At 38.9% G+C, this 1,153,433-nt stretch overlaps 3 protein-coding genes, 2 long non-coding RNA genes and 6 pseudogenes across 26 annotated transcripts; 5 read left to right on the top strand and 6 right to left on the bottom strand.

Moving 5' to 3' along the window:
• Positions 1 to 32,467: 32,467 nt before the first annotated feature.
• LOC143678873 (uncharacterized) lies at positions 32,468 to 38,619 on the bottom strand. The gene is made up of 3 exons (XR_013173457.1): positions 38,449 to 38,619; positions 35,752 to 35,878; positions 32,468 to 32,891 (listed from the first exon to the last, which is right to left on the bottom strand). It is a non-coding gene; the product is annotated as an uncharacterized LOC143678873 (long non-coding RNA).
• A 111,394-nt stretch (positions 38,620 to 150,013) lies between these two features.
• Positions 150,014 to 167,149, bottom strand: TEX35 (testis expressed 35). 4 transcript variants are annotated; one of them, XM_077157108.1, is made up of 9 exons: positions 166,983 to 167,149; positions 166,204 to 166,254; positions 165,534 to 165,599; positions 164,557 to 164,613; positions 162,675 to 162,734; positions 151,344 to 151,408; positions 150,925 to 151,114; positions 150,607 to 150,735; positions 150,014 to 150,271 (listed from the first exon to the last, which is right to left on the bottom strand). In XM_077157108.1, exons 1-8 carry the CDS (start codon positions 167,019 to 167,021, stop codon positions 150,682 to 150,684), a joined length of 582 nt encoding a protein of 193 aa, XP_077013223.1. In that variant the 5' UTR covers positions 167,022 to 167,149; the 3' UTR covers positions 150,014 to 150,271; positions 150,607 to 150,681. The 4 variants fall into 4 exon arrangements, with proteins under 4 accessions (XP_077013223.1, XP_077013225.1, XP_077013224.1 ...); XM_077157110.1 differs by lacking the exon at positions 162,675 to 162,734; XM_077157109.1 differs by lacking the exon at positions 166,204 to 166,254.
• A 39,521-nt stretch (positions 167,150 to 206,670) lies between these two features.
• RASAL2 (RAS protein activator like 2) lies at positions 206,671 to 769,038 on the bottom strand. Of its 8 annotated transcripts, none has more exons than XM_077157105.1 (19): positions 768,145 to 769,038; positions 483,671 to 483,795; positions 464,590 to 464,716; positions 344,242 to 344,348; positions 291,254 to 291,363; positions 273,712 to 273,865; positions 270,435 to 270,533; positions 268,929 to 269,483; positions 266,150 to 266,294; positions 258,706 to 258,850; positions 257,830 to 258,066; positions 250,125 to 250,326; positions 247,882 to 248,081; positions 246,404 to 247,265; positions 229,585 to 229,719; positions 227,935 to 228,137; positions 226,704 to 226,791; positions 214,717 to 214,747; positions 206,671 to 212,401 (listed from the first exon to the last, which is right to left on the bottom strand). In XM_077157105.1, exons 1-19 carry the CDS (start codon positions 768,344 to 768,346, stop codon positions 212,259 to 212,261), a joined length of 3,870 nt encoding a protein of 1,289 aa, XP_077013220.1. In that variant the 5' UTR covers positions 768,347 to 769,038; the 3' UTR covers positions 206,671 to 212,258. The 8 variants fall into 8 exon arrangements, with proteins under 8 accessions (XP_077013220.1, XP_077013222.1, XP_077013216.1 ...); XM_077157107.1 differs by having other exon boundaries at positions 247,882 to 248,060; XM_077157101.1 differs by lacking the exon at positions 214,717 to 214,747.
• Positions 328,216 to 329,219, bottom strand: LOC143679018 (glycoprotein-N-acetylgalactosamine 3-beta-galactosyltransferase 1 pseudogene; annotated as a pseudogene).
• LOC143679006 (importin subunit alpha-1 pseudogene) lies at positions 363,297 to 390,162 on the top strand (annotated as a pseudogene).
• Positions 604,719 to 608,947, top strand: LOC143679002 (TOX high mobility group box family member 4 pseudogene; annotated as a pseudogene).
• LOC143680677 (amidophosphoribosyltransferase pseudogene) lies at positions 629,921 to 631,454 on the top strand (annotated as a pseudogene).
• A 68,256-nt stretch (positions 769,039 to 837,294) lies between the features above and the next one.
• SEC16B (SEC16 homolog B, endoplasmic reticulum export factor) lies at positions 837,295 to 936,585 on the top strand. 12 transcript variants are annotated; one of them, XR_013174117.1, is made up of 27 exons: positions 837,295 to 837,630; positions 894,216 to 894,563; positions 895,882 to 895,994; positions 896,799 to 896,919; positions 897,666 to 897,774; positions 899,009 to 899,153; positions 900,425 to 900,576; positions 900,937 to 900,998; positions 901,829 to 901,964; positions 902,433 to 902,663; positions 906,805 to 906,902; positions 909,890 to 909,971; positions 916,129 to 916,246; positions 917,422 to 917,533; positions 919,206 to 919,311; positions 921,677 to 921,817; positions 922,962 to 923,084; positions 923,905 to 923,980; positions 925,282 to 925,581; positions 926,367 to 926,434; positions 927,985 to 928,128; positions 928,366 to 928,464; positions 929,334 to 929,439; positions 929,558 to 929,637; positions 930,256 to 930,354; positions 931,001 to 934,582; positions 936,195 to 936,584. XR_013174117.1 is itself a non-coding variant. In XM_077157094.1 (26 exons), the coding sequence occupies exons 2-26, from the start codon at positions 894,274 to 894,276 to the stop codon at positions 931,067 to 931,069; spliced, it is 3,180 nt and encodes a 1,059-aa protein (XP_077013209.1). In that variant the 5' UTR covers positions 885,900 to 886,039; positions 894,216 to 894,273; the 3' UTR covers positions 931,070 to 934,856. The 12 variants fall into 12 exon arrangements, 4 of the variants coding, with proteins under 4 accessions (XP_077013209.1, XP_077013211.1, XP_077013212.1 ...); XR_013174119.1 differs by lacking the exon at positions 837,295 to 837,630 and adding an exon at positions 868,975 to 869,083; XR_013174118.1 differs by lacking the exon at positions 837,295 to 837,630 and adding an exon at positions 885,584 to 885,893.
• On the bottom strand, positions 865,373 to 867,150 carry LOC143678872 (small ribosomal subunit protein eS1-like; annotated as a pseudogene).
• Positions 936,586 to 975,943: 39,358 nt separating the features above from the next.
• Positions 975,944 to 978,921, top strand: LOC143678871 (uncharacterized). The gene is made up of 3 exons (XR_013173456.1): positions 975,944 to 976,065; positions 977,659 to 977,742; positions 978,359 to 978,921. It is a non-coding gene; the product is annotated as an uncharacterized LOC143678871 (long non-coding RNA).
• A 79,509-nt stretch (positions 978,922 to 1,058,430) lies between these two features.
• Positions 1,058,431 to 1,059,387, bottom strand: LOC143680199 (proteasome subunit beta type-5 pseudogene; annotated as a pseudogene).
• Positions 1,059,388 to 1,153,433: the final 94,046 nt, after the last annotated feature.

The following is a 1,153,433-nucleotide window of genomic DNA, read 5'->3' as shown; positions in this document are numbered from 1 at the left end:
AATGGGAGCTCCAAGAGTTAATATGTTCCTTACCTGAAATAAACAGACTGTGGTGGGAAAATGTTCTCTGAGGTTTACTTTCCTTATATGAATGACACGGGCATGATGGTACCTTCCTCTAATGTGAGGATTCACTGAACTAAAGTACAGAGAGCACACAGCAGAGAGGCAGGTACACAGTGAGTATCCACTAGATATAATTCTCCTTCCTCAAGTGTAAGAGAACAGTCTCAGTTTGGGGACACTGAGGCCACTACAGGAAGAGAGTAGCCCAAGTTCAGTAAGCCCACATTCCATGTGATACTGTGGTGTTTGCTGCAGTGGGAGGCCAATGAAGGGACTTTTTCCCCAAGTGCAATAAATGGTCCAGCTCAGGAATAAAATAAATGTCATACCATTCTTTAAACTGATCGTTGGTGCTGTATAATATCATTTTTCTCATCTTTGAGGGGAGGTGGAACTCAGGGAACTGTATCAGATTTATAACGTCTAATTAGTTACCTGATCTGAATAGACAGATTATAGGGCTTTGGATTTTGCTGTACTTTATCTGGGTCATTTCTACTTTTTTTTCCCTCACAGTGAATCATTCTATATCACTGACATAAGTAGCAACATCTGGAATAAATATGATTTCTCAAAAGGTCAGTACGTGCACCTTTAGACCAAGGCTGCAAAACATTACTTCGAATCATAACAAACATTCCTCTTCCAAAAGCAGCAATGTTTTTATTTCCTAGTGAGGCAGCTGCAATAGAATCAGGGAGAGGATTCACTTGAGATTTTATTGTGATCCTTTTTTTTTAATGATTAAAAATCTTACGTTTTCCCAAAAATATCTCCAGTGTGTTTTCAGAAAGTCCCTCATTCCCTTACCTTCCCATATTAGCCAATACTTCCTAGCTTCTGATCACTGAGTACTGAAAGGTCATCCTGGCTGGTCACATTTCTCAGAAATTTGCAGAGACCTCTATGTTTCTGAGACATATCCCAGGAACAAAGGTGTTTCTTCTTGGGACTTCTACTCAGGCTATGGAAAACTCTAATTGTAGCGCCCTTTATCTTTTCCCAAGGCTTTGTGTGGGTGTTGTGCTGGTAGCAGAACTCTTCTTTATTCCCAACGTGCTACTCTACTCATCATTGAAACCCTGCTCCCCCATTGGAAGAAGTCCCCGTCCCCATCAAATGACTCCTCTATGTGACACAGCCAACATTTGCTCTGATCTGACCCTGTTCAATCTGTTCCTTTTTGCATCTTTTGTTTGCTCCTCTTCCTCCATCAGGTCAGCTTTTTATTGTTCCATGAATGTTGTGGCTATGTCTGGCTGTGCTTGCACTATTTCCCCAGCTGATAAGCGGTTTCTTCTTTCTCTCGCCTATCCAAATCCTCCCAGCCTTTCCAAGCAAATAGATCCTTCTTTTCCCCTGTTCTGGTTATAATTCTTCTGGTTCTCAAAACCCTTTTGTTATTAATAAGTGATATTAACTCATCATTTGTTTGTTCCTTTATTCATTCACTTATTCTTGCAACAAATATTTACTAAGAATCAGCTATGAGTTAGGCCTCTTTCTAGAACACTATTCTAGCATGGTGAATAAGACAAAATCTTTGCCCTCTTGGAGATTTTATTCTAGTGTGGAATACAGCCAGTAAATAAACAAGTAACTACTTTAACTTCACATTGAGACCGTGCTTTGAGAAAAAAATTAAAATATAATGTAAGGGTTAGAGCCTGGCTGTGAGAGTGCAGGCTATTTCCCATATGCTGACCAAGGAAGGCCCCTTGAGGAGGAGGCAGTTGCCATTGGTGCAGAAACTTGGATTATGAGACAACTCAGCTATAAGCCAACCCAAGAAAGGAGTGCTCCAGGTAAAGGGAACAAGAAGTGAAGTCCCTGGGTGGGACTGGGCTGAGGGTGTTCCAGAACAGGAAGAAGACTGATGTGGGGATGTGTTTACTGGGAGATGAGGTCCAGAGGAAGGTAGAGGTGAGACCCTGCAGGGGTTTGAGGAGAGAAGAATCAAAGGTGGCTCCTTAATTTTAAATCTGAGAACCTGGATATGTAACTGCACTATTTGTTGATAGGGAAAACTTGAGGAAGTCAAGTCTAACCCCTGGTAGAGGGGTTGTTGGACTGGGAAACAAAAGTTTGTTTTACAGCATATTATGTTTGAGAGCTTTTCAGGCGTGTAAGGGTAGATGCCAAGTGGACAGTTGGATATATAGCAGTCTGAAGTCCAAGGAAAGGTAAGTCTGGAGATAAAAACTGGGGGTTCAGTTAAAGGGTCTGGATGAGATGACCTAGAAAGGGAGAATAGACTAAGAAGGGCCACAGCCCTGGGGCCCTTGTATTTAAAGGTCAAGAAGGAAGAGCCAACAAAGGTGTCGCCATTGAAGTATCACACTTATTCCAGCACATCCATTGCATTGTGGGGCGTGCTGATTGTTTCATATGTGCCAGACTTATCATAACAACCAAGATTGCAAGCTTCTTATGAGCACTCGTGTCTCCCACAGAGCAGGGGTAAATGTCCACAGTGTTTTGTTGGCGTCTATGGTGTTAACATGGCCCTCATTTACCACGTATTTCTTACTGTTCCTAACTTACTCATAGAACAAAGAATGGGCTACTGGGGGAAAAGTGACTCCTTCTTTTCTCAAGGACTGGAACTGTGGGTTAATTAAGAAGTCTTAGACTTATTTTACCAAAGTACACTGATGCACAGAGAGATGAACTGATTTGCACAGGGCCCGAATTGAGCCAACAACTAGCCTGAAGTCACAGTGCAGTGTTACTAATGTGTGGGCTGAGGACTGCCAGCATTTCAATCAGCACCAGGATGCTGGTTTAAAAAAATATAGCTAACACATATAGGTTCTCTTTTGAACACTTTAGAAATAGTACCTCCTAAACCTCACAGCAACCCCATGCAGTAGGGATTATTATCCTCATTTTACAAATGTGGGAACTGAGATGCGAAGTTCCATAGGTTGTAAAGTGGCAGTCTTGTCTGTCTCCTGAATCCAGGTTCTTAACCACAATATTATGCAGTCTATGGAGCAGAATCCCTGGGAAAGGGAATCCAAGAGTCTGTATTTAGACAAATCTCTGGTACATTCTTAGGCATATGGACATTTGAGAATCAAAGGCTCAGTGAATCTCATTTGTTCTCTGAAACCCAGGGACAATTTAATATCTGTCCTACTAAATTATTTCTTTTTTAACATCTCTAAATATCCATATTTAAGTGAATATCTTACTCTCACAGACTATTCTTAGTAGTATTCTGTTAAACATAAGTAACAGCTTACTGCATTATTATTTCGGACAGATAAGGCACATAATTGTACATCACACCACCTTGCATTGTCCATATGTTGATAATGATCACCTAACAATTTTTTATTTTGGGGGGGTGCACGGTCTGGGGTTTGAACCCAGGTCTCCTGCATAATAATTACCTAACAATTTTAAAGCATCACATAATGGACTTTGACACAGCCTACTCTCAACAAGAATAATGTGCCTTTCCCCCCGTCTTTATGATTGCCTGTTTGACCATTCAGAGCCATAAACAAAAATGAAACAAAGCAGTCATATGGCCAGCACAACGCCAACGGGTCCATGGCTGTTTGCCTCGCTGGCTGGGAAGAGGTGGCACAAGAAGTCAATCCACAGACTATTCTCTGACAGATGTCATAGATGTCTCAAGAGCTTATGGAGTGAAGGGGAAAAAGAGTCATATACATATATATACAAGGAAATGAATCCAGTTCTCAGGTGCAAAAAAGAAGCACACGGAATCTATAAGAACGCCTGATCACAGGAGATAACATTCAGTAAACTATTTCTGTTGACAAGGACTTGTGTTTTACTGTCACAGATCTCCACCCAGATTGACCCTGGAGTTTGCCTCATTTGCACAATGAGACTGGTTTCACCTGTTTGCAACTGTTAAACTATTAGTCATCGGTGCAGAGGTTGCTTAAGCTGAGTTTCCCAGCAGTTTGTCTTATACACATTTTTTTTTTATTCCACGATAGAAATAGCAAGGCAACACACCTGCTGTATGTTGTCAAAGGAGAAAAAAAAATTGAAAACAATTTGGAATAGAGATAAGGCTGTTACACGAGGGAGAACTGAAATCTGAGTCTTTGATCTTTTAAAAAAGAAAAATGCATAAATGGAGTGGAGGTTAGAGGGGAGGTTAGTGTGGAAGGGATGGGATTGGGATGGGTTTCTAATGCTTAAGGCTTGAGTATTTTAGAAAAAACAAAAAATAAAATAAAAACAATGAATAATTGTCCCATTGGGACATACTTATACTAAAATTAATTCATCGTTTATGTGAAATTCAAATTTAACTGGGCATCCTGTATTTTATCTGGCAATCCTACTTGAGTAGTGCCTTTTAATCTCAGTTTGAATAAAAAGTCCTTTTAGAAAACAGATGTCTTCTGGAAACTGGGTCAGGGATTCAACAGCATAAATACTTGCTAATTATGCTGCACCGTGTGATGGGATTATATATTTATTTAATATAAATAAACTAGCCATAGTAATGACAGAAACTTAGCTATTCGGATTTCAAAACCCCATCTATTTTAGTTAACTACGTGATATGAGCACGGATAAACTAAATATGAACAACATTGATTCTTAAGGACAAAAAACACTTATGGGCAAGAAAACATCCATTTATTCATTCATTTACTCATTTGCCATTCATCTGTGGAAAAGCTTCCCGGTAGATACATTTTATTGCTTTATTTTCGTGAACAAAGTAATTAACATGTATGGGCTCCCTGACCCAGTTTCTTAAATAATTCTTCGTGGTGATCATTTACATTTAAAGAGCTAATGGACTCAGTCAAAAACAAAACAAACCCCAAAAGAGAAAGCAGACTTTCTACCACCTTGCTATTAGCACCTACCACAATCTGTGCAATACCAATTTGTTGAATATGGCAATAAACTAGCGCAATAAATAAACACAGAGATTGAAACAATATAGGCTGAGAGTTGGGTTCCAGGATTGCAGTGGGAGGAGAGAAGGGAGAAATTGCATGAAGAGGAAGCATAGTAAGCAAGAGAAGTTCACATGTGTCTGACTCTGAGCTGAGATTTTAAGGCAAAGGTTCGGAAAAGATGAGAGAAGGTCAGGGAAGGAGGTCTGATCTGTCCTTCCTTGGGAAAGGGGAGGATGGCAGAGAGATGAGAAGTAGACAAGCGTGAGGATAACGAGTTTGTGGATGGTCCGATATTTGAAGGACTGTCTCATGAAAGGAAATTTAACTTATTTTGTCTAGTTCAGAGGACAAAACCAAGGCCAAGGAATGGACTTGATAGGAAAGTTGACTTTGACACCATTTAGGAAAGAGCTTTCTAAGCATTGGAACTGACTCATGAGGGAATAGGCCATTCCTGGGAATGGGAAAGCAGAGGCAGGCTGCGTGGTGGCCAGGCCTTGGGTGGACTGGAGAACCCTGCCTTGGGTGAGGGGTGGACTAGATGATCTCCACTTGTCGTATATGTTTCAATTCAAATGTGAGAGCAGGGATCTTGTCTCTTTTATTAATTGCTACATGCTCAGTGCCTACAACAGAGCTTGGCACACAGTATGGAAAATCTGCAGGGTCATAGGAGAGTGCTTTGTAGAGGAGGTGGTATTTATTTGGGGTGCTGAAATCAAACCAACACGTAATGAGCATCTGCATTTGGAGACGATAAGTGTATGCTATTATATTTTGTGAGAGCAATGTTTCTCTAGTTCTTCCATCTCCCCCCACCCCAACCCTAGTATTTTCAGTCCCTTCAAATTCCTCCCCAGCTAGTTCTTGGAACCCCCAGGCCATGTCCTACATGTGTTCTGAACTCTTGGCTATGAGAGGGTATTTGCCTTCACTACTTTTTTTGTCCTCTGCCTTGCTCTTTCGTCTCCTGCTTTGTCATGCTGTGCCAGTGTCCTTATGTTTCTATCAGCCACAGCTTCCTTACACCCTGCCAAAGGCACACATGCTGCCGCTGGCGACTGCCAAATATGTCCTGCCCATTGTCAGTGACACTGCCCTCAGAACACATCTGCTGAAAACAAACCCCACATAAACACAGTGCTGAGGAAGGAAATGAAAACCTTCAGAGAGAACACGCAGGGTCGGTTGACAGCAGCAAGAGCAGGAGAAACAACTAGAGGGAGGTACTAAGTCACCACCACAGCACAGCCCAGGTGGTCCGGCTCCGGGGAAGAGTGAGTAGAGCTGCTTCATTGCATGAAGGGAAGAGCCTGGTCTCTGGAGCATGAATAACTGGGATTCATTCCTGTACCTCTCTATGCCTTTGTTTCTCCATTTGCAAAGCAGGGATAATGATGATAGTACATCTCTTCCAGGGCGGCTGCGAAGGCCAAGTGAGCGAACCCAGGCAGTGCTCAGAACTATAACCATTATTACTAGAGCAATTGCTGTGCTCTGAAGACACTTCATTTACTAGAGGGTCACTGTCTCTGATACCTTGCTCCCCACTATAGCCTTACAATGAACCCCAACACCTGAGATAAGAGGCAACAAAAGCAGCCTGATTACAACTACAGATTTGAATCATCAGGTGACTATAACTCAGATTCTTGAATTGGACTTTTCATCACCCTGATTTGAGAAGCAATAGGAGAGACTCAAATGAACAAATATTAGTACAAACAGTTGTCAAGTACTGCCTGCACGGAGCCAGCAGCTGTCTTGGGGAAACAAGGCAAAATTCACTAACTGCTTATGTTTCCGTTAAGTTTTCAGCAAAAGAAATGACACTTATCCTAAATTTATAGATTGGGAGCAAATTGCTTTCTGGTCTTGGTGTTTATGGATTATTCATTTATTAGCAAAAAGAAAATTTTTTTAACTTTACAAGAGATTTAAACAATTAAAAAATTATTAACCCTGAGTAGAGTCCACATTTGGGCTGACACTGACTTTTCAATATCTACGTGGGTCTCAAAGAGGGACATTTCATTCCAAATGTTTGGGAAGAAATCGCTTTTCACAATTACACTTTGAAAGTGTTTTGAAAGTATCTACAGTAGATCATAGGAAGAAATATTTGTTGGCTGATTGAAATTTGAGCCCAGGATTTGAGAGGTTAGGGCTAGAGAGAAACAAATCTGGAAGTCATTAACCTATAAGTGATAATGAAAGCAGACGGGAAGCAGAATTGTATGAAATGAGAAGAGAAGAGGACAAAGGTTAGTTTCTAGGTCCTTTTCCCAAAAATCCACTAGCATCAGATTTACCTGGGGAATTTGTTGTCCCCTGGCCCCAGCTTGGACCTTTTGAACCTAAACAGTTGCAGCAAGGAAGATTGCAGGGGGTTGCATTTTTTAAAGAAGCATCCTAGGTGGTCTTTATGCAAACAAAAGTTTGAGCCCCACAGGGCTGTGTATATACACAGGCTATATATATTATATGTGTATATATATATATGTATACACACACACACACACACACATATATATATATGCTGAGAAGAATGCCAAAAAAGGAGGCATACAGTTTGAAGCAGCGGCTTTTTCCTTGGCTTGGTGACCGCAGTTCCTTGGAAGGTGAGGCTCGGTGGTGGTAGCAGATTCAGAAGCGGTGCAAAGTGAAAGGAAAAAGAGTGTGGCTCACTTAAAGTCGAATGTTGGTGAACCCATCACAAAGTTGTCCTCTGTCCAGTCTGGCCTTTGAACTGTCAGGCCCGGGACCCCTCTGCGTCATCTGCTGCTGGGGCGAGAAAGCTGTAAGAATACATGTCAGAACCCAAGCACTGTGAGAAACTGGGGGATACCAGGAAGCCACAGGCTCTGGCCCCAAAGTCACTTTCCAGAGACCCACGAAGGGGATTGTCCTGGACTTGACTTTCCAGAGTAGGCCCACAGGTGCGTTCCGAGAGACCGGTGAGGCATACTTAGGGAGTTTATTAGAAGAAGATGACCTGTGTGAACCGTCCAAAAGAATCACTCTCATGCCCTGAGGCCTCCAGATGCACCTTAGGGGCAGTGAGGAGTCAGTCAAAACAGCTCCAGCGGTTGTCAACTTAAACCTCTTCTAGCGGCGCTGTGCAGCCAATCTCATAAAATGCTTGATTTGTAACTTGTGCCTATTTCGTAAAGGAACTCTTTTGATAATATATAGCATTTTAGCTTAAGTCATTCCAACTTTCACTCTGGAGGAATTTAAAGGAGTGACTCTTGCAAAACTTGTTGCTTGGGAGTGACAGGTTGCTAACATGCAAGGCTAGGGATGTTTCTTTCCACGGTGCATGCTGCTGTCGGGACGGGACTTGTGCATGGCTGCGAAGAATTGCTATAAACGTATGTAGAGTCATTTTGCAATAAGACTGTTTATAGTTTGAGTCCAGCGTTTAACAATTGGCGCTAAGTCCAACCATGCATCACTAGGATAGAATGTGTGTGTTCTCTTTGCCTCCCTAAGGGAGGCAAAAATAAATCTTAAGTGAAGTGTAACTTATACTTTCCTGTGGGGGAGTAGGGGAGAAAGCCCCAGCAGCTTTAATATCAGCATTTATACTAGCTAGTTTCTGGAATGTGGCATCAGATCTTACAAATTTTTCCCTTCACAGAGGAATACTCAAGAGGCGTGATCAATCATGAGTGGAGCAGGGAGGGAGGTAAGGGATGCGTATGAATGCAAACATAAATGTTTACAGTTTAACTTTACTTTTTCCTTAGTATACTTACTCATTTCAGACACTCCCAAAGATCACAGAAATATAATGTCATCTTCTGTAGACAAGCAGTGTTAACAGCTTAAATAACCTTGAAAAATTTAGATACACAATCACACAGATGAACAAGAAACTACTTTCCATAAAAGGAGAGGGACCATACAAATCCTTGGGAAATGCATTCCCCATGGGAGGGATGAGATAAATGCTTGTAATGGGATGTGTTAACTGTCCTCAGAGGCAAGACCCAAATAGTCAGAGCAGCAGATTTAGAGCTCACCCTTGTATGCAAACTGGGAGCCAAGAGATTTGCCAAGCTCGTGATGCAGGCACATCTGTCCCTTCTTTAAATCCGATTTTCTTGCCATCTGTTGCTTTACTCCAGCCTTGGCTGTAAACACAGTTTACGTGGAGCAATTCATTGTGTTACCGAGACAACTTTCCTTGATCCTCTAAAGCAAAGGCAGTTCTGGAGTGAAACATGGGGAGGGGGTGCTCATTATTATCCGTTTCCGTGGAAAATATAAATTGGGAGAGTTGAAAGTAATTTTAAAAATTGGATTTTACCTTCGTTAGGCAAACATGGCACAACATAAATCTCTTATTTTGAAAATTTTGTAAGGAAACATATCAATGTATTAGGATTACTTAGCTCATGGGAAAGAATTGGCCCTACCCTCCAGGACAGCAGGGACACTGTGAGTGGGGCATTTCCCTATCGCTGCCATAAACTGGTCCAGGAGAAACAGACACACAGCAGCTGCCAAAGTTTTGGTTCGCTGGGAGAGAACTCACTGCTTCCAAGGGGACAGTTTGACATTGGAGTGGGAATGAAGGGGAGGAGTCAGGGATGACCTAAAGTTGTGCACCTAGGAAGTGAGACTGATGCTCTGAGAACATGTTAGAATAATCGGCCATCTGCCAGCGGTGGGTGGGACTGGCCAACCTCCGGCCCCCAGCTTGATGTTTACAGCTGTATCATACTTCGAATGCACTCTTCCTGGGAGAAGCTTGGAGCACTACATATCTTTGAGCGGATTCAGTTAATCCTTTTACTGTCCCAAGAGTAATCAGAGCAGCAGAGAGGAGCAATGGAAAAAAAATTCCACATTTAAAGGGGTCACTGCCATAGCAAAGAAGAAAAGAACTTTGCTAGGCAGCAACAAAAAATGTAAACCTTGTGATTCTTTTCCACCGATTCTCAGAGTCCAGGCAGTTGCAGAAGTGGGGCAGAATTTGCTCAAAGACTATTAATTCTGATCACTGCTAAGTCTTTAGCAGTGATTAAAAGCATTAAAAGTCTTGTGGGGAGGGGAGATTGAGCAAATAAGAAACTACTCTGAGGAGGATGGGAATCAGTTTTCTAGCTGTCAGGAGGGAATTACAAACATGGAAAGAGGAGAGGCTAGAATAACCCTGTGGTGGTAGATTGGAAGTGGATGCAACAATGAGAACTCATAACTTTATACAGACATAGATACAGACAAAAAGAGAGACGTCTGTAGATATTTATGCATACGTGTGTGTGGTGCATGTTTACACACACATATGTACGCATATGCACATGTATTTCCCTGTTCTAATCTGTTGAGAGGGTCTAGAAGCAAAGACAAGTAGCTTGCAGGGCTTGGCTTCTAAATATTATTCTCGTCTTAAAACAACCAGGGTTCTTTAGAGAAATGGCTGACTCTGGAGCTGGGGTTGAGAAAATAAAAGATGAGCCTGGACCATCCTATATCTAGACAGTAAGGAAGTGTTCAAAGACTGATGGGGATATTCTAAAGGACACAGGAGCTTCTTTGAAGGGACTCCCATCAGCCAAGTCTAGGATAATTTGAACATCACAAGAAATGACAGTTACTGATCGTAACCCTTTTAGTGAAATGGGAGTTCATGAGTCTATACTGATACAACTTAAATGAGTAAATGGAGGAGAAAGGAACGCTCAATCTTACAGCAGAAGTCTTAAGGTATCTGCCCACAAAATATTTAGGAACCTGCAAGACTCCGTGTTTACCCAGCATAACTAGCAAAACCAGTAATGGGGCAAGTTGACACCATGTGCCTCCTGATAGGATGCGATGGGAAGAGCGCAGCATTACTCCTGAGGTATTCTTGCTACAGATATATAAACAATGAAGAAGTAGTAATCAAACCCAAATTGCAGAACATTCTACAAAGTCACTACGCTCTTCAAAAAATGTCAATGCCAACACCTGAGGAATTCTTCCAGAATGAAGGAGTTTAAAGAGAAGCAATAAATAGAAAGGACCTATACCCATAGAAGATATTATTAGGACAATAGGGTCTGTGAGTTAAATGGTAATCTTGGATGATTGTTAATTTCCTGATCTTGAAGTTTACATTGTCTTGGGTGAAAGAACGTGCCTGTTCACAGCAAGTACACACTAAAGGATTAAGAAGGAAGGGGACATCATCTCTGCAACTTCTTATCAAGTGGTTCAGGGAAAATGTCAACCTTAATATGCATATGTATATACAGAGAGAATATAGGATGTGATAAAATGGTAACAATCAAGAAATCTGACTGAAAGTTATAGGGGAGCTCCAAGTACCATTTTTTACAGGTTTTCTATAATTTAAAAATTTCAAAGTAAAAAATATGTCAAACAGAAGGAAGTGACCATCGTGATCTCTTATGAATATTTACCGTGGTGAATCAAATTGAACCCGTGGAATCGAAAAAGCTCAGTGTTTAGGGAACAACAATTAAGCTTAAGGCACCGTGGTCCCCTGCAGAGACCCCATCTCTGCCCTCAAGCTGCTCATGAGGGAAGGGAGTGGGGGTTTGGTGACATGGGGTGGGGTTGGACAGAGGGTGGAAGTGCAAGATGAATGACACACACAGTCCAACAGCTAAAACAATTAAGGAGGGAGAAGGCTTCAAGCATGGAGGGAACCATGCTTGAAGAGGCCCTTGATGGAATATGTGATTCTGCTTAGCAAACAATCACAGGATCTAGGAATCTCTGAGAATCTTGGCTCTCTGGTTTTTTGTTTTTTTTTTTTTATTTTTTATTTTTTATTTTTATCTCTCTATTATCGTTTTATTTCTCTGTTTCTTTTTGATCCCCGCTTTTGCTCCCAGCTCTGCTTCTGCCTGGAATGTGAGCAGCTCATGAGCTTGGAGGATCCACTGACTTAGCTTATTCCTTTCTCTGCCTTTTTCCAGCTAGCTCACTCCCTCCTTTGTGACTCTACTGTTCTCAGTCCATGTATCGTGGAACATGTGGCCCTTTATGGGGCTTGTCAGTGTGTCTGTCTATCCTTCCCAGCATACACTCTCCTTGGTGACTTTCTATCTTTTCTTATCTCCAGTGCCTGACTATGGTGGGAGCTCAATAATTGTTAATATAATCAAATTAACCTGAGACACCCCTACTGTTCCTTTCCCCTCTTTCCCTCCTATTCTAACTAAAGGCTATCTTTATTCAATGAAGTAATTTCACTGACTTTTCAATTTCAAGCAGTATGAATCTAAATTTGGGGAAAAATATTTTTCTCTACCCTGAGACCATCGGTGAAGGTGGCATGGGCTAGTATATCTAGCATTTTAGCAATAACAACAAGATCTGCCAGTCCAGTGGCTTAAATTCTTGGTTGATTAATGATCCAGTGACTAATGACATAGAAATATGTAGATGACTCTTCGGGGTTATATTAAGGAGGCACCATAATGACCATAGCTGCTTGCAAGAGCCAACCAAAATTATGTTGATTACTGATGCTTTAGGAGCTTCTTACATCAAAGGAGTGTATTTGTATATATAAGCTGCTCTGCCAAAGGCTGATAGGTCTTCTAGCCACAGAATTATATTAATAATTAGCGATCACCAGCATTCCAATTAAACACCCTTCATCCAGGCACCACTAAACACCCAACAAATGTCACAAACATAGTGTACACAGGCATCACCTAACCCATCTGTGGAATGAGGCAGCATTTGTGGGGAGAGGCAGCTGCTACCTCTGAGCCAAGTATATTTGAGCCCTGGACTGTTACTGAGGCTCCAGTTACAAAGCCAAATACCTCCTCTCCTTCTCCATGGTAATTGCAGTATAAAGTTTGAAAGACATTTTTTGTAAGTTCATTTATTTTCCACCTCTTATTATATACCATGCCTGAGATTCTGTCTTCTTAGGAGCAATAAATCATCAATCTGCCCAAGAAGGTTGAGGGCTTTCAAAAAGTTTCTCCTTGCCGACGTTAACAGATAAATTATAAAGCTTTCCTTTACTTTGTCTTTTGTCTTCAATAGTTTTTGAATACTTGTTCATGCTGATTGTTGCTTTTCCCTTGAGAAGCAGCCTCCTCACCTCACAGGCAAGGTGGCAGCAGTCGCAGAACTGTTTCAGCATCAGATTATTTTAAGGTACCTGTAAAGTGGCTGAGAACTAACTCCAGTGAGAAATTATTTTAAAAACTTTTAGAAATAAATCAGAATACCATTCAAGCCCTGCAGAGAGCTGGCTCCTAAAACCTAGAAACTGGTGCCCAGAAGCGCTTGCAATGTTCTATCTTGAAAGCCACGTCATGGACCATTCTCAATAAAGAACAAGAAGAATCTCGCATCTTCATATACTATTCACCAAAATGACATCTGACTGGTAGAAGGACATCAAAAAAGATTGCTGTACTTACAGTTTCTGATTTCAGCAATTTCACACTGAAATGGTAAGGAAATAAAGAAATTCATTGACATATGATATACAATTTCTGAATGTGTACTCAGTGGTAAATATCAGCTTGATTCCATTGGTCAATGACATGGTCTTAAAGCAAATTAAAACAAAACAAAACAACACACAACGATGTTCATTCCTACACATCAGAGCATAGCCCATTTATTTCTCTGTCTTGTACTGCCTTGTACCAGTGCTGCTGAATATGGTTGAGCCAAAGTGAATGCAGACATTTGCAAGTACCACTACTATATCTGTAGGTAGTTGACAATCTGCACGGTAGCCCAGCTTCACAATGCTTGCAGGAGAAGGACAGTGCTGCTACCCTGTGTTTACAGATGAGGAAATGAAGACCCAGAAGATGCCTGGTGGCCAGTCCTAGACAGTGGTTCTCATGATCCTAAATACAGCCTGAGTCATGACATCTCTCCTGGTTGGGGGTTAGGGTTTTTAAAATGATTGCTCATGCAGCAATTCATTATGATAAACAATCTAATAATTCATGTTGAAGGAACTAGAAAACCAGGGCTAGCAACAAATCCGTGCCAGCTTGAATTTTCACCAGCTGTGTTCTTTGGCCCCCTGCCAGGATGCCATCTAACCTTTAAGCTGGCCAAGCACGTGGGTAATTCTTATCAGCGCTTAGAACCAAAAACTTGCCGTGATATTTTAGAGATATGGAATTCCGTTAGGGAGGAGAAAGAGAAGAAAATAAACATGCTGTATGTTTTGAAATGGGCTTGTTTGTTCTTGGATACGGTTCTGAGGGTGAGATGCATCAATAATCAAATATTTGTTGGGCAATTACTTATGAGCCCAGTCTTATATGTAGATTCTGTGGACAATAAGAAAAGTTTAAGATACAGCTGCTGTGCCCAATGGTTTGCTGCCTATTTCTTTATGTGGATGAAAGGAACACACAAGATGCAGTCCAAGCAGGATTGACAATCTTTAGCCCATAGGCCAAATCTGGCCTACCGCCTATTTTTATAGAAACCTCCAACTAAGAATGGCAGCTACATTTTTAAGTAATTGGAAAAAAATTCAGATGAACAGTATTTTATGACATGTGAGAAATTTGATATGCAATTCAAATTTCAATGTTCAAGTATTGGCAAAGTTCCTTGGGGAAGGGAGGAAAAATACAGAACTATTAGACCTTACCAACAGGGAAGTCCCTGATACTATGCCAATCATTAGGGACACCCAAATCAATAAGCAAGCCCTTGATCTTAAGGCTTGCTCTTGTGAAGTTTATGGATATAGCAGAGAAGGTTAGTCTATCTAGAGGTATATCTAAGAGTCACCTCCAGAGGACCTCTTTTGTTGCTCTACGCGGGCTCTCTCTCTCTCTAAGCCCTATTCTGCAAGTGAAATCACTGCCCTCCCCTAGTATGTGGGACATGACATCCAGGGGTGCAAATCTCCCTGGCGGTGTGGGAGATGACTCCCAAAGATGAGCCTGGCCCTGGCACCATGTGATCAAACAATGCATCCTGACCAAAAGGGGGAAAAGAGATATCAGTGGTTGAGAGAGTTCAAATAGTGTTGAGAGGCTACTCTGGAGGTCACTCTTATGTAAGCTTCAGTTAAACATTGCTACCTATCATAACTTGCCAAACCCCAAACAAAACCTTTCCTGCCAATCTTAAAGAATACCTAGGGCACCATATAAGATTCTATAAATGTTCCATGTACTAGGGTAACTTTCAAGAAACCTACAACCTCCAGATGGGTCACTGGACAAGATAAGTCCTTAAATGCAGAGGGGCCAGCCTTTCCAGAACATCAACTAGTTCCATCCCCCTATCCCATATTATCCACAGCCCTTTCCAACATGAAAAAGTTAGAATGGGCATAGCCCAAACACCTCTAAAGAGTGGGAGAAAGATCAAAGGTCATGGTGGAGTTATACAGAGAAGGTCAGATTTAACAATTGAGTATGATTGTTGAATCATTATAATGATATTTCTTTTACAATACCTTAGAGCAGCTAGAAGTAAAACCTAAAACTGAGTAATTGCAACCCATACCAAACTCTGAAATCTGTTCTACAACTAATTGCTGCCATGTACTTTGAAATTTATTGCTTTTTTCTATATAGGTTATTTTTCACAAAAAAAAGAAAAGAAAAAAGAGAGAAGGAGGAGTATAGCAGAGAAGACAGGATTTAACAAATGAATGTGACTGCTGAATCATGATGTTAATATTCCTTCTAGCCTCCAATGTCCTGGAGTAAGTAGAATTAAAAACAAAAACTTGTGGAACTGTAAGCCATACCAAACTTAAAATCTTCTCTGTGACTACTTGTTAAAATGTACTTGGAAATTTATTGCTTTTTTGTATATATGTTATACTTCACAATAAAAAAAAGTTAAAAAAATTCAGTGTTCATGAATAAAGCTTTATTGGAATATAGCCATATTTACTCATTAATGCATTGTCTGTGGCTGTTTTCACACTACACTGGGCAGCAGAGTTAAGAAGTTGTGACAGGAACTATATGGCCACAAAACCTAAAATATTTACAATCTAGTCCTTACAGAAAAAGTTTGCTGAATTAGATCCTCCCCTTATGGTGCTAACAGAGGCAGTTGAAGAGCCGAGAACTTCTAAGGGACAAATTACTTTGGTTGGGAATAAATCTTCAAGGAGGAAAACCTCCAAGTGGAGCTGGAAGGATAAAGACATTAAACATCATGGCTGGGAGAAAAACCAAGCAGAGGTGGACTGTCAGCTTAGCTCCACCACTGGGAGTGGTGTGACCTTGGTAAGTTATTTAATTTTTCTGTTCCTCAGTTTTCTTAGCTGTGAAATGGAAATAATAACACGTATTTCACAGGGCTGTTGTAAAGCTCATGGTAAAATAGTGCATGCAAAGCCATCAGCACATTTTCTGGCACAGAGCTTATGTCTCATAAATGTTAGGTATTAATAATAATGATCACCATTAGTTCTCACATGGGGGTATCTATTAATAAAGGTAAGAAAACATTTCACCTAAAAAAGGAAGCCAATCAGAGGTTATTAATGAATATTTCAAAGCTTCCAAGATGATTTCTAGCAGCTGAATTCTATGAAATAGTTAAAAGTGATGTCATACACCTCTTTTCTTTATGAGAAAGTCAGAATGAGCGTTGCCTGAAGATCCCTATAGATTGGGAGAGGGATCAGAGGAGAAGGAGGAGGTATGACAGAGAAAATGGGATTTAATAAATGAATAGGACTGCTGAATCACTATATTAATATTCCTTCTAGCCGCCAGTGTTTTGGAGCACCAAGATAGAAAAATCTGAGATAGTAGAATGGTAGCATGTGACAAACTCTGAGATCTGCTCTATACTACTCGTCAAAATATGCTTTGAAAATCATTGCTTCTCTTTCTCTGCTTTGTATCTATGTCATATTTTACAATGAAAAATGTTTAAAAATGATGTCATAGAAAAATACATGGTAACACTAGAAAATATCCCCCAATGTATGGCATGAAAATAAAACAAGACAAATGAAATAATCTCCTCAGTATTAGAGTATAAGATATTGTACTTAGAGCATGATCTCCCCTCTACTACCCCCCAAAAGATTTTGTCTATTAGGCACAGCACCTATGGTAGGTGGAATTATGTAACCCCCCAAACATATCTTTAATCCATTCCTGTGGGTGCGAACTGTGAATAGGACTGTTGCAAATGTTATTTTAGTTAAGGTGTAGCCGAGTGAATCAGGATGGGCCTTTGTCCTCATACTGGAAGCTTTGTAGGGAAGGCCACAGGGAAGCAGGAAGTCAGAAGTAAACAGACCCTGGTTGAGAAAGGAGAGGACACAGCCATGTTCATTTCCATGTGTCGGAAAAGCCAAGGACCCAAGGATAGCCTGCAGCCAGTCCCAGAATGCTACCGTCTTCTAAAAGAAAACATCATCTTGCTGATGCATTGATTTCAGACTTCTCCTAGCCTCAAAGCTGTGAGTCAATAAATACCTTTTATTTACACCAACCCACCACATGGTATTTGTTTTAGCAGGAGGGAAACTAACACAGTAACTTGCTGTGGTCCCTTCAGATTTATAAGCCCAGAAGGTCTATTTTGCCAGTACATCCAGATTTGAAAGGCTCTGCGTGTATCTGGTAAAAGTTATTGATCCCTCCACCCTGAAAAACTGCTCTCTGTACACATACACACACTTTTTTTCATACAAGCTCAGGGCTTTATGGGTCCCTTGAAGCCCATCCTTAGTTTCTAGGTTAAGAACCCTTGCTTGAGTTGCTCACGCATACTTATAAAACCCACAGGATATTGATACGTGAAATAGAATGTCAAATTATTAATTTATGAAGAAGAGATGGCAAGTGGACTAAAATCCTTGCATTGGCTGAGCAGCGCATTATCTTGCTATATAAAAGCTACATGGATAGCCAAAGACAATTAAAAGTGAGCATGAAATCATAGCAAAGGGAATTGGAGAATGGTCTTAATGGCTCTTGTCGCCAAGCTGGATGCATCCGTTTCTTACTGTAGAGGTTCCCCAGCCAAGGACAATAGAACAGCTTGTCCAGACCCTCTCCCACAGACTGTTCTTGATGTTTGGACTTTTCTTGAAGAAGGCTAAATGCTTACTATTTCTCTTGTCAAAGAAAAGTATTGTACCAGCAGCCAGTCTCCACCTTTAGACGTACTAATTTCCTCATACTATATCTGGTCTCTTCTATTGGGAATGTCCCTATATAGAGATTCCAGTATAGGGTAATGTTTATCATGTTGATTTTTCATGATTTCCCTTTCTAAGGGGAAATGTATCTTCAAATTTAGAGATACTTTACTGTCCCCTACCTTTTCCCTAAACCAGTCCATGATGATTACAGAAGGGAGAAAGGGATTCAGTGGCTTCTTCCTTCCTTCCTTCCTTCCTTCCTTCCTTCCTTCCTTCCTTCCTTCCTTCCTTCCTTCCTTCCTTCCTTCCTTCCTTCCTTCCTTCCTTCCTTCCTTCCTTCCTTCCTTCCTTCCTTCCTTCCTTCCTTCCTTCCTTCCTTCCTTCCTTCCTTCCTTCCTTCCTTCCTTCCTTCCTTCCTTCCTTCCTTTTTCTTCCTTCCTTCCTTCCTTCCCTCCTTTCCAGTAATTTGCTGCCTTCTTTTTTGTGTGTGTGTACGCAGGCACCAGGAATCAAACCCAGATCTCCAGCATAGCAGGCGAGAATTCCGCCACTGAGCCACTGTCGCACCGCCCAGTGATTTACTTTTAAATACTCTGTTCTTGGTATTAGAAATCTTAGTCCAGGAGACTTTCAGTTTCTCACACCTGAAGTTCTTATGCACGGACAACAGTGCTACCTTGCCAACCCCCTTCTCTGAGGTGGAACATATTCAGTATTACCAAGGCCTCAATCGCAATTTTTAGACCCTAAATACTCCAGGCTTCATTTCTGAATTTCTGGATATTTGGTTAATTGCTTTCTATTTCATTTCATGTATATTCTTGCTATCATATAGACACAGTCTAGAAAGCTCTTTGAAAAAGTTAGGATTTCTGACCTAACTTTTTTAATCAGTTGCATAATAAGAAAAATCTTTATAAATAAATAACATCTGCCAGATGTGCTGCTGTGTATCTTTGCACAACCCTAAATATGTTTTGCTTCTCCCTAAGGTTGCTTTCTCTGTGCTCTGAGGTTTCCTAACTGTATGCCCTTCAGGTTGGCTTTTCCTCTTAATGAGTTTCATGTGGACAAATTTAGGACCCAATATCTCTTATGGAAAATACCACCTGAGGTTATATTCTTCTAAAATCTGCTTTTGGAGAGCTTAGCTTTCCAGTGAATCTCCTGGGCTGTGTTCTGTGCGTTTGCCTCAGAGTTTGCATAAGTACCTTTGCATGACCATGCTCTGAAATGTTATAAAGCTAAATGGTTATTGGAGCCAGCCCAATGAGCTAAGTGATTTAAATAAATAAATAATGACATGTGTGCACAGTGAACGTAATCATCATAAGTGACTATTTAAGGTTAGTACAGAGAACAAAGCATAATTCAACCCAGGAGAGCAGAGCAGAGGTATTCTCAAGGACCTAATTAATTCTTAGAGTAAAAAACTGGGAGTCAATCGAACATTAGAGGATGCTTGTCCCATGGCCTGGGGAGGAGAAAGTAGCTCACAGTTGCTAGTGGAAATGGAAAATGGTACCGCTGGTTTACAGAACAGTCCCTCAAAAAGTTAAATAAAAATTCTCCAAAAATCCCACCCCTAGGTACCTACCTAGAAGAAATGAGGATGCATGTCTGTTAAAGACTTGGGTGTGAATGTCGTAATGATACCGTGCGTAATGACCAAATTGGAAACAACTTAAATGTCCATCAACTGGTGAATGGATATGCAAAATGTGGCATACAGGATACTACTCAGCAATAAAAAGGAACGAGCTGCTGGCACATGCTATGAAATAGCAAGTATATTATGTTCAAAATGTTAAAATAAACTTAGATTGAAATGTTAGTGATCAATGAAGGGGGGGTAAGAGGTATGATATGTATGAATTTTTTTCTGTGGTCTTTTTATTTCTTTTTCTGAATTGCTGCAAATGTTTTGAGAAATGATCATGGTGATGAATATACAACTACGTGATGATATTGTGAATTACTGATTATATATGCAGAACGGAATGAGCATGTTAAGAATGTTTATGTTTCTTTCTTGTCATATTTTTTTAATTAAAAAAAAAAAGACTATTATGTTCAGTGAACGAAGTCAGATCCCAAAGACCATCTATTGTATGATTCCATTTGTATGCAAAATCCAGAAAAGGCAAATTTATAGAGACATAAAAGTAAATGAGTGATTGTTTGGTGTTGAGGGTGGACTGAGGGATGAGGGCATGAGGGATCTCATTAGCATGGTGAAAATGCTGCTCTCAATGACCCTGTCCCTCCCCAGGCCTGCTCAAGACAGCAAGGGTGTAGGAAGCCAAGTTGATGGGGATTGTGGGAGTGGGAGGTTGGGGCCAAGTGTAGTGGTGGGGGGCAAGGAAGAAACGGTCGTTAATACCTACCCAGTGCCCAGAAGAGAGTTGCTTGGGCTAGGAAGGTATATAGAACTTGGTTGGAATTCAATTGTATATTTCCTACCACTGCATAATAATTATCCAAAAACAGTGTTTAAAGCAACGGTGACTCTATGGGTTGAATGTGTGGCTATACTGGTCTTGCCTGGGGTCTCTCGTGTGGTCAGATTCCGCTGAGAGCTGGGTCAGCAGGGCTTCTCCACCCGGGTGGTTCTTCTCTTTCAGTAGTCTCCTCTGAGATTCTTAAGTGGCATCTGGGTTCCAAGAGGACAAGATCCAGTGCCAAAGCAGTTACCAAGCCTCTGCTGAAGTCATGTTTGCTGATGTGCCAAATCACATGCCCAAGCCAGGAGTCAATGTTGGGGGATCTTCATGAGGATGTAAATACCAGGAGGCCTGATTCATCTGAGGACTATCGGTATACCAGTTCTCCACGCTTTTCAAGCCTTAGAGTTTTCATGTATAAAAAGAAAATGAGCATAACACCATATTGGGCTTCATAGGCAGAATAAGTGAGGTGATGTATGTGAAGCACCTGCGATAATACCTTGGTAATGCGATAAAGCCTTATTAAGTAAGGCATTTAGGCATAAGGCACTTAGTAAGAATTCAATGACTGTGAGTTTTATCAGTATCACTAACATTGGTATTAGTATTATTATTGTATTTTCCCCTCAGCATTTATGATAAGATACAGAGAGATGCAAGAGAGAAAACCCAGGAGGACCTGACCTAGTCCAGGATGGCAGGAAACACTTTCTTAAGAAAATGATATTTGAGCTGAGATCTAATTGGTTAGGTTGAGCAGGTGGTATCAATGGAAAAGAGCATTCCAGGAAGGGAACAGCATGTGCAAGGGCCCTGAGGATGGGGGTGAGGGGCATATATGGCCGCTGCCACAGCTATGGAAACAGATGATTGATTATGCAATGTTTGCATAAGTAAACCCAGACGTATTCCCGGGAATTATTGGCAGGCCCACCTTTAACATCGGAGGACCCAGTACCAAATGTCTAAATATTTTGAAGTTATCAGCCAAACTAACAAACTGTCAATAAAATATGTTTTATCCTCCCCTCTTATCAGATATAGCCCTGACTCAGCCCCTTTGACTTTCCAAGCCCAGCTGTTGTACAGTGAGGGGCAGAGGCACATATGTACATAGGCACGCAGCCCGTAGTCATTGCCCGGCCACCCCTCAGCCCTAGGAGTGCATTCACCAGCTGCGAGGTTCACCATCAGGGGGATGGACCTAGGGAAGATGAGGCCTTGGAAGGTTGGAGAAGAGGGCTCTGGGTGTTTGAGGAGGGCATTCTCGGGTCTTGGGTTCCCAGAGTATGGTCGAGAACTTGGGTGGGTATGCAGCTCTGGGTGGGCACATCCCCTTAGTCCATGGATTCTTCATCATATCATAGGAACCAGTCAAAAGAATGGCCAGAAGGGAGCCCCCTAAAACACAGGGCACAAGGCAGACACCCCTTTGCCTGAAGCAATACTTGTTATGGGAACCCAAGGAAAATAACTGAGAACCAGGGAAGGGAAAGCAGGGTCAGGGAAGGTTTCCTGGGAGAGGAAATGCCTGAGCCCAATATTTTCTGGAAGAGGAAGCATCTGCTGCAAAACTGAAGTACATGACATAATAAATCTAATGTTCCTTAAAACCAAATATGAAATACTAGAACCAGGTGGCAGATGTTTTAGCTTTGGTTAAGAAACCATTCTCTCTGCCATTCTTTATAAATATTATAAAGATAATAAATATTCTGATAAATTGCAACATAGCTGAAAAGTCTTAGTCCAAATATGGCTTACTTAGTCCAAATATGGCTCAGTAGGGGAAAGAGTGGTTAGAGGTTCATGTATCCATTTTCAAGTTGTTATTATGAGGGTGAGAAAGATTTTCTTAATTTAAGAGCTTAACTAGAAAACTTTTTAAATGGTTCATCCTGTTAGATTTAGATGCAGTCTTTGGCATAGAATACCCATTCGCTCAGGGTAGGGTGGGGGGAAATATGATTGCGAGAGCACAGGCCTAGGGGTGGGATACAGAAATGGGGTCATTTGCACCATCGTGTCCCTGCTAACCAGGTATTGACGGCAGGCAGCGAGATGATCATTCACCATCCCCTTCCTTTATGTTTAAGGACTAGAATACTTGATGGATGGAAGGATGTTATTCTTAATACATTCATGTATTTATTTACTGTGCATGTATAAGGGTGCATTTGTTTGTAAAAATCCAAGGAAAAAGAACGTATGTCGTGATGGAAAGTTTAAACGCACCAATGACGGTCAGGAAACTTTGTATTTCTTAATTTATCTATCTCAGTTACTTGACCCAGGGGAAAAGAACAATGTCAGAAATGAACTACTAATTACCACTCAGCCCCAGGAGAGAGCCTGGAAGGGTCCATGTTGGGAGGCTGTGGGGGCAAAGGCATGCGACCCATTAGCTGAGAAACTCCTCATCGGATTCATCCAGGGGTCCTTGCAAGCAAAGGGCAGCCTCTCAGGGAATTTCCTCCCAGTCCTCTGGCCCAATCCAAAGACCATCAAGAAAGGAACAAAATACAGATGGATGAGGCCGGGAGGGCGAGAGGGAAAAAATAAACTCCAGAGTTGCCAGTTTAGAAGACTTGGGGGCGGGGGAGGCAAAGCCATACACAGATACTCAATTTAGGACAAGATGCTTCTTATTTACAGCATGTTATCAATACCAACTTTTTACTGAGTGCTTACTGTGTGCCCCATAGTGCTAAAGCTCACCGCAACTCTATGAGTTAAGGGCTATTATTATCCCATTTTACAGATGAAGACAAAGAGAAAGACATTGGGTTCAGGGTGGGTAGGGAAGAGGATGAGTTCATTTTTGACCTGGTGAAATTTAGGTGACATCAGTTGTGAAAAAGGGCTCCCTGGGGGGAATCTCAAAAATCAGCAATTGAGGGAGGTGCCAGGGTGGCTCGGTGGTAGAATTCTCGCTTGTCATGTGGGAGACCTGGGTTTGATTCCCTGCCCATGCGGCTCCGCGCCGCTCCCGCGCCCCCCCCCCGCCCAAAAAAAAAAATCAGCAGCTGAAACCAAGGGTAGGTCTGGACTGAGAAAGCAAATCTGGGAGTCAGGTGATGTTGAAGACAAGGATGTGGCTGTGAGCAGAGAAAACTCCAAAAATAGGGGCAGAGTAGTAATCTGGTAAACCAAGATAAGAGATATTTTCTGCTTGTGTGCTTGTTTTTAATTTTGCTACTAATCAACCAAATGCAAACAAGCTTAAAACTCTTTTGGGCCACAACTTAAACTCTTAACAGACGAGAGTTAAACTGGGAACTTGCAGAAATATTTAGAAGGTACTAGGAGAGATTTTACTACATGAGTAATTGAGGAAACCTTTATCTGAAGAGAAGGCTAAGGTAAATATTTCTATAGCTAGTAATAGAAACTCACAGGAATGATTCACAGCTCCAGTCTTCCTAGAAGAAACAGGCTCAAGCATTTTTGGAGGAAGCTGAAATAGATAGGCCACTATATGGAACTCAATTATGCATTAGTTGGTTTCTTTAATATTTCCTCAGCTTAAGAGGGTTATTAAATGTTTTACCTTTAATCTGCACCTGTTGCTAGCAGAGGTTGAGTCTTAATGCCTACCAGGAGAACCATTCCTGCAAAGTTCCAGCCCTTCTAGCTCCCTGGCTGGTTGTTTGTGGGCTCTAGATAAATGACGAATGAAGCAGAGTTGGTGAAAGGGCTGTCCTCAGTAGGAGAAACACATTAAAGCCACAGAACAAAAAGCTAAAAGGGACCTTAGAGAGTAACTTCGAGCAGTGGTTCTCAAATAGAAGTTTGCATCAGCATCAACTAGGGCTTGTTAATCCTTAGGATCCATCCTCAGAATTTCTGATTTGGATCTGGGATGGGGCTGGAGAATTTGCATTTCTAACAGTTACCCAGATATTGCTTGTTTGGGGGACCGTATTTTCAGGACCCTGAACTAGTCCAACCTTTTCATCATAGAAATGAAGAAATCGAGGTCCAGAGGGTTTAAGTAACTTGGCCAAGATTTTTAGCTAATGGCAAATTGGAGTCTAGAATCTCAATCTCTTTCTTTCTCTCATCTTTAAATACTTCAGCATGTATTTCCCCAAAACAAAAAAGCTCTCTTTCATAACCAATATATCAGGATTTTAACATTGATACAATAGTATTGAGCAATCTACAGATCTCATTCAAATTTTGTCAGTTATCCCACGTCTGCTTTTTATCTGGTCTAGAACCCAATCAGGACTCACACACATTTAGTTATCAAGTCTCTTTACTTCCTTTAACCTGAAATCGTTCCTCAGTCTTGTTTTGTCTTTCATGACCTTTATAATTTTGAAGAGTATAGCTCAGTTATTTTGTAGACAGTCACCAGGTTTGGTTTTGTCTGATGTCTCCTCATCATTTTGCACTTTGTTTTGTTTTTGTTTTGCAAAAGTCTAAACGTGCCCAAACCGTGATCCTGAAACAGAGAGAGGAGCCCATCCTCAAGCTCAGATAATGGGAGAAGGGACAGACAGAGCTGTTTTTTTTTTTTTTGGCACAAATACCATAGCAGTGATACTGTGTCCTCTCAGGGCATCACATCAGGAGGCATACAAAGTTGATTTGGCCCATTTCTAGTGAGGCTAACTTTGGTCACTTTGTTCAGGTGGTGCCTCAGTTTTCTCCACTGTAAAGTTAACATTTTCCCTCTTGTATTAATAAGTATCTTGTAGGGTGGTATCTTGAGACTGTGTTGATATATTTTTCATGCTTCCACCCACTAATTTTATCATCCATCCATGATTCTTGCCTGAAACAACTGTTAACTGTGGTAGTTGCCAATGGTGATTTACCAATTCTGTCACTCCTTCTACATTTACTAGTTGGAATACAACTGCAAGGAAAAACTTTTCTTCCCACTCCCCAGCCCCCTTTATGCATGTATTGTATATCAATATGGACTCATGAATTCTTTTTTTTATTCTAGAATCTACATCTCTTGCTTCCCAAGTTAATTCTCTTCCCATTATAACGCCTTGCTGCTTATAATACCAATCTTCCCGAGACGATTTATTAGCTTATACATTGGTTAACAAACTGAATTGAAATTTTTTTTCAGTTCATAACCATGAGGAGGTCTGTCCTTTTTCTTGCCGGCTCACGTTCCAAGCTCGAGCCAGGAAATATTAGCAATCTCAAGTCACTATAGGGCTATTACTCCGGGTCACATTTTCCAGGGTCAAAATAACAATTATGTTTATTTCTTTGCCTTGAAGCCAGTATCTTCATCATTTCCCACTCACTTGAATTCTTTGTAGGTCTATGTGTGTGACAAATCTAACTGTGCCCAAACCGTGGTCTTGGAGCTGAGAGAGGAGCCCATCCTCAAGCTCAGATAATGGGAGAAGGGACAGACAGGAGCTGGCCATGGCCAAATCTAGGTATCTATAAAGAAAAAAAAAGAGAGAGAGAGAGAGAGACTGCCTTGGTGGGCAAGCCCTAAACAGACAGAGTAGAAAAGAAACACTTGGGACCACTTGTTAGATGCTGAGTGGGGAATATAGAGCTCTTTCATTGCAGTAAACTCCTCTGTCTTTTGTTAAGAATTGGGAGTAGCAGAGGAAAATAATTTTTGCTCTTCACTTGCTAATATTAGCAAAAAATTGAGCCACGGCCACTCGGGACATTCATCGCTTAACTGGTTAAAAGAGACTTAGAGAGGGTGGGCCATAGTAGCTCAGCAGGCAACAGTTCTCACCTGCCATGCTGGAGACCTGGGTTTGATTCCTGGTGCCTGCCCATTTGAATAAAAAAAAAAAGAGAGACTTAGAGAGGCCCCAATCTCTAAATTGAGACACCAATCACTCTCTGTTTGTCCTCCCATTTCATTGTCCCCGGGGTACGTGAAGGAGGAACATTTGGCTTGCACTGGCATTTGGTTGCATGCATCCAATGGAGAATGCCAACTCAGAAGTCAATATTTGCTATTTTGACTACTAATTATGTTATATTGTTAAAAAGAAACAAGCATTCACCACATTCTTGTTTTCACCATCACGTCATTGTGCAAGGGAAATAAATGAACTGAAGCAAGATATGACCAAAAAAATCTAAACATGTTTTGTTTTTAGGAACAAATGTAGTTGACTCTCAATCACAGAGAAATGAAAATGCCATTTGGATTTTACAAACCTCTGTCCTCTAAGATGAATTCCAAAGGAAATTCCTTTCTGGACTTAACCATATATGACCAACGTATTAATTAAGCTTCCATGGGACTTTAGCTATGTTGAGTTGGGATAGTTAAGGCAGCAGTTACCAAACCTGGTGTTGCTGTCCCCTGAGATGCATTTGTCAGGGGATGGGGGTGTTTAAATGGTTGCAACAATGAATAGTGTAGGGGTGCTACTGGCATTTAATGGGCAGGGGCTATATTTTAGTTTGCAAACAGCTGGAATGCAACATACCAGAAATGGAATGGCTTTTAAAAGGTGAATTTATTAAGTTGCAAGTTTACAGTTCTAAGGCTATGAAAATGTCCAAATTAAGGAACCAACAAGAGGTTACCTTCACTGAAGAAAGGCTGATGCTGTCTGGAACAGCTCTGTCGGGTGGGAAGACATGTGGCTGGCTTCTGCTGGGGTCTTTCGGGTTCTGGACACCTCCCTCACTGGGAAGACACACACTGATGTCTTCTAGCTTTCTCTCCTCATTTCATAAGGCTTCCCCGGAGGCATTTGCCTTCTGCATCTCCGAGGGTCTCTGGCTGTGTGAGCTCTATCAGCACTGTGGGCTCTGTTGGTTCTGAGCTTTTTCTGGAGTGGTTCCTTCTTAAAGGGCTCCAGTAAGCAACCCCACCTTGAATGGGCAGAGATGCATCTTCCTGGAAACCATCTAATCAAAAGCTAATACCCACAATTGGGTGGGTCACATTTCCATGAAAACAATAAAAAGGATCCTACCCAGCAATACTGAATGAGGATTAAAGGATATGGCTTTTCTGGGGGTACCTAATAGCTTCAAAACAGCACAGGACAATGTGCTAACTGTCTTGCCATAGATGGGGCAATCCCATACACCATGAATTGTCCAGCCCAAAAAGTCTGTAGCATCCATGGAGAAACACCAATGGTGTAACCTGAGGGCAGGGAAGCAACGGAGCCTCGGAAAGTGACCAGGCCCTTAAGGCCCTTCAGGCCTTAGGGGGCACCCAGAGATCCATCTCTGCTTCACCCGGCATGCTAGCTTTCTCAATTACCCCATCCATGAGGCAGGAGATGGCAGTGCTAGAGCGCTCAAGTCTCACAGAAGTTAGGACTCTTGGTTGTAAGCAACAGAGTCTCACAGAAACCAACAGCAGGATTGTAGATGAGTCTCAGGGGCAATAGGAACCAGGGGCTAGAATAAGAGTGTGGGAAAATACCTCACTCTGCTTCTATTCCCCATTCATTTTACATATCTCTTGTCCTCTCTTGCTGCAGACTAGCTTTCTCTTTTCCCTAATCCATGAAGTAAACAATGGCCATGACCTCCTAGAGACCCAAGTTCGATTCCCAGTACCTGCCCGTGTAAAAAAAAAGGCCATGACCATTTTCAAGAGAGTAATCATACTGAGTTGGATTCTTAGTCCAATTCAAATTCCCAGGGAAACCTTTCGATTGGCCCAGTCTGAGTGAGGGGCCAACCCCTGTGTCAATCAACTGTAGCTATAGAGGTGGGTTCTAGGATCACAGTCTCCCAGAAGCTGCGTTGTGATGAAAGTGTTAGGGCATTTCCTAAACGAGGAGGAAATACTGAGAAGGCAATTGGAGGATTCCACTGCCATTGGAGAGGAGGTCAGCCCAAACTGAGACTGGAACTTCTGAAATCCTTTCCAAGAAAGGGACAGGCTCAAGTTTGAATTAGTTGCCCAACCTAGATTAGTCGCTGATGTCAGAGGGTGAAGCCATATAGCATAGACTGGGCTGCCAGGAGGTTGCATCTGTGGATTAGAGGGCAGTTAAGGGAATATCTGTGAGCTGAAAACAAGAAGGTCATATTCTTTAAAAGAACAAGTAATGACAACAACAAAACCTCACATTCAAGGAAAACATCACTTGCAATGTCAGCCTTTCTTTTATTGTGGTAACATAAATATAACAAACAAAATTTAACCATTTTAAGTGTGTATTCAGTGGCATTAATTACTTTCACAGTATTGCACTGCCATCACCACCTTCCATTACGAAAACTTTTTCATCATCCCAAGCAGAAAAACTTTTAAGTACTAAATCCCATTCCATTCTCCATAACCCCAGGCTACCTCTAATCTTTCTGTCTCTGTGAATTTGCTTGTTCTAGATATTTCAAATAAGTGGAAACATGCACTATTTATCCTTTTGTGTCTGCTAGCCATGCTTTCACAATAAGTGTTTTTTTTTCTGCATTAAGTAGAATATTCAAGTTTGGTTGAAGGTGGTAGGTTTCATTTATGTTACTAGTATAACTTGATGAGATTGAAAGGGAAGTAGTTGTTAAGAGGTGTATTTCTGTGGGCTGGAGCCTGTGTGGCTTTAGATTTTTTGCCTGAAAGGAATATTAGAGAGGGGAAAAGGTGATTTCAATAACCTTTGTCTTTGCTGGCCTCCAAATCATTTAACAATGATAAAGTTATGACTTCAGAATAGGTACTTTCTACTTTTACCCTGCAATTTTCAGACAGTAACTACAGATTGATGAAAGAAATAGGGTGGGTCACATAACGTTCTAGCCAGTCATATAGCGACTGGCATGGCTTGGAGTGTGATATCTGGGTTTTTCCTGGCAAGGCTTCCATCCCAAACTTCCTTTTCTTGGACTTTGAAGATGCTGCTAGGTTTCCCACGACTGATTACTAGGACTTCTCACCTGCCGTGGCATGGTTGGTGCTTCCCTACCCTCATCCCCTCAGCAGAGTCCACTCATCTCTGCATTTCTAAACCTAGGACTGCCTTAGGATTTCTTGCTTTAAAAACAGTAATTCTAAACATGCATCTCTTTCAATGCCCAGGAAGGGAGATGTTTCTTAAAATGAGGCAAAAATCAAATTTTGTGAAATACTCATCTGATTAAACTCTCTTAGCTGTATAAATGCAGCTGTTTCTTATGTTAAGATGTCTCCAGCAATAGAATTTCACCAATTCAGTCGTTCTTGTTATTCAGCCATACCAAATCTAAAAAGCTATGAACTGACACATAGGAAGTAGGACCTGACATATGGCAGGTAATCGGTAAATATTAGTTGAAGCCTAAGTTCTAATCCTATCTGTACCGTTAGTTACTGAGTGTGGTGAGCCTCATTTTTGTATTGGTGACAGGAGAAGGGTCAAAGTCTAGTTTATCTCTAAGGTTTCTTGCATCTCTAAAATCTAAGAGAGATAAAATGGTTTGGAGTGAAGTTAATATTTGGAGCCATTTCCCAAGGTTTATGCCTAATTTTATGAGAATTAGTTGCATTATGACCTCTATACTGCTCTATAGCTTGTTCCTTACATCCCACCGAGGCCTCCTCTCTGATCCTTGAATAGGCCAAGTTCTCCCACCTCTGAGAAATTGTTCTTGCTGTTCCATCTGGGATGCTTTCCTCCCACACTTTGCCAGATTGGTTGCTCCTCATTATTTGGGCCTCAGCCCAATGTCATCTCGTTGGTAGCCTTCCTGACCACATATCAAGAGTATCTCCTCCAGCCTTGCATTCTCCATTCCACCATCTTACTTATTTCTGCATGGTGCTTATTAGAATGTATAATTGTCTTATGTTTCCTGGCTTATTAAAACTCTTTCCCCTAGACTACAAGCTTCATGAGAGCAGGGAATTGTCTATATGCTTTTTCACTCTATCTTCAGACCAGGCTTCCAAAACCTATACACTGTCTTTTCCAGAGTAGAAATGGCTGCCTCTAAGAAGACCCAGCTCTTTGCTGGGCACACAACTTGGTGAGCCAGACATGAGCTGAATTTCAGCCACTCCTTGTCCATCAGGCAGGCGCCTTTGTTCAATGAGCAACATAAACAACTGTGTGTGTTCTCCCTGCCTGGTACTACGCGAAGTGCCTGGCAGATGCTAGTCACATACTATTAGTTGGATAAATGCATGAATCTTTTAATTTTTAAATCAACTTTATAGAGGGATAATTTACTTATAATAAAACACATCCATTTTAACTGCTCAAAGAACTTTAACAAATGCATATGCACATGGTTTCGGTTTGAATCTGTCATGTTCCCCAGAAAAGCTAAGTTCTTTAATCCTCACTCAGTATTGCTGGGTGGGAGCTTCTTAATTGTTTCCGTAGAGATGTGACCCACCCTATTGTGGGCGGTAATCTTTGATTAGATGGTTTCCAGGGAGGTATGTCTCCACCCATTCAAGGTGGGCTTGCTTACTGAAGCCCTTTAAGAGGAAATCATTTTGGAAAAAGCTTTAGAGCCCAGGCAGCCAGAGACCTTTGGAGATGAAGAAGGAAAATGCCCCTGGGGGAGTTTCATGAAACAAGAAGCAGGGAGAGAAAATTAGCATACTTTACCTTCCAGCTGAGAGAGAAACCCCAAACTTCATCGGCCTTTCTTGAGTGAAGGTAACCTCTTGTTGGTGCTTTATGTTGGACATTTTCATAGCTTTGCTTTAACTTGGACATTGTCATGGCCTTAGAACTGTAAACATGCAACTTGATAAATTCCCCTTTTAAAGGCCGTTCCATTTCTGTCTGGTATATTGCATTCCAACACCTTGCAAACTAGAACACCCAGGAAACCACCATTTCAACTAGGATATTGAAAAGTTCCCAAAAGTTCCCTCCTGTCCTATTGTAGTCATCCCTCCTCTCACACATACCCACCTTCCTGACCTCCTGCAATCTTCCCATCTTTTAAGTTTCTTTAGTGATATTTCAGCTTTATCCAATTGAATTTTAAAATGGCTTTACAGGAGAATAAATATAGCAAAACCAATAAAAGAGGAGAAAGCAAGATCAAGAGGAGAGACGTAGATAACCCAAACATAAGGGTCAACGTTATCAAGACACAACATTGTGTCTGTGATTGAGCTTGAAGGCTCAAGCTTGGTTGCAAGCATCTTATGGCCAAGTCAAGAGGGAAAAGTGGCACTTACATAACCATCTGAGAGGAAGAAGCATTTTATTTCCTCTGGGGAGACTAAGTTTCCCTGGCACAAAGATCTGAGATGTTCCTCATGCCTGTTATCAGGAATCTTGGGAGGATACTCTGAGCAGTGTCGTAAGCCACAGTTTCATAGCTAAGAAACATCCTTCTGCCTCATTCCTCTGGGCAACCTTCCATAAAGGTTCCTACAACAAATATTAAAGTACCCTTCCTAAGAAAGAAGACTCCCAAGTGGGCTTTTCAAAGTAGTGAGATATTAAAAAATTCAATCTGGTCTTCTCTAGGGAGGGCCTGGAGCTCAAGAATCCTTTAGTGTTAAATAAGGGCATAAGCATTTGCGAAAACTGGGTGAGCAGGTATGTATGCTAAGGTTCACCTGTGTATATCTAAAAAGCCTGGCCAGGCTCCCTGTCTAGTTCAAAGTCCTCCCTGCCCCTGCCCGGAGCTGGGCTGCAGGGGGAGGGGGAGGTGTCAGAGGAAAAGCCAGGATTTTCTTGAGGAATCAGTTTTTGGAGCTGGGCCAACATGAGCCAAGGTGCTGTTGAGATGCCAAACTTCCACATAGTACAACATTGAGACACTTTCATTTTAGTATGAAAAGTATTCTGGGCAAGTGTTGACAGTCTCCCGTATCAACCACGGAAATTTCATAATAATGTCCTTGTTGGAAGATTGAATTCTAAGCCGCATACCCCTTGTCCGTTGAGGGGTTAAAGGAACCCGGCATCTAACTTCCCTTTCCCTGCCGGATTCTCAATCAATTGAGAAATAAGACAAAGGGATAAGGCAGATGGGAGCAAAAACATCATCCATTCATGGAAAATATGGTTTGTGGCTGTTAGTAAACGAATTTTGGGTTATGAGCCCCAGATTCAGACAGCTTTCTCACTCCACCATAGGTAAGGCAAGGCCAGTGCGAGCTTCTGTAAGAACTAGGTCACGGAGGAGTTGAGAACAGGGGGCCCCTAAGGGGAACTTTCTCCCAAGGGGAAGAGAGAGAGAGAGAAGGGAAGGGGCTGGGGATCCCCGCACAGTCTCACCTTCCAAACTTACAGTTCAGTGAGTCCCACCCTTCCCTTGGGTTTACCAGAACAATTTATCCCTTCTCTGTCTCCCAGGAAGAATTATTCACAAAAGTCCCGCCAAAGGGCAGGCCATGGTGGCTCAGTGGCAGAGCTTTCGCCTGGCGTGCTGGAGGCCCGGGTTCAGTTCCTGGTGTCTGTCCCTGTAATTAAAAAAAAAGTCCCACTGAAGGGACTGTTGTCATGTTAAGAATTTGTTTGCTATTGGCCATTAAAATGCTTCTGACTGCCCACTCCAGTCAGTGATTTTTGTACACCTATGGTGGTTGAGGTTAAACCCTTCTTTTTTACAAATGGGTAAGTACCAGCACTATTTTCTTCTTTCTGCTTTGCAATAAGAAGGCTATTGCTGTTCACCTGCTGTCAGCTGTGGCAGGGGTGTGTCTTAGTTGTCTGAAAGTGGTACCAGCTATTACGGTTTATATGGAAAGAAAGTGAGGAGGACCCAAATGCACCCTTGTTTTACCCTACTTAATACTCATCTAGTCCTTCAAGCCTAGTCCTGCCACTGTTTGATTCGGGGGCTGCTGCTAGAAACAAGGTTTTACAAAAGCATCATGAACAGTGATCTCGATATGCCCTGGTAGCTTGGGCTGCAGTTGGTTCTGGTCAGTGATGTGGCGTAAATGCTTAACAACTGGCTGTATGGGGGAAAAAAGAAGTCCTGATTTATAGCAATTGCTTTTTCCCTTTTTTTTTTTTTTTTTTTTTGTGGGCAAATGCTCCTTCCATGACTGATTTCAAGCTACTGATGTGCTGTCACTAAAAACAGAGTTGGAAGGGACGCACGATAGCACACTATTACACAGTATTCCCAAAATGCAGATAAAATAGGCCTAAATACCTTAACAGAATAGAAATTAAACACAGTAAAATAATTAGGAAATGATGGTTTGCATATTTTTTACCTTCGCTTTATAATGTAACTTCTTTAATTTTAAGTTTATATAATTTAATTGTTACTAATAGCTGTTTTTAACAACTGGCTCCCCAAATTCCTGAAAATTTAAGAAACCAACTCCCACAAGCCAGTAGAAGCTGGGCCCAGCACATCACTGGTTCTGCTCCACATAATTCAAGGCCAAGGAAAGGTGAATTTCTCCGCGAGAAGAAGCATCCATCAGCAGTCAATACTGCCAAGTCAACACTGTTCTGAGAGCCTCAGCCCTGCCATCTGTCATGATGAGAGCTTAAGGTTTTGATGGACTATGGATGTTTGATAGCCAAGGAAATTTAACAGATCTACAGTTTTGAGGGAGTAGAAAGGACTTGGGCTTTGAAAACATGGGGTGAATTCTACTTTGAGTCCATCTAGAGGGAGGAACAATTTAACCTCGTCAACACACTGATGATCTGGGTGGCAACCTGAGTCTTGAGCTCTAATCAGCTTGCAGGGTTTGGTGAGGGGGACTGTTGTGGCTGAGGGGCCATCGAGGATGAACCACAGTCCAGGTGTGCAGTGATAAGGGCCTATGCAAGGAAGGTGAGAGGGAGACCAGAGAGGAGAGACCAAGGGAAAATCGGGACAGACAGTCTCCTACTCTCGTTAGGACCAAGGCCGAAGGCACAGCAAATGTAACCTCCCACAGACAAGAACCTGGAAACGTTTTCATGTCATTTTAAAGGGGATGTACACCACCATCGCTATCCCCAGAATTATGCAGCAAATGGAGATGATGGTATCAACAATAAACTAGCATTTCCTTTTTATTTTTAAAGAGAAATAAAATTATTTTGCCTCCGACACATCCACGTATGGCGTGGAAGGGGAAGTACCTCTGGAGTGAGCACGACGCAGAGCAGTTTCGTGATCTGGGGCAGATCCCTTCACCTCTCCTCTCGCAGCCGGTTTCCTGTGCAGGACAGGCGTGATGCCCGCCCATGTCACAGCGACGGTCACACGAGAGAGCATGCGGGGAGAGCACCTCACACCACCTAAGGCACCAGCAACCCTTTAAAACGAATGCATTTGCCTTTGCCAATAGGTCTTGCCTCTTTCTGTAGCCTTCTTGCCAGGAGGAAACAAGAGCTTGCACTGTTGTCCCTACCGCGGTAGCTGGCTGCGGCACCCGGGGGAGGACAAGCCATTTCCGAGGCAGTTTCCTCATCTCCAAAATAGAAAACCCCAACCCATTGATCCCCAAGGCGCCTTCAAGCACGAACATTCTAAAACCTCCTCCCTCATTTTTCTTTTTTTCTTTTAGCTCCCTTGACTAAACGCTTTATCTATGCTTTGATATAAAAGCTAACTCTAACTTCTTTACGAATCCGAAAGGCCCCATTTCTTCACAGCATTTTTATAGCAGGGAAGCCTGCATCTTTTTGTTCAGACCCTGATGACTGGACAAAAGGGGACGACTCTGCTTTCTCTCACAGGTTTCTGAGTAGAAACTAAAGAGAACAAACAAACAAAAATGTTCCCGAGTCACAGCAAGTTGTGTAATGTGGTAAAGACTCTGAAAAGTGACACAGGTTCTTGATCTGTTTGGTCTATTTGCTGAGTTCAAAGTAATTTTGGGTTCAGCAAAACATCATGCTGTTTTCCTAGCCCTTGGACATCAGGAGAACGCAAAGCAGGTTTCCTAGTTACATTTTATACCCATAGGGTTCCAAGATAAATTAAATACATATGTTTTTGATTCATTCACACTAAATAACTATTTGCTATCTATGAAGCCTCCAGAGTTTTAGTGAAAAATCTTTTCAAAATACTCATTCCTTTGAACCCAGCAGTCATATTTTTCCTAAGAATAAAAATTAATAATGACCCACAGAGTTGTGTGGATTTGAAATATTACTGAAACTCATGTTTTCTCAGCCTTAGGTTTCCTTCGAAACATCCAAAGTAATAATCTTAACTTTTTTTTAACATTACGATATACATGGTATGTGTCAACCATGAGACTTTGTGTCAGGAGTTGTGTTAAGTATTTTAAAGACATGGTCACTAACATTTATAAGACTGTTTAAAGGAAGGTATAATTTCTCCCATACCTTATACCAGGAAGCAAAGGCTCAGAGGTTTTATGACTTACCGAGGCCAGAGCTGGCAAGTCTCAAGTCAAAATTCTCTCTGTTTGAATCCTCAATCCTCATAGTTAATTGTGTTCAATTCGGTAAATATTTATCAAGTGCCTCTATGTGCCAGGTGCTATCCCAAGCCTGAGGAAAGGAAAAAAGAAAAACTTTGAGATCCTCCCAGTGAAGGGTTTCTTATTTTATCCTTCAGCACATCTGATTAGAGATGCAGGTAGACAGGGAGTTGATGAGATTGTATCAATTAGAATATTCTTGATTGCACCTTCAACATTAAGAATGACACACTATGACTGAGACTGCAGGTTATCTCCTACTATCCATTTCCCCTTCTACCAGAAATGAAGACCCCAAATTTTAGCAGGGCATATGGCCTTCAAGAATAAAGACAACATTTTTCAGCTTTACCTGTAGCCAGCCCATATAATTAAGCTCTGGATGTAAACAGAAGTGCTATGTGCATTTTCTGAGAAATGTTTTTCTCATTTCTCATTCTTGCTGACTGGATTTGTGTGTGATGGCTGGATTTGGAGCAATCATTTTGGGTCATGGGAGAATAAATTATGTGTTAAGATTATTCTGTCACTTGCAACTAACCTAATCTGACTTCATATACTACATAGCTGAAAGTTTCAATATAATTTTGATTCAGCAGCTCAATGATGTTATCAAGGAATCAGTTTCATTCCAGACCTTTGTCTGCTTTGGGTGTCAGTTTTACCCTAAGGCTGGTTCTCCTTCATGGAGTAAGATAGCTAAAAAAAAAAAAAAGGATGGGTGCATGCTTCCGTATCAATTTTCAGGGAGAAACAGTCATAGCTCTCGTAAAAACGATGAACCTGTTTTCCCAGAAGCCCTCAGACATCTCCTTCATTTTCACTTCTTTGAATTAGGTCAGATGTGGCCAGGGGAATACCACGAACTGATCAGCATGGTTCTGACAGAACCAATCAGTATTGCAAGGGAGGGGGCTTACATTAATTAAATTGGACTAATCAGAGTCCACCCATGGAGGTTGGATATTCTTTCTTTTATTCACCTAATTCTGGGATAACATTCTAATTTAAGGCTGGTACAGTCAATTCTTGGCATTAATAAATTTAACCTTCACAGTTTTCTCTCTCCTTGGAGGGCCTCAACGGTTTACCTGTATAAGGGAAAACACAAACCTTTCCTCAAGAGAGTAAATGAAATATGTAGCCCCTCTCATTCAGGAACTAGAATGGCATGCTCTAAACGGCGAGGGGCTAGAGAGACTCATTTTCCTGGTGAGTCCAGCCAATGGCCCAGTGCCGTCCAGGGCTAGTCCCTTGGAAATATGCTGATTCTGAGTCATCAGTGCTACCTCCTCCTAGGATGGGTGACGCAGAGAGGGCTGTTCCTTAAGAATACCTCCTCCAGCCCCGAACCCCCCCCAACCCCCGCCTTTCCCTATCCCCCAAGGCTACCTGAGGTGTCCATAATTCCTAAAATCCCTCTTCCTTGGGATTAGAACATCTTTCCAGAAAAAATTCCCAGTAACCTGGGAAAGGCAGCACATTAAACCCCAGCACACGCGTATTGATTAGATTGATTAGAAGCACCCCACCACCAACCAGGGACAATGGGCCAGGGGGCAATGGGTGTCATCACACAAAAGAAAAAGTACCCAGGTTTAGGCTAACCAGAGAGAGCAGAGTGGGATAATAATAATAGAGAGTGAGGGTGTTTCTATGTCCCTGGCCAAGGTAGGAGGCAGGAAATGACAATGGTAGAGACACGAAAGTCAACTTCAGTGACCTAATAATTTAGCCCATAGCCGTGTGCAATCAATTGTGAGTGACAAAATTGCTCTCTTTTGATTCTGTATCTCTTTATAGACAACAGCTCAATTACTTCCCTCCTCGGATATGCCAGTGGTTTCCAGAATCTTTGAAGCTCTGTTTCTTACATCCCCATCTGGCCTCTGACATGCCCATATGGCTCAGCAGACAGCCTTGGTAAAATGGCAGGACTCCACTAGCCTCCCCCAAATGGAAAGGAACACCCAGACAGAGGACATGCATTCCTTACAGAAATCAAGTCAGAGAAGGAGCGTAGCCAGAAACACTGCCTTTAAATAGGATTAGAGGGGGCTAAATTAATCTGGAAAGCAAAAGACCTTTTCCATTTTTTTCCCAACCAATTCTGAAAGTGATTCAACAATAAACGTATGTTTCTGGAGCAAATTCACTTGAGTACTACCTTCATCGATGTATTTAAGCTTATCCTTTATACCAGTTAGGTATGTGGTAGCTAATCCCAAACTGTGAGGACTCTAGTCTTCTGAAGGGCCACTTCTGAAGCCCTTTCTGCAGAGTTTTATTTAACTTTCTATGACCGTTTCTCCAAGTGTGATCCCTGGACCATTCAGAAACAAATCACATGGCAGGGGAAAGGGTGGAGGTTGAGCGTTGAAAATGCAGGTCACCGAATTCCATCCAGAATCTACTAAACTAAATTCTGAGGTGGTACGACCTAGAAATGAGCACTTTAAGCCAGTAAGTCATGTGATTCTTAATGAACTGTAGAATTTAAGCATGTGGAACTACTAGAAAGTGTCAGTTACACTCCCTTACAGTTTATGGGGCTCTATGTTTTATGAAGACTTTTCTCTCACTTAATCCTGACCACAAGCCTCAGAAGAGACTCAGAGCCGACATTATCATTTCCATTACCTGATGGAGCAACCAAAGCTTTGCCCCGCAGAGTCTATGCATTAGGTTGCGCACTCATAAATGGGAATGCATGGTCTGCAACTTGGGTTGTAGCACCACAGTCAGCGTCTTGCCATTATCCCGGGCAGCAACGACATTCCAATGCACACATGTGCAAACCAGTCTTGCATCGTGTCTAAAGGGAAAGAAAATGGACACAGAGAAGCAACAAGAAGGAGCATCCTTTGGGGAAACAGAAAATAAAACTGCAGAAACTTGGAAGATTTAAGTAACCAGCATACTTAAAGTAATTTATGGTCTAATAATTTTGAATTAGTTCAAAATTTAATTATTTAAATTACATATTTAGATTTGGACTGGTTGACTAAATTAAGCAGTTTGAGCAGGAATGATCAAATGTTTATTATAGAGATTTGTGTGGTCAAAAATCCAGTGAGATGAGTTCTACATTTGTTACTTTAAAAAAAAATTATTGCAAAATAGAGCATAAAATTTCACATTTTATGTTTTGAGAAATGATCATGGTAATGAATATACAACTATGTGATGATATTGTGAGCCATTGATTGTGCACCAAGTATGGAATGTTCATGTGTTAAGAATGTTCGTGTCTGTATGTTGTTTTGTCAATAAAAACAAAAAAAAATTCACATTTTAAACTCTTTCAAGTAAACAATTCAGTGGTGTCAGTTACTTTCACAATGTTGTGCTACCGTCAGCACCATCCATTAAGAGACTTTTCATCACTCCAACTAGAGATGCTGTACCTATTAAGCATTAACTCCCCTTTCCTCCCAACCCCATCCCTGTAACCCATTCATTTAGTTTTTGCTTTTTTTTTTTTTACATGGGCAGGCACCAGGAATTGAACCCGGGTCCTCGGGCATGGCAGGCAAGCACTCTTACCTGCTGAGCCACCGTGGCCCGCCCCCATCTGTTTAGTTTTGATCATAATGGTGTTGAATGAGAATCATGTGACTCAAATCTGAGCCAAGTACCTCTGAGAATTAGTCATATCTGCTTTCCTTTTACCAGCAACCCAACATGTCCCAATTTCATTCTGAGCTTTTAGTGGAATTGAATCCGAGAAACAAAAAATTATATTATGAATTACATTTGGCTCAGTTAACAATTATTAGTCAACCCAGACCTGCTAACAAGACACACTTTGGCAGTTAGTTTTGTAACCATGGTATCAGACAGTGGAACCATCCTTATTGGACCCCTAGTTAACATATAAAGTCTTGTCCCTCCTCAGAATCTCAGCAGCCACACTCTGAGGTCTGATGGCTCACATCTTATCTTGGGTCCCTTGACAGCCCATTAGATTTATAACATAATGCTAAGGAGACCCAGGCTATATGTTGAGCCTCTGGATAAAAACTACTGGCTTGGCTTTGTTTCATGGCTACAGACTCATGGGCAACCAACCTGGGGCATGAGAGAGCTGGTTCATAAGGGTCAGAAGGGTCAGACTGTTCCCAGTATTGCTTCAGGAAGCAATCTCTGATAAGACACTGTACATGCTGAATAGGAGACACTGTATGTGCTGAGTAAGTCCTTTGTTAACTTGGACTCTACATGAATTTTTATGTCACATTGTGAAAAATGCATACCACACTTCTGGGCTTACACTACTGTAATGAAAACATTTTGCTAATTGCCACTTATGGATTTATTATAGTTGATCCCAAGTTAGAACGAATCTAGTCCATTTTTGGGCACTTTGGATACAGTACACTGTGTATTTCTTCATGGCCCCTTCTTCTAATTGTTTCGGTCTTATCTTTCTTCCTTTCTCCCTTCTTTCCTTCCTCCCTTGCCTTCTTTCTTTCTTTTTCCTTTCTTCCATTCGTTCTTTTTTCCTTTCAGAAATGTATCTCTCCTCCAGCAATAGGATAAATATACCAGCTTGTTTTCTAGTTTTCAAAATAGTTTGTGATTGTTGTTTGAGCCATGCAGATTTATTGAAATGCATGGTACATGTAATAGGCATGAATTGTTTCATTGCACTTGAGGTGCAAGAAGTATCACTTCTTTTTTCCCACCCTTCTCTCGGACCCACTCCCTGAACAATCATATGGGGAAGTGGATGGGGAGAGAGGCCTCTGTCATTAATCCATTCCATCATGGCAGACGAAGCTCCTTGCCCGAGTCTACAAGGTCCCCCAGATGTGCGGAGGCCATGCAGCTGATTTCCCTCCTCACCTGGCAAACCACCTGGCAGCTGCTACAAACTGAGGAGCTTGACGTCTGGCCTCAGCAAGGGCCCAGGAGTCACCCCCTATTCAAGACCTTGCCACTCTGTGTGAGCTGAATGCAGGTCCCCTCTCTTGGAGAATCTTCACTCGGTAGTGAACCACCCAATCCCTTGTGGGATCCAGTTTATGTCCCACTCTAGATACCTCGTGGCCCCCAAATCACCCATATAGCTCTTCTCTGCCTGGGAGCCAGCCCTCCTGAACAAAAGCTTAGTCTCAAAACACAAAATGTGTCACACTCAGAAGCCATGGACAAAGGAACACAAAGGCTAGCTGCCTTCTCTGAAAGGGGGAAAAGAGGAAAATTCCCTTCAATCTTTGCTGATGCATCCACAGCACCAAAATGTGCCTCCACAAAAGCAACAACCACACAAACAAGCAAGACACCAGGTAATTTCTTAATAATTCACTCTAAATGTGATAAATATGTAAGTATAATTCTTCCCCAGTTTTCCCTGCAATTTTGTTTAAGCAATGGTTCTTTCCTCCATTGCTATACTGCTTCTGTTTCCATTTTCCCACCAACATATTTGGTCCCTAAAACAGTTTAATCTATTTCTAGAATACCTATTTTATTCAATAAGTGATTTTTTTCCTCTCCCTGTTTTGAAGTCAAAACCACACAATTTTCATAAAGGTTTATTTGTTATGTGTTTCAAGATCTGGTAGGGTGCACTTACCATAAATAAATGGGGGAAAAAAAAAGGTGATGGTTTGTTATCCTTGACTGCCCTTTCGTTTGGACTAATTTCATATCATTTTTCAAGTTTTAGAAATGATCTCAGGGAACCATTAATTGCATTAAATTCATATATTAGCTTAAGATCTGTTATCTTCACTGCAGTCTCTTCTTAATCAGAAAGAGGGTAGAGTTGCCATTTTTTATGCCTCCCTTTCTTTCTCTTATTATGGTATCTTACAGTTATTCAAGTAAGATAATTTTTTGTTGTTGTTCCAAGTAGAGTCAATACTGAGAATTTATGGTTTTTTGTTACTCTTATAGAATGGAATCTCTTTTTTCCATTGAGTGCCACTAGTATAAATGACACCAAATTTTGTGAATTTATCTTCTTCACTGTAATGTTTTAGCACCTCTCATCTCTTGGGTTTTATAAGTGTACTGTAATATCATCTCCTAAAGATATTACTTTAATTATTCCTTTCCTGTATATATACCTCTATTTCTTCCCCTTCTCGGCATCTTCATTACCACACTAAATGTAATGATGGCAGAGGACACACTGGCTTTTCTAGTACAAAAAGATTCTTCATTTTATATACTATTGGCTCTTAGCTTTGCGTGTAAGAAAAAATCTCTAATATAGCAACTTTGTTAACAGAGTTTCTAAAAGGAATAGATGTTGAATTGATTTGAATTATCCTTACATCTATCGAAATAAAGAAATCATGTTGCAAGTTGCTTCTATTAGCACGGTGATTTAGAACCTGTCACTTCAAAGGCAGTTGACAATGGATATGTGGACAACCAGCAAGCAATACATGGATTCGGCTCACAGCTCAAACTTTAAAAAACAAACAAAAAAATATGCAAGCAAGCAAACAAACCCAATGGCTCATAAAAGGCTGAGCTGCTTTTTTAAAGGAACACAATTTATTTGGGTATTTTTCTCTCCCCAGGAGGTTTGCTGCTGTTAGCAAAATATGCTCAGCTATTTGTCCAGACCACCTCAGCCCTGTCCATGGCTCACCCCTATCATTGATTGTCCTGTAGATTGTGGTCAGGCCTCTGTCCCAGCTCTGAGAATGGCTCTCTGTGAATCTCCTCTATTTTTAACTAAGTGTTGCAATCTTTTTGGTCATTCAATTGGAGGGAAGAACATTTCAGTTCCTGCGGCGTGCTATGAACCACAGCAGTTTAATATTGTAAGGTAACTTCCTATCCTACTATAAATAGTGTTGGGCTTTCATGACTAGATATACGCTGATGTGAACAATAAACTGTAATTTTTTGCAAGTGGATTCTAAAGGAAAATATTACAACCTTGAGTTACCCAATTTTGGTTAAAAAAATTGTGTAATTACCTGATGTATTTTGGGCTGTTGAAGCACACACTCTGTCTTGGTCAAGGATGAAACTTTTTATATGTATTTTGTAAAAGAATCCTTTTTGGATTTTCCCCTAGTAAATTGGCAGAGATTTCAAGTGTTTCTAATCCATGGTTAGTGAAAGTGTGACCAATATGGCAATATTTATTAAAATGTAAATGTGCATTGCCCTATTACTCTCTTTTCACTATTAAGTAGTTATTGTCCCTATACAATAAAACATGTGTGCAATGTATAAGGGTATAAATATAGTATATTTATATTATTTTAAAAATGAAGACTAATATGTCTAAAAAATCAATTGGGTAAATAAGTTATAGTATATCCACAGTCAGCGTTGCCAGAAGTGAGAATACGTACTTTCAGGAGTTGAGGCTGCCTGTGTGGAGTGACTATTTTTGGCCCAACCAGGAATATATTGGCAGAGAAGTTTGGTCGACCAAGTAAACCCAAAAGGAACAAACAGAGACCAGAGACCTTGTAACCCCGGCAAGAGAGAGAGTGTGCCGCGGTCGGTGGCAGCTTTCTAACGCAGGGTTCTAGAGCTTGCAAGGTCCAGTTGTACTTTCAGCAACTTTGGGACCCCTGAAGAATCCCTATATAAATAAACATCTCCCTTTTGCTGAAGAAAGTTCTGGTGGGCTATCTCTCTTTTATTTAAGGAAGCTGTGGGAGCGCAAATGGAGTAGCCAGGAGGGAAGCAGGCTGGGGAGAGGTGGGAAAGCACCTAGGAGGGGAGACTCTTGGGTGCCAGGTGAAGGAGCTTGGACTTGGAGGTCGGTGCTTCTCAATCCTAGCTGAATTCCTTAGCAAGCTTTAAAATAAATATGGATGCCTTCCCTGGCCTAGTCTTATTAAATTAGAATCTCTAGGGGATGAACCTGGGCACTGCAGTGCTTCTAAAGGTTCTCAGGTGAGCCCAAAGTACGGTTAGGATTTAGAACCTGACAGGAAACCTTGACGGGTTTTCAGTTAGACATGGTTTTAGTAGACAGGGTTTTAGAAAAATCATCTTGGTTGCTGTGTGAAGGATGGGCTTGAAGAGTGTAACAAGGACAGGAGACTGTTAGCAAACTTTTGCAGTATGCAAGTGAGAGTGGAAGAGGACCCGAAATAGGACAAAAGTTGTGGGAATGGAGAGGACAGGAAGTTTGGAGAAACTATCTAGGAGACGAGTCTGTTTCAAGTTTAAAATTTAGTGATTGGAGAGGAAGGAAAAGTTGTCAGGGTTAACCTGAGGGTCCTAATTTGAGCGACAGGAAATGTCACAGAAAGGGACAGAGAGGAGGACAGGGTCTGGGGGGAGCCGGTGAGTTCTGTTGTGGACGTGTGGAGGTTGAGGTGGTGCTGAACAGCAGGTAGAGAGGTCTTCCAGGCAGCTGGATGACCTGTCCATACTCTGGGGCGAGGCCAGGTAGAGATCATTTGCAGTTTGATGACTGTTTGAGTGGTTCCTTCTTTATCATTTATAGAGAGCAGCCTCCACAAGAGTCACTTTTCTAGGTTGCAGAAGTGTTTTGGATGTTAAAGGCAGGGGGAGTGGGCCCCATCCCAGATCACCTCCTGCGATAAGCTGTGATCGGTGTCTCCAAAGTGCCTTGAAGACAGGTGGTTTCTCGAAGGAGTCTAAAATTAGCAGAGCAGCTGTGCTTGGTGGGTGGCGACGCTCCGACTCCCGCAGCCAGCATCGGGCCTTCCTGCCATGGGCTCTATTTGTGTGAGTAGGTCGGAGAGGGTGCAAGAATCTGTTTCTTTGAAGAATTCCCCCAGGAGCGGGTGTCATGCCAGTGCGCTGAGAGAGGTCAGAAAATGTCTTTTGTTGCCAGCTTGAAGGGAAAGGATGAGGAGGGCTACTCTGGAAAGGGAGCCTCATGAAAGGGCTGATTTACAAGAAAGTTCACTGCAGAGAGGCCACCCTGCAAGATGGGGGAGGAGGAGGTTTGGTGGGTGAGTCAGAGTTAGGACTGGAGACCGAAAGCCTGTGGGATCTGTGGGCTTCGCACTGAGGGATACTGAGCTAAAGCCCCCTGTGCGGGGGCTTCGACCCTCTGGGGTGCTTTAGGCCTGGACTCCAGATGAAGCCTCTGCTGCCTACTCTGCCAATTGAGAGATGGGACTGTTTAGGGAGTTGGAGAGGAAGTGGACATTCAGGAGGAGGAAACGCTTCAGCTCCTTTCTTTCAAAAAGTATGCATATATTGAAAAATATATTTATACACAATATGTTGAAGCATATGTATATGCATGCATATGTGTATATATGCGGTATGTATACATATGCATGTATGTCCATATGCATGTATGTTTGTATTTGTATATATGGCCCAAAACAAATCTCAAAATAGATAAGTGACTGGGGAGGAGGTTGGGAAAGGAAATGCAGTCATGTGACAAAACACTTCATCAAGAACGCATCATGTTGGATTCTCCCCTCCTTGAGTTTTTTCTGCAGCTCATTACGCATGTGGAGGAAGAAGGACTAAGACAATTTTTTAAAATATCAAACTGCATTTTACTACTTAATTGAAAATTAATCAGTTATAAATTGTAGGGGTGGTATAACTCCAAGAACATCAATTTATGTAGCATTTATCTGGGGAGACTGCTACAAAATACCGCCACAATCCCAGACAATACCAGAAGATATCCAGTAGCAATATTAAGAAACTAATCTTGATGTGTCCTTTGGGTTAACATTCTTCATTTCCTTAAGGAATCCCCATTTTCTATCCAGAGAGGCACCTCCATCTCTCTCCATAACTGCTGGTGTTTCTGAGGACCCCTGGAGTGGGAGTAAAGGAGAGGCGGGAGGGTATAAGCAGAGACACCATACGTGGAATGGGACACATCAGGCCTGACTAGGAAGACTTTCCGGCTGGGTCCTTCAGATTAGTTTTGAGTTGGAAGAAAAGGAACTGACCATGAAGCTTGTCAGCTGAGCCAGCGGTTGCCTAGATGTGCATTATTTTAGACCAAGAATTATCTGTGCTCGGAAATACTTCCTATGCTTACTATATAGTTTTGCAATCTTGGTTGTAAATTCCCGGATGAACTTAGGGGGTGCTTCCCTAACTGGGAGAGCAGTGGGTTTACCCTGAGGGAGGGCAGAGAGAATCCCCGAGGAGAGGGGAAACTGCAGGTGGAGCTGAATTCTGGAGATGCGAACATGGAAAGGAGAATATTGGGGGCAGCTGGGATTGGTGATGCCCTCTAACTGCCCCCCCTTCTTTTCTTTATGTCTTTGATGATTGGTTTTCCTCATTTTGTTGGATATTCCATATTCAGCCCATTCACTCTACTTCTATTTTTATAGCTGGCAAAGAACTGTATAGTCCTCCTGCAGAGACTAAGCGAAGTCACTGGGCCAGTTCAGTCTGTCACTCTCTCACATCTAAGAAATGGGCCAGGACACCTCAAATATAGGCACCAAGATACCAAGACTGCTTCTCTTTAGCTTTGCTCAGTCCCCTTCTCTTTAGAACCAGACTTCAGGGTGTAGCACGTGTCCAGTAAACTGCTTACATATAAAAACTACTTCTGAACAGCCAAAGTCAATCTCAGACTGCTCATTAGGTTGAAGAGAGGATTTTCAAGTAAATAAATGACCATAAGAATTGTCTAGGAGTTCTGTTTATTGGGGACCTCCAAAGAGAACCCCTTGGCTACCATTATATATATTCCCTCTTCATCCACTCAGATACAGAAGTTAAAACACAAAATAACATAGGTTCAAAAAGAGGGTGTATCAGTGTTTCTGCACTTACTGCCCACACTACTCCTTTTAAAATGACAAATTGGGAGCAAATCTGGCCTTGCTTGAGGGCACTGGGATGGTGCGGGCAGTAGGTCTCTTGTGTGACATTTCAGGCTCCATTGAAGTAGCGAATCAGGATGTCTCAGTGATAACTTGATGAAGAAGGGACGAGTGAAGCAGCTACAGTGAAGGTTGATAGACTAGATTCAGGATTCCATTCCCATCTTGTCTTATTTGGTGGAATATTTAGAAACCCATCTCAGGATCTCTGTTTGCTTATCCATAAACTTTAAAAGAAACCAATATTTATTGAGTAACTTGAGTACTTTAAGTTCCATGCACTGTGCAAAGTACTTTCTAGTGATATGTTAAATCCTCATAACAATTCTATGAGGGGTCTGTGGTATTGTTTTACAGATGACAACTCTTTAACAGAGTCACTGAGAGATTGAGTAATTTGCCTGTAGTCTCAGAACTAATAAGTGGTAGATCTGGATTTGAATCCAGCCCATCTGACGTCAAAGTCCATGTGCTTTCCTTACACCGTGCTACCTCCCACAAAGAACTAAATCATTTCTATAGGATTTGGGAGAACAAATGAAGAACTTCAGTTTTAAAGCTTTGTTAGTCCTAAATCAAAGTATCTGTAAGCCTTATGTTCTTAAGAATGATGAAAAGAAAATTGAGATTGGCTAAAATTTCATCAATTCAAAGGGTATTGCTCAAGAATTCTCAGAATTAGAAATTGTAAGTAAGAACATGGAACTCAGCAATGAGCGGCATGGCAATCTTTGGGGTTCCACAGGTAAGAGCTATTAAGGCTCAGTTTTGCTGCATATTCCTAATTGGTTAATGTATTTGTAAACATTCATAGTCAGTTGCCCAAGCTAGACATGCTCTCAAATTCATTACAAAATAAGGGCTTCTGGAACTTTGGCTACCTCTGCATCACCTAAAATTCAGAGCTTGAGTTCTGCCGTTCTGAAAGTCAGCATTGTTACACACAACAACCATTAATGAAACTGAAATAAAGATCAGGCTTCTATTAGAGATAAGAATGAAGCCAATTTGGTTGGAACTAAGGTAAATCAGGATACTGGGTAAAGGATGACAATATCTGTATTTTAAAACTTCACCTACCATGTGAGACCAAAGGAAGAGAGATTTATTTTGTTCAAAACCCAAATTTTCTGTAGCACACAACGTAACTTAAGTTGTCTGGGTAGTTCATTTAAACAACCCAGACACATGGAGCCCAGAATGGGAATGAGGGCTCATAATTCAGTATAGCCATAGATCTTGAAGCTTGCTCTTATGAAACTTATTTCATAGCTAAGAAGTTAAGCCTACCTATAACCATGACTAAGAGTTGCTTTCAGAGAACCTCTTTTATTGCTCAGATGTGGCCTTCTCTCTAAGCTCAACTCTGCAAGGAACATCATTACCCTCCCCACTACATAGGACATGATATCCAGGGGTGAAAGTCTCCCTGGCAATGTGAGATGTGACTCTGAGGAATGAGCCTGGCCCTGGCACCATTAGATCAGCAATGCCTTCCTGACTAAAAGAGGGAAAAGAAATGTAACATAATAAAGTATCAGTGGCTAAGAGAGCTCATATAGAGCCGAGAAGCTATTCTGGAGGCTACTCCTTTGCAAGCTTCAGCTAGATATTGCTAATTGCCATGGTTTGCCACCCCCAACCAACATCATCTCTGTTAATCTTAAAGAACACCTAGGATTCTATCTGAGATCCTACAGAAGTTGCACACACTGAGTTTACTTGTCACCTGAAATCTTCAGGTGGTTCCTAGGCCAGGTGAATCTTGAAACCCAGAGGTGCCAGTCTCTCCAAGAACATCAACTAGTTCCATCCCCTTATCCCATATTGTTGACACCCTTTTTCAGTATGAAAAAAGTTAGAATGGTCATAACCCAAATATTCCTAAAGATTAAGAGAAGGAGGAGTATAACAGAAATGTTAGGATTTAAATAATGAGTTTGACTGCTGAATCATTATATTGATATATTGATATTTCTTTTTCATCTCCAATCTCTTGGAGAAGCTAGAAGGAAAAACCTGAAATTGTAGAACTGTAACCCATACGAAACTTCAAAATCTGTTCTATAACTACTTGTTAAAATGTACTTTGATATTTATTTCTTTTTTGAATATATGTTATATTACAGAATAAAAATGCTTTAAAAAAGGACTTAGGGCCACAGTTTTAAAGAAAACTTCATTAAAGGAAATATGGATTTCCAACTGATTCAAACAGATTTTTTTAAAAATCCATGCCTGCTCTACAGAGCTCTTGTATGATGGATAAAGACAACAAGATTATCTCCCATTTTCTGCAGTGAAAAAAAAAATTGAATAAACCCAACAGTTCTCAGGATTTGAAGACCTGGATTATTCTCCAGATTTGAGCCAGGTCAAAGTATAACATGTATAGGCTTTCGATATCTTAAGAAAGTCACATCATTCTAAAGGAAATAGGAACACCTCGAAGAGGCTCTGAGAATACCCCCACTGTTTTAGTTTCTTAGCTTTTTAGATGAATACCATACAATGGGTTGGCTTGAGAATGGAATTGTATTGGTTCACAGTTTCAGAAGTTAGAAGCATTGTTTCCCCTGGGATTGGTATCTTCTGTTAGCTGGCAATCTTCAGGGCTCCTTGGCTTGTCCATCACATGGCAATGCACATGGCAGTGTCTTCCTTTCTCTTCTAGCTTCCATTGATTTCAAGAGTCTGGCCTGTTTCCCATGACTTTTCCTTCTGGGTCCAATTTCCTTTGCTTTGAAGGAATTCAGCCATATTGGCTCATTCTGTTTGGGCATACCCTAACAAATAAGTCTTCAAAGATCCTATTTATAATGGGTTCATGCCCACAGGACCAGGGGTTGGGACCTGAGCATGCCTTTTGTGGGGGACATGATTCAATTCCCAACATCCACCAACTGGAATTATTTTGTAAAGAAATTGAGAGCCCAGGAGTGGCCTTTCATTATGCTACTCCTCTTAGCATTGCAGGAATTTACCTTGAATCAGCCTAGGCTCTCTGGATAAGCTGGCTTCAGCGTATTTGGTTCTGGCAGTGATCTAAACAAAGACATACTTTCCCTCTCTACCCTCACAAGATATTCAGTATACCAGCAAAGTCTTCTGATGTGACGATAGATGCCACAGATATATAGAAAATCCAATGTCTTCTTTTCACAATCTGACTCTTTTGGATAAGATGATATTCCTATTTGACTGCATTTTTCATGTGGATTAACTTTGGGTGTAGACTTTGTCAGAGCTATTCAGACACTTGACGAGAGTCTTGGAGACCATGAATGGAATGTGTGTCCTCCTTCCAGGGGAGGGAGAGGAAGAATTCATAGACTCTGAATTGTGGGAGGGAGCTTGGAGACCATCTGCAGTGGTCCACCACCGTGTGGTCTTCATGCCCATGTGAAATCCCCTTCCCTTTTAGGAATGTACATCTAAAGCCTGGCCTGGCTCGAGTCCGAAGAATGATCTAGTTCTCAGAATCCTGAGGACTGTTGTGAGCTAGACCTAGTGATTTGATTCTAATGGAGAGGATACAGCAAAAGCAATGGGACATCATTTGTGAGATTAAATTACAAAAAGACTCTGACTTGAGTCTCTCTTGCCCTCTCTTGCTCTCTTACTTGCTCACTTGGATGGAAGTCAGCCACCATATTGATTTGCCCTATGTAGAGACCCACGTAGCAAGAAGCTGAGGGAGGCCTCCCGCTCACAGCCAGCCAGGAACTGAGACTCTTATTCCAACCAAGACTCTTATTTTGGGATTCAGAGAGGAGTCTGAATTCTGTCAACAACCATTTGAGTGAGCTAGAAAACAGATACTCACCTGAGATGACCACAGCCCCAGCTAAACACCTTAACTGCAGGCTTGGAGAGACCCGAGCTTGAAGACTCAACTCAGCAGGGCCTGGATTCCTGACCTACAGAATTGATGAGATAACAAATGTTTGTAAATTTGGGGGTAATTTGTTATATAGCCTTAGATAAATAATACGTCGTCCAATCCATCCTGTGTAGGTTCAATGAGCCATGGGGACCTGGTGATGTTCAGTGCCTTCTGTGATCTCCCACAGACCCAGACAGAACCTTGGATCCTAAATGCCCAGGTCAGGACTCTCCCAGATATTTACAGTGACCTTCTGTAACTCCATATGGCCTTGTTTAAATTCCTCTTACATGAGTTCACAACTTTTTTCCTGATTGGAACACCCAATTTCCAGCTGGAGAGAGGAAGAAAACAGTGCTGAGTATAGAGGGCTGATCGCGAAGCTAATTGTCTCTCTCTTGGCCGTTAGGCCTGGCTTCCCCCATTCCCTTTCCACTCAACCCCATTACAGCACTGGGATTTCTCAAAAAAAAAAAAAAAAAGCCCTAGAAATTCTGGACTCTCCCTAGAGAACACATTCTGGCAATTTATGACTTTTATGGCTCCTGCTACAATTTAAAGCGATCTTCTCCTGTTAATTCTTAGTGGAAAAGGGTTCAGTTTCTCCCCATCCCTGCTCTCCTCTAGTTGTACATGTGTGTTGTGTGTTTTCTTTAGCTCTCCGCCATCTGAGGAGAGGAAATGGAGGTGGCCCTGGGATGGGGGAGGATGGGCCTTCCCACAGCACAGCCTTCAGTGGCGGGACTAGGGGGTTGGCTCCGGCTGCAGTGGCGAAGGCAAAGTTGGGGCAGAGGGTAGGGCCTGGGTTGAGGGTCCTCAAAATCCCTGCACCAAGGTAGGATAAGGTGCCTGTGTTGGGATGAAGGTGTGAGCTGTGGTAGGAGTGATGCCGTGAGGGTCAAAACCAGAAAGAGAGAGGCAAGAGGAGTTCAGACCTGGGGAGGTGGGACTGCCACCAGCATAGAAAGGGCAGGGCCAGGCACTTGGACTAATGCCCAGGTCTCAAATTCCAGGGTCAGCCTCAATTAGACCTTGATACTAAATGGATGTCCGCCCAGTTACTGCAGGAACATGCGCCAGGGCGTGGGCAGCCTTCATTTTCACTTCCCACTGCATGAGTGCCTACACATTTCAGAAAGGAAGAAGCAAGGGTGGGGGCTGCTTGTCCTTCATGCTCCACAGACTCCGCCCCCCCCACCCCGCCCACAGTGGCCCGAGGAGTTGGGTGGGAGGAGGGTGGCGTGGCGATGGGCAGCATGTTTTCCATGCTTCCTGGTGTGTCTGTGTCTAAGAATGCCAGGGAGAGGGAGGGGGTCTCCTAGTGTGGGGTTGCTTTGGATTTGGAGAGCAAAAGTTGGTGGGGCGAGAGGACAGCGGCTCCTACGATTCCAGATGGATCCAAGCAGTGCACGGAAATCTCCTGTGACCCTGGAGAGGTGGGAAAGCAGGAAAGCCTCCTCTTCCTGCTCCCTGGTGGGTGCTCCAGCTAGTTTACAGATCATCTCTAAGCCTCTGGTTACTGAAATGACCTTTGTACGCAACAGAGCAGAGATCGTAGGATGACAGACTGTGGATCCTACCCTTGGATAAATTTTATTTGACCCAGCTCAGTAGCATTTAAAAAAAAAAAGAACCATTTAAAAATTGGGATGCTTTACGCATGTCCTGATTTCTGACTTCTTTTGGCAGCACTGGGCCTCATTCCTTTATGACATCGAGTGCCTGGCACAGAGGTGGGCTCCCTCCTGCACACGGGGCAAACTCTTTCTCTCCGGATCTGAGTTTCCACAGCCCTCATGCACGCAGCAGGTACATAAGCACTTGCATCCTGCCTATTTTACTCACATAACTTACCTTCTTGGCCCCTGTAGGTATCTGAGAGTCCCCCCATTCCTATCCCTCACTCCCATCATCACCCCTCACCCCTACGTCCCCTCCCCCACCCCCTGCACTTCTGACATGCAGTCGAAGGATCAGCCTGGCCCAGAAGAAAGTTTGAGCATTATAATGCAAAGACCTGCATTCCTGTACTTAAAATATATTTTTGATACATGAAAGGATTTTCATAATCTTCCAAATTACACGTCTGCTTCGTTTTATTCTTTCTTCTGTGTTGCTCTTTCAAGAGCTCTCATAATAGAAATTGCCTGAAAGAATCCACTGCACTTATATAATTAGCATATCATTAGTCAAGATAAATTATCTTTGCACAAACAAAAGATGAGCAGAGGGAACCATTTCTCATTAACTGAAAGAGGTCAGACAGCATAGATTATGTCCAGAGATGCTTGTTTGGTTAAAAGTAATCTGTTCTGCTTAAAATATAAATAAAATAGCTGAATTATGATAATAGAGCAATTGCTAACTCATTGTTAATTTCATCAGGGGACAAGCAAGAGGGGTTTTTTGATGATTCCTGAGAGTCTCATCTAGGAAGAGACCCAGTAGTGTAGCTTTCCCATCTACTGTCAAGTCCTTAGCTCTTCAGATGAATATCCCTCGCTAAATTCAATAGACAAATTGAATTCTTTGCTGTCCTCTGCACCTTGTTCTTAATGTGCACCTTATATGATTTCACTTAAATAGCGTGCACCAGCAAATCCCGCATACAAACTACTCTAAGTTGAAAATATTCTTCATAAAGAGTACGCGTAACCCGCGGGCAGTGAGGTGCCCTCCTAGTGAGCGCCGGGGCAGGGGAAAGCACTGCTCTTTCCTGGGCTGGTAATTGGCTGAAAAAACAGATAGGATGCTTCCTTTCATGTCTGTCTGTCTGTCTTCTTTGCATTGCCCTTCCCAACCCCTGAGCCTGCTAAAGCTTGGCATGCTACCCTTGGAATCAGGGCCTGACAGGTTAGTGAGCCATATTTCTTGAGCTCACAGTGTGTGAGTCACCTTCTCCTCTGAGACGAAACCCCAAATGAAAATGTGAGGCAGGCCTAGGTCTCAGGAATCCTAGTTTCTAGTTTGGGCTTCATGGCTATTGAAAGCGTCATTTCCTTTCTGTCCTTATTTTCCAAGTTTCTCACTCTCCAGGAATCATGAACACATATGCTTGAGTTCTAGGTCTATAACAAAGACCTTTTTTTTTTCTTTTTAAGAATGAGGCAGAGGGACAAGGGATGCTGAATGTGTGTTGTAGAGAGCCGCTTTCCGGGTTTGGCCTAGTGGACACGCTGCAGCCTGCTCTAGAGTTCCCCCCGCCCATCGAGTGAGCCAAGATGGCGCTCACATCCTGCTTTTGCAAATGACGCACACGCCCACCAACCCTATCTTCCAATCACCTCTGTATACGTGGCACTAACCTATTGGGTTTGGGCACAGTATATAAGAGGTTACCCGGACGGGGTGGGCGGAGACGACCCACAGGGAGCCGTGCCTGACGGCCGCATAGAGGTTGCTCCCCCGCGGGGCATCTTGTCCCGCGCGGAACCTGTAACAGAGAATGCAAGCTTAACTCCAGTAAAGGTCTGTGCTTACAACTGCTACGTGTCTTGGATCTGTGTTTCTCACCAGCGCGGATTTGCCTGCGCCTGTCTCTTTCTCCCCTCCTGTTCCCTTCGCCGGCCGGGGATCAGAAGCCGAACGAGACGGTCGCGGACAAGTGGTGGCCCGTACGGGGAACCCTTCTGCTGCCTTTCCCCGAGCTGGTGAGGACGTGCTTCTTGAGTTCGCAGCGGACTTCCCGCGCTTGATCACCGCGAGAAGGTGAGTGCTTCTTATTACGTGAGAGTTAAGGGCTGTGGGCGTTCAGGTAGCCCCAGTGAATCGGGAGAGCTCCCCGATTGATTAAAGTACAGTGCCGACTGCAAGCATGGGGCAGTCAGGAAGTTCACCTTTGTTAGCTCCCTTAAAGACCCTTTTGAAGCAGTGGGGTATCTCGGTTAGGAAGAGTTCCCTCCTGCGGTTCCTTGACGATGTTGTTACCTTTGCCCTTTGGTTCGCCCATTCCGGTAGCCTCAGCCTGCCTTCTTGGCTGAAACTTGGTAATGACATAGAACGGGCGCGCCGGACGGGCCTTTGTATGGACCCGATCCTGGTCCCTATCTGGGAAACCGTCCGTGCTTGCCCTGAGGCGGAGAATGCTGCAGGCCTAAGTCCGTCTTCCGCCCTGCTGCAGGCACGGCACGCGCTCCAAGAAACTCAGTCAGTTTCGTCTGCGGACGGCTCCCGTAAAGGCAAGCCGCCAGAGTCAGACGTTAGTCCGGACGACTCTGACTCGGAGTCAGATAGTGATGAGACCGAGGGTGCAGACGCGCCTCCGCTGATCGATTGGGGGAGGCCCCCTGTCTCACCCACGCAGCCTTCCGCCCCGCCAGCGCCTGCTGCAGGGACGCGGCGGCTTCCGGTGAATGGTTTTGGTGATCTCGCCAAAAACCCTCACCACGGGCTCCCTCTGGTGGCCGAATCAGGTAATTACAGTGGCTGTTCTCCAACTTCTAAGCACTTGTTAAAAAGAATGGGATATGTCCCCGGCAAAGGCTTAGGAGCCTCATTGCACGGGCGCGCAAGGCCTATACAAGCTGTCTCCAATTCTGACAGACGAGGCCTGGGTTTTTCCTAGGGGCCACTGAGGGGAGACTCCCACCCACACCTATAAAACTAAGGTGGAAAACTAAGACCCCGGTGTGGGTGCCTCAGTGGCCCTTACCAAAAGAAAAGCTGTCAGCATTGCATACTCTAGTGTCTATACAGCTAAAAGAGAGCCATATCATTCCCTCTACATCACCTTGGAACACCCCTATTTTTGTCATAAAGAAAAAATCAGGCAGATGGAGATTGTTACATGATTTAAGAGCCATTAATAATTGCATGGAGTCTATGGTAAAATTAAATACCTGCATGTGTCAGTAGATACATGTTCTCAGATATTATTTGCCTCTGCTGAGACAGGAGAAAAAGTCCACCAAGTAACTGCACACTGCCTTGCCGCTTGGGCAGCTTGGGGTAAGCCGAAAATATTAAAAACAGATAACGGACCTGCTTACACCAGCAAAACCTTCCAAAAATTTTGTGATAATATGGAAGTCCAATTAAAGCATGGCATCCCTTATAACCCTCAGGGGCAAGGGATCATTGAGAGAGCACACAGGTCACTCAAAGATTTGCTTAGAAAACAAAAAAGGGGGATAGGCCACGGCCTGTCCCAAAAGGCTCAACTGTCCATAGCCTTGTTTACGTATAATTTTTTGAATGAAAATGCACAGGGAATGACACTTGCTCTTCAGCACACTACTCCGAGTCCTCCACATAGAGGTCTAGTGCGTTGGAAGGATGTCCTGTCAGGACAATGGCAAGGCCCTGACCCAGTGCTCAGCTGGGCCAGAGGCTCTGTTTGTGTTTTTCCCCAGGAGCCAGGACGTCAACCAGTGTGGGTTCCGGAAAGACTGGTGAGAACCGTGACATCGCCCGAGGAGGCCACGGAGCTGTTGCCTAAAAAACCAACAAGCCTTCAACCTGAACCATCAGATCAGGCCTCCAACTCTGCTGATGACGGCGGCGACTGACGAGATAGCAACGAAAGCGCCGGTCACCCTTCGATTGTTTAGAAGGGGGACCAGTTTTAATAACCCCCGTTGCCTTCGACCTTTCCAAACTGGGCGAGACTGTACAAAGTCTGTGGAACCGAGTCACCTCATGGTTCTCTTGGCCCAATTTGACTACTTGGATTCTCGTGGCAGTGGGACTATTAGTGGGCTTAGTCACTGTTAAATGTTTGTTAGAACGCTTGTTCCAGATACAGCAGCAACTACGTGTTTCTACCATGTTAGCTATGTCTTTCCAGTCAAATGTGGGTGTGCGTCCCTCCTCGATAGATAGCCCGTCTGAATCACCTGGGGCAAAGCTCTTGTCAGCAAGGTTTGTTGCAGGCTCCCTGGCCACTACCCGTGTTTAGCTAGGCACCAGAGGCTGTTAATTTTGCGCGCCTAGCCGCCTCGACGGTGGAGCTGCGGCCGCAGTCCTGGCCAGACTGGGCTTGGCTCTAGCCATTGCACCGAGGCCTCCGCAGCGTTTCCTATGCCCTGGCTGTCGCTCTCATAATCCCCGCTTGACCCAGTTGCGAGGCGAAGCACTGCAGGGAGAGTCACGTGGTTTCCAGCTCACGGGCTCTCCGGTCTCTATATGAGGTGAGCATTCTGGTCGGTGCCAGAGGCTCCGTCGTGTGATGACGCGAGCCTAGTCCAGACTCCCCAAAGCACCAAACTATGTTGTGAGCCACTCAGGCCCACGGGAGCACCATCATCAATAGAGACACTGGGTACAAGAATACGGTCTACGGACCATGCCTCTTATAAAAACAAAAAGGGGGAGATGTAGAGAGCCGCTTTCCGGGTTTGGCCTAGTGGACACGCTGCAGCCTGCTCTAGAGTTCCCCCCGCCCATCGAGTGAGCCAAGATGGCGCTCACATCCTGCTTTTGCAAATGACGCACACGCCCACCAACCCTATCTTCCAATCACCTCTGTATACGTGGCACTAACCTATTGGGTTTGGGCACAGTATATAAGAGGTTACCCGGACGGGGTGGGCGGAGACGACCCACAGGGAGCCGTGCCTGACGGCCGCATAGAGGTTGCTCCCCCGCGGGGCATCTTGTCCCGCGCGGAACCTGTAACAGAGAATGCAAGCTTAACTCCAGTAAAGGTCTGTGCTTACAACTGCTACGTGTCTTGGATCTGTGTTTCTCACCAGCGCGGATTTGCCTGCGCCTGTCTCTTTCTCCCCTCCTGTTCCCTTCGCCGGCCGGGGATCAGAAGCCGAACGAGACGGTCGCGGACAGTGTGTGGCCTGAAAGGCCCTTTAATTACACTGAGCTATCACAGTCACATCTGTTCTCGCTCACCCTCCTGGATGTCACAAGAGGTTGTGGTTTTTCGAAGGTCCTGTGAGGAAAGGCAGATAAGCTTTTTAAAAATAGATGAATTTTTAAAATCATAAGCAACGAAGCGTGAGGAAAGAACATAAACCAATACAGAGCCTCTAGCTCGAATGAGGAACTAAGCTTAAAAAAGATTCAACTAGGCAACTACAACTTTCTTCATGACTCAAATATGTACCCCATGGCAGGGTCTAGGGGTGAACAACTGGTTATATGACCTGGTTAAGAGGCACCCACAAAGTAATTGTCCTGAGGGAAAGGGATCGAATCCTTCTCCACTTGCTAGGACAGTGGCCTGGGTTGACTGAATCAGCAGACACTCCCTGAGCCTATTACAATGCAGGGACCCTGTAGGTTGTCAGTAAATATCGATAACTGAGCAATGCCCCACTGTTAATTTCAAGTCTTCTCTGTTGACGTTTCCTCTCTTGAAGCCCTGCCACAGGGCCTGAAATCTTATCAAAGACCCATATTAAGCTGTGGGTGGGGGTGTGAGATGGACAAGCAAATTGAAAACAACCCATCTGTGTGTACGTGGAGGCCATCAAAACCATGGTACTGGGCAGGCCACGGTGGCTCGGCAGGCAGAGTTCTCACCTGCCATGATGGAGACCCAGGTTTGATTCCCGGTGCCTGCCCATGCAAAAAACAAACAAACAAACAAAAAACCCATGGTGCTATTTATTCGTTTGTGCTCAGGCAAACGTCAGCCTCATCTTGCTGGTGTGCGATCATTTCCTCTCTGACCTCATCCCAAACATCTGGCGTTTTTCCATGTGACGGGAACGTAAGTTTTTTTGTTTTGTTTTGTTTGTTCACGAGATGGTAAGGGAAATATGCCCTGTGGGATGTAGCAGACATTAAAACCCTTCTGTTTATCCCCGTAATTCCTGTTATTTTACTCCCATCCTAAGCATGAATGCTTACCTCTGACTGAGCCAAAGTTCTTTCTTGTTTTCTTTTACATAATTCATAAGTGGTGTGATGTGCACTTTTGGTAAAAATAAAGAACTCAAAGTAAACAAGGGGAAGATTTATTTTTTATAGACATGCCTGCAGTCCGGGGCAATCTTGTGGGGCAAGACTGAGATGCTGAGGGCAGAAGGAGGTTGGGGACTGGAGGAACCCGGCTCCCTGGACCCTTTCAGGATGCCCGTGGGAGGAGGGAAGAGCCCCTCAGCCTGCCGCACCCCTGGACCATGAAGGTAAAAGCTGGTCTTAGCCACTAGCAAAAAGGGATGCTCCTTCTTTTCTTCTTAAATCAACCTTTTAATGACCGAGGGCTCAGAGAGGGTGGAACATGCTTTCTCTCTTTTGGTTAGAAAAACAAACACAAACTCTACACCTGTGGCTGCTTCATTCTGGTTCCACACAGACTCCTTTATCTATCTTGTTCAAGAAACAGATAATTGCTTGGCCTACAGTCCTGGATCATCAGCATTTACAATCCCAGCCCAGGGATAGAATACCGAGCTCTCACCTCCAGGCTTTGGTGGGATCCCCTCATACCTCCTTTGCCTCAAAGTATGGAATTATGAGACACCGAGACTTGCTCTTTCTCACTCTGGGAGTATTTTCTTTGAATGGAATCCAGACTCTCAGATTCCCATGTCTCAGGTTGCTGTTCTCTGTACGCTGGTGGAACATCCTGTTATAGCTCACCGTGAGCCAGTCTTGATTTGTTCTTTTCATTATGGAATGTTTTCATCAGGGGCCTGTGAGTTGAAAAGGCCCCACATGCAGAAAGAAAGGAGCATCTCTCCTCCTTTCATGACCTGTGTGGGGAGGACATTCAAGTCTCCAGACAAGACACAATGGGAAGCAATGCTTAGAGGTGCACTGAGGAAATGCACCTTTGTCACAAGTGGCTAAATCCAAGGATTATCTGCCAAGTCAAATGTCCTTGGAATGATGCAGATCTCCATTAAAGCCCTCAGTATAGAGACTGAATACTAAACTCTATTCTGTTAACTCAGGTTCTTGGAAAAAGAAGTAGAACTTCTTAACATTTATTATTTATATCCGACTTGGTGTTGTTTTTTTTTAATGTTGTTTAATTTTACTTCATTCCAACTTGGAAAATGGGTATTATGACTACAGTGTGTCTAAGGATCTATTTGCTTTATATTTATTTACATTTACATGATTCATTCCCTTAGGTCACTGCTCCAATGTCCCTTTTGGGGAACCATATGACCATATAGATATGGAACCGCCTATCTATAAGCACAGCTCTGACATTCTCTGTCTTGGTATAATCTTTTTCATCCTATTACCTTCTGGGAGAATTCTTTATTTCAATTGATTAATTCTCTCTTCAACTATGTCTACTCTAGAATCTATCCTATTGAGTTCATTTGTTTTTTATTTCAATAGCTATATTTTCCTTCTTCAAGACTTCTAATTTTATGTCCACTTGTGCTTAAAGCATTTCTGCCTGTTTTGGTGGTATAGGGATGCAATTCCTTTATTTTTCTATTTGAGGATACTAAATGTATATACTTTCAAGCTTTTTTCAGAATTTTTAAATTTTAGGGTTTTTTTTCTGGAAAAAAGCACCTTCCAGTTATTGATTTTATTGGCTTTCATCCTTGTTATAAAATTTGGGTCTGCACTATCATATATGGATAGATTTTTTCTCCCTGCTTTTCTGTTCCTTTCTGTGTCTCCCCCTCCAGGGGCTGTACTCCAGTCCCACTCTTTAGGCACTGAGCTATATCTCAGGCAGTGGTTGGCAGCGGATGTTCCAACCTCCTTTCACAAGCCTGGACTCCGATTGTGAGCACTGAGCTTGACTGTGGTTCCCCTGCCTCACACAGAACACTTAATCCTGGGGTACTTTTACCCTCAGAAGCCATACTCACAGGTGCTACTGCCCATTCCAGATCCATAGCCCAGAGGGCCATTAGACCAACCCCTACTTCCTATTTCGCATTTGGTTTCCAGGTCCACCATGAATGTCATGGTTGAATTGCGTTCCTCCAAAAATGTTAATTCCTAACCCCTGTACTGCAGAATGGTCACCTTATTTGAAAATAGGTCACTGAGATGGAATTGATTAAGATGATGTCATAGAGGAATAGAATGGGTCCCTAATCCAACATGGCCAATGAGGCACGGACACATAAAGAGAAAAGGTCATGTGATAATGGAGACAAAGATTATCCTTATAAGAAGAAAAAAGACACAGAGACCCAAAGGGGAGAAGACCATGTGACGATAGAGGGCAGAGGATGTACCTTCAAGCAAGGAATCCAAGGGTTGCTGCCAACCACTGGAAGCCACAAGAGGCAAGGAAGGGTTTGTTCATACAGGTTTCAGAGGAAGTATCACCCGGCCAATACCTTGATTTTAGACTTTCAGCCTCCAAAACCATGAGATGATGAGTTTCTTTTGTTTTAAACCACCAAGTTTGTGGTATAGACATACCTCGAAGTTACTGCAGATTCAGTTCCAGACCACCACAACATCATGATAAAAGGAGCCACATGAATATTTTGGTTTCCCAGTGCATATAAAAGTTATGTTTAACACTATACTGTAGTTTAGTAAGTGTGCAATAGATTATGTCTTTAAAAAAAAAAGTACATGCTGTTAGGGCACATGTTGTTAGAAAAATGATACTGATAGTCTTGCTCAATGTAGGGTTGTCACAAACCTTCAATTTATAAGAATACAATGTATGCAAAGCACAATGAAGTGAAACGCAATAAAATGGGGTGTTATGGCAGCCATAGGGAATTAAGATAGTGGACATATGTATCTTGCGTTTGAGCATGGTTATGACTTTTAAGTAAACGTTTACATGTTATATATTACCTATCATATGTTGGATCAGAGGGAGCTTAAAGCATTCACTTCTGATGCCATCAAATCAGGGAAGCAGGGATAGGAGCTGGGAGAAATATTGCCCATTGTTCACCTTCCTCATTAGGAGCTGAACAATGGGCAATTACTTACAGGTTGATAAAGAAAAGAACTTGAAGAAATGATGAATCCAAATATACACTGGTGAGGTGATGTGCAGAAACTCCAGTTATTAAAATGGAAAGAGGAGCCATAAAATAGTTAAGTTGAATGGCCATGACATGTCCCTCCTCCCTCTCCTTTCTTTTTCCTTAAGCCGCCTCTCCCTTACTGCCTTTCATTCTGTTTCTTCTTTTAGGGTGATCAACCATCTGGTCTGGCCAGGACTATTCTAGTTTTAGCACTGAAAGTCCCAAGTCCCAGGAAACCCCTCAGACCTGGCCAAGTCTGGATGGCTGGTCATCTGAACTCCCCTCCTCTTCACCTTATGAGCCCTAATATAAGATCTCTAACATTAAAATAAGCTTTATTAAGGGGTGATCTTGAGAATTAATAATGGGTGGGAGAAGAGACAGGATCAAGTAATTGGCTTTTGTAGTATTTGCCATCAGTTGGGACCAATAAGACATAAAATGGAAGTTGACTGAAGTTTTTCCCAGAAATGTTTGGCTTTTCTGATAAAAGGGACAGACTTGAAGTACAGCTTCTAATATCTCTTTTCCCTTTCTTCCTGTCTGGAACCTGGATGTGATGCATGGAACTGAAGCAGCCATCTTAGGGCCATGAGGCAATAAGCATGTTATGATGAAAAAGAATATGCCTAATAAGTCAGAATGGAAAAAATAGAAATAATCTGAGTCTTTGATGATACAGTTGAGCTGGCAGATCATCTCTGATACCATCTACCACTGGAGGTCTTGTTTGATACAGATAAATGTCCTTATCATTTAAGCAGTTGTCATGCATGTCCCTTGGAACTAAAAACCTATTCAGTTCCTTAATATTAATACTGAGAAGCAAGGTGAATATTGTATGTGTGTATTTATTATATATACTCAGACACATATAAATATGACTCAAATCATTTGGTTTTTGCTTTAAGAAAGGGTATATAAATATTATTTGATTTGACTTTGTACATGGCCACAAAAATGAGTACACATGTTGCCAGGCTTGTCTCATATCTTTGGGGGATTTTCTACTGAGTAGCTCTTTTTGCCAAATGGGAAATGGAAAGACACTATTTTTGCTCTCCTTAATGCACAGTGATTATTAAGTATGAAGATGTAGAAAACATGCTATAATGTGTTCTCACTGCAGTAGTTATTAAAGGGTGAGAATATAATTCTTCTTTTAGATAAATGATGCTATATATATTTAAAAATATTTTTATTGATAAATCTTCACACACATACATTCCATACATGGTGTACAATCAGTGGCCCACAATATCATCACATATTTGTGCATTCATCATCATGGTCACCTTTAGAACATTTGTATCACTCCAGAAAAAGAAATCAAAAGAAAAAACCTCATACATACCATACCCCTTTCCCCTCCCTCTCTTTGACCACTAGTATTTCCATCTATCCAATTTATTTTTTACTCTTTGTCCCCCCTACTATTTATTTATTCTTTACCCATATTTTTTCACTCATCTGTCTGTATCCTGGACAAAAGAAGAAACAGATACGAGGTTTATACAATCTCACAGTCACACTGTTAGAGTTGTATCTTTATACAATTGTCTTCAAGAATCAAGGCTGCTGGAATACAGCCCAACAGTTTCAGGTACTTCCCTCCAGCCACCCCAATACACTATACACTAAAAAGGGGCATCTATAGAATGTATAAGAATAACCTCCAGGATAACCTCTCAGCCACTGAAACTTTATTTAGTCTCATTTCTCTCTTCCCATTTTGGTCAAGAAGGCTTTCTCAGTCCCTTGATGCTGGGTCCTTCCTGGCTCATCCCAGGATTTCTGTCCCACGTTGCCAGGGAGATTTACACCCCTTGGGAGTTATGTCCCATGTAGGGGAGGGCAGTGAGTTAAATGATGCTGCATTAAAATCCTCTTGTGCATTTTGGGAAATACAGTCTCTCATCTGTGGTCCATGTTGTTTTAGAGCAGCAGTAAATAGGCTGAGGACCAGAAGATCTTCCAGGGCAAGGTTTTATTTGGGGAGCTGGATTAAGTTCACTGCAAGAACAAGATAATTGCCTATAATGAATGGACATTGCGTCCACAAACCTGCTGCCATTTATAGACCTAAGAAGAGTAGTCAATCAGTGCCCAAATGGACTGAGTCTAACCCAAGGCAGTCTAAGCAGTCTACCTGTTGGAAGAAGGGTAAATATTACCCTTGCCAGGGGAGTAAAGAGGTAAAAATTAAAAATAGATTAATTGAGGAAAATGCTGTAGAACAAAGTAAAGGAAACATCATTGCAAAGACTCAGAGGAAGACTAGATCTCTGAAAATGAATTAGTGCAAGAAGAGGAGGATGTGTGGAAATGCAAGGTATCCTCAGTAGAAAAAAGAAATACAGAGGAAAAGGAAAAACAAATACTAAGAGAAACCTAAAGAAACAAATGCATTAAGAATGAACTGTAGGACTTCTGAGTACTCTTAACTTCTGAGTGCCTACCATGGCCCAGCCCTGCTCTAGGGTCTGGGGTCTCAGAGGGGGCTGAAGCATTGCTCCTGGCCACCAAGGCTCACTGTCCAGTGATCCCATTCCAAAATAATGGCTCATTCCATATTAAAGTATAATAGTGAGATCATGAGATCATATTGTAGTTAAAAGTGGTCATTTTGTAGACATAGTCACTCTATTTTGGAAAAAATAAATTACTATCTCCTAAGTAAGTAAATAAATCAGGGAATGTACAGAAAGATCGAAACCACTGAATGTTTTATTGATCTAAATAAATGCTACATGAAGAGTGGGTATATCCATTCAGCCTGAATTGGAGCCATCATTATTTAGAAGACACATTCCTACTTGCTTATATGGAAGTGATGGAAGACGTGCAGGAAGAGAGGTAAGGAGGTGATCATATCAAAGGCTGTTGTCGCTAACCAACCAGTATTCTGTTCTCAGGCTGAAAAGCAAGTTCCTGGGGGGCTCAACTTTGTGTTGGTACAGAGGCATGTCAGGGAAGGCATTCACTAAATGCTTTTGATAATGACAACCATCAATCCAGCCCTGCTGGCCTCCCTACCTCCAGCCTTCCCCTGCCCTCCTCTGAAGTCGGAAATTAAGCCAACAAACTCGGAAAGTCTCCCCTGGCCAGGCTTGCAGAAATTGGAGTCTATTCTCTTTTCCTAATCTCCTAGGAATTATCATTTCACAGCAGAAGCATGTAGGGGAAAGAGAACAATTAATTCTCAACCCTTAATAAGGCGCTTTTTACATGATCCTGCCTCCTGGGCCACAGTGATTGACCCACGGCTGGAAAGGAACCTCAGCCGGGCCAGTCATATAGAACACCTTGCCCTCTGAGCATGGCAACTGGGTAAGGGGGAGGCATCTGGCCCACGCAGGGCCAGTTTTAGTGTTACTTTGGAATTTCTGACCCGTGCGGTGCTCATGCTCTCTCTGCGGTGGAGGCAAGCAGCTCTGAGGCCATAGAGTTGAGGTTTCCTGCCGCGTGTAGAAAGTTGGCCCACAGTAGAGGGAATGACAGCAACCCAGAGATGCAGGGAGGGAGGCCTGACAGCAAGCCAGTCCCGGTTCTGGTTGCCCCTTGGGTGCAGCCATATCCCAGCCTTTCTGCAGTCATATTAGCCTTTTCCTTTGAGGCCATATAAGATGGGCTTTGACATTTGCATCCAAGAAAGGACTGGTTATTGTACCTCTTACTTGCTTGGTTTTCCAAAAGAAAATTATTTTTTTTCTTGATTATAAGAATGAAGCTCGTTAAAGAATTCCATTGTCACATATTCAGTTTTAATGCTGGGACATAAACACTCTCTCTCCCCAAACCTGCCATAAAGTTTCTAGATGTATTAATATCTTTTTAAAATTTTTAAGCAATATTGAGAAGTATAATATATAAAATAAAAGTTACTATAATCCCACCGTCCAGACATAACCATTGTCCATTAATATTCTTCTAGGTATCGCCTTCTCTCTGGATAGACTGACCATGTTACAAAAGTGGATAACATGCCATTTCATATAAACATGTATTTTAAGTATCTTTACAGGACAGTACTTCTAGTGTACTTTTTCTCATGGTGCATAGTATTTTATTGTATTAATACACATTTATTAATTAAACCGGTCCCCTGTTGGATATTTATGCTATTTCCAAAGGTTTACTATTATAAAAAACACAGCAGTAACCACCCTTGTTCATACATTTTGGAGCATTTGATGATTTTCCAGGATAATTTCCCACTTCTTAAATTTTTAGACTGTCGTTTCCCTTATGGGACTTGGTAAGGTTTGGCAAGTCTTCCTGGGGCCCGTCCTGTCCGTTTCATGTGTGCCCTTTTCATTCAATGCCTCACACATTCATACTTTCTACAAACATCTACCGAGAGATAATCTGTGCCGGTCACTGTGCTGAAGTTTGGGGACACAAATGTGAGTAACTTTTAGGTTTTATCATTAAGGAATAACGAGAAACTAACGTCTGTGGAGCACCTTGCCAGGCACTATACAGGTTTCTTTATCTCATTTATTCTTCCTTTTCTAAAACCTGGGCAATGGTTGGCATTATCTCTTTTATATAACTGAAGAAAAGGAAGCTCAGCAAGGTTGGATAACTTGCCTAAGATCATATAGTTAATCAGTAGCAAAACTGGGATTTGAACCCAAGTCTGCCTGACTTCTTTCTGTCCCACATAGTTTAAGGAAAGAGACGTGAAAACAAATGACAAAACCTAGTCTAGAATATTTTTTTAAATCTAAGCACAAAATTTTATTTGGGTCTATTAACTATGATGACCAGCAGAGGCAGGTCCCGGACAAGTCTTTTATTTGTAGCAAGCAGCTTTTTTTTCTTAAAAAAAAAAAAAAAAGAGCAATTTTATTGAGATATGTTCACACATCAGAGAGACCATCTGAAGAATACAATCAATGGCTCACAGTAACATTGCATAGTTGTACGTTTATCACCATGATCAAATATAGAGCATTTTCGTTTACTCCAGAAAAGAAATAAAAAGAAAACCCTAATCCTCCTACACTCCTAATCCACCCCCACACACACTATTGCTGACTCATAGTATTGGTGTGGTATATTTGTTTCTGATGGCAAAAGAGTATCAAAATATTACTGCTAACTATAGTCCAGTTTGCAATTTTTCCCATGTACTCCTCTGTTATTAAGTCCTTGTAAAGTGTCATAGATTTGCTCTAGTTATGAAAGAACTTTTTTATATTTGTGTACTTAATCACAGACATTGTCCACTATAAGATTCACGGTGTTGCAGATTCCCATGATTTAACCACCAACTTTGGGGTGACACGCATGACTCTAAACCTCTCCATTCCATCACACTCACACACCATTCAGCACTGTTAATTATTCTCACAATAATGTGCTACCATCACCTCTGTCCACTTCCAAACATTTAAGTTTAACCTAGTTAAACATGCTGCACATATTAAGCAACCACTTATAGAGTTTAGTTTGCATTAGTTGTGTTTTCCCCCGCATACCACCCTGTTATTAACACTTTGTAATAATGACATACTTTTGTTCTAGTTAATGTAAGAACTTTTTCTCATATATATAAATTAACCACAGTCATCGTTCATAATAGATTTTGCTGTTATACAGCCCCATGTTTTATCTGGCTTTCCTTCTAGTCACATATACAACGTGGACTGCCCCTTTCAACCATCCTCACATTCAATGCTGCTAGTGACCCTTACAGTGTTGTGCTACCACCACTTCCATCCATTTCCAACACTTACAATTAAACTTAATAAAATTCTGTACACCTTAAGCATCGTCTGCCCACTCTCTACCCTCTTTTCTAACTCCTGGGAACCTATACTCTAAATGTTTAACTCCCAGAGTTCATTCACTATATCTAGTTCATATTAGTGAGACCATACAACATTTGTCCTTTTGTGTCTCTCTTATTTTGCTCAACATAATGTTCTCAAGGTTCACCCACATCGTCCCAACCCATGCAGCAGGACTCCACTCTTTCTTAGAGCTGCAGACTATTCCATTGTGTGTACACGCCACAGTTTGTTTATCCACTCATAAGTTGATGGACACTTGGGTTGTTTCCATCTTTTGGCAATTGTGAATAATGATGCTATGAACAACAGTGTACAAATGTTTGTTTCCTTCCCTGCTTTCAGATATTCTGGAGTAGCGGGGCTGCAGGTTCATAAGGCAACTCTGTACCGAGCTTCCTAAAGAACTGCTAAATTACCCTCTGCAGTAGCTGTACCATTCTACCATCCCATCAGCAGTGAATAAGTGTTCCAATTTCTCACATCCTCTCCAATACTTGTAGTTTCCTGTTTGTTTAATGACGGCCATTCTAGTAGGTGTGAGTTGATATTTCATTGGTTTTGATTTGCATTTCCCTAATAGCTAAAGTCTAGTTAAGCTGAGCATCTCTTCATGTGCTTTTTAGCCATCTGTATTCTTTGGAAAAATGTCTATTCATGTTTTTGACCCATTTTTTAAGTGGATTGTTTTGTTTTGTTTTTTTATTGTTGAGTTATAAGATTTCTTTATATATTCTGGATATCAAATCTCTATCAGATATGGAGTTTCCAAATATTTTCTCCCATTGAGTCAGTTGCCTTTTCAACCTTTTGAGAAAGTCTTTTGAAGCACTGAAGTATTCAATTTTGAGGAATTCCCATTTATCTATTTTTTTCTTCATTGCTTGTGCTTTGGGTATAAAGTCTTGAAACTACTGCCTATCACTAGATCTTGGAGAGCTTCCCTACATTTTCTTCTAGGAGTTTCATGGTACTTGTTCTTATATTTAGATCTTTGATCCATTTTGTGTTAATTTTTGTATGGGGTGTGAGATAGGGGTCTTCTTTCCATCTTTTGGCTATCATATTCAGTTCTACCAAAATCATTTATTGAAGAGACTGTTCTATCCCAGTTGAGTGAACGTGAGAACCTTACAAAAAAATCAATTGACAGTATATCTGAGGGTCTATTTCTGAGCTCTCAATTCAATTCCATTGATCTTGTCTATATTTGTGCCTAGAAAAGCCATGTTTTAATCCTAATTCCATTTTGTAAAGGCAGTTGTTTCTTCTAATCCCTATTCAGTATTGTAGGTTTGAAACTGTGATTAGATCATCTCCCTGGAGATGTGATTTCATCAAGAGTGGTTGTTAAGCCGGATTAGGTAGAGAGGCATGTCTCCAACCATTTGGGTTGGTCGTGATTAATTTCTGGAGTCCTGTAAAAGAGGAAACATTTTGGAGAAAATGAGAAATTCGGAGAGAGCAGAGAATGCTGCAGTACCACGAAGCAGAGAGTCCACTAGCCAGCCACCTTTGGAGATGAAGAAGGAAAATGTCTCCTGGGAAGATTCATGAAATAGGGAGGCAGGAGAGAAAGCTAGCAGATGACACATATTCACCATGTGCCCTTCCAGCAGAGAGAGAAGCCCTGACTGTGTTCGCCATGTGCTTTCTCACTTGAGAGAGAAACCCTGCACTTCATCGGCCTTTTTGAACCAAGGTATCTTTCCCTGGATGGATGCCTTTGATTGGACGTTTCTATAGACTTGTTTTAATTGGGACATTTTCTCAGCCTTAGAACTGTAAACTAGCAACTTATTAAGTTCCCCTTTTTAAAAACTATTCTGTTTCTGGTATATTGCATTCTGGCAGCTAGCAAACTAAAACAATCATGTCTGTATTTATGCCAGCACCGTGCTGTTTTGACACTGTGGCTTTGTTATATGATTCAGAGTCAGGAAACGTGATACTTCCCACTTTATCTTCTTTTTTCTATACGTTTTTAGCTTTTCAAAGGCACTTACCTTCCAAATAAAATTGATAATTAGCTTTTCCGTTTCTGCAAAGCAGTCTGATGGAATTTAGATTGGTACTGCATTGAATCTGTAGATCAATTTGGGTAGAATTGGCATTATTTATTTATTTATTTAAACAGTACCAAAAATACATGGTATTTATTTTTGTATATATAATGTATGCATATAATTCCTAATTCAAAAAGAACAAAAGAGTATATAGTAAAAAGTCTCCTTTCATTACCAATCCTTCCCTGTCCCCTAGCTATCCAAATTCATCCTTGAAGTCAGTCTTGTCTTTCAGTTGTTTAGATCCTTCCAGAGATATTTTACACCTGTGCAAACAAACATACATGAATATCAATTTTATTTTTCCTCTGCATTTAAAATAGTGGCAGATATAAATAGTGTGCTGTGTCTTGCTTTTTCCCACTTAATGTATTTTGAAGGTCCCAGAGACATAAAAATTTTATTTTATTTTAAATATTTTTATTGACAAATCTTCACACACATATAGTCCATACATGGTATATAATCAGTGGCTCACAATATCATCACATAGCTTTATATTCATCACCATGATCATTTTTAGAACATCTGCCTCACTCCAGTAAAAAATAAAAAGAAAAAAGAAAAAACTCATTAGCCCGTACTACTTATGCCTCCCTCTCATTGACCACTAGAATTTCAATCTACCCAATTTATTTTTACCCTTTGTCCCGCTATTATTTATTTATTTTTAAATATATAAATTTTTTATATAGTTTTTTTTTTTACATTGGCAGGCACCAGGAATCGAACCTGGGTCTCTGGCATGGCAGGCAAGAACTCTACCCCTGAGCCATCATTGCCCACCCACCATATATTTTTTAACTCATCTGTCCATACACTGTATAAAAGGAACATCAGACAAAAGGTTTTCACAATCACGTGGTCACATTGTTAAAGCTATATCATTAAACCATCATCTTCAGGAATCAAGGCTACTAGAACACAGTTCAGTGGTTTCAGGTGCTTCCCTCCAGCCACTCCAATAAACCATAAACTAAAGAGGGGTATCTATATAATGCATAAGAATAACCTCCAGGATAACATCTCAACTCTGTTTGAAATCTCTCAGCCACTGAAATTTTATTTTGTCCCATTTCTCTCTTCCCTCTTTTGGTCAAGAGGGCTTTCTCAATCCCATGATGCCAGGTCCCCAGCCATTCCCAGAACTGCTGTCCCATGTTGCCAGGGAGATTTACACCCCTGGGAGTCAGGCCCCATGTATTGGTTAAGACAGTGAGTTCACTTACCAAATTGACTTAGAGAGAGAGAGAGCGGTCATATCTGAGCAACAAAAGAGGGTCTCTGGGGGTGACTCTTAGGCAAAATTATAAGTAGGCTTAGCCTATCCTTTGCAGGAATAAGTTTCATAGGGGCAAACCCCAAGATCAGGGCTAAGCCTATTAATTTGATTGTCTCCACTGCTTGTGATAATATCAGGAATTCTCCAAATGGGGAAGTTGAATATTTTCTCCTTTCTCCCTAGTCCCCCAAGGAGACTTTGCAAATAGTTCTTTATTCACTGGGATATATCAGGGCATCATACTAACCTGTACAAACCAACAAGATCTCATGCCCTCTTCAAGAGTCTATATACTTATGGTGTTCAACTAAATTGACCATGCAAGTTAAATTAGGTAATTCACTACCCAAAATATAAATTTTGCACAAATAGACATCTCTCTCTTTGATCTCATACAGAAGTTGAAATTTTAAAATATGGACGATATCATCCTTTACCTTGTATTCTGATATACTTTAGTCCTATCCAGATCAGCTTTCTTCATAAAGGAGTAGTATACAGAATATATAAAAAGATTATCTTTATATATTTATATATATGATATTATATACATACATACATACATACATACACACGCACACACACACACACACACACACACACACACACATATATATATATATATATATATATATGATACATGGTTTCCAAATATTGTCTGCCATTACAGAGGTTCCCTTTTTACTTTCCCCACAAAGTTCGTTGATGCACAAAACTGTTTAATTTTGAGGAGTTCCCGTTTATCTATTTCTTTTTCAGTGCTCATACTTTGGGTGTAAGGTCTAGGAAACCACCTCCTATTACAAGATTTATCAGATATTTCCCTACATTTTCTTCTAAAAGTTTTATGGTCTTAGCTCCGATATTTATGTCTTTAATCGCTTTTGAGTTAATTTTTGTATGGGGTATGAGATATGGATCCTCTTTCATTCTTTTGCTTATGGATATCCAATTCTCCAAACACCATTTATTGAGGAGGCTGCTCTGTCCCAGTAGAGTTGGCTTGACCGCCTTATCAAAGATCAACTTTTCATATATGAGAAAGTCTATTTCTGAACACTCAACTAGATTACATCAGTCAGTGTATCTATCTTTATGCCAGTAGCATGCTGTTTTGACCACTGTAACTTTGTAATATGCTTTAAATTCAGGTAGAGGGAGACCTCCCACTTCAGTTTTCTTTCTCAAGATATTTTTAGCTATTTGGGGCACACTTCCCTTCCAAATAAATTTAGTTATTAGTTTTTCTCTTTCTGCAAAGTACGTTTTTGGAATTTTAATTGGCATTGCATTGAATCTATGAATCAATTTGGGTAGAATTGACATCTTAACTACATTTAGCCTTCCAATCCATGAACATGATATGCCCTTCCATTTATTTAGGTCTTTTAGCAATTTCTTGTAGTTTTCTGTGTTTAGTTTTTTTGTATCCTTAGTTAAATTTATTCCTAAATGTTTGTTTCTTTTGGTTGTTATTTTAAAGGGAATTTTTTTTCTTCATTTCCTCCTCAGATTGCTCATTGCTCATGTATAGAAACACTAGTGATTTGGGGTATTGATATTGTACTCTGCCACTTTGCTGTATTCATTTATTAGCTCTAGTAGCTTTAATTGGGGTTTTTCAGGATTTTTGACGTATGGTATCATGTTGTCTGCAAACAGTGAGAGTTTTACTTCTGCCTTTCCAATTTGAATGCCTTTTATTTCTTTTTCTTGTGTGATTGTTCTGGCTAGAACTTCCAGCACAATGTCAGTGGGCATCTCTGTCTTGTTTCTGATCTTACAGGGAAAGCTTTCAGTCTTTCCCCATTGAGGATGATGTTAGTTATGGTTTTTCATATATTCCCTTTAGGATGTTGAGGAAGTTCCCTTCTATTCCTATTCTTTGAAGTGTTTACAACAAGAAAGGATGTTGAATTTTGTCAAATGCCTTTTCTGCACCAGTTGAGATGATCGTGTGTTTTTTCCACTTTGATTTGCTGATATGTTATATTAATTGATTTTCTTATTTTGAACCAGCCTTGCATACCTGGAATAACACTCACTTAGTCGTGGTGTATAAGTCTTTTAATGTGCTGCTGGATTTGATTTGCAAGTCTTTTATTGAGGATTTTTGTATCATATTAAAGAGATTGGCCTGTAATTTTCTTTTCTTGTAGTATCTTTGTCAGGATTTGGTATTGGGGTGATGTTGACTTCATATAATGAGTTAAGTAGATTTGCTGCCTCTTCAATTTTTTTTTAGGATTGGTACTAATTCTTTCTTGAATGCTTGGTAGAATTCACATGTGAAGCCACCTTGTTCTGGACTTTCTTTTTTGGAAGCTTCTTGATGACTGATCCAATCTCTTTACTTGTGATTGGTTTGTTGAAGTTCTGTATTTCTTCTTGAGTCAATGTCAGTTGTTTATGCCTTTTTAGGAAGTTTTTATCTACATTGTCTAATTTATTAGCATGTAACTCATAGTATCCTCATTGTCTCCTTTGTTTCTGCGGGGTCAGTGTTTATGTCTCGTCTTTCATTTCTATTTTATTTATGTGCATCTCTCTCTCTCTCTTTGACAACCTAGCTAAGAGTCCATCAATTTTATTGATTTTCTCAAAGAACCAACTTCTGTTTTTGTTGATTTTCTCAATTATTTTCATGTTCTCAATTCCATTTATGTCTGCTCAAATCTTCATTATTTCTTTCCTTTTGTTTCCTTCCTTTAGAAGTTTGCTATTCTTTCTCTAATTCTTCCAAGTGAACAGTTAAGTCCTCTATTTTTGCTCTTTCTTCTTCTTTTTTAATATAGGTATTTAAGGCAATAAATTTCCCTCTCAGCACTGCCTTTGCTGTGTCACATAAGTTTTGATATGTTGTATTTTCATTTTCATTTGCCTCAGGATATTTACTGATTTCTCCTGTAATTTCTTCCTTGACCCACTGGTTGTTTAAGAGTGTGTTGTTTAGCCTCCATATATTTGTGAGTTTTTTGGCCCTCTGCCTGTTATTGATTTCCAAGTTTATTCCATTACGATCTGAGAAAGTGTTTTGTATGATTTCAATCTTTTTTAATTTATTAAGACTTGCTTTGTGACCCAGCATATGGTCTGTCCTTGAGAATGATCCATGAGCACTTGAGAAAAATGTGTATCATACTGTTATGGGGTGTAATGTTCTATTACTATGAACTATTAAGTCTAGTTCATTTATTGTATTATTCAAAATCTCTGTTTCCTTACTGATCGTCTGTCTATATATTCTATCCATTGATGAGAACAGGAATTGAAGTCTCCAACTAGTATGGTAGAGGTGTCTACTTCTCTCTTCAGTGTTGTCAGTGCTTGTCTCATGTATTTTGGAGCATCTGGCTTGGTGCCTAAATATTTATGATTGTTATGTCTTCTTGTTGAATTGTTCCTTTTATTAATACATAGTGTCCTTCTTTGTTTCTTTTAATTGTTTTACATTTGAAGTCTAACATCAAATATTAGTATAGCTACTCCTGCTCTTTTCTGATTGTTGTTTGCATGAAATATCTCTTTCCAACCTTTCAATTTCAACCTATTTTTGTTTTGGGGTCTAAAGTGAGTCTCCTGTAGACAATATATAGATGATCCTGTTTTTTAATCCATTCTGCCAGTCTATGTCTTTTGATTTGGGAGTTTAATCCATTAACCTTTAATATTATCACCGTAAAGGCAATACTTTCTTCTACCATTTTGTGTTCTGTATTTTATATGTCATATCTAATTTTTTTCTCTTTTTACCTTTACCAATAGTCTTCATTTCTACAGGCTTCTCCAGACCACTCTTTCTTCCTTTTTCCTATCTGCCTGTAGGGCTCCTTTTCATAGTTCTTGTAAAGCCAGTCTCTTAGTCACAAGTCCTCTCAGTGATAGGCTGTCTGAAAACATTTTAATCCCCTCCTCATTTTTGAAAGACAGTTTTGCTAGGTATAGAATTCATGGTTGGCAGTTTTTGTCTTTTAGAATCTTAACTATATCATACCACTGCCTTCTCATCTCCATGGTTTCTGCTGAGAAATCCACACATAGTCTTACTTAGTTCCCCTTGTATGTGATGAATTGCTTTTCTCTTGCTGCTTTAAAAATTCTTTGTCTTTGACATTTGACAATCTGATTAGTGTGTGTCTTTATGTTCACCCAATATCTTCTTTATATCCTCTCTCAAGTCATTGATTTGATTTTTGATGAGATTTTGCATGTCTGATCGAACATCCGAAATTAATCATTTCAACTCCTGTATCTCATTTCGAAGTGTTGGTTTGTTCCTCTGACTGAGCTATATTTTCAATTTTCCTAGTATGATTCTTTCTTTTTTTCTTTTTTTCTTTTTTTTTTTGCTGGCATCTAGGCATTTGATTTTATTAGTTAGTTTATTCTGGATGTTGCTTTCACTCTTTTACCTAGGATTTTCTTGCTGGATGGCTTTGTTCTCTATCTGTCTTTGACATTCAGTTCAACTTATTCTAGCCCTCTAGCATAGGTTCTGTTTAACTGATCAGAATTTTTCAGTTCTTATTTTTCTGTTTCATGCCTTGCCTATATGGAGCCTTATTTTTTTTTTTTGAGGAGGGTCTCCTCAGACCCCAGTCAAAATTTCCCCAACCAGACAGGCCCACATCTCAGGAGGAAAGAGTAGGCAGCATCAGTTTTCCCTGAGAGTGAGACCCAGCAGGTTGTTAGACTTTCCTATGAAGCCTCTAGACTCTGCTTTTCCTTTTCTGCCCTTTCCATATTCTTTGCCCTTTTTCACATATATGTTACTTATTTGTACATGATAAACCCCTGAAAACATTGTTGGGTTTTCTTTCTTTTTTTTTTTTTTTTTTGTTGCTGTTGTTAATATTCAGTAGTCATTGTAAAAGAATTCTTAACTTTTCCTTATGTTCCCAGTTTATGGGCATGCAGCACTTGTCTTCTTGCAGCTTCCCACCCACTTAAAGTGATGAGGTGCCTTTAATTTCAGGATCTCCCTGCCAGGGGTGTGGTTGAGACCGAAGTGAGGTAGTAGGATGGCTGTGATTACTTCTGTTTTCTAGACACTGGGGCTTGAATTCCTTGAAGGAGGAATTCCACTTGAGCTGGGCCCCACCCACTTTTTCTTGGGGAAGATACACCCTTTAGGGAATCAACCTCTTTCACCTGACTACTTACTTTGTCTCTTAGACAGGCTTTAGTTCTACCCTTGTCTGGGGCAGTGCTGGAGTCTGAAAGTGCTTCCACTTCTCTCTAATGAGTAGTTAAGAAGTGAAAAAAAGCAAAAAGGCCTTTTCAGAGTCAGACCCCTGCTCCTCGGGTTTGTCAATTAAGAGCTTGTGTTGGTATGCAGCTCTATGTATCTCCAACCACTATGTGCCCCCTTTTCTTGGGGTCTAGCCCCTTTCCAATATTTTGTACTGTCTAAAGGCCTCTGTTTTTGTTTTTGTTTTTGTTTTCTATCAGCCCTGCCGCCTCTCTGCCAGGGCAAAAATCTCCTAGCTCCTTTAGTGCTTATTCCAGGTTTATCTGTGCTGGGGCTTGTTTTCAGAAGTCAGAATTTGTTAATTCCACATTTGGAGCTTGGTTGAGCTAAGCCCTTGCTGGTAGTAAAGTCTGTTTCCTTTCCCCTCTGGGAACCAACCTGTCATGGCTGTGGGGAAGGGGCACCAGCCTCTGCAGCTTGGAGGACTTACAGTTCTGTGTGGGATCTCTGCTGTTCCACCTGGTCCACACTGGTGTATGCTGTGTGTCCAGTCACTGATGTTCGCCTAGCAGTTGTTCTGTACCATTCCTGTCTATTTGGTAGCTTCTCTGGAGTATGAACTAATTCCACACCTCACTATGCCACCATCTTGCCCCACCTCTGCAAATATTTTTTTTCAGCTTTTTTTTTTTGGTGGGGAGGGGTGTGTGCATGGTCTGGGAATCAAGCCTGGGTCTCCCACATGGAAGGCAAGCATTCTACCACTGAACCACCCATGCACCCCATAAATACTTTTTTAAAATAATAGAATTGACATCTTAATGACATTTAGCCTTCCAAGCCATTAACATGGAATGTCTTTCCATTTATTCAAGTGTTCTTTGATTTCCTTTAGCAATGTTTTGTAGTTTTCCATGTACAGGTCCTCTACATTCTTGGTTCAACTTATTCCCAGATATTCAATTCTCTTAGGTGCTATTATAAATGGAATTTTTTCTTGATTACCTCTTCAGATAGCTCATTACTAGTGTCTAGAAACATCATTGATTTTTGCATGATGATCTTGTATCTTGCTACTTTGCTGAGCTCGCTTATTAACTTAAGTAGCTCTACTGTTGTTTTTTCTCGATTTTCTAAATATAGGATCATGTCATCTGCAAATAGTGACAGTTTTACTTCTTCTTTTCCAATTTGAATTGGTTTTATTTCTTTTTCTTGCTTAGTTGCTCTAGCTAGAATTTCTAGCACAATATTGAATAACAGTGGTGGCAGTGGGCATCCTTATCTTGTTCCTGATCTTAGATGGATAGCTTTCAGTCCCTCACCATTGAGTGTGATGTTAGCTGTGGGTTTTAATATATGTCCTTTAGTATATTTAGGAAGTTTCCTTTTGAAGTATTTTTACCATGAGAGGATGCTGAATTTTATCAAATGCATTCTCTGCATCAATCAAGATGATAATGTAGTTTTCCCCTTTTATTTCTTAATGTGGTATATTACATTAATTGATTTTCTTGTGTTGAACCATCCTTGCATACCTGGAATAAAACCCACTTGGTCATGCTGCATAATTCTTTTAATAGCATGCAGATTTTTAATAATACAAATTAAAGGGATAAAACCAGACCTTAGATGATTTGCCCTGTTTCTAAAGCTCCAGAATGCCCTTGGTAAACTGGAATATTTGCAGCAGGAAAATCAGAGGAGAGTAAGTGGCTATTTTCTAAACAGTCAAAGAGAAGCTGAAACCAGCAGACTTCTTGGAAAGATCAAAACAGAAATGGGAGTGTGTACAGAGCCAAAAGAAAGAAGAGGTCAAATAAAAGGAACAAACTGTTGGGAGGTTTTAGGACTCAAGCTAGTAGGTTGACACCCTAAGCAGACTTGAACCATAATCAAGTGATACCTCTGACCTAGGAATACACATGCCTTTCACCAGAGGCCAGGCCTGGGGTAACCTGGAAATGGTGCTTACCAGGCACACGACTGCAGTAGCTAATTAAACTTGGAGGGTTTGTGATTCAGAGTTGGCTGAGGGCTTTAGATTTGGTTGGACAAGATTCACAAAGCTGACCAGGTAGTAGCCCATGATTTGGGGCCTAGAAGTCCTTCCCCAAATCAACAGACCTCAGCTTTTTCTTCTGCAGTTCAGCACCTGTTCCTGTGGGTGGTTCATGGGAACTGACCACGTCTGTGGGGCTGTTACCTCCATCCCTCCTTTCCTTGGACTTGTCTCAAGCAGCAACTTGTACTGAAGCTCAAACCCTTATTGGAGGAATCATGGCATAGTCTAGTGACTTTCCAATCCATTTTAAACCCCCTTTTTAAAGAAACAAAATCTTAAAGAAGTGCCAATACATAAAGCAAGTTAAGCTGGCGCTGCTCTTGTCTTGGTAGGGGCCAGGGGTGTCAGGATCCCCTTCCTCTCTGAGGATGCTCCAGAGTGGATGGTCAAACATTTGACAGCACAGTTCAAAAACCACTAGCATAGCTGGAAAAGCACTAAATTTAAAGTTAGAATACCCAGGTTCTAATACAGGCTCTGCCACTTACAAATAATCTGGCTTTAGAGAAGTTGTTTAACCTCTCTTATCTCCATTTTTTCATCTGTGAAAATAAAACCCATCCACTTCAGAGGGTGTTGTAAGCATCAAATACAACCATATGGATAAAAGCAGTTATAAATGCTCTATATACGTGAAATGTTCTTGCCCTTGGCTTCTTCACATAGGCATAGCCCCATAACATCCTTGGGCTAAGCAACAAGCCACACCACATGGGACACAAACAGTGTGATCTACTTTGGTGGTTTCCAAAGAGAAATGGTCATTTCAAAGGCATTTTTTCTTTGCATTTTTCTCTCCTTCATATTATTATTCTTGGATTGACCTTTCCACTTTTATCTGCCAGACAGATTTCTGTGTCTCAGTCTCCTATTTCCAGGGACCCCAACCTGCTGCCATCAGGTGCACTCACCTGGATCATGGTCCCATTAGTAGCAGATGCTTCATGTGACCTCAGCCAACTTTGTCACTTAGATTTATGACTCTCTGGGAAATCCATTTTAGAAGGGCATAACAAAGTCATTTATTCTCTTTCTCTAAGTTTAACCCAGGTCTGTAATGAAATAAAAATGCAATCTCTTCTATGAGTTGTATCAGAGATACTGTTGTTTCTAGTGGGTCTCCTTTCATTCAGTGCTTTATATTGCAGGATCTTACATGGTGAAGAATCGTCTAAGATGGTGTTAGCACATCTGCTCCAGGTCCTAACACCAGCAAAGCCAGAGACCTCAGTGGTAAAGGTGGTAGTGGTGGGAAAAGTGGTCTATTGATGGGGTTAATTAGAAAGGGCCAAGTCAGTTCCTCAAAGTCATGGGTTGACTTAAATAGTGGACTTTATTCAGAGGGTAGTTTAGTGAATTATGGCGCCTGTGCTGTTTGCAGCAGCTTGACCAGCTGCCCACACAGCTAGGGCTTTCCTTCTATTATAAGACACTCAGAGTGGGTTTTGAAACTGGCTAAGGTGGTGTGAGTTTGATCTCCATGTCCCCAGATGGTCACCAAATGTATACCAAAGTTCAGGGTAAGGGTGTTGAATTAAATTGGATAGACTTTGCTTTCTGGGTAGGAACTCAAATAGTGTCATTGTGATTTCTACTAGTAGAATGGTTTCAGGCCCATGATGCCAACAGTCAACATTTAAAAGAGAGAGAATTGGCTCTCCTAGGGGCCAATGGTTTGGATGATCCATTGTGGATAGGGCAGGAATTAGATTTCATATGGGGCTCAACAGATGAATAAAGCTTAGCAGCTGCTTATTCTAAGGAAGAGATTTACTTCCTCCTCTTGATATTTCCTCCAGGTTCATAACCCATTTGTGGAGTCATAGACCACTTTTGCAACAGTGCAGCCCATCTTCATATTTTCTTTTGAGTGACAGAGTCCAGTGAAGAGGAAGAATAAATAAGGTGAAAGAGGAGAGCAGAGGACCTGAGTTCTGAGATTCCTGGCAGTGAGATCCACTCTTCTTGCCAGAAGGGCACTTGGGACTTTCTTCCCACTGCTCAGATCTGGTCCTTGATGTTCCTCTAAAATGTGGTAAAATCCCTCTGGGCCAGACCTCAGGACTCTGGAGTACTTCCAGAGAATGATACAGGGAAAGAAGCATCTTTGCTTGTTCTACTCTCTCCACTCCCACAACCTATTCCTCTATCTTTCTGCAGTGTCAGGGAAACTTGGCACATACTGCTCCTACCTCTCATCTTAGCATCCACCCTCGCAGGGCTGCCCGGGCTCTAGCCTGCAGGCCAGGCATGACCAAGTGCGTGGCGTCACGGGGTGGCATGGAGCCCAGTGGCTCAGCAGCTTTCAAGTTGAAGACCAGAGACTCATTGGCGCATAGGTGTAAAATTCATTTTGTGCCAACATTTAATTCTGGCCCCTGGCTGTGCACCATAAAGGGGCCAGAGAGTGGACCGGATCATTGAAATCTCAAGATAATTGGTTTTAACTTCCTTCCCCACCAGACCTTTCACCAGAGCTATTAGTTTCCGCATTCTTCTCCTTTCATTTTCTCTGTTCAGCCTCTGTTTAGGGAGCTAATGATCCATGACAAGAACAAAAGGCCAGCCGCCAGGGGAAGGGGAAAAATAAGGAGCCTGGATGAGCTGCAGACCGGATCATGGGCTCCTGAACTGGTTATATCCCAGCTCACATGGACAAGGAAGTTCTCAATATACTTTACCCTGCTCATAACTACATCAGACCCTCGCCTCCACGGGGTCCACTCGCCAGGGCAGAAGTGCAGAAACTGAAGCTTTGTTTCCAGAGTGGGAGTGGAAGAAGAAACTGGCTGGTCAAGGGGATGAGAAGTTGCTGTTTGAGAGGTCTAGGAGTTCTCAGCTTCAGAACTGGCTTGCAAGCACGGAGGCATGCAAATCCCCACAGGTGCAGGATGTAAAACAGAAGTGGCCCTGGTTAAGGCTGCAGGGCCAGGTGGCCACCCATTTTGCATATCCTAGATTCTGACTCACCCAGGTATAGGGGCTACATTTAGGCACTCTTTGCCACTGACCAGGGCTTGCCAAATGCTTTGGCTAGGACAGGGCCTAGCTTGCCCTCTCAGCCTTGCAAATTAGGCCCCAGGCCCTTCTTATGTTAGGGAAAATCACAGTTACCCCCTCTCTTCCCCTCAACCAAATCTCAACATCATAGATTTGAAATCGGGCTGAAGTTGACCTGAAGGACTGTTGACTCTTTCTTAGTCATCTTGACACTGTTGAGTCCATTTTCCTCCTCACTCCACCCCACTCCTAAAACATCACCAGGATCCCATAAAAATAAAAGTACATTATTAAAAAAAAAAAACAAACAAAAACTCCTCGTATTGTTTATGGGCTTTGGCCTGAACTATTTCCACTAAGCTTCTACAGCATCATTGGTTGTGCTCATCACCCTTCTGACCTCTGATGTCATGATTCCTTCCAAACCCCTCATGCCTGATGGTCTGTCAGCCTCTCTGGCCTTCGGTGTTGCTTTCTTATCCAGCCACAGTTCTTATTCCAGTGAGTCGCCTCGAGCCACCCAGGCTTGCTCCCCAGAATGGCTGTGGGTCTGCCCACTGGTTCCCAGGAGAAGGCCCCGGGGCCTGGACAAGGTTGACCACCTCAAAGACCAGAGGAGTACAAGGAGTGCCCTGGGAAATAGGGAGGAGGTTTGCAGCACTGTGTGTACTAAGGGGAGAGGTGTGTGCCCCTCAGGCCCTGTCAGTGCCCCAGGAGCTGCAGCCTCCTCTCAACTCAGGGATATGGGCAGACCCCTAAAGGGCAGGCTGTGGGAAAGGGGCCCTTTCTGCCCACCTCAGGGGCATTGGTCTTGTGCTAGAGGCCCGGTGCCCCTACCATGGCTTTGAAAGACTACACATCAGGCAGAGATTTTTTTTCTTTTTCAGTGGACTGCAGGAGTGTGCTGTGGGGGAGGAGAAGGTGGCGGTTGGACACAGGATGTGTGGTGTCCATTTGTGGCGCGGTGGCTGCCGTGTCTCAGTGGTTGTGAGGGGCCCACGCAGGCTTGTCCACAGAGATCTCTGTGACCTCGTGTGAGGATGATGGGGAGGGGAGAGCAGAGGAAGGAGGGAGGGATGCGCGGATCTCCTGCCCCAACTCCACCTCAGGCAGCCTGTCCAGCCCCGTGCGTGAGAGCACATTCCCTTATTTGGTCTCAAAGAATAAGGGCTGCTCTCTTGTCAGGAGAAAGCCATAGATTCGGATGCTTCTAAACCTGGCTGTGACGGGTTTCTAGTCCCTGGAACAACAGATGAACAGGAGCCGAGGCTGAAGTGGATGAGGGTGAGGGGTGTCATCACCCATGATCCCGCTTGGTTGCCTTCTTCCATGATGTTCTTTCATAGTTCACTGGCCGTGGTGACAGGTTATCCACAGAGCAGTGTGCTGTATGGGCGCACCGGGAGGCACACCAGAGACAAGAGAAGCAGAAGACTCTTCTTAAGGCGTTAAATATCTGAGAGCTAGGACCCAAGACCATATAGCAGGATCTTTATGACCAAATACAGGAATTACGTAATCCACTGTCTCATAAATGTTGGAGATAGTGGAGGCAGAGACATTCCCCGCAGTCATTAAAAGGCTCACAGACAAATACCACTGTGTGAGCCCTTAGATCAGCCTTGGAGGCTGACACAGACCCACCGATGTTCTGAGACCACTTAAATCTGTTTGAAGCTTTCATGAACACTTCTATTTAAAGATTCTTTTAAAGGGTTCATTCTGGAAGAGATACTGGCTCCTCTGGGAATCATTTCTGAGCGCCTCCAGAGACAAGCTACAAACATCAGACATTGGGTTCCTGGGAAGGAAAGCCGCCCTGTGTAGATGGAGGACCAGGGCCTGATAGAGGGGTGCCAGGGATGTGGTCGCCTCAAAAAAACAGTAAAATGGTTGACAGCATCCCTCCACCCCCAACCTCCACTCTTAAATCAAACCAGTCATGCAACTGACCTTCTCACACCTGAAAGATTGTTTTTGCTCATTTGTTTCTGCTGTATAGCAGGAAACAGGTGCTGAGAATGATAAGTTATAAAAGAAAACTGGTAATATGAAACTATTAAACTTTACCACCGGGGAAACCCCTGATACTGTGTCAAACATTAGGGACACCCAAATCAATAGGCCAAGCCTTTGATCTTGAGGCTTGCTCCTGTGAAGCTTATGCATGTAATGGTATAGGCATGCCTAAGAGTTACTTCTGGAAGACCTCTGTTGTTGCTCAGATGTGGCCTCAGTCTCTCTAAGCCCAACTCTACAAGTAAAACCATTGCCCTCCCTGATACATGGGACATGACATCCAGGGGTGAAAGTCTGCCTGGCGGTGTGGGAGATGACTCCCAGGGATGATTCTGGCCCTGGCACCATGGGATCAACAATTCCATCCTGACAAATAGGGGGAAAAATTATAACAAATAAGGTGTCAGTGACTGAGAGAGTTCAAATAGAGTGGAGAGGTCACTCTGGAGGTCACTCTTACACCAACTTCAGTTAGACAATGATACCTACCATGACTTGCCAAACCCCAACCAAAACCATTCCTGCCAATTCTAAAGACCATCTAGGGCATCATATAAAATTCTACAAAAGTTCCAGGCACTTGAGGGTAAATTTCCAGAAAGTTACAACCTCCAGATGGGTCCCTGGATCAGATAAATCCTGAAATGCAGGGGAGCTCAGCCTCCTCAGAACATCAACTAGTTTCATCCCCCTTTCCCATTTTTCATTTTCTAACATGAAAAAGTTAGAATGGGCGCAGTCCAAATATATCAAAGGTGATGGTGGAGTTTTACAGAGAGGGTAGAGTTAACAAATGAGTATGAGTGCTGAATCTTATATTGATGTTTGTTTTAGTCTCCAGTATCTTAGAGCAGCTAGAGGTAAAAACCTAGAATTGTGGGATTGTGGCCCATACCAAACTCTGAAATCTGCTAAAACTGATGGTTAGAATGTGCTTTGAAATTTATTGCTTTTTTCTGTATATGTTATTCTTCACAAAAAGGAAAAAAAGGTCAGTTGTGATGATGAATGCACAGCTGCATGATGATTTTGTGAACCACTGATTGTCCGCTTTGGATAATTACATGGTATGTGAATATATGCTATACATCAAAAAAAAAAAAGTAAAAAGTAAAACTGCTGCCTTACCTTGATAACTGAGAACAGACATAGAGAATTTTTGCTTTCCATGAAAGTTTACGCTGTATAGAGCAGAATCGGAGTTTCTCAACTTCAGCACTACTGACCTTTCGGACAGGCCATTTTTTGTTGGGGGTGGGAGGAGAGGGTAATGTGCTGCCTTGTAGGACATTACAAGGATGTTTAGCCACATCCCTGGCCTCTACTCACTAGTCCACCTCCCATTGTGACAATCAAAAATGTCTCCTGACACTGCCAAATGTCCCCAGTGTGCAGAATCACCCACTGCTGAGATATAGATGAATAGAGATGAAAGGGGTCCCAGAGGGTACAGGTGCCATCTGATAATTTCTTTGGAAAGAGCTTGACTTCCCAAATGGAAACAGCAAGGCAGAAGGGTTGTGGAGGTCGTGGGGTCCCATGTGGCTTAAACTTGAGTGATGAATGGTGTCTTCTTAAGAAAAAAATACCGGGGCGTCCCCATGTTGATGTAAATTAGTTTTAGAAGATCATTAATTAAACATGTACCAACGTAAAACTGGGCATACATTCCTCAGATTTGTAATTCTTGTACACTGTAAAACCCAAACAAATTCACAATTTTGACAAACCAAGTATAAAACCAATGAAACTCAAGTTAATCACATCAGTTTAATGAGACAAATGATATGATTTCTGGGGTGTGAACTGACCCCACGTGGTAAGGCCTGTGCAGAGCCGGGGCTTCTGGCCAGCCAGGCCTGCACGTCCATGTCATCCTGTGACTCACCACCCACAGGGCAGTGTCTCTTTTAACTCCTGTGAAAACTTTGGGAGCCTTCCATGAAGTCATTTGGCGAAAGCAACTTTGCTCATTAAGATCATCTATGTTTGCTTTTATTGGTTGAACCGATTAAAGTAGATCATCTGGGCCCCCGGCATGGTCATAAACACAGCGTGGACGCTGGCACTGTTAGCTCAGAGGCGGGCCTCCAAGGGCCCAAATACCTTCATAATCATTCCATTTTGATAAAATGGAAAGAATTTTATCAAAATGAAAAGAATTGAAGAGATGCTCAATGTCCCTGGCCATTAGAGAAATGCAAATCAAAACCACAATGAGATATCATCTCACACCCACCAGAATGGCCATTATCAACAAAACAGAAAATGACAAGTGCTGGAGAGGATGCGGAGAAAGAGGCACACTTATCCACTGTTGGTGGGAATGTCAAAGGGTGCAACCACTGTGGAAGGCAGTTTGGCGGTTCCTCAAAAAGTTGAATATAGAATTGCCATACGACCCAGCAATACCATTGCTAGGTATCTACTCAAAGGACTTAAGGGCAAAGACACAAACGGACATCTGCACACCAATGTTTATAGCAGCGTTATTTACAATTGCAAAGAGATGGAAACAGCCAAAATGTCCATCAACAGACGAGTGCCTAAACAAACTGTGGTATATACATACGATGGAATATTATGCAGCTTTAAGACAGGATAAACTTATGAAGCACGTAATAACATGGATGGACCTAGAGAACATTATGCTGAGTGAGTCTAGCCAAAAACTAAAAGACAAATACTGTATGGTCCCACTGATGTGAACCAACATTCGAGAATAAACTTGGAATATGTCATTGGTAACAGAGTCCAGCAGGAGTTAGAAACAGGGTAAGATAATGGGTAATTGGAGCTGAAGGGATACAGACTATGCAGCAGGACTAGATACAAAAACTCTAAAATGGACAACACAATAATACCTAATTGTAAAGTAATCATGTTAAAACACTGAATGAAGCTGCATCTGAGCTATAGGTTTTTTGTTGTTGTTGTTGTTGTTGTTTTTTGTTTTTTGTTTGTGTCTGGTTGTTTTTTTGTTTTTGTTTTTACTATTATTATTACTTTTATTTTTTCTCTATATTAACGTTCTATATCTTTTTTTGTTGTGTTGCTAGTTCTTCTAAACCAATGCAAATGTACTAAGAAACGATGATCATGCATCTATGTGATGTTAAGAAATACTGATTGCATATGTAGAATGGTATGATTTCTAAATGTTGGGTTAATTTCTTTTTTCCGTTAATTAATAAAAAAAAAAATGAAAAGAATTTTTCTTTACTTTTTTTTTCTTAACTTCCCACAGAGAACTCCCAAGAACGTATCAGGAGACTCGCAGAGGAGCTCTGATAGGGTTTGATCCTCTTTTATAGTGGAGAGGTGCAGTCCTGAGAATTGCCCAGGGAAGCACAGCTGCTGAGAGTCAGAGCCGGCTGGAAAGGAACCTCAGGTGTGGGAACGCGTGCAATCTGCCCTCCTGCTGACTACCTTCCTAACACCACAGTGTAGGATCCTGATGCGGAAGTGTGTGCAAGACTTGGCTTATTGTTTTAAATGTTCATTCAACTGAGCCGAATGTTTAGAGTTCAGTTTTTAAATTGAACTAAGGTCTTTCTTTTTTAAACCTTGACCTTTCAAATATTTAGTAGTATGGCTAGAAAACCTCATGTTTGTGTGTTTGTGAAATATAACATACATATGTAAAGTGCATGAAGCATGAACAGCCAATGTTGTGAATAGCTGTAAAGCGAAAACCCATGAAACCACAGCCAGGCACAGCAATAGAATATTTTCCACTGCCCCAGAAGCCCTCAGAATATTCCTGACCACAATCCTTGCTCTCCCTTAAAAGTAAGCACCATCCTGGCTTTTAGTATAATGATTTCCTTGTATTTCCTAAGTTTTGCCGTCTATATTTGCATTCCCAAACAATATGGTTTATTTCTGCCTGTTTATGAGCTTTATGTCAATGGACCCTTACTTTATATATTTGTGTCTTGCTTCTTTTGCGCTATGCTGTGTTTGCGAAATTCATCCCTATTATTGTAAGTGGCTTTAGTTTTACTTACCCTTTCTAGGTTGGGCAGACATTTGGGTTGTTTCCAGCTTGGGACTAACATGAACAATGCTAACAATGCTTCCACAAACATTCGTGAATATATCCTGTCCACAGGGTATACCCAGCCATCTTCCTCTAGGGCATTTACTGAGCAGTGGAATTTCTTTCATTGTGAATAGGGTGTGTGAATCTTCAACTTCAGTAGATAATGACAACTATTTTCCAAAATTGTTGTGTCAATTTAAACTCCCATAAGTTGTGGATAATAGTTCTTATGCTCCATCCTCAATAGCACTTATTATTGCCAAACTTAAAATTTTTAGCCAATCTGGTGGTTGTGTAGTGATATCTCATTGTGGGTTTAGTTTGCATTTCCCTGAAATTGGCCACATGAATTCCCTTTAATGTGATGTGCTTATTAAGTCTCTTGCTATCTTTCTATAGTCAAATTAAAATTTTACACTTAAACATGTTCCATCTTCATCAAAATTACATTTAATGGCAAAGTATGCCCATCTTCTAAGCATCCATTGCTTGTCTAAGAATTGTATACAGACAAAGCAAAAGGTCTAAGGTCTGCAAGCTTAGAAGTGATTTGTTTTCCAATTTCAAATTGTTGAAAGAGAATAACAATAGAAGTTCACAGAAAAATACCCTTGAGATCATTTTTTCTTGTCTCCATTTTTCAAATCTAACATCCCTTTTTGAATTTTACCGCTTCTTGTTTCCTAATATTTTATTTTACTTTATTTTGTTTCTTGTAGTTGATGTGGTTGTGTTTGTTTGCTTCTTTCCCAGTATTTTCATAGAGAACAAGCATTCACCTATATATTGCAGTTTTTGTTAAAATCACCAAGTGTAGACAAGGTCATTTGTTATTCTATTCTGTATTTCTCAGTCTGTGTTGGATGCATTGTTATAAGTTAGCAAAATTTCAACAATAAAATTGTGCCACTATTGTATATATGGCCTTCACTGCTGAAATAATATTAAGTAAAATGTGAATATAGGGCTACAGTAGTTATACATATGTAATGAAATTAATAACAACTTATTGAAGCCTGAGCTCTGGCTTTTACTCACCTTTTCTCTTTTAGACATTTGGGCATGAACTCATTGACAAGGAATGAAGCCCATAATCTACCATTAAATAAATTATTCAGTAATCTTAAGGCCCTTGTAACACGAGAATCCCCTATTAAAAAAATAAATTGCGACACTGCTTATAGAAACACATACCTACTATTTATAGTCTTTATGGAAGTTGCTTTGTTAGCAAACCCATTTAGAACTTCCTGGTAATCAAGGATTGATGTTTATTGCAGGGTTTTTACACTAAGCCATTCATTATATGCATACGTTTGGGTGTGTGATATCTACATACACACTCAGACAGATAAAGGCCAAGCAGGAAGGTTTTATTTGTTATATCTGTCTCATTTCCCCCTAACATTTTGGAAACTCAAATAGAGACAAAACAACGATAAGGTCACCCATAGTTGCAATTACATGTACTCTTGGCTCTATCCAGGCAACTGGGTCCCTAATTTTTTCAAAGTAAACATTTTAGTCTTCTGCTAAGAACTTTGGATTTCCTTTCCAGACAAACAGGAGCCTGGGACACTGAGCTTCCCAACATCCCAGTCCCACCTGCCCCATCACTTGAGTGTGCTGTCTGGGAAGCTGGGGTGGCACCTGGGTTGCATGAATTTACGAATCAAGGAGGTAGCTTGCAGAGCACAGTAGCTGGGCAAATGAGTTAAATTAATTATCATTCTGGAAGAGCTGGAGAATAAATAGCCGGGGTCTATTTTGTTGTAGTTTCGTTTTTATTAGAAAAATATTTTATAAATATAGATTCTTAATTGGTCTTTGAAGACATCAATTGCCTTTATAATAGGCCCACGAAGGCCAGAATATCCAATTAACTACATTATTTATGCAGCATGTCATGCTAACTTTGAGTTGACACACTGAAAATGTTTCAATACTGCACATCAACTCATGTTTCAAAATTGGGTATCCATGGAATTCTAGGCATATTGAAAAATGGTTGGGCTGACAAGTGAAATAGAATGTATGTGAAATACTGTTTGGATTTTCAGCACTTCATATAGTTCAGAAGTAAAGAAGTTTCTAAAAAATATATTTTGACACTGTTCCCCAGAACTTTCCCTGTGATCCAGTCATACTGTTCTCCAAGCAACTCCACTAAAATTAATCCTGGACATGTATCTTGAACTGAAGTCCTGTCCTCCATGGAGAATTTTAATTCCAATCCATGTTTCAATCAAGCCTGGTCAAAGATCTTTGACCAGAAGTTCGTTAGCAAGGGACCATATTTAGAAATCTAAAGGATATCTATAAACAAAATTCTAAACTAATGGGTACATTTTAGTCTCCATCCCACAGCCTCATTTGCAGCTCATTGCTTGACCCAGGCCCAGTTAAGCACTGCAAGAGTGCTGTGCTATGGAGGACAGGGCATTGAGATAGGAGTCAAGGTATAGGGATCTGATTTGGTTCCACCCAGTGATGCTTCATGGAATATGAAATCCTCAGAACTTGAGGAGAGATAAGGGATCACCTATTTTAACCTCTGCAAAGAGGCTAATATGTTGCCTGGCTCTACTACTAGCTCTTTGCTCCTGTACCTGTGATAGTTTACACAGATATTTTTCCTGCCTTCCCAGCGGCCTAACTTTCCTGAAGTGGTTGCTCTGAGTCTTCTTCAACCTGGGAGCTTTACTACAGCTTTTCTGTGGAGGTGAAGAACAGGATGGAGGTAGCCCTGGGGGTGAGGTCTCAGTCTACACTGGTGACTTGAGAGAGCAGAGGAGAGAGGACATTCCATCTTCCCATTAACCATCACAACCCTGATTCTGGGGCCGGAACTGGGCTCCTGTCTCAAACTGACAAGCCTATAATGAGCCCAAGATCATGAACATAATCTCCTTTATTTACCAAAGGGACAACTGAAGTTCAGAACTGAAGTGATAAGCCTTGGTTCACACTGCACATCAGAAAGTTCATTAGGTTCATCTCTTAGGTTAGATCGTAACCTAAACACAAGCTAAAGGTGAAATAAGAAAACCAACCCAATTTCTTCACCTCACAGTAACTAACGTGCTCATCTTTACATTGTAAAAGGGATATGGGGAACCAGAAGAGAAGGTTTAAGGAAATCTAACAATCTTGCCTCACTTTAAGCTCTGGGGTGGAATAAGAATGCAGCTGTGGCACTAATCACTGATGTCAGGGACTTCTCTGGATCTGCTTGGAAATATAGTTCAAGTAAGGATGTGCTGGTTTTTCTGTGGACATACTTTCAAGAAAACCTTTTGACTAAATTCCTAGAAGTGAAGGCTGTATTGTATGGTGACACTGTTTTCCTTTGGAAAGAACTGCCAAATGTCTTTTAAAGGGGCTGTACCATATGTATCCCCAAGACCAGTTAATGTTATTTTCTGTTGTTCCACATATCCTCAAGCAATTAATATTGTCATTTGTTTTCAATTCTAGCTATTCTTAGGTGTATACTTGTACCTCATCCTTCTTTTTAATTTGATTTTTCTTAATGACAATTATACTATGCATCCTTTTGTATACTTCTTAGACATCCATATATCTTTGGAGACTTATCTGTTCATATGTGAAACATATTTTTAACAGAGTTATTTGTTTTCATGCTAACTGTTATGAGTTCTTTCTATACTTTATACAAGTAATTCTACAGACATGTGGTTTGCAAATATGACATATTTACTTCTCTCAGTGCCTTTTCCTTGGCTATTCTTTTGGAAGATTTTAATGTCTATGGAGCAAGTTATAATTTGATCAGGACAGGGATTTACAAGTTGTAGAAGTATTAGCAAATTAAAAGATGCTGGAATTTTCCCTTATGTGTGAAGCCTAGAGGAGGTGCAGTGTAGTCAAGGCATTTTCCATTCAATTAACATTTATTAAATGCTATTAAAATAATATCTAGTGAAGAAATATTCTGTACTGAAATGGAAAGATCTCAATGCAAATGTTCTACAAATATTTATGCATGTAAACAATATGTGATAATATTCAGCCAAATGTAAGTATCAATTAAAGCTCTTCAATGACAAAAAAAAATACATTTTGAATGCCACACAAATAATCAGTATCAACAGTTTAAGTGTACAAAATAGTTTTTTGAAATATTAGGTAATTTCAATAAGCTTTATACTCCTATCAGAATGGCTAAAATTTTAAAATGGTGACAATATCCATTGTTGGTGAGAATGCTGAGAAACTGGATCACTCATACATTGCTGGTGAGTATAGCCACTCTGGAGAGCAGTTTGGTAGTTTCTAATAAAACTAAACATGCAATTACCATACGACTTAGCAATTACAGTCAGGCACTGTTAGGTACTAAATTGTGTCTCCCCAAAAGATATGTTCAAGTCCAGTGAATATGACCCCATTTGGATATCAGATCTTTGAAGCTGTTATTAGTTAAGATGAGGCCATACTGGCTAACATGATTGGAGTCCTTATAAGCAGAGGAAATTTGAACACAATAAGTAAGACAGAGATAAAGAGTGATGGCTATGTGATGGAGGCAGAGATTGAGTTATGCTGCCATGTGGTAGAATAAGTTGTGTACCCCAGAAAATATCAACAGCAAAACTTGTTCTTAAACCATTTCCATGGGTATGAACCCTTTGTAAAAAGAACTTTTTGAAGATGTCATTCTTAGTTAAGATGTGGCCAACTCTAAGCCTACTTAAAATTAGTCCTAGGAGTCACTCCCAGAGAACCTCTTTTGTTGCCCAGATGTGGCCTCTCTCTCAGCAACAGGACAAGCAAACTTACTGCCCTCCCCCTCTCTACATGGGACATGACTCTCAGGGGTGTAAACCTCCCTGGCAACATGGGACAGATATCCTAGAACAAGCTGGGACTCAGCACCAAGGAATTGAGAAAACCTTCTTGATCAAAAGGGGAAAGAGAGAAATGAAACAAAATAAAGTGTCAGTGGCTGAGAGATTTCAAACAGAGTCAAAAGGTCATCCTGGAGATTATTCTTAGACATTACATAGATATCACCCTTTTAGTTTATGGTATAGTAGAGAGGCTGGAGGGAAGTACCTGCAACTGCAGAGCTGTGTTCTAGTAGCCATGTGTTTTGAAGATGATTGAATAATGATGAAGCTTTCGCAATGTAACTGTGTGATTATGAAAACCTTGCATCTGATGCTCCTTTTATCTATGGTATGGATAGATGATTAAAAAAAGATGGATAAGAAATAAACAAATAATGGGGGAACAAAGGTTAAAATAAATTGGGTAGATTGAAATTCTAGTGGTCAATGAAAGGGAGTGGTAAGGGGTATGGCATGTATGAGTTTTTTCTTTTTTCTTTCTTTTGCTGGAGAAATGCAAATGTTCAAAAAATGATCATGGTGATGAATACACAACTATGTGATGATATTGTGAGCCATAGATTGTAACTATGTCAGCAATGTTTGTATGTCAAGAATGTTTGTATGTTTGTTCATTGTTTATAATAAAAATATTAACATAAATAAATAAATAAACAGAGGTTACAGATCAGCCTTTCCAGCCACAGTAAAACCAAAAGTTAAGCAGAACAAATAAATTGATTAATTTAATTTAATTAAATAAAAGGGGGGGGAAGGTGTGGCCAACTGAGTAAGAATGGGTCTTAATCCTAGTTAGAAGCTATAGGTCAACAGAACCTGGAGGACAAAGGAGAAGATGCAATGCTGTGACAGAAAAGCCAAGTGCCCAAGAATCTCTGACAGGCGGTATTGGAAATCCACAGTCTTTGAGGAGAGAGCATTGCCTTGCTGGTACTTGATTTTTGTACTTATCTTAACCTCAAAACTGTAAGCCAACAAGTTCCCATGGTTTAAGTCAGCCCATTGTATGGTATTTGTTTTTGCAGCCAGGAAATAAAGATGTGCCACAAGCAAAGGAACACCCACCAGAAGCCAGGAGAGAGAGGCATGGAATGGATTCCCTTTGATTTCAGACTTCTGGCCTCCAGAACTGTGAGACACTAAAGTTCTGTTGTTTAAGCCATGTGGTTTGTGATATTTTGTCACAGCAGCCCTGGCAAACTATGACTGGAGTTTATCCCAGTGAAATAAAACTTAGGTTTATGTTCACACAAAAACCTGTATGTTTATGTTCACACAAAACAAATGTTCATAGCAGCTTTATTCACAATAGCTCCAGATTGATAACAACCTGGATACCCTTCAGTGGATGAATGGTTAAACAAACTGGTATTTGGTACCGTAGAATACTTCTCAGCAATAAAAAATAAATTTAAAAAAAGAACAAACTATCGATACACACAACAGCTTGGGTGGCTCTAGAGGGAACTAGGCTGAGTGAAAAAGTCAAACCCCAAAGGTTACATATGATATGATTTCATATATATAAAGCTCTTGAAATGACAAAAGTATAGAAATGAGGAACATAACAGTGGTTACCAGTGATATGAAATGGGAATTGCAGGAGCAAGAGGGAGGGAGGTGAGGTTATAAAAGGGCAATATGAGATATGATGATCAATACCCAAAACTTGACATGTGATAAATTAACACAGAACTAAGTATACACACATACATGAGCACATGTAAGGTGAGGAAAATCTGAATAAGATTGGTAGATTGTATCAATGTTGTTCTAGTTTGCTAGCTGCTGGAATGCAACACACCAGAGAGGGACTGGCTTTCAATAAAAGGGGATTTATTTAGTTGACGTATAGTTCTTTAGAGGAAAGGCAACTTTCAAATGAGGTTCTTTCTTACATGGGAAGGCACAGGGCGATCTCTGCTGGCCTTCTCTCCAGGGATCTGGGTTCCAACAACTTTCCCTAGGGTGATTCCTTTCTGCATCTCCAAAAACCTGGGCTGGGCTGCAAGTGCTGAGATGAGGTATCCTGAGCTGCTTGGGCTGTGCTACACTGAGTCTCTCATTTAAGCACCAGCCGATTAAATCAAACATCATTCATTACAGCAGGCATGCCTCCTAGCTGACTGCAGATGTAATCAGCAACAGATGAGGTTCACATGCCATTGGCTCATGCCCAAAGCAACAGAACTAGGCACCTTCACCTGGTCAAGTTGACACCTGAATCTAACTACCACAAATGTCAATTTCCTGGTTGTAATATTGTAAGAAATTGCCATTGGTGAAAATTGAATAATAAAGGGCACATAGGATCCCTTTGCATTTTTTTTTTTGTATGCCATACAGTAGAAGTCACATTTTGTTCTTTTTCCATGTGAATACCCTGTTATCGCAGCACAATTTGTTGAAAAAAAAAATTTGGAGGGTTGCCAGTTAGAAAGGATTATGTACCCTAGAAAAGCCATGTTTTAATCCTGATCCACCTTGTGGAGGCAGATGTTTCTTTTACTCCCTATTCAATACAGTAGGTTGGAAACTTGATTAGCTTATGTCCACAGAGATGTGACATGCCCAGTTGTGGGTATTAACCTTTGATTGAGGGAGATGTGACTCCACCCATTCGAGATGGGTCTTGATTAGTTTATTGGAATGCTTTAAAAGAGAAAATATTTTGGAGAAAGTTTCAGAACCATGAGAACCACAAGAGCCCACACAACCAGAGACCTTTGGAGATGAAGAAGGAAAACGTCCATGGGGGAACTTCATAAAGCAAGAGCCTGCAGAGAAAGCTAGCAGACATCGCCATGTTCGCCGTATGCCTTTCCAGTTGAGACAGATAAACCCTGAACAGCATTGGCCTTCTTGAACCAAGGTGCATTTCCCTTGCCTTACATTGGACATTTCTTATCTTTGCTTTAATTTGGACATTTTCACAACTTTAGAACTGTAAACTTGCAACTTAATAAATCCCCCTTTTTAAAAGCCATTCCATTTCTGTTATATCGCATTCCGGCACCTTGCAAACCAGAACGAAACGGCATGGGCTGGGGATCAAACTCGGGTCTCTGGCAGTCGAGAATTCTACCACTGAACTACCTGTGCACCCCACTGCATTTTTTCTTGCAACTGCTTGTGAATCTACAATTTATCTCAAAATCAGAAGTTTAAATTTTAAAACTTGTCAGTCTGCTTTTCTAATTATAGATATGTTAACCTTGTACAGAGAAGAGATCCAGGTGTGAAGCTAAAGAAAGATAAGTGGAGAGGGCTGAAAAAGTTCAGAGAACAAAAGTAGAGGCTGGAGCTAGCCCCGTGTGCATGGGTGTGCACAGGCGTGGGTGTGCGTGCCGTCATGTCAGGGTACAAACCGAAGTTATTTTGGGGAGTTCTGGGCAGGGGTGTGGAGGAAGCCCTTAGCAGTGGGGATCCACTATGTGCTAATCACAGCCAGGGTTCTCAAGAGGCACAGGCAGGAACGGATGGCAGTGCCGTATGTGGCCTGAAGTCCAACCGGGAGCTCTTTAACCTCTGTAACTTAAACATATGCGATAAGATAGAGCTAGAATTACTCCGCTGCTGGAACCAAATCTTGTTTTTTTGTGACAGTCTCAAACCATGGACAGAGCAGTGGATTATCTTTGGGCAGCTGTGAATGGGACTGTATTAGTCACCGTAGCTTCCATTGTGCTTCTGTTTGGTTATCAAATTGCAATTCCATTGATATCTTCTCTTCTGTGTACTCGCTGTGAGTACCATGAAAGGCAGCTCCGGTTGAATAGAAAACTTGTCCTGAATATGTACTTATAAAGTGCCTTTACTTATTCGGGTCTCAATGAACTCAACCTTAGGATAATCCAAGGTAAAGAAAAATAAGAGTTGATAAAGAAAAGGAATGGGTGAGTCAGGACAGGCCCTGGGGCCTATTCCCTTAGAAATTTGGGTGGGATCAGCATAGCCTTGAGACCCGGGCTTAACTTGGGTCTAACTTCACCTCAGAGCTGGATGGAGATGGAAGGTACTAATAAAAACCTACGGACTGATCACAGGGGGTGTGGGAGTCCAAGAGGTTGGTGGGAAAAACAAACAAAAGTACGTAGAGTTCTGCTCAAGATTGCAGCTTTCAGTGCTGCTTTCTTAATGACAATTCACATTTGTAATTAACCAGTTCCTCAGTTTGGCTCCAGAGACCAAGAAAGTGTACAATGTTTGTTCCTCAGAAGCTCTATTTCTGGTTATCTATCATCTTGGTTCATCAGTACTCATTTCTGTCCTGATATATTAAAAGGACACTTGATACCTTATTTAGGTATCTTAATGGAACCCAAACAAGCATTTTCAGTTTGAATTTTGTGTTTATTTTTTGTCTCTCTTCTTGCTGTAAGATAAGTAGTTTGGGGCAAACAAGGGGGAAAAGAATGAGTGTTGGGGCCAAATGGATCTGGATTTGCTAGTCATGTGACCATTCCCAGTTATTTAATTTCTCTAAATCTAAGTTTCCTTTCTCTATAGTAGGTGTTAAACCCTATAGGCTTTAGAGTCACATCACCTGTTTTGGATGCTAGCACCACCACTTAACTGCTTGGCTTTCTTTGGGTGAATTACCAAATTTCTCTAAACCTCAGTTTCTTAATTTATATAATGGGTGTGGCAGAGACAACTAGCTTTCCCTCCTTTCTTCCTTAGTAATAAACCCCTGGATTTGAACTGAGCACATGGCCTCCTAAATAAAAAAACACAATTTTCAACCTCCCTTGTAGTTAGATGTGGTTATCAGCTGCATTCTGGAATTATCATGTACAAATTAGAGAAGTGCCCTTAAATGACATCTGCTCTTCTTCACATCTTCCTCCACCTTGTTGCCTGCACTGCAGATATGATTGCTGGAGCTCTAGCAGTTTTCTTAGACCATGAGGATAAGGTCCACACTCTAGGAATGGCAAAATTGAAACTAAAAGAAGCTATCTTCTATGAACTATTTTCTTTTAGACTTTTAATATGAGAGACTGTAACTTGTGTGTTTAAGACACCATTAATTCAGACATTTGTTTTTATCACATGCAGATGAACAGAATACTAACTAATGCAATAGGAATCACAATAGCTTCCAAGTGACAACAGTGAAAATGGCACAGCATTGCCAAAAATTCTCTCCTCCGTAAAAGCAATGAAGAAAACCGGCAAAAATTTGTCAGAATTAATTATTTCAGAACTCTGGAAATTAACCAAAGCTTGCATCAATTCAGGATGAATTTATTTAAGAAAAACAGCCAAATATTGGTAAGAACAGAGAGGTTTGTGGCATTTTAACTTTCCTTACTCCCATACCCCTGCTTCAGTTCCCTGGAGCTTCACAGGCCTTGAAAACAAATGGCCCACAATTGCAGTGAAAACTAACAACCTACTGAGGGGGAAGGACATGGTTGGAGCCCTTTCAAAGGACTCATTCCTAGAGAATTGCCATTGTTTGACCTCTCTAATGGTTCCCAGGAAAACCACACTTGTAAGTCTATTTGACTTAACTTGGAGCTCACCGAGTGCAAAAAGGCTTTTCCCCTGAAGTAATTGTTGAAACATTTTAGAGGCAATTGTTTTAACTTTGTGGCTACTTAAGCTGGTGGATAAGAGTTGGGGTAAACAACAGGATAACCGAAAAGCTTAAAAGAAAAAGCTATGGAATGAGGCATTTATAGGGATTTTGAAAAGTTCTGACAGAGTCCTAGGAATCTAGTAGGTCATCCGCATGCATAGGGCTCTGCATACGGGTATGGCTGTGTGCGCGCCCAAGGCTGTGTGTATGAACAAGAAAGACCTGAGAAAGCTCTAACTCTTCACTTCTAGCTGAGCTTGAGGCTCTGCCTAAGCAGGAAGTAAAGGCTAAGGGGGAACTGGCAACTGCCTACCTTACTGTTGAAGGTATGTCACAACATGTCCACAAATCCTCAGTAAAAATTGGTAGATTTATTAATTCTGGGTGATTAAGGAAATATCTGTCTAATCATTAACTAACCACTAAGCTAACTTAGCAGAGACTTAAGTGGCCATCCATAACAAAGAATAGAGGCTTTAAAAAAATTAGTTCAGAAAAATCACTAAACAAGCAAATAAAAATATCTACCTCAGACAGCAACATCAAAAACAAACCTGGAGATAGTGGATAATCTGATTTTCAGAATTGCCACATTATATTATTTAAAATGTCCAGTTTTCAAGAAAAGCCCCCAGACACGTGAACGAACTCCCTAAGGAAATCCAGATATTGGAATTACCAGAGACTTTAAATCAGCTATTTTACATATACTCAAAGAATTAAAGTAAAAAATGTCTAAAGAAAAGTATTAAAACAACGTCTCACCAAATACAGAATGTCAATAAATAGAAGAAAGTTATTTAAAAAGAAGCAAATAGAAATTATGAAGTTGAAATGAAAAATCACAGTTGTTGGGACTAGGGGGCAGTTTCAGTAGCAGATCTGAGCAGGGAGAAGAAAGAATTAATGAACTTGAAGATGGGTCACAGATTATTTAGTCTGAGAAACAAAAAACAATGAAGAAAAATGAACAAAGCTTCAGAGACACATGGGAACCTTTAAATGTACCAACATATGCACAATGCTCATCACAGAAGGAAAGGAAAAAGGAAAGTGGTTAAAGAATATTTGAAGAAATAATGGCTGAAGACTTCCCAAAGTTGAGGTGAAACAATATCTATATAACCAGGTAGCTTAATAAACTCCAAATAGGATAAATTCAAAAGAACCGTTCCCAGACACATTCTCATTAAGCTGTCAAAAAAAAGAGAGAGAGAGAGAAGTAACTCATCACATACAAAGAGTCTGTAAAGGGTCCTCACTAAGATTAATAGCTAATTATGCATCAGAAGCCATGGGGTTCTATGGGAGGATGTACTCAAAGTGCTGAAAGAAAAAGACTGTTACCCAAGAATTCCACATCCAGCAGAACAATCCTTCAAACATGAAGGGTAAGTTAAGACATTCTCAGATGGGCAAAAACTGAAACAATTCATCACTAGTAGACCTCCCCTATAAGAAAGACTAAAGGGAGTCCTTCAGACTGAAATGAAAGGACACTAGACAGTCATGAACATTCAAATGAAGAAAAACAGGAGCACTGGTAAGGGTAACTACATGGGTAAATATAAGAGATAATATTAATGTATTATTTCTTTGTAGCACTTTCTACTTTCTGACATAAAACACAGAAGAAAAAGGTAATAATTATAAATCTGTGTTGAGGGGCACACTGTATAAAGTTGTGGTCCTGTGGATGTGAACTCATTTGCAAATAGGGTCTTCAAATATCATGTTAGGATGAGGCCAAACTGAATTATAGTGGGCCTTAATCTAATATACCTTAAGTCCTTAAAGGCAAAGCAGAGAAATTCAGGCACAGTGGCATAGGATTCAGCAGGAGACATACGACACATGGTCAAATGACTGACGTACTGATTAAGTCATGGATTGTTGACAAGTCATCACTGGAACATTACAGACTACAAGAAAGCATGACCCTGGGAATGTCAAATTGTACAACCACTGTGGAAGACAGTTTGGCGGTTCCTCAAAAAGCTGAATATAGAATTGCCATATGACCCGGCAATACTATTGCTAGGTATCTACTCAAAGGACATGAGGGCAAGGACACAAACGGACATTTGCACACCAATGTTTATAGCAGCATTATTTACAATTACCAAGAGATGGAAACAGCCAAAATGTCCATCAACTGACAAGTGGCTAAACAAACTGTGGTATATACATACGATGGGATGTTATGCAGCTTTAAGACAGAATAAACTCATGAAGCATGTAATAACATGGATGGACCTTAAGGACATTATGCTGAGTGAGATTAGCCAGAAACAAAAGGACAAATACTCTATGGTCTCACTGCTATGAACCAACATTAGTGAATAAACTTGGAATATTTCGTTGTTAACAGAGACCATCAGGAGATAGAAATAGGGTAAGATACTGGGTAATTGGAGCTGAAGGGATACAGATTGTGCAACAGGACAGAATATAAAAACTCAGAAATGGACAGCACAATACTACCTAACTGTAATACAATTATGTTAAAACACTGAATGAAACTGAATGTGAGAATGCAAGAGGGAGGGGGGCTGGGGGCACAAATGAAATCAGAAAGAAAGATAGACGATAAAGACTGAGATGGTATAATCTAGGAATGCCTAGAGTGTATAATGTACAAATTTTAAAAATGTTTTTGCATGAGGAAGAACAAAGGAATGTTTTTACTGCAGGGTGCTGAAAATAGATGGTAATTAATATTTTAAAATTTCAACTTATGTGTGAGACTAAAGCAAAAAATGTTTATTTGGTACAAAATTTATATTTTGACTAGTGCATTTCCTAATATAATTTATGTAGATAGCTTAATTGAACACCATAAGTACATGGAACCTTGGGTAGGACATGAGATTTTGTTGGTTTGTCCAGAGTGATGCCCTGATAAATCCCAGAGTGATTTGATCAGTGAATAAAAAAGTATTTGCAAAGTCCCCTTCGGGGAATGGTGAAAACAGGGGGAAATTCAACTTCCCCAGGTTGAATTCTTGATATTCTCACAAGCAGTGCGGACAACCAAAGCTACAGGCTGAGCCTCCAGTCTCGGGGTTTGTTCATATGAAACTTAACCCCACAAAGGATATGTCAAGCCTACTTAAAATTAGGCCTAAGAGTCACCCCCAAGAGAACCTCTTTTGTTACTCAGATGTGGCCTCTTTCTCCAGCCAACACAACAAGCAAACTCCCCACCCTCCCCCTGTCTACGTGGGACATAACTCCCACGGGGGTGGACCTTCCTGGCAACATGGGACAGAAATCCTAGAATGAGCTGAGACTCGACATCAAGAGATTGAGAAAACCTTCTCAACCAAAAGGGGGAAGAGTGAAATGAGACAAAGTGTCAATGGCTGAGAGATTCCAAACAGAGTTGAGAGGTTATCCTATAGGTTATTCTTACGCATTAAGTAGATAACACCTTGTTAGTCAAGATGTAATGGAGAGGCTGGAGGAAACTGCTTGAAAATGTAGAGCTGTGTTCCAGTAGCCATGTTTCTTGAAGATGATTGTATAATGATACAGCTGTAACAATGTGACTGTGTGATTGTGAAAACCTTGTGTCTGATGCTCCTTTCATCTACCTTGTCAACAGATGAGTAAAACATACAGAATAAAAATAAATAATAGGGGGAACAAATGTTAAAATAAATTAAGTTTGAAGTGCTAGTGATCAATGAAAGGGAGGGGTAAGGGGTATGGTATGTATAATCTTTTTTTTCTGTTTTCGTTGTCTTTTTATTTCTTTTTCTGAATTGATGCAAACGTTCTAAGAAATGATGAATATGCAACTATGTGATGATATTGTCAATTACTGATTATATATGTAGAATGGAATGATCATATGTTAAGAATGTTTGTGTTTCTTGTTATTTTTTTTTTAATTTTAAAAATAATTTAAAAATTCAAAAAAAAAAAAAAGAAAGAAAGCCTGATCCTGCGGACCCCTTGACTGTGGACTTCTATAGGAGACAGTAAACCCCTGGGATGCACCAACCAGTCTGTGTCATGTTTATAGCAGCCATGGAAAGCTAAGACAGGGCTTAGAAGAAGTGAAATCAGAAAAAGAAGAGACAGCTAAACCCAAAGCATGCCGAAGGAAGGAAATAAAAATGACTAGAGTATAAATAAATGAAGTAGAGAAGAAAAATAGAGAAAATCAATGAAGTCAGAAGTTGGTTGTTTAGAAAGATCAAAGAATTGACAAACCTTAGCTAGACCAACCAAGGAAACAAAAAAAAAAGAGAGAGAGAGAGAGAAAAGACTCTGATTACTGAAATTAAGAATGAAAAAAGGGCATTACTACTGACCTTACAGAAAGTAAGAGGATTAAAAGGGAATACAATTAAATACTAATTTGTATTTCAACAAATTAGATAACCTGGATGGAATGAAGAAATTCCTAGAAAGACACAATGACCAAAACTGTTTCAAGAAGAAATAGAAAATCTGATTTGACTTATTAACAGCAGAGATTGAATTAGTAATTAAAAAACTTCCTACATAGAAAAACCCAGGCCTAGATGGCTTCACTGGGAAATTCTAATATTTGCATAAGAAAAAAGAAGAATTGAGGCCAATTTTCCCAAACTTCCAAAAATTAAGAGGCAGAAATATTTATAACTCATTCTATGAGGCCAATATTACCCTGATATCAAAATCAAAGACATTACATGAAAAGAAAACTTTACACCAATATTCCTTATAAACATCGAAGCAAAAATTTCAGCTAAATGCAATACATAAAAGGGATTATAATGACTTCTACCTCATAGCATTATTGTGAAGATTAAATAAGACAGTAAATGAGTAATACCCAGCACATAATAAGTACTCCATTAAAGTTGATTTCTTCCTGTTCTCACATAGTTTGGTACGGCAGAAATCAACACTGCTCACCAATATTTGGTTTCCCTCTTCTTCCACATCCTGTCATAATAGATTAAAATCCATGGCTGCAGTATTTACAGCTCTTCCCATTAAGAGAACTATGTATTTCCCCACACCGGGAATCTGGGCTAGCCTTGTGACTGGCCTTGACTGATAGACTGCCTCAGAAGTGATGTTGTGTGCAAGTTCTGGGGCCTGAGCTCAAGAGAACTTCCAGTCCAGTCAATCTTCTGGCCACACGCGGCCACATGGGTGTGGTACGGTGAGACCAGCAAAGGAGTTGCCCAGCCAATTCACAGAATCATGAGAAGTAATAAATTGTTCTGTTTAAAGCACTGGTTTGGGGATGGTTTGTTTTATAGCAATTGATAACTGATACACCTGTCCTCTTTGAGTTCAGTGTGGCCACAGGGCTTGCTTCTGCAAATTAAATATGACGCATATTACTTCCAGGTAGAAGCATTCAATTGCTCTTCCCCTGTTGTGGCAACAAGGACAGCTGCATTGATAAGGAGGCGCCATAGGATCTAATGGAATGCTGAGTTAACATCTCAGGATACTTTCCCCTCAAGTTAGCTGCCCAAACCCACAGCAGATATGGCGTGAGCGGCAAACAAACTTTTGTCGTAGAAAAACTAAGATTTGGGGATTTTTTTGTTACCACAGCATTTCCAGCTCTCATGGTTAAGTTCATATGTCAAATTGGCTCCATTATGGTATCCAGTTGTTTGGCTAACACATTTTATTAATGTGAGGTTATTTCAAAATGGAAATTACATCTATCATCAGCTGATGATATTTACAGTCAACAAAAGAGATTGCCTTCAGCAATGTGGGGAGTCTTCTCATCCAATCAGTTGAAGGATTTATAAGCCAGAGCTGAGGGTTTCAGAGATCAGAACAGGAATTTGGACTCAGCTTCAGCATTGGCTATGCTGGAATTTCCAGCCAGCCAGCTTCCCCTGGGGGATTCAGACTAAGGACTTTAGACTCTGATAATCACCTTTATCAAAGTTTTCCAGCTTGCGGCCTGCCCTACGGAGTTTGGACTTGGCAATCCCCACAGTTACATGAGCCAATCCCTTATAATAAATCTCTGTGTCTAGGATTCATTACAAATATTAATGTCTCTCTGAATACATTCACTTTTCATACATTTCTTAGTGTCTTTAGTGGTCAGCGGCACAAAAGATGCTCTTGGACTATCACAGTGCTAATTTGATCGCCTCTGGAGAATAAACAGGGGATCCTGAGCCAGGTCAGGGGCTGTGGCAGAGGAGGACAGAACACCAGTGAGCTGACCACGCTGTCTCTGCTGAGCTGTGTCCACAACCACAGTCAAGTTCACAGCTCAATCAGCTTACAACCATTTTCTTACATGTCAAGTGAAATGAGAAGTAAAATGTGCCCAGATGTTTAAAGGGCAGCTAATAAAAACAGTGATTCTTAAAAACAGAAATACTATTCTCCTTTAAAACCTAGACCTCCATAGACGGGGTCCTGCAAGGATGCAGATTCAAGTTAAGTTTGCAAATTTTCAGTGATTTTGTGTTTCTTTACCAAAAGCCCTTAGCTTCACAGGACAGGGCTGATTTAACCCAAGCGAGGAAGATCTTCAGTGCCAGGCAAGTGGGCATGGGAGTGCCCCTTGGCACACAGAGAGACAGAAGATGGGTTTATATGTGAGATAGAACAGGGCTGAAGCGATTAAATAGTGCTCGAACTTTCAGATACATTTGAACTGATGGTGAATGCCATTATTGTTCCATTTTCTTGTCCATTTCCTTGGTTGCTTTGAATTGGTGTTAATTAGCATTAGAATTGACACCTCTGGATGGTCTGGGTATTTCTGACTTTCCCTATAGTTTATTTTGCTAAGTGGGATTTTTTCTCTATCTTTTATGCAGAACAATAGCGATGGCCCCAGTCCAGCCTCTGCAACAATGTAATTCACTGCCCCACACTGTTTGGTTCCCAATTTCCACTGGCTCAGGCCAGAGTCTTCCTCCTTCCCCAGCTACTCCTTTTTCTGCAGTTCTGGACTGTGTGAGTCAGAGTTTGGGACGCTGGCAAGGCTCTACCTGAGCCAAACCAGAAGAAATGAATTTGAATTTTAAAATGAATGACTTGGTATAAACATAAAGGAGGAATGCCTAATGTTTATCGTGACGATTTAGGCCAGAACAGACTCCCTCTGCCCCAGTGAACTCTCCCTGGTGTAACCTGCCTTGGACTGGAAGCCCCTGAACTGCGTGTTTTCACCTCCTGCCCAAGTTCTGTCGAGTCGCATCCCACCCTTGCCCCACCCCCTTCTGTTAATTCCAAAAGCACCAATAAGTGGCATGAATTTGCCTGACGCTTTCCTGGGGAAACAGAGGAAGGTAAACTGTCACACATGTCACACAGCCACACGACACACCCTTTAGCATTTCTGCTCTTTCCCAGAAGTTGTTCTCCCTGATATCCTTTCCTACCTCGACTCACTCTGTGCCCATTCCACAGAACCGCTCTCGAAATCCCCATCAGCTTGCACGGCCACCTCAGAGGGATGGACACCAGCTGAACAGCATTCAGTAAACTAAAGACGTGTGACTAGCCAGCTGGGCGGTCGTGCCTCTGGGATGCAGGTGAAGAATGGGGCTCAGGCACACTACCACAACAAAATGCGAATTGGAGGTGGGTGCACCCTGGGCTCTGAACTCTGGGGCAGCTCCATTGCACCACAAGGCCCCCTCGGCCTCACTGAGCTCAAGAAGGAGCTGGTGAATTAAATAAATCATGGTACCAAGAACACAAGCATCTGTCAGGAGCCAAGATGCTTTCCTTGGAGATATAAGTTATTGTGGAAGTCAAGAATAAAAGAAATAGGGACAAGCTAAAACAAATGACGGCGTTGTTCAATAGAAAATTCTTGGAACCAGAAGAGAGAGTTTCTCGTTTTGGCTGACCTCAGACTGGCTGCCTCATACCTCGTGCAGACCATTCGGGGGTTGTTTTTGAACCTCAGCTTCCTTCACCGGAAAATGGAAAAGGTTTTTCTTTCTCATGGGAGTCACTGTGAGGCTAAAATGAGATGCTGTGTAGGAAAGGGTGTTTAGGGGAGAAAGGGCTTTAGCGATGAATAAGCTGACCTGTGTTTATTCTCAGCCTGAAAGTACAGACGCTCAGCTTTTCCCATGCAAGTTGTGATCGCTCCTGACGTGCTGGAACTCGTGCGGCGCTTACTCATTATTTCAAAAGAAAGCTCCTTTTATTATGAAGTTGTGAGATTATTGCCCTGCAAACCATTATAACTTAAAAGAGGAGGATCCCTAAACTGAATGACAGAATTCTCCCTACTTCCGCTCCAAGGATGGATCGTTTCAAGGGATGGACGAGCTCCAAGGAGCAAAGGAGCTGGGGGCTGGAACTGGAATTGGAAAGGCAGCGGGGCCAGCCTCAAGGGGGTCTGAGCGAGAAGCCTGGAGGGTACCAAGAGCGACAGTGGGTGGAGTTGCCGTGGGCGAGGAGTGAGAGTGCTGCCCCTCTCCTCGCAGAGCCCACGCGCTTATTCCATCGAATGCTTACACTGACCACCCTGGGTGGTGGCGCAGGTCATGTCAACTCTTAGGAAATTGCCAAACGAACTCAATGAGTGACCTTCCCAAGGTCCCATAGTAAGTGTTAGAGCATGGCAGAGAAATGAGGCAGAGTGATATATGAAGTAAGGGAATTTGGAATTTTTCCCCCTAGTTTTTTCAGGGCTTTTCTTCTTACTCTGGTGTGTTGCTTAAGATAGCTGTCAGTCCAGACAAAGGAATAGATTGTAAATGGTATCTGGAGGTCTAGTGGAGGGCCAGTGGAGCCAGGGGGTTAGCAGGAAAGCAGAAGGATAACTGCTACCTGCTCCTTTCTTTTTTTCTTTTCATTCTCATCTCTTTCCCTTCTCCCTCTCTCCTTTTCTTTCTACCTCCTTCTTTCTACCTCGGTCACTGATCCGAACCAATTTATGTGTCTCCCAAGTCTGCTCAGTCCTGCCTGCCCTTGGCTGCCCTGCCCTCCCCTCATCCAGCACCCCTCGTGAACACTGGTTTTCTGCACGTCCCCGTTGTACCTACACCTGGTGCCCACAGCAGCCCTGGCCACCAGGGCGAACCTAAACGAATGAAACCAGAATGAAAAGTGGAGCATGGCCTCTGGCTTCCCTGATGACTTCTTGGGAAAGGCCAGTGACACAGTTCAGGACAATGGAGAAATTAATGTACCATGGAAAGAACTTTGACTTTTGAGTAAAAGCCAGGAGACAGGAAGGAGCCAGCAGATAAATTCCCTTTTCTTCCTCTCCCACTAGGAGGTATGGTGGCATCACTGGCCTGCCTGGAAGATATCCTGCATGACCAAGTAATGGGCCACATTTTCTTGTGTAGCTGTGGGCAGCTTGGTGACAGCCCACTTCAGATTTGCTTCCTTCTTCTCCGCTCACCCCCTTTTTTCTTCTACTCATGATGCCTTGGCATTACACCTCCCAATTAAGCCTTGTGTGATCCCATTAAGCCCACAAACATGGCCTCAGACCATCCTTTCTACTGAGTTTGGGTTGAGACAATCACTTTGACCCAAATTTCCATTTCCTACCCCATCTGTGGAAGGATCCTATCAACTGCATGAGGTCTTTGGGCTAGAGCACCGGCCCCTTCCCTTGGTGCCAGGATTGACAGCATTTAATAGGCTGATCATGTGGGCAGTGTCTTCAACCAAGTGTATTGAGGAACACAAAGCCAAGAAGAAGGTAAATTTCTCAACCAATGTTCTCTGGATGAAATAGTTTCCACAGCTCGAGAGTACTACCCATAGTAACAAAAAGGAAGGAGGAGGAGGAGGAGAACCCTATGAGAAAATAGCTGTTTCAAGTTAGAATCTCAAAAATTAAGGAAACATTTATATCCAGAAATGGCCCATGTCTTTTTAAAATGAGATGAGTGTTCCCCCCACTACTTTATGATGAATAGACAAAAAAAGAAAAATAACTTCCACACTTGTATATGACAGTCCATCTTGTAAATCATTTAAAAAAACTGTCCTGGGGTCATGAAGCCCACACAGGGGTGAGGTGTTTTTAAATGCCCCAGAAGAGGAGGGCTCTGGAAATGTTATTACTAAGTGGATTTGGGGCTTAAAACACAGCCCTTTGGGATCAGCAATGTTTCCCCTCTCTGTCCTCTTCCAGGCATCTGTCACACCTCACATTTGGTAACTCTATCAGGCAGGGGCCATGGAGAGGCTGTGTTTGAGGCCAGGCCACAGTGTAACCTGACCATTCCCCAGGAATGGCACCTGCTTGTCTGCAGTGAGAGCTGCTGTCAGGGAAGGAGAGCCAGCTGGAGCAGGAGGAGGAAAAGGAGCCAAGGATCTTTTCCCCAGATGCTTACGGAGCTGCAGGTCCTGAGGAGGCCATCTTTTGCGAAGGTAGGTGCTAGCCTGGAGATAGAACAGGGAGCCGCCTCCTCCCTGGCTTCTTCCTTTCCTCCCTGGTCTGAGCAGAGCTGGTCTTCTTGAATCCTGCTCCCTCTTCTGGTTCTGGAATCTCCTCCTCTTTATTTCTATGGTGGTGACTGGCTCAGTCAGGCTTCTGCCACCTCTTACCCACGATGCAAGCTCCCTATTGACCTTCTGGTCTTCAGCTTTGCTTCTCTTTGAGCCAGTTCTTCTGGTGGTCCTCTAACCACTGCTTTAGAATCATGGGGGTGGGTTTTAAATGCAGATTCTCAGGCTATGCCCAAGCTTAGTGAATGAGACTTTCTGGCTAGAACCTAGGAATCTGAATTTTGTTAAACAAGTTCTCCAGGAGATTTTGCTGCAGGCATAATCATCCCTTTTTCTTTCTTTCTTTCGTTTCCTTTTTTCTTTTCTTTTCTTCTTCTTCTTCTTTTTTTTTTTTTTTTTTTTTTTTGCTGCTGGTCTAATCTTATTTAAACACAAATTTGCCCTTGGGTTAGGTTTTTGGGGTGGGGGATGGAATGGAGTGGATATGTCTAGATATACCAGGTGAACAAAGAGCTGCCCACCTAAAGTCCATCCTAAGAGAGGAGACATGACAAGCTTGACTATGTGTGAATCCAGGCCTTAGGAAAGGCTGAAGAACAGTCGGTGTTTGACACCACATTGGCCCCTGGCCCAACCGTGGACCTAAGGAGAGAGAGCTGTGAGTAAAGCCTGGGGAGTCCTACTGCATTGAACTTTGCAAACACACCTGCACGCACACATGGGCCCAGGCAGTGCTCTTCAGAGGCCCTTTGGGAGGGCACGTCTCCAACTGTGCCACACAATAACACCTGCCCTGACCAGCCGGTGCTGCTGATGGTATATGGCTGGAGAACATGGAGATCGGAGCAAAGGGCAACACGGCCTGCCGGGGGACATTTGGACATCACAAGGAAGTGAGAGGGATTGTATCCAGAAAGTGAGAGCCAAAAATACCTGATGGGAGTGGCCACTGAGTGGCAAGGTGGCAGTGAGATAGATACAGCCTTGGCATCTGACAGGTGACACACAATCACTAGCCAGACATTCATTTAAAGTATTTATATAACTCAATAACAAAAAGATAAATGGCTCAATTTAAAAATGAGTACAAAAGCATTTCCTAATATAACTTATGTGGACAGCTTAATTGAACACCATAAGTACATGGAACCTTGAGTATGGTATAAGATTTTGCATATTTATCCAAAGTGATGCCCCAATAAATCCCAGAAGTGATTTGAACAGTGAATAAAAAGTATTTGCAAAGTCCCCTTGGGGGAATGGTGAGAAAGGGGGAAAATTCAACTTCCCCAAGTGGAGAATTCTTGATATTCTCACAAGCAGTGGGGTCAACCAAGGCAATCGGCTGAGCCCCCAATCTTGGGCTTTGTTCATATGAAACACAAAGGCTACATCAAGCCTACTTAAAATTAGGTCTAAGAGTCACCCCCAAGAGAACCTCTTTTATTGCTCAGATGTGGCCTCTTGCTCGGCCTCTTGCTCTAGCCAACACAACAAGCAAAACTCACCACTCTCCCCCTGTCTACGTGGGACATGACTCTCAGGGGTGTGGACATTCCTGGCATCATGGGACAGAAATCCTAGAATGAGTTGAGACTCAGCATCAAGAGATTGAGAAAACCTTCTCCACCAAGAAGGGGAAGAGTGAACTGAGACAAAATGAAGTGTCAATGGCTGAGAGATTCCAGAGTCAAGAGGTTATTCAGGAGGTTATTCTTATGCATTAAATAGATACCACCTTGTTAGTCCAGATATAATGGAGAGGCTGGAGGGAACTGCGTGAAAACATAGAGCTGTGTTCCAGTAGCCATGTTTCTTGAAGATGATTGTATAATGATATAGCTTTCACAATGTGACTGTGTGATTGTGAAACCTTGTGTCTGATGCTCCTTTTATCTACCTTGTCAACAGATGAGAAAAACATACAGAATAAAAGTAAATAATAGGGGGAACAAATGTTAAAATAAATTTAGTAGATTGAAATGCTGGTGATCAATGAAAGGGAGGGTAAGGGGTATGGTACGTATGATTTTTTTCCTGTTGTCTTTTTATTTCTTTTTCTGAATTAATGTAAATGTTCTAAGAAATGATCATGATGAATATGCAACTATGTGATGATATTGTGAATTACTAATTATATATGGAGAACAGAATGATCATATGTTAAGAATGTTTTTGTTTGTTGTTATTTTTTTTAATTAATTAAAAAATTTTTCAATGGACACAAAAAATAATAATAAAGGGGTGCAGAATTTGATTAGGCATTTCTTCAAATATATACAAATGGCCAATAACACAGGAAAGGATGCGCAATGTCATTACCATGAGTGAAATGTCAATCAAGCCACAATGACATGTTACTTCACACCCAGTCTGACGGCTCTGATCAAGAAGACAGAGAGAAGAAGTGTTGGGGAGGATGTGGAGAAATTGAAACTTTCATACATTGCTGGTGGGAATGTAAAATGGGACAGCCACTTGGAAAACAACTTGGCAATTTCAAAATATTAAACCTAAGGCTATCATAGGACCCATAAATTTTGCTCCTAGGGAGCATCCAAGAGATGCATCCAAGAGATGCTCATTTCATCCAAGAGAAATGAAAACTTATGTCCCCACAAAAACTTGAATATGAATGTTCAAAACAGCATTATCCATAATAGCCAAAAAATGGAAACAACCCAAATGTTCAAAACTGATAAGTGGGTAAATAAAATGAGGCCTATGTATGCAATGGAATATTTAGCAATAAAAAAGAATGAAATATTGATACATGCTACGACATGGATGAACCTTGAAAGCATTATGCTAAGTGATAGAAGCTTATTATAAAAGATTTATTTCATTTATATGAAACATCTAGAATAGGAGAATCTATATGGACAAGAGGTATATTTATGGTTGCCTAGAGCTAGTAGGGGAGGTAGAAGAAGAGGATTGAGTTTGGAAGGGATGAAAATGTTTAAAAGTAAATTGTGGTGATGTTCTAGTTTGCTAGCTGCCAGAAAGCAATACACCAGAAACAGAAGGCTTTTTAAAAAGGGAATTTAATAAGTTGCAAGTTAAGAGTTTATAGGCTGTGGAAATGTCCCAATTAAAGCAAGTCTATAGAAATGTCCAATCTAAGGCATCCGGGAAAAGATGCCTTGGTTCAAGAAGGCCAATGAAGTTCAGGGTTTCTCTGTCAAGAGGAAAGGCATGTGGCAAACACAGCATCATCTACTAGCTTTCGCTCCTGGTTTCCTGTTTCATGAGGCTTCGTGGGAGGCGTTTTCCTTCTTCATCTCCAAAGGTTGCTGGCTGGTGGATTCTCTTCTCGTGGCTATGTCATTCCCTGCTCTCTCAGAATCTCCTGGCTTTCTCTCGTTCTCTTTTATAGGATTCCAGTAAACTAATCAAGAACCACCCAAACGGGTGGAGACATGTCTCCACCTAATCCAGCTTAACAACCACTCTTGATTAAGTCATATCTCCAGGGAGATGATCTAATTACAGCTTCAAACATACAATACTGAATAGGGATTAGAAGAAATGGCTGCCTTTACAAGATGGGATTAGGATTAAAACATGGCTTTTGTAGGGTACATGCATCCTTTCAAGCTGACACAGGTGATGACTGCACAGCTCTGTGAATTCACTTAAAAACTTTGTACACTTTAAATGAGTGAATTCTGTGGCATATGAGTTATGCCATTATATATGCACACACTGTCTTAGTTTTTCTGAGCTGCTATGACCAATATCACAAACTACTTTTGGCTTAAATGACAGGAATATATGAGCTTCTGGTTTCAGAGGCTAAAAGGTTTGCTTCCTCCTGGCGTCAGCGGTGTCTGGCTGGCTGGCAATCCTCGGCTTTCCTGTCTCATGGCAATGTCCTCTCCTTTACCTTTTGGGTTCCACTGATTCCTGGCTTCTGGCTCCTCCCTGTGGCTTTCTCACTCGAGGTCTGAATTCTCTTTATAAGGATTTTAGCCATACTGGATTAAGGCCCACCCTCATTCAACGTGGGCATGCCTTAATTAATAATAACATGATCAAAGGTCCTATTTACAAATGAATTCACACCCGTAGGACCAGGGGTTGGGGCCTGAACATATATTTTGTGGGGGACATGATTCAATCCCCAACATAGAAAATATGTGTGTATACACACACATACACACACACACACACAAAGTATGTGCATACACAGAACGTGTGTGGTAGATGTATATACACATACGTATATCATAGCACCTACTGTGAGCCAGGCCCTGGGCTGGGTGCAGGACTTGTTTATAGCGTCCACAAGTTCCTGCAAGATACCTCCTGGGACTTCCAGAATAGTCTGCCAATGCCTTGCAAGGGACTGAGACACCATGAGGGCAAGCAGCGGCCCAAGCCAGTGACAAGCTTGTGCTCCCAGCTGCCACCCGCAGCCCTTTCCGTGACTCCCTCCCTTCAGCTACAGGACCAAGTTCACTGCCTTGGCTGGGCCAAGACCCTCTCTGATCTAGACACAGCCCATACACAAAAGAACCTTTAGTTTTAAAAGCTTCCAAAACGAATACAAACCCTATTTACAAATTCAAGCAACACTAACATGTACCGAGTTTTGTGTGTGTGTGTGCAGAATTTTTAAAGGAACTTTTCTTCCCTTCCACATTTAGCACGTCACTATGTCAGATTCATCACCACTCTCTACCCTGAAGGCACCCTGATTTGTAGCCGTTCCAGACTAAACGATTCCCTTCCCTACCCACATGAAGTTAGGTTACAAATTATATTGTAATGTCATATGAGGGGAGCTCTCAGTTTGGGAAAAGCGATGTCACTTAACAGTACTGTTAACAAGCGATTCTTTCCCCAATTTCCATACATGTTGTTTTGCGCATCATCACTCCGTGAACCCTTATTCGATTTAGCAATGCGCACGTCCCCTCCTCTGAGAGGCTTCTCCTAACTTACCTTCATCCTTGGGCGGTTACTGAACTGCAAGCTTGTGCTCGGCAATATGATGCTCCTGTCTCTAATACAGCACTTATCTACTGGGTTGCAGTCGTTGGCTTTCTGTCTTATTTATCTCTGAGATCCATTTATCTAAACAGTCCCTAGCAGTTATTGAGTAACAGCGGTACCCCAAAGTCTGATGGCTGGACTCCAGGATAACCCTTCATCACCTCTCACCTGGGCCACTGCAATCCTCTCTTCAAATGCTTCTTTACTTTTGTCTTCTTCATAATCCAGGCTCCATAAAGGAGTCAGAGGAATATTTGAAAAGTGTAAATCGATCATATCACTTTTCTACTTAGATCCTCTAATGATTTCCCATTCCGCTTAGAACAGAATCCAAGCATTTGGCCATGGCCTAAAAGGCCACAGGATTTGGCCTCCGCCAACTTCTCCATCTTCATCTCTTACTTTTCACCTCCTTCCACTGTTCAGCTGCACTGGTCTTCTTACTCATCCTCAAATATGCTGCAGTCCTTACTGCCCCAGGGTATTTGTACTTGCTCTGTCTGGAATGATCTCCTGATGGAGCCTGCCATGGCTGGCCCCTTCCCTGTTCAGAAGTCACAGCCTCAGAAAGGCCTTTCTTCACCACCTATTTAAACAGCCCTCTTTGTCCCTCTATCATACTCAGTCCCCTTATACTGCTTTATTTTCTTCATAGCATAAATCACTACCTGCAAAGCTTCCAATTGTCTATCTACTTGTTTATCAACAGTGTCTTCTGACAAGAATGTCAGCTGTAAGTGTTCAGGGACCTTTGTCCTCCTTTTTCATGGGTGTGTACCCAGGGTCCAGTACAGGGTCTGCTACTTAATTAGCACTTAATAAATATTTATTGTGATCAAATAAATCTAGACCTTGGGGTGAGGCAGCTTACGAAGGCTGGCCATACCTCTCTCTCCAGCCAACACAACAAGCAAACTCACTGCCCACCCCCTGTCTCCAGGGGTGTGGACCTTCCTGGCAACGTGGGACAGAAATCCTAGAATGAGCTGGGACTCAGCACCAAGGGATTGAGAAAACCCTCTCAACCAAGAGGGGGAAGAGAGAAATGAGACAAAATGAAGTGTCAATAGCTGAGAGATTCCAAACAGAGTGGAGAGAGGTTATCCTGGAGGTTATTCTTATGGATTAAATAGATATCACATTTTTAGTTAAGGCATAATAAAGAGGCTGGAGGGAGCTGCCTGAAAATGTAGAGCTGTGTTCCAGTAGCCATGTTTCTTGATGATGATTGTATAATGATATAGCTTTCGCAATGTGACTGTGTGATTGTGAAAACCTTATGTCTGATGCCTCTTTTATCTATCTTATGGACAGATGAGTAAAACCTATGGATTAAAAATAAATAAATAATAGGGGGAACAAATGTTAAAATAAATTTAGTAATTGAAATGCTAGTGATCAATGAAAGGGAGGAGTTGGGTATGATATGTATGCATTTTTTTTCTGTTTTCTTTTTATTTCTTTTTCTGAATTGATACAAATGTTCTAAGAAATGATCATGATGATGAATATGCAAGTACGTGATGAAAAAAAGAAAATGTTCATATTGTATGTTGACTGGTTTTATTAATAAAAATTAAAAAAACAAAAAAAAGAAGGCTGGCCATAGAAGAGAACCACCCAAACCTAGGCACTTAAACCCCAATTACCAGACCCTATGGCCAAGCTGGATGGGCAAATGTCCTGGTAAAAGTGAGGGAGTTGACCACCAGTAGTGGTGCTCTCCTCTGTCGCCTTTTCCCATCTCCTTCCCTTCCAGTTTCCATCTGACCCCATCCTCTGCTTTTCTCACGTTCTTTTCTCATTCAAACCTGCTTTTTTCACCTGATCCGGGTTTCTGACGCCTACCATCTAGATTAGAATATGCCAACCCATTGTGTGGGGTTGAAAAAGCTACTAGACCTCACCCTGCCTTCTCAGACACAGAGATTGTGTCTTTAGTTATTTCCAAAAGTTGGAAGCACTTTTCCTTTGGACTGTGAATCTAGTGCATCTAATTAGATGAATTCACCATAAAAGACCTTGCAAAATGATACAGCAAATTTATATATTCCTTTGTCAAACAGCTTTCAAACTGTGTAAAATGAGTTCAAGAGAAAATAAGCTGACACTTGAATGCTTAACCAATTTCCTTTTGCTTTGCATTTCATATTTGTGTGCACTATTTCAAACTTCAAAAAATTGCCCTTCCACAACATCATATTCTTAATTAAAATGAACACCGTTGCTGCAATTCTCTGATAAATAAAATGAGTCTTTCCACATGAGCTCTGAATGCCAACCTGTTAATAACTTCCCTGGAGTTTTACTACAGAATCCTCAGTGTTTCTGTCATTGTTCAGGCATAATCACTGTCACTTTATAATCTGGAAGTAAGAAATGTTCTTCAGGCATTCAATTCCCGAGTGTGGATTGGATGTTCCATAAAACAGTTTTTCCCTCTGTCCCCTTATAAAATACATCACAGAATTAATTAACTGGTTTGAAAAATATATTCACATTGTTTTATTTTAGGGAAATTTACCAAATTGAGATGAGCTGGAAGAAGTAGTTGGTCTGAATCAATAAATTAGAAAATTTACAACATTTTTTAAAAAGTTCTAGAAAGTTCACTGCCTCAAGACAAAGTGCCTGTGGACCTGTCTTTGTTTCCCTAGAATTTAGCTGAGCAATTTCTGCTAGGCACTTGACTTTCAAGTGCCTCAGTTTCCTCATATGTAAATGGACATGGTACCAGTACCTAATACTTTATAGGGGCTGTGGGGAAGGCTAAATGTTTGCAGGCACTCAACCAAAGGCCTAGCATGTAGCAAAATAACCTAACAAATGTAACTTGTTGTTGTTAGGTTTAAAGTGACTTTGTAATTATTGCTTGATGATGACACAAAGCAATTTGCTACCTTCCAACAAATTAAAAGGCTCCCTAAGTCTTTCCAAGAAGAGATCTTGTTCTGCCTCCTTCAAAGAATGGATGACTCATTTGTAATTCACAGCACTATTTGCATACCAACAATTACTGTGCTAAAGTCCTTTAAGGAGCTGATTTCTTAATTAAACCTAACATTCCCCTGGCATTCTTGTTTGTTCTCTGGATTTTCTTAGTAAATCTCTTCTTTTTAAAGAGAGCTTCAATCTAGCTTAACTATATACATTTACCCAAATTTTAAATTAGTAGCATCTAAAAGAAGGAAGCTATGCTGTGTTTTAAACAATACAGTCACATACAGAATGGTTACCACAAATAGCATACATTTATTTTTGAGATGGGTCTGGAATGTTCTCAGTTTGATGTCATTGCCTTAGCTCTTAACCTCCCACTTTCCCTTAATCTCCCTTGTCTAAGATTATTTCAGTCTTGGAACAAAGCCTTTGAATTCATTTCAGGGACCTGGAGTTCCCTCTTTGCTTTGCATAATTTATTTATTTAGAAAGTCCTCATGCTTTTGTTTTCATTATTTTCTTTAGCATTTAAAAAACTTTTTTTTTAAAACTTTCAAACCTACAGGGCAGTTAGAAAAATAATACAAACTCCAACATACTCCTATACTTCCAGACACCCAGATCCACCAATTTTAACATTTTGTCACCTTTTCCATCTATCATCAATCATCTTTCCCTTTCTTTCTTTCATCTATCTTCTGAACACTTGAGTGTAGATTGTATACTGGTTGTGAAGAACCACCATCCATTAATAAAACTTTCACATCTTCCCAAACAGAAATCCTATATCCATTATCATTAACTCCCCATTCCCTTCCCCCACTGCCCCTGGCAACCTGTACTCTAATTTCTGCCTCTACAAGCTTGCATATTCTCTGACATTTTCTTTGTAGTTACTTGAGGCTGAAATCTAACCTTCTCAATTTATAGCAATCTTGCTTGCTTTGATATCTGCTTAACTTCAAAAGTGTACCCAAACTATGTTCCTATACTCCTCTGACCCCCATCTTTATGTATTTCTTGTTACAAATGACATATTTATTCTTTATGAGTCCAAGACCACTAATTTATCATAACATTTTATGCATTTGCCTTTTAGATCCTGTAGGAAGTAAAAAGTGGTGTTGCAAACCAAAAATACAATGGTACTGGGTATTTATATTTACCCATGGAGATCTTTACGTCTTCATACAATGTTGCCCTATTGTCTATTGTCCTTTCCACTTAACCTGCAGAACTTTCTTTAGCGTCCCTTAGGGTCAGTCTCAGTCTCGATGGTGATGAATTCCCTCAGATTTTGTTTTATGGAAATGTTTTAATCTCACCCTCATTTTTTGAAAGATGCTTTGGCTGGATATAGAAGTCTTGGTTGGCATTTTTTGCTTTCAGCTCTTTAAGTGTATCATCCCAGTGGCATCTTGCCTCCATGATTTCTGATGAGAAATTGGTACTTACTCTTACTGAGGCTCTCTTGTATATTTCCTTGAATGCTTCTCCCTTGCAGCTTTCAGATTTTTCTTTTTATCTTAGGCATTCAACACTTTAATTATAATATGTGGATCTATTTGGGTTTATTCCTTTTGAAGTTTTTTGAGCATCTTGGATGTATATATTCATGCTTCATTAAGTTTGGGAATTTTCAGTCATTACTTCTTTGAATATTCTCTCTGCTCCTCTCTTTCTTCTCCATGTGGGTCTTCGACAATACACTTATTGCTGTGCTTGATGGTATCTCACAGGTTCCTCAGACTCTGATCACATTTCTTCATTCTTTCTTCTTTTTGTTCCTTTGACTGAATGATTTCAATGGTCTTACCTTCAAGTTCTTTGATTCTTTCTTTTGCCAGCTCCAATCTGCTGTTAAACCACTCTAGAGAATTTTTAATTTCTATTACTGTGGTTGTTCTAGTTTGCTAGCTGCCAGAATGCAATATACTAGGAACAGAATGGCTTTTTAAAAAGGGAATTTAATAAGTTGTTAGTTTACAGTTCTGAGGCCGAGAAAATGTCCTGATTAAAACAAGTCTATAGAAATATCCACCTAAGGCATCCAGAGAGAGATAGCTTGGTTCAAGAAGGCCGATGAAGTTCAGGGTTTCTCTCTCAAGTGAGAAGGAACATGGTGAACATGGTCAGGATTTCTCTTCATCTGGAAAGTCACATGGAGAACACGGTGTCATCTGCTAGCATGCTCTCCTGGCTTCCTGTTTCATGAAGTTCCCCGGGAGGCATTTTCCTGCTTCATCTCCAAAGGTCACTGGCTGGTGGACTCTCTGCTTCTCATGGCTGTGTTGTTCTGCTCTCTCCAAATCTCTCACTTTCTCCAAAATGTTTCCTCTTTTATAGGATTCCAGTAAACTAATCAAGACCCACCCGAATGGATGGAGACATATCTCCACCTAATCCATCTTAACAACCACTCTTGATTGAGTCATATCTCCAGGAAGATGAACTAATTACAGTTTCAAACATACAGTACTGAATAGGGATTAGAAGAAACAGCTGCCTTTACCAAATGGGATTAGGATTAAAACATCGCTTTTTTACAGTACATACATCCTTTCAAACTGGAACGGTGGCCTTCAGCTCTGTTTGGCTTCTTTTCATAATTTCCATCTCTCAATTGATATTCTCTTTGTGTTCATCAATCATTTTCCTGATATTTTTAGTTCTTTGTCCAGGTTTTCTTTTAGCTCTTGGAGCATATTTAAGACCATTTTTAAAAAGTCTTTTTTTGGTATGTCCTAGGTCTGGTCCTCCTCACTGATGATTCCTGTTGCTGTAATCCTCTCTTTTGTCGGGATCATTGCTTTCTGTTTCTTTGTATGTTTTGTAATCTTTTGTTGAAACCTGGACATTTTTACATTTTAATGTGTTTTTGTTGGAATTTAGACTCTGAAGTGTGTGTTCCTCACATTTGTATTCAACTGGTATTAGGAAAGAGTTTTCTTTCCTTGATGGCCAGGAGCTAACAAAGGAGGAGGAAGTAGAGTAGGAGGAAGGGTGAATGACAAGGAGGAAGGGGGCTAGGAAAAAGAAAACCCCTTTGCAGGTCTTTGCACATTGGCCTGTTTGAGTGCACTCTTTCAGCGCTTATCCATAAAATGAGTTTGAAGAACAGCCCCAGGCCAAAGTGAAGGTGACTCCCTGATCCTTTCTGTGCATGCCTCTTGCTTTGGACATACATATGTGACCCTCGCTATTCCCTGTTTGCGCAGTTCTGCATGTCCCCTCTTCCATAGGAAACGGTTTCCTTATGGTCCTGGGCACTGCACTGTATGTCCTACAGCCAGCAATCCCTTGGCCCAGGCAGCACAGTGCTCTTCCACAGGGTCCTTAGGAGAGTTTATTGCACTGCCTTCCACATGCAGGGCAAGTTCTGGGACGGTGAGTCTGTCAGGTCATCAGCATTTAGATTGGGCCAGACATACATGCTCCCAGTTACTCTGCTCCCTCCAGAACCAGGGATCTGCGCTCGGTGTGGTTGGCTCCACACAGAGCCCATGAAATAGGCTGCTTTGAATAGTCTACATAGCACAGGCATGTTTCACCTGTTCTTCCATGTCGAGCCCAAATCGACCCTATGATACTTGCTTGGTCTTATAACAAGTAATAAATTAGAGGGAGAACATTTTCATTTCCCCATCTCTATCTATAAAATACCATTCTGGGTTGTCTGAGTAGTGACTTTGGAAATAAATTTCAAAGCTCCTTGTAGCTGTTCTGTAGGTAGATGTCTTTCCCTTGGGCCAGAGTTTGCCTAAACAGAGTTGTTTGCTTAGGTTTATAACTGTGGAGTTTATTCTTTGGTTTGGGGCATGAAATGATCATTGGTTTAAGCAGATTCTCAAAGAATGGAAGCAGACTATATGGGGACACAGATTTCTTGGGTCTTCAATGAAAAAACTGAAGATCATCGTTGTCCTAGCTTTTCACCTAAGGAAGCTGTGATAGAGTAGAAAGAAGGAGGTTAATTTTCTAAACTGAGCCCCTCCTCCGTCCTTCACTGCACACTTACTTACTGAGGACCCTTATGCCTGAGGCACCGTGGACTGCCAGGTGAGAGACCCATCACATACTGCTCGGCATTGTGACTTGGAGCTGGCCTTTGAGCCTTCCTCAGCCTCACCTGCAAGCAGGATAAGAACACCAGCACCTCACAGGAATAACAGGAAAGTTGACAATGGAGATGACATTCTAGGCACTTGGTAGGTGATCAAAATAAATATTGAAGAGTTAGCTCCCTGAAGACCAGCAGCTGTCCCAGGGCCTCAGATTCACTGTGCTCCCGTTCTACTCACGTGGGTGGTCCTGGGTGAGCAAGTTCTCTATTGTTAGCAAATAAAACCACCCTGCTAGTTTAGATGTAGCAAGAACGTGATTTCAGCAAGTTCAGCATTCTTGGAATGAAGAAATAAATGTTATTTCTTTCCTGAAGCCCTATTAAATGTTGGGAAAAACACTATCAAATTTAACTTTAACATATAATCTTTAGAAAGTAGCCGAAGCATACCCACCACCCCACAGCCATCCAGAGGGTTCTAGACGAATGTGAAGCTCTCACAGAAGAAAGAACATTCATCTTCCTGAACTCACACTATTGACAGTTTCTCTCTTGGTCCGACTCCCTGTAATTGAGCAGCTGGTGTCTTGGGGACGCTAAGTCAGAGGACATTCTGAGCAAGGCCCAGTATTTGCTGCTGTGCAGTTTAGGAAGGTAAAGAGGCCATTTTCCATTTCTCATGTCTCTCTCAAAGTGTGAAAACAACCGGCCTACCTGGCCTCGTGACTGTTTTCTGGCTCTGAGGTGTTCCCGGCGCTGGAACTGAACAGTCCATCTTATGAATGATCTGGAACGGTTCCTTCCAGCTGCTGTGCATCCCGCAGGGCTAGCAGAGGGCAGACCCCGACAGGGGGGGTGCTATTGACTCGCTCTCATAAGTATCATCCTTGGATTATCAGGGCAATTATAAATACTGCTTTTAAAAATGCAACAACAACAAAAAAAGAGCCAACTGAGGAGACTCAGTATAATTTACTTTTCTGCAAACTTCTATTTTTATGATGGAAGGTAGGTTGAGCCAAGAAGGAAAATAATCCCTACAGAAGTGTGCTTGCTTTAAGTTCTTCCTATAGATGAAGACATTCAGTTGTTCATTTTTTTTCTTAAGAATATCTACCTCTCTAATTCCACCAGGGGTATAAAGAATTAAAGAAATTGTTGATTGACAGCCCTGAGATCTGGAGTTCATGAGGCTCAGAGAGACTGGAGGTTGGGGTGGTTTACACTCGAATCAGAGCGTCTGCATTTAAGAAAAGAATATGAGTGCAGAGTACAGGTTCTGTAAGAACGGCTAAGAATGAAAATTTCATTTATTACAGAATTTATTCACTACTGCACAACCATCTGGGGTTTCTTAAAAGCCCAGGTGGATGTTACCGAAGAGCTTATCCTCTGAAAGAATCTGGATGACATTCCACGGGTGCCAGCGGAAAAACAAAAAAGAGGCACAGGAAAACTGAAGAGGTGGGGAAGGGGATAAAATACTACAAGAGGATCCTGAAGCCACTCCAAGCCTGAGATTAGGCTCAGAACTGAATTGGTGACTCCTGACTCTAAGTTCCTCATGGCCCCCTAGTATGACCTGGAAGCTTTAAGCTGGTATTGCTGAGTGACTTACGCACTTCTCCAAGGCTCAGAGGCTCCTGGGCGGTGTTTGTTTAAAATGTGCATTCCTGGGCCCCACCTTCCTCATTCTGAATTAGAACTTTCGGGGATGAGAAGGTGGAATCTGCATTTTATACAAGTAGCCAAGGGTATAGTATCCTGATGTTGCTTTCCAGCTCCCTCCAACATGGCCAGGCAATAAACTAATTAGGTCCCTACAGTGTACAAAGAAGCTTCCTAGGTGTTTTGTGGACATGCCAAAGAAGCAGAAGCCGATTTTGTGCCCTAAGGTGAATACTCCAGAGAATGCGTAGCTTTACTTCCTGGCTTCCCTGCTGATGTCTGAAGGACTGTTCCGGAGCCCCGACGCCCCCACCAGCCAAAAGCCAAACTCAAAGTGGGCGAATGGCTCACTGCCCTGGTGGTGGGGGGGGGGAGGGTCAAGTCAGAAGCGGGGATGGAGGTGAGGGCGGGTTCCTGCCAGAACTTGAGAAATTCCTGAGAAGTTGGGCTTCTCCGTGTTGCCAAGCAACTGCACTCCAAGGTGGGAGAAGAAAAGGCGGAGGATGGGGACCCAGCTCGGTTCCAGCAGGCCTGAGCCTCACCTGACAAAGGCGTCCGGGCCCACCGCCTCCCGGCTCCTCCACCCACGTCCTCACCTCGGGTTCTCTCCATCCGCAGAGCCGGGGGAGGGTCTGCCGCCCCCCACCCACACTCCCATTCTCATCCCGGCATCTGCAATCAGAACCCCACAACCAGTATAGGGTCCCAGGGCCGTTAACTCTTAACCCAAGCAGGCTGACCACAGACCCAGCCTGACCACTGATGGTTTTGTGTCCCCGCGCTTCACTCGGCGAGATGCCTCCCCCATCCTGGTCCCGTCCCCGTCCCTCCGCCGCCAGGCCCGGGGCCTCGGAGCGTGTCCCGGCAGGTGCTAATTGGCTAGGGGGAAAGGTGCGGAAAAGCAAAGGGGTCTGTGGGTGGGAACCTGAGCTGGGGCCAGGCCGCAGCAGCCCGCGTCGAAACCGGCTGGGGCGCGGGGCTCCGGCCGCCCGGGACCGTGCAAGCGCCGAGTGCCGCCCGGGCGCCCTCACCGGCCCCGGGACCCAGCGCGGCGGCCGCGCCACCCAGTGGGCGCAGCGGGCACTGTGCGCCTCCTGCGTTCCCGGCTCCCTCTCACTGTCGGGGGCCTGAACCTGAAGACGGTTGAAGGAGAAAGCCTGCCCCCCGCAAATCCTCCGTATCAGGTTGCTATCGTCCCTGCGCCCGGACGAGTCGAGTCTCAGCAAAAGAAGAAAAACCGGAACGGTAGTAATCTCAATAGTGGAACGAAGACGGGAACATCTAACTCTACCAATGCATTTTTAATATTTTCCAGCTGGCCCTGTTCTAGGCAAGTAGATGGGCTGTTTTACAGCCTGTGGTACGATCGGGGAGGTCTGCAGTTCTCTTATCAGTCGGTGTCTTGGGGCTCTGGGTTAAACATTACTTAGAAGCATTTATTTATTCATGGGACTGCCCTTGAGCTTCATACTTTATCCCTGAAACCACGTCCAGCCGGAAGAGAAACTGCCCACCCGCTCCCTGCCTGCCGCGGGGCAGCTCTCCCATCACTCTTGCTGCCCTTCTCTTGCAGTCCCCTAAAAGATGAAGGGCTATTCTCTGTCTGCAGCTTCCCCTACTTGTGGGAGCAGAGAAAGGAGGGGAAACTTGAAAGAAGGGGGTGAGGGTTGAGGTGCGTTTCAGCCCTGCCTCCTTGCTCCGAGGGTGGGAATGGAGCACCCGAGCCCACGGGACTCTGCGCGCCCAGCGGCCCTGAGCGGTGCCGCCTGGCTGATGTGGGAGGAGCCAGGTGGTACTTGGCAACCAGAGCCTCCAGCCAAGGCGGCCCCAAAGCTGTAGGTATCTTCCTGCAGGGGTTAGGGACTTCACTGAGCTCCATTTGTAGAAGATCGGGTCATTGTGAAGAAATTTATTTGCTCCCCCTCACTCCGGACAGAACTGTGCTCAGTCTCATGGCTTTCTCAACCCCTTCCTGCAAGTCTGCCCAAAGGTCACCTCCTCCAAGGAATATTCCCTCATCACAGTATCCAGTAGTCCCTGACTGCACCTCCTCTAGTCTGGTATTATTGTAGGCAGAAGTGAGGGCCGGGCTAAAGGAAGGCCAGGGTGACACTGGGTGTAGCCATATGGGAGAGTGGGAGGCGAGTGGCCGGAGAGGAGGTGAGGAGGTGGGAAAGGGCAGGAACACGTAGAGCTTGCCAAGCGGAGTTCTGATCTGGCGGGAGAGTGATCTCATTTCCGTTTTTAAGAGATCACTCTAGCTGCCATTTGGAGAACTGACACCTTCCATTTGGAAGCCCAGTTCGGAGGTCACTGAAAGTGACCATGTGGCTTGGACTAGGTGGTAACGAAAGAGATGATGAGAGGGTGGGCGATGGTGGCGCAGTGGTAGTGTTCTCACCTGCCATGCCAGAGACCTGGGTTCGATTCCTGGAGCCTGCCTATGCAAAAAAAAAAAAAAAAAAAAAAAAAATAATAAGAGGTTGTTCAGATTTGGTAAAGTATTTGAAAATGGAAAGGACAGGAAATTTTGGTGAATTGGACGTGGTATGTAAGGGAAAGGGAGAAATAAAGGATCATTTGTAGGATTTTGTCCTGAGCAACTGGAAGTATAAGGATGACAACAGCTAACATTCATTGGTGGCCAGGCACTCTCCTAAACCATTCGCATATTTTAAGCTGTTAAAATTTCACAACCCTCCTATGAAGTAAGTGTTATTATTGTCTTCATTTTACAAAGAGGAAAGTGAGGCACAGAGAGTGTGATCACTTTGCCTCAGGTCACACAGCTGGAAAATAGAAGAGCTAGGATTTGAAACCAGTACTTAGCCACTACAAACAGTTGTCCTTCTTTATAAAAAGAGGACTGCCATTAACTGAGCTAGGTAAGATTGGGGGAGGACAGGAGTTTTTTTCTGGGGGTTGTGGAAATGAATCAGTCGTTCTGGTTTGGACATGTTCACACTGAGAGGCCTTTTAGACTTCTGAGTAGAAATGTTTAATTGGGTGGTTAGGTGTCCGACTCTGGCCCTAGGAGAGGATTGGAGTTGGGGCGGGGTTGGGGGTTGGGGGCGCAGTCAATCATGGTGAGGAAAGGAGAAGAGGGCAGAAATCTGGCAAGTGAGATTAACACCTGACTTGAATGGATGGGGGCAAAATGGATATTTCATAGCATTCCGTCAGGCCTGAGGGGGCTTGAGGTGAATGTTTGGGAAACGTTGAGCAGTGCTCATTCTCATCTGAGGATCCCATAAAAGCTCTGGCCTTGCTCCAGAAGAATGACGTGTGCACACACGCACCATTTTGCACACAATTTCAGGGTGTACCCGGGCCCTTGGAAGCCATCCACGGGCCACTCTGGTGTTACTGTCAAGCTTCCCCTCCCCCACCAGCTACAACCCAATGTCACCTTGTCCCTGTGACCCGGCCTGACCTCTGATGAACTCTCTACCGTGCATCCCACCCACTCTGCATGAGGTAGAAGATGCAACCTGAGAAAAACAACCTCTCTGGGGGGTAAGAATTGAGTCATTTCTGAATGTGTATGTAGAGCATGGCTCATCACCCCCGCAAGTGTTGCATTTTTTATAGGCTTGTGTTTTAATTTGTAAGTTGCCAGAATGCAATATACCAAAAATGGAATGGCTTTTAAAACGGAAATTTATTAAGTTGCAAGTTTACAATTCCAAGGCCGTGTAAAGGTCCTAACTAGGGCAACCAGAGAAAGATACCTTAACTCCAAAGAAAGGGATGGTGAAGTTTGGGGTTTCTCTCTCTCAGCTGGGAAGACACATGGGGACGTCAGCTAGCTTTCTCTCCCAGCTTCTTGGTTCATGAAACTTCCCAAGGGGCATTTTCCTTCCTCATTTCCAAGTCTCTGGCTGTGTGGTCTCCGTTGGCTCTGAAGGTTCTTTCCAAAATGGTTCCCTTTCACAGGGCTGCGGTAAGTGATCCCACCTGAATTGGTGGAGACACATCTCCATGGAAACCACCTAAGTAAAAGTTACCACCCACAGTTGGGCAGGTTATATCTCCATGGAAACAATAAAAAAGATCCCACCCAGCAATAGTGAATAAGGACTAAAGAACATGATTTTTCTGGGGTGCATGGCAGTTTCACACTGGCACAGCTTGGTTTAGATATGGCCTCATGTGGACTAGGAGAATGAGCCCACAAATCTATATAATATGGATGTTTTCTGAATTTAAAGACAAAACTAGCTCATACCTTTATTTCTCAACCCACTGACCCTATCTCCATCCACGAATTTGCTTCCCAGGTACATGAGAGGTGCGTGTTGCTGTTGCTTTGTTTGCTCATTTTCGCTGCCCACCAGGCAGCACCCTCCGATCTGAGGGGATTGCCCTATGTGAATCTTGACAGGAGGTAGGGATCCTTTCGCTCCTCTGGAAGTCAAAGGAGCCAGGGCCTCCCATCTCTCCCCCACCCTGGAAAATTTGCATTCATCTCATCCTGGCCCAGCTAGTTGGGGGCCCTGAACTGTGAAGACAAAGAAGCAGAGAGAGAAGAAACCTTATCTGGGGTCCTGGCAGCCAGGCCAAGGGCAGCATTAGGTGTCCAGTGGAGGCAGTGCCAGGAGTGGTGTCCCAACAATTGCAGGCCCCTGGTGTCACCTTGGCCGTGTCTCCCTGCTGCCGGCCTGCCTTGGGAAGCCTTCCCAATGATAATATTCTGAGCTCTTTCCCATATCCACTAAGTTCCCTCCCTCCCTCCCTGCTCAGTTTCTGTGTCTGCCACCAAGAATTCTCACTGGGCTGTACCAGGTTGTGCTGTGCTTTCAGCGGATGAGGTTTAACAAGTCTCATCATCACTGGGATTTCCTCTGACTTCACAAGAACGACCAGCTGGAGTCAGACTCACAGGGGAGCCTGAGACTTGCAGAGCTGGGGCTCCTGGCACCTCTCACGGGGCGTCTGGTTGATGGCTGTGGGTGACGCCTGGGCCAGGAGAGAGAGAAAGGGCTCAGCTTTTCCCCAGGCACTGAGGACCTGTGGGGCCGTCTATACTATGCTGGAGCATACTGTCCTTTCCAAGATAGAAGGAAAACGAGCAGCTCCTGACTCACAATTGCATCCTGCTATAGACAAGTATTCAGCTAAAATGTTCTCTCCAAGAGTCCAAGTGCTGCGTTCATCTCACGGTGGGGGTACGTGGTCAGGACCTTGCCCCACCCTGTGGGCATGGCAGAGACTTGGTGGGTACACCCTACTTATGTTCCTCCTGCTGGCTAAGCTTCTGAAATACTTCCGTACTGGTTGTCCCGAGCTTCTACTCCCACCCCCATTGCCATGGCCCCCATCACTCCCCTTGTCCTCTTCCAGAACCCACCAGACCTCCCCTCAACCCAGCCCAGCCGGGGCTCCCAGATCCTGGGGGGTTAGGTTGGGTTGTTAAGTATTTTGGGAATCACCCCTGCCCACAAGGGTTCTCAGTGCCCACCTGCTCCCCATGCATGCCGCCAGGCCCAATCCTTCTCTCCACCACACCAGTATCTGGCCTGTTCTTACCCCATTCAAGTCCCGCCACCTCCAGGAAACCGTCCTGCTTCCACAGTGCCTGGTGACACAATGTAAAGTCCCATAGCACAGTGCCTTACTCTATGCTCAGAGAGATTCTTTCTCACTAAATATGTCTCTTGAAGAGTCATTCAAGCTCTTTGAAGGTCTTAAACTTATCAATCAGTTGATTGACTGATGGGTTACGGAGTTCTGCCTTCTAATTATGTGGTGGCAGGTAAGTGATATCGGGGCCTCTAGGGGTAGAGTCAGAGGGGAAAGTCCCAGAATGCCAGGCCACAGCTGGCAGGGCTGCTTGTGGGCGACGTTCTCCAGAGAGACCAAGCCAATGGGCCCCCAATGCCCTGTGTCTGGGGAAGATGCTGCCCTCTGACTAGGATGGGCCTGAAAGTGACCGGCTCCTGCTGGCCAGGCAAGGGGGCCAGGAACACGCCATCGGCAAGGAGGTTATAATGGGGGAGGGGAGGGGTCTTTGCTCTATGCCACAGCTGATACCCGAGAATGGACTTTTGGAAATTTAAATTACATTTCCTGTAATGTGTCATTATGATTGCTTTTTTTTTTTCCCCAGTTGCAAGGGGTCAGTGGCTCCTGACACTTTTGCTTTAAATTTCTCTGTTCCCTGTCAGTTAGCCAGGGGACTTTCTAATGTGGCACAGCCCGATGGAAGTCCCTGGTCAGCGCTAGACACTGATCCCGGAGGAGGGATTTTGTTGCTGGGGTGCTGGAATCTGGGCTTGGCGCTGCCCGATCAGCCGCTGGGTGTTACATGGGGTTGAGTCACAGCCCAGAACACAGCAGGAGACCATTCCTCATCCACCCCCACCACCTTTCCCTCTCCCAACAATATCCAGGCCCAGCCTTCTGCTGACCAGCTGCTTACTCTTGGTACTTGATAAGTGCTTGCTAAAAACCTGCCACCGCAGGAGCCCAGAGCCCCGCCCCAAGGAGCTGACCTCTGGCCTCCTGGGCTCTCAGCCACTCCCCAGACCCAGAGAGGAGTGACTCAGCTTCGCTCCACCTGACCCCTGTGTGACTCACAGCAAACAAAAGGAAGTTGACACCCAGTGTCTCACCTGTCAACTTAATTTGCCATCTGCCAGGCACTGCCCGACACCCGCTCCCAGCACACTTACTCAGCTGTATTTAAATGTGGACAGACCTGCTCAAATCCCAGCGTTGCTTGCCCTACCATGGGGAGTCTCCACTCCGGCTGCACCTTAGAATCACCTGGGAACATCTGCAAACACCAAGGGCCCAGCCCTCCCACAGAGATCTTGATTTTCTTGGTTTAGGGTGAGCTGGGACCGTGTAGTTTTTCAGAGCTCCCCAGGTGATTCTAATGGGCACCAGCGTTGTGAATCAGTGTTCTAGCATTTGATTCTGATAGGCAGGAGGATGCAAAACAGACACACCTTTTCCAGTTCCAACTCAGTCACGGACATGTCTCCAGTCTGGCTCTTCATGCCTTCAATCAGTGGACTTTGTGTGAGCGCAACGACGCTCGTTTCTGGCTGAAATCTTCCATAATTGCTTCTGTATCCAACTCTTCCTTCTTGAGTTTTAGTACTTTTTAAGTTTCTGCGTAGATCTCTGGATCTACTAAAAGTTGAAAATCTCAGTTTATGAAACCTTTGTTTAATATTACCCCCCAAAATTACCCTCCCCCCAAAAAGATCTGATTATGGAAAAATAGGTTGAGAATGAAACAAGATTATCTTATTGTTCATTCAGAGCGAAGGATCTTTCAGTTATGTTTATACCTTTTTTGTTTCTCTTAGGTCAACACTCTGTTAAATATATTTTACATTTGATTTTAGCTTTTTTTATTTTAGAGACTTCTGAAGGTGCACAAAAATAGACAGAACAGGATGATGTACTACCACAAATGGTCAAGGAGCTCAGAGCAGAGTGAGGGGACATCATGGGAGGTGGTGCTCATTGAACAGGGGCTGGAATGGTTTTTAAATCAGGAACCAGAGCAGCCAGGCAGTATTGTGGCATACCTAGAGCAAACAGCACAGATCATAAGTTAACAGCTTGGTATAATTTTTTTATTGAGCTATAATTCATGTGCCATAAAATTTATCCTTTTACAGTGTCCATTTCAGTGATTTTTAGTATATTCACAAACTTGTATGACCCATCACCACTGTCTGGTTCCAGAACATTGTCATTGCCCCCAAAAGAAAACCCCTTACCCAGTAGCAGTCACTCCCCATTTCCCCCTCCCCCAGTCCCTGGCAAAAAAATAATCTACTTCCTGTGCTTATAGATTTGCTTATTCCAAACTTTTCATAAAAATGGAATCATACGCTACTTGGTGTTCTGTGACCTACTTCTCTCACTTAGCATAATGGTTTCACATTTATCCACGCTGAGGCATGTGCCAGTGCTTTGGCTAAAGGAACATTCCATTGTATGGATGCCCACACTTTGGCCACCCATTCTTCAGTTGCTATACAGTTGGGTTGTTTCTGCTTTTCGGCTCTTACGAATAATGCTAACATTCAGACACAAGCTTTGTGTGGACTTGTGTTTTCAGTTCTCTTGGGTCTACACCTAAGAGTGAGTTTCTGGTTCATAAGGTAACTCCATATTTAATTTTTTGAGGAATTAATTGCTAAACTATTTTCCTAAGCAGCTGCCCCATTTTTACAGAGAGTCCACACCCATATCACCACCACCTAGAGACAGAGATATATGATTATCAGCATTCTGGTATTCTAGAAGCCTCCCCATACCTCCCCCTCACCCCCGTCACCCCTGTTCCACTGTAAGCCCACCATTTTGCCTTCTGTCACCATGGATAGGTTCAATTTTCCTTTTATGATTGCGATTTTATTGGTTGTTCTAAAGATCGGCACACAGACATTATGAACAATTTGTACACAATTCTTAATATATGTACTGAAAATCTAAAAAGCCATATAGTTTCAATTCTTTTCTAACGGTATTCCAGTGACTTTCCAGCTTAAAATTTGGAGGCAAATTTTCCCTAAGAGGATATCAAATATCAACATCTTCAAATGTTGATAAGCTATTACATCATCAGTCCCACTGTTTCGCAGTTGAATATCAGATGTACACACCACATCGTCACAGTCCCACTCTTACACAGCATTTAACAAATTTATTAGGAAAACTGGACGGCCACCACCAAGGGCGTTACAGAGCACACACGTTATGACAAGTAGAGCCAGGAGCAGGCAGCATTGTTTCTTAAAACAATTCTACTAAAAAACACGGGAATATAAGTAATTTATTAAAATGTTCAACACCTACTAAATGCATGTTTGTGACTGCAAATCATCATTTAGCATGCGTAGTATTATAGGGTGTAACTGCCACCTAATGGAATGTTAAGTTGACACCCAAGGCAGCTCCTCTAATTCAATATCCCACCATTTCCTGGTTGCACTAAAAAATAAACAACCAGCAAACGATTTCCTCTCTCTTAAAACAAGCATTCACACTTTTAAAATGGGATGAGATGGGAGGTCAATCTCCTTAAAAACGTTTCTTTTAGAGTTACGAAAACACATGCATTTACAAAGCAATTGATAAAAAATATTCCTCTGGATTGTTCAAGAAGGGAGAAACGGGGACCCCTGATGAGACATGGAATATGATATTAATCAGACTTGGCTTCTTTCTCCCCGGCTTCACCGAGAGATTGAACATTTTTAGTTTCTCCATTTTCTGCAGGTAAATGTTTAGTTTCTTGGTTAGCTGCTTCAGCTAGTTTTCCTTTTGCTCCTCTTTTCCCTTTTGGTTGCACTTTTTCTTGTCTGAAGACTTATCCTTTTGCGCTGCCTTCCTTGGCTTGCTTTCCACTTCGGCAGCAGCAGGGTTAGCGGACAGCCTGGGCTCCCCTCTCCGGCTCCCCCTGCCCTGCTCCTGGGGCGGAGCGGACCTTGCTCCTGGGCATCTTGGCGGCCTGTGCTCCGCGAGCTGCTGCTACCTGCGGCGGGGGCGTGCGGCTTCCGGCTCTCAGGGGGACTTGGCGTCAGATCCTCCCTTGCTTCCGTGCTTGGGGATGGCGGGGAATCCTCTCTGGGCCGGGAGGGGGGCGGCTCTCCTGGCGCCCCCGCCGCACCCCTCCGTGGATGGGCGCTGATGGCTGGGACTTTGGGACATAGAACCAAAGGTCTGTTCCCCGCGGTGAGAAGTACAATATCAAAGAGAGGACACACGAGGCAAGGCAGTCCCAGGTTTAAGTTCTTCCGTGTCCACAGGTACCCAGGTTACCCGGTGTCACTCCCAGGTCCCGTGCAAACCTCTCCTCACCACACTTCCTGCGCACGGGACCCTTTCCAAGCAGTAATAAGTGGGTGGGCTTCTCAGTTAGGATCCCTTGGGAGGCAGGGGAGGTGGGGAAGCCATCTGCAGCCACGGGTGATGACTGAAATTCATCCTAATGGGGAATCTTCAGCATAAAGTGCCGACATGAACCAGGTCTGTGGTGGGGTGGCTGCATTTGCAAATGGCCCTGTCACAACCACTCTACCCTGTCCCTTTAGTCCCTGTCTACCCCCACCCAGTGGGCTCTTTAGGAAAGACTCAGCCACCCAGACCTCAAACGACCCCACAGCTGCTGAGGCAGGACATTGCTAGCAGGTCCCCTGACCGGCGGGGAACTGCTCTTTGGGCAACCAGCAGCACGGCCATCTGTTCTGTGGCTCAAAATGCTGGAAAGCCACGCTCGCTGGGGAGGCTTCCCAGGTGGTGGCCCCAGGAGAGCCGGCCTGCAGCTGCCAACGCGAGGCCCCAGCTGTGGAGAGCCCTTCCTCCCAGCTCAGCAGTTCGGCCTCCAGCCCTGCATTCTCAGATACACCTGGTCCATCTCTTTCCCCTGAACTGACCTTCGCTTTTTGTTCTAGTCCAGCCCACACACAGAACTACACACACAAAGTCACTGCCTCACACACTCAGAATTGCTATCAGCCTCTGATTACACCTTTATGGGCTCATAAAAGTGGAATCATACAGTATCTCTCCTTTTGTGTCTGGCTAATTTTGCTCAGCATTATGTCAAGAGTTATTTATCCCTGATGAACTTTCCGTACCAATCCTTCGCCTCAAGAAGTCCCTCCTGTGGACTCCTCTAAAAGAGTTTGTGAGAGCCTCCTGACGGTGCTAGGGTCTTGTTCCCTAAGAGCCATCGCCAACACAAACAGCCTGAAAAGATCACTTCCCTTCATCCACTGCCTGAGAATTTAACAGAGTTCCATTTGGATTGGTGAACATTAGTACTCTTTCAAAGCTGCCAACGTCCCTAGGAGGGCCAGGCTGTCACGCAGCAGGGTGCATTAGCTTAATGGGTTGTTCTCGCAGCACAGAGCTGACAAGCGCAGCGGCAGGCACAGGAGTGTGGCCGGGCAGTGGGGAGTTGCACAGCGTGGCTGTGATCGCAGGGCAGGCCTGGGTGCGGTGCAGGAATAGGGAGGGGTGAGGCCCCATGCTGTCCTGGGGGTCTGAGAGAGAAGTCTCAGGTGGTTGACAGAGTCTAGAAAGAGAAATGGACAATGTCAAAGACACATTTTTACGGCTTGGTATTGTATATATACCAGGAAGGAGTTGAAACCCACCTCCTCTTCCTTTCCTCCAGAGTTTTTGTATCAGTCAGGGTTCTCAAGAGAAACAGAACCGACAGGCTATGTGTGTGTGCCTGTGTATGTGTGTTTGCGTGTGAATGTGTATATGTGGATGTTTATGTGTAAGTATAAGAGATTTGTTATAAGGAATATGCCCATGCAAACATGGAGGCTGGCAAGCCCAGATTTGTAGGGCAGGCAAGAGGCTGGAAATTCTGATGATGGTGATGTTGAATTCTTGAGTCCAAATTCATTGGGGTGGAAACCTAGGAAGGACTGGAGAGTGCAGGCTTGATGAAAAATTCCTTTGACCCCCAGAACCCTCAATTCTTGCTTGTTAAAATCTCCAACTGATTGGATGAGGCCCATTTTTACTTAAGGTCAACTGATTGTAGATATAAACCCATCTATGAGATACCTCCTAGTAACAAGTAAATCAGTGTTGGACCAAACAACTGGACCCCACAATCCACCGTATTTGACACACAAAATTAAGCCTCACAATCCTCTTCCTTCTACTTGTCTCTCTTATTCCTTCTCTCCCCTCACTTTCTTCTCCACACTGTCCTTCCCCTATTCTTTTTCTCTGCCCCTAGAACAGAAAAAGGTCTCAATTGTTCTATTTTCCCTACATTAAAGAATTAAAAGGCTTTTGCAGGCTAACCTGGAAATCTATTATTATAGCATCACTTTATGGAAATATACACTGTCTAGCCCATAATAGGTTCTCAGCAAGTGTTGGTTAACTAAATTAAGGAATGAATGAAAGTCACCCCATTGTAAATTCCAAATATCGAATTTGTGTGCCGACTTTTGGAACTCATCCCTATGTGGGTGACCACTGTGACTTTCCTACAGGCACAAAAATCAGAAGTACCAGTTATCCTAGGCCCCCACAACATTTCAGAGACAAAGTCAGGGAGGGACCCAGGGTCCAGCGCCTCTCTATTCTGAGTTCCCTTTCTGCCTCCTTACAGCTTTTCCTTCTGGAGAGGTCAGTGGACAGGGACTGACGGGAGCGCAGCACCCTCTGCTGGTGTGTTTTCATAGCCGACTTTCGCACACTTGGTTTATGTATCCCCTTGTTATTAATGAACCCGGGGAAGGCTGGGAGTGAGGATTTCTGGTTGTATTTCAGGTTCACGCCTCAGTGAATGTCAAGGCTGAAGGGGGCTCCTGGTGAGAAAAAACGAGTGTCAGGGTGGAAAGATAGCTGAATAGGAAGCTCCAGAGATCAGTCTCTCCAGAACAGCTATTAAACCGGCAGGAACTGTCTGTCTGAGTCAACTCTTCTAAAACCGCAGAACCCAGCAGAACACTGCGCAGCATCCGGGGAAGAGTGGGAGGAAGAGGCTGGCAAAATGACAGTAAATACCAGTAAACTGCTCTCTTCCCGTGGTGGTTATTGGTACCGTCCCCCACTCGCACAGCAGATAGCAATGGGGTCCGGCCCCTGGCGGTAGTTTGCTGTTCTAGGGGCAGAGAAGTGCAAAACAATCCACTTCCCAAAGATGGGGGTGGGCGGTGCACGCTGATCACTGATTACTGCTTTTAATTAGCGACTTCCTCCTGCAGGAGTGGGGGTGCCCCCCCCCCCCCCACTCTGACAGCAGCCATTTTTCCAACCCACACCAGATGAAGGTGGCGGAGAAGATGTAGAGACAGTAGGCTTCCTCAGAGCTCTGGGGAATAGTTGAAGGGCTGCACTGGCTGGGCAGGGGACAAGTGAAGAAAGCATTGCAGGGGGGAGCCATGCAAGAAGCTCTTGGTGCAATGCCTGGCCCCTGCCTCAGCCCCTCCCCAGGACAGTTTGGATTTGGCCAGTGTGTTCCCTTTGTGAGTCCCTGGCCTTGTTCCAGCTATGAAGGACTGACTTGGGTCCAATCTGGCATGCCTCCCTCCCAAAATTTGCCTTCAAGGCAAAAGCAGCTTGAGACAAGGAAGACTGTGTAAGAAATAATGGAGGCAGATGGACTGCAGCAAAAATTATCTGCTTTAATTCCTGCGGTGGAAGACCCAGGAAAAGGAGAAAATCTGTTTCCCGAGTAGAGGGGACATTCAAACTCCTACAAAGAGGAGAATTCCTAAGACCACTAGAAGCACAAGCCAGGACAATACACAGGCCGGAAGAGAGAGGGAGGTCCCTGCAGTTGGCATTCGCCTTGGGCTGACCTTCCTTGCAGGAGGGCTGAACGCTGATGGAGAGCCCCAGCTAACCCAAAGCCCTTTCGCAAAGGCAGTGGAAGGCGTTTTTTGCTTAGATTTGCTTGGTTTTGTTAGTCCCTGATATGCAAGAGAATCTATCACTAGCTGGTACACACTCAAGAAACAGACATCTTAGGAAATAAATCCCAGAGTTAACATTTTAAAATAGTAAAATGGTCTAGTATACAACAAAAGATTATGAAATAAACAAAGAAGGAGGAACTGATGGCCCATTCGAAGGAAGAAAATAAAAATTCAGAAAACATCAATGAAGAACAACTTGTGGACTACTGGACAAAAATTTTTAAAAACTGATCTTTGTATGCTGAAGGTAAAGAACTAAAAATACCAAGAAAACAATGAATGAACAATACGTGAATCTCAAGAAAAAGATAGAAAAATTTTTAAGAGAGCCAAAGAGAACTACTGGAGTTGATGATCACAATAATTGAAATGAAGAATTCCCAGGAGGATTTTAACAGCAGATTGGAGCTGACAGAAGAAAGAATCAGTGAACTCAAAGACAAGACAACAGAAGTGCATCAGACTGAGGGGCAGAAAGAAAAAAGAATTATAAAAAGTTGAATAGTCTAGGAAACCTCTGGGACACCATCAAGCATATAAATATAAACATGATGGGAGTCCCAGAAGGAAAAGAGAGAAAGTGGCAGAAGGAATATTCAAAGAAATAATAGCAGAGAACTTCCCAAACTTAGCAAAAGACATGAATATGCACATTAAAGGAACCCAGAGAACACCAAACAGGATAAACATGAAGAAAAACACTCCCTATCATATATTGGTCAAATTCGAAGGACAAGGACCAGTTTCTCATCAGAAATCAAGGAGGTAAGAAGGCAGTGGGTTAAAACACTTAAAAAGCTGAAAGAAAATAACCACCGACCAAGAATTTAATATCCATTGAGACTTTCTTTCACAAATGCAGGGACATTTAAACATTCCCAGATAAATAAAAGGAGTTCATCTCTACACTACACCTGCCCTACAAACAATGCTAAGGGGGGTCCTTCAGATTGAAAGGAAAGAACACTAGAGAGTGGTTCAAAGTGGTATAAAGAAATAGAGACCTCCAGTAAAGATAACCATCAGTAGTTATGTCACTATTGTATTGCAATTTTAGTATATAACTCTACTTCTTACCTCCTATAGGTGCTAAAGGGCAAATGCATAAAAAATGATAAATCTATGGTTTGGGACATATGACGATGTACGAAGATGTAATTTGTAAAAGTACAAAAAAATGTGGGGGGACAATGGGGTATAGGAACAGTGGATGTATATGATTTTAAAGTTAAGTTGTTATCAAATCAGATATGATTGTTGTAGTGGGTTGAAACTGTCTGTACAGCCCAAGAAAAATCAGTTTTTAAAGGTAATCCATTTCAGTGGGTGTAAACCTATTGTAAGTAGGACCTTTTGATGAGGTTACTTCAGTTAAGGCATGGTCCGGGGTGAATCGTCATCCTCTCATTGGAGTCCTTTATAATAGAATGATATTCGGACAAAGAGAGTAAAAGCCACAGAACCAAGAAGTTGAAAACAATGAAACCCAAGAGAGAAGGGAGAAAACAGCAGATGCCACCATGTGCATCGCCATGTGGCAAAGTTGTCAAGGATTGCTGGCAACTAGTCTTTGGAAAGGAAGCATTATCTTGATGATGCCTTGATTGGACATTTGTCTCAGCCTCAAAACGGTAAGCTAACAAATTCCCATTGTTAGCCCAACCCATCTTTTGGAATCTGCTTTAAAGTAAACGAAAACAAGTGTTATATACTTAGGATGTTAACTTTTAACCCCATGGTAACCACAAGGAAAATATGTGAAAAAAATATATCCAGATAGAAATGAGAAGGGATTCAATATGCTACAATGCCAAAACAAGCAAACGAACAAAACAAATATTAAAGTAGGCATTAACAGAAGAATTGAGGAATAAAAATGGTATAAGACTTTCAAGCACTAAACAGCAAAACGACAGAAGAAAGACCTGCATTATCAGTAGTGACTTCAAACGTAAGTCAATTAAACTCTCCAGTCAGATGTCAAAGATTGGCATCTTCTGCATAAAAAACCTGACCCAACTATATACTATCTGCAAGAGACTCACCCAAATTAAGACATAAGTAGGTTGAAAATGAAAGGATGGAAAAAAATATTGCCATGCAATTTTACTGGATTTTGGTTTCTAGGTTCTTGGCTGAGCCCAAGAAAGAATTCAAAGGCACAGCACGAATAGAGCAAGAAAATAGGAAATTGATTAGATACACATGCAAGAGGACACGTGGCACTCTTCAAGTAAAAGATGGAGAATGGGAGGCAATCGACCATGTGGCACAATTTGCTTTGTAGATTAGCTTTCCTTATTCTTCCTCCCCCCCTTCCTTGTTCAGGACTTCTTCTACCCTCTCTTCTCTCCAGGGCAGTGTCTGGTGATAGTGTGTTTAGGTGGGTCGGTTGGTTCCACCCGTCTCCAATGGCTGACTCACTCAGCTGGGGTTCCTTTGGCTTCAGATGGGTCCATGTCGCTGTGTGTTCCCTGTAAGTGGATGGCTTCTGGGCAGGGTGTCAGTGCCGGACACTGGCCCTGCTGACATTCATTAACTATCCTTGTTCAAGGGCTCCTTCATGTTTGTTTGTTTGTTTCTGTCTCTCCTCTCTCCCTGTTCTAGCCTGCCTCATAAGTAGTAACCAAAAGAGAGCTGGGGTAGCTAAACTATTATCAGATAAAATAGACTTTAAGTAAAAAACTATTACAGGTAACAAAGATGGTTATTCTGTATTGATAAAGGGGTTAATTCAATAAGAAGTTGTAACAATTATAAATATATATACATCTAAAAACAGAGCTCCAAAATATTTGAAGCAAATGGTGATGGATTTGAAGGGAGTAATAGTCCTACATTAATAATATGAGACTTTGTCTCACCACTTTCAATAATGGGTCGAACATCTAAACAAAGAATCAATAAGGAAATACAGGACTTGAATGCTACCCTAAACCAACTAGACCTGATAACCATATATAGAACACTTCATCCAGCAATAATAGAATACATATTCATCTCGAGTGTCCATGGATAATTGTCTGGGATAGACCGTGTCTTTGATCAGAAAACAGGTCTCAATAAATATAAAAATATTGAAATTATACAATATATCTTCTTCAACCTCAATAGATAAAGCTAGAAATCAATAACAGAGGGAAAATTAGAAAATTCACAAATTATGTGGAAATTAAATAGCCAAAGGGTTAAAGAGGAAATCCTATGAGGGTAACTGGGAAATATCTTCAGGCAAACGAAAATGAAAATACAACATACCAAAAGTTATGGGATGCTGCAAAGGCAATGTTAAGAGGGAAATTTATAGTTCTAAATGCTTATCTTAAAAAAGAAGAAATATTTCAAACTCAAAACTAGAGGATCTAGAAAAAGAAGAGCAAACTAAACCCAAAGCAAGCAGAAGGAAGGAAATAACAAAAATTAGTACAGAGATAAATGAAGCAGAAAGCAAAAGTAAATAATGTTTTGGTTTCCTAGGTTGTTTAAGCAATACTGTTAAGTGGGTTGGGTTAAACAATGGGAATTTGTTCATTTACAGCTTTGAAGCTGTAAAAATGTCCAAATCAAGGCATCATCAAGTTGATGCTTTCACCAAAAGATTGGCATTCTTCGGTTGGCTGCTGGTGATCCTCGGCTCCTATCACATTGTTAAAGGACAAAGGCGGTGGATTCTTTTGCCCGATGCACTCAATGACGAATTCCTGAGGCTCTGTGGTTTCAGAGAGAAAAACTCCATTACTCGGCATGTAGCAGGAGAGCAATTGGCCTATCAGCCAAAAATATGTCTGTCTGAGTTAAGGAGTTTCATGGTTTTTTATGGATTTTAGCTAAGGGGAGATTAGGTCATTACAATTTCATATAGCAAGTTCTAAGCACAAAGGAGACAGTGTTATCATCATTTCAATAGGAGAACATAATCAGAAAGGAGGGGAGGCAGAGTTTTTATTTTAATGCTAAAGGTGTGAACCAAACGGAAGGGAGACAAGTTATCTTTCCAATGGCAGAGTCTAGCCAATGAGATTTACAAATGTAAGGAACTGAAACTAGTTAATGGCTGACTTTAAATTCCTCATTAGCATTAGGGCCTTTGCCCTCCAATTTACTTTAAGAAAAGGAAATAACAGCTCTTACAATCACAAAGGCACAAGATAAGGGCTTTTACAATCATTTCAGATATCAGGGTAGCAGAATTATAGTTTAGGGATTTCAGGTATTCCCCTCTCTCTACTCCAATACACCAGAAAGCAAAAAGGAATAACTAATCATGATTCAGTAATCAAAATCATCCTTTAAATCCTAATATCTTGGTTGCAGCGTGGCAAGGAACATGGAAGTCTCTTCCTTCTCTTCAGGGTTTTGTTGACTTCAGCTTCTGGCTGCTTCCTCTGTGACTCTCTGTCTGTTTGTCTGAATTTCATTCCTTTTATAAAGAACCCCAGAAATAGGATTAAACTCATCTTGTTTGGGCTAGGCTACACACACCTTAACTGAAGTAACTTCATCAAAAGATCCTATTTATATTATAATAGGTTCACACCCAAAGGAATGGATCAAATTTAAGAACATGTTTTTCTGAGATACATATAGATTCAAACCACCACATTTCACCCCTCCCGGACCCCCAAAAGACATGATTTTCCTATATGCAAAAAAACCCACATTCATTCCATCACAGTAACCCAAAAAGCCTGAAGTCCTTTCAGAAACAATGCTTAGTATAAAGCTTTATAAAAATTGGTTATGGGTGTGGTCTGTTCTGGGGCACAATTCCTCTCTGTCTGTGAACCTGTGAAAACCAGAGAACAAGATATCTGCTTCTGATATAGATGGAGGGACAGGCATAGGATAAGCATTTCCATTCCCATAGGGAGAAATTGGAAGGAACACAGGGTCCTAACAATTCTGAAACCCAGCAGGGAACACTCTATTAGACTTCAAGGTCTAAGAGTCATCTATGGAATGATGCTTTGTCCTCCAGACCTAATGCAATGGTAGCCCCACCCCTTCCTAGTGCTTGTCCAGTGGCCATGCCCTCCTCGGACACGGGATGAAGTCTCCAACCTCTCCAAACATCGAAGGGCAGCGAGATTCCCCACCATCCCCAGGGTACAGTCTCCATCCTCGTAAGCACTGGGGTGGCAGCACTCTTCCTGAACAACTGGGTGGAAAGCCCACCTTTTCCAAGTACCAGGTCAGACTTACCCTTTGCACACACATAGGTTGGCTCACTCGCTTGGCCTGAGAAGATGCCTTCAGTCCAGACCTCAGCTTCCATGGTTCTGCCCTTGAAGTGATTTTTCCTTCAGTTTGTCCCTTTCCTGTTCCTTTTAGTCCAGATTGGCAGTGGTGTTCTTCATGCAAGTTATGAAAAAGGCTTGTCAGTTTTGCATGTAGTACACAGACATCCAAACCATCAGATGAAATAACTTTCCACACGTCCTTCCTGAATAACTGCATTTCCAATACTGACTTTCATGGAAATTGTAGACTGGTTCCATGTTTGGTTAAACTCTGACATGGAACACTATTCTCTTTGAAGTTGATTTCTGGAAGCTCAGAATTTTCCAAACCATCAATTACTGGTTGTTTAGTGCACAAGAGTTCAGTTCTCAGCTTATCCTTTTTCTTTTGCATTTTACTATACACAGCAAGGAGAAACCAGCCTTCACTTTCAATATTTAACTTGGAAATCTCCTCAACTAAATATTCAGGTTCATCACTCTCAAGTCTGTCTTTCATTCAACATCAGAACTCAATCTCACCAAGTTCTCTGTCATTTTAAAACAAGGATTGCCTTTTTTTCCAGTTTCCAATAACACATTCATCATTTCTGTCTAAGGTCTCATTGGAAGTAACTTTAACATTCATATTTCTACCAACAGTCTCTTCAAAGCAATCTATTCCTTTTCTAACAAGTGCCTCACAATTCTCCCAGCCTCTACCCATTACCTAATTCCAAAACTTTTTCTACATTTTTGGTATTACCCGTTCTTCCGGTAACAAAATCTGTTTCAGTGTCCTGGACTGCTTAAGAAAATAGCATGAAACGGGTCAGATTAAACCATGGAATTTATCCACTCAGAGTTTGGTCCAAATCAAGGCATCGTCAAGGGAATGCTTTCTTGGCAAATACTGGGTTATTCTGGGGCTGGCTGGTGATGATTCTTGGTTCCTTTGTCACACAGCAAAGTACATGGCAGCTTCTCCCCGTCTCTCCCTTCTCTTCTGCATTTTGTTTATTTCAGCTTCTGGCTGCTCCCTCTGGGGCTTTCTCTCTTTGTCTGAACTTCATGCTGTTTACTGAGTTCCTACTGTGTGCCTGGCAGTGATCTAGGCCCTGGAATATAGCAGTGCCAGAAACAAAATTTCTGTTTTTCAAGGAGCTGAAAGCATTCTGGTAGGAAAAAGACAACAAACAAATAAAATATACAGCAATGAGTTGGTGATGAGTATGCTAAGGAGAAAAGTAAAGCAGAGGAGGGAAGATAAGGAATGCTGGGGGTCATTCTTTGTATAGAATAATTAAGTAAAGTGTCATTGAGAAGGTAAATTTGGAAGGGAAACCCAAAAGAAGTGAGGGAGCTGGCCACACAGATAGTTGAAGAAATATTCCAAGGAGAGAAGATGGTAAGTGCAAAGGCCTGAGGCAAGAGAGTGTTTTGAAGAAGAGCAAGGAAACCAGTGCAGCTGGTGCTCAGAAATTGAGAGGGGGAATAGCATAAGGGGAGGGGAGAGCAGATGGCCTTGCAGGCCATTGTAAAGGACTCTGGATTTTGCTCTGAGAGAGACCGATGAGCTGAGCATAAGAGTGACATGATCTAACTTGCATTTTTAAAAGACGGCGTTGGATGCTTGTTGAGAATCTGCTATAAGGGACATCTACCACACTCCAAGGCCATTGCAATAACCCAGGAGGGAGAGGAGGGTGGCAGAGACCATTAGTGGAAGTGGTATGAGGACACATGTTGGATAAGCATTACCTATGGATGTGAACACAAAGCAATTTAAATTTCATTTCCTATTGGCTCTTTAAATTTGTTCATTACAATTTATTAGTCCCCTTCTCCTGGATGAAAACATGGACGGTGCTGTCACTTCATTGGCCACTCTAAAAGGCCTAAGGTATTTTACATCAGAAAGCTTAATCCTGAATTTTGGGTAATTTCAACTGACTTTGTCTTCATTTTTAAGGATACTTCCTGGGCCATCTTCCCCTCCCTTAAAAACAAAGTAATTTTTTTATATACAAATAGAATTCATTCATTGTAGAAACATCAGAAAGTGTAGATAAGCACAAAGAATGACAGAAAAATCCACTATAATTCCCCTACCCAGAGCAAAATACCGCTGTCATTCTTGGGTATATCCTTCTCGTCTCCTCAGTTCATCCATGCATCTCTGCACACACACACACACATATCTACTTTGTTTTATTGCAAATGAGATCATATTCTAATACTGTTTCATAATCTGCCTTTTCTTGTTTAACATTATATTTTAACATCTCTTGAAGTCATTGAATATATTCCTACAATAGAGTTTTTAACTTCAGAAGGGCATTCCATTTTATGGGTGTGCCGTGACTTATTAACTGATCCCCTCCCAGTGTCCATTTAAGTTGTTTCCAATGTTTAAATATATATTATAAAGGGCTCTGTGATGAGTACCCTTGTAGCTAAATCCTTGCACACATCTGTAATTTTTTCTGGCCTTTTAAGGCATTCGATGTGGATTTCCCAAGTGCCTTTCAGAAAGATTGCGCCAGTTAGACTCATAGCAGAGGTTCTCATCTCCCCACAAATGCATCACCCACTAAAAAATCAAACAGAAACCCTTCTTGGTCAACACTTTTAAAAGCTGCCACCAACATTAAAGTGTCCAGTGGGCAGAATCCTTTGTCTATAGAGGGCATTCTGCCCATCTTTTGGGTCACTCAACTGTGGGAGGGGGATGGGCTCTCGCAGAGTTTAATCTCACTGCTGGAGATTAAACTTTTGTTTCGTTTTAATGTAAAAAGAAGTACCCCAAAGTCACTTTGTCCACATGTATGGGGAGGTAAATCACCTTTAAGATCATGAAGGCTGCCCTTTCTGAGGGCAGGGGTGCAGGGAGGCTCTGGCGTCCCCTTTGGAAAGTGGAAGGATAGCCCAGGGAAATGGGCAGGACACCTGTCGTGTTAAAAAGTCCAAAAGGGATTGCTGTCGACCGTCCGGGAAGCAACAGGGAAGGGGTGGGCGCCTGAGCTCATCCTCACCCACCCTCTGGGTCTGACTGGGCTCAGGGCAGTGAGGGGAACGGATGTCACAGCCGGTCTCCTCCCTGTCCCAGCCCTCCCCGCTCTGCCCGCCCCCACATGACTCACTCTCCTGCTCCTCTGGACACAGCCTGAGTCAGGACTTGGGACCGCAGCACCTGTGATTGATGGGTAGGTTGGGGTGAGCCAATTGAACCTCACTCTTTTGGAAGGGGAAATGGACACTGAGCGAGGTGCTGGGTTACCGGGACCCATCCTAGCCTCCAGAGCAGTCAGTCCCAATCCCTTTGGATGCTTATATCTTCCTAGTCTTTGATTTTTTGATAAACATAGCCTTCCTCCTCTTGAAACAGCTGTAGGACATCTGCCTTAGTTTGCCTGAGCTGCTCTCACAAATACCACAAATGGATTGGTTTAAACAATGGGTATTTATTGGCTCATGGTTTCTGAGCGAGAAGGCTTGTTTCTTCCCAGGGGTGGGTGGTATTGCGGTTGCCGGCAATCCCTGGAGTCCCCTGGCTTTCCCATCACAAATCACATGGCTGTGTCCTCTCCTTTCTAGCTCTGTGACTTCCCAGTTCTCTTATGAGGCCTCCAGGAATCTGGTTAAGCCCCCTCGTTCATTCAAGCCACATCTTAACTAAAAATAACAGCTTCAGCAAGAGATACTATCTACAGTGGGCTCACACCCACAGGAGTGTAGGTTAAGATTAAGAAGATGTCTAAATTGGGGTACATAATTCAATCTACCACAACATCTGTTTTTTTTTTTTAATTAAAGTGGATCAAAATTCATTTCGTTGGAGGGCTGGTCATGACTGGGCTTAGCCAAGGTGTCAAGAAAGGCAATTCTGACCTCATCGCAGTTTTCTTTTTTCTTCAAATTGAACTCCTCTATTTGCATTCCCATGCAATCCCCTGTGATTTAGATGTGATTATCCCCACTTTTCAGATGTAAAAACTAAGTCTCAGAGAGGTGAAGGGACTTAGCCTTGGCCACACCACTAAGAAGTGGTGGAGCAGGATTGGTACCCAGACATAGGTGACTCCATGGTCTGAGCTCCTTCTGCTTCACTTGGTTTCCCCTTGTAAGTGTGACCAACCTCAGAGAGCCACAGAGCAAAGTGAGCCAGAACTAGAGAGGCCGACGCGAAAGCACGGAACTGAGTTAGACAACGTGGGTGTTGGTCCTGGCTTTGCTACTAATTGGTTGTGTGGCTGAGGGCACGTTGCTGTGCCTCTCTGAACCTCAGAATCCTCACCTGTAATTGAGGAATTTGTATGGGGCTGTCTCTGAGATTCCTTCCAATGCTGTGGCCTTGTTTGGTAACAAGCAATACAGTTGAAAAATCCAGGGGGATCTCACAAAGGTAGGGCAGGTGGTCACTCGAGGCCAAGAGGGCTGAGACCTGGCCAGTGGCTCCTGCAGCCCCCTCTCTGGAACTTCCTGAATCTCAATTCTCAGCTCCTCTGCTTTATTCTTCTCCCTGAAAACTGCTTTTCTTTCTCTCTAGATCAACATTTTCTGCTTCTTTGGCCAATGGTAGTAGATGGCGTCCCAGTTCCCAATGATGTATCCTCAGCTCTAGTGGCTAAATTCCAATTCCAAATTTCCAGAGAAATAAATTTGATTGGGCAAATTGTGTCCCGACCCGCAGGACAGTCAACGGGGTCCGCCACCTGCTGAGGGAAGAATGGCGATGGGACAGAGAGACGCAAGAAGGACAGCAAGACAGGATTCTGATCAAGCTGCAAATTTTATTAAGCAAGCTGGGTGTATATATACCAGCTTGGGAGGGGAAATAGGGTATGTGGAGCATTATGATAGGAGGGAGTTCGCGCCGGCGGGAAAGACTGGTTAGATAATTGGTGGGGAATTCGCGCCGGCGGGAAGGTCCCGGCGGGAACCTATTTCCGTGAAGAACCTTGTTGTACTAAGTAGGCGCTGTTGCATCAGCCAGGGTGGCCATGTTAGCCCAGTCGCCATCTTAGGCTAGCCTCTTGTCCCCAACAAAATTGAATTGGTTATCCCCCTTAGCCCAATCAACCAGGTCCTGGATATGCCCAGAAGGGCAATATTTTAATCTGCCAAAGCTGCCAGCATGCAACATACCAGGGATGGATTGGCTTTTAATAAAAAGAGATTTATTTAGTTAAAAACTTATATTTCTTCAGAGAAAGGGCAGCTAACTTTCATCTGAGTTTCTCTCTTATGCAGGAAGGCATAGGGCCAGGCTTGATGGCCTTCTCTCCTGGCTTCTGGGTTCCAACAGCTTTCCCTGGGGTGATTCCTTTCTGCATCTTCAAATATCTGGGCTGAGCTGCAAGTGCTGAGATGAGGTATGCTGACCTGTACTGCGTTGAACTCCCTTCTGACCTCTCTCTTTTAAGCCTCTAGATAATTAAGTTAAACATCAATCATTGCAGAAGGCACTCCCCTTAGCCGACTGCAGATGTGTGATCAGTCATAGATGAGTTTCACATGCTAATGATTCAAGTCCACAGCAACAGAATTAGGCACCATCACCTGGCCAAGTTGACACCTGAACCCAACTACCACAGGCAGGATCCTGCATCATGCAGAAATGGGGTCTGGGGAATGGGGGAGAAATCCCCCAAGTGATCTATGTACAGGACAAGAAGAGACAAGGTTAAGTATAATTCTGTTTCAGATGAGATGACATTGAGACCTGCAGAAAAAGCACAAACTCAGCAACAAAGCTAGCCTGTGTGCTGTGCCAGCAGGAATGACAGGCTATGGCTCCGTGAAGCTCCCTCCCCAAGGACAGCTACAGTAGGTGTTTGACAGCTGACTTGCACACCTGTCCCTTCAACACACACTATTGTCCTTCTGTTCCTCTGGGTTGGGTGACGTGGGAGTGGAGCACAGGGGAACCTTGAGGAGGAGTTCATAGGGTAGGAATGGCAGAGCCTCCTGCCGTAGTCCTCGGAGCTCCATTAGACCTGAGCATTATATGCACAGAGAAGACTTACAGCCTCTGCTCATCCTGGCGGCTCTGTTTCTCTGGTGACCTTGTTTTTGTTCTTAAAATTGACAACCTGCTTAGGTTTAAAACACATCTGGAGGAATCTGGCTGCAAAACAGTCTGAAGAGAGAACCTCCCTCAGCCCAACAGCCAATCTGAACACAGGGCACAGTCACATATGTGTACTGGGGTAAAAAAAACAGAAATAGAGTCAAGAAAGCTGGGGAAGAAGGGGTTAAATGGGAACTCTGTGTTTTGATCATGATTTTTCTGCCCAAACTTACTTCTCTAGTAAAGAAATATATATATAAATAGAAAGTTGGGGAATCCAAGGAGGGTTCATCACCAAGGTCAAAAGCAGGAACTCAACCTGGAAGGATAAGGATTGCAGAAGTGTGGCAAATGGGCTCTTTTTTTTTATTAATTAAAGAAAAAAAAAGAAATTAACCCAACATTTAGAAATCATTCCATTCTACATATGCAATCAGTAATTCTTAATATCATCACATAGATGCAAATGGGCTCTTAGGAGGTAACCCTTTTTCTTCAGGGAAGAAGATTCAAGAGGAAGGTGGTGGGGGGGGGGGTGGCCAGGTGAGCAGGGCACAGCAGAGTGGGGCGATGGGGAGCAGAGTGCCTGTGCAGGGCATGGGCGGCCGGGAGGGTATTTAGAGATAAGGCAAAATGGACAGAGGGCAACTGAGAACACTACTTTGTACATAGATTGCTTTAAAGAATGATCTGGACCACCAATAGGGGGTAGGAGAAATAAATTATGGAGCATACATTCATAAAATGGAAATTTCATAGCAATTTTTTTTTAAAAGGAATGAACTATTGCTGTATACACAGTGCAGATAATTACACAGATGTAGTTTTGAGGAAGAGAAATGAGAACCTAAAGAATAATAATGTCTGATTCCATTTTTATTAAGTTCAAGAACAGGCAAAACAATACACAGCGATAGAGATTTAAATTGGGAAGAGGTGCTGGATATGTTTTATAACAACCTCAGTGATATATACATACATAAAAATCCATCAAGCCCCATACTTAATATTTTTATACATAATATATTTATACCTAAATTTTTTAAAAGCCCATTTAAAAAATGAACAGGAGATATGCCCATGTATTAGTTATTACTGAGTAATAAATCATTCCAAAGCCTTGCAGCTTAAAACAACGAACATTTATTATGTCAGAGGTTCTGCAGGTTAGGAATTTGGGGAGCAGTTTAACTCGCTGATTCTGGTTCAGCATCTTCTCATGAGGTTGCAGCTGACAGGATGGCCAGGGCTGCAGTCATCTCAAGGCTAGGGTGAGGCTGGAGGATGGCTCACCTGTGGCTGTTGGCAGGAGGCCTCAGTTCCTCACCATGGGCTGCTTTTCATAGGACTGCTTGGGTGTCCTCATGACATGGCAGCTGGCTTCATCCAGAGCAATTGCTCTGAGAGACAGCAAGAGGGAAGCCACCACGTCTTTCCTGACCTACCTTGGAAGTAATGTACTGTTGCTTCTGCCATATTCTATTCATTAGAAGTCACCACACCTACCCCACTCTCAAGGAGAGAGGAATTATACTTTAATTCTTGAAAGACTTGGGGGCCCTATTTTAAAATCACCAAAGCACAGAACTGAATAATGCAGCATTTCCCTGTGTTTGAAGATTTGGTAGTTAAGGAACAGAGTCTGAAATCCTCTGGGGTAGGGAGAACAAGCCACTCAAAGATGTCCATGTCCCAGTTAGTCCCTGGAATTTGGGAATATGTTACACGGCAAAGGGGAAAAAAAGTTGCAAGTAGAATTAAGGTTGCTAATCAGCCGATCTTAAAATAGATTCTCCTGGAGAGTTCAGTGCAATCACAAGGGTCCTTAAAAGTAGAAGCAGGGAGCAGAAGAATCAGTGTCACAGAGATGCAATAGGAGAAAGACTCAACTAGCTGTTGCTGGCTATGCAGATAGAAAGGGAGCCACAGGCTTAGGAGTGCAGGCAGCCTATGGAAGCTAGAAAAGGCAAGGAAACTTATCCCCCTAGAACCTCCTGGAAGGAATATGGTCACCTTGATTTCAGCCCAATAAAACCCATTTTAGAGTTCTGACCTCCAAAACTGTAAGATAATAAATTTGTGTTGTCTTAAGACATTACATTTGTGGATAATCTATTAGGTCAGCAATAGGAAACTGATACAAGACTCTACCCACCCTTTTCCTTGTTCCCATTCCTGACCCATTTCTCCTTTTCATCACAAGCTTGTGATTTTTGTTTATATGGCCCATATATATATTTTTTAACATTTGTTCCCCCTATTATTTATTTATTTTTAATCCATATGTTTTACTCATCTGTCCATAAGGTAGATACCAGGAACATTAGACACAAGGTTTTCACCATCACACAGTCACATTGTGAAAGCTATACCATTATACAATCATCTTCAAGAAACATGGCTACTGGAACACAGCTCTACATTTTCAGGCACTTCCCTCCAGCCTCTCCATTATACCTTAACTAAAAAGGTGATATCTATATAATGCTTAAGAATAACCTCCAGGATAACCTCTCGACTCTGTTTGGAATCTCTCAGCCATTGACACTTTATTTTGTCTCATTTCTCTCTTCCCCCTTTTGGTTGAGAAGGTTTTCTCAATCCCTTGGTGTTGAGTTCCAGCTCATTCTAGGATTTCTGTCCCACGTTCTCAGGAAGGTCCACACCCCGGGGAGTCATGAACCGTGTAAAGAGGGAGAGGGTAGTGAGTTTGCTTGTCGTGTTGGCTGAGAGAGAGAGGCCACATCTGAGCAACAAAAGAGGTTCTCTTGGGGGTGACTCTTAGGCCTAATTTTAAGGAGGCTTAGCCTGTCCTTTGTGGGGTTGTTTCATGTGAACAAATCCCAAGGTTTAGGACTTGGCCTATTGCTTTTGTTGTCCCCACTGCTTGTGAGAATATCAGGAATTCCTCACATGGGGAAGTTGAATTTTCCCCCTTTCTCACATATGTTCTATATTTTTAAGGTCCATGTTTGTCATCTCTCCTTCAAAACTATAAACTCCTCAAAGAGCAAAGCCTATATTATGTGTCATTGTTTTTAAAATCCATTGTTCATTCCTATGAAGCCATTAAGAACTTGATCTTAGTGGCTGAATTTTTTACTAGGCTGTCTAAAAGTCCAAGTGGCAAATTTAGCAAAGAGATGAAATAAGAGAGCTGGGGTGAAATTAAATAGGGGAGCCAATGAATTCCTCTTTTGTCACACTGAAACCAAACAATCTCACCCATGGCAGGACAGTTTATTGAAACTTTTTTTTCTCTGTATCTTTCTTTACTCTCATTTGAAACTAGCAGCCAGGCTTTGTCTTCCCTCAGTTGGGCATTTGGGGCAGGGCAGGGAGCAGAGCAGTCAGAGGTCACTGTTCACTCAGCTTTCATGAAAGCCTAAAGCCTCTGAAGGGGTGTGCCTTCTTGGGGGGAAGGAAGAGCCAGCCTTCTAGGAGATAAGGAGGGTGGATCCCCAGAGCCCAGGAAGGGAACCAGATTTCCACAATAGGGGAAATCTGAGTCATGCTTGGTGGCAAGACCTCAGTGGGGAGCTGTGCAGGCCAGCGCTGAGGTTGGGGGTTCCCCAGACCACCCACGATGCCCAGGCCCTGTTCACAGTGCCAAAGCCGTGAGCTAAGGATGAAGTGCTGGGTGGTGGAGGTCAGGGGGTCTCTCCTAGCACTCGTGCTGACTGATGCTTCATAGTGTCAGAGGCTTTCCCTATTTGGGATCAGTGTAAGACCTGGGACCTTTGGCTAACCAGGTGGAGTGGAGGGAGGGGCTTAGGAGGGAGGACGCGACTCTGAGGATGCCTAACGTGGAACTTCCCACTCATCCATCGGGAAGCAGGAAGAGGGGGTCTGAAATACGCTGATTTAGAAAAAACAAAGTGACTCTCCTTGCATACTTAAGTTTCAGACTGATATCCAAAATGGTGACACCTCTTTTGGCTTTTAATTTTAATTTCCTGGTGGAGGCCTGGGGCAGGGGTGGTATTTAAGAGGGCAACAAGCCCCAATTGTGCAGCTCAAGGAGTGGGGAGAAGAGGAAATGAAGCTGCTGGAAGGTTCTGTGACTACATCTGGTTGGAAGTAGGTCCTTGACTGCATGGAGTTGAAGTACAGCTAAATCAGAAGGCGGCTCCAGATGCTGAGGATGATAAAGGTGCCCGGGCCCAGTGTAGAAGTTTCCTGCCAGAGGGGAGAAAGGCAGGGTCTGAGACAAACTGGGTCAGCTGGTGGTGCACCTCCCCACCATAGGTGAAATGCATATTAAGAGCAAGTGCCTGCACTCCTGGAACTTAGCGGCAGCCCCGGGGTTTGGTCACCGACATCCTGATGCACACGGACGCACCATGTTCTCTATGACCAAGTGGATGTGGTGGGTGACGGTGGCTGCTAACAATCCTACTCCCTCTTCACAACCGCATCCTGGGGTTTGATGTTAACACATGCCTAGGCATAGCCCTTTGGGGTTAACAAGGCAGCCCAACTGAGAAAAGGCACTTAGCTAGGGACCAACCTACCTCTGATTGTAGTTGGTTTGAGGGGCACGCAACAAAAATTTCTCCCGCAGAGGATGGAAATAGCACAAAGAAACATCATTTTTCCCTTGTCCAAGATGGCCAATTTGCTGAGCCCCTCATTAGGCCATGCTACAGGAGAGAACAGAAAAACAGAGATGTGCTTTGGAGCAGGCACATCTGCGGGTGGAATCCCACATTGTTATGGCTTGGAACCCTCTCTGTGTCTGGAAGGCAAGGCTACTAAGGGGGTTTGGAGGAAGGTAAGAATGGGAACCCAGGGGTTGCACCAAAGCTGGGACAGGGCAGGGCTTCACTTACATAGCCACTCCTACACAGAAGAAAATCCAGTGAGTCCTTTTGTATTTTTTGTGGAGCCATCATCTTCCTTGGTGGAGCAGATGGTGCTCTATCAGCTCCATCCATCTTCTTGAGCCTCAGTTGTAGATGTGCGTCAGTCTTTCTCATCAGCTCGAGTTCCTCCTGCTCACTCGGTCCTCTTCTAAGTGGACTGGGAGGTCAGAGAGGGACCAGAGAGTTGGGGGTGACAGTTCCCAACATGACAAGGAAATAACTAGTAGTGATGGTGGTTGTGAAGGCCTTAACTCTAAGTCATCAAGGTGATAGAAACCAAAACAAGTCCTTGGAAAGTCAAGTGTTATTTGAACCCTGGGGGGCATTTAGCAAAGAGAAGGGAGATTCTTCAGGGAAGAGGAGGGATGGGTACGAGGTATACTTACAGCTTGTTGTTTCTCTGTACATTTATTAAGACGCCCATCTTCTCATCCATGTCCTTCTGCATTTCCTTTAAGAGAGAATTCAAAGTTAGAATTTTCCATTTAAGGGGGTTTTGAAATCCATTTCCTGAACCTCTCTCTGCAAACCACTCAGGGACCACCTCAGCACCTCACTTGCTCCTGACTCCTCACTAGACTTGGGTTAGGTGGTCATAGCTTGTACCATTTCTCCATTTGCCCCCTTCCTATTCCATGATGAAGACTGAAGCTCTTGTCCAATGTCATTGGGTGAGTCTGACCAGGGACTCTTTTACCTGATCTCATACTTCAGATGAAACTAGCCTCTGCCTTGGTTCAATGCCTTTAACATGATGGAACCAAGAAAACAAATCTTCTGACCCAGAGGCTTTTTTTTTTTAACCTTTTTACTGTAGCAACATATATACAACTCAAATTTTTTCATTTTTACCAGTTTATTCAGGAGTACAATTCAATGATTCTAATTACATTTACAATATTGTCTACCATCACCAACATCCATTACCCCAACTTTTGCATCACCTCAAACAGAACTCTGCACCCATTAAGCCATAATTACTCCTTCCCCGCACACTGCGCCCCCCTTTAACCCCTAATAATCTGTAATCTATATTTATCTCTATGAATTTGCCTATTCTAGCTATTTCATATAGGGCAGATCATGCAATATGTCTTTTTACATCTAACCTATTTCACTCAAGATGATGTCTTCAAAGTTCATCCATGTTGTCTCATGAATAAGAACTTCATTCCTTTTTACAGCTGAATACTATTCCATTGAATGCACATACCACATTTTTTTTTATCCATTCATCTGTTGATGGACACTTTAACCTAGAAATATTTTGACTCCAGTGTTTTGGCCATACATCCAACATCTTATATATCTGTATTTGCTCTATTTTTTACCCATTCCAGGCAGAAATGGTCAGTGTAAAATAAAATGGACAGAAGCTTAAATGGCCCATAACATTTATTATTGCCTAAGAACTGACAGAAGAATAAAATCTTCTTGGCAAAGTTTAGATCTATAAAATTTGACCTGGGAAAATTGGACTTGATAGAAATAGTAAAAAAAAAAAAAAATCTAAAAGGGTAGAAGCTATGATTGATAATATTTGTTAAGGAGAAAAGCAGTCTTGGGTTGATCATCATAAAATATAAAAGAGGTTACGATGGCAACTCAGTATTAGCATTCTCGCCTGTCATGCCAGAGACCCAGGTTTGGTTCCCAGGGCCTGCTCTTCCCCCGCCCCCCAAATTATACATACATACATATATATATATATATATATATATATATATGAAAAAATACATACATACATATATATATAAATGAAAAATAACTTCTGTGAAAGTAGTTTCAATCAAAAGTGAAACATTTGGAACAAACTTGATAATCTGTAGAAAATTGAGCAAGGAATTATAGGCTCTGGGTGGAGATGATTTCAGGAAACGTTTTCTTAAAAAGCATTTTAAATATTAGTATAAGTCTTGAATAAAATATTTGTATACATAAACCGAGCAAAAATATCCTTGAAGTAAAAAATGTCCCCTTGGGTTGAAAAGTCATAGTGAAAATGTTACAAGTCTTACCATCAATTCAAAGTCATCATGACCCATTGATCTCATTACATCCCCTTCTAAATTAGCTGTTTTCCAATTACCCTTATCATCGTCACTACTTTTTAAAAAAATTTTTTATTATGAAATATAACATATATACAAAAAAGCAATATGTTCAAAGTACATTTTAATACGTAGGTATAGAAAAGATTTCAGAGTTTGGTATGGGTTACTGGTCCACAATTTTAAGTTTTTCCTTCTAGCTGCTCCAAGACACCGGAGACCACCAGACCTGTATATGTTTAAAAAAAAAAAAATGAACTCAACCCTCAACCTCTACCATACACTTTATATAAAAATGGACCAAAGACTTAAATATAAAAGATTAAACTATAACATTTCTAAAAGAAAACATAGAAGAAAATCTGTCTGACTTGGGGTTAGGCTAACTGTTCATAGATAAGATCCCAAAAACATGATTCATAAAAGAAAATTTGCAAAGTGGACTTTATCAAAATAAAAAGTATTTATTATATTAAAGGACTTACTCTGAAATTTTGAGTTCAAATCCAAATTTGGCCATTAATTAGTTGGTGACTTTGGTATTCCCTTTTTTTTTTTTTTCAAACCTTTGCTTTATCATCTCAAAAACTGAAAATCTCTTTGAAGACAAAATGAGAGAGTGTTTCCAACCCTAGTTTCGGATGTTTAACACGATAGTGGAATAAAAAAGAGTTCTGCGGTCAAATTAATGTGAGGAATACTGTACTAAGTCCAATTAAATAGGTTTTTTTTGCGCAGGACTTTTCAGAAACTTTAAGGTGCTGATGAGCTCTGTGAATTACCAAGGAGACACTATTTGTATCCCAGTGTTCCCTAAACTCACTTAGCATCCAGTACCTCTCATTTTTTAAATTTTTTTCTTCAAGAAGCAACCCATTGGACAGGAGTTACTCAGAATACATTTTGGGAAACGATGCTTTAACTTCTAAAGTACAATTCAAATATAACATGGTTTGTTTGTTTTTTAATTCAGACATAACATTGTAGAGTACTTTTAGGCAAAATTTTTACTATTTGTGTTTCAGAGATTTTTCCTATCAACCTTAAATAAAACATTAAAGAAGAAAGATTCAAAAAAAAAAAAAACACTGGAGGCTACTAAAAGAAATATCAATATAATGATTCAGCAGCCATACCCATTTGTAGAATCCTATCTTCTCTGTTATAACTTTTCCTTCTCCTGTGATATTTTTCCTAATCTTTAGGGGTATTTGGGCTCTGCTCTTTCTAACTTGGGAAGAGCTGTTGACAATATGGGGTAGTGGGAAGGAACCAGTTGCTATTCTTGGAGAACCCGGCCCCTCAGGTTTCAGGCCTTATCTGGCCTATGAACCCATCTGGAGGTTGTGTCACTACTTCTTTTAATCCCCCAGATTAAAACTTTAGTGTCATTGTAGACATTTGCCTTTCCTTCATTTTTTATTTCGAATCAGTCACCAAGAACAGTTATCTTCCCTTTGATGGATCTTTCAGATTTCTCCTTTGTCTTCTATTCCTACACTCAGGTAGTCCTGCTTTTTCACCTTACGCCAGGATGCAGCCTCCTGTCTGGTGTTCTTGCTGCTAGACAGTCCCCACGTGCTCCCCGAAGCCCCACCCTGCCCGCCCTGCAAACAGCTGCCAGCCTACGCTTTCTGAAGTGCTCTCAGCATGTTCGTTGATTGAGAATCTCCAGAGGCTTCTCAATTCTTACAGAACCAAGTCCCAACTTGTCTGCCTATCTTTCAAGAAACTTCATTATTCACAGCCTTTGTGACCAATTAATCTTATTTCTCATGGTTTCCCCAAATGACCCCACCTTTCTGATTGTGATACGGGCCGCGTGCATCCTGTGTCCGTGCCGTGCTCAAGCTGTTCCTGGGCCTGACATAGCTTCTCTTGTGCCCTTAGATACTCAGATGTAGCAGTTAGCAAAACAAAACACTCGTTGTGCTTTATTTTTTAATATAGAAATAATACATATTCACTGTAGAAAATTTGGAAAATACAGAGGAATATAAAAAGATGCTCTCACCATCCAGAAATAACCAGTATGAACCATTTTGGTATATTTCTTACCAGTCTTTTTTCAGTATATTTACTTATTTTTTCATCTAATTGAGATGAGCCTGACTTATTACTTGTATCTTGCTTTAAACTTTTCATTATAAGTATTCTTTCTAAATACTGTCTTTAGTAGTTCCAAATTTTCATTATATGGATATAATATAATTTATTTAGCTACTTCTTTACCGTTGAAAATTGTGATAGTTCCCAATTTTTTGCTAATATAAATAATCCTGTGATGAACATCTTTTCATATATACCCAGGTTGATACTTAATTACTCTCTTACGTTAGATTCTGAGAAGTGAAAGTGGTAAATCAAGGGTTTGAATAGTTTTTATACCTATGGTCTAATTGTGTTCGGTTTTGTATAAATTTATCATAATTTAAAATTGCTTACTTTACTGCAATAATTATCTAATAATTATTTTCCTGTTCACTTATTTGATTAGTTTTATATTGCTTTTTATGGCATTTTTTTCATTAGAGAAGTTGTGGGTTTACAGAAAAATACATAAAATACACGGTTCCCAAATATCATACCACCCTATTAGTAATGCCTTTATAATTGTGCTATTAACTCTAGTCCATGCATTACCTTGGGGTTCACTGTTTGTGCTTTACAGTCCTATGGTTTTAAAAAAAAAATGTGTTCTAAAAATACATACACAACTTAAAATTTCCACTTCGAATATATAATTCGGTATTAATTAAAGTCACAAGGTTGTACCATCATCACCACCACCATCCATTACCAAAACTTTTCCATTAACCCAAAGAGAAACTCTATACGTTAACTCCCCATTCTCTACCCCCAAACTGGCCCCTAGTTTCTGACTCTATGAGTTCGCGTATTCTAATTATACCATATTAACGAGATTATACAATATTTGTCCTTTGAGTCTGGCTTATTTCACTCAATATGATGTCTTCAAGGTTCATCCATATTGTCCCATGCATCAGAAATTCATTCATTTTATGGCTGAATAATATTCCATCACGTATCTACCACATTTTATTTATCCATTCATCAGTTGATGGATACTAGGGCTGCTTTTCCCTTTTGGCATTTGTGAATATTGCTGCTGCGATCATTGGTGTGCAAATATCTGTTCACGTCCTTGATTTCAGTTCTGGGTATATATCTAGAAACAGGATTGCTGGGCCATATAGTAATTCTATATACAACTTTATGATAAACCACCAAACTGTCTTCTACAGAATCTGTGCCATTTTACAGTCCCCCAGCAGTGACTGATGTTCCTAGTCTTCACATCCTCTCCAACACTTGTAATTTTTTTTTAATTGCAGTCATTCCAGTAGGTGTGAAGTGATATCTCAATGTTGCTTTGATTTGCATTTCCCTAACAGCTAGTGACATTGAGCATCTTTTCATGTGCTTTTTAGCCATTTGTATATATTCTTTGGAGAAATGTCTAGTCAAGTCTTTTGTCCATTTTTTAATTGGGTTGGTTTGGTCTTTTTATTGGTGAGTTGTAGAATTTCTTTATATGTTCTGGATAGTAAACCCTTATCAGATATGTGGCTTCCAAATATGTTATCCCATTGAATAGGTTGTCTCTTCACTTTTGTGACAAAGTCCTTTGGTGCAAAAAAGTTTATAATTTTGAGGAAGTCCCATTTATCTATTTTTTCTTTCATTGTTCGTGCTTTGGGTGTAAAGTCTAAGAAACAATTGGTCCTGAAGATGTTTCTCTATATTTTCTTCCAGGCATTTTATAGTCATAGCTCTTATATTTAGGTCTTTTCTCCATTAGGAATTAATTTTTGTATACAGTGTGAGATAGGGGTCCTCTTTCATTCTTTTTCCATATGGATAGCCAGTTCTTCCAGCACCATATATGTACAATACTCTTCTCTCCCAGTTTAGTGGTCTTGGCAGTCTTTTAAAAAATCAATTGCCTGTAGGTGTGAGGGTCTATTTCTGAATTCTCAATTTGATTCCATCAGTCAATGTATCTATCCTTGTACTAGTACCATGCTGTTTTGACCACTGTAGCTTTTGATGATGCTTTAAAGTCAGGAAGTGTGAGTCCTCCCATTTCATTCTTCTTTTTCAAGATGATTTTTGCTATTCAGGGCCCCTTGCCCTTCCAAATAAATTTGATAATTGGCTTTTCTATTTCTGTAAAGTAGGCTGTTGGAATTTTGATTGAGATTATATTGAATCTGTAAGTTATTTGGGGGTAGAAGTGACATCTTCATGATATTTCGTCTTCCCATCCATGAACTGGAATGCCCTTCCATTTATTTAGGTCTTCTTTGATTTCTTTTAGCAATGTCTCCTAGTTTTCTGTGCATAAGCGCTTTACATCTTTGGTTAGATTCATTCCTAGATATTTGTGTATAGAAATACTACCGATTTTTGTGTGTTTATCTTGTACCCTGCCACTTTACTGAATTTGTGTATTGGTTCTAGTAGCTTTGTTGTGCATTTTTCAGGCATTGATGTATATATAACATCATGTCATCTACAAATAGGAAAAATTTCCTCCTTTCCAATTTAGCTAACTTTTATTCCTTTCTCTTGCGTAATTGCTCAGCTAGAACTCTCAGTACAATGTTGAATAGTGACAGTGGGCATTCTTGTCTTGTTCCAGATTTTAGAGGGAGAGCTTTCAGTCTTTCACTATTGAGTATGATGTTAGCAGTAGGTTTTTCACATGTATCTTTTATCATGTTAAGGAAGTTTTTCTATTCCTGATTTTCTAAGTGTTTAATCAAGAAGGCTTGCTGGGACGGGCCACGGTGGCCCAGCAGGCAAGAGCGCTTGTCTGCCATGCCCGAGGACCTGGGTTCAATTCCTGGTGCCTGCCTATGTTAAAAAAAAAAAAAAGAAGGATTGCTGCATTTTGTCAAATGCCTTTTTCTGCATCAACTGAGATCAAGTAGTTTTTTTCCTTCAACTCTTAATGTGGTATATTACACTGATTTTCATATGTTGAACCACACTTGAATGCCTCAGATAAATTCCACTTGATTGTGGTGTATATTTCTTGTAATGTGCTCTTGGATTCGAATTTGCTAGTATCTTGTTGAGGATTTTTGCATCTATGTCCATAAGAACTATTGGTCTGTAATTTTCTTTTCTTATGTTATCTTTATCTGGCTTTGGTATGAGGGTGATATTGGCCTCAGAATAAATTAGAATTTAAAGTGTCTTGTAAGTAGCATATAGTTGGGCATGCTTTTTTAAATCTACTCTCTGCCTTTTGACTGGAGAGCATAATCCTGTACATTTAAAGTAACTATTAATAATGAAGGATATTTTTCTGCCATTTTGCTATTTTGTCTTTGACATAGCTTTTGACCCTCAATTCTTCTAAGGCCTATTTTCATATTTATTTGATTTTTCATATTATTTCATTATGAGTCCCTTTTCATTTCTTTCTGAATATATTTTTCAGATATTTTCTTTGAGGTTATCATGGGGTTAGAAGTTAGCATCCTATATCTATAACAATCATATTTGATTTGATATCAACTAACCTTCAATAACATACACCGTTCCTTTACCCCTTGGCCACCACAACTTTTTTTGTATTTGCTACACATTATATCATTGTACATTGTGTGTCCAAAATCATAGATTTATCATTACTTTTTTTTTTTTTTTTTGCATGCGCAGGTACTGGGAATTGAACCCAGGTGTCCTGCATGGCAGGTGAGAACTCTGCCTGCTGAGCCACCATTGGCTGCCCTATCATTACTTTTTATCTATTTGTATTTTAGCACTTATAGGAAATAATAATGAGAGTTACATACCAAAGAATGCAATACAATATTACAGGCATTTATGATTATGCAATGGTTCCCTTTACCAGAGATCTTTATTTCTTTATGCCACTTTGATCCATTCTAGTGTCCCTTCCTTCCAGACTGAGGAACTCCTTTTAGCATTGCCCGTAGAGAAAACCTAGAGGTAAATTCTCCGAGCTTTTGTTTATCTGGACTGTCTTAATTTCCCCATCATTTTTGAAAGAAAGTCTTACCAGACACAACATTTTTGGTGGCAATTGTTTCCTTTTAGCACTTTAAATATTTCAGAAAACTGCCTTCTTGCCTCCATGGTTTCTGATGAGAAATTGGTACTTTATCTTGCTTTTGTCTTGCAGCTTTCAGAATTCTCTTCTTGTCCTTGGTATTGGGCAGCTTGATTACTATATGTCTGGGCATGCTCCTCTTTGTGTTTACCCTGTTCGGGTTCATCGGGCATCTTGAATGTGCATATTCATGTTTTTCATTAAATGTGGGAAGTTTCTGCTCTTCTCTTTCTTCTCCCTCTGGCATCCCCGTAATGCACTTTTTGGTACACTTGATGGTGTCCCATAGGTTTCTTAGTCTCTGTTTACTCTTTTTCATTCTTTTTGCTTTCTGCTCCTCAGCCTGAATTCTTTTAATTGTTGTGTCTTCACGGTCACTGATTCTTTTTTCTGCCATCTCTCATCTGTTGTTGAAACTGTCTAGGGAATTTTTCATTTCACTTATGTTCATCAACTCCAGGATTTCTGTTTGGTTTCTGCTGAGAATCTCAAAGAGATTCCCATATTGTTTGTTCATTCATTGTTATTCTCATATCCTTTAATTCTTTCCCTGTGTTCTCCTTTATCTCCCTGAGGATATTGAACATTTTTTTTTTAAGTCTCTGTTCAGTAAAGCCTTGTTCCTTTGGATGGACCATCATTTCCTGTTTCTTTGTCCTGTAATCTTTGTTGTACACTGTACATTTTAATATTTTAAAGTGTGAACTCTGGGATTTAGTCCCAAAGCTGTTTCTTAAATCCACATCCTGCAAGTGATATGAGAGAGATTTTCTTGAATGTCAAGAGGTAAAACAGACATACTAAAGCAAAAAACAATTATCACAATGTGTGCAAATAGCTCTGCTTTGGCTTCTTCTTCTATCAAGAAGATCAACTAGCGGCAAACAGTGCTGTATCCTCTCTGTTTTAGCTGAGCCTGCCTGGAGCCAGGGGACCTGCTTCTTTGCCTGGACTTGTGCTTGTCCTTGGCTTCAGGAATTCCCCTGTTTACAGTTTACAGGAGTTCAGATACACACCTCACCTATTCCCTTTGAACTATACTTCCACCCCCTCTTGGGTGCTCTCCTGTATGACATAATGCAGGTAGTCCTGTGTCCCAGGCCACTTCAACTTAATTGTTTCTCACACGGTCCCAGCTGTCTACAAACCAATTCTCTCTTCTCAAGACGAACTCTAGAAGGGTGAGCCTGAGACAATTTCCCCAGCTCATTCCCTCAGACTACATCCCATAGATGGGCGCTGATATACCTGCACCCCAGGATGTGCGCAGAGGACATTCTGCTCCTTCTGGAACAGGGCCAGGGACCTGCAACGGCAGCACAAGGTAGCTGCACCCTAACTGGGAGAGGGGTCAGCAAGGGCACTGGAAGCCTTTGAAGCTGCATTTTCTTGGTTCAGGACTTCCCAATTAAGCAACCCTTTAATTACTTAAGCCATCTATAGTTTGTTTGTTTGTTGTTTTTTATGCTGTATGGCGGGGTCACATCTCATTCTTTTTCCATGTGAGTATCCCCTTACTGCAGCACCATTTGTTGGGTTTTTTTGTTTGGTTGGTTTTTATTTGTTTTGCTTGTCTGTTTGTTTGGGAAGTGCATGGGCCAGGAATCGAACCCGGGTCTCCCACATGGCAGACGAGAATTCCACCACTGAACTACCCCTGCACCCCTATTTTCTGTACTTTTTTGAGGAAAGGTACTCTAGGTACTGCCTTTAAGGTTCCTCTGCCTCCTTTGCCTGAGGGTGTTGGAACAATGCCTCCTTCAAAGCAGGCTCTCAGTGTTCTGAAGTGGCTCCGACCAGCCACACCCCCCAGAGTTTGGGAGACCATGTTTTTATGTCTCCCTCTGGCACCAGCAAACTGTACCAGGAGCCTGCATGAGGCTGGGGTATATGGCAGGGAGGGTGGAACTCACTGTATTTGCTGTCATTTACCAGTCTCTTCCACCCACTCCTCCTGAATACTGCTCAGGGTTCCCCTGGACTATGGAGTTAACAAAATAGTTGATTCAGACCATTCCTGCCAGTTCAGTAGCTGTTTTGGTGGAGGGACTGGTTCCTGGAACATTCTACCCCACCATCTTCCCAGAAGCCTTTCTCTGTGTCTGTTGCTTTTTTATATTCTCTTCTGTAGAGTTTCTGTTCATGCCCTTTGCCCATTTTCCTGTTTGATTTTTATTGATTTGTGTGAACTTTGTATATTACAGGTAAAAACTTATTGTTGATCAAATTTGTGGATAACTGTTTCCCCAATGTGGTTTTTGCTTTTTCATTCTGTACATGATGATTTTGTCATAATCTTAAAATTTTTATATATTAAATCTATCAATATTTCCTTTGTAATTTCTTCCATTGTTTTTATGGGTAGAACGTTCAGTTAAATATTTACTTACAAATTTTTCTTACTTTTTTATTATTTTAATTTACTGTATCTATAGACTTTTTTCAATTTACAATGTTAACAAACTAAATTTTTTCCTCATAGAATCAAGCAATGTGCTTAATATTAGTTATCACATAATCTTTTCATTCTCTCTGCCATACAAAATCACCTTTATATTTAACATTTTGAGTATAATTGGGATCACCTGGGGATCTTTAAAAACTACTGGAGCCTCTATCTCATCCCAAGAGGTTCTGATTTAATTGTCCTGGGTGGAGCCTGGATGGAAGGGAGTTGTCAGAGCTTCTGGGGTGACTGTAATGTGCAGCCAAGGTTAACAGCTATTGCTAAAGTGTTTAGACCTGATTCTCATTCACTAGTGGGAATCAGAATCACATATGTAGTTTTAAGCAACTCTGCCTCACCCTGACGATTTTTATTCAGTTTATCTGGTGTGGGACCTGGATATGTGGAGTTTTAAAAGCCCCACAGGTAATCCTTAGTGCATCCTTGGTAGAGACCTGCTATTACAGGATTATCTATTCTATTTCATTTATTCGTCTGGTTTTCCTTGGACTATATTAACCCGATTTGATTATTTTGGCTTTGTCATGAATTTTAGTATCTGCTAAGTCCAATCCCCCTTAAAACTCCTTCAAACATTTGTAGGTATCTACTTTTGTGTGCTATACTTCTACATCAATGGTATTCAAACTTTAACCTGGGAAAATGGCAAAAATACAAGGGCCCAATCCCCATCCGATCTGAACATGTACCTAAGCTCTGTGTTATTAGAACCTCAGGTGATTCTAAAAGAAACCAAAGTTTGAGAACCTCTATTCAAGAATCTAGATGATCCTCCTAGAAATTTCTTGAGTTAAAAAAATAATCTTTTTGGGCTTTTCGTTAGATTTGCATTAAGCCTCTAACACAGTCTTCAAGGTTCAAATTAATACTTACTTTCTCTACAGAGACTTTTCTGGGTCTTCCAGCCCCATTCTCTCTCACTTTTCTAAACACCTAATTAACTGACAGCAAATTATCATTTACTCCTTCTTCCTTGCAATGGAATTTGGGTCTCCTATGATTGTAAGCGCCTGTAGCACAGGGTCTGGTCTGTCCTCCATACTTCCTCCCTATGGCACTGGCCCATGGGAGGCACTTGGTAAATGCTTACCTTCATAATTTCCACGAAGTCCTTGAGTTTATCAAAATCCTTGTCCATTATATCCTTTATCTAAAAGAGGAGAAAGGCTTGACTTGACAAGGCACAGAGAAAATTATTGAAGGCAGTTATGGGGTCTTTTTTGTGGTTGTAAGCAAAGGGCAGCCACTGCTACTCTGGAATGAGCTGGATAAAGTTCAAAGAATGGACTAATATCCTATTAAAGTTACTTTCCTCCCAAGGATTCTCTGAAGGGATCAGGGTTCATGTATCATCAAGTCACTTACTTACTCCACCAGCCTGAGAAATGCCCATTGTAAGGCTTAACTATGTCGAACTCTGACCACAGCTGAGCTCTTTCTTGATTGTTTCCCTTTTTTTTTTTAAAGTGTGCTTTACAGTGGGGACAACCACAGCAATAGGCTGAGCCCCCAATATTGGGGTTTGTTCATATGAAACTTAACCCCACAAAGGATAGGTTAAGCCTACTTAAGATTAGGCCTAAGAGTCACCCTCAAGAGAACCTCTTTTGTTGCTAGATGTGGCCTCTCTCTCTCAACCAACACAACAGCAAACTCACTGCCCTCCCCTTCTCTACGTGGGACATGACTCCCAGGGGTGTGGACCTTCCTGGCAATGTGGGACAGAAATCCTAGAATGAGCTGGAACTCAGCACCAAGGAATTGAGAAAACCTTCTCGACCAAAAGGGGGAACAGCGAAATGAGACAAAATAAAGTGTCGGTGGCTGAGACATTCCAAACAGAGTCGAGAGAGGTTATTCTGGAGGTTATTCTTATGGATTAAATAGATACCACCTTTTTAGTTAAGGTGTAATGGAGAGGCTGGAGGGAAGTGCCTGAAAATGTAGAGCTGCGTTCCAGTAGACATGTTTCTTGAAGATGATCGTACAATAATATAGCTTTCGCAATGTGATTGTGTGATTGTGAAAACCTTGTAACTGATGCTTCTTTTATCTATCTTATGGACAGATGAGTAAAATATAAGGATTAAAATTAAATAAATAATAGGGGGAACAAATGTTAAAATAAATTTAGTAGATTGAAATGCTATTGATGAATGAAAGGGAGGGGTAAGGGGTATGGTATATAGGAATTATTTTCTGTTTCCTTTTTATTTCTTTTTCTGAATTGATGCACATGTTTTAAGAAATGATCATGATGAATATACAACTATGTGGGAAAAAAAAGAATGCAGTATGATTTAAAGAGAAGGAGGAGTATAACAGGGAAGATAGGGTTTAACAAATGAGTGTGACTGCTGAATCATTATATTGATATTTCTGTTGGTCTCCAGTGTCTTGGAGCAGCTAGAAGAAAAAAAAAAAAATGAAAAACTGTGGAACTATAACCCATACCAAATTTTAAAATCTGTTCTATAACTACTTGCTAAATGTACTTGGAAATTCATTGCTTTTTTGTATATATGTTGTATTTCACAATAAAAAAAAGTTAAAAAGAGAATGCAGCATGATAGATACTTAAATCAGAAAGGAGGGAAAGAGCTTGAAAAAAAAAAACATGCTGTAGGTAGACCCATCATAGAAAGTACAGGAGAGTTCTAGCTCCACAGCTCTCCCAGGAGGGGTGAGTGAAAAAGGAGGATAGAATTGGTCTTTTATTGCCCTCAAATGCCAGATCAGCCCCTCACAATCAGCTATCAATAAGATGACATCATCCCAACCTTATCAATGAGCTGCCTTAGAGAATCTCCCCCCAAATCAGGTTTAAGCATCAAACAAGTAATGAGTGCCTGAAGCCACCCAACATTTAAGCACCCTAGGGGAATGGGGCTGAGTTGGTTTGATTGCTTTTTCCATGTAGCTCATTTTTCGGACCCTTTATCTCCATGTTATGCAAAGTCTCATCCCGTTACCTGTTTTATCTCCTCCATTTTTTCCTTGAGCTCTTCCCTCACCTCCTTGAGTTCATTCTGAGGAAATAAATGGGGAAGAGAAGAAGTAAAAAAATGTCTTGGATGAAAAGGAAACTGTCAAAAGGAGAGAAGGGAAGATTCTGGGGCATTGCCAAAAGACACAGAGAGAGGTACTTCCCGTTAGGGAAGAAAAGATGCTGTTAAGAAAATTGGATAATGGGACAGAGAGATGTCACGTGCCTCCAGATATGAGGCACTAAAAAGGACACGCCATCACTTTTGATGAAAATGTATAACTTGGGTCCAGTTATTTAGCATCAGATAAACCCGAATTAAGGGTCATTCCACAAAATAAATAATCTGTTGTCCTCAAAAATGTCAATGTCATGAAGGCAACGGTTGAAGGACCATTCTAGATGAAAAATTAAAGAGATGCAGCAACTTAGATGCACCATGTGATCCTGGATTGGCTCTTGAACCAGAAAAGTATTTTTTTTCTTTTGTTATAGAAGACTTTAGTGGACCAATTAGTGAAATTAGAATTAGGGCTACAGATTAGTACTATATCTATGTTAATTTCCTGATTTTGATGATTTTATTGTGGGATATTGTTTTTAGGAAATATACAGTGAAGATTTACAGATAACGAGGCCACTTATTCTCAGTCAGTCAGGACATATCTGTGTGTATGAGAGAGAGGGTTATTCCCATGATAAAATGCCCACATTTGGAGAAACTGGATGATGTTTATGTTAGAATTCACTGTACCATTTTTTCAATTTTTCTGTCTGAAATTATTTCAAAATAAAAAGTTAAAAAAGAAAAGAAAGGAAAGGATCTGAGGGGATGAAATTGCAGGGCTTATGGCGTAACTGTAAATGCCGGCAGGTTTCTCTGCCATATAAGTCTGGTTTAGTTGCCCCATCTGCTCTTCACTGTTCTGGTCCAGCCCCCATCACCTGGGCTCACTCACTCACCTTTAACTCTTGTGTCCCTTCTGTTTTGAGAAATGGCCCTTGTTTAACTTCTTTGTAACCACATGTCTATTGATCAAAACCAGAAACACAGAATATTAGAAATTGCAGGGTGAGCAGATGAGGCAGGAGAGATGGCCCCAAGTTTCTCTTCCTCCCTTAGGACCAGGGAAGAGAGAGCAGGGCTGGTGGCCACACCTGCTCACAACTAGCCTGGATCTTTTCTCTCCCACTTTGAGCTCACTTCTTTCTACTCTCCTCCTGGCCCACAGGCTCAGCTTTTTCTGTCCCTGGAACAGAAAACGCATTCCCACCTGGGGGCCTCTGTGCTCGCTGCTCCCTCTACCCAGAATGCACTTCATCTCCTCTTTGCATGCAGCAAATGTCCTTCAGCTCTCAGCTCAGATGAACACCTTCCCTGACCACCCAGTCATGCCTCCCTGTTTTAATTTCCTGACACATCACGCTGTGAAAGTTTTCCTTGTTCATGCATGTACCTGAACCCTCCTAATGTGGAGTCTATGAGAACAGAGTCCAGTTCTTTCATTTTATCCCCTAGTCCCTGGGACAGGTTCTGACCACCAGGAACAATGAATACCTTGGCTCCAAGCCACCTTCCTACTGACCCCCTGCCAGGCCTGGCTGCCTGTGGAGCCTCAGGGAATCTCCTTACTTTGTTCAGCTCTGCTTTCATTTCCATGCAAAATGCCTTGTGGTTCTTGCTCTTCAAAGAGAAGCTGACCTTCAGCCTGTCGGTCCCCAGGTTTGGGAGAGGGCTTGGGGGCCACAGAGCAACACCCAGCCCTTGCATGAGGACCTCCCACTCCAGCTGCACGCGCCCAGCTGGGCTGCAACTCAGGCCCACAGTCTCCTCAGCGCCCTGACCTGATGCACGACAACCCAAATCTCACCCTGTGATACTCTTGTTATGAGTACATACCTGCCCGTTCTGTGGGGAGTCCCGTTCCCACTGGAGGGGACCGGGCAGAGAGAGCGCTTTAAGATCATTTTAAGGAAGCCGCCTAAGAATGTTTCTGGCATACAGATTTTGGGGATGGACAGACCTGGGCTCTAATCTCAGCTGCCCTCTCTCCTAGCCTTGTCAACTTGGGCAAGCTATTTAGTCTTCATTTCCTCATCTGTAAAATGGGGGTGACACTTATAGTTACCCGATTGGGTTACTGTGAGCCTTAGACACGCCTGTCAGGTGCTGACTGGCACAGGCTCGGCACGAGGACCTGGGGCCATCTGAGGACTCTGGGGATATTACGGCTCCTTGTTCTCACCCCAAAGCCAGGGATTAATCCCATCCCCATTCCAGCCAGAGAAGACGTGCTTAGAACAGAGAGGGCAAAAGGCAGGGATGCATGGGAACATTCTCAGTCTCCAGCCCCAACCCCTTCTCCATTCAGCGGGAACTCAGAGAGTCCCCCCACCCCCCACCATTGTTACCAGGTCTGTTTTCTTCGGTTCTGCCCCCTTGGCCGACATGATGGAGGAGGCTCACAGAGTACTTTGACTTCCCAACCTCCCCGCGACAGCCCCCGTGACCGGGCCACGATCCCATGCAAAGTACAGGTCAGGCAGGGCAGGATGGCCGCGCCTTTGTGTGCTGACAGCTGAGGTCACAATGCCCAGCTCCCACTTGCTGGCCGGGGAAGGGGGAGGGGGCGCCCCGCCCCTTTGGGCACAAGGCACAGCTCATGAGAAGTAAGAATTTCCGGCTACCCGGATTTCCTTCCTCAACGGGCTAAACTGTTGGTGAGAAGGCTGTGTCTGCCATTCCCAGCTGGCCTCTTCTCGGACCCCACCCGTGATGGCCTCCCCTGTGCTCTCCTGCCATGGACAGACTCTCCCTGGGCCTGCAGCTGCCTTGGGTGGGATGGCCTGGGTCTCTCTGGGTGCGTGGACTGCCCCCGCCTGGCCTGCGCTGGGGAGGGAGCCACATCTCGGTGGGATAATTCCTAATGCGCCTGGCCCCATGGACGTCCTCTCTGCCTTCACTGCCCCCGTGTCTTCTGATGGTTCTTTCACCCTGGAAATGGCCAGGGCTAGAAGCAACGGGCTGGCAGTGTTACAGGTGAAAAGTCTCGGAAGGAAGGGGCTTGGGGAAAGGAATACCCAAGAAAAGGTTGGTCTGCCGGTAGCTGTACTTGGAGCTTCAAGTAGAGAGCTGAAGGAATGCGGTGTCCCATTTCAAGCAGGCCTCAGATCATTCAGAATCCGGGCTTGTGCACTTAATGTCCTTTTTCCTCCTATCACTGGGCATTCTCCTTTCTCTTCCCTCTCATTTCAATTACTAGTTGCTACAGAAAAGGCCAAATTGGAGATTCTGAGGCCAGCACGGAGCGTACGAATGGTACGGATTGTGTGGGAGCCCACCGTGCTTGCCCTCCCGTCTCAGACCCTGCGTGCCTGTCCTGGGCCGTGGCTGGCGCAGTGAGCCCGGAAACTTCCTCCAGCTGCTGTTTGCCGCGCTGCTGTTGCATTTTCTAAGTGGTTTTTTCCCGGCCGCCAACCTAGAGACAGACGTTGACTTTATCCCATCCAAATGGAAGGAGAATGTGTCCTTCACTCTGTTCCCCGGGGGGGGAGGGGTTGGGGGTGGCAGCGAGCTTCTCAGACCTCACTTTCCTCACTTGCAAATGAGGAGACCTGAACGCTAAGCTCCTTCCCTGCTGAAATCTTCACCTCTGCCCACTCAGGCCTCCCACAGCTGCTGGCCAAACAGATGGATCGTCTTTTCTCTCGAGTTTTCCTAAGATCCCTAACAGGTTTGCACAGGTAATTACACAATGAAAAATGCCTCCACCGCCACATTTGCAAGCTCCGTGAAAAGGGGCACTATCTCATTTTATTTTTACTTGAAATCCTCACAGACCTGCAAAGAAAGTTTCCTTTGCTTGGCTGAAGTGTTGTTTAAAAAGACTTAGTATGTAGCCCAGCAGCCTGCAGGAGCCCACCGGCCTGGACATTAGAAAACAGGGCCTAAAGGAAATCAAGGTCTCAATGTGAAATGGCTTTATATAGTGCAAACTGTTACTATAGATGAGAAATTTTCATATCATCATTTGGAGTGAAAGTTAATAGATCCACATCTCTGACTCGTACCTCTTCTTACAAGTACTTTTCATGTTACCCAATACATTGTTGTTATCAATATGCTCTGGAAGGACTTGGGAAGTTGTGGTAATTGGATCCAGGCGTCACCTTGGCCAGGTGAAGGTGCCTAGTTCTATTGCTGTGGACATGAGCCAATGGCATGTGAACCTCATCTGTTGCTGATTACATCTGCAGTCGGCTGGGAGGCGTGCCTGCTGTAATGAGTGATGTTTGATTTGTCTGGGGCTTAAATGAGAGAGCTCAACGGAGCACAGCCCAAGCAGCTCAGCATACATCTCAGCACTCATAGCTCTGCCCAGGCCTTTGGAGATGCAGAAAGGAATCACCCCAGGGAAAGTTGCTGGAACCCAGAGGCTGGGAGAGAAGGCCAGGAAAGTTCGCCCTGTGCCTTCCCACATTAGAAAGAGCCTCAGTTGAAAGTTAGCTGCCTTTCCTCTGAAGAACTATATGGTTAACTAAATAAATCCCCTTTTATTAAGAGCCAATCTGCCTCTGCTGTGTTGCATTCTGGCAGCTAGCAAACTAGAACAGATGTCTTTTTATTAAACCTGAATGAATGAGTTTCATGGCATTGTCTTCTCCCTTAAGATTTTGCAACTTCATGGGGCACGAGTTTGAATCAGCAATGCAATGCTGGATAACTCTGTGGCATAACTTTGTTGCATGCAAGTCATTGGTAGTTCTTACCTGAAGAATCCCCAGATAATGTTTTTCCTACCCCTGCTTCAAGGCAAAATCCTTGGTCCCAGGGCAAAGAGCATAGAGGTCTCTGATGTTCCTTTCTCCAAGTTGATGTACCCCTGCTTTTTTGGTTTTATGAAGACAACATTGTACAGAGGGTATTGGCAGGGTTTTTTTTAAAGAGGCCTTAGGTCTCTGAGTTTGGCCTCCTGTAATTGCAGGGGTCCAAAATTCTGAAGAGACTTGCCTGCAGTGAAGCCCAAGCTCAGCCATTACCCAAGCCTGGGACTAGAATACACAAAAAGAATCAACTCTCAGTTACTCCAGTGTTCTAAAATCCTTCAATTAGTGTGGAATGTTTCATAAAGATGCCAGGAATCCCGCTGCCTGCAGACTCCAAGCAACCTCTGCCTGACACGGGTCACCGTAAACACGCCAGATGATTCCCTCTTATGACGCTCTGCCAGTTTATTTCCTGACATGCTGCAGGGTTTCAGTTCCTGCTTTCAGCCAGAAAGGCTCTGGATCCTAGCCCTAGAGAATCTCTCACATAAATATTTTATGGGTTTTATGTGATTGGTTACTGCATTGTCCCACTTGGCTGATTTACAGAACTTGCACAGCTTTACTCTGTGCAGGGTACAGAGATCGTTTATCTTTAACAAGTTGATTACTATGCAATTTCTTGTCATTTCGAGAAATAGTATATCAGAACTTTGACCAGCCTTGTAACCCTATTATAATAACGTTTCTGTGGAAAAAATATATTCATTTTATATTGTGTCAATGTCTGGTACCTCTCAGGAACAAAAAAAATAGCATTCTGGACAGAGAATCGTCAGTCTCCAGCTCTTTTGGTACACATAGCGTTGAGTGTAAAATCAGAGCAAACGTAATGTGTGAGGAGCGCTGGCTTTTCCTGTCTGCTCACAATCACTAGACATGCTTGCCAGGGCCTTCCAGCACCCAGGGGATCCCGTAACTCTTCCCACAGCCAACCTTTACAGAGCAGCCTGCCTGTGAGATAAAACAGGAATAACCAACAATCACAGGCTCTCCCTACTCTTGCCAAATAGGGCTCCTGAGCCTCCTTCCTTAGCTGAGCATCCCTTTACCCTCTTTGGATGGAGCCCAGTTAGAAGATGCCAACTATTTCACTCCTGCATCTTTTAGTTTCCCTACTAGAAGGCTCTCTACAATTGCTCTCCCAGTCCCTAACAGCCTCTTCTCTATCTCTGGTACCTTCAAATTCTTTATGTCACTGAAACAATAAGCTGACTGAGACAATAGCCTCTTTGGATTGGTCTTGTTGGGGAACTATGACTTACACCTTGTCCGCCAAGCACAGGCCAACCTCTTGTTGCTTCTCAGATAGCATCCTAGGAAGATGGACAAATCCACACCTATGGCTACTGCATAGAAGTAGCCAACTTGTAGCATCCAGGAGGTTGGATGGGTCTGACTGGAAGCATTGCTCTAACTACAGCTTATGCTTATTTGCTTTCTGTGTTACCTGAAAGTAGGATAACTGCTGAAACACCCCTAAATGTCATTGGCTTGATATAAATGAAACTTGTTTCTTGATTACAAAGTCTTGAAAGAATCAGGATGTTCTGATCAGTGGGCATTTCACCTCCTAGTAATGACTCTGGAACCCAGTTTTCCTCTGGCTTGTGGCTCAGCCATCTTCAATGTGGTTTTCATGTGAGAAGATGGAAGAGGATGGAGACTCACATATGGAAGGTTTCCATGGCTAGTCCTGGAAGTAGCCAGCATTACTTCAACTCACATTACATTGACTAGAGCCCAACTCCAAGACCACATCCCAACTGCAAGAGAAGCTGGGAAATGTGACCAAGTTTTTCCCAAGAAGAAAAGGAAATGGATTTAAGGAGCAGTGAGCCAATCTCTGCCATACTTTTCTAACGTATTTCATCTTATTTCACTCCAACAAGTTTCTTCTCTTTAGAAAACTTTATTTAGGGTTCTTCTGTTTTCAGTACAAAAGGGAGGTAGCCTACAGGTCCAAAATGGAAGAATACCCTGGATTCTTGAGGTGGGATTAAATCTCTTAGCAATTGGGAACTGGCAGAGAAGTTTCACAGGGACCAACCTCTTTGCCATCTGAATGGTCAATTGGCTGGGATGTTGAGACAGAAATTGTAAAAATGACCCGGCTTTTCCAAGGCTTTTGCAGTACAATAACCCCAGTATCCCAGCTCCGCTTTGCAGAAGGCTCTGCAGATCTCCCTTCCCACTGTGGGCTCATTCCCTCCTGCCAGCATCACAACGTGGAAGCCAATGTTTTTCGTTGTTCTAAGCCTTTTGAGTAGCACTGGGTCCCTACCAAGCTGTCTGGCCTTTTCCAGTCTCCTTCTCTGGAAGTTGGGTTCTACTGTTGTCCGCTTGGGTGAAAGCCCATAACTTGCTTCAGATGAAACTTTGTGACTAGCCCCATGAAGCCACCATTCTATTGAATATGATCTCTGCCTGGAGATGCCTGCTGCTTTGCCCTATCCACTAGACACGGAAACAGATTAGACCAGAGTTTTTCAGACCCTGTGGACACTGGCTGCTGGGTGGCCTCCTGGGGCAGGGTGGTGGTGGTGGTGGTAAGCTTAGCCATAGCCTTTTCCACATCTGGTTTACTTCCTTCTCTTGAACATTCTGCCCATGAATCCATGTGAGCAATGAATGGTCAAGAAGGTGTGAATCTCTTTCTCTTGTTAGGGGTGCTGGAGATGAGTCTTGGGCTTAGGAAAGAACGTCTCTTCCTGGGAACTGTGGATGGTGATAAAAACAAGGGAACTTGTAGAGTTGAGTCACATGGACAGCTGAGGTCAGTAAGCTGGAGGATGCTGCTTAAATGGGCCTCTAAGTGGAGGAGCCAAGGACAGATTGTAGAGAGCGTCAGGGAAAGGCGAGAAGGTTGAGGACAGATCCTGGGACAAGCCTACATAGCATGGAAAGTTCTCACAGGTTGCTGAGTTGTGGAGTGGGAGAAATCTGGGTTCAGTTAAAATCTGAGAATTAGGTAGTTTCTAAGGGTTCTGTTCCTTCTTTCTTATTACATGACTGAACTCATTCATGCAAGGCTGAGGATTTTCTCCTTTGTTGGCACAGCAATGCTCATAAACTGTTGCCTGATTTTCCAGAACCTGAATTCAATGGACTCCATGTCCTTCTTGCATTTAAGGTCAAAAATAGTGGGTGTTCTAATTGAAGTTAGGTTCAACAATGCTGGGAAACATACACCCAGATCCACGTTGATATGCTGTGCTTAAGACCAGTTTAATATACATATATATTAATGTATGTTTATGTATATATAATATATATAATATTTTTATATTTTATATATATAAATATTTCTATTGCAAATCTTCTCACACATATAGTCCATACGGGGTATACAATCAATGGCTCATATTATCATCATATAGTTCTGTATTCATCACTGTGATCATTTTTAGAACATTTATATCACTCCAGAAAAAGAAATAAAAAGAAAAAACTCATATATCCCATACTCCTTACCCCCCCTCATTGACCGCTAGTATTTCCATCTACCCAATTAATTTTACCCTTTATCCCCACCTATTATTTATTTATTTATTTTTTGTTCAATGAAACTTTTTCTTTTTAATGGCAAATATTTGCAACATTGTCCATCAAAAGGGTACTGGTTAAGCAGATTGTGACACGCGTCCACCAAGTGGAATGCTAGGCAGCTGTGAAGTACTGCTGAGTAAGCTTTCTATGTAACTAAGACGGAAAAATCCACAAGAGAGCTAAGTGAAAATAGTGTATATAATATGAATTTAAAAAGTGTTAAAATAAATACTCACATTTTCTTGTTTGCATTAAAATCCTTGGTAGGGTACGTTGGAAAATAATCATATTTTTCTAACATGGAGGAATTGACTGAACAGGGATAGGAGAAAGACTTTTTATTGAATACTTTTTGTATTTTAATGTTTTTGAACCATGCAAATGTAATACCTACTCAAATTAATTAATAAAAACTTAAAAACAAACAAATAAAGATTATACGTCAGCTTCCCTATCCTTTTCTCCAAGCACTGCCATTATGATTTTGCTTCAGGGCCAAAAGGAAAAAAAAAGAAAAAAAGAAAAAGGAAAAGAACTCTTTTAAAGAAGCTGGTCCATTTCATACCACAAACAACTCAAACAACAACTCTGTCCTCAAACAGTGACTTGCAGAAAATTCAATTCAGCAAGCATCTCTTCCTTCTGGCTTCCTAGTCTTCACAACTGCTCCATGCCAGCTTTTTATCTCTCCTCCCCCTACCTCCCCTCCCCCTGCCCCATCCCCCCACCCCACCCCCCACACCTTCCAGCCTGGTCCTTGTCCACACTTAATTCTTCTCAGTCCTCCCTGGGCCTTCCCTCTGAACACTGCTGTACCACCAGAGCACAACCTCGTACTTGGAACTGTAAGAAAGCAAAAAGTACAGCTCTGAACATGAGTATCTCAACAGCTCTCCAGGCTTGGTCAACTCCTGTTCTATTGCAAACTCTTACCCAGGCCCACATCTCACTTTCCTCAGATGATTGACATTCCAGGATACTTCAAAAAATAAATAAATGCCATAAACATTTGCATGGTTCAAAAAAATTATTATTTTTTTAATCCATATTTTTTTACTCAACTGTCCATACCCTGGATAAAAGGAGCATCAGACATAGGTTTTCACAATCACATGATCACATTATAAAAGCTATATAATCACACAATCATCTTCAAGAATCAAGACTACTGGAAAACCTCTCAACAGTTTGAGGTACTTCCCTCCAGCCACTCCAATACACTGTAAACTAAAAAGGGATAACTACATAATGCATATGAATAACCTCCAGGATAACCTCTCAACTCTGTTTGAAATCTCCCAGTCACTGAAGCTTTATTTTGTTTCATTTCTCTCTTCTGCCTTTTGGTCAAGAAGGCTTTCTAAACCTTGTAGTGCTGGGTCCCAGCTCATCCCAGGAGTCTTGTCCCACATTGTCAGGGAGATTTACACCCCTGGGAGTCATGTCCCACATAGTGGGGAGAGCAGTGAGTTCATCTGCCGAGTTGGCTTAGACAGAGAGGTTACATGTGAGAAACAAAAGAGGTTTAAGACCAGTTTTTATTTAGTTCACGTATTTCCCCCAGTGAGGAAATTGCTTCTATTGAGGTATCCCCTTTGCTGGTGGAGCAAAGTACTGGCTTTCAGTGGTGGCAGAATCTGAGCTGGCCAGCTCTCTGATGCGGTCCCAGACATTTTTCTGGGAAGCTTGAAATTGAGCTTCTTTCTCTAGCCCTCCCAACAAGAAAACCAGCAAAAATACATGCTCTCTATGAGTAAGAACCAGACTGACAGAGGTGGCCACAAGTTCCTGCCAACATATAGATCTTTGGAAACTCATGTACAACAGTACCTCCTGGGCTGGAGACCCTCGGAGACACTTCCTATAGAAACCTGGAGGACTCGTGATACCTCATGGAATCTCAGGGTCGATCATTTTAATTAGAGGTCATGAGACAAAATGGAATCGGATGCCTTTTTATTTATGTGCCTAGTCTTCTTTTATGAGTCCTTTCACTTGACTGGTTTTCTGTCATCAAACAACAGATAACTTTTAGGGCATCAGGACACCGAGGGTGGCCTCTTCCTCACAAAGGACTGAGGTCTCATCAGCTTGTATGTTCATTCTGCAGAGTGCTATTCTCCAGCAGCCCCGTTTGCTCCTTTTCCATGCTGAGGAGCACAGTCCTGCCCCAGCCTTATTCCTTCAGAGTCACTCAGCAGCCTGCCTGCTCCCCAACTCCCCAGCCCCACTATGTGGCTCTGAGGTGCTCCCGGGCCCTGGGACGGATGGACACTTTGAGAAGACCCTTCTGGGGACCTGGGCTCGGACCTGGGGCTGAGGAGGGGATGTAAGTGACATCACTCCCCTGAGTGGTAAAACTCACATGAAGATTGCTGTCCCGGGAAAGATGACTGGGATTGAAACAAATGGTGAGGCAAGCCACACTCATCTGCTGAATCCCTCAAACCGAAATTAATTTGCTTTTCCATAATTCTTGGTTAAACCAAAGTGATCCCTTTCTTGTGTTCCATCCCAGTAAGAAACACAACGATTAGGCCCCATCCTGGGGGCCAGGGAACCCCGGGGCCTGCTGGACCTCAGAGCCTCTCCCACAGCTGAGCCCCCAGCCCCCCAGCAGGAGCCCCCCCCCCAGCTCCCAGCCAGCCAGGCACCCAATGGGAGCTCTAGGTCAGCAGGCAGGTAACCCAACAGCAAGTCCCTCATCCAGCTCAGCACACATTTACTGAGCATTCACTGTGTGCCAAGCACCCTACGAGGCACCAGCGCACAAAATAATTAAGACAAGGTCCTGGCCCCTGTGAAATCACTGTCAATGGGGCTGACAGAGGCATAAATAAGACCTTTTTAGCACAATGTAGTATGTGAGATGCTGCAGGTCTTGGAGCTGAGTCTCTGCCACATTTCCCTGGACCTCAGCCCCAGCCTTCTGAGCTGCCCAGTATCCCCGTACTTCTCTAAATCCCAGTGCAGGAGCCAGGCAGGGCTATGCTACATGCTGAAGACCAGATTTGCCCAGCACCACTGCCCCTCCCTAGGCCCCTGAAGGAGCCGTGCTCCCTTCACGCTTCAGTGGGGCCATCCCCGCCATGCTGGGCCCTGTATGGAGAGTGCTCACCTGTGAAATGGGTCATCCTTCCAGCACAGAGAGTTCCTGGCTTGATCCGGTGGGTGTCTTGCATTAGCCCTCTCTGTTGGCTCCTCCTGACCCAGATTCACCCTTACCTGGCCTTGACCCTATGGACAGCAAACACACTGGACTCAAATCCTCAAATCTCTAAGACCCTTGAACTTGAAGGTGTTTACTGAACTGTATGGGTGTCAACCTGAGATTTCCCCATGTCAGAGTCTCTGCAGGTTACACATTCCTGTGCTCAGAGGTCCTTTGCCTTCCTGCCTCAGAAAACAATGAGATATTCAAACAGGGTTTCAATAAATGACAAAGGTAGAGGCGGGGCCAAGATGGCGGCTTGGTAAGGTACGTGCGTCTTAGTTCCTCCTCCAAAGCAACTACTAGGTGAACTGAAACAGTGCAGAACAGCTCCCGGGGCCACGACAGGGAATGGACACACAGCGTACCCCAGTCTGGACTGGCTAGTCTGACTGCGAGACTCGGCTGTGGTGAGATCCCCGAGCGGCGCATGATTTCCCGAGCAGCGGCAGCTGTGGCGGCCGGAGCTCCTCCCTCCCTCCTTCCCGGGCTGGCTGAGAGTCTCGGAGAGGCAAGTTTCCCAAGCCGAGGCGGCCAGCGCCCCTCTTTTGCAGGCGGCTTACTGGTCCGGCTAGGAGTCTCGGATCAGAGGGCTACCTAAGCCGCGGTGGCCGGCAACCGGCGCCCCTCCCCCGCGGGTGGCTTCCTGGTCCGGTGGGGAATTCCACAGGCCGCGGCGGCCGGTGACTGACGCCCCTACCCCGCGGGCGACTTCCTGGTCTGGTGGCGAATTCCCCGGGCCTGCTGTGGCCGGCGACCAGCCACAGGGTCCCCTCAAGCCGCAGCGGCTGACGCCCCCACCACGCGCGGCCCCCCGAACCAACAGAGAGAATTGGATCGGAAATCCCCAGGCCGCGGAGATCGGTGACCGGGGAGATCCCTTCCAAACACGTGAGACAAACGTGTGCCACGAGTGCCACCTACTGGGCAGGATAAGAAAAACAGAAACCAGAGATTTCACAGAAAAATCTTTCAACCTTGTTGGGTCCGACACCCAGGGAAATCTGACTAAATGCCCAGACGCCAGCAGCAGAAGATAATGGTCAACGCTCAGAAGATTGAGAATATGGCCCAGTCAAAGGAACAAACCAATAGTTCAAATGAGATACAAGAGCTGAGACAACTAATGCTGAATATACGAACAGAAATGGAAAACCTCTTCAAAAATGAAATCGATAAATTGAGGGAGGACATGAAGAAGACATGGGCTGAACATAAAGAAGAAATAGAAAAACTGAAAAAACAAATCACAGAACTTATGGAAGTGAAGGATAAAGTAGAAAAGATGGAAAAAACAATGGATAACTACAATGATAGATTTAAAGAGACAGAAGATAGAATTAGTGATTTGGAGGATGGAATATCTGAATTCCAAAAAGAAACAGAAACTATCGGGAAAAGAATGGAAAACTTTGAACAGGGCATCAGGGAACTCAAGGACAATATGAAGCGCACAAATATACGTGTTGTGGGTGTCCCAGAAGGAGAAGAGAAGGGAAAAGGAGGAGAAAAACTAATGGAAGAAATTTTCACTGAAAATTTCCCAACTCTTATGAAAGACCTAAAATTACAGATCCAAGAAGTGCAGCGCACCCCAAAGAGATTAGACCCAAATAGGCGTTCTCCAAGACACTTACTAGTTAGAATGTCAGAGGTCAAAGAGAAAGAGAGGATCTTGAAAGCAGCAAGAGAAAAACAATCCATCACATACAAGGGAAACCCAATAAGACTATGTGTAGATTTCTCAGCAGAAACCATGGAAGCTAGAAGACAGTGGGATGATATATTTAAATTACTAAAAGAGAAAAACTGCCAACCAAGACTCCTATATCCAGCAAAATTATCCTTCAAAAATGAGGGAGAAATTAAAACATTCTCAGACAAAAAGTCACTGAGAGAATTTGTGACCAAGAGACCAGCTCTGCAAGAAATACTAAAGGGAGCCCTAGAGTCAGATACAAAAAGACAGAAGAGAGAGGTATGGAGAAGAGTGTAGAAAGAAGGAAAATCAGATATGATATATATAATACAAAAGGCAAAATATTAGAGGAAAATATTATCCAAACAGTAATAACACTAAATGTTAATGGACTGAATTCCCCAATCAAAAGACATAGACTGGCAGAATGGATTAAAAAACAGGATCCTTCTATATGCTGTCTACAGGAAACACATCTTAGACCCAAAGATAAACATAGGTTGAAAGTGAAAGGTTGGGAAAAGATATTTCATGCAAATAACAACCAGAAAAGAGCAGGAGTAGCTATACTAATATCCAACAAATTAGACTTCAAATGTAAAACAGTTAAAAGAGACAAAGAAGGACACTATCTACTAATAAAAGGAACAATTAAACAAGAAGACATAACAATCATAAATATTTACGCACCGAACCAGAATGCCCCAAAATACGTGAGGAATACACTGCAAACACTGAAAAGGGAAATAAACTCATATACCATAATAGTTGGAGACTTCAATTCACCACTCTCATCAATGGACAGAACACCTAGACAGAGGATCAATAAAGAAATAGAGAATCTGAATATTACTATAAATGAGCTAGACTTAACAGACATTTATAGGACATTACATCCCACAACAGCAGGATACACCTTTTTCTCAAGTGCTCATGGATCATTCTCAAAGATAGACCATATGCTGGGTCACAAAGCAAGTCTTAACAAATTTAAAAAGATTGAAATCATACACAACACTTTCTCGGATCATAAAGGAATGAAGTTGGAAATCAATAATAGGCGGAGTGCCAGAAAATTCACAAATACATGGAGGCTCAACAACACACTCTTAAACAACGAGTGGGTCAAAGAAGAAATTGCTAGAGAAATTAGCAAATACCTCGAGGCGAATGAAAATGAAAACACAACATATCAAAACTTATGGGAAGCAGCAAAGGCAGTGCTAAGAGGGAAATTTATTGCCCTAAATGCCTATATCAGAAAAGAAGAAAAGGCAAAAATGCAGGAATTAACTGTCCACTTGGAAGAACTGGAGAAAGAACAGCAAACTAATCCCAAAGCAAGCAAAAGGAAAGAAATAACAAAGATTAGAGCAGAAATAAATGAAATTGAAAACATGAAAACAATAGAGAAAATCAATAAGGCCAGAAGTTGGTTCTATGAGAAAATCAATAAGATTGATGGGCCCTTAGCAAGATTGACAAAAAGAAGAAGAGAGAGGATGCAAATAAATAAGATCAGAAATGGAAGAGGAGACATAACTACTGACCTCACAGAAATAAAGGAGGTAATAACAGGATACTATGACCAACTTTACGCTAATAAATACAACAATTTAGAGGAAATGGACGGGTTCCTGGAAAGACATGAACAACCAACTTTGACTCAAGAAGACATAGATGACCTCAACAAACCAATCACAAGTGAAAAAATTGAATTAGTCATTCAAAAGCTTCCTAAAAAGAAAAGTCCAGGACCAGATGGCTTCACATCTGAATTCTATCAAACATTCCAGAAAGAATTAGTACCAACTCTCCTCAAGCTCTTCAAAAAAATCGAAGCGGAGGGAAAACTACCTAATTCATTCTGTGAAGCCAACATCACCCTCATACCAAAACCAGGCAAAGAAACTACAGGCCAATCTCTCTAATGAATATAGATGTAAAAATCCTCAATAAAATTCTAGCAAATCGTATCCAACAACACATTAAAAGAATTATACATCATGACCAAGTAGGATTCATCCCAGGTATGCAAGGATGGTTCAACATAAGAAAATCAATTAATGTAACACATCATATCAACAAATCAAAGCAGAAAAATCACATGATCATCTCAATTGATGCAGAGAAGGCATTTGACAAGATTCAACATCTTTTCCTGTTGAAAACACTTCAAAGGATAGGAATACAAGGGAACTTCCTTAAAATGATAGAGGGAATATATGAAAAACCCACAGCTAATATCATCCTCAATGGGGAAAAATTGAAAACTTTCCCCCTAAGATCAGGAACAAGACAAGGATGTCCACTATCACCACTATTATTCAACATTGTGTTGGAGGTTCTAGCCAGAGCAATTAGACAAGAAAAAGAAATACATCAAAATTGGAAAGGAAGAAGTAAAACTATCACTGTTTACAGACGATATGATACTATACGTCGAAAACCCGGAAAAATCCACAACAAAACTACTAGAGCTAATAAATGAGTACAGCAAAGTAGCAGGTTACAAGATCAACATTCAAAAATCTGTAGCATTTCTATACACTAGCAATGAACAAGCGGAGGGGGAAATCAAGAAACGAATCCCATTTACAATTGCAACTAAAAGAATAAAATACCTAGGAATAAATTTAACTAAAGAGACAAAAAACCTATATAAAGAAAACTACAAAAAACTGTTAAAAGAAATCACAGAAGACCTAAATAGATGGAAGGGCATACCGTGTTCATGGATTGGAAGACTAAATATAGTTAAGATGTCAATCCTACCTAAATTGATTTACAGATTCAATGCAATACCAATCAAAATCCCAACAACTTATTTTTCAGAAATAGAAAAACCAATAAGCAAATTTATCTGGAAGGGCAGGGTGCCCCGAATTGCTAAAAACATCTTGAGGAAAAAAAACAAAGCTGGAGGTCTTGCACTGCCTGACTTTAAGGCATATTATGAAGCCACAGTGGTCAAAACAGAATGGTATTGGCATAAAGATAGATATATCGACCAATGGAATCGAATAGAGTGCTCAGATATAGACCCTCTCATCAATGGACATTTGATCTTTGATAAGGCAGTCAAGCCAACTCACCTGGGACAGAACAGTCTCTTCAACAAATGGTGCCTAGAGAACTGGATATCCATATGCAAAAGAATGAAAGAAGACCCATATCTCACACCCTACACAAAAGTTAACTCAAAATGGATCAAAGATCTAAACATTAGGTCTAAGACCATAGAACAGTTAGAGGAAAATGTAGGGAGATATCTTATGAATCTTACAATTGGAGGCAGTTTTATGGACCTTAAACCTAAAGCAAGAGCATTGAAGAAGGAAATAAATAAATGGGAACTCCTCAAAATTAAACACTTTTGGCATCAAATAACTTCATCAACAAAGTAGAAAGACAGCCTACACAATGGGAAACAATATTTGGAAACGACATATCAGATAAAGGTCTAGTATCCAGAATTTATAAAGAGATATTTCAACTCAACAACAAAAAGACAGCCAACCCAATTACAAAATGGGAAAAAGACTTGAATAGACACCTCTCAGAGGAGGAAATACAAATGGCCAAAAGGCACATGAAGAGATGCTCAATGTCCCTGGCCATTAGAGAAATGCAAATCAAAACCACAATGAGATATCATCTCACACCCACCAGAATGGCCATTATCAACAAAACAGAAAATGACAAGTGCTGGAGAGGATGCGGTGAAAGAGGCACACTTATCCACTGTTGGTGGGAATGTCAAATGGTGCAACCACTGTGGAAGGCAGTTTGGCGGTTCCTCAAAAAGCTGAATATAGAATTGCTATACGACCCAGCAATACCATTGCTGGGAATCTACTCAAAGGAATTAAGGGCAAAAACTCAAACGGACATTTGCACACCAATGTTTATAGCAGCGTTATTTACAATTGCAAAGAGATGGAAACAGCCAAAATCTCCATCAACAGAAGAGTGGCTAAACAAACTGTGGTATATACATACGATGGAATATTATGCAGCTTTAAGACAAGATAAACTTATGAACCATGTAATAACATGGATGGACCTAGAGAACATTATGCTGAATGAGTCTAGCCAAAAACTAAAAGACAAATACTGTATGGTCCCAATGATGTGAATCAACATTCGAGAATAAACTTGGAATATGTCATTGGTAACAGAGACCATCAGGAGTTAGAAACAGGGTAAGATAATGGGCAATTGGAGTTGATGGGATAAAGACTGTGCAATAGGACTAGATACAAAAACTCAAAAATGGACAGCACAATAATACCTAATTGTAAAGTAATCATGTTAAAACACTGAATGAAGCTGCATCCGAGCTATAGGTTTTTGTTTTGTTTTGTTTTGTTCTTACTATTATTACTTTTATTTTTTTTCTCTATATTAACATTCTATATCTTTTTCTGTTGTGTTGCTAGTTCTTCTAAACCGATGCAAATGTACTAAGAAACGATGATCATGCATCTATGTGATGATGTTAAGAATTACTGATTGCATATGTAGAATGGTATGATTTCTAAATGTTGGGTTAATTTCTTTTTTTCCGTTAATTAATAAAAAAAAGCAAAAAAAAAAATAAATAAAATAAATGACAAAACCCCCAGCTTTGTACATATATCTCTTTCAGATCTTAGTACTCTGAGAATAGTTATAGTGGAAGCCCCAAAAGTCCTCATCCAGAAGACTTTGCAGCCTGGGCCTAGGGTCAGCCCAAACAGCTATAACCTCACCTGACCTTTCTGCTGCTTGTGCCTGCCAACCTCTGGGATTTGCTGTCCACCTTGGTTGAATCTGTGTCTTCACTCATTACTTAATCCTCTGGAGCACAGGTCATTTCCTTCCTTCAGTTTGGGCATATCTCACTCCTGATTTGGCCTCAGGATTCTTCCCTCTTGACCTCGCAGGAGGCCCTGGGTTCTCAGGCCCTTCTACTCAGGTCCTGGCCCCTGGTTGTTCTGATACCAGATCTCCTTCCTCCCTCATCCTCATCCTCATTGCAGACCTTCTGGCCTGCCCACTGCCATGGCTCATGACATCAATGCAGAGTTGTCCAAAAAGACACGAGTCTGCTCAGCTCTATGAACTGGCCTTTTCTAAGGGCCATGCCGTTGTCCTCTGTCATTTGTAAGGCTTTGTCCCCACCCTATACCTATCTAGTATGAGGTATTTGTCCATACCTTCCTCCCCCCATTTTCAGGAAGGGAAATCCTGTTTTCCAGATTCTCTTCTGCACCGTTATGGCCCCTTCTGAGCTCACTCTGAGACATACTCTCAAGCCTGCCCCGAGCCTCTCCTGCCTTTCTCTGGCCTGTTTTTTGTTTGTTTTGTTTTTTAATGCAATTTTATTGAGATATATATTCACATACCATACAATCATCCAAATTGTACAATCAGTTCACAGTATCATCATATAGCTGTGCATTTGTCATCACAATCAATTTCTGAACATTTTCATTATTGCAAAAAAAAAAAAAAGACTAAAAGTGAAAAGAACACCCCAAACCCATGCCCTCTCCTTGACTATTATTTATTTTTTGTCTTTTTTCTTACTCATTTGTCCATACATTGGATAAAGGGAGTGTAGTTCACAAGGATTTCATAATCATATGGTCACAGTGTAAAAGCTCTATAGTTATTCAATCATCTTCAAGAATCAAGGTGTGCAAGTTTGAAATTATTATTTCTGGTGTGCCCCAGAAAAGCCATGTCCTTTAATCCTCATTAAATACAGCTGGGTAGGATCCATTGTTTCCATGGAGATGTGACCCACCCTATTGTGGGTGGTAACTTTTGATTAGATGATTTCCATGGAGATGCATCTCAACCCATTCAAGGTGGAGTTGCTTACTGGAGTCCTTTAAGAATCAACCAAATCAACAGAACCCACACAGCCGACACCTTTGAAGACGCATAAAGAAAATGCCCCTGAGGAAGCCACTGAGGAAGCCTGGAGAGAGAGCTAGCAGATCTGGCCATGTGCCTTCCCATCTGAGAGAGAAACCCTGAATGCCATTGGCCTTCTTGAGCCAAGGTATCTTTCCCTGGGTGCCTTAGTTTGGACATTTTTATAGCCTTGCCTTAATTTGGGCATTTTCATGGCCTTAGAACTGTGAATCTGCAATTTAATAAATTCCCCTTTTTAGAAGTCATTCCGTTTCTGGTATATTTTATTCCAGCAGCTTTAGCGAACAGAATCACAAGGCTGCTGGATTACAGTTCCTGGCCTGTTTTCACAACATGGTTAGTGCCAAACAAGAGAGCAGATTAGAGGCCGGCCTGCATGGCACCTCTCTCCTTGTGGAAGCGTGGGATGGCTCAGGTGCCAAGAAACATTGGGCTGTCCCATTGCGAAGGAGCGACTGAGGGGCTTTTATTCACCCTGAAGAGGGGCTTTGGGCCTGTGGATGTGGCCCTGGCATTTTCTTCCTTGTGAGCCCCAAGGGGGCTCTGCAGAATCACTGTCATAAAATAGCTAGCATTTATTTTTACATTAACCAAGCTTTTTTTTTAAAAAAAGATTTCATCTCCTTAATGTAATAGTTTAGACTTACACCTTTAAGCTTTTTTTTTTTTTTTGGCATTTTTAAGTATTTTTTTAATCTACAAATTCCCCTTCCAACCTTTTCTTCTCCTCACATTTTTTTAAAAACATAATTTTGTTGTTGTAAAGAAATTGTAGGTTTATAGAAAACTCATGCAGCAAATAGAGTTCCTATATATGCCCCATTGTTAACACCTTGTGTTAGTGTGGTACGTTTGTTACAATGGCAATAAGCATTTTGCTGGTTTATTTAATCCTATGAGCAGGCACTATTATTATCATTCCTATTTTACAGATGGGTTGTGGAGTTCACCTCAAAGATTAATTTTCTGAAATTACACAGTTGAGGGGGTAGCCATGGAATGAACCCAGACACCTGGCTACACAGCCAGCAGCTTAGCTGTCCCTAGCGGCATCTCAGTTGGGGATTGGGGGGGTGGACAGAGCCACCACCATCTGTACTTAGGGATGGAGGTGGGAAGGGGGTGTCCTGCCCACTGCAGCCCCATGTTAGCATTTCCCAATTGACATCTGTAAAATTGGGATTAAAAAAGATAAGTAAACATGAGCCCCGTTTTCCAGTCCATGCTCACCTGTAGGCGTTAATCATATCCATTAGAATCACATGTGCACAGGTGTGACCATGCAGGTGCCAGGACTGCATCCCTTCCCCCTTCTGAACCGGTAGACCTGAGGTGGCGACTCAAATAGAAACTTTGGGGAACACAGGTCTCTTGGTTTGGGAGTCTGGGTTGTAAAATCCTTTAGACCTGGCACCAAATCCCAGGCTCTCTTACTACTAGTTGTATCAACTTGGGCAAGTTTCTCAACCTCTCTGAATTTCAGTTTCCTCATCTGTTAAATAAAGATAATATAGCACCTACCTCACAGTGTTTGCAATTCGATCACTTAGAATTAAATGAGGCAAAGCAAGTAAAGGGTGTGGACCATGCTGCCTCTTACCTGAGGCTGCTCCAAAGACCCCTTACTGAGGGGGCAGCATGCTCCACTCACCTCCCTTAACCACTCTTACCCCTCCCACCCCCCATCCCCAGCCAGAGCTGGAAGCAGTGCTTCACAGAGGTACTACAGAGTATCTTTTAAATTTATGGACCCACCCTCATTCCTCTAGGGCTCTCCATCAATCCCAGGAATGTGTTGGTGTTACCAAGAAATTAAGAATTAACAAATAAGTATGATAGCTGAATTATAATTTTTTATAGATGTAGATGTTTTTTTCTTTCTGTGTTGTAAAATAGGCAGAAGTTGATACCTGAAATTACTGAAACACAACTTGTTTATACTTATATTCACTCTTGTTTATACTTATTTGGAATGACTCTTCTAGCCTGGTCTCAGCTTTGTGCACTTACTATTGTAATGGTAATAACTCCATCTCTCCTTGTTTGAATCCATAAAGACTCAGAAATCCTTAGACTGAGTGACAGATATTTGGCCAATATGACATCTGTTCTCCTGCTTCTCATGTAGCATTGAACTCTTTCTCTCTTTGAAACCCAGTGTCATGTTTTTTAAAATGCATATGAGGCAGTGAACCCACCGCTTTTGTTCGGTGTCATTGGGCGTGAAGGAGAGAAATACAGGAGATTTGGGGGAGACATAGACATTTGTAGCTCCCCCCATTGTTCTTGAGCCAAGCACTTCCGATACACCCAGTCACCTGCGGGCTGTGCCCAGCTAACTCCCTCCATCAAAAATGAAATTAATAAAATATCAAAAGGAAATAATGAACCCACTAAGTTCCTTCAACCTACTAAGAGGTCAGAACAATTGCCAAATAAAGTTATTTGAAACAGAAGGCAAAAACAAGGCAAAACGTTCACATGCAGACAATGCAGTTATGTGACACAAATAATTTAATAAACAGAGAAGATAGAAATCAGAAATAATGAGCATGTTAGATTAATGAAAAGAAAAACAAATTCGGTAAGTAATATTAACTCAGGAAATATTTGTGTTAAAAGGAATAAAGTAGAATGATGTCTTTTCTTTAAAACCGGTCATTTTAAAAGCACTTAAATCAGGGGGAAAATAAATGAAAAATACAAGCAGCAGCTGTTTATACTCCACCCTTCCTCTTGGGCACCTGCAAAAACGGTTGCTCAGGTGGAAGGTGCAGGGCGGGCTTCCCCACGGCACTGGGGGCCCCAAGGGGGCTCCCGGAGCCAAGCGCCTACCTGGCCCCAGACTCGCTGTGGCCTGTCCCGCCCCACCCCCGCTGCTTTCCCCAGCTGTGCAGGGCAGAGCGAAACCACTAGATCCAGAACTTTTCCCTCAGGCCAATAGCCAAAAGAGGCACAACTGGCTTCAACTGGCCACATCTGCAAAATCATCAACAGTAAATTCATGCGTTCATTCATTCAGCATGGACCAGGTGCTGACTCTTTGCCAGGCACTGAGACCCCGTTTGCAACAGAGAATGACGAAAACGGTTTGGGTGGCGAGCTGAATACGGGGCTTCATAAGAATGAGTAGGAGTGAAGGGAAAGCGCCTCTCTCCTCTCTTCCCAGAAGCCCTGCTTTCCCGGTGGGGAAAGGGGCCCGTGGTGGGACATGAGGCTGAGATGAAGGGACCAAATGACCAAGGCAGCGCCGCACTTGGGGTTGGGCGGTGGGGGCGCACGCTCCTTCGCCGTCCGCCTTCTGGGGGGGGGGGGGGGGCAGGTGCGGACCCCTTCAGAGTCCAGCCCCGGCCTCCAGGCCAAGATCCATTTCTACAGGTGTGAGGAGAACAGGGGTCCCTTTGGTTGGGGAACAGAACTAACCTCATTTAATCATCTTCTACCGGCCTGGGGCCATGCGCAGCAGGGTCATTTCTTTAGCTGTTCATTTGTGCTTTGCTTCCAGTGCCCTGGGCAGGGGGGCACCTCATGGATGGCACCTCATGGATGGCTGTGGGGGTTGTGGGCCCCAGGAACACCCTCAGGATGGGTGTGGCGTGGGCGTGGCAGACCGGAAGTGACCCTGAGGCCTGGGAACTGGAGGTCTCAGCAGCCCAGGGAGGGCACAGTGTGAGGGGCAGGGTCACCACTGTTTCCTGGGAAAGGCCCTGGAGATACATTAGGCTGCGTTTCTTATTCGCAGGGCCTGAGGCCCAGAGTCGGAACTGAGTAGGTTTGAGCACTGCCAAGGTGGAGGAGTAACACACTCTCAGATTGCTGTGGGGAATGATACAGCCACTCTGCAAAATAGTCTGGCAGTTTCTCATAAAAATAAAGCTCTACTCACCTGTCTTACATATGACCCAGCAACCCCGACCCTAGACAGTTTTTGTTCTTTGCCCCCAAGTTGTCTAAACCTGGTGTGTGGAGACAGACAACCAAAACATGCATCTACATGAAGGGTTGCTCATAAATGTTCACAGCAGCTTTATTCCTAATAGCCCCCAAACTGGAAACAACCCCAAAATCCAACAGCAGGAGCTTGGATAAATAAATTGTGATATTTTCATACAATGGAATTCAACTCAGTAATAAAAAGGAGTGTGTGATACATGCAACAGTATGGATGAATATCAGTCATGCTGAAATTCTAGAAAAGACAAAGCTAATCTATGGGGACAGCAGATGAGTGGCCACCAGGAGCTGGGGTTGGGAAAGTGACTGCAAAGAGCAGGAGGGGACTTTTGAGGTGTTGGAAATGTTTTATATCATGATGTGGTATTTGTTACACTAGTGAACACATTCTCAAAGCTGATCAAACTGTTAACTTAACGTAAGTACATTTTATTGTACATGAATCTTAAAACATTTAAGTTGATATAGAGAAAATAAAGAGATGCCTTATTTCTTGCACACTGGACTTTGTAAAGTGCATTATAATCACTGCAAAGATTATTTCATTGAATTTCTATAATACTGTTGGAAAGGAGCTACTTTTGCCCTTATTTTGCAGATTAAGAGTAAGACTTGGAAAAAACAACTCACATTGGGCAAAGGGTTCCTTCCCCTGTGCCCTGCTCAGTGTGCCTGGCTGGAGCATTGTGGCGCACCGTCCACGTCTAATAAGGACCACAGAGAGTCTTTGGCAACTGGCCTTGCAGAAGCATCCCTGCCTGCTCTCGGCGATGCTGAGAGCATGTCTAAAAGAAGCCTGGGAAATACGGCAGCCACTTCATGGATGCAGGAGGTCTAAAAGGTCTGCAAGAAAAGGTATAAATTGTGGGCAACTAAAAGCAGATGACTGTAAATAAGAGTTTATTATGTCAAGGGGCAAGTGGCATTCCCACTTTAAGAAGTGAGGAAAAAACGCTCTAGGTAGTTTCCATGAACTACTTTGCTTCCCGTAGCTCAAGCAAACCCAATGTTTGTTCTGGGGCCACTCAGGAAGCCTGCTGTTTCCCTTATTCTCTTTGTTCCTTTCACCCTTGTTTATAATGTTTTTCTTCTTTCCCATTTGCCCGTTCAATCAGAGGGGCTACTTTCCCTGTGCTCAAATCCTCAGGGAAGGGTGTGAGGGGTGGATGGCAGAAAAGTCTCCCCAGCTCTGATTTCCAACAGCTTAGCGCTTCGGGTACAGAGGGATCTGGCCGTCAACAATGGTGTGTATGAGAGAGAGAGAGAGAGACAGACAGACAGAACTGTAGGGACTTCTTGGTTCCCGTGGAAAAGTGCCTTTATTCGGAGAGCTGTGTGCTTGGCCGGGTAGGGCGGCCACTGGCACTACTGAAGCCTGGCTCGTTGGGGCTCCATCCCTTCCCCACCTTATGCTTTTTGGTGGCCTGCGCTTCAGCTGCTGCTCTGCTCCTTCTACCCTGGAGATTGAGCAAGTTATTTTCTTTCTTGGAGCCACGGCTTCCTCATCAGCGAGGTGGCACGCATGATAGCATCTCCCCAGTTGTGGAGGCTGTGAGGTTGGGGCAGGAGCATAACCCGCAAAGCTTGGTCCCAGCCCCCTCCCCAGCCCCTCTTTGCTCTCCTTCCAATCCATCCCTGGCTCCTCTAGCCCTTGAGGAACACCAGCCCAACCCCAGGTCTAACCTACCCCTGGCCTTTGCTAATCCTTCTGCTCCCCACAGCTGGAGCAGCCGGCCCCGCGGGGGCTCCTCCCCAGCCTCCACCTGCGAGCTGCACCTTGGGGACCTTGTCTGATTTACTCACGCTGAATCCCCAGCACCTAACCAGTGACCGGCATGCAATAGGCACGGAATAAGTATTTGTTTAGTAAAATCACCCAGTTTGGGTAGGGAAGAGGAGAAGTGTGGAGATTAAGGAAGAAATGACCAGAAGACCAGGCAGCCTCGGTCGAGCCAGCCCCCGCAGCTGTGGGGCGGAAGGCAGGGTCCCAGCCATGCTGTCCTGGCAGCCGCTGCTCTCCCTCTGCATGGCAGGTAAGCCCCCTCCCCATTGGCTCCAGGCAGCCTTGGGTCTGTGGGAAGGGCCACCTCTCTCCTGAGGTTCCCAGATTTTGAGGGTGATGGGGGAAAAGGAAAAAAAAAATGAGTATTTTCCAATTCTAGCTCACCAGGGACTGGTGTGAGAAGCGTTAGCAAGCCTGCTTCCTGGGCTCAGCAACTGCCCTCCCCCTCCCACCACCTTACCTGTCCACACCCCTCCCCTCACAAATCCAGGGCCCAGGGGAGGGACCTAGGGTTTCTGGTCTGCAGTGCAATCCACTCATTCGGGTCGTTCTTTATGCATCTAACCAACATACACCTATTAAATGCCTGGTCCGTATCAGTATCAGTCGTCCTTTCATCCCAGTGTGGGGGAAAGACAGGAGGCAAGAAGATACTAAGCAAGGTAAGACCAGACGGGAGAGCTGCAATGAAGGAAATCAGCAGGGTGACGCGAGAGTAACGGGGCAGAGGCCTGGCGGAGGATTCTTCCATTGTGTGGGTGGGAAGGTTTCTCCGAGGAAGCGAGGTTTGGGCTGAGCCCAAAGGGTAAGGAAAGGAACAGCCAAGAAAATATCCAGAGAAACGCCCCAAGATGGAGGGTGCAGGCCGCGCAGAGGCCTAAGGCCGTGGGTCAGGATGAGGCAGTGGCGTGTGGGGGACAAAGAGAAGGCGGTGGCAGGAGAAAGGGGAGCGTGGAAGGAGGCTTCCCAGGAGGGCAGGGCTGGCCTCGCAGGCCTTGTGGGCCGAGGTCAGGAGCAGGACATTTCATGTGCGGGGAGAAGGGTTTAGAAAAGCTCCGTCCGGCTTCAAGCAGAGACTGCACTGAGAGGCCAAGGGCAGAAGCAGAGACCCGGGAGGGGCCATCGCCATCAGCCCCAGGAGAGAGGATGGTGGCTCGGACCAGGGCGGCCGTGGGCATGGCAGGAAGTGGACGGGGTCAAGATGCCTGCTGGGGGGGCACTCACATGGTTCGCTGTGGGATTGGAGACCGAGAATGAGAGAGGACCGAGGGAGACGGCTGGGTTGGGACTCAAGCAGCAGGAGTGAGAACTGCCGTTCAGTGGGCTGGGGAGACCAGGAGCACATTTGCAGGGTCAAACTGTGTGTAGATGCCAAATAGACAGTTGGACACAAGTGAGCTTGGAGGTGGAGTGATATCTGGAGTCATCAGTGTGGAGGTCGTGTTTATGGAATTGGCCTGGGCAGGATTTTTCAGCCTGCAGGTTGGGACCCACTAGGTCATAAAATCACTCTCAGCTAGTCACTTAGAAAAATTGAATAAAAATTATCAAAGTGAGGGGGTGCCAGAGGTGGTTCGGGGGTAGAATTCTTGGCTGCCACACGGGAGACCTGGGTTCGATTCCCGGCCCATGCACTTCCCCTAAAACAAGCAAACAAACAAGCAAAAACAAACAAACTATACAAAAATTCAACAAATGGTGCTGCAATAACCATGTGATACTCACATGGAAAAAGAATGAAATGGGACCCCCGCCATACAACATACCAAAAAGAAAAAAATTATCAAAGGGAATCACAAATCGCCAAGAAAAAGTAATTTTTTCCTACTCCCTTTCAGTGGCACAGGGATCCTCCAACTTTTCTCGGTAGGAGGCAGCATCTCGGCCTCTAGCGGGTATGAGGCTTTGCTCTTTGTGGCAAGCGCCTCGTTAGCCCTTCTCCTTGTTGGCACATTTCTGCCGTCCTGTATGTCCAGTTCTCCTCAGCCTTATGTTCGTTCTCCGAAGGCGTCTGGCCGAGGGGCTGAGGACCCCATCGGAAGCAGCCCCTCCCTTCCTGTCTGACCCTCCTGCATGCAGGAGCCGGTAAGGCAGGGTCGCCCCTGACCAGCCCTGCTTTAGGGGCCCCTCATGAGGGGGCGGGGTCAGGAAAGAAGGACGTGAACACTGAGACCTTGGGACTCCAAGCCAGTCCTGGGAAAGTGTGATTCACTCATTAGTTTATTCAGTTATTCATGCATTCATTCATTCATTCATTCATTCCCTCAGCACATTGAGCCCTTGGCATCTGCCCAGTCTCGTGCGGGACCCCGGGATTATAATGGTGAATGAGACTTGGTCTTTGACTAATAGTTGTCAAGACCTGGTGGTGGAGACAGACAAGAAAAAAGCCCTTTCCCTGGGAGCTTTTTAAGTCTGGTGCTGGTCCCGCCACCAAAGCTTCAGATCCTTTACCAGCGTGGGCCTGGGCACTGGCGAATGTGAATAGAATGACTCTGATGTACAGTCCCAGTTGCAGGCCCCTGTGGTAGGGCAGTGACATCCTACAGTTGCGGGCCCGGACCTGGAAGCCCCTGCCCAGGGTCCTTGAATTCTGATTCTGCCCCTACCCAGCCAGTGGTTTTGGCCGAGTCACTTAACTCTCTGTGACTTGGTTTCCTCATTTGTAAAACAGGCACAGTGCTGTCTATCTTTGGGAGTTGTTGGAGGGATTCTATGAGCTAATGGCACGTAAGTGCTCAGCACACGGTGTCTGTTGTTGTTAAGCACTAACAAAGGTGCACTGCAGCATATAGGAAGGGCACCTAGGCCAGGGTGGGTAATTGGGAAAAAGGGTGGGGCTGCTGAGGGAATGGGGGAGACAAGGGGGCTGGGGAGACGGGGAGGTGGAGGGGATGGGGTGGGACAGCCCTTCCAGGCCAAGACAGCAAGTTTGTACACAGCGGTAGGTAGAGCTTGGTGCATCTGGAGGGCAGGGGGCGAAGGGTGGAGCCGGAGACAAGAGGCTGGAGAGGCCCACAGGTGGGGTCCGGGGGTGGGGTGCAGCGGCCCTGCAGTGACGGAGCCTGTCCTTCCCCAGCCCTGCGGCTGTCGAGCAGCAGCCAGACCTTCCAGCGGGTTGAGGAGGCGCTGAGCTGGCCCGAGGCCCTGCGGCACTGCCGCCAGCACCGCACAGATCTCGCTGGCCTGCAGGGCATGCGGAGCCTGGTGGACCTGATGACCGTCTACGCCCACATGAGCAGCACCGCGGCGGGGATCGGCCTCTACTTCGACATGCGCATGCAAGGCCCGAGCTGGTCCAGTGGCTCCGCCTTCACGGCCCTGCAGCGGCTCCCGAGGCCCGCCCTGACAGAGGGCCTCTGTGCCACCCTGTACACAGTCCTCGGCATCCCCAGCCTGGGGGTTGCCTCGTGCACAGCTCAGAAGCCCTTCATCTGCTACTCTGGTGAACGCAGACTCGTATTCTGGGCCCGTTTGAGAGAGAGGGAGGGAGAACTCAGCTCTTTTGAGGCTAACGTGCTTCTTGCTTGATCTCTTCCCCTCTGTGTGTGGCCTTGAATTCTATCTCCTCAGTCCCCCATTCCCAAATCCTCATTAGAAAAATGGGTGTAAATCAGGGTAGGCAAAAAGTGAAATCCAGAATGTTCTACCATGTCTTCTCTTTGGCCAATTAAGAATTTGGGGGAAGAGGGAGTGGAAAAAAAAGGAAGGAGAAAGGAAAGACAGGTTGGTTAGGGGGTCCATTTGCACTTATGCAGACATGGGAGCAGAATTAAAAGTCTCTCCTCATAAAGCACAGGGTACAAATGTACGGATCCTCAGTGGTGGAAGACGGTGGAGTCACCCCTCTCAGGGGGAACCCGGGAACTAGGGGGAAGGGAGCCCGCTCCTCTGGGCACCTCTGCAGGAAATCTGTCATGGATACTCAACACACATGGTGCTGGCTGCTGGGGATCACTCTCCTGTCCCTGTCCTCAAGCTGGCCCCCCCCCACTCCCTGGCACCCCATACCACTGACCCTTGTCTTGAAGGAGCTGAGGTCACCCAGGGGACAGTTATAACCTGGACTGGTAAGAAGTGCCAGTTTCTCCTTTTCTCTCAGTTAGCCAAGGCTCTCTCCAGCTCTGTGCCATGCTTACTTCCCAGCTAAGGCCACGGAGGAACACTCTGGAGTATCCCCAAGTCACATGTCATGGGTCCATCTCAGGGGCCTTGAAATGTGGCCCATGGTGGCCTGGGGTTAAACGTTGGGCTCCCCAGCCAGCAAAGAGATTTCTAGGGGTGGTGAGTGTGTTGGGGCAGGTAGTCCTACAAAGGGAGGCAGTCTGTGTGGGGCTTTTCTTACCCCTTCTGGCATCTTAGGATGCCACCAAAAATGTCCTGACCCCACCCGCGTTCCATCTCTCCCCATCCCTTGCTAGCCCCCGCCCCGCCTCCCCTCTGGACTGTCCTCTACGTCACGGCCAAAGTCAGCTTTCAAAAATATAAAAAAAGACATCATTTTGCTTTAAAATATTCAGCAGGTTCCCATAGCACTTAGAAAACACCCTGACCTGACCCCCTATCCCTGACCTCTCCGCAGCCACACTGGCTTCAGGTCGCCCCTCAAGGCTGCGCAGTTCCGCCCCGCCTTAGCCCCTTTGCTGTCCCTCTGCCCGGGGACGCCCTCCGCAGCTCTCTGCGAGGCTGGCTGCTTCTCCTATTCTGCACGCTCAGTCTGGATCCCTCCTCTTCAGGGAAGGTTTCCCAGCTCTTCCTCCAAAGCGCCATCACTTCACTGTGTTTGTGCTCGTCACAGCGCCGGTCAGAATCCCAAGTGACCTTATTCTGTTTATTGTTTGCCACCACACTACCCCCACGCAAGGTAAGGTGCTTCAGGAGCAGTGACCCAGCTTGTCGGGTATTCTCCCAGGGCCTAGAATAGCATTTGCCATACAACAGGTTTTTAATATATATGTATTTGCTGAAAAGATGTAAAAAAGAATGGATGAGCTGACCCATCTGTGAACTCGGCTCCTTCTGGCTTCAACCTGGCAGTGCCTGGTGCCTGCAGTGGATCCTGCCCCCCCCCCCCCCATGTGTGGTCCTGTTTCTGTCTTTCAGACCCTGCCGTGGGGCATCACATCTCTACAGTGCCTCCCTTTAGCCCAAGGCCCGCTGAGAAGCCAGGTACACCCCTGCTCTGCTTTGCCTCTGCTGGGTCTGTGGCTCTTTTTGCCTTGGACTTGTCCCCCTGTTGCAGCCAGAAGGGCCACTTGTCCCTGGGTCCCTCCTGTTCTCCCACACCCTGCTTGGCTGCCCGTCCCGAGGGAGCCTTGGGCTCTGCTGCCCCCAGGCTGAAACCCACAGACAGAATCAATGACTTCGTTGTCCGCAGAGAGTGGCAGAGCCCAGGCTGTGCCCGAGCTCTCCCGATGCCCCCGCCCCAGGGCTTCAGGGCCTTTTTACCACGCAGGCATTACCCATCCATCTGGTGAGGGAGGTTTTTCTCTCAAATTTCCCTTCTGGGTCTTTCTGCCCTGGTATTAGAAAAAAAAAATCTCTTCATATCTGGTGTAGAGAAATTCTATGATGAAGGAAATATCTTTTTACAGATCAAATAACTCCTCAAAAGATCTGCTTTGGGGCGCTGGCTTTCTGCATGCCACGGAATGCAGAGTTGTAGCGTGCAAATGGCACGGGCCCCCAAGGTAGGCAGACCTGCGTTTGAATCTCACCTTGACCTTATTATAGCATGAATCTGGGCAAGTCCATTCCCTCCCTGAGGCTCCCTTTTCTCATCTGTAAAATGAGGTTAATAATATCTATTTATCTAGATAATGGTGAGCATTAAAAAGATAATGCATACCACATGCATAGCACAGGGCTGGCACCCACTAGGTTCTCAGTAAAGAGTAGCTTAAAACAAAATCATTAAGGTAGTGTCTTAGTTTGCCAGTGCTGCTATGACAGATGCCCCACAAACCTTGGCCTAAGCAATGGTTCTGGGAGCTACAAGTCAAAAATCAAGGTCTTGGCAGGGCCTGCCCTGTCCTGGGGCCTGCAGCATGAGGGCCCTCCGCCACAGGGCAGCCCCCACCCTGTGCCTGTTTCTCCAACTTCCGCTGACTTCTGGCTTATACTCACTGCATCCACATTTCCTCTGCTTATAAGGACTCCAGTTGTATGTCTTAAGGCCATTTTGATTCAATTTGGCCTTGTTTAAATAGGATCTTTGCTCACAAATGAGTCCACAACTTAATATAGTAAGGCTTGAACATGTCTTTTGGGGGACATGGTAGGGAAAATATGAAGGAAATATTAGGGAACCCTCAATGGGCTCAAACAGGTGTGCAGGAGGGAGTTCTGGAGGCCCACTGGAACGTGAGAATGTGGTTCCCCATCTGCTTTTTCAGCCAGGTCTCGGGAACCAATACCCAGGGTCACAACCAAGTTGCTTGGGTTCTTTTCATATTTCCATTGTTTAGAGTCACAGATGTGTGGGCTGATGTGGCCCAGCCTTGGTGGGCCTGGCAAGGGGCAGGCAAAGCCTGTCCAAGCCCCAGGGGCTGGCCCAGTTCAGCTTCTGGCAGGAACTAGAAACCGAGGCTGTGAGATGCCAGCACCTTTGGTCTGCGTGAGCTCACGGGAAATCAGACCCCACCCCAGGCCCCTGGGGATGGGCCTGCTCTGCTTCCTATTTCAAAAGGACTTGCCCTCACCAGGCTTGTCTCTTCTTCCTGGCTCCCTTTGACCTCCTTTCCATCTCAGCCCTTTTCCTGCCAGCCAGCCAAGGCAGGCACAGCCCCTGGAAATCACTGATAGGGTTCCCTTCAAACCAGGTTGTCTTCTCTCTTTCATTACCCCCCCCCCCCATCATAACTGCCATTTTATTAAGTGCTTATTATTTGCATGTACTGTGCTAAACCACTTATACATGGGCTTTCATTTAATCCTGACCTCATAAACTATTATTGTCCTCAATGCACAGATAAAAAAATTGAGACAGACTTAACTTGCTAAGGCCATAAAGCCGTGAGGAGAGCGCTTAACCCTGCTTCCCTCATGTTTTTTCCTCCCTCCTGCGGCTGTGATGTCTCATCCATCCTCCTAATCAATCTGGGAGTTAGTCTGCTTATAAAATTGTGGCTTTCATCAAACCTAACAGCCAAGGGTCAGAACTCTGACGCCGGGGTGGGGGTGGGGGCATGTCAGGAAGCCAGGCCCTCAGACCTGTGGTCTCCTGTCCTCTGCTCCCAGCCGTGGTCCAGATCGGCGGACAGACCTTCCTTCGGTTTGACCAGGGCAGGACTTGGCCTGCGGCCCTGCAGTACTGCCGCAGCCGCCACACGGACCTGGCCGACCTGCAGAATGTGACAGACGAGGCAGGCAAGGAAGCCTTGAAGTCCATCGTGACCGGGACTGAGGCCTGGGTTGGCCTCTACTTCAACGCAGGCTCCAGGTCTCTGAGCTGGTCCAGCGACCTGGGTGCCAGCATCCCCAGCTGGCTGCAGGTGCCCATGTTTGAGCCAGGACTGTGTGGGGGTCTCCGCACCTACATGCGCTACCTCAGAATGTCTTCAGTGATCTGCTCTTCCCTGCAACCCTTCTTCTGCTTCTACGGTGCGTCACGGTGTCTCCCTGGCCGGAGTTTGCTGGGCCTAAGGAAGCACTTGTAGAATCCGAGGGTGACTGCGTTCTGAGCGGGCTCCTGAGATCCTTGTACTAGAAACTCAGGACGAAATTGTATTATTTTAATGCTGAGGGATCTTTAAAGAATGGAATGACCCCATCCAGCCTCACAGCATTACCAGGTAGCAGCAGCAATTAGACATTTGGACAACGAAGGGGTTAAGAGCTTGGGCTTTGGAATCAGACTTTATTGCTTGCCAGAAATATGGTGGGCAACATGTCTGAGCCTCCTTTTCCTCATCTGGAAAATACATTTCCCTTTCCTTCCCTTTTCTTTCCCTCCCTCCCTCCCTCCCATCCTGTCCCTCCCTCCCTCCCTCCCTTTGTTCCCTCCTTCCTTCTCTTCTTTTCTTTCTCTGCTTCTTTCAGTCCCTGATTCTGTGAATTTGCCTATTAGTTGTTTCTTTTGTGTTTGATGAGAATCATGATCCTTATCTGTTACCCAAAACACTTTTCTCTTCCTTTAAAGAGCTATTGGGAGGATTAAAGATTGTGAAAATACCTCAAAAATACCTCTCCCAGGGAATGACACGTAGGTGTGCAATAAACGCTGCCCTCCAGCGTTTGGTTGCTGTGATGGGAGGCTGTTCCATCAGGGCCTGGTGTGGTTTCTCGTGGCTAACAGCCCGCCAGGCAGACCAGCCCCGAGGGAGCTGCTCGCCCCACGCCACGGCTGCCCTCACGCTCACTCCTGTGCTTTCTTGCAGACTCCTCCATTGGACACCGGACATCGGCAGAGTCCCCAGTGCTCTTTCTCACTTCCTCAGAAGTAACGGTGGGGGTGACTCCCAGGCCAAGTACCAAGTCTTGTTTTCCATGTATGGGTGCTTTGAGTCTGTTGTCGGCTGGATCTGGGGGTCTCTGGGACCTGAGGAACTGCAGAAGGCAGCCTCCATGCAGACCACCAGGGCAGGCCCCAGGGGACCCTCCCAGGAAAGGAGTCAGAAAAGGACTGAGCCAACTGAGTTACAGCCAAGGGCCACTTAGGCAGAGCTGGAGTCCCCTCTATTCCCCTGCCCTAGACCAGCCAGGGTTGGGGAAAGAACGACTCATTCACCATCAAGGCCCCCCTCCCTGAACTGGGCCACTGCACCTACAGCTCCAGGCTGGGAGACCCAGGAGAGGCTGTGCAGTCCCTCGGGTGAAGGGATGAGGGCCTGGCCTGGGAGACAGAGCAGAAGATGACAGGATAGCGCCCCTAAGGAAAAGTCACCAGGGAGGCCTTTGAGGGTTGGCATGCAGAGAGGGAAAGCATAATAGAGGCGCCCTTCTGATTATAGGTGCCTCCGGAGGGGGAGAGGTGAGGGAGGAGTCGTAGGGACTGTGTGTGGGACGTGCAGCGGACACGATCCGCGCTGGCCCTAAGGAAAGCCTCTTCTCACAGTGTTTAGAGGCCAGACACCTGCCTGGGTGGTCTCGAGCGGTCCTTCCTTTTCCACCCCCTCTCCTCTGCTCCCACCAGCCCCCTGAGCCCTAAGCCCTGCTGTGTGGCTGGGAATGGTGGCAACAGCATTCCTGTAGTGTTTTTAAGGTTCCTGAAACATCTTCATAGCTATTACCTTATTTTGCTTCCCGAGAGTTCTAAAGGTAACTAGGATAATTGAGTGCAAATCACAGTTCTCCTGGCCTCCTTTCAGATCCTATATCAGACAAAAGTACTATTATGTTTTTTGAGGACACGGAGAAGGCACAGAGCTTCACTCATTCATTCCTTAAAAAATGTAGATGGGCTTGGGCCTCTGCTCTAGTGGAAGCGTGCCACTGATCAGGATTCTGGGGACACACAATGAAAAGGCCTCACAGACCTAGGAAGAGGGGTTAGCATTTAGTATAGTCAAGCACAGGGAACGGGAGGGACCCAAGCCTCTCTATCATGGGGAGGTGATTTTTAAAAACTGTTTTTAAGGGTAAGTAGGAGTGAGCAAGCAAAGGAGAGTTAGAGGTGGTGTGTGGTGGGGTGAGGGGGAAGCTGCAAGTAGAAGGAGCTGATGCCGGCTGTGGGTGGTTTAGTGCTGGAGAGACCCTGCCAGGACTCTGGTGAGTCTTTAAGGTAGGTGACCCTCACTCTGAACCAGCAACACCAGAGCCCGCGCCTGTGGTCAGGTTTGGTTCAGAAACTGGAAGAAAACCTAACTTCTTCCCATCATAGGTTGACCCAAGCCCCCGTGCCCGGCACCAGTTTGGCTAACCCCAGGCTCACCGGCCACAGGGCCCCTCGGCCCTCCCTGCTCACCTGTATGGAACGGGTGGCCACAGCTAGGCCCGGAAGAATAGGAGGGTCCCCGACGCCGCACCGGCGCCACCTCCTACCCCACCCCCAACCTCCACCTCCGGGTGCTGTAGGGCTCCGGGAGCTGCGGCCCAAGGCCAGGCTTTGTCCCTTCGTCCTGCGCCCTGGTGCCGGGGCCTCGGAGAGAGGTACTGGGCGTGGAGGTCCCCACAGACGCTTCTTTCCTGCGTTCGGTACCAGCGCGGGCCCCGCGGGCGCCTCGCAGGGCCCCACTTCGGCTATGCGCCCCCTGCACCGAGGCAGCCCGGAGCCCGCAGAGCCCGAACCCGACACCCGAGTCCTCCCAGCTTCCGCCTTTGCGGGCCCCAAGGCACGGCGGCCCCGAGCCCTTCGGCCAACCCCACGCCCCCGGGGAGCGTCCCGGGCCGCGAGGAAGGAGCCACGACCCCGCTGCTCTCCGCCCAGGGCGCGCGTCCTCCGAGCCCGCGCCCCTGGCGTCTCCGCGACCCCGGCACCGCGCCCCGCGCCTCCGCAGAGCGTCTCCGTCTCACAGGCAGTGCCCGGGCAGCCTCCGGCCTCCACGTCCAGCCTGGCTGCAGGTCCCGACCTCCCCGCGAACCTCCCCGCCGAGGCCAGGCCCGTGACTCCGCGGGAGGCCCCCGGGATGGCGGCACCCCCCGTGGCGGCCACAGCCACTTGGTCCGGCGGCTCCGAGGCTCCGGGGAGCTCCCCGGGAAAATTCTTCAAGCATTCAGGCTCAGAGAGCCGGGCTGTGCCCCCCAGAACCACGGCGCCCCCTGCGTCGGCAGCCCCTAGCTAAGTCGCCGGGCGGGAGCCGGCTGGGAGCCGGCCAACCTCTGAAACAGGTGCCCGCCCGCGTCGCTGGGGAGTGGGGGTCCCACCCCGGACCCGGCCTCAGCGCCCCGTCCCTCCTTGGGGAGACTGGCCTGGACTTGCAAGCCCGAGAGTACCAGGCCAGAGGCTCCCGCTCCGTGCTGCATTCCAGTTCAGGAATAGGGGTTCTCTGCAGAAATGCGGGGGCGGGGGTGGTGAAAGAGGAGGGGGAGAGCCTGTCACATCACAGCCAGTTGGCCCTCCCATTTCCCTGGGTAATAATTTAGTGTGGAAGTGGGGGGAGGGGTGGCAATCTGGGGGATAAATCATCTTATTTTAGCTATATGAGCAGGATTCTGACAGCCGAGAGTTGGAATATTGGCTCTCCTACTTACTGTGTAGCCTTAAAAAAGTTCCCTAACCTCCCTGACCCTCATTTTTTCTCATCTTTAAAATGAAGAAAATATCAGCTTCATGTGGTACCTCTCAGTGCCTGCCAAAGCCAGGCAGGCAATATATGGTAGCTAATACCACTTTAATTGCAATTATCTAGTGAAATGTTTAACTACCCATTCCTTCTCTGTTCTCTCTACCTTATTTGATAGGCAAGACTGGCTGTACACTCATTGTATACATTACAATTATGCATGGTTACAATTCTGAATTATTGAGAATGCAGAATCTCTAGGGCAGGGACTGTTTATACTTCTTTGTATCCTTCCGGACATGGAAGGTTTGTACCTAGTGTTGCACATTGCTGGTTGGTTTAATTCACCAGTTATTTCCAGAGTATCCGTTTTGAATCAGGCATTGAAGTTTGGATACCAAGATGGGCAGGCCCTGTTTCCGGTTTTAAAAGAGCTTAAAAGAGGAGAGGTAGGCACAGGGACATGGCAACGCTGCATTAGGGGTATGAACCAAGAGCCGTGGGTGCTCAGTCAGGGATTCATTCTGCCTGGAATGTAGTAATCGGACAGAAGGTCATGAAGGGTTTCTTCAAGCAGCAAAGACCAGAGGCGGTTTCTGACAGAAGATGGGTAGATGTTAAAGTGTGTGGTTTGTTTGGGAATGAGAAACCGTCTGACATGACTGGGGTCTAGGTGACATATTGGGGAAGGGGGCATCAGGGGATGAGGGGAGAGAGGCGGACCAGCTGTAAAATCTGAGGGACTAGCTACCTGCAGTCAACGGAGCTAGCAGAGGTTTTTAACAGGTGCTCAGAGTGCTCAGATCTGGAGTTTCCAGAAGCAGGGTGGTTATAATAACGTAGGACAATGCTTGTATTAGGATGCTAAATGAAAACAAGCATGACTCAATATCATACATGCAATAGTCACAACAATGTTGAAAGGAAATGTCAACCTATGTTTAGAAAAAAAAGATTGGAAGGAAATGTGTGAAAACATTAACAGTGATTATATTCAGGTGATGAGAATGAGTGTTTCCCCCCTATTCTATGTTTCTGTACTTCATAAATTTATTCTTTCCATTAAAGAAATTTATAATGCTTTGGGTGGAGAAAGGAGAAGACATTTGGAGAAGCTGCTGCCCAGGAAAGGAGAGATGAGAAGTATGTGTATGTGTGTGAAATTTCTGTGATTTAGAAATGCATTTCTAAATCATAGAAATGCAAATTTAAAACAAGATGCATTTTTTAAATTATGTTTTTACTTGGTTTGGTAAAAATTTAAAAGGGAGATATTGCTGATGAGGATGTGGGAAAATCATTAATCTCAGACACTATGTAGGAATGTGCTACCATTCTGGCAACACATATCAATTTTGAAATGGGCATACCCTTTTATACAGTAATTCTACCTTTGGGCATTTCTTAAGGAAATGATTATATGAGGTATATGTATATGCATAAACCATTACGTGCAGGGTGGTTTGTTGCAACATTGTTTATTACAGTATAAAATTGGAAGCAATTTAATGTCCATCAAAAGCAGACTGGCAGGGCGGGCCACAATGGCTCAGCAGGCAGAGTTCTTGCCTGCCATGCTAGAGACCTGGGTTTGATTCCTAGTGCCTGCCCATGCCAAAAAAAAAAAGCAGACTGGCTAAATTAGTTATGGTACATTTAGTGGAATACCATGCAGCCTTTAAGAAGGATAGAGTAGACTTTTATGTAAAAAATTCAACTGTGCGAAGGAAATTTTTTAACTGTTAATGGTGGTTGTCTCTGGGTCACGGCAGAGGATACTTTTGCTTAAATATTGTACAATTTATCACAAAAACAATATGGTTATTTCTGTATTTGAAAAAGAAAAAGCCACCTGCAAGGTCCTGACAGAACTTTGGAGACTGATGAACATGAGAGCAAATGAGAGGGAGAGAAGGAGCAGTTGAGGCTGCCTGGGTCTCTGGCTGGGGTGCCTTTGTGGACGGCCAGTCACACAGCAGGAGAGGTGGTTGCTGGAGGAAGAGACTGAGCTTGGTGTTGGATCTCTTTGAGTTTGAGGTGCTACCCTTTGATGGAGATGTTGGAGGTCCCTGGGTGCCATGGTGGAGGCTTTGTGTAAGTTGCTGACAACGTCAGGGCATTGCACCTCTAGGGTAAGGACTACTGAAAGGAGAAACTGGCTGGGTACCTGAGCCTATAAGCCTAAATCAAGGATTGGCAGGAACTGGGCTTCGCACACTGGATGGCTCCTGCAGCAACTGTGTACATATCAGTGAACGCTCATGCCTGTGTGAGTCACCAACGTCATACTGCCTTGCTCCTGCCTGTATTTGCAATAACTCCTTTATTTTCCCTCCTGTAGCTGTGACCAGTGTAAGGAGTAGCACTGACTTAAGAGATACAGCTGTTGCCACTCAGACCCAACATCTGAGCTCATCTAACCACCCAGAGTCTCAAAAAAAACATCAGAATCAGGTAATTGCTTCTGTTTACCAAATTCCCATTCTTAACAACCAAGTAGTTAAATCAGGATGTCCACGACCTAGCACAGGGCACTCGAGATCTTTCTAAGGACAAAATGAAAGGTTGGGAAGGGCACAGGGATAGAAAATAAGGATATGGACTCTAACTTCAGCTCCCAACTGTTATGAAAGCTTGGGCAGGCTTTCTCACTTCAGAATCTCAAATTTCTCATCTGCAAAAGAGGTATGTAAAACCCATCTGACCTACATCACAGGGTTGTTGGGAGCACACAATGAGATAAGTATGCACATGTACTTCATAAATTAAAAACACTATGCAAATACAAAGTAGTTCTCTCGTGAGGTTGTAGTTCCTGTGATGATTACAGATGGACTGTGGCCGAAGGCTGTCATCATGTTGACGCTGGGCCTGTTCTGTAGGTACAGAGAACTCACCTAGTTCTCTGGAGTAGGGTTAGCCCTTAGGAATGTGGGCCCAGGAAAAGGTGACTATTTCCAGCATGGTGCTGAGCATATCCTTTCTTTCATGTAGAAGAATCAGTAGATGAATGTGTGGGAGAGCCAGCATTCCCCCAAGGCATGGGATTCTCCTTTACAGCTACTAGAAGGCTGCCCCTAATTGTGACTGATAATTCTCCTGTTCAGGAGTTTCTTTCTTTTTCCTGTTGGAAATCCTAAATCACCATGGTGCTTCTGGTGTGTCTAACGGGCACTCCCAACTGCTGAGAATCTGAAGTTTTTATCTGACAAGAGGATCATTTTCCCCTCATTCAGGTAGCACTTTCTTTTTCAGGCCAGGCTTTTGGAATCCTAAAAGCAGATTTTAACATCCCAACTCTGATGGACCCAGAAGATATGAAAGATGAATTTTTGAGAGAGGTGAGAGTTCTGCCCACTTTCAATTTTCATCGGTCAGATGACTTGGCATTGCAAGGCACTATTGTCAAAATCAGTATATTAAGAAAATAGCCTTTGTAAATCAGCTCATTTTGTTCCCATTGCTATTACCTTACCTCATGGTGCAGCTGATGCATGTGGTGGAATCTTTACTCGTCTTTGTCCTATTCTCTCCACTGTTTTTCCTGTGCTCTTGTTTATCAAGATAGTATTGTGAGAAGGACCTGAATTTGGGTCTTGGCTTTGTATTTATTAGTTTTATGACCTTGGACAAGTAACAGCCTTTCTGAGCCTCAATTTCCTCATGAAATAGGAGTAATAATAGTAGTGCCTAACTTATATGGTTGGTGTAGTGATTAAATGAATAATTCCATATAAAGTGTTTAGCAAACTGGCACATAGTAAGTGCTCAATAAACTTTAGTTATTATCATTCTCAACATTATTAATGTAGTGTTCTGAATATACATTGGTACAGACTTTTCCCCCACTACTTTTCCTTAAAGTATGGTGGGATGGGAGATTGTGTGGAGAAAGAATTGCTCCTAAATATTGCAACTAAGGCCTCAAGCTGATTTTCAAACAAGGCCTAAGGACATATTTCTCACATATCAGAATACAACCACAGAATGTCAGTGTTAGAGAGTACCCTAGAGCTCATCTAGCCCAAATTATAATTTTATAGACAAGGAAACAGGTTGGAGTTTATCTGGCAGCTTACGGCAGTTTACTGAGGCCAAAAAAATAGCATCTAGGCAATTCATTATAGAATCTCACAAACTCCAGTTTCTAGAAATACTGGTAGTATTTGTGCATATGTATGTGTATGCATGCATGTCTGCCATAGGTAGGGAGAAAATTAAGAGAGGTTTTGGTGCATTTTGCTGTTAAAGGAAGAGCAGATGCAAAGGATGCAATTCAGCATCTGATGAATTTTTGAATGGAGTAATAAGACTGCAGTGCTGAGCATTAGATCTACAAAAGTCAGGCTCCTTCACAAGTGTCTCTCTGGTTAATCACAACCTGGTCTGGGAATCTTAATTTTAAGGAATTGATAAAATGGCAAATGAATCAGAGATCTTTTTATTTGAGAGAAGACAAAAAGGAATTTGGAGTTATCTACTTTGTAGATTTCTAAACGTCAAATGCACTCTGGTTCTGGCCTGAGCCCTTCAGAACTGTATGGGGTGTACTCATTGAAGCTTCTGATACCAAACCAGAAACCATCTACCCTCTGTTTTAAATGGAGTCTGTGGAAAAACTGCAGGCTCAAGACGGATAGTTCCACCTCCTCATCAGCTTTGTTGGGAATGTATAAATGAAGAGAACTTCTCTTAGAGATTTAAAGGATAGAATTGGTAGGGACAAGGTGTATGTGTGAGAAGGTAGAGTAAATTATTCATTTTCGTAGCATTTTTTATTCCAAATATAAGGCAACATATCCCATTCCCCAGGATGGGGTGAGAGAAAACATAGTAGCAGACAATGCTCAGTGCCTGATTTGGCTAATGTGAGAATCCCTGAAAAGGTTAGCAGAAAAAAAAGAGCCTGGCCTCAAACTTTAGAGAGATTCTATTTAAATGTTCATGGGTGGGGCTCAGGAAGCATCCTTACTTTTTTTTCTTAACTGCTCCCCAGTGCTTCTGATGAACAGTTAGGATTGAGAACCTGTGTTTTTAGTCATTTATTTCAGACTCCTTTGTCAAAAATGTTTTCAAGGGCGGGCCATGGTGGCTCAGCAGGTAGGAACGCTTGCCTGAGATGCCAGAGGACCCGGGTTCGATTCCTGGTGCCTGCCCATGTAATAAAAAATAAATAAAATAAAAAATTAAAAAAAAATGTTTTCAAATTTGGCTGACAAAAGTGATGTAAGTACTTTCCTGTTGGTGAAAGTGCTAATGATGAAAGGCAGGCAACTAAAGGGAGGCTAAAAAAATAAAATTTATGGATAATTAGAGGGGAGGACAGTTTAGGGCTAAGAGAACTAGGAGGTCACAACATAGCATTAACAGTTTCTCTTTTTTTTTGATGTTTCAGATCCAAGAAATCTTGTCGCTCATCTTAGGTCATGAGCAATTCAGGTTGAAATGGGTTGGCTTTGAAGTAAACAAAAAGTAGCACAAGCCTTGCTCATTTGGAGTGTCTTCACACAATCATCCCTAGATTTTGAGTGAATTTTAGTTTTTGAATTCCTAGTAGAACATATTAGAAATTACTACAGATATGCTAAGAGGCTAAATGGCTGAATTTCAAAGCTAAACCTAGCACAAGAGGAAACTACATATGAAACGTGCATACCTGGATTTTATAGAATGAAATAGGAAAGCAGGAGAAGACGAAGTATTTGGAATAATAACCTTGAATGGCAAGCAACAAAAAATCTGAACCAAGCAGCAAAAATCCTGAAAACAAATGCCATAACAAGCCCAATCCACTCTCAACTTCATCATCATTCTGAGGAACTACAAGAAGACAGCAGTGATGTAAGAAGCTAAGTAGGGCCATGCTTCCAAGTAAACTGGTGGACTTTCTTTACCAGCCACAAGGTAGTTTCTTGTTTTTCTCCAAGTGTACTAAGCACCGAGATGTGTGCTAAAAGTTAGGTAGTAATGTCAAATACAGTAGCAACGTAATCTGAAATGTTTCAAGTTTATTTGTATTCTTTGTAGGAATATCAATAAAAGACCTCAAACGTATCTATATCTGTACATGTACAAGAGCCATCAAAAATTATTCACAGAACAAAAATAAATCTTCTTTAGAACAAACCCAGGTAATGAAATGCCGATATGGATCTCACATATGGAACAATCTAAGTGCTACTAGCACAAAAATATGGCTTTAAAAATAAAATAAAATCTTGGGTTTTTCCTAAGTGTATTTCTCTTTCTTGAAATAAAAAATAAATTATTTAGAGCTATCGTAAAATAGTCATGTGTATTAACACACTCTTATTAAGGCCCTGGAGATGAGAAAAACAAAATCAAATTTTAGAAGGTAAATTCCTCACAGGTGTGATTCAAGTTAATGTGTTGTCTGCTTGAATTAATTTTAATATAACTAAGACATCTCTAAGCACCAGTCAAAATGTAACTTTACTATTTAGTTTACCGTTTCTATAGGATAGTCTAGGTCATTGAGTTCATTAGTATTTAACCTTTTGGTGAAGGGGGAACTGAAATTTTTCCCTTGGGAGTTTAGAAATGACATAAATTTGTACATATAAATATTTGTACCCACACATAGATGAGAGAGACCTTTAAATCAAAGCTTCTATGGAAAACTCTCTACAGCAAAAGATAAATCTGTTCTAAGTGTCAAACTAAAAAACTTCTAGGGAAAAATGAGAGCATTTGAAAGAAAAATAAGAATTGAGTAGGAAATTAGAATGCCTGCTGAAATATAGGCAAAACCTTCCATTTTCCTTTCCATGAGTGGCTCCTTGCATTTGCCAATTTGGTTGGGTTGGTGATTCAAACACCTGAGGATAACTGATCAGGAACCAAAAAGCCAGTTCTTTCTGGATCCAATTCCCAGATCAGTGATGTTCAGCTTTCCTTCTGTGGCTCCCCATGGTATCAATAATGACATCTGGGGTTCTTGAGACAATGTCAAACTAAACGAATTTCAAGTCACTTTTACATATATGTATACATACAACAGATACTGTACATTCTCAAGAGGAAAAAGGGACTGTCATAAAATATAACAAATTAAAGAAAGTTTGGGAATTATTGCTCTATAAAATGGATTAGCATTCAGAAAAAGGAAGCCCTAGGAATTTTGTATTTTGCGTGGGTGACCACCTGTTGTTTCCAGAAACTGTCATTCCATATATCTATGTATTTCAAGAGCAGGCAAGAGATATACATCCTCCTCTATTTACTTTGAACCTCTGGGCTATAATAGGCTGCTATGTATTAGTTCCCTTTTGGATCACCTATCTTCCTCAGGCTCTTTCATTTCTCATGAGATATTTATTTTATCTCTTGCAAATTTTATCACTTTTGTCCTTCCTAAATACAAGAGCATTCAGAACTGGGTTATGACAAGACAATGCAATTAGAACAACAATTATTCAAACAAGGAAAGAGATTCTATTTAAAACTTCAACATCCAAACACTTCTTGTTTTTAAAAACTAGTTAAGTAGGTCCTTTCATTTGACATAGTGATAAGAACCAAAGTATTCCAAATTCTTGGCCCCTAGGTAGAGGGTGGGGAGGCAACTATCTACTGCTGGGGCAAGCAGAGGATTTCACTATTGTACCTGTAAAAGGGCAGGACAATGGAGATGAAAGCCTTTTTGACTTTCCACAATCTATAGGAGATGGTGGCCTCAAAAAGTGTAGCTGAGAAATGCAGTGGTGCTAAAGCATGGGTTCGGGAGCTGCTGAGCTTGGCCTGGTGACAGGGTCTGCTGCTGTCAAGCCTGGGGCACAGAGTCACACTGGGATAGATGAAGGGACTGAGATAACCCTGGAGAGGGTTCCTTCCCCAAGCTCAGCCCCAGTTTTCTCAGGAACTCCAAACTGGAGATAACTTGAACTAAATCTAGATGGAAGGCAAAACACATACTAAAGCAGACTCGCTTGCTCACACTTGTCTTGTTCTGAGACTTCCAAAAAAGAACTCTGTTCCCACCCTGGTAGACCTCTTCAGGCTGAGACTGGAATAGCTTTACTTCTGAAGTCAAGCTAATTCTCAAGTGTATACAGTTAAGTCTGCAAATAGACAGCAGCTTTAGACAGGAAATCTTACTTTATCTTTCACTGTAAGTAACACAGTCCAACACTATCATAGGGAAAGATAGAAGCAGATCAATCAGAGAAAGCTAATTCTGATAAATTTGATACCAAATGAAAAAAAGCAAAGAGCTGTATCAGGTGATTACTTCATTTTACCACATTTTCCTTATAAATAGAGTACCCTAGACCCAAACAGTTCCTTAGTCATAGTGCCTGGAATACAATGTTTGTTATAGTTACCTAGTTAAAATCTCCCTTCTCTCATGGCTTTTTATTGCAGAGACTCAAGGAATATGATGGCCTGATGGAATTGTAACTCCTTTGGCTATTTAGGCCCAGAAAGCATATTGCTCTAGTGATATAAAAGGGGAATATGACTTTCTTTTCCTGAATCCTACCAACATTTAGCTGTCCTTATTAATAGTCAATCTGGCAGTAGGCTAAACAAGCACCTTGCATGCACTTCACCTGAATTCCAAATTCCTTTCTACCCCATCTTATCTTGCACCCCACAATGTGGTGATATATTGGGTCAAACAGGGAATATAAAACTTGGCCTTCTTAATCCCTCTTCTTCTCTTCAACCACATACAACTTCTTAGCACCAAAATGGGCTAAAGAAAAGCCAATTAAGTAAACACCTCCATAAAAATTAATTATCTGTTGTTGCTTTCTTCCATATTAAAAAAAAATATCTATAAATTGAAGCATTCTCTAAGTAAATAGTCAGAAAAAGATCTGGATAGGATTAGGCTCCAAGGATAATCTAAAATTTAACATCTGGCAACAATTCTAAACTTTCTGCTTACTTCTAATTTTATCTTTTTTTTAAGACTTTTCTCTTTCTTCAAGATAATCTGGTAAGAGGGTTATAAAATGTACCTAAACATTTTGGGCATTTTAATCCTCCAATTAATTTAGCCCTCTAGGGAGCTCCCAAAATTCTAACAAGACATATTGCATCATCAAAAAATAAATTTGACTTTTCTCTTTCCTTCCCCAATATATGTAATCTTATCAACCCTCTAATCCGTAACAATACTTGAGAGTTTCTCCTCAATGTGAGAGACTACCACATTATACATACTTAAAGCCGTTGAAACCGACAATTCTTTTACCAGGTTTTCTGCTGCACAACTGAAAGCTTTTTATAAAGAATAAGTTAAACATGGCTAGAGAAGAGAATTGCCCTAAATAAGAACAGACCTATGTTTATTTTCTCTCCTCTGTCAAAAAAAGGGCACTGCTTTAGAATCAGTAACTTTGTTCCTACTGAAGTGATCTACATTGTGCCCTCAGTTTGGAGGGAAGAGATAAAAAATTTGTAAAATAACTACGAAGGGTCAAGAAAACACACAAAAGCCTAAACATCTGGGTATTAAGTATGCAGGGCAGATAGGAACAATGAGAAGCTCCCATATTAGTCTCTGTCTGGTAGAAACAGGAGCTATGATGAAGGACATTTTTTTAAAAGCTGAAGGGTATAGGACCATGGAAAGATTGCTGAAATGCACAGGTCTAACACCAAGATTGCCTGGGAGAGAGCAGTGCTCAGGAGGTCAGAATTCAAGCCTGGGGCATGGAGAAAAGGAAGGTTTGGTGCCTACATACGACTTCACTCAAAAGAGGACACTATAAATGCCCTCTTGTTTCCTTAAAAATATTCTGTGATGTAGAAACACTCCATGCAGATGGCTCCCTCAAGTCTTTTTTGTCTTCCACTCCTTTTCTTTAACAAATTTCCTTAAAGTTTATAATTTAAAATAAATTCATTAACTTACTCGAGAAAGGTTGTTGCTTTCTCAATGAAAACAACTGCTTAGACCTTGCTAAAGAGATTCAGAACCCTTTAACATAACATCTGACAGCAGAGAAGGCCTGAACTTTTCCTATTTGTGCAGTTATATGTACATATGAGTGAATATATATGTATATATATTTGTATATATAATGTCTGCTTAGCATGTAATATTCCATACTTCTGATAATCAAGGTTGCATTCAGGATGACATTCCACACCTCTGGGAAAAAATAAATAAATTACTTTCCTTGACTTTTTCTGTCCTATAATATGTCCTATAATAAAGCCATGGATGACAAATGGTGAAACTGTTTCATTATAGCCTAGTCAACTACGAGTATGGGCATAATAACTCCCCCTAAAAATACCAGTTGGAATGGGCCATCCTTACACTTTCACTTTTCTTTTCTTATAAGAGTAATCATCAGTTTTAAAAGAGTGATGCTTCAGATTTGTATTTCCCTTCCAAATTTTACCAAGGGAACAGAGGAAGAAGAAGCAACTTATAAGTTAAAGATCCAGATGAAATTACTCTGCCTGTAGATTTTGAGTGCAATGGACAAAATCTTTATCCCAAACAAAAATTGTAGCTTGCGAATAGAAAATGATCTCTTTTTAAATAGGAAGTATTCAGAGATTCCTGTTATGGTATGGTTAGCCCTTTTCTGTGAGGAAGAAAGGGGATTTATTTCAATGGCTTATGGATAACATAATTCAATCACCTCTCCAGGGGAGAGATACCCTGTTGGTAAATACTGCTCCCACCACGGGGGAGGAAAGGGCAGTGGTGTGTAAAGATGAAGATAGTATGGAAAGATGCAAATATTTAGTTTTGTAAACTCTAAAGAGGAAAAGGAACACCCTTTATTACAATTGGGGCTAAAAAACAGTCCCCTATCTGAAATGGGAAATTCCCATTTGCTTAGACAGAAAGAAATAAACATATTGACAGGAGCTCAATAAATATCACTCCTAAAGTCCAGTTTTGATGCAACAGCTCTTATCTGTGTGCTCTGAGATAACAAATTCTCAAATCAGATTAGTGCCAGGTCAGAACAAGTCTTGATTGATAATGGGGTAAATTATTGTTTTGTTTGGATCTTGGTATTTGCATGTTTTCCTAAAGGACTAGGGGCCAGACTGAGGTTTTTAGAACTGGCAGATGAATCCCTGAAAGTTCATTCTGACAATGTCCTATTGCACTCCATGTGCTTCTATCAGTTAGATGCTTGGTCGCTACCTACTGAAACCATAGGCTCATTTCTCACACATAATTCCTACTTTTCCTCCTCTAACAACTGCAGTGCTTTCAACAAGAGAAAAACAATAATAAAAATAGCAATAATTAAAAAGGTAATCTACATTATTAACTTCCTTTTGGTATTTTACAGTGGCATTTTCTGTACATGGCCCAGAACTAAGTTCCCTATGTACACAGAGACATGGGAGGAAAGCATCGGCCTTGGAGTCAGCCATATGCCCTGAAAGACAAGGTTCCTTTCTTCATTCAAGAGTTTCTCTACACATTGCCATTCTGAAGTAGCAACAATCCTGTAAACCTGGAGGGGCAGGGTAAAGGGCTGGGGATAGGAGAGTGGGTAAATTTCCTTCTGTCTCCTTCCACAGTCTGAATATTCCTAAAGCCCATCAGCAGCTGCTGTTCTTGAATTCACCATTCTCCGTGATGGAAAGCTTGGTGGGATTGGTGGGCGAGATGCCATTGCGGACCTGCATGCTGTACCGCTCCTTCACCTGGGTCAGCGCGCTCATCAGTCTGGTGTTGGCTGAATCCAGGGACACGATCCGCTTTTCCTGCAACACACCAATCAAGGCTTTATTCAGGCTACGTGTAGGAAATCCACACCATTACATTCTCTTTACTGAACAACCATTCCAACACTTTTCATCCAACAGCAGTCCACATGATGCTTCCCAGACAAATGGAACGTCTCTGCCTCTTTCTGCACACTAGTTGGGTTTAGTTTCCCGGGGCCCAGTGGGTCTCCGTGTATTTTCTCTCTCTATTTTCCTTTCAGTATAGCAGGACTTGTTATTAATAATCCCTTGACATATTAGGATGTCATATAAAAATGATACCACAGTAAGGCAGCTTGACAGATGTGTCAAGCTGCCTTACTGTATTAAGTGCTTTTGGTCAAAAGTGAAACATGAAAATTAGGTGGCAAAGAAAGAAGCACCAGAGGTTTCATTTCGCGGAGGAAAAGTGCATGTGATCTATAGGTTCTCAGCCCCAAGAGAGGGCACATCAGTCACATTTGGAAATAATTCACATTGTGCTCAAAATTAAAACAATGCATGGTGGCAGTTTATAGTCACCAACAAAGTGAGGGTGCAACAGCAAGAAGGGAAAAAAAGCAGCCAAAAGCTCAGACCAAGGAGTTATTTGAATGGGGAGGGAGATATGGCTGAAAGGGGATGCTATCAACATAACACATGAAAACAAACAGAGAACACAAGGCTCCTAGACGCATTCCAGCTCAGAATTACTCCAGGAATCCCCAATAAGGAGATTGCTTTCATTTTGTTTTTGAGTCTCTGGGGAAAAAAAAAAACATCGCTTTAGTGTCATATTATTTTGGAACAAAGGATTATTGAAAACACAAAATGACCAACGGGTAAACGGGCAAAAAAATAGGCAGTCCAAAGGAATGTAAGATCATATAAAATTTTTTTTAAACCATCCCATCAAAATATTATCAGCCTCATAAACATTAGGATAGATACCCTAATTTTAGCTTCACCAGCTAAGTAAATGACTTCAGAACTTTCCGACATGTAGTTTCTGTTTTTCAGAATACAAATTAACCGAAGAAGGACAGTCTTTCCCAAGACCTTCTGAAATTCAGAAAATAGCACATGAGGAACGGCCCCAAAGACAAAAGGAGCATTCCTATCCTGGGAGTCCATTTACCCTGGGACCAGCATGGTAAGGTTTAGGCTTGGGTCAGAAACAAGGCATAGGGGCTAAGGGTTGGATAAGGCCCCTTGCTACTAAAGCAGTAACGATTAGGGCCATTGTACAGCACCACTCTGGAGGGAAACATGTTGCCAGAAAGCTACAGAGCAAAGACACTGCCTTTTGGGTGTAAATTTATGTATAACCATATAAATCAACAATATCAAATAATGCTTCCCTTTGCTCTCCTACTTTGGGGGAGGGCGTAAGTATCTGTATGGCAGGAGAATTGGTGCTTGTAGTTAAAAAGTACGAAAAAAAAAGTAGCTCACATTTGTTATTACTATTAAAATTTTCTTCCCTTTCCCTCATGGAGAACTCAGGTGGTAAGAAACATAAAATCAGTATTATTAACTAATGATTAATCATCCACTATAAGAAGATGTTTTTTACTTTGGTCAGTGAGTAACTCATTTAAAGACAGGCAAAATTAAAAGAAAGAACAATATGTGAAGCTTTAAGGAAAATTATTACTGGAAAAAAAAGTATTGCCAATGGAGTTTACTGTGATAACGATAAATCTTTTAAAAGCTAATAGGTAAAGATTGGCCAGGGGTCACCACAAAACAAAGGGTAGTAGTTGAACATAATATTTTCTGCTCATGGTTAGGAATAATCTCTAAACAGAATAAGTGGTAATTTCTTGAAATCATTAAGAAAGAAAAAGATATTTCAATATTGGGATAAATTATGAAGCCTTAATACCAGGGAAAGCAAGATTCCCCAGGGTTCACTGAAAAAAAAAATGAGGCAATCACGAAAAATGATTTAATTCTTAAAGAATAAAAAAGACAGCAAAGAATGATAGTAATGTATTGCCTACAATAATCCAATCCAAGCAACTCCCTTAATAAACAGCTGAAAGTTTCCAGGTGAAGAAACTCCCCTTGTAATTCCCCCTACTGCCAACCTCTCAAAATAAACCCAAAAGTAAAAAAAAAAAAAATCAGAGAGTTTGAAAGTTAAGTTGAGGTGGCAAAAGATGCTCTGACATTTTGATTCTGCCTTCATTGATAGGCAAAGCAATCTAGCCTTCCTGACATGAAGGATTTCAAGTGTAGGGAGTGGCAGGAGCTGGAATGTGTAGGAGGCCAGTGCACTGGACCAGGGCTGGGAACTGCTTGGCTACAGAACCGATGGGTTTACTTGCCTGTTTGCATAATCTCATCTCCATTTATGACCTGTAATTTAACACAGCGGAGATATCACTTGTAACATTAACTAGGCGGCTGCTTTGCTTTTCATAGGAAGAAGCTCTTCTCAGTTCTCCATCTGAGTCACAGATGCCTGGGAGTTACAGTGTCTATTCATTTTGGGGGACAAAAGGTGGCACATTCCCTAAGTCTGATTTAAAAAAAAAAACAAACGGTTCCTCAATTCCTTCATTAGGATTCCATGTCCATGCTACAAGGTCAAGGACAGGTGATTCTGCCACTAATGAGACTTACATCAGGTAGAGTGTCGCTGATGGAGTGAGCGCTCATCCTTTCACAGTTCCAGTAAGAAAATGGCAGAGCCAGGCCCACACTGTGGGCCTTGTAGCACGAAATCACTCAAGGAGAAGGAGGCTGATTCACTGACTAGTCTTTCTAGTCACAGGGTTGCTGCGAGAGATGAAAACCAGTTCACTGGCCACCTGGCCTTTAGTGTTTGGGGAAATGGTGGGCTCAGGTCTAGTATAAGGAAAACAACTGGACCAATTTCAGAAATTTTTATTTTACTACCAGTGACACCAAAGCAGATGTCAGCAACATGAAAGTATGGGTTACCTGACCAGGAAGCTTTTACCCTCAAACACGTCTTCATTCTATTAAATGATGCCAGGAGGGGTGCTCTGCTCCATCAGACACTTAAGAGGTAAGGTTTATCCTTACAAAGGAAAGGATTTGATGTAGAAAGTCATTCATTACAAAGGATGCAAAGATATCCAAAGATTCTGATGTATCAGTAAGCCAACAGCTGGAACTGGGTATCTTTCTCTTATGGAGATAATAATTTGTTCACTGTTTTTATTTATATTATGATTTGGCATGGTACAGTAGTTTTCAAAATATATTTCAAAGTGGAGTCTGTAAGTATTCTTTAGGGATCCATAGTGGGTCTCTGGTAATGCCTACGTTTGATTTCAACTAAACCCATTTGATCTATGAGTTAAGAGTGGTTGTTATTGTTGAATGGTCAGTGAGAGTGGTTGGATATTGATCTATGGAAGGTGCCTCTGGTTCCATTGAATAGTCCATGGAACCAAATCATTTGAGAACTGCTGCCTTGAGGTATGGACCCAAAATATTATCTAGTTTAGCCAGATCACAAGTCTGACACTGACTGCTGTTTCAGATTCCTTTCCTTGATTTTAACTTCTATGCCTATGACTCATGCTTCCTACCAGTCACCTTGTGCCAGATGTAAAAATAGGGAATGGGAGTGGTAGGGGTAGAAAGATTTAAAAGCTACTAAGGCTGAACTGACAGTCAATTGAGAAAAGGGAACTACTGTGCACAGAGCCATGTGTGCAGTATGTCCAAGCTCCCTCTTTTTAAGACTGGTACAGATTTCAAACCAGCTAAAATATTAAAAAGGTCTGTTTTATCTATTAGTACTAAAGCCTCTCCTGGTGTGGTTTTTAATGGAACTCTGCTTTATATTGTCATATTGAAAACCCAAAAGCAAACTTTACAACACTAGTTTTCCTGGATAAAATTACCTTCTTTATTAGGTTGCTTCTCTTACGCCTCTGAGAGGAATTTTTATGGTATATACAGTATGCTGGTTTGAATCTGTTCTGTACTGTTAGGTTGGGGGAACAGGGAAGGTCACCATGACTCGAGCTGTGTAAAATGTGCTGCCCCTTCTAGATGTCACCTAACCTCCTTGCTTAAAAACCGCCCGCACCAGGACCCAGGGGCGAACTCACAACTCCCTACCTTGAGTTCTGTGAGTTCTGCCCGGGAGCACAGGAATAAACTTGCTCACTGTAAGGTTTCTTGGTCTGCCTCTTCTCTCTTTTGACTCCTAAACCTTACATGTACCTCAGAAAAGTCAACTTTAATCCTTATTCAGTATTGCTGGGTGGCAGCTTTTTGATTGTTTCCATGGAGTTGTCTCTCCATCCATTTAAGGTGGGGTTGCTTACTGGAGTCTTTAAGAGGGAACCATTTTAGAAAAAGCTCTTGAGCCCATGCAGCCAGAGACCTTTAGAGATGAAGAAGGAAAATGCCCCTGGGGGAGCTTCATGAAATAAGAAGCCTGGAGAGAAAAGCTAGCAGATTTCACCATGTGCCCTTCCAGCTGAGAGAGAAACCTTGAACTTCATTGGCCTTTCTTGAGTGAAGGTAACCTCTTGTTAATTTGGACATTTTCACAGCCTTAGAACTATAAACTTGCAACTCAATAAATTCCCCTTTTTAAAAGCCGTCCTGTTTTGAGTATATCGTAATCTGGCAGCTTATAAACTAAAACAGATTTTGGTACCAAAGAAGTGGGGTGATGCTGCAGTTTGCAAATACCAAACATGTTGGAATGGCTTTTTAAATAGATGAGGGGAAGATTCTGGAAGAGTTGTGAGGAGCTTGATAGAGAGGGCATAAAATGCTCTGAAGAGACTGTTGGTAGATGTGGACTCCGAAGATACCTCTGATGAGGCTTCTGACAGAAATGATGAACATGTTGTTCCAAACTGGAAGGAAGGCATTCTTTGTAGATGGAGAGCAGAATTTGAGAGTGATGAACTTGGAAGTTTAGCAGAAGAAATTTCCAGACTAAATGTGGAAAAGGCAGTCTGGCTGCTCCTTGAAGCTTATAGTAAAATGTAAGAGGAAAGAGATAAGTTGAGAACTGAACTCTTGGGTACAAAGAAACTAGAAACTGATGTTCTGGAAAATTCTGGGCATCCAGAAAGGGAGACCCCAGAGAGTAGGGCCCCATGTGAGGATGTGACTAAATATGGAAGCAGTCAACCATTAGAGGACAAGCCAGGATTAGAGAGGGAGTTATCCAGGAAGGACTTGTAGAAACTCCTTTTGTCTAATGGGCATGATCTTTGCCTACTACATAGAATGCTAGCAAGAGTGTTGTGGGATCTATATAAACGGAGCCACTGCCAGTCTGAACTAAAAGGCTCAGAAAAGGGACAAAGTGAAGGCAAAATATCTTCAGAGGCAGAACCATGCAGGCTAAGGTCTGAAGTCAAGAAACCTCAGGCTAGGAGAACAGACCAACCCAAGTACTTGGAGAGGGTGAATTTGCCCCAAAAGCAAAGGGTGGGCCTTTTACCTCATTGCAGTGGAAGAGTTGTGCCACCTCAGGCTTTGGAGAGGGTGGAGCTCATTCCTTGGGGATTGGGGAAAGCCTTGCTGCCACCTCATGGAGGGGTGGAGCATGTGCCCTGGAGATGGCAGAGAGCCCAGGTGTGGCCCTGATGCTTGGAGAGGGTGGAGTTGAGAAAAAGGTAGTCTCCCCAATGTCCCCCAAGGCTGTATTCAGAGAGAAGCGGGCCCCTGCACAGGCCCTTGGAAAGGGTGGGACTGCCACTTTCTAAAGCCTCAAAGATAAATGACTCTCAGACTTTGAAATGTAATAGAGTTTGCCCTGCAGGTTTTCAATACTGCTTGGTGTTCCTTCTCACTTCTCCCTATGGAAATGGGAATATGTATCCTATGACTGTACCTCCTTTGTATGTTGGCAGCAAATAACTTGTTCTGAGTTTTACAGGTTCAAAGCCAGAGGACAATTTTGCCTTAGGACAGACCATGCCTGTAGCTGATTTTGACGAGATTCTGTACTGTTTCTGAGTTTGTATTGTTTAAGGCTTTCAGATATTGTTATAGAATGAATATATTTTGCATTTGGAAAGAACATGTCTTTTTGGGGTCCAAACTGTAGAATGTGCCAATTTGAATCTGTTGTGCACCCTAGAAAAGCCAACTTCTTTAATCCTTATTCAAAATGGCTGGGTGGGAGCTTTTTGATTGTTTCCATGGAAATGTGATCCAGCCATTAAAGATAGAGTTGCTTACTGGAGCCCTTTAAGAGGGAACTATTTAGGAAAAAGCTTTAGAGCCCTAACAACCAGAGACCTTTGGAGATGAAGAAGGAAAATGCCTCCAGGGGAGCTTCATGAAACAAGAAGCTGGAAGAGAAAGCTAGCAGACTTCACCATGTGCCCTTCCAGCTGAGAAAAAAGCCCTGAACTTCATCAGCCTTTCTTGAGTGAAAGTAACCTCTTATTGGTACCTTAGTTTGGACATTTTCAAGGCCTAAGACCTGTAAACTTGCAACTTAGTAAATTCCCCTTTTTTAAAAGCTGTTCTGTTTCTGATATATAACATTCCAGCAGCTTATCAATTAAAACATACAGTGAGATGACCTTGTCTCCACTACTTCAGGGACACCTACTCAAGATAAAAAAAAAACCAAAAAGACTAAGCAAGACAATTGCAGCAGACTTTTCTTCTGATCCTTAGGTAGTCTAAATATCTATAAACTATAGAATTCAAGAGTTCAAAATATTTCTGGGAGCCATGCATGAGAGGGCATCACAACTCACACTCAACTTCCAAGCCTAGTGTGTCCGAATGAGGAATATGAGGCCTATGAAGCATTCTTCCCGTTGCTTTGTTTTCAACTTCACTCCCACTTCTTTTGAAAAATAAATGCTAACCCACATTGACCCCGTACGGAAACCAGACTGGAGATGTTAAGAATATGTTGAAGAATACGAGTGTGTCATGGTCAGGTTCATGTGTCAACTCGACCAAGTGGTGGTACCTGTTTGTCTGGTTGGGCAAGTGCTGGCCTATCTATTGCAATGAAGACATTTCATAGAATTAGATTGTGAGCACATCAGCTGCATCCACATCTGATTCCATTTGTAATCAGCCAAGGGGAGTGTCTTCTGCAATGAGTGATAATCTAATCACTGGACGCCTTTCAAGGAGGATTCAGAAGAGACAGGCTCTCTTCCTGCTTTGGTTGGCAAGACTCTCCTGTGGAGTTCATCCAGATGCTTCACTGGAATCATTGGCTTCACAGCCTGACCTGTGGATTTTGGACTTGGCGTTCCCACGGTCACGTGAGACACTTTTCTAAATTTTATATTTAGAAAATAAAATATAAAATTTTATATTTTATAAAATTAAATATTTTATATTTAATTTGTAGGCTGATGAAGTTCAGGGCTTTTTTCTCAGCTGGAAGGGCACATGGTGAAGTCTGCTAGCTTTCTCTTCCAGCTTCTTGTTTCATGAAGCTCCCCTGGAGGCATTTTCCTTCTTCATCTCCAAAGGTCTCTGGTTGTTAGGGCTCTAAAGCTTTTTCCTAAATAGTTCCCTCTTAAAGGGCTCCAGTAAGCAACAGTGAGTGCTCCCTGTTGATTCTGTTTCTCTAGAGAACCCTAACTAATATATCTTGGTACCAGGAGTGGTTCTTAAGAAACAGAATCTTAAAAATGGGTTTTTATGAATGGTTTTCTACTCTGACTGGACTCAAAGGTTCTAAGGACTTTGATTCCCATAATCAGAATGACACTCCCAATCCATGGAGTGAGTTGGCAAAAGAGATAGTCAAAATATCACCATTTGATTCTCTTAATGCTTTGCTTGTACAAAGCCAGGCTCTGGGGGATAATGTTTTTGACACCTTTACAGAGTTTTGTGGAAATAAGAGGTATAGAGATGTTGGCTGGTTGTTGTTAGATACACTGGCTACATTAAGGAGTGAAAGGGATGGGCTTAAGCCTTCAAGTGAGAAGCTTAAGCGCCATCTGACTGATGTAGAAGCTTCTATGAGTATCCTGAAGGGAAATTTTATTTCCTGTAGCCGTAGACTTGAGATCTTTGAAAATCAGACTCAGAATCTTATTGTTGGAGTAGCAACTTTACAACATAAACTGAAATCTCAATGTTGCATGGTGTCTGCCATTAAAGTGAGGGCACTGATTGGAAAGGAGTGGGACTCTGAAAAATGGGATGGTGACATATGGATTGAGAAGGATATCAGGGGTGAGGGTGAAACCCTAGGTCATGCTGAGTCTTCTCCAGATAACCCTGTAATAGTCTGCCCTGAGTATATAGCCACCCCACCTCCAGCCAGCCTTGAGGAGTTGGCCACCCAACCTCCTCCTGAAGGGATTAGACCTAGAGTGATTAATCCTATTTCACTAGGTGAAACTGCAAATGAAGGCCCTGAAGCAAATGGCTTGGAAGATATTTCTAATTCTTTTCATGGAACACCTCCACCACCCCTCATTTTTTCTAGACCTATAACTAGACTAAAGGCCCAACAGGCCCCTAAAGGTGAGGTACAACGTATTACACATGAGGAGGTACATTATATTCCAAAAGAACTGTGTGAGTTTTCCAATTTATATAGACAGAAATGAGGGGAATATGTGTGGCAATGGATTTGAAGGGTGTGGGATAATGGTGGGAGGAATATAAGGCTGGATCAGGCTGAATTTATTGATATGGGCCCACTAAGCAGAGATTCTGCATTCAATGTTGTAGCTCGGGGGGTTAGAAAAGGTATTGACGGTTTGTTTGGATGGTTGGTTGAAACATGGATCAAAAGGTGGCCAACATTACCTGAGGTTGAAATGCCAGAACTGCCCTGGTATAATGTAGATGAGGGGATCCAGAGGCTTAGAGATTGGAATGTTAGAGTAGATTTATCATGCAAAGCCTGCTCTTATACCCCAGGAATGTCTGAAGGATGTACCTTTTACCAGAACAGTAAGAAATAAATTTGTGAGACTAGCAACATCATCCCTGAAGAGCTCTGTAGCTGCACTTCTCTGTAGATCAGATAAAACTGTAGGAGCTGCTGTCACTGAAATCCTCAAACACAATGGGGATGATGGGATCCAGAGTTGGCAGAAGCCAGGTGGCAGCACTTAATCGCCAAAGACAGGGCAGATGTGGCTATTACAAGACAGCAAACTCAAAGGAGGAGTCAAAATTATACGACTCACAGAGATTTGTGGCATTGGCTAGTAAATCATGGGGTACTTAGAAATACAACAGAAGGGCAGTCTACTAAATTCTTGTTCGAGCTGTATAAACAAGAGTTCCATGTCAATTGAACAGAAGTCTAGCCTGAATTACAAAAACACAGAGTCACAGCCCCTTAATCAATTTCCAGACTTGAGACGGTTTACAGACCCAGAGCCCCTTGAATGAAGGGGAGGCCAGGCCCCTTTGAGGGAGAACCTGGTTACAGTGCCACAAATTTATGCGGTTAATCCTCCTCCAAGCCTTCCCCGAGGAGACTGATGGCCTTTTACCAGGGTAACTGTGCATTGGGGAAAAGGAAATGATCAGATATTTTGGGGATTATTAGACAATGTTTCAGAAGTGACATTAATTCCAGGGGACCCAAAACATCACTCTGGTCCACCAGTCAGAGTGGAGGCTTATGGAGGCCAGATGATCAATGGAGTTTTAGCTCAGGTCCATCTCACAGTGGGTCCAGTGAGCCCCTGGACCCATTCTGTAGTTATTTCCCCAGTTCCAGAATGTATAATTGGTATAGACATACTGAGCAACTGGCAGAATCCCCACATTGGCTCTCTAACTTGTGCAGTGAGGGTTACTGTGATGGGAAAGGCTAAGTGGAAGCCACTAGAGCTGCCCCTACCTAGCAAAATAGTAAATCAGAAGCAATACCGGATTCCTGGAGGGATTGCAGAAATTACTGCCACCCTTAAGGACGTGAAGGATGCAGGGTGGTGATTCCCACCACATCCCCATTCAACTCTCCTATTTGTCCTGTGCAGAAAACAGATGGGTCTTGGAGGATGACAGTGGATTATCATAAGCTCAACCAGGTGGTAACTCCAATTGTAGCTGCTGTTCCAGATGTGGTATTATTGCTTGAGCAAATCAATACATCCCCTGGTACCTGGTATGCAGCTATTGATCTGGCAAATGCTTTTTTCTCAATAGCTATTAGTAAGGGCCACCAGAAACAGTTTGCTTTCAGCTGGCAAGGTTAGCAATATACTTTCACTGTCCTACCTCAGGGGTATATCAACTCTCTAGCCATCTGTCATAATCTTGTCCAGAGGGAACTTGATCATTTCTCCTGCCCACAGGACATCACACTGGTTCATTATATTGATGATATCATGTTGACTGGACCTAGTGAGCAAGAAGTAGCAACTACTCTAGACTTACTGATAAGGCATTTGTGTGTCAGAGGATGGGAGATAAATCCAACAAAAATATAGAGGCCTTCCACTTCTGAAATTTCTAGGTGTTCAGTGGTGTGGGGCATGTTGAGATATCCCTTCTAAGGTGAAGGATAAGTTGCTGCATCTGGCCCCTCCTACAACCAAAAAAGAGGCACAATGCCTAGTTGGTCCTTTTGGATTTTGGTGACAACATATTCCTCATTTGGGTGTGCTACTCTGGCCCATTTATTGAGTGACCAGAAAAGCTGCTCATTTGAGAGGGGACTTGAGCAAGATGAGGCTCTGCAACAGGTCCAGGCTGCTCTGCCACTTGGGCCATATGATCCAGCAGATCCAATGGTGCTGGAAGGGTCAGTGGCAAATAGAGATGCTGTCTGGAGCCTTTTGCAGGCCCCTATAGGAGAATAAAAACGCAGACCCTTAGGATTGTGGAGCAAAACTTACCATCTGCTGCAGATAACTACTCTCCTTTTGAGAAACAGCTTTTGGCCTGCTACTGGGCCTTAGTAGAGACTAAATGCTTAACCATGGGCCACCAAGTTACCATGAGACCTGAGTTACCTATCATGAGCTAGGTGTTGTCTGACCTACCAAGCCATAAAGTTGGGCATGCACACCTGAAAGTGGACAGCTGCAATACTATAACCCCTTTCTGGGGTGTCCTTGAAGGACAGTGGTGAGGGGGAAATCCTCTCAGTGGGCAGAACTTCGAGCAGTGCACCTGGTTGTTTATTTTGCTTGGAAGGAAAACTGGCCAGAGGTGTGTTTGTATACTAACTCATGGGCTGTTGCTAATGGTTTTGCTGGATGGTCAGGGACTTGGAAAGACCATAATTAGGAAATTGGTGACAAAAGAGGTCTGGGGAAGAAGTATGTGGATAGACCTTTCTAAGTGGGCTAAAAAATATGAACATATTTGTGTCCCATGTGAATGCGCACCAGAGGGTGACTTCAGCAGAGGAAGGTTTTAGTAATCAAGTGGATAAGATGACCTGTACTGTGGATACCAGTCAACTGCTTTCTCCAGCAACTCCTGTCATTGCCCAATAGGCTCATGAACAAAGTGGTCATGGTGGTAGGGATGGAGGTTATGCATGGGCTCAGCAACATGGACTTCCACTCACCAAGGCTGACTTGCTTACAGCCACTGATGACTGCCCAATCTGCCAGCAGCAGAGATCTACACTCAGCCCCCAATATGGCACCATTCTCCGAGGTGACCAGCCAGCTACATGGTGGCAGGTTGATTACATTGGACCACTCCCTTCATGGAAGGGGCAGCGATTTGTTCTAACTGGAATAAACACATACTCTGGATGTGGGTTTGCTCTCCCTGCCTGCAATGCTTCTGCCAAAACTACCATCCGTGGGCTTACAGAATGCCTTATCCATCGTCATGGTATCCTGCATAGCATTGCTTCTGATCAAGGAACAAAACTTCACAGCAAATGAAGTGCGGGAATGGGCACATGCTCATGGAATTCTCTGGTCTTACCATATTCCCCATCATCCAGAAGCAGCTGGATTGATAGAACGGTGGAATGGCCTTTTGAAAACCCAATTACGGTACCAACTAGGTGGCAATACCTTGAAAGGCTAGGGTAATGTTCTCCAGGAAGCTGTGTATGTTCTGAATCAGCGTACACTGTATGGTGTCGTTGCTCCCATAGCCAGGATTCATGGGTCCAGGAACCAAGGGGTGGAAATGGGAATGGCACCACTCACTATTACCCCTAGTGATCCACTAGGAAAATTTTTGCTTCCTGTCCCTGTGACCCTGAGTTCTGCTGGTCTACAGGTTTTAGTTCCAAAAGGGGGAGTGTTTCCAGCAGGAGAAACAACAATGATTCCACTGAACTGGAATCTAAGACTGCCACCTGGTCACTTTGGGCTACTCATGCCCCTGGATCAACAAGCCAAGAAGGGGATTGCATTATTGTCTGGGGTGACTGACCGTCACTATCAGGGGGAAATAGGACTGCAACTACACAATGGAGGTAAAGAAGAGTTTTCTTGGAATATAGGAGATTCACTAGGACATCTTTTAGTACTACCATGCCCTGTGATTAAAATCAATGGAAAACTGCGACAGCACAATCCAGACAGGACTACCAGTGGGTCTGAAACTTCAGGAATGAAGGTTTGGGTCACCCCACCAGGCAAAGAACCACGGCCAGCTGAAGTGCTTGCTGAGGGTAAAGGGAACATGGAATGGGCAGTGGAAGAAGGTAGTGAAAAATAAGAACTATGACCACATGATCAGTTACAGAAATGAGGACTATGATGCTGTTTTGTTCCTGTTACACTATTTAAGTTGTAAGATATCAAGTTCAAGAATGAATATTACCCAAGGACTTGCACGCTATTCTGGAGAGAGTTAATGTTTTTCCAGTTATATGCAGAACAGTTGAGTATTGTTAGGTGAAAGAAAAAAAATGTGTTTTAATGTTTTTTATTTACAAATTAGGTATGGTTTAAGGTAATAAATATAAGTGCCAAGTTGACAAGGGGTGGACTGTCATGGTCAGGTTCATCTGTCAACTTGGCCAAGTGGTGGTACCTGCTTGTCTGGTTGGGCAAGTGCTAGCCTGTCTGTTGCAATGAAGACATTTCATAGAATTAGATCATGATCTTGTCAGCTGCATCCACAGCTGATTCCATTTGTAATCAGCCAAGGGGAGTGTCTCCTGCAATGAGTGATGCTCAGTCTAATCACTGGACGCCTTTTAAGGAGGATTCAGAAGAGACAGGCTCTCTTCCTGCTTTGGCTGGCGAGCCTCTCCTGTAGAGTTCATCCAGACCCCCCATTGGAATCATCGGCTTCACAGCCTGCCCTGCGGATTCTGGACTCTGTGTTCCTGTGGTCATGTGAGACACTTTTATAAATTTTATATTTGCGAGTGTTTGGTTTCTCTAGAGAACCCTAACTAATACACTAGGGGCTCTAGTATGTACTGACTGCTGGCTGTTGTACAGAGAAGGGAGTAGAACATCTATGTATTTATTATGTTCCTTGCTCCAATTTTTATTTCATAGCTTTGGGGCATGATATGGTATTTAAGGGTAAAAATGCAAACCTGGCTGGGTTGTACTCAGGGTGGTGATACATTCAATGGCTAGAACTGTCACCATCAAAAAGCACTGGCTTTTTGTTATTTGTTTGACTCTAAGAAATACAATTTATTTTGCACTGACAAAATGAAAAGGAGTTAGAAATATTTCCTGCCTTTTGGATTTTGTGATTATTGGATTCAATAATCACATCTAATTATTGATGTGCCCCTGTGAGGTATTCTTGGTAGCCATCGCCTCACTGGTGTCACAGGTATAAGTTACATTGAGCAGAGTCCAGGTTCTGATTTCATCAACTTTTTCTTTATTTCTTTGTTTTTTTAAAGTTTTATCAGCAGAGGTGCTCTAAGCATAGTGTCAACAAAGAAGGGCAGCCAAGTGAATTCCAAGCAGCAATGCCAAATGCTGAACTGAAAGAAGAATGACAAGGAAAGATAGCTTCTACAGTCTTGTCTTTCCTCTGCAGTTCTGTTACTGTCTGGGGCTAGAGATTGATGGCACAGTGGATGTGACTGACAAGACCGTGAACATCACAGCCAAGCAATGGTCAGTGGAGGTCACAAGCCAGATACATGCAGTGTACTATTCACAGTCACACCCTTAAGGAATGCCTTCCTTTCCAAAAGGAAAGAAGTAAACCACATCATGCACTAGGCTGAGAATTGTCAAGCAACTGCACTAAGCACAGTAAAACTTTGCTGGATATTAGGAAAAGTAATAGAGGCCATGTGGAAACTCTTTTCGTCTTCAAAAATTATGTCAAGAATTTTTCAATAACCCATTTTCCAGTACCTGCTTTGCATTTGCAAGGGTTGGAAATTCAGGAAATAACAGTTACTATAAACAACTGCCTTCAACTAGACTCAGTGCTTGCTTACCTGTGCATCAATGATTTTCTGTTTTGCATCAATAACTGCTTGCATCTCAGCATGATCCTTCTTCAATTCCTCTTCCACCGCCATTAGCCTAGAATATGGCAGGAAGGACACATTAACATTGTTTCAATAGAGGGCTAGCTAAAACACAGAAAAAGAAACACCAAATTCATAATATTGCAATATTTCTTCTCCCTTCTAATAAATCTATTTTCATGGGCAAACATTTTTCCTTTCTTCTTTTCAAGAAGACAGACTTATCCAAGATTGACATCTCTACCTGTGATTGAATCCCATGCATTTCCATCTCCTCTGGCACAGTATTGCCTTAATCATTTCCTCCTTCAGGTCTCTCCCTCAGCATAACTTACTTTATCTTAATATATCAAACCAACCAACAGAAAACAAGCAACAATCTCTTATTCCCAAGTTACCTATATTTTTCTTTTCCTTTCACAGCCAAGTTTTCTTAAAGAGTAGTATCTAGTTTCTTTCTCATTCACCATACACACTTTAATCCACTGATGTTTTAACTCCATAACCCTACTGAAACTCTTCTCAGAACGATTGCCAATTACCTCTGTACTGCTAAAACAAACCTTTTCTGTCTTCAATTTACTTGACCTGTTCACAGCATGACAATACTGAAGCGCAGTGGTTAGGAGCATGGACTCTGGAGTCAACTGCCTGGGGTCAACTTTAACTTCCACCTGGGGTAAGTGATTTAATGAACTTGTGCCTGTTTTCTTTTATATAAACAGAGAATAATAATAATAATGCCTACCTCAGGCAATGAAGATTAAATAAATTATTATTTGTAAAGTGCTTAGAAAAGTGCTATGTAAGTGACTGGTAAAATCGACCTCTCCCTAATTCCTTTCTGTTCCCCTGGATGCCTTGTGAAATATTCAGTTAAAAGTCTTATACACTGAATATATAGATTTTTTTTAAACCCAGCTCTTTTCTAAGACTTCTCAAGTGAGTCTCTAAGTTTTTATTTTTTTATGTGTTACCAATAAAAAAACAACAGAATGCCCGCATTTTCATAGAGAGTGTGCGAAGACTTGATATCTAGGAAATTCTAAGAGATAGTCAATCATCACATTTGTACTTAGTGGCACAGAGTATATACAGAGTTGAAAATAACTTTTGCGCCGGTCCATTAACATTTTTTTTGATCATCTCACCAGGTCTTTGTAACTAGCCCACATCTGCCACCAAGTGGTACTCTGACCTGCTGATGATGCTTTTCATTTGGCTGTCTTTCTCTTCCTGCTGCCTGCGCAGGCGCTCCTCACTGTCCTCCAGTCGAGTTTTGTATTCCAGCAGCAGCTTCTGCATTTGCTGCTCCTGCACCAACAACCGCCGTTCATACTCCTCCAGCCGCCGGCTAGACACTCGCAGGCGCTCCTTCAGTTTAGTTATTTCCTGTTCATACTATAGCAGAGAAGAGGTACCAAAGACAAGGAGAGAGAAACTGGATTTATAGTGGTTTTAGAAATTAGTGATTTACTGTTTTATGAAAGGACCCCTAGGCAATGTAGTTGGATGCTATCTGAGCTGCTATTACATGTACCTGCTAATGTTCTTTAAAGTTATTAGTAGCCATAAATGTTAAAGCAGTTTTGTCCTCCTCCTAAGTTTACATTTTTAATCTTAACGTGGCATTCCAAATGTTTGCATTTCTCTCTCCACATTAAACTACCAGTTGGTTCAAGCCACATTCGATTAGGGATAGTATCAAATGGGAACAGGTTAAAAATATAGTAAATACTTAGAATCACCCTGTACAGAATAAGTAGCATTTCCATAATGTTAAGCCACTAAATCATTAAATAGACTATTATAGAAGAGTAGGCTTTTGCTGTTTTCTCTCCAATTATAAAACTGTAAAAGATTTAGATATTCGCACTAAGCAAAGACCTATATGCTCTCTAGGATTTATTAATATTGCTTTCTAGCCCATTTTCATGATGTGGTGCATCTGTCCAATTTGGTATCACCTGTTGGAACATAAATGTCTGTTTTCTCACAAAGTAGCTTCATGTGAATTAGGTAATTCAATTGGTTCTATTGCCCTTTCTTTTCCTGAAATTGCATGGTTGAGGTCTGAGGACACTGAAAGGTAGAATTTCTAGGTAAGGTGAGAAGCATAAACATCTGTTTACCTAACATCATGGTCTTAAACTATACCTGATGTCAAGATAGCAGTTTTTATGATAATTGTAAGAGGTGGACTCTTCAGTAAGTATAATAGTGTAACCCTGATAAGAAGATGCTAGTTGTCTGGTTGTCAGTTAAATGAAATAATGCCACACATAATGCCAAGATTCTTGTTTGATAAACTTTGTTTTATCTGTTAATTTTTCTTAAAAAACAAAACAAAATATCTGCTCCAAAGAACAGTTATTAAATGTGTTCTTAAAAATTATCTATAGAGTGGAAGTTCTCTATCCAGGAAAGGTTTAAAAAAAAAAAAAGACAAAATTGTTACCAAGATATAGAAAGAAAGTCTAGTTTTAGGGTAATTTGGTTTTTGATGAAGACTAACAACCAGTTTTTAGGAACATTAATATTTATTAAGATGACTAGAATGAATAGCAGAGAGTTCTTTAAATAAAGGCAACCTACTTTATATAAAGAAATAAGGAAAGAAAGGAAGGAAGGAATTATAGCTAAAACTCCCAGCATGATGGACATTTTCTGCATATTTTCAATACAGATACTACAGACTCATTCATTACAGACAGATACGTATATGATGATTAACAGAAGAGGAAGTGTTGAATGGAGGTGGAAGAGCTCATGTTCTTTGTTAGATAACCCTACTTAGTAACCTATGACTTGGGGGGTAATTAAGTCAATAAAACAGACTAGGTTCTACCTTCTCAGCATGCTTGGCATCATCTTGATTTTGCTCAGTTTCCTCCACATCATCTTCATATTGTCCATTGTTCAAAACCCAGGCTGCTGTTCTTTCTACAGGGGACATTGTGGCGGAGTCCACAGGTGACTGAACCTGCATCAGAAATAGCTATTAGTATTTCCCAAAACAGTTCACCCATGGCTATGTTTCACAAATAGAGTTATTCTTGGAAGAGATAACTGTGATCCAATTAATTTCCACCTCAGTTTTCTAATAAACATTCTCAAATCTAAGCAATATTTTATTAAAGCTAGGGATGGAGGATGAGACTACGTATTTGTATAAGAACAAACTAGTTTAAATAGAAATTTGCACGCATTACATCTATGAACATACCTTTTTCTCCCTAAAGAAGACCAAAGCCTTAAAACTGTTAATTTGCCCAAAGATCCACATGCTGTTGGTACCAAATTGCCTACTGAAATTAAGATGATGATAGACTGAGAAAAGGAAAGCATGATTTGAGGGTTGATTGCTCAGGTGAGATCACATCTGTTTAATCCAGAAATGATCAGGAATTAAGGAATTGACTGGTATTAAACAAACTCACAAGGTGCTTATTTATATGTCAGAATATCAAATTCTTAATTTTTAATTAATCATGTAGAGAAAAATAAGGATAAGCAATTCTGGTAATTTTTCAGAGCACTGACTTCTTGATGGATTAAGGTCACTCAGGAGCTCCTATCTTTGACGAGAATGTTCCTTTATGAATATAGGATCAAAACAATGGATGCTAGATAGTCTAAGAAATATTTCCAAAAAGTTAGGATAGCTAGGTAAATTTCTCTTTTCCGATAGAGATACACAGAAAGAGTTGTAGTGTAGTGATACTCTGCCACTTAATGGTTAAATCACACAATCTCTTAAATATTATTTTCCAAACCTATGGATTACCACTACAACCTATCCTGACCATCTCATAGGGCATAGTAAGTACTAAATAAGATAATACTTGTGAAAATACTTTGGAAACCATATAGTGCTATAGAGGTTAGGGAAACTATATAGTGCTATAGAGGTTAGATAGTATTACTATATGCTTTGAAAACTGATATTAGATATTACAAACTCTATTAGACCTATTGAATATTAGTGCTTTATTTACAAACAATGCTGGAAGTATACCAAAAGTTCTTTTTCTGGCCTGCCTTTTCCCAGACTCCATGAAGACTTTCTTTTCAACTATGATATCTCTTTAGACAATTTGAGGTATCAGTTTATTTGAGTTATTCTCCATTACTGAGACTTGGGAAGCCCTCTATATGAATGTATTTTAATGTTAATTCTTATTAACTTTAACTTTAGAGCTGGCATATTTATTTACTCTGTTCTCAAACTGTGGCATACAAAACATTTGCCCAAATGAAATTAATTGTGGCTATTATTCTAAAATAAGGTCTCTCATCAAAACTATAAAATAGGAATTGCATTTTTACATTTTGGTTATTTCTAATTATTTTGTCCCAGGTCTGATGTTTCTGTGGACTCAATCCAATATCCCACCCCCATCCTCCCATTCACAGAAAGGGTGAGAGAGGGAAAAGGAGAAGGAAAACAAAGCTTTGTATGTGAGTTAGCTATTATTTAACTAAAATGGATTTCTATTTTGAGGACCAATACCCCATAATCTCAAAACTGAAGGGAATTTTCTTTCCCAGGCAGATATGAGTACCTTAAGAATCTATGTATTATTTTGGAATAGAGCCCAGATAAACTCTAAATTTTAGACAGCTATTTTAGAAGAAGGGGTATTTTGATCATCTGGAGATTTGTCAATAAAAAGACTAGATTAAAAAAAATTGGTTGGGGAGACAAAAAAGTCATCATAGATGGGTTGAGAGAGACTTTAAAATATAGACATGCAAAAGTAATATGAGGGTAACTCTTAAAGGTTTGAAAAAGACCTTGGCCTAACTGATTTACAAACAAATTTATAGATATGTATCAACAAAAATGGCTTCATTTCTGGGGACAGATGGATGTATAGACACACTAGCTTACATTCATAATTGTGGATGAACGCCAGAAATTCCTTCTTGAAGCTATTTTCACTACTCCCCAATAAAACATATAAACATGTCTTAAATGTCAGTACCCTCAATACTCGAAAGTCTATCCTCATCTCCTCTAAGGTGTGTAGCTCTGTTCCTTATACTTCATTTGTGTATCACTTTCTTTACTTTTGTCATACCTACATTATGATTGATAAATTATTTATCTCTTAAAATTTTTAATTTAGCTATATGCTAAACAATGTTGTCAGGAAAATCGGGTTTGATGTTATATATTTATGCAATTAAGTTTTACTATATATCATATATTACATTTAGATATTTATATCTTTTTTATATTTTTGTAATATACATAAAAATAACTACCTTGTATACATCATAACTTATTTTGAGAGTATCACATTTTGGGAGGAATACTGGCTTATAGGGTATAGTATCTTATGTATACAACAAAAATAATAATATCACATCAAAGGTTATTGGAGAAACAAATAATTATAAATATAAAAGCACTATGTAAATGTACTTTGAAATTGTAAAGTGCTTTGTATGTTAGTTGAATCTCTCTCTCTCTCTCTCTCACACAAACACACATATACATATACACACACACCCTATAGTTCTCTCCCAGCTGGATCTTAAAAGCAGAAAGAAAGAAATTTCTTTCACATTAGTAAAGACAAATAATACATGAGGGTTAGATTCACACCTGGAAGGCAAAAGAATGTGGCTTTGAGTTAAAAAAAAAAAAGTTAAAAAAATTGACAAAAAGTCAATATTTAAAGGAGATAAATACTTTTAAAATATTAAAATGTACAGTGTACAACAAAGATTACAAGACAAAGAAAGAGGAAATGATGGCCCATTCAAAGAGAATAAAAATGCAGAAAATACCAATAAAAAGGACCAGACTCAACATAACATAAAAAGACTTTATAAAAATGATCCTTAATATGAAGGAAAATACAGACAAAGAACTAAAAGATATCAGGAAAACAATAAATGAACAATATGAGAATCTTAATAAAGAAATAAAAATTTTAAAAAGGAACCAAACAGAACTACTAGAGTTGAAGACCACAATAACTGAAATAAAATATTCCTAGAAGTGTTTCAACAACATACTAGAGCTGGTAGAATAGTCAATGAACCTGAAGACAAGACAACTGAAATGAGTCAGGCTGGGGAGCAAAAAAAAAAGAATTATAAGAAGTGAAAACAGTTAAAAGACTTCAAGAACACCATCAAGCTTACCAACATACACATTATGGGAGGCCTAGAAGAAGAAGAAAGGAAGGCGCAGAAGGAAAAATCAGAGAAATAAGAACAGAACACTTCCCAAACACAGAAAAAGATGTGAATATGCACTTCCAGGAAATCCAGAGAACACCAAACAGGATTAACTTGAAGAAAAATACAACCCTCAAATACTGATCAAACTGTCTAATGCAAAGGACAAGGAGAGGGTCTGAAAGCTCCAACAGAAAAGCAATGTAGTACATATAAGGGAACCCCAATTAGATTAAGTGCTGCTCTCTCATCAGAAAATATGGAGGCAAGAAGGCAGTCGGTTGAAATATCTAAAGTGCTAAAAGAAAACAATTGCCAACCAAAAATTTTATATCTGTTAAGACTTTCTTTAAAAAATCAGGGAGAGATTAAGGCATTCCCAGATAAACAAAAGCTGAGGGAATTCATCACCACTAGACCTGCCCTACCAGAAATGCTAAATGAGTTCTTCAGACTCAAAGAAAGGATACCAGACAGTGGCTCACAGCAGCATAAAGAAATTAAGACCTCCAGTAAAGGCAACCATTTAGGCAATTATAAATGCCAGTACTATTTTATTTTGTTTATTCATATGTAACTCTACTTAATTCCCACAGGTGCTAAAATGTAGATGCATAAAAATTAATGATAGGAGACTTCCAGGAAGATGGTGGAATGAGGAGAGGCAGAGCTCACTCCTCCACTAAAAATACCTAGAGAACAGACAGAAACTGTTCAAAGCCATGGTGCTGGGGCTTGGGAGACCATGGAAAGACCACTCCAACATACAAGGAAGAACTGGATGAAGAAATGGATAAAAATACGACAGAGAAATTGTAGTGAGTGAGCTCAACCATGGCTCCTTGCATCCATCTTCCACCTGTAAGGCTGGCAGCTAAGGGTTCTTACCGCACTGGCGAGACATAGCACAGTCCTGATCCAACTGTTGGCTGGTGAAATTAACCGTCGGGGTCCCTCAGCCTTGAACCTTTCCACATGGGAGCCTGGGGCGCTCTGACTCCATTATTTCTCCCACACAGAGAAACTGCAGGGAGTGACTGATCTCTACCACAGCTCCCAGCATCACCTCCTACCCCTGAAGCCAGCAGCTTCTGGTTGGCCTAGACCCTGCTGGCTGGCTGCTATGGACTGGCAAAGGTGGATAAGCCCTCCCACCTGGGAACAGAGGGGGTTGAGGAATAGTTCTGATCCAATGGTTGGCTGGTGAAATTGGACCATGGAGTCCCACAGCCTTTGTCCTTTCTGGACAGGCACCCACAGTACTGTGGGGTCATTATTTCCACCTGCCTCAGAAAGAGAGGGGTTAAAGGGCTAAAAAATACCTTACCTTTATAGGGCTGTGGGGAATAGGCTGCTGCTGCAAAGGTTGGGAAAGTAGAGTCTTGGGAATCTGCTTTCCTGCCCTTTCTCCAGAGCCCTTCGGAATGGGTCTGCACCCCCTGTATGGGACCCTGGCCCTGTTTTGGCTGTGAAATACTGATAAACCAAGTGCCAAAGGACATCTTTAACATGAACCAAATTAACCACAAAATTTTAGACGAGAAGGAAACCAACTTTCAAAATAATCTTATCAAGATAATCAGATGCCCAGATACCAGTCAAAAAATTAAAGACAAACTAAAAAATAAGAATATGGCCAACCCAAACAATCAAATTAAAGAGTCAGAGAAGATACAGAATTTGGAACAACTAATCAAAGATGTTCAAACATTGCCTAAATAATTTCAACAAAATGGCCAAAGAGGTGCATGTGTGCAGAGCTCAGGGGGTGCACGACTGTGTGGGCTGGGGCAGGTATAGCCTGGGGATGGAGAATTTTGTTTAAAGATAAAGATCGGAATTGGGATGAAATAGAAAGCAAGTTAAGAGCTGACAGTGAAGTCCCTATTGTGAAAACTTCAAGTATGAAGATTTTATCTATCTTACAGGAGCTGAAAAGAGTTGAAAAGCAACTTCAAGCAATCAGTGCTATGACTAACCCAGGTGCAACTCTGGAGCCTCTCAACAACATGGGATTTCCCGGTGCTATGTTGCCATCTCTTACAAAACAGAAGTCCAGTCCTGTGAATAACCACAGAAGCCCAGCCATGCTGTAACCTACAAGTAAACTAAAAACCCACCATTTCTGAAACCTCAAGTCTGCAGTGCCAAGCTGCACCCTGAAATGGACTTCTTCATCTGTACAGATTTGTTAAAGTTTTATTCCCTTCTTAATAAGAGGATTTATATTAGTATTCATTACCACTGGATATAGTGACATATAACTCTTCACAGTAAAACAGACCTTTCAAAACATTCATTCTTGTGTCCTGAAGTTTTCCAACATATATGTGATTTACATAACTTTGTTGTTATATAAATTGTCTTGGGGTTTACAGGGATTAACTTTATGTTTCCACTAAGATTTGCTGGGAATGGTAGGTGGACATACTTATAAATCAATAAGGACTAATCGTCTTTTTTGTACATAGGAGTGATAATTCTGTATTTGTTTTAACCCACAGTGTTTTCTCCACTTTTTTAAAGATCAATTTGGTACTTTTTTCATTTTTTAATTTTTTTTAGTGATGTGTTTCTTTATTTTTTTTTTCACATGGGCAGAACTCCAGGAATCAAACCCAGGTCTCTGGCTTGATAGGCAAGAACTCTGCCACTGAGCCACTATTGCCCACCTTTATTTTTTTTTTAATGGAAATAAAATTTTGTTTCTGATTTTAGGTCAAATGATAAACTAGAAAGATTAAACAAGACAGGCAGCTTAGGTGGGGTATAATTTAAAACTAAGAACATGTATATTGGTCCTGTGTTACCAAGTTTATATGTGACAGTTGAAAAAAAATTTCCTTTGAAATGATCATGAGGTTTAAATTTTCTTCATTAGGAGACTTGGAGAACCAGTAGTCATAAGATTAGTTGATAGTTTCACTCCCAAGCAATAAATTGTTTCTATGTGTTTCCTTAGGACCCAATAGTAATTCCTGTCTCAGTCTTACATATTTATAAGGACTCTGGTAGGTGACAACAACAAAGGCTTTGGGCTTATGCAACTAAATAGGAAGCCTATGAAAAATATCTTCTGTAAATTTTTTTTTCTCTTTCCAGTAAATTGACATTTAGATAAGTTTTAAAAGAAAGAAATTATCTTTGTGTTTCCAGAACACTGTAATTTGGGTCAATCTTAATTCATTTAAATATTATTAGAATACTTATATTTTTCCCTTCATCTACGAAGGTTAAAATTTCACCTTTTGCAACTTTTATGAAATGGTCTTTAATATTTCAGCAATAATCCTATGCTACATTGTTTTAAGAAACAAACTAATTCTGAGCATTTCAAAACTTTAAGGATTTTAAAAAGCCTATACTGTTGGACTAGATGCAAAAAGACTTTTTGTAGAAATATAAAAAACAAAAGTCTATTGTATAATGGTACCCATATTTTCCTTTAAACTAAAAAAAAAAGGTAAATGAACTATTCTTTTTGTGAACCTAAATTCCCCATTCTGCCTAATAAAGGAAGACTCAAAAAAGTTTCAAAGAACATGAATGGAAAGATGTAAATGCTTTAAAGGAATGAATAAAACATTAAAACAGGGTAAAGCCATTTGTTGAATAAATCATCACCCATCGTTCCCTCTTTTACATGTTTGGGTACTGATTATATCCTGGTGGAAGTAGAAGGTAAGGAGTTGTTAAGAAAAATGTTAGAATCTACTTTATGTTATTGTTTGTGTTTATACAGTTATGTTCAGTGATAAACATTTGACCTTTCACTATGCTAAATATTTTGTATGAATTCATTATTTTGCTACCTCTTTATTTTTGTTACATTCATTGCTTATGCTATTTTGTTACTCATTTACAACTCCATTTTTAAATAAAATGTTTCTGAAAATTAAAAAAAAATGGCCAAAGAGATAAAAAGACATTAAGAAGACATTAAGAGAGCATAAAGAAGAATATGAGAAAATACACAGAAAAATAGCAGATCTCACAGAAATGAAAGACACTGTAGATGAATTTAAAAATATACCAGCAACACACAATGGTAGATTTGAAGAGGCAAAAGAAAAAAGGATTAATGAACTACAAAACATAGAATCTGGAATACAGGTTACAGGAGATAGGATAAAGATAATGAGGAGTGATTGCTTAAGATGTGCAACATTTTTAACTAGAGTGAATTTAAATGAGTGGAAAGGGATAGAGGAGATAGCAGATTATTGTAAGTATAATTAATGACACTGAATTGTATGTGAGTGTGGTTGACAGGGAAAGTTTAGAGTCATATATGTCACCCAAAGGTAAGCTGGAGTTCAAAACATGGGAATGTATAGCTCAGCAAATCTTGTGATGGATGATGACTGTGCTTAACAGTACAAATAAAAAACTTCCTCTATGAACTAGAACAAAGGTATGAAACTATTACAAGGAGTTAATAATAGAGTGGTATATGGGAAAAAATGCACCTTCTGCCGTCTATGGACTAAAGTTAACAATCATGTCTCAATATTCTTTCATCAACAGTAACAAATGTACTGGAACAATGCTAGGAATCAGTGATGCAGGGTGGGTGGTAACAGGTACAGGATGTTTTGGGTTTTCTCTCTTTTTTTTCTTCCTGGAGTAATGAAAATGTTAGAAAATTGACTGTGGTGATGAACACACAAATGTGTGATGATACTGTGAGCCACTGATTGTATACTTTGGATGAATTGTATGCCGTGTGAATATATATAATTGAATTAAGGGGAAAAAAAGTAATGATACATCTATGGCTTTGGATAAACAATATATAAAGGTATAATGTATAACTAGTACAAAAAAAGTAAAGGGACAAAGGGGTATAGTGAATGAATATGCTGTTGAAGCCCAGTTAGTATCAAATTAAATATGATTATACATATTTAGAATGTTAAATTTTAGCTCTGTAGTAACCACAAAGAAAGCAGATGAAAAATTTATCCAGATAGAAATGAGAAGGGACTCAATATGGTACAATAAAAAAAAACCCAAATAAAATAGGCATTAACAGAATAATTGAGGGGCAAAAAAGGTATGAGACAGAAACACTAAATACCAAAATGGCAGAAGAAGGTCCTGGATTATCAGCAGTGAATTTAAATATAAATGGATTAAACTCTCCAGTCAATGGGCAGAGATTGGTAGAATGCATAAAAAAAACAGCAACAACAAAAAAATATCACCCAACTATATGTGGACTACAAGAGCTTACCTTAAATTTGAAGACATAAGTAGGTTCAAGTGATAGGATGGAAAAATTATACAATGCAAGTAGTAACCAAAAGAGAGCTGGAGTAGCCATACTAACATTAGATCAAATAGATAAATAGTCAAAAACAGTTATGAGGGACAAAGACAGTCATTAGGTACTGATAAAAGGGATCAATTCAACAAGACGTAACAATTATATATATAAGCACCTGACAGCAGAGTCCCAAGACACATGAAGCAAATATTAATGGATCTGAAAGGTAAAATTGACAGTTCTGCATCATAGTAGGATACTTTATAATAGAACATCTAGACAGAAGATCATAAGGAAACAAAAGAATTGAATGATACTCTAAAACAAGACATATATAGAACACATCACCCAATAACAATAGAATATGCATTCTTCTTTAGTGTACATGAACAGTTCTCCAGGACAGATGATATTTTAAGATCTTAAGTTATAAAACAAGTCTTGATTAATTAAAAAAATAATGAAATGATACAATGTATTGTCTCTAACCACAATGGAATGAAGCTAGAAATCAGTAAAAGAGGAAGAAATGGAAAATTCACAAACATGTGGAAGTTAAATAATGTACTCTTAAACAACCAATGAATTAAACAGGAAATCACAAGGGAAATAAGGAGATATCTTGAGGTGAATGAAAATGATAATATAACTACCAAAATTCATGCAAAAGCAGTGCTAAGAGGGAATGAATAACTCTAAATGTTTACATTAAAAAAGAAGATTTCAAATCAGAAACCTAAATTCAAAACTGGAGGATCTAGAAAAAGAGTAGACTAAACCCAAATTGAGCCTAAGGAAGGAAATAGCAAAGATTAAAGCAGAGATAAAAAGAGAATTAAAAAAATAGAATAAAAACACCAGAAGTATGTTCTTTGAAAAGATCAATAAAATTAACAAAGTTTAGTGAGACTGACAAAGAAACAAAGAGAGAGGACACAAGTAAGTAAAATCAGAAGTGAAAATGGAGACATTACCACTGATCCCATGAAATAAAAAGGGTTATAAGAGGATAATAGGAACAACTATACACCAACAAGTTAGATAATCTAGATGAAATGGATAAATTTCTAGGAACACACAAACTAACAACACTGACTCAAGATGAAATAGAAAATACCAACAGACTAATAACTCATAGAGACTGAGTCAGTAATAAAAGCCTCCCAGTATGGTAGCCCATGACAAACTCTGGGATATGTTCTATAACTACTTGTTGGAGAGTGCTTTGAAAACCATTGCTTTTTCATTTCTTTGCTTTGCATATATGTTATATTATACAATAAAAAAGCTAAAATAAATAAATAACAGCCTCCCAACAAAGAAAAGCCCCGGACCAGATAGCTTCACATGAGAATTTTACCCAACCATTCCAAGAACACCCAATCCTAATCAACTTCTTCCAAAAACTGAAGAGGATGTATCACTTCCTAACTTCTTCTATGACGCCAACATTACCCTCATACCAAAGCCTGAGGAAGATATCACAAGAAAAGAAAATTACAGATAAATATTCCTTATGAATATAGATGCAAAAATCCTCAACAAAATACTAACAAATCAAACTCAACTGCGCATTAAAGGAATTACAAATGATCAAGTGGAATTTATCCCAGGTATGCAAGTATGGTTCAACATAAGAAAATCAATTAACATAATACACCAAATTAACAAAATGAAGAGGAAAAAACCCATATGATCTTCACAACTGATGCAGGAAAGGCATCTGACAAAATCCAGCATCACTTCTTTTTTTTCCCAGCATCCCTTCTTGATAAAAATATGTAGAAAATAGGAATAGAACGAAACTTCCTCAACATGATAAAGAGCACATATAAAAAATATACAGTTAACATCACATTTAATGGTGAAAGACTGGAAGATTTCCATCTAATATCTGGAACAAGACAAGATGCTCACTGTCACCATTGCTATTCAACATTATGCTGGAAATTCTAGCTGAAGCAGTTAGGCAAGAGAAAGAAATAAAAGGCATCCGAACTGGAAAGGAAGAAACTTTCCCTATTTGCAGATGACATGATGTCATATACAGAAAATTCTGAAGAATGCATAACAAAATTGTCAGAGTTCATAAACGAATTCAGCAAAGTGGTACATGAAAACCATGTAAAAATCAGCTGTGTCTCTATACACTAGTAATGAACATCAGGAGAAGAGATGAATAAAAAAAATTCCAGTTAGAATAACAACCAAAAGGATTAAATATCTAGGAACAAAGATGTAAAGGACTTGTCTACAGAAAATTACAACACATTGTTAAAAGAAATCAAAGAAGATCAAAATAATGGAAGGCCTAAATAAATTGGAAGACTACATATTGTTAAGATGTCAATTTTACCCACTGCAATGTACAAATTCAACAGAATCCCAATAAAAAAACTGACAACCTTCTCTGCAGAAATGAAAAAGCCAATCATCACAAGTTTATTCAGAAGGGGAGGGGGTCCTGAATAGCCAAACCCATTTTGGAAAAGTAGAACAAAGTTGGAGGACTTACATTTCCCAACTTCAGAATTTACTACGTACGCACAGTAATCAAGACAGCATGGTACAGGCACAAGGGCAGACATGTAGACCAATGAAACTGAATTGAGAATTCAAAAATCAACCCTCACATTTATGGCTAAATGACTTTTGACAAGAGGGTAAAGACCACTCAATTGGGAAAGAATGACCTCTTTAACAAATGGTGGTAGGAAAACTGGGTTTCCATTTGCAAAAAGAATGAAGAAGGATCCCTACTTAATAATTTATACAAAAATCAACTCAAAATGGATCAAAAATCTAAATATAAGAGCCAAAATGATAAAATTCCCAGAAGAAAATATAGGGAAGCATCTTCAGGATGTTATGATACGAAGTGGTTTCTTATACTTCACACCCAAAGCACAAGAAACAAAAGAAAAAAGAGACAAAGGGACTTCATCAAAATTAAAAACTTTTGTGCCTTGAAAGACTGTATCATGAAATGAAAACAACAAGCTACACAATGGGAGAAAATATTTAGAAACCCTATATTTGATGAGTTTAATATCCAGTATATATTTTATATATAAAATAAATCCTTCAACATACATCAAAAAGACAAATAACCCAAAAAAAAAAAATGGCCAAAGACTTCACCCCAAAAGATATACAAATGGCCAAAAAGCACATGAAAAGATGCCCAATATCATTAGCCACTAGGGAAACACAAATCAAAACCACAATGAGATACCATGCCACACCCAGTAGGATGGCCACTATTGAAAAACAAAAAAGGAAAACTGTAAGTGTTGGAGAGGATGTGAAGAAACATTCATTCTTTGCTGGTAGGAATGTAAAATTGTGTGGCTGCTGTGGAATGTAGTTTGGCAGTTCCTCAGAAAGTTTAGTATAGAATTACTACATGGCCTGGTAATTTCACTTCTTGCTGTAAATCCAAAAGAACTGAAGGTTGGAACTCAAACAGATATTTGCACACAGCTGTTAATAGCAGCATTTTTCACAATTTTCAAAAGATGGAAGCAACCCAAGTGTCAATCAACTGATGAATAGATAAAGAAAATATGGTATATACACATAATGGAATGCTGTGCAGCCATAAATAGGAATGAAGCTCTGAAAAATCACAACAACATGGATGAACCTTAAAGACATCATGTTGAGTGGAATAAGCCAGAAATAAAAGAACCAATATAGTATGACCTCAGTGATTTGAAAAAAAAATTAGATTAAGCAAACTCATAGAATCATAATGTAGAATATAGGTTGAGAGGGGATGGGGAGTGGTAGGGAATGGGAAGTTGAAGCTTAAAATATACAGAGTTCCACTTATTTGCTGCCAGCGGGAATATAAAGTGGTACAGCCACTGTGGAGGAGAGTTTGGCAGTTCCTCAGGGAGCTAAGAATGGAGTTGCATTATGACCAGCAATCCCACTGCTCGATATATACACAGAAGATCTGAAAGCAGGGATGGAAACAGACATTTGCACACCAATGTTCACAGCAAGGTTATTTACAATTGCCGGAAGATGGAAACAACCCAAGTGTCCACCCACAGATGAATGGATAAACAAAATGTGTTATATACATATGATGGAATATTATTCAGCAGTAAGAAGGAACAAAGTCCTGAAGCACGCAGCAACATGGTTGAATCTTGAGGACATTATGTTAAGTAAGTAAATCAGACACAAAAAGACAAATATTGTATGATCTCACTAATATGAACTAATTATACTATGTAAATTCATAGACATAAAATACAGAATACAGGTTACCAGGATATAGAATGAAGCTAAAGAATGGGGAGCAGTTGCTTAACATGTGCACAATGTTTAACTAGGTTGAACTTAAATGTTTGGAAATGGATAGAAATGATGGTAGCACATTTTTGTGAGAATAATTAACAATGCTGAATTATGCATGAATGTGGAAAAGGGAAGTTTAGAGACCTGTATGTAACCAGAAGGAAAGCTGGAGTTTAAAAACATGGGAATTTGTAACGCAGTGAATTATTATTATTATTTTGCATGGGTAGGCACAGGGAATCGAACCTGGGTCTCTGGCATGGCAGGCAAGAACTCTGCCAATGAGCCACCATGGCCCACCCTAATGCAATGAATTTTGTGGTGGACAATGACAAATTATATTTATACAAATATAAAACAGTCCTTTCATGAACTAGAACAAATGTATGACACTATTACAAGGAGTTAATACTAGAGGGTAATATGGGAAAAATGTACCTTTTGCAAATGAAGGACTATAATTAACAGTAATATCTTAATACTTTTCATCAACAGTAACAAATATACCACACCAATACTATGGGTCAGTAATAAGAGCGGATAAGGAGTATGGGATGATTTGGATTTTCTTTTTTACTTTCATTTCTTTTTCTGGGGTATTGAAAATGTTCTAAAATTGTTCATAGTGATAAATGTACTATATAATGATACTGTGAGCCACTGATTGCATATTTCAGATGGTTTGCATGGTGTGTGAATATATCTCAATAAAATTGCCTTTAAAAATTTACAGGGTTCCTATTTGGAATGATGGAAATGTTTTTGTAATGGATGGTGGTGATGGTGACACAATATTTTGAACTCAATTAATAGCACTGTATGTGACTAAAAGGGGAAATGTCAGATTGTACATATGGTAACAGAATAAAAAAAAAATCCATGGACTTACACTACACAAATAGTGAACCCTAAGTTAAACCATGGAATTTAATAGTACAATTATAAAAAATTGTAACAGGTGTTGCTAATAAGGTGGCATATGGGAATCCTGTATTTTATTCGTGATTCTTCTGTAAACCCACAACTTTTCTATTAAAAAACCAAAAGAAAACTACAGCAGCATGTATATAGGCTTGTCAAATACCTACTCAAGAGCCCTCTTCATATTTGAATTTCAAGGTCTGGGAGCCATGCTAAATCTGAAGAATTCAAATATTGTAAATAATTTCTATATTATATGTACAAAGTACTTGATATGCAAAAACAAAGACAAAACACAAATTGGGGAGGAAAATAAGAAAAACAAAATGTAACCAGAGATTGAAAAAGGGTAAAAAATTTAAAATTCCTTCTCTGTGAATTGTTTCATAAGGATTTTATTTCTCTCCTACTCCCTAGATGGAGAAGACTGAAGCCAGTTACTCTATATAGTCGTTGCTTTGTGCTTAGATACAAATGGAATTTACATGGGACAAAGCCAGTGATAATTATAGATGCCTACAGAACAATCTCCACAAAGAAATCTTCTAGTTTTGGGAGAGAGAAGAATTCCCCAACACAATTTGCCATTAATATATGTAAAAGAATTTGCCTGAAAAATGTGCTGATTGTATAGAACTCCAGAGGCTTTGCAAGAGTAAGAAGAGAAAAACAAGCAAGAAACAGAAAAAGAATTAAAAAGCAATAACGAAAGTTGGAAAGAAGGAACTATTTGGGTGGAAAAAGCAAGTGTAGAAAAAACAGAAACTTGATCAAGCAAAATACACTGATTTATGATTCAACTCATGTGACAGTTCCAGGAACAGCAAAGGCTGTGCCCTGCTTTATGCCAATATGATACAGACATTCCCAACTCATTGATGGTTGTGGCACACAAAAAAAGTAATTTTTAAAAGGTTGTTTAGAGAAAGTATGCATTTCCTACCTTGATGCATAGAAACCTAATCATAGGTTTTCTCTTCAACCATAGGAACCTGTATTGAATGCTTAGGTGACAGGTATTATATTTTCCTCTAGGAAAAGTGTTATAAATAGCAGTTAGTTCCAGATGAGTGCCCAAAAGCCTAATTGATAATATTTATAAACAATGGTCCTATCACCTGAGTCATGGTTCCTGGGAATTGAACACTGCATATGATACAGTGTGAATGGGTAAGAAAAAGTAGAAGAGAGTTTTAATTCTCCTTTTCTGTCCAAGGCTGGGCCTAAGTGAACTGCTAAAAAGTAAATAGAGGCCTTTTCCCCTGTTCTGTTCCTGTCTCTCAATATGGTACTCTTCTCTCCTTCCTAATTTACCCTCATACTCCATGCTGCCCTAAGCACCTAAGCAGGTGTATGCCTCCACACAGTATTCCTTTTCTAAAATCACTTATCTTTCCTTTTCTCCTCCCAATAAACACTTTAATTCTCTGAAAGTAGTTAATGTCAACTAGAGGAAAGTAATTTACAATAAGGTATGAATGATTGCTTTCTAACACATGAATATACATGTATTTACATATATACTTATTATATGTATATTATATTACATACTTATTAAATTACATACAAATGAATCAGTGGAATTTTGGGAATTGTATCAAAACAAATGTAAAAAATCTCAAGACTAAAGAAAAACTTTGTCAGTACGAAAACGGCCAATTCTAGGAGGCGTTGCACAGGAAGTCTGTTCTCAGAATCAGCTTAAGTTAGTCATGTTTTTTATCCCTTCTTCCACTTCTGAATCCAATGATTCTGCAAATGTTCCAATTTAAAAACACCACCACCACCATCTTTCAAAGTAGGGGAAAGGTGTTCTGATCATAGCAGAGAGGAGGCAGAAGCAGCTAAATCAGTAAGTGTTTACCCATAAAAATCCAAATAGTAAAAAGAAACATTGGAGTTTTATTGTGTTTTTTCTGACCAACTATTTTGCTGCACGAAGGGATCTGTCATAGAATTCTTTTAATCAGAAAGCTCCATCATACTTGTAAAGCATGACTAGGTCTCAAAAAAATTCAAGAAATACAAAGCTTTTTAGAAGCAATGTATTTTTAAAATCAAAGGAAGCCATATTCACCCACACATACATAAGGTTATTAGCTTGTTTCAAAAAGATTTATTGGAGCCTCAAAATGTAATGTGTGGGTGCATGGGTGGTTCAGTGGTAGAATGTTCGCCTCCCATGCAGAAGACTCAGGTTCGATTCCCGGGCCATGCACCCCACCCCACCCAGAAAAGAAGTAATGTGGAGGGGAGAAATGATTAAATTCTTGGGAAACCTTTCTATATGTCAAGAAAAAAAGCTTGTAGATCTTATCCTATTTAGAGTATCTGTGAGCATCTGCAGGACTTGTCTAAACCGAAATACAAGAGGCTTGAAAATGTTTAGAATACTTATTAATCACCTATGTTTCTATCTTTTTACCTCTATAACTTGCCTCTATAGGTGCTCAGTTGTTTATTTTTCTAGCCATTTCCAGGAAAAGGCACATGGGACTTGGTGTTTTCAAAGGGAGCTGGGGGAAGGGATGGGCAGTTAAACATTGAATTCTTGGCTTAGAAAGCAAAACCACTCAAATGCTTAAGAAAAAAATTAAGAAGCATTAGTTCCCAGATCCCTAAAATATAGTTGATTTGGACCAAAGATTTTGTAGTCTAAGAGTCTAATTACTCACTCAACACCAAAGATTTGTTGTAAGTTGAAAATGAGGCAGTGGCTCTGCTGCTTGAAGAGGAGAGACACCCTGCCTGGTTGTTAGAGTCTCCTGAGGGTAAGTAAAACTGTGTTCTGCTACCTAGTCAGAAGCTTCCAAAGCATCTCATTTTTTCTTTCCATTAAAAGGTAGCAGAAAATATTTTAAATTGGGAAACTTGTTGGTAATTGGATTTCACAGTGATTTATATGTAAAGAATGGAAGAAACAGCTGGATCAAGTAAATGCCAGCACTGGCCCTCCAGCACTGGCCCCTACCTTCTGTGTCTGTTGCCTCTGGATTGCTCTCACTTTGGGAACAGGGCTCTCTCTGGAGGAGGAGGACTGCTGCCGGGAGCGGCTCCCATTCTGCACAGGTTCAGCCACCAGGGCTGCGGATGCCACTGACATACTCCCGGTGCTACGCAAGGAAGCACTATGTGGCAAGGATGGGGTGGCTTTGGCTCGGGCACCTAACCCAGCCTGGTCCATTTTTCGGATTTGGGTCTGCCCAGTACTATTTTGCCGTGGTAGAGCAAGAGGTATATGTCTGTCTGGCACAGTGTGCCGCCTGGAAAAGTCCTCACTCTGAGTGCTACGTTTGGTGAAATCTTCCATGCTGCTATTGCTGGGTCCACTGAGTTTGAAGTCTTCACTGTTACTTTGGCTTCTGGAACTGGCAGTGCTTAGGTTCTCCAAACTGGAATCTACAGAGGCCTTTGGCGTTGCTGGAACTGGGTTATTGAGGTGATAGACTGGATTCTGGAATGACAAGGGCTGGAGGCTGCCAGGCTGGTTCAAAGCTGGGTGCAGGGGCCTTCTCACTTGGGGTGCACTCTGGGGAGTGCTCTGGGTTTCCCGAAGTTGTTTGATGCTGGCCACTTGGGTTATGGAGAGCTGGCTTCCAGTCAAGCGCATAGGCACATCAAGCATAACAGATCCATGCTCCACTTGACAAGCATGAGTATCTTGAAGGTCCATGAGGGAGATGCTCCGACCATTAGGAAGGCTACTTTCCTTTTCATCCTTTTCAGAATAAGTCATGCTCTGGGAGGAGGCTTGCTGAACGAGTAATAATGTTTTTCCTCTGAAATAGCTATCTGCATGGTCCTGGCTTGGAGATTTTAGTTTATTCAGATCACTGTGGAAGAGAAAAGGATTCTTAACTACCTTTGAGGCAAATTCAAATAGCTAAAATTCCTCACTTCAGGCATATGAACTCTTCTGAAGGCTCACAGGCTCAGTGTGCATATTTCCATTTCCAAACTTAAAATTTGTCCCCCAAGGTGGAGAGTAACACTGCTTGCTATATACCATTCCACCACTGTCTTTGATTTTTACTAGAATTCCAGTAGTTTCCTAGTTAGGCTTTAAACCCTCCCAAAGAATTCCAATTCATATTTGATTCTGTCTAAATCTTTAAGAGAAGTTCTGAGTGCACAATCAAAAGGTTCCTGCTAGGGAGACAGATCTTGCCAATCCAAAGAACAAATAAGCTTCGACTTTGTATTTATCTGCCGAGCTGGCATAGCCAGCTATAAAATAGTTTTTACTGAGTCTTCAGAGTTCTGAATGCTACAATTATGAAAATGTCAATTTCATAAAGCTCCTAGTCTGCCATTAAGCAGGGCAGAGATTTTTTTAATACCTTAATTGAATATATTATAACTACATTGTCCTTACTAGAAAACAAATTATCCTAGATCTTGGATATTTATCTCTCTCTGAGATTATAGTTCAAACTCTCTCTTTCATACCTGTCAGTGGGGTCTTCAAATATTTTCTGTAGCCCAGAGGAGAGGCTTCCACTGACATTTGGACTGGAGTTATGCTCAGTGAAACGTCTCAGTTGCTGTTGTATTGGCGTAGGGTTAGTCAAAGACTTGGTAATATCAGCAAGAACACGAGGGAGAGGTCCCAATTTTGCCACGGTGGCCTGTAGGAAGGAATTTTCACCCTAATTGGATAATAAGCATTGTGACATCCACCACAGATTGATTTTGGGACAACGATGGGTGTAGGTTGGAGGGAAGGAAAGGTGTTTGCATATGGGAGTGGCAGGTTCATAATGCATTGTTATGGAGCAGCAGAACCATGGCGTCGAGATGGATGGAGGAGGCGAAACAAGGTGCAGCAGACATCGAGGAAAGAAAGGAAATAGAAATTAGGATTATGCAAATAAAAATAAAGACATGCTCAATTCAACACACTACTGCCATTCCAACTTAAAATAGGCATGCAAAGCAAACTAAATCTTTGGGAGGAGACTAGTAGATCAAGGTGGGATAGGGTAGGGGAAGAACCAAACATCTTCTAATCAAAAGGAACTTAAAAGACCATAGCATCGACTAGTATGATGAAAATTCCAAGGAAAAAAGATCATGTGAGAAAAGAAACGCATGCCAACATACAAGAAGGTGCTGCATTCAGGGTTCCAGAGCACTGCAGGGCACACAGTTGATATTGCCATTCAATGTCCCATTTCATCTTGGGAACCCTGAACACATGACTGAGTTTACATCAGCTAGGCATTTAACTATCTCTCTGAGATATGTCTAGATATACTCCTGGTTCCCAGGACCAAACAGAGATTAAACAGGAGAAAGTGGGTTTATATAGCAAAGCCTGTTAAAAAGACCTTGACCCCAAACAAGAAATTTCTATTTCACAAGATAACTTAGCTGCATCCTACTGATGCAGTTATTTAACAAAGGGTAAGTTTATAGTGCTTGTTTTATTCATGTCAATTATTTTTTTTTCTTGTTTTATTCATGTCAATTATTTTTTTTTCTCTAGAGAATCCTTATTTTCAAGAAAGTTATGGGACTCCTCATCTGTTAATACAGTTTGACATGGCTGTCTTTAAGTCCTCTGTATCTTCTCAATATTCAATAGGTTCTTTGGCCCTGCTCAAATGGGTTACAAATGCTACCTGAAGAATGCTTTTACTTGCTCATAGCTGCAACTTAAAGTCTAGCTAGCATTTCTAAAAGTGAAGAAAGGGGTCTAGAGAATAAGGAACAGTTTATTGTTTACAGATGTTTTAAGCACCTATGACGACATCACTGTTGAAGTTTCTTCAGAAAATGGTCTTTCTTAATAGGTTTTACTCCCTCCCAAATCTTACTGGTACAGCATTTTAAAGAATAGGAAAAAGGAGAACAAATACGCAAATCTCTATCACAGAAAAATAAATGTCTTTTGAAGTTATTCTAACATACCACCACCATACATATTTATAAAGTACCTGTAGCAAACAAAAACATCAGTAAATAATTATGGTGATAAACCTAGCCCAAGTCTATTAATCTATTTTCCTCTACAAAATCTACTCAACTTTGCAAAATCCCAGAAGGAAGAAAACTGATTGGCATGGTATAAATTTAGTCATTAATAGGACATAACAATTCATAGCTTAATATGGTACATAAAAAAATCAGATCATAAATGATTAAAATTATAATTGTTTTCTGTGTTCTTAACTCATATCTGTAAAGAAAGAAAATATCCAGATTTTCAGATTTTAGGTGACTCTGTATGACTAACAATTATATCAACCCTCTGACTTGCATCATAAAAAGTCTCATGGGTAAAGACACTTTTAAACATGATAATATTTTTCTGTTAAGACTTTTGGTAGAAATTATTATATGAGGTTTAATAGCATTCTATCATACATGACTAAGGCTGTATACTCAAATAATTGATCTTAGTTTTCAAATATGTAAGAAATATATAAATTCATAGATATATATACTCCATTTATTTAGTTAATTATTTTAAAGCATTAATAATTTCATGACTTTCTAGAATTGCACGGTTTCTAGCTCACTTATTTTACTCAGAAATTATAAACCATTTGTTCCCTGACTTCCAGGACAAAAGATTGCTTTCATCAGAAGAAAGGGTAAATGCTATCATTTTCTAGATACACTTTAGAATTCTAATATATAAAAGTTCTATATCTCCCATCTCTTATTACCCTTCCAGCTTACTTTACCTTATCAAGTTGGGAAACTACTTCCCACAGTAAGGAATGCAAAACTGAAAGCTCTCTGCCCAGATCAATGTACCCATCAAAGCCTGGGGTGTTTGAGATGGTGTCAGGATTAGAGATTTCCAAAAGAAAGCGCTTCATTCCACCCCATTCGTGTTCTAAAAAATCATTCATGAATGCCATGTATTCCTCTTTGTTACCAAACCTAAAGCACAAGGAGAGAAAAACAAGAAAGATCATATTCAGGAAAAGAGATGTGATCACTCTAAGTTGACTTCACAAAGGGCTACAGATATTTTGGGGGTGGGAGTATAAGTAACTAATTTTGTTTATCATCTATGAATAATACATGTTAAAACATACTTTCTTAATATCACTTTATTACACAGGAACTTTGTATAGCTTTCTATTCTCCACAGGGTAAAACTCAAATTCTTTTATCTGGTATTTCATGTTCTCTATCATATAGCACACCTACCAAATGCTCACCAGTACAAATTTTCAATATTGCTACCTTCTTTCAGAGTCTCTAAATATATTAATTCTTTTTCTTCTCCAAGTCTTGCTTATGCTATTTATTTCCATTAGAAAAAATGGAATATGACACTTGTAATAGTGTCATACACTTGTTATAATTCATGACAGAACAGTCTTATACTTTTACTATTAACCCCAGTCCATTGTCCACAAAGGTTCACTGGGTTATGCAGTTCCATGTTTTATCTTTGTGTTTTTATTTTTATCTTTGAACCCACCTTATTTCAATCAGCATAAAGTCCTCAAGGTTCATCCATGTTGTTGTATGTATTAGGACTTCATTCTTTTCACAGCTGAATAATATTCCATCACACATATATATATACACACACACACCACATTGTGTTTATCCATTCATTGGTTGATAGACACTTGGCAATTGTAATAATCTACCTTTTGGCAATTGTAAATAATGCCGCTTTGAACCTCAATGTGCAAATATCTGTTCAAGCTCTGCTTTCAATTCTTCGAGTATATACCTAGTAGGAGGATTGCTGGGTCATATGCTAATTCTATACTTAGCTTTCTGACGAACTGCCAAACTGTCTTCCACAGTGGCTGTGCCACTTTACAATACCACCAGCAATGAATGAGTATCCCTATTTCTCTACATCCTCAGCAACAACTGTAATTTTTTCTGTTTTTTAATCATAGTAATTCTAGTGGATAGGAAATAATATTTCATTGTAGTTTTGATTTGCCATTCTCTAATAGTTAGTGAAGCTGAACATCTTTTCATGTGCTTTTTAACCATTTGTATATCCTCTTTGGAGAAATGTTAATTCAAGTCTTTTACCCATTTTAAAACTGGTTTGCTTGTCTTTTTATTGTTAAGTTGTAGGATTTCTTTATATATTCTGGATATCAAACCCTTATCAGATATGTGGTTTTCAAGTATTTTCTCCTATTGAGTAGGTTGTCTCTTCATTTTTGAGACAAAGTCCTTTGATGCACAAAAGTTTTTGATTATGAGGAGGTCCAATTTAACAATTTTTTTCTTTTGGTTCTTGTGCTTTAGGGTGTGAAGTCTAAAAAACCATTGGTTTACACAAGATCCAGAAGATGCTTCTCTACATTTTCTTCAAGGTGCTTCATAGTCCTGACTCTTATAGTAGGATCTTTCATCTATCTGGTGTCAATTTTTATATATGGTGTGAGATAGGGATCCTCTTTCATTCTTTTGCAAATGGGTATCAAGATATCCTAGCACCACTTGTTGAAGAGGCTATTCTTTCCCAATGGACTGGGTAGCCTTGTCAAAAACCAACTGCCCTTTCCTTCATGAGGTGAAATCATTGTACTCTCTTTTCCATTTTTACATAAACCTGCCTCAATTCTAAATGGTCTTGATTTTCTCCTTCCACAATTTTTTTTTTTATCTTAAGTCAAAGAAAAATCTGTAGTTTTCAAATCTGCAGTTTTCATTTTTGTGTTGGATAACATTTTTCTCCTTAAGAGTTGATATTCTTGCTTTTCAGCATTTTTTTGATGGGTTCTTTTTTCCTTTAAACAATTGTCAGTGTTGAGTTTTTCCCATTTATATTAGTTTAACAACTGTACACTCACAGGAGACTGAAACTACCTTTACCATTCATCCTTTCACTATATGAACAGTGATGCCCAGGCTTATCTGCATTGTACTTCTAGAAAAAAAAAAAACTTCTGTAAGGTTTCTTCAAGATTTAGTTGAACATACAACAGTTTGTTTATATATACCAGTTTCTTAAAGAATACAAAATTCCTGGACTACTCTCCCCTGAAAATATTTAAGAGCCAGTCCAACTATGAAAGAGCTTGAAAGTTATTTATTTTTCATGTAATTATGTGCCTGAAAAACTCTGTAGGTGTGTATGTTCAATGCCAGACTAAAGCACACCTGTAGCTTGGGGGAAAAGCATAAATAACAAAGTTCTAGTTAAATAATCTTTATCTCATATATTTTTCTTTCTGCTAACTATGTGATTTTGGGTTTTTTGAGTTTTTTTGTTTATGTAGGCAGAAATTTGAAATTGATGTTTGGGAAATTAAGGTTAAAGAATGCTTTGAGCCTCTGAAATACTACATTGTATCATCTTTCACTTAAGCATTGGATTTGCTGGAAAGGAGAAGCACTATAAAGAAAGCAATTTTAAAGATGAAAACAACTCATTATAAATCAGTTTCCCTAATCGGCATAAATGAATTAGAATAAGGTATATGGAAAAACATCTAAAGTCATATTGGACTATTGGGAAACATGGATAAATTCACTTGGTTGTATTTTACTTTTATGGTGTATGACTTTGTGGCGAACAGCAGTATGTGGCCTTTTTCATTTTTTAATAAAAATATTTAGAAAATGTAAATTTTTTTGGGGGGGGGGCATGGTCCAGGAATTGAACCTGAGTCTCCTGCATGAAAGATGCGCATTCTACCACTGAATCACCCGTGCACCCTAAACATGTAATTTAATGTTAGAAATAAAATACTTGAACAACAACAAAAAAATCAATTGCCCATAGGTGTGAGGGTCTATTTCTGAACTCTCAATTCAGTTCCATTGGTTGATATATCTATCCTTGTTTTGATCACTGTAGCTTTGAAAGATGCTTTAAATCAAGAAATGTGAGTCCTCCAAATTCATTGTTCTTTTTCAAGATGATTTTCATGATTTGGGAGCCCTTATCCTTCAAAACAAATTTGATAATTGGCTTTTCCATTTCTGCAAAGTAGGTTGTTAGAATTTTGATTGGGATTTCATTGACTCTACAAATCATTTTGGGTATAAGTGACAACTTCACAAAATTTAGTTTTCCAATCCATGAACACAGAATGTCCTTCCATTTATTTAGCCCTTCTTTCAAGACCTTCTTTCATTTCTCTTAGCAATGTATTATAATTTTTTGTGTACAAGTCCTTTACATCCTTGGTTAGGTTTATTCCTAGATATTTGATTCCTTCAGTTGCTAATGTAAGTGGAATTTTTTAATTGATTTCTTCTTCAGCTTGCTCATTACTAGTATATAGCAACAATACAGATTTTTGTGTATTGATCTTGTACCCCACCATTTTGTTGAACTGGTATATAAAAGTCAATTTTTAGGGACTTTCTTTATATAGGATCATGTCATCTGCAAGTAGTAAAAGTTTTATTTCTCCCCTTCCAATTTGGATGCTTTTTCTTTCTTTTTCTTTCTTAATTGCTTTGGCTAAAACTTCTAGTATTGCATTGAATTAGAGTGGTGACAGTGGACATCTGTGCTAATCTGAAACTATCATGTAGCCTAGAAAAGCCATGTTTTAATCTTGATCCAATCTTGTGGGGGCAGCTGTTTCTTTTAATCATGATTCAATATTGTAGGGTGGAAACTTTTAATTAGATGATCTCCATGGAGATGTGACACATCCAGCAGTCTATTAGATGGAGATGTGACACCACCCATTCAAGGTGGGTCTTGAATAGTTTATGAGAGTCATTTAAAAGTGGAAACATTTTGGAGAAAGCAGAGAGCCATTGCAGATACCTGGAGAACAGCTGCTTCAAAGCTGACAGAGACATGGGTGTTTGGAGATGCTTGGAGTGCCAACAGAGAGAACAGATATCTAGACACATGCAGAGCCCAGTAGACATCGCTATGTATCTTCCCATGAGATACTAGGCAAGATAGAACCCAGAGTTGTGTCCCAGAGGAGTTAAGTGAAGGCCCACAGATACTTAGAGAGGAAATCACTGGCATCAGAAGCTGGAAGCAACAGAAAAAGGAAAAAAGACCAGCAGACGGAAGCCATGTGCCTTCCCAGCTGACAGATGTGTTCCAGATGGCATAAGCCTTTCTTTCTTTTTTTTAAAATTAATTTTTAAATTAAAAAAATATATAACAAACAAATGCAAACATTCTTAACTTATGATCATTCCATTCTACATATATAATCAGTAATTCACAATATCATCACATAGTTGCATATTCATCATCACAATCATTTCTTAGAAGATTTGCATCAATTCAGAAAAAGAAATAAAAAGACAACAGAAAAAAATCCATACATATCATACCCCTTACCCTTCCCTTTCATTGATCACTAACATTTCACTCTAAATTTATTTTAACATTTGTTCCCCCTATTATTTATTTTTATTCCATATGTTTTACTCATCTGTTGATAAGGTAGATAAAAGGAGAATCAGATACAAGGTTTTCACAGTCACACAGTCACATTGTGAAAGCTATATCATTATACAATCATCTTCAAGAAACATGGCTACTGGAACACAGCTCTACATTTTCGGGCAGTTCCCTCCAGCCTCTCCAATACATCCTGACTAACAAGGTGATATCTATTTAATGCGTAAGAATAACCTCCAGGATAACTTCTCGACTCTGTTTGGAATCTCTCAGCCATTGACACTTTACTTTGTCTCATTTCACAACGCCCCTTTGGGTTGAGAAGGTTTTCTCAATTCCTTGATGCTGAGTCTCAGCTCATCCTAGGGGTTTTCTCAATCCTGTGATGGCATCAGTCCTTCTTGAGTGAAGGTAACCTCTTGTTGGTGTCTTAATTTGGACATTTTCATGGCCTTAGAACTGTAAACTTGTAACATAATAAATTTCCTTTATAAAAGCCATTCCATTTCTGGTATATTCCATTCTGGCATCATTTAGCAAACTAATAAAGCATCTTTGTCTTGTTCTGGATCTTAGCGGGAAAGCTTTCAGTCTTTTTACCATTGAATATGATGTTAACTATGGGTTTTTCATATATGCTTATTTTAGTTTGCTAAAGCTGATGAAATACAAAACAGTAGAAATGGGTTGATTCCTACAGTGGGGATTTATTAACTGTTACATGGGAAGGCACATGGTGGCATCTGCTGATGCCTCTCTCCTGGGTTTCACTGCTTTCAGCTTCTGTCTTTTATCTTCCCCTGGGCTTTTTTTTTTTTTAGTTCCTCTGGGGCTTTTTTCTATCAGCTTCTCTGAATTTCACCTCTTATAAAGGTCCCCAGTAAGAGGATTAAGACCCACCTGGAGTATGCCTCAACTGAAATAACCCAATCAAAATGTGCCACCCACAGAAATGGTTTGGTTTAAGAACATGGTCTTTTTTGGGGTATACACAGCTGCAAACCATCACAATGCCCTTTATCATGCTGAGGAAGTTTCCTTCTATTCTTATTTTTCTAAGTATTTTTATCAAGAAAGGATGCTAAGCTCTGTCAAATGCCTTTTCTGCATCAACTGAGATGATCATGTGATTTTTTTCCTTTCCCTTTTATTGATGTGCGCTATCACATTAATTGATTCTTATGTTGAACCACTCTTGCATGCCTAGGATAAAACCCACTTGGTCATGGTGTGTAATTCTTTTGATGTGCTGCTGGATTTGATTTGCAAGTATTTTGTTGAGAATTTTTGCATTCGTATTCATAAGAGAAATCGGCCTGTAATTTTCTTTTCTTGTAGTAGCTTTATCAGGTTTTGGTCATGAGCGTGATGTTGGCTTCACAGAAAAATTCAGTAGTATTCCCTCCTCTTCAATTTTTGGAAGAGTTCGAGCAGAATTGGTATTAATTCTTCTTGGAATGATTGGTAGAATTCACCTGTGAAGCCATTCGGTCCTGTTTTTTGTTGTTGTTGTTGGGAGGTTTTGATGTCTGATTCAATCTCTTCACTTGTAATAGGTCTGTGGAGGTCTTTTATTGCTTGTTGAGTAAACTATATTATTGGTGTATTTCTAGGAATTTGTCCATTTCATCTAGGTTATCTCATTTGTTGGCATACAGTTGTTCATAGTATCCTCTTATGATCCTTCTTATTTGCTTGGGATCAGTGGTTATGTCCCCCCTCTAATTTGATTTTTATTTTGCATCTTCTCTCTTTTTTTCTTCATCAGTCTAGACAAGGGCTTGTCAATTATATTGAGCTTTTATAAGAAGCAACTTTTGGTTTTGTTTATTCTCTCTATTGTTTTTTAATTCTCAGCTTCATTTATTTCTGCCCTATATTTTGTTATTTCTTTCCTTCTGTTTACTTTGGGGTTAATTTGCTGTTATTTTTCTAGTTCATCCAGGTGCACATTAAGTCTTTGATTTTAGCTCTTCTTTCTTAATGTAAGCATTTCGAACTATAAATTTCCCTCTCAGTCTGCCTTCGCTCTCAGACATTTTCTAAAACACTTCCTAGGAACGTAAAAGTAATACAAACTTACTGATGAAAAATGCATAAACACTGAAAAGTTGAAAGAAACAAAGCTAGGGCACCCATTCCACCTCCCAAACATATCTGATGTACTTGTGAGTGTATTTCTTTCCCATCTGTTTATTCTAAACTTTTTCATCTGAAAAAACTTTAAACCTACAGAAAAGTAATTTAAAAGCCTTTCTCTACATTAACCAACTCAATATTTTGGCAAATTTTCTTTCACTTTCTGTATTTTTGGCTAAACTATTTTAAATTAAGTTGTAGACACTACCTCTAAATACTTTAGCATCCATTTCTTCAGAATAAGGAATATCTCCTATGTAAAACAATGCCATTTATATAAAACCTTTATTAAAATATTATTCACAAATTATCTTACAATGCAGTCTACAATTAAATTTTGCCAAATGTCCACAAAGTGTCTTTTATAGATTTTTTTTCCCAGTTAAGATTCAAGCATTGCATTTGGGTGTGCATCTTTAGTCTCTTTTAATCTAGAAGAGTTTCCCTCCATTTTTTCCATTTTTCATGACAATGACTTTTTTAAAGTACCTAGTCCACTTGTCCTAGACACATGGGATTTGTCTGATTGTTCTTTGTAACTTTTTTATATTTAGGGTTTTGTGTTTTTTATATTGCAGAGATAAATAGCATATGAACCATTCTGTATCCTATCTTTTTGGGTTTTGTTTTGACTGAAGTATTTTTATTAGCACTTTTCATTTAATTTATATTCTCATTATTTTCCATATTATTATATTTCTTTGTATATGTTGTAGTGGCTGTAATATTCCATTGACTGCATGAACCACAGGTTACTTAACCTTTCCTATATAAAAAGAATATTTGTTTCTAATTTTTTATTATTTTAAATAATATCACTATGAAAATCTTTTAATATGAGTGATAAAGCTCCTCATCCCCATCAAAATTTTAGGTCTCATGTATTTTTAAAATAGTTTCTTTAATGTGATTATGGTAGCAATACCTACTTGGCAAAGTTGGCCAGATTCTGAATGACCTTGGCAATAAGAGTTAGAGTCCGAGATGTGCGGTCATCAGGATACTCCTGCATAAGGTTGAAAAGACTGGGAGACATAATGGCTGGGCACAGAAAACGGAGAAACAGTGAGGCACTAATAAGCCGCTCGCTGATATCCTGCTTGCCTCGGTTTAGGCACTGCTGCTTCCATGAAGCAAACACTTCTTTCAACTCACGAGGGAAAACACTAGGAAAGGAAAAAAAAAATCAAAACCTTTCTGTCTAGAAGGGCCATAATCTGTGACAGCACAAGCCACCCATGCTGACCCAACAGATCTCTTCTCCAGAGCCAAGCTTTGAAGAGCCCTGCCTGATTCATGGTGACTGTGGGGTGGTGGATAATTCACAGATGGTCAGATGGTGACTGGAAACCCAAAGCTCCAAAACTCAGGGATTAATATAAATGTAATTTTGCAAATTGGGAAAATGGCATGAGGCTCCTAACTCAACCATCTGGTGTACTATAGTGCACCACAATTTCTCCAAAGACTGTTCATCTAAAATCTTCTAAAATCTCACTGTTTTGTTGGAATAATGATAAAAATCCATTAACATTCCAGTTAAAACTAGCAAGTATTTTTGAAAGTTAGAAAAACACTTTCAGAATTAGACAATGTGGTGTTACTATGTTGGGGAAAGATTATATGTACATAGAGAGTTTAGAGGTACTTCTCTTAAAATGGAGATTTAGATTTTAGGTAGGACTACATTATGGAAGCTTTCAGTTTTTTCCCTAGGTCCTTCAAATAACAATTAACACTGTATTGACTTTTATATGGGGAAATTTAAGTACCTGAAACGGGATGAGAAACTGACACCAGCTTACCAGTAAGAGTTGATGATCTTGCAGAAAGCCAGCTCACAGCACATTTTCAGGTTGCTCTGATGGTCTATCAGTTCACTAGAGGAACATTTGCTGGGATCCACTTCACAGTTTTCATCTGACTCATAAAGAGCTTTGATGAACTCCCCTTTGTGAATAGAGAAGATGACAGTATAATTATCAATCATGTCTTCTTGAATAGAATAAGAGGATTTAGTATTTCTGCTTTAAAAGGTATTAAGACTTCTTTTGTGAGACCTGATGTGGAAGGCACAAAAAACTGCCCACTAAGCATCACTGCCATGGAACCTAAGTTACCATATCTTACATATTGTATTTATTTTCCTTATTCTAAAATGGGAATAACAACGATCATTAACATCATCATTATAGTAACTATAAAATAACAAGGATACCACTTTAAACAGTTTAGTATCTTTCATCTGAATTGCATATATATTTAATTTGCATTGACTCATTATTTGTTATAAGGTCTCCTATGCCAGGGTAACTGTTATCATTACTCTAGAACAAGCGAATCCAAGCTTGAAGAGTAGTCCACCTAAGGTTATAAGTATGAATGCTGGTGCCAAACACAGATACAAGAGTCTCTAAGTTTATTTCTTGTAATAGGATAGTTGTTCAATATAGCACAAACTTGTAGAAGAATTATTCTTTATATAATTTGTATATGGTTTTCCATATAAATTTAGCTTATAAGTCTTGTTTTCTATATCCTGTCCTCTATAATGATATGCCCAATATTCCAAGATAGAGTATGAGGTCTTGAAACATCACTTAACTAGTCTCAAATTCAGCGGCTTTATTTATAAAATAGTGTTAATGATACCTGTCTTTCAGAGTCATGGTGAAGATCATAAATAATGCATGAAAAGTGTTTAGTATGGTACCTATTAAGCTCTTAGTAGGAACTTAATACTTTTTGTGAAGTATAAACTATGCAAGTCTTAAATAATTTTTCATAAAGTAAAGTGACCAAAACTAGTAAAAGGCTTTTAAAAATGTTCACCAAAGATCACAAGATATAGATTCAACATTTTCTCAATGTATCCTATGATATGTGCTTCCACACAATCTACCTCATTTAAAAAGTACCTAAATGTAAAAAGTTGCCATTGGAGTCATATACTCCATGTAAAAATTTGCCATACTCTAAACTTTTATCATAAATAATCTATATAGTGGGTTCTTTACAGCTGTATCTATTCTAGGGAAATAATACTGATATTAAGAAATAACTCTTGACTGTTGAGAATATTTTTTCCTTTGTTCTCCTAGAAAAGAGCCAAAAAATATCTCCAGGGCTTAGAAGTACATTGATTGCTCATAGTGCCAGCTTAAAATTTTTTTTCCTGATAATACTTAAAATCCTACAAAACAGAGAAAATCATATTCACTGTTCAAACTAAAACCTATGTCTGATAATGTATAATGTACCACATTGGAAGGTGAACCTTTTATATATTCGTATTTAGGAGTTGTTCACCTGATAAAAAATCATTGAGACAGATTTGAATTTGAATTTAAGATTTGAATTTAAGTTTGCTTTCTTGTCTTTGAAAAAAATCAGAGCCTAAGAGGGTTCTCACTATGTTGTTCAGATCTAAGTCTAGACCCAGAATGTTCCATGAGGTGTTTTCTGTTTAAATCATTAACTCATTACTACGTGGCATCAAAATTTCATGTGTAGGAATAAGTCAACAAATATGGGCATATTAGTACAGAAAGGAATGTGCCTCTTCTACCAAGGGTGGAAATCAGGCCTTTTCTTTATCTCACAGATAGAATTTCCTGTGTCACAGGACATCAACATGCTATCTGACTTCAATCAGAAAAGTAAAGGGGGGCTAATAGACGGAAGATTTAAGTCTAAATGCAGCAGAGTCTGCACAGTAAATAGTAATGATCTAATCAAGATAAATGAAGACTGGCTAATAAGTGGACAGACATTGTACAATGACTGACAACTTTTAAACTGAATTTTCTCTGAGAATTATTGAAGCAGTCTGCAAATAACATTTACTTTTTTCCCAAAGCATATGGACTGTAGCAAAACTAATCATTGAGATTACTCAGCTGCATTTACTACTTCAATGTTTTGGTTTACTGAGACTTCATTGTGAAGCCTATTTCATGTTTATTATGAAATCTATCTTAACTGTATTATTAGAGGCTCCTGCCATAGCAAGATTAGTATATGATAAACATAATTGAGTCTTTCTTAGATAACTGAAAATTTTGCCATTCTACAGTATTACTATTTAAAAAAAAATCACTCATTGCTATCTTGAATTTTCACTAGCTACAAGAAAAATTCTTCAAGTTGTTTTTAAAATAGAATCTCTGTAATACAAGTAAAACATAGGAGGAAAAAAAGAATCAGTCACTGAGAGCCTAAGATGTTAAGGCTAACTAGAAATATGTGTAGTTAAATGGGAAGAAGACAATGCAGTCCCTGTGTTCAAGAAACTTGCCAATTAATTCTGTTAATACTCTTAGAGACAGCAGTCATTTTTACTACCTTGGCCCTTGCTCTTGGATTAAAAAATATAACAGATTTTTGTGGGGTTACTTGAATTTCTTCCCATGCTCACTAAATTAATCTGATGTCCTAATAAGCCAATCAGCTATTTAACTATTCACTGTCCTATCAAAGATCTTGGAACCACTTTTCATTTCAGAAATCATTTCATTTGGAAATCCTGTTTAGCTCACTGAATTGTGGAATATGAATATTTCCTTTTTCAGAAGTAGATAGCCAACAAATATTTACCATTGTGTCAGGTGAGATGCTTCATCATTGTCTTTTATAGAATAATATAAATCATTAAAGCAAACCATGAGATATAATTTATGACAAGAATAAGCTCTTTACATAAGTGAAAACCATGTACTCCATTGTATTTTGCCTAATGTGAAAGAAAAATCCATCTTCACTATTCTTCTTATAAATTCCTGTTAAGTCTTAAACTAAAGTACATGACTTAGAGTAAAGAATATAAAGATAGGAAGCAGGAAGAAAGAGAAAAAATTTATTTCTAAGTGGTAGGAACTAATTGTCAGTACAGCGAATCTCCTTCATGAAAACACCATGGTTCTATTTCTTGACCAGTCATTCATTTCTTATTCCTTACAACTTGGATCCTGTCCACTTGATACCAGTCCCTGTCATCACTAATGATCTTTAAATTGCTAAATCCAATAGCCAGTTTTTTTTAATTTTACTTTCCTCAATCTCTGACTGTTGATTCACCCCAATCTTTCTTGATCCTTTTTTCTCTTCGTGCCTATGACTATTTTCCTTTCTTTTCTTTTTATGCTGTTTCCTGCTCACTTCTGATTTTCCTTCTTCCTGCTATACCATAAACCTATCTGCACTGCACATTCATTGATCCACATTAAGCGGGTAATGTCAGTCCCAATTTTTTAACAGCCAGCTGGTGAGATGTTTTGGGATTTCCTAACAGAACCTCTAGATTTTCCTACTAGAACTTCATATTGAGTATATGTAGGTGGAGAAATTCTTTCTCCTCTTTCAAGTCTCTACTACTTCTATGTTCTCTTTATGTTAAGACTCTCAGCATTCTCCAAGTAACAATGGCTCATATTTCAATGTAATATTTGACCTCCGTCATTGCCACAAACTGGAGAAGTTGCCTAGTCCTATTAGTTCAACTTGATTAATATTTTCCATAATAGTCTTTTCTCTATTCTCATTCATGGTGACTACCTCATTCATAGCCTTATTATTTCTGGCCTTATTACAAAGGCTTCTTAACTGGTCTGTTTTCAGTTGCTTTCTTCAACAACTTACCTTAATCATTCTTTTAAACTGATTCCACTGGAAACATCCTGCTCAAAAACTTTCAGTGGCTCCACCAAAGATTACAGTAAAATCTAATGGGAATTTATTTTAATTCAGTCTGGCATTCAAGGCTCTCAATCAATTGGTTCTAACTGTTTTTCTAATTCTTTTTTCATCTCTTTTCTCAGCTGAAAGGTTTTATTTTCCATATTTACTGGGTTTTCTCATAACTCTATGTCTTCATATTCATGTGCATTCCTTCTGCCAATGTAATCCCTATTCGCAAACTGGGGGGGGGGGGGGGGGGGGGGGTGCTGCTACTGCAGTTTGCAAATACCAAACATATTGGAACGGCTTTTTAAATGGTTAAGGGGAAGATTTTGGAGAGAAGGCCTAGAATGTTTTGAAGAGACTGTTGGTAGAAATGTAGACTTTGAAGATACATCTGACGAGGACTTTGATAGAAATGAGGCACGTATTGTAGCAAACTGGAAGGAAGGCAATCCTTGTTTTAAAATGGCAGATACTCTGGCAAAATTGATTAGTGGCTTTGGCTGGAAGGCAGATTTTAAAAGCCATGAACTTGGATATTTAGCAGAAGAGATCTCCAAATGAAATGTCAATAGTGCAGCCTGGCTTCTCCTCGCAATTTATAGTGAAATGCAACAGGAAAGAGATAAGCTGAGAACTGAACTCTTGGATACAGAGAAACCAGAAATTGATGTTCTGGAAAATTCTGGGCTTCCAGAAACAGAGACCCCAGAGAATAGTGCCCTGTGTGAGGATTTAACCAGATGTGGAACCAGTCTGCCATCTCATAAAAAGCCAGGATTGGACATGAAGTTAGCCAGGAAGGATCTGTGGAAACTCCTTATGTCTGATGGGCATGATCCAACACTATGCATAGAAAGCTGATGAGAGTGCTTTGGGACTTGTATAAACAGAGCCACTATCAGTCTAGATTGGGGGGTTCAGAGAAGGGACACATTGGAGGAAAAATAACTTCAGAGGCAAAACCATGGAGGCTGAAGCCTGAAGTCAAGAAGCCTCAGGCCAGGAGAGCAGACCCACCCAAGCCTGTGGAGAGGGTGAGTTTGCCCCAAAGGCAGAGGATGGGCCTTCCACCTTGTTGCAGTGGAAGAGTCATGCTGCCTCAGGCCTTGGAGAGGATGAAGCACATTCCTTGGGGTTTGGGGAGAGCCTGGCTGCTGCCACATGGAGGGGTTGAGTGTGTGCCCCGGAGAAGGCAGAGAGCCCAGGTGTGGCCCCAATGCTTGGAGAGGGTGGAGCTGAGAAAAAGGTGGTTTCCCTAGTGCCCCCCCAAGTTTGCGTTCAGAGAGAGGCAGGCCCTTGGAAAGGGTGGGACTGCTGCTTTCTAAAGCCCCGAAGATAAATGATTCTCAGACTTTGAAATCTAATGGACTTTGCCCTGTGGGTTTTCAAAATTGAATGGGTCCAGTGACCCCTGCGTTTCTTTTTTCCCTATGGAAATGCGTATATGTATCCCATGACTGGTCCTCCTTTTTATGTTGGCAGCTAATAACTTGTTATGGGTTTTCAAATGTCCAGAGCCAGAGGAGAACTTTGCCTTAGAACAGACCATGCCTGTAACTAACTTTGATAGGAGTTTGTACTGTTCCTAACTTTGTATTTCATTTATATTGCTACTGAAATGGTTTAAAGGTTTCTGATATTGTTATGAAATTAATGTATTTTGTATATGGGAAAAACATGTCTTTTTTAGGGGCCAGAGGGTGGAATGTGCTGGTTTGAAAGGATATATGTCCCCCTAGAAAAGCCATGTTTTAATCAAATTCCCATTTCATAAAGGCAGAATAATCCCTATTCAATACAGTGTGTTTGAAACTGTAATCAGAACATCTCCCTGGAGATGATTTAATCAAGAGTGGTTGTTAAGCTGCATTAGGTGACGACATGTCTCCACCCATGTGGGTGAGTCTTGATAAGTTTCTGGAGTCCTATAACAGAAGAAACATTTTGGAGAATGGAGGAGATTCAGAGAGAGCAGAGAATGCTGCAGCACCATGAAGCAGAGAGTCCATCAGCCAGTGCTTTGGAGATGAAGAAGGAAGATGCCTCCCGGGGAGCTTCATGAAACAGGAAGCCAGGAGAGAAAGCTAGCAGATGATGCTGTACTTGTCATATGCCCTTCCAGCTGAGGGAGAAACTGTGACTGTGTTCACCATGTGCCTTCTCAGATGAGAGAGAGGGAGACCCTTCTTGAACCAAAGTATCTTTCCCTGGATACCTTTGATTGGACATTTCCATAGACTTGTTTTAATTGGGACATTATCTCGGCCTTAGTACTGTAAACTAGCAACTTATTAAATTCCCCTTTTTAAAAGCCATTCCATTTCTGGTATATTGCATTCAGGCAGCTAGCAAACTAGAACAGATTTTGGTACCAGGAGTGGATTTCTGCTACACACACACTCTAAAAGTATCACTTGGGAAATTTTACAATCCTGTCAGTTGGAATCAATTCCCTTAATTCTTTGAAAAAAAAAACAACACAGGAATTTTGTTTGGTTATAGGGATATCCTTATCTTTCTCTCTCTCTGTAAACTCCTTGAGGGAAAAAAAATCTATCTATTCCTTCATCATGCCTTTATTGAATGTCTACTCTAGAGCTACACGGTCCAGGGCAGTAGCTATCAGTCATGTGTGGTTATTGAGCACTAGAAAAATGGCTAGAAGAAATAAAAATGTGCAATAAACATAAAATATACACTGAATTTTAAAGACTTGGTATGAAAAAAAGTAAAATATCTCAATTTCTTAATACTGATTTACCCATTGAAATAATATTTGGAATACTGGGTTAAATAAAATTTATTAACATTAATTTCACCTTTTTTTTTTGCCTTTTAAAATATGACTACTCGAAAATTTAAAATTACATATGTGGCTCTACATACTGTACTGGGGATATGGAGACAAAAGAAAGGGTTATTTTGTTCAAGGAACTCATGTCTGCTTTGTCATTATGTATATCAAGGTGCCCAGCATGGTGCCTTACTGTAATAGTTGAGGCCTGAGTTTCATGACCAAATCTGGATTTGCAAATGTGTGGCCTAGTTAGAAAGAAATTGTTTATTGGACAAAAAATTAGTTAATATTAAAAATTCTTGAGCCCTTGAAGGCAGAAGTAGGGAGTTCTATAAATTGGCAGGAGTATCTTAGTTTTTTATTTTTGGGGGGAGTATTTTAGTTTTTTACTACAGTTTTGTATACATGCTAACAAATATTAGGTTAACATTTCAAGATTCATGTAATTTTTATTTATATCACGATATAAATAGCCTATACTTTGGGGGAAATAGTGTGTATCCCAGAATCTGGAACCTGGGGACCTGGGGTAGCTGCCTTATGCTGATAGGGTTTCTATTTTTACATGTATTACAATAAAACCAATCTAATGTTCCCCACTGAGTGCTTCAGAGTCTTCTTGCAGTTGAAACTCAAACCTTAAAACTCTAGTGGGCTAGAATCTAAATAACAAGTGGAACTTGAGCTCAGTATTTACTTGTCTCGTAAGGATGAAATAACAAAATCAAAAGGAAAAGAAAAGAAAATACATGTTTTTTTCTCCTCCATACCCAATGCATCATGAAGATACTGCTGCCCCACCAACTTGAGGTATTCCTCAATGGATTTGGTGGCAATGGTGTTCTCTCTGAAGATCAAGACATCATGCTCTCCACAACGATCCACCTCAGACATCACCAAGTCGGTCAGAAAATCCTGGTAGAATAATGTTCAATCAGGCAGAAAGCAACTGAATAAATAATACATATTAGAAGAGACTGATGAAATATCAGAAATCCTGGGACTGCTGCTTTAAAACTAAAGCTACCAGATCCATTTGAAAGACAAAAGGCAGTCAGGATAGAATCCTAAGTATGTCACCAACCCTAAATTTAAAGTTCTTCAAAAAATTCCCACTGCTCTTTTGATAAAGACCACAGTTTTGAATGTGGCCTACCTGTCTCTATATGCTCTGGTTTCTGTCTACCTTCCCAGCCTCAAGTTGTACCATGCTCTCTGCATTCTGCTCCTATCTCACAGGCCTCCTTTTCAGATCCTTGAATACACCAAGCCCTTTCTCTATTCACCATAAAGTCTTTTGCATATATCATTCTCAGTTCTGTTCTACCCCCGTCCTTGTTTCTGGCCCCCCAAATGTCACCAACTTAATTCCTGGAATCCTTTGGATTTTAATTCATACATCATTTCCTCAGGGAAGCCTTGCCTGGCCAACACTGTCCATCATTTTCATTATTCTGGTCCCTTTGCTCCACATTCTTAGAACACCATGCATCTTTTCTTCTCTGTGTTCTCAATGCTTATTTACACTTTATTTCTGTAATTACTTGATTAATATCTGTTTTCTCTAGAAGATGGTAAGTGCCATGAGGCTAAGGACCATGTTTATTCTTGTTTACCACCTTATCTCAAGCACCTAACAGTTTCTGGCATATATTAGGTGTTCAGTATTATTAATTACAAATTGGTCCAAAATATCAACATAGAATTTCTTGAACTTCTCACCTCAACTCAATTTCTAGGCTATCTATCTACCTACATACCTACCAAAGAAGGAAGGCATAAGAAGTAGAGCCGTGAAATAGTATGTACTTCAATTCTGCAATAGTCATTAAAAACGATGTAAAATTCAATGTTTATTGTGGATCAGCTTGAAATGTGATAACATTATGTATTTTGTTTTATTTATTTATTTATTTATTTGCACAGGCAGGCACCGGGAATTGAACCCAGGTTTCTGGAATGGCAGCTGAGAACTCTGCCTGCTGAGCCACTGTGGCCCGATCAACATTATGTATTTTGAATGTTACATATTCACTTTATATTTCAAGTGCTCTAAACCCAAAACTAGAAGGACTATGCTGATTTAGTTTTACTTTAAAATCAAGCATTTAAAACATTAATGGGATTTACATTAATGGGGCAGCTCAGCAGTAAATATAAAAGGTGTGGATTTAGGAATTGTCATTAAAATTCATACTCTAAGGGCAGAGGAAACTTTTGGGAGGTAATGGTGACATTTTGTACCTTTACTGTGGTGGTTTTGATGGGTATATATAGTTGTAAAAAATCCTTGACTTTTTACTTTGAATGGGGATAGCTGGTTTTATGTAAATTGTACCGCAATAAAGTTGTTGTTGTTTTTTAAATCCTATGTATATCCTGAAGCTTGAGCAATTAAAAAACACAGAAAGCACATATCCATACAATTCAAAGATGAGACTCAAAATTCCCATGAACCTTACCCCAATACTCAAGTTTTTTTTAATACTGGAAAGTTCAGGATTATTATCAGTAAATTCAAACTACAAAAATTATAATTCATAGGAAGGCAGTTAGATAAAGGATTAAATATTGAAAATATTGCTATATTCTAATTTGTGTCAAGAAATCTTAATAGCATTTTAAAAACTTATGGTTCAAAAAATATTATTCTAGTTATGAACTTCTCTGGAATCTAAAATAAAATTTTACCATGATCAGCTTGCATACAATAGAATGGAGATTCAACCAGTCAGGTGACTGGCCGATTATTATAGTTCAGGCTGGTCAAAGACTGTGATTATTGATTGGTTGTTTTTCTTCCTACAATTAATATATCTCTCTTTTTCTACCCTCCTGAATTTTTACTTCTATCCATGATAAAATGAGCTAAGTCATCATGAAATAGCCACCAACTGTATAACATTCCTTGCTATTTCTATTCCAAATACAGATTTTAATCCCATGAGGGACCTTGCTAATACCCAGCATGCTCTGGACCATCTCCTTATGTGACTATTGGAAACAGTCAGCAGTTAATTTTAACTTAAAATATAGTGAGGGGGCGGGCAATGGTGGCTCAGTGGCAGAGTTCTTGCCACTGTCGGAGTCTCCTTGTCGGAGACTGGGGTTCGATTTCTGGGGCTTGCCCATGTAAATTGAAAAAAATATATATATATATATAAAGTGAGGAATATATATATATATAAAGTGAGGAAGAAAACCATCATACAAGACACTCTAGAAATGAAGATGAAGGATCTTGAACGCACTGTGGGATGATCAGGCCAGTCCTACCATTTATTTTGTCTGATAATAAAAACTGGTATCTATCTTTTATACAAATGGACTTTAAATACATATTTAGTGGTCTCTCCATTTTACTTTGTTCTATAATTCTCATCATTTCTGGATCTACGAATTGCTAATAAGTTTCCTTCTTGACTTTCTTTTGCTGGACTAATAACAAAGTAAATTTCTCTAATTTGGATCTCCACATTATCCATATATCATTTTCTCCTAAAACGCAGGGAAGAGGTTTCAGGTAATACAATCCCGTTTTGCACTTACCTTGGCTCTTCCAGTACTTTGAAGGATGTGCACTAAGGCACAAGCCAATTCCTCTTTGTTCCTCACGCTAATTACTGGTTCAAGGACTGAACATAGCATGGTGTAGTTGCTGGTTACAAATTCTGCAAATTCTTTGTATTGCTCCATAGGCAGAATGGTGATAGTTTGAAAACGTGATTTAATCCGAATAGAAGGTCCTCCTGTCTTTCCTTTGTTGGGTGTAGGTGTACTCACTGGATACCACTTTTCTACAAATTGACGACCAGTCACACTGGCAGTGGGGATATTGACTAACCCTACATAATTATTCTTGTCCTTTTTTTTCTTTTTTTCTACATCCTTATAAATGTGAACTGTGATGCTATGGAGAGGTGGAAGGCTGTAGAATTCAAAATGTTCACCCCAGAAAATATTGTCTGCTTTGGTCTTGCTGGTTGTACGAGCAAAGAGGGTATCATCAAGGCACAGTTCACAGAAATATTTCTTTTTAGGGGCAAGGTCCTTGGCTTCAATAATCCATAAACGAAGAACATTTTCAGCTCGCCTGCAATTGTCCTATAAAGAAGCAACAAAGTTGAATTTGAGAGCTCATATCCTTCAAAGAGAACATTTTCCCCTTGTGTAGGTAATATTGATTATATTCTCTTATTAAGGGTACTACTGGCCACAAAAATAAAAGGGATTGCTATCTCATTGTTCAGAATAAGAGCAAGCTCTAAATAAGAATATATGAATCTTAGAGAGCCACATGTTCTATTTTACTTGGGTTAAAAAAACATCATTCTGAGTGGGCCATGATGGCTCAGCAGGCAAGAATGCTTGCCCGGGTTCAATTCCTGGTACTTGCCCATGTAAAAAAAAAAAAAAACATCATTCTACAATGGTTAACTTCTCATATAGCTGGCCTATTGGCAATTGGAAAGCTTCTGCAAGTTAAAAAAGAGGTAAGTAGTTAAGAACCTTCTGTTCTAGTCTCATTTTTATCATGTACTAGCTTATGAATTGGATAAGTTACTTAACTTCTTTGATTATTTTATTCACGTTGGTAAAACAATGATAATAGCTGTAATGATTTTTTTTTTTTTTTAAAGAAAGAGGGAGGAAGGGAAGGAAAGACAGAGAAAGAAGGAAGGATGGAAGGAAGGAAGTGAGGAAGAAAGGGAAACATTTTTAAACATTTTCTTGTTTTATTATATTTTGTTTGTTTGTTTGTTTTTTACATGGGCTGGGGCCGGGAATCGAACCGGGGTCCTCCGGCACGGCAGGCAAGCACTCTTGCCCGCTGAGCCACCGCGGCCCGCCCTGTAATGATTTTTTGAGCATAAAATGGCATAACATGCAAATATACTTTAAAAACAATAAAGTTTTTATAAACTTTATAAAATTAAGGTATTATTACTGCATTATTACTATAAAATTAAGGTATTATTACTACTGCATTTACCTTCTATCAACTTACTGCTTATAGAGTTATATATTTTTTAGAGATTCAAAATCACTTATCACCTTATTTGGTTGAACTGTTCTGCGAAGATTTTCCATCCACTTATCTCTCTCTGAAGCAGAGTTACAGCTAAAGCATTTACTTCCACTTAAGTAGGTAACCTTCAACATAAAGATCACAGATAAGAAAAAGAAAACACAGGACATGGCACTCTATCTTCCTAGTTCTATCTATCATTTAAGAGTTAGGGATACACTGTGAACCCAAATCATACTACATGAAATTGAAATGATCTTTCCTAGTTTTGTGATAGCTATACCTTCATTTACATCTGCTTTTTTGCTTTGCTATCTAGGTAGCATCTACATACATTTCCTAGTAGGAGAACAAAGGTCATTTGGAATTCAGCAGAGGAACCTAAAACTGGCCTATGGTTTATTTAGCAAGATCAAAGTTGGGAACCTTTCAGGCTACATATTAAATTACTTGTAAATGAGTATACTAAATTCTGAGTGAATTAATAAAAAATAACTAAAAGAGGGAAGAATGTCTTTAAAACAGCTTATCAAATTTCTTGGGACTGCCATTACTATATTATTAAAAAAGAGTCACTAATATTGAATTACTAGCATTGGAACCCACTTCTCTACTATATAACCAGCCTGCTAATTTTCAGTCATTTATTAAATTAGCCTGACCACTATTCTCAGTGTACTTTAAAAATGATAGCACCTATGCCTAGCATGCAACACTGGGCTTGTTAGACAGCCGGTTGAATTGAGTTTTCCAAATATGCTAAAGTTCAAATGATTTTTATAAACAACAACAAAACCACCCAAAACATACCAATAGATGTTGGCCCAAATTGTAGAAGTTTGCGATCTCTTCATATATTAACTCAATATCAGGTTGTTACCTAGTGAAGCCAGTCATATTATATGTTCTATAATTGAACTGCCCAACACAGTAGCTACTAGCCACAAGTGGATGGGGAATACCTGAACTGTGGTTAGTCCAAATTGAGATGTTCTGTAAGTGTAAAATATACATCAGATTTTGAAGACAGCATTAAAAAAGAATGTAAAATATCTTACTAAAAATTTTTATATGATTAGATGTTAAAATGATAATACTTAGGTTAAATAAAACTAAAAATTTCCTATATGGCTTGCATTATATTTCTATTGGATAGTACTGATCTATAAGAACAGGAACCAAACATCTTTCAACTTCTACAACATCTACCATAGGACTTGTGAATAGTCACTCAGTAAGTTCTAGTTATTAACCTTAACAATTATATATACTGTTTTCAGATTTAACTTAACAAATGGTCAATTGTGTACATTTAGTTTGGGAAGGAGAAATTACCTTATAATAAGGTAACTCATAATTTTCTTGCACAGGAAAATTTGTTCTTTCAACAAATTAGGCACTTGCAATGTACCAGGCAGGGGCTATATTAGTTGCAGGGGATTACAAAAATAAATAAGATTCCTGTATAGATTATTGTAATGCCTGGAAACATCCTAGAGTTTATTAAGCAGATAATCAAAAGTATTGGCAAAAAATAAAAAATTTAAAAAAGCAAAAAATAAAAATAAAAAACAAAAAAAATATTGGCAAAGTCCCCTGAGGGAGGGGAGAAAGAATATGGAACTATTAAACATTACCATCAGGGAATTCCCTGATACTGTGTCAAACTTCAGGGATACCCAAATCAATAGGCCATGCCCTCTATCATGAGGCTTACTCTTGTGAAGCTTATGTAGGTGGCAGAGAAACTTAGACTACCTATAGGCATGCCTAAGAGTTACTTCTGGAGGACCTCAGTTGTTGCTCAGATGTGGCCTCAGTCTCTCTAAGCACAACTGTGCAAGTGAAATCATTGCCCGCCCCCTATGTGGGACAGGAGATCCAGGAATGAAAGTCTCCCTGGTGACATGGGAGGTGACTCCCAGGGCTGAATCCAGACCAGGCACCATGGGATCAACAATTCCATCCTGGCCAAAATGGGGAAAAGAAGCATAATTAATAAAGTATCAGTGGCAGAGAGAGTTCAAATAGAGTTGAGAGACTACTCTGGAGGTTGCTCTTATACAAGCTTCAGGTAGACCTTGCTACCTATCATAACCTGCCAAGTCCCAACCAGGACCATTCCAGCCAATCCTAAAGAACACCTAGGGCAATATATAAGATTCCACAAGGGTTCCAGGCACTAGAGTAACTTTCCAAAAATCTACAACCTCCAGATGGGTCCCTGGTCCAGATAAGTCCTGAAACCTAGCCCAGCCTCTCCAGAACATCAGGTACTTCCATCTTCCTACCCCATGTTAGTGACAGATCCTTCCAATATAAAAAAATTTAGAATTGCCATAGCCCAAACAACCATAAAGAGAGGTATGGAAAGATCAAAGGTGATGGTGGAATTATACATATATGATAGGAGATAGGACTTAACAAATGATTATGAATGTTGCATTATTAAATGGATATCTCTTTTAGTCTCCAGTATTTTAGAGCAGCTAGAAGTAAAAATCTAAAATTGTGAAATTGTAACCCATGTAAGAGTCTGAAATATGTTCTACAACTAATTGTGGTACTGTGCTTTGAAATGTATAGCTTTTTTGTATATATGTTATTTTTCAAAAAAAAAAATTGATCGTAATGATAAAAGAGTATTTAAGCCCTCTAGCCTCCTATATTCTGGAGCAGCTAGAAGGAAAAATCTGAGAGGATCACATGGTAGCCCATGACACACTCTGGGATCTGTCCTGTAACTGCTTGTTGAAGAGTGCTTTGAAAACTATTGCTTTTTTATTTCTTTGCTTTGTATATATGTTACACTATACAATAAAAAAAGTTAAAAAAAAGTTAAAAAAATAAGATAAGGTCTCAGATCTTGAACCACCCATGTTGTGATTAGAAAAATTATGGTTTTGGTTAATTTCCTCAAAGAACCATTAAAATTGTAGGCTTAGGGTTTCAGCAGAAAAATAATAATGCATTGGTGAAAGCCTTATCAATACCAAAAAATAAATAGACTACTTTAATAAGTTGTTAGTCTTGTGATCTCTGTTGAGAATTTATTAAAAACTCACTTATTTTGAAAGCACACCAGGTCAAAAGGAATGAAATGCCATCATTAACAATTTTTATTACCAATATAATTAGATGAATAGATTTCTGACTTATCCAAAATTAGTAGGTAATTTTTCAGCAACTGAAAACTATTTAAGATGATCAAATCATCAACACCACAGTAATGAAATTACAAAATCATCGGATAGAAAATGTACTTGTCGTTTAACTATTTTCTTTCTTTCTATACTTCTTTACCTCAAAGCAGAAGTCTTGCCCAAGGATGCTGCTATGGAGTGGTTTCACGGATACAGGCTCCCCTCTCCCAAGATCCAGACATTCCACTGCACTGCATGGACTCAGCAAGGATTCATGGGAACGCGACTCTTTTAGTTTAGGCAGTCCACGAGACCTAACAGTAGGAAAAGGAATTTAAGATAATGTAGCCTTGGACAACAAGAAGAGGAAGGTTTACTGGTGATGAAGGCGAACAACAAACATATAACACGTTTAAGGCAAAAAAATAAACGAGGAACAAATTAGCAGTTAACTTATAATAATAATTAAATATTAACTGTACTCCTGTGGCACAGATAAACCCACGCGTGTGTGTGTATGTGCATGTGCATATAAGGTATTTTTCTTAATAAAGCACAAAAACATACCACAGTTTTAGTAGACTTAAGGGAATTCAAAACTCCCCTACAGACACTGATTTTATTCTCATTCCCATCTTGGAGAGGGAGAAATATATTATATTGAAGATTTATCTTACACATTCTTTTTTCATGCAAAGCTATTGTCAGAAGATAAGTTATTTCTCTTTTCATGCTATAGCTTTATCCTCTAGTATCCTTAACAAAATAGTAGTGACCAAATCCTCATTCTGTTTCTACTTCGGCAGAATACACACACCCAAGTCAAAGCCAAAGTTTTTTTAGCACAAGGCCCTGTCTTTTAAAAGGCCCGATTTTCCACCTCAGTATAGAATTCTTTTTTGGTTCTATCCTTGCTTTATTGTGTAAACATGAACAAAGAAGAAAATGCCTTGAAGGAACCTCCCAACTCAAAAGAAATGCTCAAACTCTCATCTAGAAGAACAGATCTTTGTCACATCATTCAGACATCCTGGCTGATTTTGTTTCCTAGTTGTTTCAAAAAGAATTCTGGGAGTCATGCCTCTTGTTACTCACTACAGGAACTACTAACTCATTGCCTTCCCCTTGGAAGAATTAACGAAGTCAAATAATATAAAGTTCAAAATTTTTGAAACCAGAACTGAATGACCATGCAGTTTTACTCAATAATTATAGTATTTATTGATTGAAACACCCAGAGTTAAATACATACATTCCAGTCTTAACTACTTAGTTAACAGGGATAAAAAGAAATGCCTTATGTAAAGGCATTTGCTTTTGCAAAATGCCTTAAATAAGCAGCTTTGATCATTTCCTTGAAATTACTATGTTAACATTAAAAGGAACTGGTATACTTAATTTTAGTGTAGCTTTTAGTTAAATTATAAAGTAATGAGCTATAGGAAACTAGCATGAAAGGCTGCTCTCCCTCTTCAGTCGCCATTCTAACACTGTTTAATCAAATTCCATAGAGTAAGAAACACCTTAAGCAATAATGATTTTAGTTTATTCTTCCCACAAAAACCAAACACTATTTAAAGTTTAAGCTGAAAAAAAAAGTTCTGATTTTTCAGTAGTCTTTTTAAGGTAAAAAAACTCAACATTTATATTTCCTATTGAAAACACAAAGTATGCACAAAAGGGACAAATGTCACATAATATTCTGTATTTTAAAATATAACAATGTAACAGCTTCCTATTTATTTCTCTTTGTTCTATTGAATAAGACAATGGTAAGTTGTATACTACAAATATAGCACATTAAGTAGCTAAATGTTGAACAATTTTATCTTAATATAATTACCATACAGCTTTTCCCAATATGCTTCATAAGAAGCCTGGTTGAGACAACAGAATACAGCAATCTTTCTTAAACACATATCAAGCAACAATTTCAGCCCCTTCTTCCCAGGAAGAGTTGCTGGAGGAGAAAAGCCTCTCATATTCTGGAGGTGAACATTTTAATAGGAAAGAGAAAGGCATATTTAAAATAGAAGGAGATACACAAACAGCTTACTTTTAAAAAATTCTCTAAGAAAATTTTCTAAAATATTAATTCCACTTCAAACAAAATAATCATCTACCTACATGAAGCAATTGTACAGCCACCTGGCAGTGCAGCCCCAAATCATAGCGGTGCCACATGTCACGGTATAGCAAGTTGCTTTCTGAACTACATCTCAGAAAACAGCTCTCTGTTTAGAAGACAGGAACCAAAAGAAGATGATTTCCCTGCTGCCCTCGAGTATGGATAACATCTTTGGATAAACGTTTTGCAGGTGTGGTTTCAAATCGACGACAGAAGTGGAACAGTAATGCAAACAACAGAACAGGATGTCATCTTCATCCAAATAGCCGCAGGATAGATAATATTCCTTCTTCTCTCCCTTCTCTACCTGCATTTAACCCCACAGGTAATACAAATAAGGTTCCTGTGCTCTAGGCTGGGCCTGTTGCCATGGTGCTACACCTATAAGGAGATTAGAGCCATAAGGCAGCCAGAAGAAGCTGCAGCTTGTAGGACTCAAAGAGGATGCTCTGCAAATGTGGCAAAGGTAACTATTCTAAGATAGAAAGAAAGACATGGCAAGGCCCCTACCCATTTCCATTAACAATTTCTTAGAGTAAAAGGATGTAGAACAAACAAAGCAACTCTGGGGATAGAGGAAAATTTCATTAAAACTCTATTTAGAGGACAAATCTGAGATCTTTTAGCTTGCTTCAAATATAATTCCAGCCCCACTCCCCAGTACTAGAAGGTAGTTGCTACCCCCCACGTAGCAAGTACATTTTCTTTTACATCTGTTGTTTCATTTGTTGTGCTTACCCTAGTTTAATCTTCCTAGGTATTATTTTATCTTAAATTATCTGGATTGTATATGGTTTTTTTCCTTTTTTTTGGGAGAAAATTGGATACAACTTTTTTTTCATTCCAGTTTCAATGCTGAACAAATTTCACTTTGATATTCAGGTCTAATTTCCAAATGCAGCTATAAATTGATATTATAACCAAGCCATCTGGAATTATAATTTAAAACTCCTCCTAGATAATGGAGTTTCAATTAAGACATAGTTCCGACTCTCCTATTGTTCAGCATTTATTTATGTATATAAATAAATGAATTGAAAACTGAAGTCAATAATATATTCAACATTACTACTGAATTAATAAGCAGGCCCTTCCTGTACTGGGAAGAAAGTGTCTCTGAGAAGACAGAAGTAATTCCCAGAGAAGCAGGATTACAGTAAACAGGAAGATCAAGCAGTCTAAGAATGGGGGTGTGGGGAAAGAGGGCATTATCTATACAAATGTTTCTTTATAACAGCATTAGTAACTCAAGTCCCCTCTAAATCACATTTAGCCCCCACCTCTGTATCTTCATATGAATTTATTTTTCTTAGATTATTAACTAGAGAGTTTTAGCAGCCCTGTGTGGTACCAGTTTTCTCTTCTAAAGAAAAGCAGAAAAATGTAGATTTATTCAGAGAATAATATGAGTTTAAAACGACTTTCCCTAGTCCAATCTGACAGTGGCCTTCATCATTGTCTCCTAAGCAAACACTGTGTATCTTCTGACTAGGGACAAGATTTTCTCCCCAACCTTCCCTCCATCCCAAATACCATGTAAGAATAATTCAGAGCTCCCATTCTGCTTCTTGGTTCAATTGGAAGACTGCTTCTCAGGGGCAGTTTTACTTCTAATTTAGGAACACTATATTCTTTACATTTTTGTTTTAAGGTCAGCAGACAATGTGCATTTCTGTATAAACTCCAAAACATCCACAGACTGTGACAGGTAAGGGTTAAAAATCTAATTGCTTAGCTGATGAAGATTACTTGTTGCTTCTCACCTATTTAAGAGAAAAACTACAAAGGTGGACAGACTTTTAAAAATTCACTACAGAGAATAAGTACTATATTGCTTCAACCTTCATTTCTGTTTGAGATCATTCTTAAAGACAAAAGTGAAGGGCTGGGGAATGGAAGCCAACACACACACCATCTGACACATTGATATAGAAAAAAAAATGTCAAAGAACTCTGATTAGTGCTATGTTAAGTAAAACACAGCTGGATTTTCTCAGCTAAACTACTCAATTTTTAAAACACCACATTCCCCCACAGCTCCAATGATGCTTGGATGTACTAGCTCAAATTGCCGCACTTTACAGATTCAGTTCCAAATTCAGGAAACTTTTAATTAAAAATGCTTATTGCTACGCAAAATAAATCACAGCATCCTGGATTCCAGGGCAGCTGAATTTCTGTTTAACTTGGCAGTTATAATTCTAGACTGTTTCACTGAATTATTGAAGAGACAGCTTGGCCAGTAAGCAGGGGGCACCAATATATGCTTGTATTCCTCAGCATGTATTCTTAAGACACTTCACATTGTATGAAAACTTTCCAGGTAGTAATTAACATAACTCAGTGTCCTAATACTCTATCAATAAATTTATATAGGATCTAATCAGGTTTTTTTAAAATTGCACTTGAGATATCATTTTGGGAAAAATTTAGCTTTACCTGCTCCCTGGATTTTATGTTTTTTTTTTTTCAACTAGGTATATGTAAAAACACCCAGCTGATGCTTTTTGTTGAAAAAGCAGATTCCAATATGCTCTTTTCCTGCAATTTAATTTTAAAGGTTTCACTTCCTGGATTAAAAAAAAGAAATTAAAGCCCATTCACCAGAGTTCTACTTGTAATGCTAAAAAAAATGTCCTTCCAAAGGAACCTAACAGCACTAGCTGTTCTGGTTTACTCACTACGATAAAGCGCAGTCCCTACAGCTTATATTACTCATTCATTTTTTTTTTTTTTTTCTGGCAGGGGCAGGCTCTGGGAATCAAACCCGGGTCTCCAGCACAGCAGGTGAGAATTCTGCCACTGAGTCACCAGTGCACTCATTTTTACGTCAGTTTAAAAATATATACTATACAACCACTCACCCCAAAAAGCCACTTATGGCTACATAAAATATCCTGCAGAACTTCTATATCTCTGCTCTCAGCCCCGAGACAAGATGGTTTAATGAGCACAACTGCTAATAGTAAGGAAAGATATTTGTCAGCCTGAGTTGTCACATAAACTCACAGTAAGGAAATTTATCACTATAAACAAAAATGATGTTCACACCTACTTTGGAAATATACATGTATACACTCAGTGAAGGCTGACGTAGAAGGGAGACTTGGTTATAAATTTTAAAACATATTCTGGGGGGAACTCAATGTGCCTCTAATATGACAGACACCAGGGAACAATCTTTTTTCAGAATTGTATTGTAAGGCAACTTTTCTGTTCTTAAATTGCTAATGGAATACGTCTAATGCCTTTTAAGCAAATATAAACACAAGTATATTACATCTTTAACTCACAAAAATAAACCAAATTACACACACAAACCAACTCAATTACCATATTTAAAGAACGAATGGAAAGATTAAAAACTTTTCTTTCCCTTTTACCTAACTCAGTTGCTCGATTTTAATCTCTATTGTCATAAAATTAAGGAATGGGTGAAAGAAGGATAAAAGAGGAATGAAGTGGTGAGTTTCAGTGACAGTTACTTCTTAATCCTAAATTCAAGACTATTTGTGTTCTCATTAGTTTTCATTTGGTTAAATGAATGAAGGAATGACACCAACTATCCCTCTAATAATTATTCCATATGCATTGTATGTCAGGCACTGTATGTACAGAGGTAAATGTAGGAATATGATGGTGAGGAAAGGCATGGTCCTGGTATTCACACATGGTTTATAAGCTAGTGAGTTAATCTTATGTGGTAAGACCTATAAAAAGAGATATAAAAGAGTCCTGTGAGTACTCAGGAGGTCCCCTGGATTTTAAGTTGGGGTGGGGGTGGGATCACAGAAGGCTTCTTGGAAGAAAAAGTAATATGAAATGGTGACCTTAAGGATGAGATGGCATTAGTATCTGTAGGTGTGCACATAGGGAGAGCTCCAGAGGGAATGATTAGCATGTGAGAAATCCTGTAGTGAGGATGTGCAAAGGTGGGTGTTTGAGGAATTGAGATATTCAGCAGTGTGGCTCTGGTGGAGTTTGGAGATATGTGGAGGCTGAGGGATAATGAGGTTGGAGAAAAACCATGATGGAACCTGTAAGCCATGTATAGGTATTTTAATTTGATCGCAAGACCAGTACATGGCCATAGAAAAAGATTCTGGGTTGTGAGGGGGAATGACATGATCAGATGTGTTTCAGTAAAAGAACTTTGGCTTAGGAGAGGAGAAGGAGAGGGGTACAAAGAGAGGGTAGAGACAACATGAGAGACTTAGAGACCAGTTCACAGATTATGGCAGTAATGTGAGAAAAGATAATGAGCTTGGGCAGCAGAAGTGGGAAAGCGGATGGAGTTGAGAGATACTGAGGTAAATAGGTCTTGGTGACTGGAAGGTTGTAGAGACAGTGATGACCCATCACTTCTAGCTTACACTACTAGATAGACAGAGGAGCTCTTTTAAAGAAATAGGAAATAAAGGAGGCAATCAATGGCAGTTGAGGTGAGGGTGGAAATGAATTCAGTTTTATAGAAGTTGACTTTGAGGTTCCTGTGGAGTAGATGTGAATACTGAGAGGACATGCAGATAGAGGAAAGTTCCTAAGTAATTCAACGAATGCTAACATTTAAATCTACAAAAGTGACAAAAGAGTATGAGGAGTCTAAAAGTTAGAAGGAAAACAAGGAGAGTCAAGTACAATAAGGGCCAAAGGAGTAATGATCTCAAGAAGGGTGAACTGCCCATCTCTATAGGATTTCATGTAGGTTAACAGTAATAGTAGCCAATGGATTTAGCAACCAAGAGGGAATTGGAAATCTTGACAAGAGCAGTGAAGTGTTGAGGACAAAAATCAGATTGCTATGGATTGAGAAAATGAATGGGGAATGAGAAAGTAGACACTAATTTGAGAAATCTGACTGCGAAGCGGTGGCAAGAGGGAAATAGTTTGAGAGAGACATGGGTTTGAAGGAGTGTTTTTTTTTTCTGTAATTAATAACTTCTTTTTCTTAAACAGTAAAGCAATATATGTTCTTGGTATAAAACTCCAAGAATTTAGTAAGATATAAAGTAAGGAACAAAAATAAAGGCACCTCTACCAACCCTATGAAGGAAGCACTATTAACAATTTTTATGAACTCTTCCAAAAAGTTTTTATACAAAGGCAATTACACACACAGACACACATACCAAAACCAAATGGTTTGAATTTTTCTTTTTTGGGCTTAAACAGTAGAAATGTATTGGCTCACAGTTTTGAGTCTAAAAAGTCCAAACCAAATGGGTTTTTAAGAGTATATTTCTTAAGAGTATATTTTTGACTTCTCTTCATATTGGAACATACAGATAATCCTCAGATGTTTTTAAGGACCACAAAGTATTCCTTTGTATGGGTCTACATTAATTTAACCAGTTCCTGGTGAACATCTAAGCTTTTTCTATTTTTTTTTCTGTGTATGATTATCACCAAGGTTCAAAGAATAGCTTAATTCATATATCTTTATGCACAGGTATGTGTATTTATAGTTTAAATTTCCAAAAGTGAAATTGTAGGCCAAAGGGTATATGTATTAACAAATTTTTTATTTAACTTTTTTTTTAAGTAGAGAAGAAAAATCATGTAGAAAATATAGTTGCCACCACAACCCCCTCACCCCCGCAATTTCCCTTTTTATTAATAGTTTACATTAGTGGGGTACCTATACTACAATTCGTGAAATAATATTATTATAATTATACTATTAACTATAGTACATAGTTTATTAAGGTACACTGTTTGTGTTGCACAGCCCTATATTTAAAAAAATTATTCTAATATTTACTTACCACCTAAAATTTCCCCTTTTAACCACATTCAAATACACAATTCATTGGTGTTAATTTCATTCACAATGTTGTGCTACCATCACTACCATTCATTACTAAAACATTTCTATCACCCCGAACAGAAATTCTGTACCAATTTAGCATTAACTAACCATTTCCTATCCCCACCCTGATCCCTAGTAACCTCTATTCTAGTTTCTAATTATGAATTTGCTTATTCTAATTATTTCTTATCAGTGAGATCATACAACATCTGTCCTTTTGTGTCTAGCGTATTTCACTCAACATAATGTCTTCAAGGTTCATCTAAGTTGTTGCATATATCAAAACTTCATTCCTTTTTAGGACTGAATAATATTCCATTGTATGTATATACCACATATTATTTATTCTTTCATCTGTTGATGAACGTGAGATGTTTCCACTTTTTGGCTATTATGAATAATGCTGCTATGAACATTTGCGTATAAAGTTCTTGTGTGAACCTATATTTCATTTCTCTTAGATATATACCTAGGAGTGGAAGTACCAGTTGGGTTTATAAGGGGGAATACAAAAGTCAGTATCTATAGGCCTTTTTATCTGGGGTGGTTCAGTTTCACCAATCTGCCATGTGATAAGTTTATGCCAGGCTACTGGCCTTCTAGAGTTGGTTGGGAAATGGGAAAGGAAGCTAGAGGTGGCGTACATACTTCTGAACTCTTTCAGAGTCCTGTGTGTAGGGGTAAATCAGGCTCCTTCTTATGGCAGAGACTGCCAACTGTCTCCCCAGTGTCTATCCTTCCCTTCTTTCTTAGTAACAGACTTCTGGATTACTGAGGGTAACAATGCTCAGGTATAAAATTTCAGGGAAATCTCTTTCAAGGGAAATCTCTTTCAAGGGAAATAATTCAGTTGGAAGGCGGGTGCTTTTTTCATTGGCCTGCTTTTCTGGTGCCTGGAACATGGATGTCATACCTGGCACTCCAGTAGCCATTTTGTATGCATAAAGAGATCCTCGAAGATACTAAGGATGGAAGAGGAGAAAGCCCACAGACAGTCCTAGTGTCTTATGAGTGTGGAACTACCATATCAGCCTCCAACTGCCTATCTTCAGGTTTCTTTGATCTGAGGAGAAAAAAGGATACTCCCTTGTATAAGCCATTCCTATTTTGAGTATCTGTGTTAATTAGCAGGTGATCAAACCTTAGGTGATAGGATTCTCTCCCTGCTAGCAATTATATCTGATCTTCCCCCAATTTTAAGTAATCTATCATAGGAAAATCCTAGTTTCATCAAAGATGGAGTTTACATTTCTGTTTCTTGTATGGAGTAATGTTTAAGAGGGAAAAAAAGGCAGAAGGGTCTACACCTATCAACCTAAAAACTAGAACTTTTCCAATTCTACACCATGAACCATTCAGTATTTCTCTCCAAACTGTAATTTTCCTGTTGTCTGCTTTTGCTCATTATTTGCATTTCAAGGAAAGCTTTTCTCTCTGTGTCTGTTTCCATGTTCAAATTAAGCCTGTGTTTTAAGGTAAAACTCACATGCCACTGCCTGCTAAGGGTTTTCCTAATTCACACAAGACGAAGGTCACCTTTTTCTAAATTCCTATGATTATTATGCATTTTCTCTTTTACAGTTATCATTTCCTCTTGGACATTTATCTCTCTTACTTGATTCCTGGAGATTGGGGGCTGTATCTTTGCTTCTCTATAGTCCCTCAGATCACATGGCATGCTACCTTATGCATATCTGTCACACATTAAATGCTTTACAGTTTATTAAGAAATTTGGTATTTAGATATGATATTTATTTTGCAAAATCCTCTTCTTATGCCTATGACCTACAAAGGAAATTCTGAGATTAAAAATTGTTACAAATTGACCCAATAAGTGGCTTTGGAGTCAATTTCTATCAGGACCCCATAGCAGAACCTATGACTTGTGTATCACTGGAGAGATGAACCTGGAGCCATTTGGGGTCTTCTCAATCAATGAAATCTACATGTTAAAATACCCTATAATGTTTTACATAGAAAAACTTACTGGCCATATTCAGGAAATATTTTATAGATGAAATTAACTCATTTAAAAATGTTTTCTGTCATGATAAAGTAGTAATACAGACCTTATGAAAATAATTTCATCTTTTAAAAATGATATGAATGCAGATAAGTTTTGTGGTTATCAAAAACCTTGAAGAATTGAAAATATCATAATCACTATTTCATTATCCTTCTGATACCAGAGAGCTAGAACACTCTTCCTCCTGAGAAAAGGGATTCTTGGTTTCTTGAGTTCAGTGTTCTGGTTAAGTTTGACCAGGTAAGTCACAAAGAAAAAGAGTGACATATTTGACCAAATGAAAACAAAAAACTTCGATGTAATTGGAAGTCATGATTTTAAAACACAAGAGACAAAATTGGGAGAAAACTTCAGCAACATGCATAATAGTGGCTTAAAATCCCAGTAACAAAAACGCTATTCCAAATCATGAGAAAAAGACAAACCAGTCAGTAGAAAAATGGACAAAGGAAATGAATAGGTTAGTCGCAGAAGAAGAAAATGTGAAAAGCTGTGCACTGTTCTACTTACAAGGCATCAGGGAAATGCAAATTAAAAGAAAGAAATGCCTTTTTTTATATAGAAAAAATAGACTGTAAAGGTTGAAAATGTAGACTTTATGGTCAGATTTCCTGCGTTTGAATCTCAGTTCTGCTATTTTCTAAACTGTGTAACTTTGGGCAATTTAACTATTCACTGTATCTCAGTTCCTTCATCTTCAAAATAGGGCTAATGACAGTGACTACCTCATAGGGTTGTTGTGATGATTATATGAATTAATATATGTAAAGTGAGGTATTTGTCACACAGTAAAAGCTATGTAAGTGTTTATTATTATCATTTATCCATCATATTGATAAAAAGGAAAGGATGTTTTGAGGATAAAGTAATCTCAGTTTGTTGGTGGGAAGAGAAATTAATACAACCTTTCTGAAGGAGAATTTGATAATGAGTATATGCTATACTTAACAATTTCATTTTAGAAAACTGCCATAGTGAATAGGTACAAATGGTACTTGTTAAAAATTGTTCTTCGCAGCCCTATTTTGTGCTAAAAAAGGGGAAACAACTCAAATATTCATCAACAGAGAACAGGGAAATACATTACGTACACACACACACACACACACACACACACACACACACACACACACACACACACAAACTATAGCATACTAAGAATGCAGCTGCCAAAAATGAATGAAGATCTAATGCGGTGAACATACAAAATTGTTCAAAATGTTTACAAAGAAAAGCAAATCACAAAGTAATATGTATAATATTTTAATTTGCTAATGCTGCTGGAATGCAATATATCAGAATTGGGTTGACTTTTGTAAAGGGGATTTACTAAGTTACATGTTTATAGTTTTAAGGCCATCAAAATGTCCAAACTAAGGCACCCAGAGAAGGATACTTTGACTCAAGAAAGGCTGATGATGTCCAGAACACCTCTGTCAGCTGGGAAGGCATTTAGCTGGCATTTGCTGGTCCTATGACCTTCAAAAAGCTTCCTCAGGGACATTTTCTTTCTGCATCTACAAATGTCTCTGTCTGAGTTGGCTCTGAAGCAACTGTGCTTTTCCAAAATGTCTTTCCTTTTAATGGACTCCAATAAACTAACAAAGACCCACCTTGAATGGGTGGAGTCACATATCCATCTAATCAAAAGGTTATACCCATTATTAGGTGTGCCACACCTCCATAGAAACAATCCAGTCAAAGTTTCTACCCTAAATAATAGGTCTGCCACCATAAGGCTGGATTAGGAAAAAGCACTTGGCTTTTGGGGGGTATATAACAGTTTAAAACCAGTACATAAAATATGATCCCACTTATATAAAACTAAACAAACAAGATATATATATATATATGCTTTTGTGTATGGATTTTTAAAAAGGTTTGAGGGACATAAATTGTTAATGAAGTTATTTATGTAGGGAGACAGGGAAGATGAAGAGGGATTTTTGTTTTTCACTCTGCACTATTTCTGTATTAGAACTTTTTTTAAATAACAAAGATGTATTCATAATTTACTTGCATGATTTAATAAGTGGGGAAAAAAGAGGCCTACTTCTATGTTTCTGTAGATTTAATATAAAGATTGAAATGTTAAGCTACTTAGACTCAGATATGATATACCTTTTAAACATTTGTTCCCCCTATTATTTATTTATTTTTAATCCATATGTTTTACTCATCTGCCCATACCGGAGATAAAAGGAGCATCAGACATAAGGTTTTCATAATCACATAGTAACATTGCAAAAGATATATCATTATACAGTCATCTTCAAGAAACATGGCTACTGGAACACAGCTTTACATTTTCAGGCAATTCCCTCCAGCCTCTCCAATATATCTTAACTAAAAAGGTGATATTTGTATAATGTGTAAGAATAATCTCCAGGATAACCTCTCAATCCTGTTTGGAATCTCTCAGCCATTGACATTTTATTTTGTGTCATTTCTCTCTTCCCCCATTTGATCGAATAGGTTTTCTCAATCCCCTGATGTTGAGTTGTAGCTCATCCTAGGATTTCTGTCCCACGTTGCCAGGAAGGTTTACACCCTTGGGAGTCATGTCCCACATAGACGGGGGAGGGCAGTGAGTCTGCTTGTTACATTGGCTGAGAGAGAGAGGTCACATCTGAGCAACAAAAGAGGTTCTCTGGGGGTAACTCTTAGGCCTAATTTTAAGTTGGTTTAGCCTATCCTTTGCAGGGATAAGTTTCATACAAACAAACACCAAGATTGAGGGCTCTGCCTATTGCTTTGCTTGTCCCCACTGCTTGTGAGAATATCAAGAATTCTCCACATGGAGCAGTTGAATTTTCCCCCTTACTCGCCATTCCCCCAAGGGGACTTGGGAAATACTTTTTTTTTTTTTTTCACATGGGTAGGCACTGGAAATTGAACCTGGGTCCTCTGGCATGGCAGGTGAGCATTCTTGCCTGCTGAGCCACCGTGGCCTGCCCTGCAAATACTTTTTTATTTACTGTTCAAATCACTCTGGGATTTATCGGGACATCACTCTGGACAAACCTACAAAATCTCATGCCCTACTCAAGGTTTCATATACTTATGGTGTTCAATTAAACTGTTCATATAGTTATATTAGGAAATACACTTGCCAAAATACAAATTTTGTTTAAATAAACATTTTTTGCTCTAGTCTCACCTGTAAGTTAAAGTTTTAAAATATGAATTACCATGTATTTTCAACATCCTGCAATATTGACATTCCTTTGTTCTTCCTCACGCAAAAATGTTTTAATTTGTACATTTAGTCACTATGATTATACACACTAGGCATTCCTAGATTATAGCATCTAGATCTTTATCATCTATCTTTCCTTCTGATTTCATTTGTGCCCCGAGGCCTCCTCCCTCTACCATTCAGCTTCATTCAGTGAACTAACATTGTTGTATTACAGTTAGGTAGTATTGTGCTATCCATTTCTGAATTCTTACAATCAGTTCTTTGCACAATCTGTATCCCTTCAGCTCCCATTACCCAACATCTATCCTATTTCTATCCCTTGATGGTCTCTATTCTTAAATGAAATTCTCCAAGTTCATTCACAAATGTTAGTTTATATCCGTGAGACCATACAGTATTTGTCCTTTTGGATCTGGCTAATCTTGCTGAGCATAATGTCCTCAAGGTCCATCCATGTTGTTACATACTTCATAACTTTATTCTGTCTTATAGCTGTATAAAATTCCATTGTATGTATATACCACAGCTTGTTTAGCCACTCATCTGTTGATGGACATTCTGGCTGTTTCCATCTCTTGGCAATTATAAATAATGCTGTTATAAACATTGTTGTGCTTTGTGTCCTTGCCTTCATATCCTCTGAGTGGATACCTAGCAATGGTATTGCCAGATCATATGGCAATTCTATACTTAGCCTCCTGAGGAACTGCAAAACTACTAAGGCTTCTTTTTGAAAGACCTTTTCTTTTTTTTAAAGTGCTCTATATTAAAAAAAAAAATCATCTGTATAGAGAACCACTATAATTCAAATGGGTTTAAAAATTTTAAAAAGGGTTATCTAATATTTGAGATTTACTAGCGCTTTCTTATAGTGCTGTATTTCAAACAGAGAGGTATTTCTGCTGACTGAAGCAGAATAACATGGAGGTATATATAACAGATTTAGGTCACTGGAAAGGCTAAAAATATGCCAAATGTATAATAACAATATGAAAGACTCTAGTGAATATAATCTCCTGGTAATTCAACCCAGGAATTCCTATGGGTTACCTAAAAACAAACTTGAGAGGTCTCGCGCTGCCTGACTTTAAGGCATATTATGAAGCCACAGTGGTCAAAACAGCATGGTATTGGCATAAAGATAGATATATCGACCAATGGAATCGAATAGAGTGCTCAGATATAGACCCTCTCATCTATGGACATTTGATCTTTGATAAGGCAGTCAAGCCAACTCACCTGGGACAGAACAGTCTCTTCAATAAATGGTGCCTAGAGAACTGGATATCCATATGCAAAAGAATGAAAGAAGACCCATCTCTCACACCCTATACAAAAGTTAACTCAAAATGGATCAAAGATCTAAACATTAGGTCTAAGACCATAAAACAGTTAGAGGAAAATGTAGGGAGATATCTTATGGATCTTACAACTGGAGGCGGTTTTATGGACCTTAAACCTAAAGCAAGAGCACTGAAGAAGGAAATAAATAAATGGGAACTCCTCAAAATTAAACACTTTTGTGCATCAAAGAACTTCATCAAGAAAGTAGAAAGACAGCCTTCACAATGGGAGACAATATTTGGAAATGATATATCAGATAAAGGTCTAGTATCCAGAATTTATAAAGAGATTGTTCATCTCAACAACAAAAAGACAGCCAACCCAATTACAAAATGGGAAAAAGACTTGAACAGACAACTCTCAGAAGAGGAAATACGGATGGCCAAGAGGCACATGAAGAGATGCTCAATGTCCCTGGCCATTAGAGAAATGCAAATCAAAACCACAATGAGATATCATCTCACACCCACCAGAATGGCCATTATCAACAAAACAGAAAATGACAAGTGCTGGAGAGGATGCGGAGAAAGAGGCACACTTATCCACTGTTGGTGGGAATGTCAAATGGTGCAACCACTGTGGAAGGCAGTTTGGCGGTTCCTCAAAAAGCTGAATATAGAATTGCCATACGACCCAGCAATACCATTGCTAGGTATCTACTCAAAGGACTTGAGGGCAAAGACACAAACGGACATTTGCACACCAATGTTTATAGCAGCATTATTTACAATTGCAAAGAGATGGAAACAGCCAAAATCTCCATCAACAGAAGAGTGGCTAAACAAACTGTGGTATATACATACGATGGAATATTATGCAGCTTTAAGACAAGATAAACTTATGAACCATGTAATAACATGGATGGACCTAGAGAATATTATGCTGAGTGAATCCAGCCAAAAACTAAAGGACAAATACTGTATGGTCCCACTGATGTGAACGGACATTCGAGAATAAACTTGAAATATGTCATTGGTAACAGAGTTCAGCAGGAGTTAGAAACAGGGTAAGACAATGGGTAATTGAAGCTGAAGGGATACAGACTGTGCAACAGGACTAGATACAAAAACTCAAAAATGGACAGCACAATAATACCTAATTGTAAAGTAATCATGTTAAAACACTGAATGAAGCTGCATCTGAGCTATAGGTTTTTGTTTTGTTTTGTGTTGTTTTGTTTTGATTTTACTATTATTACTTTTATTTTTTTCTCTATATTAACATTCTATATCTTTTTTGGTTATGTTGCTAGTTCTTCTAAACCAATGCAAATGTACTAAGAAATGATGATCATGCAGCTATGTGATGATGTTAAGAATTAATGATTGCATGTGTAGAATGGTATGATCTCTAAATGTTGGGTTAATTTCTTTTTTTCTGTTAATTAAAAAAAAAAAAAGAGAAGGGATAATTGGAGATGAAGGGATACAGACTGTACAACGGGACTGGATATAAAAACTCAGAAATGGACAGCACAATACTACCCAATTGTAATGCAATTATGTTAAAACACTGAATGAAGCTGCATGTGAGGTATAGGTTTTTTGTTTTTGTTTTTTTTGTTTTTTTTTCTTTCTATTATAGTTTTAATTCTTATTCTGTTGTCTTTTTATTTCTTTTTCTAAATCGATGCAAATGTACTAAGAAATGATGAATATGCAACTATGTGATGTTATTAAGAATTACTGATTGTACATGTACATTGAAATGATTTCTAATTGTTTTGTTAATTCTTTTTTTATTAATAAAAAAAAAAAAACAAACAAACTTGAAGAGGAGAGAGCACTTTGAAATAAAGGTGTATTTAGCACAAAGTTAAAAAAAAAAGTACCCCTATAAAAAATTTTGTCTCCCAAATTTTGAAATGATACTGCAAGAGTAAGAATTTAGCTATTGAATTGGGAGTGTTTTAATTGTCATACAGCATCCTTGTTCTTCAAAACCAATATTCTGAAGAATTATTGTTCTTCTTTATTGAGACATTTTAAACTGTTTTGGATTTCTGGAATGAAGAAAATTGTAGAATAATAGGAAACTAAACAAAAAGAAATAAGAAAAATTAGTTGTTTATCAGTTTAGAGTAACTCTAATGACAATATATTAGTTCCTCATTAACTCAGCATGCATGAGGGCACAAATTTCTTGTGTATAAAATAAGAAGCCTAATTTTCTGCTTGGAAAATTTATAATTTTTATTTCTGTTTGTTAGGCAGATAACAGAAAATAGTATCAGTTATTAGGGAAGAAAACAACTATAAACTTGAACAAGTTTCTTAATTTCTCTAAGCCCCAGTTTCTCATCTGTAAAATGAGGATAATAATAGCTAGAGTTGTGATATTACATCAGAGACTATATTTTAAATGCCTGGTACACAGTAAACACTCAATAAATAGTGGTGATGGTGATAATGTGTTAATATACAAGTACCATTTCCTAAAATCTGAACATTATAGAGTCATGCAAAATTAAAAATATACTCTAGCACACATTCAACTACTTTAGATGGTTGTTATGCTTATGCATTTGAGTTTTAGTCAAACTGGTAGTACCAGTTATTAAAATTCAGACTTCTTTGTAACACATGTCTTCTAAATGTGAGTTCAAACCAGTAAGACTGATTTCATATGCTGTACACTCAGGAAAACAGCAGTGAGAAGTATGGACTCTGGAGCCAAATGATTCAAGTTCAACCTGGTTTTATTATCTACTAGCTGTCTGACCTTGGGCAAGATTATTTAACCTCTCTGTGCCTCAGTTTCTTTATCTATAAAATGGGGATAATAATAGCATTTACAGGGTGGCTGTAAAGATTAAGCAAGATAATATGTACAAAGTACCTAGTACAGAATTAAAAAAATATTAGCTACCATCATTATTATAGTCATTCTACCAAAAAAAAAAAAGATACAGCTTAGACTACTATAACTTGATTTTATAGAAAGAGCACAACCTATTCTGCAATTAGTTCTTAAGTATTCAGAAACTCTTCAGTGTTATGAGATTCTTAATTTGGTTGAGTATTTGAGCCAACATTTTGTACTCTGTCTCAATATGAGCAAGTCAAAAAGGTAAATTTTGTATTATATCTTTCTAATTATCATTGATAAAAAAATTAGAAAGACCAAAAAACATGTCATATCAAAACCCGTTCTAACACTACGTTCTCTATTTTAAGCAAGTTAACTTCCTACCTGTCATCTGTACTGCGAAGGGATGGAAGCCGAAAGCTTGTGTTCCTGTCAAGCTTTGACTGGCTTTTGGTCCTCTTGATGGAGCCTTTCAGGCGCTTGCTGAAGAACCCCTAGAATAAAAAGGCAGAAGATGATGCGACAGAGAACCAAAGGGGAACCTTTTTGTCTCCTTATCCTACCACACTACCTTTGCAAAAGAATTTAGATATTTATAATGAAAGTCAGAAACAGAATCCAGCTTTTTACTTTTTTTAAATTTTGTAAATCATAATTACTTAAGAGCACCTGGTAATGCTCTTAATTCTTAGAAGAATTGATGATTGGGTAATTAAACTTTTTATTAGCATCTAATTTCTTCTTTCTTACATAGTTTTATATTATGGAAGATAAACTTCTAATTTTAGTAGATTAAAAAAAAACCAATATAACATAGAAAATTACACCCCTTTCTCGGAAGATAGAAAATTAGCAATTTTAATGGAAATGGCATCCAGGATTTCCTGAACTAAATTAAAAGAAAGCAGTCAAAGATCATGATAGCATGTACGAAGACCCTGACTTGAGAAAATATTTGGTGCACTGGAAGAAATGCAAGAAGGTACTTATAGTGAGAATAGAATAAGTTTTATTAAGATCCTTACAAAAAAGAGTTAACTAAGCAGTGCAAGGTAATGTGTTAGAGGTTTCAAAAGTATTAAAATTTGGTTTATATCAACTTGGCTGTGGGATTTTTTAAGTTAAATTGTGGTAGTTAGATTCAGTTGTCAACTTGGCCAGGTGACGGTACCTAGTTCTGATGCGGTAGACATGAGTGAACCTCATCTGCTCATTGCATCTGCAGTTGGCTAGGAGGTGTGCCTGCTGCCATGAATGATGGCTGATTTAATTGGCTGGTGCTTAAATGAGAGAGCTCAACGTAGCAATAGCCCAAGCAGCTCAGTATACCTCATCTCAGCATTCACAGCTCAGACCAGGCCTTTGGAGATGCAGAAAGAAATCACCCCGGGGAAAGTTGTTGGAACCCAGAGGTCTGGAGAGAAGGCCAGCAGAGATCACCTTGTGCCTTCCCACATAAGAAAGAACCTCAGTCAAAAGTTAGGTGCCTTTCCTCTGAAGAATACATTAACTAAATAAATCCCCTTTTATCAAAAGCCAATCTGTCTCTTATGTGTTGCATTCTGGCAGGTAGCAAACTAGAACATAAGTTTTAAATATAGCTAAAATATTTAGAAATGAAATCAGAATCATTTATGAAATCTTTGAAGCATCTTCACAAGAACAAAGTGTGAAATGATGGTTTTACAGACTTTGGCCCCTACTTGCCTTCTGCCGCTTCCATCAAATTATCTAGAAATTATCTGGGAAAGAACAATCTCTTCAACAAATGGTGCTAGGAAAATTTCTATTTGTAAAAGAATGAAGATAGACCCCTACCTCATACCTTATATAAAAATCAACTCAAAAATCATCAAAGAACTAAATATAAGAGTCAGAACTAAAACTCATAGAAGAAAACGTAGGGAAACATCTTTAGGACTTTGTGTTAGGCACTGGTTTCTTAGACTTTGCACCCAATGCACAATGAGAGAAAAAATAGATAAATGTCATCAAAACTAAAAACTTCTGTGCTTCTAAGGACTTTAGCATCAAAGGAGAAAACATTTGGAAACCATATATTTGATAAGGGTTTATATCCAGAATACAAAGAGAAATGCTTCAACACCAAAAAGACAAGCAAATTTTAAAAATGGGAAAAAGACTTAAATAGGCTTTTTCAAAGAAGACATATAAGCGGCCAAAAAGCACATGAAAAGATGCTCAATATCATTAGTCATTAGAGAAGCACAAATAAAAACCACAATGAGGTATCATTTCATATTCTTTAGAATCATTACTATTAAAACACAAAACAGAAAAGAATAAGTGTTGGAGAGGATATGGAGAAACGGGAACACATTTATTGCTGGTGGGAATGTAAAATGATGCAGAAACTATAGAAGACAGTTTGGCAGATCTCCAGAAAGGTAAGTATAAAATTACCATATGACCTGTCAATCTTACTTCTAGGTATATACCCCAAAGAATTGAAAGCAGGGACTGAAAATACATATTTTGCGTATAGCAGCATTATTCACAATTGCTAAAAAATGGAAGTCACCCAAGTGTGCAACAACCAATGAATGTATAAACAAAATGTGGTATATATACACAATTGAATATTAATCAGCTATAAAAAGGAATGAAGTTGTGATTCATGTAACAACATGGATGAATCCTAAGCACGTCATGTTGAATGAAATAAACCAGACACAAAAGGACAAATATTGTATGATCTTACTGATTTGAAATAATTAGAATAAGCAAACTCATAGAGTTAGAATCTAGATAGAGGTTACCAGGGTATGGGATGGCGGTAGAGAAATAGAGAGTTAAGGCTTAAAATGTACAGAGTTTCAATTTGGGACACTGTAATAATTTTGGTAAGGGATGGTGGTGATGGTAGCACAACACTGAACACAACTGACAGCAGTGAATTATATAGTTGGAAGTGGTTAAAAGGGGAAACTTTAGGGTGTGTGTGTGTATACATATAATTTTTAAAGAATAAACTTTAAAAAAATCCATGGAATTACACAACACAAAGAGTGAGCCCTAAGTTAAAATAATAGAATTTAGTTAATAGCAAAATTATAAAAATGTGGTTTCATCAATTGGAACAAATGTACCACACCACTGCAAGGTGTTAAAAATAGGGTGGTATATGGGGAACATGTATTTTATGCATGATTGTTCTGTAAACCCACAACATCTGTAATAAAAATAGGATGAATGACGATGGCTATTGCCTTCAAGAAATTTGCAATTCTATTGTCAGTAGAATACATTTATCAAAATCTCTTGAGAAAAGGTTGTAAATCAAGAAAAATATTTTGACACATGGAAAATGATTCCTTTTAATTACCCTGAGAGGAAAGTCATCTTATAGAAACTGTGTACAATAAACATACATTTCCATAAGGAAGAAAAAGAAACACATCAATTCTTTGATATTTTTGTAGTTGCCAACAAAGCTCACTGTTTTGGGGGTGAATATTTTATCAATAAGGAGAAGCTATGTCATGCTTTTCTAACAATCATTATCATCTTAATGGTATAAAACATGCTACAAGTCCATGAGCAGGTCAAGAGTGGGGGTGGGGTGTCTGCTCTACGCTGTCCTTACTCAGGGTCTTAGAGGAAGGGAGGCTCAAATCTCTGCACTTTTGGTGGCTGCAGCAGGATATAGGGAATGGAGTAAATTATACACTGACTCAGAAAGCTTTTATCTGGAATAGACTTGTGTTACTCCTGGTATCATTTCATGGGACAAAATAAGTCATATGACCACACCTAACTTCCAAAGGGAAGTGATATGAAGTCCTACCATGTGTTCAGAAAGAGAACCGGAAATATTTGGTGGACATCAATATGGACTGCCACCGTGCTGTTCTAGGTCATGTGTTTTGGTATTAAAATGATTTTAGCTTCATAAAATGAGTTAGGTAGTGTGTTCCTTTTCCCTCAATTTTTTTGAAAAGTTTGAGCAGGATTGGTGTTAGTTCTTTTTGGAATGTTTGATTAAATTCTCCTGTAAAAATCATCTGGCCCTGGGCTTTTCTTTGTAGGAAGATTTTTGATGACTGATTGAAACTCTTTACTTGTGATTGGTTTGTGGAGACCTATTTCTTCTTTACTCAGCGTAGCTTATTTCTGTGTTTCCAGGTATTTGTCCAGTCCACATAAGTTGTCTAGTTTGTTGGTGTACAGTTGTTCACTATATGCTCATGATTTTTTTATTTCTTCAGGGTCTCTGGTAATGATCCTCCTCTCATTTCTGATTTTGTTTATTTGCATTCTCTCTTTTTTTCTTTGGCAGCCTTGCTAGTGGTCAATCGATTTTACTGATTTTTTCCAAAAAAACAATTTTTGGTTTTATTGATATTTTCTATTGTTCTTTTGTTCTCCCATTCATTTAATTCTGCTTTAATCTTTGTTATTTTTCTTCTTCTTGCTTTGGGGTTAGTTTGCTATTCTTTCTCAAGTTCCTCCAGGCGAGCAGTTAAGTTCTTGATTTTTGCTCTTTCTTCTTTTTTAATATAGTCATTTAGGACAATAAATTTCCCTCTCAGCCCTGCCTTTGCTGCATCCCATAAGTTCTGATATGTTGTATTGTCCTTTTCATTTGTCTCCAGATAGTGAATGATTTCTCTAGCAATTTCTTCTTTGACCCACTGGTTGTTAAAGAGTGTGTTATTTAATCTCCATGTAATTGTGAAAGTTAATTCTTTGGTGGTTATTGATTTCCAGCTTCATTCCATTGTGATCAGAGAAAGTGCTTTGAATAATTTCAATGTTTTCAAATTTATAAAGACCAGTTTTGTGCCCAGCATATGATCCATCCTGGAGAATGTTCCACGGGTACTAGAGAAGAATGTATTTACTGGTGTTTTGGAATATAATGACCTATTTTAGGTCTCTTAGGTCTAATACATTTATCAATTGTTTAAGTTCTCTATTTTCTTGCTGATCTTCTATCTGGTTGTTCGAGCTATAGAGGAGAGTGGTATAGTGAAGTCTCCTACTATTAATGTTAAAACATCTATTGCTCCCTTCAGTTTTGCCAATGTTTGTCTCATGTACTTTGGAGTTCCTTGATTGGCAGCATAAACATTTATGATTGTTATTTCTTCTTGGTGCATTGTCCCTTTTATTAATATCTAGTGTCTTTTTTTTTTTTTTTTGCCTCTTATGATGTCTTTACACTTAAAGTCTATTTGTGTGATATTAGTCTAGCTACTCCTGCTTTCTTTTGGTTACAGCTTGTGTAGAACAACTTTTTCCATCCTTTCACTTTCAATCCATTTGTATCCTTGTGTCTAAAATGAGTCTCTTATAAGCAGCATATAGCTGGATTATATTTCTTAATCCATTCTGTCAATCTGTATCTTTTAAGTTTAGTCTGTTAACATTCAAAGTGATTACTGTAAAGGCATTTCTTGAATCTATCATTGTATCCTTTTGATTTAATTGTCAGATCTATGTATTCTTTTCCCTCTTTCTCTTTTATACTTTGTTACCCTTACTGGTACTCTAAGTCTGTGCCCTTCTCCAGACCTCCCTCTCCTATCTGTTTTTTAGTCAACAGAACTCCCTTTAGTATTTCTTGTAGGGATGGTCTCTAGTTGACAAATTCAGCATTTGTCTGTGAAAATTTTAATCACTCCCTCAGTTATTATTATTTTTTCCCTCTCCCTCAGTTTTGAAGGACAATTTGGCTGGGTACCGAATTTTTGACTTGAAATCTTTCTCTTGCAGAATCTCAAAAATATCATACCACTGCCTTCTCGCCTCATAGTGACAGTTGAGTAGTCCAAATTCAGTCTTACGTGGTTTCCCTTGTATATAGTAGATTATTTTTCTTTTGCCACTTTCAGGAATTTTTGCTTTTCTTCAACATTTGACAGACTGGTTAGTAGTGTCTTGGGGAAGGCCTATTTGGATTTATTCTATTTGGAGTTTATTGGGTTTCTTTGATTTGCATATTTATGTCTTTTATAAGGGTTGGGAAGTTTTCCCCCATTAAATCCTCATTACTCTTCCTAGCCCTTTAATCTTCTCTTCTCTTCTTCTTCTGGGACACTGGTGATTCTTATATTTATGTGCTTTGTTTTGTCCATCATTTCCCTGAGAGCCAATTCAAATTTTTCCATCCTTTTTGCCATTTGATTTTTGGGTGCTCAAAATCAGTTGACCTGTTCTCTAGTTCACTTATTCTTTCTTCGGCCTCTTCAAATCTGCTGTTGTGTATCTCTAATATATTTTTTATTTGGTCTACAGCATCTTTAATCTCTGTGATATATGCTATTTTTCTATTTATTCTTTCAAATTCCTCTTTATGCTCTTCTAGTGTCTTCTTGATCTCCTTTATGTCATTAGTCAACGCATTTTCTTTATTTAGTAGAATTATATTAACATCTTTGAGTAGTTGTTTCAAAGTCTGTATCTCCTCTGGTGTTTTAATTTAGTCATTAGGCTAAGCTTTATCTGTCTGCATCTTGATATGCTTAGTGAGCTTCTGTTGCCTTTGAGGCATGTAAGTATCTTGATAGGGTTACTTTGGAAGTTGATTTCCTTCAGTAGTCTAAAGCTTTGTATTTGGTGGTATGTTTGTGGACAGGATGTGGGCCATGGGGCAGGGGACAACAGTGCAGTGATGGCTGCAGTGCAGATTGGGGATGTTATGCTGGTGCCTATGAGCATGGGGTGCAGGGTGTGACTTTGTGGAGGTGCAGCGCAGGGACTGAGGGGGCATAGTGCAGCTTAGGCAGGCCTTGCAGTACAGGAGCAGGGTGTGGCAGGAAGCAGTTGGGGTGGCTGTGTGGATGCATGGAGACTGTTGTGCAGGCAGGATATGGGTAGGCATGTGGAGCATGGGGTCATGGGTATCAGGGTGTAGAGTAGGTGGCACAAAGATTGGGGCCCAGGGAGCACAGGGCATAGATACATCCTGGCATAGGGGGAAGGGTCCAGGGGGCCTGGGATGCAGATGTTGGAGTGTGTAGGGGCGGGGCACAGATCATGGGGGTTGCATGATGTGGGTCAGGGGTAGGTGATGTCAGGGGGTGGGGCCTTGGTATGGGTGGGCAGATGCAGGTAGGTTGGAACAGAGGTGCATGCATGTGCAGGGTGGGGGCTATGTAGCATGGATGAACACATGAGCACCTGGCAAGGGTGGGAACAGGGTGCTTATGCTGGGGGCTGGGGCAAGAGTGCATATGTGCAGGGCCCGTGGTTTGGGTGCAGGGGTCAAGAGGCCGTGTGCATGAATGTGTGCACCTGGTGGCGGGGGGGGATGTGGTTTTGTGCATGTGTGGGTCTGGGAGGTGGGTTTCTGGTGTCCATGTGTGCAGAGATCAGAGGCACTGGCTGGGGTTGTGCCTGCGTGGGGTGGGGGGCATGACAGGCAGATCAGGGAGGGCTGTAAACTGATGTACAAGTGTGCAGAGCTCAGGGTGGGTAGCGTGGAGTTGCGTGACTGTTCGGCTGGGGGCGGGTGTAGGCTGGGTATGAAGGTAAGCAACCACAACCTTGATATGCCAGTGACTGCCAACAGGGGGCAGGGAGGGGGAGGTGGGACTCAAGGGGCTGGGAGTGGGTAGATGGGTCTCAAGGGGGTGAGGAAGACTATGGGATTGTGCGGGAGAAGTGGGTTGGGCTGGGGCAGGCATGCATGCTCTTGGGGTGGGGGTGTGGGGTGAGGATGTGGAGGCAGTGGGTGGGAGGACGGGGTGGGGATGTTTGGAGCCCGGGGCGTGTGTGTGTGTGTGGGGGGAGGTGATGGGTTTTAGGTGGATGGGGTGGGGGTGGGTGAGTTGTGGGTCGGGGGTAGGGTGGCGTGCCTGAAGATAATTCAAGAAACATGGCTTGGCTTACTTCCTAGTCCCCGTCTCCAAGCCCATGCTCTCCTGAGGGCTTCTGTTTGGACAGGGGTGTGTTAGGCTATTTGCACTAGCTGGATAGTCTCCAATTCTCTGCATCTCAATTCTTCAGCTTTTGCAACCAGGGCCTCCCTATGTGGTGTAGAAGACCCTCCCAGGTCACTTTGGAATGGCTGGTCCCAGTTGCCTTCCCATCCCTTCTCTAGCTGTTCTTTGAAGCAGGGGTGAACTTGACCTATCCTATTCTGCTATCTTCCTGGAACATCCCAGGCCATGTGTTTTGTAAACACGTAAAGATTTCTCTTTCTATTAGAGAAATGGAAATGAACTTATGTGACTCACACGTACAAATATTTAACTCACTGAAGAAAACTCTTATGTTATGAACTGTTGTTCTTGCAGCCCAAAGAATAAGGTAAAAACTCCTAGAAAAAGTTATATATTCACAGTTTACTCTAAACTTCCCTGGGTTTATTATAGGTGTATAGAAATCGATTACAGGGAAGAAAATAAGGTTACTTTTAAAAGTACTGTATTTCTTAAAGACAGGCGTTTGCGTGGTCTCCTATATAATCTTAGCAGGCTTAGGAAAAGTTACCATCGGTTTAGTTCTTTAAGGCTTTATTTATTACTTTTATGCCTCAATCAAAATAGTCACCCAACTTCCTCATACATGTAGTTAGCAAACCAGACCTAAGTTTATAGAATTCTACTAGAATCCTTTAGAGTTAGCTCAAAACCACTGGCCTAAGTTGAGATCCAACACAAGGATCCAATCAAACATTATATTTGAATGTTTTAAACAAAAATACAGTTAATGCAATGTTTCCTTGGACTATTTTTCTGTTCTTAGTGAGAAGCTATAAAAGATTTTTAATCATCTGAGTAACATGCTTAGATAACAAAAATTCTATGTCTTAACAGACCAATATACTTATTGATATGTATGTTGACCATCTCCTCCCTTATTATTTTAGATAATCTCTCCACAATTTAAAAAAAAATGGACTTTAAAAGATCAGCTAACTCCTCAGTTTACTTTCAAACTTTTATGTCACCTTGATTAAATAAAGAACCAAAAAAAAAAAAAATACGGTTAAGCAGTTAGCTGAGAATGTACCATTAGATGTTTACTCATATAGTACTGTATACCTTTTGGTGGTACTTACTGTAGCATAATTTAGTTCATTTCTTCAATAAATGTGTATTTTACATCTGATGTAAAATACTATACCAGGTGTTGTAAAGGAATAAGAGAGAAAACAAACACACAAACTCTAAGGAACTTATAGTTTAACATATAATTTAGATATAATATATAAATATGTGATACAATTAGAAAGGTATATGCTCTTAAGTCCTGGCATATATAATCACAAAATTAAAGTTAACTATCATGTTTCTTTGAATCTAAGACACTAATGATTTCCATTCACATCATTATTTTATGCACACTGTGATTTATTTTATGCACACTGTGATAAAAAAGCTCTCAATTAAATTATAACAATGCTTTATCATTGAGAATTTTATATTATATTACAGAAACTTAAAAAATTACTTAGAAGAATTTTATCACATATCACATAGTATATACATAAAAAGAATATATGCAAGGTAAATTGGTCAAGCAAGGTATTACTAATGCTTCTTCATTCTTCTGAATACTTTTTGACTCAGAGTAGTTCATGTTTTTTCATACAATATCATCCTGTGTTCAAGAATGTTGATGACAAACAGTATTTCTTAAGAGTAATCTACAGAGATGTCAAAATGTGTATTGATGAATACTGACATTATTTTAGAGATGAACATATAAAATGGTTTCAGAAGTTCAGTGAAATAAAGATTACACCATCTTGAGAGATAAGGGAAAGCTATATGGAAGAGTAAGCATATGAGCTAGGTCCCAAACGGGAGTCAGGATTTGGGTCTGGAGGCATCAAGGAGCAAGAGTAATCAAGGTGTAGGGCACAGCATAAGAAATAGCACGGAGGTAAGAACAACACGGTGCATATTAAATAGGTTTACTCTGGCTAGAACACCATTAGAAGTAGTGAAAAATAAGATTGAAAAGGTGATTTGTCCAGCTACAATGTATAATTATTGCTCCCATCAGCCTTTAAACTTCTGAGGAAAAATACAATGTTATATCTCAATATATACTAGTGTCCACACCTTAATAATACTCAAGAAATACCTGATAAATATATGCTTGGAATTATGGATGTTTTAGGAAAAAAAGATAAGGAAAAGCTTAAGATTGTCCAGAGTGGTCAGTGATATTTTATTGAGTAGTAGGATAAGCTATAAAATTGTGTTTTTATCTCCTTGATGTAAATGAGGCCTGGCTTTCACCTGAGAATATGGCTTCCCTCTGAGCCCTATCTAGTAGAAGTTTTTCAATTTCCCCTACCCTTGACACCCAGGAAGAGGCAATGGGATTCTCCCAGTTTATCATGACTGCTTCCATACCATTATTCCATAAAATAATGGTCTGAAGTAAAGATTTATTTTTTGAGGTTCTCACCACCTTTGCTTTTGCATCCTCTATCCTTTTTTGCTGCTCTCATGTGTCAATCTCTCTTTCATTTTCCTTTCTTCATTAAGAACTTTAGCCCCTTGCTTGCAATATTTCTTCTCTTAACTCCTAACACCATGCTAGGAAATAACCAGGTACTAACACTCTAGTGCCACAATTCCTTGACTCCAATAACCATTATCTTCTTCTCCAACCACCTACTCCTAGAGCCACATCCTAGATCTTATCATTCATTCAGAGATGCGCTATCTCAGACATCTTAAAAAGCAACAATCATATCTCTCTCCCCCCATTGCACTTCCTTGACCATCACATTTTTTCCCTGCCCCTCTTTTCTTCCTCAACTCTTTTCTTTTCCTTCCCTATCCAATCTGGACTCCATTCACCTGAAACTATTTTATCATCAGCCCCCTACATTCTTTTAATGATCAGCTATTTAAAATTGCAACTGAATCAATCTTTCTGGTCTCAGGACCAGGTTGTTCATGAAGACCATATATTTGTACAGGCCGAAGCCACCAAAAATCCACTGTCTCCAAGGTTGATTTGGCTTCAAATATTCCTCTGTCCTGGGCCAACCATGCACCAAGCCCTCAAGCAGTATTACCCACTCAAGGGAAGCTTTGCATGCCATGCCCTCCTGTCCACGGCTCCCTTCTGAGCAATTCCTTACATATAGGTCACTATGCTCTGTACCATGCAGCTGACTAGAGGACAGGTGGATGAGCTAAAGGTGCCTAAAACAGTTAAGAGTGCGGTAAGAGTTTTGTCTATAAGATATGGCACTATCTTGTAACAACTTAACACTCTAGCCTGATCCTCCTAGAAACCACTACCCCAAAGGAAGGGAAGAAAACTAGAAATAAGTTCCACAATAGATGGAGTTTCAGGCTTTGTTCAATGATGTATCCCAGTGTCTACAGCAGTACTTGGAACATCATAAATAAGTGTTCAATAGACATTTGTTGACTGAAAGAATTTACTGAAAGCTTCTTGGGTATCAAGCACTGGCCAGGTGCTTTCCCACATGTGATACCAATTAATCAGTGCAGCAACTTCATGAAGTAGGTATTATGTAACATGCTTTAGGTTACACGGTTAATAAATGCAGAGTTAGGATTTACTATATTGCTGGTACTTAAAAAGCTTCATTCCGTCATATATTTATTGAGCACATGCTACTTGCTAGATATTTGAGGCACAAAAAAATCAGTGAACAAGTCAGACAGAAATTCCTGCCTTCATGAAGCTACTGGGAGTAGACAGACAATAAACAAAGAATATTATAAATAGGTAATCGACAAGTGCCACAGGAAAAAAAAATAGAGCTATGTAAAGGGAATTGGGGACATAGGATGACCAGAGTAGGCCTTATGGATAAGGATTACATTTGAGTTAAGTTCTGAAGGAGGTGAGGGGTTTAAGGCAAAAGCATGCCTATTATGTTCAAGGAACAAGCCAAGAAATCAGCATGCCTGTGTGGAGAAAGCAATGGGCAGGGAGGGTAGTAGGAGATGAGGTCAGCGAGGTAGCCAGGTGATGGTGGTTCCAGCAGAGGTGACAGTAGTCACGACAGCGTGGAGAGATCTTTTAGGTCTTTACAAGGACTTCACTTCTTACTCTGAGAGAGGAAGCCATTTTTAAGGCAATCAACAATAAGAAATGAGAATTTTAAACAATCATAAGTAAATAAAGCATTTGCTCCTCTGAGACAAACAATTAAAGTCTTGAAAGTAGAGAAATCTGTACTGATTTATTTTGAAGTTTTGAGCAAGAATGTGCATATATGAAGTTTACTAACTTCATTAATAGTAGATCACGTAACAATAATTGAGATACAGAGAAAATATATGACTTTCCCAAAGTCACAAGTTGCTAAGTGGCAGAGAACTCTAAGCCCAAGCAGCCAAACTCTGGATCGTTTGCTTTTTTTTAAAATTAATTTAAAAAATATATAACAAACACAAACATTCTTAACATATGACCATTCTGTTCTACATATTTAATCAGTAATTCAAAATATCATCACATAGTTGTATATTTATCACATAGTCGTTTCTTAGAACATTTGCATCAATTTAGAAAAGAAATAAAAGAGAACAGAAAAAAATTCATACATACCATATCCCTTACCCCTCCCTTTCAACCATCACTAGCATTTCAATCTACTAAACTTATTTTAACATTTGTTCTCCCTATTATTTGTTTTTATTCTGTATGTTTTACTTGTCTTTCGATAAGGTAGATAAAAGGAGCATCAGACACAAGATTTTCAGTCACACAGTCACACTGAGAAAGTTATATCATTATACAATCATCTTCAGGAAACATGGCTACTGGAACACAGCTCTACATTTTCTGGCAGTTCCCTCCAGCCTCTCCATTACATCTTAACCAACAAGGTGGCATCTATTTAATGCATAAGAATAACCTCCAGGATAACCTCTTGACTCTGGAATCTCTCAGCCATTGACACATCATTTTGTCTCATTTAGCTCTCCTCCCTTTTGGTCGAGAAGGTTTTCTCAATCCCTTGATGCTGAGTCCCAGCTCAGTCCAGGATTTTGGTCCCATGTTGTCAGGAAGGTCCGCACCCCTGGGAGTCATGTCCCAAGTAGAGAGGGGGAGGGCAATGAGTTTGCTGTTGTGTTGGCTGGGAGAGAGAGGACACATCTAGCAACAAAAGAGGTTCTCTTGGGGGTGACTCTTAGGTCTAATTTTAAGTAGGCTTAACCTATCCTTTGCAGGGTTAAATTTCATATGAACAAACCCCAAGATTGGGGGCTCAGCCTATTGCTTTGGTTGTCCCCACTGCTTGTGAGAATATCAAGAATTCTCCACTTGGGGAAGTTGAATTTTCCCCCTTTCTCACCATTCCCCCAAGGGGACTCTGCAAATACTTTTTTTATTCACTGTTCAAATCACTCTGGGATTTATCGGGGCATCACTCTGGACAAATCTACAAAATCTTATGCCCTACTCAAGGTTCCATGTACTTATGATGTTCAATTAAGTTATATTAGGAACTGCACTAGTCAAAATATAAATTTTGTACCAAATAAACATTTTTTGCTTTAGTTTCACACATAAGTTAAAATTTTTAAATATTAATTGCCATCTATTTTCAACACCCTGCAGTATTGACATTCCTTTGTTCTTTCTCATGCAAGAACATTTTTAAATTTGTACATTTAGTCACTATCATTATACACTTTAGGCATTCCTAGATTATACCATCTCAGTCTTTATCGTCTATCTTTCTTTCTGATTTCATGTGTGCCCCCAGCCCTCCTCCCTCTATCATTCTCACATTCAGCTTCATTCAGTGTTCTAACATTATTGTATTACTGTTAGGTAGTATTGTGCTATCCATTTTTGAATGTTTACAATCAGTCCTGTTGCACAATCTGTTGGATTCCTTGCTTTTAATCATAAGGCTATACTATTTCTTCACATGAAATATTCTGGGCATATAAAATATAACTTGTTTTCTCCATTTGTACTAAATTTAATTTCCACACACATTTTCTTTTAATAGAATTATATATCACAAAGAGGCAGAAAAATATATAGCAACTAAAAAATATGATGGCAAAAAAAGAAAACAGAAAAACGCCTCACTAGTGTAACATTCAATATACAAGAATATCTCCTATCTGTATAATTAAACAAATAAAATTGAAACATTATTTAAATTACTTTTATATGTAATTGACTCTGCGGTCACTGAGTACAAGAGAAAAAGACTCGAAAATAAAATTTAAATATAGATGGATGCCAAGAGGAAAATGGTTCTCTCTCTTTTATATAATGTATGATACCCATGTCTTATAGAAATCTAAAGAGTAAATGATGAACCTATAAGAGTACTCTAAAAATCCAATAGCATTAATGGAAACAAAGGAAAGAAAGACTACAAAAAAACTGATTTCATTCTTCCAACTGAAATCAACTGCAATCTGAAAGAATACAAGTAATACCCTCAAAACAAATCCTACCTTATCCAATTCTCCTTTGAAACGCTGTTGCCACCATACACAATTCTTAAAAATACTAAAAAGCCCATTACTTTAAACAACTAGATTGTCATAGCAATTGATACAACCAAAATGACTTACGGTAACTAGCTGGTACTATTTTCTGTCAAAATAAGACTTAAAATTAATTGCAATTGCCAGTGCAAGAAAAAGCCAAATGTAGCCTTTCTCTGGAGCTCGGTCAATGTTAAGATAATGACAATAAAAGTTGCTCACCACCTGCAAATTGAAGTAACCCCTGAAGACTGAACTCGTCTATCTGGGCATGATGAGTAACTGAAATAAAACTGCTGCTATGCAACCATCCTCAAAGAGACACTGACTTTCTGGCATTCTGCCACTGCTGCCATTCCCTTAAGACAAGGAGAAAAAGAAACCTTTGGTGGAGACAGGAAAAATATGTCAGCACCTTTCACATAAAAATTCAATGAAGTGCCACAGACCCCTGCTTCAATTCTGCTGGGGGCTTTTTCACATCAGCAATTACACAGGGATTAAGGACAATATTACAGCAATTCTGAGTGATTAAATTTACAGAGTAATTTTAAACAGGTTTTTCTTTTTTACATGAGCAAGCACTGGGAATCAAACCTGGGTTTCCAGCATGCAAGGCAGGAATGGTGCCACTGTACCGCCGTTGCCCACCCTACAAAGTTTAATTTTAAGAACAGTTTCATAAAATGTTACATGACTCATACTAAGAAAATGCTACTTTTTCCATTAGAAAGGACCCAGGCGAGAATTGTTTTCATTCTTGCTTTTCAAGTTTCAGTTTAATTAGTAAATTAATCCCCGTGTACTTTGGGTATCATAATAGTTCATTTTATCATGGGTTGTAATTATCTGAAAGAAAGGGTTATGTCACATGTTATTCCCTTCCTTGCTCTCTTACTAGAACTTAGGAACTTGTAGATGCTTAATAAATGTTGACAAAACATCACTGTAGAAAATTAATAAGGAAAAAGAAAGGAAAGGGTAAATGAAAACATTAAATTAAATGAAAACATTAAATTCCATTTTCCAGTCATGATATTTTACTTAGTTTATCTTCCAGTTACTGCAAGTCTACATAGGAAAGGGAAATTCTAGGTAAACAAGAATAATAACAAAACAAAGAATTGTACAAGTGCTTTATATTTAAGAATTTTCATTGTGGATACTTTTCTTATCTATTGGCTTTTTTTTCATTTCTCCAAATTCAACCATCAAAGGGAGAAATAAAAAAGTTTCAATCATGAGTTAAAAGTGTTTTCTATTAAAGAGCTGATGAATCAGAAACTTTGAGGGTGTGGCACAATAATCGTATTTTTAACAAGCATTCATGTGATTTCTATTCATTAAACAAAGAAAAAAAGTGTTATGAAACTTTTAAACATGCAGAAATTAACATTAACAGATATCTGTTAATCAGATTTACATATTGATGTTAATATACTGATATGCTATGTTATATATAATTACTGTATTGAAACATAAATGTAAGATACATATTATACATTGTGTTATATATTAGGAAACAATGGTAAAAATAATGATACGCCATAACATGCTGGCATGTTAAGATTTGCTGTGGGACAAAGGAAGCTATTTAGCATAACTTCTTTATTTCTAATAATATTCTTTATATTAGACTCATTTTCATTTGATAGAACAATGCTATGCCAGTTTTCTTTTGATGACTATCTTTGTGTTATATATATTTTCCAAGCACTTTACTTTTCAACTTTTATGTATTATGTTTTTTCTTAAAATATTTTTATTGTACACAACAAACATACATTCTTGACACACATTCTATACGTGGTGTACACATCAGTAGCTCATAATATCATCACATAGTTGTGTATTCATCACCATGATCGTTTTTTTTGAACATTTGCATCTCTCCAGCAAAAGAAATAACAAAGAAAAAAGAAAAAAACCCATACATGCCATACCCTTTACTCCTCCCTCTCACTGACCACTAGTTCAATCTATTCAATTTATTTTCACCTTTGTTCCTTTATTATTTGTTTATTTTTTATTCATATTTTTTACTCATTTATCCATATCGTAGAAAAAGGGAGTAAGTATTGCAGGGTGTTGAAAATAGATGCTTGTTCATACGTATTATGTTTTAAATGTATTTTTAAAGTTGTTTATTGAGGTATAATATACAAAAAAGTAAAAGTCACTATTTTTTTTTTTTAAATTTTTTTATTAATCAAAAAAAAGAAAAGAAATTAACACAACATTTAGAAATCATTCCATTCTACAAATGCACTCAGTAATTCTTAGTATCATCACATAGATGTATGATCATCATTTCTTAGTACATTTGCATCGATTTAGGAAAAGAACTAGCAAAACAGCAGAAAAAGATATAGAATGTTAATATAGAGAAGAGAATTAAAATAATAATACTAATAATATATATATATATATAAAAAAAGGAAAAAGAAAAAAAACAAAAACAAAAGATACAAACACACAAACAAACAAACAAAAAACCATATTTCAGGTGCAGCTTCATTCAGTGTTCCAACATAGTTACATTACACTTAGGTATTATTGCGCTGTCCATTTTTGAGTTTTTGTATCTAGTCCTGTTGCTCAGTCTGTATCCCTTCAGCTCCAATTTTCCATTATCTTACCCTGTTTCTAACTCCTGCTGGTCTCTGTTACCAATGATATATTCCAAGCTGATTCTCGAATGTCGGTTCACATCAGTGGGACCTTACAGTATTTGTCCTTTAGTTTTGGGCTAGACTCACTCAGCATAATGTTCTCTAGGTCCATCCATGTTATTACATGCTTCATAAGTTTAGTCTGTCTTAAAGCTGCATAATATTCCATTGTAGGTATATGCCACAGTTTGTTTAGCCACTCGTCTGTTGATGAACATTTTGGCTGTTTCCATCTCTTTGCAATTGTAGATAATGCTGCTATAAACACTGGTGTGCAAATGTCCGTCTGTGTCTTTGCCCTTAAGTCCTTTGAGTAGATACCTAGCAGTGGTATTGCTGGGTCGTAATCCATTCTGCCATTCTATGTCTTTTGATTGGGAAATTCAGTCCATTAACTTTTAGTATTATTACTGTTTGGATAATATTTTCCTCTACCATTTTGGCTTTTGTATTATATATATCATATCTGATTTTCCTTCTTTCTGCACTTTACTCCATACCTCTCTCTTCTGTCTTTTCGTATCTGACTCTAGTGCTCCCTTTAGTATTTCTTGCAGAGCTGGTCTCTTGGTCACAAATTCTCTCAGTGACTTTTTGTCTATAAATGTTTTAATTTCTCCTTCATTTTTGAAGGACAATTTTGCTGGATATAGGAGTCTTGGTTGGCAGTTTTTCTCTTTTAGTAATTTAAATATATCATCCCACTGTCTTCTAGCTTCCATGGTTTCTGCTGAGAAATCTACACATAGTCTTATTGGGTTTCCCTTGTATGTGACAGATTGTTTTTCTCTTGCTGCTTTCAAGATCCTCTCTTTCTCTTTGACCTCTGACATTCTAACTAGTAAGTGTCTTGGAGAATGCCTATTTGGGTCTATTCTCTTTGGGGTGCGCTGCACTTCTTGGATCTGCAAATTTAGGTCTTTCATAAGAGTTGGGAAATTTTCAGTGATAATTTCTTCCATTAGTTTTTCTCCTCCTTTTCCCTTCTCTTCTCCTTCTGGGACACCCACAACACGTATATTTGTGCGCTTCATATTGTCATTCAGTTCCCTGATCCCCTGCTCAAGTTTTTCCATTCTTTTCCCTATAGTTTCTGTTTCTTTTTGGAATTCAGATGTTCCATCCTCCAGTTCACTAATTGTAGCTTCTGTCTCTTTAGATCTACCATTGTAGGTATCCATTGTTTTTTCCATTTTTTCTTCTTTGTCCTTCACTCCCATAAGTTCTGTGATTTGTTTTTTCAGATTTTCTATTTCTTCTTTTTGTTCAGCCCATGTCTTCTTCATGTCCTCCCTCAATTTATTGATTTGGTTTTTGAAGAGTTTTTCCATTTCTGTTCGTATATTCAGCATTAGTTGTCTCAGCTCCTGTATCTCATTTGAACTATTGGTTTGTTCCTTTGACTGGGCCATATCTTCAATTTTCCGAGCGTCATCCATTATTTTCTGCTGGTGTCTGGGCATTTGATCAGATTTCCCTGGGTGTGGGACCCAGCTGGTTGAAAGGTTTTTCTGTGAAATCTCTGGGCTCTGTTTTTCTTTTCCTGCCCAGTAGGTGGCGCTCGTGGCGCTCGTCTGTCTGCACGGCAGTCGGCCCAGGAAACCGCGCATGGAGGTGGGGGTCGCTGGCCAACGCGGCTTGGGAGAGTGCCGGTCCTAATTGCCCAGCTGGCCCGAAACGCCAAGCGTGACGGGAGGGCCCCGCTATCCAACGTTCCCAGTCAGACCGGGGAGCCACGTGCGTGGAGGGGACCCCAGTCGCCAGCCGCCCCGGCCGGGAAAACGCGCGCCCCTTGGGTATCTCACCGCAGCAGATTCTCCCTGCCCGTTCAGCTGTTCCAGAATGGGGTACGCTGTCTTTTTGGTCTCTGTCGTGACTCCGGGAGCTGTTTCGTATTGTTTCTGTTTCTTTAGTTGCTTTTCTGGAGGAGGAACTAAGACCCGTGCGTCTTACTAAGCCGCCATCTTCTCCCGGAAGCAAAGTCACTATTTTTAGTTGTACAGTTTAGTCAGTTCTGACAAATGCATGACACTACAACTGAGATAAAGATCATTTTCATTAGGTGAAAAATTTCTTCATGCCCCTTTGTAGTCAACTCCTTCATTATCTAGGAGAACACTAATCTCATTTGTCCCTATAAATCTGCATTATCTAGAATTTCATATAAATGGAATTATACAGTAAGTAATCTTCTTTCACTTAGCCTGTTTTAGAAATCTATCTATGGTGTTGCATGTATATGTAGTTCAATCATTTTTATTCTGCTGTATGGATACAGCAAACTTTGTTTATCCATATGTAAGTTAATGGACATTTGGGCTGTTTCCAGTTTTGGGCTATTAAGAATAAAGTTAGGGGCAAAACAGCAGTTTAGTAAGGTGTGGAATTTAGTTTGTCCTCCTGAGCAGCAAGTATATAGCCAGAACAGTACAGAACAACTGCTGGGGCTACTTAAGTGACAAGGACACACAGTGTACCACAGTCTGGATGAGGTGAAACAGGTGAGACCCCACACAGAATTGTAAGTCCCTAAAGCTGTGGAGGCCAGTGCCCCTCCCCTATAGGTGTGGCAGGCTGGTTCCCCAAGAGGAAAGGAAAACACTTTACTAGCAGCAAGGATTTAGCAAAAAAAAAAAAAAACTCCAACTGCGTAATTAATTAACAAATCGTGACTTCTTAAAACAGGCCCCCAACACGGATAAACCTGAAATAAACACCAAAGGAACTAGGAGATTCTGCTCCAGCAGAGAGGGGAGGGGCTGATGGAAAAAAAACAAAAACCCAGACTTGTGAGTCAGACTGCACAAAATAATGGAAAAGGGCCAGGCCACAAGAAAAGGGGGCACATAGAGCCTGAAGATACATACAGCCATGAACCAACTTAAGCTCTTGATTGACAACTTGAAGAGTGGGGGTGGGGGGGTGGGTCTGGCTCTGAAAAGGCTTTTTTTTTGCTTTTTTACTACTCATTAACAGCTCATTAGATAAAACTGGAAGCCTTCTAAAGCTCCAACACTGACTCAGGCAAGGGTAGAATTAAGTTTGTCTGAGGGACAAAATAACTCTCTCAGGAGTTAATTCTCTGAAGGTGGGAAGGTGGGGCTCAGCTCAAGTGGAATTCCTCCTTCAAGGAATTCAGGTCCCTGGGACTGGAAAACTGAAGCAATTAAAGTCATCCTATAACCTTAACTCTGTGTCAGCCACACCACCAGCAGGGAGAGTCTGCTGAAATTAAAGGCACCACATCACTTTATATTGGTGGGAAGGCACAGGCAGACAAGTGCCATTTGTGGGGCAGGATAGGAAAAGCAGAGTCTAGAGGCTACATAGGAAAGTCTGAGAACCTGTTGGGCTCACCCTCAGGGAAAACTGATGCTGGTGTCTCATTCCTCCTAAGAGAAGGCCAGTCTGGTCTGGGAAAATCTGAATGGGGTCTATAATATCTGAAAAGACCTTCCTCAAAAAAAAAAAAAAAAAAAAAAAAAGAAGCCCCATATAAGCAGGGCAAGAAACAGAAAAACAAGAACTGAAAAATTCTTATCAGTTAAACAGAACCTATGACAGGTCTAGAATAAATCGAACTGAATGTCAAAGAACAGATAGAGAACAAAACCATGCAGCAAGAAAACCCTAGGTAAAAGACTGAAAACAACTTCCAGAATAAACTAATTAAGGAAATCAAATGCCTAGACGCCAGAAAAAAAAAAATGAATCATACTAGGAAAATAGAAACAGTCAAAGAAACAAACCAACAATTTAAATAAGATTCAGAAGTTGAAACAACTAATTAAGGATATTTGAAAGGACATGGAAAAAAATCTCTTCAAAAATCAAATTAATGAATTTTCAGAGATGCTTCAAAACAGGTATAATATACCTTATTGTGAGAATAAGTTACCAGTGCTGACAGGTATGTGAATGTGGTGGAAAGGGAAAGTTTAGAGTCATGTATGTCACCAGAAGGAAAGTTGGAAGTTAAAACATGGGAATATAACACAGTGAATATTGTGGTGGACAATAACTGTGATTAATTGTACAAATACAAAAAAGCTCTTCCGTGAACTACAGAACAAATGTGCAACACTATTATAAGGAGTTGATAATAGAAGAATTTAGGGAAAAAATATACCTACTGACACCATGATAACAGTAATATTTTAATACTCTTTCATCAACAGTAACAAATGTACCATACTGATACTATGGTTCAATAAGGTGGCGGGAGTGGAGGTGGGTGGGGGGATAATGGCTATGGAGGGATTTGAGTTTTCTTTTTTCTTTCCATTTCTTTTATGGAGTAATGAAAATGTTCTAAAATTGATCATGGGATTGTATGCACAACTATGTGATGATACTGGGAGCCAATGATTGTATACTTCAGATGGTTTGAATGGTGTGTGAATATACTTAATGAAACAGCACTGAAAATATAAAATCAATGAGATGAGGGAGGATATAAAGTAGGTAGTGGGTGAATCAAAAGAAAAAATCAAAGTTTGAAAAAACAAATCATAGAACTTATGGGAATGAAAAAACACAACAGAAGAAATGAAAATAAAAACAACAGAAACCTACAACAATAGAGGCAGAAGAATGGATTAGTGAACTACGAGACTGGACATCTGAAATCTGGCACACAAAAGAAAAATAAGGAAAAGAATGGAAAAATATGAGCAGGATCTCAGGGAATTGAATGACAATATGAAGTGCAGAATATATGTGTTGTGGGTGTCCCAGAAAGAGAAGAGAAGGGGAAAGGAGGAGAATGGGTAATGGAGGAAATAATCACTGAAAAGTTCCCATCTCTTATGAGGACATAAAATTACAGATCCAAGAAGTGCATGTACCCAAAACAGAACAGAACCAAACACACATATTCCAAGGCACTTACTAATTAGATTGTCAGACGTCCAAGAGAAAGAGAATTTTGAAGGTAGCAAAAGAAAAGCAATCCACCACATACAAGGGAAGTCCAATTAGACTAGGTGTGGATTTCTCAGCACAAACCATGGAGTCAAGAAGGTGGTCATATGATATATTTAAGATTTTAAAAGAGAAAAACTGCCAACTGAGAATTCTATAACGAGCAAAATAGTCCTTCAATAAAGAGGAGATCAAAATATTTTCAGACAAACAATCCCAGAGAATTTGTGACCAAGAGACCAGCTAGACAAGAAATATAAAAGGGGGCATTATAGGCAGATAGAAAAAGGCAGGAGAGTGAGGTCTGGAGAAAAGCGTAGAAAGGAAGACTATAAGTAAAGGTAAAAAGAGAGGACTTCCGGAGAAGATGGCGGCTTAGTAAGACACGCGGGTCTTAGTTCCTCCTCCAGAAAAGCAACTAAAGAAACAGAAACAATACGAAACAGCTCCCGGAGTCATGACAGAGACCAAAAAGACAGCATACCCCATTCAGGAACGGCTGAATGGGCAGGGAGAATCCGCTGCGGTGAGATACCCGAGGGGCGCACGTTTTCCCGGCTGGGGCGGCCAGCGACTGGGGTCCCCTCCACGCACGTGGCTCCCCGGTCTGACTGGGAACGTTGTATAGCGGGGCCCTCCCGTCATGCTTGGCGTCTCGGGCCAGCTGGGCAATTTGGACCGGCACTCCCCCAAGCTGCGGCGGCCAGCGATCCCCGCCTCCACGCGCGGTTTCCCAGGCCGACTGCCCCACAGACAGACGAGCGCCACGAGCGCCACCTACTGGGCAGGAAAAGAAAAACAGAGCCCAGAGATTTCACAGAAAAACCTTTCAACCAGCTGGGTCCCACACCCAGGGAAATCTGATCAAATGCCCAGACACCAGCAGAAAATAATGGATGACACTCGGAAAATTGAAGATATGGCCCAGTCAAAGGAACAAACCAATAGTTCAAATGAGATACAGGAGCTGAGACAACTAATGCTGAATATACGAACAGAAATGGAAAAACTCTTCAAAAACCAAATCAATAAATTGAGGGAGGACATGAAGAAGACATGGGCTGAACAAAAAGAAGAAATAGAAAATCTGAAAAAACAAATCACAGAACTTATGGGAGTGAAGGACAAAGAAGAAAAAATGGAAAAAACAATGGATACCTACAATGGTAGATCTAAAGAGACAGAAGCTACAATTAGTGAACTGGAGGATGGAACATCTGAATTCCAAAAAGAAACAGAAACTATAGGGAAAAGAATGGAAAAACTTGAGCAGGGGATCAGGGAACTGAATGACAATATGAAGCGCACAAATATACGTGTTGTGGGTGTCCCAGAAGGAGAAGAGAAGGGAAAAGGAGGAGAAAAACTAATGGAAGAAATTATCACTGAAAATTTCCCAACTCTTATGAAAGATCTAAATTTACAGATCCAAGAAGTGCAGCGCAACCCAAAGAGAATAGACCCAAATAGGCATTCTCCAAGACATTTACTAGTTAGAATGTCAGAGGTCAAAGAGAAAGAGAGGATCTTGAAAGCAGCAAGAGAAAAACAATCTGTCACATACAAGGGAAACCCAATAAGACTATGTGTAGATTTCTCAGCAGAAACCATGGAAGCTAGAAGACAGTGGGACGATATATTTAAATTACTAAAAGAGAAAAACTGCCAACCAAGACTCCTATATCCAGCAAAACTGTCCTTCAAAAATGAAGGAGAAATTAAAACATTTATAGACAAAAAGTCACTGAGAGAATTTGTGACCAAGAGACCAGCTCTGCAAGAAATACTAAAGGGAGTACTAGAGTCAGATACGAAAAGACAGAAGAGAGAGGTATGGAGTAAAGCGTAGAAAGAAGGAAAATCAGATATGATATATATAATACAAAAGCCAAAATGGTAGAGGAAAATATTATCCAAACAGTAATAACACTAAAAGTTAATGGACTGAATTTCCCAATCAAAAGACATAGAATGGCAGAATGGATTATGACCCAGCAATACCACTGCTAGGTATCTACTCAAAGGACTTAAGGGCAAAGACACAGACGGACATTTGCACACCAGTGTTTATAGCAGCATTATCTACAATTGCAAAGAGATGGAAACAGCCAAAATGTCCATCAACAGACGAGTGGCTAAACAAACTGTGGCGCATACCTACGATGGAATATTATGCAGCTTTAAGACAGACTAAACTTATGAAGCACGTAATAACATGGATGGACCTAGAGAACATTATGCTGAGTGAGTCTAGCCCAAAACTAAAGGACAAATACTGTAAGGTCCCACTGATGTGAACCGACATTCGAGAATCAGCTTGGAATATATCATTGGTAACAGAGACCAGCAGGAGTTAGAAACAGGGTAAGATAATGGGCAATTGGAACTGAAGGGATACAGACTGTGCAACAGGACTAGATACAAAAACTCAAAAATGGACAGCACAATAATACCTAAGTGTAATGTAACTAGGTTGGAACACTGAATGAAGCTGCACCTGAAATATGGTTTTTTGTTTGCTTGTCTGTGTGTTTGTATCTTTTGTTTTTGTTTTTTTTCTTTTTCCTTTTTATATATATATTTTTTTATTAATATTATTATTTTAATTCTCTTCTCTATATTAACATTCTATATCTTTTTCTGCTGTTTTGCTAGTTCTTTTCCTAAATCGATGCAAATGTACTAAGAAATGATGATCATACATCTATGTGATGATACTAAGAATTACTGAGTGCATGTGTAGAATGGAATGATTTCTAAATGTTGTGTTAATTTCTTTTCTTTTTTTGATTAATAAAAAAATTTTAAAAAATATTAAAAAAAAAGGTAAAAAGAGAAAAAAAATAGATATGACATACAAAAGCCAAAGGCAAAATGAAAGATGAAAGTACTGTCTTTATAGTAATAACACAGTGTGAATGGATTAAACTCCCAATCATTGGCAGAATGGATTAAAAAATAGGAACTATCTATATGCTGTCAACAGGAGACTCATTTTAGACCCAAGGACAAAAACTGGCTGAAAGTGAAAGGCTAGGAAAAGATATTTCATGCAAACAACATTCAGAAAAGACCAGGAGTAGCTACACTAATATCCATATATTTGTTGGATGACAAATTAGACTTCAAGGGTAAAACAATTAGAAAAGATAGAGAAGGCCACTATGTATTAATAAAAGGAACAATTCAACAAGAAGAGATAACAATCATAAATACTTATGCACCGAGCCAAAGGGCTCCAAAGTACATGAGGCAAACAATGACAACACTGAAAAGAGAAACAGACAGATCTACCATAATAGTGGAGACTTCAGTTTCTGCTCTCATCAATGGACAGACTATCTAGATAGAGGATCAATAAAGAAACAGAGAATTTGAATAATACAATAAATGAACTAGATTTAACAGACATTTACAGAACATTACACCTCAAAACACCAGGATACACATTTTTTCAAGTGCTCATGGATCATTCTCAAGGATAGACCACATGCTAGGTCAGAAAGCAAGTCTCAATAAATTCAAAAAGATTGAAATCATATAAAACACTTATCTGGATCAAAACAGAATGAAGTTGGAAATCAATAACAAGCAGACAGGCCAGAAAATTCACAAATATATGGAGGCTAAACAACACACTCTTAAACAACCAGTGGGTCAAGTAAGAAATAACAAGAGAAATCAGTAAATACTTTGAGGCAAATAAAAATGCAGCAAAGGCAGTGATAAGAGGTAAATGTACTGCTTTAATTGCTTATATTAAAAAAAAAGAACAAAAATTGAGGAATTAATTGTTTACTTGGAAGAACCAGAGAAAGAACAGCAAATAACTCCAAAGCAAATAAAATGAAAGAAATAATATGAAAACAATTGAGAATATCAACAAAACCAGAAGTTGGTTCTTTGAGAAAATCAATAAAATTGATGGACCCTTAGCTAGGTTGACAAAACAAGGGAAAGGATGTAAATAAATAAAATTAGAAATGGAAGAGGAGACATAACCACTGACTCCGTAGAAATAAAGGAGGTAATGAAAGGATGCTATGAATTGCTACACGCTAACAAACTGGACAACTCAGAGTGCATAAACAACGAACATTGACTTGAGGAGAAATAGACAACCTCAACAAACTAACCACAAGTAAAGAGATCAGTGTTAAGAAGCTCCCTCAAAAGAAAAGTCCAGGAACAGATGACTTCATATGTGAATTCTACCAAGCATTTAAGAAAGAATTAGTACCAATCCCACTGAAACTCTTCAAAAAAACTGAAGGAGAAGGAAAGCCACCTAATTTATTCAGTGAAGCAAACATCACCCTAATATCAAAACCAGAAAAAGACACTACAAGAAAGGAAATCACAGGCCAATCTCGCTAATGAATATAGATGCAAAATTCCTCAACAAAATACTTGCAAATAAAATCCAGCAGCACATTGAAAGAATTATATGCCATGATCAGGAACAGTTTATTCCAGGTATGCATGACTTGTTCAACATAAGAAAATCAATTTATGTAACACACCATATCAACAAATCAAAGAAGAAAAAGCACATGATCATCTCGATTGAGGCAGAAAAGGCATTTGACAAAATTCAACATCCTCTCCTGTTGAAAACACTTTAAAGGATAGGAATAGAAGACAACTTCCTCAAAATGATAAAGGGACTATATGAAAAACCCACAGCTAACATCATCCTCAATGTGGAAAAACTGAAAACTTTCCCCCTAAAGTCAGGAACAAGACAAGGATATCCACTATCACCATTGTTGTTCAACATTGTTGTACAGCAATGGGACTGTTCTAGCCAGAGCAATTAGGCAAGAAAAAGAAATACAAGGCATCAAAATTGGAAAGGAAGAAGTAAAACTCTCACTATTTGCAGATGATATGATACTATATATCAAAAACCCTGAAAAATCCACAGCAAAACTACTAGAGCTAATAAATGATACAGCAAAGTGGCAGGGTATAAGATCAACACTCAAAAATCACTGGTGTTTCTATACATTAGTGAAGAGCCACATGAAGGGTGAAATCAAGAAAAAAATTCCATTTACAATAGCAACCAAAAGAGTAAAATGTTTAGGAATAAATTTAACTAAGGATACAAAAGACCTACACACAGGAAAATTACAATAAATTTCTAAAAAAAATCATGGAAGACCTAAATAAATGGAAGGGCATAACATGTTTATGCATTGGAAAACTAAATATAGTTAAGATGTCAATTCTACCCAAATTGATTTATAGATTCAATGCAATACCAATTAAAATCCCCAAAACGTACTCTACAAAAATAGAAAAAACAAAAACAAAATTTATTTGGAAGGAAGGATGCCCCGAATAGGTAAAAATACCTTGAGAAAGAAAAATGAAGTGGGAGGTCTCACACTACCCAACTTTAAAGCATATTATGAAGCAACATGGTCAAAACAGCAAGTTACTGGCATAAAGATAGATAATACTGATCAATGGAATCAAATAGAGTGTTTGATATAGATCCTCTCATCTGCGGATAATTGATCTTTGATAAGGCAGTCAAGTCAACCCTCCTGGGAGATGCTTGGATAACTGGATATCCATATGCAAAAGAATGAAAGAGGATCCATATCTCACACCCTATACAAAAATTAACTCAAAATGGATAAAGGACATAAACATTAGAGCTAAGACTATAAAGCTTTTAGAAGAAAACATAGAGAAATATCTTATAAAACTTGTAATAGAAAGTGGTTTCCTAGACCTTACACCCAAAGCATGAGCACTAGAGAAAGAAATAAATGGGATCTCCTCAAAATTAAACACTTTTGTGCATCAAAGAACTTTGTCAAGAAAGTAAAAAGGCAGCCTACACAATGGGAGACAAAATTTGGAAATCAAAAATCAGATAAGCGTTTAGTATCAAGAATATATAGAGAGATTCTTCAACTAAACAACAAAAAGACAAAATTTTAAAATGGGCAAAAGACATGTAAAGACATTTCTTAGGAGAGGAAATACAAATGGCTCAAAGGCACACGAAAAGATGCTCAACTTCACTGGCTATTAGAGAAACGCAAATCAAAACCACAATGAGATATCATCTGACACCCCACTAGAATGGCCATTATAAAAAAACAACAATAGAAAACAACAAGTGCTGAACAATGTGGAGAAAGAGGCACAATTATCCACTGTTGGTGGGATGTAATATTGCACAACAGCTCTGGAAGTCAGTTTGGCAGTTCCTCAGGAAGCTAAGTATAGAACTGTCATATGATACAGCAATCCCATTGTTAGGCATCTATTCAGAGGACATGAGTGCAAGGACACAAATGGTCCTTTGCACACCTATAGCAGCATTATTTATGATTGCCAAAAGATGGAAACAGCCGAAATGTCCATCGACAGATGAGTGGCTGAACAAGCTGTGGTATGTACATATGATGGATCATTATGCAGCTGCAAGACAGAATAAAGTCATGAAGCATGTAACAACATGGACGGACCTTGAGGACATTATGCTGAGTGAAATTAACCAGAAACAAAAGGACAAATACTGTATGGTCTCAATAATATGAACTAATATTAATGAGTGAACTTGGAGAATTGTAGTTAACAAGGTTATCAGGAGATGGAAATAGGGTACAGATTGGGCAACTGGTGCTGAAGGAATACCGATTGTGCAACAGGACTGATTGTAAAAATTCAAAAATGGATAGCACAATCCTACCTGACTGTAGCATAAATAACAGAAGTACACTAAGTGAAGCTGAGTGTATGACAAAGGGAGAAGGGCTGGGGGGACAGACAAAACCAGAAGGAAAGTTAAAGGATAAAGACTGAGATGGTATAATTTAAGAATGCCTAGGAGGGACAATGATGGTGATTAATAATGTACAAATTAAAAAACTTCTTTGCATGAGGGAGAACAAATAAATGTCAATATTACAGGGTGCTGCAAATAGATGATATTTGGGAAAAAGTACAATCAATGCAAGCTAGGGTCTACAGTCAACAGTAATACTCTAATATGTTTCCACTGAACGTAACAAAGGCATTATGCCAAAACTAAATGCCAACAGATGGGAGACATGGGAAAGGGGTATTGATTCTTTGTGGAAAAAAAGGAAATATCTTCAGATAGAGTATGGTGGCAAAGGCATGTCTACAGGCTTAGATTGGATTGTATGACGTGAATAAAAACTGTCTAAAAATGAACAGAGAGAAACAAGTGCTAAATAAAATGCAGGGAAAGAGATGTACCTGTTCACTGTCGATAGGGAAAGTGAGAGGTGCAACTCTGCTGGAGGGCAACGTGGTGGTTCCACAGAAAGCTAGGGGTGGGTTTGCCATATGATTCTGCAACCCTGTTGCTCAGTATATACTAGAGGAACTGAGTCTGAGAACACAAATGGACATTTCCACACTGGTGTTTATAGTGGCATTGTTCATGATCCACAATGAATGGAGGTGGTCTAAGGATACAACATCAGGGAGAACTATAGTTTATACATTCAATGGATTACTGATCAGCTGCAAGAAGGAATGAAGTTGTGAGGCATGCAACTAGATGAATGAACTTAAAGCACTGTATGTTGAATGAAATCTCAGGAACAAAAAGACAAATATTATCATGCCTCAATCATATGGACTAAGTATAATATAAAAAACTTGGTGAACTAAAGTCAAGAGCATGGGTTATCAGGTTGGGCCCTACTGTGAAGGGTCCTAGATTATAAGCTCTTACAGCCGTCAGATATATTCAGAATGTGTAACTGTTAATTCTAAATTCTGAGATATTGAGCTGCTTGAAATCTTGGGTATTTAGGTGACACATGAGACTAAGAGTTAGAGTTCTTTAGCTATGAAAGTCAGCAGTACCCCATACAGGACTGTTTAAAAAGTTGAAAAAGTGATCAGATTTTGAGTAGAGATACGAATGAAGCTGATCTGTAAAGGACTAAGATACATCAGATTACAGGCTAAAGGATGATATCTCCATATTTTAAAAGATCAACTTTTTTGTGAGACTAAAGGAAGAGGTGTTTATTGGATATAAAGTTTATATTTTGTATAATGCATTTCTTAATTTAACTTTTATGTTCAGTTTAGTTGAATACCATAAGTACATGGGATATTGACTAGAGCATGAGATTTTGTTGGTTTGTTCAGATTAGTGTGATGCCCCAATATATCCCAGAGTAATTTGGGCAGCAAATAAAGAAGTATTTGTAAGGTCCCCTGGGGGCACTGGGGAGAAAGTAAGAAATATGCAAACTCTCCATTTGGAGAATTTCTGATACTCTCACAAGCAGTGGGGACAATCAAATCAATAGGCCAAGCCCTTGATCTTGGAGTTCACCCCTATGAAACTTACCCCCATAAAGGATAGACTAAGCCTTCTCAAAATTAGGCCTAAGAGTCAACCCCAGAGAACCTCTTTTGTTGCTCAGATGTGGCCTCTCTCTCTAAGCCAATTTGGCAGGTGAACTCACTGCCCTCCTTCCTATGTGGCACATGACTCCCAGGGGTGTAAATCTCCCAACATGGGACAGAAATCAAGGAATGAGCAGGGACCTGGCATCAAGGGACTGAGAAAGCCTCCTTGACCAAAAGAAGGAAGAGAGAAATGAGACAAAATAAAGTTTCAGCGGCTGAGAGATTTGCAAGGCCCCAACCTGACAACCCATGAACTTGTTCACCGAATTTTTATATTATAATTAGTCCAGTGGACAATGAAAGGGAGAGGTAACATGTATGATATGAGTTTTTTCTTTTTATTTCTTTTTCTAGAGTGATGCAAATGTTCTAAAAATGATTATGGTGATGAATACACAACTATAAAAAAAAGAATAAGGTTACTATAAAATTTTCAACCATGTCTTTGTGTGGACATAAGGTTTGGGACCGACTAGTTTACAAGCTTAGTTGGAAATTCACAAACAAATAGAAGAAATAGCAACACTTTAAAGTGGTAAGATGTTAAAAGGGTGAAAAGGAAAAGGGAGGTTGAGAAAGGGAGGAATCTCTGATATTTTTCCCTTTTTATATTTGAAATAATTTTATATTTACAGAAAATTTGGAAAATAGTACAGAGAATTTTTCTTTTTTTTTAAATTTTTATTTATAAAATCTATCAACATGCAACACAAACATTCTTAATACATGAACATTCCATACTTGGTGTGCAATCAATGGCTCACAATATCACCACAAAGTTGTATACTCAACACCATGATCATTTCTCAGAACATTTATGTCATTCCAGAAAAAGAAATAAAAAGAACAAAGAACAAACTCAGAATCCCTCCCTCTCATTGACCACTAGCATTTCCCCCTACCCAATTTATTTTAACATTTGTTCCCCCTATTATTTATTTGTTTACTCATTTATTTTTTCATCACATAGTTGTACATTTATCATCATGATCATTTCTTAGAACATTTGCATCAATTCAGAAAAATAAAAAGAAAACAGAAAAAAATCCATACATACCATACCCTTTACCCCTCCCTTTCATTGATCACTACCATTTTAATCTACTACATTAATTTTAACATTTGTTCTCCCTATTATTTATTTATTTTTAACCCATATTTTCTACTCATCTGTCCATACTGTAGATAAAAGGAGCATCAGAACAAACTTTTCACAATCACATAGTCACTTGTGAAAGCTGTATCATTATACAATCACTTAAAGAAACATGGCTACTGGAACACAGCTCTACAATTTCAGGCACTTTCCTCTAGCCTCTCTAACACAACTTAAACTAAAAAGGGTTATCTATATAATGCATAAGAATAACCTCCAGGATAACCTGTTGACTCTATTTGAAACTCTCAGCCACTGACAATTTATTTTGTCTCATTTCTCTCTTTCCCCTTTCAGTCGATAAGGTTTTCTCAAACCCTTGATGCTGAGTTCCAGCTCATTCTAAGATTTTTGTCCCACGCTGACAGGGAGGTTCACACCCCTGTGAGTCATGTCCCACATAAAGAGGGGAGGGCATTGAGTTTGCTTGCCATGCTGGCTGAGAGATAGACCACATCTGAGCAGCAAAAGAGGTTCACTGGGGGTGACGCTTAGGCCTAATTAAGTGCGCTTAGCCTGTTCCTTTGCAGAGATATGTTTCATATGAACAAACTCCAACATTGAGGGTTTGGCCTATTGATTTTGTTGTCCTCACTGCTTGTGAGAATATCAGGCCTCCATATGAGGAAGCTGGGGAAATTTTCCCTCTTCCTCACTAATTCCCCAAGGGAACTTTGCAAATACTTTTTTATTCACTGTTCAAATCACTCTGGGATTTATCGGGGCATAACTCTGGAGAAATCTACAAAATCTCATGCCCTACTCAAGGTTCCATGTACTTACAGTGTTCAATTAAACTGTCCATAAAAGTTATTAGGAGATGCACTTGTCAAAATATAAATTTTTTTACCAAATAAACATGTTTTTGCTTTAGTCTCACACATAAGTGAGTTTTAAAATATGAATTACCATCTATTCTCAAAACCCTGCAATCTTCCTCATGCAAAAACATTTTTTTTTAATTTGCACATTTAATCACTATTGTGTACATGCTAGGCATTCCTAGATTATAGCATCTCAGTCTTTATCACATATCTTTCCTTCTGATTTCATTTGTGTCCCCAGGCCCCTTCCCTCTATCATTCTCACATTCCGCTTCATTCATTGTACTAACATTATTGTATTACAGTTAGGTAGTATTATGCTATCCATTTCCGAAGTTTTACAACCAGTCCTGTTGCACAATCTGTACCCCTTCAGCTCCAATTACCCAATATCTACCCTATTTCTATCTCCTGATGATTTCTATCTTAACTAAAATTCTCCAAGTTCATTCATTAATGTGAGTTCATATCAGTGAGACCATTCAGTATTTGTCCTTTTGTTTCTGGCTGATCTCACTGAGCATAATGTCCTCAAGGTCCATCCATGTGGTTACATACTTCATAACTTTATTCTGTCTTACAGCTGCATAATATTCCATCATATGCATATACCACAGTTTGTTTAGCTAATCGTCTGTTGATGGGCATTTGGGCTGCTTCCATCTCTTTGCAATTGTGAATAATGCTGCTATGAACACTGTTGTGCAAACGTCCATTTGTGTCCTTGCCCTCAAGTCCTCTGAGTATATACCTAGCAATGGTATTGCTGGATCATATGGTAATTCTATACATAGCTTCCTGAGGAATCGCCAAACTGCCTTCCACAGCAGTTGTACCATTTGACATTCCCACCAACAATGGATAAGTGTGCCTCTTTCTCCACATCCTTTCCAGCACTTGTTGTTTACTGTTTTATTGATAATGGTCATTCGGCGGGTGTGAGATAATCTCTCATTGTGGTTTTGATTTGCGTTTCCCTAATGGCCAGGGAAACTGAGCATTTTTTCATGTGCTATTTAGCCATTTGTATTTCCTTTTCTGAGAACTGTCTGTTCATGTCTTTTGCCCATTTTGTAATTAGGTTGTCTGTCTTTTTGCTGTTTAGTTGAACAATCTCTTTATATATTCTGGATACTAGACCCTTATCTGATAGACAATTTCCAAGTATTGTCTCCCATTGTGTAGGCTGTCTTTTTATTTTCTTGACCAAGTTCTTTGATGCACAAAAGCATTTAATTTTGAGAAGTTCCCATTTATCTATTTCTTTCTTCAATGCTCGTGCTTTGGGTGTAAGGTCTAGGAAATCACCTCCTATTACAAGATTTATAAGATATTTTCCTACATTTTCTTCTAAAAGTTTTAAGGTTCCAGATCTAATGTTCAGGTCTTTGATCCATTTTGAGTTAATTTTTGTATAGGGTGTGAGATATGGATCTTGTTTCATTCTTTTGTACGTGAATATCCAGTTCTCTGATTTTAATTCTTTATCTATTTTTTAATGTGAAACATTTTTATGGTTTAATGCTATTCAAAAAGGTATATTCAGAGAAATGTTGAACTCTCCAAATCCCTACTACCTGTTTCCTTTTCTCCCTTCTTTCCATCCTTTCTGCATCTTTCCCTAATAGATAAATAATTTCTGTTGTTTGTTGTTTATCCTTCCTGTTATTTCCAAAAATAAAGATATATTTTTTTCTTACATACCCTTCATCTTTATAGGGTAAAACACTACAGATATTCTTAAGTACTCTGCTTTTTTCACTTAATGGTGTATCCTGGAGATGACTCAAAATCAGTTCATAAGACCTTTCTCATTCTTCTTTACAGCTACACAGCACACCATCATATAACTGTATTCTGTTTCCTATTGCTAGTCCCCTTGGGGGAATGGGGAGAAAGGGGGAAAAATTCAACATTCCCATTAGGAGAATTCCTGATATTCTTGCAAGCAGTGGGGACAATCAAATCAATAGGCCAAGACCTTGATCTTGGGGTTTGCCCCTATGAAACTTATCCCTGCAAAGGATAGACTAAGCTTACGTAAAATTATGCCTAAGAGTCACCCCCAGAGAACCTCTTTTGTTGCTCAGATGTGGCCTCTCTCTCTAAGCTGACATAAGAAGCAAACTCACTGCCCTCCCACCTCTACGTGGGACATGACTCCCAGGGGTATAAATCTCCCTGGCAACATGGGACAGAAATCCTGAGATGGGCTGGTACTTGGCCTCAAGAAATTAGGAAAACCTTCTAGACCAAAAGGTGAAAGAGATAAATGAGACAAAATAAAGTGTCAGTGGCTGAGAGATTTCAAACAGAGAGGTTATCCTGGAGGTTATTCTTATGCATTACATAGATATCCCCTTTTTATTTCATGGTGTATTAGAGTGGCTAGAGGAAAGTACCTGAAACTGTAAAGCTGTGTTCCAGTAGCCATGTTTCTTGAAGATGATTGTATAATGGTAAAGCTTTTACAACGTGACTATGATTGTGAAAACCTTGTGTCTGATGCTCTTTTTATATATGGTGTGGACAGATGAACAAAAACTATGGTCAAAAACTAAACAAATAATGGGGAGAAAAGGTTAAAATAAATTGAATAGATTGAAATACTAGTGGTGAATGAGAGGGAGGGGTAAGCGATATGTATGTATGAGTTTTTTCTTTTTTATTTCTTTTGCTGGAGAGATGCAAATGTTCAAAAAAATGATCATGGTGATGAAAACACAACTATGTGATATTGTGAGCCACTGATTGTGCATCATGTATAGAATGTTTGCATGCCAAGAATGTTTGTACATTTGTTTATTAAGGTTTACAATAAAAATATTTAAAAAAATTTCCTACGGCTACCATAACAAATTACCACAAACTTAGTGGTTTAACACAACTTAAATTTATTCTGTAGCTCCACATGAATTTCACCTAGTTAAAAAAGTCTTGACAGGGCTGTACTCTTTTCTGGAGGTTGTAGGAGAGAATCCATTCCTTGTCTTGTTGTCTCCTACTTTCCTTCTTCTAAGTCTATAATACTGTATCTCTCTGACCCTTCTTCAGTAGTCATCTCTCTCGACCATAGCAAGGAAAGGCTCTCTACTCTCTAGTACTCATATGATTGGACTGGACCCATTTAGACAATGCAAGATAAACTCCCCTTCTCAAGGTCTTTAGTTTTACTCACCACTGCAAAAGACCCTTTTGCCATCTAAGGTAACATATTCACAGGTTCCAGGTAAAATGATGTAGACATCTTTGAAAGGTCATTACTATGCCTTTCACATGTAGTTTATTTGGCCATTCTCTTATGATTGGGCATTTAGGCTGCTTCCAATATTTTGCAATTCAAAATACTGCTGTAATGAATAACTTGTGCATAATATTTTCATATAGGTGGAGGTGTAGCTTCAGGATAGATTTCTAGAAGTGGGATTGCTGGGTTGAAAACAAGTGCATATGTAGTTTTTGATAGGTGGTATTGAAACACTCACCAGAGGCATTCTATCAGCTTGCCTTCGCATCAGTACATATGAAAGTGTCTGTTTCCCTACAGTCATGCAACTGAATTTGTTGTCATACTCTATAGTTTCTGTCAGCCTGAAAGGTGAAATGATATCACCGTCTTCGTTTAATTTGCATTTCTCTGATTATAAGTGAGTTTGGAAATTGTAATCATATGTTTAGGTCAAGTTTTGTATATTTTTTTGTGTGTGAAGTTATTTGTTCATGTCTTCTTTTCAATTTTCTACTGGGCTTTTGATCATTTGTCTCTTAATATGCATATATATACATTTAATTTCAAAGTATAGTTTTATGAATGCACTTTACGACAAATGCCATTCATATGCCACCATTTCCCAGAGGAAATACTGCTCATTATAAAGAATTACAGGAAAATTTTCATTAGACAAACTGAGTGTGTGTGTGTGTGTGTGTGTGTGGCAGGAGAGGGAGGGTTGTTTCATTTATGCCATACTGCAAAATACCAACTCACATCTTGAGTTTACAAACAAAACTGAGCAACAATTTTTTTCTTCTAAAACTTTCTTTAAGGCAGATCTTTTTAGCATTGTGTGTGTTACTACACAATAGTGTAGTAGTACAGTGTAGTACAGTGTATAGTTTTGGCATATTTAACTGTTTTAGTTTCCTTGTGACAATAATACATGTGGTCAGGAAGCGGCAACAAACTCTCTTTTCTAGTCCCTCTACCTGATCACATTTTAAAAACTCATGTCTTCATATACATATATTACTGTATCAAAAACACATTTTAACAGAATTCACAGCTCATTAAAGCTTCAGTTTACAATTATTCATACGAATGTAATTTCTAATATGGAATGTTCATTTAGAAAGCATTCTACATTGGGATCCCAGTAATCTGTATCAGAAATGCTGAAGTCCTTCAGTACAATGTCAGAAATTTTATCTCTGTTCATTCATGCACTTCTTTCAACAATTTCCTAATTTTACTTTTGGATTATCATTTTTGTATATTTCATGTATTTCTTCAGTATATTCTCAGGTAAGGCAGGTTGATATCTATATAAATAATCATAAATGTGAAGATGATAAACGAGGTATACTTTCTCACACATAGTCAGAGGGTCAACATAATGAAAAGAAAATAATGAAAAGAAAATAATGAAAAGAAATACAGTGTCTGGGAACCCACTATAGGAGGATAATAGTTAATTCCAGTACCAGAAGTTTCAGATAGATAACCTTTGATTAAGTGGTGTTCTGGTACAAAGGGGTAAAAAGTTTTTTTCCAGTGGTATCTCTGGAATATACTGCTTCTATGTTTATGATTTCCATGCATCTCCCCCATGCTAAATCTTTGAAGGAGGAACTATGTGTACATCTGTCTGTTACAAATGCATCAACAAATCTCTTCAAAACACTGTGAATGTAATTAATACCACTGAATTATACATTTGAAAGTGATTATAAGGGGAATCACTTTCCCTTGAGTTGTATATATGTTTAAAAATTCCTTGCTGAATACCTATTCTGCTTCTCCAATCATGTAGCTCTGCTTTACATAAGGCTTAAATCTTCTCCCAAAGTAAATGGTTTTTCAGGGTCATATTTGAAAGAAGCCATCTCAAATTGTCTATTATGACATACATATCATCATCTGCTTTCATAAACCAATCAATATCTTCTAAATAATGGCCAAAAACATACTGAAAAGTTTTAACTGTTTTCTAGTACAGTTGATTTCTGCCTTCCTTGGTTTTTTACCCCACAGTAGGGAAGTCTTTGTTTTCTTCTGAACTCAAAAATAATACTTCATTTCAATGCTGGGCCCATGTAGCTTTCTTTGCGTTTGGACTTTTTCTTTGAATTTCGAGGTCCTGTCATAAGCCAACAAAGAATTTTAATCTTCTGATAGAGTTTTTTTGGTGATGTTTGTGCCCTCATCTTTATGTTGGCTGACATCTGTTTTGAAGTTCATCTGTCCTTAAATAGATTATTCTAGCCACTATCATCTGAATGTATAACATGAGGATCATTATGAAGAATATTAGGCTGAGTATCACTTTGTTCTTCCAACAAAATAGTAAGCAGCTGAGAATACAAAAAAAATTTGACTGCTAATCCACAAAGGAAGATTAACAAATTCAGCCAAGATTTAGAGGTCATTTCCAAAAAGTGTTTTACTGACATAAGCTGTGACTCCCTCTCACTCCTCCAGGGGTGGGGGGAGAGGCAGACAACATGGACAGCGATGGTCTTTCTGATCAGTAGTCCTATAAGTGACTCAGGACCATTAGCCAGAGCTGCTTACTGCCACCCAGATCATTCCTGCGCAGCAGTGGCAGCCTAGTAGAGCCCTGAGAGCACACCAGCCTGCTCTCCTCAATATATATATTTTAACTTTTTATTTTGCTAAAATTTTAAACATATATACAACTCAAGGGAAAGTGATTCCCCTTATAATCACTTTCAAATGTATAATTCAGTGGTATTAATTACATTCACAGTGTTCTGCTACTATCAATACCATTCATTACCAAAACTTTTTTGTTACTCCAAAGAGAAACTGTACCTGTTAGCAATATCTACCCCCTCAACTCCTGAACCATGTGTGCTGGTTTGGAGGTATTATGTACCCCAGAAAAGCCATGTTTTAATCCTGATTCAATCTTGTGGGGGCAGCCCTTTCTTTTAATCCTAATTCAATACTGTAGGCTTGGGAATTTTGATTGGATTATCTCCATACAGATGTGATGTGCCCAATTGTGGCTTTGATTAGACGGAGATGTGATTCTACCCATTCCAGGCGAGTCTCGATTAATTTACTGGAATCCTTTAAGAGGAAACATTTTGGAGAGAGTCAGAAATGATAGACCCAATAGAATTGTCAGAGCAGAGCTGACACAGATGCTGACACTTGGATAACAGAGACAAAGACATGTGCAGATGACTGGAGCCCAGCAGATGTTGCCATGAGATGTTAAGCAAGCCAGAACCCGGGAAGAGCCAAAGGAAGCCAAGAGATGAAAGCCACCCCCAGAGAAACAAAGTGAGGAACCTCCACAGAACAGAGGCTGAAAGCAGTAGAGCCCAGGAGCAAGGGACCAGCAGATGCCAGCCATGTGACTTCCCAGATGACACAGTGTTCTAGACCCATCAGCCTTCCTTGAATTAAGGTATCTTTTCCCGGATGCCTTAGTTTGGACATTTTTATAGGCTCAGAATGGTAAACTTGTAACTTATTAAATTTCCCTTTTTAAAAGCCATTCCAATTTTGGTATATCACATTCTGGCAGCTTACTAACTAACACAACATGTAATATACTTTCTTTCTCTATGAGTTTGCTTATTCTAGGTGATTCATATAAGTGAAATTATACAATATTTGATACTTTATATCTGTTATCTCAATTAACATGGTGTCTTCAAGGTTCATCCATATTGCAGCATATACCAGAACTTCATTTCTTTTCAGTCTGAACATTTTGTTTATCCATTCATCTATTGATGGACACTTGGGATGCTTTGATCTTTTGCTTACTGTGAATAATGCTGCTATGAATATTGGAGCACAAATATCTGTTTGAGTCCTGGATTTCAATTTTTTATTTTTGGTATATACCTTGAAGTGGGATTGTGGGCCATATGGTGATTCTATATTCAATTCTTCTGAGGAACTGTTAAATTATTTTCTACAGCGGCAGCACCATTTTATGTTCCCACCAACAGTGAAAGGGCGTTCCTATTTCTCCACACATTCTCCAACACTTGCAATTTTCCTTTTTTTCTTTAATAGAAGGCATATATTATTGGGTGTGAAATGGTACCTTGTGGTTTTGATTTGCACTTCCCTAATGACTCATGATGTTGAGCTTTTTTTTTGCATACGCTTATTGGCCATATGTATATCTTCTTTGAAGAAATATCTAGTCAAGTCCTTTGCCCATTTTTTAATTGGATTTTTTTTGTTGTTGTTGAGTTGTGGTAGTTCTTTATATATTTTGGATATTAAACCCTTGTCAGACATATGATTTGCAACAATTTTTTCCCATTCTGTAGGCTGTTTTTTTCTCTTTCTTCAAAATGTCCTTTGATGTAGAAAGGTTTATAATTTTTCTGAAGTCCATTTTGCCTATTTTTTTGTTGTTGTTACTTGTGCTTTTGGTATTATATCTAAGAAATAATGGCTAAATACAAACTCATGAAGGTTTTCTCCTAATAATTTTAGGGTTTTAGATCTTATATTAAGGTCTTTGATCCACTTTGAGGTTTTTTTTTTTTTTTTGTATATTGTGTGAGGTAAGGGTCCAGCTTCATTCTTTTGCATGTGGATATACAGTTTTATCAGCAACATTTATTGAAGAGATCATTCTTTTCCCATTCAATGTACCTGACACTCTTACTGAAAATAGCTGCCCATAAATGCGAGTGCCCCTTAATTTTTAATAGCTATCTATTGGGAACATTAGCTCTTTGTGATATATGTTGTAAATATTTTCTCCAAGTCTGTTGTCTTTTAACTACTTTATGGAGCATTTTGCTATTGATTTAAAAAACAAAACATTTGCTATATTGTCAAATTAATCAATCTTTTTTAAAAAATCGCCTCTGGCTTTTCAGTAATCAATAGAGAAAGCTCCTCTCTATGTAAGGTTAAGGAGGAATTTGTCCATGTTTTCTTGTAGCATTGCATGTTATTTTCTTTTACATTTAGATTCCCAATCCATTTGGAATTTACTTCTGTGTAAGGTTGATATACATATTTAATTTTATCTTTTCCCAGTTGTCCCTATACCATTTTTTTCAGATACCAACTCTCAGGAAACCATTCTTGATTTCTCTAATAAGACTTAGTCTTTCTGACTTCTGAATACCTAAAACTTTTTGCTTATACCTCTGATTTCCTATACTGTAGTTCTATAGTTATTTGTATTCCTATTCTATATCCTCTATTCAATTTTAACTCCCAAATTCAAACATTATTAAGTTTATTTTTGTATTTCTGCAATTGTTAAACAGACTGTGGGCTATTTAATAAATATGTACAGAATGCTAATGATCAACCTGAATTATCAAAAAAAATCTAATTCACTCAAGAAAGTAGGGAAATATTTAATAATCTGAGGGAAAAAACTTCAAAATTATTAAAACAAAACCACATCTGATGTTAAACAAGAAAAAGTTTAGTCAACTGAAATATTAATTTATTGAACATCTCATAACAAGTTGTTGATTTTCTTAAGACTAAAAGAGAACATGCTGATCTTATTCAAGTTCACAAAGAGTTGAATATTAAGGAAGATAGCTTTAAGGGATAAAAGATGATAAATGATGAAACAAAAATAAGAAGGAAAACATCACCCCAAAGTGTGGTCTATTACTTTAATGGAGATCTACCAGAGGTTATCACTGAAGCCTGAAAAAGTATCAGATAATGTAATATGATGGACATCTTTTCATTGTCAGAGGAGATTAACTAGATGAATTTGACTTTTTCCATCCCTCATTTCTAGGACTCTAAGAATAAAAGTATCACAAAATGAAGGGAAGGCCTTAGAGCCTATGAACTATTTTTAAAAAAGAATTCTTACTGCCCCTGTTGAAATAAAATATACCAAAAATCCACATTCTGGAAATGGCAGTGAGTAAAAGGCATTATGAAAAACAATTTAATTATTCTTTACTAATGTCTATCAGGATGGGCTTTTATTTATTTATTTATTTTGTACAGAATAAAGGGGGAGAAAAGGAAGAATACATTATGGAAAATATTTTATTAGGCATATTTATATTACATCTAGAGGTTACTTCCTAATTGTATTGCAAAAAATTTTCCTTCATGAATTTAGCCCTCATTATTAACAAATTAGTCCTTAGTATATAATCCCTTTTTTATTTTTAAACCTCCAAGGATCTTAAAAGATATGGGTAATACTTCAACTATAACAAAAAAAAAATCACAGACCTCAGAAGAGGTCATACACTAGTTCTTGGTCATATAAGCGGATGCTAACTGAACATACAATTAACAAATACTATACTTATCACTCTTTTGCCTGCTCTAGGTACAAATCCTTACATGCTAATAATATGAGACCTTTATTCTGATACTTTGGCAGAATTAAAAAAGGTAGAGTGTGTCGGTTTGAAGCTATTATGTAGCCCAGAAAAGCAATGTCGTTTAATCTCATTCATTATTGCTGGTGGAGCTCTTTGATTGTTTCCATGGAGATGTGATCCATCCAGTTGGGGGTAGTAAATTCTGATTAGATGGTTTCCATGGAGGTGTGCCTCCATCCATTCAAGGTGGGGTTGCTTACTGGAGTCCTTTAAGAGGGAACCATTTTGGAAAAAGCTTTAAAGCCCTGAGAGCTACCAGAACTGACAGAGCCAACAAAATGGACAGAGCCCTGGGGAAGCCGTTGAAAAGAAACCTAGCAGATCTCACCATGTCCCTTCCAGCTAAGAGAGAAACCCTGAACGTCATGAGCCTTCTTAAAACAAGGTATCTTTCCCTGGATGCCTGAGATTGGACATTTTTATAACCTTGTTTAATTTGGATATTTTCATGGTCTTAGGACTGTAAACTAGCAACTTAATAAATTTTACCCTTTTAAAAAGTCTTTCCACTTCTGGTATATTGCATTCTGGCAGCTTTTGCAAACTAGAACATAGAGTGACAGATGCTAGATCCCATGGTCAGAAGAGTTCAGAGGGTTTTTCAACTACAGCCACCTGATCTTAAACGAGAAGTGCTCTTGAGTCACAATGGTTTCTCTGACTGCATAAGATATGGGCCTGATAACTAGAACAGATCAACAAGTTTTGACTTTCACTTCTCTGGCTGCATTGCCGTTTTTCTTTTTAATGAGTTGACAGACCATAATCCTCTGTATCCAATTGTAACTTGAATGAGAAGCAAACTAACAAATACAGTCCCCATGAGTCATTCTTTCTATCATTATTCTCATAGGCTTCCATACAAATTATATCTTTCAACTTACTATATTTCACTCCTCTTAATACTATTTTAATTAATAGATTAATGTAGACCCTTTTAAAAAATACACAATGTTGATTAATTTAAAACCACCAACTGTTGATGAAGATGCTATAGAATAAGAAGTTGATGTCTTTAAAATATGAATACCTTGGGTAACCATGAATGCTACCAACATATTTAGTGAGTTTGCATAAACAGAGTAGGCTAATGAAGAAGTCAGTGCTGGGGTTATAAGATATATAAGGTGGCATAGTCCTCGTCTTCAAGATAAGTGGCTTCTAAATTGTTTTGATCCTGTATGACATGAGTAATATATTGAGTGTTTATCCCTAATATGTTCATTTATAAAATATAAGAATGTTCTGATGTATTACCATAGAACATTCAATATCATAAAAATCGAAAGAGAAATAAACAAACGTACTAATATTTTTCTTCCGACACCCCAAATGGACTGTGCAGCGTACTCTCTGAGATACATATTCATACCATTTTAGAGACGATTAGCTAGGATATCATAGACCAGGGAAGGCAATTATACAAATAATGACTTACAGTACAATAGTACCAGTGCTCTAATGAATATATGCATAATCCTATGACAGGACTGAGAAGGTCAAAACTAATGCTGTCAAGAACAGGTAAAAAGATACTGGAGCTGAGTTTTTGCTTTTTTCTTTTTTTCCTGGAGCTGAGTTTTAAAGGATGAGATAGGGAGGATGGAAGGAGGACTTCCTACACACAGATATGCAAAGGGAAAACTCCAAAGTTGGGTACAGATGGAGCATGGGGTTCAGAAAGATGGAGGAAGTGGTATGGATGGGAATGTGGAAAATGAAACTGGAAGGGCAGGCAAGAACTGAACAAAAGGTTTTCTGTGGAAAATTAAATTCAGTTTTCATCATCTTGTAACGAGTTCAACTGCCTTTAACATATGACTGAAGTTATTTGAGGAAAAGCTATGTTTGAGGACATTCAAATGAGGAAAAGTAGGTGTGGAAAGGAAGAGGAGAGGAGGAAAAACCTACTGTTGCCAAATACAATGTATAAAATTCAGCCATATCCATGGGCATGGGATCATGGAAAGCCATTAAAAGACCTAAAGCAAGGGAGAGTCAAGTAATGATCAAGTTTAGGTTTAAAGCGTTTACCCTGGTGGCAGTGAGAAGGCTAAAGTGGGTAAGGGTGAGCCCGGAGGGCAGGCAATGAGGTACAGGTTAAAAAAACAGGAAAAAAAAGTGTCATTAAAAGTACTAAAATAGCGGGCCGCGGTGGCTCAGCGGGCAAAGTGCTTGCCTGCTATGCCGGAGGACCTCGGTTCGATTCCCGGCCCCAGCCCATGTAACGAAAACGGAGAAACAAAATACAATAAAAAAAAAAAAAACAAGAAAATGTTTAAAAGATGTTTCCCTTTGGGCGGGCCGCGGTGGCTCAGCGGGCAAAGTGCTTGCCTGCTATGCCGGAGGACCTCGGTTCGATTCCCGGCCCCAGCCCATGTAACAAAAACGGAGAAACAGAATACAATAAAACAAGAAAATGTTTAAAAATGTTTCCCTTTCTTCCTTCCTTCCTTCCTTCTCTCTGTCTTTCCTTTAAAAAAAAAAAAAAAAAAAAAAAAAAAGTACTAAAATATAAAGCCTTTTTCTTTCTTCAGTGGTTGTTCTCTCTCACCTGTCATAGTGTTTTTAAATTTGCTATTTAATGCCATGCTCCCTCAAGCGGAAGGGATACCTGCAGGCAAATGTGGACCTTCACATGTGTCTGTAGCTCCCCATCTCACGACTCCAAGTATGGGTGGTCCAACTGGCTGCCAAGTTCCTCCTCTTGTCAGCCAATGGGCCCAGATACCATGCCCTGGCTGGGGGCAGTGAAGTCAAGGCAGACTTCTCCCCTTTCTATGGCCACAACTGAAAATCACTAGGCATCTGGATTAGGGGTGAGCAAGGAGCTTGCCAGACACGTCCGGAATTGACAGGCAGGGGCAGGATAGCTCCTTCAAGCCCTGCCCAGAGATACCACGGGATACTCAGACTAACCCTTATCATTTCCATGCTTGTGCTCAGGCCTTTGCTAGGGTCAGAGAGTGACAGCTGCGGCTGGATGGTTGTGAGGCTGGGTCTAGGGCACCAAAGGGTAGGGAAATGGGTGGTAGAGACAGGTAGGGAGGCAGAGAGAGGTACATCATGCATGAGCCTTGCCTCCATGTTTTCCACATGATCTACTGTCCCATTGGATTTCACTTACAAAACACAAATCCAAAGACAAAACATTTAAGAATTTCAAGATGTCAACTATAGAACATTAACTCCATGCACAGGGCTCTTTGAGCACAGGCCCTATGTGACTGTACTAGACGCATCCATGAAGTGGGCCCTGATACTAGTTCAGGAGAGGAGTAACAAGCACTAGGAATTAAAATTAGTAAATTACATGGGACTCTAGAAGGAAGAGATGGGATGAATTTGAAAACAGTCAGACAAGATCTGGACTGAATGGGGAAAGAAATGCAAGAGCATAGAGTAAGACTCTGACCATTTCTGGGTCAAAGAAATTTGTAGTACTCTAACGTTAGAAATTCAGGGGGAAAGTGATTTTTATGAAAAACATAAGTGAACAAAATTTGAGGCAGGAGGAGTTTGACCTACTATAGGGGACATCAGAACCAAGCCTGAGGAGAACACAGGGACTCTTTGGAAACAGATTCACCAAAACAACATTCATCTGTATTTCCTGAACTGTTGCTCATTAGTTTCAAAGCTCATAAAAACATTTTTCTAATATGAAGATCTCAAAACTATCCCATTAAACAAGCCGACATAGAAAACTTCTTACAAGAATGCAGAGGCAGAAGTAGTATATATACGAAATGAAAAAGATCAAACAATTTACTTAATTTTTATGAACTTATAGAAGAGAGATTACAAAATACTTTACATAAGATAGGAAAAACTCTCAAGATGTGAAAATTTGTTAATACCTTGAAAAAATTAAAAACATTTCATATATGACTGTCATAATTTTGCTTTTTCTTTTAATCCAAATGTTGATTCTTATGTCCTTATTCTTGAGTAAAAATGTATATGGTTCTATCTTCAGAATAGCAGGCAAAATTATGGTAGCTTGCATAAAAATTGCAAATATGCAAAGAGATGGTAGTGGTCATCTATTAAAAAAAAACCTTGTGGAAAATAGCAATCGGTAGATAACATAATGCATTTTTTGTATCGTTTTGCTTTGTTTTATTTAACTTAATATATGCAAAATACTAAACTTTTACCATCCAATCAATAAAAAATTTTCCCTGAGTCTTCTAAACCTGGTGTTTTACCTTTTTTAAAAAAATACCTTTACTGAGATATAATTCACATACCCTAAAATTTACCCATTTAAAGTTTACAATTCAGTAGTTTTTAGTATATTCACAAAGTTCTACCATCATTACCACTGACTAATTTTGTAACTTCATTCCTCCAAAAAAGAAATCCCATAGTCATTAACAGTCATGTTCTGGCAATCTATTTTCTATCTCTATGGATTTGCCTCCGTCTGGACATTTTGTAGAAATGTAATCATACAATATGTGTGGCCTTCTGTCTCCGGCTTCTTTCACTTAGCATAATGTTTTCAAGGTTTATCCACATTGTAACATGCATTAGAATTTCATTTTTTTAGTGGTTGAATAATATTTAACTATATGGATAGATCACATTTTGCATTCTATTTATCTGTTGATGGACGTTTGGACTGTTTCCATTTTTTGGCTGTTATGAATAATGTTATTATGAATATCTGTACACAAGATTTTGCGTGGACAATTCCTACAAGTGGAATTGCTGAGTTTATGGTAACTCTGTGTTTAATTTTTTGAGGCACTGCAAAAGTTTTTCAAAATGGTTATACCATTTTAGATTCCCACCAGCAATTAATAAAGGTTCTAATTTCTTCACATCCTTGTCAACATTTATTATTGACCCTCTTTTTTATTATAACCTTCCAAGTGTGTGTGAAGTGGTATCTCATTGTGGCTTTGACTTGCATTTCGCTAATGGCTAAAGAATATTCGTTGGGCATCTTGTCATGTACTTATTGGCCATTTGTATATCTTCTTTTGAAAAATGTCTATTCAAATCCTTTTGGAACCTTTTAATATCTTTACTTATTTTTATATTTTATTAGAGAAGTTGTGGGTTTACAGAACAATCGTGCATAAAATACACAGTTCTCATATACTATCCTGTTATTAACATCTTGCATTGTATTTACTCTAGGGTTGGTAAGGTTTCCTTTCTATAGTCTCTAGCTTCCTAACTTCTATGGAAGAGGAAAGCATCTGATACCAGTTATACATATCAGTTATACTTAGCTTCTAATTATATGCTCCCTTAAGTGGGCATGATCTGCTCAAAACTTATCTCTAATTGTGGAATGAAAGGCTCTGAAGCTTTTTCCAAAATGGTTGGAATGCTCTTTTCATTGGAACTGATTTTTTAGGAGATATATAAGGTGATGTTTATTTGTGAGTTAGCCTAGAATGGTATTTTAATTTGGATGAATTTTTCCCTCATTTCATCCCAGTCCTATTAAAGCTGAGGGAAAATAGCTTTGGTTTGAAGAAAGAGGAAATTATAGCATACTACCCAAAGACTGAGCTATAAGGGAATTCATCCTGTCCTTTCAAATATCCTTCATCCTCTGGGTAGGATAAATTAGAATTTGCACTGGTTAGCACTGCCACAAGCCTATTTCTAGAAATTACCATAGGTTGAAGAGGGTTTCCATAATTTTTTGATTCTTTCAAGTTTAGTGTCCTGGCAATATTCTCTGCCCAGTCCCTTTTCCTTAATGAACTTGCCCATTCCCTCCTTTTCCCTTTCCCTTTAAGGGGTCTTATTTAATTTTAGTCCTTCAGTCTCTGTTCCAAGATACATAGTCCCAAATTGTATATTTTCTGGGATATTTATTCATTAAGAGATTTAAAAATTGCAAACTTTCTGATTATAAAATGATTTAAATTACAGTTGATATTTAACATCTTCAGACCATAATTTTCTTTTCTGACATCTCTCTGCAAACTATTTTTTTACCTCTGATAATAAAATTTTTAATATAGATACATATGAATTATATGCATATATATTCATATAATATATATTCATCTATATGAATATAAACATACTTCTTTATTAAAAGAGGTATCACTGCAGGGTGATTCTATTATAGATTAACTCCATGCAGATGGTCAATGAAGCATATAAGAAAAATGGAAATAGAATCTTTTAGCAGCAGAGGAAAGAACTTTAAGCATCCCGGAATATGATAGTACTGAGGATGCAAAAATTGAAATAGTATTGCAGTTGGGTGCTATGGATTCAATTTCAGTATTTCATCTCTATGACTACATTCTTAAGTTGGTTAGAGGTCATGGTGCCACAGTAAAGTAAATGTTTTGTAAATTTAATTTAGACTGGTCATCTAAACTGACCAAGGCAAACAGAAGAGTGACTAATATACAATGCAACCATTTGTGAATAAGAGCAGACCACTAAGAAAATATCTCTTGTTGGTTTTCTTATGCCAGACTTAAAGGTACAGAAAAAAAAAAAAACCTGATGTTCACAGGTGCAACATTGACTAGGATGGGTTTCTAATATTTTACCAATCATTTAGACAAATGGTTTTCAACCCTGGTAATATATTAGGATCATGTGGGAAGCTTTTAAAAAATACAGGTGATTAGGCTTTCCAGAGATTATGATTTAATTGGTCTGAACTGGGGTCCTGGTATCAGCATTTTCTTAATATTCCTTAGGTGTTTTTTATGTACAGCTGGATTTGAAAATCACTGATTTAGACAATAGGCTCCTTCTGGTCTTTATTAAGTGGGCATGCATTTTTCTGTCTCTTTGTTTATCTTTGAAAAACACTTACTTATGTAGAATCTTATTAATTGAGGAATCTACATAAAACAGAGACCAATACCAACTGAACCTGATAGCTTGATACTTAAGAAATTACATATTCTCCATTTATAGAGGACTTAAACTTCATAAATATTTTATTCTTCCACAGCTTTACTTTCTTTCAAAAACTGCGCAAATGTTTTGTTTTTGACAGTCTTTTGATTCTAATGTATCTCATCGAGAATCCTCAGACATCACACTTACAAAAACACCAGAAACTTTACACAGGAATATGCAGCTACTGTTTTAGCTCAACTATGCTTTCTGGTTGTCTTGACATATAGTTTAGTGCCTTCATTCTTTCAGAGTCTAGCTCAAAGCTCATACAAATGAAGCAGCTGTGACTGCATTGTATTATGCTCATATGGCAAGCCAACTCAGACCATTGTATTATTGAAATGAGAACACTAAGCCAAGCACCTGGTCCGGAACACAAGTAACTCTCTTAGCCAAACTAAACTGATGGCATCATATAAGTAGAAGTGATGTAAAAAGCATACATATCAAGTTACTTTATAGGTAGAATATTAAAGAAAGAAGCCTGCTCCCAAAAATCAGGCGTTGTGATACAAAGGGTGATTGTTTTTCCTTTCTACTTAGATAATTTTTCATCAGTCTCCTCAGGTCTTCCTAATTACCCTTGTAAATCACTTAAACTATAAACATAAGATGGGTGTTTTATTTAAAGGAAATACAAATATGACAAGCAAAAAAAGGTTAGCAGGACGCTAAAGAAAAAAATTGAAAACAGGATCTTTAATACAGGTAAAAACTATTGAAATGACAAAAATTGTTTTAGAAAAATCTATTAGTCATGACCCAGCTCTGGAAAAACATTGTCAGGCCATACATCTGGACATAACTTAAAGGGTTTGTACTGGTTTGAAAGTATTGAATCAGGATTAAAGCCATGTCTTTTAATCCTGATTCAATAGTGATGGGTGGGATCTTTTTGATTAAGTTGTCTCTATGGAGATGTGACCCACTCAGTTGTGGGTGGGACCTGTTGATTAGATGGTTTCCATGGAGATGTGACCCCCACCCTTTCAAGGTGGCTGCTTACTGGAGTCCTTTAAGAGAGAACCATTTTGGAAAAAGCTTCAGAGCTAACACAGACAAGAGACCTTCGGAGAGTCAGAAGGAAAATGCTCCTAGGGAAAATCAGAGTGAAAGCTAACAAAGGTTGACTTGTGCCTTCCCAGCTGACAGTGAAACCCCAAACATCATAAGCCCTTTCTTGAGTCAAGGTATCTTTCTTGGAGGCCTTAGTTTGGGCATTTTTATGGCCTTAGAACTGTAAACTTGTAACTTTTTTTTCTTTTTGGCTTTTATAAACCAACCCATTTCTGCTATACTGCATTTCCAGCAGCATTAACAAATAAAACAGGGCTCAAAGAAATATTCCCAAAAATGAATCAATAAATAATTTTATCTAGTTTCAGTTCCCAATATAAGTAGCACAGTATACATTATACACATAAAATACCATAGCCCTCAATTCCAAATATAAATTAAAACCTCTTTCTGTTGAAGACAAAACCTAACTATTCTGCACAGTTACACCAATTTATTCCAAATGATCTCTCAGTGGTCATTAAATGGCTTAGTATTCTACTTGACTGGAGACATTACCAGCAATACCAAGAGAAAAAGCACTAGTTAAACTCATTTATTACTCTTTTGGTTATATTTCACAATAAAAAAAGTTAAAAAAATAAAAATAAATAATAGGTGAATCTCCAATATCATGCCCAAAGTAAGCATACAATTAAGTGTGTCACCATCAATAATTTTAGTCAGGGCTTGCTGAAATTTATTTTACCGCTCTCAGCGAGCCTGAAAATAGAGCTGGTTTAAGAATAATGCCCTTTCTGAGAGGGCAGAATTAGCTCCTTCTTGGGTCTACCTGATAAGTGGTGAAATAGTTGTTCACCTAAGAAAAGGACTGAATCCTAGAATCACTAGTACTTGCACTTAAATCTTATTTCCTAAAGGAAGTCTTTGAAAGCCTGTAAAAATAACTTAAACATCTCAAAGTTGGTTCATTTTTCTACTGCTTTTCCATATTCAGAAAGTCCACTGTGATATTATTTATTAAAATGTTTTGTGTTGACCTGAAAACTAGACATACTTCTTATCAGCAAAACATTCAAATGATATGTCAGGTCAGCTATTGGTATTATATGGTACTTTAAAAAATATAATGTTCTTCAACAGATATCCAAATGTAGTGCCTCATTTAGCCAGTACATTTTAGTTTCTCTTAAAATAATATGAATTATTTACCCAGCATTATCAAGGATTGAGGTACTTTACAAACCAGATATTTCTGGATTACAAGTTTTATAAGCATTATATCTCGTCAACATTTTAAATATTTTAAAAGGATGTATTTCATATAATATAACAGTTTCACTTTTTTTTTTTTATACTGCACAATGAACATGTTACTTTTTCTTAATGATTCAGGGTCATTTTTATCAATGTCAATTACTGTACTATGTACCATCCTGTAATAATATAGCATCTTCAGGGCTGTTGATATAAGGTTGTTTGCCTTTATCCTAAATGTATTCAGATTCTTTTTATGGTTCCTTGGCTTTCATTTTCTTTGCCTCCTTCCATTACTCACAGTTTTTGGTTGCAATAAGCGTATTCTGATGTTTATTTTTCAGACAACTATATATGTGAGGGCCTGTGAATGGTTAAATTCCCCTAGAGAATTAAGCGCATGGGCTTTGTGACTATAATTTGCTAGTGTCAGTCATTCTTTCTAAATCTATGAGGTGACTGAAGCTTTCAGAGGACTGACAACTGAGTAAGTAGTCACTAAGTACATGTATATGCATCACTGGTTTATTAGTTTTACTCCAGAATAATTAGTGCTATTAAGATAAACCTTAAATTAACTGTCAATTTATTGTTAAAAATAAATGAAAATTATGACCCTTAATTAATTCAAATGAATAATACCCGGCTATGAACTTCAGAGTCAAAATAGGAAGTGCTTCAATCTTACCACATTGCAGGGAGATAATCTTCAGTTAATGACTTTTTAAAAATATTAAGGGGTGGGCCACGGTGGCTCGGCAGGTAAGAGTGCTTGCCTGCCATGCCCAAGGACCCGGGTTCGATTCCCGGTGCCTGCCCATGTAAAAAAAATAATAATAATAAAAAAATAAAAATAAAAAAATAATAAAAATATTAAGAATTTACCATTTTATTCCAGCATAATGGTTTGCAAATTTCAATTTCTTTTTTATCAAGCTTTGCATGGGGTAGTTAGTATCACTATATTGATCTCTGCTTTATCAGCAAAAACAAATAGTTACAGAAGGAGGGAGGAAAAACTGATTTTCCATTCATAACAAAAAATAAAAATTAAAATTAAAATAGGCAGTTATGTCTATGGAACAAAGAAATTTAATACAAAGGCACTAAAACTGATTTTAAAAAAAATTTGTCAAAATTTGGTTAGAATATTACTTCAACATATGCTTATGATTTTTAAAAATGAGAACAAATTTTACAATGGGAATGGTATCACAAACTCTGCATGTCCCTGAAATACAATAAGGGGAACTCTTGCTCCTCAGGATTAATCCAAAACAAAATACCATTCTTGGCTAACTCACAAATAAATGTCACCTTATATATCTCCCAAAAAATCAGTTCCAATGAAAAGAACATTCCAAAGTTTAAAAATATACATATTGGAATAAAAAAAATAAGGAATAGACCATTATAACTGACATTGTTGAATTAAAAGAAAAAAATTTTTTTTAATAGAAAAGTCAATTTCTACTTAATACTGATTTCAACTGTACCTAGAATAATTACCAATGTCATAGATAAAATTCAGTTAAAGGGTAAAACAATTAATTTTCATAAAATGATGTGACTAGAAAGTAAGTACATGTCTTACTTTAAAATCTTGGTTATAAAGAATTACATCAAAAAGTTCCAAACCAGTGTTTCTTTAACACGTAGATGGGCATCTGAAAAATAATTCAGGCAAGGCAAAGGCCAGGGCTCAGGATCAGAACTCAGAGTTATCTAATTCTCTGATGATTTAGAAGTCTCATCATTCTCTGTTTATGCTCCAGCCCTGGAAAATAAATCATACCTCTCTCCCCCTCAAAAAAATATCCTACCAGTTTGTTTTTAGAATTGTGACAGGTTTTAGCAAGTAATTTGATAAAAGAATATTTTGCAAAGCTTTGTCCTTTGAAGTTCAGAGGAATTTGAATTTAAAATATTTAGTGATATATTTTGGAAATACCCTATAAGTAAAAATAATATTCCCTAAAACTGAATAACGTATACTGAAAGTGGACATTAACGATATATTATCTAGAAAATAGTAAAACTTTATCAAAATTTATTATTAAACTTTAGTTCTTGAAGAGAGTGTTTTGATTCCTTAGTAGCTGTCTCTAACTCTAAGAAGAAAAGAGAAAATTAAGATATTGTTTTAGAGAAGAGAAAGACTTACTGGTACTTTGAAGGGTGAGGTATTTGCAGTGTCCATCGAATTGGGTTTCTCTGATGTACTGGTCCCTGAGATACTCCTTCTGCGGGGGGACCTTTCTGCTGGAACCTCTGGAAAAGAGGAAAAAAGAAATATCTCTTAAACCCAAAATTAAGGATCTTTACTAAATTGTAAAATTATTAATAATTTTAAACGAAAGGTCAGTCGCTTAAAATTGGGTGCACTGCATTCTATCTCTATACAATTTGTTTCTTTATCTCTGTGATGTTGATGTTTGAACTATCAAGATACTAGGCAGACTTGAACAGAATTAAAATCTGCTTTAGTGTGACAGCTTATATCTTTTTTTTTCAAGCTTATATCTTTATCTGGACACATATGAAAAGAATTTCCTTTTAATTAATGATTAATTAATTTACTTAATATTTGCATATCACAGTGTATGAATCTACTTCTCTATTCGTCAGTAATGTAGGAATTAACAGAATCAAATACAATTTCTGATATTCTTTTGAATAAAATACAGTCTAGTATTGCATGTATTTTAATGGTGATTGCACAAAGGTCAAAGTTCAGTTTTGTGCAGATAAGATGATTCACCAGACTGAAACTAAAGGGCCATGGGAAGCCTGAAAGCTGCTGCTAGGATAAAATCACATATATGCCTATGCAGATATAAAAATAGATCAGCTTCTTCTTATTCTGGCAATATGATCTTACTAAGATTGTACTCTGGAATCCTAAATCTATTCAAACTGACCTAATAAGCTTTGGATTTTGCATATGATGTAATCTTCTTCAATCTAATTACTATAAACTATATTAAAGTTACATTTCAAGATTTTTTTTCAGTGATATATATATATATATATATATATATACGTGTGTGTGTGTATATATATATATATATATATGCACATACACATGCGCACACAGATGATAGATATATGCATATTATACCTTTATCACAACTGCTTCCCATCTCCAGTTCAACTGACAGACATATAGGAATCCAGCTTCTCAAATAATACTAGATAATCTCAACATAGACAAAAAATTAAAAACACATCCTAAAAAATGTATTCTGTGTTATCTTCCAGATCTTAAAAGAAAAAAAGGAGTAAATTGTGAGTCCGGAGACTGACATTTTGATTCCTGTCGCTCTCCCTTTAAAATATAGATGCAGTTTAAACTTCCATTTCTGGCCTCCTGGCCCCTGGGATCCGTGCTACTTCCACTTAAGAGAAAGCGTTTTTCTCTTGCTCCCTCCCTCTGTGTCTTGTTCTTCCCCCTCCCTTTCTACAGCTTGCAGAGAGAGCAAGCGAGAAAGAAGCACACAGGACTGCAGCTATTCAATCAATCGTTCTGACTACACATCCTCATTAGTTACTTTCAGGCTATTAACAGACGCCCAACCACTGCCTTCCCCCAGTTTCAGAAAATTTCACTGTATGATACTAATCTGCAGCAAGAAAAAACATTTACTGAAATTTATATTCAGCTAGTGCCAAAAGGACACCATTTTACATAGACCCAGTAATGTACACAAATCAATGCCTCCCAAGAAAATCCATTTGGAAGCACTTACCCCATTACTATCACTGTATGCTGGACACTGATTTTCTTCCATGACTAAGACACATCTTCTCTGTGACATCTTGACCAGTAACACATAAGCCAAACTGCATTACTCCTAATAACTGAGAGACACCAGTCTTATATGCCTGCAGTACAAGAGAGTTCCATGCTTTTGCTATATTCTAAAATTATGACCAATAACTGTCTCTAAACTCCTCTCCAACATCAGTGGTTAAATGAGCCTAAATGTACAAAGCCATTTTCAGAATTAGACACACATGATTTCTAATGCACATCTTTGAAAAATGGCAGTGTAATTAGCTCAGATTCACTGGAATGGCACAAAGCACTGAATTTAAGCAAATCAGCTTGCTAAAGTACATTGAACAACAAGACTGTCAGACTTCAGGAACATGACTTTACAGAGTTACTATTCAAGTTAGGCAATTCGATATGTATTTGGCTGGGGGTGGGGAGCAGGCAAGTGGTGAAAGGGACTGGAGAAGGTAGAAGAAAATCTACTGTTTCTTCTAATTGCCTATAAAGGTAGCCTCATATCAAATAAGAAGGTACACGAGACTGAGTATTACAATATAGTATATTTCAAACTCTGAATAATTGATGGAGAAACCAAATTGGAATTAAAATGTTAAAGGTCTATTAGCAGGATAAAATGTTCTAGTAAATAGTTTCAAATGCTGTTTTGCAATACTCTGGCTAAGGAAAAAATTAAAACTACCTTACATTCTTCTAAACTTCTAATTTTAGTTGTAGGCAAATGAACTCATTAAATCAATATATTCCAATGCTTTGGAATTTGAGATTTTATTGGCTAAATAGGCAACTACATTTCAAACTCCAATGAATAAAGTATTTATTTGTTGTACCTCCTTTTCTCTTTTAGATTCCCTTTCTTTTTCACAGGAAACAAAACAAAAACAAAAAACAACTCTGATGTTATTGGGTTCAGAGAAAAGAAATTATTCTTGAAGTTTGAACAACTGTCACTAAGAAAGGTAAGAAGAGAAATCAGGTAAGCTAAATCAATTAGCGATACAGTAAGAAGTCTACACTAAGTCACTTTCTCTGCCCCCACAACAATGCACCTTGTTTGTTGGTACAGAATGGGTCTCTGAAATACTCAGGTTCTTTAGTTCTCAGAAGATTCACACTATTTTAAAGCAGAGAGATGAATATATACCTCAAAAATCAATGTCCATCTTACACCTATAAGAATGACTGCTGTTAACCAGAAAACTAGAAATGCTGGATAGGACGTAGAGAAATTGGAACACTTATTCACTGTTGTGTGGTGGAATGTATAATGGTGCAGCTGTTATGGAAAACAGTTTGGCAATTCCTCAGAAAACTAAATATTGAGTTGCCCTATGACCTGGCAATACCAATACTCGGTATATATCCAGAACAGCTGGAAGCAGTGACACGAACCAACATTTCCACACCGATGTTCATAGCAGCACTATTCACAATTGCCAGAAGTTGGAAACAATCCATGCACCCATCAACAGACAAATGGATAAACTAAATGTGGCACATACATATCATGGAATATTTTGCAGCAGTAAGACAAAATGAGGTCCCAAAGCATATGACAACATGGATGAACCTTGAGGTTCATAATGCTGAGTGAAGTAAGTCAAATACAAAAGGGCAGATTCTGTATGATTTCGCTCTTATGACCCTGCTAAAGATAAACTCAGAGGTTACACTGTAGAATTCAGCAGACCTAGAGGTACACATTAGCTAGAGATGGGGGAAAGGTTACCAAAAGAGGATGAACTTAAATGCAAGGGAACGGACAGAAGTGATGGTAACTAACTAGTGGAGTTTTAAGTAACAATGCCATATCGAAGGTGATTACAACTGAAAGTGGATGTATAGTGCCATGTATCCCACTGATTAAATCTACAATTAATAATTTATAAGTTCTCACATGAACTATTTCAAAGGTTTGATACTAGACAAAGAATCAGTAGTATGGGGGAAAACTAAAATTGCATGCTATGGCTAATAATTAACAGGAAGACACCAACAGTACCACAACACTACCAGGAGCAACTAATTGGAGAGTAGGGGGTGAGGAGCAAGTGATAAAGGGTAGTTTTGATTTGAAATTTAGTGAGGCTGTGTTTGTCGGTTCTTGTTTCTATGGACCAATGAAAACTGTCTAAAATTGAGAGTGTTGCTGACTGTGCAACCAAATGAGGATAGAGTAAGACATGGTTTGTTTATTTTGAACTTTATCCATGATGCTCAACAAATGAAGTTTGCTGAAGAGTACAATGACTGAGAATCAGAATGGCGAACTGTGATACATTTATACAATGGAATCTGGTGCAGCTACAAACAGGAAGGACATCAAGAGAATGCAATGAACTGAATAAACCTTGGGGACAACGTATTGTACAAAATAAGCCAGAAACAAAAGAATACACTAAGGTCTCTTTCAGAAAACATTTAGAAAATTGGAGTCTCGATTGTAAGGTCTTATAAAGCAGCCACACAGTCTGCAGTTGTAAGCGTATTTCTAGATTCTGAGATACTGAGGTATATCTGTATTATCTGGCATTTCCCTGGAACTTTGAGTAACTCTGTGACACCTAAGACCCAGAAATGGAATACTGCAGCCCTGCCAGTTAGCATAGCTAGGTATAATAACAGTTAAAGTAACCCCCAAAAAGATCAGGCCTCAATTAGAGATAAAAACAAAGTCAAGCCGGCTGGGACTAAGGTAAATCAGAATACAGGGTAAAAGAAATATTGTACATACTTTAGACCTTTGCCTATGGTATGAGACCAAAGGCAGAGAGGTTTATTATATAATCTAGAACCTAAGTTTTCTGTAATACACAATCTAAATCAACCTGGCTAGACAGCTCATTTAAACAACCCAAACTCCTGGAGTTTGGGAATGAGGCCTTGTAATTCTGAAGAGCTTAATGTAGTTCCTGGATACGTCTCAGACTATGGTGGGTTGATAATTAAAACGTATTGGTTGAGTCTCTTGAGGGCCTCAGGGGGTAAAAATGGAAATATTAAACTTTCCCATCTGGGACACTCCAGGTACTCTCTCAACCATTGGGTACTCCCAAGAAAATAGGCCAAGCCCTTGATTTTGAAACTTACTTCTGTAATGGAGAAGCTAAGACTACCTATAACGAGGCCCAAGAGTAGCTAGCCTCTGGACTCTATTTGATCTCTCTTAGCCACTAGTGCCTAATTTTATTACACTTCTTCTCTTGTTGCTCAGATGTGGTCTCTCTATTTGAGCTCAACTTTGCAAGTAAAATCATTACCCTGCCCCCTGTATGGGACATAGAATTCAGGGGTAAAAATCTCCCTGACAATGTGGGGCATGACTCCCAGGGATGAGACTAGTCCTGGCACCGTGGGATCAACAACACCTTCCTGACCAAAATGGGGAAAAGAAGTGTAATAAAATTAGGCACTAGTGGCTAAGAGAGATCAAATAGAGTCCAGAGGCTAGCTACTCTTATGCAAGCTTCAGTTAGATAGTGCTAATTGCCATGATTTGCTAAATCCAAACAACATCATTCCTGTTAACTTTTTTTTTGTTATTTTAAAAAATTTATTCTTTTTTTTTCTTCACTCCTGTTAACTTTTAAGAACACCCTGGGCTTGAAATGAGACTCTCTAAAAGTTTCATGTACTAAGTTTGTTTCCCTGGAACTTGTAATTTCCAAGGCTAGATAAATCCTGAAACTCAGAGGTACCAGCCTCTCCAAGATTATTAACTAATTACATCCCTCTATCCTTTAGTGTTGACACCCCTTCTCAACATGAAAATGTCAGAATGGGCATTGTCTGGAGTTCTCTATAGATGGGAAAAGGATTAAAGGAGGACACATTATAACAGAGAAAATGTGATTTAACAAATGACATTGACTGCTGAATCACTCTACTGATATTTCTTCTGAAATATCTGAAATAGTGGAATGGTGGAATGGTAACCCAAAACAAACTCTGAAATCTGTTCTGTAACTACTTATTAAAGTGTTCTTTGAAAACTATTGCTTTTTCTTGCTATTCTTTGTATATGCTATATTTCACAATAAAAAATGTTTCAATAGTTAATTGAGGAGACACTTAGAAAAAATAAAAATAAAAAATACAAAAACCACCACCACCAATGTCCACTTAGAAACAGGGTAGCAACACCAGCAAGAGTAGAATTAACAACCTGTTGGATCAGTTACACACAGGCTGACATATTAAACAGGTCCAGCTACCTTTAACTTTAAATCTCCAAACAGAAAAGAAAACTGTTATTATTTTCTTAAAACTAGATTTCTGCTGAGTTGGAAGGAAAATCTGCACTAGTTCCAGTGGATCAAAATCAGATAGTTGTCTCCCCTATCCCCACCCATGCTACATACTATTGCATTATTTTCACCTGCTGTAAAATCAACATTCCTTTCACAGTCATAATATTTAATTACAGTCATTTCTTAATATGCTTCACTTTCTAAGATGGAGAAAAGAGACACACATTATTTTACTAGATAAAGGTCTGAAACTCCTTCATTCACTGTCTCCTCCTCTGAAAACAATAATTTTTAGCTTTAGATTAAAAGGCAAAAAAGTTATAAAAAACTATTCCGCATCTTAATTTATTCTGTTCATTTGTTTTGCCATTGGGTATGAACTGCAATGAGGTAATAATGAGTTATAATGATGAGAGATAACCAACATAGGATAGTACATTGAACAAAGAGAACATTTGGATGCTTTTCTTAGCAGCTCTACCAAATATCTGTGTGATTTTGTATTAACCATTTTACCTATCCTGCCTAGTATTCATCTTTAACAAACTGTATTACTCAGCACAATTAGAGAGCTACTATAGATGAAACAGGATTAATGAATTTATAAGCTTTGGTACAAAATTAGCTTTTTGGAAGAAAGGGGCTCTCTCAATCCAAAGTGTAGTATTAAAATACCATTTGCACAATATAGGCATTTTCCTCTCACATCTCTTGTAAGTTGGAAATCTAGATCGATGTGTTTTCTTTAAAAAAGTATGACAAAGAAATTGACAAATGGCTAATCATAAGAGTAAGGCAGTTTGGGTGTCATGAATAGAATATGAACAGAAGTCAGCCTCTACCTGAGAACAAATATTCTGCTTATGGCTTAGCAAATGTCCAAAAAAATTTTTAGATCTCTTGTAAGGAAAGAAAATAAGTATGTATTGGGGGAACCCTTAGGAGCTCTTTATTTTTAAAGCTGGGTGAGTTTTTAAAGTTGGGTGAGGCAGTGAAATAGATCTAAGATATAAAAAAATGAGAAATTAAAGAAGGCATACAATAAAAATGACCAAAGCAGTGACACAGCAAACTTCAAAAATGAAGATGGGTATTGGAAGGATTCAGTTTTGATTTTATAACTGGTAATACCACCCATGCTAAGAATAACAGCTGGAATGCTTTCCCATAATTATATTTGAAAAGGTGATGCTGACATTTCCTATAGCAAAGAAAGAACCTGACTCGTTCATTTGCCTCTCAGAATACAATCTTTTGGAAGATTAGAGAGCCTAATTAGCTTTAGTAACAGATTTTATACTTTTTCACGCTTTAAAGAAAACTGGTTTTATTTGTAACCATCTAAAGCTTTTTAGATGGGACAATAATCAAGTCCAAATATACCTATTGTGTCAAACTACAATCTCTGACTTTTCTAAGTATTTTGTTGCATGTAAACATTTTGCCACACTATTTGATCATATGTATCAAAAAGCTTTAAAATTTTACACACCCTTTGATCCAGTGATTCCACTTTTGGGGGTTTATCTTAGTGAAACAGCCAAATGCCCAAAGGGATATATATATATATATATATATAAGGATGATGAGGGCTGTACTTTAATAAAAGCCAAAATATTGAAACTTTTTACAAGTCTGACAGTCAGGATGGAGTAAATAAATTATGGTACATTCATACAGAAGACTATATTGACATTAAAGATGAAGATGCAGCTATATTAGTACAGAAAGGTATTCATAATTTTAAGACGAAGAAAAGCAAGTTAAGAAAACAGTGTTTCAAGTATGGTCCCATTTTTGTACAAATGTATTTATGTATAAAAAAGAAGTCTAGAAGAACATTCACCAAAATTTTAAAGATTAATTTTTTTGGAGATAGTAGATTATGTATTATTTTCTTGTTTCTGTATGTTTTGAAGTTTTTTTATAAAATGCATTGTTATAATTAATTTTTTCTTTAAAAATACAGTACTATTTTAAAAAAGAATCACAACAAAAGAATCAACAGTAGAATGGTACCTGGCAAAGGATAGATGGTTTAAAACAAATTTCTTGAATAAATAAAGAAAAGAATCTGCTATAAAGCAAGAGTGGTACCACAAAATATAAAATAATCAAGTTCTTTTAACTTTATTTTCCATAAACAACTGGATGAATTATTTTTTACTAACCCAACTGTACTTTAGATAATTCAAAAGCTCTACCTCACCAGTGTCATGGCTCTTTCTGACTTACATCAACGACTTATTGTTTCTTTTGGTACTTCAGCATATATTTTCTGGTGTTTAAATGTTTGCGTGTATGTGCCACATCTCCCCTACAGAGACTGTTAGCTCATCTTAAGACTAGCTAGCTACACAAGGGCAATGTACGTATTGTAGTTCTTTTGTACTTTACTAACACCAACACATCTTCCCCCTTCCAAGTTATTCCTACAACCATCCCAGGCCTACCGGAGTATTGGGTACTTAATTGTAGGAGTTTAGCAAATATTTAAAAAATTCTATTGAAGTCAAATTACTGCTTGTGAATTCACATTGCTAGATGAGCTAAAATTATCAATTTTATATATGTATATATATAAGAATTTATTCATCAATTCAACTAACACTCACAGTGTATCTATTCTTATGTGCCAGGCAGGAAAACTGAGTGAACAAAACAGAGAAACATATCTGCCTTTGTGAACTTACATTCTAGTTGGGAATGCAAACAAGAAACAATACTGTATGTCAGAAGGTAATATTCATTTTGGGGGTGAAGTGGGGTGAGAAAAAGTAGGACAGTATAAGGGAAATGAAGAGGTAAAGTAGTTTTTAAAAGGTAGTTGCATAGAGAAGGTGAGGTATGAGCCAATACTTAAGGAGGTGAGGGAGTCAACCTTGCAGATTCATCAGGGAAGAGCCTTGCAGGCAGAGGCAGTCAGTACAAAGATTCCAGGGCCAAGGACAGCCAACAGGATTGGTGGTAATGAGTGGGGACAAGCGGTGGAAGACGGAGTCTGAGAGGAATCGGGAAGGGTGTGCAGATCACTGTAAAGACCTCGGCTTTTACTGTGAAATCAAATCACCTGGGCAAAAATACTTCAGCAGGGCGGGCCACCGTGGCTCAGTGGCAGAATTCTCGCCTGCCGTGCCGGAGACCCGGGTTCAATTCTTGGTGAGTGCCCATGAAAAAAAAAAAAAAAAATCTCGCCAAAAGGTACAAATCACCTAGAAACTTTATAGAGATACATTTATTGGTACTTTCTTCATTATTTTCTTTCCAAGATTTTGAAAATGAATGCAAGTGAGAATAAATCCAGAATATTTTTAGGTTGAAAAGAGAGTAAGGGGAAATGTCCATCTTACTAACTGAGGATTAGGTTTCAAATTCTCTGAAAATATCTTAAATAAGAAAGGCATCTGTTAAATAATGTCATTATAGCCAAAGGCTATCTATAAGCATCAACTCCATTTACCTTTTGTTCAATCACATTTAACCAAAATTCATATATGCAGGTTTTTTCAGACAAGTTATACTTAATATAAGCAGCATAGCTAAAAATGTCATGAATTCTGATGTCTGCCACTTTTAAAATTAGTTACCATAGTTTTAAAAAAGGCAGGTAGAGCAAATGACTTAAAGAAAAAGATGGACTCTAAGAGTTATTTAAGCACCTCTTTTGTGAATAATTTATCTAGCAGGAAATACTTTTATGTAACTTTAACTAATATTGAGTGTTTTCTATGTATTAAGCACTGAATATCTGTCTTACTTAAACATGCAAGCTTCTGAAGTAGTAATGATTATTACTCCCTTTGATGAGTGTGGGGCAAAATTTTTAAAAAGAATAATTTTACCAATGTGAAAATAAATTCAGAAAATTCAGCAAGAAAACTGAACAAAATATAGAGAGATACTTATAAAGTTTTAAGTTGGAGGACAATGATGTCCTGCTCACAAAATATCCTGCTCACAGCAAAATTCTCATATATAAGGCCAGAGAACCATTACATGTCCACAGATATCGTTGCTTTGGCATATATAGTATGTCTGAATGCTTCACACTGATAGCAACCCAAGCCAATTCCTAGTAATTTTGGTAAATGAATTATAAAACATGGATGAATGTGAAGCACTGCCGATTGTAATTATTCAACCATCCCTTTAATATATATATATATATATATATATATATATATATATATTTTTTTTTTTTTTTTGCATGGGCAGGCACCGGGAATTGACCTGGGTATCTGGCATGGCAGGCGAGAACTCTGCCTGCTCAGCCACCCTGGCTCATCGCACTTAAATATTTTTGGTAGTACATTTAGGAAACAAGTGTTCTAATATTATTCTTAAGAGGGGAGCGCTTCAGTTCACTTCAATAAACTTTTTAAAAAATGAACAGCATTTCAATAAGGCACGCTAAAAAATTGAATATACACTAAACTGTGTTTGTGTAATCATTCAGGTCACTGAAAGTTCAGTGCTTCTGTGAATAGGTCCATTTCACAGTCATCCTGTTTCCCTTACATTGTGTAAATGATGACAGCATTAAATAGGATGAGATGTTGGTAGCTCAAGTTATTAATGAATGGGATAAACAAATAACTCTACCCTATGGGTTATAAATCAGGAGGATTCTTCTCCCATATGAGGGAAAGAAGTTAAAAAAACAGAATAGGAAGGAAGGAATAGCAATAGAAATGGGTTGGTATCTCTTTAGTAAAGAGGGTCTTTAATAACAAGTGACAAAAAGTGAAGGAAAAAAAGGCTTTTATGAAAATGGAGTTTCATATTTTTTGCTGAAAGACTCTTAAAGGTAATGGTAGTTTAAAGATGGAGGTAGAGAACAATGTTATAAAGGAAAAGTGACAAGAATAAAGAAAAGAAAATTACATACTGCATTTATATAGCTGCTAACACCATTGTACCTGGGTGTTCTGCAGACTTCATCCACCATTTTCAGTAGGACATTTTCTGCTATATCCCACTTTTACTGCTTTTAAAGCCTATATATGCTTACAGTCAGCACCATTCAGCTGCTCTGAAATACAAATCCCCAGAGCCACTTTAATTTCATCCAATTTGTATCACTTAGAAGGCAGTACTTCATTCAAATAAGCACTCCTTTCAAGTTTGCATGCCTCTGACATTTACTTCAATATATACGAATAGGTACAAAGTACAGAAATGTAGAGAATTTTCAAAAAAAGCAAAGCTGTTCTGTCTCCCTCACTTTCTCTCTGCTTCAACAAATTTATTCTTTGTTGTTATTTTATTTGTTTTTAAAACATTTCTTCTTGTTAACAGGAGAACAGATTTCTCCCTGGTCAAGGAATTCAAATATCCACAAGCACTGCATTTCTTCAACATGGGACTTCACATGATGATTATCAAATGAAATGGGACAGAATATTTTTAGGGAAAATAACACTTTCAACCGGAAGGGCTAAAAAATAGCTCAGGGATATTTATGTGGTATCTAAAGTTTTAGGTACAATGCATATCTCCAGTTTGTAGTGAGAACAGCTAGGGATCTTAATAATAAAGAAAAATAATAACTTCAACACCAATATTTCATTTATTATGCTTATTAAAGGCTAAGTATTTTATATGCATTATTTCTTTAATTCTTAAAACAATCCTTTGGAATAGGGATTATCACCCCCATTTTACAGATCAGGAGACAAGATGTTCAATTACTCTGCCTACATTTGCACAGCTGGTCAAAGGTAGAATGCAGTTTTGATCTGTGTTTAAAAGTTTGTACTTTTAATTATCACGCATGCTATATTGTTCTTCTTGTATTTTGTATAATGGGTTGTAATAGAGGAAAAAGCAAAATTATCATGGAGATTCCAGTTTTCTCACTTCTCCTCAATCTAATTCAACGAACTTCAACAATTTGCACATGAATCTTCACATTTTAAAAGAGAAGCAAATCATATCCTTTAAGGAATAATTTATTGCAAACAAAGCCCATAAAAGAAAGTTCTCGATTCTGGGGCAATGATGCTGATAAGAATAGTCCAGCCAGGAAAATCAGAATTCAGGCATGGGGTAAAGAGGGAGAAAGGTTATATGATTAATAGCAAAAGTGTAATAGTGAAAAAATTTGAACAAAACAGGATACAAGCTACAAAGAATATCTACTACTGATTCCTTAAATTAAAAAGTGACAAAAGCCCTCTGAAAAAATAACCTGTCCTTTAATGCTCTTGAAAGGGGCTACTGAAGATTACTAAGCTAGTCTTCAGTCCACTTAAGTGAGGAAATAACTATTTAGATCAATTCTGAGACAATCATAGATAAAAAGTATTAACTCAGGTTTGCAAAGAACAATCTCTAAATAACTAAGATAGACTTGTTCAGCATAAAATGACTGTTTTGAGACTTCTAACTTAGTTATTTATAAGGTTGTCTTAATCTTACAGCTTCATTCTGATGAGTTATATTGTCATCACCTAGGAAGATTGGTATCTCTTTTTAATCTACAGAGTCCATCTAAGACCTTTATCTAAACATTTTCTATAACAGAATATGTTCTCATTATTAATGTTTCATACCATTAATATTAATATATATGAATATATAATTGAGGATATAATCTTTGATTTATTCATACCATGATTTCAGTATTTAGTGAACATTAAAAAAAAAAAAAATTTGGTGCTTGATTATACCAGCACCAGCACTTTTATGACCAGCTTAGATTTGATTCCAAAACAGATATTACTAGAAGGTACTGAAAAGAGAAAGGACACTAATATCGAGAACTGTAATATAAAGACCAAAATGTAATCATTTGCCGAGGAACAAATATGCACATGACACTATATGAAAACAAAAATGTTTACAATTGAATCAAACTCTTATTAGTGAGGATAATAGAAAAGGGAGGAGCTTATAATGCTGATTTGTACTTCACTGGCCACCAAACAACGACAAGTTGCTCTTCAAAATGCCTGTTGGCTTTACTCAGTACTCTTTATTTCTACTACCACTTATCAACCTAGTCCAGGGCTTTTTATCTTCCTAGGTAGATTATGGCAGAAATGTCCTAATTGATTTCACTGACTCCTGTCTCCCTCTGCTCAAAGCTATCCTGCTCATCAGATTAACTGCCCTAAAATATTGCTTTCTTGATGCAATTACTTTCCTAGAAATCTTAAGATAGTTTGGCATTGAAAAAAATCACCTTTCCCTACATTACATATACACTCTTCTCATCTAACACTCACAATAAACTGTCTTAGATGATCTCTGATCTCAGACTGGACATATTCATTCCCCTGTGTCTGGCTTTGACAATGCTCTTCACCTTTATGTCAAATCTTAGGTGATCAATATCAATTTCAATTCATCTATTTCCATAAAACCAGGCCTAATATTCCTATTTCTTTCTTTGATTTTTAATTACTACATTTATATAGGTCCATATCACTTATTATACATTGTTCTCTAGTTTTGGGTACTAAAATATATTCCTGCCCAATACTAGCATTCTGCCACTGACATTTTGTACTGCACGATTTAAATAATGGTGAGCTTGTATAAATTTTCAAATAAAAGAATTTTTAACAAAATTCTCTCAACTGTGAGCATTTCTCCCACAATGTTTTCTTAAACCATTTGCACTCATTCTTGCTTGTTTGCAGTGAATACTAAAACAGAATAAAATATAAAAATTGGTGGCAATAAACTTTAACTAAACAACTAAAAAACAGTTAACTGTACTTAGTCTGGACACATCCCACCCCTCAGTACCACCCTGACAGCACATGTGCTCATAATAAAGACTGTTAGGTTGAGCTATATAAAATTCCCATTTTGTGTAGGTAAAAACAGTAAAATATCAACAATTTCATATGATTCAACTTAAAAACCTAATATAATTATTAATAATTTTTTCTAGTTATTTCTAATTCATATATGGAATTAAACTCTATCAACTATTCAAGGTAATGGATAATATTCCTTTATGTTTATTCACTTGAATCTTCAGTTATGCAATTGAAATTTTGATAAATAAGCTTCATGGGAAATTAGGTATAAAACAGTTTGAGGTTTTTCTTTCTATACATCATTCATTCTCTTTGAAAATTCATAAATTTCCAAATTCTGTGAAAGCATTTAAGCTTAAGTTTAAGTCTTCATATCTTCTGATTCATTTTTATTTTCTTCAGATACCTGTTTAGCTATATTTCCTTTAGTTTTTTATTTGCACATTCATATAAAGCAAAATTTTGAAAACAATTCTTTTGGTGAAATGCAATATGCCACTTGACCAAATAACCCGCTTCTGTTTTCTTTTCCCCCATAAGGAAATAAAAAACAAAGGATGTAAGACTTAAAAACTATTTGCTTTTTTATCAGTAATAAATTTAATACATTATACTTTCCTTTAAAATCTCCATTTTGTCTAACATCAAATATATTATCATAATGTTGTTTATGACTATCTCCTATTTTTTTATCACTGTAATTATGCCCATTTTTCCATTTCTAATTTTGTGTTTCTCTTTTGTCTTGATCAAATCTTAATAGTTTTATCTATTTTCATTAAACTTTTTAAAGAAACAACTCTTTGCTTTGTTAATTCTCTTAAGCTTATTTCTCTTTTCCATTCCACTATTATATACTGTTATCTTTATTAATTTCTTTCCCCTAAACTTTCTTTGGTTTTATTCTTTCTTTTTCTAACTTAAGTTGAATGTTAGTTCATTAATCTTTAGTCTCTCCATTTTTCAATATAAAAAAGTGACCACAAATTTTTCTTTGTTGTTTTAGCAATATCCCACAAGCTTTGATATACAATATTTTTAGGATTGCTCAGTTCTAACTATTTGTATTTTCCATTATGATTTGTTCTTCAACTAAAGTATCATTTATAAGTAACTTTTTAAAAGTTTCCAAAAGTAAAGATTTTTAAAATAAATTTTTTGTTAGTAATTTATTAGCTCAATTCTGATCAGAGAATGTGATCTGTATGATAGGAAGACTTTGAGATTTGTTGAGACAGTCAGTCTACTATCAGTTTTCATAAAGATACCATAAGTGCTTGAGAAGAATGTCTAATTGTTGGATTTAGGATTCTATAGCTGTCCATTAACTCAAGCTTATTAGTTGTACTTTTAAACTATTCTATATTCTTGCTAATTTTCTGCAGACATGATCATAGATATATCAATTTCTCAACATACTTCTGTCAATTTTTGCCTTATAAATGTTGGGCCTTTGTTATTGGTGCACATAAGCTTAGAACTGTTACAACTTCCTGGTGATTTGTACATTTTATCATTACATAATGATCTCCCTTTATACCTGGAAATGCTTTTTGACATAAAGTTCTCCTTTATCTCATTTTCATAGCTACACCAACTTTCTTTTAATTAGTATTTGCCTGATATATTGTTTCCCAAACCTTTTATATTCATCATTTTTTAAAAGTCCAGTCTAACCATATTTACTTTTAACATTTTCATGTATTCTGTTTTCTGATAAAATTGGATTTTATTTTTACCATCTTATTGTGTTTTCTATTTACTCTTTTTTCCCGATTTTCTCAGATTGGTCAAGTTTTTAAAATTCCATTTTCTCCTCTACTGTATTTGAAATCATGTACTCTATTGCTTTGTTTTTAGTAGCTGTCTTAATGTCAAACATGGGTAGTTAAGGACTAAAGCTAAAAACAATTTTTATCCTTCTCTTGAATAATTCAATTATCTTAAAATACTTCAACTCCAATTAATCTCTTCCTGCCTTATGTGTTATTGTTGCCCACTACACTTCAGTTCTACCTCATCAGGGCTGTGGTCATGAATTCTCAGGAGATTTTTAACCACCCTCCATCTTCCATTAGTCCAAATGAAGACAAATAAGACTTTTAATCTATTTTTGTTCCTGAGCAGATTTCTTTCTTATTTTCACTTTTATTGAGGTATAATTCATCAAGGGGCCCAGTCCCTTAGATCTGAAGTGAGGCTTTCAGTTCTAATTCCCCATTTTGTTTGAATCTGAGGCCCCTTTCCTATCTTGTGGCCATTAAAATTCAATCCTCTGGCATTCTGAGATTGGCAAAATGTCACCAGGACAAGTGACAATTTTTGCGGGTTTTTAGTTCTTTGGTGAGTGTTTTTTTTTTTTTTTTTTTAATCTTCCTGAGGATTTTTTTTCCTTCTTCAAAGAGGATACATTTAATTTAATACAGGATTTCTAGTTGTTTTGTATCATTTTTTGGAATATCTAATCTGCCACATTGCCAAATACGGGCATTTTAATTTATGATGTTAGGTATAATTTTAGGAAATAGACAATAGTTGTCAATACCAAATAATTAAATAAACACAATAGTCACCTAGAAACTCAAAAATGTTTAAGCTTTGTCAATATTATATTCTTTTAAAAATATAATTATTCTATCACTTTAATAATGTCACTTAATGAAGTGAAAATACTACTTAAATCCAGTCTAGAAAGTGTAGCAATGGTACAAAATAAACATCGAGTATTTTCCATCTTATTCTAGAATTTGGAAAACACAATCATAATCTACTGAATAATAACTGCAAATGCTACCAAAGTACCTGAAATGGAACTTGTATGTAAGGGAACAGAAAATAGTAGTAGAGTAAGAAGAAAAAAGGGGGAGGTGACAAAATAATTTGGACAATTATGAAAAGGGACTGAATTTCTAATTTTTCGGTATTTGGATAGCATTCAATGATTCAAAATAAAAGTATCATTAAGCATGTATTCAGTGCTATTCATGAAAATATCAAAGTATTCATAGAAGATGCCTACCCTGCAGAAGAAGGGGAACATTAGGTGGGTACAAAAATAGCATCATAAATGAGTACACAGATAATTAACTACAATGCAAGTTTGGGTGTGATAAATCCCTTAAGGTTAATATATGGCTGTTATCACCCCCATCTTCCCTACTTTCTATCGCTAAATTTTCACTGCTGAATCTCTATATGCATCTGTTTCCTATATGAATTTCTCCTTTCTCTGTCCAACAAGTTAATCCATTGTGTCCTCAATCCTGCTCTCAAGTCTAGACTCATGAAGGATTTTGTTTCTCTATTGTTTCTCTTGTAGGTTCAATATTTTGCTCTCTCCTCAACCTAAAAATGTTCACAAGTCTCTCCAGTTTTAAAAAGGACACCTTTTAATTTCTTGTAGTCATAGATTTTTCCACGCAAGAGGCTTACCCTGTGGTTTCCACTGTTTTATCAACCATTATGTTTTTCAATGTTATAAAATCTGATTCCCCTCAACCTCCGACTTTTATAGTTACCTTCACAGGTCATCAACAGTCTTCTGTCAAATCCAGTGGTCTTTTCTAACTTCTCTATAGCTTTTGTATTCACTGACACTATTGGCCACATGGCTGACCTTTTCTACCTTACTTCTGTGACACCATACCATCTTGGTTTTCCACCTAACTTTATGGTTCCCCCTCTGTATTTCCCCTTCCTCTCCATTCCTTCCACCATGCTTCCAACTTTTGGTGTTCTTCAAAGTTCACTTCCTGTCCTCTGTTTTTTTTTCTTCATGGTTTCTCAAAAGTAGATCACCCATAGATGTTGAGAGCTTCAACCATCTTCCTTCTCTAGATGAATGGCTCCCAAATTTTGCTCTCTAATTTGACTTTTATTTCCAGTCACCAGATATGTATTTCTGTTTGGCTGTCTACTAGTAACTTCAAACTCAATTTGTTTCAATAGAATTCACCATCTCCCCTCAAAAGTTATCTCCCTTTCCTAAGTTCTATTGTTCAGTTAAGAGCAGCACCCTCCTCCCAAGTTCAAAAATTCTTTGACTCATTTTGCTTCTGATTCCCCCAATCTGTCATCAATTCTGCTGATACATCCTTTGTAATATTACCATCCTTTCATTTCAGTTTACTTATCTGAGCTGGGCAAATATTCATCAGCACGTGGAGCATAGTAGGTAATTAAAAGACAAAGGATTAAACCTGCATTGCGGAGGCATTCAATATTTAATTTTAATAATATATAAGCAACTGTAATATAGAAGCAAAGTGTTAAAATAGAGGCACTTATTTCATCTCTGGACTATTGCAATAGTTTCATAACTGGCTTAACAGTTCCCAGTCTCTTCACCTATCTTCCCACCTTCAGGTGTTGTCTTTAAAAACTACATTGATCTCTGTAGATCCTAGCTTGCACTGATTGTACCTTTTTCTGTAGACCATCCATTTTTAACCCCTTGCAATGCTGACATTCATTTGTTTTCCCTCATGCAAAAATGTTTTATATTTGTACATTTAATCCCCATCCTTGTCCACATTAGGCTGTGAACTCATTGCCCTCCCCCATATATGGGACATGACTCCCATGGGGGGGGGTAAATTTCCCTGGCAATGTGGGACCTGACTCCCAGGGATGAGCTTGGACCTGCCATCATTGGAATGAAAAAGCTTTCTTGACCAAAAGGGGGAAGAGAGAAATGAGACAAAATAAAGTTTTAGTGGCTGAGAGATTTCAAACAGAATCAGAAGGTTATCCTTTTTTTGCTTCTTCCCTACTACTTTCAGGATAAAATTGTCATTCATTAGCCTGGCATGAAGGGCTCTGCATAGTGAGTCCCAAATATCCTTTGTGTATTATTTTTCATTACTTATTTACATGAATTCTCCATTCCTTTCAAATCAGTTTAGTCATTGGACCTAAACTTAATTTAGTATTTGTCCAGATACTCCTTTCATCAGAAAACCCTATCATTTCCAAAAAAATCTATTTTAACCTTTAAGATTCAAATCAAACCCTATCCCTGTAAAGCAATCTCAGCTTACCTAACCAAAAATGATTCCCCCCCCCCTTCAAATTCCCAAAGCAGTTTTTGCCTGGATAAATAATTTCACAACCAGGTACTACTTTATTATATTTTGTTCAAAATTATCTTGAAATGTCATATAATCTTCCTCATTTAATTTATTCATAGTTCAAACTCTATGCTTCTCATGCTGCTCATGAACTGCTTTATCTAATACTTCTTTGTATCCAACCACAATATCTAGAACAGTGTCTTAAACATAGTATTTGTTCATGTAATATGTTACTATAGAAAAGAGAAGTATTATTTCTGTTTGGAGCGGTGAATGAAGATCTTATTGAGGAACTATGTATAAATGCATTACAAATGCTAGCCTAGGATATGATCAAATTTGAAACAGATTTTGGAAAACAGAGTTTGGATGAAGGAACACTGCCAGTAGAAGAAATAACACATGCAAAGGTAGGAAAACGCAACATTTGTCCAAGAGATAGAAAGTTATCCAATTTTGGAGAGTGTTTTTGTTTTGCTTTGTTTTGTTTTCAGAAGGAATAATGAGAAGTCAGGTGGAAGGGGTAGAATAAGTTCCAGAGTAAGGAGTTTTGACTTCATCTGATAGGTCATGAGGAGGCCATAGAAGGAAGATTTCTTAAATAGAAGAATGGAATAAACAGGGCACAATTTTATGAAGCGTCAACAAACCAGCAATGCACTAAATTAACAGGAAGGTCTGAACAGCAGTTAGGTGACTACTGTCTAGAAGTAAAGTAGTATAGTCTAATCAGCACAAAGTACTTTTCTTGCATCTCCCCTCCTGGAGGGGAATTTGCCTTAAAATTCCTTAGGTATAGAAAACATAGTTTGACAGACTCTTTGACACGATGTCTCTTTTGGTTATACTCATCCTAGATTTACCATAAAGTAGGTTTGGTTTCCTTATTTCCCCTTGTTATCTTCATGGGGAAGAGCATGTTCATCAAGAAAAGCATGAGCAAATGACTCATCACAACAGTCTTGCTTAATCCTCAAGCTATCTATCATAAGCTATATCTGAGATAGTTTTGCTCCTAGTTCAACTGGAGTTGTTTAGCAAACTGCTGTTGATCCTCAGATGGAAGTATTTGCTACCCATGGTCAGAAGAGGGCTTTAATCCCCAAAATAAGAGTTGTTGTCATACAGGGCTCAGCCCTGCCATAGTAGAGCAGGGGATAGATTCATAGTTGTCTACTTACTCAGCAACTAAACTTCATGCTACAGCCTCTGAGCAGAATCATGACACTGACTATTACTTGTGCTCAAGTTTCCTTCTACTAGGTGGATAATTGGAAACTGACTTCAGCATAATAATCTGTGGGAATTCACATTTTTCTTCTAAGCATATTCTAACAATATTTGTCTTTATTACCTCCATCTGTAGAGTAACAGGAATTTACTAATTTCCCCCACCAGAAGAGGACAGCAGGAGCAGGGTCAGGAGGCAAGAGGGGTGGGGCAGGGGATAAGCTGTAGCGCTTTTTATTTGCTCATCCTATTTATTTGATCAACTTTATTTTTTTAGAAATACTGGGGTAATGGTCAAAAGAAGAAATTAATTTTGAGGCTGGATGATTAGAATTCATAAAAGTATCATGCAAAAGCAATGAAAAAGATGTTTAATTACTCTGCCTTTCTTTCCCATGGTGTAGCAGGGTCTAAGGGGTTGACTTTGCTCAGGCACATCATTCGTATTTGTTTTTCTTCATTGATGTTCCTCTATGTGTATAGGTTCATGCAGGGGGGAGGGGAATAGGGAGCAAGTAGAAAGAGACCTCAGAGAAATGAGGACTTAAGAGGTACACATATTTCTTAAAGTCATCCAAACACTCAAGATAAATGAAGCTACAATAAATTAAGAGTAGAATATTTAAATATATCTAAACGATTTTTTATAGAATCAGAAAAGACTCAATTGGAATGCACTTTACATATAAACTATGAAAAAAAAGGAAAACATTTATAGAATGTTAAAATTGACAAGAGAATTGAATGAAATAAAACAAAAAAGAAACACGCTAAACATAGTGTAAATTTCCCTAATAATAGTAGAGCTATCTTCTGGGTTGGCAGAAGACTACTCTCAGGTAGTACAGAATATTCATGAAACTAAATTAGAAGAACAGCTGAATTTTGTTAATTTATAATAAAGGATACTTACATTTAGGAAAATATTTTATGAGATAAGTCAGATTTGTAAAAAAGGGCAAATTTGAACATTATTATTAAGCTAATGAAAGTAATCAGAAGTAGGATTTTTATAACCAAGTCCCTCTAGTACACTTAAAACAAGATTGGATTTATAACCTAACTTTCCTAGGAATTTGTTTATTATATCAACAACTCTGTGATTTATTGTTTTACTTAGAAATCTACTAGAAAGCATCCATAAATGGGAAGTTAAAGTAATGATTCATTCCAACTGTTCTATTTTATATACTCAGTAGAAATCTTATATATGAGCATTACAGATATTTCACACCTCATGTAAAAGCTGCTTCTCAATTCATATGTTGGCTTTTCATGCATACAAAGCCTACTCCCACTCCAAATGACAAGCCTCACCAACACTGTATTGATAGGTGTAGTAAAACCATAATATATTTTGGCCAGTAGGAGTTGTTTAAATACCATGAACAGCTGGCCAGATGACATGGTAAGCCTTGCATGGAGCTAGTGCTCTTTGTTAAAGCAAAGAAGCAAGCTGATTCTTATTTCTCAGAGCCAGCATTGGTGGCACTATTTTAATAGACACAAAACTTGAAAGACAAAGCACTTAAACATATTCTCTAAAGCTTCCCCCTGCCCCCCTGCTTTAAAAATACAAATGTGGATAAAGAAAATTTGTGGTCTTATTCCCCAAAGTAAGAAAAGTTCAGACAACAAAGGGTTAAAAGAACAAGCAGAGCCCTACCGTACCCAGAAATGACAGAAGGCTCTTCTCTTCTTCGGTGCTACTATCCAACCACTCGGCCACATCACCGGGGGAAAGGAGACTCATTCTCCAGCCAGAAAACTTTTCCATACAGAGCACAATTACTCAACGACGAAGTGGGGAAGGAAAGAGAGACTAAATTCTTGGGGGTCGAACACTTAAATTGCTGGCTAGGCTGTTATGATGGAAGAAAATGTGATCCTCCCTCTACTCTGAATTGTCTCTGTGACATCAATCTAATATAACGGGGGAGGAGGAATGAAATAGAGAGGGTTAAAAGAGATGATAGAAGAGATTTGTCTGCTTCTTGTTGTTAAGCTTTACCCTGGGAAAAAAAAAAAAAGCCAGGAAAAACTCAAATAATGATTTGTGTTTCACGAGAGAAGAAAGCATAGGAAAATAAAGAATAAAGATGTTAAAAAAAAAAGAAAAAGACAGGTTCCTGACTGGAAGCAGCTTAGATAACCAGATAGCACAATAGCTAATCAGTTAAGTAAAGCATATCATCAAACAAAAACAAAAGCAAAAGAACAAATTCAGCATTTTGATTTGTTCTGAGAAGAAAGGTTTTCAAATTTCCTTTCAATCATCCGGGAAAGCTGCAGCCCCCTACCCCTTCCTGCTTCAGCTATTTCAACAGCATCCCAGCCCCTTTTACAAAGATTTCCTGTGAGCAAAGGCAGGTTGATCAATCTGTGAATAGGAAGCTCTCATCCCTCCTTTCTTCTCCTCCTGCTCCATTCCTCCCCCTCCTCGCATGGCGGCTGCATTGATCGACAATAATGGAATCTGTAACTGACTGCCAACAGCAACATTAAGGATATTACAAGTCCACTTCATAAGTATTCGAGCCAGTGGTCGGAACTTGGGGGCAACTCTGGGCTTCTATAGTCAATAGCTCTGTCTTTCTTTGTGAGAAAGAAAAGTGTGTGTGTGTGTGTGTATGTGTGTGTAGGAAAGAAGGCTGAATCTTAAAGTAGTAAGATTAAGTTAAATTGTCGTGCAGAAGGTTCATTAATATAACAAATGACTGTCCTTAAAGTCCTGACTGATTTATACTGTCACTGTAAAGAAGTCAGATACAAATGGATTTTTAAAATATGATTTACAGTAAATATTTACACAGCTTAAGATTATTTCACGGGCTTATACATTAACAGGGAAAAATCAAGCAGAGAGTTATTTCCATAAGTCACTAATATCCCTGTTCTCTGGAGACTGATTAGGCTTGTTGCTATGAGAAAACAATACTCTTAAAAAAAAGACAGATCCCGTGGCAGCCCCTTTCCCTAATCCTCATATTAGTACGATGTTAACACTGTTTCCACCAATCTAGTCTTTCCTTTTATACAAGTCTGCCTTTAATGAGATAATTTTTGTTGCTGAAGAATTACTGCCCCCTTAATACATCTTGAATCCATTCCCCTTTCTCCACATTTAACTCAGGCTCTCATGATTCTTCACAAGATTCTAGCTCACTCTGACTGTAAGTTCTCTCAGGGCATGGTTGTTGTTTTATACTGATCTTCGTAATCACGGTGGCTGGAGCAGTGCCTTGAAGTTAGAAGGTGCTCACTAAATGTTAACTGAAGTTTTCTAAGTTTTAATAATTTCAACACTGACAGAGATACCAGGCTTTCCAAGTATCAGGAACAATCTTTGACAGATAATTTTGTAGCTTTAGTACCACTTGATTTAAGAAGATACAAAACATCAAAAGATATGAATTCATTTAAATGAATTTATATTTTATTAATTGAAATAACTATAGAAAATTTAGAAATAGCAGTAAATAGGTATAAAAGACATTTTATCTAAACTCCTAGGCTATGCTTGTTTAGCCGCTAAAGGATTGATAATAATAACTTCATAGCACACAAGTTACTTTGTAGCTCACAAACTGGAGGCAATGTCCCAGCAGATCAAGTTCAGATTTGTTGGGGTGACCTGCCTCCTATTTCTTTCTTGGTAGGAATCCCAGAATCCCCTTGTTTCAGTCACGCTGTACTATTACAGCTATTACTATTATTTTACCTCACTTACATACCTTTGCATGTTCCACCGAATGTAATCCACATAGGAGCAGGGAAAATTCAGCTGTTTTGTGTATTGGTGCATCCCCAGCATCTAGTGTAGTAGTTGGCATATCATAGAAACTCAGAAACAGTTCATGAGATATTTCTCTTTCTACCATATTTATCTGACCATATTCAACCAATCACCTGATTCAGTTCTTCTCTGAGATCTTAAGGCAGAGCTCAAAGATTTCTCATCAATATTTCCACTTTTATTATTCCTATCAGTTTACTGAAATTATTTGTTTAATAGCAGTTTCCTCACTGTCCCTTGTGCCTTTCTTTTTAGAAGGCAAAAACTGTATCCTATTAATCAAAAAAAAATTTTTTTTAGTTAGTGTTAGCTCATACTAGATGATTGATGTTGAAGGGGCATATTATTGAAAGTGGGATTGTAATTCTATGTACCAATGATAGATTAGTACCAAAGAATCCTACATACATCTGATATAAAGATCTATGCCTTTAGTCTGCAAATCAACAATCAAACAAAACTTGGTTAAGGAAAAATTAACCAAGGTTAATTTTTAAAGGGTGTATAGCCAAAGAGACTATCAAAGCAATTTAGTCCTAGTTGCCCTCTATAAACAGAATTAGTAAAGGAGGTACCTAAGAAAAAGTTCCAGATTGAAAATTTGTCATAAAAAATAACTCCATGTTTTTCCCTGCAAAATCAGAATCAGAATGTAGCAGGAATTAATGTAATTTCATGTAAATTTTTTCTTAAAAATAAAGTAATGAAACTCACCTGAACATATGACCATTCTATAGTGGGCTGAACATTTATTTGGCTTAAAATGTGAGTCAAGGCATCAAAATACCATACGTAGGACTGTTAGAAGGAATGATTGACTTTGATCTTCTAAATTAAAAAAAATGTCAAATCCCATACATTTTGGAATTACATCAGATGCCTTACTTATATAATTACTTATTCAATATGTTGATTTCATTTTATTTATAATTTGCCTAAAAATAAGGAAAGTATCTGTAAAATGCTCAGTGTTTGAAAGAGTTTCTATTTGACAGCATTTCTATTTCCTTGTGTGTGTGTATATGTATATGTGTGTGTGCTACTTATAAAGTGTTTCCTAGACACCTTACTAAGTATTTTACACACATTAACTCAACTAATCTTATACAACAACCTTGTGAGGGATGTATTATCTTCATCGAACAGATGAGAAAACTGAAGATCATGAAACTTAACTTGCCCAGGGTAACATAGCTAGTATTAGATTTGAAATATGAACTTCAGGTTGTTTTGGCCAATGTTCCCTCCTATATTATTCCATATCCACAAAGACCAGTTTAGGCAAGAGTCAGCAAACTTTTCATAGAGGTCAGACTAAAAATATTCTAGACTTTGTAGGCCATACAGTTCCTGTCACAACTATTTAATTCTACTATTGTGGCATGGAAGCATCCATAGACAATATGCAGACAAATGGATCAATAAAATTTTATTTTGATTTTAATAACTTAGTAATTGCCTTTATTGTTTTACTATACACAAAAAATAAAGTATTGCTTTCCTCCTACTCTTCTAGTGTCATGGCCCTATAGGAAACAATTTTTATTTGAATAAAGGATATAAAACATGCAGCCCCTCTGCAAATACTTAACATTTCTGATCTTTGCTATAACTATGCTATAGTTATGTTTTGAGATTCACACACTTGACAATATTTAATGAATGACTACTGTGTGTCAAGCACTGTTTCGACACCTAGGATACAGAAATGAACAAGTGGCAAAATTTCTGCCCTTATGGAATAAGAATAGAAGGAAACTTCCTCAACATGATAAAGGTATATAGTACAAGCCCATAGCTAATATCCTACCAAATGGTGAAAAACTGAAAGCTTTCCCTTAAAAATAAAAAACAGGACAAAGATGTACACTGTCACCACTGTTATTCAATGTTGTACTGGAAGTTTTAGGGAGAGCAATTAGCCAAGAAAAATAAACAAAAGGCATCCAAATTGGAAAGGAAAAAGGGAAACTGTCACTATTTGTATTTGACATAATTCTATATACAGAAATCATGGAAAACTCATGACAAAGCTCATAGAGCTAACAAATTAAGCAAACTGGTGGAGTACAAGATTAACACCCAAAATCAGTAGCATTTATATACACAAATAATGAACAATCAGCAGATGAAATAAAGAAATAAATTCCATTCACAATACCAATTAAAAGAACCAAGTATCTAAGAATAAATCTAATCAAGGATGTAAAGGATTTACACACAGAGAACTACAAAACATTGCTAAAAGAAATCAAAGAAGACCTAAAGAAACAGAAGGGCATTCCATGTTCATGGGTTGGAAGACAATGTCATTAAGATGTCAATCCTCCCCAAAGTGACCTACAGATTTAATACAATCTCATTCAAAATTCTAATAACTTTTTTCACAGAAATGGAAAAACCAATCATCAAATTTATATGGTAGAGTTTGGAACCCTGAATAGCTAAAGTCATCTTGAAAAAGAAAAATGAAGGTACAGTACAAACACTTTTGACTTTAAAACTTACTACAAAGCCACAGTAATCAGAAAAGCATGGTGCAAAAATCTGTTCTACAACTAATTCTTGCAATGTGCTTTGAAATGTATTGCCTTTTTGTATATATATTATTGTTCTAGTTTGATAGCTGCCAGAATGCAATATACCAGAAACAGAATGGTTTTTAAAAAGGGGAATTTAATAAATTGCTAGCTTATAGTTCTAAGGCTGAGAAAATGTTCCAACTAAAACCAGTCTATAGAAATGTCCAATCAAAAGCATCCAGAGAAAGACACCTTGGTTCAAGAAGGCCGATGAAGTTCAGGGTTTCTCTCTCTCTGGAAAGGTACTTGGCAAACATAGCATTATCTGCTAGCTTTCTCTCCTGGCTTCCTGTTTCATGAAGCTTCCCAGGAGGTGTTTTCCTTCTTCATCTGGTGGACTCTCTGCTTCTCATGGCTATGTTGTTCTTCTCTGCTCTCTCTGAATCTCCCGGCTTTCTCTCTTGTCATTCTCTGCTTCTCAGATTCTTTCTCATTTATTCAAAATGTTTCCTCTTTTATAGGATTTGAGTAAAGTAATCAAGACTCACCTGGAATGGGTAGAGACATATCTCTACCTGATCCAGCTTAACAACCATTCTTGATTGAGTCACATCTCCAGAGAGATGAGCTAATTAAAGTTTCAAGCATACAGTACTGAATAGGGATTAGAAGACATGGCTTTCTTTACAAAATGGGATTAGGATTAAAACATGGCTTTTCTAGGGTATATACATCCTTTCAAACTGGCACAATTATTTTAACAAAAAAGAAAAAAGTCTATTGTGATGATAAATGCACAGCTATATGATGATATTGTGAACCATTGATTGTACACTTTGATGATGATTACATGGCATGGGAATATATAATATATATCAATAAAAAATAAATATTTTTTTAAAAATAGCATAGTACTGGCACAAGGACAGGCATAGAAGACCAATGGAACCAAACTGAGAGTTCAAAAATCATCCTCATGTTTCATACAGTAAGACACCTGTTTTATTTCTTTTTGCCAACAAATCATTTTGATAGTTCCATTGCTTTCTACCAGATTATCTTTTTTTTTGTTTTCATTCCATTTAATAATTGGTAGAGTTAAATTTTAAAGAACATACATACATAAATTGAACAGGTTTTATATTCAGTAACTTGCATGGTTCTGACACTGCTACCAGATTATCTTTTAACTAAAGAATTGCATTGAACATTAGTTCAATTTTGGCACATAGTAAGTGTTCAATATCTGTTGAATGCATATACAAACGAATACAATGAATATATTTTTCCATGCCTGACCAGGATTTGACAGGTTATTTGATCCCATAGGCATTTTTATGAGGCCATTTGATACTGTGCATGACAAATTACCATTGCAAATTTAACAGTGGAAACTATGTCAAGTTCTAGCTATCATTTTTAGGAATACCTTTAAAATAAAGTAATGTAATATGTTTGGAGGACAGAATATAATATTTGGTGGTTTTAAGAGAAAACTTAGCTTTGGGAGGTATCTGAGAAAAGGTTATGGGTACTAATAGTTATGGAGAACGTATATGGTATTATGGAAATGTTTCGGCAATGCAAAAAAAAAAAGCAATGGTTTCACACCCATTTTTTTTTTTACGATAAAGACAACTGTTAAAAAATGTCCAATTCATTTGCGATAACTTAGACAGTTACAACACAATACCTAGATGTATCCAGAAATCATCTGTGATTGAAATAAAACACAATCACCTTCCTTAAATTTGTCTGTTCTCTGTCCCTTTCAGTCAGGGCTGGCAGTAGTTCCACTTATATAAATTTCCAAAAAAAACTATCAGCTTTTTGTATAGTTATAGGGGTCCAAAATATCAGACAATAGAATCTTCCATAGATTCTTCCTGCATAATTGCATTTCTAATCCTGATTCTCACTGAAAAGGCTGACCAGATCCATGTTCAGTTAAACCCTCAATGGAGTCCTATTCTCCAGGGACTTGCTGTCCAGAAACTCAGGGAGGTCCCCCATAGAGTTGCTTCTGGCTCTCCTCTCAGAGCACCTACTTGGATGGACTAGAATTTTCCAAATCATCAGTTTCTGGTTTCTTTGTGCTTCAGAGTTCAGTTCTCAACTTATTCCTTTCATCTCACATTTTACCTCAAGAAACTACAAGGAGAAGCCAGGCTGTACCTTCCTTACTTAGCTTGGAAAATTCCTCAGCTAAATATCCAATTTCATTACTTACAAATTTCAATGTCAACATGACATCAGAATATAATTTTACCAAGTTCTCTGCCACTTTAAAACAAGGATCGCCTTTCTTCCAATTTCCAATAACACATTCATCATTTCTTTCTAAGACCTTGCTAGAAGTACCTTTAATGTTCATATTTCTACCCATATTCTGTTCACGACACATTATATATTTTCTAAGATGATACAAACTTCCCTTACCGTTCTCATTATTTATTTATTTTTTTTAAAACATGGGCAGGCACTGGGAATCAAACCCAGGTCTCTGGTATGGCAAGAGAGAACTCTGCCACTGAGGCACTGTTGCCTGCCCTGCTCTCACTCATTTTTGAGTCCTCTTAATTCTTCCAGCCCTTACCCATTACCCAATTCCAATGCCACTTCCACATTCTAGGTATGTGCAATAGTAGTGTGTTAGTTAGATTCAGTTGTCAACTTGGCCACATACCTAGTTTTGTTGCTGCGGACATAAGCCAATGGTATGTGAACCTCATCTGTTCTAATTACATCTGCAGTCAGCTAGGAGTCCTGTCTGCTGCAATGAGTGATGTTTGACTTAATTGGCTGGTGCTTAAATGAGAGAACGCAATGCAGCACAGCCTAAGCAGCTCGACATTCCTCATCTCAGCACCTGCAGCTCAGCCCAGGCCTTTGGAGATGCAGAAAGAAGTCACTCTGGGGAAAGTTGTTGGAACCCAGGAGCCTGGAGAGAAGACCATCAGAGACCATCTTGTGCCTTTCACGTAAGAAAGAACCTCAGTGGAAAGTTCGCTGCCTTTCCTCTGAAGAACCAACAAAATAAATTCCCTTTTATTAAAAGCCAATCCGTGTCTGGTGTGTTGCCTTCCAGCAGCTAGCAAACTAGAACAGATTTGGTACCAGAAGTGGGGTGCTGCTGCAGTTTGCAAATGCCAGATATGTTTGAACAGTGTTTTGGATGGCTAATGGGAAGATTTTGGAGGAATTGTGAAGAGAATGATGGAGAAGACCTGGAGTACGTGAAGGGACTGCTGATGTAAATGGAACCACTGCCAATCTTGACAAAGGAGGACACAAAAGGAAGAGATTGGAGTTTACAGAGTGAGAACCATGGACGCTCGTGTCTGAATCCAAGAAACCTCGACCAGGAGAGTGAACCCACCTGTATACATGGAGAGGGTGAGTTTACCCTGAAGGGTAAGGATGAGCCTCTCATCTTGTTGCAGCAGAAGAGTTGTGTAGCCTCAGGGCTTGGAGAAGGTAGAGCACACTCCTTGGGGGACTGGGAGAGCCTGGCTGCCACCATGTGGAGGGGTTGAGCGTGTGCCCCAGAAATGGCAGAGAGCCCAGGGGTGGCCCTGATGCCTGGAGAGAGTGGAGCCTAGAGGTGGTCTCCTCGATGTTCCCTGAGGTTGATTTGGAAAGAGGCAGGCCACTGCATAGGCCCTCGGAAAGGGTGGGACTGCCACTTTCTAAGCCAAAGGATGAATGACTTTCAGACTTTGAAATTCCATGGCACTTGCCCTGCAGGTTTTACATCCGTGTTTCTTCCAATTTCTCCCTATGGAAATGAAAATCTGTATCCTGTGAGTATCCTCCTTTGCATCTTGGCACTAGACAACTTGTTTTGAGATTCACAGGTCCACAGCAAGAAGAGAATTTTTTGCACCTGTTTAAGGTGATGCTTGAAGTTGCCAAGTTGACAAGGGGTGGACATGTGTTAGTTAGATTCAGTTGTCAACTTGGCCAGGTGAGCATAGCTAGATTTGTTGCTGCGGACATAAGCCAATGGCACGTGAACCTCATCTGTTGCTAATTACATCTGCAGTCAGCTAGGAGTCCTGTCTGCTGCAATGAGTGACGTTTGACTTAATTGGCTGGTGCATAAATGAGAGAACGCAACATAGCACAGCCTAAGCAGCTCGGCATTCCTCATCTCAGCACTAGCAGCTCAGCCCAGGCCTTTGGAGATGCAGAAAGAAGTCACCCCGGGGAAAGTTGTTGGAACCCAGGGGCCTAGAGAGAAGACCAGCAGAGACCATCCTGTGCCTTCCACGTAAGAAAGAACCTCAGTGGAAAGTTAGCTGCCCTTCCTCTGAAGAACCAACAAAATAAATCCCCTTTTATTAAAAGCCAATCCGTCTCTGGTGTGTTGCATTCCAGCAGCTAGCAAACTAGAACAAGTAGCATCCCACTCTTAGTACCAAAAACTGTTCTAGCGTCCTGGCTGTTAAATCAAATACCATGCAATGGGTTGGCTTAAACAATACAAACTACTGGCTCATGGGTTTGATGCTAGGAAAAATTCAATGTCAATATGCATCAAGCAATGATTTTTCCCAGAAGACTGGTGTTCTGGGGCTGGCTGACAACAATCATAGGTCCTTGGCTTTTCTGTCGAATGGCAATGCACATGGACTTTCCAAGCTTCTCCCTTCTCTTCCAGTTTCATTGATTTTTCAGCTTCTGGCTGTTCCCTATGTCTTTCTCTCTCTGGCATTCCCTGTAAAATCTTCAGTAATAGGATTAAGACCCATCCCGATTCAGTTGGGTCACACCTTAACCAAAGTAACCTCATTGAAAGGTCCTATTTACAATGGGTCACACTCAAAGGAATGAATTAAGATTATGTATTTTTTGGGGGAGAGGAGGGGGGTATACATAACTCCAAGCTACCATGAGATATATACCAGAAACCATTAGTAATATTATACACAAATATAAAACACCACAAATCTTTTCATGAAGGTGAGGGGCAATATAAAGATACCCATCATCACAACTACTTTTCAATAGGATGTGGATTCACAGGATTTGTTATATGTTCCTGGTAGGAGGGCCTAGCCAATGTAGTAAGATGAGGCAAGCAGTTTATTAGGGACAGAGATATCAGAAAGTAAGACATGAAATGAAAATTTTTGCAGAAAATAAGATTGTATCCCTAAGTGGAGAGGGGGGAGAGGGACCAAGAGATTCAATAAAAAAAATTAAAATTAACATAAGAGTTTGATAAGACGGCTGGAATAAAGATAAACACATAGAAATTAGGAGTTTCTCTATATGTCAGCAATTACAAATTGGAAAAATCATCAGGGAAAAAGATTCCATTCAAAAAAAGCAATAAAACTATAAACCAAGGAATTCCAGTGATGCTGAACATCTTTTCCTAAATTTATGGTAATCAGGATATGCAAACCAAACATCTCGTCCTCACTGCATAACAAAGTTTCAAAAGTCTGTCAAAATCAAACATTGGGAACAACGTAGATCCTTCAGGACTTATTGCTGGTGGAAAAATTGTTTGGCATTACTCGCTACATTTGAAAACTTATATACTCTATGACCTAGAAATTCCACTCCTACCTACATTCTAAAGACTTGGAACTCTTGCAAATGTATAAAAGAAGACATATTTAAGAATGTTCATAGCAGTACTGTTGCTGATAGTAAAATCAGGCAAACAAATCAAATATCCTTCAAGGAGATACTGAACCCTGACTAATACCAACCCTGATTCTAACTCTAACTTTGTTTGGTATATCAAAACAATGTGAAAATCATACTGTGGTGAAATAATTGAACTATAACAACAACATGGAAAGACATTAGCAATATAACATTTAAGTGGAAAAGTCCCCAAGGAATATATAAAGCATGACCCTTTATATAAGATTAAAAACTAAAATTTTGAAATTTGTAATAAAGTTAATTAGTCTCTAAATAGTTTACACATTAATTGCAATTCCAATTGAAATGTCAATATACTTTTTTGGGGGGAGGGGATGGGACAGGGACAAGGAGGAGATACAACTTGATTTTACAGTTCATTTGCAAAAATGAATGCATGAAGAGAGCTGTGTACAGCCTATTGCGGAAGTCTGAGCCTGTTCCAAGGAAGTCTGGCCTGATCTGAAGCTTTTCCCCTTTGTCTCACAACCATGTTACCAAGGAGAGTGCTCATTCACTAGGTGCTGCACAGAAGTTAACATGGGGCTGAGAAAACTAAGAAGGATGGCTAGATGTTGAAAAGGAGAAATATCAGCTCTTTTCTTAATGATACTACTTTTCCACTGCAGGCAAACCTCAATACCTCAGGGTATTGTAAATTGATCTGTTGATGACACTGCCAAAGGCATAAATAGCAACAATTTGGAAAGCAGCTCCATATTACTCAGACTGCTATAAAACAAAAGAAAACAAACAGACCCTCATAGACAACATTATTTGGGATGGTTTGATTCCAAAATTTGTGTCCTTCTTGAGCAGAACTGATTGTAGCCCCATTCAGTTTGAATCTGCTTGGGCACCCACTAAAATTGCTTCAAGAACGTCAAAACACATCAAAGCTGTCATAGATGGAGACATTATCCCAGCGTTCATTTTTCTGTTGGCATCTCCCCATGCTCACATCAGTTAACAAGTTGTATAAGCTCTAGGAAACTCTGCAGGTGATGGCTCAGCTTTCGGTGATCTAATTATCAAGTATGGTGCAGATGACCCTCTGTTGGCTCTACAGGCAGTTCCTGATGAGTCATCATTAGTATGTGGTTACTTATGTAATCTTACCTGACACATTCAAACCTCTGTTGAAACAAGAATCCTGCAGTATGATGTCGAAATAAGAATCTAGCAGTACTAGCAGATACTTGCTGGGCTATTTCCTACCTTACTGATGGTCCAAATGAATGGAGATAAAGGGCTGTGAAAAAAGGAACTGGACTCCAGCTTATGAAGCTTCTAGGAGCTACTGAATTGACGATTGTGACTCCTGCGCTAATAGCCATAGGGAATATCATCACTGGGACAGATGAACAGACTCAGGTTGTAATAGATGTAGGAGCAATTGCCATTTTTACCAGCCTGATAACTCACCCTAAAACTAAAAATATTCAGAAGGAAGCTGCATGGAGAATGACAAACATCACAGTTGGCCCTCAGGACCAGTTACAGCAAGTAGTGAATTAAATATTAGTCCTATTCCTCACTGGCGTTCTCTCTAAGGCAAATTTTTCTTTTAATTTTAATTTTTTTATTGATATATCTTATATATTCATATACCATGTAATCATCCAAAGTATACAACCAATGGCTCAAAATATCATCATATAGCTGTGCATTTATCATCACAATCGACTTTACTTTTTTTGTGAAAAATAACTAAGCTGGTTTGAAAGGATGTATGTCCCCTAGAAAAGCCATGTTTTAATCTAAATCCCATTTCATAAAGGCAGAATAATCCCTATTCAATTCTGTATGTTTGAAACTGTAATCAGATCATCTCCCTGGAGATGTGATTCAATCAAGAGTGATTGTTAAACTGGATTAGGTAGAAGCGTGTCTCCACCCATTTGGGTGGGTCTTGATTAGTTTTTCAAGTCCTATAAAAGAGGAAACATTTTAGAGAAAGAGAGCGATTCAGAGAGAGCAGAGCAGAATGTTATAGCCATGAGAAGCAAAATCCACCAGTCAGCGACCTTTGGAGATGAAGAAGGAAAATGTCCCCCGGGGAGTTTAATGAAACAGGAAGCCAGGAGAAGAAGCTAGCAGATGCCATGTTCGCCATGTGCCTTTCCAGATGAGAGAGAAACTCTGACAGCGTTTGCCATGTGCCTTCTCACTTGAGAGAGAAACCCTGAACATCATCGGCCTTCTTGAACCAAGGTATCTTTACCTGGATGCCTTTGATCGGACATTTCTATAGACTTGTTGTAATTGGGACATTTTCTTAGCCTCAGAACTGTAAACTAGCAACTTATTAAATTCCCCTCTTTAAAAGCCATTCTGTTTCTGGTATATTGCATTCAGCAACTAGCAAACTAGAACACATGTATTCACAATTGTTCAACCAATCTACTTCTCAGTCAGTGCATCCTTTAGCCACCTCCATTCACTGGGCATCATGTATAATGTCCAAAGTCAACAGTCCACCAAAACTCTCAATTTTAGATAATTTTACTGTTTCCAAGATAAAGATAACCAATAAACAACACACCTTCACCAAATGGAAAATCCAAACTTCACCTTACCCTTGTTCCTCCCCCTATTATTTACCCCTGGTGTTGCTGCTGTACTGTTGATGTTTTCCTGTTAAATACAGCCCATAGATGCAATAGCAGTTTTCCCCCTATACCCAGAAATCATATGCTCTTTGTATAAGAGTCCTACCTGTGAAGTAGGAGTTCATGCAGGAACTTATTTATATTTGTAGTGTTAATCGGTGGGACTTATGGGCCTATATACCACCCCTCTCAATCATGTTCACCTTTAATATGCTAATATTACTTATAGACCCACTAGTGAGCCACTCTAAGCCAGACTTGGAAGCTGTATGGACTGTGCCAATTATACAAGTGGTGGAACTGTTGAAACAGATGCATACCTTGCCTACTGTGGCATAATAGAACTACTGATGAACATTTTAACTCTAAAAGATACCAAAATTATTCTGGTTATCCTGGATGCTACTTTAAATATTTCTCAGGCTTCTGAGAAAATAGGTGAAACTGAGAAACCCATATATTGATCAAAGAATGTAACGGCTTGGACAAAACTGAAACGTATAAAACCATGAAAATCAATCTATATGTCTCGGTTTGCTAAAGTTGTAGGAATGCAATATATCATAAATAGAACGGCTTTTAAAAACAGAATTTATTAAGTTGCAAGTTTAGTTTTGGCTATTACAATGTCCAAACCATGGCATCCAAAGAAAGATACTCTGACTCAAGAAAGGGGTGATGATGTTCTGGGTTTCTGTTAGCTGGGAAGGCACATGGCAGCATCTGATAGCTTTTTCTCCTGGCCTTTTGTTTCAAAATGGCTTCCCCAGGGGAGTTTTTCTTCTGCATCTCCAAAGGTCTCTGGCTGTGTAGGTTCTAAAGTTTTTTCTAAAATGGTTCCCTCTTAAAGGACTCCAGTAAGTAACTTCACCTTGAATGGGTGGAGATACATCTCCAAGGAAATCGCCTAATCAAAAGTTCCCACCCATAACTGGGAGGGTCATATCTCCATGGAAGCAACTTAATCAAAAGATTCCACCCAGAGGGGCAAGGGGTATAGTATGCATGAGCTTTTTCTTTTTTTATTCCTTTTTCTGGAGTGATTCAAATATTCTTAAAAAATGATCATAGTGATCACAAATACACAACTATATGATGATATTATGAGCCACTGATTGTTCACCATATATGGAATGTTTGTAATATTAAGAATGTTAATATGTTAAGATTTATCAATAAAAAAAAAAAGATTCCACGCAGTAATATTGAATCAGGGTTAAAGAACATGGCTTTTCTGGGGTACACAACAGCTTCAAGCCAGCACATCCCACCCTTTTGAGCCCCAAAAGACATTCTTTTCATATACAAAATATATTCATTCCATTACAATGTCAGAAAGTCTTAAACCAGTTCAGTAACAATATAAATAAAATATAAAGTCAGAAACAGTAAAAAAATCTCATCAAAGTTAGCTACAGGCATGAGCTATCCTAAGGCAAAAATTCGCCTTTGGTTGTTGACCTATGAAACTCAGAACAAGCTATCTGCTGCCAATATACAAAGGAGGGACAGTCATAGGATACAGATTCCCATTTCCATAGGATGATATTGGAAGAAAAGCAGGGATCACTGGATCCAAATAATTCCTAAAACCTGCAGGGTAAACTTCTTTAGATGTCAAAGTCTGAGAGTCATTTATCCTTGGAGTTTTAGAAATGGCAGTTCCACCCTTTCTAAGGGCCTACAGCAGCCTTACTCTCTTCAACTGCTGGGGTGAGGGTTGCAAGACCGGGGTTCACTGTGAGGGACCACCTTTTACTTGGCCCTACTCTCTCTTTTTTGGTTTGTAAGCTGCCAGAATGCAATATACCAGAACTGGAACAGCTTTTACAATAGGGGAATTTAATAAGTTATGTTTACAGTTCCAAGGAAGTGAAAGTATCCAAATTAAGGTACCAACGTTATCTTCACTTAAGAAAGCCCAATTTGTCAGGAACACCTCTGTCAGCTGGGTAGTCACGTGGCTGGTATCTGTTGGTCCCCAGCTCCTGGGCTCTGTTGCTTTCAGCCTGTTCCTGGAAGTCCCTCATTTTACTTCTCCAGGGCTAGCTTTCATCTCTTGGTTTCCCTGGGCGCTCTCCAGGTTTTGGCTTGCTTAACATCTCATGGCTTTGTCAGCTGGGCTCCAAGCATCTTCAAACATCTCTCAAACATCCATGTCTCTGTTCTTCATGTGTCCGCATCTGTCAGCTCTGCTGTGAAGTTTCTGTCAACTCGGAGGCTTCTGTCATTTCTCTAGGCTGTCCTTTCTGTTGATTCCTCTTTTAAAGGATTCTAGTAAACTAATCAAGATGCACCTGGAATGGGTGGAGGCACATTTCCATCTAATCAAAAGTTAATACCCACAATTTTGGGGTGTGTCACATCTCCATGTGACAATCTAATCTCCAACCTATAGTACTGAATAGGAATTAAGAGAAACGGTTACCTCTACAAGATGGAATCAGGATTTTTAAAAAATGGCTTTTCTGGGATACATAATAATACTTTCAAACCAGCATACTCTCCAAACATCGGGGGCAGCACCTGGGATCTCTGCCATCTCTGAAGCTCACTATCAATCTCTCCAGAACAATGGGGTGGCAGCCAGGCTCCCCCCACTCCCTGGTTTATATGTTCTACCCTCTCTGAGGCCTATGGTACCAAAACTCTTTCTGAACATCCCGGTAGAAGGCCCGCCCTCTGCCTTTGGGGTAAACTCATCCTTTCCAAGTGCATGGGTGGGCCTGCTTTCCTGGCCTGAGGTTTCTTGGTTTCAGACCTTAGCTTCCATGGTTCTGCCTTTTATTTTCCCTTCAATTTTCCTCTTTCTGTCCTTTTTAGTCCAGACTGGCAATAGTTTCGTTTATACAGATCTCACAACATTCCCATTGGTTTTCCATGTAGTATGCAGAGATGAACATCAGACAATAGGACTTTCACAAAATCTTCCTGGATAACTCCTCATTTGTCCTGTAATGGCTGACTGCTTCCTCATTTGTCCTATAATGGCTGACTGCTTCCATGTTTGGTTAAATCCTACATTGGAGGGGGCACTATTCTCTGGGGTTTCATTTTCTGGGAGCCCAGAATTTTCCAGAACCTCAATTTCTGGCTTCTTTGTACCCAAGAGTTCAGCTCTCAGTTTATCTCTCTTCTGTTGCATTTCATTATTTTTTGGGGGGATTGTGTTGAATCTATAGACGAATTTGGGAGAGAAGTACTATCCTACAAACCAATTTTCCTAATCCAGAGACAAGATATAACTCTCCTTGTATTATTTATTCTTTAATTTCTTTCATAAAGTTTTATGCTTTAATTGATGTTTTTGTTACTTTAAATAGAATGTTTTTTAAAAATTCATTTGGGTTTGTTGTATGCAGAAATGTGATTACTTTTGTTTATGAATCTTGTACTTAACACCTTGATAAACTTATATCTATAAGGTTTTAAAGGATTTTATAAATGAATAATCAGATCATCTGTAAATTGTGACAATTCCTTGTCTTTCTTCCCAACCCTTATATACTTTCTTGTCTTACTGTACTACTGGGATATTGCCAGTGTAATGTGACAATGGAGGACATCCTGGCTTTGACACTCATTTGAAATGTAAAGATTTAACCATTACTTTTACATATTTGTGGAGGGCTTTTTGTAGATACTCTTTCTCAGATAAAGGAACTGGTTTCCTAAGAGTTATTATGAATGGTTGTTGAATTTTATCATAGATTGTTTTGAAACAAATTTGATGATTTTAAGATTGTATTTTTTTTCTATTAATAGTGAATTACACTAATTTTCTAATATGAAATCAACTTTGTATTTGTGTTATAAACCCAATTTTGTCATAATGTATTTCTCAAATAAGCTTTATACATTGTATTATATAAATACATCTTTGAAGATTCTTTTAACTTGTAACACTTTTCACTCCATTTTTAATGCTTTTTATTTTTATAAGAAACTATGTTACTTTTAGAATTTACCAAACTTTGAATTTCAATTTTAAATAAAAAAAATTAATAAATATCTAAAAGTTAAGTTCTATTTAGATCTTTCCCAAAGCTGCAGCTACTTTTCATCATTTGTTTTCCCCGGAGATATTTTCAACCCTGTATTTTACTTGTTTAAACATAGTCGGCATAGCTACTGAATGTAATAATTCCTATATATTAAATTGTTGCAGACCTACTTTTGCTGTATCTTAATTTTGTATGGAATTTAGCTTCCTTCTGTGTCTACTAATATTCCTCATGAGATTTGGGGGAGAGAGATTGTGTTATTTTTGGCTATTTGCTAGACATTGCTTTGAAAAATTATTTATTTGAATAACGTCAGACCTAGAATACATATAGTGTTCCCAGAAAGGATGACTGCTTCTACTAGGAGCCTAACAATACCCATCTATGACCATGTTAAAAAGTAAAAGGCATTTCCAAGAAGATGGCTGAATATAGTAGCTCGAGATTAGCCCTGCTCCACAGAAAAGTTAGAGAAGGGACAGGTGGGTGACCGAGGTGGCGATTCAGGAGTACAGCTGACCTAGGAGATCCTTCTGTACCGCATAGGGCAGCTGGCTAGTTGCAGAGGCCAAGGAACTGAGAAGCAGAAAGCTGGAGCCTGGTGCAAAGGTGTGGAGCCCATGAGAGTGCATGGATGGGAGCCGAGGACTAGGAAGTAAGTCAGGCCACGTTCCTTGGGCCCCCTACCCTCACCAGCATAGCCCTGTGACCGGTGCCTGACCCCATATCCCACACACCTGAACCCCATCATTGGTTCCAATTCCCCACACTCCAGGTGCCCATACCCCACCAGCTCCCAGTTCATGTACTGCCCCATACCCCCACCCCAAGTACAGTCCAACCCACCTCTCCTGCACCCTTCTTGAGCACTACCTCACCTTCCCTGTTCCCGGCAGACCGTTGCCAGCACATAAAGGCTGCAGGCACTAACCTCCATACCCAGGCTATGCCTGTGCCCATGCCCATAGTATCGCACAACCTCACCCCATCCCCCTGAGCTCTGTGCATCATTTTACAGCACTCCTAGACCCACGCATGCACACAGGCCCCCAATCACGTCATTTAACTCTCAGAACCTCAGTTTACAGCGGTCCTAGAACCACACTTGCTGTGGCCCTCAGCCATGCTTCCCAGCTCTAAGAAAATGTGACCTGTGCAGCCGGGTCACATTTGCCCCCAATCCATCAAGACATAACACCGAACTTCTGCCACAGCTCTACGCATGCACACAAAGGGCCCCATGCCTTAGACAAGCGCACACCAGGGTTACACCCCCCCGCCCCCAGTCCAGTGCACCCACATAGCTACATCCTCCTTGGCCGCTGGGTGCCCATATTCACAAGCATCAATGTAAAATTCCCCATTTGTGCCTATACCTGCCCTGAAACAAATCACTACACTGAGTGTCTCACCCAGTACCCTGCTTCCTGCTGTACAACCATCCTGAAAACACAAGGCCTTAGACTACTGAAAGAAATCAACTCCCAAAGTAAATCAATTAAGATATTTACATGCCACGAAGACAGCAGATCACTAGGCACATCACAATGCAGACAAGACAGATATAGCCCTGCCTAATGACCAAATTAAAACACCAGAGGAGACACAGAGGTTGGAACAACTAATCAAAGATGTTCATACAATGCTACTTAATAAAATAAGTGGGATAGTAAATGACATAAAGGAGATCAAGAGGACAGTAGAATAGCATAAAGAGGAATTTGAAAGCATAAATAGAAAAGTAGTGGAAATCACAGAGATTAAAGACTCTGTTGATCAAACAAAAAACACACTAGAGGCACACAACACCAAGTTTGAAGAGACAGAAGAAAGAATAAGTGACACAGAGGACAGGATAACTGACTTTGAAGACTCAAAACAGCAAATGGCAAAAAAGATGGAAATATTTGAATTTGGATCTCAGGGAAATGACAGACAAAACAAAGCACACAAATAAAAGAATCATTGGTGTTCCAGAAGGAGAAGAGAGGAGTAAAGGGCTAGGAAGAGTAGTTATGGATATAATGGGGGAAAACTTTCCATCTCTCATAAAAGACAAAAATACACAAGTAACAAAGCCCAAAAAACTCCAAACAGAAAAAATTCAAGCAGGCTTTCCCCAAGACACATACTAATTAGTCTGTCAAATGTTGAACAGAAGCAAAAAATCCTGAAAGCAGCAAGAGAAAAACAATCTACTACATACAAGGGAAACCAAGTAAGACTGAGCTCTGACTACTCAACAAGCACCCTGGAGGCGAGAAGGCAGTGGCATCAAGATCCTGAAAGAGAAAGACTTCCAGCCAAGAATTCTGTACCCAGCCAAATGTCCTTGAAAACTGAGGGAGAGATTAAAGTTTTCACAGACAAAGAAATCCTAAAAGAACTTTTGTCAATGAGAGACTGGCCCTATAAGAAATACTAAAAGGAATTCTGTCAGCTGAAAAAAAAAAGACAGTAGAGGGAGGTCTGGAGGAGGGCACAGAATTGAAAAGTACCACTGAGGGTAATTTAAAGAATACAAAGAGAAAAAGGGAAAAGACTATTATAGATCTGACAAATAAAATAAAAAAGATAAGATGGTAGATTCAAGAAATGCCTTTTCAGTAATAACTTTGAATGTTAACAGACTAAATTTATGAATTAAAAGAAACAGATTGGTAGAATGGATTAAGATACACAATCCAGCTATATACTGCTTACAAGAGACTCATCTGAGACACAAGGATACATATAGATTGAAAGTGAAAGTATGTAAAAAAGATTTTCCATGCAAGTTGCAACCGAAAGAAAGCAGGAGTAGCTATACTAACATCAGATGTCAATTCTCCCCAAATTTATCTACAGACTCAACACAGTACCAATCAAAATTCCAACAACCTACTTTGAAGATTTGGAAAAGCTAATTACAAAATTCATCTGGGAGGGAACAGACCCCAAATAGCTAAAAGCATCCAGAAAAGAAGAACAAAGTGGGAGGATTAACACTCCCTGACTTTAAAACCTATTAACAACCACAGTGGTCAAAACGGCATTGTACTGGCACAAAGTTAGATGCACTGACCAATGGAATCGAATCAAGAGTGTAGAAACAGACCTCCAAATCTATGGTCAACTGATTTGTAACAAGGCCCCCAAATCCTCTGAACTGGGACAAAATAGTCTATTCAATAATTGGGCATGGAAGAACTGGATATCAATGGCCAAAAGAATGAAAGAGGACCCCCACTTTATAGCCTACACAAAAACTAACTCAAAGTGGATCAAGCATCTAAATATGAGAACTAGCACCAAGAAGCTTCTAGAAGAAAATGTAGAGTAACATCTTCAAGACCTAAAAGTAGGACGTGGCTTCCTAAACATTACACCCAAAGCACAAGCAACAAAAGTAAAAATAGATAAATGGAAATCCTGAAAATCAAATGCTTCTGTACCTCAAAAGACTTTGTCATAAAGGTGAAGAGGTAGCCAAATCAATGGAAATCACATTTGGAAATCACATATCAGACAAAGGTTTGATTTCCTGTACATACAAAGAAATCATGTAACTCAACAACAAAAGAACAAACAACCCAAGTATAAAATGGGCTAACGATATGAACTGGCATTTTTCTGAAGAGCAAATACAGATGGCTCAAAAAGCACATGAAGAGACGCTCATTTTTATTGGCTATAAGGGAAATGCAAATCAAGACTACAATGAGATACCACACCTCACACTCATAAGAACAGCTGCTATTAAACAAACTGGAAACTCTAAATGTTGGAGAGGATGTGGAGAATGGGGACACTTACGTACTGCTGGTAGGAATGTATGATGGAGCAGCACTACTGAAAATTGTTTGGCAGTTCCTCAGTTCCCCTACGACCCAGCGATAGCACTATTTGGTATATACCCAAAAGAGCTGAAAGCAACAACACAAATAGACATTTGCACACCAATGTTTCTGGCAGCATTATTCACAATTGCTAAAAGACAGAAAAAAACCAAATCCCCCTCAACAGACGAGTGGATCAACAAAATGTGGTATATACATACGATGGAATATTATGCAGCAGTAAGAAAAAATGACATCCTGAAGTACATGACAAGATGGATGAGTCTTCAGGACATAATGCTGAGTGAAATTAGCCAGACATAAAAAGATAAATAATGTCTGATTCCACTTTTATGACCCCCATAAACGTATTATCAGAGACTTATAATACAGAATATAGGGGACTTAGAGATACATAGAAGCCAGAGATAGGTGAACCGTTAGCTGATGAGGTTGAATTCTAACGTAAGGGAATAGATAGGAGTGAAGGTGATTCTCTATTGGGTCGAGAAGTAATATTACCATATTGAAGACGAACAAGATTTAAAGGGGTTGTATAGACCTATGTGTCCCACTGATTAACACTAGAAATATGAATTAGTTCCCACAAGGTTTACTTCAAAGATATGATTCTCGTATAAAGGATGTTTAAGTCCAGACTACAGGGGGAAAGGTGCTATTACATGATATGAGCTATGTTCAAAAGGAAACCATCAGCACTATCACAGCAACAGCAGAGGCAAATAATGGGGAGAGGGACAAGAGTTAAGAGGAGGCTTAGATTTCCTATTTAGTGAGTGTGTAATTATTGCTTTTCTTTCTCTTGGGAACAATGAAATTATCTAAAATTGAGAATGTTGATGGACTGTGGACTTTGGGCCGTATACATGATGCCCAATGAATGCAGGTGGCTGAAGGATGCACTGACGGAGTAGATTGGTGAACGATGGTGTATACTTATGAATGAAGGTTGTGCTGCTACAGAAAGAAACAATGTCATGAGGCATGCAATGATGTGAATGAACACGTGAGACATGTGGTAAGACAAAATAAGCCAGAAACAAAAAAAAACAACAATGGTATGATTATCTTTAGAAAATACTTATAGGAAAAGATTGTAAACCTTTAGAGCAGACACATTAAGTCCAGAGTGGTGATTATTATTTCTGGATTTTGACAGGCTGTTATATATATATATATATATATATATATATATATATATATATATATATATATACCCTGATATTTAGAGATAAGAACGAAGCCAAACAGGTTGAGGTTAAAGTAATTCAGAATATAGGGGTAAGGAAGACTGTCTACATTTTAGACCCACACATACTCTTTGAGACCAATGGAAGAAAGATTTGTTTGGTCTGGAACTGAAATTTTCTGTAGTGCATAATCTAATTCAACCTATCTGTATAGCTCATTTGAACAACTGAAACACAGGGAGCACAGAATAAGAAAGAGGTCCTTTAATCCTGTGTAGATTACTGTAATGCCTGGATATATCCTGGAGTATATTAAGCAGAAAATCAAAAAGTATTGGCAAAGTTCCCTGAGGGATGGGAGGAAGAATATGAAACTATTAAACCTTACCATCAGGGAATCTCCTGATACTGTGTCAAACTTTAGAGACACCCAAATCAATAGGCCATGTCCTCGATCATGAGGCTTACTCTTGTGAAGCTTATGTAGGTAGCGGAGAAGCTTAGACTACCTATAGGCATGCCTAAGCATTACTTTCGGAGGACCTCTTTTGTTGCTGAGATGTGGCTTCACTCTCTCTAAGCCCAACTCTGCAAGTGAAATCATTGCTCTCCCCACTACATGGGACATGACATCCAGGGGTAAAAGTCTCCCTGCCAACATGGGAGATGATTTCCAGGGATGAATCCAGACCTGGCACCATGGGATCAACAATTCCATCCTGACCAAAAGAGGGAAAAGAAGTGTAACTAATACAGTATCAGTGGCAGAGAGAGTTCAAATAGAGTTGAGGTGCTACTCTGGAGGCTGCTCTTATACAAGCTTCAGGTAGACCTTGCTACCTATCATCACCTGCCAACCCTCAACCAGGACCATTCCAGCCAATCCTAAAGGACACCTAGGGCAATATATAACATTCCACAAGGGTTCCATGCACTAGAGTAACTTCCCAGAAACCTACAACCTCCAGATGGTTCCTTGTTCCAGGTAAGTCCTGAAACCTAGCCCAGCCTCTCCAGAACATCAGACAATTCCATCTCCTTGCCCCATATTAGTGACAGACCCTTCCAATATGAAAAATTCAGAATTGCCATAGTCCAAACAACTCTAAAGAGAGGCATGGAAAGATCAAAGATGATGGTAGAATTATACAGAGAAGACAGGATTGAACAAATGAATATGAATGCTGAATCATTATATTGATAACTCTTTAGTTTACAGTATTGTAGAGCAGTTAGAAGTAAAAATCTAAAATTGTGGAATTGTAACCCATGTCAAACTCTGAAATATGCTCTACAACTGATTGTGGTGCTGTGCTTTGAAATTTCATATCTTTTTTGGTATATGTTATTTTCCACAAAAAAAGAAGGAAAAAAGTCTATTGTGATGATAAAAAAACATTTAAGCCTTCTAGCCTCCTATATTCTGGAGCAGCTAGAAGAAAAAATATGAGAGGATCGTATGGTAGCCCATGACAAACTCTGGGATCTGTCTGGTAACCACTTGTTAAAGAGTGCTTTGAAAACTATTGCTTTTTTATTTCTTTGCTTTGTATATATCTTATAATATAAAATTTAAAAAGTTAAAAAAAAAACTAAAAGGCATTTTGGAATACACTGTTCAGATGGACTAACTTAAAATATCTCACTCTATTGTGTTTCTGTTCCCTTTTGAGCTGATATGTTTTTTAATTTTTACCCTTTTCCACTATCATTATACCCCTGCATTTGTTTAAAGTTTTAGTATTTTTTTGTTCAGTGTTTTAAATTAAAAAAAAGAAAAAAAGTTAAAGGCTTGAAACTCCGTGGACATCCCAGAGAATTCAAATCTCATCTCAATTTTACTTGGGACATTTCCCTTCTATTTTACCTTTACGCTGCCGGAGTTACCATCTGAGGTCTCCTGTCGGACTCTCTACTTTGTGTATGATGCGTTCTTTTTTTCTGTTTCCCTCAACCTACAAGGTTGTCGAGACGAAGATAAGTTTCCCAGAATCATTGCTCATGATTCTGTTAGTAGCTATTTCTGCTGCTAAATATTACGATTAGAAATGTATCAGGCATAATTTTAGAATTCAAAGAATGATTGATGTAGGATTAGTTTATAATCTGAGACAAAATCAAAAAAAGTTTACAGATGAAGAGTAGCGTAAGTTCTCAAGAACTGCGATACTTATTATATCTCAAGAACTATGAAGCTTTAATGATGGCATTTGGAAAGATCTATAATTTGAAGGCAGAATTGAATTTGGCAGGAAACTGGTACAATGGTAAAGAATGCAACGGCATTTCAAGTCTAGAGGTTCTTGAAAATATAGATCAATTTTTGACAGCAGAATAACTTGGAAACAGGGAAGTACTTAACGTTTTATTTTCTATAGTGAAAAAAATTAATTGTGGCAAATAGATATAACTTAAAAATTGCCACTTTAAGTATTTTTAAGTGTACCATTCAGTGCTATTGATTACATTCACAATACTATGCAACCATCACCACTATTTCTAAAATGTTATCAATCCAAAGAGAAACTCTATTCCTCTTAAGCAACAACTCCCCTTTTGCTGATCCTAAGGCCCTGGCAACTCTACTTTATGTAGCTATGAATTTTTCTAGTTTAGACATTTCATATACATGAAATTATACAAAATTGTCCTTTTGTGTCTGGCTTATGTCTCTTAGCATAATTTCAAGGTTCATGTCGTAGCATTTATCAGACTTTTATCTCTTTTCCTGGTTGAATAATATTCCATTGCATGTATATACCACAGTTTGCTTACCCATTCATTTGTTAATGAACACTTGGGTTGTTATTGTGAATAATGTTACCATGCACAATGGTGTACAATTATCTGTTTTAAGTTTCCTTTAATTATTCATTTTTAATGTTTTTTAAAATTGTGAAATATATATGCAAAAAAAGCAATAAATTTCCAAGAACCTTTTGACAAGTAGTTATAGAAGAGATTTTAACGTTTGGTCTGAGGTAGTTCACGATTTTTCTTTTTTCCTTCTAGTTGCTCCAAGACAGTGGAGACCAACAGAAAAATCAATATAATGATATCATTCAGCAGTCATACTCATTTGTTAAATCCTTTCTCTCTGTTATATACCTCCTTCTCTTTAAGTACACATATATACATAAAAGTGATAAGTTTCAAAGTACATCATAACAAGTAGTTGCAGAACAGATTTCAGGGTTTGGTATGCGTTACAATCCCACAATTTTAGGCTTTTATTTCTAGCTGCTCTAAGGTACTGGAGGCAAAAAGACATATCAGTATAATGATTCAGTAGTCATTCTCACCTGTTAAACCTGACCTTCTCTGTGTAACTCCACCACCATCTTTGATCTCTCACTTTAGGGGTATCTGGGCCATGCCCATTCTAACTTTTTCATGTTGGGTGGGACTGTTGATAATATGAGATGGAGGATGAAATAAATCAATGTTCTGGAAGGACTGGATCCTTTGCATTTCAGGACTGTCTGGTCCAGGGATAGAGGTAGTAGGTTTTGGAAAGTTACAGTAGTGAATCGAACCCTTACAGAATCTTATATAATGCCCTAGGTATTCTTTAGGATTGGAAGGGATAGTTTTGGTTGGGGTTTGGCAAGTTATGACAGGCAGCAATGTCTAACTGAAGCATGCGTTAGAGTGACCACCAGTGTAGACTCTCAACTCTATTTGAACTTTCTCAGCCACTGATACCTTATTTGTTGCACTCCTTTTCTCCATTTTGGACAGGATGGCATTGTTGATCCCACGGTGCCAGAGCCAGGCTTATACCTGTGGGTCATCTCCCACCAGGAAGACGTTCATCCCTGGATGTCATGTCCCACGTAGGGGGGAGGACAATGGTTTCACTTGCAGAGTTGGACTTAGAGAGAGAAAGGCCAAATCTGAGCAACAAAAGAGGCCCTCTGGAGGTGACTCTTAGGCATACATATAGGTAGGCTAAGTTTCTCTGCTACATACATAAGCTTCACATGAGCAAGCCTCTGGATCAAGGGTTTAAGTCTACTGACTGGGTGTCTGTAATATTTGGCAAGGTATCTGGGGTTTACCTGGTGGTAAAGTTTAATAGTTTCATAATTTTTCTCCCATCCCTCAAGACAGTTTGCAAATACTTTTGATTACCTGCTTAATATATCCTGGGATGTATCCAAGCATTACATTAAGCTATACAGGATTAAAGGCACGCATTCTTATTTTGGGCTCCCTGTGTTTGGATTGTTTAAATGATCTATCCAGACAGTTTGAGCTATAAAATGTGGTACAGAAAATTTAGGTTCTGAACATAATAAAACTTTCTTCCTTTGGTCTGAAAGAGTAGGTGAAGTTCTAAAATACAGGCAATGCTTCCTTAACCCTGTATTGTGAATTACCTTAATCCCAATTTGATTAGCTTCATTCTTATCTCTAAATACAGGTTTACATATACAAATATAGGTTACACATATATAAAACACCTCTCAAAATCCAGAAATAAGAATTACCATTCCAGACAATATGTGTCTGCTTTAAGAGCTTCCAATCCAGGCCCCAGTTTTCTTATAAGTATTTTCTAAGTGAGATCATATAATATCTGTTCTTTTGTTTGTGGCTCATTTTGCTTCACCAAATGTCCCACAGGTTCATTCACATCATTGCATGCTTCACAACTTCCTTCCTTTTTGTAGCAGCACCATGTTCGATCATATGTTTACACCATCTTTCGCCAATCTACCTGTCAGTCAGTGCATCTTACAGCCACCTCTATTTACTGGGCCTCATGTATAATGTTCAAAGACAGCAGTCCATCAACACCTTCAATTTTAGATAGTTTCATTGTTTCCAAGAGAAAGATAGCCAATAAACACACCCTCACCAAACAGAAAATCCAAACCTCCCTCTAACTCTTGGCCCTCAAATTATGTACCCCTGGTATTGCTGCAGTACTGCTGTTTTCCTGTTAAACATAGCCCATAGCATGCAATGGCATTTTCCCCCTATACCTCAAAATTATACACTCTTTGTACAAACTCATAACTTTGCAGTAGTTCATGCAAGATTTTATATTTGTAGTGCTAATTGGTGGGACACGAGTCTATACAACTCCTCTCAATCATGTTCACCTTCAATAAGGTAATATTACTTACAGACCCACTAGTGAACCACCTTCAGTTTGTCTATTTTCTTACAATTAAGTTTAACCACATTAGCAAACTGTTCATGCATCTCAAGCTTCTGTGTATCTCTAGGTCCCCTATATTCTGTAGTATAAGACTGATTTTACCTTTACCATGGTCATAAAAGTGGAATCATACAGTATCTATCCTTTTGTGTCTGGCTTATTTTACAGCATTATGTCCTCAAGGCTCATCCATCTTGTCATGTGGTTCAAGACGTCATTTTATCTTAGTGTTGCATAATAGTCCATTGTATGTATATACCATATTTTGTTAATCCACTCATCTGTTGATGGGCACTTGGATTGTTTCCATCTTTTGTTAATTGTGAATAGTCCTGCTATGAACATTGGTGTGCAAATCTCTGTTAGTGTCACTGATGAAAGCAGCTCTTCTGGGTATATACAGAGTAGTGGTATTGCCGGTTCATAGGGCAACTCATATTTAGTTTTCTGAGGAACCAACAGACTATCTTCCACAGTGGCTGTACCATTATACATTCCCACTAGCAATAGATAAGTGTTCTAATTTCTCTACATCCTCTTCATTTGTAGTTTCCTGTTTAATAGCAGCCAATGTGAGGTGGTATCGCATTATAGTCTTGATCTGAATTTCTCTTACAGCTAATTTGAATGAGCATCTCTTTATAAGCCTTTTAGTCATCTGTATTTGCTCTTCAGAACAATGTTTATTCATCTCTTTAGCCCACTTTATAATTGGGTTGTTTGTTCTTTTGTTGTTGAGTTGTATGATTTCTTTATGTATACAGGATATCAAACTTTTATCTGATGTGTGATTTCCAAATATTTTCTCCCTTTGAGTTGGCTGCTTTTTTACCTTTTTTTTTTTTTTTTTTTACATGGGCAGGCACCGGGAAATGAACCTGGGTCCTCTGGCATCACAGGCAAGCATTCCTGCCTGCTGAGCCACCGTGGCCCGCCCCTCTTCACCTTTTTAACAAAGTCTTTTGAGACAAAAAGCATCTGATATTGAGGAGTTTCCATTTTTTTTCTTTTGTTGCTTGTGCTTTGGGTGTAAAGCTTAGGAAGCTACCTTCTATGACTAGGTCTTGAAGATATTGCCCTACATATTCTTATAGGAGTTTTATGGTACTGGTTCTTATGTTTACGTGTTTGATCAGATTTGAATTAATTTTTGTATAGGATAAAAGGTAAGGTCCACTTTCATTCTTCTGGATATTAATACTCACTTCTCCCATGCCCATTTATTGAAAAGACTGTTTTGTCCTAGTTCAGTGGATGTGGCGGCCTTGTCGAAGATCAGTTCACCATAGATTTGGTGGTCTATTTCTGCACTTTATTAGACTCCATTGGTCAGTGGAATTTTTGTGCCAATATCATGCTGTTTTGGCCACTGTGGCTTTATAATAAGTTTTAAAGTTGAGGAATGTTAATCCTCCCACTTCGTTCTTCTTTTTAAAGATGTCTTTTGCTATTCAGGGTCTCTTTCCCTTCCATATTACTTTGGTAACTAGCTTTTTCAAGTCTTCAAAGTAGGCTGATGGAATTTTGACTGGTATAGCCTTGACTCTATAGATCAATTTGGGTAGAAATGACATCTTAACTACACTTAATCTTCCTATCCATGAGCATGGAATGTCTTTTCACCTATTTAGATTTTCTTTGCTTTTAATAATGTTACATAGTTCTCTGTGTACAAGTCCTCTACATCATAGCTAAGTTCATTCCTAAATACTTGATTCTTTTAGTTGCTATTTTGAATGAAAATCTTCCCTTAATTGATTCGTCAGTTAGGTTATTGCTTGCGTATAGAAACATCACTGATTTTTTGCATATTAATTTTATAACCTACCACCTTGCTGAATTTATTAGCTCAAATAACTTCGTTGTAGATTTCTCAGGATGTTGTCGATTTTTCAGGATTATCTGTAAATAATTAAAGTTTTAGGTCTTCCTTTCCAATTTGGATGCCTTTTTGTTGTTGTTTTCTTTATTAGAGAAGTTGTGAGTTTACAGAACAATCATGCATTAAATACAGGATTCACATATGTCACTCTATTATTAAAACCTTGCATTGGTGTGGAACATCTGTTACAAATGATGACAGCACATTTTTATAATTATACTAGTAACTGTAGTCCATGATTTAAATTAAGCTTTAGTGTCTGTGTCATGTAGTTCTGTGAACTTTAAAAAATTTTTATTCTGGTACCATATATACAATCTAACAGTTCCCCTTTTAATCACATTCAGATATATATTCCAGTGCTGTTTATTACGTTCACATTGTTGTGCTACCATTCTGGACTCTGAGGAACCATTATATATATATAAAATATATATTTAAAAAAATTTTTTTATTGTACAGTATAGCATATATACAAAGCAAAGAAATAAAAAAAGCAACAGTTTTTAAAGCACTCTTCAACATGTAGTTACACAACAGATCCCAGAGTTTGTCATGGACTACCATACGATCCTCTCATATTTTTTCTTCTAGCTGCTCCAGAATATAGGAGGCTAGAAGGCTTAAATGTTTTTTATCATCACAATAGACTTTTTTCCTTCTTTTTTTGTGAAAAATAGCATATACCAAAAAAGATATAAAATTTCAAAGCACAGCACCACAATCAGTTGTAGAGCATATTTCAGAGTTTGACATGGGTTACAATTCCACAATTTTAGGGTTTTACTTCTAGCTGCTCTACAATACTGTAGACTAAAAGAAATGTCAATTTAATGATTCAGCATTCATATTCATTTGTTCAATCCTATCTTCTCTATATAACTCCACCATCACCTTTGATCTTTCGATGCCTCTCTTTAGGGGTGTTTGGGCTATGGCAATTCTAAATTTCTCATACTGGAAGGGTCTGTCACTAATATGGGACAAGGAGATGGAATTGTCTGATGTTCTGGAGAGGCTGGGCTAGGTTTCAGGACTTATCTGGACCAAGGTCCCATCTGGAGGTGGTAGATTTCTCAAAAGCCACTCTAGTGCATGGAACCCTTGTGGAATCATATATTGCCCTAGGTGTTCTTTAGGATTGGCTGGAATGGTCCTGGTTGGGGGCTGGCAGGTTATGATAGGCAGCAAGGTCTACCTGAAGCTTGCATAAGAGCCAGCTCCAAAGTAGCCTCTTGATTCTATTTGAACCCTCTCTGCCACTGATACTTTATTAATTACACTTCTTTTCCCCCTTTTGGTCCATGTGGAGTTGTTGATCCCATGGTATCAGGTCTGGATTCATCCCTGGAAATCATCTCCTACATCGCCAGGGAGACTTTCATCCCTAATGTCATGTTCTAAGTAGTGGGGAGGGCAATGATTTCACTTGCAGAGTTGGGCTTAGAGAGAGTGAGGCCACATTTGAGCCAATCTGGATGCCTTTTATTTCTTTATCTTGCCTGATTGCTCTCGCTAGAAGTTCTAGTATAATGTTGAATAATAGTGGTGTCAGCGGGCATCCTTGTCTTGTTCTCTGTTTTAAGTTTTGCTTTCAACTTTTTGGGTATATAGCTAGGAGGAGAACTGCTGGGTCATATGGTAATTCTATATTTAATACTTTGAGAAATCACCAGTGTTTTCCACAGCAGCTGCACCATTTTATAGTCTCACTAGCAATTGAGTTCCTATTTCTCTGCCAACACTTGCTGTTTTCCCGTTTTTTTTTTCTTTTTTAATAATAGCCATCTTAATGGGTGTGAAGTAGTATCTCACTGTGGTTTTGATTTGCATTTCCATGATGACTAATGATGTTAAACATTTTTTCATGTGCTTATTGGCCATTTGTATATCTTCTTTGGAGAAATGTCTCTTCAAAAGTACTTTGCTTATTTTAAAATTGTTCTTTGCCCCTTTTTTGCTGTTGAGTTTCAGGAGTTCTTTTCTGGATACTAAACCCTCATTAGATATATGATTTGAAACTATTTTCTCTCATTCTGTAGACTGTCAAATGTTGACTTTCTTGATAATGTCAAGAAAATTTTTAATTTTGATGAAGTCCTATATGCTTTTGTTGTCATGCCTAAAAATCTAAAATCATGAAGATTTACCCTCAGTTTTAAGAGTTTTATGGTTTCAAGCTTTTTATTCAAGACTTTCATTCACAGTTGATAATCAGAACATGGGCCACATGTTCTCCAATTGTTAAATTGACATCAAGATTTTTTCAGTAGTGTTTGTACAATTAAATATGTTACGCTTTTCATTATTTTATTAAAAATAGGTAGAAGATTGAAAATGAAAGTGCTGATACTATGAAAAAGAAGCATGGGCCTCATAAATTTAATATTGATGGAAATCAAACAAAGATGAGAATTGTTAAAAATTCTAGAATTAGAATACCTTTAACTTCAATGGAATATTTGCATTCAATTTTGAAGGAAAGTAAAAGCATAATTAAGAGTCATGTAGAAAGACTTCACGCATATAATGTACATTTGTTAGTACCTTCACCATTCTACTTGGATGTAAGCAGGAATTGTTAATATGATGGGATGATTACTCTCTTAATTAGGCTACATTAGATGGCAAAAAGTGAATCACTCTGGTGATTATGTACATTATACAAGACTCTGCCACTGCAGATCGGAGCAAGATTTTCTTACTGTTATTGAAGTAAACTGCCACATTGTGAGAGGGTCATACAACTAGGAAGAATGTGTGGTCTCTAGGAGGTAAGAGCAATCTTGTCAACAGCCTGCAAGAAAACAGAGACCTCAATCCTGGACCTGCAAGGAATTAAATACTGCCAACAACTTGGATGAGCTTGAAACAGGACCCTGAACTCTGGATGAGAATGCAGCCTGGCTGTTGCCTTGATTTTGGCCTTGTGATACACCTGATCAAAGATCCAGCTAGACTTCTGATTTATAGAAACGGTGAGTTAATAAATGGGTGCTGTTTTAAGTCACTGTGAATTTATGGCAATTTGCTATACAGCAACAGAAAACTGCTGTAACATGCTAACATGAAAATACTATGAGTAAAACAGATGAGATGTGAAGGAACTAGTGAAGAAGATTGGTATTGATAAATCCAGAAACAGAACTAAATACATGAATCAATGGTTCAGCACAGGGAGCACAGGATGAGGGGTGAGTAGGATTACTTTGAGAAGAGAAGAAGGAATGATTGTATGTTCTGCTTGTATTTTTCAAAGAGAGAGAAGGAAATTAACAATTATTAATCACCTTCCATTTATTATGTTGGATACCTCCTTCCATATTTCAAAGTGGTAAACAAAAAGCTTTTTTAAATGTTTTCTTTTTCTTCTAAGATAACAAGTAATCATGTATTCTTTTAAAGCACAGAAATTAATTCTTACAGTAAAATAAACCAGAAGTATAGAAAACTCTTTAAATTTGCATCATGAACTCATTAGTAACTACCTATAAAAACTGTGTTTGGTTTGAATATGCATATCTTTACAGATAGATACCTCTCTGGTATGTTTATGCATTTGCAAATATTTACTTTAACAAAGCTTACAATATATGATTTGATATTGAATTAGGTCCTTTCAGCAAAATTTGTCATAAATACCATTTTGTTACTTGGGGCATTTAAATAACTGGACTCAAGAGTTGCTGAAAAAGAGCCAAAGAGAAAACTGTTTATTTACCTTACAGAATTTTTCTGAGACAATACGCTCTGCTAGGTCATTTTATTTTCAAATATAAATAGATAGTTGTTACTATAAAATACTTTTTAAAATTAAGGTATGATGTATGATGATTAGGGTTTCATACAATATGCCCAAAGCTTGTGAAAGGCCTAGTAGTTCCATTATTCACACAGTGCAATTTTGTTTTGGTGATGTATGCTATACCTGGTCTCTCAGATCTTTTCCTTGCCTAACCTTTTAAGTGACCCGAAATGTAAAGTCCTTGATTGCACATATGGGCTGGACAACTTTCAATTTGAGAATAAACCACGTGCGACCAGTCTTCCCATGTAAAAACAGAAAGGACTTTCAAATATCATGCCATTTTCCTGGACGCTTGCCCAGAGGTTTTTGTTTTGCTTTGTTTTTTGCTTTTAAGCAAAAGAGAGAGCTTTGTAATAGGAATATTTTTTCTTTTCTTGAACTGTTTAGTTAAGTTTAACATATATTTGGAAAAGTATATAAATAACAAATGTATAGCTCAATAAATTTTCAGAATAGAACATACTTTTAACCAGCATCTTGATTTAAAAACAAAATAAAACAAAACAAAAAAATAGAACATCACTGGCACTCAAGAAATCTTCCTTATCTGCCCTTCCCAGTTTTTACCTCCACAATGATAATCATTAACCTGACTCTTGTCACCACAGATGAGCATGAATTGTATACAAATGGATTCAAACAGTGTGTATTCTTTTGAAATTAGCTTTTCATACTCAATATACACTTGTAAGATATATCCACAATGTTGCATGAAGTAGGAGTTCTTTTTCATTACTGTATAGAGTTCCATTGTGTAAACAAACTACAATTTATTTATCTATCCTATTGCTGACAAGCATTTGGGCAGTTTCTAATTTTTAGCTATTATAAGTAGTGCTGTTACAAATACTTGTATAGGTCTTTTGATGAACCTATGTATGTATTTCTATTAGGTACATAATAGGAGTGGAATTTCTGGATTACAGAACATGTGCTCAGCTTTAGCAGATACCATCAAATAGTTCTCCAAAATTGCACAAACTTACACCCCTATTAGCAGTGTATGAAAATCCCATTTATTTTAGATCCTTGTTAAGACTTGGTCTTTCCTGTCTTTTTCATTTTAGACATTCTAGTAAGTGTACAGCCCGATTTTGGCTTAAATTTGCATTTCTCATGACTAATGAAGCTGAGCACTTTTTCAAATATTTATTGGCCAATTGGATTACCTTTTCTATGAAATGGCTGATGATGTCTTACCTCTTCTTTACTAATTTTAAGGAATTTATTATGAATTATGATTGATTACTAAAATTAAAATATTTTTATTTTCAGGCTGCCAGGGGAAAAGTAATATAAGTAACATCTGGACTGAACAGAATAACCTTAAAATAGTTTCTAATCTCCTGTAACACAGGATTGACAGGGAACAAGAGACAAGAAAAGGCTACCTTTAAATATATAACTCATGAATAAGTGAAACAAAAATAGGTTTATAATTCTGACACTGGGAAAAACCTACTGGAAAACTGTCATAAATCAGAGCACTTTACAGCAATAAAGTAGACACACCCTTGAAGCTCACTATTTCTTTCATTATTTATTTATTTATTTTTTACATGGGCAGGCACCGGGAATTGAACCCGGGTCCTCTGGCATGGCAGGTAAGCGTTCTTGCTGCTGAGCCACCGTGGCCCGCCCAGAAGCTCACTATTTCTTAATTAAAGTTTCATCATCAAATACAATTCGTAATTTGTTCATAGTAAGTTTAAGTAGTGCTTCTGAGAAAAAGTGGTAAATAATTGGTCAGATTTTCCTTGTAAAAAGACCAGACAAAAGCCTGGTTTTTGGATTTAAATATTTGTGCTGGTTTGAAAGGAAGTATGTCCCCTAAGAAAAGCCATGTTTTAATATAAATTCCATTTCTTAAAGGTAGAATAATCCCTATTCAATACTGTATATTTGAAACTGTAATGAGATCATCTCCCTGGTTGATGTGATTTAGTTAAGAATGGTTGTTAAACTGGATTAGGGAATGACATGTCTCCACCCATTTGAGTGGGTCTTGATTAGTTTCTGAGTCCTATAAAAGAGGAAACATTTTGGAGAATGAAAGATTCAGAGAGAGCAGAGAATGCTGCAGCACCACGAAGCAGAGAGTCCACCAGCCAGCGACCTTTGGAGATGAAGAAGGAAAACGCCTCCCGGGGAGCTTCATGAAACAGGAAGCCAGGAGACAAAGCTGGCAGATGACACCCCATTCGCCATGTGCCCTTCCAGCCGAGAGAGAGAAGCCCTGACTGTGTTCACCATGTGCCGTCTCACTTGAGAGAGAGACCCTGAACTTCATCGGCCTTCTTGAACCAAGGTATCTTTCCCTGGATGCCTTTGATTGGACACTTCTATAGACTTGTTTTAATTGGGACATTTTCTTGGCCTTAGAACTGTAAACTAGCAACTTATTAAATTCCCCTTTTAAAAAGCCATTCCATTCCTGGTATATTGCATTCTGGCAGCTAGCAAACTAGAAAAATATTCTTCTTTGAAAAAAATAATAAGTGAAATGAAGTAATGCTTTCTACTGAGGCACAAAGGCAAACAACTGTACTTCCACTAGACTACTTCCTTTTATATTACAATAAATTCCCTCTATGCATAAGTGCATTTTGATACTGTATGATCTAAGAGACGTTTCTAAGTGAGAATGGTTGTACACTGTTACCACTGATAACTCCTAGCTTGTCTTCTTTACACCGTGCTTTTACCTTTTTTAATAATAAAATGGCCTATATCATCTCTCAGAGATGATTTTAAAAAATGGTACAGGTTCCAATTGAAAAAATAAAAAGCCATTTTCTTTGAAAATTTACCTTTACAAGATTATCATCAATCAAATATTTACTGAGTCCTGTATTTATAGGGAAAGGAGTGAATAAAACTGAAAATAGTGAAAGCATTTTTCAAAATTTTAGCAATTGTAGTTGTACAAATACTCACAAGTAGAATGATAGCATCGATAAAATAGTATGACATTTATTGTTTTAGGAAACTACAGTCATGGTTTGCTGAAAGTCAAGTGGAGGCAAAGTGCTTCGAGGAAAATCTCAGAATGTAGCAAATTATATGGAACATAAAATAAAGATTTTGAAACAATTAAAATCTCATTAAATTTCAGCTGTGTGAAGGAGCTTCACAGAAAAGCAAGCTAAATGCTATATGATTCAATTCCTTTATAACATGTGGAAACCATAAATGTATTATACTAATAGTGATTAGGTTTCCCATACTTCAAGAAAATGAAAATAAGAAATATTCTCCCTAGATACTGTGTCAAACATTAGGGATCCCCAAATTAATAGGCCAAGCCCTTGATCTTGAGGCTTGCTCTCATGAAGCTTACATATGTAGCGGAGAAGCTTAGCCTACCTATATGTATGCCTGAGAGTCACCTCCAGAGGACCTCTCTTGTTGCTCAGATGTGGCCTCTCTTTCTCTCTCTAAACCCAATACTGCAAACGAAACCACTGCCGTCCTCACTATGTGTATCATGACACCCAGGGATGAAAGTCTCCCTGGTGGCATGCGAGATGACCCCCAGGGATGAGTCTGGCCCTAGCACCATGGAATCAACAATTACATCCTAACCAAAAGGAAGACAAGAAGTATAACAAATATGGTATCAGTAGCTGAGAAAGTTCAAATAGAGTCGAGAGGCTACTCTGGAGGTCACTCTTAGCAAGCAAGGTTCAGTTAGACATCCCTACTACCATAACTTGCGAACCCCCAACCAAAACCATTCCTGCCAATCCTAAAGAATACTTAGGGCATTATATAAGACTTTACAAAGGTTCCGTGCACTAGAGTAACTTTCCAGAAACCTAGAACCTCCAGATAGGTCCCTGGCCTTCCCAGAACATCAGCTAATTCCATACCCTATCCCATATTAATGACAGCCCCTTTCAACAAGAAAAAGCTAGAATGGCATAGCCCAAATACCCCTAAAGAGTGGGAGAAAAAGCAAAGGTGATGGTGGAATTAACAGAGAAGGTCAGTTTTAATAAATAAGTATGAGTGCTGAATCAGTATATTGATATTTCTTTTAGTCTCCAGTACCTTAGAGCAGCTAGAAATAAAAACCTAAAATTGTGGAACTGTAACCCATACCAAACTCAGAAATCTGTTCTACAACTAACTGTTGCAATGTACTTCAAAATTTATTGCTTTTTGTATATATGTTATTTTGCACAAAAAAGAAAAAAAAAGAGAAGGAAGAGTATAATAGAGAAGACAGGATTTAATAAATGAATATGACTACTCAATCAATATATTGATATTTCTTTTGGTCTCCAGTGTCTTGGAGCACCTAGAAGAAAAATGAAAAATCATAGAACTGTAACACATATCAAACCTTAAAATCTGCTGTATAACCACTTGCTAAAATCTATTTGGAAATTTACTGCTTTTTTGTATATATGCTATATTTTACAATAAAAAAGAAATATTCTATAACCATATTAAGCAAACTGTTAGAAATAAACTATTCATTCCTATGAGGCCTTGGGTATACAAGAGATAATCTCTTTAAAAAAATATTTCTATTGAAATATCTTCACATACCATACAGTCCATCCAAAGTATACAGTGGCTCACAATATCATGACATAGTTGTGTATTCATCACCATGATCATTTTTAGAATATCTGCATCACTCCAGAAAAAGAAATAAAAAGAAAAAAGAAAAAAAACCCATACATTCCATACCCATTGCCCCTCCTTCTCATTAACCACTAGTTTTGCAATCTCCCCCCACCATACTTTTTTACCTCTTATCCCCACCCCACTACTTACTTATTTTTTGTCGTTATTTATTTTAATTAAAAAAAATTAACAACAAACAAAACATTAAGATATCATTCCATTCTACATATACAATCAGTAATTCTTAATATCATCACATAGTTGCATATTCATCATTTCTTAGAACATTTGCATCGATTTAGAAAAAGAAATAAAAAGACAACAGAAAAAGAAATAAAATGATAACAGAGAAAAAAGATTATACATACCATTGTCCTTATTTTTTATTCATCTGTCCATACCCTGGATAATGGGAGCGTCAACTACAAAGTTTTCACAATCACACGGTTACACTGTCAAAGCTATATAGTTATACAATCATCTTCAAGAATCAAGGCTACTGGAACACAGTTCAACAGTTCCAGGTATTTCTGTCTAGCCACTCCAATACACCATAATCTAAATAATGCATAACAATAACCTCCAGGATAATCTCCTGACTCTGAATCTCTCAGCCACTGAAACTTCCTCCCCCTTTTGGTCAAGAAGGCTTTCTCAATCCCATGATACTGGGTCCTGGCTTTACCCCAGAAGTCATGTCCCATGTTGCCAGGGAGGTTTATACCCTTGGGAGTCATGTCCCATATAGTGGGGAGGGCAGAGAGTTCACCTACTGAGTTGGCTGAGACAGAGAGGCCACATCTGAGCAACAAAAGAAATTCTCTGAGGCTGACTCTTAGGCATAATTATAAGTAGGCTTAGTTTCTCCTTTTCAGGAATAGGTTTTACAGGAGTAAGCCCCAAGATCAAGGGCTCAGCCTATCAAATTGAGTGTCCCCACTGCTTACAAGAATATCAGGAATTTCCCTGAGGGGGAAGTTTAATATTTGTTCCTTTCTATTCCATCCCCAAGGGGACTTTGTAAATACCTTTTTTATTCTCTGCCCAAACTATTCTGGGATGTATTAGGGCATCACATTAACCTGTACAAACCAACAAGATTTCACTCCCTATTCAAGATTCCATATAATTACATTGTTCAAATAAATTGACCATACGAGTTAAATTAGATAACGTGCTACCAAAAATATAAATTTTGCACCAAATAAACATCTGTTCCCTTGGTCTTACAAAGGAGTTGAAGTTTTAAAATATAAACCATATCACCTTTTACCCTGTATTCTGATTTACCTTAGTCCTATCCAGATCAACTTCAATCATATCTCTGTTGAAGTCTGATCACTTTCCAACTTTTTAAACAGTTGCTGTATGGGATAATGCTGACTTTCATAGCTTCAGTACTCTAACTCTGAGTCTCAGGCGTCACACAAACAGCTGAAATTCCAGGGAACAACTAGGTTATATACAATTAGCTAAGTATCTCAGAATTTAGAAATAACAGTTGCAACTCTGGAATATATATGACTGCTGTAAGAGCTTACATCAAGGAACATTTACAATAGGCCCCAACCTGATGACCCATGCTCTTGACTTCAATTCTCTGAGTTTGTATATTATAGTTAGTCCATATGAGTGAGGCATGATAATGTTAGTTTCTTTGTTTCTGACGTTTCAGTCAACATACTGCCCTTAAGATTCATTCATGTAGTTGTATGCTTCACAACTTCAGACTTTCTTATAGCTCTTCAGTAGTCTGTTGTATGTAAACACCATTGTTACCCCTTAATTCCTCAGCTGATGTACCCTTAGAACACCTCCATCCACTGAAAATCTCAAACACTGCTGCCATAAACACCAGTGTGCAACTGTCCATCTGTGTCCCCATTCTCCAAATACCTAGCAACAGGGTTTCAGGATCATGTGGCAATCCCTCCCCTAGCCTCCTGTGGAACCACCACATTGCCCTCCAGAGAGGGCTGCTTCCCTACCAACAGGGAATAGGTACATTTTTCCTCCACATTTTCTCCAGCACTTCCCTGTTCATTTTTAAACAGTTTTATTCGCACAGCATACAGTCCAACCTAAGTAAAAAATCTAGGGTTCCCGGTATAATCACATAGCCATGACTTCACCACCACAATCTATATGAGTGTATTTTCTTTTCTTACACAAAGAATCCCATATCCCTCCCTCATATCCCCTGCATACTGACATTTAGTTTTGGCATATTGCCTCTGCTACATTCAATGGAAGCATATTACAATGTTACTATTAACTACAGATCCTAGCTTGCATTGATTGTATTTTTTCCTATATAACATCTGTTCTAGTTTGCAAGCTGCCAGAATGTGCAATACCAGAAACAGAATGGCTTTTAAAAAGGGGAATTTATTAAGTAGCAAGTTTACACATTTTAAGGCTGGGAAAATGTCCAAATTAAAGCAAGGCTATAGAAATGTCCAATCTAAGGCATTCAGAAAAAGATATCTTGGTTCAAGAAGGTTGATGACATTCAGGGTTTCTCTCTCAACTGGAAAGGCACATGGTGAACATGGCAATGTCTGCTAGCTTTCTCTCCAGGCTTTTTGTTTCATGAAGCTACCCTGGGGGCGTTTTCCTTCTTCATCTCTAAAGGTCTTTGGCTGCATGGGTCCTAAAGCTTTTTCCAAAATGGTTCCTTCTTAAAGGGTTCCAGTAAGTGAACCTCACCTTGAATGGGGTTATGCATCTCCACAGAAACCACAGAAAAAGTAGTAAAGTTGCTTCTTAATAAATCTAATCAAAAGTTACTACCCACATTGTGAAAACCTTGTATCTGATGCTCCTTTTATCTACTTTATCGACGGATGAGTAAAGCATATGGAATAAAGATGAATAATGGGGGAACAAATGTTAAATTTAGAGTGAAATGCTGGTGATTGGTGAGGGGTAGGGGTAGGGGTATGGTATGTGTGAATTTTTTTCTGTTTTCTTTTTATTTCTTTTTCTGAATAGATGCAAATGTTCCAAGAAATGATCATGATGATGAATATGCAACTATGTGGTGACACTGAATTACTGATTATACATGTAGAACGAAATGCTCAACAATTATAAAAACAAAACAAAACATGGGAATGTACAACACAGTGAGTCTTGGTTGGAAAATGCCCATGATAAACTATATAAATAAATATTAAAAAGTTTTTTCATGAACTAGAACAAATGTATGACACTATTTGAAGGAGTTAAAAATAGAGGGTTTTTTTTTATTAATCAAAAAAAATTAACTAACACAACATTTAGAGATCATTGCATTCTACATATGCAATCAGTAATTCTTAATATCATCACATACATGTATGATCATCATTTCTTAGTACACTTGCATTGATTTAGAAAAAGAAATAGCAAGACAACAGAAAAACAAATAAAATGATAATATAGAGAAAAAATAAAAATAAAAAATATAAAAATATATAAAACAAACAAACAAAAACAATAGCTCAGATGCAGCTTCATTCAGTGTTTTAACATAATTACATTACAATTAGGTAGTATTGTGCTCTCCATTTTTGGGTTTTTGTATCTAGTCTTGTTGCACAGTCTGTATCCCTTCAGCTCCAATTACCCATTATCTTACCCTGTTTCTAACTCCTGATGGTCTCTGTTACCAATGACATATTCCAAGTTTATTCTCGAATGTCAGTTCACATCAGTGGGACCATACAGTATTTGTCCTTTAGTTTTTGGCTAGTCTCACTCAGCATAATGTTCTCTAGGTCCATCCATGTTATTACATGCTTCATAAGTTTATTCTGTCTTAACTGCATAATATTCCATCGTATGTATATACCACAGTTTGTTTAGCCACTCGTCTGTTGATGGACATTTTGGCTGTTTCCATCTCTTTGCAATTGTAAATAATGCTGCTATAAACATTGGTGTGCAAATGTCCGTTTGTGCCTTTGCCCTTAAGTCCTTTGAGTAGATGCCTAGCAATGGTATTGCTGGGTCGTATGGCAGTTCTATATTCAGTTTTTTGAGGAACCGCCAAACTGCCTTCCACAGTGGTTGCACCATTTGACATTCCCACCAACAGTGGATAAGTGTGCCTCTTTCTCCGCATCCTCTCCAGCACTTGTCATTTTCTGTTTTGTTGATAATGGCCATTCTGGTGGGTGTGAGATGATATCTCATTGTGGTTTTGATTTGCATTTCTCTAATGGCCAGGGACATTGAGCATCTCTTCATGTGCCTTTTGGCCATTTGTATTTCCTCTTCTGAGAGGTGTCTGTTCAAGTCTTTTTCCCATTTTGTAATTGGGTTGGCTGTCTTTTTGTTGTTGAGTTGAACAATCTCTTTATAAATTCTGGATACTAGACCTTTATCTGATATGTCGTTTCCAAATATTGTCTCCCATTGTGTAGGCTGTCTTTCTACTTTCTTGATGAAGTTCTTTGATGCACAAAAGTGTTTAATTTTGAGGAGCTCCCATTTATTTATTTCTTTCTTCAGTGCTCTTGCTTTAGGTTTAAGGTCCATAAAACCGCCTCCAATTGTAAGTTTCATAAGATATCTCTCTACATTTTCCTCTAACTGTTTTATGGTCTTAGACCTAATGTTTAGATCTTTGATTCATTTTGAGTTAACTTTTGTATAGGGTGTGACATACGGGTCCTCTTTCATTCTTTTGCATATGGATATCCAGTTGTCTAGGCACCATTTATTGAAGAGACTGTTCTGTCCCAGGTGAGTTGGCTTGACTGCCTTATCAAAGATCAAATGTCCATAGATGAGAGGGTCTATACCTGAGCACTCTATTCGATTCCATTGGTCGATATATCTATCTTTATGCCAATACCATGCTGTATTGACCACTGTGGCTTCATAATATGCCTTAAAGTCAGGCAGCTTGAGACCTCCAACTTCGTTTTTTTTCCTCAAGATACTTTTAGCAATTCGGGGAACCCTGCCCTTCCAGATAAATTTGCTTATTGGTTTTTCTATTTCTGAAAAATGAGTTGTTGGGATTTTGATTGGTATTGCATTGAATCTGTAAATCAATTTAGGTAGGATTGACATCTTAACTATATTTAGTCTTCCAATCCATGAACACGGTATGCCCTTCCATCTATTTAGGTCTTCTGTGATTTCTTTTAACAGTTTTTTGTAGTTTTCTTTGTATAGGTCTTTTGTCTCTTTAGTTAAATTTATTCCTAAGTACTTTATTCTTTTAGTTGTAATTGTAAATGGAATTCGTTTCTTGATTTCCCCCTCAGTTTGTTCATTGCTAGTGTATAGAAATGCTACAGATTTTTGAATGTTGATCTTGTAACCTGCTACTTTGCTGTACTCATTTATTAGCTCTAGTAGTTTTGTTTTGGATTTTTCCGGGTTTTCGACGTATAGTATCATATCGTCTGCAAACAGTGATAGTTTTACTTCTTCCTTTCCAATTTTGATGCCTTGTATTTCTTTTTCTTGTCTAATTGCTCTGGCTAGAACCTCCAACGCGATGTTGAATAATAGTGGTGATAATGGACATCCTTGTCTTGTTCCTGATCTTAGGGGGAAAGTTTTCAATTTTTCCCCATTGAGGATGATATTAGCTGTGGGTTTTTCATATATTCCCTCTCTCATTTTAAGGAAGTTCCCTTGTATTCCTATCCTTTGAAGTGTTTTCAACAGGAAAGGATGTTGAATCTTGTCAAATGCCTTCTCTGCATCAATTGAGATGATCATGTGATTTTTCTGCTTTGATTTGTTGATATGGTGTATTACATTAATTGATTTTCTTATGTTGAACCATCCTTGCGTACCTGGGATGAATCCTACTTGGTCATGATATATAATTCTTTTAATGTGTTGCTGGATTCGATTTGCTAGAATTTTGTTGAGGATTTTTGCATCTATATTCATTAGAGAGATTGGTCTGTAGTTTTCTTTTTTTGTAATATCTTTGCCTGGTTTTGGTATGAGGGTGATGTTGGCTTCATAGAATGAATTAGGTAGTTTTCCCTCCACTTAGATTTTTTTGAAGAGTTTGAGGAGAGTTGGTACTAATTCTTTCTGGAATGTTTGGTAGAATTCACACGTGAAGCCGTCTGGTCCTGGACTTTTCTTTTTGGGAAGCTTTTGAATGACTGATTCAATTTCTTTACTTGTGATTGGTTTGTTGAGGTCATCTATTTCTTCTTGAGTCAAAGTTGGTTGTTCATGTCTTTCCAGGAACCCGCCCATTTCATCTAAGTTGTTGTATTTATTAGCGTAAAGTTGTTCATAGTATCCTGTTATTACCTCCTTTATTTCTGTGAGGTCAGTGGTTATGTCTCCTCTTCCATTTCTGATCTTATTTATTTGCGTCCTCTCTCTTCTTCTTTTTGTCAATCTTGCTAAGGGCCCATCAATCTTATTGATTTTCTCATAGAACCAACTTCTGGTCTTATTGATTTTCCCTATTGTTTTCATGTTCTCAATTTCATTTATTTCTGCTCTAATCTTTGTGATTTCTTTCCTTTTGCTTGCTTTGGGGTCAGTTTGCTGTTCTTTCTCCAGTTCTTCCAAGTGGACAGTTAATTCCTGCATTTTTGCCTTTTCTTCTTTTCTGATATAGGCATTTAGGGCAATAAATTTCCCTCTTAGCACTGCGTCCCATAGGTTTTGATATGCTGTGTTTTCATTTTCATTCGCCTCGAGATATTTACTAATTTCTCTTGCAATTTCTTCCTTGACCCACTTGTTATTTAAGAGTGTGTTGTTGAGCCTCCATGTATTTGTGGATTTTCTGGCACTCTGCCTATTATTGATTTCCAACTTCATTCCTTTATGATCCGAGAAAGTGTTGTGTATGATTTCAGTCTTTTTAAATTTGTTGAGACTTGCTTTGTGACCCAGCATATGGTCTATCTTTGAGAATGATCCATGAACACTTGAGAAAAAGGTGTATCCTGCTGTTGTGGGGTGTAATGTCCTATAAATGTCTGTTAAGTCTAGCTCATGTATAGTAATATTCAGATTCTCTATTTCTTTATTGATCCTCTGTCTAGGTGTTCTGTCCATTGATGAGAGTGGGGAATTGAAGTCTCCAACTATTATGGTACATGTGTCTATTTCCCTTTTCAGTGATTGCAGTGTATTCCTCACGTATTTTGGGGCATTCTGATTCGGTGCATAAATATTTATGATTGTTATGTCTTCTTGTTTAATTGTTCCTTTTATTAGTATATAGTGTTCTTCTTTGTCTCTTTTAACTGTTTTACATTTGAAGTCTAATTTGTTGGATATTAGTATAGCTACTCCTGCTCTTTTCTGGTTGTTATTTGCATGAAATATCTTTTCCCAACCTTTCACTTTCAACCTATGTTTATCTTTGGGTCTAAGATGTGTTTCCTGTAGACAGCATATAGAAGGATCCTGCTTTTTAATTCATTCTGCCAGTCTATGTCTTTTGATTGGGGAATTCAGTCCATTAACATTTAGTGTTATTACTGTTTGGGTAATACTTTCCTCCACCATTTTGCCTTTTGTATTATATATATCATATCTGATTTTCCTTCTTTCTACACTCTTCTCCACACCTGTCTCTTCTGTCTTTTCGTATCTGACTCTAGTGCTCCCTTTAGTATTTCTTGCAGAGCTGGTCTCTTGGTCACAAATTCTCTCAGTGACTTTTTGTCTGAGAATGTTTTAATTTCTCCCTCATTTTTAAAGGACAATTTTGCTGGATGTAGGAGTCTTGGTTGGCAGTTTTTCTCTTTTAGTAATTTAAATATATCATCCCACTGTCTTCTTGCCTGCATGGTTTCTGCTGAGAAATCTACACATAGTCTTATTGGGTTTCCCTTGTATGTGATGGATTGTTTTTCTCTTGCTACTTTCAAGATCCTCTCTTTCTCTTTGACCTCTGACATCTAACTAATAAGTGTCTTGGAGAATGTCTATTTGGGTCTATTCTCTTTGGGTTGCGCTGCACTTCTTGGATCTGTAATTTTAGGTCTTTCATAAGAGTTGGGAAATTTTCAGTGATAATTTCTTCCATTAGTTTTTCTCCTCCTTTTCCCTTCTCTTCTCCTCTGGGACACCCACAACACGTATATTTGTGCACTTCATATTATCATTCAATTCCCTGAGCCCCTTCTCAAATTTTTCCATTCTTTTCCCTATAGTTTCTGTTTCTTATTGGATTTCAGATGTTCCATCCTCCAGATCACTAATTCTATCCTCTGTCTCTTTAAATCTACCATTGTAGGTTTCCATTGTTTTTTTCCCCTGCTCTTCTACTGTGTTTTTCAATCCCATAAGTTCTGTGATTTGTTTTTTTCAGACTTTCCATTTCTTCTTTTGTTCAGCCCATGCCTTCTTCATGTCCTCCCTCAATTTATCGATGTGAGTTTTGAACAGGTTTTCATTTCTGTTCGTATATTCAGAATTAGTTGTCTCAGCTCCTGTATCTCATTTGAGCTATCGGTTTGTTCCTTTGAATGGGTCATATCTTCAATTTTCCTGGTGTGATTTGTTATTTTTTGCTGGCATCTGGGCATTTAATCAGATTTCCCTGAGTGTGGGACCCAGCAGGTTGAAAGACTTTCCCGTGAAGTCTCTGGGCTCTGTTTTTCTTATCCTGCCCAGTATGTGGTGCTTGTCTGCCTGCGCGTCCCACCAGCAAAAGATGTTGTGGCTCCTTTAACTTTGGAAGACTCTCGCTGCTGGGTGTGTGGTGGAGACAGAGGAAAGGTTGTAGGTTGGTTTTAATGGCTTCAAATTGTGAAGTCCTGGGATCTGAATTCCTTGAGAGATGGATTCCACCTGAGTTGCGTTTCCCCCCTCCCGCGGGGAAGGTTCAGGTGGTAGAGGGCCCTAAAAGCAGCCTGTTTCTGCGTTCAGGGCTATTGTAACCTATGTAATCCCAGTGCTGAGTCCAGAGGCAACGAAGCCTCCGTAAAAACAGCCGCGGAAGGCTCTGTTTCGCCCTCTTTCCTCTTTTTCAGTTAGCCCACTCGGCGACTTCCGCCTTGATCAGTTTCGCCTGAGCTGAGGGCCTATTATTAGTAATCAGAAGTTGTTCCTTAATGCCACTATTGGTGTTAGGTTGGGCTCAGTCTCTACTACTGTTGGAGACTCTTTCCTTTCCCTCCGGGTAATTGCCTGTGGGGGAGGGTCGCCAGACGCCGCGGCTTGGGGAACCGTTGTTGCGATGCTCCCAGCCGGCCCGGGAAGCCACTTGTGTGGAAGGGGCTGTGGTCGCCGGCCACCGTGGCTTGGGGGACTGCTGTTCTGAGGCTACCACCCGGCCCGGGAAGCCGCACGTGGGGGAGGGTCTCCAGCCGCTGTGGCTTAGGGAACCACTGTTCCAATGCTCCCAGCCGGCCCAGGAAGCCGCGTGTGTGGAAGGGGCTGCGGTCACCGGAAACCGCGGCTTAGGGTACCACTGTTCCGAGGCTACCAGCTGGCCTGGGGACCCGCGCGTGGGGGAGGGTCACCAGCCGCCGTGGCTTGGGGAACTGCCGCTCCAAAGCTCCCAGGTGGCCCAGGAAGCCGCGTGTGGGAGGGCCGCTGCGGCTTGGGGAACCGTTGGTCCAATGTTTCCAGCCGGCCCGGGAAGCCGCATGTGTGGAAGGGGCTCTGGTCGCCACGGCTTGGGGAACCCGATCCAAAGCTCCCAGCCGGCCCGGGAAGGAGGGAAGGAGGGGCTCCGGCTGCCAGCCGCTTCGGCCCGGGGAAGCGTGCGCCTCTCGGAGACCTCACCACAGCGGAGTTTCTTAGCCAGTCCAGCCGTTCCGGAATGGGGTACAGTGTGTGTCTGGTCTCCGTCGTGGCTCCGGGAGCTGTTCTGTACAGTTTCTAGTTCTTTAGTAGTCGTTCTGGCGCGTTCGTGCCTGTCCACCGGCCGGTGGGGTCCTGGGCTAATAGAGGGTCTTTATGGGAAAAAATTTACCTCTTGCAAACTAAGGATTATTGTGAACTGTAATGTGTGTGTGTTTTTTTTTTTTTTTTTACATGAGTAGGCACCAGGAATAGAACCTGGGTCTCCGGCAAGGCAGGCAAGAATTCTGCCTGCTGAACTACATGGCCTGCCCAACAGTAATGTTTTAATAGTCATTCATCAACAGTAACAAATGTACTACACCAATACTATGGGTCAATAATGGGGGTGGGGATAAGGGGTATGGGAGGACTTGGGTTTTTTATTTTTATTTCTTTTCTGGAGTAATGAAAATGTTCTAAAATTGATCATAGGGATGTTATGCGCAACTATGTTATGATACTGTGAACCAATGTTTGTAATCCTTTAGATGGTTTTTATAGTGTGTGAATATATCTCAATAAAATTGCATTAAGAAAAGGAAAAAATAAAGTTACTACCCACAATTGTGTGGGTCACATTTCCATGGATACTCAAAAAGCTCCCACGTAGCAATTACCGAATGAGGATTACAGGGCATTGCTTTTCTGGGGGCATACGACAGATTCAAACCAGCACACTATCCCATTTTCAATACCTTGCAATGTGTTCATACTCATTTTCCCTCCTGCAAAAACATTCATATATTGCATATTTAATCACATCATTTTCCATTTTAGGCATTCCTAAGGTATACTGTGTGCTGGTTTGAAAGGATTTATGTACCCTAGAAAAGCCATGTTTTAATCCTAATCAATCTTGTGGGAGCAACGGTTTCTTCTAATCCCTTTTCAGTACGACAGGCTGGAAATCTGATCAGGTTATCTTCACAAAGATGTGACTCAATCAATTATGGGTATTAAACTTGATTAGATGGAGACATGTCTCCACCCATTCTACGTGGGTCTTGTCTAGTTTACTGGAATCCAAAAAAGAGGAGACATTTTGGAGTTTCCTTTTGAGAACAAGGAGAGAGCTGCAGAACCATGATAGAAAGACAAGAGAAACAGAGTCCACCAGCCAGTGACCTTTGGAGACGAAGAAAGTAAAACACTTCCCTTTAGGTGAGAGAGAAACACTGAATGTCATTGGCCTTCTTAAATCAAGGTATCTTTCCCTGGATGCCTTAGATTGGACATTTCTATAGACTTGTTTTGATCTGGACAGCTTCACAGCATTAGAACTATCAACTAGCAACTTATTAAATTCCCCTTTATAAAAGCTGTTCCATTTTTGGTATATTGCATTCTGGCAGCTAGCAAACTAGAACATACTATATCGGTCTTTATCCTCTTATCTTTACTTCTGGTGAAATACATGGTCCCAATCATACCCACATTCAGCTTCATTCAGTAAACTTATTTTATTGTCCTACCATCAGACAGTATTGTGCTATCCATTTTTGAATCTCTACAATCAGTCCTGTTGTACCTTCTGTACTCCTTTAGCACCAAATACCCAATCTCTACCCTCTTTCTATCTCCTGATAACCTGTGTTCTTAAGTTTAATTCTCAAAGTTCATTCATTAATGTCAGTTCATATTGTAAGACCACACAGTATTAGTCCTTTTTTTCATTTTTGGGCTAAGTTCATGCAGCATAATGTCCTGAAGGTTCACCCACGTTGTCACATGCTTCATGACTTTATTCTGTCTTACAGCTGCATAATATTCCAGAGACGATTATCTTTTCCTATTAAATAGATTATGGCATCTTTAACTGAACAAACTGAATTCTTTCTATGTATTCACAGAGGTTAAACTTTCTAGAATTCTATTAATTTTTCATAGCTCAAACTGACTTTGGTGCCTCATCACACGTCATTTTTCATTTATTTATCTGACAATTTATATTCTAGGCATTCCTGAAGAAAGGAGCTATTAAAGAAGTAGGAGCCCAACATCTTGTTTATTATCTGACTCAAGAGACCAGAAATCAAATCAATCAAACACAACCCAAATGAGTACAGTTTCACAAAAAAAAAAAAAGTTACAAACCAGAGGATCAAAAAATGAAAGAATAGCCAGTTTTTCTAATATACATATAAATTAAATGTAGTATCTATGAACACAACAGAGCCATTATAAAGCTTCTCAAAGGTACTCAAAGAAACATGTAGTTTCAATGATTGAAACTAGATGCAAGACATCAGTCAACAACTTGTCCAACAGGTTGGCTATTCTAGACAGCACCTGATCTGAAATGACACCTGCTTGAATGTGACAGCTCAAGTCACTTACTTTCTAAGGTATGACACAAGGAACAGCAAGTAAAACCACATAATTTTTCTTCTTCAAAGGATAGGACTGTACTAAATTAAACTAACTTTTCAAGTTGCTGTTTGAGCAACTCATTTCCTTATAAAGTGCAGTGGAATAGAGAATGACAGAAAGGTGGAGTTCTACTTTGTCAAACTATGAACAGGAACTCTTTATTGGCTCCCTCTCCAAAGTTCATAGCACTACCAGGTCAGCTGATAGTAAGGTTTGAATAGGGGCAAGGAGGGTACCAAAGAAGACAAAAACTTTCATCTGAATTTTATTCACTAATTCAGTAAGTCTCTAATGTCAAGTATATACAAAGAAAGTATTCTGTGTGGCACCGCTTAAAACTTCCAAACACAAGCTGAAGTCATGCCCATAATTAAATGTGGAATTTTGATAGACTGAATCCCGTCAGCATTAACACAACAACAAATATATAGTTGTAAGAGTATTCATATTGCTGAGTCATGACCCATTTTCTTGAGTCACTGTTCACTAAGAAACAACAGGACATGAAACAATTGGGTTATTTTCCTCTGATTCTGCATTGAAAGAATCAGATATTTCAAGCATATTCATGCTACTTAAATTTAAGAAACATGTGAACCTTATTTCACTTTATTCACCTGCTCTTCACTAAAGCTGATATACAGTGAACTAAAAACAGGAACTAAGAGCAACCACTAGAGAGCATGAAAGAACAAATGAGAACAGAAAGAACAAAACAAATCTATAATACTTTTCCTCTTTAGAGGCTGCTGAAGGTCAAGACAAGAGAGCAGAGGGGGAAACTCACCCATATTGTCTATATCAAGAATTCTGAGAATTTTGGGTAAATAACCACGTATCTTTCATGAGCAAAGAATTTTTAATTTGACAACTCAGTGTTTCACATGACCAGCCTCAAGTCCTGCCCTTGCTCTTGTCTTTTGCCTTTTTGTTTGAAGAGATTTCATTCTTAGAAATAGAATAGTTTCCATTCTATTCTAATAGTTTCAACTACTAGAATAGGTCAATAGAATAGTTGGCCTCTCTCATCCCCACAGTAGTTTCCAGAAAAATGGAAAGGAAAGCAACCTTTCTTGGGGACTCAATGAAAATGTATGAAGACAGATGTTCACTGTCTTGTGACTCTCAAAATTCTCCACTAGAATTATCCTTGAATGCATAATTCATTAGGTGAAGTACCCAGGGACCCTTATAAGTGGAGAGAAACTGAGCTGGACCCTGGACAAGTAAGCAATTGGTCTAAGTAGTTAATTTAAAATTATCTCACTTTTTTTTTCACATTTAATTCCTTTTAACTAAGATATAAAGCATAGAATTATATTCAAGAGGTAGACAGAAACTGTAGGGAAAAAGCAGAAATAATTCCTTTGAATAAGTCAAAAACTTTGATTAGTTGTAGTGAAAACTTTATCAGAAAAATGTTAAAGCTATATTGCAGAGCTTTTTACTTTCTTTGAAAAAAATACATAAATTATAGGTGTATATACAGTTCATAGAAAACAGTTTCAAGAAACATATAAAGGAAAAAATCATTAGTGAAAATGGTCTTGCCTTTAAGAAAACAATGGCCAAAAGAAAATTATTTACATGCGAGTTTTTCTCATGCCACTCATCTTACTTTAGCCCACTCTATTCCCACTTAAAATCTGTCTTTAGTCACAAAGTGTGCACCCTGCTATAGTTTTTCTCTATAGAGATGGCATACACTTGAACAATCTGACATGTGTTCAGAAAGGAAAAGAAATATGTGATTTCTTCACATTTTTCTTTTTGTAATACACAGTAGTAAGTTTTACAATGCTTAGGTTGGCTAATAAAACAATGCCTTTTAACTTAGGTCAGTAAAACACTACTAATAGTTAAATGACCTCTGACTGTTCTTGACATCAGGAAATATCCTTAAGCCCAAGGTTCATTTTAATATTAGATTGTCTACCTATGTATCTATGAATCTATCCATCCAAATATCTATCAACCAGTGATCTATTTTTATTGTACATATACATTCATAGCAATTCTCTCATAAACTCCATGCAGGATGAAGCTGAGACAAAATCTAAGCCCTGTGTGATATAACATGAATACTGTTAAGTTGGATAGTGTTATGTCCTCATTCTCACAGTCGTCATTCCTCTTACAAAGAGTGCACTTAATAATAATGGATTCTGTAACAAGACAAATAGGCTCTTGTTTCCTACTGGGTGGAGAATTCACTTTGTAATTTGGTTTCCGATAGCCGAGAGCAATAACGAAACTATTTCTTACAACTTACTGCTCGGCCCAAACAGACTTGTAAATCACTGCTGCATTTATTCAGACCCAGCTGAAAACTGGAATGAGCAGGTCAAGCTCTGACACAAAAGAACAACATCTCTTCACTGTGCATATAGCCAAATCAAGCTAACTTGTTCTCAGTAGTTGTAAAGAGCCATGACAGATCCTTTCAACAGAGGCTATCTTCCCTATTTAGCTCACTAGACACACCCCACAATAGTTTCCAGAAAAATGGAAAGGGCAGCAACCTTTTTTGGGGACTCAATGAAAATGTATGAAGACAGATGTTCACTGTCTATTGTGACTCTCAGTGTTACTAGAATCATCCTCTAATGCATAATACGTGAGGTGAAGTAGCCAGGGGCCCTTATAAGCGGAGAGAAATGGAGCTGGACCCTGGACAAGGAAGCAGTTGGTCTAAATAGATAATTTTAAATTATCATTTCACTTCTCTTTTTTCTTTTCTTTCAGTAAACATAGGGAAGGCAATGGATATGAGAAGGTTTCCTGCTTCCAGTGAATAGAATGGAATAGAAGATTGATACTTGCATATAGTAAAAGAGTTTTACTCTGATACATTTATTCAGAATAGCCACAACCATGTAATTATTTACATAAAATTGAAAGCCATATTTTTCTTCTGATAATTATTTTGTCATATATTTTTGTTTTTATCAAAAGCATACTATCAATATCGGTTTGACGGCATCTTTTTTGATGGCATCCCATTTACTCCCTCCCATTAGGATCTCAATCCAGGTTTGATACCTTTGGTCTATTTAGGCAATAGTTCATGGTACCTGAAGTCAACAGATCAAGTATAAATAAAATACAAAGATAAGCATAATTAGAAAAAGCATTAAAACTGAGAATCAGAGGGTATGTGTTTTCATTTCTAACTCTGCTTGAGCAAGCACTACACTTCTCTGTCCTCAATGTTCTTGAAGGTGGAGAGTGGATTGTAGATGATCTCTAAAGTTTCATTAGGCTTTAACTTTCAATGAGTCAGTCAGCCTAAGTTTCTAACTTGTCATTTACTGGCAGAGGATATTAAAAGTCAATATTGGGCAAAAATAACAAGCAAGGTTTTCATTTAAATGCTTCTACTGTTGTACATGGATCTAACCTGTTGAATTTTCTGAATGATACAGATTTATTATATGTTACCAAGATTCAAGCAAGGCTGATAGTTACTATATTCTATCTCCCTCAGAGAGAAACACCTTTATTTATTCATCCTGAAGAGTTTATGTAAATCATCCATTCTAAGTTCTGTTTATATTTCATAAAAAATTGAGGGAACATCAATAAGAACCCACTTCAAATTATTAAAAGAACAAGTGTCTCGCAGTGTTAATATTGTGTTATGCTCATTATCCTTTTAATTTATCTGAGTTTTTCAGATGACTATTTCTGTGCTTGAGTCTTCACAATCTTCCTGTGAACTTAAGTAATGAAAACAAACCTATTTTTTAAAGCCAATAATCACAAAGGTAAACAGTCATTGTGTAATTTTTTAAAAAGCCACATTCCTTCCAAACACACACAAACTTTTAATTCCTGTCGCAGACATACTCTAGGAACTCTTACCTGGGGTCTGCATTGCGTGAAGCTTCTGGGTGTCACTAGCATGTTCTTTCCAGCATGTCAGTCAGGTACACAAAACACTGTGTACCGGTCTCGCCTGTGCTCGTGCTCTCTTGCTCTTTCTCTCGCTCTCAGTGCCTCAGACAGTTTGGAATGCAGAAAAGCCAGAGCCAACACCAGTCAAACTCAATCCCTTTTTTGCAGTTCTTTGGCAAGAGAACAGTAAACAATAGGCACCCTTCCTTACTTGCTCACTTACTGTGTAGCTCTTTCACAGCTCGGGTGCAGGCATTTTACTGTGGGAGAAGTAGTGTGGTTTACCAAGCTAGGTAAATTCATTTTTTTTTATCCCATGGGGTGGACAGCAGGATACGTGTATCTGCGTATCTTTCTTTCTTTTTTTTTTTTTGGCATGGGCAGGCACCGGAAATTGAACCCGGGTCCTCGGGCATGGCAGGCAAGCACTCTTACCTGCTGAGCCACCGTGGCCCGCCCTCTGCGTATCTTAATAAGTGATTTTTTAAAGCAATTTACTTAAAAATGTGTCCCATTTTAGGAACAGAAAACTTAAGTTTCAGAGATTGTTATTTTGAATGTTGCTGTGCTGGATTAAAAATTAAGCTTCAAAATATAAAAACTAGCTAAATATCTTGCAGATGATTCATTTACAGAAGTCTGTTAACAAACACACTATTTTAAGCTACCTTATTAAACAGATGTTTTTAACTTATCACAATAGAATGTCTTTTTAGAAAATAAACAAAGTTTTTATTTCCCCCAAAACTCATCACTCAGGTCTTAAGTTAGAACTTAATTTAAGAAAAAAAAAAGAATAAAAATTAATTTTAAAAACTGAGTGCCTCTACTAAACTAATTTTCTACTAGATGTGATGAAATTGTAGATAACATCATTGTTCTCATTTATCACTTAGTTTGTTTTAAAATCAGACATTTCTAATTTTTTCCCCCTTTATTCCAAAGAAAAGGAAGGGAAGTTAATGTGATAGTTATTGGTATGATGACCTAACACATACAGGTGCTCGGCTTAGCATATCAGAATTGATCAATTTAAAAATTCACAGTTTGAATTACAGCAGAGTCTACTAGCTAATATGGGCTATGGAACCAAACACATGTAAGAACATAGTACCGATGCGTGTACCTACCATAGCTGATGGAAACATACACACAGTAGATACAAATGTTATATATAAATCTCACACTCTCTAGATAAACAAATATACAGAGCTATATCATTATTAGGTGCTTTTATAATTGACCTTAAAATAGTGCAAAATACATTGAAATTATTTTTACTTGTTACGTCTCAGAATAATTCTAACAAGTAGGTTATGATTTCCATAATTTAACCCAAGAGTTAGAATTAAGGGCAGTGAGCATTCCAGCTCAGTAAAAGAAAGTCAGAGCTATTGAAAAATATACCTTTTTGAAGGGGTTGACTGTCACAGACTCGCACAAGAGACCGTGAGTCTCCTAACTTTTTTCACACAGGTTAAATATTGATGAATATGGTCGAGTGCCATAGTTCTCAAACTCTGATACTGAGCTACTTGGTATTATGATTACAAAATAGAATAATTGCAATCTCAAATGTGAGCTTTTCTTCTTAAATATTTTTTCATTTTTGAACCTACTGCTGTTAAAGTGCCTAAAAAACACCAAATTCAGGTCAATACTAACATTTTCAGATATCTCAAGGTTAATTATAACAGTATTTTATTGTGTTCTGCATAAAGCATAAACCTGGAGTTCTAATACCTGAACAGATCTGAGAACCACAGCTGAGGAAAGAGTTTTTCTTAAATGATGCTATCTTGTTACTGAAAACCCTTCAATGTGGTATATTATACCCGGTACTTTGTTAATTTCTATGCTAACTTTTTTTTTTTTGCAAGTACGCATTACGATTTGCAGTTCCCTGTTTTAGGCCTTCTGGGTTCAGTGCTGCTGCTTCTCTGTCTGGAAGGCCCTTTCCTGCCTGGTCTGTCAGTCATCCCTTATTTATCTGTTAAAACCCAGATTTAAAATTATTTTCTTAGTTTGGCTTATTTTACTTCTAACTCTAGAGTTGTTCACATTCTCTTCTACATTAACATTTTTTTCTAACTCTACTCTATTTCATTTCTTTGTAGTCCTCATTATTACCTAACATTATATTAAACTGATGTTTAATGTGTAACTTCCCCACTAGAGTATGAGGTAGATGGGGCTGGGACTTTGCCTTGTTTCCAGCTTAACTCTAGAGCTTAGAATAATCCTTAGCATTAGTTAGGTGCTCAATAAATGACAGATGGATGGATGGATGGATAGATGGGTAAACAAATATATTTCACTCATCAAACTTTTGAAAGCATGAGTTTAGAGTACTTTAGAATAACTTGAGAGCAGGGCCCATAGCATATCCATTTTCTATGACACCAGAGCCTAGTACTATGTATGTCATATGGTGAAATGAGTAGCTCATCTCTGACTTGTACACTTTCAAGTCACTGATTGTAGCCTATATAATTCTATTGGGAAGATAGTCATTTCAGTATTTTATTCAGTGAGGACCTACTTGTAATAGGTTGAACTCTGATTTGCAGAAGCTGTTTCTAAGAATAATTTTCACCATCTCACCATTTATGAACCCACGATCATATGCTGCATTGCCATGGCATGGGAAATGTAGCTTCTAGGGTCAGTATTACAGAGACAGATAAAATCTAAATTTGCTACAATAATAGGGACTCCTCCAAAAAGCAGGGAAAGCATGAATAATTGCTTCACCTTTTAGCCATTAGCTCAAGCTAGAAAGTTGCTGAAATCCATGCCCACACAGAAACTTCTTCATTGGTTAGGAAGTGATATATTGGCTCAAACAATTAGAACACTCAACTGAGCACCAAGCTGTCTTTTTTGGATTGGTGAAGCCACACAGGTCATCTTATTTCTACAAATCATCATTATGTCGTAATTATTTTGTTTCACATTTCACCCTCATAGGGAGCTGAGTAGGGCTGTCGTGACTAATCCATCTTACATAGTCATGACCCAGTATTGTACTTAATAAAGGTTTGTATTAGGCTGAACTATAAGAAAATGTCAATTATGTAAATCAAAAATGGTCAAATATCAACAATGATCAAATGAATAAGAAAGATTCAATTACTGAATGAATGTCTGGACTAAATGACTGTTAAAGACTCTACTACTTTTGGAATCCCATGACATTACTTCAAAGATAAATAAACAGCGTCAATCAATATTAGCAGTGCTTGGTTACGAGCTAGTCGAACTATTGTCCTATATACTACGCTAACATACACTAAAATAACACCCTTTGCTTGACCTTCTTGGAATTTATCACAATTATAATTTACTTATTCATTTATTAGACATCTATCTGCTCCCATCCTGATGAATGTAAACTCCATAGTGGCAGGAACTATAGTTGCCTTGTTCACTGTTCTATCCTCAGTGATAGAGTGTTTGGCACATAGTAAGTGCTCATTAAATATTTGTTGAATAAATAAATGGCTTGAAAACGGATTTAAGTAGATTCCTGAAGGCTATATTTAAGTGAGATTCCAAATACAGTATCAACAAATGTTGGCTGTTTCCAAAAGACTGGGAGAAATTTTTTCTAACTATAAATCAATAAAGAGCATGTTTTATAAAGTATGAAGAATGTAAATGGCATATTTCCCCCTACCACATAAACAAAAAGTAATTTCAGGTAATATTAAGGAATTTTGACTTTGGTACAAGTATTAAAGTCAATATGCCAGTCATTAAGAAACTTTGAAATAAGAAGTGCATGATTTTTGGAAAATCAAACGGCACAAAAGCTCCATACAGTTGAAAACTACTTGCACATTCATTTTATTTCTTACCAAACAAACACTGTTAATATCTATATTCTCCTCTTCCAAACAGTAACACATCTCAATAGCAATCAGGCCAAAGTATATACCAGTCTGGGAGTGGGCTGGCTGTTAAACTCATGTGTACTCTCTCTTTTGAACAGCAGATTATCATAAATGCAGCTTCACCTTACCAGGGAGTTTCTTTCAATATGTCCCCTTACACCAAACTGGTATTCTGATACTATGGTCTCCCACTGCATTCTTTGTAGACTGTACACCAGAAAGGTAATCATTGTTTATGACAGTAATGACACCAAAGTCACCTACTTGTTCAGAAATACCACTAGCTTTTTTTATAAACTTAATTTCATTGGTATATGAAGGGACCACAGACAAAACATACACACCAACACACATACCCACATTCCACATTTCTGCTTTGAAAACAAGGCATTATAAAGACTAAAAGATATACTATTCATATGGTCAGGAAAGTACTTACAAGTGTTTAGAAAGGGTACATGCCAAACAATTGCAATTATGACAGCCACACAACATTTTTACTACTTTTGGCTAAGCTTTACAGCTTTACCTTGCACTTCCAGTTAAGATGATTTAGTAGACTTCATTTACTTAGCTGCAATGGCAGCTGACCTGGGAAGAAGCCTTACATGAAACAGACCAATTTAAAGATCAGTTACCTTTCTCAGTACTCAGGCTCTTCTGTTAACAGGACCATATTTCAAAATAGAGGAACCTGTGTGTGGGGAGGTGGGGTGGAGGTAGTATATTGGGACTGCATGCACTTCCTGCGTAATTTTTTTTTTATTAATTAAAAAAAAATTAACACAACATTTAGAAATCATTCCATTCTACTTATGCAATCAGTAATTCTTAATATCATCACATAGATGTATGATCATCATTTCTTAGTACATTTGCATCGATTTAGGAAAAGAACTAGCAAAACAACAGAAAAAGATACAGAATGATAATATAGAGAAAAAAATAATAATAACAAAAATAAAAAATAGAAAAAATATATAAAAAAGGAAAAAAACCCAAAAAACCCAAACAAACAAACAAACAAACAAACAAAAAAACTATAGCTCAGATGCAGGTTCATTCAGTGTTTTAACATAATTACATTACAATTAGGTAGTATTGTGCTCTCCATTTTTGAGTTTTTGTATCTAGTCCTGCTGCACAGTCTGTATCCCTTCAAATCCAATTACACATTATCTTACCCTGTTTCTAACTCCTGCTGAACTCTGTTACCAATGACATATTCCAAGTTTATTCTCGAATGTCGGTTCACATAAGTGGGACCATACAGTATTTGTCTTTTAGTTTTTGGCTAGACTCACGCAGCATAATGTTCTCTAGGTCCATCCATGTTATTACATGCTTCATAAGTTCATCCTGTCGTAAAGCTGCATAATATTCCATCGTATGTATATACCACAGTTTGTTTAGCCACTCGTCTGTTGATGGACATTTTGGCTGTTTCCATCTCTTTGCAATTGTAAATAATGCTGCTATAAACATTGGTGTGCAAATGTTCGTTTGTGTCTTTGCCCTTAAGTCCTTTGAGTAGATGCCTAGCAATGGTATTGCTGGGTCGTAGGGCAATTCTATATTCAGTTTTTTGAGGAACCGCCAAACTGCCTTCCACAGTGGTTGCACCATTTGACATTCCCACCAACAGTGGATAAGTGTGCCTCTTTCTCCGCATCCTCTCCAGCACTTGTCATTTTCTGTTTTGTTGATAATGGCCATTCTGGTGGGTGTGAGATGATATCTCATTGTGGTTTTGATTTGCATTTCTCTAATGGCCAGGGACATTGAGCATCTCTTCATGTGCCTTTTGGCCATTTGTATTTCCTCTTCTGAGAGGTGTCTGTTCAAGTCTTTTTCCCATTTTGTAATTGGGTTGGCTGTCTTTTTGTTGTTGAGTTGAACAATCTCTTTATAAATTCTGGATACTAGACCTTTATCTGATATATCATTTCCAAATATTGTCTCCCATTGTGTAGGCTGTCTTTCTACTTTCTTGATGAAGTTCTTTGATGCACAAAAGTGTTTAATTTTGAGGAGTTCCCATTTATTTATTTCCTACTTCAGTGCTCTTGCTTTAGGTTTAAGGTCCATAAAACTGCCTCCAATTGTAAGTTTCATGAGATATCTCTCTACATTTTCCTCTAACTGTTTTCTGGTCTTAGACCTAATGTTTAGATCTTTGATCCATTTTGAGTTAACTTTTGTATAGGGTGTGAGATACGGGTCCTCTTTCATTCTTTTGCATATGGATATCCAGTTGTCTAGGCACCATTTATTGAAGAGACTGTTCTGTCCCAGGTGAGTTGGCTTGACTGCCTTATCAAAGATCAAATGTCCATAGATGAGAGGGTCTATATCTGAGCACTCTATTCAATTCCATTGGTCGATATATCTATCTTTATGCCAATACCATGCTGTTTTGACCACTGTGGCTTCATAATATGCCTTAAAGTCAGGCAGCGTGAGACCTCCAACTTCGTTTTTTCCCTCAAGATACTTTTAGCAATTCGGGGCACCCTGCCCTTCCAGATAAATTTGCTTATTGGTTTTTCTATTTCTGAAAAATGAGTTGTTGGGATTTTGATTGGTATTGCATTGAATCTGTAAATCAATTTAGGTAGGATTGACATCTTAACTTTATTTAGTCTTCCAATCCATGAACACGGTATGCCCTTCCATCTATTTAGGTCTTCTGTGATTTCTTTTAACAGTTTTTTGTAGTTTTCTTTGTATAGGTTTTTTGTCTCTTTAGTTAAATTTATTCCTAGGTATTTTATTCTTTTAGTTGCAATTGTAAACGGAATTCATTTCTTGATTTCCCCCTCAGCTTGTTCATTGCTAGTGTATAGAAATGCTACAGATTTTTGAATGTTGATCTTGTAACCTGCTACTTTGCTGTACTCATTTATTAGCTCTAGTAGTTTTGTTGTGGATTTTTCTGGGTTTTCGACGTATAGTATCATATCGTCTGCAAACAGTGATAGTTTTACTTCTTCCTTTCCAATTTTGATGCCTTGTATCTCTTTTTCTTGTCTAATTGCTCTGGCTAGAACCTCCAACGATTTTGCTGGATATAGAAGTCTTGGTTGGCAGTTTTTCTCTTTTAGTAATTTAAATATATCATCCCACTGTCTTCTTGCCTGCATGGTTTCTGCTGAGAAATCTACACATAGTCTTACTGGGTTTCCCTTGTATGTGATGGATTGCTTTTCTCTTGCTGCTTTCAAGATCCTCTCTTTCTCTTTGACCTCTGACATTCTAACTAGTACGTGTCTTGGAGAACGCCTATTTGGGTCTATTCTCTTTGGGGTGCGCTGCACTTCTTGGATCTGTAATTTTAGGTCTTTCATAAGAGTTGGGAAATTTTCAGTGATAATTTCTTCCATTAGTTTTTCTCCTCCTTTTCCCTTCTCTTCTCCTTCTGGGACACCCACAACACGTATATTTGTGCGCTTCATATTATCATTCAGTTCCCTGATCCCCTGCTCAAAATTTTCCATTCTTTTCCCTATAGTTTCTGTTTCTTTTTGGAATTCAGATGTTTCATCCTCCAGTTCACTAATTCTAGCCTCTGTCTCTGTAAATCTACCATTGCAGGTATCCATTGTTTTTTCTATCTTTTCTACTTTGTCCTTCAATCCCATAAGTTCTGTGATTTGTTTTTCCAGACTTTCTATTTCTTCTTTTTGTTCAGCCCATGTCTTCTTCATGTCCTTCCTCAATTTATTGATTTGGTTTTTGAAGAGGTTTTCCATTTCTGTTCGTATATTCAGAATTAGTTGTCTCAGCTCCTGTATCTCATTTGAACTATTGGTTTGTTCCGTTGACTGAGCCATATCTTCAATTTTCCTGGCGTGATCCGTTATTTTTTGCTGGCGTCTGCGCATTTAATCAGATTTCCCTGGGTGTGGGACCCAGCAGGTTGAAAGATTTTCCTGTGAAATCTCTGGGTTCTGTTTTTCTTATCCTGCCCAGTATGTGGCGCTCGTCTGTCTGCGGGTCCCACCAGTAAAAGATGCTGTGGCTCCTTTAACTTTGGAAGACTCTCGAGTGGGGGAGGGTCGCCAGCCAAAGCGGCTTGGGGGAGTGCCGCTCGAAATCTCCCAAGCGGCCCGGGAATCTGCGTGTGGTGGGGGGTGCCGGCCACCACGGCTTGGGGGAGTGCCGATCCAAATCTCCCAGCCGGCCCGGGAATCCACATGTGGGTGGGGGGGCGCCGGCTGCCACGGCTTGGGGGAGTGCCGCTCCAAGTCTCCCAGCCGGCCCGGAATCCGCACGTGGGGGGGTCGCCGGCCGCCGCGGCTTGAGGGGACCGCCTGTCCAAATATCCCAGCCGGCCCGGGAATCCGTGTGTGGGGGGGCGCCGGTCACCGCAGCTTGAGGGTACCACCTGTCCAAATCTCCCAGCCGGCCCGGGAAGGAGGGAGGGAGGGGCTCCTGCCACCAGCCGCCATGGCTCAGGGAAGCGCGCGCCCCTCGGGGATCTCACCGCAGTGGATTCTCCCAGCCGGTTCAGCTGTTCCAGAATAGGGTATGCTGTGTTTTTGGTCTCTGTCGTGGTTCTGGGAGCTGTTTTGTACCGTTTCTGTTTCTTTAGTAGCTGTTCTGGAGGAGGAACTAAGACCCGCGTGTCTTACTAAGTCGCCATCTTCTCCGGAAGTCTGCTGTGCAACTTTTCTGTAAACCTAAAACTGCTCTAAAAAGTAAAGTCTTTTTGAAATAAATCAGAACTACAATTTTAAAGGTTTAATTAAGGGCTAATATTCTTAAGGGAAAAATATGGAATATCTACAAACTAAAGACTGTATATAAACTTGCAATATTTTATTTCTCTATCTTTCTATAAAGGATAAGGTCTGATTAAGTTCCTAGGTCTACTGCAGGTTAAGTATTTGAGTCTGTCCATTTCCAAATGTTTAAATTCAACCTTGTTAAACATTTTGGACATATTACATAACCACTTCCCAAAAAAGTTCTGCATCTAAGAAAAGACTAGAAATCCCTCCAAAAAAGTCAAACAGAATTATAAAAGGCACAAAGTTATGGGACAAGGCACATAATCAATTCCAAAACAATGATCTTACAAAGAAAATACAGTGTAGCTCAAAAATACAAATATTGCATTAAAAAACTGATTGACTGCCTTAGAGACAAGCCAAAATTATCTGTTCATAAGAAAGATAATATATTTTATCTTCTCAATAAAATATGATACCTAAATCTCTTACTGCTGAGGCCAAAAACAAAAAAATATTACCAATGAAAAGCTTGAAAATCATTTATGAGGGATTTCTTTCATTGACAGTACCAATGTAATTTTAAGAAAAAACAAAGAATTTGGTTCTCAAAAAATTCAAGAATTAAGATTAGACATTTTGAAATGTATATATATACCTTTAATACAATTAGATCCTTCTATGTTTTCTCAGACCATGCTTACAATGTTTGGTAGAAAATAATACAGTGATGTGTTTGTACATGTAGTTTCAGAAGTGCATGCATACATGATCGTTACAACAATAATAGGGGGTGTCATTAATCTTATTTAACATATAATGGGAAGACAAAGAGAGGAAAAGAGATGCACTGAAGGACACCCAGTATATTCTCCATCTTTCCACTCTACTATATTATTACCTTTATTAACCTAAGTAGTAAGAGCACCTTAAGACCAAGTATCTGAATTTTGTTTTCTTCAAATAAGATTTGAACACACAAGATGTAATTCTCATGTAAATTATATCTGGTTTATTAGAGATAATAGAAGTTTGAAGATGATTACATAAAGTTTTGTCAGAATTTGCATGGACTGTGAAGTAAAATGTGCAGCACCAGGTTTCAAGTAAATTATGTCACTTTGTGCAAATTGCATTACTCTGGTTATATAAGCCAATGATTTGAATAAATTAATGTTCTATGGGAAAAAAAGATTGTTTATCTATACTATTCTGTAACCTACCTTCAACAGAGGTTACTGTTAACAGATAAATGTAACCTAGCATGAAGTTAAACTTAGAAAGCATATGGCTTGGGGTTTTGAACTCATTTAAAATTAAATAATGCATGTAACATGCTAGTCTTAAAACTTCATACCAATAAGAAACCCAAATAAGTGGAAAATAGCTTCATTTCTAGAAGTTCATTATTTGAGCGATTATTTTTGGATGAAAAATTTCAGAAAATAAGAGGAAGATTAATACATTTGTTAAAGAACCAGCCATTGGTGACTAAGGGCAGAATTCTATGCCTACTACTAGATCTTTCAAAAAGCCTGTTCAAAGATATAAGAACAGGGATATCTGTGCATGGGAATTAGAGATATTCCTTTTCCCCTCAAGTCAGAAAATAAACACAATGGTTTTCATCTCATTGGCAAGAAGAAAGGCCACAACACTGATTCTAAGAATATAGGTTTTCTCTTAGAGAAGTTCTAGGTTTGCTTCAGTAAAATAATATGCAACAAGGTTTATCTGGTATCACCAGATGTTTAATCAATATTGTTAAAATTATCCCCCACAAAATGCCTGCAAGTTCCTGAAATTTTTATAATGCATGCTTTAATTTTTAAATTAGAGAAGTTGTAGGTTTACAGAAAAAAAATCATGTAAAAATGACAGTGTTCCCATATATGACCTCCCCATTATTAATGCTTTGCATTACTGTGGTACCTTTGTTACAGGTGATGAAAGATTATAATTGTACTATTAACTACAGTCCATAGTTTACGTTAGAGTGTATTTTTTTCCTATATACTGCCTATTATTAACACCTGGCCTTAGTTGGTACATTTGTTATAATTCATGAAAGACCTTTTAAATTTTTATAATCCATCATTTACAACAGGGTTTATTATGTTGTACAGTCCCATGAAATATCTTTTAATTTTTATTTTAGTAACATATATACAACCTAAACCCTTCCCCTTTCTCTTAATTTCACATTATCCCCATATTTGCAAACAGAAAATTAAAAAGAATGATGAATTAGAAAATGCTGAAATTTTTAAATTATTGCTCAATATTTAACAGATACTTATTGAGTACATATTAAGTGTCAAACATGTTCTTTGCAAAATAGTTCTCTAAATGATGCATCAAGGTGAATCTCTAGTAAACAGAATTTCATTCATCACAGTTTTTCCTCCCTGTCAAAAGCAATAAAATAAAAACTACCTAGACCCTGTTTTTATATTTTTGACTAGGTAACCACACTATTTTTTTCCCACTGAATAACAGTAAAACAGACAATTTTGCTAATGAGGTTATTTTTTATGAAAAGTGCAGTAGTTCAACCAATGATAGTGTCGTAAGACCCGGGGCATACAGCAGTGCCTCTAAGGTAATATTAGCGGGTGGCAGAGCCACCACAAGAGGATTGACTTGAGAGCCAGATTCTGGGGTTCAAATACCAGCTGTACTATTTACGACTTGTAGGGTCTGGAAAATTATCCAATTTTATTAAGTACTTAAAAAAAAAAAAAGGCAAATTGGCACGATAATAGTACCTACACCTCACAGGGTAAAGTAAGTAAATATTTGCAAACTACTTAAAACAGCACCTGGCACAAAACACTATGTAAGTATTTGTTAAGTCAAGCCAAATAAAAATAGTACCCTGGGAGGGAAGAAAGAAGAGGGAAGAAAGGTGAAAGAAAAAAGGAAAATGAGAACAACTTTCATCATTCAGCCCTGATTTGACATAGTATTCTTTCTCTCAAAAAAAAAAAAAAAAGTCACCTCTTTGCTATAAGTATCTTTACAGGGACTCATAAGCTATTATCTCCTCTTTTACTTTTCCTTCCATGTAGACATGTTTTTTGAATAATTTATATATAAATAAATATTTTTTAAAACAAGGAACTTAACACTTGAGTTGTGAAATACAACAGAGACACAAAAAGCAATACACTTCAAAATGCATTGTACCAAATAGCTACAGAACAGATTTCAGAGTTTAATATGGGTTATAGTTCTATAATTTTAGGTTTTTCCTTCTAGCTGCTCCAAGATACTTGAGACTGAAAGAAACATCAATAAATTGATTCAGCAGTCAAACTCATTTGTTAAATCCTATCTTCTCTGTTATTACTCCTCCTTCTCTTAATCTTCAGAGGTATTTGGGCTCTGCCCTTTCTAGCTTTTCCATGTTGGAAAGCTGTGTTGATAATATGGGATAGGGGAAAGGAACTAGTTGATGTTCTTGGGGAGGCTGGCCCCTCTGGGTTTCAGGACTTACCTGGCCTAGGAATCCATCTGGAGGTTGTAGGTTTCTAAAATGTAATCTTAATGTTTGAAACTTTTCTAGAATCTCAGATAAAGCCCACGTGTTCTTTAGGATTGACAGGAATGGTTTTGGTTAGGGTTTGGCAAACCCTGGTAATTAGCAGTATCTAGCTGAAGCTAGCCTAAGAGTAGCCTCTAGAATAGCCTCTTGACTCTATTTGAACTCTCATAACCACTGATACCTTATTTTGTTATATTTCTTTTCCCTCTTATCAGGAAGATGTTGTTGATCCCACAGTGCCAGGGCCAGACTCATCCCTGGCAGTCAGGTCCCACATTGCTAAGACTTTCACCCCTGGATGGCATGCCCAGTGTAATGATTTTTCTTGCAGAGTTGGGCTTAGAGAGAACAAACAAACATCTGAGCAACAAAAGAGGGTTCTGGAAGTACTTTTAGGTATAACTATAGGTAGGCTTAACTTCTCTGCTACAGAAATGGGCTTCACAAGAGCAAGCAGGAAACTTTTAATGTGCTCACTGCATGGCCCAGACTAAAGCCCATTGCAACCACGATTGTGAAATACTCTGTGACTTTGTCAAAAGTATTTCTCTTTTCAAGAGTACTGTTCAATTTTTTGTTTCAGCCACAGAGAATATTAGAAATAAGACGTTACAAATGCTACATTGTAGTCAAAGATGCCCTCATAGGAAACTATAATATCATAAATTACCCAAGGAGAGGCACAAGCCGAATGCTTTTGTGAAGTTATTTTTCAGTCAGGTATGTAGGACAGCAGCTTGAAGAATCTTAGTTATGTATTCCAAGTAGCAGCATTAAAACAAAATGAAACATAATTAATCCTTGTTCTAGTTTCCTAGCTGCCAGAATGCAAGAGATGGTTTGGCTTTTAATAAAAGGGGATTTATTTCATTAGTTCTTCAGAGGAAAGGCAGCTAACATTCAACTGACACTCTTTCTTATGTGAAAGGCACAGGGTGATCTCTGCTGGCCTTCTCTCCAGGCCTCTGGGTTCCAACAACTTTCCCTGGGGTGATTTCTTTCTGCATCTCCAAAGGCCTAGGCTGAGCTGCGAGTGCTGAGATGAGGTATGCTGAGCTGCTTGGGCTATGCTACTTTGCGCTCTTTCATTTAAGCACCAGCCAATTAAATCAAACATCATTCATTACAGCAGACATGCCTCTTAGCCTACTGCAGATGTAATGAGCAACAGATGAGGTTCATGTACCATTGGCTCATGTCCACAGCAACAGAACTAGGTACCTTCACCTGGCCAAGTTGACAACTGAACCTAATTACCACATGTTCACCCCTTGTCCTCTTGGCACCTATATGCCTCACCTTAAACGATATTAAGGTGCAAAAAATTCTTTTCTGGCTGTGGACCTATGAATCTCAAAACAAGTTATCTGGTACCAATATACAAAAGAGGACATTCACAGGATACAGCTTTTCATTTCCATAGGGAGAAACTGGAAAGAATATAAGAGTCACAAGACCCAAACAGTTCTGAAAACCTGCAGGGCAAACTCCAGTGGATTTCAAAGTCTGAAAGTCATTTATCCTTTAGTTTTAGAAAGTGGCAGTCCCACCCTTTCCAAGGGCCTATGCAGTGGCCTGCCTCTTTCCGACTCAACCTCGGGGGACACCGAGACCACCTTTTTCTTGGCTCCACTCTCTCCAAGCATCAGGGCCATACCTGGGCTCTCTGCCATTTCCAGGGCACACACTTAACCCCTCCATGTAGAGGCAGCCAGGCTCTCCCCAGTCCCCCAGGAGGGTGCTATACCTTCTCCAAGGCCTAGGCTGCACCACTCTTCCACTGCAACGAGGTGGGAGACTCATCCTTGCCCTTCAGGTTAAACTCACCCTCTCCATGTATATGGGTGGATCTAATCTCCTGGCCGAGGTTTCTTGGCTTCAGACCTGAGCTTCCATGATTGTCACTCTGCAAACTCCAATTTTTCCCTTTTATGTCCCCCTTTGTCCAGATTGGCAGTGGTTTCATTTACACCAACAGTCTCTTCAAGCACTCCAGGCTTCTCCATCATTCTCGTCACAGTTCCTCCAAAATATCCCCCTTAGCCATCCAAAAACCCATTCCAACATACCTGGTATTTGCAATCTGCAGCAACACTTCACTTCTCAGGTACCAAATCTGTTCTAGTTTGCTAACTGCCAGACTGTAACACGCCAGAGAAGGACTGGCTTTTACTAAAAGGGGATTTATTTCATTAGCTCTTCAGAGGAAAGGCAGTTAACTTTCAACTGAGGTTCTTTCTTAACGTGGAAAGGCACAGGATGATCTCTGTTGACCTTCTCTCTAAGCCTCTGGATTCCAACAACTTTCCCTGGAGGTGATTCCTTTCTGCATTTCCAAAGGCCTGGGCTGAGCTGCGAATACCGAGATGAGGTATGCTGAGTTGCTTGGGCTGTACTACGTTGAGCTCTCTCATTTAAGCACCAGCCAATTAAATCAAATATCATTCATTGCAGCAGGCATGTTTCCTAGCCACTGCAGATATAATGAGCAACAGATGAGGTTCACATAACATTGGCACATGTCCACAGTAACAGAACTAAGTACCTTCACCTGGCCAAGTTGACAACTGAATCTAACTACCACAATCCTCTTTATATTATGGGGATTTTTTTTAATGAAAAGACAGTGTTCTCACCAAAAATCTGGCATCTTAAATGTTTGTCATAATGTACCCAACTAGGAATGATTTCAGAAAGTTTGGAATGGCAGTAACCTACTTAAAAATTGGTTGGGTTGCCGAGCCTTCAATCTTGGGGTTTGTCCTTATGAAACTTTTCCCTGCAAAGGATAAGTCAAGCCTACTTAAAATTAGGCCTAAGAGTCACCACCAGAAAACTTCTTTTGCTGCTCAGATGTGGCCTCTCTCTCTCTCTCAGCCAACAATGGCAAGTGAACTCACTGCCCTATCCCCTCTAGTGAGACTTGACTCCCACAGGTATAAACTTCCCTGACGACGTGGGACAGAAATCCTGGAAATGAGCTGAGACCAGCCTCAAGGGATTGAGAAAACCTCCTTGACCAAAAGGAGGAAGAGAGAAGTGAGAGAAAATAAAGTGTCAGTGGCTGAGAGATTTCAAACAGAGTTGAGAAGTTATCCAGGAGGTTATTCTTCCAAACTATATAGATATCCTCTTTTTTGTTTATGGTGTATTAGAGTGGCTAGAGGGAAGTACCTGAGACTGTAGAGTTGTGTTCCAGTGGCCATGTTTCTTGAAGATGATTGTATAATGATACAGCTTTTGCAATGTGACTGTGTGATTGTAAAATCCTTGTGTCTGATGCTCCCTTTATCTAAGGTATGGACAGATGAGTAAAACATATGGATAAGAAATAACAAATAACAGGGGGAACAAAGGTTAAAATATATTGAGTAAGTTGAAATACCAGTGGTCGATGAAAGGGAGGGGTAAGGGATATGGCATGTATACGTTTTTTCTTTTATCTTTTTTATTTCTTTTGTTGGAGAGATGCAAATGTTCAGAAAAATGATCATGGTGATGAATACACAACTATGTAATGATATTGTGAGCCACTGATTATAACCATGTCAAGAATGTTTGTATATTTGTTGTTTATAATAAAAATACTTTTTTAAAAATTGGCTGGGTTGTAAATATGTTCATACATTGATTGTTTGGGACTCAAAATGTCTTTTCCTATAGAAAATACAGCAAAACCTGCACAAAGAAACTAACAGTTAGTAACCACCTATATGTGCCAGCACAGTGCTAGGGAACTTACATTTAATATCTTATTTTTCATGACTCTATGAAGTAGTAACTATCATGTTGATTTTATATATTCAGAAAGGTTGTTTTTGAATGTATATCAAAGTAATATATATGCATCATGAAAAAAAGATCAGTAGTACTTATAACTAAATAGGCTAATCAAAATAGGAGCTCCCTTGCCTACCCCACCAAAGACAATCTAAATTTGTAGCTAAATAATATACTACTATGCTTTATTTTATCAATTTTAGCCATTATCTATTGATATTGTATTATGGTAGATGAGAATTTACATCTCTTACAACTCCTCTCCATCCAACCCCTTCCTTCATCTTCTCATTTCAGTTAAATCCCAACTTTTGAAAAAATTATTATTTATTGTAACTATGTAAATATTTTATTGCTGGGACAAATAAAATGTGATGTTAAGTCTCCTTTCTTGCATAATTTTTGTTATTCTTGAATAAATAATTTTAAGTTTTCATTCGCTTAGTTTTTCTATGTACTTATTGCTAATTCTTCCATATCCTTTAATAGTCTCTCAATCCAATATTCCCAACATTTGATAATCCCCTATTATGTATTCTTCCTCCACTCCTTCTTCCCAAAGTTTTTCTATCATCCTATTACAGTTTGGACTGCTTATTCTCTTAGCCATTTATGCAGCTGCCATCTTGGGACTTCACCAGTAGCTAGGAATTCCTTTTGTTCTTCTCTTATCCTTTTCAATTTACTCTTCTTATACTTGACAATACCTTAGCTTGGAAAATGATTTCAGGTTAGAAATCATGTTCACCTGGAATTTTAAGGACATTGCTCCAAGGCTTTCAATATTGCTTTGGAGAAATCCTGAGATGAGCCAGAACCCGGCATCAAGAGAATGAGAAAGTCTTCTTGACCAAAAGGGAGAAGAGAGAAATGAGACAAAATAAAGTTTCAATGGCTGAGAGATTTCAAACAGAGTCGAGAGGTTATCTTGGAGGTTATTCTTACACATTATATAGATATCCCTTTTTAGGTTATGGTGTATTGCAGTGTCTAGAGGGAAGTACCTGAAACTGCTGTGCTGTGTTCCAGACGCCTTGATTGTATAAAGATATAATGTTTACAATGTGACTGTGTGATTATGAAAAACTTGTGTCTGATGCTCCTTACATCCAGGGTATGGACAGATGGATAAAAAATATGGATAAAAAAATAAAATAGAGGGGACAAAGGGTAAAATAAATTGGGTAAATGAAAACACTAGTGGTCAATAAGAGGGAGGGGTAAGGTATATAGTATGTATGAGTTTTTTCCTTTTTATTCCTTCTTCTGGAGTGATGCAAATAGTCTAAAAAATGATCACGGTGATGAATACACAAATACGTGATGATACTGTGAGCCACTGATTGTATACCACGTATAGAATTTATGTGTGTGAAGATTTCTCAATTAAAAAAATACATATTACCATTGAGAAATCAGAAACCACAACTATTCTAATCCTTCATAGATTACTTTTACTTCTGTTTTAAATCCCTGAAATTTTTAGGAGGTTGTTCTCATTGCAGTCATTTTTAAATTTCCCAAAGAGGTACCTTGAAGTGGGTCATTTTTTATTAACTGTGCTGAGTACTTAATAGGCCTTTTAAACTAGAAACTTACAACCTCCAGTTCTGACAAATTTTCTTTCAGGTCTCACCAAACATCCCTTAATTAGTGAGACTTTCCAAGATCATTTCATATAAAATAATATTCCTCCTTTTTTACCTTCTCCACCCACAGCACTGCAAGGTTCTCAGGGTTAGGATGTGGAATATGCTGATTTTATTTGCAGGGGTGAGGATGGGGTCACATTTCAACCCACTATACCAGGTATGTATATACATTTTGTTCTGCCCATTGGATTTTCTATACTGTTATTCCAGGTACAAGAATTAACAAGGTTTTCTTCCTTTCAATTATGATTTTAGATTCAGCAACAGACTATACTGTTACTAGTTGCAGAATCTCCTGGAGAAGTTAATGGTTTTCTGATATCTAACATTCTAATTTAAAAAGGTTTTCTAGCCTTCAGAATGCTCCTACTTTAAATGGATAATAGGAAATACTGTGCTTTAAGAGGCCCTCAATGAAAACAATTAAACTTGGATATCTTTGTGTACTGGAATTTTTTGAAGTATTTGGTAATTTTTACATTTGAAATATAGAATTTAAGAAATTCTTAATGAGATGATTCTATTTACCTGGACATAGTACTACATCAAAATTATCCTTTAGTAAGGACCTTACATTATTTGTATGTTAGCATCTCAGTTTAAGCCATAAAGGAAAATACTATGCTATTCCTTTTCTCAAGAAAGGAAGAAACATTACTTAAAATATGTAACTCAAGGTCCATAGGAGAGAAGCCAAAAGGGGGAAATGGGAGAAAAGTAGCGTTCTGAGAAGGAAAATGCAACTCAATTAGATACTTTTTTCGGAGATGTAACCTTTTGTTTTAAGCACCATTCTGAAATAACACAGCATTATTACCAGTAAAAGGGAAAGAGTGTAAAATTTTGAAAGACAAATTATACACTAAAGGATGACTTCTTAGAGTCTAGTACCATTTCTTTTGAAGACTCATGAGTCTCACTTATTAACAGTGGGTAAAAGGGAGGTAGATTTCTGTTAATGAAAATTTGAATCTATTCTTACTCTCTGATAGAGAACCGATACAGCATATCTTGGTGTGATCTATGGTTCACCTTTTACAATGTGGAAATGCATAAATCAGCTCTTTCTATGGGCACATGATATTCTGCAAGAGGAAATTTTCTTTAAGTTGCTATGTCAATTAAAAGTGACAATAGTACTATAACTGGATGTATTATTTAGGTATGATTATAATAGGGCAGTTAAACTCATTGCTAAACCTTAGGGAAGTGTAACAAAATGTAAGTCTAATTCTAAAATACTAACTAGGTTAACAAATCTCATTTTTGTAGCCTGATGCTATATTACTGATATTAAATACTATTGGGAAAGACCAATTTTTCTACTGTCCTATTCTGCATGCAATTTCTTTTCTTGGAGTCTGATCTACCATTGTGGAGCTCTCTAGCTTTCAGTGGCTACTCCAAGGCTATTTTTATCTAATTGTTACATGCACTGCTAATGATATTCTCTTTTTAAATGCATTTTTTCTCTTTCCCTCTTTCATTTTCAGTCACTCCTAATGTATTTTTCATTGGCTCCCTCCTTAGCTCATATGGCTCCTGATACATATGAATACTCTTCAACTAATCCTACCTTTAAAATTAATTACAAAATATTTGGTTAAATATATTTTTCACTCTTTGATGGCATTACACTGATTAAAGTAAAAGGGAAAAATTCTAAAGGACTTTAATTGGAAAAAGGGAACAGAGATAAAGATCTTTATTACCAGTTCTAATTGTCTCTTTTACCTCCTTATCCTGAGAATTTATGTACTTTTCAACCCTGAATTCTTCCTAGGTTATTCGCTATTTTCAGGACTAGAAAACACATGTCAAAGAGACAAAACAAGAAAATTCATTTTGTAAGCAGTAAAAAAACAATAAAATGAATGGGAATTTCCTGTCGTGCTATATTAAATATCAATTAAAATGGGGGAGGGAGTTAACGTGCAAATTTTTGAAGACAACAGTAAAAAGGCTGTAAAATTCAGAAAAAAGAAAATAATCAAAACAATTCAGTGAACAGCAGCTTTAAGAGAAAGTGAGGAGGTTCTCAGTTAAGTATTGTTACAGTAGAAAGCATTTGATAGGTGGGTGCCAAGTGGGTCATAACAAAGCAAATAATCTTTCAAGGCAATTTAGTCTGTTTTACAAACAAACTAAAGTTTCTAAGAATCTGATTAATAAATCCTTCTGTTTGACATATGATATACTTTGATAAACATCTTAGTCGATCCTAGACTTACCAAAAAAAAAGAAGGCAACTTAAGTGTTTTAGTTTGTTAAACACCGCTGGAATGCAATATACCAGAAATGGGCTGGTTTTTATAAATGGAATTTATTAAGTTATAAGTTCACAGTTTTAAGACCATATGAGTGTCCAAACTAAGGTATTCAGAAAAAGATATCATGACTTAAGAAAGAGCTGATGACATTTGGATTTCTCTGTCAGCTGGGAAGTCACATCGCAGTGTCTGCTAGCTTTCTCTCCTGGTTTCTCCTTTCAAATGGTTTCCTGGCAGGCGTTTTTTTTTTTTCTACATCTCTGGCTGTGTGGGTTCTGAAGCTTTTTCCAAATGCTTTTTCCCTTTTAAAGGACTCTAGTATAACCAAACCCAACTTAAATGGGTAGAGACATATCTCCATGGAAACCACCTAATCAAAGGGTTCCACCCACAATTAGGTGGGCCATATCTCCATGGAAACGACTTTTAATCAAAAAGATCCCACCCATAAATTAAAAAAAAAAAAAAAAAAGATCCCACCCAACAATACTGAATCAGGATTTAAAAACATGGCTTTTCTGAGGTATACAACAGTTTCAAACTGGCATACTAAGTAAGCAATGTTTAATTTTGCTCAATTTATCTGAATCATATACTTTCTCTAACATTTTAGAAAAGATTTTATGGCAGCCAAAGGCCTAAGCCAAGCCTCCAAAACATATCTGAAGACGCATTATGTACTCCACTCCTATTTTCTGTCTCCATTACATAACAGAATGGTGAACTATGACTGAACTTAAGAAAAAAAGTTATGCATCTAACTATCTAAGTGAAAATGGGGGAAAAAACAACTCAACTGCATAATGTCATGAAATATAGAGATAGGATGTTTCCTGGCATGAAATATCTGAAATTTATTTATTGGGTTCATTAAACCTGTCTAAGCAAAATAAGAAACATAACATCTCCTCTATCAACTCCCTGGTTTCATGATTTTATGAGTCAGAGAGAATTAGAATTTCTCTCAAATCAAAGTTTAAGTTGTTGGTTTCAAATCATAAGAAAAGTCTTATCAAATAAGAAAGCTAAGGCTCAGGTTTAATAAGCAGAAGAGCTGAAATCTGGGTTAGTATAACTTCAAAACTACTGCATTTTTACTGCCCTTTCATTGCCTCTGATAAGAGAATGGGAGAGTTCTATTCACAGGCTTTGATTTTCTTTCCTAAAGCAGAAACCCTCTAACTGAATTAACTGCTAACCTGCTTGTGTGATTTTGATATACTAATTAATCTCTTAAGCTAAACTCCTATAATAGCACAGAAGTTTATGCTATCATCTTGAAGTGCAGCAGAAAGGTTAAAAGGTAATTTTCTTTCATTAAAATAATGCATTTTCTCTGTTACTGGATTGAAAAGATTACGTACCCTAGAAAAGCCATATTTTACCCTGATCCAGTTTCTTTTAATCCCTATTCAGTACTATAGGTTGGAATCTTTTGATTAGATTATATCCATGGCGACATGATTCACCCAATTGTGGGTATTACCCTTAGATTAGAGGAAGATATGACTGCACCCATTCCAGGTGGGTCTTGATTAGTTTATAAAGAGGGAGCATTTTGGAGGAAGTTTAGGAATGTGAGCGAGCCATGAGACTCACAGAGCCCATGCAGCTAGAGACCTTTACAGAAAGAAGCTTAGAGAGAAAGCTAGCATATAGTGCCATGTTCGCCATGTGCCTTCCTAGTTGATAGAGAAACCCTGAACTTCATTGGCCCTTCATGAACATCTTTTGTTGGTGGTTTAATTTGAACATTTTTATAGACTTGCTGTAACTGGGACAACTTCGTGGCTTTAGAACTATAAACTAGCAACTTATTAAATTCCCCTTTTTAAAAGTCATTTCGTTTCTGGTACATTGCATTCAGGCAGCTAGCAAACCAGAACACTCTCTTACCATTTTTTCACTATCAAAAACAAAAAGCTATTTACTATCAACTAGATCTTAAAAATAAGCACGGTAGACTTCCGGGTCAAGATGGCGGCTTAACAATGTGCACGTTTTAGTTCATCCTCCAGAACAACTACTAAATAACCAGAAACAGTACAGAACAGTTCCTGGGGCCACGTCAGTGACCAGACGCACAGCGTACCCCAGTCTGGACCAGCTGGACCAGCTGCGAGCACCCCCCAGAATTGTGAGTTCCCAAAGCTGTGGTGGCCAGTGCCCCTCCCCCACAGGCCACTTCCCAGAGGGGAAAGGAAAGGACTTTACCAGCAGCAGAGACTGGGCACAATCAAACGCCAATTGTGGAAATAATTAACAAATTCTGACTACTAAAAATAGGCCCCCAGCTTGGGTGAACCTGATCAAAGTGGAGGTTGCTCATTTTTGCGCCAGTGCCAAGGGGTCAGGACTGACAGAAAAAGGGGGAAAAAAAAGAAGGAAACAGAGGTTTTTGTGGCTGTGTATCTACAAAGGCTTGACTGCCTCTGGATACAGCGGCAGGACTTTTCAGGCTGCAACTGCCCCAGGCATAGGCAGAAGTGAGCTTTTTGTGGGGGCTTGTCTGGAGCCTGTGCGTTCCCCAGGTGAGGGGTGAAGCCCAACTTAGGTGGAATCCCTCCATCAAGGAATTCAGACCCCAGGGCTTGGTAATTTGAAGCCATTAAAACCAGCCTACAACCTCTTCTCTGTCTCCACCATTCCCCCAGCAGGAAGAGTCTGCCAAAGTTAAAAGTACTGCATCATCTTATGCTGGTGGGACCTGCAGTCAAACAAGCGCCACACACATGGCAGGATAAGAAAAACAGAGTTCAGAGACTTCACAGGAAAGTCTTTCAACCTGCTGGGTCTCACCCTCAGGGAAAACTGATGCAGGTGACTATTTGTCCTGATAGGAGGCCAGTTTGGTCTGGGAAAATCTAGCTGGGGTCTATAATATCTAAGTAGACCCTCCTAAGTGTATGTGGGGGGAAAGGCACCACACAAGCAGGGCAAGAAACAAGAAAACAAGAACTGAAAAATTCTCCCATGTTAAACAAAACTTAAGCTAAAGGTCCAGATAAAGCTGAAAGGAATGTCAAAGAACAGATAGACAAATTCATCCAGCAAGAAAACCCTAGATAAAAGAAGTGAAAGCAATCTCCAGAATAAACTAATTAAGGTAATTAAATGCCTAGATGCCAGCAAAAAATAACAAATCACACTAGCAAAACTGAAGATACGGCCCAGTCAAAGGAACAAACCAACAATTCAAATGACCTACAGGAGCTGAAACAATTAATTCAGAATGTACGAACAGACATGGAAAACCTCATCAAAAACCAAATCAAAGAACTGAGGGAGGATATAAAGAAGGCAAGGAAAGAACAAAAAGAAGAAACTGAAAGTCTGAAAAAACAAATCACAGAACTTATGGGAATGAAAGACACAGTAGAAGAGATGAAAAACAATGGAAACCTACAATGGTAGATTTCGAGAGACAGAACATAGGATTTCTGAACTGGAGGATGGAACATCTGAAATCCGACAAGAAACAGAAACTATAGGGAAAAAAAATGGAAAAATATGAGCAGGGACTCAGGGAATTGAAAGACAATATGAAGCGCATGAATATACATGTTGTGGGTGTCCCAGAAAGAGAAGAGAAGGGAAAAGGAGGAGAAAAACTAATGGAGGAAATTATCACTGAAAATTTCCCAACTCTTATGAAAGACTTAAAGTTACAGATCCAAGAAGTGCAGCATACCCCAAAGAGAAAAGATCCAAATAGACATACTCTAAGACATTTACTAATCAGAATGTCAGAGGTCAAAGAGAAAGAGAGGATCTTGAAAGCAGCAAGAGAAAAGCAATCCATCACATACAAGGGAAGCCCAATAAGACTATGCTCAGATCTCTCAGCAGAAACCATGGAGGCGAGAAGACAGTGGGATTATATATTTAAATTATTAAAAGAGAAAAACTGCCAACCAAGAATTCTATATCCAGCAAAATTGTCCTTCAAAAATGACGGAGAAATTAAAACATTTTCTATCAAAAAATCACTGACAGAATTTGTGACCAAGAGACCAGCTCTGCAAGAAATACTAAAGGGAACACTAGAGACAGATAAGAGAGAGGTGTGGAGAAGAGTGTAGAAAGGAAGACTATGAGTAAAGGTAAAAAGAAGGAAAATTAGATATGACATATAAAATCCAGAAGGCAAAATAGTAGAAGAAAGTACTACCCATGCAGTAATAATACTGAATGTTAATGGATTAAACTCTCCAATCAAAAGACATAGTCTGGCAGAATGGATTAAAAAACAGGACCCATCTATATGCTGTCTCTACTCAAAGGACACAAGGCCAAGGACAAAAATGGACATTTACACACCAATGTTTATAGCAGCATTATTAACAATTACCAAGAGATGGAAACAGCCAAAATGTCCATCAACAGACAGTTGACTAAACAAACTGTGACATTTACATAAGATGAAATATTATGCAGCTGTAAGACAGAATAAAGTTATGAAGTATGTAACAACATGAATTGACCCTAAGGACATTATGCTGAGTGTGATTAGCCAGAAACAAAAGTACAAATACTGTATGGTCTCACTGATATGAACCGACATTAGTGAATAAACTTGGAATATTTCCTTGGTAACAGAGACCATCAGGAGATAGAAATAGGGTGAGATATTGGGTAATTGGAGCTGAAGGCATACAGATTGTGCAACAGGACTGAATATAAAAACTCAGAAATGGACAGCACAATACTACCTAATTGTAATGTAATTATGTTAAAACACTGAATGAAGCTGCATGTGAGAATGATAGAGGGAGGAGGGTTGGGGACATAAATGAAAGCAGAAAGAAAGATAGATTGCAAAGATCGAGACGGCATAATCTAGGAATGCCTAGAGTGTATAATAATTGTGAAATGTACAATGTACAAATTTTAAAAATGTTTTTGCATGAGGAAGAACAAAGGAATGTTATTATTGCAGGGTGCTGAAAATAGATGATAATTAATACTTTAAAATGTCACCTTATGTGTGAGACTAAAGCAAAAAATGTTTATTTGGTACAAAATTTATATTTTGACTAGAGCATTTCCTAATATAACTCATGTAGATAGTTTGATTGAATGTCATAAGTACTTGGAATCTCAGATAGGACATGAGATTTTGTTGGTTTGTCCAGAGTGATGCCCCGATGAATCCCAGAGTGATGCCCCGATGAATCCCAGAGTGATTTGATCAGTGACTGGAAAAGTATTTGCAAGCCCCCTTCGGGGAATGGTGAGAGTGGGGAGAAATTCAACTTCCCCAAGTTGAATTCTTGAAATTCTCACAAGCAGTGTGGACAACCAAAGTTGTAGGCTGAGCCCCCAGTCTTGGGGTTTGTTCATGTGAAACTTAATCCCACAAAGGATAGGTCAAGTCTACTTAAGGTTTGGGCCTAAGAGTCACCCTCAAGAGAGCCTCTTTTGTTGCTCAGATGTGGCCTCTCTCTCCAGCCAACATGACGAGCAGTCTCACCACCCTCCCCCTCTCTGCATGGGACATAACTCCCAAGGGTGTGGACCTTCCTGGCAACGTGGGATAGAGATCCTGGAATGAGCTGAGACTAAGCATCAAAGGACTGAGAAAAACCCTAGAATGAGCTGAGAATCAACATCAAGGGATTGAGAGAACCTTCTCGACCAAAGGGGGAGGGTGTCAATGGCTCTAAGTGTCAATGGCTGAGAGATTCCAAACAGAGTTGAGAGGTTATCCTGGAGGTTATTCTTATACATTAAGTAGATATCACCTTGTTCAAGATGTAGTGGAGAGGCTGGAGGGAATTGCTTGAAAATGTAGAGCTGTGTTCCAGTAACCATGTTTCTTGATGATGACTGAACAATGATATAGCTTTCACAATGAGACTTTGTGAATATGAAAACCTTGTGTCTGATGTGCCTTTTAGCTACTATATCAACAGAAGAGTAGAACATATGGAATAAAAATAAGTAATAGGGGGAACAAATGTTAAAATAAATTTAGTTTGAAATGCTAGTGGTAAATGAAAGCGAGGGGTAAGGGGTATCGTATGTATAATCTTTTTCTTTCTCTGTTATCGTTTTATTTCTTTTTCTGTTGTCTTTCTTTTTCTAAATCGATGCAAATGTTCTAAGAAATGATGAATATGCAACTATGCGATGATATTAAGAATTGCTGATTGTATATCTAGAATGGAATGATATCTTAATGTTTTGTTTGTTAATTTTTTTTAATTAATAAAAAAAGTTAAAAAAAAAATAAGCACAGATACCTTCCTTGCTAACACCACTACAGCTATGATATGAATCAGCAGCCCAGTCAGAGTTCAGATATTTGCACCCAGGCACACTTCACACTAGGAATGGTTACCATGGACAACTGCATCTACTAAATTTGCAATAATCAAAACCAACAGTATGGTGTAATAACTATTTATAAATTTTGTGGCTGTACAATACTATTGCTTGTCTAATTTCATTTCTAAACTATTTCTCTGAAGTGGACACAGTTCTCTCTTCAGGATACAAAAGCACTTCCTATTCCTAAAATCATTTTTTACATTGGACTGCTTCACCTGAAGGAGTTAAGCAAGGCTTTTTATGACGTCTCATATCAGTCATTTACTCAACAATCACTCATTCAACCTGCAATTATGTACAAAACAATCTGCTCGTTGCTGTGGTGATAGCATAATGGAGAAATTAAGTATTAACAAATGATTATGATTACTGAATTATTATATAGATGTTTTTCTTTCTATATTGTAGAATAGGTAGAAGTTAATATCTGAAATTACTATAACTCAATTGGTCTTATCCTTGTTTATACTTAACTATTGTTTAAGTTGCTGGGGCCTGGTCTCAGCCCTGTATACAGCTGCTACTGTAATGTTTGAGCCTAGTTTCAGCCCTATGTATACTCAGTATTGTAATGGTAACTACTCTTTCCCCTTTGTTTGAATCTGTAAAAACCCTGAACTCCCCAGAATTGAGGAGATAGATTTTTGAGACAATAGGCCATCTGCTCTCCTGCTTTGCAAATAGCACTGAACTCTCTCTTTGAAACTCTGGTGTCACTGACTGGATGTTGTGTGTATTGGGCACAGAACCTACCATGTTTGCTCAGTACCAATTTGACAACTCAGATGAGACAAAGATTCCTAAGAGGCAAGAACTTTCGTATGAATGTCAAAAGTTCTGGAGCTCTGGTGGGGCAGGTAAACACAATAAAAAAAAAAAAAAAATGGATCAGGAAGCCAGTATGGTATTTTGAGTCCCCTGGACCTGGGCTTCAGGCCTAAGTCCCTCTTCCAGAATGATCACCCTTGCTCTGACCTCAACACCTTTCTGTTTTCTGGTTACCATTCTGTATGGGCTTCAAGGCCCTGAACTGTTTGTCTGTACATGGTTCAAGGCCCTGTCCTGAGTTTGAGTGCTGAGTATATTTCTGGAATATAAGTATTCCAACAATTAACCAGTATTTAATAAAATTAAGTATGCCAGATTTACTGTTAATTGATGAGTTACTAAGGAATAACATTTAATGCCTGTCTCATTGTTAATCGTTGTGTTCAATCTAGTTATTAATTGGTGTTTTACTTAAATATATAGTAAGTGTTAAATGTCTATTTAAATTTTAGTTGGTGTAATACTACATTTGTATTATTCAAGAGTGTTCCTAATTGGTTAGTGGTTACAAAATTCTTTAAAATGGGAACCTGTGGTCTATATTTTGAAAAACTGGAAAGATTTTAGCTACAAGCCAGTGAGAGTAAAAAAGCTTATTTCTGTAACTCGTTCTGGTCTCAATATGATTTAGAATCAGGAGAGAAATGGCTTGAGAATGGCTCTTTGGGAAAGAACACTGTTATTACAGTTACAGTTGTTCTGCAAAAGAATAGAAATGGGATGAGATGATGTATTTGTTTACTTGTCTCTCTTAGCAATCAATGTTGATGAGGAAATGCAAAATTTTACCTGTCAGATTAGTGGAATAAAGAAAAATGTCCTCCCTGATTCAAATCCAGAGGGTCTAATAGACCCTTTATTACTCCTTCATCTGTTCCATGCACAACTTAAAACTAAGGGGCTAACAGATCAGGAAAGGAGGAAATTCCCCTACCTCTTTCTCCTCCTTTGTAACCCTCTTTATCAGAGGTAAAAGACCCTAAGATAGGTCTCCCCCTCCCAACAGGGCTCCTTTCTAAAACCAGCTGCAGCGCCAATGGCAAAACTTCTACCCTCTGGCAAGTTCTAATGGAGTAGACGAACAGGGAGGCCTGACAGGATTTATAATATTCAAGTACACCAAAAAAAGATGAAGATGTAGGTTGCAAATTAGTGAGTTTTATGTTTCTGGTTTTTTTTATGTGTCTAAATTTCTATTGGTGGTTGGATGTACAATGTATATTTTCCTACTTCTGGATGGTAATACCAAACTGGCAAACAAAAATTCTTAAAGGAGCACTATTCAAATTGTTTAAAGATAAATAAGTGCTATTTTATTTTATTTTGCATTTTACTTTTACCTTTATTTCAGCTTACTTTTTACTTTGACTTTTACTTTATTATTTTATTTTATTATATATATATATATATATATATATATATATATATATATATATATATATATATATATATATATATATATATAAATTAGTACTCCTGGAGTCCCCAAAATAAGAAACACTCTAAGCACCAGGGTTCAAAGACTTAGTACCTGCAATCATTGTAAACAAACCTGGGCATTAGAAAGAAACCACCCCCTGGAATTTCCCTAGGGCTGTCTCTGGAAAAGGCAAGGATTTTTCCAATTGTCCAGGCCACAGCTTAAGGTAAAACAGATCTATACCTGAAAACAATTAAAAGAAGGGCATACAAACCCTCATCAAATTTAGGGGTTTTATATCCCACCACTCTTACCTGAAACTTGAAAAAGCAGGCCTCATTCTTTCTGACTCACCTATCCCTTATCCCTGCCCCAGGGTCTAACCAGCTAAGGCAGCTATTGGGGAAGAGATAGGTGTGGAAAGATGTGGGAGGGTGGGACTGGTTCAGAATTCTTTCTACTGGGCCTGGAGTTGAGAAACCTTAGGTACAGAGGAAATGGTACAGAACAGTCCATGTTCTGCCCTTAATGAAAAATTACAAAAAGGTTTTCTATCCATTTGAGTATTCTGTCTAGAAAACAAAGATTCTATGTCATCTGAGAATAAAATCTTTGATGTTTATATTCACCTTATTATCCTTTATTTTTTGAAGATTTTTGTTGCCACTTTGGCTAAATAAGGAACCAAATATTGTTTTACAGAAACCCATCTTCCTGTTTGGCATAGTGTTCAAACCTGATAACTTCTGATATTTTGCCCTCCCAAACTGAACCTTAAAAGGATGTCTTTTATTTCAAACTGTTGCAAAGAATTTGTTCTTTTACCTTGTAAAAGTGAGGTGATATTACATAGGAAGTGTTTCAGAGGTATTACAAGAATTAAAAGGAATTCTCTATCCTTCTGTTAGTTAAATTTGTATGAGTGAAATACTTATTATTCCTATATTTAGAGATTGTATAAAATTCCTAAAGACTTGGCAATGTTCTCTCTGATTATATTATATCCAGATACTGATCTCCATAAAGTTAGACAATAGTATGATGCTGCTAGGTATGGTTTTAGTTATTCTAAAAAAGTTACAGATCATGGAAACAGCCAAATTTACTTGCCATTTATACAACTTTGCTCTAATGTTTCTCCAAAAATCAGCTATAAGTCAGAACTTCATCTTTTAAAAAGGATTTTAAAATAGAAACAAGGCAAGTATATTAAATTATGTACTAGCTACTAATTAACATAAATCTGGTAAATGTGTAAAGTCGAGAAAGGACAAAATGTCTGCTATGGCTTGTGGTTGATGACCCCAGTGTAACTCGACTGTCAATGTTATTTCTGAAAATAGCTTTATTTAGAAAATGCTTATAAGGAAATTAGGACCTAGATTGCAAGCTCTTATTGCTGTATTATTTGTTCCTGAGCTTTAATTTATTTCCAAATTGTGACATGCTTTGTTCTTTGAGTATAACCTGGTAGTTCCTGGAACTCTGGGTAACTGTGTGACATCTGAGACTCAAAGTTTGAGTTATTCAGCTCTGAAAGTTAGCATTAACCCATACAGCAACTGTAAAAGAAGCTTAAAAAGAGGTCAAACTGCAATTAGAAATATGAATGAAGCTGATATGGTTAGGACTAAGGTAAACCAGAATACAGAGTAAAAGATGTATTGTTTGTACTTTAAGACATCAACTTCTGTGTGAAACCAAAAGAAGAGATATTTGTTTTGCCCCAAATTTAAATTTTCTGTGGAACACTATCTAATTTAACCTCTCTGGTTAGTTAATTTAAACGACTTAGTATAGCTTTATGTAGAATGGAACTTAGAAGAGGGAATGAGATCTTAATATTCTGTGAAAGTTGATGCAATACCCTGATGCATTTCAGAGTGTCCTGGGCATAACATGAAAAAGTATTTTCAAAGACCTTTAGGGACCAGAGAAGGCATGGAACTATTGGACCTTTCCACCTGTGGAATTCCTGCTTTTCTTTTACGCAATAGAGGTTCCCAATTTAATAAGCCCGCCCCTCAATCTTGAGGCTTATGAGACCCATTTTTTTTTTTCATTCCATGGCTATATATATATGTATACACACACAAAAAGTTCCAAAGCTTACCACAACAATTAGTTGTAGAACAGATTTCAAAGTCTGGTCTGGTTTACAGTTTCACAATTTTAGGTTTTTCTTTCTAGCTGCTCCAAGACACTGGAAACTAAAAGAAGTATCAATAATGATTCAGCAGTCAAACTCATTTGTTAAATTCTATCTTCTGTTATACCTCCTTCTTCTCCTTTGATCCTTCTCCCAATTTGGGCTATGTCCATCTAAGTTTTTCATGTTGGAAAGGGCTATCAATAATATGGGCTAGGAGAAAGGAATTAGTTGATGCTCCTGGAGAGGCTGGCTGCTCTGGGTTTCAGGACTTATCTGGCCTAGAAACCCATCTGGAGGTTTTAAGTTTTGTGGAAAGTAATCATAGTGCATGGAATCTTCGTAGGATCTGAGATCATTCTTTAAGCAGAAATGGTTTTTAGTTGGGGTTTGGCAAATTATCATAAGCAGCAATATTTAACTGAAGCTTGCCTAAGACAAGCTACTCTCCAGAGTAGCCTCTCGATTCTTTGAACTCTCTCAGCCACTGACGTCTTATTTATTACGATTCTTTTCCCTCTTTTGGTCGGGAAAGCATTGTCAATCCCACAGTGCCAGGGCCAGGCTCATCTCTGGGAGTCATGTTTCACTTTGCTAAGGAGGCTTTCAGCCCTGAATGTCATGTGCCATGTAGGGAGAAGGGTAATGATTTCACTTACAGAGTTCGGCTGAAAGAGAGAGGGAGGCCACATCTGAGAACAACGAGACCTATTTTTATAATGGCAAAGTTAAGCCTACTTACAATTAATGCTTAGAGTCACTTCCAGAGAACCTCTTTTGTTGCTCAGTTGTGGTCTCTCTCTAAGCCAAACTGAAAATAAACTGACTACCTTCCCTTCTTTATGGGACATGACTTCCATGGATGAACCTGGCCCTGGCATCATGGGATTGGTTGACCAAAATGGGGAAAATAAATAAAACAATGTAAAGTTTCAGTGGCTAAGAGATTTCAAATAGAGTCAAGAGGTCATCCTGTAAGTTATTCTTATGCAAGTTTTAGCACATATTACAAAATGCCACAGGATGCAAGGCCCTAAGCAACAAAGTTCCTGAAATGCATACCCTAGATTCTATCCAAAATCTATAAAAAGTTATTTTCCCAGTATAACATAGTTATGAATCACCTCCTTCTACTCCTTATTTAAATCTGTAATTTTCAATTTATCTTAGTTTAGTTTTCAAGGATTTAAAGCCTCTGGATTGTTCATATGCCAGTTAAGCCGTGAAACCCAGAAGTACCAGTCTTTCCAAAAACAGTTTTATTCCCCTACCCCATAATGAAAATGCCCTTTTCATCATGAAGAAGTCTGATTGGTCATCGCCCAGATAGCCCTCAAGATTGAGGAATGGACAAAAATAAAGGGAGAGGTTGTAAATGAGAAATTAAGAATTAATAAATGATTATGATCACTAAATCGTTATATAGATGCTTTTCTTTCTATATTGTAGAATAGGCAGAAGTTAATACCTGAAATTACTAAAACTCCCCTTGTTTTTACTTACTATTGTTGGTTTTGGCCTCAGTACTGTTAAGAGTTGCTATTGTAATGGTTACTCTGGCCTGTTTATAAGTATAAGCCCTGTTTATACTTTCTATGTAATGGTTATTCTAGACAACAAAAGTCACAAAAATCAAGAAAGAGATATCCTAAATCGATGCAAATGTACTAAGAAATGAAGATCATACATCTATGTGATGATACTAAGAATTACTGAGTGCATGTGTAGAATGGAATGATTTCTAAATGTTGTGTTAATTTCTTTTCTTTTTTTTGATTAATAAAAAAAATTAAAAAAAAAGAGAGAGCTTTAAAGGGGTAGAAGGGAGGTCTAATAGTTAAAAACTCTAAAGAGAGCATGAAGACATTGAAGTTATAAAACTTATCACCTCTCTGATACTGGGAGAAACTTCAGTACCAGGTGAAGTCGGATTTCAGGAAAAAATCATTTGGTAGTGAGAAAACAAAACACATTTTTTCAGAAAAGGATGGTGAAGAATAGAGATAGCCACTAAAGTGTTACAACTTCTACAGTTTAGAACGAGCAGACAATACTAAAAAAACTAGAGTAGATTTCTTCCTGGAGAAGGATGTTAACTGAGTCAGTGAGCAGGGACATCATTGGGAATGACCAAGTGTGCTATTTTGGTTTTAACTTATCTAGCTTCTAAACTGGGTAAATTTTATGAATTAGGTAGTTATAATAAAATGAAGTGATCGGTGCTTAGTTGTAAAAGCATTTATCAGTGATGCATATCTGCTCAAATCTATAGGTTGTTACAACTAGTATTAACAAGTACAGAAACTTGCTTTATGTATTAGTGTTCTCTAGAGAAACAGAATCAACAGGGAACAAACACTCACAAATATAAAATTTATAAAAGTGTCTCACATGACCACAGGAACGCAGAGTCCAAAATCTGCAGGGCAGGCTGTGAAGCCAATGATTCTAATGGAGGGTCTGGATGAACTGCATAGGAGAGGCTTGCCAGCCGAAGCAGGAAGAGAGCCTGTCTCTTCTGAATCCTTAAAAAGCTTCCAGTGATTAGATTGGGCATCACTCATTGCAGAAGACATTCCCCGTGGCTGATTACAAATGGAATCAGCTGTGGATGCAGCTGACGTGATCAAGATCTACTTCTATGAAATGTCCTCATCGCAACAGACAGGCCAGCACTTGCCCAACCAGACAAACAGGTACTACCACTTGGCCAAGTTGACACATGAACCTGACCATGATACTTTACTTCACAGAAAAACACTCAAAAAGGCTGGACCTCGATAAAAGGCAGTATCATGGGAAAATATTGAGGGGAAAAAAGATATTAAGAAAAATCTTAACACGAGCTAAGTAATAAAATAATTAAAGAGCAGCCTGAATTCATTAAGTACTGGTTGGAAATATACTTGTCCAATAACACTATAGTCCAATTTTACTTATTTAGCTTTTATGCAGCTCATAGGCAAAATCTGTAATCTGTGGGATAATACTATATATATACAGCGAGAGAGAGGGAGAGGCTGATTATTTTGTTATTATACTGTTATTTACAAAGCTCATTAACAATACTTGGAAAACTGTGAAATGAAAAGATTTCTAACAAATTTTTCTTACTGGCATTCTTCAGAATTCTACTTGTCCAACATTACAAGAAGCATAATAAAAATATCCCTAACCAAGGTAGAAAAATTCCATTCTCAGATTTTCTCTTACAAGAATAGGTTGCTTTGAGTCTACAGGAGATCTATGTAGATGAATTCTTATGTACTTTACTATTGTGGTCTCGGGTTTCGAGTTTTTTGGAAAAAAATTCACAATAAAAACGATACATTAAATCATGGACACAGCATTCATGATCCACTGAAAGTCTACTCCCGGCACAATTTCAGCTGTTTTATTTAACAGAGACAATAAGAAGAAAATATTCTTTCAAACATTTCAAAAGAATTCAATGGAAGTTATTTTTATAATCCATTAGATTATAATACAGTAACCTAAAAATGTCAAGAAGTTTTTAGTCCTGTTAAGTCAGATTCTTTATCTTCTTTAGTGCAGATAAATAAAAACAAAACTGTGAATAAAAAAGTATGAATTAAAAAGTATTTGCAAAGTACCCTTGGGGGAATGGTGGGAAAGGGGGAAAATTCAACTTCCCCAAGTAGAGAATTCTTGATATTCTCACAAGCGGTAGGGACAACCAAAGCAATAGGCAGAGCCCTCAATATTGGGGTTTGTTCATATGAAAATTAACTCTGGAAAGGATAGGCTAAGCCTCCCTAAAATTAGGCCTAAGAGTCACCCCCAAGAGAACCTCTTTTGTTGTTCAGTTGTGGCCTCTCTTAGCCAACAGGGCAAGCAAACTCACCGCCCTCGGTGTCTCTATGTGGGACATGATTCCCAGGGGTGTGGACCTTCCTGGCAACATGGGATAGAAATCCTAGAATGAGCTGGGACTCAGCATCAAGGGATTGAGAAAACCTTCTCGACCAAAAGACAGAAGAGCGAAATGAGACAAAATAAAGTATCAATGGATGAGAGATTCCAAACAGAGCCAAGAGGTTATCCTGGAGGTTATTCTTATGCATTAAATAGATATCACCTTTTTAGTTAAGGTATAATGGAGAGGCTGGAGGGAACTGCCAGAAAATGCAGAGCTGTGTTCCAGAAGCCATGTTTCCTGAAGATGATTGTATACTGATACAGTTTTTGCAATGTGATTGCGTGATTGTGAAAACCTTGTGTTTGATGCTCCTTTTACCCACCTTTTTGACAGACCAGTAAAACATACGGAATAAAAATAAATAGGGGGAGCAAATGTCAAAATAAATTTAGTAGATTGAAATGCAAGTGATCAATGAAGGGGGGGGTAAGGGGTATGGTGTGTATGAATTTTTTTCTGTTTTCTTTTTATTTCTTTTTCTGAATTGATACAAATGTTCTAAGAAATGATCATGATGATGAATATACAACTATGTGATGATATTGTGAATTATTGATTATATATGTAGAATGGAATGATCATATGGTAAGAATGTTTGTGTTTGTTTATGTTTTAAAAAATTTAAAAATTAATAAAAAAATCTGTGGTAATGGTCAAGTTAATATCCTATTATAAATTAATAAAGATAGAGTGAAAAAGGACTTCATAGCTTATTTTTAATGTAGTATATTTCAGCAGTGTGAAACCCCTGGATAGCATCAATATAATATACTCTTTCATTTAATTCCTTGAGATTTTAGTTTACTGTTTTCCTTCTTTCTTGAAATATATCATTAAAAAACTGAAAAGTTCCTTTAGTACAGACTGGTTTGTTCTTCCTTTTTTTACTCTTTTCCTCTTTATTTTTATAGTTAATGGTATTATTGTCATTATTATCTAGAAATAGTTAACTCATTTATTTGATTAAAAATTAAAACTTAAAAAGGACTACATACTGAAAAGTCCATCTCCACACCACTTGGGTCTACCAGGCCTCCAGCTCTCTCTTCAGAAGCAATCACTAATAAATCTTTCTTCTATACTGTTCAATAGTTACACAGAGGCACCACACACATACATGCACTCATTCTTGCTTCTATGGATATGCCATTTTTACATTAATCATAGTAAATATACATGCCCAACTCTACACCTGCTTTTCCCCCCTTAACAGTGTTATCTTGGAAATTGTTTGTCATATTAGTATATATGCAATTACTTCTTTTTAATAGGTCTATATTAGTCTATTATATACATATAACATAATTTATTTAAACAATCTCATATGGATGGATATATAGGTAGTTTCTTCTCTTTTGATACTATAAACAATGATATAATAACTGCATAAGCAAACCTGTAGGATAAATTCCTAGAAACAGACTGCTTCTTGGGTAAAAGGGATGGATATTTTTTGCCAAACTGCTTAGGAGCTGCTCTCTACAGAGACAATTTAGCATCAATGGACTAGAATGCTGTTTCCTCCTATCCTTCCAACTCAAACATTTTTACCTCACAGGTAAAAATCAGCAGTTCATTGTACTTTTACTTTGCTTTTATCTGATTATGAATGAGGTACAATATCTTCTTCTCATGTTTAAATAAGATTGTAATTTTCTTTCTTTTGAACTGTATATGCTTTTTCCCTATTTGTTTAAATTTAATTTTGTAAATCACATATTATATGCACATAGTTTTAGAACCTACTGTTTCTACAAGACTCGTTAAAAAAATAGCAATTCCAGCTTTTCTCTTCTACCACTTTTACTTCTCTAAAACCAACTACTTTTATTTTTTTACCAATTCTTTTGGGAGTTATCATTAAATCTCTAAATAATATGGCTGTACTGATATTTAAAAAATTTTTCCATTTTAGACATTATCTGTTGATCTCCCACTATGGAATATGAGGATTTGACTCTTTCCTTCTCCACCTCCAACCCCAACCCAGTAACCACATGTGCACTACCTATTCTTTTACCTTCCCTATGATAGCTACACAGTAATTTTGGTAAGGGCAAAAAACGTTATAACTATGTATGCTATTTAGAGTTCAGCCATGTAGTAAACCTTGCTTATGATAAAGCATAGTGGTTAAAAGAATAGACCCTCAAGCATTAGGGCCAGGTATTTAGAAATTTTCATTTCTCTATTGCCACTGATTAGAGACAGATATAAAAACAGGAATATAAAAGAAAGGAAAGGTTTCACTTTACAGCTTCCTAGCAGGGGACAATTGTCTTGACAAAAAGTTTTTCCCCTTTCCTCTCCTTTCCCAGTCCCTTCTCACTCCTTGCCAGTATGACCCATGTTTTCTTTGTGGATGCTAATGGTTCAAGCTCTTTTTCCCAGGGAACTTAACCAGCCAATCAGAACACCACATCCATTAGAGGAGGTAACCTGGCCAACTGAGTATCCATTCTGTCAACTCTGCGGCAGTAAAGGGACTGAGGTCCTGCTGCTCTCCAGCTTGTCCCTTGCTCCCAGTCTTTTACTGTATCCAGAGGAATAATGGGTAAAAGCTGTCTCTGTCAAGCCATGTAACAAAGGACACTGTAGAAAAATGTCTGGCATAAGGGTGAGTGTGTGGAGTGCTACTTGGGAGGAACAAGTTTATTTTATATTGGATGATTTTTAATGAATGCAATATTAATCCTTACAGATGAGCAATAATCATTAAAGTAAATTAAAATAAGATCTTAAAAAAAAAAGAAAAAGAAAAAGAATAGATCCTGAAGGCAGACTGACTGATTTCAGATCATATCTTTGCCATTTATTAGCTGCTATTTTGCTATTGATTTCCTCCCTTTTCTTTTTCTGTAATTTATATTGTTCTGAAGTTGGACTTCCTAGATTTGTCCTTTAATTGTTTCATCTTTTTTTTTTTTTTTTTTGCTATTTTCTGGGCTAGCTCTTCAATTTCATCTTCTAACCCTTCTATTTTTTATTTCTGGTACAATTTTTTAATTGTAAAACAGACAAAAGCTCTTTGTTTTTATATAGAATTCAGTTCTTGTTTCTTATATGTAATATCCTTTCTCTCTGAAGGTAGTAAGGATTTTTGTTGTTGCTTCCTGTCTACTTTCTGGTTTCTGATTCTCCAAGTTTGCTTGTTTGTTTACATCTCTTTCTTTCTTGTTAGAGACTTTTTTGAGATGTTATTTTTTGGTTATCTGCTATTTGAGTGGAGGAATCCAAAAAGCTAATTGGAAGGTCTGAACACATGGGTGGAGCTCCCTGACAGTGAGTGAACTTGACTGTAGAGACGTCTGACAAGTTGAAACCTTGGGAATGTCAGTATCTGTAGGTCTTTTCTCTTGGGCTAGTTGGTTACCCTGCTTGGAGGGTAAAGGAATCTTATTCAATGTGAATATGTCTTCACTTAATTCTCTTGTATTTGGTAAAGTGCCCTGCTCTTAGTTTTGCTTAGTATCTCCCAATCCAGAAACCCTTGGGCTTTCCTTTCTAGAGGAACAAATTTTCAGTCTTATATTAGGGTAGGTGTAGGAAGTGAGAAAAACAATTGCCTGGTAGAATGAAGAAGAGAAGACCTAGGGATCCATTTGCTTCCAAAAAACTTTGAGACATCCTCCTTATTTTATCAATGCCATTCCACTAGCACACCACCTTCCTCAGCAACCCCTCTACGCTGCCTTACTACCATAGGTTTCTGGGACCATGAATTCCTAAGCCATTTGGAGATTCTGTAGTGAAAATCAGGTTGGTTCTTGGCTTTCTTTGTTGCTAGATTAAGATTTGGCTTTCCCAAACCAGGTGGGTCATTTACCACACTCCAATCTCTTTCCAGTTTTCAAATTTTGTGTGTGGTTGTTTTCATCTTTCTCCTTATCCTCATCCTTAAAGGACCATGCCTTGAAAAGAAAATCCTTTAACTATAGCTTTTGTGGGGATTCTATAAGAATAAAATTAGATTTGTTCAATCTTCCATTTCAGTTCTAGAAATCCAGTATAAACTTAAAAACAACTCCTGATTGTTTATGTCACCCATCTCCCCTTCTCACCTGATTCTCCAACCACCATATTGGTTTATTAATACTGCCTTAGGACTGGTCAAGAGTGGCCCTTAGCATGGTCTCCACATTTTGGAGGGCTCTCCTCTGGTCCTCTCGGGCACCAATCCCCACATAAGCTGAATGCAGGCTGGACTGTCCAAACACACGCATACAGAGCCTCTCATGGTATGGGAAATGCTCTTCAGATTGTTGTGAAGGTATAGAACATATTTTATTTAAGTTTGTTGAAAATAAGTTTGTTAGGCTAATCACAACCTTAAGACATTTTATGTAGTCCTTATAAACCTAGCAAGTAACTGATCCACAGTCAAAGGTTGCCTTTCCTCATGGTTTCTCCTTCCTCAGGCCTTTTGGGTTTGGAACAACCCTGACACTAATCTCAGCAAATGATGTGCATGAATTAGAAAAAATAATCCTTTATTGAAGACACTTTACTGCCATCTTCTGGACGATTTATGAAGTAACTATAAATCTACAATGACAATTAAATGAATACTACCCTTAGGGGGTTGGCAATGCATAATTTGTACAACCATAAGTGGCAGCACACTGTCTTGGAGCACCTTTACAGAAGTGAATGACTCTCCACTGTGCTAGGATGGGGATGGGTAGGAAGATAAAAGAGCAAATCAGGAATCCAAACTACTACTTTCTGAATACAGGGAATTGTGGTCCTGGCGTCTTGACTTAGAACTGAGAACTGATTTCCCATAAGAAAAATACTATAATCACGAATCTAAATCTAGCCCATAAGAGTAAAATTAGAATTTGCTTTATTAGGTTAGCTTTAAAATTTAATAAATACTACTCTTTATTTTATTCATACTAGTTTTGACACCCAAATAACAAACATCCAAAAGAAATATGAGACTGTTAAATAGTAACTGACATTTCAACATTCAATTGGGTAACAAATGAAAGCTGCTTCTTTCAATGGACAAATCTAATTAAAGCAAGTTGGTAGTAAGGTCAGTTCTGCTATAATGCTTGTTTTGAAAATGTGAATATTTCATCACTGTTGATATATCAGGGAACAAATTGTGCATAACAAAAATTTTGTGTTTGCTTATGCATGATTTCATCTGGGAGAAATCAAAACAAAGAAAACTGTACCCAGCTGAACCAAGTTTTGTCTGAATAGATAAAAATACTCATACAAATACAGCAAACAACGAACAGCTACCTCAGTTCGCTGTATGTGTTATGAGACACACCCACCCACATCTGGTATAACAAAGTTCTGTCTGATTTCAGATAATCCTCCTACCACTTTACAATGACTTACAAGCTGCAACTCTTTTGACACCTACTACTATAAGTAAACTTCAGATCTTTTTATTTATTGTAATATTTATGTATTTCTCAACCATTTAACACACACAACATTTTTACTAAGCTCCCATCTTTTTAAAATGTGCTACTAAGTTTTCAAATATAATGCCCCTAATTCCTTTTTCTCAGAAATCCTGTGGTTTATATTCTGCAATTTTGCATAGTGCAGTGATTTTTAGGAGTGCATAGGTCACATTATAGCAAAACTGACAACACACGGCTATTTTTGACCTAAACTCAAGCCTGGAATATTAACATCAGTATTATCACATATATCTTAGAATCACATTTCAAAGAAAAAACACATAGTAACTCACGGTTCTAAGAAAATCCCAAACTACTCAACCAAAAGACTTAGAGGACATTATTCCAGGGTCTTTTACCTTAATTATCCATAATTTTTTTAAATATTATTTTTCAGCTCATTTAAGCTTTTGTATTACTTATGTTTCACTAAAATCTATTAATGATAGAGGACAATTTAAATGCTGGATATTATACAGCTGTCTTACCTTGAGCTTCTATCTTCTATCTTACCTTAAGATAATATTCAAATGGTCTTAATTTATTTTATAAGAAGGGAGCAAGACTTAACATTTTTAGAAATTGTCAAAGAAAACCAAGGGCTGCCATTATTCATTGAGCTCTAATATTCAAAGGTAGAAAGGGCAGACTGTTATTTTTCTTGTACAAGTTTTGATCATTATAAAGAGCACCCAAAAGTTCAAGATCTGCTTCTACTGGTTAAATACATATATAAGTTAATTTAATAATCAATCTAAATATTGAATGCTATCACACAAAGGCATTATTTGCCAACATTTTAAATTTTGTTATTCAAAAAATTGAAGAATATATTTCTTGTTACATTAAATCTTCATTATCCACATTTCCCTTCTTTCAGTACTATTACCACTTGCTTTTTTTTTTTTTTGGTGGGAGGTGGGTAGTGCATGGTCTGGGAATCAAACCCGGGTCTCCCACATGGAAGGACCACTGAACCACCCGTGAACCACCACTTACGCTTTAAATAAAAGATTCAAACATCTTGAAAATAACTTCATAGACTATGTAGGTGCTCATAATAATGTCTTGGGAATACGAAGGAAGAGTCATCACTAGATTATAGACAAAGTTATAACTGAGGCTAATTTAATCTACGAGAGAGAGTCAGGATTAAAGTTAAGGCTTAAATAATCAATATCCTCCACTAATTCTGATCCAAATATTTATCATTTATAATAATCTTTCAAATGTCTTAGAGAGCATATCCTGAATTAAAAATATTCATTTTCTTTGAAGTTACCTTAAATCTGTATCCCTTAGGTCAATAAACTTAGAAAAAGATGGGCATAAGGTTAGCTTTTCTCAAAGTTTTTCCAATTTGATTTCCTTTTTGTTGTTATTTTAAATTTTGTTTGACTTCATCACTTAAATAAACTTGAACATTTTGGATAGCTGATGTTTCCTCTCACAGACTTCTGATGTATTCGTTCCTAAAGTCTGCTAGAGTAATATATCTTGCAAAACACATAAAATGTTAAATTTTAATTTTAAATAAATTTACCAAATGTTTCCTAATTTTTTGAGGATGGCATGGTAATAAAACAAATTTACTATTATAGGCACAGTTTGTAAAAAAAAAATTCAGAGATCTAAATAAGACCACGGGGTAACTAAAATAGAGGTATGAAATATCTGCAGCCTTGAGTAGATGTTTGGTTTTGAATCTGCCCGTTCAATTTGAAATTTCTGTTAGAGAATTGAGAAAGTATCAGGCTTTTGAATATTTGGCATTTTCTGATTAAGCTAGCTTTATGATCACGTTTCTGATGTTATCTGCATACAAGTATTTTTTGCTCATTCTAGGTTTGTGCTTTGATTGACCCATTAGGGCATGGGAGCATGAGCTTTTACTAGGGTGTCAAAGAAATGCTATGAACAGATTGGACAAACTTCATGTCTGTGTTTTCCACCAGCCTGGCAGTAGGTAACGTCCAGTAGTGGAGATAAATTTCCTTCCATAAATTTATAGTTCACAAAAGTGTTGTCCATTATTCAGCTTTCATCTTCCTTCTATTTCAGAGTATTCTTGTATACTACATGGTGGCTTTGTTTTAAAAATGAATTGAATGCCGGCTAGGCCAAGGTGGCTCAGGAGGCAGAGTTCTCACCTGCCATGCCAGAGACTCGGGTTTGATTCCCGGTGCCTGCCCATGCAAAAAAAAAAAAAAAAAAAAAAAGAATGCCTTAAATTTATGTAGGTTACATTTATACTGAGAATAAACATTTTACTAGTTCATGTGATGAATTAATATCCAAATACTGTTTGTATGTCAAGAACCCAACTGTATAAAGAAGTAATCTCCTGTTGAAAACTCAGCAAATCATGCTTTACATGGGTATGAATTTGGATAATCATCTTTTCATGAATAAAATAAAAGCTGGATATTGTCACATATCTACAAGGCAAAATTATTTTTTCTTGTTTTTTTAAATCAAAATGATTTAGATATTATGTACCCACAATTGGATGAGTCACACATCTGTGGAGATAATCTAATCCAGTTTCCAACCTATAGTGTGAATAGGGATTAGAAGAAATGGTTGCTCCTATAAGATTGGATTAAATATGGCTTTTCTAGGGTACAGCATCCTTTCAAACTGGCACACCTTACTTCATACTTTCATCAGATCTTTACTCAGAAGTCACTCAGAAATGAGGCCGTCCTTGACCAATCAATCTATCTAAAATTACAATTGCTTCACATTTCCTTATTATCATTTCTTTTATTTATAGTGGTTGTGGCTCATAATGCATGCAGTGAACTGAGGTAGCTGTTAGGTATTTGAGGCATGTGTGTGTAAGAGCATTTTGTATATTCTGATATGGTATGGTTCAGCTGGGTCCACTCTTCTTTGTTCATCTAGTATTTCCTCCCCTCGTGAAATGTGGGATTGTTTACAAGACTTTCCATTCTGTTTGTCTATTCTTTCACTAATACCTCACTACAATTTTTAAATACATTTTGATACTAGTAGTTTTATTATACCTTCTCACCTTGTTTTCTTCTATCTTGGCTATTCTTGGCCTTTAGAATTTCCATATGAATTCTAGAATCAAATGGCCAATTTATGGAGGGAAAAAATTGGAATTTTGAATTTGAAGAGAAGTGACATAACACTGAGTCTTCTAAACCATGATCATGGTATAACCCTCGTTTACTTAAATCTTTTAAAATTTCTTTCATTAATGTTTTATAGTTTTCTGTGTAGAAGTCTTACATATCTTTCATTAGACTTTCCCCCTAAGTGTTCGCTATTTTGTGATGCACAGATAAACTGTATATTAAACACTTTTCATTTCCTACCTGTTGTTGGCATATAGGAATACAACTCATTTTTAGATATTAACCTATTTTTTTGTTTCTAAATGCATGTATCCTATCTTCCTAACTACAGAAAAACCTTTTTAAAGACAGAAATCTTATCTTACACCTCTTTTCATTTCTTGGGACTGACTTAGAATGTAGCATATAAAGCAATGACTCAATGAAATATTTAACAGCAGAAGTTTTGCCTAAAGACAAATCATTGGCAGATAAAAATAGAACCACCGAGTATCTAATTCAAGATTAGATTGGCATGTAAGGAAGAATGGCTCTAGAACTAGTCTTTCCCCCTCTAATACCTATGGATGAGAGCTTCTAGTACTAATTTACAAAATCCACCCCTAAAATGATCAGAGATTGCTATGGATCAGGATGGCTACCAGACTTGTCAAGGACAGAAGGTAAAGGACTGGATTTGGAGAAATATCTTTCCCACCTCATCTTAGTTTGTCTTTGGGAACAGTACCCGAAATACTGCAGATATTTAATAATTTACTACATAGTTTTCTCTCTTAAGATATTGTAATGATTATTCAAATAATGATGCACTGCCTTCAAATCCATTGATTTCTGTGCACCAAGACTCAAGTAGACAATGGTTCCTAGAGTAGTGGCAAAGATAATCATCAACATAACATTACAAATAATGAAAGCAAAGGAGATGAAAGAAGGTGAAGACAACCCAGTTTAGACTGAACTTATTTATGAACTATAAACGGAAATAAAATGGTTACACTCAAACAGGTTTGTAATATAATTCAGGCCCATACCCACACTGGTTTCAACACACTTATAGAAATACAATGGAAACCGGTTGAGAGGAAAATTTGCCTCTCAAAGTAAATTTTCTCCTTAGATAAAATTGTTTGCTAACCTAACTAATTTCTAGAAAAGCAACAACCATTACAGTATAAAAAGAGAAATAAAAGATAAAAATTTCGAACAAGAGTTCTGAGTTCCATTTAGGAAATGAAGGAAAAAAGCAAAGAAAACCCCTCTAGATTTTCAAAAGCACAATCAAAACCATGCTATTATCCATATTTGCCCCCATAGAGATAATGAATGATATTCTGTTCTGTCTACCAAATATCTGTGACTAAATGTGTATGGCTCACCATGCAAATAATAATAATCTCACAAGTTAAAGGGCCTTCTACTTTTCAAATTGTCATTATTTTATTTAATCTTAATTGTATTTCCTTAACATTATCTGAGTGGTGTTATTACCTAAATTTCTATTGGTAAACACGAAAAACACCTAACAGAATACATTTGGTAGGAAAGGGGGAAAGAGCTGCTTTGATACTGATATTAACCCCTGTAGTGTATACCAACTCAAATGGGATTTCTTTGCTTTCTCCCTCTCTCTTACCCACTCCAACACAATCCTGAAAGTTACTCATATGGAACATGCAAAATTAGCTTAGTTAAATTAGCCTGCATTACACTGTATAAGACAACATTAGTAGCTGTGTGAACAGGACATATCTAAACCACCGAACACTGTTTCCATACACTGGCTTCCCTGTGAATGTCAGTGCTTCAACAAGATCACCTCATGCTCTTTTCAGAATTTAGAAATTAGAAAAAAACCCAGAAACAATACATCAGCCAACCTGCCTAGAACTGAACAACAGCAACCTTACTAGGGCACAGATAAATTTTCTCTCTATAAAATAACTGCTGTCTTTTGGTTACACAGAACCAAACTTTCTAATGACCTCTACCCTCGATTAACATGCTATTGATTCCAACCTGCTTACTTAACAGGAAATGAAAGATGTTTTGCTTTACTGTTAATGGTCAACAATAAATCCATAAATGACCCAACAAAAACCGGGAAATTTTTTCCCTTTATTATGAGCTTACCCAGTTTGGTTGCGCCCTCTTGTGGGTAATCAGGAAACTGACCCTCGGAAGGGACGCTGACAGTTCTTCTCAGACATCGTCCTTTGGTGGAATCTGTCTGCTGTTCCTGTCCCCCCTCCACAGGTATCTAAGTCACCAAAAGAAAAATGATGAAACTTAATAATGAACTCAGCATACCTACTCACTAACTGAATAATGCTTTTAGTTCATGAAAAAAGTAATCAGCAGAGCAAAGCAGAAGAAATGTAGGAAGAAAATAAACAAAGTAAGGTATAACCAACCCTATTTCAGGAAGCTTTTTAAAAGAAAACTGAAAGATCAGGAAAGGTGAGTATGTAAATTAGCACACATGAAGTATATAAAATCATATTCAGGTGTATACCTGCTCTGGGAGCTCGGAAAACAAAACACCCACACAAATAAAAGCTACTTTTATATCAGAAACTGGTTCATAAGCTTCAACTTCCCCCAGGGCTCACTGGTAAACGAAAATAATGTCAATCAGAAAGACTGAGCTTAAAATTCTTTTAAAAGAAGGTTTTGTTAGATAAAGGGAATAAAATCACCCAATTTTTCTTCACTTTTAGAAGTAAGCATTTAGAGATAATTAATAAAACATATTTACTGGCAACTTGTACAGGTAATTATATAAGATGTCATATTCTCTTCCAAATGTAAGATTAATTTTTTAATTCTAAAAATTATTTTTCTGCAATTGTTTCAGGAACAAATCAAGTATTATTTGCATATGTAGAATGGTAAAAAAAGATTCCTGATGCCTAAAACTATCTTAAATGTTACTCAGCAAATTATTATTGTAGAGTTACATAATGGCTTTAAGTTCCTCATTTTTTGGTAACACCAGGTTATTTTAGTTTGGGGGCAGAGGACAAAGACTCTTCATAAGAATTTTTTTTTTTTTTTTACATGGGCAGACACCGGGAATCGAACCCGGGTCCCCTGGCATGGCAGGCAAGCATCCTTGCCTGCTGAGCCACCACGGCCCGCCCCATAAGAATGTTTTAATCAGAATTAACTAAACCATCCTACATGGTTTGGCAAAATATATCAGTAACTAATGCTACTTTCTAAATTTTTATGACTATAATATTGTTTTTGACACATTGTAATAATAATAACAAACACCAAACTCTTACTGTTGGCAAGGCTAAGGAATTCACATGTGTGACACTGTGTGGAACACATTATTATCTCCTTTTGACAGATGAGGAATTATTTATTTCTCCAAATGATTACAAGGGATACATATCACATCATCTGATACAACCAAACTGGAACAGATGCAGGCTTCGGTGTACTGCATTTTGATTTGCCTTAGAAATCCAACTCCTATGATTGGGGCAAAGGAAACCTCTCTCTGAGTACTGAGAGCTGAAGAACAAACTCAATGTTTCCAAAAAGAATGAAAACTTTCACCCTCCCTACGGGTCCCAAAATTCCCAGTTTTCTCATTACTATACTTATTGTTTGCATAATGAGAAACTGAGGTACAGAATTAAGAAAGGTAAAATTCTAAAAAAAAGCTAAGACCAAATAATAGCATCAAAAATACCATGAACTCTTCCCAAAGTACTATGTAATATAAACCTTTACAAACAGTAATCTAAGACACCCATCCCTTTCAGGATAGAACCTATATTAACTTTACATAAATAATTAAAAGAATGGCACTAAGAGGTTAAATAACTTCCTCCTATTAAGGAAAACAAAAATGCATTCCTACCTGCCTTAACAGTAGGAAACAATGGGGGGGGGGGGGGAATTTGGATAAAACAGTTTGGATCTTGACAAATAATTGAACCTAAATAAATAATTCTTTTGGTGATGTTTAAAAAAAGCCTATTATTTGAAATAATGAAAGCCTAAACCGTAAAGAAAGAAAGTAGCAATTGTGGGTGTTTAAGAGGATATGGCCTGTGATATTTTTTTTCCTATGGAAATTTATAAAGGCCATATCCAAGAAAATAATAAGGAATGGGCCCCTATTATTATTATTTTATCTCTACCATATTTAAAAGGAGGGGATAAATAAAACTAAAGCAAATTTCTATTTTGCGTCTAAAATTCACTTGTAATTACTATCTCAAAGTTTTAACGTAGGCTCTTTATTTTATACTGTTTTAATTTAAAATAGGATCAAAGGTTTTTTTTTTAAACTATTGCTTTTAATGGTTAGGGCATTTTGTCTCTCACTTAGGATATAAAGGAAAATAGACAGTGTTGGGTTTTATTCTAAACATTCATTTCTTAAACAAAAATAATTTACTTTTGCAACACCACAGACTGCTTCTTAGCTAAAACATTTTAACAGGAGATACTGATCTATTTCTTTATAATTTCAGGGATCATATTTCAAGTGCCTTCAAACAAACTAAGTTAGAGTTCAGAAATCTTAGAATACAGCTGAAGAGAATCAATTTTAGAAAGTCAGTTTTAGGTGAGCAATTTTTTTTGTCCATTCTGACTGCTCTAATTTAGTTTACTATTCATTATTTGTTTATACTGAATTGCTCATTTAAAATATTGTCTCTCCTCTAAGTTCTATAACATAAGATTTTTTTTTTAAACCTCTTTAGCCTTGCACGCTTCTAAGCCCTCTTTTCCCTTAAGGAAAAATCACCTTAATTTCATTCCACTTTAGATAAGAAAAGTGAAAAATACTGTAGTAAGGGGGAGTGAATGGTTTCTTCAGCTTCTAAGATAAACAGCAAAGTCAAACTGGATCTCTGGCTCCTAGTCCTCTTTGTTAGTCCAAACCATTTATGACAATGGAAGAGCAAGAGCACAAGAAAGAAATCAAGTTACTTAGAATAACAATGTATGCATGTACATATATCCATATATATCCTGCAAAATTATCATTTATTTTGTATATTTCAATTTCAATCAGAGCACATAAAGTTTGGACAGTCAGGTACAGGAAATCAAGATGATGCCAATTAGCAAAAGAAAGATCTTCTGTTATTTCTTTTCCTAAAAGATGCTAAAACGATGCTCAGAACTCCTGTATCCTAACAAGAAAGATTCCTCAACTTTCTTATCTCCTTAAGGCAATGGTTTCTCAAAGCAAGTAGGTCCAGATACTAAGAGCATCAGCATCACCTGGGAATTTGTCAGAAATGTACATTCTCAGGACTGACCCCAGACCTACTGGATTAGAAATGCTGTGATGGAGCTTAGCAGTGTGTTTTACCAAGCCTTCCAAATGATTCTGACGCTTGCTAAAGATTAAGAACCTCTACCTTAAGGGATTGTTTCTCTCCTTTCATGGCTAAATGTTTCAAGATGGCATCTATAACACAGATCCTTAATCTTGACTTTAAATTATAATCACCTAGGGCAGCTTTAAAAAATACCTATGTGTGGGTACCCCTCCTAGACATTCTAAGTTAACTGGCTAGAGTGCCCTAGGTATTAGGATATTTAAAATCTCCCCATGTGACTCTAATGTGCAGCCTAAGTTGAAACCCACATATCCAGTACTCTAGCTCTTGACCACCAGTTCTAACTGTGGAAGCATAAATAAATCACTTAGCTTTACAATTTCTGCATTTTGAGCCATGATCTTTCTGATATCTCAGCTGGATGCCTAGGGTGTTAAAGTTTTAAAGAGATCTCTCACTGGCAGGGTTAGGACTCTTGCGCTGCCACTAGAATATATTCCTTTCTCAACATCAGCAGCTCTGTGGAAAGTTTACGTAGTCTCGCCCTGAGCAAATGCAGTTCAGTACTGGGTCAAAGACTAGTGCTCTGGCCAGCAGATTTCAGTCCCTTCAGCTGAAGAATTCTGTCCTCTGCATACTCAGCTCAGTGGGACCACTGAACTGCTTGGACTACAGGTGGCTGCATCGCAGTCTGGAAATGGCATGCAGGCAGGCAGCCAGGGCAATGACAAGGACTGCAGTCTTAGGCTGCTTATTGTGCAGTGCTGAAATCAGTTGCCTCATATATTTTGTCCAGTTTTATGCCGTATACATTGAGAGGGCTAATTTTGCACCAGTTACTCCATCATGGCTGGTACTGGAAGCCTCTTATCATCTCTTATCCAAACTACTCCAAAAATCTCTTCACTGGTATCTACCTCTGAAGTTCTGCCCTTTAAATTTATTCCTTACCTAATCACAGTGATATTTCTAAAGTGCAAATATGATTGTCATTCTGAGACTTCAAGCCCTTTAATGACTCCTCTTTGCCACTAGCATGGTTTTCAAAGGAGAGGGGTTCTGTTTGTGTATGGAAGTATATGCATATGGTAGTGGGCGGGGGTGGGGGGGTGGACAGGGGAAGGAGGAAGGGAGTTTCTGCTTCAACCAGAGCACAATTTTCAGTTTGCCTGTTGTATAGGGCTTCTGCATAGGCTTTTCTATAAAGAAGGGGTTCTTTCGGTCAAAGAGAATTTGAAAAAGACTATACTATATAGTGAAGCCCACAATCTGTGTCCAGCCTCACACTTCACATTCCAGGAACACCAAACTGCTTGTATTTCCCTACTATGTTCCCGATTCTGTAGTTCAGTGCTTTTGCTCAATTTGTTTTCTCAGTCTGAAATGTTCTCCCTCACTTTCGTTGCTATCCTAAACCTACCAATAAATTCCTAAACCACCAGTAAATTCCTATCTCTTCCTATCTCCTCCCCCTCTATCAATCACGTAGGGTTAAATATGACTCACTTAGTCTCCTCCAACAACATACCTTTCTGTATCACTGCACTCATTACATTGAATTACAAATATTCATTTATGTGACTGATTACACATAAGAATCCCAAAACCTTAAAATAGCTTCAACCCTGAAAGAATGAATAAATACTCTATAGGTAGGGGAAAATTTCAACAAAAGAAGAAGCATAAATTGGCCAAGAAGGGGTAGGCATAATATTATTTATTTATTTTTAACAGGGAGTAAGCCAATTTAGCTAGTATATCTCAAAAGGAAGATGTGAGGCAGGACACCAGAAACATATAATGACATGTTGGGAGGGCCTGAATACCAGGCCATGTGTAGTTCAGGGAAGCCACTCAAGCTTTTTGATCAGAGGAAGGTAGTATCCTAACGGGTTTATCTCTTTCCTATCACTTCTTTCAACACATGCTGCAAATTAATTTTCATAACACATAACTTTAATCAAATCCCTTCCTTTGGTAATTCCCAACTGCCAATATCTTCGTGACATACTTAGAGCAAGATTCATAGGATAAATGGAATTCTTTCCCTTATTCTATCCAGTTTACTTGTCTATTTTTCAAATGTCAATTTTAAATTATTTGTCTTATTTCCACACATAAATCTGCTATGAGGGAGAGAAGAGGGCAGAAGAAATATGTCTACTTCTTTGTAGAACTTACAGAGAATACACCTCAGGAGTATGTTATATATATCTCCTGAGTATAAAATGATTTTAAAAATGGTTCTGAATGAAATATGCCATCAATAATTTACACAGGAAGAAGGAAGAACAGTTGATTTTTTTCACTGTTTGGAAAAAGCCTAATTGCTATTTTCAGATTTTCATCAATATATCTGAGTGCAAATACTGCCTTCTAAAAGTAAGAAAATTATTTTCAAATATTTCAAAGAAAATAAAGTTGCATTATTACTGCCTTGCTGCCCACACATTAGCATTAAGAAATTCTAGCTTTAAGAAATTCCAAATACAGAAAGTAGAGTTTGCATAAAGAAAAATCAAAGAAATTTACCCTGTTCTGGTGGCTTGTTATTTGCTAAGAGAAAAAAAACTCATAAACTCAGCTTTCTTCTGTGTTTTTATACTGTACTGGCTTCACCCCAGAGTGGTTAATGATCATTTTCTTTACCATTTTCTTCAGCTCCTTAATTTATAATTTACTTGGTCTTTTCTCTTACATGTAAAATAGAACCCCAAAAGGCCCCCTATCCCCTCTTTGAACTGGGTTGGTGTCAAGCCAGCTGGAGCTTTCCTGGCATCTAGGCAGGGAAGTATATTTCATAACACATAAGCAATGTCTATTTGGCAAAATTTGCATGAAGAATTTACTAAACCAATGAGTCATTTCTTGAGGTTAGACTCCTGGCAGACTTCTCCTTCAGCATTTTGCCCAGATCTACCCTTCTGCTACATTCCCAAATTGGTAATTGATGTATTTAACACTCTTCCCGTGTATATACACCAGATTCTTTACCATTTCTGACAGGAAACATGCAGAATTAAGACAGAGCATTAAACGATCCCACACACCGACTTAATACCACAAGTGATACTAGACTAATATAATCCTCCCACATTTCAGCAGTGCCTGGCGAAAGATTCAATTTAAATCCTTATGAACTCTCTTAATTGATCTTTTTAACACAGCAAGAAACACCTCTGTTACCAGCAGATCAGGGTTTTAAATAGTCTTTTTAGATAATTTTAGCAGGAAATTCATTAACTCTATCTTTCAAGAAATGTTTAATTGTTCAATGCAAAAATATCTTAGGATAAAGGTCATACTCTTCATGATAATGTGGGTGAAAGATAGAGGAGTAATAGCATATTCTGGAACTTCCCCCCCAAAATAACTTTCTAATTGTTTTCTGTAGTGAAATTAACAGAATATTAAATTTATTATTTGAGTAGCAGTTGCAGCAATGGTTTAACATTTTTCCTAGAGACTTAATTCAATTATCTAAATCTAGTAATGGTAGCACATAATCAACTGTCTCAGGGTATTAAATTTTTCTGTAAACTCATCATCCCTTATCTGGTCTACACAAAAATCTCATAATTGGTCTATCTGCTTCCAATCCTTTCTCCTTTCACTCAATTTTCCCTATGATCAACAGAGCTATTTTTTTATGTAGCAAATTTTGTGATGCGATTGCCCTGTTTTCCATGGTCCTAATCAATTCCAGAATAAAGTTCAAATTCCTTAGCATGGCCTTCAGGGCTCTTTATTGTCTGATTCTTGCCAACTATCACTCTTTCCCTAACAAACCATTTTCCAAGAAGGAAAAATATTTAGCAGTGGCCAAAGAGAAATAAGATGTTTCTTGACTTTCATCTCTATATATACATGGAATGTCCTTCCCTTCTTTTCCTGCTAGTGAACTTTTATCTGTCCCTTTAGTCATGGCCCATGATTCCATAAAGATATAACTTTTACAATGTGACTATGGGATTGTGGAAACCTTATGTCTGTTGTTCCTTTTATCCAGGGTTTAGACAGATGAGTAATAAAATACAGATAAATAATAAATAAATAATAGGGGGGACAAGGGGCAAAATAAATTGGGTAGATGGAAATACCAGTGGTCAATGAGAGGGAGGGGTACGGTATGTATGAGTTTGTTTGTTTTTCCTTTTTATTTGTTTTTCTGGAGTGATGTAAATGTTCTAAAAAATGATCATGATGATGAATATCCAACTATGTGATGATATTGTGAGCCACTACTTATACATCATGTATGGAATGTACATGTGTGAAGAAGTATCCATAACAATATTAAACAAAAAAAAAAAGACATGGCCCAAGCATAACTTTTTCAGTTAAACACTTTTTTTTGTCATTTTTCCACTATACACTATAACCAACTCCAGGACGTACCTCAGTGTATCATTCCTTTGCAGTTAGTTTATTGGTTATGCTATAATTTTTAACTAATCTCAATGTGTCCCCAAGAAAACTATATCTTTTGGACTGCAATATTTCACACATACTAGTGTTCCATAAATAAAGATGGAATTACTTATCCAAAGATGGAAAAGCATCTTTTATATAATTTTTCTCCTTCTCTTTTTATTATTCAGCTTCAGAAACTATGAGGAATTAAGTTTGAAGCTCCAGGTAGATCTATCACAGAAAAGAAAGATGGAAGAAGAGATTATCCTTCTCTCAAACTTATGATAAAGAAATAGACATTCAGGAATCAAGTTTATAAAGTCAGCTTTTACAATGTTCATTCAACAAATATTTATTCAGAATTTACTATGTGTCAGAAATTTATCAAAGCACTGGGAATACGACATTGAATAAAAGAGACAAAATCCCTGCCCTAAAGCTTACATTCTAGTAAGGAAAAGAAGACAATAGACAATGAACATAGTAAGTAAATTATATAGCATTTTAGAAGGTGAAAAATGCTGTTTAAATAAAGAAGAGTTAAAGTAACTAAATCAGAAGTTCTGGATGGAGATGGAGGACAAAACTTGCAATTTTGAATAGTTTGGTTTAGGTTGGCTTTACTGAACAAGTGCCTTGTAAGCAAAGACTTGAAGGAGGTTAGAAAGTGAGCCAAGCAGATATCTGAGGGAAGAAGTTTTCAGGCAGAGGGAAAAGCCAGGGCTAGGGCCTTGAAAAAAGACAATGCTTGATGTGTTCCATGAATAATGAGGAAGCCAGTATGGCTGGAATGTAGTGAGTTGGGGGCAAAGTTTTTGGCCTTTGAAACTTGGAAGAATGGAGTTGCCATTAATGGAGATAGAGATGACCTCTGACAGATTTGGGAGGGAAGGTTAGGGGTTCAGTCTGAGGAATGAAGGAACTATCTATTATATATCTAAATGGAAATGTGTAATAGGCAGATGGATCCATGAGTGTAGTGTAATACGCAAATGGATCCATTAGTGTAGAGAAGAGAGATGTGTAGACTTAAGATATGAAATAAGGAATCATCAGCATTAAAGGTAAAGTCATAACATTGGATGAGATTCTAAGAAAACAGGGGATAAAGATTGAACTCTGGGGAACTGCTATGGTAAGATTTGGAGATAAGAGAAATCTGCAAAAATGAACCAGCAAGAACTGCTAGAGAAGCAGGAGAGAAACTAAGAGACCATGGTCTCATGGAAGCCAAGTGAAGAAAGAGATTTCAGGAGAAGGAATGAGTGACCAAGTGTGTTAACTGCCACTAAAAGATTAAGTAGCATGAGAACTAAGAACTGCCCGCTGAATTTAGCAATGTGGAGGTCACTAGTGAGCTTAACAAGAGCAATTTTGGCAGAGTACTGTGTCTGAGAGTCTGACTGGAGTAGGGTTAACAGAGAATGAGAGGAGAAAAATCAGAGAGAATGAATGTAGAAGTTTCAATAACTTTTGTTGCAAAAGAGCAAAGAAAGGTGTAGTAACTGGAGGCAGTAATAAGGTCAAAACAAGTTTATTCTTTCTTTTAAGAAGGGAAAAATAACTGTATGCAACCAAAAGAATAAAATATTTAGGAATAACTTTAACCAAGGATACAAAAGACCTATACATGGAAAGCTATAAGAAATTGCTAAAAGAAATCACAGAAGACCTAAATAAATGGAAGGGCATACTGTATTCATGAACTGGAAGACTAAATATAAGTTAATTCTACCCCAAATAATTTATAGATTTAATACAACAACAATTAAAATCCAAAAAACTTACTTTGCAGAAATAGAAAAATCAATAACCATATTTATTTGGAAGGGGAAGTTGCCCTGAATAGCTAAAAATATCTTAAGAAAGAAAAATGAAGTCAGAGGTCTCACATTACCTGATTTTAAAGCATATTAAAGCTACAGTTGTCAAAACAGCATGGTACTGGCATCAAGATAGATGTACTGACCAATGGAATCAAGTAGAATGTTCAGAAATAGACCCTCTCATCCGTGGATAACTGATCTTTGATAAGGTGGTCAAGCCCACCCACATGGGACAGAGCAGCCACATCAATAAATCGTGTTTGGAGAACTGGCTATCCAGATATGCAAAAGAATAAATAATATGCAAAAGAATGAAAGAGGATCTATATCTCACCTCTCAAAATAGATCAAAGACTAAATATTAGCGTTAAGACCATAAAATTGTTAGGAGAAAATACAGGGAAATATCTTATAAATCTTGTAATAGGAGGTGGTTTCCTAGACCTTACACCCAAAACATGAGCACTGAAAAAAAGACATAGATAAACAGGATCATCTCAAAATTAAACACAAAGTTCTTTTGTGCATCAAAGAACTTGGTCAGGAAAAGAAAAAGGTAGCCTACTCAATGGGAGACAGTATTTGGAAACCACCTCAGATAAGTATCCAGAATATATAAAGAAATACGTCAACTCAACCACAGAAAGACAAACACCTCAATTAAAAAATGGGCAAAAGATACAAACAGACACTTTTCAGAAGAGGAAAATACAAATGGCTAAAAGGCACATGAAAGATGCTCAACTTCACTGGCTATTAGGGAAATGCAAATCAAAACCACAGTGAAATATCATCTGACACCCACTAGAATGGCCATTATAAAAAAAAAAAAACAGAAAATGACAAGTGTTAGAGAGGATATAGTAAAGAGGCACACTTATCCACTGTTGGTGGGAATGTAAAATGGAACAACCACTCTGGAAGGCAGTTTGGCGGTTCATCAAGAAGCTAAGTATAGAACTGTCACATGATCCAGCAATCCCATATGTTCAGAGGATCTGAAGGTAAGGACACAAATGGACATTTCACACTTATATTTATATAATGTTTATACCAGCATTATTTACGATTGCCAAGAGATGCAAACAGCCCTCAATGGAGGAGTGGCTAAATAAGCTGTGGTATATACATACAATGGAATACTACAGCTGTAAGAATAAAATCATGAAGTACTTAACAATGTTGATGAACCTTGAGGACATTATGCTGAATGAAATTAGCCAGAAACAAAAGGACAAATTCTGTTTAGTTTCAATAATATGAACTAATATTAATGAGTGAACTTTGAGAGTTAAAGTTAACAATACAGGTTATCAGGAGATAGAAGGTCGAGATTGGGAATTTGGTGCTGAAGGGATACAAATTGTGCAACAGGCTGAGTGTAAAAAGTCAGAAAATGGACAGCACAATAGTACCTGATGATAGCACAATAATATAAGTACACTGAATGAAGCTGAATGTGAGTATGGTTGAGGGAGAAGGGCTGGAGGCATGTGTGAAACCAGAAGGAAAGACAGAGGATAAAGACTGAGATAGTATACCTTAGGAATGCCTAGAGTGGACAATGAAGGTGATTAAATGTACAAATATAAAAATATTTTGGCATGAGGGAGAAAAAATTAATGTCAACACTGTAAGGGGTTGAAAATGGATGGTTTACAGGAAAAGGTGTGATCAATGCAAGCAAGAGTCTATAGTCAACAGTAACATTCTAATATGCTTCCATTCAATGTAATGGAGGCATTATGCCAAAACTAAATGTCAACAAGTGAGGGGTATAGGGAAAGGGTATAGATTCTATGGGAAAGAAAAGGAAATGTCTTCCTATAGATTATGGTGGTGAAGGCGTGTCTATTTACTTAGATTGGATTATATGATGTGCAAGTAATTGTTTTGAAATGAAAAAAGTAATATCATGCTGATGGGAATGATCTGGTAGAAAGCAAAAAACTGAAGATGCAAAAATTGCTAATGATATATCCTACAATTGAAGGATTGTTAGTGACTTATCTTTGAATAGGCAAGTGGAGGGGCTGACATTAGGAGAATGTACATTTCAATCATACTTAATGGAGGGATGACAGAGTATAAGGAAACACTTGCTAGTGTCTATGTAGATATGGATACTGGGGTTTGCAGGATCATTCTTCTGAATGTCTCCATTTTTTTGGTGAAGTAGGAAGCAAACCAATCAACTCTAAGTAAAAATAACAGAGAAGATAGGAGGTTTGAGGAGAGAGGTGAAGGTATGAAAAATCATCTTGGAAGTCATTTTGGACTCAGCTACTACTCAAAGTGTCATTCAATGTCCTACACTGTTCTGCAAATTGTTACTGGACCTTGATAAAAAAGAAAGTATACATAAAAATGTACAGTAAGTGTGCGTGGTATGATCAGTATATTTGTCTTGTTTTACAGCATACTTTCAATGAAGGTGAAGAATTCAATGAAGAAATTTTGTAATTCTACTCCTTCTTTTCCTATGCTATGATTATTTTGTTATATTTGTTGAATTACAATTTCAAGTCTGTTAAATTTAACAAGAAATGCTGACGTCTTTTTAAAATTTCATTTTTCTGAAAATCCATTTTATATTATTTTATTGTCTATGATGAAAAGGGGGGAAAACTGTTCCTTCACCATAGACAGAATGAGAAGTACTAGTCTAGGAGAGCAGAGCAACAAATAGACTAGGCAAATGTTTTGTGATTACCTAGTAGCACTGAGAACTCTGTTAGGTTTGCAATAATGAATTTAAAGTAAGACTGTCAACCTGGTAATGTGCTTTTCTTCAGACATATGAAGTTCCACAGATGCAGGGCAGAATAGACAGGGAGTGGGATTTAACTGGGCTATTGCTTTGTTAAGTAAGTAGATGGAGCAAAAGAGGGGCAAGAAACTTGGAGTATACAAAGGAACAGTCAGAACGACTGACCATGGAATTCAGAGAGGATAAAGAAGAAAAAGAGGACATGAGAGGCGTGAAGGTTAGAAAAAGGAGAGGTTTAATGGACTGTAGATCTCTGAAGGGTTGCAGGACTGTTGGAATAAGGAATGAGCTAGAATGATAGAAGATGATGGTCAGAGAGTGGGATGGGATGTATGAAACTGACAATATGAAGGAATTATAGTGATAAGGTAGGAAAGAGGAAAAGATCCTTAGAAGAGAAGAGTTCAAGGAACTGAGAGCAGGTGTTTTGAAAGGATCATCTCTGTAGAGATTGAAACCATCAAATTAAGCCTGTTCAGACAAAAAAATGTTTTTGCATAAGGAACAACAAATGAATGTCAATACTGCAGGGTTTTGAAAATAGATGGTATATGGGAAAAAGTACGTTCAATGCAAGCGAGGGTCTATAGTCAACAGTAACACTGTAATATGTTTCCACTGAATGTAACAAAGGCATTATGCCAAAACTAAATGTCAACAGGCTGGGAATATGGGGAAGGGATATGGATTCTTCGTGGAAGAAAAGGAAATGTCTTCAGATAGATTATGGGGCAAAGTCATGTCTATACAGTTAGGTTGGATTGTATGATGTGTGAATAAAACTGCTTAAAAATGAACAGAGAGAAATAAGTGCCAGAGAAATTGCGGAGAAAATTCACTGTTGGTAGGGAAACCAAGAGGTACAGCCTCTTGGTGGTTCCATAGGAAGATAGGAGTGGGGTTGCCATATGATCCTGAAACTCCATTACTCAGTATATACTTGGAGGAACTGAGTGTGGGGACTCAAATGGACATTTGCTCACTAGTGTCTAAGATGCAGTGTTTGCAACCCACAGTGGATAGAGGCAGTGTAAGGGTAGACTGTGGAATCGAAGGGGGAACTACAGCATATACATATAATGGACTACTGAGCAGCTAGCTGCAAGAAGGAATGAATTTGTGAGGCATGCAACTGAGTGAATGAACTGCAGGCATGCTACTAAGTGAATGAACTAAGTGAATGAACTGTTGAATGAAATGTCAGAAACAAAAAAAGAAACATTATTATGCCTCACTCATTTGGACTAACTATAATACAAAAACTTGGTGAACTGAAGTCGAGAGCATGGGTTATCAGGTTGGGACCTACTGCAAAGGGTCCTAGATTATAAGCTCTTACATCAGTCATATATATTCTGGAGTTGTAATTGTTGTTTCTAAATTCTGAGATACTGAGCTGTTTGATTAATCGGGTATTTATGTGACACCTGAGATTTAGAATTAGAGCTCTGAAGCTATGAGAGGCAGCAATATCCCATACAGGAACTGTTTAAAAAGTTGAAAAAGGGATCTGACTTTGAGTAGACACATGAATGAAGCTGATCTGGATAGTACTAAGGTAAATTAGAATATAGGGTAAAGGATAATATCGTTCATATTTTAAAACTTTAACTTGTGTGTGAGATCAAAGGGAGAGATGTTTATTTGGTGCAAAATTTATATTTTGGGTAGTGCATTTCCTAATTTAATTTGTATGGCCAGTTTAGTTGAGTACCATAAGAACATGGAATCTTGAATAGGGTGTGAGACTTTGTTGGTTTGTCCAGGTTAGTATGATACCCCGATATATTCCAGAGTAATCTGGGTAGTGAATAAAGAAATATTTGTAAGGTCCCGTTGGGGCACTGGGGAGAAAGGAGGAAATATTTAACTTCCCATTTGGATAATTTCTGATATTCTCACCAGCAGTGGAGACAACCAAAACAACAGGCTGAGCCGTCAATCTTGGGATTCACCCCTATGAAATTTATTCCTTCAAAGGATAGGCTAAGCCTACTTAAAATTAGACCCAAGAGTCACTCCCAGAGAAGTTCTTTTGTTGCTCAGATGTGGCCTCTCTCTGTAAGCCAATGTGGCAAATGAAATCACTGCCCTCCACCCTCCCCCCCATGTGGGACATGACTCCCAGGGCTTTAAGTCATCCTGGCAACATAGGACAGAAATCCCAGGATAAGCCAGGACCCAGCATCAAGGGATTGAGAAAGTCTTGACCAAAAGGGGAAAGAGAGAAATAAGACAAAATAAAGTTTCAGTGGCTAGGAGATTTCAAACAAGTCAACAGGTTATCCTGGAGGCTATTCTTATGCATTATATAGATATCCTTTTTTAGTTTATGGTGATTTGGAGTGGCTAGAGGGAAGTACCTGAAACTGTTGAGCTGTGTTCCAGTAACCTTGATTCCCGAAGATGACTATATGTCAATACAACTTTTAAAACGTGACTGTGTGGTTGTGAAAACCCTGCGTCTGATGCTCCTTTTAAATAGGGTATGAACAGATGAGTAAAAAATATGAAAAAAAAATATATGGATAAAAAACAAACAAATAATTGGGGGACAAAGGTTAAAATAAATTGGGTAGATGGAAATACCAGTGGTCAATGAGAGAGAGGGATAAGGGGTACAGTATGTATGAGTTTTTTCTTTTATCTAGAGTGATGCAAATGTTCTAAGAAATGATAATGATGAATACACAACTAAGTGATGATATTGTAAGCCACTGATTGTACATCATCTATGGAATATTTGTGTGTTAAGATTTATCAATAAAAATATTAAAACAAAAATTAAGCTTGGAGTAGTAAGATAATGATAATAAGCCCCAAGTTAAAAATCAATAAAAAATGAGGAGTAAGGTGGGGTTGAAAGACGACTAAAACATAAGATTCAAATGAGGACTTTTTAGGGAAGATAAAGGAGATCAGACAGGAAACAGCCATGAAAGGACCAATTATCTACTCCAGGCAGCATGGTATGAAGGCTGTGGGAGAAAACCAGACATCACTTGAGAGGACTTTCTGAAAGATAGTGTCTCCTCAGGGAAGATTCCGGTTCCCATTATACCAAGAAGTTAAGGGACTCCTTCAGAGAAAAGGTGAAAGAAATAGTGTGTTTTGCTGATGATGACCCATGAGGTGCAGAAGCACACTGAAAGGTTTCAAAAGGTTTCTGTTACAGAAAAGGGGATATACAGAGCCTTATGAGATTAGAATGCGGGAGCAGAGAGTTTGCCAGGTGTTAAGGGCTACCCATGTAACTGACAAAAAAAAAAAAAAGGATAAAGCACAAAACACATTGTTTTAGAAAATTATTTATCATGGAAACAAAAGAGGACCTGGCACAAGGGAACTTGCCAGAAACCTACAACCTCCAGATGGGTCCCTGGTCCAAATAAGTCCTGAAACCTAGCCCATTTGTCTCCAGAACATCATGTAGTTTCATTTCACTACCCCATATTAGTGGCAGACCCTTCCAATCTCAAAAATTTAGAATTGCCATAGCCAAAACCCCAATGAGAGGTATGGAAAGATCAAAGGTGATGGTGGAATTAAACACAGACAACAGGACTTAACAAATGAATATGTAGTCTTCAGTATTTTAGAGTAGCTAGAAGTAAAAACCTAAAACTGTGAAACTGTAATCCATGTCAAAGTTCAAAATATGTTCTACAACTAATTCTGGTGCCATGCTTTGAAGTTTATAGCTTTTTTTGTATATATATGTTATTGCTTACAAAAAAAGAAGGGAAAAAAAGTCGATTGTGATGATAAGAAAGTATTTAAGCCTTTGGAGCAGCTAGAAGGAAAAATAAGAGAGGATCACATGGTAGTCCATGACAAACTCTGGGATCCATCTTGTAACCACTTTTTGAAGAGTGCCATGAAAAGTATTGCTTTTTAATTTCTCTGCTTTGTATATATATTATACTATACAATAAAAAAAGTTAAAAAAATAAAAGAAGAGGGCCTGGGCCTAGGCTTCTCAATTAATCAGAGATATTTAATCAACCCATTATAACCTGGTCCTGGCTAAGACATGCTTCTTGTACTTCTGCTGTCTTTCAGCTATTTCATTTCATAGAGTATTAAACTGAATAAATGTAGATAAGGAAACCAGAGGCTGCTATCCTTGCCCAATAATCATCCAACAGTGACAAAGAATGATCTTTAGCTACTCAATTACTACGAGATAATGGAGTTTGATCCCTTAAGTGCCCACTGTCATTGCAGAAGCTACTTATGAAGAAATTGATTTTCATCAACAGAAAGGAACTCAAAATCATACTGACTATTCAGGCAAAAGTGGATGACCAGCTCACTAGCTGCAAGAGTGCCAACTCCCTGTCCAGCTTTGAGGCCTGGAAGACGAGAGCTACAACATATTAAAGACATGGTGAATAACAGAATATTTTTCACCTGCAATATTTTAAAGAGAAGAGTAACAGTTCCAGGGTAGCATTTTTGCTTCCTGACAACAGCTTAAGATTTTTCTCAAAAGACCTGGTTTGTAACACATAGCTACATAAAAAACTTCAGCAGAAGAAAAAATCCATTGTATTTAGGCCGTCAGTTTAATTACAGTGCCATATATTTTATGGCCTTCCTACATTTAGAAAAAAAAATTACACAGCTGTGATAAGAGCAGATGAAGATTATTTCATTATAAAATAACTCTGAATGAAATGTGAGAAACTAAAGGTATTATTCAGGAAGAACACTGAATGCCTTCATTTAACTAAAGTTGAATGTAAAAGTCAATTTGTACTTCTTTATAAATAATACTCTCGTTTAGAATTATGAATTGTAAAAGCCTTCATGACTGTAGTTTAATTATATTTTAAGTGTCCTGCACAGGTCCCTGGATTGTGCATCAAACTGCCTTTAAATACGATTCTTTATAATATGCTAAATGTTCTTTTTTCTTTTTATTGTAATTTAACATTTCCCTTTGGAGCAAAGCTTTACTGGGAAACATTCAGAATAAGTCGTAGACTGGTTTATATAAACTACCATGACAAATAAATTACTATTAAAATAATTTTTAAGAAATATAGGTGACAGCAAAAAGACAGCAAATAATCTGCTTATACCACTCCTGATTTATATCTCTGAGAAAAAAACTGCTACAGTGTAGGGTGACTAAAAAGAGCATTTTGAATGATCTGTTTATTAAAATTGGATAATTAGAAATGTTATACACTAATATTTATTTTATTAATTTTTATTACGTATCTACTTATTAACACAACGGCAAGCACTAGATTGTTCTAAAAAAGGCTGACATTTATTAAATCGTTGTAACAAAATAAAATTCAATAATATTAAAATATTTGAATAGGAACATGGGTAGGAGGACGGCAACAAAAGTAAGGAATTTTTTTAATGGCTAGAAAAGAAGAATAAGCAAGTTTTTTATGGAGGGCACATTAGCTGGGCCCTTGCAAGAAAGCACTGTTTATTAAAATAAAAAAAGAAACTGAAATTGTTTTATTATTATAACCTTGACTTTACCATAGTAAAATGTACTGAGTAGGAGAAGGGAGGAAAAGAAAAGGGATGGGGTAAAGAGGGAATGGAAAAGAAAAGAGACAAGGAGTGGGAAAGGAGGAGAGAATGAAGATGAATGGGAGATGATATCAGAATTAAGAAGTGTGTTCCCTATTCATTTGTTGTCTCTGCATTTGCTTCTGATTGAACTTACTTTTCAGGAAGAATGACTTACTGAGTGAACATCTACTTACATCTTTCAAGTTATTTATATATTTCTGGCAATCAATCTTTCTTCTTCAATGAATCATATTTTTTCTTCTCCCTTCCTCTTATTATCCCTCTTCTTTGTCAAGATCATTTTAACTTATTATTTTTTTAATGTGGAGGTGATTAGAGTAGGATGGTTTTATGACCCTACCAAACCAGAATTATATCAACTTTCTGATTAATCACCAAAAAGCAAATGAGTTCTTTGGATGTGGAAGGATTCGTACACTGTAACAGTTGTGAAGAGTAGAGTAGTGGATATGAATTCAAGAGGTTTTTAAGGTAGAGGAACAACAGAAAAGGTACAAAGAACTAGTTGTCTGTGTTGGTTACATTCTGTCTGCCTCTCTAGGTGCATTCTATGCCCCTTCTCTCCCATGCCATGTGTCTTGGAATGCAGGAAGAATAATCTTTTTCTCTTGCTTCAGGTTAGGATTGACCATTAGGTGACAGCTGCAGGAAATCAGAAGGCAGGGGAAAGGAGCTGGGGTGTTTATTTTTCCTTGCTTTCTTCCTGCTGAGTCATTTTGATTTAGCACAGGGAGTATCTTTTGTGTATAGCCACAGCAACCGTCAAGCAGTCCTTTCATGCATCTTCAGCTCTCTCTCAATTCCAGAAACACTGCTCCCTCCCCTTGCCCCAAAAGCTTAGTGTGATGACTCAGTTGTTAGTTGATGGTGCTTACCATCCTTTAGTGGGTCCCTTCTGCTGTCCACACCTCTGCTATTGGTCCCTTCATTAAACCCTTTTCCAATTAATTCCACCGTGTTTGACATTTGTTTCTTGCTGGGAAGCTGACTGATAAAATCGCCAGCATCCCCTCTAGGCTATTTTTAGGCCCAGGCCTGCACAATCCAATTCCCTCTGATTCCAGATTTCTCAATTTAACTCAACATCTCATTCACTGTTCCAGATCCATCTTGTTGAATGAGCCCCTCCAAGGCAATAACATATCATTATGACATCAGAAGTCCTTTAGGCTTACCTACAGTTTATCATTCATAAAGCCTCTATTTTCATAAAGAGGACATCAAAATGCAAAAACACAAAAACAAAAACAAAAACAACCTAGATTATTTCAGGGATTTAGTCAGAACAGGAAAGTAGCATTCCTCAGTAATATTAATCTTACCTCCTTCTCTTTGTTGAGCAACACCAATTGGCTGTCCGTGAGGATACAATACTTCCTCTCCCATGTTGTCTCGGTGTATGGTGACTGACCACAAGACAGACGGTGGGTAGGAGGTCCTTTCACATCTTTGTGAGAAGAGAGAAAAACAAAAGTGACAAATCACTTGTCAGGTTTACTAAACCAGTATATCAAATGTAGAAGTCTTCAAAAACTAAATAAAAAGGTAAGTATAAACATCAACCCCAATGGTAAATTGAAAACGTATCCTTTTTAAGAAAATAAAAATCGTTATGTACAGAATAAGGAAAATTTGGTCCACAGACTACAGAGAAATACTCTAGGAAGAACTGTTAGCACAAACTTGACATGATAAAAATCAACATTATATGCAAATCAGATCTAAACCAGTATCATTCAAAACAAAGAGGTGAGGACAAACCAGAGACAATAACCAAAGATAAAGCCTCAGATCTTTGGGAGGAAGATGATATTCCATCTATAGTTTGAGAGAACACTGTAGACTTAAAACTGAAAGAGTGAATTTATTGGCAGAACATGTCTTCAAAATGGCTTTATTTTTAGTTACTCATTAAGTGTTAGAAATGCTTAAACTATAACATATATTACCACTAGAGGCCAGTAAGGCCTTAAAAACAGAAAACAATTTCTTACAAGTAAAGATTTAAATATATTACCACTATGTTGATTAGAGGTGGAGGCATGGAATAGCAAAGAAAAATGTGTCATTTCCTAGTAAAATATCAAGTGGTTACTGTCACCTTTATTACTGTAAAATTTTTTATATGAACTGGTCACTTAACATTGCTCCATGCTGTGAATCTTGGAACATTATCTGAATCATGAGCTGGATAAATGAAGGATTTTATGACAGTTCAATATATATTAAAAGTTATTTAACCACTAAGGAATAATTCTTCTAATATACTGCAGAAATTGTTTAAAATGCATTATTTATAATTATTTAGTGATTATTCTACAAGAACAACTCAAACTGAAGTTAATAGTTTACAAAACAAACACACATAAGGGAAAGAGAGTATTATAAATAAGCATGCTGTATCTATTAGATGGGTATTTTTCAATTGGATTTATCATGGTTTGCTACAGATTTTTTTTCTTTTTTCACAGATGATAATATTCCTGGTACTGATTCCAAGGAAATCCCAATGTGTCCTACATGTGTTATAATTATCTATTTATGCATAATGATAGCATATTTACATATAAATTTAGCAAGTGAGTAATTAGGACAGGTAAGCATATGTCTCTCTTCTTAAAACCAGTTACCTGTCCAACATCTTAATTGTTTCTTCTGGCTTAACTCACTTTCCTTCCTAAGTCTAATTAAACTGCATCAACTGTAACTTATCAATGCCTCCACAAATAATTAAAGGTCTAAGAATCAATACCATACTTGGTGACTGTAACTATGTGAAGAATGTTTGCATATTTGTTTGTTGTTTATAATAAACATATTAAAACAACAACAACAAAATACCATACTAGGGCTTTGCTGGACATGTTGTTAATTCTTAAAAGTTCATAGTTTTTTTCTTGCTTTTAACAACCTCTGCCCTGTGCACAGCAGAACATCCCTTCTGCTGTAACTAGAGCTTTTTCATTCCATATCAACTGTCTTTTCCCACTTCCAATTCTTGCCTTGTGTGAGAAGCACATTTTAAATTTTGGAAGGGAATAGTGGTACATGGGCTGGGAATCAAACTCCATGTCTTCCACATGGCAGGCGAGCATTCTACCATTGAACCACCAGTGCACTCTTAAATTATTTTAAAGTTTTCTTTGGACTTCAAAATTTCTTCTAATCATCATAAAAAATAATAATAAGGAAGTAACTTTTTAATCCTTTTGACACATGTAAAGTATTCTTGCCTAACCATGTGAAAAAAATTCTTTTCACATGATTTCAACAAAGAAAAAGATTTTTCATTTAATGTAGGCCTATTTTTAGAGTTAAATACCAAGAATGCTTCAATGCAGAGGAATGCACCTAATTTAAGTGGAAATGGGATGTTTTGTGACCTACACAAAGTTTTCTTTCAAATAACTAACTTCTTAAATAAGTTAGCTATGAGTGACCTAAACTACCCACTGAAATTTAATTTTAACAGCAATCTCATGATCTCTACTAGGCTAGAAGATATTGACAGGCCCTGCCTATAAGAATTAAAATAAAGGGACTCCCAGTTTCCCAAGACACTGCAGGGTGCTGTGCAAATTTGTGAACAACTAGTAAAGACTGGCAGAGCCAACTTCCTCAAAACTCTGGAAAACAGCTACAGGGTTACAGTTATTTGGTGGGTACCTACCCAATCAAGAAAACATAGCTTTAAAAAAACGGTAGGAAAAATTTGTGGTGCTCTTGCTGGACCCTTCCTCAATCTCTCCCTGGTGCTGTGCGAGTTCACTTGTGCTACCATTGTGGGTTCCTGGTCCTGCCCCACAGACAGCAGAATAACACCTATGGGCATACTGGTGCCTATCTAGTGGTAACCTGAAAGACTGAACCAGGAAACTGGCTCAACCTTCTTGAACTTGCCCTGCAAGGCAGAAATATTTGCAGATAGCTAAAACAGTGTAAGAAACAATTTTAAGGTGAAGTGGTCTGGGGCAAAGGATTACCTGCATTAAGGCATAGAATTTCTCATAGGTAATGGAGTGGACAGTTAGATTCCTGTAAGTGGGGGAATTCCACACCCAGGACAAGAAACAGGCACAAAAAAGAATGGAGAGGATCCATTTCCCTGTGGACTCTTCTTTATAGGAGGGCTAAGCTTTGAAGGAAGGCGCTAGCCAACATAAAGTCAATTTGCAAAGACTGTGAAAGGCATTGCTTGCATTGATATGTTTGTTACTGTTAACTGCCAGTACTTAAGGAAATCACTGTCGTATCGCTAACTGGATACAAACTTAAGAAATACACAGCTCAGGGCTAAATCCCAAAGTTAACACTTTAAAATGTACAGTGTGCAACAAAAGATTACTAGTCAACTAAAGAAATAGTAAATGATGGCCTATCCCCAGGAATAAGATAAAAATCCAAAAACAATCAATGAAGATGAACAGACTCTGGAGATACCTAAGACAAAAAAAATGATCTTCAATATGCACAAGGAGATCAAAGGAAAACATCAAAGAAAGAAAGAAATGATATTGGGAAAAAGGTGGATAACCAATATGAGAATCTCAATTAATGGTTAGAAATGTTTTAAAAGATACCAAACGAAATGGTGGAGGTGAAGACCACAACATCTGAAATGAAAACTTCCCTAGAGGGTTTCAATGGCAGATTGGTGCTGGCAGAAGAAATAACCAATGATCTTCAACATAAGACAACTGAAATGATTCAGGCTGAGGCACAGAAAGAAAAAAGAGTGAGAAAAGTAAACCGAATTGTGCTTGTTTTAAAGGATTATGTACCCTAGAAAAGCCATGTTTTAATCCTGATCCATCTTGGGGAGGCTGCAGTTTCTTTTAATTTCTATTCAGCACTGTAGGTTGGAAATTTGATTAGATTATCTCCATGGAGATGTGACGCACCCAATTGTGGGTATTAACCTTTGATTGGAGGGAGATGTGACACTACCCATTCCAGGTGAGTCTTGATTAATTTAAAGGTAAAAGAGGAAATGTTTTGAAGAAAGCTTCAGAGCCATGAGAGAGCCACGAGAACCACAGTAGCCCATGCAACCAGAGATGAAGAAGGAAAATGCCCCCAGGGGAGCCTCACAAAACAAGAAGCCTGGAGAAAAGGCTATCAGACATTGCCAAATTTGTCATGTGCCTTTTCAGTTTAGAAAGAAATCCTGAACTTCATTTCATTGACCTTTCTAGATTGAAGGTAATCTCTTATTGGTGTCTTAATTTGGACATTTTTATAGACTTGCTTTAATTAGGGCATTTTCACAGGCTTAGAACTATAAACTTGCAACTTAATACATTCCCCCTTTTAAAAGCCATTCTGTTTCTGGTATATCACATTCTGGCAGCTAGCAAACTAGAACATGAATTTATGAGACCTGTGGGACTACATCTAGTGTGCTAATATACACTTTATGGGAGTGCCAGAAAGAGCAGAAAAAGAGAAGGGGCAGAAGGGATAATAAATAATTAATGACAGAAAACTTTCCAAATTTAACAAAAGACATGGATATACACATTTGAGAAGCACAATTAACCCATAGCAGGATAAACTTGAAGAGAACCATGCCCAGACACATTTTAGTCAAAGTGACCAATGCCACAGACAAGAAGAGAGTTCTAAAAGCTGCAAGAAAAAAGCAACGTGTTATGAACAAGGAGCTCCAATAAGATTAAATACTGATTTTGCATCAGAAACCATGAAAGCAAGAAGGCAATGGGATGAAACATTTAAAGTGCTAAATGAAAATAACTTCAAGCCAACAATATTCTATCTAGTGAGACTATCTTTCAAAAATGAGGGAGAAAAGATTGTGACCGTGCATACTTTGCACTAGTAAATAAATGTTTCTTTGGAAAAAAAAAAAAAGAGGGATAGATTAAGACATTCTCTATGAACAAAAACTGAGGGAGTCTGTCACCATTAGCCCTGTCCTACATTATAAGCTATGCTGAAGGGAGTTCTTCAAAGTGAAAGGAAAGGACACCAGACAGTAAATCAAACAAGCATAAAGAAATCCAGTTAAGGAAACCGTATGGATAAGTACAAATGCCAATAACACTATACTGTATTTTTTGGTACATAACTCTAATTTTGACTTCTTATAGGTACTAAAATGCAAATGCATGAAACAGAATGATAAATTTACAATTTGGGATATCCAATGCAGAAATATATAATTTGTAACAAGTATAACAAAAAGTGGGGGAGCAGAAGGATGAAGGGACAGAATTTGGGTATGCTATTAAAGTCAAACTAGTATCAAAACAAACATGATTACTATAGATTTAGGAATTTAAATTTAAGCCCCTTGGTAATCACAAAAAAAATACCTGATAAACATATACAGAGGGTCTATTAGTCAGGATTCTCCAGGGAAAAAGAACTGACTGGATATACACACATACACACACTCAAACATATATATAAATATGTATATATACTATGTAAATATTATAAGATTTGTTATAGAAATCCACTCATGAGACTGTGGGGTAGGCAAGCCTGAATTCCACAGGGCAGGCTACAAGCTGGGAACTCTGATAAAGGTTTTCCATGAATTTCCCAAGTGAACCTGGCAGCCTAAAATAGAGATGGAATTGCTTCCTTCTCTGTCAGCTGAAATCATTAGTTCTCTCTTTAGGGCCTTCAACTGACTGATGAGACTTCTCTCATAGCTGAAGGCAATCTCCATTTAGATATAATTTTAGATGTAATCAGTCAAGATTCAATCAACTTTCTAATGACATAAATCCACAAAACACCCTCATAGTACCAATCATGCGAGTGCTTGCTTGACCATACAAATGGATACCATAACCTAGTCAAGTTGATACATGAACTTAACCATCACAGAGCGAAAGGAGAAGGGATACAAAATAATTCAGTACAAAAAAATTTTGAGTAAATATAAAAGCAGGTATTGACAGAAGAACTGAGGGACAAAGAGTTACAAAGATCAAATAGCAAAATGGCAGAAGTGTAGTATCAATAGTTACTTTAACTATAAATGAATTAAATTCCCCATTCAAAAGGCAGTGGTTAGTACAATGGATAAAAATAAATGCACCAACTATATGCTGTCTACAAGAAACTCTCCTTGAATTAAAAGACACAAGTACTTTGAAAGTTAAAGGGTGAGGGTGGGATAACATACCATGTATATAGTAATAAAAAGAGAGTTAAGCTAGCTATATAAAATCAGATGTAATAGACTTTAATTCAAAAACTGTTACATGGGCAAAGAAAGCCACTTTATACTGATGGAGTCACAATTCAACAGGAAGACATAACATTTATTAATATCTATGCACCTAAGAGCAGAGCCCCAAAGTATATGAAGCAAATATTAATAAATCTGAATGGAAAACCAGAGGGTTCTACATTAGTAGGGGACTTCAACACAATACTTTTAAGAATGGCTAGGACATTTAAACTGAAGATCAATAAGGAAATACAAGACTTGAACAAGATTATAAATGAATTAGACCTAATAATAGAAAGAACATTTCACCCAACAGCAGCAAACTACTCATTCTTCTCTAGTGCATGTGCTATTCTCCATGATAGGTTGCATAATAGGTCAAAAAACAAGTCTTAATAAATTCAAAAATATTGAAAATATACAATGTTTCTTCTCTGACAACAATGGAATGAAGCTAGAAATCACTAACAGAAAGAGAACAGAAAAATTCACATATAGATGGGAATTAAATAACACCCTTAAACAATTAATAGGTCAAGAAAAAAATCATTAAAGGAAATTGGGAAATATCTTGAGGTGAATGAAAATGAAAACACAACATATCAAATCTTACGGGACATAGCAAAGGCAGTGCTGAGAAAGAAATTTATAGTTTTAAGTGTTTACAACGTTACAAAAGAAGAGAGATATCAAATCAAATATTTAATTTCACAACTGGAGGATCTAGAAAAAGAAGAGCAAACTAAACATAAAGCAGAAACAGAAGGTAGGAAATACCAAAGACTGGATGGAGATACATGAAAAGGGGAACAACGACGACAACAACAACAACAACAACAAAAAAATAGAGAAAACCAAAAGATGGTTCTTTAAAAAAAAAAGCCTACTAAAACTGAAAATCTTTCAGCTAGACTGACAAAGAACAACAAGAGACAGAACAACTGAAATCAGAATTGAAAGGGGAAGCACTGCTATACATTTCACAGAAATAAAAAGGATTATAAGAAAATACTATGAACTATATGCTAACAAATTAGTCTAGATGGAATAGACAAATTTTTAGAAACACACAACTACCTACACTGACTCACGAAGAAACAGAAGATCTCAACAGATCAGTAACAAGTAAAGAAACTGAACCCATTACCAAAAACCTCTCAATGAAGAAAAGTCCAAGAACAGATGGCTTTATTACTGAATTTTATCAAACATTCTAAATATTAACATAAACCCTGCTTAAACTCTTTCAAAAAATTTAAGAGAACATTCCTTAACTAATTATATGAGGCCTACATCACACTTATAGCACAGATGATGATACCAAAGAGAAAAGAAAATTACAGATCAGTATCCCTTATGAATATAGATGTAAAAAAAATCAAAACAGAAAAAAACTAGCAAACTGAATCTAACAACAGCATAATAAAAGAATTATACACCATGATCAAGTGGGACTTATTCCAGGTATGTAAGGGTGTTTCAATATATGAAAATCAATTAATGTATGTAATGCACTATATTAACAAATTGAAGGGAAAAACCAAATGATCATCTCGATTGATGCAGAAAGGGCATTTGACAAAATCTAGCATCCCTTCTAAATAAGAAAAAAACAACAAACAAAAGAAAAACAAACAAACAAACAAAAACTAGGAATAGAAGGAAACTTCCTCAACAAGATAAAGGGCATATATGAAAAACTCACAGCTAATATCATATTCAATAGCTGAAAGTATGAAAGCTTCTATCCTAAGATCAGGAAAAAGACAAAGATGCCCCCGTATTCACTGTTATTCATCACTGTACTAGAAGTTCTAGCCAGGACAATTAGACAAGAGAAAGAAAAGAAAAGCTATCCAAATTGGAAAAGAAGAAGGGAAATTGCCCTAGTTGAAGATGACATGATCTTATATAAAACGGTGAAAAATCCACAATGCTACAAGAGCTAATACACGAATTTAGCAAAATTATGAGGTACAAAATCACCACGCAAAAATCAATGGTGTTTCTATACACTAGTAATGAGCAATCTGAAGAGGAAATCAAGAAAAATATCGATTTACAATAGCAACTAAAAGAATCAAGTATCTACGAATAAATTTAATCAAGGATGTAAAGGACTTGTACGTGAAAAACTATAAAACATCACTGAAATAAATTTAAAAAGACCTAAATAAATTCCGTGTTCAAGGATTAATAGATTAAATATTAAGAGGTCAATTCTATTCACATCCAGTTTACAAACTGAATTCAAACTCAATCAAAATTCCAATAGCCTACTTTGCAGAAATGAAAAAGTTAATTGTGATAGTTTGAAGCTATAAGTACCCCAGAAAGTCATGCTTTTAAAGCTAATCCATTCCTGTGGGTACGGACCCATTGTAAGTAGGATCTTTTGGTCAGTAGGACCTTAAGTTAGGATGTGACCCACCTCATTCTGTGTGAGTCTTACTAGACATTCGTAAGAGAATAAAATTAAGACAGAGAGAGAGAAAGAGACACAAGAAGCTAAAAGCAGCGAAATCCAGAAGAAAAGGGAGAGACCAGCAGATATCAACATGTGCCTTACCAAGTAGCAGAAAAGCCAAGGATTGCTGTCAGCTGGTCTTCAGGAAGAGGCATTGCCTTGATGATGCATCGATTTGGACAGTCTTATGGCCTTAAATTGCAAGCAAATTAACTTCGATTGTTAAAAGCTAACACATTTCATGGCATCTGCTTTCAATAGCCAAACAAAACAAAAAGATTTTAGTACCACTAGAGTTGGGTGCCACTATTACAAATACTAAAAACATGGTAACAGCTTTACAAATGGGTAATACCTAGAGGCTGGAAGAATTGTGAGTTGCTTGACAGAAAAGGCCTAGACTGCTTTGAAAAGACTGTTGGTAGAAATATGCATGATAAAGAACTTCTGTTGAGGCCGTTGACAGTGACGAGCTTAGATATCTAACTGAGGAAATTTCTAAACTAAATGTGGAAAGTGATGTCTGGATTATCCTTGTAGTTTATACAGAAAATGTAAGAGGAAACAGATAAGCTGAGACTGAATTTCTAGACCCAAGGAAACCAGAAGTTGATGGTTTGGAAAATTCTGAGCTTCTAGAAAACAAGTCCCCAAAGAATGGTACTTACCATGTGAGGGCTTAACTGAACATGGATCCAATCAACAATTTCAGTGCAAGTCATGATTAGAAATACAGTTATCCAGCAAAGATCTACGGAAAGATCTACTGTCTGATGGTCTGAACGTCCATGTAGTACATAGGAAACTAAGGTTTTTTGCAAGACCTGTAGAAACGGAACTACTGCCCGCCTGGACTAAAAGGAATAGATTGATAGAAAAATGACTTCAAAGGAAGAATCAGAGAAGCTGAGTGTGGACTGAGGATATCTTCTTGAGCCAAGAGAGCAGGCCCACCCACATGTGTGGAAAGAGTGAACATATCCTGACACTTGAAGAGGGCAGGCCACCTGCCCCATTGTTCAGAAAGAGTATTACCAACTCAGTTTTCTCAGAGGATTGTGGAGAGACTTGCCACCACTATTAAGCTTGACAAGGGTGGAGCCTAAAGTCTCAATGCCACCCCAATGCTTGAAGAAGGTGGAACCAGGAGTCCAGCCACCACCCAGTTGACTGACAAGGGTGGAGCTGAGAGGCTGGCCATCACTATGATGCTTGAAGATACTGGAGCCTTCACCGCAGTTTGAGGAGACCATGGCCACCACACAAGCACTTGGAAAGGTGGGACTGATGTTCCAACAAGCCTAGAGGAGTAAATAACATTCCATAGATGCCTCTCAGAGCTTGAAATCTAATAGAGTATGCCCTGCAGGATTCCAGTATTGTTTGTGGCCCCTATTTCCCTTCCAATTTCTCTCTATGGGAATGGGAATGTTTATCCTATGAATGTCCCTCCATTGTATACTGGAAGCAGATAACTTGTTCTCTATTTTCACAGGTCTACAGTAGGAAGGGAATTGTGTTCAAGGACAGACCTTAATTACAACAATGTTAATAAGACTTTGTTATTATGTATAACAAATATTATATATAACAATATAACAATATTGTTACTGAAATGATTTAAGGCTTCTGGGTTATTTGTGATGCAATGAATGTGTTTTACATTTGGAAAAAAACATTTCTTTTGGAGGTCCAGAGTATGATGGTTTGAAGCTGCAAGTATCCCAGAAAAGTATGCTCTTAAAGTTAATCCATTCCTGTGGGTATGGGCCCATTGTACGTAGGATCTTAAGATGTGACCCACCTCATAGGAGGGTAAGATTCTCAAATAGCTAAAACCATCTTGAAAAACAAGAACAAAGTTAGAAGACTAACACTTCCCGATTTTAAAACAGCATGGTGGGTGGGCCATGGTGGCTCAGCAGGCAGAGTTCTCACCTGTCATGCCAGAGATCCAGGTTCCATTTCCAGTGCCTGCCCATGCAATAAACAACAACAACAACAACAAAACAGCATGGTTCTAGTACAAGAGACTTACATATCAACAGAATCAAGCTAAGAGTTCAGAAATATTGATTTTTCACAAGGGTGTCACCATTCTGTGGGGAAAGAACTGTCTCTTCAACAAATGGTTCTGGGAAAACTGAATAATCATACAATAAAAAAATGAAGGTGGACTCTCACCTCATACCAAATACAAAAATTCAAAATGGGTCAAAGACTATAAGGACCCAAACCATAGAACTCTTAGAAGAAAACACAGGGAAGCATCTTCAAGATTGTGTGTCAGGCATTGTTTTCTTAAACTTTAACACCAAAAGCATGAGAAACAAAAGGAAAAATAAAAAGACTTTATCAAAATTAAAAACTTTTCCACATCAAAGGACTTCATTATGAAAGTAAAAAGACAAGCTACTGAACGGGAGAAAATATTGGGAAACCATATTTCCAACAAGGGTGTTTGAGGATTGGTGCCTTGATTTTAGATTTCTCCTAGCCTCAAAACCTTAGGCCAATAAATTCCCATTGTTTAAGTAAACCCACTGTATAGTATTTGCTTTAGCAACAAGGAAACTAAAACAGTTTTTGGACCAGGAGAGTGGGGTGTAGCTATTACAGATGCCAGAAAATATGGAAACAGTTTTGGAATTCTATAATAGAGGCTGAAAGAACTGTGAGGTGCTTGAAAGAAAAAGCCTAGATTGCTGTGAAGAGACTGTTGGTAGAAATATGAATGCTGCAAGTTCTTCTAATGAGATCTTAGACAGAAATGATGAATGTGTTACTAGAAACTACAAAAAAACTGATCCTTGCTTTAAAATGGCAGAAAAGGTGTTGAACTGAGTTCTGATAATGGATGGAAGACAGTATGAAAGTGAAGAACTTGGATATTTAGCTGAGGAGATTTCTAAGATAAGTGAGAAAGTTACAGCCTGATTTTCCTTGCAGCTCACAGTAAGATACAAGAGGAAAGGGATAAGGCAAGAACTGAACTCATAAGCATGACGGAACCAGAAATTGATGGACTGAAACATTCTGCACCTATCCAGATAGAGAGCTCTGAGTTCAGAGCCAGAATCACTCTAACAGGGTCCTCCTTCTTGAGCTTTTAGAAAGTGAGTTTCCAGAGAACAGGGTTCCATGTTAGGGTTTAACTGAACATGAATCCAGTCAGCCACTTCAGTGGAATTTAGGATTGGAAATGCAGCTATATAAGAATGATCTGTAGAAAGTTCTGTTTGATGGTTTGCACCCCTATGAACTACATGTAAAGCCTGTAAGGTTTTTGCAAAACTTGTAAGGGTGGAACTACTACCAGCCTTGACTGATAAGGACAGAGAAGATAAAAATGGAAGGAAGAATCTTCATGTCTACTTTAGCCAGCAACTTCTCCCAGGGGATGCACTGGAAACCTTCATTAGAGTTCCCAACTAGTGGCCTGTCCTATATAGCATATGGACATGCCCATTTCCATAGTTGCATGACCCAATTCTTCTAACAGATCTCATAATATTTAAAATATATATCCATTCTGTTGGTTCTATTTCTCTGTGGAACTCTGACTAAAACAGTGTTTAATATCCAGAATTTATATAGAAAGCCTATAAAAAGGCAAAAAAATAACAACTTAAAAATGGGCAATAATATTAAATAGACATTTCTCCATAGAAGTTACACAAATAGTCAATAAGCAAATGAAAAGATGCTCACCATCATTAGCTATTAGTGAAATGCAAATCAAACCAAATGATACAAAATGATACAATTTCACACCGACTAGGATAGCTACTCTTTAAAAAAAAAGGGAAGTAAGTGCTGGAGAGGATGAGTATTAACAGAAACACTTATTCATTGTTCTTGGGAATGTAAAATGGTGAAGTCACTGTGGAAAACAGCTTAGCAGTTCCTCAGAAAGTTAAGTATATAGTCACCATGTGGCCTGACAATTCAACTCTATTAGATATAGGTATACACCTAAAAGAATTTAAAGTGGGGACTTTAACAGATATTTACACACCAATGCTGATAGTCTTATTTAAAATTGAAGATGGAGGTAATCCAAATGTCCATCAGCAGTTGAAAGGATAAACAAAATGTAATATACGTATAATGAAATATTACTAAGACCTGAAAAGGGCTGAAGTTCTGATACATGCAAGAACATGGATAGACCTTGAAGATATCATATCGGGTGAAATAAGCAAGATACCAAAGGATAAATATTATATGATCTCACTAATATGAAATAATTAGAATAAGCAAACTCTCAGGCTCAGAATCTAGAATATAGGTTCTATATACCTATACCCAGGGGGTGGGTGGGGTATGAAATGGAGAGTTAATGCTTAATTGGTACAGAGTTTCTATTAGGGATTGTTTTGGTTTGCTAAAGCTGCCAAATGCAATATATCCGAAATGGAATGGCTTTTATAAAGGGAATTTATTATGTTACAAGTTTTACAGTTCTACAGCTGTGAAAATGTCCAAATTAAGGGACCAGTAAGAGGTTACCTTCACTCAAGAAAGGCTGATACCATCTGCAACATCTCTGTCAGCTGGAAAGGCATATGGCTGGTATTTCCTGGTCCCTTGATTCTGGGCTCTGCTACTTTCAGCCTGTTATCTGTAGGGATTCTTTACTTGGCTTCTCCAGGGCTAGGTTTCATCTCTTGGCTTCCTTTGGCTCTCTCCAGGTTTTGGTTTGCTTAGTATCTCATGGGAAGGCACATGGTGATGTCTGCTGGGCTCTGTCTGTGTCTAGACATCTGCTCTCTCTGTCGACACTCCAAGCATCTCCAAACATTAGTGCCTCTCTCAGCTCCGAAGCATATGTTCTCCAAATGTCTATATCTGAGGTGTCTCCAAAATGATTCCCCTTTTAAAGGACTTTTAGCACTTCTTTCACCTTGAAAGGGTAGTCACATCTCCATCTAATCAAAAGGCCACACCCACAACTGAATGTGTCACATCTCCACTGAAACAGTCCAATAAAATCTCCCACCCTAAACAATAGGTCCCCACAAGATTGGATCAGAATTAAAACGTGGCTTTTTTAGGGGTACATAATAGTTCTAAACTGGCAGGGGGATGATGGAAAATTTTGGTAATGCATGGTAGTGATGGTCGCACAATGTTGTGAAAGCAATTAACTAACACCAATGAATTACATATTTGAATGTAGTTAAAAGAGGCAATTTTAGGTTAGATATACGTTACTAGAAATAAAATTTTTTAAAAGAATCACAGGACTGTACAATGTACAATACAAATGGTGAGCCGTAATGTCAACAATAGGCTACAATTGACAGTGTAATATTTTTTCATCAATTGTAACTGAGGCACCACACAAATGTAAAATGTTAATAATGGGGAAACTGCATGTGTGTGTGGGGGGGTGTCATATAGGAACTCTTTATTTTTCTGTATGATTTCTCTGTAAACCTACTTCTCTTATAAAAAATAAATTTAAAAAATTAGAATATAAGATACTATACATATTAGCCTAACCTGGGTTTCCTAACAAAATATAAACCTGTACCAGCCCTGAATTTAAGAAAACATATATTCTCTTGCCTGTATGATCTTAGGTAAGTGTCTTAAAGTTTGACAGTCTACTATACTACCTATGTCCAACCTCAGCTTTGTTCTTAGTTTCTTAACGCTATTGTGAGAACAAGAAAATGTCTACTAAAACATTTTAAGGTCACAAACTACCTATCTCTAGTGCTACAAGTAGGATGAAATATTTACGGAGTAATTATTTTTTATTTTTAAAATTACAGCCTAAATTGAGAGATTGATTGGCCATCCTGTAAATGATAGTTTAATTTTTTTCTTCTATCCAACATCCACTTTGCTATCATTTGACAAGAATTTATACCAAGAATTCTTAGTAGAAGAAATAATAAGAAGGAATGAGTGATTTTTGTTGCTGTTCTTTTTAGCACTTCTGGATCTGGGCTTAAAGGCATTTTACGTAACAAGATAAACTAGCATTTAAAAATAACGTATAGATTTATTCACTCTATCTTGTCCTAATTTCCATGGCTAGTTAAAGTTTTAATAGCACATTTGATATTATATTATATAATATCAGCATACTGATATTATATTAACAGAACACGGTCAAATTTTTACCTCTTTCACTTTATTGATTTCACCATTCTTTTTGCTCCAGTGACTTACTTCTAATTTATGATCCTCAATATTTTTCGTTTCTAAAATTCACTAGAGAAAAGGATAAAATACTTGGAATAATAAAGAAGAATTCTAGTACATTATTGGAAAATAATGTAGATTTGCTCTGTCCCATTCCTATAAGGATACTAAGGACACTGAATACTAGCCTCACTGTGAAAACTAAGTTAATTTAGAAATATCAAAAAGAATCAAGTTATTCAATGGATGCCTTTGGAAAGCACTTCTCTGAAATGATTCATTCTATAGAACAGAGGTTTTCAAATTTGGGGGTCTTAGGACCCCTCTTTTAGCCTTTTAAAAATTACTGAGGACTTCAAAGAGCTTTTGTTTATGTGAGTTAGGTTATACCTACAAATATTTACCATAATAGAAATGGAAACTGAGACATTAAAAAGACATTATCCAATTCATTTAAAATAACAACAAATCTATTGCATGTTAACATAAATAAAGCACAGCTAACAAAATATAACTATTCTCTAAAACAAAACAAAATTAGTTAGAACAGTGACATGTTTTAGACTTTGTCAAATCTCTCTGATGTTGACTGCATAGAAGTCTCCTGGATTCTTAAGCTGATTTCTACGTTCAGTCTATGTTTCATAACGTTTTGGTTGAAATGTAGGAAAAAGATCTGAACTCATACAGAGATGTAGTTGGGAAAGGGAGGGGTATTTTAAAAGCATTTTCAGATAATTGTGAATATTCTTCTTTAATTCTATACCAAATCCCAACAAGCAGTAGCTTCTTAAAAGTTAAAGGTGTGGACTCTGTAACCACATCAATGAACTTTTCATATTCCTGTCATTTTAAAGATCATTGATCTCCTTTAAATGGTCTTTACCCATATGGATGTTTGTAACATAATATAAAAAATATTGGTTTATTCAGTTTTGCAGATATTCCACATGTTGACACTTTCATTATATAATATCAAAACATCATATACATTAATCTTCAGAAAAGTCTTTAAATACTGGGAAACAATATATTAAGTCCAAGGTAGCAGATTCAAATTTTCTAAACTTGTAACATTTACTTTCAAGTTTGAATTTTATCACTGGTAATAAACAATGCTGGTTGTTTTTCTTGATGTGACAGATTTATGCCTTTCTTTTTCCAGAAAATATCTGCCATAGTTTGGCTTTCAGTAGTTCTTTCAAGTAAAAATAGCATTCCATAAGGGGAAAAAAAGCAGCTATTTCAGATTGCAACTCAAACATTATGATAAGCATATTTCAGTATGCAGCTTTATGCATATTTCCCATGTCATCACACAGGAAATTTAAAAGACATGAGCTCAGATTAAGATTTAATAAAATTAAAGATTTTTACTGAGTCCTCAAGGACATTTTCCCCCCTACTGTGAATATGTGCAGAGAAGAATGAAATGACTACTAGTATAGTTTGTTGGCACTGCCTAGATTTCTGCTACTGTATCAGCAGTTCTGCTCATTATTGCTTTTCCAGTATTAGTTCAAATATCAGCACACAAAAAAAATACTTTTATTATGAAAATAGCTTTAACCTAGCATATCAGAGGCCCTAGGGATCCCCAGAGTTTCACAGATCATATTTAAAAATCACTGTTTGGGTAATAAGAAGCCAATGAAGGATTCTAAGTAAATATGGCAACAACTTGCAAGTTGAAGCAAGCAGGGAAAATATTAGGGTCTTGTACAGAGGTAGGAGAGTAATGTGATGGCCTGGATAAGAGATGATTAGGGTCTGCATTAGATTGGCAGCAGTGGAAGTGGGATTTTAAGAGCCACAATTTGAATATGGAATCAACAAGACTGTTAATTCTCTAGTTGGTTGTGGTGGAAGAAAAGCACAAAAGAGATGAGAAAATTAAAAAAAAACAAGCAATACAATATAAATGGATGAGTGCTCATAAAACAGGTTATATAACTGTAATTCTGCTTTTAGCAGGGAAATCCAACACAAATGCTTTTTTCAAAGAAGGAAGGAAAAAAAACTAAAAGAGAAGTTCATTTGAAGGATCCAATATCATGTATTATATCCAAGCCATTTCAAAATAGCATTCAAAACACAAGGTCATTTAGTCCACCTACTAATCTAAAAATCAAACTCTAGGCCCCTTCAAATACTAATACAGCAAATATAGCAATATTCTATCAGCATCAAGAGCATTAGCTATTTCACAAGGGTACAACAACAAACAAGGAAGGGTGTTAATCCTTCCTTGTCCCAGAAAAGGGACATCAAGGCCTGCCACATTACTTGACAAAGAAGAACAAAAATGATATGACATAACTGCAAATTCCATTGGGCATATCCATAAGTATATATAGAGTAACTTTTCTCTAAATGGTAAGCATTTTGTTTCTCTGAGACTTAGAAAACATCTCAAAAGATCCACAGTAAGAGAATAAATTAAGTGACCTAACTGGGAGCAGAAATGGGAATGAAGAACAGAAAAGAAAAATCTATAATCCAAATATGGAGAATGTCAAAAAAAAAAAAAAACTGTTGTGGGAAATCTTATTTTTGCATCTTAGAGCTCCTTAGAAGTTCATCTGAGCTGTTTTTAAATCATATCATTTACTTATTACAATTTTTTAAATTCCAACATTATAAGTTAAAGGCAACTGGTAAAATCCTAAGCCTATCTGCTGACATCTAAAGCAAGCTTTATAAAAGGATTATATAAAGATAATCTCCTGGCTAACACAAACACTAATATTTCACTCAGTCATAATAGCCTATTTAAATCAGCAGTACTTCATCTATTCTGAGTGCTAACAAAATAGTTCTGGGAAATCTATCACAGGAGGTTTTATACATTTAAAATGAAACGTATATCCATGGAGCTATTAAACTTTACCATTAGAGAATCCCCTGATACTGTGTCAAACATTGGGAACACCCAAATCAATAGGTTAAGCCCTTGATCTTGAGGCTTGCTCTTGTAAAGCTTATAGGTAGCAGAGAAGCCTAGCCTACCTATAGCTATACCTAAGAGTTACCTCTGGAGGACCTCTTTTGTTGCTCAGATGTGGCCTCATTCTCTTTAAACCCAACTCTGTAAGTGAAATCATTGCCTCCCCCCACTATGTGGGACATGACATCTAGGGGTGAAAGTCTCTCTGGTGGCGTGGGAGATGACTCCTAGGAATGAGTCCGGACCTGGCAATGTGGGATTAACAATGCCATCCTGACCAAGAGGGGGAAAAGAAGTGTAACTAATAAAGTATCAGTGGGTAAGAGAGTTCAAATAAAGTTGAGAGGCTACTTTGGAAGTCACTCTTATGCAAACTTCATTGGACATGGCTACCAACTAAAACCATTCCAGCCAACCTTAAAGAACACTGAGGGTTAATATATAAGATTCTACAAAGGTTCCACGCACTCGGGTAACTCTCCAGAAACCTACAACCTCCTACAACCTCGATGGACCCCTGGACCAAATAAGTTCTAAAACCTAGAGGGCTCAGCCTCTCCAGAACATCAGCTAGTTCCATCTCCCTGCCCCAAATTAATGACAGCCCCTTCCAACCTGAAAAAGTTAGAATGGCCCTAGCCCAAATGCCCCTAAAGAGTGGGATAGAAAGATCAAAGGTGTTGGTAGATTATACAGAGAAGGTAGGGTTTAACAAACGAATATGATTGCTGAATTATTAAATTGGTATTTCTTTTAGTCTCCAGTATCTTAGAGCAACTACAGGTAAAAACCTAAAATTGTGGAATTGTAAACCATCCCAAATTCTGAAATCTGTCCTACAACTAATTGTTGTGCTGTGGCTTTTAAATTTATTGTCTTTTTGTATATATGGCATTTTTCACAAAAAAGGAAAAAAAGTCAATTGTGATGATAAAAAAAATTATTCCTTCTAGCCTCCTATATTCTGGAGCAGCTAGAAGGAAAAATCTGAGATGATGGTATGGTAATCCCATGACAAACTCTAGGATCTGTCCTATAACTACTTGCTGAAGAATGCTTTGAAAACTATTGCTTTTATCTCTCTTTCTTCTGTATATCTGTTATGCACACTTAAAAAAAAAGTTAAAAAAAACATGAAAGAAGATTTGCTGGTTTTTATTCAAAAAGACATGCGAAAAACTGTAGTTTCAGAATTAAGACATGATAACTGTAAAAGATGTTAAGAATTACTGATTAACTCAGTTTTCATCTATCACTGAGTTGAGTACTGTGCTTTAAAGAATTATTAAAGCTTTAGAAGCCTTTGGCTTAAAAAAAGCATTTATATAAATGAAAAAAAAAAGTGAAACATATTTCCAAAAAATATCTGTTGGAAATTGCAGAGTCTGATCTATATTGTCTTGTGTTTGTGATGTTTTACTCCTATGCCATACCAAAGCTGACTTAGAAATGGCAAATTCTCCTTAACTTTCAAGTTTCAATTACCAGACTTGTTTTAGTTATGAATTTGGTTTGAAATCAAAGTCAAAGTACAAATATTTGGATATAGGATTAAAATAAAGGCTCAGAATTGGAGTGACTACTTATATTATTCAAGTAGAAACACATCTAAGTAACTTCAAAACAGAGTTACACTACTTAAACTCTCTGAAAATACATCCATTTCCTCCTTTGAATATGTAAAGGGCTACTTTTCTTTTCACAAAACATTGAAAACAGTTTCAACACAAGATACGGTTTAAGTATGATTAATATTAATAGGTCAATTAATTTTATTCTTAAAAATTACTGCCATAAAGTTTTTAAAATATAATACTGCTTGCCTATAGTTTATAGGGGATTCCTGTTACAGAAGAAGAAATAACATTAGAGTTGTTATGTGGAAAGGATCCTTAACAATGCCAGTAACTGTTTCATGCTGTTAAGCAGTGGCTCACAATATATGGGAAATATATGAAAAAAATATTTTAGAACCATATCAATGCCACCTGCTTAAGACCTGATACAGGTACCATCAACTAAGACACTCTTTTTCACTTTCAGAATAAGGAAAGGAAACACATAACTGGTCAGGTCATTTGAAATAAGGTTGAGTTTTATTTATTTTATCTCTTCATTACTTTTCCAGACTGTGTATTCTGTCAAAGTGTCAGAAAATAATGTTTTCAAAATAAATAAAGAATTGCTTAGACTGATAAGAACCTGTTCTAGTTTGTTAACTGCCATAATGCAATATACCAGAAATGGAAGGGCTTTTAAAAATGGAAACTTAATAGGTTGCTAGTTTACAGTTCTAAGGCCAAGAAAATGTACCAGTTAAAGCAAGCATATAAAAATGTCCAAATTGGAGGGGCCAAGATGGCGGCTTAGCAATGTGCGCGGTTTAGTTCGTCCCCCAGAACAACTACTAAATAACCAGAAACAGTACAGAACAGCTCCCGGAGCCACGATAGTGACTGCACACACAGCGTACCCCAGTCTGGACCAGCTAGACCGACTGCAAGTCTCTGGAACCGTGAGTTCCCCAAGACGTGGTGGCCAGCGGCCAGCGCCCGGTGCCTGATGCCCGACGCCCCTCCCCCACAGGCAGCTTCCCGGAGGGAAAGGAAAGAGACTCTAACAGCAGCAGGGACTGAGTTCAACCAAACACCAATTGTGGCATTAATAAACACATTCTGACTACTGAAAACAGGCCCACAGCTCAGGCGAAACTGGTCAAGGCAGAGGTCGCTTATTGGGCTAACCGAAAAAGAGGAAAGGTGACGAAATGGAGGGTTTTGTGGCTGTTTCTACGGAGGCTTGGCTGCCTCTGGATTCAGCGGCGGGACTACTCAGGCTGCAACTGCCCCAGGCATAGGCAGAAATAGACTGCTTTCAGGGCTGTCTCCAGTCTGTGCCTTCCCCAGGGGAGGGGTGAAGCCCAACTTGGGTGGAATCCCTCTCTCAAGGAATTCAGACCCCAGGGCTTGGCAATTTGAAGCCATTAAAACCAGCCTACAGCTGCATAATATTTCATCGTATGTATATACCAGTTTGTTTAGCCATTCTTCTGTTGATGGACATTTTGGCTGTTTCCATCTCTTTGCAATTGTAAATAACGCTGCTATAAACATTGGTGTGCAAATGTCCGTTTGTGTCTTTGCCCTTAAGTCCTTTGAGTAGATACCTAGCAATGGTATTGCTGGGTCGTATGGCAATTCTATATTCAGCTTTTTGAGGAACCGCCAAACTGCCTTCCACAGTGCTTGCACCATTTGACATTCCCACCAACAGTGGATAAGTGTGCCTCTTTCTCCGCATCCTCTCCAGCACTTGTCATTTTCTGTTTTGTTGATAATGGCCATTCTGGTGGGTGTGAGATGATATCTCATTGTGGTTTTGATTTGCATTTCTCTAATGGCCAGGGACATTGAGCATCTCTTCATGTGCCTTTTGGCCATTTGTATTTCCTCTTCTGATAGGTGTCTGTTCAAGTCTTTTTCCCATTTTGTAATTGGGTTGGCTGTCTTTATGTTGTTGAGTTGAACAATCTTTTTATAAATTCTGGATACTAGACCTTTATGTGATATGTCATTTCCAAATATTATCTCCCATTGTGTAGGCTGTCTTTCTACTTTCTTAATGAAATTATGCTGAGTGAGTCCAGCCAAAAACTAAAGGACAAATACTGTACGGTCCCACTGATGTGAACGGACATTCGAGAATAAACTTGAAATATGTCATTGGTAACAAAGTCCAGCAGGAGTTAGAAACAGGGTAAGACAATGGGTAATTGAAGCTGAAGGGATACAGACTGTGCAACAGGACTAGATACAAAAACTCAAAAATGGACGGCACAATAATACCTAATTGTAAAGTAATCATGTTAAAACACTGAATGAAGCTGCATCTGAGCTATAGGTTTTTGTTTTGTTTTGTTTTGTTTTGTTTTGTTTTTACTATTATTACTTTTATTTTTTTCTCTATATTAACATTCTATATCTTTTTCAGTTGTGTTGCTAGTTCTTCTAAACCGATGCAAATGTACTAAGAAACGATGATCATGCATCTATGTGATGATGTTAAGAATTACTGAGTGCATATGTAGAATGGTATGATTTCTAAATGTTGTGTTAATTTCTTTTCTTTTTTTCTTTCCATTAATAAAAAAAAAAAAAAAAAAACCAGCCTACAACCTGTCCTCTGTCTCCACCACGCCCCCAGCAGGGAGAGCCTTCCAAAGTTAAAGGAGCCACAACATCTTTTGCTGGTGAGACCCGCAGGCAGACAAACGCCACATACTGGGCAGGATAAGAAAAACAGAGCCCAGAGACTTCACAGGAAAGTCATTCAACCTGCTGGGTCTCACCCTTAGGGAAAACTGACGCAGGTGACTCCTTCCCCCTGAAAGGAGGCCAGTTTAGTCCGGGAAAACCCACCTGGAGTCTGTAATACCTATGTAAACCCTCCTAAGGGTGGGGAGGGAAAAGGCACCTTACAAGCAGGACAAGAAACAAGAGTTGAAAAATTACCCTCTGTTAAAGAAAACTTAAGTTAGAGGCCCAGAAAAAGCTGAACTGAACGTCAAAGAACAGATAGACAACAAACTCATCTAGCAAAAAAATCCTAGGTAAGACAAGTGAAAGCAATTTCCAGAATAAACTAATTAAGGTAATTACATGTCTAGATGCCAGCAAAAAATAACAAATCACACCAGGATAACTGAAGATATGGCCCAGTCAAAGGAAGAAACCAATAGTTAAAATGAGATACAGGAGCTGAAACAATTAATTCAGAATATATGAACGGAAATGGAAAACCTCATCAAAAAAGAAATCAATGAATTGAGGGAGGACATGAAGGCAAGGAATGAACAAAAAGAAGAAATGGAAAGTCTGAAAAACAAATCACAGAATTTATGGGAATGAAAGATACAGTAGAAGAGATGAAAAAAACAATGGAAACCTACAATGGTAGATTTCAAGAGACAGAGGGTAGGATCAGTGAACTGCAGGATGGAACATCTGAAATCCAAAAAGAAACAGAAACTATAGGGAAAAGAATAGAAAAATATGAGCAGGGACTCAGGGAATTGAATGATAGTATGAAGAGCACAAATATACGTGTTGTGGGTGTCACGGAATGAGAAGAGAAGGGAAAAGGAGGAGAAAAACTAATGGAAGAAATTACCACTGAAAATTTCCAAACTCTTATGAAAGTCCTAAAATTACAGATCCAAAAGTGCAGCACACCCCAAAGAGAATAGATCCAAATAGACGTTCTCCAAGACACTTACTACTCAGAATGTCAGAGGTCAAAGAGAAAGAGAGGATCTTGAAAGCAGCAAGAGAAAAGCAATCCATCACATACAAGGGAAACCCAATAAGACTATGCAAAGATTTCACAGCAGAAACCATGGAGGCAAGAAGACAGTGGGATGATATATTAAAATTACTAAAAGAGAAAAACCGCCAACCAAGAATTCGATACCCAGCAAAACTGTCCTTCAAAAATGAGGGAGAAATTAAAACATTTTCAGACAAAAAGTCACTGAGAGAATTTGTGACCAAGAGACCGAATCTGCAAGAAATACTAAAGGGAGCACTAGAGACAGATACAAAAAGAAAGAAGAGAGAGGTGTGGAGAAGAGTGCAGAAAGAAGGAAAATTAGATATGACATATAAAATACAAAAGGCAAAAAGGTAGAGGAAAGTACTACCCAAACAGTAATAACACTAAATGTTAATGGACTGAACTCCCCAATCAAAAGACAAGACTGGCAGAATGGATTAAAAAACAGGATCCCTCTATATGCTGTGTACAGAAAACACATCTTAGACCCAGAATAAACATAGGCTGAACGTGAAAGGTTGGGAAAAAATACTTCATGCAAATAAAAACCAGAAAAGAGCAGTAGTAGCTATACTAATATCCAACAAATTAGACTTCAAATGTAAAACAGGTAAAAGAGATAAAGAAGGAAACTATGTACTAACAAAAGGAACAATTCAACAAGAAGACATAACAATCATAAATATTTATGTACTGAACCAGAATGCCCCAAAATATGTCAGGCAAACAATGCAAAAGGGAAATAGACACATCTACCATAATAGTTGGAGACGTCAATTCGCCACTCTCATCAATGGACAGAATATCTAGACGGAGGATCAATAAAGAAACAGAGAATTTGAATATTACAATAAATGAGGTAGACTTAACAGACATTTATAGGACATCACACCCCACAACAGCAGGATACACCTTTTTCTCAAGTGCTCATGGATCATTCCAAAGATAGACCATATGCTGGGTCACAAAGCAAGTCTCAACAAATTTAAAAAGACTGAAATCATACACAACACTTTCCCAGATCATAAAGGAATGAAGTTGGAAATCAATAATAGGCAGAGTGCCAGAAAATTCACAAATACGTGGAGGCTCAACAACACACTCTTAAACAACCAGTGGATCAAGGAAGAAATTACAAGAGAAATCAGTAAATATCTTGAGGTGAATGAAAATGAAAACACAACATATCAAAACCTATGGGACGCACCAAAGGCAATGCTAAGAGGGAAATTTATTGCTCTAAATGCCTATATCAAAAAAGAAGAAATGGCAAAAATTCGGGAATTTACTGTCCACTTGGAAGAACTGGAGAAAGAATAGCAAACTAACCCCAAAGCAAGCAAAAGGAAAGAAATAACAAAGATTAGAGCAGAAATAAATGAAATTGAGAACATGAAAACAATAGAGAAAATCAATAAAACCAGAAGTTGGTTTTATGAGAAAATCAATAAGATTGATGGGCCCTTAGCAAGACTGACAAAAAGAAGAAGAGAGAGGATGCAAATAAATAAAATCAGAAATGGAGGAGGAGACATAACCACTGACCCCACAGAAATAAAGGAGGTAATAACAGGATACTATGAAGAACTTTATGCTAATAAATACAACAATGTAGATGAAATGGACAAGTTCCTAGAAAGGCATGAACAAGCAACTTTGACTCAAGAAGAAATAGATGACCTCAACACACCAATCACAAGCAAAGAAATTGAATCAGTCATTCAAAAGCTTCCCAAAAAGAAAAGTCCAGGACCAGTCGGCGTCACATGTGAATTCTACCAAACATTCCAGAAAGAATTAGTACCAACCCTGCTCAAACTCATCAAAAAAATTGAAGTGGAGGGAGAGCTACCTAATTCATTCTATGAAGCCAACATCACCCTCATACCAAAACCAGGCAAAGATATTACAAAAGAGAACCTTCTAGACCAAAGGGGGAAGAGTGAAATGAGACTAAGTGTCAATGGCTGAGAGATTCCAAACAGAGTTGAGAGGTTATCCTGGAGGTTATTCTTATGTATTAAGTAGATATCACCTTGTTGTTCAAGATGTAGTAGAGAGGCTGGAGGGAATTGCCTGAAAATGTAGAGCTGTGTTCCAGTAGCCATGTTTCTTGAAGGTGATTGAACAATAATATAGCTTTCACAATGAGACTCTGTGAATGTGAAAACCTTGTGTCTGATGCTCCTTTTAGCTACTATATCAACAGAAGAGTAGAACATATGGAATAAAAATAAGTAATAGGGGGAACAAATGTTAAAATAAATTTAGTTTGAAATGCTAGTGGTAAATGAAAGTGAGGGGTAAGGGGTATGTTGTATATAATCTTTTTTTTCTCTGTTATCGTTTTATATCTATTCTGTTGTCTTTTTCTTTTTCTAAATCGATGCAAACGTTCTAAGAAATGATGAATATGCAACTATGTGATGATATTAAGAATTACTGATTGTATATGTAGAATGGAATGATATCTTAATGTTTTGTTTGTTAATTTTTTGTTAATTAAAAAAAAAATTAACCAAAAAAAAAAAAAGACTGTTCTGTCTCAGTTCAGTGGATTTGGGGACCTTTTCGGGGATCAATTGACCATGGATTTGGTGGCCAATCTCCACACTCAGTTTGATTCCATTGGTCAATACTTCTTATCTTTGTGCCATTACCATGATGTGTTGACAGTGTGGCTTTGTAATAAGGGTTAAAATCAATAACTGTTAATCCTCCCACTTCTTTCTTCATTTTTACGATATTTGTAGCTATTGAAGTTTTCTTTCTCTTACAAACGAATAAAATAATTAGCTTTTCCAAGTCTTTAAAAAAAGAAATGTCCAAATTAAGACATCCTGGGAAAGTTACCATGGTTTAAGAAGGCCAATAACATTCAAGGATTCTCTCTCAGCTGGAAGGGCACATGGCAAAGTCTGCTAGCTTTCTCTTCTGGCTTCATGTTTCATGAAGCTCCCTGGGAGGTATTTTCCTTCTTCACTTCCAAAGGTCACTGGCTGGTGGACTCTCTGCTTCGTGCTTCTGCATTCTGAAGCTTTTCCATAATACTTCTTTTATAGGATCCCAGTAAACTAATAAAGACTCACATAGAATGGGTAGAGACACGTCTCCATCTCATCAAGTTTAATACCCTCAACTGAGTCACATCTCCATGGAGATAATCTAATCAAGTTTTTAACCTATAGTACTAAATAAGGATTAGAAGAAACCATTGCTCCCACAAGATTGAATAGGATTAAAACATGGCTTTTCTAGGGTGCATAAACCCTTCCAAACCAGCACACTACCCAAACACTGAAATTACTGTTTATGAGTTATGCTTTGTCCTGACATACAATGAACCTCTGGGCTGGCAAATTGTATTATTATACATTTAAATCAATGGCCCCAGTAGATCTAAATATGGCCACATTCACCTAGAAATGTAATATGCATATGGAATGGTAAAATGACTCAATATATTCAAGATATAAAATCATTAGGTTAGAAACATTTACTGCTCTGGAAATACAAGTCCTAATCTTTACATTATCAAAAATTCATTATGAGACTGTAACTACTCATTGAAATGAATTTATATTGCGCCTTTTAATCTTAGCTAGCCAATTGTTTTGGTTTGTTGAGCTGCTAGAATGCAACATACCAGAAATGGGTTGGCTTTTCTAAAGGGAATTTATTAATTACAAGTTCACAGTTCTAAGGCCATTAAAATGCCCAAACTAAGGCATCCAGAGAAAGATAACTTGACTCCAAAAAAGGCCAATGTCTGTCACATAGGAAGACATGTGTCTGGCATCTGCTGGTCCTTGTTTCCTGTTCTGTTGCTTCCAGCTTCTGATGCCAGTGGATTCCTCTTTAGACATCTGTGGGCCTTCATTTAGCTCTTCTGGGACACAACACTGAGTTCTGGCTTGCTTGGTATCTCAAGGGAAGGTACATGGCAACAACTGCTGGGCTCTGCATCTCCAAATGTCAGTCAGCACTGAAGCAACTGTTCTCCAAGTGTCTGCTCTCTCTCGGCACTCTAAGCATTTAAGCCTCTTCCAGAATGTTTCCCACTTTAAAGGGCTCCAGTAAACTAATCAAGACCCATCCTGAATGGGTGGAGTCATATGTGACACACAGTTGGGTGTGTCACATCCCTATGGAAACAATTTAATCAAAGATTTCCATCCCAAACAATACGTCTGGCCCCACAAAACTGGATCAAGATTAAAACATGGCTTTTCTGGAGCACACAAGAGTTTCAAATTGGCACATTCCATCCTCTTAACTCCCAAAAGGCATGTTCTTTCCAAATACAAAATACAATCATCTCTTCACAATATCACAAAATCCTTAAACCATTTCAGTAACAATACAAATGTAATACAAAGTCAGAAACAGCATAAAATCTCATCAAAGTCAGTTACAGGCATGCTCTGTCCGCTGGCAGTGACTTGTGAAACTCAGAACAAATTATCTGCTTCCAAGAACCAAGGAGGGACAGTCAAAGAATATATGTTCACATTGCCATAGGGAGAAACTGAAAAGTATACAGGGGTCACAGCACCAAAAAAGTTTCAAAAACCTGCAAGGCAAATGCCATTAGATTTCAAAGTCTGAGAGCCATTTATTATTGGGGCTTTAGAAAGCAGCAGTCCTACCCTTTCCAAGAGCCTACACAGTGGCCTTGCTCTCTCCACACACTGGAATGAGGGTTGAAAACATTGGGGCTCACTGGCAGGACCACCTTGTTCTCAGCTCCACTCTCTCCAAATATCAGGGTAGTACCCAGCATCTCTACCATCCCTGGGGCCCTTGCTCAACCCCTCCAGAACAATGGGGCAATCACCGGCTTCCCCCAAAGTCTGGTTTATGAGTTTCACCTCTTCAAGGCCTGGGACACAGAAACTCTTTCTGATTTTTACGGTGGAAGGCCTATTCTCTGCTTCCAGGGACAACTCACTTTCTGCACATGCATGGATGTATCCAGTCCCCTGACCTGAGGTTTCTTGGCTCCAGACTCCAGCATCCATGGCCCTACCTCTGAAATCATATTTTTCTTCAATTTCTCCTTTTATTGGCCCTTTGAGCACTAGTTCCTTTCCTGCAGATGTCACAGAAAAAACCTGTTCATTTTCCATGTTGCACACAGGGATCAAGGCATCAGACAATAGGACTTTCCAGAAATTCTTTCTAGACAACACTATTTCCAATCCTGGCTTTTTCAGAAAAAGGCTGACTGGTTCCAGTCTGGTTAAACCCTCACATGAGGCCCTAGCCTCTAGGGTTTCACTTTCTGGAAGGCCAAAATTTTCCAGACCATCAATTTCTGAATTTCTGTTTTCTTTTTTTTTTTTTTTTTTTTATCCCTTCTCTTTTTTTTTTTTTTTTAATTAACGGAAAAAAAGAAATTAACCCAACATTTAGAGATCATACCATTCTACATATGCAATCATTAATTCTTAACATCATCACATAGATGCATGATCATCATTTCTTAGTACATATACATTGGTTTAGAAGAACTAGCAACGTAACCGAAAAAGATATAGAATGTTAATATAGAGAAAAAAATAAAAGTAATAATAGTAAAATCAAAACAAAACAAAACAAAACAAAACAAAAACCTATAGCTCAGATGCAGCTTCATTCAGTGTTTTAACATGATTACTTTACAATTAGGTATTATTGTGCTGTCCATTTTTGAATTTTTGTATCTAGTCCTGTTACACCGTCTGTATCCCTTCAACTCCAATTGGCCATTATCTTACCCTGTTTCTACCTCCTGCTAGACTCTGTTATCAAGGACATATTCCAAATTTATTCTCGAATGTCTGTTCACATCAGTGGGACCATACAGTATTTGTCCTTTAGTTTTTGGCTAGACTCACTCAGCATAATGTTCTCTAGGTCCATCCATGTTACTACATGCTTCATAAGTTTATCCTGTCTTAAAGCTGCATAGTATTCCATCGTATGTATATACCACAGTTTGTTTAGCCACTCTTCTGTTGATGGAGATTTCGGCTGTTTCCATCTCTTTGCAATTGTAAATAACGCTGCTCTAAACATTGGTGTGCAAATGTCCGTTTGTGTCTTTGCCCTTAAGTCCTTTGAGTATATTCCCAGCAATGGTATTGCTGGGTCGTATGGCAATTCTATATTCAGCTTTTTGAGGAACCGCCAAACTGCCTTCCACAGTGCTTGCACCATTTGACATTCCCACCAACAGTGGATAAGTGTGCCTCTTTCTCCGCATCCTCTCCAGCACTTGTCATTTTCTGTTTTGTTGATAATGGCCATTCTGGTGGGTGTGAGATGATATCTCATTGTGGTTTTGATTTGCATTTCTCTAATGGCCAGGGACATTGAGCATCTCTTCATGTGCCTTTTGGCCATTTGTATTTCCTCTTCTGATAGGTGTCTGTTCAAGTCTTTTTCCCATTTTGTAATTGGGTTGGCTGTCTTTTTGTTGTTGAGATGAACTATCTCTTTATAAATTCTGGATACTAGACCTTTATCTGATATATCATTTCCAAATATTGTCTCCAATTGTGAAGGCTGTCTTTCTACTTTCTTGATGAAGTTCTTTGATGCACAAAAGTGTTTAATTTTGAGGAGTTACCTTTTATTTATTTCCTTCTTCAGTGCTCTTGCTTTAGGTTTAAGGTCCATAAAACCGCCTCCAGTTGTAAGATCCATAAGATATCTCCCAACATTTTCCTCTAACTGTTTTATGGTCTTAGACCTAATGTTTAGATCTTTGATCCATTTTGAGTTAACTTTTGTATAGGGTGTGAGAGATGGGTCTTCTTTCATTTTTTTGCATATGGATATCCAGTTCTCTAGGCACCATTTATTGAAGAGACTGCTCTGTCCCAGGTGAGTTGGCTTGACTGCCTTATCAAAGATCAAATGTCCAAAGATGAGAGGGTCTATATCTGAGCACTCTATTCGATTCCATTGGTCGATATATCTATCTTTATGCCAATACCATGCTGTTTTGACCACTGTGGCTTCATAATATGTCTTAAAGTCAGGCAGCGCGAGACCTCCAGCTTCGTTTTTTTTCCTCAAGATGCTTTTAGCAATTCGGGGCACCCTGCCCTTCCAGATAAATTTGCTTATTGGTTTTTCTATTTCTGAAAAATAAGTTGTTGGGATTTTGATTGGTATTGCATTGAATCTATAAATCAATTTAGGTAGGATTGACATCTTAACTATATTTAGTCTTCCAATCCATGAACACGGTATGCCCTTCCATCTATTTAGGTCTTCTGTGATTTCTTTTAGCAGTTTTTTGTAGTTTTCTTTATATAGGTTTTTTGTCTCTTTAGTTAAATTTATTCCTAGGTATTTTATTCTTTTAGTTGCAATTGTAAATGGGATTCGTTTCTTGATTTCCCCCTCAGCTTGTTCATTACTAGTGTATAGAAATGCTACAGATTTTTGAATGTTGATCTTGTAACCTGCTACTTTGCTGTACTCGTTTATTAGCTCTAGTAGTTTTGTTGTGGATTTTTCCGGGTTTTCGACGTATAATATCATATGGTCTGCAAACAGTGATAGTTTTACTTCTTCCTTTCCAATTTTGATGCCTTGTATTTCTTTTTCTTGTCTAATTGCTCTGGCTAGAACCTCCAACACAATGTTGAATAATAGTGGTGATAGTGGACATCCTTGTCATGTTCCTGATCTTAGGGGGAAAGTTTTCCATTTTTCCCCATTGAGGATGATATTAGCTGTGGGTTTTTCATATATTCCCTCTATCATTTTAAGGAAGTTCCCTTGTATTCCTATCTTTTGAAGTGTTTTCAACAGGAAAGGATGTTGAATCTTGTCGAATGCCTTCTCTGCATCAATGGAGATGATCATGTGATTTTTCTGCTTTGATTTGTTGATATGGTGTATTACATTAATTGATTTTCTTATGTTGAACCATCCTTGCATACCTGGGATGAATCCTACTTGGTCATGATGTATAATTCTTTTAATGTGTTGTTGGATACGATTTGCTAGAATTTTATTGAGGATTTTTGCATCTGTATTCATTAGAGAGATTGGTCTGTAGTTTTCTTTTTTTGTAATATCTTTGCCTGGTTTTGGTATGAGGGTGATGTTGGCTTCATAGAATGAATTAGGCAGTTTTCCCTCCACTTCGATTTTTTTGAAGAGTTTGAGGAGAATTGGTACTAATTCTTTCTGGAACGTTTGGTAGAATTCACATGTGAAGCCATCTGGTCCTGGACTTTTCTTTTTAGGAAGCTTTTGAATGACTAATTCAATTTCTTTACTTGTGATTGGTTTGTTGAGGTCATCTATGTCTTCTTGAGTCAAAGTTGGTTGTTCATGTCTTTCCAGGAACCCGTCCATTTCATCTAAATTGTTGTATTTATTAGCGTAAAGTTGTTCATAGTATCCTGTTATTACCTCCTTTATTTCTGTGAGGTCAGTAGTTATGTCTCCTCTTCCATTTCTGATCTTATTTATTTGCATCCTCTCTCTTCTTCTTTTTGTCAATCTTGATAGGGGCCCATCAATCTTATTGATTTTCTCATAGAACCAACTTCTGGTCTTATTGATTTTCTCTACTGTTTTCATATTTTCAATTTCATTTATTTCTGCTCTGATCTTTGTTATTTCTTTCCTTTTGCTTGCGTTGGGATTAGATTGCTGTTCTTTCTCCAGTTCTTCGAATTGAACAGTTAATTCCTGCATTTTTGCCTTTTCTTCTTTTTTGATATAGGCATTTAGGGCAATAAATTTCCCTCTTAGCACTGCCTTTGCTGCATCCCATAAGTTTTGATATGTTGTGTTTTCATTTTCATTTGCCTCGAGGTATTTACTAATTTCTCTTGCAATTTCTTCTTTGACCCACTCGTTGTTTAAGAGTGTGTTGTTGAGCCTCCAGGTATTTGTGAATTTTCTGGCATTCCGCCTATTGATTTCCAACTTCATTCCTTTATGATCCGAGAAAGTGTTGTGTATGATTTCAATCTTTTTAAATTTGTTAAGACTTGCTTTGTGACCCAGCATATGGTCTATCTTTGAGAATGATCCATGAGCACTTGAGAAAAAGGTGTATCCTGCTGTTGTGGGATGTAATGTCCTATAAATGTCTGTTAAGTCTAGCTCCTTTATAGTAATATTCAGATTCTCTATTTCTTTATTGATCCTCTGTGTAGATGTTCTGTCCATTGATGAGAGTGGGGAATTGAAGTCTCCAACTATTATGGTATTTGTGTCTATTTCCCTTTTCAGTGTTTGCAGTGTATTCCTCACGTATTTTGGGGCATTCTGGTTCGGTGCATAAATATTTATGATTGTTATGTCTTCTTGTTTAATTGTTCCTTTTATTAGTATATAGTGTCCTTCTTTGTCTCTTTTAACTGTTTTACATTTGAAGTCTAACTTGGTGGATATTAGTATAGCTACTCCTGCTCTTTTCTGGTTGTTATTTGCATGAAATATCTTTTCCCAACCTTTCACTTTCAACCTATGTTTATCTTTCGGTCTAAGATGTGTTTCCTGTAGACAGCATATAGAAGGATCCTGTTTTTTAATCCATTCTGCCAATCTACGTCTTTTGATTGGGGAATTCAGTCCATTAACATTTAGTGTTATTACTGTTTGGATAATATTTTCCTCTAACATTTTGCCTTTTGTATTATATATATCATATCTGACTTTCCTTCTTTCTACACTCTTCTCCATACCTCTCTCTTCTGTCTTTTCGGTTCTGACTCTAGTGCTCCCTTTAGTATTTCTTGCAGAGCTGGTCTCTTGGTCACAAATTCTCTCAGTGACCATTTGTCTGAGAATGTTTTAATTTCTCCCTCATTTTTGAAGGACAATTTTGCTGGATATAGGAGTCTTGGTTGGCAGTTTTTCTCTTTTAGTAATTTAAATATATCATCCCACTGTCTTCTAGCTTCCATGGTTTCTGCTGAGAAATCTACACATAGTCTTATTGAGTTTCCCTTGTATGTAATGGATTGTTTTTCTCTTGCTGCTTTCAAGATCCTCTCTTTCTCTTTGACCTCTGACATTCTAACTAGTAAGTGCCTTGGAGAACGCCTATTTGGGTCTAATCTCTTTGGGGTACGCTGCACTTCTTGGATCTGTAATTTTAGGTCTTTCATAAGAGTTGGGAAATTTTCAGTGAAAATTTCTTCCATTAGTTTTTCTCCTCCTTTTCCCTTCTCTTCTCCTTCTGGGACACCCACAACACGTATATTTGTGCGGTTCATATTGTCCTTGAGTTCCCTGATACCCTGTTCAAATTTTTCCATTCTTTTTCCGATAGTTTCTGTTTGTTTTTGGAATTCAGATGTTCCATCCTCCAAATCACTAATTCTATCTTCTGTCTCTTTGAATCTATCCTTGTAGGTATCCATTGTTTTTTCTATCTTTTCTACTTTGTCCTTCACTTCCATAAGTTCTGTGATTTGTTTTTACAGTTTTTCTATTTCTTCTTTATGTTCAGCCCATGTCTTCTTCATGTCCTCCCTCAATTTATCGATTTCGTTTTTGAAGAGGTTTTCCATTTCTGTTCGTATATTTAGCATTAGTTGTCTTAGCTCCTGTATCTCATTTCAACTATTGGTTTGTTCCTTTGACTAGGCCATGTTTTCAATTATTTGAGCGTGATCCGTTATCTTCTGTTGGCGTCTGCGCATTTAGACAGATTTCCCTGGGCATTGGATCCAAAAGTTTGGAAGATTTTCCTGTGAAATCTCTGGGTTCTGTTTTTCTTATCCTGCCCAGTAGGTGGCGCTCGTGGCACACATTTGTCTGCGGGTCCCACCAGTAAAAGGTGCTGTGGGACCTTAAACTTTGGAAAACTCTCACCGTCCGGGGGGTTCGCTAGCCGAAGCGGCTTGAGCCGGCCCGGGGTCCGAATGCAGGGAGGGTTGCTGGTCGCCGCATCCCGTGAAAGAGCCCGTCCGAATTTCCTAGTCTGCCCTGGGCGACAAGCGTGGCGGGAGGGCGCCAGCGGCAGCAGCCCGCCCGAGAGAGTGCACGTTCCCCGGGAGTCACGGGTTTGGAAGGGGCCTCCCCCACCCGTCACCGTTCTCCGTGGCCTGGGGATTTCCGATCCAATTCTCTCAGTTGGTCCGGGGGGCTGCGCATGGTGTGGGCGCCAGCCGCCTTGGTTTCAGGGGACCGCCTCTCCAATTTTCCTAGCCGGCCCGGGAAGGGGGAAGGGAGTAACTCCGGCCGCTTGCCACCCCGCCCGGTGAGGCCCGCGTGCCTCGGCGATCTCACCCGAGCTGCTTCTCTCAGCCAGCCAGCCGTTCCAGGATGGGGTACGCTGTCTTTTTTATCTCTGTTGTGGCTTTGGGTGCTTTCTGTATTGTTTCTACTCCCCTAGTAACTGTCCTGGAGAAGAAACTAAGATCCGCGCGTCTTACCAAGCCGCCATCTTCCAGGAAGTCCAATTTCTGTTTTCTTTGTACCTAAGAGTTCAGTTCTCAATTTATCTCTCTACTGTCGCATTTTACTGTAAGTTGTAAGGAACAACCAAACTGCATTTCCCACATTTAGTTTGGAAATCTCTTCAGCTAAGTATCCAAGTTCCTCACTCTAAAATACTGCCTTCCATCCACAAAGATCACCTTCCTTCCAGTTTGCAATTACACATTCATCACTTCCATCTAAAGCCTCATTGGAGATATCTTTAGAGTCCACATTTCTACCAACAGTCTCTTGAAAGCATTCTAGACCTTCTCTATCAAGATCCTCACAACTGTTTCAGGATCTTCCCCTTGTTCATTGAAAAAGTCCTTCCAACATTTCTGGTATTTGTAAATTGCAGCAGCACTTTACCTCTCTGGTACCAAAATCTTTATTTCCCTCCTAACCATGCAGGCTTAATTTTCATGTTACTTAATCACTGTAGTCAGTCAATAAATCCCCTAACCCTATGCTCACCATCACACTTTTTTTTTAAGGGAGAGAGAGAGTAGGAAGGATGTAATACCTTTTTTCTGGTGAGAAATTTCCTTTACTCCAAGATTGCAAAGAGTTCCTTTACTATCTATCTCCCTCCCAGTCTCAGCAGTTCCAGGAACTCAGCACATGGCTTCCAGCTCTGCTCTATCACAGGGCAGATTGAGTTATTGAATAACAGTCTAATACACCCTTTGAAAGAATGGCATTTACAGGAGACGTTCAAAATGTTGGATAAAATTAAGATCTCTGTTAGCAGAAGAGCTAATTTTTATTTGATGCTACTACTTAAGTATTTTAAAGAAGATGGACAGGAAGGGAAACCATCCTTATGATTTTTTCATCTTGCTTTTCCCCTCTACTTCACTACTATACAGTTTGCACTATGTTTGATCATTTGAAATGTGTCATGAAACAACAGGCAAAGCAGATCATATGGTTTTCTTCCACTTCCTAGATGTGCATTAGAAGGAATAAATACCACAATTTCCACTTTGGGTCAAGCACTGCTTAAGCAATTATACGGCCTGTGTAACTAAATGGAACATTACAAATGATGACAGTATTAAGATACAGATATCTGTCAATCACAGCCTGTCCTTCAATCCCAATAGACCAATCATATCTACACTTCATACTAAACCTCTTAACTAGACAGAAGAACTTAAAATATTGAAAGTAAAATAATTCATTTATATATTAATCCTCATAAGGGAAACAAAAAGGTCTATATGGAAGTTTTTCTTAAACATTCAGATATTATGGTAGTTTAAAATATAAGAAAGTAAAGTTCTGGAACTTAAAACATCATATTGTATTATTAAATGGTCAAAACTCGAGGCCCTTTTCATGTCTCAAGTTTCTGTTACTTGTAGAAAAGTGAACTACGCTAAAAATTAATCTCTTACACCATCTAGGGAACATTCCTTTTGCTATATTTAGTACCTCTTCCTAAATTAATATATACCCACCCTTGCCTCTTTTTAAATTTAATCTCATCACTTTCCTTTAGGGGCAGCTGCTGTGGGGAAAGATTTAGAGCTCTTAATAGGAATGTGATTCTTAGAGGAGAAGGGAAAAAAGAATAAATAGTTTACCATTATTGAGAGATCATTTTCTACAATTCCTTATGTAGCCAGTAGTGTAACATTATCTCCCTATCTAAGAGAGCAGAAGGTGGCAGACTTCATTAAAAATAAAAATTGCCCAGAGTCGGCCAGGATTAAAAACCTTTAGTAATTTGACCTCTTTTCACAGTGTCAACTACAATACAATTCAGAGTTAAGTATGCGTCTTTTCTGAATTGTGACTTGTTGGAATGACAAACCACTGAATCAACAGTGAAAACTATCAAGGATATAATATGGGTTTCTTTAAAATAGTCATTCACTAGTAAATCAACAACACAATACAATCAGCTCAGCCCTGACACAATTTAGCAAGCTTATACTAGGAGTGAAAAACCCTCCTTATTATCAAAACCACTGATCTCCAGTGGAAGAGAACAAATACCAGGACAATATGGGACTATAAACTAATAACAGGAAACACTGAGCCTTTTTTCTTTTTATACAACCAACCAAATACGCAGAACAGACACCTCTTTTATCCAAGTCTAACGCATTCGTGAAAATGTGTTGGATGGCAATTTTTTTTTCATTAGAAAGCCTATATTATATTATCTTAAGTGGAAAAAGATAATATAGTTCAATCCGATCTAACATTCCCAATTCATTTCCTCAAATATTAAATATTTTTAACTCCTAAATAACAATTCAATAATTTATAAATTAAAAATACCCAATACAAAATCATTTAATATTTAGTGAACTTGTTAGTGGGTATATTTGTACACAGTATACAGTATCAGATACCAGTTTCACTTTCCATCTATACTACCAACATGTATTATAAGATAAATAATAACAATATAGCAAGATATAGCAAGATATATAATGAATGCAAATAAAACTGAGCAAAATGAAATTAAACTAACAAGTCTTTCTAGAACTAACACCGCTTTCATAATTTTTCTTTTTTTTTCTCAAAAATCGAAAAAAATCATATGCATAGTACATAGGGACATTTACAAAGCCAAGTTATCATTTAATTTATTGTCCTTTGTCTCTCATTAGTCTTTATCACTTCAATCTTTTTTCTAACATAAGAGCTTTTCTAATCCTCCTAGGCTCACCTGCTTTTCAGAGGTTTCCCATATCTTAGAAGATATTTAGATTATATGAAATCTTTGAATAACATGATCACAAAACACAATCCTGTTGGGAAAACAGATCATATAACATAGTCTACTCCATGTTCTCTCATTCAGATTCCTGGGAAACTTTAATGTTTTTTACCAGATCACGCCTGAGGTTTCTTTTAATGATATTTCAATTTAGCTAGTCAATTTGGGGTAAAAAAAATTCCAAGTTATTATACTATGTATTTAGTGAATATCAAGGAATTCATTCACATTATAGAGAGTAAAGAGAAAAGAAGTGAATATAAGGAAGCAAATAACGGATGAGTATCAGGTAGGAGAAGAAATAAAAGGGAAAGAAATTCATAGAAGGGGAAGAGGAAGGTCCTTTGGGAAACAATTTAGAGTTGAAAGATAAGTCAATAAATCACACTTCCTCAATTCATAGATTAAGAAAATGAGACACAGAGATATTAATTGCTGAAGGTGATGCACTTAGCACAATCAGCTTAGAATTTAGTTATCCTGATATATAAGCTAAGATGTTTTTCTAGCATATCATAAAGCTTCTTGTTTTTGTTTTTTAATTCAGTAATATTATTTAACACTTATTAATGTATAAAGCACTGTGCTTAAGATCAGGAATAAAACAGTGAACAAGACAGACTCAGTCACTGGACCCATGGAACTTACATTCTAGCAGGGTATTCAAATATACAATTAGTATACAATTGATGAAAAACAATTCTGATAGGACAATAGAGGAGTAAGAGCATAAACTAAGGGGAATCAACTTATTCTGGGGCATTAATACAGTTGGGAGGATGGTAGATGGTGGAGGGGAAGGTATTAGCATTTTGGGAAAATGAAACTGTAGGCCCAAAAGCTCTTGAAAGAAAAAGTAGTTCTATTTCTCCAACAATTTGAAAAGAAAGTCCACGTGGCTGAAGCATATGGAGCAATGAGGTTAAGTACAAATATAGGAAGCTGATGAAATAGTCTGGGGCAATATCATGCAGAGCCTTGTGAACCAAATAAAGGAAGCTAACTTTATCCCGGGAACAATATGAAGCCACTTAAGGAATTTAAACAGAAGAGTGACACCAATGATTTGCATTTTTGTCAAGAGGTTTCATTTGCAGAGATAAAGAACATTGGAAGACTACCTTTGAGGGAACAGCTGATGAAGTTAACTTGGGTTGGTCATATCTAGTCAGATAAAAACCAAATCAAATGTTTTATCCATCTAGGTTCAAGATCTCTACCTTCCATCTACTGAAGAACCTGGAATTGCTTCAAGACTTTCACAAATGCATCATCCAAATTTCATTTTAAGAAATATACGATAGCTGAAGGAAAATCTGAAATAGTGGAATGGTAACCCATAGCAATCTCTGAAATCTATTCTGTGTATCTACTTGTTGAAGTGTACTTTGAAAAGCACTGCATTTTCTTCCTTTTCTTTATATGTATGTTATATTTAGCAATAAAAAAAATTTTTAAAAATACATGAAAACTACTAAATGGCAGACTGACTACATATATTTCATTTCACTCTTTCTCAAAACCCAGTAAAACTACAGTAAAGATATATTGATGTTTATATTAATATAGAGACAGATATAAATCTACAAGGACAGAAATACAGAAAAAAAGAAATAGCATTTTACAAGCTAGGTAGCAAACGTTTAAGTAATGACTTACTTATCAGGCCTGAGAAAACGGAATGCTAAGTTAAGATTAGAGAAATCTAAAAACCAACCCAATTTATACCACAGAATCCTCAAAATCTCCAGAGACTGGTCAGCACTAGATCTCTCTCAATGGGGAGGGGTGGTCTAAAATAAGAATTGGGTAAAATCAGTTTAAGAAGCAGTCAGAGTTTCAATCCGTTCCATGGGTAAGTGTTCTTCCCAACCACGGTAAAGGAATGGAGACTTGTTCTATTCGAAGGGTAAAAGATCTTCGAACTAAAGGATGACTGTCACAGTTGAAGAGAACATACTGAAAATACATAAGGAATGCTAACACCTCCTAACCCCTAAGTTCTTTTCAACTGCTATTTGACTCTCAGAACTGGCTTTTACCCTCCAGATAGACAATCAGTAGAGCATTCTTTGGGTATCATATCAGTCAAACAGAAAAGACCTAAAGATACTAACAAAAGAAAACAGGGCTAGAAAAAGAAATAAAAAGAAACCAAAAACTTGATATATACCATACCCCTAACCCCTCCTCCCTACCAATAACAAGCATTTCAATCTACTAAACTTATTTCAACATTTGTTCCCCCTATTTTTTATTTATATTTCGTGTGTTTTACTCATCTTTTCATAAGGTAGATAAAAGGAGCATCAGACACAGGTTTTCACAATCACACAGTCACACTGTGAAAGCCATATCTTTATACAATCATCTTCAAGAAACATGGCTACTGGAACACAGTTCTATATTTTCCAGCAGTTCCGCCCAGCCTCTCCAACATTTTAACTAACAAGGTAATATCTATTTAATGCATTAAGAATAACCTCCAGGATAACCTCTTGACTTTGTTTGGAATCTCTCAGCCACTAACACTTTATTTTGTCTCATTTTGCCCTTCCTCCTTTTGGTTGAGAAGGCTTTCTCAATCCCTTGATGCTGACTCCAGATCGTTCTAGGATTTCTGTTCCATGTTGCCAGGAAAGTCCACAGCCTGGGGATCATGTCCCATGTAGAGAGGGGGAAGGCAGTGAGTTTGCTTGTTGTGTTGGCTGGGAGAAATAGGCCACACCTGAGCAACAAAAAAGGTTCTCTTGGGGGTTACTCTTAAGGCCAAATTAAGTAGGCTTAAACTATCCTTTGTGGGGTTAAGTTTCATATGAACAAACACCAGGATTGGGGGCTCAGCCTATTGCTTTGGTTATCCCCACTGCTTGTGAGAATATCAAGAATTCTCTTTCTCACCATTGCAAATACTTTTTTATTCACTGTTCAAATCACTCTGGGATTTTTCAAGGCATCACTCCAGACAAACCAACAAAATCTCATGCCCTACTCAAGGTTCCATGTACTTATAGTGTTCAATTGAGTTATATTAGGAACTGCACTAGTCAAAATATAAATTTTTTACCAAATAAACATTTTTTTGCTTTACTCTCACACATAAGCTAAAATTTTTAAATATTAATTATCATCTATTTTCGAAACCCTGTAGTATTGATATTCCTTTGTTCTTCTTCATGCAAAAACATGTTTAAATTTGTATATTTAGTCACTATCATTATACACTCTAGGGATTCCTAGATTAGACCATTTCAGTCTTTACCATTTATCTTTCATTCTGACTGTATTTGTGCCCCCAGCCCTCCTTCCTCTATCATTCTCACATTCAGCTTCATTCAGTGTTCTAACATTATTGTATTATAGTTAGGTAGAATTGTGCTATCCATTTCTGAATTTTTACAATCAGCCCTGTTGCACAATCTGTATCCCTTCAGCTCCAGTTACCCAATATCTACCCTATTTCTCTCTCCTGATGGTCTCTGTTGACAACTGAAATTCTCCAAGTTCATTCACTACTGTCAGTTCTTATCAGTGAGACCATAAAGTATTCGTCCTTTTGTTTCTGGCTAATCTCACTCAGCATAAGGTCCTTAAGGTCCATCCGTGTTGTTACACACTTCATAACTTTATTTTGTCGTACAAGTGCATAATATTCCATTCCACAGCTTCTTTAGCCAATCGTAGGTTGATGGACATTTGGGCTGTTTCCATCTCTTCCTAACTAAATAATGCCGCTATAAACATTGGTGTGCAAATGTCCGTTTGTGTCCTTACCCTCATGTCCTCTGTGTAGATACCTAGCAATGGTATTGCCAGGTCATATGGCAATTCTATACTTAGCTTCCTCAGGAACCGCCAAACTGCCTTCCACAGTGGTTGTACCATTTGACATTTCCACCAACAGTGGATAAGAGTGCCTCTTTCTCCACATCCTCTCCAGCACTTGTCATTTTCTGTTTTATTGATAATGGCCATTCTGGTGGGTAGGAGATGATATCTCATTGTGGTTTTGATTTGCATTTCCCTAATAGCCAGGGAAGTTGAGCATCTCTTCATGTGCCTTTTGGCCATTTGTATTTCCCCTTCTGAGAAGTGTCTGTTCAAGTCTTTTTCCCATTTTGTAATTGGGTTGGCTGTCTTTTTGTTGTTGAGTTGAACAATCTCTTCATATATTCTGGATACTAGACCTTTATCTGATATATCGTTTTCAAATATTGTCTCCCACTGTGTAAGCTGTATTTTTACTTTCTTGACGAAGTTCTTTCATGCACAAAAGTGTTTAATTTTGAGGAGTTCCCATTTCTTTCTTTCTTTCTTCAATGCTCGTGCTTTGGGGGTAAGGTCTAGGAATCCTCCTCTTATTATGACATAAGATATTTCCCTACATTTTCCTCTAACAGTTTTAGAGGAACTGTTAGATCTGGTCTTGGATCTAATGCTTAGGTCTTTGATTCATTTGAGTTAATTTTTGTGTAGGTTGTGAGATATGGATCCTCTTTCATTCTTTTGCATGTGCATATCCAGTTCTCTAGGCACCATTTATTGAGAGACTGTTCTGTCCCAGGTGAGTTGGCTTTACTGCCTCATCAAAGATCAACTGTCCATAGATGAGAGGGTCTATATCTGAACACACTATTCGATTCCATTGGTCAGTATATCTATCTTTATGGAGTACCATGCTGATCTGACCACTGTAGCTTTGTAATATGCCTTTGAAGTCAGGTAGCATGAGACCTCTGACTTCATTTTTCTTTCTCAGGATACTTTTAGCTATTCAAGGCACCTGCCCTTCCAGATAAATTTGGTTATTGGTTTTTCTATTTCTGAAAAGTAAGTTTTGGGGATTTTAATTGGTATTGCATTGAATCTGTAGATCAATTTAGGCAGAATTGACATCTTAACTATATTTAGTCTTCCAATCCATGAACACAGTATCCTAGGGTAAAAATCAGCAAATTCCTCTTTGACTCAAGGTTCAGCTGAGATGGGGGCCTATTTTTAGTAGTCAGAATCTGTGAATTAATTCCATACTTGGAGCATAGTTGCGCTCAGCCACTGCTGCTAGTAAAGTCTCTTTCCTTTCCCCTCTGGGAAGCAGCCTGTGGAGGAGCGGCACTAGATCCAGGGCTTGGGGAACTCATGGTTCTGGGCGGGCTCACAGCTGGTCCAGCTGGTCCAGACTGGGGTACACTGCATCTCGGGTCACTAACGTGGCCCCAGCAGTTGTTCTTTACTGTTTCTGGCTATTTAGTAACTGCTCTGGAGGACGAACTAAATCCCACACCTCGCTAAACCGTCATCTTGGCTCCTCTCAGTAGTCTTGATTCTTGAAGAAGACTGTATAGCAATACAGCTTTTTCAGTGTGACTGTGTGATTGTGAAAACCTGACACTTAAATTCCACTTTTAGTGTTTCTACAGAGTGTTTGAAACTGTCTAAATCTAAATAACTATTTAAAAAGACAGACATGTTTTGGTGTGCATATGTGCATGTATAATGCATGAATTATTTTACAAGATAAAGGTAAGTAAAAGAAACCTCTGGAAGTTGAAATTGGATGCCTCTATAGTGCAGAAATTGGCTAAGAGAATGAGTTAGGATAGGGAAAGTGAATGGTCTTCTTCATTTCAAGCTATATAATACCAACTGACTTTTTTTTTAAACAGTTTTTATTATGAAATATAACATACATACAAGAAAGCAATAAATTTCAATGTATATTGAAACAAGCAGTTATAGAACAGATTTCAGAGTTTGGTATGGGTTACAGTTTCACAATTTCAGGTTTTTCCTTCTAGCTGCTCCAAGACATTGGAGAATAAAAGAAATATCAATGTAATGATTCAGGAGTCATATTTATTAAATCCTTTCTTTTCTGTTATAACTCCTCCTTCTCTTTTGACCCTTCTCCCAATCTGCAGAGGTATTTGGACTCTGTCCTTTCTAACTTTTTGATGTTGGAAAGGGGTGTCAATAATATGGGATGGGTGACAGAACTAATTGATGTTCTTGGAGAAGCTGGCCCCTCTGGATTTCAGGTCTTATCTGGCCTATGAACCTATCTGCAGGATGTAGGTTTCCGGACAGTAATCTTAGTATGTGAAACATGTAGAATCTTAGATAGAGCCCTTGTTCTAGTTTGCTAGCTGCCGGAATGCAACACACCAGAGACGGATTGGCTTTTAATAAAAGGGGATTTATTTTGTTGGTTCTTCAGAGGAAAGGCAGCTAACTTTCCACTGAGGTTCTTTCTTATGTGAAAGGCACAGGATGGTCTCTGCTGGTCTTCTCTCCAGGCCCCTGGGTTCCAACAACTTTTCCCGGGGTGATTTCTTTCTCCATCTCCAAAGGCCCGGGCTGAGCTGCAAGTGCTGAGATGAGGAATGCCAAGCTGCTAGGCTGTGCTACGTTGCGATCTCTCATTTAAGCACCAGCCAATTAAGTCAAACGTCACTCGCTGCAGCAGACACGCCTCCTAGCCGACTGCACGTAATTGGCAACAGATGAGGTTCACATACCGTTGGCTTATGTCCACAGCAACAAGATTAGGTATGCTCACCTGGCCAAGTTGACAACTGAATCTAACTAACACAGCCCTAGTGTTCTTTAGGCTTAAGAGGAATGATTTTTTAATCATTTAATAATTAGCAATCTCTAGCTAAAGCTTATAAAAAACTAGTCTCCAGAATTACCTCTTCGGTCTATTTGAACTTTCTCAGCCACTGAAACCTTATTTCATTACATTTCCTTTCTACCTTTTGGTCAGGAAGGTGTTGTCAATTCCACAGTGGCAGGGCCAAGCTCATCCCTAGGAATCATGAACCAGAGAGACCTTCACCCCTGGATGTCATGTCCCACATAAGGCAGGCATGGTAAAGATTTTCTTTGCAGAGTTGAGCACAGAGAGTGGTTTTCTGAAGTAACTCTTAGGCATCCGGCTGACTTTTAACTATGTATATTCATCACATTAAATTAAAATTAAATTTAAAAATAACATTATCCACTTTGAAAATACATCGCTAGGTACTACTGAACTAGAAAATAATTAAAAAGAAGCTTCAAACTAAGTTCACGAGTATCAATCTCATGGGCAAAAACTGACAAGATGTATGATATTTCAAAATTTTCATAATCCAACTTCTCTATGATTGTGTATGGGTAGCATGGAAATAGTAATTTTAAATAAGTCCATAAATGTTTAACTTCTATTATTGGTTACTATACTACTAGGGGATCTCCTATTATTGACTAGTTAAAGTCTGCTTTAAGACCCTAGGAATGAGACAAGAAATTATAAGTTGTTTTTTTTTAATTATTTTCCTTAGAAATATCAAAGGAGCACTTGGAACATCAGGTTCAAACATAAACTAAACTTCTCATGACTCTCTAAATCTTTAATTTCCCCCACAAGGTAAGTAAGAGGGTCATGAATATACAGGAAGGTGATACGAATGCAATGTGTCATGGACTTAATGACCTTGGCTAGGATTTGTATATACAGCTGCTTAACATACTTTAATCCCAATTTTCAGCATATGAGTTGTTTTCAAAGATCTTTGACAAGAGGCCTCCAAGGCTTAGAAATTTGACAAAGTGAGTCAACCTGGGTCCCCTGGCAAGACTAGTGCCCAAATCAGATTATGTGATTGAGTTACACTAAAAAGAGCAGAGAACAATTTCTTGTCCATAAAAAGTTTTCAATAAATGTTAGCTCTCATTATTCTCATTATTCTTGAGAGCCATCTTAGTCAAATGGTTAAGATTAAGAACATAGATGCTGGAGTCAGACAGTTGGAATGGAACCTTGCGCTGTCACTTTCCAGCTGTAGACTCTGGTCAAGAAACTTAACCTCTTGGTGCTCCAGTTTCCTTATCTTTAAAATGAAAACAATATAGATCTACCTTATAGGGCTGTGATGAAGATTAAATGAGGACTGTCAAGCGTCTGACATATTGTGAGCCCTCAGTAAATATTAGCTATTATTCCTCAGACTTCACACAACTCAAACAATGGATAAGTTTGTTATTCCTATTTAAAACTATCAGATGCTAAATATCAGAATGGAAAAAAAAAACTGATTTAAATTGTGAATGTTCACCAGGATTATAATGATTTATATAAATAAAAAAAAACAAATTGCACAGTATAATTCTAACAAAAGGAACCTTCCATCTGATACCAATGGACAAATTCTGTTGCACCACTGTACCATGAATCTACACATATCATTCCTGATGCAAACATTATAAAAGCCAGAAAACCCATAGCCTTTTAACCAGAGAAACAGTTATTAGCAAGAGTGAAATATAAGGGCAGAAATACATTTCTTTTGTTTAGGCTTATTTGAGCAAAATAATTTCTATCATCTAGGCCAGTCTACCAATTTCCTCCCAGATTAACAAGGAACAAAAAACCAATAAAAGACAAGGAAACCATGAATATAATCTTTTTAATGGCCCTGTTTTAATCTAGCCATATAATTCAAATACCTCCAGCTCAATAAACCTCTTACCAGTGCACCACTGATGGCTAAACTTAAGAGAAATGAATGCTCTTCATGTGTTTCTCTACAAGTTACAATTAGTTCAAAAATGTGTATATACTTCTCAAATGCAATCACATGAATGTAAAACAATGAAAAGTCTGATGGCTGATATTTTTATTTTTTAGAGTTGAATCCAAACTCAAAACAGAAATGGTTAATAAGGTTATCACTACTTCTTAACATTAAAACCTGGGAGAAAATACACACAAGCCTCAATTCCTATGGATATTTAGGTACTTTTCAAATGGACCTGAACTCCTCTGTAGGGCAACAAACAACAGACCCATTGTTGGATCTGTAAATTGCATGACGTCATTGAAACACAAGCACCAATTGGTAGCACAAGCAGTTTGGGTTGCCAAGGATACCAGGACCTTTAAATACCCTGCAGTTATACAAAGCCCTGAGCACAACCTTTCTAACAATACCAGCTGCCTGCTCACTTTTGCTCTTTTTAGACACTGTTTTCAGTAGGGAAAAGACACTGATTTTGCACCAATAATCCCTTCAAATAATATTTTCAGAAACATTTTTCAATCATTCAATTATTCATTTTTATACTCTCAATACACTAATATAAAAAGAGGATGAGAATTTACACAGCCTTTTTAATAGAGTCTCAAAAAGTGACTCTCTAGACCTTTAATGAAATTTCACAATACAGATTTGTTAAAATGCAATGCACGTTTCTGATTAAACCCGACAAGTCATTTCCCTCTGTGAGATAAGTGTAACATAGAGAAATAATTTCTTCCTCATGTGCCTTTCCTGGGGAAGTTATTTTTCCTTACTTAATATTACCGCTGAACTCACATAACAATTTAGTATGTAAACTTATTTATACTAGCTAGAGAAACTACTGTAATGTGAAACACAGGCTGAATGTGAGGTGATTATGATTATACCATTGTCAAAATGCTGTAACAAGTCAAACAAGTTTATAGGTCTTTATAAAGATCTCAGAAAAAAGGTACTCCTAGGGTTAAATTGATAATTAAAACCTACAGATAAGCTCTTCTCTAATACTTAACCAGTTAGGCGTAAATATATGTATTATCTTTCCAACTTATTTATAGTATGTTTTCCATTAACTAGGTGGGCCAATGATACTGAATAACTCTAGAGTTCTTATTTTTTCTATTTAGGAGATAAATATTTTAAGCAAGTATTTCTAAAAATGCAGGCTGGAAACTGGCAAGAAAACCACAGAGAACTCAGAGACTGGAATTGGAGTGTTCCAAAGAACTGTTCAATGATGATAGCAGCAGGAGTGAGCTCTGAGCTATATGAATAGAACGAGTTAACCACCTCTCCATCTTTGGCTTTTCTAGTTACATTACCTCACACTCTGTCTGTTACACTGCCAAGAATACAGGGCAATGAAAAAGACTTTTTTTAAAAATGTATTCATTTAAAAATTTTTTTGATACATGGTAATGTGTAGTATTGCACTGTATTTATAAAGGGCCAATTACAGGATAATCACAAAGTAAGCAAGAGACACAAAATTTAAGAAATTTATTTTTTTACTTTAGAAAGTTATTACAGGTTTTATATAAGTTCTTTAGAGCCTCTAAGAGTAAAAACTATTATCTCATCATCAGTTTCCATGTACAACTAGCAGAGAAAGGTGGAGAAGGGTACCTATTAAATTTAGTGAGTGTGATGGTTTGAAAGCTGTATGTACTCCAAAAAAGACCATTTTCTTTTAATACATTCCTGTGGGTGAGGGCCTATTGTGGGACATTTGATTATGTGATTTCAGTTGCTACAGGCCCCAGGTGAGTAAAGTCATCATAATAACCAGATGCCTTAGACATCAGCAAAGCATTGCAAGCCTTACTAAGAAACAGGAAGATATGGTCAAATGAAACAAACAAATCAAATCTTCAGAGGTGACAAAGTATTTGGAACTATTAACCAAGATGCTTCTAGTAATTTAGGTTCAGGTGTCAACTTGGCCAGGTTATGCTGCCAGTTGTTCTGTTGCTTGGACTTAAATCTTCAGCATGTACAATCATGGCTGATTATATTTGCAGAAGGCTAAGGGGAATGCCTTCTGCAATGAGTGACATTTACTTTATTTAGTTGGAGGCTTAAAAGAGAGAGAAGTCAGAAGATTGCTCAGCAGCTCAGACCCAGATATTTGGAGATACAGAAAGGAATTGCCACAGGGAAAGCCATGAACCCAGGAGCCAGGAGGGAAGACCAGTTGATGTTGTCATGTGCCTTCTCATATGACAGTGAAAGCCAGAGGAAACCCAACAATCTTTCCTTCAAATAACTGTAAATCTATAACTAAATAAACCCCCTTTATAAAAGCCAGCCCAATTCTGGTGTTTTGCAATCTGGCAGCATTAGCAAACAAAAGCAGTGCTCAAACAAATCTCCTAAATCAATTCAAGGAGATGAAGAAAAATGTGGCTAGAGATAAAGGATATTAAGAAGACATTGCTTGAGTATAAAAAAAAGAGTTTAGAAGTATGAAAAGAAACATTAAAAAAATTATAGGTATGAAATGTACAATAGGAGAGATTAAAAATACATGACAAGCATAAAACAGATTTGAAGAGACAGAAGAAAGAATCAATGAACCAGTAGACAGACAATCAAAATCTTACAGTTAAAAGAACTGATAGAGAAAAGAATGAAAAAAAAATTGAGCAGGATCTCAATAACTTGAATGACAACATGAACTGTGTGAATATATGTGTTAAGGGTGTCCCAGAAGAAGAAGAAAAAATAGAGGATGTAATCACTGAAAATTTCCCAACTCATATGAAAGACATACATATACATGTCCAAGAAGCAGAACATACTCCAAACAGAATAAATCCTTGTAGACTGACTCCAAGACACATACTACTCAGAATATCAAATGCCAAAGATAACGAGAGAATTCTGAACGCTGCAAAAGAAAAGCAATTCATCACATAAAAGACGTAAATGCAGATTTCTTATCAGAAACCATGGAGGCAAGAAGGCAGTGGTATGATACATTGAGGTACTGTTCTAGTTTGCTAGTTGCCAGAATGCAATATACCAAAAATGGAATGGCTTTTAAAAGGGGAATTTAATAAGTTGTTAGTTTACAGTTCTAAGGCCAAGGAAATGCCCCAACTAAAACAAATCTATAGAAATATTCAATCTAAGGAATCCAGGGAAAGATACCTTGGTTTAAGAAAGCTGATGAAGTTACAGGTACTAAAAGAGAAAATTGCCAGCCAAGAGTTCTTTATTTGGCAAAACTGTCCTTCAAAAATAAGGGAGAGTTTAAAAAATTCACAGATAAAAGGAACTGGGAGAGTGTGTGAGTAAGAGACCTACCGGACAAGAAATACTAAAGGCAGTTTAGTTCTGAAGCCTGAAATGAAAAGGTAGGAGAGAGACTCTTGGATTAGAGTGTAGAAATAGAGATTATCAGTAAGGGTAACTAAAAGGGTAAAACGACAAAAATAAGATATGACATATAAAAGCCAAAGGATAAAGTGACTGAAGTATACCTTTTCCAGTAATGATATTGAATGTTAATAGATTAAACTCACTGTGCCAGTTTGAAACTGTTGCGTACCCCAAAAAAGCCATGTTCTTTGATCCTCATTCAATGTTGTGGGACAGGATCTTTTTGATTAAGTTGTTTCCAAGGAGATGTGACCCACCCAGTTGTGGATGGGAACTTTTGATTTGGTGGTTTCAATGGAGATGTATCTCCACCATTCAAGGTGGATCTTAATCTGCCTAGTGGAGTCCTTTAACAGGGTACGACTTTGGAAAGAGTTGACAGAAGCAACAGAGCCAACAGGAGACCCGGACATTTTGAAGACGCAGAAAGAAAATGCCCCCATAGGAGCTGTTTGAAACAGGAAGCCAAAGGACCAGCAGATGCCAGCTATGTGTCTTCCCAATTGATAATATGTTCTGGACCCATCAACCTTTTTTGAGTCAAGTCAAGTTATCTTTATCTGGATGCCTTAGTTTGGACATTTTTAAAGCCTTAGAACTGTAAACTTGCAACTTAATAAATTCCCTTTTTAAAAACCATCCTGCTTCTGGTATATTGCATTCCAACAGCTTTAACAAACCAATACATACACCAAATAAAAGAAACAGACTGGCAGAATTGATAAGAAAGTATGATCCAACTATATGCTATCTACAAGAAACTCACCTTAGACTCAAAGACACAAATAGGTTGAAAGAGAAAGGTTGTAAAAAGATATTCCACACAAACAGTAACCAAAAACGAGCTGGGGAAGCTATACTATTAATACTGGACAAAATGGATTTTGAATGTAAAACTGTTATAAGAGATAAAGAACGACACTATATAGTAGTAAAAGGGGTAATCCACCAAGAAGAAGTAACAATCATAAATATTTATGCACCTAAGCATGGTACCCCTATATATATGAGGCAAACACTGGCAAAACTGAAGGGAGAAACAGATGTCTCTACAATGATAATTGGAGACTTCAATACAGTACTCTCACCAATAGACAGAACATCTACACAGAGGATCAATAAGGAAACAGAGAACTTGAACAAAATGATAAATGAACTAGGCCTAACAGATATATACAGAACACTGAACTTCAAAACAACAGGGTATACATCTTCAAGTGCTCATGAATCATGTTCTAGGATAGACCACATGTTGGGTCACAAAAAAAGTCTCAATAAATTTTAAAAGATTGAAATTATACCTGGCAATTTCTCTGCCCAAAATGGAATGTACCTGGAAATCAATAACAGGTGGAGAACTGGAAACTTCACAAATATATGGAAGTTTAACAAAATATTCTTAAACAATCAGAGAGTTAAAGCAAAAGAAACATCAATAGATATCTTGAAATGAAGGAAAATGAAAACACAACATATCAAAACTTATGGGATACAGTGCAATGAGGGAAATTTTTAGCCATAAACACCTACATTAAAAAAGAAGAGCTAAAATCAAGACCTAACTGCACACCTGGAAGAACTAGTAAAAGAACAGCAAATTAATCCCAAAGCAGGCAGAAGGAAAGAAATAACAAAGATCAGTCCAGAAACATATGAAATTGAGAATAAAAAAGACAATACAGAGATTTCTCAAAACCAAAAGTTGATTCTTTGAGAAGATCAATAAAACTGACAAACCCTTAGCTAGAATAATAAAGTAAAAGAGAAGATGCAAATACAAAAATTAGAAACGAGAGAGGGGGACATTGCTCCTAACCCCACAGAAATAGAAAGGATTAAAAGGGATACCATGAAGAACTGTATGCCAACACACAGACAACTTAGATCAAATGGACAAACTCCTAGAAATACATGAAAAATGTACATTGGCTCCATAAGAAATAGATGTCAAAAGATCAATTACAAGTAAAAAGATTGAATCAGTCAGCAAAAACCTCTGTACAAAGATAAGACTAGAACCAGACGGCTTCGCAAGTGAATTCTACCAATGATTTGATGAAAGGAACATCACCCTAATACAAAAGCCAGATAAAGATACTACAAGGAAGAAAAATTACAGACTAATTTCTCTAATGACAGAAATACAAAATTCTTCAACAAAATAGTGGCAAATTGAATACAGCAGCACATTAAAAGAAATTATACACCATGATCAAGTAAGTTTATCCCAGGTATACAATGGCAGTTTAACAAAAGGAAATCAATTTACGTAATATACCACCATTAACAAATTGAAAGAGAAAAAACACATGAAAATGTCAGTTGATGCAGAAAAGGAATTTGACAAAATCCAGCATCTCTTCGAGGTACTTCAAAAGATAGGAATAGAAGGAAACTTCCTCAATTTGATAAGGACACATACGCAAACCCACAGCTAACAGCATACTGTATAGTAAAAGACTGAAAGCATTTCCTCTAAGATCCAAAACAAAATATGTATGACCACAATCATCACTTTTATTCAACATTGTGCTAGAAGTTCTAGCCAGAGCAATTTGGCAAGAAAAAGAAATAAAAGGCATCCAAATCGGAAAGGACAGTTATCACTATTTGCAGACAACATGATCTTATATAGAGGAAGTACCAAAAAATCTACAACAAAGCTACCAGAGCTAATAAACAAGTTCAGCAAAGTGACAGGATACAAGATCAACAAGCAAAAATCAGCATGTTTCTACACAACGCTAGCAATGAACACCCTGAGGAGGAAATCAAGAATAATGTGCATTTACAACAGCAACTAAAAGAATCAAATATCTCAGAATAAATTTAACCGAGGAGGTAAAGGACTTGAACACAGGAAACTAGAAAACAATTGCTAAGAGGAATCAAAGAACACCTACGTCAAAGGAAGGGCATTCCATGTTCATGGATTCTAAGACTAAACATAGTTAAGATGCCAATTCTACCCAGTATGTGTTGATTTACAGATTCACCACAATTCAAATAAAAATTTGAAAAGCCCACTCTGCAGAACTGGAAAAGTCAATCATCAAATATATATGGAAGACGAGCCCCAAATAGGCAAATACATCTTTAAAAAGAACCAAGCTGGGGGATTCATCCTTCTGACTTCAAAGCATATGACAAAGCTGCAATGGTCAAAACAGCATGGTAGTGGCATAAAGATAGCATGTATTCACCAGCAGAACTGAATGGAGAGTTCAGAAATGAATTTCACATCTATGGCCCTTGATATTTGAGAAGGCTGCCAAGTCCATTAGAATGGGTTAGAATAGTCTCTTCAACAACTAGTGCTGGAGATTTGGAATTCCATTTTCAAACGAATGAAAGAGGACCCCTATTTCACACTGTGATGCTTAGGTTCTGGTGTCAACTTGGCCAAGTGATGATGCCCAGTGTCCGATGAGGCAAGCACTGGCCTGATCGCTGCTGCAAGGATATTTTGTGGCTGGGTGATAAACTGGAAGACTGGTGTATTAAATCATCAGTCAGTTGACTGAATCTGTAGCTGATTACATCCGCGCCCAACTAAGGTACATCTCCCCCCAAAGAGATAATCCAATCCGTTGAAGACTTTTTTTAAGGGAGAAGAGAGACTTTTCCACTGCTGCTTTGGTCAGTTAGCCTCTCCTGTGGAGATCATCCAGACCCTTAATCAGACCCTTAATCAGTCACCCCTTCGGATTTTGGACTCTTCCTTTCCCACTGTTGCATGAGACACCTTTATAAACATCATATTTACAGATATCTCCTGTTGTTTTTATTTCTCTAGAAAACCCTAACACACACACCTTATACAAAAATTAATTTAAAATGGATGAAAGACCTAAATATAAGAAGCAGTATGATAAAACTCCTAGAAGAAAATGTAGGAAGTTTCTTAAAGATCTTGTGGTAGGCAATAGTTTCTTAGACTTTATGCCCAAACATAAGAAAAAAATAGATAAATGGGATCACTTCAAAATTAAAAGCTTTTAATTTAATTCTGCATCAAAAGAAACTGAAAAGAGAACCTACTTAATGGGAGAAAATATTTGGAAACCACATATCTGATAAGGGTTGAATATCTGGAATATATAAAGAAATCCTACAACTCAATAATAAAAGACAACCCAATAAAATGGCAAAAGACTTTAACAGACATTTTTTCATAGAGGAAATACAAATGGCTAAAAAGCACATGAAAAGACACTCAAAATCACTAGTTATTGGGGAAACGTAAATCAAAACCACAATGAGATATGATTTCACTAGAATGGCCAATATTACAAAAACAGAAAACGTCAAGCATTGGAGAGAACAGAGAAATAGGAACACTCATACATTGCTAATGGGAATACAAGATGGTACAGCTGCTGTGGAAAACAATTTAGCAGTTCCTCAGGAAGCTAAGTATAGAATTGCCATATGATCTTCCAATCTGTTACTAGGTATATACTCAGAAGAACTGAAAGCAGGAACAGACATTTGCACTCTGATGTCCATAGTGACATTATTCACAATTTGCTAAAAAACAGAAGCAACCAAATGCCTATCACTTATGAATGGATAAACAAAATGTGGTATATACATATGTTTTAGTTTGCTAATGTTGCTGGAATGCAATATACCAAAAATAGCTGTTTTTTTTATAAAGGGGATTTGTTAAGCTACAAGTTTATAGTTCTAAAGCCATAAAAATGTCCCAACTAAGGCATGTAGAAAGAGAGAAAAGTTAGAAGATAAAACATGGGACTATATAACACAGTGAGCCCTACTGGGGATAATGAATTGTGGTTAGTAGTACAAATATAGCAATTTTCATGACTTTTCTGAAAACCTACAATTCCTCTATCCTTCTCAAGCCCTACATAACCACTAATCTAACTCTGTCTCTATCAATTTATTTATATTTACATTTTACAGAAATAGAATCATACAATGTGTGGTACTTTGTGTCTGGTTTATTTCACTTAGCATAATGTATTTTTCTGAATTAATATTTTTATTAGAGAAGTTGTAGGTTTGCAGAAAAGTCATATAAAAAATACAACTTCCCATATGACACCGTTTTGACTCTTTTCATTAGTGTGGTACCTTTGTGACAACTGATGAAAGAATATTAAAATATTACTGTTAACTCAAATGGTTTGAGTGGAATTCTCAGTTAAGGACAAACAGGTTCTAAAGATACCCTTGCATTGACTAAAAGGACATGTAGTTTGATGAATGGTGTCAGACTCAGTCCAAAGACCAGATCTGACACTCAGTATCTGTTTAATCTCGGGCATATAACTTCTCTGCACCACAGTTTCTACATATGTAAAAATGGGGGGAAATACCTACTTTGCTAAATTACTGTGAATCAAAGATTTGTATTGGTAAACCTTTTACCACAGTGTCTTACACTTTAGTTGGTGTAAAATTATTATAATCATATTTTTGATGACCTTTTAGTCATTAAGTAAAGAAGGATAAATAATCTTTTAAATAGTTACATGCAGAAAATATGGCTTTTCATTTAACACTTGTAATGCAGTTTCTGAATTAAAGTGGCTAAATTTTAGGTATTTAAGTGAGTTATTTTCTACATTTTTTAAACATTTTTTTGTTGTGAAGTATAACATATATACGAAACAAGTAAAATTTCCAAGCCTTTTTTTTTTTTTCATGGGCAGGCACCAGGAATCAAACCCAGGTCTCTGACATGGCAGGAGAGAATTCTGCCACTGAGCCTCCAAGTCTACTTTTTAAGTAGCAAAACATTTTCTTAAATATCATACAGAGACCCCTACCAAACTAAAAAATGAAGAGTGAAAAAAAAAAAAACAGATTAAATTGAACTGCTCAGGCATAAGGGTGGGCAGTAATGTGGAGCTCATTCACTCTGTCTTTCTCTTATTTCTTGTTACAGCTCCCAAGGCACCTCCATGGAACCCAAATGCATCAGAATAATACTTAAAATATTAATTTACCTAGAAAACCTCATTCAAGTATCATTACAAATATTCACTGCATTTCTTTTTCTTTTTCAAGTTATTACAAGCCCCAAGAAATGTTGATTACCTATGGCTAATTAGATCTAAAAATACTTTAATGATTTATTTAAGACCTTTGTGGGAAGAGGGAAGCAAGAGGAAAAACTCTCCTTTATGGCTTCTCTTCTATTCTTTAATCTCTATGGGTCAGAGTGGAACTACAAAAGACGTATAGCAGTAAAACAGATAACCAGGTATGTTAGCCAGAGAGAGTACATTCTGGCTCAGTCAAGATTCAGTATAGCCTTCTCTGAACCCTCGATCTTGGGGTTTGCACCTATGAAATTTATTTCTGCAAAGGAGAAGCTAAGTCTACTTATAATTATGCCTAACAGTCTCCCCCAGAAAACCTCTTTTGTTGCTCAGAGGTGGCCTCTCTCTCTAAGCCAACTGGGCAGATGAATTCACCGCCCTCCCCCCAATGTGGGATATAATTCCCAGAAGTGTAGATATTGCTGGCAACATGAGACATAACACTCAGAGATGAGCCAGGACCCAGCATCATGGGATTAAGAAAGCCTTCTTGACCAAAAGGGGCAAGAGAGAAATGCAACAAAGTAAAGTTTCAGTGGCTGAGAGATTTCAGAGTTGAGAGGTTACCCTGGAGGTTTATTCTTTTGCATTATATAGATATGCTTTTATTTTATGGTGTACTGGAGTGGCTAGAGGGAAGTACTTGAAACTGTTGAACTGTATCCCAGTAGCTCTGATTCCTCAAGTTGATTGTATAACTATTTAACTTTTACAATGTGACCATGTGATTGCAAAAACCTTGTGGCTGATGCTCCCATTATCCAGGGTATGGACAGGTAAGTAAAAAAATATGGGCAAAAATAAATAAACAATTGTGGGTTGAGGGATAAGGGTAAAAAAAAGGGATAATCTACAATACTAGTTGTCAATGGGAGGAAGAGGTAAGGGGTATGGGATGTATTTTTTATTTTATTTTTTTCTGGAGTGATACAAATGTTCTAAAAATGATCATGGCAATGAATATATAACTAAGTGATGATATTGTAAGCCACTGATTGCATACTTTAGATGGCTATATGATATGTGACAATATCACAGTAAAAATATTTTATATATATTCAATACAGCTTTCTAAAGGCAGTGGTTTCAGATCTGCTACATAAGATAATCAGTAAATCATCACAGACTGATTGTAACAAAGTCTTATCAGAATTTGGGCCTAAATAATTATGTATTAATTTCTAAAGTACAGTGAATTATCAGAATAACCTGGTCTTTTGTAATCAATACAAATCCAGGAAAACATTCCAATATCAATTATTTTTAGATTATTTGATATTTTCAGTTATTCAGTTTTCCTATATTAATATAGCTAATTAACAGACTATTATTCTACTTTCAAGAGGCTAATAGTACAAAGAAAAGGAGGGAGGGGGCAGCAACGAAGGAAATTCATTAATCTGATTCTTTTAAACCTTCTATGAGAGGAAGAAAAAGAAGATATATCCCTGGGAGAGGCCTAAAAGTATGTGTGAGGTAGGGGGTGGGAGATAGGATAGGTGTGTTTGGGTGGGAGATAGGATAGGTGTGTTTGTGTGTAGGGGATGTAGGATATTAGCCTTTTACCTACTTCTATCTAGTTGCCACTTTTAATTCTTATAGCACTAATTTCAAATCTTCACCAATTTCCTTAAGACTCTAAATCTACTCCCAACTCTTCCCACAAAAACATTAACAGTAGTTCATTTTGCATTTCACTTCAGAGGACACTAGGACCATTAGAGCCTTAAGTGTCTTAAATTCCTCCCTACCACTCCTTACCATATCTTTCACTAATATTTTGTGGCAGACTGTTCTTTTTTGGGGGGGATGCATGGGCCAAGAATCAAACCTGGGTCTCCCACATGCAGGTGAGCATTCTATCGCTGAACCACCCATGTACCCTTAAAAAACATGTTGTTAATCTCATTCCTGTGGGTGTGAACCCATTATAAAGCCCTTTACTTCCTTAATCTTGGTTTTTTCCAGTTCTTTGACCATATTGATAAAGGTTACTTTGAAAACCTTTTCTGTTAAATCTGACATCTGGTCACTCTCACAGAAAGTATCTGTTGCTTGATTTTTTTCTGATGTGTGTTTTTTTTTCTTTATATGCCCTGTAGTTTCTTGTTGGAAATCGGACATTTTAGATAATATATCTTAGCAATTTAGGAGCTGCATCCCACAGGGGCTTCTTGTTGTTGTTATTATTCATTTTTTAGTGATTTGCTGGGTTATTTTAGTCGTCTATTCTCCCTTCCTACCACTACCATCTGCCCTAGCAGTGTCAAACCTCTAAAGTTGCTTCAGGGAAGCACTACTTTGGATATGTCCAGACACCTAGAAACACCAGTGGTTTTAACAAGGTTCTCTCTCTCTTTCTCTAGCTAATACCAGCTGTTAAACTCCACTAATTGCTTGTTGAATGGTCTTAGTTTTCAACAATACAATGGGGTCGTAAACTGCTTTAGAGAATCCAATCAACTTCAGGCTCCTGTAAGGGAATAAACAGTACCCAAGGTCAGTGTTTGATATTTGTGCTGATCCTGAGGGTTTTTCCCAGCTGTTTCTGTCTCTGGTTCTCTCCTGCAAACTAGCCAGTCAATAATTTAGTTTGTGTCTTAATCAACTTTATGACTCTCCTCTCAATTGCCTCTTACCACAGGGTCTACTGTTTTTGAGAGCACTCTTTGACTTGAAGTCCAAGCTTTGTTCCAAAAGAAATCAATTCCCTTGGAAGAGATTAAAAACTGTTTTATGGTTTGCTTTTCCTCTGCACACTACATACCCCCAACCATCCCTCCCCAGGCAAATATCTCTAAAGTCAGGGCTCTAGAGTTGAGGGTAGATAGAGACAATGGCATGCTTCTCCCTGAGCAATAAGATTTAGAAGCTTAACACTCAGTAGCCTGAGGTCTTCTCCTGAGGAATGGAACCACAACCTTATTAATCAGGGCAAGAGTGATCAGGATCCCAATATTCTCACGGCACTACACTCAAGGTAGCCTCTATTTCATGAGTGAAGCCTGGGCAGAAGAGCCTCCCACCTTTCAACCACACTCACTAGAACTTGGATTCAGCAATAGGTAGCTGGGACAGGATGAGAAATGATGATACCCTGCTCCTCCCAGGAGAAAGATCTCTGACTGGCAACTAGGGGGAGGAAGGAGCCCTGTGTTTTTAGCTATGATTGTCTGGAACAGGATTTCCACTTCCTTAAGCTAGGAGGGAGAAAAGAGTCATGACTTTTCTTGAATTTTCTGTAAGTTTTTCTTCATTTGCTATAGTATGTTCTTAAGTGATTTTCTTGAAGGGCTATTCACTCCAAAATGGTAATATATGAATTGGCTCTTCTAGACAATAACTAGAAGAATAAAAAGAGGGGAAGGAAGGGATGGCAAAACATGTCAGACAGGCATATGTCCTGAGGTGGAGAGAGCATGGTTATGTTTTGGGGACTAAAAGTAGGCCACTGGTTAGAGCAGAAATAGAATGTATAAGAATGCCTCTAGGTAAAGCTGTAGAGCTAGGCATGGGACAGAGTACTTGTTATAAACGTTGGGACAAATTTTACGAAGAATGGACAGCTAATGAATATTTCTGAACAGAAGAGTTACAGGATCAGACTCCCAATTTGAAATATTGTTCTGGCTGCATGTGGAGAACTAACTAGAAGGAAACAACCTCAACTATAGTAGCACTTCGTTTAGAAGAGGCAACTATGGTAATCCAGGCAAAAGGAATGGTAAATTGGGTTCAGCATCATAAAAGTGGAAATTTTAAAAAAGGTCTTTTAGTGAAATATTTAAGTAATGATGAACTGGATATGGAAACAGAAAGGGAAAACAAGGTGTTAAAGATGATCCCTTAATTTCTGCATTACCCAACTGGATAGTAGATTTTTGATTTCATAATATCTCGACTTCTTACAGCTTTCTAACTATTATTATAAACTTTTTGCCTTTCATTCTTTTCTAAAGATTCCTTCTTGAGCAATCTGGGCCAAAGCCTGTGTTTTCTTTCATCTTAATAATTTCTCATCCTTTAATAGTTTTTCAGAGCTCTGCAGCTGACACAAAACAATACAAAGGGACTGACCACTAGTTTCAAGGAATCATACAATCAACACAAGAAGACTCTCCCCTTAAAACAAACTAAATGAAACATTTTTATTTTCAAATCTCCATGCAGCTACAAATATTAAAATATAGACATTCATATTTTATTTAAATAGCAATGTTTTTACTGCCAATATAGTGGTAATGAAATTGTAACCCCCCCTTTCCTAATACTTTCCTCTAAGTATAAATGAAAAGTGAGATTTCAGTGTAAGTATACCATTTGAATATTAATTATCATATCTGGGTTTTTAATATCTCAGTTTTACATTTAAAATGCAGCAATTCATATGCTTAGAATGTATATTTACATATAACTCAATTTAAAACCTTGAATTTTTTTCATCTCTTCAGAATTACCTTTGAAGTTGGAATATTGTTACATTATAATCTCACAGTGAATTACGGGAAAACAGCAAAACAAAAAGCTTCCAAATTAATTTTTCATAGTTGGTATAATTTTAAGCACTTTACTGTCTTAAACAACAATATGGCTTTTTATTTAATAAAAAAATATAAATTAGCACTGATTTTGGTCCCTCAATAAGAAATGAAACTGGCAAATTTGAAATCTTTATGTATGCGTCAGATCATATATTGACTCTTAGAACCTTGTAAAAAAACAGTTATCTAAATGTGACTAAATTAAAATAGTCAAGAATTTATATACAATTCCATTTCAAGTGCTCCCTTTACTTGCAACCAACTTTGTAAAGGTCAGCTATAACATTAACAACAATGTAAAAATAAATTAAATAGCTATGTTTTACTTTCCCTATTAGACTGTAAGCATCGGACAAAAAGGACTCTCTTACTTTTTAATGTGCCATGAATGTAGTAGCGACTTAATCAATAATTATTGAATGGAATTAATTAAAATGCAGTTTATTGTGACAGGAAGAGAGTAAATGATTTTTCAAAGTAGTTTCTAGCCCATGCTCTAGTATCATTATAATTAATCAAGTATTCCTTGTCCCTGCTTTCATGCATTTTTTCTTTAAAAAGAACCAAAGCTATATTTTAATTAAAACTAAGTAGAAAAATGAGGAAGCATTATTCAGCCATAACATATAATTTATACATACTGAGTTTTACATATATTTCTAGTATAATACAGGAATAAGGATATATACTTTTTTAAGTGATGAAGAAAACACAAAAGGGAATGTTCTAACAGAAGTATCAACACCCTTATATTTTATATATACATAACTTTGGATTGCTTAGTTAAACCAATTAAAAAACTGTATACATGTCTAATGAGCAAGTTAATGTTAAAGCAGAAATGAATAAAACTATAAACTTATAAAACACTTTTCTCCCACACATCTCAAAGCATTTTCTAAATTTTTCTTTACCACCTTCCATGAAGTGGGCAGATGGCAAGATTATTCTAGCTTTAGATGGCTAGATTTAAACCCATAAAGGTTAATCAGTTTCCCAAAGAGTCCATGTGAGTCAGGAGTAAAAAAGAAATAGAATTGCAGACTTCCGACTCAGTCTCACACTAGACCTCACGTATCCCCTTATCTTTCTGACCTTTAGGATTTTACAAAATAATAAAAAGAGTTAAAAGCAGAAGCAAACATGGCACTTACTAAATGCCAACCACTGTACTATAGCTTTATGTGCATAATCTCATCTACAACTTACAACAACCAACTGAGGTTGGTATTGTCATTACTTCCATATGACAAATGAGGAAACTAAGAGAAAGAATATGAATAGATAGATCCTGGCTACACCATTAGTAAGAACAAAGCCAGGATTTGAAGCCAGGTAGTCTGACTGTATAGACCACAATCATCATCACTAGGCTGTGCTGCCTCTGGTAGCACTATTAGAAGCAGTGCTACCTACAGTGTCAGGAGATTTGGGGTCTCATTCTAGTTCTGTACTTGCTTACAACGCAATCAATGTAAAATGACCATATGTCCCAGGTTACACCTATTCTCCCAAACTCATTGTTAGTACTGCCTCCTAAACATAAAAATGGTCCTAGAAATAGTGTTTAAATGAACATTCTTCATTATTAAGACACAAACACTAGCCTCCAGAAGAGATGGCATTCACAAGAAAATATTGGGTTCCTTTGGGTTGAACAAAATGTTTCATCTAGGATTCTATAAAGAGAACAGGAAAGTATTATTCAATGGGATTTAGGCTTAATTTAGGAAGTAATAACATCTGAGGCATAACTGTCAGTCCAATAAACTGCAATAATAAATTAGACATGATTAATAAACCAGCTATACCATGACTTCTACTAGCAACTGACCCTTGTCCACCATGGGCAACTAGTGTTTACAAAACCTTGTTATTTGAAAATCTTTGCCCTGGAGTTAAGTCACAAGACAAAAAGTAAGTAAACAAGCTGATATTAAATATAACACGACCAAATAAAAATTTTGGATAAAACAAATATTTTGTTCTATTATAGACTAAGAATAGCAAGGCATGACAATTTTAAGGGTTATTTATAAAATCATTTTAAATAAAAATGCCATTTATCAATTATTAATGAATTAGGAAAATACTCACTGCCTTATATTACAGGCACCTTTGTCTGGTTCAAGAGCAAATAACTTCAGAAGAAACTTATGTTTGAGAACCTCTGGTTTAGGATGCTGTCAAGAGGATGGAGGTAAATACAATTTAGTACTAGAATATTTATGCCTAGCTACCAAATACTAGAGTCATCACACAATCTTAAAGCACTAAACACTTGGTATATACTACTGTGAAATGGAAAAGTTCTATTAGTTTTCAACAGTTCCGTGGACAGGAGTAATGTTTAAACACTTTGAATAAAAAAATACTTATAATAAGTTGCTTAAAATATCATCACGTGGAATATTGTGCAAAAGGAAGGACATCATGAGGCATGTAATGAACTGAATGAACCTTGGGGACAATGCATTGTGCAAAATAAGCCATAAACAAAAGAATAAAGATGCTATGGTCTCTTTCAGAAAATACCTATAACTTCACCTACTGTATGGCCAAAGGCAGAGAGGTTTAATGTATTTAGAACCTAAATTTTCTGTAACACACAATCTAAATCAACCTGTCTGAATAGTTTATTTAAACAACTCAAAACTGATGGAGCTCAGAACAGGAACAAGGCCATGTAATTCTGTGGTACTTAATGTAATATTCAGACACGTCTCAGACTATGGTGGGTTGACAACTAAAAAGTATTGGTAGAGTTCTTGAAGGACTGAAGGAAAAAAGATCAAACTATTAAACTTTCCCATCTGGGAAACCCCTGGTATCCTCTCAAACATTAGGGACTCCCAAGAAAATAGGCCAAGCTTTTATGAAACTTATTTCTGTAGTGGAGAAGCTAAGACTACCTATAATGAGGCCTGGGACTTGCTTCCAGGAAACCTTTTGCTACTCAGATGTGAACTCTCTCTCTCTCTCTCTAAGTCCAACTCTGTAAGTTAAATCAATACCCTCCCCTGATACATGGGACATGACATTCAGGGGTGAAAGTCTCCCAGGCAATGTGGGACATGATTCTTGGGATGAGCCTGGTCCTGACACCAAGGGATCCACAATGCCTTCCTGACCAAAATGGGGTAGAGAAGTGTAACGCAATTAAGTGGGTTAGAGATAATAATCAGTGGGTTAGAGAATTCAAATAGTGTCCAGATGCTATTCTGGGGCTACTCTTAGGCAAATTTCAGTTAGACATTGCTAATTCCCAAGGTTTGCCAAACCCCAAACAAAATCATATTTGTTAACCCTAAAGAACACTTGGGGCTCTAACTGAAACTCTATAAAAGTTCCACGCACTAAGTGTATTTATATCCTGAAACCTATAACCTCAGAGGGTTCCTAGGTCAGATAAATCCTGAAACCCAGAGGTACCAGTCTCTCCAAGATTACTAATTACATTCCCTTATTCTTCACTGTCTGTTGACACCCCTTATCAACAGGAAAAAATTAGAATGGGAATTGCCCAAAGATTCCTACAGATTGGGAGAAGGATCAAAGGAGAAGGAGGAGTTATAACAAAGAAAATAAGATTTAACAAATGACTATTTCCTTAGTCTCCAGTATTTTGGAGCAGCTAGAAGGAAAAATCTGAAATAGTGGAATGGTAAGCCATAAACTCTGAAATCTCCTCTATAACTTCTAGTTAAAACGTACTTTGAAAATTTAAAAACGCTTAAAAATATCATCACTACTACTGAGAATCACTAAATACCTATGACAGAAATCATCATTTTATATAGACTGTGAGTCATTCTGCCAGTATAAAATCTTAACTACTTTACCATTTACTGTACCAACTATATGGTAGGTAAATCACCGAATCAAACATATACCAGGCACAGACGCTGCTTTTCTTTTTTTTTTTAATTTTGAATCTGGGAATAAAACCCACAAATGCTGACAGCAACTCATATGTTCTAACCACCAGATACCACTTTTCTCCAGAACAACAAACCACATACAAAACATTTTAAAATACCCTTTATTTTGCTCAAAGTTTTAGTTATATACTCAGCTCAGTTGCAAGTGAATTGGGATCTCTTAAACATCAAACTATTTTGACATTTTGATGACAATATCTAAAAACATGGATAGAACATAGGGTTTATATTTTGTAAAGGCAAGTGAATAGATAATCATCAAACTCCAGAAATTAGGGCAGAACACAAAACTTTAAGAATATCTCACTGAGAATTCGACAGGAAAAATGCCTGTGGTTTACTGACTAAAGCTCAGTCACTAAGAACCTGTATTCATAGGGATAAAAGTTTCAAACTGACAGATTCAGAGTCATTACTCATCTTATTCCTCTCTTTGCTTCCTCAGACCTAGAGCATGAGAAACTGACTAAAACCTGCTTCAGGCAGATAAAAATATGACAATCACCCTGGAAATCAGGATCCTGGGAATTATCATGATTACTGTAATCAAGCTACCATTGGAAAATGAAGTAATAACATATTTATATTTTCAGCACAGGTGTAGGAGATTGTTAACTACTGAACATACTTGCTTAAAACCAAAATCTAATATATACCTGTAACAAATATTTATTGAATTAATGAATACACAATACAAAAAAGAACAAAATAATGAGATTGTTATATGTGTAGATAATAATAGAAAATTAAATGTGATTTATGTTCTCAAGCACCAACTCATTATTTGGAGAGCAAGAAACATCTCTTGCAAAATATAAAGGTCAATGCCCAAGAGAAATGAAAACATAAATCCATGCAAAAAACTTGTTCATGACTGTGAAACAACCATGATTTTGCAAATTTCAGGGGAATCTTTCTTTCCAAATTTGCACACATCAAATTTCCAAAGCAGAAACCCAACGTGAAGGATTTACTTGGGGCATATTTCTACTCCAATCAATTGCCATCAGCAATCATCACAAGTCACTCTTGTTACTAAGTGAATGTCAAAAATTGACAAGCCTTTGACTTACTATGAAAAGTTCCTGTATGTAATAATTGTGAATTATGCTATATCAAAAATCATGCTTACAAGTTAAAATGTTCAAATGGTATTTCATTTCAAATACAGTGTCTAACAGGTGTTCTTCAAAGTGACACCTGAGTATTACTTTTTTAAAAGGCTCCTTAGATTGTGGGATCTGGCAGTAGATCATCCTTATTTTCATATCTCAGCAGCACACTTGGAAAGTGCCTGAGTGATTTTCTTCAGATGAATGTGGCTCTTGTGTCAAAATAAAAGTTCAGACTGCAGAAAATTATGAAGTTCTTTATACCAAACCGTGATCGGCCTGTTTTTTTTTTTTTTGCTATGCAAATAAAGAAAGCAATCTTGGTATAATCCACCTGTATTTCAAATCCCTTTTCATAGCAGTAAAGTGGTCTTTAATTAACTGATAAATCACTCTATAATCAGTTTAGCTAATTGTTTTTCTCTTTTTTTCTTCCCAGGGCTGACTAGGGAGTACTGGACTCCATTACGGTAACTGTTGTTTTATTCTTCTTTTCAGCTGAATTGCCATAACCCCCATATCACACAGCCAAGTTCAAGAGGAAAAACATTAAGTCCATGTGTAAGAATTCAAATGCTTCTGAAATTATGTAAAAATAACATCCTTGCCACAGTGTTATTGAATTTGAGACTTCTTCTTAGCAACTGAAATGTTCCAGGGCTATGAAAGCTTGCTTCCCACAGAGAAAATGGGACTCTAGAATATTAACAAATAGTTACTTCTAGGTTTAGAGCATTGCCTCAGAGCAGACATGGGGCAGCACTCTGTCAACACACCAGTGCATCCAGTTAATTGTACAAAAAAATCAATTGCAGTACTCTAGCTAAAATAATTTGTGGGGAGAATACGTTTGGAGCTTTTTGAAATAAATTGTGACATTTTACTTAGAACTGTAGCTGGTATTATTTGAAAGACTTAGATCCAGGTCTAACCACGAAGTATATATTTAACTAACCTCTCTCTCCATTTTCATCATCTCCCTTTTTTGATACTTTTTTCAATTCTTTTATACGCCTTTTAAAGCGCCTTTGTCTTCAACCTGTTACGAATAAATTCCCTCCATAGAGTTCGCCAACTACTGTTTCATCTGTCTGTGAAGACTCTGGTCATCCCCAAGGCCTACAAGACCCATGGGGATTTATCTCAGGGCAGACACTTCTGGGATTTATTTTGGGTGGAGAAAACTTCAAACCATATTCTTTAAGCAACTTCTATTTGGCCTAACTGAAAAGGCAATAGAAATCTTCAGTTTGCATTGTTCATCTTTTTTTTTCTTTCCTGAATATCAGCTTTCTCACAATGCTTATAGCTGTTTCTAAGTCATTGAAAATCCATTTTTGAAAGCTACATTTAATAGAGTCATACCATAGTTTTGCCAAAGGAATCAATTCTAGCACACCTCCTTGCTCTGTATCTTGCCCCTTTTATATGCCTCTTACAGCAGAATTATTCTTTTTATTAATTTTATACTCACTGTTTAAAGAACCGATGTGCTGTGGGAGCTATTGGTGTGAATGAAGAATTATAAAAGTTTATTGCGTTTTATTATTGCAAAACTATTATACCAATAAACCTATTGAAAGAAAACTATGGGTGTTTAACATGTAACATATTCCCAGCATAATGTTATTTGAAAGCTTCAATTAATGCATGACTAGACCTTGTTTCATAGACACAGTACATTTGAATGAGGACCAGCTCAATTTTTCTCATAACAAAAATGCTCTAATAAAAGAGAAATGTTCAATTTAAAAAAAAAAAACTTGTTCATGAATGTCCCTAGCAGCATTATTCATGATAGCTAAAAGTGAAAACAACCAAAATCTCCATCAACTGATAAAATACATCATTTTATTTTGATGATTGTACAAATAAAATGTGGTATGTCCATACAACAGCATATTATTTTTTCATAAAAAGGAATGGGGCAGGCCACGGTGCCTCAGCAGGCAGAGTTCTTGCCTGTCACGCTGGAGACCTGGGTTTGATTCCCGGTGCCTGCCCATGAGGAAAAAAAAAAAAAAGGAGTGAAGTAATATACTTGCTACAACATGGATGAATCTTGAAAACATTATGCTAAGTGAAATAGGTCAGATCCAAAAGGTTACATATTGTATAATTCCATTTATATAAAATCTATAGAAGCACAAAGAACTTAGTGGTTGTCTATGATGGAGGGTAAAATGGGGATTGACCATTAATAGATATAGGGCTTCATTTTGATGTGATGAAAAATTCTAAAGTTACCATGTTGTGGTTGCACAAATCCATGGCTAGACTATTGCTTTACATAAAGAAATCAGAGCCCAATACAAAGAGTAATAGGTTATTTATTGCTTCAGGTAAATGCCACAGAAGCCTAGTACAGGTGCAAGTCACACCTTGAAATGTCAATGAGTGTTTTGCTTTCTTTTTCAAGACTTTAAGAGAAATCCATAAGCAACTGAAAAAAGGAATTAATAATCTTTATAGGTCTGAGAGGAACAAATAAATGATCCAATGGCTACATACATCAAAAAATATGATTCAAATGACAAGGTAAATTTTGGGATGGCTATTGGGAATTCTACCAGCTTTTAGTGGTCAGTCTAGGCCCTAAAATTACAATCCATGGTTTCAGAAACTGAGATTCATAACAAATTCTAAAGTAGAGAGACAGGTACAAGTTTAAAGTATCATACTTCTATGTGGCTCACCAGATTATAAAGAGATAAATTCTATTCTAGACTAGAGGTGGCCCAGAATTCAAAATTATTAGGTATAATCTAAGAAAAACTACTGTAGGCTTCATGTCACCACTAAACACTATGTCCATACTTTGTCAGGTCCTTTCAATATAAATATTTTAAAAAGAGAGAATGTGTTCTAATTATTTGAAGATTTGCTAATCAGTGTCTCTCCAACACTAATTCTGGAATATTACCAAGAAAAACGATTCTGGCAGAAGGAGAAGGTAAGATAATAGCTCAATAATCTTTTTAGGTAAATGAACTAGGATATTTTAGATAAATGAACAAATTGGATGGGAAATTTTATTCTCTAAGAAATTGGCCCTCACCTAGAAATTAGATTGATTTACTGACTTAGTAAATTTAAGTTAAATTACCTTGTCTTAGAAAAGAAAATCTAAGCAGTCAGCTACTTGATATGGAAACGACATTTTTTCATCTTATTTGTCAGAGTGCTCAAAACTAGCATAACAATGCAAAAAAGGTAAAATCTGGTAACTGAAGCATGAGACAAGAAAATTTTATATTCAAAGACAGCTTTCTAGGAGCTTTAGATACATATAATATTCTAACAGCTTTTTACTGATGATATTCAATAATCGGCTTAAAACTATTAGTAATTTTATATTAATTGGAATTACTTAAAAAAAGTTAAAATACAATTTTTTAATGCTGGAGAAGAAAAATGTGTCTTAGACATATACTAATAACCTGAAAATCAGATGAAAATATACATTTTTTTAAATACGAAGCACCAAAACGAAGCATGAAGAAGCAAGAAAACATACAAGATTGTGAAAGCAAAACTTTAAATCATCTAAATAAAAAAAATTACTGAATAATAAACATACCATAAATGAATTCAAGAGATAATTTCCAAAGTTTCAAAACTATGTTATGAATAATGTTTATATTATTTATATTATTTTAAAATTCAAAAAAAAAGATTGCATTTTATTCAGTGTTAAAAGATAATATTGATGATGGTGAAGATGGCAGAGTAACAGATTGCCAAGATTCAGTCCTTCTACCAGAACAACTATTAAACAGGCGGAAACTGTCTGAAACAACTATTTTAAACTCAAGAAGCCAACTGAACACAGTACAGCATACAACAAAGACTTGGAGAAAGAAGCGGGTAAATTAGAGTCATGATCAGTAAACTGCTCTGTACCCACAGTAGTTACTGCCTCCTATCTTCCACTCTCACAGCAGACCACCACAGCATCCAACCCCAGTCTAGTTCGCTGGTGACAGGAAGGGACATAAAAACCTCTTCCCCAAGACCAGGCCAATTGCTGACCATGCCTTTTTTTTTTTAATAGCAGTTTATTTGAGATATATTTACATACCATACACTGTGATTGGATTGTATGGTATGTAAATATATCTCAAATAAACTGCTATAAAAAAACATTCAGTGTATAATCAATCAATGGCTTTTGCATTCATCACCACAATCAATTTTAGAACATTTTCATTACTCCAAAAATAAAAAACCCTGCACCTGTTTGCAAATACCTCTCAATTCCTCTATTCTTCTCCAGCCCTACACAGTCAATGATTTAAATGTCTCTATAGATTTATTTATATTTGCATTTTATACAAATGGAATCATTCCATATATAGTACTTTGTGTTTTGGTACTTTTACTCAGCATAATGTGTATTTTAGTTAGAGAACTGGTAGCCTTTCAGAAAAGCCATGTAAAAAATACACAATGATCCCATATACCCTTCTATTGTTGACATTGCATTGGTATGGTACTTTTGTTACAACTGATGAAAGAATATTAAAATATTACTGGTTAACTATAGTTCACAGTTTGCATTAGGTATGTTTTATCTTGCATATCACCCTATTAATAAAATCTCATAATAGTATGTACATTTGTTATAATACATGTAAGAATATACTCATATTTGTACTATCAACCACACTCACTGTCCACAACAGGGTTCACTGTGTTATAAAGTACCATGTTTTATCTTCTAACTTTCCTTTCAGTAAATATACAATTCAAACTTCCCCTTTCTACCACATTCACAAATGTAGTTCACCACCCTTAATTACACTAACAATAATGTGCTACCACCACCACTATCTATCTCTGAACATTAATAAACAATCTAATTAGACATTCTGTACAAATTAAGCATCAGCTACCCATTCTCTATTCCCATTCTATCTCCTGGTAACCTATACTCTAGATTCTAGCTCTGTAAGTTTGCTTATTATAATTAGTACATACCAATGAGATCGTACAGGATTTGTTCTTTTGGGTCTAGCTTATTTCACTTAACATAATGTCCTCCAGGTTCACCCATATTACTGACTCCATCAGGACTTTATTCCTTCTTATAGCTCATATATAATATTATATATAATATTCTATTGTATATATAGAACACATTCTGTTTATACATTCATTGGTTTACAGGCATTTGGATTCTGTCCATCTTTTGGCAACTGTGAATAATGCCACTAAGAACACTGATGTATAAATGTCTGTGTCCCTGCTTTCAGTACTTTCTATTATATACCAAGTGGCATTCACGGTCACGGTTTTCTGTTTGTTTGTTTTTTGTTTTTATTGATAAAACAAGATGTAAGCCCATACATTCTTAACATTCCATACATGGTGTACAATCAATGGCTCACAATATCGTCACATAGTTGAATATTCATCACCATGATCATTTTTTAGAACATTTGCATTGTGCTGGTTTGAAAAGGTTTATGTACCCTAGAAAAGCCATGTTTTAATCCTAATCAGCCTTGTGGGAGCAATGGTTTCTTCTAATCCCTATTCAGTACTGTGTGTTTGAAACTTTAATTAGATCATCCCCCTGGAGATGTGACTCAATCAAGAGTGGTTATTAAACTAGATTAGGTGGAGATGTGTCTCTACCCATTTTAGGTGGATCTTGATTACTTTACTGGAATCCTATATAAAGAGGAAACATTTTGGAGAAAGAAAGAGATTCAGAAAGAGCAGAGAAGAACAACATAGCCACAAGAAGCAGAGAGTCCATCAACTAGCAACCTTTGGAGATGAAGAAGGAAAATGCCTCAAGGGAGCTTCATGAAACAGGAAGCCAGGAAAAAAAACTAGCAGATGACTCCATGTTTATCGTGTGCCCTTCCCGCTGAGAGAGAAACCCTGACTGCATTCACCATGTGCCTTCTCACTTCAGAGAGGAACCCTAAATTTCATCGGCGTTCTTGGACCAAGATATCTCCCTGGATGCCTTCTGATTGGACATATCTATAGATCTGTTTTAATTGGGACATTTTCTTGGCCATAGAACTGTAAACTAGCAACTTATTAAATTCCCCTTTTAAAAAACCATACCATTCCTGGTATATTGCATTCCGGCAGCTAGCAAACTAGAACATGTATTACTCCAGAAAAAGAAATAAAAAGAAAAAAAAAAAAATTCATACTCCTTACCCCTCCCTCTCATTGACCACTAGTATTTCCATCTACCCAACATATACTTCTTTAAATTTTAACATTTGCCTCCCCTATTATTTATTTAAACTATATGTTTACTCATCTGTTCATACCATCTGTCCATAATAGGAGCACCAGGCACAAGGTTTTCACAATCACAGTCACATTACAAAAGCTATATCATTATATAATCAAATTCAAGAAACAAGGCTACTGGAACACAGCTCTACAGTTTCAGGCACTTCTCTCTAGCCTACTACACCTTATACTAAAAAGGAGCGAACTATATAATGCATAAGAATAACCTCCAGGATAACCTCTCAAATCTGAAATCTCTCAGCCACCGACACTTTATTTATCTCATTTCTCTCTTTCCCCTTTCGGTTGAGAAGGTTTTCTTAATCCCTTGATGCTGAGTCTCAGCTCATTCTAGGATTTCTGTCCCATGTTGCCAGGGAGGTTTAGACCCCTGGATGTCATGTCCCACACAGAGAGGGGGAGGGCAGTGAGTTTGCTTTTAGTATTGGCTGAGACAGAGATAGGCCACATCTGAGCAACAAAAGAGGTTCTCTTGGGATGACTCTTAGGCCTGATTTTAAGTAGGCTTAGTCTATCCTTTGTGAGGATAAGTTTCATAGGAACAAACCCCAAGATTGAGGGCTCGGCCCATTGATTTGTTTGTCCCCACTGCTTGTGAGAATATGAGGAACTCTCCAAATGTGAAAGTTTAATTTTTTCCCTTTCTCACCATCCCCTCAAGAGGACTTTGCAAATACATTTTTATTCACTGTTCAAATCACTCTGGGATTTATCGGGGCAACACTCTGGTCAAACCCACAAAATCTCATGCCTATTCAAGGTTCTATGGACTTATGGTGTTCAATTAATCTGTCCACATAAGTTATATTAGGAAATGCACTACTCAAAAAAAAAATTTTGTGCCAAACAAACATTTTTTGTTTTAGTCTCACACATAAGTTAAAGTTTTAAAATATGAATGACCATCTACTTTCAAAACCCTGCAATACTGACATTCCTTTGTTTCTCATGCAAAAACATATCTTAATTTGTACATTTAGTCGCTATCATTGTACACTCTAGGCATTCCTAGATTATACCATTTCAGTCTTTATCGTCCATCTTTTCTTCTGGTTTCACTTGTGCTCCCAGCCCTCCTCCCTCTATCATTCTCACATTCAGGTACATTCAGTGTACTAATACTAACATTATTGTGCTACAATTAGATAGTATTGTGCTATCCATTCCTGAATTTTTCCAATCAGTCCTGCTGCACATTCTGTATCCCTTCAGCTCCAATTACACAATATCTACCTTATTTCTATCTCCTGATGGCCTCTGTTCTTAACTGAAATTCTCCAAGTTCATTCATTAATGTTAGTTCATGTCAGGATCACAGTTCCTTATTAGCAACATCAGATTGCTGGGGACCCAGTTCACAGGGTGGCCATTTTTTCAACTCAACAGGTGACAGAAGACATTTAAAGATTCCATGCTTCCTCGAGACTGCAGAGGACACATAGTTGAAGAGCAGCATTGGATGGGCAGGTCAAAAAAGATCAGCTCTGAGGAGGTGTGGAACCAGCTGTTGGAATCCTTCCTGATCCTCTCTCCAGGGCATTTGGGAGCTACTCTGTACCCACTTCAAGGGTCTCTTGTCCTGTTTTAGCAGGGAGAAAATGACTTGGGAAACTCCTCTCTTGCATGTGCCCTCTACCATAATTTGCCCACAGACAAAAGCAGCTTGAAACAAAGAAAGGACTGTAAGACACTATAGAGAAGGATTTTCTGAGGGAAAGATTAGCCTGTTTTAAATATTCGGGAGAGGAATGTCTGTCTTTTGGGAAATAGAGGGAGCATTCAAACTCTTGTAAACAGGGGAACTCCAAAACAACTAACAAACACAAGCCCAGGACAAGACATAGGCCAAGAAAAGACAGAGAGGACCCTGCACATTGCATTCACCTTGGGCAGACCTTCCTGATAGAAGAGCTGAAACGCAAGAAAATTTCTGTCTTATCCCCAGGTGGTTAAAAAAACAAACAAAAAAACAGGACCTCTGGGAATAAAACCCAGGGTTAACACTTAAAAGTATTAAAATCTACTGTGTGCAACAAAAACAGTAAAACACAACAAAGAACAGGAAATGATAGCCCATCAAAAGGAGAAGGATAAAAACAGAGAAAACCCAAAGAAGAGTAAAATGTGGCATACCAAAGACATTAAAAATGTTCAAGAACTATTTGCATATGACAGTCATTCCCTAAAACATCAGTTATCTAAGATTCAGAGCTATAGTTTTGTAGCTATTAATGTCAGCATTACCCCACACAGCAACTATTAAAAAGCTGAAAAAGAGTTCAGACTTCAAATGAGAGATATAAATGAAGTTGATTTGGTTAGGACTAAAGTAAATCACACTAACAGGCAAAGGATTATGCTGACTGTGTTTTAAACTTCAACTTCTGTGTTAGACCAAAGGAAGAGATGTTTATTTGGTGGAAAATTTACATTACTGTAGCACAGTACCCAATTTAACTTGTATGGTCCATTTATTTGAACACCTTAACCACATAGAATCTTGAATAAGGAGTAAGACCTTGTTGGTTTGTACAAGTTAATGTGATGTCTGATACATTGCAGAGTAATCTGGGCAGAAAATAAAAATCCATTTGCAAAGTCCCTTGGAGGAGCTGGAGAAAAACATGGAAATATTAAACTTCCCCACCTGAGAAATTCCTGATATTCTTGGGGACTAGCAATTTAATATGACAAGTCTTCAAAATTGGAGCTTGCACTTATGAAATTTATTCCTACAAAGGAAAAGCTAAGCCTACTTATAATTAGTTGCTCAGATGTAGTCTCTCTCTCTCTCTAAGTGAATTCTGAGGGTAAACTCACAGCCCTACCAGGGGCGTACATCTTCTGGCAATGTGGAACATGACTCCCAGTGATGTAAATCTCCCTGGTAACATAGAACTTGACTCCCAGAGATGAGTCTGGACATGGCATCATAGGATTGAGAAAGCCTTCTTTACCAAAAGTGGGAAGAGAAATGAAACAAACTAAAGTTTCAGTAGCTGAGAGATTTCAAATAGAGTTGAGAGGTCATTCTGGATGTTATTCTTACATATTATATGCATATCCCTTTTTAGTTTATAATGTATTAGAAGAGCTAGGAGGAAATACCTGAAGCTACTGAACTGGAATCCAGTAGCCTAGATTCTTGAAGATGACTGTATAACTATATAGTTTTTATGGTGTTTTATTTGTGATTGTGCAAACCTTGTGACTGACACTAGTTTCATCCACTGTATGGACAGATGACTAAAGAAATAAAGGCAAAATATAATAATAATGGGGGAAAGGGGTAAAGGGGAATGGGATGTTCTCGGTGCTCTTTTTATTTTTACTTTTTTTTTTTAAGTAATGAAAATATTAAAAAACTGCTTGTGGTGATAAATGCACAACTATATGATGATACTGTGAACCACTGATTCCAACTTCGGATGAGTATATGGTATGTGACTATCTCAATAAAACTGCATTTAAAAATGTTCAGGGAGCAGCAATGCAAGAGTAGCTCAGTGGTAGATTCAGGGTGGTGCAATGGTGGCTCAGTGGCAGAATTCTCACCTGCCATGCCAGAGACCTGAATTAAATTCCCAGTGCCTGCCCAAGCCAAAAAAAGAAAAACAAGTATTCAAGGAGATGAAGGAAAATACAGACAAAGAACTACAAGATGCCAGGAAAACAATGAATGAGAAATATAAGAAGCTTAGTAAGGATATAGAAATTTGAAAAAGGAACAAAATAAACCTACAGTAATTGAAAACAACAAAAATCAAACTCAAAAATTCTTAGGAGAGTTTCAACAGCCAAGGAGAGCTGGTAGAAAAAAAAATCAGCAAGCTCAAAGACTAAACAATTGAAATGACTGAAGCTGAGGATCAGAAAGCAAAGCGATCATAAATTAAAAGCAAAAGTCACCTAGATACCTCTGGGATACCATCAAGTATGCCAATATACTAATTATTGGAGTCATGGGGAAAAAACAGAGAAAGTGGAAGAAGGAATATTCAAAGAAATAATGACAGCAAACTTCCCAAATGGAGCAAAAGACGTATGTACATCCAAAAAGACTAGAGAACACCAAACAGGATAAACATGAAGAAAAACTTACCCCAATAAATACTGATTACAGTATCAAATGCAAAGGACAAAGAGAGCTTTGAAAGCCTCAAGAGAAAAGCAACATGTTATGTACAAGGGAGTGCCAACTGGTCATCTGGAACCACAGAGAAGTCAGTGGGCTGAAATAAGTGCTGAAAGAAAACAACTGTCAACCACGAATTTTCTACCGGGCAAGATCTCTTTCAAAAATGAGGAGAGATGAAGAAATTCCCAGAAAAACAAAAGCTGAGACTTCATCACCACTAGACATACCCTACAGGCAATGCTAAAGGGAGTTCTTCAGACTAAAAGAAAAGGACACTAGACATTGGTTTGAAGGAAATAAAGATTTCCAATAAAGGTAACCGTTTGCGTAATTACAAATATTAAGTATTATGGTACTGTATGGTTTAGTACGTAACTCTATTCCTTACTTTCTACAGTTAAAATGCAAAGACATAAAAAGTAATGATATAAAAGGGACATAAAAGGGGCAATCCACCAAGAAGAAATAACAATCATAAATATTTATGCTCTCAATCAAGGAGCTCCAAAGTACATGAGAAAGCAAAACTGAAGGGAGCAATAGACGTTTCAACAGTGTAGGACACTTCAAAATACCACTCTCCTCTATAGATAGAACCACCAGATAGAAGGTCAACAAGGAAATACAGAAGTTATACAACTTGACAAATGAATTAGACCTAACAGACATTTATAGATCAATTCACTCTAAAACACCAGGATATACATTCTTCTATAGTGCTCATGAAACACAGGATAAATCACATGCTGCAGCACAAAACAGGTCTTTATGAATGTAAAAACAATGAAATTAATGAAAGCACATTCTCTGATCACAATAAAATGAAGACGGATATCAATAATGACCAAAGAATGAAAGCTTTCATAAATATATGGAGATTAAATGACACACTCTTAAACAACCAGTTGGTCGAAGAAGAAATTGCAAGAAAAGTCAGTAACTACCTGGAGACAAATGAAAATGAGAATACAACATATCAGAATTTACAGGATACAGCAAAGGCTGAGCTGAGAGGAAAGTTTATTGCCCTAAATGCCTATATTAAAAAACAAGAAAGAACAAAAATCGAATACTTACATGCTCACCTGGAAGAACTTGAGAAAAAAACATGAAACTAATCCAAAAGCAAATAGAAGAGGAGAAAGAACAAAGATTAAAGCAGAGTTAAATGAAAGGGAGAACAAAGAACAATAGAATCAATAAAACCAAAAGTTAGTTAATTGACAAAATCAATAAAATTGATGGGCCATTAGCAAGACTGACAAAGAAAATATGAGAAACTATGCAAATAAACAAAATCAGAAATGAGAAGGAGTGCGCTACCACAGACCCTGAAGAAAGAAAAGAAATCATAAGAGGATACTATGAATAACTATATGCCAACAAATTAGATAACTTAGATGAAATGGACAAACTCCTGGAAACACACAAACAAGCTACACTGACTCAGGAAGAAATGGAAGATCTCAACAAACAAATCACAAGTAAAGGCATTCAATCAGTTACCAAAAATCTTCCTATAAAGAAAAGCCCAGGGGCAGAAGATGGTTTCAGAGAAGAATTACATCAAACATTCCAAAAAGAACTAACACCAATCCTGCTCAAACTTTTCCACAGAATTGAGGAAAAAGGAACATTACCTAACTCTTTTCATGAAATTAACAACACATTAATACCCAAACCAGATAAAGATGCTACAAGAAAGGAAAACTACAAGCTAATCTCCCTAATGAACATAGACGCAAAAATTCCCAACAACATACTACCAAATCAAATACTACAACACATTAAAAGAATTATACACCACAACCAAGTGGGGTTTATACCAGGAATGTAAGGATGCTTCAAGAAAATAACTTAATGTAATACAGCACATTAACAAATCAAAAGGGAAAAATCACATGATCATCTCAATTGATGCTGAAAAAGATTTGGACAAAATTCAACATTCTTTTCTGTTAAAAATACTTCAAAAGACAGGAATCAAGGGTAACTTCCTCAATGTGATAAAGGGCATAAATGAAAAATGCATAGCCAGCATCATATTCAATGGAGACTGAAAGCTTTTCCCCTAAAGTCGGGAACAAGACAAGGATGCCTGCCGTCACCATTATTATTCAACAGTGTACTAGAAATTCTAGCTAGAGCAATCAGGCAGGAGAAAGAAATAAAAGGCATCCAAATTGGAAGTGAAGATGTAAATTTTTCATTATTTGCAGAAGACATGATACTATACTTGGAAAATCCTGAGAAACCTACAACAAAGTAAATTGAGCTAATACAAATTCAGCAAGGTGGCGGGTAATAAAATTAAAGTGTAAAAACCAGTAACGTTTCTATACACAAGCAATGACCTTACTGAGCAACCAGTTAAGGAAAAAGTTCCATTCAAAATAGCAGGTAAGAGAACAGCTACTAGGGGAGTAGAAACGATACAGAACAGCTCCCGGAGCCACGACAGAATTCAAAAAGACAGCGTACCCCATCCTGGAACGGCTGACTGGCTGAGAGAACTCGCTCCGGTGAGATCGCTGAGGGGCGCGGGCTTCCCCAGGCCGGGGCGGCAAGCGGCCGGAGTCCCTCCCTTCCTCCTTCCCGGTCCAGCTGGGACAATGGGCAGGCGGTCCCCTCAAGCCATGGCGGTTGGCGCCCCCCCCACGCAAGGACCCCCGGACGAACTGGGAGAATTGGATCGGAGAACCCCAGGCCGCAGAGAACGGTGACCGGGGTCCCTTCCAAACACGGGGCTTCCCGGTCCGGCTGGGAACGGTGCTCTATCCCGGGCTGCGGCAGATGGCGCCCTCCCGCCACGCTTGGCACCCCGGGCCGACTAGGAGATTCGGACGGGCGCTCTCCCGGGCTGCGGCAGCCGGCGACCCTCCCCGCGTTCGGATCCCCGGGCCAGCTGGCACTCTTCCAAGCCACTTCGGCTGCCGAACCTCCCCCACGGCGAGAGTTTTCCAAAGAAAAAGGACCCACAGCACCTTTAACTGGTGGGACCCGCAGACAAACGTGTGTCACGAGCACCACCTACTGGGCAGGATAAGAAAAACAGAACCCAGAGATTTCACAGAAAAATCTTTCAACCAGTTGGGTCCAACACCCAGGGAAATCTGACAAAATGCCCAGACGCCAGCAGAAGATAACGGATCACGCTCAGAAAATTGAAGATATGGCCCAGTCAAAAGAACAAACCAATATTTCAAATGAGATACAGGAGCTGAGACAACTAATGCTGAATATACGAACAGAAATGGAAAACCTCTTCAAAAACAAAATCGATAAATTGAGGGAGGACATGAAGAAGACATGGGCTGAACAAAAAGAAGAAATAGAAAAATTGAAAAAACAAATCACAGAACTTATGGAAGTGAAGGATAAAGTAGAAAAGATGGAAAAAACAATGGATACATACAATGATAGATTTAAAGAGACAGAAGATAGAATTAGTGATTTGGAGGATGGAACATCTGAATTTCAAAAAGAAACAGAAACTATAGGGAAAAGAGTGGAAAAATTTGAACAGGGGATCAGGGAACTGAAGGACAATTTGAACCACACAAATACACGTGTTGTGAGTATCCCAGAAGGAGAAGAGAAGGGAAAAGGAGGAGAAAAACTAATGGAAGAAATTATCACTGAAAATTTCCCAACTCTTATGAAAGACCTAAAATTACAGATCCAAGAAGTGCGGCACACCCCAAAGAGAATAGACCCAAATAGGCGTTCTCCAAGACACTTACTAGTTAGAATGTCAGAGGTCAAAGAGAAAGAGAGGATCTTGAAAGCAGCGAGAGAAAAACAATCCATCACATACAAGGGAAACCCAATAAGACTATGTGTACATTTCTCAGCAGAAACCATGGAAGCTAGAAGACAGTGGGATGATATATTTAAATTACTAAAAGAGAAAAACTGACAACCAAGACTTCTATATCCAGCAAAATTGTCCTTCAAAAATGAGGGAGAAATTAAAACATTCTCAGACAAAAAGTCACTGAGAGAATTTGTGACCAAGAGACCAGCTCTGCAAGAAATACTAAAGGGAGCACTAGAGTCAGATACAAAAAGACAGAAGAGAGAGGTATGGAGAAGAGTGTAGAAAGAAGGAAAATCAGATATGATATATATAATACAAAAGGCAAAATGGTAGAGGAAAATATTGTCCAAACAGTAATAACTCTAAATGTTAATGGACTGAATTCCCCAATCAAAAGACATAGCCTGGCAGAATGGATTAAAAAACAGGATCCTTCTATATGCTGTCTACAGGAAACACATCTTAGACCCAAAGATAAACATAGATTGAAAGTGAAAGGTTGGGAAAAGATATTTCATGCAAATAACAACCAGAAAAGAGCAGGAGTGGTTATACTAATATCCAACAAATTAGACTTCAAATGTAAAACAGTTAAAAGAGACAAAGAAGGACACTATCTACTAATAAAAGGAACAATTAAACAAGAAGACATAACAATCATAAATATTTACGCACCGAACCAGAATGCCCCAAAATACGTGAGGAATACACTGCAAACACTGAAAAGGGAAATAGACACATCTACCATAATAGTTGGAGACTTCAATTCACCACTCTCATCAATGGACAGAACATCTAGACAGAGGATCAATAAAGAAAGAGAGAATCTGAATATTACTATAAATGAGCTAAACTTAACAGACATTTGTAGGACATTACATCCCACAACAGCAGGATACACCTTTTTCTCAAGTGTTCATGGATCATTCTCAAAGATAGACCATATGCTGGGTCACAAAGCAAGTCTTAACAAATTTAAAAAGATTGAAATCATACACAACACTTTCTCGGATCATAAAGGAATGAAGTTGGAAATCAATAATAGGCGGAGTGCCAGAAAATTCACAAATACGTGGAGGCTCAACAACACACTCTTAAACAACGAGTGGGTCAAAGAAGAAATTGCAAGAGAAATTAGTAAATACCTCGAGGCGAATGAAAATGAAAACACAACATATCAAAACTTATGGGATGCAGCAAAGGCAGTGCTAAGAGGGAAATTTATTGCCCTAAATGCCTATATCAGAAAAGAAGAAAAGGCAAAAATGCAGGAATTAACTGTCCACTTGGAAGAACTAGAGAAAGAACAGCAAACGAATCCCAAAGCAAGCAAAAGGAAAGAAATAACAAAGATTAGAGCAGAAATAAATGAAATTGAAAACATGAAAACAATAGAGAAAATCAATAAGACCAGAAGTTGGTTCTATGAGAAAATCAATAAGATTGATGGGCCCTTAGCAAGACTGACAAAAAGAAGAAGAGAGAGGATGCAAATAAATAAGATCAGAAATGGAAGAGGAGACATAACTACTGATCTCACAGAAATAACGGAGATAATAACAGGATACTATGAACAACTTTACACTAATAAGTACAACAACAATAAAAAAAAGCAGGTAAAAGACTCAAGTACTTAGGAATGCACTAAACTAGGGATGTGAAGGAATTGTACACAGAAAACTACCTAAAACTGTTAAAAGTAAGCAAAGAAGATCTAAATAGGTGGAATGACATTTCTTGCTTATGGATAGGAAGGTTAAACGTAGTTAAGATGTCAATTCTACCCAAACTGATCTACAGATTCAGCACAGTACCAATTAAAATTCCAACAACCTACTCTGAAGACTTGGAAAAGCTTGTTACCAAATTCATCTGGAAGGGAAATAGAAAAGCTTAAAAAAGAAGATCCTAAAAAAGAAGAATGAAGATTAACACTACCTGATTTTAAAACTTACTATAAAGCCACAGTGGTTAGAACAATGTGGTTCTGGCACAAAGACAGAAGAATTGACCGATGGAATTGAATCGAGAGTAGAGAAATAGACCATCAAATCTATGATCAACTGATCTACGACAAGGCTTCAAATCCATTGATATGGGACAAAACAGTCTTTTCAATAAACATGTCTGGGAGAACTGGATATCAATAGCCAAAAGAGTGAAAGAGGACCCTTACCTCACACCCTATACAAAAACTAATTCAAATTGGATCAAACACCTAAATATAAGACCTAGCACTATAAAGCTTCCAGAAGAAAATGTAGGGAGACATCTCCAAGAACTAGTAATGGGAGGTACCTTCCTAACCTTTACACCCAAAGCACAAGCAACAAAAGAAAAATAGATAAATGGGAACTCCTCAAAATCAAATGCTTCTGTATTGCAAAAGACTGTCAAAAAGGTGAAGAAGCAGCCAACTCAGTAAGTCTGGTGGTTCTTTAGGAAACTAAATATCGAATTGACCTGTGATCCAACAATAGCACTACTTGGCATTTACCCAGAAGAGCTAAAAGCAGTGACACAAACAGACATTTGCGTACCGATGTTCACAGCAGTATTATTCACAATCGTCAAAAGATAGAAACAATCCAAGTGCACATCAACAGATGAGTGGATTAACGAAATGATTAGGATGGAATATTATGCAGCAGTAAGACGAAATGATGTCTGCAAGCACATGAGAATATGGATGAGTCCTGAAGACATATGCTGAGTGAAATAAGCCAGATACAAAAGGATAGATATTGTATGAGTCCACTTTTATGACCATGGTAAAGGTAAAATCAGAGGCTTATAATACAGAATATAGGGGACTTCGAGATAAATAGATGCTAGAGACAGGTGAACAGTTAGCTAATAAAGTTGAATTCAAATGTAAAGGAATAGATAGAAGTGAAGGTGGTTCTCTAGTGGGTCTATAAGTAATATTACCATATTGAAGGTGAACAAGATTGAAAGGGGTTATATAGAACAATGTGTCCCAATGACTAACACTTTAGAAATATGAATTAGTTCTCACAAGACCTACTTCAATATTCTTATACAGAGTATTTAAGTCCAGGGTACAGGGGGAAAACTGATATTGTATGCTATGGATTATGTTTAACAGGAAAACATCAGCAGTACCACAGCCACCACACGGGTAAATGGGGGGGGTGGGACAAGAGTTGAGAGTGGGTTCAGATTTCCTATTTGGTGAGGGTATGTTTGTTAGTTATCTTTCTCTTGGGAACAGTGAAATTATCTAAAATTGACAGTGTTGATGGACTGTGGACTTTGGGCATTATACATGATGCCTAATAAATGCAGGTGGCTGAAGGATGCACTGACTGAAAAGTAGACTGGCGAATGATGGTGTATACATAGGATCGAATATTGTGCTGCTACAAAAAGGAATGAAGTGATGAGGCATGCAACAATGTGAATGAACCTGTGGGACACTTGGTGAGGCAAAATAAGCCAGAAACAAAAGAACAACAAGGGTATGGTCACCTTTAGGAAATGCTTATAAAAAAACAGGGTCCTAGAATGTAAACTTTCAGAGCAAATACATAAAGTCCAGAGTGGTGATTAATATCTCTGGATTTAGAGAGGCTGTTTTATATACATAACCTGACATTTAGAGATAAGAACGAAGCCGAAGAGGTTGGGGTTAAAGTAACTCAGGACATAGGGGTAAGAAAGACAGTATCTATATTTTAGAACCACACATACTCTTTGAGACCAGTGGAAGAAACGTTTATTTGATCTGGAATTGAAATTTTCATAATGTAATTCAACATATCTGTATAGCTCATTTGAACAACTGAAACACAGGGAGCACAGAACAAAAAAGAGGCTCTTTAATCCTGTATGGATTACTGCAATGTCTGGAAACATCCTAGAGTATTTTAAGCAGATAATCAAAAAGTATTGGCAAAGTCCCCTTGAGGGATGGGAGAAAAAATACGAACTATTAACTTTACCATCAGGGAATCCTCTGTTACTGTGTCAAACTTTAGGGACACACAATCAATAGGCCATGCCCTCAATCATAAGGCTTACTCTTGTGGAGCTTAGGTAGGTAGCAGAGAAGCTTAGACTACCTATAGGCCTGCCTAAGAGTAACTTCTGGAAGACCTCTTTTGTTGCTCAGACGTGGCCTCAGTCTCTTTAAGTCCAACTCTGAAAGTGAAATCATTGCCCTTCCTCCTATGTGGGACATGACATGCAAGGATGAAAGTCTTCCTGGTGACGTGGCAGATGATTCCCAGGGATGAATCCAAACCTGGCACTGTGGGATCAACAATTCCATCCTGATCAAAAGGGGGAAAAGAAGTGTAATTAATAAAATATGAGTGGTAGAGAGAGTTCAAATAGAATTGAGAGGCTACTCTGGAGGTTGCTCTTACACAAGATTCAGGTAGACCTTGCTACCGATCATAACCTGCCACCCCCAACCAGGACCATTCCAGCCAATCCTAAAGAATACCTATGGCAATATATAAGATTCCACAAGGGTTCCAGAAACTAGGGTAACTTGCCAGAAACCTTCAACCACTGGGATTAGAGAGGAAATCACAGGGGAAATTAGGAAATATCTTGAGACATATGAAAATGAAAATACTAAAACTTACGGGATGCAACAAAGACAGTGCTGAGAGGGAAATGTATTGCTTTAAATGCTTATATTTAAAAAAAGACAAAATAGATTTCAAATCAGAAACCTAACCTCAAAACTGTAAAGACTAGAAAAAGAAGGGCAACTTAAACCCAAAGCAAGCAGAAGGAAAAACCTTTACCTAGATTGACAAAGAAAAAAAGAAAGATAAGAATAACAAAATCAGATATGAAAAGGAGATAGTACAACCGAAGGTGTGGAAATAAAAAGATTCTATGAACAACTGTATACCAGTAAATTAGGTAACCTAGAAAAACTGGAAAAATCCTTAGAAACACAAACACTACCTATACTGACTCAAGAAGAAACAGAAGATCTCAACAAACCAATCACTAGTAAACAGTAATAAAAAACCTCTCAAAAAAGAAAACTGCAGGACTAGATGGCTTCACAGGTGAATTTTACCAACCATTCCAAGAAGACAACTCGAATTCTCCTAAAACTCTTTAAGAAAATTGAAGAGGGAGTGAACACACTCTAATTCATTCTATAAGGCCAATATCAATCTCATATCAAGTCAGATAATGAAATCACAAAAAAATTGCAAATCAAAAACTCTTATGAGGGCAGTGCATTGGTGGCTCAGTGGCAGAATTCTTGCCTGTGATGCCAGAGACCAGGGTATGATTCCCGGTGACTGCCCATGAGAAAATAAATAAATAAATAAACTGTTATGAATATAGGTATAAAAATCATCCACAAAATACTAGCAAACTGAACCCAATAGCATATTAAAATAATTATGTACTATGATCAAATGGGATTTATGTCTGGTATGCAAGGGTGGCTCAACGTAAGAAAATCAATTAAAGTAATACACCAAATTAATTGACTGACGGGGGGGGGGATCCCTCAGGATTATCTCAACTGTTGCAGAATAGGCATTTGACAAAATCTAGCACCCTTCTTAATAGAAACACTTAGAACACTAGGAAAAGAAGGAAATTTCCTCAACATGTTAAAGGGCATACATGAAAAACTCACAGCTCACATCTTACTTAACGGTGAAAGACTGAAAGCTTTCCCTCTTATCAGAAACAAGACAAGGATACCCACTGTCATCATTGTTATTCAACACTGTACTGGAAGTTCTTGCCAGGGTAATTAGGCAAGAAAAAGAAATAAAAGGCATCCAAATTGGAAAGGAAGAAATAAAACCTTCCCTTTTTGAGATGATATGATCCTATATACAGAAAATCCTGAAAAATCCACACAAAAACTATTACAGCTAAAAAATTAATTTAGCAAAGTGATGGGGTACAAGATCAACACCCAAAAATCAGTGCTTCTAAACACAAGCAATGAACAATCAGCAGAAGAAATCAAGAAATAAATTCCATTTACAATAGCAGCTAAAACAATCAAATATTCTAGGAATAAATCTAACCAAGGATATAGAGGATTTGTATACAGAAATCTACAAAATGTTGCTAAAAGAAATCAAAGAAGACCTAAAGGAAGCACATTACATGTTCAAGGACTAGAAGACTAAATATTAAGTTTTTCAATCCTTTGCAAGGCAATTTATAGATTCAATGCAATCCCAATCAAATCTCCAACAACCTTCTTTGCAGAAATGGAGAAGCCAATCATCAAATATATATGGACGGGTAAGGGGACATGAATATCCAAAGCCATCTTGCTTCATTTCTTTCCCCCTTTTCAGTCAAGAAAGCTTCCTCAATCCCACAATGCCAGGGCCAGGCTCATCCTTGGGAGTTATTAAAGCCCAGATTCTTGAGAACAAAATTATGTTGCTAAAATAAACCTCCAATTCTTAACCATGAAATTATGTTGCTTTTCAATAATCTTTCAATATATATTATATCTTTATTTTAAAGATAAGAAATACAAGTCTCAGAGAGGTTAAATATAATTCACTATGGATTACATAATGGCATACAAAGAGTTTGAAAGCAGGTCTTTGTGCCTCCAAATCCTAACCATACTTCCATTAAAACATTCTGCTTCTAAAATGGAAATGCCAGTTTTAAATCAGTCAAAAATAATCAGCAAAAAACAGGAGTGCAGCAGAAAAAGCAGCATACTACTTATCATCCCTAAATTAATTATAAATACATAATTATACATAATTATAATCAAGTGTAACAAAAATATATTCGACTATTATTTTCTTACTTTTGTTTTTAGAAATTGCAAAATCCCAAAGGAGAAATTAAAAGAGTCAAGAATAATGGGCAAGCACACATTAACACACACACACACACACACACACACATTGCTCTTTGTTGTGAAGATTACATATTGTAAAACCAGCAATAGTTCTTATATCAGTTAAGCAGTTAGTAAGCAGAAGCTAAAGTACTTGCAGAATTTGGATACACATTCTGAGAAGTATCACCTGATGGACAAAACTGGTTATCTTAAGAAGTGATCTGTAAATGTATGATTAACATTAGAGTTTTGGGTGGGCCACGGTGGCTCAGCAGGGAAGAATGCTTGCCTGCCATGCCAGAGGACCCGGGTTCAATTTCCGGTGCCTACCCATGCATTAAAAAAAAAAAAAAAAAAAAATTAGAGTTTTATTAAGTCTACTACACTTCAAGACTCCAGGATATATCCTCAGAAACAGATGGGTTTTTTGTTGTTCCTGTTGTTGTTTAAGCTACCATTAACTGAACTCTTACTATAGTTAGGTAAACCACTTGACCCACTTTATCTCATTTAATCCTTATAATAACTCCATAAAATATATATAACTAACTCTATTTTATTGTAAAGGATATGGGAACTCAGATGAATTAATTCTAGTTCACAGCTAAAAAAAGAGGCAGAGCCAGAATTTAACCCCAGATCTGTTTAACAATAACATAAGGACTAAGCTGCAGAGCATCACTATTCTATTAACTATCATCATCTACCTGTTTTGTCATTTACTTGAAATTAAAATGGTGTCATGGTAACTAAGTAAAAAAAGAAAGTTATTAGAGGAAGAACAAGCTAGTATTAATTCAGAGGAAGGAGGATGCTCTGATTATATTTTTAATTTTTGAGTAGAGCGGGGAAACAAAAACTCAGTGCCCTTGGTTTCATGAAAAATACTTTGACATACTTCTCACCCTGATTCTGCGATTATGTAACTCTATAATTAATTATGGTAGTAAGAAAGGAGTTATCCAAAATAAATGAACTAGTACTGGTTAACCTGTCAAAAAAATTCCTCTAAGTGAATGAATAATCTCAAATACTTTAATATAACTTTTTGGAATCAGTTTTCCTGTAGCATAATTACCTTTTGTGAGGATATAAGATCTAGTTTATTGATTGTGTCAAAGTTGAAGAACAGATTTCCAAAACATGAAGACTCCAATGAGAAAGCTGTACATGTGCATAAAATAGTCTTAGCCTCTCCCTCTTTGTCCACCGGCCCAGCGCGGCGCTAACGCCCTGCCAGCCAGCCCGCCCTCCTCTCCCTCTTTGTCTGCCGGCCCAGCGCGGCGCTCACGCCCTGCCGGTCAGCCCGCCCTCCTCTCCCTCTTTGTCCACCGGCCCGGCGCGGCGCTCACGCCCCGCCAACCAGCCCGCCCTCCTCTCCCTCTTCCCTCTTCTGCTCCGGCAGCGCTCCATCCGCCATCTCATCCTTCCTTTTCTACTCCTGCTCCGGCGGCTCTTCAACCACCACCGTGCCCTCTTCCGCCTTCACCGGCTCCTCCGCCACTGGCCTCGACAGCCTTGCCACCCTGACCTTTCCTCCTCCAGAACAGCTACTGGGGGAGTGGAGACAATACAGAGCAGCTCCTGGAGCCACTACGGAGATCAAAGGGACGGCGTAACCCATCCTGGAACGGCTGACCGTCTGGGAGAACCAGCTCCGGTGAGATCACCGAGGGGCGCGGGCTTTCCCGGGAGGGACGGCAAGCGGCCAGAGTCCCTCCCTTCCTTCTTCCCAGGCCAGCTGTCAGAATTGGGCAGGCGGTCCCCTTGGGCCGCGGCGGTTGGCGCCCCCACCACGCGAGGCCCCCCGGACCAACTGAGAGAGTTGGGTCGGAAATCCCCAGACCGTGGAGAACGGTGACCGGGAGGTCCCTTGCAAACACGTGACTCCCCGGTCCGGCTGGGAACACTGCACTCTCCCGGGCTGCGGCAGCTGGCACCCTTCCGCCACGCTTGGCGCCCTGGGCCGACTAGGAAATTCGGTCGGGCGCTCTCCCGGGCTGCGGCGGCCAGCGACCCTCCCCGGGTTCAGACCTCCGGGCTGGCTGGCACTCTTCCAAGCCGCTTCGGCTGCCGAACCTCCCCCGTGGCGAGAGTTTCCAAAGCTAAAGGACCCACAGCAACTTTTACTGGTGGAACCCGTAGACAAACGTGTGCCACGAGCGCCACCTACTGGGCAGGATAAGAAAAACAGATCTCAGAGTTTCACAGAAAAATCTTTCAACCTGTGGGGTCCAACACCCAGGGAAACCTAACTAAATGCCCAGACGCCAGCAGAAGATAACGGATCACGCTCAGCAAACTGAAAATATGGTCCAGTCAAAGGAACAAACCAATAGTTCAAATGAGATACGGGAGCTGAAACAACTAATGCTGAATATACGAACAGAAATGGAAAACCTCTTCAAAAACAAAATCAATAAATTGAGGGAGGACATGAAGAAGACATGGCCTGAACAAAAAGAAGAAATAGAAAATGTGAAAAAACAAATCACAGAGCTTATGGAAGTGAAGGATAAAGTAGAAAAGATGGAAAAAACAACGGATACCTACAATGATAGATTTAAAGAGACAGAAGATAGAATTAGTGATTTGGAGGATGGAACATCTGAATTCCAAAAAGAAACAGAAAGTATAGGGAAAAGAGTGGAAAAATTTGAACAGGGTATCAGGGAACTCAAGGACAATATGAACCACACAAATATATGCGTTGTGGGTGTCCCAGAAGGAGAAGAGAAGGGAAAAGGAGAAAAACTAATGGAAGAAATTATCACTGAAAATTTCCCAACTCTTATGAAAGACCTAAAATTACAGATCCAAGAAGTACAGCGCACCCCAAAGAGAATAGACCCAAATAGGCGTTCTCCAAGGCACTTACTAGTTAGAATGTCAGAGGTCAAAGAGAAAGAGAGGATCTTGAAAGCAGCGAGAGAGAAGCAATCCATCACATACAAGGGAAACCCAATAAGACTATGCGTAGATTTCTCAGCAGAAACCACAGAAGCTAGAAGACAGTGGGATGATACATTTAAATTACTAAAAGAGAAAAACTGCCAACCAAGACTCCTATATCCAGCAAAATTGTCCTTCAAAAATGAGGGAGAAATTAAAACATTCTCAGACAAAAAGTCACTGAGAGAATTTGTGACCAAGAGACCAGCTCTGCAAGAAATACTAAAGGGAGCACTAGAGTCAGATACAAAAAGACAGAAGAGAGAGGTATGGAGAAGAGTGTAGAAAGAAGGAAAGTGAGATATGATATATATAATACAAAAGGCAAAATGGTAGAGGAAAACATTATCAAAACAGTAATAACTCTAAATGTTAATGGACTGAATTCCCCAATCAAAAGACATAGCCTGGCAGAATGGATTAAAAAACAGGATCCTTCTATATGCTGTCTACAGGAAACACATCGTAGACCCAAAGATAAATATAGGTTGAAAGTGAAAGGTTCGGAAAAGATATTTCATGCAAATAACAACCAGAAAAGAGCAGGAGTAGCTATACTAATATCCAACAAATTAGACTTCAAATGTAAAACAGTTAAAAGAGACAAAGAAGGACACTATATACTAATAAAAGGAACAATTAAACAAAAAGACATAACAATCATAAATATTTACGCACCGAATCATAATGCCCCAAAATACGTGAGGAATACACTGCAAACACTGAAAAGGGAAATAGACACATCTACCATAATAGTTGGAGACTTCAATTCACCACTCTCATCAATGGACAGAACATCTAGACACAGGATCAATAAAGAAATAGAGAATCTGAATATTACTATAAATGAGCTAGACTTACAGACATTAATAGGACATTACATCCCACAACGGCAGGATACACCTTTTTTTCAAGTGCTCATGGATCATTCTCAAAGATAGACCATATGCTGGGTCACAAAGCAAGTCTTAACAAATTTTAAAAGATTGAAACTATACACAACACTTTCTCGGATCATAAAGGAATGAAGTTGGAAATCAATAATAGGCAGAGTGCCAGAAAATTCACAAATACGTGGAGGCTCAACAACACACTCTTAAACAACGAGTGGGTCAAAGAAGAAATTGCAAGAGAAATTAGTAAATACCTTGAGGCGAATGAAAATGAAAACACAACATATCAAAACTTATGGGATGCAGCAAAGGCAGTGCTAAGAGGGAAATTTATTGCCCTAACTGCCTATATCAGAAAAGAAGAAAAGGCAAAAATGCAGGAATTAACTGTCCACTTGGAAGAACTGGAGAAAGAACAGCAAACGAATCCCAAAGCAAGCAAAAGGAAAGAAATAACAAAGACTATAGCAGAAATAAATGAAATTGAAAACATGAAAACAATAGAAAAAATCAATAAGACCAGAAGTTGGTTCTATGAGAAAATCAATAAGATTGATGGGCCCTTAGCAAGATTGACAAAAAGAAGAAGAGAGAGGATGCAAATAAATAAGATCAGAAATGGAAGAGGACCATAACTACTGACCTCACAGAAATAAAGAAGGTAATAACAGGATACTATGAACAACTTTACGTTAATAAATACAACAATTTAGATGAAATGGACGGGTTCCTCGAAAGACATGAACAATCCACTTTGACTCAAGAAGAAATAGATGACCTCAACAAACCAATCACAAGTAAAGAAATTGAATTAGTCATTCAAAAGCTTCCTAAAAAGAAAAGTCCAGGACCAGACGGCTTCACATGTGAATTCTATCAAACATTCCAGAAAGAATTAGTACCAACTCTCCTCAAACTCGTCAAAAAAAATCAAAGCGGAGGGAAAACTACCTAATTCATTTTACGAAGCCAACATCACCCTCATACCAAAACCAGGCAAAGATATTACAAAAAAAGAAAACTACAGACCAATCTCTCTAATGAATATAGATGCAAAAATCCTCAATAAAATTATAGCAAATCGTATCCAACAACACATTAAAAGAATTATACATCATGACCAACTAGGATTCATCCCAGGTATGCAAGGATGATTCAACATAAGAAAATCAATTAATGTAATACACTATATTAGTTAGGGTTCTCTAGAGAAACAGAATCAACAGGGAACACTTGCAAATATAAAATTTATGAAAGTGTCTCACATGACCGTAGGAACGCAGAGTCCAAAATCCACAGGGCAGGCTGCGAAGCCGATGACTCCAATGGATGGCCTGGATGAACTCCACAGGAGAGGCTCACCAGCCAAAGCAGGAATGCAACCTGTCTCTTCTGAGTCCTCCTTAAAAGGCTTCCCATGATTGCATTTAGCATCACTAATTGCAGAAGACACTCCCCTTTGGCTGATTACAAATGGAATCAGCTGTGGATGTAGCTAACGTGATCATGACCTAATCCTATGAAATGTCCTCACTGCAACAGACAGGCCAGCGCTTGCCCAATCAGATGAACAGGTACCACAACTTGGCCAAGTTGACACCTGTCCCTAACCATGACATACACCATATCAACAAATCAAAGCAGAAAAATAACATGATCATCTCAATTGATGCAGAGAAGGCATTTGACAAGATTCAACATCCTTTCCTGTTGAAAACACTTCAAAAGATAGGAATACAAGGGAACTTCCTTAAAATGATAGAGGGAATATATGAAAAACTCACAGCTAATATCATCCTCAATGGGGAAAAATTGAAAACTTTCCCCCTAAGGTCAGGAACAAGACAAGGATGTCCACTATCACCACTATTATTCAACATTGCCAGAGCAATTAGACAAGAAAAAGAAATACAAGGCATCAAAATTGGAAAGGAAGAAGTAAAACGATCATTGTTTGCAGACGATATGATACTATACGTCGAAAACCCATAAAAATCCACAACAAAACTACTAGAGCTAATAAACGAGTACAGCAAAGTAGCAGGTTACAAGATCAACATTCAAAAATCTGTAGCATTTCTATACACTAGTAATGAACAAGCCGAGGGGGAAATCAAGAAACGAATCCCATTTACAATTGCAACTAAAAGAATAAAATACCTAGGAATAAATTTAACTAAAGAGACAAAAAACCTATATAAAGAAAACTTAAAAAAACTGCTAAAATAAATCACAGAAGACCTAAATAGATGGAAGGGCATACCGTGTTCATGGATTGGAAGACTAAATATAATTAAGATGTCAATCCTACCGAAATTGATCTACAGATTCAATGCAATACCAATCAAAATCCCAACAACTTATTTTACAGAAATAGAAAAACCAATAAGCAAATTTATCTGGAAGGGCAGGGTGCCCTGAATTGCTAAAAACATCTTGAGGAAAAAAAACGAAGCTGGAGGTCTCACGCTGCCTGACTTTAAGGCATATTATGAAGCCACAGTGGTCAAAACAGCATGGTATTGGCATAAAGATAGATATATCGACCAATGGAATCGAATAGAGTGCTCAAATATAGACCCTCTCATCTACGGACATTTGATCTTTGATAAGGCAGTCAAGCCAACTCACCTGGGACAGAACAGTGTCTTCAATAAATGGTGCCTAGAGAACTGGATATCCATATGCAAAAGCATGAAAGAAGACCCATATCTCACACCCTATACAAAAGTTAATTCAAAATGGATCAAAGATCTAAACATTAGGTCTAAGACCATAAAACAGTTAGAGGAAAATGTAGGGAGATATCTTACAAAACTTACAATTGGAGGCGGTTTTATGGACCTTAAACCTAAAGCAAGAGCACTGAAGAAGGAAATAAATAAATGGGAGCTCCTCAAAATTAAACACTTTTGTGCATCAAAGAACTTCATCAAGAAAGTAGAAAGACAGCCTACACAATGGGAGACAATATTTGGAAATGACATATCAGATAAAGGTCTAGTATCCAGAATTTATAAAGAGATTGTTCAACTCAACAACAAAAAGACAGCCAACCCAATTACAAAATGGGAAAAAGACGTGAACAGACACCTCTCAGAAGAGGAAATACAAATGGCCAAAAGGCACATGAAGAGTTGCTCAATGTCCCTGGCCATTAGAGAAATGCAAATCAAAACCACAATGAGATATCATCTCACACCCACCAGAATGGCCATTATCAACACAACAGAAAATGACAAGTGCTGGAGAGGATGCGGAGAAAGAGGCACACTTATCCACTGTTGGCGGGAATGTCAAATGGTGCAACCACTGTGGAAGGCAGTTTGGCGGTTCCTCAAAAAGCTGAATATAGAATTGCCATACGACCCAGCAATACCATTGCTGGGTATCTACTCAAAGGACTTAAGGGCAAAGACACAAACGGACATTTGCACACCAATGTTTATAGCAGCGTTATTTACAATTGCAAAGAGATGGAAACAGCCAAAATGTCCATCAACAGAAGAATGGCTAAACAAACTGTAGTATATACATACGATGGAGTATTATGCAGCTTTAAGGCAGGATAAACTTATGAAGCATGTAATAACATGGATGGACCTAGAGAACATTATGCTGAGTGAGTCTAGCCAAAAACTAAAGGACAAATACTGTATGGTCCCACTGATGTGAACGGACATTCGAGAATAAACTTGGAATATGTCATTGGTAACAGAGTCCAGCAGAAGGTAGAAACAGGGTAAGATAATGGGTAATTGGAGCTGAAGAGATACAGACTGTGCAACAGGACTAGATACAAAAACTCAAAAATGGACAGCACAATAATACCTAATTGTAAAGTAATCATGTTAAAACACTGAATGAAGCTGCATCTGAGCTATATGCTTTGTTTGTTTGTTTGTTTTACTATTATTATTACTTTTATTTCTTTTCTCTATATTAACATTCTATATTTTTGTCTGTTGTGTTGCTAGTTCTTCTAAACCGATGCAAATATACTAAGAAATGATGATTATGCATCTATGTGATGATGTTAAGAATTACTGATTGCATATGTAGAATGGTATGATTTCTAAATGTTGAGTTAATTTCTTTTTTTTTCCCGTTAATTAATAAAAAAAAGAAAAAAATATAGTCTTAAATGAAAAAAATAAAGACAATTTAGCTCATATTTTACACTCACAACAATATTAAAATACACGTATACAGGGTGCACAGGTGGTTCAGTGGTAGAATGCTCACCTTCCATGCGGGTTCAATTCCCAGATCACGCTCCCCCACAAAAAAAATTTTTTTAATTAAAAAAAATAAATAAATAAACATACACACGTACGATGAGAAAACCTAAGGAATATATTTAAAGTGATATATCTAATTGTTTTGTTTTTCTATAAAGCCACTTCAAAACAAAATTTCTTAACACAATTTCAGCTCTAATTTGCCTATATAATATAAAATTATTTCTTTAGGTAAGTTCTCTTTTCCATTTATAATATTTTGCATTAATGATCTCATAATTGTTGAAACCTTTGCTTCTCAGAATACATTTAAATTTGAATAATTATATTAATGCTAATATGTTGAATAATTTAAAATATAGCATTATATACAAATAAACTGAAGTATTTAATCGTTGCCTTAACTTTTTAAAGTTTATGCATTAATTTCAACGATGCTAAGCAACATACAACATAAATACTTTAAATGACAAAAATTTTGGATCAACAGCTACAGGACAGCTTAGATGCAAGAGATGGGTTACAAAATGCTAGCTGGGGAGCATTGTTACGCATGCTGAAATGCAGGGATTCTTGATAGAAACAGTAAGAAGGGAACATACTTTGCTGTATTTTGTTGAGAGCTCTCTTTTGTTTTTAATTAGGCCTTAAAGAAAATAGAAGGTCCAGTTTATAGAGATCTGAGGCACTATATAAGTTCATATACTGACTAAAATATACTATTATTTATTATATATGCAATGTCTTGCAAACTTGTAGTACTTTATAAATTTTTTTGATGTGGTTATTGATTCCCTATAATAAATAAGAAAGCAGCTAGTTACTTAATAAAATATGCTGTGATCCCAGTAGTTAGAACAGTGTTTCAGGAACTCAATAAAATTGTTGTTGAATTGATATTTAAGGTCCTTTTTTTATGAAAGAGTTGTTTAAAATTGAATGACAATATTAAAAGAAAAGTATCTAAAAAGAAAATTATCTAATAAAAAGAGAAAGTCATTCCCAATTTAGGGGGGTCGTGAAAAACAAAATCAACACTGAGGAAATTGAGAATCTTCTTATTTCCATGACATTATAGATAAAGAAAAAGTGTAAACTGTAGCCAGAAAGGAAGACTAAGTAGGAGCTATTTCATTTCCTTTCATACTTACAAAAAAAAATTTATTAAGTTCTCATTTCTATCGCTGACTACTGACAGAGGAGGAAAAATAACTTAGGAATGAAATGCCTCCCAATAATTCCCAACTTTCTAGGCATTACATACATTTTTTTTTGTATGCTGTATGGTGAGGTCACATTTCATTCTTTTACCATGTGAGTATCCCATTATTGCAGCACCATTTGTTGACTATTTTGTTTGTTGGTTTGTTTTTGTTGGTCTCTGTTTGCTTGTTTGGGAAGTGCATGGGCCAGGAATTGAACCCGGGTCTCCCACATGGTAGGTAAGAATTCTATTCATTACCTACACTTGATACATATATTTTACATCCCGTCTATGCTTACAATTTCAGAGTTTCTTCTAAATTTTGTATAGCTGATAAACGGCAACAACACAGACTATGTGATATTTTGTTGATATGATATGCCATAGTCTGTTTAGTAATCTCTATTACTGGGTGTTTCAATTATTTCCAGTATTGCAAGCATGTTGATCCCATGCTTAGACATCTCTGTGCACAAAGCAGTTGACATTAGTTTTAACTGTACAAAGTACACTTTTTTTCTTTTATATTGTACATGTTGACATATATATTGTATCAGAGGAAGGAATATATATCATATAACCTAAGGGTTGGACACAGAATAGTAGTAAAATCATAGAGCTTCTCTCTCTTAAATTGGTTAGGGTCCCTCAATTCAGTATATTTATTGATCCAAACATGAGGGTAACTGAAATCAGCAATGCACCAAAAAATTGCTTGCTCATGCTCAGAACAAGTTTGGATTCACACAATGCAAGGCTATACATTACCATTTATTTACAATAAGTTCAACAATCAGGTATCCTCTTTCTCCTTTCCATATTTTTAAAACTATATCCATGTAAGTTCAGTTTCTTAATAGAAACTTTTAATATTTATTGCGTTTTATAGCTATGTGCCAAATACTGTTTTAATTGTTTTAAATACATGTTGCATTATTTAATGCCTCTATCATCTTACATCAGTTCTAAAACCAGTGAAATTCAAATTCAGAAATATATTACTTTTCTGAAGGAATTGAGAAGGCAACTATGTTCTAATAATTCCAGAGCTAGTCACAACATTCCAATAGCAACTCTGATAATAACACCTTCTATTCACAAAATGCATTACAGTTTACAAGCATTTTTAAATTTCATATCACCCTATGAGGAAAGAATTACCATTCCACAGAAGTGTAAAGGGAAATCAGAGATTAAGTCTTACAACTGTTAATTTGCAGAGATGGAAGTAGAATTCAAGTCTCCTAGGTACCAGTCATAATCTTTCTTTTATGGAAAATGATAAATGAAGAGGAGTTCGGAACTGCAGAAAGTTAGAAAACCACAGATAGATTCTAGGACTATTGCCAGGAGCAAAGGAGACATTTGCAGGCATTTGCTGCAATCTTTGCAAAACAAACAAACAAACAAACAGTATTTCAGTCTTAAAAATGGCTCCCTGCTAATGAATACTTAGGAGATATCATGGTAAGTGTTTAATAAATATTGGCTGACCTGGCAGGTAGAAACTCTACGTACTATTCTTTCTATTGAAATTCAAATCCCTTATGATAGTACCTTTAACTTAAACTCTACATGCTTATACATACACAGTTATTCTACGATTAGAATGGGTAAATATTAGGAAGCAATAAAACAGAACATTTTATATACCCTAAGTGTTTAAAGAGAAAGGACACATTCTCATAGTACCTTGTGTACTGTAGGCAGTCAATAAATGGCTGGTAGATTGGCTAAAAACTGAAAGTGAACTATAAAAGTCCAAAAAATGCTTACAAATATAAATATTACATGCATATAGTAAAAACATAAATATATATTATAACTATAATATATATAGTTTCTTTGATAAAATGCAACATATTGAGAGGCACTGGTCTTAATAATTCATTTTAAGTCTTTCACATCCTTTGATACTCCTTTACTTTGATCACCCAATGATCACCTGGCTAAGAAAATACAAGCATACTAGCATCCAAAGAAATGTAGCAACCTGGCCTTTAAAAAATATGTTAATGGGATTATTACAAGAGACACAATCAAAAACTATTTTCCTCTTGTCAATTATCTATGAGCCACAGGAAGAAGAAAATATGCACACTTTATAGCATCACTAAAGTTCACTGGGCAAAGGAGACTCTAGGAAAGATAAGAATACTGAACTCTTTGCACATACATATCTGGAAAATTACTTCAATTGTCACTGAAATGTCACTCTTGCATTCTCAACTTTATTTTAAAAGGAATTAAATTACATTCCAATAACAAAATTCTTCAATAATTCCACAATTTTAGAAAGAGTTTAAACTGCTGCTGATGTGGTCAATTTCATAATAATGATAAGCTTTAAAGTTTTCTTAAAGGTAAAGCATAAGGTCTCTTAAAGGTAAGAGCTTGTCAAAAATGAGCTCAACTGGATGAAGATATTATCAGACTTCCCATTTAAGGTTATAAAAAGGGAATAACAACAACAGCAACAACAACACAGGTCCTAACTCATAATTAAAATAGTTCAGCAGATAATGTCAGCCATTTCTAAGGCAATCAGATAAAAATTTAAGCATCCTTTTTTTGGCTTTAGGTATATCACCATTGATATAAAACACAATCTTAGATTTAAACAAGCCCTAAACGAGGTTTTAAAAATATTTGTTGATTTTGTTGTCTGAAATGAGTCAAACACAAATTTCTATTTTGTCATCTAAACAAAAATTTAAGATTTGTATCTTGGCTTCCACAGTCAAATTGTATGTTTTTCTGATCTAAGCATATCAAAATTTCTACTTATTAAAAGCCAACAATTAATTCTACTCTAACTGGTTCTTTCTAATAACTTGTCTTAAATTGTAAATAATTTTTACTAAAAGACAATAGTGGAAATTCTGCTTTTAGTTCTAAACTTTGTCATAATGAAATTACTTGATTATTTCTTCCCTAACATTGCAATTAGCATGCAAAAGTAGATGAGTGGGGATTAATGAGGGTTAAAAGAAAAACAAAAACTTTTACATAGGCTTCAAAATAAAGTTCAAGGGTCTAATGTAATAAAAATTCTCTTAATTAATAAAAAACACTCATTTATTACTATCCTTTACTAACACTCATTGAAAGAGAGTTTCAGAAGCTGTGACTACCCTTTTAAAAAAACTGAACTAATTAAATAAATTTGTTATATAATGAGCAAATAGAGTGGCTGAGGTTAATATAAAGCACAAACAATTAAAATTGCATATTAATTAAATCTGAGCCATCCCTTATTTCCCCTTATTCATCATAATATACCTTCTCTTACTGACTGATGGGTTGATTCCCCTTTTAGACTCAGCATCCTGGAGAAGCCATTGGAAAGGGTAGAGAAAATACCACGGATGAAATATCCCTGCTGCTCAGATTCCACTGACCCCAATGAAGTCGGCCATGGTCTAACAAATCTGATACTGCAGTGGGGTGCTGGTTCTGAAATAGATCTGGTGAATGGAATCCGAAGTGAATGGGTGTTGACCAAGTTCAGCTGCTCCAGTGATGTTCCAGGGACCTCATTAGCAGAAGTATCATTACCACTCATCTTTGAGAGGACCTTTTGTTGTGATTCATCCAGGTCTCCTTTATGATTCTGCATTCTCTCCCTCTTGGCCCCTTTCCACCTAAAGCTGGGATGTGTTTGCCACTGATAAGCACCCAGTGGCTTTCCCAGATTGGAAACAGCATATACATTTTTCTTCCTCTTGTTTTTCATTGGACCACACCATGGATAACTTTTTAAACTTGTTCCTGTATCTAAATTTCCATAAACAGGTTCTGACAAAGATCTTCGATACCTTGAAGGACAAGGTGATGTTTGTCTCTTAAAGATGTTCATCTTCAAAGAATCCATTTTTTAACAATTTCTCTGAGATTTAATTTTCCTCTTCTCTGCAGTCTTTGCCGTGGAGCCACACTTGTCCGTGTAGTCCAAAACATTCAACTGCTTAAGCAGCTTTCTTTGTGTGGCTTTGAACCACAGCAGATGTTGCTGTTTAAGAGCTGGTGTCATGTTATTACTTCACTTTCCCAGATCTCTGAAATTTCATAGCACCCAAAAACCTTCTGCCTGAAGCAAATTATCTTCAGAGTACAGAGAAAGTAAAGACTTCCAAAAGACCATCTCATATCCTGCAGTAGGTTACATTTTCTGTCCTATGTGTTCAGGAAATGATCTTTAAAAAATAAGAAGTGAAATAAAAGAGACAAAAACCCACAAACACCTTTATGGACCAATAGTAGTTAAGGGTTCAACATGCAAATGAAAAGTGGGTTAAAAACAGATTATGAAAGTACTCAAGCTGACAGTCACACTTTCCGGAAGAAAAAGAAAAAAAGAAAAAAAACCATTCCCTAGGGTGGAACACGGTGGCTCAGCAGGCAGAGTTCTCACCTGCCATGTCAGAGACCCGGGTTTGATTCCTGGTGCCTGCTCATGGGGAAAAAAAAAAAAAAACCTTCCCTAAAAGCGAGCTCTTTGAGAGACAGTTCCTCAGAACAACTTTTGAAATCTGTATTTCAGAAATTTAACTTCAAGCAAATCATTGTTATGCCCACAACGTATCTCAAAGTTAATGTTTCTCAGTCAATAGGTAAAGCACACTCTTTTGGTCAAATCGGCACTCCAAAGAGGAGGGGGAAAAAAAAAGTCAAAAGAATGCTAAAACCTAATGTCATGATTGATGTAAATATACCAGGGAAAATTAAGAAATGCACAAATGGACAGATAGGAAATCAGGAATACATAACATCTGCTATGAACTATAGCAAAAGAAAGGAAAGTCTTGAGGCAAGACTTGTGGCCAATGGAACATAGAAACATACAGACCTAAATGATTTCTAGAAGGGAAAAGTTTGTTTTGTAAATCTAATTGGGATAAGTTGTCTGGAAAAACATTCTCTCTCTGTTTAGCCAAAAGAATTCTTTTCTTCTTCTTTGTGCTCTTTACCACTTTCAGAAAGAGCTGACTATTTCAAATTTTGCTAAAGCAAGTACCTTTTATTGAATCAAGATCATGAATGCCAAGTTTTTGTCTGGTTAATTTTTTTTTTTTAACTGTCTGCTCATAAACCCCAGAAAATAGGGCTTTTGAATGGAAAGCCTGACAGACGTCAGACTACCAATAAAAGAGATATAACAGGGCAATCAAAGTCACTTTGCAAGTTGTACAAATGATTATTTCATTTGGAAAACTAAAAACTAGCCACCGCTTTGCAGAATCTGTGCAATGAAAAGGGATTTTCATACTACATCTTTCCCATTACTGCAGAAATAATAAAAGAAATTTAACAACATATTTATTCCTTTAATCACACTAAAATGTTCTAGTTTTCCTTTTATCTATAAAGCAATAATTATAAATAAAAAAGCAATAAGTTAATTTTATTTGCTAATATAGTCTCTAAGCTTATGTATTTGTATCTTAAAGAAATGTTGAAGCAGTTGGTTTTGCCAAAATAGACATATAAAATCAGAATAATCATTTTATGGCACATTGCACCATCCACAAAAATTAATCTGTGATGGAAAAGACACCTAAATATTAAGTATAAAAACTAAATGTAAAATGTAAATACATATATGCAAACTATGAAAATGCAGATATAAAATGTAAAATACAAACCTTATAAAAGAAAACATAAGACAACATTTTACAGGCCTGAGGGTAGGGAAAGGTTTCTTAGGACACAGAAAGCAATAACCATGACAGGAAAAAATAACTAAAATTGACTTCATAAAAATTTAAAACTTCTGCTCAATAGAAGACATCGCAAAATGGGACAAAATATTCAGAGTAAAAATATCTCAAAAAGAACTGTACCAGAATATGTAAAGAACTCCTACAACTCCTTAATAAAGACAAAAACCTAGTTTTAAAAATGGGCAAAACACTTGGACAAATTCTTCACAAAGAAAGATACATAATGACCAATAAGATACAAAAAGTATTTAATTTCATTAGTCATTAGGGAAATACAAATTAAAAGTGCAAAGAAATATCACCCATACCCACCGGAATGGCTAAAATGTAAAGGGCTGATATTACCAGATATTGGCAAGGATGTGGAACAAACAGAACTCACATAATTGGTAGTGGGAGCATTAAAAAAGGGTACAACTACTATGGAATAAGTATAAGTATGGCAGTATTTTTATGGAGTAAAACATATATATATGTATTCTAGTGTGCTAGCTGCCAGAATGCATATACCAGAAATGGAATGGCTTTTCAAAGGGGGAATTTATTAAGTTGCAAGTTTACAGTTCTAAGGACATGAGAATGTCCAAATTAAAGCAAGTGTATAAAAATGTCCAAATTAAGGCACCAACAAGAGGTTACCTTAACTCAAGAAGGGTTGATGAAGTTCAGGGTTCCTCTCTGGACTGGAAAGGCACGTGGAGAACATGGCAACCTCTACTAGCTTCCACTCCACCCTCTTGCTTCATGAAGCTCCCTGGGGGCGTTCTCCTTCTTCATTTCCAAAGATGGCTGGCTGGTGGACTCTGTGGTTCTCTCATCATTCTCATGACTGTGCTCTGTTGCTCTTCCAACATTCTAAAGTTTTTTCCAAAGTGCTTCCTCTTTTAAAGGATGCCAGTAAAACTAATCAAGACCCACGTGTAATGAGTGGAGTCAAATCTCCCTCTATTCAAAAGTTAATACCCACAAATGGGCAAGTTACATCTCCGTGGAGATAACCTAATCAAACCCCCAACCTATAGTGCTGAATAGGGATTAGAAAAACCAGTGTTCCAGAAGATTGATTAGGATTAAAACATGGCTTTTCTAGGTTACATAAATCTTTTCAAATTAGCACCATATGCTATGACCCAACAATTCCACTCTTAGGTACTTACTCAAGAGAAATAAAAATATATGTACTTGTACTTGTATTTTCAGAGCAACTTCATTCATAACAGCTATAAACTGGAAACAATCCAAATGTCTGTCACATTAGTCCATCACAAGGATAAACAAGCTGTAGTATGTTTATATAGTGGAATAGTATTCAGCTATAAAAAGAATGAACTACTAATAAACAACACAATGAGGATGAATCTCCCAGCTATTATATGAACAAAAGAAACTGGACACAAAAAAACACACATTGTATGGTCTCATTTATATGGCATTCTGGAAAAGGGAAAACTAATTTACAATGGAAAAAAAATCAGAAAAGCAACTCTCAATGGTAGAGGACACTATTAACTAATAAGGGGCACTGGGAGACTTTTGGGAGTCATGAAAACATTCTGTATTGATAGGGATGTGGGTTACTTGGTCATATGATTTTTAGTTTGCTGGCGGCTAAAACAAGTATCATACAATGGGTTGGCTTAACAATAGGAATTTATTAGCTGAAGGTTTCAGAGACTAGAAGGCTTGGGTCCTCCTGAGGTCAGTATCTCCTTGCTGACCAGCAATCTTTTGGGGTTCCTTGGCTTTTCTGTACATGGCACACAGCAGCTTCTTCTCCTTTCTCTTCTGGGTTCCAATGACATCTAGCTTCTGCCTATTCCCCATAACTTCTCCCTTCATCTGACTGTCACTTTGCTTATAAAGGACTCCAATAAAACAGATTAAAGCCCACATGATTCAGCTGAACCACACCTTAAATGAAGTAGCATCTTGAAGAGATCTTACTTACAGTGGGTCCATATCTACCAGAATGTGGACCAAGACCATGTCCAAACTGGGTACACATTTCAATCTACCAAACATGGGTGTATGTATTGATTAAAACTCATCAAATTGTTCTTTTCAGATTTAAACACTTCACCATAATTAAATTTCACTTTAAAAAAGTGTAAGGAATACTGAACTTGACCTAGTGGGTTTGTTTATTACAGTAGTATCAGTTAGGAAACCCAAAGCTACTTTCTGTATATTCTATACTTGAGGGAAAATATACATACATTGAGAATAATGGGTACCATGTTTCTCACTGCTGGAGAAGGGGGTTAAAATATGGAAATGGTGAAGGATAGAAGAATGCATGAAGGGGATGCCCACTGGCCAAATCCAGAAATACCTGAGCATTAAATAAGTGATGATAGTATGAATAAATAATCTATGAATCCATTTTGATATGAACAAACAAATACATGGGAAAGAAAAATCCTACTTATAGTAAAATGTCAAATATGAATATGGAAGGAATGATGCAATTAGAAAATAATCAATAAATATTTAAACTATTGGGTAAAAATTTGACGAGGAACAAGATATTTACACTCACACAGTACCTCCCCACAAAGTACCTATTAATCACAAAGGAAAAAGTAATAATTGACAGAGGAAAAACCTGGCACATAGTATCGTAACCAAGTGTTCAAAATTATCACCAATATTGGAATATGAATTGATGTTATGTGCCTAATGACATGAAGAACACATCACTTTTGTGTTATTCTTGCCAAAATGCATAATCTGTTTCATGAGAAACACCAGACAATTCTAAATCAAAGAACATTCTACAAAATAACTGTCCTACAGACCCTTCCAATATGTAAAATTTAGAATTGCCATAGCCCAAATACTCCTAGAGAGAAGGATGGAAAGATCAAAGTTGATAGTGGAGTTATACAGAGAAGACAGGACTTAACAAATGAATATGAATGCTGAATCATTACATTGATATCTCTTTTACTCTCCAGTATTTTAGAGTACTTAGAAGTAAAAACTTAAAATTGTGGAATTGTAACCCACGTCAAGCTCTGAAATATGTTCAACAACTAACTGTGGTGCTGTGCTTTGAAATTTATGGCTTTTTTGTACATATGTTATTTCTCACAAAAAAAAAGAAGGAAAAAAGTCTATTGTGATGATAAAAAAAATATTTAAGCCCTCTAGCCTCCTATATTCTGGAGCAGCTAGAAGGAAAAATATGGGCAGAAAATACGGTAGCCCATGACAAACTCTGGGATCTGTCCTGAAACTACTTATTGAAGAGTGCTTTGAAAAACTACTGCTTTTTTATTTCTTTGTTTTGTATATATGTTATACTACACAATAAAAAAAGTTAAAAATAAAAGTAATTTTTTTAAAAAAATGGGTTCAGGGCAGGCCACTGTGGCTTAGCAGGCAAGAATGTTTGCCTGCCATGCCAGAGGACCCGGGTTCGATTCCCGATGCCTGCCCCACGTAAAAAAAAAAAAACAGGTTCGGTTCCTGGTACCTGCCCATGCACAAAAATAATAATAAATAATAAAAAAAATAAATAAAATAATAATGGTCCTGCACACCTCAAAAAGATCAAGGACAAGAAGAAAAAAAAAGAAAGGCTACAAAACTATTCCAGTTTAAGTATATATAGAGAAATTTAAATGCAATGCATGATTCTGGATCAGATACTGGAAGGAAAAATAGCTATAAAGGACATTATTGAGACAACTGAAAAAATTTGAATATAGGTTGGGGATTTGATAATATATCAATATTAAATTTCCTGATTTTGATAGTTTTACTGTGATTTTGATAATTTTACTGTGGTCATATGGGAAAATGTCTTTTTTTTTTAAATGAAATACATACAGAAGTATTTAGGGATAAAGGAATAGAGTGTTTCCAACTTACTCTCAAATGATTTAAGCTGGGCATGTAGAAGTAAATAAAATATAATGATGTGAACAAGGCAAAATGTAAACAATTGTAGAATCAAGATAGAGGGTATATGGGAGTTTACTGTGCTCTCATGAATTTTCTAAAGGTTTAAAACTATTTTAAATAAAACATAAAATTTGTTTAATTTCACGACTACTTCTTTTGGGACTATAATAAGATTTTTTGCTTCTGAACATCTTTTGAGTATCATAAGGCTATATATAACTTCACAGATTTTATGGAGGAAGGAAGCTCCTCAAGAACACCCCATTAAAATACCTCAGCAGAAAGTTAAACTAACGCTATAATTTTGAGAAAAGTTGCTCAGTGGAAGTAGAACTTGAACCCTGTAATCAGCACTGTGAAATTCAGAGACTCATATGAGAAATAGCCTAACATCAAATAAGTAAGCTTATGGGTAATAAGAATTGTGGTTATTTCTAAATTTATCAACTCAATTCTTTTGAAAACTATCACAATTCTTGGTACCAGAAGCTCCCCTATTTACTCAAGGAATATGGAACTGAACAATATTAAATAAGACAAAAAAAAAAAAGAATCAAGAGAAATTCGAAAGCAGAAAGAACCACAGACTGAGAACATGGCAATCTATAAACTGGAGCAAAGAAATAAAGGAGAATATTCAACTCTCTTACAATCAGCCAAAATTTGATTTGGTAAATGCTCAAAATTACCTTCTCTCATTATGAAAGCATAATATCATTTATGTTAATTATTTCTCCAAACTTTACCTTTGATCTGAATTTAAAACAGTAACTTGGCCCTCCTCATTTTCCAAATTTTCTAAAATGGGCATAATAAATTTATAAATCAAGAAAAAATATTTAAAGGATTTATAATTTCTTAAAATAAGAAACAATGACCCTAGCACCACTGAATTTCTATTTTCACTAAGAATCCTACTTTAAAAATTGACTGGTTGGGCGGTCCACGGTGGCTCAGCTGCAGAGTTCTCACCTGCCATGCTGAAGATCCGGGTTCAATTCCCACAGCCCCAGGTTCAATTCCCGGTGCCTGCCCACGCAAACAACAACAAAAAAATTGGCTGCTGGTTGAATGTCAAAACATGAATGTTTCTGTCACTTCAAGTAACAACTAATTACTTAAAAATTTTATTTAATAATAATTTTAATATTTAAAGTACAGCCTTAAGCACCATTCTGATTAAAGGTGAATTCACTGAACGAGTGCATAAGTACATATATTTATATGGAACCAAATTTCAAAATTTTATTGAGCAACTACCAGGTATCAAGCACTATAATAGGACAAAAGGAACAAAAAAGCATAGGACAGATACTGTCCTTCCCTCTTATATATCTTCTAGCTGTTCAGGAAAGGCTTACACTGGAAAGGGGAAAATATAGTGTGTAGGAAAGGGACGTTTACTAAGTCTAGGAAATAAGGTATGACACCAATTTCTTTTTTGATTCTTTTGGATGTATATTCAGTTCTGCTATGATGTGGTATATTCATTTCTGAACATCATTATTCAAAATTGCATAATAAAATCATGGGGCTTATGGGGAAGATAGGGTTGGGGATTCAATACTCAGAAACTTCAACAATGGCAACTAAAATAAGATAGGAAGCTAATAAAATCTGCACTACAATTTAACACATGTTAAATGGTTAAGAAACATATAAATACTATACAAATATGGCAATTCATCTTGAAAAAGACTTAAAGGTTGAAAAGGTACCTTGAAAAGGTACAACAGCTTTTGAGTTATTATAAAATGATGGGGGGAGGAAATCAGAGGGACAGCTTTAACACCAGATGGTACTTGTTTGAAATGTATGTGTTTGGGGTATTTTTATATGGCAGAAAACTGAGATACTTGGTAGTTATTTAAGGTGTGTGCATTTTGAATATTCCTATGTGCCTTGGTTTAGCTGGGTAAAGGTTTCTGCATTCAGCTGGTGTTTCTCAAAGAGGAATGGCATAAAAGCAAACGTGAAATTGTATGGAACACAACTGTATGAAAGAATTGTGTGCAACAAATTCTCATTGTCAGAACACACATTAAAACAGTGCCGACTAAATCTTCTCTTTCCTTCCATACAACCTATATGATAAAAAAACAGGTAAAAATCAGCAGGAGACCCTATCATTGGAAGGCACAATAAAAGCAGGGGGGAAAGTAACTCTTAGTCTTAGTAAAATCAGCTTTTTAATTCAATTCAATTTTTTTTGTATTTTTATTTCCTGTCTTCTTTCTTAAGCAGAGCAATAAGGACCGGGGGACCAGGTGCAAGAAAACAAAACAGTAGATCTGATTTTTGTCCAGGGCTTCTCAAATTTTAGTGAGATAAATCAGCAGGGGATCTCATGAAAATGTAGATTTTGATTCCGTACATGTAGGATAGGACCTGAGATTCTTCTACGTTTCTAACAAGCTCCTAGGTGATAACCTGTGTTGCTGGTTCATTGACCACACTGTGAATAACGAGCTATAGATAAATATTAAACTGAAAGGAGTAAAAGGAGTCTGCAAAGCTCCTATGAAATTTAGCTAGGTTCACTAAAACAGAAAACTGTATTGGGATACAAGGACAAAGAGAGAACATTTGCCTGAAATGTTCTGTAAGATTTTATATATCACATGGATATCTAACAGTACTCCTGGTAGTCTGCTAAATGAGAATCACATATAGAGTAATCCTAGTCGAATCACTTCCTTGGATACAGCAACCCTTATTTACAACCCATAACTAAGTTACAATTAAAAACCCCAACAATCTTCCACATTTAACATTCATACCAATACACAAAGATACATATGACTGTTAACTGCAGCATTTTTTTTCATGGAAGGAAGGAAGGAAGAGAGGGAGAGCCTAATGACCATCAGCAGGAGATTGAACGTATTGGTCAGAAAACAGAACCAATTGGATATAAACGGATTTTTTTACAGGAATCGGCTCACACAACTATGAGGATTGGCAAGTCCAAATTTCGCAGGGCAGGCCACCACAAGTTGAAAATTTGGTGAAGATGAAGTTGAGTTCCCCAAGAGAAGTCACAAGTTGGAAATTCTGATGAAGATGATGAATTCCCAGTAGAAGCTAGCTGACTGAAGTAAAGATAGAAACTGTTCCTTCTGACTGCTGATATCCTCAGTGCTCAATTTCTAAGGTTTCCATCTGATGGGATGAAGAGACACCTCTCACTGCTGAAGGAAATCTCCTTTGTTGATCGTGGGATGCAATCAGCCACAGGTAAAATCAACTGACTAATGATGGAAATCCATCTATGAAATGGCCTCACAGTAACAATCAGGCCAGTGTTTATTTCACCAAAAATAGTACACCATAACCTAGGTAGTTGACATGTGAAATTAAACACCGTTTAATTTATTTAACTGACTAAATAAATCACTGACAAAAAGAAAAAGATTAATTCTTATATGTGGTACAAAGACACACAAGAGTACTTACTAATGGAGAGTACAACTTAGAAATCGCCTTAGACCTACTATACAGTTTTAACTTTTAGCCATGACAAATAATACTTAGGAAAAAACTTAAAGATAAATTTACCTGGAAAGGGGTCCAACAGATAACATAAAAATGCAAGATATACCATAATAAGTAAGATCCCTTTTCTTAAAGATTACTACAATATGTCAGTACACACATGGTGGAATATGCATGTATAGGAAATTTTTAGTTATTTTCTTTTAAAGTGGAATTACGAGATTTTCATTGTTTATATCATTAATTTCTGTAATATACAAAGTCTTACAATGAGCAAATATATTTTTATGCCTTTTAAAGCAAAAAAATTAAAATATATGTATTTTTAAAATCTATCCACAGCAAAAATAAAAGCTTTATCGTGAACCTAAGGAATAAAAATTAGAAAACGGAGGAACCAGACAGGACGTCAGAAATCAACTTAACCAACTCTTTTATATTGTAAGTAATCCAAAAATGCCAGAAAGGCGGAATTTGTCCATAACTACTTGGTTATCAACAAAAAGACAAGAACACAGGGTGTATCCTAATTATCAGTTCAGGACTCTACCATCTGCCTCAAGAAGCATTTTCCAAACTATAATCCACATAAAAAAGTAGAGAAATTTAGGCTTCAAATGCACAGGTGTGACATTAAGTACTCAATATTCTAGTGGTATTTAGTTTTAATGCTAAAATTCTTTCTGTCTAAAGTTTTTAATAGGAAACCAGTCTTTCATTAAAATGTCTTTATGGATTTAATTTTTAAAAAAAGATGCAAGTAGAGATGAAAAAGCAAAACCTGAGCTTTCTCAATCTACAAATAGTCACATAGTCTAGGACCACTTCCAGATCTTATGACATACCTTTTCTATACAGAACTTCTATTCTATATATCCCACATGTTCTTTTGTAGTAGACCTGAGTTATGCCACAATTAACAAAAAGTTCTGATATTCCATTAATAAAATAAAGGCACATACCTCTTAGATAAAACCATAAAAAGCTTTAAAAATGCGATTCATTTCGATTGACCAGAAGACTTCTTTCAAAAATGCAAAGTCCTTGCTTATACAAAGCTAAGTAATTAATAACAAAACATCCCTTTCCCATCTGCTATCAGTGGATACATCTGCTTCCTGATGAAACACTTCCTTTGACAAAAAATACCTTCCTTCTAAGTCTTAGAAATGAAAGACACACCTGACACATATACAGCTGCTTCTCATTTAAAAGACAAATGTCAAAATCAATGTTTTTTAATTAAAAAAAAAACCTGATGATTTCTGATGCCATTATTAAAAGTTTTCTTTATATATATAGTCCTCTAATCCCTCTGATCACACCTTCTCTCTCTGAGGTTTTGTCTCCTCTATCCAACCTCTAAATGTTGGGAGTTTTTCAAGGCTTGGTCTTTTGTACCCTGTCTCCATATCGTCACCAGCTACACTGTCCACAAACATGTACTTACACCTCCATTTCAGACCTGTTGTCCTTTGAGCAACATACTCATAAATTCATTTTGATGGCTTCTGGCTAACTCAAAGGCATCTCAAATTCAAAATATATATCCCAAGATCTTTCTTTTAAAATCTGGTCTTAATCTAATGTCCCTATCCAAAAAACGGTACCAAATCCATCCAGTTGTATAAACCTCAAACCTGAATCATCTCCTTCTTACTCCTCAATATCCAATCCAAAGTCTGACTGATTTTACCTCCTAAGTATTATTTAATCTATCTTCTTCTTAACGTCTCCAAATCAATCTACCATTATCTCTCCCCTGGTACAACAGCCTCCTAAACTTATGTACATATCTATTATGTTCCCCTGCAAATCATTTTTCCTATTGTACTCTGAATAATCTTCTCAAAATATAAATTTACTGTGTCCTATATAAAACTCTTCTATGTCTTCCCACTACTCTTATAATCGAGACAAAATTCCTTAAGATAGCCTCTATCACCTCTTCCACATCATTTCCTTAATATAGCCTGGTCCCCACCTACCCTCTTTCTTGTAGATACATGAATTCTTTCAGCCCTTCATATTTGCTACTCTTTTTCCCACGGGCCTCTTACTCAGACTGTTCCCTCTGCCTCTCCTCCTTCCCTAGTTAATGCCTACTTGTGCTTCAGATTTTAGCTCAAGTGTTATGTCCTCAGGAAAGGCTTTTCCTGACTTCCCTAACTAGGGTCATCTGATATGCCATAGTAGTAATTGTATATTTGGTTATAAGATTATTGATCAATGCCCATTTTACCAACTAGGCTGTAAAATCCATGCCTGTTTTTATTTTCGTCAGCTTCTCCAGTGTCTGGTATATGAGAGGCAGTCAATAAAAATTTGTTGAATTAATTAATAAAAAGTGAACTTCCAACTACTACTAAGAAGGGTCAGTGTGTATGTATCTGAGTATAGCATTACCTCTGATACCAGGAAGAGCACATCTAAATACAGAATCCAAAAAAGGGGGGCAGTGAAATACGCTCCAGAAAATTATTTTCCTTCAACCAAGTAGTATGTTCTTTGGTCTTAAATGATATGTTTAGAGAAGAATACTAAAGGAAGTAAAAGGAAAAGGCAAGAAAGGGTCAAGAAATATTGCTTTAACTTGCTAGAGCATAGTTTATTTTTGACCCCAGAGATAACTATTTAGTAGATACAGAAAATATTAGTAGGCTTTTTCTCTTTTTCTTTCTGAAAGACCAATCACGTGATTCTAAGGTAGACTTAACTTAGCACTAAAAATGGAAAGTGCTAATTATTCTAAGCTTCAGCAGACCAAGATGGGAAAACGATGTAATCCAGGATTCCATCCTCCACCCCCACAAAGTTTTAGACAACAAACGAAATTGGCAGAATATCTTTCTCAAAGTTCCAGAAAACAGTTAAAGGTTCGCAGTAAGTAGGCAAGCACAGAATCAAGAAAAGGCAACTTAAAAATGGATGATAACTGTGATCAATTGTACAAATATAAGAAAGTTTTTACATGACTAGAACAAATGTACATCACTACTATGGGTGGTATATGGGCAAAAAACAATTAATACAAACTAAGGACTATAGTTAATGGTAACATTGTACTATTGCATCAATTGTAACAAAGCTAAGCATCAATAATAGGGTACTTAAAGGGGTATGGGATTTTTTTTTCTGAAGAAATGAGAATGTTCTCAAATTCATTGTGATAGTGGTAGATTCATAACTATGTGATTATACCAAGGGTCACCAATTGTACAGTTTGGATGTATTATACGATATGTGAATAAAACTTTTTTTTTTAAAAAGGTAGGAAAACCTCTTGACAAACTTGCTATGGTATTAATCATATGGTATTATGGTATGGGGTTCTCTAGAGAAACAGAACCAACAGGAGAAATTTGTGAATATGAGATTTATTAAAGTGTCTCACGCAATTGTGGGAATGGAAGAGTCAAAAATCCATAGGGTAGACTGTGAAGCTGGTAACTCCAATGAAGGATCGCAACAAACTCCAGAGGAGACTCGTTGACTAAAGAAACAGCGAAAACTCATGTCTTCAATTGACTGGATTATCTCATTGTGGGAGACAGGTCTTCAGTTGATGATAGATGATAGATGTAATCAGCCATAGCTGTAATCAACTGACTGATAATTAATAAATCAGCCTCCCAGTTTATCAATCAGTGATGAAATATCCTTGCAGACAACTGGGCATCATCACCTGGCCAAGCTGACAGTAGAACCTAACCATCACACTAGTCTTTTAGCCACCTCCCTCCCCAGCTCACCAGGGAACAAATCTGTACTCACAGAGTAGGTATCAGATCCCAGCTCCAAAGAGAACAGAGTAACCGTTGTCCACATACTCAGCTGTAGGTATGTCTGTGCCAGTTTGACTGGTGGCAGGCTGAAGGACTAAATCAGGACACTCTGTTGGCCTGCCATCCCAGAGCCTGCCCTGTGTGTGGAGGTAGCTCGTAAGGCAGCTGGAGCACTGTGGGAGAGCAGTCAAGGGACATCTACATGGGGAAAAGGAGTGCCAACTTTGGAAATGCAGCATGGTATGTGGGACCAGAAGGAGAGAGAGCTTACTGGAGGAAAGGGAAACTTTTGAATCCATATGGCAGGAGATTCCTACAGCCATGTGAACAAGACTAGGACAAGACAGAGAAAAGAATAAGGAACATGGGGAGGGCCCTGCACTTTTGTCTAAGGGTTTTCTTTAGATGCATTGTGAGACAGGTCAAGCTCTGAAGGAGAATACCCACATAAGCAAACCTGCTACTGTTTTTTGTTGTTGTTGCTGTTGCTTTGTGGGGATTGCTGTTACTGTTCTAAGCTCCTAACAGTCAAGGAAATCTCTGACGTAATAATTACACAGTACAAACATAAGAAACAAGCATCTCAGTGGCTAAATTTCAGAGATGATGCATAAAAATATTAAAATGTATGGTATTCAAAAACAGATTTTCAGGCATACAAAAGAAAGGAAATGATGGACTATGCAAGAGAAAGCATTAGAAACCATTAAGGACAAGATCAGATTTTGGATATAACAGTAGGGTCTCTTTAAAAAATTGCCTTAAGTATGCTTAAAGAACTAAAAGAAAACAGATAAAAAACTAAGGAAAATGATAGAACAAAATTAGAATTTCAGTAAAGAGATAGTAACCAAACAGAAATACTGGAGGTGTAGAACACAGTTATGGCAATAAAAAATTATCTACAGGGGATCAACAACAGATTAGAGCTGGCAGAAGAAACAGTTAATGAATCTGAAGACAAGAAAATTGAAATTATGCAGTCTGAGAAGCAAAAGGAAGAAAAACTGAAGAAAAGTAAATAAAGCCTAAAAGATCTGTGGGACACCATGAAGTATATCAATACATGCGTTATGGAGTGTCAGAAGGAGAAGAAAGGGGCAAAAGGAATATTCAAAGAAATAATGGCACAAAACTTCCCAAATTCAATGGAAAGCATGAATATGTTTTTCAATATATTCAACAGCCCAGCGAACCCCAAACAGGATAAACATGAAGAAAACCACACCCAGACACACTATAATTAAACTGTCAAAAGACAAAGAGATCCTGAAAGAGAGAAGAAATGAGTCATGTACAGGGGACTCCTGTAAGATTAAGTGATAATTTCTCATCAGAAACCATGCACAAGAAAACAGTGGGATGACATATTTAAAATGCTGAAAGAAAAATAAAAATCAAACCAAGAATTCTTTATCTGGCAAAATAATCTTTCAAAAGAAGGGGGAGATTAAGACATTCCCAGATAAACAAAAACTGAGACAGCTCATCACTAGTAGGCCAGCCCTACAAAAAAATGCTACAAGAACTTCTTCAGGTAAAAAGGATACTAGACAATAGATCAAAGCCACATGAAGAAATAAATATCTCTGGTAAAGGTAAATATAAATGTCAGTACTATTATATTTTTGATTTGAGCTTCCACTTTTTATTTTTTACAGGATCTAAAATGCAAATGCATAAAAAGTAATGACTCTATGGGTTTAAACATACAAGATATAAAGATGTAACTTGTAATAAGACAAACATAAAAGTGGGCAGACAGGAACATTATTTACATATGGTATTGAAGTTAAATAGGTAGCAAATAAGATTGCTACAGATTTAGGATGCTGAGTTTAACATCCTAATCATATATCTGAAAAAATATGCAAAGAAGGATATGAGATGGGATCCTAAAGGGTTCACTACAAAAGACCAACTGAATATAAAAGTAGAAGTAATGGAAATACTGAGGGACAGAAAAAAAGGTATATGGCTCACAAAAAACAAACAGCAAATTAGCAGGAGTAATTCTTACATTACTGGCAGTTAACATAAATGTAAATGGGTTAAATTTGCCAGTCCAAAGGCAAAGATTGACAAAATGGATAAGAAAGGATGACCCGACTCTATGCCCTTTATAAGACACTCACCTTAAAAGCAAAGATACAAGGAGGTTCAAAGTAAAAGGATGATGCTGGGGATTAAATCATGCCCCTCACAAAATGCACATTCAGGTCAACCTGTGATTCTATGTGATTCCCCAATTGTAAAGGGGACCTTTGAAGATATCATTAGTTAAGGTGTACCCAAACTGAATGGAAGGTGGGACTCAATCCAATATGGCTAAAGATTTTATAAGCAAAAGAAGTTGGAAAGATAAGCTATGGGGAGCAGCTAGAAGCTGGAAATCAACTGAACCAGAATAGAGAGGAGAAGATGCCACCATGGGCAGAAAAGCCAAAACCAACGATCACAGGTTGTCAGTCCTGGAACGCCATTCTTTTTTCCCAGCTGAAAAGTGGCATACATCATTTCCATCTGTTCACTTGATTAGAACTCAGACACATGGCCACATCACTTAGGCAAGTGAGACTAAGAGAAACAGCCCAGTTATGCACCCAGAATGAAAACAAAACAGGTTTGGTGAACATCTAATGAGTATCTACCACAGTCAAGTGTAAATATTGACTGCTATTATCAGTTGAGTTATTTAAAGCAAGTTACCTAAGCTTCTTTATCTATATGATAGGAGTAATATGCTAAGTGAAAAGGAATGGTAATATATCCTTGCCTTTGCTACAATCAGAAATTTTACTGTTTACTGTGCTTCCATATGAGATAACATCTGAAGAAAAAAAAACCCACAGCTAAAATAAAGTTTGAAAACGACCAGAAATAAAGTAACAGGAAAATTGCCATTACAGAAAATGGCTAATATGCACTATGTAATAAGCTATCTGCTTAGAAGCCAGATAACCCTACTAGTAACAAGTTCAAAATAAAAACACACAAGTCCAGGACTTCTTTTTCAGTCATTGGCATCAATTCTGTGAAACCTATCTTGGTTACTCAAAAGGCTTTGGTTTTCTTTTGGCTTAGCTTTAAATTACTTTATATATGACCTGGTTAAGTTAGGCTTCCAAATCGCTAAGTTCCAAATAAGTTATAATTTGTGTAGTTACAGTAACTGCTACTACAAAAAAGATACAACTTAGTTATCGTGCTTAGATCCCTGAATTTAGGCGGGAATGTATTTTCTTTACATTTTTTTATTTTGAGGCATAAGCTATATATAGTATAGTAAAGCACGCCACATACGCAAAGTACAAAGTTCACTGAGTTTTTACATATGTGTATTCACCATCAGATCAAAATATAGACTTTTAGCTTCTAGGGGTAGCTCCTCACATACTCTTTTCCAGTCTATAACCACCCACTTCCTCTGACCCAGAGGTAACAACTATTCCAATTTGTAGGTCCACTATTCTTCATCCAAACCTTCAGGACAAACATGTTTCAGAATTCAGAAGAGTTCAAATTTTTATTATTTATATATCTATATGTTCCAATTAGGTAACACTACTACACACCAGTGGGGTGTGGGGCAATACTTAATTATCACTCTCAAACAAAATGTATGAACATTCACACTAAGTGGGATAAAACTAAATAGGCTTGTGTCAGTTCACAGCAGGTAAATTCAGTTAGGTCAAGTTTTACCACCAAATAGCCATGAAAAGACATTTAGCTGTCAGAGATTTTTGGATTTTGGAATTGTATATAAGGAACTGTGAAGCCATGCAATGTTCAGCACAGAAAGATAACCAAATACAAGACAAGAAATCATAAACACAAACAAGTAAAATCATGCAAAAAAAACGCACCCATCAACAAACTGAGATATCATGTATTAGAATCACAAGACCAAATCTATATAATTATATGGTTTTAATATATGGGGCAATAAAAGCCACGTTTGAAAAGTTGGCAAAAGACTGCAAATTATAAAAAGTGCTATAGCATATTCAAAAAAGAAGTAAATAAAAATCACAGGACAGAAAAAAGAAAATTAGACACAAGAGAAGAGAGAATTAAGATAGAACAAACTATTCAGAATAAAACACTGGAAAACAAAATGTGAAAAATGTAAAAATATAGGAGAAGAAGGAGCTATAGTGACAAAGTTTAACATACTAAATTGGAGTCACAAAAGGAAAAGAAAAAAAAAGGACAGGAAAAATATGATTGGTTGAAAATTTTCCATATCTGACAAATGATATCAAGTCACAGCCTCAACAAGCACAAAGAATTTCAAGCAGAAATAAAATCCAAGAAATAGAGATGAAGTAGGAAAGAAAAGTTAAGGAAAAAAAAACTCTTATTATCACTCTGAGAATGATTCAAGCACATGTTGGCCTCCATTAAAATAAATAGAGGAATTCAAAATAGCCAAAATAAAACAAAAAGACAAAAAAAAAGCCTTAAAAGATCACTTGGGAAACAAAAGTGGCAAAATATCCAGAAAAGGACAAAAAAAGCAGAGAAAGAAAAAATTAGAAAAATTGATAACTAGTGGGTCAATCTAGCAGGTCTACTGTAGGGAAAGTTCTATATTGATTGCTGGCAGATTAGAAGTGCTCTGGAGAGTAAGAGAGAATATATGCTTTAAAGTTAGAAAAACATAACGTTTACCCAGTGTGTTAGTTAGATTCAGTTGTCAACTTGGCCAGGTGAGCATACCTAATCTTGTTGCTGCAGACATAAGCCAACAGTACGTGAACCTCATCTGTTGCCAATTACATCTGCAGTCAGCTAGGAGGCGTGTCTGCTGCAATGAGTGACGTTTGACTTAATCGGGTGGTGCTTAAATGGGAGATCGCAATGTAGCACAGCTAAGCAGCTCGGCATTCCTCATCTCAGCACTAGCAGCTCAGCCCAGGCCTTTGGAGATGCAGAAAGAAGTCACCCCTGGGAAAGTTGTTGGAAGCCAGGGGCCTGGAGAGAAGACCAGCAGAGACCATCTTGTGCCTTCCACGTAAGAAAGAACCTCAGTGGAAAGTTAGCTGCCTTTCCTCTGAAGAACCAACAAAATAAATCCTCTTTTATTAAAAGCCAATCCGTCTCTGGTGTGTTGCATTCCAGCAGCTAGCAAACTAGAACAGTCAGTCTCATTCATAATCTTATCCAGTTGATTGCTTAATTAACATCTCTTAGCCTTACTTTTCCTCAACTAAAAAAGACTACAGTGGAGATGCACTATACATGTATATGCATTGTCTATCTGTGTTGCATGGAATGGAGACAAGAGCGGAGTTATGTTTAAAATAAATAAGCAAAGCAATAATTGGGTATAATCAAAATTGCTCTTGAAATATCTTAATCAGTACCATGTTCTATACAACTCATTTTATTTTCATTTTTATTTTTCATCATTTTAACCAGTCTGGTTAAGCAGCAGAAAAACAGTTGGCAAACATTTAGTGGGCATGTGCATATTTTCACCTTAAATTCATTGTTTGTGTCAAATGCTTATACTTAAATTTAAATATCATGCATTCAGGAAGCAATCCTGCTATCAAACTACTTCACGAAACTAATGAGGACAATACGAGTACTCTGAGTGAAAAGTGCTTTACAACCATGAAAAACTATACAATAGAAGTTGTTCATTACAAGGAAACAGAAAGATAAGGTCCTTCCCTAATAAGACATTTAAGTCTATATAGGGAAGCAATATATAAACTGTCTGTGCTGGGTGATAAGAAGATAAGGAAGCAAGGGAGAGAAGGAAAGAAGGACAGGAGGAGAGAAGGAGGGAGGGAAAGAGGGAAGAAGAAAGGTTAAAGAGTTTCCAAATAGAATTACATTCTACAATGTATAATGTCATAATATCATGCCTTCATTTTTTAGGGCAATGTTACCTACTTAATTTTTATTCAACATAGAGGAATAAATTATAAACAAAAGTAATTTACTTTACTGTAGTAAGACTTTTGCTTTAAACAAACTTACTAATCAGAAAAAAAAAGAGCACAAAAGAGTGTGTGGTATTTATTGTAGTCTTCAATATTCATTTAATAACATGACCTGTGCTTATCTTATTCAAAGAGCATTACACAGCTGCCAATTATCAGTTAGTTTCCCTAAAGGAGAATCAATAGAAGTAATTGCCACATAAATCCACACAGCTTTATTTGCAATGGCAGAATAATTGGAGATTGTTGGGATGGGATCCATCAAATGTGATCCAGATTTAAAGATATTTTTATTTTAATTCCTGTTTAGTTACTAGAAATTTGACCCTACTAAGGGCTTTTATTCCTTTAAAAAATAATTTCCCTGATATTCAAGTTATGACTCAGTGTGGCTGTGCCTATCTGCCTTCTGCCAGGGATCAGCTTCTTTGTGGGAATTGGAAATGTGCACATACTCAAGAAATGATGCAAGATTTGAACTTTCCCCAAGGGCAATGCCAGCATCCTAAGACTTCAAACTTCTGTTCTTTCCTCTCCTAAACCAGTCTCTAGCAGATGGAATGCAAAGGAAATACTTTTGTAGCCTCAGAGAGGGAAGAACTGCAAATTATACACTTATTTGCCTATTTAGATACAAATTAAAGGCAGAAGACTGTAGGCCTCTAAATTCCTTACCATTTTTTATCTCTTGTAGATTAATTTCTATCTTTGGAAGCTAAATCTACTAATTTATTGATGGATTGCTTAAATTAAAATACATATGTATATCTTCATACTCCTGGCTTAATTATTTTTAAAAAAATACTAAACCTACTTTAATATAAATGTAATCTGTAACAGCTGTCTTAAAGTCCTAATCATACCCAACACTGAATCAGAACCAAAAATGTGTAGTCTGTTATAAGCATTTTTAAAAATAATTTATATATACTTTTAAAATTTCTTCATTCATACTTCCATTGCACTTTCTTTTTAATACATTTTACTTTGTATTCCAGTTTATGTAGGTCTGACTTCTTCATTAGATTTTAATCTTCTTGTGTTTAAGATTTTTGTATTCTTTAAGGTGCTTAGCAGAATAAAGAGTAGGTTGTTATGAAATACGTATAGAAAGAAATTGAAGGAGGATAAGTATATCAAATCTTTACAGTTGGGGGTTGGACGAAAAAGATATAGGTATGGTACAGAATACCCTAAAACATTTGGAGCATTAGTTTTCAACTCCATTCCCTATTTCCCCACTGTAAAAAAAAATTGGTTCCAACCAGTATTACTAGCAATCTTAAGGGGCTGGAGTTTTATTTACATCCAAATACTTTTTTCCAATCTGTGTAACACACTTATGAAATGTGTGCATATGTGCATTTATCTTCTTATCAAAGGCTATTTTTATAAGAATTTGATTCACACAAGTCTAAATTTTAATACTGAGAAGTTGTCTTCTTTTCTTTCTGCAAAATGAGTTTTCTTTCATCCAACAAGTGTTAATATTAAAGCCTCAGAATTATAGCCTCAAAATGAAGCAATTTTTTATTAATTAAAAAAAATTAACTAACACAACATTTAGAAATCATTCCATTCTACATATGCAATCAGTAATTCTTAATATCATCACATAGATGTATGATCATCATTTCTTAGTACATTTGCATCGATTTAGGAAAAGAACTAGCAAAACAACAGAAAAAGATATAGAATGATAATATAGAGAAAAAAATAAAAATAATAATAAAAAATAGAAAAAATATAAAAAAGAAAAAAACAAAAAACCTAAACAAACAAAAAAAAAACCATAGCTCAGATGCAGCTTCATTCAGTGTTTTAACATAATTACATTACAATTAGGTAGTATTGTGCTGTCCATTTTTGAGTTTTTGTGTCTAGTCCTGTTGCACAGTCTGTATCCCTTCAGCTCCAATTACCCATTATCTTACCCTGTTTCTAACTTCTGATGGTCTCTGTTACCAATGACATATTCCAAGTTTATTCTCGAATGTCGGTTCACATCAGTGGGACCATACAGTATTCATCTTTTAGTTTTTGGCTAGACTCACTCAGCATAATGTTCTCTAGGTCCATCCATGTTATTACATGCTTCATAACTTCATTCTGTCTTAAAGCTGCATAATATTCCATCGTATATATATACCACAATTTGTTTAGCCACTAGTCTGTTGATGGACATTTTGGCTGTTTCCATCTCTTTGCAATTGTAAATAATGCTGCTATAAACATTGGTGTGCAAATGTCCGTTTGTGTCTTTGCCATTAAGTCCTTTGAGTAGATGCCTAGCAATGGTATTGCTGGGTCATATGGCAATTCTATATTTAGTTTTTTGAGGAACCGCCAAACTGTCTTCCACAGTGTTTGCACCATTTGACATTCCCACCAACAGTGGATAAGTGTGCCTTTCTCCGCATCCTGTCCAGCACTTGTCATTTTCTGTTTTGTTGATAATGGCCATTCTGGTGGGTGTGAGATGATATCTCATTGTGGTTTTGATTTGCATTTCTCTAATGGCCAGGGACATTGAGCATCTCTTCATGTGCCTTTGGCCATTTGTATTTCCTCTTCTGAGAGGTGTCTGTTCACGTCTTTTTCCCATTTTGTAATTGGGTTGGCTGTCTTTTTGTTGTTGAGTTGAACAATCTCTTTATAAATTCTGGATACTAGACCTTTATCTGAATGTCATTTCCAAATATTGTCTCCCATTGTGTAGGCTGTCTTTCTACTTTCTTGATGAAGTTCTTTGATGCACAAAAGTGTTTAATTTTGAGGAGCTCCCATTTATATATTTCTTTCTTCAGTGCTTTGGCTTTAGGTTTAAGGTCCATAAAACCGCCTCCAATTGTAAGTTTCATAAGATATCTCCCTACATTTTCCTCTAACTGTTTTATGGTCTTAGACCTAATGTTTAGATCTTTGATCCATTTTGAGTTAACTTTTGTATAGGGTGTGAGATATGGGTCCTCTTTCATTCTTTTGCATATGGATATCCAGTTCTCTAGGCACCATTTATTGAAGAGACTGTTCTGTCCCAGGAAGCAATTTTTTTTTAACTCATTTCTTATTCACTGAAGAAATGTTTGTGTTTACCATGAGTGACAAACCTCCTGATTCCCAGCTACTAAGCACTGTTTTCACATTTTTCTAAATGAATATATTTTGATATAACTGTTATAATGGAGGAACTTTTGAGTACAGCCAGAGCATAGGATATGGATTACCAAGCATGTCTGGGGAAGTTAAGGAAAGTTTCTGCACAGAAGGTAATATTTTAACTGTGATTAGTTAGGAATTTTGTACTGAGTGAACTCTAAGATGTAAACAACAGAAAAAGAAAATTTTATTTCAAGTAATTTCCATTGAAATTAGTGTTACTCAAAGCCTGGTTCTTGGACTTCTGGTAGTCCATAAGTTCTCATGAGGGAGTTTAGATGATGATCCATTTTAATTAAGGATCATACTAACAATAGGTATGCTGACAAAATCCTTAGGAATGTAAGTTGAGTGAGGAGCAGTTGGTTCACATTCTGTGGGCACAAGTGATACAAAGGAGAAACTACTAAGATGATAGGAATACTATTTTATTTCATTTTTCTTATACTTAGTACTTATCACTCTTTTGTGAGGAAGACCTTATAGCTCTTTGAAATCATCTATATTTTAAGCATGCAAGTAAATACAGAAATAAGACAGTTTAGAAGCAGACATAAATTCAAATACAGGTTTTCAACATCTAAAAACTTATGCACTAAAATGGAAACCTCACAGTGAATGTTGCTAGTATAAATAGGGGATGTTTTTTCAGACTCCGAAACCAAAACAAAGTTTAATATGCATAAGGTCATGTAGGAAAGACATGGCAGACCCAGAAATAAAACCCTAAAGTCAGACATTTTTTCCATATAGTACATAGCGTGCTCCTTGTTCTTTACCTTACACAGTCCATTTTAGATGTGAGCTAATGATGGATTCTCTCCTGTCAGTCTCATCAGTAGCAGCTTTCTTTTTAGATTCTAATGAATCATTGAAAGCATTATCAAAAGGTTTAGAGTGGAGGCAGGGAATAAGGAGTTAAATTGTACTTAAAATGTTCAGTTTCATTTGGTATGATGGAAAAGTTTTGGTAATGTACGGTGGTGATGGTTGCAAAACATTGTGAATGTAACTGGCAGCACTGAATTATATGTTAAAATGTGATTAAAAGCTTATATGGACAGCTTAATTAAACACTATAAGTACATGGAACCTTGAATAGGACATGAAATTTGTAGGTTTGTCCAGAATGATGCTCCCATAAATCCCAGACTGATTTGAACAGTGAATAAAAAAGTATCTGCAATGCCCACTTGGGGGAATGGTGAGAAAGAGGAAAAATTTAACGTCCTCATTTGGAGAAGGCCTGATATTCTCACAAGCAGTAAGCACAACAAAATCAATAGCCTAAACCCTCAAACTTGCGGTTTGTTCATACGAAATTTATCCCCACAAAGGATAGGCTAGGCTGACTTAAAATTAGGCCAAAGAGTCACCCCCAGAGAACCTCTTTTGTTGCTCAGATGTGGCCTCTCAGCCAACACCGCAAACAAACTCACTGCCCTTCCCATCTCTATGTGGGACATGATTCCCAGAGGTGTACAGAAATCTTAGAATGAGGGCCAAGTACCAAGGGACTGAGAAAACTTTCTCGACTGAAAGGAGGAAGAGAGAAATGAGACAAAATATAGTGTTAGTGGCTGAGGGATTTCAAATACAGACAAGAGGTTATCCTGGATGCTATTCTTACACGTTATACAGATAACCCGTTTTTAGTTTAAGGTGTATTACAGGAAGTGCCTGAAACTGTGGAGCTGTGTTCTGGTAGCAGTGTTTCTTCAAGATGATCGCATAATAATACAGCTTTCGCAAAGTGACAGTATGATTGTGAAAACCTTGTTTTGATGCTCCTTTTATCTACAGTATGGACAGATGAGTTAAAAATATGGATTAGAGGGTGGGCCGCGGTGGCTCAGCGGGCAAAGTGCTTGCCTGCTATGCCGGAGGACCTCGGTTCGATTCCCGGCCCCAGCCCATGTAACAAAAACGGAGAAACAGAATACAATAAAACAAGAAAATGTTTAAAAATGTTTCCCTTTCTTCCTTCTATCCTTCCTTCCTTCTCTCTGTCTTTCCTTTAAAAAAAAAAAAAAAAAAAAAAAAAAATATGGATTAGAAATAAATAATAGGGGGAATAAGTTTTAAAATAAATTGAGTAGAGGGAAATATTAGTGGTCAATGAAAGGGAGGGGAAAGGAGTATGGTATGCATGAGTTTTTTCTTTTTTTCTATTTCTTTTTCTGGAATGATGTAAATGTTCTGAGAAATGATCATGGTGATGAATATACTACTATGTGATGATATTGTGAGCCTTTAACTGCACACCAAGTATGGAATATTCACATGTTAAGAATGTTCGCATTGTATGTTGATCAATTTTATTAATAAAATTTTTTAATGTGTTTAAAAGGAGAAATTTTAGGTTGTATACATGTTACTAGACGAAAATTTTAAAAATATATATCCATAGAGAGAGGTGGTAGAGGTTGTGTGCAGATGGACTTTCCCAGAGGAAATTGACAATTACCTGACAATCGCAGGGCCCTTGCACCCCTTCCTGTCAGGGGCCAAGACATTCCATACACCAAGACTGGGCGATAAGGAATTTGAAATCTCACCTATGTGGGGATTCAGACCCCTCATGGCTGTCTCAGATGTGGATGGCACTTTGATGACCTGGCACATGCTTCTTCCTCATAGGACAGCAGCTTTTCTTACCAATATGAAATCCAAACATTGGACATGACTGTGGGTATGACCCATGGCTAAATGGACAGGGCAGGGGGCTCCTGAATGAGGGCTTGATCATTCTATAGGAACTCTGTATAGTGCAAACCCACCTGTTATAATTGATGTATCAACGAGAGATATGACATTTGGCTGGATGGGTGGGGTATAGCCAGTTGATCATCATTGACTAGTCAGAACTGAGTACTCAACTTGGTCTGCACATAGGCGGTGGCACAATTCTGCCACCTGCCCAGTCAAGTCACCTGGGCATCATCTTTCAGCAACCCCTTCATCTATTAGTTCACTTCATGAGGATAGTGTTGAGGATTTCCAGAGGCAACTTCCTAGCCAGAACACAGCTGTAGTCAAAGCAGAAAAAAAGCAGAAGGCCCCAAAGAAGAAAAAGAAGAAAGATCCTAAAGAACCTCAGAAACCAGTTTCAGCAAATGCTTTATTCTTCTGTGATACATAGGTTGCCATCAAGGGAAAGAATCCCAATGCCACTTTTGAGGAGGTTTCTAAAATTGTGGCGTCCATGTGGGACAGTCTTGGAGAGAAGCAAACACCAGTGTATAAGAGGAAAACTGAAGCTGCCAAGAAAGAGTATCTGAAGGCTCTGGTTTCTTTATAAAGACAACCAAGTATGTCAGGCTATGGCAGAGACTGTGGAATTGGATCCAGTGCCACCTCCCCAGAGTTCTTCTCCACCTTCTATGGATACTGTTAACACAGCATCTCTAGCACCAGACTCAACAGAGGCCCCGGCCCTGTCGCCTTCCATTGTTGGTAACTATAGTCTTTCATTCTATATGGCAAACCAGGCATCTTCTGGAGCTGGGGTTCAGCCCAATATCACCAAGTTGATTATTACAAAACAGACGTTACCCTCTTCTATTACCATGTCTCAAGAAGGGATGGTTACAATTATCCCAGCCACAGTGTTGACCTCTTGGGGGCTCCAGCTAGGCCAAACCAGGACAGCTACAATCCAACCCAGTCAACAAGCCCATGGAGTCACTGGGTCAGTGTTGCAGACAGAAGCAGCAGTTACTGCATTTATGCAATTGCCTGTACCCCGACTACAGCTTCCTCCATTACAACAGATACCTCAGCCCCCTACTTAGCACCAAGTAACCATTCTTCAGCAGCCTCCCCCACTCCAGGCCACACAGTAGCCTCCACCTCAGAAAGTTCAAATCAATATACAGCAACAGCTACCTCCTCCAAAGATCAAGAATATGCTCCACCTACTCTGAAAATGCAGGCTACCTTAGTCTCACCAGCTGTGGAAAGTAGTCTGAGAGGCCTATGAACAGGAGTCCTGAGATTCACACAGTGGAGGCAACCTCTCCTGAGATAATCTGTGCGATGATTACAGATGTAGTCCCTGAGGTTGAGTCTCCTCAGATGGATATTTAACTGATGAGTGGCTCTCCTGTGACACTCTCTCCCCCTCTCTCCCCAGCCTTGAGGTATAAGGTCAGGTTGTGAGACTCCTCCTGCTGTAAGGACTGGGATAATGAGTATTATAGCAATGAGTGTATGGTGAAGAACTGCAGGGATATATTCTTGGCCTGGGTACTCCAAAAATTCAAATATATTTGTGTTTCTGAAATAGTCCCTGTTCACCAAGCTAGTGAAGACTCCTCTGCTGGGAAAGTGTCCAAAACCCTGTTTATGAAACACAAACTGGGCTTTTGCTGGTCTCTGATAACAACTTACAAAGGCCCTTCATGCTTCTCTTCTTTTCCTTCAGCAGGGGCCAGGCTATGGAACAGAGCCACTGAGTTTGGTGTAATCTAGAATTGCTTTTTACTTTCAAGTACAAGCAGAGATACCAGTGATAATATTAGAGGGAAGGGTAAAGAGAATATCAACAAGTACAAAACAGGGATGGCAGACATGGTGGGGGGGTGCTGTTTGAGGAAACCTATTGCTGTAATTGTTACAGAACTTACCTAAAAGATTATTAAAATGATAGGAGGAAGTACAAAAAAAAATCCATATAACTGCACAACACAAACAGTGAACTCTAAGTGAATCCATGGACTACAATTAATAGTATAAAAATGTGGTTTCATCAATTTTAACAAATGTATTACATACACCAAAGGAAGGTATTAATAAATTGGGTGTTCACAGTAGTATTATTCATAATCTCCAAAAGATGGAAACAATCCAAGTGCCCATCAATGGACGAGTGGATTAACAAAATGTGGTATATACATATGATGGAATATTATGCACCAGTAACACAAAATAACATCCTGAAGTACATGAAAAGATGGATGAGCCTTGAGGACATAATGCTGAGTGAAATAAGCCCACCACAAAAGGACAGATACTCTATGATTCCACTTTTATGACCATGGTAAAGGTAAAATCAGAGGCCTATAATACAGAATATAGGGGCTCCAGAGATACAAAGAAGCTTGAGATGGGTGAACAGTTAGCTAATGAGGTTGAACTTAATTGTAAAGGAATAGATAGAAATGAAGGCGGTTCACTAGTGGTTCTATAAGTAATATTACCATATTGAAGGTGAACATGATTGAGAGGGGTTGTATAGACTCGTATGTCTCACTGATTAACACCACAAATACAAATAAGGTCTTGCATGAACTACTGCAAAAGTATGAATCTTGTACAAAAAGTGTAGAATTTGGGGGTGTAGGGGGAAAATCTGCAAATGCACGCTATGGACTATGTTTAACAGTGAAACATCAACAGTGCCGCAGCAATACTAGCAGGACATAATGGGGGAAGGAATAAGAGTTAGGGGGAGGTTTGGCCTTTTTATTTGGTGAGGGTGTTTACTGGTTATCTTTCTCTTGGGAACAATGAGATTATCTAAAATTGAGAATATTGATGGACTGTTGACTTTGGACATTATACATGAGGTCCCAGTAGACGGAGGTGGTTAAAAGAAGCACTGACTGAGAAGTAGATGGAGACAATGGGGTATATATATGATCAAACACTGTGCTGCTACAAAAAGGAATGAGGTTGTGAGGTATGCAACAATGTAAATGAACCTGTAGGATATTTGGTGAGGCAAAATAAGCCAGAAACAAAAGAGCAATTACTGTATGATCTCATTTAGAAAATATTTATTAAAAAAACTGGGGCCTAGATTGTAAGCTCTTACAGCAGTCACATTTAGACTGGAGTGGTAATTGTTATTTCTGGATATTGAGAGGCTATTTTAGATATATATATAACCTGGTAGTTAGAGATTAATAATGAAGCCAAACAGGTTGGGATCAAGGTAATTCAGAATACAGGGGTAAGGAAGACGTTGTCTGTTTTTTAGAACTTCACCTACTCTCTGAAACCAAAGGAAGAAAGGTTTATTTTGTCCAGAACCTAAATTTTCTGTTGCACAAAATCTAATTCAACCTGTCTGGATAGATCATTTAACAAAACACAGGGAGGCCAGAATAATGAGAGCCTTAATCTTGTATAGTTTAATGTAATACCTGGATAGATCCCCGAGTATATTAAGCAGATAATCAAGAAGCACTGGCAAAGTCCCTTGAGCGATGGGAGAAAAATATATGGAGCTATTAAACTTTACCACCAAGGAAATCCCTGATACAGTGTCAAACATCAGCGACACCCAAAGCAACAGGTCAAACCCTTGACCTTGAGGCTGACTCTTGTGAAGCTTATATATATATATATATAGTGGAGAAGCTCAGCCTACCCTATAGGTATGCCTAAGAGTCACCTCCACAGGATCTCTTTTGTTGCTCAGATGTGGCCTCTCTCTGTCTCTCTTAGCCCTACTCTTCAAGTGAAACCATTGCCCTCCCTGCTACATGGGACAGAACATCGAGGGGTGAAAATCTCCCTGGTGGAATGAGAGAGGACTCCCAGGGATAAGCCTAGCCCTGGTACCATGTGATCAGCAATGCCATCCTGACCAAAAAGGGGAAAACAAGTGGAACAAATAAAGCATCAGTGGCTAAAAGTGTTCAGAGTTGAGAGGCTACTCTGGAGGTCATTCTTACACAAACTTCAGTTAGACACTGCTACCTACCATGATTTGCCAACCCCCAACCAAAACCATTCTTCCCAATCCTAAAGGATACCTAGGGTATTAAATAAGATTCTACAAAGGTTCCATGCAGTAAGGTAACTTTACTGAAACCCACAACCTCCACATGGGTCCCTGGACAAGAAAAATCCTGAAATGCAGAGGGGCCAGCCTCTCCAAACATCCTCCTATCCCATCTTATCAACAGCCCCTTACAACACAAAAAAAATTAGAAGGGGCATAGCCCAAATACCCCTAAGGAGTGGAAGAAAGATCAAAGGTGATTGTGTAGTTATAGAGAGAAGGTAGGGTTTAACAAATGAATACGAGTACTCAATCATTATACTAATATTTCTTTTAGTTTCCGGTACCTTAGAGTTGCTAGAAGTAAAAACTTAAAATTGTAGAACTGTAACCCATACCAAACTTTGAAACCTGTTCCACAACTAATTGTTGTGATGTACTTTGAGAAGTATTGCTTTTTTTTGCATATGTTATTTTTCACAAAAAAGAAAAAAAGAGAGAAGGAATATAACAGAGAAGACAGGACTTCATAAATGATTATGAATGGTGCATCAGTATATTGATAACTTCTTTTGATCTCCAGTGTCTTGGAGCAGTTAGAAGAAAACACAAAAAATCATGGAACTGTAACCCATACCAAACTTTAAACTCTTGTTCTATAACTACTCATTAAAAAAAAAACTCATCTGAATTATTGGAAATAGAAACAATCTACCAGGTTTTGTTTATTAAAGGATACCATGAATCTATTTTATCTTTACTATACATTTGCCTGTGCAATTACTACACTGTCAATTTTCACTAGAAAAAATAACAACAAATAACTGGTAGAATTTAATTGACTCTATAAATTTAATTTAAAATATTAGACATGTCAACACTACTTGGAAGATATTAATTTGGCAGTTACCTTTCTGACATAATTAGAAAATCTATTAATAAAATCACCAAGGCTCAAACTTGTTAGAGTCAGGTTGAATCATGGTTGCCATTTTCTTGGATTTTAATGGTGATTGTTACTCTGTATTAGAGATTAGAACACTTTGTATGCATTTTCATATCTCCTGTTTCTATCACTTTAATGTTTTACATGTGATTTAGGACTTTGTAATGATTTATGGGATAATCATTTTATATCATTTATAAATGATACTGTATTATTATGTGTATGTGAAAATATATTATTTTAATCAGTAAAAAAAAAATGGGGTAAATGGGAGCCCTGTATCTTATGCATGATTTTACTGTAAACCCACAACTTCTCTAATTAAATTAAAAAAAAAAAAGACAGGATACCAAAGTGATTTTATCAAGAGTCAAATAAAATTGCATGGCTCACTTCAAAAAAAAAAAAGTTAACAAGTTCATTAAGTAGAACTGAAAGAATATATAGGTAATCCCAGAATTGTAAAATCATGTACACGTATATTAAAATACTACCAAACATTTTGCTACCTTTTTTCCTCTAAGTACTCAGAATATCCTTTCGGTTTTACAAAATTTCAGATGTTTAAAAGTATTCTTAATTTTCTTGGTGCCTATTTTTAAAATATTAGCCATGCATGTAGGAGATTCAAGTAGTTAGTCTATAGTAAGATAAACGAGGGAAAAAAAAAAACTACAGGCTTTTTTGCATTTTGCATTTTTACTTTTTTGCATTCATCCATCAAGAAAAAAGAAATAGGGCCTATAGTAAAGTTTCTCAAATTCTGGATTATTGATACTTTAGACAGGATAATTCTTTGTAGGGTTTGGGAGAGTGAGGGAAAGCTGTCTGTTGAACTATAAAATGTTCAGCAGCATTCTTAACCTCTACCCACTAGATGCCAGTAACACAATGTCTCCTCCCAGTCACTACAATAAAAAGTGTCTCTAAACTCAGCCCCCAAGTGAGAGCCACTGGCCTACAGTATAAAATAGTAGTTGAGACATCGCTTCTCTGCCTTTTGGCTAAGGTCAAGTAGAAAATGGTAGTTGAGAGTAGTTTTTATTTCTGAAACTATTACTTTTGCAAAACCTGGACGGTTATATAGATAACAGCTGCATTGTTAACAATTATGAGTTACTACAAGTGAACGATTCATAATATTTCCCAAACATATAGGTAAAAAAAATTGAGCAGGCATTCTTAACCAGGGTTCTTGTTTGTTTTTTGTATGCTGTATAGTGGTGATCACATCTCACTACTTTTCCATGTAAGTATTCCCTTATTGCAGCACCATTTATTGAATTTTTGTTTGTTTGGCTTCTCGTTTGTTTTGCATTTTTGTTTGCTTGTTTAGGAAGTACATAGGCTGGGACTCGAACCCAAGTGTCCCATATGGCGGGTGAGAATTCTACCACTGAACTACTCTTGCACACCCCTCCTAACTATTTTGATTTATAAATTACATACATAAACTGTTGTAATAATATTATATACATTATAACATGGAGAAATGTAAATTTAAACAGAGATAAAAACATGAAACAGAAGTACTAATACTTTTTATTCTTTACCCCAGTGGATCATCTTGTGATTCCCTAAGGGATATATATATATACCAAACACTTTGGAAAACTGATATAGGTTACATTCATAAATAGGAGATTTGTTTCCATTATTGGCTCAGTTATTGATTCACAGTGAAAGTTCAAGAGCATTGGGTTATTTATGCCATCCTCATACCATTAATAAACTGGATATGGTCACTTCAATTATACAATGTAACAGAGATGTTATGATCTTTATTAAAACATGAAAGAACTCTATAAAAATGTACTAATTAAATTATAACTTGTAATAAGAAATATGCCCTTGAGACTGATAACTCAAGATGAATTTTCTTTACTTCTCCCACATCTGATATTTGTACATATTAGTAGTTTATAAAATGATAGTTAGATGTCAGCATTTCTACCACTTTCATCACAAAATTTCAAACTTTTATTTTCAAATCAACCTTACTACTAGCAAGAATTAGTTCCTGAGCAGGCCACGGTGGCTCAGTAGGCAAGGATGCTTGCCTGCCATGCCAGAGTACCCAGGTTCGATTTCTGGTGCCTGCCCATGTTAAAAAAAAAAAAAAAAGAATTAGTTCCTATACCCTTATATAACAATCACACTCTATATTAAAAATATTTGTGGGATATATACTAGAGAATACTATAATTATGGCTATTTCTAAAAGTCTCATATTTATGGCATAATGACACATCCATATAATAGTGGTTTGGGAAAATATTATGAATCATTCACTTGTAATAACTCATAATTTTTAACAATGCAGCTGTTATCTATGAAACTGTCCAGATTTTGCAAAGGTAACACAAATCAACATTTCCAGCGGACCACAACAACTCTTATGGTTACTTGCCTTCATCTGAGATGCTTCTAATTACTATATAAGCTTCAATTTTATAATTGGTACCACTGAATGTGGCTGCATATCAGGCAAACTCAGTGGTCCCGATCAAGAATCACTGAATCAAAAAAGAAAGATCATCTTGGAGGAAAAAGCTTTTAATAAGGGATACATTTGAGAAATTAGTTCATCACCCTACAACAATGCAATCTGACTTACTTTTAGGCTAAATCAGAGCTATTTGTAAATACTGGAAAGTGTAATTTACCTTCTACTCCATAAATGCTTGTTGAAATCAACTTAGAATCAGGATCTAAATTAAGGATTTTACTAGTTCTAGGTTTTATTTGATCCCTTAAGGGATTACAAACCACACCTTGGAAAACCGACATAGATTATAATCATAGAGAGGAGATTAGTTTGTTTTATTGGCTTAGTTATTGATTCACAGTATTTACAAATATTCACAGTAAAATATATGAAAGCAAACATCTTAAATAATCTGAAAAGTAAGTTACTTTTGTTGCAGACTTTTGGGTGATATAATAGCTAAAAATAAAACAACAGGCATCTGTTTCTGGCCATGAACAAGTAACTGATACTGAACTTGCCCTCTTGCTGTAAACAACTAGAAAACCAGACAAAATGTATGAAACTTTTTTTTTTCAGGTACTAAACTACAGGAAGTAGAGGGCTGTGATTCCAAAAATAAGGAAAACAAATTTCAGAAACCTTATGATCACCCCAGATTTTAAGCTGGAGGTATTTTCTAGACATTGGCATATGGAGGGGAAAACCATGAAGAGCACAATGATTTCACTGAAATTGAAGAGACAGAGATGAAAATTCAGGGACACTGAAGCTGCTGGGATTTGCAGGTAAAGGACCACAGAAAAAAAAAATCATACAGAGAAAGTGATCTAGATATCTGCATGAGTAAATATTAAGCTATACATGTGTCAGAACTAAACTCCATGATTGCACATAAAGAAAACTACTAGGGAATAATAGCTGAAAAATTCCTAGCACTCATCCAGGGCTAGAAGACATTTAGATCCTTCAAAGTCAGAGATGAAGATACCTTTCTGAACATTCATAGAATTCTTTAGAGACGCCCATAAGGTTGAGTTTTGGTAGTAGGACAAAATTAGCCCTAGCATAAAGGTTACTAAAATTCCACCCTAACTAACAAAGCTTTAGACCAAGCTTTGAAATGCAAAGCTTATTCTCAAGAATTTTCAACTCAATCATAATTACAGACATAAAAAAAAAAAAAATCAGCAATGTAGCAACATCCAGCATCCAATCCAAAATTGTTACCCACATTGAGAAGCAGAAAAAAGCATGAGATGCAAAATCAGTAGTAAAATAGGTCAGGAGATGCAAAATTAGAAATAACAGAGATGATGAAATTAGCGAAGACTAAAAAGCAGGTATAAATATGTTCAAGGATTTAAAGGAATGCCTCATAATGAGAGAAACAGACGATTAAAAAAGACCAATGGAGGGCAGGCAACAGTGGCTCAGTGGCAGAGTTTTCACCTACCATGCCAGAGACCTGGGTTCGATTCCCAGTACCTGACCATGCCAAAAAAAAAGGCCAATGGAAACTGTCGAACTGAAAAAATGCAATAACTGAAATGAAAAATTTACTTGATAGAGTAAACAATTACATATCACAGAGAAAATAGTAAACGTGAATATAAAGTAATTCAACATATCCAAATTAAAGAATGGGGGAAAAGAGACTAAAAACAAAAACATAGTGGTCTATGGGATGGTATCAAGCAATCCCAGAAGGAGAGGTAAAAAATGAGGGAATAGGAATATATTTGGAGAAGACCAAACTATATCTTAAAAAATAAAACTGAAATTTTTTGAAATTTGAACTAAAAATTCATAAAACCAAGAAAGATCACCAAAGCCCAAGGAAGATACACCATAGAAAATGACACCAAGGCACAGAATAATCAAATTGGTGAAAATTAGTTATGAAGAGAAAAATCACTACAACCAAGTAGAATTTACTTCAGGTACACAGGGCTGATTTCACACGTGAAAGGCAGTTAATAAAATCTAACACATCAACAGAGTAAAAACAAAAAGTCATATAATCAGATCAACTAAAGCCAAAAGTAAAAATGATTTCATAAAATCCAGCACCCACTAATGATAAAAAGTCTCAGCAAATTTTCTCAACTTGATAATTTTTAAAAATCTACAAAAAAAAACACTATAGTAACATCATAATGGTAAGAGACACTTCATCCCAAAGATGGGAAACAAACAAGGTAAGCATGTCCTCTCTCACTACTCCTATTAAACTTCATACTGGAGGTCTTAACTAATGAAATAAGATAAGAAAAACAAATAAAAGCCATCCCGATTGTAAAGGAAGAAATAAAACTGTCTAAATTTACAGATGACATGATTCTCTATGTAGAAGACAATAAAGAATCTATCCAAAGCTCCTGAAATTAATTAGCAACTGTATCAAGGTCCCAGTTTACAAAAATCAATTGCTTTCCTATATACCAACAGTGACCAATTGGAATTTAAAATAAAAAACACAACACCATTTACAACAGCACCAAAAAAAAAAAAAAGAAGAAAGAAAAATAGGTAATAACCCAATAAAACAGTTCAAGAGCAATATGAGGAAAACAAAACTCTGATGAAAGAAAGATCTAAACAAATGGAGAGATACTTCAAATAAGGAAGACTTACTATTATTAAAATGTCAATTCTTCCCCACTTGACCTACAGACTAAATGCAATCTCAATCAGAATCTCAGCAAGTTACTTTGTGGATTTCAACAAAGTGATTCTAAAGTTTATATGGTAAGAAAAGTGACCCAGAAGAGGCAACATAATATGGAAGAAGAGAGCCATTAGACTGACATGACCAAACTTCAAAACTTAACTATAAAACCTACAGTGATCAAGATAGTTAGATATTGGGGAAAGAAGAGACAAATAGGTCAATGGAAAGAAGAGAAAATCCAGACCCATCCACACAGATACAGTCAACTGATCTCTGACAAAGCAGCAAAGTGCAGACTTTTAACAAACGGTGCAAGAACAACTGGACACCCACATGCAAAAAAATTAATCTAGTCACAGACCTTACACTTTTCACAAAAATTAACTCAAAATGGATAACAAACTTAAATGTAAAACACAAAATTATACAATTTCTAAAACATAACCTAAGAGAAAAATCTAGGTAATAGATTGGGTTTAATAACGGCTTTTTAGATATAACCCAAAGCATGAACCATGGGGGGGGAAAGCCGTGCGGGGGTATACAGAAGCTCTCTGTACAATTTTCCTGTAAATCTAAAGCTATTCTGGAATTAAAAGTTCATTTCAAAATTATAAGAAAATCAGGTGGGCAGCGGTGGTTCAGTGGCAGAGTTCTCGCCTGCTGTGCTAGAGACCTGGGTTCAATTTCCGGTGCCTGCCCATACCAAAAAAAAAAAAATTAGGAAAAGCAATGACCCAAATATTGGGTTCTCTGAAACCATCAATAAAATGAAAACCACTAGCTAGATAAAGCAAAAAAAAAGAGAAGACACAAATTACCAATAACAGATATGAAATAGGACAGATATCACTATAGATTCTAAACACAATAAAAGGATTAGGGAATACAATAAATAATGTGTCAATAAACTGAAAAACTTCAGAGATTTGTTTCTTATCTGATACAAAAACTGTACAGAATTACATTGCAATGGTTTCGTTACTTTGACGAGTTAAAATTGCCATCTTTGATTCTGAGCTATGGCTATTTTTATACAGAGCAAATTATATTTGCTTTTTATAAAGTAACTTTTCAGGTTCATTTAAATATTTTTCTTCATAAACATGGTAGATACTTCCAGTTCCAAAACTACTTAAAAATTGTTGTTATAGTTGCAGTGGTGCTTTCTTTTTCTCTTATCCCAATATCATTTTTTTTCTTCCTGTTTGCAAGAGTGGAAAAGGGAAAAAATTATGTTTAAAATTAATGTAATACTATTTTTCTTATTTTATGTTCCTGTTACACCATGCTCAATTTTTACTTTATATATTTTGTAGAAGAAACTAAATACTATTAGGATAACTCAGAATATTTCAGTAAAATAAATGGCTTTTAAGTGACTGGTTAAAACCAGATATGCCAGTTTGAATCTGTTGTGCACCCCAGAAAAGCCAAGTTCTTTAATCCTCATGCAGTATTGCTAGATGGGATCTTTTTTTATTGTTTCCATGGAGATGTGATCCAACAAACTGTGGTGATAACTTTTGATTAGATGGTTTCATGGAGATGCATCTCCACCTATTCAAGGTGGGATTGCTTACTAGAGCCCTTTAAGGGGAACCATTTTGGAAAAAGTTTGAGAGCCAACAAAGCCCAGACAGCCAGAGACCTTTGGAGATGAGGAAGAAAGGCACCCTAGGGAAGCTTTATGAAATGAGGAGAGAAAGCTAGCAGATGTCATTGTGTGCCTTCCCAGCTGAGAGGTGGCCAAAGTCCAAAGACCCCAGCAGATGCCAGCCAGGTGCCTTCCCAACTGACAGAGCTGTTCCGGATAGCATTAGCCTTTCTTGCTGGTGCCTTAATTTGGACATTTTCATGGCCTTAGAACTGTAAACTTGCAACTTAACAAATTCTCTTTTTAAAAGCCGTTCCATTTCTGGTATATTGCATTCCGGCAGCTTATAAACTAAAACTCCAGATGTAAAAACTTATTAGTCTGGTACTTTATACATCTCAAATAACTATAGAGTAATAGGATTTTACTGCAAGTTCAGAGTACCTAGATGAATTTTTCACAATAGAACTCTGAAAAATTCAGGTGAATGATCACTTATTCTACATGAGTCCTGAAACAATCTTTTTCTCTCCTTGGCTTTTCTAAAGACAGATAATTTTGTAAATGTTGTGTACGAGATAGCATATATGCCTTCTTTTTATCTCCACAAAACTGTGGTTATTTTCTGCATCATAAGAATATGAGATTATTATTTATTATCAATTTTGTCTGATGGATAAAAATGAGTGGCATTAGCTTCTTTGTTGGACTGTTTTTTGAGTGCAGTTCTATGGTCATTATTTGAAATTACTGTGAGTAAGGGTGATAAGTATTGAAAATCAGTTGCACAAAGGGGGATATTTTAATCATTATTAGTCTTATAATAAATCCTGTGTGTTCTATCAGCAGTGAAAAAACACATACATTGCTACTTATTTTTGTAAAATTTGAGTTATTTTAATAAGATTTGGGTTTTTTCCTGCCCGCAACATGGTCTGAATTAGTTGCTCAGGATTTTCAATCTTAAAATTCCTTTCTTTCTCCTTCCCCCACTTCCCTTACTTCTCTCCTCTCCTTTTTTGTTTCTCTTCCTCTCTTTGTGTCTTCCAACTTTTCCTGTCTTCAGGTTGAAAGGGAGGCATGAATGGCTGTTTTTTATCCAGTAAAGTAAAGGGAGTATTGTAGAAAGAACACATTCTTTAGAATTAGACTAATCTTTCCTAAGGGTTTTTTGGCTTCACCAAAGAAAGTTACTTCATTTTTACGAGCCTCAGTGAGATGTGTGCTAAACCCAGCTTACAACGACTGGACAGCCAATTGTAGCCATTTCCTCCTATATCTCTTTCAATGACCTCACATTAGAAGCTTGAAATCAGCCATGATGGGAGTATATATACCACAGAAATCAGCACATTCTAAAAATCAGAACTTTTTTGCCCAAAAAAGCAAGTTGTTCAACATTTACCAGCACATCATTGGCCTTGGTTTCCTCGTCACTTAATCAGGGTTAATACTACCAAATCTGCAAATTTGTTTTAAGAATTTGAAGTAATACATGTGAAGCAACTAGCAAAATGTCAGAAACATAAAAGAGACTTGATACATAGTGGATAACAACATTATGATATTACAAACATAATATGGTTGTGCTAAAGTAGAGCATAAAAAAACTATAAATCATGAAATCAATAATGTGAAATTATAATAAAGAAGTCAAGTTTTATTTCAGTAATTTGGTGGGTCTTTTCTAATTTATAAATGGAATAAATAAACAGTATTCCACACAATATCCCTCAATAAATGAGGACTTTATATATATATCTTCTCAAATTATTCAGGTTCCCTCTAAATTCTCACCTCCTCTTTTCAAATTCTCAGGTATTTCTAAACATCATATAAAGGTAGACTTTTGAGTAGTAACAGCTTGGAGAGGGATTCAGAATGCCACAAGACCTATGAGGCAGTCCTGTAAAGCAGAAGTTATAGGTGATTGAGAAACTATGATCAAGTGCATAAAGAACTCTTAGATGATGATTAATTGTTCACCATTTCCTTTGATAGCTAAACCAAGAATTTGGCTTCCACTGGAAAAGGAAAATTTTAGTTTAGGTCAAGTAAAGCAATATCAACAATTCTTCTTATCCTCAACAAAAGATTTTTCCTTCTCATTGGAAACATAAAAATAGAAGAGGTTCTTATAAATATTGGGTAGTAAATATGTGATATTCTCCTAAAGGAGGAGTGGGAAGAGGAGTGGATAAGACATGGCCAATTATGCTGAAGTTTTCTAATTCATTTTATTGAAGGCGTTAGAAATTTGGGGAAAATCTCCTGTCTATAGCTTATGTATAATAAACCTATTTGCAATATTTTATTTAAAAAGACCACTTGGAGGTCTCCAAAGCCTCTCAGTGTAAAAAAATGTTTACAAGTCTGCCTAAAAAGATATTTCTTTCCTTCACTCCATAATGATTCAAACGTTTCTTCCATTTTTAGTTTAAAAATTCTATATTTTCATTTCAGATTATCATCATGATAGAAACATCATAAAAATGAAATAAATTATAAAAATCATTTTCTATTTTCATATTCCTTGTTTTAGGTGGTTACTACCTACATTTCCTGCTCAGTATTCACATATCTTTTGATGTTGACTTATTACTCTTATTGAAGTTAAATTTTTTATGGTAATCTATGTCCAAATGGTTTAGGTGGTATTAAGGAGCCCTCAGATTCCTTTCTCTTCTCTGACACAAATCTTAAAATCACACATGCTCCCAAAGCTAAAAATAAATTGAGTAAGTAAAATTCAATGCAAAATTTAACCACTGTAACCCTAACAGAAATACATAAAAAGCTTCAATATAAGAAGAAGGCTATAGCTATAATAGTTTGAAACTTTATGTGAATGATGAAAATTAAGGATGGAAATGGTTTTCTTGTCTGAAACATAACTGTGGTATAGGGCATTACCCATTATTATTCGCAAAAAAGTATTTACATACCTGGATACATCCCAGAGTAGTCTGGGTAGATAAAAAATTTGGGTAAAGTTCCCTGAGGGACTGGACAAAAAATATGGAAATATTAAACTTTCCCACCTGGGAAACCCCTAATAATCTCTCAAACATTAGGGACTCCCAAGTTAATAGGCCAAGCCCCTGGTCTTGATGCTTGCTCTTACAAAACATTTCTGAAATTGTAGTCTCTCTCTCTCTCTCTCTCTCTAAGAAAAAAAATCTTGAAGCCAACTCCCAAGTGGTCAAGATAGAGAAAGATATAGATAGGTGAAGGATACATATAGTCTAAAGGGACTAATAAGAGAAGATAGGATATAACCTAAATTAAATATTTAGAGAGAAGTCAAAGAATATTACCAATATTTTCCAAAAGAAGAAAAAGAGATTATATGCTAATGCTTTTTCATATCATAGTAGATTAGTAAGGAATAAAGATTCTTTCTGAAAAACTTCTTGGAATAAGTAACTAGCAAAAGGAAGAGGTTGCATCAACTAAGTAAAAAAAGTCTCATTATTACTGCTTCTCTTAAAAGTAATTTCCAGGGTGCACAGGTGGTTCAGTGGTAGAATGCTTACCTTTCATGCAGGAGACCCAGGTTTGATTCCCAGACCATGCACACCAAAAAAAAAAGTAAATTCCATAGGGTATGATCTAAAGTCACACACGTGGGAATAATTAGGGTGGGGGTGGGGATAGGGGTGGGTATTAAAGACAAAAGTCTTTCATTCTTTTATCTTTTTTTAAATGTTAGATTTTATTACAATATAAAATACTTATTTTTATTTTTTAAAAGTTTTTTTTTTCATAACTGATATCCTGGAAAGCTTTATCCAATAATTAAAATTCCTTTCTTGAAATGGAGAAGGATAAAAAACTCAGTGACAAAGTGTTAGCTTTTCTTCTTAGTTTTAATACCAAGGTTTCAAGAAATCTGAATTTTCAGAAATGGATGTCCTTATTTTTAGAGTTCTAAGTCCTACTTTTGGTTCAAAAGGAAAGAAAGACTGATAAAGGTGAGACTACTCTAATCTCAGTCAACCTCCAGTCCTACTGTGCTCCTAGATTCATGGAGCAAAGACCTGTATACTGCCTATATTTGTTAAGTCTCCATAAGACCTTAGGGACTCCTTCAAGGATCTAATGAAAACTGTGAATCATTTTCCCAGGAAAATGTACCTAAAAATCATACACACAGAATTGTGTAATTTCAGAGAAACTCAAAGCCCACATTAGGACCCTTGCCCTAAAAAATAATGATATGTTTATACATTTCCCACGAAGGCCAATGCTATATTTAAATGTATGTAACAATGTGATAGACTTTTAAGTTTCATTTATTCTATGTATTTTATGGTAGAGATCATTATATCTGAGAACATGATTACCAAGAACAGATTGCAAGACATACTGGGCTGTTACAACTTTATTTTCCCAATGACCATTTCTCTAAGGCAGTGGTTCAAAATGGGGACTATGCGCACCCTAGGAGGCACTTCGGAAATTTGTAAGGGTATTTTTGGCTACCATAGTAACTGAAAGTGCTATTGAAGTTTAATGTCCTCTCCTCTGGGGTCATCCTGGGGGGTGGAAGAGATATGTTAGACATCTTGAAATGCATGGACATTTCCACAAAATGAAGACTGTCCTACCACACATTCACACAGGTGAAAATCCATTCACAATTATATAAGCCTAAAACTTAAATCTGTACTACACATAAATATAAAGCACTTTTACACAATTCTAATATACCCTGAATTTTCTAGGAATGCAATTACCATATAAATAAAGACCATACCATACCAAAGTGTTTTACTTTGAAAACCACATCACCAATGGCGACACTATTTGTAGTACGTGAGCTGCCAATAGGTACACCTTTATCAATTCACATTTGGAAATGTGGCAATTACAGTGTGTGGTAGTTAGATTCAGTTGTCAACTTGGCCAGGTGAAGGCACCTAGTTCTGTTGCTGTGGACATGAGCCAATGGTAGGTGAATCGCATCTGTTGCTAATTACATCTGCAGTCGGCTAGGAGGCGTGTCTGCTGCAATGAGTGACGTTTGACTTAATTGGCTGGTGCTTAAATGAGAGAACGCAATGTAACACAGTTTAAGCAGCTCTGCGTTTCTCATCTCAGCACTAGCAGCTCAGCCCAGGCCTTTGGAGATGCAGAAAGAAGTCACCCCTGGGAAAGTTGTTGGAACCCAGGGGCCTGGAGAGAAGACCAGCAGAGACTATCTTGTGCCTTCCACGTAAGAAAGAACCTCAGTGGAAAGTTCGCTGCCTTTCCTCTGAAGAACCAACAAAATAAATCCCCTTTTATTAAAAGCCAATCCGTCTCTGCTGTGTTGCATTCCAGCAGCTAGCAAACTAGAACACAGTGATTCTATATACAAGTGCAAGCATCTGACTACCTCATTATGACCTCTAGTATAGTCATGCTTGAACATTTACATATTGCAATACATATTATAAATTACTTTCCATATTATTCTCATTTGTATTAAGATAATATAGTTATTTTTAACTTATGTGTGAGGTGGTTTGTACTATATGACTTTTATTTTGGGAGAGGGTAAAGAGAGCATCACAAAATATTTGCCTAAAAGCAAACAGTGGATCTATAGGGTTTAAAACCACAGCTCTAGGTGTCACAATGTTAAATTTAAATTAAAATTCTCTCAAACATCTTTACAAACAGAATTTTATAGTTAAATAGTAGATTCTAGGGTTAATGCTTGAAATATTTTTATTTATCTCATTATGCTAGTACCTGGGGTTGGTTATAATCAGCTTCTCCCAACTTAGACCACCACTATTTCCATAAATTATCTCATTCTTTGTTAGAATAGCTCAACCATTCTCCTCATCTTAACCCTTCATACACTATTACCTGGATTCACATGTAGGTATAACTGATTTTGTGAAACTGGAAGATAAAGATGGAATAAAGCACTGCAAATTCATGAAAAATTGCAACATTTTCAAATGTGAATTGATAAAGGTGTGCAGCTCCAGGTCAAAGTTTGACAACGATTATCCTGAATGGAAGGAAAGAAGGTAGGAAATGAGGAATTTTATAAAGGAAGAAATGGAATGATGAACTAACAACTCAAATCAACAAAACTAAAAAAGAACTGATATTTTTTAACAGAAAAACACCGAAGTTATTATGGATGTGCATAAATGCAGGTATGTGTATATAAGCATGTGTGTGTTTAATTGTAAACAAATGTTGATGCATATGCATGGATGGTTAACATCTGAAACCTGAAGATCTGACAAAAGGCTAAAGAAAGATCAGAACTCCTCAATAGATAGGGTATACGAAAGTGCATGAAATACGAACGAATCATGTCTTTATGTGAAAAAAAGCAAACAAAATCAGCTTCAAAAGTGAACAAAGAGGACCAACTCTAAGAAAAAGAATAGAAAACTCCCCTTGATGTAAAACAAGAGAGAAATTTTTAAACAGATGTACACATGAATGAATATAACACTTTTCCAGGGAAAGACTACAGAACTTCACTATCTCAATTTGGGCAGTTCCTGGTACAATTTACTGTATTGTTTTTTATGTTAAAACAGAGTGAGTTGCCTCCTGGCAATGTGGGACAGAAATCCTAGAGTGAGCTAGGATTCAGCATCAAGGAAATGAGAAAACCTTCTAGACCAAAAGGACAAAGAGAGAAATGAGACCAAATAAAGTCTCAATGGCTGAGAGATTTCAAACAGAGTCAAGAGGTTATCCTGGAAGTTATTCTTACACATTATATAGATATCACCATTCTAGGTACATTGTCTGAAAATACAGAGCTATGTTCCAGTGGCCATGTTTCTCGAAGATGACTGTATAAGATACAGCTTTCACAATGTAACTGTGTGACTGTGAAAACTTTGTGTCTGACACTCCTTTTATCTACAGTATGGACAGATTGAGTAAAACATAAGGATTAAAAATAAACAAATAACGGGGAACAAATGTTAAAATAAATTTAGTAGACTGAAATGCTAGTGATCAATGAAAGGGAGTGATAAGGGGCACCGAAAAAAAATAGGGGAAACAAAGGCTAAAATACATTGGGTAGATGGAAATACTAGCAATCAGTGAGAGGGAGAGGTTAGAGGTATGGTATGCAGGAGTTTTTTTCTTTTTTCTTTTTATTTCTTTTTCTGAATTGATACAAATGTTCTAAGAAACTATCGTGGGGATGAATATACAACTATGTGATGATATTGTGAATTATTGATTATATACCAAGATAGAATGATCATACAGTAAGAATGTTCATGTTTGAATGTTGTTGTTTAAAAAAGTTTTTTAAATTAAAACAAAATGAAAAACAGAGTGAGGTGAACAGACATCATGGCACAAGACATCTCTGGGGATATTTCCCCTTAGAGAGAAAAAATTAAAAAGCAGATTCAACTAATTTGAAATTCTGGAGGATAAAAGAGCCTGGAGAAAGACTCCACAAGTGCTAAATAAAAAAGAAAAATACACACACATACACACAAAAAAAGAAAGTAGGACTGCGGCACACACCTGCAATCTGGACACCTCCCACAATCTCAGTCCTATGTGGCTTAAAAATCTTATTCCCCAAGATAAGGGTACAGACAGCTAATCACTGATCACAGCTTTTAATTAGCAAATTCAGATTGCTGGGTCACAGCTCTGAGGACAGCAACTGCTTCAACGTGCCCCAGAAAAAGGCAGAGGCAGCCACTGCTTCTAACCTTCCTGCACAGAAGCTGGAGCAGAAGAGATTTACAGATGCAGTGTTTCTTCAGGGTTGTTGGGGAAAGTTAGCTGAAGGCTGCATTTGCTGGGCAGGCCAGGAAAGCTCAGCTTTGGGGAACCATTGGAGAAGTTACTGGTACCTTTCTTGACCCCAGGGCACTTTGGAGCTGGTCTGCACCCCCTTCCTGGGTCCCTGGTCCTGTTCTAACTGGAAAGACCAAATTGGGAAAGAATCTACCCTCTAGGCAAAAACATCATGAGACAACGAAAGACATGTAAAAAACTACTGAGGTCAACAATCTGGGACAAAAGACTGCTGGGTTCAGATATCCAGGACAAGGAGGTTTGTCTGCTGAGAAACAGAAGGGACAAACAAACTCCCCAAAACAGGGGGAAAACAGAACTAATGAGCAAATACCCGGGAAAAGACAAAGACCGAGTAAAACAGGTAAAACCCTGCACAGTGCATTTTCCTTGGGCAGACTTTCCTGATAGGAGGGCTGAAGCTCAAGGAAATGCCTGTCTTATCACCAATTAGTTACAAAACCAAGAAACAGACATCCTAGGGAGTAAACCACAGAGTTAAAAATTCTAAAATATTAAAATGTACAGTATGCAACAAAATTATAAGACAAAGAAAAAGGAAATGATGGCCTATCCAAAAAATGAGGCTAAAAATACAGAAAACACCAATGAAGAAGAGAATGAGGGCCTACAGAACAAAGTCTTTAAAAAAACAATCTTAAAAATGCTTAAGGAGATGAAGCACAAAGAAAGAAGTATAGGATAGCAGAAAAACAATGAAAGAACAGTATGAGAGCCTAAGTAAAGAGATACAAATGTGCAAAAGGAACCAAACAGAACTACTGGAGTTGAAGCTCAGAATAACTTATATGAAAAGTGCCCAGGAAGAGGTATAACAGGAGAATCAGTGAACTTGGAGACAAGAAACTTGAAATAAGTCAGGCTAAGAAGCAGAAAAAGAGAAATATTAAAAGCAAACAAAGCCTAAGACAGCTATGGGACATCATCAAACACATCAATATACATATTATAGGAGTCTCAGAAGGAGGAGAGAGGAGAGGGAGGGAGGGATGGAGGGACAGAAGGAAGGAAGTAAAGGGAAGGAAGGGAAGAAATGAAGAAAGGAAAAAAGAGGCAGATGGAATAGTCAAAGAAATAATGACAGAGAAATTCCCAGACTTAACAAGGGACATAAATATGCACATCCAAGAGGCTCAGAGAACACCAAACAGGACAAACATGAAGAAAAATATACTCCATCAAATACTGATTACACTACAAATGCAAAAGACAAGGAGAGAGTTCTGAAAGCAGCAAGAGGAAAACAACATACTACATACAAGAGAATCCCAGTACGACTGAGTGCCGATTTCTCATCAGAAACCATGGAGGCAAGAAGGCAATGGTTTGAGAGGGGCAGGGCAAGGTGGTAGCTTATTGAAGTATCAAATTCAGTTCATTCTCTAAAGCAGCTAATAAATAGCCAGGTACAGTACAGAACAAGTGTGTGGCTACATCAGTGACAAGACACACAGCATAAACCAGTCAGGACCAGGCAGACCAGCTGAGACCCCACACAGAACTGTAAGTCCCCCAAGCCATGGAAGCTGGTTCTCCAAGGGGACAGGAAACAGACTTTTTACTAGCAGCATGGGCTTAGCTCAACCAAGCTCCACTTGTGAAATTAATTAACAATTTCTGACTACTGAAAATAAGCCCGCAGCACAGATAAACCTAGAATAAGCATTAAAGCTACTAGGAATTTTTGCCCAGGGAAAAGGTGGCAGAGCTGACAAAAAAAAAAAAAGAAAGGACAGAAGCTTTTGAGTTGGACAACCCAAAATACTGCAAAAGGGCTAGACCCCAAGAAAAGGGAAGACATAAAGCCATTTACCAACTTAAGCTCTTGATTGACAAACCCAAAAAAAACTTGCTTTTTTTTCCTACTCCTTAATAGCACATTCAATAGAACTGGAAGCATTCTCAGACTCCAGCACTGTCCCAGGCAAGGGCAGAATTAAGGTTGTCTGCGAGATAAAGTAACTAGCTAGATGAAAGGAGTTAATTTCCTAACGGTTGTATCTTCCCCAAGAGAAAGGTGGGGCCCAGCTCAAATGGAATCCTTCCTTCAAGGAATTCAGGCCCCAGGGACTGGAAAACTGCAGCAATTAATGCCAACTTACAGCCTCACCTCTGTCTCAACCATGCCCCTATAAGGAAGAATCTACTGAACTTAAAGGCACCACATCACTTTACCCAGGTGGGAAGCCACAGGTAGACAAGTGCCACATGCTGGGCAGGATAGGAAAAGCACAGAGTCTAGAGGCTTCATAGGGAAGTCTGACAACCTGCTGGGTCTCACCATCAAGGAAAACTGATGCTGGTGACTATTTCCTTCTGAGACATGAGCCAGTCTGGTTTGGGAAAATCTGACTGGGGTCTATAATATCTGAGCAAATGCTCCTCAAAAAAAAAGGAGGCTCCACATAGGCAAGGCAAGAAAACAGAAAAATTCTGACCAGTTAAACAGAACCTATGCTAGAGGTCTAGGGTAAGTTGAACTAAATGTCAAAGAACAGACAGAGAACAAAGTCATCCAGCAAGAAAATCCTAGGTAAAAGAGTGAAAACAACCTCCAGAATAAACCAATGGAAATCAAATGCCTAGACACCAGCAAAAACAAATGAGTCATACTAGGAAAATCAAAGATGTGGCCTAGTTGAAGGAACAAACCAACAATTCAAATGAGATACAGAATGAATGAAACAACTAATTTAGGATGTTCGAACAGACATGGAAAACCTCATCAAAAATCAAATCAATGAGTTGAGGAAGGATGTAAAGAAGACAATGGGTGAAGGAGAAGAAATCGAAATTTGAAAAAACAAATCACAGAAGTTAAGGGAATGAGAGGCACAACAGAAGCAATGGAAAAATAATGGAAACCTACAACAATAGATTTGAAGAGAGAGAAGAAATGATTAGTAAACTAGAGGACTGGACATCTGAAAATCTGACACGCAAAAGGAAATATAGGGCTTGAACCTGGGTCTGGACAGCAGGTCCTTCTACATGCTTTTGGCAGTCACATGGAGCTGGAAGATTTGGGGATTCCAAAGGAACCTGGCATATTTGGCTGCAGCACCTCAGCAGAGTGGCCCTCGCAGCTAGATGTGCCACATGTGATCATCTTGGGATTTGTGGGTCTGCAGCACAGAGTCAGGAAAGTGCTAGTACTGTGACCAGTGATAGGAATACAGTGCCAACATTCAAAATACACAAGGATATGGGTCTAGTAAATCAAGACTTTAATGAAGATGATTTAAAGAAATTATATACTTCAAATCTTGGGAATTGGACATATGAGGTACACTACTACAGGAAAATGTGAATTAGAAAATGTCAGTATTTTTTTGTTGAAACACTTCATGGGAAAACAGCACATAATGACAAATTGGTAAATGCTGCCTGATTAAGGAAAAAGATTCTGTGTCATAGTGTTGGTCTGTCAACAAGTTCTGATAGTGAAATGATTACCCAGTTTTTGGTATCTACCCTTCCTCAGGAACGAGATGACACCCCAGACTGGGTAGCAAGGATTAAAAAACTCAATGAAGGAGGCTCCTACAGAATACTCTTTGCTTATTGTACACAGAGATGTTATCTACGCAGTCAGAGATCCTATGGACATCAGCCTCTATGCACTGGTCATCTTATTCCTGTATCTGATATAAATGAAAAATGGAAAAAACACTCAGAAATGGAAGAGTGTGTGGTATCTTCAGAATCTTGCAGCTTTTTATCTATTGGTGCAATATATTATCGTGAAGTCTTGCCTGGAGAAATTGTGAAAATATCGAGACATAGTGTCCAAACTCTTGATATTATATCAAGGTCAGAAGAAAATCCAACAGCATTTTGTAAATTTGAATATATTTACTTTGCAAGACCAGATAGTGTATTTGAAGACCAAATGTTGACAGAGTGAGGTATCATTGTGGTCAGCAGTTGGCAATTGAAGCACCTGTGAATGCAGATTTGGTCAGCGCCGAATCAGCTATGCCTGTTGCCCTTGGTTATGCAGTAAAGTGTGGACTTCCATATGTGGAAATGCTGTGTAAAAACCACTATGTAGGAAGAACTTTCATTCAGCCAAATATGCGGTAAAGACAACCTGGTGTTGCAAAAAAATTTGGAGTATTGTCAGACAATTTTATAGGCAAAAGAATCATTCCTGAAGATGATTCTATTATGAGAGGCAACACCATCTCTCCCACAATAAAATTGCTCAAAGAATCTGGTGCAAAAGAGGTACACATTCGAGTAGCCTCACCACCAATTAGATATTCATGCCTCATGGGAATAAGCATTCCTGCAAAAGAAGAGCTCATTGCCAATAAGCCTGAATTTGATCATCTAGCAGAATATTTAAGAGCAAACAATCTTGTATATTTGTCAGTAGGAGGATTGGTCTCATTTGTATGAGAAAGAGTGAAATTTAAAAACCAAAAAGTGGAAAAGCAAGAAATTATGACTCAAGAAAATGGGAATGGTCTGAAATGCTTTGAAAAGAGTAGTCATTGTACAGCTTTTCTCACTGGAAAATACCCTGTGGAACTGTAATGGTAGCTGGTGGGGGCAAATGATATAAAGTTGGTCAAGAAGTCATAGTAATTATGTCTTATTGTACATGTAAAATGCCACATGACTATATTTGCCTTTGTGAGTTTTGGGATTTTTCTGAAAAGGCTACCTAAGCACTATGCTTTCTTTAGTAATCCTAGATGGTATTATCTAGGAATTTGTGTGGTATTTTCTTTTTTATTTAGCAATTCAGTAAAACTTTAAGGTTACCAATTATGAGATCATATACATTTAATCTCAGATATTCAACAGTAATGCAAAGAAGAGGTAAATTTCTGTTTTAGAGGGGATTGCCAGGTACTGTATCTTTCCAATAATTCTTAGAGAATTGTTGAAATTCAGTTATGGGACACTTTCATAATTGAACCTTGCTAGTTACATATAGTACAGCAATAAGTGGAATCTTTTTTTACATAAGTGTTAACTAGCCTTTATCATCTGGTCAGAGGAGGCAGGTGGTAAGTGGTATTTTGTCAAATCCATGCTGTAAAAGGTTTGCAAGAAGTAGGACATACGATACAGACAGGATAGGTGAGTTAATGTAACATTTCATGCAGTTTGAATCCATTATGCCCCCTAGAAGTCTAGCCTCTTATTCTTATTATGGTTATGACCTTGGCTTACCTCGGCTTCTCTGCCTAACTTAGGTAAATCTTTTATTTTTTTTTTAAATGACACAATTCTTGTACTTCAGTTTTTCCAATTGTGAATGAGATGCTTATCTTATTAAACCAAATAGGAATGTGAATAAAAGTCATATTATTGGTAGTAGGAACCACCATTTTACCTCTAAATTTTAAGATTGTATATTATTATTAGCTTTTGACATGTTGGCTGATGCTGTGCAATTGAAATTTTATTATGATGTAAAGAAACACAATTTGATAGTGCTTTGCAACTCTTATTGAGATACCCTGAGAATGTAGTGAACAATGTGCTTGCTGGAGAAAAGCTTTCCAGATGGCTTCACATGTGAATTCTATCAAGAATTCAAGAAATAATTAGTCTTGCTCAAACTCTTCAAAAAAAACTGAAGAAAAATGAAAGCTACCCTAAACTCATTCATTCTATGAAGCCAAATCACCCTAACACCAAAACCAAACAAAGATACTACAAGAAAAGAAACTTACAGAGCAATCTCTCTAATGAATATAGATGCAAAAATTCCTTCACAAAATACTTGAATATCAAATCCAGCAGCACATTAAAAGAATCATATACCATAAGCAAGCGGCATTTATTCCAGGTATGCAAAGATGGTTCCAACATAAGAATATCAATTAATGTAATACATCATATCAACACATCAAAACAGAAAAAACACATTATCATCTTATGCAGAAAAGGCAGTTGGCAAAATTCAACTTTCTTGATGAAAACACTTCCTCGACATGATAAAGGGAATATATGAAAAAGCCACAGTTTAATATAAAAGCCCTTGTATGGAATGCTTATATGATAAGATTCATCAATAAAAATATTAAAAAAAAAAAACAATAAACAATGGTTTGAAATATTTAAAGTGCTGAAGGTAAGGAAACTGCCAGCCAATAATTTTATAGCTGGCGAGACTCTTTCAAAAATGAGGAAGAGATTAAGACACTCTCAGATAAACAAAAGCTGAGGGAGTACATCATCATAAGACCTACCCTACAAGAAATAATAAAGGGAGTTTTCAGACTGAAAGGAAAGGACACTAGACAGTGGTTCAAAGCACATAAAGAAATAAAGACCTGAATTAAAATAAAGAAATAAAGACCTGTAGCCATTTGAATAATTATAAATGCCACTATTATTGTATTGTATGGTTTGATATGTAATTCCTCTTCTTACTTCTTACAGCTGTTAAAATGCAAATACATAAAAAGTAATGGTAAACTTAGGTTTCTGAACACACAATGTGCAAAAATATAAATATGATTGTCATATATTTAGGAGGTTAAACTTTAACCCTATGGTAACCACAAAGAAAACAGAATTAAAATATCCCCAGATAGAAATAAGAAGACACTCAATACATATTTTTCAAATGAAAAAGCTAATAAATATAAAAGTAAGTTTTAACAGAAGTGAGGGACAAAAAAGTTATAGGAATTACAAAGGCTAAATAGCAAAATAACATAAGAGCTGTATTATCAGTGGTGATTTTAAATGTAAATGGATTAAATGCTTAAGTCAAAAGGCAGAGATTGAAAGAATGGATGAAAAAGCATGACCTACTATATATGCAAGAGACTCACCATAAAGTAAAAAATCCAAGTAGGTTTAGGGTGAAAGGATGGAAAAAAAATATGCAAGTAGTAACCAAAGGAAAGCTTAGATAGCTGTACTAATATCAAATAAAATAGACTTTGAATAAAAAAACAGTTACAAGGAACAAAGATGTCACTACATATTGATAAAGGGGACAATTCGGTAGGAAATTGTAGTAATTATAAATAAATATGGAACAGCAGAGCCCCAGAATACATGAAGCAAATACAGAGAGATATGAAGGGAAAAATTGACAGTTCTACAATAATAATAGGAGACTTTAACACACCACTCTGAATAATGGACACAAAATCTAGTCAGAAGATCATCAAGAAAGTCCAGGGGCGGGCCACGGTGGCTCAGCAGACAAGAATGCTTGCCTGCCATGCCAGAGGACCCGGGTTCGATTCCCGGTGCCTGCCCATGTGAAAAAAAAAAAAAGAAAAAGAAAGTCCAGGATTTAAATGTTACAATAAACCAACGAGACCTAATAGACCTATATGGAAAACTGCACCCAAAGAAAACAGAATATACATTCTTCTCGAGTGCACATGGATCATTCTCCAGGATAAATCATGAGGGATCACAAAACAATTCTCAATAAATTCAAAAATATTGAAATCATACAATGTGTATTCTTTGACCATAACAGAATGAAGCTAAAAATCAGTAAGAGCAGGAGAAAGCTAAAATTCATGTGGAAATAATATACTCTTAAACAATCAATAGGTTAAAGAGGAAATCAGAACCAGAATTAGGAAATATCTTAAGAGGACTGAAAATGAAATACAACTTAACAAAATTCATGGGACACAGCGAAGGTACTGCTCACAGGGAAAATTATACCTCTAAATGCTCATGTTGAAAAAGAAGAAAAATCTAAAAATCATAGACCTAATCTCATAAGTGTGAAAATAAGAAAAACAACAAATTAAGCCCAAAGCAAGCAGAAGGTAGGAAATAACAAAGATGAGAGCAGAGATAAATCAACCAGAAAATTTTAAAAATAAATAAATAAAACAGAATCAACAAATCCAAAGTTGGTTCTTTGAAAAGATCAAATTGAAAAACTTTTAGTTACAATGACAAAGAAAAAGTAGAGAACATGCAAATAACTAAAATCAGAAATGAAAGGGGGATAGGACTATTGATTCAACAGAAATAAAAAGGATTATAAAAAAATACTATGAACTGCATGTCAGTAATTTGGAAAATCTAGATGAAATGGACAAATTCATAGACACACAGAAACTACCTACATTGTCTCAAAAAGAAATAGAAGATCTCAACAGACCAATAACTAGTAAAGAGATTCACTCAATGTCAAAAACATTTCAACAATGAAAAGCCCAGGATTAGTTAGTTTCACTAGTGAATTCTATCAAAAATTCCAGGAAGAAATAACACTGATACTCAACTCTTCCAAAAAACTGAACAGGAGGTAATATTTTCCAACTCTTTTATCAGGCCAGCATCATCCTAATACAAAAGCAAGATAAAGATACCTCAAAAAAGAAAATTACAGACTAATATCCATCATGAATATAGATGCAAAAATCCTCAACAGCATCCTAGCAAAGAGAATCCAAAAGTATATTAAAAGCATTATATACCATGATCGTGGAATTTATCTCAGGTGGTTCAACACAAGAAAATCATTAATGTAGTATACCACATTAATAGAAGGAATGTAAAAAAAATTTTTTTAGAAACCCATGATCATCTCAATTGATGTAGAGAAGGCATCTGACAAAATCAGCACCCCTTCCTAATAAAAACACTCGGAAAACTAGGAATAAAAGAAAACTTCCCTAATACGATAAATAGAATGTACAAAAACCCACAGCTTACATCATGTTCAATGATGAAAGAATGAAGCATTTTCTCTGTGATCAGAAGAAAGATAAGGATGCCCAGTGTCACCACAGTTACTCAAAATCATACTAGAAGTTCTAGCCAGAGCAATTAGGCAAGAAAAAGAAATAAAAGGCAACCAAATTGGAAAGTAAGAAGTAAAACTCTCCCTATTTTTAGATGACATGATTCTATACACACAGAACCCTGAAAAACCCACAACATTACCAGAGCTAATAAACAAATTCAGCAAAGCATCAGGGTACAACAAGACAACCACAAAAATCAGGTGCTTCTATATACTAGCAATGAGCAATCTGAGGAGGAAATCAAGAAAAAAAAAACTATATTTACAATAGCAACTAAAAGAATCAAATATCTAAGAATAATTTAACCAAAGACGTAAGGATTTATACATGGAAAACTACAAAAGATTGATGAAAGAAAATAGAGACTTAAATAAATGGAAGACACATTCTGCATTCATGGATTGGAAGATTATATGTTGTTAAGATGTCAATTCTACCCAAAGCAATATACAGATTCAACACAATTCCAAACAGAATTCCAAAAGACTTCTTCGTAGACATGGAAAAGCCAATCATCATACTCATATGGAAGGGTAAGGGTCCCAAATAGTTAAGGCCATCTTGAATAAGAAGAAAAAAGTTGGAGGACTCACATTTCCTGACTGCAAAACTTATAACCAAGCTATAGTAATCAAATTAGCATGGTAATGGCACAAGGACAGACATAAAGAACAGTAGAATCAAATTGAGAGTTCAGAAATAAACATTTACACTTTTGGCCAACTGATCTTTCAAAAGGGTGCCAAATCCACTCAGTGGAGAAAGCATAGTATCTTCAACAAACGGTGCTGGGAGAAATGGATATCCACCTGCAAAAGAATGAAGTGTGACCTTATGTCACACTATATACAAAAATAAACTCAAAATGAATCAAAGTAGAAGTAAAAACCTAAAACTGTGAAATTGTAACCTATGACAAACTCTGGGATCTGTCCTATAACTACTTGTTGAAGAGTACTTTGAAAACTATTGTTTTTTAATTTCTTTGCTTTGTGTGTTATACTACACAATAAAAAAGTTAAAATCAAAGGAAAAAAACAGAGAGAGGTTACGATTTAACAAATGAATATGACTACTAAATCATTATATTGATATTTCTTTTTAGGCTTCAGTGTCTTACAGCAGCTAGAAGGAAAAACCTGAAATTGTGGAATAGTAATTCATACCATACTTTGACATTTGTTCTATAAAATTGGTTCGTTAAAATGCGTTTCGAAATATATTGGCTTTGTTGTATATATGTTTCACAATATAAAAATGTTAAAAAAAATTGAAGGAAAAAGAAAAACAAATCAAAGACCTAAATATAAGAACTAAAACTATAAAACTCCTAGAAGCAAAAGTCCAGAAACATTTCAGGACCTTGTGTTAGGCAATTGTTTCTTAGACTTTATAATAAAACACAAGCAACAAAAGAAAAATAGATAAATAGGACTTGATTAAAATGTAAAACTTCTTAACATCAAATGACTTAATCAAGAAAATAAAAAGCTTATAGAAGGAAGAAAATATTGGAAACCATACATCTTATAAGGTTTTAATATCCAGAATATATAAAGAACATCTACAACTCAACAACAAAAAGACCAAAAAAAACATAACTAACAAAGTTTTTCTCATTGAAGTAGACACCTCTCCAAAGAAAATATATAAATGGTCAATAAGCAACTGAATAGGTGCTCAACATTATTAGCCATCAGGGAAATGCAAATCAAAACTACAATGAGATAGCATCTCACACACAGTAGAATGCCCACTATCATTTGTAAAAACAGTAAGTAAGTGTTGACAAGGATAGACAAATAGGAACTCGGTCATTGTTGGTGGCAACGTAAAATGGTGCAGCTGTTACGGAAAAGTTTGGTGGTTCCTGAAAGTATTAAACACGGAATTACCACACAACCTAACATATACCTAGGCACATACTCCAAAGAATTGACAAACAAGAATTCAAACAGATATGTGCGCATCAGTGTTCATAACAGCATTATTCTCAATAACCAAAAGATGGAAACAACCCATGTGTCCATCAACAGATGAATGGATAAAATATGGTATATACATACAATGGCATATTATTCAACCATAAAAAGGAATGAAGTTCTGAAACAAGTTACAAAATAGATGAACTCCGAAGATACAATGTTAAGTGAAATAGCCAGGTCCAAAAAAACAAAAACTGTAGCATTTCTCTTACATGAAATAAACAAATAAGCATATTCATAAAGTCAAAAACTAGAATATAGGTTACCAGGGGCCAAGAAGGGTAGATAAATGGGGAGTTAATATTTAGTTGGTATGGGGGTTTCTGTTTGGGATTATGGAAAGTTTTGGCAATGTACCGTGGGGATGGAAGCACAGCTTTGAGTATGTAATTAATACTACTGAATTATATATTCGAAAAATGATAAAAAGGGAAATTTTAGGTTGTGTATAATTTATCACACACACACACACACATAGGCACCCACGGAACCGAACAACACAAAGAGTTAACGTAATGTAAATGGTGGGTTAAATACTACACTAATGCAAAACGTTAATAGTAAAAACTGCGCGTGAGAGAGGGATATATGGGAACTTAGTAATTTCTGCATGATTTTTCTGTAGCCTGTAATTTCTATAGTAAAAAGAAGAGGTTAAAATAGAGTAAGCAATGCTTTAATCTACTTCATAAAAGTATAATTCTCAAGTTTTTATTTCTTGTAAAATGCAGGTCAAGAATCTACTTTCAAACATTTTGGAATCTTTCTTTACAAGCAATTATTCAGAATTGAGGGCAATTTATGTTAACAAAGAAATGACAAATCTAAAATAAATAACGGGAGGAAAGAGAATCAGATATAAGACACACACTAAAGACTTGACAATGCAAATAAATGTACCCATAATTACTTAGCCAAAGTGCTAATCTATTTTCAACCTTCCATTCTTCTATGCTGTCATTTATTCAAAATATAAAGTGGAATGATACGAAGGCAGTTCTCAGACAAGGTAAATAAATAACTTTAGTCATATTTTTACAAATTGCTTTTTGGTAATCCCCACCCACCCAACCCTACCCCATTTTAAAACTGTACTCTCCCATAATTAAATACTATAGCTTCATTTTAAAGAACGTCAGTAGAACTGCTACATACAGAACTCAACATATGGTTGCATACTCTAAAGGTCTAATAAACAGAATGTATGGGAAAGGCACAGACCTGAGAGGTTGCAAGTACTCTTCAGCTAAGAGAAGTGACACAAACAGGGCCACACACATCCTGGTTTCTATCTCCTCTGAGGGTAAAAAATAAGCACAATCTCCTGGTCCTATTCAATAGTTAGCATACTCATTATATGCCAAAATGGCAGAGAATTAGTGTCAAGTGTAAGGATTTAAAAGGGAACCTTTCAAAAATGAACACTTTCAAGTGGATGAACCCACTGAAGAGTCAACCAAGCCCTTATCTAAAAGGCATGCAAAAATAAATGAATATATCACTAAAAAACTGCCCCAAAGATCCCTTGGCGGTTTTAAGCTGTGTAAATGCAACTCGTCAAACAGGAATGAAAGTTAAAAAAAAAAAATTACAATTAAATAAGGACTTGGAGATATTCAAATATAGAGAATATATATTGTTTTTTTTTCTTCCTATAAGTATATACTGACCAATAAAAAAAAGAGGTAGTCATAGAAATGACAGAAAGTTGACAAATGGTGCATTTTTTAAGGACAGGCAGGCAACCACGTATAGCAATCTTAAAATTAATTTCATGGTTAAAGATTATATCTGATATTGTTCTCACAAACAATAATTACTGCCCCCCAAAAAGATGAGAACTAAGAATAGTTTCATCAACCTTTCTTCAGGTTTTAGAAACTTAAATGTCAAATAAAAAAACTCTGTAGTTAAAAGAATAACTCTATAGAGCCACAATTAACTTAAATATTACATACATGTTCGAAAAACTATACTAAAATTAGGCCTAGTTTCTATATACGTTCTGCAAAACACTGGGTGATAAATTCTAAAACTCCATACTGTAAAAAGAAGTAACAAGTGTAATGATAATGAGTTCATTCTGTGTGACTCACTTTCCACCTCTCATGTGACTGTACAAACAGTGCCACTGACTGCTGGGAGGTCAAACAAACTTGGTAGCAAAAATTTCAAAAATACCGAGCCCAGTGTGCATTGCAAGTAGCCAACAGAACTAATGCTATTGTTGAGACCCTGCAGGCCACACTGAAGACAACATTCCACAATTCCAAATTTTAAAGCGAGACATGGAATTAAGAAAAGAAAATATTATCTCCAAAACAGGAGTGCTCTCTTATAGATTTTCAGTGCAAACATTGGGCCTTTATAAAGTACTTTAAAGAAAATAAACCTCTCTAACTTCAGCTAAATGTATGAAAAGAAGAAAGCATTTCTGGTTCTATTTCTGATCAATTTCCTCCTCAAGGGATGTACTATATGTTTATATCTCTCTCTAATATTATATAAATAAAATTTATTTATATTTATGGTATATATATATTTTGCCAATCATAAGATAATACAATTTTTGGTCTGTAGTTTTCTAATTTTGGCTTCGTCACAGGTTCTAAAATAAGATTAAATATTCGATATTTGTATGTCATCACTGATTTAAACTTTAATAATGTCTGTTAAAAGTGGGGGGCATATTTAAGTTTAAAAATGCACAGTATTTTATAAAGACTAGAATGTATGCAGGCGAGTGCTTAAGGAACTTTTTGCCCATTTTGCCAGAAGCAGAATGCCATTTGCTTGTGCCATGAATCAAGCTAACCCTTAAGCAGTTTCCAAAGTTGACAGGCAAATCTGGTTGTTTAGTTATCACTGAAAACACATTTTAAATTAAAAATGAACTGTTATTTTTTAAAATGCTTTTAAATGTTTAAAACTTGTTTTTTCCTCTCAAACCAGCTCTCTCCTTTTCTCACACAACTACTTTAAAAGGGGAAATCAAATTAATGCAAACCCCCAATTTCTAAGTAATACTCTCTATTTACAGCTGAAAATCTATCATTTTGATTCATTATCTTCAAAATAAGCTCACCTTTTATATTAGAAATTGGAAATTGTGTCTATCTTGTACAGTCCAGATATCAACAAATAAAACAATAAGAAAAAAAATTCAGTAAAATCATTCACTATGGCTGTGTTTCACAATAGTCATCTGGAAACAGAAACTCTTATTCACTCAATCTATTACTTTATCTGTTTCTCTAATTTAAAATCCAAGTCTTCTGGGGGATGAAGACCACTGCCATCCTGTGCTGTGTCTAAACAGCATGAAATACCAATAACTATTGGTTTATGCACATTCTAACTTACTGTATGCATTACTAAAAACCTAAAGAAACCTTTGAGGATGGAAAATACTTGCCAGATCTTGGTGGGATTAAATAAAAATAAAATAAAATTCATTCAATATATCAATTAGGAAGGGTTTTATTTGTTTTGAGTAACAAGAGGAAATAACTTTCTTAGAATAGAGGAGAGAATGAACTATTTTAGAACCCTGAAAACACATGTAAAAGATTAAAAAAAAACAGTCCTTCAATAATTTAAGGTTAACAATGACCCCTGTTCACTGATTTTTCTTTCATTATTAATTCAGTAGCTTCCTTTTTGAATAAATCTACTTATATGGAGTTATCTAGCCCTGCTTGCTTTTAGAACTATATAGAAGTTTTAGCCACATCCTAGTAATAAAAGGCATATCCTGGATTTGAGCTTCATGAAGATATCTTCCATTTCACAGAAAACTTTGACTTAAAATTACTGCTACTTAATTAACAAAACTTGAATTTTAAAAAATGCATTAATTTTTTAAAACCCATTAAGTGATCATATGAAGTCACACAGCCATTATTCTCACACTTTCCAATACTAATTGGTCACAAACACATGACCCATTTATAAAAGATTCCTCTGCCCTCCCTTGTACCTAAACAGCTTCATGAAACAAGGGCTTCGTTTACTTTTAGGCAGCTAAAAACAGATAAATTTGGTTTGGGTGAGAGAGGAAATACTTAGGAAGAAACTATGTTTGTTGACACCAGTATTGGAAGGAGGGTAAAGCAGGTTTGGTGAGATGTATGTGTGTGCATATACACGTAAGGAAAGAAGAATGCATACTGTGAATATAATTCCCCTATCTGCTCTTCTATACCTAAAGCCTGTAAAATGTTATCAAATCAAATGCTAGGTCTGTATTTGTCATGGTTAAGATTACCATGGACAAGACATTAACTCTCTCTAGACCTCACCTTTGTCTTCAGGAAAACCAAGGGGAGACCTAGTTTAGTTTGTAAGGTTCCTTTCAGACCTAAAAAAATCAAACATTCATTGAACATCAGTTTTAGTTATGAATAAAATACAGTCTGACCCTCAAAGTTGATTCAATAAAAATATCACCATGTCCCAACAACTTACTTTTCAGAAATAGAAAAACCAATAAGCAAATTTATCTGGAAGGGCAGGGTGCCCTGAATTGCTAAAAACATCTTGAGGAAAAAAAACGAAGCTGGAGGTCTCGCAATGCCGGACTTTAAGGCATATTATGAAGCCACAGTGGTCAAAACAGCATGGTATTGGCATAAAGATAGATATATCGACCAATGGAATCGAATAGAGTGCTCAGATATAGACCCTCTCATCTATGGACATTTGATCTTTGATAAGGCAGTCAAGCCAACTCACCTGGGACAGAACAGTCTCTTCAATAAATGGTGCCTAGAGAACTGGATATCCATATGCAAAAGAATGAAAGAAGACCCATGTCTCACACCCTATACAAAAGTTAACTGAAAATGGATCAAAGATCTAAACATTAGGTCTAAGACCATAAAAGAGTTAGAGGAAAATGTTGGGAGATATCTTATGAATCTTACAACTGGAGGCGGTTTTATGGACCTTAAACCTAAAGCAAGAACACTGAAGAAGGAAATAAATAAATGGGAGCTCCTGAAATTAAACACTTTTGTGCATCAAAGATCTTCATCAAGAAAGTAGAAAGACAGCCTACACAATGGGAGATAATATTTGGAAATGACATATCAGATAAAGGTCTAGTATCCAGAATTTATAAAGAGATTGTTCAACTCAACAACAAAAAGACAGCCAACCCAATTACAAAATGGGAAAAAAACTTGAACAGACACCTATCAGAAGAGGAAATACAAATGGCCAAAAGGCACATGAAGAGATGCTCAATGTCCCTGGCCATTAGAGAAATGCAAATCAAAACCACAATGAGATATCATCTCACACCCACCAGAATGGCCATTATCAACAAAACAGAAAATGACAAGTGCTGGAGAGGATGCGGAGAAAGAGGCACACTTATCCACTGTTGGTGGGAATGTCAAATGGTGCAACCACTGTGGAAGGCAGTTTGGCGGTTCCTCAAAAAGCTAAATATAGAATTGCCATATGACCCAGCAATACCATTGCTGGGAATCTACTCAAAGGACTTAAGGGCAAAGACACAAACGGACATTTGCACACCAATGTTTATAGCAGCATTATTTACAATTGCAAAGAGATGGAAACAGCCAAAATCTCCATCAACAGAAGAGTGGCTAAACAAACTGTGGTATATGCATACAATGGAATATTATGCAGCTTTAAGACAGACTAAACTTATGAAGCATGTAATAACATGGATGGACCTAGAGAACATTATGCTGAGTGAGTCTAGCCAAAAACTAAAGGACAAATACTGTATGGTCCCACTGATGTGAACGGACATTCGAGAATAAATTTGGAATATGTCATTGGTAACACAGTCCAGCAGGAGGTAGAAACAGGGTAAGATAATGGGTAATTGGAGCTGAAGGGATACAGACTGTGCAACAGGACTAGATACAAAAACTCAAAAATGGACAGCACAATAATACCTAATTGTAAAGTAATCATGTTAAAACACTGAATGAAGCTGCATCTGAGCTATAGGTTTTTGTTTTGTTTTGTTTTGTTTTGTTTTGTTTTTACTATTATTACTTTTATTTTTTTCTCTATATTAACATTCTATATCTTTTTCAGTTGTGTTGCTAGTTCTTCTAAACCGATGCAAATGTACTAAGAAACGATGATCATGCATCTATGTGATGATGTTAAGAATTACTGATTGCATATGTAGAATGGTATGATTTCTAAACGTTGGGTTAATTTCTTTTTTTCCGTTAATTAAAAAAAAAAAAAAAAGAAGGGGTAATTGGAGCTGAAGGGATACAGACTGTGCAACAGGACTGGATATAAAAACTCAGAAATGGACAGCACAATACTACCTAATTGTAATGCAATTATGTTAAAACATTGAATGAAGCTGCATGTGAGGTATAGGTTTTTTTTTTCTCTCTATTATCGCTTTAATTCTTATTCTGTTGTCTTTTTATTTCTTTTTCTAAATCGATGCAAATGTACTAAGAAATGATGAATATGCAACTATGTGATGATATTAAGAATTACTGATTGTACATGTAGAATGGAATGATTTCTAAATGTTTTGTTAATTTTTTTTAATTAATTAATAAAAAAAATATCACCATGTTCACTGTTCATAAATTAAAAATAAATGAATGAATGAATAAACAAATATTTGAAAAACAAAATCATGTGTTCTGAAAAAAACTTAAATTTTAATTTCATGAAATGAGAAAAATAAATGATAATGGACAAAACATTCCTCCAGCAAAGTAAGTAATCTATCAAGCACTACATTGCCTGAGAACATGCTTTTAATACCCTGCTCAACATCCAACCATAAATATCTTTCTTTCCTTTAAAAATGAAAAGAAAACAATTTGCAATCAGATAGAAAAATGACAACAAATTTACTGATATTTTATTTTTAGGAATCTTTGTAGAATAAGGAAGAAAAATATGATATAAACACCAAACACACACATACACACACAACACAATGTCTTATGATAAACTACTTATTGTAATTCTTATTTAGATGCTTGAAAATTAAATTAAATATATTTCCCATGAAGATTCTGGACCAGTTCCATTTGGTATGAATCAATTTTTTTTTAAACTGGAATTATAATAGATATTAATTTAACTCATTGTTGGCATAATAACAGTTATCAAAATGGAAAAGATATTATATTGGAGTACAGAACCCAAATGAGCAACCCAAATCTACCAATACCCCAGAAATAAGCCCTCACAGTCAATAAATAGTATTTAGGAATTCCAGAGCCAATTTCTATGTCTATTAGTTCTTCTACTTTCTTTTTATATAGTGTTTTTTTAGCTTTGTACTTGGAAAAATTTCAGACTTACCAAAAAAGCTAAAAGAATTGTACTAAGCATTTCCATATATTCTTCCCCAAATCTTACATTAATATTTTACCACATATGCTTTAGCATTTCTTCTCTTTTCTGTATGTGTTTAAATATATATACACATAGACACACACAATTTTTTTTCTGAATCATTTGAGACAAAGTAATAGGCATGATGCCTGTTACCCATTCCCCCAAACTTGAATGTGTATTTCCTTAAAAAACAAGGACATTCTCCAAAATAACCACAGTAAAATCATCTAAATCAGGAAATTAACACTGTTACATTAAATACTAAACCCACAATAGCCTATTATATTACCTACAGACCTTACCCAAATTTCACCAACTGTCCAAATACTATCCTTCATTATAAAACAATACATAACAGTTTTATTTCAAAGCACTTTCATAAGATCTCTTAATTTCCATAACTACCCTAAACTCATTTCCTCACTTGTAAAAGAAAAAAACAAAGAAGTGGGGAACAAGGGAATTTAAGTATTTTCTTAAAGACATACAGCTAAATGACACCTCATTCAGGACTAAAGTACTACTTCGGTACTATTCAATAAGCCACGCTAAATTTTTGTCTGCCGTTTAATTTTGAAATAATAACATTAGATTATTAATGTTATTAATTTTAAAATTTTTCGCCTGAGAATACTGTTTTGCAAACTGGAGCACAATTCAACCTAACTTCTAAAAAAAAAAGACTATCTCTTAAAATACAGAGAGTAGATATTCTCAAATTATTTACCAGTTATGCTAAAAAGTTTCAAATAGAGAAATTAAACAAATAATTCATTTACTTATACCATAAAACTCAGTCACCGAGAATTAAAATCTCTGATTTAAAACGCAATTTTTATACTTCTGGATTATGTTACTTTGATAAGCTAATCTCTCTTGAATTTGAAATTTCAAATTTTACCTATTGGCTGGAAATTTTTCGTTGCAGCTTGAAAAAGACTGCCATTGAGCAAAGCAATGTAAAGCAATGGAACAATTAAGACAAGTGTTTAGCCTGCTTAAAGAGTATTTAGTATTACATTGCTTGGGTGTTATATATTAGACAATATATTATAAAAGATGATCCCTACTCTTATACAGCTCAGAGTCTAGTGGCAGAAACAACACTTTCCAAATCATTACAAAACAGTATGAAATTTTAGATGAAACAGATCTGCTTTGGGAAGCAGATATAGTAACTTACCCCAAATACAAGTAATTTGGGGTGACAGTGACATTTAGACAGAGAGGCTGATTAGACCCAGCAAGCATTTATGATTTCATTCATGCTAAACCCAAATCCACAATAGCCTATTCCCCACAACCTTCCCTACTTCTACCCTAGGATGAAGTGCAAATTCTCAGTAGGTTACTTTGCTAGCATTTGACCATTTTTGACCTACAAAAAAATATGGAAACTTCAAATGTTTCAACTTAACAGCTGCTCAAAAACAAGGAGTGGGGATGGGGGTGCTTTTCAGATGGAACGGCATTACAAAGTCAAAGTGGCAAGAGGGAAAATTACATGCTTGGTGAACTGCAAATAGTTTGGGATGATTTGTAACACAGAGGTAAGGGAAGGGGAAAGGTGGAAGAGGACAGTGGAGAAAAGCCAAACAATACTAAACCTTGTATGCCAAAATAGGTGATTTAAACACTAGTTTGGGGGGAAAAAAGACAACACCAGACAGTCAAAGAAGGATTTCGAGCAGAGAACAAAATTTTCAGACAGATCAATTTCTAGAGAGATCACACAGTCAGCAATGGGGAAAACATAAAATGTTTAGACAGTAAGTAGGGTACTCAACCAGAGACCACTGTAGTATTCTAGATGACACATGATAGCCTACATGGAAAGGAGGGAGTAGAAGGTCAGTGACCAACATGCATGAATATTGACGGAAAATTTCTAGACTGACCCAATATTTAAATTTTGGACATCTGAATTCATTAAACAAATGTGCAAAAGTAGAAAAAGGAGGAGATATAAAAGAAATAACAGCACAGAATTTTTTAAAAATCTAAGCGATAACAAAGACAAAGTGACCAGTATGCACCTGGATACCTGGGTTGTAATTCAGAAGAAAGGTTTGAATTCAAGATGTAGATTTGATGTCCATCAATGAATAAGTGGCTAAACAAGCCATGGTTTAAACATACAATGGAATATTACGCAACTGTAATACAGAATAAAATCAGGAAGCATGTAGCAACATGGATGGACCTTGAGGACATTATGCTGAGTGAAATTAGTCAGAAACAAAAGGACTAATACTATATGGTCTCACTGACATGAACTAACATTAACGAGTGAATTTGGAGAATTTAAGTTAAGAACACAGGTTATCAGAAGACAGAAATATGGTAGAGATTGGGCAATTAGTGCTGAAGGAATACAGATTCTGCAACAGGACTGACTAAAAATTTAGAAATGGATAGCACAAAACTACCTGAACGTAGCACTATAATATAAGTACACTGAATGAAGCTGAATGTGAGTATGATACAGTAAGAAGGGCTGGGGGCACGTATGAAACCAGAAGGAACAACAGAGGATAAAGACTGAGACAATATCATTTAGGAATGCCTAGAGTGTACAATTATGGTGATTTAATGTACAAATTTTAAAAAGTTTTTGCATCAGGAAGAACAAAGGAATGTCAGTATTGCAGGCTTTGAAAATAGATGGCGTGTTCGTTTGAAAGGATTTATGCACCCTAGAAAAGCCATGTTTTAATCCTAATCAGTCTTGTGAGAACAATAGTTTCTTCTAATCCCTATTCAGTACTATAGGTTGGAAACCTGATTAGGTTATCTCCACTGAGATATGGCTCAACTGCGGGTATTAAACTTGATTAGATGGAGACTGTCTCCACCCATTCTAAATGGGTCTCAATTAGTTTACCAGAATCCTTTAAAGAGGAGATATTTCAGGGAGCATCCCTTTTGAGAACAAGGAGAGAGCCACAGAACCATGACAGAAGGACAAGAGAACCACAGAGTCCACCAGCCAGTGACCTTTGGAGACAAAGAAGGAAAACCCCTCCTAGGGAGCTTCATGAAGCAAGAGGCCTGAATAGGAAACTAACAGATGCCGCATTCGCCATGTGCCTTTCCACTTGAGAGAGAAACCCTGAACTTCATTTCGGCCTTCTTGAATAATCAAGGTATCTTTCCCTGGATGCAATAGATTGGACATTTCTATAGATGTGCTTCAATTGGGACATTTTCATGACCTTAGAACTGTAAATTTATAACTTATTAAATTCCCCTTTTAAAAGACATTCTATTCTGGTATATTGCATTCTGACAGCTAGCAAACTAGAACAGATGGTATATGGGAAAAAGTACAATGAATGCAAGCTAGGATCTACAGTCAACCATAACATTATAATATGCTTCCACTGAATGTAATATTGTAATCTGCTTCCACTGAGTGTAACAAAGGCATTATGCCAAAAACTAAATGTCAACAGGTGAGGTGACTGGGAAAGGGGTATGTATTTTTTGTGGAAGAAAAGGAAATGTCTTCAGATAGAGTATGGTGGCAAAGGCACGTCTATACATCTGTTCTACAACTAATTGTTGTGCTGTGCTTCGAAATGTATTGCTTTTTTGTATATATGTCATTTCTCACAAAAAAGAAAGTCAATTGTGATATTAAAAATATATTTAATCCTAACGGGGGAAAAAAGTAAACATGGGCCATTTCTAGAATAGATCATATGCTAAGCCATAAAATAGGTCTCAATAAAATTTTCAAAATTGAAATCATCCCAATTAAGTTCACTGACCACAACTGAATGGAATTACAAAACAATAACAAATGGAAATTTAATAAATTCATAAATATCCAGAAATACACTCCTAACTAATGGATCAAAGAAAACATAAGAACAATTACAGAGATAAAAAGAAAAACACAACAATATATCAAAATTTATGAAATACAGCTAAAGCACAGTGCTTAAAGGAAAGTGTACATTTGTTAAAGCCTACATTAAAAGGGAAGAAACATCTTTAATCAATACCCAAACTCTCTATCTAAAGAAACCAGAAAAATAAATTAGACCCCTACACCTCATACTATATAAAAAAAATTGACTGAAAATGGAGCAAAGATTTAAATGTATAAGCTAAAAGTATAAAACTTTTAGAAGAAACCATAGACATAAATCTGAGTAATCATACAGTAGGCAATGGTTTTTATTTAGATATGACAAAAAGAGCACAAAGGAAAAAAGAATAAAACAAAAGATTCATTGGACATCATCAAAACTGAAAACCATTTGCTTCATATGTTACCATCAAGAAAGTGAAAGACAACCTAAAGAATGGGACAAAATATATTCAAATTATATATGAGGGTCTAGGTCATAGCATACATGCAGGATACATAAAGCATTCTTACAACTCAACAACTGAAAGAGAATAAACCAATCTTTAAAATGGGCAAATGGCGGGTGCAAGGGTAGTTCAGTGGTGGAATTCACACCTGCCATGCGGGAGACCCGGGTTCAATTTCTAGCCAATGCACTTTCCAAACAAACAAATGAAAAAACAAACACACAAAACCTTAACAAATGGTGCTGCAATAAGGGGATACTCATATGGAAAAAGAATGAAATGTGACCCCTGCCATACAGCATACAATAAATAAATAAATAAGATGGGCAAATGACTTCTTTTACTTTTACGTACATTCCCATTTGATTATATTATATTTCTTAATTAGATTTAATATAAATAGGACTCCTTTATTCCAACCTCATTAATCTCATTTCATGAGTTTAGTTATTAAAAATAAAATCTCGATGGTGGATTTTCCATTGTTGAAAGCCAATCCATGGCTGCTGCTTAGTTGGGGATCATGATGGGCAGCAAGATCTGCCAGCAGGGTCATTCAGGTAGTGAAGCCACATAATCCTTTATGAGGTTCCCTGACAGAAGAGACAACCCTAAACTCAATGTTTTACCACTGTTGAACTACTGAAAGCACATGATGTCTGGTAAAATATTACAGGTTTATCCTAATTTCACTTTTCTTTCAGGTGCTGTTTAGAGGTGGAAAGAATTTATCATGCAGAATTACAGCTGATTAGGATCAGTGAAATAATGACTCCACTATTTGTTCTCATTTCTTTAATGTTTTTACATTGACAAGGTTACTGTAAATGTTTAACTGGCTTAATAAGCACATATTACCTTAAAGGATAAAAATACAGCCAATGTGAAACAGTGACTTTGTGGTATTGAGACTGGGGAGATAATGCAAAATATTATTATTTGTAAGCTACATTCAGAAAAAATATGAAAAGGTATAAAATGGAAAATAAATAAATTAAGAGTTCAGTGACTATAGCATAGGAATAAGTGTTTGACTAGAAACTGCAAGTATGTTTTGGTGGATGTTAAAATGTTGCATTCTTTTGTTTATTTTAGTGTTCTGATTGTGATCATGTATGCAAATCCTGATAACCGGGTAACTTTCTCAAACTTAATGTCTGAAAGCCTCATAAAATCAACCTAAAAATTTACCTTATTAAAGCAATTTATGAAACTTTAATAAGGTCTTCCTGTGCTAACAGTATGTTATTACTGTGTAAGTAAAGGCTCACAAAGCTAAATAAATTCTCTTCCACATTTAAAAAAAAAAAAAGCCAACCCATTTATCATGGTATATTGCTTTCAGCAGCCTAGAACACTAGGGAAGGGGGGGACATTCAGAACTGTATACACATATAAGAACACATAGGGTCACACTCACAGAACCAAGGCAAGACCATAGACAGAAAGGATCAAGGAGGCCCCTACACATTAGAGCTATTCTGTAAACTCATTGTGTGGGTGTGGATAAGTCCTGAAGGGAAAGGCTTCCACAGGTCAATGCATAAAGACTGGGAAGGGTGTTTTTTCCCTTCTTTATAAGTTAGCTCCTGCATAAAAGAAAAGATCTCTTGTAACACTAGTAGATATAAGCAAAGGAATAGACACTTCAGAGTCTAAATTCCAGTGAGAATACATTAAAATATCAAAATGTCCAAAAGGTTACAAAAGATACAAAGAAACCGGAAGTGATGGTCCAGACAAAGGAGAACAATAAAGCATGACAAATCATTAATGATGAGGATTAGACCTGGGATATACCACATAAACACTCTTTTAAAAATACTCCTAAAAACTTCTGGGGAAGATGGCGGCTTAGTAAGACGCGTGGGTCTTAGTTCCTCCTCCAGAAAAGCAACTAAAGAAACAGAAACAATACGAAACAGCTCCCGGAGTCACGACAGAGACCAAAAAGACAGCGTACCCCATTCTGGAACGGCTGAACGGGCAGGCAGAATCCGCTGCGGTGAGATACCCAAGGGGCGCACGTTTTCCCGGCCGGAGCGGCTGGCGACTGTGGTCCCCTCAACGCACGTGGCTCCCCGGTCTGACTGGGAACATTGGATAGCGGGGCCCTCCCGTCACGCTTGGCGTCTCGGGCCAGCTGGGCAATTTGGACCGGCACTCCCCCAAGCCGCGGCGGCCGGCGACCCCCGCCTCCATGCACGGTTTCCCGGGTCGACTGCCCCGCAGACAGACGACCGCCACAAGCGCCACCTACTGGGCAGGAAAAGAAAAACAGAACCCAGAGATTCCACAGAAAAACCTTTCAACCAGCTGGGTCTCACACCCAGGGAAATCTGATCAAATGCCCAGACACCAGCAGAAAATAATGGATGACACTCGGAAAATTGAAGATATGGCCCAGTCAAAGGAACAAACCAATAGTTCAAATGAGATACAGGAGCTGAGACAACTAATGCTGAATATACGAACAGAAATGGAAAAACTCTTCAAAAACCAAATCAATAAATTGAGGGAGGACATGAAGAAGACATGGCCTGAACAAAAAGAAGAAATAGAAAATCTGAAAAAACAAATCACAGAACTTATGGGAGTGAAGGACAAAGAAGAAAAAATGGAAAAAACAATGGATACCTACAATGGTAGATCTAAAGAGACAGAAGCTACAATTAGTGAACTGGAGGATGGAACATCTGAATTCCAAAAAGAAACAGAAACTATAGGGAAAAGAATGGAAAAACTTGAGCAGGGAATCAGGGAACTGAATGACAATATGAAGCGCACAAATATACGTGTTGTGGGTGTCCCAGAAGGAGAAGAGAAGGGAAAAGGAGGAGAAAAACTAATGGAAGAAATTATCACTGAAAATTTCCCAACTCTTATGAAAGACCTAAATTTACAGATCCAAGAAGTGCAGCGCACCCCAAAGAGAATAGACCCAAATAGGCGTTCTCCAAGACACTTACTAGTTAGAATGTCAGAGGTCAAAGAGAAAGAGAGGATCTTGAAAGCAGCAAGAGGAAAACAATCTGTCACATACAAGGGAAACCCAATAAGACTATGTGTAGATTTCTCAGCAGAAACCATGGAAGCTAGAAGACAGTGGGATGATATATTTAAATTACTAAAAGAGAAAAACTGCCAACCAAGACTCCTATATCCAGCAAAATTGTCCTTCAAAAATGAAGGAGAAATTAAAACATTTATAGACAAAAAGTCACTGAGAGAATTTGTGACCAAGAGACCAGCTCTGCAAGAAATACTAAAGGGAGCACTAGAGTCAGATATGAAAAGACAGAAGAGAGAGGTATGGAGTAAAGTGTAGAAAGAAGGAAAATCAGATATGATATATATAATACAAAAGCCAAAATGGTAGAGGAAAATATTATCCAAACAGTAATAACACTAAAAGTTAATGGACTGAATTTCCCAATCAAAAGACATAGAATGGCAGAATGGATTACGACCCAGCAATACCACTGCTAGGTATCTACTCAAGGGACTTAAGGGCAAAGACACAAACGGACATTTGCACACCAGTGTTTATAGCAGCATTATCTACAATTGCAAACAGATGGAAACAGCCAAAATGTCCATCAACAGACGAGTGGCTAAACAAACTGTGGCGTATACCTACAATGGAATATTATGCAGCTTTAAGACAGACTAAACTTATGAAGCATGTAATAACATGGATGGACCTAGAGAACATTATGCTGAGTGAGTCTAGCCAAAAACTAAAGGACAAATACTGTATGGTCCCACTGATGTGAACCGACATTCGAGAATCAGCTTGGAATATATCATTGGTAACAGAGACCAGCAGGAGTTAGAAACAGGGTAAGATAATGGGTAATTGGAGCTGAAGGGATACAGACTGTGCAACAGGACTAGATACAAAAACTCAAAAATGGACAGCACAATAATACCTAAGTGTAATGTAACTAGGTTGGAACACTGAATGAAGCTGCACCTGAAATATGTTTTTTTGTTTGTTTGTTTGTGTGCTTGTATCTTTTGTTTTTGTTTTTTTCTTTTTCCTTTATATATATATATTTTTTATTAGTATTATTATTTTAATTCTCTTCTCTATATTAATTCTATATCTTTTTCTGCTGTTCTGCTAGTTCTTTTCCTAAATCGATGCAAATGTACTAAGAAATGATGATCATATATCTATGTGATGATACTAAGAATTACTGAGTGCATGTGTAGAATGGAATGATTTCTAAATGTTGTGTTAATTTCTTTTCTTTTTTTTGATTAATAAAAAAATTTAAAAAAAAATACTCCTAAATATGCTCAGAAAGTTAAAGAAAAATATGAACAAAGAATTAAAGAAAATCAGGAAAACAGGAGATGAACACAAGAGAATAACAATACAGATATGGAAATTATAAAAAGGAACAAAAAGAGAGGAGACCACAGTAACAGATTTGAAATTCCCTAGAGGGATTCAAACAGCAGATCAGAACTAATTGAGAAAGAATAAGAAAACAGGAAGATATGGCAATCAAAATCATTCTGAAGAGCAGAAAGAAGAAAGAATTAGAAAACTGAACAGAGCCTGAGGAACCTGTGGGGCACCATCAAATGTACCAATATATACTCTGTGGGATCCTAAAAGGAAAAGAGAGAATATGCAAAGAAACAATGGCTGAAAACTGCCCAAATTTAATGAAAGACATAAATAAACACATCCATGATGCTAAATGAACTCCAAACAGGATCAACCCAAATAGACCCACAACATAGTGTATTATAATCAAAATGTTGAATGACTAAGAATTCTAAAAGCAGTAAGAGAAAAGCAATGTGTCTCATACAAGAGTACCTCAATAAAATTAAGTGCTGATTTCTCATCAGAAAGCATGGAGGCAAGTGCTGAAAGCAAAAGACCGCCAACCAAGAATTCAATGTCTGACAAAACTCTTTCAAAATAAAGGAGAGATTGAGACATTCCCAGATAAACAAAAACTAAAACAGTTCATGACCACTAGACTGGCCCTACAATAGATGCTAAAGAAAGTTCTGCAGGCTTAAAGAAAAGGACAATAGATCAAAGCCGGATAAAGAAATAAAGATCTCTTCTGAAAGTAACGTCATGAGTAAATATAATTTTCAGTACTACTGTATTTTTGGTTTGAAACTCCACTTTTTACTTCTTTATAGGCTCTAAAAGCAAATGTAAAATGTAATGATAAAACAGTGGCTTTGGACTCATTGTAATAAACATTATGTGAGACAAGAAATATATAAAGGTGGGGCGATAGAGCGGTATAAGAACATACTTTGTATATTCTATTGAAGTAAAGTTGGTATTAAGGCAAACAAGATTGTTACAGATTTAGGATGTTAAATTTAAGCCTCACAGAAACTACAAAGAAAATATCAGAAAGTTTGAAAGCTTACAGAGAAAGAAATTATAATGCAGGTTACCAGAGGCAAGGGGTACTGGGGGAATTAATATGTAATGGGTGTAGAGAAGGGGAAATTTTAGTAACAGAAGTGGGTGAGGGTACCACAGTTTCATGAATGTGATTAGTCCCATGAAATGGTATGCTTAGGAGTGGATGAGATGGAAAAGTTTATGTTGTATAGATACATTCCCATAACTGAAATAAAGAAAGGGGAGGGAGGGAAGGGAAGAAGGAGGAAGGAAGGGCAACTAAAGAAAAAATGACAATAATCAATACATGATCCTGGATGGGACATATGAAATGAATAGAATATAAATGTAAGCTTTATATCAATGTTAAGTTTCTTGAACTTGATAATTGCACTTAAGGTGGTTACATAAGGGAATATCCTTCTCCTTAGGAAATGTTCAGGGCAGTATTAATTGCTCGAAGAATATGATGTATATGACTTTCCAGAAAATGAACGTATGACGAGGAAGAGATGTATAAATAGAATGATATGACAATTGTGGCAAAATGTTACATTGGTGGATCTGGCTATGGGGAGAAGGGCGTTAGCGGTAGGGGTATGTTGGAACTCTCTGAATAGGGTTTGTATTTCTTCTGTAATTCTTCTGTAAGTTTGAAAGTATTTCAAAATAAAAGTTACACTTTCTAGAAAGGCATGAACAACCAACTTTGTATCGGAAGAAATAGACAACCTCAACAAACCAATCACAAGTAAAGAAATTGGATTAATCATTAAGAAGCTCCCCAAAAACAAAAGTACAGGACCAGATGGCATCACATGTGAATTCTATCAAACATTCCAGAAAGAATTAGTACCAATCCTGCTCAAACTCTTCAAAAAAATTGAAGAGGAGGGAAAGCTACCTAATTCATTCCTACAAAGCAAACATCACCCTCATACAAAAGCCAGAGAAAGATATTACAAAAAAAGAAAAGTACAGGCCAATCTCTAATGAATATAGATGTAAAAATCCACAAAACTCTAGCAAATTGAATCCAGAAATCATGACCAAATAGGATTCATCCCAGGTATGCAACGATGGTTCAACATAAGGAAATCAATTAACGTAACACACCATATCAACAAATCAAAGCAGAAAAAAACCACATGATCATCCCGATTGATACAGAAAAGGCATTTGACAAAATTGAACATTTTTTCCTGTTGAAAACACTTCAAAGGATAGGAGTAGAAGGGAACTTCCTCAAAATGATAAAGAGACTATATGAAAAACCCACAGCTAACATCATCCTCAATAGGGAAAAACTGAAAACTTTTCCCCTAAGATTATGAACAAGACAAGGGTGTCCACTATGACCACTGCTATTCAAGATTGTGTTGGAAGTTCTACCCAGAGCAATTAGAAAAGAAAAAGAAACACGAGGCATCAAAATTGGAAAGGAAGATGCAAAACTCTCACTGTTTGCAGATGATATGATACTATATGTCAAAAACTCCAAAAAATCCACAGCAAAACTACTAGAGCTAATAAATCAGTACAGCAAAGTGGCCAGTTACAAGATCAACATTCAAAAATCTGTAGTCTTTCTATACACTAGTAAGGAACAATCTGAGGGGGGAATCAAGAAAAGAATTCCATTTACAATTGCAACCAAAATAATAAAATATTTAGGAATAAATTAAACTAAAGAGACAAAAGACCTATACAAAGAAAACTATAAGAAATTGATAAAAGAGATCACAGAAGACCTAAACAGATGGAAGGGCATACCGCGTTCATAGACTGTAAGATTAAATATAGTTAAGATGTCAATTTTACCTAAATCAAATTGCAGATTCAATGCAATTATCACTTAAAATCCCAAACACTTACTTTTCAGATTTAGAAAACCAAATTTTCTGGAATAACCAAATTTATCTGGAAGGGTAGGGTGCCCCAAATAGCTAAAAGTATCCTGAGAAAAAAAAATGAAGTCAGAGGTCTCACACTATCTGACTTTAAGGCGTATTATGAAGCTACAGTGGTCAAAACAGCAAGGTACTGGCATAAAGATAGATATATTGACCAATGGAATTGAATAAAGTGTTCACATATACACACCCTCTCATCTATGGACAATTGATCTTTGATAAGGCAGTCAAGCCAACTCACCTGGGACAGAACAATCTCTTCAATAAATGGTGCCTAGAGAACTGGATATCCATACGTAAAAGAATGAAAAAGGACCCATATCTCACATCCTATACAAAAGTTAACTCAAAATGGATCAAAGACCTAAACATTAGATCTAAGAACATAAAACTGTTAGAAGAAAATGTAGGGAAATATATTATAAATCTTATACTTGGAGGCAGTTTTATAGACCTTACACCCAAAGCAACAGCACTGAAGAAAGAAAGAAATGGAAACTCCTCAAAATTAAACACTTTTGCGCATCAAAGAACTTCATCAAGAAAGCAAAAAGACAGCCTACACAATGGGAGACAATATTTGGAAATGACATATCAGATAAAGGTCTAGTATCCAGAATTTATAAAGAGATTATTCAATTCAACAACAAAAAGACAGCTAACCCAATTACAAAATGGGCAAAAGCTTGAACAGACACTTCTCAGAAAAGGAAATACAAATGGCCAAAAGGCACATGAAGAGATGCTCAACTTCCCTGGCTATTAGAGAAATGCAAATCAAAACCACAATGAGATATCATCTCACACCCACCACAATGCCCATTATCAATTAAACAGAAAATGACAAGTGTTGGAGAGGATGTGGAGAAAGAGGCACACTTATCCACTATTGGTGGGAATGTCAAATAGTACATCTGCTGTGGAAGGCAGTTTGGAGGTTCGTCAAAAAGCTAAATATAGAATTGCCATATGACCCGGCAATACCATTGCTAGGTATCTACTCAGAGGACATGAGGTCAAGGACACAAACGGACATTTGCACACCAAGGTTTATAGCAGCATTATTTACAATTGCGAAGAGATGGAAACAGCCAAAATGTCAATCAACAGAAGAGTGAGCTAAACAAACTGTGGTATATACATACAATGGAATATTATGCAGCTGTAAGACAGAACAAAGTTTTGAAGTATGTAACATGGATGGACCTTAAGGACATTATGCTGAGTGAGATTAGCCAGAAACAAAAGGACAAATACTGTATGGTCTCACTGATATGAACTGACACTAGTGAATAAACTTGGAGAATTTCATTGGTAACAGAGACCATCAGAAGATAGAAATAGGGTAAGATATTGGGTAATTGGAGCTGAAGGGATACAGATTGTGCAACAGGACTGAATGTAAAAACTCAGAAAATGTAGAGCTGTGTTTCTTGAAGATGACTGTATAATGATATAGCTGTGACAATGTGACTGTGTGATTGTGAAAACCTTGTGTCTGATGCTCGTTTTGTCTACCTATTCAACAGACGAGTAGAACATGTGGGACAAAAATAAATAATAGTGGGAACAAATGTTAAAATAAATTTAGTTTGAAACGCTAGTGATCAATGAAAGGGAGGGGAAAGGAGTATGGTATGTATAAAATTTTTTTCTGTTTTCGTTTTGTTTCTTTTTCTGAACAGATGAAAATGTTCCAAGAAATGATCATGATGATGAATATGCAACTATGTGATGATAGTGTGAATTACTGATTATATATGTAGAACAGAATGATCAAAATAGGAATGTTTGCATTTATTTGGCATTTTTTTGTATTTAATAAAATAAAACTTAAAAATTATCAATAAATAAATAAGTTATTTTAAAAAAAGAAAATCTCCTGTATAAAAAAAATAAAAAAAGAAAATCTCCTGTTACTCTGTTGTTTTATTATTTGTTTCTTTTTTCCTCTGTACTTTTTGTTATTGTAGTTTTCAAAACCAAGGCATAATTTTCTCAGAGACTGACTAAAAATTTAAAAGTACTGATCATTTTGATTTCTGCCTTCGGCACACTTACTCAAAAATGGTATTTTATGGAATATATGCAGAATGGCAAAAAGATGACAGAATTTTATTTATTTTTCAACAATTGACTAATAAGTGAGAGCATTTTAGAAAAGAACAGCGAGGGTGTAAGTCAGTTTGTTTTGGAACGCTGTCCTTGTACCACTTTGTTTTATTTTCTCTAAAATTTCTAGGCTGTAAGTAGATTGTCCAGTCAGCCAGAGACGTATAACTCTGAAAAAAGATAAACCACATATCTGTTTTCATACTATGTCATTGGCCTAGTTAGAGTATGTTTTTACATGACAGTTAGGGAGACGTCGTCAATAGGGAGGCTAGGGTGACCTCATTTCATTAGTAATATTTTTTTTGGCATTGATATGCATGTTGAATAAAAAAAGACTAAAATATAAAGGAGAAAGAGTTCAAAAATAAAACTCATGATATCCAACATAACACTAACTTGCACAATTTAGCTTGAAACAACAAACACCACAAGGCTTAAACATTCACTCTTTTAAAATCACATTTCATTTTCCAATATAAATTGGAATTGGACTAAATTTAGTCTGTCATCTATATACCAAAATTCAAGTCATATTTTACCTTATTGAATCTACTTTCAGTAAGACTTTTAAATGCAAGCATTTTCCAGTATGGGACCTCACAAAGTAAACATTATCCAGCAATCCGAATTTAGATCTTAGGATCCAGAAATCATCAAGAAACATTTCTATCATGATACAATAATATTTGCATGTTGTCACATGGCCTATGACCTCAGAAATAGCAGAATTAGATTGACACCCTATTAAAAGAGAGTTGCATGAAACACATGGAACCCAGAATAAAAATGAGGGCCTTTAATCCTGTATAGCTTAAAGTAATGCCTGTATACATCCTAGAATATATTAAGCAGATAATCAAAAAGCATTGGCAAAGTCCCCTTGAGGGATGGGAGAAAAAATATGGAACTATTAAACTTTACCATCAGAGAATCCTCTGATACTATGTCAAACTTTAGGGACACCCAAATCAATAGGCCATGCCCTTGATCATGAGGCTTGCTCTTGTGAAGCTTATGTAAGTAGTGGAGAAGCTTAGACTACCTATAGTCATGCCTAAGAATTACTTCTGGGGGACCTCTATTGTTGATCAGATGTGGCCTCATTCTCTCTAAGCCCAACTCTGCAAGTGAAATCATTGTCCTCCCTCCTATGTGGGACATGACATCCAGGGATGAAAGTTTCCCTGGCAGTGTGGGAGATGATTCCCAATGATGAGTCCAGCCCTGGCACTGTGGGATCAATAATTCCATCCTGACCAAAAGGGGGAAAAGAAGTGTAACTAATAAAGTACCAATGGGAGAGTTCAAATAGAGTCAAGAGACTACTTGGGAGGTCACTCTTACACAAGCTTCAGTTAGACATTGCTACCTAGCTATAACTTGCCAAACCCCAATCAGAACCATTCAAGCCAATTCTAAAGAACACCTAGGGCAATATACAAGATTCTACAAAGGTTCCATGCACTAGGGTAACTTTCCAGAAATCTACAACCTCCAGATGGGTCCCTGGACCAAATAAGTCCTAAAATGCAGACGGGCCTCTCCAGAACATCAGGTAGTTCCATCTTCCTAACCCATATTACTGACAGCACCTTCCAATATGAAAAAGTTAGAAGAGCCATAGCTCAAATACCCCTAAAGAATGGAATGGGTGGAGTTATAAGAGAAGGTAGGGTTTAACAAATGAATATGGTTACCGAATCATTAAATTGATACTTCTTTTAGTCTCCAGTATCTTAGAGCAGCTAGAAGTAAAAACCTAAAATTATGGAATTGTAACCCATACCAAACTCTGAAATATGTTCTACAACTAATTGCTATTCTGTGCTTTGAAATTTATTGCTTTTCTGAATATATGGTATTCTTCACAAAAAAGAAAAAAAGTTGATTGTGATGATAAAAAAAAAAATTATTCCTTCTAGCCTCCTATATTCTGGAGCAGCTAAAAGGAAAAATCTGAGAGGATGGTATAGTGGCCCATGACAAACTCCGGGATCTGTCCTATAAACAACTTGTTTAAGAGTGCTTTGGGGGCGGGCCACAGTGGCTCAGCAGGTAAGGATGCTTGCCTGCCAAGCCCGAGGACCCGGGTTCGATTCCCGGTGCCTACCCATGTTAAAAAAAAAAACAAAAAAAACAGTGCTTTGGAAACTATTGCTTTTTAATTTCTTTGCTTTGTATATATGTTATATTATACAATAAAAAAAGTTAATAAAAAAAGAGAGTTACAAAACAAACATTTTTCTCCTAAAGAGAAGAAATATTAAAAGAATTATAAGAAATCCATTTACATATTTCAAGATGCACTTGAAAGTTGAACGTATGCTAATCTAAAAATAGACATATCCTATAATGGTGACTTACGTTCTCAGAGAGCTAAAATATATTATCAAATCCCTAATTATGGCTTTGACGGCCTTACCTGTTATCTGAACAATATCCTTAGTCCCATCCAGCAGCCTAGGGAACAGCAGATAAACATATAGGCACCAAACTTACTGTGGGCTTGGGAAGTACAACCAGGTGTTTCTCCTCCTATAGTCCCACAACCCTTCAACTGACCAATACCCCATTCCCCACAAGGGTAAAACCTGTGAGTTAAAAATGGCAGAGAAGTGGCGCAAAAGGAAGGACAGGTCATGGGGGCACCCAGGCCAGATGACAACTCTGTAAGCAAAGAGTTCAAGGCACTGTCAGGGAGGTACTCCTTGCAATCTAGGACTTCTGGGAGATTCCATCCACAAGACAGGTCACTGTAAAAATATTTACACCATTGTCAGTGAAAATGCCCTCAATGAAAAATATTGCCAATAGTTTTGGGCAAGACGAACTACTATACAAAAGTTCAAGATCATCATGAGTCAGAAGGCAGAGTTCAGTAGGTCGATGCATAATGTTTAAAAAATATGATTTGTAAAAAATTCAAGGCCCACTGATAGGTACTTTGAAACACAAAATGGAGGCTACTGGTAATGCCAGATATTAAAAGAAGATACAATCATGCATAGGTATTTAGGCTAAAGAAAACGGCTGATCTTCACTTGTGAAAGGATATTGCAAAGGATTTTAAATATAACTGCATTTATTCAATCCATCCTAATATCATATATACTTCCATTTTAATCAGTATATAGATAGATAGACAGACAGATAAATAGATAGATAGATGTATATATATACACATCACTGTATCAGTTTGTAACACCGACCTTTTTTCTCCTGTTTTTTTTTTTAGAAAAACATTTATTAGAAAATATAATGTTGCTTGATGCCTGTAACTCATTTTCTTGCTTCTCTGTCTATTCAACAGAACCTATTTAAGGCCAACCATTACTCTTCTATGCAAGAATTGCCACACAGATGTAAAGGAAGTAGAATATTTTAGTTGACATCTGCCACTCTAGTTTTATGTATATTTCTTTTAAACAGAACATTATGCATCCAATCACAGCTGATATTCTGACGCCAAAACACACAAAAAAATTCATCTCCCCTAATCTCACTCATAGTTCACTGTTATAATCACCAAAGTTCTGTATCAGCACTCATTTGTTCTAAGTTTATTGCTTATAAGGAACCCACTAAAACACACATTATCAATACATATTATAGAACTTCCTGATATAATCAGAAGGAGAGAGTAGAAAACACACAATTAATCCTTACTTAGAGATAAATAATATTCATAAGGTACAAAATGAAAATTAAATTCAGGTAAATGAGCAAAAATTCTTAAAAACAAACAATAAGATAAGTCATTATTATTCCTAAAATAACATTATTTGCTTTCAGCAGCAAATAATAAATATTGGTAGTTCAATTCCAGTATTTAATCTGCCTCAGAGTCATTTTGAAACTTTCAGTTAGAAATTCTTGGGCTGCAAGTTTCTATACAAGGCAATAATTATGAGCTCCCAGCTATGAAGTAAATATTACCCGAACAGAACTTCTTAAAATATCCTTTGCAATTAAATACCTACTAATTATTAAACAAGGCAAGAAATACAGTTTTACGGGGAGAAAAAAAACAAACACATTTTATAGCAGGTTTATGGAACCTATGAACTCAAAGGCAGATCACCAGTTACCGAGAATGAAAAGGAAACTTTGTTCTGACTAAGGATCTCTGTAACAATTTAGACATAGATGCAACAGGACCCAACTAATCGTTCCCCACACTGAAGAGAGGTACGATATTCTCAACAAGGTGTTGTGGAGTACACCCATAGCCTGATGAAAGATGGTCATCAGGAATACAGTCGCTCAAAGGGCTTTAATAGAACCAAGAGAGAAAAGTCCAACATATTCAGCATGTTCTTTACAGAGAAAGAAAAGAAATTAAGCTAGCAAGATTAAAGTGATGCAACAAGATCTATCTCCTACACTACAAAAAACTATAGGAGGCTATAGAACGAACTAAAAAACAGTCCCCTGGAAGATGGCAACAGGTTATTTGAAAGGTAACATAAATTATAACAATAAGATGTCACTGCTATACTTCTAACAATTTTTTTCCTAGTTTATAATGTACTACTTTCAGGGGAAAACAAACTTCCCTAAGAATGTCTTAAATTTCAAAAATAATGAGCAAGTTTATGAGGGGAAACAAGCATAAATTACAATGAAGAAATTTTGTTAGCAAACAAAGCATGCAAGTTGATGACTATATGGCTCAGGACGAAGCAGTGTATATCAGAATGGCATTTATGCCCTGAAATATTCTAATGTCTCTCTTGGGATAATAGAAAAATAATTAATTAAAGTGGCTTATACTCCTGTTTCCTGGTACTATATCTAGATTAGCACTCTTTATTGAATTGGATTTTAGTGAAGAAATAGACTGAATCAATGATCGAACCAAGATTAACTATTCTTTCAATATAATCAGTCACCTATCCACCTTCCAGTTCAAAATCTGGAAGAAATCCCTCTCTTTTCCCTTATCCCCTATAATTAACCAATTACCAAAATCTAACAGTTCTTCTCTTATCCAATCAGTATAGCCTCAAAAGTATTTCTTGCCTGCCATGCTGGAGACCTGGGTTCCGATTCCTGGTGCCTGCCCATGTTAAAAGGGGGAAAAAAAAGTATATCTTCCCCAAATATTAATAAATTGCATGGTAGATTTAGCATGTGTCCACAAAATTCTGATACTCCTCCTTTAGGAGGTAGAGCTTAATTTCCCTCCCTTTGATTGTTGGCTGTGCTTAATGATTGCTTCTAGTACACTGAGATTGGAAAGGAGAAAAAAAGCAGTGACTTCATAGTAGAGAAACTTAACAGATATCCCCTTACCAAGTAATCAAAGTTAACATCACCAATGATAAGTCATGTTGATACTGTGTAACCCTTAATATTAAATGATGAGAAGGGCACTTCACCTCCATGGTTTTCTTCTCAAAAACTGCATAAACCCAATCTAATCATGAGAAAACAGCAGACAAACTCAAATGGAAGGCCAATCTTCAAAATATCTAACAAATACTCTTTAAATGATATTCTGGATGAGATACTGGAACAAAAAAAGGTCACTAGCGTAAAAACCGGTGAAATTTGAAAAAAGTCTTTTATTAGTAGTTAATAATATTGTATCAATACTAATAGTATTGTACCAATGTTAATTTTTTTTTAATTTTGATCACTGCAGTATAGTTAAGATGTTAACATAAGGGGAAGCTGGGTCAAAGGTATACAGGATCTTACTACATTATTTTTGCAACTTTTCTGCATATCTAAAATTATTGAAAAATAAAACATTTTTTAAACTGTTTCTTAATCATATCTTCCTTTACTTTAGTGAGCCACCACTCTGCTCATAGACTTTTAATATTACTCAAATTTCCCAGATACCCATATCTTTAGGATCTGCCCTCTACAATTTATTAACATATAATGAAGGATTAATCTTAACAATTTATATCATCTCCCTACTCAAAAACTACATTCTTCTCTACTTAAAAACTACAAATGACACCTCAGAGCCTCAGTGTTATTTATCACTAAGCTTATCACTGAAGGGTATGCAAAACACAAATACTCAATCTAACCTTATCTCTCAACTGAACATACTTATCTTTTATTTTTAATAATATACTGATGACAGATTTTTAAAATTGTAATTCAATAATACTTGGCATGTGGCAATAATGGGGGACTTAAGTATGGTTTCTGTTTCTAGAATATTACAATCATTTTAGATAATGATTATGTTTTCCATTTTTATCTTATTTCCTATCACATTATTCAGTTTTTTAGTAATTTTACTAAGCTTTTTTCAATTTATCCCTTTCTTTCCTAAATATTTAATCATACATCTACAATAAAGGATAACTTTTTCATTTTCCATATTTTATATCTACTTCTGACAAAATTAAAGATTCTGTTTGTTTAATTTTCATTTGAAAATACTGATTAAATCCTCAACAACTAAATATGATGACATTATATGATAGCACAGTAAATACACAGCTGACCTGGAAGAGAATAACTGATAATGGAATTGCCAAATCTTATCAATACACCATAGTAAGCTTCCCTGGAAGTATATTTCTTTTCCAGGAGGCTTCTTCAGTCTGTCTTAATGGACAAATAGTTTGCCAACTACTTACCTTGAAAATTTTAATTATATTTATATACATACACATAGACACACAGTATTTTTACGTTGTATTCTCATTCATTATAACTGTTTATTACTGATACTTTGTTTTCTTTCTGCCTCTTTCCATGTGACCTTGAGAGGCAATTAAATCTTTTTGCCTAAGTATCTATTTTGCCTCTGTAAGTGTTCTGATGCCCCACTTCATTTTATCCTTGGGCCTCAATGTTACAGATGTGGGAAAGAGCACTGAATAGAATAATGCAAACTGAGTTATAAACCTGATTCTGTATATGATCACCACTTCACAAAGCTTCAGAGTTTTCAACTACAAAATGCAGAGCTTGTTCCTTCTAGTACTAACTTTCAATAATTCTACTTTAGTAATGGATACTATTAAAATAGGTGTGCAGAGACTCTAGGAAGATGGCAATGAAGGTAGCATACTTTTTTTGGGGGGGGGGGGGGGGTGCATAGTCCGGGAATCGAACCCGGGTCTCTTGCATGAAAGGTAGGCGTTCTAACCGGTAGCATACTTTTGAATATCTCTAAATTTTCTCATAAAAACAGAGCAAAGAATAGTTAAGCCAATAATTCACACAATATCTGTAACAAAACTAGATAAAAGCATTCCCACAAACCTCAAAATAAAAGCAAACCAGGTAAACCATCCAACAACTACAAGACAAGATATAAACCACAGCTTCCATATGAATCCAAACTGGACTTCCAAGTTCAATGGCACATATTATTATGAACATGCAAGAACTCAGGGAATAATGCTCCCTTGAGAGCTTCCTGAGGAACGTACTATAAACCAGCATTGTCCAGTATAAATTTCTGCAATGTTTTCTTTCTGTGTTGTTTACTATGATAGCCACTGGTCACATGTGGCTACTGAATACTTGAAATGTGTCTAGTGTAACTGAGGAACTAAACTATTTTATTTTATTTAATTAATTTAAATGTAAATAGCTATGTAATTAGTGGCTACTGTTTTCAATGGTGCAACTATGGAATAAGCTTCTGACCACCAAAATAACTGCCATATCATACGGATAGATAATATTCCAGCTAATAAATGAAGAAAGAATGGCAGAGCCACGATTAATCAATTAAATAATTCAATGGCTGGTATCCCAAACCACAACACATATATGCCTCCTGATGGAAGTACACAATAATATGTAAAAAGAGATCTTGCAATACTTCTCCAAAGAAGATATTCAATGGTCAATATGCACAGCTAAAGATCCTCAACATGACTAGTCAATAGCAAAATGCAAATTAAAACAATATGATACCATTCTGAATCCATTAAATAGCTATAATCAGAAAGTCAGACAAAAACAAGTACTATCAAGGATGTGGAAAAATTGGTACTTTCATACGTTGCTGTTGGGACTGTAACGTGAAATCACTTTGGAAAACACTTTGGCAATTTCCTACAAAGTTATCATACAGATATGCTATTACCTAGTAAGACCACATCTAGATATCACACATAAGAAATGAAAATATACATCTATACAAAAGCTGATGGCACAAAAGTTCATATCAGTATTATTCACAATAATCAAAAAGAACATCAACAGAAGAATGGATAAACAAAATGTGGTATATCTATAAAACAGAATAATATTAAGCAATAAGAAAGGACAAAGTACTGGCACAGGGATGAACCTCAAAAACATGCTCAGTGAAAGGCAGACAAAAAGAGAGTATATATGTAGGATTCTATTTATATAAAATGTTACAAAAACAATCATTTTAATTCTCATGGCTGCTTTGAGTCAGAAATTTGTGAAATGCTCAGTTAGCCAGTTCTCATTTGGGATTTCTCATGTGGTTACAACCCACTGTCAGATCTGACAAATGAAGATTTGATTGGAGATGGAAGATCAGTTTCCAAGATGCCTTACTCATGACTGGCAAGGTGAGGCTTGTTGTTGGCCAAGGTTCTCAGTTCCTCTCCAGATGAGTGACTCCACTGAGCTACTTAGAATGTCATCTGGGTTTAGCAGCTGCCTTACCCCAGACGAAAAAAGTGATCCAAGGGCTAAGCCTGTAATGCCTTTCATAACCTAGCCTCAGAAATCACATAAAATATTCTTGGACTGTATTCTATTCAATGTGGGAAGGATTATACTACAGTGCAAAAACCAGGAGACATAGATCATTGGAGGCCATTTTGAAGGCTGATTGCTTAATGCCAAGAAGTGGGGGGGAGGGAGGACCTTCATTTTTAATTGCTTCAAGTAACAGATTTCTTGGGGAATTTCCGTGATCTTTCTTTTGTATGTGCTTACTAAATATTAAATCTCTAAGGAAAACAGTCTGAAACTTAATATCCTACAATGCTTAAGAGGATAAAAAGTCAATTAAATGAACCCCCTTTTTTTTAACTCGTTTGAATATTTATTAAATTGCTAGGACATAAGGAAAATGCATCTTCAACATTTTATGAAACTATCAAACAATTATCTGACATTTTAGGTTCTTGACAGCAAAGTATGTGGATAATAACTTTTTAATAGTCAAATATTTATACTCTACATTTTCATTAACTTTTAAATTATTTGACAGTGTTGAATATCATTCCTTCAAATGATAATCCTTGACATCATGATAAAAGATGACATTATTTTTTTCTACATTCTCAAGTTATCATTTTCTCTCTTTATATGTCTCTTTTCATATGTCTCTGATACATTCACTTGCAAGTCTCATCTTTTCCCATACTTTCTATAACTACCATGAAAATTCATAGTTATAAACTATGAGTTATGGCTTTTCTGGGGTGTATAATAGCTTCATACTGTGGCACATTCCACCCTTCGGACCCCAAAAAGGTATGTTCTTTTCAAATGCAAACTGCATTCATCCCACACCAATATTAGAAAGACTTAAACCATTTCAGCAGCAATACAAATATAATACAAAGTCAGAAACAGTACAAAATCTCATCAAAATCAGCTACAGGCATGATGTGTTCTAAGGCAAAATTCTCCTCTGGCTCTGAACCTGTAAAACTCAGAACAAGCTATCTGCTGCCAATATACAAAGGAAGAACAGTCATAGGATACATATACCCATTTCCATAGGGAGAAAATGGAAGGAAGAGAGGCGACACTGAACTCTATCAGATTTCAAAGTCTGAGAGTCATTTATTCTTGTGGCTTTAGAAAGCAGGAGTCCCACCCTTTCCAAGGGTCTATGCAGTGGCCTGGCTCTCTCCAAATGCAAACTTGGGAGATATTGGGGAAACCACCATTTTCTCGGCTCCACCTTCTCCAAGCATTGGGGCTGTACCCAGGCTCTCGGCCATCTCTAGGGTACACACTCACCCCATCCATGTGGTAGCAGCCATGCTCTCCACAACCCACCCTTTCCAAGGTCTGAGGTGGCACAACCTTTCCTGAACAAGGAAGTAGAAGGGCTATCCTCCACCTTCAGGGCAAATGCACCCTCTCCAAGTGCTTGGGTGGGTCTGTTTTCCTAGTCTGAGGTTTCTTGACTTGATTCCTTAGTCTCCATAGATCGGCCTCTGAAGTTATTCTTCCTTCAATTTGTCACTTTTCTGTCCCTTTTTGTCCAGACTGGAGTGGTTCTATTTATACAGGACCACTTCTCTGGGCCTCAATTTTCTTATCTTTGTTAATAAAGATATGTAAATATAAACATGTGATTTATATTCATAAATCACAACAGTCTTGTTGATTTCCTATGCAACAGGCTGGGATCATGCTCATCAGACAAAAGGACTTTCCACAAATCCATTTTTGATAACTCCATCTCCAATACTGGTTTTTCTGAAATGGCTGACTGGTTCTATGCTTGGTTAAATCTTCATGGGGCACTATTCTCTGGATCTCCGTTTCTGGAAGCCCTGAATTTTCAAGACCATCAATTTGTGATTTCTTTATATCCAAGAGTTCAGTACTCAGCTTATCTCTTTCCTGTCACATTTCACTATACAAGGAGAAACCAGGCTGCACTTTCCACAGTTAATGTGGAAATCTCTTCTGCTAAATATACAAGTTCATGGCTTTTAAGTTCTGCCTTTCATCTAAAATCAGTAGTCAATTCTGCCAGATTCCCTGCTACTTTAAAACAAAGGTCACCTTCCTTCCAGTTTGCAATAACACATGCATCATTTCTGTCTAAGGCCTTATCAGAAGTATCTTTAGAGTCCATATTTCTACCAACCATCTCTTCAATTATATCACAATTCTTCAAGTATATCACAATTCTTCCAGAATCCTCCCCTTATCCATTTAAAAAGCTTGAACTTTTTTAACATTATAAATTCAGAAAACTACACTATGATACCTTTGAAATACTAGAAGCAAATAGATGTTTTAAATGAATATTCACTATGCTTTTTATTTTCAGCCCTTTATAAATATCTTTTGATGTAAATGTTACCTTCTTTTAACTGAGTATTTTGAAGAAAATATCTACCTAATTTTCCTAATAATCACTGTGGGATTATAAGTAGTATTTAAAGTATTAAGTTTCACCTACAAAACTATACAACAGAATGTACAAAAGACTTCAAGAACATTTGATTCAACTCCTACCAATTCTTAAAAAGCAGACAAAACAAAAAGCACTAACTAAAATGTCCACCCCACCTCCTAAAAAAGGAAAAAGCTCCATCACAATCTAGACATACCTTTGGCATACTCAAATTCCACTTCGAAAATGAGATACAATAACCCTTAATTAAAATAAAAACCAGAAAGCTATACATCATAAAATATTAAGCCCATTCAAAACAGTTCATTTATACATTTATACTACTGTAGTGAGGACACTGGAAATGTAGTCAAGAGGCTTGCATTACTGTAATAGATCTTATACTAGCTTTGGTCAAGTTATTTATCTTCTCTGGGCCTCAATTTTCTTATCTTTGTAATAAAAGACCTGACCTATAATGGAGGATCCCTCTCTATGTGGTTGCTTCCTTTAAGTTTGTGGTAGATTCAGTTGTCAACTTGGCCAGGTGAAGGCACCTAGTTCTGTTGCTGTGGACATGAGCCAATGGTACATGAACCTCTTTCTGTTGCTAATTACATCTGCAGTTGGCTAGGAGGTGTGCCTGCTGCAATGAATGATGTTTGACTTAATTGGCTGGTGCTTAAATGAGAGCACAACGTAGTACAGCCCAAGCAGCTCAGCATACCTCATCTCAGTACTCACAGCTCAGCCAAGGCCTTTGGAGATGCAGAAAGGAATCACCCCGGGGAAAGTTGTTGGAACCCAAAGGCCTGGAGAGAAGGCCAGCAGAGATTACCCTGTGCTTTCCCATGTAAGAAAAAACCTCAGTTGAAAGTTGGTTGCCTTTCCTCTGAAGAACTAATGAAATAAATCCCCTTTTATTAAAAACCAATCCATCTCTGATGTGTTGCATTCCGGCAGATAGCAAACTAGAACAAAGTTATAATATGGCAAGACTCTTCACCTACAGAAAAAGACCTATTTTTTAATGTTGAAACCACATCTCAGAGCCAGCTGTGCCTGTCACATCTATTTTTTCAAAGATTACAAAGATTTTTAGGGAAAAAGATATCTCTCCTCAACTACTCAAAAATTTTTAGACCTTACTTTCCTTTCCCTCCCCATTTCCATTTCCGTCACTGCCAAAGTTTAGGAAAATGTATTATATCTAAGGGTTGAAAGAACTTAAACTACAGTTTAAAGAAAATTATGATAACTATGCTGATGGTGTTAGAATTCTGAGCTACAGACAATCTCCACAGAAGCAACAAGTGTTAGTAAGCATTCAACATTTCCATATTACAATATTTGAATGTAATCCCTAATTTTCCCATCGAGGTAACAAGTGATATTTTCTCTTTTATGAAAAAAAAGTCCATTGTTTTTATATTTTGGCTTAAAAAAAAAACACAAAACAGTTAAGTCCAATATGCTGTAATGTTTTAGTCAACAAATCAAAACTTTAAATTTTTAAAGACAATTCAGAAATCTTATTTAAAAGATGAAAAAACTGAGGAGCAAGCTTGAGTTAAATTACACTCTAATTCTACTAAAATAGGACTGTGCCTTTGAAATGGGAAAATTATAAATTGAAACCATTAAAAGCAGAAACCAACACCAACAGAACTCACAATGTTTATATAATGGAGGTTGTGGCAGTTTCCAAATCCAATCATTTAACATCCATTCTTGAGCTAATTGCTTCCATTAGCTAATGAAGGAGGAACAACTAATGGTCAAACAACAGATAATTAAGTACTAGAATAACCCTATTTGCATGTTAAATGTAATTTATTTAAAATACAACAGTAACTTCCGGAGAAGATGGCGGCTTAGTAAGACGCGCGGGTCTTAGTTTCTCCTCCAGAATAGCAACTAAAGAAACAGAACCAATACGAAACAGCTCCTGGAGTCAAGACAGAGACCAAAAAGACAGCGTACCCCATTCTGGAACGGCTGAACGGGCAGGGAGAATCCGCTGCGGTGAGATACCTGAGGGGCACGCGTTTTCCCGGCCGGGGCGGCTGGTGACTGGGGTCCCCTCCACGCACGTGGCTTCCCGGTCTGACTGGAAACGTTGGATAGCGGGGCCCTCCCATCACGCTTGGTGTCTCGGGCCAGCTGGGCAATTTGGACCGGCACTCCCCCAAGCCGCGGCGGCCGGCGACCCCCGCCTCCACGCGCGGTTTCCCGGGTCGACTGCGGTGCAGACAGACGAGCACCATGAGCGCCACCTACTGGGCAGGAAAAGAAAAACAGAGCCCAGAGATTTCACAGAAAAACCTTTCAACCAGCCGGGTCCCACACCCAGGGAAATCTGATCAAATGCCCAGACACCAGCAGAAAATAATGGATGACGCTCGGAAAATTGAAGATATGGCCCAGTCAAAGGAACAAACCAATAGTTCAAATGAGATACAGGAGCTGAGACAACTAATGCTGAATATACGAACAGAAATGGAAAAACTCTTCAAAAACCAAATCAATAAATTGAGGGAGGACATGAAGAAGACATGGGCTGAACAAAAAGAAGAAATAGAAAATCTGAAAAAACAAATCACAGAACTTATGGGAGTGAAGGACAAAGAAGAAAAAATGGAAAAAAACAATGGATACCTACAATGGTAGATCTAAAGAGACAGAAGCTACAATTAGTGAACTGGAGGATGGAACATCTGAATTCCAAAAAGAAACAGAAACTATAGGGAAAAGAATGGAAAAACTTGAGCAGGGAATCAGGGAACTGAATGACAATATGAAGCGCACAAATATACGTGTTGTGGGTGTCCCAGAAGGAGAAGAGAAGGGAAAAGGAGGAGAAAAACTAATGGAAGAAATTATCACTGAAAATTTCCCAACTCTTATGAAAGACCTAAATTTACAGATCCAAGAAGTGCAGCGCACCCCAAAGAGAACAGACCCAAATAGGCGTTCTCCAAGACACTTACTAGTTAGAATGTCAGAGGTCAAAGAGAAAGAGAGGATCTTGAAAGCAGCAAGAGGAAAACAATCTGTCACATACAAGGGAAACCCAATAAGACTATGTGTAGATTTCTCAGCAGAAACCATGGAAGCTAGAAGACAGTGGGATGATATATTTAAATTACTAAAAGAGAAAAACTGCCAACCAAGACTCCTATATCCAGCAAAATTGTCCTTCAAAAATGAAGGAGAAATTAAAACATTTATAGACAAAAAGTCACTGAGAGAATTTGTGACCAAGAGACCAGCTCTGCAAGAAATACTAAAGGGAGCACTAGAGTCAGATACGAAAAGACAGAAGAGAGAGGTATGGAGTAAAGTGTAGAAAGAAGGAAAATCAGATATGATATATATAATACAAAAGCCAAAATGGTAGAGGAAAATATTATCCAAACAGTAATAACACTAAAAGTTAATGGACTGAATTTCCCAATCAAAAGACATAGAATGGCAGAATGGATTACGACCCAGCAATACCACTGCTAGGTATCTACTCAAGGGACTTAAGGGCAAAGACACAGACGGACATTTGCACACCAGTGTTTATAGCAGCATTATCTACAATTGCAAACAGATGGAAACAGCCAAAATGTCCATCAACAGACGAGTGGCTAAACAAACTGTGGCGTATACCTACGATGGAATATTATGCAGCTTTAAGACAGACTAAACTTATGAAGCATGTAATAACATGGATGGACCTAGAGAACATTATGCTGAGTGAGTCTAGCCAAAAACTAAAGGACAAATACTGTATGGTCCCACTGATGTGAACTGACATTCGAGAATCAGCTTGGAATATATCATTGGTAACAGAGACCAGCAGGAGTTGGAAACAGGGTGAGATAATGGGTAATTGGAGCTGAAGGGATACAGACTTTGCAACAGGACTAGATACAAAAACTCAAAATGGACAGTACAATGATACCTGGGTGTAATGTAACTAGGTTGGAACACTGAGTGAAGCTGCACCTGAAATATGGTTTTTTGTTTGTTTGTTTGTGTGTTTGTATCTTTTGTTTTTGTTTTCTTTCTTTTTCCTTTATATATATATATATTTTATTAGTATTATTATTTTAATTCTCTTCTCTATATTAACATTCTATATCTTTTTCTGCTGTTTTGCTAGTTCTTTTCCTAAATCGATGCAAATGTACTAAGAAATGATGATCATACACCTATGTGATGATACTAAGAATTACTGAGTGCATGTGTAGAATGGAATGATTTCTAAATGTTGTGTTAATTTCTTTTCTTTTTTTAGATTAATAAAAAAATTAAAAAATACAACAGTAAATCATTTATATTACTCTATTGACCAAATCAGAAATACTGAGATAAAGAAAAATACTAAATTAAGGCCACAATTTTATAATATTGACAATGTGTACAACACCAGAAATTCACATTCTGCCTTACTTAATTAACCAGATTTTGGCATGCTCCTTGTTATAAAACAGATACTCAAAAAAAAATCTAAGAACATAGTTGAACTCTTCCTATCTTATTTTCCCTAAATTAGGAACTTCTGAAAGGCTTCTTAACTTTTCTATCACTATCTAGCATCCAAACTAATGAATAGTTTAGAAATAGCTATGTTATAGAATAATCTTGCTCAAAGGACATTCTCATGGCACATTCTTCCCTAATGAAATGCTTTTAATCATCTACATGTAAAAGAAGGATAGAGGGAGGGTAGAAAGGAGAAAGAAAAAGAAAAAGGGAGGGAGAGAGACTGAGAGCGAGACAGAGTGAGACAGAGGGAGAAGGAAAACGCAAGCAAAATTCAACTGTCATAGTCCTGTCTTTCTAGTTCAGATAGGATGTGAGCGGAAAATTATAGCAAAAGAAAGAGCAGCTTGCAAAATTACAAGGGCAGTCTCCAGGTTACCTAAACATGCGTGCATATTTACATATTTATATTCAAATACAAATAGTGTAACCACTTTAAGTGGCCATGGACAACTCTTTTAAATTTCTAAATTCTAATCCAGCTAACACCATAGAATGAAAATAGATTAACCACATCAACCCTGTTGATTATGCCTTTAGTAAGATCATTTGTTAAAATTCACCACTTAAGAAGCAATAATTAAATGGCTTTTTTCTAAGCAATTTATGATATGTATATGAAACTTGCCCTGAAAGATAAAAGTCAAGCAGTTCACCAACCCTTATCCTTTTCTATCACTTTACTTTAATCCCTTACTCATGGTTTTAAAACTCTTTTAAAAAAAATAAAAGAAAAATATATAGGAACACTGGAGAAACGGTGGCTACTCCAGCACAGATACTTATGGTAAACTAACAACTCAATTGTTTTATGGTCCGGTTAGAATATGAAATCCACTTAACTTCAGGAATAAAGCTGTTCAGTGAGGTGAACTTTCTCCTGTTGTACATATAGTTCCATTACTGTAGGCATTCTCAGATTACTAGGAAAAAAATATATTGCCTTGTATAATCTCACTGTGCTCATTTTTAATGGCTTATTTCTCTTCACTTGTCCATTTTTCTACTCATATAAACCAACTTTATAACGAGACTAGAATAGAAGTAAAGATGAAGACAAATAAAATATCCAACCTTCCAAATGTAAAAATTTTAAATAAAATTATCTGAGTTGTTTACCAAAAGCACCAGTGTTGGTCTAACAAATTTAAAGGAAGACTTAATTACAGCTGTAGTTTATGACTTCATAAATTATCTAAGTTGCATGAAATAAATAGCCAATCTGAAGATAATTGTAAATATCCAAAAGCTACAGCTAAAAGGAAGCATTTTATGTTATTTTTTGACATTCATACCAAGTCTTCATATAGACATCTCCACCCGCAGGTTAGCCTGACATATATCATGCTGAGGCTAAATCAGTATGGGAAAGGCTACGGCCATCCATCACTGTGAGAATGAATAGCTTTGTAATAGTTAAAAAATAAAAGTATGGCACAGCTACCTTGTAGCAAATATAATTTGCTACCTAAAAAGCGTAGGCAAAGCCCATTCATAACATTCCCTTCCCATGGCCACCTGCAAGTTAATTCATTATCCAAATGCCAAAGACAGCAGCAGGCACACATACCCAGCCAATAAGTCACTAATATAAAAGCTGCATAAACACTTGCAGCTCAATCATCTAAAAATAATACAATGAAAGAGGAACATGCTTTCCAAGAAACTCAGCAATAAAATTTGCAACAGCTTTGAGAACAACATGATTATGTGCAAAAAAAAAAAAAAAAATGGCTCAAACATATATTTTTGAGCATCTCATGGAATGATTTATATACCCCAAATTTTATCTAATTGCTTTTGAAACATCTGGAGAAAAAATAATATAGTATGACTAGAATTGATAAGCATTACATAAAACTTGCAGGGTTACACTACACCTACATCAATTTGCAAAGGATAATGTCAGAACTTTCTCAGGACTCCAGGAGTTTGAATCGACTTTGAGGAGTAAAAATAAAGATTACTCCTCTCTACACTGCAAAATTAAAGCATAATCCGTTTTAGCATCTAAATCTACCTTTTTATAGCATCTAAAACTAAAGGTTTAGCATCTAAACCTTTTTAAAGTCCTCTAAATTCAAGTCTATCTATATATTTTTTCCATTAAGGAATTTTAAAAGAAATCTTGTTAATATGTGACTAAAATCAATTTACTGTAAATTTACAAAGGTCAACAAAATTTATCGAATTATCTCACTAAGAACAAAAGCTATTATTTCCCTTCACCATGCTAGAGAATGCTAGTTTCCTATCCAATATGCACTTTCTCTTCTTTACTTAATAACAGAACCCCAACTTATTTGAAGCAGCAAGCATCACTGTTCTGGCTAACGCCATCAGTGATCTGGCTAAAGCCATCAGTTCTGGCTAATGAGGTTAAGTAGAAATGCTGTGCAGAACTTTCCAGGAAGATTGTTTATAGTGCAACCAAATGGTAGAGCCTTTTTGCCCCTTTCCTTCCTCTTTACTACTACCTAGAATATAGACACAGTGGTTGGTGCTCCTGTAGGCATAGTGATCCATAAAGTCACAGAAGTCATGCACTAGGATAGCAGAGGAGAAAAACAGGAGACTAGTCCCTGATGATTATACAGCCCTGCCTGCCTCCAGTCCTCTTTTATGAAATGTCTATTTGGTTTAAGCCACTATTGTTTTTCTGTTTTCTTTTGTTTTTTGTTCACTATTGTTTTTGAATTCTGATATATGTTGACAAACTTAAAACTAAGTGATACATACACTCAATTTCTTCTGTCAAAATCAAAATTGGGGCTCTAACATAACAATCATGCTCAGAGTTAGAGAACATACAAATTGAGTTTTTTATTTCAAGAAAGGAAAAGTTTTTCAAGCATAAATCTCTCTACAAGCCAGCAACAAAAAATGAACTTGAAGATAAATATTCTCTTTCCTTACAGAAAGTCATACAACTGGAAAACAAGTTACTATGAAAATGTTTTTTTTTCTGGGAAAAAAAACCTCTTTTCTATATTTGCTTTAATTGCCTAGATTTTTAAAAAGATTTTGTCCTCAAAGATGAGTCAAATTGTTTTTTGTATAAACAGTGAACTTCTCATCTGATATGGTCTAAAATTTAAAATTACAGAAAAATTTACTCTGCATTTGTGAACGACTATCTCTGAAAAATATCCTTTCATTCTATTTGTCATAAAATAACTTTTAGAGAGCTTTTAGCAATTTTGATACGAAAAACAACAGAAAATGGTCATTTATATCCTACTTCTAAATCAATGATTCAAAATGTAAACATACTTCTGAATGATTCAACCCACTGTATTAGGTAATAAAAAAAGGCTACTAAAATGATGACAGTTCTAACTCAACTGTTGCATAAACATGCAGCTACTCTTTAATGGACATTTCTGAGAGGCACTAAATTTTTCAAATAATCTAAAATATATGCATATAATTGCTACATATAAATCTATGAGCAAATCTCCTAGAAGAATTTGGTCTACTTTAGAAAAAGTTTAAAGTGAATTTCGTTTAAATTACAAGAATAATTATCTGGTTCCTTCAAATGCTAACATACCATAGCCATTTATAAATAATGATTTGCTCACTAGTTACTTAAAATTTCATCTCCAACTCTTTCACTCCATTAAATAATCTTAAAAAGTCAAATAACCAAATACTAATATTCTTCATTCATTCATTCTTAAACATTTAAAGATCACAGCAGTGACACAAAGTAGTAAGGAAGCAATAAATAGAAATTTTCTTGTTATAAAGCATTTAAGGTAGAGGAAAAAAGAACAATTAAAAAGTCATTTTTGGGCGGGCCGCGGTGGCTCAGCGGGCAAAGTGCTTGCCTGCTATGCCGGAGGACCTCGGTTCGATTCCCGGCCCCAGCCCATGTAACAAAAAACGGAAAAACAAAATACAATAAAACAAGAAAATGTTTAAAGATGTTTCCCTTTCTTCCTTCCTTCCTTCCTTCTATCCTTCCTTCCTTCTATCTGTCTTTCCTTAAAAAAAAAAAAAAAAAAAAAGTCATTTTTGAAAATTTAATGCAGAATGTTAAGAGCACAACTGAAAGAATAACAGGATAAAACAGGAGTTGCAAATCAGTGAAACATATGGTTGAATTCATCCCACAGATGTGTTATATTTGATCCTCAAAAATCAAGAACGGCCAAAGCAATGGAAGGAAAATACAAGAAAGACTGGCATCAGAAAACCAAACAGAGGAGAAAAAATAGTCCACGGTATCTATTTTTGCACAGGTTAAGTAGAATGAGGACAGAAAACTAGGCACTGGACTTTGCAACATGGAGTTCATGGTGACTTCATCAAGAGCATTTTAAAGCAGTGTTCAGTCTGGAGTCAGTAAAAAGTAAATGGAAAGTCATGTAATGCCCAGTGCCCCTGGCACCTCACCCCACACTTGGAAGAGCTAGAGAAAGAACAGCAAACTAACCTCAAAGCAAGCAAAAGGAAAGAAATAATGAAGATTAGAGCAGAAATAAATGAAATTGAGAACATGAAAACAAACGAGAAAATCGACAAAACCAGAAGTTGGTTCTGTGAGAAAATCAATAAGATTGACGGACCCCTTAGCGAGGATGACAAAAAGAAGCAGAGAGAGGATGCAAATAAATAAAATCAGAAATGGAAGAGGAGACATAGCCACTGACCCCCAGAAATAAAGGAAATAATGAGAGGCTACTATGAATAACTTTATGCTAATACACTCGACAATGTAGATGACATGGACAACTTCCTAGAAAGGCACAAACAACCAACTCTGACTCTAGAAGAAATAGATGACGTCAACAAAACAATCACAAGTAAAGAAACTGAATCAGTCATTAAGAAGACCCCAGAAAAGAAAAGTCCAAGACCAGATGGCTTCACGTGTGAATTCTACCAAACATTCAAGAAAGAATTAGTACCAATCCTGCTCAAGCTCTTCAAAAAAATTGAAAAGGAGGGAAAACAACCTAACTCATTCTACGAAGCCAACATCACCCTCATACCAAAGCCAGACAAAGATATTACAAGAAAATAAAACTACAGACCAATCTCTCTAATGAATATAGATGCAAAAATCCTCAACAAAATTCTAGCAAATCGAATCCAGCAGTGCATTGAAAGAATTATACACCATGACCAAGTAGGACTCATCCCAGGTATGCAAGGATGGTTCAACATAAGAAAATTGATAAATGTAATACACTATATGAACAGATCAAAGCAGAAAAACCACATGATCATCTCGATTGATGCAGAAAAGAGATATGACAAAATTCAAAATCCTTTTTTGTTGAAAACACTTCAAAGGATAGGAAGTGAAGGGAACTTTCTCAAGATGATAAAGGGAATATATGAAAAACCCACATCTAACATCATCCTCAATGAGAAAAAACTGAAAACTTACCCCCTAAGACCAGGAAAAAGACAAGGATGTTCACTATCACCATTGTAGTCAATAACGCTGGAAGTTCTACCCAGAGCAATTAGACAAGAAACAGAAATATAAGGTATCAAAACTGGAAAGGAAGAAGTAAAACTCTCATGTTTTGCAGTTGATATGATACTATATGTTGAAAACCCCAAAAAATCCACAGCAAAACTACTAGAGCTAATGAAAGAGTACACAAAGTGACAAGGTTACTCAAAAATCTGTAGTGTTTCTATACACTAGTAATGAACAATCTGAGGGGGAAATCATGAAAAAAACTCAATTTACAATTGCAACCAAAAGAATAAAATAGTTAGGAATAAATTTAACTAAAGAGACAAAAGACCTATACAGAGAATGGCAGGGTGCCCCGAATAGCTAAAAGTATCCTGAGAAAGAAAAATGAAGTTGAAGGTCTCACGCTACCTGACTTTAAGGCTCATTACGAAGCTACAGTGGTCAAATCAGCATGGTACTGGCATAAAGACAGATATACTGACCAATGGAATCAAACAGAGTATTCAGATATAGGCCCTCTCATCTATGGACAATTGATCTTTGATAAGGCAATCAAGTCAACTCACCTGGGACAGAACAGTCTCTTCAATACATGGTACCTAGAGAACTGGATATCCACATGCAAAAGAATGAAGGAGGATCCATATCTCACACCCTATACAAAAATTAACTCAAAATGGATCAAAGACTTAAACATTAGATTTAAGACCATGAAAACTGTTAGAAGAAAATGTAGGGAAATACCTTATAAATCTTATAATTTATAAACCTCCTCCTAGGAGGAGGTTTCCTAGACCTTACATCCAAAGCATGAGCATTGAAGAAAAAAAGAAATGGGAACTCCTCAAAATTAAACACGTTTGCATATCAAAGAACTTCATCAAGACAGTAAAAAGACAGCCTACACAATGGGAGACAATATTTGGAAACGATATATCAGATAAAGGTCTAGCATCCAGAATATATAAAGAGATTGTTCAACTCAACAACAAAAAGACAGACAACCCAGTTACAAAATGGGCAAAAGACTTGAACAGACACTTCTGAGAAGGGGAAATACAAATGGCCAAAAGGCACATGAAGAGATGCTCAACTTCCCTGGCTATTAGGGAAATGCAAATCAAAACCACAATGAGATATCATCTCCCACCCACCAGAATGGCCATTATCAATAAAACAGAAAACAACAAGTGCTGGAAAGGATGTGGAGAAAGAGACACACTTATCCACTGTTGGTGGGAATGTAAAATGGTACAACCGCTGTGGAAGACAGTTTGGCGGTTCCTCGGGAAGCTAAGTATAGAACTGTGCATACGACCCAGCAATACCATTGCTAGGTATCTATTCAGAGGACATGAGGGCAAGGACACAAACAGACATTTGCACACCAATGTTTATATCAGCATTACTTAACAATTGCCAAGAGATGGAAACAGCCCAAATGTCCATCAACATATGAGTGGCTAAATAAGATAGGGTAGAGACATACAAATGGAATATTACATAGCTGTAAGACAGAATAACATTATGATGTATGTAACAACATGGATGGACCTTAACGACATAATGATGAGTGAGATTAGCCAGTAACAAAAGGACAAATACTGTATGGTCTCACTGATATGAACTAACTTTAATGAATGAACTTGGATAATTTCAGTTAAGAACAGAGGTCATCAGGAGATAGAAATAAGGTAGATATTGGGTAATTGGTACTGAAGGGATACAGATTGTGCAACGGCACTGACTGTAAACATTTAGAAATGGATAGCACAATACTACCTAACTGTAATACAATAATGTTAGAACACTGAATGAAGCTGAATGTGAGAATTATAGGGGGAGGAGGCCTGGGGACACAAATGAAATCAGAAGGAAAGACAGACGATAAAGATTGAGATAGTATAATCTAGGAATGCCGAGAGTGTATAATGATAGTGGCTAAATGTACAAGCTTAAAATGTTTTGCATGAGGAAAAACAAGGGAATGTCAATACTGCAGGCTGTTGAAAAAAGATGGTAATTAATATTTTAAAACTTTAACTTATGTGTGAGACTAAAGCAAAAAATGTTTATTTGGTACAAAATTTATATTTTGACTAGTGCATTTGACAAAAATAATCAGATCAAATCTATTAGATTTAGCCTGGACCATCTAAAAAATCATAGTTAGAACAAAAATTAAAGTGCTCAATTTTTGACAAATATGGTCCCCTAAGAAAAAAAATTTCCCTTCCTTTCATCGGAGAGAAAGAAATCTGAGCGAAAAATTTGTAGCATTAGATTGCCAATCTTGCAAAAAGTCAGGTCCACTAGATGTTTTCTTAAAATATACTCTCAATATCAATATCAGAAACAAATAGAGCAGAAATATATTTCATGTCTTAGGTGTAAGGGTAGATTATATAGACTTTTGCTTGTTACCACTTTTATTAACCTCATTTACCTCTTTACCCCAGTAATCTTCTCTTCTTTGCAATTTATTATATATCTGTAATATTAATGAATTTAGTTTTCTTTTTTAAAATGCCCAATGGAAAATGTTTGGTATTCCACATAGGAAAGGTATTACACAGTCTTGAAATTATAAATAAACCAGCTAATCACCATTACATATTTCTAACAGACTGTAATAATAGTTAAACACTTGTGTAGCATTTACTAGGTAGATGTACTATTCTACATGTATATTATGTATAACTAATTTGATCCTTGCAAGGACCTTCGAAATGTAGACTATCATTAAATCTATGCAATTGGCCATGTGCTTTGATTTTACCAGAAGGTAGATTTTCATATAGCTTCATCCCCAATAAGACATGTCAATCATAAAATATAAGACATACCAATCAACAATAAGACATATCAATCATTAAAAAGTGTTGATTTCAGAGGACCTTTATGAAAAAAAAATGTCTGCCACTTAGAATCAAATAAGACATGAGGAAACTGAGGAAAAAACGTTAAATGGCTTGCTCAAGGTTTTGTGGCTAGGAGATATTTTACCATTACTCTCCACTTAAAAAGAAACCAATGTAATGATGTCTGTGATGTATTAAAGAGAGAGCATGTATTATCAAAATCGATTCTAATTCATAAAACTATTCTGAAATAGTATTTAGAATACATGTAGTTGCTATTGTGTAAAAACTTTTACATTTGAGGTATATCTACATAAGCATTAAAAAATCATTATTACGACAATAATTTATAAGCAAATATGATATCATTCATCTGACAATTTCAGGGAACTTGAGTATCAGCTCATGCTTTAGAATAATTATCAATTATTACTCTCCTATTTTTATATAGGTGACTGCGGTGGTTAAATTTATGTGTCAACTTGGCTAGATTATGCTCATCTAGTTGTTCTTTGGTCAAGCAAGCATTAGCTTGACTGATACTGTGAGGCTATTTCATGGATTTAAATTACATCTATGGTAGATCACATTTACTATGGACTGTAGAGACTGCCTTCAACAATGAAAAAGTCTCATATAATCAGTTGGATTTAAAAGGAAAAGACGTAAAAGGAAAAGTGATGATTTTCAGCAGTCAAAAGGGATAATTTTCATTTCTACTTCAGCCAGGCCGCTTCTCCTGGGGAATTCGACAAAAACCTTCATTAGAGTACTCAGCTTGCAGCTTGCCATCTGGAATTTGGACATGCCCATCTCCACAGTCACATGAATCAATTTCTGTAATAGATCTCATAATATTTAGATTTTATATATATAATATATATATATTTTAAATATATAATATATATATATATATCTCCTGTTGGTTCTGTTTCCCTAGAGAACACTCATACAGTGACCAAAAGATTTTCAAATTCTAGGGTCCCTGTGCACTCAAATTTAGATGCCAATCACCACTTATCTAGACCAACAATAATCTGAATATTTAAATCTAGTATCTAAAAATATTTAACCTTAATTTTAACTTTATCGTTCACATGGAAAATACAAAAGTGACAGGAAATTAATCTAAATCAGCCTTAGGAGCTGATAAGTAAATTCCCTCTCAAATGACTCTTGCCAATGACTTTATTCTCTAGAACTGTTATTTGGGAATTTCATTCTATTTCAGTTCTATTTAGTATAGTCCCACTGACATATTTCACTAAGATCATCTCCAACGTAGTTCAAGCTTCCCTATTCATAGTCAATCCTTGCTAGGAACACATGAGTTATTCAGCTAATAAATACAGAATGAACGACAGAACTAGAAAAACATCATGTCACAAACCATTGTGCAATTATCGATTTGGGCAAAGACAATCAACTTGGTGTTAAAACAATTAGGTGGCTAGCAAATAGGTATCTGGGCATTTGTATTATAACACCACAAAGATTACCATGTAGTAATAGTTATAACGATTACTTATAACTATGTAGTGATAAAGAATGAAATGTATACAATCAAATGTTGCTACTCTAATCCTGTGGCAATCTTGGCATCACTAATTGTGAATTAAGCAGAAACTGTATGTCTTCTAATATGCTGCAATGTAAGGCACATAACATCTATAATATATTCAGAAAATACAAGAGAGCAGAAGAATGAGTTACCACCATGAAGAAGCAACAAGACAGATGCAGAAGCCTGGTCTTTTCAACAAAACAGTATCATTAAAACACAAAAGAAGCATGACCAGAATAGTACTACATTAGAAGAGATTTATGGGACATAACAAGTAGTTGCAATATATGAAATACACTGAATACAGATTTGGAAAAACAAGCTGTAAAGTACACTTTAGGGTTAGTCAGCTCAGCTAGGAAAAACAAATGAAGTTAACACTAAGTGTTCAGAATGGTAAACTCTAACTGGTGGGAATTTAACTTTTTTTTTTTAAACTTACCCATATTATATAATTTTCAACAATGTAACCTGGACTGCTTCTGTGGTTTAAAAAAAGTTACTATTTTTAAGGAAGAAAATGGAAGGAAAGGGTACAAAAGAGAACAGAAAGAAAGAAAGAAAGAAAAAAGGAAGGGAGGAAAGAAGGGGGAAGGAGGAAATAGAAAAAGAAGGAAAGAAGGGAAGGATTGTAAAAAGAAAAAAGAAGGAAAAGGCATGGCTTCAGAATCAAAAAGACTTGATGTACTATGTAAGAGATGTGTCACTATGGACAAGTTACTTAATCACTTTAAATCTCAGTTTCTAGAGCATATTACCTGAATTATAAAATTGTTTATGAGAATTAAATGAGATAATTAAGTAAAGTACCTAATATACATAAGCTAACACACTAAGCCTTAACTGAATATTAGTTGTCTTCTTTCTTTTCCTTCTCCACAGCTAACAGAAGGTAGGAACACACACCGAGGTTCTCCTCTCCTAAGTACTAAGAACAGAATGGGAGAAAAGTGATAGGGTATCTGTTACCACACCACCTTGGGCAACACTTTGCCTCTAGTTACCCTCACTGAATCAATCAAGAGCAGGAATGGTGAATAAAAATTAGTACCTACTCCAGACATTATAATTTTTAATTAGCTAAAAAATAAGTATTTGGTGTGCATTTTGTTAAATCATCCAGGCCATAGCCATCAATTTTTGGCGACAAACAAATTCTTTCACGAAGTCCTTAACTTTTGTTTTTTCTTGACTACTTGAAAGCATCCATCAGAATCTGAGGCTGACTCTTCCTAAAAGTACTAACAAAATTTTCATGCAAAAAAAAAAAAAGGAAATCAAAATAAGAAAACAAAAAATTTTCATTCTGTGAAATAAAATCCCCAAACTTTCAAAAAGTCACCTGAAAGCTAACAGAGGTTTATAAATTAACCCCCCAAAATATTATGCCCTACTATAAGCCCCCAGATGTTAGAAACATAGACAACAGAAACCCGTTAGCACAAAGAGAAAGAAAAAGAAATGAGAGTGTATATACCTTAAAAGTCTTCCAGAAAGTCTGCTTAGCCAACAGTAAAAACTGTGTTTAACACCATAGGAAAATAAAAGAGGGAGACAGCAGAACTTCAAATGCTCAACCTGTAACTTCCTTTAAAATGTGATAATTGAAAAAAGAGAAGAGAAGAAATAACTTCAATTCTGGGAGCAGAAGCAGAACACAGGGGAGTGGGAGATGTGATCTCAAGGGTCTTAAGGTAGGCTCCTACCTACCTCTCCACTTCTCCCCACTGTGTTCCAAGCACAAAGGCCTTCTATTGTTCTTAAAATGATCAAGCTCATCTTCCCTCATCTTCACAGGTTATTCCCACTGCCCAGATAAGGCTTGACCCTTCCTTTTCCTTTAGGTCTCAGTTTAAACATACCTCCTCAGAGAAACCTTTAATAAAAAGGAAGTAAAACGAAGGTAACATTTACTGAGTACCTAAGATACACTACACTGTGTAGCCCTTCATAGATTTCATTTTCCTCACAATAAATCTCAAAGATAGCTATTATTCTTATAGATGAAGAAATAGGCTCAGATATTAAATAGCTGTTCCAAGATCACATAGGTAGTAAATAACAAAGCAAAGATTCAAGCCCAAATTTGTCTAATTCCAAACCCATAAATTTTCAGTTATATTATATTGCCTTTCTGTTTAAAGGAAAACTAACTATAGTACTAGAAGGAAATGCTTAATTAAATACAGAGCTACAAAAAGGATCATGGTTTACACAAAGATCCATAAATTGCCAGTCTGGATAATTACTCCTATATTCAGAACTTTCATTTGCCATCAGTATTTCTTTTATATTAGCAATTAGTTAACTAAGATCATGCTAGATTAAAGGAAGAATGGCCATTTCTTCTATAAACCCTATAGAGTGTACAGAACAAATTCCACAGAACTTAGAGCTCATAAAGTATATTTTAAATGCTGCTATTTTCTTCAATACTTGATACACTTGGCAGAATAAGTAAATCAAGTAGTTGAATTACAGAATTTCTGAATTTACCTTAAACAGTTTGATTTTTCTTTGTTTTAATGAAGAGACAAGATTTTTAACATTTCCAATTAAGGTTAATAAATTAGGACAATAGTTAGGCAAAGTTAATCTGAAAGGCAATTTATAACTTCCATATGTTCAGGAAATAAATCATATTTTACCTGTGTTCTTGTTGCTGACATGCAAGCCTAACTTTCCCAAGTAGGAGTATAAAATTCCAGAAGGCAGTCTTTAACCTATATATATACATCCACAATGCCTGCATATGTTAAGTATTCAAATATTTTTTTACCATGCCATTAGGAAGAAAAGTAGCAGTGCTCTTTTATATTCCATGTGTTAGCTTTAAAATATGTTCACAGATTCCTTGACACTCCTTCCATTAAAATATGGAGATTAATTCTCTTCCCTTTAAGAGTGTGTTGGTCTTAATGAAATTCTTCTAAGGAAAACAATAAGGCAGACATGAAAGTACATGATTTCCAAGACTAGGTTATAAAAGGCAGCTTCTTCCTTGCTCTCTCTCCTAAATTTAGATTACTAACTCCGGGGGAAACTAGCAGTCATATCATGAGACTATTCAAACAGTCCTATGAAAAAGTTTACCTGATTAGGAATTAAGGTCCCCCCGCCAGCAGTCAGTGAGGAAATGAGGTCTAATGGGAACAGCCATATGAGAGAGTCATCCTCCCACCCCAGGCAAGCCTTCAGATACCTGCAACGAGGCCGACATCTTGGCTGCAAAGTTATAAGAGATCCTGAACCAGAACAACTCTGAATTTCTGGCCCACAAAATGCAAGATAGTAAATGTTCATTGTCATTTTAAGCCACCAAGTTTTGGTGTAGACTGTTACACAGCAATAGTTAAAGAATTAAGGAATCTCTCAATTATTAAATTTCTCACATTGTTTCTCACAAACATCCGCCTCAATCGTTTTCCTTTCCTAACACTCATCAGAATCTTGAGGAATTAAGGCAGCTATTTATTTAGAAAAGCTCCGTCAGGTGATCCTGTCACATTCCCTGATTTGATAATCACTGATAAAGAACATAATTATCTGAAAATAAATGAGGCATCCTTTAGACATTGGGTACAGTAAGAAAACTAAGAGGTCATGACCGACTTAAGACAGCAGCCAAGGCTCATGTAAGACTTACTAATCCCTCTATACCTCAGAGGGAAGCCCCCCACTCCCTTATCACTACTAGTCCTCTGCACAGGCTTTTAAAAGCTTATTCCTTATTCACACAGAAGGAGTAGAACAAGAACCCTATGAATAACTTCCATGGAAATGCTAGCCTAATTTAATTACCTTTGAGTAGACAAATTTTCAGTTTTGTTATACAGTAAATTATAAAGCAACTTAAATTACTATTTCTCCCACCAGATTCCTTCCCCCCACAAAAAATACAATTCAATACCAAAAAAATAACTAACAATGTGGAGTTTAAAGTTTTCTTTAAAATTAAGAAAAGAAATAATCTCTTCTGCACACCTGCCACATTCATGTAAATCCAAAGCATACAAAAGTTCTGGTGTTCACAGAGCTGCCAGGTTTAACTGTGGCTGATACAGTGTAACCAAAGTGGTCACAGAAGGGCAAATGGCATGTTATGCTAACATTTAGCTCCCTCCAACCCAACCCACTCCCCCAAAATAGAAGCAAAGTAAAACACATGAGAGAGAAGTTAATCCTCAGGCAGGCACAGAAGAGTGAAATTCATCTTCAGGCAGGTTTACTAAGGTTAGAAGTGAGGGGAAGAAGAGAACAGATCCAGTAAAAGCAAGATGATAGGAGACAAAGCATTAACCTCCGAAGATATAAAATTGTACTCTAATATATGGATTTCACTTCTCTGCCCTAACCAAAGACTTCTAAAAGTAGTTGTTAAATTTCTGAATTGCCAATGAAAGGGTAAAGGGTATGGTATGTAAAATTTTTTTTTCTTTCTGTTTTTAGTTTATTTTTCTGTTGTCTTTTTATTTCTTTTTCTGAATTGATGCAAATGTTCTGGGAAATGATCATGTTGATGAATATGCAACTATGTGATGATATTGCAAATTGCTGAGTGTATGTGTTGGGAATTTTTGTGTTTCTTCCTTGTAATTTTAATAAAAAATTTTAAAAAAGGAAAAGATTACCCCCCCAAAAAAATTTCTGAATTGCAAAAAACAAATGAAAGCAACAAAAAAGAAACAAAACATACAGTTACCGCACTTAACCTTTAAGCCGCAAGAAAAATCCATTCTGTCGATCAAATTCTACCTCCAAGTTAAAAGCCTGAAGAGATTTCTCCCTTATTTTAAAGAGGCACCATTCATCAATTCATCAATTCTTCCTCTGGGGCACTGTTTCTACCATATTATTGAACTGTTTCTTAAAGGTGTTATTGTTATTTACTTTCTCTTTTTTAAGCATTTATTTGTATTGTGAAAATAAACATGCTCAGAGCAGGAATTTCAGAGTACTCTCAGAGACGAGCCTTGCTTTGGCATCTTGGGATCAACAATGCCTACCTGACCAAAAGGGTAACAAGATAAGGCATCAGTGACTAAGAGAGTTCAGATAGAGGCCATTCTGGAGTTACTCTTACATAAACGTCAGCTAGATACTATTAATTGCCATGGTCTGCCAAGCTCCAACCAACAATATTCCTGTAAACCCAACGAATACCCAGGGCTTTTTCTGAGACTCTATAAAAGTTTCACTCACTAAGTATAATTTTCAGAAACCTAAAACCTCCAGACGGTTTGTAGGCCAGATAACCTCTGATACCCAGAGCTACCAGTCTCTCCAGGAGCATCAAACCACTTGCTCCCACTACCCCATAATGCCAACACTCCTTTTCAACGTGAAGACGTCAGAATGGTCATTGCCCAAATATCCTTAAAGATTGGTGTTCTAGTTTGCTAGCTGCCAAAATGCAATATACCAGAAATGGAATGGCTTCTAAAAAGGGGAATTTAATCAGAATTAAAACAAGTCTATAGAAATGTCCAATCAAAGGCAACCAGGGAAAGACACCTTGGTTCAACAAGGCAAATGAAGTTCAGGGTTTCTCTCTCAAGTGAGAAGGCACATGGCAAACACAGTCACAGTTTCTCTCTCAGTTGGAAGTGCACATGGCGAGCAAAGCATCCTCTGTTAGCTTCTTCTCCTGGCTTCCTGTTTCATGAAGCTCCCAGGGAGGCATTTTCCTTCTTCATCTCCAAAGGTCGCTGGCTGGCGGACTCTGCTTCTTGTGGCTATATCGTTCTGCTCTGCTCTCTCTGAATCGCCTTCATTCTCCAAAGTGTTTCCTCTTTCATTTCTTAAGACCCACCCAAATGGGTGGAGGCATGTTGTCACCTAATCCAGCTTAACAACCACTCTTGATTGGGTTACATCTCCAGGGAGATGATCTAATTACAGATTCAAACATACAGTATTGAACAGGGATTATTCTGCCTTTACAAAATGGGATTTAGATTAAAATATGGCTTTTCTAGGGGACATACATCCTTTAAAATTAGCACAATTGGGAAAAGGATCAAAGGAGGAGCTGTAAGAGAGAAGACACCATTTAACAAATGAGTATAACCACTGAATCATTATACTGATAATCTCCTTTTAGTCTCCAGTGTCTTAGAGCAGCTAGAACAAATACCTAAATTTGTAACCCATATCAAACTTTGAAATTTGTTCTATAACTACATGTTAGAATGTACTTTGAAATTTGTTTTTTGCATGTTACATTTCACAATTAAAATGTTTAAAGAAAAATGTTATACTCTCCCACTTCAGACTTCAGTTCCATTAGCCAGAGCTAATGGTCAACAGCTTCTTCTATATCCACTATATCAGAAATTCCTTACTTTTCAGTGTTGCATTCTGATTGCTTCTGAAGGGAGAAGCAGTAGCCAGGTTTTATATTTATCTTTATTCCACCCAGCACCCTGATTATAGTAGAAAATAAATATTTGTGGATTTAATTTAATGGTGACTACAAAGTATCTGCTGTTCATTTATTCCCTTGATTAACAAACTGGATGAATAAAGTATTTGTCTGCATACATTTCATGTAAATTGAAATAAACTTACAAAATTCATGTCACACTGCCAACAAGATAACAGGAATTTTTAAAAAGCTATATGTTTAAATACAACAAATAAAGCATACATGATATCTGTGCCAGCTTGAAAGTATTACATACCCTCCCAAAAAAGCCATGTTTTAATCCTGATTCCATCTTGTGGAGGCAACTGTTTCTTTTAATCCTGATTCAACACAGTAGTTTGGAAACTTCTGATTAGAGTATTTCCGTGGAGATGTGGCGTGCCCAACTGTGGGTAATTTTTTATTAGATGGGGCTATGACTCCAACCATTCCAGGTAGGTCTTATTGTTTACTGGAATCCTTTAAAAGAGGAAACACTTTGGAAAGGCTTAGAAACGACAGAGCCGACAGAAATGACAAGCCACAAAGCTGACAGAGAGATCAGATAAAGAAGCTTGGAGAACAGAGACACAGATGTCTGGAAATACTTGGAGCCCAGCAGACATCACCATAAGATGTTAAGAAAGCTAGAACCTGGAGAGAACCAAGGGAAGCCAAGAGATGAAAGCCAGCACCAAGAGAAACAGAGTGAGAAGCCCCCACAAGGAGAGACTGAAAGGAAGGGAGCCCAGAAGCAAGGTGCCAGCAGAAGCCAGCCATGTGACCACCCAGCTAATAAAGGTGTTCCTGATCTTTGTTGGGTGAAGGTAACCTCTTGTTGGTACCTTAATTTGGACACTTCCACTTACTTAGAACTGTAAACTTGTAATTTATTAAATTCCCCTTTTTAAAAGTCATTCCATTTTTTTGGTATATCATACCCCAGCAACTTACAAACTAATACAATATCTTATTGTAGATCTACATTTTGCATATCTAGAGTTCAACTATCTGATAAATTAAGTTGACCTCACTTATGACCTATTCACTTTTAAATTAGAAACTGTAGTAAGAAGTTTGTTTATCTTATCTGTAAGTCCATAGATGAGAAACAAATAGAAGGGATAAAAACAGGTAAGCTACACTGAAATTAGCTCATTTCTTTTAAAAGCCTGACAATGAAGAAAAAAACAAAAATCATAAAATGTAGGTATAAACACTCAAATAAGAATAGCCAAATGGAATTTTAGTATACGGCTGAACAGATTTACCAGGTCAAAAATCACTGGGGGGTCAGACAGACTTCTGGGCCAAGATGGCGGCTTAGTAATGTGCGCGTTTTAGTTCATCCTCCAGAATAACTAGTAAATAACCAGAAACAATATCGAACAGCTCTTGGGGCCACGTCAGTGACCAGACACACAGCGTACCCCAGTCTGGACTAGCTGGACTGGCTGCGAGGCCCCCAGAACCATGAGTTCCCCAAGCTGTGGCGGCCGGTGCCCTTCCCCTCGGCTGCTTCCCAGAAGGGAAAGGAAAGAGACTTTACCAGCAACAGGGACTGAGCCCAACCAAACACCAACTGTGGAATTAATTAACAAATTCTGACTACTAAAAATAGGCCCCCAGCTCAGGTGAACCTGGTCAAAGCAGAAGTCGCTCATTTTTGCCCCTGCACCAAGGGGCCAGGCTGACGGAAAAAGGGAAAAAACAGAAGGAAACAGAGGCTTTTGTGGCTTTGCATCTACAAAGACTTGACTGCCTTTGGATACAGTGGCAAGGCTCCTCAGGCTGCAACTGCCCCAGGCATATGCAGATCAAATTCGATTTGAGGGCTTGTTTGGAACCTGTGCCTTCCCCAGGGGAGGGGTGAAGCTGAATTCAGACACCAGGGCTTGGTAATTTGAAGCCATTAAAATCAGCCTACAACCTCTCCTCTTATGCTGGTGGGACCTGCAGGCAGACAAGCACCACATACTGGGCAGGGTAAGAAAAACAGAGCCCAGAAACTTTACAGGAAAGTCTGTCAACCTGATGGGCCTCACCCTCAGGGAAAACCGATGCAGGTGACTCTTTCCTCCTGATAGGAGGCCAGTTTGGTCTGGGAAAATCCAGCGGGGATCTATAATACCTACGTAGATCCTCCTCAGGGTGAGGAGAAAAAGGCACCATACAAGCAGGGCAAGAAACAAGAAAACAAGAACTGAAAAATTCTCTCCTGTTAAACAAAACCTAAGCTAGAGGTCCAGGAAAAGCTGAATTGAATGTCAAAGAACAGAGAGACAACAAATTCATCCAGCAAGAAAACCCTAGGTAAAAGAAGTGCAAAAAATAACAAATCACACTAGGAAAATTGAAGATATGGCCCAATCAAAGGAACAAACCAACAATTCAAATGAGATACAGGAGCTGAAACATTAATTCAGAATATACGAACAGACATGGAAAACCTCATCAAAAACCAAATCAATGAATTGAGGGAGGATATAAAGAAGGCAAGGAATGAGCAAAAAGAAGAAGTCGAAAGTCTGAAAAAACAAATCACAGAACTTACAGGAATGAAAGGCACGGTAGAAGAGATGAAAAAAAAACAATGGAAACCTACAATGGTAGATTTAGAGAGGCAAAACATAGGATTAGTGAACTAGAGGACGGAACATCTGAAATCCGACAAGCAAAAGAAAATATAGGGGAAAAAATGGAAAAATATGAGCAGGGACTCAGGGAATTGAAGGACAATATGAAGCACACTTTTTATTTCTTTTTCTGAATTATAGCAAATGTTCTAAGAAATTATGAATATGCAACTAAGTGATGATATTGTGAATTACTTATTATGTATGTTGTTTTATTTTCTTTATTTTTTTAATAAATAAATTTTTTAAATGGAAAAAAAATTAAAACATTTCAGACAAAAAATCACTGAGAGAACTCGTGACCAAGAGACGAGCTCTGCAAGAAATACTAAAGGCAGCACTACAGACAGATACGAAGGCAGAAGAGAGAGGTATGGAGAAGAGTATAGAAAGGGAGACCATGAGTAAAGGTAAAATGAAGGAAAATTAGAAAGACATATAAAAGACAAAAGGCAAAATGGTAGAGGAGGGTACTTCCCAGGCAGTAATAACACTGATGTTGATGGATTAAGCTTCCCAATCGGGGGACATGGACTGGCAGAATGGATTAGGAACAGGACCCACCTATATGCTGTCTCTACTAAAAGGACATGAGGGCAAGGACACAAATGGACAGTTGCACACCAATGTTTATAGCAGCATTATTTACAATTACCAAGAGATGGAAACAGCCAAAATGTCCATCAACAGATGGGTGGCTAAACAAACTGTGGTATATACATATGATGGAATATTATGCAGCTGTAAGACAGAGTAAAGTTACGAAGTTTGTAACAACATGGATGGACCTAAGGACATTATACTGAGATTAGCCAGAAACAAAAGTACAAATACCGTATGGTCTCACTGATATGAACTGACACTAGTGAATAAACTTGGAGAATTTCTTTGGTAACAGAGACCATCAGGAGATAGAAATAGGGTAAGATATTGGGTAATTGGAGCTGAAGGGATATAGATTGTGCAATGGGACTGATTGCAAAAACTCAGAAATAGACAGCACAATACTACCTAACTGTAATACAATTATGTTAAAACACTGAATGAAGCTGAATGAGAGAACGATAGAGGGAGGAGGGCTGGGGACACAAATGAAATCACAAAGAAAGAGATGATAAAGACTGAGATGGTATAATCTAGGATTGCCTAGAGTGTATAATGACAGTGACTAAATATACAAATTTTAAAAATGTTTTTGCATGAGGAAGAACAAAGGAATGTCATTACTACAGGGTGCTGAAAATAGAAGGTAATTAATATTTTAAAATTTCAACTTATGTGTGAGACTAAAGCAAAAAAGGTTTATTTGGTACAAAAATTATATTTTGACTAGTGCATTTCCTAATATAACTTATGTAGATAGCTTGGTTGAACAACATAAATACATGGAACCTTACGTAGGACATGAGATTTTGTTGGTTTGTCCAGAGTGATGTCCCAATGAATCCCAGAGTGATTTGATCAGTGAGCGGAAAAGTATTTGCAAAGTCCCCTTTGGGGAATGCTGAGAAAGGGGGAAAATTCAACCTCCCCAAGTTGAATTCTTGATATTCTCACAAGCAGTGTGGACAACCAAAGCTATACGCTGGGCCCCCAGTCTTGGGGTTTGCTCATATGAAACTTAACCCCACAAAGGATAGATCAAGTCTACTTAAAATTAGGCCTAAGAGTCACCCCCAAGAGAGCCTCTTTTGTTGCTCAGATGTGGCCTCTCTCTCCAGCCAACACAACAAGCAAACTCACCACCCTCCCCCTATCTATGTGGGACATGACTCCCAGGAATGTGGACCTTCCTGGCAATGTGGGACAGAATTCCGAGAATGAGCTGGGACTCAGCATCAAGGGACAGAGAAAAGCCCTAGAATGAGCTGAGACCCAGCATCAAGGGACTGAGAAAATCCTCTCGACCAAAAGGGGGAAGAGTGAAAGGAGACAAAGTGTCAATGGCTGAGAGATTCCGAACAGAGTCGAGAGGTTATCCTGGAGGTTATTCTTACGCATTAGGTAGACATCACCTTGTTATCCAAGAGGAAATGGAGAGGCTGGAGGGAACTGCCTGAAAATGTAGAGCTGTGTTCCAGTAGCCATGTTTCTTAATGATGATCGTATAATGGTGTAGCTTTCACAGTGTGACTGCGTGATTGCGAAAACCTTGTGTCTTAGGCTCCTTTTCTCTACCTTGTCAACAGATGAGTAGAACATATGGAATAAAAACAAATAGGGGGAACAAATGTTGAAATAAATTAAGTTTGAAATGCTAGTGATCAATGAAAGGGAGGAGTAAGGGGTATGGTGTGTATGGATTTTTTTTCTGTTTTCATTTTATTTTTCTGTTGTCTTTTTATTTCTTTTTCTGCATTGATGCAAATGTTCTAAGAAATTATCATGATGATGAATATGCAACTACGTGATGATATTGTTAATTACTGATTATATATGTAGAATGGAATGATCACATATTAAGAATGATTGTTTATTTCCTGTAATTCTTTTTTAAATATTAATTTAAAAAAATCTTTCTACAGAAAAAAAAATCACTGGGGGCATTCTAGTACTATGTAATTACTGATTTTTACAAAAATGTAAATGTAGTATAGCATAATGATTAAGCATTCAGGCTCTGTGGCAGACTAGCCAGAATCCAAGGTAAAGTTCTAGCACTCAGTAGTCATGTGATCTTGGACACATTTAAATTATTTGACTTCCTTGGGAATAATTCAACGAATCCTTAATCTAGTGATACTAATATCTGACTTACCATCTTATAAGGAAATAAAACAATTTATATACAATATTTAGCTTAGTATCTGGTTTCTGGAAATACCATCACTACCACCATATCCAAGAACTATCAAGAGAATGTTAAATTTTGATGCATACTTCCCATGAGAGCAAGAAAATGAATTTAAATATTACCATCTGTTCTAGTTTGCTAGTGGCTGAAATGCAACACACCAGAGATGGACTGGCTTTCAATAAAAGGGGATTTATTTCATTAACGTATAGTTCTTCAGAGGAAAGGCAGCTAACTTTCAATTTAGGTTCTTTCTTACATGGGAAGGCACAGGACAATCTCTGCTGGCCTTCTCTCCAGGCCTCTGGGTTCCAACAACGTACCCCGGGGTGATTCCTTTCTGCATCTCCAAAGGCCTGGGCTGAGCTGCGAGTGCTGAGATGAGGTATGCTGAGCTGCCTGGGCGGTGCTACGCTGAGCTCTCTCATTTAAGCACCAGCCAATTAAGTCAAACATCATTCATTACAGCAGGCACGCCTCCTAGCCAACTGCAGATGTAATTAGCAACAGATGAGGTTCACGTACCATTGGCTCATGTCCACAGCAACAGAACTAGGTACCTTCACCTGGTCAAGTTGACACCTGAACCTAACTCCCACACCATCTGTATTAGCTTGGGTTCTCTAGAGAAACAGAACCAGCAGAAAATATCCATAGAAATTTATAAAAGTGTCTCACATAACCATGGGAACATAGAATCCAAGGTCTATAGAGCAGGCCACAAGCTGGTAACTCCAATGAAGTTCCTCAACAAACTCTGAGCAGAGGTCAGATGGACAACTGTAGGAATGGAAAAGCCCAAAATCTGTAGGGCAGGCTGTAAAGCTGATGACTCCAATAAAGAATCTAGACAAACTCGACAGGAGAGGCTCACCAGATGAAGCAGGAAGAAATACTGTCTCTTCTGAATCCTCCTTAAAAGCCTTCCAGTGATTAGATTAAGTATTACTCATTGCAGAAAACACAGCCCACGGCTGATTACAGATACAATCACCTGTGGATGCAGCCGTTTTTTTAAGTCTGCGAAATGTCCTCAAAGCAACAGACAGGCCAGCACTTGCCCAATCAGACAAACGGGCAACAACTACCTTGCCAAGCTAACACATGAACTTGACCATGACACCATCCAAAAGGCTTGTCACTAAAAGGGTCTTGACATTTAATGGGTTAAACTCCAATTACCTGGAAATTTAATTTTATGGATTTTTCTCAATATAAGAATATTAAATTACAAATGTTATATTTAAATGGCGGTAAGGCAGGCAGATATGATAGGAAAAGCAAATTCAGAAAACTGAGATTAATATTTGATTGTATCTGCCCAATAAGATAAACAAATCTTCAGTCCAAAGATTTCATTTTTGTTTTACATGGGCAGGCACCAGGAATCGAACCTGGGTTTCTGGCATGGCAGGCGAGAACTCTGCCTGCTGAACCACTGTGGCCTGCCCTGTTTTTGTTTTTTAATTCAGTTTTTCCCACTAACGTTTGGAAACTTTCTAAAGACTAGCACTAAATCAGATATACTGGAAGTAACATATGACTTCACATTTCTCATATAATAAATTATTCAAGTAAATATACCATACACTGCAGTCAAGAATTAACTTGTACAAAATATACAAAAAAGAAAAGAATACATTCTCTCTCCCTCGTGGAGGTAATTGGTTGAGGTTAAATAGGATTTTATAGAAAAAAAGTGCTATTTAAAATGTTAAATGCCAAAGCAATAAAAAAGTAGCCAAGGGGAATATTTAAAAGCAATTTAGTATAAAACAAAAAAGAAATTTAAATTGAGCATTCTTCTTTTGCCCTTCATCCTCTGAAAGTTGTATGAACTGCTAACTGTCAAACACTTGTTATTCTCCTTGTACTGAAATGTGGGTAGGAACAAATGACCACAGGCTCTGATGACAGTGGAATAAGGATGTAGGGACTGGTTTTTGAAATAAATCAATAAATTTGCTAAACTTGCCTTACAAAGAACCTTGCTAAATTTACATATAATGTGGAAAAGCCATGTTTTATATTTGAAATGAAGATCTTCCTTCTATAATTATGCAAATATCTATATACTGTAAAAAGTGAAAGGGTACTCAACCCCCAACCAGGACCATTCCAACCAATTCTAAAGAACACTTCTGGCAACATATAAGATTTCAAAAGGGTTCCAGACACTAGAGTAATTTGCCAGAAACCTAAAACCTCCAGATGTGTCCCTGGTCCAGTTAAGTCCTGAAACTTAACCCAGCCTCTCCAGAACATCAGATAGTTCCATCTCCCTACCCCATATTAATGACAGATCCATCCAATATCAAAAATCCAGACTTGCCATAGCCCAAACAACCCGAAAGAGAGGTATGGAAAGATCAAAGGTGATAGTGGAATTATACACAGAAGACAGGACTTAACAAATGAATATGAATGCTGAATCATTAAATTGAAATCTCTTTTAGTCTCAAGTATTTTAGAGCAGGTAGAAGTAAAAACCTAAAATTGTGAAATTGTAACCCTTGTTAAAGTCTGAAATACGTCCTACAACTAATTGTGGTGCTGTGCTTTGAAATTTATAGTTTTTTGTATTTATGTTATTGTTCACGAAAAAATGAAGGAAAAAAAAGTCAATTGTGATGATAAAAAAGTATTTCAAGCCCTCTAGCTTCCTGTATTCTGGAGCAGCTAGAAGGAAAAATATGAGAGGATCGTATGGTAGCCCATGACAAACTCTGGGATATATCCTGTAACCACTTTTTGAAGAGTGCTTTGAAACCTACTGCTTTTTTATTTCTTTGCTTTAGATATATGTTATATTATACAATAAAAAAGTTTTTAAAGAAGTGAAAAGCTACTGTAATACTAGCACCTACATTAAATCCAAAAAAAAAACTTGCTAATGAGTTCTGATGTTTTATTTTAATTATTCAAATGAACTCTGCCAGTTCAAAAAAAAAGTTTTAATGTACATCCATGCCATTAAACATTCACAGTCTTAGATTTATGGTCAATTGTTTTTCAACAAAGATGCCTAGACTATTTGACGGGGGAAAAATAGTCTTTTTAATAAATGGTGCTGCAAAAAACACATATTCATGTGCAATAAAGAAGAATTTATAGACTCTTGCCTCATGACATACACAAAAAATTTAAAATGGATCACAGGCATAAATTTAAAAGACAAAAAAACTATAAAACACTTAGAAGAAAACATAGGAGAACATCCTAACGATCTTGGTATGAACATTCTTAGATAAGACAAAAAAGCATGATCCATAAAGAAAAACTGATAACCTGGACTTCACAAAATTAAAATCTCTTGCACTACAGAAGACACAATTAAGAAAATAAAAAGAAAGTCAGAGACTGGGAGAAAATACCTAAACAACTTATATTCAAAGCACATAATCATTCAACTCAATGAACCAAACAACCCCATTTTAAAATGGACAAAGGATATAAATTGACATTTCCCTAAAGAAGATATACCAAAGTCTAATGAGCATATGAAAGCATGTTCAACATCACCAGTCATTAGGAAATGCAAATCCAAACCACAACAAAATGCCACTTCACATCCACTAGGATGGCTATAATAAAAAATAAATAAAAAGGAAAATAACCAATGCTGGCAAGAATGCTGAGAAACTGGAACCCTCGTGCACTGTTGATAGGAACGAAAATTGGTACAGCCACTGTGAAAAACAGTATGGCAATTCCTCAAAAAGTTAAACATATACCATATGACCTGGGAATTCTAATCCTAGGTATATGCCCCAAAGAACTGAAAGCAAGTGTTTTTACACAACTTATATGTACACCAATGTTTACCACAGCATTATTCACAATAGCCAAGAGGTGGAAGCAACCCAAGTGTCCATTAACAGAAGAATGGATAAGCAAAATGTGGTATATACATACAATAATATTCAGCTGCAAAAAACAATGACACATGGATTTATGCTACAACATGGTTAAAGCTTGAAAACATTATGGCAAGAGAAAGAAGTCAACCATAAAAGACAAAATATTGCATACTTACATTTATATGGAATGTAGACAGAAAGTGGATCAGTGGATTCCTAGGGCTGGGATTGACTGCAAGCAGGCACAAGGAAACTTTTGAGAGTGACAGAAATGTCCTAAAACTGGATTGTGGTGATGTTTGCACAATTCTATAACCTCATTAGCAATCACTGAATGGTACACCCAATGGGTAAATGTTATAGTACATAGTTAACATCTCAATAAAGTCATTTAACAAAAAAATGTACAGAATATTATGTTCAAAATCACATGAAATAATTCTTTTCTCTGTATAATGTTACAATTTTGAAAGACTGTAGAAACTCATTTAATCTTCACAGCAAGCTAACAAGTAGGTTTCTCTTATTATCTCCACAATATAGACCAGGAAACTGAGACATAGGAGATTAAGTAACTTGTTTTTCAGTTGGTAAATTGCAGAACCAAGATGAGAACTCCAGTTCCTCTCACTTCAAATAAAAATAAACAGGTATTTCATTTGTTTACAAATTGCAACACTTTCTATATGGGTCAATTTTTTTTTTTTAATTTTGAGATTTTCAAAGGGAAAGAAATTATTTATATTACCAAAGAGATCATAAATACCTAAACAGTTGCGTAGAAAGGACACTTTACCGGAATCAGAAGACCTGGGTTGATAAACCTTATGTAAAAATGAGGGAACTGAACTAGATGATCTCTTAAGTCCCTTCCAATTTTGTTCCACAAAACGAAATGTCTTCAACAGAAAACTGAAACATCTTTCACCACTGGTTTCCCAAGCTTCAGTAATAAAGCCACTAGAGCAATCATCTGCTCCCTCCTAATTTTCAATGTGCTTTATTGAGTGGGGGAGAGACTATGCTCTCCCATCTGGCCCTCTTTTTCCACCAGTCATTCATAGTAAACATCTACTCTTTAGAAAAAAAAGTAACAATGACAGAATCCAACTGAAGTGATGTACTTCATCCTGATCAGAGACTGAAGTGGAATTGAAGTTATGAGCTATGGGAGTATATATATGAAAAGTCTAGATTCTAGAATAAGTATGGTGAAAACAAAACAAAAATGCTAAAGGCCTTTTATACAAATATCATCGCTATAGTAATATATCTCCACTCTATAAGTGACAAAGTTACAAATGCTCACTCGATTTCCTCTATACTCCCTTGAGTTTCATGTATATCATGTAATTCTCTCCAAAGAAGTTGCAAAAAGAAGTGTTCTTCCCAAATAATCTAGCCACCAAATTTGAAGAATCAGATAAAGCACCACCAATGTACTATCAAGTACAATCATTATAGATTACTTACTACTGGGGGATGAAAAGCATCAATGCTGTTTTTCTTATTACAACAGGAAAAAAATGGAAGTATCACTTCTTTGTGCCTTTTAATGCTTCCATTTCAGAATTTAAAAAAAAAAATTTTCCTGTTGCCTAATTTTTAAGAGGTTGTGTTATCTCACTAAAAACTCAAGAATAATTCAAAGCCAAAAGGAAATGCTGAATTTAAACTTACTTAAATATACTACACCACTAAACAATGGACGTCATAGTTGTTAGAAGGAAAGTTACTTTAAAAGCATGAATAACCCTTCTATAAGTATCTTTAGGCCACTTTACCCACCTATCTGTGGCACATTATGGAAGTAACAAAATTAATCAAACAAGAGCATACACAACCTATAATTTGTGGGTCAAAGTATGAGTGAGGTAAAAGCAGCTATAAAATGGAAAAGAATTAAACTACGCCCCTATCTTAAGAATCTCAAAGGGAAAGACAGTCCTTAATCTTCTAGCTGCTCTAAGCAGATGTTTGCTTCCCTTGTACTGGAGGCCAGCCCTCAACAAACTACTAAGTCAGTTATACTCAGAGAAGTCTTGGCGCATACAGACCGGACATGACAGCATGCTGTGTAATGAATGACACACCCTGCCTCTAAGCATAGACCTGAAGCATTAAAACAATGCTATTAAAAGTCTTTTGTGGGGAGTTAATGAATGCAGCTGTTCCTTTTTTTCTCTTTTCCCCTTGATTATGAAGAGGAAAGAACAACCTTTAAAGGGCAGTGCAAATAGAAATTTCTTGAAAAGGCAAGTAGTTGTAAAATATACTCATTCTTGATGCTTTTCCACATTTTTAGTTAAATAGACTTCAATAAAGAGTTTTCATAAACTATTCAATACAACTACATGTACATGGCCAAAAAAACAAACAAAAAACGCACCACATGCAAAAAAGTGCTAACTGAAAGAATAAAGAATGGTGTTCCTTTAAATCTTACTCCTATGAGATTTATAGTGCATAGTCCATTCCAGCTGCTCAATAATAATATGCAATAATATTACTGGAGACCAGAATTTTGATTCCGCCCTGCTATCCAGTTTTGTCAAATAATTGGACCATCTTTGTACTCAGTAGCATTTATTTATTTAAATACTTAATAGCATTTACTACATATCGTGCATGCGTTTGTGACGTGTCACGTTAATTAGACCATAAGCTAGTTGAGGGCAGGAATCATGACTCATATTTTCTAGTATATAGGTTAAGAACACAGGCTCCATAGTTCAAATCCAAGCTCACTGCCAACTTTATGACTTCGACCAAGTTACTTAACCTCCCTATGCTTCAGTTTTCTCAACTGCAAATGGGAAAAAGAGAATATAGCTAATGTAAAGATCATATAAATAATTAAATTCTCAGTATCTAGAAAAGTGTCTGGCATATAGTAAACACTATAAAATATTAGTTAAAACAATTATCTGTATCCCCCAGAATACCTTCCATAAAACCTTGCTCCTTTAGATGTTCAAGAATCTTCCAAATGGCTAAAAAGTGTACAACTATATCAGCATTATAATTTCTCTCATACCACCACATAATTTATGAACAATGAACTCTCTAAAGTCCTAGAATGCCTCTTTAAATAATTCTTCAAGGTATTTTGCTCAATTAGTCTAAAATATATCATACATTCCTACATTTCAATCTAGCACTAGAGTACTCTTCATAAATAGTTTGTTAGTAGAAAAGTATTGTGATCAAGAAAACTCTAACTAAACTTGTATTTTTTGCTGTAGTAGAGAGACAATACTTAATTTGATCCAATATCTTTATGGCTCCAATTCACAGGACAATATAATTCCTAAGAACTTAAAACACACAGAATGGTTGCCCAGAATAATTAGTCATAGAAAAACTTTGCACTAGAGGGTAGATGACATGTGAGAAATCATTTGTTTGGTAACAGAATCAGAATCACAGCTTTTTAGAACTGGAGAGTAGGATGATACCACAAGGGAAGAGTATGCAGATGTGTATATTAGGAGAGTTGGAGGAGGAGGAATTGGAAAATAACTACTAAGCCCCAGAACAAATTATTCAGTTTTTTGTTCAGCATGTTTCTACCGTCCCGACTACTGAGTCTGAAAAAAAGCAGGGAACCCTTGTCAATCCACCCTTAAGATGGTTAGAAAATCATATAAATTACCAAAATACAGAAAAGTCCAGTTACTGCTCTGGAGAATAATTTAAATTCTTAATTTCAAAAGCAAAAAATGTGATACTTTTAGAGACATTTTTCATAATGTATAAAACATAGATAGCTACAAATTTGCTTCCATAATAGGTATTCTTAAGAAGCATTTAATATGTAAGATTAAACAGTTGACCATCTAAGTTTTGTATCAGTTGCTAAGTATTACTTTCTACAAATAGAACAGAGAAGATTATGTTTCTGGTTTTGTCTCCAAAATTTGCATGTTATTTCCAAAGACAATGAATTGAGTTGCATGGCAATACACTAGAAATGATCACAGAAAATATTAAACAACAAACTGAAAAAAAAAATGAGTTATCGTAAGACGAAGAGTTCTTCTTTGGGAATTTACCTTATAAATCACAGTAACCAGACACAAGTGGCAGTTTCTACCCAGTTTTAACTAAAAAATAACTCCCCCTAATACCTGGAACTAGCAAATATAAGATAAAACTTAAAAGGGTAATACATTCTATCATGTATAAAATTACTGTTTTCAAATGTCTAGTGTTTTTATTTAATACAACTATTTTCCACCACTTCAATGTTAAAATAAACCAATAAACATTACGTAAAACCTGTGATAACCATTGGGATTGATCACAAAACTGGATGAAATTATAGCAGTAGCTGTTGTTTTCTACATCCACAGACAGCTTGAGGTGCTAAATTTTCTACAAGATCTAAGAGAAAAGCTAATGGAAAACCCTAGGACTACTTATTAGATTCCCAAATGACCCAGGTTAATAAACATATCACATATAAAGAAATACCGGCCCCATCCACGCTTTAGGAAAAAAATCTAGTGAAAAAGAATTCAAATAAGGTCAATAATCCACTAATCCAATCAGATGAAAAACTTAACTTTCCCCTCAAATATAAGTAAAAAACAATCTGCAAATGGTTGTGGAAATCCAGGACCTAGAACCCACGGCCCTCCCCCCTCCCACCTCTATAGCCACCTACAATGACTGGGACAGAAGTTAAACATCATCAGTCCTCAGGGAGGGGGGTTGAGCAGGGAATGTATAGATGAGGGTGGAGACAGGGAATGTACAGATGATAATGTAAACACAACACTAAAACTCGCCTCTGTTGATCACTGTTGATAACAAACCTCTGGATCCACTGTCACAAGACCCTGCTAAAACTCTGTTCTCATACCCTGGACGGTCCTTGTCCTAAACCTTTATAAGCTGTCCCTTGCACTCCTTGCCGCTTTCCAGAGTATGGACTTCCATCTTCCAGATAGCGGCCACTGGGAAAGATCTACTCCTGTTCGTAAGACCCAATAAAATCTGTGCCTATATCTCTGTATAGCGTGTTCTTGGGTCTTAGGGCTATGCCAACTGGAGCTGTTCAAGAGCTGAGTTGAAACAGTGGTATAAATATCAATTATATTTAAAAATTATAAATATATTTATATAAATATTATATATTTAAAAATTATTAAATAAATAATGCCACAAGAATTGGGTAAAATGCTACACATTTACTAAAGAGGAAGTAAGGTTGAGGGAAACATTTGGGTAATCAAATCATCCTTAAAAGGATCTAAGAAGGATAAGAGATACTTTCTCAAAGACTAAAATATAACATTCTCAAACACAAGCTTTTCCCTCTTGATAGTACTTCCTTACAGCTGAATTAATATGACACTGAATTAACAGAAACAAAAAAAGGAGATTCTAGTTGTAAAAAAAATCTGGTTAAAAAATCAACCAGCTTCAATAAAGATGATTAACCGTTTCTTAAAAAAAAAATAATTAATCATAATAGAATAAAACAGAAGTTGGTCAAATATAAGGAAAAAAGTTAATCATAATAGAATAATATAGAAGTTGGTCAAATATAAGGAAAAAAAGTTAATCGCCCGCAGCGGCCGACCCGCCCGCCCTCCTTCTCCCCTCTCTTCCCCCTCCTGCTCCGGCGGCTCTCCAACCACCACGGTGCCCTCTTCCGCCTTCACGGGCTCCTCCGCTACCAGCCTCGACAGCCTTGCCGCCCTCACCTTTCCTCCTTCAGAACAGCTACTGGGGGAGTGGAGACAATACAGAGCAGCTCCCGGAGCCACGACGGAGATCAAAGGGACAGCATACCCCATCCTGGAACGGCTGACTGTCTGGGAGAACCAGCTCCGGTGAGAACACCGAGGGTCGCGGGCTATCCTGGGCAGGACGGCAAGCAGCCGGAGTCACTCCCTTACTCCTTCCCAGGCCAGCTGGCAGAATTGGGCAGGCGGTCCCCTCAGACCGCGGCGGCTGGCGTCCCCAGCACGTGAGGCCCCCCGGACCAACTGAAAGAGTTGGGTCAGAAATCCCCAGACTGCGGAGAACGGTGACCAGGGGGTTCCTTCCAAACACGCGACTCCCCGGTCCGCCTGGGAACAGTGCACTCTCCCGGGCTGCGACAGCTGGCGCCCTTCCGCCACGCTTGGCGCCCCGGGCCGACTAGGAAATTTGGTCGGGCACTCTCACGTGCTACGGCGGCCGGCGACCCTCCCCGCGTCTGGACCCCCAGGCCAGCTGGCACTCTTCCAAGACACTTCGGCTGCCAAACTCCCCTACGGCGAGAGTTTTCCAGAGTTAAAGGACCCACAGCAACTTTTACTGGTGGATCCCGTAGAAAAACGTGTGCCACGAGCGCCACCTACTGGGCAGGATAAGAAAAACAGAACCCAGAGATTTCACAGAAAAATCTTACAACCTGTGGGGTCCAACACTCAGGGAAATCTGACTAAATGCACAGACGCCAGCAGAAGATAACGGATCACACTCAGAAAATTGAAAATATGGCCCAGTCAAAGGAACAAACCAATAGTTTAAATGAGATACAGGAGCTGAAACAACTAATGCTGAATATACGAACAGAAATGGAAAACCTCTTCAAAAACGAAATCGATAAATTGAGGGAGGACATGAAGAAGACATGGGCTGAACATAAAGAAGAAATAGAAAAACTGAAAAAACAAATCACAGAGCTTATGGAAGTGAAGGATAAAGTAGAAAAGATGGGAAAAACTATGGATACCTACAATGATAGGTTTAAAGAGACAGAAGATAGAATTAGTGATTTGGAGGATACAACATCTGAATTCCAAAAAGAAACAGAAACTATAGGGAAAAGAATGGAAAAATTCGAACAGGGTATCAGGGAACTCAAGGACAATATGAACCGCACAAATATACGTGTTGTGGGTGTCCCAGAAGGAGAAGAGAAGGGAAAAGGAGGAGAAAAACTAATGGAAGAAATTATCACTGAAAATTTCCCAACTCTTATGAAAGACCTAAAATTACAGATCCAAGAAGTGCAGCGCACCCCAGAGAGATTAGACCCAAACAGGCATTCCCCAAGACACTTATTACTTAGAATGTCGGAGGTCAAGGAGAAAGAGAGGATCTTGAAAGCAGTGTGAGAGAAGCAATCCATCACATACAAGGGAAACTCAATAAGGCTATGTGTAGATTTCTCAGCAGAAACCATGGAAGCTAGAAGACAGTGGGATGATATATTTAAGTTACTAAAAGAGAAAAACTGCCAACCAAGACTTCTATATCCAGCAAAATTGTCCTTCAAAAATGAGGGAGAAATTAAAACATTCTCAGACAAAAAGTCACTGAGAGAATTTGTGACCAAGAGACCAGCTCTGCAAGAAATACTAAAGGGAGCACTAGAGTCAGATACAAAAAGACAGAAGAGAGAGATATGGAGAAGAGTGTAGAAAGAAGGAAAGTCAGATATGATATATATAATACAAAGGACAAAATGGTAGAGGAAAATATTATCCAAACAGTAATAACTCTAAATGTTAACGGACTGAATTCCCCAATCAAAAGACATAGACTGGCAGAATGGATTAAAAAACAGGATCCTTCTATATGCTGTCTACAGGAAACGCATCTTAGACTCAAAGTTAAATATAGGTTGAAAGTGAGAGGTTGGGAAAAGATATTTCATGCAAATAACAATCAGAAAAGAGCAGGAGTGGCTATACTAATATCCAACAAATTAGACTTCAAATGTAAAACAGTTAAAAGAGACAATGAAGGACACTATATACTAATAAAAGGAACAATTAAACAAGAAGACATAACAATCATAAATATTTATGCACCGAACCAGAATGCCCCAAAATACGTGAGGAATACACTGCAAATACTGAAAAGGGAAATAGACACATATACCATAATAGTTGGAGACTTCAATTCACCACTCTCATCAATGGACAGAACATCTAGACAGAGGATCAATAAAGAAATAGAGAATGTGAATATTACAATAAATGAGCTAGACTTAACAGACATCTATACGACATTACATCCCACAACAGCAGGATACACCTTTTTTTCAAGTGCTCATGGATCATTCTCAAAGATAGACCATATGCTGGGTCACAAAGTAAGTCTTAACAAATTTAAAAAGATTGAAATCATACACAACACTTTCTCGGATCATAAAGGAATGAAGTTGGAAATCAATAATAGGCGGAGTGCCAGAAAATTCACAAATACATGGAGGCTCAACAACACACTCTTAAACAACAAGTGGGTCAAAGAAGAAATTGCAAGAGAAATTAGTAAATATCTAGAGGCGAATGAAAATGAAAACACAACATATCAAAACTTATGGGAAGCAGCAAAGGCAGTGCTAAGAGGGAAATTTATTGCCCTAAATGCCTTTATCAGAAAAGAAGAAAAGGCAAAAATGCAGGAATTAACTGTCCACTTGGAAGAACTGGAGAAAGAACAGCAAACTAATCCCAAAGCAAGCAAAAGGAAAGAAATAACAAAGATCAGAGCAGAAATAAATGAAATTGAAAAAAATAGAGAAAATCAATAAGACCAGAAGTTGGTTCTATGAGAAAATCAATAAGATTGATGGGCCCTTAGCAAGATTGACAAAAAGAAGAAGAGAGAGGATGCAAATAAATAAGATCAGAAATGGAAGAGGAGACATAACTACTGACCTCACAGAAATAAAGGAGGTAATAACAGGATACTATGAACAACTTTACGCTAATAAATACAACAATTTAGATGAAATGGACAGGTTCCTGGAAAGACATGAACAACCAACTTTGACTCAAGAAGAAATAGATGACCTCAACAAACCAATCACAAGTAAAGAGATTGAATTAGTCATTCAAATGCTCCCTAAAAAGAAAAGTCCAGGACCAGACGGCTTCACATGTGAATTCTATCAAACATTCCAGAAGGAATTAGTACCAACTCTCCTCAAACTCTTCAAAATAATCGAAGTGGAGGGAAAACTACCTAATTCATTCTATGAAGCCAACATCACCCTCATACCAAAACCAGGCAAAGATATTACAAAAAAAGAAAACTACAGACCAATCTCTCTAATGAATATAGATGCAAAAATCCTCAATAAAATTCTAGCAAATCATATCCAACAACACATTAAAAGAATTATACATCATGACCAAGTAGGATTCATCCCAGGTATGCAAGGATGGTTCAACATAAGAAAATCAATTAATGTAATACACCATATCAACAAATCAAAGCAGAAAAATCACATGATCATCTCAATTGATGCAGAGAAGGCATTCGACAAGATTCAACATCCTTTCCTGTTGAAAACACTTCAAAGGATAGGAATACAAGGGAACTTCCTTAAAATGATAGAGGGAATATATGAAAAACCCACAGCTAATATCATCCTCAATGGGGAAAAACTGAAAATTTTCCCCCTAAGATCAGGAACAAGACAAGGATGTCCACTATCACCACTATTATTCAACACTGTGTTAGAAGTTCTAGCCAAAGCAATTAGACAAGAAAAAGAAATACAAGGCATCAAAATTGGAAAGGAAGAAGTAAAACTATCACTGTTTGCAGACGATATGATACTATATGTCGAAAACCCGGAAAAATCCACAACAAAACTACTAGAGCTAATAAATGAGTACAGCAAAGTAGCAGGCTACAAAATCAACATTCAAAAATCTGTAGCTTTTCTATACACTAGTAATGAACAAGCTGGGTCGTAATCCATTCTGCCATTCTATGTCTTTTGATTGGGAAATTCAGTCCATTAACTTTTAGTATTATTACTGTTTGGATAATATTTTCCTCTACCATTTTGCCTTTTGTATTATATATATCATATCTGATTTTCCTTCTTTCTACACTTTACTCCATACCTATCTCTTCTGTCTTTTCGTATCTGACTCTAGTGCTCCCTTTAGTATTTCTTGCAGAGCTGGTCTCTTGGTCACAAATTCTTTCAGTGACTTTTTGTCTGAGAATGTTTTAATTTCTCCCTCATTTTTGAAGGATAATTTTGCTGGATATAGGAGTCTTGGTTGGCAGTTTTTCTCTTTTAGTATTTTAAATATATCATCCCACTGTCTTCTAGCTTCCATGGTTTCTGCTGAGAAATCTACACACAGTCTTATTAGGTTTCCCTTGTATGTAATGGATTGTTTTTCTCTTGCTGCTTTCAAGATCTTCTCTTTCTCTTTGACCTCTGACATTCTAACTAGTAAGTGTCTTGGAGAACGCCTATTTGGGTCTAATCTCTTTGGGGTGCGCTGCACTTCTTGGATCTGTAATTTTAGGTCTTTCATAAGAGTTGGGAAATTTTCAGTGATAATTTCTTCCATTAGTTTTTCTCCTCCTTTTCCCTTCTCTTCTCCTTCTGGGACACCCACAACACGTATATTTGTGCGGTTCATATTGTCCTTGAGTTCCCTGATACCCTGTTCAAATTTTTCCATTCTTTTCCCTATAGTTTCTGTTTCTTTTTGGAATTCAGATGTTCCATCCTCCAAATCACTAATTCTATCTTCTGTCTCTTTAAATCTATCATTGTAGCTATCCATTATTTTTTCTATGTTTGCTACTTTATCCTTCACTTCCATAAGTTCTGCGATTTGTTTTTTCAGTTTTTCTATTTCTTCTTTATGTTCAGCCCATGTCCTCTTCATGTCCTCCCTCAATTTATCGATTTCATTTTTGAAGAGGTTTTCCATTTCTGTTCGTATATTCAGCATTAGTTGTCTCAGCTCTTGTGTCTCATTTGAGCTATTGGTTTGTTCCTTTGACTGAGCCATATTCTCAATCTTTTGAGCGTGGACAGTTATCTTCTGCTGCTGGCGTCTGGGCATTTATTCAGATTTCTCTTGGTGTTGGACCCAGCAAGGTTGTATTATTTTTCTGTGAAATCTCTGGGTTCTGTTTTTCTTATCCTGCCCAGTAGGTGGCACTCGTGGCACACGTTTGTCTGCGGGTCCCACCAGTAAAAGGTGCTGTGGGACCTTAAACTTTGGAAAACTCTCGCCGTCCTGGGGGTTCGCTAGCCGAAGCGGCTTGAGCCGGCCCGGGGTCCGAACGCAGGGAGGGTTGCTGGTCGCCGCAGCCAGGGAAAGAGCCCGTCCGAATTTCCTAGTCGGCCCTGGGCAACAAGCGTGGCGGGAGGGCGCCAGCGGCAGCGGCCTGCCCGAGAGAGTGCACGTTCCCCGGGAGTCACGGGGTCACCGTTCTCCGCGGCCTGGGGGTTTCCGATCCAATTCTCTCAGTTGGTCCGGGGGCTGCGCGTGGTGTGGGCGCCAGTCGCCTTGGTTTCAGGGGACCACCTCTCCAATTCTCCCAGCCGGCCCGGGAAGGGGGAAGGGAGTAACTCCGGCCGCTTGCCACCCCGCCCGGTAAGGCCCGCGCGCCTCGGCGATCTCACCCAAGCTGCTTCTCTCAGCCAGCCAGCCGTTCCAGGATGGGGTACGCTGTCTTTTTTATCTCTGTTGTGGCTTTGGGCGCTTTCTGTATCGTTTCTACTCCCCTAGTAGGTGTCCTGGAGAAGAAACTAAGATCCGCGCGTCTTACTAAGCCGCCATCTTCCAGGAAGTTCGGTTAACAGGCTTTTGTTCCATACTGTACAATATTACATATTTTCTTAATAAAAATCTCATTAAAACTATTGGAAAAATACTTGTATCTGGTCAAAATCTTTGCAAAATGCCCTAATAGAATGAAGCTGTGAGGCACGCAGCATTGTGAATAAAACTGTGGGACATTTAGGAAGGCAAAAAAGCCAGAAACAAAAGAGCAAATATTGTATGGTCTCAATCAGAAAACACTTATAAGAAAACAGGGACCTATATTATAAGCTCTTATACCAGTCACATTTAGTCTGGAGCAGTAATTGCTATTTCTGGATTTTGAGAGTCTGTTTTATATATGTATAACCTGGTATTTAGAGATAAAAGCAAAGTTGATCAGGTCAGGATTAAGGCAATTCAGAATACAGTGAAGACACTGTATGTATTTTGGAACCTCATCTACTCTTTGAGATCAAAGGAAGAAAGGTTTATTTTGTCCAGGACCTAAATTTTCTGTAGCACATAATCTAATCCAACCTTTCTGGATAGATCATTTAAACAATCCAAACACAGGAAGCCCCAAATATGAATGAGGGACTTTGATCCTGCATAGCTTAATGTCATGCCTGGATAGATCCCAGAGTATATTAAGCAGATAATCAAAAAATATTAGTATAGGAAAGTGCCAAGATGTCGGCTTAGCGAGGTATGGGATTTAGTTACTTCTCCAGAACAGCTACTAAATAGCCAGGAACAGTATAGAACAACTCCTGGGGCCATGCCAGTGACCGGACACACAGTGTACCCCAGTCTGGACCAAGTGGACCGGCTGCAAGCCCCACCCCAGAACCGTGAGTTCCCAAAGCCTCGGCGGCCAGTGTCCCTCTCCCACAGGCTGCTTTCCAGAAGGGAAAAGAAAGGGGCTTTACCAGCAGAGGGGCTGAGCGCAACTAAGCTTCAATTGTGGAATTAATTCACAAATTCTGATTACTAAAAATAGGTTCCCAGTTGAGCTGAACCTGGTCAAAGCGGAGGTTGCTGATTTTTGCCCCGGCACCAAGGGGGCAGGGCTGACAGAAAAAGAAAAAAAGAAAGGATTTTTTGGATCTGATAGCACACAATACTTGAAACAGTCTGGGCTGTGAAGGAAAGGAGGGGACACATAGGATCTGAAGGTACACAAAGCAACATACCAACTTATGTTCTTGATTGGCAAACCTGAGGAATGGGTGTTCTGCTCTGAAAAAGATTTTTCTCTTTCTTTTTTTTTTTTTTTTGTGGTTGTGTTTCTACAAAGGCTGGACTACCTTTGAATACAGCTGAAAGTTTCTCAGGCTGCAACTGCCCCAGGCATAGGCAGAAACAAGCACGTTGTAGGGCTTGGCTTGAGCCTGTGCCTTCCCCAGGAGAGGGGTGGGGTCCTGCTCAGATGGATTTCCATCCCTCAAGGAATTCAGACCTCTAGGTTTGGAAATTTAAAGAAATTAAAGCCAGGCTACAACTCTCCTCTGTCTCCACCACGCCCCCAGCAGGGAGAGTCTGCTGAAGTTAAAAGTACCACATCACCTTATGCTGGTGGGACCCGTTGGCAGACAAGCATCACACACTGGGTAGGCAGGAAAGTCTTTCAATCTGCTGGATCTCACCCTCAGGGAAAACTAACTCAGGTGACTCTTTCCTCCTGGGAGGAGGTCAGTTTGGTCTGCAAAAATTGGGCTGCAGTCTATAATACCTAAGTAGACCATCCTAAGGAGGGGGTAGGGGGAAGGTACCATACAGGCAGGGCAAGAAACAAGAAAACAAGAACTGAAAAATTCTGATCTGTTAACAAAAAACCTAAGCTAGTGGTCCAAAATAAGCTGAACTGATGTCAAAGAACAGATAGACAACAAAGTAATACAGCAAGAAAATCCTAGGTAAAAAAAGTGAAAACAATTGCCAGAATAAATGAATTAAGGTAACTAAATGTCTAGACGCCAGTAAAGAAAACCAATCACACTAGGAAAACTGAAGATATGGCCCAGTCAAAGGAACAAACCAACAATTCAAATGAGATACAGGAGTTGAAACAATTAATTCAGAATGCTCAAACAGATATGGAAAACCTCATGAAAAATCAAATCGATGAATTGAGGGAGTATATAAAGAAGGCAAGAAATGAACAAAAAGAAGAAATTGAAAGTCTAAAAAAACAAATTACAGAACTTATAGGAATGAAAGGCACAGTAGAAGAGATGAAAAAAAAACAATGGAAACCTACAATGTCAGATTTCAAGAGGCAGAAGATAAGATTAGTGAACTAGAGGACAGAACATCTGAAATCAGACAAGCAAAAGAAAATACAGGGAAAAGAATGGAAAAATATGAGCAGGGACTCAGGGAACTGAATGACAACATGAAGCACACAAATATACATGTTGGAGATGTCCCAGAAGGAAAACAGAAGGGAAAAGGAGGAGAAAATCTAATGGAGGAAATTATCACTGAAAATTTCCCAACTCTTATGAAAGACTTAAATTACAGATCCAAGAACTGCAGCACACCCCAAAGAGAATAGATTCAAATAGACATACTGCAAGACACTTACTAATCAGAATGTCAGAGGTCAAAGAGAAAGAGAGAATCTTGAAAGCAACAACAGAAAAGCAATCCATCACATACAAGGAAGCCCAATGAGACTATGCATAGATTTCTCAGGAGAAACCATGCAGGCAAGAAGACAGTGGGATGATATATTTAAATTGCTAAAAGAGAAAAATTGCCAACAAAGAACTCTATACCCAGCAAAATGGTCCTTCAAAAATGAAGGGGAAATTAAAACATTTTCAGTCAAAAAAACCACTGAGAGAATTTGTAACCAAGAGACCGGCTCTGCAAGAAATACTAAAGGGAGCACTAGAGGCAGATATGAAGACAGGAGAGAGAGGTGTGGAGAAGAGTATAGAAATGAAGACAATCAGTAAAGGCAAAAAGAAGAAAAATTAGATATGACGTATAAAATCCAAAAGGCAAAATGGTAGAAGAAAGTACTACTTGTACAGTAATAATACTGAATGTTAATAGATTAAATTCCCCAATCTAAAGACATAGACCAGCACAATGGATTAAAAAACAGGACCCATCTGTATGCTGTCTAGAGGAAACACATCTCAGACCCAAGGATAAACACATGTTGAGAAAGGTTGGGAAAAGATATTTCATGCAAATAACAATCAGAAAGAGTACAAGTAGCTATACTAATATCCAACAAATTAGACTTCAAATGTAAAACAGTTAAAAGAAACAAAGAAGGACACTATGTATTAATAAAAGGAGCAATTCAACAAGAAGGCATAACAATCATAAATATTTATACACCAAGCCAGAATGCTCTAAAATACATGAGGCAAACACTGAAAAGAGAAATAGACATGCCTACCATAATATAGGAAACTTCAATTCCTCACTCTTTTAAATGGACAGAACATCTACAGAGAAGGTCAATAAAGAAACAGATAATTTGAATAATACAATAAATGAGCTAGTCTTAACAGACATTTATAGAGCATTACACCCCACAACAACAAGATATACCTTTTTCTCAAGTGCTCATGGATCATTCAGAAGGACAGACCATATACTGGGTCACAATGCAAGTCTGAACAAATTTAAACAGATTGAAATCATACAAAACACTTTCTCAGATCATAAAGGAATGAAGTTGGAAATCAATAATAGGAAGAATGCCAGACAATTCACAAATATGTGGAGGCTCAACAACACACTTTTAAACAACAAGGGCGCCAAGGAAGAAATTACAAGAGAAATCTGGAAATATCTCGAGGCAAATGAAAATGAAAACACAACATATCAAAATTTATGGGATGCAGCAAAGGCAGTGTAAGAGGGAAATCTGTTGCCCAAATGCCTATATCAAAAAAAGAAGAAAAGGCAAAAATCAAGGAATTAAGTGTCCACTTGGAAGAATTAGAGAAAGAATAGCAAACTACCTCCAAAGCAAGCAAAAGGAAAGAAATAATGAAGATTAGAGCAGAAATAAATGAAATTAAGAACATGAAAACAATTGGGAAAATCAAGAAAACCAGAAGTTGCTTCTATGAGAAAATCAATAAGATTGATGGACACTTAGAGAGGTTGACAAAAAGAAGAGAGGATGCAAGTAAATAAAATCACAAAATAGAAGAGGAAACATAACCACTGACCCCACAGAAATAAAGGAAGTAATGAGAGGATACTATGAACAACTTTATGCTAATGAAGTCGACAAAGTAGACGAAATGGACAACTTAGAAAGGCATGAACAACCAACACTGACTCGAGAAGAAATAGATGACGTCAACAAAACAATCACACATAAAGAAACTGAATCAGTCATTAAGATCTTCAAAAAGAAAAGTTCAGGACCACATGGCTTCACATGTGAATTTTACCAAACATTCAAGAAAGAATTAGTACCAATTCTGCTCAAACTCTTCAAAAAAATTGAAGAGGAGGGAAAACAACCTAACTCATTCTACGAAGCCAATATCACCCTCACACCAAAGCCAGACAAAGATATTACAAGAAAATAAAACTACAAATCAATCTCTCTAATGAATATAGATGCAAAAATCCTCAACAAAATTCTAGCAAATCGAATCCAGCAGCGCACTGAAAGAATTACATACCATGACCAAGTAGGACTCATCCCAGGTATGCAAGGATGGTTCAACATAAGAAAATCAATAAATGTGATACACCATATGAACAAATCAAAGCAGAAAACCCACATGATCACCTCAATTGATGCAGAAAAGGCATCTGACAAAATTCAACACCCTTTCCTCTTGAAAACACTTCAAAGCATAAGAAGAGAAGGGAACTTCCTCAAAATCATAAAGGGAATACATGAAAAACACACAGCTAGCATCATCTTCAATGAAGAAAAACTGAAAACTTTCCCTCTAAGATCAGGAACCAGACAGGGAGGTCCACTATCACCACTTTTATTTAAGACTGTGTTGGAAGTTCTAGCCAGGGCAATTAGAAAAGAAAAACAATTACACAGCATCAGAATTGGAAAGGAAGAAATAAAACACTCACTGTTTGCAGATGATATAACTCTATATGTCAAAAATCCCGAAAAATCCAGGCAAAACTACTAAAGCTAATAAATGAGTACAGCAAAGTGGCAAGTTACAAGATCAACACTCAAAAATCAAGAATGCTCGCCTGCCATGCCAGAGGACCCGGGTTTGATTCCTGTAAAAAAAAAAAAAAAATCTGTAGTGGTGCTACACACTAGTAATGAACAATCTGAGGAGGAAATCAAGAAAGAATTCCATTTACAATTGCAATCAAAAGAATATTTAGGAATAAATTTAACTAACCAGACAAAAGACTTATACAAAGAAAACTACAAGAAATTTTTAAAAGAAATCACAGAAGACCTAAATAGCTGAAAGGGCATACCGTGTTCATGGATTGGAAGATTAAATATAGTTAAGATGCCTATTCTACTTAAATTGATTTACAGAGTCAATGCAATACCAATCAAAATCCCAAAAACTTACTTTTCAGGAAAAGAAAAAACAATAACCAAATTTATCTGGAAAGGCAGGGTGCCCAGAAAAGTAAAAGTATACTGAGAAAAAAAAAAATGGAGTCGGATCTCATGCTACCTGACTTTAAGCCATATTATGAAGCTACAGCGGTCAAAACAGCATGGTACTGGCATAAACATAGATATACTGACTAATGGAATAGAATAGAGTGTTCAGATATAGACCCTCTCATCTATGGACAATTGACCTTTGATAAGGCAGTCAAGCCAACTCACCTGGGACAGAATAGTCTCTTCAATTTGGTGCCTAGAGAACTAGATATCCATATGCAAAAGAATGAAAGAGGATCCATATCTCACACCCTATATAAAAATTAACTCAAAATGGATCAAAGACCTTAAAAATAAATCTAAAACCATAAAATTATTAGAAGAAAATGTACAGAGATATCTTATAAATCTTATAACAGCAGGCGGTTTCCTAGACCTTACACCCAAAGCACAAGCACTGAAGAAAGAAAGAAAGAAACGGGAACTCCTCAAAATTAAACACTTAAATCAAAGAACTTCATCAAGAAAGTAAAAAGACAGCCTATACAACGGGAAACAATATTTGGAAACGATATATCAGATAAAGGTCTAGTATCCAGAATATATAAAGAGATTGTTCAACTCAACAGCAAAAGACAGACAACCCAAACACAAAATGGGCAAAAGACTAGAACAAACAACATTGACTTGAGAAGAAATAGATGACATCAACAAACCAATCACAAGTAAAGAAATTGAATCAATCATTAAGAAGCTCACCCCCAAAAAAAGTTCAGGACCAGATGGCTTCATATGTGAATTCTACCAAACATTCAAGAAAGAATTAGTACCAATCCTGTTCAAATTCTTCAAACAAAAAATTGAAGGTGAGGGAAAGCTACCTAACTCATTCTATGATGCCAACATCATCCTCATACCAAAGCCAGACAAAGATTACAAAAAAAGAAAACTACTTCTCAGAAGAGGAAATTCAAATGGCCAAAAAGTACATGAAAAGATGCTCAACCTCTCTGGCTATTAGGGAAATGCAAATCAAAACCACAATGAGATATCATCTCACACCCACCAAAATGGCCAGCAAAATGTGACATAATAAAGTTATTATGTAACAACATGGATGGACCTAAAGGACCTTATGCTGAGTGAGATTAGCCAGAAACAAAAGGACAAATACTGTATGGTCTCAATGATATGAACTGACATTAGTGAATAAACTTGGAGAATTTCATTAGTAACAGAGACTATCAGGAGATAGAAATAGGGTAAGATACTGAGTAACTGGATCTGAAGGGATAAAGGTTGTGCAACGGGACTGATTGCAAAAACTCAGAAATGTATAGCACATTAGTACCTAACTGTAATATAATTATGTTAAAATACTGAATGAAGCAGAATGTGAGAATTATAGAGGGAAGAGGCCTGGGGGCACAAATGAAATCAGAAAGAAAGACGGTAAAGACTGAGATGGTATAATCTAGGAATGCCTAGAGTGTATAATGATAGTGACTAAATGTACAAATTTTAAAAATGTTTTTGCATGAGGAAGAACAAAGGAATGTCATTACTGCAGGGTGTTGAAAATTGATAGTAATTAATATTTAAAAATTTCAACTTATGTGGAGACTAAAACAAAAAATGTTTATTTGGTACAAAATTTATATTTTGACGAGTGCATTTCCTAATATAACTTATGTAGACAGCTTAACTGAACACCATAAGCACATGGAACCTTGAGCAGGGCAAGAGATTTTGTAGGTTTGTCCAGAGTGATGCCCCGATAAATCCCAGAGTCATTTGAACAGTGAATAAAAGAGTATTTGCAAAGTCCCCTTTGGGGAATGGTGAGAAAGGGGGAAAATTCAACTTCCCCAAGTTGAATTCTTGATATTCTCACAAGCAGTGCAGACAACCAAAACAACAGGCTGAGCCCCCAGACTCAGGGTTTGTTCATACGAAACTTAACCCCACAAAGGAAAGGTCAAATTTACTTAAAATTTAGGCCTAAAAGTCACCCCAAGAGAAGACAACCTCTTTTGTGGCTCAGATGTGGCCTCTCTCTCCAGCCAACACAACAAGCAAACTCACCACTCTCCCCCTGTTCTATGTGGGACATGACTCCCAGGGGTGTGGACCTTCCTGGCAACATGGGACAGTAATCCTAGAAATAGCTGAGATCAGCATCAAGGGATTGAGAAAACCCATAGAATGAACTGAGACTCAGCATCAAGGGATTGAGAAAACCTTCTTGACCAAAAGGGGGAAGAGTGAAATCAGACAAAATAAGGTATCAATGGCTGAGAGATTCCAGAGTCGAGAGGTTATCCTGGAGGTTATTCTTACTCATTAAACAGATATCACCTTGTTAGTCAAGATGTAATGGAGAGGCTCGAGGGAACTGCCTGAAAATGTAGAGGTGTGTTCCAGTAGCCATGTTTCTTGAAGATGATTGTATAATGATACAGCTTTCACAGTGTGACTGTGTGATTGTGAAAACCTTGTGTCTGATGCTCCTCTTTTCTACCTTATCACAGGCGAGTAAAACATATGGAATAAAAATAAATAATAGGGGGAACAAATGTTAAATTAAATTTAGATTGAAATGCTAGTGATTAATGAAAAGGAGGGGTAAGGGGTATGGTATATATGAATCTTTTTCTGTTGTCTTTTTATTTTTTTCTGAATTGATGCAAATGTTCTAAGAAATGATCATGATGATGAATATGTAACTATGTGATGATAAATATTATATATGTAGAACGGAATGACCAAAAGTTAAGAATGTTTGAGTTTTTTTGTTGTTATATATATATTTTTTAAGTAGTGAAAAAAAAAAAAATACCACCTTTTAGTGAAGATGTAATGGAGAGGCCAGAGGGAACTGCCTGAAAATGTAGAGCTGTGTTCCAGTAGCCATGTTTCTTGAAGATGATGGTATAGTGATATAGTTTTCATTATGTGACTATGTGATTGTGAAAACCTTGTGTCTGATGCTCTTTTTATCTACCTTATTAACAGACGAGTAAAACATATGGAATAAAATAAATAATAGGGGGGAACAAATGTTAAAATAAATTTAGATTGAAATGCTAGTGATCAATGAAAGGGAGGGGTAAGGGGCATGGTATGTATGAATCTTTTTCTATTGTCTTTTTATTTCTTATTCAGAATTGATGCAAATGTTCTAAGAAATGATCATGAATATGCAACTACATGATGATATTGTGAATTATTGATTATATATGTAGAAGGGAATGATCATAAGTTAAGAATGCTTACATTTGATTGTTGTTATATTTTTTAATTTAAAAAATTAATTAAAATTAATTGAAAAGTATTGGCAGGGTACAAGGGTAGTTCAGTGGTTAGAATGTCTGCCTTTCATGCAGGAGACCTCAGTTCGATTCCCAGACCATGCAAAAACACAACTCCCCCACCCCCTGCCAAAAAAAAGCATTGGCAAAGTATCTTGAAGAATGGGTTAAAATACATGGAACTATTATACTTTACCACCAGAGAACCCCCTGGTATTGCGTCAAACATTAGGGACACACAAATCAATGGGACAAGCTCTTGACCTTGAGGCTTACCCTTGTGAAGGTTCTGTATGTGGCAGAGAAGCTTAGCCTACCTATGGGTATGCCTAAGGGTTACTTCCAGAAGATCTCTTTTGTTGTTCAGATGTGGCATCTTTCTCTCTAAGCCCAACTCTGCAGGTGAAGTCACTGCCCTGTCACCTACATGGGACATTACATCCAAGGGTGAAAGTCTCCCTGGTGGCATGGGAGATGACTCCCAGGGGTGACCCTAGTCCTAGCACTGTAAGATCAACAATGCCATCCTGACCAAAAAGGGGGAAAGAAGTTTAACAAATAAGGTATCAGTGGCTGAAAGAGTTCAAATAGAGTTGAGAAGCTACTCTGGAGGTCACTCTCACACAAGCTTCAGTTAAGACATTGCTACCTATTACAACTTGCTAAACCCCAACCAAAGCCGTTCCTGCCAATCCTAAAGAATATGCAGGGCATTATATAAGATTCTACAAAAGTTCCATACACTAGGTAACTAAGCTTCAAGAAACCTAGATAGGTCCCCAGACCCCATAAGTCCTGAAATGCAGAGGGGCCAGCCTCTCCAGAATATCAACTAGTTTCATCCCCCTATCCCATAGTATTGACAGCCCCTTCCAACATGAAAAGGTTAGAATGGCCATAGCCCAAATATCCCTAAAGAGTGGGAGAAAGAACAAAGGTGATGATGGAGTTATACAGAGAAGATCAGGTTTACAAATGAGTATGACTGCTGAATCATTATATTGATATTTCTTTTAGTCTCAAAAGACTAAAAGACAAAAAACCTAAAATTTTAGAAATGTAACCCATACCAAACAAAATCTGAAAGCTGTTCTATAATTAATTCTTGCAATGTACTTCGAAATGTATTGCTTTTCTGAACATGCTATTTTTCACAAAAAAGAAAAAGAAGTTGATTGTGATGATAAAGGCACAGCTATATGATGATATTGTGACCCACTGATTGTACACTTTGGACGATTACACGGTATGTGAATCCATATCAATTAAAAAAATAAATAATTTTTTTAAATGATCAAAGAAGAAGGTGGAGGTAAAAAAAAACATCCTATTAAAAAAGTAACCTAACAGTAACATCTTCACGATTCCCTAGCCACTATTTACAAAAGTATTTGCCTCGTGTCCACTAAAACCAACTTTCATTACAAACACTTATCTACAGAGAAAGTGGTCTGTAAACTAAGTTATATTTTAGAAAATTTGCTTCTCTAAGACAGGGTTTCTCAACCAGGCACTTTAACATTTGGGGCAGCACAATTCTTTTTTTATGGGAGGCTATCCTATGCTTTATAAAATTTTTACCAGTATCTCTAGGCTGTATGCACTACATGACAGCAACACATCCACCTAACCACCCCCAACACATACACCATTCCATGCTCCAGCTTGTGATGATCAAAATGTCTCCAGACATTGCCACATGTCTCCTTGGGGACAAAATCTTTCCTGCACTAAAGACTGAACAGCTTTGAAAACATTTTGGACTTTCAGCTCTTCTCTCTACTCATAATTTAATAAATATCATCTAGTTCTCATTCTATTGGTTTTCTGGTATTATACCCAAGACCTAAAGTGCCCACAAAATGCTTCAGGAGCACCCATAATGGTGACAGCAAAACTAAGCAGAGGACGCAACTTTCTCTAATCAGGGGAGGTCTAATTTCATATTCTGGGGTTCTCAACAATATTTCCTTTTGAGGGGAATGGGGTTAAAAATCCTATCCCAGGTAAACATTTCATAAGATCAAATTTCATGCAGAACTGAAAAAAGAAGCCTCAAAACTTTTCCTTGTTTTTTTTTTTTTTTTAAATTGAGGCCAATTTTGGAAAACCTGACATCTGGAGGAGCCCTGAGAGGGAACAGTGAAGTGGGAGTCAAAAGGCAAGTTGTACGCATAACTTATCTGTAATTCTTCAACCCAATAGGAACTGAAATGGAGCATTACAGTGCTTTCTACCCTGCTTAAACAAACATTAGATGTTCAAAAACCTGAACTATAAAAGCCCATGTTCAAATTTCATCCTCAGGAGAAATTAATGAGTAAAATTAACCTCATACATATTATATTATGTTCTTTGTTTTAAACATGTAGAATGTATTTGATTCTTAAATTGAAAATAGACAACAACTTTGCTCTTCCCTGGTTTAAAAGATTTCCCAATTTTACCATCTTAAACAAGATAGTAATGACAATAACAGGTTGAACATTCCCTATCAGGAGCTCTCAGATTTTAATGTACACCCAAGTTATCTGGGTGCTTGTGAAAATGCAATTCCTAAGCACAATCCTCAGAGACTTTAGTTGATAGGGAGACAGAAGGAAGAGACCAGAGATCTGCATTTTTCAAAGCTCTCCAGGTAACCCTTACGCAGAGTTTTGAAAAATACTGGCCAACATGTTGAATTTGGCACCAATGTTGCATTCATCCACAGACTATCACATACTCGGTATAACCACTACACTCTGGTCAACTCATTTAAGGTCTATAAACAAACTTAAAATACTGTGCAATTAAAATGTTCCACAGCATAGGGGTGTATTCATTTGTAAGCTGCCAGAACGCAGCATACCAGAAATGGAATGGCTTTCAAAAAGGGAATTCAAAATAAGTTGCAAGTTTACAGTTCTAAACCTATAAAAATGTCTAAACTAAGGCATCCAGATAGATATACCTTGGTTCAAGAATGGCCAATGGGTCAGGAACACTTCTGTTAGCTAGTAAGAAATGTGGCTGGCATCTGCTGGGGTCTCTGGTTTCTCATTTCAAACATCTTCCCCGGGGGCATTTTCTTTCTTCATCTCCAAAGGTCTCTGGTTGCGTGGGCTCTGTTGGCTCTAAAGGATTTTCCAAAAAGGTTCCCTACTAAAGGGCTCCAGTAAGCAATCAGACGTTGAATAGGTGGAGACACATCTTCATGGACACCATCTAATCAAAAGTTACTCCCAACAATTATGTGGGTCACATCTCCATGGAAACAATCAAAAAGATTCCACCCAGTATAGCATGAAAACTGCTATTACATGCTATGGGCTATGTTAACAGGAAAACATCAACAGTACTTCAGAAACACCAGGGGTAAATAATGGGGGGAGGGACAAGAGTTAAGGGGAAGTTTAGATTTTCTATTTGGTGAAGGTGTATTTATTGATTATCTTTCTCTTGGAAACAAGGAAATTACCTAAAATTGAGTGTTGACAGACTGTTGACTTTTGACATTACACATGATGCCCAATGAATGGAGGTGGGCTGAAGGATGTACTGACTGAAAAATAGACTAGTGAACAATGGTGTATGCATATGATCAAATACTGTACTGCTACAAAAAGGAATGAAGTTATGGGGCATGCAACATTGTGAATGAACCTGCGGGATATTTGGTGAAGCAAAAAAGCCAAAAATAAAAGAGTACATACTGTATGGTCTCAATTAGAAAATACTTATAAGAAAACAGAGGCCTAGATTGTAAGCTCTTATAGCAGTCACATTTAGTCTAGAGAAGTAACTATTATTTCTGGATTTTGAGAGGATTTTTATACGGATATATGCATAATCTTGTGATATCTGTATAACCTGGTATTTACAGATAAAAACAAAGCTGATCAGGTCGGGATTCAGGCAATTCAGAATAGAGGGGTAAGAATACATTGTGTATATTTTGGAACCTCATCTATTCTTAGAGACCAAACGAAGAAAGGTTTATTTTGTCCAGAACCTAAATTTTCTGTAGCACATAATCTAACATAACCTGTTTGGAGAGATCATTTAAACAATCCAAACACAGGGAGCCTAAGAATAAGAATGAGGGATTTTAATCCTGTATAGTTTAATGTAATGCCTGGATAGATCCCAGAGTATATTAAGCAGATAATCAAAAAGTATTGGCAAAGTTCCTTGAGGGATGGGTTAAAAAATATGGAACTATTACACTTTAACACCGGAGAAACCGCTGATACTGTGTCAAACATTAGGGATATCCAAATCAATAGGCCAAGCCCTTGACCTTGAGGCTTGTGTTTCTAGTGGACAAACTCAGCTTACTTATAGGTATGCTAAAGAGTTACTTCCAGAGGACCTCCTTTGTTGTTCAGATGTGGCATCTCTCTCTCTCTCTAAGCCCAACTCTGCAAGTGACATGATTACCCTCTCCTTATGTGGGACAAACATCCAGGGTGAAAGTCTCCCTGGTGGCTTGGGAGACAACACTCAGAGAAGAGCCTGGCCCTGGCACAGTGGGATCAACAATGCAATACTGACCAAGAAGGGGAAAAGTAACAAATAAGGGATCAATGACTGAGAGTTCAAATAGAGTTGAGAGGTTACTCTGGAGGTCACTCTTATGCTAGCTTCAGTTATACATTATACCTACCATAACTTGCCAAACCCCAACCAAAACCATTCCTGCCGATCTTAAAGAATACCTAGGGCGTTATACAAAATTCTACAAAAGTTTCATGCATAGGGTAACATTCCAGAAACCTACAACCTCCAGATGGGTCCTGGGACCAGATAAGTCCTGAAATGCAGAGGGGCCAGCCTCTCCAGAACATCAACTGTTTCCATCCCCTAATCCCATAGTATTAACAGCCCCTTCCAAGATGAAGAAGTTAGAATGGGCATAGCTCAAATACCCCTGAAGAGTAAGAGATAGATCAAAAGTTCCGGTGGAGTTATTATGGAGAAGGTAGCATTTAACAAATGAGTATGATTGCTGAATTATTATATTGATATTTCTTTTAATCTCCAGAATCTTAGAGCAGGTAGAGGTAAAAACCTAAAATTGTAGAATTGTAACCCATATTAAACCCTGAAATCTGTTCTACAAGTAATTGTTGCAATGTGCTTTGAAATATATTGCTGTTTTGTATATATATTTCACTAAAAGGAAAAAATATATCTTTCTTCTAGCCTCCAGTGTTTTGGAGGACGGAAAAATCTGAAATAGTGGAATGGTAACCCATAACAAACTCTGAAATCTTTTCTGTAACTACTTGTTGAAGTGTACTTTGAAAAATCATTGCTTTTTATTTTTTTTCTTTGTATATATGTTATATTTAATGATAAAAAAATGTTTACAAAACAAAATAAAAATAAGATCTCACCCATCAATATTGAATGAGGATCAAAGAACTTGGCTTTTCTAGGGCACACAACAGATTCAAAGGGGTATGTGGGAAAAAAAAAACATAGCCACTGCAAACTATGGACTACGGGTAACAGTAATAGTTTAATATTCTTTCATCAACAGCAACAAGTATATTACATCAATATCATAGGTCAACAATGGGAGGGATAACGAGTAGGGGAAGATTTGGGGTTTATTTTTATTTTTACTTTTATTTCTGTTCTGGAGTAACGAAAATGTTCTAAAATCAATCATGGGGATGTATGCACAATAAAGTGATGATACCACGAGCCAGTGATTGTATACTTTGGATGGACTGTGTGGGGTATGAATGTATCTCAATAAAATTCAAAACAACATCATGACCAAGTAGGATTCATCCCAGGTATGCAAGGATGGTTCAACATAAGAAAATCAATTAATGTAATACACCATATCAACAAATCAAAGCAGAAAAATCACATGATCATCTCAATTGATGCAGAGAAGGCATTTGACAAGATTCAACATCCTTTCCTGTTGAAAACACTTCAAAAGATAGGAATACAAGGGAACTTCCTTAAAATGATAGAGGGAATATATGAAAAACTCACAGCTAATATCATCCTCAATGGAGAAAAATTGAAAACTTTCCCCCTAAGATCAGGAACAAGACAAGGATGTCCACTATCACCACTATTATTCAACACTGTGTTGGAGGTTCTAGCCAGAGCAATTAGACAAGAAAAAGAGATACAAGGCATCAAAATTGGAAAGGAAGAAGTAAAACTATCATTGTTTGCAGACAATATGATACTATACGTCGAAAACCCGGAAAAATCCACAACAAAACTACTAGAGCTAATAAATGAGTACAGCAAAGTAGCAGGCTACAAAATCAACATTCAAAAATCTGTAGCTTTTCTATACACTAGTAATGAACAAGCTGAGGGGGAAATCAAGAAACGAATCCCATTTACAATCGCAACTAAAAGAATAAAATACCTAGGAATAAATTTAACTAAAGAGACAAAAAACCTATATAAAGAAAACTACAAAAAACTGCTAAAAGAAATCACAGAAGACCTAAATAGATGGAAGGGCATACCGTGTTCATGGATTGGAAGACTAAATATAGTTAAGATGTCAATCCTACCTAAATTGATTTACAGATTCAATGCAATACCAATCAAAATCCCAACAAATTATTTTTCAGAATTAGAAAAACCAATAAGCAAATTTATCTGGAAGGGCAGGGTGCCCCGAATTGCTAAAAACATCTTGAGGAAAAAAAACGAAGCTGGAGGTCTCGCGATGCCGGACTTTAAGGCATATTATGAAGCCACAGTGGTCAAAACAGCATGGTATTGGCATAAAGATAGATATATCGACCAATGGAATCGAATAGAGTGCTCAGATATAGACCCTCTCATCTATGGACATTTGATCTTTGATAAGGCAGTCAAGCCAACTCACCTGGGACAGAACAGTCTCTTCAATAAATGGTGCCTAGAGAACTGGATATCCATATGCAAAAGAATGAAAGAAGACCCATCTCTCACACCCTATACAAAAGTTAACTGAAAATGGATCAAAGATCTAAACATTAGGTCTAAGACCATAAAACAGTTAGAGGAAAATGTAGGGAGATATCTTATGGATCTTACAACTGGAGGCGGTTTTATGGACCTTAAACCTAAAGCAAGAACACTGAAGAAGGAAATAAATAAATAGGAGCTCCTCAAAATTAAACACTTTTGGGCATCAAAGAACTTCATCAAGAAAGTAGAAAGACAGCCTACACAATGGGAGATAATATTTGGAAATGACATATCAGATAAAGGTCTAGTATCCAGAATTTATAAAGAGATTGCTCATCTCAACAACAAAAAAACAGCCAACCAAATTACAAAATGGGAAAAAGACTTGAACAGACACCTATCAGAAGAGGAAATACAAATGGCCAAAAGGCACATGAAGAGATGCTCAATGTCCCTGGCCATTAGAGAAATGCAAATCAAAACCACAATGAGATATCATCTCACACCCACCAGAATGGCCATTATCAACAAAACAGAAAATGACAAGTGCTGGAGAGGATGCGGAGAAAGAGGCACACTTATCCACTGTTGGTGGGAATGTCAAATGGTGCAACCACTGTGGAAGGCAGTTTGGCGGTTCCTCAAAAAGCTGAATATAGAATTGCCATACGACCCAGCAATACCATTGCTGGGTATCTGCTCAAAGGACTTAAGGGCAAAGACACAAACGGACATTTGCACACCAATGTTTACAGCAGCGTTATTTACAATTGCAAAGAGATGGAAACAGCCAAAATCTCCATCAACAGAAGAGTGGCTAAACAAACTGTGGTATATACATACGATGGAATATTATGCAGCTTTAAGACAGGATAAACTTATGAAGCATGTAATAACATGGATGGACCTAGAGAACATTATGCTGAGTGAGTCTAGCCAAAAACTAAAGGACAAATACTGTATGGTCCCACTGATGTGAACAGACATTCGAGAATAAATTTGGAATATGTCATTGGTAACAGAGTCCAGCAGGAGGTAGAAACAGGGTAAGATAATGGGCAACTGGAGTTGAAGGGATACAGACGGTGTAACAGGACTAGATACAAAAACTCAAAAATGGACAGCACAATAATACCTAATTGTAAAGTAATCATGTTAAAACACTGAATGAAGCTGCATCTGAGCTATAGGTTTTTGTTTTGTTTTGTTTTGTTTTGTTTTGATTTTACTATTATTACTTTTATTTTTTTCTCTATATTAACATTCTATATCTTTTTCGGTTATGTTGCTAGTTCTTCTAAACCGATGCAAATGTACTAAGAAATGATGATCATGCATCAATGTGAGGATGTTAAGAATTACTGATTGCATATGTAGAATGGTATGATTTCTAAATGTTGGGTTAATTTCTTTTTTTCCGTTAATTAAAAAAAAAAAAAAGAGAAGGGGTAATTGGAGCTGAAGGGATACAGACTACAACGGGACTGGATATAAAAACTCAGAAATGGACAACACAATACTACCCAATTGTAATGCAATTATGTTAAAACACTGAATGAAGCTGCATGTGAGGTATAGGTTTTTTTTTTTCTTTCTATTATTGTTTTAATTCTTATTCTGTTGTCTTTTTATTTCTTTTTCTAAATTGATGCAAATGTACTAAGAAATGATGAATATGCAACTATGTGATGTTATTAAGAATTACTGATTGTACATGTAGAATGGAATGATTTCTAATTGTTTTGTTAATTCTTTTTGAATTAATAAAAAAAAGAAAAAAAAAAGTCGTGCTAGGTGAGCACTGCAGAAATTTTAAAAAAAAATTCAAAACAAAAATGTCCCACAATAGTGTGTGAGCAAAGAAATGGAGAGTAAATAGTAGATTCATTTTATGATGAATAGCTAGACTATAAAATCTGACAAATCTGTATTATTAATCCTTCTTTTATGTAAAAACTATACTTATCTTAGCTCTAGGAATATGTTTATGAATCAGTCTTACTGATTCATATTCTTCCCGGGCACATATTAAGAGGACATGTTAGGATGTAAACACGGATGACTTCTCACATTTTTGACATCCAATCATTATTACTGCATTCCTACTACAGTTTCCATTTCTGAAGATCTGAAGGTACTATTTAAGCAAATGGCTGTGGAAATTTCATCTTTTCTATTTTTGACAGACGTAGAGTCAAAGCAGACAGCATCATTTCTTTTTGACTTAATATGCCTCCCAAAACACTCCAGTTTTTCAACTCTAACGTTGGCTTTGTTAGACTGATGCACAATCCCCTACCTGTTCATTTTTTCTTATACCATACAAAATTGGGATTGCTGATAAAGCACACTAATGCTTATACACTTTACCTAACATTCCAAATCCATTCCGCTGAAAATCTCATGAGTCTCAGGCTGGTGGACACATTCCTTCATTGATATTTTTCCCCCTGCAGTAACAATGGAAATCAGCTTCAAGAATTCCAGGCTCCTTTGAGAAGACTCAGGGTGCCCTTTGTCCTCAAGGTACAGAATGCCATACATAAAAACGAGGCAGCTTAACACTGACTTAGTCCTAGAGTCAGGCTTGGCTATTAGGAAAAAAAAAAATTTATCTCCAAAAGCTTCAAAAGAAATCCAGAACTGAAAAACAATATTAGGAAGAATAAAACCAAAACTGAGTTAGAGAAACTAAAAATTTTTTTTTTAAAAAAAGGAGGGTGGGTTTTTCTATTGTCTTTGTTTTGTTTTTGTTTTTTGTTTTAATACGGTTTTTTTGTTCTTGTGTTTGTTTTAAACTGTGTACAGAGTAAAGGGGCAAAGCAGAGAGTCTAGGGCTTGGGGGAAAGAGCATTAATAGCAACAAATGACAAAGAAAACAAAACTCAATTTCTATTACTAGAGACTAGATTGAAGGTAGCATTTTGAGTCTCTGACTAAGCAAGTCACATCTATTTCAGCCTCAGTTTCTTCATCCATAATCCAATCTATTTCCCAAAGTTGTTATGAGGAATAAAAGGGAAAATGTACATTATGAATGTACAAAAGTTACACAAATGCAAATTTTTAATCCCTAAGGGAGTAAAACTGAAGTCAGTTTTTTTTAAGGAACAGTAAGAAGAAACTGAAACAAGACATAAGAATTTATTTACAAAACTCTTGAAGGTGGTCTCATAAAATGAAAACACTGTACCGTATTTGAAAAAGAAGTCTAAGATTTCAGACACTAGAGACCAGTATGTCTGATGACGCACATCTGAAAATGTATTATGAAACAGGTGACCTGTGAGAACCTGAGAAGAGAACATTGGCAACCCACACTGATTCTTTCAAACAAACTATAAGAACATAAAAGAATCATATTATACTCTAAATCCTACCTGTGCTTTATTTGTAAGATCTTGCTATTTCCTTCACTTAAGGTATATTTTACTTTTAAATATAAATAAACCTCTTTCAAAATGCAGCTTTACCAGTTACTAGGAAGAAAAATGTGACTTATTTTTCTAAAAGTAAAATACTAAAAGAGCATTAAAGGCTTTAACAGAATGGGTTAGAATTGAATTCACCTCTAAAATTGAACCTAGTTGAGATGTTAGCCCAAACAGCTACTCAGAGTAAATCAAAATAACTATTTACAACAGTATCAATTACTTTATCAGTCAAAGGCTTCCAGTTAAATCTTTACAGAGATCAAACTATTCCTTTTTCCTTTCTCCAGTAAAGACACAATCTCATTCCAAGGATCTCAAAAGTATCCTTCAATATATGACACAGATCTGTAAAACAAGAATGATAATAGTATCTTACCTAACAAGGCTGTTACGAGAATCGAATGAGACCTATTACGTGTGAATATGCTTTGAACAGTTATTAAGCGCTATTCAAATGATACGCATTAGTATAAACCTGTAAGCTTATCCAATTTAGATGAATTAATTCAGTAATTATACAAATTAACAACTATTTTCTTAAGAAACTTTGAGCAAAAGCATTCACATTTAACGGAAGTAATTCCTTTAATAAAAGAAATGTTTATAATGTTAGTGATCTAAATAATGGAATCATGAAAGACATTTCTACAATTATATTACCCTAGTAAATTCCTCATATGTATAGATATCTTAATGTACACAAAGGTTTTAATTTACTAAAATGATATAATAATGTTCATGAAAGAGACAGTTTAGTTATAAAACTAGTAAGATGAATAAAACTCCCTATTTAGCAGTTTTCAATACAGGAAGGGAAATGAACAAATACACAAATAGGTAGAATACAACAATTTATATAAAATATCCCATAATGGAAGTGTAAACAATATTTAACAGATGTTCATAAAATGGAGAGGTTATTCATAACCATGGCTGAAAGTTGAGAAAGAGATGTCAAGAAAAACTTCAAGAAATAGATGGTAATTAATATTTTAAAATCTTAACTAATGTGTGAGACTAAAGCAAAAAATGTTTATTTGGTACAAAATTTATATTTTGACGGGTGCATTTCCTAATATAACTTATGTATAGACAGCTTAATTGAATACCATAAGCACATGGAACCTTGAGTAGGGCATGAGATTTTGTTGGTTTGTCCAGAGTGATGCCCCGATAAATCCCAGAGGGATTTGAACAGTGAATAAAAGCGTATGTGCAAAGTCCCCTTCAGGGAATGGTGAGAAAGGGGGAAAATTCAACTTCCCCAAGTTGAATTATTGATATTCTCATAAGCAGTGTGGACAATCAAAGCTATAGGCTGAGCCCCCAGACTTGGGGTTTGTTCATATGAAACTTAACCCCACAAAGGATAGGTCAAACCTATGTAAAATTAGGCCTAAGAGTTACCCCCAAGAGAACCTCTTTTGTTGCTCAGATGTGGCCTCTCTCTCCAGCCAACACAACAAGCAAACTCAACACCCTCCCCCTGTCTACGTGGGACATGACTCCCAGGGGTGTGGACCTTCCTGGCAACATGAGACAGAAATCCTAGAATGAGCTGTGACTCAGCATCAAGGGATTGAGAAAATCCTAGAATGAGCTGAGACTCAGCATTAGGGGACTGAGAAAACCTTAAAAGGGGGAAGAGTGAAATGAGACAAAATAAGTGTCAATAGCTGAGAGGTTCCAAGCAGAGTCGAGAGGTTATCCTGGAGGTTATTCTTATGCACTAAATAGGTATCACCTTGTTAGTCAAGATGTAGTGGAGAGGCTGGAGGGAACTGCCTGAAAATGTGGAGCTGTGTTCCAGTAGCCATGTTTCTTGAAGATGATTGTATAATGACATAGCTTTCACAATGTGACTGTGTAATTGTGAAAACCTTGTGTCTGATGCTCCTTTTATCTACCTTATCAACAGACAAGTAAAACATATGGAATAAAGATGAATGGGGGAACAAATGTTAAAATAAATTTAGAGTGAAATGCTGATGATCAGTGAGGGGGAGGGGTGAGGGGTATGTTATATATGAATTTTTTTCTGTTTTCTTTTTATTGTTTTTTCTGAATAGATGCAAAGGTTCCAAGAAATGATCATGATGATAAATATGCACCTATGTGATGATATTGTGAATTACTGACTATATATGTAGAACGGAATGATCAAAAATTTTCAAAATGAAAAAGAAAAACTTCAAGGAAGAAATCATGTTTTTGCTGGCTCTGAAAGAATAAACAGGAGAAACATCCTGTGATGGTTTGAAACTATACGTACCCCAAAAAAGTATGTTCTTAAAGTAAATCCATTCCGGTGAGTATAAACCCATTGTGAGTAGGACCCTTTGATGAAGCTACTTCAGTTAAGCGTGACCCACCTCAATCAGGATAGGTTTTAATTCTATTACTTGAGTCCTTTATAAATGGAATGAATACACAAAGAGAGAGAGAGAGCAGAGGGACCAGCAGATATTGCTATGTGCCTTGCCATGTGGCAGAGGAGCTAAGGATCATTGGCAACTAGTCTTTAGGAAGAAAGGATTTGATTATGCCTTCATCTGATTATCTTCTCAGCCTCAAAACCATTAGCTAATAAATTCCCATTGTTCAAGATTAACCATTTCATGATATTTGCTTTAAGCCACCTAGGAAACTAATGCACATCCCTAAATAAAACACGTAATTCCTTGGAAGAAAAATGATTCCAATTCACTGGGAAAGAATTCTATCTTAGTACCATTAAAACATTAAACTAGGAGCTACCCCAAACAATAGGGACAACCAAATCAATAGACCAAGTCCTTGATCTTGAGGCTTGTGTCTGTAGCAGAGAAGCTTAGCTTACTACTATAGTATGAGTAAGAGGTCCAGAGGCATACTTGTCCATCTTATTGTTCAGATATGGCATCTCTCTTTCTCTAAGCCCAACTCTGCAAACAACATCATTGTCCTCCCCACTACATGGGACATGAAATCCAAGGGTGAAAGTCTCCCTGGCTGCATGGGAGAGGATGCCCAGAGATGAGCCTGGCTCTGGCACCGTAAGATCAACAATGCCATCCTGACCAAAAGAGGGATAAGAAGTGTAACAAGAAAAGTATCAGTGGCTGAGAGAGTTCAAATAGTCAAGAGGTTACTCTGGAGGTCACTCCTATGCAAGCTTCAGTTAACATTGCTACCTACCATAACTTGACAAATCCCAAGTAAAACCATTCCTGCCAATCCTAAAGAATACCTAGAGCATTATACAAGATTCTACGAAGGCTCCATGCACTAGGGTAACTTTGGAGAAACCTACAACCTCCAGATGGGTCCCTGGACCAGATAAGCCCTGAAATGCAGAGAGGCCAACCTCTCCATAACATCAACTAGTTCCATCCCCCATCCCATATTATCAACAGTCCCTTTCAACATAAAAAGTTAGTGGGGCATAGCCCAAATACCCTTAAAGAGTGGAAGAAAGATCAAAGGTGATAGTGGAGTTATTACAGAGAATGTAGGATCTAACAAATGAGTATGATTGCTGAATCATTACACTGATTTTTTTTTAGTCTCCAATATCTTAGAGCAGCTAGAGGTAAAAACCTAAAATTGCAGAACTGTAACCCATATCAAACTCTGAAATCTGTTCTACAACTAATTGTTGCAATGTACTATGATATTTATTGCTTTTTTTGTATATACGTTATTTTTCACAAAAAAGAAAAAACAATACTATTCATAATATCATAAAAAACTGAAATACTTAAGGTTAAATCTAAAAAAGATGCACAGGACCTGTATACTGAAAACTTTGTTAAAAGAAATTAAAGAAGACAAAATACACAGAGATATACTGTATTTCTGATTTGACTGAGTTTGTTAAGATATTAATTCTCCCCAAATGCATCTATAGATTAAACATATTCATAACCAAAATTTCAGCACACATTTTCTGTAAAATTGACAAGCTAATTCTAAAATTCATACGGATATTCAAAGGACCAAAAATAGCCAAAACAACTCTGTAAAAGAAAAACAAAGTTGAAGTATAAATCTATAGTAATCAAATTAGTATCCTTTTGAGTCAAGATAGATAAACTAATGGAACAGAAGAGAGTCCAGATAGAGATTCAGATATACATTCGATTTTCAACAAAGGTGCAAAGGTATTTCAGTACAGAAATGATAGTCTATTCAAAAATCGGTGCTAAAACAATTAGAAATCCAAATGCAAAAAAAAAGAGAAAGAGAGAATGTCAATTCTCTTTTTTTTTTGCACACAGTACAAAAAGGGAATTTCAATTTTGTACAGTATACAAAAATTAAATGGAAACCTAAAATTATAAAATGTATAAGAAAGCATAGGAAAAAATCTTTGTGATCTTCAGTTAGGCAAAGATTTCTTAGGTAAATTACCAAAAGAACAATCTACAAAACAAAATACTGATATGTCAACTTCTTCAAAATTAAGAACTTCTATTCTATGAAAGATATTATTAAGAGAATGATGAGACAAATCACAGAACAGGAAAAAATAACTGCAAGTCATATACCTTATAAAGGTTATGTATCCAGACTATTTGAAGATTTCAGTCCAAAAAAAAGTTGAACAACTCAAATGATAAAGTGAACAAAATATATGATTTGACATTTCACTGAAGAATATATATGAATGTCTGATCAGCATATGAAAAGATGCTCAACATCATTAGTCATTAGGGAAATGCAAAGTAAAACCACAATGGATACAATTACACACCTATTAGAATAACTAAAATTAAAAAGACTGACCATACCAGTGCTGGTGAAGATGTGGAACTATTACTCTCAAATACTTTGCTAGTGAGGAAAATGTACAACCATTTAGGAAAATAGCTTGGCATCTTCTTGAAATGTCAAACATATAACTATCAAATGACGGAGACATTCCACTCTTAGGTATTTGCCTAAGAGAAATGAAAGTATATGCCTATAAAAAACTTGTATACAAATGTTCACAGCAGCTTTATTTTTAATAGCCCCAAACTGGAAATAATACAAATGTGCATCTAGTAGTGAATGGACAAACAATTATGAGATATTCATGCAATGTAACACTACTCAGCAAAACAAAGGAACTGACTATAGACACATAAAAAAACATGGATGAATTATGCTGAATTTAAGGAGACAGACCAAAAAAAGGAGAATATATTGTATGAATTTTCATACAATTCCTGAAAATCCAAACTAATCCATAAAGACAAAAGGCATATTAGTAGTTGTCTAGTGATGGAAGTGGGGGGAGAGGTAGGAGAAAAAGATTATAAATGGATAGAAGGAAACTGCTAAGAGGAAATAGACATATTCATTTTCTTGATTGTGGAAATGGTTCCATGATTGTTAAAATATTTCATAATACTTTAAATTATACTATAAATATGTATAGTTTCACTTCCAATAAAATGAGAAATAGGGAGGTAGCGGCAGAACCTACTCCTCTTCCCAAAGCAGAGAGTAGATAGGCAGAAATTGCCCAAATCAACTGTTTTGGGACTCCTAAGACCAGAGAGTTCTGTACAGCATTCAGGGAAGTGTAGGACGAAGAGAATGAGAAACAGTGGTCATAGACAGGAAGAAATTCCATCCATGGCTCCCGGCACCCATTGCATATACTCGGAAGCAGAAGAGGGTGGTTTAATACGTCTGAGGCAACTGCTGCAGACTGGGACAAGCGCAGGTGTCCTTTGTTCCAAGTACAGAGGGGAATTCAGTCCAGTACTGAGCTAGACATTGGCCAATGAATTTGAACATCAGATAACACTGTTTCAGCACCTCCCAGTCAGATGTCTCCAGGCATCATTCTTTCAACCACAACAGAGGCAGAACTGGCAAGGGCCATAACAGCCTGACTACATAGGACCAAGGAAAATAGGTTACCAAAGACCGCCATCTGCTGGTGAGACTAGAAAGTACAGCCTAAGACATGGAAGGGAAAAAAACAGCTTTTTTTGAGTCTTTCCTGACTCCCTCCATAGGCTCTTTGGATCTGGTCTGTGCCCCGTGCATGGATATCTGGTCCTGTTTTGGCTAGGAAATACTGGCAAACCAAGTGTCAAAGAAGAACCTTAATACAAATCCAATCAACAACAAAATCTTAGACAAGAGAAATAAATCAACCTTCAGATTAAACCCATGAAGATAATCAGATGCCCAGATATCTGCAGAAAAATCACAAGCCATACTAACACTCAGGAAGATATGGCCCAGTCAAAGGAACAAATTTTAAAAAAGGAGATACAGCTAATTAGAAACAACTAATCAAAGATGTTCAAACTAATCTCCTAAATCAATTCAAGGAGATGGCGAAAGAAATGAAGGATATTAAGAAGATACTGTGTGAGCATAAAGAAGAATTTGAAAGCATACAAAGAAAAACAGCCCATCTTATGAGAATGAAAGGCATAATAGATGAAATTTAAAATACACTAGAAGCATATAACATCAGATTGAAGAGGCAGAAGAAAGGCTTAAAGAGCATCTGAATTTGAACACAGAAAAGAACAAACAGAAAAAAGAAAAGAAAAATTTGCGCAGGGTCCCAAAGAAGTGACTGACAACGTGAAGTGGGCAAACATACACATCATGGGTGTCCCAGAAGGAGAAAAGAAGGGAAAAGGACCAGAAAGAATATTTGAAGAAATAATGGCCAAAAATTACCCAAATCTTATAAAAGACATAAATATGCACATCTAAGAAGCACAACGAGCTCCATACAGAATAAATCTGAACAGATCCAATCCACAACACATACTAATCAGACTGTCAAATGCCAAAGATAAGGAGAGAATTCTGAAAATAACAAGGGAAATTATTCACCACATACAAGGGTAGCCAAATGGAACTAAATGCCAATTTCTCATTAGAGACCATGGAGGTGAGAAGGCAATGGTACAATATATTTAAGATGCTGAAAGAAAAAAATTGACAGCCAAGAATTCTTGATTGGGCAAAGCTATCCTTCAAAAATGAGGAAGAGTTTAAAATATTCATATAAACGCAAGCCGAAAGAGTTCATTAACATGAGACCTGCACTACAAAAACTAATAAAGGGAGTTCTGCAGACTGAAAAGAAGAATAGAGAGTCTTGGAGGAACGAATACAAATGAATATTACCAATAAGGGTAACTAAAAGCATAAACAGAGAGAAAAAAAATACAATATGACAAATAAAAGCCAAAGAATAAAATGGATGAAGTACTTCCTTTATACTAATAACACTGAATGTTACTGGATTAATTTTCCAATCATAAGACACAGATTGGCAAAATGAGTAAATAAATATGAATCATCTATATGCTGTTTACAACAGACTCATTTTAGACCAAAAGATACAAAAAGGTTGAAAGTGAAAAGCTGAAAAAAAGATATAACACACAAGCAGCAACAACAAAAAAATCTAAGATAGCTATACCAACATCAGACAAAACAGACTTTAAATGCAAAACTATTATAAGAGACAAAGAAGGAAAAATGTACTAATAAAAGGGGCACCAAAAAAAATAACAATCATAAATAAAAATGCACCTAACCAAGGTGTCTCAAAATATATGAGACAGAAAAAGTTCCGGCAAGATGGCAAATTGGATAGCTCAAGTTCACCCCTGCTCCAAGGAACAGCTAGAGAAAGGACAGGAAATTGACTGGGGTTATGATCCCAGTGTGTAAGTGATCTGGGAGGGTCTTTCTATACCAACTATGGAAGCCCTGGATGCAAAAGCTGAACAATTGAGACATAGAGAACCAGAGACTGTCCAGCTGGTGCAAACAGCATTATGTGCCCTTTTCAATATTGAAAGTTGGAGCCCTCAGGAAAGCATGGACAGGGAAATAGGAACAAGGAAGTAAGCCAAGTTCCTTGAATATGCTAATCTTAACCACGTTAACCCCCCACCCCGCGATCCCCAATTCACCCCATACCCCATGCACCTGATCCCTGTCACCCACCCCCTACCACCTTCCAAGCACCCCCGTCAGGACCCCTCTTACCCACACATATCCACCCCACACCCCCACCCTGGGCACACACACCTGCTTCAACCCAACCTAGCTCTGCCACACAAACACACAGTCTCACCACCACCCTCCTGAGACCCTCACACACACACCAAACCGCTCAACACCCACCTTCCCCTCCCTGTCCCCTGCAGGCAGTCATCTGTGCATCTGGACTGCGGGTGCTCACTTTCAAACTTGGGCTACAACTGTCCTAACATATACAGATGTACAACCCTGCCCAACACCCCTGAGCTCTGCACACATGTACATCAGCATAAACCCCTCCCAGATTTGCATACATGCAGTTGGGCAACCCCACCATGCCTCTCAGCTCTGAGCAAGCACTGACCTGCAAGCACTGACCTACACACCCAGGGCACACCCAACCCCAGCCCACTCAGGTATAACCCCAATCCACTGCACCTGAGCTCTGTGCACAGGCACACCAGGGCCCTGTCCCTAAACCCACACAGGTGTAGGCCACATCTTCCCCACTGGGTACACACACATCCATGCACCAACCTCATGACCCCTGTGTCCCAACCCACTGACCCACACATGTGCACACACTTACCCTTTCCCCAGCACAAACATCCTGCTCCCTCACCTGACAGATGCTTATGTGCTCATCTGTGCAACATAGCCCCTGTTCTGCACACGTGTGTACTGCCCCTAAGACTCCCCATCTGCACACCCATACCACGGCCTCACCTACCCAAAATCGCCCACCCCTGACCCACGTCTCAAAACCACTGTGACCTATGTCCCACCCCTATACACTCGGACATCCACATCCCATGCCCCACTGACTCCTACCCCTGCACAAGGACACATCTGTGCCCTGACCTCTGGCTGCCCCAACCTCTGTGCCACACCTTGATACCCACAACCCCCATGCCCAAAGGCGCCCACCTACATCCTGCCTGTGAACTAGAACCCGTGCAACTGCACAGCCCTGCATCAACCTCCCACACACCCTACCTCTATGTCTCCCACACTGACCATTACTCCTGCACTCCAAGGCCTACCTGTGCTGCACCCAATCCTGGTGACCCCCACACCACACAACCACAACCCCGACTCCCACACCCTATGCTCACAGGCACCAACATAGCATCCCCGACCCATGTCTATATCTGCACTGCAATTGATCACTGCACAGTTGTGCCCAACCCCATGCCCTGCATTCTGCTCCACATCCATCCACAAATACAAAGCTTTAGATTACTGGAGGAAATCAACTTCCAAAGTAACCCTATAGAGATATCTACATGACTCGAAGGCAACAGAAGATCACTAAGCATATTGAGATGCAGACAGATATAACCCAGCCCAATGACTAAATTAAAATAATGGAGGAGACACAGATTTTGGAACTAATCAAAGGTGTTCCTGTAACTCTACTAAAATCAGTGGGATGGTTAATGACATAAACGAGATCAAGATGACACTAGAAAACCATAAAGAGGAATTTGAAAGAATATACAGAAAAATAGCAGATATCACAGAGATTAAAGATGCTGTACACTGAATCAAAAATATAATAGAGACACACAAAAGCAGATTCAAAGAGGCAGAAGAAACAATAAGCAAACTAGAGGACACAGCAACTGATTTCGAATACGCAAAAGAGCAAATGGCAAAAAAAAGATGGAGAAATCTGAATTGGGTCTCAGGGAAATGAAGGACAAAACAAAGTGCACAAATATAAGAATCATTGCTGACCCAAAACGAGAAGAAAAGAGTAAAGGGCTAGGAAGATTAGTTGAGGATATAATAGGAGAAAACTTCCCAAACCTTATAAATATGCAAATCAAAGAAGCCCAATGAACGCCCAACTAAAATAAACAGAAACAGGACTTCCCCAAGACACATATTAATCAGTAGGTCAAATGTCGAAAACAAAAAGAAAATACTCAAAGGAGCAAGAAAAACATGATCTACTACATATGAGGGAAACCACCTAAGACTGAGTTCAGACTGTACAAATGGCACTATGGAGGCAAGAAAGTAGTGGTATGGTATATTTAAGACAACTTCCTAAAAAGGCATGAACAACCAAAACTGACTCAAGAAGAAATAGACAATCTCAACAGACCAATCACAAGTAAAGAAATTGAATCAGTCATTAAGAAGCTCTCAAAAAAGAAAACTCCAGGACCTGATGGCTTCACATGTGAATTCTACCAAACACTGAAGAAAGAATCAGTACCAATCCTGTTCAAACTTTCAAAACAATTGAAGGGGAGGGGAGGCTACTTAACTTATTCTACAAAGCCAACATCACCCTCATACCAAAGCCTGACAAAGATATTACAAGAAAAGAAAACTACAGATCAATCTCTCTAATAAAAATAGATGCAAAAATCCTCAACAAAATTCTTGTAAATTGATTCCAGGAGAACATTAAAGGAATTATACACTATGTCCGAGTAGGATTCACTCCAGGTATGCAAGGATGGTTCAACATAAGAAAATCAATTAATGCAATACACCATATCAACAAATCAAAGCAGGAAAACCATATTATCATCTCGATTGATGCAGAAAAGGCATTTGACAAAATTCAACATCCTTTCCTCTTGAAAATATCTCAAAGGAGAGGAATACAAGGAAACTTCCTCAACATGATAAAGGGAATATATGAAAAAACCACAGCTAACATCATCTTCAATGAGGAAAGACTGAAAGCTTTCCCCCTAAGATCAGGAACTAAGACAAGGATGTCCACTACTACCACTGTTATTCAACATTGTGTTGGAAGTTCTAGCCTGAGCAATTAGACAAGAAAAAGAAATACAAGGCATCAGAACTGAAAAGGAAGAAGCAAAACTCTCACTGTTTGCAGATGATATGATACTATATGTGGAAAACCCCAAGATACCCACAGCAAACTCCTAGAGCTAATAAATGAGTACAGCAAAGTGGCAGGTTACAAGATCAACACTCAAAAATCTGTAGTAGTTCTATACACTAGTAATAAACAATCTGAGGGGGAAATCAAGAAAAGAATTTCATTTACAATTCCAACCAAAAGAATAAAATATTTAGGAATAAATTTAACCAAAGACACAAAACACCTATGCAAAGAAATTGATAAAAGAAATCACAGAAAATCTAAACAGATGGAAGGGCATACCGTGTTCATGGACTGGAAGACTAAATAGTTAAGATGTCAATTTTACCTAAATTGATCTACAGATTCAATGCAATACCAATTAAAATCCAAAAACTTACTTTTCAGAAATAGAAAAACCAATAACCAAATTTATCGGAAGGGTAGGGTGCCCCAAATAGCTAAAAGTATCCTGATTAAAAAAAGTGAAGTTGGAGGTCTCATGCTACCTGATTTCGATGGCGTATTATGAAGCTACAGTGGTCAAAACAGCATGGTACTGATGTATAGGTAGATATACTGACCAATGGAATAGAATAGAGTGTTCAGATATAGACCCTCTCATCTAGGACAACTGTTCTTTGATAAGGCAGTCAAGCCAACTCACTTGGGACAGAATAGTCTCTCAATAAATGATGCCTAGAGAACTGGATATCCACATGCAAAAGAATGGAAGAGAACCCATATCTCACACCCTATACAAAAATTATCTCAAAATGGATCAACGATCTAAACATTAGATCTAAGACCATAATACTTTTAGAAGAAAATGTAGGGAAATATCTTATAAACTTATATTAGGAGGCAGTTTCAAGATCTTACACCCAAAGCAAAAGCACTGAAGAAAGAAAGAAAGAAATGGGAACTCCTCAAAATCAAACACTTTTGTGTATCAAAGAATTTCATCAAGAAAGTAAAAAGCCTACACAGTAGGAGACAATTTTTGGAAACGATATATCTGGTAAAGGTCTACTACCCAGAATTTATAGAGATTGTTCAACTTAACAACAAAAAGACAGCCAACCCAATTACAAAATGGGCAAAAGACTTGAGCAGACACTTCTCAGAAGGGGAAATACAAATGGCTAAAAGGCACATGAAGAGATGCTCAACTTCCCTGACTATTAGAGAAATGCACATCAAAACCTCAATGAGATACCATCTCACACCCACCAGAATGGCCATTATCAATAAAACAGAAAATGACAAGTGCTGGAGAGGATGTGGAGAGAGAGGCACACTTAGCCACTGTTGGTGGGAATGTCAAATGATACAACCGCTGTGGAAGGCAGTTTGGTGATTCCTCAAAAAGCTAAATATAGAATTGCCATACGACCCAGCAATACCATTGCTAGGTATCTACTCAGAAGACATGAGGTCAAGGACACAAACGGACATTTGCACAGCAAGGTTTATAGCAACATTATTTACAATTGCGAAGAGATGTAAACAGCCAAAATGTCCATCAACAGAGGAGTGGCAAAATAAGCTGTGGTGTAGACATACGATGGAATATTATGCAGCTATAAGAGAGAAAAAAGTCATGAAGCATGTAACAACATGGATGGACCTTGAGGACATTATGCTGAGTGAGATTAACCAGAAACAAAAGGACAAATACTGTATGGTCTCACTGCTATGAACCGACATTAGTGAATAAACTTGTAGAATTTCATTGGTAACAGAGACCATCAGGAGCTAGAAATAGGGTAAGATATCGGATAACTGGAGCTGAAGGGAGACAGATTGTGCGACAGGACTGAATGTAAAAACTCAGAAATGGACAGCACAATTCTACCTAACTGTAACACAATTATGTTAAAACACTGAATGAAGCTGAATGCGAGAATGATAGAGGAAGGAGGGCTGGGGACACAAATGAAATCAGAAAGAAAGATGGATGATAAAGACTGAGATGGTAAAATCTAGGAATGCTTACAGTGTATAATGATAGTGACTAAACATACAAATTCAAAAAATGTTTTTGCATGAGGAAGAACAAAGGAATGTCATTACTGCAGGGTGCTAAAAATACATGGTAATTAATATTTTAAAATTTTATGCATGAGACTAAAGCAAAAAATGTTTATTTGGTACAAAATTTATATTTTGATGAGTACATTTCCTAATATAACTTATGTAGACAGCTTAATTGAACTCCATAAGTACATGGAACCTTGAATAGGACACGAGATTTTGTTGGTTTGTCCAGAGTGATGCCCCGATAAATCCCAGAGTGATTTGAACAGTGAATAAAAAAGTACTTGCAGGGCGGGCCGCGGTGGCTCAGCGGGCAAGAGTGCTTGCCTGCCATGCCGGAGGACCCCGGTTCGATTCCCGGCCCCAGCCCATGTAAAAAACAAACAAACAAACAAAATATAATAAAACAAGAAAATGTTTAAAGATGTTTCCCTTTCTTCCTCCCTTCCATCCTTCCTTCCTTCTCTCTGTCTTTACTTCCCTTCCTCCCTCTCTCTTTAAAAAAAAAAAAAAAAAAAAAAAGTACTTGCAAAGTCCCCTTTAGGAATGGTGAGAAAGGGGGAAAATTCAACTCCCCCAAGTTGAATTCCTGATATTCTCACAAACGATGCGGACAACAAAGCTATAGGCTGAGCCCCCATCTTGGGTTTGTACATATGAAACTTAACCCCAGAAAGGAGGTCAGCTTACTTAAAATTAGGCCTAAGAATCACCCCCAAGAGAATCTCTTTTTCCCCTTTGGGGAACGGTGAGAATGAGAAGAAATTCAACTCACCAAGTTGAATTCTTGGTATTCTCACAAGCAGTGTGGACAACCAAAGCTATAAGCTGAGCCCCCAGTCTTGGGGTTTACTTATATGAAACTTAACCCCACAAAGGATAGGTCAAATTTACTTAAAATTTAGGCCTAAAAGTCACCCCAAGAGGGCCTCTTCTGTTGCTCAGATGTGGCCTCTCTCCAGCCAACACAACAAGCAAACTCATCACTCTCCCCCTGTCTATGTGGGACATGACTCCAGGTGTGTGGACCTTCCTGGCAACATGGGACAGTAATCCTAGAAATAGCTGAGATCAGCATCAAGGGATTGAGAAAACCCATAGAATGAACTGAGACTCAGCATCAAGGGATTGAGAAAACCTTCTCGACCAAAAGGGGAAAAAGTGAAATCAGACAAAATAAGGTATCAGTGGCTGAGAGATCCCAGAGTCGAGAGGTTATCCTGGAGGTTATTCTTACTCATTAAACAGATATCACCTTGTTAGTCAAGATGTAATGGAGAGGCTCGAGGGAACTACCTGAAAATGTAGAGGTGTGTTCCAGTAGCCATGTTTCTTGAAGATGATTGTATAATGATATAGCTTTCACGATGTGACTGTGATTGTGAAAACCTTGTGTCTGATGCTCCTCTTTTCTACCTTATCACAGGCAAGTAAAACATATGGAATAAAAATTAATAGGGTGAACAAATGTTAAAATAAATTTAGATTGAAATGCTAGTGATCAATGAAAGGGAGGGGTAAGGGGTATGGTATGTATGAAGTTTTTTCTGTTGTCTTTTTATTTCTTTTTCTGAATAGATGCAAATGTTTCAACAAATTATCATGATGATGAATATGCAACTATGTGATAATATTGTGAATTACTGATTATATATGTAGAACAGAAAGATCAAAAGTTAAGAACGCTTGCGTTTGTTTCGTGCTTTTTTGGTATTTAAAAAAATTCAAAACCTAGGGGGCATCAAAAAAAAAAAATTAAACACTTGTGCATCAAAGAACTTCATCCAGAAAGTAAATAGACAGCCTAGACAATGGGAAGCAATATTTGGAAACAACATATCAGATAAGAGCCTAGTATTCAGAACGTATAAAGAGATTGTTCAACTCAACAACAAAAAAACAACTCAATTGCAAAATGGGTAAAAGACATGAACACACACTTCTCCGAAGTGGAAGTACAAATGGCTAAAAGGCACATGAAAAGATGCTCAACTTCACCGGCTGTTAGGGAAATGTAAATCAAAGTATAATGAGACATCATCTCACACCCATCAGAATGGCCATTATCAATAAAACAGAAAATGACAAGTGCTGGTTGAGGATGTGGAGAAAGAGGCACACTTAGCCACTGTGGATGGGAATGTAAAAATGGTACAATCACTGTGGAAGACAGTTTGGCGGTTCCTTGGGAAGCTCAGTATAGAACTGCCATATGACCCAGCAATACCATTGCTAGGTATCTATTCAGAGGACATGAGGGCAAGGACACAAACAGACATTTGCACACCAATGTTTATATCAGCATTATTTACAGTGGCCAAGAGATGCAAACAGCCCAAATATCATCAACAGATGAGTGGCTAAACAAGCTGTGGTATATATCTGCAATGGAATATTATGCAGCTGTGACACAGAATAAAGTCATGAAGCATGCAACAATGTGGATGCACCTTGACATTATGCTGAGTGAGATTAGCCAGAAAGTAAAGATCAAAAACTGTATGGTTTCACTGATATGAACTAACATTAATGAATGAGCCTGGAGAATTTCAGTTAAGAACAGAGGTCATTAGGAGATAGAAATAGGACAGATTTTGGGTGATTGGAGCTGAAGGGATACAGATTGTGCAACAGGACTTATTCTAAAAATTCAGAAATGGATAGCACAATACTACCTGACTGTAGCACTATAATGTAAGTACACTAAACAAAGCTGAATATGAGAATGATAGAGGGAGGAGGACCGGGAGCACAAATGAAACCAGGAAAGATCAATGATAAAGACTGAGATTACAATCTAGGAATGCCTAGAGTGTACAATGATAGTGACTAAAGGTACAAATTAAAAAATGTTTTTGCGTGAGAAAGAACAAAGGAATGTCAGTATTATAGGGTGTTGAAAATAGATGGTAATTCATATTTTAAAACTTTAATTTACAGCTGAGACTAAAGCAAAAAATGTTTATTTGGTATAAAATTTATATTTTGACTAATGCATTTCCTAATATAACGTATATGGACAGGTTAATTGAACACCATTAAGTACATGGGACCTTGAATAGAGCAAGGGATTTCATAGGTTTGTCCAGTGTGATACCCGGATAAATCCCAGAGTGATCTGTGTACTGAATAAAATGTATTTGTTGCAGGAAACATTGATGAGGTAAGGGACTATTCAAAGTATAATCTCTCTCCTATACTCTTCAGCTCTTTAGTTTTTTTCATGGTTTGGTACCCCCTTTCTTCTTTCATAAACACAACACTCTTTGGAATATATTTTTGGGCTACTGGTCTCCAGTAATGATTATAGTTGGTTTGATATAATAATCCTTATGTATACTATTCTTCTTTGATACATTTGTATTATAGAGTGGTTGTATCAAGAAGGTTGTATCATAGAATCACCTTTGGGTCCTATTTCAGACACCAGCAGAGAGCCCAATAGGAGCCACATAGTTCAAATTATCAGGAGGAAATGATCTCATCTGTGTTAAGAAATGCACTTCATTCACTGGCAGATAAAATCCAATTCCTAAAGTTTTGATGATCACCAGGATATTTTGTAAATTTTCTCTGGATGAAATAGTCAAAATTCTAAAGTCACAAACTTAGATTGCATTCCTAGATTTACATAAACAAATACAGTGGAAGTCTTTTAAAAATATGACTGGGTAGGGTGCTGAAAATAGATGGTAATTAATATTTTAAAATGTCACCTTATGTGTGAGACTAAAGCAAAAAATGTTTATTTGTTACAAAATTTATATTTTGACTAGTGCATTTCCTAATATAACTTATGAAGATAGTTTGATTGAACACCATAAGTACTTGGAATCTCAGGTAGGAGATAAGATTTTGTTGGTTCGTCCAGAGTGATGCCCCGATGAATCCCAGAGTGATTTGAACAGTGAGTGGAAAAGTATTTGCAAAGCCCCCTTCGGGGAATGGTGAGAACGGGGAGAAATTCAACTTCCCCAGGTTGAATTCTTGATATTCTCACAAGCAGCATGGACAATCAAAGCTATAGGCTGAGCCCCCAGTCTTGGGGGTTGTTTATATGAAACTTAACCCCACAAAGGATAGGTCAAGTCTACTTAAAATTTAGGCCTAAGAGTCACTCCCAAGAGAGCCTCTTTTGTTGCTCAGATGTGGCCGCTCTCTCCAGTCAACACAACAAGCAATCTCACCACCCTCCCTCTGTCTACATGGGACATGACTCCCAGGGGTGTGGACCTTCCTGGCAACGTGGGACAGAAATCCTAGAATGAGCTGTGACTCAGCATCAAGGGATTGAGAAAAATCCTAGAATGAGCTGAGACCCAGCATCAAGGGGTTGAGAATATCCTCTCGACCAAAAGGGGGAAGAGTGAAATGAGACTAAGTGTCAATGGCTAAGAGATTCCAAACAGAGTCAAGAGGTTATCCTAGAGGTTATTCTTACACATTAAGTAAATATCATCTTGTTATTCAAGATGTAATGGAGAGGCTGGAGGGAACTGCCTAAAAATGTAGAGCTGTGTTCCAGTAGCCATGTTTCTTGAGGATGATTGAATAATGATATAGCTTTCACAATGTGACTGTGTGATTGTGAAAACCTTGTGTCTGATGTTCCTTTTATCTACCTTGTCAACAAATGAGTAGAACACATGGAATAAAAATAAATAGTAGGGAGAACAAATGCTAAAATAAATTTAGTTTGAAATGCTAGTGATCAATGAAAGTGAGGGGTAAGGGGTATAGTAGGTATAGTCCTTTTTTTTCTTTTCTGTGTTCATTTTATTTCTTTTTCTATTGTCTTTTATTTTTTTCTGAATTAATGCAAATGTTCTAAGAAATGATGAATACGCAACTAAGTGATGATATTGTGAATTACTGATTATACATGTTGATATTTTATTTGGTTTGTTAATTTTTTAATTAATAAATTTTTTTAAATGTGACTGAATTCCTATTTTATAGGCTTGATGTATATTAGCTTTTTTCTATATGGTTTTACCTGTCAGTGGGCATATTTTGATCGGTAATAAATGTACATTTGGACACTGAAGATTAATGTTGTGATTAGATACAAAAGTATTTTGACATATTCCAAACTAGACTTTAAGTATTGAATTTCTAAATTACAAGTTTCTCTTTAAATAAAATCTTGTTGTTTTTTTTTTTAAAAAAAAGTATTTGCAAAGTCCCCTTGGGGAAATAGTGGAAAGGGGGGAAATTTAACTTCTCCATTTGGAGAATTCCTAATATTCTCGTAAGCAGTGGGGAAAACCAAAACCAATAGGCTGAGCCCTCAATCTTGGGGGTTGTTCATATGAAACTTAACCCTGCAAAGGATAGGCTAAGGCTACTTATAATCAGGCATAAGGTTCACCCTAGAGAACCTCTTTCGTTGCTCAGATGTGGCCTCTCTCTCAGCCAACAAGACAAGCAAACTCACCACCCGCCCCCTCTCTACATGGGACATAACTCCCAGGGATATGGACCTTCCTGGCAATGTAGGACAGAAATCCTAAAATGAGCCAGGACTCAGCATCAATAAACTGAGAAAACCTTCTCAACCAAAGAGAGAAGAGTGAAATGAGACAAAATTTAAAGTGTCAATGGCTGAGAGATTCCAGAATCGAGAGGTTATCCTGGAGGTTATTCTTACGCATTAAATAGATATCACCTTGTTAATCAAGAGGTAATGGAGAGGCTGGAGGGAACTGCCTGAAAATGTCAAGCTGTGTTCCAGTAGCCATGTTTCTTGAACACGACTGTATAAGGATACAGCTTTCGCAATGTGACTATGTGACTGTGTGATGGTGAAAACCTCATGTCTGATGCACCTTTTATCTACCTTATCGACAGACAAGTAAAACATATGGATTAAAAATAAATAAATATTAGGGGGAACAAATGTCAAAATAAATTTAGTAGATTGAAATGCAGGTGATCAGTGAGGGGTACAGGTAGGAGATATGGTATGTATGAATTTTTTTCTTTTTCTAGATTGATGCAAATGTTCTGAGAGGTGATCACAGCGACGAATATACAACTATGTTATGATATTGTGAGTTACTGTTTATATACCAAGAATGGGCTTATTATATGGTAAGCATGTTTACGTTTGTATGTTGTTATGTTTAAAAAAAATTTTTTTTAATGAAAAAAAAAGAACGTTGCACCCCAAAAAGCAGGACATACATTCTTCTCAAGTGTTCACGGATCATTCTCCAGGATAGACTACATATTAGCCACAAAAAGGTCTTAGTAAATATAAAAGATTGAAATAATACAAAGTACTTTTTCTGATCATAATGAAATGAAGCTAGAAATTAGTAACAGCCAGAGAACTGGAAAATTCACAAATATATGGACTTTAACAACACTCTCTTAAACAACCAAGGGGTCAATAAACAAAATTGCAAGAGAAATCAGTCAGTATCCTGAAGTGAATGAAAATGAGAACACAACATATTAAAACTTATGGGATGCAGTGAAGGCACTGCTAAGAATGAAATTTATAGTCCTAAAGACCTAAATTTCAAAGGAGGAAAGAGCTAAAATCGAAGCCCTAAATGAACAATTGGAGAAACTAGAATAGGAGCAGCAAACTAATTCCAAAGTAAGTAAAAGGAAAGAATCAACAAATTTTAGAGCAGAAATACATGAAATTGAGAACAAAATAACAATAAAGAGCAAAAATAAAAACAGAAGTCAGTTATTTGAGAATATGAATAAAATTGACAAACCCTTAGCTAGACTGACAAAGACAAAAAGAGGGAAGATGCAAATAAATAAAATCAGAAACGAAAGGAAGTCGTTACCACTGACCCCACAGAAATAAAAAAGATCCTAAGAAGATACTATGAATAACTGTATGCCAACAAATCAGACAACACAGATCAAACAGACACTTTCCTAGATAGACACAAGCAACATACAATGACTGCAGAAGAAATATAAGACCTCAATAAACCAATCACAAGAGAATGAGTTAGTCACCAAAAACCTCCAAAAGGAAAAGGACCAGATGGCTTCACAGGTGAATTCTACCCATCATTCCAAGAAGAATTAACATCAATCCTCCTCAAATTCTTTCAAAATACTGAAAAGAAAGGAACACAATCTCACTCATTCTGTGAAGCCAATATCACCCTAATACCAAAGCCTGATAAAGATACTACAAGAAAAGTACAGACCAATCCCTCTATTGAATATAAATGCAAAAAACCTCAACAAAATACTTGCGAATTGAATCCAACAGCACATTACATTATACATCATGATCAAGTGGGTCTTATTCAACATATCCAAGGGTGGTTCTGTGCAAGAAAAGCAATTAATGTAATATACCACATTCACAAATCAAAAGGGTAAACCACATGATCATCTCAGTCAATGCAGAAGAGGCATTTGACAAAATCCAGCATCCTTTCTCAATAAAAACATTTAGAAAGATACAAAGAAACACCCTCAACATGATAAAGGGTGTGATGGTTAAGTTCCGATTTCAATTTGGCCAAGTGATTATGCCCAGTTGTCCAGTCTGGCCTGGCTGCAAGGATATTTAGTGGCTAGGTGATAAAATGGAAGGCAGCCATCTGAGGCTAATTACATCTGCCATCAACTAACACACGTCTTCCACAATGAGATAATGCAATCAGCTGATGGCTTTTTGAGGGTGAAGAGACTCCTTTCCTGCTTCTTCAGCCAGTGAGCCTCTCCTGTGGAGTTCATTCAGACCCTTCACTGGAGTCACCAGCTTCACAACCTGCCCTATGGACTCTTTCCACAGTTGCATGACACACCTTTATAAATCTCATATTTACAGATATCTCCTATTGGTTCTGTTTCTCTGTTGGTTCTTGTATTACCTGGACTAATACAAAGGGTATAAATAAAAAACCCATAGCTAGCATTGTACTCAATGGTGAAACATCAAAAACTTTCCTCTAAGATTGGGAAAAAGCAAAGATACATACTGTCACCACTTGTTTTGGTTTGCTAATGCTACAAGAATAAAATATACCAAAAACAGAATGGAGCTTATAAAGGGAATTTATTAAGTTACAAGTTTACAGTTTTAAGGCCTTTATTAAAATGTCCAAACAACGCATCCAGGGAAAAATACCTTGACTCAAGAAAGGCCAATCAATATCTGTGACATGGAAAGTGTATTAAGTTTGTTTAGGTGCCAGCATGTGATATACCAGAAATGAAATGGCTTTTAAAAAGAGTATTTAATAAGTTAAAAGTTTACAATTCTAAGGCCATAAAAATGTCCTAATTAAAGCATCCAGGGAAAAATACTTTAATTCAAGAAAGGCCAATGAGTCTGGAACACCACTGTCAGCTAGGAAGACACGTAGCTGGCATCTGGGTCTTTGGCTTCTTGTTTCAAACAGCTTCCCTGGGGGACATTTTCTTTCTTCATCTCCAAAGCTCTCCGGTTATGTGAGCTCTGAGCTTTCTGCTCTCCAACAACTGCATTGACTAGTAACCTAATCAAGGCCCATCTTGATTAAATGGGTGGATCACATCTCCATCTAATCAAAAGGTCACCCACAAATGGGTGCTTCACATCTAATCAAAGATTATCAAAAGTTTCTACCTTACAATACTGAATCAGGATTAAAAGAAAAGGCATCCCCCCCAAGATGGGATAAGGATTAAACACAGCTTTTCTGAGGTGCATAATACATTCAAACTGGCACAGGAAGGCATGTGGCTGGCATCTGCTGATCCTTGTTTCCAGTTCTGCTACATCCAGCTTCTGATGCCAGTGGTTTGCTCTCTAAGCGTCTGTGGGCCTTCACTTAGCTCCTACAGGGCACAACTCTGGGTTCTGGCTTTCTTAGCATCTCACAGGAAGGCACATGGTGATGTATGCTGGGCTCTGCATCTCCAAACACAGTGTCCAGACTTCTGCTCTGTCAGCACTCCAAGCATCTTCAAATGTCTGCATTTCTGTCAGCTCTAAAGCAACTGTTTCTCTAAAATACCTCCCTTTTTAAAGGACTCCAGTAAGCTAATCAAGATTTATCTTAAATGGGCAGAATGACATCTCCCTCTAAACAAAAGACCACACCCAGAATTGAGTGGATTAAATCTCCATGGAACTATCTAATCAAAGGGTCCCACCCTACACTACTGAATCAGGATTAGAAGAACAAGACTTTTCTGTGGTACACAACAATTTCAAACCAACACACCACTCTTATTCAACATTGTGCTAGAAGCTCTAGCTAGAGCAGTTACAGAAGAAAAAGAATTTAAAGGCATCCATACCAGAAAGGAAGTAAAACTTTCACTATTTGCAGGCAACATGATCTTATATTTAGAAAGTCAAAAAATCTACAATAAAGACTAAAACTAATAAACTAGTTCAGCAAAGTGGCAGGATAGAAGACTAACATGCAAAAACCTGTTATACACTAGTTATGAGCTATCCAAGGAGGAAATCAAGAAAAAAAATTCCATTTACAATAGCCACTAAAAGAATTAAATATCTATGAATAACTTAATCAAAGATGTAAAGGACCTATATTCAGAAAATTACAAAAAATTGCTTAAAAAAATAAAAGGCACAGATAAATGGAAAGATATTCTGTGTTCATGGATTAGAAGACTAAATATCTTAAGACGTCAATTCTACCCAAATTGATCTACAGTCAATGCAATCCCAATCAAAATTCCAACAACATATTTTGCAGAAACAGAAAAGCTAATGATCAAATTTATTTGGAAGTATAAGGGGCCTCAATAGCTAAAAACATCCCGAAAGGAAAATGAAGTTGGAAAACTGATTCTTCCTGACCTTAAAGCATATTACAAAGGTACATTGGTCAAAACAGCATGGTACTGGTATAAAGACAAGATATATTGATGAATGGAATCAAATTGGGAATTCAGAAACAGACCAAGTCTCCCAAGTCTACTTAACTGGGACAAAACAGTCTCATCTATAAATGCTGCTGGGAGAACTGGATATCCATACATAAAAGAATGATGGAGAGCCCCATCTCATGTCTGTTACAAAAATTAATTTTAAATGGAGCAAAGATCCAAATATAAGAGTCCTAACCATAAAACTCCTAGAAGAAAATGTAGAGAAGTATCTTCAAGATCTAGAGGTAGGAAGAGGTTTCTTAGAATCTTCAAGATCTAGAGGTAGGAAGAGGTTTCTTAGACCTTACCCAAAAAGCACAAGCAACAAAAGAAAAATAGGATAAATGGGACTCCTCAAAATTAAATACTTTTTGTTTTAAAGAACTTTGTCACAGGGGTGAAAAGGCAGCCTATTCAATGGGAGAAAAATATTTGGAAACCACATATTTGATAAGGGCTTGATATGTGGAATATATAAAGAAATCCTACAACTCAACAATAAAAAGACAACCTAAATAAAAAATGGACAAAAGACATGAATAGACATTTTTCCAAAGAGGAAATACAAACGACTAAAAAGCACATGAACAGACGCTCAACTTCAACAGCTATTAGGAAAATGCAAAACCACAATGAGATATCTTTTCACACCTAGAATGGCCACTATTAAGCAAATAGAAAACTACAGTCTTGTGGAGAATGTGAAGAATTAGGAACAATCATTCACTGCTGGTGGGGATGTAAAATGGTACAACTACTTCCATTTACTGTAGAACATGGTTTGGAGATTCCTTAGGAAACTAAGTCTACAATTGCCATGTGATCAGATAATCCTGCCATTAAGTATACACCCAGAAGAACAGAAAGCAGGCACACAAACAGACACTTCCACATCAATGTTCACAACAGTATTATTCACAACTGCCAGAAGACGGAAACAACCCAAGTGTCTATCAACCAATGAATGGATACACAAAATGTGGTACATACAATGTAATATTATTCAGCTTGAGAAGAAATGAAGTCTTGATGCATATGACAACACGGATGAACCCGGAGGACATTAGGTAAGTGGAATAAGATAAACACAAAAGGACAAATAAAGTATGACCCTCACTAACATGAACTAACTATCATGAACAAACTAATGGATTCATATCTAGAATACAGGTTACCAGAAGACAGAATGAGTATAGAGAACGGGGTAACTGATGATTAATTTGTGCAGAATTTTTAGTAAGGGTGACTGTAAATATTTGGAAATGGACACAGGTGACAGTAGCACATTATTGTGTGTGTAAATACCAGTACTGAACCATGTATATGACAGTGGTTGAAAGGGGCAGTATAGGATCATCGATATCACTAGAAGGAAAGTTAGAGGATGAAACAAGGAACTGTACAACATAGTGAACCCCGTTATGGATGATGAAAGTGGTTAACAGCACAAATACAAGAATGTTCTTCCATGAATTAAAACAAATGTATGTCACAACTACAAGGTGTTGGTAATAGGGCGGCATATGGGCAAAAGTGCACCTGATGCAAACTACAGACTTTAGTTAACATTAATATCTTAATATTCTTCCATTCATTGTAACAAAGGTATCACATCAAAGCTAAGTATCATTAATAGGGGAGTCTAAGGGGCATGAGGCTTTTCTTTTTGAAGCTATGAAATGTTCTAAAATTGACTGTGATGATGTAAATATAACACTGTGATATGCTTTGGATGGACTGTATGATAAGTGAGTAAAAGTGTATTTTTTTAAAAATTTAAGTTTGTTGTATGTCAATTATACCTTTTTAAATATGTTAAAAAAAGATGTATGAATTTATCTGAATGTAAAAGACTATGACTCATTTTCCATTGCTAAAAGGCCTCAAAGTAAACAATGTCACAGATTTTGAGGTACTGCAAATCTAATAGCAGAAAATGAAGTTAAATTTTATAACTGATTCACACAATTTAACATGTATGAGTCATGCTTCAAGATTCTGTTCCCTTGAAATGCAAACCTTGGAATATGTCTAAATTATCAAGCATATGTACCCTAAGTATAGTCAGGTTAAAGGTGGGCTGACTAAGATGAAAGTAAACTAGACCCACCAAGAAGTATTCCTGGGCTTTTACAAAAAGAACATGTGGATTCTATAACTATCCTAAAATGCCTGCTACATGGTTAAGCTCTGATCAATGTTTGAGTTGACCTGGCTTTGTGAAAGTGGATTTTCTTTCCCAGAATTACTAATATATTAAAATGGAGACTCACTTACAATGTAAATCCTGAAACAAATAAAGCTATGCCTCAGATGAATACAACTCAAGATTCTTAAGATTACATGGTCTCTTAAATATCAATATTCTCAATGACTTGATGGAAATAAATAGTAGCCCTAGAAAGACACAGTATTATTGAAAAAGAACTATTTTCATAATTTGTATTACTGCTAAAAGTCCATAATTTCAAATAGCTAACAGACTATATTTAACACTTCTTAATTACAGAAATATTCACAACGCTCACCCACATACACCAGGCTTCTCATGTTGACTACAATTAATAAAACTTGGACAACTCTATGAAGATGTTCTATAGTATCATGGGAATAAAAGTATATCTAGCAGAACAAAATATTTTTTCCAGAACAAATTATTTTGAAGTTATGTTACTACAGGTCTACCACAAGATCAAGATTAAAATTGATAAACATAATACTGAATGCTTTTTATAATTACAGTCTAAATTTTTTATCTGTGAGAAGCCAAATAATATAGTGTTAAGAACATGGACTTGAGAGCAGTCTGCCTGGATTTAAATCAGCCACTTAATAGTTGTATAAACCTGGGCAAGTTTCTTTACATCTCAATGCCTCCAATTTTATTCATTTATGAATTGGGGAAGATGACAATATTTACCTCATGGTGTTGGTATGAGATTTAAACAAGTTAACAGGCATAAAACACTTAAACTGTGCCTCCCTCAAAGTAAGAACTAAGAAGTTTTACCTGTCATCGTCATCATCATGCTCATAATCGTTATTGTAGAAAAATGGATTAGCATTATTGATTAAATAAGTAAGAAATTAATACTGCTAGTTAAGGACCAGGAAAAAGTGTTGTCAATAGGCATTACAAAGTCAAGTCTCTCTTCAATGTGACATGTCGGCATAACAATCTAGGTGCAGGCCAGAAATACAACCTAAAGTGCTAAAAGTTTCCTCTTAAACTGATTAGGGTGAACTTACAAAAGAACGAATGAAGACTTTCTGATCTGAACAAGACAGCAAAAAATTTAGCCACGTATAATCCATTCTCTGCTGTATCTTTCGATCTCAATAAAAATTACCAACTACAATACTATTCTTTCTTAACTATTTTATCAAGCTAGATCAAATATAGGCATATAATTTCATTTCTGTAAAAGAGAAATAAACTGCTATAAAATACTTATGAAACCAGAAAATACTAAAAGTAAAGTCATTTTTTAGATGTTGAATCGTGTCTTGTGTTAGTTGGTAGCACTGATCACCTTTCTCAAAGTCCCTCTATAGGAACGGACCAACCACTTGAACAAAATTAGCCCATTTCAAAATATGCCTTAGAAAGACCATGGGTTTTATATAACCTTCTGCCCAAATTTAATTCAAACAAAATTTCCTTCATTTCAAAGTATTAACTGGATACAGGGTTTTGTTTTTTATTTTGTTTTCATTTTTCTCAAACTGTTCTATGCCATTGCTAAAAGTTAAACTACTTTGTTTTCCTTTCTAAGTTTGCTCCTTCCTGACTTGGCAAGGCAACCTTATTACTATGTATTAGGTGCTTCACAAAAGGTTAACTGGTAAAAGGAAATTTGATTACTTGATTAATTGTGTAGATAAAATATGATTCTTCAGAGTCTAATTCCTATTTCTGACTTTTTCTCTGAAAAAAAAATTTTTTTAATTACTTTAGTCATTAATGTTAGTTATTACCATCCCTTGAATTTGGCTTTGTTTGACGTCATAAAGTATCCTCAAAACATACCCAAATTAACCCCATGCTATAAAACTCACACCATTAACACTGTACTACATAAGGTATATACCTCAATGGCTCATCCAGTTAAAACTAAATGAAACTATATTTAAGTATTGTTCAAAGGAACTTTCACACATGTCAATTCTTCTTAAAACTGAGGTTCAGAACAGAATGGCATAAATAGCTAAGATGAAAGCCACCAGCTATATATTTTATGCAGTACCTAAAACATTTTGTGTCTGTATCAGGTTATTTCAGGTGGAGAGTCTAAGTGTGTAAATAAGGCCATAGTCATGGATTTGACCTTTAGTAGACCTACCAACTTCTTTGACTATATATTATTCCTGCCCTTCCCTCATTCATTTGGAAACATGTTATCAATCAAAAGACATACCACTGGAAAAACAATTCAATATATGAAGAACAATCTCACAACCATCAGGTCTCTGAGAACATTTAATGTATCAAATAATATTTAAGGTACTACATTAAATCTCTGTAAAAAGATTCCAGTATGCTGAAAGTAGCAATACAGCAATAATAGGACTTACTATTATGAGCCGTACTTTCACGTGCTAGTGGCATGAACTGCTCTCCAGAAAAGTTGCTATTTGAACAGAAAAGTTCTCCAGAAAAAGTCAATTTGGCACTAAATCTCAGGATTTTAAAAACATTTCATACCCTTCTAGGAATTCAGCCTAAAGAAACAGTCAGAAGTAGGGTTCAAAGATTTGGGTACAAGAATGATCAGTAGAGCATTAACATAAATTTTCCAAAATATTAATATCTAAAATAGAAAATAGTTAAATAAGCTGTTAAATGAGCATTAAAAATTATGTTTCCATATTATAAAGCCTCAGTAATAAAACAGTATGATACTATTCCATGAACACAGACAGACCATAAGAAAAGAATAGAAAATCGTGAAATGAACCAAAATACAAATAATAATCGACCATAGGACACAAGCGATATTTCAAGTAAGTCGGAGGCAGATTTTTCAACAAATGGTGTTGGGACAACAAGAAAGCATTATTGATTATATAAGTAAGAAATTAATATTGCTAGTTAAGCTACAGGAAAAGGAAGAAAAGTTGTCAATAAACATTACAAAGTCTTTTTAAAAATGAAATTAGATCTCATATCTTAAAGCAGGATGAATTCTAAATAGATCAAAGATTTAAATGTAAAAAAATGAAACTGAAGAAGTAATAGACAAAACCATGGGAGAATTATTTTATAGCCTTATAGTAGGAGAGACCATTTTAACTATGACACAAAACCAAGAAGCCAAAAAAAAACACATCAACTGCATAAAAATAATTTCCTCATGGCAAACAAAAGACAAATGAAAATACCAGTAACTCATCACAATGAGTCTTTGCTTAACATATTAAAAGTTCCTACAAATCAATTAAGAAAAAGAACCCAGCAAGTCGATAAAACTGGGTAAGGTATATTATAATTCACAAAGAAGGATACATTTAAATGTCTCAAACATAAATTTAAAAATGTTCAATCATACTTAACATAAAAAGTATGAAAAATTAAAGTGAAACTAAGGTACCATTTTTTTACCTTCCAGATTGTCATATGAAAAATTCTTGATAACTCCTTATGTGCAGGCAAACAGGCACTCTCATACATTGCTAGTGAACATATAAATAGGTACAACCACTAAGGAAGGCAATTTGGCAGTATCTTTCAAAATCAACACACATTCCTTTGACCTAGCATTCTATGAATTTTTTTCTTACAGACATAGTCATATATACATGCAAAAGGGCTAATATTCAAGATTATTCACTATAGCATCATTTGTAACAGCACAGTTAAGGACTGGTTAAATTATGAACCACTCAGGCAACAGAATGGTTCTGCAGCCACAATAAGAATGAGGAGGTTCTTTACAAATTGACAGAGAAACGTATCCAAGAAAAATTAATAAATGTTGGGGGTGGGGGGAGCAAGTGCAGATAAATTCCTACAGTGAATTATCATTTGTGCAAAAAGGAGAAAAAGCATAAAAACAGTAAAAACCTATCAACACCAATTGAAATATAAAACAATAACAACTGGCTCCAGCCTTATAGAACTCCCCAGTCATTTCATTAATCTTGCAAAATGTGACCCTACAGCTTTTGAAAATTTCTTGGGTCCCACCTATGACAGAGTTTTTACATATAGATGCATGTATGTATATCTATATCTATTTGCTTTTTTTGAGCATGGAATAGATATGGAAGGACACACAAAAGTTTAAAAACATTTATTGATTTGTGGAAGGGACAATGATTGCCTGCCACATGGCAGGCAGGGGGAAAGTGGGTGACAGAGATTTCATGGAATATCCTTTTATACTTCTTGAATTTTGAAATAAAGGAATGTATTACCTATTAAAAAATTAAATTAAATACAAATGTATTTGAAAACCTTTAGAACATGCCTTCAAAAATATGTCCAAAAAAATGCTTTTACACAGAAAAGACTGGAATAAAATATAACAAAACATTAAAAGTAGGTATCTCTGAAAGGTGGAATTTCATTGATTTTAATTTTCCTTGGATTTCCTATTATTCAAATTCTCTAATTAAGCATATATTCATAATTATAAAAAGTATTAATTTTTGATACAAACTATAGAGGTTAGAAATAAATGGAAAGATGGAAGTTATTAGGTAGGTATTATGCAGCATTAGAAGCTTCATGCATAAAATCTTCAAAATTCCTTAAAATAACACTTCAAATTGTGGCACACATCTTAAGTAATATAAAGAATTTAAGAAAACAAACATGAAAAATGTCTAATTTGTGCTCAAGTCCATCTCTTAAGGATCACTGAGATTATTTTCACCCCTGTACTTTCTGGATGTTTACTCCATTTTGTTTTCTGTTACCTAGGTAATAGTATTTCCAGCATTTCCCTTAAAGACCATTAATCTAACAATCTGGTATTTCTCACTGTTAAATTTTCATGACCTTCAGCTTTGGAAGGCCATCTCCCTAAGGGGAAGCAGTTAAACTCTAGAGGCTAAATCAGGAGTCTGAGGAATCTGAGATTAAAGGTTCCAATCCTGACTAATTGTGCTATTTGCCTCTAATTTTGAGAATAAACAAAATTTCTTGAGCCAATTTTCTTAATGAGGATATTTAAAGGGCTGTTTCAAAAGATATTTAGAACTATCAACTTTAAAGTTTCTTTTCAAGTTTTCATACTACCTTTATGAATTTTGTTTTCATACCTAATGTTAAATATCTTCCTCTAAATTTTCGTTCTCCCCCAATAGTATCAGGAAGTAGTATCAATTCTCTTGACGCAGGCTGGTTTTTTTTGGTTGCTCAAATGCAACCTCTCTAAGCCAGTTTGGCAGATGAATTCACGGCCCTCCCCACTAAGTGGGACATGACTCTCAGGGGTGTAAATCTCCCTGGCAATGTGAGACCTGACTCCCAGGGAAGACCCAGGATCTGGCATCATCAGAATGAGAAAGTCTTCTTGACCAAAAGCGGTAAGAGAGAAATGAGACAAAATAAAGTCTAAGCGGCTGAGAGATTTCAAACAGAGTCGAGATGTTATCCTGGAGGTTATTCGTACGCATTATACAGAAACCCCTCTTTAGTTTACGGTGTATTGGAGTGGCTAAATGGAAGTACCTGTAACTGTTGAACTGTGTTCCAGTAGCCTTGATTCTTGAAGACTGTGTAACTATATAGTTTTTACAACGTGACTGTGACTGTAAAAACCTGTGTCTAATGCTCCTTTTATCTACAGTATGGACAGCTCAGTTTAAAAAAAAAGAAAAAGGGTAAAATAAATAATACAGGGAGACAAAGGGTAAAAATTGGGTAGGCTGAAATACTGTGGGTCAATGAAAGGGAGGAGTAAGGGGAATGGGATGTATGAGCTCTTTTTTTCTTTTTATTTCTTTTTACAGAGTGATGCAAATGTTCTAAAAATGATCATGGCGATGAATACACAAATATATGATGATATTATGAGCCAATGATTATATAGTATTGTTGGACTGTATGTGTGTGGCTATTTCTCAATAAAAATATTTTTTTAAAGAATACTAATATTAGACAAACTGGAATATAAAAGAGGTTAGAAGAGTGGAAAATCATCCATAGTCCTAAAATCCTCCCAAAATTGTACTTATTTTGATTTTCCCCCAAACTTAAGTATTTCATAGATTTCGAATGTTTAGAGGTTATATAAAATTTCTAACATGCAAAACAATACTAGATATCATATATCCGGAAACATACAGGAGAACTAGAAGTCTAAAACAAGCTATCAATTTAGGATGAGGGCTACCTCTGGAGAGGGAGGGAGGGGAATAGAATCAAGTAAATGGGGCTTTATTGGAATCTGAAAAGATTTTGATTCTTTAAAAAACTGTATGATGACACTATGAACCATTGATTGTACACTTTGGATATTTATATGGTATTTGAGTGTATCTCAATAAAAGTGCATTAAACATTTTGCTATCTAAAAAAAGGCATGTGCTGGAAGGATGTACTTTTACTTTTAAACTCCTACTGAAATTGACACAATGTGACTAGAACTTGAGAAATGTTAAAGCCAACTTAGAGAGGAATACTAACACAATCAGGATCTAAACTGGACACTTACCAGCAAAGCTGATACAGACGACTAATTTGTGTAGCACTTAGTAAGGGAAGGTAAAACAGACTCCTAACATTTGAAATGAAAACCACAGGGGGTCATTTGCCTAGTTTTCCCCTTTGGGGTAAAGTAAATGAGAACCTGCTGTAAAAATAAGGAAGATGGTAACTTCTGTAGCATAGGCCAGCAAATGAAGTTTTATGCCCTTAAGTGTTCAATTTTATTTTGTTTTCAGTATATCTGCTAAGGCCTGTGCTAGGCCTCAGGTCCGTGTTTTTCCTTTCTATTTGCATATCACAGACTTCTTGATGGCTGTTTTCTCCTAGAAAATAAGCTACATTAAATTTGAAAAGGGTTCTCTGCCTACTGTCTAGAGAAGTACTTGATAGCCTGTAGGAAGAGAAGTATTTTCACAAACATTCCCCAAGGCAGGGTGAAGCACACTCTTCCTCCGGGTTAACAAGACCAGATACCTCTCTAGTTACTTAAAAATTATTCCAATAAAGAGGGACAAGAGAGCAGACGGCCAAATTTTTTCTGGATTAACTCAGTCATTAGAACGCTTTTTTGTGGTTCACCTACTTAAAAGGTGATCAAAACACTTTGTGCTCCTGAAGAGAGCAACTATAAAGAACAATTACATAAATCCTGTTTCAACTTACCTCACCTTTATTTCTAATGAAATAAAGCATCAGAAACCACTGCCTTGCCACCATTTCCTTAGTAATCTCTATAAAGCCTACTTCCTTTGACATGTGAATCCCTTTTCTTTTCCTTAATAAATCACAGAACTTTATTTCATTCACTAAATAGGACACAACTCTACATCATTTTAAAAAACAGATGCACTGAATTCTATTATCTAAAAAAGAAGATGAAGCTGACTGATTCTTACAAACAAACTATTATCAAATAAACAGGGGGATTCAAGAACTTGTATTATTTAGGTAAGGAAATGTGTATAGATCCTCAATACCATATCTGCAATTCCTAAATCCAAAAAGCCCTGAAAACCAAACTCCTCTAGCAGTAAAATTTCACTTGTTCTGGTATAAGGTTATTTATAGTCTTTATACCACTTAGTGTGAATATTCATTTGTTTCACTGCAGAAATATTAGCATGACTGATTACTGGACACTGCTCCAGACACCACTAGGTAGCTTTTATTATTGTATATGTACTGTATTCATTTTCTAAAATCAAAACATTCTCAATTCTGAAACACTTTAGCCCAAACACTTTTGGAAAAGATTGTGGATATGTAGGTCCATTCTTTAAATATGTTTTCATTTGTTGAAAACAACATAGCAATAAACCAACATGACAGAGAGTAGAAATAAACTAAGTTGTTATAAAAGAAACTATCCACCATCTATGAACATCAACAAACACATGACTTAAATGAGTATACAAATTTTCTCCCAATGAGAGAATTAAAAAGCCACTTGAAATCAATATAATTTAAAATAAACAGTATATGCCTAGACATCCTTAGAAGTTCCCTCTATTTCAATGAAGCACTTCTATTCTTATTATATACAGAATTTATTTGGAGATAGATCATAGGAAATGAATGTGTCAACAAAGTCAATACCACATCCTAAGTGCTGAACTCAAGCTTAAGAATAAAAAAAATTACTAAAATATTTTTTAAAAACTCATTTGTAAAGTTGAGCAATTTCATCTATCTACATATTCATACAAAGCAGGAATCACAGGATACATATTTAAGACATGTAAGAATGAGTGGCTTGCTAAGAATATTCAAAGTAAATTATGTTAAGAACATTTCATAAGGCCAGTGAGTTAGTCACCATCAATTCATACCAGACTAAAATAAAACAACTTCCTGGACTTGTTACTGGTTGAAACATTTTAAGTAATATAGACATAATCTCTAAAATCACAAGAAAATATATCTCATCCTTGGTCTTAATTCATAAAACATAAGCAACATTCTATACAACAACCAGGTAAGACTTCTGCCCCATCAATACCCATAAGAAATTCTTACCAAATTCCCATCATCACATTCTGGATTTATACAGAATTCGGCATAATATTATTAATTCTCTTTTTCCTCTATTTGCTGAAATAGTATCAGCCTTTAGAAATTTTCCAGGAGGTTCCTATCAGTAGTCAATAAACAATGAGCTGTATACTAGCTTAATGGTAAGCAATAATATTGACATTACTCATTTTATTAATTGAATATTTTAGATCAGTCCCATTGATACTATTAAAATGAAAAATTATATGATTTATTGTTGATTCCTTTTTTGTGATAACTGTATTTCTTTTCCAGCCACCCAAGAGCACATCTGTGTATCCACTTGCACACCTGCTGTGTTGATGGGTGCAGAATTCCACTGCAGGCAGTCGTAGACAGGCATTTTAAATTTCTCCCAAATAGTGTCCTACACACGCCATCCATTCATGGTAAAGTAGTTCATTTTAATGTTCTCATTGTTTACCAGAAAGCATAGAGACAGTGAGACTGGCTTTGCTGCTCCCGTTTCCTTTTGCTAGGCTGCTGAGCTTTTTCAGCCAATTGACTTTGCTTTGAGGCTATAAATACCTGAAAAATGTTCTGCATTTGATGCTCTTGGATTTTGCATCCATATTTAGCTGTTTGTGGCATGTCTTTGTTTAAGCTCTACCACCCATATGATCAGTCGGGTTTAGACTGAGATGGTCAAAGGACAGATGGATCAACATTCAGACACTGAGCAAGGTATTAATCTGCTAGTGACAATGATGGTGGTGGGGGTGGGGGGAACACAGGGACACAAAGATAAATAAGTCAAACTCCCTGACCACAAGAATTTTATAGTCTTGACAGGATATGAGTATAACTTAATATAATACTAAAATAAACCTAGAAATATTTTACAACTGAAAGAATATGAAAGATAGAACAGGATACTTTTTTATAGCTGTGTCTTAAAAATGTGCATTTGTGTGTCCTAAATATAGAGTCACCTAACATACAGCTTTGAACATATTCCAAGAAAGTTTTCCAAATCATAGCAAAACACAAAATTCTAGATGTATTATCAACCAAAGAGCCAGATCTGTCAATAACAAACTCGAAACAGGCCCCAGTGTTCAAATTTTGTGAAGCAAACTAATAAAACATTGCTTCTAAAAGTTCCCATTAACATATCTTTTTGTTTGGGGGTGGGGGCAGGGTATGGACTGTTTTGTTATCTGCTTGTATGCTTGTATACTGATTTCAAACAGAAATATATTGCTGAGGACATGAACCACAGCATCAGCCTGCATACTTGAACACACCTCTTTATTTTCTACCCTATCTTTAAAACCCACATAGCTATTTTAGGTTAGGTCTCAAAACTAAGCTAGATCTAAGCAAGATCCCCATCCCCACCTTCCTATCTTGTGAAAACATTCCAAACAAATATACAACTGCCCTCAACATTCCTGCTTTCAATATACAGTTCACTGACCTTCTGATAAAAGTGCTCCCCAGAATCCTTGAAAATCATTATTTAAATTGCGTTAAGTTAAGGACTTGCTTGATGTCTGACCTCTAGAGCCAGGCTGGAATCTGTAGCAAAGTGGTAGATAAAATAATGGGACAGACCATAGAATTAAACAACTTAAAATCTAAAAAGGACCAAAGATATCAACCACTCCAGATTCCATGTTTTGTGTAGAAACCCAGGAGAAAATTATTTGCCCGAAGTTAATAGGCAATTTGTGGCAAAGCAAGAATAAAAACCAGGTTCTCAACTTCCAGCTGTATACCCTAAATTAGATTCCCAGCTTCTGGATTTCTTTAAAACACATTTCATTATACTCATTGAAGTCTTTTGAGTAGAAGAGTCTAGATGTTCCAAGATAATCAGGGTTTTGAACATACAAAACAAACAAGAAAAAAAAAAACAGTGCTCTCAAAATTGATTTTCTATCTTATATATTAATTTTAATTCAAAAATTTTCAAGGGTCATACATTAGGCAACTTAAACTAAATACAGAATAAGCCAAGAATCATTCAGATAGTTTTGGAATATTTATATCAAACTAAAGACAACAAGTAGTATTCCGGATGAGCCGCCTTAGAGGAAGGAAAGTAGCTGCGCTAAACAGTAAACAAAAATAACTTCTGGTTAATTGATAAGGAAGAGGAAAAAAGTTACAATGCAGTGGAATTCTGGAACCTGGCACCAAAATGCACAGTATGTATGTAAGTATATATAGATATATAAGCACATATATAATAATTTTTTAAATAATATACACAAATCTAGGCCTAGAAATGGACTATATATTTATATGGGTTACATGCAACGAACAATAATTAACTCTAGGTCTAGAACTCAGACACAATTTTGGACACTGAAATACTGAATTATCATATACAGATTTTTGCTGCAGCACAGTCCTATCTCTAACTTGACATAAAAAACACTATGCCAAAAAAAGTGTAAAGGATAGGAAGGAAGATAGAATGGGAAAATGCTGTAACCACAATATGCTCTAATTCATACTCATTTTCAGATTTTCATCAACATTTGTTATATTGGATCAGCTAATTGGGATTAGCAGGAGATGGAAAATCAGGCACTAAAGTTTTTAATCTCGTCTGCTGAGACCTTGCATCATCTCTCCCACTGCTCTGCTTTAATTTAAAGAGAATAACATAAATAGAAGAAACCCTTATAAACACACAGCAAAATACAAAGTGGTGCATACAAAATTCTTTAGGAAAAATTGGTTATAAGAAGAATTTATGAATTTTTAGAATTGAAGAGATCATTAGAGATCATTTAGTCCTATCCATTCCTTTACATGTGAAGCATCAGAGGGAAAAAAGTGACTTGATCTACCTTCAAATCAAATTGATATTTAGTGGCACAATTGAGGCAAGAACCCATATCTCCAAACTCTGACTTCTGTGATATTTCTAACAGTGATGGACATGGAGTCCTAAAACCAACCGCACTATCCAGAAAGACAACTTCTAAGTCTTGGTCACTCTTAAAAAGTAAATATATACTTTACTTTTATATACTGAAATACATACTTCAGAAGGATGAGGGAAAAAACATAACGTACTTTATTTCTACAGGCTTAGTTAGATGTCCATGACTGCAAGATCTTAACATCTTAATATTATGTTTGATCCCAGATACTTTGTTTGTCATTTTATACTCAACCACATACTGTCTTTTGTATTTATGTAAGGTAAGTGATAAACATATTAGCATCTCAATATTTTGGAAAACCACAGCTCAGTGAATCCCAGGCTGTAAATCCTTGAGTCAGAAGTTTTCAAAACCAGCAAGGATTTAGCTTGTATGTTGTCACAAGGCTCATCCTAATAGAACCTCATTATTCAGTTTTAATTAAAGAGGTGGTTACTAGGAATGGAGAAAGGGAGAGTTGTGTCATGTTCATCACTTTAAAGCTGCTAAGTAGTAACCCAGTTACTTTACAACGAGACCCAGAAACAGAAGTGCAATCTGACACAATTATGTCCTTTAGAATAGGTGGGTGCCTTTGGAGAGTGAAGTTCAGGAAGAGTCTGCTCCCACCAGTAAATACAAACTTTGGGGGAAGGGGTGTTTGTATTTCATTTCATTCTTTAGCTTATCCTCTGCTAAGCCTTTTCCTAATAGTTTGGTGTCCAGCCTTTCTTCATTTAGCATGGGAAAGAGATGAAACCGCATTCACTTGTTTTCCTGGTGTGACCCATCACTCCTTGAAGAATGGGCGGCTGTTCCGGAAACTTATTGCAGGTGCCTGAAAAGGTCCGAAGACCATTCCGAATCACCTCTCTCTACCCAGGTACTAGCCTGGAGAAACTTGTCAGAAACTCATCCCTGAATAAAATAATAGTAATAATAATAAACGGATGTGGGAAACTGACCAGGATGGATGGGGATTGAGAATGGGACTAGGGAATGAATTTCAGCCCAAGCAAAGATGAGAAATACCAGCCTCCTAGACGGTATATGGTCCTTACCGTACACCCGAACCCAGCTCTGTTGCTGGCACACCGACTCCAGAAGGATCCGATCCAACATGCCACCAGCCACGGCCCCAGTGACTGGGACAATCGCATCTAGCTCCTCCGGGGGCAGCGGCGAGTCGGACTCCAGCCCCGGGAACATCTCCGGCCAGGACAGCGCCTCCGCGGCTCCTCCGGAGGACGGAGAGAGGTCCATGGTGCCCCGAAGGGACGAGAAGGAGGCGGCGGCGGCAGCGGGGCGGGCGCAAGGCTCCGCGCCCCGCCTGCGGGAACCGGAGGAAGAGAGCGCAGCGGCAGGGGTAAGGACCAGAGAGGCAACCGGCACGGCCCGGCTCACCTCCTTCCCCGCCGCCCACTGCCCGCGGCTGGGGCGCGGCAGCCCACCTGCAGACGGCGGGCGGAACCCAGGCGGGGAGGCGGATCCAGCGTGGCCCCGGCCGGGTTCAGGTGTGGGACCCCTCCGAAAGGGGACGTAGAAAGACCCCGGAGAAGAGAGGCTCGCCCTCCCGCCCACTCGGAGTCGCCTTCCCTAGCTCCCGCCAAGCGTCTCTCGCCGCCAAACCGGCCTCGGGATGAGGATGTAGCCCGGCCGGGCAGGGTTGGGCTGGGGGCGTCGCCACCAGGGGCCGCCCCCTCTGACCGGCTCCCGCCCTCGCCGCCGCCTCGATGACTCCGAGTGCCCGCTCCCTCAGCCTGGACGACCGGTGGCCCCAGGCTCTCACTCTTCTGTCCTCAGCCCTCAACCCTCAGCCCCGAAACGAGCCGGCCCGCCCCCTAACTCTCAGACCAAGGCTCCCGCTGCAGCTTCGGCTCCGGCTGGGGCTCCGCGGCGGATCCCACAAGTCCAGCAGCCGCGGCGGTGGCGGCGGCGGGCGGCATCCCAGGGTGATAGGCCGGAGCAATCGAGGGCCGAGAGCGCGGCCGCGTGTGCAAAACGAATAACGAAGCGGAGGAAGAACTGCCATCGAAGGCAGGAAAAATCGGACACCGAATTATTCATCAGGCCAGTCCCGCCTACTTTCCAAATACCTTCTCCCCTACCTCCCTGCAGTGTATGATCCTTGTCTCCGGAGCTGCTGCTTAGAGAGACGGCGTGGGGAGGCGGGGAGAAAAATGAGTGCGGGAAATTTAAGAGAAAAGAAAGGAAGAAAATGGGGTCTCTTTCCCCATTTCCCACCCTTTCTCCCCTCCCCACCCCGCTTTGGACCAATATTTGTTTCTTATTCAACGAAGAGATTAGAGAAGCTGCTTTATTTTACAGTCACTCTATGGATAAAACGCCTCCTTCCTTTCCAGAAAGAAGAGTTGGTAAAGGGGCTGGATTCGTAGAGTATGTGTGTAATAGGGGATCCGCGATCTGTACCAGATCAGTGCCAAAGCTGGATTTGTCGTCAGTTTTAAAAAGCTTGGTTAAGAAGTGTAGTGTGAATGGACGGACAGACAACTCAAGCACATGAAAAGCTCAAAAGCCCAATTTTTAAAAAATTTATTTATTAATTTAAAAAATTAACAAACCAAATAAAACATCAACATATATAATCAGTAATTCACAATATCATCACTTAGTTGCATATTCATCATTTCTTAGAACATTTGCATTAATTCAGAAAAAGAAATAAAAAGGCAATAGAAAAAGAAATAAAACTAACACAGAAAAGAAAAAAGAAAGATTATATCTACCATACCCCTTACGCTCGCTTTCATTGATCACTAGCATTTCAAACTAAATTTATTTTAGCATTTGTTCCCCCTGTTATTTATTTTTATTCCATATATTCTACTCGTTTGTTGACAAGGTAGATAAAAGGAGCATCACACACAAGGTTTTCACAATCACACAGTCACATTGTGAAAGCTACATCATTATTCAATCATCCTCAAGAAACATGGCTACTGGAACACAGCTCTACATTTTCAGGCAATTCCCTCCAGCCTCTCCATTACATCTTGAATAACAAGGTGATCTTTACTTAATGCTTAAGAATAGCTTCCAGGATAACCTCTTGACTGTTTGGAATCTCTCAGCCATTGACACTTTGTCTCATTTCACTCTTCCCCCTTTTGGTCCAGAAGGTTTTCTCAATCCCTTGATGCTGAGTCTCAGCTCATTCTAGGATTTCTGTCCCACATTGCCAGGAAGGTCCACACCCCTGGGAGTCATGTCCCACGTAGACAGGGGGAGGGTGGTAAGATTGCTTGTTGTGTTGCTGGAGAGAGCGGCCACATCTGAGCAACAAAAGAGGCTCTCTTGGGGGTGACTCTTAGGCCTAAATTTTAAATAGACTTGACCTATCCTTTGTGGGGTGCAGTTTCATATGAACAAACCCCAAGACTGGGGGCTCAGCCTATAGCTTTGATTGTCCACACTGCTTGTGAGAATATCAAGAATTCAACCTGGGGAAGTTGAATTTCTCCCCGTTCTCACCATTCCCCGAAGGGGGCTTTGCAAATACTTTTCCACTCACTGATCGAATCACTCTGAGATTCATCGGGGCATCACTCTGGACGAACCAACAAAATCTTATCTCCTACCTGAGATTCCAAGTACTCAAAAGCCCAATATTAACCAAAAATGTTTCTCTTTTTTGCCTTTGACCTTTGTGCAAAGTATTGGCTTTTTTTTTTTTTCTCCAACGATGTCACTTGTTTTATTTTTGGTCTATTTACAGACACTGCCTCCCTCTTTGACCTTGCCTTCTCAGTTATACCCACCCAAGGTGGGCCTTACCATTCAGGTTTAAGAGATTCCTGGCTAAAAAGCAGCACCTTGTGTATAGTAGGTCTTCAAAATTTCTTGAATATGACTGCTTAAAATGGATCAGAGTTTTCCAAAAGTACACAGTGCTTTTATTTGTTTTGGGTTTTTAACACCTTTGGGGATATTTTGTTTAGTTTGGCTTTTTTCCCCATTTCTCCCTATTTTTCATGAAGAGGCTAGCCCATGAAGGGAAATTTTTGTTTTCTGTAGTGTCCTGGTCTATTCTTTGGACTTAGCAAACTATGTTGATGCATTTTGTAATTCCCTCCAAACTCTTATATAATATTTTGAAGCAGAAAGTTGGCTTAGAGATAGTCTCATCCAGCCTCTTGTTTACAGATAAGGAAACTGAGGAATGGCCAGGTTACCTGGCAAATGAACCACTATGACTGCTATGTCTATAAGGTTCAGTGGCTACTTCAAAATTGTTCCCTACAGAATCACTTGTGATTATGCTTGTTGATATGTAGCTTGGCAAGTTATTAGCATGATCATTACCGATATCTAAAACTCATTTTTTTTTGTACTCTCTGCCTCCATAGTCATTCTTCCAAGTCTAAATCAAAGTATTCGTCAGCACTTGAGTGGGCAAGGGAAGGTCTTGAAGCCAGGAGATTATAGATTCAGCACTGAGCAGTGCTAGAACATTTTTATTTATACAAAATTACTCTTGAAGTCATGGTAGCATAAGTCAGAAAGTAAGTGAGTAGTGGGCATCAAATGTACACATTTAAGCATCTCTTTATTAGTTAACATAAAAGGAATTCACCCAATCGGTTTTCTCAAAATAGCATTAGGAGTGGTGTGTGAGATATTCACAAAGGTCTTTTCAAACTTTGCTGATTCTGGGGTCCTGCCATCTTGAGATTGAAGAACTTCTGCCAACTACCAATAAACCTATTTTCCTCATCCAGACTCTCCAAGTAATGGTCCCTACTTCACCTTGTTATCCTGACCCCAGACTAGCTGCAAGAGGTTATCTAGTTGCCTAATTAATAACAGTATGTCTAGAATTTATCTAGTGTTCCTAACTTAAAAATACTTTCACAAACTACACAATAATACCATAGCATAAACAGAACCAGTATTTTGTATCATCATTAAGCCAATGAAAAAAATTGAAGGATGTAATTCTATTAAGCAATTAGTAGCATAGCTACTTAGTAGGAACCCTAGTCTGCTAATTTTTTAATTCACTAATGTATCTGGATTCCTCAAGGGGTTTTCTTTTTCCTTTGGGGTGGGGTTGTTCTGTCATTTGTGAAACTAAAAGTAAATATTTTAAGAAAAATATTGAAGAAAAACAAAACAAACCAAAAAAAAAGTGATAAACCAATTTGAATTGCTGGGAGGCAACTAATGCTATTTAGATGTATACCAGTGATATCTTCCTAGTATAATCCTAGATCTTAATGTAAAGATAAATCTTTGACTAATAGTCTTAATTTACTTTGTAGCTTGCAAACAGGCCTTTGTGTGTGAACTACAATAGAACTAAAGTCTCATTTCCCTGCCTGCCTCTCCCCTCCTCCTTCTCCCTCTCTCTAGAGCTGCTGACACTAAGCTTTCAGAGATGATCTTTATGTCTATTGTCATTAGAACTCATAAGAATCCAACCCAAGACCCAGGACCCAAGGGAACAAAAACTGGAATTGTGGAAGAGGAAAATAAGTCCCCTGTAGTATGAAAAAAAAAAGCTGTCGACCATATGAGACTTCCTAAAGAGAGAAAGAAGCCTTCAGTTCTAGTAGACGTTGCCAATATTAAGGAGAGATGAGGGATTGGGTTCTTGACTGTTATAACTCAAGGGCAGGTATGGGTCCATTTTTTTCTCCCATTCACCTGTGAAAAAATTGCACACACACCCATGCATACGTGAAGTTCTCTCATCACAAATGCTGTTAACTATCTTTTCATAGCCACTCCCTTCTTGGATATGTACATACCATCTCTAAACAGCAAATGCCCAGAAAGGTAATGAAAGATCTAAACTGTGATTCACCAGCCCCTCTCTCTTAATGTTCCCTCTCACCTTGGGCACAGTGATGTGGCACTCACCTGATTCTAGTTTATAATACTGATCATAACCTGTCCATCATAAGGATAGACTTTAGATGTTTCTCAAGATTATGTCATCTGTCTTCCTCCCACCTTACTTTCCAATTCTCTATTGATCTGTCCACATCTGTGATTTCAATGCTCATTTCAATAATGTTGACTGTAACCATCCACCCTACTGAGATCCAGCCAGGAGTTTGTAAATGCTAAACACCTCCACCAAGATATGCCTTCTGGACTTCAGGCACAATGCAAACAATGTCACTTCTTCGTGCTCCCCTTTCCTCCTGCCCAAACACTCTTCCCTCCTTGAATTATCTTTTTCTGTTAGTGACACTAGTAGGTTCTACCTCAGGGTCACTTAAACATGGGAGCTTTGAGCCCTTCCCTCCGCCCTAGCTTGCATAAATCTGAGCCCTGATTTTCATTCCTACTGGCATCACCCTCATTTTCATCATTTATTGTATTGGTTTTTTCACTGTCTTCCTTTCTCTGAGGCCTTTCCACCTCCAGTTCATCCTACACTCTGGTGCAGATGAATTATTCTCAAACAAAGCTAAAAAAAAAAAAAAAAAAGAAAAGAAAAGAAAACCTAGCTCCCTGTCAATGAGTAAGTAAAATGTATGTCCTAGCCAGCTTTAAAGCGCCTTCCAAATGTGGTCCCAAACAACCAGTGCTACCTTGACTCATTGCCTATGCTCAGCCAATCCAAAAGGCTCACTGTTCCCAACACATATACAGCACTTTCCTTGCCTCTTGTCTCCGCTTGTTTCTTCTATCTAGAATGTCCTTTACTCCATATTTGTCAGCTAAAAACTTACCAACATTCAAGAGCCTTGGATCACATGTCCAAGTCCTCCTCCAGCAAGTCTTTTTCTCTGTCCTCCAAGCTGGCAAGACTCTTGGCCTCCTCTGAGTTCCCATGGCATTTGTTCCTGTCTGTTTTCTGGAACCAGTGACAGTTTATATTGTAGTATAGTCCTTTTGGTAAATCTTAATATCTGCTATTAGATTATAAGCAACTTCAGGGCAGAGGTCGTGTGTTATTGTTTATCCCCACGTCTTTCACGTATGAACTCTTCAATGAAACCAGAAGCCAGGAAACAAGAAATTAGACTGAAGGAAAAAGTAAACCTGGTTTGCTTTGTGGATGTTTGAGGCTCCAAAAGACACTAGACAGTGAAATTAATGAACCCAGCCATGTCACCCCTATCCTCCCTGCCCCCATTTAAAAAATAAACATAACTAGACCCCAAAAGATGATAAAACTTACCTAACGTCACGCAACTAGTGACATAGTCAGTATTAGAATTCAAATATCCTGAATCTCAATTCATGCACTCAATCAAAAGAATGTTTCCTTCCCATCCTTTTCTGTCCTTCTCTAAATGGATATTTTTCTTGTTGATAAACGTTTCCTTGGTAATGTAATTTTATTCTTTTACATATTATTAAGATTAGAGCATTTGTGCCACATTCCTGGCCCCACATATAATTTTAGCAAAATTATACTTTTTTTTTAAACCGAAGGACCAGAGACATCAGAGAAACATCTGGTCTGATTCATCAGGGTAGCAGCAACATTTCTATTTATACTGAGCACAACCCTATCTTTGTTGCTTTCAGCTGTTCCTCATTGCTCAGTATGTCCCCCTTTTCAACCTTGTCTGTCCCTCATCAAGATAGCATCCTGCATCCTGACTCTTAAGCAAAATCTAAGGTAATAAAAAATATATAGAATCCCTACTCCATCTGCATTTTAAAAAGAACTACTTCTCTACTTTCTCAGCCTCTTTATTCAAGAGAATAGGACAACAGCCCCAAGTGTTTGGGTGACCGCCCTTCATTCTACTGCGTTTTAGGTAGAAAGTAGTTGGATAAAAACCAGAGCTGTCGCGTGAGTCAACAGCTCATTTGGAAGCAAGTGAGGTAGAAATTGATATTATTAATAGCGAAACTGAGATTGATGTTGAAAACTTAAGGAGCACTAACTGTCCTCAGAGCAACATTTGATAATAATTATAAATTAGAAGCTGCATTATCTTAGGCTGTCATCAGTACCAAAGTAAGGTTTAAGAATTTTCTTGGCTTCCATAAGTGTCCTTTTATACCCTGTGCATGTCTGCTTAGAAGCCACTGTTTGGTACAACCCAATGCAATATGATTTGGGATATGAGTTGAACAGGCCAGGGACAAAGAGATATCCCCCAGTCATTTCTTCTTGTCAAAAACATCTCCAAAATAATGAACTCACCTCAGGATTCAGCTACAGGAATGCAAAATGAATAAAAATACTCAGAGGGAGGTGTACAGGTGCTTCAGTGGGAGAATGCTCGCTTTCCATGCGGGAGACCCAGGTTTGATTCCCAGACCGTGCACTACCACCACCACCACACCCCAAAAAAATACTTAGAGGGACCACAGTGGCCCCTGCCATCAGGGCCTAATTAAAACCATTAAAAGTCCTAAGCGTTGAGAAGATTAAGGTGCCCACCCCATCCTATGCAATGCAAAATAAAAGAGGAACCAAATTTCCAAGTGTTAGGAAGAATAACAAACTTCTGATTTTTTTTCAGTGATGACCACCACAAAAATTGTTTTAGAAATAGTGAATATCAAATTCTTCAAAAATAGTTTCAAGTGTGTTTATGTGTACTCTGCTTTAACCATGCTCTAAACACCATATCTTTTGAATAATCCAGCTCTGACTGGGCACAGTACCAATCATCTATTAAGTAACACAGTTTGTGAAGGGGGTAATTAGAAGCAAGTTAATTTCTGTGTTCTTCTAATATAGAAACACCAAGTTACTTCACCCTAACCAAAGAAAAATCATTTCCTTGCCTCTGTCATTAAGGATGGTGACAGATTGAATTACATACCCCAATTTAGACATGTTCTTCATTTTAATCCACATTCACGTGGGAATGAACCCATTGTAAATAAAATCTCTTGAAAATGTTATTTTTAGTTAAAGTGTTGCCCAATTGAATGAGGTTGGCGCTTAATCCAGATTACTGGAGACCTTTATGAGTAGAAGAAATTCAGTCAGAGAGGAGAAAGCCATGGGGAGGAGCTGGACACTGGAAGTCAGCAGAAACCTAAAAGAAAAAAGGAGAGAACATCGTCATGTGCATAGCCATGCACAGGAAAGCGAAGGAAACCAAGTATCACCTGCTGCCAGCACCAAAACACCACATCTTTGGGGAAACAGCATTGCCTTGCTCACACCTTGATTTTGCACTTCTAGCATCAAAACCATGATCCAATAAATTTCTATGATTTAAACCAACCCATTGTGTGGTAGTTGATATAGCAGCCTGGAAAACTAAGGCACAAGTCCTCAAAAGATGCCATCAAAAAATAGGGCCACATGATTCCAGAGGAGAATTTTTTAAATGTTCTTTGTCCTCATATTACTCTAAAAGTAATATTACAAAACTTGTTCAACACATAGAGGCCATACTGGCCCATTTTAATTTTGACTCTTGTATAATTAAATGTCAATACAGTTATAAAAGCCAGAGCCTATTTAAGACAAGAAATATCTAAAATATTTCCCTTGTAAACTATCATCTTAGTATGGATGCAGATGGTCATAGCAACTCTTAAAATGTCTCCCAATTATTAATCCGAAGTTGATTTACAATTTCAATATGCAAAACTGTAGTATCGAAAACAAGAAACCTGGAAATTTTTTCTGGTCATTTCCCCATCAGCCTGTAACAGGACATTTTTAGCAGGATGAAAGGAGGAGCTGGAAAGTTAGAAGCTAGTAGTTAGAAAGAAAAACATTAGAATTTAAGATTGCTGAGGTGTAATGTCTGCATGATGACAAGACACAGATTGTGGTCATGGGATATGCATAGCTGAAGAAGAAGTTCACTATAGTTAAGGAGGTAAAAAATTCGAAAGCTAAGTTATTGAATGAAGATGATAATAGAAGGTGGGATATAGAGAACAATTATGAATTAAGTCTTTGGGGAATGAGTGGGAGTGACCAGAAAGTTGGTTAGTGGCAGGGAGGAGGAGAGGATTGAGGGAACCCTTATAAGAAGGATGAACTTCTACATGAGAAAGAGTGATGGTCTGGAAGTAACAATGGGGAGTCACTTGAATATCAACCTTTGTACCCCAACTCTCTCTACAGCACAACAGAACAAAGACTACAGGAGATTGATGAGCTTCAACTGGAGAATTTTTTTTTTTTTTTCACATGGGCAGGAACCCGGAATTGAAACCAGGTCTCTGGCATGGCAGGTGAGAACTCTGCCACTGAGCCACCATGCCCTGCCCTCAATTAGAGAAATTTGTAGGGCAAATCCTGGACTCATAGGAGAGTCCCTAGATTCAAGGTAAGAAAGTAGAGAGTATACTTCTAAGAAAAAAAAATAAGAACGTAGAGTATTTTATTTATAGTGGAATACTGGTTTGAGTTGATTCAGTAAAAAGATGATTAGGGAGTTTGTAGTAATAGGCACAAAAGGGGAGAAAGTTCTGAACTGTTAAGAAATTGAGGGTAAAAGAGAGGTCATTGGAAATATCTTCCTTTTGATCAGTGAAGGGGCCTTATAGGAATAAGAGAGATAGGCTTTAAATATCCTAACTCAGGCCAATGTGTTTTGGTACTAGAACTGAATAAAATTTTCTCAAAATGAAGAGAGTTAATGAGAGCTGCCACAAAGTTTTTGGAGAGGCCATAACAGCTTGGCTGTTCCTAACCAAGCTGCCTCTCTGTGTTTAGAATAGTGAAGAAACCTAATGACTGTAAGGGCTCTTTCAAGGTTTGTGGCTCAACAGAAGGGCCACTTTTTGCATTTCATTGAAAATGTTAATATTTTTTCATTTATTTTATTCCACTCAATCAGCCCTGGCATGATTCTCTTCATTCCATGTCCTTCCCAGGACCAATGGATAATCATCTGAAATAGTCTTATGCCAATTGCTTTCATTCTCTTTCAACCTGTTCTACCACATCAAACTAAATCATTCTCAAAGTCAGAGTTTTCTGTTCCTCCTCTTAAATGGCTGAGGGCTAGAGAAAATAATATTATCTAGAGTTTTGCACTTCTACAGATGCAAGCTCAACTGGGCATTCAGAGATGTCATCAATCCCTTTGCTTGTCTCTGACAAATTCCCTCTTCCATTCTTCCCAGTGAATATAACTAATCTTCATCACTTTTCTGAAACCTGGCCAACTCCCAATTCTCATTTTCAACAGATGTTTTTTGCCTCCTATGTCAAGGACAAAAATTGAGTCCAACTGCTAAAATCTCCTTCAACATCTTCACCCTACGCAGTTGTCCACCAGCCTTAGAGGATGAGTGATCCCTTCTCATTTTCAAAGTCCAAACTCTCCCACCTTTTTTAGGACTTAACCAACTATTTTCTCTCTTTCTTCTTTCAATTATTTTCTCTTTCTTCTTTCATCATTGACTCCTTCTCTTAAATTATGTATTCATCTCTCCTATCTAATCAAAAAGCTCCCAACTGATGAAGTACATTGATGTCTCCAACTTACTTTGAAACACATCCAAAAAATAAGATAGACATATGGATAGATATGTGATGGCCAAATATAGCAATTTGTATAATCTAGGGCTGGGTCTAAGGGTATGTTCTATACAACCCTTCCAACTTTTCATCATGAAAATGTTCCAGAGGGAGAGGGGTGTGAGTATTACCAACCCAGCACCTCTTTAAGTCATCATTCAATTTCTCTTCCTTTCTCCATCTGAATTCCTGAGAGAGTAGACTATATTCATTGTCTCCATTACATCCTTACCTCTCAGTCACTAATTTTGATTCATATCTTTAAAAAAGAGATAAAATGTTGTAAGTGCATTGAAGTCCCCGTCATACCTCATCTAATCCCCTTTCTTTTCCAGTTACTGAGAGATCACTACTATTCTAAAGAACTTGGTGTGTATCTTTTTCATACATTTGTGTCAAAAATTATTAAACTCTATGTAAATACAAATCTTTGGGTTTTTTTCAACTGTATTTTAGTTTTACATCTCTTAAAAATTTATGTATGGATTGAAGGCAAGATGGCAGCTTAGCAAGGTGTGGGATTTAGTTCATCTCCAGAGCAGCTAGTAAATAGCCAGGAACAGTACAGAAAAACTGCTGGGGCCACGTCAGTGACCATACACACAGCATACCCCAGTCTGGACCAGCTGGACCAGCTGCGAGCCCCCCAGAACTGTGAGTTCCCCAAGCTGCAGAACCTGTGCCTCTGCCCCACAGGCTGCTTCCCAGAGGGGAAAGGAAAGGGACTTGACTAGCATCAGGGGCTGAGTGCAACAAAACTCCAAATGTGGAATTAATTCACAAATTCTGACTAATAAAAATAGGCTCTCAGCTCACCTGAACCTCTAGTAAAAGCAGAGGTCACTGGTTTTTGCCCTGGAGCAGAGGGGGCAGGGCTGACAGAAAAAGAAAAAAGAAAAAAAAGAGAGGTGTTTTTGGATCTGAAAAGGTCTGGGCCCTGCAGGAAAGGAGGAGGCACATATGACCTGGAGATATACAGAAAACATACCAACTTAAGCTCTTGATTGGCAAACCTGAGAACCGGGGTCCTGCTCTGAAAAGGATTTTTCTTTTTCTCTTTTGTGGCTGTGTTTCTAGGGACTGATTACTCTTTGAATACAGCTGCAAGGTTTCTTGGGTCCACTGCCTCAAGCATAGGCAGAATTGAGCTTCTTTGAGAGCTTGTCTGGAGCTTGTGCCTTCCCCAGGAGATGGATGGAGCCCAGCTCATGTGGAATCCTTCCCTCAAGGAATTAAGACCCCAGGGTCTGGAAAAGGGAAGCAATTAAACCCAGCCTACAACCTTGCCTCTGTCTCCACCATGCCCCCAGCAGGGATAGTCTGCTGAAGTTAAAGGTACCACATCACCTTATGCTGGTGGGACTGCAGGCAGAAAAGCACCACATACTAGGCAGGATAGGAAAAATGCAAAGTCTAGAGACTTCATAGGAAAGCCTTTTAATCTGCTGGGTCTCACTCTCAAGGAAAACTGACATAGATGACTCCTTCCTCCTGAGAGGAGAGCGGTTTGGTCTGGGAAAATCTGACTGGGGTCTATAATACCCAAACAGACCCTCCTAAGGGGTGCGGGAAAGGCATCATATAGGCAGGACAAGAAACAAAAAAACAAGAACTGAAAAATTCTGATCTGTTAAACAAAACCTAAACTAGAGGATGAGAATAAGCTGAACTGAATGTCAAAGAACAGACAGACAACAAAGTCATCCAGCAAGAAAATGCTAGGAAAAAACAAAGTGAAAACAATCTCCAGAATAAACTAATGAAGGTAATTAAATGCCTAGACGCCAGCAAAAAATAATGAATCATACTAAGAAAATTGAAGAAACGGCCCAGTCAAAGGAACGAACCAACAATTTAAATGAGATATAGGAGTTGAAACACTTAATTCAGAATGTTTGAACAGACATGGAAAACCTCATCAAAAATCAAATCAATGAATTGAAGGAGGATATAAAGAAAGCAAGGAATGAACAAAAAAGAAATCAAAAGTCTGAAAACATAAATCACAGAACCTATGGGAATGAAAGCCACAATAGAAGAGATGAAAAAAGCAATGGAAACCTACAATGTTAGATTTCAAGAGGCAGAAGGTAGGATTAGTGAATTGGAGGATGGGACATATGAAATCTGGCAAGCAAAAGAAAATATAAGGAAAAGAATGGAAAAATATGAGAATTGAATGAAAACATGAAGTGCATGAATAAATGTGTTGTGGGTGTCCCAGAAGGAGAAGAGGAAGGAAAAGGAGGAGAAAAACTAATGGGGCAAATTATCACTGAAAATTTCCCAAACTCTTATGAAAGACTTAAATTACAGATCCAAGAAGTGCAGCATACTCCAAATAGAATAGATCCAAATACACATACTCCAAGATACTTACTAATCAGAATGTCAGATGTCAAAGAGAAAGAGAGAATCTTGAAAGTAGCAAAACAAAAACAATCCATCACAAACAAGGGAAGCCCAAAAAGACTATGCGTAGGTTTCTCAGCAGAAACCATGGAGGTGAGAAGACAGTGGGATGATATATTTAAGATACTAAAAGAGAAAAACTGCCAACTAAGAACTCTATATCCAGCAAAACTGTCCTTCAAAAATGAGGGGGTAATTAAAACATTTGCAGACAAAAATTCACTGAGAGAATTTGTGACGAAGAGACCAGCTCTGCAAGAAATACTAGGGGAGAACTAGAGACAGATAAGAAAAGACAGGAGAGAGAGGTGTGGAGAAGAGTGTAGAAATGAAGACTCTCTTCTTACCTAAAGGTAAAAAGAAGAAAAATTAGATATGACATATAAAATCCAAAGGCAAAATGGTAGAAGAAAGTACTGCCTGTAAAATAATAACACTAAATGTCAATGGATTGAACTCTCCAATCAAAAGACACTGGCAGAATGGATTAAAAAACAGAACCCATCTGTATGCTGTGTACAGGAAACACATCTTAGATCCAAGGATAAACATAGTTTGAAAGCAAAAGGTTGGGAAAAGTTATTCCCTGCAAATAACAATCAGAAATGAGTAGGATTAGCTATACTAATATCCAACAAATTAGGCTTCAAATGTAAAACAGTTAAAAGAGACAAAGAAGGACACCATGTATTAATAAAAGGAACAATTCAACAAGAAGACATAACAATCATAAATATTTATGCACTGAGCTACTTTGCTCAAAAATACATGAGGCAAACATGGAAAAAACTGAAAAGAGAAATAGACACATCTATCATAATAGTTGGAGACTTAAATTCCCCACTTTCATGAATGGACAGAACATCTAGACAGAGGATCAATAAAGAAACAGAGAATTTGAATACTACAATAAATGAGCTAGACTTAACAGACATTTATTGAACATTACACTCCACAACAGCAGGATACACCTTTCTCTGAAGTGTTCATGGATCATTTTCAAGGATAGACCATATGCTGGGTCACAAAACAAGTCTCAATAAATTTAAAAAGATGGAAATCATACAAAACACTTTCTCAGATCATAAAGGAATGAAGCTGGAAATCAATAATAGGCAGAGTGCCAGAAAATTCACAAATATACGGAGGCTCAACAACACACTCTTAAACAACCAGTGGGTCAAGGAAGAAATTACAAGAGAAATCAGTAAATATCTTGAGGCAAATGAAAATGAAACACGACATCAAAATTTATGGGATGCAGCAAAGGCAGTGCTAAGAGGGAAATTTATTGCCCTAAATGCCTATATCAAAAAAGGAGAAAGAGCAAAATTCAAAGAATGAACTGTCTACTTGTAAAAATTAAAGAAAGAACAGCAAATTAACCCCAAAGCAAGCAAAAGGAAAGAAATAGCAAAGATTAGAGCAGAAATAAATGAAATTGAGAACATGAAAACAATTGAGAAAATCAACAAAACCGGAAATTGGTTCTATGAGAAAATCAATAAGATTGATGGACCCTTAGAGAGGTTGACAAAACAAAGAAGAGAGAGGATGCAAATAAACAAAATCAGAAATGGAAGAGGAGACATAACCACTGATGCCACAGAAATAAAGGAAGTAATGAGAGGATACTATGAACAACTTTATGCTAATAAACTCGACAATGTAGATGAAATGGACAACTTCCTAGAAAGGCATGAACAACCAACATTGACTTGAGAAGAAATAGATGACCTCAACAAACCAATCACAAGTAAAGAAATTGAATCAGTCATTAAGAATGTCCCAAAAAAGAAAAGTCCAGGACCAGATGGCTTCACATGTGAATTCTACCAAACATTCCAGAAAGAATTAGTACCAATCCTACTCAAACTCTTCAAAAAAATTGAAGAGGAGGGAAGGCTACCTAACTCATTCTACAAAGCCAACATCACCTCTACATGGGACATGACTCCCAGGGATGTGGACTTCCCAGCAATGTGGGACAGAAATCCTAGAATGAGCTGGACCTCAGCATCAGGGGATTGAGAAAATCTTCTTAACCAAAAGGGGGAAGAGCGAAATGAGACAAAATAAAGTGTCAGTGGCTGAAAGATTCCAAACAGAGTTTAGAGGTTATCCTGGAAGTTATTCTTATGCATTAAATAGATATCACCTGTTTAGTTTAGGTGTAATGGAGAGGCTGGGGGGAACTGCCTGAAAATGTGGAGCTGTGCTCCAGTGGCCAGGTTTCTTGAGGATAATTGTATGATGATATGGCTGTTGCAGTGTAACTGTGTGGTTGTGAGAGCCTTGTGTCTGATGCTCCTTTTGTCTACCTTACCAATGGACAGGTAAAACATATGGATTAAAAATAAATGAATAATAGGGGGAACAATTGTTAAAATAAATTTAGTAGATTGAAATGCTGGTGATTGGTGAAGGGGAGGGGTAAGGGGTATAGTATGTATGTTTTCTGTTTTCTTTTTATTATTTTTTCTGAATTGATGCAGATGTTCTAAGAAATGATCAGATGAACATACAACTATGTGCTGATAGTGCGAGTTATTGATTATATAACAAGAATGGAATGATCATATGATAAGAATGTTTGTGTTTGTATGTGGTTATATATCATAAATAAAAAATAAATAAAGTTAAAAAATAAAAAAATTTAAGACTGAATAATATATTCTTGGAATTTACCTTTTGCCTTCATTATCATGTTTTCAAGATGTATCTATAATGCTACTCATGGATCTAGTCCATTCACTTTAACTGCTGTATAGTATTGAACAGTCTACTATTCACATATTCCACTGTTAATAGTTGTTTCCAATTTTTCACTACTGTAAACAATTAAGTAGTGACCATCCATAAAGCATGTCTCCTTATTCCTATGTACATTTGTTTCTCTAGATATAGGCCCAGAAATTGAATTATTAGATAGTAGGATATGCACATATTCAACTCTACAAAATAATGGTGAATTGCTTTACAACGACGTTGTACCAATTATCTTTTCTATCAGCCAAGCAGGAGAGCTTCCTATGTTTACATCCTCGCCAATATTTAGCATTATCAGACTTTTAAATTTTGCTATCCTCATAGAAGTGGAAAACTATTCAATTTTCAAAGCTTCATTCCCCGTTTATTAAAGAGATTAAGAATCTTTTTACATCCTATTAACAACTTGAGTTTTACTACTTTGAATTTCCTTTCACATCCTTTGATTTTTTTTCTATTAATTTTTTACTTTTTCTTATTGGTTTATTAAAGTCATCTCTTTTCAGTTGTGTATCCTAATCTTTTGTCAGTTCTTTGAGTTGGAAATCTGTGTCTTCTCTTCTCATAGTATTTATACTATCTATTATCACATAGAAATTTTTATTTTTCATCCTTTTCATATCTTAAAAAAGCATTCCCTACTCCAAATCTTTTCATGTTTTAAAAAGGCATTCCTACTCCAACTGTAGAATATTGGTTACTAGGAGATGGGGTGGGGATAGGGAATGGGAAATTACGGCTTAAATTTCACAATGTCCCTGCTTAGAACAATGGAAATGTTCATTTCTTAATGTAAATGTTTTGGTAATGGATGGTGGTGATGGCAACACAACATTGTCAATGTAAAATTAGCATCACTGGAATATATATCTGAATGTGATTAAAAGGGGAAATGTTAGATTGTATATAAGTAACAAAATTAATTTTTAAAAATATCTATGGGACTATACTACACAAACAGTGAACATTAACTTAAATCATGGACTATATATTATAATACAATTACAAAAATGTGCCCTCATCCATTGTAACACATGTTCCACAACAATGCAACATGTTAATAATAGGGTGGTATATGGGAATCCTGTATTTTATGAATTATTGTTCTGAAAAGTCACAATGTCTCTAATAAAGAAAAAATTGCTAAAAGAAGAAGAAGGAGGAGGAGTAGGAGGAGGAGGAGAAGGAAGAAGAGAAGTTCTTGCAGAACAATTAGGCAAAAAAAAGCAATAAAAGGCATCCAAATTGGAAAAGAAGTGAAATTTTCTCTGTTTGCAGATTACATGATCTTATATATGGAAAATCCTTAAAAAATAAAAAAAACAAAGCTCCCAGAGCTAATAAATGAATTCACAAATGTGATGGGGTTCAAGATCAACACCCAATAATTGGTGTTTCTATACACAAGCAATGAACAATCAGAAGAAAAAAAAATCCATTTACAATAGTAACTAAAATAATCAAATATCTAGGAGTAAATCTAACCAAGGATGTAAGGGACTTATACACAGAAAACTACAAAACATTACTAAAAGAAATTAAATAATTCCCAAATAAATGGAAGGACATTCCGTGTTTATGGATTGGAAGACTAAATATTGTTAAGATGTCAATCCTACACAAAGCAATTTATAGATTCAACACACTGCCATTCAAAATTTCAACAACCTTCTTTTCAGAAATAAAAAAGCCAATCATCAAATCTATATGGGAAGGTAATGGGTCCAAATTGCCAAAACCATTTTGAAAAAGAAAAATGAATTTAGAGGACTCATACTTTCAGATCTGAAAATTTATCACAAAGCAACAATAATTAAAACAGCATGATACTGGCACAAGGACAGATACATAGATGAATGGAATCAAAATGAGAGTTCAGAAATCAACATACATGTATGAACAAATGATTTTTTGCAAGGTTCCACAGCAACTCAACTGATAGTCTCTTCAACAAATGGTGCTGGGAAAACTGAATCTCCATTTGCAAAAGAAAGAAGGAGCACCCTTACCTCACATTTTATACAAAAATCAACTCAAAATGGAACAAAAACCTAAATTTAAGAGCTAGAACTATAAAATTTCTAGAAGAAAACACAGGTAAGCATCTCCAGGATCTTGTGTTAGGCAATGGTTTCATAGACTTTACACCCAAAGCACAAGCAACAAAAGAAAAACATAGATAAATAGGGCCCCATCAAAATTAAAAACTTTTTAGTACCTCAAGCAATGATATCATCAAAGTTTAATGACAACTTACAAAATTCAAGAAAATGTTTGGAAACCATTTATCCAATAAAAGTTTAGAATCCAAAATACAGAAATAAATCCTTCAATTTAACAACAAAAGACAAACAGCTCATTTTAAAAATGGGCAAAAACTCTGAATAGGCATTCTCCAAAGAAGATATACAAATGGCCAAGAAGCACATGAAAAACTGCTCAATATCTTTATCCATCAGGGAAATGCAACTCAAAACCACAATGAGAAATCATTTCACATCCATTAGAACAGAAAAATAAATTACTTCATTTCACAACTATTTTTTAAAAATGGAAAAATAAAGTAAAGAAGAGGATGTGGGAAAATATAATTGTTACAATGTATTGCTGGTAGCAATATAAAATGGAGCAGTGGCTGCAAAAGACAGTTTGGTGATTCTTCAGAAATTTAAGTATAGAATTACCATATGACCCAGCAATCCCACTTATAGGTACATACCTCCAAAATTGAAAGCTATGATGTGAACAGATATTTGCACGTCAATGTTCATAGCAACATTATTCAGGATTCCCTAAAGATGGGAGCAACCCATCCATCCATTAACCAATGAATGGACAAGCAACATATGATATAAATATATACAGTGGAATACCATTCAACTGCAAAATGAACGAAGTTCTAATTCATGAGACAACATGTATGATTCTTAAAGACATCATGTGGAATGAAATAAGGCAGACACAAAAGGACAAATATTGTATGATCTCACTTATATGAAATAATTAGAGTAAGCAAACTCATGGAGTCAGAATCTAGATACCTGAGGATGTGGCAGGCATAGGGAATAGGGAATTAAGGCTTGAAATGTACATAGTTTCTATTTGGAATAGAGGAAATGTTTTGGTAGTGGACAGTGGTGATGGTAGTGCAACATTGTAAACATAATCAACAGCACTGAAATATGTATATGAATGTGGTTAAAAGGGAAAAATGTTAAATCGTATATAGGGTAATAGAATACATTTTTTAAAAATCCATAAAACTGCACTATGCAAACAGTAAACCATAAATTAAATCATGGACTATAGTTAATTGTACAATTATAAAAAATGTGTTTTCATCAGTTTTAACAAGTGTACCACCAAAGCAAGTTGTTAATAACAGGATGGTATATGGGTATCTGTATTTTGTGTATGATTGTTTTATAGACCCACAATTTCTCTAATAAAGAGAAATTTTTTAAAAAGAAAGCAGTTGAATATAAACTATCATGGAGCTTATATTCTACTGAAGGATACAGTCAATAGGAAGAGAATATATAATTACACATTGTGATGAATTCTGTTAAGAAAACCAAAAGTAAGTTAATAGAGAACAAGTTGGGAAAGACATGGCTATTTCAGACAGGGTAGTTTAGGAAGTCCCTTTCAGCAGTGACCTGGTGTCTGAGAGCTAAGTGATGAGAAGAAGTCAATTATGCAACCAGATGGGGAGACCAGTTAAGAGGTCATTGCAGGAGATGGGGTGGGGGTGGGGAGGCGGTGGCAGCTTACTGAGGTGTGGAATTTAGTTCATCCTCCAGAGCAGCAGTAAATACCCAGGAAAAGAACAGAACAACTGCTGGGGCCACATCAGTGACCAGACACAGTGTACCCCAATCTGGACAAGCTGGACCCAGCTGTGATCCCACCCAGAACCGGGAGTCCCCCCAAGCTGAGGAGGCCAGTGCCCCTCCCTCACAGGCTGCTTCCCAGCAGGGAAACGAAAGAGACTTTACTAACAGCAAGGAGCTGAGCTCAACCAAGCTCCAATTGTGGAATTAATTAACAAATTCTGACTACTAAAAATAGACCCCTGCTCAGCTGAACCTCGAGTAAAAGGGGGGATTGCTGGTTTTTGCCCCAGCACAGAGGGGGCAGGACTGATAAAAAAAAAAAAAAACAACAGGTTTTTTCGGATTGGACAGCACAAAATACTTGAAAAGGTCTGGTCCCTGAAGGAAAGAAGGGGGTACATAGGACCTGGAGATACACAGAGCAACAAACTAACTTCAGCTCTTGATTGGCAAACCCAAGAAATGGTGGTCTGCTCTGAAAGTGTTTTTTTTCTTATATTTTTTGCAGCTGTGTTTCTACATCTTTACTGCTCTTTGCATACAACTGCACGACTTCTCAGGCTCCAACTTCCCAGATAAAGGTGGAATTAAGCTTGTCTGAGCAGCAAAGAGGCTGGTCAGGTGAAAGGAAGTAATTCCCTGGAGGTTGTGCCTTCCCCAGGAGAGGGGTGGGTCCCAGCTCAGGTGGAATCCCTCCCTCAAGGAATTCAGACCCCAGGGTCTGGAAAACTGAAGCAATTAAAGCCATCCTACAAGCTCTCCTCTGATTCAACCATGTACCCAGCAGGGAGAGTCTACTGGAGTTAAGGTACTACATCACCTTATGCTGATGGTACCTACAGGCAGACAAGTGCCACATACCGGGCAGAATAGGAAAAACACAGAGTCTAGAGGCTTCATGGAAATTCTTTTAACCTGCTGGGTCTCATCCACAGGGAAATTTGATGCAGGTGACTCTTTCCTCCCAAGAGGAGGACAGTCTGGTCTGTGAAAATCTGACTGGGGTCTATAATACCTAAGTAGACCCTCCTAAGGAAAATAAAAAGGACCGTGTAGGCATGGCAACAAACAAGAAAACAAGAACTGAAAAATTCTGATTTGTTAAACAAAACCTAAGCTAGAGGACTAGAATAAGCTGAACTGAATGTCAAAGAACAGATAGACAACAAAGTCATCCAGCAAGAAAATCCTAGGTAAAAAAGTGAAAAACAATCCCCAGAATAAACTAATGAAGGAAATTAAATGTCTAGACACTAGCAAAAAATGACATATAATGAAAAAATAGCCCAGTCAAAGGAACAAGCCAACAATTTAAATGAGATACAGGAGTTGAAACAATTAATTCAGCATGTTTAAACAGAAATGGAAAATATCATCAAAAGTCAAATCAATGAATTGAGGGAGGATATAAAGAAGGCAAGGGATGAACAAAAAGAGGAAATTGAAAGTTTGAAAAAAAGTCACAGAACTTATGGGAATGAAAGGCATGGTAGAAAAGATGAAAAAGAAAAAACACTGGAAACCTACAATGTTAGAGGCAGACGATAGGATTAGTGAACTGAAGGACAGGGCATCTGAAATCTGACAAGGAAAAGAAAACATAAGGAAAAGAATGGAAAAATATGAGCAGGGACTCAGAGAATTGAATGAAAACATGAAGTGCATGAATATACATGTGGTGGGTGTCCCAGAAGGAGAAAAGAAGGGAAAAGGAGGAGAAAGACTAATGGAGGAATTTATCACTGAAAATTTCCCAACTCTTATGAAAGACTTAAAATTACAGATCCAAGAAGTGCAGCATACCTCAAACAGAGGAGATTCAAATAGACGTACTCCAAGACACTTACTAATCAGAATGTCAGATGTCAAAGAGAAAGAGAATATTGAAGTCGCAAGAGAAAAGCAATCCATCACATACAAGGGAAGCCCAATAAGACTATGCATAGATTTCTCAGCAGAAACCATGGAGGTTGATATATTTAAGATACTAAAAGAGAAAAACTGCCAACCAAGAATTCTATATCCAGAAAAATTGTCCTTCAAAAATTAAAAAATTTTCAGACAAAAAATCACTGACAGAATTTGTGACCAAGAGACCACTCAGCAAGAAATACTTAAGGGAGCATTAGAGATAGATAGGAAAAGACAGCAGAGAGAGGTGTGGAGAAGAGTGTAGAAATGAAGACTATCAGTAAAGGTAAAGAGAAGAAAAATTAGATATGACATTAAAAATCCAAAAGCAAAATGGTAGAAGAAAGTACTGTTCTTACAGCAGTAACACTAAATGTTAATGGATTAAACTCCCCAATCAAAAGACATAGACTGGCAGAACAGATTAAAACAGGACCCATCTACATGCTGTCTACAGGAGACACATTTTAGACCCAACCAAGGATAAACATAGGTTGAAAGTGAAAGGTTGGGAAAAGTTATTCCCTGCAAATAACAAACAGAAATGAGTAGGATTAGCTATACTAATATCCAACAAATTAGGCTTCAAATGTAAAACAGTTAAAAGAGACAAAGAAGGACACCATGTATTAATAAAAGGAACAATTCAACAAGAAGACATAACAATCATAAATATTTATGCACTGAGCTACTTTGCTCAAAAATACATGAGGCAAACATGGAAAAAAACTGAAAAGAGAAATAGACACATCTATCATAATAGTTGGAGACTTAAATTCCCCACTTTCATGAATGGACAGAACATCTAGACAGAGGATCAATAAAGAAACAGAGAATTTGAATAATACAATAAATGAGCTAGACTTAACAGACATTTATTGAACATTACACTCCACAACAGCAGTATACACCTTTCTCTGAAGTGTTCATGGATCATTTTCAAGGATAGACCATATGCTGGGTCACAAAACAAGTCTCAATAAATTTAAAAAGATGGAAATCATACAAAACACTTTCTCAGATCATAAAGGAATGAAGCTGGAAATCAATAATAGGCAGAGTGCCAGAAAATTCACAAATATACGGAGGCTCAACAACACACTCTTAAACAACCAGTAGGTCAAGGAAGAAATTACAAGAGAAATCAGTAAATATCTTGAGGCAAATGAAAATGAAACACGACATCAAAATTTATGGGATGCAGCAAAGGCAGTGCCAAGAGGGAAATTTGTTGCCCTATATGCCTATATCAGAAAGAAAGAGAAAAAATTGAGGAATTAACTGTTCACTTGGAAGAACTGGAGAAAGAACAGCAAACAAACCCCAAAGTAAGCGAAAGGAAAAAAATCACGAAGATTAGAGCAGAAATAAAATAAATTGAGAACATGAAAACAATCAAGAAAATCAACAAAACCAGAAGTTGGTTCCATGAGAAAATCAATAAGATGGACGGACCCTTGGCAAGGCTGACAAAAAACAGAAGAGAGATGATGCAAATAAATAAAACCAGAAATGGAAGAGGAGACATAACCACTGACCCCACAGAAATAAAGGAGGTAATGAGAGGATACTATGAACAATCTTATGCTAATAAATTCGACAATGTAGACAAAATAGACAACTTCCTAAAAAGGCATTAACAACCAAAACTGACTGAAGAAGAAATAGACAATCTCAACAGACCAATCACAAGTAAAGAAATTGAATCAGTCATTAAGAAGCTCTCAAAAAAGAAAACTCCAGGACCTGATGGCTTCACATGTGAATTCTACCAAACACTGAAGAAAGAATCAGTACCAGTCCTGCTCAAACTTTCAAAACAATTGAAGGGGAGGGGAGGCTACCTAACTTATTCTACAAAGCCAACATCACCCTCATACCAAAGCCTGACAAAGATATTACAAGAAAAGAAAACTACAGATCAATCTCTCTAATAAAAATAGATGCAAAAATCCTCAACAAAATTCTTGTAAATTGATTCCAGGAGAACATTAAAGGAATTATACACCATGACCAAGTAGGATTCACTCCAGGTATGCAAGGATGGTTCAACATAAGAAAATCAATACAATACACCATATCAACAAATCAAAGCAGGAAAACCATATTATCATCTCGATTGATGTAGAAAAGGCATTTGACAAAATTCAACATCCTTTCCTCTTGAAAATCTTCAAAGGAGAGGAATACAAGGAAACTTCTTCAACATGATAAAGGGAATATATGAAAAACCCACAGCTAACATCATCTTCAATGAGGAAAGACTGAAAGCTTTCCCCCTAAGATCAGGAACAAGACAAGGATACCCACTGTCACCACTGTTATTCAACATTGCATGGGGGTTCTAGCCTGAGCAATTAGACAAGAAAAAGAAATCCAAGGCATCAAAATTGGAAAGGAAGAAGTAAAACTCTCACTGTTTGCAGATGATATGATACTATATGTGGAAAACCCCAAGATATCCACAGCAAACTCCTAGAGCTAATAAATGAGTACAGCACAGTGGCAGGTTACAAGGTCAACACTCAAAAATCTGTAGTGTTTCTACACACTAGTAATGAACAATTTGAGGGGGAAATAAATAAAATTCCATTTACAATTGCAACCAAAAGAATAAAATATTTAGGATAAATTTTAACTAAGGATACAAAACACATTTAGAAAGAAACTACAAGAAATTGTCTAAAGAAATCACAGAGGACCTAAATAAATGGAAGGGCATACCGTGTTCATGGATTGGAAGACTAAACATAGTTAAGATGTCAATTCTACCTAAATTGATTTATAGATTCAATGCAATACCAATTAAAATTCCAAAAACTTACTTTTCATAAATAGAAAAGCCGGTAACCCAATTTATCTTGAAGGACAGAGCACCTTGAATAGCTAAAAAATATCCTGAGAAAGAAAAATGAAGTCAGAGGTCTCACACTACCTGACTTTAGGCATATCATGAAGCTACACTGCTCAAAACAGCATGGTACTGGCATAAAGATGGGTATCCTAACCAATGGAATCGAATAGAGTGTTCAGATATAGACCCTCTCATCTATGGACATTTGATCTTTGATAAGGCAGTCAAGCCAACTCACCTGGGACAGAACAGTCTCTTCAATAAGTGGTGCCTGAAGAACTGGATATCCACATGCAAAGAATGAAAGAGGATCCATATCTCACACCCTATACAACAGTTAAAATGGATAAAAGACCTAAACATTAGATCTAGGACCATAAAACTTTTAGAAGAAAATGTAGGGAAGTACCTTATAATAGGAGGCTGTTTTCTAGATCTTATATCCAAAGCATGAGCATTCTAGAAAGAAATAGATAAATGGAACTCCTCAAAATTAAACACATTTGTACATTAAAGAACTTTGTCAAGAAAGTAAAAAGACAGTCTACACAATGGAAGACAATATTTGGAAATGAAATGTCAGATAAGGGTCTGATATCTAGAATGTATAAAGAGATTGCTCAACTCAACAACAAAAAGACAAACAACCCAATTACAAAATGGGCAAAAGACTTTAACAAACACTTCTCAGAAGATGAAATACAGATGGCCAAAAGGCACATGAAAAGATGCTCAACTTCCCTGGCTATTAGGGAAATGCAAATCAAAACCACAATGAGATAAAATCTCACACCCACCAGAATGGCCATTATCAATAAAACAGAAAACGACAAGTGCTGGAGAGGATGTGGGGAGAGAGGTACACTTATCCATTATTGATGAGAATGTAAAATGGTACAACTGCTGTGGAAGGCAGTTTAGCTGTTCCTTAGGAATCCAGGTATAGAACTGCCATACGATCTGGCACTACCATTGCTAGATATCTACTCAGAGGACATGAGGGCAAGAACACAAATGGACATTTGAGCATCAATGCTTATAGTAGCATTATTTATAATTGCCAAGAGATGGAAACAGCCCAAATGGCCATCAAGAGACAAGTAGTTAAACGAACTATGGTATGTATATAAATACAATGGAATATTACGCTGCTGTAAAACAGAATAAAGCCATGAAACATCTAACAACATGGATGGACCTTGAGAACATTATGCTGAGTGAGATTAGCCAGAAAGTAAAGATCAAATACTGTATGGTTTCACTGATAGGAACCAATATTAATGAATGAGCCTGAAGAATTTCAGTTAAGAACAGAGGGCAATAAGAGATAGAAATGGGATAGATTTTGGGTAATTGGAGCTGAAGTGATACAGATTGTGCAGCAGGGCTGATTGTAAAAATTCAGAAATGGATAGCACAATACTACCTAATTGTAGCACAATAATGTTTGTACACTGAATGAAGTTGAATGTGAGAATGATAGAGGGAGGAGGGCTGGGGGCACAACGGAAACCAGAAGGAAAGATTGACAATAAAGACTTGAGATGTTATAATCTAGGAATTCCTAGAGTGTACAATGATAATGACTAAGTGTACAAATTAAAATATGTTTTTGCATGAGTAAGAAGAAAGCAATATCAATATTGCAGGGTTTTGAAAATAGATGGTAATTCATATTTTAAAACTTTAACTTATACGTGAGACCAAAAATGTTTATTTGGTACAATGTTTGTATTTTCACTAGTGCATTTCCTAATATAACTTATATGGACAGTTTAGTGAACACTATAAGTACATGAAACCTTGAAGAGGGCATGAGATTTTGTAGATCTGTCCAGAGTGATGCCCTGATAAATCCAAGAGTGATTTGAACAGTGAATAAAAGAGTATTTGCAAAGTTCCCTTAGGTGAATGGCAAGAAAGGGGGAAAAGTCAACTTCTCCATTTGGAGAATTCCTGATATTCTCTTAAGCAGGGGGGACAACTAAATCAATAGGCTGTGCCCTCAATCTTGGGGTTTGTTCGTATGAAACTTATACCCACAAAGGAGAGACTAAACCTGTTTAAAATTAGGCGTAAGAGTCACCCCAGAGAACCTCTTTTGTTGCTTAAATATGGCCTATCTCTCTCTCAGCCAACACAGCAAGGAAACTCACTGCCCTCCCCCTCTCTACATGGGACATGACTCTCAGGGGTGTAAACCTCCCTGACAAGATGGGACGGAAATCCTAGAATGAGCTGGGATTCAGCATCAAGGGATTGAGAAAAACTTCTCAACCAAAAGCGGGTAGAGAGGAATGAGACAAAATAAAGTGTCAGTGGCTAAGAGATTTCAAACAGAGTCGAGATATTATCCTGGAGGTTATTCTTACGCATTTTATAGAAATCCCCTTTATAGTTGAAGGTTTATTAGATAGGCTAGAAGGAAGTGCCTGAAATGTAGAGCTGTGTTCCAGTAGCCATGTTTCTTGAAGATGAATTTATAAGGATATAGCTTTTGCAATGTGACTATGTGATTGTGAAAACCTTGTGTCTGATGCTCCTTTTATTTACAATATTGAAAGATGAGTAAAAAAAATGGATTAAAGATAAATAAATAATAGGGGGAACAAAGGTTAAAATAAATTGGGTAGATTGAAATACTAGTGAGCAATGAAAGGGAGTGGTAAGATGTATAGGAAAAAAATAGGGGGAACAAAGGTTAGAATCTATTGAGTAGATGGAAATACTAGTGGTCAGTGAGAGGGAGGGGTAAGGGGTATGATATGTGTGAGTTTTTATTTTTTCTTTTTATTTCTTTTTCTGAAGTGATGCAAATGTTCTGAAAAATGATCATGGTGACGAATATGCTACTATGCGATGATATTGCATAGTAGTATATTGATTGTACACCACACATAGAATGTTTGTTTGTTAAGAATGTTTATGTTTGTATGTCATTTTGGTTTGATAATACAAAATAAATTAAATTAAAAAAATTTTAAATAGTCATTGCAGTAGTATGGTAAGACATTAAGGTACCTTGCACTTAGTGGTGGTTGTAGAAAGAGAAGGAAGATGTATTCAAGTTATATTTTGGAAGTAGAACTATAGTAGTATTTGCTGATGGGGTATATGTATATGGTGTGAGAAAGAAGAATCCAGGAAAAGTGATATTAGTGATTTAGTGCATTTTGACACTAAGATGGAGTAGGTTTGAGGAGGAAAATCTGTATTCCATTTTGGTTCTATAAGCTTGGAATACCTCTTGACATTCAAATGAAGTTACTTGATACATGAATCTGGAGTTCTGAGGAGAGGCAATATATATTGCCTGCAAATTTGTAATTGGAGTAATCGGCACACATGCTTCTTTTTTTTTTCTTTTCTCATGGGCAGGCACCAGGAATCCAACCCAGGTCTCTGGCATAGCAGGCAGGAATCCTGCCTGCTGAGCCACTGTGGCCTGCTCAGTACACAGATGCTATTTAAAGCCACAGAACTGGTGAGATCTCCTAAGGAGAGAATTACAGAGGAAGACCCAGGGATGAACACTGAGGCACTCCAACATTTCGGAGTCAGGTGAATTAAAGACAGACTACAAAGTACTGAGGAGTAGCCAGCCAGCCAGGACGAAAGCCAAGAGAGTATAGTAACTCAGAAATCAAGGACAAAGTGGTCAAAAATTAAGTCAGGGACAGACAAGCTATATCTACTGTATATTCCATGTCCAGTTAAGACTCTGCTTAATTTACAAATTTTATTAGGCTTAAGATACAACCAAGAAAGATTTTATACATCAAACCTTCCAAGAAGTATTTTGCAACATATTTGAGCATCTCCCAGGGCAGCAGATCAGAGCAGGTTCTTCCAGGCTTGCCATCCAACACACTATAGTAGGTACTGAAAAGTGGTTCCAGGCTGTCCCCATGTTGGCGTAAATTTGTTGGCTGATCCTTAATAAATAATTCCAAAAGATCTTTGTGATTAGAACAAAGTGTAAACATGATTATAAATATGGAAGTTTCACAATTTCCATGGTAAAAGAAGGATGTCTTTGTTAATTTATACCTAATTCTTTTTTGTGAAAGTCATTGATCTCTAGGAGTAAGGAATGCTACCTCTTTTTCATCCAGTTCCTTGTGGTTAAGTCCAGCTCCCATCTGAAGGTGGAAGCATTGATGGAAAGATATACAGTTTTTCATCCTCATCTTTAAACAGCACCGACATTGTAAAAAGCATTGCCTTGATGGCAAGTCCTGTGCCAATATAGGAATATAGGATTTTGGCCATTTTGATACGTGCTGTTTGTCATAGCCAATTTGCTTAACACACAGCTTTGACACAGTCATTTTGATGCCAGGAACATCTTGATGTGGTTGCCTTGATGTGGCTGTTCTGATATGGGAACATTTTGACTCTGTCTAAAAACAAATGAGTAAACTTTCTACTAAAAAATAAAAAAAATTATTACCAACTGATGTGCATGACAGATCGCCTCACCCACTCCTCGAACCTTCTCCTATTCCCCATCTCATTGCCTACTCCACATAATAGAAGCCAGACTGCAGAGGTGGACACTAGGAACCTTGAGAGGAAAAAATCACCATGAGGGATGGAGGAGACTGGAACTTATCAACAAGAACTGAAAGAAGAGAAAGGTGATTCTAGAATAGAGCTTGACTCAGTTCCTCAACCCATCCAGATTAGTCCCTTGAAGAAGCCGGTGCATCCATACATACTGAAAGGAGCTCTTTTGTAAGAGAAACCCCTGCCCTGTACCATCCCAAGAGATGTGCATGACCAGGAATTTCTCTACAGGCCAGAGAAAGAGAGCACCCCGAAGCTCAATGTAGGGCAGTTCCACTGAGGAAGGAAGTTAAAAAGATAGCCACAGCACACCCATATGGGAGGTGGCAACCCCAGGCTGTCAGGTGACCGTCGTCCGGACAGATGTGGGCAAGGAGAAATCAGATAGTTGGGTTGACCTGAGGTTGGCATTTTGTCATGTAGGTATGGCTAGACAATTGGCTAAGGAAAATAAAATATCTTGGGCTCTTTGTCCCACTCATTTTATCGGAATCCTGTGCTCTATCTTGTCCCCAGGAGTTGAATAGAAAATATAAACTGAGCTTCCTCTAAAGTAAATCCTTTTTCTCTGTAAGAATTCTCTCTTTAAGCAACAATAGAACTGAAATACTCTGGGAAACCACATCATTAATATGATTAATGGTATAATTTCTCCAGTACTAGGTGTTCATATCATTTAAGCTTGTGAAATAAAATATTAAATATTTTCAAAAAGATGAATCTCTATTTTTGTCACCATTATCTCTTCAAAGATTTGAAATGTTATTTAATTTAATTTGATTGCACATAGAGGGTAGTGAATGATATATAATATGAAAATCTGTTCAGCACACCGGATTTGCTTCCTGGAAGTACGAATTTCCTGCTGTCCCAAACTCATTTACTTTACCTTTTACTGCAAGCGTGTTGTACTTTGTTTTAGTTTGAATCCTTTCCCAATATTCTGATTTCAATTTAGGTCAGCAAATACATCCAGCACTACTATGTGTGAGTCACTTGCTAGGCAAAATGGGGAACAAAAATATGAATATGAATAAAATATAGTCTGCCCCCCGGGAATATATTGGGGGAGACAGACGCTAGTATAAACAAAATGCAAAATAGAGATATCAGTAGTACTCTTCTTATGCATTTAAATATCATCTGATAAATTGCAGCTGCCATAAAGCTAAGATAATGAAATTGATCTGGGACCACAATGGCTGGGGCAATTAAACCCCCTTTTGGGGAGAAAAGGAAAAATGACATTTAACTATTGAGAGCCTCCTTTGTGGTAAGTACTATGCATAGTGTTTGATGTATCTTGTCTCATTTAACCTCCAAAACAGCATAAGTATTACAGCCTCATTTTACAGACAAGGAAACAGCAACCCAGCAACATTGACTAACTTGCCTACAATCATACAGCTAAGATTCGTTGTTAAGGCAGAATTCAAATCTAGTAGAGTCCAAATTCATTCATCTCAAGGAAGGCAGCAGTGTGGGTTGCATCTGAGGTAAAAGAAGCATTGGCAGCTCCAGGTTTAGAGAGGACACTAATATTTGAAAGAATGACTTTTGGGTTATTAAAACTATATAGGGTGGGCCACGGTGGCTCAGCAGGTAGAGTTCTCGCTGCCATGCCAGAAACCTGGGTTCAATTCCCCACTGCTGCCCATGCAAAAACAACAACAAAAACAAACAAATAAAAAAAAAACTATATAAACAGAAGCTAAAACAAATGGTGTCTACTTATTAAACTCTTTGAAGTTCTAGCTAATCTAGATACACCGATGTGCAAGTTCATCAAAATGACTTTGTGGCAAATATAAGTTTGTATAAAGTTTGACAGGTAGTTTATGAGAATAACTAAACAGTATAAGAGCATAATAACATTTTACTTTCAAAATTACTGCACCAATTCTTTCACTTCTTGGATCTAGAAAAGTTACCTTTTGCTCCAATGAGAAAAAGTAACAAAAATAATCAACATTTATTGAACACATTATATTATGCCAGGCCCTGTGTTAAGTGCTTTATATACATGTACAATAGAAGTTGAAATCATGGATTTACAACCAACTTGAGAGGGTTCAAATCTTGGTTTCACCACATCTTAGTTAAAGACCTTCACCAAATTACTTAACTTTGCTGGGTGGGCCTTGATTTCCTCATCTGAAAAGTGAGGATGATATCTACTTCACAATGTCTACTAAACAAATGCCTCTTAAAAGCTAGCTATCATTATATAGTCAGAATATGTTCAACTACTGTCCTAGATGGGAATGGAGTTCCTATGTGTCCCAACGCATGGATAACCCCGGCTTCTTTCTTTTGTGCTCTTAAGAGTACTGGGACATTGCAGGGTGGAGACTTGTACACCAGGTAAGCAGGACAGAGCAATGTCTCAGAGTAAGGGGGCCATTACTTCTGTTGGAAGGCCCCAGGGTGATGAAGGGATGTCTGCTGAGAAGGGACAAACTCAACTGGTGCCAAAATGAAGCTGAGCTGGCAGGGCCACAGACACTGACCAAAACTCCAGGGAAACTAGGAGGTCCGCACCCATTCATGCCTGGCTCCTGCAGCAATACCCCTCATGGTGTCTGTGGTAGCCAGTCTCCAAAATAACCCCCATTGATCCCCACCTCCTGATATTCATGCTCTTGCATAGCCCCCTCCCACATTGAATCAGTGTTGATCTTGCAACCCATAGAATACCAAAAAGTAATGATATAATTTAACCAAGGTTAAGTAATAGAAGACACTTTAGCTTCCATCCCGGTCTCTCTGGTTCTCTGTCTCTCTTTCCCCTTTCCTCCCATCCTGCCCCTACCCTCTACCCACAATCCCCACCCTCTTCCTTTCTCACATCACTCTTTCTGTGGGAAGCCAATTGCCATGTCTTGAGCAGCCCAATGGAGAAGACTACATGGCAGGGAACTGAGGCCTCCTGCAAGCAGCCATGTGAACAAACTTGGAAGTGGAACCTCCAGCCCCACTCAAGCCTTCAGATGATGACAGCAACAGCCAAAGGCTTGACTGCAACCTCATGAGAGTTTCGTAAGGCAGAACCACTCATTTCCTGACTCCTGACCCTCTGAAACTGTGAGATAATAAATGTTTTCTTTGGCTGCCAAGTCTTGGGGTAATTTGTTACACAGCAGCAGATAATACAGTGTCTCTTTGCTAAGCGATCCCTTATTCCTGTGGACCGGGTTTATCAAGTCTGGGCCTGTCTCCAGTCACATCCTACACAAATACATGCACATTCACATGACTTTTTATCAGCTTCTTTTAGTTATTTTTAGGAAGGAAGGACTCCTTTTTACATTCCAGAGAAAAACAAAGATAATCATTCTCTTGTTATTGCTTCAGATGTATTGCCTGCATAATCTCTTCAATGGGTTTAGGACCTCCTAAATTAGGACCACTCATTTTCCTTCATTGTTCCTCACTTGTGCCATCCCCACCACCACCACTCCTGCAATTCTTCAAGGAAGAGAATAGTTCCAGGAAGAGAACTGGCTAATAATTTTAAAAATAGTATCCCACCAAATAAATGATTTCCTTTAATGCCCTACCAGTTGAGTGTTCTTATAGCCCTGTTTTACAAACAAGAGGTTATTTCGTTTCAGTTTACATAATCCCAGCCCAACCAGGATTGAACTCCAACTCCAGAGCCTGTGCTTTTAGCCATTAGGCAATATCACCTCCTTGTACCAGTCAGTCCAATGTCTTTAATATTAAAATCGAATGAAAAGAGATTTGTGGAGTTTGCATTTCCACTGAAAACATAGCACTTAATAGGTAGTGAATAGTCTATCAAAGAAATGTTTGTTTATTCTATGTCCAGTCAAGTAGCTGACATGTCTACATATATTTCAACTTGATTTATGGACTAGGTTAAAGTACTTTTCCAGGCAAGCTCCTGGATCTCATACAAAGCAGTGAATTTGGCTAAATGTATGTCGCAGTGGGAGAAGTTCTCCAACTACCCCAGACCCAGCTGGGACTCTTGTAACATGTTCCCTTCCAATCTCCAAAGCAGCTCTCTTATACATTCTCCCCTCTCCACAAATCTTCAACCATCCCTCCCACCCACACATGTCACTTCCCCTTCACTCTCAGCAAATGACTCAACACCCACTCATAGGGAAAGTACAAGCCACCCGATGATAACCATCTCAACTTCCCACCACAGAACCTAAATTCTGGCTTCCCACCGTACATATTCAGTCCTCTTTCTTAGTGGTTTTCTTCTCCTCTCTTCAGCTAATTCCACCCCCACCTCTCCACCCCCCATCACTCTGCCCTTCAGAACCCAAACTCTCCCACTTTCTCAGGAATCTTGCTCTATTGATTCCCCCCCCTCACTTCTCCACCTTTCCCTCCCCCACTAAATCCTTTCATCGGTAGTCAAAATGCTCAAATCTCTGCTTTAACAAAAAACAAAACAAAACAAAACTTCCAGGGCCCCTGCACATTCTTTCTCTTCCTCTTTTCAGCTTATGCCATAAACACTTCCCTCAATCTGAGTTCATCAAGAACAGCAATGACCTCATTATTGCAAAATCCTAGAGACACTGCTCACTCCATTTATTTCTTCACCTCTCAGTGTTTGACACTACTGTTCACTATCTCTTTCTAGAACTGCTTTCTTTGCTTGGCTTAGTTTCTTTTCTTGCCTTCTGGTTGTGTTTTCTTCTTTTTAAGCTCCTCTTCACTGGTCATCCCTTTCCCTTGGGTTCTCTACTGGGAACTTTTCATTTCTCAGTGTACACACTTCCCTTGGGTGGCCTCATTTACTCCATTGGCTTTAGTTACCATTCATTTGTCTATAAGCCCAAATCTATAATTCTGGCTGTGATCTCCCTTCTGCGCTTTGTGCCTAAATATAGCCGTCCCCTGAACATTTCCACTCAGATGCCTATAGGCCCTTCAAACTCAACTGCTTCAAATTCATCTACATTCCCATCACCACCCCTCCCAACCTGCTTTTCTTCCTGGGTACCCTGTACCAGTGAATTGTTTTACCATTCAACCATTGCTAAGCCAGAAACCTGGGTTCATTCTCATCTTCTCCCTCCTCTGTGACCCATTTCCAATCAAACCTGACAATTATACCTCTTAAATATCTCTGAAATCCATTCACTTATTTCCATTTCTACTAACACTACCTAGAACCAAGCCCCTATCTCCTCTAGCAACAATAGATGCTCCTATTGCAAGCATCTCCTGACTGGTCTTCTTGTCTCCAGTGTTGTCCTTTTTCAATCCATTTTCTATTCTGTGGCCAAAGTGATCTTTCTAAAGCACAAATCCTTCAAGATAAAGCCTTCATTTCTTGGCATGGCTGGCATAGTGTCTTGTGATCTGGGCATCTCTTGCCAACCTCTTCTTTGCCCAATCATCCCCCTGTATACAAACACACCCTTTCTAACCATAGTTACTGACCTGATACCAGATTCTTTGCTAGAGAGATGTCCTTAATTTCAATCTATATGACCAATCCTCTGAGATACCATCTCTCCTCTACCAATCTATATGTCTACATATGTTTCAACCCACTGTATATTAGGTTAAAGTACTTTCACAGGCATGCTCCTGAGCCTTATACAAAGCAGGGAGCATGTATAAAAATTTATGTCATGGTGATTAAGTGGCTTGGGCCAGGATACCTCTTAAATACTCTCCTATGATCTATGCTTCTGTTTAGGTTTGTTAATGCTGTTGGAATACAATATAACAAAAATGGAATGGCTTTTAAAAAGGGAATTTGTTAAATTGCAAGCTTACAGTTCTAAGGCTATGAAAATGTTCAAACTAAAACATCCAGGAAAAGATACCTTGACTCAAGAAAGGGCTGATGACATTTAGGGTTTCTCTCTCAGCTGGGAAAGCTCAGGGTAACATCTGCTAGCTTTCTCTCCTGGCTTCTGGAAATGGCTTCCCCAGGGGCATTTTCTTTCTGCATCTCCAAGGGTCTTTGGTGGTGTGGGCTGTGTCATGTCAGCTCTGTAGCTTTTTCAAAAATGGTTCCCTCTAAAGGACTCCAGTAAGTGACCCACCTTGAATGCATGGAGACACACCTCCATGGAAACCATCTAATCAAAAAGTCCCACCCACAATTGGGTGGGTCACATTTCCATGTAAACAACTTAACGAAAAAGATCCCACCCAACAATATTGAATGAAAATTAAAGAACATGGCTTTTCTGGGGTTTGAAACATAACAGTTTCAAACTAGCACAACTTCCTTCTATCATAGTACACTTTGTCTGCCCTCTTTCTTTGGACCCAACAAACTGGAAGCCATGACATTTGTGGTAGTTTGGAGCTATTATATACCCCAGAAAAGGCTATGTTCTTTTAATCCATTCTTCTGAGTGCAGACATATTGTGGGTGGGACTTTTTGATTAGATTTTAAAATTGAGATGGACCCACCCAATTCAAAGTGGGTCTTAATCCTTTACTGGAGTCTTTTATGAGAGGAGCTTTGGATAAAGAGAAACACAGAGAAAGAAATGCTCTGAGAGAGCTGAGAGCCACTTGGACTCAGAAGATGAAAGCAACAGAATCCGGAAGGGAAGGACCAGCTGAAGCCAGGCGTGTGCCTTCCCATGTGACAGAAGAACCCTTGATGCCATTGGCCTTCCTTTAGAGAAGGTATCACCCTTTTAATACCTTACTAGGGACATTTTCATGGCCATAGAACCATGAATTCATAAACTAATAAATCCTCATTGTAGAAGCCAACCCATTTCTGGTGAGAGTATTTGACAGCTTTAGCAAACTGAAACATGTACAATGCATATTAATCAGGGTTCTCTAGGGAAACAAAATCAACAGAAGACATCTGTAAATATGAGATTTTATAAAAATGTCTTATGCAAATTTGGGGACATGTGAGTACAAATTACTTAGGGCAGGCCGCAAGTTGGCAACTCTGCCGAAGGTCTTCAATAAATTCTAGAGGAGAGGCTGGCTAGCTAAAGTAGAGATGAAAGTTCTGAGTGCTGAAATCACCACCTCTCCTTTAAAAGCCTTCAACTGATTGGATTAAACATCTCTCATTGCAGAAGACACTACCCTTAGCTGATTTAGATTGCAATCAGCCATAGATGCAGACTGACTGATGATTTAAATCCACGAAATGTCCTCGCAGTAACGGTTAGGACAGAGCTTGTTCGATCAGAAATTGGGTACCATCACCTGGCCAAGTTGACACATGAACCTAACCATCACACAATGGTTAACCCAAAGAATTCAAAGCAGGGACGTGAACAGATATATATGCACTGATGTTCATAGCAGCATTAGTCACAGTAGTCAAATGGTGGAAGTAACCCAAGAGTCCATCAACAGATGAGTGGATAAACAAATGTGGTCTGGACATTCATTGGAATATTATTCAGCCATAAAAAGAATGAAGATCTAGTACATGCTACAACATAGATGAACTTTGAAGACATCATGTTGAGTGAAATAAACCAGACACAAAAGGACAAATATTGTGTGATTTCACTTTTATGAACTAACTGGAATATGCAAATACATAGAGACAGAAGTAGATTGTGGATTACCAGGAATGGGGGATGGGAGAATGGGGAGTTTTTGGAAAAGTTCTGTTAATGGATGATGAGGATGGTAAAAGAACCTTGTGAATGTAGCTAATACCACTGAAATGTATGCCTGTAAGTGGTTAAAATAGGAAATTTTGTGTTGTTTATATGTTACCACAATTTTTTAAAAATTCAGTGGTTAAGGATTTTAAGCTCTGAAGCAAGATTGCCTGGGTTCAAATCCAGGCTCTGCAACATCCTAGCTCTGTTGGACAAGTTCCTTACTTGTGCTTTTGGTTTTCTTATCTGCAAAATGGAGTTTGTGACGGTGTCTATTTCATACAGTTGTTGTGAGGATTAAATCAGAAAAGCAAAGTAAAGCATTTAGAATGGTGTCTGGCACAGAGCAAACGCTCAATGACATTATCTTGACTGTTAATAATTTTGAAGAAAGGTGGTGTATCATTCATCACCATGTAGCTACTCACTAAATAGTTACAAAACGAATACACGAATGAATGTCTCCAAACGAGTCATGAAAATTCTTAACATTAGCCCAGAAATGAATGTTAAATACCTTGCATTAAGCACCATGCATAAAAAATTACTCCAGTATTGTCACTGGTCACTTGGAGCTTTTTAGAAACAAGGCCATCCTATTTCTACCCAAGAGCTCAGGGAATTGTATAGTCCCTTGAGGAGGGAGGTCTGAATCAAACAGGACACCTCAAGGTTCCTCAGGGCATCATGACTGTGTCTGAGGTAACGTCTTCTTTATGTAAACGTGGACTGTTAAAAGCAAGTAAACATTAAGGTAACTGTTTTAACTTGTTTTCCAGTAATTTAAGACTACTGGGCCCTCTGTTTGCCCAGTGTCACAGACACCTGTAATCTCACTTATCCCTGCTCAGGAGAGGGCTTGTGTTCTGTGGGTGCTTTCCCTTTCCAGACTAAGAGAAACTAGTGTGATTTAAAAGTCAAATTTTAATAATGAAAGTAGTGCCACCAGATGCTTAGTTTGGTCAGGGGAGAGATAGAACGAAGATAAAATTGTGTAACAGAGGTGGATTTGTTTCCAAAGAAACAATCCAAGAGGGAACTGAGGTGACCTAAGAGATGTTTCAGAGTAGAATGGAAAAAAAAGCTGGACCAGACATACAGCACCAGGTTACCAAATTTATATATATGCAGATAAACAAATGTGCACACCACTCTTATTACTGTTTCCCTTCCTCATTTGCCTCCTTCCTCTTCTAGGGATAGACAGACACTGACAGTATTTTTGTCTTCATAAAGAAGGCTGGCATCAAGGGAAATGACCCTGATAGACTGAACTATAAATACAATATTAATCAGAGCAATTTGCTCTTGAATTGTGCCCCCTTTCCCAATATCCCAAAGCAACTCTAGGAAAGAGATATAATCACTGGCCATTGAATGAGCATGTAAGTAAAAGCAAAATATTGCAACACAATAAAAAAATAACCCAAATCTTTCCTCTAAAGAAAGTTATTTCCCACGATCAGCTAAATCCAAATAGATTCCTTAGGCAGTGCTTCTATGCCAAAAGGGCTCTGTCTTGGTGTCACAGAGCAAAGAGTTAAGGAAAACAAAGTCGGGGTCTTATTTTACAAATAACTAAGTCACGTTTGCTCCTGACAATACCACACACCACTCCTGGGCTGGCCATTTTGCAAAAGGCTGTCCTCCAGATATTCCTGGGGGAGAAGGCGAAGAATGTGTACTACTGGCACTAATGGGGGGAAGATTGCAACTTACAATCACAGCCTATTCGCACAAAAATAGAACCTAACATGAATATGCTCTACATTCTCATTGGATGTGAGCATTACTTTTCAGGTCAAATGAATGTTTGATTTAAAAAAGACCAGTACTCAAAATGCCCCCCAACAAAATGTCCTCACATGGACATTCTACCCCGTGAAAGGAATATTTTTAGCATAAAGGTTGAACATAGAGAGGGGAACCCCTGATTCGTCTTTGCATAAGAGCCTCGGTGGCCAATTTTGCAGCTGTTTTACAAGTCAAAAGATGGCCTTTCAACTGCTAGCACCAATCCCTCCACGGGAGCCTGAGGAATTGAGCTGCTCTCTCTCTGCCTCTAGCGACCTGCTGAGTAATAAAGGTTTGTGGAGTTGCTTTGTTTCTTTCTTTCTTTTTTTAAAATCAGACCTAAACTGACAGTCTTCATGATGACGGGGAGGGCAAGGGCAAGTTAAAATCCACCCCCAGCTCTGCAGGGAATGAAGAAGCTGAGGCTCATTCCTGTCAGCAGGTGTGAGTCAGACACACAGGGAGCAGCAAAATTGAGTAAGAAGGTGCCATTTTGCCATCAATTTTCCAACCACCGCTGCACAGAAATAAATAGTTTGAGAAAATGATCCAGGATTCAAGAATAATCCTGTTGGGAGCCAGACTGAATTTAAAAGTCCCATTCAATGCTGCTTCATTATGCAAACTTTCCTTTCACTGAGAGATTCCAGCTCTTGGTGGAACCAATTGTGACAAGGAGCCGCTGACAGCCCTGGGAACCAGCAAAGTGGGGCTGTGATTCGTAGCTTTGAAGCCCAGTTCTGTTGCTGCATTGTTAGGTCAGTGTAAGTATGTGAACCCAGCTTCCCCGAGTCTCTGTTTTTAAATCTGGGAACTGGGATCAATAATGATCAGTTGGAGACACCATCATGCCACTTTTTAAATGTACCCCAAATCTTCCTGAAGGTACTTTCCCAGTCCTTCTCTTTATTTTACTCTGAAGTTTGCCTTTTGTTCTTTTGGCCATTGCTGGGGGCAGTGATGATTGGTTTGCTGTTTATACAGCCACACTGAGGTGGTCATGAAATAAATCTAAGATACTCAGGATAGGACTTTGTCCCTTAACTAGTTAATAGTGTCACCAATTTCCTAGTGAGAGGGATTGGATGTTAACTTCACAACCTCGTTGTATGTTATTTATAATTTTTATATGCTGAACCTTTGGCTATTTAACAAGCTACCAGTAGTCCATTCTATATATATTTTGAAAGTAGAACCAACAGTATATAGTGCACTGCAGAGAATGGTATAATTGTTTATAAATCCTTTCATTTATTTCGTTATAAAGTCCAGAGTTTTAAACACAAAACCCCATCAAATATTACTTTAGAAAGCAATGGCACTCAACCTAAAGCGTACATCAAATATATCTCTTTGGACCCTACTGCAGACATACTAAACCAGAAACTTTGGGCTTCTTGGGAAAGCGCAATTGGCAAAGGTGCCCCCATGCAATTCTGATGTGTACACTTGGATAAGAGCCATAGATAAAGTTACCTGGATCAAATGAACCCCGAGTGACCCTGGCATAGCTTTCCCTTTCTCAGTTGATGCTTATTTCTTCCTTCCAGGTACTCAGGTCAAAAACTTTGGAGTCATCCTTGACTTAATTCTTATTCTCAAACCCCACATCTAATCTATCAACACATCTTGTTGACTCTACTTTAAAAATACATTCAGGGTCAAAAATGTATATTTATATTCCTAGGATTCATTACTTCTGCTGCTACTCTGGTATCATCTATTTCTTACAGAACAGTGAGGGTGATGCTGTTAAAACTTAAGTCTGGTGATTTCATTCCTTTGCTCAAAAACCTCTTGGGCTGGGCAGGCCACGGTGGCTCAGCAGGTAAGAATGCTTGCCTGCCAAGCCCGAGGACCCGGGTTCGATTCCCAGTTCCTGCCCATGTTAAAAAAAAAAAAAAAAAAAAAAAACACCTCCTGGGGATGCCTATTTCACTCTGAGTAAAAGGTAAAGTCCTTCCTACAACACAGGTGGTTCTGCTGATCTGGAGCCTGTGCCCTCTCTGCCATCTCCTCCTATACTCGCTACTCTTCCAGCCACAGTGCCCTCCGTGCTGTTCCAGGCCGGTCCTCACCTCAGGAGGCTCTTCACTCTTTTAACAGAGTTCTTCCCTGTAGATATCCACATGGCTACCTCTGTCACCTCCTTCAAGTCTTTGCTCACCTGTTACCTTCTCAGTGAGGCTATCCCGACTACCCTATCCAAGGGGCAGCCTGCCTCCTTCACCCCTACGCTCCCAATTGCCCTTACCCTGATCTCCTTTCTTTTTCCTCCAAGCACTTGTCACCTTTTAATGTGTTATATAATCTATTTATTAGTCATGTTTTGTTTACTGTTTGTCCTTCCCAGCTAGAATATAAGCTCCCCAAGGGCAGATCTGGGTCTGTTTTGTTCATTATTATAGCCCAAGCACCTGGAAACGACCTGGCGCTCAATAAGTATTTGTAACATTTAATGAATACGGATTCTTGAATCCAGGTAAGTGATACACTTTGCAGAATACTGCCTCAACAAAGTTTGTTCCTAATGGGTCGTGCCACTGTGGGGACAATCAAGCTTATATGATAGTTTAAGACATTTGCAGTGCTATATCCTACAAAAGGCCATAAACTCCTATTTTTATTTTTCCAAATCAAGCACTAAGAATTGCTGAACTATTTGCGTCATGACAAACAAGAGCCAAACAAAACAGTTGGTAGTCATTTCACTTAGCTGTACTCGTGCATGCTATTCTGTAGAAAACGGCGATGAAGCAATGTGGAATTGGTCCTGCAGACCAAAAGGTCCAGCCTCTACCAGATAGGTAGGGACCAAAAAGGCAAAATGTTGGAGGGTCCTTCTCTGTAATGAGTTGGTGATAGAAACCCAACTGATGGTAAAGAAACGTTAAAAAAAAGAAGAAGAAGAAAAAGAAGAAGAAGAGAGGAGAGATTTCATTCCAGAGATTTCGCTTCAGATATCTATTTTTATTTTATGGGGCTTCATCACAATCGTCCCCCAAAATGGTTGGCCCAGCAGGGCAGAGAGATCACTCAAGTCACAGCTGTGATGAGAGGCGTCTGCCCTCACCCCTGGTGGAAACAACCGGTCCTTGAAAACTCCCCCGCCCTCCCCCTGCCTCACGGGACAATGCTCTTAATTAGCTGCACCATATTTCCCAGAGAACAAAAGCTTCCCACCCCTCACAGGAAAAGCTTTTACAGGAGATATCTCATTGGGGAAGCGCCAGGCACACAACAGGAGGAGGAGAACATACAGGCTGTTCTGAGCTCTGCAGAGACACAAACTCTGGATTCTCCAGGGAGTCGCAGAGGTTAGCCGGCACATTTTTTCTCCACGTGACCAGCCTGCGCTTCCCGTACCCTGAGGTCCCCCTTCTCCTCCCTCTCCCTCAGTCACTCACCGGGGTTAAGAATCTTAGGGGTAGCAAAAGGAGCCTGAATATCTTTAGAACTAGCATCTGGGGAGCAGTAGGGGAGGAACTGGGAGTTTATTCTGGGTGACAGACATAGAGTAGGCCCCTCTTTTTTTCCCTGCGACTATATTAATATATCTGGAATGGGGCTGCTTGAATCATATGCCTCTTCATATCACTGTGTGGGAAGTTTCAGCGATGAGCCCAACAATCAAAGAGGTGGCAGTGCTTTTAGGGCCTGATGGCTGGGGGAGGAGGAGGCTGCTGGGGTGGGGGGTGGGGGGGGTGCCAAAAAAATCCATTTGGGGGGGGAAAGGGCTGCTTCACCTGTGCTTGTCTGAGGAACAAAAGAGGATGAAATGGCTTCTCTCAACCACAGTTTTGTTCCCCTGTTTAAATGTATTTTGAGAAACACAGAGTAAAAAAACAAAACAAAACAAAACCTTGTTTGAGTGCCTCTTCCTGAGTAAGGCCACTGTCAGGAAAGGAAAAATCCAAATGCTCAAATATTCTATTTTTGTACCCAGAGGCTCCAGGCCTCTGCACACAGACTCTTTCTTACTCTGAAGGATAAAGAAAACTGGGCGTGAGGCCTTCACAGAGGCCGGAATTAAGGAACGTGTGTTACTCGAAGGCCTATTTTCCATGAGTCTCCATTTTAGGAAATAAGGTTATACGATAGGCCTGAGGGTGGAATTGTTAAAAAAAATTTTTTTTTTAAAGGGAGGGTGGGGATTCTACTATGATTCTCTAGGCAAGCAGGCATGGCTATTAACTTTAATTAAATTGGAAAGTTTAAACAGCTGCATTAGTATTAGGCTGCTTCTGGTCATTAAAGTTTATTGCTATCACCTGTCTCTTAGCTACCATGTCGCTAAGGACAGGAGGCCTGATTAAAAGTTTTGCTATTTGATGTGCACGCCAACTAAAAGAAATGTCAGTAATAAAGGTAATAAACCAGTACTTATCTAGGTAGATAAGACCTCTTTTTTTTTTTAATGATTTGCATACTTCTTGTACACAAGTTTGTTGTTTTGCCCTTGCAATTGCCGTCCAGCAGTTCGAAGGTGGTGCTAAGGGTAGGTGACCTCGGAAGAGTGGTTTGGACCACGATATTTTGCCCTGCAGTGTGGCTCTGAGATCGCCTTTTGCAGGGACCACAGGGTATGCTGAGAAGGGCAATCCATTCTGTAACAGTCACATTTTTAGGGTGTTCCTCCCCCTTTGCTATCAGGCATGTGGAGCAGACCTCAGCGTTTATGTGTTTCCTGGGAAGTTGATGGTGGGATATGGGGAATTGAAACCAGAAATGCCCAAGTAAAGGGAGAGATTGATCCCTTTGGCTTTGCTTATTTATTAATCTACTAAAGTAGCAGTGACCAGGACACAGGCAGGTCCTTCTAAAATGCAGATCTGATCATGTCACCCTCCTCAGCTCATAATCCTTTGATGGCACCCAGGGCCCTGAGAATAATGTTCCAATATCCCTATTAGGACTTACGAAGCCCTTCATGAGCAGGGCCTCTGCACAGCCTGTGTCACCCGGGACTGCCACCCCTGCACTCGCACAATGTTTAGTGCACTTCCCTCCCCTTACCCCCACCCCCACCCCCACCCTCACCCCCACCACACCATCAGCTCTATTGCATTGCTTTCACTTCCTCAAATTTGCTGATTCCCCTCTTACCCAACCTTCAGACATGCTTTTCCTCTCTCTGCTCCAAACTCATCCTTTGAGTTCTTCCCTTGGACATTTTCACCCCAGGAAAGTCTTCCTTCACCACCCTGGCTCTGGGTTAGTTTCCTTCCTATGAGCTCCCACAGACCTCCTACTTTACCTATCACTTAACACACTGCTTTGTGCTGGCTTGTTTTTCTGGCGCTCCTACTGACTTATAAACACCTGAGGGCAGGGCAAGGTCTGGTTCACTGTTCTGTCCTCAGCACTTGGCCAGTGCCTGGTACACTTAGTGCTCGGTAAGTATTTACTGAAGATATGGACACGGTGACAACATGACAATAGAAGGCCCAACAGCACCTCCTAGATTTGCATTTGCCATATTTATTTTAGTTAAGGGCCTACTGAAACACAAGGAAGGACCCTAGAGTAGAAAGATGTGTTGTACGTGGGCTGCCCTGACCTCCTCTTCTTTTCACTTTTCTCAAGGCCCCCTCCCATCCCACCTTTTCCACAATGCCTTCCCGGCCCACAGTGACCCTGGTTGGCTCAGTGGCCACTCCTGGAACTCCCTGTTTGTGCATGTACTGGCACCTGGCCATGCCAGATTCAGTAAGTTTTTCTAGTTATTATTCTTAAATGGTCCCATATTTATGTCTTATCTTTTCCAAATGTGTTTTAAGGCTAGGAAGAATATTTCTAATGCTGTGGTATACAATTTAAATGTTTAATGAATAAATACAAGATAACTTAAAACTCCAATTTTCCTTTAGAACTTGAATTTATTACAGTACCACTGGGGAAATGCATGCTAGGTGGACTTGGTGATGTGGCAATTGGACCAAGTTTCTGACAGGTGATTCCTGGGTGGGCTTGGAAGCTACAGCCCAGCACTATGTGGGCACTGCTGCCCTGGTCACTGGCATGAGTCACAAGACTGCAGCCTGGGAAATATGCTGTTCCAGGGTGCCCTCTAGTGATCCAAGGAACCACTAGGTCAGAAACCAGGGCAGTGGCTCTTGAGTGTGAACACAGAGCAGAATCATCTGGGAAGCCTGATAAAAATTTAGATGCTAGTACCGTTCCCTGAGATGTCTTGATTCGGGCACATCTTTGAAGAAGGGAAAAAGGGATAATCAGTTCTTTCAATCGGCATCTCCAGGGATCCAATGCACGCAGTCTTCAGATCACGCTTTGTGAAATATTGACTAGGTGATACCTGTCAGAAAAAATTCTCCAGATATGTAGTCTGAGAACACCCCAACTCATTCTGCTCATAGGGATGGGTCACTGGCCCCTTGCTGGCGACCTAAGTGTGGCTTTGTAGATATTTGAGTGAGAAAGAGAATCAGAGAGACAGAGATTGTGTTGGGGTTTGAATCGTGTCCCCCCCAAAAGACATGTTTAAGTCATAAGCCTCCGTCCTGTGAGTGTGGCCCTATTTGTCCATATGACCTTTGAAGATGTCATTATTTGTTAAGGGGTGGACTCATTTGTGAGTAGGATCTTTAAATAAAGATCCTATTTAGATGAAGCTAAACTGAATCAGGGCTGAAATCCTTAAAAGCAAAGGAAACTGGACAAAGATTTGAGTAGAAACTAGAAATCAGTAGAAGCCAGAAGTGGAAATCAGAGGAACAGGCACAAGAGAGGGACTGGCATGTGACGGCGAATTATTGAAATACTGCAGATTCTGGAAGAAAGCAAGCCCTGCTGATACCTTGATGCTGGACTTTGAGCATCCAAAACTGTGATACAATAAATTCCTATTGTTTAAACCAATAAACTGTTTGGCATTGTCATAGCGGCCCTGGCAAACTAAGATTGAAGTGTAGATTCCTGGTATAAAGTGTAGGTGAGGACAAGCAAGAAGCTACAATGCTGGACCCTTGAGCAAACGTTTAAGGGAAGGACTGTGTTATGTCCCTTGATGTCTGCCTCTTCAGAGCTCCAATGGTGCACAGCCCTCTCCTCTTTTTTGTGCCCTTCCTGGCAAGGAGGGAAGGGAAGCGCCTGGCTTCTATTGAGCACACACTCTATGGCCACCTCTGTGCCAGGCACTCCACGTACATAGTTTCTGGAAGTCCTTGGAGTCATAGTGAATGAGGCATTTTTTCTGTGCAAGCAAGGGAAAGGATTGCCTGACAGCTGGTTCAAGCATAGACAACAGCCAGAATTTGCTTTTGTGTGTTGTTCACTTATGTTCTGCTAAGGAAACCACTGGAAATATATATTTAAAAGAAAAACAATAACCCTATCCTTTTTTCTATCATAAAAGGGCTAATACATGCTCATAAACCTATTAGATAAGGTCCATCAATGACAAAGAAATTGCAGCCCTTTACCTCCCCCAGTATTTTCTTTCTCCTTGATATTTTTAACCAAAGGTTGTTGCTTAATTAGGGCCTGTTAGCGCATTAAAATGTTTGTTGAACCTTGCAAGGTGATAAATTACTCTGATGTGCAGCCCAGTACTCAAGTCTAATTCTTTTAATGCACTTTCCCATGTACTAATAGCACCTAATGAATTGAATTAAAAGGTAAATAAAAACACATTTATTGAGGGTCTATTAAGTGTCTGGACACTGCGTTGGGCCCTGGGAATACTAAGGAGGACTAGGTAAGGCTGAATGTCAACCTAAAGGGGTCAGAGCCTAGAGGGGACATTATCTCTGATGCAATGTGATGCGTGCCCTACCAGAAATATGAACCGAGGGCTAGGATAGCACAGAGCCATTACCTCTCACTGTGGGAACCAGCTGAATAGAGAAATGCCATCACTGATATGCTCCAATATACTAATAATTAATGAATACTAGTATTTTCATGGGGACTAGCTATGGAGGAAAGAGTTACCAAATCCTTCTTACAAAGAACAATACTTTTTTTTTCTTAGCCCCTTCCCAGATGACTAAATATTTTTAAAACAAAACGTGAGGTGCTAGCCGGATGCCATCTGATTTCAGTCCTGCTCATTTGCTTGTCCAGAAAACTTTAAGCATAGACTCACAGAGAAAAGCTCATTAAAATGCTGTCTGAAATGGGGAAACAAATTACATGCACAGCAGCCTACTCTTTTCCTCTTCATTTCCTTCTTCCCCTCCCAGACTGCAGCCTTATAAATGACAAGGCTAAGTGAGTCATCAGTTTGAAAAAAGGCATTGCCGAATGGGTCTGTCTTTATCTCACTGCTTTGATGGCATTTATTTTGCTTCACTGCAGTACGAAAATGTTGCCCAAACAGCAGGAGGGCCCTGTGCATGGAATGATGGCCTTGGTAGAGCCTTTGATTGTGTGTATTTGGGTGGAACTTGAGCTTGTAATTGGCAAATGCACACATTGTCTGATTTCTGGACCTCTCCCTAGAAAGCTTGTTTATTCCTTGTAAAGGGAGAAGTTTCCTTCCTTCAAGATGTATCTCTGACTACCTTGTGAAGCTTTCCTCAAGAGTATTACTTCAGGATGGTAGAGATCATATTCGGAGCTGGCCCAGGTACAAAACATCTTATTAAATCACTGCCCTCCCCTCTCCTCCATGAGGAAACCTGAGGCAAATCAGGAGTTTCATGAACTAGGAGAGGCTTCCTGCCCCCTGACTCGAAAAGGAAGTGATGGTGGTAAATTGTCCACTTGGAGTTGTTTTTTTTCCCCCCCCCCTTCTTCTTCTTTTTCCCTTATCCTGGTGTGTGTAAAAGGAAGGCTACAAATACTGAACAATCCTTGCACACCCGGCAGCTGGGGCAATGGTGGGGAAAAGGAAATCCTGCCCACTACCTTGTCCCACGATTTATATAAATCACTGGGTTTGAGGTGCTTATAATTGAACACTTGTAATATTGCTCTTTTCTGTGCTCAGATAAAACGAATATGTCCTTTGAAGTCAGAAGACTCAAGAATTCGTAAAACACCTCTAAATCTCAATTTCTTCACTTATAAAAATTCATACATTCATTTGATAAATATTTTTGAGTATCTACCAATGTGCCAGGCACTGAGAATACAAATGAGAGGCATCATTGTTTCCACTTTTTTCATAGTCTACTGAGGAAGACAGATACAAACAGTAACCTCTCAAAATGATATGTGCTTCATTGAAGGGATGGAAGCATTCCTATGAAAGCAAGGGGAAGGGGATTGCATATAATTTTGAGGTGTGGGAGAAGACTGAGAAGGTGAGGGGGTAGGAGAGACAGGTAGTGAGAATGTTAAGGAAGATTTCACAAATCAGAAGCCTGGGCAGGACTCTGAAGCAAAAAATAAATGTTTACTTAGAGAGAGAGGGGGAGGGAGAGAAAAATGATAGAGAGACGATGGGAGAAGGATGGTAGAAAGAACTCTGGCTGACAACATCAAAGGGGTGGCAGAGGAAAAGACTGAAAACAATGAAGAAGAGTGGGCTGAGAAGTAGGAGGAGAATTGTGGCTGAGAATGTCTTCAAATGCTTTGAGAAGCTGATAATGATGCATATTGCAGGTATCTGTTGGACTGGGCAAATGGAAGGCCACTGGCGACTTTAGCAAGAACATTTTCAGTGGTATGTGGGGGTAGATCACACGGGGGTGAGTGAATGGAAGGAGAGTGTTCTAGTTTGCTAGCTGCCAGAGTGCAACACACTGGAAATGGAATGGCTTTTAAAAAGGGGAATTTAATGAGTTGCTAGTTTACAGTTCTAAGGCTGAGAAAATGTCCCAGTTAAAACAAGTCTATAGAAATGTCCAATCTAAGGCATTCAGGGAAAGATACCTTGGTTCAAGAAGGCCGATGAAGTTCAGTGTTTCTCTCATCCGAGAAGGCACATGGTGAACACAGTCATGGTTTCTCTCTCAGCTTGAAGGGCATACGGCAAGCACAGTGTCATCTGCTAGCTTTCTCTCCTGGCCACCTGTTTCATGACACTCCGGAGGCGTTTTCTTTCTTCATTTCCAAAGCGCTGGCTGATGGACTCTCTGCTTCATGGTGCTGCAGCATTCTCTGTTCTCTCTGAATGTCCTTCATTCTCCAAAATGTTTCTTCTTTTATAGGACTCCAGTAAGCAAATCAAGACCCATCCGAATGGGTGGAAAGACGCCTCCATCTGATCCAGTTTAAACAACCACTCTTGATTAAATCACATAAGAAATGGCTGTCTTTACAAAATGGGATCAGGATTAAATTATGGCTTTTCTAGGGTACATACATCATATCAAATAAGCACAGAGAGCAATAGAGCTGACAGAGTATATATTAATTTACAGTGGACTCTGCTGTGAGGAAGAGTTGAACAGGGTGTTGACTAAAGAGGAATGAAGGATGAAGGGAGATTTTTGTTGTTGTTTTGTTTATGACTGAAACTTGAACATGGTTATATATCACAGGGAAGAAAGCAATGGAGAGGGAGGAGTTAATTTAAAGGAGAGAGATGGGAATAAATTCCCACTTACAGAGACTTTCTGAGGATTAAGTGGGATCCCCTATGTGAACCCTTTTTGTAAGGAAATATATACCTGAGAAGTATGATTATCCTCCTACAGAAATAAAACCAGCATGCATTACAAGGAATTTGAGCTCACTTATCAGTTCGCTGCTGAGATAGGCAAATTTCCCTCTCCAAAGCCTTTCTGTGAGTGCTGCTTTCCTATTTCCTCTTGCTACCACTTTAGATATTATAGTCCAAGAATGAACTGAGCCCTCCTTGACATTTCTTCCTGTCAAACAGCACAACTCACCAGTTCCCCTGGATCACAACAGGAAGCTGGGGGTTGATAAGCGAGAAGGGATCAAGGGAGGGGGATGAGAGCCTTTTCATTGTTTTTACAAAGTAGGACTAACCTCCAGCCCTCAAGGGAACTTTGCTTTGTCCATGGGTTAGCTTTTCATCAGGCAGCCATGGAACCACATGGGCTATAAACTGACGACCCCCTCACGGACACCAGGGCCCCCATCTCCATCTTAATCCCTGAGCTGCAAGTCCTCCTTGGCAGAGACTTTTGTCTGTTTTGTTCACTGCAGTATCTCCGGTGCTTAGAACAGCGCTTATCACACAGAAGGTGTTTAATAGATTTGTGTTAAACGAATGAATTCACTCATTTATTCATCCTTCTATGGATTCAATAGCATGAATTCATACTCATGGGCTAAGCACCAAGCTTACCCTACACAAAGAGATAAATTATACTTATCATTTAAAAGGCATGTTCTGCACAAGACACTTCATATACATTGACTCATGTAATTTGAAGTGCAATCATTTTATATATGGGGAAACTGAGGCTGAGAAAAGTGACTTGGCTGAAGACACATGATTGGCATGTGTGACTCTGGAATTCCTGACTGCCTGACTTCAAAACCCATGCTCTTGGTATACCACCTGCCGCTCCAGCCTCATTCCTCCCCATTTGCTGGCTCAAACTTTACTTTTCAGTCACAGCCGACCTCGTGCAGTTCCTTGAACATGCCACGATTTCTTGTGCACACTTCCTTTGCCTGGGACATCCTCAGTTGCCCCCACTGTCTGGCTAACTTTTCCTCACCTTTGGTTTGGGAGGCTTTCCTGGAATGATGCCCTCTGGCTAGGAAAGAGTGCCCTTCCTCTGTGCTCCCACAGCCTCCTTTGCAGTCTCTTGTCATAGAATATGTCACACACATCGTAAATGTTTATTTATGTGTGCCTCTTTCCATCAGACCATGAGAGACTCAAGGACAGGGCCTGCCTTCATTACAAAGACATTATCTATTGAGTACTGCACTGTATTCATTTACCTTATTAAATTCTCACAACCACCATATGAGGTGGGCATTATTATGCCTGTTTACAGGTGAGGAAACTGAATCTCAGAGAAGTTAAATAACTTTCCCAAGTTCACAATAAGTAGCTAAACCAGGAACCAACCTTAGGTACATCTGATTTCAAAGCCCACATTCTTTTCACTTCACTGTGCTATCATCAGAACCATCCAAGATGCTCATAGTTTAGCTGGAGGGATAGATGAACAGATAAATATACCTGAACACTAGTGAGCTTATACAGGTTTGTACAGAATTTTTTTTTGGGACATATGGAAGGGAAGTATTTGTTCTTTGTGGAGGAGGTGGGGGCTGGAAAGGCTTCACGAGGTGGCAAGAATGCTTGGGAGTTTGTAAGCTGGTTCCAAAAAGATGGTTTCAGGTGGAAAATGATTACTGTATCAGATACTGGTGGTTAGTTTTGGGGGCCATGGAAGCAAATTGCTCATTGATCATCACTGCTTCCATTTTGGTGGATCTGGGTGCCAGGAATTGAGCACGAATGCCTGATGCTATCTGCTTAAGTGACAACTGGTAACCAGGCAACCAGTCAGCACATTGTTTCATTAAAATCATATTTGTGTGTGTGTGTGTGTGTGTGTGCCTGCGGGTGCGTGTATGAAAACTACTATTTTATATAAGCATAGTTTTTTTATAAGCACAGTTTTAATATTCCACATATACTTTATTATTTTTTAGTGCAATTTTTAAAAATTTTTTATTAAAAAGAAATTACAAGAAGCACAAACATTCCCAACACATACACTCAGCAATTCACAATATCATCACATAGTTGCATATTCATCATGATCATTTCCACATAAACTTTAAAATTAAATGATATTAATACATTTCCAACCTTATGGCTATAAGGGATAAGGACAGTAACTCCTAATTATGTGTTAGCATCTCTTCCTGCTCTTGTCATTTAACTGTGGGCATCCCTGGAGGCTGCTTTCTCCATATTCCGTCCTTCAGGGACCCCGTTCATTTATTTTCTAGACTTGAACCACTGTAGAGGTCCTATAAAATTAAGTTGAAAATTCTAAGCAGCGTGTGGCTTTAAAATGTATGCTACAATACCTTGCTTGCCTCTCTGGAGGGCGTTTGACAGGGAGGGGGTGGCTGGATACCTTTGTGTAACTCTGATATTAGGATGATTCCAAACTGCTCCACTTCCTAGTTATGTGGCCTTGGGCAATTTATTGAACCTCCTTCAGCCTACATTCCTGATCTGTAAAAAGTGATAATAATAGTATTCTAGTCAGAGAATTGTGAGGACTGATGCAATAATGCAAGGCACTTAGTAACTGGTTCGTTATGAGTAACCAATGGGTGCTACCTGTAAAAATTATTACCCTGATCATTAGGAAGAAGTGGCAATTTGGGTGAAAGTGATTTGAAACCTTGAAACACTATGAAAATCTGAAATGTTATTATTACTTTATATACTAGAGAGGATTGAAATCCAAAGAGAAAGGGCAGCAAACAGGAAATCAGGGGAGTCAGCACCTGATGCTACTGCTGCACTAATGAGCAGTGTGACCGGGGGCAAATCTCTCTTTAAGCCTCCATTTCCTCAAGTGCAAATGAGGCAGTTGGATTAGATGATCTTGAAGACCCATCCCAGCTCTGAAATTCTGATTCCCTGAGTGTTGGAGCAAATAATTTACATAGCAAATCTTACACAGATCCTGGATATGAGTAGAAGGTCAATATGTATTACAAATATCAATGGCCAAAGCTTATTTCTGAGGTTAATAAAAATTAATTTCCAACGGCAACAACCAGGAGGGCAATCTAGGGGAATTTAATGAAGAAACAAGCTACCCTTAAATGCCTCAGGAATCCTGACATCATTGTTGCAGAAGAAAATAACTTTATCTATAATGGCAATTCTGAGCTAGCCAGAAAAAAATATCAGATTCTGCACAGCAGTTGTATACTAGGACAGGGAAGTGGTGCAAGAACTCCTCAAATATTTTGGAGTCGTGGCTTTGAAAAGCTGTGGGGCACAGGCAGCTCTCTCCATACACCGCGTCAGGCACCTTGCTTTCCATTCTCCCCATGTTTATTGAGCACCTACTATATGGTAGACGTTGTGGTCAACTCTTGGGCTACAACGGCAGAGTCTCTATTAGCGGGGAACTGACAATCTATTGGATAAAGCATTTTAACTGTGGGGAATACTTTTACATTTTCAGTAGCGTCCTGTATGATGCTTATATTGTTTATATATTATTTGTCTATTATTCTGTGAAAACATAGCTGTTTGTGTATTCAGCTTTGGTTTGCTTCTCCACCCTCAAACCTCCAGCAGCTTCTGGATGATAAATATTATCTCTTCATGTGAGTTGTACCAGAAGGAAGAGTCATCTGTTACTCTTTTACTTCCTAATGAGCCCTCAAGCTGGTTTGCAGGGCAGTATTGATTCTTTCCTTCTCAGAGGATTGAGCAGTTCAGATTTAGCTGCCTAATTCTCTCCCAGGACTCAAATTTTATTCTATCTATCTTCTCTTCCCACTCCGTTCCCCAATAAAACAAAATAACCAGAAACAATAACAAATACTAGAAAGTGTGGTGTGGTGGCTGCACTTCGATGGATAGGCTAAATATTTTTTTTGCTACTATGGCAACTGCTATTAAATACTCTGTCACTTACCTTTGAAGCTGTTTGCTAATGTGAAAGTTATTTTGCATGTAAGGGCTTAAAATTTCCTACAATTACTGAAGATATTTTCAGCTCCCTCCAAGATTCTTCTTAAAGGGACTTTTTTTTACTATTTTCCTCAGATATCATTTTAAATGTAGAATGAAGATTTGTTAAATTTCTCCAAATTCACTGATTTTCACATTCCCTGAGAATGACAAAGATATTATGAAAACCATAATAGGAACTTTTTCCATAAAAATACTATATTAAAAATAAAAGATCTGTTGCTTAAAGATACTTTATCTGGAAAACTAATGCTAGATAACTGAGTACTTAACAATTAGATAAATATGCATGAAAGTGTAAAAGTTTTGGGCATAGTCCCAAGTGCTGCAAACATAAAGGAGATTAAGAAATGGTTGTTGCTTTTCAGGAGCTCAATTAAAAGTTGCTTGCTTTTTATCTTGTATAAATTCTTAATATTTTACATGTAACAAGTAATTTCATCCTTGGAGCAGTCAATCTTGGTTTCACACTTCATAAACTTAAGATTTCTAATTGCACACTGTTATTTGGCAACCAGAATGCTCACTTTGATGGTGATAATGTAAGTATTTCTCCATTATTCCTGGTTTGCTTTTATGTGCCTCATGACTAACAGTTTACAAAATGCTTACCTGTCTCCTCTGAAACACTTCAAGTTTCTCATCTTCTCACTTTCTAGTCATCTTTCCTTTTTGACCTATGTTTCCTCTAGGGATGGCCTAAAATGACTCTCAAATTCCTGTGAGTTCTATTAAAACCACGTTGACTTCCACATACTTATGGTGGGAACTGGGTTCTTGGATTCCGTTTGGGTTCTTGGATTCCTTTTGCCCACCAAATATTTTTGGCAATAATCTCAGAAGTTCATTCTTACTTAATTCTTGCTCTCCATTTTTCCTGACCCTGCCTTCCACGTCATTTGCTATCTTTGGAGCTTTTTTTTTCCCATCAGAACATAAAAATATGGAATTTAGCAACTTGGAGGTTATTCTGTCCAATGCTTTCACTTTACAGAGGAGGAAACTGAGGCTCAGAGTCATCAAGTACCAATGCCAAGGCCGCATAAGTAGGTGACAGAGCTCCGTGAGAGATTATACTCTGACCTGTCTTTTAAAGACATCATGCTGTCGTTAAAATCCACCCATCAAATGAAACATTCTTCCGAGGATAACATGTGCTTCTCTTATATTCCTAGTAAATAAATATTTGGTTGCTGTTTCAAGAGGTCTGCATGGTTTTCTATCTTACAGATATGTTTTTAATTCTTCTTGAGTATGTCTGTTCATACAGGGATTATTGGTCACTGAATCAACAAACATTTACTGAACATCCTCTACGTGCCCGGGTGCATTAGGACAATAAATACAAGATTTAGACCTGACTTCAGCTGACACAGTCTTTGGAGTTACCAAATATGTAGGATCATTAAACTCGGATTATTAGTAACTATTCGATATTAGTGTAAACGGCCCTGTAAGTGTGGGAATATTAATAACAAGAATTGAACTTTAGCAAAGTGTCTACAGAGACATCAAAACCTTTGCTTACACATTAAGGACTTCACAAGGGCAGAAAACCCAAAGACGTTATATAAATATCGCCAAAAGTGGTTTTAAAAGGTTCCCAAATTTGCTACAACAAAATGCCAACAAAGGTTGATCTGGAGCAATCTATTTCCCTGGATTCGTTTTCCCTCCAGCAATCCCATCTCCAGGGAGGCCAGGGGAAGGGTGAACTGGAACCCCACGAGGTCCGAGCCCATCGCTCAGGCTCGGGGCAGGACACCCGCGCTCAGCCCCGGGGAGCTGCTCCGACAGCGCGGCAGCCCCCCCCCCGGCCTGGCTTGGGCGGCCGACGCCACGTAGGGGAACCGACCGGCAACGCGTCTCTGGGCCGCCTCGCGGGACTCTTTCCGCTCCCCTCGGGCACGGCCGGGGCGTGGCTGGCGCTGTACGGCTCGGCCCTCTCGCTCGGGCCACTCCCCTCTCGTGACTCACTCCGCGGGCCAAGTCGCGGTGCCGTGGGACTTGTTGGTCCCTGGGCTGTGGCTTTGCAGGGGCGACCCTGACTTTTCTCTGAGCTGCAGAAGGCAGGCCCGGGATTCGCCCTGAGGGCGGCCCGAGTTATCCGGTCCTTGTTCTGTGTCGCAGAGAACCGCAAAGGGCTGTCGTCGGCATGACTGCGTCGCGCTTTGCGCGGAGGTGAAGTAGTCCCTGTCCACTGGGGAGGTGGCCCACCTGGTCGACCTCTCGAGGTAGAGTGACTGCCCTATCCCTGGGATCCCTTGATGCTCCATTTACCACCACCCCCAGCCCCACCCCAAGTATCACCACTCGCAAGCCACAGGCTTGCAGTTCCTAAATCGAGTTCCCAAGTGCCCAGGCAGGGGGCGACCGGGAGACCCGAGCACAACTTCAACCTGGGCTAAAAGGATCTTTCAGGGTTCACAAAAAAGGCCAACAATGCCAAAGGAAGATTGTTGGACTCTTTCTGAAGGCCCTGAGCTGGTACCTTAGAAACAGAATTCTGATTTCACACAACTTTGCCTACCCACTTGCACTTTATGAGTTTAACACAAATAAATGGGCCCCACCTTCTGCTTCCTTCCTTTTCGGTGTCAACTTCTAATTATCCTCCCATCCCCATCCCCTCCGCCCCAAACCAGCCTTATAACAGTCCGATGTTCACATGATAACATGCGAACAAGAGCTTTGTGCCCTCTTTTGGTGTACTGCAGTGGTTTGGGGTAGGATTAGTGTAGGGTTGTGGGCAGGTTCACTAATCTGTGGAAGTCACTTCGGCCTTGCCTGTTGACCTCTCTGGTGACACAGCATTATCCAGTGTGGAGAATGAGAATCTCTGAATAGTTAAAGCAGTCCCCAGTGTTGAGGCCATTGGTGAGCAGGGAGAAATGTGGTCGTGGCCCCGAATTGTCACTGACATGTGCCTTGTGGTTCACATAGATTACCTTAGGTGACCACGTGGCAGCCAGGCTGAGTTCGGGGATCCACATACTGGAAGACTTTCATCCTCTCTTAAACCAGCGTGGAGTGGCTTGAGAACATGTGTTTGCTGTACAGTTGTCACACACAGAATATGCCACAGGCTGAGGGTGGGGTTCCTTCATTCTGTTATTTGTCCCAACACTGTATTGTTAAACTGTATTGTTTACACTGGATTGTTTTGAGAGCTGAGACTATGTTAGTTTTACTCACCATCAAACCCCTGTCGTCTGGAATGGTGCCTTGCACGTGGCAGATGCTTAAAAGATGGTTGAGTGTATGAATTTTGTAGGTAAAAATGTCTTCCCAACAATATGGCCACCTCTGTGCTGCAGTGGACATTTAATCAAGCAAACACATGCTGTTGGGCCTGCTTCTCCGCCTTCATCTCCTCCTGTGATTCCAGTGCCTGTTGGGAGGGATTGGTCTATCACAGTGGTTCTTTAACTTTAGCATCTATCCGAATCACCTGGGACTTGTTAAAACAGATTGCTGGGTTCCATCTGAGTTTCTTATTTCATAGATCTGGGATGGGCCCTGAGAATCTGTATGTCTGACAAGTTCCCAGATGACACTGGTGCTGGTGGTAGGCCACTTTGAGAACCACCGGCCGATGGGGTCTAGAGAAACTGGTTGCTGCATTGCTACAGGCCTGTCTCACTTCTGCACTGTCGAGCTGGGGATCTAGGACCAGCCTTTGGTATTTCTGACTCCCCAACAGCTGATCTTGTTATCCTTCTGTTTAAAAACCCGTTCATGGTTTCCCATTGTTCCGGGTGTGAAGACTAAGTTCCTCAATAAGACCTACAAGCCCGCCATGGTTTGTTCCCTGTCTGTCTCTTCTTGCCTCATTTCTTCCTCTTTGTGTTTTAGCCTCAGTAGTCTTTTTTTTTTCTTTTGTCCTCACCACAGGGCCTTTGCATGTGTCATTCCTTCTATCCAGAATGCTTTTCTCTCCTATTTTTCAATAGTTTACTCTTAGCTATCCTTATAGCAAGTGTTGCTTTCTCAGGGATGTTTTTCCTGTCCTTCCCAAAAGTCAGCCTTCCCCCCCATTATGTGCTTTTATGGCACTATATATTTCTATCTTTGGCACCTTGTGTTGGAGTTGTAATTTGATACATTATATCCTTATGATTAGTTGGTTCATGTCTGTCTTTCCTACTGTATTCTCTTAACCCCAGGGAGGCAGGATCCTTGTCTGTTTTGATTGTACACTGGTTCTTAGTTCAGTACCTCATGTATGGTAGGGATTCAGCAAACATTTTTTTAAAAATATATTTATTTATTATTAAAAAAATTAACAACAGACAAAAACATTAACGTAAGATCATTCTGTTCTACATATATAATCAGTAATTCTCAATATCATCACATAGTTGCATATTCATCATTTCTTAGAACATTTGCATCAGTTCAGAAAAAGAAAAAGACAACAGAAAAATAAGTAACAAGAAAACAGAAAAAAAAAGATTGTACATACCATACCCCTTACCCCTCGCTTTCATTGATCACTAGCATTTCAAACTAAATTTATTTTAACATTTTTTCCCCCTATTATTTATTTTTATTCCATATGTTCTACTTGTCTGTTCAAAAGGTAGATAAAAGGAACATCAGAAACAAGGTTTTCACAATCACACAGTCACATTGTTACAGCTGTATCATTATTCAATCATCCTCAAGAAACATGGCTACTGGAACACAGCTCTACATTTCCAGGCAGTTCCCTCCAGCCTCTCCATTACATCTTGAATAACAAGATGATATCTATTTGATGCATAAGAATAATCTCCAGGATAACCTCTCAACTCTGGAATCTCTCAGCCATTGACACTTTATCTCATTTCACTCTTCCCCCTTTTGGTCGAGAAGGTTTTCTCAATCCCTTGATGCTGAGTCTCAGCTCATTCCAGGATTTCTGTCCCATGTTGCCAGGAAGGTCCACACCCCTGGCAATCATGTCCCATGTAGACAGGGGGAGGGTGGTGAGTTTGCTTGTTGTGTTGGCTGGAGAGAGAGGCCACATCTGAGCAACAAAAGAGGCTCTCTTGGGGGTGACTCTTAGGCCTAAATTTTAAGTAGACTTGACCTGTCCTTTGTGGGGTTAAGTTTCATAGGAACAAACCCCAAGACTGGGGGCTCAGCCTATAGCCTTGGCCACCCACACTGCTTGTGAGAATATCAAGAATTCAACTTGGGGAAGCTGAATTTCTCCCTGTTCTCACCATTCTCCGAAGTGGACTTTTCAAATACTTTCCCACTCACTGATCGAATCACTCTGGGATTCATCGGGGCCTCACTCTGGACAAAACTACAAAATCTCATGTCCTACCTGAGATTCCAAGTACTTATGGTGTTCAATCAAGCTATATACCTAAGTTATATTAGGAAATGCACTAGTCAAAATATAAATTTTGGAACAAATAAACATTTTTTACTTTAGTCTCACACATAAGTTGAAATTTTAAATATTAATTACTGTCTATTTTCAGCACCCTGTAGTAATGACATTCCTTTGTTTTTCCTCATGCACAAACATTAAAAAAATTTTTACATTTAGTCACTATTATTATACACTCTAGGCATTCCTAGATTATACCACTCAATCTTTAATGTCTATCTTTCTTTCTGATTTCATTTATGCCCCCAGCCCTCCTCCCTCTACCATTCTCACATGCAGCTTCATTCAGTGTTTTAACATAATTATATTACAGTTAGGTAGTATTGTGCTGTTCATTTCTGAGTTTTTATATTCAGTCCTGTTCAGCAAACATTTTGATATAATTGAATGAACTCATCTCCATGGGTGCGTACTGCTCTGCTTTCTTGCTCTAATTTCTTTGCAGATCAGAGTTGATGTCCCTTTCTGTGAGGTTGCTGATACATTGGTCTGCTGTGGTCGGTATCAGGAAAGGGCCCATCTTCCCTTCACAGCTGGTGAGTAGGAGGGAACCAAGCGTCAGCTTCAGGAAAACAGGAGACAATTTTCAGAATCATAAGCTTCAATTCAGGCAGTGTTCTGGCAGTGCTTGCCTGCTCTCAGTGCTGTTTCACTTAGCGGTATCAGCCTCACGGATAATTAGATCACTAGATTGTGAACCCCTCGAGGGCAGGTTCTGGGTTTGTCTTGCTCAACATCCTGTCTCCCTCACTTAGCATTGTTCCTGGTTCATAGTAAATGCCCAATAAGTACGTTAAAATGGAATAAATGAACAAAATGAATTTTCACTCATCATTATCTTCCCCAGAATTCTTCTCATCAAAATCATCATTAGCAGGTGGGCCTCGGTGGCTGAGCAGGCAGAGTTCTCACCTGCCATGCTGGATACCTGGGTTCGATTCCTGGTGCCTGCCCATGTAAAAAAAAAAAAAAGAATCATTAGCCCCAAGTGATTCCTTTTCCTTCCTTGATGTGGCCTGAGATTTTATTTCTTCGTTGAAGGATGATAAACATCTATTTACAGCTAAAACGTAGTCCTCACAAACATATTCCCAAAGAAACCTAATACCAACAGGTCAGAAAGAAGGCAGCACACTGCCTGATTGTCATTAGGCCCAATTTGATTATTTTAAAATCCTGAATATGTCAGCAAATGACTGCTTTTTTTTTTTTGTGGTTGAAATTTATTTAAAGAGATACAGGTATAGCTTAGTTTGTGTACAGTATACATATATTCCATAGACATGTACTATTAAAGATGTAGTGCTTGTATATCTTGTGTTTTGGCCTTAGGGTACATGGTTGGGTCTCAACAGTTGGAGCCATTTCCCTCTGTATGTGCTGAGGTGCTGTGTAGGGAAGATGTCATACTCAATTGAGTTATTCCTCTGGCAGTTTAAGTGGGAAATATATGATCATTAAATATAGAAATTTCAGAATTGGAAGCAGAAAGAACAGGCAACACCCAGTTCATCTAATCGGGCCAAATACTGTATGGGTAAACACAGTTTATGTCCTTGAGGGCCTCATGGTCTGGCAGAGGAGACATGGAGACACATAAATACAATATGATGAACACTGAATTTGAGGTGCTGTGGCAGCCTAAGGCCCTGGTGATCGGGGTCAGAGTACTTGCACATCTGTAGTTCTCTGTACTTTTGCACAGTCTTAACATTTTTATTTGTGTAATGGTAAGAAGAAGGCTGTTAATGGCTTTTCAGGTGTGATCATGAAATCTTATGCTTGTTTTCCTGTGGTTTGGGTGCAGCCCTCTGAACCTTTGCCCGGGGGCACTCAATCCCCCTTGGCTCCAGAAACCTGATAAGACCTGCTAACCAGGGTTTTCTCATCTCTATGCCGCTGGATTTTACAGATGACCAAATGTTTAAACAACTTGTTTTAGGAATGGAGTTTTCTGGGATAATATTGGAAACTGGCTGTAGTAGTTTGCTTAATGCTGCTGAAAAGCCATATATCGGAAATGGAACAGCTTTCAAAAGGGAATTTAATAAGTTACAAGTTTACAGTTCTAAGACTGAGAAAATGTCTGAATTAAGGCACCAACAGGGAGGTTGCCTTCACTGAAGAAAGGCTGATGCCATCTGGAACACCTCTATCAGCTGGGTAGTCACGTGGCTGGCATCTGCTGGTCCCTTACTCCTGGGCTCTGTTGCTCTCTATCTACAATATTGAATCAGGATTAAAGGACATGACTTTTCTGGGGGGTATATGACACTTTCAAACCAGCACGCTGGCACAGAGGTGCAGAGTGAAAGAGGTAAGTTAGTTGAAATCTAGGGAATTGATGTGTGTGTAGCTATGAAAAATGTGGTAATCTCACTTGTGTCCACAGGGTCTTGCTTTTCCTAGTCTTTGCCAACAGGCAGCAAAAGAATCCAAGATAGAGGGGGAGAGGAAACTAATTCTGAATTGGGGGAAGAACGCCTGGCTTCATTACATTTTTTACTATGAACAGGACAGCATCTCAGTTTTTAGTTACCGGGAGCATACGGAATACTCAAGCTTCAGCTTCTTGTGAAAAGAAATAACACAGGAATTCTAATGAATATCAACCTATTCCTTATTTTCCCCCATCATCGGTTCAAGGTATGCTCAGATTGGCTTGGTGATCTGGGGAGAAATTGAGAGAATGACAATTTAATCTACTAAATGTTAACTCTGAATGGATAATTAAGGCAAACCTGTGTCTTATGGGGTCAGAAATGTTATTAGTAATTTTTTTAAAAAAACATGCTCCTAATGCTGTTTTCCCTTCAGGGAGGAGTTATTGGTGTGAGTGGCCTTAATGGTACACCTGAAGAATGCGTCACTGAGCAGAAGGTATTCCCACCTATCGGTTTTAAAGCTTGTATTTTAAAATTTCTTTTCTTTCTTTAATTTCCACCTATCTCTCATTCCTCATTCTTCCGTACTCCCTCTTTTCTTGATAATAATTTGGTTATGTCTTATTTTTCAGCCCAGTATTTCTTTCTTTCTAATGCTAAACCCCTTCTCTAAGTAGGTGTGGCAACACTCGCATAGAGCTTTGTTTGTGTGGAGCAGCTTAATGAAGAGGTATTTTGTTCTGAGTCCCAGAGCTATTGGCTCGTTGTCCAGACTGGACCATTGTTAGATAGTTTTGGGAGAAAAACTGGTTTGGGGCATTGAGCTGAATATAATGGGCTTCTCTCCCCCACAGGAAGCTTGTGAAAGAGAGAGCCTTGGGGATGGAGTCAGCAAGCTTGGCTGGATATGGCTGTGTAGGGTGGGAATGGTGCCCCCTGGAGGTGCACAGTATACTTCTCATAGTTTTATTGAGATATAATTCACATACCATGCAGTTCACCTGGTAGAGTACAGTCTGTTTTCCATTCTCCTTGCCTTGGTTTCTTTCTGAGCCAGATGCCATCCTTGGGATTTTTGAAGTCTGATGCACCCAAGTCCTGAGCTTTGCCACAGCTTGCTTGGTCTTGCCTTCCACTGGGCTTGGTTACTGGTATGTGTTTCCCTTTGCAATTCAGTCACTCAGACAAGTCATCGTATTTACTGAGTAGCACTAATAACTAGGTACATGTGCTTCATCCCTAAGTCAGTGTTACCTCTTTTTATAGACACTGTGGTCTCCCTCGGAGAAGTGCTTTTCTGCCTGTACCTTATGGTACTGCTACTTTGGCCCTGGGGCATTGGGCTGTACCCAGCCTGGCTAAGGGCCGTATGGATGACAGAGGGCTGATTGGTACTCTGATATTAGAAGTACCTGCCAGGATGTTACTTCTTCTCTTCCCTAACCTTCAATTCACCTCATGCTCAATTTGGATGAGGAAAGGCTAAAAGGTGGGTATTAGCCCAAGGCTGTGGCTTGGTGACTGCTAGGGCATCCATCTGTCAGGGAGGAAATGGTGGGCTGTGAATTTTGGCAACGTGAATTTGGAAAAATCTCTCTCTCAAACCTGACTGCCATGGAGAGCACCTCATAGAGAAACCTTGAAGTTTAGAGAGTTGGTTTAATTAAACTCACATTGCTCTGGTTTTAATGGGAAACCGGTGGTATTTGCTTTTTTGAGGCTTGGTTGGGTATGCCCAATTTTGTATATCAAACTCAAAGGTACTTAAGTTTTCCACTCTATCTAGAGTATACATACTGTCTGTTGTTCTTCCTTTAGAGCCTCAGGATTGCTCCAGAGAGATGGGTTTAGGTGAGCTGTAGTTGTTATGTGATTGTCATGTTCTGTAATTTGACAGTGTTGAGATAAGAATGATTTTAGAGAGAATTTTTGAAGCAGAAATTGGAGAGTTAGTTCAAAGGAAGCATTGCCACTGTCGTGAGGGAGAGGCCACCTAGAAAGATTAAAGCACCTTTTACTGGGAAGTCTTCACAACTGGACCAAATTAGCATTGCTCTAGAAGTCACATACATAAGCCATCCCTAAAGGTTGGAGAACAGATGTATGTGAAGTGTTGAATGAAACAACCTCTAAAAGGTCTCTTTTTGCTTCAAAATGTTCTTTCTCTAAAATGTTCCTGAAATCATATTACTGGATGATTTGTGAAGGTTTTTGAAGTAATGCTCATCTTTCCTGGCAAAGAGAAACCATTTAAGTGACAGCAGCAGCTGGAGCCACAGGCCTTGCAGTGATAGATGTGGCAACAAATGTTCTTCAGGCCAAAGTATTTGCATGTTAGATCCTCCACTTAAAAAAAAAAATCATACTCATCATACCCTCCAGTTTTCAAACATGGAATATATTCATTCATTTATTTAAAAACATGTACAAAAAAACATGCAGTAGGGATATAAAGGAACTTAGAGCAGGAGCTTGCTTTCTGTTTGCTTGCAGAATAGTGAGGGAGACCTAGAAGGAAATTACTCGTCCTTCCAGTTACTAGGCCCAGCAAGATCTGACTTGCTGGGTGTTTGCTGTGATGCAGCAGATGGTAGACTTTCTACCTGCAAAGCTCTGAAGTTTTTCTTCCTGTGCTTCAGATGTAAACTCAGATGTCACCTTTTCAGGAAAATATATTCTGACCCCTCAGGTCTAGGTTAGTCCCCTTCTTCCCCTGCCTGCCTCCTCTGCCACCACTATTAAAAACCTCTCAGTACACACATCTCAGTGTGTACTGTGTGATTATTGGATTACTCTTTCCCTCTGACTAGACCATAATCCCCATGAAGGCAGGAACAGTTTCTATATGACTTATTGTTGCTATCACAGCATTTAGCCTGATGCCAGCATTTCATTGTCTAGAACTATTTCTTGAATAAATGAATGAATGAATGAATGAAAGATCGAAGTGTCTACGGGGATCTCAAGTTGTGTGTTTCAGAGAAGAAGGACTTCTTGGAGAAGGTGGAAGTTTAAGCTGACTTTTAGACTGGGAGCAGGTGAACAAAGGAAGAAAGGAGGTGAAGGCCATTTTAGTGGTGGTACGACATATTAGAAGTCACAGAAATGCAAATAAGCATGATGCATTCAGGAAATTGCAAATAGCATATTGGGAGTAAAAGACCAGTGGAGGGAATGGTGGAAGGTGACTTTGGAAAGGTGGTCAGGTATGAGATCATGAAGGAACTTTTGTGAAGCTAAAGAATTTGAACATTTATCAGAAGCCATTATGGAGCCATGGATTTTAAATAGAGAAGTAACATGATCATCTTTGCATTTTGGAAAGTTCACTTGATAGCAGTGGGAATGAGGGATAGGGACAGGCTCAGGGTCAGTCAAGAAGCACTAGGGCACACTGTTGGAGCAATCCAAGCCAGAGGGGTAATACCTGAACTGAGGCTGTGGAGGTGATGCACTGAGAGATACTAAGGTGGAGGACAATACAGACTTGGGTGACTGGAGAGCATCCTAATATGGCTGAAGGAGGAAGGGCTTTGAAGTTAGCCTGACCTAGGTTCAAATTCCATCTCTGCCTCCAGTTTAATAGCATCATTTTCCTTATTTGTAAAATAGTGCTTCCCTCATAAGGTTTTTGTGGGAATATTGAGATTACATACGCAGTTGCCTGTAAGAGGGCATGACATGTCAGTTAAAATCTCTTAATGAAGGGAGTCTATTATTATTAGGCAGTGAGTGAGAAGGAGTGATCTAGGTGAACTTGTGGATTTGCTGCTTGCTGAGGTTAAGAGCACAGGAGGAAAAGGTAAGTTCAGTTTTGGATGTGTTGAATTTGATGTTCCTGGTACATGCAGTTGGGATATCCAGAAGGCAACTAGATGTGTAGGTTTGGAGGTGATTAGATTGGACTGGAATTTCTTCTGGTGGCACCTCTCGTTTCTCACATGCAGTTCCTTTTGGGAAGAACTTGTGAATTCTAAAAGCAATCTTAGATACCAGGTAATTCCTCATGGAATATTAATACATTTAATATTAAAATGAAGGTCTTTTAGCCCCCTCGATGGGGGAAGACCGTAGTTAGTTTCATTGTCTAGAAACATTGATTATTTAGTAAGAAACATTTACTTCAACTCAAATATTAAAATTAATGCAAGCTATATTTTCTTTAGCAGCATAATGGTTTAAACAAAAGCACACAAAAATATTAAATCAAAATAATGTTACTGTGCGACCTACTTGGAACAGGTCATTTTGATAACACCTTCCAGCCCCTGTATTTTATATTACTTTCACATATTGTTTCACAGCTATTATCTTGGACTTGATCCTCAACACTCCTGAGAGATGGGTGGTATAAATGTTTATTATCCCTAGTTCACAGATAAAGAAAGGCACAGGGAGAACAAGGGTTCACCTCAGGTCTCACTGGGTGCTAGTGAGAACCTTGGAATTGGAATCAGGTCGACCCTAGTCTGGTGTCTACCTTTTGTGGCACTGTGTGCTAATAACCCTCTCATCAAACCTCATGTATTTGAAAGTTCCACCAGGGAATTATTTTAGGATAGCTTTTAGCTTCAAATAGTTATAGATGAGTGTGGAATCTTTTTAGGGCAATGATGATCTTGGTGTGTTTGAACACAAGTTCTAAACAGACGTTGGGGCCAGAGTGCTTGGGCTGGTGGGCACTGCTCACTGGTGAGACATCTCTAGGCAATGCTTTAGTGTCTTCAGCTTCTTGGAAACGTCCAAACCTAAGACCTCCCACAGGATGGATCATAGCCATCTGTGCCATCTATGTCAGGCTTTACGTGTGGCTTCCCCCCAGAGCGATGGAGTTTTTTCAAGCATGGGCTTTGGAGCCAGACAACATTATGTTTAAACTATTGCTGTACCACCTACTGCATGAATGTCCCTGGCTTAATTACTGAACCGCTCTGAATCTGTGCCTCCACCTATTGAATGAGAGTAATTATGCCTCCTCTATAATGATTTTATGATACTTAAATGAAATAAATGATTTCATATGTGTAATAACAGCTTCAGTGTTTCTATTTTGTTTTTCAAGTGCTTTGAATATAGTATTCCATTTAATTATTTAAACAAGTCTTACCTTACAGATGATGTTACCAAAGCCAAAAGAAGCTTAGAGGCAGGATAGAGGTTAAAAGTGTGGACTCTGCATATGGATTACCTGGGTTTGCATTCCAGCTCTGCCTGACATTAGCTGTCTAACCTTGGGAAAGTAATTTAACCTCTGTTGCCTCAGTTTCTTCCTCTATTAAATAAGGATAATAGTAGTATGTATTGCATTGGGTTATTATGATTAAATGACATTTAAAGTGCTTAGAATAGCTGGTCTCATGGGTGCTATTAAATATTTCAATTATTATTAAGTAATTTGCCTAAGGTATCTCAGCTGGTAAGTGGCAGAGCCAGGATTTAAACTTTGGTCTTTCCAACCTCAAAATCTTTCCATTGTATCATGTTTTCCCTCTGGGAAGCTTTTCCACATCTTCTAGATCTTTTGTGCTTCTATAGCAGCCCCTCTGTTCTTACCTCAACACAGTGTTGTGTCTTGCTTTCTTTGGTATCTAGTTTGTATCCTTACTCTCTGACTTCATAGGTGCTCAATAAATGGTGGTTTTAATTTGTATTGGGGGAAGACTTTCTGAGTGTCTCTTGAGCCACCTCCTAGCTAGACTAATTGCAGTTCTAGAATCCTAGAAATGTGTTACATGGCCAATGGGGCATGGAGGAACAGGTGAGATGATGCCATGTGTGGGATTGAGGCAGGCCCCAGGACAGCAGGGGACAGCACTGGCTTCCTGAGGAGCACTTTAGCTGGAGGCTAGGGGAAGGGGAGGAGCCTTCATGGTATGTGCTCTGGAGCTTCATGTTCTTTGTGCAGGTTATAGCTGCAGCCAGAAGTGACGTGAAATACAAGCTGGTATACAAGTTGGTGAATGGATGGAGCCTACAGTCCAGTGTGAACAACAGTAGGACAACCTGAAGGAGTCAGTAGGGAAGCTGTTGGGCAGTGGCAGGGTGAGCATGGCCATTGACACCGTGGGAAGAGATGTCTTCCTGGAGGTTCTGTACTTACCTGCAGGTGCATGCAGTGGTCTGTCCATTTCAGGACTAGAGCTGGGACTCTGCTGAAACCCTTCAGGCCCTCTGTCCTTCTGGACTTGCTTCTCTCTTCTCCTGTGGGCATCTGCATCAACAAGAACAGCTGAGTGGGTGAGTGAAAAGGAATAGAAGCAGAGGGAAAATCAGGAAATGCTTAAATATAGCAAAAAACAAAATTACCCAACTGGAAAATATCCAAAAAATGACTGTAGACTCTTTAGTTGGCAGTGTCAAATGCTTTAGAAATTATGCATGTGTTAAATTCAGCTATGCCAGCCCCCACTAACTACTTTATATACACAAAGATGGGGATGCTAGAGGAGACCATTGTTCAGGTGTTAGAATCACTGAGGTGGCTGCCCCCCTTTGCCCAGTTCTCCATGCACTGTGATACAGACTCTTTTCATCTTACAGGTTTCTGAAGCAGTCAGCAGTGCATGTGTTTCCTTGATTTGTTTTATTAAAAAAAGTCACTAGAGATTTAGTGGGATCGTTGTATTACATCAATTCTCATTCTATTTTCAACCAGGGACTCTAGAGTGCTCTGATAATATTAGTTTCCATTTTCAGTTCTTTCTGGCAAGCATCATTTTGTGGTTTATCTCAGTTTAAGGTCGACCTAATAGAAGCAGAGAGAACAACTTACCCACAGATGGCATCCTATTAGATCTGTAGCCCCTGAGCTAAGTAAGAGGCAGACACTATAAATGTTTGATTACCACTGTACAATGACTGGTACTGTGCTTACAGGAGAAACAAAGGAAGCAGTGTATTTAGTCAATGGAGAACCAGGACAGAGAGCAGATAAAACTCACCCTTCTCTTGCCTTCCATCCAGTTTCTGGATTATACAGTGATTTTTTAAAATTGTAGTAGCATATATGTATATATATATAAAACATAAAATTTGCCATTTTAACCACTTTTATGTATATAATTCAGTGGCATTAATCACATCCACAATGTTATGCCAGCGTCACCACCAGCCATTACCAAAACTTTTCATCACCCCAAACAGAAATTCCGTACCCCTTAAGTGATGACTCACTATCTTCCTATTCCCAGCTCTTAGTAGTCTCTAATCTACTTTCTGTTTCTATGAATTTGCTTATTCTAGATAATTTATGTAAGTGGATTCATACAATATTTTTCTTTTGTGTCTGGCTTACTTTATTCAGCATGATGTTTTCAAGGTTCATCCATGTTGTGTGTGTATCAACACTTTATTCCTTTTTGTGGCTGAATAGTATTCCCTTGTGTATGGTTATACCACATTGTGTTACTCTGTCTGTGGACACTTGAATTGTCTCCACCTTTTGGCTCTTGTGGGTAATGCTGCTATGAATCTTGGTATACATATATCTGAGTCACTACTTTCAGTTCTTTTATTAGATGTGAGCTTGCTGGGTCATATGGGAATTCTGTCTTTAACCATTTGAGGAACCACCAACTTTCTGTTAACAGTATTTTGGCAACAGCTTCTTATTTCCCTTCTAAAGAAAAAAAAATGAAAAAGCAAAAACCAAAGAAACATATAAATATTTTATATGAAAGATGTTTATTAAAATTTATTTATTACTTTTTTTTCACAGCTCCACATTTGCAGGCAGTTCCCTCCAGCCTCTCCATTACATCTTGACTTACAAGGTAACATCTATTTAATGCGTAAGAATAACCTCCAGGATAACCTCTCGATTCTGTTTGGAATCTCTCAGCCACTGACACTTGATTTTGTCTCATTTTGCTCTTCCCCCTTTTGGTTGAGAAGATTTTCTCAATCCCTTGATGCTGAGTTCCAGCTCATTCTAGGATTTCTGTCCCACGTTGCCAGGAAGGTCCACACCCCTGGGAGTCATGTCCCATGTAGAGGGGGGGAGGGCAGTGAGTTTGCTTGCTGTGTTGGCCGAGAAAGAGAGAGGCCACATCTGAGCAACAGAAGAGGTTCTTTTGAGGGTGACTCTTAGGCCTAATTTTAAGTAGGCTTAGCCTATCCTTTGCGGGATTAAGTTTCATATCAACAAACCCCAAGATTGGAGGCTCGGCCTGTTGCAGATTGGAGGCTCGGCCTATTGCTTTGGCTGTGCCCACTGCCTGTGAGAATATCAAGAATTCTCCACTTGGGGAAGTTGAATTTTTATTTTATAACACTCTGCTTTGTATGCATTATATGGTACTTCTAATGGGCTCCAGAAAAGTTGTGACTTTTTATAGACTATTCAAAATGCTCCACAGAGGCATAAAACTTAAAGGAGTCTTGAAGCGAGTCTTTGTGTCAAGCCAATGATTCTTCATTAAAATGTCTAATTATTTTCTTATATCTGCTTCCTAAATCTTTAGACTCAGTTCTCTTGCAGTATGGCATATGGAATGACATTCGTTTAAACCCAGTCTTCTTTCAAAGACTATTTGAGGAAGTTAAATGGACAGTAATGGTTGTAAAATGGGTTCTCTTAAAAAACTGGCTGGTTCCTCTGGCTCTCTGATGACTTGCTTATGGCTTATTTTTGTGTTTTTTATTTTTGTGTTATTTTTCTGTTAGGAACCCCATGTGGTAAGAGATGGCTCACTCCTGCCAGTTTGTAAGGCGAGGGTAATTTACAGCTGTAGGATTAATGTCCATGATTGCTAATAATTTCTTTTCCTTTTCTTCTTTGCCCTCAGCCTGGCATAGGAGGGCAGGATTGTGGTGGTGGAGTTCACTGAAGGAACCATTGCTTCTGGGCTGACCAACCTTCTGCTCCTGGAGATGTCTCTGCCATGGAGCCCTACTGAGGTTGATACCGCAGCCGGGACATTCCCATTTCCCCTAGGATCCTGTCCTCTACTGTATAGTCCTGCCAGCCTGGGTGCATCCAGTCACACACCGGGAATGGTTTTTAAGTTGGGGAAGGTAAGATATTCTTAAGAGATGTGGATGTGGATAAGGCCAGGAAATCATCTGTGGTGAACTATTGGGTGATTCATTTCTGGATATTATAAATTCTCCTTTTATGGGATATAAAGGCAAAATGCAATGTAGTATAATGGGGTTTCATAGGCTGCAGGGACAGCAGAGTTCTCCCAGTCTTCTGGGTTGTCTGGCTGTCGACTCAGGTCTAGTTAGCCACCTGTGAAGTGGAGTCCATGAATGCCATGAAGAAGCTGAATTTTGAGAGCTCTGTCTATATAACTGGAAGTTTTTGCAGTTTAGAAAAAATATCACACATGTTGATATGAACCCCACAAACAAGTCTAAGAAGGAAACACTTAACTTGACCTCTGGTTTTCAAATATAGACACTTTAAAGTACAACCAGATGATCTAAGCTAGGGTGCTGTGAACAGAATACTAAATCATGCCCGGCATCATAAGACTATAATTCATCCATTAGTCACTGTAGTTAATTTTGTTGGCTGTCCTCTCCCCTTTTTTCATTCCTCCACAGTTCCATTATTGTGGCTTAAACTTCCTCTAAAATGTGGTTGTGTGCATGCATATGCAATATAGCGGTAAATGTGATCTGTTAGGCATTCTCTGTGAAGTCATCTTTTTTTTTTTTTTAATTTGTTTTAACTTTTGAAAACTGTTTTGGTAACTCTAGTCAGCCATAGTTGGAGGAGATGTTATGTTCAAATGCAGAGTTGTGGAGCCTAAACTGTCAATGCCAGACTTCATTGCTTACCAGCCTTCCATTTTAATGTTTTTTCTTGGGATGAGGCATTTTCTTTTTTAATATAATTTAGTTTCTTTTTACTTTGGTATGCCATTCGAGAAGGTAGCATTCTGTGATAGAAAGAGAACTTGACTGCTCATTAGAAAACTGGTTGGATTCTAGTTCTACCTTTGCCCCTCTAGTCTTGAGGCTTTGCTTTTTCTGATCTTCAGATTCCTCATCTTTAAAATTAAAGGGGTAGTAGTGTACCAGTGCTTTCCCACAGTGGGATGTAGGGATGGGCAGGTATAGGCTTGAGTTTCTTGAGCTCGGGGGCGCAGTCTTTTCTTAGGCCTGACCAGTTGCATGTTTTTACTTACTTATTCATACTTTTAAGGAAGTGTTTTGTGGCTTAGAAAAACAAAGACAAAAACAAAAACACCGATCTCTGAATCCCCTTCCATCTTGCAGCTTCTGAACTGAGATTTGCTTTACCTGAGGCTCACCCTACCTGTTGACAGATGATAAGGACAATTAGGTAGTACAGGAATGGGAACAAGTGTCAGTTTGAACTGTCTTTTCTCTCCACTGACGTTCTTACTGATATCGCTCAGGCAGGAAGGAAAGCCAGAGGTGGATTATTATTTCAGTTACCCACACTGAAGTTCTTCCTCTTCCTAAATGCAAATTAGCTATGTAATTACTAACCTCCTGTCAGCTTCCATTTGTCCATCTCCTTTCCAGTAAGGGCTTTTCAGGTAGGATTTTTGTAGTTCTTATCACTTTGCTGAGCAGAATGTTACCGAGTGGCTCTCTAAAGCCATGTACTCCAACATGCCTCAAGCATTTTGTTCACATGACATCCCATTTACCATCTCTTCTCTTTCTGTTTCTTTCAGTGTGCAAACTATTTAGAGGAATAATAATAATCCTAATGGCAGCTCATGTACCTTGGGTGCTTATTCTGGGCCGAGAACTGTGCTATATGCATTTTTTCATTTAGTCTTTGCAGCAACACTTTGAGGTAGAAACTGTTTTTATCACATTTTACAGATGAAGAAATCAAGGCTGGTAGAGGCTAAGAAATCTTCCCAGAGATGTACTAAATGACTGACCTGGGGTGCAGTCCATATCAGTCTGACCCCAGAATCTGGGCTCCTTCATACTATACCAAACTGTCTCCTCCAACAAAGAATGATCTTATAGTTAAAACAACTGGTAATCTTGTGTTTTCCTGAGCCATACCAGAATTTATATGTTTTGGTCTTTCAAAATGAAGATGATTAAATGAATGTATAATTAATTTCACTTAACTTTAAAAGCCTTTGTAATATTTTTTCATGTAAATTAGTTAACATTTTGGAAAAAATTCTTTATCCGAGCTTTTTGGGCATAGAAAATAACCACTCTACTTATAATATATGTAGTACCAGAAATACTAGTTTTCTCCAGCCAGGTGTGTTCTTCTGAGTGTGTAGACTCAGGCAAACACAAATTTCTGATAAGTTTGCCTTTGGAAGTTGATGTTAATATGAACACAAACTGCATCATAGTTTTTCTTTTAGTTAAGCATAGGATGTGAACTTCTATGCCACAGAAGGAAAACTCTGTGTTTCTCCTTCATTTATTTTCATTGTTCTTTCTTTTCAATGAGTGTCTTTTCTATAGACCCTAAACTCTATGCAGTCAAGGTCCACGTGCTGTCAGTTTACCTCTGTACCTCCTGCACCTAATGCTGCCAGACTCCAGCAGGTGCTTCAATTTGTTGACTATCTGATTGAGAGTGTAATACTGTGATTAAAGAGAATGGGCCTTTGGGGTCAGACCACCAGAGTTCGGATCATACCACACCACTTAACTGGCTTTGGGCAAGTTACTTACATCTTTGTGCCTCAGTTTCCTTATCTGTAATGGGAGCAATGATATACCCTATTTCATAGGGTTGTTAGGAGGATTAAGTAAGATAAGGCATGCAAAGCACAAAGGAAACACCTAAGAACAATTTAAAAGCATATATAGCATTTTATTTTTGGGTGCGTGGTCTGGGAATGTAGCCGTTTTTAGAATATGGAATTGAGCTTTTTCAGTTCACCTGAGCTATAACCCTGTGCACTGACGTTTCAAAGAGCAGGATTAGAGAAGCCGTCTTCAGGTTTTGAGTTTTAATTAGAACTTATTATTTTCTTAAGGGTTATAACTCTGCCATGGTGGCCCTGTGGTCTGTTCAGAGGATGGTATTATTTAGATGTGCAGAATCTATTTTCTGCCTGGAGCTTCCCATATGCATCTCACCCTCCTGCTGTATATAAACCTCAAGATTTGATCTTGTTTATTACATAAACGTCAGGTGAGATCAAAATATGAGCATATTTAATGGATAGAGGTTGTTTGAGGTTTCCTGAGTGTATCTGTAGAATATGCTTAAAAAAAGTAAACTACTCTTTTAATTCAGATGGTATATTCGTTTTAGTCCATTGTTCCACACTCAGTTAATGGGCCTCCCCGTACCTGCTTGGCCCCACCTGGCCTGGACCTTGGCCACTTGTCCCTCTTCTCCAGTGCTGGCCCACTCTAGCCCATCCCTGCGGTTGTGCAGCCCAGACTGCTGTCACTAGGGCGCTTCTCCTAACGCCTTCCACTGTCTCTTGCATTCCCAGGGGTGAAGGCTGATCTTCAGCAAGTCCTCTACTGTGCCCACGGGGTGGGAGCTGCAGCAGAGGTGCAGAACTCAGGCTACGGACACTATACTTTGGGAAAATTCATTTGTTTATATATCGCCTGGACTTTTTTTTAAATCAGGTATAATTTACATATAGTAAACCTCTTTTTCTTTTAGATGTATAATTTTCTTGAGTTTTGACAAGCATATGCAATCAAGAGAGAGTATTTGCACCCATCCCCAAAAGTTCCCTTGTACCTCTTTGTAGTTTGTCCCCTTTTCCCACCCTCTAGCCCTTGACAACCATCAATCTGTTTTCTGTTCCTATAGTTTTGCCTTTCCTAGTATGTGATGTAAATGGAATCATAAAATTCGTAAGCTCTCGAGTTTGGCTTCTTTTTTTTATATTACAAAATTTTTATCTTTTATTTTTATACCATAGTGATAACAATCCATATTTCCCATTTGGAGCAACTCTGGTGAGGGATGATGAAAGTAAATTTGTGGAGTATGCCTCATGATGTGTCGTCCCACACAGAGGCAAACAGCCACAGAATCCTGTACAACTTCATAGCTGAGGCCATAGACTCAGAGGTGAGCACTTTCTGAGACCTCCCCATGTGGAGATGATAATGTACAGTTAAAAAAAGGCAATTACTGACAGCCATCTTGAAATAAAGAAAAGAATGAAGGATGAGATATTTGGAATGAAGGGCAGGTGCTTTAGCAAGCATGATAGTTTGCTAGTTGCTAATTAGAGCTGGACTTGGTAGACCTACCTGATAAACAGGTGAGGTTCATGTCTCATTACTCCCTTAATGGTACAAAAACTACATGCAAGGCAGTGATGGTCAAGAGCATAAAGATAATTTACTGTCTTAAATGACTTCAGCAGTGAGTTTGACTTCTCTTAATTAGTATAGTGCTTCTGAGATGCAGTCATGTTGTTGCATGAGTCAGTCATTTGTTCCCTTTTGTGGCTGACTAGTATTTCATTGTATGGATGTCCTGTAATTTGTTTATTCAAATTACATTTGAATTGTTCTTAGTGATTATGAATGAATCTTCCAAAACCATTCATGTGCAGGTTTAGGTGTGGACAGATGCTTTTATTTATCTTAGGACTGGAATTTCTGGGTCAGGTCCTAAGCTGTGTTTAAGTTTTAAGGCATGGCCAAACTGTTTTCCAAAGTGGTTGTGCCATTTTGCATTCCCACCAACACATAGGGGAGTTCCTGCTGCTCCGCATCTGTCAGCACTTCTTATTGTCTGTTGGTTTCTTTTATTTTAGCTATTTCAATAGGTGTGTAGTGGCATATGATTGTGAGTTTAATTTGCATTTCTCTGATGACTAATAATCTTAAGTATGTTTTTATGTGTTCGTTAGCCATCTGTATCTCTTCTTTAGTGAAATGCAATGACTGACTTATAAGAAGATTCAAATCAACTTGTATCACAGCAAAGATATGATTATAATTTGGCTATTGCAATGTATAATCAAGTACAAGTTTTTGCCTCTTAAAAACAATCCCACTCAGCCCTGATATATTCATTCACTCATGAATTTATTTTATTCATCAAACATTCACTGAGTATCTTCTTTATGCCAGTCAATAAAAAGTAAGATTTAGTTCTGTCCTGAAGGAGTTCATTTTTTTGTTGGGAAGATTTCAGGGCAGTTCAATGATAGGGAGAAGAGCTGGTTTCTAATGGGAACTATGAATCAGCATGATATATTTAGGGAACTATAAATTAATCTGATTATTCCTGCTTGATGAACTAATTAGAAATTCCAACAACAGAACCTTCACATTCTAAAACAAAACATTATCCTCCCCTGTCCCAGACTCCAGATTGCATGTCTCCAGAGACGAATTTAATTATGGCTTCATCCCAGTAGTGAACCACAAGGCAAATTCTCTACTGGGATGAATTGGGAACTGCCTATGTATCCATCATTGGTGAGCAGCTTACCCCTCAGTGAGACAGCCTTTACAACGTGTCCCTAGCCATCTGAATTAGCTATCAAAAGGTCTTGAGCTAAAAGAAACACCCTGATCTAAAACCATACACTTTGCTTCTTAGTCTCTTGTTTAGAGTCTTATAACTCTTATTAAACACCCAGTCCTTAAAAATACTGGTTGTCTGGTTTCCCAACCCAGATAGAGACTGCAAGGTAAAAAGGGTCAGAGGTGGATTATTTTTAGAAGCAGTTGCAATGATAACAGAAGTAGCGACTTGTCATGGAGAGAGATGACAGCACATCTAAAAAAACCGAAGGGAAGAAACAGAAGATAAAACAATGGATGTTCAGAATCATGAGATCCCCAAAGTTAGGGAACAAAAAAAGGTTATGCTCCCCCAATGTTATCTTTTAAAGAAGTTGGGGAAATATGTGATATATTTTTATAAAGTTTTATACTCCAAAATGGTTAAAAGTTTTAGTTCTTGGAGCGGCAACTTTTTAAAAAATGCTAACATTATTTACAGGGGATCCCTCATTTCCCTAGGATGCCAGCTATCACTGTTCTGAATAATACTGATTTCCCAAAGCTTTTTTTTTATTATTGGGTTACTACAAACTTCTGGGAACAAGAGACTTCTGACTGACAGGGACAGTGACGCAGCAGTGAGTCACCGGAGACGTGTCTGGTGTGTTGAGTGATGGATGGGGCGGGGGTGAGTGTTTCCAACATCTGTCTGGACTTCTCCCTCCTCCGAGTGAGTCTGAATCTGCTTAGATTGGAAAGGTCGCTGTAAGGCACAAAGTCTCGAAAAGCAGATGTTTTTGAAACCAGTGATTTTATGCTGTATAGACATTGCCATGATTATTTGTTTTTGTGTTTATTTTATTCATTTTACTTTTATATTTGTGCTTATTTTTAATGATTTACTTTTCCCACACTTTTTTTGGGTGGGGATCTTGAGGGTAGAGGTTGGGCTAATCATACTTCTCAATTCAAAGCACGTTTTTCTCGCTAGACCACACAGGCCCCTTCTTTTGCCTTTATGTCTGTATATTTGTATTATCAAGTCTGTGTTTATTTCTTTCGCTTAGCCTCATTTTCCTCTGCCATTCCCATTCATTTTCTTCCCCTCTGAGTCAGTAAAACACACAGAATTATTTTGTGTGATCATGGTTTTTTTTTAAATGTGTACCACACTTTTTTTATCAGAGAAGTTACGAATTTACAGAGCAATCATGCATAAAATAGCAGATTCCCATTTACCACCCCACCACCCACACCTTGCATTGGTGTGAAACTTTTGTTACTACTGATGTAGCACTTAAAAAAAAAAATAGTTGTACTTTTTTTTTAGCCGTTGTTCCCTTTGTTACAATTGATGAAAGATTATAAATCTAGTTCTCCTTTATTGTCCATGATTTACGTTAGGTATATTTTTTTCCATACAGCTCTCTGTTTTTATGCATGTTAGTGTCATACATTTGTTATAACCCATGAAAGAACATTCTTAGACTATTTAACTGTAGTTCATAATTTAATAGAAGGTTCACTGTGCAGTACAGTCCTATGTTTTATCTTTGAATTTTCTAGTAATATAGTATGTACATCCTAAACGTTCCTCTTTTAACCACTTTCACCTGTGTAATTCACTGCTGTAGATTACACTCACAGTAATGTGCTACCATTACCGCCATCCATTTCTCTGCTCTCTAGCCTTTTCATTGGTTTATATATCTATTCCTTTGCCAGTACCATACTCTTTTTATTTTTATAGGTTTTAAATGTATTATTAGGTGTGCTAACCTTTTAATCTTTGTTCATATTTTTCAAACTTGACTCTTTGCGGATCGTTGTCTTTTTAGATACATTTTAGAATAAGCTTGTTTGGTTCTTCAGAAAATTTGGCTGAAATTTGGATTGGAATTACACTAAATTTATAGAATGATTCAAGAAGATTTAATATTTTTATACTCTTAAGTTGTTTGATCTATGAATAAGTATATTTTGCCATTTATTTAGAGGTTTCATGTCTTTTAATAGCATTTACATAGTTTCTCCATAAAGTCTTATGGATTATTTTTAGTATGCAATTATAACTACTTTATTTTATTATTGTTATATTTCCTAGTTGATTATTTCTTATTCAGAGAAATTTTTGACAGCTGATCTTGTATCTCATAATCTCTTTTTCATTCCTAAACTTTTAATTTTGGATAATTTTATACTTTAAGTACAGTTGCAAAAATAATACAAAACCTACACTGAGAACTCCACATACCTCTCACTCTGATACCCAGATCCACTAGCTTTTAATGTTTTGCCACATTTGCCGTATCGTTCTGTCTGTCCGTTTACTTATCCACCTACTTTCTATCACTCTATCCATCATTTATCTACCTACCTATTTTCTAAATATTTGGGAGTAGGTTGTATATGTCATGTCCCTTGAACATTTACAATTTCCATGTTCATTTCCTAAGAACAATGATATTTACTTATGTAACCAAATAATTCCAGTTATCAAGTACAAGAACTTTAACATTGATCCCAAGTTTACAGTCTGTATTCCAATGTTTCACATGTTACCCAAATGTCCTTTTGGACATTTTCTCCTCCGTAATTAGATTCATTCCAGGATTATGTACTACATTTAATTGTCATTGTATATTTTACAGTCTTACTGACCTTTCTTATTATGTGTTTGTCTGTTGTTTTAATTAGCTTTTCTATGTAGGTTATCATATTGCCTGCAAAGAATGGCACTTTTGTCTATTTTCTTCTGTTTCTCTTTGCTTTTTTAATTTATGCTTTATAACCTTGAACTTCTGAAAAAGGATTTGAAATAGATTACAACTTGTGACACAGGAAACAGGACAGTTTTAATAACAAGATAAAAGTATAAAAAATGAAAGTATTAATTCTTCTGGAAGAGGCGCCAGTCTTTCAAAACCTGGAACACATAGAACAATTACAATAGACTATGGGCAGCCCTGAGAACTCTATCTGAGATAATTCATCTGACATGATTTAGGCAGGGAGAAAGACCTAAAACTCAATGATTCTTAAACATTCTTGTTTTCCCCTGATTTTGAGATGCTTAGTTAGTATTATACATTTCATTGGAGACACATCTTAATATTTTTATAACTGAACCAGCAACAGATGTTTGTTGAAATAAGTATGTATGTAAGTCTGGCCATGTATGTTCTTTGTCTGTTTATTTTAGCAGAATGACACTTTCTTGCATGTGATACAGTACAGATCCACGGGCAAGGTGCTCATCTCTCTTAAATACGTCTTAACCTCAGCAGCAGGCTCATCGATATTCAAAAAAAACCTGATTTCTACCCTGAGTTCCTAAGGTGTCACCACCTTCCTTACTGAGCCAGCTTGAAAATCACAGAGTTTCCTTTTTTCTGTTTTCTTATGGGCCATATTAGTGTGATCATACAGTTTATTGGCCAAAGTTGAACTGTTTTGAGAATGAAATGTAATTGAATAATTACACGAGAAAACAGACAAACCAGGATGTGTGGTGGTCCTATTCATAATACGTCGATTGCCAAATTCTGTCAGTCCCACTTCTGTGATCTATCTCACTTCCATATTCTCTTTTCCATTCTGGCTCTTTCATTTGTTATTTTTAGTGACCTCCTAATTGACTTTCCTATTTTAAACTGCTCCCACTTCCTCCACCCATGTGATAAATTATTGCTGTGGTGACCTTCCTGGAGCATAGCATGGGCTATGTGTCTTGTCTCAAAAACCCTACAGTCTTTCACCATCGCCTGCATGGTGGAATTCAGATTCTTTGAGCTAGAATTTCACCAAAACTTTGATTTAAAAAAATATATTTTATTGACACATCTTTGCACACATATAGTCTATAGATGGTATATAATCAGTGGCTCACAGCATCATCACGTAGTTGGTTCTTCATCACCCTGATCATTTTTTATAACATTTGCATCACTCCAGTAAAAGAAACAAGGATAAATAAGAAAAAACTCATACATACCATACCCCATACCTCTCCCTCTCATTGATCACTAGTATTTCCATCTACCCAATTTATTTTACCCCTCATCCCCACTATTATTTATTTTTTATCCATATCTTTTTACTCATCTGTCCATACCCTGGATAAAAGAAGCACCAGATACAAGGTTTTCACAATCACACAGTCACATTGTAAAAGTTATATCTTTATACAATCGTCTTAAAAAATCAAGGCTACTGGAACACTGCTCAGGTGCTTCCTTCCAGCTTCCTTCCAGTTTCAGGTGCTTCCTTCCAGCTACTCCAAATACACCATAAACTAAAAAGGGATGTCTATATAATGCATAAGACTAACCTCCAGAATATTCTTTCAGTTCTGTTTGAAATCTCTCAGCCACTGAAACTTTATTTTGTCTCATTTTTCTCTTCCCCTTTTTGGTCGACAAGGCTTTCTCAATCCCATGATGCCAGGTCCTGGCTCATCCCAGGAGTTCTGTCACATGTTACTAGGGAGTTTACAACCTTGGTAGTCTGCTACCAAGGGGAGGACAGTGAGTTCACATGCTAGGTTGGCTTAAAGAGAGAGAGACAGGCCACATCTGAGCAACAAAAGAGGTTCTCTGGGGGTGACTGTTAGGCATAATCTTGAGTAGGCTTAGCCTATCCTGAGGCAGGAGTAAGTTTCACAGGGGCGAACTCCAAGATTGAAGGTTCAGCCTATTGATTTGGTTGTCCCTGCTGCTTACGACCATGATTTTGCCCTTCTCTCCTTTCTACTCTTATAGTTACAACTCCACCAATCCCTAAGCATGCATGACACTTTCCTGCCTCCCTTCTTCTGCTCATCTTGTTCACTCTACTCTCTCCTTCCAACCTCAAGACCTACTTCTGCCATGAAGGTTTTCCTCTAAGTAAGATGATAATCACTCTTCTCCTTTTTACCTTATAGAAGCTGCTCTCACAGGGTTTTCCATGTTCTGCCTTGCATCATAGGAGACAGCACATGTAGTCGAATGAACAGAGGATACTGAACCCTCTCTGTGTGGTGTGAATCCTAGCCCTACCACTTTGGAGGTGGTTACTTAAGGTCTCTGAGCCTTCATTTTCTCAACTGTGAAGTGGATATTATAATATTGACTTCAGAGGTTGTTCTGAGTGATACATGCAATGATTGGGTATCACGCCTAGCATGTGTAAGCCACCAGCAGATGCTCATTGGTTTCCCTTCTGTCTTTCCCCTTTTCTGAATGTATTGTAAGTTCCTTGAGAGCAGGTAGCATGTCTAAAACACTTTTATACCTCCCTATGCCTAGCAACTCAATAAGGTGAATTGAATTTGAATAAATTACATGCTTAAATTATGAAGGTAAGTATATGTACCTTCTAAGTTAATCTGTTCAGAGCAGAAAACAGAGAGTGTGTGGGAGTGCCTCGTTTGAACTGGAGTAAGCTCGAGTCCCTACCAGGTCCTGGTCTGTGGGGAGAGATTCTTACCTTTGCTGGGTGCTAGCATTATACTCTACTGTTCCAGCTGCCTGAGTGTAAATTCTCAAAAGGGAAGGAGGTTGTTTTAGTTTCGTAGGCTGCTTAAAGAGATACCATGAAATGGGTTGGCTCATACAATAGGAATTTGCAGTTTAAGGGAGAGAAAATGTCAAGGCCTCATCAAGGTGATGCTTTCTTCCCAAATACCGACTACCGCAATCCTTGGCTCCTCTGCCACATGGCAAGGCACATGGTAGCATTCTTCTCTTCCAGATTTTGTTGATTTCAACTGCTTGCTTCCATGGCTTTCTTTCTTTTTGTTTATGAAGGATTCCAGTAAGAGGAATATTACCCATTCTCAGTGAGGTGGGTCAACCTTAACTGAAGATGCCTCCTCGAAAGCTCCTACTTAGAATTGTTCCATGGCCCCAGAAAGGGATTAAATTTAGAGCATGTTCTTCTGGGAGATGTACAGCTTCAAACCACCACAGAGGAGAAAATAGACACCTGCAGCAATGGGGATCTGGGTGTTTCTTATTCTTGGTGAGGTCATGTTCCAATAAATGTGGTAAGAGAATTTCCCCAAAATTCTTTTTTTTTTCAGTGTTTAACATAATTGTATTACAATTAGGTAGTATTGTGCTGTCCATTTCTGAGTTTTTATATTCAGTCCTGTTGCACAATCTGTATCCCTTCAGCTCCAATTACCCAATATCTTACCCTATTTCTATCTCCTGATGGTCTCTGTTACCAACAAAATATTCCAAGTTTATTCACTAATGTCATTTCATTTCAGTGAGACCATACAGCATTTGTCATTTTGTTTTTGGCTAATCACACTCAGCATAATGTCCTTAAGGTCCATCCATGTTGTTAATACTTCATAACTTTATTCTGTCTTATAGCTGCGTAATATTCTGTCGTATGTAAATGTCACAGTTTGTTTAGCCACTTGTCTGTTGATGGACATTTTGGCTGTTTCCATCTCTTGGTAATTGTAAATAATGCTTCTATAAACATTGGTGTGCAAATGTCCATTTGTGTCCTTGTCCTCATGTCCTTTGAGTAGAGACAGCATATAGATGGGCCCTGTTTTTTAATCCATTCTGCCAGTCTGTGTCTTTTGATTGGGGAGTTTAATCCATTAACAGTTAGTGTTATTACTGCATGGGTAGTACTTTCTTCTACTATTTTGCCTTCTGGATTTTATATGTCATATCTACCTACCTTTACTCATAGTCTTCCTTTCTACTCTCTTCTCCACACCTCTCTCTTCTGCATTTTCCTATGTGTCTCTAGTGCTCCCTTTAGGATTTCTTGCAGAGGTAGTCTCTTGGTCACAAATTCTCTCAGTGATTTTTTTGTCTGAAAATGTTTTAATTTCTCCCTCATTTTTGAAGGACAATTTTGCTGGATATAGAATTCTTGGTTGGCAGTTTTTCTCTTTTATTATCTTAAATATATCATCCCACTGTCTTCTCACCTCCATGGTTTCTGCTGAGAGATCTGCACATAGTCTTATTGGGTTTCCCTTGTACGTGATGGATTGCTTTTCTCTTGCTGCTTTCAAGATTCTCTCTTTCTCTTTGACCTCTGACATTCTGATTAGTAAATGTCTTGGAGTATGTCTGTTTGGATCTATTCTCTGTGGGGTATGCTGCACTTCTTGGATCTGTAATTTTAAGTCTTTCATAAGAGTTGGGAAATTTTCAGTGATAATTTCCTCCATTAGTTTTTCTCTTTTTTTTCCCTTCTGTTCTCCTTCTGGGACACCCACAACACGTACATTTGTACGCTTCATGTTGTCTTTCAATTCCCTGAGTCCCTGCTCATATTTTTCCATTTTTCCCTATATTTTCTTTTTCTTGCCGGATTTCCATCTTCCAGTTCACTAATCCTATGTTTTGTCTCTTGAAATCTACCATTGTAGGTTTCCATTGTTTTTTTCATCTCTTCTACTGTGCCTTTCATTCCCATAAGTTCTGTGATTTGTTTTTTCAGACTTTCAATTTCTTCTTTTTGTTCATTCCTTGCCTTCTTTATATCCTCCCTCAATTCATTGATTTGGCTTTTCATGAGTTTTTCCATGTCTGTTCATATATTCTGTATTAATTGTTTCAACTCCTGTATCTCATTTTTGATATTGTTCGTTTGTTCCTTTGACTGGGCCATAGCTTCAATTTTTCTAGTGTGATTTGTTATTTTTTGCTGGCGTCTAGACATTTAATTACCTTAATTAGTTTATTCTGGAGATTGCTTGCACTTCTTTTACCTAGGGTTTTCTTGCTGGATGAATTTGTTGTCTATCTGTTCTTTGACATTCAGTTCAGTTTTATCTGGACCTTTAGCTTAGGTTTTGTTTGACAGAGGAGAATTTTTCAGTTTTTGTTTTCTTGTTTCTTGCCCTGCTTGTATGGTGCCTTTCCCCCCCCCACACTTAGGAGGGCCTACTTAGGTATTATAGATTCCAGCCAGATTTTCCCAGACCAAACTGGCCTCCTATCAGGAGGAAGGAGTCACCTGCATTGGTTTTCCCTGAGGGTGAGACCCAGGAAGTTGAAAGACTTTCCTGTGAAGTCTCTGGGCTCTGTTTTTATTATCCTGTCCAGTATGTGGTGCTGGTCTGCCTGTAGGTCCCAACAGCATAAGACAATGTGGTACCTTTAACTTTGGCAGACTCTCCCTGCTAGGGGAGTGGTGGAGACAGAGGAGAGGTTGTAGGCTGGTTTTAATGGCTCCAAATTACCAAGCCCTGGTGTCTGAATTCCTTGAGGGAGGGATTCCACCTGAGTTGTGCTTCACCCCTCCCCTGGGGAAGGCACAGGCTCCAGACAAGCCCTCAAATGAGTTTGTTTTTGCCTATGCCTGGGACAGTTGCAGCCTGAGGAGCCCTGCTGCTGTATCCAAAGGCAGTGAAGCCTTTGTAGAAACACAGCCACAAAAACCTGTTTCCTTCTTTTTTTTTTTTCCTTTTTCTGTCAGCCCTGCCAGCTTGGCGCTGGGGCAAAAATGAGCAACCTCCACTTTGACCAAGTTCACCTGAGCTGGGGGCCTATTTTTAGTAGTCAGAATTTGTCAATTAATTCCACAATTGGTGTTTGGTTGGGCTTAGCCCCTGTTGCTGGTAAAGTCTCTTTCCTTTCCCCTCTGGGAAGCAGCCTGTGGGGGAGGGGCACCAGCCATCGCAGCTTGGGGAACTCATGGTTCTGGGGGGGCTTGCAGCTGATCCAGTTGGTCCAGACTGGGGTACGCTGTGTGTCGGGTCACTGACATGGCCCCAGGAGCTGTTCTGTACTGTTTCTGGTTATTTAGTAGTTGTTCTGGAGGATGAACTAAAATGCGCACCATTTAAGCCGCCATCTTGGCCTGGAAAGTCCCCAAAATTCTTTTGAAGAATAGAATTATAAAATAGAAAGTGAATATTTAGGAAAATAATTTGAAAGAGAAATTCACAGAAGGTGGGGAAAAGGGAAAGATGACAGAAAATTAGCCACACATCTACGATGGGTACATGGGATACCTCCATGACGGCCAGAAGCACGTGATCCTGCCTCTTCCATGCTTTGATTGGCAGATACAAGCTTTTGGGCTGTTGCATACCCAGTGGTTCTGTTTAATGATATGCCTCACCTGCCTTCTTCTCACCCCATTTCTTCATTTAAAAAAATTTTTATTATGGCAGGACTGGCTCCTTCCTTGGCCCTGCTTGGGCTGGTTTATCTTGTGACCATGGTGGCCTTTTCTTCCTTGCTTGTGCTTGGACCTTGCTTAGCTATGATGCATGTCCTGGCCCCTGCGCTCCTGCTCCTTGTGCTAAGTGCCCCCACCCTGGCGGGGCCAGTATACTTCGAAGACTGCGGTTCTGAGGTTGGGGTTATAAAGGAACTAAATGTGAGCCCATGTCCCACTCAACCCTGCCAACTGCAGAAAGGACAGTCTTACGTGTCAGTGTGACCTTCAGCAGCAAAAGTCAGTCTCAGAACAGCACAGCCTTGGTACGTGGCATTGTGTTTGACAGTGAAATTCCCTTTATGATTCCTGAACCTGATGGTCGCAAGAGTGAAATTAAGTGTCCCATCCTAAAAGACCAGACCCCACACCTACCCGAATAAATTACCAGTGAAAGTGCATATCCCTCTGTTAAAGTGGTGGTGAAATGGGAACTTCAGGATGATAAAAAAAATAGAGTCTTCTGCTGGAAAATCTCAATAGAGATCACCACCTAGAGCTGTTTCATGTCATTATCTTGGGTGTAGGAGAGGATGAGTGGGGGGCAGAGAAGGAAGTGAAAGAAAAATCAAGACTGAAGCTAAATCAGTGCCATAGATGAAAGGAATTTCTAGATTGCTGTTTTATGCCTCTCAACCTCCAAAAGCATCTAAGACCTTGTTTTCTGAGAGCTCAGAACTGTTTCCCTTGGCATTCCATTTGCAGAAGGTTGAAGGAAGGGAGAGAAAGACTGTAGGGCTAGGATTTGATTGTCATCTTCTGTGTTTTTTTTGCCCTGGTAATAGGGAGGTCCCAGCCTGATAGGACCTAAGAGAAGTTGCTTGGAGGTATCAGATAACTAGCCCTAGACTTGTTGGCGCTCACAGTGGAGGTGGCCTCCTTGAATTTACTGCAACTGGTCAACGAATCTGCTGACTCCTGACCTCCAGTCCTATTGCTTTGACAGTAGAGACTTCTTCTCGAGTAGAATCCATTGTTTCATTGAAGGCGAAGTGTTCTATGACAGAAATTCAACTCTGAATGGCCAAGTCTCTGTGGTGGTCTGATGTCTCTTTTTCTGTCTTAGGTGGCTTTATTTAATGCAACACTTCTTTAGCAGATGTTTGATTTTTTAACATTAACTTGTGGCCTCTGTATGCACCTAGAAATGTTCCATTGAATAAAAACTTGTCATTCATGAAAAAAAATTTTATTGTCTTAAAATTACACACACGTTTCCCATTTTAATGAATTTAAAAAATATAATTCCCTGGTCTTAATTGCATTTACATTATTGTGCTGCAGTCACCATCATCCATTGTCAGAACTTTAAATAACACACACAAAATTTCCTACTTTAACAATTTAAAAATATATAATTCAGTGATCTTAATTACATTTACAATATTGTGCTACAATCACATTACCAAAACTTTTTCTTCATCCTAAACAGAAGCTCTATCCATTACACAATATCTCCCTATCTCTGCCCCCCATCCCATAGTAACCTCTAATCTACTTTTTTGTCTCTATAAATCTGCTTATTCCAGATATTTCATATAAGTGGAATTATACAATATTTTTCCTTTTGTGTCTGGCTTATCTCACTCAGTGTAATGTTTTCAGGAGTCATCCATGTTGTAGTATGTATTAGAACTTCACTCCGTCATTCCTTTACGGCTGAGAGGTATTCTGTTGTATGTGTATACCACATTTAGTTTATCTATTCATCTGTTGTTGGACACTTCGGTTGATGCCACCTTTTGGCAATTGTGAATACTGCTGCTATGAACATTGGTGTTATCTGTTGAGTTTCTATCTCAGTTCTTTTAGGTATAAACCTAGAAGTGGAATTTGCAGGTCATATGGTAATTCTATGTTTAACTTTTTGAGAAACTGCCAACCTGTTTCCAGAGCAGCTGCGCCATTTTACATTCCCACCAAAATGTGAAAGGGTTCCAATTTCTCCACATCCTTTCCAACACTTGTTATTTTCTGTTTTTGTTTAATAATAGCCATTCTGGTGGGTGTGCCACATCTTAATGTAAGCTGTTTCTATATTTAAATGAAAGTGGGTCTTTAAAAATATAAGAAACTTGTCTTTGAGACTAATTTTGTGAAACCCTGTAGGTTAATTGAAGACCCCAGGAGAGTAGGAAGACAAAAAAATCAGGATTGGAGAAAGTACACTAAACCAGCCAGGGGCTACCTTTCCCACTGATCAGTGGGTGTTGCTTGTAATAAAGATCAATTGTCCCCAGCTCACTAATGTCAAAATGACTTCGATTGAAAGAGGCAACCATTCAGGTGAGCAAGTTTCTTCAGGTTTAACAAGTATTGGTTAGAACCTCTAATGACCTTTTCTCCGCTTTGCCTGTGTTTCTGCTTCATTGGAATGATTTGATTTGAAAGCATTTGACTCACATTTTAGTCATCGTTTGGTTGTTCCACCATCTGAGCCATTAGTTAGTCTGAAAAAAAAAATCAATGCAACTCCAAGTGACAGCATTTATTCTATATGCACAGACTTTTCCCAGTTCTCCCTTGTAGGCTGGCTGCTGGAGAAATCACTCCCACACAGCAGCCTCTCTTTTTTCAGTAACTATGGATCTGTCCACCTGCACACACTTCTCTCAACAATCAGAATGAGGCTCTGTACTGTTAGCTGTGGAATGATCGTGTCTATATGTCACCAGTATATTTGTCCCTGTTCCTTTTTCTGTGTGGATTTAGAAACCTGTCTTTTCTATTTGAGGTTTGATAAAGACAATAATTAAAAACTTTATTTGACAAGTGAAGGAAAATATAGGTGCCATCAAGTAATAATTTTTTTTAAGATAACAATCTAAGAAATAATTTCCTTCTCTTATTTTTCTTTCAAAGTTTGTGTAAGTGAATTATAGAGCAGTGACTTTTCAAAATATCTGTTTGTAAAAATCGTGTGAGGGGAAGTCCTGATTAAGCAAACAAAAACTCTGGCATTTAAGATTGCTCTCTTTCATTTCACAGAGTTAATTATTAGATTGAAGAGCTGAATTGGAAATATACTGGTTTCTGGAACTTCATCCTTCTTGAAGAATCACATACGAAGTGTTTTTTATTCTTTTTTGCTCTATTTAGAAATGATCAGTTTATCAAACTTTAGAGAACCACCTCATTATGTTGAAATAATTACAACAATACCACATGATCATTGAATAAAGTCAAATTATCTTAATGTTTATGAGTAGAAATTATTATCCTGCTAATCCTGACTCATTCCCATTCCATAGGGCAACCATTGTTAGTGTTTTGGTTAGTTAGTCTTGTGATTCTTTTTAGACATCCACACATAGGTTTTTTTTTTAAAAAAAAAACAACAAATTTGAGTTTTAAAAATAACCTATCAGGGCATGTATACTGTTCTTTAATATACAATTTTTAATCAGTAATATATCATGGGGGTCATTCTATGTATTAAATGCAGAGTCATCTCATTTTTTTAACAGCTGCATAGTATTCCATAGTGAAGATGTACATCACAGCTTACCATTTCCTTATTAGTGGACTGACTTATTTGTTCACCGGATGTTTATTAATGTGCTTCTGTGTGCCAAGCCTAGAATTGGGGATATGCTGGTAAGCAAAAGTAAGCATGCTCATTGGCACTTTGGAGCTTACAAATCTAGTAGAGGAGTCAGACAGTGATCAAATACATATAATCATGCCAAACTAGCACCCTGTAAGGTATAATGGAAGAGTTTGATTCCAGGAGATCAGGAAAGATTTCTCTGAGGAAAGATCCTTGACCCTCTATCCAAAGAGAACCAGGAATTGCAATAGGCAGAGAAGAAAGGTAAGGATATTCCAGGGTCTTGTGGCTAATGAGTAAAAGGGACTGGAGTTCCAGAAGTGAAGGTGAATATTGCAAATGAAGATGGAGGTAGGGACCAGATTAGGCAGGCCTTGAAGGTCCGTTATAGAGTCTTTGTCTTTACCTTAAACACAATCGGATGCTAGTAAGTGTTGTAAGCAGGGTTTGGGGAGGGACATCACAACTAGAAGGGCATTTTGGAAGAATCACTCCAGGTATAGTGGGAGAAGAGATTGGAGAGGAACCTGCTTACTTGTGGGTGGATTAGTTAAGAGATGATCCAGATGAGAGCTGGTGGTAGCTTGGACTAAGTGGTGATGACAGGGAAGGAGAGAAATGGACAGAATGGAGAGCCACGTAGGAGCTTTTCAAAATGTGAAAAGACCTGGCATGAGATTGGATATGGGGGCCAGGGGAGGGAGAGGGAAATGTCATGATGACTCTTAAGTTTCTGGGTGGATGGTTGAGAGGAGGGACATCAGAAGAAAACTGGGTTTGACAGTGGAGCAGGGGAATGAGGAGAGGTAGAAGATCAAATTTTATATATGTTGAGGTGTGCTGGTTTGAAAGGATGTTTGGACTCTAGAAAAGCCATGTTTTAATCAAAATCCCATTTCGTAAAGGCAGAATAATCCCTATTCAATACTGTATGTTTGAATATGTAATTCGATCATCTCCCTGGAGATGTAACCCAATCAACAGTGATTGTTAAACTGGATTAGGGGAGCTATGTCTCCACCCATTTGAGTGGGTCTTGATTGGTTTATTGGAGTCCTATAAAAGAGGAAACATTTTGGAGAATGAGAGATTCAAAGATTGCAGAGCAGAATGACATAGCCATGAGAAGCAGAGACCCCACTAGCCAGCAAACTTTGGAGATGAAGAAGGAAAACGCCTCCCGGGGAGTTTCATGAAACCAGAAGCCAGGAGAGAAAGCTAGCAGGTGACGCCGTGCTCACCATGTGCCCTTCCAGCCGAGAGAGAAGTCCTGACTGTGTTCGCCATGTGCCTTCTCACTTGAGAGAAAAACCCTGAACTTCACTAGCCTTCTTGAACCAAGCTGGCAAACTAGAACATGAGGCATCCAAGAAATGCCAGTTATGCAGTTTTATTATCTGTCTTGTAACAGGTGTAGGTTAGAGAGACAAAGTTGAGAGGTGATATTGATGTCTGTGGAGTAGCCAAAATCACCCGAAATGTGGATACCTCTTCTTGCAACCCCTTTCTCTCTCCCTGGGAAGCTCTGGTGGGAGAGCTGAAGGAAATGTAAAAAAAAAAAAATAGGGAGAACTTTACAAGTATCCCTAGTCTCCTTTGGAAATATTGGGTTGTAAGAGATGTAGAATGAAAAGGTAAGAGGGTCTGGACAACAAGCCTTGAATGTCTTTTCTTTAAATAATCTATTGAGTATTATGTGACTGTGCTGTGGGCTATTGAATGAAACTTATCAGGGTGGTTTGGTGATTTAAAATAGATGACATTTTCTCCTTTGCATGGTTTCCACGAGGGTCAGATGAGATAATGTATGCAAAATGCTTTGCAAGTTGTCATTTTTGTAATAGATTACAAGGTTGTTTAGTACCAGTGTGTTCACATTCATTTCAGAATTGAAGCAAAATGTCTATTTTTCTGGGCTGACATGGACCAAAAGAATTGCTTGGTTTTTAAAAATGTCTCTAAATAATTTAATATTTTGTTGCAGCTGAAGTCATTGTGCTTTCTTATTAAGAATAGCAGACTAAGTGGCAGAGGCCTGATGAACTGGTGTACCTCAAAGTCATAATGAAGCTGATGATGTCTAGAGAAGCACGCCTGAATTGATCAAGGTGGTAGAGAGAGTTCTTTGTGAGAATGATTAAAGAATCAGGGCCCTTCATTCTGGAATGGCACAGGCTTGAGAGGCAGATATGATTGAAATTTATAAAAGAATGAAAATCCTGCGATAAAAAAATGAACTTATTAAATTTATAGCACAAAGACTAGGGTCAACTTTATCATCTTAAAGAAATAGTTTCAGGGCAAAGTAAAAATAGCACTTCTTCATATAGGGCTAGTAAGCATACAGAATTTACTACTCTCAAGGTTTTCTAATATTATAGACAAATACAAGAGAAAGGTTTATATTATTGGAAGATAAATTCATAGGAGATTGTAAAATGAAATTAAAATGATTGGGTAACTCTCCTTTATCTTGGAGGGTGATACCTGAGAAGTGACTGTTAAGCTTTGCTGTTCCTATCTGGCCTCCTTGTCCAAGTCAGGATTCTTATATGGATGTGCTAGAGAGAAGAAAGTACAGAATTTGGGCTTACCTGTCCAAGTCTCACCTGTCTAACCTTAGGGGTTCAGTTCTCTTCTATATACCTGAGTTTATGCATCTGTGTCTTTTTTTTTTTTTTTAAGGTAATATCAACAAATCAGCCCACTTCATAGGGCTATTGTGAGAGATTCAAATGAAGCGATATTTCTGAAAGTGCTTTCTGGCTGGAAAACATATTATCCTTATGAACATAAGAAATTCCATTGTTATTGTAGCATTTCCAGTTCTGTGCTCTCTGGCTGGGTTGACCTTCATCCTGCCTTTCTTTACCTTTGCTTCCTTAGGGAGCAGGGCTTACCAAATCAGAAATGGAGAGGATCGCAGACAGGGAAACAATACCTCATCCTCCAGGGTTGCAGAGAGAATGCGGATACCTCTTCTTGCCACCCCTTTCTCTCTCCCTGGGAAGCTCTGGTGGGAGAACTGAAGGAAATGTAAAAAAAAAAAAAAATAATAGGGAAAACGTTACAAGCATCCCTATTCTCCTTTGGGAATACGGGGTTGTAAGATAGCACCCGAAAAACTGGAATGTTTTGGTCCCTGGGGGACTTTGAGGGTTCCTGTGGATTTTAGGAGAACTAATAAAGGACCAGTACAGTGGCTAGAAGAGAAAACCATGGCATCTATTTCTTATGATTTCTCATAGGTTAAGGTTTTAAGGGAGAGAGTGTAATAGGATCATGAAGTTTCCTTGCAAGATGGCCATTGCATTTCATTGTAGCTGGAAAGCTGATGGAGATCTATGGAAAGAGAGAGAATGTCTGCCTTGCCTGGAAGGTCCCCTGAACTCCATGTTGTATCTCTTGGGGAGCTAACTTTGGCAAAGTGATTGTGGCAGTAGCAGAGAGAACTGATAAATTCCTGTTTCCTCCATAGCAGATATTATCTACTTTGCCTGATTTTTAAGCATTCCACTATATAACCTTACCTGACCTTGTTTCCTGTGTGGTATAGTGGAAAGAGAATGGTCTGTGAGCCAGGCAGCCCTGGATTTGAATCTTGGTTCAAATCCAGTGTGGGTTCAGTTTCCAATCCATAAAATGGTGGCAATAGTAACCACCTTGCCAGGGAGTTGCACTGGAGATGAAACAGCCATTATCTGTGAAGCATTTAGCATAGTGCCTGGCCTATCATGGGCCCTAAATAAATGTCAACCTTTGTCATGATCTGTCAGTGTCCTCTGCTCCAAGGAGATTGATTGCTAGACTGTCTGCTCTGTGAAAGCAGGGACTAGGATGTGCTTTTCTTGCTGGATGTCTGCAGTACATGCCCATCACCTGAACAAACCTCTGTGCCCTAAATCTCTTACTCGCCCTTCTGTGCAGGTTGTATTCATTTCAGGGTCTGACCAAAGGCTCATTTCCTCGATAAAAGAGCCTGTTGATCTTGCTGTCCTCAGAACTCCCATAGCATGGAGTTCAGCCCTAGGATGGCCATGGCCTTAGAGAGTTGTCCTGTTGCATCCTGTAGTTTAATCTTATCCTTTAACAATGTTCAACAGACATTTAACATGTACTTGTATGACCCAAGCCCTGGGTTAGAGATGCAAGCAGGAAATGAATTCCTTAGACAATGGATCCATCTCTGAGCTTTTGCTTCTGCATTGGACCCAGTGCAGTAAAGAGCCCATCTTGCCTCACAATCAAAGGAAAGCTTCTCTTCCCATGTGCTGCTTTTGACACGTGACACATTGGGATGGTTTGCAGGAACCTCTCATTTTGAGGTCCTGGGAGATATATTTTCTGCTCTTACAGCTTCCTCATTCCTGGTAACTTTGAGTTGATGGGAAAGTTGTGCAGAGAATATGTATTATTGCTGATTTTTTTTGAAAATAGAAGGCAGCACTCAGAACATCTTTTTTCTCATAAGAATAACATTCATATGTCAATCAGTGCCACTTTCATGTAACATAGGGCGATTGCTTAAAAGATTCTCCTTCCTTTTCCTTTTGTTCTAAAAATTGTAAAAACCAGTGGTAGAAGCTGGAACAGGTCTGCTGAATTTCTTCCTCCCTTTCTTCTCTGAAGAAGAGATCAAGGGCACTGTCTTTCTGAAGGCAGGTCTAGAGAAGTGGCGCTGGTGTGTCTCCTACCTTATGTCTTTGCTTCTATCTCAGGCCTGCTCTCTGATGTATGATTTTATTCATTTCCGTTGGAGCCAGGAATCACTGTGACCCACCAAGGACCCCTCCCTGTAGCTTCCGAGGCAGGTTCAGTTGCTCCCATTAAACAGTTCCCTTTTAACTTCAGCTTCTAAAATGTCTGATTTATTTTTTTCATTTTTATCTTCTCCTTTGCTTTATAAGTTATTTTTTTGAGTTAAAAATAACTACAAGGAGACCTTGTGATCTTCTTCTTACTGACCCAGATATTTTAAGAGCTGGAGGATTGACAGCAGCTTCTCGTCTGGGGATACAGGCCAGCTCTCAGGAGCCAATTAGCTAAATGTAATAATAAAATATTAATCCCGTTTCCCACACGTAAAATGCTTGCCTTGTTTTTCCTTACCTATCCAAACCCTCTTCACCTTTAATGCATTATAGACAAAGTATGGGCTTGGAGAAAAAAGATTTGGGTTCAAATCCTGACTTATAAGCCATCTGACCTTGGGGAAGTTGCTTCATGTCTGTGAACTTTGCTTGCTTTGTCTGTAAAATAGTGATAAGGAAAATCTCAGAGGATGAGGGTTGAGGATTAAGGGTCCACCCCAGTGCCTGAAATATACAGATTAGTTCGCCCAGAACTATTTCTCAAACTCCTGAAAGCCGAATTTGAGTAATTTTATTATCATTAATTTCTCCTACCTTTGAATTTCTCTATCATTAAGTCTATCTACACTGTACAATTTAACCATTAACTTTACCTTGTCTGTAAAATGTACCTCTATCCCCTTTTGGCATTTAAGTTCTTTGCAAGATTGCCCTATGCGATAAAAGGCACGTAGTCCCCAGTAATTGATTGATGGAGCACATTACCCACATTTTCTTTAGCATTCTGTAGCACCCACATTTTCTCTATCTTTATCTCACCAGCTTCTCTCCTTGCCGTTAATGGTGAGATAGCAAGAAATCTCTTAGGCTTTCATTATCTTGTCCATTTGCAGCTTCTCCACAAATAATTTACTCTTCTTGTATTTAACAATAATGCTGACATGCCATGAACACGGAGTTTGTTTGATTGTTTATTCACTAGTGGGGATGTTTTTTCTGTGAATCAACTTTGTTTTCTCACTCAGGCAGAGTTGAGGAAGCCCCACCCAGTTGCATTTGGGTCTGGTGAGATCACCCTTTCCCTTGACGTCTACAAAAGAGGCCTATTGCTCTCTGTCTGCTGGCTGTGAGACGCCGTCAGTAGAATTAATAATGGCCTAAGGAACCTGTATTCTTTGAGTGAAAGCACAATTCCTGGCTGCCATATCAACTTCAGCCTCACCTCCACAAACTAAGTGTCTAAATAAAATATAAGAGAGAGACTCTAATTTGAATTGACTATCTTCTCCCGAAAAGCCTTGGTACGAAGCCCATTATGCCTTACCTGGTTAAGTATAAGACTCCCAGCCATCCTTTCCCACACAGCTCTGTATTTCTGTATGTGAGCTCACCTCTCACCCTTCTGACCCCTAAGCCTTCCCCTAAATCTTCAGCCTCTTTTCTGAATGTCTCTCTCCTCTCTCTACTCTGATAGAGACCTAGGGGACACTGCTCAAGTGTACTGGGGCCTGATGGTGGGGACACCTCCTCTTTGCTCCTTCTGGCTATTGTTCCCATACCATCCTTCCTCCCTAGTCCCACACCCCACATCAACTTTGAAACACAGGCCATCAGGGTTTCCATAAACCTCCAGCTGCTACTCCATACAAAGATCATCTACCAGCCTGCACTCACTCTTCCTCATTCCCCTGCTGGCTCACTTTCACTCTCTTTGTCACTATGGTGGCTTGGAGCTTTGTATACCAGAGAAACATATTCTTACACCGAATCCATTCCTGTGGGTGTGAACCCTTGTGAACAGGATCCTTTGATGAGGTGGCTTCAGGTAAGGTGTGGCCCAGGATAGATCTTAATCCCATTACTGAAGACCTTATAGGGAAGGTCACAGCGAGAAAAAAAAAAGCTACAGAGGAGCCAGAAGCTGAAAGTCAGTGGAACATGAAAGAGAAAGGAGAAAACACCATGTGCGTTTCCATGTAACAGAAAAGCCAAGGACCAAGGATCACCATCAGCCAGCCCCAGAATGCCACAGTCTTCTGGGAGAAAGCCTTGCCTTTCTCCTTGATTTTGGACTTTTCCTTGCCTCATTATCATGAGCCAATAAACCATCCTCAAAGCCAGCCCATTGCATGGTATTTGTTTGAGCCACCAGGAAACTATAACAACCACTATTCCTATCCACAGTCTTAGTGATTGCATTGCCCACTTAGATCAGTTGGTCCCAACCCTGGCTGCATTTCTAAATTATTTGGGAAGCTTTTAAGAAATCCAGGCATTATCCCCACCCCAGTCATTTCACCTCCATCCCAAACATTTGAGCCAGAATCTTCTGTGAACCACTGGCATAGGTGATCCAAGTAGTATTCTGACCTCTCAGCTCCTTAACTTCAAGTAATCCTTTTTTTCCACCTCAGGAGTTCACTCTTACACCATCACACTCAAGTGTTCTCCATAACTAGCACTTGTCCTGCCTCAAACATTTTGATTTCCAGTATCTCCCTGTGACTACCACTTCCTAATTTTCTGCTCACTCCCTCTAGAACCCCAACTCCAACCGTTCTTTGACCTCACGAGTCCACCAATCCATCATCCTTAAACCCTTTTCACTGTCCATCATAACCCTTGGGCCTCCCCTTCTACCTTACTTAACCTACACTACATGGCCCATTCTCCACTCTTTTGCCTTACTTTCCCTCTATTGCCTTCATCTGGCAAGCCCCCTCACCTGCTAAACTCGACTCACCCATCCACATCTGCACCTAAGCAGAATGTATCTGAATGAAAATACCCAGCTGGCTTACTGGTCTTAATTTTATGATCACAGAACTCAAGTAGATTCTCAGTGCTGCCTGGCAGTGCTGCTTCATTTTCCTAGTTAATTCACATTCTTGTTCTCTGAGAGGCTATGGTACACATTCATTCCCCAAACCTCCAAATCTACTTCTAGAATATTCTGACTTTCTCACTCCTCCTCACTCACTCTTCTGCCATCTCCAATCTGTTGTTGAAACCCTCCAGTAATTTTTCATTTCTGTTATTTGGTCTTCAACTCCAGTAGTTCTGTTTAGTTCCTTTTTAGAATGTGTAGTTCTTTATTGAAATGCTCATATTGTTCATTCATTGTTTTCTTATATCATTTCATTATTTATGTGTATTTTCCTTCATCTCCTTGAGCATATAGAAGATTATTTTTTAAGGTCTTTGTTGGATATGTCTACATTCTGATCTTCTTCATGGTGTTTTCTGTATTTTTACCCTTTTTTTTTTTGCATGGGCAATCATTTTCTGTTTCTTTGTTTTGTAATGTTTTGTTGTACACTGTACGTTTAATAATTGAAAATATCAACTCTGGGATTTATTTCCTGAGATGTTTATTTTTTTATTTGTATCCAGCTAGTGGTGTGATAGAGATTTTCTTGAGTATCAGATGCTAACAAAACCAAGCAATTCTAAGAACAAAAACACTTTTCACAGTCTTGTAGAACAGATTTCAGAGTTTGGTATGGGTGACAATGCCACAATTTTAGTTTTTTTTTCCCCCTAGCTGCTGTAAGGTACTGAAGGCTAAAAGAAATATCAGTGTAATCATTCAGCACTCATACTCATTTGTTAAACCCTACCTTCTCTGTATAACTCTACCATTACCTTTGATCTTTCTGCCATTCTAACTTTCTCATGTTGGAAGTGGCTGTTGATAATACAGGATGGGGGATGGAACTAGTTGATATTCTGGAGAGGCTGGCCGCTCTGCATTTCAGGACTTATAAACTTATCTGGTCCTAGGGACCCATCTGGAGGTTGTAGGTTTCTGTAAAGTTAACTTACTGCATGGAACCTTTGTAAAATCTTATTTAATATCCTAGGTATCTTTTAGGATTGGCAGGAATGGTTTTGGTTTTGGTTTGGCAAGATATGTTATATAGCAATGTCTAACTAAAGCATGCACAAGAGCGACCTCCAGTGTAGCTTCTCAACTTTATTTGAACTCTCTCAGCCACTGATACCTTATTTGTTCCATATCTTTCCCCCCTTTTGGTCAGGATGACATTGTTGATCCCACGGGGCCAGGGCCAGGCTCATCCCTGGGGGTCATCTCCCACACTGTCAGGGAGACTCATCCCTGGATGTCATGTCCCATGTAGGGGGGAAGACAGTGGTTTCACTTGCAGACTTGGGGTTAGAGAGAGAAAGGCCACATCTGAGCAACAAAAGAAGTCCTTCAGACATACCTATAGGTAGCCTAAGGGGGAATTGGATTTTTATATCTCTCTTCGATATTAGCCAGCTATGCCAGAGGCCAGACTACATTCCTCCCTGACATAAGAGTGGGGGATAGGTGACAGTAACTGTTGTACAGAGATAGCAGTTTACTGTTATTTACCATAATTTACCAGCCTCATCTTCCCACTCTTCCCTGGAAGCTATACAATGGTCTGCTGGTCTCTGAAGTTTGGAAATAGTTCATTTATAGCATTCCTGCATATTTAATAGTTCTGGTAGAGGGAATGATTCTTGCAGTTTCCTGCTCTACTATCTTCCCACAATTCAGGATCTGCTCTTAATATTTGCAGCACAGTACTGTGAGTTCTATTGTGTGGCCCTGGGCAAGTTAACCTCTCTGGATCTTCAAATGTTTCCATCTAAAATAGGTTGAATTAGAGATGCTTTCACAAAAAAAAAAAAAAAAAAAAAAAAAAAAAAAAAATTAGGACGCTACTGTGATTGAAAGTTGAAAAGTAAAAGAACATTTTTTTTCCCCACAAATAAGACTTTTTATTTCTCACTTTTAAAAGTCTGAATTTTAAATAGATTCTTGGACTGGTGGCTCATACCCATCAGCTCATTCCACTTTAGTACCTGTCTCATCTCCAGTTGCTTTTCCAGAACTACTACCTTCACCGTGACACTCCATGAGTTTTCCCAGTTCAAACTTAGGCTTCTTCAGCATTTTTATTTTTCTAACAAACACATCATGGAGAGGATAGATTGGCAGTCCTTATCTATGTCTTTACCAGTGCTGTCTGGAATCAACTTATTGAACCCTTTTTTTTTTTTTTTTAACTTTTTGATTATATAATATAACATATATAAAATGCAACGAAAGAAAAAAGTAATAGTTTTCAAAGCACTCTTTAACAAGTAGTTACGGTGCAGATCCTAGAGTTTGTCAGGGGCTACCATACCATTCTCTCATATTTTTCCTTCTAACTGCTCCAGAATATAAGAGGCTAGAAGTAATAGATATATATATATTTTTATCATCATAATGGACTTTTTTCCTTTTTTTTGTGAAAAATGACATATACACAAAAAATATATATATTTCAAAGCCCAGCACAACAATTAGTTGTAGAACAGATTTCAGAATTTGGTATGGGTTACAATTCCAACAATTTTAGGTTTTTACTTCTAGCTGTTCTAAGATGCTGGAAACTAAAAGAAATATCAATTTAATGATGCAGCAATCATTTGTTTGTTAAAACCTACCTTCTCTGTATAACTCCACCATCACTTTTGATCTTTCTATCCCACTCTTTAGGGGCATTTGGGCTATGGCCATTCTAACTTTTTCATGTTGGAAAGGGCTGTCAATAATATGGGGTAGGGAGATGGAATTAGCTGATGTTCTGGAGAGGCTAAGGCCTTCTAGGTTTCAGGACTTATCTGATCCACGGACCCATCTGGAGGTTGTAGGTTTCTCTAAAGTCACCCTAGTGCAGTAAACCTTTGTAGAATCTTATATATTGCCCCGGGTGTTCTTCAGGATTGGCTGGAATGGTTTTGGTTGGGATTTGGCAAGTTATGCTAGGTAGCAATGTCTAACTGAAGCTTGTGTAAGTGTGACCTCCAGAATAACCTCTCGACTCTATTTGAACTCTCTCACCCACTGATACCTTATCAGTTATGCTTCTTTTCCCCCTTTTGGTCAGGATGGAATTGTTGATCCCACAGTGCCAGGGCTGGATTCATCTGTTGGAGCATCTCCCATACTGCCAGGAAGACTTTCACCCCTCGATGTATTGACCACTTCTTTCAAGTAATTTGTCTGCACCTCTTGAGTCATAATTTCTGTTATCTTCTTCTGGATTTGGCAGGCCTGTTGGTGCTGAGCATAAGAAGTCTTCTGAATCTGATTGTTGCGTTTTTTGGTAAAACCAACACAAAATAGATGAAGCAAACAACCATCGATAGTTTTGATGTCAACATGAGCTTCAATCATGGTCTGCCATTTTTTGGCCATGGAACACATTTTGTCACGAATAAGAACCATGCCATGGAAGTTGGCTAGGCAGTTTTTGCCTGGCACATCCTCAGTAACTAGCTTGAGTTTTCTAAATGCAACTTCATCATTCTGTACATCAGCTAGACTCACTCCAAAAACATGACCGTTAAGGCCATCAGATGCAATTTTAGTTCCTTGAGTCCTTGTAACTAGTGTTTTCCTAATATTTCTTATATTAAACATTGCTATTGCTTTCACATCATATAGCAATCTTTCTTGGAAAATGAATCAACCACTTTCTTCTTGGCTCCTTTTTTGCCACCTTTTGTAAGGCGTTTGTTCTTGCCAACTGCCATGGTGTGGCACTGAGAGCCAAAAGGAAGAACATTTCTTTTTTATAAAGTTATTTTAGAAACAGCTCTATAATGTAGGGATTTTATCTAAATAACACATTTTCCCCATTTAGTTTAAAATTGAGAACTTTCCCCACTTCTTCTCTTGGGCAGTGAATAGAATATATACAATTATGCCTTTTGATTCCTATGTGTATCTCCTTGATGCACAGCCCCGACAGTGACTTGACATCTTCAGTTTTCTAGGATTGTTCCAATTAAAAAAGTTTGTTGTTGTCCATGTAACTAAGATAATTTAATGTCCAAATTCATTCAATATACCTGACTTCATTTTTAATTCAGAAAATATGGTACATTAATACATAATGACCTCTCCAGTTTTCTAATTCATTTAATTTTTGATTATTTGGTTATTGCCCAATAGAGACTTATTCTCAATTTCTGGCTGTGGTACCAAAATTAACGGTTTGTCAATTCTAATTTCCTTCTTCCTTCCCTCAATCACCATAGACCCAAATGTTTTCTGCGTCACCCCTAGAATCCACAGTATGGATTGAACAGCACCTTCGGCAGCAACTGTGTATGTATACGTGTGCTGGGGAGTTCCTCCCTCTGTAACACACCCCAGGAAAGGTGTGAAGAGGTGACCCACCTGTAATATTAATTGCAAATGAAAGGAAAGTGTTGTGGAGTCTGGGCTAGAAAAGTGTTTTACGTTTCTCTTTGTTCTAGCCTGTCTGTTTTAGATAAGCATGAGAATATCTTTAGAATTCTTGAGTGCATTTGGAACAGAGAGTGGAAGAAACCTCAAATCTATTTAATATTCATCAGAGGGGTTCAGAAACATAAGAGTTCAGGCAAGTTACCACTTGTCAATGTTTTTTACATAATAAAAACACTTCCACTATTTCTTCTGATTACCTAAATTGAAGTATGCATAAAAAATAAAGAAGATACAAGTCACCTAGATTCCCACCACCTTATAATAACTAATTAGCATTTTTGTAAAGTTATACGTGCTTTTTTTTTGAGCATACACACCATACATATACACACTATTTGACAGGAATGGGATGTAATAAATGCTGTTTTATTATGTAGACTTTAAAAAACTTACTTCCACCCTCACCCATTGTTTCTGCATACCATTTCCTTTAAACAAAGAAGTATTATGAACAGCTAGATGCACCTTTTATACTTTTATTCATACAGATACATGAATATTCATATCTCATCATATGTAATTATACATACGTACATGCATATACATAAGCATACATATGCTTTTTCTTTTAAAAATGTGATAATATTACATTTTTTTCAGTCAATTATATGCCATTGAAATCCCTCCAATCAACTGGTAAAGGTCGAATTTATTATTTGTTTTCAAATATCCTAATATTCCATGACATAAATGTCCCATGATTTATTCAACCATTTTGTCTGTTCATAAGCATTCACCTTTTTTGTCTTTTATCATGCTAAACTCATCATTTTTAATGACTTAAACCCCATAATACTGACTGAGAGCCCCAGAGTTGTACTTTCCCAATTTCTATTTCTGACGCTTTTTCTGTCAGTTATTAACAGGTTGCCATTAATTGCTTAAAAAATCAATGTAATATTCAGGTCCCCTTTAGGTCTTCATTTTGACCCATAAAGGGATGTGTGTAGTTTGTTTTTGTAGTCTCGAGTAGTGGCTTCTTTTATTTAGACCTTCTCAGTATGGTGGTCAAATCATCATGCTTCTAGCCTCAGGATGTACACACTAAATTATTCCGTTTGGAAACTGTTGCTGAAGCAGAAGGGTTCTGGGCTGCTGACGTGGCATCACAGTTTACGGTGTCTGCCAGCTGTGAGTAACAGCAGGCTGTCATGATGGGATATAACAGCAGCAGCAGCAGCAGCAACAACTCGTGATTTAGGGGCAAAAGATGTAAGTACATATTTTCGCCATTAATCAGTTAACTCAAATCCAAACCCAAATTCAAGAATGCTAAGAGGGAATATAATTCCTGTTAAAGACATTTCTAGCAGATTTTTAAAAAAGGAATTTGGTCTCAGCCAGAGTAGAAAGGCATTAAGCCAGCACATGGTTTTCAGCAAAAGAAAGAAACACAGGGTCTTATTTGAAAAAACTAGTTTCGACTGTGGCTGATGCCACTTTTAAACTCTGAATTCCCGCACACCCTGGCAGGGCCTGTCCCCGGTGGGGTAGAATTCATTGCTAATGTACAAATGACATATGAATTCAACTTACATGAAAATTTTAGGCAGTTTGGTTATGGAAAGATGAAAGGAGGCTTAGCGGTTGCAGTGTTTGGGAGAGAGGAGAGAGCCTGTTAAATATTTTAAGGAGGATTCAAGTTGGTTAAAACTGTCTTACAGGAACTGTAGAAACTTCTCTTCTCAAGCTATATCGATGACAAAGGCCATGGTGTCCGCCAACCCCATGACAGATGAAACCCTGGCATCGATGCCTTTAGTAAGAGGTGGCTCAGAGGCTGCTTTCCCCAAGGCTTGTCCAGGGTTACCACAATTTCTCGTACTTGCAAAGCTCACAGTCCATGTGTTAATGGGTTGGTGATTCTTTTTTCTTTCTGTAGAGACCTTTTGCTCTGATGGTTAGCTCTTCATGAAACCTCACAAATAACCCACAGTCTACCCTGACCAACTTATTGAATCACAGATGTTTTTGACTGTTACCTCTATGCTAGGGATACATAAGTGAATAAGACAGAAAAGTCCCTGCCTCTGTGGAATTTGCTGCCCAGTAGGAAAACAGACGTTTCGGAAACAGGAGTGAACACTGGGCTGGGAGTCAGGAGACTTAGGTTCGGTCCTGGCATTGATCTCAATTAACTGTATGTCACTCCAGGCTTCAGTTTTATGTGCTAGAAAATCAATGGGTTGGAATGGATAATATCTTCAGTAATATTTGATTTTTCATGTAGGGTGAATTTTTTCCTTGGTGAACAGCGTCTCACAGAACATCAGATTTGCTCCACACCTCATTTAGGAAGGAATACTTTATTTATGATATGTCATCAACCAGGTCTCATCGAATTGTGAAAGAAAACTTGACAGGCCCATTTACATTGGTAGTATTGGTAGGAGGAAAAAAATGTCTCAAAGGTGTCAATTCCATGCAGACTCATCCTAGATAATTTGAGTTTCTATTTTCAAATGGTTATTGATTTGAACAAGTATCTTTGTAGCTGCTACCTTTTGAGGGGCAAAAACACAAAAGCCTGAAACAAAGGAAAATGAAATTGCTTGAAATAGGTATGACCCACAAGCTTAGGGCTTGAAACAAATTAAAGTGAGTCAAAAATAAACCAGACTGTGTTTTCGCATGTGATAGAAAGTACCCACCACTGGTGACTGTGCTGTGCATCCTTAGCTTCCTGAGACTCATCACCATCAGCTCAGTCATTTTTGACTTAGGAAGTTGTGGGAGTGTAATTCACATGCTTTTATAGGCTGGTAATCTATGTACCATTAGTTTTGGATGAAATAAAAAATTTCATCAACTTTGCCTTGCCTAACTCTCAAAATTTTCTGCATGGGCATTCATGCATCCTTTCCTTTCCCCCACCCTCCTCAGTGGCAGAGGGGCAGTTCTGGACCCCTGACTAATTGCTGTGAACTCCATCTTCATTAACCCTCTCAGGGACTGCATTCATCCCTCATTTACTTTACTCCCTGTTTATTTTCAATCTCTCCTCTACACTGACTTTCCGCCATAGCTTAAAAACATCTTCAGTTCTCTCCTACTGGATGGTTATATTAACCATCCAGCCTGCCAATGAACAAACACTTATTTCTCTCCTTACTCTTCTATTCCTTTCTTGACTATTCATCCCACCCATGGAATCCACTGGACACTTGCAAGTTCTCAAGTGCATTTCTCTTTTACTGTATTTGTTCTGTTTACCTCTTCCTGTTTCTTGAAACTCTCTCATCCCTAAGTTTCCTTGACGCTGTCTGACTCTGCCTTTTCAGACTTCATGGGCTTTCCTTCTCTGCCTTTTATCTTAACCTGTTACTTTCTCACTTTGAAATCTCTGTTCTTCTTTGAAAATCTCATTCATATCTATGATTTTAATTATGACTTGTATGCCGATATCACCTAAATCAAAGCACGTACAAATGTTAAAGAAAGAAGCAAGGTACAAACAAAGGAACACCACCCACTACAAATCTGTGTCTCTGCAGACTTCTCTCAGGAGCTCCTGACTCATATTCCCTGCCTGAAAGGCATCTCCAGTATATTGTTCTTCAGACAACTCGGTTTACTTTGGCCTAACCTGAACTCACCTTTCCTTACAAAACCTGCTTCTCCCAATAAAATGCATTTCAATCTTGATCAGATGTAGCACCATCTACAGTCTCCGGTCCAGAGCCCTATAAATCCAGTTAGCGTCTAAACCGGTTTATTCTGCCCCCTTGCTTCTCTAAATTTGACACCCACCCCCTGCTCTCCTTTCCCCTTCCACCAGTATTTTACCTTAGTTTTTATTGACTTATAAGAAGGATTATGGCATCTACTTGCTAAGCCTCACCCTATCTGCAGTCTGGCGTTCCCTAAACTGCTCTCTTCATTGTGACTTGTGTGATTTTCTAAAAACAAACTTGACCTCACCTACCTGTTTTGAATCTTTCAGAAGCCCCTCATAGTCTTCAGCATACATCCAAGGACTCCACCATTGGGTCCCAACTTGTCTCTGTGGCTTCCTCACCTACTCTCTGACTGGGCATTGCCATCTGACCTGATTGAATATGGTGGTTCACGGGGACTTCCCAGCTGAATCTCCCTTCCATGCCTTTCTACATAGTGATTCCTCTTCTGGATCCACTCCTCTTCTCCAATTCATCCAATTAAATCCTTATTATCCAACCTAGTTCAATGAATGTTTTCTCCCCCAGGAAGCCTTCCTTGAGTTGATTGTCCTTCCCTGAACATGTAATAATCTATGTAACCTCTGTCCTAACACTTAATCTTGTTGTAGTAAAGTGATTAGTTTATTTTATTTGCATCGCTAGTTGACAATGAATACCTAAGAAATAGAATTACGTCTCCTAAGAAATAGAATTATGTGCTTTATTTCTGTATCTCAATGCCTACATGATCATATGGCATATAATAACTATTAAATGTTTGTTGAATGAATGAATAGTGGACAGATATTCAGCTCTCTCAGTCAACCCAGTGGGAAGCATGCTCTTTACACAGTAGTTCAAGCATATGTTCTGGACCCATGCTCCTTGGATATGTTACTGGACATGTGCTCACCCCTGAACTAATCGTTGTGGCCAGGCATATGGAGGACTCTGATTATCCAGGTATGACTCTTGTACCTACCTTAGAGCAAGGGAGGGAGTCAGCCTCACACATGCTACATAGGGAAATTGGTGCTCTATTACCAGAAGCCAGAGGATAGGATGCTGGGTGGGCATAAATAGCAGGTGTCCACCATAAGTGTTTGCAAACTACATTGTTATTGGGAGAGCTGGGGATACACTCTGCTCTACTACGTGGCTGGGTTAGACAGCTAGGACAGTCTTTTTAGTCTAGACTCTCATCACTTCTCTTTGTATTTTAAGTTCAAACCCTCTGAAGCTGTGCTGAATGCATCAGCTCTCCCTTGCCTCTGAGCCTTTGCTCATACTCTTTCGTCAGCTGGCAACACATTCTCTCTTACTTGCCTTCCCCCTCTTTCCAGCCTAACGCACTTTCATCCTTCAGGACTCAGCTGAGATGTTTTTTTCTGCAGGGAGGTGTTGCCTTGCTATGCATTTCACTTCCTTCTTGCTATTACCTTCTCCTCTTACTCCTGTATCATTGGAATTTCTTATTAGGTTGTAAACTGTGAGGAGAAGGAACAAGTTCATCTTGTGCATTTATTGTGGCTTGCACCTGACATGATGCCTAATGCATAGTTGGCATTCAAGAAATAATGGGGAGTGAAGTACTCAGTTTTGCACCAATTTTTTGGTTATTAAATAGGAGCAGGGACTGCTTTTGGGTTCCTTTCACACAGTCCTGGGTTTTAGCAGGCTTCATTAGAGGAACCATGGAGAATCAGCTCATATAGGAGAAACACTGTTTATTATAATGAATAAATTAATTAGCATTTATCTAAAATACTATTTGTTGAACAAGGGAAACAGTTTTTTTTCATATTCTTCAGGGATGAGGCATACCCCAGTCATATTAATTTAATGAATGACATCTGGACCAGCATTACACATAGTGTCATGATGTCATGGGGCATACAAAGTATTGAATTCTTTGTGTAAAGCGAAATATTCTTAGCAAGTTGGAACAGAAACCATATCAAAGAAGCAGTGCTGGGAAGGGCAGGAAATATTTACTCAGCATGCAGAGAATGAGGTGCTTTCAGAAAATAATGGACTCTGGCCATCTCCCTTGTGATGGCTGGTGATATTTATGTTTAGGAAAGAAACTTCTCCATCATCTTGTCCTGCCCTTCAATGTCCTCCCTATTCACAAAACCAAAGTTTGTGCTTTGATTTTTGACATTGTAAGTGGCTCCTATGGAAATTGCCCTCATGTGCTAAATTCAGCACTAGAACAGCACTCCCGGGGAGCTTTGCTATATTTGCAGTCACTTATTCCAGAATGAGAGAACAAGGGATGTTAGTGCCTCTGAAACTCGGGTATACATTCACACGAGCTATTTCTATACATGGAACACTGAGCAGAGAAGTAGAACCACCAAAGTGGCAGGAACCTTTGTTGGCTGGCAAATGGACAAGGAGAAAATACAGAAATGAATCTTTGAGTTATTTTTATGTTTATATATATATACAAAACAGGTTGAACGAGCATGTTTACATTGATAATTATGGAAGTTGTAATCAAGGTATTCACATGGGATGAATTTTTAAATAATTGCATTTTTGCATTAAAGACACTACATTATGATTACTGAACAATATGCTTTTTTGAACAAAGCATTGTATTAGAAGTCCTGTGATGTGATTCTCCTCCACTTGATGATCGATACTGATGTACTGTGTGAGTTAGGTAAAATCTCTTCCTCAGTTTTACTGCCATCAAATGGACATATTATTGCTGATGCCTCTGGGTGAAGAAAATAATGAGCCAAGGTGAAGACAAGCTATTACTATAATAGATTATTATGATGAGAGAGGGCAGAATAAAATTAAAAATAAAAATCTCAGATTAAATTGTATACTTACAGGGTGGTGTGATGGTGGCTCAGTGGCAGGATTCTTACCTACTATGCTAGAGACCTGGGTTCAATTCCTGATGCCTCCCCATGCAAAAAAAAAAAATTATACTTATAATAAAAAGCTTTGATAAGAGCTAAATAAAAACATATACCTGAAATAGCTTAGAAAGTAACTCTTTTGCTATGCTCTTTTTTAAATTAATTTTTTTGATTAGAGAAGTTATAGATTTACAGAAATATCATGCATAAAATAGAGTTCCCATATAACATTCTACTGTTAACAGCTTGCATTAGTGTGGTACGTATATTCATGAACGAACATTTTTATAATTGTACTATTAGCCATAGTCCATCATTTACAATAGGGTTTACTGCATTGTACAGCCCTATGTTTTATCTTTTAATTTTTATTCTGGTAACATATATACGACCTAAAAGTTCTCCTTTTAACCACATTAACATATATAATTCAGTGCTGTTACTATATTCACAATGTTGTGCTAACATCACCACCATCCATTACCAAAATTTTATATTCAGCCCAGGTATAAACTCTGTACAGTTTAAGCGTTAACTCCCTATTCCCTACATTCAAACCAGCCCCCGATAGCCTATATTCTAGATTCTAACTCTGAGTTTGCTTATTCTAATTATTTCATATCAGTGAGATCATTATTTGTTCTTTTGCATCTGGCTTATTTCACTCACCTTGATGTCTTCAAGGTTTATCCATGTCTCATGAATCAGAACTTCATTTCTTTTTAATAGTGAGTAATATTTCATTGTATTTGTATACCACATTTTGTTTATCCATTCATTGGTTGATGGATTCCATCGTTTGCCAATTGTGAGTAATGCTACTATGAACATCGGTGTGCAAAAATCTGTTTGAGTCTCTGCTTTCGATTCTTTTGGGCATACCTAGGAGGGATTGATGGTTCATATAGCATTTATATGCCTAGTTTTTAGGAACTGCTAAATTGTCTGCCACAGTGGCTACACCATTTTACATTCTTGCCAGCAGTGAATGAGTATTCACACTTCTCCACATCCTCTCCAACACTTGTAATTTTCCATTTTTTATGAGTAGCCATTCTAGTGAGTGTGAAATGGTATCTGATTGTGGCTTTGATTTGCATTTCCTTAATAGCTTATGATGATGAGCATCTTTTCATGTGTTTTTTTAGCCATTTGTATATCCTTTTTGAAGAAATGTCTATTCATCTTCCACCCATTTTTTAAAATTAAAATCATATTGCTTGACTTTATAATTTCATCTTCTTTTCCCTTTTAGATTTATTTCTGTTGTATAGCATAGAATATCATTTTTATTTATTATTCTAGAAATTACAGAATGCATCATTAATTTAATTCACTCTGTTTGTCTTACTTTACTAGAACTGCTATGACAAATACCATGAACAAGTTGACTTAAACAATAGGAATGTATGATCTCACACTTTTGGAAACTAATACTCCAAAATCAAGGCCTCAAGTGGCTTTGCTTACAGAAGGAGTTTGTAGCATTCTGGTGCTGGTTTGCCACACTCCTTTGGGTTCTTTGTCTTGCATCTCTGCCTCCATCACATGGCAATATGCCTCCTTCTCTGGCTTCTTCTGATTTCTGGCTTCTGATTTCCACTAACTTCTAGCTCCTGTGCTAAGTTTACCTTGTTTAAATGAATGCCATACTTATAGATGAAGGCCAAACCTGATTCAATTTGGCCTCACCTAAATTGGATTTTCAAAGTTCCTATTCACAAATGAATCCACACCTTAAGTAATAACATCTTCAAAGGTCCTATTTACAAATGAGTTCATGCTCATGGGGACACAGATTAATAGTCAAACATGACTGATGTCCCACCCATTTTTAAATTGGGTTGTTTGTCTTTTTATTAAGTTGTAGGATTTCTTTACTATTCTGGATAATGAACCCTTATTGGATATGTGGTTTCCAAATATTTCTCCCCATTGAATAGGTTGTCTTTTCACTTTCTTGATGAAGTCTTTTGATGCACAGAAGTTTCTAATTTTGATGAGATCCCATTTATCTATTTTTTCTTTTGTTGCTTATGCTTTGGGTAGAAAGTCTAAGAAACCATTGCCTAACACAAGATCCTGAAGATGTTTCCCCATATTTTCTTCTAGGAGTTTTATAGTTCTGATTCTTTTATTTAGTCTTTGATCCACTTCAAGTTAATTTTTGTATATAGTGTGAGATAGGGATCCTCCTTCATTCTTTTTCATGAGGTTATCCAGTTTTTCCAGCACCATTTCTTGAAGAGACTGTACTTTCCTAATTGAGTAGACTTGACAGCCTTGTCAAAAATCAGTTGCCCATGGATGTAAGGGTCTGCTTTTGAATTCTCAATTCAATTCCATTGATCTGTGTGTCTGTTCTTGAATCAGTACCATGCTGTTTTGACCACTGTTGCTTTGTTATAAGCTTTGAATTCAGGCAGTGTGAGTTCTCCAACTTTGTTCTTGTTTTCAAGATGGCTTTGGCTATTCAGACCCCTTATCCTTCCAAATAAATCTGATGGTTGGCTTTTCCATTTCTGCAAAGTTGGCAGTTGGGATTTTGGTTGTGATTGCATGGAATCTATAAATAATTTTGGGTAGAATTGACATCTTAACAGTATTTAGTCTTCCAATCCAGGAGCATGGTATGTCCTTCTATTTAATTAAATCTTCTTTGATTTTTTTTAGCAAAGTTTTATAGTTTTCCATGTATAAGTCCTTTGCATTACTATGTTCTTTTAAACAGCAAAATTATCAACACCTATTTGTTGAACATTTACTACATACAGTCACTGCACTAAATGCCTTTCCTAAGTCATTCTTTCATTTATTGATCATATACTAATTGAACACCTATTACCTGTCATGAACAATTCATCATCCTATTTTTCCTACAACAACCTTATGAAAATATCTGTTATTATACACTCATTTAATAAGTGAGGCCACCTACGCTGAGACGATAAGTAACTTGCTCAAAGTTTTACAGATCACTGGAGGCATGGGACTCCAATCCATTTTTTTCCTTATTCCAACAGCTGCTCTCTTAACTGTCCTATAGTTGTTAGAGTGTAAAGAACCTAGATGAGGGAAAGGCACAGATTTATTGAAAACTTCTTATATGTAGTATGTACTTCCCTGGGTGTTTTTCCTTTATCATTTCACTTCATCTACATTGTAGCCCTATGAATACTTTTTAAAGCTTCATTTAAAAAAGCTGGGGTTCATAGAGATTAAGTAATTTTTCTAAAGGCACCTGGCTAAGAAATAGCAGAGCTAAAACGGAATCATGGTTTCAATTCTTACTTTCTTTCCCGTGGACCCTTGCTATTTTCCAAAATGATCAATTTGGAAATGATCGATTCCTTATAAAGGAAATTTTATAAGGAACACAGACAGGATTGGGACTGTATAACTTGGAGAAGAGAAGGCTGCCGAGTGGCATGATGGCTGTTACCCCTATTCAAACAGTTTAAATGAGAGTCCCAGCCACTTGTTTTCCAGTTCTGTTACACATGTGCTGTTACACACCAGGAAGAGCATCTGGACCCTAAAATATGGGGTGCGTTTCTATAAGGAGCTGAGGATCTACCTTCCCTGGAGGAGAAACAGTACTCGTTCCAGGTAAACTGAGTCACTGGACTCCTGGGTACCCTGTAGGTTCTTATGTAATAGAGAATTCTTCTCCAGCAGTAGAGAGCTTAAAGTGCTGTTGGTCTCTCAGTGAAAGAGCTGCCTGTGATTGAGGGCCTTGGCCTGAGTCTCAGGTGCTGCCTTGCCTGTAGGGATGGATACATTCCAGAACTTTTTTCCAGCTCAGTGGCTCTGTATGTTTGAATGTCTCCTCTTGTTCACGATGTGTTTCTTAAGCATTTCCAGCGAAGGACAGAGAGTGACTTCTGGGGTGCAGGGTGTGTCTTTGTGGAGGGGTGTGTGTATATCTCTCCCATTGCACGTATGAAATTTCTTTGAGTCTTATGCTTATTTTAAAAATTAATGAAATAATGGGTGGGCCGTGGTGGTTCAGTGGCAGAGTTCCCACCTGCTATGCCAGAGACCGGGGTTCGATTCCCAGTGCCTGCCCATGTAAAAATAAAAAATTAAAAAAAATTAATGAAATATTGAACTTCATTCTATCATATCTGTTTTTGTTTAAAATTAAAATACTTTTTACAGTATTGATTCTTATGCTCTGTCATCCTGCATTGTTCCTGAAACTGTAAGTACTCCAGTGTGAGAAGCACTTGGACGCACTTTCTTGATGTTTCTAATTCTGACGTTCTCACCTTAGACCATCCTTTTTCCTCCTGTATGGTTGTGTGACACAATTTCTCCACTTTTATCTCAGCTTATTGCTCAGTGGAGGCACTGGACTGTCAAAGAAAAGTTTGGGAATTCACAGCAGTAATGAACAGTCACCCAGTTCCTTACTGACAACTTGTGTAGAATACTTCTTAAACACTACAGTATTTCCAGGGAAATAATAATAGTTAGAATTTATTGAGTATATACTATCACAAGCACATTGTAGATTTAAAATCTACTCTTACCCTTACAATAACTCTGCGAGGTAGGTTCTGTTATCACCCCCTTTACAGCTGAAGAAAAGGAGACACAGAATAACTCGCAACGTTCACACAGCTTCTGAACAGTGGAGCTGAGATTCAGACCCTGGCAGCCTTATTCCAGTGCCACCGTGTTTTTCTGTTCCTTTAGGAAACTTACATTCTGTTGACCTTGGGGGAGTTTGGAAAACACTCCAAAAATATTATGGCCCTTTATTTCATTTAGTCATTTCATTCTTTCCATCCTGGCTCACCGCTGTGCCTGGTGGAGCTTGAGGTGGTGTCAGAAGTCATGGCAGCATCCCTCTCCTGCCCGGCTCATCATGATTCTGGGGGTATCAGTAAAATAGGAAGAGTGATGAGGGAAAAAGGTGGGGTCACTGCTGCCAACTCCAGGCTGATAAGGAAGGATGCAGTTACTCTTCTTCTTATATGACTCCCCACTTCTCCAGCTCTTGGCCCCAGGGGCAGATGCAATGAGGGCAGGTTTGTAGACAGCTGGATAAGGTGCTGTTTAATAGAGCCTTTTGCCAGGGTTCATGCACAGGATTTTCTAGTCTTATAGAAAACCTACATTGTGTGCAGACATTCACTTCTAAGATTATGGTAAGAGTCAGAGCCTCAGAATAGGCACTGGTAGCCTCCGCGGCCTGTGTCATGGATGATACACAGACTAATTGTTTCTGGCCCTCAGTTTAATGTTTCCTGGCATATCTCCTTCCTGATAACTAGCCCTGCTGGTCAGCACATGCTGCTCTGTATCTTGCGTGCCACCCAGCTCGCCTGAAGGAAAGGGTCAGAGTCTTAGAGCCAGTCTCTGGCTGAGGCCACCAGCTCCCCGTGTCTGAGGCCTGCTCCATGGGGTGATTTTGTCTGCTGGTGTCAAGCAGCTGCTCTGCACTTAACCTTCTCCCCTTGACTCATTCTTGAGGTCTAAGATGTGAGATGCTTGTTGACTAAAAAAGGCCATGATGTATCAGATGTTATTGGAAATGCAGTTGCCTACATGATCCAGTCATTCCCACTTTGGCTAAGATTATTTTTTATTGTGATTTAACTTTTTTCTTCCACTTTCCTGTAGAAGGTGGTTCTCTTTAATAATAGCTAGGAATGCCAGTTAATAAGATTGGCAGAAAATTTATGTCCATTTTTGTCTCCTTTCTGTTCCAGGTACATCCCTTCAACCACTCTTTTGCTAGCCCCTATGACTCACTTCTTTATTGTTCTCTTTTATTTCTCTGGAAAGTACCTGTCAGTCCATTCAGGCTGTGGAAACTATTAGATAAAATCATATGGGTATAGCTGTTGCTCCTATAAGTGTAGGGTATCTAATTATGTATGAATAAAATCCTTATGCACTCTTGTCCTATGCTGGGCACCGTGCTAGGTCTTATGGACAGAACACAGAACAAAGTGCAGATGGCCAGTTTCTCCATGGACCTTAAAGTCATTCTAGGTGTCCAGGAACAGCTGCATTTCCAGCCCACTTGTCCCTCTGAAGACATATTCCTGCTTAAAACCCATTTCTGTTTTCCGTGTTGGTCATTCCAAACCTCCACAGTTTGTCTTAACTCTCTCACCAAATGTTCATTCTACTTTTCAGCCAGTAGAACTTGGCATTCTGTTCCACAGATTTTATCTGTAGCTATGGGGCATGAATTCTCCATTTCTAGTTTCCTTATATATGAATTGGTCGGCGTGAAGGAGCATGCTTCCTCTTAGTTAAGTTTGTACTCATCTCTTACACTTTGAGTCCCATAGACAAACCTGTTCTAAGATTTGTTACATTGGCAATTGTGTTTTCTTTTCCATATCTTCGATCCCTCCATTTAACTCTCTCTAGTTTTGTCTACCCTAAACCGATTCTTCAAATCTGAGTGCCTCATGGTAGTCCCAGCTGCTGCATGCTTTTCTTCATAACCAGGCTGCTAGAAAGAGTAATTTATATTTGCTATCTCCTCTTTCCATTTGATACTTGAGTGGTTTCTCTGTTTCTACTCCTTTCTCATGATCATATTTCTACTCGAATTCTCTTTGAGATCACCACACCTCCCATTGGTTCACTACTGCAATCCAGAAAATGTTTTTTATTTGTTGCCTTTTGTGGTATTTCTCCAAGATTTGGCATTGAAGGCAGCTCTCCCCATTTTTTTTTAATCCGCTGCATCCCTTTCTTTTCAGGATGCTGCCCTCTCCTGGGTTCTCCCCCTCCCTTTCTGGTATCTCCATGGCACTTTTCATATGAAGCCTCTTCTTTCTGTGCCCACTTCTTAAATGTTGGTGTTTCTCGTAGCTTTATTCTTGGACTTGCCTTCTTATTGCAAGCTTTCCTTAGGTAAAACTATCCATGTCTGTGTCTTCAACCACCACATCTCTTTCTCCTCCTCACACCTCTCTTGAGGTCTAGACTCTTACAACCATCTGCTTACTGACCACCCATACCTCCATACCCCACAAACCCTTTGCAGTTAAAATGTCCATTCTGAATTCATCATCTTCCCCACCAAATGGGTTCCTCTTCTAAGATTATCTATTGAAAAAAAAAAAAGTCAACACAGTACCCTTGTCAAGACCTGAAAATTTAAGGTTTTCCTCCTCTTCTCCTTTTTTCTTGTTATCTATAATCAACAGAGTACCAATCCATGAAGATTCTCTTTTATTAAAAAATATATATAATATATTTGTCCTCCCTCCTCCATCCTCTTTGCAGATGCTCTAGCTTAGGCATTCATCTGTCTTGTTTAATTTATCTAATAGCCTTTAATAGCACATTGCCTCATTTCGAGAGCATGTTCTGCTGTGCTTCCATTAGTAAATCAGTGATACATCTATGAGAATGATGATTGCATTGTGTTATGATTGCATATTTGAACATCTACTGCTTCACTAAACTGAAGGTTTCATTAGGGTAGTTACCATGTTATTCATCTTTGTATCCTCAGTGGATTTGTCAATGCTGGGCATATGGTAGGTGTTCAATAAACATTTTGTTAGTGAATGAACCATTTGACCTCTGTCCAGAAGAGCAGAATGAGCACAGTTAATCAATCATCGAAGCTTTGGGTAGTCACTGCCCCATTTTTTTTTTTTTTGCATGATTTTTTTACTGTGAAAAGTAACATATATACAAAAAAGCAACAAATTCCAAAGCATATGACAACAATTAGTTGTATAACAGATTTCAGAGTTTGATATGGGTTACAGTTCCACAGTTTTAGGTTTTTACATCTAGCTGCTCCGAGACATTGGAGACTAAAAGAAATATCAGTGTAATGATTCAGCAATCATACTTGTTCATTAAATCCTATCTTCTCTGTTATAACTCCAAGTTCTCCTTTGATCTTTCTCTTGATCTTTAGGTATATTTGGGCATTCTCCCATTGGAAAGGGCTGTCAATAATATGGGTTAGGGGGATGGAACTAGTTGATGTTTTTGTGAGGCTGGTCCCTCTGGGTTTCAGGACTTATCTAGCCTAGGAACCCATCTGAAGGATGTAGGTTTCTGGAAAGTAATCATAGTGCATGGGACATTTGTAGAATCTCAGATAATGCCCTAGGTGTTTTTTAGGGTTGGCAGGAATGGTTTTGGTTGTGGTTTGGCAAACCATGATAAGTAGCAATGTTTAGCTGAAGTTTGCTTAAGACTAACCTCCAGAGTAGCTTCTTGACTCTTTTTGAACTCTCTCAGTCACTGATACCTTATTTGTTACAATTCTTTCCCCCTTTTTGGTCAGGAAGACATTGTTGATCCCATGGTGCCAGGGCCAGGCTCATCCCTGGGAGTCATATCTCATGTTGTCAGGAAGAATTTTTGCCTGGATGTCATGTCCCATGAAGGGGAAAGAGTAATGATTTACTTGCAGAGTTGGGCTTAAAGAGAGAGAGGCCACATATGAGCAACAAAAGTGGTCCTCTAGAAGTAACTCTTAGGCACAATTGTAGGTCGCTGCCCTATTTTGGCAACTTGGAAGCTTAACGAATTACTGATCTATTATTATAAGTTTGAACATAGCAGTGATGTTCAAAAAAAATAATGATATTTGTTTTTGTCTTTTAAAATAATGCATGTTAATTGTAAATAGGTTAGAAAATAGGTACAAGCAAGAATTGGAAAACATAATCACCCAGCATTCTATTACCCAGAGAAAACTGCTATTAATATCTTGATGTAGAGCCTTGCAGACTGTTTTCTAACTTTTTACTCTCAGTTAAGGAATGGGATCTGGTCTGGGGAACATCTTATCAGCTGAGCTATCCTTGCAAGGGTAATCAGACATTACATTACTGTGCTCAAGGATTCATGACGAACCAGATCTGATTTAGGTGGTTCTTCAAATCTATCTATTAGCCCTATTCTAGTGGGTAGAGAGTAGCAGAGCATTCTCCTGGAAGTAATACAATTTTTGTTAGAGAGATGTCAAACTGGGATAATTAGTTCAATGTGAAACATAACCTTAGTTAGGAAATTGCGGAGGAGAACAAGGATTGAGAAAGGAAGTTCACTTAAGTTAGCAAATGTCCATGGCTCCAGTCACGGTGGATAGTTGGAATGCAGAGCGGGAATGAGTCATGAGGACAGGATACTTTTGGGGCATAATGTGAAGACTGCAGTCATTTGTGCATGAGGGGGCCTGGGGGAAACTGCAGGGACACTGCAACCTAGATGTGGGGTAGCAACTCTAATTCCAGCCCACCTCCTAATAGGGATTGAGTTGCTAATATGTTGTCAGGTATGGGTAAATTTGGTTTAGAAATTGGGAGGCATTGAGTTACTAGGCTGAATGACAAACTTCAGTAACTGCAGATGTGTGGGGTCCAGGGAGGCGGGGGCTGATCAGTCCCAAACCTTTTGGAGTGGGAGATCCCACTACAATTTATTTCATTCTGTGACCCATATACATGTCGGATGCCATATGTCTATATAAAATAATTAAAGCTAATTAAAATTAATTTTGGTTGGTGAATTTTTGAAGAGTTTCATAATAACTCTTGAGATAATTAGAGATGCTTTGGGATGTCACAAAAGGAGCATTTGCAATAACTGGGCTAGATATTTAAACCAGAGATGTGCAATGAAGGGTATTGAATGACAATTCTGCAGTGGAAAGAATGTTGAATTAGAAACTAGGATTTTGGAATTGTTGTGCTGGTAAACTGACCCTCTGGGAAAAAAAACAACTCTTGCTTTGTAGCATTTGCCAGTTTCTGTGGTGTAAATATTCTCTCTGTAGTGGAATTCAGATTTCCAACAGTGTAAAAACTGGCTTACAAAATTCCTGAATATTTAACAATCATCTCTTGTAAACTGGTGAGAGACAGTGCCAGCACACCAGCATAATCTTGCCTGAGCTCCTAGTTAGTTTTGTACTCTTGAGTAAATCGTTCCACTCTCTTGATCTTAGATTTATGAGCAATAAAGTAATAGAGTTAAAATAAACTTTCAAGTCCCTTCTGAAGTTAACATCCCTGCAATACAGCTGGTATTACAGAGGTAGGACCAACATATTATAAGCCAAAAGAGTTAAACCTTTATGAATGCTATTGTGATATATCACAGCATATGATTTGACACCTGAATCTGTGTCAGTCAGTCCTATTATGATTCCTGATGTCAGTGTGTGTGTGTCCTTCTCCAGTTCTTCCTCCCAGGGGGATTAAAAAGGCAGCGTAGCCGTTAGCGAGTTAACTTTCAGGGCCCCCCAGTGAGGTAAGAAAGCATAATCTACAGTCAGAGAGTTGAATTGCCAGGTCCTAGAGGTCGGTTGTGAGACAGAGACAAAACCTTCTAGGTCAGGTACCTGTCCCTGTCTGAGCATGTGACACAACAGCGATGGTCTTCCCTGGACTAGTGACAGGGAAGAGATTCATTTACACTGAGCTTTTTGAAGGCAAGGACTGTATCTTTCATATCTATGTGTGCCAAATTCTGGCCCATAATAAGAGCTCAATAAATGTTTCTTCAAAGAAAGAATAAACTGTTTAGGCCTTTTAAAAGCAAATTGTGAATTTTAAAATACTAATTCAAGAGTAGACGCGAAACCAGCTAGCTGGGAAAGAGAAGTAGGAAGGGGACTTACTTTATATATATATATACTCATTATATACTCTTGTATATTGTTTGAGTTTTGTCACATGTACATATAAGACCCATTAAAAAATTAAATAAAAAATTAGAGAACAAAGGAAAAAGTAGCTATGAGCTTCTTTGTGTTTACCTCAGTAAAACTGCAGAAATATGTATTTTTTTCACATGTGAGAAATTTCTTGTTATAATAGAAAATTTTCAGTATCCTCAGTTCAATATTGGACATTTAAATTTGCCTTTCAGCTAGACAATATAATTGGTTACACAAGCAGAATCCAAAGGAAAGAAGCAGGAATAAAAGCCCAAACCAGGCAAGTCAGGTATTTGCTACTGATTATTGAGTATTACCTCCCCCGCCCACACTAGTGGAATTAATTCAACCCCACTGAAAGGAAAAGTTAGTATTTATTCATAGAGCATCTGTCATGTAACACTTTGCCAACATTTAATTTTCTTAATGACCTTTATAGGCTAAGTGTTGTTATTCCCAATTTAGAAAAGAAGAAACTGAGACTCAGAGAAGTGATATAAGTGACCCTTTTCATAGAGCCAGCAAGTGGCAGAGCCACAAGCCAACACCTCAGAGGTGGCATTCTTCTCACCAGACCGGGCTGCCTCAGGGCCGTCTGAATTTCCTCTCTCTGTTGTCCCTCTTCCTTGTTTGCTGTGGGGGTTTGGGTGCTTTCTTCTGTGAGTGAACTTGCCTCAGCCCACACCAGGTAAATAGAAGCACGAGCCTCTGACAGCGTTCTGAGCAAATACGCCGAGTCAGATCTGGCCCAGACGGAGGTGGCTGGGCTGTACTTTGCCCTAATGAATCAACTCCATGGAGGCCGGGCCGTTGCAAAGGTAACTAACTGGCTGTAGAGTTGAGGGCCATTTACGTCTTGGTAGATGTGGCACCTGGACTTTGACAGTCTTCAAGGGGGAAGGAGGCACTCTTGGGTCAGGTGCCTGGAGCTGCGCTGAAGGAAGGTGGGAAGCCATCAGAGCAGGTGTGTGGGAATGCTGGGTCCCTTGCTTGCTTTCTTTTAGCTGTGCTGGCTGTGCTGAATGATAAAGAAAGACAATATTGCCCTTATTGGGGGCATGAACTGTCACTTATGTGAATGTGTGAGTGTGACTTATCACTACAGATGTAGCTCCTTCATTTTGCAATCTTAGGTGCTTTTCGTCTGTCCTTTATTGTAAGGCTTAACGTACTGGAGTTGCTATCTCACGGAGACACAATGACGTGATTTTGGCAAAGAGTTTGGGTATTGTACTTTTGCAGTCAGGGTAAGGATGGATAGTGAAAATAGCTGGGGACAAGGTGAAAGCGTCTTTCTTCTTGTTGCACTTTCTTTTGTCCAAATGCATTTAGTTCCATGGGCCCTCTGGAAAGGCCATTCACTGTCTGGGGCATTTGACCTTTCCTGGGTATTGCTGGAAAAGGCTTTCCTTGCTCCTGAATTTTTCAAGGAAGTGGCCTGACACGGGAAGAAGGATGGCCTGAGTTGTGACTGACCTTGAGGCGGAAGCCCCCTCTGTGCCTCACTCTTCTTGTGTGTTCTGAACTGGAACTGCCATGTCACAGCCCTGGGCTGGTAGCTGTGGGCCCGAGCTGCAGGGCAGCAGGGCACAGTGACGCCGTGATTTCGACACTTGCCCTTTTGCCCTTTTGTTCTGGTATGAATTTTTTTTTTTTTTTTTTTTTCTGGTATGAATTTTTACATTAGGCTGGTAGTTGCAGGAAAGGAACAAGTGAATTGGATTGATCAGAATCTTATAACCTAAAACGATTCCGTGAGGAGAAAAAAGATGGGGGCTGATTGAGTTGGTGTATGCTTCTGACACGAGAGAGTCCCTAAGAAGGAGCAAGATCTGAAGTGTCCTTTCCCTTTGGAGGTAGCTGGATGCAGGTGCTTTCCTGGGATGATGATGTGAGCAGAGGGGAAGGGGGACCAGTCACCTGGAGCTGTTTTGTATTTTAAACAATGGGTGGGGAAAATTAGTTTGATACTGAGGTTGACTTCCAGGTTTTAAAATCTCTGGCTAGGAAGTAGTATTGAGATATGGCTCTCTAGTTTCCCATGTAGGCAATTGCAAAGTTGAATGTTGTTGGCTCCCTTGGAGGACAGGTCTAATTGGGAGGACATTCCAGTTTCTTTTTAAGAAATGTCTTCAACCACTTATGCTATGGTAATATTCGTCTCTGACTATCCCACAGTGCTGAGGACATAATGACAATGCAAATACTATTTAATGAACAGTTAATATGTATCAGGAAGCATGTTAGATACTTTTTCATAATGATTTCTAACTCGATCAGTAACACTGTAAGGTAGTTATTATGGTACCTATTTTATGGTTGAGGAAATCAAGGCTTGGGAATGTTAATTAACTTCTGTGATCACATAGGCAGTAAGAGGTGGAACTAGGATTTATACCCTGGTCTAGATCCCTCCAAGGCCCTCTATTTCCATGAGACCACATGGTACCCAGGGAAAATATTGAAGAGATATTTGCTGATGGAATAAACAAACATTTGTTGAATTGGGACACTTTGATTGGATTTTTTATTTGCATCTATGCTGATGTCTTCTTCCAAGTCTTCTACACCTAAATGTACTTTTTGATTTTTTTATGTTTCTTTTATTTATTTATTTATTAAACATGACAACATACAAATACAAACATCCTAACCATATGAGCATCCCATTCTTTTTTATTTTATTTTACTTATTTATTTATTTATTTATTTTATTAATTAACGGAAAAAAAGAAATTAACCCAACATTTAGAAATCATACCATTCTACATATGCAATCAGTAATTCTTAACATCATCACATAGATGCATGATCTTTGTTTCTTAGTACATTTGCATCAGTTTAGAAGAACTAGCAACACAACAGAAAAAGATATAGAATGTTAATAAAGAGAAAAAAATAAAAGTAATAATAATAGTAAAAAAAAAACAAAACAACCTATAGCTCAGATGCAGCTTCATTCAGTGTTTTAACATGATTACTTTACAATTAGGTATTATTGTGCTGTCCATTTTTGAGTTTTTGTATCTAGTCCTGTTGCACAGTCTGTATCCCTTCAGCTCCAATTACCCATTATCTTACCCTGTTTCTAACTCCTGCTGGACTCTGTTACCAATGACATATTCCAAGTTTATTCTCGAATGTCGGTTCACATCAGTGGGACCATACAGTATTTGTCCTTTAGTTTTTGGCTAGACTCACTCAGCATAATGTTCTCTAGGTCCATCCATGTTATTACATGCTTCATAAGTTTATCCTGTCTTAAAGCTGCATAATATTCCATCGTATGTATATACCACAGTTTGTTTAGCCACTCTTCTGTTGATGGACATTTTGGCTGTTTCCATCTCTTTGCAATTGTACATAACGCTGCTATAAACATTGGTGTGCAAATGTCCGTTTGTGTCTTTGCCCTTAAGTCCTCTGAGCAGATACCCAGCAATGGTATTGCTGGGTCGTATGGCAATTCTATATTCAGCTTTTTGAGGAACCGCCAAACTGCCTTCCACAGTGGTTGCACCATTTGACATTCCCACCAAGAGTGGATAAGTGTGCCTCTTTCTCCGCATCCTCTCCAGCACTTGTCATTTTCTGTTTTGTTGATAATGGCCATTCTGGTGGGTGTGAGATGATATCTCGTTGTGGTTTTGATTTGCATTTCTCTAATGGCCAGGGACATTGAGTATCTCTTCATGTGCCTTTTGGCCATTTGTATTTCCTCTTCTGGTAGGTGTCTGTTCAAGTCTTTTTCCCATTTTGTAATTGGGTTGGCTGTCTTTTTTGTTGTTGAGTTGAACAATCTCTTTATAAATTCTGGATACTAGACCTTTATCTGATATGTCGTTTCCAAATATTGATTCCCATTGTGTAGGCTGTCTTTCTACTTTCTTGATGAAGTTCTTTGATGCACAAAAGTGTTTAATTTTGAGGAGCTCCCATTTATTTATTTCCTTCTTCAGTGCTCTTGCTTTAGGTTTAAGGTCCATAAAACCGCCTCCAATTGTAAGTTTCATAAGATATCTCCCAACATTTTCCTCTAACTGTTTTATGGTCTTAGACCGAATGTTTAGATCTTTGATCCATTTTGAGTTAACTTTTGTATAGGGTGTGAGATATGGGTCTTCTTTCATTCTTTTGCATATGGATATCCAGTTCTCTAGGCACCCTTTATTGAAGAGACTGTTCTGTCCCAGGTGAGTTGGCTTGACTGCCTTATCAAAGATCAAATGTCCATAGATGAGAGGGTCTATATCTGAGCACTCTATTCGATTCCATTGGTCGATATATCTATCTTTATGCCAATACCATGCTGTTTTGACCACTGTGGCTTCATAATATGCCTTAAAGTCAGGTAGCGCGAGACCTCCAGCTTCGTTTTTTTTCCTCAAGATGTTTTTAGCAATTCGGGGCACCCTGCCCTTCCAGATAAATTTGCTTGTTGGTTTTTCTATTTCTGAAAAATAAGTTGTTGGGATTTTGATTGGCATTGCATTGAATCTGTAAATCAATTTAGGTAGGATTGACATCTTAACTATATTTAGTCTTCCAATCCATGAACATGGTATGCCCTTCCATCTATTTAGGTCTTCTGTGATTTCTTTTAACAGTTTTTTGTAGTTTTCTTTATATAGGATTTTGTCTCTTTAGTTAAATTTATTCCTAGGTATTTTATTCTTTTAGTTGCAATTGTAAATGGGATTCATTTCTTGATTTCCCTCTCAGCTTGTTCTTTACTAGTGTATAGAAATGCTACAGATTTTTGAATGTTGATCTTGTAACCTGCTACTTTGCTGTACTCATTTATTAGCTTTAGTAGTTTTGTTGTGGATTTTTCCGGATTTTCGACGTATAGTATCATATCGTCTGCAAACAGTGATAGTTTTACTTCTTCCTTTCCAATTTTGATGCCTTGTATTTCTTTTTCTTGTCTAATTGCTCTGTCTAGAACCTCCAACACAATGTTGAATAATAGTGGTGATAGTGGACATCCTTGTCTTGTTCCTGATCTTAGGTGGAAAGTTTTCAATTTTTCCCCATTGAGGATGATATTAGCTGTGGGTTTTTCATATATTCCCTCTATCATTTTAAGGAAGTTCCCTTGTATTCCTATTTTTTGAAGTGTTTTCAACAAGAAAGAATGTTGAATCTTGTCAAATGCCTTCTCTGCATCAATTGAGATGATCATGTGATTTTTTTGCTTTGATTTGTATTACATTAATTGATTTTCTTATGTTGAACCATCCTTGCATACCTGGGATGAATCCTACTTGGTCGTGATGTATAATTCTTTTAATGTGTTGTTGGATATGATTTGGTAGAATTTTATTGAGCATTTTTGCATCTATATTCATTAGAGAGATTGGCCTGTAGTTTTTTTTTTTTGTAATATCTTTGCCTGGTTTTGGTATGAGGGTGATGTTGGCTTCATAGAATGAATTAGGTAGTTTTCCCTCCACTTCGATTTTTTTGAAGAGTTTGAGGAGAGTTGGTACTAATTCTTTCTGGAATGTTTGATAGAATTCACATGTGAAGCCATCTGGTCCTGGACTTTTCTTTTTAGGAAGCTTTTGGATGACTAATTCAATTTCTTTACTTGTGATTGGTTTGTTGAGGTCATCTATTTCTTCCAGAGTCAAAGTTGGTTGTTCATGTCTTTCCAGGAACCCGTCCATTTCATCTAAGTTGTTGTATTTATTAGCGTAAAGTTGTTCATAGTATCCTGTTATTACCTCCTTTATTTCTGTGAGGTCAGTAGTTATGTCTCCTCTTCCATTTCTGATCTTATTTATTTGCATCCTCTCTCTTCTTCTTTTTGTCAATCTGGCTAAGGGCCCATCAGTCTTATTGATTTTCTCTATTGTTTTCATGTTTTCAATTTCATTTATTTCTGCTCTGATCTTTGTTATTTCTTTCCTTTTGCTTGCTTTGGGATTAGTTTGCTGTTCTTTCTCCAGTTCTTCCAAGTGGACAGTTAATTCCTGCATTTTTGCCTTTTCTTCTTTTCTGATATAGGCATTTAGGGCAATAAATTTCCCTCTTAGCACTGCCTTTGCTGTGTCCCATAGGTTTTGATATGTTGTGTTTTCGTTTTCATTCACCTCGAGGTATTTACTAATTTCTCTTGCAATTTCTTCTTTGACCCACTCGTTGTTTAAGAGTGTGTTGTTGAGCCTCCACGTATTTGTGAATTTTCTGGCCCTCCGCCTATTATTGATTTCCAACTTCATTCCTTTATGATCCGAGAAAGTGTTGTGTATGATTTCAATCTTTTTAAATTTGTTAAGACTTGCTTTGTGACCCAGCATATGGTCTATCTTTGAGAATGATCCATGAGCACTTGAGAAAAAGGTGTATCCTGCTATTGTGGGATGTAATGTCCTATAAATGTCTGTTAAGTCTAGCTCATTTATAGTAATATTCAGATTCTCTATTTCTTTAGTGATCCTCTGTCTAGATGTTCTGTCCATTGATGAGAGTGGTGAATTGAAGTCTCCAACTATTATGGTATATGTGTCTATTTCCCTTTTCAGTGTTTGCAGTGTATTCCTCACGTATTTTGGGGCATTCTGGTTCGGTGCATAAATATTTATGGTTGTTATGTCTTCTTGTTTAATTGTTCGTTTTATTAGTATATAGTGTCCTTCTTTGTCTCTTTTAACTGTTTTACATTTGAAGTCTAATTTGTTGGATATTAGTATAGCCACTCCTGCTCTTTTCTGGTTGTTATTTGCATGAAATATCTTTTCCAAACCTTTCACTTTCAACCTATGTTTATCTTTGGGTCTAAGATGTGTTTCCTGTAGACAGCATATAGAAGGATCATGTTTTTTAATCCATTCTGCCAGTCTATGTCTTTTGATTGGGGAATTCAGTCCATTAACATTTAGTGTTATTACTGTTTGGATAATATTTTCCTCTACCATTTTGTCTTTTGTATTATATATATCATATCTGACTTTCCTTCTTTCTACACTCTTCTCCATACCTCTCTCTTCTGTCTTTTTGTATCTGACTCTAGTACTCCCTTTAGTATTTCTTGCAGAGCTGGTCTCTTGGTCACAAATTCTCTCAGTGACTTTTTGTCTGAGAATGTTTTAATTTCTCCCTCATTTTTGAAGGACAATTTTGCTGGATATAGGAGTCTTGGTTGGCAGTTTTTCTCTTTTAGTAATTTAAATATATCATCCCACTGTCTTCTAGCTTCCATGGTTTCTGCTGAGAAATCTACACATAGTCTTATTGGGTTTCCCTTGTATGTGATGGATTGTTTTTCTCTTGCTGCTTTCAAGATTCTCTCTTTCTCTTTGACCTCTGACATTCTAACTAGTTAGTGTCTTGGAGAACGCCTATTTGGGTCTAATCTCTTTGGAGTGCGCTGCACTTCTTGGATCTGTAATTTTAGGTCTTTCATAAGAGTTGGGAAATTTTCAGTGTTAATTTGTTCCATTAGTTTTTCTCCTCCTTTTCCTTCTCTTCTCCTTCTGGGACACCCACAACACGTATATTTGTGTGGTTCATATTGTCCTTGAATTCCCTGATACCCTGTTCAAATTTTTCCATTCTTTTCCTGATAGTTTCTGTTTCTTTTTGGAATTCAGGTGTTCCGTCCTCCAAATCACTAATTCTGTCTTCTGTCTCTTTAAATCTATCATTGTAGGTATCCATTGTTTTTTCCATCTTTTCTACTTTATCCTTCACTTCCATAAGTTCTGTGATTTGTTTTTTCAGTTTTTCTATTTCTTCTTTTTGTTCAGCCCATGTCTTCTTCATGTCCTCCCTCAATTTATCGATTTCGTTTTTGAAGACGTTTTCCATTTCTGTTTGTATATTCAGCATTAGTTGTCTCAGCTCCTGTATCTCATTTGAACTATTGGTTTTTTCCTTTGACTGGGCCATATTTTTAATTTTCTGAGCGTGGCATCTGGGCATTTAGTCAGATTTCCCTGGGTGTGGGACCCAACAGGTTGAAAGATTTTTCTGTGAAATCTCTGGGTTCTGTTTTTCTTATCCTGCCCAGTAGGTGGCACTCGTGGCACACGTTTGTCTGCGGGTCCCACCAGTAAAAGGTGCTGTGGGTCCTTTAACTTTGGAAGACTCTCGCTGTGGGGGAGGTTCGCCAGCCGAAGTGTCTTGGAAGAGTGCCAGCCGGCCTGGGGGTCCAAACGTGGGGAGGGTCGCCGGCCGCCGCAGCCCGGGAGAGCGCCTGTCCGAATTTCCTAGTCGGGCCGGGGTGCCAAGCGTGACCGGAGGGCGCCAGCTGCCGCGGCCCGGGAGTGTGCACTGTTCCCAGCTGGACCGGGGAGTCACGTGTTTGGAAGGGACCCCCCCGGTCACCGTTCTCCGCGGCCTGGGGATTTCCGATCCAATTCTCTCAGTTGGTCTGGGGGGCCTCGCGTGGTGGGGTGCCAGCTGCCGCGGCTTAAGGGGACTGCCTGCCCAATTCTGCCAGCTGGCCCGGGAAGGAGGAGGGAAGGGACTCTGGCCACTTGCCGCCCTGCCCGGGGAAGCCCGCGCCCCTCGGCGATCTCACCGGAGCGGGTTCTCCCAGCCAGTCAGCCATTCCAGGATGGGGTACGCTGTCTTTTTGATCTCTGTCATGGCTCCGGGAGTTGTTCTGTATCGTTTCTACTCCCCTAGTAGCTGTTCTGGAGGAGGAAAGGTGAGGATGGCAAGGCTGTCGAGGACAGTGGCGGAGGAGCCGGTGAAGGCGGAAGAGGGCACGGTGGTAGTTGGAGAGCCGAAAAGCTCGACGGCACACGGGGGCTTGGGGGTCCGCTAGTCTGGTTCCCCGCTTTACTCCCAGGCTCTGAGAGTGCTGGCACGGCGCGCAGTCCGCTTTCAATGCAGCAGGCCCATCAGCCGACCTCACTCCGCTGACTCACTTGTGCACCCCTCTTACGGCACCACGGGGAAGCGCGAGGTCACACCGAGGCCCTACTTTTTAATTTTTAAAGCAACATCAATATACTTTGTCTCTTTATCTGTACCCATGGTGCTGGGCTTAGATAGAAGATTTTGGGGGGCCATAACTGACTGCTGAGCCTCTTTGCCTAAAACCTAATCAACCTCCAAGTGTAGATATAGGCTTAAGATGGTGATGATGATGATATATATATATTTGTGTGTGTGTGTGTGTACAGGAAGATAAAATAGCCACACAACTGACTGAAAACCCAAGAGAAATTCAGAAGGTCAGAGATGGAACTTTGGGTGCCCCAGCAGTCCCCTCAGACCAGGGAAAGACCCACAGTACCATCAAAGGATCTGAATCCAGGGCTTCAGAGAGATGGATATAACCAGCCCGTTCCTCACTCACCGCACAACAGAGAGAGGCTGCATCAGAGGCAAGGCCTCCGAGGGACACCCCTGCCACACCTGGACCCCAGGGCAGACCACCAGTGGCCCCATCAACCATACAGGCCTGGGGAGTGGCACCAGCCAGTGTCCTGGTTTGACCTTTATGAAGTTGGTTATCCCAGATATACAAGGTATGATTTATTGCTTAGAAAGACTCTGACTCTCTCTGCCTATGACCAAATTGTTTTTTCCTTCTTCCTTTTACTCTTATTTCTATTCTTTTTTTTCATCCTCCTCCACCCAGCTTACATTGCCTTAGCTAAATGCTTTTCTGTCCAAACTAGTTTTGGGTGACTGAAGACAAGTATCTCCCTCGTGGAACTTCTTCATGGAGCCTTCACAGTATGATGGGGAGGAGGTGGGTTAGAAAGAATGGTGAAAGGCAAGAGAGCTGATGGGACCTACTTGCTCTGGGATTGCAAAAGGCAAAATATGTAGACTGTGGGAAAGCTTTTCCTAGTGATCCCTGTCAGTAGTTCCTCATGGACTTTGGATCAGTCTGGCCTAGGGTTACCACGACACCTGGTAGCTCTCACAACAAGAGTCCTGTTGTGAGAGCTAGACCAAAAAAAATTTGTATCAAATGAATTCATGGGAACGTTTTTTCCTCTTCATTCTCAGAGAAAACAGATATAAACTTGCAGGTTATGAGTTCAGAAAGAAAAGTCTTAGTGAGGTAACTCACTAGGTTGGAGAATCTGGAATTTCTGCTCCTGAGTTCTAGGGATTGTACTAGACTTGCTATTTCATGGAATCTTAGAAGCCATCAATATTCTGCTTTAGTTTTTCCAGGTGGGATGATGTTTATCTGCCTACAAATTTAGGGTTGAAATTAGGACAATTATTGTAAAGCATTTTGTGCCTATGAAATACCAAGGGATTATTTATTATTATTATTAATAAATAACATTATTATTAGTATTAGTATCATTATACTAATAACATAATATTCCTTTCCAATATCTCTTGGGTTGTTGACCTCTCAAAGGGTGGTATATTAAAGTCAATCAATAAAAGGAGTCAGATTTAAGATTGTATAACTTGATGTTTTCATATATAACATGCATTGATGTTATAATGATTTCTTAGGTACTTGCATAGTCATTTCATGAAAGGGTTTTCTAAGATCACATCAGACAAAGGTGTTCTAAGGTAACATCCTCATGTAGTTTTGAATGTGTGTATTTGGGGAGCAAGTGGGAAACCTGGAGAAACTTGGCTATGTTTTTACTATAAAAATCCAGTCTTTTATCCTGTAACAAGGCCTCTTTCTTGCTCTGAGTCTGTGTTTTCTGTTTGTGTGTTCAAGAATTAATTTTGGTTTTCAAGGTAATTCTAGATTGGGGTCACAGTTCTGTCCCCTGAACTTGTTAGTTTGTTAGGCCCTCCATTGGCTTCTTTCTTTATCACACTCGTCCTTGAGTGAATGGCTTCTTTGTATTATTTTAGGCCAGGCTATGAAGATCCCTATCAGAGCCATCATTCCCCAATTCAAAGGGAAGATTATGATTATGGAAGTTATTACTATCATGGACATCGGCAGCAGCTACAGGAAGAAAGAGGTATGGAATAGTCTTTAGGCAGCCTTTGGGGATGGTGCAGACAGGGCAGAGACAAAGGAACCGGGCTTGGAAGCTCATCTTAGGTAACCTACTGGGCTGAGGTAGGGGCTACCTTTCCTCCCTCCATTCTTTCTTAGCCAGATGAGACCACAGCAAAGATGGTACTGCTAGAAACCTCGAAGAGAAGAGATAGGAAGGAGTTGTCTTCCTTTGAACATGTACGTGATGGTGCTGAGACCACTATTGTTATGTTGTTAGTGGTTTATACTTCACCTACATTTTTTCTCCTACTCCTACTCCTACATATAATCTCCTTATAACTGGGATTATAGTCTCTGACCAAGTAACAGGAAATCAGTTCTCAAGGGCATCAAGTGTGTGGCTGGGCTGGACCACCACTTTACCCTGAGGGCAGCAGATGTGCAAAAATCGGAGTTTTTTTTTTTTTTCTAACTTTCACCAATAGTGAAGCTTTGAGTGAATGATAAAGGTAGCTTCTGACCTGTTAGCAAAGAGTACTCTGTTTCAGTGTCCGACATATACTTACACACACACACACACACACACACACACACACACACACACACCCTACACAATCCCCACCATTGTACAATTGTATGAACTGAGGGGGCATATTACAGACTTTTCATCTTTAACTTGTACGCATGAACTTAATTTAATTTGGCAAAAATGTTTTTATACCTCCTGTGTTCTATAACGCGGCTTTACAGCTTTCTGATGTCTTTTTGCACTTTCAGAAACAGGGAATGACCTGTATTCATTCTGTTTTCTCTGAGGGTGCAGTTCCAAGGCAAGAGAGTCCTTACATATGGCATGAAGATTATCGAGATCAGAAGTTCCTCACTGAATATCATCATGAAACTTGGAGTAGTCCGTTTGGAATAAATAATGAGACCCAATTCCAGTAAGTACGAAAGGAGAGGCCATTTCAACGTGGTTCAGCCAAACTCAGACTATTGGACAAACCTTACAGTGTCTGGTGTTGGCTCCCTCAGCTCTAGAAGCCTGCCTGCTTTTGTTCTAGCTGCAGGGCTGGGGAAGTAGGTCAGGAGGATGGCCTGGGCCAGCTGTTAATAATGGACCCTTTGAAAAGAGAGCGAGTCTTATTTCTGAGAAGCAGTTCTAGGATCTGGGCTAATCTCAGTCCTGTAAGGCCATCTGAGATCTATCCTAAAGGAGGATCCTCATTGTGTTGGTGCATGGAAGGTGTGGCCTTGCAAAGGTCTCATGTTTGGGTCCTGCTTGGGAGTAAGTGCTTCTCCTCTGCCTGTTCTCGTGTCCCAAGAACCGTGCATCCCCTTGGGATAAGGCAGAGCAGGGAAGAGATTTTTGCCCAGGCAGCTCTCCTGGTGCCCTTAACCATGTCTTTATCCTCAAAACCATAGGCTGCAGGGACCAAGCCTTCTCTGCAAGGCCTGACTGAGGTCACTTCAGGTAAATGGACTATGGAAGACAAGCAGTCACTCTTGTCTTCCTGGTATTAATAGATGAGGTGGCGAATGGGAGGAAAATGCATTTCCCTGTGGCACAGGGCTGACCTGACACCTGCTCACATTTTTTAAGCACAAAACCTACAGCAGAGAGCAGCTCAGCCTTTTGTTGGGCATTGCCTAGGATCCCCTCTCACCCATTCCTGTCATTTTGCTACAGATCTAAGGGTCAGAACCCTTTTAAAGACAGTCCTGTTTCCAACTCTGGACAGGAGAGGCCTGGGGAGCTGTTTCCAGAGAGTCTGCTGCCTGGAGCTCAGAAGAATAAGGTAACCTTAAGTGACGTGGGGACAAGTGGGCTGTGACAGCACATGGCAGCTGGCATTCTCAGCGGTGGCAAGGCGGGGCCCCTAGGGGTGGAGATCTCCAGTGGCTAGAAGTCTGAAGGGTTCCATCTTCCCTTCCTAACGGAGTCTCCACTCACACCTTCTCCTTTCTCTGTCTTCTCGTTTCAATCTTATGGGTCTGGGGCTCTGATCTGGCCCTTCTGCATTTTGTCAAAGTGGATCAGGTGCTGGGAAAGAGGAGAAGAGGATGCTTCCAGGTATTAGGATTTGATTCTTTCTTTGAGACTACAGTGGATTAGCAATTTGGCTTATCTAGGAAAGGGCAAGTTGTTAGAATCTTTAAGTCAGGCTTGAAAGACAGGGCTTGAAACCTTTCCTGACTTTTCCATCTCTGTCTTCTAAATTCTTACTGCATGTACCAGTTGGGCCACCAAATGGTGCTCATAGCTTTATTTATTTATTTTAATTGTTATTTGAAAAAAATTTATGGAAAAGTTGTAAAACTACCACAGAGATAGGCCTTAATTCTTGGCAGTCATGTATTAATTTTGATCCCTGATTAGATTTGTATGACTTTCGAGGACCATTTCTTTTGTATACCGAGTGCTTAACAGGGCAGGGCATAAATTATTATGATTGATAGTAACAACACAAATGCCAGCAACCATAAGCATGTGTACAGCACTTTCTAGTATACTAAGAGCTTCTGCATCCATTGTTTTACTCATGTCCTCCCATAATGTAAGTTCCTCAGGGGTAGGGACATTATTTTCTTGTATACCACTGTATCCCCAGGATAAAGCACAGTGTCTGGGGGAAACATAGTAGGTGCTTTGTAAATAGTCTGGGAATAAATACATGTGTACATATTTGAGGTGCGTAGCAGATATGATGACCTGTATTATAGATGAAGGTATTGAGCTCAGATAGACTGAGCTGCTTGTCCAAGGTCACAACGGCCAGGCATTGACAAAGTTGAGGTTTGAATTCTGGCCTCCTGACCCCCAACGCCGCACTCTTTCTACTAGGCTATAATATGTCCCTCAGCAAATATCCGTAAATCGAATAAACCCTTCTTCTCCTTTAAACACATCCATTTCCACTGTATTTGTTTGAAAAATTGAATTTTGTTTCTTTGAAGTAACACTCGTGAAGACCAGCTCTCTGAAACTGCTTCTGATTCTTCCCATGTGTTTTTGTTGTTTTCAATTTCCAGCCGTTATTGACCAGTGAGTCCAACCTTCTCCAACAGCATGAGTCTGGTCTTAGCTCCAGCAGCTATGAGCTCAGTCAGTATATGCTGGATGAGTCCGAGCAGTATGGTGCTATGGCTGCAGCAACTTGGAGTCCAGTTCAGGCTGGTGGGTACTAAAGTGATCAGAGGAGATGGGCCAGGTGGCAAGTCTTTTGGAAAGTCACCCTTACCCTGTATTTCCAAGAACAGGTCATTGTCTGTCTTGTTTGCGTATGTAGGTCTCCTGGGCAGAAAGGTCAACTTGACAGCTCCATTATTTCCCACCGAACCTCTTGTAATGGAGATTGCATCATAGCTGATTCTTGGAAGGGAACACTGCCCCTAGCCATCATCAGGCTGGGAAAGGGAGCAATAAGAGAGGGTTTTGTTGTTGTTGTTTTTTGAAGTCCTATCCTGACCAGCTACATTCATATCTCTAATTGAAATCTGATCCCTTTTTCAACTTTTTAAACAGTTCCTGTATGGGATAATGCTGACTTTCATACTTCAGAGCTCTGAGTCTCAGGTGTCACATAAATACCTGAAGTTTCTAGGAATGACCAGGTTATAAACAAACAGCTCAATATTTCAGAATTTTGAAATAACTGTTACAATGCCTGAATAGATGTAACTGCTATAAAAGCTTAAAGTCTGGTAACCTTTACATTAGGCCCCGGCCCGATAACCCAAGCTCTCAACTTCAGTTCACCGAGTTTTTTTTTTTTTTTAATAATATATTTCTCTTGCTGTTTTATTTTATTTTATTTATTTATTTATTTTTTTTACATGGGCAGGCACCGGGAATCGAACCTGGGTCCTGGGGCATGGCAGGCAAGCACTCTTACCTGCTGAGCCACCGTGGCCCGCCCTCACTGAATTTTTGTATTGTACTTAGTCCATATGAGTGAGGCATGATAGTATTTGCCTTTTTGTTCCTGATATTTCATTCAACATACTATCCTTAAGGTTCATTCGCATAGTTGCATGCCTCACAACTTCATTCCTTAGTAAGAGAGGTTTTTAAGTAACAGGGAAGCTTTGTAAGAAAGTAAAGACCAGAGAAAATTAGGTATAGCAAAGACAGGACACAAAGTATAATGGCTTTGTGTGGATGTAAGAGACTTCTCATGAGGTATTAAGGTCTATGAGAGCCAAGGAGACCATGAAAAGCTCCTTGGCCCTGCACCTTCATTAGAAGTTTGGGCCTGGTAGGTTATCTTTTCAAATCCTTGTATTATATTATTTATCTCAGAGCTTTAATATTTGAACTTAGCCTGGACTTTCTCTAATTATGTACCTCATGCAGAATCTCATCATGGTCCCAAGTCAATTTGTACAGAAATGTGTCTGTGGAAATTCTAGTAATGCTAACAATGTCAATTTGTGTCTCTTGGTCAGAGGATGCCGTGGCAGCTGGTCCCAAGACACCCATGAAGTTCTATGTCCCTCATGCGCCTGTGAGTTTTGGGCCAGGAGGTCAGCTGGTGTATGTGGGTCCCAGTGCTCCCACGGATGGGCAGACAGCCCTTGTTGAACTGCACAGCATGGAGGTAAATAAGAATCTGTACAGGGGTACACTGCTTACCCAGCTAGTCTTAGCATGTTTCTTCTGTTTCCCTTACCTGAGCTGGGCATCTCCAAGAATGGGATGTTCTTTTGGGAACATCCATACCTCCAGGAACATAGGCACCTCCTGTATTGGGGTTGGCTTTTCTCTGGAAGCAGTGATACTAGACTTATGCTTTCCTCGAAGCTTTTGGCTCATTTTTAGCAACAGAATAACACAATTTCGTTCCTCTGCTTTTTCCAAAAGGCATCGAATCACATCCTAGGACGATGAAACTGGGTTGGACTGAAAGGAACATTGGGTAGACATAGTCATGAAGACCAAATCTGCTTTTCTGTTCCAGGTTATTCTTAATGACTCCAAGGAACAAGAGGAGATGAGAAGTTTCCCAGGACCTCTGACCAGGTGAACTGTAAGAGCTGCTGAGCAAGGGCACTTGAAAGCTAGGAAAACTTCTTGCCCAGATCAGCATTTTGGGGATTTCTTCCTGGCTTCCTTGGAAGGAAATGTCTACCCCTGTTGGAATAAAATTCTCTGTGCTACAAGATAGAGCCATTTTGACAAGGCACTCCATAGTTAAAGGGCAGTAAGAAAAATTAACATAAAGGTTTAAAAAGCTAAAAATCAGTTCCGTTTTGCAGAGGTTGCATGATAAGAGGCTTTAGCATTCAGTGTGATTAGTAGATATTAATATTAAAGTGGTGCACAGCCTGGGAAATCATAGATAAGTGGAGCATAGCATAAAAAAATTCTTGCAGCAGTGGCTTTTCTGAAGATATCATTTTCAGTGTTGGAGTTACTGAGAGGTGTGCAAGTCTGCCCTCTGCAGAACTGAGCTAGAACTACTTTTAAATTCCTGGCCATGTTTCTGATAAATGTATTCAGGGTATCCTTTTTTGTGAAGAGAGTTCTGTCCTGGCTGGGTGCCTGAGGATCAGGGTCTCAGTCTTGGGCATCCTCTGGACTGTTCAGTTAGCCCTCTCTGAGCAGGCACTTCAGGTCTCTAGGCCTCAGTTTCCTCATTTGTAAAATGGAAGCATTGTACCAGAGAATCTCTGAAGTCTCTTTCTGTTTTACAAGGGAACAACTCTCATGCACTCATTACCCTAGCTTGTCCGAGTTCCATCTAAATCCCATCCCAGCCCATGTCCCTTGTACTCCAGGAGAAGCCTCAGAATTCTGTACAGGGAAGTATCTGCCCAGCTCACTCTTTGCTCCCTGAAATCTCTCCATAGTGAAGATGTACACAAGGTGGATATCGTGACATTCTGCCAGCAAAAAGCAGCTCAGAGCCGCAAATCTGAGATACTGAGGAGCAGAGACTCGGCACTGCTCTGGCAACTGCTGGTTCTCCTTTGTCGGCAGAATGGGGTTAAGTATTACTGCTCTGATGGGTTGGGTAGATGCAGGCCAGACTGAAATAGATAAAGTGGGCTTATGGCATGATTACGAAAGCGATATTAAAGAAGCAAAGAATTGCTCCAAGGGAAAAACTTGCTCAAATGTCAATGCCAGGTAACCTTTCCTCTGCTACTCTACTTCCCTGGCCTGGAATTATTGTACAGTTCCTGGGTTATTGCACCAGCTGGATAGTGTGCTTATGAAATTGTGAATATTTCTGGCAACCGTTGTGTCTCCTGAAAGGTATAAGAGTACGATGATAGGGGAGCTGAATTTTGAAATATAGTAGTTCAAGAAAGAACTTCCTGGGTTTGTGTTTGCATGATTTGCCTCTTTATGAAGACGGCAGATGCTCTGGTACCTTCCTTCTCCAGCCTTGACTGCCAGCTTGAGGGTTATTAGGATTCTCCTCCTAGGGTGACTCGCTTTGCTTTGCAGTCCATGGTAGGGTCTGATATAGCTGAGCTGCTGATGCAAGACTGCAAGAAGCTGGAGAAGTACAAGAGGCAGCTCCCCATGGCTAACCTCATCAGCCTGACGGACGAGGACTTGCCAGTGATGACTTCTGGCTCCCCGAACCTGCTCACTGGGGAGATCCCTCCCAGTGTGGAGACGCCTGCACAGATCGTGGAGAAATTCACTAAACTTCTCTACTATGGGAGAAAGAAGGCTAGTATGCCCCCCTCGTGCTTGTCTTTTGTTTCTAAAAGAGGAATCATTATCCCTCCCCACCACCCTGCCCTTCCCCAATTAGAGAGCATTCATTTTAGAGCATTTGGGAAATTTAGAAAGGAATGAAGAAGAAAATAAAAACACCTATAGTTATACCATTAAAAGATAACCACTGTTAACATTTCGATATGTTTACATTTAGCAGTTTTCTATACATATAAGATAAAATTACATACATAATTGTTTACTTTTGTTTTTTAGTTAACATTATTTAGTGAATTATCCCATTAAATATGTTTCAAAAACAACATTTTAAAAATGATTATATAACAATACATTATATGACTGTAGCATATTTTATTTAACCAGTCCAGCATTGTTTGAATATTTAGGCTCCTTACAAATTTGTCACCATTATTATTTATGCCATTTGAACAACTTGCTGCATAAGTTTTGGCTGATCTTTTATTATTTCTTTAGGACAGATTCTTAGAAATGGGATTACTGGCTTAAAGGGTATATGCTTTTAAAGAGTTCTTCATGTGTATATATATATATATTAGTTTCCAGAAAGGTTGTTTACAAATGATTACCCCTATCAGCTGTATCTAAGGTATATCTACCAATATTGAAGAATTTGATTCAACAGATGAAGAGTGATACCATGTTTAATTCTGAAGTTGAACTCATGCTTACAAAAACCCTAAAGTAAATTAAAAATAATTATTTGTGAATATATTCACATAATTCAAAAGTAAAAACTTCAAAGAAACTTAATGGGGAAAGGCTACCCTCCATCTTCCTGCCACCCAATTCCTTATTTTGTTCTTTTTTGTTCTTCTAGGACAGTCTGTACCATTTCTGCATGTTCCTTTTTCATTTAACAAAATATTTTAGGAAACACTGTATCAAGGGTTGGCAAACTTTCCCTTTAAAGGGCCAGATATTAAATATTTTAGGCTTTGCAGACCATCTGGTTTCTGTTGTAGTGGAAAAGCAGCCACAGGCATACATAAACAAATGGGTGTGGCTGTGCCCCAAGAAAACTTTACTTAATTATATGAATTTATGAATTTCATATAATTTTCACTTGTCGCAAAGTATTCTTTTCATTATTTCCCAGTCATTTAAAAAATGGGTAGTGTACTGGCAGGCTGGATTTTGCCCTCAGGCCACACACAAAGAATGTCCTCATTATTTCTTAATGGATGCATAGTATTTTGTGGATAAATTGCAATGTATTTACTTAACCCCCTATAGATAAACATTTTGGTTGTTTCCAGTCTTTTGCTGTTACAAACAGTGCCACAATGAATAACCATTGTCATTTTGCTCAATGTGAGAGAATATATGTAAGATAAATTCCTACAGGTGAAAATGTTGGATTAAAGGGTATGTGGTTTGTAATTTTGATAGATATTGACAAATTATCTTTTTTTTTTTTGTATGCTGTTTGGTGGGTGTCACAGTTCATTCTTCTTCCACGTGACTGTCCCGTTACAAATTGCCTTTTTAAAGGTTGTTTGAATTTACTCTACCCAGAAATGTATGAGTGTACTTGTTTCCCCACACCCTCACCAACTCACTGTGTTTTTATACTTTTTGATATATGCCAATCTGAGAGGTGTAAGCATGCGATCTTAGTATACTTATTTGCATCTCTCTTGTTATGAATGAAGTTGAATATCTTTTAAATAGTGAACTCCTTTTTTATTATCTATTTTCTACATTTTTTTGTTGGGTCTTTGATCTTTACTTATTGATTTGTAGGATCTCTTTACATTTTAGGGCTTCCTGTTCAACATTACAAATTGTGATCGAATGTTATGTGATCTGTAAATACATTCCCCAGTTTTTTATTTGTCTTTTGACTTTGCATATGCAAATTTATTTTTATTTTTATGTAGTCACATTTGCCCATATTTTAGTTTCTGGTGTCTGAGATTTTTTCTGGTCATATTTGGAAAGGCTTTTCCTACTCCAAATTTAATTTAAAAATTACGTTAAATTGGGTGCACAGCTGGCTCAGTGGTAGAATGCTTCCTTTTCATGGGGAAGACCAAGATTCCGTTGCTGAACCATGCACTGCCATCCCCCACCCCCCCAAAAAAAAGAATCGAGTTAAAGTACTTTTGTGACTTTTCCATATAAACCTTTAATCTCTTGGATTTTTTTTGGGGGGGGGATGTATAATATTATCTTTAAATGAGTCCTAGACATAATACCCAGTTAGTGGGATCAATTTATAGCAATATAAGCAACATATATTAGAAACTTGCAGTTTCACCAGTGATCTATTTATTCAATAAACATTTATTAGGCATTTACTAATTCTCAGGCACTGAGCTGTGTGGGACACAAAGATAAACAAGTTGTGATCTCTGTCCCTAAGAAAGATGTCATGACATTAAAACAACAACAGCAAAAGCCAAATATTTATTCAATACTTCCTACCTACTAGGTACTTGCTTAGGACTTTACATGCATCATTTCTTTTACCCTTCATACAAACCCTGTGAGTTAGGTTTTATTCTTGTTTTATTTATATACTGATGAGTGATGTTAGTAAGTCATATGGCCTGGGTTTAACTCAGGCAACTGATTCTTGAGCCTATGCTTCTAACCACTTCACCTTTCATAACTCACCCCAAAGGTAAGCAAGGGCTGGGTGGAGTGCTATGAGAGTTTAGAAGTAGCAGGATAGCAAAATATCTTAACATCTTATTAATATGTGACTGGGGTCTGATTTCCTATAGTGTATGAGGTATGTAGTCTTCAATAGAAACTCTCAATTTCTTTACTTAGTCATACATTATTATATTGGAGAGCCAGATTGTTGTGTAAACTGTTGATTCCCAACCAAGTACTATTAACTCTCTTTAAAAAGTTATTTATTATGAAATAGTTTAAACATGTAAAAAAGAGTAACTCTTAATACCCTCCACCATTTTTTTTTAAAACTTGTACTGGATGTGGGGTTGAATTCTCTAATTGTTCTCTCTCTTTAAAGAAGAGTTCATGGGGAGATGTGGGGATGATTAGAGAAGTTTTTGTTTGAATGTAGAATTACTTCATTAGCAACTTCCTGTCCAAAAATCACAATATTGTCTCAAAATCTCACATATAAATTCAATACTCAGTAAATAATTCTGAAAATTGAATGAATACAGGAATGTTCTTTTTCATTACTTTGCGTTTGTAGCCCATCTCTCCCAAGTAAGGATGCCATTAATTTAGTGTTCAATGGCATTTGATAGCTTACGTAGAATTAATTGCAGTATTAGGTGAGGTAGATTGACTGCTATGTGTACTGGCTTATGTGTAATACAATTTATTTCTATTCATGTAAGAATACTGGGAGGGTGAACAGATAAGCAGGGCAGCCCTGTTGCATGTGCTTGTTCAGCAACTCAGGACGTTGGAGACTCTTCTGTTGTCAATATATAGTTTCTAAGGGTACCCAAGAGTCATCTTCATTCTAGACAGCCAGATGGGGAAAAGGACATAGAGGATTGTTTGCATGGCGGGGGTTTATGGGATAGATCTGGAATTGGCACACGTCATTTCCACTCCCAATCCAGTGGCTAGAACTCAGCCACATCTAGGTGTAAAAGGGGTGGGAAAACGAAGTTCAGCTCTTTGACAGGACAGAGAAAAAGGATTTTGGTGAGCAACTAGTAGTCTCTGCTACAGTTGTTTTAAAAAAAAGTTCCTTTAATATACCCGTATGAATACCATTTTGCTGTGTATATTTTGAGACCCAATACTTGGGTTGAGATATTTCCCTCATTTTTGGAGCCTTAGGCTCATAAAATTATTTCATGACATTTGCTAAGCGATCAGGCCAACTGGCAACTGGGTTGGATGGAAATCTAATGAACTTGCATAATGGATTTTGATAAGGTAAAAGTTGGAGACGGTAACACCCTAAAGATAACCAGTTCATGCCTGCTTTCCCTCACTCTGCGTCCTTTTTCCCTTTCACATGTGAGACGCTTAAAGTGTCTTCTTGGAAGTCTAGCCTCTACTGATTGGGGTGTAGCAGTACCTAAGCAAAGTATTTTTGTTGACTTCATTGTCATTGTTGTTATAGGAGTATGAGTAAACCAACATTGAATGTGATATTTTTGGTTTTCAGGAAGCCTTGGAATGGGCCATGAAGAACCACTTGTGGGGCCATGCTTTGTTCCTGTCCAGCAAGATGGACCCAAGGACGTATAGCTGGGTCATGAGTAGGTAAGTTGTGGCTTGTGCACAGGATCCCAATGGAGCAGAAAGGCCTCCCCATCAAAGGTGAGGGTAGGGGTGGGGAAAAATGCCCATACTCCAAGTACCATACTCCAAGCATCTTTTCCAATTTCTCTTTTCTGAGCTGAACCTAGCATTTTTTTTCCTGTAGATTCTTATAATTAGACACAGACATTCTTTCTACCTACTAAGCTGAAGGAAACATTTTTGGTAACATTTTTCAGCATCGGAGTTTCCAAAACTGAAATAGGTTCTGTATTGCTATAGTCTTCTTTCTTTTGGAGGGGCTATTCTGGCCACTTCCATCAGTGAGGGACTGGATGGTCCCTTAAATTTAATTGACAGAGTTAGGGCTGAAAGTTTTCTTTTTGAAGTATTTCAATGATCCAGTAACTTAAAAAAAAAAATTAGAGCAGTTGTAGATTTACAGAAAAATCGTGCCCAAAGTACAGTTTCCCATATACCCTCTTTTCTGACACACAGTTTTCCCTATTATTAATACTTTGTGTTATTGTGGCACCTTTGCTATAATTCATGAAACAATATTATTATAATTATGTATTAACTTCAGTTTAGCCCCATTAGTGTTCACTTTTCATATTGTACAGTTTTATGGGTTTGATTATGTGTGTTTGTGATAACTTATATACAACCTATACTTCCCCCTTTTTATCCATTTTCAAATATGTGATTCAGTGGTATTACATGCTCAAAATTGTGCCTCTATCCCCATCATCTATTGCCAAAACCTTTCCATCACCCCACATACAAACTCCATGCCAATTAAACATTAACTTCTCATCCCCCTGTCCAACTCAGCCTCTGATAAGCTGTAGTATAGTATCTGGCTTTATAAATATGCATATTCTCCATATTTCATATAAGTGAGATCATACAGTATTTGTCCCTTTGTGTCTGGTTTATTTCATAAAACATGATGTCTTCAGGGTTCATCCATGTTGTAATATCTGTGAGAAGTTTATTTTTTTTTAATGGCTGAATGATATTCCGTTGTATGTATGTACCACATTTTATTTATCCATTTATTGGTTGATAGACACTTGGGTTGCTTCCATCTTTTGGCAGTTGTGAATAATGCCATTATCAGCATTGGTGCACAAATAACTGTTCAAGTCCTTTGCTTTCTCTCTTTCTGGGTATACCTAGGAGTGAAATTGCCGGGTTATATGGTAATTCTGTACTTAGTTTTCTGAGGAATCACCGAAACTGTTTCCATATAAGGCTGAGATCTTCTATGCAAGTAATTATGTACCCCTTAGTCTTAAAATATAGATATGGGTACTGAGAAATAGCTAGGAATATGAGATAGCAGAACAGTGAGCTGTGGTACAAAAAAGGGGTTTATTTACAGGACTGGGAATTAGCTCCAGAAGTCTTCATGTAAGGCAGTGGGAAAACTTGACACCAGTCAGAAATTATGCCAGCACACTAAGATCTGGGTGCTAGGATGAGGCAAGAGGAGGTGGGGATTGAGGTGAGGCTATGTCAGCAGTCAGAAGTTTAGAATGAGGAGAGTGAAATGGTAAAGAGAGTCAGGATCCACTAGAGGTGGTGGGTGCTGGAGAAGGTTTTCCTCAGCCCCCAGCTAGTGTCTGAGGTTCAGTCTTGTGGGATGGCTCTAAGGGACAGATGTGAATAAGATGGTGAGAAGGATGTTACCTCAGTATGTTTATCCTCTAGTGTTGGTGAAAGCTGTGGAATTTCACCTAACCTTATATTTGAATCAGCCATGAAACCTGTCAGGTTAAAAGTTGGATAAAAAGTCAGACACTTTGAAGTTCAGTCTTCAGCTTCAGTGGCCTTGGTTGAGTCTCTTTATTACTCTAACCCTGTTCTTCCCAGGGACTGGTAACACCACTGTACATCCCATATGTTCAGAAGCGGGAGTGGTCAGAAGCACAAAAGTTCTAGTATGAGAAGAGCTTGGTGCTCCCGAGGCAAGGATACCATTAAATAAAAGATGGTATTCTGAGGGATCATCTTCCTTTGGGTTTTGGAAATGAACATCCCACAGCCCCACATTGTAGCATACATCTCTGCTACAGATTTTTGCCTTGGGCCATTGATTTTTGATGGGGCTCAGTGAATTGTGAAAAATATCTCTTACCGAGTATGCTTAAATCTCAAATCAGCTGTAGAGCTTATTATATCCTTGTTAAGCGTATCCCACGGTTTGTCATCAGCAGGGTAATTTCTGGTCCCTATTCCGCACCTCTTTGATTACTGAAAATGTCTGTTTAGTGCTTGTGAGTAAAAGCATTACAGACCTAGGACTGTGATGAGCCAGGAAAATGACACTGATCGTTGAGGGCTTGGCAAGGGGGAAAGCTGCTGTGAGTAGGAGTTGAAGGCGGCTGGGAAGGAGGGGTCCACACAAAAGGATTTCCAGGTTAACTGCTGGGGCTCTCCAAGTCTTCAAGATGTTGAATTTCCTTCGTGATAGAAGATGGCCTACAGAAATCATTCGTCAAGAGTTAGGGTGTCAGCAAATTCAGAGGCAGAAAGTAGATTAGAGGTTACTAGGGACTGGGAGAGGGAGGATGGGGAGTTATTACTTAATAGGTTCAGACTTTCCGTTTTGAGTGATGAAAAAGTTTTGGTAGTGAAAGGTGTTGATGGTAGTACAGCATTGTAAATGTAATTAATGATACTGAACTATGCACTTAAAAATAAAGTAGCAAATGTTATATGTATGTTACCACAGTTAAAAAAAAAGTTGTTAGTGCCAGGGTGCAGAAAATATCCAATATTTACCACTGATGAGATCTACTTGGGGGAATGGAGAACCTGCCGTCCTCCCTCAAAAGGCACAATAGAAAGCAAAGAGAAGCTCATGTCCCAAAGAAGCTGCTCAGATCAAATGGAAATGTAAAAGGTCTTTGCCTTACCTTTCTGGGAAGGGCTAATGGGGCTCTTTTGACTGGGTTCCCACTAAAGGCCACCTTTCTCTGCAGCTTCACCAGCACGCTGGCGCTCAACGACCCATTGCAGACCCTCTTCCAGCTCATGTCGGGGAGGATTCCACAGGCAGCCACGGTACCCTTTGTGAGGGGTCTCCTTTAACACCCTCGTGTCCTCAGGGCTTGGGGGTGGGGCTGCTCAGGAATGCTGGGATGGCTTGAAGGTTGAAATCTGTGTTTATTAGTCATCTACTATTCTAGTTTTCTAGCTGCTGGAATGTGATATACCAGAAACGGAATGGCTTTTAAAGAGGGGAATTTAATAAGTTGTAAGTTTACAGTTCTAAGGCCATGAAAATGTCCAAATTAAAGTAAATCTATAATATTGTCCAAATTAAGGCACCAAGAGGTTACCTTCACTCAAGAAAGACAGATGAAGTTTAGGGTTTCTCGCTCAACTTGAAAGGCACATGGTAAACGTGGTGACATCTGCCGGCTTTCTCTCCAGGCTTCTTGCTTCATGAAGCTTCCCTAGGGACGTTTTCCTTCTTCATTTCCAAAGATCTCCAGCTACATGGGCTCTTGTTGTTCTTGTGGCTCTGTCGTGGCTCTGCTGCTTTCTCCAAAATGTTTTCTCTTTTAAAGGATTCCAGTAAACTAATCAAGACCCATCTGGAATGGGTGGAGTCACAACTCCATCTAATCAAAAGTTACCACCCACAATTGGGTGGGTCACATCTCTATGGGAACAACCAAAAAGCTCCCAGCAAGCAATATTGAATGAGGATTAAAGGACATGGCTTTTCTGGGGTCCACCACAGATTCAAACCAGCACACCTACCATATCCCTGGCCCCCTGCTGAGCACTTTGATATGTATTATATTTAACTCCAGAAGGTAGGAATTATTATCCCTATTTTGCAGATGTGGAAACTGAGGTGCCAACTGTGAAATAACTCAGAACCTCATGGATAGGGAGTGGTGGAGTCAGACTCAGCGCAGGTCTGTCTGACTTAAAGACCTTGCCCTTTCCCCACACTGCAGGTGTCTCTCTCTGTGCTACAGCTGCCTGCTTTGTTTCAAACAGCAAGAGAGCTGTGATTGTTCTCTAGACTTCCCACTACAAGGCTGCCCTTCTTTTCCTTGGAAGAAAGCATTCCAGCCACAGTGCTCTTTCACAGTTGCATATTTAAATTTTATATGGCCTGCTAGATTGTATTCTAGAGTTGAATACGGCTGAGAAGTCTGAGGCCAACTTGATATTTTTCCTAATGTAAGAAATTTGGTCTTTTTGTCCAAAAAGATTCCTTCCTTATTTTTGAAATCTAATAACTTTAGTAGGATATATCTTGGTGTTGACTATCTTGGTCAGCTTTTTCTTGGGATGGAGCATGCCTTTTTTATTTTTTAATTTCATTAACTTGACTTTCAATTCTGTAGTATAACATATATATACAAAGCAAAGAAATAAAAAAGCAATAGTTTTCAAAGCACTCTTCAACAAGTGGTTACAGGACAGATCCCAGAGTTTGCCATGGGCTGTCATATGATCCTCTCATATTTTTTCTTCTAGCTGCTCCGGAATGTAGGATGCAACAGGGCTTAAATATTTTTTTTATCATCACAATCAACTTTTTCCCCTTCTTTTCTTGTGAAAAATAACATATATACAGAAAAGCTGTAAATTTCAAAGCACAGCACCACGATTAGTTGCAGAACATATTTCTGGGTTACAATTTCACAATTTTAGGTTTTTACTTCTAGCTGCTCTAAAATACTGGAGACTAAAAGATATCAATTTAATGATTCAGCATTCGTATTCATTTGTTAAATCCTATCTTCTATGTATAATTCCACCATCACCTTTGGTCTTTCCATACCTCTCTTTAGGGTTATTTGGGCTGTAGAATTTTAAATTTTTGATTTTGGAAGGACCTGTCACTAATATGGGGTAGGGAGATGAAACTATCTGATGTTCTGAAGAGGGTGGGCTAGGTTTCAGGACTTATCTGGACTAGGGACCCATCTGGAGGTTGTAGGTTTCTGAAAAGTTATTCTAGTGCATGGAACCCTTGTGGAATCATATATTGCCCTAGGTGTTCTTTAGGATTGGCTGGAATGGTCCTGGTTGGGGGTTGGCCCATTATAATAGGTAACAAGGTCTACCTGAAGCTTGCATAAGAGCAACCTCCAGAGTAGCCTCTTAACTCTATTTGAACTCTCTCTCTGCCACTGATAGCTTATTAATTATACTTCTTTTCCCTCTTTTGGTCAGGATGGAATTGTTGATCCCACAGTGCCAGGTCTGGATTCATTCTTGGGAGTCTTCTCCCACGTTGTGAGGGAGACTTTCACCCCTGCATGTCATGTCCCACATAGCGGGGAGGGCAATGATTTCACTTGCAGAGTTGGGCTTAGAGAGACTGAGACCACATCTGAACAACAAAAGAGGTCCTCCAGAAGTAACTCTTAGGCATACATTTGGTAACCTAAGCTTCTCCATTACCTACATAACCTTCGCAACAGTAAGCCTCCTGATCGAGGGCATGACCTATTGATTTGGGTGTCCCTAAAGTTTGACACAGTATCAGGGGATTCCCTGAAGTAAGGTTTAATAGTTCCATAAATTTCTACCATCCCTCAAGGGGACTTTGCCAATACTTTTGATTATCTGGTTAATATACTCTAGGATGTTTCCAGGCAATACAATAATCTATACAGGATTAAAGGACCTCTTTCTTATTCTGTGCTCCCTGGGTTTCAGTTCTTCAAACGAGCTGTACAAATAGGTTGAATTAGATTATGCACTATAAAAAATTTCAGTTTCAGACCAAATTAATTTTTCTTCCGTTGGTCTCAAAGAGTATGTGTGGTTCTAAAATATAGACACTATCTTCCTTTCCCCTGTGTTCTGAATTACTTTAATTCCAACCTGTTCAGCTTCGTTCTTATCTCCAAATATCAGGTTATATATATAAAACAGCCTCTCAAAATCCAGAAATAATAATTTTCACTCTGGACTTAATGTGCCTGTTCTAAAAGCTTAAAATCTAGGCCCCTGTTTTCCTATAAGCATTTTCTAAAGGTGACCATACCACTGTTGTTTTTTTGTTTCTGGCTTATTTTGTCTCGCCAAATGTCCCACATGTTCATTCACATCGTTGCATGCCTCACGACTTTATTCCTTTTTTGTAGCAGCACAACCTTCGTTCATAAGTATACACCATCGTTCGCCAATCTACTTCTCCATCAGTGCATCCTTCAGCCACCTGCGTTCATCGGGCATCATATAGAGGGCCCAAAGTCCACAGTCCATCAACATGCCCAATTTTAGATAATTTCATTGTTCCCAAGAGAAAGAAAACCAATAAACACACCTTTGCCAAATAGGAACTCGAAACCTCCTCTTAACTCTTGTCCCTCACCCCATTATTTACCTCTGCTGTTGCTGTGGTAGTGCTGATGGTTTCCTTTTGAACAAGCATGCCTTTCTAATATGTGCATTCATATTCTTATGGTTCAGGAAAATTTTCGTGAATTATATCCTTAAATATTTGTTTCATTATTTGGGTTTTCTTTTCAGAAGCTCCATATATATTCATTATATATATAAAAAAGTATATATTTTGACTTATATTATGTATTCAACTCTTTCCATTTTTGTCTTTATTTCTTTGACTTTTCTCTTTCTTCTTTCCTGACCTCTGCGGGTCATGTTTATCTACTCTTCTACCATCTGTTTCTTGAACTCTAATAATTCAGCTTTATGTTCTTCCTTCCATGGACACAGTTGTTTCATTACTTTATGTCATTTAAATTCACAGTGAAATGTTTGGTGACCATTTATTATTTTTTCTGTGGTAACATTTTTCTGGTGAACATTCTCTTTACCTTCCATTTAGTTTCATGTTGCATTCTTCCTTTTATCATGTAAGTATTCTTGAACAGATTCTGTGCTTATGCCTTTATTTACTGTAACTTAAAAGCAGTCAACTCTTTCCTGGACCTGTTCCTTCTGGGAGGTTTGTGTTGTGGAGGGGTCAGTCCCATAGCCCAGACCATCTTACTTTCCTCATGCCCTGGCATTTTCGTTGTAAGTAGACGGCTAGCCTTTCCTGTGTCCCACCCAGAAGAGAGAACCGTGGGCCCCTGTCCGTCTGGTATCCTCTTCTTGCTTCCTCCTGAATCCGTCTCTGTTCGATCTCTTATTACTTTTGGCAACCCTCTTCTCTGTGTTATAAGGCTTGGGTTTTAGCTGACACCTGTTTTAATGAAAATGGACTTCATATTTTTGCTTTTTTATTCTTCTTACTTCTTGTGGATAATTCCAAGAAAAGAAAAGAGAAATGATGACTTTTATCCCCTTTCATCAAATCAAGTGGCTGTACTGGGACACAGAGTACCCCTCACAATTCAACTGAATGGCCTGCTGAAATTACATCATGTTGTGAAGGACTAAATGGCATGAAATGATTTAATCAATGTGTGGTCCGTTGGGTCTCACTGCAAAGGTGGGGTTAGCTAAATTTTCTGTACTTTCAGGTGAGAAAACTGAGGAGCTGGAGGTGATGTGCCAATGCATTACTTGATCTTAGTGTTTGGGGGTTTCTCAGCATCCCAGTAAAGAGGCCAGGCTTCAGTTCATATCATCTGTCTTGTAGTGGAAAAAGCATGACAACTGGAAACAGACATGGGTTAATCACAGGTTTAATCTAGACTCTGATCCTTACTGCTTCCTTGCTGTTCCAATTATCACACTTGGTTTCCCTTTGGTAAATTACATGTAGGTATAAATATACACACTTGGCTTTCTTAATCTTACAGAGCCTTGTTTTTTCATCTTTGTGGGGATTTTGGTGCCTAATCCAGGGAGTTATTGTGACAATGAAAAGAGAAGGAATATGCAAAAATATAACCACCATGTCTGCAACATTGGAATCACTTAATAAGTGTTAGCGCTCTGTCTCCCCATAGATCTGTTTTACAGTGATTTTTCAAATCTCTGGAGGAGGCAAGAGAAGAATGACTTCCCAGATTTTTTTCACTTTAGGAGAGGCTTTTCTTCTCTTTTGCTGGTTCTTTTAGCTCCAGCAAGAAGGGGCCTGACTTACATGAAAAAACGGTGATAATAATAGTATTTAACACATGTGATTGTTGGTAGGAGAAATGCTTAGCACAGGGTGTAGTGTATGGTCAGAGCACAATAAATGAGAACTGCTATTATTGTAATTTATCGTCATCCTCATCCTTATTGACACTGCATTGCTCAGATGAACAAGGAGTAAGTACAAAATGGAGTTGAATAAAGCAGCGCTTGGTCCCTGGGATAATTGGAAAGATCAAATAATGGCGAACAGTTCTGACCTCTAAGTCTCAGCTGTTACCATCAGTACCCTGCATTACTCATTCTATGTAATGAATTGGAACTTAGGCTGGTCTGCAAATCACCTCTTTCCTCTGCTGGGTTTCCCACTGTGTGTGTGCATGTAAGTGTGTATGTTTTCACCTACGTGTAATTTACCACATGCAAACCAAGTATGAAGCACTAATGCTTTGTCCTTTATGTAATTATCTCAGTTTATTCTAAAAATAGCCCTATTAGAAATTCTGATGTCCATTTCAGATACAAGGAAACAAAACTACAAAGTTATTAAGAAACTTGCTCAAGGTCATGCAACTAGTAAAGAGGCAGGAGTCAAGAATCAAATCCAGGTGTGGCTATTGAGCCTGTATTGTTTCTGCGACATTATATTTTTTATTTGATGATATTTCTCATTCTCATTCCTGAATGAAAAGGGTGACTCCAGAGCTTGATTGTAGGCTAACCATCCTTTATATGCAGGACTCCATTCCGTTTACACCACTCTGTTTGCTCTCTGCTGCCTCTGATGGACTTCCACTATCTCTGTATTGCCCCCAAATTTTAAAACTTTTTCCTTAGCTCTTTTGGGTGATGGTGTTGAGAAGAGAATTGAAAATTAGTAAATGACCAATAGTGTCATTTTATTTATCTATCATCTTATATCCCTGCTATCATCTATCTATCTTTCTGCCTTTCTATCATCTACCTATTATCATTTTTTGTATCTCTGTCCCTGTCTGTCTGTCTGTCTTCCTCGGCATTTTGCTTTTTTAGAGAGAGCTCTAAATAAAAAAAATGGCAGCATTGCAGGCAGTGTAATGGGCATCCTCTGAATTTCTGCAAACCAGAAAAGAAACAACCACCTTCTTAACCTACGTTCTGGCTAGCCCTGCGTCATCCAGTAAATCTTCATTTTTCTGCTGCTTCTCAGTGTTGTGGGGAGAAGCAGTGGGGAGACTGGAGGCCTCATTTGGCTGTGATTCTGTCGAACCAGGCTGGGGACCCGGAGCTGTGTCAGCGTGCGATTGTCACCATGGGTGACACCCTCGGTAAGCACAACCAGCATTGGCCCCTCTGCTCCCTCCAGGGTGTTTTCAGATCGGCTTTGAACATCCTGTCCTTAGATCCTGTGTCAGGCCAGAGTCTGTGCCTCAGGCTTTCCTTTGACCAATGGAGCCTCAGTGTTTTGGGGAAAGAAACTCCAGGGAAAGGAGTGTCCTTGCCCCTCTCCTCAGCATTTCTGCTGCAGGCCATTTTAGGCCAGGCCCCTGGACTCTGGTATTCTGCTATAGGAGGCTCCTTTCAGCAGTTATTCTCTAGCCCTCGGTGAGATTGCTCTGCAGATGGTGTTAACACGTGGGGCACCTCACGTACTGTGGCCACTAGTCCTGCAGTGACCCATGGCAGTCAGAGAGGAAATCCTGTTTTTACCTGAACTACCTTGGTAATCATGTGGTCTTTCCTCTCTGTCATGTCTCTGTGAACTTGGCCTTATAAACTTTAAGAGCCTTTTGAATGTTCCAGAACAATAGTTCTCAAATTTGTCCAAGGGACAGAACATTTAAGAATCATGGTGCTTTTTGTGGCATTTTGTGAAATTTTGCTTTTAAATGTGATAGAGCTGCGTGCAGGGTTTTTGCCCAGTTGGCAGGTTAATCACCATGCTGGTAGGCAGGGAACTGACATTTGCTGAGCCCTCCTTGGGTGTCAGGCGGGAGGCTTGGAACTCTACGTATTTGCATGGATTCATTTTCAAGGTAATGGAAAATGCATGGGAGAAAATCTTCAAATTGGAAAACTTTTGGTAATGTGTTTTTTCTGAGCATTGGGAAAAGTCTTATCATTTGATTTTAGCAGAGGAAGCATTCGTGCCCCTAGAACCCTAATTTAAGGACAGCCATTTCAAATGGCCCACTTCTTTGCTCAGGTGTAGGCAACGCTACACCACTTCTCACTCTCAGGAAGGACTGAAATGGGCAGAGAATTCCTCATGATGAAATAGCCCCTCATTCTGGCTGCGGAGAATTGAAATGTAAAGTCTGAGGCCTAAAAATGCAGGTGGGAAAGAGAGTGGGGCTGTGGGGCTGGTAGCTTGTGCTCTGAGAAGACCATTCACTTGTTCTCACGCTCTGCCCTCTGCCCTCGAGTCCCCTCCCCGCCCCAGACATGGGCCCCACATGGCTGAGTGCCGTGATGGAGTCTGGTTCTCCTCCTCCTCCTGCAGCCGGGAAGGGGCTCGTGGAGGCAGCTCACTTCTGCTACCTCGTGGCTCATGTGCCCTTCGGCCACTACACGGTGAAGACAGACCACCTGGTCTTGCTGGGCAGTAGCCACAGGTATGTGATCTGCTGGAGGAAAAGTGGGACTGGTGTTTTCTAGGGACTGTTTTAGTTCTTTGTGGCTTTTATGGCCTCTTTTTCTGTTTTCCTGCATGAACTTCAGCTACCGCTGGTCCCCTCCTCTGGGACTGTTTAATGCCCAGGTCTGGGAAAGGTGTCCATGGGGGCTGCATTGCGCCACCTGGGGGCCCTGGGCCTGCTTTGGGAAGCCTAGAGCCGGTGCCTTCTGGGTTGTAGTGTTTCACTCTGGCCACTAGGTGGTGGTCTGGCTCCATGGCCGGAAATGTCTCCAAGAAATTGGCCAGCGCCTCGAGGCTTGGCTGTTGGGCGCGCGGAACTGGAACGTGAAAGAAGTTTATGTTTAGCCTCTCTTTGGCATACCAGCGCTCCCAAAATGACGTGGTGCTCAGCTGCTCAGAGGCCCACCGGTCACTTATTTTCCGTTGGCCACAGCTTTCGGCTTTCCACACAAAAGGACTTAATAAGCCCTTAGAGCATGAATAAATGGACAAACAGGCCAGTTTGCTCCCAAGCAGTACTCCATATTCTGGATCTTTCTCCCCCACTTCCCTGTAATAGTGTTTTTCTAAGTTCTTACTTTATGCCAATCTTTTGATTTGCGCTGTTTCTTTTAATCATGACAAATTTATCCTATGAAGAAGGAACATTTTATAGAGGAGGCAAACTGAGGCATGAGCAGTTAAATAACTTGCCTAAGATAATTGCAGCGAGGGTGGACTAGGTTTGGGTTTAGAATCCAATGAGTCAGGCTGCAAAGTCCTTCCTTTTTGTTTTTTTAACTCTTGCACCAAACTACCTACCGCTGGAGAAACATACCCCCATCATAGCCTTCTCTCAAGGCGCTGGTCTCAGAGCACAGAGTTAGCTTATCAGAGGAACCCAGCTGTGCCACTGTGACAAGAAGTATAGTATGGGTTAATATGTCTCCCCTCCTATGTTTATATTTTAAGAGAAAATATCTGGAGATAAAGTCCTAACCCCCAGGAATAACCCAGGTGGTTTCTTAAGGGAAAAGCCCCTTACAGCAAGCTCTTGAGGGGAGAGATTTTGGGGACTCTTGTCTCTTGTCCCCACAGGTTATAGCCACCCATTCTGCTTCCCTGTTGGTTGAATGAACACCCAACACAAGGACCATTGTTTGATTTCTGGCTCAGCAGTCCTCCCGGTTCTCTGCCATGCCTCCTCTTTTCGGTGCTCCTGGAGGGTCATGTCATTTCTCCTTCTCATGCTCTTTTGCTGAGGCTAGGGGTGGTTTTACGTAGGTGTGGTCCTAGGCTTTGGGCACTAAGGTTAGCTCTCAGGGGGTTTAAGAGGAGGATCCAGGGCTGCACTGAGCTGGGCTGCGGGTCCAGTTTGCTTTAGGTTACCCTCCTCCAAGAGGGATGATACCCTCTTGTAGTCGCTGCCTCCCAGTGTCTTCGTGCAGTGCTGTGCTGTGTTTCCTTCCTCCATCTCAGGAAGGCGGGGAGAGAGGATGCGAAGCCTTCCCACTGGAGGCACAGAGTCTCTTTCTTCTCTTGGAGCAGCCCCAGCAGGGATCAGCTCAGGACAGAAACTCTACCGTGGATTGATGCAGCTAGTGTTCAGCTCTCTTCTAGAATGATTTCCCCACAGATCTTATTCTCTCTTGTTATTCTCTTGGTTTTAGTCAGGAGTTTTTGAAATTTGCAACAACTGAAGCTATCCACAGGACGGAAATCTTCGAATACTGTCAGATGCTGGGCTCCCCCAAATCCTTCATCTCTTCTTTCCAGGTAACTGAACCCAGTGAGGCCACCACCCTCGCTGGTGAGCCGGGGCAACAGGATTTTTTTTTTTAACTTTTTTTATTAATTAAAAAAAATTAACAAACAAAACATTAAGGTATCATTCCATTCTACATATACAATCAGTAATTCTTAATATCATCACATAGTTGCATATTCATCATTTCTTAGAATATTTGCATCGATTTAGAAAAAGAAATAAAAAGACAACAGAAAAAGAAATAAAACTATAATAGAGAAAAGAAAGATTATACATACCATACTCCTTACCCCTCGCTTTCATTTACCACTAGCATTTCAAACTAGACTTATTTTAACATTTGTTCCCCCTATTATTTATTTTTATTCCATATGTTTTACTCTTCTGTTGATATAGTAGCTAAAAGGAGCATCAGACACAAGGTTTTAACATTCACAGAGTCTCATTGTGAAAGCTATATCGTTGTTCAATCATCATCAAGAAGCATGGCTACTGGAACACAGCTCCACACCTTCAGGCAGTTCCCTCCAGCCTCTCCACCACACTCCGAACAACAAGGTGACATCCACTCAATGCACAAGAATAACCTCCAGGATAACCCCTCGACCCTGCCTGGAATCTCTCAGCCACCGACACTCAGTCTCACCTCACCCTTCCCCCCTTGGTCGAGAAGGTTCTCTCAATCCCTTGATGTTAATTCTCAGCTCATTCTAGGGTTTTTCTCAGTCCCTTGATGCTGAGTCTCAGTTCATTCCAGGATCCCCGTCCCACGTTGCCAGGAAGGTCCACACCCCTGGGAGTCATGTCCCACGCAGAGAGGGAGAGGGTGGTGAGACTGCTCGTCATGTTGGCTGGAGAGGGAGGCCACATCTGAGCAACAAAAGAGGCTCTCTTGAGGGTGACTCTTAGGCCCAAACCTTAAGTAGACTTGACCTATCCTTTGTGGGGTTAAGTTTCATATGAGCAAACCCCAAGACTGGGGGCTCAGCCTATAGCTTTGGTTATCCACACTGCCCGTGAGAATATCAAGAATTCAACCTGGGGAAGTTGAATTTCTCCCTGTTCTCACCGTTCCCTGAAGGGGGCTTGCAAATGCTTTTCCAGTCACTGATCAAATCATTCTGGGATTCATCGGGGCATCACTCTGGACAAACCAACAAAATCTCATGTCCCACCTGAGATTCCAAGTGGCAGCCATGTCGCACTACCCAAGGCAGAGACCTTTTTACTTGAGTCTTTATATCTCTCTCAGCATCTGCTGTTGGGGGTGTATGTAGTCAGAGTTCAGTGCCAACAACTCTTACACAAAATAATTGTACACACAACAGGTACCCAAAAATACAATGCAAAACACAAAGCAAAAAACTCTAAAATGAATGAATTACTGTACATACATACAGAAATAACTCAAATAGTATCTTCCCTTCTTTAAGGGTTTTACGAAAATCCATCTTCTCCAGCGCAGCCTTTCAGTCACTCTTGGGTGCAGGGCTGCAGTCTTTGAAGTCAGCTCCTTTCCCGTCTTCATTAAGTCCACCTCTCCTTTTTTTGGTACCATGTGGCTGACAGTAATGCTGTTAGCCAGTTTTACTGAACGTGTACCACATACCCGGCACTGTGCTGTTATGTTTCAAGTGTTTCATTTTTAATCCTGTGGCAAATGAAGAAACTGGGGCCCAGGGGGTTTTGCAATATTGGCTCACATCTCTTGCATGCCATTTGTTCTAAGTACTTTTACATGGATTATTGCATTTAATCTTCACAACAACCAAGGAGATAGGACATATATCTCTGTATTATAGTGAGGAAACAAGGCACGAAGAATAGTGAGGAAACTGAGGCACAGAGCTGAGGTAACTAGGCGAACTTCCTATGGGGCTGGGATTTGAACTTTGTTCTGATTCCAAAGCCCTTAACCTCATCCTGCCCTGTCACTCATGCTTTGGGAAAGTTCGCCTGCATTTTTTGTTCTTTCCATGGAACTTTAAGCCCCTGGAGGCAGGGTCTATCTTTGACTTCCTTTCTATCTCCCCCAGTACCTAGTCCTAGCTGCATGCATCAGACTCTCCAGAGATGTGGGCGTCTTGATAGGAGGCAAGTACTCTGGTGCATTTCCATGCTGACCAGGCCCTAGGAAGATTGAGCTGATGTGATTTCCATTCTTTTCTCTATAATGCAGGAACCACAGACAGAATTTGGAATTATGCCCGCTTACAGATAAAATGCCCCAAATGGCACAAGGATGATATTTGGATGCCAGAGGTAGCAGAAGCTGGCAGTCAGCTGACTTCCAAGAAGTCTTATCTACATTTCTCTCTCTCTTTCTTTCCCTGCCCGGATGGACTAGTCATTGGCCCCAACTCCTCTTCACAGGTGTATAAGCTCCTTTATGCTTCCCGTCTGGCAGATTATGGCCTCGTGTCCCAGGCCTTGCTTTACTGCGAAGCCATTGGCACGGCCCTCCTCAGCCAGGGAGAGAGCAGTCACCCCGTGCTGTTAGTGGAGCTCATCAAGGTGAGCATCTCAGAGCCTTCCCTGTAGGTTTTTATCTTTGGCGTTCAGATGAAACCATTGTAAAGCAGCCCAGACTCCACATTTCATCTTCTTTGAACGTGCTGTAAGATTGGAGCCAATGGCTGTCTTTGACCGTGTATGCGTGCCCACATGTGATAAGCAGAGACCTGACGCTGTGCCCACAAAAGGATGCTGTGGGTGGGGAGTGGTGGGATTAGGGGACTGGAGACCAGGCGCGTGCTACACCAGAAGTTCTCTTGCATTTCCTCTTCTGGTACAGTCCAACTGCGTGCTACTGTGAGCCGCTCTAATTATAAAAGTGGAAAACAGGAAGTGCTCCTTATTAAAATGCTTTTAAATGCATGGAATATTTCCCACATGTAAAATATGTTTAAGAAAGACAACAAAAATATCAAGCCCTCATTTATGGAGAAGAAAACAAAAATCAAGCAGACAGTTCCAATTAACTTAAGAAAAATCCACTAGCTGGAGAGCCAAAAGGCAACCTTCCCTAGATTTTTGTTGTGTTATAGACGAGGTCCAAGTGCTGGATTCATAGCCAGTAAAATCCGTGGCACCAAGTACCTGTTCACTGAAATTTCTGCCAACAGGATGATGGTTGCAAGGAGCTCAGGGACCCAGAATGAATAAGAAGGAAAGTTTTGGGACTTGATGGTATAGAAGAACCTTACAACAGAAAGGGTCCCTGGGCCAGCTGCATGGACATCATCTGGGAGCTTGTTAGAAATGCAGAATCTCAGGCCCCTCTCAGATCTTCTGAATCAGAATTAGCACTTTTACCCAGTCCCCAGGTGATCCCTGTGTGCCCTGAGGTTTGAAAAGCACAGCAAGAATGCAGACTGCTTTGCAGAGAAACGTAAGCCGGATAAGCGTTTCCCCTCATTTTATTTAGCACCTGACACCAAGGTAGATTGTTTCCTTAAGTTGCAATTTGGGGAGGATAGCTGTTGAATTTGTGATTTCTCAATTATTCTTTATCATCTTAGTTTACAAACGAATTAAGGCTCTCTTTCTTTTTTGTCCTTACTTCCTCTTTCCCATTGTTTTTCCATTTCTCTTGTTTCACTCTCCACTTTTCCCTTTCTTGCTTTCTGCCTCTGGCTTGTCTGGAAACCTGGCACAGCTAGCAGAAAAGCTGAAGATGTCAGATCCCCTGGCTTTAGAGAGACGTCGTGGAGACACGGACCCGGAGCCCAGTTGGCTAGTGCGGCTCCGGAGGCGGCAGCAGGAGCTGGAAGTGGGAGAGGTGGGCCACCGAGGGCCGGTGGGCTGGGCCCTTTGCTCCCTCTTCCTCACTCCCTCGGACACAGAATAGGCACTGACATCAGTAAGTCCCCACTCCTCACCCCCTCGATAGGGCGTAGCTTCTCCATCACCCGCAAGGCACAGTCTGGTGTGGAAAGGGCAGCAGTCGGAGCTTCCATGCTGCTGCCTCTTTCCCGAGCGGCTCTGTTCGCCCCCCTGCAGATGACCCTCCCCACCCTTCTCTGAGGTCCCGGAAAATAATGTGTCACGACCATCAAAGCTTCCACATCTCTGTTAGGAACAATGGATCACAGCAGACCTGTGTCACTTTCATGTAATGTAGGGCAATTGCTTAAAAGATTTCTCGGCCTTTCCTTTTTCTTCTGACAATGGCAGAAGCTGCCGGTAGTAACTGGAGCAGTAATTGGAACAGGGCCTCCTCCATTTTCTTCCTGCCGCTCTGCACTGGGGAAGGGACAAGGTGGAGTTTTAAAAGCAGGCATGGCCCTCACACTGCCCTCTCCTGCATGCCCCAAGGTTCCCGGTTTAGTTCCTTTGGCTTGCCCCTTCCTTTGGGAGAGGACAGATGACCCTTGTCTCCAGGCGGGCTCTGCTGGCCCTGAGCAGAGCTGGGAGAGCAAAAGGGCTGAGGCAGAGCTGTCACCCATGTGACCCACGGAGACCTTGAGATTTCAGCTGGGATTCCATCGCGTTGCTTTCCCTATTGGAAGTATCCTTTTGACCTAATTTTGAAACCACTTTGTTTTCTGTCCTTATTTGACCTTCTGTCACTTAAAAAGATTTTACTTTATTTTAAATAGCAGATGGTAGCAGGAGACATTGGCGATCCTCGTTCTGCTCACTCTGATATTTTGGGAGCCAGAGGACCAACAACAGGTACCCGAGCTGATAGCCTGAGCAGACTCAGAATCTGATCATGCGAGATTGAATGAAGTAGCCCCGGCCCCACCCCGGCATGCTTCTCCCCTTCTGCCTGCTGACGTCTGTCTGGCCTGACCTTCCCAGGCACAGCTTGAAACCGACCTCTTCTGTGAAGCTCCCGCTGTCCCCCATTCCCACCCACCTAAAACCCTACCTCCTTCTAGTTTCCGCCCCACAATTCAGGTTTTAACTACTGTATTGCGTCGTATCATTATTGACTTATTTAACTTCTATTAGTACCTTCTCCTCAGCTAAATAAGTTTGTTGAAGACAGGGATTATCGATGATCTGAGTTTTATGATAGTGCTGGGGAGATAGGAAGCTCCTAAGATTTTTGGAAATAATCAGTTGCCACACGTGAGTGAATTCAATATATGTTTCCAAATCGTTTTCCCCAGATCTTTACTCTTTCCTCGGGATGCCTCTGAATGGTGGGCCTGGCAGGGGTTACCAACCCCAGTGGGCACCACACCCTTTCCCCACCTCACTCCCACAGTAGGGTTGGGTCCTCATCTCGTCCCTTCCAGCCATTTCCCAGCCTTTTTCCCTTTCCTCGCGATGAGCAAGGGAAGGAAAGACAAGGCGTGCCTGGGTTGCTGCTTCTCAGCTTTGCCGCTGTGTCCCCGGATCTGTAAAGGTGAAGGAGTAGAGGAAAGCCTGGCTGGGTTGTCTCCCGATGGCCATTTCCGGCTAGATGTCCTGCTGCCCGCTCGAGTAGGCGGACCTGCCGCTCGCACCTCGTATCAATCATTTTACGCCTCCACACCTTAGTGTATTTCCTCAGCAAGATGCCAGAGCCAGAATTAATGAGCGCCAAGATGCCTTCTGCACACACCCTGACTCTTTAAAAGGAAAGCCATCATTTCTGCAGCCTGATTTGGATTTTTAATTGGAAACTCTCTAAATTTCAAAATACCCAAGTTCCTTAGGAAATCCTTAAGAGAGAAAGATTTATCTGAAAAATAAAGAGGTGTGAAGTTAGGTGGGATTATAATTTTTGCCCTCCCAACCCTCTGGTTTAAGGCTCAGCAATCATATAAGGTAGTGTGGGAAATCACTTTGTAAACTACAAATCATGAACGATGCAAGGCGTTACATCCACTGCTGAATTTTACTTACCACATGAATGGAAGCCACTCCAATGACCCGTCCCTTGTGACTGCTTTTCAAAGAGGATACGGGCAGAAATATTCTTTGTGTCTATGCAGATACCATATTTCAGGTCTCAATTCTTCCTCTTTGCTCTTTGTCCTTAGAAAACACTTTCTACCAGGATCTTTTGGGACACCAAGGCTACTCAGAACCCCTCGGCCACCGCTCAGCCTTCTGGCCAGTGCCTGATCAGACAGTCCTGAGCCAGCCCAGCTCACAGCAGCCCTTTCCCCCTCAGCTGGGCTCTCGTCCTATGGGAGGTGGTGCAGGGCAGACAGGGGCACCGGGGCCTCTCCACTCGGTTCCTGATGCCCGTCTACCAGGGACTGGCAGCGGTGTGGCAGTGGCAGCAGCTCCCGGAGGAAGGGTCTGGGAGGAAACCATGCAGGCTTACCCACCCCTCGGTGAGTCATGCCAGCCAGGTGGAAGCCTTGGGCCAGGGGGTCCTGGAGGAAAGAAAGCAGGTGTGGGGTGGGAGCTGGTAAAGACGTAAATAGTGGTAGTAGGGTGCTCGTTATTGAGGGCCTACTAGGTGTCAGCCACCGTGCTGGGAGATTGTTTTCTAATGCTCCAGTCTATCTCTCTGTTGGGATAAACATAGCAAAACAAATGACAGCCACTACTTAGATTACATCATTCTAGGAAAGAGGCTGCAGGGTGGAGAAGATGCCACCTGTACCTTGCACTGCTGTAGCTTTGGCCAAGTCCTGACATCCTAGAGCTTGATGTCATCCACTGTGGCCAGATGCCCGTGCTCCCTTCTGTTCCTAGTTCCCTCAGGCCTTTCAGCCCTTGGACAATAGGGGTGGGTGAACAGCACTGAGCAATGCTGGGGAAGCCAAATAAAAGGACTGGACCTTAGAATTTCTAAGACAAGGTTCTCTCCCAAAGGGGAGACTAAAACTGAGGAGAAGGGGGTGGAGAATGAATGGTCTAGTTCCATGTAGCCCTGATTTCCAAGATTCTTAAGGTGCGACCTTGGAGTTCAGAGGCAGAGGTTGGGTAACGAGCATCTCTGGAGCAGCTGGCATTGAAGGGAGCAGCACAAGCTGACTTCTCACTTGCTGTGATCTCCTTTGGGTATTGGCTTCTGAGCTCCAGCAGTGTTTTGATGAGAAAAGCCATCTTCAAGAGGAATGGAAAAGATACAACTTCAAATGACTCATTTTCTTTCTGTTTTGTGCCACAGGGGAGAACACAATGTCTCAAGAAACCTTCCAGCATCCTGATGGTCAAAAGATCATTTCCATTCCACAGGTGGGAGGTCAGAGCATTACCGAATGCCACTGCCACCCTGCTGCTCCTGGCTTTTTACCAGTTGCCCCAGTTTCTTAGCCACATGCAAGCTCCTCCTCCTGGGCTGACCAGCTCTCTCTCCCAACCTGCCTTGTTTCTACTTGTTTCTTTTGGTACCCCATCTGGGGAGCTGGGGAGGAGGCCGTTTCCTGTTTCTGCTTACTCCCACTGCCCTGTGTCTGGGTGGGGAGGGGGCCACAGAGCTGATTTTAGCTTGCTTTGCCTCATAGACCTCTGCTTCCTCTGACGTCGTCTTCTTACTGCTGCCCCAAACCTTCACCAGACCTGTCCTGCCATGGGAAAACTCTGGATATCTATTTCTTTACTTTATCTTTTGCTTTATTTTTAGGAGAGATCGATGTCAGTCTCGCTTAGGCAGCAAGTCTCGCTAAGGGTCACCATGTCTAATTAATTATTGTCCTATCTAGTTGTTGAGCGATTCACCCCTTCTCTCAACAAGTCACAGTACTGGTTCCAGACTTTAGATGGTCTTCATCTTTGCTGGTTGGAGGGTTACATCATGTAACTTTCTCCAGTAATAGTGGAACTGTAACCCCTTAAAATTTTTCTATTAACTTCATTGTTTTTCAAAATTTTTTACCATAAAAAGCAGTACATTGTTGTTACAGAAAACTTGGAAAATAAAGAAAAGCATCATGTAAAGAATCAAACAAATATCACTAATAATTCCACAGTCAAATATTTTGATAATTTTCTTCCAGAGCTTTTATCTGTGTGTGCGTAGACACTGGTTAAGTCATTACAAAAAGGTTTATTTCTATCTGTTGTTTAATATTATACAGTTTGGTTTTCCTGTCATTCATAAATATGATTTTTAATATTGGTGTGATAAAATGGGTATGAAAGTATCATCATTCATTTCTTCATTCACACATATTGAGTTTGACAATGAATCAGGCTTGGCACACAGTAAATACTTTTTTATATACTGTCAAAGTATTTTTCAATCGTTGTACTAATTTTATACCATGTGCTTTTTGAGCAGTGCACAATGTAAATTTAAAGGGGTGTGAGCACATTTTACTCCTGTTTTGTACGTGAATTCACAGTGGATCTTGAGCAGGTGTGCTAGAAGATGAGCTCTTAGATGCATTAGACCCATCAGTTGTTGCACTCTCCAGCCTTTTGGGATTGTGGGTCCCTGTGGATGTTTCCTGGCCATCCTGATCCACAGCAGTAGTGTCCATAGCCCCTGCTCCAGGGTTTGGCAAAGCTCTGGAGGACTAATTTTTACCACAGAGAAAGCACAGAGGGCAAAACTCCATGGGATCAGGCATAATATAAGACCTGAGTTTGGGCTTTATTTTTTCCTCAGACTTTTGGCAGATTATTTTTTGTGGCTAAATCTTTCATCCTTATCAGTAAGATATGATTCCAAAGACTATCCCACAGATGTATTGAGTGGATCAGATGAAGGAGTGTATGTACATGTGCCTTTGTAACCTGCCAAGTGCCATCCAGATGTTAGTTCTTATTTTCTTTAATTCCAGGTGACACTGATTCCCAGAGCACAAAATATGTCTGAGAGCTCAGTCAAGGAGGATGAGGAGGGCTCCTCAGATGGTACAGATAAAAATCCTCCACAAAACAGTGAACAGAGAGAAAAGCTAGAAGATGTGAAAGAGAATGCAAAGGTGGAGGAATCTGTTCTTTCTTTTCCTCCCCATCATTTCCCTCCTCTTCTCCCTCCTTTGGCCTTCCCCTCCCTTCCCTTCCACTCCCCTTCTCCAGTGGTGGAGCAGAGATGGGAATCTGTCCTTTGGTTTTGTCCCCTCTCCATCTCACCACTCCCATGTTGGGATGGGGTAATCTCATATTCATTGGGGGTGGAACAAACATATAGGCAACGAAAATTCCCTTTCCCCTTCCAGAGCTCAGGATTTGGCTGGTTGAGCTGGTTTCGATCGAAGCCGACCAGCAATGTGTCACCCACGGGAGAAGAAGACTCCTCTGACAGTCCTGATTCTGAGGTGATGGCTGGGAGAGGAGGGCAGGAAGCTCCATCCTCTGTGGGTGGCAGTTTTGTCTTGGTGTCCTAGGCCTGCTGTAACAATGTACCACAAACTAGGTGGCTTCAAACAACAGAAATTATTTTCTCACGGTTCTGGAGACCAAAAGTTTAAACCAAGATGTCAGCAAAGCCACATTCCTCTGAAACTCATAGGGGAGGGTCCTTCCTTGACTCTACTAACTTCTGACATTGGCCAACGGTCCTTGGCCTTCCTTGGCTTACAGATGCAGCACTTCCACCTGCGCCTTCATCATGATGTGGCCTTCACCGCTATGTCTGTTGTGTCTCCTTGCCCCAGTCCCATTGGATTTAGTTCCCATCCTACTGCAGAATGACCTCAATTATAACTAACTGCATCTACAGCGACTCTGTTTCCAGATGAGGTCACATTCACAGGTTCTGGGCAGTAGGGCTTCCACATCTTTTTGGGGGAATCGATTCAATCTATTACAGGCCTTTCCAAGGAAATTTCCTCAGCACCTCGGTAGGCCTCAAGCTGGCATCTCGACCCCAGTGTGAATGAAACAGAGGTTTCCCAGTGGAAGATTGTGGGAAATAATCAGGTCCTGCAAAGGCAGATTGTGAAAGGTCTTAAAAGTTAGGGTGGAGAAACTTAACTTGAGAGAAGCAGCAGTAGGGAGTTCATGAGCAGAGGCGTGGCGTGAGGGTGGAGATGTTTGACGGAGAGTGTTCAGTAGTGGTTGCTGGGTGGGGAGCCACACTTATGGGCACTGCAGAAGCACATGCAAGCGGGTATGGGTTTGTTAACCACTGATCCCGCCTTTCTTTTTCCACAAAGCATTCCGAATCCAAACCATCTCTTTGCAGGAGACCTCCCGAACACCTCCCCGACAGACAAGCCCGAGCCTCTCACTGACACCTCCTCCTGGGGCCCAGGCTCTGCACGTTGCCAGCCCCTTCTCCAGGAACACGGGTACCATGGGCCTCACATCCTCTGGGCTGCCTGTGGTTCTCTCAGCCCTCCAGGGTGGAGGTATCTTGCGGGGGTGCGTCCTAAGCAAGGGAACCAGCAATGACTCATTGCTTTCTAGGTGGAGGTGATGGTCAAGGATCTGTGTCTGGTGCAGGAGAAGCTGAGGGCATTGGGATTGGAGGCTTGACAGTGCCTGAGGTGAGCAGACCATAGGCTTGAACCTAGGACCCCACAGATGTCTGGTGTGTGTGAGGACTGGACATTCTGGGAGGACTGGAGGTGCCACGCTGTGAGGGACTGATTGGTGGGAACTATGGGGAAATCTTCCTTAGGTGAAGTCTGAAGAATTGCTTCTTTCCTCATCCCAGTAGGAGCCAGAATTCACCAGTGTCCTTGGCAAAGGCTGTAATAAATTCCTGATGGATTGTCCGTGCCAGTATGGGTTTCATGCCTATTGCTGTGAAAACATTTTTATTTCTTGCAGCCTGGCTAGAGCACTCTTGTAATATTGTAGGCCTTTCAAAGAATACATTACTTTTTCTGACGATATAGATATAACTTATTGTGGGTTAGTTCTCCTTCCTCTCTTCAGGAGTCAGGGCACCTGAGCCTCTGCATTGTTTATCCCAGACCGTGGGTGGATTGTTCTCACTTTAACCATATTTGTTTCCTTGAGATTCCCTGAGTTCTATTCCCATCTCCCCATCTCCATCTCTTGACCCAAGTTGACTCTCAAGAAACCCCTGCGATAATTCTAGAATCTGAGAAGTAGTGACTGATATGGTTGTTTTAAATTATTATTATTTTGTATCACAGGGTGCCTCCTCTGGGCTCTACTCCAGCCCTGAGGTTCTGCTTCCTCCACCTCCCTTGAAAGGGGCTGTTCCTCTCTACAATCCATCTCAGGTCCTTCAGGTAAGGACGCTTGGAGGTGGAGGGGTAAGGAGCACAAGCTTTGAACTAAGGAGACCTGGATTTATAATTCCTGGTGATCACCTACTGTAGTTAGCTCTTGAGCACTTACGTAACTTCTCTCAGTAGTTTCTTCATCTCTGCAACAGAATTCTCAGTAGGTACCTCTTAGAGTAGTTGTGAGGATTCAGTGGGATAAGGTGTGCAAAGGGCCTGGCACACAGTAAATGCTCAGTAAATGCAGCTATTATCAGTATTGCTCTTGACCTCTAATAGTTCTTCAGACTCTTGGGAGACGCAGTTTGTACTGGCCTCACTGGTGTGGTCTTCCCCTAACTCTTTCCTGGAGTGAGGGTGTCATTGTGAACATGGAAAGAAGCTGAAATGCCTTCTCCTCAGTGGCCTAGGGTAGACTTATCTCTGTTAGTATATCATTTGTCCTCCCTGCTTGATAAAATGGAATTTCCTTTCACTGCATTTAAGAGGTGAAGGTGTTGAATGAAGGTGGGTCATGAGGACAGGACCATTGGAAACCACCTGCAGCCAATGTTTAGGTGAAGTGTCCTAGACTTTCAGGATGCACCATCTCAATCTGACCAGTCAGCCTTGGGGCTATAACCTCCAGTAATATTTGTTCCTTCTTTTCCAGCTCTCCACAGCTACTAGCCTGAGTCGGCCAAATCGCCTAGCTCAGCGCCGTTATCCAACCCAGCGATGATGAGAACAGCCACCTGTCCCAGACTTGTATTCTGGGAGTGCCCCTTGTATGTCGGCCTGTTTTCTTAGCCTCCCAGTCCTTTTGCCATATTCTGTGCCTCAAGACATTTGCACTAGCCTCTGCCTCCAAGGGTGCTCAGAAGGCAAGGGACAAGGCCTTCTTAAATGCAGTCCAACTCCGTGCCTTAAGTTAGTATCAGAATGATGGAAATCATTTTGTCAAATGGAAGAGCTGGGTATAATAGCAGACTGAAAGTGAGCACAATGGCATGGCAGCAGCACTTTGGGTGGTGGTTTGATATCCTCAGGAAAGTTAGGGCCCCAGGAATGCCACTGCTGGAATAAAGGTGATACCACTGAGTTCTGCAGCAGGAAATTACCGGGGTTGCAGAGGCTCAGAGCAATAGTCTACACTAACTTTGGCTCCTTCCTCAGTCTCAGTTATAGACCAATACATGGTTTTAGTTAGCAAAGTTTTTATACTGAAACTTTATTATTACTTCCCTTCGTAATTCTTTCTTCAGTGACATTTCAGCAATTTCCTTCTCAGTCCAAGTTTTGGGCACATTTTCTGTGTGGCTCAGAGTAATTATATTTCTCTCACTTTCTTAGCTGGTCCTATTTTTTCACATTCTGGCATCTGGCTATCAAGTTAGATTGCTGTAGGCATCATATTGTCATGGTAACTACTGAAACTAATGATGCAGATGGATGGAACATCAGTATAATAAACGATGGAAAATGTTCCCTAAAAATTCATCCCTTCCATAAAAGGGGAGAAATGAGTGCCTGATATTGTTAATACCTCCCCTCCTACCTCAGGCCTTTGCAAATTGATGTTCGGAGGGTCACAGGAGCAAAGCGAGGAGGGGGACATCTTGGAAATTTCCATTTTTCCTTTCACGTCTAAAATAGGAATGACTCTTGCTGTTTGTCAGATTTGCTGAAAATTGCTCCTCACAAAGAACATTTTTTTTGTATGTGTAATTGAACATACAGGTTTTGTACTATAATGTACTTTGGTTCTGACATTGATCGCGATTAAACCCAGATAATTTTATAGCAAATGCTTGTCTCTGCCTGATTTTTGCAGAGGGAGAAAGTACATTTAGTAGTCTCTTCTCTGAAATCTTTCTAACAATGGTTTCATTGTGTGATCAGGTGTGAAAAGCTGGAAAAAGTCCCTTGTTAATGATGAGCCTAGGGATTGGCCTCTTAATTTCCAAGTCTACTCTAATATTATTTTTTTCAATTTTTAAAAATATGAACAAAAATGCCTCTGACACAAATTAGTCATGCCATTAACTAAGTGTTTCATATTCTGTTCCCTCAAAAGTTTATTCGCTTTGCAGATTAAATTAGGAAATGCATGCAAAGGGGTTTTAGCATATAGAAAACCTCAGTGAGTGCTGTCCCCCTCTTCTCCTTTGGAAGGATGCTGCTTTTTCGGTTGGGTGTGCTGACACCCAGTGGCAGTAGGGTGTGAGTTTCATGGAAGCTAAACAGCCTGTACTTAAATCCTACCTCATCCGTTGCTCACTTTGTAACCTTGGGCAAAGTTGCCTAACCTTCCTATGCTTCAGTTTCCTCATCTGTACAATGAAGATGATAATAGCGCTACCAACCTCACGGGGACCTTGCAAGAATTACATTAAATGAATCAAACTCTTAGGAAAGTTTCCGGTCGATGCTAAGCATGAAATGTTTTTATTTTTATTTTTTAATTTATTAGTGTGCAATGTAATAAGTAAAATTTTAACTTTGTTTCCTACCAGATTTAACTGTGTCTTTTTCATTCTTGACATACATGTATAATGGGAACGATACTTTAAAAATACTTGCATATGTGTCCTTGCCAAGCCGGGATCTCTTTTTGGCATCCTGTTTGTCACCGATGCTGGGTCCTAGGGCTTATGCCACTGGGAAGAGTGACCCAGGGAAGTCCTCCCCTAAACAAAGAAGCACTTTAGAGGAGGGGAGTGGAGACCAAAGAGGAAGGCAAAGAAGTCAGGTGCCTGTGTCCTCGCGCCCTCCTGGGTAAATTATCCGCAGAAAACCAGTGGCCTCCATGTGGTCACCACAGCAAGCCCTGAACTTATTTACTTCCCAGGTAGAGAAATACAGACCCATGAATAAATTTTCTGAGGGGGGAAAAGTTAGGGGATTTTATATAATAGAAAAGGAGGGTATTCACGATGGTTATGCCAACTCATGAATGGTAGCTTGTACTCTGGCAAAGTCAGAATGAGTCCATTAATCTGTACGTGGTTGGTTAAAACTAGTCCCATTGTTTACTGATCAGGAAAGAATCTTCAGTTATGTCCACTGAGGGTCTGATGAACTGGGGTCACTCAAAGTTCTTAATTGTTTAACAGCTTCAGCTGAGTAATGGTGGTGCAGGTTATTCAAAGTTCCTTGGCATTCCGTTGCTTCAGTGGGTTAAAACTAGTTGTGGTAAAACAAAGCCAGTATAGCTGCAAGAGGGAACTATTCCATTTACAAGGTGGTAGTATAGGGGAATAGAGCAGGTTGTGATAGAAGCAGTGCAGCTAGGAATGGGGGACACTGGGGCACTGATGGTGTTGAGGCCAGTGGGAGAGGCTGGGAGAGGTTGCAAGCCTTGAGGAGAAGCTGGCTTTTGGCTCAGCAACTTGTCCTACCTGGCTCTGTAGCCACAGCAGCTTCCGGTGTTGTGAGCAGATACACGATTTGAGGCAGAGCCCGTAACTCCCAGCAACCTGATGTGTTGTGGACCCGAGCGGAGGACAGTTGCACATGCCCCAGAAGTCCAGAAGAGACCAGACGTGGCCAGACCAGCCACCTGCAAAGAATGGGGAACATCATATAGACCATAGCCTCTTTCTCACAGTTTATTTTTGTTGGTGGGGGGAGAGGGGGAGGAATGAACAGTATTCACCCTCTCTGAAAGGAAAAGGAATTACTAGAGGACACTAATTAAAAGGGGAAGTTTGAGATATTAATGGGCAAGTTTGTTTGCATGGGCAAGTTTGTTTGCTCCCTTGCTCCTCAATGGGTGGCCAGCTTGGAGGAAGGATAGATCAGTTTTAGGAAATAAGGAAGCTACATTTTCCTGAGTAGTATATAAATTTGTGATCTTGCTATATACATATCATTTAATGTTTATATGAAAACATAAACTTTTATATTTAAACTTAATGGCAATAATTTGAAAGAGAACATGTATTTATCACATATCACCATTGCAGCCTTCTATCTAACCCCCTTATGTGACTATGAAAATGCCAACCAGCCCTTTTTCCTCAGTCACCTACATGTACTCCCCTTTCAGCCCTAACTCAGGCTTTAAGATGCTCAGGATCAAAGCCTCTGCTAGCTATTTTTTTTTTCTCCTAGAAATCTTCCTTCCCTTTGGTCTCATCTTCTGAGCAACATAGAAGAAAAAGATACTGCATCCACCTCTGCACCAAAATCGAAATGTTTTTCTACCTAAGAGGGATAGGCGGAACATTCTTGTGCATGAAAAGAATAATAGGTGTGTAATTTGGATCTCTCCATTCACAGGAGTTTCTCTGACACTTTTTTTTTTTTTACCCCCGGAGAGTGGAAACAGAAACACCTTTCCCCTCATCTGTTTGCCGTCTTAAGCTGCTAATTGCACATGGCATGATCTACACGCGCTGCGATGTTGGATACTTAACAGGGGTTGTCCCTGAGCATGGCCTCGAACTGCCGGCTGCTCTTATGAAGTGCTTATACCAGGGCTTCCTTCATTCAGGGCCTTCAGAAATGGTCTTTTAATGAGATCCAAAGTGATTTTGAGTGGGGATTAACAGCATATTAAAATGCTTTTATTACAGTCTCACCAAGTAGAGGAATCTGCTTCCTGTAATTTTAAAAAATATATGTATGTCTCCAGATAATTGTGCTTCTCTGGAATTAGGTCCCTAGCAGTGTAACTCAAACACCACTGTCTTATGCAAACTGCTTGTTATTTTCACACGACGTGCTTTCCTGGCCCTTACCCATCTTAGAGCAAGTTAGTTATCTAAGTTTTTAAAGAATCTCAAAAGAGGGAGGAGATAGCACAGCTTCCTTTGATATTTCAGCCTACAGTGGCCCATCCTCAAACATTAGGTCATTCCTGAGCCTTGATTCCCACATCACTCACGTGGCTCTTAGACTTTCAGCTGGGACTCAGTGGAGGTGGAAAATAGCTGCTGACAACCACCTGTACCTGGAACTTTTTCACACTCTGGAAGGCCATTACATCATGCTTCTACTTATGAAATGAAGCTTGGGGATTAAACCAGTTTAATGCTTGGAGTCTGTTGGCAGCTATGGTGGCCAGATACTCTGAGTTTCAATAATAATAATAATAATATAATAATAATTATTATTGAGTACTTACTTTGTGGTAGGTGCTATGATAAGCATTCTGTGAAGTATGTACTGTTAGTATTTTAACATATTATAGGTGGCAAATCCTAATACTGAAGAGAGGGGTTAAGTAACTTGTCTGATGCCACATGGCTAGGAATGGTGGAGCTGGAATTAGAATCCAGGTAGTCTGACTTAAAAATGTGACTTTTAGCCATATTGTCCCAGGACACACATTCTCTTCTTCATTACATATTAATTGGAAGATGTGTCAGGTATTGGACTGATTTCTGAACAAAGATGGTTTTGACACTTAAAATACTGCCTATTGGGAGGTTCTGACTTGTAATACCTGTGCTGTATAATGTGAAAACTCTTACCCTAGTGATATGCACAAAGAACTTTATACATTGATATTTCTTAACACCACAGGGATTTCGTATGTTTATTTCCATATTAATGTATGAATATCCATAAATATTTCATAGTTTTTTGGAAAATACCTAAAATCTTCAAACTGTACCAGCTGTTGTAGGATAAGGCCAAAGTTAAGTTCACCGCTAGCTGTTTAGAACAGCCTATCTGTTGGCCAACCTTTTTAAGAGACATTCATCCATGGAGGATGACCATGAGGTCTGAAGGAACAGGCGTAACTGTGATCACAGATCCATGTATCATATGCAATGAGAAATGGCATCTGAAAGGAGGATAATCTGATTTAGACTTGCCATTAGAGAATTCCTTTTTCTTTCACCCGACTTTTACAGGAGGCAGAAAAGGACCATGAATATTGCAGTGCAAATCCTCAGAAGGGGCGGACCAAGGTGGGAGCAGGTGTGATTTTTGTGTGTGCACTTAGATGGGTGCATCCCATGAGGATCCCTTCAAAATGGAACATGACTCTTTTCCCCAAAACTCTAGTCCCAGTCTCTTTTATTTCTCCTTCTTTACAATTATTCTTTTTTTTTTAAATATTTTTATTGAGACATCTTCATGCACATTCAACACATCCAAAGTATACAATCAGTGGTTCACAGCATCATCACTGAGTTGTGTATACATCACCATGGTCATTTTTAGAATATTTGCATCACTCCAGAAAAAGAAATAAAAAGAAAAGAAAACCCCCATGCATCTCATACCCCTTATCCTCCCCCATTGACTTTTGCAATCTCAATTTTTTGCAATCTCAATTTGTCTTTTTACCTCTCATCCTACACCCCCATCATTGTTCATTTATTTTTTTTGCCCTTTATTTTTTACTTATCTGTCCATGCCTTGGATAAAGGGCATGCCAGCCGTAAGGTTTTCACAATCACACAATCACACTATAGAAGCTATATAGTTAGACAATTATCTTCAAGAATCAAGGCTACTGGAATAGAAATCAACAGTTTCAGGTTTTTCCTACTGATTACTCTAATACACTAAAAACTAAAAAAGGAATACTTATATACTGCATATGAATAACCTCTAGAAATACCTCTCAACTTCATTTGAAATCTCCAAGCCACTGAAACTTTATTGTATCTCATTTCTCTCTTCCCCCTTTTGTTCAAGAAGGCTTTCTCAATCCATGATGCCAGACACTTGCTCATCCGCGGGAGTCATGTCCCATGTCGCCAGGGAGATTTATACTGCTGGCAGTCATATCCCACATAGGAGGGGAGGGTAGTGAGTTCACCTGCCTAGCTGGTTAGAGAGAGAGGAGCATCTGAGCAACAAAAGAGGTTCTCTGGTGGTGATTCTTAGGCATAATTACAGGTAGGTTTAGCTTCTCCTTTGCAGGAATAAGTTTTATAGGGGCAAGCCCCAAGATTATTGAGGGCCCAGCCTATTAAATTGGCTGTCGCCAGTACTTGCGAGAACATCAGGAATTCCCTAGGTGGGGAAATTTAATATTTTTTTCCTTTCTATGTAGTTCCTCAAGGGGACTTTGTAAATACTTTTTTATTCTCTGCCCCAATTACTCTGTGATATATCAGGACATTGCACTAACCTGTACAAACCAACAAGATTTCACTCCCTATTCAAGATTCCATGTAATTATGGTGTTTGAATAAATTGACCGCACAAGGTAAATTAGAGAGTGTGCCACCAAATATAAAAATTTTGCACCAAATAATATCTCTTCCTTTGGTCTTATACAGAAGTTGGAATTTTAAAATATAGACCATGTCATCCTTTTCCCTGCGTTCTGATTTACCTTAGTCTATCCAGATGAGCTTTATTCATAGTTCTAGCTGAAAGTCTATCACCTTTTCAACTTTTCAGATGGTTCCTGTATTGGGTAATGCTGACTTTCACAGCTTCAGAGGTCTAACTCTGAGTCTCAAGTGTTAAACAAATACCCTAAGTTCCAGCGAACAACCCGGTTATACACAAATAACTCAGTTTCTGATAATTTAGAAATAATAGTTACATTTCTGGAATACATATGACTCTGTAAGAGCTTACAATCTAGGAACCTATGCAACAGGCCTTGACCTGATAACCTGTGCTCTCGATTTCAGTTCTCCAAGTCTGTATATTATAGTTGGTCCATATGAATGAAGCAGGATAATATTTGTCTTTTTATTTCTGACATTTCATTCAGCATACTGTCCTCAGGGCTCATTCACCTAGTTCCCTGCCTTATGACTTCCTTCTTTCTTGTGGCTGCTCAGCAGTCCATTGTATGGAAACACCACAGTTCCCCCATCCATTCCTCAGTTGTCGTACCCTTAGGCCACTTCCATCCATTGCAGATCATGAACACTGCTGCCATAAACACCAGTAGACAAACGTCCACTCGTGTCCCCACTGTCAGTTCTTCCAAGTATGCACCTAGCAACAGGGTTGCAGGATCATGTGGCAATCCTATCTCTAGTCCCCTGTGGAGCCACCCCACTGACCTCTAGTGGGGCTGTACCACGCTTCTTCCCTACCAACAGTGAATAGGTACATCTCTCTCTCTACATTTTCTCCAGCACTTGTATCTCTCTGGATACTGTTTATTTTTAAACAGTTTTATTCACACATCGTACAATCCAACCTAAGTAAAAAAATCAATGGTACTTGGTATAATCACATAGCTGTGGCTTCACCACCACACTATATATGAGAACATTTCTTTTTCTTCTGCAAAGAGTACCCCTCTCCCAAATCCCATGCTTACTGACAGTTAGTTTTGGCATATTGCCTTTGCTACATTCAATGGAAGCATATTACAATGTTACTATTGACTACAGACCCTAGCTTGCAATGATTGTGTTCCTCCCCCCACATACCATATGTGCCAGTTTGAAAGGATTATGTGCCCTAGAAAAGCCATGTTTTAATCCTGATCCATCTTGTGGAAGCAGCCATTTCTTTTAATCCCTATTCAGTACTGTAGGGTGGAAGCTTGATTAGATTATCTCCACAGAGATGTGACATGCTCATTTGTGGGTATTAACCTTTAATTAGAGGTAGATGTGACGCCACACCTTCCAGGTGGGTCTTGATTAGTTTACTGGAATCCTTTGAAAGAGGAAACATTTTGGAAAAGCTTCAGAGCCCCCAAAACTGGGAGAGTCCATGCAGCCAGAGACCTTTGGAGCTGAAGAAGGAAAATGCCTCTGGGGGAGTTTCATGAAACAAGAAGCCTGGAGAGAAAGCTAGCAAATGTTGCCATGTTCACCATGTGCCTTTCAAGTTGAGAGAGAAGTCTTGAACTTCATCAGCCTTTCTTGAGTGAAGGTAACCTCTTGCTGGTGCCTTAATTTAGACATTTTTATAGATTTGCTTTAATTGGGACATTTTCATGGCCTTAGAACTGTAAACTTGCAGCTTAATAAATTCCTCCTTTTAAAATCATTCTGTTTCTGGTATATCACATTCTGGCAGCTAGCAAACTAGAACACCATCCCATTTTCAACGTTTTGCAATGTTGACATTCATTTCATTTGTTCTCCCTCATGCAAAACATTTTTATATTTTTACATTTAATCACCATCATTGTCCACTCTAGGCATCCCTAAATTACATATATTGTCCCAGTCTTTATCCTCTGTTTCCTTCTGGTGCCATACATGCCCCCCAGCCCACCTCCCTCAACTATACTCACACTCAGTTTTGTTCACTGTATTTACAGTGTGGTGCTACCATTAGATAGTATTGTGCTATCCATTTCTGGATTTTTACAATCAGTCTTGTTGAACATTCTGTACTCTTTTAGCACCAAATTCCCAATCTCTACCCTCTTTTTATCTCCTGAAAACCTGTGTTCTTAACTTTAACTCTTAAAGTTCACTCATTAATTTTAGTTCATATTATTGAGGCCACACAATATTTGTCCTTTTGTTTCTGGATAATTTCACTCAGCATCATTCCTCAAGTTTCATTCATGGTGTTATATGCTTCATGACTTCATTTTGTCTTATAGCTGTATAATATTCCATTGTATGTATATACCACAGCTTGTTTAGCCACTGTCTGTTGCTGACATTTGGGCTGTTTCCATCTCTTGGCCATCATGAATAATGTTGCTATAAATTTAAGTGTGTTCTTGCGTTCAGTTTCTCTGAATATATACCTAGTAATGAGATAGCTGGCTTATATGGCAATTCTATACTTAGCTTCCTGAGGAACCATCAAACTGTTTTCCAGCACAGTTGCACCATTCTACATTCCCAACAACAACAATGAATAAGTATGTCTCTTTCTACACATCCTCTCCAGCACTTGTCATTTTCTGTTTTATTTTTTTTTCATAATGGCCATATTAGTGGGTGTGAGATGATATCTCATTGTGGTTTTCAGTTGCATTTCCCTAATAGCTGTTAAAATTGAGCATCTTTTCATATGTTGTTTAGCCATCTGTATTTCCTCTTCTAAAATTGTCTGTCCATGTCTTTTGCTCATTCTTAAATTGGGTTGTTTGTTTTTCTGTTGTTGAGTTGTAGAATCTCTTTATATACCTGGATATTATACTGTTATCTGATATGTGATTTCCAAATAGTTTCCCGTTGCATTGGCTGCCTTTTTACTTTCCTGATAAAGTTCTTTGATGCATAAAAATGTTTAATTTTGAGGAGATCCCGTTTATCTATTTCTTTTTCATTGCTTATGCTTTGGCTGTAAGGTCTAGTGAACCACCTCCTATCAGAAGATTTAGAAGCCATTACCCTACGTTTTCTTCCTAAAGTTTTATGGTCTTGGTGCTAGTGTTTATATTTAATCACCACTTTGATCCATTTTTAGTTAATTTTTCTATAGGATGTGAGATATATGTCCTTTTCATTCTTTTGCATATGGATATCCAGTTCACCAAACATCATTTATTGAAGAGTTGGGTTGGTTTGACCATGTATCAAAGATCAATTATCCGTAGATGAGAGTCTATTTCTGAACACTCAATTTGATTTTATTGGTCAGTAAATTTATCTTTATGCCAGTACCATGGTGTTTTGACCACTGTAGCTTCATAATATGCTTTAAAATCAGGTAAGTAACTTCATTTTTCTTTCTCAGGATATTTTTAGCTATTTAGGGGTAATCTTTGCCCTTTCAAATAAATACTGTTTTTTTTTTACAGGATGCGAAGTAAGTTGGTGGGATTTTAATTGGTATTGTATTGAATCTATAAAGCAATTTGAGTAGAATTGACATCTTAAGTATATTTAGTCTTCTAGTCCCTGAACACGGATGCCCTTCCATTTATTTAGGTCTTCCAAGATTCCTTTTAGCAGTTTCTTGTAGTTTTCTGTGTATAGGTCTTTTGTGTCCTTCATTAAATTTGTTCCTAAGTATTTGATTCTTCTGGTTGCTATTGTAAATGGATTTTTGTTCTTGATTTCCTCCTCAGATTGCACATTACTAGTGTATAGAAACAGTACTGATTTTGGCATGTTGATCATGTACCCTGCTTCTTTGCTGTACTCACTTAATAGCTCTAGCAGCTTTGTGTAGATATTTCAGAATTTTCAACATATAGTGTCATGTCACCTGCAAACAGTGAGAGTTTTAGTTCTTCCTTTACAATTCGGATGCCTTTTATTTCTTTTTTTCATGTCTAATTGCTCTGGGTAGAACTTCCAGAACAAGGTTGAATCACAAAAAAGGGCATCTTTGTCTTGTTCATGATCTTACAGGGAAAACTTTTAGTCTTTCCTCTTTAGTTTGATGTTAGCTGTGGGTTTTTCATGTACTTCCTTTATTATTGAGGAAATTCCCTTCTATTCCTATCCTTTGAGGTGTTGTCATCCAGATAGGACATTGCATTCTGTTAAATGCCTTTTCTGCATCAATCAAGAAGATCATGTGGTTTTTCCACTTTGATTTATTGTTGTGGTGTATTGTATTAATTCATTTTCTTGTGAACCAGATTTACATACCTAGAATAAATTCTACTTGATCATGGTGTATAATTCTTGGAATGTGCCGTTGGATTTGATTTGTAAGTATTTTGTGGAGTATTAGAGAGATTGGTCTGTAATATTCTTTTCTTGTAGTATTTTTGTCTGGTTTTGGTATTAGGGTGATGTTGGCTTCATAAAACAAATTAGGTAGCTTTCCCTCCTCTTCAATTTTTTTGTAGAGTTTGAGCAGGAGTACTAATTTTTTCTTGAACGTTTGGTGGAATACCCATGTGAAACCAACTAGTCCTGGACTTTTCTTTTTTGGAGCTTTTTAATGACTTGTTCAATCTCTTTACTTGTTCTTAGTTTGTTGAGGCCATCTATTTCTTCTTGAGTCAATGTTGGCAGTTGATACTATTTTAGAAAGTTGTCCATTTCATCTACATTGTCTAATTTATTGGCATATAATTGCTCATAGTAACCTTTCATCACCTCTTTTATTTCTGTGGGGTCAGTAGTTATGTCCTTCTTCTATTTCTGATATTATTTTTTGCATCCTCTCTTTTTTTTTTTTTTTTGCTCAGCCAAGCTATGGATCCATCGGTTATACTGATTTTTCTCAAAGAACCAACTTCTGGCTTTGTTGATTTTCTCTCTTGTTCTCATATTCTCAACTTCATTTGTTTATTATTATTTTTTAAATTAATTTAAAATTTTTTTTTAAATATCAAAAAAAAACCAAACAAATGCAAACATTCGTAACTTTCGATCATTCTGTGCTACATATATAATCAGTAATTCACAATATCATCACATAGTTGCATATTCATCATCATGATCATTTCTTGGATCATTTGCATCTATTCAGAAAAAGAGATAAAAAGAAAACAGAAAAAAAATCCATACATACCCTAAACCCCACCCCTCCCCCTCACCGATCACCAGCATTTCACTCTAAATTTATATTAACATTTGTTCCCCCTATTATTCATCTTTATTCCATATGTTTTACTCATCTGTTGATAAAGTAGATAAAAGGAGCATCAGACACAAGGTTTTCACAATAACAGAGTCACATTGTGAAAGCTATATCATTATATAATCATCTTCAAGGAACATGGCTACTGGAACAAAGATCCACATTTTCAGGCAGTTCCCTCCAGCCTCTCCACTACATCTTGACTGACAAAGTGATATCTATTTAATACATAAGAATAACCTCCAGGATAACCTCTCGATTCTGTTTGGGACCTCTCAGCCATTGACACTTTATTTTGTCTCATTTCACTCTTCCCCCTGTTGGTCGAGAAGTTTCCCTCAATCCCCTGATGCTGAGTCTCAGCTTATTCTAGGGTTTTTCTCAATCCCTTGATGCTGAGTCTCAGCTCATTCCAGGATTTCTGTCCCATGTTGCCAGGAAGGTTTACACCCCTGGGAGTCATGTCCCATGCAGACAGGGGGAGGGTGGTGAATTTTCTTGTTGTGCTGGCTGGAGAGAGAGGCCACATCTGAGCAACAAAAGAGGTTCTCTTGGGGGTGACTCTTAGGCCTAATTTTAAGTAGGCTTGACTTATCCTTTGTGGGGTTAAGTTTCATATGAACAAACCCCAAGACTTGGGGCTCAGCTTATAGCTTTGATTGTCTGCACTGCTTGTGAGAATATCAAGAATTCAACTTGGGGAAGTTGAATTTTACCCCTTTCTCACCATTCCCCAAAGGAGACTTAGCAAATTTTTTTTTATTCACTGTTCAAATCACTCTGGGATTTATCGGGACATCACTCTGGACAAACCAACAAAATCTCATGTCCTACTCAAGGTTCCATGTACTTATGGTGTTCAATTAAGCTGTCTACATAAGTTATGTTAGGAAATGCAGTAGTCAAAATATAAATTTGTACCAAATAAACATTTTTTGCTTTAGTCTCACATTAAGGTAAAATTTTAAAATATTAATTACCATCTATTTTCAGCACCCTGCAGTAATGACATTCCTTTGTTCTTCCTCATGCAAAAACATTTTTAAAATTTGTACATTTAGTCACTATCATTATACACTCTAGACATTCCTAGATTCTACCATCTCAGTCTTCATCATGCATCTTTCCTTCTGATTTCATTTGTGCCCCCAGCCCTCCTCCCTCTATCATTCTCACATTCAGCTTCATTCAGCGTTTTAACATAATTGTATTACAGTTAGGTAGTATTGTGCTGTCCATTCCTGAGTTTTTACATTCAGTGCTGTTGCACAATCTGTATCCCTTCAGCTCCAGTTACCCAATATCTTACCATATTTTTACTTCCTAATGGTCTCTGTTACCAATGAAATTCTCCAACTTTATTCACTAATGTCAGTTTGTATCAGTGAGACTAGACAGTATTTAACCTTTTGTTTCTGGCTAATCACACTCAGCATAATGTCCTTAAGGTCCATTCATGTTGTTACATACTTCATAACTTTATTCTGTCTTATGGCTGCATAATATTCCATTGTATGTATATACCATGGTTTGTTTAGCCACTCCTCTGTTGATGGACATTTTGGCTGTTTCCATCTCTTGGTAATTGTAAATAATGCTGCTATAAACATTGGTGTGCAAATGTCCGTTTGTGTCCTTGTCCTCATGTCCTTTGAGTAGAGACAGCATATAGATGAGTCCTGTTTTTTAATCCAGTCTATGTCTTTTGATTGGGGAGTTTAATCCGTTAACATTTAGTGTTATTACTGCATGGGTAGTACTTTCTTCTACTATTTTGCCTTTTGGATTTTATATGTCATATCTAATTTTCCTTCTTTTTACCTTTACTCATAGTCTTCCTTTCTACACTCTTCTCCACACCTCTCTCTCCTGTCTTTTCATGTCTGCCTGTAGTGCTCCCTTTATTATTTCTTGCAGAGGTAGTCTCTTGGTCACAAATTCTCTCAGTGATTTTGTTGTCTGAAAATGTTTTAATTTCTCCCTGAAGGACAATTTTGCTGGATATAGAATTCTTGGTTGGCAGTTTTTCTCTTTTATTATCTTAAATATATCGTCCCACTGTCTTCTCACCTCCATAGTTTCTGCTGAGAAATCTATGCATAGTCTTATTGGGCTTCCCTTGTATGTGATGGATTGCTTTTCTCTTGCTGCTTTCAAGATTCTCTCTTTCTCTTTGACCTCTGACATTCTGAATAGTAAGTGTCTTGGAATATGTCTATTTGGGTCTATTCTCTTTGGGGTATGCTGCACATCTTGGATCTGCAATTTTAAGTCTTTCATAAGAGTTGGGAAATTTTCAGTGATAATTTCCTCCATTCGTTTTTCTCCTCCTTTTCCCTTCTCTTCTCCTTCTGGGACACCCACAACACGTATATTCATGCACTTCATATTGTCTTTCAATTCCCTGTGTCCCTGCTCATATTTTTCCATTTTCCCCCCCTATATTTTCTTTTGCTTGTCAGATTTCAGATGTTCCATCCTCCAGTTCACTAATTCTATCTTCTGCCTCAGAAATGTACCATTGTAGGTTTCCCTTGTTTTTTTTTTGCATCTCTTCTACTGTGCCTTTCATTCCTATAAGTTCTGTGATTTGTTTTTTCAGACCTTCAATTTTTTCTTTTTGTTCATTCCTTGCTTTCTTTATATCTTCCTGCAATTCATTAATTTGATTTTTGATGAGGTGTTCCATATCTGTTCATACATTCTGAATTAATTGTTTCAACTCCTGTATCTCATTTGAATCGTTGGTTTTTTCCTTTGGGCCATACCTTCAATTTTCCTAGTGTGATTTGTTACTTTTTGCTGGCATCTAGGCATTTATTTACCTTAATTCGTTTACTCTGGAGATTGTTTTCACTTCTTTTACCTAGGGTTTTCTTGCTTGATGAATTTGTTGTCTGTCTGTTCTTTAACATTCAATTCAGCTTTTTCTAAGTTCAGCTTAGGTTTTGTTTAACAGAGGAGAATTTTTCAGTTCTTGTTTTCTTGTTTCTTGCCCTGCCTGTATGGTGCCTTTCTCCCCCCACCCTTGGGAGGGTCTACTTAGGTATTATAGACCCCAGCCAGATTTTCCCAGACCACACTAGCCTCCTATCAGGAGGAAAGAGTCACCTGCATCAGTTTTCCCTGAGGGTGAGACCCAGCAGGTTGAAAGACTTTCCTGTAGTCTCTGGACTCTGCTTTTCTTATCCTGCCCAGCATGTGGTGCTCATCTGCCTGCAAGTCTCACCAGCATAAAATGATGCAGTGCCTTTAACTTTGGCAGACTCTCCCTACTGGGGATGTGGTGGAGACAGAGGAGAGGTTGTAGGCTGGTTTTAATGACTTCAAATTACGAAGCCCTGGTGTCTGAATTCCTTGAGGGAGGAATTCCACCTGAGTTGAACCTCACTTCTTCCTTGGGGAAGGCACCGGCTCCAGACAAGCTCTCAAAGAAGCCTATTTCTGCCTATGACTGGGACAATTGCAACCTGAGGAGCCCTGCCGCTGTATCGAAAGGCAGTCAAGCCTCTGTAGAAACACAGCCACAAAAACCTCTGTTTCTTTCTTTCTTTTTTTTTTTCTTTTTCTGTCAGCCCTGCCCACTTAGCGCAGGGACAAAAATGAGTCACCTTCACTTTGACCAGGTTCACCTGAGCTGGGGCCCTATTTTAAGTAGTCAGAATTTGTGAATTAATTCCACACTTGAAGCTTAGTTGCACTCAGCCCCTGCTGCTGGTAAAGTCCCTTTCGTTTCCCCTCAGGGAAGCAGCCTGTGGGGGAAGGGCACCAGCTGCCATGGCTTGGGGAACTCACGGTTCTGGGGGGGCTCACAGCCGGTCCAGCTGGTCCACAGTGGGGTATGCTGTGAGCCCGGTCACTGGCATGGCCCCAAGAGCTGTTCTGTACTGTTCCTGATTATTTAGTAGCTGTTCTGGAGGACAAGCTAATTCCCACACCTTGCTAAGCCGCCATCTTGGCTCCCCTCTCAACTTCATGTATTTTTACTCTAATCTTTGTTATTTCTTTCCTTCTGTTTGCTCTCAGGTTAGTTTGCTGTTTTTTTCTCCAGTTCTTCTAGGTGGACAGTTAATTCTTTGATTTTTGCCCTTTGTTCTTTTGTTATTATTATTTTTGTGTGGGCAGGCACAGGGAATTGAACCCAGGTCTCTGGGATGGCAGGTGAGAACTCTGCCACTGAGCCACCATGGCCGCCCTTTGTTCTTTTTTAATATAGGCATTTAGGTCAATAACCTTCCCTCTTTGCACTGCCTATGCTGCCTTCCATAAGTTTTAATATGTTGTGTTTTCATTTTCATTTGCTGTGAGATATTTACTGATTTCTCTTGTGAGTTCTTCCTTGACCCACTGATTGTTTAAGAGTATGTTGGGCCTCCACATATTTGTGAATTTTCTGACCCTCTGCCTATTATTGACTTCCATTTTCATTCCATTATGATCCAAGAAAGTGTTTTCTTTAATTTCAGTCTTTTTAAATTTATTGAGACTTGCTTTGTGACCCAATATATGATCTATCCTTGAGAATCCAAGAGCACTTGAGAAAAATGTGTATCCTGCTGTTGTGGGGTGTAATGTTCTGTAAATGTCTGCTAAGGGTAGTTCATTTATCATATTATTCAAAATCTCTGTTTCTGCATTGATCCTCTGTCTAGATGTTCTATTCACTGATATGAGTGGTGTACTGAAGTCTCCAATTATTATTATAAAGGTGTCTACATCTTCCTTCAGGGTTGTCAGTGTGTGTCTCATGTATTTTGGGGCACTCTGGCTTGGTGCATAAATATTTATGATTGATTTACCTTCTTGATGAATTGTTCCTTTTATGAATACATAGTGTCCTTCTTTGACTCTTTTAATGGTTTTACATTTGAAGTCTATTTTTTTTATTATTCATATAGCTACCTTAACTCTTCTGGTTGTTGTTTGTATGAACTATCTTTCCAACCTTTCATGTTTAATCTGTTTTGTCCATGGAGCTAAAATGGGTCTCTTGTAGACAGCATATAGTTTGGTCCTGTTTTTAAATTCACTTGCCAATCTATGTCTTTTGACTGGGAAGTTTAATGCATTAATATTTAATTTATTATTATGAAGGCAGTACTTTCTTCTACTATTTTGTCTTTTGGATTTTATATGTTATATCTTAATTTTTTTCTTCTTTTACCTTTACTGATACACTTCATTTCTACACTCTTCTCCAGACCTTTCTCTCCTGTCTTTTTCCTGTCTGCCTGTATTGTTCCCTTTATATTTCTTGTAGAGCCCATCTCTTAGTCAAAAACTCTCTCAGCGACTGTTTGTCTAAAAATATCTTAAACTCTCCCTCATTTTCGAAGGACAGTTTGCTGGGTATAGAATTCTTGGTTGGCAGTTTTTCTCTTTCAGGATATTAATTATATCATACACTGTCTTCTCCTCTCCATAGTTTCTGCTGAGAACTCCACACATAGTCATATAAAATTTTCCTTGTATGTGATGTATTGCTTTTCCCCACTGCTTTCAGAATTTTCTCTTTGTCCTTGATATTTGACAATATGATAAATAAGTGTCTTGGAGTAAGTTTATTCAGTTTTATTCTGTTTGGGGTATGCTGTGCTTCTTGGATCTGTAATTTTATGTCTTTCATAAGAGATGGAGAATTTTCAATGATTATTTCCTTCATTAGTCTTTTGGCTCCCTTACCCTTCTCTTCTTCTTCTGGCATACCCATAAAATGTATACTCATGTGCTTCATGTTGTCATCAATTCCCTGAGACCCTGCTCATATTTTCCACTCTTTTTCTTATCAGTTCTTTTGTGTGTATGATTTCAGATGTCCTGTCCTCTAGTTCACTAATCCTTTCTTTTGTCTCTGCAAATCTGCAGTTGTAAGTTTCCATTGTTTTTTCATTTCTTCTATTGTGCTGTTCATTCCTATAATTCTGCAATTTATTTTTAAAATTTCCCATTGTTTCTTTTTTGTTTTAAATTTGAATGCAACTTTATTGATATATTATATATTCACATGCCATGTAATCATCCAAAATATACAATCAGTGGTTCACAGTAACATCATATAGGTGTGCATTCATCATCACAATTGACATTTTTTTCTTTTTCATGAAAAATAACATATATACAAAAAAGCAATAATTTTCAAAGCATACCACAACAATTAGTTGATGAACAGATTTCAGAGTTTGGTATGAGTTAGAATTCCACAATTTTAGGTTTTTACTACTAGCTGCTCCAAGACACTAGAGACAAAAAAAATCAATATAATGATTCAGCGATCATATTCATTTGTTAAACCCTAACCTCTCTTTTGATCTTTCTCCCACTCTTTAGATGTATTTGACTATGCCAATTCTAACTTTTTCATTCTGGAAGGGGCTGCCTAAAATATGAGAGAGGGGATAGACCTGATAGATGTTCTAGAAAGACTGGTCCCTCTGGGTTTCAGGACTTATCTGGCCTAGGAATCCATCTGGAGGTTGTAAGTTTCTGGACAGTAATCCTAGTGCATGGAAACTTTGTAGAATCTCATATAAAGTCCTTGGTGTTCTTTATGGTTGACAGTTTTTGGTTTTTGTTGGGGCTAAGTAAACTATGATAGGTAGTAATGTCTAGTGGAAGCTTGCATAAGAATAGCCTCCAGAGTAACCTCTCAACTTTATTTGAACTCTCTCAGTCACTATACCTTATTTGTTATAGTTCTTTCCCCCTTTTTGGTCAGGATGGCATTGTTGATCCCATGGTGCCAGGGCTAGGCCCACACCTGGGAGTCATATCCCATGTTACTTGGGAGACTTTTACCCCTGGATGCCATGTTCCATGTAGGGAGGAGGGTAATAATTTCACTTGCCAAGTTGAGCTTAGAGAAAGAGAGGCCACATCTGAGCAACAAAACAGTCCTCTTGAAGTAGCTCTTAGGCATAGCTATAAGTAGGCTAAGCTTCTCTGCTACAAAAATAAGCTCCACAAGAGCAAGCCTCAAGATCAAGGGCTTGGCCTTTTGACTTGGGTGTCCCTAGTGCTTGATACAGTAACAGGGGATTCCCTGATGGCAAAGTTTAATAGTTCCATATATTTTCTCCCATTGCTCAAGGGATTTTGCCAATACTTTTTGATTATCTGCTTTAAAATACTCTGGGATATATCTGGGCATTACATTAAGCTGTACTGGATTACAGGCCCTCATTCTCGTTCTGGGTTCTCTGTGTTTGGGTTGTTTAAATGATCTATCTATACTGGCTGAGTTAGACTATGTGCTACAGAAAATTTAGGTTCTGGACAAAATAAACCTTTCTTCCTTTGTCTCATAGAGTAGGTGAAGTTCTGAAATGTGAAGGGGATATATTCCTTATCCCTGTATTCTGAATTACTTTAGTCCCAACCTGATTGGCTTCATCCTTTTTCTTTTCTTTTTAACTTTAAAAAAATTGTATAACATATACAAAGCAAAGAAAGAAAAAAATCAATAATTTTCAACTGGCTTTATTCTTATCTCTAAATACCAGGTTACACATATAAAATACAGCCTCTCAAAATAATAATTACCACTCTGGACTAAATGTCACCCCAATTTTTTTACAAGTATTTTCTAAATGAAGCCATACAATAATTTCCCTTTTGTTCCCAGCTTATTTTGTCTCACCAAATGTCACACAGGTTCATTCACAATGTTGCATGCCTTACAACTTTGTTTCTTTTTATAGCAGCACAATATTTGATCATATGTACACTCCATTGTTTGCCATTCTACTTCTCAGTCAGTGTATCCTTCAGCCACCTCCATCCATTGGTCATCATGTATAATGTCCAAAGTCAACTGTACACCAACACTCTCAATTTCATTGTGCCCAAGAGAAAAATAACTGACAAACACACCCTCACCAAATAGAAAATCCAAACCCTCCCTTTACTCTTGTCTCTCCCTCCATTATTTACCCCTGTTATTGCTGTGGTGCTGTTAACATCTTCCTGTTAAACATAGCCCATAGCATGCAATAGCTGTTTTCACCCCATACCCTGAAATTATATACCCTTTGTACAAGATTCATAGCATTGAAGTGGTTCATACAAGAACTTATTTATATTTGTAGTGTTGATCGGTGGGACACATGGATCTACATAACCCCTTTCAATCATGTTCCCTTTCAATAAGGCGATATTGATTTTTGCACATTTTATGTCGTCCCACCTTGCTGAATTTATTACCTCAAGAAGCTTTGTTGTAGATTTCTCAGGATTTTCCAAGTATACTATCATGCCATCCACAAATAATGAGAGTCTTCCTTTTATTTCTTTTTCCTGTCTGATTGTCTAGCCAGATGTTCTAGTACAATGTTGGATAATAGTGATGGCAAAGGGCATCCTTGTCTCATTCTCAATCTTAGGGTTCAGGCTTTCAGTTTCTCACCATTGAGTACAATGCTGGCTATGGGTTCTTCATATACGCCTTTTATCATACTGAAGAAGTTACCTTTGATTCCTACCTTTTGAAGTGTTTTTATCAGACAAGAATGTTGAATTTTGTTGAATCCTTTTTCAGCATCGACTGAGATGATCATGTGATTTTTCCATTTTGATTTGTTAATGTACTGTATTACATGAATTGCTTTTCTTGTGTTGAACCAGCCTTGCATTCCTGGTATAAACCACACTTAGTTATTGTGTATAATTCTTTTAATGTGTTATTGTATTGAATTTGCTAGCATTTTGTTGAGAATTTTTGTGTCTTTGTCCATTAAGAGACTGGCTGTTTTCCTTTCTTATAGCATCTTTACCCGGTTTTGGTATTAGAATGATGTTAGTTTCATAAAATGTTAGGTAGTGTTCCTTTCTCCTCAATTTTTGGGAAAAGTTTGAGCGGGATTGATATTCTTTTTGGAATTTGATAAAATTCCCCTGTGAAGCCATCTGGCCCTGGGCTTTTCTTTGTAGGGAGATTTTTGATGACTGATTGAATCTCTTTACTTGTGATGGTTTGTTGAAATCTTCTGCATTATTTAATATCCATATATTTGTGAAAGTTCTCATTCTTTGGTGGGTATTGATTTCCAGCTTCATTCCATTGTGATCAGAGAAAGTGCTTTGAATAATTTCATTGCTTTTAAACTTATAAAGACCTGTTTTGTACTCCAGCATATGGTCTATCCTGGAGAATGTTCTGTGAGTCCTAGAGAAGAATGTATATCCTGGTGTTTGGGGTGTAATGACCTATTTGTCTAATTCATTTATCAAATTATTTAAGTTCTTTATTTCCTTGTTGATCCTTTGTCTGAGTGTTATCTGTAGAGGAATGTGGTGTATTGAAATCTCCTACTATTTTTGTTGAAACAGCTGTCACTCCTTCCAGTTCTGACGATGTTAACCTCATGTACTTTGGAGCTCCTTGATTGGGAGCCTAAGATTTATGATTGTTATTTCTTCTTGGTGAAGTGTCCTTTTTATTAGCATATCATGTCCTTCTTTGTCTCTTATGATGTCTTTACATTTGAAGTATATTTTGTCTGATATTAGTATAGCTATTCCTGCTTTCTTTTGGTTACAGTTTGTGTGGAACATCTTTTTCCATCCTTTCACTTTCAATCTGATCATTGGTTCTACGATGAGTCTCCTATAAGCAGTGTATAGCTGGATCATATTTCTTAATCCATTTTGCCAACCTGTATCTTTTAACTGGTAAGTTTAGTACATTGACATTCAAAGTTATTACTGAAGAGGCATTTCTTGAATCCAGCATCTTATACTTTGGATTTTATTTGTTATATCTATATATTCTTTTCCCTCTTTGTCTTTTTAACCTTTAAGTTATCCTTACTGGTCCTCTTCAATTCTGTGCTCTCCTCCAGACCTCCCTCTCCTATCTTTTTTTTTTTAGCCAACAGAACTCCCTTTAATTTCTTGTGGGGCTGGTCGTGATAAATTCTCTCAGTATTTGTTTATCTGTGAAAAATTTAATCTCTCCCTCACTTTTGAAGGGACAGTTTGGTTGGGTGCAGAATTCTTGGCTGCATGTTTTTCTCTTTCAGGATCTTAAATCTGTCATACCACTGCCTCCTTGTCTCCATAGTGCCTGTTGAGTAGTCTGAACTCAGTCTTATATGGTTTCCTTTGTATGTAGATAATTTTTCTTGTGCTGCTTTCAGGATTTTCTGCTTCTCTTCTACATTTGACACATGGATTAGTATGTGTCTTGGAGTAGGCCTATTTGGATTTATTCTATTTGCAGTTCATTGTGATTCTTTAATTTGCACATTTATGTCTTTTATAAGGGCTGGGAAGTTTCCCCCTATTACATTCTCAACTAATCTTCCTAGCCCTTTACTGTTCTCTTCTCTTTCATCACCCATCAATGATTCTTATATATATGGACTTCATTTTGTCCATCATTTCCCTGAGAATCAAGCTGGATGTTGTTCAGTTCTCCGTTTCTCAATTCCTCCACTTTTGAAACCAGGGCCTCCTTATGTGGTGTAGAAGACCCTCTCAGGTCACTTACACCCTGGAATTGCTGTCCTGGTCATTTTTCTGTCACTTCTCTAGCTGTTCCTTGGAGCAGGGGTGAACTCAGCCTATCCTATTCTGCCATCTTCCTGGAATTTCTTCCCCAGTGTCTTCTTTATATCCTTCATCTCTTTTACCATATCTTCTCTCAACTTGTTGATTTGACTTTTGATGTAACTTTGCATGTCTGTTTAAACATCCTTAATTAGTTGTTTCAGTTCCTGTATTTCATTTAAAATGCTGATTTGTTCCTTTGACTGGACCATATCTTCAATTTTCCTTATTTTTTGCTCCCATCTAGGCATTTGATTTTTTTAATTAGCTTATTCTGGAGGTCATTTTCACCTTTTACCTAGGGTTTACTCATTGGCTGGCTTTATTTTCTATGTTTTCTTTGGCATTCAGTTCAACTTAATCTAGACATCTAACATAACTTCTGTTTAACTGATCAGAATTTTTCAGCTCTTGTTTTTCTTGCCCTGCCTATAAGGATACATTTTATGAGGAGTGCCTCCTTAGATACGATCAACCCCCAATCAGATTTTCCCAGACCAGACTGACCCACATCTCAGGAGGAGGGTGTAATCAGCATCAAGTATGCCTGAGGTTGAGACTGAGCTGATTTTCAGACTTTCCTATAGTTAGTCTAGACTCTGTGCTTTTCCTAATGTGTCCAGCAGGTGATTCTTGTCAGCCTGCAGCTTTCCACCAGCACAAAGTGGTGAGGTGCCTTTAATTCTTAGCAGCCTCTCCCTGACAGGGGCGTGATTGAGACAGAGGTTGAGGTAGAAGGTGGGCTTATGTTGCTTCTGTTTTCTGCCCCTGGGGCCTGAATTTCCTGAAGGATAGATGCCACTGGAGTTGAGGACAGGGCATGACCTACTTTTCTTGGGAAATAAACACGCTTTAGGGAATTATCTCCCCACTTGACTCATTGGTTTGCCTCTCAGACCTCAACTTTATTCAGCCCTTGCCTGGGTCCTGCTGACAATTGAGGATGCCTGCTGACAATTGAGGATGCCTGGGACTTTTTCTAATGAGCTACTTGGAATAGTTTAAAATAAAGTAAAATGAAGTAAAGTAAGATAAAATAAAAAAATTAAATGAAAATAAATCCCATTTTAGAGTTAGCACCCAGCTCCCATGGTTCCAGTACTCTGAACTTTGCTGACTCCCCCAAAATCCTCTGTCTTTATTCTATTTTATTCTATTTCACTTCATTCTTTTTAATGTCAGTCCCACCTCTTCTCTGCTGGGATTAAAACTGCAACTGGAGCGTGGCTGAGCTACATTTCCTTGCCCCTAGTAGAGATATACCCTTTAGAGATTTATCCCAGTTCACTGACTAATTACCTTGTCTCTCAGAAAATTCTGCTCTTGCCTGGGCAATACTGAAGCCTGAGAATGCCCACAGTTCTATCTAGTGAGCTGTTATGAGGTTAAAAACCAACCAACCAAACAAAAGCCTTTACAGAGCCAGAATCCAGTCCCTTGGGTTTGCCAATCCAGAGCTTGAGTTGGTACATGTCTCTATCTGCCCCCAGGATCTTTGTGCCCCCTTTCCATGGGACCCATCCCTTTTCCAGTATATTGTGATCAAACAAGTCAACCCCCCCCCTTTTTTTGTCATGCCCGCCCCCTCTCTGCCAGGGTGAAAACTCATGGTTCGTTTAGTGCTTACTCCAGGTTTATCTGTGCTTGGGACTTGTTTTCAGCAGTCTGAATTTGTTAATGAATTCTACAGTTGGCATTTGGCTGAGCTACCTTCTTTGCTCCTAATAGAGTCTGTATCATTTTCTCATGGGGAACCAGCCTGCCATGCCCATGATGCCAGCCTACATGGCTTGGGAGACTTACAGTTCTGTGTAGGATCTTGGCTGTTCCATCTGTTCCAGACTAATGTAGAATGTGTGCCTGGTCCTTGAAGTACTCCCAAAGAGTTTTCCTATACAATTCCTGGCTATTTACTAGCTGCCCTAGAGGATGAACTAAATTCCACACCTCGCTATGCTGCCATCTTTCCCCAACTCCATTTACAATTACTCTTTTTTTTTTTTTTTTTTTTTAAAGGAAAGACAGAGAGAAGGAAGGAAGGATAGAAGGAAGGAAGGAAGGAGGAAAGGGAAACATTTTTAAACATTTTCTTGTTTTATTGTATTCTGTTTCTCCGTTTTTGTTACATGGGGTGGGGCCGGGAATCGAACCGAGGTCCTCCGGCACAGCAGGCAAGCACCCTGCCCGCTGAGCCACCGCGGCCCGCCCTACAATTACTCTTGACTCCCAAGAGAGGATTATCCAAAGACAGTCTCTCTATCAAACATCTTCCAAGTCACCAATATTATGGAGAAATCTGTGGAATTCCCACTTACCAGGCTTTGTGTTGGCAAATTGTAACATTTGACTGGAAAATTTTTACTAATTTTTATGTTCTCCCAGATTGGGCTCTTGCATACCAAGTGTTATGGCTAAGGTTCAGGTGGCAACACAGTCAGGTGATGGTGCCCAGTTATCTGGTCAAGCAATGACTGGCCTAATTGTTTCTGCAAGGATATTTTGTGGCTGGTTAATAACTCAAATTTTGTGGCTGGTTAATAACCCAGAAGGTTGGTTTATTAAATCATCAGCACATTGATTGCATCCAAGGCTGATTACATATACCAAGGTGAGTGCCTGCCACAATTAGTGATATGTAATCAGCTGAAGGCTTTAAGGGAGAAGTCAGAAGAGAGAATCATTTCACTTCCACCACCCAGCCTCTTCTGGGGGATTCATTAAGACCTTCATCTGAGTTGCCATCTTGTGGCCTGCCTTACAGAATTTGGACTTATGCATCTGACAGTTGTGTGACAACTTCATAAAATCTCATATTTACAGATATCTCCTGTTTGTTCTATTTCTGTGGAGAACCGTGACTAATACAGCTTGGTACTGGGAGTGGTTCTTGAGAAATAGAATCTTAAAAATACGTTTCTTCAATTGACTTTGTACTCTGATTAGACTCAAAGTCATGAATGACTCTATTTCTAATAATCAAGATGGCAGTGACAGTTCACAACATGAGTTGGCAATAGCGATACACAAACTATCACTATTTGATTCTGCAAATTGTATGAAGCAAGGCTCTGGGAGACAGTGCTTTTTGACACCTTAGCAGAGTTTTGTGGAGTTAAGAGGTATAATGATCTTGGTTTATTGTTCTTAGATAGCCGGATACTGTTATGAGAGAAAGGGATGAGCTGAAGGCTTCAGTTTTGCAACTTAAATGCTGTATCAAAGGTATAAAAGTTTCTGTGTGTGCTCTGAAAGAAAAACTTATTTTCTGTGGTCACAGACTTGAGATCTCTGAAAGCCATACCCAGTGCCTCACTGCGTGAGTAGCAGATTTACAATGTAAACTAAAATCTCAACCTTGCAGTGTGTCGGCTGTTAAAGTAAAGGCATTGGTTGGAAAAGAATGGGATCCTGGAAATTGGTATGGAGACATATGGGTTGATAATGATGGCACTGGGGATATTGGAACCCTGGATTCTGCTGAGTCTCCTAGATAAAACTCTAATGATCTGCCCTGAAGAACCTCCCCCAACACACACAACTCCAGCCTGCCATGAGGAAGCAGCCACTCAGTCTCCAGCCTGCCATGAGGAGACAACTCTCTGACCTCCAGTCTGTCCTGTCACCCAATCTCCACCTAAAGAGATTTACACTTCAGTGCCTGCTAAAACTGTAACCTTCCCTGAGGATATAGCCCTCATTCCCCTGTCTGGAGAGATTAATCCTTTTTCACCAGATGAAACTTCAGTGAAATGCCCTGAGGTAATTGGCTAAAAGGATGGTTCTAATCATTTTCATGACTCACCTCCACCACCCCCTTTTCTTCAAGACCTGTAACTAAACTGAAGTCCCAGAAGGCCCCAAAAGGTGAGGTACAAAGTGTGACCCTTGAGGAAGCATGCTATACTCCAAAAGAACTGCATGAGTTTTCTAATTTATATAGACAGAAATCAGGGTAATATCTGTAGGAATGGATATTAAGGGTGTGGAACAACAGTGGAAGGAATATAAAGTAGGACCAGGCTGAATTTTTTTATATGATCACGCTAAGCGGAGATTCTGCTTTCAGTGTTGTAGCTCAAGGGACTAGAAAGGATATTAACAGTTTATTTGGGTGGATGGTTGAAACGTGGATCAAAATGTGTCTGACATTACCTGAGGTCAAAATGCAGAACTTCCCTGGCATAATGTATAGGAGGGGATCCAAAGGTTTAAAGAAATTAAAATATTAAAGTGAGTTTCTCATGGAAAACCTGCTCACACACCCCAGAAATGTCCAAATGACTCACCTTTTTCTAGGACTGTGAGGAATACATTGGTGAGATTAGCTTCATCATCCCTGAAAAGATCTTTAGTCACACTTCTCTATATGTCAGTATGATGGTTAGGTTCTGGTGTCAACTTGGCTAAGTGATGATGCCCAGTTGTCTGGCCAAGCAAGGACTGGCCTGACTGTTGCTGCAAGGATAGTTCATGACTGGTTGATAAATGGGAAGGCTGGTGCATTAAATCATCAGTCAGTTGATTGCATCTGTGGCTGATTTTATCTTTGTCTCCCACAATGAGATAATCTAATCAGTTGAAGGGTTTTAAGGAAGAAGAGAGACTCTTTCTCTGCTTCTTCAGAAAGTAAGCCTCTTCTGTGGAGTTCATCCAGGTTCTTCATTAGAGCTGCCAGCGTCACAGCCTGACCTATGGATTTTGGACTCTTCCATTACCATGGTTGCATGAGATACCTTTATAAATCTCATATTTACAGGTCACTCCTGTTAGTTCTATTTCTCTAGAACCCTGACTAAAATCTTATTTCCTGTGGTCACAGCTTGATACCAGGAGTGGCTCTTGAGAAACAGAATCTTAAAAATGGGTACTTACAATGGGTTTTTGACTCTGAGTAGACTGAGGCACTAATGACTCTGTTTACAATAATAAAGATGGCATTGACAGTCCATGGGGTGAGTCGACAAAAGAGATACTCAAAATATCAGTGTTAGGTTCTGCTAATTATACACTTACATGAGGCAAGGCTCTGGGTGATAATGTTTTTGGCATCTTTACGGAGTTGTGTGGAATCAAGAGGTATAATGATGTTGGCTGGTTGTTGTTAGGTACGCTGAATATAGTGATGAGGGAAAGGGATAAGTTGAAGGAAGCTTCAAGAGTTCACCTTAAGCACCATAATAAAATTTCCGTTTGTGACCTGAAAGAAAATCTTATTTTCTGTGGGTACAGACTTGAGAAAACCAGACACAAAGCCTCATTGTGTGAGTAGCAGATTTACAGTGTAAACTAAAATCTCAACCTGGCAGGTATCTGCTTTTAAAACAAGGGCTTTGTTTGGAAAAGAATGAGACCCTGATTGTGGGATGGTGATATATGGCTTAATAATGATGGTGATGGGGAGATGGGATCCCTGGAATCTGCTGAACCTTTGCTTGATAGACCTGTAATGCCCTGCTCTGAGGAAAGAGATTCCTGACCTCCAGCCTGCCTTGAGCAAACAGCTTCCTGGCCTCCAGTCTCCTCAGAGGAGTCTTCAATCAAATCTTCACCAAATGAGATTAACCCTTCTCTGCCTGCCCACCCTATAACTGCCTTCCCTGGGGAAACACTCCTCATTCCTGTCTGGAGCAACTAATCCTGTTTCACCAGATGAAATTGCAACAGAATGCCCTGAGGCAATTGGCTTGAAAGACACTTCTATTTCTTTTCATGACCCACACCCACCACCCTTCTTTTCTTCAAGACCTAAAATTGGACTAAAATCCCAAGAGGACCCAAAAAGTGAGGTCCAAAGTGTGATCCATGAGGAGGTATGCTACACTCCAAAAGAATTGCATGAGTTTTCCAATCTATATAGACAGAAATCATGGGAATATGTGTGGGTATGGATAGTAAGGATATGGGATAATGAAGAAAGGAATATAAAGTTAGAACAAGCTGAATTTGTTGATATGGGCTGTGCCAGTTTGAAAGGATTTATGTATCCTAGAAAAGCCATGTTTTAACCCAAATCAATCTTGTGGGAGCAACGGTTTCTTCTAATCCACATTCAGTACTATAGGTTGGAAACTTGATTAGGTTATCTCCATGGAGATGTGATTCAATAAATTGTGGGTATTAAACTTGATTAGATGGAAACATGTCTCCACCCATTCTATATGGGTCTTGATTCAGTTTACTGGAATCCTATAAGAAAGGAGATATTTCAGAGAGAGTTCCTTTTGAGAACAAGGAGAGAGCTGCAGAACCATGAGAGAAGGACAAGAGAACCAGAGTCCACCAGCCAGTGATGTTTGGAGATGAAGAAGGAAAATGCCTCCCAGGGAGCTTCATAAAGCAAGAGGCTTGGACAGAAAGGGCATTCACAGTTTGTTTGGATGGTTGTTGAAACAGGGATCCAAAGGTGGCCGACATTACCATATGTTGAAATGCCAGAACTGCCCTGGTATAACATAGATGAGCGGATCCAGAGGCTTAGAGAGATGGGAATGTTAGAGTAGATTTATCATCGAAGACCTGCTCACACATCCCAGGAATGTCCAGAGGACACATCTTTCACCAGAACCTTGAGAAATAAATTCATGAGACTAGCTCCATCATCCCTGAAGTGCTCTGTAGTCACCGTTCTCTGTAGGTCAGACATTACTGTGAAAACTGCTGTCACTGAGCTGGAATAATAATGGGGATGTTCGGATCCTGAGTTGGCAGATCCATGTGGTGACAGTTAATCACTATAGACAAGGTGGGCGTGGCCACCATAATGGACAGCAGACTCAAAGCAGCAGTCAAAATAATCTGACTCACAGAAACTTGTAGTGTTGGTTAGTAGATCATTGGGTACCTAGAAGTAAAATAGATGCGCAGTCTACTAAATTCTTGTTTGAGCTGTATAAACAGAAGAAATCTGGGTGAAGTGAACAGAAGAATACTTTGAATTACAAAATAGAGTTACAGCCCCTTAGTCAATTCCCATACATGAGAGAGTTTATAGACCCAGAGTCCCTTGAATGAAGGCAGGGCGGGGTATCTTGGGGAAGGACAATTTTACACTGCCCAAAATTTAAACTGTTAACCTTCTTCCCAGCCTTCTGCAAGGAAACCTATGGCCTTTTACTAGTGTGACTTTACACTAGGGAAAAGGAAATGATCAGATGTTTTTGGGATTATTAGATACTGGTTCAGAAATGACACTAATTCCGGGAGACCTGAAATGTCACCCTTGTTCACCAGCCAAAGTAAGGGCTTATGGAGGTCAGGTAATTGATGGAGTTTTAGCTCTGGTCCTTCTCACAGTGGGTCCAGTGGGTCCCAGACCCATTCTGAGGTCACTTCCAATTCCAGAATGCATAATTGGAATAGACATTCTCAGCAGCTGGTAGAAACCCCACATTGTTTCTCTGACTCATGCATGGCATGAGGGCTATTATAATAGGAAAGGCCAAGTGGAAGTCATTAGAATTGCCTCTACCTAACAAAATGATGAATCAGAAGCAATACTGTATTCCTGGAAGGAAGCAGAGATTAGTACCACTCTCAAGAACTTGAAGGATACGGGGTAGTGATTCCTACCAAATTCCCGTTCAACTGTCTTATTTGGCCTGTGCAGAAAACATGGGTTTTGGAGGATGACAGTGGATTATTGTAAACATAACAGGTGTTGACTCCAAATTGCAGCTGTTATCCCAGATGTGGTACCATTGCTTGAGCAAATCAACACATCCCCTGGTACCTGGCATGTAGCTATTGATCTGGAAATACTTTTTTTTCTCATTAGTGTTAGTAAGGACCACCAGAAACAAGTTACTTTCAGCTGGCAAGGTCAGCATTATACCTTCCTGTCCTTCCTCAGGGGCATATCAACTCTCCAGCCAATATCATAATCTTGTCTGCAGGGACCTTGATCATGTCTCCCTCCCACAAGAATCACACTGGTCCATTATATTGATGATATCATGCTGATTGGACCTAGTGAGCAAGAAGTAGCAAGTACTCAAGAGTTATTGGTAAGACATTTGTATGTCAGAGGATGGGAGATAAATCCAACAAAAATACAGGGGTCTTCCACCTCAGTGAAATTTCTAGGTGTCCAGTGGTGTGGGGCATGTTGAGTTATCCCTGCTAAGGTGAAGAATAAGCTATTGCATCTGCCCCCTCCTCCAACCAAAAAAAAAAGCACAATGCCTAGTTGGCTTCTTTCGATTTTGGAGACACCATAATCCTCATTTGGGTGGATTTTGGAGCAAAGTCTTACCATCTGCTGCAGATAACTACTCTTCTTTTGAGAAACAGCTTTTAGCTTACTACTGGGCCTTAGTAGAGACTGACTACTTAACCAGGGGCCACCAAATTACCATGAGATTTGAGTTGCATATCATGAGCTGGATGTTGTGTGACCCATCAAGCCATAAAGTTGGGCATGCCAGCAGCACTCCATCATAAAATAGAAATGGTATATTAGAAATAGAGCTTGAGCAGGACCTGAAGACAGAAGCATGTTACACGAGGATGTGGCCCAAATGCCCATGACCCCCACTCCTGCCATAGTACCTTCTCTTTCCCAGCCCAGTCAGTTACACTTACAGTCAGTAGACTGAGGAACAGAAAATTCGGGCCTGGTTTACAGATGGTTCTGCGCAATATGCAGATACCTCCCCAAAGTGGACAGCTGCAACTCTGCAGCACTTTCTGGGATATCCCTGAAGGATAGTGGTGAGAGGAAATCCTCCCAATGGGCAGAACTTCGAGCAGTGCAGCTGGTTGTTCATTTTGCTTGGAAGGCAAATTGGCCAGAGGAGCATTTGTATACTGACTCATGGGCTGTTGCTAATGGTTTGGCTGGATGGTCAGGGTCTTGGAAGGAGTGTGATTGGAAAATTAGTGACAAAGAGGTCTGGGGAAGAGGCATGTGGATAGATCTTTCTGCATGGGCAAAGAACTTGACATTATTTGTGTCCCATGTGAATGCTCACCAGAGGTAACTTCAGCAGAAGAAGGTTTAAATAATCAAGTGGGTAAGATGACCCGTTCTGTGGATACAGTCATCCTCTTTCCCAGCCACTCCTGTCATTGCCCAATGAACTCCTGAACAAAGTGGTCATGGTGGTAGGCATAGAGGTTATGCATGGGCTTAGCAACATGGACTTCCACTCACCAAGGCCGACCTGGCTACAGCCACTGCTGAGTGCCCAATCTGCCAGTAACAGTGACCCACACTCAGCCCCTGATATGGCACCTTTCCCTGAGGTGATCATCCTGCTACCTGGTGGTTGGTTGATTACACTGGACCACTACCATCATGGATGGGGCAGTGATTTATTCTAACTGGAATAGACACATACTCCAGATAAGGGTATCCCTTCCCTGCATGTAATGTTTCTGCAAAAACTACCATATGTGGACTTACAGAATGCCTTATCCACTATCATGGTATTCTACATAGCATTGCTTCTCATCAAGGAACCCACTTCACAGCAAAATAAGTGCAGGAATGGGCCCATGTTCATGAAATTCTCTGGTCTTATTATGTTCCCCATCAACCAGAGGTAGCTCAGTTGATAGAACGGTGGAACGGCCTTTTGAAGTCTCAATTACAGTGCCAACTAGGTGGCAATACCTTGCAGGGCTGGAGCAGTGTTCTCCAGGAGGCTGTATATGCTCTGAATCAGTGTCCACTCTATGGCGCTGTTTCTCCCAGAGGCAGGATTCACAAGTCCAGGAATCAAGGGGTGGAAGCAGGAGTGGCACCACTCATTAGCACCCCTAGTGATCCACTAGGAAAATTTTTGATTAAGTTCTGCTGGTCTACAGGTTGTAGTTCCAAAAGGAGGAGTGCTCCTACCAGGAGACACATCAATTATTCCATTGAACTGGAAATTAAGACTGTCACCTGGCCACTTTGGGCTTCTCATGTCTCTGAATCAACAGGCAAGGAAGGGGATTACTGTATTGGCTTGGGTGATTGATCTAACTATCAAGGTGAGATAGGATTGAAACTACACAATAGAGGCCAAGAAGAGTTTTCCTGGAGTTCCCCTAGGGCATCTCTTAGTACTTTCATGCCCTGTGATTGAAGTTAATGGAAAAGTGTAACAACTGAGTCCAGGCAGGCCCACCAATGGCCCAGAAACTTCAGGAATGAAGGTTTGGGTCACCCCATAAGGCAAAGAATGCTGGCCAATTGAATTATTTGCTGAGGATAAAGGGAACATGGAATGGGTAGTGGAAGAAGGTAGTGATATATATGAACTACGACCATATGACCAGTTACAGAAACAAGGACTGTGATCATGTGAATATTTTCTCCTTGTTTTGATACGAGTATGTTTGTGTTTGTACATAAAGCAGATATCTTTTCTTCTCTGTCTTATTCCCTTATCATAAGACATAAGTTGTATTATTCATGTAGTAGTATTTAATTTATAGAATATTAAGCTTGAGAGATTACGTATCCAAGGATCTGCAACCTATTCTGGAGAGATTTAGTGCATTTCTGGTTGTACTCAGGACAGTTGAATATTGCTAGGTGAAAAATATGTCTGTTATTGTGTTCTATTTAGAGATTAAGTATGGTTGAAGGTGATGTGAATAGCTGCCAAGTTTTCAGGGGGTGGACTGTTATGATTTGGGTTCATGTGTCAACTTGGCCAGGAGATGGTGCCCAGTTGTCTGGTCAAGGAAGCACCAGCGTAAGTGTCAGTACAAGGACATTTTGTGGCTTATTTATTAAATTATCAGCATGTTGATCGCATCTATGGCTTGTTACATCTGCAGTCAGCCAAAGGGAGTGTCTCTGAAAATTAGTGATATTTAATCTAATCAGTCGAAGGCTTTAGAGGAGAATTTAAAAGACAGAATTGCTCTCTCCACTTCAGCCAGCCAGCCTTTCCTGGGGGATTTATTAAGACCTTCATCAGAGCTGTCAGTTTGCAGCCTGCCCTATGGAACTTGGACTTGTGCATCCCCACAGTCGTGTGAGACACCTTTATAAAACCTCATATTTACAGATATCCCCTGTTGGTTCTGTTTCCTTAGAGAATCTTGTCTTATATACCATGTTTTAAGACTTGCCTCTGAATTTTAAGAGCCCATTATGGAACATAAAAGATAATCATTGACTGTTTCTTTGTTATTGTTTTTGTTTTCTAAACTCATGGGTAGGGATCATGAGGAGATCTCACTCTGCTGGAGTAGAATTTGTTTGAGTTTTGGGCTTCAAGGGTTTATTTCCACTTTTTTTGGCATTTGGATGAAAGTTATATCATGAATTAGAAACACCTTTACAATAATTGCTTCTTTGTGTAATTTTTCAGCTTCTCTTCACAAGCACAACAAAAAACCAACTTCCAAGCCCACAGTTGTCATTAGTCATATTGATAATGCATCAATTAATATCTTGAATCAGTACCAGCCACATTTGCTTTGTGTAAGAGATATATTACTGAAAACTTGCATATACATTGGAATTTCCTAAATCAAATCAATTTTTAAATGCACTGGTGTAGCTTGTGATTTACAGGCACTTAATGCTTAAACCCCTACACTTATTTGCAAAGAAAACAATCAACTTCCGATTTATCATTTTGAAGAGGCAGACTTTGTATTCTTGGGAAAGACGTAGTAACAGGAATCTTTGAGCTCTAGGCCTACATCTCTCACTAGCTAAACCTGGTGACTTTAAGTTAATTGAATCTCTCAGTGCTTCAGACTTCTCAGCTAAAAACTTGGCTTCATTCATACAACTAAAAATGTATTTAGGACCTTCTGTAAGATGAGTAGATGAGAGCAAATAAATTGCTCTCAAAAGCTCACAGGTGAGTTGGGAGACTAATACATGGCATGTAGAGCTCAGGGTAGGTTTTATTTTCCTGCTATGGGCATGTCACGGTGGCACTGACTGTGCTCCAGGGGAGGGAGGATACTGGGGAAGGTTCTGTAGGAGTAACTTCATAGAAGATTAATATAGTGTGAAACGGGGAATGAGGCTTTGCAAGAGCCTCCCCGAGCCTTAGGCAGAAACAGAATGAACCGGATCATAGTTTCAGAAAGTAGGTTTTATTGGTCTATGGCCACAGGCCTCAGCCAAGCAGCCTCTGAAAGGCTGAGCCTGGATCAGAGGCTGATACAAGATACTTGTAGACAAAATGGCTGATAGCCTCTTCCTAATATGGCAATTGATTACATTTGAGGGAGGTGATTGGCTGCTGGCAAGGTTTTCCTAATATGGTAACTAGCTATAATTGAGGGAGGTGATTGGTTGCTCACTGGTGGGAGGTGATTGGCTGCTGGCTGGTGGCCAGAACCAGCCTGCTTGCTGCCAGGAGCTTGCTTGCTTGCTACAATAAAAACGTGGCCCAGAAAGTTTCATGAATTTTTCTAAATTCCCTTAATTAAAGTTCTCTTGATTTGTAGGCTGATGGTTTTTTCCTTTGTAGATGAGAACAAAATTTAAAATGTAAAGCTTTTTTATTACATTGTGAATGGTTTCATGGTAATAAAAACATCTATAATAGCTAAGATTTTGTGGCAGGCATTGTTTTAAGAGTTTACATGTATTTATTCATTGAATTTTAAAAATAACCCAATGAAGTAGGTATTTTGAGGAAACTGAATTTAATAACTTGCCCAATACTATACAGATAATTATGGCGCTATATATGCTAGGTGCTTTCTTTATTTTTTCTTCTTTAATCCTTAAAACAACTTAAAAAAAGATGGTTTTAGCCTCACTTTACAGATAAGGAAATGGAGGCACAGAGAGTTTAAGTAACCTCCTAAATTACACAGCTTGTGAGTGAAGGAGCTGGGATAAGAACCTGTGCAGTCTGGCCCTAGAGCCCTGACCCTTACTTCTATGTTCACTTAGTTTGAAGTAGGTGCACATGACTACAAGCCCAAACAAGATGTCTGAACCTTATCCCCAGGCTTGCACTGTCTCAGCTAGGGTGACTCACTGTGCCTCTGTTTCCCAACTATGACTGAGGGATATTACTCATTACTGTAAACATATATATGTATGTCTATTTTTCCCATTAGGCTTGTGATTTCTCATGAACAGGGATAACATAACTCATTCATCTTTATGTTTTTAGCACCTGGCACAGTGCCCATGCCTAATAAGAGCTCAATGTTCAAAACAGAACTGAATGAATAAATTTCCCATCAAGAGAATATCATGACTGCTTACAAGAGAATGTCCACAGATTATTTCTGGCCTAGAGGTTGCCATGTGGTGACATCCTGTTGATAGAAATTGATCCATCTCTGCATCTTTAGATCTTGGCATATGCTAAGTGCTCAAAAAATATCTGTGTATGAACGGATGGATTAGTAAGGGAGGCGAGGAATACAAGTGAGAACATCATTGTAGCTTCTGAGAAACTGCCCATGAGAGAAATGTCAGAGACCTTCAGAAGAGGTAGACCAGTACTCCCTACAGAGATGCCCAGGCTGGCAGCTTCCATGGCAGCTGATGGGAGGGAGGTGCCCCGTTTGCCACCCAGGCCAGAGATGTCCTGCATTCACAGCTCCTCATTTGTCCCTCAGGGTTGCCTATTTCTGGCAGAAGCTTTCCTTGCTTTTAAAAGTTACTTCACCCCTTTACAACCTGTGTAATTGCTATTGGAATGCTTTGCCAGGTAGTGTCTTAATTAGGTCAAATTTTTATACCAAGGGCTTTGACTTAAAGCTGCATTTGCAGTTCTAAGTCCCCTTACCCTTTAGCACTGCCAGGAAGTATTCACATTTGCTAGAGGTGGGGACGCCAGGCTGGTTTGTGCACTCTTCTTGGGGGTGGGAAAGGGGTGCAGGGGAGCCAGGAAAAAGTCAGATGTGTGTACCAGGAGGATCACCTAAATGCTTCCTGAAGGAAAATCCTGTCTCTCCATTACCCTGCTCCATCTATTCCTTGGATAATTGCAGAATGCAAGCTCTTTGCAGTTAAATTATATACTGTTGCTGTGAGTTACAAAAAAACAACCACCCTTTTTATTATCTGCCTTTTAACAAGTAGAACACGTCCCTAGAGTTACACCCTTCCTCTCCCCACCTTGCCACCCCAATAATGAGAAGTAAGCCATCTGTCAAGAAAACAAACATAATATAAAAATTACACAAATACATAATCTCTAATCCAGAAGGGAGGAAACAGCTGCCACCTGGTACCAAACAGAAAACAGTTTAATATTTATTCAGAAGAAAAGGTCCCCAATAGGCTGTAATTCCTTTGTGTGGTCGGGGAGGCAGGGGGTGGTCCGTGATGAGAATCACCTCCACAGGCCTTGTCTGGATAGGGACAAGGCAGAAACCAATTCAACGAGCTCAATGCTGCTGTCCCCTGACACAGGGTGCACTCAGGAGACACCCAAGGACGCCATCAATCTGTCACTGGAAAGAGAAGTGAAGGTGAGAAAGGAGGTAATTGATATTGAGCTTCACTGGGGACTTTTATTCCAGCTGGAAATACAGCTAGAAAAATATGGAGCAGACTCCTCCCTCAGATAAGGTAAATGGGGGCTTTTTGCTCCTGGCCTTGGGGAATTGTGCCCTGGAGATTTGAAAATCTGCTCTGGTAGGACGTTCCAGGTGAGCCTCTTTTCTGACTCCTCATCTGGTCCTGGAGTGGAATAAAATTTTGCTCCCCTTGCCTGATAAATGCACTTTGTGCTGCCTTGATCATCCCAGGACTTGCACTGGTTTATATATATAACTCCTATCTAATTTCTTAATCAAATGCTTTCTGAGTGAGTAGAAATTCAGTTATTAGAAATTGTGCAATGCATGGAAGATAGTCAATCTTCCATTTTATTGAAATACTGGAATGTTAAAACAACTATGCCAGTCGACATGGCAGTTCTTTCTAAGAAAGAAGCCGTTTACAGGGCTGTGTAAATCAGAAGTGTCCTTAAACTGTGGTTTGGGAGACATGATATGGCAAAATGTCTATCAATAAAGTGGAGCATTACAGCAAATTACCCAGTTTATACATGCAGGCAAAGCTCCGTTTCTCATGCCATGTTTGAGAGCCAATAAAGCTTGCAAATGTGATGGGAGCCACTATTTCTGCCTCTGTGCAGCTGTTTATCAGCAGCTTTTTAACACATTTTCACATATTAATGAGGTGGCATAGCAGTTCCAGAATTAGAACAGTGGGATGTATCATTGTCTGCCTTATCTGAAGATGTGCCTTCTGTCAGCACCACTATCAGGATGCTTACAATGGGAGAGGAGAGCTCTGGTGGGTGCAGCACGAGTACGCCACCCTTCCTTCCCCGTGCCCCAAAAGCCCTCACCTTTTGCCCATACCTGGATGGGCCATGCCGCTGCTATTTGCAGATCTTGCTGCGGTTTGCAACTTTGTCTCCTAGTTTCATGATCTGTGTGTCATTAGGCCTTGAAAATTCTTCTTTGTTTTCCCATCAACCTGGTATTCAGTAAGTACTCCATAAATGTCGAATGCATGAATGAATCAATGAATGGTTCTGAAATGGATCAAAATGCTTATTTCTTCAGAGGCTGCCCTTCTCAGGCACAGTCTACCTGTCATTGCCACTTCAAGAAACAAGATAGGTAAGTGGTCTGCCTTTCCTGAATTTGCATACTAACGGTAAAATAACAAATGGGATCTCAACACTAAGAGCTGTCACAGTTTTAGGAAGCATTTAACCCAGTGATTTCCCAAAGTAGGTCTGCTGTTGGTGCCAGACATTGCAAAGTTTTCACTGGTCTGCAATGAAATAGGGAAAATAAGAACACTGTAATGAGTTGTTCCTAGAGCTAAATGTGTTTTCTCTTACAATTCTGAGATTAGGTCTTTCTACTTTACTTGGAATGAATGTGCCCTTTCTTCTATAAAGTGATGGTAACAGTAAATGATAAGCTTTATATTTACATGCCTTTACTTGGCAAAACAATTTTTAAAAAACTTTTTGTTGATTCCCAAGCCCCCTACAATATTTTAGGGGTAATTTTTTCAGAGAAAAATTGTAGTAAGGCCGTAACTAAGATACAGATTATCTCTTAAATCCTATAATAGACTCAGTCACAGTAACAGAGGAGTACAGAGGCCCAATTCCCTAACATCTGATGTTTTCTCTTCTGTTGTGGAGGTGGTGCTGTTTTGTCTTTAGACAGAACACATGCATGCTCTGACTGTGTAATACTAATGCCTCTCTGAGCTTTGAGAATTCCAGTTAGTGCAAAGGTGAAAAAACAGGATTCAGCTTAGATGCACCTGCACAGTCGCATCTCCGTTTTCTGAATTCCTTTGGCCCTTATTATCTGTCACACAACGGAGCCCTTGTTTATACATTGACTTCTGTTCTCTGGTTCGTATTCACAAACCTTAACTCCCATACAGAATGGAAACACTCCATTAGAATCCTGTCATTAATTGGCAAACTTGGATTTTTTTTTTTCCTTAAATTCAATCCTTTCTGGGGACCAGTGCCACTACTGGTTCCCACATAATGTTGGAAAGATCGGGGATTCGGTCCATCTGGTTTCCAGCTTGGAGTTGATGACGGATGGATGACAAGATTCTGAGCTAGTGCTGAATCTCAGTGCACCCAGATCCCTGTGGCTAAGAGAGAATAAGAGTCGGGGCCGGCTTCACCCAGAGGGTGTCATATGCATTAATTGCCTAATGATGCAGATGCTCTTTGAGAATACACATGTGACCATGATCAGTGTAGTTAATACTAATCTTAGGCTTTACAGTTGTTTTCCCAAAGAGGAGTGGCAGAAAGATTATTTAAAGAAATAGTGAATAGAAAGCTCTGGTTTGTTCTTAATTCATGACTGACTTTGATCAGGATGGCTTAAGCAGTGGGAACGCGGTCTTGAAGTCCTGAAAATAATTATTTCTACTTCAGGGCACAAAGTCTTCTCTTTCTCCTCCTCCCATTGGGGAAAAAAGAGAAAAAGAAGAAGCTAGGAAAGTTAATGCTCTTAAAAAGTAAGACGGTTTCTAAATGTCAAGTCTGGAAATAGTGTTTCCTAAAGCTACTGCTACAAATGACGCCAAGCTGATTAGAAGAGAACCGGCAGAGGGCTGGCCTCGTCCTCTCACACTTTTCCATGAAAAGAGCCAGCACTAAGAGGGGCCGCAGTGGTTTCTTTCTTTCTTTTAAACCCATTAGATTCTTAGAATTTTAACGTTACAAGAATTTTTGGAGATCCAGTAATCCTTGTCTAGTGCTCTTTCTATTTGCGACAGACGTTGTTGGTTCTCCAGCTGTGTTAGTTTCCTATGACAGCTGTAACAAGGTCACCACAAATTGAGTGGGTTTAAAATAACACAAATGCATTATCTGTCAGAAGTCTGAAATGAGTCTTCTGGGGCCAAAATCAGCATAAAGTCGACAGTGCTGTTTCCTTCTGGAAGCTCCAGGGAGAATCCATTTTGTGGCTCTTCCAGTTTCTGTCAGCTGCTGGCATTCGTGACTCGTGGCTGGATTGTTCACTGGATCAAGTGGTCTTTGCTTCTGTCACTATACTGCCTTCTCTCCTCTGTCAGATGTCCCTCTGCCTCGCTTTTAGGGGGACCCTTTCAGTTACATTAGACTCATCTGGATAATTCAGGATAATCTCCCATCTCGAGATCCTTAACATAATTATATAATTCTGTAAAGTTTCTTTTTGCCATATAAACTAAAGTTCACAGGTTCCAGGGATTAGGAACTGGATATCTTTAATGGCTATTATTTAGTCTCCCATGCCTGCCGATAGTCCTTCTCCCATATTTTCTTCCTCTCAGGACCCTGATTTCATTTAGGCACTCCAAGACCCTGGTTTCAGGGGACAGTGGCCCGTTCTCACCCAGAGGTGAATCTTGCTTAAGCTTAGGCAGTCACAGCTGTCCTTTTCCCTTTCCCAGATAGGAATGAACATATGATTCAACTCTGGCCAGAAGGAGAAATCTGCTCTTGGATTTCTGTGAAAGTATCCCTCTTAAAATGCTGCCCATGAGAGAGATGCTCTTTCTTAAATGGACTCTGATTATGGCAGTTGAGGACGTAATCCTTGCAGCTGCCACAGTCATCTTGTGACCAATAGGGGACAGATCTGAGGATAAAATCGACATGCTGAGGGTGTCTGAAAGGAAAGATGGAAAGAACCTGGATCTTTGATGTCGTCATTGAGCTGCTGAATAATCCATCCTTGGAGCCTTCCTCTCTCCAGACTGCTTGTTATGGAGAGAAAGAACGCCATTAATGTTTTAGTCTCTTTGAGTTGGGCTCTCTGTGACTTGAAGCTACTAGATACTTCCTAGATACCCACTTGATTATGCTTCTTATAGCATGAATGTGGATGTACCTGCCTAAGAGCTGCCTTAGCTCTGGATTTCATCAGTGACTGCCTGAATCATTATAAAAATCTTATTGGTGGTTTTGGTGATCTCTCTGGTTGTAGACACTCATCTTGTTGATCCAGTCATTACAAGAAAACACAGGGTGTCATTCTTCTGCTTATTCAGCTGCAATATTTATTGAGCACTTACTGCTTGCCAGCTACCGCTCTTGTAACTGAAATGCATCTGTGAATAAAACGGTCTTTATTCTCATAGAACTAACATTCTAGTGGAAGGAGATAGATGATACATAAGTAATATGTATACATCAGTGATGATAAGTGTTACAAAAAAAATAAAACAAGATAATGGGAAGAGAATGACTATTGTAGAAGTTGCTCTTTTATATGGGAAGGTCAGGAAATGGGCTTTTTGACAAGGAGGCAATTCATCAGAGACCTGACGATAGTGACAGTGTGAGCCAGGCAGATATATGGAGCAAGTGTTAAGGCCTTGAGGCAGAAGCAAGCTTGGTGCGTGAATAACAGCAGAGAGACTAGAGTGCTGGGAACAACAGAGGAGGAGGTGATTAGAAGGAGAAGAATTCAGAGAATGGGCAAGGGCAGGTCATGCAGGATTTAGAGGTCAAGGTAAGGACTTTGGATTTTACTCGAAGTAAGATGGGAAGTACAGAAAGGTTTTGAGCAAAAGAGTGATTGACATGATCTGACTTACCTTTTACAGGGTTCCCTTTGGTTTCTGGTAGAGACTAGACTCTGAGTGGGGGACGGTTAGGAGGCTCTTGCAATTTATCCAGGCAATAGATCATGGTGGTTTGGACCAAGGTGGCAGCCATAGAGCTGATGGTGGGAAGTGGTGGGATTCTGGAAATATTTTGAGCACAGAGCTATTCAAATTTACTGATGGATTTGTTAAAGGGTGCGAGAGAAAGCAGGTGGGAAAAATGACACCTGGGTTTTTTTTATCTTGAGCAACTGGAATATGGGAAGTCTACAGAAAGAGCAGATTAGGGGAGAAATTCAATAGTTTGGTTTGGACATATTACATTTGGGATGCCTATTAGAATTAATTGCAAGTCAAGCTGGCAGCTGGATTTGGTAGTTTAGAGTTCAAGAATAAGGTAGGGAAAGTCATCATGAAACAGATACTCAAAACCTTTAACCTTGTTAAAGGAAAAAGTTCAAACCCTTCAATATGACATTTAAGGCTTTTCATGAGCTGGTTTCAGCATCTCCAAGGTTTCAGTATCTCTCATTGACATACCCTCGATGCTCCAACCAATAAAACTCTTCAAAACCTCATGCTTTTTCGCCTCAGAGGCTCTGCTCTTATTACTCCCTTGAACTGGAACGTTCTTCCCTCCCTTGCAATCAAAATCTTGCTCACCCTTCAAGGCCTGTGGAGTCTGTTCTGATTTCTTTCATTGAAATAGGTTTTGCTCTCCTGTGTTCCCAGAGCACATTCTACTCTATATCTGTATATAATCCCATAACCACCACTAGACTGTAGGTTTCTTGAAGGAAAGGAAGGCTCATGTGTCTTTGATCTTGGTATTGTTAGTAGTGTCTTCAAGATGGAGATGAATATGGGTGGGATTCTGAAAGCCAGAATCCTTAATTAGCCACAGTTCATCACCACTGGTTTTAAGGAAGAAATACATGGAGGATACAACTGGACAAAAGCTCACGTCACCATTTCTGAGTTACACTTCCTGAGCTCAAGGTCTTGACTGACAACTGGCTTCCTTGTTCCTGTTCTCTGAGGCCCACTCCCAAGTTTTGATGACTCTGATGATAAGAAGGACAAAGAAGAGGGAGATAGTCTAGGGAAACAGAGCCTAGGCAGAGTTGTCCTAAGTCATTCCCTTTAGGGTTTGGGAGATGTGTTCAAAATTAAGCCAAAGCCCTAATTTACCACACCAGCCTTATAAGAAGAACCAGTGCAGACATGAAGTCAAAGACTAAATAAGGAGGGGAGAGAACAGGTCAGTGTTGCTCATCACAGAACATGCCTCCCAGCATTATGGCCCAGTAGTATCCTGAGGCATGTCCCATATTAGTGCACCTCCTTCTTTGGGGTACACTGCCATGAAGAAAGCCCCGAGTCCCACAACCAGATAAAGCCCCAAATTTCACCTAGCAGGTGCTGAATAAGGTTTCATTGGATTTAATGAATTGGATAAATCCTCATGTATTAAAGTTCTCTAGGGAAACAGAACCAACAGGAGATATCTATAAATATTACAAGATTTTTATAAAAATTGTCTCATGTGACTACGGGGATGCACAAATCCAGATTCTGCACAGCAGGAGGCAGTCTGGGAACTCCCATGAAGGTTTTCAATGAATTCCCCAGGAGAAGCTAGCTAGTTGAAGTAGACATGGAAGTTCTCTCTCCTGACTGCTGAAGTCATCACTTCTCCTTCTAAACCCTTCAACTGATTGGATGAAATTCTCTCATTATTGAAGGCAATCTCTTCAGTTGATGACAGAGGCAATCAACTAATGATGCAGTCACTGAGAATTTTAGCCGATGAAATATCCTCCCAGTAACATTTAGGACAGTGCTTCATCAAACAACTGGACCCCATCACCTGGTCAAGTTGGCACATGAACTTGACCATCATACTGAGGAATAAACATATATTCCTGATTGAAAGATTGGGAGATTTCTCTGTAAATACGAGCAAGCGTGATAAAAATCTAATAGGGCTTCTCTGAAATCCTAATCAAGAGACTTTGTAGTATAGTGGGTAAGAGCTCTGGACCTGTGTGATCATGGAAAAATTAACTACCCAAAACTTTAGTTTCCTCATCCATAAAATAGAGAATATATTATTTTTTTTCTTCATAGATTTTTTTTTTTTTGGCATGGGCAGGCACTGGGAATCGAACCTGGGTCTCTGGGATGGCAGGTGAGAACTCTGCCACTGAGATACCATTGCAACACCCCATAGAATTTTTGAGTTGGTTAAATAAGTCAATGCTTGTGAATACTTATACAATGTACAGCACATAGTAAATGGTATACATTGTAGCTCTTATGAAAGTGAATGGCTAGAGAAGGGAAGAAGGAAGCTATATGAGAGGACATCAAGAAGGTTTGAAATTCCTAAAGAAATACATGGATTTTATCACATTCTCAGCCTTTTCCCCCCTGAATATTCCTCCCTGCCTTTCATACCATGTCCTGAAAGCATAAATGACCCTTCTCATCTAGAGGAAAAATCTTATTGGAGCTCGTTATGGAGTGATGATTTAGGCAACTGCCTTTTTGGTGTGATCCCAAGTGAAATTTTTGAGCTGGCGCAGAAGTCACTGGCTGGTTTGAACTTCTATGGTCCTGGGATGCACGGATGAACTCTCTGGCTTGTGTCACACTAGGCAGGTGGTTTGGAACCAAGGAGCACAGCAGCTGGCAATAGTAGTTGGAAGATTACCAAGGCCCAGAATATTTTTATCTGTTGTGTATGTGAGTGTGTGAGTGTGTGTAGACTGTCCAGATGAGTGTAAAGACCCTTACCAGAAATCTATAGAGGAGCATTTTCCTCCTCAATTTCCAGACTTTCTTTTTTCTCTCCAATTAGAACTCTGATTTAGGAATCCTGCATGCCACTCTGAAGGTGCCCTTTTTTTTTAATTGTGAAAAATAACATAAATAGAAAAAAGCAATAAGTTTCAAAGCATACCACAACAATTGTAGAATAGATTTCAGAGTTTGGTATGGGTTACAATTCCACAATTTTAGTTTTTTCCTTCTAGCTTCTCCAAGACATTGGAGACTAAAATAATTATCAATGTAATGATTCAGTAGACATACTCATTTGTTAAATCCTATCTTCTCTGTCATAACTCCACCTTCTCCTTTGATCCTTCTCCCATTCTTTAGGGGTATTGGGGCTATGCTCATTCTAACTTTTTCATGTTGGAAAGGGCTGTTGATAATAGGGGATAGGGGGATGGACCTAGCTGATGTTCTGGAGAGGCTGTACCCTCTGGATTTCAGGACTTATCTCACCTGTGAACCTATTTGGAGGTTGTAGGTTTCTGGAAAGTAATCATAGTGCTTGGAATCTCTGTAGAATCTTGGAAAAGTCCTAGGTATTCTTTACGATTCACAGCCACAGTTTTGGTTGGGGTTTGGCAAGTTATGATAAGTAGCAATATCTAGCTGAAACTTGCCTAAGAATAGCCTTTTGACTCTATTTGAGCTCTCTCAGCCACTGATACCTTTTTTGTTACACTTCTTTCCCCCCTTTTGGTCATGAAGGCATTGTTGATCCCACAATGCCAGGGCCAGGCTCATCCCTGGAAGTCATATCCCATGTTGCCAGGAGACTTTCATCCCTGGATGTGATGATGCCCTTTTAAAACTCTTGTAGGTAACTTTGACAACTGCATTTTCCCCCTTTTTCTATCAGGATCGTTCCTGAGAAGTGAAAGATCCTCTTATTAGGAGGCACACAGCAGGGGCTGAGAGACTGTTAGGTAAATAAGTATTTTGTTTTGATATACCTGATTAATCGATCTCTCCTTCCTCCGTTTCCCAGCATCAATAACTTCTGTCACTTTCTGAGTTCCAAGAGAGGGATTTACTTTTGGAGTCAGAAAAAAAAAATCAGTGCTTAAAGGCTTTTCTCCTTTGGGCCCTATTTAGTTGGACCAGCCACAATCTTGTATTTCTCATGATAGACTTTACACAAGATTATTCATTTAATGAATATTTACTAAGTATCTGAAAGGAATAAGGCCTGATACTAGGCATTGAAGGGACTATAAAATATATTAAAAAGTGCTATCCGTCTTTTGCTATCATCTGTCAATCGTATAGATTATAATCTAATAGGGGAGACATGACATGTACAAAAGTGAGTGCAAGGGTAGCTACCATACAAAGCAATAATACTGCCCTAAAAATGATACAGCCTGAGTGTTTTGAGAGGAGAAAGACTTTACTTCTCTTTGAATGGGAGGTAAGGGTAGGTGAGAGCTTCTTGGAAGAGGTGGCATTTCAATTGGGGCTTGAACAGAGGTCTTAATGCAATGTACCTGGTATGGGACTTTTCTGAGAACATAAGCCACAGACATCAATATTCCCTAACTAAAACCTCAAGCTACTGTAGACGTTCCTTCTTGCACTTTTGCAAGCAACACTGTTCCTGCCTGGTATTGCGTGTGTTTTGGCTTTTATTTGCATGGTTGGGGTCTCTGCCTGGCTCTTTGTGGACCTGGGCATCTTGGCCCCACTGTCACGCCCAGTGGCTATTGCTACACACGAGCACAGACTCCTTGTAGGTCTCCAGTTTGTTTCACTTCCTGCTCTGGGCAGGGTGCTATGCTTGAGTTACAATCTTCATTTTGATCCATTTTTGCTGATATATGCCAGTCAAATTTGAATCAGTACCCTGAAAAGAACAGTGGCTCAGAGAACAGGACACCTGGTGCTCTCCTCCCTCCACCACTGATGACTGTATTAATTTTCCTATTGCTCCTGCAACAAATGACCACATACTTTGGTTTGAAGCAACACAGATGTATTCTCTTGTAGTTCTTGAGATCAGAAATCCAAAATGGGTTTCATGGGTCTGAAACCAAGGTATTGGCAGGGCCATGCTGCCTCTGGAAGCAGTAGGGAAAAATTGTTCCCTTGTCCCTTGTAGCTTCTGGAGCTGTATTCGTTGCATTCCTTGGACTTTCCTTCATCTTCAAAGACAGCAGCATAGCATCTTCAAATTTCTTTGTGCCCTCTGCTTCTGTTGTCACATTGCCTCTCTCTCGCTCTCTGACTTCCTGCCCGCATATTTTAAGGAACCCTGTGATTACATCAGGCGCATTCTGATAATTCAGGGTAATCTCCTCCATCTCAAGAGTCTTAACTTAATCACATCTCCAATGTCCCTTTTGGAATATAAGGTAAGACTCACAGGTTTCAGGAATTGGGGTGTGAACATCTTGCAGACCATTATTCAGCCTACCATAATGATCTTGAGTCACCTTCCTCTCCGTGCCTCAGTTTCCTCTTTGTAAAATGAAAGGTTGGTTAGAAGACATCTAAGGTCCTTCCCTGTTCTAATACCCTAGGGTTCTATGACGTGAACATGGATAGTACCCTGAGCATTCTCTTGTGGCTGGACACACTGGAGCATCGTGGGGGTCCTGTACCAGGTGAGGACACTGGGGACACGGTGTGCAGGAGGGGCCCTGATGGAATTGTGTGGGCTCTGATCCAGCTTCTCCTAGAGTCTGTCCTCTTGGCAGGTGCTTCTCCCCTGCTCTGTCTCCCTTCTAGCAGTCTTAGGAAACACTTTCCACAGCTCTTATTAAGTTTCTCCTTCTCTTCAGTGTGACAGGTTAGAGAAAATCCAACCCACTCTTCAGAAGGGAGAATGAGTGTGAGATGTTCTGGTCTGGAGTCCATTTAGGGATGTTTGTTGAATGAATGAAAGAACTGAATTGTTGTAGGACATGCATTCTCAATATGAGCAAAAACTAGAGTTTGGTGATGGTTGTGGGGGTGGATGGTGAAAAATCTTACTCTTTAAATACAATGCACATATATACACATATATATATACACACACACACATGCACGCACATACACACAGTACATATACTGTATATATGTGGAATTAAAGTTTTATACAGGGGTGATTAGGAAAAAAAGTCTATAAAGGCTCTTCAGGGGGATCATAATGATGAAAACATTGAGAAACGTGGATTTAGACCTCTTACCTTTTGCTTGATTTGTCATAAAAAAAATCTCTTTCCTCTCCTCATAGAGGGGAAATAATTCTGATGCCACTGCAACATTTGAAGACTCGTTTATTCCTCCCAAAGCCCTCCTTCAAAGGGGAGCCCACATCTAAGCTCTCCCCAAGACCCTGCTGCTCACCGTGCATGGAGCCCGTGGGCTGTATGTTGTGGCTGTCCGAGGGGTCCCATGCTGGCTGCAGGAGGGAGATTAATATGAGGCAGATTTAGGTTCCAATTCCTGCTCCTCTGCTTGCTGTGTTTCCCTGGGTAAGTTGCTTAACTTCTGGAACCTCAGTTTCCTCCTTTTCAGTGCACAGAGATAGTAGCACCTGCTTCATGATGTAGAATTAAAATAAGACACTATATGAACCACCCATGATGAATAGAGGGTGAGCAATCAATGTACATTCCCTGCTGCTGTCACACCAAGGTTAACTGTGTCCTTTTTCTCCCCTCCCCTCCCCACCCTTCCCCCACCTTTCCCTTTGAGCCTTTCTTTTCTTTCTTTTGTAGTTGGTGAGGGGTGGGGAGCGCTTGAGAGAAGATTTTTCTATTGCTCCTTCTGGGTTCCAGGCACATCTGAGATTATTATCAGCCAGCATTTGAGTGTTGCAAAGCCTAAGCTTCTTATGGTAACGTGGGCCCCGTGTGAAGGGACTTTTCTCAGTACTAGGTGATGCTAATTGCCAACTGATCAGAAGCCAGAGTTGCTTTCCTTTGTTTAATAATTTACATCTTCTCTGAGAATACTGAGCTAAAGTTTAAAATTACCCAAAGGGATGATTTATCTAAATGCCAACAAAACTGAACTGCAGTAAACTCACCCGACCCCCCTTTGTGGGCTGCCACTCAGTACCCAAATGCCAGGTGGCTTTTGAGCGAGTGTGCACATGACGCAGTAGGAGAGTTAAGCTCTTGAGATGTGAGGTCTCAGCTGAGCCAACTCTGTGGTTGTCACCAGCTCCTGCTGGCTGAGAAGCATGGCAGGGCTCATAAAAATGAGCGCATTACAGTACTGTGCCCCATTGTAGGCCACTGTGCTTAATTCTTCATTCATTTATACATTCACTCATCAAGCATTTATTGACTGTCTACTGTGCGTCAGGCACTCTGCTTGGCATTTTGAGTAGTTACAAAGATGGAGATTTCTACTCCAAAGCTGCCCACAGTGTAGTGTAAAAAATATGTATTACTAGCTCTCCATCCCCTCCCCCTCATCCATACCCCATATGTAGCAACAGGGCAACAACCCCTTCCTGTATTTTTCATCTTTTGTAGCATTTTGAAGGTGGGGGATGGGTGCACATGTGTGTGAAGGCATAAGACAGGAATAGCAAGAATAACTGTTTAATGAACCACTACAATGTGCCAGGTATGGCACTAGGCATTTTATATATAGTTTCTTATTTAATTGATATGTCTGGGAAGAAAAGAGGTTTATGAGAGTGAGAGAGAGAGAGAGAGATCTGGGATTTTCAGGAGTGGCCTTCTGTGATTAGACTGAGAAACCCAATTTCTCTATACAAAACATATTAGTTAATAAAGGTCTGTTGTTATTTGATTGTGTTTAATTTCCTGGAAGAGTCTGTACCATAAACTGACCCAGGAGATGAAGGAAACACTCTCCCTTGTAGTAAGGCTATGATAGCCATCCTTGAGGTGCCACCAGTTGGCCCAGTAAAGCTGAGCTGATTTTGCACTTTCTGTTCCCTCTGGCTATAATGATCTTCCTCTGACAGCTGCATGTCCTTTTCTTGCACCTCTTTCAGGTCTCTCTGCAAATATCACCATCTCAGGCAGGTCTTCCCTGTCTACTCTATTTAAAAGTAAGCATGCCCCTATCACCCTTGCCAGTTCAATTTTTCTCCGCAGTACATACCACCATCTAGCATTGCATATTTTACTTGTTTATTATGATTATTTTTTCATTGCCTCCCTCGATAAAGTCTTAGCTTCACAAGAGCTGGAGTTTTGTTATTTCTGTTCCCTGATGTATCATTAGTACCCAGGATGGTGCCTGGCCCCGAGTAGGTGATCAATCAATATTTGTTATTATTGACCTGATCCTATTAGGAAGAAGGACACTGTGAGGCCTGGAGATGGAGTGAGACCTTCCCTACAGTGGCAGGATTAGAGAACATAATATTCGTTCACCAGTTCTTTCATTCACTAGGTATTTATTGTGCAACCGAATTGTGCCTGGTACAGTGCTAGATTTTGGGGTAAACATAATAGTGACATTGTCTTTGCTTTTAGGAAACTCAGTCAACTGGGGGGAATGGACACATAAGTAATACTGATCATAGCTCACATTTATTGGAGCATACTATGTGCCAGGTGCTGTTGCAAGCACCTTCGTGTATATTAACACCTTTAATTCTGACAGCACAATGAGGTAGTCAGGGTTCTCCAGGGAAACAAAACAAACAGGAGATATATATATATATATAATGTAAGTATTATGAGATTTTAAAATAGGCATCAGCTAACGTGACTGTGGGGATGCCCTAATTCCATAGAGCAGGAGGCAAGCTGGGAACTCTGATGAAGGTTTTTGATGAGTTCCCCAGGAGAAGCTGGCTAGCTGAAGTAGAGAGGGAAATTCTCCCTTCTGCCTGCTGAGATCATCAGTTCTCCCTTTAAGGTCTTTGACTGATTGGGTGAGACTCCTCTCATCATTGAAGGCACTCTCCTTAGTTGATTGTAGATGTATTCAGCCATCGATGCAATCCATTTACCGATGGTTTTAAATCCACAAAGTATCGTCACAGTAACAATAAGACCAGTGCTTTCCTGACTATACAGCTGGACACTATAACCTAGCTAAGTTGACACATGAACTTAAGCATCGCATTACTCTTACACCCATTGCAATACAGTATGGTAAGTGTTCTAACTGAGGTGTGAATGAGGTACATGGAAGCAGATTACATCTTCACAGGGCACTTTATTCCACAGCTGGGGTATGGATGGGATGGGAGGTGGGGGAATGGGGAATGGGGAGTTGGGGGATGACAGGTAGGGAAAGGGGGTATGGTGGTACAACTTTGAGAGGCATGTGTGCAGCAAGCACTCTCCTGCTCCCACCCACACCAACGGGCTTTTAGTTGCTAGACACTTCTACCCCATCTCACTCAATCCTTGCTGCTCTAGACCTGGTCTCCCTGAGCTCAGCAAATGCCCTCATTCCAACCCATGTGACTTGCTGCTATTTTTTGATCCCAAGTTTGCAGGTCTCTTCAGTGTTCAATGGCAGGCAGGATGGCTCAGCCCAGATATCCAAATTCTCCCGTCCTCACTCTCACAGCTGCAACCTCAGGCATCTGTTTTGAGTCTCACTGAACTCTATGAGTGGGGAGGAACTGTGAACAACCCCCCAGATCCCACAAGTGCTGGAAAACCTCACCCTCTGCAGGGACCATGAAGGTCTACATTTGCTAAAAGGATCTTTGAGTCTCCAAAAGAAGAAAGTTTAACACTTTCAACCCTCTCACCTTGTCTATTCTCCACTCAGGCACTTCTGAGTCTTGGGTGACCACCCTTTGAGCTTCATAACTCTAGGAGGTCACTTGTCTTCCTCGCCTAATGATGTGTTACAGAAAACAAGCTTCCATTACCTGCAAAAGTGTGACGGGAACATGAATATTAATAACTCCCACGGGTTCCCTGCAAACATCCATCACCATAGCTTAGAAGGCTTGTTCTGACTTGCTTGGCATGGGGGTAACTGCTCAGCAGAACAGTAATAAAGCATTCATGAATCCAGCTTAGGCGGACCTCTTCCTGGGGCTTTGAACTCCAGTGCTCCTGCAGGGGCTGAGATGGGGGAATGTGTTCTCCTTCGCCTAAGCTCTGGCAGGAAGCTATTTGACTTTGGTCAGTGACAGGAACTGGCAGATGTGCTAGGACCCCAGTGGAGCTGGAGCAGGGATTTCTCTTTATCCAAAGGACTGCTCTCACTGGTGACAGCATCTTAGTAAGGAGGTGCATTAGATCTGAATCAAGTCATGGAGGGATGGCTGAAATCTGGAGCTGGAGTCCATCTCAATCCCAGCACAGAATCGTAGAACTCTAGGGCTCAGAGATAATCATTTTGGGTAAACAGAGGGCACAAAAAGGAGAATAATAGTCCCAAGTCAGTGGCAGAGCCAGGGCTAGAGAATCTGGACATGACCATTTCCCTTAGGGAACTCTAGGGCAAGGGTACATCAGGATACTGCTGTCCTTTTATCCAGAGTTTCCACCTAAATCTGCTGATATGTTCTTCTGGAAATTTTCAAGTATATGCCATTTCTGTCCTTGAAAGTCTATGCCTGGAGCTTAGGAGGTCAACTCAGGATCTCACAGGGCTGACCCCAGGCAGTAGAGAGATCAGGAGGCTCATAGATTTGCATCTTAGGCAGTGCTGCTGTAGACAAACTTCTCCCAGGATCTGGAGGACATTCCTGGCAGGGCTGCAGAACGGATGGAAAGCAAGGAGAATGGAATACCTCGGGGTTGAGCAACGTGGACACCCAATATATCCAAATAGTATTTCCACATGTCATCAAATATAAAATAGTATTAATGTAATAGTTTACATTTCTTGTACTGTTTTCAGAAACTGTTGTATACTTTACACTTAAGGGCATATCTCAAATCAGACTAGCCGTTTTACACTGCTCGGTAAATACATGTGGCTGGTGGCTACTGTATTGGACATCACAGGTCTAGGGAGTTTATAAAGTCCAGTAAGCTCACTAGGACCTCATAGTAACTGGGCATATCCTCCATCTGGGTGAGATACAAAGTCCCACTACCTTTGGGAGAACCACATCATAAGGATTTGGGATCAAAGGGTCGAACAGGGTGCTCTGATTGTTCAACTAAGTAAAAAAAAAAAGATGTATTTAAAATGATATCTAGCTAACCTCTTGCATTATTTCCCTGAAAAATGCCATCAGGAGGTTGTAATTTCTTATTTCTTTGAGGTGAAGGTTAACATACCCCATTTGGAAGGCGACTGAGTTAGCTTTAATGCAACTCTCAGGACTTATATATTGGTCCCTAAAGTTTTCATATAGTTAAAATAAACAACTATGTGCAATAGTTGAACAATACCCTTTGCCTCTTCCAAAATACTCAATTTTTTTTTTCTTTTGAAAAATGAGAAATGAAGGTTTTCTGGTTAAAAAGAAGGTGATCATGTAGTAATGAGAGCTTTAGAACAATCTGAACCAGCCTCGATACAGCCCGCTGTAGTTTTTAATCCTCGATTTGAAGGCTTTGCAGCATCTCATTAGTCTGGAGTCACGCTACAGATGATTCCATATTGAGTGAGTAATTAGATGTGACACAGAAGCAGGGGGATGGATTAGCGACACACTCAGGAGCCCCTCTGAGGGGCCTGTTCGGTCTCTGCCCGCTAGGGAAGGTGTGGAGATGCTTAGCCGGGGCTCCTAGAAGGTGGGTGCTGGTGCAAAGCTCAACCAACACATCCTTCCGTATCTGCAGGCCAGGGCGATGTGTGGGGAGAAGGAAGTGGGGTCCCATGTAGGAGCCACAGAGGGTCCCGGGGCTTCTGCTGTTGCTGGTCCTTGCTCTGCTAATGGCGGGATCTGATCCCGGCTTTCCCGGAGCAGGCTGCTTCTTCCATCCACAGGAGGGGGAGGGGCTGCCCATGTTTACTCTTAAGTCAGAGTGGAGATGCTGCCTCTTACCCAGGGCCCCTCTGAAGCCTGCGCATATCTGACAAAGCCAGCCTTTGTCTACAATGAGGAAAAACAAGAGCATTTCCTCGTTTTTTACAGTGTCAGTGAAACACATGTTCGTGGAATCGAAGGCTTGGATGGGAACTCACGTTCTGTTTCCAGATACCTGAAAATCTACCCTGCTTCTGAAAGTCTGCCAAGGAAGGAATTTATAGAATCTTTTTGGAAACAAGTTTTATTTCTTGTTAGCTTTCAAGCAACAAATATTGAGCACCTACTCTGTGCAAGGTATTAGGAGATAAGACATGAAAGGAAATAAAAGACACCACTTCTGTTTTAAGGGGCTCATGAGACAAACATAAAAAGATGGGAGATGAGAAGTGCCAAATGGATGACAAGGCCAGTAAGTCCTGTGGAAGTTGCAAATGGGGAATGATATGGGCTGGGCTGGAGAGAAAAGATGTCCTGCTGCAATTGAAATTCAAGATGGGGTTGGATAGAGCAGGATGGCCTGATGTGAGAAAATCCTGGTCTCCCTTCTGCCCTCTTTTTTCCTTTTCAGTGACTACAATGGTTCAGCAGCAATGCAAGGCACCAGGACCACAAAGATGAGTTAAATTTGTTCTTGGTCTCTATGAATTAACAACCAACAAATACAAATTTCCAGAAACTTGGTCTTCCATAAAGATGTGGCTCATGACACTCACTCACTTATTCAGCGAATATTTATTAAACATATGTTATATGCTCAGCCCTGGGCTTGATACTAAGGACACAGTGGGAAACCACACAGACATAAGCCTCATCTTTATAAACTACATGGTTTAGAAGGGTGGGAGACAGCAAATAAAGAATTACAAGTATGGTGAGAATTATGAAAAGGGACCAAAAGAGTGTTATGTGAGTATATAAAGTAGTAAAGTTTTTCAGCCTGGTCTGGGAGAGAGAAGCCTTCCCTTCAGGGAGATGTTTAGGTTGACACTAAAATGCAGAACTCCGTTCAATAGGTGCAGGGGGAAAGGCTGGGGAATGAGGGGAGAAGAACGTGTCGCCCATCAGAAGGAAGAGGCTGCACAAAGATCCAGAGCACAGAGGGTGTACTTTTGAGGAATTGATAAAAGAAAGGAGATGAAACCTTGTCAACAGACAAGTAGAACATATGGAATAAAAATAAATAATAGGGGGAACAAATGTTAAAATAAATTTAGTTTGAAATGCTAATGAAAGTGAGGGGAAAGGGGTATGGTATGTGTAATCTTTTTTTTTTTTCTGTTTTCATTTTATTTTTCTGTTGTCTTTTACTTTCTTTTTCTGAATTGATGCAAATGTTCTAAGAAATGATGAATATGCAACTAAGTGATGATATTGTGAATTATTGATTATATATGTTAATGTTTTAGTTCATTTGTTAATTTTTTTTAATTAATAAAAAAAAAATTAAAAAAAAAAAGGAGACGAAGCCTAAGTGCCTCGGTGGGCACTTCTGGGCTGGAAAGTAACCACATGTCCCCCTGGCACACTGGTCATCACAAATCAAAGCTAAAGCCACATCCCCTCGAATCTCTCGCTGTTGGATGTTGGGGTGGAGGATCCCTCCCTGCACAGTCTCTGAGGGAGAGTGGAGAGCAGGTGCATCTTGGGTAGGAGGGTCCTCTGCTCTGGTCCCTGCACCTGCTGCCTTCCCACCTACCTCGGTGAAGGACTCAGAGATGCTTCCCATCCACGAGCGCTGTCCCACCAGTCCCTGGGTTATTCTGACTGTGAAGGAAGTGTACAGACCATGAGTTCCTCAAGGGCAGGGAGGCTGTCTTTGTCTCCCCAGTGTGAGCAGGGTGCCTGGCACACAGGAGCTCGGTGAGTGTGTCTCTGCAGTGTCAGGGTGGACGCCTGGCATCTGAGATTTTCTTATGTTGAGCTGAGCCCTGAAAGCCTGAGAAAGCTCCAAGTGGTGGCTGTTTTTAATGTCAGATGGTTGATTGGAAATTGGGCTTGCACCTCAGTTTCCCCACTAAATATTCCAGTAACCTGTGAAGGCTAGAGTTCTGTCCAGGAATCCCAGCTACCAGTGACTGGTGAGTAGCTGCTGAGGGTAGAGATAGCGTTAGATACTGTGAGGACAGCATACAAGATACAAAATAAACACAGCAGATGACACGGGTCCTGATCATGTGCCTCTGAGGTTTGTAATAATTTAATGTGCTGGATTATCATTAGTGTTTTGAAAACACGAAAATCATCTTGTTTCATTACTTCAAAGGAAGAGATGATTCTTATTATAAATATGACACTTGAGTAATTTCATCCTTTTTAAGAAATTGGTCTTCGCAAGCATCAACCGTTGCTTTTTTCTTTTCACAGTTGACAGCGTAGCAGTTTTAACATTCATTACATTTTTATGTTATGAAATCCACATGAGATAAAAAAGTGGCACTGATTTAGGAGATGAAATGAAGTCCAAATTTTTAAATTTGATGCTCAAAACCTTTCTTCTACCAGATAAGTCCTGAAACCCAGAGGGGCCAGCCTCTCCAGAACATCAGCTAGTCCCATCCCCTGTCCTGTATTGTCAATAGCCCCCTCCAACATGAAAAGGTTAGAATAGGCATATCCCAAATACCTCTAAAGAGTGGGAGAAAGATCAAAGGAGATGGTGGAGTTATACAGAGAAGGTAGCATTTAACAAATGAGTATGATTGCTAAATCATTATATTGGTATTTCTTTTAGTCTCCAGTATCTTGGAGCAGCTAGAAGTAAAAACCTAAAATGGTGGAACTGTAACCCATACCAAATTGTGAAATCTGTTCTAAAACAAACTGTTGCGATGTGCTTTGAAATTTATTGCTTTTCTGTATATATATTATTTTTCACAAGAAAGAAAAAAAAAGTTGATTGTGATGATAAATGCACAGCTACATGCTGAGACTGTGAACCATTGATTGCACACTTTGGAGGATGACATGGCATGTGAATATATACCATGTGAATATATAATACATATCTGTAAAAAATAAAATAAAAAGATAAAATATGAAAAGCAAAAAGAAAGTAGTTAGGAGTTGCAGTGTGTGGGGAGGATGTGACTACAAAAGGATAGCAAAAGGGAGTTTGGGGGAACTGATGGAAAACTAAACAATACATGTGTTAACATCTGTAGAACTGTACCGTGACAAAAAGTCAATTTAACTACATACTAATTTAAAACATAAAACTACAAAAAGAAGAAAATAAGAAAAAACAAAAAAGAAAACACAAAATAAAATTATAAAAAAACACAAAACAACAATAAACAAAACAAAACAAACTTTTCATCTAACTTCATCCCCCTTCCATTGTTTCTTTCCACGTGTGCCACCTTCTAGGTTTTCTCCTCCACGTTTTAACTCCTGCATCCCCTCTGCCTGGAATTCCCCTTTGTCTTCACATGCCTGAATTCCCTTCCACGAAGACCTCTCCTTTTCCCCTTTCTGTTTACTTTTCCTCTTCCTGCTCCCTGTCTGACTTCTTTCTCTAGGCTGCTCCCTCATTTTCCCGTGTTCTTCCTTCGCATCTTTCACTTGATTGGCAACTCAGACTTGTGTTCTTATACATTAGCTATGTCAATAGCTAATATCGATTTTCAAGTGCCAGCTAGAAGACTAACCACAAAAAGACTTTCTCATCATACAATTAAAGCTGTTCATTTTCAATGAACTACTGCGGAGGAGTGGTTGAGAATACAGGCTTCAAAATTCAGCTTTGTGGCGTATTAGCTTTATAACACTGGGGCAAGTTACTTACCTTCTCTGAGTCTTAGTTTTCTCATCTGTGAAATGGAGATGATCAACCCTATCTCATGGGCTCACTGTGAGTGGCACATAAGTATTATGTGTAAAATACTTAACATAGTTTCTGACAAGTAATAAGCACTCAATACTTGATAGCTGTTGCTGTTATAATACCCATTGTAACATTCTCAAACTACTATTTATAATGTTATTCCAATTAAAAATACTTTGCCAATAGCAGCCAGCAACCTTGTAAGCAAAATTTGGATGTTATCCAGCCGTGGACTGCCTCTTCCTCTGAGAGTGGAGAGCCGACTTGCCTTATAGCACAGAACGATTCACAGGTGGTACCAGGAATGCAGCGAACATACTTAACTCCCTCGTCTTTGTCTTAAGATCACATCAAGCAGCTGAACACAGTCATTTTGGCGCAAAACCAGCAGGAAATGGGTATTCAAGATTCAGTCACTTGTTTCAGTGCTGTTCACAGCTCCCACTTTCTTTCGTGGAAGCTCTTCGGACCTGTGACGTGGCCCGTGTGCTGAGAGTGCAGGCCACATTTTGTAGACACCGCCTTTGGGGTCCAGACAGTGCAGGGGAACCCCCCTGAGCTGAGCACGGGCTTCTCTCATCACACCCACCCTTCCACCCGATGCCGTCAAGGCTGTGAGGATAACCGGCTCACATCACATTAAGAAGAATCACCGTGATCACTAATGGGTAGTTAGGGAAAGCGTTCCAGTTTAAAGGCTTTCATAGGCCGTGAAAGCTGGTGAGTAAATAACCGTTTATCAGCCAGTTACTCAGAGGACGCTGCATGGAACCGTGTTTCAGGACTTCCAAACGCTTAGATGCCATATATCATAAGGGAGCATAAAAGTTACGAATGGAGAGGCTGTAAAGCTGAACACCTGTTTACCTCAGTGAAGGTTTTATTTACATGCCCTCCAGCAGATACTTAAATATGCTTCGTACAGAGACTGCTGATCACAGCTTCTAGCTGAGTTCCTAAGTGGAAATGCGGCCAGTAGATGCCAGTTGCAGTGTGGTTTCAGGGGCCTGGGAAAGGCCCTTTTGGCTCCAGCCCCCAAACCCATTTTGCTTGCTTGAAGCTTAAGATTTCTTGAAATTTCAGAAAATTCACCTTGGCAAATTTAGTGTGGGATTCAGTTTTAAATACTGCTTAATGTACACATAGCCAGCATTTTTAGAGGACTACGTTCTTTATTGAGTGCTTCCGTGTGTGTGATCCCCTTTATCCTCAAACACTCCAGTAAGCTTAGTCATCATCACCCCCAAATATAAAGGGGGCCTGGGACTTGGAGATATTAAATGACTTGTCTGAGGTCACACACAGATTGTGGCGTAGTTGGAACTGGAATCTGGTGCTTCTGGTGATGCGTCCTTGTCAGTGATTTTTCTGCAGGGTCTTAAATATCTTAGAAACACTTGCATTCCCTGCTGGGATCGGAGCTGTGCTCTGATCCCTGGTCTTCTCGGCTGAAATCCTGGAGGCCTGGGAGGCCGGGCCTGCCCCTAAGCTCCCACCCGCAGGTGGAGTTTTGTTTCTCTGGCCAGACCTTCCAGCATTGGCTGCTGGTGGTGTCTTTTTTCTCTGATTCCTTCTATGGCAGGGATCTACCTGTTGTTGGTTGTTTCTTCATTCATTGAACACAGTTTTATTGAGCATCTATTACTAGGCACAAGACACATTCTTAGAAGCATGAGCTTGCCACACAACTTTAGAACTCTACATTGCTCTGCTGTTTTCCACCTCATGAGATGTCTTAAAGTTGGGCCTTCATTCTCTATAGCGCTTGCCTGCAGGTCAGCCACAGGAACCTGTAGCTTAGTGGGGGAATTGGAGTGACTGAAGGTGATGGTGGGTCATGGTGGGGGAGAGAGAACTTGGGAAATGGGTTCTAGAAGACCTTTAAGACAACGTGCTAGTTTTTTAATATTCTCAAGGCCAGGCAGGTCCTGGCTCTAAGCGAATCAATGAGCGAGTGATTCTGCTGAGTGACAGTCAATGAGCCAAAATAGTAGCGGTATAATTTATAGAAAAGGGTAACAAGAAATAACCTTCAGTGTTGTTTAATAACATTACCTTCACAAGCTGCAATCCTTTAGTTTTACAGATACTAGTGGTAATACTTGAATGAATTTTATCTGAATTTCTACTCTATTTATTTCCCCAGTAGTTTCATTTCGAAAATCACCTTTTCTGAATGACAACTCAATCAATTCAATAACATGCAATTTTACACAGTAGGAACCTATTCCCGCATCCCCCTTCATACTTGTAATTGTCGGCTGCTTTTCTGAGTAACCTGTCTGTGTTTCAGAGCCAAGTTATTTTCATCTCCAGACTCCCAAAGAGGAATGACACTGTGAGATGGACACAGTTCGGACTCCAGGCTGAAAATTTTCTCCTCTTGCCCCTCTTTTTTTTCACATGCATCTCTCATATGTCACAGCCGGAGCTGCCAGCCCGTGTTCAATTTCCCATCAGTTCAGTTGTGTTAAGGAATCATCAGCTTCATCAACTTCATTTTAGAAGCTTTCTGAGATGCTGGGATTTTTTCCTTTGTTTCCCCTGCTTTTGGAATCCTGCCAAAGTAAATGAAGGTGAAGTGAACATATATATTTTGGCTTTGTTTTCCAGGGCTGGGTAAAGTGATAGGACTGTATTGCTAGAGGAATGAAGGAGGAGATGGGCTATACACATTGGTTGATCCAGGGAGTCTGTGCGTAATGAACTGGAAAAAAAAAACCCTGCTGATTGAAAATTTGAATCATTAAAAGCTTTGAAATCAACAGCTTCTTTTAGAATTTCAATCTTCTATGATGTGCTTGGAGTCAGTACTGCAGTGGTCTAAGCCATAGGCCAGATTGTCAGTCGAAATGAGTGTGGTTTGCTCCTAGCTTAAGTTTTTGCAGAAATTATATTAAACACTTGAAAAAGCTGCAGTAACTCTTCTAGAGCACCGGAGTAACCATCCTGGTACCGAACTCCCTGGGCTTTCATTGATTTAGAATTTGCATTTCTCATTATGTGCAAATGACCCTACAGGCTCAAAATATATTATAATTTGTATTTTTTTGTGGAAGCATGAATTAGAATTGCGCTTGCTGGCCTTGATGCTGAAGTGTAGTGATGGGTCACATGACCAGTGAATAAGTCTACACCCCCGCCCCCCACACAGCCACCCGAAGGAAAAATGCTGCTTTCATGCATTGTGTATGGACGTTATGGTAGAAAATTTGAGATATAGAGGCTGTTTGTGAATTTGGGGACTCATAAAGGTCTTGGAAAGAATTACTCATGATTGCCAGGCTATACGGTAGATATTTCTTACTGTAACGAAAGCCAGTACAGCAATGCCTTTCTTATCTGAGAATTACTTATCTGGCCATTAAGAAATGACTTATTCTGTAATCTATACGCAAAGGGAAAGGGCCACTGAGCAGACAATATTGATGACCCTACCTCTCCCACACTAAAACAAATGCTCTCGGGTCAAAAGGAATCTCTTCAACCCTCTCCCAGAAAAAATCCCCTCCATGTTTCCTTTTTTTTGTTTGTTTGTATTCTGTATGGTGGGGTCACATTTTTTTCATTATTTTTCCATGTGAGTATCCTCTAATTGCAGCACCATTTGTTGAGTTTTTTTTTCGCTTTGTTTGTTGTTTTTGTGTTGCTTGCTTGTTTTTTGGGAAGTTCATGGACCAGGAATCGAACCTGGGTCTCCTGCATGGCAGGCAAGAATTCTACCATTGCACTACCCTTGCACCCCCATGTTTCCTTTTAATTTGGATTTCAGGTGCGAAGAATCAAAGTAATTGTCCTACCAGGCTCATGCCATCTGTCCGTTCCTGGCCTCTCACATGTATTGGTTTGTTTTAGCATTTTCTGCCTTCATGTCCCATCCCCATGCCTGTTCTCCGTGCCCTCTTCATGTAGTAAGCACGCTCGCTAATGGGTTCAGAATATGACCTTGAATGCACTACATTGACACTTCTACAAATGATATTTTGGTATATATCTTTTTCTGCCTTTTCCTGCTTCCATTCGGGCTGATTTCTCAGGATTTATCCATGTTGCTGAATGTGCATCTGGTTAATTCTTCTGCTGCATCGTCTTCCAGAGTGAGCACCCATATTTTACCTACAACTCCAGTCATAGACATCAGTGTTGGCCCAACGCCTTGCTGACACAAACAATGCTGCAAAGACCATCCTTCTCTATGCCCGGTTATGGGCCTTGGTGAGGGTCCCCGGGATATTAGCCTTGGACTGGAATTGCAGGCCAGAGAGTAACATATAATATAGCACTGCCAAGTTACTCCCCAGAATAGCTGTTCCATTTTCCTCTCCTACCAGGAGTGCACTGTTTCCTATTTCCCCACATTCTCATAAATGAAAAGAAATTTGCTTTTGCTAAACTGACTCATTTGCATGTGTTTCTTTGATTTTAATTAGCATATTTCTGATTATTAGTGAGGTAGAGCTTTTCTTCAAATAGTTATTAGTCACTTGAGTTTCCTCTTCTGGGAATTGTCTGTTCATGTATTGGTCCATTTTACTATTGTACTTCATGTCTTTCTCATTGATACAGTGGAGATCCATGTCTATTTTAAACATTAATTCTTTGTCAGTTTTAGTTCATGTGACTTTCTTCTGTTATGTTTTATTGAACAGAAATTCTTTTCTTTATTGTAAATGTTTTGTTTTGGAATAATTTTAAATTTGCAGAAAAGTTGCAAAAATACACAGAAAATTCCTATATAGTCATCACCAAGCTTCCCCTACAGAATTTGTCAAAAGTAAGAAATTAACACAGGTATAATAGTAAAAACTCAATTACAGAGTTATTTGGATTTCTCCATATTTTCCATTAACATTCCTTTTATGTTCCAGGATCCAGTCAAGGATCCCACATTGCATTTAGCTGTCAGGTCTCCTTAGTTTCTTTTGATCTGTAACAATTTCTCAGTCTTTCCTTGATTTCCATGACCTTATCAGTTTTTGAAGAATATTGGTCAAGCATTTTATAGAAGGTTCTCAATTTGGATTTGTCTGGTGTTTTAAAATCATTTGACTGGGTTTATGCATTTTTTTCAGAAGAATACCACAGAAGTTAAGTGAACTTCACAGCATACCAAGGGGTAAATAATATTGACATGACTTACCACTGGTGATGTTCAACTGGCTCACTTGGATAATGTACTGTCCGCTAGCTTTCACCACTGTAAAGTTGCCATTTTTTTGATTCCCATACTCAATTCTTTGAAAGCAAATCACTAAGGTTCAATCCACACTCTTAGGGGTGGGGAATTAACTTACCTCTGGGAGGGAGGAGTATCTACATATATTATTTGGAATTCTACAAGGAAGAAGAAATCCTGAATTTTGATATAACCAAAGTTGCCAGATTTTCACATATGGCTTTTGTATGCACACACACATACATACACACACATACACAATTTTTTAGATTTTTAAAATTAGTATTAGAGAAGTTGTAAGTTTTAAGAAAATGCGGAGTTCCCATTTAACTCCCCTCCCCCCCAGTTACAATTTTTGGGGCTTTTAATCCATCTGGATTTTACTTTTATGTGTGATATGAAGGTATTAAAATAAAAAATTTCTCTGGATGTTTTTCTATTCTCCATTCCATGTACTGATCCCTCCTCACTAATTTATCATGTTACTGTTCCACATATTCAATTTCTGTACTATTTGGGCTCTATATTATTCTGCTGGCTGCTCATCTATTCCTGTGCCAGTGTATAACAGAGCTATAATACTCTGGCCTGGTAATGTGCTGTAATATTTGGTAGGGTAGGTGTAGTGGGTGTAATGGTGGCTACCAATAACATAAGTCTGTGTCCATTTCTCTGGAACCTATTAATGCTACTGTATTTGCAAAAAGTCTTTACAGGTGCAAGAGTTAGGGATTTTACTGTAAAATCATCCTGGATTATCTGAGTGAATCCTAAATCCAGTGATGTGTACTTATAAGAAACAGAAGGGGAGAAAACAGAAGAGAAGGCCTTGTGAAGACAAGGGTGATGTAGCCACAAGCCAAGGAAAGCCATATAGTGCTGACAGCCACCAGAAAAACTGGAAGAAGCAAGGAAGGAGTTTCTTCTAGAGCCTTCAGAGGGAGTGTTGCCCTGCCAATGCCTTGATTTCAGATTTCTCACCTCCAGAACCGTGAGAGGATAAATTTCGGATGTTTTAAGCCTGCCCAGTTTGTGGTAATTTGTTACCATATCCTAGGAAACTAATACAGGAAGTGGCTATCCTTGCCCCTTCTTTTTAAAATTGTTTTTACTGTTCACAGATATTTATTCTTCCATATTCACTTTAGAATCAGTTTGATAAGATGTTAAAAGTCCTGCTGAAATTTTGTAACGCCATAAAATTTATAAATTAATTTGAGGGAGAATTTACCTTCTTAACAATGGTAAGTCATCTCATCCATGAACATTGGGCTTTTCTCCATCATTAGAGTTTATTTTATATCATTTAATGAGTTTTAGGATTTTCTCTATAAAATTATTTTGCATTCTTTGTGATTTGCAAGTAATATACAGTTTTTCTCTTCCCTTACAGTCTTCAGCTGTCATTACATTGAGAGATAAATGCAACCACCAAAAACTGGTTACAGTAACAGTGAATACCTTTTTCTTACTCTCATATTAAAGGAAATGCATTTTAAATACACTGATTTTATGTTAGATTTCCTATGGGATTCTTTTTTGTTTTGGTAGATCTCCTTTATTAACTTAAGGAATTTCCTTTCTGTTCCTGGTTTTCTGGGATTTTTTTCCTTAAGAGATAAGCAAAATTGAAAATTTTCAGTTTTTTCCCCCTACATCTGTTTAGATAACCCATGTTTTATTCTTTAATTCATCAGTAGCTGTTTTATTTTTATTTTTTAATCCAGCGTGCAGTCAGGGATCATGCTTTGCATTTGTTTGTCACTGACATTTTGTGGCATGCAGGTGTTTGTATTTTTGTGATTGTTTCTTTTTGATTAGGGCCAAGATTATGTTTTTCCCATTGTACCACGTCGGAGGCACACAATCAGCTTGTTCCTTTATTGTAACTTGGTTTAGGTGGTATTTTGCCAGATCTCTTTATTGTAAAGGTATATTTTTTCCACTTTAAAATTATTAAGTAATCTGTGAGTTGATACTTTGGGACTGTGTAAATATCCCACAACCTTTTATTTATTTATTTATTTTAACATGGGCAGGCACCGGGAATTGAACCCGGGTCCTATGGCATGGCAGGCAAGCATTCTTGCCTGCTGAGCCACCATGGCCTGCCCTCCACAACCTTTTACCCAGGGGTTTTCACATCCATTAATGATTCCTGCTTGAATCAAGAATTGCATTGTTAATTGTAAATGATGACATTCTTATTGCATTTTGTCTTTGTGATGGATTCAATTTTACTTGTCAACTTGGCTAGGTTATGTGGTCCAGTTGTTTGGGGCACTCACTTTTCTAGATGTTGTTGTGGAGATTTTTTATAGATGGGATTAGCATCTACAATCAGATGATATTGAGTAAAGGATGTTACTTTCCATAATGTGGGGAGTAGGCCTCATCCAATTAGAGACCTTTAATATAAACAAATGAGGGTTTTAGGAAGAAGAAGGAATTCTGCCTCAAGATACACTTCTCTCTCCTGTGTTTCCAGACTAACAGATTGGACTCATCGTTCTTACTGGAATTCCCAGCCTCCATTCTGCCCTACAGAATCTTCATTGCGAATCTCAACAATCACAGGAGCCAATTCCTTCCAGTAAATCTCTTCATATATGTATATGTACAGTTATTCTGTTTCTTCTCTTTCTCTGGAGAACCCTGACTGACACAGTCTTCAACATTTATTTTGTTGGTATTGTTCTATAAAGAAAAGCTCCTTTTTTTTTTGTGAATATTACTGTTGACTCAAGGATTCTTTTTCATTTGCTTCATTCAACAGATTTTGAGAGGTGCCTTACAAATTTTTAATTACAGTTGTTGATTTATTTGTTTCTCCCCTGAGTTTTGTTGGTTATTGCCTTGAATTTCAAAGCTTTACTGTTAGATGCATATGTAATTATGATTATTACATTTATCTGTGCCTCAGTTGCCTCATGTGTAAAATGGGGACAATACTATAACCTGCCTCATGGGCTTATTGTGAAGATTAAATGAAAAGATCTTAAGTTAGGATTTAAAATGGTGCCTGCTCTTAGTCATTACTTTTTTTCACATTGGCAGGCACCAGGAATCGAACCCAGGTCTCCAGCATGGCGGGAGAGAACTCTGCCTGCTGAGCCACTGTGGCCCACCTGTTAGTCATTGCTTTTTGTATTATTGCTTCTTTTACCAATATATAATGTTTCTCTTTGTTCCTTAGGTCTTGTTCTTTGATTTCTAATTTGTTTGCCATTCAGATTGTTACTGTAGTTGTCCCTGATTCCTAGTTGCCTGGCATATCTTTTGACTTCCTTTTTACTCTCAGAAAACTTTTGTTTTAAATGCGGCCTTTATAAATATCTTATTGCTGGGTAATTAGATTTTCATCCAATCTGGGAATCTTTTTTTTTATTTGGTGAACCCATCCCATTTACATTTTAAGTTACTGTTACATTAGGACTTATAGATCATAATTTCACTGTAACAAGGTTAGGTATATCCTTTTATCTAATTCATTTGGCAATGTTTAAACTCTTGAATCTGAGGGTTCATATTTTTAAACTTGGGAATTCTATAACATTATTTTGTTCAATGTCTCCACTCATCTGTATGTTTTTACTCTCCTTTGGAAATTCTGGTAATATGGATGTTAGCATGCCTGTGTCTATCCTCCATATCTCTTAACTTTTCAAATACAGTTTTTTTCCTCTTTATCCCTTCCTCATGCATTTAGGATATTTATAAAACAGAGCTTACAGCTCATTTATTTCCTCTTTAATCCGCATGCATTTGGCTGTTATTTATTTAAAGTTTTAAAATCCAGCATCTACAGTTGTTGCTTCTTTATGACTTATTCTTGCTTCACATTTTAAACACCCTCTCTTATTCTTTTGAGGGCATTTAATATTTATATTTATAAACTCTCATTCTATGTAGCCCCTTAATCCTACATTGTCTGTCCTAGAATGTTCAGGTTGATATACTTTTCTGATGTCTTGTTATTTTTCCCTAATGGGGTTATCATTTATCTTAGCTAATAGTGTGTCTCCAGGAGAGGAAATAAACCTGTGTTCACCCCCACCCACCCTCTGTTGTGTGTGATTCCCTCAGGGTAGAGTTTTTCTGGTTGTAATCAATCAGAGCCTCTTTAATTTGAGGGACTTTAAAAATTACATATATTGTTCTATGATTTTTGTAGTCCACAGAAGACTGGAATAAACAAATTAAAAGAGAGTTACGAGCACATGCCACAGTAGCAAGAAGTACAGATGACATCTTAGAGTAAGATGGTGAGGAGGGGGGCCCAAAATGTTATATTTATTGAAATGAAAACAGAAAGTAAAACAATATGGCACCATCCATAAATTGGTAGGTGTAATTGTCCAACATACCTCAGTACTCCCTGAGGCCATTACTGTATAACAGATTAGGATAGTATTTTTGTTAATAATACCATCAAAGGAAAGTTAAATACAGAATTCAAATACTGTGTTGATATATACATAGGCAAAATGATCACAATTCTCCTCTTCTATGTCTTTGGCATTTGCAACATGATACATGATATATATATTTTGCACCAGAAAAACTCTACCCTGAAGGAATCACACACAACATATATTTATGGCATAGTATTAAATATAGAATTCAAATACCATGTTGATATATATATATATATATGTAGATTTTTTTGTATAATAGAGTTTAGAAAGACCATCAAAAATGGTTATATTTATAAACATTTGCTATTTTAAGGGATAGATATCAATGATCAGACAAACTAATTATATGCATCAGTTTATTCTTTGATGATTCTGGAAAAAATTGATCATGTTTAAAAAAGACCCTTTTAAAAGATATTTTTACCTAAATAATGCAGTGCAACAAACCATTTCAAAGCCCAGTGACTTAAAACAATAAATATAACTCTGTGGGCAGCTGGGTGGCTCTGCTGATCTGGGGTTGACTTGGTTGATCTTGGTTGGGCCTGCTCATCCACCTGCAGTCAGCTGGCTGGTCAGCAAGGCCTTGCTGGTCTATCTGGCCTCATTTACATGTCTTGCAACTGATGGCTGTGGGCTGAGGTGCTGGGGGAGACTGGGCCTTGTGTATCCCATCATTTAGTAGGCTAACTGGGTTTGCTCTAATGGTGCCTGGGAAGGGTTCTTTGAGAAAAGCAAAAACCACTCCAGGTCTCTTGAGGCTTGGAATGGCACATATTTACATGTGACACATTCTACTGGCCTAGTAAATTACAAGACTAGATTCAGGGGGTTGGAAAAATAGACCTGATATCTTGATGGGAGGAGCTGCAAAGTCATGTTGCAAATGTCAAAGACATGGGAGTGGAGAATTGTGATCTTTTTTGAATTTTATCCATCAACATCCTCTGGGCAACTAATCAGCCCCGTTTGGCATAGTAAATTTCTGGATCGGAAAAAAGATGAGTGGCAGGTATAGAGTGAGGAACTCCTTAGTCATGATAGAAATATCCATGGCTTCGAGACTGGGGATGGTGAAAGGTGGCTAATAGCAACAGGGAGACCAGAGTGGTAGAATAGAGCAAAATATAGTAATGTTTTCTTAATATTTTTCAAAAGAGTGAACTGCCAGATGGGGATTACAATCCCAATCGTTCCAACCTTGTATAAAATGGATTGGGCACCTACTTGATCACCAATACATCAGCAGATATTTATTGAGTAATTACCATAGGCTAAGGAATGTCATAGTGCCTGGGGGAATATACAAAGAATAAGACATTTTCAGTCTTTTGGGAAAATATGATATTTCCAAGAAAGAAAGCCAAAAAATAAAAGATAAAATAAAAAGGACACCAAAAGAGTAGTCCAGGGAAACTTTAGTAAATCCATCTCTTTAAAGAGTTTTTTTTTTAATACTGATGTATTTTCAATAATATAATAAAAACAATGGAGAAGGAGAATTGCTTTTCATAAGTAAGCCTCCAAAATATTTATATTCCAAAAAAGCAGGGATATTTATATTAAAATGTAGAGTGGCGCCCTACTAAATGATTTTATTAGAAGTTTGAAAGAATTACTGTGACTTTGAAAGTTGCTTCTAAAAATCTGACTTTATGAATTAAATGTGAGAGACGTGAACTAGTTGTCAAATCATTTGTACTAAAGTACTCTACTTGCAAACCACTAATAACAAAACTAACTCACATCATGTGTTGACATGAGAATTAGCTAATAGAAACCAATGAAAAGCACTATGGAAATCATAAATGCTATAGAACTAGGTCAATAATGGAAGTTGGCTTTCTTCCAGTTGCTTCTGGAAGGGAGAAGGAGTTTGATGACAGTTGAGTGACCATTTAACCTGTTAATCAGGCTGCTGGCGGGAAGCCTGGTGATAAGTAGAAGAAGAGACTTTGTAGAAGACAAAGGTAGGGGCAACAAAAGAGAACAGATGTCATGGGTACTGCTGGCATTTTGGGCATGGTGAGTCTTTATTGTACAGGATCTTCTTCTATGTTGCAGGATACTTGCAATCACTGGCCCTTGTGGAACTTGGTGTGACAGTTAGCAGCCCATGTCCATCCCCCTAAATTTATGAAAATAGTCACAACTTCAATAAGAAATGCCAACTCACTTGCAAACCCTGTACATTCTTTTCTGGTTGAAAATCACTGAGAGCCAGGAGCCCTTAGGAAACACTATTGTCAGAGGGCTTAAATGGAGCAGAATTTGAAGATGCAACAATGGGGAAAGTGAAAGGTCTCATTAGAATAACAGCATTCTATGGATTTCAGTAAAGTTAATCCATTTTTTACAGGGGTTGCCTGGTTATTCTTCTTTAGGAATTTGCCATACCTGCTCAAAAGCTGTCCATGACTCCCCATTGCTTTTGAATGATGACCATATTCTCAAGCCTGATATTCACATTCATTCCACAGCTCATTTCCAATCCCCCACTCTCAATTTTCTTATGTCAGGACTTTTCTGGTTCTAGTCAATAGAGCCTGACAAAAGAACTTTGGATGAGCTGGAATCACCAAGACACGAAATAAACTAATGCTGCACTATTTTGTGATTGAAGATTATAATAAAGAGTTTCAGTGAGGTCAATCTCATGGCATAGTCTTTTGTGAGTCTGATATTGGGTGCTTGCTGGTGACCCCCATGTTGCAGCCCACTTTTCCTTTGCAGTTTCTGAACTTGAAATTACCTCTCCAATGCTGTTCTAATCACAGCACTCCTTGTCTGGACCACTGATGTTTCTCCTGTCCCCTGTCCTGAGAGTCCTTGTTTCAGTATATTTTCCTCCCTGCTTCCACCTGGTCTTCCTTGTTTTGTGTGGGTTGCCATTTCTAGGGGAAGTGAACTTCAGTGGTAGATGCTTCAGTTGAATACAAGGTCCAATGCTGCTTGAAAAACTTGTCCACTTGTTCATTTAACTACTGATGAAGTGAAGCATCTCATTGTTATCCAGCGGCTTTGATTAAGCCTCTGTGTGTATTGCCTCAAAATGAAGTATATCTAAAATATTGTGTAGACAAAGTATTGTATAAATCCAAATACTCTTAGGATTTCTAGCAGATAAGTTGAAGTTTGACTTTCCATTCACAATAGATATATGGGACTCAACCCTCTCTGGCGCCTCTTACCCCTCTCCCTAACCTGGCTCCAATTAGGGGGTTAGATGGTCTAACTCCGTAATTGGTTCTGAAATGTCTTCCTTCTTTTCAGTCCCACTGACACATCCTTATTTCAGGTCCACACCATTTCTTGCCCAGATTATTACAAATAATTCCTAAATGGTCTCTTGCTTCTAGGCCTCCTCCCCTGGGAAATCCCTTTCACTTTTACCCAAACCCAGATTTTACCATGTTGTTCCCCTGCTTAGAACTCCTCAATGTCTCCTCTTTACTATGGGGTAAAAATCTGAAGAATTTAGCAAAGAATGAGGCCCTTTCATGGTTTGGTACCTGCCCATTTTCCTGGTTTTCTTTCCTACACCTTCTGACTTTGTACCTCTAGGGTCAAGTGGCCATAGTTCCAAAATAATTTTTTTCATACATATATGCATTTTTTACACCGTTCCTTCCACCTGGCATGCCATATTCCAACTCCTCTTCACCCCTTCTTGCCTTGCTAATGACTACTCATTGTTCCAAAATCACATCTATACTCGCCTCTCCCAGCAGCCTTTCCTGATAAACCTCTCTGGGCTGGATGCCACTTTGCAGCGTTCCACAGCTCTCTAGGCATTTCTCTGCTTTCACACTTACACACTGCACTGAAGCAGTCTGTACAGTTGCCTATTTTCCCCTCTACACTGTGACCTGGAGGATAGAGTCATCCCCAGCCTCCAGCACAGTGCTGTGGATGAAACTGATGGCCAACAGATGTTTTCCTAAATGTGGAATCCAAACTTTTAAGTAGATTAGGAACCTTTATGAACAAGAGTGGCCAAAGAGGCAGTGTGGAGCTGAGAAATATTTGGTACTTTGAGGTAATATAGACAGTTTAGATATTTTAGGCTGAGACTCACCCAAAGGCAATTTTTATGGTCTGTCAACATGTAGTTTATCTTCTGTTAGTTAGACCAAAGGATTCTATTTGTCCTCTGACCTCTCCCCTGCTGACCCAGGAGAGTTGAGTGAAGCAGATCCAGGATATTGCTGAGGGCTTAGCTTCACTAGGAGAAGATGGCGAGCAATGTTTGTTATTAGTCTCCTTTTGCCTTGGAATACCGACGGGTGTGTGTGTGTATTTGTTTGTGTGTGTGTTCATGTATGTGGATGCACATGCGCATCTGTGCATGTGGTGGTGGTGATGGCAAGCAGGGTGTTTTGAAGAAGCCACTAGAAAATAGAGAACTTCAGTACTTGAAGATGGAATGCATTATTTATTTATTTGGCATGGGTAGGCTCTGGGAATTGAACCCAGATCTCCAGCTTGGCAAGTGAGTATTCTTGCCACTGAGCCACTGTTGTACTGCCTTGCATTATTTATTAATAATAACAGCTAATATTTACTGAGCACCTATAATATACCAGACAGTATTCTAAATGCTTTGTGAAGATAACTCATTTAATCTCCACAGCAACCTAAGGATGAAGGAACTATTCGTATTTTCAGGTTATAGATGAGGAATCCAAGGCATAAAGCAATTAAGCATGCTCTCGATCACCCGGCTAAGGAATGTCAGAGGAGGGTGCAATCCCAGGTGGTCTAACTCAAGAGTCCGAGTCCAACTTGCCTCAACCATCATGCTATCCTTCCTCTCCCATGCCGTGAAGGTCCACAGTCAGAGCTGCTCCTTTCCTGGAGAAACAGGTCTTCAGCTGACCTCTATGAGTTGTTCTTTGAGGAGATGCAGGGACTCTCACCTCTGGGTGTAGGTGAAGCTGAGCTGCAACCAGAGGGGATGCCTCAAGGTAGAGCATATGCAGAGCTGTGCTCTGCAGAGGAGCTGTATCACTTGCTAGCTGGTAAGCCCCCATTGCACCTTTAGTCCTGGCTGGAAGGTGGCACAGGATGGGAGAAGGTGGCAGAGTGACCCTACCTGTCAGCAGAGAGGGCACCAGGCCCCTGAGAACTCCTTGAAGTGGAACCTGCTGGGCTGGAGGTGATGGTGGAGGAATAGTGCTGTGACTAAGAGGCTCAGTACCAGGAGCTGTAGTGAGATTCTACATATATTGAATTTAATCCTAATACCAACCCCGTGAGATTGCTATTCTCCCTATTTTATGGATAAAGCACCAGCCTCAGAAAGGTTAAATGATTTGCACAAGTCACAGCATTAGTAAATCTCTGATCTGGGATTTGAATCCAGTTCTACTTGATTCCACACCCTCTGCCTTTCCTATATAAAACCTGTTGCTTTTCCCTTCTGACAGTTCCCTTCTGAGTCACTGGGGGAGCATTGCCGTCTATCTACTGGACTGCATGGGGGAAATAACTTTCCAGGATCTGGGGGATTTTTGAAATCAGAGGATTGTGATGTTCCCCATAAAAAGTAGTGTGAAATTCACTTTTAACCCCTCAGTGTATACACTAGGAATTGACCTCAAGTTCTGTTTGTTTTTCCTTTTTTTTTTTTTTTTTTTTAGCTTTTTCACAAGCATGGGAAGTCAGTGAGAGCAAAACCTGAGTGTCTGGCGCCCAGAGCCCTCCCTGAGTGTGGCTGGCATGGAGGATCCATGGGGCAGCAGTGGGATGCACTGTGGAGACCCTGTCAGTCAGCAAAGGTAGGTAGGCTGAACCCTATAGGCAAAGGGTTCTCACAGAGCATGCTTGAGCTGGGAGGAATGAAATCAAGACCTATTCTAGGTGAGTTATTCTGGAGTCCCATGCATGATGGGTAGGGTGGGGGAGAGACCAACAGGAAGTACCATAGGAACAGAGACAGTACGATCTGGCACTGACCTATGATGATGGCAGTGGGAATGGAAAGTCAAGGTCATATGGAAAGGCATTAAGGATGAACAGGACTTGCATGATTGTGGGGAGTGACTGCAGATGCTGTGAGATTTTTTAAAAAGCATCATCAGAACTGGGGAATCTGAAATGGGAATTCATTTGGAGAGAAAAAGAGTCCAATTTTAAACAGTTGTAGAGTCTTGGATAATTTGGGGTTCTTTGAAAAGGACGGAGTCAGAAATTGTTTTTCATTACAGAGACCATCCCTTGACTTTCAGAGGCACCATAATTTAGGAGATGTGAGGCTCTAACCCATCTATTCAGGACTCCTACAGACAGAGATGGGCCTTCTCGCTTCCAGCGATCATGGGGCCCCCGAATGAAGCCAGTCTCCAGATAATAAATCAGGTAATTATCTCCATCCTTCCTATGACAATAATGGTGAGAAAGCAGGTAGAAATTCCTCAGAGGCAGCTTTGCAAGTCCCCAGGGAGACTCACTCTAAAGGGGCTGATTGTCAGAATCCACCTCAGCAGCATGTCACAAGAGCTGTGTAATGACGGCCAAGGACCACATCGTGTCTCCAGAGTAAAGAACTGTGAGATGAAGAAGAGAAAGACACCTACCTCCAACCCTGGTACCCCACCAAGTTTGTGTGGATGGTCTGAATCAGTAATTAGGAACACAGAGCAATAAATATGGAAAGATAGTCCTGTAAACATTTTAGAAGACAATGAAATTAGAAATAATAAGCAGCTAGGTTTCTATTCAAAGCAAATCATGCCAGATGGATTTAGTACTTCTTTTTCATTTCTTTTCTTTTTTTTTTTTGATAAAAGTACAAAGTTGGTGGATGAAGGGAAAATGGCATGTTTGATGTCATGCGTTTGAAGAGTGTTAAAACATTTGCATCTTCCAAGAAGTCTGATTTGCAGAATTGGCCCAGAATTGGCTCAGAATGCCTGGAAGAGAAGCTCATACCTGATAAAAAAAGTTGGATATAGGCTGTTAATTGGGCAATAGAAAGTGTTAGAAATTTGGGCCGGCAGAACAGCCCCAGCAGGGGTCTTCTAAAGGACTGGAGGGCTTTGGAGCCTGAAGGGGCCTTAGAGACCTTTGGTTTCAGCCCCTTCATTTAAGGATGAGAAAACTCAATCTAAAGGCCGTGATCACTTCTTAAAACCAGGGCTAGAACGAGGGTTTTGACAGTCAGTTCTGCAGCATGAGTGCAAGGTTTCCTGTTTATCCAGTCTATATTTTCTAGAAAAAGAAATTAATCGGGCCAAGCACAATGTCGAAAGGTTTCTCTGAAGACCAACCAATTAGACTCTGAGCAAACAAAACCTGAGATCTACATCTTTCCCTTCAAGAGGGTGGGACTTCAGACAAAGCAGCGTTGGTGGCTCAGAAACTGTTTGGAAGCCTCGCCAGGTGGTATACCTGAGGTCCTTGTGCACTTTTCAAATCCCTTTCAATGCTATTAATTCACTCATGCTGTGCGGCAAATTCTACTGAGCCCATTTCGTGGGCAGGAGAACTGCAGAACTCCGGGAGACTCAGTGACTGGTTGTCCAACTAAGGTCAAAGAGCAAGTAGGCGGCAGAACGAGGACCCCTGGTTCCAGGTCAGTCTTTACCTTAGCACAAGTTGTGCCATTAGTAAAATTCTGATGTAGGCCTGGATTTTCCTCCCCTTTTTTTTTTTTTTTTTTTTTAAATTTTTGATTGTAGCAACAAATATACAACTCAAAATTTCCAGGGTCCAGGGTGGTGGATGGGGAATGGGGAGTAAATGCTTAGTTGGTTCAGAATTTCTGTTTGGAAAATGGAAATGTTTTGGTAATGGATGGTGATGGTGGGAGCACAACAAGTGAATGAAATTACCACCACTGAATTGTATTCTTGCATGTGGCTAAAGGTGGGGGGAGGATTTTAGGTTGTATGTCTATTACTAGAATAAAAATTAATAAAACAACATAGGACTATGCAACATGAACAGTGAAACCTAATGTAAACTATGGACTATAGTTAATAGTATAATTATAATAATAGCCTTTCATCTGTTGTACCAAAGTTACCACACTAATGAAAATTGTTAAGGGGGAGGGGGTAGGTAAATGGGAACCCTGTATTTTTCTGCATGATTTTTCTGTAAACCCACAACTTCTCCAATAAAAAAATATTTTTTAAAATTCCTGTTTTAATCACTTCTAGTGTGTGATTTAGCAGCACTAATTACAGTCACAAAATTGTGCCACCATCACCAATATCCATAACCTCAACTTTTTGGCCATCTAAAACAGTAACTCTTCATCCATTATCTCCCTTTTCGCACCCTCCCGTCCCCTGTGCCCAGTAGCCTATAAACCATAGTTGGTTTCTATGAAGTTTGCTTCTTCTAGGTATTTCACATCTGAGATCATGCAATATTTGTCTTTTTGTGTCAAGCTTATTTCACTCAACATGATGTCTTCAAGGTTCATCCATGTTGTCACATTTATCAGAACTTCATTCCTTTTTATGGCTGAATAATATTCCATTGTGTGTATTTAGCACATTTTGTGTATCTGTTCATCAGTTGCTGGCCACCTAGATTGCTTCCATCTTTGGGCTATTGTGAATTATGCTTCTATGAACATTAGTATTCAAATATCTGTTCCAGTTCTTGCTTTCAATTCTTTGGGGTATAAACCTAGAAATAGAATTTTCAGGGTCATATGGTAATGCTCTTAATCTTCCTGCGGCTAATAGTAGGCAAATCCTTTATATTTCTTCTGTTAAATCTTTCATTGCAATTCCCAATTGAAAGTTTTTTCTTTTTTGAACTCCTTTCATAGGTTTGATCACTGTCTTTAGAAAAAGAAGATATTAGTCTGTCTTTCCTCGTAATTAGCATTACTGCAGATGGAGGCGTGGTTGAAGGCCATGGACAAGGGCCTGGGGACCATGGCTTCAGTTTCTTAAGTGACCTCCACACCCATGTGTAGCCAGCAGTTACGGAGCAGCCTTGCTTGTGCCAATCTTGAAGTCTGTCCTATTACTATCCTTGCAGCTAAAGACAGAAATCCATCTCTTTTCCCATATGCTAGGAGAGGTCTCTCCAAATGTCCTGCCTATTGTCCCTAAAGCAAAATATCCCTCATGATGTGAAATATTGCATGCATAATTTTTCTGGTTCTCTTTCTCTCCCCTGCTCCCACATTACCCTCCAGGTTTTATAAAGTAACTCTGAAACCAACTTTTTGCAGAGACGTGAACCTGCCCAAGGGATATTTTTCTATCCTGAATAACAAAAACTCCACTAAGAACTGAACCATTTCTTTTTGCAGAGCTATATTATTGTTATTTGGGACTGATGGACTGCCAGTCTTTTCTGCTAGAAACAGAAAAGCTAATCAGGGCCCTTCAGGCTGATGCGCTGGGGGCTCTTGTTTCTACATTGTCCTTAGGCCCATGTGGACAGTGGTTTTGCTGAATCTTGTTTTTGCAGGCCCTTCTGGAGATGTAGCTTGTAAGAAACCCTGGCAATGGAGAAAATGTTTTAAAGGAGCCTGTTGTAGTACATTTTCACCAAATTGCATTAGCATATACAACTTACATTATTGATTTCTTCTTTACTTGGTTTGGTTTATGGGCAGAAGTTCAGTTTATAGAAGTAAAGAGAATATACACATATTTGAGTTGAGAGTAGTATATGTTTTTTTCTTCTGATTTCAGAAGTCTAGAAAGGTAGCATGACTTTGCAGTCTGCTTTTCCCCATCTAACACCTCCATGAGGCTGCCATGGTGCAGACCTCCCACTCTGAATCCAAACTGGAGGGGGAGGAAAAGGCAGAGAACCATCTACCAAGAACAACGTGGTGTCTGCCTCTCATCAAGCACCAACTGGGGACACTGTACATAAGTGTCTCCTTTGGTTGGTAATATCCTCATTTTTTGGATGAGGAAACTGAGGCTCAGTGAATTTAAGAGACTTGTCCAGTCATAGTCATAGAGGCAAGTACAAGATTTGTGACTGTTTGCTTTGGAAAATGACTTGGCAGCTCCTCAAAAGGTTAAACATAGAATTTCCATATGACCCAGAAGTTCCATTGCTAGGTATATACCAAAGACAACTGATGACATATGTCCATGTGAAAACTTAAAGACAAATGCCCAGTAACTGAAGAATGGATGAATAAAAGGTCATATAACCATACAATAGAATATTATTTGTCAATAAAGAGAAATGAAGTACTGATACATGTCAGATATGGATGAATCTTGAAAACATGATGTTAAGTTAAAGAAGCCAGTTACAAAGGACCATATGTTATGTGATCCCACTTATTTGAAATGTCCAAAATAGAAAGTCGACTAGTGGTTGCCTAGGGGAAGGGGGTTGGGAGGCAGGGTCTGGGGTTTCATTTTGGGAGTGATTAAAGCGTTCTAATATCGATTGTGGTGATGGTTGCACAACTTGTGAATATACTAAAAGCCACTGAATTATACATTTTAAATGGGTGAATTGCATGGTATGTGAATTATATCTCAATAAAGTTGTTATTAAAAAAAAAGATCAGTGGCAACTGCTCCTGGAGAGGAAGGCAGTGGCCACTCAGTTTGGGAGTAACTCGAGGTGCTCGGAATGATAGAAACCCAATAAACTAAACCATAGCGGCAGAAGCTACATCCTGCATTTGTCAAGAATTTACTAAATGCCTGGCTCTGGGGTAAGCACTTTACATGCATTATCTAATTTGCACTAACCCCATGAGCTCAGTGTTACTCTCATTTTCTGACAGAGGAAATTGAGGCTTAGAGAGGTTTAGTAATTTTCTTGAGGTCACTTAGTTCTTAAGCCCTGAAGCTTCCTCCTACTAAGTGCTAAAAAAAAAAAAAAAAAAATCTTGAAACAACTGTGTTTATTTGTTTATGTCCCAGCATTGTATTGTGGTGGTGAAGAAAGTAGCATCTGCAGCTAGATGGCCATGAACTGAATCTAGATTCTGCATCATGGGAGTTATGTAACTGTGAGCAAATTTCTTAAACTCTGTATGCCAGTTTCCACATCTGTGTAAGGGGGTGATAAATGTATTTAACTCTTAGTGTGAAGATTAAATGAGACAATATGTGGAAAGCATCTAGAACAGTGCCTGGTACCTGGTAAGTTCTCATGCCTGTAAACTATTATAGACAGCCTCTGTGGGAGGATGGAAGTACAGGAATCAGTACGTCACAGGTTGTGGTTCAGCTGCAGTCCAGTGCAGGAGATGGACGTAAATAGAATTGAAGCAGGGAACCATGGTGGAAACAGGCAGGAGGTGGAGCAGACCCACGGAGGCAGAGTGATACAGGATTAGTTAGGGTGACAGCCCTGTGCTTCTAGCCCTTTGGTCTTTTAGGATTTGGTACAAGGGAGTTTACAGTACCAGAATTTACTTCCCTTCCCCTCAAGATTTCAAGTACACACAAGAATTGTGAAATCTAGTTAGTTTCATGATTGTGTTTTTTTTCCCGACAGCTTGATAAAAATTAAACACTTGAAAGGGCAGAGCAGAGAGTAGAAAAAGGTCTTTAATTTTGGCTTCTTGAATATTTAACGTTAGTTAGATCCCTGGGCAAATATAGTAGAAACTGGATCAGGAGATGAAAAGTCATGAAAGGAGTGAGGTGTGCTCACTCTATGTGGATGTTTTCTTCTACTTTAATTACTCTGAGCCTTCGGAATATTTTGGGGATCAGCTACAGATGGGTATGAATTGTGTGATTTATAAACACATGTGTCTTATGTGGGTCTCATATATAAAAGGTGAGGGAGAGAGAAAGGATGGGAAAAGGGGAGGGGGAGAGAGAGTGAGAGAGAGAGAATGAAATTGAAATAGAAAATCAGGCTGACAAAATGAAGGCCAGAGGGATCGCTAAATAAACAGTGAAACTGATGCAGGCAGTCATGTCTTAGTTCCTGGCACCGTGTCTGGTCCATAATAGGAATTCAACAAATCGTTGCTCATTCTGAATAAATGGATGGTTTTTATTCTAATTTCCATATTGAGAACGACCTCTATGACCTTCAGGTTCTGAAATTTACCCTCTGAGCATTTAATCAGGAAAACAAGTAATATGTGAGATCACCTGTCACTTTGGTCAGGTGTGAACTCCGCGCCTTCATCTATACTTGTGCGTGGAGAGTGATCCAGAGGAAATTGGAGTGCGGTCCTGGTCCATGTGCTAGTAATTCTCCGCCCCCCACCCCCGGCTGCACATTAGAATCACCTGGGGAGCTTTAGCAACACCCCCTGCCAGGCTGGACCTTGCCCCAGACCAATCCAATCAGATTTTCTGGGGGTGGGGCCTGGGCAGCAGTATTTTCTTTTCCAACACTCCCTGGGAGAGTATGATGGGATCCAGGGTTGATGACCACTGGACTAAAGCATTTGTAAATGACAAAACTTGTGGCATCAGCCAGAACCTGGGTTTGCACTGGACCCGAGATAAACTACACTTCTCTCTTGAGTGAGCGTGGAAGAGTGGCAACTATCCTCTCAGGTTTCCAGAGTCATTTTCCAAGCTGTGTGCGATCTCTCTGGGCTTGGACTGAAGACATCCCAGCCCTGCACCAGAAAAGGTGGCTGCAGAGGAAGAAGACAAGCTTTACTGATTGGAATTGGCACTGAACGTTCATCTGCTTAATAGCCACAATTCTGAAATTTCATGTCGCTTAGGCCTAGGTACCTAGAGGCTGGTGTGAGGGCAAGGAGGGTCATTGCGATATCCTGGGGGCCCCAAGGCTTTATCCCACTGGAGATGCGGGGCTGGGTCAGAGGAAGACTTAAAACTGCAGAGGCTTCCTAGATCTGGCTCCCCACAGCTGGGCTGGCTGCACCACACCCCAACACTCTCGCTCACTGTCATTCTACAGCAAGCCCATTAAGATGATCAAAGAGCCACTGGAGAGTTGTCAGTGTCTCTGGAGAGTTTGTGGAATGTGGCTGTGACCACTGGAGCATATTTTATCTTGCCCTGAACCAAACTGCTGAGGGAGGATTCACTTAGACTTTCAACAGGAAGAGGGTATCAGTCAGCCAAATAGCCCTGAGCTCTCTTCTAGTTAGCAAACAGCACCCAGAAAAATATACCTGAAGTTTATAAAAATAGCCTGTCTCCTTCAAAACCTAAGCTCTCCCTCAGTGAAGGATGTGGTTGGGTCATGTGCTGAATTTGGGGAGACCTGTCTCAGGGAAGGAATCAGGAGAATTAGATGATCAACATAAACCCATCTCTATAATACACTTGAGCTAACATTCCTTGGTGCTTCCTGTCACCTGCCTCCTTCTTCAGAATCTTTCTGACTCAACCCTCCATCCCATAACCTCTCTCCTTCTCTTCTCCCTCCCAGCAATTCCATCTCAACCATTATGCCCTTGATAGAATCTTGCAAACAGGTGTAGCTATTATTGACCAGGTTCTTTATCCTGGCTAATATGTCACAAGTTGTCAGGAATGTAGCTCTTGAAGGTTTTTTCACAGATTTAAGATGGTAAAACAGTATCCATATAGTTTTGGAGTCAAGGAAGTCTGATAGCCAGCCAGTGAAAAGAAAAAAAGAACAACAAAACCAAAAAAACTACAACCAAGAGCACAGGACTGCTGGAGAGTAGAATTTAACTCACTGGAGCTGGCGTGGATTTTAGATATGAAACGTTTGATTTATAGTTTCTATTTCACTCTGATAGAAAACTCTGCTTACCCTTATTGGAAGGTCGAATGTGTTGGGTTCTTTAGCCAAGGTGGCTGTTAAAATTTATTTCACATTCAAGGAAAGGGACTCTTGTTATTCACCATGTTCCCATTTTAATTATGATTTTCCTGGCACCGTTTTTAACAAGAATAACTCAGGGCCTGCGAGGAGTGATTTTCCCTAATCAGTTCTTAAACCAGCCCTCCCCCCTCCAACTAATGCTATAGCTATGGCCACACAGATGAAATGAAATGGAGAACTGAGCAATTACCTGGTGCATCTGAACAGTGTCGAGTCAGCAGTCAATTAGAATAGTTCAATTATAGAAATCCTGTTCTCCCCCTTCATCTTTTCCTCTATGGTAGAATTATCACCTTAACTCTTCCTGGTCCTTCCAGCCCCTGCTGAAAGCTTTTCTCATGTCTCTGCCTCTGCTGATCCCAGAGCTCTCTTTACTGGACAGTCCCAGCTCTGCTGTCAACCTAACCCTCATCTCCATTCCTTCTGAGGGGCCTCAGCGTCCTCCATTAGCACGGGATCACAGTTGATCAGCCAGCCCCTCCTGGTAGGCTGACCCCTGATCTCTCTCATGTTTTCCCAGGGGTCATTCCACCCCCCTGAGAACTTGCCCCTGGCTCTTGAGCCCATGTCCCACTTGGCCTCCCAGGTTGTGGGCCTGGGCTTCTGTTTCTTCCTCATTCTGAGGTTCCCTTTGCATACCCCATCGGCTCCCAGGTCTCATTCACAGATGGAGCACTGTGTAGTCTTGCCAGGTCTACCCCCCATCAGCCCCGCAGCGTACCCGAGTGTGAGGAAGGGACCCTGCTCCCAGGCACAGACTGCTTGACAGTATGGCTACCTCCCTGCCTTTTGGGGTTTCCAGTGACTTCCTCTTGACTAGTAGTGTCAATCAGTTGTCTGGGTCTTGATTAGAATTGGCCAATCCCATATGCGAATCACCCTCTGCTATCAGCCAGGTCTCTCTCCCCGCATGCCTTAAACACCTCTCCTCTGTCATATCTTGCTGGGGATATGAACCACCTTTCCTAGCTATTTATTCGTACATTCATTGGATTAATGCACATTTACTGAGCTAGTGTCAAGCTCTCTACTAGCTGCTGGAGACCTAGGAATAAACACTTATTGTACTCTTATGTAATACCTCATTTTATGGGGGGTAATAATGAGAGTGAGAGGTGTGTATGTACACAATCTTTGTATTTATTGAGCATTTACTATGTGCAGGACACTATTCAGTGCTCTCCATGTATCCACACAATCCTATGAAGAAACTGAGGAACATCCTAAATTCACATGGTAAGGGGTGGAGAAGTAGACCAGGTGCATTTCCTAGGAGCTGTATTACTTACCACCTTCTGCGCCTTCGTCCTTTCCACACCTGGCTCTACCTACCCAGGCTCTCTCCACTTGCAAGTCCCGGATCCTGCAGGGCCCAGGCTGCTATTTGAGGAGGCTCCCTGCAGCTGGAGAATGCAGAATCCCTGTGGCTCTAAGCTTCCTTGTCTCCATGGAGAATCTCTGCCCTCCTGAACCTTAAAATAGACATTTCCATCTATCTCAGTTTTTATTTATTGCCTTCAGTGTATTTTTTTACAACCCATAATTATCTTACCCATTTGCTAATTTGCTTATTGTCTGTCTTCCCACCAGAATGTAAGCCCCGCAAAGGCGAACACCCGCGTTGTCTTTTTTAACACCACATGGCCAATGCCGAGCCTCCTGCGTGGCCCACGGAGGCATTCCAGAAAGATCTTCTGGGTAAATGAATTGTGCTATGGATAAAGTGGATTTCTTTTGTTTCTTCTCAGAAACGAGATTTTATTTTTTAAAAGCTCAGGGCACAAATGATTCTAGGAACTAGTACATTAAATAATTGAGTTAAAAAGGAGACATTTAGCGCATCATAGCTGGTCCCCAGCAGGGCTGTGGAGGACTCTGAAGACGTGGCTCTCTGCACCAATGTCATATTGTGGTGTTTATTGACAATTATCGTCCTAAGTGGAGCAAAGAACCCTTTTATAGCTGGAGCAGCATAGTTACAGGTTTTAGTTTCCCACCCAGTGCTCCATAAGTTGATTTCTTTTGTAACAGAGGTCCCAATATTATTAACACAACTGCCTTGGTGTTAACAGGCCACATGTGTGAGGCAAACTGAGTTCCTATGAGAGGTGGGTATTTCACCAGCACTCCCTGACCGGCTAATGTGGTTCAGTGGGAGGGTAGGGTTGGAAGTTGGAGGTTTGTGTTCTCACTCTGGACCACAGACAGCTGTTGAGACTGGGTATCCTCATTTGTGAAAAGGAATTAGTTCCTGCTCTGCTTTGAAGACTATTGTGAGGTTCAATTAAGATAATGCAAAGGGAAGGGTTTCAGACCCAACTGATATACATGCAACAAATAATTACCTAGGGGCAGCATGGCAGCATAGAAGGAACAGGAGCGTTGGTATGTGGTAGACCTGGGTTCAGAGTCCAAATTCCAATATTTAGAGTTCTGACTTTAGTTATGTTACTTAAAAATCCCTGCACTTCAATTGTGTCGTCAGTGAAATGCGAAGAATAATGCTATTCGTGCATGGTTATGGCAATTAAAGGGAATGATATTTGAAAAGCTCCTGGTACATAGTAGGGGCAGTGGTAATATTTCCCCATTTGTTTCACTTTGTCACAATAAGATGATGCCATTGCATGAGTTTTTTAGTGCAGCCATATCAGATTACCCCAAGTTTAGTGGCTTAAAACAATATGAATCTATCATCTCACAGATCTGTAGGTCAGAAGTCCAGTGAGCTCGGCTGGTTTCTCTGTCTGTCTCACAAAGCTGAAAGCAAAGTGTAGGCCGGGCTCTGTTCCCTTCTGGAATGAGCCTGTTTCTAGGCTTATTTAGATTGTTGGCAGAATTGAATTCCATGTGATTGCGGAACTGAGGTCCCTGTTTCCTTGCTGGCAGGTGGCTTGTGGTCTTTCTCAGCTTCTAGAGGCCACCTACATTCTTTGGCTTGTGACCCCCTTCTCATGTTTAATCTCTCCTCTGCCTCCCTCTTTTTGCTGGCTCTGACCCTTCTGCCTTCCTCCTCTAGTTTTAAGGGCACATGTGATTACATTTGGCCTATCTGGATAATCCAGAACCCTATTTTAAGGTCCAAGACCTTAATTTCATCTGCCAAGTCCCTTTCGCCATGAATGAATTGCCCTTTTACAATGAATGCAAATGCATTCATTGGTTCCAGGAATTAGGACATGGGCATCTTTGTGGGTGGGCATTATTCTACCTACCCCTGCCGTACATTGGCATCCCGTTGTTTCTTATATACTAATGATTTCTCCTCAACAAAATCTAATCTTCAAAGTGCTTATCTCAATGTTTGGCATTGAGTCAGCCTTTGGCCAATATTAGTTTCCGTTGTTGTTAAGGAGATGCCAATGGGTCTCTTGTTTTCTCCACAGCACTGGCAAATCTGCCTGGCTGAGAGCTACCTCCTTTACCACCCATCTTCAGTTCTCTCCAGAAAGCCTCTTCTTGTCGCAGGCCTTCCCCACCAGGCCCAGGCCAGTTCTCTGAGTTATGGTATCAGAGCACTCAACACATTTTATTGCCTATGTCTGTTTCCATGTAATTCTTTCACCAGACTCTGAGGTTTTTGACATCAAAAATGGATACTTGGGCGGGCCGCGGTGGCTCAGCGGGCAAAGTGCTTGCCTGCTATGCCGGAGGACCTCGGTTCGATTCCCGGCCCTAGCCCATGTAACAAAAAACGGAAAAACAAAATACAATAAAACAAGAAAATGTTTAAAGATGTTTCCCTTTCTTCCTTCCTTCCTTCCTTCTATCCTTCCTTCCTTCTCTCTGTCTTTCCTTTAAAAAAAAAAAAAAAAAATGGATACTTTGTCCAGTATTATGTAGTAGAGTATCTGGGGCATACTATATACTCAATAAATGTTTATTGAATAAATGAACAATAAGAAAATCTATTGCACATTTGAAAACAACTGGAGCAAATAATTATTGGTTGGAATGTAGCCCTTAAACAAAAATATCGAAGCATTCATTCAGGAAGGAGAAAATGCATGAATATAGGTGCTGTGCTTCTTGAGAGGATTGTCTTTACACAGAAGTTTCTCAAAAAATAAATGTAGGTTGTGTTTGTGAATTGTCTATGCCCATAATTTGTGGAGAAAGGCAGTTCTTAAATAGCTGTAGACTCTGGATAACTACTGTACTTGGGATTCACTGAATGATTTTGTTGCCTTTTTTTCCTTTTTGCTTTGAATGCATCAAGGAACAAACAAACACAGTACTGAAATACAGTCTCTCCTTTGCTTACTTACTGGGACTTATTATATCTAACAGCAAAATTGGATCCAGTGTTATTCTTCTTGGAAATTTAAAATTTCTTCATTCTGCTTTTTGGTTGTTTTCTCACATCAAATGCTCATCTTCCATACATTTTTTGAAGTATCCTAACAATGCAGCAAGAGGCTAGTGGTCAGCAATAATCAAACAAGAGCACTCTTGATAGGGCAATATATTTACTGTTGCTCTCTCTATGCTGGTTTGAATTTCGTATGTACCCCCAAAAAATCATATTCTTTTTTTTCTTCTTGATCAAAAAGGCTTTACTGTGAGGCTAGTCACAGGAGGGCCGAAGCCTAAGATGGCGACAGCCCCTAACAGGAGATGGGGTACAGGTTATATAGGATGGCTGTCAGGAAATAGGGAAAGGGAGGTGCTGGATTTCCATTATTTAGTTTGGATGTGGGAAATTGGCATGTTCTCATTTAGCCATGGTCTTTTAATCCAATCTTGTGGGGCTAGACCTATTGTTGGGTGGGGCCTCTTGATTAGGTTGTTTCCATGGAGATATGACCTTGCGCATTCAAGATGGGTCTTAATTAGCTTACTGGAGTCCTTTAAAAGGAGAATGTTTTGGAGAAAGCTTGGGTACAGACATTCGGAGATGCAGAAGGAGGATGCCTTGTGAGACATCGGAAGCAGAGAGAGTTATTTGAAAACCAAAAGCCAGGAGAGAAGGACAGCAGGTATTCCGTGTGCCTTCCCATATGACCAACCTCACAATAAAGCCTTCATCAGACGTGATGAGCCTGTCTTGAGTGAAGGTATCCTCTTGTTGATGCCTTAATTTGGACATTTTCATGGCCTTAGAAGTGCAAATTTATAATAAATTCCCTTTGTAAAAGCCAATCCATTTCTGGTATACTGCATTCTTGGCAGCTTTAGCAAACTGAAACACTCTCTCTGTGCCTTCTCTGTATTTTTAAAGTTTTCTATTTCAATTTGTCAAACTGCCCATAAGACTTCAGATCAGCCAGAAGACCAAGTTACTTTTGCCAAGTCCAGGATCCCTTAACAGCTGTTTTGAGCTTGACTAGGCCTTTTGCAATAATTGCTCCCACTCAGGGACTTTGGTCTTTTGATATTTATTTTTAGGTTCAATATAGTCCCCATTATTTTAAAGGAACAGTTTTATTATCTGAAGCAAACAACCACAAATGAAAAACTGGGGCCAAATCACAAGCCTCAGGACCCAGATGAGGAATAAAGAAAAATTGTTTATAGCTATAAATGCTTTCTTTGCAGTTTTCCTTCTGTCTATCAGGCTGGGGCACATTTTCTACCATCACAGACCAGTGATTAGGCATCCGATTATGCCTTGGTGTTGTAAATATGCTGCCCTCTATTGGAAATCCGGGAATCCATATTTTCTTTGAGTTCAGCTCTCCATTTTGAAATTGCAGTTCAACCCGGGTTTGAGGCTTATTTGTCCAATTGAACTGTTTCAGTGAAGTCAGTTCTCAACAGCCACTCTGGTTGAACTCTCTTGTACAACTTCTTTCAATTCAGCAAACATTTAGCATTCACAGTGTGCCAGGCATTGTCTAAGATACTTGAGAAATGCAGATGCTTAAAACATGGTTCCTGATTTCAAGAAGCTTATGTCCCAGTAAAGGAGACAGACGTATACATAAATAAATATAATGGAAAGCTGATTTTGTGAAACTCTGTAATTCTAAGAAATTTTAAATGCTATGTGAGCACAGCCAAGGAGAATCAGGGCTTAGTTCTGGATCAATTGTTGGTCTAGTGCCTGGCATGTGGTGGCTATTTCATATGTGTTGTGTGCATGTTTTTTGGAAGGTGATGTAATTAGAGGATAGGGGAGTCAGGAAGGGCTGCACAGAAAGGGAGGCAGCCAAAGCTTTAATGGCATCTTCCTCTCTTGCCATACTCTGATCATTACCAGAACACAATGGGTGACTTCAGCTGTAGCTGTATAGGCTGGCAGCAGAATCCGGAGTGACACACTGACAGCGTCTCTAGCAAAACCTCTTTCATTAATAAACCTAACAGACTTATGTACATATATAGTGTACTACTTGAGCCTCAATGTGCACTTATGGCTTCCCAGTTTGCTGAGTATGGAGAATGAGTGCTAGGGACCCCCATCCATAGCAACCACCTCATTCTCCCGTCTATCCTGGAGTCCCTGCTCTTTTGTAACCTCTGTCAGAGGATCTCTAAGTCTCTGAACAAAGAAAGCTTTAGCTACCATTGAGGCAAGCATGCAGGGGTGGCTGCAGCCTAGGGAGGGAGGCAGAGAAGATGGGAGATGTGGGTAGAGAGGTCATGGAGGGGCAATTGTGTCAGGTTTTGTAGGTCATAGTAAAGATTATGACTTCCTTTCTGGATAAATCAGAGAGCTATTGCAGGATTTTGAAGAGACAGGTGATATGAATTTCTAAAATAAAATAAAGTTCTAAATGGTGCTGAGTTGACAAGTGTTCTAGTTTGCTAGCTGCCAGACTGCAATATACCAGAAACAGAATGGCATTTAAAAAGGGGGAATTTAATAAGCTGCTAGTTTACAGTTCTAAGGCTGAGAAAATATCCCAATTAAAACAGGTCTAATGAAATGTACAATCTAAGGCATCCAGAGAAAGATACCTTAGTTCAAGGCCGATGAAGTTCAGGGTTTCTCTCTCAAGTGGAAACGCACATGGCGAACATAGTGAGAGCTTCTCTCTCATCTGGAAGGGCATATGGTGAATATGGCATCATCTGTTAGCTTTCTCTCCTGGCTTCCTGTTTCATGAAGCTCCCCGGGAGGCATTTTCCTTCTTCATCTCCAAAGGTCGCTGGCTGGTGGACTCTGTTTTTGTGGCTAGGTCATTCTCTGCTCTCACAGAAATCTCTTTCATTCTCCAAAATGTTTCCTCTTTTATAGGACTCTAGAGACTTCTCAAGACTCACGCAAATGGGTGGAGACGTGTCGTCACCTAATCCAATTTAACAACTACTCTTGATTAAATCACAGCTCCAGGGAGATGATCTGATTACAGTTTCAAACACAGTATTGAATAGGGATTATTCTGCTTTTATGAAGTGGGATTTAAATTAAAACATGGCTTTTCTAGGGGACATACATACTTTCAAAACAGCACAACAAGAGACCCCATAGAGGAAGAACAGTAACAGGTCACCATTATGAGGCTCTTTAAATCGTCCTTGCCCTCAGTGGCATTTGGGAAAAATAGAGGAATCAAGGATGACATGAAAATTTTTGGCCTGGGTAAGTTGCTATCAACTGATGTGGGGAAGATTGAGGAAGGAGAGGTTGGAGGTTATCCAGTCAAGTTTCCCATGCCTATTAGACATCTCATTGGAGATTGTGAAAGGGCAGTCTGGTGTTCAGATGAAAGATAGAGACTGGAGCTATAAATTGAGGAGTTGGCAGCATATAGACAATATTTATAGCTATGAGAATTGATGAGGTCATTCTGATTGTGAGTATAGGCAAGGAAGAGAAGAGACTAAGGACTGAGCCCTGGGATCTCTTTTAGAGACACAACTCTTGAATTCTCAACACTGATAATGCCAAAAGAAAAGAAACTGGTTTAACTTAACTTTTTACAATTTATTTGACTATGGAACGCACTATCCCCCTCCATAACTGTGGAATTGATGTTCCCCTGAACCCATTAGGGAGAAGGCCACTCTAGTCTTGGGAGGCAGTGTGGCGCCAGAAGGAAAAGACCTTCCATGCTCTACTAAGGTGGCTTTAGCTTTCAGGAGGTGGGGGTGTGGGGGATCCCTGAAAGATTTTATGAGAAGATACAACAGGGTTGAGTATTTTGGTGGCAGTGGGAAGGTGGTCTGGAGGGGGAAGTCTGTAGGAAGAAGGTAAGAGAATAGGTGATTGCAATATTTTGGGTGAAAGTTGATGAAGCCCTGTCTTTAGCAGTTGGGAATGGAGAGGAAGAATCAGTTTAAACAGGTGTTTAAGAATTTTAAAATCCACAGGATTTGAAGACTATATTAACTAGGGTTCTCTAGAGAGAGAGAACCAGTAGGAGATATCTGTAAATATAAAATTTATAAAAGTGTTTCACATAACTATGGGGATGTAGAGTCCAAGGTTTGTAGGGCAGGCTGTGAGCTGGCAGCTCCAATTAAGGTCCTCAGTGAACTCTCAGGAGACTTTGAGTGGCTGAAGCAGGAAGAGTGATTGTTTCTTCTGAATCCTCCTTAAAAACTTTCCTGTGATTAGATTAAGCATCACGCATTGCAGAAGCTGCAATCAGCTGTAGATGCAGCCAATGTGGTTATGATTTAAGTCCATGAAATGTCCTAATAGCAGCAGACAGGCCAGCACTTACCCAACCAGACAACCAGGTACCACCACCTGGCCAAGTTGACACACAAACGTGACCATGACAGTGACCAGTTAGGTATAGTAGGGGATAAAAAAGGTTCTATGATAACTTGAGGATTCTGGCTTGGGTTGAATTTTCTGTAATTACCTATATCCCTTAGAGAGGTCTGTCAATGTGACCTATAAATCAATATTCTGTTTAATTAACTTTTGTTTTTAATACTGTTGAGGTTATATTTTAACAAAGAAAAATGTGGCTTGATTTAGTGTTCAGGCAATGTTACCTTCCATCTTTGTTATTCATAAAGTCATATTAGTTTTTTATTAATACAAAAACATTTAAAATGGTACTTAATAGAGTGAGTATGATGAACTGTTTGAATATGCATGAGTTTAGGATGATATTTTCTTTAACATTAGTAGTCATATTATGTGGTTGTTGTGTTCTAATCTTTAATATACAGGGTACAGACCAAAAGAGAAAAAAAAAAAAAGATTACACCAACAAGAACATTCCCAGTGGATGGTTTAAGGACCTTGTGTTTTCCAACATTAGGAAAAGGTGGGTTTATTTTCAGTGCCCTGTTCAGAAACGGTGGCTGAGAAATCCTGGGATTCCTCTGGATACTCCATGGGCCTTGGAAAGAAAGAATACTGCTTTAGTGTAGCTGTGGTATGTATGCAAGCCTTTTACCAGTTTTTATAGTTTCTTGCTTGCCTTAATGGTGTCTCCTGAATAACTTGGGTTCCAAACACTGGCTTTAGAAGAACTAAATTGAGGTCATATGAATGATGCATAGTATCATGTCTTGACTATTAATGAATCATGGAGGCTAGACCCTCAGTTTGACAGCTAATTAATTCTTGAGAACAAAAGACATCCCTGTTTTGGTAATAACTATTGGATGTTTAGAGATACTACTTCTGTCTAGGCACATTGTAGGATTGAACTTCCCCAGTCCCCATGATGTAAAGTTGACCCTGTGACTAGGTTGACCAGTGAAAGTGACACATATCACTTCTGGATGAAAGTTTTTAAAAGCCAGTGTATGACTGACCACATTTTCTTTTCCTGTCATGGTGCCAATGATGCTTCAGATGATGGAGGCTCCATTAGCTTTTGTTCCTGAGTGAAATAATGTGGAGATGAGTCCCTAACTGTAGTATGAGTGAGAAGTAGCCTTATTTGTTTAAAGCTACTGAGATTTTGGGTTTGTTTTTTGGAAATCCCATCCTGATTGATACACCTTTTTTTTTTTTAATGCAATTTTATTGAGATATATTCACATACCATATACTCATCCAAAATGTACAATCATTGGTTCACAGTATCATTGTATAGTTGTGCATTCATCACAATACTAAATTTTTTTATTGATAAGTTTTTAAAATATATTTTTATTGTGAAATCTGCACACACATATAGTCCATCCACAGTACACCACCAATGGCTCACAATATGATCACATAGTCGTGTATTCATCACCATGATCGTTTTTAGAATATCTGCATCACTCCAGAAAAAGAAAAAAGAAAAGACTCATACATCCCATACCTCTTACCCCTCCCTCCCTCCCTCTCACTGACCACTAATATTTCAATCTACCCCATATTTTACCCTTTATTCCCCCATTTATTTATTTATTTATCCTTACACAATCAATGTTTGAACATTTTTATTACTTCAAAAAATACATGTAAGAATAAAAATAGAAATGAAAAAGAACACCCAAAACATCCCGTACCTTTTATCCCCCCTACAGTTTGTTTATTTTTTTGTCCTTATTTTCTTACTTATCTATCTATACACTAGTTAAAGGGAGTGCCAGGCACAAGGTTTTCACACTCACACATTTATATCTTTAAAACCTATAATTATTCCATTATCTTCAAAAATCGAGGCTATTACATTACAGTTCAACAGTTTTAGGTATTTCCATATAACTACTCCAATATACCAAAAACTGGAAAGGGATGTCTATATACTCCATAAGAATAACCTCCAGAAAGTCCCCTTAACTCTATTTGAAATCTCTCAGCCACTGAAACTTTATTTTGTGTCATTTTATCTTGCCTCTATTAGTCAAGAAGCCTTTCTCAATCCCACGATGCCAGGGCCAGGCTCATCCCTGGGGAATCATGTCCCATGTAGCAGGGAGGGTAATGAGTTTACCTGCTGAGTTGGCTTAGACAGAGGCCACATGATTGGTACACTTTTAATGCTTGATTTACACATTTTACGAATACTGCTTATATTTTCTGATTATCATAATGTTAATTATGGGAATTTTGAAACTACAGCAAAAGCACAAAAAATAAATATCTACTGAAATTGGTTAACATTTTGATTTATTTGATTCCTCACTTCCCTTCTCCTCCCTTTTGTCTCTATATGCAATTATGTATGTAACTCATATGTGTATACATACATTTTTAAAATCAGAATCCTATTATATAGGCAATATTGCTTTTTCACTTAATATCGAATTATTAGTCTTAAAAGTATGTAACTTCGCTGTATCCTATTAAGTTGTTGGGTATATTGTAATTTACTTTAAAAATTTTCTTAAGTAATATCTTGTTGGACTTTTGTTATTGGAAATAACAACCTTGTGACCTTTGTACTCAAGTCTTTGCTCAAGTTGTTGCTTATCTCCTTAGGGTAGGTCCCTAGAAAGAGAATTAGTGGGCCAAGGAATATACAGATTTTTAAGCCTTTTGCTACATGTTGCCAGATTGCCTAGGAGAAAGGTTGTAGCAATTAGCACTCCAACAGTGAGACAGGTCATCTCAGCATCCTTGCTGAGTATTAGAATTCTTTTTACTCTCCTTTAATTTGATAGGTGAAAATGTTATCTAGTTTTATATTTGCATTTCTTTGATTACAAGTGATGCTGAACATCTATTTCATATGTTTATGAGTCATTTGCATTTTTCCTTAGGGGAATTGTTTGAATGAATTCTGAGACCTCCCCAAACACCAAACTGCTGAACAGAAAGCAACATAGGAAGCCAGCAGTGCAGTTCTGCTGCACGGAGCCTCAGCACACGTTTTTGAAGTGAGAGTTTTGAACTGGCTTCAAATCTTCCTTATTTTGATGATTTTCTCCCCAGTCATCTCCCTTCACAGCCTATGTTTCCCTCAAGCCTTGGTCTCCCTCCAAGTATTTTATTGCACGACTGAAGTTGTGGTTAAACCTGAAATTTTGGAGAGGAAGGGACAAATATAATCAGTTTTGAATGGAATGGCATGACTGTGGAAGGCTGCAAGAGTTGCCTCCCTTATACCTGTCCCTCCTACCAACTAATTTAATCCTTTGGCTAAGAGGCAGTGGGCACATTCTGTGAAAGGGTCAGTTATTAAGAGCACAGCTTGCTCCTCTGGCTTTAGGCTTGAATCTACTGTCCCTAGTGATAAAGCTTAAATTACTCTTCCCGGAAGCGTTCTTATTTATTTCATAGACATTGCATTACCCCCAATTGTCTATTTGGTGCTTTTAAGAGGGGAGAAGAAAGAATCTAAATTTCCCCAAAGTGTTCTTTTTTTAGCTAGTGTGAGATAAAAGACAGATTGAAATGGAGCCAGAGGGACTTGTCCCTCACCCTCCATCTTCATAGGAGTTGGAAACTCACATTGGTATGTCAGGCAGCAGCTGGCAGGCTCTTTTATCATCATTAATTGTCCGCTGAGTTGTCACAAGGAAAGACTAGAATTCAGGTTTAATTACATCTGTATCCTCCCTGATAAAGTTCAGGAGATTCTGGTGGTGCAAAACAGGATTGGGCCAGTTATGTGCCAAGGATACTCTGTGAAGCAGAAACCGTGTGTATCCTTGAGGGGAAAAGGGGAATTAACTGAATTCCGAGGGAAGTATGGCTTATAAAGCTTGGACAACTCTCATGAGATATGGTGATGGGGAAACTGGGGAAGGGAGGCTGCCGGAGGCATTTCAGCTGGTTAAGAATAATTTGGTTTTTATAGGGCAGTCGGAATGGATTTTCAGAGTAAACAGTTTCCTTCAAGGAAGCTTTGTTTGTTTTTATGGACCAAAGCCCACTGCCAGACAGGGAGCAAAGAAATACATTTGGTCTTAGATAAGACATAAGCACCCATACCCCAATTTCCTTTATGAAACAATCTCTTGTAATGATCTCTGATTTAATTCTGAAAACACTGGTGCAGAGGGAAGCCTGCTTAAGTGACTCTCAAGCTGGCTTTGACTAAAGAGAACCAAAGTACAGCTTAATGGAAATGGCAAGGGGCAGGTGACATGGGATATCAGTGCATCAATAGTTAATTGTTTCATGAAAATAAGTCAATAAGTGAGAAGAACCTTCCCTCTGTTTATGACAATTGTCCTCTGCCCAGTTTAGATGCACAAGGCCTCCTTCTGATCTTTTGTCAATCCTTGTGGGACCTCCCTATCTACTTCTGGCCCTTTTGATGTTGACCAACATCTGAACTTCGCACCTCAGAATAAAGTGGTGGTCCCAGGCTCCATTTCCCTTCCATGGGACATGGATTGTGTGCCTAACAATGGTAACCACTTGGCTTCATTTTAACTCTCACTTCCTGAAAGAAAATCCAACTCTTGTGGAATTAAGTGTTTTCAATGAGTCATATAAATTGGATACCTGGCCCTGTGCTTTTCAAAAGGACAATTTCAGTGTGACCTCCATATCTCAGGAAGGACAATTAATTTTTTTTGTATGGGCAGGCACTGGGAATCAAATCCAGGTCTCCAGCATAGCAGGTGAGAACTCTGCCTGCTAAGCCACCATGGTCCGCCCTCTAATTTTGTTTTAAGATGAAAAAATTCTCCCTTTTCTCCAGGTCAGGTCTATTCTGGACAAATAGGCAGGTCACCAGAGAAGGGGCGTGTGGTCAGCTTCTCCTCTCTGTACCCACTTACTCTAATCCTCTTGCCACATTCTGCTAACTAGAGTTCTAACCAGGAAGGTTGTACACTCTGGTTTACTCAGGATGGTTCCGGATGGCTGTTGCCTGAACCTCGATGTTAATAGCTCACTTTGTCCTGTCTGAAGCCCCTCGATATGTAAAGTAAATTTCCTGGACACCCTAGTTCTGACCCTTCCCTAGTGGATATGGAGGGAAGGAGATAAGGGGAGCAGGAAACCTTTCACTAAAAAGGTACCTCAAGCTGTTCAGTGTTGGCCCTCTCTGGGCTCAGCAGATGTTTAAGGCTGAGTCTTGCTTTTAGGGATATTTTGGCACATGCTTTGGTATGTCACTCCCCTTCACCAACAGTGGGGTTCTCTCCTTCTCCATCCCACCCCCACCCTATCCCCCTATAAGGCAAATCCATTTCTATTCTAACCTGCCCCCCAGAGGTCCTACCCAGCTTCTAGAGCTTGGGAAGGCCTGGGATGGTTTTACAGCAGCCTCCACTTGCATATGGCTCACATCATGTCCTTGCAGAACATTTAGACATTCTCTGTCCATCAATTCTGAGAGTGCAGTTCACCTCTGGTGTAACCAATTCTTTTATTCTGTTATCCAGCTAGTTAGTAAGCCTATTCCTCACCTTCATATTTTATAAGTGGGTGTCAGACTTGTGCATATGAACCACACATTAAGCCCCCTGAGTAGTTCTTTTGAAATCTCTCTCCCTAGGTGTAGGGTGAAGGGGCCATACACATGCCTTGGTGGGGGGAAGTTCAGCAGACAGAAAATTCTCCCCTAAATGTCCTTTACAAAAAAAATTATCTCAGTCCCACAGTCTTAAATCCTTGATGTGAGTGCAAGGATTCAGGGTTGACTAATTTTTGTTTACCTCCTTTGAAACTTTGCACCATGGCCAAGTGATATCCATGTTTCATTTCTTTAGCCTTAAGTCCCATTTTAACATTCTGTGCCCACGTGCATGCACACACACAGAGAAATATACTGTTGGTGTGCGTTTATCTATAAATACCGGTCCACAATCTTGGCAGCAACAAAGAAAGAGCAGGTTGGGAGATTGTGCCTTTTATCGTTGCCCTTCGTGACTTCGTTTTCTCTTTAATACTGTCCTGGACGTTTATTGTAACGTTGTTTTACCAGCGGAAGTGTGCGTATGTGTGCGTATGTGTGGAGGTGCTTATGTTTGGAGGTGGTAGGGACAAGTAGGGGAAAGGGGGAGCAGAGGATGACTCTCCCCAAGGCAGAGTTAGTCTGGGCCCTAATATTCCTCCTGGTTCAACTCTGGGGTCCGCGTTGGTGGGCTGTCTGGGTGCTCTTTAAACCATGGCGTAGGATGACCTCTGCTGCTGGCAGCACCCTCTGCTAGAAAGACATTTAAAATAAGGTCAGAGGCAATTAGGACGTCCAGTAATTCTGCTGGTCCTATAACACTTAAATATTGAATCTTTACAATGTAGGCAGGCTTGGAATTTGAAATTGAAAGGAAATGTCTCTGTAAGTCATCAAGACAGTGAGAAAACCTCAGCCTTTGAAAATTCATTGGAAAAGTTTGAAGGATTCAAAACTCAAAAGAACATAAGTTATATTCATAAATACATAGAGAGCTTAAAGTAGTAAAATAAGGGCCATTTAGGTAGGTGACCAGAACATAATTAAAATAACTGGTTTCATCACCAATTTGAAATTCTATCTCCGGGAAATGGTTTCTATGAGATATTTCCAGACAACCCAGAGAAAGTGAACATACAAGACTGCATTGAAAAATAAAGGAAGTAAAAAATGGATGTGAGGTAGTTAAGAGAGCAGATTCTAGGGTTATAGTGAATTTACGAACGGGATGGCTTTACAATACATGTAGAACTTTTTTCTGCCTTAATTTCCTCACCTGTAAATTAGCATCCATCTCATGGGATGATTGTGACAATGCTAGCAGGGTCCTTGGTACTTATAGAGTGCTCAGTAAATAGTAGCTATCATAATTAAATCTAGATTTTTTCCCCCTTGGAAGTACCAAGAGTCTGTTATGAAGATAAGCATTTCAAATAAAGAGAGATGTGAAAAAACAAAACCTGAGGATCCAAGTTTTCACATGGAGAGAATAGTTCAAATTTTATGACGTGGATTTGATTATGTAGTCACAAAGATAAATAATTGACTCAGTTTTAGATATAAAAGAGAGAGAAGTACACCAAAGAATGTGCTTAATTGCACAGATAGAGGGAGAGTGATTTTCAGTTTGCTGTTTTTTTATGTTTAATTTACTGAATCTCTTCTTTCTTCTTCAGATGAAAGAAGAACCATCCACAAAAGTTGCTTCACCTTTTGATCACAGTTTCATATTGATTGACACATCTTTCCATTATAGGCTCAATTTTTTAGTCCTGAAGATGTGATGTGTATTAGTTAGAATTAGTTATAACAAACAACCCCTAACTCTTATTGACTTGTGTTAGCAGAGGTTTGCCTCTCATTCATGCTGTAGTCTACTGGAGATCAAGCAGTGCTCCTGAAAGTCTCTCCTCCTCAGTGTAGACATGGGAACCTAAACTCATTTTACCCTGGAGCTCACGCCTCTTTGGTATGATGTTTAATGGCCCAGCTTGGAAGTGGCATTCATATTCCATATCCATATTCCATTGGTCAGAACTTGGTCACATGCCCAACCTAACTGCTAGTAAACTAGGAAATATCATTTCCCCATCTCTCCAAAATGGATAAAGGGACTGGGGAGAATCTAGTTAACCTCTGCTTTATAACTTTTATTGATGTTAAGGAAGAATTTTTGTATTTGGGGAAAGGCTTTATAGGATGGGTTGCAAGTAAGAATGTTGAAAGACATTGGCCAGTAGATCAAGTCAAAAGCTTATTTATTTCAAAATGTGAATATGAGAGTTAATTTGCATGGTGGTGAGGACCTCTCAGAATTGGATGGCTCCAGATCCACTGGGGAGGCAGAACTAATTTTTGTTTCCTCAAGTCAAGACACTGAAGAAGTAGCAGTAATCTCACACTTGCTTGATATTCTCATGACATCAAACCCTTCTTGACAAACCTCAGCGGACAATTGCAATCCCTTTTCTCTAGCTGGTTTAACTTAACTTGATATTGCCTATCTCCTGTCACTCCTCGCTAAAATTTCCTTTAACATGCTTCAACTTTCACATCTAAGTCTAGCTCATCAAATGACCTTTGCCCTGGTCTCACTCATGGATTAATACATCAAACATTTATTAAGCGTTTACTAGGAAAACAAGACAAGGATTGTTTGGGGCTGCATCTTTGGAGAGCAAGGTCACTATACAAAGAGATAGAAACTCTCAATTCATGAAGAAATTAATTCAATAATAGTTATTAGTAAAAGCACAAGACATGCTAATACAAGGGCACAATAATATGTCAAAATAATATTCTTACTGCATCCTTGCCAGTTTCCCATTTGAATAATTAGCCCCATGAGAGGGCAAATATGTTAAGAATGTGGATCAACTTTGAAAGAAAGAATTCAACTCTGCCCTCACAAAGTTTTAAATGCAAATTAGGTTGAGTGATATTTGGCTTGGTACTATTTTGGTCAAGGGTGAATTTTCTAGAATCTTTCACATCTTTGTTCTTTCATTTCCTCATTTCTGGCAATAAGGAGGACCAGATGACCACAATCATACATCTCAGCTCTTAGAATCTGCCATTTGTTCCCTCTGCCATCTAGAACACTTAAAGGAAGGCTCTCTCTCCTCCTTCTTCCATGCCATAGGTATATGCCCAAGGAAAAGGAAAAGCAATTAATTTTAATGTTAGCTGAAGCCAGATATAGTTAGGAAGACAAATCTGCTGCTGCTGCAAAAAAATTTGCCTTCCAAAGCCAAATATTGTAGTGTCGGCATTTGGAGCAAACACCAGAATAACACATTAACTGTGCTCTATGAGACTTTTGCTGAAGGTAGGAGTTATGTTTCAAGAGGGCATGATGTGATTCATGGTATTTCCAAATTCTGAAGAGCAATAAGCCATGGAAAAATGAAACTTATTTGTATGCATGAAATTTAAAAATCAACCTTTGATTTTGTGTGGTAGGGAGAGTACCAGACTGGGGCATTGTTAGCAAAGGGTCACCAAAGATGCTGTCTAGACTCACTAAATTAAAATTTCTGAGGTCAAACCCCAAGATTCTGAATTTCTGACAAACTCCGCAGTTTGAGAGCTCATTAAAAGTTTGGCAACCAAACTAGTTAGTCAAATCACAGAGATTTCCTCTTCTGCAGATGGGGAATATTAACACTTGCTCTGTTTGCCACACAGCTGTTGTACAGGTTAAAAGGAAATCATGTGCCTAAAAGCCTGTTGCTGAATGTAAATTCCTCTGCAAAGATAAGCTTGTGTTGTTACTGTCAAGGGCAATTAAAGTGTTGCCAGACAGCCATTTTATGCTTTTGCATTTTTTTTTCTTGAAAGTGTCTCTGGTGTCCCCACCCCCTCACCCCCCCCAGGAGCTTAGGCTTGAAGTATCAAAGTGTGATGCATTTAGTTTGGACCCCCTACTACAGGTGAGTTTATGCCAACTGCAGCAATTCCAAAGTGCATATAGAGTTAACTATAAGCAAATTTCCACTTGTTCACAGATTTTAAAGGAGACAAGACCAGTATTCTCATCTGTTGATTAGGGACACAAAGAAAGCTATTAGCTATAGGTCTAGGGAAAGGGAAAAAAAGTCACTTTTCATATTGTGCAACCAACCCTAAATCAGGTCAATCTCTCCTTCATTGCTGGCCAGTATCCAAGTCACAGTGAAAAGCTGATGTTTTGTTTAGATTGGGTTTTTGCTGTGTTTATAAACCAAGACTCTTTGAAATTTTCATTAGGAGGATCATACAGTTCACCTCTTGTCCTGCCCTTTATCCTTTCACCAGGAATAGTTGGCTGATTTTGAAAATTCTCACTAGTTTAATTGATTAGTAAGGAGACATATTTGAAAGTCACCTTCTGGAAAGCAGAATTGAGGTTGATGTCTGGTCTAGATTCTGTGAGCTTAGTTTATGCAGCACAAGGAATGACGAGAACATGTCCTCCATTATAGTATTGAATGTGTGAAGAAGGAGAGGGAAGGATCATATGTACAGTAGGTGCCAGCACTTTGCTAGGCATGCTAGAATGGTTATGTCACTGAATTCTAATAAGTTAGAATCCTGTGACATCAGTATTAGATATTATCACCAAGTAAGGAAACTGAGGCTCAAAGTGGTTAACTAGCTAGTAGGTGATGGAACCAGGATTATTTATTGCTGTGTAACAAATCACCTTAAAACATAATGATTTAAAATGATAACCATCTATTATTGCACACAAGTCTACAGCCAGCATCAGTTGACAGATCAGCTTTGTAGTTCTGCTGATCTGGGGCAGGTTCATCTAATTTTGGTTGGACTTGTTCATGTGTTTGTAGTCAGTTGACCAGTTGGCTGGGGGCTTACTGGTTTAAGATGGTGGTTGGTTGACCGTTGGTTAGGGTGATGGGGGGAACGGCAGATTGTATATTCCAAAGTTGGTCACCATACTATATCCTGTCCCACATGCTTTTTGTACAGTGTGACATTGACTATCTTCTCATCTATGTCCCTTTCCCTTGAACCTGTACAGACCTTTGTGGCTGCCTTGACCAATAGAATTTGGCAGAATATGTTTGGGCCAGTTTCCACACCTAAGCCTTAAGAAACTATCACCTTCCCACTCCTTTCCTCTTGGATATTGCTCTTATTCCGTGAGGAGGTGGAGCAGCCACCTGAAAAGGCCACATGTAAATGTTCCAGTGTACAATTTCAGCTGGAGTCCAAATAACTGACAGCATCAGCCACCAGATGTGTGGGCATTCAGATGACTCCAGCTTTCAGATGTTGAGTTAACCCCAATCTTCAAGCAGCTGCAGCTGATGCCATGTGGAATAGGCAGAGCTGTCTCTGCAAAGCCCTGCCCAAATTGCTGATTTATATGCAAAATAAATGAAAGTTATGGTTTAAGCTGCTGGGTTTCAGGAGGTTTGTTAAGGATAATAGATAACTGGAATAGGGAGTGATGAGGTTATGTGTGTCATATCATTTAGCAAGCTAGACTGGGCTTATTCACTTGGTAGCTAGCCGGGTTCCAAGAGAGAGGGTGGAAGCACAAAAGGTCTCTTGTGGCCTTGGCTCAGAACTACTATATCTTAACTTCTACCATATTCTATTGTGCAAAGCAAATAGCTCAGGTTCAAGGGGAGGGGAAATAAACTCTACTGTTTGATGAAAGGAGCTGAAAAGAGTGCATGGGTAAAGGGAGGAATGATGTTTTCTGGTCATTTTTCAGATTACTACATTAGGCAGTCTTATAAGGTTTACAGAACAATTCAGGCCAGTAAGAAAGGTGAAGTAACATTTTAAAAACCCAAGAAACTTTAATAATTATGTTTCATATAAATATATAAAAATATATAGAGAGTAATGCCAAGCTTTCAACAAGCACAACCATTAGCATGTCACTTACATGAAAAGGTCTTTGAATGTCAAGAAAATAGCTATCACAAAGTCCATATATTTTACCTACAGCAGAGGCATGTTGACTTTCCACATATCCCAGAGTAGTAGAGAATAAAGCTTGGAAGTAATGTTGACCATTTTATTCCTTTTTGCTGAAAAATACTGAAGATGTATCTCAAAGCCTGATTTACATTAATTAATTAATTTTTTTGAGAGACATGTATTGTGCCTGACAAATCTAATAACTATTGCCAAGGCTCTTGATAGGTCTAAGATCATGGACACCCACTTCTGAAGATGGGTTCTATTGAGGAGCACAGGAAACCAAGTTCACTCTGGGACAAACGAAATATTTGGGGCAGTGTTGGAATAAGTTCAGTAGCTCCTAGTAGCTTTCAATTTGCTGGGCTGGAGGAGAAAAGGAGTGTCCTCCAGACTGGGGTGGACCAAGGAGTAGGCTTCTTGACTTCTTCAATCTCCAGCAGATTAACTAAATCAGATTCATTTCAGTTCATGCTGCTCAGGTTAAAAAAGAGTTACTGAGAACCTTTTAGGCTTCAGGCATTATTGTGGGTGTTGAACACAGAGAGCTAAATAATTTGCTTAGGAAACCTCACAGTGTGAGATAAGTCAGTAGACCAATTCTTACCATTCAGTGTGCTAAATTTATGAGCATGCCAAAGAGAGTATGCTGAGGTACCTACCATTGGAGAGGAGTGCTGAATGTGGCTGTGGATTTGGGAAGGTTTCCTGGAAGCTTTCAGGACGAGAAAGAGGAGAAGCAGGGAAAGGCATTTTAGGCAGGGGAAATAGCACATGCAAAGTCCTGAAAGTAAAAGAAGAGCTAGAAATTAGGAATGTGGAAATTGAATTTAAGGGGGAAAATGGGCAAGTGGACTGGAAGAGGTGGTTGTGGTAATTCAAGCCAGCAGACATGAGTGGGTCTGAGACTATGCCTGGCTATTGCTTTTGTCTGTTATGCCCTTTACTGGAGAAGAGGACATTTTGAAGAAATACTGTAGGGAGTGAGAAGTTATTTTTGTTTCCTAGCAGCTAAAACAAATACATACAGTAGGTTAGGTTAACAGCAGGAATTTACTGGCTCGTGGTTTCAGAGGTTAGAAGGCTTGCTTCTTCCTGGGGTTGGTATCTTCTGGCTAGTTGGTAGTCTTTGGGGTTCCTTGACTTTTCTGTCATATGGCCATGCATGGGATGGTGTCTTCTCCTTTCTCTTCCAGGTTCTGTTGATTTCCACCTTCTTGCTTCTCCCATGGATTCTCTTTCTGTGTCCAATTTCCATTGTGTATAAAGACTTCAGCCATATTTTATTAAGGCCCATTCTCATCCAGTTTGGGCATATCTTAACTAATAACATCTTCTAAGGTCCTATTTACAAATGGGTTCACACCCACAGGACCAGGGTTGGGACCTGAACCTGCCTTTTGTGGGGGACTTGATTCATTCCCAACAGAGGTGATGCCCAGATTTTGACCAAAGTGTGGCTGGTACAGGCATTACCTGACAGAGGGAACACAGGAGGAGGAGCACATCAGATTGGGACAATGCTTAATTTGGTTTAGGACACGGCATGTTGGAGGGATCCATGGCATGTTGGGCGGATCCATGAGACAGCCAGCATGACATATGAAAAAATGTACCCTGAAGACTTTAAGACTGTTTCCTGGATTGTTCAAATTCCTATTTTGTTCCCTCTCCTTGCCTACCTCCATTCCTGCCTCTGCTCATCCTACAGAAACCAAGCCTCTAAACCAAAAGAGTGAAAAATGCATTTGAAACATTCTCCATGCCCACACACAGTACTTAATGTATCTCTACCATTTCCCAGATTATGCCGTATCCTATCTTCAAAGAACTTCATGTGTATGGTGCTGTGCTTTAGGTACTCTGTAAATGGCTGTTTTTATAAATGTCATCAAATGTTAGGTTGAGCCTATTCCAAGTTAACTTTAATGCATTTCCTGGAGAGTAGAAGCATGGGCTGGTCTGTAACAGGTATAAATCATTGTATATCTGATCCCAAACCTACAAATTATTAAATAGTTTTCCAGTTGCAATGGAGAGTCACTACCAATGGCTTTACAAAGTTTCACAATTTACAAATTACAACTCTAATTTGAATGTCACCACAATCCTCTAAGTTCTGTGGTAAAGATGTTATACATTCTGTTTTATTGCTGAAGTTGAGTCCCAGAAAGCTTGTGACTAATCCATTGTGGTAGGTCTGAAACATGAACTGAGGAATCTTCCAAGTTTAGTGTTCTCCCTGTTCTAGTACATTGTCCCTTTTCTAGCAAGAAAAGCCAAGTAGTGGGTGAACTCTGCAGGGTCTGGAATTAGATCCTCTAAGCAAGCGTTAAATGGCTGTGCAGAGGCACATCAAGCATGGTATTATCTGGCTGAGATGATATTGGTCTTCTCCCAATAGAGGTCAGTCTTCTGTTGTGAATTCTGGGTAGTTTTATGGGTCTGAGACTGTGTCTGGCTGTTACTTTCATCTGCTGTGCTCTTTATTGAGGTTGTCTGGTGTTCTAGTTTGCTAGCTGCGGGAATGCAACACACCAGAAACGATTGGCTTTTAATAAAAGGGGATTTATTTCATTAGTTCTTCAGAGGAAAGGCAGCTAACTTTCATCTGAGGTTCTTTCTTATGTGGGAAGGCACAGGATGATCTCTGCTGGCCTTCTCTCCAGGCCTCTGGGTCCCAACAACTTTCCCTGGGGTGATTCCTTTCTGCATCTCCAAAGATCTGGGCTGAACTGCGAGTGCTGAGATGAGGTATGCTGAGCTGCTTGGGCTGTGCTACTTGAGCTCTCTCATTTAAGCATGAGCCAATTAAGTCAAACATCATTCATTGCAGCAAGCACACCTCCTAGCCGACTGCAGAGGTAATGAACAACAGATGAGGTTCACACACCACTGGCTCATGTTCATAGCAACAGAACTAGGTGCTTTCACCTGGCCAAGTTGACAACTGAATCTAACTACCACATCTGGGTAGGGTGGAATTGCTACAGTTCTTTTAAGAGCACTGCTTTATTTTATTTTATTTTTTTTACAAAAATGTATATAATAGCTTTCTGCTTTTATACATAGGCATTATTTCTCCTTACCACATCGTATTTCTTTCCACTTCGGTAGCTAGTGAAACTCAAGTACCACCATTGATCCAAGCACCAGATTTCGTGTCTGAAGCTGATGAAGAATGGCAGCCCTTCACTGACAGCCCAGGTCAATAGGACCAAGAATCAGCTGTGGGAAGGACAGGGTAAGAATACCTTTTTTCTTGGTCATCTGCGTCATGGGTCTTGGCAGGTCACCTGCCTGGCAGACCACGGGCACTCACTCACAGAGGGCTTGGGAGAGGAGGTATTTCAAAAGTATCAACATTTGCTGGCAACTTCATTGTCCCCAAAGATATAATGGACTCACTGACTAGTTCCTGAGGTAAGGAGGAAGAGCTAATGAAAAAATAATTATAAACCACTTTAGTGAGTATAAAATAACGGGTGCTTAATATAAAAAAGAAAAATATATAGGCTAAAGGGTCTAGAAAATGGTTCCCAAGAGGTCTTCTTCTAATAACTTATAAGTCATGTGTCTTTAGAAAGATATAGCATCAAATTCCAGCTTGAATGAAGGGCACATTCTCATGAGAATAAGTGTTATTCATTTTATTCATTATGGAAAGAGATACTTTATGTTTTAGGAAATTGCTAACTGATAGTAAATGGGATTGGCTTCCTGGGCTTTATTTCCCTGCTCAGTGCCATCTTTAGAACCCTGGAGTTTGAGTGCCACCGAGCCAGGTGTTAGAAAACCAAGGTGTCAATTGTCAGTTATCCAGGACTGCCATGATGAATGCTATACGCAGTTAGCTTATACAACAAGAATTATTGTTTCATGGTTTTGGAGGCTAGAAGTCCAACATCAAGAAAGTGATAGAGCTTGCTTTCTCCCAGCCTATAGTGTTCCATCACTCCTCTGTCATATGGAGATCTCTCTTTGTATCTTCTCCTCTTGTTGGCACTGAGTTCTGGCTGACTGTGTCTGAATTTCCTCTCAATTCATTCCAGTCATATGGATTAAGGCCCATCTTGATTCAGTTTGGTGTCATCTAAAGAGGATCTTTGAAGATTGTGTTCATAAAGAGTTTATACCTTAACTCATAACATCTTCAAGGTTCTGTTTACAAATAGGTTCACACCCACAGAACTATGGGTTAGGACTTGTACGTGTGTTTATAGGGAACGTAATCAAATCCACAGCATCGATCTTGCTTCAGCCATGGGCTTGCTTTGCTTTGTGACCTCATCTCTATTTCTCATCAGCCTAGTCTTCAGCACCTTGAAGAGGAACGCTTACCAGAGGCCTGGCATTGAGGCTTTAGCAGCTGCTGTCCATGAGCCCTAGGAGTGAAAGCTCCATGAAGCCTTGCTGCATTCCTCTCATCCCCCCACCCCCTGGTAGCACTTCTAGGTTGACATGCTTCTGGGCAGGCTACATGCATCTGGGCAACCCAACACTCTCTGAGATGGTCTGAATTAGTTGGGGAATCCTTTGTTTGCTGTGAGACAGTGTAGTTTTGTGAGAAGAGCACAGAGCTCTGGCATCAGAGGTCTCTGCATTCAGATCTCATTTCTGCCTTTTGCTGGGCAAGTGACATTGAAGAAGTTGTTTAGCTTTCCAGATGTAGTTTCTACAACTGCAAGACCAGAATGAAATGACTATGTATATGAAAGTCCTATCTTAATGCGTGGCTGGAGTAACAGCTCAAAAATAGCTATTATTGTTACCCAATCAGTGGGCTGGACTAAGATGAAGTTCAGGCAAAACACCTGCCCCTGCTGACCCCAGGTGCCATAACTGCACTTGCTTTCTTACTTCTAATTCTGTCTCCTGTTCCCCACCCTTGCCCCCACCACACTCTTTCACCACTAGACTCCACTTGACAGTTCCTTGAGGGTGCTGCCAATTGCTGTCACCTTGATAAATATGATCACCCAGCTCTGCAAATGCCTCACTGCGTGCCCCGACAGCCTGTCTGAGATGCTCCCCAATGTACATACTGCCACTCATTCCATTTAACTCCTTCCTTAGGTTCAGTGTAAAAACAATAAAGAGAATGGATGATTGGTGCCCAGACAGAAGGCTTTTAGGCCAGGCTGCAGATGGTTTTAATAATAATGATTATTAAAAAGTTGATAATAGATACCATTTATAAAATATCTTCTGTGTGCTTTCCTTAATCATTTATTTATTTTATATTTATTTTTTTGCATGGGCAGGTACCGGGAATCGAACCCGGATCTCCCACATGACAGAGGAGAACTCTGCCTGCTGAGCCACCATGGCCCGCCCTCCCTAATCATTTAATTTAATCCTTATTGTAATCCTGTTGAACACACGAGACCATGCTTGTTCCACTGAATCGTGACAAAATGTAGAGATGCTCAGTCACTCCTGCCATTTTTATTTAACATTCATCCTTAGGGATTCCCAGGGCCTGAAGTTTCAGAGACATTTATTCATTTGGAGTTAGCTAAGGAGTCACAATAGACAATTAGTCTCATTGCCTGATTATCACAACTGCTTACCTTTCTACACCAATGAACACCTCAAAGTGTATGGGATCATTTATGAGCATTGTATAAATAATAAAATGTGTTTTATTATGAGAAATCCTACAATGTTTATCAGTAGTTCTCTGTTCTCTTTCTTGAGTTTCTCTGTGACCTTCAGCAGCTCAGCCAGATTTATAGTGGCAGGCTGGAAGGGTCTGTGATAAGAAAGAGTTTCTCTTGGGTAAAAATACAAAGAATTCCTGGTCCAGGTCTCCTGTAGTGCTGCTCTCTCCCTTAAAGCATAAGCAGAAAGAGAGCTTCTGACTTGGCTATGCTCATATACTACTACCCATGAAAGAGATTAAACAGTTAAGGTGTGTTTATGTGGGTGTGTGTTGGGAGGAGAGAAATGGAGAATTGTGCTATAATTCTCCATTATAGCCAATGATCCCAGTTTGTCCGGGATTGAGGGGTTTCCTGGGGTGCAGGGCTGTCAGATCTAAAACCCAAAGAGCCCCAAGTAGACCCTTTGTGTCAGCGTTTGGGACAGTGCTGTCTTGTCCACCAGCATGGCAACTTCATGTGTGGAGTTTGTTATCTGGTTGGACGAGTTTTTGACAGACTGAAAGCTCTGTGGGACATGGGGAGAGTCATGGCTGCTCCAGGATTGACGTCTCACCCAAAGACCTGGTCTGCACTCTGGGTACAGAATATAATAAATGTCATAGCCTGAGAGCAGGAGTCTAAGGTGTCAGTGGGCAGAGGACCCCATGTCTCCCTGAGTTTCCCTCTTTGAAGGAGGTGGGGAGGGATCTTTAATGCAGTGGCTACAAAACAAGGTCAGTTCCATTAAGACACATGAGACCATTCTTGTTATCTTGTATCTATGGTGCTAGTATGTGACACTGCCTGTATGTACTCCCTGCCCATACACACACAAACATGTATTTTCTGATGGGTTAGCAATCTTCCAGAAAGCCAGGTCTCAGGCTTGCTTTTCCCAATTGCTTTTCTCATCTCTGTTAGATGTTGCAGACATTGCAGACCTCCTTTCCCACATTTCTCCTACTGCTTATTTCTGTCCTGGTCCTGCTCCATGCCTGACTTTTCTTCCTTTTGCTTTGAAGAGTGGGGACCCTGCTTTGTAGGATAACAAATAGAACTGTCAAACACATCAGTGCTGCCGCTTGCAAAGATAAATGGGGCAACACATGGAACAACCTCTGTAGATCCCGGGGCCCCAGCAGGAACTGACACTGTGACAGATGGGGGAACAAGTGGCTCTGACACAATCGGGTCGTGTGAATGTCGAGGGGGTGAGGGCGGCGTCTGCTTCCCTGTCGGTTCCCACTTCCTCTTTACCACTCACGTACTATGTTGCTGGAGTTCATAAAGAGATAGCAGACAGGTCACTGCCCCTCACTGGGCCTTGTGAATCTTCCCTGTCAGCAGGCCAGGACAAGGAAGCAGGCTGCATGCAGAACATCCTGCTAGCTCAGGAGAAACAATTGAGTTATCTTGCAAAGAAAGCTGGACTTGAGCAAAGCATGGTCCAAAGACTGTGTTTAATACTCAACTTGTCCTTTTCTGGGCCTGCCTTGCTTGATCACACTCTGTCATCTGTCCTTGCATTTATCCAGGAAACTCTTCAGATCTCTGGCTCACACCCAGAACCCTCTCCCAGAACTTGTCTATCAGCCTATGCAATGGGTCTTTCCAATTCTCTCTGTTATATAAAATATTGCAACTTCCTGTGTCTCCCTCCACCAGGAATCTACAGGATGTCCTGTTGATGGTCCCTAAAGTGCCCCCCATAGGGTACAGTGCACTTATCAGCACATTCTGAAGGGGAGACTGGGCAGGGCATTCCAGGTGCCCTTGCTACAGGATGGACCACACCAATGGAAACCACTCCAAAGGGAATAAAATGCTTGATGACTTTTGGAGGTATAAATTCTGAGTGGTACTTATTTACTTTCAATTTTCTTCTTTTTTCTGCCTGAAGAGAGTCTTTCCTTTCCTGATTTGTGCTATTCTGTGCTGGCGGCTTCTTTGCATCTCTGCCTCCAATCTCCACTGCTGATGGACCATCTGGGTCTCCAGAAAGTCAATTCAAATCATTAAAGATGAAGTGAGGACCTACTTTCTATAAGGTGATGTGCTGTCTGCTGTGGGTGAGGTAGGCAGAGTTGTGTCTGTCTGCAAAGTAAATAGGACATGGCCTATCTCATTTGGGGACTCAACTTAGTGGAGAAGAGAGGCGTGTAGATGAGTAGGTTTAATATGAGGCCCGCTCTGAAAAAGTTAAAGGGGCATAGTGGGAACTGGAGAAGGAAAATTAATTTTATTTTGACTGGAGAGGCACAAGGACATCCTCAAGGAAGAGCTGGGATTTGAGCAAGGCCTTGAAGGATGAATAGGATGTGGACAGGTTGAAATAGTGGAGAAAAGACTATGTTCAGGGAAGAGTATCAATTTAGACAGATGGGAGATACAGAATATATTGGGGGTCTCTACTTGCTCAGATATGACTGGGGCTCGTGAGGACTGTGCATATGTGTGTGTGTGTGTGTGTGTGAGAGAGAGAGAGAGAGAGAGAGAGAGAGAGAGAGAGAGAGAGAGAGAGAGAGAGAGAGAGAGAGAGAGAGAGAGAGAGAGAGAGAGAGATGTGATATTAATACTTTGTTGGGAGAAAAAGTTGGGCACAGATGGCTTAGGAGCTTGAATTTTGCTTTGCATTCATCTTTGGGTAGTGTGGGAAACTGCTTATGGCACCGGCAGTGTGCCGGCCATCTTGTGGTCTGATGCCATCTTAGGTACTAACTCAAGTTAAGTTTCTATCTCAAAGTTAAGTTTCGATTTCCTCACTTCTGCTCTGCCCTTCCCCGAAATCAGCTGACCAGCCTTAGCTAATCTGCCTTTCCCAACTTAGTCTCTGCTGATTGGTTGCTTAACCACAGGGTAACGCCCAACCTCTGCTAACACCCGATAAAAGTCACCTCCCCTTTCTTGCTGTATAAATACCCTGGATTCGCCCTCAATAAACGAGGCTTGATCAGAATCCTGTCTTGTCTCCATTCTCTGTGTCTCTTGCCCAATCCATTCTCACTCCCTCCCTCAGGTCCAGGTTCGTCTGTCCCGCAGGTCGGGTCAGGGTAGCATGGGGATACAGTATGCTGCTTCTCTTTCCATTTCTTTTCATGTTGGAGAATTCCCAATGTGATTGGGTGCTAGCCTTGATGGTGGTAAAGAAAGAAGTAATTAGCCATACAGTCCTCTTTGATTCTTCAAACAACTGGAGGTAGTGATCAGTAGGGGAAGAAAGGACAGAAGGGATGAGCCAATATAGAGTGCCTTTGAGTTAAAATGAAGGAACTTAGGGCCTTTACTTAACCTCTTTGAGTTTCCATATTCCTATTTTAGTAGGGAATAGCATATAGTACCTGGCCTAAAATGGGGATAAAAATACCTCCCAAAGAGCTCTCATGAGACTTATGAGAGAAAATGTATGTAAAGTGTTTAGCACAGTACATTTCAATACCTGGTGGCTATTATTATGATGTTCTTCTGATTCATAGTTACTTTAGCAGTCAGGACCTCTCAGACAGTGAATGGACAGCTGTATGAAAGGAACACGTGGTTTGTCCATCTGAATGCTGCTGCTGAGAAATGCTCAAAATCTAGGTGATGAGGAGTCTTAATAAGATCAATACCACTTTTGGAGAAGATTATACGCTATCCTAGGCAGCAAATAGACCATTGAAACTGGATTTGGAAATCATTTATGGAGTCTATTAGAGATGGTTAAACATACCAACACAGAAAAAAATAAATACTGGGTTATACACATGCAGCCTACTAACTTTTTCTCTTTGTCTGTCTTTTTCTCTCCCTTCCTCCCTCTTCTTGCCCACTTTCAGGGTTAGGTAAGTAGGACCAATCCAATGACTCTTCTCAGAAAAGCTGGAGTAATAAAACTACACAGGCTATGCTGGGTGTGCAGGTCTAGCCATTTTAGATGTGTGAGATTTTAGGAGCTGAATACGAAGGGATGTTCCAACTTAGCAGCAGACACTGGATGAATTCTCCCTGATGGGTTTTCCAGGAATAACTTAAATCTTTTGGTTAGCTTTTTGAGGTTACCCATGAGCAATTTAGTGCACTAGAGCAATAATTTAGTGATCCCTAGTGGCTTGAAATAATTAGATTATTTTGTGAAATGAATAAGTGAGATGTTCACACACTGGCATGGATCGGTGTGGTAGCATGGTTTATTTCTTATAAAGGTGAATGCTTAGGAACTAGTTCCTACAAATAATTGCTTTGACTCTATCCTCTTTTTTTTTTTTATATAATGTGTTTTGGGCTGTTTTGTGAGGGAAGCTTGCCAGTGGGATGGAAAGAGCATATGGATCTCAGGATCAGCCAAATCTTGGTTGTTTTTACTATGTATGTGCCCTTGGTCAAATCACTCAACATGCCAGAGCCTGCTTCCTCATCAGACAAGGGAGGTGATGATGCTTACCTCGGATGAGAGGTGTACTAATTAAATCAATCACTGAAAGGAAAGAATCTAACACACCCCCCTTAGCCCACAGTTGAAATCTCAAAAATATTAGATTCCTTTCAGTTTCCCTCCCTACCATATTATTTTTAAATGGCTAATGTTTATAGCAAGGTTAAACAGCCAGCACATTTGTTATTTATGGTTTTATTCATTTGTTAGATTAAACAGAAACTTTCTTTTGAGAAAGTACTTTAGTGAAAATGTTCACTGACTTGGCACCTGTGTTTTTAGGTGATCTACAAGGTGCTTGAAACCCAAATACTCCTGTGGGAATCTATATTTGCAGGAATCCATATTATTATTTGTGGTTACTAGAGACTCAAACCAAGGCAAAATCTCTATCTTCAAACCAACCAATAATTACCTAAATAAAGAAAGTTTAAATAGAGCTTTCACTGGGGAAATTGGCTTCATGTTCTCTACTTTTATGATATTATGTGATGTGTATATCCATCAGCCTTTAGATACAGTATGGAAATGAAAATAGTCAATAACCAAATTGCATTTGGAGGTTGGAAGGTCATTAATGGTTTGTTCATTTGGTCATAGAAACAGGCTTTTCTTTTTGCAAGTTTGTTGGTTTTGGGTACTAGCAGTTATTCAAATCACAATGGGTCCAAATTAATTCAGCAGGGTAGGAGTGGGTTATGTGCTCTCAGTTCCTGCTGGAGCATTACAGCATTGGAATTCTTGTTACCATTTGTTCCAGCCTCAAATCTGTATATCACTTATCCACTGAATTGAACAAATTGAAAGTGATCACATTTAGGAACTATTGGTAGGAGGTCCGATGCTTCCTCCTCTTTAATAACATCTTGAGCGCTAACGGAGTTCACTGATGTTGTTCAAATCCATCCTACCTTCCTCTGCACAAATGAGCTCAGTCAGAGGCTGAGTTTATTGATGTTTAAATGAGTATATTTGGCTCACTATAGTTGCTATATAAATGAACACTGCTTTGGTGCATTGAAACTTAATGATTTATTCTGCGTCCAGATGAGAGAGGGGAATATTGCGGCATTCAGTCTAGGAGGAGGACATATGGAAGACATGATTTCTAGCCAAGAATAGTTGCAAATTGAATTAATTTCTTGAATATACATTGAGGGTTGTTTTGCTGCTAGGATAGGGGAACTTTGGTCTACTGAGACTGGAAAAGTAAAGGAATGCTAGAGAAGAGGAGAAATCAGGAGGAATACCCAGGTGGTGTAACTTACACATGCCCAGTCAGTGTTTTCCTATAACTCCATGCTCCTTATCAGGGGATAAAGACATGACCTGTTTGGACTTTGGCCCTTTAGCTTTGAATTTCTGAGGTAAAACCATGGAGACCAAGGTTCACTCCTATAAATACTGGTGATCAATCATGGCCAGACTCCTTCCCTGGTCTCTGCATTTCCTTAGGTCACTGTCACATTCTCTGTCATTCTTCTTAATCAAACTTTCCAAATGAGTTGTTGCATACATTGCTTCCATGTCTTCATTTCCCAGTTTCTCTTCCACCCACTCAAGTCAAGCCTCTGACCCTGCCATTTGACTGATTTTGATTTTTCCAAGATTGCCAGTGACCTCCATGCTACCAAATCCAATGGTCACTTTTCTGTCCTCATCTTGCTTGAACTCACAACTTTGAGCAATATTGACTACTTCTTCTTTCTGGCTTCCATGAAAATGTATTTTTTCCTGGTTCTCCTCTAATCTCATTGACTATAGCTTCCTGGTTTCTTTGGCTGCCTCTTTCTCCTCTACCTAATCTCTAAATGTTGAAATTCTTCAGGTTTTGGCCTTGAATCTTCTCTTTCTCTCCCCAACATCTTTTCCTAGCTGATGTACTCAAGTCTCAATTTAATACTGATATCGCCAGTATGTATATCCTCAGTCTTGATCTATACTCCAAGTTTTAGACTCATATAATTGACATTACCATTTGCAGACATTTCAAACTGAGTAAGTTCAGAAAGGTACTCCTGGTGCCTGTTTCCTGATGGTTCCTTCACCCCCTCAACATCATGTTTATCAGTAAGTCCTGTCAATTCCAGCCCGACAGTGCATTTTGCTTTGTGCATAGCTATCCTGTTAGCTATGCTCATTTGCACTAGTGCAGCAACCACCTCCTACCTGGTCTTTTTCCTTCTTATCTTAACCTACATTACAACCATTCTGCACATTGCAAAAATTTCCCTGCTCAGAACGTCCAAAGGTATGTTTCCCCAAGAATAAGACCCTAGTACCTTATGCTTACCAGGTCTTGCTTGCTCTGGTCCCTCTAAACGCTCCAAACTTTTCTTACCATACTATCCTTCTCACTCACCATGCTCCAGCCCATGCTGGTCTTCTTTCAGTTCCTTGAACATACTGTACCCCCTTACACATCAAGGGCTTTATACCTGCGGTTCCCTCCGCCTGGAATGGTAATTCACATCACTAATGTAATGGCCCTTTTTATAGGCCAGGCCAGTTCTAATTGCTTCCTATTATTTAACAGATTAAAAATCTCACATCACCCACAGGAGGTAGGAATTGTCATTTTTCCCTTTAACAGATGAGAAAAATTGAGTCACAATTTGCTGATTTGAGAGCTCTTTCCCTCTTTTCATTTAACTTGCTCCCCTTTGTTTTTTAGATCTTGGTTTAAATATCACTTTGCAAGGATTTTTTTTCCCTGACCTCCCATATGTAAATTGCTAATTTCAACCTTGGGCCCTGGTTTTGACTTTCATAGTGTTGATTATAACTTGCAATTACTTTGCTTGTGTTTTTGTCTGTGCGGATTGGGATTAGGTCTTTCTCATTCACTGCTATATCCTCATGACTCTGAACTATGCCTAACTCTTAAATATTTGTTGAATGAATGAATGCAGGAATGAATGATTACTTTCCATGAAACTTAAGTCAATGAACTAGGGTAATGTAAGGGAAGGGACTAGAAGGATATGGTGTGTGGTGACATTAAATGAACCATAGAAGTGATGTTCTAGTCTACATGATTTGTTCCATTTCTGAAACAACAACAATAAAACAAAACAAACAACAACAAAAAAAGTGGGAAAGAGTTTATGGAGAAGACTGATTACTCATGCCTATTTCTCTGATCAGAACCAAAGCTGTAAATTAACCAAATACCTACCAAGCGCTTAATGGGAGGAATGGCACAAATGAAAGTGTAGAGGCAGGAATCAGGATTTGCAGGATCATCAGTATACCAGCGTGTCTGATGTAGAAGGTTTGAGTGTGAGTGAAAGGTTTAGGACATCAGGTTGGGGCGGCCTGGATGATGGCTTAGGGAGTGTGGATGTGAATAATTGAAGGTAGAAAGCCACTGGAAATCTTTGCACTGGTAGTTTGGGGGTTGCTGAGAATCATGAAACTCTTACTATATTACAGATATTTAATGTGTGGCTTCGTTGTTATACCCTCGGCTTGCATTGAGTAAAGTTATAAGAAATGCATTTTTTTACGCCATTTATCATCCCTTTTGTAAGGACCCCCAGGTTAATTGCTTATTTATCCCTCTGAGTTTGTTGTACTAGGCCATTGAATAACCTCTAGCCAATGGCAACAAGTGGCTGGTTCCATAAAAAGTGAACAGAAAGGACCTTTAGCTTTGGTGTGAGAATTCAGGGTACCCTGCACAGCAGTAAAACCATGTTAGATGAAGTTAATATGTAATTATCTTGTAGCTAATTGTGTTTCTGCTTTGCTAGGGCTAAAGAAAGCTGTACATACAATTTAAATGATATAAATAATCATGCAGTTCTTTTCATCTTGCTTTCTGTCTACTATCACCCTCTAGCTCCATATTACTATTAGATGTTGATTCTTTATTTTAAGGTTATTTTTGCTTTTACTATTCTGTATTTTATGTATTTTTATAATCTCTTGCAAAGTAGGTACACTTTGATTAGTATCTATATATAAAAGTAAGATTTTATAGGGTTAGAAAGGTTTTTTAGGTCTTGTCTTCACTAGTGCAAAGTTAGTGTTTAGTTGACATGGAGTTGTAGGGATAATTGATTGCATATTTTTCTTTAAACCAAGTTCTTTTATCTGCTTGAATCATTTTGATGCCAGACAGCACTGGGAGTTCTTGAAGAAACTGAGACCTCAGCCAAGGGCTGGCGCTGTGAGGGTTCTTGACTCAGTCACAGGAAAGAATTCAAGGACTAGTCAGTATGTACAGCCGAATATTTTAATAAGCTTGATGCCGGAGAGTCCTGGGAATTCTCAGCCGGATGCTAGAGAGTCCTGGGAATTCTTGGAGAAGTCAGACTTTGACCAGGCGCTGACACCGTGAAGGTTCTTGATTCAGCCATGGGAAAGAACTTGAGGACTAGTCAGTGGGTACAGCCCAAAACTTTAATGTGGAGTGAAAGTACACACTTGAACAGGGTGAGCGTGGTGTTCTCCAAAGAAGAAGCCCTCTGAGGTTGGGATTCCTGCATTATAAGGTCTTGGAGGGGCCTTACCCCCTCTGATCATGCTAATAAGGGATTGATGAGCTACACTTTTCATTCCTTTTTTTGGGCGCCCACCTGAGTGAGGGCAAGGTATGTGTATGCCAAAAGGAACTCCTTGTTATGGTTCTTTGGGTCACTCCCTCTCCTTCCTTCTCTTATCTAACCTGCCTCATTTTGGTCCTCAAGAAGACCAAACAGGATTAATGGAGGGGAAATACTGTTGTAGCAAATGATCCTGCCCCTCTGGTGTAGCATTGGCCCCTTTCATGGAGTCTGATATAAAGAGTATTAAAAGTTCCTGGGGAATTACCATCCAACTTTAACATAAAAGAATACATTTTTATGGAGAGAGACCAGGCCCCAGCAAGAATCTCTGCATGAAGAATGGACACCTGTTCAGAGGTTTAACAAACCTAGGTATCAGCATCTTCTCTTTCCCTTATAACCTCCCAATTACCCTCCCTCTCCCCCTTTCAAGGGAATATTATGTTATTTTCAGAGCGGTGGGTTTCAAAGTGGTTCAAGGGTCTGTGGGGAGATCTCTCGGGGGTCCATGAGATATTTGATTTTTTTCTACTTACATATTCTCACAGGTGTAGAATAGATATTCCCAGAGGTTACATGACATTTGTTACCACAAGAGATTGTAGGCAGAAGTAGAGATGGGGACCCAGATATTTCCTTTAAGTTAGACATTGGGGATATTTGAAAAAATCTAAAATGATTCCACTCTTCCCAGTAAAATCATTTTGTAAAATATAGTTTAATGAAATTAAGGTATGTTATTTATATTAACATGTAGTGGGTTTTGGTTATATTTAAACAAATTAGTAAATAATTATTTTAAATTTTCTCAGTTTTTTAATGAAAAGTTGTGGGTTTATGAAAAAATCATGCATGAAATATAGGGGTCCCCTGTTCACCCCTTATTATAAACACTTTGCATTAAGTGTGATACATTTGTTAGAACTGATGAAAGAGAATTATTATAGTATAACCCACATTAAACAAAAGCTCAATTAGTATTCTTAGTAATGTTTTTTTTTATTTTTTAATTTTTTATTGACACATCTTTGCATACATGCAGTCCGTACATGATCTACAATCAGTGACTCATAATAACATCACATAGTTGTGTGTTTATCACCATGATCATCTTTTTACAGCATTAGCATCACCCCAGAAAAACAAATAAAAAGAAAAAAGAAAAACTCATACATTCCATACCTTAGTAATGTTTTAAGAGGAGTCTGGAGACCAACAAATTTGAGGATTACCACTTCAAAATGGCTAGGAGTAAAAGAATAAAATCCAAAAACAAATAAACAAAAGCAAAAATAGAAAAAAAAAACTGCTAGGAGTAGCAATGTTCCCTTTGTGAAAGGAAGGGTAATTGAAGAGATTAAAGAAATAGAATACAAAGGTGGTACTGCTGAGGAAGGTCAAGCATTGAGGGCTCCTGGAGGGAAGAGGCTGTGACCTGCCTGAGCCACCTTTGTCTCTTATCCTTTGTCTGATATACTATCCAGCTCACAGGTATAGCTCAATAAAATTTTAATGAATGGATGAATGAATGGTAAAACACAATTCACCCTCATGAAAAGTGCATTTGACGTTGTATTAAAAGGTCTAATTAGGGCCGGCCCTGCCATCAACAATCTGGATGAGTTTTTAGTCATTCAGTTTCTAATTCATTCATTTATTCAATAGTTATTTATCGAGTACCTATTAGATACAAGGTACTATGTTAGGTCTGATTTTGGATAAGTTACATTCCATCTTCAATTTTTTTCATCTCTAAAAAGGAAGCTTGGATAATCTGTGAACCCCCTTCTAGCAGCGTCTTTCTCTAGATAATACAAGTACTCTCTCTTTATCTTTCTTGGATAAGCTAACACAAGATAGAAGATAACTTACCTCAGACAGAAAGCATTGTCTACGTGCCACTGCAGAAACTGAACTTGCAGATGGCGGACTGCCTTGGTCTTTCACAGACAGAAATGGTCAAGTTTGTAAATGAAAGAAAGTTGAAAGCATGAAATCAGCTAGCTCAATTTCATTTCCTAGATTTATTCAGTATTAGACTTCAACTGAATAATTTTAATTTAAGGAAACTGGAAACCCTACTGGTATCCTTCTTAGCAGGGAAAGGTCTATTGTAGGAAATCTGATAGATTTTGTTCAACGAATGCAAACCAGGAAACTTTTTGTTGCTCTAAATGGGCCATGACTTTGGAGAGAATGAATGCCCTTTTTCCTTCAGTCATTTTTCTACAAGTTCTGGTTAGCAAGATCTTAAACATTAAAACCCCATATACTTGCTTCTGGGAGCCTTAGTGGATGGACTACCACTTGGATTAGTCAGTTTTCACTGGGTACATGTTGTAGTAACAAACAAACCCAAATCTCAGGGGCTTACAACAATAGAAGTTTATTTATCATATTACAGTCAGTATTGATGATATCGACTGTGGGTTGGGAATGACACTGCTCCTGGTCCAAGTATAAAGAATCCATGTTGAAGAGGAAGCCAGCATCTGGGATAATGGTCCTTATGAAAAATGAAATAGATATGGCTGAACATACAGTGGCTCTGAAAGTTCAAATGTGGCATATGTCACTGAGGTTCAAATGGTCAAAGCAAGTCACATGTAGCCAAAGGTCACTGGGGCAGGGAATATAATTCTCCCCCAGGGAGTTTCTATAAATTTCCTGGTAAGGGCAGGGGTGTCTATTTCTCTTACAGAAAGGGAGAGTGGACAATCGAGAACGGTAATATAATCAAGCACGCCATTTTTTCTTCGTAGGGAATTGTATAAAAGAGTTGTTTTCTCTATCTGGTTCATTTTACTTTGCAATATGTAGAAAGGAAAAGGAATTTTTCTTTAGTTCATGAACTTAAAAAGCATGCTTCTGGGCCTGCCAGAGCACAGTTTTGGATCATTTATCAGCAACAGAGGGGAGCCTTAGTTTTTCTATTACAGACTTGAAAAAATACAGGAAAATGAAAGACCACAAACTCTTTACTGAAGAGAGGCAAAATAGACACCTAGTCATTGGGAACAGTTTCCTCAATGTTCCTTGAAATCCATAAAGGCAGTGATGAAGAGGTTTGGCTAATATGCATTTTATCCATCATCTCTGTGCCTTCGTGGTAGAACCTCCACTTGTTGTGTCTCTGAGCTCAGAGTTTAGGAGTGGGCAATGCCTCACCGTTGAACTCTACAAATGAACTTCAAGACAGCTGCCAAAATGTTACTCCTTATTCTACCCCCCCCTTGCCCCCTCAATTTCTCTGATCTCTCTGCTTCTGCTTTACATTAGGCCTTAACACTTTCCACCTGGACTATTACATTAGTCTCTTAATTGGGTTCTATGCCTTCATATTTATTCTCTTATAACCCATTCTCCTCTTCAGTGATTTTTTAAAAGTATAAACCTAGTCATGTTACCACTCAGTAAATTTTTTTCTCTAGTGCTTACCTCTTAAGCCACAATTTCATTACTTGAAAAAGTTGGTTAACAATATCTCCTTGCTAGGATGAGTGTGACGCTGAAAAGAGTCAATATATCTAATGTGCCTAAAACAGCATCTCAATAGATGGCAGATAACTGTTATTCTTATTATAAGGTTCCAAGTCCCTGAACAAGACCTACTAGCCTTCCAGACTTGGCAGCAGGATTTGACCACCCATTCCCCACCCCAGCATACGACCTGCACCCTATGCTCTAGCTTTGCCAAACCACACACAGTTCCCCAATCAGCCATCCTGTCCTTTAGCTCCACGCTGCTGCTTGTGCACCCATATTTGGAATTATTTTCTATACAGGCACTTGGGGCTCCCCTCAGCTGTTGCTGTAGGTTGAATTGTGTCTCTCTCCTAAGAAGATAGGTTGAAGCTCTAACCTCTAGTACCTCAGTGTGGGATCTTATTTGGAAATAGGTTCTTTGCAGATTGAATTAGTTGAGGTCAAAGTGGATTAAGGTGGGCCCCAATCCAATAAGAAGAGGGAGATTTGGACTCATAGACAGATGCTTGGAAGAAGGTCATGTGTAAATGGAGGAGGCAGAGATGGAGTGATGCATCTACAATCACTAAGGAATGCCAGCAACCATGAGATGCTAGAACAGGCAAAGAAGGATTCTCCCCCACAGGTGTCAGATGGAGCATGGCTTTGTTGATACTTTGATTTTGGATTTCTGGCCTCTGGAACCGTGAGACAATAAATATCTATTGTTTGAAGCCACCCAGTTTGAGGCCTCTTATTTTGGCAGTTCTAGGAAACTAGGACAGCTGTGAAGAGAACTCACTCTGATGTAGTTCTGGGCACTCCAGAAGAACCAGCCACCCCCTCCAAATGGGCACCCCTGAATTGCACCACTTCTAAAACATTAGTGCCTTCTTTTACTTCATGCTTGTCTTTTCTGCTAGACTAGGAGTCCCCTGAGGGCAAAGACTCTGTCTTAATTTTCTTTCCATGGGAATTGCACTGCCTGCTATGTAGTAGGTACTGAAAAACATTTATTTTTGAATGAATGACTGCTATAGATGGAGAAAAAAATGACATACTGCAGGAAGGGGCTATAAAAGATATATTCTTATCAAATGAAGCCCATGCTAAGACTCTAGGATTTGAAGCTTTGAGTGAGAAAACAGAGCAACTCTATCACCTGTACTGTGAAGAGGCTGAGGGAGCCTTGGGTAGTTGCTTTAGTACATATGTCCTTAGGACGACCAAGTCATCATGAAGAAAATTCCGAGTCAGAAGGATTTACATTTGGACTTTTCCTTGACATGGTAAGTAGGTTCTTTATACAGATGTGCTCCTTAGCATCCTAAATCTGGAGATGTCACTCTGTTCCTGGGCTTAACCAGCCTTGAGCTGAGTAGGTGTGTGAGGGTAAGATTAAACAAGTAATTGTATTTGCCTGCTGCACACACCGTTGTTTAGCTAGAAAAATTAAATTCCTATTCAAGCTTCTTGGCATGTTTAATAAATGCTTCAGGTGCACAGGACCACGTGTGAGGTGGGAAGGAGCAAAGCCATTCCCTGGGACTGACATATTTATTAACCTCTCTGAGTAATGTGAGTCTTGTACCTGGGATGCTGGTCAGGAAACAGGCAAGCAGCAGCATGGAGAATTCAGTCCTTCCTGCAGCTCTTTCATCGATGACACAGTGTTGCTTGGAGGATAACACTCCAGTTTTAGCATCAGGTGACTGTTTCTGCTGCTTTTGTAGCTTTGCTTCCTTGGGCTTTCTGCTTGATCCTCTTTGCATCCTAGTTTTATCTGAAGCTACCAATTATTGCAAATTCATATTATGCAATGTACATGTTATATAATGCAATTTGTTTGCTTTATTCTTACATCAACACTGTGAGGAAGGTGTAATTATCTCCCTTTCACAGATAAAAAAACTGAGGGTTGGAGAATTTAAGTTTAATGATGACTTCTATAATGTTCTTGGTACTTATCAGGTGCCAAATATGAGGTAGCTGTTGTATTTATTTTCCTTTCAGACCACAGCCCAGAGGATCTCATTTAGTCCCTTAGAAAGGGACAGGAGAGGGTAGATCTGTCAATTTTCCAGATGTTCCAGCAGAGAGAACTGCATCAACCTTCTGTTCCTGGCAGGTGGGTATCCAGGCCCCATCTCAAGGATGATCTCCCCAGCCTACCCTCTCCAACCATTGCCCCAGGGGTGGGGGTGGGGAGGAAATGAATTAAGCCTGTCCTCAGACACGTTTGTATTGATTCTGTCAGTTTCTTGCTGCTTGCTGACAGGAGATAGATGGCTCATAACGCAGCCGGGCCCAGCACATTACGTCCCCGTCTCGGGGCTCCTAAATCATTTCAAAAATTTAAATCCCCTAATCAATATTTTATTGCAAGCACGAGACAGTGGAACTGGCCCCGCTCTCTCCAGGGGTGTAAATGCTCACATTGTTGAGACCTGGTAACTTGAATGGCCAGGAGGTCAGCATAGATCTGGGGAGGGCTGCAGGCTGCACTCTCCTGAAGGGTAGTCATTTATTGCATGCCAGGACCAGAATGGACCTTGGAAATCCCTGTAGTCCCCAGGTACTCCTTTCAACCTGCAGATGGAAGGATGATGTGGTTGGTCCTTGGTTGTCCAACTCATAGCAAAAAGCTGAGACCAGAGCTTAGATCTTCCAGCCCAAAGCTCTTTCCATGAAATCATGGCTAGCAGAGAGCCTGGGACAGGGTCAGTGCTCAGCAGGTATGTGTTCAGTGTTGGATGGTATTGAAACTTAAAATGCCAAAGTCTGGTCTGAATAGTACATTATGCTTATTAAGCACCTGCTAAGTATGGGTCAGTGTTCTAAGTTCTTTACATGTAAGTTATCAGTGTATACTCACCATCCATGAAGCAGGTACTATCATGATCCTCATTTCACAAATGGTGAAACTGAGTCACCAAAAGACTCTGTAGTGTGTGTGAGGTCACACAGCTGCTGGTGAGTGACTCCTAGGTGGAGTCCAGAGCCTGTGCTCTTCCCATGCTGCTATTTTGCTCCCCACTTAGACTGGGTTGGCTTTTCCGCAGTTGTGTTTGGACTGATAGCCAACACTGCACCTGCATTTCATCATGTATAAAGGACAGAGGAAAGAACAAGGGCTTTGGTGCCATAACCAGCCGGTGGATCTGATTGATGGTAAACAATCTGCTGTAAAAATCCAAGACCATCAGTGTTGGTGGGTGAGGGGCAGATCTGAGGTGTTTAGAGGAGGCAACAATTAGAAGGTAGCTCTTGGTTTTCCAAGCCCTGGCTTCCCAAGGTTTGTGGCAGGAAGTAGGTGCTCAGTAAAGAAATATTAGTGATGGTAGCAATCAGCAGACTGGTTTTATTGCTGTGGTGGGGACTGTGGGAAAGAAAAAAATAAATAAAATCCTAACCCCTTACACTGACTCACAGTGTTGTTCCTACCGGATCTGACCTCTCCCTGCCTTTTTCTCCTCCTGTATCTCCTGCTATTTGCCCCAGACACTGTGCTCCAGTGTTTCTGCCCTGGGACCCGCCTTGGCACCAGTTATTGCCTTTACCTGAAATGCTTGTCAGTGTGGTTGTCTCACATTGGCCCCTTGTGATTCAGAGCTCAGCTTAAACTATTACTTTCTTTGCTCTTCTTGCTCTGTCTTAACTGCCCATTCGAATATAAGCTCCTTGAGAGCTGGAACCCTTATCCTGAGTATTTAGGACAGCACCAGGCATGTGGTTGGTAATAAGCAAATATTGCCTGAATGAAAGAAGGGATTTGAGTTTTTTTTTTTTTTAATGATCTCTTAGGTGCAGAGTACACTGCAGGTAGTAGAGTCAAGTAGAAGGGCAATTATAAAATAATCCTAGTTTGCTGGGGCCGCTGTAACAAAGCACCAAAGACTACTTGGCTTTAAGCAATAGAAATGTATTTTCTCACGGTTCTGGAGGCCAGATGTCCAAAATTATGGAGTTGGCAGGGCCATGCCTCCTCTGAAGTCTGTAGGGTTCTGGTGGTTCTGATGGTGGCTAGCTTGCAGTCAACTCAGTCTCTGCCTCAGTCACATGGCCGTCTCTCTCTCTCTCTCTCTCTGCAACAATCATCTGTATTCTGATTTTCCTCTATTTATAATAGTCATATTGGGTTGGCTTATTATAACTAATAACATCTTTAGAGATTCTATTTTTATAAGTGAATTCACATTCAAAGGTCTGGGGATTAGGACTTGAATATGTCTTTTTGGAAATCACAATTCGATTCATAACATAGTTCTTATAAAATAGCCCTACCAGAGGGTCTGCAGTCTGTGAGTAACTATCTTCTGGGTCAGGGATCTCACTCCCATCTAGGGAAGTTCATGCTATCTTTGAGCAGTTCTGGCCACTGCAAAGATGTTCCTTATATAGGCATGAACTTGACTCATTATTGCTTCCAACCATGGGGTCCTAATTCAAATCCTGGGCCCCCCTGTAAACAATGCTCCATCAGCAGAAAGTGCCCAAAGCACAACCCCATAGTTCTGGGCTGACTGTGCACTGCAGGAACCAGAGGGAGTAGCTGTTGGGTCTGAGTTGCAGAGATCTTATGATACTCTGTGAAGCAGTTTTAGCCGTCAGCGTTTGCTTGCTCTTCCAAGGAAACATGCAGCGAATTCTGGGTCAATGTTCTCACAACCCTCCTAGGGCAGAAGGAAGTTTTGCCAAGAGCAGAGAAGAACAGCCAAGGATTTGGCTGTTTTCCCTCCAAAGGGCTCTATTGTGAAAGCAGAATAATGCTGTCTACACTTCCACGTTGTTTTATACATTGCAAAGCACTTTCAGAAACCTGCTACAACATGGATAAACCTTGAAGACATCATGTTGAGTGAAATAAGTTCAACACAAAAGATCTAATACAGTATGATTTCGCTTATATGAATAACCAGCATATGCAAATTCGTAAAGACAGAAAGTAGAGTATAGGTTACCAAGTGCAGCAGGAGAGGGAATGGGGAGTTAATGCTCAATGGGTAAAGAATATCTGTTCGGAGTGATGGAAAAGTTTTGATAGTGGATGGTGGTGATGACAGCACAACGTTGTGAATGTGATTAATGCCACTGAATTGTATACTTGAAAATGGTTAAATGGGAAATTTTATGGGCACATACAACAAAATTTAAAACAGCCCTTTCAGACATAGTATTGGATCCTTATATCACTCTTATAAGGTATCTGAGATGGGTATCGCTGTCTACACAGAAGAAATGATTTGCCTGGGACTACTCTGCTTGCAAGAACTCAACACCACTGTTCCTCTTCAAATGATTTGCTCACATATTGTAATTTGAAGATTATTTGTGATTCCATAGAATTGTGCTTCTCAAACTTGACTTTATATAAAAATCAACTGGAAAGTTGTTAAAACACAGATTCCCAGAGATTCCAATTCCATAGGTCTGGGTGGGGCCCTAGAATTTGCAAGTCTAACAAGATTCCAGGTGATACTGGTGATGCTGGTCCTCAGGCTGTAGAGCAGCCCTGGCCTACCCAGTGTCAGAGGCTGCCCTGATATCATTACCTCTCTGAACACCAGGTAAGTAGCAGGGAATCGTGTAAAGCATATGGCATAAAGTATCTCTTTTAATCTCATCTTGACTTGATGCTTATTATTCATGTTTTACAGATGAGAGACTGAAGGTTCCAAGAGGTTATATAACTTGCTAAAAGTTCCTCATTTGGTAAGCAGCCCAATCTGAGTTTAGTTTGGACTTCAGAGCAGTGCATTTAACAGTGATGCCATGTTGCTTCCTGGAAGTGAGAGAGATTTATGACCAATGGCATCTCCTGTCCACACTGGAAGAAGGACCCTGCTTTCTGCTGGGCACTTAAGATGAAAGCTGAGGTTCACTTGAGTTTAGGAAAGAGCCTACACTTCTTTTCAGGTATCACGGGCATCATGATAACTGGGTACTCTTTCTACCACCCTAGATGATAAGGCGTCAAATCATACCCACGGGATCACTTTAACCTTCTCCTAAGTTCCAGATACCTTTGTGCAAGGCTGAATGACCCAGGGCAAAGTTGGTGAAGTCAGGTTTGTTTTGGGAACCTTTTTGTGTAACTGCCCTGCTTCTTGAGTAGTCTCTTAGAGCTTTCCTGGCTTTTAATCTTTTAGCAAAATGAAATATCAGCAACTTCATGAGTAACTCCTCCCGCAAGTCTTTGCTTTCAAAAAAGAATGAAGAGAAGGCAGTGACTAGCCAACAGAATCAACTTCTAGATGTTGAATTTGTGACATCAGAGTTGGCAGGCAGGTGATACGCTTTGGGACAGAGGGTCTTCCTTGCTCTCATCCTTATGCTTTTCCAAGTAAAATGTTGTTCTGTAATTATTTGTGGTATTGTCTATTCAATGACTGTCTTCCCACTGAACTATCACCTCCATCAGGAGTAGAGACCTCATCTATTTTGCTCTAACTATTGCCCAGAACTAAGACATGTAGTGTCTCAGATGTGCAGAACTGTGACATTGTTTTTCTATACCTGTCACTAGCTCACATTTTTGCTATTATGGAAAGACAATCTTCACAATTAAAGATATCTTAGTCGAGTTATAGCTTCATTTATAGTCTCTTTTCATTACTTCTCAGATAATTAAAACTCAGTCATTTTAAAATTCAAACTTCAAAAGGGGAAATTTTAGGCTGTGCGTATGTTACTAGGATAAAAAATAAAAAAACAGACCAATGGAACTGTGCAACACAATCAGTGAACACCAAGGCAAACTAAGGACTATGGTTAACAGTACAATTATAAAAAAAAATTGCTTTCATCAATTGTAACAAATGTATCAAACTAATGCAAAGTGTTAATAATAGGGTGGTGGAAACCCTCTATTTTATGCATTATTTTTCTGTAAACCCATAACTTCTGTAGTAAAAAAAAATTCAAACTTCATATTAGGACCACCATTCAATTAGAGTGTTCTCCATCCTTGCCTCTTACCTACCTAACTTCTAAGTGCAGGAAGAAGCTTATGTGACTGTGATGAAGAGAGGTGGGAAGGTTCCCATCTGGTTTGGGTGTTGGCTTCCGGTCCTGGCTGACCTCTGGTGTAGAGTAGTTGGTCTCACTAGACTTGGTGTCATCATCCTGGTTCTCACTGCATTGGCTAAGTATCTGCAGCTGGTGTAATGTATGATCTGTCCTCTTGGTTCAGTTCATGCACCCTGGCCACAGCCCAGCTGACTCGAGGTCTGATTTAGTTCTCACCAACTCCAGTGATCCTCTGAAATTTCCAGGGTTGAAACTTGTGTGTGTGTGTTGTGAGAGGTGATACACTCTCTCCACTAGGGTTGAAGATCCTCAGAGAACCGAAGCCCTTTCTCTTCACTTGGATTTCTAGAAGACGACCACCTAAATAGGTGCCCTGTAAGGGACAGGCTGGGCCCTCTTAGGATAGTCACCTCTGAGATTTTCCTTGAGCTTCTCCTCCTTCAGCAGTGGCAAATAGTTCCTACTTCATGTCTTCCATCCTCCTTACTCTAAAGGATTCACAAAGACACTTTCATTCTTGGACAGGAAAACCAGGGCTTTCAAGATTATTGTCTTTTCTGTGAATTTAAAACATTGAACTTGAATATCATAGCAATTCCTTCCTGGAAAACTCAATTTTTTTTTCTCTTTCTTACCCTTGAATCTACCCAAAGCCATGGATAGCTTGGACTCTGAGGGTAGAGGGCTGGTGGAAAACTCAGGCCACCAAATTCCTGGGATAAAAAAACATGTTTAATGATATTTCAAAATATCCTGCTAGACTGTAGGCACAGATTTTTCATGAAATAAATGGTTGTACAGAGTCAGAGTAGATTCTGAGTTAAAATTAAGGCTCATTTTGAGGTCCTTAGAGTCTTGGAATGTAGAATAAATGAGGGCAGAGGAAGGAACTTGAGACACAGCACTCCAGGAGCCTGAGGAATGTGAGGGTGATTGTGATGCTCACATTTCATTTAAGTGTATTTTTTCTACAGACCATTTTATTTAACAACTAATTATTTTATCAAGCAATTAAACAGTGTGAATCACAGATCTAGGACATTTTCTAATGTGAGAGGGAAAAGTTTACTGAAATGGGAGAGTTTATACTTTCTCTCTTTCCCCAACCCATCAGAAATAATCTTATCTAGCTCAATTTTGTTGCATTTTTCTTTTGAGAGAGAGCTGAAGTTAATTTACATCTTAAAGTGCTAAGAAGGAGGGCAAGAGGAGGTGGAGGAGCTAGTGCTAAGAAGGAGGGCAAGAGAAGGTAGAGGCTCCTCCTCCCCTCCTTACCCCTCTCCACCCTTCCCTTCCCTCCTCCTGCATTCTACTCTCCTTTCCTCCCTCCCTTCACCTCCCCTCCTTTCCTCTCTTCTTCTCTTCCTTTCCCTTCCCTCCATGCCCTCTTTTTCTTCCTAGGCATTCTCATCAGGGTTTTGAGTTTCTTACCCACATGATCATCCAGCAGTGATAAGAACCCAAGATTTGGAGTCAGGCTTGGGGGAACTGAGAGCCTCCACTTAGTTCTGCCTGAACTCTGTGGGGAGGTGGCCAGTGGCTCAGATAATAATAAAGTGGTTCCTTGTATCCCATTGGGCCATGATTTGTTGCATACATAAGCTTCCTCAGAAATGTCCTGGATAAGGAACAATTTTCAGGTTGGAATTTAGGCTACCGTGTGTCAAACACTGAGGATCAAAGGTGATTGAGACAATGGGTCCAATCTCATGAACATCCCTGCCCAATGGTGGAGAGGAACAGGTGCACAGGAAATTACAGCAATGTGTGGTAAGTGGGATACTAGGATATGTGCCAGGTGCTGTTGGAGCACATCAACGGTATCTCATCCTGCCTGTCCTGGGAAGGCTACCTGGAGAGGTGCAGTCTAATCTAAGAAGACTATAGCATTCGCAGAACCTAGAAATGAGGAGGCAGGTTGGTTTACAGAGTGATCTGATGATGTTTATTTATTTATTTTTTGAGGTTGAGTAGTGTAATGTTAGCAGCAAAGAAAGTAAAACGAATAGTTACCTCTGCAGCAACTTATTAATAACTGATAAACAGAGGTCAACCTACAAAAGCTAAAAAAAGAGCACAATCAGTGATTCTTCCACCAGAAGATGGGGTATTGTACCCATATTGCCAATAGCAATCACCCCAAGAAATGCAAGCAGCCACATCCACCTTCCTTCAGTGGGTAGACGGAATATATTTTCATGTAGATTGGCTACATTGTTACTGGAGACTCGGATCCAGCCATTCTCCGGGACATGGTAGAGGTTGATTACACCTCCTGAGTAGGAATCTCTATAGATGGCTTGGTAGATGGCTCATCATGCCAGATCATAGGCCTTTTCTACTTCCAGTTCATAGGAATAGCCCCGATCCATGATGCCATAGGCATACACAGAGCCAGAACCTACAGAGAAGGTGACTCCCGAGATCTTGTTTCCTTTGTTGTCCACATAGTAGAGGCCAGGGCCTCTCTTATCCCAGCCACAGATCATGGTGCCCATGGACAACCCCATGCCTTTATACTGATACACCATGTAGCAAGCAGCTTAGAAGCAGCTGCTACTGAGACACGTTCTTTGTTTCAAAGCTCATGGATTCAACTCTGCTAGGCCAACAGTCACACCCAGAAGCTACAATCTGCTGTACCACGAGCCATGGTGCCCAGTAGGTGGGGGTTGATCTCTATCACCTTCTTCACCATCTGGGAGGCAATGTAGGTACCTGCTGTGGCCAGGAATCCATTACAACAATGATTCCATGACAAAACTTGAAGGCCAGGGTGGCTCCATGAAGCACTTTGATCGGCAGCTTGGATGGGACATCCCCGTTGGGTGCGGCCAGACTCAGCCTATCACTGGGATGTCCTGGACTGGGTCCAGCAGATCTGTGTGCCCTCCCAATCCAAAAGAGCTGTGCTGGTTCACACATAGCGTCCTCTCCAACACGCCGGCCAGCGCCGTGTCTACCGAGGGCTGATGATGTTTTTGGGCAAGTTGAATAGAACTGGCAGTGGATTTTCTCATAGAGACAGAGCAAATCAGTGTCCAGAATCAGGAAGGAGAATCAGGATTAGGTGGTGATGTAGGCATCATCTCGTTGGGGGTGAGAGCTGGAGTTGTGAAGCCATGGAATGGAGAGAAGAGAGGAAGTCAGAGAGAGACAAAGTCCAAACCTGGGAATGGTCAAATTTAGGGGCAGAAAAAGACAGAAAAGCCAGGGAAGAAGCTAGAAAGCCAGCAGGTACATCCCATTAAAATACCATCAAGCCTGGGTCTTCTAGCATATGAGTGTGCTGCTCTCTCTTCCTTTGTGTTCTTGCTGTTACAGAAGGTATTAATCACTGCCTCATTCTGTAAGGGATTAACAGGAGGCAGGCACTATGCTAGGTGCTCGTGTCCATTATCTCGTGGAATCTTTAAAACAATCCTCTGAGGTAGGCATTGGTTTTCCTTTTTATAGATGAGGAAACAGGTTCAGAGAGGTTAGGTATCTTTCTTAATGTCCTCATGTCACACCAGGATTGGAATCCAGATTTTTGAACGCTTTGGAAGCATTATTATTGTCGTTCTAAAGCACTCCTCAAAGTGCAATATCAGCTTTTCCCGGGAATTTGCAGAAATGCAGAGCCTCAGTCACTGCCTGACTTACAGATTCAGATTTGCATTTTACAGAATCTCAGGTGACTTAGACTCACATTAAAGTCTGAGAAGCACTGCTGTAAGTTACGTTCATCTTTTCATTTTTCAGGTGTCCACTTTGCCCTTCTTTGCTTTCATCTCTTCTTTCCCAGGCAAATGTCAACAGAGCATTGTTTGGTTTACCTGTAAGGACACTCCCTGCTCTGTGATTAGAGGCTTGAACTCAAAAGTCTTGATTAGTTTTGCATTGCACTTCAGTGTGGCATTTGAAGTTTCTCAAAGAACTGGTTTATTAGGGGAATGTTGTTGTGAAGGAACAAGGCAGCTTTTCCTTGGTGACGTTCTGTCCCTGAGGAGCTGGCTCTGGGCTCCATGTCTGTTGCTCCCCAACTGTGCTGATCAGATTGATATGATCCCACCACTCTTCCTGAGCACATGCAGAGCTGATTAAAGTCTGACCTCCCCATGCTTGGCTCTGTGGAAAGCATGGAGGGAAGCTGACCCACCTCCCCAGGGAGGCTAAGCTCCCTTGTGCGGATGTTACTCTAGTTCTACCTAGAGGAGAGAAAGATACTCAACAGCTGCTCGATGATTGACATGAAGCATCATTATAATAGTTTCTTTTAATTTAGCACCTTTTGTATGGGAGGTGCTATGGCTAGGTGCTTTACTTATGTTACATCCAATTCCTGCAAAGTAGGTTTTATGACTTCCAATTTATAAATGATGAAACTGCTTCTTAGAAATGTTAAGGGACTTGCTCAAGGCCGCACAGTTAATAAGTGGCTGAGCTAGGACACCATCCCACATTTGTCGACTCCAAAGTTTATACTCTGCCTACATCACATAGACATGCCTCTCTTAAAAGGCTTTGGGTTCCTAATTTCTCTTGGACAAAGGAGCAGAGTCTCCAATTTTGAATCTTTGAGATCTCTAGTGCTGTGGTTCTTAAATTCTACTGCACACCAGAATTAGCTGGAGGGCTTGTTAAAACACTGATTCAGTGGGTTGAGGGTGGGACTGAACATTTGCATTTCTAACGAGTTTCCAGGTGAGGCTAGTACACAGCGTGAGAACTGCTGTCCCACTGAATTAGGGAGGCAGGGAAGTGTCAGAAGCAAAGCTCACTATTCCTTCTTCCAGCCCCCCTGCTCAGTCTGCTGGCAGGGCAATGCTGCTGCAAAGTCTGTGGCTTGTTTATTGTTTCCTGGACATTTCTTCTCAGGAGTTGAAGAACGTTGATTATTTGCACCTGTTTCAGTTCAGTGTCTCCTCATATCTGGGCAGTATTTTGGCCAGTTTACTGCCTAAACTCATGAGGGTCACCTGTTAAAGCTGAGGATTTTAAAAGAGTACAACACAAAGTCCTGGAAATTGAAAGCATGTTTATTGTGGGCATTTCCCAGGAACCAGTAATCCAGTTCAGAGAATTAAGAAGTTTTGACTCAACCATTCAACTAAATGGTGCATCTGAAATTTATGAGATTTGCAAAAATGGAATTAATCACTTAACTCCCCCCAGAGTTCTTTCCTTATTGCATGTAACCATGATCCTAAAAGGAGTCAGTTTTGAATTTCCATCATGGGAAGTCGTGCATGTTTGGGTGGACCAGTAGGGGTCCTCTCTACATGGAAACCCATGTATTCTGGCAGAGAGTCATGCTATATGGAGCAGTGGGCTGTGGAGTGAGAGCTAGGTATGAATCCTGGGTTTGCCTTTTAACAGCTGCGGGTCTCTGGGGAGATGTTGTGTAACCTCTCTTGGCCTCTTTCTCCAGAATCAGGGCTGATATTAAAAATACTTAACCAACCACTATGGACGGCATACACACCAACCAGTCGGTCAGAATGGATGGAGACTAAATCAGAAGTAATGCCAGCTGTAAACAAGCCAGAACTAGTGCGGACTGTTGGCTCGCATTTCCAAATATAAGGTGGGTTTTATTTATGGTTTGTCCTGTGCAGGGGAAATGGGTTTACTAAGTTAGGAAGTAAAATAGGTGTGTGTGTGTGTGTGTGTGTGTGTGTATGAAAATCAGAAAGCTTTTCTGGGAGTAAGACCACATATATCTTCTGGCTATTTCAGGATTGGGAGTAATACCCCTGACTTGGAAGCCTTGCCATGGCTGATATGGGCCACCCTACTGCCCTCCACAATCTGGTAGTAGGTGGATATAAAGTCAAGTATGAAGAGAAAGAGATCCATTGGTTGGTTCTTCTCACTTTGCTATCTTTGGGGAGGGACAAGGCCAGAAGCTTATTACTGTCTGAGATATGGAAAAGGGCAAAAGATTGTGTAAAGGCCACTCAACCCAGACATACCTGGGAGGGGGCTGATCACTTTTTGCACACTGTACAACCATTGGTTCTTCTGGTCTACCCTTTTTTTGTGAAATAGGGCAATGATATTACCTTCCCCATGGGCTTGAGTTGAGAAAATATGTATAGGAAACACCAGGCATTAGTAGGAACTCGATAAATGGTAGCTCTATGCTTGACTGTTAAGCTCCTAGGATTTGTGCCTAATAGGTCAGGAGCAATTTGAGGACAGGAGGTCTCAGTGTGTTGCCAGTGAAGCAAGGGGGTTTTACCAGACCTTGATTCCTTTACTAATCATTATAGGAAACTTGTACCAACTCTAAGATAGATGAGCTAATTATTACACTAGGGGAGTACATAAATAAATGTATTGCTATATTGGGTGAGTTCTAACGAGTAGACAGACATATGCAGTCTTCCTGTCTGAGGCCTCATGAGAGGGCTTTGAGGTTGGTAGGAGTAGTATAATATCAGTGCAAACAGCTTGGGCAACTACAGAGGCCAGGGCACAGGTGGCAACTGGGAGGGTAACTGGGCTAGTGTCTATGAGGATCACAACCATGGGGTAGATGCATACCCCAATGTCCTACTCAAGACCAGCTGTGGTCTTGATAGCTCTTGCAGGAGAGCATGGCAGCCATGGGGGAACAGTTGGGAAGAAGAGCTGCTTTGGCTTCAGCTCTAGGAAAAACCAGTGATGCAGGCTACTATAGCCCCCTGGAGGAGCTGGGCTGGGATAGAGGTCCTGCTATGGGACAGGTGGAGATGCAGAGCCAGAGCCTACTTCCGTTATCCCCCTGTGCTATTCTAGATGGCCACTGCCAGAAAAACAACCCCTGACTACATCTACATCCTCAGATAGTTCACCCTGCTGCTTCCCTCAGTCACCCAGATATTATAGTTCCTAATTCAATTCATGGAATATTTTAAAGGTTGGCCATGTCCTCCCTTCAGAAACTCTCTTGTCTCTTGAAAAATGTAACGTTGCTCTTTTTTATAATTATAATTTATTATTTTAAGAAACTTTTTATTGTAGTGATGTATATACAATTCAAAATTTCCCATTTTAACCATTTTCAAGTATACAATTCAGTAGTATTACTTACATTCACATTATTATTATTATTATTATTATTTTTTAGCTCAGATGCAGCTTCATTCAGTGTTTTAACATGATTACTTTACAATTAGGTATTATTATGCTGTCCATTTTTGAGTTTTTGTATCTAGTCCTGTTGCACAGTCTGTATCCCTTCAGCTCCATTATCTTACCCTGTGTCTAACTCCTGCTGGACTCTGTTACCAATGACATATTCCAAGTTTATTCTCGAATGTCGGTTCACATCAGTGGGACCATACAGTATTTGTCTTTTAGTTTTTGGCGAGACTCACTCAGCATAATGTTCTCTAGGTCCATCCATGTTATTACATGCTTCATAAGTTTATTCTGTCTTAAAGCTGCATAATATTCCATCATATGTATATACCACAGTTTGTTTAGCCACTCGTCTGTTGATGGACATTTTGGCTGTTTCCATCTCTTTGCAATTGTAAATAACGCTACTATAAACATTGGTGTGCAAATGTCCGTTTGTGTCTTTGCCCTTAAGTCCTTTGAGTAGATACCCAGCAATGGTATTGCTGGGTCGTATGGCAATTCTATATTCAGCTTTTTGAGGAACCACCAAACTGCCTTCCACAGTGGTTGCACCATTTGACATTCCCACCAACAGTGGATAAGTGTGCCTCTTTCTCCGCATCCTCTCCAGCACTTGTCATTTTCTGTTTTGTTGATAATGGCCATTCTGGTGGGTGTGAGATGATATCTCATTGTGGTTTTGATTTGCATTTCTCTAATGGCCAGGGACATTGAGCATCTCTTCATGTGCATTTTGGCCACTTGTATTTCCTCTTCTGATAGGTGTCTATTCAAGTCTTTTTCCCATTTTGTAATTGGGTTGGCTGTCTTTTTGTTGTTGAGTTGGACAATCTCTTTATAAATTCTGGATACTAGACCTTTGTCTGATATGTCGTTTCCAAATATTGTCTCCCATTGTGTAGGCTGTCTTTCTACTTTCTTGATGAAGTTCTTTGATGCACAAAAGTGTTTAATTTTGAGGAGTTCCCATTTATTTATTTCCTTCTTCAGTGCTCTTGCTTTAGGTTTAAGGTCCATAAAACCGCCTCCAATTGTAAGTTTCATAAGATATCTCCCTACATTTTCCTCTAACTGTTTTATGGTCTTAGACCTAATGTTTAGATATTTGATCCATTTTGAGTTAACTCTTGTATAGGGTGTGAGATATGGGTCTTCTTTCATTCTTTTGCATATAGATATCCAGTTCTCTAGGCACCATTTATTGAAGAGACTGTTCTGTCCCAGGTGAGTTGGCTTGACTGCCTTATCAAAGATCAAATGTCCATAGATGAGAGGGTCTATATCTGAGCACTCTATTCGATTCCATTGGTCGATATATCTATCTTTATGCCAATACCATGCTGTTTTGACCACTGTGGCTTCATAATATGTCTTAAAGTCAGGCAGCGCGAGACCTCCAGCTTCGTTTTTTTTCCTCAAGATGTTTTTAGCAATTCGGGGCACCCTGCCCTTCCAGATAAATTTGCCTATTGGTTTTTCTATTTCTGAAAAATAAGTTGTTGGGATTTTGATTGGTATTGCATTGAATCTGTAGATCAATTTAGGTAGGATTGACATCTTAACTATATTTAGTCTTCCAATCCATGAACACGGTATGCCCTTCCATCTATTTAGGTCTTCTGTGATTTCTTTTAACAGTTTTTTGTAGTTTTCTTTATATAGGTTTTTTTGTCTCTTTAGTTAAATTTATTCCTAGGTATTTTATTCTTTTAGTTGCAATTGTAAATGGGATTCGTTTCTTGATTTCCCCCTCCGCTTGTTCATTACTAGTGTATAGAAATGCTACAGATTTTTGAATGTTGATCTTGTAACCTGCTACTTTGCTCTACTCATTTATTAGCTCTAGTAGTTTTGTTGTGGATTTTTCTGGATTTTCGACGTATAGTATCATATCGTCTGCAAACAGTGATAGCTTTACTTCTTCCTTTCCAATTTTGATGCCTTGTATTTCTTTTTCTTGTCTAATTGCTCTGGCTAGAACCTCCAACACAATGTTGAATAATAGTGGTGATAGTGGACATCCTTGTCTTGTTCCTGATCTTAGGGGGAAAGTTTTCAATTTTTCCCCATTGAGGATGATATTAGCTGTTGGTTTTTCATATATTCCCTCTATCATTTTAAGGAAGTTCCCTTGTATTCCTATCTTTTGAAGTGTTTTCAACAGGAAAGGATGTTGAATCTTGTCAAATGCCTTCTCTGCATCAATTGAGATGATCATGTGATTTTTCTGCTTTGATTTGTTGATATGGTGCATTACATTAATTGATTTTCTTATGTTGAACCATCCTTGCATACCTGGGATGAATCCTACTTGGTCATGATGTATAATTCTTTTAATGTGTTGTTGGATACGATTTGGTAGAATTTTATTGAGGATTTTTGCATCTATATTCATTAGAGAGATTGGCCTGTAGTTTTCTTTTTTTGTAATATCTTTGCCTGGTTTTGGTATGAGGGTGATGTTGGCTTCATAGAATGAATTAGGTAGTTTTCCCTCCACTTCGATTTTTTTGAAGAGTTTGAGGAGAGTTGGTACTAATTCTTTCTGGAATGTTTGATAGAATTCACATGTGAAGCCGTCTGGTCCTGGACTTTTCTTTTTAGGAAGTTTTTGAATGACTAATTCAATTTCTTTACTTGTGATTGGTTTGTTGAGGTCATCTATTTCTTCTTGAGTCAAAGTTGGTTGTTCATGTCTTTCCAGGAACCCGTCCATTTCATCTAGATTGTTGTATTTATTAGCGTAAAGTTGCTCATAGTATCCTGTTATTACCTCCTTTATTTCGTGAGGTCAGTAGTTATGTCTCCTCTTCCATTTCTGATCTTATTTATTTGCATCCCCTCTCTTCTTCTTTTTGTCAATCTTGCTAAGGGCCCATCAATCTTATTGATTTTCTCATAGAACCAACTTCTGGTCTTATTGATTTTCTCTATTGTTTTCATGTTCTCAATTTCATTTATTTCTGCTCTGATCTTTGTTATTTCTTTCCTTTTGCTTGCTTTGGGATTAGTTTGCTGTTCTTTCTCCAGTTCTTCCAAGTGGACAGTTAATTCCTGCATTTTTGCCTTTTCTTCTTTTCTGATATAGGCATTTAGGGCAATAAATTTCCCTCTTACACTGCCTTTGCTGCGTCCCATAAGTTTTGATACGTTGTGTTTTCATTTTCATTCACCTCGAGATATTTACTAATTTCTCTTGCAATTTCTTCTGTGACCCACTTGTTGTTTAAGAGTGTGTTGTTGAGCCTCCACGTATTTGTGAATTTTCTGGCACTCCGCTTATTATTGATTTCCAACTTCATTCCTTTATGATCCGAGAAAGTGTTGTGTATGATTTCAATCTTTTTAAATTTGTTAAGACTTGCTTTGTGACCCAGCATATGGTCTATCTTTGAGAATGATCCATGAGCACTTGAGAAAAAGGTGTATCCTGCTGTTGTTGGATGTAATGTCCTATACATGTCTGTTAAGTCTAGCTCATTTATAGTAATATTCAGATTCTCTATTTCTTTAGTGATCCTCTGTCTAGATGTTCTGTCCATTGATGAGAGTGGTGAATTGAAGTCTCCAACTATTATGGTATATGTGTCTATTTCCCTTTTCAGTGTTTGCAGTGTATTCCTCACGTATTTTGGGGCATTCTGGTTCGGTGCATAAATATTTATGATTGTTATGTCTTCTTGTTTAATTGTTCCTTTTATTAGTAGATAGTGTCCTTCTTTGTCTCTTTTAACTGTTTTACATTTGAAGTCTAATTTGTTGGATATTAGTATAGCTACTCCTGCTCTTTTCTGGTTGTTATTTGCATGAAATATCTTTTCCCAACCTTTCACTTTCAACCTATGTTTATCTTTGGGTCTAAGATGTGTTTCCTGTAGACAGCATATAGAAGGATCCTGTTTTTTAATCCATATTGCCAGTCTATGTCTTTTGATTGGGGAATTCAGTCCATTAACATTTAGTGTTATTACTGTTTGGATAATATTTTCCTCTAACATTTTGCCTTTTGTATTATATATATCATATCTGACTTTCCTTCTTTCTACACTCTTCTCCATACCTCTCTCTTCTGTCTTTTCATATCTGACTCTAGTGCTCCCTTTAGTATTTCTTGCAGAGCTGGTCTCTTGGTCACAAATTCTCTCAGTGACTTTTTGTCTGAGAATGTTTTAATTTCTCCCTCATTTTTTTGCTGGGTATAGGAGTCTTGGTTGGCAGTTTTTCTCTTTTAGTAATTTAAATATATCATCCCACTGCCTTCTAGCTTCCATGGTTTCTGCTGAGAAATCTACACATAGTCTTATTGGGTTTCCCTTGTATGTAATGGATTGTTTTTCTCTTGCTGCTTTCGAGATCCTCTCTTTCTCTTTGACCTCTGACATTCTAACTAGTAAGTGTCTTGGAGAACGCCTACTTGGGTCTATTGTCTTTGGTGTGCGCCACACTTCTTGGATCTGTAATTTTAGGTCTTTCATAAGAGTTGGGAAATTTTCAGTGATAATTTCTTCCATTAGTTTTTCTCCTCCTTTTCCCTTCTCTTCTCCTCTGGGACACCCACAACACGTATATTTTTGCGGTTCATATTGTCCTTCAGTTCCCTGATCCCCTGTTCACATTTTTCCATTCTTTTCCCTATAGTTTCTGTTTCTTTTTGGAATTCAGATGTTCCATCCTCAAAATCACTAATTCTGTCTTCTTTCTCTTTAAATCTATCATTGTAGGTATCCACTGTTTTTTCCATCTTTTCTACTTTATCCTTCACTTCCATAAGATCTGTGATTTGTTTTTTCAGTTTTTCTATTTCTTCTTTTTGTTCAGCCCATGTCTTCTTCATGTCCTCCCTCAATTTATCGATTTCGTTTTTGAAGAGGTTTTCCATTTCTGTTCATATATTCAGCATTAGTTGTCTCAGCTCCTGTATCTCATTTGAACTATTGGTTTGCTCCTTTGACTGGGCCATATTTTCAATTTTCTGAGCATGATCTGTTATCTTCTGCTGGCGTCTGGGCATTTAGTCAGATTTCCCTGGGTGTTGGACTCAACAGGTTGAAAGATTTTTCTGTGAAATCTCTGGGTTCTGTTTTTCTTATCCTGCCCAGTAGGTGGCGCTCGTGGCACACGTTTGTCTGTGGGTCCCACCAGTAAAAGGTGCTGTGGGTCCTTTAACTTTGGAAAGCTCTCACCGTGGGGGAGGTTCGCCAGCCGAAGCAGCTTGGGAGAGTGCCAGCCGGCCCGGGGGTCCGAACGCGAGGAGGGTCGCTGGCCACCGCAGCCCAGGAGAGCGCCCAACCGAATTTCCTAGTCGGCCCGGGGCGCCAAGCGTGGTTGGAGGGCGCCAGCCGCCGTGGCCCAGGAGAGTACACCATTCCCAGCTGGGCCGGGAAGTCATGTTCTGGAAGGGACCCCGGTCACCGTTCTCTGTGGCCTGGGGGTCTCCAATCCAATTCTCCCAGTTGGTCCGGGGGGCCGCGCGTCGGGGGGTCGTCAGCCGCCGTGGCTTGAGGGGACCACCTGTCCACTTCTCCCAGCTGGCCTGGGAAGGAGGAAGGAAGGGACTTCGGCTGCTTGCCGCCCCGGCCTGGGGAAGCCCGCGCCCCTCGGCGATCTCACCGGAGCGGGTTCTCCCAGCCAGTCAGCTGTTCCAGGATGGGGTACGCTGTCTTTTTGATCTCTGTCGTGGGTCCGGGAGCTGTTCTGTTTCATTTCTACTCCCCTAGTAGCTGTTCTGGAGGAGGAACTAAGATCCGCGCGTCTTACTAAGCCGCCATCTTCTCCGGAAGTCCTTACATTCACATTATTTTGCTGCCATCACCAACATCCATCACCCAATGTTTTTAATCACTTCAGACAGAAACTTTGTACCCATTAACCAATAACTCCCCATTCTCCTTACCTCCCAGTCTCTGTGACCCGTAATCTACTTTCTAGCTCTGCGAATTTACTTATTCTAGGTATTTCATACAAGTGAGACCAAACAATGTTTGTCTTTTTGTGACTGGATTATTTCACTCAACATGATGTCTTCAAGTTTCATCCATGTTGTAGTATTTATCAGAGATTCATTCCCTCTTATGTCTGAATAATATTTTTTAGAATGTATATATCACATCTTGTATATCCATATATCTCTTGATAGATATTGATTTACTTCCACTTTTGGCTATTGTGAATAATATTGTTGTGATCAGTGGTATGACACTGCTCTTTTGTTTACTCCCTTAACTTCAACACCCCTCCTTTGAAGTCTCTTTCTTCCTCCTGAATCTTTGTTTGGTGCCCACTGTATCTCACTCTAGGTGTCTGCATCCCCACTCAAGACTTCAACTGCTCCTATGCATAGGTAAGCCCTGAATTTGCATCTGTAGCCAGGAACTCTTTCTTAAATATTTGGATGCCCTCTGAATATTTCCCTTTTGATTTTTGCCTGAAATATTGTACTGACTTTTCAACTTGGGTATCTGGGTATAGGCTTGCTCTCCTCCAATCCATACTCCACCTTGCTGCCCAAGTTTCTTTTCTAACTTACCCATTGAGTCATATCCCTGGACAGCTTTAATGGCTTACAAATATCTGCAAGATAAATGCCTTACATGGCCATAGTAGGAACTCATAATACTTGCTGATAGAATTAATCCATGTCTATGGGTCCTTGTTTAGTAAGTGACTTCCTTAGTCTGTGAGAAATGCCATTTCTCTTTATAATCTCAGCTGTATCTGTTAGCCTCTTGGGGACTCCCTTTCCTTATCTGTAAAATGAGGGACAGACTGAATACTCCAAAATGTGATGTCACAAGGCTGAAAGTTTCCAAGTCCTCCCACCTCCATCTCCATTTCTGAGTTCTGGATTTCTCCTCCAGGACACCCCTAAGCATCTGTTTTAGTTTACCAGTTTGCTATGACAAATACCATATAATGGGTCAACTTAAACAATGGAAATTTGTTGGCTCAAGGTTTTGAGGCTAGGAGAAGACCAAACTCGAGGCATCAGCCAAGTAATGCTTTCTCCCCTAAGTATCCCCTAACATTCTGGTGCTGGCTTCTAGCAATCCATAGGGTTCTTTGGTTTTTATCTCTGACTTGCATCACATGGCAATATCCTCTGCCTTCTTTCCTGGCTACTACTGACTTCCTCTTTTAGCTCCATCCTATAGCTTTTTCTGACTCTGGCTTCCAGTTTGTTTCTACTTGCAAGGCCACCTGTAGTCCGGATTAAGACTCACCCTCATTCAGTTGAACCACACCTTAACTAAAGATAACATCTTCAGGAGATCCTATTCACAATGGGTTCAATCTACTATAGATTGAATTTATCACCCTTTATCCTCTTTTTCTTGCTTACTGTTTACCTCTTTTTTTTTCCCACCAGGAAAAGCAAAGCCAAATGCTTCATCCAGCTAAAGCAGTACTTGTTGACATTTGAAGAAAGAAAAAATAAAGAGAAGCGTCAAATAATCCTTCAAAATACTGGTTGTTGACCAAGATTGACCATGGTTGTTGACTGTGCCTGTATGTTGACAGGTCCTGTGTCAGGCTTCCTTCTTTCCCTGTGCCCATTATTTACTCTCTAAAGAGAAAGTAGCTCACTTCAAGGGGTTCTGTGAAGAACAAAGTTGAGGTTCAACTTTCTCACCTTCTCCCACCTCCACCATCTTTTACAGCCTCTACTGCTCATCACAGTAATTCTGAGACTGTTCTTCAGCCAGAGGTGCCCCAGGGGCAGGGGTGGATGGGTGGTGTGTGAAGGAGCTGGGAAAACCACAAAGAAGGAGACCAGGCAGATGGCGCTCTGGTTTTCTGTATTGGAATTCTGTGTACAATTTCATTGGAAAAAGGGTTGTAATGCTAAAAAATTCATGAAAACCTGTCTTCTGACCTGGAGTCAGAGCTTAGTCTGGGTATGGGGCCTTGGCTGGTTGTGCTGACTCTCTGGCTTGAGTCTTGTCAATAAAAAATAATGCAAATTATTAATGCCTCCTATTTTTAACTCACAGCCAAGTTAGTATCTAAGAGTTGTGTTCCTGGGCTGGCCACCTCAGCCTTCCCTGGCAAAAGCTAGGTCAGAACTGTTGGTAATATCAGCACAAATGTTAAAGGGCTACCTCTTTGCCTGAGAGTCTGGGCACCTGCTATGGGATCCTGTTCCACAGGGCAGGGGGAGCTCTGCTGGCTTTGAACATCTTGAGCTCCAATCCCCCAGATTGAAGAGTATCTTAATTGTTTGCCTGGATGGCCTTCTGGTGGACCCTTGGAAATGTGATGCCCAGTCCTGGGCAACTATGGAATGGGGGAAAGGATGCAGTGTAGAGACAGTATGGAAGTTTGGAAGACATGAATTTGCATTCCAGCTCCGCTGTTTAGCTAGCTCTGTGTCCCTACACTTATTCCTAAACTACTTTGAGCCTCAATTTTTCCATCTGTACTATGAGGACCATGATCCCTAACTTACTTAAATGATGCAATGAAAGGAAGGAACCTACATAGTTAGGCACTCAGCTGATCAGAGACCCTAATGCCATTTTTCATTGCCTCATTCAGTAAGTATTGCATATATTAAGCAACAATCCTGGACCTGGTTCTATGTTAGATTCTGCAGAGGATAAAAAGGAATTTGCATTATAGATGGGGAGAAAACTCCTAATGTATTTAAATACCATGATAGTTCCTTTCACCCTCTTCACATCTAGCCACCAAAGAAGTCAGGTAGGAACCCAGGAATTGTGGAGAAGAAATTGGGCACAGTATCTTTCACTGTGCAGGAAGATTGGGAGTGAGCAAAGGGTTTTAAAAGAGTAATTAGTTCAAAATTACATTAACATGAGAAATATGTGTCTCTTGAATAGCCTTGGTGAGGATTTTGGGCAGGAAACCAAGTCCTGTAGCTTGAAATATGTATTCTATTTAGATGCTCAGGAAAAGAGTGAACTGCAAACTGGAATAGTGAATTCCCAAAGTCCTTTCTCCCCCACATGGACTCAGAGTCCCCCAAGAATACACCTGGCAGCTGAATCTGAAGGCAGGATAGACCCATTTTAGACTCATCCTAGATAACAGAGCTTGAGCAGCTTCCAAGACCCAAGGAGAAGGGATCATATGGTGTGTGAAGGGAGCAGGTTCTGAGAATGGGTGCAGGGAAAGTATAAAGGGAGTGTAAGCTTCAGGAAAGGGTTAAGATACTGGGACTAAAGGAAAAGAAGAAAAACCAACTTAAGAAATGAGGGCTTGGTCCCGTGGAAGACCCCGCTGTCCTAGAGAATGTCCATGTGCCAAAAAAGCAGAGCAAAATATAGGAGTCATAGAAGTTCAACTTGGTGAAATGCTGGAGTTTTGAGGACGAGGAGGCCCAGGAGGTCCCCTGTAATAGGCAGGATTTGCACCGAAACTTGAAGGGCAAGAAGACTCTTGTTGATAGGTGGTGGAAACTGATGAGGACATTTCATGTACAAGACTAATATGGTCAGTATGGCCGGTTTTTACATCCCAGCCTCTCTGGCATCCTCCAGTCCCCCATACCCACTTCCTCTCCCCAGACAGGTCTGCTGAGTTCATAAATTTCATGGGCACCTGACAGGGGCCTCAGTTCCCTCCTCTCACCAACAAGGCTGGAGTATTTACCCTAGGCTGGGACTGGCCCTTTCTGGGGTTTGCAGGAAACACAAACAGGTTTTACCCTGCCGTGGAAAGTGAAGCAGCGGAAGGCGTATTTTACATTTCCAATTATGACACAATCTGGTCGGTGTGGAAGTGGGAGCCTGTTGACTTTAACAGCCCAGCTGTTCCTGTCTTCCGGACAGCAGTCAAAATATCTTCCGAGCAGAGGGGCGAACAGTCTGAAGTTCTAATGGGAGTCCTCCAGGATGTCATAGAAGAGCCGTATGTTATGATAATGTGGCACTGGGGGCCTCTGTGCTCCTAGCCTGCAGAATGCAGACGGGAACCACGAGGCCAGAGCCATTTCCTAAATGTCACCATTCTCTGATAGGAGTAAGCCCCATATTTCTTAAGCTATCTTAAGGCCTATTACAACAGTGTCGTTTATTTGGGCTTTCCACTGCCTGACTTCACTCCTTCTCCCACTTCTCCCATTCTTTTGAGGAAGTGGAAGAAATTAAATACTTTTTTCTTTCTGGTTATCGCAATTTTTGTTCAGCCTGTGTTCCCCAATCCCTTGGTCCTTTTCCTCTCTTCTGATTCCCTGTGCAAAACTTTTTCTCTCCAGGGGGAAGAGGCAAGCCTCTCTGGCTACCAGGGTTTTTAAGAGGTGGCTCCTGAATCAGCTTTTGGCTCTTAACTTTAACTTCTAATGCCTCACCTTCCTGTGCTGTCCACTTTTTGAAACCCTAGAGGTAGCGTTGGGAAATCAATCATGTCCCCCACAAAGGGCATACTGGAATCCTAACTCTCAGTCCTGTGGGTGTGAGCCCCAATATGGGACTTTTGAAGATGTTATGACTGGTTCAGTTGTGAACTCATTTAAGATTCTCTTAAGATGAGACCACACTTAATCCATATGAGTCGAGTCCTTACAAACAAAGGAAATTTGGATGCAGTGAGTCAGAAGAAGCCCGAGAATGAAGTGTATCACCATGTGATGGAGGCAGACATGCAAGCCAAGACCCCCAAGGATTGCCGTAAGTCAGCGCCAGAATGCTACAGACTCTGAGTCTCAACCTGATTTTGGACTTCTGGCCTCCCAGACCATGAGACAATAAATTCCTGTTGCTTAAGCTAACTGGACTAGCAGCCCTGGAAACCTGAGACAGGTTGCCCCATGAAATGAATTGAAAAGCAATGCAAATGTAAATGTAGTGGAAAATATGGTCAATCCCTCTTCTAAGACTAAACTGCTGTAGTAGGCTAAATGTTTTATTCACTCGAAGCACAATCTTTCCTCTGATTAAAAGGTGATCTGGTACAGCTGATTTACCTTCCTGGTAAGAGTCAAAAGGAGAGTCAAACCCTCTCTTTTCAATGTCCACGTTTGAGATTTAACCATAAAATAATGAGCTTGATTTTTTTTCCCCATAAATACACTGCAATTTTGTGAAATGGAAACTATTGCCTTAAAAGATGTTAATTTGTAAGCACTTCATGCATGCCAGGTGTATGTTCTAAGTTTTTATGCAAAAGTTCTCCATCAAAATTTCATCAGGTGTTGTTATAAACTATTTGAATTATGTCAAGAAGTTCAATATTTCAGCATTTAAATTGTATTTCAAAAAGTCTCTTATACCTGGAAGTAGCTTTAAAGGTCTTCGTCAGATCACATGTCCCAAATTTTAGCTTCAGAAACCATGCCCTTGTTCCAAGAATGCTGTCATTTGTAAATACATTGTTGCAACTTCAGGATCAGTTTACCTGCCACACAAGGAAATCACATTCTTCTCTCTACTGTCGCCCTCATATTGACCCAGAAGGTTTCTACTGCTTATGTCAAATGACTTTTGACTGTTTCAGGCTCAGCGATGAAACTTTGCCCAAACCAAGGGTGCTTGAAGAATGAGCTATGTGCTCTGGAGAGGATTCCCAGAGAGGAGACCAAAATATTCTGAGTGATGTCAGCAGTGTAAAATGAGGGTACTTTCCAAGGGGTCTACTTGGAAGGAGACAACTATTGGGTTGGAGATCAAAGAGCCAACTTCTCCTGGTTTCATGTCTCCGTGTGGAGAGCTATCCACTAGAAAAACATTGCTGCTGCCTTCTAACCCCTAACTCATTCCTCCCAGGGATCTAAGAACACCCTGTTATGCAAGTGAGTTTGGAAGAAGGACCGGGCTCTACCTTCAGGTCTGCTAGCCTGCAGCTCTCTTGGTCCTGAAATAAGGAGCCCACCCAGTGGGGAAGCCTGCATGAATGGGTCTGATTAACATGGATGAAAAATATTAGCAAACCTTCTTGGGCACATCTAAAGCTTCATTGTCAATCACATTGGTGATATTCTGATTTCTATCTCCATGACTCCTGTGTATCTCTCTCATTTGACTTTCATCCTCAGGTGAAGAAGAAAGATGTGTTATTTATTAGCCTTCTAAATCTCCACCAACTCTATTCATTTGAATAAATAAATTTCTGTTGCTTTTATTATGAAGCCTGCTTCATTGCTTTGTATTAACACCTGATATATTAAATAAAAAGGCAAGGAGTCACAGGAAAGGAAATCTTCCTTGGCCTGGTTCTTTTACTTAATTAACTTTTTTTTTAATAATAAACTTCATTTTTATAGACATTTTAGAATTATGGATAAACTGCACAGAAAATAGAGTTCCCTTATACAAACTCCCACGCCCTTGCCCTGCACACTGTTTTCCCTATTATTAATATTTTGCATTACTGTGATACATTTGTTATAGCTGATGAACTGATACTGATACATTATTAATAGCTTAAGTCCCGTAGTTTACCCTAGGGTTCACTCTTTGATGTTGTACAGTTCTATGGGTTTTGACAAATTTGTGATGTCATGTATCCATCAGTAAGGTATCATAGATAATAGCTTTGCTTTCCTAAAATTCCCCTACACTTCACCTATTCATCCCTTCCCCCTCCCTCTCTGAAACCTTGGCGACTGCTGATCTTTTTATTGTCTCCATAGTTTTGCCTTTTCTACAATGTCATATAGTTGGAATCATACAATATGTAGCTTTTTCAATTAGCAATATACATTCAACTTTCCTCCATGTCTTTTCGTGGCTTGCTAGCTCATTTCTTTTTGTGACTGAATATTCCATTCCAAAGTACGGATGTATAACAGTTTGTTTATCCATTCACCTTTTGAAGGACATCTTCGTTCCTTCTGATTTTTGGCAATTATGAATAAAGCTGCTATAAACATTCATGTGCAGGTTTTTGTGTAGACATAAATTTTCAACACATTTGGATAAATACCTGGGAGTGTGACTGCTGGATGGTGTGGTACAATAAGCTGATGTTTAACTTTGTAAGGAACTATCTAATTAACTTTTAAAATTTCTCCAGAAGATGTGGGGGGAAAAGGGAAAATGCTTATAACCTGCTTGTGGAATGGGACTCTGAGCAACTTTACCTGCCATTTTTAAAATGAGGGTGATTTTCTCACTATGGGTTATTTTTAGAATTGATGAAAACAAATAACCTTTTGCTACAATCCTTGTTTCCCTCTAGATTATAAGTTTTTAAAAGGCAAGACAGTGTTGTTTACCATGATCACATCTTTCACTGCGGGATGTATTGCTGTTTCTTGTTGCCTCCTCACTGGGGCTTAGATGTGGCTTCTAGAGAGCCTTAAATGCTCTCAAAGACGTTGAGGCCAGGGAATCTCGACCCCTGCCAGCCGGCACTGCATCTGAATTCTGGAAAGAAGCCTCTTTTCTTCTTGGTGCCTGTAGGCCCTTCCAACCTCAGGAGGAGGGATGCCTTAGCTTCTTGAGGGCCAGGGAGAGAAGGATTTTCACTCCTATGCACAGATGTAGACTGGTGAAGGGCGGCTGTGTGTTTTGAGGGGTCCTATGCACAGCAAGCTCTGCTAGAATCTGTAGGTACTGACCTTCAGCCTGGGTTATTCTGAAGCTAGGTTTCCATGATCTCAACAAGCCCATGCTGGAGAAAGTCCCACCAGCTTTCTCCCATAGTCCTTGAGAATTCATTCGTATTCACACTGGTACCTAAAGGCTCCAACAGCTGCTTTGCTCAGGAAATATAGGTAAGTTGGAGATGGAAGAGCTAAGGAAACATTGTGTTGTCAAACTACCATCTTTCCAGAGTCTTCTTGACTCCAGTCTAATCTAAACAGATATCAGGTCCTTGCCAGTTTCTGAGAAGCAAACACCATCATGATTTCCAATAATTACCTTGGAATCCCCAGAACTTGATTGTATGTTTGGCCCCAATGGGAAAAAAATTCAGGCCCCCTAGTAAGGGTTGATTTGACTTGGTATACAATATAATTTGACCCCTTCCTAGCTTGGGCTTGGAAATTTTTTCAGGCTTCTCCTTTGACTTAGTGGTCTTGGAATCCCTTTTTACCTAGTCCAATCTAATTTCTCTTTGGGACATCTCTATGTAGCATTGGACTACTGGTTTCCTGGACTTGGAATTGAATCTCAGCTTTCCCCATGGTTTAGTTCTTCATTGTCCTTCTAGATCTTATTTCTAGTAGGACTAGTTCACCTTAGATGGAACCCAATTCCAGCCCTGGCCCTTAGCCAGGGACCCAGATGGGAGCATCCCTGCCCTTGCTGGGTGGTAGAATTCAGACAGATGATCTGATGTCATATATGAACAGAATCTGGATCTGTCTTAGGGGAGTTGTGTCTTGAATAATAAGTGGTCCTTTCTCATTAGCAGGCCTAGAATTGAGTGGCCACACCCTGCAACCAAGTTTCCAGAACTAGTTTGGCAATAGTGGTTTTGGATACCCCAAATTGTCTCCAGTATTTCCATAGCTTTTGTGGAGTTCATAAACACTTCTCAAAGCAAAGTTAATTGTTCTTTTTTTTAAATTGAAAACAGAATAATAGGCCAGGAAACAGGATAAGCAGCAAAAGAAGTGCAAATGTCAAACGAATTAGAGACAATTTCTGTGAGATTCTTTTCTGGCTTACTGTCCTTGTGCATCCATATGGGAAAATTAGGCTGAAACTGGCTTAACTAGGGAAAGAGATTTTAATGGTAAGGAAGTCTTGCCTCTTGATGCTTTACTTTCTTCCTTCTCAGAAACCAAACCAGATGTATTAGAGTGAGTGTTTAATTTTTGTTTCTAGGACGTCTAAGGGAATCCAGGGTTTTACAGCTGAAAGAAAATTATAAGTGATTTGATTTAAAATCCTCATTTTACACATGAGGCAACTCAGGACCAAGTTAGCGAGGTGATCCGGCCCAGGCTATACTGTCAGTGGGTGCAGGTGTGGCATGTGACCTCAGCTTCTGGACCACCAAGTTAGTTCTCTATCCACTTTGGCACCCCCTGCCAGAGAGGGGACAGGAGGCTGGAGAAGTGGGAGATATGGGGTCTCAATGCTACGGCTCTCCAGTTTGCACAGAGGATGCTGATTGAAGCTGAGCAATAGGGAGAGCTGAAGAGTTCTTAAGGAGTGGCATGATGCTCTTAAATGTCAAGCGTAAACCAGATTGTTGAGAAAAATGCAGGATTCATATCTAGGTATTTGCCGGATTCCTCTAAATTTTGCAACATGAGGTATGTAAGTCGTGTATTTAAAACAGTATCCAAAAACCTCCCAGAAGCAGTTATGAAATATTTTGTTTTACTGGCAGTGGGACAAAAAATAATTGGGCATTAAATCAAGGAAATGGGAAAAAAGGAGCTGCAAATCAAGGCAAATGGTGGAAAATTAGGTCTTAGTGGAGAGAAATGTGTACATATGAACTGCCTGATGTTTCGGGGAAAGAAATATGGCCCTGTAAATCCCCCTTTTAACCCTCTAAACTGGAAGGCTGCATTGTGCCTGGGTGGCTGCCCGTGCCTGGGGAGACGGCCACTCTACAGGGGAGGCGTGCCCCTTATTGTCAGATATGGAATGTGAGGATTTAGACGTGGCTCCTGCTTCAAACAGTGGTTTGAAGTTCATGCTGGGACCATATTCCTGGGACTAGTATAACGTCCTCATTTCTCTGCTTCCGACTGGGCAGAGAATGATCTCCGCCTGATGGCAGCTCGGACCAAGGGAGGAGAGGACACGAAGCCTCCTCTGGGGGGCACTAGGGCCCTTCCGCCGCGCCACCCGCCTTCATTAAATCGTGCTGAAAGCCTGCCTGATTATCTGTCTACTATATACATAATTTCTATAAATTATAAATTAAAAAATAAATAATAAACACCTTTTTAATTGCATATCCTCTTTTTCTCTTGTCAATTAAAGTGAACTTGCAAAGCTGCTTAACACAAAAAAGCCACACAGACATCAACTCTTATTAGATGTGGTACAAGCTGTTACACTGATTTTCTCATAGCTTGGAGGATTAATCACAGATAATCATCACAAAAGGATCACACCTATATAAATAATATAAAAATAGCAAAATGTCCAACGTGGAGAGAGAAGAAAGCCATTTACAAATGGATAGCTCTGAGTTACTGGTTAGGGGATGAGGGGGAGGAAAAGGAGAAGAAATTAACTTTTGTTTTTGAAAGAGCCCAGATCTATTTTATTAAAGGTTTTTGACCAGAAAAGGAGTTGAGTGACTGGCCCTGGGATGTAGATAGCCTTTTAATCCCTTATATTTAATTACATATATGGGTGTATATATATATATTGGAGATTAGCCTTTCACTTATGTTTCCCAAATGTGATTTTGGTTATTAAATCTTGGCAGAGGGAGGGAATATGCTCAGCTTCTGAGAATGGTGCTGGGAGAAATGACTCAATGCTTAAGCGAGAGTTCAGGTTAGACTGAGGAAGGACTTCTTTAGTGAAGGCCAAAATTTGTGTGGAAGCAAGTACAGCGTCTTTTTTTCTGGATGTCTTTAAAATGGAAATCAGTTCACTAAAAAGGACTTGGGTTGGGTCTGCGGGTGAGGGGATGGGCCAGGTGGCACCTCTGACACCCTTTTGTCCTGGGTTCTGTTAAGTCTCATGCCACTTCGGGGCATATGGCAGCACTTAGACTAAGACAATGTGCAAGGCCACTGGAAATGGCTGGGAAAACTGCCTAAGATGGGTATTCGGTGGGCAGGATGTGGCAAGCAAAAACTCACGTGGTCATCTGTGGTGTGACAGGTCTCACTGAGTGGCAAGTGGACTGACAGTCCTGCAGGAAGGGTGGAGTGGGGGCAGGATAGAGCCCTACTCAGTGCTCATCAGCCGGGCTCCTCTGTGCAGCAGTCTCCAGTGCTGGGAAGCAGCATGAGGCCCGACATGTGGGGTGTCTAACCCCTCCTGCCAGAAATTCCCAGGAAATGCTGGAAGGGCTTTGCTCCTTGGTGTCTTCTGGCTGAGATACCCTCTTGCTGCAGTTGCCTGTGAGCACTGGACATAGAGCACATTACACTCTCCAGTTTTAAGGTTCTGGTGAATTGTGGTTGGTCAGATGGAGCCTCTTAATTTGCCCCACATACCACATTATTCTTTTGACTCCTCTTTGACTGTGATCCAGGACCAAAGGTGCATGGCACAGGGTTAGGCAAGCAAAGGTATGTCTCTCCACCATGATGCAGATGGTTTTGTGAAGGGCTGGGGGTTTGAACTTGTTTTTGATGCAAGAAAATGTTTCCACTTGCTCTGGAAAGAGGCCCTGGGACCAAAGGGTGCACTGTATGTGAGGAACGAAGGTGCTGACATCATTGTCCTATCTCAGTACCAGTTGCTTGGGGATGGGACTGACAGGCTAAAGCGTAAGGGTCCTCATTTGAATATTCTTTTGTTAGTGTTTGAGGCTATCGTGTGTATTTAGCGTAGGTGAGATCTCAGCAGCCTACGAATGTTCAAGTCTGACATGTTGATGAGAGCGAGGGCTATCAGCAGACTGACTTGACTCAGGATTTGAGTCTCCAGGGCTCTCGCATCAGCCTCTTTCCTTAACACTCAAAAGTTTAAATTTTAAAAGGAGAAGGTTTTTCCCTTTTTGCTTCCAGGTTTGTGAGCCAGCCTTCCCAAAGTTGTTGCTTTTTCTGCCTCTAGATAAACAGCTTCCCTTGCAGCCCAGGTTGGGATTCCTTGCCAGGCTGACTGGGGTTGAGGCCCTAGGGCACCTCTTTAATCATCTTGCGCTCCAGGCACCTGGGACAGGAAGCACACACTGCTTTCCATTTTAACCTCCAGGTGGTTCTTCTCTTGTTCCTTTGTATCTCCTGGTTTGGTTTGCTTTGGACTTGTCGTGGCTGTCAGTCTCGAAAATAGTGAGACAAGAGTCTTCAGGCTAATGAACAGCTGCAGGAAGATAATTAATGTTCTCCCACCTTCCTTGAAGTCTATGCCACCTTACAGTGGCACAGCCTGCAACATCTGTGCTTCCCAACAGCCGAGCTGTAAAACACCCTTCCCTGCTCGTCACAAAACAACTGTCAGATGGGCTGGCACCCACATTAAGGGCAAAACTTACAAAACGCTACAAAAGATGAACTGCGTTATTCCAGAGTCACAGATGTCGATTCTTTCCATGAGAGGGGATGGTTAACAGCTTGGTTTGGGACATAGCTAGTTTAAGTGCCTTGTGGAAGTAGGGAGGTTAAGGGGGTGGCATGGGGACCCTTGCCATGAAGGGGCTGCGTCTTTTACTTCAGGGAAGGTTGCTGAACCTGCAGGCTTTTGAATCAGCCCAGAACTGCCTTGACAGTCATCAGCATGTAGGGCAGAGTCATCTCAGACTTCTCCTTCGTGACCCATCCAGGAGCAATATTCAAATTAATGACTGAATGGCACGGGCAGCATTCAGAATGAATGCTGGCCATAAATGCCTGGTATAGCCACTCTGGTCTCATAGTCCACCTTCTCTCTTCGATTTAAAAGTCATTAATATTTATGCCAGAAATGGTTCTAGGTGCTTTTGATAATTTCGTAATGAAGTGTAGGACTGAAATTGCTTTAACAGTAATGTTAATTTTTTTTTTCTGGTTCATGAAGTTGCGTGTGTAGGACTTTAGCCCCGCCTGCGTTTGCAAGATCTCAACCTCTTCTAAGAGTTTCCGCTCCATTCCCAACAGCTTCCAGGACATTCAGGGAGTTCCTAAAAGGCATGTCTCACATGTTATCAAGAAGGGTCCTCTTGCTTACTTCTGGTCCAGGCTCCTGATAGTGTTTTTCACCCACAAGCCACTTGATCAGGGGACTTGCAATTGTCCCTGCTGCTGGTAAGTTGCTTTCCTGACTAGGGTGCTGTCTTCTGATGTCCAACCTGTAAACACTCCTGATGTTGCTATGCTAATAATAGGCAAGGTTGTCCTTCCCTACATCAGGCTTGTAATGGTCTTCTGTGCTCTGGTGCAACACTTCTGTGCCTTGAGTGTCACAGACATTCATGTGAAAACAGCCTTTTCATTTCTGCTTGAGGCCCTGCTTGTATTACGCAAAGCATGACTGGAAATCTTTACCTCTATTTCCTTACTTCCCTTATTTCTCCATGGACGGGAGCCCCAAACCTTTCTCCTTGTAGGCCATTTTCTCCCCAGGCAAATCACTTTACATGCAAATAAATATCTGGCATGTGTAGTGGGGGTGTCATTGGCCCCACACAAGTTCTTTTTGTCCTTAGCCAGGATCACCCAGCATTGAGTAATTAAACTAATGTGAAGTCTCAAACTGCCTTGCCCAGGGGATGCTTAATGCTGTTGCCTAGGAAATACTGTGGCATTATGCAAATGTGGTCCAAGTAAGTTTGAACTCTGAGCAGGAAAATTCTCTTTCCAAAAACAGACTCCAAGACCACCCTTGTCCAGAGGAATACTGAGTCGTCCAGATAAGCAAGTGGTGAGAAAGACCACAGACAGTGATCACAGGATAGGGAGTTAGTGTTGTAGAGTTGGAAGTATGGCCAGCATTTCGCAGAGCTTAGAAAAGCAACAAGTTCCTGGAAATTAGCTGCGAATCAGTTCTGAAAAGCTTGTTCTATGACCAGGTGGTATAAGAGAAGACTCAAACTACATTCTAGCCCCAACCAGGCCATAAGGGTAGAACCATATGGGTCTTGTAGAGAGGATTCAGGTAGATCCAGCGCTATTCACTGCTTAAGGTTCATCATTGATTCTTCAGACAAAATAGAGAGGGAGGGACTTCAGGATCCACTGCCTCTCTATTAGAATGTGTGTTCAGGTCTCAATACATTCTTTTTTTTTTGTTAACCTTCATAAATGCCTTAATTAAGGAACCGGTTAAATGCATGTACATGCTAGAGAGGATACTGCCTTACTAATTAAAGTTTAAACTCTGGTGCCTAGAGTTAGCAAGACCATTACCTCCTAATAAGGTTTATTTCTGCCTGAATGTGGCAAATATTCACCCTTTATTATCTAACTCCCTTCTTTTCTTCTTTGATCTATAAGATTCCATTCAATTTGGACTTTCTTAGTATATGACATTTCACAATAATTGGCCCTTGAGAAAATCAGATAAAGGGCAAGACCTGGCCCTTAAGTTGCTCACAGTCTAGTGGGGGAGATGGACAAGTCAACAACATAGGGTGGGACAGCTGTTACACAACAGGAATGTACTAGATGAAATGTGAGCACAGAAGAGATCCTGAAACTAGATTTGGCAGTCGCGGTTGGGGGTGGAATTGAGGAAAGCTTCTTAGTGGAGGTGACTCCAGAGCTGAGTCTTGAAAGCTCAATACATGTTAATTGGGTGAAAGGGATTCTCAATAGAGTGAAGGTACAAAGACAGGGGGCTTGGAGAGCACAGTGTGTCTAAAGATCTGCCATTAATTCACTATGGTTAAAAATCCGATGTGAGTGTATTAGGGATGAATTATGAGGCTCGAAGAAGAGCCAGACCAGGGAGGGCTTATATTCTGTACTAAAGAATTGAACTTTGCTCAAAAAGAGGTTTGGCTGGCCTTTGTCTGTGGCTTCTGGGAGGTAATCGCTAAAACTTTGGAATGTCATGGCTGATAGGAGAATTTTTGTTTGCCTAGGAACAAAATCTTTGCATCCACTTGTGTCAGTGGATAGTCTCATATGATTTAGGATGGGGGGCTGGTCATGTCAGATAAGACCAATAATGTGATTTAGGGTGGGGGCTTTGGGTCATGGAGAATCCGTTGACATCGGAAGGGCTGGACTCTGAGATGGGCTATGTGGGCAATACATCATGTCTATTTGATGGAGCCCCAGTAAAATATCTGAACACCATAACTTGAGTGAGATTCTCTGGTTGGCAACATGCATGTGTATCGTGATTAATAGATATTAGGAGAATAACAGTGTCCTGAGTCCACAGGGAGAGGAAAACTGGAAGCTCCACTTTGGGAACCTTCCTCGACTGTGCACTATGCACTTCTTCCTGTAAGAGACCATAACTGGGAGTACAGCAGCTTTCAGTGGGTTCTGTGAGTCCTACTGATGGGTTATCAAAACTGAGGGGGCTTGGGGAACCTGCTACACTTGTAATGGCATCAGAAGTGGGGATGGTCTTGTGGGGACTAGTCCCTCTCACTGTACATGCTAAGGATTGTCAAAGAGCAATGAGAAACCACTAACTGATTTTAAGCACAAGATTGACATGATCAGATTTGTGTTTTTAGAATGCTCACTGCTGACTTGAGCTTCAAGTTTAATAGTAGCTGCATCATTTGGCATTGGTGCTAAGACAGTTATCTGTCTTGAAGGCAGGAGAGGAGACTCAAATGAATCTCTGCATTTTCTGGTTTCTTCCTGGTTTTCTAAAGAGCACAGAAGAGAATCACGGCCCTGTTCATTGGCTCCATAAGTGGACTGCCATGTATCCTGTAGGACTGGCATCTAAGGGGTCTTGGTGGAACATTCCTGTTTATGCTTAGACCAGTTCCTATGCGGGGAGCTTTTGGTGGCCCTGTTTTTGACAAAGTGAGTGACTGAATAATAAAGTCAAATTGCCTTCACTGTGTTGTCCTTTTTGTGCTGTCTCAGTCTTGACAGAGGACGATGTGTTGGCGCTGTGGGAAGTCACCACTCTGAGTAAAGATCAGGTAGCTGCTAGTTGGCTTCAGGCAACTTCACTGGCTGGTCAAGTAATACTGCTCTCAGCCTTATGGATTTCGAGAGTTTTCATTATCCAGCATACCATTATTTGGACAGAAATAATACTTTTTTTCATACTGTGTTATTTCTGAAAATGTGATGTATTCCTCTACTACTCTACCTGCCTGGAAGATGTTTTTCTAAAGTCAGGCAGAAGAAAACCTACACTGGCTGCTGAGAAGTAGCTGCCTGCTATTCACAATGCAATTACCATGACAAGTATTTTTAATTGCCACTTCCCTTCCTCCAAGCCCTCCTTTTCTTCAGACATTGTGAAATTCTGGTAATCTTGGGTTATTATCACACTGAGCTGCTAACCTGAGTCTTGACACTCCTCCTGGAGACCCATGTCAGAAATAATTACTGTTGAAGAGAGGTGATTTTTTCTTTGTTATTAGCAGTTGCTGGTGTTGGTATCTAACATTGATTAGCAATTTGGAACAACGCATTCCTTAGTCTCCCAGACACGTTTTGTTTCTTCTTCTGTGCCATGGAGGACAGCACACATTGTTTGTTCTTCTTTCTCCTGCCTCCCTTTACCCTGTTGTCTGTGTTTTGAGAAGGTTCCTTTCATGCTCCAGCGGTTTACTTACTTGTAACATTATTTTCTCTGCTCTCTTGTTTTTCAAGCGATTTACTGGTTCTGTTAGCAAAGTAGAGAGAATGCAGGTCTTGGAATAGGACACTGTGTGTGATTGTAGGGGTTCTGAGAATTGAAACAGGGCCATTCAGCACCCAGTAACCTAGGTTTTTGTCAGGAGCGGTAGGAGAGGAGAAGAAATGGTGTGGCTGATTTGAACAGGAAAGAAGAAGAGGTAGGGGTGCTGCTTGCACAGCTGCCTGCTCCCAAGGAGCCCACTTCTTTTCTTTTAGACCACTTCCTTAACGGGTTCATTAGATACAGAGCCTGAGAATGCAATGAGATGGGAGTAGGGGGTGGAGTGTATTACCATAGCTCTGGAGGGGACCTGCTCAGATGTTATTTTTGCCTGCTCTAGATGGTGAGTGTGAAGGCACATACTCTGCCCAACAGCTCCTTATTAAATACCACCCTTATTCTGAAGAGGGTCTCTTTCAAGTTGCTTCAGGAAGCAAGTATGAACATGGGGAAATTCCTCATCAGAATTCCAAGTCTTATTTATTTGTGCATTAAATTAGCAGAGCAGGAGAGTGTGAATAAATAAGATACTATCTTTCCGTCTTCCGTTCTTCTTAAGACTCAATTGAAGCCAGAATCTTGCTCCCCAAAAGTATTCTAGGAGACTTTGTGCTGTAATCTGGTTATTGTGCCTTACTGAGACTCTGCTATACTCCATTCTTGGATAAACACAGTGTTCCTTGACTCTGGCTCCCAAATCTGAAAGGGCGAACGTCCTAGAGTCCTTTCAATAATTGTATTGACTATCCCATGGGATTATGTGGCCATTACAAGCCCAGGACCTCAGTATAACAGCCTTATTTGAAACATAGTTTATTTGTTCATTTATTCATCTATTCAGCAAACATATATTAAAACACTTTGTCATACTGGGTGATAATCTAGGCCTTATTGATGTTTATTGATAGTCTATGATGCCCAGGAGCTTGCAGGCCCTTTATTGGAGTGGCTGTATTGTGCAGAGGGTAATAATATGATCTTTAGACTCACACAGATCTCATCTGGAATCCCAGTTCTACCAGCTCTACACATGTGACCAAGCCTCAGTACACTTATCTATGAAATGGGAATAACAGTCATTCTTATCTAACAAGTTTATTGTTAGAAGTCAATGACTTAATGCATGTTTAGTGCTTGCATTGCCCAGCCCATGATTATGATAATTTTCTCAGTCTTCACAATGACCTCAAAAGCAGGTATGATTATACTTCCATTCTGTGTAGAGAATCCAGATTTTGTTACAGATTTTTGAGAATTTATATCATAGATTGCAAAACTTTAAATCACTCTATCCAACTTGCTGTTTTACAGTTGAAGCACTGAAGTGCAGAGAGACTCCCAGGCCAGGCCTCCTGAGATACTCAAACTTTCCTCTCACTTGCATTATGGCATTCATGGCCCTCTAGAAGGAAGCCTTCTGGACTGTCTGCAAATGTCTCTCACCTACTAGTGTTAGAATCAGCCCTCCCTTCTTTGAAGGCCAATTGCACAGTTCATATTTTCCAGACCATTTTCATCTCCCCTCTCACTGTGCACTTTGGGCCTTTCTGTTCTCATTAGCACTTCTACCAGAGAGGAAATGGAAAGGGAAATAAAACTTAAGCCATTCAGTTTTGCTCTTTATTAGCAGCTCTTTTTGAAAGATTGGTTGGATAGGGAAGCTGGCGTTTAACTACTGTGGTCTCTTTTCTTTCTTTCTTTTATATATATATATATATACTTATGCTTTTATTATAGCCATGTATTTAAATGAGCTGGGCTACCTTTTTCTTGCTGTTACCATGCATAAATGAGAGTTAATTGCATGAATCCCCAGTGGGCTCATGGCTGCAGAGACCCCCTTCCTGCCCATTCAGCAGCCCCTGGACACTCTGGCTCTCTCCCCTCTCTGCTTGTGGCTCCTTTACTGGCTCTCCGCTGGGGGCTCGTCATTTCGCTGTGCAGGTAGAGAAGATCCTCCACAAGGTCATGGAGCTCTAGGCCATTTTGTCAGGGCCAGTACATTGCTCATGTGAAAAGATCCAGATTTGCTTAAGGCAGTGGCCCTGGGTGGACTTGAATTGGAAAAATTGAAGCTGTGACTCAAGGCATGTCAGACATTTCCTTTCAAATCTGGTTATCTTTTTAGCTATACCGCATTCTCCTTGGAGAGCTCAGGCTTTCCTCTGCTTGAGGTCCTTGGGGCTTCACCAATTGCTTGTTGTCTTGACTGTATTCAGCCATGGCTTGGTGGCTGCTGGCACAGGGTAGCCTATTGGGCAACCTACTGTTAACCCCGTCAAATGGATGTTCTTTTTGCTGGGTTTTTGATCTCTGTGATGCAGTCCACAAATAATTATTCTCTTTTGGCTCACTTCACTTCTCAAGTCCTTCAGCCCAGGTTTATCATAGGTCATGATCCATTCTTTTGTCTTTCATTGCCTAAAGGCTTTATACCTATGGCCTGACATCCAGAACCAATCATGGGCTGAATTTTGATGCTGGATGTGATATTGAGCAGCCACTTGGGAACCAGGGATGGAGGCTTCTCTGAATGTCCCTAGTTTTCTCAGCCATAAAATCATGGGGCTGTTCTAAATGACATCATGGTCCCCTTTGGCACTAACTTTCTATGATTCTGTCCATAATTGTTTTAGGAAGCTCCTCTTTAGGTTCATAGAACCACACAGCTATGTATAGAAGGAAGTCAGACAGCTGGTAGTGGTTCAATGTTTTCATTAATCATATGATTTCAAATTCTAGATCTCATATTTCTTCTTATAGAACCTGCTATTAAAAGTCTTAGTAGTACTGGGAGGAGAAATGAGGTTCTGTCAGTAGACACTCTTTGAGCATTTCAGAAGAAAACTATTATTATAAACCCAAGTTTTATTATTACCATTTTAAAATTTCTCTGATGGAACAGAAGTGTAGCTTCTTTAGAAGATTTTTAGAAGCTTAAGGTAATGCTCCCCCAGAATTTAGGGATACTCTTTTCACCCTGTAAGGTTGGAGTTAGAAATAATTGCTTTTGTATTACATTCTTTTTCCATCAAATGTTTGAAATATCTTGGTAAAATTCAAGTGATTTTTTTTTCCCCATAAATAAGGAAGTTGAACTCAGGAAAGATGTGTTAGAGGAGAAAATGTAGTAGATCAGGGGTTCTGGGTTCAAGTCTCAGCTCTGTCATAACCAGAATGTAAGCCCCATGAGGGCAGGTCTCTGTCCCATTCACTGTGGAAACCCTGATTACTGGAATAAATCCTGGGCCGAATCCCCAGGACTGAGCATATGATAGGTACTCTGTAAATATTGGATTGATTAACTGGGTTACCTTGGGTACCTTGTTTGACTTCTATGCATCTTATTTCATCAATTCAGAGGAGTCATGCTAGGTAAGCTCTGGGTGAGACACAGGACAAAAAGTGTCTCAGTTCTTGAGGAGCAGGTAGTGTGAAAAGTTTTAACCTATGTCTAGGGCTGTCTTAAGGAGTAGAGGAAAGAGGACTGTTCTTGTTACTTTGCTTTCATGGGGATGCACCAAATCTCCGGGCACCCCCAATCCTGGTGCCCACTAGCTCCTGGGAAAATTCTTCATAGAGTGGAAGAATTCCAGCAAGGATTTCCCCTTTTCATCTCTGTTTATTTTTACATCACTATCTCCTGTAACCAACAGAGAGAATTCATTTTGCTGAAAAGGCTCAAGCTTTCATTTTGTTGGAAATCCTCTGCTTTCCAACTGTTCGAGACTGGGGTCCAAGGCTCTGCAATTGTAAAGAATATTTGAGAAGCGTCAGTGAATACAGTTGGCCTTAGTGGGATACACAATCTAGTAGGTTCTGATTGGCATGCTCAATTTCTCCAGCCCTCCTCCTCCCCATCCCCTTTATAGAAATGTGGGTCTTTCTATTTTAGGTTTTGAGTGCACTCCGGGAACTGAACCCTGGTCTCCCTCTTAGAAGGTGAGCGGTCTACCACTGAGCCATATGTGCAGCCAGGTCCTTTTATTTCATTCTGCCTTCTCCCCTTCCCCAGGATTTGGAATTGAATAAGATTCTTCATAGTTTGAGAGTTTGGGAGCAGGGAGGTGAGAGAGGTGAGCTGTTTGTCAGAAATGGAACTTTTGTAGTTGAGCCTTGGTGGCAAGAAAGAAGAAGAACTGTACAGTCTTGTGGGAGGGAGAAGGGAGGTGGGGGTAAAGGGTGAGGGAGCCAGGGGCTCATAGCCTGCTGGGTTGGCTGTGTTCTGGCATGGAGTCTCTGTGTGGAGGGAGCTGAGGACCTGAAGCCCATACCCTGTGGATTGGGGAAAGGAGAAGAAGAAAACCCTCTGTGAGCAGAGAAGGTGATGCGGGATCAAGTATGCTATAAATAAGACCCACAGCTTTCCCCATCCGAGGCATTTAAGTTACTCTGTGTTTCAAGAACCATAAATGTACTGGAGAAAATAAATTAGCAAGCAGGACTCTCTCTTCAATTCTGGAGACAGCCATGCTATATAAGCTTAACAGATATATTTTAAACTCTACTGGGTTTCTGATGACAAAAGTCACACTTGTTTATTGTAGAAAATATGAAAAGCATCTAGAAGAAAATAAAAACAGCCTAGCACTCCCCCTTCATAGCAATGACCAGGGTTAACATTCTGGTGTGTGGTTTTTCAGTCCACATACATGTTTGTTGTTTTTTTTTTTTTCCATACTTGGGCAGGCACCGGGAATCGAACTTGGGTCTCCGGCATGGCAGGCGAGAGCTCTGCCTGCTGAGCCACTGTGGCCTGCCCACCTATTTGTTTTTAACAAACAGGATTACAACATACATACATACATATATATACTTTTATAACTTGCTTTTGTAGTTAATACATTCTGAGCATTTTAATCAATATTTAATTATTTTCTTTCTACATAATTTTTATTGTATGCTGCACACTTTTAGCTGGTTCTTCAAAGCTATTGATACCACTGAGAAGTTTGGAGCAGATATGGATTCATCAGTTTCACCCTTTTCCACCTGGAGGTTATCTCTGGGCCTCTGCCTCCCTCTCCTTTTGATCTATCTCAGACAATGAAGGGTCCTTGCTCTTGACTGTATTCCCTTTAGGGGTCTTGCTTATATTTGCTCCCCACCCCCTATCATCCACCCCCCCAGCTTTTCATGTCTATAATAACTTTCCTGATTAAGCCCTTAATTCTTTCTACAAAACTTCCATTCTTATCCTCCCCATCCAGTGTCTCCTCTAACCTGATACACACTATAGGCAGATTACTCTTAGTTCGATCACATCACTCCGCTGCTCAAAAGTTTTCCCACTGCCTACCATGCCAAGCACCGACACCTCCTAGCCCTTCCCTGCTCTACAGAGTTCTTCACATTGTACACAGAATGATCTTCTAAACTAAATACAACCATTTGAGCCTTAATTCAGCCATTGAGATCCCACGCGTGGGAGCCTGAATGGAGTCCTGTCTAGCCCAGGCCACACTGACCTTTGGCTATGATTTAATAGTGGTGCATTGGCAGTGATGCTGATAGCGATGATGGAAAACACAAAAACATTTCATCTGTATGAAGTCTGGGCTGGAGATGTAAGTGATTCCTTTATTTTGAAATGGTCATGAGGCACACCCCCTGTCCATGATGAACTTGATCTGACTCTAGTCAAAGTCACTAAACACTATTCAGATAACCTTCTAAGAGTTCCCTGCTTTTATTCAAAACTCATTCCGTGGAAACATTCAGATTTAGTCACCCTTCTTTTTAAGGCCACCAAGCAGCTTTCTACTGCATTTAGATCTGAGGTCTTTATAATATAGACCTATGAGGCCTTGCTGTGATCTGGCCCCTGCTTACCTCTCCAGACTCATCTCACTCCTCTTTCTTCCTCAGTCACCACAAGCTCACACTCTGGCCTTCTTTCAGTTTCTTCAACATTCTGATGTTCCGATATCTTTCCCACTTCCCAGTCTCCTCCTGTGCTGTCCCTTCTGCTTGAAATCCTCTCCCTTTGCTTTTTTCATAACAGACTGCCCTTTTGCCTCAGGTCTCAGCTTGAAGTTCCCCAACCACCTTTTCTAGAAGGGCCCTCTGCTGTGCTCTATCACTATATACTTTTCATTTCCTTCATGGCGTTTCTCACAATCTGTAACTATGAATTAATTATTTTGGTTTCCTCCAGCACAAATGAGCTGAACGACTTTGGGCAAATTAGGCAAGCAAGTTATACCCCATATCCTTATCTGATAATGGAGACATGAGAAGATTAAATGACATGAATATATCCAAGTGCCAAGACAGTGCCTAACAGTAAATGCTTAACAAATGTTAGGTATTATCATTTTTAGTAGAAGTTCTTTGACAGCAGAGCCCGTACGTGTTCTGTTTACCTGTTCCTACCATTGTAGACAATATTAGTCAAACAACTGATATTCTTGAAAGCTATCACTATTGTGCCAGGTACTGTGCTAATCACTTTACATGGATTAATTTACTTAAGTCTTGAAGCATAGGGGCACAGAGGATGCACTCACATTGCCTGAGGCCATTGTGCTTGTAATGTGGAAATAGGATGTGAACCCATCCGATGTGCCTCCAGAGACCAAGACCTTTACAGCTTTACCAGGATAAGTGCAAATTTTCAATGAATGCATAAATGAAGGTGTTCCTCCTGAGCCCTTCTGATTTTTCTCTCTGAAAGTGTTCTCTTGCACGATAGCCAGAGCTTTTGCTATCAGGCTATAGCCATTTAGAAGACTGAATGCCCCCCCCCTTGGCCCATTTGTCCTTTGTGGAAGGAAGTGTGGCTTCTCTGGCCCCCTGAAGGCTGGAAACCATGTCCAGCCCCCAGGGGGGCCCTGATGTGGGGAGGTAGAGTCTGCCTGCCTTTGTGTGGCAGGAGCAGATTTCAGACAAATAAGCTGCGTGTGCTCGTGACTGCATCTGCTGCCTGCAAACATCCAGATACATACAATTCTCTCTGGGTTGATTTTTCTTTTCTTTCCCCGATGAAAGGTAAGAATTGTGCAGGGAGGAAAACCTTTACTCTGAAAAGAATTGTTAGGTGTGTAGAGTCTGTCTTACTAATCACTGATCCCTTCAGAGGCCCAAGAGCCTGGCAGCAGGGGCACGGGGCTCTGCCCAAGGGGACCCAGGCCCCAAGGGCCTAGTTTCCTCCGTGGGACTGTGGTGAGCCCTTGACCTGAGGAGTGAGAGGGAACCCTGGCTGCAAATGGCAGCAGATGACATCATACATGGGTCCACAGTTCCAATCTGAATTTCTGCTTCTGCTGTTTGAAGGTACAAAGTATATTCAGGACCTGCAGGGATTCCTTTGAGCTTCTCTCCTAGATCATGAGCCTCACCTTTGGGACTTTGCCTGTGGAAGCTGTGCCTCTCCTCTGCCCTTACTCTACCAGATAGGTCTTTGCATACTAGGTATGCAGTAAGAGTTTCTTAAATGAAGGTATAACTCTGAGTGAGTCTTCCCTGTAGGAAAGGCTGCTCCAGTCGGGGGACATGGTGTGAACAAAGGCTTAGGATCAGGAAACTGTGGGGTGTGAATAGGAAATAGTGAGCTCCCATATTTGAATGAAGGTAGGGTACAGTGAGGAAGTGTGCCCCTACATCTATTCTTTGTATGGCTTGTCCCAGCTCGGTGCTTCTTTACCTTGGGACTTCCTGTTGGAACTGATCTAGAGGAAACACAGCAAGCCATCAGAGGATGGGAAGAAGGAGTGGTTGGGTTATTCATTCCTCCTCCATACCGTGGAGCTGGTTGAAGCTCCAGTAGAGACTTCAGTCCATTAGCAACACTCCTGTCAAAGGCTCATGTTCCTCCACCTAGCTCTCACAGGGATCAGCTGCTCATATCCCTTGCTCCTTCAGGCTTAGAGGTGGTTCTGGCTTCTCTCATTGGTTTCTGGTTCCTGCAGGATTCATCTTTCTTTGTTGGTTCCCTTAACTCTACTTGCACCTCCGTGAATAGTCCCCTCAATGAATACTCTGTAGGCAAACCCTTTAGAGTGTGCACCATCTATTTCCTGGGAGAACCCTGATTGATATGGGAATATTGGGTGATTATGCTAGAAAGGTTGACTCTGGCTAGATTTTGGAGAACATTGAGGACTATACTAAAGATTTTTATTGTTTTTTTTTTTTTTTATCAGGCAACTAGGACATCCTCAAATGTTTCTGAATAAGAGAAGGACTTGAGTAGAGATAAGTGGCAGCAGTCAAATGAAAGTGCAGATAAGTGGGTGCAGAGGATATGCAAAGGTGGAGAATGGGATGGAAGTGGACAACTTACTGGATATGAGAGAAATGGAGAAGGAGCCTGTGAAGTGGTGTCCAAGTTCCCAGGACCAGGCTAACTGAGCCAACAGCTGTGCCACAAGCAGAACTGGGAAAGGGAGGGGTAGTCCCTGTTGCGTTTGGCTTGAGATAAGTAGAAAATGCCTCAATCCTTCCCCTATAAATTGTGGTCGTGGTTGTCTGCCTCAGAGGGGCTGTGGTAGTATGAAATAGTTCATCAATCAGCACCAAACCTGTTATAGCTCAGAAAAATCACACAGAACTGCTGCCCTTCCATGGAGCAGAGCTATTTAATAATCATCCAGTACAGTTCTGGTACTTTAGAGAATTAATCCACAATGACCATCTGGGGGTTATTGGATAACAGTAGGGTCTCACATCTTTCTTTTCCTGATGTGTTTTTTATTTAGAAATGAGTTGAGGCAGCAAAATACATCATATGAGGACACCTAAGGAAATGTGGGCTACTTTGCTTACAGAAGAGAAAGCTAAGGGGAAAAGGGAAAAAGCTGTGCAGTGCTATTGGGCAGCCCTGAGAGCAATAGGTGGGAGTGTCAGGGGGGCAGGCTTCAATTTAAAATAGGGGAGAGCTTTCTAACAATTAACACTGCCCATCGGAGGGATAAGAGGTGTGAGCTCCTGGTTCTGAATGTGATTAAGCTGAGGCAAACTGCCTGCTGGTCACCGATGCAGTGACTTCCTGTGTTGTGCAATAAATTGGACCAAAGAAAGTCACATAATATTCCATTTTCCTCACTTCCAACTCAATGGTTCTATGATTCAGCTTCCCCCTAAACACAGATGCAGAGGTGGGTCGATGGCCTCAACACCAGAACCAGCAGTGATCCAGGCCCTTGGCATTTCATTACAGATATGTTCCAGAGGGAATGACAGGGCAAAGACCGAAAAAAAAATGCTTTGTGGGTCCAAAGTTGTAACCTTGTTTTTTCCTATTCCTCAGCCATGGTCATCTCCTTTAAATAGCTTTCCATTTCCTATCAATTCAGATTACAATGTAAGTTTGAATGGGGGGGGGGTGGAGGGGCATCTGTAGAAGAGAGAACAAATGTGCTTTGATTCCCTAGTGGTTCTACCAGCTGGGGAGTTTTAAAGATTTCTCTTTAAATCTCAATTGAAGATGGAATAAAAGAAATTGGTGTGATAGAAACAAGTCTTGAACTTAAAAAGCAACGAGTGAAGAATTTCTTGCTAAATGGGGCACTAGAGAATCACTTTCTTTGGAGCAAAGGGTATTAAAAAGAGACATGCTTAGCTAGCACCATGGCATCTTGAAGAAATTAAGAGATTTTCCAACTCAATTCAGAGATATTATAATTCACAAATAATACCTATAAATTGACTTCAAGCATACAGCTGTTTTATATTCACAATACTCTTGTGAGGTAAAGTGGCAAATATTTTCCCATTTAAGAGATGAGAAACTGAGGTCCAGAGAGACCATGTTACCTACTCAAGGTCACACAGACAATAAAGGGAAGAGCCAGACTTTGAACTTTAATCCTATAGTCTTCTTAACACATGATAATGGGAGATTAGGTTTTCAACTAATACTTATTGTGCACTCATGCCAGACATTGGGCTGGGCTAGCTCGTTCAATTCTTGCAACAATTCTTATTTTCCAGATGTTGAAACTGAGGGTGCTCCTTCCAGGCTACCAAAGCATAGACTGCAATTTATTGTCAAGGTTGCAACAGGATCACCTTATCACCTCTCACACCGGGTTGAAAAGTTGCCATTAGCATCCAGCTCGGGTCAGTATGTGCATGTCTGTACGTGTATGTAGAGCCTGTGTGTGCCAGGAGCTCTCCCTCAGCTCCACGCTCTGTGTAAACTGCCTGCTGGGCTTCTCCACCGGATTATACTTCCAGAAACTGAAACATTCCGTTTCTCAAACTAAATCATTATCTTCACCCCAAACTGCTTCTCCTTCTGCATTCCTGTCTTGGCCAGTGCCTTCACTCAGTCTCAGTGGCTGGCCACGTTTTGCACACACTCTATATTCTACATCATCACAGTTGCTCATATCCACTCTGGTCTTTCCATTGTCACTACTGTGTCTTGGGTTAGAATCACATTACCTGGACTTTGGCAGTATACGTCGAATGGACCCTCTCTCCCTCTCTTCCAGATTGCGCCAAGTTATAGCTTCCTGAAGCATAGATCATGTCCACTCATTCTCTTTCGCTGCCTTCCCGCTGTGGTCATTCATTCCACAAATGTTATGTGAACGACTACTAAGTGCCAAACTCTCTTCTAGGTGCCAGACAAACACAAAAATGATCAAGGCAGTTACAAAACTCTGTCCTGTGCAATTTAGAAAGTGCAAATACCTCAGTCTAGCATTCAAACCCATCTACAGTTTGGCTCAACTCATCTTTCTACTCTTTTTTTTTTAAACTCTTCAGAGCAATGGCAGGTAATACACACACCATTTAATCCAGCCATGCTGAGCATTCTTGGTGTCCTTTCTAGACTTTGTGCCTAGGTTGGCTGTTACTTCAGCCTGGAATTCCCTCTCATCTGCCCATGGTTCCCATGGCTTAGCTCATTTCTCTGTCCCCTGAATTCTTCCCAGACCATGCTGGCCCCTCACCTCCTCTAATCAGAATGCATCTCTTCCTCACCTATCCTGTGTGTGCAATGTTTTTGTATGTTAACGGTCATTCTCACAGCCTGTGTTATTTATGTATGTGTCTGTCTTCTTCCAAGACTGATATCCCTGAGCAGAGAAACGACATCTTATCTGTGTTCCCCAGTACCTGATAAATATTAGCTGCTTTGGAAATGTTAGACAATACAGTTCTTGATAGTCCTTCTGTCTCCCACGCACCATTCGACCACTCCCCTTTCAAAACTCCTTAATGAGCTCACTTATGCAAATAAACCTTGCACACTGGTGTACAACCTCAAGAAGGCACTTTTCAGCCTCTAGGTGGCAGTGTTACTGTGCTCAAAGGGAGGGAGTTGCAAGTCAAGTCAAGTTGGGAAAGTCAGGTTACTTGCCTTCTTGTCTCCCCTTCACTCTCTTCGCTCCCTTACCTCCCTTCTCTGTTTCTGTTCATCCATTAATTCTCTCCACATTTTTTTATAAAGCACCAGAATACAATTGTAAAGGCCAAGGAAACCATACAAGGCCCCCTGCCTCCTTCCTCACACACTTTGAGTAGAGTTTTAAATTTGAATATTTCTATTAAATTCCACTTAAATGCTGGAGTTGTGGATGTGTTATAGTCTTCAGAGATGGGGAGATAGGAGCCGGTTGTTTTAAGCAGCAGCCACGGAAATAATTCAAAATGGCTTACAACATGTCTGCTTTACCTAAATCTACTACTTATTGCTCTGGGTTTTTCCTGAATATGGTGGTGGTGGTGGTGGGGTGTGGAGCTGCATGGGACATGCGGGCTCAACCTGTCACACCTGAAATGGACTTGTTGACCAGGTTTAGGGGGCGCACGAGGTTGTATCAACAGAAGACATCTGAGTTCAATTCAGGATTGAGATGGGCTGGCAGAGTTTCCTGGGAGCCCCATTAGAGGAGTGGGGAATGCAGAGGAGAGACTGGGGGTGGAGTGAGAGGCACACAGGGTGGAGGTGGGCAGCCGAGCTCGGGAAAGGCAAAGGAAAGGGCTTTGTGCTTTGGTAACAAATCTAAATCTCTACCTTCCTATTTTTCCATAATGCCCACCGCTGGTACAATTCAGCATTTCAAAGAAGGGATGGTGGAGGACAGAATTGGTAATTTAAGCATGAAAAATGTCATTTTGCCTCAGAGAAAATTTTCTTCCTATGTCCCAGCTCCTTTTGTGTGGTTTGGGTTTAGGCATATCTGGAATCATTTTCCCAATACTAATAGGAAGGCCCACTGAGCTCGTTTGTTATGAGATGTCATGAGGCTTCCTCTCACTGTAAGGAATAGCAGTCACCGAGTTCTACTGGTTTCTCTTTTTCTGTCACCAAGAAAAACTCTCTCTTTGTCTCTACCCTACCTCTCTCACACATACACACAACAACAACAACAAAGAACCCCTGGATTTCTATTTATAGTACAATTTCTCATTTGAGGCAATTAACATCCATCCATTTTCTTTCAAATACCATTCTTTTACTCTTTTCCTGCCTTAGGTTAAAGGTTATTTGGTTTGGAAGAGAAGCTTTCTTTTTTTTTTCCTTGCATGCAGTTAATTAATCCTGCTCCTTCCTCCTGCCAAATTCCTCACCTATCTTTTGCTTTCTAAATATGAGTTTTTCCTTCAAGTAGCATGCATTTATTATCTGAGACTTTGGGGGGCCATGTGTTGATTGTTCAGTACTTGATTTTTCCTGAGTTATTATTTATCATATAAAAAATATGAGGTGAAACCTCATATACAACTTACAAAAAGGTTTAGAGCTTTGCTTGATTTTTTTCTATTCTCTTAAAAGAGTGTCTGTTCCTTTTAAGAAATCTTTTTTCACTCTAACCCAAATTCTTCTTTGATCAGTGCCACTGACCTCTGCTATCCTTTGAGCAGTTGGAAGTTCATGTGTAAAGTACTATATTCTTCTGGAACTGGCCTTGTAGCACTATCTCCTGGTGAGTAAAATTCTCCCCTCTTTCATAGTATATATGAGGGAGAATGAATAGGAACATTTCTTAGGTGGATCTGGAATTTGGTCAAAGTCTAACAATTACCCAAAACTCCTTGAACAAGTTACATTTTTCTTGTCTTCTCGAATGAGTCTCAAACTACCTTGCTCCTGGGATGTGGCTGGCACCCCCTGCAATTCCTCGCTGAGTTTCTCTTCCTGGTACGGAGTCCTTTCAATTTGACTAGGGCTCCAGAGCCCCAGGGCCCCAGGCCCAATCATGGAACACTAAGGAAACTCCCTTAGTATCCCACCAATGTGAGATTGCAAAGCCTACTCTTATGCCCTTCTTCTATCAAAGACATTTCTAGCGATTTTCTAAAAATTTGGCTACCTTGGAAAAAAAAGAGCCGTTCACGGGAAGTGACGGCCATGAAAGATACCTGGCAGTCGGAAGTGCGGTGGTGGGAGAGGAATTGGCATGACTTTCCGGTTGAGAGCCTGGTTCCAAGTCAGATCCAGGTTGCAGCCCCCATCCGCCTCTGCAGAGCACTAAGAAAGTTACCTATGCCCGCTTGGCCTCCTTTCTTTATCTATAAAATAGGGATAATAATAGTATCTCAAAGGGTTATTCTGAAGGTCAAAGTTCTTGGCGCAGTGCCTGGGACATGCCAAGTTCTCAGTTAATGTTATCTACGATTAAGATTATGAATATCAGAGTTAGGCTGGAAGGCAAATTAGAGTTCGCTTACCCACTCCTTCCTATAGCTGAGCATGGGACACTAGGCAGCCATGCACGTACACATCCATGACAGCAGCTTGCATTAGAAGCAGGTCCCCTGACTCCAGATCTCTCATGCTTCCTCCACAGTTGCAAGACTTCCATGCTGTTCTAATGATGGTGGTGGGTGGTGCCACACTAGCTATGGCTGTGCATTCATTTATTCAGCAAATATTTGTTGAGTGGATGCATAACAAGCAATGCACAGATCCTACATTCAGAAATCTTCTTGTGTCTCAGGGAAAATAAAATGTGCACCATAACTAAAATTCAGAGCATTAGAAGTGCTCATTAAACATGTGCCATGTTAGTCAAAAACTAAACCATGTGCCATGGAGAGCAGAAAAAAGAGAGGTCATATAGCGCAGAAGGAAAATGTAACAGTAAACACTTATGGGGTCCCTGTTATATGCTAGGCACAACGGGGCATACAAACTTTAAGAGAAGGAATTGAGTCTTACTTATCTTTGGCCACTTAGCACCTAACATAGTGTTTGGCAAGGGGTAGGCGGACTACAAATATCTGTAAGGTGAGTGAATAATCCAGGGTCTCCATGTCTTTTCATAAGTCTAGAGATCATGATGAGAACCAGCAGGCAGTGCCACTGTCTCTGCGTCTTCTTCCTTCTGCTGCTTGTTCTGTGTCTCTTGGGGCCCATAACAGGACAGCAGCCCTTACACGTTAGCCCAGCGGAGAGTGCCATGATCTGCTCTGCTTTAGGGAAGGCTCTGCTTGTGGTGTCTGACTGCCCTAGGGGGACATTCTTTCCTCTCCAACCAAGCACAGATGTCCTGTATTCCTCGCCCCCAGCACTCTGCTCTACGCTCATCTGATCGATGACTCCATTTTGCTGTATTATTGCCCAGCTTGGCTGCTCTCTTATAACCAGAGGTGTGATCTGATTTCTGGTGGATTCTGCTACTTTGGCTGGAGGATTGAGAAGAACTGTGTGGGTAGATTTATTTCTCAAATAACACTCCCCAGGAACTTGTGCTGGCTGTCTTTGTGGAACAGATGGATATTGTCAGTGTAACTGATTTGATCTGTCCCCTCTCCCAGTGGACAGTGTCTGTGCCCTCACTGTCCCTCTCTCTTAGGTATTGTGAGACTATTTAGAGCCATTTCTAGGACACCCACGATCTTTCCTTTGGCATTGTGGAGGAAGAAAAGCATTTTTGGCATGAACACAAAATAATCGGGTCACAGCACCCCAGACTCTGGTCAGAAGGCACACTGGAGCCCACAAAACAATTTGATGGACCTGGTTCTAATGTGACCTTTTCCTTTTAATGGGGGTTTCTTTTCTGATGGGAATCCAGCTGATTACTTGGGCTTTTCAGTGATTTGTGGGTGGTACAGAAGGGGGAACATTTTGACCCCCCCCCCCCCCCCCCATTTTGTAGTGAGGGAAGAATGCGTGCTCAGAGAACTTTCTTAGTATTCTAGCACTTAGGTTGCTTTGTCCACTGGCCCTGGGTGTTTCTCACGGAGAGACATATTCAAAAGTGTTAGGCCTGGGAAACATTGTCAATTTAAAAAAGAATAACCTTATTTTGTTTTATTCTAAAATTACACATGTATATTAGAGAAAAATTAGGAAATACAGAAAAAATAAAATCAATCTTAACACTTTATGTGTATTTATCTTTCCATACTTAGCACGGCCATATATTGGAGTCAGAGGACAGAAATGACATAATTCTCTCTCTACCATCAATTTTAAAAATTGGGGTACTTTATGTAAACTGAAGTGTGAAAATGAAAAGACCTTTCATTTTCACTATTTTCTGTTTACAACGCACATTTAGGTACATCATTTTATTTAATCTTACAACAACCCTCCGAGTTAGGTTATTAGTCTCATTTTGTAACTAAATAAAGGTATAGTGATTTCCAATTAAATAGGAGGTAAATAGTAGAGCTGGGGTTTTGAACTGGGGTCCTTTGATTTAAAGACTAAAGTACACTTTACAGATTCCAGTTATCTCATAATTTTATGGGAGTCCTGTGTATCAGTCAGCAATTGCTACAATAATGCTGTGTAACAAACTACCTCAAACGCACAACAACAAACATTTATATTGTCACTTGTGGATCTGCAGTTTGACCTAAGCTAACTGATCTAGCCTGGGCTTGCCTAGGCAGCTCTGCTTCAGGATTCAGATTAGCTGGATTTGTTTTAAAGCTTTAGACAGGCGTGAATTCAGGTGTGTTCCCTGTTCATTTATTCTGAGGCACAGATAGAAGGGGATGTTCTTCTCATGTCAGATCATTGGAATAGAAGATCCAAGATGAACCATATGAGCAAATATAAAGCCTCTGCTCCTGCCATGCTGGGTAACATTCCATTGACCAAAGCAAGTGACAAGGCCAAGCCCGTGAGATGGTGAAAGATATACACTGTCTGTCATAAGAGGTGAAAGGGGATGAATTTTGCTGAATAATAATGCAAACCATCACAATTCTGGTCTCTTATTTACTGTTATCCTGAGGCAAAAAATAATCATCCCCATCCCAATAGCCTTAAATATCTTATCTAATTCTTATCAGGCTTGAAGTCTAGGATCTTTAAATCCTAGAGAGGGTGGTTGTGTTCAAGTAAAACTTTATTTATTAAATAGGTGACAGTCTGGGTTTGGCAGTGGGCCATTGTTTACTGACCCTTAGATTAGGCTCTAGTTCTGCTCTCTGGGTATGACTTGCTAGTCCATTTTAATCCATGTCTTTTGGCTCCAATTTGCAGGAGATCTCTTCTTTTCTGTCATACACCATGCATGCCCACTTCTGAGGAGAACTTTATAGAATAAGCCTCTTTCTGTGGCTGAATGACCTTCTCAGCCTGCTTTCTGCTTTTAGAAATGAGGAGTTAGTCTCAGGTTCATGGCATTTTACAAATATAGGTGTTTCAAAAATTTTGTGAGTTTCCTAAGTATTTAATTTTGGCTATTTTTCTGTGCCAAAAATTACATTTATGATTAACTTTGAGACATGTCTCTCTCTGAAGACCTAAGTTAAGTCTTCAGAGACTTTGGGTATGTTAGTTCTCTGTAGGATTATGCTTTTTTTTTCCTTTCTAGGAGTTCTTCATTTGGAGTTCTTTGTTTAGTTGAAAAATCACCAGGTACTCTTTCAGCTTTTCAGAGGTTGTAACAAAGGATGTAACAGCCACATCCTTGATTAATTTTTCTTCAGAGGTTGATAAGGTGAAAAAGTTTCACTTTTCAAACTTCCAAGTCTTGGAATCTCTGGGCTTTCCATATTCTCAACTCTTCTCGCAAATAGGTCAGTTATTTTCTAAGTCAACTTTTTCTTGCAATATGTTATCAACTAGTAACGACCAGTCTACATTGTTGACATTCTGCCTTGAAACTTTCTTGCCCAGTGCTAAAAGTTCATTAAGCACATTTTCTGTCTTCCAAGTTATTACAGATGAGTTTTGCCAAATGTATCATCACTAAATAACATGGGATGACATGTTTCCAGCCTCCTGTAATAATTTCCTCACCATCTGTTGTCTAGTTCCCAACCCAGAGTGTTCTAGTTTGCTAGCTGCTGGAATGCAATATACCAGAAATGGAATGGCTTTTAACAGGGGGAATTTAATAAGTTGCTAATTTACAGTTCTAAGACTGAGAAAATGTCCCAATCAAAACAAGTCTATAGAAATGTCCAATTTAAGGCATCTGGGGAAAGATACTTTGGTTCAAGAAGGCCAATGACGTTCAACGTTTCTCTCAGATGGAAGGGCACATGGCGAACATGGCGGCACCTGCTGGCTTTCATGTGGCTCTACCAGAAAGGACTCTCTCCAAAATGTTTCTTCTTTCAAAGGATTCCAGCAAGCAACTCCACCTTCAGTGGGTGGAGACACACCTCCATGGATATCATCTAATCAAAAGTTACTACCCACAATTGGGTGGGTCATATCTTCATGGAAACAATCAAAATGCTCTCATCCAGCAATACTGAATGAGGATCAAAGGCATGACTTTTCTGGGGTCCACCACAGATTCAGACCGGCACACAGAGTCACATATTTTAGATTTTCATGATGTCAGCACCCCACTTCTGATACCAATTTTTGCATTATGCAACAATTGCTACAGTAATTCTATACAATAATATATATTATATAGAATATTATATAGAATAACTCAGTGACATACAATAACAAACTTATGCTCACATTCATATAGATCTGCTGGTTGGCTGTAATTCCACTGATCTAGGCTGGGTTCAGCATGCCATCCTGTTTCAGGATCCAAAGGGATTGGGTGGGGCTCCTGGCTGGGGCGCAAGCCTACTCCTTATGCATTTGCTTTTGGCCCAAGCTGGAAAGGGGCAGCAACTACATAGGGATAAACTCCTATTATAGTATATCATTGGACCACTAGCCCAGTTGAACTACACAACACATTTAAGGTTCTGCTTACATCTTGTCCACTAACATTCCATTGACAAAGGAAATTACATAGCTGAGCCTAACATCAATGGGACAGGGTATACTCTGGCTGTGGTAGGAGGGGAAAGGGGGTGAATTTTTGCTGAACAATAATTCACTGATCACCTTAGGATTCACTTTCAAGATGTTGATGACAACAAGAGAAGGAAAAGAAGGAGGCATTGTGTTATATGCCCTACTGTAATCAAGGCATCAGATTTTTCAATTTATTCCTTATGATAATTCTATGATCAAGTCTTAGCCAATGGGATGTAAATGATTTGTGCCACTTCTGGGTTGTACCCTTAAAAGAAATGGGCTTGCTTTTTCATTGCTCCTTCTGCTGGCTGTGATGTGATGGTGGAAGTTGAGACACTACTTTGATCCCCAAAATGGAAGCCACATATTGATGATGAGAAGGCTCCCTTCCTAATCTGACGATGTTAAATGAGAGAAACTTTTATTTTCTTTAAGTCACTTATTTTTATCATCTTTCTTACAGCATCTTAGACTATGCATGATATTGCTTCTAGGGTGTTACTTGATAAGGAAAACCTATCTTGTTTAAATCACTGAATTTTGAGGTCTCTTTGTTAAAGGAAATTTTTCTTCTTTTACTAATAGAAATAGTAATACTGAAATTAATTGTTGTTGTAAGGATTAAATGAGATAACGTAAAAAAATCAGAAATGAGTAACTTTCTCAATACATGGCATTTGTTGCTTTGTTATTATTATTGATCAAGTACTGGCCACGTTCAGGGCAGATTATCTAGCGCTACAACCCAATCGTCAATATTAGTCCAAGGGGAGTTTGTTTTTCTTCTGCCTTGCTCTCCTTCAATGTAGTGGTTGTATCTGTTGTCTTCTGCTTTAACTGTGGACCAGTTCACCTTCAGTCATTTTAGTCCATAAATAGCTATGAAAATAGTGAAGACTTGGAGGCTTTCGCGTGGGAGGACTCAGAACTTGAGTGAGATCTGTGGGGTGTGGTTAGGGCATTTCATTGGTTTGAAAATAAAACAGCAGGAGTATTGTGTATTTTGTCCCCTTGGCACCACATATTCTGGACTTTTAGAAAATAGCTCAATCGCTTACAAGATCTCTCAATGCATGTCATTTGTGTTAAAGGGAACAGACTAGCGTGTAAGTGACTAAGGGAAAAGTCATCACCATTTCTAGAAAAACAGCCTTATATTTAATAACCTATTAAGAGAAGATTGATAATATTCTGTATTCAGAGGAAAGTTAGTATATTTTCATTATAAATTCAGAATTTATAGACAGGGGTCATGAGACTGGCAAAAGAGTGACTCAAGTGCCTTAAAGAAAATCTGTCCTTCATTCCAACAATAAGAATTATTGAGTATTCTTATAACAGATATGTTGTCAGGGTTACAAAAAATGAATGAGATGTATTTTCTACCTTCAAAGACCTTAATTTGACTTTGGAAGGAGATAATATATGTAATACGTAAGTGAGTGGGCCCCAGAGTCAGTCTAATTGGGTTCAAACCCTGGTGTGATGCTTAGCAACCTTGTGACTCGGAAATACACTTAACTATTTTGTGCCTCTATTGCCTTTCTGTCATATGGAGATAATAAGATATAATAAGAGTACTTCATAGGGTTGTTGTAAGCATTAAATTAGCTAATACAGATAAAGCACTTTGAACACTGCTTGGCATATTGTAAGAACTATTATCTACTAGATTGTGAGGCCAGGGCATTTTGTTTGCTCTGTTCACTGCTGTATTTGTAGCAGCTAGACAGGGTCCTAGAATTAGTAGGCATTCCATATGTATTTGTGGAATAAATGGATTATTGCATACAGTGGCATTCCAGCTTTTTGCTACTTCTAGAACTTCTGCTTTCCAAAAAAGCTAATATTTATTGATTAAGATGCTCCAGACTTCATGCTAAGTGATTTCATGTATTATATCATTTATTCCTCCACAAACTTAATGGACTAAGTGCTATTATCATCACATTTTACAGATGTGGAAACTGAAGCTCAGAGAGGTAAAGTAAGTGGTAATCGAAAGATTCAGGATTTGAACACAGTGCTTTCTCACTCAGTGCTTGTGCTTTTAAAATTATAGTCCTTTTCTGCCTCCCCAAGTCCCTGCATATGGGCAAGCAGATAGTTCCATCAGTGCACTCACAAGCAACAATTTCATGGTTCCCCTGACCAGGTGCTATCTGCAGCATACAAAGGAAGCTGGGCACTATGGAAAAGAAACTATGCAGAAACCTGCATTTGGTGTCTTGGCTGCCATGCATTCTTTGCATGGCTTGTTGGCTGAGAAGTGGAGAGTGGGCTTTGGCTCGGAGTGCTGAATGGCTCATTGCCTCAGCTGCTCCTGTCTTCCTTCATGTTCAGGGAAGAGAAGATGCAGTCGAACTTTGAGCCAATTCATTATTTACCTAGGGAAGTACTTTATCACAGGAGCTCCTAAGTGTTTAACAAAGAAAAAGGCATCTCATTAGTGCTTGGGAAGTTATGGGATGGGCACATGGCTGCTATTTTCCTGGACAGAAACACAGATGTCTCAGAGAGAGAGAGTGGCAGAAGCTTAACTTCTGGGGACTCCATCAAGAAAGCCAGAAAATCCCTCTCTTGGTTCCCTTCCTTACCCTTTGTTAAGTGTAAAATAAAATCCATTCTCGTCTCCTGCTGTAATGCAGGAGAGTTGGTATTTACATTCAGTACAATCCTAAAGGGACAAGAGAGAGTACTAGTTCCTAGACTGTAGCTGCAGATACATTCTTGGCCTAACAGCTGCCTGCAACCCCACGTATCTTGACAGGGTAGTCGGGGCAGGTAGGATAAGAGAGTCTCTACAGGTGACTTGGTGCCTTTGTTAGTTGACTAGTTGTGTATATACATCACAAGGTGTCATGTAATGTCAAAAGACTCTAGTTAAATCTAGGTCTTCTATCACCAGAAACCAACGGCGGGAAGACCCATCATCTGGTTATTTCACAATATCTCTCATGTTAGATGGAAAAAAAAATCACAATAATAATTATCTCAATGTGTTACTGAGAGCTTCCTATGCCTGTGTTAAGCTAAGTGCTTTACATGCAATATCTAATTTAGTCATCAGAACAATCTTTCGAAGTTTTCATGTAGCAGAAATTCAGCTACATTAATTTCACCTGTTGTAGGCTTTTCATTGTTCTAGGCATTTGGGATATACCAGTGAACAAAACAGCAGGGGAGGAAAAACAAGACATAATAAATGAGTTATATAGTATGCTAGATGATGATAAGTGCTATAGAGAAAAAAAGAGAGCAGTGTCAGGGGTATTTGAAATAAGCAGAGGGGCAGTTGGCAGTTCCACATAGGGTGGGCGTTGAGCAACGGCCCATGGTGGGAGCATGCCCGGTGTTTTCCAGGTTCAGGAGTGGGCAGAGTGGAGTGAATGAGGAGCAGAGGAGACGAGGTAAGATCAGTAATGGAGGAGGTGCATCCTGTGGGCAGGGAATGGGAAGCCATTGGAGGGTTTTGAGCAAAAAGAATGAAATGATCTAATTTTCGCAGGCCACTCTGGTAGAATAGTAGTTTGCTTCTATGTTATAGCTGGGGAACCAGGCATTTAGACGGGATTCATAACCTGCCCAAGGTGTCAGAGCTAGTAAGTGGTGAGCAGGACAAGCCTCCAGGTCTACCTGAGTCATTTCCCATGCCCTTAACTACCACACTGCATTACCTATATAATATGCTCCAACCACCCTTTCCTTCTAGCCTCTTGAGGCAGAGATAATTTTCATCTGCTCCTCGTATATGTTCTCTCCCCTGCACCTGCCACCTTCTCCCTGCCCAACCATGCTGGGATGGGGTAATTTTTGTTCAGTCTGTAGAAAGCCTTACTTTCTTGCTATCAGTGTATTCCCTTCTGCTGATTGTTTATGTGCGGATTCATCTCATCATAGGAGAGAGTTCTTTGAGATTCCATCTCCCTCTTTTGATACCCCACTAAGGGAGAGGTGCATGTGTGGAGACTGTGTTTCAGTTCCATGCCCATGTTGGGACTACAAGAGCGATTCCAGGCATTGGACCCTCTTGACACTCTCTTCAGTGGCCTGGGGAGTTGATGGCAGAGGGATCATAGCCACGCAGTGGGAAATCAGGACTTTTTCATTCCTTTTCCTGGAACTAGCACTTCTGTCTCAGTAGGGGCTCCTTTAATGAATCAATTAAGGAGGGTATTATTATTGGAAGCTGTTTTCAGTCCAATTAAGACCTTGCAACATGTCAGTTGCAATAATAAAAGTGAGTTAAGTCTCAATTTTTCTTTATTAGGGTGTTTATTAGAAGATTGAAATGTTCATTAGGTGGAGTAAAGTGATACATTCATCTTCTGCTCATCAGAAGCAGAAAGGAACCTCTATTGTATTGAGGGTTAACACAGTGGCCTTTCCTTATACACAGAACTGAGTTCTAACTCTGCTTTCACTGCAGGTGAAAATGAATCTGTAAGGGTCAAAACTCAGGTTAGGAGATTTCCTTCTGCCACGTGTCTGCTTGCCTAAGAGTAAGACAGTGGATAGGTGGTTGGAACACTGCTGAGTCAAATGTGAGAGATGGGGAAGGTGACAGCTCATGCAAGACCCTGTTATTAGCCCAGGGCCCAAAGTCATAGATTTTGTCATCTTTACAATTTTTGACCATAACCTTTTTCAAACATACTGAAAAGTATAAGGAGTAAATTATTATTGCCCATATATCTTTCACCTAGCTTCATCAAATCTTAACATTTTCCCTATTTTTATTTCCTTTTATTGTGGTTAATAAAACATTATGGATTTAGTTTAAGTCTATTATATAACCCTCCTTGATCCCATTACTGTGCTTTCTTCCCAAGAATTAACTACCCACCCTGAACTTGGTATCTATCATTCTCTATAGGTTTTTATACTATTACTGCATACATGTACACTCATTACACAATACAAAGTATTGCTTTGTTTACTTTCCAACTTCAAATGAGTTAAAGCATAATGTATATTTTCTGCAACGTGCCTTTGTTTATCCAATATTTTGCTTTTGAGATTTATTCGTATTGACGGATGTAGCTCTAGTTCGATTTTCCTTGTTGCCTGGTATTCGATTGTATGTGTATTTATCTCAATTAATTTATCTGTTCTCTTTGTGACTGACTTTTAATGAGTTTCCAAATTTCCCGATTATAAATAATACTGCAGTGAACATTCCTGTACATTTCTCCTTGTGCATACATGCAAAATATTCTCTAGGCTAGGATTTCTCAGATTTGAAGCTAAAAAAGTAAGAAATTCAGTACATGCATGTGCATGTGTGCACACATAACACATATAAAGGTTTCATGAAATATTCCTTATGTGCATAAAGCACTCTAATCTCTCTTCTCCTCCCCTCTCTTCTTTGTTCCTTCCCCTCCCCTCCTCTCCTCTTCTGTTTATTCCTATTCTGTTCTTTCATTTAAAAATATTGTTTTAACTTACTAAATTGATTCCATGACCCAGGAGTAGGTCGCAGCTGCAGTTTGAAAAACACTGTTTTTTTTTAATTTATTTTTTATTGCAATTTTGTCACACAGCATACAATCCATTCAAAGTATACAAACAGTGGTTCATATTCTCATCACTTAGTTAACACTGCTCTTTGATATACTACCAAGAAGTGAGAATGTTCAGTCATCTTGGATTTTCCTAGATATTGCCAAATTGCTCTCCTAAGTGGTGTTCCCTTTATTTAAAAAATTTTTATTGCGAAATATAACATATATACAAAAAAGCAATAAATTTCAAAGTACGTTTTATCGAATAGTTTTAGAACAAATTTCAAAGTATGTTATAGGTTACAGTTCCAGCATTTCAGGTATTTCCTTCTACCTGCTCTAAGACCCTGGACGCTAAAAAGAAATCTCAGTATAATGATTCAGTAGTCATACTCATTTGTTAAATCCTATCTGCTCTGTTACAACTCCTCCTGCTTTGATCCTTCTCTCAATCTTTAGGGATATTTGGGCAATGACCATTCTAACATCTTCATGTTGAAAAGGGGTGTTGACATCAAGGGGTGGGGGATGCTACTGGTTGATGTTCTGGGACAGACAAGTGACTCTGGGTTTCAAGGCTTTTCTGAGCTAGGAACCAGCTGGAGGTAATAGGTTTCTGAAAAATAAACTTAGTGAATGAAACTTTTGTAGGATTTCAGATAGAGCCCAGGGTATTCTTTAGGGTTTACAGGAATACTGTTAGTTGGGGCTTGGTACACCATGGCAATTTGCAATATCTAGCTGAAGCTTGCATAAGAGTAGCTTGTAGAGTAGCCTCTCAACTTTATTTGAACTCTTTTAGCCATTGCTACCTTATTTTGTTACATTTCTTCTCCCCTTTGTAGTAAGATAGGAATTGTTGATCCCTCAATGCCAGGGCCAGGTTCATCCCTGGGAGTCATGCCAGGAAAATGTCATGTCCCATGTAGTGGGGAGGGTAATGATTTTACTTGCAGAGTTGGGCTTAGAGAGAGAAAGGCCACATCTGAGCAACAAAAGAGGTTCTCTGGAAGTAACTCGTAGGCATATTATAGGTAGGCTTAGCTTCTCCATTACAGGTATAAATTTCATAGGAACAAGTCTCAAGATCAAGGACTTGGCCTATTAACTTGGAAGTCCCTAATGTTTGAGATAAATTATCAGTAATTTCCCAGGTGGGAAAGTTTAATAGTTCTGTATTTTTTCTCTAGTCCCTCAAAGGACTTTGCCAACACTTTTTTTTCTTATTTCCTTTTTATTCACATGCACACACACACACACACACACACACACACACACACACACACTCATATGTATTTTGTTTTTGCCAAAATACTTTAAAATTACCTGCCCAACATATTCTGGAATGTATCTAGGTATTATATTAAGCTATACAGAATTGCAAGACATTGTTCCCAATTCTAGGCCCCATATACTTAGATTATTTAACTGAACTGGCCAGATAGGTTAAGTTAGATTGTGTGCTGAAGAAAATTTAGGTTTTGGCCAAAATAAACCTCTCTTCTTTTGGTCTCATAGGGTAGGTGAAATTCTAAAATACAGACAATATTATCCTTTACCCTGTATTCTAATTTACCTTAGTCCCAACCACATCAGCTTCATTCCTATCTCTAATTGAAGCCTGATTCTTTTCAGCTTCTTTAACAGTTGCTGTATATAGGAACTCTTTCATAGCTGCAGAACTCCAACTCTCAGTCTTAGGGGTCACACAGGTACCCAGAGTTCCAGCAAATACACAGCATCTCAGAATTTAGAAATAACACTTAAAGCTCAAGAATAAATGTGACTGCTGTAAAAGTTTGCAATCTGGTCCCCAGTTTTGTCATAAGTATTTTCTTAAAGAAACCATACAAAATTTGTACCACTAATGTCACCAAGGTTCATTTACCTTGTTGCATGCCTAATAACTTTATTCCTTTCTGTACCTGCACAATTTTCCATCATATTTTTAAACCACAGTTCACTCTTCTGCTTCTCAGTCAACGCACCCTTCAGCCACATTCATCCATTGGACATCATAAATAATGTTGCCATAGACATCAATGTAACAATGTCTATTTGAGCCCCTTCTTTCAGGACTTCTGAGTATATTCCTCATAAGGGGATTGTCTGATCATATGGTGACCCTATATTTAGCCTCTTGTGGATCGAATACATTATCCTCTGGAGGGCTGCCCTACCTACATTAAAAAAGTATACCTTTCTCTCCAAATTTTCTCTAGCACAAAATCTTTCTGTTTCTTTTGAATCTGCAGATTTTGTTGAGATATGTTCATATAGCATATATTCTATCCAAAATGAAGACTGTTTCACAGTCTCCTCACTTCGTTGTACAATCATCATCACTCTCAATTTTAGATACTTTTCATTGCTCCAAAGAGAAAGACAACAAACACACCCACACCAAAGAGAAAATCCCAAACTCCCCTTAACTCTTGTCCCCTCCCTCAATTATTTACCCCTGGTATTGCTGTGGTACTAGTGATGTATTTTCGTTAAATATAGACTATAGCATGCAATGAGTAGTTTTTCCCATATACCCTTCTAATAGTAACTCTTTGTACAAGTGTCCTACTTTTGAAGTAGTTCATGTAAATACTTATTTATATTTGCAGTGCTAATTGGTGAGCTACATGGCTCTAAACAATCCCTTTCAAATCATATTCACCTCCAATATGGGACTATTACTTAGAAACCCACTAATGAACTATCCCTTCTCTTCATTCCATACTTTTAACTTCAATCTCATTAACTAGTCTGTACACATTAGGTAACTGTTCCCCTTTCTCTAGGTCCTGTTATCTCTTGCTCCCCTATATTCTACATTTTATGATTCAATTTACATTTTCGTGGGGGTTCATATCATATCATACATATCTAACCTTCTGTGTGTTTCTTGTTTCACTAAGCATTATTTCCTTAAGGTTCAACCATATTGTCATATGCTTCAGGACCTCATTTCTTCTTACTGCTGCATAATATTCCATCATGTATACATACCATATTTTATCTACTCATCTGTTGATGGACACTAAGGTGTTTTGGCAGTTGTGAATAATGCCACTATTAACATTGGTGTGCAAATGTCTGTTCATGACACTGCTTTCAACTCTTTCGGGTATATACTGAGTAGCGGTATTGTCAGGTCATAGGGCAACTCAATATTTGGTTTTCTAAGGAACTGCTAAACTGTCTTACACAGTGGCGATACCATTATGCGTTCCCACCAGCAGTGAATAAGTGTTCCAATTTCTCCACATCCTTTCCAACATTCCTAGTTTTCTGTTTGTTTAATGGCAGCCATTCATGTAGGTGTGAGATGATAATTCATTGTGGTTTTGACTTTCATTTCCCTTATAGCTAATGAAGTTGAGTTTCTTTTCATGTGCTTTTAAGCCATTTGTATTTTCCCTTTGGAAAAAATGTCTATTCATATCCTTTGCCCATTTTATAATTAGTTTGTTTGTTCTTTAGTTGTTAAGTTGTATGATTTCTTTATATATACTGGATATCAAACCCTTATCAGAATATGATTCCCAAATATTTTCTCCCTTGAGTTGGCTGTCTCTTCACCTTTTTGACAAAATTCTTTAAAGCATGGAAACATTTGATTTTGAGGAGTTTCCATTTATTTATTTTTTCTTTTGTGGCTTGTGCTTTGAGTATAAGGTTTAAGAAACTGCCTCCTGTTACTAGGCCTTGAAGATGATTCCCTATATTTCCTTCTAGAAGTTTTATGGCACTGGTTCTTAACATTTAGGTCTTTGACCCACTTTGAGTTAACTTTTGTATAGAGTGTGAAGTAGGGGTCCTCTTTCATTCCTTTGGCTGTGGATATCCAGTTCTCTCAGCTTCATTTATTGAAAAGATGATTCTGTTCCAGTTCAGTGAATTTGGGGGCCTTGTCAAAGGTCAATTGACCATAGATCTGGGGACCTATTTCTGAATTCTCAATTCAATTCCATTGATCAATATGCCTATCTTTGTGCCAGTACCATGCTGTTTTTGACCACTGTGTCTCTACAATAAGCTTTAGAATCAGTGAGTGTAAGTTTTCCCACTTAATTCTCTCTCTCTTTTTTTTTTTTAGTATGTTTTTGGCTATTTGGGGCCCCTTTCCCTTACAAATAAATTTGATCACTAGCTTTCCCAATGTACCCTTTATTTTTAATCTTTTTGGGTGTTTTGCTTTAGGTCTATCTGTTTTAAGGAATAAGAGTTGAATATAAAGTAATTTCCAATCTGGTATTCTTGATGTTTATAATTTGTATATACCCCTAATCATATATTTGGACTTATTTTGCTCATCTTATTTTGTGTTTTTAATCATACATTTTCCTTGCTTATTTTTATTTTATTCTCCTCTTCTGTGGATTGACAAAATTTTCTATATTCCCACCTTTTGTATTTCCTCTGCTTGTTTGGAAGATAAAGACATAGTTCTGTTCTTTTATAGGTAGCCCTCCCTACCCTTAAATAGACACACAATTAACTTGCATTTTTATAAGTAATCTCAAGTTAAGTAGTTTAAACCTTCTCCTGAACATAATATGAATCATAGCACTCTGTATTCATTGACTTTAACTTTGTGGCATCCTATCTTGTTATTGTTGTTTAAAATTTAGCTTGTTTCAAGCATAAAATGTTATCAAATTTTATGGTTAATAGTTCATCAAGTTGACAAATCATTTTCTATTCTCATGTATTATTTCTTATATTCCATGTTTCCCTCAGGATTCACCATTGTTCTTCCTGAGGTATATTCTTCGGTGCATCTTTTAATGAGTATATGTATTATACATTCCTTATCGTTTTGTGACTGAAAATTGCCTTTATTTTGTCCCTACTCTTGAATAGAATTTTAATTGGGTATATAATTAGAGGTTGACATTTATTTTCCCCCGCCATACTTCAAAGATGTAACTCTATTGCCATGTGTCCTCTATGTTTTTGAGGAAAAGTCTGCTGTTATTCAAAATGTCATTTCTTTGTGGGCAATCTGTTTTTTTCCCCCTGCTATCTCCTAAGTTTTTCTCTCCCTTTTTAATCTCTGATATTATGCAGTTTCACTAGGAATGTCCACGTATTGATTTATTGTTATTTGCTCAATTGTCAAAGGTCTCGGTTTGATGACTTTTGAATTGTTTATTTTGGAAAATTCTTAACTCTTTACCTCTTCTACATCTAGTCTCTTCTAGAACAGCATTAAAAGTCTCTCATTCTATTCTCTATGTTTCTTTCTCCCTATTTGCTAGAGAAGTTTGTGAGTTACATAACAATCATGTATAAAATTCAGGATTCCCATATACTACCTTACCACCAACACCCTGCATTGGTGTGGAACATTTGTTACAATTGATAATAGCACATCTTAATAATTGCAGTGCTAATTAAAGCCCATAGTTTAATTTAGGGCTCACTGTGAAGTATAGTTCCATGAATTTAAAGAAAAATCTTTATTCTGCTACCATATGTACAATCAAATTTTCTCCTTTTATTCATATTCAGATATTTATTACAAGGCTGTTAATTGCATTTACAATGTTGTACTACCACATCAATCATTACCAGAACATTTCCATTATTCCAAATAGGAGCTCTGTACACTGTAAACCTTAACTTCTCATTCCATATTTCCATATAGTCCCCTGGTAACCTATATTCTAGATTCTGACTCTATGAGTTTGCTTATTCTAATTGTTTCAGACCAGTGAGATCAAACAATATTTGCCCTTTTGTGTTTGGCTTATTTCATTTAACATCATGTCCTCAAAGTTCGTTCATGTTGTTGCATGTATCAGGACTTCATTCCTTACTATGGCTGAATAATATTCTATTGTATGTATATTCCATTTATTTTATCCATTCATTGGTTAATGGACCCTTGGGTTGCTTCCATCTTTGGGCTATTGGAAATAATGCTGCTGTGAACATTGGTGTGAAAATATCTGTTTGAGTATCAGCCTTCAATTCTTTTGGGTATATATGGAGACATAGGATTGCCAAGTCGTATGGTAGTTCTATATTTAGCTTTCTGAGGAACCATCAAACTGTCTTCCACAGCAGCTGCACCATCTTACATTGCCACCAGCAGTGAATGAGTGTCCCTATTTCTCTGCATCCTCTCTAATACTCGTTATTTTCTGTGTGTTTTTTTTTAATAGCAGCCATTCTAATGGATGTGAAATACTATATCAATGTGGTTTTGATTTGCATTTTGTTGATGGCTAAGGATATCGAGCATCTTTTCATGTGCTTTTTGGATATTTGTATATCTTCTTTGGAGAGATGTCTGTTCAAATCTTTTGCTCATTTTCAAATTGGATTGTTTGTCTTTTTCTTAGTAAGAACGATTTCTTTATATAGACTGGCTATTAATCCATTGTTGGATATGTTGTTTCCAAATATTTTCTCCCATTATGTAGATTGCCTTTTTACTTCCACAATAAAGTCCTTTCAGGAACAAAAGTTTTGATGAGTTCCCATTTATCTATTATTTGCTTGTTTGTTGCCTGTGCTTTGGGTGTAAAGTCTGAGAAACCATTGTCTAACACAAAGTCCTGAAAATGTTCCCTACATTGACTTCTAAGTGTTCAATAGTTCTAGTCTTATATTTAGGTCTTTGATGCACTTTGACTTGATTTTTATATATGTGTATATAAGGTAGGAGTCCTCCTTCTTTATTAAGAAAGTGAAGATCCAATTTTCCCAGCACAATTTGCCAAAGAGACTATTCTTTCCCATTGAGTAGTCTTTGCCACCTTGTAAAAAATAAGTTGGCTATAAATGTGCGGGTTGGTTTGTGAGCTCTCAATTCTATTCCATGGCTCTATATGTCCATCCTTGTGTCAGTACCATGCTGTTTTGATTACTGTGGCTTTGTAATAAGTTCTAAGATTGGGCAGTATGAATCTTCCAACTTAGTCATTATGTTTCAAGATGGCTTTAGCTGTTTTGGGCCCTGTACTCTTCCATGTAAATCTGATGACTGGCTTTTCCATTTCTGCAAAAAAGGGTTTTGAAATTTTGATTGGGATTGTATTGAATCTGTCAATTGATTTATGTAGTATTGACTTTTTAATGATATTTAGTCTTCTAATCCATGAACACAGACTATCCTTCCATTTATTTACATCTTCTTTGATTTCTTTTACAATATTTTGTAGTTTTCCATGTATCTTCCTTTACATCCTTGGTTAAATTTACTCCTAGATATTTGAATCTTTTAGTCGCTGTTGTGAATGGAAGTTTTTTCTTGATTTCTTGTTCCTATTGTTCATTTCTTGTGTATAGAAATACTACTGATATTTGGCTATTAATTTTGTACCCTGTCATGTTGCTGAATTCATTTATTAGCTCTAGGAGTTTGTTGTAGATTTTTTCATGATTACTGTATATAGGATCATGTCATCTGCAAATAGGAAACTTTTTGCTTTTTCTTTCCAATTTGCGTGTTTTTTTCCTTGCCTACTTATGAATGAAATTAGCAATTTCCAGTACAACGCTTTATAACAGTGATGACAATAGGCATCCTTGGCTTGTTTCTGATCTTAGAGGGAAAGCTTTCAGTCTTTCACCATTAAGTAAGATGTTAGCTGTGGGCTTTTCAAATATGCCTTTATCATGTTGAGGAAGTTTCCTTTTATTGATAGTGCTCTAAATATTTTTATCAGACAAAGTTTCAGTATTTCGTCAAATGCCTTTTCTGCATTGATTGAGATGAACCTGTGTTTCCTTCCTTGATTTCGTTAATGTGATGTTTTACATTAATTGATTTTCTTATGTTGAATCAACCTTGCATACCAGGGATAAGAAGCAGTGAAAATTTTCTCCTCCCTTAAAAGTCTTCAACAAATAGAGGCAAATCCAACTGATTGAATTATCTGATGAAGCACTACATATATAAATCTCCACCACCTCTGCCCTACTGCTCCCTTTGTCCAGGGAAGGGTTGAAACAATGGCTGCTGCTACCTTTGTCTGTGGTGTGTTGAAACAATAGCTGCCCTCAGAGTCAGGACCCAGGGATCTGAATTCACTCATCAAAAGTCAGATCTGTGATCAGCTGTGCACCCCCTTGTTCTTGGGGAAGGTGATTTCTGTGCTCCTTGTTGTCCCAGCAGCTAGCCAGGGACTGGAACCAGTGGTGGCCTGCCATAAGAGTGGGGGATCGGTGCCGGTAGCTACAATGCAGACAGAACAATTCATAGTTCTTTACTGTAATTTAGCAACCTCTTCTTCTCAGTCTTCCCTGGTTGCTATATAGTGTTTTTCTGGCCTCTGGAGTTTCAAAATAGCTGTTTCATATAGTTCTGTTTAATAGCTGTTTTGGTGGAAGGACTGAATCCTGGGACTCCCTACTCTGCCATCTTCCCTGGAATCCCTCTCTATGTTTCATAACTGCTTTTAAATTTATATTTTGTTTTCTATGTGATAAATTCTGAGTGAATTTATTTGTACAATTTTTCTATATATGAATTACCTCTTTGTATGCTATTCTTTTGTTTGAGATTTAAATTCAATGCTATATCTTTTCATTTATAAGATTATAATTGGGGCCTTTTCATTTCCATTGGATTTCTGTAGTTTCATTCTTTCAGAATTACTTGATCTTTTAAAATGGAAGTCATCTCTTTGAACTTTCTAAACATAGTTCCTTTAAAGCTTTTGTAAGACAGTTTCATAAATTAAATATGGAATGAAGTCATCTTCCAATGGGGGATTTATTGATTTTTTCTTAGCATTAGATTCCTTGATGTGTTTTGAAATTTTAGTTCACCTGCTAAATATTAGTGGTTTCATATATTTCTCTCCCCAGACCTTTCTTATGGTCTCTGTCCAACGGTTTTGTCATTTACTCCCTCTACTACTTGGTATCCAGTTTTAGGCCATTTGGGGACTCTTATTCTAAAGGGTCATCAATGGCAGCAAGATTCAGTCCCAGGCCATGAGCAGGTGAATTCAATTTCTGGTGGAGAGGATGAACCTGAGTCTTTTAGTCACCCTGGGCCTAGAGGTAGCTAAAAACTCTGGCTATCAGGGGTGGGAGGTTGAGGGACACCTCTCCAACCAGCCTCTAACCTAAAGCAACAAGCTCTCCTCTACTTTTTGTCTAGATGGCCAAATTCCTAGCCATGTTCTTTGTATCCAGGCCCAGAATTCAGCAGCTGTGGCTTCAGCCCCATTCACCATTTTCTATTCTATTTCTGGTCCACAGAAACTTTTATCATGTTATTGAACCCACTTCAGCCTTTCAAAACTTCCTATTTTTACGTTTTAGCTCTCATTACTAAATATTTGGAGCAGAGAGTAGGCTACAGAGGATGAATTTCCTGTGCAGTCTTGCCCAGAAGTCACAGCTTGTCTTTTAATGTTCTCTATCTGTTCCCTTTTCTCCCAAGTCAATTTTTAAGAAGAGCTTCCAATATCCTCTCCTTCTTCTTTCATCAAATCTAAGAACAAAATCTATTTTCTTAAAGCTTTAATCTCATGCTTGTTCTCTTTGTGGAACTCTGAAAAGGGATATTTGTGACTGTTGAATGGTCTGGCCTGAGAACTTCAGAGTTCTAATCACTCATCTTAGGCATGTGAGCTCTGAAGTTAGATCTAGGTCTGAATTTCTGGAATAACTATTAACTGGTTTTTGAGATCTTGAATAAATTACATGAATTCTATGCCTTACTTTCCTCATATATAAAATAGAGACATCAATTGAACTGATCTCAAGAGTTTATTGTAAGGATTAAATGAGATAATGCCTATAAAGTGCTTAGTTCAGTTTCTTGACACGATAAGTACTCTATAAATGATGGCCATGATAATTATTCTTCCATTTGCAGATAACCCTGGATATAATCCACTGGGATGAGAGTATTGCTGGATAATTCTTCTGAATGAAAGAAGGACAGTGAGGAGTTATTGTGAGAACACAGAGTGAGGAAATGTAGGCAAGAGAATAGAAAGTAATAAATGGTGTCCCCTGATGCACTTGTCTCCTAAATCTGTTATGGTCTTTTAATATATTCCCTAAAGAGAGTGGCTCTTTCATATTCCAAAAGCAGCAGTTAATATGAAAAGATGATGTTCATGTTCTATTGGACCCATCCTGAAGCTTTAATCTAAAGGCAGCTGGGATACAGAGGAAAGAGCCCTGTTCTTGATAAGGGAAAATCTGGGTTTGATCTTGGCTATACCTCATTGGGTTTAGTCATGCCATGTCTTTTAACCTTGGTGTAGTAGATAGGTTCAGGTACCAGTTTGGCCAGGTGATGATGCCCAGTTGTTCTGTTGCTGCGGATTTAAATTATCAGCATGTGAAATTTATCTATGGTTGATTACATCCGTGGTCAGCTAAGAGAAGTACCTTCTGCAATGAGTGAGGCTTAAAAGGAGAAATCAGAAGAGAGAGAAACAGCTTAGTACAGTCCAGGAGTGCTCAGCAGGTAAGCACACCTCAGCACTCAGAGCTGACACAGACCCAGATATTTGGAAATAAAGAGAGGAAGTGCCCTGAGAAAGCTGTTTGAACCCAGAAGCCAGGAGAGAGGGTAAGCAGATGTAATTTTGTGCCTTCTCCTGTGACAGAGAAAGCCAAAGGGAAGCCAGCTGCCATTCCTCCAAAGAACTGTAAATTTGTAACTAAATCAATTTCCTTTCTAAAAGCCAGTCCATTTCTGGAGTATTACATTCTGACAGCATTAGCAAACTAAAAGATTTAGTTACTTCATCTGTAAAACGTAAATAATAATCCTGCCTATTAGGGTTGTGTTGAAGATGAGATAATGTGTATGTAAAAGCACAATACATAACAAGTACTCAGTGATGTTTTTAAAGGAGAAAATCAAAGGGATTTGTTGACAAATGCCAAATACACTGGCGCTCTGGATCCCAAATTTAATCCACATTTGTGTAACTCTAACCTGCAGGCTCCCTTCCCTCCACTCTTCTCTACCTTCAAGGTTTCTAGAGGCAGGAAGCAGTAAGGCGACAGACCTTGTTATTGGTAAAGAAGTTCGCTGGCAAAGGTGGTGGAGACCTCTTGTGAGATAAATACTGCTCCCGATGAGAAGTGACTTTCTGAGCTGCATGTTTCCATGTTTTCAAAAGTGGGATTGACCCAGGGACATTCTGAAGACTTGGGACATGTGGCTTAACTGACGTTCTCTCTCCCTTTGATTTTTTTTTTTCTCTTTCATTGTCAAACTCTACTTAGAGGGCTTCTCAATAATGCTCCTTATTGGATTCTTTTCAGTCCCTTCCCATACTCTCTTCTAGCTCAGTCTACCCCCAGTTTTCTCTTTCAGGCCTCCTCTTTCATTCACTTTGCATTGGAGAGTTGACATAGTGGGTGGGGAGAAGGGATAGATGGCACCAAGTTAAGGATTCTTTCAGGGTCTCTAAGAGAGTAGAATGCAGGATTCTCAGTTCCTTTCCACTCTACTCCTGATTCAAGTGTGCACTCCATGCCTTATTTGTCTAATGGTTTTAAAATAAATATTTTCCAAGAGAATTTCCATTTTGGGGGGCTTAACTCTAGCCCTAACTCTAAACCCTATTTTTCAGAATCTTCAACATAAATTCTACTTGTAAAAAAGGTATACTGTATAGCACTTTTAGAAGGGATGTTAAGGAAAAGGGACATCATAGAGTATCAACATAGTTCAAAGTTTGAGAACCAATTTAATGGAGGATTAGTTGAAAGACGCTATTTTAGAAGCTAAGACATTCATACCTATTTATTCATTCAGGAGAGAAACTGGCAAATGAAGTGGTTCTCCAAATTGGCTGTGCATCAGAATATTCTGGGGAACTTGTTTAGCTTGGGATTCCTGGTCCCCACATTAGAATTACTGAGTCAGAATTTGGGAGAGCAGGGACTGGTAATCTGGAGTTTTAACACTGTGGCATTGAACAGAGCAAGATGATACTACTGCAGTGTGTAGTTGGGAACTACTAGACTAAATGATGGCTAACACCTGCCATCGTGTTGCATTGCTTGGCAATCTCACAGAATATTAAATTTCAATTAATACTTTAAACCTGGAAGTTTTGCTTTCTTTCACTTTTGTGAAGGGAGAAATAAATTGGCTCATATTTATGTTAACATCTTTCGGAAAGATAAGGATCTTAATTCTCTAATTCATTAAACACAATCCACATATCAAATAGACAATATCACTCCATCTGGAACTAGGCAAATCATGGGCAGAGCTGGACTCCCACCCCACCAGAATGAAGAGAAATCTGTGGTTTGTTGGGGATGGGAGCATGCATGCTGAATTTATTTCACACATTAGAACAACCTGGCTATGTATTAAGATCACTCTCCAGGACAATTACATCAGAATCTCTGGTGGTGGGGCCCAGGCATTGGTATATTTAAAAGAATACCCCCTAGATGATTGTAATATGTAACTGGGTCGAGAACCACTGCATTAGAGGAAGGGACATGTTCTCAGGGGAAAGGATAGAAAGGCAGGTTGTTAGAGCAACCCAAGCTAAGAATAGCAGCTCCTTTCTCATTTAAACAATCAAGCTGGGTGGCTTATTCTCTGGAATCTCTTAGATAAGACTGGGCAGGGGAGTAAGAGTGAGAGGAATGAAACAGGACGTGATTTGTACTTTAATTTGGAAGAAAGCTAGAAATGCTGGGTGAGCTTTTCCTAATGTCCTAAAATGTGTCCCTGTCCTCATTTCCCCCCAAATTACCAAGTTAATGAGTTTAACCCTCACCCCAAAGCATCCAAAATAGGACAACAATATTTATAATAACAATAATGTGGACCTCTTTGAGACTCACCTGTGAAGCAGGCAGACCACAGGGAACCTGACTTTACCTTTTAGGAAAGACATAGAGAAGTTAAGCACGGCGTGGGAGGCAGGGCTCAGAATAGGGCCAGGATCCCTGAATCTTCACTTGATCCTTGAACTCATAAACCCATTTATAGCTTGGACCAGGGAGTCCAGATTTTTAGGGTATGAGACTCCAAATGAATGTCAATTTTTTTTTGTGATGTCTCATATTGTAGTCATCTTATAATGATAAAAATCTAATGTAAATGTCACAATTTGCATTTGAAATATATTACATGATTAGTGCAAAACAGAATTTTTTTCCGCATTTTTCAAGGATGGCTTGCAAAAAATCCCCAGGTGTCTTTGGCTCACAATTTGAGAGCCATCTGATTTGCATTCCCTTAAACTGCAGCAAGTTTTTGAAGTGTTTTAACCTTGTTTCTTAATTAGCCAGCAAGCTCTTTGAGGGCAAGGCTCTGTCTGTGGTGGTAGATCTGGACAGTATTTAAAATATTCACTGCTTCTCCCTATGAGGCACTGAGCAATAGTTTTAAGAACTCACAGTATGAGTTACCACATCCTTTTCCTCTGCCATAAGATCAGCAATGTACCAGCATGGGATTATCTCCTTCAGCCTGAGTCTGGAGTTGAGATGATGTGGAGTAGAACTGAAGCCAAATGAATGGGACATGTGAGAGAAACGAATATTTGTTTTTATGAACCAGTGAGATTCCAGGGTCTTCTTTTATGGCAGAGCAACCCAGCTTATCCAGACTGATATTTCCATTTGTTCAGATTCTATGGTAGGTATCCTTCTCAATGAAAACGTTGAGTTCTCATGTAGTTTCCTGTGGTTTTGATAGTTCTCTAAATCCTGGGACCCATTTAGGATTTAGGTGAATCCATCTTCTTTCCTTCATTCCTTTCTCACTTCCTTCCCATCCCCTCTCTCTCCTCTGCCTCTTTCCCTTCCTTCCTTTCCCTTTAAGCTTTATCATCAGGAATAGCACTGAGGTAAGGAGTGCTCCTAAGCCGAAAGAGTCCTAAATTCAGAAGATGTTCTTCAAAGAGTCATATTATCTATACTGAGAGAAACTATTTACATTTTATCTTGATGCCAAGCAACATCTCACTTTTTGTCTAGGAATTCACCTGTGGGGACAGTAATTTCTATAAATGCTTTCTTCCAGAAGAACTGAAGTCAAGAACCAGACATAGATTTCAGCAAGGATTTTACATGCTGGGTTCTCTGCTTCTGTTTCTAAAGTAATTCTCCATTGATTCCAGCTCCACTCACCCTTTTTAGCTGGTAACTCCATTTCTATACATTGAAGCAGAAAGGAATGTCCATCTCCTTTTCTTGGCCCAGCATAAGTCTCAACTTCCAGGACTGTATAATCCTCAATGAAAGCAGCAACATCAATGATGCAGCTTGTTGGAGGGGTTTATAGTACTGTCAGTTCCGTTAACTCCATCTAAGCTGCAGCAAATAAACATGCAAACCAAGTAGAGAATTGTGCTTGTTCTGACAATATGGTTTTGAAACCAGTTAACTAGTCTGATTCCTCCCTTCACAGCCATCCTGTATACATAGTCTGGAGCTGTTACTTCTCTTTCTAGCTCATGAATTCCTATTGTATGAAGTCTATAACTGTTTAATCTTTATTAAACACTGTTTATATATTAAACACATATATAAAATATATGTTATTGTATTATGTTCCTAACAAAATGTCTGCTTACTGAGTGCAGACAGCATGTCCTAATGGCTTTTGTACCTGACCAAGTGTCCAGTGCAGTGTTGAGCTCATGGCAGATATGCAATGAATGCTTACTAATGGAATGGGCTTCCCACAAGTGATCTGCTTTCTTCATTTCTCTCTTCCATTACTTGTTTCTAGTTGATAACAGCTGTCTGCTAGTAAAATGCTTGCTTCTAGCAATGCTTTTCCAATTTGAAATGGAGAGGAGAGGTTTGAGCTGAAAACCATCAAGACCTAACCGAGGGGAAAATATGACCAAGGAAACGTTAACAAGCAGCGGGGTGACCATCACACGACCCGGCATTTTGACCATATAAGGGGTCCCAATGGTGACGCTGGGTTTGCAGAAATGATTTATTCTTCCTTTTTGAAGGTACTGTGGGGGAAAAAAAGGGAGTAAACTGAGAAGGTACCAGGTGTTTGGGGCAAGCTGGTCTTTTAATGGCCAAGCAGATATTCCCAGAAGCACCCAAGGCTGAGTTCAGAGCATCTCCTTCAAACTGGAGTCCCTGAGTGTGTCTCAGAAAGAAAGGCTGTGCTAGCACTTTTGGGGAGGGAGCAAAGATGCTAATGAAGCATGAACTGGCTGCTTTCAGCAGAGCCTTCCAGGCACCATGCCACCATCTCGCTTTCCTTCCTATCCATTTATTTATTTATATTCTTAATTAATGGAAATTTCAACTCCCATTAGATCAGGAGGAACTGGTAATAAACAGCCACAGCATTAGGCAGACAAGGCTATTGGAGAAGGACAGAGGCTCCTCTTTCTGCTCCTGGATTCCAGTCATGAGGAGGGAAAATCCATATGCTGGTTCTATGAAGATGAACTGGGAGCCAGTTTTAGTGAGTCACTGCCCTCCATGGTGAGATTTTCCTTCTTTCATTCTGCTGGAATCAAGCAGTCCAGCTGTGAATCCCACCTGGCTATGTAACCTTGTACAAGTTAATTAACCTTGCTCTGCCTCAGTCTCCTCCTCTGTTAAAGATAGTAATTAGAATACCTATTCAGAGTGGTTGTGAGTCTTCAATGAGATAATGTCCTAGGAGCATTTGGCTCAGTGTCTGCTATGGTGTGTGCTCCCTGGATGTTAGCTACTCTTAAAAATGTTTAAGAACCTGCATGTGAACAGATCAACTTTTATCCTCTTTCTGTCTCGGTGGCATCACTTTATGAGGCCAAAATCATCTACATGGGTATAATCCAGGATGCAGGCATTAATGTGGGATTTAGGCGTGGCACAAAAGCCATGAAGGGCAGAGACAGTAGAATATTAAGAGCTGGAACAATAATCAATATCCCATAGCAAGAGGAACTCTCCAGAATTCAGTTTTAGAAGAAGGCTTTAAATGGGTTTCCAGATCACTAGACTGAAACTTATGGAGGCAGGGCCAGGAAGGAGAGTGACTGGAGCGTCACTCTGATGTCACACCTTCTGAATTTGTCTCTTGGCTCCATAACCTACTGGCTATGGGACCTTGGACAGGGCTCATAAGCTTTCTAAGTCTCAGGTTCTTGACAACAAAAGTGAGGATGCTACTTACAGGGTCCACTTCATAGAGTTGTTGGGAAGATTGCATGAGCTACATGCAGTAATAGCTTTGTTCTCAGAAACTATCAGCTGGTGTGATAAATTCTGTTTTATTCATCCTTGTGCTGTCTACCACAGTGTCTGTTTAGAGTAAGTATTCAGTAAATACTTTTAAAATGATCAAATGGAGAATGTGAGACTCAGGACCAGCCACTAAACCTTTCTGGGCTTTGGTAGCTCTAATTGTGGGTTCTACTGGATGGCCTGGAATGCCATCACTAGATCAAAATACAGAGATTCTATGTCATGTTCAGTGACACTATGGGGCCTGGTACCCCTGGGCCTGAGATTGGTTTTACCTGAGAAAGGAACTTTCCTCCCCCATTTTTAAGGAAAACGACATAAATACCGACCAAGAACGAAATAACTGAAATTCTGGGTATCACTGGGAGGAAAATTTAAACTGCTGGGCTTGTCTTAAATTACTAGCACATTTTTGGGTAAGAAGGATCCACTAGTTATCTTGGAAGCTATTGGACTCAGTTTCTAAAGGGAAGGGGCAACTCAGAAGGTGAGCAAGCTATTACTCTGTATTAAGAAGGAACCGGGACACAGTTGGGGAGGTATTGTAATTCTATTCGGTAACTCTGTGCTCTCCTCACCTTAACTAGCTCATTCACTTTGTGGCTCACCTACTTTTGGACAAAGCAGAAATAGAAAAGGTCCCTGGAAGGGCACAGCAGATGGATATGGGGGAAGGGGTGACTTCAACACCAAGAAAGATGAAATATTTCATTCTGAAAGGAGCAGAGAAAAGGGGTGAGCTCTCTGAGGTGGTGAGAGTAATGAATGGGGAGCAGCAAGCCAATTGCAGGCTCCCTCTTGCCCTTTCCCCTAATCAGAGAAGGAGGCAGCACTTGACAAAATTAAAAGGGAGCAAATTTAGAACTGATGAAAGGAAATGCTTTTCACACAATGTATAATTAACCTATGAAGGAACCTAACCTGCTCGCTATTAAATGAGGCAAGTGGTTAGTTGGGCTTTCAGACAGTTGGAAGAATAACAGCTGTTTCGGCAGTTACACTGGTTGAGGCTGTAATTCCTGAGGTAATTCATCTTCTGCTGCAGACATAAAATGACTGTCAGGTTGAAAAAAGGCACATCCCTCGGGATACAAAAATGTGGAGATTGGGCATTTACACGTAAAGGATATTAGCACTGGAAGAGGCCTTAGAAACGGTCTAGGAAGCTAGAAGACTTGATTGAGTCACATAGCCGTTTGGTGGAAGGGCCGAGAGTCCCAGCTTCCTGACTGCTTAGCCACTGTCCTCTCCATTACAACAGGGCCCCCAGGAGGGCTTCGGAAGACTCAGGTACTAACTCTTGCTTCTGCCTTCCTTTTAACCGCCTTCTGGGGTCACTGTATGTTAGTGGGCAGTTGCCACCTACTAAAGGGTATGGTCGGAATCCAGGCCTCAGGACAAGGTTGGTGTGCAGGATGGCTCAGTGGATGTTCGTTATGGGTGGAGCTTCTCACCGTATGTTTTGGTTTGTTAAAGGTGATGAAATGCAATATACAAGCAATGGACCAGCTTTCAACAATGGGCGTTTATTAGCTTATAAGTTTACAGTTCTAAGGCCATGAAAATATCCAAATTAAGGCATCAACAGGGTAATACTTTCTCCCTGAAGACCAGCTACTGGAGAGCTTGGGGTCCTCTGTCAGATGGCAAGGCACATGGTGGCATCTGCTGGTCCTTCACTCCCGGGTTTCATTGCTTCCAACTTCTGGTTTCAGTGGCTTCTTCTATGAGCGTCTGCATGTTTCTGTCTTTTAGCTCCTCTTGGAATTCTTTTTTTTTTTTTGGTGTCTTTTATCCTCGTATAAAGTATTCCCTTAAGAGGATTAAGACCCACCTTGAATGAGATGGTCAAATCTCAATTGAAACAAACTAATCAAAGGTCCCACCTATAATCTACACTTGCAGGAATGGATTAAAAAACATGATCTTTTTCTGGGGTACATAGAGCTTCAAAACATCACACCATGCCATGTATCAAATATGTCTACATGTTATCAAGTGTTCTGCAAAGAGCCAGCCAATAGTATAGAATAGAGTAGAAGAAAGCTTGTTTCTTTTAGGGAGTCACTATTACTGGGTTTTAGCACTGTCTTTACAATTTATTAGGTATATGACCTAATCCCCTTCTTTAATTTCTCTGAATTTGAGAAATACAATACTGGGAAGCATTTAACATGCCATGGCACACAGTAAGCATTCAAAAACAGGCAGCTAAAGTTATTATTGGAACTGGCATGTGCATGAGCTGACCCAGCAGGGAAAAATCTTATCTGAATCTTTTAGCTCTCTTAATAATTAATTAATTAATTCATCCAGTCATCCTTTCTTTTATACTTTCATTCAGTTAACAAATTTTTTTTTTGCACATCCAGTATGCACTGTGTTAGGACCTGGAGAGAAAATGATGAATGAAATATTATTCTAGTCCTCTTGGTGTTCCCAATTATTGCAGAAGACAATCATACTAAAAAATAAAAACCAAAAAAGCCTACAGTGCAATGTAATATATGCTGTATCAGAGATGGGTTTCTATAAAGTATGGTGGAATAACCACAAGATTTTATTCATTAAATAAATCTTTTATAGCATGAACTATGTGTAAGCACTGTAATAGACATTTATCAAATTACTTATGAGTTAAGTAAATTGCACCTTCATAAATAATGACATCTTGCAAAATATTTTTTGGGAATTCTAGAAAACGTTCCAATTATTTGTGCTTATATTGATAATTTAATGAAACAAACCTCCAAGTGAGGTATTGGAATACTGGAGGCATTAGAATCACAAGAAAGTGGTTCAAGATAGTTTTTGTTGTCTTGGTGAAAGATCCTGGTTAAGAAGCTCCAGATAACAGTCCAGAAAGACCCTGGAAGATAGCTAGGGCTCTTCTAAGATTTTTGTAGGCCTCAGGCTCTTATATTTGAGGTCTTATCCTAGATCATATCAAATATATCAAACATGATAACTTACGAAATGCCTCCATCTTCCCCAGTCCATTTATCTATCGTGTTGGCTATAAAATTTGAAATCATTTTCTAATTTTGACTCTAAAATTATTTCTGATGGGTAATTTTTGGCATTCACATCCATGCTTGGGAATTTTCATAGGATAAGAAAATCTCATGTTGTTTTCTAAGGCCATGACCCTTTTTTGGTGAATATTAAATTCAACAATTAATGAAGTTGACGTCGTGTCTTGAAGACATTCAGTTAAACACAATAATTTTAGTTCATATTTGGAATCGGTTCCTTTTTTTGTTCAGGTCTAAGACATTTCTCCAGGCCTTTGGAAAGCTCTCAGGGTGGAGGTCTTATTCCTGTGGTGCCTAGAGGATGGAAGAGACCTGAGCCAGCAACAGGAATCTCCCTTTAGGCCAGCACACACCCCTTCCCTCACCTTGAGGACCCTACCCTGATGAGGTGGACCCCCTTGTGGCTGTTACCAGTGAGATCCATATCAAAGTAGATTTAGGGTCTTGTTTGGGTGTCAGGCTGTGTAACTCATGAGGCAATTGTTGGTGGGACCTTTTCCCAGTTCTCATATGAAGGTTACTTCTCTCCTGTCTTATTCCATCTTCCTTCCTAATGTTTTCTCCTTGCTCAACTCCTTTTTTATCCTTTTTATTTTCCCTTCTCACCTGCCTCTGGCTTTGTCTAGAAATGGCATCTAGGAGAAACCAATGTCTCACTTAGACCTGGTCCACTCTGCTGGTGTCATTGAAGACCTTTCTGATCTTGGTGAAAGCATCGTAAGGGAAAGTGGGCCTCAAAACCAGCACTTGCAGAAACAAAGACAACTATGTAGACATTTTGATTAAACCAGGAAATATAAGGTGCTGGCCATGTATCTCTTTATAAAACTAATATTCTCATGGCCTCGCTGAGTAGAAATGAGCTGCTGAACTTGTCCTTGGTAAGTCGTATTGAGCAGAGAGACTGCTGGAATCTTTTTGTTCAACTGCATATGCTGTGCTCTTCTGCTGTTGCCTCTGTACAGAATGCCCTTCCCCTATCTGCCTTGTGGCTGCATCTCTCCCCTGTCAGCTGCAACCACCTCCTGGTGAGTCCTTCCTCGACCTCCTGGGTTGATAAGGAATGCTTCTCCTCCTGTGTTCCCACTTACCTTAACACTGTTCTTATGCCCGTTAAAGCAATGTCCATCTTCTGTTGTAATCTTCTGACCCCTCATTAAGTTCTTTGTAAACAAAGGTCCTACCTGCCTCCATGCCCATATTGTCAGCATTGAGTACAGCACTTCTCACATAGTAAAGTCTGAATAAATGAAATAACTGGCTGGAAACTGCAGGCCCTTCCTCAGACACTGATTTTGGGGTCCTTTCCAACCTTGTCCAGTCAAGCCAGAAAACACTGCAAGCTCAGTCCGTCCTCACTGTTATGTGCCGAGCAGGAGGAGGTCACAGTGAATATCCAACTAGCCTGTAGCGTTCCTTTTCCCTAAAGCCCTCAAACCATGAATCATCAGGTCCAGGACCTAACACCGCCATAGATATTTTAAAGATCTGGATAAAGAATCTAGGGAGCAAACAGGAATAAATACTGCCAGCTGTAAAAGTGAAATAAATCAATATCACTTCTCTGAGGCCAGAGATGCTTAATAGGCAAAGATCACTGCCAGATTGTAAAAAAGTGTGTTTAGCAGGCAGCGGGGGCAAATTTAAGCTGCAGAAATGAATAGCCTATCTGCTTTTCTCGACTTAGAATGAAATCTTTTTTTCTTTGGAATTAGGTGGTGAATATAAATCCACGTCAATAAGGTTTGATTTGGGGGAAGTGCTTGTCTTGCTTCCTGGGCCTAGAGAGTGTGAGCTGCTCAGGGTCCCTGACCAGTTTCAGTTGGGGCTATGAGATGCCTGTTCAGACTCTTCTCTTGGCCTGGGAGGTCCCAGAAGTTTATGACCAGACCCTTTAAAGCATCATCTCATCATCTCCTGTAGGATCATCTGATTAGGATGGAATAGCTGATGGCATCTTTCCAGACTCCTGTGCAGGCATTCATCTCTCAGGTTCTGTGTTCAGGCCTCACTAGGCTACTTGGACATTCCCTGAACTCACTCCAGGAGTTCTCAACCACATATTTCTGTGCATGTCTGGCTGTTGCCCTGGAATGTCCTTTTCTCCCACTTTGTGCACGTGACTTGTTCTTCAAGGACTTACCTGAGAGTCACTTTAAAGTATCTCTGTGCTCCACTGATTGTGAGCTCCCACCTTCCTGGAGGGACTGATTTCTCTTTAATCTTTGTTTCTACATGGCTTTGTGTCCCTTAATTATGGCTGTTTTCATATTCTGTTATAGTTTCTGTCTATAACGTTTATTAATTGTTCATCCATCGGCAAATCCTGTCAGCTTGACCTTCAACCTATACCCGAATTCAGCTACTTCTCCCCACCTCCACCTCAGCCACCCAGTCCAAGCCACTGTCAATTTCTCAGTGAGACAACTCTAGTAGCCTTCTGCCTGGCTGCCATTTTTGCCTCCCTAAAATGTGATTTCCACTCAGGGGCTAGAGTGATCCTTATAAAAAATGAATTCAATTTTATCATTTCTATGCTCAGAACCCTCAGTACTTTCCGTGTCACTGTCCTTATTGTGAACCTACTGGGCCCTTTGCAAGGGGCCTCCTTGCTATCTCTCTTCTCTGTCTCTGAGTTCTAGCCATTCTGGCCTCCTTGATGCCATGTACCTGACTCAGAATTATGGATTGGATCTTCTTTTTGCTTGGAATGCTCTCCCCCTAGATATTTGTGTATGTGGCTCCTTTTCACCCTAGATGTCTGTATTGGAATGATACCTCCTCAGACCTATTCCCTGACCAATTTCCCCTCTCCCAATGTCCTCCAGCCCCTGTTGCCCTTTCTTCCCTTTCCCTACCTTGTTCTTCTTCATGGTTCTTGGCAGTATCTGAGATCGCTTCACAAATTTATTTATTCATTTTCTGTCTCTCCTATCTGGAATGCAAGTTCCATGGGAGCAGGGACTTCATCCGTTGTGGTCACTGTATTTCCCCAATAGCTAAACCAATGCTTGGCACATCATAGGTACTCAGTGAATATTTGTTGAGTGAGTGAATGAATGAATACCTTAACAATATGTTTACAGTTAACATGCATTTAGTGCTTAGTCTCCCTTTTACATTTATAAAAACCTCTGGGGTAGACTCTGATCGTACCCTAGACTATATACTCCATAAAACCTGGGACTCTTTGCTCTTTTTCAGTTCTACATCCCCAGCACTTCGAACAAATAATATGTACTCAAATAATTTACTGAATGAAGGTATAAATATAGTAACTACTATTATTCACCCCATTTTACAGACCAAGAGACTGAGGCATAGAGAAGTGAAGTAACTTGCCAAAGTCGCTCAGTTAGAAATCAGGCTCCATAACCTAAATCTTACTGATGTTTGTTCCCTGAGTCAACTGTGATCTGTTTTCAAGATGATGGCTGTGGTAGAGCCACTCTTTTTTAAGCTTTTAGTGGTATATATTTAAAAAAATTATTTTAAACTTTTTTTTGTTTATAGTATAACATATATACAAAGCAAAGAAATAAAAAAGCAATAGTTCTCAAAGCACTCTTCAACAAGTGGTTACAGAACAGATCCCAGAGTTTGTCATGGGCTACCATATGATCTTTGTGTTAGTTAGATTCAGTTGTCAACTTGGCCAGGTGAGCATACCTAGTCCTTTTGCTGCGGACACAAGCCAATGGTACGTGAACCTCATCTGTTGCCAATTACATCTGCAGTCAGCTAGGAGGCGTGTCTGCTGCAATGAGTGATGTTTGACTTAATTGGCTTGTGCTTAAATGAGAGAACGCAATGTAGCACAGCTTAAGCAGCTCGGCATTTCTCATCTCAGCACTTGCAGCTCAGCCCAGGCCTTTGGAAAAGTCACCCCGGGGAAAGTTGTTGGAACCCAGGGGCCTGGAGAGAAGACCAGCAGAGACCATCCTGTGCCTTCCACGTAAGAAAAGAGCCTCAGTGGAAAGTTAGCTGCCTTTCCTCTGAAGAACCAACAAAATAAATCCCCTTTTAACAAAAGCCAATCCGTCTCTGGTGTGTTGCATTCTGGCAGCTAGCAAACTAGAACAATCTTCTTATTTTTTTTCTTTCTAGCTGCTCCAGAATATAGGAGGCTAGAAGGCTTAAATACTTGTTTATCACCACCATCAACTTTTTCCTCTTATTTTTTTTTTTACATGGGCAGGCACTGGGAATCGAACCCGGGTTCTCTGGCATGGCAGGCAAGCATTCTTGCCTGCTGAGCCACCATGGCCCACCCTCTTCTTCTTTTTTGGTGAAAAATAATATGTATAATATATATACAAAAAATAATATATATACAAAAAAGCATATCACCACAATTAGCTGTAAAACATATTTCAAAACTTGACATGGGTTACAATTTCACAATTTTAGATATTTACTTCTAGCTGCTCTAAAATACTGGAGACTAAAAGAGATACAATTTAATGATTCAGCATTCATATTCATTTATAAGTCCTATCTTCTGTGTATAATTCCACCATCACCTTTGATCTTTCCATACCTCTCTTTAGGGTTGTTTGGACTATGGCAATTCAAAATTTTTGATATTGGAAGGGTCTGTCACTAATATGGGATAGGGAGATGGAACTATCTGGTGTTCTGGAGGGGCTGGACTAGGTTTCAGGACTTATCTGGACTAGGGACCCATCTGGAGGTTGTAGGTTTCTGGAGAGTTACTTGAGTGCATGGAACCCTTATGGAATCTTATATATTGCCCTAGGTGTTCCTTAAGATTGGCTGGAATGGTCTTGGTTGGAGGTTGGCAGGTTATGATAGGTAGCAAGGTCTACCTGAAGCTTGCATAAGACCAACCTCCAGAGTAGTCTGTCGACTCTATTTGAACTCTCTCTGTCACTGATGCTTTATTAATTATACTTCTTTTCCTCCTTTTGATCAAGATGGAATTGTTGATCTCCCAGTGCCAGGTTTGGATTCATTCATGGAAGTCCTCTTCCACATTGCTAGGGAGACTTTTACCCCTGAATGTTGTGTCCCATGTAGGGGGGAGGACAATGATTTCACTTGCAGAGTTGGGCTTAGAGAGGCTAAGGCCACATCTGAGCAACAACAGAGGTTCTTCAGAAGTAACTCGTAGGCTTGCCTATAGGTAATCTAAGCTTCTATGCTACCTACATAAACGTCACAAGAGTAAGCCTCATGATCGAGGGAATGGCCTATTGATTTGGGTGTTGATAGGGCCATCTTGACTTTCCCAGTTGTTGGCAAAATGTTGGCACTAGGTAAATGTTTATGAATAGAAGGCAAACCAACTCTTTTATATTTGAAGCTCTGCAGCAGTGTTGATTACCCCCCAGGGTTCAGAGGTTAGAACTCTGAGTAGCAGCACACTTGGCATCTTAGTTCAGAGCACAAGGGTTAAGAGCTCAGACTTTGCCATGACAAAAGACCCAGGTCCTTCACTTGTAGCTGTGTGACCTTGGCCTCAATATTTCCATCTGTAAAATGGAGATAATAGAAGTGTTTACTCACAAGGACAATTATTATTTTAAAAATATTTTTATTGAGATCTTTACACACAGTCCATCCAAAGTATACAATCAATGGTTCACATCACATAGTTGTGTATTCATCTTCATGATCATTTTTAGAACATTTGCATCACTCTAGAGAAAGAAATAAAAAGAAAAAAGAAAAAACTCATACATCCCGTACCCCTTACCCCTCCTTCTCTCTGACACTAATTATGGTTTTCAAATAAAGTGACCATACAAGTTAAATTAGATAACGTACTACTCGAAATATAAATTTTGCACCAAATAAACCTCTTTCTCTTTGGTCTCACATAGAAGTTGAAGTTTTAAAATATGGACCATATCATCCTTTACCCTGTATTCTGATTTGCTTTAGTCCTATCAGCTTCATTCATATCTCTAGTTGACATCTGATCACTTTTTCAACTATTTTAACAGTTGCTGTATGGGGTAAGACTGACTTTCATAGTTTCAATGCTCTAACTTGGAGTCTCAGGTATCACATAAATATTCGAAGTTTCGGGGAACAACCAGGTAATGCTCAAATAGCTTAGTATCTCAGAATTTAGAAATAAGTTACACCTCCTGAAAATATGTGATTGCTGTAAGAGTTTACAATCTAGGACCCTTTACAATAGGCTCAAACCTGATAATCCATGCACTTAACTTCAATTTTCTGAGTTTGTATATTATAGTTAGTCCATATATGAGGCAGTATAATATTTGTCTTTTTGTTTCTGCCATTTCATTCACCATATTTCCTATATACACGCCTCACAACGCCATTCCTTTTTGTAACAGCTCAGTAGTTCACGTGTGTATACACCACAGTTCTCCTTCCATCTCTCAGTTGTTAGGCTACCTCCATCCACGGCGAATTGCGAGCACAGCCACCATAAATACCAGTGTGCAAATGTCCATTCGTGTCCCCACACTGAGTTCTTCCAGGTATATACCAAGCAATGCAGTTGCAGGATCCTATGGCAACCCCACCCCTAGCCTCCTGTGGAACCACCACACTGCCCTCTGGCGGGGCTTTACCTCTCAGCTTCCCTACTGACAGTGAATAGGTGCATCTCTTTCTCCATATTTTCTCTAGCGCTTGTTTCTCTCTGTTCATTTTTAAACAGTTTTATTTGCACATCATACAGCCAACCTAAGTAAATACCCATGCCTTCACCACCATAATCTATATGAAGACATTTTCAAGGATTATTACTTTTTTCAATGATTATTTTTAAGGTTAATTGGCATAATGTACATAAATCACTTAGTGCCAGACTTGAAATACTCTAATTGCTCTACAAATGCAATAGCTGTTATTATTTGCTGATATCTTTCCTCTGAACCTCTGAAGTACATCTCTTGTTATTTGCACTTGCTTTCTCAAATATTATCAGCTCATGGTGAACCTCTAGTGTGGGTAGAGACCATGACTTACACTTTTATATTCCTTCAAGGGACTGAGAGCCAAACTTTGTGATCATGGGTATTTAGTATTTGAATGAACTGATTTATTCCCACAGTTCCCAGAGAGAGGTCTGTGTCACTGGATCTCCGTGATGACTCCATGACAGTCTAAGGGATTCCAGCTGCCAGATTTGGGAATTTTAGTCCACACCAATATTCTAGGGAATCTGGTTTGGGGCACAGTTGTTTAGGTTGACTGAAAACAGAATAAAAATGTACCCCTTAGCATCTGAACCTATGATCACATAACTTCAAGTTCTTATTTCATTTTATTTTTTCCAATGGAAAATTTCATTAGAATGTAAATATCAAAAAAAAAAATACTGAAAAATTCTGCGATGACCTCAATTCCCAAATGCTTAAAGTACAGTCAGAACACAGAAATGCAAAGAAATCTGGGGCATAACATAAGTAGAGTGAGCTGAGCAAGGGTGTAGGGAGTAACGGGAAAGAAATATTAGATAAGGTGGTCAGGGAAGGAGGCACATGAACAGTGGTCTCGATGACATGAGAAACCAAATCATGCAAATCTAGGGGAAGAGCAATCCAAGCAAAGGCATAGCAAAGGCAAAGGACCTGAAGCATCAAGTGTAACATCTGTTTGAGGAAGAGCGAAGAGGCTAGTATGAAAGCAGCATAGGGAGAAGACAGCAGGGTAGATGGGGATGAGGAAGGTGAGGAATTAGGGTGCAGATCATCTAGGTGCCTGATCATATAGACTTCAAAGGTAACGGTAAGGATGCTGGATTTTACCATGACAGAGAATGGAAGCCGCTGGAGGTTTCTCAGTAGACGAAGGGCATGATGACTTACACTGTTTACTTTTCTAAAAAAAATCTTTTGTGCTGCTTGGTGGGAAATGGATTTTAGGGGTACAAGAATAAATGTAAGGAAGGTATTAAATAATCCAATTGCGTGACGGATGGTGGCTTGGTAGATGTGGAGGTAAAGAGAAGGGATTCATTTTGAGATACATTTTGAAGATAGATCCCATAGGCTTTGTGGATGGATTTGCAGTGGCATAAATGATCAAGAGGAGAGTCAAAGGTCACTCCAAGGTTTTTGCTGGAGCAACTGACTGAATGATTCAACTCAATGGAATGGAGAGGGCCTGGAAAAGAAAGAGTTTTAGGCAGAACAAGTATGGGGATCAGTCAATTTTGGATATGTTGAGTTTAGACATATGGTGGAGATATTGAATAGGAAGTTGAGTAGAAAAATCTGAGGTTCAAGGAAGAAGGCAGAACTAATGATGCACATTTTGCAATCATCAGGAAAAAATAATACTTTAAGTGTAGAAGTAGATGCGATCTTCTAGACCTTAGTCCTGGGGCACCACAACATTTAGAAGGTAGGGTTAGGAGGAAACAGCAGAAGAGAAGGGGCAGTGATGGAAGTAAAAAAAAAGAAGATAGAATGTGGAAGTGAAAAAGGAGAATGAAATGTAGTCTACCCAAGTCAAAGTCAGTGCATTTTAAGAAGGAGGGAATGATAACCTGCGTCAAATGATTCCACGAGCTCAAAATAAGGAGCACTGAGGATTGACTACTGGGATACAAAGAAGAATATTCATAGACACACTGTTTATTTTTAGGAAAACATTGGCTGCATCCCAAATGGGTAAATGAGTTGTGGTGTGTTTATACAATGATATTCTATTTGGCTGAAAAACTGAATGAGCAAATCCCACAAACAGGATATTGAGTAAAAAAGTTGAAGACTATATATAGTTGAACGGCATTTATAAAATTGCAAAGTATGCAGAACAAACCTTTATTGCATAGAGACACCTAAGCAGTAAAAGTACAAAGAAATATACGGAAGTGAACAGTACTACAATCAAGATGCTGGGAACTTAAGGGTGGAAGAGAGGGAAGTGGTTTGGAAGGGATAAAATAGGAGTTATTCAGCAGTATTGGTGATTTGCTTTTCAACCTTGATGGTAGGTACACAGATGATCATTGAATTATTATTTATACTTTTTTGTATAATCTAAATATTGTCTAAGAAATTCTAAATAAAAGAAAGGTAATAATTTTATGCCTTGAATTTGGCAATTTAGAAGTCATTTGTGACCTTGACAAATGCAGTGTCGGTGAAGTAAGTACTTGGGGGCCAGGTTGTGGTAGGTTTGCGAGGGGTTGTGGAAGGGGAGGAGGGTAGAAAGTGGAAATAATGAATAAAGGCAACCTGTTAGAGAACTTCTGCTCTAAAGGGGGCAGAGAAATGAAGGGGTAGCTGGAGGGTTATATGGAGTCAAGGGAAGATTTGATTGACAGAGTGACTCCAAATGCAAAATTTGTCAAGGCCAAGTAATATATGAAATGAAAATATAGTTAAATTCAATGATTTATCCTTAGCAGATAATCTAACCCCCCTGGTTTCCCTTTGTTATTATGCATCCGACTATTGGTATTCATTAGCATCGTCACCAGAGGAGAAACAACTTAAATCAGTCCCTTTGGAAACTGGTGAACATAATTTAGTAAAAAGCCTCAGTTGAGGAGGAATTGGGAACTATTCATTTAAATGAGGTTTGGGATTACTTGTGGATTAATAGAGATAGTGTTGAATTAAAATAGAATGTAGGAGTTATTCTAGATGTCTTAGAGTGTATGGGTTCTGGAATTAGGGAAGTTGTACAAAACTGAAAGAAATTTTATGTAACTTTTAGGAAAACTTCAAGAAGGTGGATTTGGGAGGTTTTTAATATAATTATTTTCTGTTCTGCACAGAAGGTTTGTTATTTTAGAATATGGGCATAGGGTTATTATTTTTTTTTTTCTAGTAACTGATGTGGATTTATAAAGTTCCTTTCATCCTATCTCCAGAATGTCCATTTAAAGCAAGGATACCCATTAGCAAGATAATAATTATAACAGTAAAACATATAATTAAATTTAATATAATTTGCAGAGAAACTATTGTATACTACACACTGTTTAAGACATCATGGCCAATTCATTAAATTCTTGCAATCTCTATGCAAAGCAGGTTTTATTGTCCCATTTTACCGATGAGGAAACTGGGATTGGAGCCCAGGATGTCTTATTTCAATGCTGAGCCCTCTTGAATTTTCTGTCCACTCTCTAAGAATGGCTGTGAGTAGGTCATTGACACAGAGTCAATTTCAACTTCCTCCATGGGACGGGAGTTTCTGATGAAAGAGGCCAGTCTGCTCCTTGTTTTGTATTGCCACTGCATGCCAGACAAAGTGGGTAGGGGTGACTGTTGTGGGAAACATAGCAGTACATCAATTAGTGGTTTTGAAGAATTGCAATTAATTGGGAATAAGACCGTGACTGCACGTTTCGAGGCGTTTTACTTTGTACAACATTCTGTGTTTCTAATACATCCATGGTGACTCTAGTTCTGTATTATTTAAATGAGCTAGTGTCCTAGTTTCAGAATGAGATTTGTTTTTTTCATCAAATTTACTGCACATCTGTTTAAAGAATGTGATAACAGTATGCATAAATCTCCAATCAAAATATTATAGAACAAGCCAATTTTATGATATTAAAAATGTATGGCCAGGCACAATGTGCTGAAAATATGAATTTGCCACACAGTACCTTTTATGCTCTGCTTATATTGGACTGTTTAGCCCCAAATTAAATTTTGTGCAAAAATATAGCAGACAAAAAAGGAGTTAAACTTGGCTCTGAGCAATTAAACTGATGTTATAAAAGTATGTCTGTATAATATGCCAACATTGCAAATGTATTTTTATAGCAATAGAATTTTTGTAGTATCTTAAATAGATTTTGAAACATTCAAATTATATATGCCATTACATTTAATGAAGCTTTATGGATATTGGATAATATCCTAATATAGAAAATTTAAAAACTCCTTTAGTAGAAAATCTTCATGTTTTATAAAAGCAGCAAGGAATCTTGCCTTGGAGGACTCCTAGTGCTAACATAAACTTTGGGCAAGATCAGCACATCAGTGAAGATCCACCTAGACATATATAAGTAGACTCTCACCTTCAGGTTTACTTTTAGGGATATCATTGTCTTCCTCTTTCATGAAATAGTACCATCATCACCACCAGTAGTACCAACACCAAGATTTATGATTGTCTTCTAGCTACAAATATGCTTTCAGTTGTCTTCCATACATCATTCATTTCTTAAAGTGGACCTATAAGATGATCCCTATTATTCCCATTTTATAGATGGAGAGATAGGCTTGGTAAGGCTGTATAACTTGCTCCAGGTCACACAGCCAACGAGATCTCTGCCCTTAAAAAGCTTGCACCTATATAAAACTTGATGATTTACACTATTATTTCAGGTATGTATCTTGGATAGTTCTCACAACAGTCCTGCTATAGTGAGACAGATGAGGCTGTCACTCAGAAAAGCCAAGTGGTTCTCTCAAGGTCATCAGTGGTGGACCTGGATTACAGACCAGTGTTTTCCACCAAATTGCACAGAAAGTTTATCCATAAAAGAAAAGCCCTTTATTGATTAGAATTGTGTTGGAATTCCAGAAAAGGGTATGGATGACAGAGATGGGGAAATGGGACCTCTGATTTTCAGGAAGAGAAAGACTGCAAGCAGAAACTCAAAATGTGGATTTCACACAAACCTTCTGTGAGATTTGGGAATACCTAGCAGCTCTCTTTTAGGATTACACAGTTGGTTTGTGGTCCAACAGGGTGTGTGGGAGAAGGGGAATCTCCCTTCTTCAGTGGTTTGGCTTCAGCTTAGAATGGCACTGGCACAGGGAGACTTTAGTGGGATTAGGCATGGGAAATGGCTTTATCACTGGGAAGGTACATCAGCCCATGGTAGAATGCGGGCAACATTCCTGCTAGGGCTAGAACAGAAGGGAAGATAAAGCACAGACTGTAACATGGTGGTTGAGGGCACTTTGTAACATCCCTGGGTTATTCCAGAAATAGCTAGATAAACTTGGGGAGGCAGAGCACCGAGTTAAAGACATGCCTGCTAGAACTCTAACTCGAGGCTAAATCTGATGTTTCATATGAGGCACAAATGAACTACTGTAGTAGTTTGATATGTGTGTATACCCTTTGGGATGGATGTGGGAGGTGGGGGGAGTAAAGGCAGAGAAAAGGAAAGTATGGTGTATTGGAAACAGGTGTGGGAAGTGAGATCAGGGTAACTAAAAATGGATAGGAACACAGTGAGATCAGGGCAGAAAGGTGAGCTGGGGGAGGCTCGGGAATGTAAGTCTGGGGTGAGTGAACTTACATTGATAGTCAGTGGGAAGCCCTTGAAGGTGAGTTAGCAGGGTGATGGGGTGATCAGGGCTCAGCTTTAAGGAACTGAATTAGGAATTGATGTGCTAGATGTTTCAAAGTGGAAAAAAGCTTGTAACATGAGGAGACTGGTCAGAAGTCTTTTGATAATACAGGGGCACCACATTTAGCACAACATATAGGTTCTAAAAATGGAAATGCTAATTGAATTGGTTTTATAAAGACTCAATATAGGATATTGGCAAAGGAGTGATTCAAATAATGTATCATCGAGTAAAAGATGTATATGGAGTAGGGAGGTCAGATAAGGAGCGATTAGAGAGGTCAGTGGATTGGAAATCCCAGTGATGGGGAAGCACTGGTGTGATGGAACTAATTGAGTGAGGAAACTGGAAAGATTGAATGTGTGTGATCAGACTGATATTTCTGAAGGCAGTAGATGACAGAGCTGAGGATGACTGGGTGTGCCACAGGTAATGGCTGCAGGGTTTGTTTATGTAAGAGTGAGGGAGCTGCTCCATAGCTGAGGATTCTGGACCTGACTTGCAATCCTGAATGACATAAGGTATAGGGTGAAGGAGAAACTTCTACTTGAGATGGCTCCAGGGGATGCAGGGGTCTTAGGGGACAACCAAGTTAATATCAGGAAGTAAAGAGACACTCAGCGGAGAAGTTAAGTGCATATGGGAATTTATTAAATAAGAAATGTGAATGCTTGGAGTTGAGTCAGAGGATAAGACTTCCTAAACTATCTGGGGGTAAGGGGAAAGCAGAGGATAAACCACCAGCTGTGTCTTCCTTTCGGAAGATTGAGTCATGAGGCTGCAAGTTTGCCAAGGTAAGAAGTCCTGACAATCTTCTGGAGGTGGGATGCCACTCGGACCCTCAGGATTCATCTCTTCCTTAGGGTGTCAATAGCGTGAAGAGGCATTCTTTGTGTTGGTATGCTTGGGGTACTCCTGGTGCAGAGAAAAGCCTGGGTGGGCCACATTCTCTGAGCTTTTGAGCTGGATACCAGGCTCTGCCAGAATGCTTTAGCTGAAAAACAATCTAACTGCACTTTCCTGCACACAACTCTTCTCATGGCTCCATATCCCCTTCACCTTGAAGTCGAGGTACCTTAGCCTAGTTTATATATAGGCTCTCAAAGAGCTGACTCCGGCTTCTCTCTTGAGACTTTTGCCTTGCCATTTCCTTCAAAAATCATGTTCTAAACACACTGAGATGCTTAAAGTTTCCTGAACATTAATCTGGACTTTGTACCTGGAATTCGTTCTTTCCTATACACCTTCCTCTCTCTACACACCAGTGGTTCCACCCCTTCACTTTGAAGATTTAGTTCAGATATCTCCTCTCACAGGAAGACTCCCTTGACCATCTTAGGTTGGATTCAATATCCCAGCTCTCATAGAACCCTCTTCCTACCTCTCTCATTAAACTTGCCACACAATGCTATTCCCTTTTAATAGGAAGCCTCCACCAATAGCATTCAACTCTGAGGAACTTTTACATGAGACTCATGTTCTTACTCACCACTGCATTCTCAGCATCCATAATGAGATCTGGCATCTAGAAGACAGTAAGTATTCAGAGAATGATTGAGATAATGAGAGCTAAATTAGTGCTGGGGGAATGAAATGACGGAATGGATTTAAGGGGCACTGTGGAAGAAAATTGACAAGAATTGGCAGCTTCTTAAATGTGTGTGTGCATTTGTGTGCACATTTATGAGTTAGGAGAAAAGAAAGAATCAAAGACCATCTTTAACTGGATGACAGGCAAGATTGTGGTACCTTAGTAGAAACAAGAAACACAAATAGAGATGCATGTTGGGAGGAAAAAATGATGAGTTCAATATTGAGGCTCCGGTAAGACACAAACGTGAAAGAGGAAACTGAAAATAGTGGCCTGGGGTGAAAGGAAATAAGTTCAAAGTCATGAAAATCAAGGGAGGAAAAAAAAAGCAAAAACAAAAGAAAGTGTCTGGTAATTTTGTAGTGGAAGGACAATCACTGGATTGTATAGGTGTTAAGTAGAAGAATGTTGTTGCTGATTTACCTTCTCAGTATACGTGTGTGGGACTTGTTCAGGCTTATTATTATTTTTTTAAACATAAAACACAGTGTGGTAGTTAAGTTCAGGTGTCAACTTGGCCAGGTTTTGGTGTCCAATTGTTTGGTCAAGTAGACATTGGCCTGATTGTTGCTGTGAGGATATTTTATGGATTTAAATCATTAGTCAGAGGGCGATTACAATTTCAGTTGAGGCAGAACAGACATCAGAGTGGTTCTCCCAATTGCCAGCCGTTGCTCTCCCCACCGCTCACCCCGCTTCCCCTCAAAGAGTGAGGGACACACCCAAATAAGAGATTAGATTTCTGAAGTCTGCAGTAGATCTCATTTCCTTAGAGTCTTTAACTGCATACTGGAGTTGGAAGTGAGACCTGGGTGCCTATGGTTTTCAGGTCTCCTCTGTCACCCTTGTCCTGGAGAGAGCCACTCGGGAAATCTGCCACCCCACTGGCATGTGGCCATTTGTAACTGCAAGGTTACAATTGAGCTTCTGACCTCCATCCTTGAATTCTTTCAGATACTTGGGTGGATGCCATCCATTCCTCGTGATTTATTTGTTTCAAAATTTGTCAATTAGGGCTGAAGTATCTTGGGTTTTTGTCACATTTCCTTTTCCCCTAATCTCTCTGTTCTGAAAGACACTGTAGGACTAAATGTTTCTTTAGCATGTTTCTCAGTAAATGCTTTGTTTCAAGGGAAAGTATACTTGGGGTTAATGTAAAACCAAGACTAAACAAATTTTATTGGCTGAAGACTCAAGTGCATATTCATCTGTTGTAGTTTTTACCCAGATGGGAAGTAGGGTGAAACATTTCCCCATCAAGGGTTGTGGTTGAGAATGGATATTTCATTAAAACCTAACAGTGACCCCTAGCTCTGGATATTATTTATTCCCTTTGACTCATTAGCCCAGGAAAATCTGACTGCTATGAAGAAAATCTGACTATTATGAAGTCTACCAATGTTCTCCTGAATACTGAATCGAAATGGTTGGCATCTCTTTAGTTCTACTGGAATTTTCTGTTACATCTGACATATTTGTTAGGCCAAAATCCTAGGAGTCATCCTTGATTTTTTCCCTCTTGTTTCTTCTCTCATGTTGATGATGATCATATGGATTTCTTCTTTTAACTTGTTGACATGATTGCATTGGTTGATTTTTGAATGTTAAACGAACATTTCATTCCTGGAATAAATCTCTCTTGTCATGATTCACTTTCATGTATTTCATATATATTCACTTTCATATATATATGTCATAAATATATTTTAGTATATTATTGGTTTGTTAAATTTTTGATTAGACATTTTGCATCTGTGTTCATCAGGGTTATTGGTCTGCAATGTCTTTGTCTGGTTTTGGTATCATGATAATCCTAATCTTATAGCCTGACGTATTTATATACTGAGAAGTATTTTCTCCTCTGGGATTTTCTAGAGGAATTTGTTTCATGCTGATATTATTTCTTCCTTAAATGCTTATTAGCAATCACCAGTGAAGCCATCTGAGCCTGGAGTTTTCCTTATGGGAAGGTTCTTAAGTAAAAAGTCCATTTCTTTAAGAGAAATAGGTTTATTCAGGTTTCATATGGATTTTTGTGTGAGCTTGATGGTTTGTCTTTCAAGGTATTTGTTCATTTCACCTACATTGTTGCATTTATAAGCATAAAATCATTCATAATATTCCATTTTTAACCTTTTAATATCTGTATAGTCTGTAATGATGCCCCCTCTCATTTCCAATGTTGGCAATTTGTGTTTATCCTTTTTTTCTAATTGGTGTTGCTAGAGGTTTATTATTTTTGTTGATCTTTTTAATGAACTGGCATTCAATTGCATTACTTTTCTCTTTTGTTCCCCTGTTTTCTATTTTATTGATCAAATTTTGACCTTTTTAAAAATTTCCTTTCTTTCATTTCCTTTGGGCTTAACTTGCTTTTTTCCCCCTAGTTTATTGAGTTTGAAACTTGAGTTCATTGATGTGAAACCTTCCTTCTTGTCTAATATAGATGTTTAGTATTATCAGTACGTAGGGGGCTACATGCTGCTTTAGCGGCTTCCCACAAATTGTGATTTTTTTGTGTTTTAATTTCGTTCAGTTCAAAATGCTTTCTAATTTACCTTTTGATTTCTTCTTTGATGCATGGGTTATTTAGAAGTGTGTTATTTGGTATCTAAATGTGTGGGGATATTTTCCAGATATCTTTCAACTATTGATTTCTACTGTAATTTCATTGTGGTCAGAAAACATACATTTTATGCTGAGACTTACTTTATAGCCCAGAATGCTTTTTGAAATTCAAGAGGATATAACTTTTGGAGATCACATTTATGATGGTCTGCCAGCAATGTCTTCTTTAGCAATTTATTGCTTTCTTGAGGGCAACACCCAAATGGGCTGCTTCTCATAAAACCCCACTCCTTTATTTCCTCTCTTTGTTTTCCCAATCTCTCATTTCCCTCAATCAATAGAGGATTCGAGTAATCATGGAAATCACTTGCTTTCTTTGATAGAATGGGAGGGAGGATTATGGAGCTAGGCTGAATAAAGTCAGAGAGCGAAGACGGTTAAATAAAATAATAATCCAAGGAAGGCTGAGCTGTGGCAATAAAGAAATATCTTATTCTGCAGCTTATAAATGGACTCAGAAGGTAGTTCCAAAAATGTTTTGAGCCATGACAGCATTACTGGATAGCCTTGGAGATGATTTTGAATGACAATACTGATTTGGATGTGATTTTTTGAGTGCTTTAGGAAAAAAATCAATTGCTGTTTCAAGTTAAATATGTAATCATTTTATTGAACATTCCAGACTCAGTGTGGTATAAGCATGAAACAATTTTTCTTCCCCTCATCACTTCCTCCAACCATATTTTGTCAAGTCTGACTTTCTCGGATGATATCATAGGCATTTTTCCCACAGCTTTCCCATCACTTTTAGTTATTAGAAGTCCAATACAGTCTTATTTAATTTTCATATCCCATCTCTGATATTGATCATGGCTGGAGGGATCTACAGCCTGGAGCAGGCAGGGTCCCTTCTCTTTCCCTCCCTCCTTTGCATTCCTTCTCCTTCCAGCATGTTGGGAGGAGGAGCAAGGATTAGCAAAGGAAGAAATAGCTCAGATTCAACTGTTACATGCCATCCTGCTCAGTGAATGAGGTTTGTATGAGGTCTATGGAGAAGGCTCCGAAGAATCATTTATAGAAATTAGGGAAGCCTAAAGAAGAGAAGACTGACATCACACATTCCAGGTGAACATTTGCTTAGGTGTGGTCTTGATGATTTAGATTTGGGTAGAATTAGCATGAGTAGCTTTGAAGCTTTCTCCTTTTGACCCATTGGAAACTCTCACATTCATGATATGACGCACAATAGATGTTTAGTTGATTAACAACTACCTCTCTCTCTGACATAGTCTCTCCTTCCCATTCATTTTTCACTTTCATTAAATCTGTTGCCTTAGCAGATGTTTGACAGGGGAAGAGATGCTATACTCTCTTTTCTCCTGTATCCCCAGTCTCTAAAAAGGATTTTCTTTGAGCCCTCACTTTTGGGTTGGATGGTAAGAACTAGTTGGAGGGAAAAGCAAGCTGTATTCCCTCCTTTAATATAATAGTCAGGATGTGCTAAGTTCTGTTGCAGTAACAGAAATTTCCTAAATCTCAGGGGCTTAAAACAACAAAAAAATCCTTGTTTATGTCACCTGTCCATTGTCAGTTGTTAGGGAGGCTTTGCTCATCATTGCTGACAACTGAGGCTAGCATTTGAACGGTGAGTCACCGTACCAGAAAGAAAAGAGAGAGCTCAGGAGAGCCTCACAATGGCAGTTAGCTACTCTGACCCAGAAGTAACACATGGTCCACAATTAGTTGCATGGACCCACTTTAAGAAAAGGGGTCAGGTATGCAGCCCTACTATACACCCCAAAGGAAGGAGAACCAGAAATACTTGACTAACAGTGGCTACCGTCCTTAATCTTCATCCCATGCTCCCACTGGTTCTCAGTCTCTTTTTCTTTTCTGCAGACTTCCAAGTCTTCTGCCTACAGAGACAGCTGGGGTTGCTGTGCATGCAGGCAACTGAGGCAATGGCTGAGGGAGGCAGAATCACATATGTTCTTACACTTACATTCATGCCATACACATTCATATGCAAATTACTGACACCTTTATAATGAGGCAATGTTCAAGATGAGCTGCAGGGATGGACAAACTGGATTCACAGATCCAAGATCCAACTCAACACTGGGCATATTTGAATACAGCCTCCATTACAAATTCTAGTTTTCAAACAAGTTTTATAAAAAAACAACAGGACAAAGGAAAAAGGGATGAAATTCAATGTCATGATGATTTGGTTTGTACATTTTAAGACTCATGGTTGTTCCAAACAGGATAAATGTCAAAATGAAGCCAAAGACTGAGGCAGATCTCTAAGACTCGTTGAAATGGCAATTTGAGGGAGCTGAAATAATGGCAGTTGAGAAAGCCGAATTTTTATTTTTAAAATACCTGAATGGCAAATAATAGGGCTGCAATGTCTATACTTGTGATGGGGAAATTTCTATTGAGAAAAGAGGGTGAAAACAAAAGCTAGCAAGCAGCCAGTGACAAGTCTTTAAACCTTTTAAAATTCTATCCCCAAACAAGAGGGCTTTTTCTCTTTATTTGTCGTAGTGAGAATAAAACCACCATATCACGTCTCCCTGCTGGCATCTCCTTCTCCTCTGACCTCTTTGGATGTTCTGCCTTACACAAGGCTGGCACCTTCCATGAATGTTCCCTGAGCACTGCATCTCACTCTCATTCCTCTCCTCTCCGCACCACTGCACTAGGAGTCATCGCTACACAGCCATTTCCTCTGTGAGCCTTGTTTGTTGAGCTGGATGGTGATGTGAGGGCAGGAACCCGGGCTGTGTCTGAAACTCCACTGTGTAAGGATCTTGCACATACTGAACAAGTGAAGAACAAAAGGGGACCTATTTGAGGATGTTTGTGGGCCCACAGGATTTATGAAGCACCATTGATCTGCTAACTTGGGCAGATTTTCATCATAAGAAAGACATTTTGCTAACACTTTAGTTTTTGGTGGGGGTGGGGAAGCAGTATGTCAATTTTGGAATCTGGGTCTCAGACTAATGATTTAAACTTCTGGGTGGGAGAAAACTGTTTAGGGAGGAGTAGGTGTTGGGATAGAGAAACCCAACAAGCCTTTAATCCTTTACAATTCCTACATGTTTCAGTAAATGTTTTGTAAAAGGATTTTCTGGATGAACTTTAAACTGAAAGGGGTTCATTTCAGCAGCTGGAAGAGAGATTTGCAAATGATTCTTTTTTTTTTTTTTTTAAAGAAAATGAACATTGTTTCAGCTGACATTTAAACCTCTATTCCTTTTACTAGCCTGTCACATTGCTTCATATATTTTGGTCAGATGCACTTCCCTGAGAAGAAAAGGATATTTATAGGATTATAGGGCTGTAGTGTAGGATCTTGGAACCTGTCAGCTTCTGCTTATATAAAAATTCTAATAATAGAACCCAGAATTCTGACCAGCTTCTTCTTCTAATAGATTCGTTAAATCCCAAGGAAGGAGTGATTTAAAATACTAGTAAAGTTTAAATAAGAATGTCTCTGCCTTGAGAGCTTTGCAACCATAGCTCCTCTTGGTTGGGGTCCAAGATACTGTAAAACCATGGGTTGCTTGGGACAGTTTTGGTTCGTTATTCCATTCCATTGATCATGAAAGGACATTTGGTCAGATTCTTGGGTCTGTAAACAGTCTGCATATCAAAAAAAGTTATTTAGTGCACCTAATGTAATGTAGGTCACCTAATGTAACCTTTGGAGTCTAATTCGGGTTGGTAAACTCCAACCGAAGTTCACTTAACAGGCCCAACCTCTGCTTGATAAAGTTTTATTGGAACACAGCTCTGCTCTTTCATTTGCATATTTTCCGTGCCTGCTTTCATGCTATCATTGAGTAGTTGAGACAGAGACTTTGTGGTTTCCAAGCCTAAATGGTTTACTCTCTGGCCCTTTATAGGAAAAGTTTGCCAACTTCAGTTCTTAATGATTGATGCACTAATGAGGGAGAACAATGCCATAGCAGCATTTTAGAACCCATTTCTTTCTTTTTTTGTTGGTTGGGAATCCCCTGCAGGAAAGCATTGAGCTACTTATACTCCTTAGCTCACACACATCATTACTGTGAGTCTACAAAAGGCCTCCTTATTTTATTTGCTTATTTATTTTATCCCTATATCCAGTCTTCATCCCATTTTCCTCACAGGCAAATGTTCTAATCTGAAAGCTGCTGGAATGCACTATATTAGAAATGGAGTGGCTTTTAAAAAGGTGAATTCATTAGGTTGCAAGTTTACAGTTCTAAGGCTGTGAAAATGTCCAAATTAAGGCAAGGTTATGAAAATGTCCAAATTAAGGCATCCAGGGAAAGATGCCTTGATTCAAGAAGGCTGATGGTGTTCAGGATTTCTCCCTCAACTGGAGAAAAACTGGAAGGGCACATGGCAACATCTGCTAGCTTTCTCCCAGGAATCTTCAACCGCCTCCCTGGGGCTCTGTCCGTTCTGTTGGCTCCGTTAGTTCCGGTGGCTCTAAAGCTTTTTCCAATATGGTTTCCTCTTAAAGGCTCCAATAAGCAACCCCACCCTGAACAGGTGGAGACACATCTCCGGGAAACCACTTAATCAAAAGTTACCACTCACAATTGGGTGGGTCACTTCTCCATGGAAACAATAAAAAAGCCCCCACCCAGCAATATTAAATGAGGATTAAAGAACTTGGCTTATCTGGGGTATGCAACAGATTCAAAGTGGCATAGCAACCATCTTCTTTTAAAATGTGTATCTTTTTGGTTGCACGTGACCTTATAAAATTTATTTGTTTTATGTACATGTAGCTTTAGTTTGTGAAAGACATCGCATTATATGTTTCCTTATCAAGTTGACTTTTTTTCCACTGGATGTTATGTTTTAAGTTCTCTTCATGTTGTTATGTGTATGTCTATCCATTGTATCTAATGTTGCATGATACTTCATGGTGTGTATCCTCCACATTTTATTTATTCCCTCTCTCAGTGATGGATGATCAGGTTCAGTACACAATATGCAGCTTCCTATGTTGTCACCTACACAACTCCAGGAGGTGTAATTTGCATAAACTACAAATAACCCTAATGATGAACAACTTGAATACAACCCCCTCTGGATCTGTGAGTGCATTTCTCTTAGATATATAGTCTAGGAAGAGACTTTTGCTTGGTTATAGTTTGTGTAAGTAATGCAAGACTCTTCTCTGAAGAGGACTTTTTAATATTCTCACAGGCAATGGTTGGGAATCCCAATGTGCCTACATTGCTTGTTCCAGTGCTTGGCATTAACCAGTTTTCTAATTTTTGCCAGTCCAATTAGTGTAGAGTGAAATCACGATGTTGTTTAATCTGGCTTTTTTCTGACTACTGACTCTTAATATGCTTGTCAGATTTTGGATTTTTTTCTTTCATGTGTCGTCTATTTCTGTTAGTTGCCTATTCTTCCTAATGGAGATGCTCACTTTGTGATGTCGATGTGCAGTTCTTTTAAATTCTAGATATTAATCCCTTGCAAATTTTAATGTTGAAAATATCTGTCATAACTAACTTAGTGGTGGCCTTCATCGCATGGAAATATTTAATTTTGCTGCAATACAATTCATAGAGTTATTTTCTTAGGATTTACACTTAGAAATTTTATCTAGGAAGTTCTTCTGTACTCCTAAAATGCAAAGATATTCTAGTACATTTCTTCTATGTAGTGTTAAGTGGGAATTCAATTTTTAAATTTTTCTCTATATATTGAGTCAATAACAATGACTAAGTAATTCTCTTTTTCCTATTGATTTATGGTACTACTTTATTGTGTATTATATTCCCATAATATCATGAGTTTCTGAATTCTGTATGCAGTTCCTTTGGTCTATTTACTTGTTTTAATGACACAGGATTTGTTTTTTTTTTAGAACTATCATTGCATTTTGCAGCCCCAGTTGTTCTTATTTATCTTCTTTGAAAAGGATGACTTATCTATGGTACTGATATTTTTTTATACATATTTTAGAGTAAGTTTATAATGTTTCACAGAAAATTGATTTAAAATTTTAATTCAGTTGCTTTAATTTGCATATTAATTTAGGAATAATCAACATCTTTAGAGTATTGAGTCATTCCATCCAAGAGCACACAATCTCTTCATTTAATATCTATATCTGTATTATTCTCTTGTGTCCTTTATTAGAGTTTTACATTTTCTTTATGGGGTCTTGGGTACTTTTGGTCAAGTTAACTTTTAAATCATTTGCAGTTATTTAATGATGTGATTGGCAATTTCTTCTTTTTAAAATGATATTTTCTAGCTGTTTTTTTGCTGGCAGAGAGAAATTATTTTGGTTTTGTAGGTTGATCTTGTATCTAGCAGGAGTTAATTCCATGGTTTCTTCTAAGTAGATGTGATAATCACTTGGTTTCCAATCATTATGTTTCATTATGATTATTGTTTTTTGTAGCATTGACATACATACTAATTTAAACAATAGTGATGATAGAATACATCATCATAGGTATTAAACTTTATCAAATACTCTTTATGCATCAATTGACATTTTTCTAATTGTTATATGTATTTTATCTCTATAAAATGTATTAATATATAATTATTATACAATTTTTCTTCATCCTGATTGTGGTGATGATATGGCTAGATTTTTAATGCATTCCTGGATAACCCCTACTGGAGTTTAAGATAATCACAATTAAATGTATATATACATATATATGTAACGGTATATGTATATAATTGTTGAGTCTGTTAGTTACTATTTTGTATAGGATCTTTACATATAAATGTATAAGTGAAATGGCTGTAGAGTTTTCTTCTTTTATATTGTGTTTATCTGGTCTCAGAATCAAGATTTCTTTGGCAAGATGGTTTTCCCTCCTTCCTTACTATTTAGAAACATTGTTTAAAATTGGGATTAATTATCCCTTGAAAATTGCATAGAAATCTCTCATTAAACTATCTGGCCAGTTTTGGTGAATTATAATATTTTTTGGCATTTCAAAATAATTTTAGGCATTTATTCATTTTATCAATGTTTTCAAATGTATTCACAGCTATTTCTTTTCTTAATTTCTTACCTCCCTCCCTTCCTTCCTTCATTCCTTCCTGAGGAGAGTGTGGAATTTTTTTGGATCTGTCTTTATATTTTATTGTCCTTAGGGAAAAACACCAAATCAGCTTTAGAATTTGTTCATATTCTGCAGTTGCCGTTGTATGTGTGTTCTCCATTTTGTGGGTATCTGTTCCTACTTCTTATGAGTTCCTTAGAAATTTCTAAAGATTTAAGATTTCCTTAGGGTTTGCTCTAAGGTGTTGTGGGGCGCACCAAAAGGAGACCACACAATTCAAAGAAATCTGCAAGCCGATTTGGAGTCTTGATTAGCCGGCCAGTGACTGCCTCAGAAACCCCCAACAAGGAGGATTCAGAGAGCAGCCCCGAGAGGTTCTCAAGGGGGGCTTATAAAGGCAAAACCCACAAACTTATCCACAGAAGCAGGAAAGGGGCATTATCTTTTTAGAGCCGCATCTTGGTTTGCAGCTGTAAGCAAGCAAGCCTATCTACAGAAGCAGGGAAATGCCATTAGCTCTTGCACAATACATCCCATACTTTTAGTTTCTTAACAATGATTATTGTTCAATTTTTAACTCTTGGGAACTTTCCACCCTGAATCTTGTGACTCCATTTACTTTCTTCTTGCTAGGGCCTGATTTATTGCTCCTGACCCCCCACATAGGGCTGCTTTTTAGTTGTATGCTTTGCTAATTTATTTCTAACTTTTCTTGTTTCCTGATAATTTATTTAGAACTATAAAATTTTTTCTAAGCATGGCTTTACTAATGTCCCAACAGAATTTTGACAGGTCATGTATTTTTTTTTGTATGCTGTGTGGTGGGGTCACATTTCATTCTTTATCCATGTGAGTATCTCATTGCAGCACCATTTGTTGAATTTTTGTTTGGCTGGGTTTTTGTTTATTTGCTTGCTTGTTTGTTTGGTTTTTGGGGAAGTGCATGGGCTGGGAGCTGAACCTGGGTCTCTTGCATGGCAGGTGAGAATTCTACACTGAACTACCCTCGCACCCCCAAAAGGTTGTATTTTAATTATCAATCAGTTCTGAATATTTCTAAATTTCATTTAATATTTCCTGTTTAACCCAAGAATTATTTAATACAATGTGATTTCATTTCCAAATATCTGATTTAAATTATTTTTTCATAGATAATTTCTAATTCATTTCATGATTGTTAAAGCACATAGTCTGTTTGATATTGTTCTTTAGTAATTTGAGACTGCTTTAATAGTCTAATATGTGGTCTATTTTTGTAATGAGGATGTGCGAAAAACTATCAAAGAACTATTTTAGGTTTTTTATTTCT

Source organism: Tamandua tetradactyla, chromosome 4, assembly GCF_023851605.1.
Source record: "Tamandua tetradactyla isolate mTamTet1 chromosome 4, mTamTet1.pri, whole genome shotgun sequence".
Taxonomy (NCBI): Eukaryota; Metazoa; Chordata; class Mammalia; order Pilosa; family Myrmecophagidae; genus Tamandua; species Tamandua tetradactyla.
Note: the sequence above shows the minus strand (reverse complement) of the source record. Positions and strands in the feature narration are given on the sequence as shown.

Coding starts and splice junctions, on each gene's coding strand:
- TEX35 (XM_077157108.1), bottom strand. CDS start 167,021: ATGTCGGCCAAGGGGGCAGAACCGAAGAAAACAGACCTG. Junction 166,255..166,982: donor AACCGAAGAAAACAGACCTG/GTAACAATGGTG, acceptor TTCTCTTTGAAG/AGCAAGAACCACAAGGCATT. Junction 165,600..166,203: donor TGAAAGCAGAGCTGAACAAA/GTAAGGAGATTC, acceptor TTTGATCAATAG/ACATGTGGTTACAAAGAAGT.
- RASAL2 (XM_077157099.1), bottom strand. CDS start 582,502: ATGGATTCTTTGAAGATGAACATCTTTAAGAGACAAACATCACCTTGT. Junction 270,534..273,711: donor GGCAAGACTTCTGCTTTGAG/GTAAAGAAGTAT, acceptor TTTATGTTGAAG/GTTACCTACTTAAGTGGAAG. Junction 250,327..257,829: donor AATCTGGCCAACTTTGCCAA/GTAGGTATTGCT, acceptor CTTGTGCTTTAG/GTTTGGTAACAAAGAGGAAT.
- SEC16B (XM_077157094.1), top strand. CDS start 894,274: ATGGAACTTTGGGTGCCCCAGCAGTCCCCTCAGACCAGGGAAAGACCC. Junction 906,903..909,889: donor TATAGCTGGGTCATGAGTAG/GTAAGTTGTGGC, acceptor CTTTCTCTGCAG/CTTCACCAGCACGCTGGCGC. Junction 930,355..931,000: donor ATCCATCTCAGGTCCTTCAG/GTAAGGACGCTT, acceptor CTTCTTTTCCAG/CTCTCCACAGCTACTAGCCT.